Genomic DNA, 945,001 nt, shown 5'->3' on the forward strand with positions numbered 1-945,001 from the left:
TTTTTCTTATAGGGCCGGATAAGTAAACATTTTAGGGTTTGTGGGCCAAGAGACACAATCAAGGCTATTATGCAGGTACTTATATAACTATTTTAAACTGTGATCATTTTTTAAAAATGTAAAAACCAGGGACTTCCCTGGTGGCGCAGTGGTTAAGAATCCGCCTGCCAGTGCAGGGGACACAGGTTCGAGCCCTGGTCCGGGAAGATCCCACATGCCGCGGAGCAACTAAGCCCGTGAGCCACAACTACTGAGCCTGCGCTCTAGAACCCCCGCACCACAACTACTGAGCCCGCACACCTAGAGCCTGTGCTCCGCAACAAGAGAAGCCACCACAGTGAGAAGCCCGCGCACCGCAACGAAGAGTAGCCCCCGCTCGCCACAACTAGAGAAAGCCCGCGCGCAGCAACGAAGACCCAAAGCAGCCAAAAAAAGAAAAAGTAAAAACCATTTTTAGCTTGTGGGCTGTAAAAACAAAACAGGTGGCTGGCCAGATACGGCTCATGGGCTGTAGTTTGCTGATCTAGACTTATCCTCACTCAAATATGAGTAAGGAGAAACACAACATTGTAATCAATTATACTTCAATTTAAAAATATATGTATGAATAATGAGGAAAAACACTGGCTCTGTGACTGTTATGAAACACAGGAGAAAAAGATAAACATGGCATACACAAGAGATAGACATATTAGCTAAGATACTTTCGGTCGTGACAGAAATCCAATTTAAACTATCTTAAGTGAAAAAGGATTATTAGCTCAAATAACTGAGAACTGGTGAATTAAAAGGGGAAGCAATGTGGTCTTTTTCTCCCATCTCTTTTCTCAGGTCTTCTCTATGATTCAGTCACTTTCAATCTGCAGATGCAGATTAAAAGAAATGTATTATATTGGAAAGCTGGATTAAGCAAAAGATTTGGGAAAAATAAAGTAAAACTGACCAATAAAGAAGATCTGTACAAATGCATAAAATGAAAGTGACTTAAAAACTAGTTAAGAGGGAATTCCCTGGCGGTCCAGTGGTTAGGACTTGGCACTTACACTGCCGGAGGCCAGAGTTCAATCCCTGGTTGGGGAACTAAGATCTTGTAAGCCGCAGGCACAGCCAAAAAAAAAAAAAAACTAGTTCAAAACTAGTTTAAAAAAACTAGTTAAAGAGTAAGCTGCAGGACTTTCCTGGTGGCACAGTGGTTAGGAATCCTCCTGCCAATGCAGGGGACACTGGTTCAATACCTGGTCGGGGAAGATCCCACATGCTGTGGAGCAACTAAGCCCGTGCGCCACAACTACTGAGCCTGCGTTCTGGAGCCCACGAACCACAACTGCTGAGCCCGCGTGCCACAACTACTGAAGCCCTCACGCCTAGAGCCCGTGCTCTGCAACAAGAGAAGCCACCGCAATGTGAAGCCCGTGCACCGCAACGAAGAGTAGCCCCCACTCACCGCAACGAAAGCCCGCGCGCAGCAACGAAGACCCAACACAGCCAATAAAAAAGTTGAAAAAAAAAAAGAGTAAGCTGCAGAGTGAGTGGCTTTGGATTTAAGGGGGCTTGAGGGGAGTGCGGGAAGCCTCGGGAAGGTGGGAGAGAAGAATGCAAGAGGAAGAGAATCGATCAAGGGCAAGGAATGAGGTTCTTAAGTAATGCCCTGGGCGTACAGATCCAGAAATTTGAGGCAACACTTATCCTTATAGCATTCCTCATCGTTCTTGGTATAGGGGCAGAGAAGCCGGCATAGGATTTGTCCTCAAGAAGGTGTTTGATGTCCAGGTTGATAGAAGAAGGAAGTGATGTGAGGGAGGTGCAAGTGCTCCTGAAAGAGTAGTTGAGGTGATAAACCAGGGAGGTCAGACTAAAGAGTGAAGGAAGTGAGGCAGTGATAGGTTGAGAAAAGAAAGATCAAGAACCTATCTGTCTCCAGAAATTTATACAACATTGTAAATTAACTATACTTCAATTAAAAAAAAACCTATATGTCTCTTTTTTATTTGTCAGTCAAACCTCAATAAAGCTGGGGAAAAAAAGAAACTATAGGACTCTGTATGATCTAAGAACAGTAGTAATAAAAATTAGGGCTTGGAAGAGGTGGAAATAGAGAATGGTAGGTACACTGAAGTCAAAGGTTTCTATTTTATTTTTGTTATTCTATTATTATTATTATTATATTTATTTTTGGCTGTGCCACGTGGCTTGAGGGATCTTAGTGCCCTGACCAGGGATCGAATCGGGGTCCCTGGAAGCACGGAGTCCTAACCACTGGACCGCCAGGGAATTCCCCAAAGATTTCTAATATGGAGTAGTTTTTAGCATGGTCATGTATGAGTCTGATTGACCTGGAGTGAAACTATATGTCACTTGAGTTGCATAAGTCACTGAAGTGTGAGGTTATGAGGTTTAATGGTTCTTTCAAGGGAAAATGAAGTTATCAGGGTGCTGGCACACTGCGGGGTTTAGCGGTAGATAGGAGCCGGGTGCTACAAGCTCTTATAAATGTAGAATAGAACCATAAACTGGTAGATGAGAAAGAAAAGTGATGGAGGAATTTTTAACCCATCTGAGAGGAGTACTGGCTTAGTAATAATGGGAAGGAAAAAAATGCAAAATTCCCTCCAGCCCCTATAATGTGTGGATTACGGGAGACCATGAGCCCCCTAACTTGAAAAGCGTAGTCCCAGGAGCAGGATTTTCGAGATAAAACAAGAAGGGAGGGAGGGAAGATTATAGAGGAGAAGAAAATGTGGAGGAGTTTGTTTATAGTGGAAGTAAATATCCAGAAGGCACAGTGGAAAAATATTTTAGGGAAGAGAGCAATGGGAGGATGAGTCAGGAAAGAGAATAAAGTGGCATTGGTCTGGAAGTCTGGGAGAGGAGAAGAGTGGGAGATACAGAAGCTAAGTGCTGAGCTGCCCATATTTCGGGTAAAATCCAAGAATGATAGGTGAGTTCAGAGGGCCTCTATACAAAACTCTGGTGACCTGTTCAGGTATGTCTGATATTCTGATATAGCTATATTCAGATAAAGTCTCAGTGGATTCTGTATCATGATATGCAAGCTAGGGAGCTGGGGTGAGCATGTTGGAGCAGGTCTAGTTTGGCTCTATCATTCAAAAATTTCCAAGCCATTGTGTACATTACGTGTTCAATGTATATTCATTATTTGTCCGATGAAAGAGGGACTCGGTGTAACCAAAGAAAATAGGTGAAGTCTCCAAAGGACTGAAAAGCCTATAAGATCTCAGCTATTTTTCCTTCCTTTCCCATTTCGACAGTCATAAAACTGGGGAATGGGGTGGGGCTGAGAGTTGGCTGCCTCAGAGAACTAGAGTGGCTGAGAGACTGTCCAGCCCAAAGGCAAAGGTATTGACCGATGAACTTAATCTTGGATAGGAAGGTGTGTTTGTTGAAAGGGCGGTGGAGGAGGAAGAATTCATTGTACTCTATCCCCTGGAACATGTCTAAAAAAGTCACTCAATGAACGGTCTACATGAGATTCAAGCTTCTGAAATGAATGTAGGGAAATCAATCCATTGCCAGATGAGGTGGAGGAAAAAGTCTTTCTTTTAAACAGAGACTCTCCCTGCCCCCCCTCACTCCCTACCATCAGCTCCATCAAATTACCCAACAATTCTGACATATCCTCATCTCACTTCATCTTCTGAATCTTTTCTCACAGATCTAATCTCAGTGACATTGTCACTTGTCCTTTGGGGATTTTACTATTTTGTACTATATTTGTTGATTGATTTGTTTCCTCTCTTTGCTGCAGTAGAGAAGGTGCTGAATAGGATTACCATTAATTACTCAGAACCAGAAGGAAATAACACCTCAAAAATTGAAGGTAAAGCTCTGTTAGGGAGATTGACAGACCCCAAAGTCCTGAAAGTTCAATGTACACTCCTTTGTCTTGAAATAATTATTTTCAGTCTAAAATTTGGGAAACAGGAAAACTTTGTTGACCTCAAGCAAAAAAAAAAAATTTTTTTGGCTGTGTCGCGCACCTTTGCGGGATCTTAGCTCCCCAACCACGGATTGAACCGGGCCCCGGCAGTGAAAGCACCGAGTCCTAACCACTGGACCACTAGGGAATTCCCTACCTCAAACAAATTCTTAACTTCAGGTTTTTATCTGTTAAATGATGTATTAATATTTACCTTTGCAGAACAATTGTATTAAGCCTATGGTATATTAAGGATCTAGCATGAAATAGGCATTCAACAAATAGTAACCATTATTATAATTTTCAATCCACATAAACTATATTACTTAAGTATCATAACAGTCCAGTTAAATAAGGATAATTATTTGGCTACCTCAATAGTAGACTATCGAGATTTTGTGTAAAATAATATGCTTAAAGCTAATAACTGGTTAACTGGTACCACACCCTAGTGGTCACTCCAAGGTCATCTTCTTGGGATCTGAGCGAAAACAGAAACAGCTTGTTCCTGGACTTCCCTGGTGGTGCAGTGGTTAAGAATCCGCCTGCCAATGCAGGGGACACATGTTCGAGCCCTGGTCCGGGAAGACCCCACATGCTGCAGGGCAACTGAGCCCGTGCGCCACAACTACTGAGCCTGCGCTCTAGAGCCCTTGAGCCACAACTACTGAGCCTGAGTGCCACAACTACTGAAGCCCACGCACCTAGAGCCCGTGCTCCACAACAAGAGAAGCCACCGCAACAAAGAGAAGGCTGTGCATGGCAATGAAGAATAGCCCCCCGCTCATGGCAGCTAGAGAAAGCCGCGCTCAGCAGCGAAGACCGAACGCAGCCAAAAATTAATTAATTAATTAATTAATTTTTTTAAAAAAGAAAGAGCTTGTTCCTGAAACCATATCCTAGATTCTGAAATCCTAAGTTAATACCAAATGACAGCTACCTCATCTGATCCACTTATTTGACACATAATCTGAAGTGAATTCACATTACAGAGCCCCAAAGAGGCTATATTCTGAGATGGCTGAGTATATAGTCCTGGAGTTAGACTGTGTGGGATCAAACTCTACCACTTATTTTTTGTGTGACCTTAAGCAAATTATTTTCTTCAAGTGCCAGTTTCCTCATTTGCAAAATGGGGAGAATAATAGAACCCATCTTATGGAGCTATTGTGAGAATCAACTGAATTCATATGTGTAAAGTGCTTAAAATAATGCCTAGCGCACAAAAAAATGGCTATTTTTTTGAGTATAACTCAAACTAGGGAAAGCCCACATGCAGCAACGAAGACCCAATGCAGCCAAAAATAAAAATAAATAAATAAATTTTCAAAAATAAATAAGTAAAACAAATTGAATTCCTAAATTTCTTCATCAAAGCACATAGCAACAAGATTCGGGCTTGGCAATTTCCAAAACAGGTGTTTCTAGTTACCTGCCCCAGGAAAATCTTAATAATTCTTCCACTGCACTGCCTAACTTCCTTGTCAACTTGTCTGGATGAATTAATTGAAAAACATTCCTTTAATAAGTAACAAAACAAACTGACCTTTTGTGCGGTGTTATGAGAATAGCTAATTACAAAGCAATAGCCTTCACCTAATATTTATAGTTCCTTATCCCATCAGTCTCTCCCTTGCTCCCAGCTGATTTCACTCCTACTTCACTGAGAAGATATAGGCCAATGGGCAGTAAATTCCTCAGCATCCTACCTCCCCACAAATCTACAAACTTATCTGCAACCCTGTCGATCTCTGCCTTTTCCTCATCTCCTCAGTGGCGAAGCTATCTCTGTTTTAAGGTGATTTTCTCCATTTATCTACTAAATCAGTGGTTCTCAGATGTGATCCCTGGACTGGCAGCATCAGCAGCACCTGGGAACTTATTAGAAACGTAAATTCTTGGGCTTCCCTGGTGGCGCAGTGGTTGAGAATCTGCCTGCCAATGCAGGGGACACGGGTTCGAGCCCTGGTCTGGGAAGATCCCACATGCCGCGGATCAACTAGGCCCGCGAGCCACAGCTACTGAGCCTGCGCGCCTGGAGCCTGTGCTCCGCAACAAGAGAGGCCGTGACAGTGAGAGGCCCGCGCACCGCGATGAAGAGTGGCCCCCGCTCGCCACAACTAGAGAAAGCCCTTGCACAGAAACGAAGACCCAACACAGCCAAAAATAAATAAATTAATTTATGAAAAAAAAAAATGTAAATTCTTGTGCCCCATTCCAGAAGTACTGAAGCAGAAACTCTGGGAGTAGGTCCCAGGAACCTGTTTTAACAAGCCCACAAGGTGATTCTGATGCACACTGAAGTCTGAGAACCACTGCTCTAAATTCTTACTGTTCAAAGTGGAGCCCGTGACCGGCAGCATTGGCATCACCTGGGAGCTTGTTAGAACTGTAGGCTTAATCCCACAGGTGACTCCAATATCCCCAGGATATTAAAGTTTGAGAAACTGCTCTAGATAGCATTCTCTTCTCAGGGACCATCCACATTCCCCCTCTCCCTTTCACTTTTTACTCTCTTTTGGATCTTTCCTGTCGGCATTTTAAAATTACCTTTCTCGGGCTTCCCTGGTAGTGCAGTGGTTGAGAATCCGCCTGCCAATGCAGGGGACACGGGTTCGAACCCTGGTCTGGGAAGATCCCACATGCCGCGGAGCAACTGGGCCCGTGAGCCACAACTACTGAGCCTGCGTGTCTGGAGCCTGTGCTCTGCAACAAGAGAGGCCGTGACAGTGAGAGGCCCGCGCACAGCGATGAAGAGTGACCCCCGCTCGCCACAACTAGAGAAAGCTCTCGCACAGAAACAAAGACCCAACACAGCCATAAATAAATAAATAAATAAATTTATTTAAAAAAAAGAAATGCAAATTCTTGTGCCCCATTCCAGAGGTACTGAAGCAGAAACTCTGGGAGTAGGTCTCAGGAACCTGTATTAACAAGCCCACAAGGTGATTCTGATGCACACACTGAAGTCTGAGAACCACTGCTCTAAATTCTTACTATTCAAAGTGGAGCCCATGACCGGCAGCATTGGCGTCACCTGGGAGCTTGTTAGAACTGTAGGCTTAATCCCACAGGTGACTCCAATATCCCCAGGATATTAAAGTTTGAGAAACTGCTCTAGATAGCATTCTCTTCTCAGGGACCATCCACATTTCCCCTCTCCCTTTCACTTTTTACTCTCTTTTGGATCTTTCCTGTCGGCATTTTAAAATTACATTTCTCGGGCTTCCCTGGTGGTGCAGTGGTTGAGAATCCGCCTGCCAATGCAGGGGACACGGGTTCGAGCCCTGGTCTGGGAAGATCCCACATGCCGCGGAGCAACTGGGCCCGTGAGCCACAACTACTGAGCCTGCGCACCTGGAGCCTGTGCTCCGCAACAAGAGAAGCCGCGATAGTGAGAGGCCTGCTCACCGCGATGAAGAGTGGTCCCCGCTCGCCGCAACTACAGAAAGCCCTCGCACAGAAACGAAGATCCAACACAGCCAAAAATAAATAAATAAATAAATAAATAAATTTAAAATTACCTTTCTCTTCTTTTTTTTTTCCGGGCCGTGCCATGTGACTTACGGGATTTTAGTTCCCTGACCAGGGATCAAACCTGGGTCCACCGCAGTGAAAGCACGGAGTCCTCACCACTGGACCGCCAGGGAAGTTCCCTGTCTCTTCATTATTTAAAAACAAATTACTGGGGAGTTCCCTGGTGGCCTAGTAGTTAGGATTCCCAGCTTTCACTGCCGTGGCCCGGGTTCAATCCCTGGTCGGGGAACTGAGATCCTGGAAGCCAAGCGGCTTGGCAGAAAAAAAAAAACAACTAACAAATTATTCCCTTGACCCTTCAGCTCCTTCTCTCTCCCCTTCCATTCACAGACAAGCTTCTTGAATGACTTGCCTACACTATAATCAGGGTCTCTTGGTCATCACCTCTCACTCACTCAATCCATATCAGCCAAACTTCGGCCTTTACCACCCTACTGGAACTTTTGGGGCAAAAGTAACGAGTAACCCCTTTAGGGATAAATCCAGTGAATGGTTTTTAGTCATAAACTTACTTGACCTCTCTACAGCATTTGACACTACTGACCATGTTTGCCTTCTTAACATTCTTCTCCTTTGGCTTTTTTAAAAAATTTTATTTATTTATTTATTTATTTTTGTTTTTGGCTGCGTTTGGTCGTCGTTGCTCTGTGCTGGCTTTCTCTAGTTGCAGTGAGTGGCGGCTACTCTTCGTTGCGGTGCGCGGGCTTCTGATTGCAGTGGCTTCTTTTGTTGTGGAGCATGGGCTCTAGGTGCACGGCCTTCAGTCGTTGTGGCACGCGGGCTCAGTAGTTGTGGCTCGTGGGCTCTAGAGCGCAGGCTCAGTAGTTGTGGTGCACGGGCTTAGTTGCTCCACAGCATGTGGGATCTTCCCGGACCAGGGCTCGAACCCGTGTCCCCTGCATTGGCAGGCGGATTCTTAACCACTGTGCCACCAGGGAAGTCCCCAACATTATTCGTCTTATATCTTGTAACATTATTTTTGAGATGTATCCATATTGACAGAGCATAACAGTTAGTGATGTTTCTGGCTGAGAATAGTATAAAATCCAACCAAGGGTGACTTAAAGAAGGATTTTTTTCCTCACATAACAAATACTCTAGAGGTAAACAGCTGTTGGTATTTTTTCCATGGCTCAGTAATGTAAGGACCAGAATCTCTATATTTCTCTTGGCATTTCCTTCATGGTTGTATGCTGAGGGAAAAGACAGTGCCAGCTACATTTGTCTTCAGAATCCCCCAACAAACTTCCATTTATATTTCATTGATCTTTATTATCTCAAGACCCAGGTGCAGTGGAGTTTAGGAAAGGGAGTGTTGAACCTTCAAATCCTCTACAGAGGAGACAGTAAATGGAGAAAGGAGTTATGAATGGTTGATAAGTCAGTCAAATAATGTCTGACACACTATTCCTAAAAGAACATTCCTTCTAACTGCCATCACAGTCACATTAATACACCACATATTCTTATCTATTCCTTTTTTTTTTTGCCATGACACTGGGCATGTGGGATCTTAGTTCCCTGACTAGGGATCGAACCCATGCCCCTTGCAGTGGAAGCACAGATTCTTAACCACTGGACTACCAGGGAAGTCCCTCTATTCCATTTTTGATGGACGTTTTTGATTTTTGCTATTGCAAACAATGGTGCAATGAACATCCTTGCATACGTCTTCTTGTTAAGTTTGTAAAATCTTTATCACCTTCATTACACACAAAAACTGGCTCTATTGAATTATATATTTTTGTATACCAAGGATTTTGAAACAAGAAATTTGAATATTTAACTTTTTTTTTTTTCCTCTAACATCACTTTCCTGAGGTGTAAACTCAAAGTGAGTTCATGAGTTTGTGAATGAAGGAAGGGTCTTGAGGTAATAGGAATTTCTGGGAGTAGAAAACCAGTATACATAAGAACAATTTTCTGCTACACGTAAATCAATAAAGTGTCACTGTATGAAAACTGTAATTTGAATTAGTACATAAGCAAAAACTAGGACATATCAAAAAGAAACACAAAGAAGCAGAAATCTCAGAACAAACTACATGGGATGAAAGCAACACTGAAATACAGAAGAATGCGGGACGGTTCAGAGCCCAAACAAACAAGACCAACCATACTAGTTACGGGCCATCCGCACTTCCCTATCGAGGAGGAAACGGAGATTTCTGTTTTTGTCAATGAAAATTCTTTATGTTGCAGTGAAGGAAAATTCAAGGCAAAGTGGTTTCATTAAAAGGGAAACTGAAGAGACCATTGATAGATCCAGGGGTAGTCATGACATTATTCCAAGTTCAAATAATGTCACCAGACCTAGCTCCTAGATCTTCTTCCTCTGAGTGTTAAACTTCATTTTCAGACTGGTTCCCAACCTGGTAGCAGAATGGCTGCAGCAGTTCCAACTTCACACTAGATCCTGAGGTGAGAGTCTCTTCTAGTGGCTCCATTATTAAGGAGAAGCTTTTCTCTCCCAGAAGCCCCAGCAAATGTCTCCTCATATCTCACTGGCTTCTGATCAGGCTCTGAGTTCATTAATGAACCCATCACTAAGGCCATAGAGATGGAATATGTTGACTGGCCTAACCCAATCTGGGCTCTCTCTTAGAGCTGGGTTTGGGACCAGTGCTACCCAATGACATAGCTTGAGAGTGGGGGAGGGAGAAGAAAATCACTGCACCATTTTACCAAAGGAGAGGCGGATGGGTGCTGAACGGGAAAAAACAAAATGTCTACTATAAGAGTATTAGAACATATTTTATTTCATTTTTAGTTTATTACATAAGTAAGTAAGCAGAGTAAGCTATATTATTCTCATTACAAAGCTAGTCTCAGTCATTTTCTATGAATTCTTTGACCTTTTCACCTCATTTTTCATGAAAACCCTTCCAAGAATAATTACACAATAGAAGCTCTTTCCACCAATCACCACTTAAATGATTTACCTGATTAATCAGTGCTCGCTTTTGCCTCTAAAAAAGACACATGTACAGATGCCCACTGCACGCTGAAACTTTGGGGCTAGACTTTGATTCGCTGATACATCCAGACACTATTGCTCTCACATGTTGAGTCAATATTGGTTCACAAACCTGTTTGTTCCAGTTGTTCTTGTTTAATTACATATTTAATTAAATGTTACATAACATGATGAAATATGAGTGGAAGAAAAATAAAGTTCTCTCTATGAAAATTAAATGGAATGCTTTAGAAAGATTTAATAAAGGCAAATCAATTTTAAAAAAACTGCTGTGAATCAGGTATGGGTGAGAGAGGCTACTGTAAACGGTGGATGGTGAGTTGGGTAGGTCATAAAACCCAGCAGGATTCTGTACTGAGAGCACTCTGATCACTTTTTAAGTTCTTGTTCCACTTTAAAGAAATCAAAACTGAAAGTCATAGGTGATACACTATTCATGTGGTTTATGGGAGAAGAAGGGATGCTGAACTCCAAACAGTGGACTCATATTCAAAGTAAAGGTCTTGGCCCTACATCAAAAGATTGGCAAATGAATATACATGAATGTAAGTTAAAATGTTTAAAGTACACATGTATATGTGTGGTGAAAGCTATAAATTAAGCAGAGAGGTCAATGAGCAAGAGAATTGGAATTGAATTTGGTAATTAGTAGGTAAGAAGTAGATGGTTCACGAAGGTAAAGAGGATGGAGGGCAGATTATAGGAGAGTAAGGTGAAAAATAAAACTACTGAGAAATTTTAATCAAGAAGCTTAATAGAAATAAATCATTAATAACAATGGTAAGAGCTAACATTTATTGAGTGCTTATTGTATGCAGGTACTATCCTAGACATTTTCCATGCACTATCAATTTTTTTTACAACGGTTTAGGAGAGAGTAGTAAGTAACTTGCGCCCACTTAAACAGCAAAAAAGTGAAATCAGTTTTTCTGGTAAAGCACATGCTGAAGGGAAAAAACTCAGGATTTTTCTGATGAGAGAATATCCCAGGAAAAAAAAAATAAAAGGATTAAATCAAAATAAATTATAAGTAAAGTCCCCTTCATACGAACGAATTCTGTTCTGACAGCATGTTCGTAAGTCCAATTTGTTCGTAATTCCAACAAAGTTAGACTAGGTACCCAACTAACACAACTGGTTATATAGTACTGTACTGTAATAGGTATATAATACTTTTCACACAAATAATACATAAAAAACAAACAAACACAAAAAATAAAGAAAACATTTTAAACCTTATAGTACCGTACCTTGAAAAGTACAGTAGTACAGTACAACAGCTGGCATACAGGGGCTGGCATCGAGTGAACAGGCAAAAAGAGTTACTGACTGGAGGAGGGAGAGGAGGTGGGAGATGGTAGAGCTGAAGGATCGTCAGCAATAGGAGACGGAGGGCAAGCTGCAATTTCACTCACGCCTGACGGTGATGGCACAGGTTCTGGTTCCTTGCTGGATTCAATTCTATCTACCCTCTTGAAAAAACCATCCAGTGATATGTAGGTAGTAGCTCTTTGTTTCTCGTCATAGGACATGGTAGCACTGGATTGCATTCTGAACGGCTGCTGCAACCTTCATGTACCGTTCTATGTTCGGGTCCTGTGCCTCAAAAACTAACAGTGCCTCCTCAAATAAAGAAAATCCCTTGCCATTTCCTGCATCGTGAATCTCTTCAGTTCTTCAGTTACTTCTTCCTCTTGTCTCTCTTCATCCTTTCTCTAGGCCTCCAATTCCATCAGGTCTTCATTAGTAAGCTCCTTGTGTTGCACAGCGAGGAGTTCAATGAAGTCATCCTCTTGTAGATCTAGCTTGAAATAAAGATACTGTACTACTGTACTCTATTCAGTACTGTACAGTTAAGTACACAAAAGCACAACCTGTTGTAGAGGATACATGCACGTGACAATGTATGCCAGACACGTGAACTAACTTACGTGACTGGACATGACAATGCATGTTCACATATTTGAAAGTTTGCAACTTGAATGTTCATATGTAGGGGACTTACTGTATTAAGTGTTCTTGCTACTTGGCCAACATTCGTTTAAAAATACAAGCTTCCTCTCTCAAAAACAGGTAATTTAATAGTTTACCTTTATACCACCTCTCACAGGTCAGAATGGCCATCATTAAAAAGTCTACAAATAACAAATGCTGGAGAGGGTGTGGAAAAAAGGGAATCTTCCTACACTGTCGGTGGGAATGTAAATTGGTGCAGCCACTATGGAGGTTCCTAAAAAAACTAAAAATAGAGATGCCATATTCTCGTGCAATCCCACTCCTGAGCACATATCTGGAGAAAACTATAATTTGAAAAGATACATGCACCCCCATGTTCATTGCAGCACTATTTACAGTAGCCAAGACATGGAAGCAACCTAAATGTCCATCGAAAGATGAATGGATAAAGAAGATGTGGTACATACATACAATGGCATACTACTCAGCCATAAAAAATAATGAAATAATGCCATTTGTAGCAACATGGATGGACCTAGAGATTATCATACTAAGTGAAGTAAGCCAGACAGAGAAAGACAAATACCATATGATATCACTTACATGTGGAATCTAAAACATGCCACGAGGGACTTCCCTGGTGCCTCCCTTGCAATGCAGGGGACACAAGTTCAATCCCTGGTCAGGGAACTAAGATCCCACATGCTGCAGGCAACTAAGCCCACGCACCACAACGAAGATCCCGCATGCCACAACTAAGACCCAACTCAGCCAAATAAATAAATAAATATTTTAAAAAATGACACAGATGAACTTATCTACAAAACAGAAACAGACTCACAGGCATAGAGAACAGACTTGTGGTTGCCAAAGGGGAGGGGAAGTAGGGGAGGGATGGATTGGGAGTTGGGGATTAGCAGATGCTAACTGTTATATATAGAGTGGATAAACATTCTACTGTATAGCCCAGAGAACTATATTCAATATCCCATGATAAACCATAATAGAAAAGAATATGAGAAAGAATGTATATATATGCATAACTGAATCACTTTGCTGTACAGTAGAAATTAATACAACACGGTAAATCAACTATATTTCAATAAAATAAATTTTAAAAAACACTTTACCTTTAAAAATCAGTTCTGAAGTCCCTTCTAAGTTCACTCAAGTTCCACAGACTGGATGGAAGAAGAAAATGTGAAAAAAAAAAAATTCTGCTCAGCACAGAGGAGGCAGAGAGTATTCTAAAATAATTTGCTCCTGGGACTTCCCTGGTGGCACAGTGGTTAAGAATCCACCTGCCAATGCAGGGGACAGGGTTCGAGCCCTAGTCCGGGAAGATCCCACATGCCGTGGAGCAACTAAGCCCATGTACCACAATTACTGAGCCTGCTAGCCACAGCTACTGAGCCCACGTGCCTAGAGCCTGTGCTCCACAACAAGAGAAGCCACCACAATGAAGAGTAGCCCCCACTCGACACAGCCAGAGAAAACCCGCAGAAGACCCAACACAGCCAAAAATAAATAAATAAAAATAATAATAAAATAAAATAAAATAAGCTCCTACCCTAGCTTAGAAACGAACATCATGATATTAGCACCCAAAAGTAAATGCAATGCTTAAATTTTACTAGTTTCTGTCTTAAAGGTGGTCTTCTCTGATTTTGTCTCTAATTCTGAAGGGTGCACAATTTGGAGCTTGAAACCTCCCCAGAAGCATAGTAAGCAGTACTGCTGAGTAAAACTGATAGTACACAGTACTTCAAGGGAAAAGAAAAACTTTTTTCCAAATTATTTAAAGAAATAACTTTTGTTAAACTTTTCAAAAAATGAGAAAAATGGAACTTTTCATCAAGGAAAAGCAATAATAAATTCAAGAGTAGGTTAGATCTCTTTAGAAAAAAATGGTCAAGTGTGTAAGTAGAGCTATCTAAAGAGAAAAGGTATGAATGCTCTATCCACACTAATGACAGCAAAACCACTTATCTGCAGAAACCATGACAGATTGAATTTCCATGGCTAATTAAGAACACATACAGGTTTGACACCTCTGGGACTCTGGCAGCAGTGATTCTAATTTTGTGTCTCCTACCAATTTGCCTTTGCACACAATGAATGTGACAATGGTAGCCAGATTAGACTGACTATTTTGTTAAATACTGAGTTGCAAAAACAACAGGGTCAGAGTAAAGGCAAGGTTATAGAATTTAACCTCTTGAGACACATTATCTCATAATTCCAAATACACAGGGTGGCTCTAATAGATGAGGAATGGACTATTACTTGGTAGATATTACTGATATTTACCAGCCATAGGAAGAAAAAATAGCAAATTAATTAGTGTCATATTTCTTCTAAGGTTAATTCTTTTTTTTTTTTTTTTAGTTTTTACTTATTTTTGGCTGCGTTGGGTCTTTGTTGCTGTGCGCGGGCTTTCTCTAGTTGTGGTGAGCAGGGGTTACTCTTCATTGCAGTGCTCGGGTTTCTCATTATGGTGGCTTCTCTTGTTGTGGAGCATGGGCTCTAGGCGCGTGGGCTTCAGTAGTTGCAGCACACGGCTCAGTAGTTGTGGCTCACAGGCTTAGTTGCTCCGTGGCATGTGGGATCTTCCCGGACCAGGGATAGAACCCATGTCCCCTGAACTGGCAGGTGATTCTTAACCACTGTGCCACCAGGGAAGTCCCCATAAGATTAATTCTTACAGTCTATGTTTGAAAATTTTGAACTCAATAATCAAAAGCAAGATATGACTCCCAAATCAACAAATTAGTGAAAAAGAATAGTTAACGCTGAAATAGATCCAAGGGTATATAAAAACTTAATACTTAATAATGGGAGTGTCACTAACCAATAGATCAAAAAATGGGTCATTTCACAGAAGACATGGGGAAACATACCTGCTTGAAAGATTCAAATCCACTTCATGTCAAAATAATTTCAAATAAACTTGAATGGTATTTCAACATTTTAACCACAAAAACACTAAAAGAAAACATGAAATTTTAGTCCCATTTAACTGATCTCAGAAATGAAAAGGACATTTTTAAACATAAAACCATTGGAAATATAAGAAAGAAAAGTTCAAGAGGTATTTTAGTATATTCTATCCTGTATTTTCTTCTAGCATTTAAAAAATATGTATTCATTTACTGTCATGAAAAATGCTGCTGGGAAAATCCTTATATGTGTACCTTTTGCAAAGATACCCATACAATGAATTACTAGCAGTGGAACTTCTAGGTCAGAGGATATACATAGTTTAAATTTCAGTTGATAGGGACTGAAACTAGAAATAAGCTAATGGCTCATGAAAGTGCGTGTCTGCACACCTTTCCCAGCCCTACATATTATCAAACTTAAAAGGCTTTTGCCAGTCTGACAGGTAAAAAATATCTCATTGTTTCTTCTTGCACTTTTACATATTTTTCTTAATTTAGCTCTTTAATCTACCTGTCATTTTATTTTACAGCTGGTCCGAGTTAAGGACTTCACCTTTTTTCCCCTTCAGGGATGGCAAGTTGTCCCAACAAAGGGATGGCCATGAGTCCTAATGTCAGTTAATAAATAATCAGCCCTGGGAATTCCCTGGCCATCCAATGGTTAGGACTCGGAGCTTTCACTGCCAGGGCCCGGGCTCCATCCCGGGGAACTAAGATCCCGCGAGCTGCGTGGCAACGGTGCGGCCAAACAAAGCAAAACAAAATAAACCCAAAAACCAAACCAAAACAAACAAACAAAAACAAAAAATCAGCCCTTTCCTCAACTGTTTGAAATGCTACATCCATCATATTCTCTTTTCACATGTACGTATTGACCCTTTTCTGCACTCTCTCTGTTCTATTCTATTATCTACTGGTCCATTTGCCATTTCTCTGCCACTCCCAACTTTATAAAATATTCTGATATCGGCGGGGCAACTAGTCATCTTAATATTCTTCTTTTTCAATAACATCTTGGCTATTCTCATCCATTTTCTCTTCTAGTTACATTTTATTTTATTTTTTAAAATAAATTTATTAATTTTATTTATTTATTTTTGGCTGCATTGGGTCTTCGTTGCTGCATGCGGGCTTTCTCTAGTTGTGGCGAGCGGGGGCTACTCTTCACTGCGGTGTGCGTGCTTCTCATTGCGGTGGCTTCTTTTGTTGCGAAGCACAGGCCCTAGAAGCCCACGCACCGGAACGAAGAGTAGCTCCCACTCGCCACAACTAGAGAAAGCCCGTGCGCAGCAACAAAGACCCAACGCAGCCAAAAATAATAAATTAATTAATTTTTAAAAATGTCTCAAACATTTAGGGACCAAATAAATCATGTAGGCGTTCATAAGGAGTTTGTATATTATTTTAAATGTGATGGGAAGTCATGGAGTTCATTGAATAGGGGAATGACTTGATCTGATTCATGGTTTTGAAAGATCATGATAGTAGTTAGTGGAAAAAAGACTGCAGAGGTCCAAGGGTGAAAGAAAGGAGACTTGTGAGGAGACTAACATAATGGTCCAATTGAGAGGTAATAGTGGCTTAGAATGGAATGGTAGCGGTGGATGTAGTGAAAAGTGGTGGGTTCAGTATTGATTTCGAAGATTTAGTCAAAAGGGTTTGATGATGAATTAGAAGGATTGAAAATTGGTGGGGGACATAGGGGGAAAGAGAATGGAGGAAAGAGAGGAATAAAAAAACTCCGATGCTTTTTGGCTTGAACAGCCTGGTGGATAATGATGCTTATTGATATTGGTAAGAAAGGGAGGAGGAGATATGGAGAAGAAATTAAGAGTTAGTTATGACCATGCTAACATTAGACACCTGTGTGGAACAGTCAAGTGTGCAGCTGCATACAGAGTCTGGGATGCAGTGTAAAGTTCAGACTGCAGATATAAATTTGGGAGTCATCAGACTTCCCTGGTGGCGCAGTGTTTAAGAATCCGCCTGCCAAGGTAGGGGACACGGGTTCGAGCCCTGGTCCGGGAAGATCCCACACGCAGTGGAGCAACTAAGCCCGCGTGCCACAACTACTGAAGCCCACATGCCTAGAGCCCGTGTCCACAACAAGAGAAGCCACCACAATGAGAAGCCTCCGCACAGCAACGAAGAGTAGCCCCCGCTCGCCGCAACTAGAGAGAAAACCCGTGTGCAGTAACGAAGACCCAATGCAGCCAATAAATAAATAAATAAATAAACAAATAAATAAAATTACTTAAAAATATCAGTAATAAAAAAATTTTTAAACTATGCATTTAAAAAAAATTTTGGGGGCTTCCCTGGTGGCGCAGTGGTTGAGAATCTGCCTGCTAATGCAGGAGACACGGGTTCAAGCCCTGGTCTGGGAAGATCCCACATGCCGCGGAGCAACTAGGCCCGTGAGCCACAACTACTGAGCCTGCGCGTCTGGAGCCTGTGCTCCGCAACAAGAGAGGCCACAATAGTGAGAGGTCCGCGCACCGCAATGAAGAGTGGCCCCCGCTTGCCACAACTAGAGGAAGCCCTCGCACAGAAACGAAGACCCAACACAGCCAAATAAATAAATAAAAATAAATAAATAAATAAATAATTAAAAAAAATTTTGGGAGTCATCAGTGAATAGTTTTTAGAGCTATAGTCCTGGATGGTGTTACCTGGGAAGAGTGTATAGGAAAAGAAAAGATCCCATGACAAAGCCTGGAGTACTCCCAACAACCTGAGGTCTAGCTGCGGATAAATAGGCAAAGGAAAATGAAAAGGGGTGGTCAGTCTATGTGGTAGGAAGAAACCAAGAATAGTGTGGTCTCTTACAAGCCAAGAGAACAAAGGTTCCAGAAAGAAGCAATGGTTTGACTTGCTACTAAGTTTCAAGAAGGAAACAGTGGTTCCCTTGCTGCTTCAGTTGGAACAGAGTCAGTAAGATTAGAAAAGTCATCATTTAGCTTTGGAAACAGAGAGGTCTGGTTATGTCATTAAAAACAGTCTTAGCAGCATCACAGGGATGGTTGCTTGACTGGAATGGGTTAAGGAGAAATTATGCAGTTGGAATTGGAAGTAGACACTAGATAGAGACAACTCTTTTTTTAAAATTTATTTATTTTTGGCTGCGTTGGGTCTTCGTTGCTGCTCGTGGGCTTTCTCTAGTTGCAGCGAGCGGGGGCTACTCTTTGATGCGGTGTGCGGGTTTCTCATTGCGGTGGCTTCTCCCGTTGTGGAGCACGGGCTCTAGGTGCGCGGGCTTCAGTAGTTGTGGCACGCAGGCTCAGTAATTGTGGCTCGTGGGCTCTAGAGTGCAGGCTCAGCAGTTGTGGCACACAGGCTCCGTTGCTCCGCGGCATGTGGGATCTTCGCAGACCAGGGCTCGAACCTGTGTCCACTGCACTGGCAGGAGGCTTCTTAACCACTGTGCCACCAGGGATGTCCCTGAGACAACTCCTTAAAAAATTTTTCGGGGACAGGGAGCAGAGAAATTGGGTAGAATCAGGAGTCAAGGTAGTTTTTTTGTGTTTTGTTAAAATAGAAACCAGAACATATTTGTACAAAGATGGAAATGACCCCATAGAAAAAGAGAAATTGATGAGGTAGGAGCAAGAAAGGATAACTGGTGGAGCAAAGCTCTTGAGAAGGCGAGAGGAGATGGGATCTAGAATACAAACTGGAGGGGTTGCCTTTAATGGCAGCAAGGCCTTGGCATCATGAAGGGGAGGATGAGGAACTGAGAAGCCAGGATATTGGATGGAAAATGTAGATAACATTTTGAAGAATAAAGTGGCTGAGAAGTGATAAGAATAGTGGAGGAAAGGATGACAGTGAGCCATGAACAAATGAAGGGGGAGTTAACAGGGATCAGTAGGTGACAGCATCTTAGTGTGGTGGCAGCTGGCATTAACGTTAAAAGAGCTTGGGTTTTGTGTTTTTTTTTTTTAATATTTATTTATTTATTTGGCTGTGCTGGGTCTTAGCTGCAGCATGTGGGATCTAGTTCCCTATCCCGGAATCGAACCCGGGCCCCCTGCATTGGGAGCGTGGAGTCTTACCCACTGGACCACCACAGAAGTCCCAAGCTTGGGTTTTTGAAGGAGGAAGGAAGAGAAATGATTTGGGGGCAACATGAGAAGTTGGTTTGAAGATAAGAATACCTGTGAGAGGAAAAATAATCTCCTGTACTTGAAAAGTTGTAAGGAAGGTAGTTTTGCTAGGCGACAAACCAGTTTTCAGTTGGAAGAGGAAGTTGATGGAACATTTAGAGAAGAGGTTAAGAATAAAGAGGAAATGGCTGATAAAGATGTTGAAATCTGAAGGGTGGAGTGAAATGGTTAGGATGATTGGTAAAGAGCAGAGTACTGAATCAGATTAATAGAAGTATAGAGTACCATGGAGATGCTAATCAGGGTAATGACGGATGACCTGGAGGCTACCGGTTGTGACTGAGAGAAAAGGATTATAGAGCATGATGGAATTATTTTTTTGTAATCTCTAGGAGTGGAAGGGAAGGTGAGTAAGCTGTTTAAGATGAGTAATATAGAGAGCTACACAAACTGTTGTCTCTTGCAGGTCTTGTGTTATGGAGGGTACTGAATTAGAATTGCTAATATTTCACTTAGGTTTTTTGCATTTAGTTATAAAATATGGTCTATAGATATCCTTCCAGCATTACAATTATTAGGTTTTAATAACAGGATTATGATTATCTTTCAAAACAAGCTGGGATTTTTTTCCAAGTGTTTTTACACTCTGGAACCATCTGGTGTAGTGCATTTTGACGTAGGGTATATCTTTGATTACATTTTCAATTTAATTGATCTAGTCAGATTTGCTACATTTTGAGGTGATTTAATTTATTTTTAAAATTTTATTTATTTATTTATTTACTTTCGGCTGCGTTGGGTCTTTGTTGCTGTGCGTGGGCTTTCTCTAGTTGCGGCGAGCGGGGGCTACTCTTCGTTGCGGTGCAGGGGCTACTCATTGCGGTGGCGTCTCTTGTTGCGGAGTACGGGCTCTAGGCGCACGGGCTTCAGTAGTTTTGGCACGCGGGCTCCGGAGTTGTGGCTCGTGGGCTCTAGAGCACAGGCTCAGTAGCTGTGGCGCACAGGCTTATTTGCTCCGCGGCATGTGGGGTCTTCCCGGACCAGGGCTCGAACCCGTGTCCCCTGCATTGGCAGGCAGATTCTTAACCACTGCACCACCAGGGAAGTCCCCAGGTGATTTTATTTATATGTTTATTGGCATAAGGATATTTTTCTATTTGTATTTCTTGTCACATGTGAAAAAATGAACATTTTCCCCATTCCCAGTTCAGAACTAGTATCATTCCATTTGAAAAAACTCCAAGGCTGTAGAGGAAAGGGCACCCAAGGAGAGCTGATGGTGATGTGGCCAAAAACTGGAAAAGTGAACTTTGATTCACGGCAAGAACGTGTGCTGTTGAGAACATACCAACCTGCCCACTCTGAGGCTTATTTTAATGCCGTTGAAGTCCGTGCAAAGGTTTTAGCGCTTAGACTGTAACCTACTGGAGGAAGACGGGAGAAGATAACCGAACTGTTGGAGCACTGGAGCGCTGGGTAGTTTTTGTAAGCTATTTTCTGATCCCGCCTAAGGAGGAAAATGCTGCACCCAGGGCTCGTTGGAAAAAGTACTGCTTTTAACAAAAGCTGAAAAGATGTTTAAAAAGTCAGTTAAGCCTTTTAAGTCTCCGACATACCCAGGTATATGAAACGAGACTGTGCAGCCGATGGTGGAAATTTCCCGAGTTTTCTTAACACAAATTGGATTTGCTCTCTCAACTCCCAGCCGGATCCATCCCACCGAAATCCAATTCAGCTGTGGCATGCTTTTTCCAGCCTGTTCGCAAACCACCTTCCGAAGTGAGGTTTCCCGCCATTTAACTTCAAGAAATTAAGGTCTTTCCTCCCAGATTCTCTACACTCGTGGGAGGCCCAAGCCCACACGAGGCGAGCAGCGGAACGCCCAGGGCAGCAGACTGCATCATGATCCCCGGGACTGAGCAAAAAGGTGACATCAAATTGGTAGATAAGCGTTTAGCACCCGCCGAAAGGCGGGAGGGCGAAAACGCCCACCGCAAAGCGAAAGCCAGCCAGGTCGCGCGCGGGCCCAACGCCCACGGTGGGAGGAGGGAGGGCGGCCGTTGCGGGGAGGAGCGAGGGTTGAGGGCGGAGGGCGGGTTCGCTCCAACTCGACTCCGGATTGGTCGGGCCCAGAGAGCCGAGTGACGTCAGCCGGGGAGAACGTCTGATTTGTGTGGTGGGCGCGGGCAGCCGGCGGAGGCGCATTGCGCAGGCGCAGCTGTTCGGCTCATTTCCCCCTGGCGCTTCTGCCAAGCTCTGGCGGACAAGTCTCGACATCGTGCGCCCCCCCCCCCCCACTCCGGGACCGCTCCCTCCCCCTTCTCGGCGTAGTCGAAGATAAACAATAGTTGGCCGGCGAGCGCCGAGTGTGTATCCCGCCGCCGGATTCGGCGGGCTGCGTGGGACCGGCGGGATCTCGGCCAGCCGGCCATGGCGGGGCTGTACTCTCTGGGAGTGAGCGTCTTCTCAGACCAGGGCGGGAGGAAGTACATGGAGGACGTTACTCAGATCGTGGTGGAGCCCGAGCCCACGGCTGAAGAAGAGCCCTCGCCGCGGCGGTTTCTCTCTCAGCCGTTGCCTCCGCAGCGGTCACCGCTGGCTCTTCCTGGCGGCGAAATCTCGGGGAAAGGCCCGGCGGTGGCAGCCCGAGAGGCTCGCGAAGCGCCGCCGGACGCCGGGGCCTCGCCGGCTCCCGGCTGCTGCTGCCGCCGCCGTTCCTCGGTGGCCTTTTTCGCCGTGTGCGACGGGCACGGCGGGCGGGAGGCGGCACAGTTTGCCCGGGAGCACTTGTGGGGTTTCATCAAGAAGCAGAAGGGCTTCACCTCTTCCGAGCCGGCGAAGGTGTGCGCTGCCATCCGTAAAGGCTTCCTCGCTTGTCATCTCGCCATGTGGAAGAAACTGGGTAAGTTCCCCAGCTTGTTTGGCGCCCGCCTCTTTTTCAGGCAGTTTGGGGCCTTTTATAGCGCCAGTCCCGCGGCCCCCCGGCACGGAGAGCGCTCTCAGTGTCCATCGATGGGAGGGAAGACTTTTCTGGGTCTCAGCGCTCTTTCCAGGGTGGAGGTGCGGGCAAGCAAAGTGGCTTTGGGAAGGATAGGATTGTTGTCTCCCTTCAAACGCTCATCGCTTTATTTCCAACCCCCACCCCGCCCCCGCCAAGGATCAATGGGGAGCAGTCCTCTCCCTTCGCGACTTCACTTTGGTGGCCGCCAGCGGAAACGTGTTTGAAACCTGGCGCCAGATTTTGGCCAAAAGATGCACTGAAGACACGTTGCTATCTGGGACAGGCGAAGGAAGCGGGAGGTGGCAAAAATTAGACGAGATCGGGTGCGTTCAGGGTGGTATGGCTGTAGACAAGACGGCAAAAATTAGAGTGTTTCCTTCCGATCTGTCATAATTTTGCTCTTGAAGGACTTGTCCCTGTCGGTTGCCTCCTACTGGTGGTGTCGGTCCTCCAGAATTGATCCTGGGTGGCTGGTAGTTGGAGTAAACTGTTGGATAATTCAGAAAGGCTAAAAAGTTATCATCTAGCGACTTAAAGTCTTGGAAGGAATTCGCTGTGGTGGTCATGAACTGTTTCTAAGATCTTTATGCTTGTCCGGCTTATGAAAAACAAAAGCGCGAATGCGTTCCTACCGCTTAAACTGGCCGGGTTAAGGCGATGTGTTAAATTCAGCTAGGGCTTTTTAAGAGTGCACTTCCCCCCTCCCCACCCCCCCACCCCCGCCCTTTGGTAGTTGCCTTAGCTAATTGCTGTCAGATCGTTCTCCACAGTTCCTAGTTAAAAGTACTTGCAAATTGTAGCTGCCCGTCAAAGTAGCAAAAGATAAGGAATTACTGATGTGCCAAAAGGAGAGACCTTCATTTCTAAAAATTTGGTGTAGTTGTAGTTTCATCTAAGCTTTAAGTGTTCTCTAAAGCAGTCTGTGTTCCTGTACCCAACATATGTTATCATACAGAGTTATAATTCCTTACCCATTGCTGTGAATGAATGGTCTGAATCTTTTTTTAAGAGAAAAGGTAATACTACTTCTGTCATTTTAAAAAGTCCTGTGGTTTATGGTAGAATAGTGTTGCTTTATTTTCAGCAGAGGGACAGAGACATAGAGAAGAGTGTAAAGGTTGGTCAAATACAGAACATTTTAAAAAGGTATTGTCATAGAGTTGTAGAGTAGCTTCTTTCAAAGTCTCTTTTCTATTTGCCTGGCTTTCTGCCAGGAATTATTTGATTGACTCATAGAACAACCAGTCCGCCGGTGGGAGGCGTTTTCTATCCAATCCCAGAGGTCCCTATTATGGATTTGTTTTGTTTCTGTGTAGGCAGAGCACAGCTGAAAGCACCAGCAGTATATTACAGAAATTTGTCATTTCATTGCTTGCAGGGCAAGTAGGAGTGGACAGCAAGACAAGATAGAGGAAGATTAGACACAAAGAACGATTTAGAGTCCTGTTTATTTTGCAGCACACTTGGGGCAACGTGAATTTGCCATATGTTTTCACTAAAAGGATAAAGTATAAACCCTGTTACTTGAACATATTTTTTAATAAAGCAGAAACCATGCTGTTAAATGTGAATGTGTATGTTTTTTGACATATATGTACTTTTTGAACCAAGATTTATACACCAAATGTTAAAGTTTGCTTTGTTCCACAGTTAACATCGTACTCCATCATCAAAACTTGAATTAAAAAAAAAAAAAAGAGTATGCTGAGTATATGGAAGTCTTGACACAGGAAACTCCCTGTGTCGAGTTTCCACTTTTGTAGTTCTCAATTGGTTATTGTAGTGGTTCTCAAACTTTTTGCTCTCAGAACGCTTTGTACTCAAAAATGATTTAGGGTCCTAAACAGCTTTTGTTGATGTGGGCTACATCTATCATATTTACTGTTTGAGAAGTTAAAACTGAGAAATTTTAAAAATATTTATTAATCTATTAAAAATAAACTTATTGTATGTTGACATTTTTAAGTGAAAAATCAATTTTTCCCCCAAATAAGAAATATTGAAATAAGAAATATTCTCATCGCTGCCTCTGCATTCAGTCTGTTATGCTATGTTTTCTGGTGAAGTATGTAAAGGAAAGGCAGTCTCACACACATATATAGTAGGAAAAGGGAGGAATAGTTTGTCTTTTCAGATAGTTGTGGATATTCTATACCAAAGTGGTAGTTTCTTAAGACTCATCAAAATAGAATCTGAAACCTCATCAATGAACTTTTCTATTTTTACATTAAGAGCCATTGGTCTGTCTTGCACTTTGAATCAATTTTTTACCCACGTGTGATTTTGTGACATGGTGCATTAGTCTTTTGGAAAATAATGGTTCACTGAATTATGCGGCTCTTCCAAATATTGATGCATTTCATTATACAATATTAAAGTATCCACATTTGTTAATATCACCGATCTCTTCAGAAAAGTCTTAAGATTGGGAAGTTATCAAGTTCATTGTAGTGGACACACATATTCTAAAATACGAGGTTTTGGGATTTCCCTGGCAGTCCAGTGGTTAAGACTCTGCGCTTCCAATGCAGGGGGTGTGAGTTTGATCCCTGGTGGGGGAACTAAGATCCCATATGCCACATGGTATGGCCTAAATAAATAAATAAATAAATAGAATAAGAGGTTTTAAGCAGCAGTTAGAAATTTATCACTGGCAACAAATACTGTCAGTTGTTTCTCTTGAAATGAAAAACTCACTTTGTTCATTTTGAAGAAAATGTACGCTAAATGGCCAAGTTGTCGTCGTCTTCTTTTTTTTTTTTTTGGCCACGCCATGTTGCTTGCAGGATCTCAGTTTCCCGACCAAGGGACACGGCAGTGAAAGGCCGGAATCCTAACCACTAGGCCATCAGGAACTCCCTGCCCAAGTCTTATTAACCCATTTTATCAGTCTTTCAAGTAATAATGATGGTCTGTTAAAATTGTGGCTACTTCATTTCATAACTCACACAATCACAAGTGCTTTTCCTCTATACAGCCATAGTATGCAACAAAAGTCCATTATGCATGCTTCTCTTCTTGTCTTACAGAATGTTAAAAAGACATGTATTCATGGGTGGAAGTTTAATAAAATTAATTTTTATTGCATCATCAGGACATTCTTAAGTTAAACTGGTTTGCCTTTTTTTTTTTTAAGCTGTGAGTCGCTATGGTGAGTACAGTGATTACTAGTTCACTTTGGTACCACTGTCTTGACTCCTGCTAAGGCACCAGCAGTTTTACTAAGCACTGCTTTTTTTTTTTTTAATTTATTTTTAAATTTATTTTATTTATTTTTGGCTGCGTTGGGTATTAGTTGCAGCACGCGGAATCTTTCGTTGTGGCGTGCGGGCTCTTTGTTGTGGTGCGCTGGCTTCTCTCTAGTTGTGGCGGCGGGTTTTCTCTTCTCTAGTTGTGGCGAGCAGGCTCCAGGGCGCGTGGGCTCTTTAGTTTGTGGCACGCGGGCTCTAGTTGAGGCGCACGAGCTCAGTAGTTGTGGCACGCGGGCTTAGTAGTTGCCCCGTGGCATGTGGGATCTTAGCTGCCTGACCAGGGATCAAACCCATGTCCCCTGCATTGCAAGGCGGATTCTTTACCACTGCACCACCAGGGAAATCCCCTAACCACTGCTTTTGAACCATCAGTGCAGGTATCAACACAGTGCAAAGGGCAAGTAAACTCAGAATTATTAAGAAAATAGTTTTGGCCTTGTGGAATCCCTGTAAAGATCACTCATACCGTTGTGAGATAACTGCTATGTTTTATCTGCCTCTCAGCTAAATCTTGACATCTTTGGGGGCAAAGATACCGCCTTACATATATTATAGTGAATCTCTTAGGGCTAACCGTGCAATTCCTTGCCCAAAGTAGCTGCTAGTTTAGTTGAATTTCTGTGGGTGTAATGGTTAAATTGGCTTTCTTACTTTTTCTTTAATTAAAAAAATTTCCCCCTTTAAAAATTGTAAAATACACAGATTTACCATTTTAGCCAATTTTATGTGTACAGTTCAGTGGCATCAAGTACATTCACAATATTTTGCAATAGTCACCACTGTCCATTTTCAGAACTTGTCCATTACCCAAATGGAAATTCTGTACCCATTCAACAGTAATTCTCCATTATCCTCTTCCCCAGTCCCTAGTAAACCTCTATTTTACTTTCCATTGCTATTAATTCACCTATTCTAGGTACCTCATGTAAGCGGAATCATACAGTATTTGTCCTTTTTGTGTCTTATTTCATTTAGCTTAATGTCTTTAAGGTTCGTCCACATTGTACCATGTATCAGAATTTTCTTCCTTTTTAAGGCTGAATAATATTCCACTGTATATATACACCACATTATGTTTATCCATTCGTCTATTGATAGACATTTGGGTTGTTTCCACCTTTTGGCTGTTATGAATAATGCTACTGTGAACATAGGTATACAAGTATCTGTTTGATTCTCTCTTTTCAGTTCTTTTGGGTCTAAACCTGGAAGTGGAATGGCTTGGTCATTTGGTAATTCTGTATTTAACTTTCTGAGGAATCACCAAACTGTCTTCACAGCAGGTTCACTGTTTTACATTGCCACAAGCAGTGCTACAAGGGTCCTGATTTCTCCACATTCTTGCCAACACTTGATATTTTTCTTTTCTTAAAAAATAATAGCCATATTAATGGGTGTGAAGGGCTTTCTTATATTTTTAAAGAATTCCTTCTTTGTCTTCCTAAGCCTTTTTTTTGGCCCGCGTGGCATGCGGGATTTCCCCGACCAGGTATAGAACCCGCGCCCCCTGCATTGGGAGCGCAGAGTCTTAACCACTGGACCACCAGGGAAGTCCCCTAAGCCCTTATTGAGCTTGACCTCTCTAGCATTGTTCTAGTGCTTGTGTACTCTTGCCAAGTAAAAAAGGAAAACGTAATTTATCCAAAAATTTTTATATGACTTATTTTTATCTTGAGGCTGGGGGATTTGATAAATATAGCATGGAGTGAGAGAGTATGTGAATATGTCGTTTTTTTTTTTTTTTTTTTTTTTGGCCGTGCCATGCGGCTTGTGGGATCTTAGTTCCCTGACCAGGGATAGAACCTGGACCCCTGGCAGTGGAAGCGGGGAGTCCTAACCAACTGGACTGCCAGGGAATTCCCAACATATCCTTTTTTAAAAGTAATTTTTTTCATATTTTTATTACTTCTTGATCTTAAGTTACAGTATGTGCCTGATTTATGTATTTTCCTATGTCTGGATTTACTGTTCTTGTGTTATGCTTGCCTTCTAAGAAATAATGTTTCAAAGTTTGTGTGTGCTTCTTTAGGTTTATTCGTTTGAAATAATGTTCTTATTATCCTTTTCTTTTGATAGTTCAGAGAAGATAGTGAACAACATGCAGCTTTTATTCCTTTGAGCCATAGTTCATTGACTTATGTTATCAAGAGAGCCATTAGAAAGATAATGACATACTCTTGAAATAAATGTAGTGTGATCTCTGATGTGATTACAGGAAATTTGCCACAGTATTTGTAAAGGAAGATGAAATATGGGACGTTTTGTTTTTTTAATTTGTTCAAATGAAAATCAGAGCATTTACTTAAAAGAATATGGCCAAATGAATTAATTATGAAGAAGCTGGTCCTAACCTAAATTGTTGGTTCTGGTTTTGGCACATAGTTTTCATTATCTTAAGTTTAAAGACAGAGACAGAGACGGACAAATGCAGAAGAGGGGTGGAAGGGGTAAAGGGAAAGCCAGGGAAAGCCAGATAGAACTAAACTAGAAGAAAACCTTTATTAAATCATAGAATTTTAAACCTGTATCTTTATTTTGGTTTGATATTTCTCAGTTTTTACCATCAAGGACCTTCACCCTCTCACACATCACATGTTCTGAATGAGTTTGCCATATTTATCAAGTACCAGTTTTTTCCGTTTTTGTTAATCAGTCATTACTTTCAATCAGTATTAGCAAATCTCTGCTACATGTTGTTGCATATATCGATAGTTCATTCCTTTTTTTATTACCGAGTAGTATGCTGTTGTCTAGATATACCACAATTTGTTTATCCATTCACCTATTTTATATATATATATATACACACATATATACATATATATATATATTTAGGCTGTGTCGGGTCTTCGTTGCTGCACGTGGGCTTACTCTAGTTGCAGTGAGCGGGCTTCTAACTGTGGTGGCTTCTCTTGTTGTGGAGCACGGACTTCTAGGTGCGCGGGCTTCAGTAGTTGTGGCACACGGGCTCAGTATTTGTGGCTCGCGGGCTCTGGAGCACAGGCTCAGTAGCTGTGGTGCACGGGCTTAGCACTCCGCGGCATGTGGGATCTTCCTGGACCAGGGCTTGAACCCTTGTCCCCTGCATTGACAGGTGGATTCTTAACCACTGCGCCACCGGGGAAGCCCTCCATTCACCTATTGATGGGCATTTGGATTGTCTACAGCTTTTGACTATTACAAATAAAGCTGATGTAAAGCTTTTCTTTACAGAAGTCCACTAATAAATGTAGAAGGAATGGGGACTTCCCTGGTGGTACAGTGGTTGAGACTCCACGCTCCCAATGCATGGGGCCTGGGTTCGATCCCTGGTCAGGGAACTAGATCCCACATGCATGCTGCAACTAAAAGATCCTGCATGCCACAACTAAGACCCAGTGCAGCCAAATAAACAAATACATATATATATATTTTTTTTTTAAAATTTTATTTATTTATTTATTTATGGTTTATTTATGGCTGTGTTGGGTCTTCGTTTCTGTGTGAGGGCTTTCTCTAGTTGCGGCAAGTGGGGGCCACTCTTCATCGCGGTGCGCGGGCCTCTCACTATCGTGGCCTCTCTTGTTGTGGAGCACAGGCTCCAGACGCGCAGGCTCAGTAATTGTGGCTCACGGGCCCAGTTGCTCCGCAGCATGTGGGATCTTCCCAGACCAGGGCTCGAACCCGTGTCCCCTGCATTGGCAGGCAGATTCTCAACCACTGCGCCACCAGGGAAGCCCCATATTTTTTTTTGAATGTAAAAGGAATGATGGAACTCGAAAATCTCATTTGGTAACCATCATAATAATTGATCCAGCCAAGAAACATCAATAGATGTTACAACTAGTAGGTAAAACTTTGAGGAACAGAATTGCTATATTACTTTCCTAGAGGTGCTGTAACAAATTAGCACAAATTGGGTGGCTTAAAACCACAGAAATTTATTCTCTCATGGTTCTGGAGGCCAGAAGTCTGAAATCCAGGTGTCAGCAGGGTTGATTCCTTTTTGGAGGTTCTGAGGGAGAATCTGTTCCATGCTCTCCCCTAGCTTCTGGTGGCTGGCAGCAATCCTTGTCATTTCTTGGCTTGTAGATGCATCACCCAGTCTTCACTGTCTTTATATTGCCTCCTCTGTGTCTTCTCCCCTTCTCTTCTCTTTTAAGGACACTTGTCTTTGGACTTAGGGCCCACTCTAATCCAGGGTGATCTCTTCTTAAGATCTTTAACCTAATTACATCTGCAAAGATCCTTTTCCCAAATAAGGTCACATTCACAGGTTCTGGGTGAGCATATCTTTTATTGAAGTTGGGGGGGGGCACCACTCAACCCACTCCAAGGATATTTATGTTGTCTCAGATAATCTCCCTATGAACACTTTTTAATTACAAAAGGAAAAGGATTATAGGGGGAAACCTGGTAGACAGCACCTTAATTGAGTGATCAAGAGTATCATCACTTTTAATGGGACAAATTGAGATTGTATACTGCCTGCAGGGAGAAGATCATATTTAATACTTCTGTGATATTCCTGCCAAAAATGTGTAATCTGATTACAAACATGAGGAAACATGAAACAAACCCAAACTGTGAGACATTCTTGAAATGACTGGCCAAGTACTCCTAAAAAGCATCAAGGAAACACTGAGGAATTGTTCCAGATTGGAAGAGAATAAAGATACATGATAAGTAAATATAACAAGGGATCCTGAATTTTATCCTTTTACTATAAAGCATATTGTTAGGATAGTTGATGAAATTTGCATGAGCTATATGGATTAAATGGTTATATGGTATCAATGTTAATTTCCTGATTTTGATGGTGTATTGTAGGAATTAGATACTATAATAGTATTTGGGAGTGACAGTATATTTTGTTGGCAGTTTGCTTTCTATTGGTTCAAGAAAAAAATTCTTTGGATTATTCCTGGGGGAAAAAAAAAAAAGTAAACCTGAAGAAGCAGGTCTCAGATCAGAAACCTTGGATACCTCCAGGAATCTAGGTAGCAGTTTCATCAGAGCCCTGCTGCTGGATGCATACCGGGCTATATTTATTTGTTTCAGTACAGAGAATAAATCAGAAACTTGCAGCAGCATTTGGAATCACCATTTGATTATAATTCCCTGTCATTTTCCAAGAGCTATCAGACTTTTGCAGTGGTCAAATTATAGAATGGAATATATCGGATCACCACCTCAGCTCATGTTTTAATGGTGACACCAGTCTTTGTTATTCTTTGAGAGATGTGATAACGCTTTTAATTTTCTATTTTGGAAGAGAGTATCATTGGTGGTCTTGCACTTGGCCTTTTCTACCCTAGTAGGCTTTCGAGCAATCAATGAAGAGCTATGATGGGAAGCTATTAGTTGCTGAGGTTATTTGGGGACCAAACTAGCTGTGGCATAGGTTTGGGATTCCATTGGTTCTGAGGTGGACTGTATTGAAAGTCCTATTTAGTACCTGACCTCCATGAGCCTTAGCTCTTATCAGTGGACTGTGGCTGTGTTCTGTAGCCCCAGAATTATTATCTTAGAGCCATCGTTCAGTAGTTACTCAATGTTGTGGGTATTTCTTTTTCCTTGGTGTATAGCTACATGTGAAAATGGCCACATATCACTTTGAAGAAGGTTAACAATTCTTTAACTAAACTTGGAAGATTTTCTTTTTGTTTTTTGTTTTGTTTCCTGTTTTTTGTGAAAGACCATTCTGCAGATCCAAGTTTTCTTCTGCCCTGTTGTCAGCGAGGTAACTGTACCAGATTTTCTTTGGGTAATTAACTGCTCCTATCTGATCTCTGTCACCTCAGGGTTCTCCCATCCACAGAGATCAGGGAACCCATTTTCATTGCAGCCTCTTCCCTTAGTATTTCTTGCCTAGAGAGAAGAGTCAGTAAAATGTGTTTAAAAGATTTTAGTGTACCATATATAAAATAGACAAACAATAAGGATTTACTGTATAGCACAGGGAATATATTCAATATCTTGTAATAACCTAAAATGGAAAATAATAATAAAAAAAAAAGAACATATAGGGACTTCCCTGGTGGTCCAGTGGTTAAGGCTCCGTGCTTCCGGGCTTCCCTGGTGGCACAGTGGTTAAGAATCTGCCTGCCGGGGCTTCCCTGGTGGCGCAGTGGTTAAGAATCCACCTGCCAATGCAGGGGACACGGGTTCAAGACCTGGTCTGGGAAGATCCCACATGCCGTGGAGCAACTAAGCCGGTGCGTCACAACTACTGAGCCTGCGCTCTAGAGCCCGTGAGCCACAACTACTGAAGCCCACATGCCACAACTACTGAAGCCTGTGCGCCTAGAGCCTGTGCTCTGCAACAAGAGAAGCCCTCACAATGAGAAGCCCCCGCAGTGAGAAGCCCCGGCTCGCTGTTACTAAAGAAAGCCCACGCACAGCAACGAAGACCCAATGCAGCCAAGCAAGCAAGCAAGCAATAAATAAATAAATAAATAAATAAATAAAATCTATTTAAAAAAAAAAAAGAATCTGCCTGCCAATGCTGGAGACACGGGTTCAAGCCCTGGTCCGGGAAGATCTCACATGCCACGGAGCAACTAAGCCCGTGCGCCACAACTACTGAGCCTGCGCTCTAGAGCCCGCGAGCCACAACTCATGAGCCCGTGTACCACAACTACTGAAGCCCATGCACCTAGAGCCTGTGCTCCATGACAAGAGAAGCCACCGCAATGAGGAGGCTGTGCACCACAACTTAGAGTAGGCCCCCGCTCGCCGCAACTAGAGAAAGCCCGCATACAGCAACGAAGACCCATCGCAGCCAAAAAAAAAAAAATAATAATAATAATAATGAGAAATTAAGGGAAAAAAAAGGACTGCGCTTCCACTGCAGGGGGCACCGGTTCAATCCCTGGTGGGGGAACTAAGATGCCACGTGCCACATGGCGTGGCCAAAAAAAAAAAAAAATATATATATATATATATATATATATATATATATATATATATATATAATATGTATAACCAAATCACTTTTTTTATAACAATGATTTTTTTTCAATTTATTTTATTTATTTATTTTTGGCTGCACTGGGTCTTCATTGCTGCACACAGGATTTTTCTAGTTGTGGCGAGAGGGGGCTACTCTTTGTTGTGGTGCGCAGGCTTCTCATTGCAGTGGCTTCTCTTGTTGTGGAGCACGGGATCTAGGCAGGCTTCAGTAGTTGTGGTTCGTGGGCCCTAGAGTGCAGGCTCAGTAGTTGTGGCGCATGGGCTTAGTTGCTCCGAGGCATGTGGGATCTTCCCGGACCAGGGCACAAAGCTGTGTCCCGTGCATTGGCAGGCAGATCCTTAACCACTGCACCACCAAGGAAGTCCTTAGTCTTTGTTTTAATGACTTAATGCACATTTTCTAAAGGATACTTAAGTCAGAGTTCATATACTATCTGATACTGTCTTTTTAATATGCTCCTAGTTTTAAGTCATTTTTTTTAAATAAAGGATTAAAATGTAAAGTAGAAAACAAGAAAGGCTAACTAAGGAAGACAAGTTAAAGAGGTAGGTTCCTTAATATATAAATTTATTGCAGTTTCAGTCAGAACCTCCACAGGGTTTGTTTTTTAATTTTGCAAGTTGCTTCTGAAGTTCAAATGGAAAAATACTTGAGAATATTGAAAAAGAAGAATAATCGGTGGATACTTAAACTCCCTATTATTAAAAAGCACCATGAATAGATTAGTAGGATGAGTCCAGAAATAGATCTGAGGCAAAATGTAACATATGATAAAAGGTGACATTTCAAATGAATAGGGAAAGCATGGATTATTCAGTATTTTTAGATCATTGTGGAATATCTTTCGTATGTTAGTGCTTTTGACAAAAAATGTGATTTAAATATTAACATTGCTTTGAATATCCTTTTTATTTTTAGCTTTTTTTCTCCTTTTTCATCTCGTTTTAGGTGCTTTTTGCAAACAGCTAAATTACTTGTATGCTGTAGGTAAATTTTGTTTTCTGAATGTGGTTAAGAACCCTTGTTTCTGGGAGTTCACTTCGTTCGCATTTATTATGATAATAGATTTTTTTTTTCAGGTTCTTACCTGCAGAAAACAATGTTTTCTAGTTTTTTTTTTTTTAAAAAGAGGAAAAAAGAAAATGTTTTAGCAAGAGCTATAGTTAACCCATAAAATAATTGAAAGGGCTAAAGAAACATACACCATACTCTACGCTGGGCTTCTGGAAATGACGTCTGTAACCAGACTGCAAAACTGCATGGGCTAGGGAGCTGTCTGCTGTGATCTATGTTTGCAAAATTGATGCCTTCTTCCTGCTGCTTGTTTTTCTTTTAACTTAAAAAAGGTGTGAAATATAACATAGCATGCATACATAAAAGGCCATAAAACATAAATGTACACTTTAATAAATAATCATAAAATGAACACCATCCAGTTACAAAAGAGAACATTGCCTGTACACCAGAAGCCCCTGTATGCCCTTTCTGATCTCATATTTCTGTCTTCCCCCAAGAGGCAACCACGATCTTGACTTTGTGATTATAGGTCTGTAGTGATTTACTTATTTTTCTTAATAGTTTTACCTCTTGTCTGTAAATATGATAGTGTTTTTTTTTTCCGAAGAAAATCATGCTGAATGTATTCTTTTATCTCATCCTTCTTGTGAGATTGTCACCCATTATATGTAGTATATAGTCTGTTGTTATGTTGAAGGACATTTGAGCTGTTGCCCGTTTTTAGCCCATATGAACAGTGCTGCTATGAACATTCATACGTATTGTGTGTCATGAATTTATGCTGTATACCAATGGGTAGTGAGTGGTCAAGAGTATACGTATCTTCACCTTTACCATATAATGCCTAGATGTTTTCTAAAGTAGTTGTACCAGTTTATACTCCTACCAGTAGTTGATGATAGAACATGTTACTCCACATTCTTAACTTACTCTTGTCAAACTTTAATTTATGCAGCAATCTGATAATTATGTTGTGGTATCTCATTATGGCTTTTATTTTTTATTTATTTATTTATTTATTTATTTATTTATTTATTTATTTATGGCTGTGTTGGGTCTTCATTGCTGAGCACGGGCTTTTCTCTAGTTGTGGAGAGTGGGGGCTACTCTTCGTTGCGGTGCGCAGGCTTCTCATTGAGGTGGCTTCCCTTGTTGCAGAGCATGGGCTTTAGGCGCGGGCTTCAGTAGTTGTGGCTCGCAGGCTTCAGTAGTTGTGGCTCGCAGGCTTTAGAGCACAGGCTCAGTAGTTGTGGCACACGGGTTTAGTTGCTCTGCGGCATGTGGGATCTTCCCGGACCAGGGCTCGAACCCGTGTCCCCTGCATTGGCAGGCGGATTCTTAACCACTGTGCCACGAGGGAAGTCCTCATTATGGCTTTTAATTTGTATTTCCGTGATGATTAAAGAAGCCAAACACCTCTGCATGCTTTTTGGCTCTTTGGATTTCCTCATTTGTAAAAGCCTGTTCAGGTCCTTGATCCGTTTTTCTATTGAGTAGTCTTCTTGATTTGATTTGTTTTAGCATTTTATATATTCTGGATACCATTCCTTTGGTGTGTATATATTACAAATATATCCTCTTCCATTCTGTGAGTTGTCTTTTCACTCTAGTAATCATATCTTTTGATGAACAGAAATTCTTAATTTTGATGGTAGTACAACTTCACAATCATTTTCTTATATGGCTAGTCCATTCTTTGTCTTTAGGAAATCCTTCCCCACCTTGAGATCATAAATGTACTTTCTTGTGCATTTTCTAAGCATTTTAGCTTTGCTTTTCATGATAGGTCTTTAATGTACCTGGAATTGATTTTGTGTGTGTGTGTGTGTGTGTGTGTGTGTGTGTGTGTGTGTGTTTGGCATCAGGGACACAAAGTTGTTTGTTTGTTTTTTTAATTTTATCCCAGTTCCATTTATTGAATGTCTGTCCTTTCTGATATATCACACCTTTCGCTGTTATTGTGAATGGGGTCTTTTTTTTTTAAGTTACATTTTGTAATTTTTTGTTGCTGTTTTACAAAAATAGAATTCATATTTTATATAACTATTTATATCCAGTAACCTTATTGAACTTTATCAATACCAGTAATCTATCCACAAATGTTTTCTTTAGGGCCTTTTTTTTTTTTTTGGCAACTCCACTTGGTACCTCTCAGGCTGGTTGCTTTTCTTAAATACATAATGGTGATAACAACAAAAATAATGTTTATTGAGCACTAACTATGTGTCTGGTACTGTTGCTGATAGTTTTACATGTGTATATGCCTGTGTGTGTGAATTTCTAGCTTCATCAATATTGGTAGCTGTTCTGGTTTCCCTTAGCATTTGTGAAGGTCATTATTTCGTATACTGCAAGCAGCCCTCTGTTGTGAGTGACAGGTCACTCTGGAGGGTGGGTTCCATCTGTGGGATGGGATGGGATGGGGAGATGCACTGTAGTGTTCAAGAGATGGCTTTTCAGCATATATAATATTGGAAAAGAAAAGAACTAGTTAGCCCAAATATATTAGAGAAGCCTTGTGGCTATAAAAGTTGTGTGGCACCCGTCCATTTGGGGGGGCGCTTATTTCTTCCACATCCCCTTTGAGACCATGTTGTCCCTATCAGCCGATGCACCACTTTTCTTAAAAGAGAGGTATTATAGTTACTGGCATCTTAGGAACTTAAATGTTTCACCTTTTACCATGCAGGGAGTTTAGGCACTGACCTAGCTCCTGCAGTTTTAAATGAATCTGACAAGCTTCTACCATCCATTCCTGACTTCAGCCTTTGCCACTGCCTCTGAGTTTGAACTTTTCTGGAACTCTGTTAATGGGGAGTACTGATGTACTGCCTCCTCTACTGACTGTGCTTTTTCCTTATGTTGGATTACAAATTTTGCATTCTGATTTTTCCCTCAGTATAATTCCATTTGTTTAAAATTCCAGGAATTCCTCAGATTTTCTTGTGACCCTTCTCTGTGTTTCATGACTGCTCTGGACTTTTTCTAATATTTATATTCTGTCCTTTCAGTAGGATTTTGATGGGGAGAATATGTCAATGTTTGGACTTAGTTTGCTGTCTTGAACTGTAACTTGTAGTTTAATATTACAGAATATTTCAGAATTTTAAATGATAGTGAATATAATCAGTCAGTATAGGTTTTGGAATTAGGTATATGGCATCTTTGCCACTTAAAATACTTGAGTTATTTTGAGCAAATTTTGTAATCATTCAAAGTTTTGGTTTCCTCATCTGCGAAATGAAAATAATGAAACTAATCTTACCTATCACTTAGGTTTATTAGTATTATATGAGATAATACAATACATGTAAAGCTCTTAGCACAGAAAGTGGTATCCAGTAAGCGCTCAATAGATGTTATTTATTAGGTTATGAATATTCAACAGTTGTTTCAAAAACAAATCCAGTAGCTTTTTCTGAAAATCTTCTTGAAGTGAAATTAATAAACAGATGATAAGCTGCTAGCAGTATGGTATCAAAACTTTTAACACATCCTTGCCACTAAATGTAATTAAGACTAAGACTTATGTGGAATTAGTAAATCTATGCTGTAACATTTTTCTCCTAGGATCAGCTTGATGGTCATAATATAATTGCATTATTTATAAAATTAATTTATTAATATGTGAATGAAGGGATTAATACAAGTCCTTCTTTAATACCTTTCAAAATATTTTTCTTAAATATTTTCCTATGCTAATTCAAATTTTAACAGGCTAATTCAGCATATGTTGGCATTTTTATTCTGCCACAGGATTAATGTATACACCTGAAAGAGTAAAATGTTTTATTTTTTATTACAGCAGAATGGCCAAAGACTATGACAGGTCTTCCCAGCACGTCAGGGACAACTGCCAGTGTGGTCATCATACGGGGCCTGAAGATGTATGTAGCTCATGTGGGTGACTCAGGGGTGGTTCTTGGAATTCAGGATGACCCAAAGGATGATTTTATCAGAGCTGTGGAGGTGACACAAGACCATAAGCCAGAACTTCCCAAGGAAAGAGAACGAATTGAAGGACTTGGTGGGAGGTAATTATTGTCCTATTTTGTCTTTCTTCTCTTGGTTCTATTTAGTCCTTTTCTGCTTTACTTACCAGATTTACCTACTTCTCCCTTTTAATGAAGTTACAGATTTTTAGTTTGCCTGATGAAGTACTCATGTATGTTCATATTTATCTTATTATTTTGAATTGACTGTTTTATTTCTGATAATGGCTCCAAAGGGAAATAATATTTTAATATTATTATTAAATAATAATATTATAAATAATAATAATAATATTTTGTTACTCAAGTAACAAAACATACAAGGATTTATTTAAAACCTTTTACATAAATACTGATCAACATGCCCTTCAGAATCTGGACAGAGCAGCCCTTAGAGTTCCAGAGTAGGACAATTTGATATTTATTTCTTTAGGCTGTGCTGGGTCTTAGGTGGTCTTTGTTGCGGCATGCATGCAGGATCTAGTTCCCCGACCAGGGATCGAACCCGGCCCCTTGCACTGGGAGCTTCAAGTCCTACCCACTGGACCACCAGGGAAGTCCCCCAGAGTAGAACAATTTGAATCTGTCTTTGGGAATAGAATTCTGTTAGAATTAGCCTTCAGTTTTCCCCTTTGATTTCTAAGTCATATATGCTGCAAACCCCTGTTTCAACTTATTGTCTCAATATGTATCGAGATAGTTTGTAAACTATGAACTGAATTTGACTTCAGCGTAATATTTTTATGCTACAAACTAAAATGTAAGATTATTCTAAAAATCAGAGGAATAAGTAACATAAGAAAATTTAAAAATTATTCTAATACTAATTTTTAAAAATCAAGGATTAAGGCAAGTTAAACAGAATCCAGTGTTTTCTAAATAATCATTCTAACTCAAGTCTTACCATGATATTATTACTTGCCTCCTCTTTCTTGCTTTTTTCTTTTTTTTAAGAAGCCCCAGGGTTTTTTTTGTTTGTTTGTTTTTTTCTTTTCGGCTGCATCTGGTCTTAGTTGTGGCATGCAGGATCTTTCATTACGGCATACAGGCTTCTCTCTAGTTATGGCGCGGGCTCCAGAGCGGTGGGCTCTTTAGTTTGTGGCACGTGGGCTCGCTCGTTGAGATGCGCTAGCTCAGTAGTTATGGCGCGCGGGCTTAGTTGCCCCGCAGCGTGTGGGATCTTAGTTCCCTGACCAGGGATTGAACCTACATCCCCTGCATTGGAAGGCGGATTCTTTACCACTGGATCACCAGGGAAGTCCCTCCTCTTTCTTGCTTTTATTAAATCAAAATGGTCTTTTTCAGAGAAATAATAAACTGAAGGAAAGAATTAACATCCTTAAGCTACCAAGAGTTCAAAAGATAGGTAAGAAAAACACTAAAACTCTGCTGCCTTCAGATAGATGGATAATGGAGAAGAAGTTTGAACAGAAACAGATTCTCAAAAGAATAGTATAAACATTCGAAAAAATGTTTAACATTATTGAAATGAAATTCTATTTTTTGCTGTTGGGTTAGCAATATTTTTGTTGTAATGGGTATCCTGTTGATAAGATTATATATTGGTATGACCTATACGAAATATAACACATACCACTAACTTTAAATGTATACAGACTCAGTAATTTCAGGAATCTACTCTAAAGAAGAAATACGAAATGTGGACCAAAATATCTGAATGGAGCTATTGATTGCAGCTGTGTTTATTTACTGTTAACTTAGCTGAAAATAACTTGAAGGCCCAACAGCTGGAAAATGGTTAAGTACATTTAATATATATTCATAACATTGGATATGATATGAACATTAAATAATGTTTATATGTAAGTTTTTTAAAATCATGGTGTTATGAAAAATTTCAAACATAAAAGTAAAGGTAGGGGAATTCCCTGGCAGTCCAGTGGTTAGGACTCTGCACTTTTACTGCTGAGGGCCCGGGTTCAATCCCTGGTCGGGGAACTAAGATCCTGCAAGCTGCGTGGCGTAGTCAAAAAAAAAAAAAAAAAAAAGTAAAGGTGGAATAGTGTAATGAACTCCCATACATGTGGGGAATTTTTCTTTAATATACAATTTTTTTCCCTGTTTCACTGAGAAGTAATTGACATATATCACTGTATAAATTTAAGACGTGCTACATGATGGTTTGGTTTACTTATACTGTGAAATGATTACCACAGTAGGTTCAGCTAACATCCATCTTCTCATATAGATACAATAAATAGAAAAGAGAGAATAAAGGAAAAAAAAATTTCTCCTTGTGATGAGAACACTTAGGATTTATTGTCTTAAAAACTTTCCTGTGTATAATGTAGCAGTATTAACTATAGTCATCATGTTGTACATTACATCCATAGCACTTATTTATTTTATAACTGGAAATTTGTACCTTTTGACCACATTCCTCCAGTTCCCCCTTTCCCCTACCAGGAATTTTTAATAATATAGGAGAATGCTTATTGGTCACAATAAGCAGGATATAAAATTACATTGCTAACTCTTTGTCTCCATGGAGATTGTACAAATTTATACTTATATCATCAGGATATGTGGATGACCCTGACAACAGACTTACAGAACTTTTTGATCATATCCAGTTGTAGGTTAAAAAAAAGGCATCTTGGTGATGTTTTCATTTGCATTTGCATCTTGAGAAAGGTTGAATATCTTTTTATTTAAGAGCCATTTATACTTCCTTTTCTGTGTTTTTTTGTTTATATTCTTTGTTCATCTTGGGGGAGAGTAGTTAGCCTTTTTTGTATTAATGTGTAGAAGCCACTTAGACATTAGAGAAATTAGACTAATATAAGTGATGAGTTTCAGATGTTGTTTTCACAGTTTGTGTTTTGATTCTGCTCCTGGAATTTTTTTTCCATGTGGGAGTTTATTTTAATGTAGTTAAATTGATCAATCTCTACCATTATGACTTTTGGGTTTTGTGCCATACATACAGTTCCTTCACTCTGAGGTTATTAAAAAGTCTTCTATATTTTCTTCTTGTACAGCAGTTATGAATACTTTGGTCTTAGGAACTCTTTACACTCTTAAAAATTGAGGCCCTCAAAGAGCTTTTTGTTTATATGGGTTACATGTATTGATTCTACCATATTAGGAATTAAAATGGAGACATTTTCAAATATTTGTTAATTTATTGAAAAATAACAATGTTAGGCTTATTATGTGTTAATATAAAGAAAATTTTTTGTGAAAAAATAGCTGTTTCCCCAAAACAAACATTTGAGAGGATTGGCATTGTTTTACATTTTTAAAAAGTCTCTTCATTGTCTGGCTTAATAGGTGACTGCTAGATTCTTGTATTTGCTTCTACATTCAATCTGTTGTGATAAGGTATTTTGGTTGTAGTATCTGAAGCAAAGTCTGGTTTTACACAGATTTATAGGTGGAAAAGGGAGACTATTTTAAAAGTTTTCCCATGTTTTGGGGGTTTTCTTCTTTGATACTATTCTAAAATTCACGAAGAGGGAGTTTCTTAAAGGTTAATAATAGTGTGGTATCTGAAATCATATCAATGACTTTTTTCATACTCTTTCACTGAGAGCCATAGGTGTATCAGTTAAGAGCCATTGGTTAAATAATATCTTTATCCATGCATGTTTTTTTAATTAATAGATTTTTATTGTTTAAAGCAGGTTTAGATTCATAGCAAAATTGAGCAGAAAGTATAGAGAGTTCCTGTATACTCCCTGCCTCCTTCTACACGCATAGTCTCTTCCACTATCAGCATCCTTCCCCAGAATGGAACATTTGTTACAATTGATGACCCTACATTGACACATCATTATCACTCAAAGTCCATAGTTTACATTAGGGTTACTTTTGGTGTTGTGCATTCTAGGGTTTGACAAATGTGTAATGACATGTATTTACCATTATAGTTTCATACAGAATAGTTTCACTGTCCTAAAAATCTTCTGTGCTCTGCCTATTTATCCCTTCCTCCCTTCTTACACCTGGCAACCACTGGTCTTTTTATTGTCTCGATAGTTTTGCCTTTTCCAGAGTGTCATATAGTTGGAATCATATAGTATATAGCCCCAGTGCATGATTTTGAAACCTAGGTATTGGTCATTTGTAAAGTGTTGGTTAGCTGAGTTATGCAGATCATCCAAATATTGACACATTTTATTATACAATATAGCAAATCCTGTAGCTGCTCAAAAAGTCCACTGTATACACATGGTCGTAGTATTATTATGAAAATAATTTTGAGGGCTTCCCTGGTGGCGCAGTGGTTAAGAATCCTCCTGCCAATGCAGGGGACACGGGTTCGAGCCCTGGTCCGGGAAGATCCCACATGCTGCGGAGCTACTAAGCCCGTGCGCCACAACTACTGAGCCTGCGCTCTAGAGCCTGTGTGCCACAACTACTGAAGCCCTCGTGCCTAGAGCCCGGGCTCTGCAGCAAGAGAAGCCACCGCAGTGAGAAACCCGCACACCGCAACGAAGAGTAGCCCCCGCTCGAGCACAGCAACGAAGACCCAGCACAGCCAAAAATAAATAAATAAGTAAATAAAATTAAGAAAAAGAAAATAATTTTGACCTTGCATATCCCCTGAAATGGTCTGGGAGACTCCCGGGGTCCCTGAACCATATTTTGAGAATCACTTTTCTAGTACTTGTGTGGTTTCATCATTTACATTTTAAACAGTCCCTTTTAAAAATTTTTCTTTAATTAATTAATTATTATTATTTTTTGGTCCGTGTTGGGTCTTTGTTGCCGCCCGTGGGCTTTCTCTAGTTGCAGCAATCGAGGGCTACTCTTCGTTGCGGTGCACGGGGTTCTCATTGCTGGCTTCTCTTGTTGTGGATCATGGGCTCTAGGCACGGAGGCTTCAGTAGTTGTGGCACGTGGGCTCACTAGTTGTGGCACATGAGCTCTAGAGCGCAGGCTCAGTAGTTGTGGTGCACGGACTTAGTTGCTCCGTGGCACGTGGGATCTTCCCAGACCAGGGATCGAACCCATGTCCCCTGCATTGGTAGGTGGATTCTTAACCACTACGCCACCAGGGAAGTCACATCACTTACATTTTAATCTTATAGCTCTGGAATTTTAAAATTAAAGCTGAGTAATAGGGATATGAGTTAATATTTTTTTCTCATTGGCCATTGGTAGCCACTTGAACAACCATTCCTTACTGATTAGAAGGCTTACCAGGCATAAAACCCTTCTTCAATGGGAAGATAACCTTGAGTTTATCCTCTTCTAGCACTCTTTCTCTGGTTAAGATAAATATGGAATGTCAGCTCTGTTATAAGGCAACATTGCTTATTGTAGAATGACCCTTGAATGGAACTGCATCTGGATAGGAAAGATTTTGAATGGACCACAAATTTCTCTTGGGAAGCAGAGACCTTAGCTGCCCTGTGTACATGCAGTTTGACTTGTGCAGGGACGAGGAAGTCATGGGCTGTTAAGATACTGATTCTTATGGCATACGAAGCTCACTTGTGGTGCCTAGAAATTGGCTCCTGGATTTCTGTAAGGATCACTGCTGAAGACAGCACAACTGAAGCTGCAGTGCTGGCATACTGTGTTTCCTGTCCTGTATGCTACAAAGTTAGATGAGCCTGGTTTCATGCTATAGTTTATTTGATCCTATGAGTGTGAAGGTCAGTATGTATCTGAGACCACTACTGGTAGTTATGCAAAATGAGCTTTGCAATTATATATATTTGGGTCTTTTTCTGGGCTTTCTTTTTTTAATACTGTATATTCGGGTACCAGTGCCATACTTATTTTATTTATTTATTTTTATTTTTATAAATTTATTTATTTATTTTTGGCTGAGTTGGGTCTTCATTGCTGTGCGCGGGCTTTCTCTGGTTGCTGCGAGCGGGGGCTACTCTTCATTGCGGTGTGCAGGATTCTCATTGTGGTGGCTTCTCTTGTTGCGGAGCCTGGGCTCTAGGCACGCGGGCTTCATTGCGGGCTCAGTGGTTGTGGCTCACGGGCTCTAGAGTGCAGTCTCAGTAGTTGTGGCGCACGGGCTTAGTTGCTCCGTGGCATGTGGGATCTTCCCAGACCAGGGCTCGAACCCGTGTCCACTGCATTGGCAGGCGGATTCTTAACCACTGCGCCACCAGGGAAGCCCATACTTATTTTAAATTGAGGCTTTATTTTAATTTTTAATATTGGTAGGCCTGATTCCTCTCATTAGTCTTTAAAAAAATATTTTTCTTGACTGTTCTTTATTTTTTGCTATGAATATTAAAATTATTTTTATTTTAATAACTTTTTTTAGAGTTTATTTTTTTGTCCTGTTACTTAAAATAGCATCTGGATAGTTGGACAGATGCTGTTTGCCATTTGAGAGCAGGTGTGTCTTTTTGCACAAATTGAACTGTTTTATTTATTTAAAATAAATTTTTATTTATTTATTTATTGTTGGCTGTGTTGGGTCTTCGTTGCTGCGTGCGGGCTTTCTCTAGTCGCGGCAAGCGGGGGCTACTCTTCATTGCTGCGCGCGGACTTCTCATTGCGGTGGCTTCTCTTGTTGCGGAGCACGGGCTCTGGGCACGCAGGCTTCAGTAGTTGTGGCACGTGGGCTCAGTAGTTGTGGCTCGCGGGCTCTAGAGCACAGAGCTCAGTCGCTTGGCACACGGGCTTAGTTGCTCCGCGGCATGTGGGATCTTCCTGGACCAGGGCTTGAACCCATGTCCCCTGCATTGGCAGGCGGATTCTTAATCACTGTTCCACCAGGGAAGTCCCTGAACTGTTTTATGTAAGTTATTTCCTCCTTTCCCTCTGTCCTCACTCTAGGCAACTGGCCAGTGCTCTGTTTTTCTGGCCTTCTGTTGCTGCTCAGTCAGCCCTTTGCATATCAGGCTGATCCTTTGTGTGTGCCATTAGTGATGCAGGACAACAGCAGGAAGTGCAATAAAAGCAGCATCTTCTACAACATTTCTTTGGTTTTTTGATACTGGATTTTAAACTTTGTTTTAGCCAGTGCCCTTATTTTGTCATTTGTTTCTCAGAAACACAGAGACCATAATAACTTTGAATATTAAGTATCCAGAGAGCTCCTAGGAGAGTTATGTTGGAAGCAATTTGGGTAGGTACTGTAATTACTTAAGTATTAAGTCTTACTTTTTAGGGAGCTGGTTTAGGAAAGAACAATAGGGCATAAGGTGTTAGGAAGGCAGAATGTTGGTGTCTCTTCTCCTGGAACTCTTATGTTTCACAGATTCTTGTGAATTGTAGATTTAGTCTTAACTCTCCTGTTTCCTTTTTGAGGATCAGCATTGAAGAAAGCATAAAATAACAAAGTGATGGCCTTTGATACTCTTACTATGACCGAGAACAATGTTGCTTTCAGTATTACAAATTAAACTAATTCTCAAAAGGAATAGTAAATGAACAACCCTCTTGAATTTCTCTTCTAGGTTAACGTTGACAAAGTTTTCTGCTCATTCTGTACTTGCTTCATTCCCCCCTGTTCTGTCCAGTATAGTAGCCACTAACCACATATGACTGTTTGAATTTAAATATAAATTAATTAAAATTAAATTAAAAATTCAGTTCCTCATTTGCACTAGTCACATTGACAGTGCTCAGTTGGCGGACATGGCTAGTGCCTGCTGTATCAGACTGTGCCTAGTGAACATTTCCATCATTGCAGGAAGTTTCATGAGACAGAGCTGCTCAAATCTCCTGGCCTGCCCTTGTCTCATGAGCTTGTTTTCTACTTAAGAAAGATGATTGAGGCTGCTCTCCTTCTGTCATATTCATGTTTTTCTGGGCTCAGAGGAAGATTTTTTTTTCTCATTTATGAAGATTTATGCCTTTATTTTGGTTCTCTTAGAACTTGTATTCCATTTGTTATCTCTTCTCCCTAGTATCTTCATTCCTTTGAAGTTAGAGCAGAAATAGAAAAGCCATAGATGGAGGTTAACTTGGAGGCTGCTGCTGAGGTCTACAGCATTTCATACTGACATTCCTGTGGAGATAGTCACCATTATCTGTCCTGTCTTCAGCTTTCCATATCTTGAAGCCAGTTTAGTTTCAGTGTTCATCAAGTTTAGGGGGACAGAGTCATACTACTCACAGTCAACATAGTAAACTATTAAGCGACTCATGTATACATCAGGATGTCATAGTACTCACTAATAATGAGAACAGTAACTGACAAGAAGACCACATATTATTGTCATCTGGCCTGCCGTAGATGAAATGAAATTTCAGATTATAATCAGAGGGTTTCAGTGTGCACGTGGGACCTTAGTGTGAAGACTTACTTTGGTTGTCTTAATGTCATCTATCTTTGAGAGTTCAGAATCAACTTGTGTCTTATGCATTTATCTGTCAGGTGAACCTAATATTGTTTCTTGGGAATGCTCTTTGCCACTCTTCCCCTCAACTTTTTAAAGCCTTCCAGGGGAACATTTTTCTTCTATTTATTATTTTTTTAAAATTCCAGGCAGATTATTATTAAATTGATTTAAGGGCCAGTTTCCCATTTCAGTCGTTCAGGCATAGATTGAGAGACCATCTCTGTTAAGTTTTATTACTTTTTTGCTTCAATATTTGACCATATCTCAATGTTTTAGGCACCCTGGAGTGTACTAACTTCTCTGTGTATTAATTACAGATTTCTGTTGCTCCAACACCAAATTTCTAGGCGGGTTTTCTTGTTGTGTAACTCCTAAATCTATATTTCTACAGCTGATCTGTTTCCAAAGTCTAGTCTCACTTCTAAATACAGAAATATCTAAATACATAGATACTTCTGTTGAGGCATTTCTTATTAATTCCTCAGATCAAAAATATTAAAATTGAAGTTCTATTTTCAATACCTCTAAATCCTTCGAAAAGTATACAACCTTTTCAATTTCTTTTATCATTATGTAATCCCTCTTCAATTTTAACCACTTCTTCTTCCCCTCAGTTTTTTTAGTTATCAAATTATCTTGCTTTTTTAGAGTCATGTACCACAATGTTCATTGCAGCACTATTTACAATAGCCAGGACGTGGAAGCAACCTAAGTGTCCATCGACAGATGAATGGATAAAGAAGATGTGGTACATATATACAATGGAATATTACTGAGCCATAAAAAGAAAAGAAATTGAGTTATTTGTAGTGAGGTGGATGGACCTAGAGTCTGTCGTACAGAGTGGAGTAAGTCAGAAAGAGAAAAACAAATACCGTATGCTAACACATATATATGGAATCTAAAAAAAAAAAAAAAGGTTCTGAAGAACCTAGGGGCAGGACAGGAATAAAGACGCAGACATAGGACTTCCCTGGTGGCGCAGTGGTTAAGAATCCGCCTGCCAATGCAGGGGACACGGCTTCGATCCCTGGTCTGGGAAGATCCCACATGCCGTGGTGCAGCTAAGCCCATGCACCACAACTACTGAGGCTGTGCTCTAGAGCCCGCGAGCCACAACTACTGAGCCCATGTGCCACAACTACTGAAGCCCGTGTGCCTAGAGCCCATGCTCCGCAACAAGAGAAGCCACCGCAATGAAAAGCCCACTCACCACAACGAAGGGTAGCCCCCTCTCGCTGCAACTAGAGATAGCCCGTGCACAGCAACAAAAACCCAACACAGCCAAAAATAAATAAATAAATAAATAAATTTATTTATTTATTAAAAAAAAGAAAAGACGCAGACGTAGCGAATGGACTTGAGGACACAGGGAGGGGGAAGGGTAAGCTGGGATGAAGTGAGAGAGTAGCATGGACATATATATACTACCAAATGTAAAATAGATAGCTAGTGGGAAGCAGCTGCATCGCACAGGGAGATCAGCTCGGTGCTTTGTGACCACCTAGAGGGGTGGGATAGGGAGGGTGGGAGGGAGAGGATATGGGGGTATATGTATACATATAGCTGATTCACTTTGTTATACAGCAGAAACTAACACAACATTGTAAAGCAATTATACTCCAATAAAGATGTTAAAAAAAAAATCCAAAAGAAACACACAAAATGAATATCGTGGCAGAAATTACTAAGACCACTGAATCCCACTGAAATGGATTTGAAAAGGGAAAAATTTGTGTTATGTCCTATTGCAGTAGTCTATTTCTGTGTATTTCCATTTGTGTGTGTGTGTGTGTGTGTGTGTGTGCCTGTCATTGGATCTTAAAAAAAAATTATCTTGCTTTTTTTTTTTTTTAATTTTTATTTGTTTATTTATGGCTGTGTTGGGTCTTCGTTTCTGTGCGAGGGCTTTCTCCAGTTGCGGCAAGTGGGGGCCACTCTTCATTGCGGTGCGCGGGCCTCTCACTATCGCGGCCTCTGTTGTTGCGGAGCACAGGCTCCAGACGCGCAGGCTCAGCAGTTGTGGCTGACGGGCCTAGTTGCTCCGCGGCATGTGGGATCTTCCCAGACCAGGGCTCGAACCCGTGTCCCCTGCATTGGCAGGCAGATTCCCAACCACTGCGCCACCAGGGAAGCCCTATCTAGCTTTTTTATATACATGATATCTACTCATTTCTATTCCCATTGCTTCCTTTCCATTCTGTCTAGCCTACCTCAATAATCTCCAAATTCTCATCTTAATCTACCCTATTTTGTCTTTGCCTTCTGAACGGGAACTTTGGTTTATGCATCTTTGTATCTGAAAGAGATAAGTCATTATTTTGCAATAATCTGATTTTATTAGCTATTTAACACGTTAAACTACTTTAGTTGTTATATTTTAATCATTTAGAGTATTTATGTGAACTCTATTTTTTAGCGTGATGAACAAGTCTGGGGTGAATCGTGTAGTTTGGAAACGACCTCGGCTCACTCACAACGGACCTGTGAGAAGGAGCACAGTCATTGACCAGATTCCATTTCTGGCAGTAGCAAGAGCACTTGGTAAGTAGGACTTACATTTGGTGAAATCATCTTGGATTTTCTATAATATATGGTGGTAAAATAAAAGAGAAGACTGAGAATTAAACCCTCATTTGGCACGTAATGAAGGTATAAATATGACATTATAGTAAATGATTGAAAACCTAATTGAGGGGAAGGTTAAAGTATGGGTTTCAGTGCCAATTGCTCTTTGATCATGAGTTATGTTCAATGTTTTGCTAGTTGCCATTTATTCCTAGGGAAGTAAATGTATGCCTAGGCTTGATGTTAGCCTTAAAACTATTTCTAAATGTCCTTCCCTACTTCAGCCCTTCATATTTCTCTCAAGAGCCTTCAAAGCTCTTTTTTTTTCATTAGCTAGCAAAGTAAATTGTACATGACAAAATAAACATACTTATTTTCTGTTCTACCTGGTTTTGAAAGGAAGGCTAGAGGATTATAGCTATAGAAATATCTTACCTTGGATGTACTAATTAAATTTTCTTCTGAAGAAAATTTCTTTTGGAAAACACCACTTTTTTCCTTCTGTCCTTCTTCCTCTAACAGATACTTGAGAACTGACTTGGTACCAGGCACTGCCTTAGGCTTTGGAGAGATAATATAGATATACCCTGCCCTCAGGGAGCAAGACTAAGGAGTTGGGGAGATAGGCAGTAAAGAAGGAAGCTTGTCCTGAAAGTAATATAATATTGCAAGTCAATTATACTTCAGTTTTTTAAAAAGTAAGCTTGTAAATGAAATAATTACAGGTTAGGAAATATGAAAGTCCTATGATAAAGAATAATTCAGAAGGGAAAAACTATTTTAGATAGTGTGATGGAAATGCTCCTTTTAGGAAGTGTTATTTTAGCTGAGATTTGATGGCTGAGAAGGAGTTATTCTTTTTTCTTTTTTTAAAAAAATTATTTATTTATTTTATTTTTGGCTGCGTTGGGTCTTTGTTGCTGCACGCGGGCTTTTCTCTGGTTACGGCGAGCGGGGGCCACTCCTCGTTGCAGTGTGCGGGCCTCTCATTGCGGTGGGTTCTCTTGTTGCGGAGCACAGGCTCCAGGCACGCGGGCTCAGTAGTTGTGGCTCACGGGCTCTAGAGCGCAGGCTCAGCAGCTGTGGCTTGCGGGCCCAGTTGCTCCGCGGCATGTGGGATCCTCCCGGACCAGGGATCGAACCCGTGTCCCCCTCATCGGCAGGCGGACTCCCAACCACTGCGCCACCAGGGAAGCCCAGGAGTTATTCTTATGAAGAGCCTGTTGAAGAATATTCTAGGCATGGTTCCTGAATTGGGAAAGAGCGTGGCCTGTTGTAGGAATTATCAAAAGGCAGGAGTTAAGGAGGCAAACGTGAGCCACAGATGTTTTCATTCTAGTCTAAGGGTACCGGGAAACACTGAAGAATATTAAGCTAAGGAGTAACTATCTGATTTGCATTTTTAAAAGATCATGCTACCTATCATGTTACTATCTTTGTTCATCTTTGGTGATCATATACATATAGTCCCAATATCCATGGAGCCTATAATCTAATGGGGAGAATAGATAATAAACAAATGAGAAAATTATTTTAAAAAGCATTATAAAGGAATCAAACAGTATGATATGCCACTAATTGGTGGGAGGGATAGTGGGTAGCAGAGGAGGGCTACTTTGGAGAGGATGATTAAGGAACATTCTTTTATTTATTTATTTTTTAATCAATTTATTTATTTTTGACTGCGTTGGGTCTTCGTTGCTGCGCGTGGGCTTTCTCTAGTTGCGGCAAGCGGGGGCTACTCTTTGTTGCGGTGCGCGGGCTTCTCATTGCGGTGGCTTCTCTTGTTGCGGAGCACGGGCTCTAGGTGCGCGGGCTTCAGTAGTTGTGGCACACAGGCTCAGTAGTTGTGGCTCACGGGCTCTGGAGCGCAGGCTCAGTAGTTGTGGCGCACGGGCTTAGTTGCTCCGCGGCATGTGGGATCTTCCCGGACCAGGGCTCGAACCTGTGTCCCTGCATTGGCAGGCGGATTCTTAACCACCTGGCCCAGGGAAGCCCAAGGAACATTCTTTTAAAACGTGATATTTTGAGTGAGTAAGACCTAAAAGGAGGCGAAGGGGCCAAGTCAAAGCAAAGCCATAGCACTTGCAAAGGCCGTTAGGCAATTAGTGGACATTTGATTTGGGAGGGATGGTGGTGTGGGTTGTGTAGCATATATTCTTTTTTCCTACTGAATAATGCCCTGACTTCCTTTGGGGAAACTGTATCTCCCCTACTATGTGCAGTCTTAGTTTAGACATTCCTATTCAGGGTCCTTTTATAAAACATAAAAGGTCAGGCATATGACCCCAGCTTGATCAGTTAGATTCCTTGTTCCATGATTTTGAGTTGTGAATCTAGGAAGGATAAACATTAAAAACCAAAACAGTGGTTGGAATGAATTCATCCTAGTGATACTGACCTCCTTTGGCAGTGCTCATTGATGTGGTTGGGTTTTCCTGCCTAGTTGTTTGGAATTGCCCTGTCTCCATGCCTGGTTCTCCAGCTTCTTGTCTACCGTGTGAGCTACTTGATTTTCTTCTGAGTTGCCTTTTTGGCCTAGGTTAACCTGAGCTGGAAATTGTTGTTTGTTAGCAACGAATCCTAATGCAGAAAGGAAAGGACTTGCTGTCTTTAAGGACCAAGAATGAAGCCAGTGTGAGAGAGAGGAGGTAGAGATATAAGATGAAGGCGGAGATGAGGACACTTGCCTGATTAAGAGGGTGGCGCAGGCTAAGGTAAGGAGTTTGGTGAAGACATTACTGGTGGTAGGCAAGAACTAAATCCTGCAAGGCTTTCTAGACCATGATAGGAATTTTATTTTAAGTGCTTTTGGGAAGGGATTGAAGAGTAGGAGAGGAAGTAAACCATAGTGGTTAAGAGGTAGACTTTGGACCCAAAATTCCTAGTTTCCAATCCCAGTGCTGTTATTTACTGTACAAACTTGGGCAAATTACTTAATATATTGTGGCACAGTTTTTTCAGCTGTAAAGTGGGGCCTGCTTCATACTGTCATGAGTATTGGGTAACTTAGCACGTGTAATGTGCTTAAAATAGTGCCTGGCACATAGTAAGTGCTCTGTAAATGTTAGTTGTTATTATTGTTGTTTACTGAAGTAGGGCAGTGACATGATCCAGTATGTTTTTAAAGGATCATTTTAGCTGATCCAGTTTGTTTTTAAAAGATCATAATGGCTAAAATTATAGGGTAATAAAATTGGAGGCCAGGGTCCCATTTAGGGACCTGTAGCAGTATTCTAAGCACTTTACGTATTTTACAGATTTTTGTCTGAGTTTCCCAGGACATTCATTCATAGTATACATGTGATATAATTGATCCTCCAATTGTTAGCGAGCAGAAAGAGGGGGCAAGGTGGATGACAGATAGTCAGCTGCTATTGACACTTCAGATAGATGGTAAATTTCCAGTTAACTGTTGCCATTTGTAACATTAGTGAGCTTAGGAGGAAGGCATGGGAGGCAAGGAATTAATACTAGTAAAGAAATAGAGGGGATTTTTGTGGGGAACTCAACACAGACTGAGGGCAAGGTCTTACTCCAGGTTCAAAAGTAAGGTGAACCTTCAGTTTAGAAAGTAGATGCCAATTTATTTTGTATATGTGAAGTGTGTGTGTACCAAGCATTTCAAGTAAGCCTTGAAACCCTTAAGTGATTGTGGAGAGGAAGAGAAGGAACAGGTGATGGAGTGGCAAAAAGAGCAGAAAAACCAACTGGTTTTCCTGTTTCAGACATTCCTACTTAGTTCAGATATAGCTTTGGAGTAATTCAGACAAGAAGTAATTCAACCCACTTGAATATCTTCAGTAATCTTTACTTAATGTTTCAAAGTAGAAACTCTTGTATTATTAGACAATTCTGTGAGTTAAAATCTGCCTCCGTGAAGCTTTCAGACAGGGCATGTACTTCCTTTTCTTTTTGCATAATGACAGTCATTTACCTATTCAGAATTGGCTAGCGTGTTTCTCTAGGCTAATTTCAGACCCTTCATTATTCTTGTCGTATTCCTCTAGATGTTTCCTTCAATAAATGTGATTTGGGAATTGAGGACACTGCAAGATGTGGTCTGACCAGTTTGAAGTACAATGGAAGTATTTAGTTCCTGCTACCTGAACATTGTACTTCTAATAATGGAGTCCTAGAATCCTGTCATTAGCTTTTTGTAATCTTACCACATTAGTTGGCTTATTAAGCTCAGATCTCTAGATATTTCTCTTATGAACTGCTACCAGGTCAAGTTTCTCTTTTACGTACTCTGTTGGTTTTTATTGGGATGGTGTAAGGGTGGGGAAATGGAGACTGAAGAATAGCATTAGATGAGTTGTTGGTGGAATGTATTTATCAATACAAAATGTATTGATTAATAGATTGGTGTGTATTTAGAGAGAGAGATCTTTTTTTTTTTTAACATCTTTATTGGAGTATAATTGCTTTACAATGGTGTGTTAGTTTCTGCTTTATAACAAAGTGAATCAGTTATACATATACATATGTTCCCATATCTCTTCCCTCTTGCGTCTCCCTCCCTCCCTCCCTCCCTATCCCACCCCTCTAGGTGGTCACAAAGCCCCGAGCTGATCTCCCTGTGCTATGCGGCTGCTTCCCACTAGCTATCTGTTTTACGTTTGGTAGTGTGTATATGTCAATGCCACTTAGAGAGAGATCTTGATTGATGTGATGCTGTTTTTTTTTTTTTTCTTAGCTTAGTTTCAACATTTATTAACTACCTAGAGAAAGAAATAATGTGCGTGGTCCTCCATTTTGTATATTATACAAATATTCAAAAATACTTAGGCAGCAAGATATTAGCATTGTTTAACTACTTTTAGTTGCCAGAGAGAAAAAATAGTAATTAGAGAGTAGAGAAATCAGACAACACTTTGACTGGGTGATGACAGTTACTATCACTAATGAGGAATAGTTGGACATTGTATGCCTCCAGATGTGTGGTACACATATCCCCTATGTAGTACCCTGGTCAAAAATGCATATAGCCTCAATCTAGATAAAGGAGGTTAAAGAAATGTTACAAGTAAAGAAAAAAAGAAAAAGAAAAGAAAAGAAATGTTACAAGTACATGCTATTCCTGATCCTAGGCTGGATCCTATAAAGGATATTATTAGGCCATCTGATAATTCAGAATATGGATGGTAGATGGTATATTAGGTAAATATTATATTAATATAAATTTATGAAGCTTATAACTACAGTGTCCTTATTCTTAGAAAATAACACTTTGAAGTATTTAGGGATAAAGGACCATTATTTAAAATATTTTTTATATATACACACAGAATCTTTATATATATGTAGATTGAAAACAAGCGAATGGGGCAAAATGTCAACAATAGATGAATTTGAGTAAAGATGGGTGTTCTTTGTCATAGTTTTATTTTTATAGCTTTATACATTTGAAATGATCTCCAGATGAAATGTTTTTAAAAATAGGCTGGCAGGGACTTCCCTGGTGGCGCAGTGGTTAAGAATCTGCCTGCCAATGCAGGTGACAGGGGTTCGATCCCTGGTCCGGGAAGATCCCACATGCCACGGAGCAACTGAGCCCGCGAGCCACAACTACTGAAGCCCACATGCCTAGAGCCTGTGCTCAGCAACAAGAGAAGCCACTGCAAAGAGAAGCCCGCGCACCGCAACAAAGAGTAGCCCCCGCTCGCCACAACTAGAGAAAGCCCGTGTGCAGCAACAAAGACCCAACGCAGCCAAAAAAAAAAAACTTAAAAAAAAAAATGGATAAAACCACATACAGAGTCCCCACTTCTTTGTGATTGTTTATTCATTCACCAAATATTTATTAAATGCCTGCTGTGTGCCAGGTATTGCTCTAGGTTCTGAGGATTCTGCAATGAACAAAACAGGTGAAAATTCCTGGACCCATGGAACTTACTTTCTAGTGAGGGGAAACAGATGATAAACTAAAATAAATAAGTAGAATATATATTGTGGTATATAGTAAAAAGTGCTAACGTGAAAAATAAAGCAGGGAACGTTGTGGGGGTGGGAGTGTAATTTTAAATGGGCCTGTCAGGGGGCTTCCCTGGTTGCGCAGTGGTTGAGAAGCCGCCTGCCAATGCAGGGGACACGGGTTCGAGCCCTGGTCCGGGAAGATCCTACATGCCGCGGAGCAACTAAGCCCATGCGCCACAACTACTGAGCCTGCGCTCTAGAGCCCACAAGCCACAACTACTGAAGCCCGTTGGCCTAGAGCCCATGCTCCACAACAAGAGAAGCCACCACAATGAGAAGCGTGTGCACTGCAACGGAGAGTAGACCCCGCTCTCTGCAATTAGAGAAAGCCCACAAGCAGCAATGAAGACCCAACGCAGCCAAAAATAAAACAAATAAATAAATAAATAAATAAATGGGATGGTCAGAGGAGGTCTGAAAAGATGACATTTGAGTGAAGAGATGAGGCATCAAGGCCTGTGGGTGTCTGGGGCAAGATATTAGGCAGAAGAAACAACAAATACAAAGTGTCCTTTTTAAGATTTTTTTTTTTTTTTTAACTGAGCAGCTTGAAAGGTGGAGTTGCCATTAACTGATGTAGCAAAGACCAGAGTATATGTAGCAGGGGGAGGTCAGTTCAGTTTTGGACAACTTGCCTTCAAGGTGCTAATCAGACATTAAAGTGGTGATATCCATTGGGCTTCTGGTTATGAAAATTGACTAGGTGAGGGCTAGGCTAGAGATATCAGTCTGTGGCTGAATCAAGGGATTGGGTGTAGGTAGAAAAGGGGGGAAAAAAGAAAAGAAAAAAGGAAGGGTCCAGTGACTGATCCCTGAGATACTGTCACTGTTAGGAGGTGGGGGCATGAATGGAAGAACAGGTAAAACAAGACTGAGAAAGAGCCACAGGTAAAATACAAGAAAGTTCAGGAGAGTGTCCTGAAAGCTAAGAGAAGAAACTGTTTCAAGAAGGTATTTCGTTATATGTCAGTTATACCTCAATTAAAAAAAAAATATTTCAAATACTGTTGATAGTTCAGGTAAAGGAAAGACTGAGAAGTGACCTTTGGGTTTAACAACGTGAAAGTCATTGGTGACCTTGACAAAGTAGCTTTTGGTGGATATTGAGACCACAGTCATGGACTGGAGTTGGTTCAAGAAAGAGTGAGAAGGGGAAATTTTGATATAGCAAGTTTTAGACACTCTTCCTTGGTTGGGAAGGAAGAGATGGGGCTTTAGCTGGAATAGAAAGAATAGCGTCAAGAGAGGGTTTGCTACTGTTACTTTAAAAAGGGAAGAAATAATAACAGTTGATGGGAAAGATCCTCTAGACCAGGGAAAACTCCATGTAGGAGATAAAATACAATTGCTGTAGTAATTTCCTATGACAATTACATTATTTTAACATAATTTTGTAAACAAATGTATGGAAATAAATGAATATTTTCATATAAAAAGACATGGGAGAGACAGTATTGTTTTAGTAATGGAAAAAAATTGCATCTGCTTTTTCTCTTGATTTTATTTTTCTATCACATATTTTCTCAAATTTTCTCAAATATCTTTTTATTTTTTTAAACTTTATTGAGATATAAGTGACATACAGCACTGTATATAAGTTTAAGGCGTACAGCATTTAAAAGAGAATATCCTTTAGATTTCAACGTTTAAGCTGAAAGAAATGCTTTGTCATATTACTTTTCCTGTCTTTATTTTGGCACTTGGGGGAAAAAAAGTAACTATTTAAGTTCTAGCTTTCTTTTTAAGTTTAACTTCTTGCATGGTAATTCTTATTGGCCCATAGTAAATTAAATTATAGAATTTAGCACCACTCTTATGGTTTATAGTCATTTTTCTTCCAGTTTTTTGGGAAAGAGAGAAGTTTGCTTATCAAGATTTGTGCTGATGAAGATCAAAATTACCTGAGTGCAAATGTAGCAAAGGTGCCTCCTAGTGGCTGCCCGATGGAATTGCATGTGAGTCTTGCAATTCATTTATTCATTGAACAGATATTTGAGTGCAGTATGTGCCAAGCACAGGGTCTGACATTCCTGTGATCCTATAATGGTGCACAAACCCTAGGCCAATAATAAAATACTTAGTTCAATTCTGATTCTTACTCATTTGATCTCAGGTAAAGCCATGTAGATTACCTGAACTGGCAAAATAAGGGAACTGGCTCTATCTTATGTTCCTAAATCTAGCTATGAATACAGATCATATGGTGAGTTTGTTAAAAATTCAAATTCTAGGGACTTTTACCGGCAAATTTAAAGCAACTTGAGCATCAAAACAATAACAGGAATAAGTTATAACATAATGAGGAAAAAAGAATCCCTAAGTCTATACTGATACAAAAAGATTATAAAGAGGTAGAGAGAAAAATGGATAGTTCTTCTTTAGAAAAGACAACTAATAAATGTAGTTAGTGTTCTAATTCTATCATCAGTTTACAACCATCACAATAACACTTGATTCGTGCAAGAATCATTAATGAATGCTAAAATGTGGCATATTTTGGTGAGGAATAGGATATTTCACACAATCTCAAACTATCACTGTACAGATTACTTAGGGCATCTTTACAGTGCTGGTAGGCAGCACTTTAACTGAATGATCAGGCTTGGCATTGCCAATAATAGGACAGACTGACATTTTGTGCCTCCTAATTGACATACTAAGAAGGCTATGACTTCAGCAATATAGTATTCTGGCCAAAAAAAAGTTTAACCTGAACACAAACCCTTATATCTAGCCTGCGGACACGAGGAAGCAGTCAAGACAAATCCAAATTGAGGGTCACTCTGCAAAACAACTGGCCTGGACTCTTTTGACAATTGTCTGTCCGTGTCGTGAATGACAAAAACAAATCACAAAACCTAGAGAATTGTTCTGGGTTAGAAACGACTAAAAAATATGACAACTGAATGATCCTTGAGTGGATCCTGGATATTAAAAAAGCATTATTGCCGGAATTCCCTGGTGATCCAGGGGTTAGGACTTGACACTTCCACTGAGGGGGCCTGGGTTTGATCCCTGTTGGGGGAATTAAGATCCTGAAAGCCACGTGGTGCGACCAAAAAAAAAGGCATTATTGGGATAACTGGGGAAATTTGAACATAGATTTTATATTACACAATACTGGATCAACATGAAATTTTCTGACTGTGGCTACATAGGAGAATATCCTTATGCTCAGGAGATTAAATAGGAGATACACCATGTTACCGGGTTGGGAGATATAATATTGTTATGATGGCATTTCTCTCTGAAGTGATCTATAGGTTCAGTGCAATCGCATTCAAAACCCAGAGTTTGGGGGGACTTCCCTCCTGGTCCAGTGGGTAAGACTCCATGCTCCCAAAGAGGGGGCCGAGGTTTGATCCCTGGTCTGGGAACTAGATACTGCATGCATGCCACAACTAAGCGTTTGCATGCCGCGACTAAGAGTCCACGTGCCGCAACTAAGAAGTCCGCATGCCACAACTGAAGATCCCTCATGTTGCAACTAAGACCCAGTGCAGCCTAAATAAATAAATAAGATAATAATAAATATTCTTTTTTTTTAAAATATTTATTTATTTTTTATTTTTGGCTGCGTGAGGTCTTAGTCATGGGATTTTTGTTGCAGCATGTGGGATCTTTCGTTGCGGCACACAGGCTCCTTGTTGCGGCGCACGGGCTTCTCTCTAGTTGTGGCTCACGTGCTCAGTAGTTGTGGTGCATGGGCTTAGTTGCCCCACAGCATGTGGGATGTTAGTCCCCTGACCAGGGATCAAACCTGTGTCCCCTGCATTGGAAGGCGATTCTTAACCACTGGAACACCAGGGAAGTTCCAGTAAATATTATGAAAAAAACAAACAAACAAAAAAAGCAAAATAGAGTTTGGGAATTCTCTGGCGGTCCAGGGGTTAGGACTCCACGCTTCCATTGCAGGGGGCACAGGTTCAATCCCTGGTCGGGGAATTAAGATCCCCCATGCCACATGGCCTGGCCAAAAACTAAAAATAAACAAACAAATAAATAAACTAATTAATTTAAAAAACAGTTTCAGAAATTTAAGTTAGGCGAAATGCGCCTTTCTTCTGGAAATGTATTGAGGTTTAGTGAGAAAGAAAAAAGAGATTGGCAACGTATTGGGGGCTAGTGATTTGGGAGTTGCAAGCTTGAGAGGACAATTTTGTGGAAGGAGTATACATATATACTGGGTATATATCCATAGACATCTCTAGAAGGATACATAAGGACAATAGTTGTTCCCTAAGTGGAGAACCAGAAAGGACATGAATGGGAAAGGAGATTTTTGTATCTTTTGGTTTTCGTGCCATGTGAAATAAACAAGTAACTTATTTTAAAATATTTTCAAATTTTTAACTATATTAATGTTAGTTTATATATGAGAAATTGTGACCCTTCTTTGAGGTCATGTAGTTTGCATTAGATTGAAAATTGAAATTTCTTTTTTTAACCTAGATTTTAAGTTTAGACATATTAGGGATTCTGCTTTATATAAATTTATGTTTTTACTTGGAGTGGCAATATTAATTTCAAATATTGGGGGGGAAATTGCTTTTGAAAGCTTTTAGCATCACATATGAACCCTGTAATTGCTATCTTACAATTTATCTTAACTGTTTCCATCCATGTTCATTTTTATAGTTTCATCAACCAGGGAGTTTTGTTTTACTGGTATAAAGAAATAAATGTGTCTTTGTGAGCTGACCTGGATTATAATTAGCTTTTAGTGGTCATATGTGTTCTCTTTTGTTACTCTGAAGGATGAATTGCCCCTTTCAGGAGGCTGATTTAGCAGTGAATTTTGCTATTTCAGAGTGGAGTAATTGATTTGAATTATTCTTTCCTTGGATTCTGAGCATATTTGAATTGGCCAGTATTTCTGATGAGAGGTATGGTGACGTTTAAATAAGGAAAGGAGAGGACAAAGAGCTTCCTCTTGTTTAGCAAAAGTCAGACCTGCTTAACAGCGGCAAAAACAATTTATCCTCTTGTCTGAAAACCTTTTGTTCTTAATTAGGTCTTTTCCCAAAGTATTTCACAACAAACAAAAGAGGCAGAAATTAATGTTTTCTCCTTCTTGTCTCCTCCTTCCTGTTTTTGGGAGCAAAAGAGTTTATATTGTCCTACTTATTTATCTTATGTATCACAAAAGAGTAAATGGTTTCTATAAATTTTTTTTTCTATTTCAGTTTTATTGATCTTTTAGTTGGCCCGAGTCGACTAAAGCTTCTTTTATGTTGAACATTTTGAGGTGTACATCTAATGCGTCTAAAAAGTGGAAGTGTTAGGCATTGTTTTATGTGGAGCTAATCAAGAAGGAAGATAATTATGTAAGAATCTTCTTTTACTGGCTCACTGAAAGGGTGAACTATTGATCTCCAAAGGCTAGTCATATGGTAGGTTAAAAACATAAAAATGCTTATTTTTATTTCTGGAATTTTCTTCCAAGTGACTGGCACCCATCCTTTCAGGTTTTGTTTTTTTTTTAAATTTTATTTATTTTATTTATTTATTTTTGGCTGCGTTGGGTCTTCGTTGCTGCGTGCGGGCTTTCTCTAGTTGTGTCGACGGGCTTCTCATTGCAGTAGCTTCTCTTGTTGTGGAGCACGGGTTCCAGGCGTGCAGGCTTCAGTAGTTGTGGTGCATGGGCTCAGTAGCTGTGGCTTGCGGGCCCTAGAGCGCAGGCTCAGTAGTTGTAGCGCCTGGGCCTAGCTGCTCTGCAGCATGTGGGATCTTCCCGGACCAGGGCTCGAACCCGTGTCCCCTGCATTGGCAGGCGGATTCTTAACCACTGCGCCACCAGGGAAGCCCCATCCTTTCAGTTTTGATGTAGGTATTTTCTTGACCTAGGGGGCTAACAGGAGGTTTTCAGTTAGCCACTAGGACTCTTATTATTTGTAGAGCAAGGTCTCCACATTTTATCTTTTTTTACAGTTATCTTAGTTAATCTTGGCCCTTCGCTCTTCCCCATACATTTTATTTTTTTCTACTTTTAAATATATTTTTTAAAATTTTTATTGGAGTATAGTTGATTTACAATGTTGTGTTAGTTTCTGCTGTACCGCAAAGTGAATCAGTTATACATATATCCACTCTTTTTTAGATTCTTTTCTCACGTAGGTCATTACAGAGTATTGAGTAGAGTTCCCTGTGCTATAGAGTAGGTCCTTCTTATACGTTTTAGAATCAGCTTGTCCAATTCTACAAAAGTCCTTTTGGGATTTTGGATGGAATCACATTGACATTATAGGTTATTTGTGGAAGAATTAACATCTTCATAATGTTGACTCCTCCTATCTTTGATTATAGTTTATTTCCCCATTTATTTAGATAGTCTTTGGAATCTAATTGTATAATCTTGTCCATAAAAGATTTGCACACCTTTTGTTAAATTTCTCAGTACCTGATATTTGGTTCACTGTTGTAAATGGAATTGTTTAAAATTTTACATTTTCTATTTCTTGCTATTATATAGAGATGCAGCTGACTTTTATATATTGGGTTTGTATTTAACAACCTTGCTAAGTGTTCCTGTTCTGATAATTTATCTAATTTCTTTTTGGTTTCCCATGTAGAAATAAAATTATCTTCAAGTAATGATAGTTTTATTTTCTTCGTTCCAATTCACATATATCATTTATTTTTATTATCTTACTGTGTTGAGAAGGATCCCTTGTATAGAATTGGAAGAGAAGTGGTGATAGAAGGCATACTTTTATCAGGTTTATAAGGGAGTTACCTTTTCAAATTTCTAGTTTGCTAAGAAGTTTTTTTTTTTTTTAAATCATGAATGGATTTTGAATGTTATCAAATGCTTTTCTGCATCTGTTGAGATGAACATGTAGATTTTCTTCTTTAATCTGTTGATGTGATACTACTAGCTTGCAAATACTACTTCTTGCTTTTTCTGCCTCCTGCTCCCCAGGTGATTTGTGGAGCTATGATTTCTTCAGTGGTGAGTTTGTGGTGTCACCTGAACCAGACACAAGTGTCCATACTCTTGATCCCCAGAAGCACAAGTATATTATCTTGGGGAGTGATGGACTTTGGAATATGATTCCACCTCAAGATGCCATCTCAATGTGCCAGGACCAAGAGGAGAAAAAATACTTGACGGTGAGAAGTAACTCAATTCGATATTATTATCTACACATTGTTCTGGTACTTTTGTCAGGGGTCTTGAATATGAACTAAGGATGTTCACCTTGAGTAGATTTTTGCATTTACCCTGGCTGTAGAAGAAAGTAAAATATAGATTTCTGCAGCTTATTAGGGGAACAAGACAGGAAATAGATGAATGAAACTAGATAACAAAACATACAACCACTGACTTCATTATGAGCAGCCCTTGACTTCCTGGCCTATGGAACCCTCACCAATCCTTCTTTTTATAAATTGAGATATAATTCACATTCCATAAAATTTACCTTTTTAAAGTATTCAGGTCAGTGGTTCTTAGGATATTCTCAAAGTTATGTAACTCTCAACACTAATTCCAGAACATTTCATCACTGCCCCCAACAAACCCCATAACCATTAGCAGTCATTCACTATCACCCCTGTTCCCTGGCAACCACTAATTTGTTTTTGTCTCTATGTATTTGCCTGTTTTGCATATTTCATATAAATGAGATCATACAATATGTGGCCTTTTGTGTCTGACTTCTTTCACTTAAGCATAATGTCTTCAAGGTTCGTTCATGTTGCTTGTATCAGTACTTTATTCCTCTTTATGGCTGAATAATTTTCCATTGATGGATATGTAACATTTTATTTATCCATCCATTCATCAGTCAATGGGTACTTGAGTTGTTTCCACTTTTTGGCTATTTTGAATGACGCTGCTCTTAATATTCATGTACAAGTTTTTGTGTGGACATGTTTTCAGATCTCTCAGGTATCTACGTAGGAGTGGAACTCCTGGGTCATGTGGTAACTCTATGTCACCTATATTGTTTTAGTCAATTGCAAACCTAGAAACAACCATCAATGAGAAAATTCTTTTCTTTCCTTCCTGGCTTGCTTAAAAATTGATCTTCATTCTGAGCAATGACAAAGTAAGGAGATTTGGGAAAGTGCAGTGTTATTGAAGGCAAGGAAAGAGAGTGTTTTGGAGTAGTAGCCAGCAATGTCAAATTCTACAAAGAAGTAGAGGCAGATGGATGAAAACAGGGTATTGGGTTTTACATTTAGGACCTTTTATTATTAGTGACCTTCAAGGATGAAGAGTTTCGGTTGAAGTGATGAGGGCATTAGCTAGCAGATTGGAGTGATGATGAAACAGTACTTTGTGAGCCTAGGAAATAGATGTAGAGAGTGTTCAGGAAGACAAGGGAATGTAACATTGTTAGCTTGAAAAGATAGTGAGGGTCTTGAAAGCAGTTTTATAGTCTTACGAGAAAGATTGACAGAACAAGAGAAATAAGAGATATTGATGGAATGAAGGTCCAGAGCACATCGAAGTAACTGGAATCAATGGCTCCTTGGAAAAGATGATCTTTTTCTAAGATGGGAGGAATGGTAAAGTATATTTTGGGGCGATAAGGAGGCAACATGAAAGAACTTGTATTAAATTGTCTCCATTCATTCCCTCAACTAACATGTTAGGCACTAGGTACAAAGGAAGCAAAGATAAATAGAATATGGTGCTTGCTCAGCATTTACCATATTATTACCAATAGGATATATAGATAGCTATCAGTACCATTTGATTGTGAGTTGTTTAAAGATAAGAGTCATGTATCTATTCAATTTTACAAACTTGGGGCTAGCATGATGCATTTGGTCAGTGATGTCAGATGTAAAAGAAAGATTAAATAAAATAAAGACTATTTTGTCTATTGGATTTTGTTTGTTTGTTTGTTTGTTTGCCACGCCGGCTTGCAGGATCTTAGCTCCCCTACCAGGGATCGAACCTGGGCCCTCGGCTGTGAAAGAGCGGAGTCCTAACTACTGGACTGCCAGGGAATTCCCATGTCTATTGGATTTAGAATTCTTTAATGATGAAAGAGAAAGAGAGAAACATTTCAGTGGCATGATGAGGCCAAAAGCCAGTTTTATTGGGTTGGGAGAACCTATTCATAAACACCTAAGTGTTTTAGAATGAGTATTGAAGGAAGCATTCATCTAACAATATTTAGAACAAGTGTGGAGAACTGAGAGGGAGAAGATAGGAAACTTGTGAGGACTGCATAAGGAAGTTTCATGGATGAGAGTGGTATTTGAGCAGGTCTTATAGGTGGAGTTGAATTTACCAGGTAAAGAGATGAAGGGAGGAGAGTGAAGCTTTCCAGGCAAAGGAATAGAATGTGTAAAGTCAGAGAGAAGAGACAAGTAGAGCACATTCAGGTTTCACAAGTAACTTGATGTGATTGGAAGACAGGAGGCAAAAAGGTTTTGAATGGTCTGTTATGAAGTTAAGTCTTAATAGTCAGGTAGTGGAGAGTATTGAAAAGCTGCATTTTAGATACGCATTTTAGAAAGCATACTCATGGCAGGGTGGAATAGAGGGCAGATGATAATGGATGTGAGAATTCTATTTATTAGGAGGTGTGGGAAAAACATCTCGCCCCTTACTAAATTAAACTGATGCAAAGTTGGCAATGAAAGAGAATGGGTGTCAGCAGTGAGTGATTGGTGAAGAATCCCTGAGAGAAGGTGAATTTTGATGAATGGAATCATATTTATAAGGTCTATCTCTGCCTCTGTTCACATGTTGATTCCTATTGACAGTATCTGATTTTATGTTAGTTTTATTAATTAATTAATTAATTAATGGCTCCCTTGGGTCTTTGTTGCTGCGCACGGGCTTTCTCTAGTTGCAGTGAGTGGGGGCTACTCTTCATTGTGGTGCACGGGCTTCTCATTGCGGTGGCTTCTCTTGTTGCAGAGCACGGGCTCTAGGCATGAGGGCTTCAGTAGTTGTGGCATGTGGGCTCAGTAGTTGTGTCTCGTGGGCTCTAGAGCGCAAGTTCAGTAGTTGTTGGCGCATGGGCTTAGTTGCTCCATGGCATGTGGGATCTTCCTGGACCAGGGCTCAAACCCGTGTCCCCTGCATTGACAGGCGGATTCTTAACCATTGCACCACCAGGGAAGTCCTGATTTTAATTTTTTAAAAAATATTTATTTATTTATTTATTTATTTGGCTGCACCCAGTCTTAGTTGTGGCACTCAGGATCTTTAGTTGCAGCTTGTGGGATCTAGTTCCCTGACCAGGGATAGAACCCCTGCCCCCTGCATTGGGAGTGCAGAGTCTTAACCACTGGACCACCAGGGAAATCCCTGATTTGATTTTTATTAATGGATCTATTAGGCTTCCTCTTTGGAAGCTGCTGTTATGTTCCAAATGAAAATTTTTGCAAGTTTTATCTAAAGCAGCAATGGATTAAAGAAAAAAAAGAAAAAAAAAACATATGCACATACAAGCAAAAAAGAAATATGGGACTCCCCTGGTGGCGCAGTGGTTAAGAGTCTGTCTGTCAATGCAGGGGACACGGGTTCGAGCCCTGGTCCCGGAAGATCCCACATGCCGCGGAGCAACTAAGCCCGTGCACCACAACTACTGAGCCTGAGCTCTAGAGCCCGCAAGCCACAACTACTGAGCCCATGTGCCACAACTACTGAAGCCCACGCACCTATAACCCGTGCTCCACAACAAAAGAAGCCACCGCAATGAGCAGCCCACGCACCGCAATGAAGAATAGCCCCCACTCACTGCAACTAGAGAAAGCCCGCACACAGCAATGAAGACCCAACACAGCCATAAATAAATAAGTAAATAAGTAAGTAAATAGAAATGTAGACGTTAAAAAAAATACATAAGTGGTAGAACTGACAGAACTTGGGTTTTAAGGAGGGAGAATATTATGACACCCAAATTTCTTAGTGGTGGCTGGAAGCTGTTATCAAGAAGAAACACATTATTTTGGGGGGAGGGAGGGATAATTCATATAGGTGTGTTGAATAGGACGTGCCTTTGGTTCATCTAGATAGATATTTTCAGTAGGCAGTTACTGAAAGGCAATGCCTGGAAATGCTAATTTCAGTGTTAACGGGAGTCAAAGCTGTGACAATTTATGACATCACCTCGTGAGACAGTAGGGTGGAAGAAAAGGACACAGTATTAAGGGGGGCCCAAGTCAACAGAATCCGTGAGCTGAGGGAAAATGCAAGTAAGGTAGTAGAAATGGCTTATGTAGATTTCTTTTTTATGGAGCTTTGCTGGGAGGGAAACAGGCACACAGAAAAAGTGAAAGGTAAAGGAGTCCTTCAGTGAGTTCTCAGTGAGCTAGTATTTGGAGAGTGCTGCAACATGTACACTGGGGAATGTAATAGATTCATGAATTACAGATTAATGCTGCCTTTCATCAATTTGTGAAGTGCATATTTTTTCATATTACAAAGGGGGGAAAAAAGCAATGTTTAAAAACATCTTTACAAAGTGGTACTTTTCTTGCGAATGAAAGGATGGCTTAATATTAAGATTTTAAAGCAGCTGAGGGGAGTTTTTTGCAGTTTGCCATCATTAATGTGTTGGAATACTGTAATATGACCAAGATCAGGCAATCCCAAATAAAAATGATTCCCTGTTTCCCAAGGAAAGAATGAAAAAAGCCCAGTTCTTTATCCGGTTTCAATATATAAACTTGAGGCATATAGCTGACAGTTAAAGGACATATATGTTATATATTTTTTAATAAAGTGCTTATAGTACGGTAGTACATTATATATACATTATAGTACATTAATATTTTGTACTTATAATACATTAATATATGTATTTTTAAAATTAGGATATAGTTGTTTTACAATGTTGTGTTAGTTTCTGCTGTACAATGAAGTGAGTCAGCTATATGTATACATATATCCCCTCCCTCTTGGACCTCCCTCCCACCCCACAATCCTATCCATCTAGGTCACTACAGAGCACCGAGCTGAGCTCCCTGTGACATTAATATATTTTATTACATTACATAAAGTAACATATTAATTAAAAATTTTTTCCCCTTATAGTTCATGACACATTTCTTTTTCAAACATTTCCACTCATTTTCATTATTCATTTATTTCTAGAGGTATTTTTTAAGATAAGTAGTTCTTTTCTGGAGCACATCATTTTCTTTTCTGTTCTTTGAAACTTAGCAGTTATTAAATCCATGTATGATGCTGTAAGTTTTATTCCAAGCCACATTTATTTGTATAACACAAGTTCATTTAATTTTTTTTTGTTTTGTTTTTTACTCTTTCTGTTTGTATGTATTTGATCTCTATACTATAACCACTTATTGTATTGCTTTTTTCTTCATAGGAGTGACATTAGCCATTTATATATCTATAAATGGCTATGCGTGTGTGTATCTATGTATGTATATATATGTCAATATATACATATATCTATGTATGTAATATATATGTCAATATGTATACATATATTTAATGACCATTTTTATTTCCTTGTCTCTGAGTTTTGTTCATATCCTTTGACAGTTTTTATGTTGGGATTGTCTTTGATTTGCAGAAGCTCTTATTTTAGGAGGAAATTGGCCCTTTGCAATGAGTTTTTTTTGCCAGGTGTGATTATTTCATTTGTGAATTGTTTATCTATAATAACTTGATGTTTACTTCCCCTTTTTAGATAACTTCTGTATAACTTTTCCTAAGTAAGTTTACAATGAAGACCAAGTTTCTTGCTACCAAAAAGATAAAAATACAGGTGAAATTTAACCACAGGATAAGACCTTGTCTTATTATTTTTTTAAATTTAGAGCAATACTGTTTTAGCATAGTTATGGGTTTGTGGATAAAGTTTGAAATTTTAATTATTTATGTAGGCCATGTTGAACATGTGATTTTTCATTTGATACAGGTGTAGTGGCAACAAGGTCTGAGTTGTTATCTTCCTTCTTATTCTTTTGTATACAGGGTGAGCATGGACAGTCTTGTGCCAAAATGCTTGTGAATCGAGCTCTAGGCCGCTGGAGGCAGCGTATGCTTCGAGCAGATAATACTAGTGCCATAGTAATCTGCATCTCTCCAGGAGTGGGCACTCAGGGAGATTTCACCAATGAAGACGAGCTCTATCTGAACCTGACTGATAGCCCTTCCTATAATAGTCAAGAAACCTGCGTGATGACTCCTTCTCCGTGTTCTACACCACCAGTCAAGGTACACAGTTCTCTAGTATTTAAGTTGTAATAGAATTTCTCTGGTTAGTATTACCTGAAAACAGTTTTCAGATTCTTTATATAATAGAATTTCGGATTTGAGCTACAGTCAAGAAAGTGATAGATCTTTGTCATGTAACTTATTGTCAGTAGGCCATCTACACATAGGTACTATACTGAATGCCAGCTGTATGTAGAGCACCTAATAGAAAAGTGATTAGATATGCCCCCTGAAGAATATTAACCATATTAATATTTGGAACTTACTGATTCCCTTCTGATAGTATGAAAGTTTTTAAGCATTTTTTGTGATGCACTTCCATATGTGGTATTTCATTTGAACCTCATAACCCTGAAAGCTAAATAGTGCAGATGTTATTCCATTTTATAGATAATATGACTGAGATATTGAGCAGTTTGAATAAGATCATACAGAATCAAGACTGAACTGGACCTTAGGATATCAGACTTTAGAACTGGTTGTCTAGTAACATGGATAAGAAACATCATTCCTATTTCTTATCCATATTAATATTGAATGAATTTAAGATGTGCTGTGAAATAAACAAGTTTAAATGCTACTGTATTTCCCTTTTTCTGATTTCGTCCCAATTTTTTCCTGCTAATAATTAGTAATATCGATAACTTTTGATATACCTGGCCTTCTGAGAATGTGCTTTCAGAAGAATGACCATTAAAATGGGAAACACAGTGGAATTTTATGTCGTGTATTCAGGCAGTTTTTTAAGATGTTCAAAGCTACACAGTACAAAGAATTTATTTAATTTTGGGTATTGTGATCCTATATGGAGTACGTGGAAGTTTACTATTACCGCTTTCCTATCTTTTACTTCACTGTATATATGGCAACTTAATTTTCCTTACATGGACTCTTCATTTAGAAATTGACAAATTAATATTTTATGCTTATTTTCTTAAAAGAATTTCTTGTCAAAGCTTTCTTTGCTTTGAAAACTCTTGAATAATAATGCAGATTGAAATCTTTTAAAGTCTCTTCATTCTCTTTTGAGTGTTATGAAGGAGCTTATGTTCATTTGAGAATTCACTGGTTTCTGTATTTGAATGTATTCATTACTTTCGTGTTTCCTAATGTGTTTGTATTTGAATAACTGAACTTTAGGCAGTACAGAGAAGGAGGCCTTAAGGTGGAGGTAAGGATGAGGGGATAGAAGATACTGTGATAGGAATAAATACTCCTAATATTGATCTCAAAACTTATTGCCATCTGTGGATTGGCATTAGTAAAATTGTACATAAATTGCGCCTAGAAATAATTTTTAAAACATATTTCAAAATTCTGAAAAATAATGATCTAACAGTTTTACTAAAGTAAAGCTTAGGAGATTTATGTATGCACTGACTTATATGTAGGCGTGGTTGTTTGTTAACCATCTGGCCCCACCTAAATATGAAAGAATATTTAGAGCCATTCAGAACAATCAGTATTGTTGGCTCTGGCCTAACAAGTAAATAAAGACAAATCTCTGCCCCAAAGATTGTGTTTTGTTTTGTTTATCTTAACCATGGCTACTCACAAGTATCTCTGATGTATTTCATTGTTACAATAATCCTATGTTTAGTAACATCTAGATATAAATGACATTTTGGTTGATTTTGAATGGTTTTTAAGACCTACCCACATTTAGACTAGGCACTTGAGACTAGGTTATCTATCTATAGACATGTGAACTTCTGTTTGAATCGTAAGCTAAATCGGTAGTCAAATCTTTGTTTTCGGACAGATATAGTAGAAATACTTCTGTTTGTGATATATTACTATGGCACAGATTTCTTTATCCTTTCTTTAGGGCAAAACTAAATTTAGCTGTTTTTTAAATAAGCCAAGAGCTATAGGAAGGAGGAATGAGGAAAAGAGTTCTTCCAGAGGATTAACACTTAGTTTCAGTTGTGTTCTAGGCACAATTTGTAATTAGTTGTTTACTGTTGGATTGTAAAATATATGGAGCTCTCAAGAAAGCCAATCTCTGAAGTAGTGAAACTTTTAAAGTGTGAGTTTTTAGGATGTAACCTGTCAATATCACGAATGTTTTATGAGCATGTAAGAAGGCTTAGCAATACAGTAGTAATTAATCTGGGATGAGTCTAAGAAGTCTAGGCAGTTGCCTGAGCTAACAGATGCAATGTATTCCCACAGAATGCCAATAAAAAGAGAAGGAAAAGTTCAAGGAAAAAGTGGGGGAAGAAAAGCCGTGCACCTGTAGTATCAGAATAATAATTTGTGAATTTAAAAAGACACAGCACAACAGAAATTACAATAAATTGTGTTAACTCTGACATCATCCCATTGTTTTTCTTTTGTAAAGGAATTCCATCTAATGTCTAACATTGTTGCATAAACTAGAGCAATATGTTCTATTTCTGTAAGTGGCTTGATTAGTACCTTTCTTCTTGTGCCTAAATTAGTGATGTGCTCGTTTGGTAGTAGGAAGCCTTCTGTCTACAGAATTTATCTGCTGCCTTGTCTTGTTGCAAATCCTTTTTCTATATTAAACCAAGATGAACTTTTAGTCAAAAATTACTAATGACTAGATATAGTTTTCTGTGGTCAGTCAGAACATGCTTGTGATCAGGGTAGTAGGCATTGGAATCAACCTAATGTAGAGGGGATAAATTCACAGACAAGTTGTTGTTGATATTATTGAAAGCCAGATGTAAATATTCTAGAACAGAGACTGTCCTGTTATCCGTTCTCAACACTGGTATTTTGAAATAAGGTTGCTGCCCAACATCTAGTCAGTGTTAAAACAGATAAGAATTGGGCTTTCAGTCAACCATGTAGTGTAAAATAAATAAATGAGCCAATGACCCCAGAAAGGAAGAATATATTCTTAGTTTAAAAAAAAAAAAAAAAAAAAGGTAGCAGCATTCTATTTGGGGCAGTACCAAATTAGGAACTTTAGGGTTTCTCATCTCTAGCCTCCATTGGACCTAAAGTTAATTTTTTTTCAGTAAAGCATCTTCATGTTACATGGTTAAATTGAAATGCTTTTGATTGCTTCAATTTCCCTTTTTCTTTTTAATTCTAGGAACGTTGAAGGGAACATTAGTTTTATAAATAGGCTTTTTTATAGAGCACTTTCTCGAAAGGCGTTTATTCCCAGGGGATTTTATATCAGAGGGCGACCAGATAATATGTCTTTGTTTACCATTCTACAAAATGGTTTACTTGGGCTCTTCAGAATATATTACTATTTTAATAAATTTGATTTGATTGAGAGAGGAAATGATTGAGGGAAATGTTACACACTTGGGCAAGAGATAGTATTTATGCTTAAAATTTATACTTGAGAAAGTATTAAAACAATGATTTTCTAAAATATTATACTGGAAGATTTGTATTTGATAGGAAGAATGTTCTTATCTGTCTGGAGATGGGAGGATATTCTGAATACATATAGATCTGAGGCACTACACCTAAAGAGTGGTGCATATCTGAACCTCCTGTGAAGCTTTTTAAAAAACAATACCTGAAAGTTTCCATATGATTTTCACTTATATCTTTTCTTTTTAATAAATTTATTTTATTTATTTACTTTTGGCTGTGTTGGGTCTTCGTTGCTGTGTGCAGGCTTTCTCTAGTTGTGGCGAGCGGGGGCTACTCTCTGCTGTGGTGCGCGGGCTTCTCATTTGCGGTGGCTTCTCTTGTTGCAGAGCACGGGCTCTAGGCGTGCAGGCTTCAGTAGTTGTGGCGCGTGGGCTCAGTGGTTGTGGCTTGTGGGCTCTAGAGCACAGGCTCAGTAGTTGTGGCTCATGGGCTTAGTTGCTCCGTGGCAACTAAGATGTGGGATCTTCCTGGACCAGGGCTCGAACCTGTGTCCCCTTCATTGGCAGGCGGATTCTTAACCACTGTGCCACCAGGGAAGCCCTCACTTATATCTTTGAAAGTTGCCCCAGCCATACTCAGTACATTCCCATATGTCCTGTTTTCTCAAATAACGGAACAGCATCTAGTGTTTGGGAGATGGGTGCAAAGCAACAATCTGAATTTCCATTATGACAGAGTTGCTTTAATGTTGCACTTCACATTTTCCACGCTACTGAATATTCAGAAATTAAAATATAGAAAGTAGGAAATAAACCCCCCAAATAAACAAATTTGTCACTTATTCTAATGAAATCTTTTCATTTCCCCAATGGTTAAGCTGAATTCTAGGATAAATTAGTTCTTACTTGGTTTACCTTCTTGTTTTTCAGTCACTGGAGGAGGACCCATGGCCAAGGCTGAACTCTAAGGACCACATACCTGCCCTTGTTCGTAGTAATGCCTTCTCAGAGAATTATTTAGAAGTCCCAGCTGAGATAGCTCGAGGGAATGTCCAGGCTGCAGTCATATCCTCAAAAGATCCAGAGCCACTTGAAGAAAATTGCACTAAAGCCCTGACTTTAAGGATACATGATTCTTTGAATAATAGCCTGTCAGTTGGCCTTGTGCCTACCAATTCAACAAACACCATCGTGGACCAAAAAAATTTAAAGATGTCGATCCCAGGTCAAATGAAAGCTCAAGAAGTTGAAAGAACCCCTCCAACAAACTTCAAAAGGACATTAGAAGAATCCAACTCTGGCCCTGTTGTGAAGAAGCATAGACGAAATGGTTTAAGTCGAAGTAGCGGTGCTCAGCCTGCAAGCCTCCCCACAAACTCACAGCGAAAGAACTCTGTTAAACTTACCATGCGACGCAGACTTAGGGGCCAGAAGAAAATTGGAAATCCTTTACTTCACCAGCACAGAAAAACTGTTTGTGTTTGCTGAAATATATCTGGATTTTTTTTTTTTCCAAACTTCTAAGGGGGCTTTTTGAATTTGGTGCCGAAGTTGAACTTTTTTTAAGGGGACAAAATAAAAATAGTATACAGTTTGACTTTTTGGAATTCAACAGTTTTAACCTGGCCTTGTACTTGCTTGTATTATAAATGTGAATTTTGTAGATGTTAGGGTTATAAGTTGCTATAAAATGTGTGTAAATTTGTATCCTTCACACAAACTCAGTCTCTTACTCTGATACACAGTAAATGTAACAACAGGGCTAAAGGTTTAAAAAAAAAATCAAAAGAATCTATTAGATTTTAGAAATACATTTAAACTTTTAAAAATGCTTATTAAGAAATTTGTATAAGTCACTTGTGATGAAAACTACACAACTTTTTAAAGTAAATTATGAAGCAAACTGGAAAAGTGATGTATTTTCATAGTGACCTGTGTTCCACTTAATGTTTCTTAGAGACAACTAGTGTTTTAAAAATTATTCTTTATTTCTGATTTCATAATTCAGAACTAAATTTTTCATAGAAGCAGAAGTGTTGAGCCATGCAAAAGTAGCTGGGTTTTAGTCTCCTTGTCCTAATTAAAATACTATGCAGTATCTATTTCATTCAGTAGCATTTTTTCTAAACATTAATCATCAGATTTGCTCACCAAATCTTTGAAGTAGAAGGAGGTAGGTTTGCCTAAAAAGATGTCCTTCTCAATCATCCCAGACATTCAGTAGCATTAGTAGGTCTTAAAAGTAGTTATATCCTCTTCTAGTGTTTGCATAAAATATGTGAAGTTTTTCTTGCTATGTCAATAACGGATGGTGCTGCTAATTCCCAACATTTCTTAAATTATTTTATATATCCGATGGTTTTCATTGATTATATGGACATGTTTGTTCATCTAATAAAATCAGTGAACTGTTACTGATGTTGCTGGATTTTTGTTATTGGTTTGTTTTAATGGTATATATTAACTTTTTGTTAGGCCATGATCAAGCTTTAGAGTAACAACTTAAAATACATGTAATGTTCATCTTTGCACTCTTGACTTTTTAATTTTAACTTAGAGTACATCAAATCAGGCTAAATATACAATAATAAGTATATGGTTAGATCAGTTATGGCTTATAAGAGTTTGATGAAATATTACATAGCAATTAAAAATGAATAAAACTATTATTTGGTAATATAAGAAAAAACTAAAAGGAACTAATACCAAAATACTAAGAGTATGTTGTTTTGGTGTGATAAATTGTTCTACAAAGAGAAATTTTTTAAATTTATTAATTTAGAACAGGACTCTAAATGAGACATTGAAGAGTTAATCCATGCATTCAACATTGACCATGCACCTACAGTATGCTTGGAACTGTGCAATTAGAAGCACACCAGTTTTCCATAAGAGGATTAATTGAGGGCTTCCCTGGTGGCACAGTGGTTAAGAATCCGCCTGCCGGTGCAGGGGACATGGGTTCGAGCCTTGGTCTGGGACCAAGCCTTGGTCTGGGACCACATGCCATGGAGCAACTAAGCCCGTGCGCCACAACTACTGAGCCTGTGCTCTAGAGCCTGCGAGCCACAACTACTGAGCCCATGTGCCACAACTACTGAAGCCTGCGTGCCTAGAGCCCGTGCTTCACAAGAAGAGAAGCCACTGCAATGAGAAGCCCACACACCACAATGAAGAGTAGCCCCCACTCGCCGCAACGAGAGAAAGCCCGCGTGCAGCAACAAAGACCCAATGCAGCCAAATAAATAAATAAAAATTTCCCTTAAAAAAAAAAGGATTAATTGAGAACCAGTGGTTCAGGTGAAACATTAATTTTGGCTAGTTTTTCAAAACTAAAGAGTTTGTTTTTCAGATTTTTCCAAGGTAATGACATATAGCAAGTAGCATACACTTTTGGAGTCAATTTTTTGCGAAGAATTCTTCCATCTTTATTTTTCAGATCAATTTTTTAATGTAAATGTCATACCATTCTTTCCTAGGTCACATTTATAGTGCCATAGAGTCCAGTTCCATACCATACTAATAGCTGTCTAATACTGGAAACATTTTTGGTTTGAGATACATAACTAAAAGGTAAAATTAGCTCTCTTTTGTATGTGTACCTAGGGCTGTTTTTAGGCCTTTTCTTTAACGAGTTAAAGATGTTATGCAATTAACAATGTTTTAATGTTTATATTATTTTTATTAAATTTTATTTGCCTATAATGTATACATCAGTAGTATAATGCATGATGGAAAATTCATGATTTATAAAATGGTACATAATGAAACTACCCTCACCTTAGTCCCCAGGGTAGCCAACAAATCTGTACATAGACATGCAACTATACATCTGTTTCTCTCTTAATCTTAAAGATTTTTCCACATCAGTACATCACAGCACCTCCTCATTCTTTCGTATTCTACTCTGGATATGTTATTCACCTATGCCACTACTTAACCATGTCCACTGAAAGGAAAACAAACACTATTTCTTCCTTTACTCACACTCATAATACTTAAGATGCCAGATGTGTGGGTTTTCCTACACCAAGCAATGCTGCAATATTCTGCAGACACCAACTGTGTGTCCTACAGTTCAGTTCAGTCTGACACTATCCATCTGATCCCACAAGTTAAGGGCTCAGTCTCATGGTGCTGCCCCCACTTCAGATGCCAATTGCATCTCCCAGATTGTCACCTACTCTTCGGACTGGCTGACTATACATCAGCATTCCCATAATCACCACCTCAGGTTTAATACTTTGCTAGAACAGCTCACAGAACTCAGGGAAATGTGTTTACTGGTTTATCATATAATAAAGATATAGATGAACAGCTGGATGAAGAGACATCAGGAAAGTCCAGAAGGGTTCCAAGTGTAGGAGGTTCTGTCCCCATGGATTTGGGTTGTACCACCCTCCCAGCACATGAGTCTGTTCACCAGTCTGGCAGCTCTCCAAAGCCCACAGTTCAGGGATTTTCATGGAGGCTTCATTATATAGGCATGATCAATTATTAACTATCTCCAGCTTCTTCTCCCAGGAGGAAGGTGGTGGTGTTACCGAACTCAGGTTCTGCTGCTTGCCGCCGGAAAGCCAATATTCAAGAGGTGAGAGTGTTGGTTGGAAAGGAAGAGTTGCTTTATTCAGGAAGTCAGCAATCTGGGGAGAAGACGGACTGGTGTCCAAAAATCAACTTTGAAGATTCTGCTTGACCATGAAAGTTTTTAAAGGGAGAATCATTTGGGGAAGAGGGATCAGACTTCCCATGTGCAGACTTTCTTCTGATTGGTCGATGGTGAGGTAACAGAGCCGTGTTCAAGGAATCTTGTGCTCAGCCTTAAGTTTCCATTCTCCACCCGAGTGGGGGCCATAGTTCCTACAGAACTCAAAGATATTGTTATATTCCTTGAGGAGGAACCAGGACCCTGCCCCACAGCTGCACTATCGTTTCTTGACTGCTCCCCCTTTGTTTCTGCTTTCCCTCCCCTTCCCTGATAAGCAGCAGTTTGAAACTGCCCTTTGGAACTCAGGGAAGGTCAGAAGGCTGAATGAAGCCTATTTCCTACAAACAAGAAATTGGGGACACGGAAAGGATTTGTACCAGATATGTATCAGAGGATATGTATCAGATTGTTATGTACACCCCTTGGGGAGGAACTAGGACTTCTTTCACTGAACTATTGTTTCTTGACTGCTTTTCCACTGTTCCTGAATTCCCTCACTTCCCTTAATATCATTAATTACTGAGACCTGTTCAAGGGCAAGCTTCGTGACCAGGCTTAGATCACAAAATGGCTTAGGCCAAAATAGCTTCTCCTATGTCAAGAAAGCCAGGCCTGGTTCTCTTTCTCCAAGGACCCCCTACCCTATCTGCTTACAGTTCTTCTTTATATCTTCTCTTTTTTGAGATTTTCTGTTTTTCCATTCATGTCGAGTGTTCACAGTTGCTTGCAAGAGCATTTGTATAATATAGCTTTAAAGTGTCAGATATTATTCTTTGTCATTTAGGTATCGGCATCTGTTGTTTTTTTCATGCAAATTGAGGTTTTCCTGGTTCTTTGTATACCATGTAATTTGGGATTCTATCCTAGACATCTGAATATTATGACAGTCTTATTTAGCTCTTATGGAGATCATTGTTTTAATAGGTAGTCAGTCTGGTTAATTCATGCTGTTGCAGGAAAGAAAGTGGGGCACAAGAGGATGGTCACGTCCCCTCCCAGGTCTCAGGCAAGTCCCTGGGACGGCTGCTGAGTGTGGGTTCTCGGCTTCGTGCAGGAAATAATTCAAGAGCGAGCCATAGTAAAGTGAAAGAAGGCTTATGCAGGGAGATACACACTGAATGTGGGTCATCTCAGAAGGCCCGAGGCTTAAGGGTATGGGGTTGTCAGTTTTTATAGTGGTGGGTAATTTCATAGGCTAATGAGTGGGAGGATTATTCCAACTATTTTGGGGAAGGGGCGGGGATTTCCAGGAATTGGGCCACCGCCCATTTTTTGGCCTTTTATGGTGGGCCTTGGAACTGTCATGGTGCCTGTGGGTGTGTCCTTTAGCTTGCTGACGTATTACAATGAGCATATAGTGAGGCTCAAGGTTTAGTGGAAGTCAATCATCTGCCATCTTGGACCTAGTTTGTGCTAACCAGTTTATGTCACATCCTCAATGGCTGTCATTCTTTAAAAGGTTGTGCCCTGCCCCCTTCCTGTCTCAATGCCACATATTCCAACGCACCTTCTGTGGTCTGTGGTTTCAATATCAGTTCATTTTCCAAATCCTTTGCCATTGTGTAATTTGATCTGTCCCTTGTGTTCATCACCCAGTAGCTAGTTGGGGACCTGGGCAGTTATCTATCTGCCAGTTAAGTTCTCAAAGTCTTTAATATGCTGATTAGGATCAGATTCATGCCTAATGTACTCAGTGGGGTCGCTTTCCTGAGCTCCTCCCTCTCTACAGTCTCCACGGTACTTTCCCTTTCTTTGGGGTTCTTCTTTTTCAGGCAGAAAGCTGAGGCTTCAGGAACCATGCACTTCTATCACTTTGCCTGAATTTGGGACTAAATGGCTTAACACCTTTGAGTTTTGGTCCCCACCTGTAAAATGCAGATAATAATACTACAATGGCAGGTATATAGTGCTAAATAAATGTTTGTAAATGTTTCCTAATATTAAAATTTTAGCCTCTCAAAACTGTTACTACATATTCAGTTTTCACTGATTTAAAGCAATCTTTATCCAGGTTTATGCATATGAGGGGAAGATAAATTATGCCGTGGCCATCATTAAAACAGTTGATGAAACTAATTTTTGGTCTTTGTTAATAGTTTTACTTTCTGGTATCTTTAATTACAAATACCAGCTCCAAATTGTAGGATAAATTACTGGGGTTCTGACATGTAATTTTTCCTGTTAGTGAGCAGAGTCTTACGGAGAATAGAAATGAAACAAATAATCCCTTCTGTTAAAGAGTTTACATTTTAGCTAAATAGACAATGGAATTATAATCATGCAGAAATATATAATCATGCACAAAACAGTTACAAAGTAGTACTAATGTGTCAAAGATAAAGGGTAACCATACTTCATGGTTTGCCGGGGACAGTCCTACTTTACCTTATTTTTTTGGTTTAATTATTAATAAAGCCTCATTTCATGAAGGTTTCCTAGGTAGGATGACAAATTACATGGCCACTTTATAAATACTAGTTTCAGGAGAATGACAAAGCAAAAAAATTATCACTGTATTTTCAGAAAGTTTGCTGGGCCTGAGAATGAGCAGAGTGGGCTAAAGAGATCTGTGGGTTAGGGTGAAGGGACCCAAGATAGTAAACAAATACTTAGAATTTCAAATAGAAATGTGGGAAATGGTGTTTTAGAAACTACAGTTATCTAGTAATATGCAGGGCAGACAAATGGCAGGCGTTGTAATTACATACATGTGAGGTGATATAACCTTGGATTATGTTGGTTTTGCAATTCTGAAGTTTAGAATTATAATTTTTAGGCGATTACCACAAATGGTAGTGTTCAAAAGTTTCAGCCTGATGAATGCACAAGAGAATGTCCATGGAGTGAGTAATTAATGTATTTTTACCTCACAATTAGAGGATTTTAGAGAAATGTAATTTTTTAATAGACATTTTCTAGAGCAGTTTCAGGTTCACAGCAAAATTAGAGCAGAAGGTACAGATTTCCCATATACGGCCTGCCTTAACACATATACAATCACCCTTGCTATCAACATCCCCAACCAGAGTGATACAATTGAACAACTGATGAACTTACACTTGATGATGGTTTGTTTTTTTTTTTTAAGTACTCGAACTGTGTTTTTTCTTTTTTTAATTTATTTTTTATTTATTTATTTTTGGCTGTGTTAGGTGTTCGTTTCTGTGTGAGGGCTTTCTCTAGCTGCGGCAAGTGGAGGCCACTCTTCATCGCGGTGCGCGGGCCTCTCACTATCGTGGCCTCTCTTCTTGAGGAGCACAGGCTCCAGACGCACAGGCTCAGTAGTTGTGGCTCACGGGCCTAGCTGCTCCGCGGCATGTGGGATCTTCCCAGACCAGAGCTCGAACCCGTGTCCCCTGCATTAGCAGGCAGACTCTCAACCACTGCGCCACCAGGGAAGCCCGATGATGATTTTTTTACCTCTTTGTTTTCCTTTTTTCTTTTCTTTTCTTTTCTTTTTTTTTTTTTGGCATGGCCTGCAGGATCTTAGTTCCCCCACCAGTGATTGAACCCCTGCCCTCAGCAGTGAAAGTGTGGAGTCCTAACCACTGGACCGCCAGGGAATTCCCTCTTTGTTTTTCCTTATGCTTGACTGACAATTAAAATATTAATGTTCACCATAACTCTGTGTGAAATCAGATTGTTTCACCACTGCTTAAATCATGTGATTATTGTCCAAGTGTTTTTGGTGGCCAAAACAAGTGAGGCAATGGCTTGTTTGAGGCTAAAAAAAGAATCCTAATCCTACCAAACAAAAAGAGGGGAGAAAGTATAAACTGACCTTGACATTTGGTTTGCATATGGATAGTTCTCTGACAAATCTCTGGGAACTGGGAACTTTTGTTTTTGATTTGCATGGCCACCGGAGAGGCAGCTTTAGTAATCAGTGATTTATTACAATGGGCCATTATAGCAGCTGGAAGAACAAGGACTCTAGCTTGAAGTTACTCTCACACTGAAAATGAGCTTCCTAGCTGGGATTGCTCAATTCCAAGAACAGATTGTGAAAAGGTTCCCCACGTCCCAATAATCTGAAGTGACTCATCAGCTGGCAATATGTACTAAGCACCCACAATTCACGTCCATTCAAAACATGATCACCACAAATTCTATTTTCTCTCTATTTGAAGGCTGATGAGAGAATCGAACACCATCTTTGTGGAGAAAAAACGGAGTATAGCTGGGGTTTTTTTGTTTTGTTTTGTTTTGTTTTTCGGTTTACTGCAGCACTTTTACTTCCTCACAATGGCACACTGCTGGGGCCTAATGTTCTCACATGACAGTAGAAAACCAAAATCTGTTGTCATCTCTTCAAGAATTGAGAATTGCGTGCAAAAACCTTACATAAGTTAGAAGGATGAATAAATTTACAGGTGTGAATGCAAACTGTTTTCCAACTCAAGGCAAGTAATAACATATGGTGTTTTGGCAGGAAAACTTCGATAAGAAAGGAAAGCAGGTCCTAAGGTTCGGACCTTCTCAACCCAGTAAGACTGGCAAGTTAGTAATTAGAACGAGTTAATTTGTACAAATTTCTAACTGGTTCTGAGAATTTTAAATTTATTTACACCTCATAAGAATCCCACTTGTGGAATTGTGAGGCTTGTGCTCACTTTGGCAGCACATATACTAAAATTGGAATGACACAGAGAAGATTAGCATGGCCCTTGCACAGGATTACATGCAAATTCATGAAACGTTCCATATTTTTCAGTTATCGAATTTGTATCTTTGTGTATACAATGTCTTTGCAAAGATTAAATAGTATAAAATATGATGTAAATTGTACCAACTGATATGGAAAGAAACAGTACCAACATTAAACTTTGCAAAATTTTAAAACTTAAAAAAAAAAATCCTGCTGGGACTTCCCTGGTGGTGCAGTGATTAAGAGTCCGCCTGCCAATGCAGGGGACATGGGTTCGAGCCCTGGTCTGGAAAGATCCCACATGCTGCGGAGCAACTAAGCCTGTGCAACACAACTCCTGAGCCTGTGCTCTAGAGCCCACGAGCCACAACTACTGAGCCCACGTGCCGCAACTACTGAAGCCCGTGTGCCTAGAGCCCGTGCTCTGCAACGAGAAGCCACTGTGACGAGAAGCCTGCGCACCACAACGAAGAGCAGGCCCCGCTCACCACAACTACAGAAAGCTCTCGCGCAGCAACAGAGACACAATGCAACCATAAATAAATAAATAAATAAATAAATAAATTAATTAATTAATTAATTTTAAAAAATCCTGGGAATTCCCTGGCAGGTCCAGTTGTTGGGACTTGGTGCTTCCACTGCAGGGGGCACAGGTTCGATGGCTGGTCTGGAACTAAGATCCTGCATGCCATGACGCGGCCAAATAAATAAATAAAATAAACAACATAAAATAAAACACAACCTCCTATCAAAACATCACATTAATAAAAAAAATCTTATGAGGCTAATAATTTTTTTTTATACAATTTACAAAGGATGAAACCAGGGCACAGAAATTCACCCCCACTAAAAAATGTATGACTTCAACAGGGTTCATCCTATCTGTAAACGTCATCACTCAGTTGCTCAAGCCCAAAGCACAGGCGTCATCCCTGATTCTCTCATTTCCTTCTATCCCACATGCAACCCATTATCAAGTTCTTTTAGTTCTGTCTTCCAAAATATTCTGAAATTGATTACTTTTCACCTCTGCTGCTTCACTTCTAGGCCCAGTTCTAGACAGCTCTCCCATCTGGTCTAGTGAAATAGCCTCCCTACTTGACCCACTGTTTCCACTCTTGTCCCCTCCCTAATGACAGTTTATTCTGTTTAGTAGATAGAACGATCTTTTAGAAATATAAGTATGATCATGACACTTCCTAGCAGAAAGTCCTCCAATAGAGTCCCACCCTAGAATAAAACTAAAACTCCTTATAATTCTATACACTATACTCCATTTGGCCACTGCCTACCTCTCCTAACTAGTTTGCTATCATTTTCAATTGAATCTACTTTATTTAACAACACTGTTTTTCTCATTCTTCTTCAAAATTCATTCCTTTCTTAAGGTCTTTGTACCTGTTGTTTCTTTTATCCTGACTGCTTTTCCCTCAGAGCAGCTTTCTTACTACTTCATTGAAGTCTTTGTTCAAATGCCATCTCCTGAGAGGCCTTCCCTGACCACATTACCTAAAATAAGCCAGCTCTGACCTCTATTTATTTGCCTTATTTTTTTTTCCATACCATTTTACTTGAAATTCTACTTGAATTTCTCTGTTTGTTTATTTCTGTCTTCCCACCAGAATGCAAATTCTCTGGCTGAGGACAAGCACATTGGTTGATTTGTTTATTGCTGTATCTCCAGAGCCTAGAACATGCCTGACACTTAGTAGGCATTCAAATATTTATTGAACGAATGAATTTGTGTTTATGATTTTTGTTTCCTTGTTTCTTCCATAACTTTGTAGAGGAATAGTGAAAGAGTTATGGAATTTAACAATGCATGTAAAACAGCTATTTAAACTGAAAAACCTTATACAAATGCTGGTTATCCCACCTGTGAGTGTTACCTATTGGTCTCCTCTGGATTTTCTCTTTATTCCTGCTCTGAGTCAGGGACAACATGAGAGTAATAATTATTTAATTCAAGTAAGTCTGAATTTTGAAATATCTGTTGTGTTCAGGGTAGTGAGGTATAAAGGGGGATTCAACAACATGAAAGCCTTAGTCTTTTAATGCCTAGGAGGAGTTTAACTTTCTAGTGGGAGAAAATGAGACATGCATTAGGGAAATAACCAAAAAACATTTCAAAGACAACAAGGAAGTAAGCCAGTGATAGCAATAAGAACAAAGGGAATTCAAAATACTGGAAAGATTTTTTCATTACTGGGTTTCATGTAGGAAGCAAATCTTAAAAGGACGACAGTGCTGGGAATTTGTGTAGTGGAAGAACATGAATGTCCAAACATTAGCCTGATAAATATCACTTTGGGTGTCCTTTTTACTGGCACTAATTGAGCGTACAAGCAAATGGGTGGTTTCTTGGCTATATCTATACCTATATCGTCATCTATCTGTCCAGCACCTGATTAACTGCATATTTCTGGTGAGGTAGTTTCTCTACTAAATTTTTCCCTCCTTCACAGTGCTAAAACCTTTTAAAAGTTTTTACTGCTGTATCAGCCACTTTGTTACAAACCCCATGCCTATTAATAAGCCATATTTTCATGGGATTGTCAAGAGTATTAAATTTGATAGTACTTATGAAGTGCTTAAGTCTGTGTTGAGCTGTCCTTCAATAGAACAATAAATATTATTATATAAGAAATGTAACCGACGGAATGACACCAGAGCGATCTCAATATGTTCCTTACGGGAAGTGTAAACAAGTAGGAAGGAATCAGGTGTGGTCCACAAACCTAGGTCAAACTGACAACAATACCAGCCGCACGCCTCATTCAGATCACCACCCTGGCTCCAGGGCAGCCCACCAGCGCTAGCCAGCCTAGGCTCCCGGAAGGTAAACACATTGAAAAGGGCGGGGCAGAAGGCGCGTTCGGGATGGCTGACTGGCCAGCTAAAAGTGATTGGCAGCTGCCATGTCCACGTGCTTTGAGCTTCGAACCAGCTGTCGCGAGAATTCGATGTAAACAGACCGGTCCCCGTGTGGTACGACTGCCAGCCTGAGACACCCAAGTGACGTGCACAGGCTTCTGCGGCATGATGCTTTTTGACAAGGCCACGAAGGTGCTGTGTGCAAAGGAAAACAGACATGTTTGTAACTCCTCCCTACCTGGCCTACGTTCGCAACCGAACCTGACACCTCGGCTTCACCCGAACTTACATACTGTTGTGTTTTCCCTCGAGCCCCAGCGGATTGGATCACTTCGGGAGGCGGGTCCGCCTCTTTGCTACTTGCTGGTTGGCAAAGCTGACCTCTAAGGGCGGTGCCCAGCCGCGGCCAGTTTGCTTCTGGGATTGGCTAGAAAGGTAGTTCCGCTGAGGCGTGGTAGGAAGTGGTAACCGTCAATCACGAGGGGAGACTCCAAACAGTGAGTCTTGAGCTGGAGAGCAGCGTTTACCGGCGGGGCGGCCGGTGAGAGGGCTGGTGGTGCTGCGGCTTTGAGGCGGCTTGGCGAGGACGTGGGACGAGTAGCGTGAGGGGAGAGGGCTTGGCTGGTAGGAATTCGACGAGGTAGAGCTGTGGAGATCGGAGGGGGAGGGGAGGGAGGGCAAGGGGCCAGAGGGCGGCCGGGGACAGCGGTGGCTCAGCGTTGGAGGTGAAATGGGTAACGCCGTGCTGATGTCTTTCAGGAGAGTGGGGCCTGAGGGGCTGGCGAGGGTCGTCCTCAGGAGACAGGGCCCTTAAAGACCGTTCTTGGGAGCCTGTGTTTCGAGGAATAAAGGGTGGAATGGAAATGAGAGGGCTCAGGGGCTGGAGGTGAAGATACCCACTGAGGAAGGGGTATCTGGGCTAGTTGGGGCACAACGTGGTTTGGTTGTAGCAGATGGAACTCATCAGTTTGCGAGCTTTCAAATAAGGTGATAGAATGCTCCCTGCTTAGAAGAGATGGTTTTAGGGGCTTTCAAGATTAGTTCCAGGCTGTGGGCTTTCCTGAGCCGTGTAAGAGATCTTTAATATTGCTGTCTCTTTCAACCTTAACCACATACAGTCCATGCTTTTAAAACCTCCCCAGTGATTCAGATGTTTATTAGACATTCAAGGATCAGGATTCAGTGATGAGACTGGAAGGGCTTCTAATGTCATATACGTTTTTATTACTTATTTAGACTCTGGTGATTAGGTTACAGTAGCAGAGGTTACAAATATGATTACAAATTAGGTTACAAATATGATTTTGATAGTCTTGTTAAACTGTGACTGTGCAGTCTTTTTAAAAAATATATATATATTTGACATATAAATTACGTGAGTTTCAGGTGTATAACATAATGATTCGATATTTGTATATACTGCAAAATAGCACCACAATAAGACTAGTTAACATCCATCAGGATACGTAGGCCATTTTACTCCTATTTTCCCAACACTCTTAGTTGGAAGGTAGTACCTCACTGTTCCATTTGGTCTTAAAATACTATACCATGTATATTTTTATTATCTCAATATAAGATTTCAGTAAATTCTTTAATTTTGGCTCACAAAGTTAGCATATTTGTTTTTATAAAGTGATCCTGTGCTAGACTTTCCATCCCTTCCTAGTTTATGTTAATAGTAGATCAGGGACTTCCCTGGTGTTGCAGTGGTTAAGAATCCACCTGCCAATGCAGGGGACACAGGTTCGAGCCCTGGTCCGGGAAGATCCCACATGCTGCAGAACAACTAAGCCTGTGCTGCACAACTACTGAGTCTATGTTCTAGATCCCGCAAGCCACAACTACTGAGCCCGCGTGCCACAAATACTGAAGCCTGCGCACCTAGAGCCCGTGCTCTGCGACACGGGGAAGAGAAGCCACCGCAATGAGAGGCCTGCGCACCGTAGTGAAGAGTAGACCCTGCTCGCCGCAACTAGAGAAAGCCCAAGTGCAGCAACGAAGACCCAACACAGCCAAAAATAAATAAAACAAACAAACAAACGAAAACAATAAAAAAGCAATAGATCAAAGGGTCCTGCAAGGGTCTTAACTAGTTTTGTGGTTCTGAGGCTTGGTCCAAATAAGAAAACCTCATAGTAGTTTGAAAAATCTTTTATCTACTTCTTCCTCTTCTGCACTCCCCTCTTTTAGGTGTAATAGGAATTGCTGGGAAATTTTCCTACATTTTAGGACCTAACATTTAGGTATTTGTGACAAGGGATCTCTAGTGAGCAACCATGTATCTTTCTCCGACCCCCAACAATAATGATCCATTATTTTCTGTCTTTTCGTTCTGGAAACAGGTTTTGTGAATGAAGCAATGGCTACAGATTCCCCCAGAAGACCCAGTCGTTGTACTGGTGGAGTCGTGGTTCGCCCTCAGGCTGTCACGTAAGCAAATTTCAGATAAGCATGATAGGTAAAGGAAAGATTACTCAGAATAGTAACTAACATTTAGGTTTCCTTTCTAAGCAGTACTTACTTTTGTAAAATCTGTTTAATTTTGGCTTTACAGGATGATAAACATTGTTGCCAAGGCCAAATAAAAGCAATAATTGGAGGGTCAGTTTGATGTATTTAGCACATTTTAGAGTACTTGAAAAGCACTGTATTTTATCCTTGAGTACTGCTTTTTCAAACCTCAGGTTTAACAATTAGTGGGTCATTAAATCAGTTTAGTGGACCAAGACCATTATTCAAAAAATGAAATAGAATATAGTAGAAAATATAGTTGGGAGTTAGTATTGTGTTCTGACACGCACATAGATAATATTCATTCATATCTATGTATATGTTTACTAGATTGTGATGTATCACTCTAGGTCTCAGTCAGAAAGTTTCAAAGTGAATGTCATAAAGAGTACATTTCTATATTTTAAGCATTTTTTTGACAAAGCATGGCTATACTTTGCAGGAGCTTATAATCTAATGTAGTTTTTTTTTTTCTTTTTTTCTTTGGCTGCGTCGGGTCTTAGTTGCGGCACATGGGATCTTTTGTTGTGGCGTGGGGGCTTCTCTCTAGTTGTGGCGTGTGGGCTCTAGAGTGCACACGGGCTTAGTTGCCCCACGGCATGTGGAATCTCAGTTCCCTGACCAGGGATCGAACTGGCGTCTCTTGCATTGGAAGGCGGATTCTTAACCACTGGACCACCAGGGAAGTCCCTAATGTAGTTTTAAGATGTGTATACTTGCAAGCACTCTAATGAATAAAAAAGATGTCAGCAAAACAGCATGGGAATTTAGAGGGAATATTTTGTTTTTTTTAAATTAATTATTTTATTTATTTATTTATTTATTTATGGCTGCATTGGGTCTTCTTTGCTGTGTGCAGGCTTTCTCTAGTTGTGGTGAGCGGGGGCTAGTCTTCGTTGCGGTGCGCGGGCTTCTCATTGCGGTGGCTTCTCTGTTGCGGAGCATGGGCTCTAGGCGCGTGGGCTTCAGCAGTTGTGGCATGCGGGCTAAGTAGCTGTGGTGCACGGGCTTAGCTGCTCCGCGGCATGTGGGATCTTCCTGGACCAGGGCTCGAACCCATGTCCCCTGCATTGGCAGGCAGATTCTTAACCACTGCGCCACCAAGGAAGTCCCTATTATTTTTTTAAAATTTTGATTGGAGGGAATATTTTAGTGGGAGTATTTTAGTATTTTAGATCTGAAAAGATTTCATTAAGAAGCTAACATTTGGACTTCCCTGGTGGCGTAGTGGTTAAGAATCCGCCTGCCAACACAGGGGACATGGGTTCGAGCCCTGGTCCGGGAAGGTCCCACATGCCGTGGAGCAACTAGGCCCGTTCGCCACAGCTACTGAGCCTGCGCTCTAGAGCCTGTGAGCCACATATATTGAAGTCCGCCTGCCTAGAGCCCATGCTCCGCAACAAGAGAAGCTACCGCAACGAGAAGCCCACGCACCACAACGAAGAGTAGCCCCCTCTCGCCGCAACTAGAGAAAGCCCGCACACAGCAACAAAGACCCAATGAAGCCAAAAGTAAATAAATAAATAAATAAAATTTGAAAAAGCTAACATTTATAGTGTACTTTTAGGGCTGAATACAATTTGGGCAATTAGAATCAAGGGCACATTTTCGGCAAAGGCAGTGGAGTAAGCAGAGGTGGGAAAGGCAAGCTATTTTCATAAATGAAATCTAGGGAAGTTGACCTGTTTAAAGGAGGTTGGCGTGGACAGTTAAGACCCTTGAATACCTGGCTAAGGAGATAAAGTTTGTTTTCTGTCTTTCAAAGTGTTCATAAGGGAATTGTAGCATTTTGGATTATTTCCCTTGAGCAGTTTAGCATGTTACATAAAATTGCCTTCTCAGACTAACAAAAAATATATGTATAGTATGATATTTCACCGTTATACTTGCTTTTTTTCCCTCCTGCATTTCCCAGGGCTATATATTTCTTTGCTAACTGTGGACCATGGCAACAGGCTAAGCATATTATTAGCTATGAGTTAGGTACTGTTGCAATCTTCATTTTACAGATGAGGAAACCAAAGCAGAGAGAGAAAAATTTTCCTTGGTAACATCCAAGAAGGGAAACCTGGATCAAACCCAGGCAGTTTGTCTCCAGAGTCTGTGTGCTTATGCACTATTCTATGCTGCCTTACCATATGGTATTCCACATATATTGCTTTTTGTTATGCAGTACATAATTTTAGTGTTTTTTGAAGTTCTTTAATTTATTCAGTGTTCTTTTAACAAGTAATGCTTGAGCATCTACTCTGTGCCTAGGTACTGGCTTATAGATTCGGGAGATATAAGGTAAATATGAAAGATGGATTCCTTTCTGTAATAGAGTTTGCATTCTAGTGGGGGACACTGTAAATAAGTAATTACAGGCTCTAATCAGTGCCTGGTGTGCTATGATAGAGAACAGCATTGGGGAGTATGATTTAAGGCCGTCAGGGAAGGCCTCTCTGAGGAGGTAACACTTAGGCTGGAGATCTAAAAGGCAGGGAAGAATTTGCGAAAGGATCCATGCAGAAAAAAAGCTGGTGTAAAGGTCTTGATTCAAAGAAGAGCTTGGTGTAGTCTAAGAATTGAAGTTGCATGTGACTGAAGCAGAGTAAGTTAGGAGAGTGGGAGAAAAGTGAGGTTGGAGAGGTAGGCCTAATCAAATTTTTTTTTTAAGGCCTACTCAGTTTTTGTAGGTATCTAAGGCATATTGCCTTCTTAAAAAATAGGATTTAGGGTAACTCACATTATTTTCTTCAAATGTAATTTTTCACATTTCTCTGCAATGAATTTGATTTGGTATATATTTTGAAGAAAAATTTTTTCCCTCCAGTTGCTGATCTCCATATATTTCCCATTTAAAATATCATAGTGTCCTTAATAGTTCTTCACTTTTATGCATTTTGATATTTTCCCATACCTTATCCACACCAAAAGTTCTGTGAGGACTGTTTAATAACTCCTTCTAATGCCTGCACCTGCAGCAAAATATAGATTCATTTTGCTAGATACAAGTAAGGGACTAGGTTCTTAACCAGGTTAAAGAGAAGGTCACTAAATACTGAATCATCAGCAACAGTTTTTCTTGCTCTAACTAGGGCATTCTTCTGCCCTGACTCAAGAGGACGGTCCTGCTTTAGCCAAGTCTTCTGTCAGCACTCCTTCAAATACGAGTTAAAAGTTCTATCTGTATCAAAGTAAGAGAGCGTGCGGCCATAGAAAAGAAGCAAATATTGCTATATGCAGCAACATGGATGGACCTAGAGATTATCATACTGAGTGAAGTAAGCCAGGCAGAGAAAGACAAATGTTATATGATATCACTTACATGTGGAATCTAAAGAATAATACAAATGAACGTTTATATTTCAAAACAGAAACAGAGTTACAGACATGGAAAACAAACTTATGGTTACCAAAGGGGAAAGAGAGAGGGAGGGATAAATTAGGAGTATGGTATTAACAGATACTACTATATATAAAATACGTAAACAACATGGATTTACTGTGTAGCACAGGGAACTATATTTAATATCTGGTAATAACCTATAATGGAAAAGAATCGGAAAAAAATATATAACTGAATTACTTTGCTGTACACCTGAAACTAACACAATAATGGAAATCAACTGTACTTCAATTAAAAAAAAAATGGAGCATGACTTTTTAAATTTTTATTTATTTTTATTTTACTTTTAAAAATTTTAGTTTATTTTTGGCTGCGTTGGGTCTTCATTGCTGCGCGCGGGCTTTTCTCTAGTTGTAGCGAGTGGGGAATACTCTTCGTTGCGGTGCGCGTGCTTCTCATTGCAGTGGCTTCTCTAGTTGCGGAGCATGGGCTCTCGGTGCGCGGGCTTCAGTAGTTGTGGCTCGTGGGCTGTAGAGCGGAGGCTCAGTAGTTGTGGCGCATGGGCTTAGTTGCTCCGCAGCATGTGGGAATCTTCCCGGACCAGGGCTCGAACCCGTGTTCCCTGCACTGGCAGGCGGATTCTTAACCACTGCGCCACCAGGGAAGTCCCTAAAAAAAAAATGGAGCATGACTTTTAAGAAGAGATAATGTTTGGGAATTCCTTGGTGGTCCAGTGGTTAGGACACCACGCTTCCACTGCAGGGGGCGGGGGTTCAATCCCTGGTTGCGGAACTAAGATCCCACAAGCCCCATGGCGCGGCCAAAAAAAAAAAAGAAACAGAAAAGAAAAGATAATGTTTAAAAATTTTTAAATCTCATTTGCATTTAATAACATATTCAAAGAAATTAAGAAAGCAGGTTAGCAGAATTATCAGACGATGAGAGTTGTTTTTTCTTTTTTTTAGTATTATGAATAACTTTATTAGGGCTTGTAGAAAGAGCTTTTCCATGTTTCATATTAAGCTGTCATGATAAATTTTATCCATTTCACCCTTTTTCAGGGAGCAGTCCTACATGGAAAGTGTCGTGACTTTTCTGCAGGATGTTGTGCCCCAGGTAAGTGTCTGTGTGTTTTCAGAAATAGTAAGCTTTACTCTTGGCCAGGGAAGCTCTGAAATATTCTGTTCCCTAAACTTGACACCAGTATCGTCAACTTTAGAACGACTTTTGATGTTTTAGCATCCCGAGCATTGGTAGGGTAGAACCATACTTGCTGTTATTGTTAGATGTGCCTTAGTTTTGTGCTGACGGTGGCATAATTATTATTCCTCAGCCCTTGCTTTACTAAGAGGAATCAAGGTGCGATATTAGCTGAGAGATGGGGCTTGGAACTGTCTATTTGGGTTCTCTTTCCAAAATCTTTCTCTTGTCCTAGTTAAATGTTGCCTGTTGGAAGTGAAATAAGCAATATATGCTTTGCATTTGGTTAACTAGATACTATATTAACTAAATACTACACTGAGGTCAAATCTATATCACTTTCCTATTGAGCAGTAGTTTTATGCCAATTATAGCTTGCCTTGTTACTCTAACTTATAAGAGAGTAAGCCCTTTACTGTTCCCTCTATGTAAATGTGAGAATAAAGAGTGAGAGGAACCCTCCTGGGATCACCTCTAGTGCACCGTCTCCCAGACTTAAACTAACATAGGTGTCGCTTGGCACACTTGTTAAAAATAATAATTTCCAGGCCCATCTCCCAGTGAGTTTGACTCAGGGGAATTAAGGTGGCATCCAGTAACTTGTGTCGCTAGGAAGAATCTCAGGTGATTCTTGTGAAACAATATCTTTGGGAAACACTGTTTAGTGGAACTACTGAAGGGAAAGGTTTCTGTGTTTTCTCCTGTGATGATGTCTGACTGCTGTGTTCTGAGTGTTCTGACTGCTGTGGTATCTGTAATTGCACTGTTCAGAAAGAACATTCATGGATCCAGTGTCCCAGCTTTATGAGAAGGTCCTACCTAGAAAAGTCTAAAATCCAGATTTCAGTTGTATTAATAAATTGTATTCATCAAATAAGGGACAGTATCAAGGCATGTTTGGTATTCCATTATTATGTTCGGTCAACTTTAATGAAAATAGGCCACAATGACAAGGTCTGTGGGGCATGTAAGGAAAAACAAATGCTTTCTTTTCTTGAGGAACTTGGTTAAGAAGGGAAGTCAAATGGCTTGAAGCAGTCAGAGGTAATAGCAACATATCATTAAGTGTTGCACATGATAGTACAGACTGAATATGTAATTGCTAAGGGAATGCATAGCAAAGAAAGCGTGTAAGAGTCAAGTTCCAAAGGACATTGGAAGTAGCGTTAGTGGAAATGAATGGCAAGGTTGGGAATCTGATGGTGAAGGAAACTGCCCAGCTGGATATGGTAGGCAGCAGCGTTGCTGTGGCTGTGGGGAATCTTGTACTCTGTACAGTAGCAGGCTTAGAGAACAATCAGGGGCCGAAATCCAACTTGGTCTTCTACAAACTGCACCTTTCTCTTAAGCCCTGAGCCCTGACATGAGGCTAGTTCCAAGGAAGGGGCATTTAAAAATATTGGTAATTTGCCTGCTGTAGAGTGCCCCTTTATCAGATTTTTACAAAGGCACCTTTTGTGCTAATGGAAACCCTGCGTAGCAAGCAGTTTTTGTTGGCTGGAGGAGAGAGGCTGCAGTCAGAGGCTTTGAGGGAATAGTTGGAGAGTTTGCTAGAGAAACAGGAATACTAGGTTGAGCAATAGGTTGAAAATAGGGGGCTGCTAAAACTGATCGGGTAAAAATGCCGGAAGGTGGAAGATTAACTTAGTTTTCCTGAGGATTATACATTAGAAAGGGGATAATCTACGCAATTGACTGTGAAGACTGGGATCAGAGTTAAGTCACTTCAGAAGTGAAGTTGTAGTCCCGGATCTAAGAATTAGAATATTCATTTAAGAAATTTATGTTAGGTAAGTCATTATTCTAGTGACTGGAAAGAAAGCAAAAATTCAGGCACTGCCGGTCAGGTGCTGTGTTAAGTTGGGGGATACTCAGTGCCTGTCCTTAAGGCTTCATGGTCTAGTGTAGCAGTCAGGCAGACTCTTTCTGTAAAGGGCCAGAGAAGCTTTGCAATTCATACAATGTTATTTTTTGCTTTTTAATTTTTAATTTTTATTTTTGGCGGTGTGGGATCTTTGTTGCTGTGCGTGGGCTTTCTCTATATTTGCAGCAAGCAGGGGCTACTCTTTGTTGCAGTGCGCGGGCTTCTCATTGTGGTAGCTTCTCTTGTTGTGGAGCACGGGCTCTAGGCACGCAGGCTTCAGTAGTTGTGGCACGCGGGCTCAGTAGTTGTGGCTCGTGGGCTCCGGAGTGCAGGCTCAGTAGTTGTGGCTCACGGGCTTAGTTGTTCCGCGGCATGTGGGATCTTCCTGGACCAGGGCTTGAACCTGTGTCCCCTGCATTGGCAGGCGGCTTTTTAGCCACGGCGCCACCAGGGAAGTCCCTCATACAATGTTTGTTGTAACTACGCAGCACTGCTTTTTATGTAAAAGAAAGGGTGTGGCTGTGTTAAAATAAAACTTTATTTATGAATACAGGTCGTGGGCCAGATTTGGTGACCCATGGTCTCCTTCTTTCCACATTTAATCCATAATCCCCCATTGGCAATTTGTGGTCAGACATTTGGAAAATGATATATTTTTGCTGATGTTATGTTCCAACTCCTGCCCTATTCTGGGAATTATCAAATTCATGGAGCTTAGAAATTATTCTCTGGGTCTCCAGATATGCCTAAAAGGGAGAAAATGTGTTGTTAGACTGGTATCAGCTTCTTCAGCTGTCATAAATAGAGTGAGTTCCTACTGTGTCATTGACGCAGATGTCATTGACAGCTGGTAGAAGCCCTAACTGTGCCGTTTGATATAATAATTGTACTTCTGAAAATTTATTTTTAAAAAATTCAGCAAAGAAAAAAGTTAAAGCTCAGAACTTTTCATTTCAGTGAGAAATTTTGACATTTTTCAGTGTGAAAAATTGTAGCCTGCCCAAATGTCAGTAGCAGTCAAGCAAATTGTGATATGTGGTCCCTATAGAATAATTTGCTGTGATTAAGAATTATACTTTTGACAAATAGCACACAATGGAAGTTACTTTCTCTCCAGTGAAAAAATAAAACACAACATATCTATAGTGATTGTTGCTGTGTTTTTAAAAATTGAACAATAACTTTGCGCTTATGAACGTGTATATGCGTTAGAAACCAGATAAGAAATAAATCCTGTACGCAGTAATGGGGTGAAAGTTTCAACTGTAAATAAGAGAGCTAGAGCAGTTGGATGTTGGTTGGAGAAGGAGGGCTAAAAATCAGTGCTGGGGGGAGAAATAACAAACTTGTGTGTGGCAGCGCACTGACCTCCAGCAAGATAGCAAATAAACCTGGATGGGCACTGGGTGAGTCTGTGCTTCACTGACAGTAAAATACCTAAACATGAGCAAAGGATATCATAGAAAGATGAGAGGCAAAATGACGTGATGTCATATGCCTTCTTGATGCCAATCTGCAGGAAGGCACACAAGAAGCAACCCTCTTCAGTCAACTTCACAGAATTTTTTCAAAAATGCTTAGTAAAGAACACTGTGTCTGCTAAGGAGAGAGGAAAACTTGAAGACATAGCAAAAGTATGCAGGCCTCCTTATGAAAGTCTTGTTTCCCCCTGAAGGGGAAAGAAAAAAGTTTAAGAATCTCAATTCACCGAAAGGCCTCTTTTAACCTTGTTTCGTGCTGCATATCGGCCAGAAATCAAAGGAGAGCACCGTGCAAATGTTGCAGAGGAATTGGGAGAATGTCGAGTAATGCAGGTGATTAGCAGCCTTATAATAAATCTGCTAAATGGAAGAAGATATTGTATATGTTATAGCTTTACCAGATTAAGGGAGAGCCTGACATAGGAAAAAAGAGGTGGTCCTAAATGCAATGTGGTATCCTGGACTGGGTCCTGTAGCAGAGAAAGGACATTAGTGGAAAAACTGCTGAAATCCAAATAAAGTCTGGGGCTTTAATTAGTGGTATAATGCACTGGCGTTAGTCTCATAGCTTTGGCAAATGTACCATGGTAGGGTAAGATTTGGTTAGGTTAGATTGTTAACAGTAGGGGAAACTGGCTGAGGAGTATATGAGAACTCTGTACTGTTTAGTAATCTAAAATTATTCCCAAATAAGAAGTTTATATTAAAAAGGAGAATTTTCAAGAATGAAGAGAGCAAGACCAAGGAAGAAGAGGAAGAAGAAGAGGATGAGATGGTTGAAGATAAAGTAGATGAATTAGTTGGTTCTAGTGCAGGTTTTCCTTTTCTCCAAAGGAATTAACTGCCCTATACACAACTTGTTTTTTTAAACAATTGAAATCATAAGGATGTGTAAGATAACTTTTTTTTTCTTTTTGCATAGTAAACCTACTATTAGAGCAACCCTGTCTTTTAGTAATATTTTCAGTGGCCGTTAACCTTGTGCAGTAAAGGAAAAGGGCTGTAAAACTGCATGGAAATATAAAGCAAGTTGTGTATAACACAGGTTATATATGGGATAGTGGTTTTTGAATGCTTTTGATCCAGCTTATATTAAATAACTGTTCCGTGAACTGAAGACCACTTTATAACTGAAAACGTTGCAGCTTTTTGTTGACGTTCTAAGTGCTTGCAAGTGTATACAATCTAGAAAATCTAGACAATTTTAAATAAAAACATTTGACTTGAGGAGAGATGACTCCCTTTGAATATTGATGGGAACTGTTGATACTTTTCCTGTGACTTCACAGCAGTTCATGCTTATCTTTGTGACCCTTGCAGGCTTGCAAGAAAGCTAATAGTTTGGGTCCAGAGGCCAGATAAGAGACTGAAAAAGTAATACTTTTTTTTCTACCCCCAACCCTGGCCATGCCCTCCACCCGGAACTGGTGGTTAGCAGAAAGTAATGCTCTTGACAATTCTAGGTAGAGTGTAATTGTCTGATCACAAACACCTGGGAACTAAATAGATATGTGTGGTAGTTTGGTGTATTTCTTCAGCTTTATTTGTTGACCAGTATAGGAGATTAGTTTTTTGAGTACCTTTGAATTAGAGTGATGCTTCCTAATAGACTATGATCATTGTATTTTAGGTTTCTGTAATTCTTAGGCTAAAAACCCTTTTCTGACCAAGGTTATCAGACTCCTGGGTAACTTTCTTTAAAAATAAAAATATTACAAAATGTGCTCGTTCTCAAGATGTAGGATTGGTGAGGTTGGAGGGGGATAGGGTTGGCCTTATTTAAGTTACTTTTTGTTTTGAACATCAGTAATATTTGAGCTGTAAAACATTTTCATTCAAATGTTTCTGTTTACTATGCAGGCTTACAGTGGAACACCTCTAACAGAAGAAAAGGAGAAAATAGTCTGGGTCAGATTTGAAAATGCAGATTTAAATGGTATGGTTTTAACTTTTGGGGGGCATATGAATTAAATGTTTGTTTGAGGTTGACCTGATTCCAAAAAAAGAACCCTTACTTTTCGTCAGATTACTTTTTCTTTAAGTGACTTTTTAAGTTTTCAAAATAAATTTATTTTTAAATTTAAAAAGTAACATATTCAACTACAGAAACTTGATTAGAACTAATATTGTATTGTACAAGTCTTAGAGTCACTGTAACATGTAGTGCCTAGCCTTAAACTTCAAGTCCAAGTGAGATAACAATTTCTTAGAAAAGAAGTTTTTGTAATTCCAGTTTGGTTACTTGTATAGGATTTATAACTGCAAAATAATCATTAGTGTTGAACTTTTTAGACTTTAAAATTATTTTTCTGAGCAGAATGTGTGCCAGTTCAAGGCCTGTTTGTTCTCAGATACCTTCCGTTTCATTGCTCCTTCCTGCTACGTCTTGCAAGGGGGCTGCTGCTTGTCTGTTTCCCAGGCTGCCATGTCTGTTTTCCTCTAGCTGAGTTTGGGAGGCACTGATGAGTAATTGCAAGGGAGGATGGGAGAAAGGGAAGAGTATTATTCCCTCTCCCTCTCTGTCAGCAGCTGCATTTCCTCCCTGGTTTTCACTTCACCTCGGCAGCTCCACTGGGGTTCCAGTTTCTGCCAGGTGACTCCAGCGCCCTGCCCTCCTCCCTGTCTCCCTAGTGTAGGGGTGGTAATGGCTGCCTGCCATTGCTAATCCAGTAGGTTGCCTCACAGTTCCTTTTTTGGCTTCTTAGCTATTCTGTCATCTGTGTAACGAGTTGTCTGTATTAAATTCCCGATTATGAATACACTGAGTTGTTTTCACTTGGACCTTGATGGATACCATACTCTTGAGTCTTAGTCTCCTCTGAGACTTTTAAAATACCATATTTTCCTTTAAAAACTACGGTCCAGGATGCGAGAGGCTAAGTGTCACTTCTGCAAATAGGTTTCTTTTGAATTTTGGATTCTCTGTCAGCTGGTTTGTTCAAATGACAACTTGTGCCCTCTGTGGAGAATAACACATTCATTTGTATAGGTGATTATTTATGATATATAAACTTTTCCTACACTATTTCTCTTTGAAAGCTTATTCTATTTAAAATTTCCTTTCTTTTTATGACTGTCGAATTTCCTTGTTTACTAGTATATTCTTCTTTTCTTTCTTCCTTTTCCTTCTTTATTAATAACTATTTAAGTGTCGGTCATCTTTTGTTTTCTTTCACCAATTCCTCATGAATTCATACTCTTTTCCCTCCTGGAAGTATATTTGCTTTGTGGATGTCAGAATGTATTAGAGGACTTTCTTGATTTAATAACAAAGAAAATGTGGTCACGGTCTTGAAAATATTAGCCAGATAATAGCAAAAACTTGTACAGCATATGCAAAATGTTAAAAATAATTTAAAAATCACAAAATTGGGGAATTTCCTGGCTGTCCAGTGGTTAGGACTCCATGCTCTCACTGCTGAGGGCCTGGGTTCAATCCCTGGTTAGGGAACTAAAATCCCATAAGCCATGCAGCGTGGCCAAAAAAAAAAAAAAAACCACAAAGTTATCTTTAAAAAAATGTCATCAAAATAATCTTCAGGCAAGGTTTTGTTTTTAAACAACAAATAAGACTTGCTGGTGTAATAAAGCTCTATAAAGCATTTGCTTTATTGAAGTAAAATGCATCTACATCTGGAAATGTAGATGGAAACTGCTTATTTGGTACTTTGTGTTCTGTTGAACTTATAATGGTTGTCCTTAATTTAGTATCCCATATCCCGGTTGACTTATTAAACTTTTAAGTTTATACATCTTCCTGTTAAATACTTTAGCACACTCACGTGTCCTTTGGTCTCTCCTTTCTATATCATATTGATAGTTTATGAAATTTTGTCCTGGTTTTTCAAGGATGTACTTTTTATTATCTCTAGCCCTAGGGGGTGTGTGTGCATGTGTGCACGTGTATGTGTATAGTTGTGTTTGTTTTAAGGCAATAGTAAATATTACCAAGATATTTGATCCTCCTTAACTTCCCCAATCTCTCATAACATTTCTTTTTTTTTTGGTCATGCGGTGCGGCATGCGGGATCTTAGTTCCCCGACCAGGGATCGAACCTGTGCCCCCTGCGTTGGGAGCATCGAGTCTTAACCATTGGACCTCCAGGGAAGTCCCTCTTAGAACATTTCTTGAATTTGTCTCTTATTTGTGTTCTTTCTTCAGGAATGTTTTATTTAGGTGTTTGTGTGGCAGACCTTCTGAGATATTTATAATTGAAAGAAAATTTGGCTGTGGGAAAGAAAAAGTAGGGTTCATTGGCTGTAAGTCCAACATCTCCCTGAAGAAAGCTAACAAGGACTAACTTTTCCATTGCATTAGAGATTCTTGATCAGCCAGTCTGCCCTTCCCTGGTTGTGCCTGCTGCAGCTGGGATGCAATTCCTTGTTCATTGCCTTTGTCTTTCATGATATCCTAAGGGAGACAGTGCAGGGGATTCTTCTGATTGCAGCCATATTAGCTTAGCAGGCTGCTTCTTTGTAGAGCAGTTATGGGTACCCAGAGATTGTATTAGGTATTTAGGCTTCTCTTTGCTAGACTGGGAGTTTTTCTGGCCAAACAATTTAGAAGTCTTTTACCTGTCTATAGATGTAAGTTATTTTATCATATTAATGAGACTCTATTGGCTATTAATTTAAAACTTGCAGTGTTCGAATTGAACTCTGCTCTGGTGATTGCTTTCTGTTTATTCCAGCAGGCCTGAGAGCTCTGCTTTTCTGCTTGAAATTATAAAGTGGTGCCAGTTGGCCCCTTACCTCCAGGCTGCAGCCCATTTGATTATGGGCTTGTCATGCTTGGGTGTGGAGTAGGTAACAACTTTTACAGGAGTACTTGTAAGGAACCTGGCTTATTGAGATTCTCCAGTCCTGGATCCTTCTAGGTATCTGCATTCCTAATCAATGTACTAACTTTTGGTTTGGTGTTAGGTAGAGACTACTACTTTTGGAGTTTATTAGAAAGTGAGATTAGGCCCTTTGTATCATGGTCATTGTTCTGTTTTTGCTTGCAGGCAGCCTGATTTATACCTAAGACTGTTTTTCTTTCTTTTTTTTTTTTTAAACATCTTTATTGAAGTATAATTGCTTTACAATGGTGTGTTACTTTCTGCTTTATAACAAAGTGAATCAGTTATACATATACATATGTTCCCATATCTCTTCCCTCTTGCATCTCCCTCCCTCCCACCCTCCCTATCCCACCCCTCTAGGTGGTCACAAAGCACCGAGCTGATCTCCCTGTGCTATGCGGCTGCTTCCCACTAGCTATCTATTTTACATTTGGTAGTGTATATATGTCCATGACACTCTCTCACCCTGTCACATCTCACCCCTCCCCCTCCCCATATCCTCAAGTCCATTCTCTAGTAGGTCTCTGTCTTTATTCCCGTCTTGCCACTAGGTTCTTCATGACCTTTTTTTTTTTTTTTTCCCTTAGATTCCATATATATGTGTTAGCATACTGTATTTGTTTTTCTCTTTCTGACTTACTTCACTCTGTATGACAGACTCTAACTCCATCCACCTCATTACAAATACCTCCATTTCATTTCTTTTTATGGCTGAGTAATATTCCATTGTATATATGTGCCACATCTTCTTTATCCATTCATCCGATGATGGACACCTAGGTTGCTTCCATGTCCTGGCTATTGTAAACAGAGATGCAATGAATATTTTGGTACATGACTCTTTCTGAATTATGGTTTTCTCAGGGTATATGCCCAGTAGTGGGATTGCTGGGTCGTATGGTAGTTCTATTTTTAGTTTTTTAAGGAACCTCCATACTGTTCTCCATAGTGGCTGTATCAATTTACATTCCCACCAACAGTGTAAGAGTGTTCCCTTTTCTCCACACCCTCTCCAGCATTTATTGTTTCTAGATTTTTTGATGATGGCCATTCTGACCGGTGTGAGATGATACCTCATTGTAGTTTTGATTTGCATTTCTCTAATGATTAATGACGTTGAGCATTCTTTCATGTGTCTGTTGGCAATCTGTATATCTTCTTTGGAGAAATGTCTATTTGGGTCTTCTGCCCATTTTTGGATTGGGTTGTTCGTTTTTTTGTTATTGAGCTGCATGAGCTGCTTGTAAATCTTGGAGATTAATCCTTTGTCAGTTGCTTCATTTGCAAATATTTTCTCCCATTCTGAGGGTTGTCTTTTGGTCTTGTTTATGGTTTCCTTTGCTGTGCAAAAGCTTTTAAGTTTCATTAGGTCCCATTTGTTTATTTGTGTTTTTATTTCCATTTCTCTAGGAGCTGGGTCAAAAAGGATCTTGCTGTGATTTATGTCATAGAGTGTTCTGCCTATGTTTTCCTCTAAGAGTTTGATAGTGTCTGGCCTTACACTTAGGTCTTTAATCCATTTTGAGTTTATTTTTGTGTATGGTGTCAGGGAGTGTTCTAATTTCATACTTTTACATGTACCTGTCCAATTTTCCCAGCACCACTTATTGAAGAGGCTGTCTTTTCTCCACTGTATATGCTTGCCTCCTTTATCAAAGATAAGGTGACCATATGTGCGTGGGCTTATCTCTGGGCTTTCTGTCCTGTTCCATTGATCTATATTTCTGTTTTGGTGCCAGTACCAAACTGTCTTGATTACTGTAGCTTTGTAATATAGTCTGAAGTCAGGGAGGCTGATTCCTCCAGCTCCATTTTTCGTTCTCAAGATTGCTTTGGCTATTTGGGGTCTTTTGTGTTTCCATACAAATTGTGAAATTTTTTGTTCTAGTTCTGTGAAAAATGCCTGTGGTAGTTTGATAGGGATTGCATTGAATCTGTAGATTGCTTTGGGTAGCAGAGTCATTTTCACAATGTTGATTCTTCCAATCCAAGAACATGGTATATCTCTCCATCTATTTGTATCATCTTTAATTTCTTTCATCAGTGTCCTATAATTTTCTGCATACAGGTCTTTTGTCTCCTTAGGTAGGTTTATTCCTAGATATTTTATTCTTTTTGTTGCAATGGTAAACGGGAGTGTTTTCTTAATTTCACTTTCAGATTTTTCATCATTAGTATATAGGAATGCAAGAGATTTCTGTGCATTAATTTTGTATCCTGCTACTTTACCAAATTTATTGATTAGCTCTAGTAGTTTTCTGGTAGCATCTTTAGGATTCTCTATGTATAGTATCATGTCATCTGCAAACAGTGACAGCTTTACTTCTTCTTTTCCGATTTGGATTCCTTTTATTTCTTTTTCTTCTCTGATTGCTGTGGCTAACACTTCCAAAACTATGTTGAATAACAGTGGTGAGAGTGGGCAACCTTGTCTTGTTCATGATCTTAGTGGAAATGGTTTCAGTTTTTCACCATTGAGGACAATGTTGGCTGTGGGTTTGTCATATATGGCCTTTATTATGTTGAGGAAAGTTCCCTCTGTGCCTACTTTCTGCAGGGCTTTGATCATAAATGGGTGTTGAATTTTGTCGAAAGCTTTCTCTGCATCTATTGAGATGATCATATGGTTTTTCTCCTTCAATTTGTTAATATGATGTATCACGTTGATTGATTTGCGTATATTGAAGAATCCTTGCATTCCTGGAATAAACCCCACTTGATCATGGTGTATAATCCTTTTAATGTGCTGTTGGATTCTGTTTGCTAGTATTTTGTTGAGGATTTTTGCATCTATGTTCATCAGTGATATTGGCCTGTAGTTTTCTTTCTTTGTGACATCTTTGTCTGGTTTTGGTATCAGGGTGATGGTGGCCTCGTAGAATGAGTTGGGGAGTGTTCCTCCGTCTGCAATATTTTGGAAGAGTTTGAGAAGGATGGGTGTTAGCTCTTCTCTAAATGTTTGATAGAATTCGCCTGTGAAGCCATCTGGTCCTGGGCTTTTGTGTGTTGGAAGATTTTTAATCACAGTTTCAATTTCAGTGCTTGTGATTGGTCTGTTCATATTTTCTATTTCTTCCTGGTTCAGTCTCGGCAGGTTGTGCATTTCTAAGAATCTGTCCATTTCTTCCAGGTTGTCCATTTTATTGGCATAGAGTTGCTTGTAGTAATCTCTCATGATCGTTTGTATTTCTGCAGTGTCAGTGGTTACTTCTCCTTTTTCATTTCTAATTCTATTGATTTGAGTCTTCTCCCTTTTTCTCTTGATGAGTCTGGCTAATGGTTTATCAATTTTGTTTATCTTCTCAAAGAACCAGCTTTTAGTTTCATTGATTTTTGCTATTGTTTCCTTCATTTCTTTTTCATTTATTTCTTTTTTTCATTTTTTTTCATTTATTTCTGATCTGATCTTTATGATTTCTTTCCTTCTGCTAGCTTTGGGGTTTTTTTGTTCTTCTTTCTCTAATTGCTTTAGGTGCAAGGTTAGGTTGTTTATTCGAGATGTTTCCTGTTTCTTGAGGTAGGCTTGTATTGCTGTAAACTTCCCTCTTAGAACTGCTTTTGCTGCATCCCATAGGTTTTGGGTCGTCGTGTCTCCATTGTCATTTGTTTCTAGGTATTTTTTGATTTCCCCTTTGATTTCTTCAGTGATCACTTTGTTATTAAGTAGTGTATTGTGTAGCCTCCATGTGTTTGTATTTTTTACAGATCTTTTCCTGTAATTGATATCTAATCTCATAGCGTTGTGGTCGGAAAAGATACTTGATACGATTTCAATTTTTTAAAATTTACCAAGGCTTGATTTGTGACCCAAGATATGATCTATCCTGGAGAATGTTCCATGAGCACTTGAGAAAAATGTGTATTCTGTTGTTTTTGGGTGGAATGTCCTATAAATATCAATTAAGTCCATCTTGTTTAATGTATCATTTAAAGCTTGTGTTTCCTTATTTATTTTCATTTTGGATGATCTGTCCATTGGTGAAAGTGGGGTGTTAAAGTCCCCTACTATGATTGTGTTACTGTCTATTTCCCCTTTTATGGCTGTTAGCGTTTGCCTTATGTATTGAGGTGCTCCTATGTTGGGCGCATAAATATTTACAATTGTTATACCTTCCTCTTGGATCGATCCCTTGATCATTATGTAGTGTCCTTCTTTGTCTCTTGTAATAGTCTTTATTTTAAAGTCTATTTTGTCTGATATGAGAATTGCTGCTCCAGCTTTCTTTTGATTTCCATTTGCATGGAATATCTTTTTCCATCCCCTCACTTTCAGTCTGTATGTGTCTCTAGGTCTGAAGTGGGTCTCTTGTAGACAGCATATATATGGGTCTTGTTTTTGTATCCATTCAGCCAGTCTGTGTCTTTTGGTGGGAGCATTTAATCCATTTACATTTAAGGTAATTATCAATATGTATGTTCCTATTCCCATTTTCTTAAATGTTTTGGGTTTGTTATTGTAGGTGTTTTCCTTCTCTTGTGTTTCTTGCCTAGAGAAGTTCCTTTAGCATTTGTTGTAAAGCTGGTTTGGTGGTGCTGAACTCTCTCAGCTTTTGCTTGTCTGTAAAGGTTTTAATTTCTGCATCAAATCTGAATGAGATCCTTGCTGGGTAGAGTAATCTTGGTTGTAGGTTTTTCTTCTTCATCACTTTAAGTATATCCTGCCACTCCCTTCTGGCTTGCAGAGTTTCTGCTGAAAGATCAGCTGTTAACCTTATGGGGATGCCCTTGTGTGTTATTTGTTGTTTTTCCCTTGCTGCTTTTAATATGTTTTCTTTATATTTAATTTTTGATAGTTTGATTAATATGTGTCTTGGTGTGTTTCTCCTTGGATTTATCCTGTATGGGACTCTCTGTGCTTCCAGGACTTGATTAACTATTTCCTTTCCCATATTAGGGAAGTTTTCAACTATAATCTCTTCAAATATTTTCTCAGTCCCTTTCTTTTTCTCTTCTTCTTCTGGGACCCCTATAATTCGAATGTTGGTGCGTTTAATGTTGTCCCAGAGGTCTCTGAGACTGTCCTCAGTTCTTTTCATTCTTTTTTCTTTATTCTGCTCTGCAGTAGTTATTTCCACCATTTTATCTTCCAGGTCACTTATCCGTTCTTCTGCCTCAGTTATTCTGCTATTGATCCCATCTAGAGTATTTTTAATTTCATTTATTGTGCTTTTCATCGTTGCTTGGTTCCTCTTTAGTTCTTCTGCGTCCTTGTTAAATGTTTCTTGCATTTTGTCTATTCTATTTCCAAGATTTTGGATCATCCTTACTATCATTATTCTGAATTCTTTTTCAGGTAGACTACCTATTTCCTCTTCATTTGTTAGGTCTGGTGTGTTTTGACCCTGCTCCTTCATCTGCTGTGTGTTTTTCTGTCTTCTCATTTTGCTTATCTTACTGTGTTTGGGGTCTCCTTTTCACAGGCTGCAGGTTCGTAGTTCCCGTTGTTTTTGGTATCTGTCCCCAGTGGCTAAGGTTGGTTCAGTGGGTTGTGTAGGTTTCCTGGTGGAGGGAACTAGTGCCTGTGTTCTGGTGGATGAGGCTGGATGTTGTCTTTCTGGTGGGTTCGTCCACGTCTGGTGGTGTGTTTTGGGGTGTCTGTGGCCTTATTATGATTTTAGGCAGCCTCTCTGTTAATGGATGGGGCTGTGTTCCTGTCTTGCTAGTTGTTTGGCATAGGGTGTCCAGCACTGTAGCTTGCTGGTCGTTGAGTGAAGCTGGGTCTTGATGTTGAGATGGAGATCTCTGAGAGATTTTCGCCGTTTGGTATTACGTGGAGCTGGGAGGTCTCTTGTGGACCAGTGTCCTGAAGTTGGCTCTCTCACCTCAGAGGCACAGCCCTGATGCCTGGCTGGAGCACCAAGAGCCTTTCATCCACACGGCTCAGAATAAAAGGGAGAAAAAATTGAAAGAAAGAAAGAAAGAGGATAAAATAAAATAAAATAAAGCTATTATAATAAAAAATAAGAAAAAAAATTATTAAGAATAAATTTATTAAGAAAATTTTTTTAAAAAATAGATTTATTAATTTTTTATAATGAAAAATAAGAAAAAAATTATTAAGAAAAAAAATTTTTAATTTTTTAAAATAAAAAATATGAAAAAACTTATTAAAAAATTTTCTTAAATTTTTAAAAATAGAAAATAAGGAAAAAATTATTAAGAAAACATTTATTAGGGAAAAAAAAAATTTTAAGTAAAAAAAAAAAAAAAAAACGGACGGACCTAACCCTAGGACTAACGGTGAGAGCAAAGCTATACAGACAAAATCTCACCCAGAAGCATACACATATACACTCACAAAAAAAGGAAAAGGGGAAAAATTAATATATCCTGCTCCCAAAGTCCACCTCCTAAATTTGGGATGATTCGTTGTCTATTCAGGTATTCAACAGATGCAGGCACATCAAGTTGTTTGTGGAGCTTTAATCCGCTGCTTCTGAGGCTGCTGGGAGAGATTTCCCTTTCTCTTCTTTGTTCGCACAGCTCCCGGGGTTCAGCTTTGGATTTGGACCCGCCTCTGCATGTAGGTCGCCTGAGGGCGTCTGTTCCCCGCCCAGACAGAACGGGGTTAAAGGAGCAGCTGATTCGGGGGCTCTGGCTCAGTCAGGCCGGGGGAGGGAGCCGTACGGAGGAGGCGGGGCGAGCCTGCGGGGGCAGAAGCCGGCGTGACGTTGCAGCAGCCTGAGGCGCGCCGTGCGCTCTCCCGGGGAAGTTGATCATGGGAGCCTGGCCGTGGCGGGCTGCACTGGCTCCCGGGAGGGGCGGTGTGGAGACTGACCTGTGCTCGCACACAGGCTTTTTGGTGGCGGCAGCAGCAGCCTTAGCGTCTCATGCCCGTCTCTGGGGTCCGCGCTGATAACCGCGGCTCGCGCCCGTCTCTGGGGTCCGCGCTGATAGCCGTGGCTCGCGCCTGTCTCTGGAGCTCGTTTAGGCGGCGCTCTGAATCCCCTCTCCTTGCGCGCCGCAAAACAAAGAGGCAAGAAAAAGTCTCTTGCCTCTTCGGCAGCTGCAGTCTTTTTCCTGGACTCTCTCCCGGCAGCCCCCGCCCGCCCCAGCGGCTGAGCAGACAAGCCTCTCAGGCTGGTGAGTGCTGGTCGGCACTGATCCTCCGTGCGGGAACCTCTCCGCTTTGCCCTCCGCACCCCTGTGGCTGCGCTCTCCTCCGTGGCTCTGAAGCTTCCCCCCTCTGCCACCCGTAGTCTCTGCCCACGAAGGGGCTTCCTAGTGTGTGGAAACCTTTCCTCCTTCACAGCTCCCTCCCACTGGTGCAGGTCCCGTCCCTATTCTTTTGTCTCTGTTATTTCGTTTTTCTTTTGCCCTACCCAAGTACGTGGGGATTTTCTTGCCTTTTGGGAGGTCTGACGTCTTCTGCCAGCGTTCAGTGGGTGTTCTGTAGGAGCAGTTCCACGTGTAGATGTATTTCTACTGTATCTGTGGGAAGGAAGGTGATCTCCGCGTCTTACTCTTCCGCCATCTTGCCCCTACCTCAGATTGTTTTTCTTAAGGCACTGTACTGAAAAAGGTATAAGAAGTAGCCAAAGCAGGTTATTTATGTATTTATTTTTAATTAATTAATTAATTAATTTTTGGCTGCGTTGGGTCTTCGTTGCTGCGCACAGGCTTTCTCTAGTTCCCACGAGCGGGGGCTACTCTTCGTTGTGGTGTGCTGGCTTCTCATTGCGCTGGCTTCTCTTGTTGCGGAGCACGGGCTCTAGGTGCACAGGCTTCAGCAGTTGTGGCATGCAGGCTCAGTAGTTGTGGCTCGCGGGCTGTAGAGCTCAGGCTCAGTAGTTGTGATACACGGGCTTAGTTGTTCCACGGCATGTGGGGTCTTCCCGGATCAGGGCTTGAACCCATGTCCCCTGCATTGGCAGGTGGATTCTTAACCACTGCGCCACCAGGGAAGTCCCTTTTTTTGTTTTTCTGTTTGTTTGTTTTGGGATTTTAATATTTATTTATTTATTTATTTTATTTATGGCTGTGTTGGGTCTTTGTTTCTGTGCGAGGGCTTTCTCCAGTTGCGGCAAGTGGGGACCACTCTTCATCGCAGTGCGCGGGCCTCTCATTATCGCGGCCTCTCTTGTTGTGGAGCACAGGCTCCAGATGCACAGGCTCAGTAATTGTGGCTGACGGGCCTAGTTGCTCCGCGGCATGTGGGATCTTCCCAGACCAGGGCTCGAACCTGTGTGCCCTGCATTGGCAGGCAGATTCTCAACCACTGCGCCACCAGGGAAGCCCTGTTTTGGGATTTTAGTTCCCCGACCAGGAATCGAACCCCCGGCCCTTGGCAGTGAGAGCACGGAGTCCTAACCACTGGACCGCCAAGGAATTCCCCATTATTTGTATTTTAAAAAGAGCAGTCTGACTGAAATATGGAGTTTGGTAGGCAGTGGTGGAGGCAGGAAGCCACTCAGGCTTTTGCAGTAGATATTGTAGACAGGGGTGGTGGTGATGTAAGAAGAGAGCTGTTTAGGAGCTTGGTCATAGATTTATTGCTAGAGGGAAGGAAGAAGGCGGTTCCTGATCTTGCTATCTGCATAGATAAACATGCTATTCACCAAAATAGGGAGCTCTGGAAGATCAGGTTTGGGGAGGAAATCCTGATCTTTGAGTGGAATTTGATCTTCTACTGAGACATGCAAAAACCCACACTGAGGAAGTCACTAGCAGATACTGACTGAAGCAGTGGTTGGAATGAGATCACTTGGGGAGCGTATGCTGTGAGAAGAAAACAGAGTTTAGGAATTTGCTTTGAGTAACTCCAATATTTAAAGAGTAGTTAGAAAAGGATGAGCCAGCAGAGAAAATGGTGAGCATCGGTTATAGCTGCTGAATCATCTTAACAAGATGTGCTTGAAAAACATTATTGGATTCAACAACTTGGAGGTTATTGGTGACCATAGCAAAAGTCACTTGGGAGGAGTGTTAGGGGCAGAAACACATTCTGAAATGGATTTGGGGTGAATGAGAGATGAAAAACAGATGACAGTTATAAATAGATGAGGAATTTAGCTTCTAGGAGGAGAGGAAATGAAGTCAAATAAAGGGGGAGGGATATTACTGCTTTATGATTTTTAAAAAACCTTATTTATTATGCAAATATATCATGGTAAATAACACAAAAATATGGATCAATGAATGAATTTTTACAAATCCAACACCTGTGTAGCCATCACCTAGGGTAAGAGATAGAATGTTGCTACCTAATTGCCTAGTGATTTTGAATTTCATATAAATAGAATTGTTTGGTATATAGACTTTTGTGTCTGACATGTTATGCTTTTTGCATATTATGTCTGTGAGGTTCATCCATGTTATAGTATATGGTAGTGGGTCATTTTTTTCTGTGCTGAATAGTCTTCCATTGTATCCGTGTACCACTGTGCTTGTCCATTCTCCTCTTGATGGACATTTGGGTAGATTCCAGCTTTTGGGTCTTTATAGTAATGCTGCTGTGAGTATTCTTATCTCTTGGTGTATATGTGCTGAGGCTTCTAATGAGTATATGCCTAGAGTGGAGCTACTTGGTCAAGGGCGTGGTATCTTCAACTTGAGTATATATTGTCAAACTGTTTTCCAAAGTGATTGTACTGATTTACAGTTACTAGCAATGAATAAGCAGCCTCTTTACTCCATATCCTGCCACCACTTGGTTTTGTCACTGTGGTTTTAATTAGCACTTCCTTGATTACAGATGAGGTTGAGCCACTTTTCATGTTCACTGATGATTTGACTATACTATTTTTGAAGTGTTTTTCCATGTCTCCTGCCTATTTTTCTAATAACTTATCTTTTTCATATTGATGTTTAATTGTTATATGTATTAGATGAATCCTTGTGGGGTTATAGTTGTCTCTTCTCCCATGCTGTGGCTTGGCTTTTCACTCTTCTGGTAAGGGTGGCTCATGAGTAACAGACGTTCTTCATTTTAATGTAATAAATTTAATGTAGTAGAATTTGCCGATCTTTTATGCTAAGAGTTTTTTTGTGTTCTGTTGTAAAGTTGTTCCCTGTACCATAATCATGAAAATATGTTTCTACGGTGTTCCTCTAGTATTTTATTAACTTTACCTTTGTCACTTACATCTAAAATTCCCTGGTATTGATTTATTTGAAATTTTTTAAATTGTTTTTCAATAAGAAGTTCTGAAGTATTTGGAAGACATTTAAAGGAAAGCGAACAGGAAGCTGAAATCACAAAACTAGTTTTTTTTTTTTTTAACAGTACTTATAATTATCAGCACAAGTAAGGTTTTAAAAATCAAACTCTCTCAGTAGAGTAAAAGTACCAAGTACCACCCCACTACACACAGAGTAGACTACAGAACCTAACAGAGCGCCACCAAATTGCCTCCTTGCTATTCTTAAATATAGGAAACATAATCCGGACTTCCCTGGTGGCTCAGTGGTTGAGAATCCGCCTGCCAATGCAGGGGACACGGGTTCGATCCCTGGTCTGGGAAGATCTCACATGCCGCGGGGCAACTAAGCCCGTGAGCCACAACTACTGAGCCTGCGCTCTAGAGCCTGCAAGCCACAATTACTGAGCCCATGTGCCTAGAGCCCATGCTCTGCAACAAGAGAAGCCACTGCAATGAGAAGCCTGCGCACCGCAATGAAGAATAGGCCCGCTCGCCACAACTAGAGAAAGCCCAAGTGCAGCAAGGAAGACCCAACGCAGCCAAAAATAAATTAAAAAAACAAAAACCACACAGTTCTTCTGTAGTGGACTATATGCCCAGTGTGTTCAGATATAGCAGGATTTAATTCCTGTATGTAAAGGAATATAATTTTTCTTCCATTGCTAAATTTGCATATATTAGAAATTCTAGATGATTATATGTCATATTTATGTTTAGTTAACTTTGGTAAAATATTTTATTTTCATTTATCATTTACAGGTGGTTTTGTTCCTGATATTAGTATTTCCTAGGTATCTAGTGAGAGTTTTATTTTTATTTATTTTTATTTTTTTTTTACTGCAGCATGATTTTATAACAACAGTAATAACATCAACATAGTGCTTCTTATGCCTGATACTATTCTAAATGCTTTTTATATTATCCCATTTAACTCTTACAACAATCCTTTGACATATGAGTATGATGACCTTCATTTTACAGGTGAGGAAACTGAGGAACATTAACAGTACTAAATTTCACAGACTCTTGTGTCTACCTACTTACACAAGACCTCTAGCTGTTTGCAAAACCCTCTCCGCATCTTGCTCTTCCCTGTGCTCTGCCTATTATTTCTCAGAGTGTCCAGATGCAACTTGTGAACCCACACAGTTTATGTTGTGTGCTTCCGCTGGGCACTTCTCCTTCTGTGCTTTTACCTGGCACTAGTTTCCTACTGGGTACTGCTGTCACTGTGTTAGGTTCTGTAGTCTACTCTTTGTGTGTAGTGGGGTGGTACTTGGTACTTGTACTCTACTGAGAGAGTTTGATTTTTAAAACCTTACCTGTGCTGATAATTATAGGTACTGTTAAAAAAAAATACTAGTTTTGTGATTTCAGCTTCCTGTTTTCTTTCCTTTAAATGTCTTCCAAATACTTCAGAACTTCGTATTGAATAACAATTTAAACAACTGTTATGCCAGTAACATTAAAGAAGTGTACTTGTTTTTGCTGATTGGCATTGTCTTTTTTTTTTTTTTAATAGATCTTTATTGGAGTATAATTGCTTCACAATACTGTGTTAGTTTCTGTTGTACACCAAAGTGAATCAGCCATATGCATACATATGTCCCCATATCCCCTCCCTCTTGAACCCACCCCTCTAGGTGGTCACAAAGCACCGAGCCGATCTCCCTGTGCTGGGCTGCTGCTTCCCACTAGCTAACTATTTTACATTTGGTAGTGTATATATGTCAGTGCTACTCCCGCTTTGCCTCAGCTTCACCCTCCCACCCCATGTCCTCAAGTCCATTCTCTATGTCTGCATCTTTATTCCTGCCCTGCAACTAGGCTCATCCGTACCATTTTTTTTTTTTAAGATTCCATATATATGTGTTAGCATACGGTATTTGTTTTTCTCTTTCTGACTTACTTCACTCTGTATGACAGACTCTAGGTCCATCCAGCTCACTACAAATAACTCAGTTTTGTTTCTTTTTATGGCTGAGTAATATTCCATTGTATATATGTGCCACATCTTCTGAATATCCATTCATCTGTCAATGGACATTTAGGTTGGTTCCATGTCCCGGCTATTGTAAATAGTGCTGCAGTGAACATTGTGGTACATGTCTCTTTTTGAATTATGGCTTTCTCAGGGTATATGCCAAGTAGTGAGATTGCTGGGTCATATGGTAGTTCTATTTTTAGTTTTTTAAGGAACCTCCATACTGTTTTCCATAGTGGTTGTATCAGTTTACATTCCCACCAGCAGTGCAGGAGGGTTCCCTTTTCACCACACCCTTTCCAGCATTTATTGTTTCTAGATTTTTTGATAATAGCCATTCTGACTGGCGTGAGGTGATACCTCATTGTAGTTTTGATTTGCATTTCTCTAATAATTAGTGATGTTGAGCATCTTTTCATGTGCCTCTTGGCCATCTGTATGTCTTCCTTGGTGAAATGTCTATTTAGGTCTTCTGCTGATTTCTTAATTGGATTGTTTGTTTTTTTGATATTGAGCTCCATGAGCTGTTTGTATATTTTGGAGATTAATCCTTTGTCTGTTGTTTCATTTGCAAATATTTTCTCCCATTCTGAGGGTTGTCTTTTTAATTTGCTCCTTTGTTACTTAATTCTGATGCAGATACATCAAGAAATCTGGAATTTCATGAAATACATAGCACAGGGAATGAGCCACCTTTGCTGATTATGATTGGCTACAGTGATGGAATGCAGGTCTGGAGCATCCCTGTAAGTATGAAGATGGTTGAATCCCTGAAATATAATACTTTTCAGCATGCTAGCTGGTGTGAAACCTGGCGATATTTTCTCTAAGGTCTCATCCATTTATTTTGCAAGCAATTGCTAAGGGACTGCTGTGTGTGGAACCCCATACTAGGCCCAAGGGATAAGGGGAAAATGGGAAATTAAAGATGTTGTAAATGATTTGTAATGTGGGCCAGCAATTGTGGGAATCACTTTACATGGAAGATCCAATTTCTTATCATAGTAACTCTACCTAGTTGGTATTATTATTATCTTTAACTGCATTTTTACAGAAGAGTAAAGAGGCTTACAGAAGGCTTTTAAAAAAAATAGTGATCATTTTAAAAAATGTTTTGAATCAGTTAAAACATTCACATGGTACAAAATTCAGGAGGTATAAGTGAGTAACAAAACTCCCTACCACTGCTGTCCCCAATTTCCCTTATCTTGAGCAGTTTCTAGTTTTCTAGGATTTCTAGTTATGTTTCTTTTCCTTATAGCTATATTTTATGCTAATAAAAACATATATACATATAATTCTCCCATCCTGCCCTTCCTTAACAGAAGGGAACATATTATACAACTCTGTCTGTACATTGCTGTTTTTTACTTATAAATCAGTATTCAGAGAGCTTCTCTATGGAATTTATAACTGCTTATAATTCTGTTTTTTGGATTTTCCTTAATTTATGTAACTTGTTTCCTATTATTGGAAAAACTTAAATTTCCACCCCCCACCCCCTTTCTGGTATTAGAAACAATGATGTAATACATGAATTTGAACAAAGGTTATTTTGTGTCTTTGTATCTATATAGGATAAGTCATAATTTTAATAAATGTTTTAAATTGCCAAATACTATTCCCAGTTTCCCTCTTCAATCCTACATGTTCTTCTTTGGGATGACCAAAAATAAAATGTACTAAAAGAGGAGGAGGCTTGGTAGGATCACAGCTCAGTGAAGTGTAGTAGGGACTGCATACTTTGGCGTGTACTTAGTTATATTCTGCTGTTTGGCATGGCCTAGATATCATGTCTCTCCTGCAGATTTTGGGGTGGGGGGGGAGTTGGCGGGTGGACCCTTTATTGTGTGTTTTTTTTTTTTTGCAGTTGGAGGCCTGGAGCCAATAGAATTTTAATTTGTGCCATTAATAGATGCATTTACCACATTGTTTGAAGCCTCTTGTTAGTGGGTGGTTAAGCTAGAATTTTTTTCCCTTTCTTTTTGATTCTTTTGCATATTATGGTTACTTCTTAAAGTACACTTAAAGTCACACTACTTATAAGAGGTGGAATTGGAATTCAAACCCAGTTCTGACTTCAGATTCAAAGCCCATGATCTAAGAGCTCTATTTCCCCTATGTGATAGCAGAAGATACGCCATGCAAGTAGTATGGCACCTTAGTTTTAGTTTTCATTGTAATAGGTTACGAAGTACCTTCATATATTCATCTTCTGTAGACTAGTGTGACTGTTACCCATTACTCTAACTAAACCCTTCTGAAACTTGTTTATCACTAGTCAGTTATTCAGTAATCACTTAAGTGTTACCATGTGCTAGACACTGGGGAGCTTATGTTGGTCAACCTAGAAATAATCCTGGCTCTTAGGGATCTTCGCAGACCATAAATTGTATTTGCTTTTCAGTAAGTGCGGGTGGGCAGAAATCAAACCCTGTCCAAACTACAGCTCAGTTTTTTCTTCAAGTTTGTGCACAGGGTTCCCTTCTGTTGATTTTATGTAACTGTCCCACCTGTGAGTCTCAGATTAAGAAAATAAACATCCTGGCTAAACATGTAAAAAAATTGTCTATTTATGTAAGTGCACAAATATGAACAAGGCTTAGATGATATCTAGGAATATAGTTAAGTGGAGTTAGCTCAGAAGCAGAACTGTGCAGAAGTAATTTCTCTGCTGCCCAATCATTACCACTTTGTGTATGAGATGGCTGCAGGAAAACACCAGCTTTCATAGCTTTCCCAAGCTGTCAGGCCCCTTCTTTCAACACATCTAATGCAACATAAGAAAGAATGATTATTTGTGATGTTGATATTCTGGATAAATAGGCCCTTTTCCCACCTGTGCCTAACAGTGACATTGCCTCTTTTTGGTAATGTAAATATAGGCTCTCTTGCTTAAAATTCTTAATTAAAAAAAAAAAATCAAAGTTATACATGTACATGGACTAAAGACCGAATAATTTTATGGGAGTCATAAGAAAAAAACAGTAGTTGTATATTCTTCCTTTCTTTTTTTTTTTTTTAATTATATCTCAAAGCTCTTAATTTTTATTTTTATTTATATATATATTTTTGGCTGTGTTGGGTCTTCGTTTCTGTGCGAGGGCTTTCTCTAGTTGCGGCAAGCGGGGGCCACTCTTCATCACGGTGCGCAGGCCTCTCACCGTCGCGGCCTCTCTTTGTTGCGGAGCACAAGCTCCAGATGCGCAGGCTCAGTGGCCGTGGCTCACGGGCCCAGTTGCTCCGCGGCATGTGGGATCTTCCCAGACCAGGGCTCGAACCCGTGTCCCCTGCATTGGCAGGCAGATTCTCAACCGCTGCGCCACCAGGGAAGCCCTATTCTTCCTTTCTTAACTCCCATAGTTCTTTTAGCTCTTGTTATCTTTGCATTGATTTCAGTTATTTTATTTTATTTATTTTAAAAAATATTTATTTATTTATTTGGCTGTGCCAGGTCTTAGTTGCAGCACACGGGATCTTCGCTGCCACATGCAGGATCTTTAGTTGCGGCATGTGGGCTCTTAGTTGCGGCGTGCGGGATCTAATTCCCAGACCAGGGATCGAACCCAGGCCCCCTGCATTGGGAGCGAGGAATTTTAACCACTGGACCACCAGGGAAGTCCCTGGTGGGGACTTCAGTTATTTTAAAATATCTTGCTTACATTCTTTTTTTTTTTTTTAACATCTTTATTGGAGTATAATTCCTTTACAATGGTGTGTTAGTTTCTGCTATATAACAAAGTGAATCAGCTATACATAAACGTGTAGCCCCATATCTCCTCCCTCTTGCGTCTTCCTCCCATCCTCTCTTGCTTACGTTCTTGATTTTTTTTTTTCTGGCCAGTTTTACACATAGATTGACTTGGTACCATGAACTGTGAGAACGTAAATATTGTTCATTTATTCGTTACAATTCTTGGATAAAGTATGTATTTTGAGCAAAATAGACATAGCCTTTGCTCGAATGGAGCTAGTAGGAGAAATGGATTTAAATAAAAATAAATTAATAGAGAAATTGTAATATGAAGAAAATAATAAGAGATTATAATAAGGAAGCGGCATAAAAGTTAATTAAGATTTAGCCACAGTAAGATTGGAACAGCACGTAGTGAAGTCAGAGGCTCTGAGGTGGAAATGTTCTTTTCTCTATAGTGGGACATTGATTTAGATTTCGTAAGTTTTTTTCTTCTTAAAGAATATTGAGATAAATATCTTTATGATCATGTAATTTGGGGAGATCAATAAAAGTAAATATACTAAAACTCTTGATAGATTTACCAAATTGCATTCTTGTAAAGCCATGCCATTTATACTTGCCTCATTCATTTATTAATTCATTCACTCAGCAAAGATTTATTGATTGCCTTTTATATGCCAGACCCTATTCAGGGTGCTGGGACAACAATGAGTAAAACAAAACCATTATTCTTACGGAATTTCCATTCTAGGTAGGTGGGTTGGAGGATGGGGAAGATGATAATAAACATGTACCATGCTTTGATAATAAACAAGTTACCAAGTGTTAAGGTGGGGTGGTTGATATTGTTGTGGGTTGCTATATTATATGAGGTGGTCTTGGAAAGCCTCTCTCAAAGACCCTCTGAGCAGAAGTGTGGAGGAGTGATACTTATGGGTATTTGAGGGAGGGGCATTCAAAGGCAGTACTCTCTCATAGGATTATGTTGTTGTTATTTTTAAAATTTTGTTTATTTTTGGGTCTTTGTTGCTGTGCGCGGGCTTTCTCTAGTTGCGGCGAGCAGGGGCTACTCTTCGTTGCGGTGTGTGGGCTTCTCATTGCGGTTGTTTCTTTTGTTGCGGAGCATGGGCTCTCGGGTGCGCGGGTTCAGTAGTTGTGGCACACGGGCTTCAGTAGTTGTGGCTCACGGGCTCTAGAGCGCAGGCTCAGTAGTTACGGCACACGGGCTTAGTTGCTCCACAGCCTGTGGGATCTTCCCGGACCAGGGCTCGAACCCATGTTCCCTGCATTGGCAGGTGGATTCTTAACCACTGAGCCACCAGGGAAGTCCGGATTATATTTCCTATTTTTAAGAATAGTGAGGAGGCAATTTGGTGGAGCTCAGTGGGCAGGTGAAGAATGCTAGATGGTGTCTCAGAGGTGGGTGGGCTAGAGTTTTGAAAGATAAAGCTTACAAAATGAGCTTTGTACCATTGGAAGAACTTCAGAAGTTTCGCAGGGAAAACATGTATACCCACCACCTAGATTATACCATGAAAATTTTTACTGTACTTACTTTGTCTCCACCTGTAGATCTTATTGGATGCATTTCAAAGTGAATTGCAAACATCAGCATACTTTCCTCTAACTACTTTTTCATTAACTAATGTTCAATATTTGATTAGTTTTTTAATGTAAAATTTACACACAATTAAATATACAAATCTTAATATGTAAATTTCCTGAACTTTGACAAGTGCATGGCAACCCAAATCTCTGTCAAGATATACAGTAGATCTTGATTATCACTCAAGACATTTCCTTCATGCCTATTCTCAGTTTTTCCTCCATCCCATCCATGAAACAACCACTGTTATTTTTTTTTCCATCGTAGATTAGTGTTGCCTGTTTTAGAACTTTCTGTACTATTATACAGTATGGACTCTTTTTGTGTAAGGCTCCTTTCACTCAGCATAATGTTTGTGAGATTCACTCTTGTTGATTGTCCCTTTTAATTGCCGAATAGTATTCCAATATATGAATATACCATAGTTTATCCCTTCTCTTAATGAGGGATAGCTGGCCTATTAATAGCTTTTGCCTGTTATGAATGAAGCTGCCGTGAAGATTCTTCTGTAAGTCTTTTTGTAAACATATGCATTTATTTTTCTTAGGTAAATATCTACAAGTGGAATTGTTGCTTTATAGGGTAGGAATATAGTTAGTTTTATAACAAACTTCCAAACATTTTTTCCAAAGTAGTTGTATCGTTTTACATTTCCCCCAACAATGTATGAGTTGTACTATATCCTTGCCAACATTTGGTGTTGTGTCCATCATTTTAATTTTTTTTTTTTTAGTTGCGGCATGTGAACTCTTAGTTGTGGCATGTGGGATCTAGTTCCCTGACCAAGGATTGAACCCGAGCCCCCTGCATTGGGAGCGTGGAGTCTTAGCCACTGGACCACCAGGGAAGTCCCATCTTTTTAATTTTAGCCATTCTGGAGGGTGATACCTTGTGGTTTTAGTTAGCATTTCCCTGATGACTAATAATGTTGAATGCTTTTTCATATATTTGTTGGCCATTTGAATATCTTTTAGGGATTATCTGTACAGTTTTTTTGCCTGTTAAAAAAATTGAGTTGTAGACGCCAATGGAGAGCTTTGAACAGAGGTAGACAGTGATGCCTCTTATAAAAATAGAGTGTGACAGCTACTGAGCCCACGCGCCACAACTACTGAAGCCCGCGCGCCTAGAGCCCGTGCTCTGCAACAAGAAAAGCCACCGCAGTGAGGAGACTGCGCACCACAACAAAGAGTAGCCCCCGCTCGCCGCAACTAGAGGAAGCAGCAAAGACCCAACGCAGCCAAAAATAAATAAATAAAATAAATAAATTTATTAAAAAAAATAGGGAGTGAATAGGAGCAGATTTGGGTGGAAAGACGGTGAGTTTGTGGACTATGGACTGTTGCTGGTCCATGAACTGTTGATAGTCAGTGAAATGTTTGTTACTGTTTGCAACAAGATAAGTACAGAAGTTGAGAGTAAGCTTTTGGAAACCTATAGCTGTTTGCCAGTTGCGCATCATCCAAACCTGCGTTTGTCATTTACAGACGTATCTGTTTGTGCCAGAATGGAAATCCAAAAAAAAAAAAAAAAAGTAATTGAGCCTTCATAACATGGTTTGACAAGCAGTATCAGCGAGCAACCAGTTGGAGGAGGAGTTGTTCATGACAGTGGGTGTGTTTTAGACATGGTGCCGTCATCTGTTATTTCATTTAGCACAAGTAACATCTCTGTGATCATTAATATTCATTTTAGTGGTTGTAAGCTCTCCGGGGACATGCAATGAGATATAGAAGTTTCAGGGAGGAGATTTGAATTGCAGGATGAGGATTTGGATTTATTAATTTTTCCCCCCACTATGAATTCATTAAGAATCTTTGAGTAACAGAGATATATTCCAAAATCCGTATTCAATAAAGGTTGGTTTTGCAGTGGCTTTGCAATGAATAGAGAGTAAAGGAGAAAAGAAAAGGATATGAGGCCAGTTAGGAGTCAATTTCACTTCCCTGGTGGCACAGTGGTTAAGAATTCGCCTGCCAACTCAGGGGATACGGGTTTGAGCCCTGGTCCAGGAAGATCCCACATGCCATGGAGCAACTAAGGCCGTTGATGGTTGTCGCTGTTCCTGTTGTTGGATGCGGGCACGGAGCCCTAGCCACACAAGTCCCAGCTGTCTGAGCTCCTTTTGTCGGCTGAGGCCCGTCAGTTTCACATTGTCTACTTGGGAGATGTTGAGAGCCTGAACTGAGTTAGTTGTATTGGTAACTGATAAAACATTTAGAAGAGAAGAATCAAAGATGTTTCCAAGATCTTGATTTGGGGCTGGTGCTGCCTGGTATGTAAGATGGCATAGTTTTAGAAGAAATAGAATTTGATTATTAGAATTAGACTTACATTATGTTGAAAATTTTATAAGGCAAAATTGCACTGTATAGTTTAAATAATAAAGTGTTGCCATTAAAAATTTTCAAGATAGTACCTTTGTAAAAAGTCCTGAAATTTTTCCATACTTTTTTGCTGTTAAATGGCTACTTAGCTTTCTCATCCTCTTTTGAAATGCTTAATATCTTAAACAAGTCTTGAAAATGTATTCATTACAGCACCTAGAAGATGAGAGTTGCATTGTATGAAACAGTATATTTTTAGGTTCAATAAGTTAAGATTTGAAGTGTTTTCTTGGAGCTTTTGCATGTACTGCAAAGAAATAACACTAGGTGTCGCTAACACATTGAGCTAAGAAAAGTATAGCTGTTCCCTTGAAAGATTTGCCCTAAAGCTTTTAGTGTAGCTTTTACACTTTTTGTGTTGCCTTTACACAAAAAACTTTAGAGAAAACATGCAAGGACATATTTGAGGTGAACTCCAATTAGTTTATTATTTGTTAGAAGTTGGGTGCCAACAGACCTTGCCATGTCAAGATTGCTAGCCAGGAAACAATTTTTATGGGTTTCATTTGGGAACAATATAAAGTCAGTGATTTGGGTAACTGGCAAGCAGAGAAGGTTTGAATATGGACCCAAATCAAAAAATTGCCTTTGTTGAGAGTAGTCTTATTTTTTTTGGTCCAGTGTCTTGTTACTGGAAAGAGAAGTAATGGATGGCTCTTTAGTCACCTGGCAATGAAAGATCTTTGGGTGTCATGGAGTGAATAGAAGCAGAAATAAAGAATAATATTGAAGTAACTTGTGGAATCCATTCATATTAGTAGAGGAAAATTTTTTTTGTAGTGTATGTTTCTTAAGGTGTCACTTTAGAGAAGTCTTGTATCTGAAATTTAGTCTTTCCAGTGTTTAAATAGTGGCTTTATGTGACTTTTGTTGATTTGAAAAGTGACTTTGAAATTTATTATTATAAATTGGTATTTTTCTTGTTTGAAGTATTTTTGATGTTTTTCCACTCTAAAATGGAAGATATTCTTTGGACACAAGCTGACTTACGAGTGTGTGGAAGACAGCTTTTTCTTTTCTTATAAATGTTACTGTGCATGTTAAATATCATAAAGTGCACAGATCGTAAGTGTGCAGACTGAATTTTTATATGTGTATGTAACCTTCTGGGCACCACTCAGATTAAGACAGAACATTTCCAGCAACTCAGGAGTCTCTCATGCCACTTTCCTGTCAATACTGTCCTCATACCTCCACGTAACCACTATTCTGACTTCTATCACCAGAGATTAGCTTTTTCTATTCTTGAACTTAAAAAAAGGGGGGGATGGGGGGACACAGATAACCCAATCTATTCTTTTGTGTCTGGCTTCTTTCTCTCAACAGTGTGACTATGAGATTCTTTCATGTTATCGTACGTAAAAGTAATTTGTTCTCATTTTTGCTATATACTATTTTATCATGAATACAACGCATTTTATTTTATTTATTTTTTTTAAATTTATTTATTTATTTATTTGGCTGTGTCGGGTCTTGGTTGCGGCACGCAGGCTCTTCGTTGTGGCACTCAGGTTTCTCTCTAGTTGTGGCGCTCGGACTCCAGAGCACGCGGGCTCAGTAGTTGAGGCGCGCAGGCCCAGCTGTCCCGGGCATGTGGGATCCTAGTTCCTTGACCAGGAATTGAACCCGCGTCCCCTGCATGGGAAGGCGGACTCCCAACCACTGGACCACCAGGGAAGTCCCACAATGCATTTTTAAAAGTTCGTTATACACCTGATAGACATTTTTGTTGGTTCTACTTTTTGAGCATTATGGATAAAGCTGCTCTGACGTTCTTGTAAGTGTTCCTTGGTGGGTATATGCTGCACCCATTTCTCTTGGATATAGAGCTAGGAATGGATTTGCGTGTCATAGTGTAGGTGTATGTTTAACTTTAGTAGATATTCCCAACCAGTTTTCCGAAGTGATTTTACCAATATGTACTCCTACCAGCAATGTATGAAAGTTTCATTTGCTCCACATTTTCATTAACTCTTAGTATTGTCAGTCTTACTAATTTTAATCATTTTTTTGTGTATGTGTTGGTATCTCATTGTGGGGGTTTAAAGATGCTTTTGTTTTGCAATAATTTTAAACTTTCAGAAAATTTTATAACTAGTACAAGGAACTCCTGTTACTCATTACCCAGAATTACCAATGAAGGACATTTTGCCCCTTTTGCTTTATCATTCTCTCATTTTTTTTTTTTCTGTGAAGATTTTTTTCTGAACCATTTATGCCCCCCTTTTCCATAAATAATTCAGTATATATTTCCTGGGAATAAGCACATTATCTTTTACAACCATAGCACTATTATCAAAACCAGGACATTTAAATTTGATACAATGCTATTTTGTAATCCACAGTCCATTTTCTGGTTTCACCATTTGTCCTAATAGTCTTCTTTATAGGTTTTCTTACATTTTCACTTTATTAATATTGTCTTTTGATGAAAGAAATCCAGATCAGATTTTAAGTGGTTTACTCTGTACTTTTTTTTTTTTTTTTTGGCTGCGTTGGGTCTTCGTTGCTGTGCGCGGACTTTCTCTGGTTGCGGCTGCGGCGAGCAGGGGATACTCTTCGTTGTGGTGCGTGGGCTTCTCATTGCAGTGGCTTCTCTTATTGTGGAGCATGGGCTCTAGATGCGCAGGCTTCAGTAGTTGTGGTGTGTGGGCTCAGTAGTTGTGGCTCACGGGCTCTAGAGCGCGGGCTCAGTAGTTGTGGCGTACGGGCTTATTTGCTCTGTGGCATGTGGGATCTTCCCCGACCAGGGCTCAAACCCTTGTCCCCTGCATTGGCAGGCGGATTCTTAACCACTGCACCACCATGGAAGCCTGGTTTACTCTATTCTTAATGCTTTTTGTATCCTTGTTTACTCTAAGGCCATGAAGATATTCTCCTGTGTTTTCTGTTAGAAGGTTGTTGTTATTATCTTTAGGTTTATAATCCTTTTGAAATTTTTGGTGTATGGTATGACATAGGGGTCAAGGCTTTTTTGAATTAAAAAAAGAAAGAAAAAACAACTAACTCATTCAGCACCATTTCCTGAAAGGACCATTCTTTCCCCACCAAATATGAGCATGTAATTCTTGCCAGCTCTGTGTTTTTGCTCTTTTTTTTTTTGGTCTCTTTTCAAATTGATTTTTAAAACCTTTTTATTTTGAAATAATTATAGACTCATGGGAAGTTGCAGAATATTAGAGTTCAGGGTACATTTCCCCCTGTGTCCCCCAGAGGTGACATCTTATGTGACCTGTAGTACAGTATCAAAACCAGGAAATAGACATCTACAATGATTTTTCAAAAAATTTTGTAGTTTGTCTTTTCCAGTTTTATTTAGATATAATTGACCTACTACATTGTTTTTTTTTTCTTTTTGCTGTGCTGAGCAGCATGTGGGATCTTAGTTTCCTGACCAGGGATCGAACCGGTGTCCCCTGCATTGGAAGCACAGAGTCTTAACCACTGGACCATCAGGGAAGTCCCTACGTTGATTTTTTTTTTTTAATTTTATTTATTTATTTTTTATACAGCAGGTTCTTATTAGTTATCTATTTTATACATATTAGTGTGTACATGTCAATCCCAATCTCCCAATTCATCCCCCGCCCCCACATTGATTTTTAACACCATAAATTATGGTCATTTTGCCCATTTTGAACTTTATCTAGATGGATTCATAGGATATGAACTCAGATTTTTTTTTAAATTTATTTATTTATTTATTTATTTTTGGCTGTTGGGTCTTCGTTGCTGCGCTCGGGCTTTCTCTAGTTGCAGTGAGCGGGGGGCTACTCTTCGTTGTGGTGCGTGGGCTTCTCATTGCAGTGGCTTCTCTTGTTGTGGAGCATGGGCTCTAGGCGTGTGAGCTTCAGTAGTTGTGGCACGTGGGCTCAGTAGTTGTGGCTTGCAGGCTCTAGAGCGCAGGCTCAGTAGTTGTGGCACACGGGCTTAGTTGCTCCGCGGCATGTGGGATCTTCCCGGACCAGGGCTCGAACCCGTGTCCCCTGCATTGGCAGGCGGATTCTTAACCACCGTGCCACCAGGGAAGCCCATGAACTCAGATTTTCATCTGCAGACACAATGATTAATCTTGAGACTTAAGTCCCATTTTTTTTTTCGATTGACCACATATGAATATTCTTCAACTCTGGCCTAGGGGTTATTTGCAGCTAGACAGAGTGTGCATTGATCACACGGTTCTCATTTATGCCTTTGCTTTTTATCTTCTTTCTTTATGTGTACGTTTCTGGTTTAAAGAGTATTGGTCAGCTTGATGTGAACTATCAGAAGTGATAACAAAATTAATAAATAATTGTTTTAAAAGGCTAATACTATTTTAAATAAGAAATTAACTAAAATTATAATGCATGAAAGTATGCAAATACAAATTATATATGTTTGTGACTCATTCTTGCCATTATTGGCGTTTTGGACCAGATGACTCTTTGTTATGGGGGGCTGTTCTATACATTGTAGTTGCCACATCTGTGGCCTCCATCTACTAGATGCCCAAAGCAACTCCCTGAATTGTGACAATTAAGAACGTCTCCAGACATTGCCAAACATTCTCTGGTTAAGAACCACAACTCCAGAGAAAATTTTGGTTGAAACTACTGGCTCAGGTACATATAATTTGATGGGAAAAGTTGTTGTGTGTAGTTAAGAATACCAAAGAGTTACTGTGCATATATATGTACACACACACACCACACACCCACTTTAGTAAGAATTGTTTAAAAATGGAACTGAAATATCCGTATTATTAAATATTAAAATTATTAAAGTGCTATCCATTATAAACCTGTTCTTTCCCTTAATATTCATTCAAGTTGATTGGCAATAATCAATTGCCTCATTTTTTTCAGATGGGAAGAGTGAGATAATAGAAAGTATTAGTTTTCTGGGGACCTTAAAAAGAAATGGAACTAGGATTTCTATTTTCTAAATTTTGTTCATATTCAATGTAATGTTTGAATTTTGGACATAGGACCAAAGGAATGAAATGGAGAATTTCTGATTTCCTAATTTTTGATTCAATTTACCTGTGAGTTTCAGTATTTTCTGGGAATCTTGATTTTACATTAGCAGTTGGGAGAATTCTTCACAAGGCTCTCTAGAACTGTGATCATGTCTAATGGTCTTTGTATCTCTGGTGCCAAGTACATTGTCTGGCAGTTAGTAGGGTGTGTGTGTTTGTGTGTGTGTGTGTATTTACATATATATTTACACATGTACGTGTATATGTATATATGCACATGTATATATGTGTATACATGTTTAATAAATATGTTTCAAGATTTCAGCCTTTTGCTGGATATTTTCATCAAAGTGTGCTAGAGACTCAATATCAGAAAGATCCAAACTAAATTTCATAATCTTTTGCTGTTTGCTCTCATTCCATTCCATTCCCAATTTATCCCTTCTTCCTAAAATCTCCTTTTTTAAATTAATTAACAGAAGTCTCATTTTTCCGTTCAGCCATACTGAAACTTTAGGGTCTATGCCACGTATTAGGAGGTGTAAATGTAACTAAGGGCTGAGCCCTGCCTTGAGGAGATCATATTTTACTTGTGCGCGATGTCACTACATAATTGCAGTCTATGTCAGTGCTTCCCAAATGGGAGTGATTTTGCCCTCAAGGAAACATTTGTCTATGTCTGCAGACATTTTTTATTGTCACTATTAGGAGCTGCTACTGGCATCTAGTGGATAAAAGCCAGAGATGCTGTTAAACATCCTACAATGTACAGGACAACCTCCCACAACAAAAATTGTTCAGTCCAAAATGTCAGTAGTGCTGAGAAGCCCTGGTCTATGAGATTTGTGTCACGTTGGAGGGTTCAGTAGAGTGCTGTAGAACACTGAGCAGTGTTGGGATACTTTGGGGAATTTTGACACTTGTGTTGCATAGTAAAGTTTCATAATATTAATATAAATAATGGCAACTATTTAAAAAAATAATCGGAGTGTACCACACACATTATTTTAGGCACATTGCCCATTATTGTCTCATTATCCTGTCAATTTAACTAGTTAGTGTTATTCCTGTTTTACAGATGAAAAAAATTGAAGCTCATATTTAATGAGCTCAGCTTCTTTAATAGATGCCTTAAAAATGAGACTATTTTTTATTTATTTAAAAAAATAAATTTATTTATTTATTTTTGACTGTGTTGGGTCTTCGTTGCTGCGCGCGGGCTTTCTCTAGTTGTGGTGAGCGGGGGGCTACTCTTCGTTGTGGTGCGCGGGCTTCTCATTGTGGTGGCTTCTCTTGTTGTGGAGCACGGGCTCTAGGCGTGCGGCCTTCAGTAGTTGTGGCTCGCGGGCTCTAGAGTGCAGGCTCAGTAGTTGTGGTGCACGGGCTTAGTTGCTCTGTGGCATGTGGGATCTTCCTGGACCAGGGCTCGAACCCGTGTTCCCTGCATTGGCAGGTGGATTCTTGACCACTGCACCACCAGGGAAGTCCCAAAAAAGACTATTTTTTAGAGCAATTTTAGGTTCATAGTAAAATTGAGCTAAAAGTACGAAGAGTTCCCATATACCTCCTGCCCCCCCAAACACACAGCCTCCCTGCTATCAGCATGCCACATCAGGAGTGGTGCATTGTTAGAATCGATGAACCTACACTGACACATCATTATCACTAAGAGTCCATGGTTTACATTAGGGTTTACTTCCAGTGTTGTACATGCTATGGGTTTTGACAGATGTATAATAACGTGTACCCACCATTAGAGTGTTATACAGAATAGTCTCACTGCCCTAAATATCCTCTGTGTTCTGCCTATGTATGCACTGCTGTAAAAGTCTTGTGGGCACCCTTCTCTGGCAACCACTGGTCTTTTTACTGTCCATGTAGTTTTGCCTTTTCCAGAATGTCATATAGCTGGAATCATACAGTATGTAGCCATTTCAGATTGGCTTCTTTCACCTAGTAATATGCATTTAAGTTTTCCCCATGTCTTTTCATGGCTTGATAGCGCATTTGTTTCTAGTGCTAGGTAATATTCCACTGTCTGGAGGTACCACAGTTTATTTATGACAGACACTTTTAAAAAATAAAGATATACATAGTATAAAATGTACAAATCTCAAGTCTGTAGTTTGATGACTGTGTGTGTTTTATATATGTTTATACGCAAATAAGTCAAACTACCATTGAGAACAAAATGTAGAACATTTTTCTTACTCAGAAAGTTCCCCAGTCACTATTAGCCCCAAGATAATCACTATTCTGACCATAGATTAGCTTTGCCTCATTGAACTTCACATAAGTAGAGGTACACAGTATGTGCTACTTTGTGTCTGTCTTTTGCACTGTGTCTTTTTAAAATTCACCCATGTTGTTGCATGTTGCAGTAGTTGTTTTTTAATTTTTATTTATTTTCCTTTTTTTTTTGGCTGCGTCGGGTCTTAGTTGTGGCACACGGGATCTTCGTTGAGGCATGCGAGATCTTTCGTTGCGGCGCGCAGTCTCTTCATTGCGGTGTGCGCGCTTCTCTCTTGTTGTGGCGTGTGTGTTTTCTCTCTCTAGTTGTGGCACGCGGGCTCTAGGGCGTGTAGGCGCTGTGGTTTGTGGCACGCACGTGCACCCAATAGTTGTGGCATGTGGGCTTAGTTGCCCCACGGCATGTGGGATCTTAGTTCCTGGACCAGGGATCGAACCTGCGTCCCCTGTATTGGAAGGTGGATTCTCTTCCACTGGACCACCAGGGAAGTCCCAGTAGTTTGTATTTTCAATTTTTTTTCATTACTGGGTTTTATTCCATGGATTGAATGTACCACAGTTTGTTTAGCTCTTCTTTTGATGAGCATTTGTGTTTCTGGCTTTTGGCTATAGTGAATAAAGCTCCTATGAACATAATTGTAGATTTATGTACTCTAGGAGTAGAATTTCTGGGTCATAGGTTAGGCATGTATTTAACTTTATTAGAAATTACCTGGAGTTTTCCAAAGGGGTTGTACCATTACACACTTATATCTGCAATATCTGAGCGTTCTAGTTGCTCCATTTCCTGCGACCATTGGTGCTGTCAGTCATCTTTTTTTTTTAATAAATTTATTTATTTTATTTATTTATTTTTGGCTGCATTGGGTCTTCATTGCTGTGCGCGGGCTTTGTCTAGTTGTGGCGAGCGGGGACTACTCTTTGTTGCAGTGCGAGGCTTCTCATTGTGGTGACTTCTCTTGTTGCAGAGCACGGGCTCTAGGTGCACGGGCTTCAGTAGTTGTGGCTCGCAGCCTCAGTTGTGGCTCGCGGGCTCTAGAGCGCAAGCTCAGTAGTTGTGGTGCACGGGCTTAGTTGCTTCACAGCATGTGGGATCTTCCCGGACCAGGGCTCAAACCCGTGTCCCCTCCACGGGAGGCAGATTCTTAACCACTGCGCCACCAGGGAAGCCCCTATCAGTCATTTTTTTTATCATCTTGTCAATATTACACGTTTGTGTGATATCTGTTTTACAGAAGAAAAAAACCTTAGGCATCTTTTTGATATAATCCGTTTCTCTTTGGTTAGATATCTACTGCAAAGCTATCTTCAATCAACAGATTATATCAGGGTAGGTTTACAATATGACAAACTCTTTTAAAAGTGGAAAAAGTCTATAAGCCAAAATTGGCTTATCTGCAGCACTGTTTTCTCTCTTTCCCTTTTCAATTGGACATGTATTCAGCATGAAATAAAATAATGAGTTAAAGGGAATCCAGTTTGTGTGTCTGAGTGATTATGAAGTGTTTATGACAGCTGCTAGGCCGACACTCTCTGTAATGGTGTTACATTGGCTTCTGAACACCTTCCAGTCTGCCTCCAGGCGTGTGTGTCTGTGTAGTCTGAGTGGTTTTACATTAACATCCACCCTGAGTAAGATCTTTTGACTACAGAAGTGTTACTTGCAAATGGAAGATACCATTAGGGCTGCTTCAAAGCTCTGGAATGGTATTTGGATTGGTGATGCTGAAGTAATGGCTCGGGTTTTGAAGTGTAATGTCTAAATCTGCCTTGCATAACCGGAGGAACGTGTGAGTTTGAACTGCTTTTCTTTGATCTTCCTTTCAAAAATCAGGCTGAAGGGGAAAGGTTAAAGTTGCCTTAAAATATTCCTCTCTATGTGTGTAAAAATTTGGAAGTATGAAAATATGATTACAAATTCCATTCATTATTTATGTTCTGCGGTTTTCATATTGTTTTTGAAACTTACTTCCTTCTTGCCTCAAGTTTTGTATTTTGAATTTAGTGTCAAGACCAAAATACAGACTCGGTTGCTGTCTGCTTTATGTGGTTAGCAAATATCTGTTCTATAAGTTGTTAGTCCTCACAAATATGCATTTTAGGTGGTTTTTGTGGTTTGCATTTTTTTCTTGATGGCATACAGAGTAGGTTATGGAGATACTGACACTCTGACATTAACTGAATCATTTGTGGTTAGCTAGGCAAAAATAAAACAAAAAGCTTGTCCCCTCCTTCCTCCTACTTTTAGGAGCTTTCAAAAGAATTACTTTTTTACCATTAGGGATACTTTCCTCCGTGTGTGCTATCTTAAGTTTTTGATATTGTTGGAGCAGAACTGTAGCACATAAAATGACCACCTGGCAGTGACTTGTTCAAGAAAAAAACCCTGAGTTTAAAAACTGTTTTTGAATACAGTATTAATGGGAGATTCTGATGCCTCTTTGATCTGGTCATTTGGGGGGAATATTTTTCTCTGTTTCCTTATGTCTAAAATGAAAATATATCATCAGATTGGCTCACAGGGTGAGAGAGAGCTAGAGAGAGAGCTTGCTTTGTAGTTGTGATCATTACTCATGTAGCTATGTGCTGTCCTTCTGTTGCTTAGGAACCAAATACCTTAGTATAAGATGATACTTCCCTCTCCTTCCCCTATCTCTTGTTTTATGTTTTTAAATTTTTACCCTTTCTCTCTAACTAAAAAAAATACATACATACATATATATATGTATGTATTTACCTTTTCTCCTTATTTAAAAAAATTATTGTTGTTACTTTGTAAGTTAAAAAAACTGGCAGGAATTCCCTGGCAGTCCAGTGATTAGCACTCCGCAGGCTTCCACTGCAGGGGGCCCGGGTTCTATCCCTGGTTGGCACAGTGTGCCCAGAAAAAAAAAGAAAGAGAAAAGAACACCAGGGCTTTCCTGGTGGTGCAGTGGTTAAGAATCCGCGTGCCAATGCAGGGGACACGGGTTCAAGCCCTGGTCCGGGAAGATCCCACATGCCACGGAGCAACTAAGCCTGTGCGCCACAACTACTGAAGCCCACGCGCCTAGAGCCCGTGCTCCGCAACAAGGGAAGCCACTGCAATGAGAAGCCTGCGCACCGCAATGAAGAGTAGCCCCCGCTCGCCTCAACTAGAGAAAGCCCACACGCAGCAATGAGGACCCAACGCAGCCAAAAATAAGATAAATAAAATAAGTAAATTTATTTAAAAAAAACACCAAAAACTGTCATGAACCAATCTTCGTTTTAAAGAACTTCATCAGTTCAGTTGTGTTATATGTATGATTACTACATGTGAAACAATTAGCAAAGTGATAACTTATATACTTGTTTATTTAAATAGACCAAGTAAGGTCCTTTTGTTACTTTAGGAACTGAATTATTTAGTGTAAAATGTTATCGGCTCTTCATTCCTCCCATCTCTCTATATTTTTACCTTTTATCCCTATTTTGGGTGGGGTGGGTATCAAGGAAGGTTAAAATTTATTTGTGGAATTTTCACATTTTTCGTATATATGAAAATAAACACTAATATACTATTTTTAAAGCAGTTTTAGGTTTACATAAAAGTTGAGCAGAAAGTACAGAGAATTCCCATGTATCCCTCATCCCCCGCATTTTCCCCTATTAACATCTTGCATTAGTGATGCGCCATGTGGCTTACAAGATCTTAGTTTCTGGACCAGGGATCGAACCTGAGCCCATGGCAGTGAAAGTGCTGAGTCCTAACCACTGGACCACTGGTACATTTGTTAAAATTGGTGAACCAGTATTGACACATTATTAACTAAAGTCCATAGTTTACATTTTTCTCCTTAATGAAAAAGTTTTATTTGTTATTACTTTTTAACTTTAAAACTAATGAAGCACTGTTCTTATTAAGGACTTCATTTCAATTGTGTCTGTGTGGCTGGTACATGTGAGACAATTAGAAAAGATTGATAATTCTACATTTGTTTATTTAAATGGACAGTTTTTACATCACTCTTGGTAAGAAAACCTGTTGCAGGTAAAAACGTTACATTAACCCAGAAAGGTTGGATTGAGTGTGGGATATTTGCCGGCGAGAGTGGCGACTGCCTTGATCTTGAGCGGGAGTGTGAAGACCAGTGTGATAAAACCTGCTGCCCAGATGAGGTGCTGCTTGCCACTCTGATAGTAGTCCTTTTCTTGAGAGCTGAAAAGCTTAGGAAGTAATATACCAGTGGGTTCAAGAATGAGTTGTACCAAAATGTGTTTTATGATGTGGTGTTATGACAAATTTCCAGGTATTAAATGTTAACAACATGTTTTGAAAACAGGGAGGCAAAGGCAAATTAAGTACCATTAAGATTGAATAATGATGCCAACATAGACTTAGTCGTTTATTTATCAGTTCATTCATTTAACAAGCATCTTCTTGATTTAACTCTGTTTCATATTTTAAATACACAGTTTAACACCTTTGCTTTGTTAGATAGATATGTCATTACCCTTATTTTAAAGCCAAACTCAGATTTAGCAAATTTGTATAGTTTATAAACAGAAGTCCGGTTTATTTTCTACTGTAATAAACTGTTGGAATCGTTGATATTGCTGATGTGATATTTGTAACTGATGATCTGTCATACTGTACGCACTTGGTATTGTTGCCATAGGCCATGATTTCGGGAAAAGAATAAAACTTCCAGGGTCTTACCGGTGGGCTGCTTTTACTCTCTGATTTTCCAGGTGGAATCAGAGGCATTACTTGTTTGGAAAACTCAGGTGTGAAAGATATTTTTGACTGAAAGTCAGGATGTGCTTGAGATAAACACAAAGAATTCTTTTTCTGATGTCTTTTATGTCTGATGGCTTGGTCTTTTAATTTATATTTCCAGTCTAAAAATGCCCTACTGTATATAATGTAGCCATTTTGAAAAATAGGTAAATTAATACCTCTTTTTAAGTTTTTTATTTTAGAGATTAAAGCTTGCTGAAGTATTTATGAAGGAAAAAAAACTGCTAATCATTACCTTTTGTATTCGAACTGCTTGAGTTATAGGGGAAAGATATAGTAATTTTTGTATGTTTCCTCTCTTTAATAGGGACTGAATTTGCTTTGAATGTTTGTGTGAATTTTTACAAGTCAACATTTTTCCACTTCAAGGGCTATCATTTTGTTATAACCCAGTCATTGTACCTTATATGGGGGGAGAGATTGCTTATTACTGGATTTGGAATTAAGATATGAATTCAGTTAGGTATACAAAGCTCTAGTTTTTCCAGAGCTGCTGAAATGAGTTCTTGAATCTCATTCATAATGCTGGAAATCAAGGGTCCTTCAGGACAAAACTCTTACATCATGAGCCCTGATGGAGGGCCACTATAATAAAGCCTGTTTGTTTATTTAGTTTGAGGCAGCATTGCTTTTCCAAAGGAGACTGATTTATGCATTTTACTCACTGTGCATAATAGATCTAAATCCATAATTTCTTAGAATCAGGCAAATATATTGGGCAAGAGACTTTATCAGATTGCTCATGAGATAGTATAACTAAATTCCAATAATAATATGAAAGCGTGAAACCTCCTTTGAAGAAAATGCAAATTAAAATGACAGTGAGAATCCCACTGAACATCCACCAGAATGACACCAACTGTTGGATGTGGAGCAGGTAGAGAACTCTTTTACACTGGTATCTTGTTCAGTTACTGTTTTGTTAAAATCTACAAAATATGCACATATTCCTAATATAGAAGCAATTTCAGTAGTATATACCCAAAAGAAATACTTAAATATGGTCACTAAATGCCATGTGCAAGAATATTTATAGTAGTATTCCTTATGATGTTACCAGTTAAAAATTGGTAAAATCATGACACTCATACAACTGTAAAATGGACATGTGTCATAGATTTTATTTAACTTATTAATGAGGTGTTAGACAAGTTAATGCCGGTTCAAAGGAGAATCTGAAGAACAGATATAGGGAATTAGGAATGCTGAAATGACCCTGTTAAGAGATGCAAACCTAGCTAATAGCCTGTTGGGAAAGTGTACTGCTTGGAATCTTTTTTATGAGCGGAATTCAATTGTATCTCTACTAAACAAGATTTGCATTTCTGTGGGCAAGAGTCAATTGCCTTACTTTCAGTTTTCTACAACTTACTGTATTGTAAAATAGCCCAGTCAAGACAAAGGTGCAGATTCTTATAGAATCAAATAATCCCAAAGGATCCACTATAGAACTTTTGGTAATCCACTGGAAGAACACACAGTAATCTTTTTCCCATTTGAAAGTTTGTTGCAATTTTTCCTGACATCTTATGAGCCCAAAACTAGAAACAACCTAGAAGTCCAGCAACCAACAGTAGAATGGATAAATTGTGGTATTTTCATGCAATGGGAATCTATATAGCAACAGAAATAAAAAACTACAATCATATGCAACAATACAAATGAATTTCACAGGCATGTAATGTGTGAAAGAAGCCATTCACAAGAGAGTACATACTACGTGATTCCATTTAAATAAATTTGAAGAAGTAAAACTTATGTGTGAGAAGTGTTAGAAGTCAAGATAGTGGTTATGGTTATTCTTGCCTTGGGTTTGTGACTGCGAAGGGGTGTGGAGGGACCTTCTGAGTATCCGTAATGTTCTGTTTCTTGATGTCTCTGCTGGTAACAGAGGTGTATTAACATTGAAAATTCATTAAGCTGTAGGTATACCTAAGATTTATGTATTACTTCTAAGTCTGTTATCTTTCAGTAAAGTTTGCTAAAAAGAATCAATTATAGACCACAATTCTCCATTTGACCAGTGTCTAAAAGGGAAGTTGGGGGTGTAAATATGTACTATTGTCCTAATTCTGTGTCGTTGTAGAGCATTATTATTATTGTCCTTTGTGTTTGATTGAATTTTCTATTTTGTAGTCAGATGCCTTTGAAAAGTCATCAGGATTTCAGAAACAAGTTTGGTTCTGAGGGCTAGATGACCTTCATGTGCTTTCAGAATTCTCTAAAAGCACTTATAAAGTCCCCCTTCCCCCCCCCCCAGCTTTTATAGCCTTTTCTCTATGTGTATGATTGTCTCGGCTGTTATAATTTCCTTTTGCCTTAGGTTGAGCTGTGAGATTCTAAACTTGTACTCCCCACCACCCCTTTTTCGTTTGGTATGTAATTTGCATATTTTCACCATGTGAAAGCTATTTTCTATGGTTGGAAAAGATTTTTTTCCAACAGTGTGAACAAATCATTCTTTGTTCTCCTTATTGTGCCTCCAAACTGGTACGTCCGGTTTATGCTCCAAACAACAAAAGCCTGTCATCAGAAATTAAAATGCCAGTAAGAACAAAGGCAGAGACCCATGAGGAACTATTGGAGAGGTTTCCTCCCTGTTTGCTCCTCTCCCCAAGTTACTGCAGTTGCCAGGAAGTTGGAACATTGCTTGATACACGCCTTCCTTGTAGTTCTACCCTTGTATTTATTATTGTTGGTTTAAAAGTGAACTTAGAGCTCCTGGTAATTCTTCTCAGGATCAGTAAAATCCTCATCTCAGAGATTCTTTGCTCTTTTCAATGAGCTCTTTCTAAGAAACCTAAAAATCACTTTGAAAGCCTTAAAAAAACTTCATCAGTTTTGACACTCATTTATTTGAGAGCAAAATTACCGGTGAACATACTGTATAGAATGATTAGAGGCAATTGAAAACGGCAGCTAAAGCGGAGTCTGTAAGGACATATCCATTCTCTCTGTGTCCTACCTAAAATGTGCACGTCTTATCTATATACACGTTATTAGCACTGTCTCTGTTCTGAAATTGTATTCCAGTATAGAGTTTGCCTATATTATTGGGAGAGTTCTCTCCTCTGGGAAGTTTGACATTTGTGACTCACTTAGGATACTTTAGAATTATGCTTCTAACAATTTTGATTTTAACATATTCACAAATTTCTATTCATAGTAATAGTGCTTCCCCCCACCTCCCTTCCCTGATGTGATAATTAAAGATTCTAGGACCTTAACTTAGAGGTAATGAAGGATCGGTAATGAATGTGGAGATGCATTTTGTAATCACTCCTAATGTTTTTTTCTTACCTGTTGCTGTACATTTAAAGAGGGATTTAGAGTAGAAGCTTAGAATAGAATAGGGCATTTAGGTTTGTTTTAAAAGCTGTTATGCTCAAAAGCATGGTGTGTTCAGATTTCAGAATGTTTTTGTATATCAAAGTAAGCTCTTGGGTATTAAATCCAGTGATAACAAACGTTTATCATATTGTGAATATGCCAAGACAGGTTTGTTTTATTCTTTATTGTTTAGTATAATTTAGTATAGCAGCTCAGTTAAATTTGATTAGACTTTTTAACTTTAAGGCTTTATTTGATAGGACCAAAAGCTAAATGCTAGACTTGTGGCATATGGAAATAATAGTACAGAGCAGTGAATTTTGTGTTAGAATACTATGATTTGTTATAGGTATAAACCTTATTTGTGAGAGGTGGTTTTCATTACTCTGAATTATAATTTCAGTGCAATTTCTATAGTATTGTTTTATAATTTATTTTTCATTGCATTCTTAGTAGAAATAGTATGTATATTGAAGAATACTATTTATCCATTGCCCAACAAACAATCTCTTTTCAAAAAGTAAATGACTTGGCAGCTTTGGAGATAGCCAGTAATGCATCTATAATGTAGTTGGACTGTATTAGTGATTTACCTTTCGTTGAAAGTGTTCTTAAAATCAAAGAGGTGATGGTAATTTTTAGATTTCAGAGAATGTGTGATTACTGCATTGGGTGGGAGATTGAACAAAGTGACCCTTTAAGGATTTTTATAAACTGAAAATTCTGTTCTATAAGAATAAAATGTGGACTTAAGAGCTGCAGTATATAATGTCAATGGTATTTCATTTAGAAAATTAATGTTTACAGGGGAATTTGGAGAGAGGTAAATTTAAGAAATAAATTTAAGTTTGCTATACTGAGTTTGTAGCTTTTGTGTGTTTAATTGGTGATAGGTGGTGCTATTGTTGCATAGTTAGTGGGAAGAGCCTAGCATTCCTCATATCTTCTGCTTCCCAAGTGCTATAGAGGGATTTGCCATTGTGGCCAATAAATACATTTTAATAATTTTTATAAGCTAAATGAATATGATGGCTGTTTGGGCATTACCGTAATTTAACATTTATAAGAGACAAAAATATTGACAGTTTGCAGCTCTTAAATTCAGGTAGAAGAGAAGCTGAAGATCTAAAAAAGTAGTTAATCTAAAAGACAGCTCTGCAGATGTATTGTTTAATATTGGAAGATTGATAAGCCTTTTATAATGTATACAATGTTGATATTTTAAACTCCTTGTTTGGCAGGCCTATTTTAAAAAAAATACCATCAGCGTGTTTATGGAATGTTTATCATTTTTATATCTGTTGTAAGTTCTTAGGTATTTAGAACGAGTTATTTCTATATCTCTTGTAAGTTTTTGGGTATTTAGAACGAGTTTTATAATATTTGCCATTTTCCCTATCTGATATTACATATTCCATCAAACACTTGAGAATTAAGAAAATGTATTGGAAACTACAGTACTACTTATAGTAGTCTGCAAAGCCTTTCTTAACATTATGATTTAATATGTTCAATATTTCAATTAGCAAATTGTTCTTTTGAACCACTAATTCTGAAAAGCAATTGTTTTCGCACTTGACACAAATATTAGTCTACCTCTTTTACTTTGGGATTAATAGACTGCTGTACTGTTTATATCTGAGGAACAGATCTGATATGACTGAAAATGAACGGACATTCATGCGTGTTTGATCTATGTGTGTAATAAGAATAATGACATTTAAAAATGCGTACATATTTTTTTATGCATAGCATACTGAAATTTAAAGCATCTGGAGGTCCTTTAGCACCTTTATTGTCTCACCTTATAAATGCAAAGGAATATAGGCTTAGAGGAGGTAGGGGAAATGTGGAGATGTTGGTCAGACGGTACAAAGCTGCAGTTTTGTAAGACGTACAAGTCAGGGGACGTAATGTTCAGGCATGATGACTGCAGTTAATAATACTGTATTGAAGACTGGAAAAATAGATTTCAGATACTCTTATCACACACAGAAGGTAACTCTGAGGAGGTGACTCTGGTAATCATTTCACCGTATATATGTATATCAAAAATCTTCATGTTGTATACCTAAATGTATACAATATTTACTAAAATATATTTAGAAAAGAAAATAAGTAATAAAGGTTTATAGAGGTTAAATGATTTACTCAACGTAGTTAACAGCTCGAGTTGCAGAACCATAACTGGCACGTAGGTCATTTACCCTCCACCTCAGTGTTCTTTGCAACATGTTTTGCTCTTTTTCATTTATAACAATTTGCGAAAGTTACTACAACGTTTAAGTCCTGCTTTTCAGAATGCTAAGAATATTTATGTTTTTCTTACATGGAAAACTGAATACTAATAAAAAAAATCAGAGTTGCTTTGCTCTAAAATGGGAGGCAGTCATATAGGAACTGAGCAGACTTTAACAAACTGGTAGTTTATTAAAGATAAAAATTATAGGTTTTCAGAACAGACCTTTTATTTTCGTATTCATATTAAGTGCATGCTGTTATAATTTTCTAAAAATATTTATGATAATTTAAGGTATTAATATACTTAATGTGTATGGTCAGCCATAAATGGGTGTGTGAACGTACATATACTACATTTCAGACCAGAAATTGTGATAAAAATTTAGGAGATCTTGTGTTTGTATAATAATGTTCTGACCTGCGTTTTCATTTACTGAATTTTTTTTTCTGTCTTCTGCAGCTCAGTGGGGAAGCACAGGAGCTTTTTTCTGTTCGACATGGCCCAATTCGAGCAGCTAGAATCTTGCCTGCTCCACAGTTTGGTGAGTGTAGCCCTTAAGAAGAAACAAATCATTCAGAAAGAGGTTTCTCCTTTACTGGTCTTGGACATCAGACAGCAAGAATGATAACTAAAGTCTGTTTTCCTCCACGTGTCCATACTCCTTCCCCTCCTCCCCCCAAGATAAACTCTTAGTTCTGTCAGTTGAGATGGAAATAGGTAATCTTAACCAATTCAGTATGGCCATTCACTTTCTGCTGCGGTTTTGATTTATCTTCGTCCTCTTTGATCTCCATTTAGTTTCTGACTTTGCTGGCTCTTTCTTGAAGCCCTCTTCTCTCTTGGTTTTCATGGCGGTGCTCTTCCCAGATCCCTTCCTTGCTGACTGTGCCGCTTTTGTTCTGTTTCTGGTTCAGCTTACTTCTGTGGGTATTCCCCAAGTCTCTGTTGTCTTCAATGTCTTTGCTCCTCTCAGTTATACTTACTGCCTTGAAGAGCTTGGTTTTCACCATTATCTCGATTGTAGATGAGTCTGCTGTCTGTATTTACAGCTATGGCAGAAGTACAGTTTCGGGCTTTTGACCTTGGATCTCCGCTTTAATAATGAAAACTTCTTAATGTTGTATGTAAATATTATGTATTTTTAAAATTAAAAAACCAGATATATGGTTAAATTACATCTGTTATTTGGAAGCGTAAATAATTCCCAACTCTTTAATGATCTGAGCTTTCTAAGGGTTGTATTTTCTCTTTAATTTGCCTATGTTCACTCAGTAATGCTTTTGTATGTGCACTAAAAACAATCGTATTAATATCATTTGCATAATTAAAAAAGAGGATATTAAAATATTTTAATGCTATTATATTTTTAAAGTTTGTACAGAAGTTGGGAAATCTTCCTGTTAATACTTCCCTCTGCAGTTATTTCTGTAGATTGGTGAGAATGATGTTTATTAAAATGTACTACTATTTGCATAACTAATGTTAGGGATTAATTTAATTATTAAATCTACTTAATTGAAATGGTAAGGGTGGAGGTAATAAGGCAACAATATCCTGCTGTCACGTGGAGATTTTTCCTTGTTATTGAACTGTATGGCATCTACAGTTATCAGCTTCATCTCTGCTTTACACTCTCTTTCTGTTTTCTGTTGCATTTGTGTTTTGGTGAAATTTTTGACAAAGAAGATTGTTTTGGAATAACCAGCCTCACTGGATGGTTGGAATCAAGAAGAACTTTATTGCTAAAGGACTCTGCCATGTCTTTGTTTCTTTTGTATGTAATTCACAGAGGCAGATATTTCTCCTTTCATTTCAGTTATGAAGTTCTTTTCTTTATGTCAATTATGTATTTTTTAAAAATTTATTTTATTTATTTATTTATTTTTGGCTGTGTTGGGTCTTTGTTGCTGCGAGAGGGCTTTCTCTAGTAGCGGGCGGGGGCTACTCTTCGTTGAGGTGCGTGGGCTGCTCATTGCGGGGGCTTCTGTTGTTGCGGAGCACGGGCTCTAGGCACGCGGGCTTCCGTAGTTGTGGATCGTGGGCTCTAGAGCTCAGGCTCAGGAGCTGTGGCGCACGGACTTAGTTGCTCCGCGACATCTGGGATCTTCCTGGACCAGGGCTTGAACCCGTGTCCCCTGCATTGGCAGGCGGATTCTTAACCACTGCTCCACCAGGGAAACCCTATTTATTTTTTATATTTTAATTTTTTTTGGCCGCACTGCATGGCTTGTGGGATCTTAGTTCCCCGACCAGAGATGGGACCTTGGCCCCATGCGGTGGAAGCACGGAGTCCTACCCACTGGACTGCCAAGGAATTCCCCTCTTTATGCCAATTATTAATGTTCAGCTTTTCTCAAATTTTTTACTTTGGGCAGAACTATATGAGAGAGTATAAAGCTTTAAAAGCTAATATTGCTAGTAGAATTTGAGTTTGTTTAATTTACTTTGTCTAATTAAAAGAAAGATTTCTCTATCCACTATAATATACATTTATTTATTTATTTATTTAATTTAAAAAATTTTTGGCTGCATTGGGTCTTCGTTGCTGCACGTGGGCTTTCTCTAGTTGCGGCGAGCGGGTGCTACTCTTCATCGTGGTGGCTTCTTTTGTTGCGGAGCACGGGCTCTAGGTGTGTGGGCTTCAGTAGTTGCAGCACGCGGGCTCCAGTACTTGTGGCACACGGGCTCTGTAGCTGTGGCTTGTGGGCTCTAGAGCGCGGACTCAGTAGTTGTGGCGCACGGGCTTAGTTGCTCTGAGGCATGTGGGATCTTCCCGGACCAGGGATCAAACCCATGTCCCCTGCGTTGGCAGGCATATACTTAACCACTGCGCCACCAGGGAAATCCAACTATAATATACTTTTACATGCACTATAAGATACTTTAAATACACTTTTTTTTAGATTTAAGATGTAATTTCACAAAACTAAATGTTGTATGACTTGCAGAAATTACGTGTTACTTTTATTGTATTTAATTTTTTAGATTTGTTTTCATCAAACATGCAACTGATCAGATAAAATTTGTAACGGAAAATAGAATACGCCTTTCCTCTCTTCTGCCCATTTTGCTTTTGCACTCACTTTGGTGGAATAAGTCCTTTGGTAGCTTCCTGAAAAGGGATGTGTGGTAGATCTTGTTTGTCTGTTTGTATGTCTTTATTTTTCTTTAATTCTTGATTGTTAATTTGTCTGGGTAAGAAATACTTGTTTGTAAGTAATGTTACTTCAGAAATTTGAAGGTATTGATCTAGTGTTATGGTTGAAGAATCTTAAGCCATTTTGATACCTTTTTCTTTGTATATGGCTTGTTTTTTTCTCAGGAGCTAATAGAATGTTGGCTTTGTTCCCAGTGTTCCAAAACTTTGCAGTGTTGTTTCTTGGTTCATATGTTATTCTGGGCCTCTTCGATGTAGAAATGCAAGTAGTATAGTTATGAGAAAATTCTTTTTCTTTTTTTTAAATATCTTTATTGGAGTATAATTGCTTTACAATGTTGTGTTAGTTTCTGCTGTACAACAAAGTGAATCAGCTATATGTATACATAGATCCCCATATGCCCTCCCTCTTAAGCCTCCCTCCCACCCTCCCTGTCCCACCCCTCTAGGTTGTCACAAAGCATCGAGCGAGAAAATTCTTTAAACTACTTTTTTGATGGTTTCTTCTCTTAAATTTTCCATGTTCTCTCTTTCTGGTACTTATATTATTTGGCTGTTATAGCCCCTAGAATGATTAATTAAAAAATAATTTCATCCCTGTTCTTTTTGGGAGATTGTCTCAATATGGATTACTAACTCTTCTTGAATAATTCTTTTCTGGGATGTCCCTAGTGGTCCAGTGGTTAAAACTCTGTGCTTTCAATGCAGGGGGTGCGGGTTCAATCCCTGGTCGGGGAACTAAGATCCCACATGCCTTGTGGTGTGCCCCACCCCCCCACAAAATGATTCTTTTCTGCTGTCTTTTTTTCTTAACCTCTCCTCATGCCCAACACCTCCCTCCCTCCCTCCCTTCCTCCCTCTTTCCCTCCCTCCCTGTTTTTCTTTCTTGGTGTAATTTACATGTAAATATTACCAAATAGAATCCAGTGATCCATAAAAAATTTATACATCAGGACCAAGTAAAAGATATTCCAGGAATACAAGGTCAGTTAACATTTTGAAAATAAATCAGTGTAATTCACCATATTAGTAGAATGAAGAAGAAAACACAGTTGATCACCTCAATAGAAGTGGAAAAAAACTTTGGCAAAATTTAATAGCCATTTGGGATTAAAAAAAAGCTTTTAGCAAATTAGGAGTAGAAAGAAACATCCTCAGTATGCTAAAGATAATCTATAAAAAAATCTATAGCCAACATTATAATCAATAATGATATATTAAATATTATACTTTCTTACTGAGTTTGGGATGGATCCTATCACTACTTCTATTCACCATTGAATTCAAGTCCTAGCCATTACAATAAGGCAAGAAAAATGAATAAGAGATGTAAATATCAGAAGGAAAGGTGTAAAATCATCTTATTCATAGATAATTTGATTGTATATGTAGAAAATACAAAACAATCTACAAACCATTAGAATTAAGAAGTGCTTTTTAAAAAAAATTAATTATTTAATTAATTTATTTTTGGCTGTGTTGGGTCTTCGTTGCTGTGTGCGGCCTTTCTCTAGTTGCGGCGAGCGGGGGCTACTCTTTGTTGTGGTGTGCGGGCTTCTCATTGCAGTGGCTTCTCTTGTTGTGGAGCACAGGCTCTAGGCATGCGGGCTTCAGTAGTTGTGGCTTGTGGGCTCTAGAGTGCAGGCTGAGTAGTTGTGGCTCACAGGCTTAGTTGCTCCGCAGCATGTGGGATCTTCCTGGACCAGGGCTTGAACCTGTGTCCCCTGCATTGGCAGGCGGATTCTTAACCACTGCCCCACCAGGGAAGCCCCAATTAATAAGTCATTAATAAGAGCTGTTGCAAAAATCCTCAGGAAAATACTAGCAAACAGAATCCAATAGCACATTAAAAGGATCATGCACCATGATCAAGTGGGATTTATCCCAGGAATGCAAGGATTCTTCAGTATACGCAGATCAATCAATGTGATACACCATACTAACAAATTGGAGGATAAAAACCATATGATAATCTCAGTAGATGCAGAAAAAGCTTTTGACAAAATTCAACATCCATTTATGATAAGAACTCTCTAGAAAGTAGGCATAGAGGGAACCTACCTCAACATAATAAAGGCCATATATGACAAACACACAGCCAACATTGTTCTCAAGGGTGAAAAACTGAAACCATTTCCTCTAAGATCAGGAACAAGACAAGGTTGCGCATTCTCACCACTGTCATTCAACATAGTTTTGGAAGTGTTAGCCACAGCAATCAGAGAAGAAAAAGAAATAAAAGGAATCCAAATCGGAAAAGAAGAAGTAAAACTGTCACTGTTTGCAGATGACATGATACTATACATAGAGAATCCTAAAGATGCTGCCAGAACACTACTAGAGCTAATCAATGAATTTGGTAGAGTAGCAGGATACAAAATTAATGCACAGAAATCTCTTACATTCCTATACACTAATGATGAAAAATCTGAACGGGAAATTAAGGAAACACTCCCATTTACCACTGCAACAAAAAGAATAAAATACCTAGGAATAAACCTACCTAAGGAGACAAAAAGATCTGTATGCAGAAAAGTATAAGACACTGATGAAAGAAATTAAAGATGATACAAACGGATGGAGAGATACACCATGTTCTTGGATTGGAAGAATCAACATTGTGAAAATGACTATACCACCCAAAGCAATATACAGATTCAGTGCAATCCCTATCAAACTACCACTGGCATTTTTCACAGAACTAGAACAAAAAATTGCACAATTTGTATGGAAACACAAAAGACCCTGAATAGCCAAAGCAATCTTGAGAAAGAAAAATGGAGCTGGAGGAATCAGGCTCCCGGACTTCAGACTGTACTACAAAGCTACAGTAATCAAGACAGTATGGTACTGGCACAAAAACAGAAATATAGATCAGTGGAACAGGATAGAAAGCCCAGAGATAAACCCAAGCACATATGGTCACCTTATCTTTGATAAAGGAGGCAAAACTATACAGTGGAGAAAAGACAGCCTCTTCAATAAGTGGTGCTAGGAAAACTGGACAGCGACATGTAAAAGAATGAAATTAGAACACTCCCTAACACCATACATAAAAATAAACTAAAAATGGATTAAAGACCTAAATGTAAGGCCAGACACTATCAAACTCTTAGAGGAAAACAGGCAGAACACCCTATGACATAAATCACAGCAAGATCCTTTTTGACCCACCTCTTAGAGAAATGGAAATAAAAACAAAAATAAACAAATGAGACCTAATGAAACCTAGAAGCTTTTGCACAGCAAAGGAAACCACAAACAAGACGAAAAGACAACCCTCAGAATGAGAGAAAATATTTGCCAATGAAGCAACTGACAAAGGATTAATCTCCAAAATTTACGAGTAGCTCATGCAGCTCAATATCAAAAAAACAAACAATCCAATCCAAAAATAGGCAGAAGACCTAAATAGACATTTCTCCAAAGAAGGTAAACCGATTGCCAACAAACACATGAAAAGATGCTCAACATCACTAATGATTAGAGAAATGCACATCTACATTTGCAAACTACAATGAGGTATCACCTCACACCAGTCAGAATGGCCATCATCAAAAAATTTACAAACAATAAATGCTGGAGAGAGTGTGGAGAAAAGGGTAACCTCTTGCACTGTTGGTGGGAATGTAAATTGGTACAGCCACTATGGAGAACAGTATGGAGGTTCCTTAAAAAACTAAAAATAGAACTACCATATGACCCAGCAATCCCACTACTGGGCATATACCCTGAGAAAACCGTAATTCAAAAAGAGTCATGCACCACAATGTTCCTAGCAGCACTATTTACAATAGCCAGGACATGGAAGCAACCTAAGTGTCCATCAACAGATGAATGGATAAAGAAGATGTGGCACATATATACAATGGAATATTACTCCGCCATAAAAAGAAACGAAATTGAGTTATTTGTAGTGAGGTGGATGGACCTAGAGTCTGTCATGTCATACAGAGCATAGTAAGTCAGAAAGAGAAAAACAAATACCGTATGCTAACACATATATATGGAATCTAGAAAAAAAAAAAAAAGGTTCTGATGAACCTAGGGTCAGGACAGGAATAAAGACACAGACGTAGAGAATGGACTTGAGGACATGGGGAGGGAGAAGGGTAAGCTGGGACAAAGTGAGAGAGTGGCATGGACATATATACACTACCAAATGTAAAATAGATAGCTAGTGAGAAGCAGCTGCATCGCACAGGCAGATCAGCTTGGTGCTTTGTGACCACCTAGAGGGATGGGATAGGGAGGGTGGGAGGGAGACGCAAGAGGGTGGGGGTATAGGGATATACGTATGCATCTAGCTGGTTCACTTTGTTATACAGCAGAAACTAACACACCACTGTGAAGCAATTATACTCCAATAAAGATGTTAAAAAAAAAATAGAGCTGTTGCATACCAGATTCATTAGATCTTTGGTGAACTGATTCCCTTACAGTGTATTTTTCCAACATTATTTTCAGCCGTCACCAGTATCCCCTCTCTAAGCCTTCCTCTCCCCAACAACACTCACTCCTTTGTGATAGTTTTATTGAACTTTCGTTTCCTCAAATGATCCATCTTCTTTCTTTCAGACCTTTTCATTTGCTATTTCCTCTTCTAGAATACTCATGTCCTAACCCTTCTTTCTTGTTATCCGATGTCAGTAGTATGTGCTCCCATGGGATTTACTGGTTTTTTATTTTAGTTGCTCAGTTGCCTCTTAATTGCTAGGTTTGTAGGCTGTTTTCATATCTTCAGTACCTCACAGAGTACTTGATACAAGGTGTTAATAAATATTTGAATGTTGCTGCATGGTATAATGTTTTGAAGGTTATGATCTAGAAGAAAAAGCAAGTTCCCTTTCTGTAGGTGATTCTGTGCAAAGTCTGTGTCTTAACTAAAAGCGGAAAAACTGAAGGATTTGGATGTTCTTTTACACTGTAGAAGGTCATTATTATATTTAATGGGCATTTACTCCTAACGACACAGTTTGTACTTCCCTATATTTTCATGGTCACTAACAATAATTGATTACGTTTTTAATGAACCTACACTTGCTTTAGAATTTTTTTCAGTGCAGTCTTCCAGGAAGCTATGACCAATCGATTGGTATTCTCATGTCAGATAAAAGCTGTTATTTGTTATCTTTCAAATCTGTCTTTTTAGAACTTAATTCCAAGTAAATTCTTCTTACCTGTTACTCTCAGGAGCCATAGTGGTTTTTAGTAACTCAGTACCTCACTTGTGAAATAGAATATAGCAATATGTGTGATTTAATATATAAGTTAAATTTAATATAAGTTAAAAATTTTATATGACTGTAGATTTTGTGCTAATAATGCTTATTTCCAAGGAATGGGATCAGAGGACACATACATTTGAATATGTTTTAAATTTCTTAATATAAAGACCATACAATTAATTCTAACCAGTTAAAGTATTCATTATAAAAATTCAAGGAATACTGAAATGTAGAAAGTGAAAATTCACATGATTCTGTTATTAGAGATAAACCCAGGTTACCTCTTTACTTTCCTTCTTTTCTCTCTTTACTTAGATACTGAACATGTATTGACAGCTTAGAGTATGCATTTCCTGTTTTTTTCCCCCTAAACTATTCATACATGCATGAAAGTAACTTGTAGTAGTATGTCCAGGACCTGATTCAAGTTCTTTACATGTATTATATGTATTTGCTATTGATGTGTATATGTAGGTTTTTTCATAACGGTTTATATTATGAATGTCTTTCCATTTCAAAACTTCTTTCAACATTGCTAAAAATTATGTCATTCCATTGTATAAACATTTATATTAGTTTTAACCTTTTCCCTATAACAGGTTATGTTGTTATATGCTTCTGTATATGTACATTTAAAAAATACACAAGGAATTATAAATATTTTCAGGATAATTCCTAGAAGAGGAATTACTGGGTAAAAGAATGTATACATGTAAAATGTTGATACATGTTGTAAAATTGCTTCTCAGAGAGAGTATGTTGTCATTTATACATGAGAATTCCTTTTTTCCCCCAATTCTGTCCTCTACTGGCTATTATGAATCTTTTCAGTCTTGGCCTATGTGATGGAGGAAAATCCTATTCTTGCAATTTTTCTGTCTTTGAGTGCTAGGGAGATTGGAAAAATCTTCATATTTTTACTGTTTAGTCTCATAATACCATGCTTGTTTGTACTCTTTGCTCTTCTCTTATTGATTTCAGCTCTCTACTAGATTATTATTAGTGAAATATTATCATGGATATGTGTCCTGTAGACTTCCTGTGTAGTTTGCAACCTATCTTGTTATTTGGTGAAATCTATCAGTTTTTTATGTTATATGTATTTAGTTTCACAAAAAGAAAAACTTTGTATATTTTACCATGTCTTATTTCAAATCATGACTCTCTTTGAATGTTGTATTTTTTGTCTTTTTGTAATTTGTTTTCTTTTTCTATTATATCTTCTTGATTGTTTCTTGCCAACCTCTGATTTTCATAGCTTTTGGGGGAAATTTCTCCTTTATTATGCTCTTTCCCTTACTATAATATGTTCCTTTGGAATCACAGAAACAGTGATTTATTAATCATTGCATTCTCTGCAGTGCCTTGCATAATATGTGGAATATATATGGGTGGTGCCCCGAAATGAATTTATCCAGTGTTTTATAAAAGAGAAACTAGAACTCCACTTTTGTATAAAGTTTTTTTTTCTTTTTTTTTTTAGTCATCTATCAGTGACCAAATGGAGAGCGCCACTTTTGACTCTGAGTTTATAACTCTATTAGGAATTATCTTAGCCTTGTGCTTATGCTGTTTGCTTATTGATTATGGAGTAGACGATCATTTTGGCCTCTCACCTGAACCAGATTTCTTAGAAATGCAGATTGAACCTTACTCGTTATCCTTAGGAGTCCAATATACTGAGTATCTGAACTTGCTTGTTTTAGAGCAAATTCTTATAAACTAGCGCCTTTACTCTGGGAATAGACGGACTCTGGAGATACAGTTTCCTCAAGTGCCTGTGAACCGAAATCCTAATACTCATCCAAAACACTGGGTAGCCAACTTGGCTTATTCCTTCTAGATTATTTTGCTATTACATACTACTGGAAAGGTACTATTGTTTTTTGTTCTGCTGTGCACGGAATTCACAGTTTCACATCTTAAAATATTAAAAGGTTTTAAAATAACCCCAAGATCCAACCCATTTTTCCCTTACTGGAGCGTAAATGCCATGTATTTTCTGAAGCTTGTAATACTGTAAACAGCCCACCCATGCAGTCAATAATACTAATTGTTGCTGCCTTTTTATGATATGAATGGCTTAAGTTATTTTCTAGAAGCAAATATGAGTAGAACACCTTTAGAATTGTTAAACTTTTTCTCATTTTCTTTTTTTGGGGGGGTATATTTTCATATAGGGTGCACTTTCTGTGTGTTGAATTTTCATTACTTTTCTCAATGTACAAGTTACCTGTTTCATCCTCTTCAAACAAGTTAAATATGGCTTTTGTCACATTCAAGGAAGAGCTCTTTGATTTGTTCAGTCATATCAATTCAGAAATTCTGCTTAACTTTTCCAGAACGGTTTGCCATAATTTCTTTTTACTGTAAAAATTTAATAACTATGGTTAAACAAGTAAATCTTTACACACACTCACAGTCTGTTCATCCAAAACACTAGCAACCTTCCAAAAGTAGGCCAACTGACATTTGCTTACAGTCATCACCAGTATTTTGCAAAGAGGAAACAGGCTTATCGACATTTTAAATGGCCAAACTATGAGATTTAGGGCTTCCCTAATGTTTTCTGCTCTAATTACTTCTCAGTTTGCTTTGTGTATGTTTTTCATAACACCTAGTCCTTATCAGTGGAGCCTTTATCACTTGGGATCATTTAGATTTTTACAAAATTTTGCTAAGCCCATTATTCAGATAAATTATAACTTGGGAACATTTGTTCTGTTCACTATCAATTTCTTTAATACTTTTGGTCAGAGAACAGTGTTTCTAATAGAGAATGTTTGCTTTAGAAGTGCTCCTTTTTTAGTAAAAAATTTTTTTTTAGTTTTTGGAGATGTCATGGTATTAGAGAAATTGATTTAAGAGTATTCTCAGTTTATACCTAAATATTTGATCCCTGTAGTTAGGGACTTTTCATATGAGGGCTATCGTGAATGGGAAGTATACTGAACAGAAAAGAGAGGAAGTAAATTGATAAATCAAGTGTATAATATTGCTTAGTATTTTTCAGATGAAATTCTAGGTTGATAATAAACATTATCACCACTTTGCTGCTATTCTGCAAGGTGAATGCCATGACACATAGCTGATAAGTGATCCAGCTGGAAATTGAACTTTTTAAAGCTCGCTCCTTAATCATTTAGGCCTCACTGTCTCCCATTATATGATTTTTCCATTATTACAGGGAAGCACTTTTACCAAATCCAGGTGTTTCTAGGCTGTGTCTCTGACAGCAGGAATCAAACAGTTGTGTATCAGTTGAAATGTGTAAAAAGTAGCTCTGTTTCTCTGTGTTTTCATCCACTTTTGAAGGCCTGAAGTATCTTCAGTTGTGTCTTTATTATATTTGGAGCCCTTGGTTGTTTAGTCTAGTGGTGAAGAGCATTGAAAATAGTCAATATCGGGACCAATATATAGGAAAGCTATTATCCTACATTAGTGTATTTAAAATTTTAAGCTGTTGGGATAAAGTATGTCACAGAGACAGCTGTAATCTATTTAAGTTACATTCACCCTAAATTAAATCAGCCCTTTAAAAGAAACGTTGGTTCCCTTTACAGGACTTGGTATAAACTATTAAAAGTACATCAAAAGGATTAGTGACGGATATCTCGAATCAGATAAAAACAAAGGTGTAACATGAAGCAACTAAATTACATGTGAGCTTAATGATTCTGACCCAAATAAACAGACTTGTAATGGAGATGCTGATTATTATCAGTACAGCTTAAATGCTTTTTTACTTTAGAACTGTAAAGAAGATTGTAGGTGTCTTAGTGAATTGGACAAATTATGGTCTTGGAAATCTGTGTTTATTTATCACAACACATTCCTAGGTGTGAAAATGAAAACTCATAATTTTCTAAATAATAGTTATTTTAAAGTAAGTCTTTTAGGGACTTCCCTGGTGGTCCAGTGGCTAAGACTCCACGCTCCCAATGCAGGGGGCCTGGGTTCCATCCTTGGTCAAGGAACTAGATCCCACATGCTGCAACTAAGAGTTTGTATGCCGCAGCTAAACATCCTGCGTGCTGCAATTAAAACCCGACACAGCTAAATAAATAATATATATGAAAGCTTTTTTTTTTTTTTAACATCTTTATTGGAGTATAATTGCTTTACAATGGTGTGTTAGTTTCTGCTTTATAACAAAGTGAATCAGTTATACATATACATATGTTCCCATATCTCTTCCCTCTTGCGTCTCCCTCCCTCCCACCCTCCCTATCCCACCCCTCTAGGTGGTCACAAAGCCCCGAGCTGATCTCCCTGTGCTATGCGGCTGCTTCCCACTAGCTATCTATTTTACGTTTGGTAGTGTATATATGTCCATGCCACTCTCTCACTTTGTCACAGCTTACCCTTCCCCCTTCCCATATCCTCAAGTCCATTCTCTCCTAGGTCTGTGTCTTTATTCCCGTCTTGCCCCTAGGTTCTTCATGACCTTTTTTTTTTTTCTTCTTAGATTCCATATATATGTGTTAGCATACGGTATTCGTTTTTCTCTTTCTGACTTACTTCACTCTGTATGACAGACTCTAGGTCCATCCACCTCACTACAAATCACTCAATTTCGTTTCTTTTTATGGCTAATATTCCATTGTATATATGTGCCACATCTTCTTTATCCATTCATCCGATGATGGACACTTAGGTTGCTTCCATGTCCTGGCTATTGTAAATAGAGCTGCAATGAACATTTTGGTACAAGACTCTTTTTGAATTATGGTCTTCTCAGGGTATATGCCCAGTAGTGGGATTGCTGGGTCATATGGTAGTTCTATTTTTAGTTTTTTAAGGAACCTCCATACTGTTCTCCATAGTGGCTGTATCAATTTACATTCCCACCAACAGTGCAAGAGGGTTCCCTTTTCTCCACACCCTCTCCAGCATTTATTGTTTGTAGATTTTTTGATGATGGCCATTCTGACCAGTGTGAGATGATATCTCATTGTAGTTTTGATTTGCATTTCTCTAATGATTAATGATGTTGAGCATTCTTTCATGTGTTTGTTGGCAATCTGTATATCTTCTTTGGAGAAATGTCTATTTAGGTCTTCTGCCCATTTTTGGATTGGGTTGTTAGTTTTTTTGATATTGAGCTGCATGAGCTGCTTGTAAATTTTGGAGATTAATCCTTTGTCAGTTGCTTCATTGGCAAATATTTTCTCCCATTCTGAGGCTTGTCTTTTTGTCTTATTTATGGTTTCCTTTGCTGTGGAAAAGCTTTTAAGTTTCATTAGCTCCCATTTGTTTTGTTTTTTTTTGTTTTTATTTCCATTTCTCTAGGAGGTGGGTCAAAAAGGATCTTGCTGTGATTTATGTCATAGAGTGTTCTGCCTATGTTTTCCTCTTAAGAGTTTGATAGTGTCTGGCCTTACATTTAGGTCTTCAATCCATTTTGAGTTTATTTTTGTGTATGGTGTTAGGGAGTGTTCTAATTTCATACTTTTACCTGTAGCTGTCCAGTTTTCCCAGCACCACTTATTGAAGAGGCTGTCTTTTCTCCACTGTATATTCTTGCCTCCTTTATCAAAGATAAGGTGACCATATGTGCGTGGGTTTATCTCTGGGCTTTCTATCCTGTTCCATTGATCTATATTTCTGTTTTTGTGCCAGTACCATACTGTCTTGATTACTGTAGCTTTGTAGTATAGTCTGAAGTCAGGGAGCCTGATTTCTCCAGGTCCGTATGAAAGTCTTTTAAAGGATTTGTCTTTATTAGAAATAATTTACCTGCAATGAAACATCAATTATAAGTATAAAATTTGATGAGGTTTGCCAGATGGAGACCGTTACGTAACTACTACCACAATCAAAACACAAAGCCATTTATCACTGTAAGAAGTCCCCTTTTCTACTTCACATCCAGTAAAATGGCTATATCCAAAGGAGAGATAATAACAAATGTTGGTGAGATGTGGACTAATTGGAACTTTCATACATAACTTATGAAATTGTAAGATAGTACAGCCACTGGAACGTAGCTTGATAATTCGTTAAAATGTTAAATACAGAGTTACCATATGACCCAGCAATTCCACTCTTACATGTATAGCCAATAAAAATGAAAACAAACACCTATACAAAAACTTGTACATGAATATTTATAGCAGCATTATTCATATTAGCCCAAAAGTAGAAACAATCCAGATGTCTGTTAACTGATAAAGAGAATGTGGTATAACCGTACAATGGAATATTACTTGACCATATAGAATTGAAGTTCTGATAAATGCTATAACATGATGAACCTTGAAAACATTATGCTAATTAAAAAAACTCAGCTATATAAAAGGCCACAAATTATTGATTTCATTTTATATGAAATATCCAGAATAGGCAAATTCATAGAGAAAGAAAGCAGATTAGTTGTTGCCTGGGGTTGGGAGATTGAGAGGTTGGGGAATGACTGGTAATGTATAAAAGTTTTTTATTTTTTTGGCTAATAAAAATGTTCTAAAATTAATTATGGTAATAGCTGCACAACTCTGTAAATATGCTAGGAACCATTGAACTGTACATATTGTAATCTGCTTAATATAAAAGTCCCCTTGTATCCTTGTAACTGCCCCCAACCTGGGGCCCCAAAACCACTAATATGATTTATGTCTCTATTGTTTCTGCCTTTTTGGAATTTGAAAAAAATGGGATATATAACATTTATATGTGGTTGGTTTCTTTCATTTCACATAATGCTTTTGAGAATCATAGCTGTTGTTGTGTGTTTCAGTTTAGTTGTTCATTCCTTTTTAAAATTTCTGAGTAGTATTCCATTGTCTGGATATACTCTAACTTGTTTTTCCTTTCATCAGTGAATGGTTATTTGGATTATTTCCAGTTTTGTCTCTTATGCATAAAGCTCCTCTGAATAGTTGCTTGTGTATATATGTTTTCATGTCTCTTGGGTCAGTATTTAGGAGTGAGATTACTGGGTCCTATAGTAAGTTAGGTTTAATTTTATAAGAAAATGCCAAATTACAATTCTAAAGTGGCTATTCTGATTTGCATTCCCACCAGCAATGTTCCATTTTCCCTAATGATAAATGATATCGATCATGTTTTCTTCTGCTTATTTACCATTTTATTATTTTTTTTATAAAATTGCTCTTAAAATCTATTGCCCATTTTAATGTTTTTTTTTTTATTATTACTGAGTTGTAAGAGTTCTATATATATTTTAAGTATATATTTTAGGTAGAAGGTCTATATATATTTTAGATAAATGTAAAATATGTACAAAGATGTGTTCCTTCATGTGGCTCACCTTAATGGGCTTTGGGAAAAAAAAAAGACTTTTTCGAGCAGCTTTAGGTTCATAGCAAAATAGAGCAGAAGGTACATAGATTTCTCTATACCCTCCTTACCTCCCATTATCAACATCCATGCTTTTCCTCCCCCAGGTTGATAAGGTGGCCAGGCTGAGGAGGGAGGCTTGGGGCTGATGCTTGGTACCCCATGGTCACTGGTCCATGTATGGGATGTGGATTGAACAGGTTAAGATGGGATAACATTTTATAGTGATTTAGCTAAGATATCCTACTACAGAATCTGAAAAAATTCGTATAGACAATTTTATTTACAAAGCAGAAATAGAAACACAGATGTAGAGAACAAACGTATGGATACCAAGGGGGAAAGAGGGGATGAGATGAATTGGGAGATTGGGATTGACATATATACACTACTGATACTATGTATAAAATAGATGATAACTAATGAGAACCTACTGTACAGCACAGGGAACTCTACTCAATGCTCTGTGATGACCTAAATGGGAAGGAAATCCAAAAAAAGAGGGGATGTATGTATACGTATAGCTGGTTCACTTTGCTGTACAGTAGAAACTAGCACAACATTGTAAAGCAATTATACTCCAATAATAATAATAAAAAAACCTGAAAAACCCCAAAACAAAAAACAAACAACAAAAAAATAATAGACGGCCAATCTCCCAATTTGTCCCACCACCACTCCCACCCCCACCACTTTCCCCCCTTGGTGTCCATATGTTTGTTCTCTACATCTGTGTCTCTATTTCTGCCGTGCAAACTGATTCATCTGTACCATTTTCTATATCTTTCTATTATTAATTTCTAATTTAATCCCTTTGTTATCAGAAGGCATAGTTTATATGATTACAATCCTGTTAAGTGTTTTGAGATTTGTTTTATGTCCCAGAATATGGTCTATCTTGTTCCCTTCTTCTGTATCCTTACTGGTTGTCTTTCTGCGTCTTCTATCAGTTATAGGAGATGGTTGTTGAGATCTTCCATAATAAATTGTTAGTGAATTCTTGTAATTTTATCAGTTTTTGCTTTATGTGTTTTACCACTCTGTTACTGGGAGCAAACACATTTAGGATGGTACAGTCTTCTTTATGTGTTGATCTGTTTGTTTTTAGTGAAATCCCTGGTAATATTCCTTGCTCTGAAACCCACTTTTCCTGTTATTAATGTAGACACTCTTGCTTTCTTTTGACTAGTGCTGGCATGATATATCTCTTGTGATCTTTTTTACTTTTAACCTTTGATTTTCTTTATATGTGAAATGCATTTCTTGTAGGCAGCATATAATTGTGTCTTGCTTTTTTATCCAACATTGCACTCTGATTATAATTGTGTTTTAGACCATTTACATGTAATGTTTGTATTACGGGATTTAAATCATAAAATGATTCCACTTTATCTCCTGTATTCTATTAACTATGTCTCGTTTTGTTTTGTTTTTAGTGGTAATTTAGGATTTAAAATATATATCTATAATTCATCACAGCCTACCTTCAAGTAGTATTATACCATTTCATATATTGTATAAAAATCTGAAATACACAACAATAAAAAAAATGTGATTGAAAAATGGGCAAAGAACTTGAGTAGACATTTCTCCAAAGAAGATATGCAAATGGCCCATAAGCACATGAAAAGATGCTCAACATCATCATTAGGGAAATGCAAATGAAAACCACAAAGAGATACCACTTCACATCCATTAGAATGGCTAGAATAAAAGAAAAGAAAAGAAAAGAACTCCACAGAAAATGAAATGTTGGTGAGGATGTGGAAAAATTGGAACCCATGTGCTTTGGTAGTGTAGCCACTGTGAAAAGTGGAATGGTGGTTTCTCAAAAATGTGGATTTGTGAAAAAAATTGGTTATTTATTTAGAATATATAGATATTCTAAAATAGAATATATAGATATATCTTTTAATAGATTTTATTTTTTAGAATAGTTTTAAGCTCACAGAAATATTGAGCAGAAAATATAGAGAGTTCCCATATATTCCCTGAAATGAGAGTTCCTGTTGCTCCACATCCTCATGAGCATTGATCATATCAATCAGTGTTCTACTACCTGTGTTATGGTATTTCACTGTTAGAATTTGTTTTCCATGATAACATATGATGGGATACATCTTTTTTTTTCTCAGTTAATGTATAAAATGTCACTAGGAATAAAATAATCAGTTTTGGCTTTTCATCTGTTCTCTTTTTTTTTTAATTTTTGAATTTTATTTTATTTTTTTATACAGCAGGTTCTTATTAGTCATCAATTTTATACACATCAGTGTATACATGTCAATCCCAATAGCCCATTTCATCACACCACCACCCCCACCCCCCCGCAGCTTTCCCCCCTTGGTGTCCATATGTTTGTTCTCTACATCTGTGTCTCAATTTCTGCCCTGCAAACCGGTTCATCTGTACCATTTTTCTAGGTTCCACATATATGCGTTAATATACGATATTTGTTTTTCTCTTTCTGACTTACTTCACTCTGTATGACAGTCTCTAGATCCATCCACGTCTCCACAAGTGACTCAATTTCGTTCCTTTTTATGGCTGAGTAATATTCCATTGTATATATGTACCACAACTTCTTTATCCATTCATTTGTCGATGGGCATTAAGGTTGCTCCCATGACCTGGCTATTGTAAATAGTGCTGCAGTGAACATTGGGGTGCATGTGTCTTTTTGAATTGTGGTTTTCTCTGGGTATATGCCCAGTAGTGGGATTGCTGGATCATATGGTAATTCTATTTTTAGTTTTTTAAGGAGCCTTCGTACTGTTCTCCATAGTGGCTGTATCAATTTACATTCCCACCAACAGTGCAAGAGGGTTCCCTTTTCTCCACACCCTCTCCAGCATTTGTTGTTTGTAGATTTTCTGATGAAGCCCGTTCTAACTGGTGTGAGGTGATACCTCATTGTAGTTTTGATTTGCATTTCTCTAATAATTAGTGATGTTGAGCAGCTTTTCATGTGCTTCTTGGCCATCTGTATGTCTTCTTTGGAGAAATGTCTATTTAGGTCTTCTGCCCATTTTTGGATTAGGTTTTTTTTTTTAATATTGAGCTGCATGAGCTGTTTATATATTTTGGAGGTTAATGGGACACATCTTTTGATATGCTTATTTGCCATCTATATGTCTTCTTTGGTGAGGTATCTGTCAGATCTTTAGCCCAGGTTGTTTCTTTTCTTGTTGTTGAGTTTTAAGAGCTCTTTGTATATTTCAGATAACTGTGCATGTGTATAATATTTTTTCCCAGTCCATGGCTTGTCTTATTCTCCTCACAGTGTCTCCTATAGAGCATATTCAAATGTTTTTTTCCTCTTCCCTACATGTATTTTAGCTTACTTGATGCTGTCTCACAACTCACTGATGCTGTGTTCATTATTGTCCTGTCTTTTTTTCCCCTTTTGTGTTTCCAGTAGTTTCTATTGCTGTCTCTGCATATTTCCTGATCTTTTTTTTTTTTTTTGCAGTATCTAATATATCATTAACCTATCGAGTGTATTTTTCATTTCAGACACTGCATTTTTCATTTTTAGAAGTTGTGTGTGTGTGTGTTTCTGTATGGAGAGATCTCCCATGTATTTTTTTAAAAATATTTATTTATTTAGGCTACGCCAGGCCTTAGTTGTGGCATGCGGGATCTTTAGTTGCGGCATGCAGACTCTTAGTTGCAGCATCCATGCAGGATCTAGTTCCCTGACCAGGGATCAAACCCAGGCCCCCTGCATTGGGAGCATGGAGTCTTAGCCACTGGACCACCAGGGAAGTCCCTCCCATGTCTTTTTAACATGTTCACATTCTCTTCTACCTTCTTGAGTAAATGGAGTATGTTTATCAGAGAGTTTAAATGTCAGCCTGTTCTATGGAAAGATATACTGTGTTTGTGGATTGGAAGAATTAAAATTGGTAAAATGACCATGCTACCCAAAGCAATCTATAGATTCAGTGCAATACCTGTCACAATACCAATGACATTTTTCACAGAACTAGGACAAATAATTTTAAAATATGTATAGAAACACAAATGACCTCGAATAGCCAAAACAATCTTGAGAAAGAAGAACAGAGCTGGAGGTATCACACTTGCTGACTTCAGACTATACTACAAAGCTTCAGTAATACAAACAGTATGGTACTGGCACAAAAACAGACATAGATCAGTGGAACAGAATAAAGAGCCCAGAAATAAACCCATGCATTTTTGGTCAATTGATCTGTGACAGAGGAGGCAAGTACATACAGTGGAGTAAAGATAGTCTCTTCAATAAGTGGCACTGGGAAAACTGGACAGCTACATGTAACAGAATGAAATTAGAACATTTTCTCATACCATATACAAAAGTAAGCTCAAAATGGATTAAAGATCTAAATGTAAGACTCAAAACCATAAACATTCCTTGACATAAATTGTAGCAATATTTTTTTGTATCTGTCTCCTAAAGTAAAGGAAATAGAAGCAAAAATAAACAAATGGGACCTAATTAAACTTAAAGGCTTTTGCACAGCAAAGGAAACCATTGACGAAATGAAAGAAAACCTACTGAATGGGAGAAAATGCAATGATATGACTGATAAGGGGTTAATATCTAAAATATATAAACAGCTCATACAACTCAACATCAGAAAAACAAACAACCCCATTAAAAAATGGACAGAAGACCTGAATAGACATTTTCTCAAAGAAGATGTACAGATGGCCAACAGGCACATGAAAAGATACTCAACATCATTAATCATCAGAGAAATGCAAATCAAAACCACAAAACCTCATGCCTCTCAGAATGGCTGCCATCAAAAATGCCACAAATAACAAATGTTGGTGAGAAAAGGGAACCCTTGTACACTGTTGGTGGGAATGTAAGTTGGTGCAGCCACTATGGAGAACAGTATGGAGGTTCCTCAAAAAACTAAAAATAGAACTACCATATGATCCAGCAATTCCACTCCTAGGTATATATCCAGAAAAACAAAATAAAACAAAAACACTAATTCAGAAAGATTCATGCACCCCAGTGCAGTGTTCACAGCAGCGCTATTTATAGTAGCCAAGATATAGAAGCAACCTAAGTGTCCATCAACAGATGAATGGTTACGGAAGATGTGGATATACATGTACACACACACACACGCACACACACACACACACACACACACAATGAAATTTTGCCATTTGCAGCAACATGATTGGACTTAGAGGGTATTATGCGTAGTGAAATAAGTCAGACAGAGAAAGACAAATGCTATACAGTACCACTTCTATCTGGAATCTAAAAAATACAATAGTGAATATAACAAAAAAGAAGCGGACTTACAGATATAGAGAACAAACTAGTGGTTACCAGTGGGGAGGGGTAAGATAGGGTTAGGGGATTAAGAGTTACAAACTATTAGGTATAAAATAAGCTGCAAGGAGTTACAAACTACTGTGTATAAAATAGATAAACAACAAGGTTCTACTGTATAGCACAGGGAACTATATTCAATATCTTGTAATAAACTATAATGGAAAAGAATCTGAAAAAGAATATGTATATATATGTATATATAACTGAATCACTTTGCTGCACACCAGAAACTAACACAACATTGTAAATCAACTATACTTCAATTTAAAAAAATTAAGCTACAAGGATATATTGTACAGCATGGGGAATATAGCCAATATTTTATAATTATATTGTGAATCACTATATTGTGAATCACTGTGTTATACCCCTGAAACTTATATAATGTTGTAAATCAAGATTATCTCAAAAAAAAAAAAAGTCAATCTGTTCTATCAATTGATTGATCTTCTAATTATGGGTCAGAATTTCTTGCTTATTTGCATGCTTTGAAACATTTCTTTGGATGCCACACTTTGTGAATTTTATGTTGCTCAGGGCTGGTATTTTGTATTACTTTAAATATTTTTGGACTTGGTTCTGGGATATAGTCAAATTGCTCAGTTTTTGTTTTGTATGTCTGGGACAGTCTTTAGTCCAGGGCAGGAGTGTGCTAACATTTTCTTAAAGGGTCAGCTAGGAAATATTTTAGGCTTGTGGGGTTTTTATTTGTAGATAAAGAAAAATAAATTGGGTTTGGATTTTGTTTGCAGGATAGTTTAAATTTTAATGTGTCTTTGGAGAAGCTGAATCTTAGATCCTTTAAAAGGTGCAAGCATTTTTAGAGTTATTGTAGTTTTAATTGTGCTTTCTTCTCTCTGGTGCTAGATGTAGTAGAAAAAGAAAATGATAAAAACACCAAGGGATTCTTTTTTTCTTTTGAGTTTGTGAATAGTTAAAGGAGGCTTGAACTTTCTCTCTCCTCTTACTATTATCAAGGGACTACTATGATTCTTGCCTTATAGAGAATGGCTTTTTTTTTTTTCTTTTTTCTTTGCCTGTGATGCTTTTAGTCTTAAAAAACAAGAGGACTGGGCCTCAGTTGTTATCATTTGAATATCTTCTTGGCACCTACTGTTTAACCTAGTTTTCACTGAAATTTTACCTCTTGTTGCTTTTATTGTGTCTTCCAGTTTTTATGTATATATGTGTTCACTTTGGAAGTATTTTGGAATTTCTGTTATTTCACCTGTGGAACATGGAAAGAATCTGAGGCCAGGTGAATTTATCTAGCTTCATAGTTTACAGCAACAGCCAGACGCATGAACTAATCAAAACTCTCAAATTGTATAATATGAAAATAAAAACTACAACTCTGTGTGTGTGTGTGTCTGCAAAGGAGTGAGGAGCACAAAATTTAGGAGAATGGCTCCCCAGCAGTGGGTGGCTGACAGGGTTTAGGATGTATGAGTCTATGTTAGTAAATGGAAATTATTGGTAATGTTATACTTCTCATCTTGGGTGATGGGTTCATAGGTATTTATTATATTATTAAAATATAAAGAAGAGGTCCAAGCATTCAGCGTTAAAGTGAAGCAAGAATTATTAATGGTCTAATTTTTTGTATTTGGGGCCTTAGGTGGAGAGGAGAAAGATGCAAGCAAGAGAAACCATATTCAGCAGTCTTTACTGGGTCAGAAGTGGAAATCAGAAATGAGAATTAAAAGTTTAGAGTGAAGAAATAAAAGAGAGGGATATTTCTCTTTGTATGTATTTTACCTTGGGAGATTTTCTTATATAAAGATGTGTTACTTAAAGATGCTAATATTTTAAATTTAACAGTATTAAATCAGTTCTGCATTTTCAAAGTACTGTACTTATATATTTTCTCTGACCAGAACATGACTGCAGCTAACATGTGCTCTTGGTATTTTTATTCATATATTGAACGGGCTACTGTAGTATGATCTCAAGTTAATCATCTAACCTACTATAGTTTTATACTATAGTTTTATAGTCTTTCGAATGTAAATAATATCCTTCTTTTAAAAATTTTTTTATTATTTATTTATTTATTAAATTTCTTTATTTTTTGGCTGCATTGGGTTTTCGTTGCTGGGCGCGGGCTTTCTCTAGTTGCGACGAGCGGGGGCTACTCTTTGTTGTGGTGCGCGGGCTTCTCATTGCAGTGGCTTCTCTTGTTGCAGAGCGCGGGCTCTAGGCATGCAGGCTTTAGTAGTTGTGGCATGCAGGCTCAGTAGTTGTGGCCTGTGGGCTCTAGAGTGCAGGCTTAGTAGTTGTGGCGCACGGGTTTAGTTGCTCCGTGGCATGTGGGATCTTCCCGGACCAGGGCTCGAACTTGTGTCCCCTGCATTGGCAGGCGGATTCTTAACCACTGTGCCCCCAGGGAAGTCCCCTAAAATTTTTTAAAAATTCAGGCATAGTTGATTTACGATGTTGTGTTAGTTTCTGGTATACAGCAAAGTGATTCAGTTATATATATTTGTATATATACATATTTTTTTTTCAGATTCTTTTCCATTATAGTTTATTACAAGATATTGAATATAGTTCCCTGTGCTATACAGTAGGATCTTGTTGTTTATCTATTTTATATATAGTAGTTTGTGTCTGCTAATCTGAAAGTCCTAACTGTCCCCCCACCCTTTACCCTTTGGTAACCAAAGTTTGTTTTCTATGTCTGTGAGTCTGTTTCTGTTTTGTATATAAGTTCATTTGTATCATTTTTTGAGATTCCACATATAGGTGATATCATATAATATTTGTCTTTCTCCATCTGACTTCACTTAGTATGATAATCTCTAGGTCCATCCATGTTGCTGCAAATGGCATTATTTCATTCTTTTTTATGGCCGAATAACATTCCATTGTACATATACACATACACACATATACATATATATATATGCCGCATCTTCTTTGTCTATTCATCTGTTGATGGACAGTTAGGTTGCTTCCATGTCTTGGCTATTGTAAAATAGTGCTGCTATGAACATGGGGGTGCATGTTTCTTTTTGAATTTTAATTTTGTCTGGATATATGCCCAGGAGTGGGATTGCTGGATCGTACAGCAACTCTATTTTTAGTTTTTTTTTTTTTTTTTTTTTAAATGTTCATAGCAGTTTTATTTATAATAGCCAAAAAATGGCAACTACCCAAATGTCTTTCAATGGGTGAATGTTGAAACAAATTGTGATAAAATCTTATGATAGAATACTACCGAGCAACAAAAAGGAACAAATTATTAATATATGCAAAAATTGAAATGAACTTCAAGGGAATGATGCCGAGGGAAAAATTTTAAAAAGCCAATCTCCGAAGATTAAGTAATTCATGATTATGTTTACATATTATTCTTAAAATAACAAAACTGTGGAGATGGAGAACAGATTAGAAGTTGCCAAGGGTTAGAGATGGGGGTAGAAGGTACAGTGGGGGAAATTTGTGAGGTTTTTGTGGTCCCAGTACAAATAATACAGCAATCGTGGTTTTTTTTTTTTTTTTAGTTATTTCTGAGATATACATTTTAAAGTAATAACTAGGATTATGACTTATAACATTATACCAGAATATATAAGATTTTTAGAAATTTCATGTAATGTCTGAAACATTTATATTAACATATTTCCATACAAATAACCCAATGAAAGTTTAGTGTTAGTTGTTTTGTTTGTTTGTTTATACTGCAGGTTCTTATTAGTCATCAGTTTTATACACATCAGTGTATACATGTCAATCCCAATCGCCCAATTCAGCACACCACCATCCCCACCCCACCGCAGTTTTCCCCCCTTGGTGTCCATATGTCTGTTCTCTACATCTGTGTCTCAGCTTCTGCCCTGCAAACCGGCTCATCTGTACCATTTTTCTAGGTTCCACATACATGCGTTAATATACAATATTTGTTTTTCTCTTTCTGACTTACTTCACTCTGTATGACAGTCTCTAGATCCATCCACGTCTCAACAAATGACTCAATTTCGTTCCTTTTTATGGCTGAGTAATATTCCATTGTATATATGTACCACAACTTCTTTATCCATTCGTCTGTTGATGGGCATTTAGGTTGCTTCCATGACCTGGCTATTGTAAATAGTGCTGCAATGAACATTCGGGTGCATGTGTCTTTTTGAATTACGGTTTTCTCTGGGTATATGCCCAGTAGTGGGATTGCGGGGTCATATGGTAATTCTATTTTTAGTTTTTGAAGGAACCTCCATACTGTTCTCCATAGTGGCTGTATCAATTTACATTCCCACCAACAGTGCAAGAGGGTTCCCTTTTCTCCACACCCTCTCCAGCATTTGTTGTTTGTAGATTTTCTGATGATGCCCATTCTAATTGGTGTGAGGTGATACCTCATTGTAGTTTTGATTTGCATTTCTCTAATAATTAGTGATGTTGAGCATCTTTTCATGTGCTTCTTGGCCATCTGTATGTCTTCTTTGGAGAAATGTCTATTTAGGTCTTCTGCCCATTTTTGGATTGGGGTGTTTGTTTCTTTAATATTGAGCTGAATGAGCTGTTTATATATTTTGGAGATTAATCCTTTGTCCGTTGATTTGTTTGCAAATATTTTCTCCCATTCTGAGGGTTGTCTTTTCGTCTTGTTTATGGTTTCCTTTGCTGTGCAAAAGCTTTGAAGTTTCATTAGGTCCCATTTGTTTATTTTTGTTTTTATTTCCATTACTCTAGGAGGTGGATCAGAAAAGATCTTGCTGTGATTTATGTCAAAAAGTGTTCTTCCTATGTTTTCCTCTAAGAGTTTTATAGTGTCCAGTCTTACATTTAGGTCTGTAATCCATTTTGAGTTTATTTTTGTGTATGGTGTTAGGGAGTATTCTAATTTCATTCTTTTACATGTAGCTGTCCAGTTTTCCCAGCACCACTTATTGAAGAGACTGTCTTTTCTCCATCGTATATCTTTGCCTCCTTTGTCATAGATTAGTTGACCATAGGTGCGTGGGTTTATCTCTGGGCTTTCTATCTTGTTCCATTGATCTATGTTTCTGTTTTTGTGCCAGTACCATATTGTCTTGATTACTGTAGCTTTGTAGTATAGTCTGAAGTCAGGGAGTCTGATTCCTCCAGCTCCGTTTTTTTCCCTCAAGACTGCTTTGGCTATTCGGGGTCTTTTGTGTCTCCATACAAATTTTAAGATGATTTGTTCTAGCTCCGTAAAAAATGCCATTGGTAATTTGATAGGGATTGCATTGAATCTGTAGATTGCTTTGGGTAGTATAGTTATTTTCACAATGTTGATTCTTCCAATCCAAGAACATGGTATATCTCTCCATCTGTTGGTATCATCTTTAATTTCTTTCATCAGTGTCTTATAGTTTTCTGCATACAGGTCTTTTGTCTCCCTAGGTAGGTTTATTCCTAGGTATTTTATTCTTTTTGTTGCAATGGTAAATGGGAGTGTTTCCATAATTTCTCTTTCAGATTTTTCATCATTAGTGTATAGGAATGCAAGAGATTTCTGTGCATTAATTTTGTATCCTGCAACTTTACCATATTCATTAATTAGCTCTAGCAGTTTTCTGGTGGCAGTTTTAGGATTCTCTATGTATAGTATCATGTCATCTGCAAACAGTGACAGTTTTACTTCTTCTTTTCCAATTTGTATTCCTTTTATTTCTTTTTCTTCTCTGATTGCCGTGGCTAGGACTTCCAGAACTATGTTGAATAATAGTGGTGAGAGTGGACATCCTTGTCTCGTTCCTGATCTTAGAGGAAATGCTTTCAGTTTTTCACCATTGAGAATGATGTTTGCTGTGGGTTTGTCATATATGGCCTTTATTATGTTGAGGTAGGTTCCCTCTATGCCTACTTTCTGGAGAGTTTTTATCATAAATGGGTGTTGAATTTTGTCAAAAGCTTTTTCTGCATCTATTGAGATGATCATATGGTTTTTATTCTTCAATTTGTTAATATGGTGTATCACATTGATTGATTTGCATATATTGAAGAATGCTTGCATCCCTGGGATAAATCCCACTTGATCGTGGTGTATGATCCTTTTAATGTGTTGTTGGATTCTGTTTGCTAGTATTTTGTTGAGGATTTTTGCATCTATATTCATCAGTGATATTGGTCTGTAATTTTCTTTTTTTGTAGTGTCTTTGTCTGGTTTTGGTATCAGGGTGATGGTGGCCTCATAGAATGAGTTTGGGAGTGTTCCTTCCTCTGCAATTTTTTGGAAGAGTTTGAGAAGGATAGGTGTTAGCTCTTCTCTAAATGTTTGATAGGATTCACCTGTGAAGCCATCTGGTCCTGGACTTTTGTTTGTTGGAAGATTTTTAATCACAGTTTCAATTTCATTACTTGTGATTGGTCTGTTCATATTTTCTGCTTCTTCCCGGTTCAGTCTTGGAAGGTTATACCTTTCTAAGAATTTGTCCATTTCTTCCAGGTTGTCCATTTTATTGGCATAAAGTTGCTTGTAGTAGTCTCTTAGGATGCTTTGTATTTCTGCGGTGTCTGTTGTAACTTCTCCTTTTTCATTTCTGATTTTATTGATTTGAGTCCTCTCCCTCTTTTTCTTGATGAGTCTGGCTAATGGCTTATCAATTTTGTTTATCTTCTCAAAGAACCAGCTTTTAGTTTTATTGATCTTTGCTATTGTTTTCTTTGTTTCTATTTCATTTATTTCCGCTCTGATCTTTATGATTTCTTTCCTTCTGCTAACTTTGGGTTTTGTTTGTTCTTCATTCTCTAGTTTCTTTAGGTGTAAGGTTAGATTGTTTACTTGAGATTTTTCTTGTTTCTTTAGGTAGGCTTGTATAGCTATAAACTTCCCTCTTAGAACTGCTTTTGCAGCATCCCATAGGTTTTGGGTTGTTGTGTTTTCATTGTCATTTGTCTCTAGGTATTTTTTGATTTCCTCTTTGATTTCTTCAGTAATCTCTTGGTTATTTAGTAACGTATTGTTTAGCCTCCATGTGTTTGTGTTTTTTATGCTTTTTCCCCTGTAATTCATTTCTAATCTCATAGCGTTGTGGTCAGAAAAGATGCTTGATATGATTTCAATTTTCTTAAATTTACTGAGGCTTGATTTGTGACCCAAGATGTGATCTATCCTGGAGAATGTTCCGTGCGCACTTGAGAAGAACGTGTAATCTGCTGTTTTTGGATGGAATGTCCTATAAATATCAATTAAATCTATCTGGTCTATTGTGTCATTTAAAGCTTCTGTTTCCTTATTTATTTTCATTTTGGATGATCTGTCCATTGGTGTAAGTGAGGTGTTAAAGTCCCCCACTATTATTGTGTTACTGTCAATTTCCTCTTTTATAGCTGTTAGCAGTTGCCTTATGTAATGAGGTGCTCCTATGTTGGGTGCATATATATTTATAATTGTTATATCTTCTTCTTGGATTGATCCCTTGATCATTATGTAGTGTCCTTCCTTGTCTCTTGTAACATTCTTTATTTTAAAGTCTATTTTATCTGATATGAGTATAGCTACTCCAGCTTTCTTTTGATTTCCATTTGCATGGAATATCTTTTTCCATCCCCTCACTTTCAGTCTGTATGTGTCCCTAGGTCTAAAGTGGGTCTCTTGTAGACAGCATATATATGGGTCTTGTTTTTGTATCCATTCAGCAAGCCTGTGTCTTTTGGCTGGAGCATTTAATCCATTCACGTTTAAGGTAATTATCGATATGTATGTTCCTATGACCATTTTCTTAATTGTTTTGTGTTTGTTTTTGTAGGTCCTTTTCTTCTCTTGTGTTTCCCACTTAGAGAAGTTCCTTTAACATTTGTTGTAGAGCTGGTTTGGTGGTGCTGAATTCTCTTAGCTTTTGCTTGTCTGTAAAGCTTTTGATTTCTCCATCAAATCTAAATGAGATCCTTGCCGGGTAGAGTAATCTTGGTTGTAGGTTCTTCCCTTTCATCACTTGAAGTATGTCATGCCACTCCCTTCTGGCTTGTAGAGTTTCTGCTGACAAATCAGCTGTTAACCTTATAGGAGTTCCCTTGTATGTTATTTGTCGTTTTTCCCTTGCTGCTTTCAATAATTTTTCTTTGTCTTTAATTTTTGCCACTTTGATTACTATGTGTCTTGGCGTGCTTCTCCTTGGGTTTATCCTGTATGGGACTCTCTGCGCTTCCTGGACTTGGGTGGCTATTTCCTTTCCCATGTTAGGGAAGTTTTCGACTATAATCTCTTCAAATATTTTCTCTGGTCCTTTCTCTCTCTCTTCTCCTTCTGGGACCCCTATAATGCGAATGTTGTTGCGTTTAATGTTGTCCCAGAGGTCTCTTAGGCTGTCTTCATTTCTTTTCATTCTTTTTTCTTTAGTCTGTTCCGCAGCAGTGAATTCCACCATTCTGTCTTCCAGGTCACTTATCCGTTCTTCTGCCTCAGTTATTCTACTATTGATTCCTTCTAGTGTAGTTTTCATTTCAGTTATTGTATTGGTCATCTCTGTTTGTTTGTTCTTTAATTCTTCTAGGTCTTTGTTAATCATTTCTTGCATCTTCTCAATCTTTGCCTCCATTCTTATTCCAAGGTCCTGGATCATCTTCACTATCATTATTCTGAATTCTTTTTCTGGAAGGTTGCCTATCTCCACTTCATTTAGTTGTTTTTCTGGGGTTTTTTCTTGTTCCTTCATCTGGTATATAGCCCTCTGCCTTTTCATCTTGTCTATCTTTCTGTAAATGTGGTTTCTGTTCCACAGGCTGCAGGACTGTAGTTTTTCTTGCTTCTGCTGTCTGCCCTCTGGTGGTTGAGGCTATCTAAGAGGCTTGATGGGAGGCTCTGGAGGTGGGTAGAGCTGACTGTTGCTGTGGCGGTCAGAGCTCTGTAAAACTTTAATCCACTTGACTGTTGCTGGGTGGGGCTGGGTTCCCTCCCTGTTGGTTGTTTTGCCTGAGGCAACCCAACACTGGAGCCTACCCGGGCTCTTTGGTGGGGCTAATGGCAGACTCTGGGAGGGCTCACGCCAAGCAGTACTTCCCAGAACCTCTGCTGCCAGTGTCCTTGTCCCCACGGTGAAACAGAGCCAGCCCCCGCCTCTGCAGGAGACCCCCCAACACCAGCAGTTATGTCTGGTTCAGTCTCCCCCAGGGTCACTGCTCCTTCCCCTGGGTCCTGATGCACACACTATTTTGTGTACGCCCTCCAAGAGTGGGTTCTCTGTTTCCCCCAGTCCTGTCGAAGTCCTGCAATCAATTCCCACTAGGCTTCAAAGTCTGATTCTCTATGAATTCCTCCTCCCGTTGCCGGACCCCCAGGTTGGGAAGCCTGACGTGGGGCTCAGAACTTTCACTCCAGTGGGTGGACTTCTGTGGTATAAGTGCTCGCCAGTCTGTGAGTCACCCACCCAGCAGTTATGGGATTTGATTTTACTCTGATTGCGCCCCTCCTACCGTCTCACTGTGGCTTCTCCTCTGTCCTTGGACGTGGGGTATCCTCCTTGGTGAAGTCCAGTGTCTTCCTGTCGATGATTGTCCAGCAGCCAGTTGTGATTCTGGTGCTCTCGCAAGAGGGAGTGAGAGCACGTCCTTCTACTCCGCCATCTTGGTTAATCCCCGAAGCAGCAATCTTGGTTTTAATCCTTAGACTAGCAGCAGCCACAGGTAGACGGTGGGCTCGGCCCCCACGGTCGACTCCAGCCTCAGCTTCTCCCCCATGTCTTCACGCGCAGCCCCCGCACCAGGCTCTATTTTTAGTTTTTTGAGGAACCTCTATACTGTTTTCCATAGTGTACATGCCAAATCTGGTGTGTGGTGTGAGGGAGTGTTCTAACTTCATTGATTTACCCATGGCTATACAACTTTCCCAGTACCACTTGCTGAAGAGACTGTCTTTTCTCCATCGTATATTCTTGCCTCCTTTATCAAAGGTTAATTGATTGTAGGTGTGTAATAATATCCCTCTGTATCCTACTTCACAGAGCTATCATGAGGACAAATGAAGTAAACTATAATTTTTTTTTGGAAAATTTCCCTGCAAAAGTGACTAAAATGACCAGATGTTAAGAGGATGCCCCATGGCCTCCACTCCACCACTGGCAGGAGGGAGTAAGTGGCTCTAGAATTCTGGGTGTCTACCCCATCACCATCTCCCTTTCCCCCTCTCATGGTACACTCACAGTGTTTCCATCACCGTCTAAGACCATGGGGACTTTTATCCTTGTTGACCTCAGTCACCATAGGAAGCCAAAGACCATCTCTCATCCTCACACTCTCCTCCAAATAGCATTCAGTTGTCAAACTTTTGAAATCTCTCTGTGCATTCCCCTACTCCCTCCACTACTCACCCCAACTCCTGAAGCCTTTTGACTGGGCCCTCTGGAAGTCACTGTCATCTGCAAAATTCCCTATATCCTCAACCTCTTTCGGAATGTTCTTTTCTTTTCCTCGTTGCAGTTTTCATTAGTTATTGCCTTTCAGTTTTTGAAGGTTATATTTTTTTATTTCATGGTTTTCTGTAGTACCACTGCTTTCACAATTCCTAATAATTAATGATGTTGAACATCTTTCATGTTCTTATTTGAAATGCCTATATCCTCTTTGGTGATATATCTATTCATGTCTTTTGCCAATTACTGTTGAATTTGGAGAGTTTTTTACATATTCTGGCTTTGAGTCGTTTGTTGGATATATGATTTGAAAAATTTTTTTTTCTGTCCATTGCTTATCTCTTCATCACCTCAATTTAAATGAATTCCAGTCAGTCACTTTATTTTCAAATGAGAGGATTATTTCCTCAGGAGTATTTTGCCACGAATTAATAGGGATCCATCTACACATTATTAACTTTCATACTCTGTGTTTTTGGTTCTCATTTTTCGGATATTGTTATGTGGGGAAGTTGGTGCTTACTCAGCAAGAACTTTGTGTTCTTCAGCAAGATTTATTTCCCTGCGGTCTGTAAATCTTTTGAGGAACTGGACAAATCCCCAAAGTTTACTAGTTGATATAGTTGATCCCTGGGTGGCATAAAGGTTTTACATCTCTTTATAAGAGGATATAATTACCTATCATGTAAAAGCACTAACCCTAGCATTTTACCAGGCAGTAGGATTCTTTTGGATAGAATTGAGTGGTTTTGCATGCCTGTTGGGTGTATGCTGTAAGTAGCATACAGTTGTGTGGGCAGATAAGCTATAGGTTATGTACATGTTAACACTTATTTATTGTAAAACTGCCTTGTGTCCGAAGTAGTTTTTTCTAGGCAGATATTGAATAAACATCTAAATATAATTTTTGTAGTATACCTTTTGGTTACTACATTATTAGTGTTTTTAATGTCTTAATGCTTCCTTTTTTTAAAAAAAATTTTTTTATTTATTTATTTTTGGCTGCGTTGGGTCTTAGTTGAGACACATGGGATCTTTCATTGTGGTGTGCAGGCTCTTTGCGGTGCGCGGGCTTCTCTCTAGTTGTGGTGCGTGGGCTCAGTAGTTGCGGCGCGTGGGCTTAGTTGCCCTGCGGCATGTGGGATCTTAGTTCCTTGACCAGAGATTGAACCTGCATCCCCTGCATTGGAAGGCGGATTCTTAACCACTGGACCACCGAGGAAGTCCCTAAACTGCTTGATTTATTCTTGTAGGCTTGCTGAGGGTGTGCCAAGACCTATCAGTGTGTTAATAGGAGGAATCTCATTTAGCACCTAGTTTCAGGCTGATTGGAAGCCAGACCCCCAGGCAGGATCTGTATAGAAATATATACAGTCCTGTGGGTCACGTTTGTAATTCCTACTGGCCTCCAGTCCAGGAGATCTGTAGGTGTTCCCTGGGTGACAGTTACAAAAATTGGGGCTCTAGACAGTTGTACAAGCTCCTTTCTGGAAGGTCTTTTAGAGTTGTAGCAAGGTCAAAGAAAAACAGGGATGGGTGTCTCCCTGGGAGCACCTCCTTAGCTCCTGGGTGTGTGGGAAACCTGAAACCTGTCCCTCAGGCTGAAGCTCCAGGCTAAGTAAATAGGCCCCTTTCACAGGAAGACTGGGGTTGAATTTCTTTTGGTTTTCTGTGCAATGCCCTGGGGATGGTGGCCTGCCAAGAACTGTCTTTTCAATTGTTACAGTCCCCTAGAGCTCAGTAATGTCAGCCTCCTTGTCCAACAGAGAGGGCAATCAAGGGGTGGCCCTTGTGTGGATTGCACATGCCTGCTGGCTTTAGCAGGTCAGCTGGAGAGTGTAAGCGGTGAGGCTGGCCCCCCCCCACCCCCGGCTTTCCAAACGCAGTGGGAAAATGTCTTGACCACACATGCCCATGGTTTCAGCAACGCAGCAGGACAGTGCCTTGCCTTTGTACCCCTACCAGCTTTGGTCTCGGAGTGGGAGAATGCCACACTGCTCATGCTTGTCAGCCTCAGCCAGGGAGTGGCTGAATGTAGCCCCGGAATTTAGCTAGGGAGCAATAGAATGCCGTGTCTGTTCCTGCTTATCCACTCCAACCAGTAATGAGGAAGTGCTGCAGCCCCCTGAGCTTTCCTGCTTCATCAAGGCAGTGGTTGCCACCACTTTCCCCTGATTGTCTTAGCAAGATTGGAGGGAGGGTGCTGCCTCGGATCTAGCCCAGCTATGCTAGCAGGGTACCAGGCGAGTGCAGTAATGGCATCCACCAGTGCCTTTCTCTCCAAGGGGAGATTCTGCTGTGCCCTGCCCCTCCAGCAGTTGCTTTTATTTTTACTTATTTTTAATTTATATTTTATTTATTGTTGCTGCGCGCGGGCTTTCTCTAGTTGTGGCGAGCAGGGGCTACTCTTCGTTGTGGTGCGCAGGCTTCTCGTTGCAGTGGCTTCTCTTGTTGCGGAGCAGGGGCTCTAGGCATGCGGACTTCAGCAGTTGTGGTGCACAGGCTCAGTAGTTGTGGTGCGTGGGCTCAGTAGGTGTGGCTCGTGAGCTCTAGAGCGCAGGCTCACTGGTTGTGGCGCACGAGCTTAGTTGCTCCGCGGCATGTGGGATCTTCCCAGACCAGGGCTGGAACCCGTGTCCCCTGCATTTGCAGGAGGGTTCTTAACCACTGCACCACCAGGGAAGCCCTTGATGCGATTTTAAACGGGATTGTCTTCTTGCTTTCTCTTTTTGATAGTTTATTATTAGTGTATGAAAAGCAGTAGATCTAAAAAAATTTATTTATTTATTTATTTTGACTGTGCTGGGTCTTAGTTGCGACATGCTGGATCTTTGTTGCGGCATGCAGACTTCTTAGTTGCGGCATGCAGACCTCTTAGTTGCGGCATGCGGACTCTTAGTTGTGGCATGCATTCAGGATTTAGTTCCCCAACCAGGGATGGAACCTGGGCCCCCTGCATTGGGAGCGAAGAGTCTTACCCACTGGACCACCAGGGAAGTCCCAATAGATTTTTTAAATGTATTAATCTTGTATCCTGCAACTTTACCTAAGTCATTTATTAGTTCTAATAGTGGAGACTTTACGGTTTTCTATATATGGTATCATGTCATTTCAAATAGTGACAGTTTTACTCCTTCCCTTCCAAATTTGGATGCCATTTATTTTTTTCTTTGTCTGATTGCTGTGGCTAGGACTTCCAATACTATATTAAACCGAAGCAGCAAGAATGGGCATCATTGTCTTGTTCCTGATGTTAGAGGGAAAACTTTCAGCTTTTCAACATTGAGCATGATGTTAGCTGTGGGTTTGTCATAAATGGGCTTTATTATGTTCAGATATGTTCCCTCTATACCCACTTTGATGAAAGTTTTTATCATGAACGAATGTTGAATTTTGTCAAATGCTGCATCCCATAGATATTAGAAAGCTATGTTTCCATGTTCATTTGTCTCGAAGTATTTTCTGATCTCCTCTTCGATTTCTTCATTGACCCATTGGTTTTTTAGTAGCATATTGTTTCATTTTTCCCATTTTTCTTCCTGTAATTGCTTTCTAGTTTTATACCATTGTGGTTGGAAAAAATGCTTGATACAACTCCTATTCTCTGAAATTTGTTGAGAGTTATTTTTGGTCTAACATATGATCTATTCTGGAGAACATACCATGTGTACTTGATAAGAATGTGTATTCTGATCTTTTGGGATGGAATGTCCTGTAGATATCTATTAAGATTAACCGGTCTAATGCGTCATTTAAGACCATTGTTTCCTTCTTGATTTTCTGTATGGATGCTTCGTCCATTGATGTAAGTGAGGCGTTAAAGTCCCCTACTATTAATGTATTATTGCCAGTTTCTCCCTTTATGTCTGTTAATATTTGCTTTATATATTTAGGTGCTCCTGTATTAGGTGCATATATGTTAATGAGTATTATATCCTCTTCTTGTATCGATCACTTTATCATTAAATAATGCCCTTCTTTGTCGTTTGTTATAGACTTTGTTATTAAGTCTATTTGGTCTGATATGAGTATTGCTACCCTCCCCCCCCCATTTGCAAGAAATTTCTTTTTACGTCTCTTTGCTTTCAGTTTGTGTGTGTGTCTTTAGCTCTTTTAAGCAGAATATAGATAGGTCTTGGTTTTTTTTAATCCAGTCATCCTCCCTGTGTCTTTTGATTGAAGCATTTATTCCATTTACATTTAAAGTGATGTTTAAAAAATTTTATTTATTTTATTTTTGGCTGCATTGGGTCTTCATTGCTACGCACGGGCTTTCTCTAGCTGCAGTGAGTGGGGGCTACTCTTCATTGCGGTGCGCAGGCTTCTCATTGCGGTGGCTTCTCTTGTTGCAGAGCATGGGCTCTAGGTGCGTGGGCTTCAGTAGTTGTGGCACGTGGGCTCAGTAGTTGTGGCTCACGGGCTCAGTAGTTATGGCTCGCAGGCTCTAGAGCACAGGCTCAGTAGTTGTGGCGCACAGGCTTAGTTGCTCCACAGCATGTTGGATCTTCCTGGATCAGGGCTCGAACCCGTATCCCCTGCATTGGCAGGCGGATTCGTAACCATTGTGCCACCAGGGAAGCCCCGGTGATTTTTGATTTGTATGTACTTATTACCATTTTGTTCCCTGTATTCTGGTTGTTTCTGTAGTTCTTCTCTGTACTTTTCCTCTTCTTTTAGTTTCTTCCCTTATGGTTTGATGATTTTTATTTTTTTAGTAGTATGCTTGTGTTCCTTTCTCTCTAGTTTTTTGTGTATTTATTGTACGTTTTTGATTTGTTATTACCATTGGGTTCATATATGTTGATCTTTAATTGTATCTCCTGTTTTAAACTGGTAATCGTTTAAGTTCTAACACATTCTAAAAGATCTACATTTTAACTCCTCTCCCCCACATTTTGTGTTTTTGATATCGTATTTTACACCTTCATGTTTATCCCATTATCCTTTTTATTCTAATGCATATTAGAATGCATATTCCAACTTGTTTTTGACAAAAACATAAAACCCCCAGAATGATGAAATGAGTAGGACAATAAACTCCTGTATACCTTTGCCCTAAACTAATTACTAATATTTTGGTTACATTTTAGCCCACCTCTATTCTTATCACTCTAATCAACCACTATTAATGTCATGCACACAGTTTATTTCCTTTGCCACTGAACAACTTTCTTATTTGCTTCAATTTTTTAATGCAGTTGTAATATACAGTGGAGAAATATAGAGATTTATCTGTTACAGTTTTGGGTTTTGACAAACACATACACTTATGTAAACCATACCTCTTTAAAGATTATTTCTGTTACCCCAGAACGTTCTCACATGCCCTTTCCCAGTCATCCTTACCCCCTTGGAAGCATATACTGTTCCAACTTCTTTCACTTCAGAGGAGTAGTCTTCCCTTTTCTTGACGATGTTACGTGTATCAGTATATCTTTCCTTTTTATTGCTGAGTAGTGTTCCATTTTATGAATATATTTAATTATTCATTTTCCTGTTGGGTTGAATTTTTGAGCTATTATGAATAAAGCTGTTGTGAACTTTGTCATACAAGTCTTTATGTGTCATGGAGTTTGAGTTACCATTTGGGTGAGCTGAGACAGATAATCAATCGAATGTGTACAATATGAGGCTCTGTTAAGTGCTTTAAAGAAAAACAAAGGAGCGGAAGCATGATAGAGGGTGATCTTTCTGATTGGAAAATATTTTAGCAATGACCTAAAAAAAGTATGTAAGAGAACTATGGAGATGACTGGGGTATAACTTGATAATTCCAAGGAGATAGCAGAAAATGGAGTGTTCCTGAGGCAGGAGTGTGCTTGGCATATTCCAATGTGGGTGAGCAGGGTAGAGGGCTAGGTCAGAGAGATACTGATACCATGGTAGAAGAGCAAGAAAGGAGTTAAGGACATGAACAGTGTTTTTTTTCTTACGAGGAAAGTAAATGAATGGATTCACAATACGACGGTTGCCAGAAACAATAATAACTGCATAAAGTTTATTGAGTTCTTACATGTTGCAGCACCTTGTTTAGTCCATTCCATATCTTATCTTTTTTAAACCTCACAACAATCCTATGTGAGGTATTGGTACTTATCTCCACTTTACAGATGAGAGAATTAAAGCACTAAGGGATTAGATACATTAGCCTTTATCAGTACATTTATTTATTTTCCAGCAGAGTTCTTCTTGGTCATAACTTTCTGACAGTAGATTTTTCAGTGAGCCAGGGTAACAGAGGAACAAATCCTGGGCTGTCTTTCTGGTTCGCATGTGGTTTAGTACCACAATAACTTGGGAGAATTATTTAGCCTCTCAAAATCTCATTTTACTCCTTTGTCAAATGTGTGATTTGTACTTTGTGTTTGTTAAGGTCTGGTGAGTCAAATCTGTGAAAGAGCACAAGGGGCCTGATCCTTGAAGAGAAATAATGCGATGCCACTAAATATTAAGGGATACCTCACATGCTGAACATTTTAACTTATGGAGGAAGATAATAAAGCCAGCAATAACTTAAAAATGTTGTGTTTAACATTTTAAACTTTCTGAAGTCACCGTGGAGTCTAAAATGTATACGCATGTTTTGGATACTTGAGGCAGATGCAAAGATTTACTTGATGTTCATGGTTTTTTTTTTTTTTTTTTGGCTGTGTTGGGTCTTTGTTGCTACACGCAGGCTTTTCTCTGGTTGCGGCGAGCTGGGGCTACTCCTCGTTGCGGTGCTCGGGCTTCTCATTGCAGTGGCTTCTCTTGTTGCGGAGCATGGGCTCTAGGCGTGCGGGCTTCAGTAGTTGTGGCACGCGGGCTCTAGAGTGCAGACTCAGTAGTTGTGGCGCATGGTCTTAGTTGCTCCGTGGCATGTGGGATTTTCCCGGAGCAGGGCTCGAACCCGTGTTCCTTGCATTGGCAGGCGGATTCTTAACCATTGCGCCACCTGGTGATCATGTTTTGATAAAACTTCAAGGCAATAAGATTTCTGTCCTGTTTTTCTTGTGGTTGGTTGATGGTACCTGCAGCCTATGTGTCTGTTTTCCCATTTCTCTCTCTTCATCTCATCTTCCACTTTATCTCTGTCTTCTTTGTCCTAAAAAAATTCCTCACATTTTTCTCTGTTTAGGTGAGAAATAAACATGAAGAGTATTCAGTTCATAATGGTGATTGTTTTGTAGCACAAAATAGAACATTGCGTAATAAAATAGAACTTTTTAGTGGGAAAATAGCCACACAGAATCTAAAATTACACACAATAGTATTGACTACAAACTGACGATGAAATCATACTTTCTAGATAAAATTTAGATCTGCAGATATAACTACAACTTGAAGCTCACATTGAGAGAATCTATGAAAATGGGTTTGGACAACCTCATTGAATTAAATATTTTCTAAAAGAATTATTTCAATAAAATAACAAATGGAATGGAAGACTTGGAAACAGTTTAACTGATAAAATGAATTAAATTGTTTAATGGAATCTTTCTGCAGAAGGCACTCTCAGTTAAAATTAGTGCCTACTTAATACACTTTTGTGTAAAATCTCTGTTTTCCAGTCATCCTCAACATCAAAAGAGTAGAGCTGGAATATCTTACTATCAGTTGGATGTTTATTTGCCTCTGGATATGATTTTGGATCCATACAGAAGTGGTTTCTATTTGATATCTTGAAATCCTTAAGGCTGATCCATGAACTTAAACTCTTCAGTTAATGAGTTTACAATAGTGTGTATGATGGGGGGTGTTATTCAACATTTTCTGACATGCAAACTGTCTTGAATTTTGTTGAGGGGGAGAGGAGTTGGTGACTTGGTGGGCAAGCCCATTTTCATTACTTTAATTGTGCGATTTATTAGGATTTTAAGCTTTTTATAAATGTTTTAGTGTTACAGGACAGAATTAAAAGGATTTAGAATAAAAGGAGTTTAACAAAAGGACTTTGCAACAGGATTGCCATAGTTTTTATATTTGATGGATTTAGCTAACGGCTTTTCATTTCAATCATCATGCTACATTCTGTTAAATGCTGTAGAACAGGTGTGTGTAACGTCATTCTCTCTATTGTACATGCAAATAAACACAATTTTATGTATAAAAACTTAATCCTCTACAATTTGGAGGATTACATTATGGGAGGGTGATGACTCCGTTAGACATCTTGGAGAGTACATGCTATTTATATTGCAAGAAAAATCAGGTTAATAGCTACGGTGTTCATGAGATTATAGAATTTTTATACCAACACTTTAAAAAATTGTATTTATTCAAACCATCCACAAAGAAATTATTTAAGGCAGAGTTAAGGTTTTGTTACATGGTTTTCCAACTTTGAAAAAATTTAATGTAGAGTGTGCCTCAAAGATATTTGAAGGATTTGTTATGGTTTGTTTGCTTACTGTAGATTCATCTTTTCTATTTACAAGGTTTTGGTAGTACAGTGGGGGCTTTTGGCTTTATGTTGTTCTTAAGTGAGGGCATTATTTTGTAGTTTAAATTTTTTGCTTGGTTACCTTTTCTGAATATCCATGACGCTTATCTTTAGTAAGCGTCAGGTGACTGACCTAGAGAACAGATTCGGTAGGACTGTTGTAACCCAGTAGGTCAGCAGAAACCAATGGAATTCTTCAATTCAGGTTTGAGAAACACAAAAACAATCAAACCATTCTTGCCAGTATTATTTGCATTTTAAAGACATGATGTATCATTCATCAGAATATCAAATTGTTATGTATAATACAGGTACAAACCATAAAGACCTTGTCAAAACACCAGGATGCAGAGGGAAAATAGGTATTGTTAAAGGTGAAGATGAAATATGGAGGAGTGAAGAATTGGCCTTGTATAGCTGAAGTTCAATTATAATTAATTTGGAACATAAATGTTATGGGCTTTGGACCAGTTAATTTTTAACTTGTGCTTCCCTCGAAAGTCATATTGTTAATTGTGAAATCTGATTTATTTGTTTAGCAGGGGTAAGAGCACACAATCCGTAGTAAATTAATGTTTGGTGAAGATGTAGACACTGATCTTTATAAGCTTCTCAAAATTTAAATTAGTTATGGAGAACTTTATTCATCAACACTGTGTTTAGTTTTGGATCCTTTTTTTTATAGTTTTGATCTTTTTAAGGTGTGATAATACAGTCTGTTAGTGGATCATAGAACTTGTCTTAACCTATTTAGTATAATTATTATCACAATTTAAAAGTATTTTATGTCAGATCACAATCTAAATGTGTAACCATTAACCTGTCCTTCTCTGGATTAAACCTCATTATTTTTGGAGGGATCCATTAACGAGGATTATTAACATTAACATTACAGTTGCTCTTTACCATCTAGCAAAGAAATGAAACATTATTAAAAGAGAGCTGAAGTCCCCTGGCTACCTCTCCCAAATATTGTCTTCATCCTAAACCCCTAAGAGGACTATTCCTATCCTGAAATTGGTGTTTATGTGTTTATGTCTTTAGCACTTAAGATAACTAAATATCTGTCTATACATCTAACTACACACACTCACGTGGGCACACACTTGTTCAAGCACACAACTTGTACCTTTTTCAAAATTGTGGTAAAAATCACATAACATAAAATTTAACGTCTTTAGGGCTTCCCTGGTGACGCAGTGGTTAAGAGTCCGCTTGCCAATGCAGGGGACACGGGTTCGAGCCCTGGTCCGGGAAGATTCCACGTGTCGTGGAGCAGCTAAGCCCGTGTGCCACAACTACTGAGCCTGCGCTCTAGAGCCCGCGAGCCACAATTACTGAAGCCTGTGCGCTTGAAGCCTGTGCGCTTGGAGCCTGTGCTCTGCAACAAGAGAAGCCACCACAGTAAGAAGCCCGCGCACCACAACGAAGAGTAGCCCCCGCTCACTGCAACTAAAGAAAGCCCGCATGCAGCAGCAAAGACCCAAGGCAGCCAAACATAAAGAAAAAAAAAAATTACCATCTTTAAATCTTTACAAACTTTTTTTTTCCTGCCCAGCCGTGCCGTGCAGCATGCGGGATCTTAGTTCCCTGACCAGGGATTGAACCTGTGTCCCGTGGTCCCATGAAGTGGAAGCACAGAGCCCTAACCATTGGACTGCCAGGGAATTCCCGACAAACTTTTAATTGTACCGCTTGGCAGTGTTAAGTGCATTCAAAGAACTCTGTACCCATTGAACACCAGCTCTCCATTTCTCTCTCCGTCACTAGTCCCTGGTAATCACCTTTTTCTTTCTGTTTCTAGGAATTTGACTACTTTCGATTCCCCATACAAGTGGAATAATAGAGTATTTGTCTTTTTGTGAATAGTGTATTTCGTTTAGCATAATGTCCTCAAGATTCATCTGTGTGTAGCATGTGACAGGATTTCCTTTTTAATATATACATTTTTTTTATCCAGTCATCATTTGATGGACATTTGTATTGCTGCCACCTTTTGCTATTGTGAATGATTCTTTAGTGAACATGGGTGTTCAAGAGCTTGCTACATCTTTTTAAAATTAATATTTTAAGAGCATTTTTTAGTTACCAAAACTGAGCAGAAAGTACAGAGAGTTGCTGTGTATCTCCTGACCCCTCACATCTCACAACTTCCCCCACTATTCATACCCTGCACCACAGAGGTACCCACACTGACATCATTATCACCCAAAGTCCACAATTCTCATTAGGCTTCCCTATTGGTGTTGTACATTCAGCTGGTTTTGACAAATGCATAAGGACATGTATCTACCATTGTAGTGTCCGAACAGAATAGTTTTCCTGCCCTAAGCATCCTCTGTGCTCTACTTACTCATGCCTCCCTCCTTCTTAACCCCTGAAGACCCCTCATCTTTTTACTGTCTCAGTATTAAAAACTGTCTTTTGCCTTTTCCAGAGCCATTCAGTATGTATTTGTTTCCCCCATGTTTTTTCATGGCTTGATAGCTCATTTCATTTTAGTCCTGAGTCATATTCCGTTGTCTGGAGGTACCACAGTTTATTTATCCACTCATCTACTGAAGGGCATCTTGATTGCTTCCAAGTTTTGGCAACTGGGAACAAAGCTGATATAAATGTCCATGTGCAGGTTTTTGTGTAAACAAAGTTTTCAACTCCTTTGGGTAAATACCAAGGAGCATGATTGCTGGATCTTGTAGTAAGAGTATGTTTAGTTTAGTAAGAAACTGCCACACTGTCTTACAATGTGGCTGTACCGTTTTGCATTCCCTCTAGTGATGGTTGAGAGTTCTTGTTGGTCTGAATCCTTGTCAGCATCTGGTATCGTCGTTGTTTTACATTTTGGCTGGTCTAGTATGTGTGGAGTGGTATCTTATTGTTGTTTTGATTTGAATTTCCCTGATGACCTGTAATGTGGATCATCTTTTTTTTTTTTTAAATTACTTATTTTATTTTTATTTTATTTATGGCTGTGTTGGGTCTTCGTTTCTGTGCGAGGGCTTTCTCTAGTTGCGGTGAGCGGGGGCCACTCTTCATCGCGGTGCGCGGGCCTCTCACTATCGCGGCCTCTCTTGTTGCGGAGCACAGGCTCCAGACGCGCAGGCTCAGCAATTGTGGCTCATGGGCCTAGTCACTCCGCGGCATGTGGGATCTTCCCAGACCAGTGCTCGAACCCGTGTCCCCTGCATTGGCAGGCAGATTCTCAACCACTGCGCCACCAGGGAAGCCCGTGGAGCATCTTTTCATATGCTTATTGGCCATCTGTATATTTACTTTGGTTAAGTGTCTGTTCAGATCTTTTTCTCAGTTTTAAATTGGGTTGTTCGTATTCTTACTGTTTAATTTTAAAAGTACTTTGTTATATTTGGGATAACACTCCTTTATTAGATGTGTCTTTTGCAAGTATTTCTCCAAGTCTGTGGCTTTTCGTCTCACTCTTGACATATGTACCTTTTTAATTAATTAATTAATTTATTTATTTTTGGCTGTGTTGGGTCTTCATTTCTGTGCGAGGGCTTTCTCTAGTTGCAGCAAGCGGGGGCCACTCTTCATCGCGGTGCGCGGGACTCTCACTGTCACGGCCTCTCTTGTTGCGGAGCACAGGCTCCAGACGCGCAGGCTCAGTAGTTGTGGCTCATGGGCCCAGTTGCTCCGCGGCATGTGGGATCTTCCCAGACCAGGGCTCGAACCCATGTCCCCTGTATTGGCAGGCAGATTCTCAACCACTGCGCCACCAAGGAAGCCCCAACATATGTACCTTTTTAAAGAGCATAAACGAAATTACATAATATTAAAAGAAAATATTTATCCTCTTTATTCTATCTTCCATTAAAAAAAAAAACCTGCCTTCTGAAATATTACATATTTACCAGAAAGTTGCAAAAATACTACAGACAGGTCTTGTGCACCCTCTGCCCAGCTGGTTACATCTTATATACAATATAAAAACCAGGAAACTGACATTGGTGGAATGTATGCACATAGTTCCATGTCATTTTATCACATGTGTAGATTCATGTAACCACTATCATAATCAAGATACAGATCTATTTCATCACTACGGTAATCTCCCTCACACCATCTCCGTCCACCATGCCTAACCTTTGGGAATTTATCAGTCTGTTTTCCATCTCTGTACTAATTTTGTCATTTCAAGAGTATTATGTAAATGGACTTACACAGTATTGCTTTTTCACTTAGCACAAGTTTGTTGAGGTGTATCCAAGTTGTTTAGTGTATCAATAGTTAGTTCCTTCTTACTACTGATTAATATTTCATGGTGTGGAGGTAAAATTCATCTGCTGAAGGACATCAGGGATGATTTCACTTATTTTGCTGTTTAAAATAAATCTACTATGAAATTTGTGTACAAGTTTGTGTGGGTGTAGTTTTTATTTTTCTGGGATAAATGCCCAGTAGTATGATTGCTGGGATATATGGTAAGTGTATGTTTAGGTTTTTTGTTTCTGCTCTTTTAAAGAAACTGCCACACTTTTCTCTAAAGGGGCTGTACTATTTTATATTTCCACCAGGAATGTGTGAAAGATCTAAAAGTTCTCTGCATTTTTGTCAGCATTTGCTTTTTACATTTCCCTGGTAACGAATGTTGTTGAAAATCTTTTCATTTGCATATCTGCTTTCCATATCTTATTTTCAGTGAAATATCTCATGTCTTTTGCCCATTTAAAGTTGGATTTTTGTTTTTTAGTTTTGAGTATGTTGAGATTATTTCATATATTCTAGATGGGTCCTTTGTCAAATATGTGTTTTACAAGTATTTTTTCCAATGTGTAGCTTGTTTTTAATTTTAATTATAGCCAAGTTATTGCTTTTTTCGGTCTCATGGATCATATTTTCTAGTGTCATGTCTGAGACCTCTTCACCAAACCCTAGGTCCTGCGATTTTCTTTTGTTTTCTTCTAAAAGTTATATAGTTTTACATTTTAATCTCTGATCCATGTTGAGTTAATTTTAGGTAAGGTGTTTTATTTCCAGTTTTATTCTTTTCCTATGGGTATGCAGTTGCTCCAGGACCATTTGTTGAAATGGTCAAATGGTCTTACTCTGCTTAATTGCCTTTACACCTCTTTCAAAAATCAGTTGACCATATTTGTTTGGGTCTATTTCTGGATTGTCTTCTGTTCCATTAATCTGTGCATCTTCTGTCAACTTTATATATCCGTTTACTTAGATTGTCTTTCATTTCCTGCATCAGCATTTTGTAGTTTTCAGTATCTAAGTCCTGTATATATTTTTTAGATTTATACCTGAGTATTTAATGTTCTTTTGAGCGGTTATAAATGGTATTATATTTTTAATCTGTAATTCTGTAATTCTGTATGCTTGTTGCTAGTATATAGAAATACGGTTGATATTTTGTATGTTGATCTTGACTCTGGTGACCTTGCTGAGCTAACTCACTAGCTCTAGAAGTTTTTGTTGTTGTTGATTCCTTGGGATTTTCAATGTATCAATCATGTTATCTGCAAATAGGGAGTTTTATTTCTTCCTTTCTTATCTGTATGACTTTTTCCCCCTTTCTTTTCTGCTTCATTGCCTTGTCTAGAACTTCCAGTACTATGCTGAATAGCAGTGGTGAGAGTGGAGTCCTTGCCTCGTTCTTGCAAAATTCTTGTTTGTCCTTGTTTGTTCTGTGAAAAATTTTGAAACATTTCATGGATTCTTTCCTCCTCTGTTTTTCTCTTTTCTCTCTTTTTGGAATTCCTACCTACGTACTGGAACTTTGAGACTGTCCTTTAACATTTCTCTTGTGTATGTGTTTGTGTGTGTGTATAAATTAATGCTGTTTTTCTTTTTTTTGTTTTTGGTGTTTTTGCTGTGTTCTCTAGGAAATTTTCTCTGATGCTTGTGTTGAGTTTTTAAATAATATCTACCTTGTTTTTAACTTCTCAGAGCTCTTTTATTTTCTAAGCATCAGTTTTTCATTGCATTCTTATATTGTTTCATGCCTGAAATATCTTCTCATATTTTTAAAATTATTATGATAGTTTCAAAATTTTTGATACTTTCTTCCTGTATAGAGTTAACCACTTTTCCAGGTGCTTGTACCTGTTTGTAAGCAGCAAACTAAAAAGCTGATTGCAAGCAATGTGTATGTGTTTGCCAACCTCTAACTTTATTGAGGATGCTGTAGTTGTGCTGTTTCTTGGAGCTCTCTGGTTGACAGTGTCTTTCAGTCTTTCTTCACGGACTGACTGATTTTATTTTTTCCTAATACATTGCTATTCATTTTGCTAGTCTTTTTTCAGGATTTTGCATTGTTGTGTATTGAGAATGGCCTGAAATTTTGAAGTTTTTAAAGTTTCTGTTGTGACCTTCCTTTATTTAGTTTTGAAATCAAGGTTATACAACTCTTAGGTAATTAGTTGGTGGAATTGGGGGTGGTTTTCTGATTTCATGGTGAATGTGTATAAGATTGATGTTGCTAATTTTAAAAACAGGTCTTTAAATGTTGGTTCAATTTTAAAAATAGTTATAAGTTTATTTATAGCTCTTCTAGTTTCTGTTCAACTGTATAAATTTATCAATTTAAATGAATGTTTTGCTATCTGTTTAGCTGTAAATGTTTTGAGAGAATGAAAATAATGGGAAATGTACAAGAATACTTCTCAAAGTTTTATTTTACATTTTATTTCATGTTCCTTATCAGGTGCTCCAAAGTGTGACAACTTTGCTGAAAAAAGGCCCCTCCTTGGTGTTTGTAAGAGCACTGGATCTTCTGGGTAAGGAATTAAAAAAAATTTCTTTGAACCACTATTAAAATTTTGTATTATTTCAGAGGGGGAACTTTGATGTCTTCAAATCTTTGTTTACCATAAGAGTATGCTCTTACAAGACAGATGGGAAAGGAAATAAAAACATATTTAGGGTTTTTGTCACTCAGTCCTTGTGATTTTTCTGCTCACTGTTTTCTCAAATGTAGGGTGATAGCAAAACATGAAAGCAAGCCAGCAGTACATCAGAATTCAGTCTTGAAATAAAAGACTAGCATCATTAAGAAAAATGTGTTTCAGTTTATGTGTTTATTTAGTATTTATAATGGCCTTCTACAGTGGATTAGAACTTACTGTTAGGTTGTCGTGGTCGTCGTCATCATCGTCATCGTCATCATCGTCATCGTCATCATCATCATCATCATCACCACCACCACCATCATTAACATTTACTGTTGTTGTAGCATGTGCCTGACATGGTTCTAAAGGCATTCCATGAATTTTCTCTTTCATTTCTTTCAGCAATACTATGAAATAGATACTGTTCTTAGTCCCATTTTGCAGTTTAGAAAAACTCAGGCGCTGAATTCACACAGTGGAGCTGTGGATTCAAACCCAAGCAAGCATTCTCTTAATTCCATGCTGGTTACATTTGTGACCATGAGAGGACTATGGACAAAGATGATTAATGGTTATTACTCAGGAAGTCAGATTTTCCCCTACTTTCTCTGTATAGTAAATGAGAATATATGCTTCTTAATGGCTTATAGTGATTTAGTTATCAGGTTTGTTGTGACCTTTTCACTATGTAATTCCAATTCAACCGCTGGTAAAATTGCAATGGCCTATACAAACCATGTAATTGAAAGTTACTGGGTAGGCAGTCCAGGGCTAGTGAAGTGTTTCTGTGATGTGTCATTAATGACCTAGGTTCTTTCCATTTCTAGTTTTGACATCTTTTAGAATATGACCCCTTCCCCTAATGATCTCAAGATGGCTACTGTCTTTTCAGTTAGTGCCTCTCCTCCACTTGAACTCCTAGCTACAAGGTAAGCAGGGATATGATTATGGGTTTGTTAGTAAGGTAGAGGATCAAAATGAATATTAGGCTTAGCAACCAGTAGTCCCTGCCTTGTGCTTTCAGCTGATAGTGTACACTCTAGGTCATGGATGCAGTGCAGAAGGGAAGAATGTGCTAGTGGTGTTACATGATTAGGTCTTGGAATCTTAATCGTTGCTTTCTGGGGAAATGGTTTGACTACATGCATTACAAGGCAGTTTTCTTCCAGTGTAAATTTTTGGGTTGAAGTGGGCAAAAATTTACTTTGTACTCATCACTCTGCCAGGTATGGGATGAGGATACAAAGCATGAAAACCTAATTCCTCGTCCCAAAGACTTAAGGATGTTGCTGAAAACAAAAACATAGCACACAGAAAATGATTGTGATATAATGATGTGTAATAGGAATTCAAAGAAGGTAGAGATCAGTGTGCATGGATTAATGGGAGATGGCCTCATGAGGAAGGCACAGCATATGCTGGATCTAAAGGAATAAGAAAGTTTGGCAGTACATGTAGAAGACTAAGGACTTCCAAAGTAGGTTATAAAGTTATAGAAGGGGGACAGAAACTGGTATAAATATACTTAGGAAAGATGGAGGTTTGTGACTTAGAATGAAGTCCATCTGCAAAACAGGTAATAACAACCATTTCAGTGCTCTAGAACTCAACCAAAGGCTTCCAACAATGTGGAAAGTGTTTATGTTTGAGAAACTGGTAAATATTAAGCCATAACAGTGGGAATCTGTCGCATTTTATCCCGGAAGCTGCTCCCATCACACTCCACCCTTTCCCCTTCCAACTTGGTTGATTTTCCAGGGTGTGCAATGTCATGACCATGCCCAGCAGCATTGTCCCTGGAAGTTATGGTCATGGGGTCATGAGAGTTGTGCAGGCCCATGGCTCTTTTAGCCTAAAGTCATGGTTAGCTGAGGCTTCATGTAGGTGCAGAGGAGCCATGAAAGCATCCAGGGAAAGCTAAAATCTGGAAGACTTGAAAATGTCTGCCTGTTGAACATGTTCCTCTACCCACACATAGATCCTTTTGGAAAGGATGACAACCTTTATTGACTTAGGGTATTTGAGCAAATTCTCTGTCGAATCTTTGGCTAAGTCACTAAGCTACTTAGACACAGGGGCAACCCCCAGGCAAGTAGGCTTTAAAATGAAAACAAGAATTAAAGAAAAGTAAAACTTAGCAGAGGCATTAGTAGCTGCACATTGTGGAGGAAGAGAGATTTCCAGAATTCTTATACTATTTTATATAACATGTCTAGTTTTCAACATAAAATTATGATACATACCAAGAAATAGGAAAGTGTGATATATTGAGAAAAGTAGGCGATAGAAAGTGTTCCTGATTGTTTCCAATGTTAAAATTTGTAGACAGGGCTTTTAAAGCCGTTATTCTACATATGTTCTAAGAACTAAATGAACCGTTTCTGGAATGATAGGAAAGTATGATAACAGTGACTGAACAAATAGAGAATCTCAATAAGAAATTAGAAATTGTAGAAAAACCAAATGGAAATTCTGGAGTTGAAGAGAAAAAAGGTGAAATAAACTCTCTGGAAGAACACAACACCATATTCAAGTCAGCACAAGTATCAGGGAACTGGTGTGTTGACAAGTGAGCTTAAAGGGAATGGGAACCACGCAGAGGAGGGGAAACACCTGTGGTGAAAGAAAACCTTGTTGATTTCACTCTTCCTGGTGTTTAGGTCCCATAATTCAGGTGCACCCACTCCTGTTGAAGCCCCACAAAATGATGTGTTTACGGAAGGTGCTCAGCTACCTACTGAGTTTGGTTTGCAGGTTTTGAAAGATTTCCCATTCCTTAGCAACCCTGCTTAACTGTATGATTAAGGAGATTGTTTTTATTTTTACAGGATTCATTTATTGAGGTATCACTTTATCAAAAAATAAGACACAAAAGGAAGGGTAAGGTGATTATATATAGTAGGTGATGAGATCATTTATTGAGGGATGACCATGATGGTATGCAGGTTGTATTAGTCAGGGTTCTCCGGAGACTCAGAACCAGTGGGATGTGGGATGTATGTGTGTGGGGAGGGAGGGAGTCGGGGATTGATTTTAAGAAATTGTCTCACATGATTGTGAGGGCTGCAGATCCAAAATCTGGAGACTGAGGGAAGAGTTACAATTTCAATCCAAAGACAGAATTCCCTCTTCCTCCAAGGAAGTCAGTGTTTTAAAATTTTATTAGAACTTCGAACTGATTGGATGAGTCCCACTCACATTATGAAGCATAATCTGCTTTACTCAAACTGCTGATTGAAACGGTAGTCTTATATAAAAAATACCTTCAGAGAAACACCTAGAATAATATTTGACCAAACCTGGTTATTGTGGCCTAGCCAAGTTGACACATTAATCACCACAGGGGCGATGAATATAGTTCTGATTAAAATAGCATTTGCGGAACTTCCCTGGTGGCGCAGTGGTTAAGAATCCGCCTGCCAATGCAGGGGACACGGGTTTGAGCCCTGGTCTGGGAAGATCCCACATGCTGCGGAGCAACTAGGCCCGTGTGCTGAAACTACTGAACCTGCAGTCTAGAGCCTGCGAACCACAACTGCTGAGCCTGCGTGCCTAGAGCCCGTGCTCCACAACAAGAGAAGCCACCGCAATGAGAAGCCCGCACACCGCAACGAAGAGTAGCCCCCGCTCGCCATAACTAGAGAAAGCCCGTGGGCAGCAACGAAGACCCAATGCAGCACCCCCCGCCCCCCCAAAAAAAATAGCATTTGCTGGGCTTCCTTGGTGGCGTAGTGGTTGGGAATCCGCCTGCCAAGGCAGGCGACACGGGTTCAAGCCCTGGTCTGGGAAGATCCCACATGCCGTGGAGCAACTAAGCCCGTGTGCCACAACTGCTGAGCCTGTGCTCTGGAGCCCACGAGCCACAACTGCTGGGCCCATGTGCCACAACTACTGAAGCCCATGCACTGCAACGAAGAGTGGCCCCAGCTTGCCGCAACTAAAGAAAGCCCGTGCACAGCAATGAAGACCCAACGCAGCCAAAAATAAATAAATAAATTTATTTTAAAAAAATAGCATTTACCTATTTCAGAAAAGTCTATTGTAGGCACTCATTTCCTCTGTCCCATTTCTGCTCCTTAAATTAATTTATTTCATAGTAGGAGAATCATTCTGGAAAGAGACTGCTATATGTCTGTATCATTTGCTGGGTTGTTTTAAGAATGGTTATTGATAAATAAATGCAAAGATATCCTTCTTGTTTTTTTTTGTTTTGTTGTTTTTTTGTTTTGTTTGCTTTTTTCTTTTGGCTGCACTGGGTCTTCGTTGCTGCATGGGCTTTGTCTAGCTGTGGTGAGCGGGGGCTACTCTTTGTTGTGGTGCGCAGACTTCTCATTGCAGTGGCCTCTCTTGTTGCGGAACACAGGCTCTAGGAGCGCAAGCTTCAGTAGTTGCGGCACGTGGGCCCTATGGTGTGCGGGCTTGAGTAGTTGTGGCTCACGGCTCTAGGTCGCGTGGGCTTCAGTTGTGGTGTGCAGGCTCAGTAGTTGTGGCTCGTGGGCTCTAGAGCGCAGGCTCAGTAGTTATGGCACACGGGCTTGGTTGCTCCGCGGCATGTGGGATCTTCCTGGGCTCGAACCTGTGTCCCCTGCATTGGCAGGCTAATTCTTAGCCACTGTGCTACCAGGGAAGTCCTCCTCGGTTTTAAGCACAGTGCCTTCTAACTAGCAGGCTCTCAAAAATATTTATTTTTTGCTAAATGAATTTTAGTAAGCTTGCTATACAGTCATACTAGTCCTTTATTTGAATATTAGTAACACTTTTTTATGGTTGAGAAAATGTCTTAATCTGAGGAACCACATGTCCTGAACCTGGGTGTTGATATGTTCTTCAGAGCCTGTGGTGCACAAAATTTTACGACCCCCTTCACCCTTTGGAGACGTACAAGACATGTCTGTTGCCGTTCATTTCCGTGGCAAATGCTTTATTGAGCACAAGGTGCTTTGGACACTGTCAGTTGCTTATATTCACGATGAATACCACTTAGTTCTTCTTAAGCAAGTTCAGTATAATTTCCTTTTGATGTATAAATTTTCATATTTATATTAAATTTATATTTAAATTTATAATAACTTTTCAAAGAAAGGGGGGGAATTGCTATGGAAATAATCCGAGTCCTTCCTCATTTTTTATCCTTTAGGTATACACACGTTACACTTAGCCCACAATTTTTAATACTGGCTCTTACTGCATTCATGACAGTCATTTAAATGCCATTTATTTTTATATTCTGGTGGTGTTGTCTTTCTTTCTTTGTGTGTATGTGTCTATGTAGAGAGAAAGAGAGAGGGAGAGGGAGAAGGGGAGAGAGAGAGACAGATCCACTGTTCCATGATCATTCCAGATAAGCCATTTCAGTGCTTGGTGGGAGATAATGTTTATTGTGCTACTGATCCAGGGATTAAGTCAGTGCCTTGTGTAATAGTTTGAGGGAGGGAGGAGAAGTATGGACAGTATACTAAGGAATATACACTTTCTTAGGAAATGAAAGCTCATTGTGTGTTACATTCTAAACTGTTCCAGTAATGCAGTTTTTTGTGGTTAGGATTTTGTTGGGTATTATGAATACTTGCAAAAGAGTAACGTTATTCAACAGCTGACTGCAGACCTCGAAGAATGTTTAATCCAATATAATATCATCACGTTATACATGTTATTGGAGTGAAGATGTGATCTTTAAATAGAGAGAATCATAGAATACTGGCAGTGGAAAGAACCTTGAAATCGTGTAAGATATATGCTACAGATAAAGGAAGTCTTATCCAGAGACTCACATCATATATCCATTTGGTGGTGGGAAATTCTTGTAAGAGTGCGAAAATTTCCCTCAGAAACAGACTTACAGATACAGAGAACAAACCAGTGATTACCAGAGGGGAGCAGGGCGGGAGAAGTGGTGAAATAGGTGAAGGGGATTAAGAGGTACAAACTACCAGTTGTAAAATAAATAAGATCCAGGGATGTAATATACAACACAGAATATAGTCCAGATTTTATAATAACTTTGTATGGTGTATAATCTATAAAAGTATTGAACCACTGTGTTGTACACCTGAAACTAATATTGAAAGTCAACTATGCTTCAATTAAAAGAGTGAGAGGGACTTCCCTGGTGGTCCAGTGTCTAAGACTCTGCGCTCCCAATGCAGGGGGCCCAGGTTCAATCCCTGGTCAGGGAACTAGATCCCACATGCCGCAACTAAGAGTTTGCATGCCTCAACTAAAGATTCTGCACACTGCAACGGAAAAGATCCTGCATGCCGCAACGAAGATCCCACACATGGCAACGAAGATCCCACACGTGGCAGCGAAGATCCCGTGTGCCACAACTACGACCTGGCGCAGCTAAGTAAATAAATAAATATTAAAATAAAATAAAATGGAAGTGTGAGAAAATTTCTTTATTTCAATTTGTTAGGAATCCCTTATCTCTTATTAAATAAGCACTCTATGGCCATATTTCCAAGATTGAATTTTAATAATCAGAGAGATTAAAATTTTGGCAACCAAAGACATCTTAAATTTACCTTGAAAAAAGCTAATTAATTTTAATAGCTGCATAGGAATGAAGACTTAATTTCAAAATTAAGGACTATTCATTAAATATGATACAGTTAGTTCACAGTATTAATAGTTTCGCAGTTTGTTACCAATTGCTAAAAAAGGTCATTTTGGGTTGACAGAATTCTGTGGGACTGGTGTTTTATTTATTTATTTATTTGTATTTATTTATTTATTTATTTTCTTGAAGTATAGTTATGTACAATGTTGTGCCATTCTCTGCTGTACAGCACAGTGACTCAGTTATACACATACAGACATTCTTAGGGCTGGTGTTTGGTAGCCACTGATCTAAAGCAGCAGTTATTTAGGTGGAGGTTAAGCACAGTTTCACTGTCCTGAAGTGTTGCTGAAGAGAGTTTATTTCACCTTGTGTCTAAAATAAATAAGGGTTATGTTAAGTAGAACTAGAAGGGAGGTTGCTTGGGATACTAAGTATCTGACATTTCTTCTTGTCATGAAATGTCACAGAGCCGTTACATACGATGCCCTTGTTTTAACTGATTTTCATCCTGTTGTGTTGTGAGGTCTGATGGAATCACAGTTTGGGCTGGCATTACTTGTGCAGATACAAAAAAGAGATTTATGCCATTCTTCCAGTCTTTGGTGCTCTAACACATGAGCTTTTTGAGCAATTCCTTGGCCTTCCTTCAAGTACCCAGTCTTTCACTTGTTCATCTCACTGGTCTTTTACATTTCTGTGGGTGTTCTGCGTTTTCTTCTAGCTCTCTGCATGGCCTTGTGACTCTCTTTACTGCTTTCAAAGACTGGGCTTTTACATCTTTGATATACCATTTATGCTGAAAGCTGTCACCCTGGCACAGAGGTTTTTAATGAGATGTGTCAGGATACTGGGGTATCCAATATCATGGATTGTTCATGGACCTCTTGACTTTAGTATTGTCTTAGAACCACCAGAGCCCTCAGAGCATGATAGAGCACACCCTGTTTATCTGATTATGGGTGTAATAAAACCTTAAGGAAATAAGATGACGTTACTGTAACAGGTAAAAGTTGTTTTTTTATGTATTTATTTAAAAATATAGTATCTAAACTATGGACACCACTTAGTGGTGTGTTGTAAGATAGTTTTTATAGACATTGTTGTGTATTTCCTTGTGAGCCTGAAATTGGTACAAATTTCAAATGGCCCACCAAAATGGTTATATGTAGGTGACTAAACCAAAGGAATCCTGGTTTAATTTTGTGAAGAACTGCGTTTCTTGCTATTACGTGATATTTGTATTCCTGAAAACCTGTACTGTTATGGTCCTAGCTAGAAATAGAAGATATACTCAAATTGGGTAATATGAGGAGAGTTTAAATAAAGTGAATAGGAGCTGAGACCCTTTACCATTTCTAAGCAAGGGGTGAGAGCCATTAGCAGAACCTCTAATGAGAGCCCTATCAAGATGGTTACCTGACAGGAGCTGTGGCCTCTGGTGGAGAGATTCGGTCCATCTGCAATAACCTGACAGCGGAGCAGCCAGGGGTGTCCCCGCCTTACTGTCATTTCTCCAGATGGCTCTCTCAGGCTGAACCCAGCCAGAAGCTGGAGGTTCTGAAGGTTCAGGGAGCCCATGGATGCAATCCGTTTGATATGTGCCAGCCTCCCAAGGCAGGGAACCGGGTGCCTTGAAAGCAGAGTGTATTTATAGGGGCAGCATGCTTATATTCTGCAAAATTTCACCCTAAAACTGAGGTTATGGGGAAAACAGATATGGAGAAAGTTTATACAATGTTGTAATCAGAGCAGTAGTCCTGATTAAAATTTAAAAAGGAATGTTAATTTAAAAATTACTAGTAAATATGGAATTTTACCTTAAAAAGAAGATCAAGGAGCCTTCATGGAATGGGGGTATAAGAAAGAGTTGAGACTGTTAAGTTAGAGCGGTAAGAACAAAATGGACAAAGACCAGGTGGAAATAAGCTATAACATTTCTTGTTGCCTAAGCACATGGTCAAACTGAGCCATGACAAACCTGGTCCCTCCTGGTTTTCTGTATTCAACTGAGCTAGTGAACTCTGTGTTCAAAATATACTTTGTAGGTTGTATTGTAACACGAATGACTAAGTGCTATCAATTTTATTAATACCACTTCCTTTATTAATACTACTGATGTCACTCCTCATTCAGAATCATAAATTTTAGCAAACTCTGATGTGTTTGTGTGTGTATACACTTTTAACAGCTTTACGAGGTGTAATTGACATGCAATATATTCTTTTTAAAAAAATAAATTTATTTATTTTTGGCTGCGTTGGGTCTTCGTTGCTGTGTGCAGGCTTTCTTTAGTTGCGGCGAGCAGGGGCTACGCTTTGTTGCTGTGCGTGGGCTTCTCATTGCGGTGGCTTCTCTCGCTGCGGAGCACGGGCTCTAGGCATGCAGGCTTCAGTAGTTGTGGCATGCAGGCTCAGTAGTTGTGGCTCGCGGGCTCTAGAGCACAGGCTCAGTAGTTGTGGCTCACGGGCTCAGTTGCTCCGCGGCACGTGGGATCTTCCCAGACTAGGGCTCGAACCTGTGTCCCCTGCATTGGCAGGTGGATTCTTAACCACTGTGCCACCAGGGAAGCCCCTTAAAGTGTACAATTTTATATGTTTGGCATATGTATACACCTATGAAGCCATCACCACAAACAAGATAATGAATATAACTATCACCCCCAAAGATTCCTCAAATCCCCTTATAATTTTTCCCTCCCAACTCTTTTTCTTCAAATAACTACTGATCTGGTTTCGGTCACTGTAGATTAATTTGCATTTTCTAGAGTTTTATGTAAGTGGAATCATATAGTATGTACTTTTTTTGGTCTGGCTTCTCTTACGAAGCGTATTTATTTTGAGATTCATTCATGTTGTTGCATTTATCATTAGCTCATTCACCTTTATTGCTGAGTAGTATCATACTATATGAGTGTACCATAATTTGGTTATCTATTCACCTGTTGATGGGTATTTTGGTTGTTTCTAGGTTTTGGCTTTTACAGGTAATGCTGCTTTGAACCTAATGTTCAAGTCTTTGTATAGACATATGCTTTCTTTTCTCTTGGTCAAATATCTACAAGTAGAATGACTGAATCACATGTTAGATGTATGTTTTTCAAAGTGGTTGTCCCATTTTACAGTCCTACCATCAATGTAGGAGGTTTCTAATTCCTCTACTTCCTCACCAGCCCTTGACTTTATCAGCCTTTTAAATTTTAACCATTCGAATAAATATGTAATGGATTCTCATTATGGTTTCTATTGGTAGGTCCCCCATTTTTTGTTATTCTCAACCCTCAATTCAATTAACTCTTCTTTCATGAGAAATAGGTTATTGTCCTAAGCCAGTATGATTTCTAGTGGTTTGGCTACAGCATTAGATGCATGAACCATATTATCTCTTCCTTTGTATACCTAGTGCGAAGGATGATATAGTAGCACCTAATGACTGTAGTCTGATGTTTATGGTCACTACTTCCATGTGTTTTAGAGCATTCTTTTTTACTTTATTTATTTATTTTTGGCCTTACCACGCTGCGCGGCATTCAGGATCCTAGTTCCCCAACCTGGGATCGAACCCATGCCCCCCGCAGTGGAAGCGTGGAGTCTTAACCACTGGGCTGCCAGGGAAGTCCCTTTTGGAGAATTCTTGATTTTAGTTTTTATTTTGTCCCAATCAGTTTTTCTCTGCTACAACTTTTTAAAAAAGTTTTGGCTGCCTTGGGTCTTCGTTGCTGCATGCGGGCTTTCTCTGGTTGCGGCGAGCGGGGGCTACTCTTTGTTGCAGTGCGTGGGCTTCTCATTGCTGTGGCTTCTCTTGTTGTGGAGCATGGGCTCTAGGCGTGTGGGCTTCAGTAGTTGTGGCACACGGGCTCAGTAGTTGCGGCTCGCGGGCTCTAGAGCACAGGCTCAGTAGTAGTGGCGCATGGGCTTACTTGCTCCGTGGCATGTGGGATCTTCCCGGACCGGGTTTTGAACCCGTGTCCCCTGCATTGGCAGGCGGATTGTTAACCACTGCGCCACCAGGGAAGCCTTCTGCTACAACTTTTAATGTGTGTTTTGAGAGCAAGAGCTTTATGAGTCCCCAGAAGGTTGAAAAATTGGTGAGGAGATGGTGCAGGTACAGGGGAAGCAAAGGAAAAAAGCTTTAATAATTAAGCAAAAGTCGGTCTTATAAAGAGGACTGAAAATGGACATAGAATTTAAAAAGTATATTTTCTTTAGAGTAAGCTCACTCTACTGAACTGGTTGTATGTTCTAGGAAATTGCATTGTGTTATGAGAAGGAGTCATGGTTTTTGAGAAACTTAAAAATAAATGTATGTAATACATTAAATGGAGAATGAAACCACTGGTGGATTAACATTATCAAACTATGAGGCAGCTGTCAGTCTTCCACCTTGGACTTTTTTTCAAAGATCCTTCTTCTTTTTTTTTTTTTTCTTTTGTTTGTGGACAAGGTGCTCCATTTATTTTTGCATATACAGATTTTGTGTACGAAGCCACAAAGCATTTTTTTTTAACATCTTTATTGGAGTATAATTGCTTTACAGTGGTGTGTTAGTTTCTGTTGTAAAACAAAGTGAATCGGCCATACGTATACATATATCCCCATATCCCCTCCCTCTTGCGTCTCCCTCCCTCCCATCCTCCCTATCCCACCCCTCTAGGTGGTCGCGAAGCACGGAGCTCATCTCCCTGTGCTATGCAGCTGCATCCCACTAGCTATCTGTTTTACATTTGATAGTGTATATATGTCCATGCTACTCTCTCACTTCGTCCCAGCTTACCCTTCCCTATCCCTGTGTCCTCAAGTCCATTCTCTACGTCTGTGTCTTTATTCCTGTCCTGACCCTAGGTTCATCAGAACCATTTTTTTTTTTTTAGATTCCATATATATGTGTTAGCATACGGTATTTGTTTTTCTCTTTCTGACTTATACGCTCTGTATGACATGACAGACTCTAGGTCCATCCACCTCACTACAAATAACTCAGTTTCATTTCTTTTTATGGCTGAGTAATATTCCATTGTATATATGTGCCACATCTTCTTTATCCATTCGTCTGTCGATGGACACTTAGGTTGCTTCCATGTCCTGCTATTGTAAATAGTGCTGCAATGAACGTTGTGGTACATGTCTCTTTTTGAATTATGGTTTTCTCAGGGTATATGCCCAGTAGTGGGATTGCTGGGTCATATGGTAGTTCTAGTTTTAGTTTTTTAAGGAACCTCCATACTGTTTTCCATAGTGGTTGTATCAGTTTACATTCCCACCAGCAGTGCAGGAGGGTTCCCTTTTCACCACACCCTTTCCAGCATTTATTGTTTCTAGATTTTTTGATGATGGCCATTCTGACTGGTGTGAGATGATATCGCATTGTAGTTTTGATTTGCATTTCTCTAATGATTAGTGATCATTAATTGAGCATTCTTTTATGTGTTTGTTGGCAATCTGTATATCTTCTTTGGAGAAATGTCTGTTTAGGTCTTCTGCCTATTTTTGGATTGGGCTGTTTGATATTGAGCTGCATGAGCTACTTGTAAATTTTGGAGATTAATCCTTTGCTTCGTTGGCAAATATTTTCTCTCATTCTGAGGGTTGTCTTTTCGTCTTGTTTTTGGTTTCCTTTGCTGTGCAAAAGCTTCTAGGTTTCATTAGGTCCCATTTGTTTATTTTTGTTTTTATTTCCATTTCTCTAGGAGGTGGGTCAAAAAGGATCTTGATGTGATTTATGTCATAGGGTGTTCTGCCTATGTTTTCCTCTAAGAGTTTTATAGTGTCTGGCATTGCATTTAGGTCTTTAATCCATTTTGAGTTTATTTTTGTGTATGGTGTTAGGGAGTGTTCTAATTTCATTCTTTTACATGTAGCTGTCCAGTTTTCCCAGCACCACTTATTGAAGAGGCTGTCTTTTCTCCATTGTATATTCTTGCCTCCTTTAAAAGATTCTTCTTTTATGGCTAGATCAGATTGTCTGTTAAAAACTTTAGAGTCGTAGTGTCAAGGAAAAGATACTTTCTGTCCAACATGTCGCATTCTGATATTGAATATCCATCTGAAAGTAGATGACCTGAAAGTAGATTCGCCTTTCAAGAAAAGACCTTCTCACTATGGAGAACAGTATGGAGGTTCGTTAAATAACTAAAAATAGAACTACCTTACGACCCAGCAATCCCACTACTGGGCATATACACTGAGAAAGCCATAATTCAAAAAGGGTCATGTACCACAATGTTCATTGCAGCACTATTTACAATAGCCAGGACATGGAAGCAACCTAAGTGTCCAGATGAATGGATAAAGAAGATGTGGCACATATATACAATGGAATATTACTGAGCCATAAAAAGAAACGAAATTGAGTGATTTGTTGTGAGGTGGATGGACCTAGAGTCTGTCATACAGAGTGAAGTAAGTCAGAAAGAGAAAAACAAATACCGTATGCTAACACATATATATGGAATCCAAAAAAAAAAGGTTCTGAAGAACCTAGGGGCAGGACAGGAATAAAGACACAGACGTAGAGAATGGACTTGAGGACACAGGGATAGGGAAGGGTGAGCTGGGACGAAGTGAGAGAGTAGCATGGACATATATATACTACCAAATGTAAAATAGATAGCTAGTGGGAAGCAGCTGCATCGCCCAGGGAGATCAGCTTGGTGCTTTGTGACCACCTAGAGGGGTGGGATAGGGAGGGTGGGAGGGAGATGCAAGAGGGAGGGGATATGGGGATATATGTACATGTATAGCTGATTCACTTTGTTATACCGCAGAAACTAACACACCACTGTAAAGCAATTATACTCCAATAAAGATGTTAAAAAAGAAAGAAAGAAAGAAAGAAAAGACCCTCTGACACCCTTCTTTATCAACAGCCACTTACAATAAAGTCTTTCTACTTTGACTAGTGTGATAAACTTTCATTATTTTTTAATTGAAATATAAATTTTAATTAAATATAGATTTGAAAATCTATATTTTCAAATTAATGTTTCTCATGTAAACACACTTTCATATTCAATTAATATTTTTCTCTCTCTGTAAAGATATGGATTGAGATAGAACTCATTCCAGTTTTTCCCATTAAAAGTAATGGAAATGATTTTCCACTTAATGCCTTTTCATTTAGTGGCAGAGCTTTCAGGAACAAATTAAAGTCACTAAGTGAGGCTTGCATATTTGGGTTATAGTTTTCTATTTTGTGAGACTTGGGGGGAATATTTTCATTAAGATGAAATTCTGGTTTTTCTTCTGGTAGTTTGTGTGAATGTTGCTATTACTTTTTTTTTCCTTCATGATACACTCAGTATGACTTTTCTGGGGCAGTATTAATAATCATTTTTATAGAGGTTAAGGGTTGTGGTTGGAGGGATTTGGGTTTTTACCTGGTTTCCTAGTGGGAGTGCGTCTTTTTCTGTAGGTATAGGGAAGTACAGGGTTTCTTTAATAAGTGGCACCTTGGCGCAATGGCTTCAGTCCTTCCTGTGGTTTTCTTGTAATACCCTTACTTTCAGCTCATTTCTTCTATTTTTCCTTCACTGCTAAGTTCCCACGGATACATCCCATGTCTGATGTGATTCCTCTCAGATGCTTTCCCTCTGACAAGCATCTCTGGTCCTGCACACACCCTCATCCCCCTACTTTTGATTCATTAGTAGCCAAGGCTTTGAGCCAACTGATCTTAGACCTGTTTGTAGCATTGCCCTACTCAGGGTGAGACCCACTTGCTTCTGAGAGTAAATCTTAGGTGATTTTATCTATGCCCCACCACTAGTAGGACTCTTGCATTCTCTCCTTGTTTTCCAAGTAATCTCCGCTTTGCTGCCAGCCAGCAGAGAAGGCTCTGCCAGTTTTGAATCATGATCCCTGCGGCCCCCGTGGCGCCCCACCCCCGCCGTAAATGTTATTTAAAGTTCTTGGCTTTTCTCTCTCATCCCTCTCATAGTTATGATGTAGTGTGATTTCAGGGTGATTTCATTTGCTTTCCTTGTTGATAGGTGGTGTTTTTCAAAGACATTTGGAGATTCAGAGTTAGGTGGCCTTATATACATGCACAAACACATTTGTAAAGATACTTGAGTTGCATTGTTCTTATCTGCACCTTGCTTCTTTTTACCTCTTATTAATATATTATGGCATATTTTTATTTAATGGTGAATATTGGTGCTACCTTATTATGTATACTATCCCATTTAATACATATTCCATTAATATACATATTTTTAAATATTAGTTATAAATGGAAAGAACTTAAAGCTTAAAATAGGCCATCATGTGCTGCCACCATATCTAAGAATTTCTTGTTCAGCTTTTTAAGATTTTGTGTCAGAGAATGCTGGTAAGCAAAGAAGAAAAAAGCACTTGTGAAAGTTTTGTTTCCTATACTGTCTGATTCAAAACTTGTTGAGAACAGAAATTAGCCACAGATTTTATTAAAACGGGACCATCTCTCCCACCATTTAACTACTGCATGTGTTTCCTTTGGCCACGTTGCAAAGAGGTGTGTTTTCCAAGAGGTACATCTAATTCTTGTTGTATGGTTCTATCTGATTTTAATAGAGGTTCTTAGGGAATGAATCCACATCAATTTTTGAACCTTTATTTAGAAAGTAAGTATTGAAATCCCATCACTACAATGACTTGGGAGAATGATGATATCTCTTTTCTTGGGATGTGCTATATGTGTTATCACTTTTCCTTAGGATCTGTACACCTAAGTTATTAGCTGGCTAGAAATTCTCTTCACGTACTGTTTAAGCAGATTTGTCTATTAAACAATTGAAACATGGTTGGTGCCAATGGAATGCTGATATTGTGGATATATTAAGTTAAATATATTAAAATTAATTTCACTTGTTTCTTTTTAACGTGGCTACTAGAAAATTAAAAATTACACGTGTAGCTCATTTTGTCTTTCTTTTGGACTATGTTGCTCTCACCTTGCTTTGGGCTAGAGGTATACATTTGGACTCTTTCTGATTACCTCTGTGTGGAAAACTATCATGGTTTGTTATTATATGTACAGATCTATAGATCCATCAATCCTTTGCTATTAGCCAGGGAATTTTACAGGAACTTCTAAAAATCTGACAAAGCAAAGATTGCCAGAGAATAGTAGTCTGTAATGTATAGTTGAAGAAAGAAGCCTTTATTAAAAACAAATTTTGACATTATGATATTCTGGATGATGGTGGGCCTTCAGTGGCAGCTTTTGTTGTGTTAATCTAAAAGAAACTCTACCTATAGTGATATTTATGTTTAATGGATCTGGTTTTCATTTTGGGTTCTCTAATTTCCTTTCTATATGCATTTAGCCTAAGGTAGGTACTCTGTAATGTTCATTGACACTCCTGAATCCACGGATAGAAGTATAGAACACTGGAAAGAACAGAGATTTGGGGGTCACACAGACCTAGATATGAATTACTAGAGTGAAATTATTCAACAATTCTCAGGCTCAGTTTCCTTATTTGTAATGTGGTGCTCATACACAGCTTCGTGCTAGGTCCTTGTGAGGATTAAATATGACAATATTTTCAGATATTTAGTACAGTGTCAAGCCCGTATTAGGTGCACCTCATATTATTTGGTCAGAAAGATATGAAGGGTATCCAGGGAACACTCTTTACTAGGAATTTCTTTTCGTGTATATATATATATGAAGAACTATATATATATATTTATAAATGTATAGGTAAATTGAAGTGTTGCCTGTATGACTCTTGGAAGAGTGTGGCTATGCCCAGTTTATCCAGTATCTGCGCTACAGGTTTGTCTGGCTTCATGCCCTAGCCCAGTGCTGTATTTATAGTGTCTCTGATGAATTGGAGCCCTTTACTTTCATTGGAAAATGGTAATTTGTTTATATTCCCCAAGAAAGCCCATGTTATATTTATTTATGTCTTTATTGAGGTATAATTGAAACATGACAAATGGCACATATTTCAAGTGTACAGTATGATAAATTTTGACGTATGTGCACACCCATGAGACCATCGTTCCAGTCAAGATAATGAGCATGTCCACTACCCACAATAGTTTTCTCATGCCCCTTTATAATGCACCCTGCTGCCCCTCCCAGTGCTCCGTAAAAGAAGCACATTTCTACGTAGTAAGTCTCTTTGAGTATCATTGAGATCTTTTTTGAGGGGAGATACTTTGTTGTCATGTAGTTTAATATGACTATATTATATAGCTAAAAACAAAAGGTGGGGGCTTCCCTGGTGGCGCAGTGGTTAAGAATCCGCCTGCCAATGCAGGGGACACAGGTTCGAGCCCTGGTCCGGGAAGATCCCACATGCCGCGGAGCACCTAAGCCCGTGCGCCACAACTACTGAGCCTGCGCTCTATAGAGTCTGCGAGCCACAACTACTGAAGCCCGCCCACCTAGAGCCCGTGCTCTGCAATAAGAGAAGCCACCGCAATGAGAAGCCCGTGCACCGCAACGGGGAGTATTCCCCACTTGCCGCAAGTAGAGAAAGCCCGCGAGCAGCAACAAAGACCCAACACAGCCAGTAAATAAATAAATAAATTAATTAATTTAAAAAACAGAAACAAAAGGTGAGAGTCTTGAATTCAAAGTTGTTTTTTCTTCTGCTCTGTATCTTAAACTAAAGGCCCTTTAAAAGAAATGTTTTCCCTCTAGTTCAGAAAACAGCTAAAGGGGTTGCAGTTTTCTGTGTAATCATTTCAAAACAACAGTTTTTTTCAGCCACCAAAAGGATGCAGTCTTGACATATAAATAGAAAACAGATTGAGCTTTTGGCTGATACTGCTATACTGGTTTAAATGTTGGTTCAGTCAGCTTCAGGCTTAGATTACAAGATTTGCAAATTAAAGGAAAACCAAAAGGGAAAGAACATCTGTATAGATTCTGACTTTGTGGAATTCCGTACAGGCATGCTTACTCTACTGCTGGTGCAACAGGGCATGTACACAGTGAATAAGCCTTGAGAAGAGATCACTGTTATGTTGTGCCTATCCCAAAGACAAAATTGATGATGAAAGTTAGGGAATTCATTATGAAGAACCACGTCAGTTTCCAAATCAAGTATTATTCCACAGTTTTTTGGGGGAAATATTTTCGTGTTGTAGCTGTAGGGTATTTAGCCAGAATAAAAATCTTGCTAAATCTCACTAGTTGTGTTACTTGATGATTTTCTTGAATCAAAAGTATTGGGAATTGAGAAAGGTAGTTTGCTTTAACTAAGCCTTAAATATGTTATAGTCAAAGAGTATGTTAATTAATTGATAGGAAATTAATTACTATACACCTCTGTGAGATGTAAGGAATCCTTGTTTGCTACTGGGTAAATCATACCTGTGTGTATGATTTTAAAATGTTTGCTATAGGTTACCTGTGCTACTATCTCAAAAAATGCTTTATTTTAATGTTTTTCCCCCTTTTGTTGTAAGAAAGAATTTTATATTCTTTCAAGAAATGTTTATAGCTACCTGTATTATTTATGGGTACCTGCTATATTTCAGCTGCTCTCATAGTATGTGGGAATTCAGTAGTAATCCAAGGCAGTGGCTTTTAGCTGAGAGGGAGATGAGAGAGGTGGTTCTGACCTACAGGAGACACTTGGCAGTGCCTGGCGACATTTTTGGATGTCACATCTGGGGACTGGGAGGTGCTAGTGTTATGGCAGAGTCAAGGATGATGCTAAACATCCTATAATGTGCAGATCAGCTCCTGACAACAAAGAATTTTCCAGCCTATAATGCCCATAGGGCCAAGGTTGAGACACTCGGATCTAAGGAAACAAAGATCTATGCATTGATTGAGCTGACTTTCTAGCAGGGAGAGAGAAACAAATAAGTAAAATATATAGTATGTTAACAAGTGATGTAAGAAATACTAGGGAAGGTGGTTAGAGAATGTTGGACAAGGCAATGCTATGTGGTGTTGATGGACATTTGGATAATTTGCTGTTTTGGACTATAGTGAACAGTGCTGATATGAACATTTGTATACATGGGAGTACATTTTTTGGTGTGCATTTCTGTTTGGTATATGTACCTAGTAGTGGAATTGCAAGGTCATAAGTTATGCTTTGCTTGATATTACCAAGCAGTTCTCTAAAGTGGTTATACCAGTTGCCTTCCTACCAGCAGTTCATAAGGCTTCCAGTTGCAGTACTTTGTGTGAAAATTTGACATTGATAGCCTTCATTTTAGCCATTCTGGTGAATATGCATTGGTATCTCATGTGGTTTTTGTTTTCATTTTACTGACAGCTAATGAATTTGAATACTTTTATATATATTTTAATCTATTTCAACTTCCTCTAAAGTGCATGAACAAGTCTTAAGCCCATTTTTCTTTTGTTTTAAATGTTCTTTTCTTATTCATTTGTTGGAGTAGTTTTAATATGAGCCCCCTATCAATGCTTTTATGATTAGTGCTTTTTTTTTTTAATATTTATTTATTTATTTATTTATTTATTTATTTATTTATTTATTTATGGCTGCGTTGGGTCTCCTTTGATGCACGCGGGCGTTCTCTAGTTGCGGCGAGCGGGGGCTACTCTTCGTTGTGATGCTCGGGCTTCTCATTGTGGTGGCTTCTCTTCTTGTGGAGCACGGGCTCTAGGTGCACGGGCTTCTGTAGTTGTGGCACGTGGGCTCAGTAGCTGGGGCACACGGGCTCTAGAGCACAGACTCAGTAGTTGTGGCACTCAGGCTTTGTTGAAGATCCCATGGCATGTGGGATCTTCCCGGACCAGGGATTGTACCCGTGTCCCCTGCATTGGCAGGCAGATTCTTAACCACTGTACCACCAGGGAAGTCCCTGATCAGCGCTTTTTATATCCTGTTTACCTCAAGGTCATGAAGCTGACTCCAAAATGTATATGGTTATCAATACGTAGGCCCAAGAATATCCAAGACAGTTTTGAAGAACAAAGTTGGTAGGGTTACACTACTTGATATTTATAAAGCAGTAGTCAAAGTTGCATTGGCATAAGGAGAGACCATTAGATTAGTGGAATACGTAGGGCGTCCAGAAACAGATTCACATATTTTTATGATAAAAATGGCACTGCAGTACAAAGGCAATTCATGTATGGTTCTGGGTCATTTGGGTATTCATATGGAAAATGAAGAAACTTGTTTCCTATCACATATCATGCAAAAATCAACTTAAGATGTATTGTAGACCTAAAGGTGAGAGAAGAAACAAAATATTTTGAAGATGAAGAAAATATCCTCATGACTTAAAAAATTTTGTTTATTTATTTATTTGGCTGCATTGGGTCTTAGTTGTGGAGCCAGGGATCTTTCATTGCGGCACACAGGCTTCTCTCTGGTTGTGGCGTGAGGGCTCAGTAGTTGCAGCTTGCGGGCTTAGTTGCCCCGTGACATGTGGGATCTTAGTTCCCTGACCAGGGATCAAACCCACATTCCCTGCATTGGAAGGCAGATTCTTAACCACTGGACCACCAGGGAAGTCCCCCTCATGACTTTAAGGTAGACAGGTATTCCCTAAACAAAACATAATATGTACTCACTGTAAAGAAAAACATTTGTCTTCTTTTGGCTTCAGTATTATGTAGAAAATTGTTTGATTTGGTGGTGTATGACTTATATATGATATTCTGTTATGTACATGTAATGAAAACCAGGATTTTACTATTTTGTGAACCTTTAATGTCAGTATATGGAATTATCATATAATTGGAACAATATAGTAACTGTGTATCATTTCCTTTGTTGATGATACTGTGGGTTCTATAAGGCTGCCTTAAAAAATTAGGATTTGAAATCTTAGGTTTGCTTTTTCTCCTTTTGTAGTCATTTAAATATTATTTCTTTTTTTAATTTCTTTTCCTAGTTTTTTTTTGAATTTTATTTTATTAATTTTTCTATATAGCAGGTTCTTATTAGTTATCCATTTTATACATATAAGTGTATATATGTCAATCCCAATCTCTCTTCCTAGTTTAATTCCAGTGATAGAATACCTTTAAATAGCTTCCTTTTTTTTTTAATGTTCGAGAAATGTAAATCCAACTATAATGGTACAAAACATGATATTGTTGTATAAGTCTAGTTGGAAAATTCCCCTCAAAGATGGCAGAAATTCTTGAAGCCATCCAGATCATGAGGGGGGAAAAAGGACAAATAGGAAGTCCTGAATAATTACTTGGTGGGAAAGTGCAATGGTAGAGGAGATTGGTTGATTTTTTTTTTTTTTTTTTTTTTTTAAGGCGATAAGATCCTGGTTTTTTATTCTGTGCAGGATGTTACAGAGGGCCACAATTTTCTTGTTTATTTCAGTTTGTAAAGCTGACTATACCTTAGGATACAGAGGCGCAATACACAAAAACTCCTTTGGACTTACACTCTGCTGAAAAACTTCAAAAAAATTACAAATGACTTGAATTATTGTTTTATGTTTAGAAACAGATTGTTATTTTAAAACTAAATTTCCTGGCCTCAAGGTGGTTGTCGCAACCAATGTAATATCCTAGAAGCAAGATTTTGTTTTTGTTTTTGTTTTTGTTTTTTAGTCTTTTGAGTGTGTTATATCTTAATGTTAACAGATTTTGTTCTTTGTCAGTAACTTTTGGTATAACGAGTCTTTTTTCTTGGCATTCAAGTAATTTTACTAACATCTTGTTTTTCAAACACAATATCCAAGGAAGGTTAAAACAGTTATTATACAATAACTGGCATATTAATTAGAGCCTCCTGATGTGGGGTGGGTAAATGTGCTTGTGGAGAGGAATGAACAAGAGACAGTATTTTGAGTGTCCCTTTGGAGTTTTTTTTAAAAACTTTTAAGTGCTTAAACATGTGGTATATTTAGGTTTTATCACTTATTTAAATACACAGTTTGTATTTAGCTCTGTGCAAATAATGAAATATAATAAATTTGTATGTGTTAAAGTAACATTTCCTATTTTATTCTAACTCTGTTTACTTATTAGTCTTCATTTCCCTGAAAAATTTCAGCAAACACATACTGAATGCATCTGTTTGTCAGTTTCGTCCATGCACCTTTTTCAAACAAGGAAATAAAAGTAAAGTTTATGATGACCAGAGAGCTTGATGAAAACAGCTGCACTGCATACTTCTGTGAGTCACTTGTCAAATGAAGCAGCAGTATAGGAAAAATGATAATGCACCCCTCCACTGTTAAAGACAAAACTGCCGCGATGGGGGACGTTTTAAATTATTAAACACTGTAAACGCCATAACGTTAATTAGAAGAGGAACAAACTCCACAAAGATAAATGTGTTTTCAATATGATTCTTAGGGAGGGTACAGTAGAAACCAGTGAACAGAGAGGAAATTTATTTCTGGCAGGACTCTAGACATGGAACTGTGGCTGAACTTTTTACCCTAATTACCTCCTGCTAATGCCTGCAGCGGTCTGGAATCAAAGTGGTGCTTCGGGCCCTGGAAATTCTCTGATGTGGCAAACGTTTGTTGTGTGAGGAGGGTTTCTTAAGAAAAAGCAGAATGTTGTGACAGGATTTTAAAAAAATTTCTCAGTTACCACCCACCTCACTTGTTGCCTACAAAAATAGAGTAATTGTTTGCATCTGTGTGTGCTTTTTTCCCCCTAAGAAATAACTGTTATAAATCAATGTGACATAGATCCAGTGAACTGAGCCTTGCCTGAGATATGCTTTTTTTTTTTTTTTTAAGTCTCTCCTTTATTTAAAAATCTAGGTTCAAAATGTAAAGAAGTTATTTTTGATGAGGGAGAAGAAACATTCTGCTCATTTCTGAGGAGAATTTAGATCTTAAAGTATGCTTTTCAAAATAAAGCCTAACCACTTTAGGAGCATCAGACTGATAACTATTAAACTGCTTAATCCTGGAAGTTGAAATGGGAATTTCCAGTTTCCATTTTTAGCTCTCCGTCCCACAGGGACCAGAACCTTAGAGACATTTCCCTTTAATTTCTCTGAAACTTCGTTCCATTCATCTGTCACCACCTGCTTTTTATCCTTTTCTTTTAAAGTTAGTGTTTCTATACTATATATAGGATAAATACTTTGACCTTGCATTTTATGTATTCTAAAACAATCTAAATTTCAATTTGTCTGCCCTTGTGTCATATGAACGTCTGTACTAACTTGTATCTCCAGTTCCAGCCCTTTACTGATCTTCTTAAATACCTTTTATATAATTCTTGAAAAACATTAATTGCACTATTGTTTTGTAAGGCAAATATACTCACGGTTTCACTTGGGAAGAAATTTATTTAGGCAGTCTTTTATTTAGGTATTGAATAGATAGCTTTAATTAGTATGTTGTTAGTTTTCTTGATCCTGGGCAAGAAAGAGAATTCTTATTCCTCATAATGAAATCTAAAATTTCTTACAAGGTTGGATCAAAAATTCACATCTTGCTGTGGTTAAGCTGTGGTTACAAATTGCTCCAATATAATCTTAGTATTTTGCATTTTGTCTATCTGCATGTGTGACCATTCATATAGTAGTTTTATTTGTGAATTGTGAATGAGGATTATTTCTTTGAATTACCAACGTTTCAAAATTATGTTACAAATAATTTATTTTCACTTTCTTCCCCTATATATTCTTATAAAAACTTTTTAATTAGTGGAAGGCAGTTATACATTTCACTTCTAACATATTGTTTCAAAATTATAATTAGCCACTTTGGATGTAATATGTGTATTTCACAACTTTTGTTTGTTGTTTGATTCCTCTGGATCCCCCCTGCCCCATTCTACCTACCTTTATAAGAGCAGTCAAATTAGAAAAACTTTTTTGTTTTAACTACTAAGAAAAGTAATCTTTCATAGTAATGATACTGTTCAAACTGGAAAATGACTTTTAAGTTTTAACCATATCTATATGGCATTTGGAGTTGTTGCAGTTCAGTTTATACTTCACTATCAAATAACCTTGCATATTATTATAAGTATTTAAAGTGTCATCTGCTTTTTTTTCTAAACCTCATACAACAGGAAAAAGAAAGGACTATCAGGTATTATGGAATGTAAATATTGCTCACAAGTTTCAAACAAACATACTCTACAGTGTACAAATAATGATTTTCTTGTGCTTTAGTAAGTCAAATTAGAAGAACTGATTTAGAACAATATAGGCACCTTCTAAAAAATATATAAAAGCAAGGGCTCAGATTTTCTGTTGTCATTTTAAGTATGAAGAAGGGAAATATCAGAAGTAATAAGTTTTTACACATATCCTTTTCTAAAATATCTTTTGGTAAGTTTTGGTATTCCTTGATTTTGAGAAATAGATTGCATATAATCTATTAGCTTTAGCTTGTTTACATTTCTTAGTGTGTCTCAAATGCTGTAATGATCTGTTGGCTTCTTTGACATGTTTAATATGTTGGTTTGTATTGATTTCATACGTAAACTTCATGCACATTGGTAAAGTTTTAGGGTAACACTGGAATAATAAAACCAAGTATGCTTTTACGCAGTAGAGCATATTTGGTGTCTATGCTTGCTTGACAGAAGTTGGTATAATTAACATCTTTTTCGTGAATTGAACCAGACTTAGTGCTCTCATTTCCAGTATCCCATGTTTTTCAGTTAAACTGTGGTTATATTTATCTGTTAATATGCAAATGATTCTGTATATACTTTGTTTATCATGACAGATAAGCATTTCACAAATTAACTTGCTTTCTAGGGAAATAAATTCAAGCAAGATTTTGCTTTGTTTTGTTTGGAGTGTTATTGCTTCTGCCTTAAAGAATACACAAATTTTTCTTAGTATATTATTTTAGTTTTCAAAGTTTCTTTATAATATCATGACTCAAAATTAACTTCCTTTTTTTTTTAGGGAACTGTATTTATGATCCATTTCTTAACCATTAAGTAAAATTTTAATTTTTAACTTAACTTTTTTGCCTCTGTTTTTCGGTATCCCTCTGCCAGTGGTTTCCCTTATGGAGGAATATGTTGTCCACGAAAAGGAAAAAACAGGTTGTAGTAGAACTTAGACTCCCTAAATTCATAGATCTTCAAAAATTATAAAATAGTGAACAATTTATTAATTTTCTGCTATTATCAAGAAAAACTGATTTTCTTTTACATTGGGAATTACAAAGTAAGATTTTATTTTTTAAAAATTTTATTGAAGTGTAGTGATTTATAATGTTGTGTTAATTTCTGCTGTACAGCAAAGTTATTCAGTTATACATATTTCTTTTTCATCATGATTTATCACAGGATATTGAATCTAGTTCCCTGTGCTGTATAGTAGGACCTTGTTTATCCATCCAAATATAACAGTTTGCATCTGCTAATCCCAAACTCCCAATCCTTCCCTCCCCCAATCCCAAAGTAACATTTTAGTATCCTGAATTATTAATTTCAAAGAATACAGTATAAGAGTTGTACTGTAATTATGGCTAATTATAATATTTACTTTGTGAATACCAGAGGCAGATTTATTTTCTTTTTGATTTTCTGGAAACATGATGCTAGTGAAGGCAAGTTTACAGCTTTCAATCTTCGTTTTCTGTGTTTTCTGTCTCTGTCTTCTATGTCTATAAATCATTTTCCTAATCAATTAGTAAATGAATATCAGCAATTTAAAATATTAAATATTCAATATTTGAAGCCCTTGCTGTTGATAGAAACATTTTCCTATGATATTCCATTGCTGAAAATGCTTAATGAAAAGCTTTCCTCTGTAAATAGATCACATAAGGGTTAAATGAAATAATACATATAGTGTCTTTATAACAATGGCTGGTATTTATCATATGCACAATAATCAAAATTTTAGAGCAGCCACAGTCATGGTACTTATTATTAGATAAGTGAGATTCAAAAGGTAGAATGTCAAACATTTTCATATCTTTACTTCATAATGGAATTTTGCCAAGTATTTCTCTCTTCAGTTCATTCAGTCTTGTATTGTACATTCTATGGTTTTGGACAAACATATATTTATTTATATATCTATATATATTTGGACAAACATTCTGTGGTTTTAGACAAACATGTATACACCATTATAGTATCATAGAGAGTTGTTAATTGATAACAAGTAGTTAACATCAATTCTTTTCTTAATTTTTAATAGATTCTTTTAACAAATAATGTTATGTTCAACGTATTACAACAATAAACACGATGTAGTCTCTGCCCTCTGGAAGCTTCTAGTTCTTTTGATTGAAAGGGCGTGTAAGTTCGTGAAATGTGACATTACTAGATTTGTTTAGTACCTTTGTTTGCATTCCTTCATTAAGAATGTTTTAATATCTCCAAATGATTTTAAAAAATCACGGGAAATATTCTGGAAGGATAAGTGGGCAGTTCTTTCCCTTATTTGTTAGAATAAACTCATTATATGTTTTTTAATGTTATTGTCATTGTCCTTGGACTAGTTGGAATTTATTAATATGGTTCATAGTTACTTATAAATATCTCACATGTATATAATTATGAATTGTGTTGTATTATTTTTAGAGTTTGAAATAAAGTGTTGCCTATATGTTAGGGTTTTAGGTTTTCGTAACCTCAGCATAGTCATATGCTACTTCATGTTAAATCATGTTATGTAGAATGGTAATTAGAATATATTTCACTTGTACCTCATTAGTCTAGTTAAAACCAGTTGAGAGGTTTTAAAATGTTCTAATTCTTATTGATATTTATTTTTTGGGGAGGTAGATCCTTAGATTTTGAATTTTGAAGAGATATTTGACAGGTTGACAAACTTGTCCTTTGTGTTATTGGGAAATGAGGCTTGATCATCTCATCTCTTGGAGATTCAGAAGATTTTGCTCTATTCTTGAACGATTGCACTTTGACCTTTTATCTAGTGAAAATTTTACTTTTCTTAGCAGAAGTCAGAATAGTTGAACTATTTACATTTGGATGGTAAAACTCATATTAGAAGGCGTATATATTTAATAAATAGATGGAGTAGAAGATGACAGGTTAGCTGTTCCAAACATTCATAACTTTGTTTAAAGCTCTTTTATTTCCAGCAGAGTACCATACCTCCTACTTCACTGGAACTTTAATCCAATTTATTTGGAATTGCCTTAGATAACCATACTTATATATTATAAAAATACCTACTCATGTGTAATGAGTATTTTATTATTTAATATTTATTTCTTTAGGGGAGATGACTGGCAGACATTTGTTCTTCCTTGAATATGTTCAATCTTTTAAAAAATGACTCTTCAAATACGTTGAAAAAATATGAATTTTAAAAATACATGAAGCACTATTACAGCTGAAAGGAAAATAGAGACATCAACAATTAAAGTTAGAGATGAGCAATCCTCTTTTAGTAAATGATGCAACTAGGAGATAGGAAATGAGTCAGGATATAGAAGACATCAACTACAACATCATTTTGACTCACCTGATATTTATAGAATACTATATCCACATACTGTACATACAGCATTGACCAAGACTGACCATATGCTGGGTGATAAAGCAAGTCTCAAAAACAGAGTATGTTTTATAACCACAGTGCAGTTAAGTTAGAATTCAGTAATAAACATCTCTCTGTAAAACCTGTACAATGTTTGGAAATTAAACAATGGTCAAGCAGAGATCAAGAGAAAAAAGAGCAGATTTTGAATTGAAAGACTGAAAAAACACAGCATATGAAAAATGGAATGTAACTAAAGCAGAGACGGGGGATATTTATAGCGCTAAATGCTCATGTTTGGAAGAAGAAAGGTCTAAAACCTTTCACCTTAAGCATCTAAAAAAGAGGAGCAAGTTTACCTAAAATAAGTAAAAGGAAGAAAATAATAAATGGAAATTAATGAAAGGAAATGGACAAACAACAGATAAAATCAGTTAAGTCAAAAACTAGTTCTTTGCACAAAAGACCCCGAATAGCCAAAGCAATCTTGAGAACGAAAAATGGAGCTGGAGGAATCAGGCTCTCTGACTTCAGACTATACTACAAAGCTACAGTAATCAAGACAGTATGGTACTGGCACAAAAACAGAAATATAGATCAATGGAACAGGATAGAAAGCCCAGAGATAAACCCACACACATATGGTCACCTTATCTTTGATAAAGGAGGCAAGCATATACAGTGGAGAAAAAACAGCCTCTTCAATAAGTGGTGCTGGGAAAACTGGACAGCTACAGGTAAAAGTATGAAATTAGAACACTCCCTAACACCATACACAAAAATAAACTCAAAATGGATTAAAGACCTAAATGTAAGGCCAGACACTATCAAACTCTTAGAGGAAAACATAGGCAGAACACTCTATGACATGAATCACAGCAAGATCCTTTTTGACCCAGGTCCTAGAGAAATGGAAATAAAAACACAAATAAACAAATGGGACCTAATGAAACTTAAAAGCTTTTGCACAGCAAAGGAAACCATAAACAAGACCAAAAGACAACCCTCAGAATGGGAGAAAGTATTTTCAAATGAAGCAACTGACAAAGGATTAATCTCCAAGATTTACAAGCAGCTCATGCAGCTCAATATCAAAAAAACAAACAACCCAATCCAAAAATGGGCAGAAGACCTAAATAGACATTTCTCCAAAGAAGATATACAGATTGCCAACAAACACATGAAAGAATGCTCAACATCACTATTCATTAGAGAAATGCAAATCAAAACTACATTGAGGTATCACCTCACACCAGTCAGAATGGCCATCATCAAAAAATCTACAAGCAATAAATGCTGGAGAGGGTGTGGAGAAAAGGGAACACTCTTGCACTGTTGGTGGGAATGTAAATTGATACAGCCACTATGGAGAACAGTATGGAGGTTCCTTAAAAAACTAAAAATAGAACTACCATACGACCCAGCAGTCCCACTACTGGGCATATACCCTGAGAAAACCATAATTCAAAAAGAGTCATGTGGGCTACCCTGGTGGCGCAGTGGTTGAGAATCTGCCTGCCAATGCAGGGGACACGGGTTCGAGCCCTGGTCTGGGAAAATCCCACATGCCGCGGAGCAGCTGGGCCCGTGAGCCACAATTACTGAGCCTGTGCGTCTGGAGCCTGTGCTCCGCAACAAGAGAGGCCGCGATAGTGAGAGGCCCGTGCACCGCAATGAAGAGTGGCCCCTGCTTGCCACAACTAGAGAAAGCCCTCGCACAGAAACGAAGACCCAACACAGTCATAAATAAATAAATTTTTTAAAAAAATTAAAAAAAAAAAAATGAGTCATGTACCAAAATGTTCATTGCAGCTCTATTTACAATAGCCAGGACATGGAAGCAACCTAAGTGTCCATCATCGGATGAATGGATAAAGAAGATGTGGCACATATATACAATGGAATATTACTCAGCCATAAAAAGAAACGAAATGGAGGTATTTGTAGTGAGGTGGATGGAGTTAGAGTGTGTCATACAGAGTGAAGTAAGTCAGAAAGAGAAAAACAAATACAGTATGCTAACACATATATATGGAATCTAAGGAAAAAAAAAAAAAGGTCATGAAGAACCTAGGGGTAAGACGGGAATAAAGACACAGACCTACTAGAAAATGGACTTGAGGATATGGGGAGGGGGAAGGGTAAGCTGTGACAAAGTGAGAGTGGCATGGACATATATACACTACCAAACGTAAAATAGATAGCTAGTGGGAAGCAACCGCATAGCACAGGGAGATCAGCTTGGTGGTTTGTGACCACCTAGAGGGGTGGGATAGGGAGGGTGGGAGGGAGGGAGATGCAAGAGGGAAGAGATATGGGGACATATGTATATGTATAACTGATTCACTTTGTTATAAAGCAGAAACTAACACACCATTGTAAAGCAATTATACTCCAATAAAGATGTTAAAAAAAAACAACAAAAAAAACCTAGTTCTTTGAAAACATCATTAGTAGGACTGATTGAAAACCACACAAATCACCAATATTAAGAGTGAATGAAAGGGCATTACTACAGATCTTATGGTCATTAAAGATAGTAAGCAATATCAGGATCACCTTTATCTTTGAAAGCTTACATGAAATGGACAAATGGAAAATAACTTAGTGAAAAGTTATTGGTAAGTAAAGACCAGTCAGTAGCATAATATTGCCATGGAGTAGTTCATAATTGTAAATACATATTTCACAATTATTTCTATAAAGAAAGAGTACATAACCGACATACAAGAACTTAGGGAAGACAGGGTGAGATAATAAGAGAGACATGACCCATGGGAAGAAGCAGAAGGAAATAGCTCCACAAATTCATCGTAGAACTGACAAAGAAATTAGAAGGTGGAGAAGGAAGACTAGACAGAAAACTGAATAAAATGAGAGCTTGAGCAAAATGGGAAGAAAATTAGAACATTTCCATATTTCCCAAATAAGAGAAGCAAAATAATGCAATGGAGGAAATGTCAAACATCAGAATGGTTAATCCCAAGATATATTATTGTAGAGTTCCTATATTTCAGGAACTCAGGCTCACCTCATATCCCCCTCAACCGAAGCACATACTTAAAAGACCCCTGAGAAAGACAGTGCAAAGCAACCCAGTTACACTAGAAATGGAGAACTATATTTCAGGGGTCAGTAAAGGTGTCCCCCCCCCTTTTAAATTAATTATTTAATTTGGCTGTGTTAGGTCTTAGTTGTGGCACGTGGGCTCTTTGTTGCAGCGTGCAGGCTTCTCTCTAGTTGTGGCACATGGTCTCAGTAGTTGCGGCATGTGGGCTCTCTAGTTGTGACGCATGGGCTTAGTTGCCCCACGGCATGTGGGATCTTAGTTCCCCGACCAGGGATCGTACCCATGTCCCCTGTGTTGGAAGGCGGATTCTTAACCACTGGGCCAGCAGGAACGTCCCTACATTTATATTTAAATTTATGATCCCCTTTGTGTTATTTTTTGTATAATGTATCAGGTTTAGGTCATGGTTTTTCCCTATTCTTTGCTACTTCATCATTTCTTCAAGATATTATCCTTCCTCCGTTGAATTACTTTTGTACTTTCCTCAACACGTAAAGGTGTTTTTTTGTTTTGTTTTGTTTTTGCCATGTATGAAATGCTCAGCGGACTATATGGTCTCTGTGGCAACTACTCAACTCAACCATAGAAAATAAATAAGTGGGTATGGCTATATTCCAGTGAAACTGGCAGTTGGTGTTGGATTTGGGACATAGTTTGCTGATCTCTACCATACCCTAAAGTTTTTGAAAATTTTTCTTAAACAAAATTTTTTTTTTAATAAATTTATTTATTTTATTTTATTTTATTTTTGGCTGTGTTGGGTCTTCGTTGCTGCATGCGGGCTTTTCTCTGGTTGTGGCGAGCAGGGGCTACTCTTTGTTGTGGTGAGCAGGCTTCTCATTGTGGTGGCTTCTCTTGTTGGGAGCATGGGCTCTAGGTGTGTGGGCTTCAGTAGTTGTGGCACACGGGCTCAGTAGTTGTGGCTCGCGAGCTCTAGAGTGCAGGCTCAGTAGTTGTGGTGCACGGGCTTAGTTGCTCCGCGGCATGTGGGATCTTCCTGGATCAGGGCTCGAACCCGTGTCCCCTGCATTGGCAGGCGGATTCTTAACCACTGCGCCACCAGGGAAGCCCCTTAAACAAAATTTTAAGTATTGTATTTAGGAATAGCTTGTAGTGGACAAAGATTATTTAGGCATAAATGAAAGACAGTATAATAAATGTATAAACTATGTAATGAGGCTTCCCTGGTGACGCAGTGGTTGAGAGTCTGCCTGCCAATGCAGGGGACACGGGTTTGAGCCCTGGTCTGGGAAGATCCCACATGCCGTGGAGCAACTAGGCCCGTGAGCCACAACTACTGAGCCTGTGTGTCTGGAGCCTGTGCTCCGCAACAAGAGAGGCCGCGATAGTGAGAGGCCCGCGCACGGCGATGAAGAGTGGCCCCTGCTCGCCACAATTAGAGAAAGCCCTCGCACAGAAAGGAAGACCCAACACAGCCAAAAATAAATAAATAAATAAATAAATAAAATTAAAAACAAAACAAAACTATGTAATGTTTATATTGTTTATATATGGATATATGAACTAACCTGCAGGCTTTTTTTGTTCCCTGTAACATCTCTTCCGTAATTTGAATTTCCATTGCATTTGTTTTTCACTGTGGTATATTAAACATACTTGTATTATAACTTTATTCTCTATCCTTAAAAAAAAAAATCTAATATTTTTTGAAATCTCCTTGAAGGTAAAATATTTCTGACTCATCTTCATATTTAATTGCAAATAATAGAATCTTACATTAAAAAAATACAGTGTATTGTACCTCTTTGCTTCTTATGTAGTATATGACCCTATTGAAGAACACCTGATTCCAACCTCAATTTTACATTGCCTCCTGTTTTCATGTGGAGACTTTACTTCTTCTTGCCTGGTTACCTCCCCATGTAAAAGCATTGTTAGTACCACTCTCTCAACTTGTAGTGGTGTTTAAATACCCAGTGTTTATCCTGAACTTTGCAAAAGAAAAATGTTATTATTAACTAGGCTAATCACAAATTTAGTCTTTAATATGGTTAAGTTTCCATTTTCTTGGCTTTTTCTTTTTAATTACTTAATAAAAAAACGCCACCAACTGACTTTTGTTCTTTAGCAGCTGGATAAGAATACAAATAATGTAATACTATCAAAATTTGTCCTCTTATATTTAAAGGATTAGCTTCAGTAACACATGTTGAAGGTTGTGCAGCTTTTTCCCATTTAAAAATAAGTGTTTCCATGCTTCTTGCAATTTGTGGTAGATTTAAGATGTCTTTGCTATTTTGTGTTTCACTTATACATGCACATTCTTGGAAAATGTCACTTTCTCAAATACTTTGTTCCGCTTTTCCTAATTTTGGTTCAATCTGTTAAATATCGTGAATAAAAATAATAAAAGTCTTTGTAAAGGAAAATGTTATTAATGTTTAGAATTTTCAGGTCATAAAAGCCATATCTCACATTGCTTTAACGTGATGCTTATTGTATTGCATTACAAAAAAACTTTTTTTTTTCAATTTATTTATTTATTTATGGCTGTGTTGGGTCTTTGTTGCTGTGTGCAGGCTCTTTCTAGTTGTGGTGATCGGGGGCTGCTCTTCGCTGTGGTGCACGGGCTTCTCATTGCGGTGGCTTCTCTTGTTGCGGAGCACGGACTCTAGGCTCATGGGCTTCAGTAGTTGTGGTGCACAGGCTCAGTAGTTGTGGCACGCGGGCTTTAGAGCACAGGCTCAGTAGTTGTGGCACGTGGGCTTTAGAGCACAGGCTCAGTAGTTGTGGCGCACGGGCTTAGTTGCTCCGTGGCATATGGGATCTTCCGGACCAGGGATGAAACCCGTGTCCCCTGCATTGGCAGGCGGATTCTTAACCACTGTGCCACCAGGAAAGTCCCCCAAAAAACTATTTTGAAAACATTGTCCAGGGTAAGAAATAGCTATGATTCTAATAAAATATATGAATATTAAGAAAAAAATTAGTATAAAAATTAAAAGTAGACTCTGTGACTCTGTGATAGAAAGTTATAAGTTTAGGGGATTAATATATATTATTTGTGATTCTTGTTTTCTATCAGGCATAAAAGATAGTTTGCACCTATCTAATACAACATTTTCAATCAGTGTTTAAATTTCAAAGATAAAGTGTAAGGTCACCATCATCATTCTTCCATTATTCTTAGTCTTCACAAAAAGCCCAAGATACCTAGGTCATTCCTCATTTTCTACATGCTAATAACCTAGCATTTGACATTAGAAAAGGGATTATTGAATCTTCTATGGAAAGATGTACTTCAGTAGGAATACTTAACTGCACATACCTAAAGATCTTATTTAATTCCTATTCTTTGACCATTTCATGCTCCTTGCTCCATTTAGTGGTTCATTTGATTAGGTCTCACTGTACTGCTGACTTTTCCCTTAAATAGTAATTGTTGGATCTGAAACACACTGTCGGAATATTTCCCAGTGTTTACAACATGTATAGTATTATCTGTATATAAAACTAACTGGGGCTTCCCTGGTGGCGCAGTGGTTGAGAATCTGCCTGCCAATGCAGGGGACACGGGTTCGAGCCCTGGTCTGGGAAGATCCCACATGCCACGGAGCAAATGGGCCCGTGAGCCACAACTACTGAGCCTGCACATATGGAGCCTGTGCTCCGCAACAAGAGGCCGTGACAGTGAGAGGCCCGCGCACCGTGATGAAGAGTGGCCCCCGCTTGCCGCAACTAGAGAAAGCCCTCGCACAGAAACGAAGACCCAACACACCCAAAAATAAATAAATAAATAAATAAAAATTAATAAAAAAAAGTCTATGGGTTTAAAAAAACAAAACAAAACAAACAACTAACTGAAGTCATGGATTGAGAGTTCTGACAGTCACTCAACCAAATTATGTGGTTATGTATTTTTGGTCAAATCTTTTCACTGTGTAACCCCAATTAAGAACAAATTACTGGTATAACTAATGAAAATTAAAATAACTTTTTGATTAAAAGTACTTAATGCTTAGCATTTTAAAAGTTTTATTATTTGGAGACTCTCTGTTGTCCTAATAAAACTATGTTGGCTTAATAAAAGGATATCAGCAATTTTAGTGTGTTACAGAAGAACCTGAGAAATGGAAGCCCACTCAGATTTGTTTCAGAATAGTTTATAATAGTAAAAATTTATTTAAAAGTGTATTAGTTTAACATAATTGTCTATATAGTACTTAAAGGAAAGAAATTAATTTGATAGATTGAAAGAGTAAACAGTAAATCATGACTCTAGATACATTGCTGAAATTTAATAATCAAATAAATAAGTGAAAAGGCAACTGAATGTTACTGAAGTAGTAGTAGATCTTTTTACTGTCTCCATAGATTTGCCTTTCCAGAACGTCATATCGTTGGAACTTCATTCTTTATAAGGCAAAATAATATTACATTGTATGTGTATATTACAGTTTGTTTATGCATTCATCATTTAAAAGGACATATGGTTGTTTCCGCTTTGTGGTTATTATGAATAATGCTGATATGAATGTTCATGTACATGTTTTTCTGTCGACATATGCTTTCATTTCTTGGTGTACATCTAGGAGTGGAATTGCTGGATCATATGGTAATTCTATCTTTAGCTTTTTGAGAAACCGCCAGACTGTTTTTCATAGCAGCTGCACCATTTTACATTCCCACCAGTAATGGATCAGGGTTTTACTTTTTCTATATACTTGCAAATACCTGCTCCTTTTCAATTGTTTTGTTATAACCAACCTAGTGGGTGTGAAGTAGTATCTCACTGTGGTTTTGATTTGCATTTCACCACTGATTAGTGATTTTGATAATCTTTTCATATACTTGTTGGCCATCTGTATATCTTCTTTGGAGAAATGTCTATTCACATCCTGTGCTCAGTTTGTAATTGGGTTGTTTATCTTCTAGATGTTGAATAGTAAGAGTTCTCAATATACTCTGGATACTAGACCCTTATGTGATATATGATTTACAAATATTTTCTATTTTTTGATTGTCTTTTAACTTTTTAAAATAATGCCCTTTGATACACAACAGTTTTAAATATTGATGTAATATAATTGTTTTTTCTTTTGTTGCTTGTGCTTTTGGTGTCACATCTGAAAATATTGTCAAATCCAAGATCATGAAGATTTACCCCTATATTTTCTTCTTGTATAGTTTTAGTTCTTATATTTAGGTCTTTAATACATTTTGAGTTAATTTTTATATATGATTTAAGATAGTAGTCCAACTTTTTTGCATGTGGACTTCAGTTTTCCCAGCACCATTTGTTGAAGATACTTGGTACCTTTTTCAAAAATTAATTGATCACAGATGTATGGGTTTATGTCTGGACTCTGAATTTTATTCCATTGGTTTATATGTCTGATGTCAGTAACACAGAGTTTTGATTAATGTAGCTTTGTTGTAATTTTTGAAATCAGGTAATGTGTGTCCTCCAATTTGTTCTTTTTTATTTGGGACCTCTTGCAACTTCATTTGTTTTTAGGTTGGCTTTTCACTTGTGCAAAAGCCATTGGAATGTTGATAGAGATTGCATTGCTATTGTAACTAGAACTGCTTTCTTAACTTTTTATTTTGGATTGATAATTGCTGGTTTATGTATGTTGATCTTGTACCCTGAAATTTTCCTGAATTTATCAGTTCTAGTACTATTTTATGAATTCTTTGGAATTTTCTATATATAGCATCATGTTGTCTGTGAATAGAGATAGTTTTATTTCTTTTCCAATTTAGAAATTTTCAGTTTCTTTTTCTTGCCTAATTGCTTTGGTTAGATCTTTCAATACAGTGTTGACTGTAGGCATCCTTGTCTTGTTTCAGATATTAGCGGAAAAACATTCAGTCTTTTGTCATTTAGTATAGTGTTTTGCAAATGCCCTTTATCATATTTGGAAATTCCCTTCTGTTCCTAGTTTCCTGTATGTTTTTTTTGTTGTTGCTGTGTGTGTTTTTTTTTTTTTAATCATGAAAGGGTGTTGAATTTTGGCAGATGCTTTTTCTGTATCCGTTGAGATGATCATGTTGTTTTTCCCCCTTTCATTCTGTTAATGTGATGTTGACTGTTAAGAGTTTATTACTTAATTACACATATTTGTGACATGGTGATTATTTGATATGCTATGTTTAATATCACATATTCATGAATTTCCAGTTTTCCTTCTGCTTTTGATTTGTAATGTCATTCCATCTTGGTTAGAGAGATTGTCTTCATTGTTTTTAAATTTAGTGAGACTTGTTTTGTGGCTAACATAGAAGAAGAATGTGTATTCTGCCATTATTGGGTAGAGTCTTATATAGGTTTGTTGAGTTTAGTTGATTTATATTGTTAATCTTAAGCTGTGTTCATTTTTTTTTCTTTCATTTTTTTTCATTCTGCTACTCGGATGTGTAATTTCACTCATCTTATTTTCAAGTTTGTGATTTCTTTCTTTGGTCTATTCTGATATTCAGATATGCTTTTGAAACCTTTAGTGCCTTTTTCATTTTAGTTATTGTACTGTTCTGTTCTTTCTATGTGGTTCCTTTTTCATAAGGAACCAGTATCTTTATTGATATTTTCAATTTGTGAATTCATCTTTCTCCCTTATTTCTTTGTCTATAATTTCTTTTAGCTCTTTGAGCATATATAAGACAAGTTGATTTAAATTCTTTGTATAGGTTCTTCAGTGTCAGTTTCTCTCAGTTTATTTTTGTTCTTTGTATGGGCTGTACCTTCCTGTTTCTTTGTGTGCCTTGTGATTTTTTGTTGAATGGTGGACATTTTGAATATCATAATGTGGCAACTCTGAACATCATATTGTCCTCCCCTCCCCAGGGTTTGCTGTTTTGCTTGTTGAGGTCTGCAGCCACACACTGTTTATTGACTTTTTCAAACTCTTTTTTGTAAAGACTATGTTTGGGACAGTCCTTTGAGTGTGTAGTGATACCATCTACAGCTCTGCCGTAGCCTTTACCTCTGGCTTGTGCAGTCAAAAGCTCAGCCAGAGATGCAAGACTAATGTCCTCACAGTTCTTTGTTGAGCCAGCATTGGCTCTGGGCATGTGTGCTGTATTCTAGATTCCCTGGTATATCATTCAGTGTACACACACGCATATACAGAAACACACATGGGATTTTCATTTCAAGGAATTGGCTTATGTGACTGGGCTGGAAGGTGAGAAGTAGAGTAGGCTAGCAGGCGGGAAACTATCAGGTAGAGACTGATACTGCAGTCTTGAGGTAGAATTTCTTCAGTATTATGAATTTTTATCAATTGAATCTCTATATTCAGTTCTTTTAATCTGCTGTCTTTCATTTCATCTCTTATTTCTTCTTCATTCTGGAAATTTTTCTGAGGTTTGTCCTATACAGATTCAATTTTCTGAATAAAACTTGGACTTCATTAAAATTACATACTCCCACTCTTCAAAAACACAGACTGGGAGAAAGCACTTGCAAAACACATATCTGATAAAGGACTGTTATCCAAAATACACAAAGCTCTTAAAAATCAAAAATAAGAAAATGAACAACCTGATTAAAAATTGGGCAAAAGACCTCACCTCAAAGACAATATACAGATGTCAAGTAAACATATGAAAAGGTGCTCCATATCATATGTCATCAGGGAAACAACAAGGACATACTACTACACACCTGGCCAAAATTCAGTACACTGAATATATCAAATGCTGGTAAAGTGGAGCAATACGAACTCTCATTAATTTCTGGTAGGAATGCAAAATGGTAAAACCACTTTGGAAGACAGTTTGGCAGTTTTGTACAAAACTAAACATACTTTTACCATACAATCAAACAATTGTCCTGCATAGTATTTACCCAAAGGAGTTATGTCTGCCCAAAAAACTGCACACAGGTGTTTATATCAGCTTTATCCATAATTGCCAGAATTTGGAAGTAACCAAGATGTCCTTCAGTAGGTGAATGGATAAATAAAACGTGGTACATCCAGATAATGGAATACTATTCAGGACTAAAAGCTATCAAGCCATGAAAAGAAAGGGGGGAAACTTTAAAAGTGTATTACTAAGTGAAAGAAGCCAATCTGAAAAGGATGCATACTGTATGATTCCAAGTAAACAACATTCTGGAAAAGGCAATACAGTAAGACAGTAAGAAGATCAGAGTTTACCAGGAGGGATGCATAGGCAGAGAACAAAGGATTTTTAGGGCAGTGAGACTATTCTGTATGCTACTGTAATGTTGGATATATGTCGTTGTAAATTTGTCCAAAACCCATACAATGTACAACACCAAGAGTGAACCATAATGAAAACTATGGAGTTTGGGTGATTATATTGTGTCATTATAGGTTGTAGCAAATGTTCCACTTTGGTAGGGGACGTTGATAATGGGGTAGACTATGCATGAATGGGGGCAGAGGCTATATGGAAAATCTTTGTACCTTCCTCTCAATTTTGTTGTGAACCAAAAACTGCTCTAAAAAATAAAGCATATTAAAAAAATTTTTTAAATGTGATGGGAAGGATTACAGAGAAAGTAAGAAATAATGAAATAGGCAACGTATTTAGATGAAAACGTTTAGTGTTTTCTTCTTGGTGTTTATCTTCTATACTGTAGTTTCAGGATTTGCTTTTAGGAAATCCAGTTTAACTATTTTGTTTTATATTTAATTTAACCTTTTCATTTTCCGTAATGGAAGTTTTAAAACATTTTACTTTTTAAGTAATTGTAGTCAACTCTCTTCACTGAAATGAACTGTAGATTCCATACCTTTGGCTCTGGGAGGACTAGTCCTTTGCTAATAAAAGCTTTATAACTTCCTTTATGTGTATAGGTTATGTATACAGCAGGTAACAGATTGCTCCAATGCAAAAATTTTCAATATATGTCCTGATTCCTCACTATAAAACAAGTTACGTAGGTAAAGGGAAGGTCAGTTAAGGAGAATTTGCATTCATTTCTATTATATATTTATCATTGAAAGTACTAAATAACTTTACATTACCCCTGTTGATATGTATGTGTTGGAAAGGCAGTGGTGCCTGGGCACAGTTTAGAGTCCTTTAACCAACCATTTAATAATACAAATTACGTCATTTCTGCTTTTCTTTCCAACTCTGGTTTTGCTTGCAATAGATTCAGTTACATTCTAAATTAGATTCTCTACATTTCTATGTGAACTTTTTTTCCTTAAAGTATTAATTAGGTTTTATCTTAAAGTGAAGTCACAATTTTAGGTTTAAATGTCAGGTGCAAACCTGTAAAAATGTTAACCCATTTGAGCTCTAGAAATCTAATGAAGACTTCTGTATACAGCTTTTGACACTGCTTGGTGTATACTAGAGTACAAAGTAAAAGCTTGTTTCTTGTCTGTATATTTTAGAATAACACACGTCCTTTCTGTTATGGGGCATGCATTCTGCTGATGTTATAGAAAGCTTTCTCATCAGCCTACCCATGAGGAAAATTAAGATTGTCTTGCTGTGTCCCAGGGAAATAGTCAAGGCTTTTAAAAAGAGAGAAAATAGAGAACAAAAGGACATGTCAGGCGTGTACACAACTGTGTTATTGGCAGATAGCATGACTCCTTTATGAATGTGTGACTTTCTGAAAACTCTGATTTTAAAAGAATTATCTTTTTCTATTAGGCATTGAATAAGAGGTTTTTTCCATATATAAATAGAATTTTTAGATCTACCAAATCTTGTTCATTCAACTCTAAACAGCCTTCATAGCATTTGTTTTGTCTACTTCTATTGAAGGCTTTCTGCAGGAAGAATCTCAGTTGTGACATTGTATGGATGCCAGTGAAATGATCAGAATTCAAGTTTCTAGTGTACCGTGGCTATAATGAGCTGCTAATTGAAGGTGACAAGCTGTTTTTTCCTTCCCAGTTGGTCTGGCAAAATGTTAGATTTCGTTCATTATTAACTCATTGCTTCTCAGCAGAGGACTGGATTAATTAGTTGGGAACATTAAGAAAAGAATTTTTGCCTTGTGTCAATTTTAGAGGTTGAAGTTCAAGTTTTACTAGATTCTCTCCCATCTCCACTTTCACCAATTGTATGCACTTGTGTTAAGTCCCTAGCACAATCAAGACACAGCAACATTTCTATTGCCCTAAAAGTGGCACCCATCATGCCACTTTGTACTCTGTAGCTTCCCTCCTTTTCTGGTCCCTGGCAACCACTGATCTGCTTCCTATTTATTTTTTTTGGCTGCGTTGGGTCTTCATTGCTGCGCGTGGACCTTCTCTAGTTGCGGCGAGCGGGGGCTATATTCTTCATTGCGGTGCGTGGGCTTCTCATTGTGGTGGCTTCTCTTGTTGCGGAGCACACGCTCTAGGTGCGCAGGCTTCAGTAGTTGTGGCTCGCGGGCTCTAGAGCGCAGGCTCAGTAGCTGTGGTGCACAGGCTTAGTTGCTCCACGGCACGTGGGATCTTCCTGGACCAGGGCTCAAACCCGTGTCCCTTTCATCGGCAGGTGGATTCTTAACCACTGCGCTACCAGGGCAGTCCCAACTTGTTAATGTTTTTGTTGAGGATTTTTTATGTATATTCATGAGATATATAAATATATCGGTAGCTTCTTGTGAAGTATTTATTTTGGGGATCATGTGTTACTGGCCTCATAAAATAAGTTGGTGACTCCTATCTTATAAAAGAGTTTGTGTAGAATATCTAAACTTTTTTGTTTAAATGATTAGTAGAATTTACAAATGAAGCCATTTTTAAGGATTTCTTTGTAAGAAGTTTTAAATTATGAGTTTGGTTTCTTTTATAGATACTGGAATATTCAAATTATCTATTTCAAGGAATTGGGTTTAGTTTTGTTTAATTTTTTCTTTTGCTTACTCAAGTTTTGTTTCATTGATTTGTTGTATTTTATTAATTCCCTCATTCCACTTTCATTTGGTTTAACTTGCTCTTCTTTTCCTACTTTCTTAAGGTGAAAACATTGATCTCTTCATCTGTTCTAGTATGAAGGAACACATTGTCTTTATAATTTAAATCTTATCATTTAGAATGCATATTTATGTACATTTTAGAAAGAGGTCTCGTTTCTGATAGATTCTTGATTAGGGTTGAACTGTATCAATCTACATATTAACCCTTATATTAATGGTTTGTCTTTTATTATGGGTTTGTCTGTGTATATATTGCAACTTTGTGTTACTAGGTTTTATACTTATACAATCAAATTCCCACAAATAACTGCAGCTTTATTTCTTTCTTGTAGTAATTTCTTACGCACATACCTTCTATACTGTGTTGAGTAGAGTGGTCATATTCTTCAAGTGTTCTTCTCTAATCCCTGATTTTAGGGTGAAAGCTTTCAGTATTTCACCATTATGCAGTTGCTAATTTTGTTGATTAAAGTCCAAATCAATTTGCTTGTATTATGTTAGTAAGAAAATTTATTGGCCCTCCCACCTGTTAAAACATAATAGCTTTTGTCTTTATTTATTTATTTATGTATGTATGTATGTATTTATTTATTTATTTATTTTTTAGCACAAGTCCACCTTACTGTTGTGTGGATTTATATTCACTTCGTACTGGGGAGATGGTCAAGTCCATTCAGTTTAAAACACCTATCTATGATCTCCATTGCAACAAAAGGTAAGCAATTTTTCATGTGTTTCTTGTGCAAGATAACATACCTCCTGTGCATGTAGCGCATTTCCATTATCATTGACTTTGATATAATAATAATAAAGAAGTCACAAATATGTCTTCGGAATTCTGCCAAATATAAGTAGCTCTTAAGATTTCTTAATGTTTTCAAACTTTTTGTCTTGACCCATTTGTGAAATACTGAAATGGAAAAGAATAAAAAGTGCCTGAGCAAACATATGAAGTTTAAATATTGCTTTGAGGAACCTTTTTATATGTATAACATAACATTTTATATATAACTTTTTGTTTAATATATGTACTTCTATATGTTTACTGGTTTATGATGGGAAATGTAATTTTCCTGTTAGCATTCATCAAAACAAAGCTTATTTCTGAAATGTAAAAAAGACTTTTAAATATTCTTATTTTTTTGCACTTCACAATGGAGCTAAACGAGGGACCAGATAGATTTTTCCTAGCCCCATGATGCTAAATGTCTTATCAAGGTCATGGCTGCAAATTATTAATCTCATTAAAGAGAAAACACATGGAACATGGAAAACAAAAATTAAATTTTATAATAAAAGACTCTCAGGTTAGATTTTAAAGAGATATTTCAAAAAGTGACTCAGAAAGTTTGAATGTAAAAGGAAGGGTAAACACATACCTGACAAATACAAACTAAAAGCCCAAGACTTTGATATTAATGATAAAAATATTTGATTTCAATACAAAAATATGAAATAGGACAAAGAAAAGTTGTTCAGTGATAGTGTGTAATTCATACTGAAGATCTAGTTATTATGTATATTTAAACTTCAAATAACATCAAACAAAATTATATATGACATAGGAGGTGTACTCATGTTATTTCTGGGATAATGTAATTATCCAGTGATATATTAACTTATTAAAAATCAACCTTTTTGGGCTTCCCTGGTGGCACAGTGGTTAAGAATCCGCCTGCCGGTGCAGCGGACAGGGGTTTGAGCCCTGGTCCAGGAAGATCCACATGCCGCGGAGCAACTAAGCCCGTGCGCTACAACTACTGAGCCTGTGCTCTAGAGCCCACGACCCACAACTATTGAGCCCACGTGCCACAACTACTTAAGCCCATGTGCCTAGAGCCCTTGCTCTGCAAGAATAGAAGCCACCGCAATGAGAAGCCCATGCACCGCAATGAAGAGTAGCCCTGGCTCGCCGCAACTAGAGAAAGCCATGTGTAGCAACGAAGACCCAATGCAGCCCAAAATAAATAAATAAATTAATTAATTAATTAAATTAAAAAAATCAACATTTTTAAATGGGTGGATCTAGGGCTTCCCTGGTGGCGCAGTGGTTGAGAATCTGCCTGCCAATGCAGGGGACACGGGTTCGAGCCCTGGTCTGGGAGGATCCCACATGCCGTGGAGCAACTGGGCCCGTGAGCCACAACTGCTGAGCCTGCGCGTCTGGAGCCTGTGCTCCGCAACAAGAGAGGCCGCGATAGTGAGAGGCCCGCACACCGCAATGAAGAGTGGCCCCCGCTCTCTGCAACTAGAGAAAGCCCTCGCACAGAAACGAAGACCCAACACAGCTAAAAAATAAATAAATAAATAAATTAAAAAAAAGAAAAAAATGGGTGGATCTAGTAGTTAAATATTTAACAACAGTTATAAGGAACAATACTCTAAAATGTAGTTTATAAAATAACTTCATTTCAGATACATTTTAATTTTGAAAATTTGTAACTTTTCCCTAATTAGTTATAAATCTTGAACTTTGGGAGAAATACAGATTCTGATTAATTTTAATATTTCAATAATCAGAAATGTCTCATTTACATTGAATAATAGTTATCTGAGCTTCCTTCCTCCCTCCCTTTCTCCCTCCCTCCCTCCCTCCCTTTCTCCCTCCCTTTCTCCCTCCCTCCCTCCCTCCCTCTCTCTCATTTTGGCTCTTGTGTTGGGAAATTCAGCAATCATTTTAAGTGCCAGGTTGTATAAATCCATTTTATGTTTAATTCCATGACTTTGAGCCAGCACTGGAAAAACACTTTTAGTAAATAGCCAGCAGTTTATTGATCTCATACATTCTTAATGAAGATAGATTCATTTGATTTATAATGAATGAAAATGAAATTTTATTTTGAGGTGTAGTTCTCCTGTGACTTTTCTTCCTTTAATCTTGTCTATCTTGATCATATTAAGGATTTGGTGACTGTATTTTGACATTTAAGAAGCAGATGTTTCTAGCCTATATGCTTTAAGAAGCGTTTGATTTTTAAAAATTCCTTTGGTACATACTTACTTAAATCTAGATGATTTAACTTATTTATAGTTCAGTTTATAGAATTTCACATTAACATTTTCTTTTGTGGTTTTTTCCCTCTAATTTTAGGATCCTTGTCGTAGTATTGCAGGAGAAAATTGCTGCCTTTGATAGCTGTACTTTCACAAAAAAATTTTTTGTCACAAGTACGTATCAACTTGATTTATTTCCTATCATATGCATTGAGTTTATACTACTTACTTGATAGAATCAGCAGACTAATTGGAATCATAACATCAGTATTTCATGCTTATTCAATTACTGTATTTCTATGTTTCTGTGATGTCTTATTTAGTAATATAATTTTATGGTATATGTGTTCAACCCACAGCGCATTTTCTTCATATTACTGTGGAAGCCTTGTTGTATACCTCAGCTTTTCCTTATATATTTTCCTTGAGTCGTTGTGATTAATTTAGATTTGTGTAGCTATGTTGTTAAATTACTTAATTAACATAACATACTTGTGGACATAACTGGATTATCATTCATGAGGGAAATGTGTCAGTCTTTCACTCCTTCTTTCCCCCACCTGTCACAACTCTGCCTGGATTTGCAGAAATAAACCTAGATTCTGGATGCACACACACACACACAGAGACACACACACACACACACAGACACAGACACAGTCATACAGAGAGAGTGATTGTTTTATCAGTTGATCTATTTTTTAAAAAATTGGCCCATGCAGTTGTGGGAGCTGGCCAGTCCAAGATTTGCAAGGCAGGCCAGCAAGCTGGAAATTCCAACAGGGGCCTTGTCTGGAGTTAGATTTTTTTTTTTTTTTTTTAACTACAGCCTAGTAAAGCAATAGTTTTTCACTCTTTTGTATTTTAACTCTAACACTCACCATCAAAGCTATAGCTGTTTTTTCAGAGAATCTGTTATGTGTATGCTGCAGAAATAGTTCTGTTGGAACAGAGCTCATTTTTGTTATGTGTAGGGAATCCCAATCATATTGTTGCATCTCCTGAAATATCACAACTATTTACACACTTACTCATCAGATGTTTATCCATGTATTAAGCTCTGAGTAGTAGACATTATTCCTTTCTGGTAAGAGCTCATGTTCTTGTTAATATCTTACAGTCTATATGTTATTGCATACATTATATAATATATACTATACTATATATAACACATGAATAATTCATTGTAATATATAGTTTATCATTTTGTAGCCTATGAAGAAGAATACAACATACAACTCACCTCGTTGATCTTGTAATCTTTTCTCTCAGAGATCTACAGAGATAATAATGGAGATCATGTTCATTAAGATATTTTTGTTTTATCACAAGTTCTAATTTACACCATTTACAAATTTACATTAGTATCTCTAGCACCTAGGACATTGGCTGGCACAATGTAGGCTCTCATTAACTATTTCTTGAATGACTGAGTGCATTAACCCACTTATCAGTCAGTTATTTCATACTGATCAGAAATTTACTGATGTTTTAATAATGATTAAATATAGATTACCAGGAAGGATTTTTTATTGTTTTATCTATAAATTAAAAGTTTTGGGGGAGCATAGATCTGTTAATAACATCTTCATTCAAAAATGTAGTATATATATATAATATAGTAAGCTTTGAATATTACATGGCCTGTTTTAGCATATTAATTCTTACAGATCTTATGCAGTAATATATTACCTTATAATTATATCACTCATTATTAAAATTGAAACAAGTAGAAAAATAGAGGAATCATGTATGAGTCTTTCCATTTCTTCCAAGTGTGTGGGCTACAGAGGAGTGAATTAGAACAGAGTATGAATATTTCAGCCAGATTTAGATGCCAGTTTTTCCTGAGTATTTGTCTTTACATCTTATCAGTAGTCTTCTGTTGTTTTTCGTTAATCAAAGATATGTGTGTATTGGCTTCTGCAAAGTTAGGCATCTCTGTTGCAGGTCCATTTTAATTTTATACTCATAGATAGCTCTTGCTGCCTCAGCTGAGTGTTAAATTGGGGAGAACTCTCAAATCATTATTTGTTAAGATAGTTTATTTAAATGACAATATATGTTTTGAAATTTAAACCTTATTTAAACACTGGGCTCTACTGCGCTGTGCATGTTGAAAGTAATATTACACTTGCCAATAGATTTCAGTTTTCTTCTCTGTAATAAATGCTAGGGTATAAAGTCAGTTGTCACAGTTACTAAGGAGAAGTTAATATATGTAAGTAAGTTACTAATGGAGAGTTAATAATATTTTTATTATTCTTTATCCACTAAAAAAAAACTAGCATAAATAATAATGCTAGTTTTTTTTTTTAGTGGATAAATAAACATTATAGATTTTTCATTGATTAATACCCACTATAGAATTTTAAAAGAAAAAATTAAACTTTATTATAAAGAGAGAATTAAAATAATTAGATTTGTGTATTTCATAGTTTGAGTCAAAGGACATAGGCTTTGTAATAATTTTGATACATTGGAATCAGAATAGGCTTTTCACAATACTCTGTTTTGTTGGAGAAAATGGGCAATGTATTATTTATATTATAATAGTAAATATTATATTTATATTATAATAGTAATTTTTAAGCTTAGATGATCTAATTAAATTTTGCATAAAATCATGTAGATATAACCTGTATCTTCAATTGTTTATATCTACGTATGAGTGAAATTTGTCTCAACCAGCATGAGTGTCTGTTATTTAACTAATGGGTGATAGAAATGTATTTGTTTCAAATAAGGACCTACAAGTAAGAAGATTTAAGCAAAAACCTATGCACTGTAGGCTATAATTACAATTTATTTTTAAAGAAAGTTTTGTTTTTGCACATTGATGATATTTGCAACTTTTCTGGGAGAGTATTTTGCAGTCTGAGATTTTGCAATAGAAGAATTTGTTTTTGGAATGTCCTGACTTGGGTTAACTTACAGAAAATACGTAAAGCCCTTGAGTCAATTGGCAGGATCAATATAGAAACTGGCACATTACAGAAATTTCATATTTTCGTGGGATTTTACTGTACTTTCTCAATTAAACCATTTATAGTGGAAATAAGAGTGAAAATACCTTTAAACAGAAGAAGAGAGACTATAGTATGTATTCTTACTTTTCAGTCTTACTTGAAATCATGAAGTTCTTGCAGAAAGGTGAATTTTTAGTCATGTTAAAATGGTGAAGTGTATCTTTGATTTTCAATCATTTTGCTTATTTGATAAACATATAGTCATTTAGTGATATGGCAAAAATATTGCATTTTATTAAATTACTAAGGCCATAGATATACCATTTCATTTCCTATGAATGTTATTTCTTTTTTTGATACCTTTTTTCTTTTTTTAAGAAAAATTATTTTTTTTATTTATTGGCTGCGTTGGGTCCTCGTTGCTGCGCACGGGCTTTCTCTATTTGCGGCAGGCGGGGTCGACTCTTGTTGTGGAGCATGGGCTCTAGGCACACAGGCTTCAGTAGTTGTGGCACGTGTGCTCAGTAGTTTTGGCTCGCAGGTTTAGTTGCTCCGCGGCATGTGGGATCTTCCTGGACCAGGGCTTGAACCCATGTCTCCCGCATTGACAGGCGGATTCTTAACCACTGTGCCACCAGGGAAGTCCCTGAATGTTATTTTTTAAAAAAATTTTATTTGGGGAAATATATACAATTATTTAAAGACAGTAGTATAATGAACCACCATGTATTTATCATCTAGTTTCAATATGTTCCAACTCGTGGACAATCTTTTTCATTTATACCCTTCCCAAATTATTTTGAAGCATATCCCTGACATATAATTTAATCTATTATCTACATTTAAATGATAAGAACTTACAAAATCATTATTTCTGTATTACCAATTGATCAAATAATTTATCGTCTAAACTCTGAGGTGTTTTGATTGGAACAAAGGCCTTACTTGATTTAACTGTGGTCAACAAGTGTAAACTTGTACATTCCTTCCAACTGAACTCTCAAGGTTTTTGGCATACAAAACCTTCTTTATCAAAATCCAGTGTCCTTGCTAAATCTTTATTTCTACAACCCATTTTCATGCTGCTTATGCTACATTTTCTTTGAGCCACTCATAAATCTCAGTTCTTTGCAAGTGCTCTGTTTTCCTGCCTGAAATGGCCTTTTCACTAGCAGTCTCTCTTTCCACAGTGACTTAATCCTACATGTCTTTCTAGCCCCAGTGTAGATGTTAGTTCTTATATGAAGTATTTCCTGATCCCCTTAGTTTAAGGAAGCCTCTCCTTCTTCTAAATCCCCAAAATCTATCCACAGAACAGTAGACCTTCAACGTGCTGTGTAAATCAGGATGCCCTGGTCAAATAAACTTAGGAAATGCTGCCTTCTATTGGAGGATGCCAGTGGTGATTAGCATTTTAATCTGTTTAAATTTATTTACTACATTTCAGTATTTCCTAGATTTATTTGATTACAGACCTCTTTTTTTACGCAATACCCTTTGGGAATGCTTCTATAGTGTAATTTTTCCCTCTGTTAAGATACTTAGTTTCTATGTTATTGTATGTGTCTTCTGTCTACTTGTTCTATCTTTGACGCTATAGAGTAATTTCCTTGAGAGCGAAGTTATTCATCTTGATTTGGATTAAGGAAGTAGGTCCATCATGCAAGGTATAATATATCCATTTGTTCTAGCTAACTTAAATTATTTCTGATGCTTATTTTTGGTTCTTACAATAATAAAGCTCAATTTGCTAAAGATGAAAACATTTATCACAACTATTTCTACTTTCAAAGCATCAGTGGTTCTTTTCCAAGATGTTTAGCTAGCCAAAAGGGTTGAGAATGTAGTACAACTCTATCAAAAGTTATCAGATAAGGAAGAAAGTTACTCATATAGGATCAGTAGTCATCTCTAGAGAAAGTGATATAGGTTTGAACTGGGAATTATAAGTCTGGTGGGTATTTAAAGGAATGAATATATGAATGCATATAGGAACAAAGTTTCTTTCTCATGTTGGAGTTAAGTACACAGCTTTTCTGAAGTATGAGTTTATTTGAAAATTACACCTTTGTAGTGATCAGCTCTTGAGTATCTCTCCAGTATCTGGAGTATTGTTTCCCCTTTCAGGAGGAGGAGCTTCTGTTTTACAAGCCTTTAGGAAGCACAAAATATCAGTTGAGTTTGATAAAAATGAGTGCTTTTTTTTAAGTTAATATTGTTTTAGGATCTTTGCCATATAGTCCCAAATGCTTCCCTCTGTATTGCTGGACTACTGAACAGTTGAAACAAGTATTATTAAAATATTAGTCTCATATTCTGTGAATTGTTCATGATAGGAAGAAGAGATCTGGAAGGATCACTAGTGTGTCTAGTGTTGCAGTCAGGTGCTTTATAAGTGGCATGCAGCAAGTCCTGGTCAAGTGGGGTGGAGTCCACAGTAGTGAATTTTCAATAATTTCTGATTCATTAGGATTATCACTTATTCTGTGACTGTACTGCTTTTAAAATGGCTTTCGTGGCTTGAGGATGCCATGAAGTCTATTTAGTATGGATTTCTTTAAATCTGAAATGTATGTTAAATGTTGAAAAATGGGGTAGTATAAAAGTACAACTGTCATTTCTTGGTGATAAATGATGGAAATAAGTGTAATAAACTATGTATTAAAATCCAGTGATATCTTTTGAAGATAGATGTCTAGTATCGTTGTCAGAACACACCTGCGTAACCTGGAAGGGGGTATGAGAAGGGGCTTTTGGGATTCTATAATGTCCTGTTTTTTGTTTTGGGTGCTGCTTTTATGCACGCATATGTTTACTTTGTTGACTTGGGTACTTCTTTATCTATATTATATTTAAGTACATAGTTTACATTAAAAAAAAAGTCCAGAAAGCATCAAGAACAACAAAAGTTTGTGATTTCTCTCCTCACACTCTGAATGCCGTTCATTGTAGCATTTCACAGCAGATCTCCCCAAACCCTTCATCTATAATACTCTGGCCAATAGTAGTTATATATCTCATTTCATACTTCCATTTTCTCACCATTCTTAGTTACATATTATTTTACTTTACTTGAAAACCCTATAGACCAGATTTATTCAAGGGATGTTAGGTTCGTGGTATTGATGATATTTAACACATGTTTGTATGAAGAAATTTAGCTTCTTTTCTTTGAAATACAACTTCACCTTAAGGGATTTTTATCAACATTTTGAACAAAATTGAGCAAGACTTAATATTTAAAATCAAGGAACACATGGAGCCATTTCCTAACTTTAAATAAGCTTATTTTTCCCTAATTTTTGCAACCCCCCCCCACCCCCATTCCTTTAAACAGACTGAAACTTTTGGCAAGTGGAAAAAAGCATGGTATAGGTTATGTGTGTTTCTCTGAATTTGGGTTATTCCATGCTTGTAAGCCAGTTTTGCCTGGGACAGTGAGAAGTACAGGATATAGGGATTGCAGGACAGGGGAGCTGATAGGCATACTGAGAATAGCATTCGTGGTAGCCCATTTAGTATTTTTCCACCATTGATTGGTTTCTAGTTCTTAAAGAATTAGTACTAAAGCCCATGTAGAATGGCAGATTCTTAATGAGGATATTGTTTTGTTCATGCAAGCATTTAATTTCTAAAAGAGTTTGAAAAGCTCTTGTGTAATACAATCATGATTGCCTAAGTTGTGTATGAATACAATGATGAGACTGTAAAATAAGTAGAGACAGCTGTGTCCATCAGAGAAAGCACCATGGGAATTTGTGCCAAAGGGTGGACGGGTCAGGTAAAGAGAGCTGATAGAGAACTGGAAAGGGAACACAGCCAATATGATGAGAAAGGAGACACCTTCGTATTTGGCTGTACAGAAAAGGTGGCCTTGAGCAGCTGTCTGATGTGGAAATCCAAAACCCACGTATGATTAAGAAAACAAAAGACCAAGACTGATAGATGTCATTAGCAGTCATTTCCAGTGTGCTTAAGTTTAAATGCAGATATGAAGTCTCCAGAGAGACCAAAGGATTGTATAGGAAGTAACTCTTTCCACCGGCTTCTGTTTTTACTTTGAGGAGGAAAATTTATTCCTTACAATCCTAATGTTATTTCTTACGGTTAGAATGTGTATTTTTCATTTATGTTAATGGTGAATTACAAATAAGGCATGTATTCAAAGGATCTTTAAAATGCAAAATTATTTTTAATTTTGGGAAGAGGAACCTTTCTTTTTATGTTTCTAAGCAAGCTTGTAACATTGATAAGAAGCGATTGGCAGGTTAATGTGGCATCTAAGACCAGTTCAAGTTAAAACCCTGTTCTTTTGGTTTCCCATCTATATACAACAGACCAGGCGGCCGTGATGTTTTCATAGCCCAGGCAGGTGTTCAATATAAAGTGGACTCTAAATAACATGTATGCCATGAGCTAACATGATTTTCATATTTTCTGCACATAATTCCCACCCATTGAACCCGTTGAGCCTTCGAATGGCATTACTCTGTTTCATATACATAAAAAAAAAGCAAAAATAAAATCAAGTTTTAAATTCAAAGCTCATGGAACCTTAAGAGGGTCATTAATCAGGAGTAAGATGGTCAAATAAATCTCTGAAATGATATTTAATATTTTATGTGCTTATTCTTTCTGGAGAGGGTTTCATAGTCCTTTCTGAACTTCCTTCAGTGTGTGGTCTTTGGTGACTTGTGTCTTTCACTGAACATAGTAGAAGATTATATTTTTTAGAGCAGTTTTAGGTTCACAGCAAAATTAATCAGAAGGCACAGAAATTTCCCATATACCCCCAGCCCCACATATACATAGTCTCCCCCATTATCAGCATCCCTCACCAGAGTAGTACATTTGTTACACTTGATGAACCTACACTGACACATAATTATCACTCAGAGTCCATTGTTTATCTTAGGATTCCCTCTTGGTGTTATACATCAGTGGGCTTGGGTAAATGTATAATGACATATATCCATCATTGTAATATCATACAGAGTATTTTCACTGCCCTAAAAATCCTCTGTGCTCTGCCTGTTCATCTCTGCCCTCCTGTTCCCCCCAGCAACCATAGCATTTCCTAGAATGTCATATCGTTGGAATCATAGTATGTAGCCTTCTCTGATTGGCTTCTTTCAATGAATAATATCATGCTTCCTCCATGTTGTTACCCAACTTCAAAATTTACTATAAAGCTACAGTAATCAAGACAGTGTGGCACTGGCAAAAGAATAGACAAATAGATCAATGGAACAGAATAGAGAGCCCAGAAATAAATCTTTGATGAAGAAGCAGAGGTAGCACAATGGAGCAGAGATAGTCTCTTTAACAAATGGTACTGAACAACTGGACATTCACGGGCATAAAACTGAATTTAGACACAGACTATACATCCTTCACAAAAATTAACTCAAAAGGTATCACAGGCCTAAATGTAATACATAAAGTATAAGATTTATAGAAGATAACATAAGTGTAAACCTAGATGACCTTGGGCATGGTGATGACTTTTTAGATAACAACACCAAAGGCGCGAAAGAAATAACTGATAAAGTGGGCTTCACTAAAATTAAAAACTTATGCTCTGCAAAAGACAATGTCAAGAAAATGAGAAGAAAGGCCACAGACTGAGAGAAAATATTTGTAATAGACAAATCTAATATTTGCCAACAAAGCAACCGACAAGGGATTAATCTCCAAAATATACAAACAGCTCATGCAGCTCAATATCAAAAAAACAAACAAACCAATCAGAAAATGGGTGGAAGATCTTAATAGACATTTCTCCAAAGAAGACATACAGAAGGCCAAAAAGCACTTGAAAAGATGCTCAACATTGCTAATTATTAGAGAAATGCAAATCAAAACTACAATGAGGTGTCACCTCACACCAGTCACGATGGCCATCATCAAAAAAATCTACAAACAATAAATGCTGGAGAGGATGTGGAGAAAAGGGAACCCTCCTACACTGTTGGTGGGAATGTAAACTGGTACAGCCACTATGGAGAACAGTAGGGAGGTTCCTTAAAAAACTAAAAATAGAACTACCATATGACCCAGCAATCCCACTCTTAGCATATACCTGGAGAAAACCATAATTCGAAAAGATACATGCACCCCAGTGTTCACTGCAGCAGTATTTACAATAGGCAGGACATGGAAGCAACCTAAATGTCCATCAACGGAGGAATGGATAAAGAAGATGTGATACATATATACAATGGAATATCACTCAGCCATAAAAAAAGAACAAAATAATACCATTTGCAGCAACATGGATGGACCTGGAGATTATCATACTGAGTGAAGTAAGTCACACACAGAAAGACAAATATCATATGATATTGCTTATGTGTGGAATCCAAAAAAAGATGAACTTACCTTCTCTACAAAACAGAAGTCACAGATGTAGAAGACAGACTTATGGTTAACAGGGGATAAGGTGGGGAGGGATAAATTGGGAGATTGGGATTGACATATATACACTACTATATATAAAATAGATAACTAGGACTTCCCTGGTGGTGCAGTGGTTAAGAATCCTCCTGCCAATGTAGGGGACACAGGTTTGAGCCCTGGTCCGGGAAGATCCCACATGCCACGGAGCAGCTGGGCCCATGTGCCACAACTACTGAGCTTGCGCTCTAGAGCCCGCGAGCCACAACTACTGAAGCCCGCACATCTAGAGCCCGTGTTCCGTAACAAGAGAAGCCACTGCAATGAGAAGCCCACGCACCACAACGAAGAGTAGCCCCCTCTCGCCTCAACTAGAGGAAGCCCATGCACAGCAACCAAGACCCAACGCAGCCAAAAATAAAATAAAATAAAATAGATAACTAATAAGAACCTACTGTACAACGCAGTAGAACAGGGAACTCTACTCAATACTCTGTAATGGCCTATATGGGAAAAGAATCTAAAAAAAGAGTGGCTATATGTATGTATAACTGATTCATTTTGCTCTACACCTGAAACTAACACAACATTGTAAATCAACTATACTCCAAAAAAAAAAAATAAAGGACAAATCTAATAATGGGCTGTTATCCAAAATATACAAAGAACTCTTAAAATTTAACAAGAACAAAATAAACAACCTGATGAAAAAATGGGCCAGTGACTCTGACAGGCACCTCACCAAAGAATAATAAGCATATGATATGATACTCCACGTTATATGTCATCAGAGAAATGCAAGTTAAAACAATGAGATAACCATCACACGTCTACAATCCAGAACACTGAGAACACCAATGCTGTCAGAGTTGTGGAACAACAGGAACTCTCATTGCTGGTGGGAAGGCAAAATGGTGCTGCCACTTTTGGAATACAATTTGACAGTTTCTTACAAAACTAGACCTACTCTTAGTATACAATCCAGCAATCTCACTTCTTGTTATTTAACCAAAGGAGTTGAAAACTATGCCCACACAGCCTTCACACAGATATTTATAGCAGCTTTATTCACATTGCCAAAAGTGGAAGCAACCAAAGTGTCCTTCAGTGTGTGAATGGATAAACTGTGGTGTATCCTGACAGTGGAATATTATACGTCATTTCTTTTTATTGCTCGCCATTTAGTTTGTTTCCATTTTGGGGGCTTTTATGAATAATGCTTTCATAAATGAAAGGTTTTTATGGGGACATCTATTTTTGATTCTCTTGGATATAAGTATTTGTGTGGATGTTTTCGTTTCTCTTGGGTATGTACCCAGGAGTCGAATTACTGGGTCATATGGTAATTCTATCCTTAACTATTTGAAGAGCTGTTGGGCACAGTGACTGCACATTTTACATTCCTACCAGCAGTGTATGAGGGTTCCAGTTTCTCACCAATGATTGTTAATAAGATTATATAGCCATCCTGTTGCTATCTCACAAAGTAGTATCTGATTATACTTTTTTTTAATAGATCTTTATTGGAGTATAATTGCTTCACAATACTGTGTTAGCTTCTGTTGCACAGCAAAGCGCATCAGCCATATGCATACACATGTCCCCATATCCCCTCCCTCTTGAGCCTCCCTCTCATCCTCCCTATCCCACCCCTCTAGGTCATTGCACAGCACCTAGCTGATCTCCCTGTGCTATGCTGCTGCTTCCCACCAGCCAACTATTCTACATTCGGTAGTGTGTATGTGTCGATGCTACTCTCACTTCGCCCCAGCTTAGCCCTCCCACCCCATGTCCTCAAGTCCATTCTCTACATCTGCCTCTTTATTCCTGCCCTGCAACTAGGTTCATCAGTACCATTTTTTTTTGATTTGCATTTCCTTATGGCTAATGATGCTGAGTATCTTTTCATGTGCTCGTCTTCTACTTTGTCAAATTTTACATTGATTTATTTGTCTTCATTGAGTTATACTAGTTCTGTTTATATTTTAGATACAAGTCAGTTATCAGATATATGTTTTGCCCAATTCCCATTCTCTGAGTTGTCTTTTCTCTTTCTTGGTGGTGTCCTTTGAAGCACAAATATTTTAGTTTTGATGAAGCTTAATTTATCTTTTTTTTTCTTTTATCACTTGTACTTTTGGTGTCATATCTAAGAAAGCATTGCCTCTGGTTATGAAGATTTACCACGGTTTGTTCCAAGAGGTTAATACATTAGCTTTAGTCTTTGATTCATTTTGACTTTGTATGTAGTGTGAGGCCAGGGTTCAGTTTCATTCGTTTGCATGCGGATATCAGTTGACCTATCATCATTCGTTGAAAGGATTATTCTTTCCCCATTGACTTGTCTTGGTAGCGTTGTTGAAAGTCAATTGACCATAAATGCAGACATCTGTTTTTTCGAAAAAGGTCTGAAATCTTTTGAGTTGTCTTTTCCAAGAAAAATAAGGCAGGGTATTACAGAGAGTAGTTAAATCCTTTGTTTTTCAAAATGAGTTCAGGTCTTCTCCCCACTAGGACCAACATTCTGGGAGGATGCCATGTAAAATTGCATCAGTCTCATGAACCTTTTAGTTATGGAATCATCTTCATATAGCATGCTTTTCGTGGATTTTACCTTTATTTAAATTTGGAAACCTGATATTTTAAAATATCCAGTTCTCTTTTACTTTGTTCACAAACACTGTAAACTTGTTAGAATTAGTCCCAGTGTTATAGAGGTTTGGGTTGTGTTTTTTTTGTTTGTTTTTTGTTTCTTTTTTCTTCACTTGTTTTCAGAGTTTAGCTGGAGGCAATGGTTAATCTTTAAAGGAGTCATGCTTATAAAGTTGGGATAGTGCTGAGAGGCTGATGGTCTGCTGATTCCAGCTGTAAAATGTTTTTTGGAGAGCAGAAAAACAATTTGCTTTCATTCCAATACACTATAATTCTTGAGGTCCACTGGCTTTCTAAAAACATTGACTCAAAAAGTGAAATGAAGAATTGTAAACTATATTTTTTCTTAGTATTCTTTAGTATTTGGAAGGCCAGTATACTTATTAGGATCTGTTGAGGCAAAATGGTTATCGGAATTGGTTGAGTTAGATTATGTTGACTTTAAAGTTCAGGAGATTAGCTGCCTCTAATGTAATGCCACAATTCACAGGTATTTATTTCTGTTTTTTATTTGGTTCTTTTTTTCATGACATTTTAAAAGGGGAAATTTTCTTATAAACAGTGTTTATGCTCATTTCTCCAGTTCTGAAAGTATATATGGACTATGTATATACACTTATATAAAAGTACATTTTGGTGTGAATTAGGTGTGGGTGTAATAATGAAATCTATTATGTAAATATTGTGTGATATATATATTAAGAGTGTGTTGTCTTTGTATTATATTAGCGGACCTTTTTTTCTACATATATGTCCATAATATGTGTCCATAATATGCCTTCAGTGATTATAGTAACATCACAGTTACCCAGAAGCTGATTTTCCAGAAATCCAAACATTCCAAACACACCACTTTAAACCCTGAAATACAAAAAAAGTTTTTAAACAATGAGCGAAACATTAGAAAACTTATATCTTATATTTTGTATGACATATGGATTTTCTCTTAGGATTATTATCTTCTTCATCTTCTTTAAAAATGAACACTCAGGGAATTCCCTGGCGGTCTAGTGGTTAGGACTCCGTGCCGAGGGCCAGGGTTCAGTCCCTGGTCAGGGAACCAAGATCCCACAGGTTGCTCGGTGTGGCCAAAAAAAAAGAAAAAAGAAAACTCAAAATAGATGGAGTTGAAGGAGCTGAAATGAAAACTAGCAGTAACAAAAGCAACAGCAACTTGCGCTTCTCTAGTGGCTGTGAACACAACGGCATTACCATTTCAGAATCACCACGATTACTACTCAAAAGGCTTTCTGAATTCAGGCAAGCATGTATGTACAATTAAGGCAGATCTCTATTAAAAAATGGCTTTAAAATGAACACAAAAAGCCTAACCTAAAGGATAGGCAAGCACAATATTTGAAAAATATTTGAAAATTTTTCTTCTGTAGATGACTTTTTTTTTTTGCAAGTGTGTCTTATACATATGCTTTGATTAATTTAGATGCATTGTTTAATTTATTCAAACATTTATTAAGCTATTTTTCAGGTATTATTCTAAGCAGTATAGATTCAGCTGTGAACAAAAGACACAAACACTTGACCTTAATCAAGTGGGAGGAAGACAGAAAATAAAGAAGCAAAAAGATAAATAAATATATTACAGAACATATAAATTATTTTTATTTTTGACAGTACTTGTCAAAGTAGTTAATTATTCATGCATTGATAACTCTATTCCTGTTAGGATCAGTACTAGACTGAGACTTTCTGCTGGGTAAGGTATTTTCAGGTGTGCTGTTCATGCTATTCAGATTATGCTATTTTTTCCTGTTACACTCATGTGTTTCATGCAATTTGGCTGGTTTTTTTTTGTCATGGGAAGAAAAGGTTATTTATTTATTTATTTTTAAAGTGAAAGTTCAGTTCTTTCTTTCTTTCTTTCTTTCTTTATTTTTGGCTGTGTTGGATCTTCGTTTCTGTGCGAGGGCTTTCTCTAGTTGTGGCGAGTGGGGGCCACTCTTCATCGCGGTGCGCGGGCCTCTCACTGTCGCGGCCTCTCTTGTTGTGGAGCACAAGCTCCAGACGCGCAGGCTCAGTAGTTGTGGCTCACGGGCCTAGTTGCTCCATGGCACGTGGGATCTTCCCAGACCAGGGCTCGAACCCGTGTCCCCTGCATTGGCAGGCAGACTCTCAACCACTGCGCCACCAGGGAAGCCCGAAAAGGTTACTTTCATAAAAACCTGTCTCGTATAAGTTTAGATTCCAAATTGAGACCTAAACTATGAAATAGATAACCTCAGTTTGATCCTCTAGTGTACATTTTAGGGAAAAACATTTGTGAAAATATTAACCAGATACATGTGGAATGATAAACAAGGAATTCTTTAGGTTAGGCTTTTTGTGCTCTTTGATTCTGCAGTCTCCTTTGAGTATAAAAGCAGTTTTGTGAAACACTGGAATATTATTTTGTGTAGCTGACAGATGAGGACATTATACTCAGAGACCTTATTGGTATAGTCAGAAGGGGAGATGAGACCCTCACGGATGACAGATATCACTTACTTGACTGAATTGTGTTGTGTCTTGTTTAGTGGAGTTCAGGAAGATGGCATTGGTGTTTCCATGGTGTTGGTGACCACTGTCAGGAATGTGTGATTTTTTTTTTTGAAATTGGAGAACCACAAAATAATCCTACCTACTAGTTTGTTTTTGGCTGGGCTGAAAGTAAGAAGAATGAAATTGAATGCTTAATGTAAATGCATAGGATTATGTAAATTAGTTCCCCAACATCTTCTGATGCACCCTTTGTGGATTACTTCTCCCCATTAGCTCCACACCTAAGTTACTTGTTCTACCCCGCCCCTATTATTGTCATTTTATTTTAGGGTTATGTCTTCCTTATCTTTGCCCTTAAATTCCTGAGCCAATTGTATCCTTTCTCTTTCTTCTCTAAACAGTTTTGCTAGACTTATGAAATTGTAGGCTTATGATCTTTAAATGATTCTTCTTGGCTTCTCTCTCTTGTTCCAGGAATAACTGTATAAAATGCCCAATTTTTGCAAAAAGTGAATACTAGTTCTTCCCAGATTTATTTCTTATTGGAACAGAGTCAAAACCCAAAGGAAACTGTAGAGGAGAAAAAAATGAACCTCTTTTAGCTATTAAAATAATGACTAGGTTATGGGAATTTTATGTGAGACTTGAAAAAATAAAAGCATTAGATTATTCTGTTTTTATGGCATCAAAATATGACGCACCAACAGAAATTATTAAATTTCTTACATTGCCATTTGAAAATTTTCAGGCTGCTACCCTTGTCCCGGGCCTAACATGAATCCTATTGCCCTTGGGAGCCGCTGGCTTGCTTATGCAGAAAACAAGGTAAGCGGGGCCTGTGTTGGAATATTTGTAATGGAGCAAGTGTTGAAGAGTTTTCCAAAGGTAATTAACAACCAATAATGAATGTTTAACTTACTAGTTTGTTTTCTCTGGTTTGGTTTTTGTTTTAATTGGGCACCCAGTTGTCTGATCTTATTGCTCAGGATCAGTATTTGGACTCAGCCTTACTTTTCTAGGCTTAGTTTTATATAGAGAACTTTACTCCATTAATTTTAAATCACAGCATTGATATCATCACAGGAGTTTCTGTGGAGCTAGAAATCAGGAGGCAGGAATGACTTCTGTCTTTAGTAGTAGGTTGGGAACCTGAGGCATAGAATAATTTAATGGACTTCAACTATATGTGTACATTTAAATCTAAACAAGGGTTCTGCCATTTGTTGTTATTTATTAATCTCACTTATCTCTTAAGGTCATCATAGTAAATGAAGATATTATATTTATACATTGAAACTTTTTTTATGTCTAGTTCAAAGCAAAGGGCAAATCCCTTTTTATGCCATTTAGTGACCTGCATATGAATATAGAACGAAATCTAAAAAAATATTACAGACTTCAAAGAAGATGATCATTTTTTTGTTCCAGTTTTGCTTGTTTCTATGGTTACTGTATATTGAGAATAATATGAAATAATATGTATTGAAGAGTTCTTGACACAAGTCTGGATATGGTAAGTACAACAATTATTTGGTGAAACCACAGTATATCTCTAGCCTCTGGAATTCACAAAATCAAGGAACTACTGGAGAAATTTATTTTTCTGGATGAATCCCTTGATGCTTTTTCCAAATTTCTGTCCGCTACATATAGGTATTTTGCATTTTAGTGAATGCTGTATTTATACTCTACCCTCTTCTTTCTCTTGACTATCCAGTATATCACTTTTCAAATTCATTCTTTTCAAATAAGACAAGAGGCATACAATTCAGTGTGCTGACATCATGGTATCTTCTAATGATTACGTCTGTAGGAAATTTCTTTGAGTGCCGGAGACATCCAAGACTTCCAAGAGGAAGATATATACATTGTCCCTTGGCTCTTGCAGATTTATTGTCAAGTGTGGGAAACTACTCATTTAGAATTGTAGGTATTATGCAAATAGTTACATATTATTTTCTTATGGAAAAAACTTCCTTCATAGATGCATAGCATCAAAGTGTGCCAGTTGTCTTGCCTTTGTCTTGCCTTTGCCTTTGTAGAGATACGTGTCAGTAATATCTAGTGTTATATACGGAGACCAGGACGTGTAGTGGCATTCACAAGGAGTTTACTAATCAGATGGTTGTACCATCCTTTGGAAGAAATATTTCCAGATAAATGTGTTTCCATGGTATTTACGTAAGAGCTAGTATTTATTAACAGTTTCTGATTGTAGTAGCATTTGGGCTGAGTGTGGAACTGTAGAAATTAAATTTTGGAGCAGCAATCTCTTTCAGTGAAAATGCTCTTTGACTACAGTTTTAACCAAGAGGCCATATTATCTTGATTGGGTTTGTTTTTCAGTGCCTATTTTTAAGTGTACTTTTATTTTGGAAGACTTGCAGAAAACCTGCAAGAATAGAATACAAATGTTATAAAGTACACCCATGTACTCTTTACTCAGGTTGACCTCTGAACAATCTCAGAGTAAGTTGCATGTATCACATTACCCCAGAATACTTATCAGCCAATTTAATTTTTAAAAAATTTATTTATTTTATTTATTTTATTTTTGACTGTGTTGGGTCTTCGTTGCTGCACGCGGGCTTTCTCTAGTTGTGAGCGGGGACTACTCTTCGTTGCAGTGCGCGGGCTTCTCATTGCAGTGGCTTCTCTTGTTGCAGAGCACAGGCTCTAGGCACGTGGGCTTCAGTAGTTGTGGCATGTGGGCCCAGTAGTTGTGGCTCGTGAGCTCTAGAGTGCAGGCTCAGTAGTTGTGGCGCATGGGCTTAGTTGCTCCGCGGCGTGTGGGATCTTCCTGGACCAGGCCTCGAACCCATGTCCCCTGCGTTGGCAGGCAGATTCTTAACCACTGCGCCACCAGGGAAGTCTGCCAATTTAATATTGATAAGCTACTTTTATCTATTATAGCATCCATGTTCCAATTTTGTCAATTAACCCTATCATACCATTTGTAGAAAATTTTTTCCTATAGTGCAGATCCAGTCTAGGATCAGGTATTATATCTTGTAGGAGTGTCCCTTTCTTTCTTTATCTTTTACAGGATTGGTAATTTTGAAGACTATAGCCCCCTACATCTACCCCTTTTTCTTTTTAATAGAATGCTTTTTATTTTCAGTGTTTTGATGTTTTCTCTTGATTATATTCGGGTTACATATTTCTGTCTGGAATACTGTAGTATTGTATGAGTGCTGTTCTGGACTTCCCACAGTGTCACATCTGGAGGCACATGGTATATGTCTGTCCTTTGTTGGTGATGCTAATTTTGTCAAGGTCTTGTCCAGTTTCTGTACTGAATAAGCACTATTTTTTCCTCTTGTAACTAATAATTTGGAAAGAGCATGCTTATATCCTGCGTTTCATCGAAATCTTAGCCTACCTAATTTTAGCATCCATTGATGATTCCTGCCTGAACTAGTCTTTACTATGAGGATTGCATATTAATGGTTTTCCACTTCACACTACACATTTACCTGTAGGCATTTGGCTTTCTGTCATAATCAAGAACTTTCCCTTCTTTTTAAATCTTCCTGTATCTATATTTTTGATAGGTGTTAACGATTCCTATTTTTTAAGTAGTTTTTAATTTTTTTCTGTCTTTAATTATTTTGGTTTTCAAATTATGCCAGAGTTGACCGATGAGAGCCCCTTTAGTCTGCTTCTTGTGACATGGTGTTGTGGCTTCATCAAAATTAAAAAAAAAATAATTTCCTTACTTGCTATCATAAGAATATGTCCAGGTCCATCTTGTACTTGCCTTGTCTCAGTCCTGGAATCATCTTCTTCTGATTTTACTGTTTCTTTTTAATGGGCAATGGTATTAGATACTAAGCTTTTGTCCAGGCGATGTGTTCATTGTTACTGGCATATTTTTGCTTCTAGACTCTTTCAGTGGACAAACTTCAGAAATATGCATGTTATATATCCACACACACTTCTTATTATACACATAAAGAAGCAAATATACATATATGCATATTTGTGCACCCATGTATACCCATATACACATGTACATTTTGGAAATGAAGAGTTCACATTGGTATTTCCACAGGATTCTCTCTTTTTGTCCCCCATTTCCTATTTGTATGTCCTTTGTTTTGGATAGGAGACCATGACATCAGCACGTTTTCTTCATTTCTTCAATCCTATAATGCCAAAAAGTAATTACAGAGTTGCTTGCTCATACCACTGCAAAAATCAAACCAACTACAAAGAGTTCAGGATTTTCTTGCAATTTTCTCTACTTTCATTACTGCCTAAAACTGAAGGTATGCAATCAAATACTGTGTTCATAGGTTATTTTAGTTAGTTTGTCCTGTATCCCTCTTTTTCTGCCTTCCTTCACTGTTACAGTTTTTATTTGATACATAATTGTATACATTTGTCTTTATATTTATTTATATGCTTATATATTTTCTCATATGTTATATATATATTTATATTTTCCTTTATTTCCCCAAAGATAACATTATATACATGGTCTTTTATATGTTGCTTTTTTTCACTTACCAATATTTCCTGGGATTTGGGCATGATAGATTTTTGCACTATGGAAATTTCTGGTTTATCTTTTATTTTGATGTACTGAGATGCAAATATAACTTTTGTAATGAGTCTAAGTTTTAAACAAATTTCTGGCTTAGTTATGTTTATGTAGAAATGCTGACTCAGATTTAGATGAATTGAAAAGGTGATAGTATTGCTTGTTTTCCTTGATTATTTTAATTACCTGAAGCAGGGAAAAGATGGTAGTGTTTCTAAGATATGTATTTCCTTGCACATGCTGCAGGAGGCAGCAGAGGGGATAATTTTCATAATTCTTCAAATGTGTATTTGTGAATGAATGTATGAGTGACTGGGTGAATAAGTGAGAGAGATTCTTTTCATTAGCTAAAATGACCACTTTTCAAGCTCCCTCTTTTCCCTTGTGTGAAACTACATTTGCCAGGCACCTGCGATTTGGAAAATTCCGCAGCACTGTTGTCTTAAGGGATTTTTTTTTTAAAATACAAATCAGTGATGAAGAAAAGTTTGATTTTAAAATAAAAGAATAAAAGTTTCACATATTAATCTTTATCAAGTGACCTGGTTTTAAATTATACAGAGCATTTTTTTTTTGTTTTTATATTTCGGGAGAGGAAGATTTGTTCTGAATTCTGAAGGCTTTTAATAATTCATATCACAATGTGGAGCTGTTCTAATAGTCTACTATTGCCTTTTAAGTGTAAAAATCTGGCTAATGATTTTTATATTTCCCTTTCGTCCTTTCTCTTTCTTTCTTCTTTTCTTTCTTTTTCTTTCTATTTTTTCTTTAAACTAAATTTAGGAAGTGTAGGAGCAGTGGAGAATTTAGTCTTGGTTAATTGCTCAGCACATGAGAGAATCATGCATGTCAAACTAGTGATTCACTTTGGAAATTGGCAGTTTGATTTATTTATTTATGAATAAGGGCATGTCTTTTTCATTCTAATGTTAAAACTGGTGAGCCCTCTGAAGTGGACAGCTATTATGTGTCATAGTTGATTTATGCATAATTTGTGCCACTTTCCGACAAACACAATTGAAAATGGAAATACGGCACATTCTTTTGTCTATTTTTTAAAGTTTCCTTTTACAATCTTTATGTAGGAATTAAGAGGACAAAACCTCCAATTTGTTAGCATGTTAAATATTTAATGTTAGGAAGTCATGGCTAAGTCCTTTGATTATGTTTCTAAAATTTATTTGTGGAAAGCCTGCCAGATCTCAAATCCTACCATTTCAGAGTTTATGAATTCTTAAAGACTATTCATCTTGTAATTAAAAATCGTATTTGAGCACGAAACTGCTTGAGTGGCACCAGTAGATTATAAAAAGGGGTAAAAGTGTCTCAGCAGGGCTTTTAGCTGTTTGTCTGGAAAACACTCATGCAAACATTCCCACCCACCACCATCATTCTGCATGGTAAATAAGCTCTATCTTAAGAGCCTGTAGAGTTAAACAGTTTAATAGAAATAACTTTCTGGTCATTCTCTCTCTTTCCAGTTGATTCGATGTCATCAGTCCCGTGGTGGAGCCTGTGGAGACAACATTCAGTCTTATACTGCCACAGTCATTAGTGCTGCTAAAGTGAGTATCCAGTAGTCTCTAGGAGGTGCGATTTTGCGGCATAATTATCACGTTTCTCTCCTGAATTGCATTGAGATTGTCCCTTCCCTTTTCATTTGCAAAGGTCGAACAAACTTAAGTAAGTCAGAATTATTTTGTCACTCAAGATAACTGGTGACTAAATGATTAGGTATTTAATCTCTTAAGGTTCCTAAATCATACTTTATATTTTATTGTAATGATTATAAGGTTTGTATTTATCCAATTTAAAATATTTAAGTCTGTTAGCTAGGTCAAAGTCTGTAATCTAATTACTTTGGAAAGAAGCTTTACATGTTTTAAGTAGTAACTTCTGGATTTTTTTTTGTGTGTGAGTGTGAGTGTGATTTGCATCATTCTACCTATACTGACATCCCTTTGCATTTTTGAACATTTATGAATCTTCTTGACATAAAAAAAAATATTATTCCTTAACAAAACTTGAGTGAAATCCCTGGCACATTCAAAGATTCTTTCATGTCACAGAGCTGCCCCCTGCATGTTTGTCAAGTGAGTTCTTTTTGTGTATGTGCAAGGGTTAATTATGATGATGGCTTGTAAACTTTATGCTGATTATAAGGTATCCTTATAATCACCATTCTTTTGAATTGTGAAGTATACAACAAAACAATTCTAATAATAGGGATGACATAGTGAATCTAAATGACAGCATGTAATAGAAAGCACAACTATTCAGAAAAGAACAACAGTTTAAAACAAACCACAGGGAGGGAATCAAAGGTCACACTGTTTTATGTAAAACAAATACAAAAATACTTCAAGACTGATCACAAATGCTTACATGATGTGGTTTGATGAGAGAAGCATTACATATTTTTCACTCAAAGGGAATTATTGAATGGCTTTTTGCTTACAGCCCCATATATCTTAGATTTCAGAATCTTTATAAGAATGGCTTACTTTTCTCCTCTGTATGAAAAAATTATGGTTATTTCAGTGAAGAGAAATCTGAAGCAGAGTAATTAGGCAGCATCAGGGTTATTTAGCTAATTTATAATAGATCTACAAAATCTACCAATGAGATCTAGTTCTCAAGTATTAGATTCCTGTCCAACTTATCTGTGTCACACACTTTCGTCAGGATAGCTCATTGTATTGTCGTTTTGAATAATTTTCAGTTATGTGACAGAGAATAACTTTTCAGCTCTTCTTTGCTATAATTGTGTGTTTGTGTGCCTACATAAAAGGAAAGTGACCTGCATCATTCAGTAACTGTTTAGCTGTTTAACTGTTAGATGAAAGTAGACTTGCTGGAATGAGGCTAGACTTAATATGCTTTCAAAAAAGCAAGTCCAGACTCGCCACGTTTCTGCACCACAATACTGTGAACTGTGAGGGACATACTCATGTCTTCCACATTTAAGCTCTAACAAATTATGCTGATGACAACACCTTAATAGGCCATTGGTCACCAGTGGAATTGGTGTTGATTGCAATTCATTATTACCTCTGGCAATAGATAAGATTCTGCCATTAACTCCTGAATAAAGTGATTAATGTTTAATTTTTGTTTAACGACTTTAGCCTGATTTTAGTGCTTATTCATGTTCTTGCTTATAAATTTATAAAATGAAGGAAAAATATAGCCATGAATGTCGAAGTCACCCGTTTCTTGCTAGTCTTAACATGTCCAATCCTGTATTATACTCTGCTCTTTTAACTTTATATTTAACTTAAATGTCACAAAATACTTTTGAAAACATTTTTCTTATATTTATATAATCTTCTTCTGTGTGCCTATGGATTCCTGAGTTAGAGAGCATGAATATTTTGAGATTTCTTTGCAAATGCTGTCAAATAGTTTTCCTAAAATCTTATCAGATCTAGAATAATCCTTCATTTCACATTCAAGGTGTGGCTGTTTTATATGGGAAAGATTGGAAAGTTGGCATGATTTCCCCCCCAAATATAATTTCTCCTAGTAAGTTATTTGACATTAGAAACTTTGTGGGTAAATTAACCTTCTGAGATATAAGTAGCTCCAGTTTTCCATGATAAGAACATAAAAATGACTTCCATAATTAAGTAGTGTAGTTATAAATATATTATTTTATATTTTTACTGTTATATTATAGATTACACTCCTATTATATTAGTATGTTCACTTGTGAAAATTTATCATGGTGTACACTTATAATTCCTGTACTTTGTTGTCTAAGTGGATATAAAACTTTGCTAAGGAAAGAAAAATCTCACAAAGATACCTTCAGATCTAGATACCTTCTCCAGAGAATTCTATCTAATGTTTACGAATAAACAATGGCATAGATAAACAATAAGGATTTACTGTATAGCACAGGGAACTATATTCAATATCTTGTAATAACCTATAATGGAAAATAATCTGAAAAATATATGTAGCTGAATCACTTTGCCGTACACCTGAAACTAACACAATCTTGTAAATCAACTATGATTCAGTTAAAAAAAAGAATAAACAATGGCAATATTACGAACACTCTTCTATAGAATAAAAAGGTCAGGTTATGCCTCATCTTGTTTCATGATTTAAGACCACCTTGATATTGAAACTTAACAAGAGCATTATGAAAAAGAAAAGCTAGAGTCCTGTCTTACTCATTAACATAGATACGAAAAATCCTAAACAAAATACTAGCAGAAAAAAAAAAATACACAGAGGGGTAATGTGTCATAATCCATTTGGGATAATTCCACAATTAAGGCTGGTTTACTACTCAAAATTAGTGAGTGTAGGGCTTCCCTGGTGGCGCAGTGGTTGAGAATCTGCCTGCTAATGCAGGGGACACGGGTTCGAGCCCTGGTCTGGGAAGATCCCACATGCCGCGGAGCAGCTAGGCCCGTGAGCCACAACTACTGAGCCTGCGCGGCTGGAGCCTGTGCTCCGCAACAAGAGAGGCCACGATAGTGAGAGGCCCACGCACCGCGATGAAGAGTGGCTCCCACTTGCCGCAACTAGAGAAAGCCCTCACACAGAAACGAAGACCCAACATAGACAAAAATAAATAAATAAATTGATTAATTAAAAAAAAAATATCAGTGAGTGTAATTTGCCACATTAGCAGAATAAAGGAGAAAATGATACAAATTATCTCAATATATGCACCAAAAGCATTTGATAAAATTGAACATATATGCATTGATAAAACATTTTAGTAAATAGTGATAGCTTCTGGTTCTCTAGAATTCAGGTTTTCTCAAATTGCCAAACTATTTAAACATAGTAAACATGGTCTGTTTCTGATCATTTCAATATCTGGCTCCCTTTTAGTTGTGTTTTTGTTGTTTACTGTTAGTTCTCATTTATGATATCTTGACTGCTTGTTTGCTAGAATTTTTAAAAAAGATTTGTAGAAACAGATTTGAGTTTGAGATGATACCAGAGTTCTGTGACACTCTAGGCTTGGATCATCTTAATCCAATTTCACAGATTGAGATTACTTAAATTATTTAAATAAAGGTCACCTGAAATAGCTGTAAAATCCTGATTACTACAGGTTCACTCTTATTTCTATTGTATGTCCCTTTATGTTTCAACCCAAAGCATGCAGGGAAAGTAGACCCCCTTGAACATGACTACCTAGTTCCACAAGTCTATCAAAAGCACTACTCAGTCTCTTAGAAGCCCCCTCTAGAATCATCCAGTGCATTTAGGCCTAAATACCAGCTCACATGTCTGGATTTCCTTGTCCTCTTGGATTTGGACCTAGTAACTCATCACTATTTTGTTAAATATTCAGTAACTTCAAGCAGAATTAAAGAAAAATAAACTCCCCGGTTTTCCTACTTGTTTTCATTGGTAGGATTGATCTGATTTACCTAGCCTGTCATTATTGAAAATAGAAACTAAAATTTCTTCCTATTATTTCTTACCATTTTAATAATTTCTAGGTAATATGATATATTACCATGAGATATATAACATGGAGAATATTTAAAAAGCCATGTAGTATGTGCTCCTTAAGAGAATACTACACTTTCTTTGACAGAGTAATCATTAATATTTTTCTCTCTCTGACGACTGCTTCTCATGTGGCTTCATATAGGTAAACCACTTTGTTATATAGAAGGATTAATTATTAAATTTTTAATTCTTTTTTATGTCTCACATTACAATTGTAAGTATAAATTATATTAATTGTATATGTGCTTGGATCTCCTTCAAGGAAATAATCGTTTTTGCCCCCCGCCCCAGATTTTCAAATAGCACTTAAAATTCATCTTTCCAAATAATTTGGCTTTCCTTATAAAGAATATAATAATGAAAAATTCTCTGAGGTCGTGTTGAAGGAAGAAGTTTAATATTGAAATTGTTCAAATTGGATTATTTTGAAACATTTATTAAAACACTCCCAAACTCATTCTACTAGGCCACCATCACCCTTATACCAAAACCAGAAAAAGATACTACAAAAAAAATTACAGACCAATATCACTGATGAATATAGATGCAAAAATCCTCAACAAAATACTAGCAAACAGAATCCAACAACACATTAAAAGGATCATACACCATGGTCAAGTGGGATTTATCCCAGGGATGCAAGGATTCTTCAATATATGCAAATCAATCAGTGTGATACAGCATATTAACAAATTGAAGAATAAAAGCCATACGATCATCTCAATAGATGCAGAAAAAGCTTTTGACAAAGTTCAACACCTATTTATGATAAAAACTCTCCAGAAAGTGGGCATAGAGGAAACCTACCTCAACATAATAAAGGCCATGTACGACAAACCCACAGCAGACATCATTCTCAATGGTGAAAAACTGAAAGCATTTCCTCTAAGATCAGGAACAAGACAAGGATGTCCACTCTTGCCACTGTTATTCAACATAGTTTTGGAAGTCCTAGCCACGGCAATTAGAGAAGAAAAAGAAAAGGACTACAAATTGGAAAAGAAGAAGTAAAACTGTCACTGTTTGCAGATGACATGATACTATACATAGAAAATCCTAAAGATGCCAGCAGAAAACTACTAGAGCTAATCAATGAATTTGGTAAAGTTGCAGGATACAGAATTAATGCACAGAGACCTCTTGCATTCCTATACACTGACAACGAAAGATCAGAAAGAGAAATTAAGGAAACAATCCCATTCACCATTGCAACAAAAAGAATAAAATACCTAGGAATAAACCTACCTAAGGAGGTAAAAGACCTGTACTCAGAAAACTATAAGACACTGGTGAAAGAAATCAAAGATGATACAAACAGATGGAGAGATATACCATGTTCTTGGATTGGAAGAATCTATATTGTGAAAATGACTGTTCTACCCAAAGCAATCTACGGAGTCAGTGCAATCCCTATCAAATTACCAATGGTATTTTTTACAGAACTAGAACAAAAAATCTTAAAATTTGTATGGAGACACAAAAGACCCCGAATAGCCAAAGCAGTCTTGAGGGAAAAAAGCGGAGCTGGAGGAATCAGACTCCCTGACTTCAGACTATACTACAAAGCCACAGTAAGCAAGACAATATGTTACTGGCATAAAAACATAAATACAGATTGATGGAACAGGATAGAAAGCCCAGAGATAAACCCACGCACGTATGGTCACCTTATCTTCAGTAAAGGAGGCAAGGATATACAATAGAGAAAAGACAGTCTCTTCAATAAGTGGTGCTGGGAAAACTGGACAGCTACATGTAAAAGAATGAAATTAGAACACTAACCTAACACCATACACAAAAATAAACTCCAAATGGATTAAAGACCTAAATGTAAGACCGGACACTATAAAACTCTTAGAGGAAAACGTAGGAAGAACACTCTGACATAAATCACAGGAAGATCTTTTTTGACCCACTGCCTCGAGTAATGGAAATAAAAACAAAAATAAACAATGGAAATGGACAAACGGACCTAATGAAACTTAAAAGTTTTTGCACAGCAAAGGAAACTATAAACAATATGAAAAAACAACCCTCAGAATGTGAGAAAATATTTGCAAATGAATCAGTAGACAAAGGATTAATCTCTAAAATATGTAAACAGCTCATGCAGCTCAATATTAAAAAAACAAACAACCCAATCAAAAAATGGGCAGAAGACCTAAATAGACATTCCTCCAAAGAATACATACAGATGGCCAAGAGGCACTTGAAAAGCTGCTCAACATCACTAATTATTAGAGAAATGCAAATCAGAACTACAATGAGGTATTACCTCTCACCGGTTAGAATGGGCATCATCAGAAAATCTACAAACAACAAATGCTGGAGAGGGTGTGGAGAAAAGGGAACCCTCTTGCACTGTTGGTGGGAATGTAAATTGATACAGTCACTATGGAGAACAGTATGGAGGTTCCTTCAAAAACTAAAAATAGAATTACCATATGACCCAGCAATCCCACTACTGGGCATATACCCAGAGAAAACCATAATTCAAAAAGGCACATGCACCCCAATGTTCATTGCAGCACTATTTACAATAGCCAGGTCATGGAAGCAACCTAAATGCCCATCGACAGACGAATGGATAAAGAAGTTGTGGTACATATATACAATGGAATATTACTCAGCCATAAAAAGGAACGAAATTGGGTCCTTTGTAGAGACGTGGATGGATCTAGAGACTGTCATACAGAGTGAAGTAAGTCAGAAAGAGAAAAACAAATATCGTATATTAATGCATATATGTGGAATCTAGAAAAATGGTACAAATGAACCAGTTTGCAAGGCAGAAATAGAGACACAGATGTAGAGAAAAAAACGTATGGACACCAAGCGGGGATAGTGGGCGTGGGGAGGTGGTGATGTGAATTGGGAGATTGGGATTGACATGTATACACTAATATGTATAAAATAGATAACTAATAAGAACCAGCTGTATAAAAAAAATAAAGTTAAAAAAAAATGAAAGAAACACTTTTATTGAAAAAGAAAAAAAGGCTGGATGGAGCCACCTACCCTTCACCTGGGACTGTGCAAGGGTCTGCTCCATGACCTTTTGAACGTGCAGAGACCTGTAGCTTCGTTATGCCTGTACATTTTTTCCCAGTCATTTTCGCCCACGCTTCCCACACTACCCACACCTCAGACTGCCCTGCTTCTTTATTCTTTATCACATAAATACCCTGAGCCCCTTGCCTTCAGGGAGGTGCATTTGAGATTTGTTCTCCTGTCTTCTTGCTTGGCTATATTGTGAAGAAAACTTCTCTTTGCTACACACCTCGATGTCTCAGCTTTTTGGCTTGCTGTGTGTTGGGCAAGATGAACCTGGTTTGGTAACATATGTGTGTGTGTATAATTGTTTATGATTATCAATTTATTAGTCTCTCCCACTAGATTGTGAATTCCTTGAGGTCGGGGACTATATTTTGTTCATTTCTGTAAACCCAATATGTAGCAGTCAATAAATGAATTCAATAATGGAATAAATGAAATAATGAATTTGGAAAAAAAAAAGAATGTTACACTTCCTTTGACAGAGTAATCATTAATATTGTTCTCTCTCTGATGACAGCTTCTAATGTGGCTTCATATAGGTTAACCACTTTGTTATATAGAAGGATTAATTATTAAATTTTTAATTCTCTTTTATGTCTTACATTACAATTGTAAGTATAAATTATATTGTATATGTGTTTGGATCTCCTTAGAGGAAATAATCTTTTTTTTTTCCTGGATTTTCAAATAGCACTTAAAATTCATCTTTCCAAATAATTTGGCTTTCCTTATAAAGAATATAATAGTGAAAAATTCTCTGAGGTCATGTTGAAGGAAGAAGTTTAATATTGAAATTGTTCAAATTGGATTATTTTGAAATATTTATTAAATCTTGGTCCATATATTCTAGTTACCTTATAACTGTTCTATTTGATTTTTCCTTTTAATGTGTTTTAACCCCAGCGTTGTAAATTGATTTAATAAAAATGCCTCTGTTTTCTCCTGTTATCTGATAACTTCTTAATGACAACTAACAGCTTTTGTGAAAGCAGCACCATTAGTCCTAATGGATAGGAAGGACAACTGATATGGCCTGAGAAAGGTTAAAGATGACTAGTGACCCTTTGGCAAATCTGTCTGCAACAGAACAGAATAAGAACCATGCTCATTTGAATTTTTGGTCACAGTAGATTATCTGACACATTCGTTATAGTCTTATGTTCAGCACTTTACAGTACAGATTAGTTATGTGAATATTCTTGTAATATTCTTCAGACTGTGAGGACACTAGTGCTCGCTGATATGACTCTAACATGGAAACAAATTCCTCCTAGAGGCAAAGGTCTTTACTAATGTAGAAAGCTTCCAGCACCCCTCTCTCACACCCTGCATTAGACCTTATTTTGAAAGTTAATGAGCTATAATAGATAGTACTGTCATGTTACTTACTATACAAAGTACAGATTTGATGACTGTTAAATTTTGGGTTTAATTTTTGTCCACTGATAAGAAGACCCAACCAATAGTCCTAAGTTTGTTTTTTTTTTTGGTGAGAAGCATCATTAACTCTTTCTGTAATATTAGCCTTTAACTCTGAAATATACTACTCTGTTTTTCCCCTCTTTCTGGAGTTTTTTTCCTAGTTCTCTTCTATTAACTTTTCCCTTTATCTTGTGGTTTGCTTTGGTACATTACTTCCACTTTCTGTGTGCTCCAGTTATTTTAGTTTTATTCCTTTTCATTGGTATAAGAGCATGAAATAATAAGCTCAAGGGGAAACAGGGAGGATAAACAATTAAAGACTTTAAACCTGAAAGGCATTCCTTTGATAAAGGGATAGCTCCGTTTAAGTGGGAGCATCTCCATTAGCATTAATGGAGTAAGTACATCAGCTGAAGCATCTCAGGGGTTAATCAGGCTTCCTGGCCCGCTTTTGACATCAATATACTGTGGCGCCTGGTTTTGTTGGTCCTTCAGAGGCTTTCTTGACAACACTCTAACAGACTTTGTGTAAGTCATTTCTTGTGAATTATTGAAACAAATGTTTGGCTGCTAATTGAGGAGCACTAATGTGTTTTATAATCACTGCAGTTTGAGTTTTTAGCACTAAACAAAACAGTTACAATTGATTTGTGGCTTTTTCTTGGTTTCAGTCAGCTGTAAGTTATATCATTTTGCTTGAATTCAGCAAATGGCTTTGCTGGTTATTTTATTTAAGTATTTATTAGGATACACTATTACGGTTTTCATTTTTCCTTCCCAGTATGCATTTGTGTTCTGAATTCATGAAATGTGTGAGATCACAGGTAGTAACAGGAATAGATTACAAGGCAATACTGGATAGTGGTTTGGAGATAGTCCTAGTTTTGAGTTCTGGCTTTGTCGTTGGCTGGCTGTTTGAGCTGCCGTTTTCTTTAACTTCTGTAGCCTCAATTTTCTCTTCTATAAAGAGTAGAGGTGTTTGAGGAGATCTATCCAGATCATTTTTGTTAAAGAGCCTTAACCATTTCTGAGTTCATAATCAAGTTTCCATGGAACATAGCTACAGTAAAATATTACATATATTATGTATGTTTCCTTTTTTTTAGTTCCATCTGGTTGTTGTTTAAATTACATTTAGGCCTTTATAAACAACTTTTTTTGCCTACAATTTATAAATTAATATTTGAAATGCTGTATATATAATATACATTTTAAAATTTAGCTATAGCATATGCCAGAATATAGGTCCATAATTATTTTAAAAAGAGCAAGTCACGGTATTGAAGATTAATTTGAAGTATTTTAATAAAAACTTTTCCTCACAGTATGAGGATATGTGTCTATTGTATCATACATAATTTTTGATATGTCCATGTAATCTAGACAACTTATTTTGGCTCTAATGATTAGATATGTTAATGTGTTTATGAATCACATAATTTTCTCTTTGTTTTCACTTTCTTCCCTTTCAGACAAAAAGAAAAAACCCTGTTACTTAACGTGATTGTTTGTTAATGGTTATGAGAATAATCAGATGACATTCACATAAAAGAAAACATGCACATGAGTTAGTTACATCTCTTTGTTTTGAATGAAATGGAACTAAAATGTAATTCTGAAACGTCTTAAGTTGTCTTTAATTGAAATAATATATTAGGAGCATTACATTAAATTGTTTTCTGTTATCAGAGAGAAAAGAACCTTCTTGGTTAATTTTATATGACATTTCATTCATCAAGTAAAAGTATCTTAGATGGAGACTGTATTTTCTACATACCAAATCTTGATGTACAATATTATATAACATCATATTATAGATTTAATTTGGAATCAAAGTTGTTTTCACATACGGATTCTACCAGTATCTCAGTCTTTTTCCTGCTAAAAAGTTGACTCAATATTAGATTTATACTGTTTAAAAAATAGAACATCACATAGTTGCTACTTCTTAATATTTCACATATTTTAAGTTATACGCATTGAGGAGAGGGGAAAAATAAATATTGTTAATAAAAGTATAATTGTATCCTCATGTGAAACAAACTCTTTAATTATTTACCTATAGCTTTATTCTCACCATGCTGGCTTTGGGGAATCTACTGATACCATTCACTCAAGCTAATACCAATTTTCTAACTAAAATTTAAGATCGTATAAAAATCAGACTGAATTTCTGTGACAGTGCACTGCTGCATATAAGCTTGTTAGAGAATAAAGAATTTAATGTGAATTAACAAAACATGTATTTCTATTTCAAATCCAAATACTGATGTGAAGTCATACATTTTACCTTTCATTGTATAGACATTGAAAACTGGCCTGACAATGGTTGGGAAGGTGGTGACTCAGCTAACAGGCACACTGCCTTCAGGTGTGACAGAAGATGATGTTGCCATCCATAGTAATTCAAGGCGGAGTCCTCTGGTCCCAGGCATCATCACAGTAATCGACACTGAGACAGTTGGAGAGGGCCAGGTAAGAACATGTGATGCATGTAATGTTCTTTTTGTGCAGAGGATGGAGTGACTAAGAATATCATTTGGGATCAAGATCATACAAAATGTATTTGGAGATGTGTTAATTTGGAATTGTAGAAAATTAAGGTTATCTCAGGTTAAAATTTTGTTTTTTTCAAAAAATGATGAGTAATTATTGTTCAACACAGGGAATATAGCCAATACTTTATAAAAACTATAAATGGTGTAGACCCTTTTAAAAAATGATGAGTGACATGTTAAAACCTATTATTTCAGACATTGTTAATGTATCAAACCTGAAGGTAAAATTGAGGTTCTATAGAATTCTCTTGCTATCTCTTCATCAGGACATTTCTTCCATAAATAAATAATTATATATCTCTTTTATACTGTTTAGTACTGTTTCTTTTTTTTTAATGGCACTTGTTATAACTTAGACTAATTATGACTAATTATGATGGTAATAAATGACAATAATATTAATAAATTTTATTACACATTTTATTACAGATACTTCCTTATAAATATGAAAAAATACAAAAAATCTCAAAGAGTATATTAGAATATATAAATGGTAATAACTTATTATAAGATCTTATATCTTCACATAAAACAGATTTTTACAGCCTATGTTCAGAAACATTTAGGAGTGATTATAAACATGGATAAATACGTTATGCTTATGTAAGTCTTGCTAGAAAGAAACCAGTTGGGTTTTGTTTTTCTCCCTCATGCATTCATAGACAGTATTTTCTTTTGAATCATAGTCATGAATTTTAAAATACATTTCTGAAAGGAAGGTAATTTTCATGGTTTGTGATCCTTGCTATAAATACACAATGTAAACCTGATTACTAGAATGAGATAGGAGTAGAACAAGATTTGGAAATAGAAATTATTTTAATTTTATATAGAATTTATATTTAATTCCATTTTCAGAACATAATTATGTGAACCATTAAAATATTAACCCTAAATATTGCATGTTCTTTTGAGAAAATCTGCTTCCAGTATATGTGGTTCTACATCTTGATGAAAGATTACATTTGGCTGGTACTCATATACTAATTCCTATAGTAAGATCAAGTGGCATTTCAAAAAAATATGGACTGTGCTGCAATTAAAACACCCAAAAAAATCTTTGAATTTCTGGGTTATTGAATCTGGCTATTATATTTTATTTAAAATCTGAATAATATAATTCTCTGCCTTTCCCATCTTAACTTTGTGGTTAACCAGATATGTTACAGACTTGTATTCCTGTTTAAAACTCGTTTTAATGAAGTGCTAGCAAACTTTTCAGTTGACTGTAATGACTTTTTTAAGTTGTGTTAATTAGCTCAAGTTGATAGACACATACAGATGTTCTCTTTTTAAATTGGAATTAAATATATAAACCCTTAGTGTTTTATGACTGTTAAAGTAAAAAATATTTTCTTTTGTCCTTTGATTCTTAATTAATTCACCTCCAAGGCCACCCACATTTACTAAGTAGTAACAACCCTCCTCAACACTGTCTAGTTTAGTGAGTGGCTTTAAATCTGTTAAACATCTAGCATTTGTTGACAGACTGATTTGTGGTAATTTAAAAGTTGAAAATGTTATCTCATTATTTTTGATGAAATAGAGCTATAACTCATTAATTTATGTAATGAGTAAAAAGAAAAATTTAAAGTAATTTATACGAAAAGCATAGCATTAGGTCTTGTGTTTTCACATGTGGTTTGTTTGGGGTTTTTTTTCCCCTAGTTCTTTGTTAACTTTTTTTAACTTTAAATTGGAATTCTCACATTTGGAATATGGAAGTGAACAGTAGATTGTACAAAAGTTCATTTTTCTGTGATAAGTGCATTGTTAACCCTGGAAACAAGTAAAGTTGTTCATTAGGAAATAAGAATCATAGAAATGTTAGCTTTTAAAAGTTAAAAAAGTGAAAGTGTTGCTCAACCTGAAAAGTTTTATCTTTTCTATTATTTGTTGGGAGCATAATCTCTTTTCATTCCTACTTATAACATATTCTGCAATTTTGATTGATTTAAAAATTCTATTAAAAGACAGGAAATAAATAATAAGTTGCTATGTGCATTTTTAAGGAATTATAAATATTTTTTTAAGCAATAAGATTTCCTCAATATAATACTGTCTTCTTTTCTTTTATTAATGTGAATCTGTTTTTTGTCAGGAAGACATTTTTGTCTCTGATAAATAGTTCAGTTGAAGTACAAAGCTGTTTTTAGGTTATGCTGGATAGTATTAGAAAGACTGCAGTGGTTAATGTCATGGATTTATCACTTTTAGCCCTTTCCCACTGATGTTTGACCTTAGCTGTAGTGTTTCTTCTTGTCCCTTTACATATCAGGAACTAAAGCTGACATTATGTGCACTTTTGCTGTTTAAATCCATTGAGCCTTTAATAAAGATATTTTCATGTTTACAGGGATAGTGTATAAAATTTGATTCACCATCTTTCTGATGCTGGATTGATTAGTTTGATTTGATGGTGACAGGATCACTGTATGGTACCTGCATTAAAGGGGAATGTATTTGCTTGACTTTGTCCATTTTTGTCTGTGTTACTTTCATGTTTTATTTAAAAGCATTTCGTGGCTAGGATAAGTTAAGCGGTATAATTTGCCTTTATAAATTTATATAATTTCAGTTAACAAGGTGGCAAAGTCTCTAATCAAAGAAAAACGCTCCAGAATGATAGCATAAACTAGAGCTATTTCTTGCCCTGAGTGCAAATACAAGTGTTATTCATAGTAATTTGTTGGTTCCTGTGGTGTTTGTCTATCTTTTTGTTCATATGATAAAGCCTTATCCACCTTGTATCCACCTTGCTTTGCTTTGTTTTAATAAACTCAAGTTGTTGCTACATATACTTGGGGGTTTAGCCTGTTTAGTTAAGTAGTGAGTAAAAATTACATGTCTCAGGACAACTGTATTGGGATATCGCTGGTATTGATTTGATATTGATATTTTAGGCAAGATGATGATGCAGTGGAGAGAATCTGTACAAAAGTATCTGCTTGTTATATTTGTGAAGTTCATAAAGAGAAGATTCAAAGAATCCTATATAGTGGCATGAGGTTTTGGTATTCACCAAGATTAATGAGCCTTATTGCTGGATGGCTTCTGTATTAGTACCATCAAGTAGAGTACTCAATGCTAATTGTATTGGAAAGAGAGGTATAGGGTTATAATATATGAAAGGAAAGGGAATCATAAGATTGAGTTAAAATAGAAAAATGGGCAAAGGACAAAATATTTCAGTGAAAAAATAAAATACTTACAAATGGTGTAAAATCTTTAGACTTGACTTGTTATAAGAGAAAGACAAAACTACCCTAAGATACCACTTGTCACCTATCAGCATGAAAGAAATCAAAAAGCTTGCAGTATATTCTACATTTTTTTAATACTCTTTTAAAAGAATATATTTATTTATTTATTATTTATTTGGCTGTGCCTGGCATGCGGGATCTTTTTAGTTGTGGCATTGCGGGATCTTTTTAGTTGTGGCATGTGGGATCTTTTGTTAGTTGCGGCATGCGGGATCTTGTTTTAGTTGTGGCACACGGGATCTTTAGTTGCAGCATGTGGGATCTAGTTCCCTGACTAGGGATCAAACCCAGGCCCCCTGCATTGGGAGCGCGGAGTCTTAGCCACTGGACCACCGGGGAAGTCCCTGCTCTACATTTTTAACTTTTAATTTTGAAATAATTGTAGACTCACAGTAAGTTGCAGATACTTTCCCCAAACTGTGACATCTTATATAACTGTCGTAAAATTTCAAAACCAGGATATTGACGATGGCAGTTTACTTTTAACTAGGCTACGGACCATATTCAGCTCTCACCATTTGTTTTACTTGCGTTCATTTGTGTGCGTATCCAGAATATTGAAAGAACTGCTTTAACTGGATAATAAAAAGATAAATAGCCTTATTTTAAAATGAGCAAAGGATTTGAATAGACATCTTTCCAAATATGATACGCCAGTGGCCAGTAAGCAGAAATGAGAGCCCTGGTACACTGCTGGTGGGGAACGTAAAATTGTACAGCTGCTTTGGAAAAGAGTTACCATTTGACTCAGCAATTTATCTCTGAAGAGATTTGCTCCTAAGAGATATATAACCAAAAGAAATGAAAATATATTTTCATGTAAAAACTTGTACATGAATGTTCGTAGCAGCATTATTCGTAATAGCCAAAAAATAGGAGCAGCCCAAATGTACATCAACTGATTGATGGATGGTTAAATAAAATGTGGTATATACATACAGTGTAATATTATTTAGCAATAAGAAGAAGTGAAGTAGTGATTCATGCTACAAAATGAATGAACCTTGAAAATCTTATGCTTAGTGGAAGAAGCCAGTCGCAAAAGAACACATATTGTATGAATCTATTTATATGAAATGTCCAGAATAGGGAAATCTACATAGAGAGAAAATAGATTGGTTGCCTAGGGCTTGGTGTTTGGAGGGAATCAGGTGAGGAGTGACTGTTAATGGTTATGAAGTTTCTTTTGGGTGATGAAAGTGTTCTAAATTTGATTGTCATAATGGTTGCACAACTCTGTGTATATACCATATTTCCTAAAGCAATCTATCAGTTTTTTAGCAGACTTGGTTTAACACACTTTCCTGGAGACTGCTCCTATAGGACTTCTTTTCTTTTTCTTGTTTTCCTTACCTAACATTTTTGAAAGTCAAATGGAAGAATGGAAAAGAGAGATGAGAGAAATAATTTATAACCCATGTTTCCCCCCACTTGTGGTAAAATATATATAACATAAAATTTGCCATTCAGCCATTTTTAAGTTTACAATTCAGTGATATTAAGTACATTCACAATGTTGTACAACCATTGCCATTATCCATGTCCAGAACTTTTCATCATCTGTACCCATTAAACAGTAACTCCCCATCCCCCTGTTCTCACACTCCCTGTTGACCACCATTCTAATTTCTGTCTCCAATAGATTGCCCTTCATTAAAAAGACATACAATACAAACTGTTGAAAAGGATGTGGAGAGATGAAACCTTATACTTTACTGGTGGATATACGAAAGTATCTATACTTTGGAAAACAGTTTTTCCTGTTTCTTAAAAAGTTCAGTATATATTTACCATATGACTGAGCAAATCCACTTCTAGGTATCTCCCCAAGAGAAATAAAAACATGTTTCACAAAAGGGATGTGTGTGCAGATATTCATAACAGCATTATGCATAATAGCAATCAATTGGAAATAATCCAAATTGCCAAGAATTGTTTGGTGAACCCACATGTTGTGGTCCCTCCATACAGTGGAATACACGTAAGCAATACAAAGAAATGAATGATACCTGAAACAATATGGTTGAACAAAAAAATTATATATTTAGAAAGAAATGGAAGATAAATCGCATGATTCTACTTATTTGAAATATTTTGAAAAATTTTAGAAAAGGCAAATGAGATGAAATATACACTAGGGATTGTCTGGGACTTGTGGTTGGTGTTCTAAAGTCATCATGAAGAAATTTTGGGGTGTTGGAAATATTCTAAATCTAGAATGTGGTAATGGTTATACACCTGTATAAATTTACTAAGCATTATCCACTTATATGGGGTGATTTGTATGTATGAATTTTGTGGTAATTGGGGAATGACTCCCAGCCATGATGAAGTGAAGAGATAAGCAAATTCTTTCCCCAGAAAATAAGTACATTACTGGACAGAATTGTCATACTGAGTGAAGTTAGTCAGAGAAGGAGAAACATCGTATGATATAGCTTATATGTGGAAGCTAAAAAAAATGATACAGATGAACTTATTTACAAAACAGACACAGACTCGCAGACTTAGAGAACGAACTTATGGTGAACTTATGGTTACCACGGGGGAAGTGTCGGGGGGAGGGATAGTTAGGGAGTTTGGGATTGACCTGTACACACTGCTATATTTAATATGGATAACCAACAAGGATCTACTGTATAGCACAGGGAGCTCTGTTTAATATTATGTAACAACCTAAATGGGAGAAGAATTTGAAAAATAATAGATACATGTATATGTATAACTGAATCACTTTGCTGTACACCTGAAACTAATACAACATTGTTAATCTGCTATATCCAATAGAAAATAAAAAGTTAAAAAAAGAAAAAGAGTCTCAGAGACCTTTGGGGCAACATTAAACATATCAACATATATGTAATTGGAAGATTGTTTTAGGGAATAATGATGTTTCTCAGTTGATAATTCCCATGATAATAATAGCACAACGGAATGGGGAGGAAATGGAGCTATATTGGAGCAAGGAGCTATAATTTCTTGCAATTAAGTGTGGAATTAACGTGTAATCTTGTTGTCTATACAGCACCTTATAGCCTGTACAGTAACCACTTAAGAAATTAATCCAAAGAATTAACAGAAGATAAAAATAGTAAACATTAAAAATAATTGTTCAACACAAAGGAAGAGGATCAGAGCAACAACAAACACCTGAGACATAAAAATAAATGGAAAATGGCAGACCTAAATCCAATTATGTGTGTAATTATATTAACTATAAATGGACTCAAGTTAAAAGACAGTGATTGTCAGACCAGAATCACTTTAGATTCAAAGACATAATTGGTTGAAGTAAAAGGATGGAAGAAATGTACCATGCAAACAATAACCATAATAGAATTGGAATGGCTATATTAATATCCGATAAAAGACTTTAAGTCAGGAAATATTGCCAGAGAAAAGGAGGGATGTTTCATAATGATAAGAGGGTCAATGTAATAGGTAGATAAAACAATTAATAATGTGTAAACACCTGACAACATAGTGCAGCAAGCATTAAACAAAATCTGACAGATTGAAAGAAGAAATTCTAGCTAACATTTACAGTTTGAGATTTAAATACTGTGCTTTCAATAATTGATGGAAAAGCTATACAGAAAATTTTTAAAGATTTAGAAGACTTGATTAAGACTGTCAACCAACATGACCTAAATCTTCCCCCAAAACCTACAAACGTAAGATTGTTTTCAAGAACATCTGGAACATTTTCCAAGATAGACCATATGATTGACCATAAAACAAATCTAAAGAATGGAAATCAATAATAGAATGAAATTATGAAATGAAGGAGTCTCAAGGAAATTAGAAAATATTTTGAATGCAATGAACATAGAAATAGAACATATCAGAAATTATAATTGCAGCTATATTATTGAATAATGGGAAAATTACAGCTTTAAATGGTTATAGTAGAAAAGAAAAGTGGTCTTAAATTAATAATCTTAGCTCTCCATTAAGAGATTTCAAAAACAGCAAATTATAACCAAAGCAAGACAAATGAAGTAAATAATAGAAATATGACCAGGAGTCAACAAAATAACAAACAGTGAAATGATGGGGAAAATCCAAAACTGGTTCTTTGAAAAGATTAACAAAGTTGATAAATCTGATGATATAGCAAATGGGATTGTTTTCTTAATTTCCTTTTTAATTTGGTCTTTGTTAGTGTATAGAAACGAAACTGATGGTGAGTGTTAATTTTATATCCTGGAACTTTGTTGAATTTTTGTGTGTGTGTGTGTGTGTAATCTGTAAAATCTATTACAGAGGTAATTTTCTTTCTTTTCCAATTTGTATGCCTTGTATTTATTTTCTTTTTCTTTTTTTCCCCCCCTTTTGGTCTGGTTGCTATGGCTAGACCTTATAGTACTATGTTGAATAGTAGTACTGAGTGTTGGCATCCTTGCCTTTTTACTGATCTTAGAGGAAAAGCTTTCAGTCTTGCCCATTGTGGGTAATATTAGCTTTGGACTCTGCATATGTAGCTTTTATTGTATTGAGGTAGTTTCCATGTATTCCTAGTTTGTTGAGTGTTTTTATCATGAAAGTGGTTGAATTTTGTCAAATTCTTTTTCTGCATTGATTGAGATGATCAATCAATCATGTTTTGTTCTTCAGTTTGTTAATGTGGTATATTACATTAATTGATTTTTGTATGTTGCACCATCCTTACATTCCAAGTATAAGTCTCACTTTTCTTGGTGTATGGTCCTTTTAATGTGTTGAATTTGGTTTGATCCTGTTTTCTTTTAGATTTTTGCATCATTATTCATCAGGGATATTGATTTGTAGTTTTCTTTCTGTCTTTCTCTTGTTTTGGTCTCAGGACAATGAGGGCCTCATAGATATATCTTATAATCCTTTTTATTTCTGTGACATCAGTTTTAATGGCTCTTGTTTCATTTCTAATTTTATTTTTATTTTTTTGAATTTTTGAATTTTATTTATTTTTTTATACAGCAGGTTCTTATTAGTTATCCATTTTATATATATTAGTGTATATATGTCAATCCCAATCTCCCAATTCGTCACACACACACACACAAATCCCCGCCACTTTCCCCCCTTGGTGTCCATACATTCTCTACATCTGTGTCTCTATTTCTGCCCTGCAAACCGGTTCATCTGTACCATTTTTCTAGGTTCCACATATATGCATTAATATATGATATTTGTTTTTCTCTTTCTGACTTACTTCACTCTGTATGACAGTCTCTAGATCCATCCATGTCTCTACAAATGACCCAATTTTGTTCCCTTTTATGGCTGAGTAATATTCCATTGTATATATGTACCACAACTTCTTTATCCATTCGTCTGTCGACGGGCATTTAGGTTGCTCCCATGACCTGGCTATTGTAAATAGTGCTGCAGTGAACATTGGGGTGCATGTGTCTTTTTGAATTATGGTTTTCTCTGGGTATATGCCCAGTAGTGGGATTGCTGGGTCATATGGTAATTCTATTTTTAGTTTTTTAAGGAACCTCTATACTGTTCTCCATAGTGGCTGTATCAATTTACATTCCCACCAACAGTGCAAGAGGGTTCCCTTTTCTCCACACCCTCTCCAGCATTTATTGCTTGTAGATTTTTTGATGATGGCCATTCTGAAAGGGAGGGGATGGAAAAAGATATTCCATGCAAATGGAAATCAAAAGAAAGCTGGAGTAGCAATACTCATATCAGGTAAAATAGACTTTAAAATAAAGAATGTTACAAGAGACAAGGAAGGACACTACATAATGATCAAGGGATCAATCCAAGAAGAAGATATAACAATTATAAATATATATGTACCCAACATAGGAGCGCCTCAATACATAAGGCAACTGCTAACAGCTCTAAAAGAGGAAATCTATAGTAACACAATAATAGTGGGGGACTTTAAAACCTCACTTACACAAATGGACAGATCATCCAAACAGAAAATTAATAAGGATACACAAGCTTTAAATGACACAATAGACCAGATAGATTTAATTGATATTTATAGGACATTCAGTCCAAAAAACAGCAGATTATACTTTCTTCTCAAGTGCACATGGAACATTCTCCAGGATAGATCACTTCTTGGGTCACAAATCAAGCCTCAGTAAATTTAAGAAAATTGAAATCATATCAAGCATCTTTTCTGACCACAACGCTATGAGATTAGAAATCAATTACGGGGAAAAAAATGTAAAAAATACAAACACATGGAGGCTAAACAATATGTTACTAAATAATCATTTCTAATTTTAGCTATTTGAATTTTCTCTCTTTTTTTTGTTAGTCTAATTAAGGGCTGTCAATTTTGTTGATTTTTTTTTAAAGAAAACAAACTCTTAGGGATAAATGAAAACAAGGAGGTGAAAGACTTGTACACTGAAAACTATAATACATTGTTAAAAGAAGTGAAAGAAGATACAAAAAGTGGGAAAAACATCTCGTGCTTGTGGATTTGAAGACAATGTTGTTAAAATATCCATAGCACCTAATGTCATATTAAATGCAATACCTATCAAAATCTCTATGGCATTTTGTGGCAGTAATAGAAAAAACCATCCTAATATTCTTATGGAATCTGAAGGGACCCTGAAAAGCCGAAACAATCTTGGAAAAAGAAAAACAACACAACTCTGCCTCATTTCAAATCCTATTGCAAAGCACTGGTAATTAAGATGATGTGATACTGGCGTAAAGATAGATATGTAGACCAATGGAACAGAATAGAGAGTGCAGAAATAAGACCATGCATATGCATCCGAAAGATTTTTGACAAGGTTGGAAAAAGCTCACAGTGGGGAAATGGCAGTCTCTTCAACAAATGAGTTCGGAAAACTGGATAGCTACATACAAAAGAATGAAGTTGGACCCTTACCTTATTCCATATACAAAAATGGTTATAGATTATAGACCCAACCATTAGACTGGAAACTATTAAACTCCTACAAGAAAACATAGGAGAAAATCTTTAGGACATTGGATCAGGCAATGATTTCTTAGATATTAAACCAAAAGCACAGGTAACAAAATAAAAAATAGACAAATGGAGCTACATCAAACTTTAAAACTTCTGTGTCTAAATGGAAAAAATCAACCAAGTGAAAAGGCACCCTATGGAGTGGGAGAAAAGCATTGTAAATCATATGGCTGATAAGGAATTAATATATAGTATGAATAAGGAGTTACTACAACTCAACAATAATAATAAAAAAAACCCCGATTAACAAATGGGCATAGGACTTGAATAGAAGCTTCTCCAAAGAAGATGTAGGGATGTCCAATAAGCATATGAAAAGATGCTCAACATCACTAATCATTAGCAAATCAAAAACACAGTGAAATATCACCTCCTACCTATCAGGATGACCACTATCAACAGAACAGAATTTAACAGTGTTGTCAGAAGATGGGGAGAAGTTGGAACCCTTGTGAACTTTTGGTGGGAATGTAAAATGATGCAGCCATTATGGAAATCAGTATGAAAGTTTCTCAAAAAATTAAAAATAGAATTACCACGTGATCCATTTATATGCAGAATAATTCAAATCAGGATCTTGAAGAGATATTTAAACACTCCTGTTCTTTGCAGTGTTATTCAAGGTACCCGGGAGGTGGAAGCAATCCAAATGTCCATTGCCAGATAAATGGATAAAGAGAAATGTGGTATATACATACAATGTAATAATATTACACAGCCTTAGGAAAGAAGGAAATCTTTTTACATGTTACAATGTGGATGAACCTTGAGGACATCGTGCTAAGGGAAATAGCCAGTCACAAAAGTACAGATACTAAATTCTTCCTTTTATTTTGAATATCTAAAGTAGTCAAAATCATGGAAACAAAATTAAAAGGTGGTTACTAAGGGTGGGAGGAGGGAAGAGGAAGAATTAGTGTTTAGTGGGTGTAGAATTTAAGTTTTGCAAGATGAAAAAGTTCTAGAAATCTGTTAGATAACAATATGAGTATACTTAACAGAACTGAAGTGAATACTTAAAAATGGTTTAAGTGGTAATGAAAAAAATCTACAGACAGAAAAATGATCAGTCTGCAACTGAATTGCAGGTTCTAGCCAGAACAATAAGGCAAGAAGATTAAAGCATTAAGACAGGAAAGAGTGACAAATCAGATGTTTCTATATAATGGATTGTTGTAATGGTTGTAATACTATATAAAATCATTGAATTGTAAACATAAAATAAGTGACTTTTATGGAATGTAAATTATACCTCTGTAAAGCTTTTTACTCTAAAAGAAAAACTAACTTTGCCAGTGTAGGACTACTTCCTGGATTACTTCAGATTAAATTCTTTATGTTGATCATGATCCAATATTGGTACAGTAGGTTTTTCCTTTGCAACATTAGATATGTGAAACTTTTTTGTTTCTTGAGTTAATTACTTGCTTTGTAAAACGAATACATGTTATTTTAAAACTTTTTTCCTTAGGGATCATTGAACAGTGTACTCACAATGGGCAAATTGTATGGAATGTAAATTGTATTTCAGTATGCTTAGTAAGAAAATTAAGGGGGATAAATTTGAGGTACAAAACTGCCTGTTCCAATATACTTTTGCTTGGTAATATTTTCAAAGAAGTGATGTGTCCATCTAAAATCTAGGAGTTAGATTAAAGTACAAAAGACCATAACTTTTGTACTTTAAGTAAAAAATATTTCGATAATTCCTCTAATATATGGCTGTTTGTTTGTATTTAACTTATGTTGTTTTTCACTGTTCTGTTCCAGTCATGGCCAAGAGTTTTTCAGCAGGCCGTAACACAATAAGAACTCTTGTTCCTGTTCTTAGATGAAGCTCTGCATAGCTGATTTTATGCTTTTCGTTTTTTTCTGAACCTACGCTTCAAGAAATTATTGTCTCTGTCATGTACAGTCAAGTCAACCAACTGTTTTTAGAGGTTATATGATTGATCTGCTGGGGACATGTTACATCTTTTCCTTATTTCTGAAGTGACATTCTCACCTTATATTGCCAAGAATAATCTTCAAATGTAGCGGAAACATGTTATTTGGTCAGGGATGCAGTGGTGTAGCTGTGTATATCTTCAGGCTCAGTAGTTGGTTAACTTCCATTTGCCTTCTTCCTTTTTGTAAAGGTGCTTGTGAGTGAGGATTCTGACAGTGATGGCATCGTGGCCCATTTCCCTGCTCATGAAAAACCAGTGTGCTGTATGGCTTTTAATACAAGCGGTATGTCCTTCCCCCCCCCTCCACCCCCCATTTATGTTATGGATTTTCCAACCAATTTTTTGGAAATGGAAAATATGAAATATATGTGTTAGTGTATATGAGATAAGTAAATAGTTTTCAGTAAGTGATTATTGAATGAATGAATTTATAATAAAAATTTAGAAACCCTCTAAAGATTAGTTTTACGCTGAGCAAAGTTGTGATTGAGTAGTAGCAGTAGATAAATAATAGTAGATAAACTGTGCTGTTGAATTGCATTAATTTCTGTATTATTAGTAAGGCAAGGACTTCAATATTCGAAACTACATGTGTATGTGAATGGCATTTTCTCTGTAACTTCAAGTTTCTTTTTAACAATACAGTGACAGATGTACTGTCACCCTGATTAAACAGGTCTTTACATTTTAATATAGTGTGTGTGTGTGTGTGTGTGTGTGTGTGTGTTTGTATTTTGCTGAACTGTTTGAATGTAAGTTACATACGTGATGACATTTCACCCACTACGAATTAAGCATGCATTTTCTAAGAGTAAGGCCCTTCTTGTACTTTATAGCCAAATATTATATTATATTCAGAAAAGTAACACATTATATTATCTAATATCCAAGTCATAATTTAAAATTTCCCAATTGTCTCAAAAAATGGGTTCTCTAACTGCTTCAAATCAAGGTCTAATTAAAGTTTACTTCTTACATTTTATGTCTCTTTAGCTCCTTTTAATCCAATTTATTACTTTCACCTTTTTCCCCCTAAATTTCAGTGTCCAGAGCAGTTATCTTATCCAAATTCTGCATTTGTCACATATTTTTTTCATTATAACAATGTTTTCCTTATTCCCTAAAAGGCTTTTAAATACATTCAGGCCTAAAGATTTTTTTTTAAACTTCCTAAGTATTGCTGTCTACATCATTTCATCCCAGCAGGAGACACATTATATCAGGCTCTCTTGCAATTTATGATACTATGTTTGATCACAAGAATAAGTTAGTGACCCATCAAACATCTACATTTTGCAAATAGGTTGTCTTGTGGAGATTAGCAAGTGCAGGGTGTTATTTTGGCCTCATTTCTGAAACAACTTTTTACTAAATAGTTTTATTACATTGAAGGCTATAGAATGGTGGTTTTTCTAATTCTGTCATATTTTCAACATTGATTAACTGCTGTTATTCTATTTAAAAAAAGATTTTTCTCTCATCAACCATAAATGAACCCTAGTTCTCCTGTATGCAAAAAACAGGGCAAAAATGTAATACTTTCTCTTTACCAATTTTCATAGTTAGGAATTGGTTTAATACGTCCAGTGGTGGAATTCCACTTCAGTGGACTTACTTTTAAAATACTTTGATTATGAATAAAACATAAAATTGCTCTTATGCTTTCAGAGCTGAAACAGTCTTCGTAAGTTTGCAATCTTTTCCTTGCTTGGTGGGTCTGAAGAGACTGCCATTTTTATCTTATTCTGCAGAATATTAGGTAAAATTGATGGAAAGGCCCATCTTTTCCCCCTTCTTTTCATCTTTTCAGATAAAGAATGATGGTAAGAGGATAATATAAAGTATTTTGAATAATTTTCCTCTGATTATCTTAGGTATTTTCAATAGAGAGGAAGATTTTGTAGTAATTGTTGATCATTAGGATTGATTTAAGTAATGAAGACAAAGATTTATTGAAATGTTCTGAATGTTGTGGGAATTAAGTTAAATTTGAAGAAACAGTCTGGAAGTTATGTCACTTATAGCACTCTACTTGGAGTAACCAGTATGACTCATTTTGTTAGTCCATCTGTTATGTCAGATCTCCTTTGTATTAATGTATATTTCATATTGCCATAGTTAGGGTGCTTCAGAAGTCTGAAGCTGTATTTTTTCCTGTCTATGAATTTCCATTGTTACCAGAACATCTTATATAACTTAAAGAATGTTGTAGTTACCTCTATCATTGTGTCATTGTGTACCGGTTTTCATAGCTTCAGAATGTCATATAGTTGGAATATTACAGTATGTAGCCATTTCAGATTGGCTTCTTTCACTTACTAATATGCAGATATTTAAGTCTCCTCTGTGTCTTTTCATGCCTTGATTGCTCATTTCTTTTTAGCACTGAATAATATTCTCTTGTATGGATGTATCATACATTATTTGCCATCTGTATATATTATTCATTGAGCTGTCTGTATCTTTCATCCATTTTTTAATTGGTTTGTTCATTTTTTGATTGTTGAGTTTTAAGAGTTCTTTGTATATTTTGGATAACACTCCTGTATCAAATATGTGTTTTGTACATATTTTCTCCCAGTCTGTGATGTGTCTTCTCATTCTCTTGAAATGGTTTCTGAAAATCAAAGTATTTAATTTTAATGAAATCCAGCTTATCAATTATTTCTTTGATGGATCTTTCCTTTGGTGTGTTATGTAACACTTCAATACATATAAATTGACATTCTTGTACTGTTGTATTCTTAATTTGGTCTCACACGAAATCTTGTAATTTCTTGGAGGGAAGAGAATTTTATAAGAACTGTTTAATGAGTTTTAGGATCTCTTACAGTTCTTCTTTTTTTTTTTTTTTTGACCACGGTTAAAGATTTGATGAAAGTTCATAATAATGCAGTTGACAAGAAAATTAGTTATTTCTGAGATATACATTTTAAAGTAATAACTAGGATTATGACTTATAACATTATACCAGAACATATAAGATTTTTAGAAATTTCATGTAATGTCTGAAACATTTATATTAACATATTTCCATACAAATAACCCAATGAAAGTTTAGTATTAGTTGTTTTGTTTGTTTGTTTATACTGCAGGTTCTTATTAGTCATCAATTTTATACACATCAGTGTATACATGTCAATCCCAATCGCCCAATTCAGCACACCACCATCCCCACCCCACCGCAGTTTTCCCCCCTTGGTGTCCATATGTCTGTTCTCTACATCTGTGTCTCAACTTCTGCCCTGCAAACCGGCTCATCTGTACCATTTTTCTAGGTTCCACATACATGCGTTAATATACGATATTTGTTTTTCTCTTTCTGACTTACTTCACTCTGTATGACAGTCTCTAGATCCATCCACGTCTCAACAAATGACTCAATTTCGTTCCTTTTTATGGCTGAGTAATATTCCATTGTATATATGTACCACAACTTCTTTATCCATTTGTCTGTTGATGGGCATTTAGGTTGCTTCCATGACCTGGCTATTGTAAATAGTGCTGCAATGAACATTCGGGTGCATGTGTCTTTTTGAATTACGGTTTTCTCTGGGTATATGCCCAGTAGTGGGATTGCGGGGTCATATGGTAATTCTATTTTTAGTTTTTTAAGGAACCTCCATACTGTTCTCCATAGTGGCTGTATCAATTTACATTCCCACCAACAGTGCAAGAGGGTTCCCTTTTCTCCACACCCTCTCCAGCATTTGTTGTTTGTAGATTTTCTGATGATGCCCATTCTAACTGGTGTGAGGTGATACCTCATTGTAGTTTTGATTTGCATTTCTCTAATAATTAGTGATGTTGAGCATCTTTTCATGTGCTTCGTGGCCGTCTGTATGTCTTCTTTGGAGAAGAAGACTATTTAGGTCTTCTGCCCATTTTTGGGTTGGGGTGTTTGTTTCTTTAATATTGAGCTGAATGAGCTGTTTATATATTTTGGAGATTAATCCTTTGTCCGTTGATTCGTTTGCAAATATTTTCTCCCATTCTGAGGGTTGTCTTTTCGTCTTGTTTATGGTTTCCTTTGCTGTGCAAAAGCTTTGAAGTTTCATTAGGTCCCATTTGTTTATTTTTGTTTTTATTTCCATTACTCTAGGAGGTGGATCAAAAAAGATCTTACTGTGATTTATGTCAAAGAGTGTTCTTCCTATGTTTTCCTCTAAGAGTTTTATAGTGTCCAGTCTTACATTTAGGTCTCTAATCCATTTTGAGTTTATTTTTGTGTATGGTGTTAGGGAGTATTCTAATTTCATTCTTTTATCTGTAGCTGTCCAGTTTTCCCAGCACCACTTATTGAAGAGACTGTCTTTTCTCCATTGTATATCTTTGCCTCCTTTGTCATAGATTAGTTGACCATAGGTGCGTGGGTTTATCTCTGGGCTTTCTATCTTGTTCCATTGATCTATGTTTCTGTTTTTGTGCCAGTACCATATTGTCTTGATTACTGTAGCTTTGTAGTATAATCTGAAGTCAGGGAGCCTGATTCCTCCAGCTCCGTTTTTTTCCCTCAAGACTGCTTTGGCTATTCGAGGTCTTCTGTGTCTCCATACAAATTTTAAGATGATTTGTTCTAGCTCCGTAAAAAATGCCATTGGTAATTTGATAGGGATTGCATTGAATCTGTAGATTGCTTTGGGTAGTATAGTCATTTTCACAATGTTGATTCTTCCAATCCAAGAACATGGTATATCTCTCCATCTGTTGGTATCATCTTTAATTTCTTTCATCAGTGTCTTATAGTTTTCTGCGTACAGGTCTTTTGTCTCCCTAGGTAGGTTTATTCCTAGGTATTTTATTCTTTTTGTTGCAATGGTAAATGGGAGTGTTTCCATAATTTCTCTTTCAGATTTTTCATCATTAGTGTATAGGAATGCAAGAGATTTCTGTGCATTAATTTTGTATCCTGCAACTTTACCATATTCATTAATTAGCTCTAGCAGTTTTCTGGTGGCAGTTTTAGGATTCTCTATGTATAGTATCATGTCATCTGCAAACAGTGACAGTTTTACTTCTTCTTTTCCAATTTGTATTCCTTTTATTTCTTTTTCTTCTCTGATTGCCGTGACTAGGACTTCCAAAACTATGTTGAATAATAGTGGTGACAGTGGACATCCTTGTCTCATTCCTGATCTTAGAGGAAATGCTTTCAGTTTTTCACCGTTGAGAATGATGTTGGCTGTGGGTTTGTCATATATGGCCTTTATTATGTTGAGGTAGGTTCCCTCTATGCCCACTTTCTGGAGAGTTTTTATCATAAATGGGTGTTGAATTTTGTCAAAAGCTTTTTCTGCATCTATTGAGATGATCATATGGTTTTTATTCTTCAGTTTGTTAATATGGTGTATCACATTGATTGATTTGCATATATTGAAGAATCCTTGCATCCCTGGGATAAATCCCACTTGATCGTGGTGTATGATCCTTTTAATGTGTTGTTGGATTCTGTTTGCTAGTATTTTGTTGAGGATTTTTGCATCTATATTCATCAGTGATATTGGTCTGTAATTTTCTTTTTTTGTAGTGTCTTTGTCTGGTTTTGGTATCAGGGTGATGGTGGCCTCATAGAATGAGTTTGGGAGTGTTCCTTCCTCTGCAATTTTTTGGAAGAGTTTGAGAAGGATAGGTGTTAGCTCTTCTCTAAATGTTTGATAGAATTCACCTGTGAAGCCATCTGGTCCTGGACTTTTGTTTGTTGGAAGATTTTTAATCACAGTTTCAATTTCATTACTTGTGATTGGTCTGTTCATATTTTCTGCTTCTTCCTGGTTCAGTCTTGGAAGGTTATACCTTTCTAAGAATTTGTCCATTTCTTCCAGGTTGTCCATTTTATTGGCATAAAGTTGCTTGTAGTAGTCTCTTAGGATGCTTTGTATTTCTGCGGTGTCTGTTGTAACTTCTCCTTTTTCATTTCTGATTTTATTGATTTGAGTCCTCTCCCTCTTTTTCTTGATGAGTCTGGCTAATGGCTTATCAATTTTGTTTATCTTCTCAAAGAACCAGCTTTTAGTTTTATTGATCTTTGCTATTGTTTTCTTTGTTTCTATTTCATTTATTTCTGCTCTGATCTTTATGATTTCTTTCCTTCTGCTAACTTTGGGTTTTGTTTGTTCTTCTTTCTCTAGTTTCTTTAGGTGTAAGGTTAGATTGTTTACTTGAGATTTTTCTTGTTTCTTTAGGTAGGCTTGTATAGCTATAAACTTCCCTCTTAGAACTGCTTTTGCTGCATCCCATAGGTTTTGGGTTGTCGTGTTTTCATTGTCATTTGTTTCTAGGTATTTTTTGATTTCCTCTTTGATTTCTTCAGTGATCTCTTGGTTATTTAGTAACGTATTGTTTAGCCTCCATGTGTTTGTGTTTTTTACGTTTTTTCCCCTGTAATTCATTTCTAATCTCATAGCGTTGTGGTCAGAAAAGATGCTTGATATGATTTCAATTTTCTTAAATTTACTGAGGCTTGATTTGTGACGCAAGATGTGATCTATCCTGGAGAATGTTCCGTGCGCACTTGAGAAGAACGTGTAATCTGCTGTTTTTGGATGGAATGTCCTATAAATATCAATTAAATCTATCTGGTCTATTGTGTCATTTAAAGCTTCTGTTTCCTTATTTATTTTCATTTTGGATGATCTGTCCATTGGTGTAAGTGAGGTGTTAAAATCCCCCACTATTATTGTGTTACTGTCAATTTCCTCTTTTATAGCTGTTAGCAGTTGCCTTATGTAATGAGGTGCTCCTATGTTGGGTGCATATATATTTATAATTGTTATATCTTCTTCTTGGATTGATCCCTTGATCATTATGTAGTGTCCTTCCTTGTCTCTTGTAACATTCTTTATTTTAAAGTCTATTTTATCTGATATGAGTATAGCTACTCCAGCTTTCTTTTGATTTCCATTTGCATGGAATATCTTTTTCCATCCCCTCACTTTCAGTCTGTATGTGTCCCAGGGTCTAAAGTGGGTCTCTTGTAGACAGCATATATATGGGTCTTGTTTTTGTATCCATTCAGCAAGCCTGTGTCTTTTGGCTGGAGCATTTAATCCATTCACATTTAAGGTAATTATCGATATGTATGTTCCTATGACCGTTTTCTTAATTGTTTTGGGTTTGTTTTTGTAGGTCCTTTTCTTCTCTTGTGTTTCTCACTTAGAGAAGTTCCTTTAGCATTTGTTGTAAAGCTGGTTTGGTGGTGCTGAATTCTCTTAGCTTTTGCTTGTCTGTAAAGCTTTTGATTTCTCCATCGAATCTGAATGAGATCCTTGCTGGGTAGAGTAATCTTGGTTGTAGGTTCTTCCCTTTCATCACTTTAAGTGTATCATACCACTCCCTTCTGGCTTGTAGAGTTTCTGCTGAGAAATCAGCTGTTAACCTTATGGGAGTTCCTTTGTATGTTATTTGTCGTTTTTCCCTTGCTGCTTTCAATAATTTTTCTTTGTCTTTAATTTTTGCCACTTTGATTACTATGTGTCTTGGCGTGCTTCTCCTTGGGTTTGTCCTGTATGGGACTCACTGCACTTCCTGGACTTGGGTGGCTATTTCCTTTCCCATGTTAGGGAAGTTTTCGACTATAATCTCTTCAAATATTTTCTCTGGTCCATTCTCTCTCTCTTCTCCTTCTGGGACCCCTATAATGCGAATGTTGTTGTGTTTAATGTTGTCCCAGAGGTCTCTTAGGCTGTCTTCATTTCTTTTCATTCTTTTTTCTTTACTCTGTTCCACAGCAGTGAATTCCACCATTCTGTCTTCCAGGTCACTTATCCGTTCTTCTGCCTCAGTTATTCTACTATTGATTCCTTCTAGTGTAGTTTTCATTTCAGTTATTGTATTGGTCATCTCTGTTTGTTTGTTCTTTAATTCTTCTAGGTCTTTGTTAATCATTTCTTGCATCTTCTCAATCTTTGCCTCCATTCTTATTCCAAGGTCCTGGATCATCTTCACTATCATTATTCTGAATTCTTTTTCTGGAAGGTTGCCTATCTCCACTTCATTTAGTTGTTTTTCTGGGGTTTTTTCTTGTTCCTTCATCTGGTATATAGCCCTCTGCCTTTTCATCTTGTCTATCTTTCTGTAAATGTGGTTTCTGTTCCACAGGCTGCAGGACTGTAGTTTTTCTTGCTTCTGCTGTCTGCCCTCTGGTGGTTGAGGCTATCTAAGAGGCTTGATGGGAGGCTCTGGAGGTGGGTAGAGCTGACTGTTGCTGTGGCGCTCAGAGCTCTGTAAAACTTTAATCCACTTGACTGTTGCTGGGTGGGGCTGGGTTCCCTCCCTGTTGGTTGTTTTGCCTGAGGCAACCCAACACTGGAGCCTACCCGGGCTCTTTGGTGGGGCTAATGGCAGACTCTGGGAGGGCTCACGCCAAGGAGTACTTCCCAGAACCTCCGCTGCCAGTGTCCTTGTCCCCACGGTGAAACAGAGCCAGCCCCCGCCTCTGCAGGAGACCCCCCAACACCAGCAGTTATGTCTGGTTCAGTCTCCCTCAGGGTCACTTCTCCTTCCCCTGGGTCCCGATGCACAAACTATTTTGTGTGCGCCCTCCAAGAGTGGGGTCTCTGTTTCCCCCAGTCTTGTCGAAGTCCTGCAATCAATTCCCACTAGGCTTCAAAGTCTGATTCTCTATGAATTCCTCCTCCCGTTGCCGGACCCCCAGGTTGGGAAGCCTGACGTGGGGCTCAGAACGTTCACTCCAGTGGGTGGACTTCTGTGGTATAAGTGCTCGCCAGTCTGTGAGTCACCCACCCAGCAGTTATGGGATTTGATTTTACTCTGATTGCGCCCCTCCTACCGTCTCACTGTGGCTTCTCCTCTGTCCTTGGACGTGGGGTATCCTCCTTGGTGAAGTCCAGTGTCTTCCTGTCGATGCTTGTCCAGCAGCCAGTTGTGATTCTGGTGCTCTCGCAAGAGGGAGTGAGAGCACGTCCTTCTACTCTGCCATCTTGGTTAATCCCCTACAGTTCTTCTTGAATCTAAAATAGAGCTTCTTAACCTGGGTCTGAGAGGTCCATGGGTAATATTTAGACAGTATGTGAACCTAGAAAGAAAAAAAAAAAATTACGTCTTTATTTTCTTTAACCTGTAATGGAAATTTCTTTCACTTATGAATATGTACAATAAACCACTGAAATACTAACTTGCTTGTGAGTTTGTGAGTAATAGGAATAGTGGATATTTTCATATCATTTTGATGTTATTTATATAATTCTCTAAATAATGCTTATGGTTCAAAATCATGGTAGAGCCTATATTTTAATATATTAATAAAAACATATTCTACCACATGTCAGTTTTTATAACCCTAAGTATTTTACTTTGTCTTTAAAAAAATATTATTCTGAGAAAGAGGTTCGTGGGCTTCACCATGTTACTGAAAAGGTTCATGGCACTAAAATGTTTATGAGCCCATTCATGCTTGGTGTGATTTCACCTGTTTAAACTAAACACATTGGAAGCTAGACTTCATTCACAGTGCCTGGTTCAGTCCCTACCCATGGAGTCTGCTGGTGGCATAGGGACTTTTGTTTAAAAAAGGAAGATAAATCCTTTGGGGAGTAAGGACAGAGTGCTAGGAGGTGAATATTAACTTGGTCTTTTGCTTTTGGAGAAAGTTCTTAAAAAGGAAGTCAGTTCTAAATTGGAACCAAAAGATGATTAGGAAATAATGATTCAGTGCCTGGTATATAAATTAATGTTAGTTGAATGAATGAGGCAAAAAAAATATGGCACATTTGACATAGATTTTGAAGCAGAGGCTATACAGTGGACTCATCAGTTTGTTATGTGGCAGATTTATTTTTCACTGTGTCATCATTTCTGCAGAATTTTATAAAATGCTTTGTATCTGTGTAAAAATTTGAATTAAATGGAGGGTTCATATTTCAGCAAGCACTCACAACATTGGTTTGCAAAATCTTTTATAGAAGCTGGTAGACACAGATTTCGTGCAGTTGCTTACAATTCATCTTAGTTATTTACTGTTCATCTCTGAGTATTTTTGCCATTCAGAATATGACTTTTATTGTTTGAGTATGAACAAGTGTGTACATAAAATATTCAGTTCTCAATGATTTGAAAACCTTGATTTTATTTTAGCTATTCAGTAGCTGAACAACGTCTTAGAGAAAGGCATTGCACTCAGCTATGGCTGCTAACTATTATCCAGCTCCTATCACTAGGTGACATTTTATTTTGCTTGTCTAGTGTCTGTATCACGTTCCTCATTTTATCCTAACACTCTCGGATTCAGACATACACACAGACATATGAAATATTTGAGGCAAGAGACTTCTTTGCCATTTGTAAATGCATGAATATCTTAGTAGTTATTTTTTTTCCTTGTAATTTTTTATGTAATACTTAAAATATTTTGGGGAGATCAAATGTATTTTCTATCAAAATTTAAGTTCTCTATGACTTTACTTATAAGATGAGGCACTTTTCTGTTCTCTGGCTGAGTTATTTCTGTTAGCTTCTGAACTTTCATTAATTGCTATTTTGTACAAAGACATCTAATTTAAATGGCCCTTGCCATAACAATTGTTTTGTTGTTGTTTAAATAGTACCTTTTCAAAATGTAACTTTGTAAATCCTCTAGTAATACCCCAGTTTTTCCTTACATGTATCCAATATATATTTCAAAATTTATTTATATTCAAGTTTTAACTAACCCTCTAATAATTCTCTATTTGGTTAAAGGCATTTTCATTTGGTATGTAATGTGGCCAATAATAACAATAGTGCATGTTGAAGTACTTTTAATGGGCATAGGGAAGTTCACTTAAAAAAATAAGTGGAACAAAACATATAAGAAAAGTTGATTGCCTGTTTTTTGTTTTTAAACCTGATTTTCTCTAACTGGTTTCCCTGTATATATGTATCACTGTTATACTTTTATTTAGAGAGGCATATTTTTAGCTGCCAGAATTACTACCATGTCCTGTATATCAAAATTCAAGAAAAAACCAGGAATGTTGTCCACCTCCTGAGAAATTTTAAAAACAATGTACATGATGGAATAACACTGCAAAGAGAATTAAGGAGAAAATGTAGGTTGTTTGGCTGGGTGGCATGCAGTTCAGCCTCGTATGGGACCTATTCAGAAAAGAAATTAAGGGATACCATTAAACAGAGCTGTGAAACTTTCAGTTCAGCAGCTGCATTCAGTTTGTTTTTCAATTTCTCCTTCCCATTCTTGTTTATTAGCTGTGACTGAGTCCTGAATTAAAACAAATATTTTAATGGCAACATTTATGATTTGGTTAGAAGAACCGGAGAGGCATCATGCTTAGATCTAGGCAGATTCAATATGGGTGGTGTAAGTTTGTTGCTTTCAATTATTTAGATACACAATGCGTATATTTTCTATTGTATTTTCAACCTTTTCTAGGGAACTTCTTTTAAAATTGATAAACTATTTTTTAGAGCAGTTTTAGGTCCACAGCAGAAGTGAATGGAAAGTGCAGAGAGCTCTCGTATTCCACCTTTCTCCCATCCCCCCACCCCCCAGGCCCACACCCACAACCTCCCACGCTAACAGCATTCCACACCACATTGATCATTTTCTTACAGTTGGTGAACCCATGTTGACACATTATTATCAACCAAAGTCCACAGTTTACATTAGGGTTCACTCTTGGTGGTGTAATTTCTATGGGTTTTAACAAATTAATATGGGCATGTACTCACCATTATAGTATCATACAAAGTAGTTTCACTGTCCTAAATGTTTTTCATGAAATTTGGGACTTCTCAGTCATTATTTCTGCCTCTTTTCCCCTCTTCTTTCCTTCTGGGACTCCTGTAGATTCACCTCCTCGATAGTATCCCACAGATCTCAGAGGCTCTGTTCATTTTTCTACGTTCTTTTTTTGTCAAGCTGGATACTCTCAATTGATTTTTTCTGCTGTTTAAATCTGCTTTTCGAGCCAGCCCCTCTATTGAATTTTTCATTTCAGTTACTGTAAATACTTTTCTACTCCAGATTTCTATTTGTTTCTTTTTATAATGTTATCTCTTTATTGATTTTCCCTACTTGGTGAGACCTTATTCTCATACTTCCCTTTAATCCTCTAGACATGGTTTCTCTGTATCCTTGCTAGCATTTGGTAGTCTCATCATTTTCTATTTTGTATATATATACACTAGATATAGGTCCTCTGTAAGATATGTGATGTGGAAATCTTTTTTCCCAGTAAGAAGTTTTTCCTTTTGTATTTTTAATAGGGTCCTTTGCAGAGCAAAATTCTTTACTTTTTGTGAAATCCATTTTTTTCTATTTATTTATTTATTTATTTATTTATTTATTTTTGACTGTGTTGGGTCTTCATTGCTGAGCGCGGGCTTTCTCTATTTGTGGCGAGTGGGGGCTACTCTTCATTGTGGTGTGTGGGCCTCTCATTGCGGTGGCTTCTCTTGTTGTGGAGCATGGGCTCTAGGGCACACGGGCTTCAGTAGTTGTGGCACACGGGCTCAGTAGTTGTGTCTCACGGGCTCTAGAGCGCAGGCTCAGTAGTTGTGGCGCACGGGCTTAGTTGCTCCGCGGCATGTGGGATCTTCCCGGACCAGGGCTTGAACCCGTGTCCCTTGCATTGCCAGGCGGATTCTTAACCATTGCACCATCAGGGAAGCCCAATTTTTAAAATAATTTTTTATTCGTAAATTTGGGATTATGCTGTACATTTGTGAACTTCTTTTTTTTTTTAATTTTATTTACTTGGCTGTGTCGGGTCTTAGTTGCAGCACTCAGGATCTTTGTTGCGGCATGTGGGATGAGGGCTTTGTTGCGGTGAGGGCTCTCTCTAATTATGGTGTGTGGGCTCCAGAGCGTACGTGCTCAGTAGTTGGGGCATGCAGACTCTCTAGTTGTGGCGCATGGGCTCAGTAGTTGTGGCACGTGGGCTTAATTGCCCTGTGGCATGTGGGATCTTAGTTCCCTGACCAGGGATCAAACCCGTGTCTCCTGCATTGGAAGGTGGATTCTTAACCACTGGACCACCAGGGAAGTCCCTACATTTATATTTAAATTTATGATCCCCTTTGTGTTATTTTAGGTTTATGACCAGGTTTAGGTCATGGTTTTCCCCTATTCTTTGCTACTTCATAATTTTGTTTTTTTTTATTTTTTTAAATTTATTTGGCTCTGTTGGGTCTTCATTTCTTTGCGAGGGCTTTCTCTAGTTGTGGCAAGCAGGGGCCACTCTTCATCGCGGTGCGCAGGCCTCTCACTATCGCAACCTCTCTTGTTGCGGAGCACAGGCTCCAGACGCGCAGGCTCAGTAGTTGTGGCTCACGGGCCTAGTTGCTCTGCGGCATGTGGGATCTTCCCAGACCAGGGCTTGAACCCGTGTCCCCTGCATTAGCAGGCAGATTCTCAACCACTGCGCCACCAGGGAAGCCCCATCTACTTCATAATTTTTTCAAGATATTATGCTTCCTCCATGGAATTACTTTTGTACTTTCCTCAATAACATACTTCTGTTGGCTATTTCTGGTTTCTCTGATAAAGATTACTTTTTTAAAGCATTGTTTTGATTGACAGTATCTGTATTTTGCTCATAATTTTGAGGAATATGTCAACTAGATATGATAGTTTAGTTCAGTGGTTATTTTTTCTTTCAGCAACTGTCAGCTCTCTTTCTTTATTCACAGCTTTTGGCATTATTAATCTTAATCCTCTTGATTAGTTGGGTACAGAGCTGTACTTTTGTGGGGGTGGTATTCTAATCTGTCACGTCAGCTCAAATTGAGCCATTGAAAATTTTTCAAAAGGTTGCTGAGTTCTCCTTATCCTCACCTATCTTGGACCCCTCTTCCTCCTGCTGTTCTGCTCAAGGTGAGAGCAGCTACTTTTACTTATTGAACTTTCAAATAGTATTTTTTACAACTTTATTATGTTCTTCATCAGTTTGTTATAGAGCAAGAACAATAGCCTCTTTTGATTTTATAAATCCATCCCAAAATCCTGCTCACTGGTCATTTGACATGTAAAATGTTCTCTATGATACTAGGTTTAGACAATAACCTGTGTACATGTATTAGTCATCTCGGGCTGCCAGAATGCAATACCATAGGCTCGGTGGCTTAAACAACAGAAATTTCTTTTCCCACAGTGATTGAGGCTGGAAGTCCAAGATCAAGTTTCTAGCTGATGGTTTCTACTGAGGTGTTTCTTCCTGGCTAAGAAATAGCCACCTTCTCGATGTGTCATCACATGGCCTTTCCTTGGTACAAGGGAGCAGGGAGAGAGAGACACAGAGAGAGAGAGAGAGAGAGAGAGGGAGCTGTCTCTGTGGTGTCTCTTCTTACCAGGATACTAATACTATCAGATCAGGGCCTCACCCTTATGACCTCATTTAAACTTAGTTACTTCCACAGAGACCACCCCCCCCCACCCCCCATTCCACATATAGCCACAGTGGGTTTTTAGCATTTCAATATAGGAATTTTGGGGCTATACAAACATTTACTCTATAGCAGTATGTATGAGAATCGTTCAGTTATTCTTGTTTTTAGAAAGTCTTGTTTGATCACAGCCCAATTCTAGGTTATTCTGTTCAGCTGTTATTGTTGTATCATACTCCATGTTTACTTCCATTTTAATATATTCACATATTTTGTAAGAAATGTTAAATGTTAATGATACTTCCGTCTTTCAACAACTTCCTTATTATTGAGTGTATTGTCGAAAAGTATTACAGCCTGGTACAAGTTTACTGCTTCAACCTGATCAACATTTTTCTTCCCATATTTGGCCATTCTAGTTATTTTTCAGCTCCTTAAACATGTTACATCATTTTACCTCTGCCTGGAACCTTCTTTTCCCTGGCTCTTATTTATCTGTTGAATCCCATCTTAAGTATCATTTTGGGAAGACTTACCTGATCCTATATAAAATATCATGTCACCCCTTCATCCTGCTACTTAATAAGGCAAGCTACTTAATCTGCTTGGATCACTCACAGTACTTCCGTTTCCTCATCAACAAAATGAGGGCTATACTGGCATCTAAAACAATACGTAAAATATACTGAGACATTTATTGAAGTATCAGTTGTTGTTGTTTTCATTATTATTAACCTCCCTCATCCTAGTTTTTATTTATATCCATCAAGAGTATCCTTTCAACATGTTTTCTGTTAGAGGTAAGCTTTTATTTCGTCCTCAGGTATTATTAGCCTGGTAATTTTCACATAGTTGATAGTGAGTAAGTACACATTGAATAATTACATTAATTAATTGTCTTTTTCTATCATTATAATTATGGGAAAACTCTGGCAGGGCAGAGATAAGGCATTAATTTAATGTAATTAGTCATTTGTTGAATAAAACCAACTTACTTCCAATTTGTGATTTCAACAAGAATTGTCTCCCTCCCTCAATTGTGGGGTTATTCCATGATGCCAGTTATATTAAATGCAGATGCATATCACATGTAATTAATATTGAAATTAAATTTGAAATATCTTGTGGAAACTATATCATATTTGTGTGACTTGGTACACTAGATTGGCATATTATTAATTGTATGGCATTTGACACCAAAGAAGATATGTATTTCTTTATTAATTAAATTGGAAATTAAAAATGTAGGGAAGAAATTCTCAACTCCTTGCAATCAGCCTGACGTTTCTCAAACAGACCTGTTGTCTTTAATTCGGTAAATAATTGATCTGCTTTCCAGAGGCGTTACTTCTGCCAACTGAGTAGCCTAGAGCTGTGAAGGGCAACACATCTACATTTTAAATAATTACCCTTCCTTGGCAGGGAAATTGCTTTTCCATCCATTAATAAGAGGAAAATGAACATTGGGTCTCTAGTAAAGTAGATTAAACATGTACCCCTTTGGATGCTTGACTGCATCTTTAACAGACTTGAAATTTTTCTGGTTACTTAAATGCTATATATCGAAAGGTGATGGTGGTCTTGGGTTAATCATTTAAAAAGTTGGATTTTTCTTTTTTGCACAGTTTTCCCCATTGATCATAGCAAGTTGTCAGAAAAATACCTTGTCTTGATTTTTTGTTAACGTCTATGCCTCGTAGATTTATAGAATTATGTGGCTTTAGATTTTTCCTCTCATCTGACGGCTTTGGTTTATTACTGTAAGTCAGTCATGCTATATCATTAACAATGCAAAAGCAGCTTGAAGAGTTTATTGCCACCCCCCGCCCCCCCCACCAACAAGGGGATGTTTCCCTTAGAGGTCTGTAGTTACTCTCCTGTTTTTTCATCTTGTGAAGTGATGTCTTTTACTCATGTAATGGATTGCTCCTTGGAGAATTTGTTGTCTTCGCTCTGTTCATTGTGGCTCTGGGCTTGTATGAGAGTCAGACTTTTCAGGTTTGATGTGCCATAAAGTACAGTAGGCACCATGCCTAGAGCCCACAATAATTTTAGGGTCCCACCAAAACGTTTCATTCCTTTTAAATGCAAAAACATATATATATATAAACTTTTAGGTTGATAGAATGCCTTAATACACATTTAAAACCAACAACAGTAGTCATAAACTGTTTTTTTCCTGGAGGGGTGGGGGGGTGTCCATGAAGGCAAAAATGTCCAGAGCCCACGAAAGTACTAATCCAGTCCTGGAATCCTGGATGTCCATTAGTAAGGAGGGGCCCTGCTCCTTCACTGCCACCACTGCCACAGCAAAGATGCTCAATTAATACTGAATGAACTAATGAAAGATGTGAATGCATACAGTGGCACACTGTGTAAAAACGTGAAGTAAATATATATGCCTGTAACACTAGAGCTACAACAACAATATAGACCCAGTATTAAACTTTGAAGAAGGTAAAGAAGGATATCTATAACCAAGTACATACAGGCAAAGTAGCCAAGGTTGAATTAAACTTTTTAAAGGACAACTTTAAAACAGTTAAGTACTTGAATATTGTTGTCCCTTCTCCCTTCCACTCTTCTAGAATGCTCTGGCCCTCCCCTAGCTTCAGGCTTGTTTCAGTTTCCTCTTTCAGATTGGTCTATATTCTTGCCATATATTAAATATTTTTTTATTCAATATTTTGAACAGTGCTCTGAAAACAGTTTAAGTATTTTTCAAGGATAAGCATATTTCAAAGGACATATATTAAATTCAGTATGGTGGGTACCTATTGTGAGAAAGGATGGGAGTGGTTGCAGGAATGGAAGATGAGAAGGAAAATGTGAAAGCGGCAGTCTATTCAAGATTAATAAATATAATCTTAAAGTCTTATCAAAGTCTTACCAATAGCATAGAAAAAATAAAATTATTATTTAATTAAAAATGAACTAAGTTCACTCCCCCCAACCCCATACCTCCATTATTTCATGGGAAGTTTTTGATTGTTCTTGTTATTGTTGTTGGTCTCTCTTTTTTCAAATCCTATCTTTTTGATGGGCTAAGAAGCTATTGTATTTGTCTATATAGATACAGATCTATTTTCTAATATTTGCTACGTTTGCAAATATACCCAAAATAAAAGTGTTAAGTGATGACCAAATTTTATCTTCCATCTAATCATTATGTGTTACATGGTTTCTGATCTCCCCTGTTAGAACCCTGAATTAAATCTGTTATATTTTCATATATACACAGTGGAATTCATGAATAATGGTGCTTTGACCACTCATTTGGCCACGCTGCACATCTGAGACTTGTAGACCTCTTTCTTGACTCCTCACTATGTATCTGTATTTCTTATACATCCCTCTGTGACTGCTATGTTCTTTCTTTATTTTTTGGTGTGTTTTTTTCCCCCATTGGGGTAGTGTTTTAACTCTCTAACTTCTCTCTTTAGCATCTTTATCTTTTCCCTCTCTTCTTTCACTGTAGATAAAACCACCAGTGTTATCTTGTTCCCTCACCCTTGTTATTGTTTTGGTTCGTCTTCATTTTTATTGAACTGTAGTTATATGGTACAGATTGTACAAATCTTAAGTGTATAGCTTGGTGAATTTCTAACTATATATATATATATCTGCACGCGCACACACACACACACACACACACGTATAAACCCCAACCAGAAAATTTTAAAGTTCTGTTTCATACATCTGTGAAGTACATCAAATGGCATTCCTTTGGAAATTCCTAAATTTCCAAATTTACCTTTCAATTTGTATCTTACAGTCTTAATACATAAAATATCTCTCCTAAGCAGACTGATCTGTCTACCAAAATCCTATTAACCTCAATTCGAAATGTATTTTTTTTTTTTTAAAGAATTTCACTTTTATTTATTTATTTATTTATTTTTGGCTGTGTTGGGTCTTCGTTTCTGTGCGAGGGCTTTCTCTAGTTGCGGCAAGCGGGGGCCACTCTTCATCGCCGTGCGTGGGCCTCTCACTATCGCGGCCTCTCTTCTTGCGGAGCACAGGCTCCAGACGCGCAGACTCAGTAGTTGTGGCACACGGGCTTAGTTGCTCCGCGGCGTGTGGGATCTTCCCAGACCAGGGCTCAAACCTGTGTCCCCTGCAATGGCAGGCAGATTCTCAACCACTGCGCCACCAGGGAAGCCCTTGAAATGTATTTTATTATGAACTTGTAGCAATGATTGTCTGTGACATTAATTTAGTATTGCTGTGTGTGTGTGTGCGTGTGTGTTTATCTGTATCTGTGTATATAATTTTTCTTTGAGGATGGTAGCATTGTGTTGGTACATAAGAATGTTCCCAAGGTAACTGCTTTATCTAAAAATTTTACATTTTTGCCATCCTAGTGACCTTCTATGTTGTGCTGTTACAATTAATTATATGGTGAGAAAACTCATTAATTCAATTATGGTAGAAAACCATGTTTTCATAAAAATGTTTTATTACTGTTGTGCTTTGATATCCTATGAGTGTTTTGTGTTAATATTGTTCACTAATAGTTAGCTTTATTAAAAGTGAATGTTTAAACCAAAAATAATCAACGGAAGCTTATTCTAAAATTATATGGAGAGTCAAAGGATCTAAAATAGTTAAATCAATCTTGAAAAAGATGAGTAAATTTTAAAAACTGAAACTACCTAAATTTCTGACTTACTTGATAAATCTACAGTAATGTAGAAAAGATGGTTTTGGGTAAATATAGTCATAGATGGATGGAATAGAATCCAGGAATTGATCAAACAAACACTTATGGTCATTTGATTTTCGACCAAAGTGTCAAGTAATTCATTAGGGATAGCATAGTTTTCTCAACAAATGGTGCTAGAACACCTGGCATATCCGTTTGGGAAAAATAAACTTTTCTTTAACACCATACACAAAAATTTAACTCAAAATCAATCATAGACTTAACTTAAAACCTGAAACTATAAACCTTTAAAAAGAAAACAGAAGGATTATATTATTGTGACCCAGGAGGGATAGGGGAAGATTTCTTAGATAGGACACCAAAAAAACAAACCGTCAGATTGGTCTTCATTAAACCTTTTGGGAAACATACGGTTAAGCAAATGAAGTGGGATGCCATAAACTGGGAGAAAATATTTGAGATAAATATATACATATATAAGTTTATATGTATTTTATAATGTAATATAAATATACTTTTAATGTATATAAAATAAAGACCAAACAATTTAAAATGGGCAAAAGATTTGAGCAATCATGTCACAAAAGAAAATATGTAAATAGCCACTTAGCACCCCAACATCACTGATCACCAAGGAACACAGCATATTTAAACCACAAGAAACCAAGTGCTCACTGAAGTGATTAAATTTAAAAAGAGCGGCAATACCAAATATTGCAAAATTATGGAGTTCACGGGAAGGTAAAATGATACAGCCGCTTTGGAAAAACATTTTCCCAGTTTCTTATACAGTTAAGTGTACATATGACCCAGCAGTTCCCCTCCTAAATATTCACCTAAGAGAAATGAAAACATATGTCCACAGAGAGACTTGTACTTGAATCTCCACAACAGCCAAAAACAAGAATCAACTGCTTAATGGATATATAATTGTCATATATCCATATAATGGAACACTACTCAATAATATATATAAGTGCACGGACTACTCTTACCTGTAGTGAATAGGTTTAGCAAAATATTACATGATTCCATTACATGAAATGCCCAAGTAGGCAGTATTAATTCATAATGACAGAAAGCCAATCAGTGGTTGCCTGGGGCCAGGCGATGGGGAGGGGATGGACTGCAAGTGGACACAAGGGAGTTTTTTCACATGTTCTCTATCTTGATTATGGTAGTAGCTGCATAGGTATACATACTTGTCATAGTCATCAAACTGTACACTTTAAATGAGTGTGTTTTATATAAATTACACATTAATAAAGGTTAATACAGTTTAAAAATTATTCTGGCTTGTGACAAGAAATATATCCAGCCACTTGGAACAATAAGGGTATACATAGACATTTACCACTTTTCCTCTATGTCTGTTGGATGAATAAACTGTTGAAAGTAATGAATACTAGAATAGTTACCTATTGGATATGGCCAAAGATGTCTTTAGAAGCTTAACAATTTCATGATGCAAAATGAAAGGAAGAAAATAATTATTTAAATGAAGATGTTAGGACATTTAAAGATTACAAACTTTAATAATTTTTAAGTTTCCATCTGTATAAGTATTGATGGGGAAGTATTAAATTCACAAGAGTTAATACTAAAACATACAGTTATTTTATGAGTGATAATAATCTGAATTCCTGTAAAGATTTCTATATGACCCAGCATATGTCTCTTTTTGGAGAGAGTGTGAATAGCTGGTAATTTGTCTTCCAGTTCATATGTGTGTATGTGATAAAGAACCATACAATTAGGTAGGTGTTATAAATAGTATATAGCAAAAAAGGCTTCCCTACTCATGTTTCCAAGATTTTATAGCATATGCCCAGTCAAGGTTTGCTACTCTTTAATTTTGCCTTTCGGGTTAACCAGCTGACGCCCAGTTGAAAAGACTTATGTTCTTATGAGGCCGCAAAAGCCTTAATGTTCAGTCTCCAGCTACCTCAGATTTTGGAGAACACCATGTACCATCAGCAGCTTTAGTCCCCACCCTCTAATGCTAACGCTCATCTATCAAACTTAAGGTTGAGAGTGAAGGAGAGGAAGCTTCCAGATAAACATACAGCAGCGCCTAAACAGCTAATCACTCTAGGCTTCCGCTTCCAGGCCCTATAATTAGAAGTCCTTCTTTTCCTTGTATTCCCAGATGACGCAAATGCTTTTTGTGGCTTGGCACCTCATTTGGGGCGTGGGTTTAGTTTATGGCCAGGCTAGAGTCTGGTTTAGTCTTCTGATGCTGCATAAATAGTTCTCAAGCCACAGTCTACTCTGTACAAGTCTTTCCTTTTATGTATATCTGCTTTTTAACTTGTTTTCTAGAAAAAAGAAGCTTGTCATTTCTCCCAGCAGATGTGCAAAAGAAGAAATTACAAATTAAAAGAAAGCATGTTATTGGTATAGTACTATACTAGCTACTTCTTCCTTTCCTCTCTACTTTTTAAAAATTAAAAAAAAAATTATTTTAAAGTTTTGTCAAAAAAGTGAGCTCATTGCTGGATTATAGAAGCCACATTTGCATGGAGAAGTGGAAAAAGAAAGCTTTTGAGACAGGATACACAGACGATAATAAGGATAAATTTTCAAAGGACTAATTCTCTAAAAATTTCAGTTTGTTTTGCATATTAGAAACCAAACAGATATTGATGTCAGTTTGAAAAACTAGGAGCACGTTGAAAAGTTTTCATCTGTGATTATCATTCATATGCAAAACAATAATAGTTTTGATTTGCTTAATAGGGACTATTATTTGAATGCTAATTATGAGTAAAATCTTGATATGCTAATAAAAGAAACCAAGTGAAGTTTATGTTCAGTAGATGAGTAATATATAAATATAAGTTCATCACATTTGCTGTTAGAATGTTTCCACTGAATTGTTTGTCATATGCAGAAAATAATTTTGTGGCAATGTGGAATCGGAACATAGTAGTAGAATTGTGATAATTCAAACTTACCACAACTAAGCAAAAAGTAGGAGTCAAGAAATACTGTCCACAAAAAGAACATGTCCCATCTTAGAAATTTATTGTTTGAATAACAACAACAATATGGAAAGATTATTAAGTATGTCAGTGACCTCATGATGATAGCTAGGCATAGAGTGGGTGGCAGTGTTATATAAAATGTTAGAGATTTGAAGTAGATCTCAATAAATGACACTTTTCATCATCTAAAATATATTCTCTTGGAAATAGCCAAGACACTGTCATCTAATATTGCTATGTTTTAATCTAATGTAATGACTAGAGCTATACCTTATGTTAGCCAATAAATAGCAAACTCAAATATACTTCATCTTCCCATATAAATGCCTATTTTATCTTTCCACAGATGCTTAATATTCTTTCATAATCTTTTCTTTCAGCAAAGAAAAGTTTTAGGAATTAAAAAATATGATTCTGCTTCTGTTTCCCACAGAAAACAAATAAAAATTCTGGACAAAATATTAACAAACACACACAAATTTAAATATGTGTATTATAATCTCTGGAACAACTAGTAAAAACCAATAGACAAATTAAAATTGGATATTAAAAATAGTGAAATTATCCAAAGAATGGGAAGGAAGCAAGAGCAGATAAATAAACAAAAATCAAAAACAAGGGTACAACTTAAAATATATAACCAACAAAAAAAAAACAAAAAAAAAACAAACAAAACAAAACAAAACAAAACAAAACAAAAAAACAAAAAATATATATATATAACCAACAAGGACCTATGTATTGCACAGGGAACTCTGCTCAATATTCAGTAGTAACTTAAATGGGAAAATAACTTGAAAAAGAATAGATACATATATAGGTATAACTGAATGACTTTGCTGTACACCTGAAACTAACACAACATTGTTAATCAACAATACTCCAATATAAAACAAAAATTTTAAAAAAAGGAAAAAAAACCAAGGGTATAATCAGAAAAAAGGGTACAATAAAAAAATAACAAAATGGTAGATGTAAATTCAACCCTACCCATAAGTCACACTAAATGTGAATGACGTACAAACAGCAATTAAAAGTCTGAGATTGGAATAAAAAAACCCAGAACTAGATCCCGATTATTGTCCAAAACACAGTCATTTTATAATATATTGATTGTGAAAGCAAAATAATAAAAAAGTGTATACCATGCATATACCAATCAATGCAAAACAGAAGTGGTGATATGAATATCAGAAAAAGTTTACTTCAGAACAAGGGAAATATTAGGGTTAAAATGGGACACTATGATAAAAGAGGTAATTCACCAAAAACTCATAATAATCCTAAGTGTGTATGAACTTAAAAAAATGTAGGTCTGGGGCTTCCCTGGTGGCACAGTGGTTAAGAATCCGCCTGCCAGTGCAGGGGACACAGGTTTGAGCCCTGGTCTGGGAAGATCCCACATGCCGCGGAGCAACTAAGCCCGTGCACCACAACTACGGAGCCTGCGCTCTAGAGCCCGCGAGCCACAACTACTGAGCCCACGTGCCACAACTACTGAAGCCTGCATGCCTAGAACCCATGCTCCGCAACAAGAGAAGCCACCACAATGAGAAGCCCGTGCACCGCAACGAAGAGTAGCCCCCGCTCACCGCAACTAGAGAAAGCCTGCGCTCAGCAACAAAGACCCAACACAGCCATAAATAAATAAGTAAGTAAGTAAGTAAATTTATATTTAAAAAAAAGGTCTGAAATTTAGGGAGCTTATATAACTGGGAAAAAAAGCATATTTATGATTATGCTTGGAGATGTTAACTTCTATGCAGTAATAGAACACAAAAGCAGGCAATCAGTAAGGATGTTGAAGATCCAAATAACACTATCAATTAAATTAAATTGACACTGATAAGACACACCAGGTGTTCAAGTGTACATTGAACAGTTACCAAGATATATCATTCTGAGACATAAAACTGATTTCTTGTTGTAATGGAATTAAACTAGAAATCAATATATGAATGATACCTGGAAGATACCCAAACATTTGGAAACTAAAAAACATATCTTCCTGACACAGTAATCTAAGCTTCAACCTTAAGAAACTTGAAAAAAGAAAAAGGAAATATAACTAAAGCAAGTAAAATGAAGGATATAGTAGTAGAAGGTCATTATAGCAAAAGGAGGAAGATAAGAGAAATCAGTGAAATGGAAAAGAGAAAACCAATGACACCAAAATGGTTTCCTTGAAAAGATCTAGCTAGACTGCCAAGAAAAGAAGAGAAAGGACACAAATTTTCGGTATCATGAATGAAAAAGTGTACTAAAGACCCTACAGACAGTATCCTTGAGTTATAGAGAGTAATTCCTCCAAGAAGAAAAATTACATTTTACATTTTAAATTAACAAAATTTAAATTAAAGAGAAATTAAATTACTATTAATATCTAAAAATCTTCACACACACACAAAAAGGCCCACATAGTTTTACTGGAAAATTCTACTGGAAATTTATTTAAGTATTTCTTCTAGAAAATAAAAGGAACATTCTGCAACAAGACCAGCTTTACCCTGATACCAGAAATAGACGAACACATTATTAGAAAAGAAAACTACAAATCAGTATCCCTCAGGAACACAGTCACGAAAATCTTCAACAAAATTTTAGCTAATTCAATGCAACTGCATGTAATAAAGGATTTTGACCAAGTGGAGTTTATCCCAGGAATCCAAGATTGTTCCACTTTTGATAACTTTTCATTATTAAAATTTACCATATTAATTGACCAAAGAAGAAAAACCAGGTAATCATCTCACAGGTGCAGAAAAGCACTAGAAAAATTTGACATCTGTTCATTATTAAAACTCTCAACAGAAGGTTAATGATTCTAAGTGAAATTAATTGGGAAATGACACATGATATTGTGAAAACTGGAAGGTGGAAAACATAAAACAAGTGGGATTTCAGACTGCCAAGATGTGTAACACAAAGTGAGATTGGAGAGTGAAGGAAGAGTGAGCCGAATGCTAGAATTATTATTCTCATTAGAAAGGAGTTCAGGAGATTAACCAAGATGGCGGAGTAGAAGGACGTGCTCTCACTCCCTCTTGCGAGAGCACCAGAATCACAACTGGCTGCTGGACAAGCATCGACAGGAAGACACTGGACTTCACCAAGGAGGATACCCCACATCCAAGGACAGAGGAGAAGCCACAGTGAGACGGTAGGAGGGGCGCAATCAGAGTAAAATCAAATCCCATAACTGCTGGGTGGGTGACTCACAGACTGGCGAACACTTATACCACAGAAGTCCACCCACTGGAGTGAAGGTTCTGAGCCCCACATCAGGCTTCCCAACCTGGGGGTCCGGCAACGGGAGGAGGAATTCATAGAGAATCAGACTTTGAAGCCTAGTGGGAATTGATTGCAGGACTTCGACAGGACTGGGGGAAACAGAGAACCCACTCTTGGAGGGCGTACACAAAATAGTGTGTGCATCGGGACCCAGGGGAAGGAGCAGTGACCCTGGGGGAGACTGAACCAGACATAACTGCTGGTGTTGGGGGGTCTCCTGCAGAGGCGGGGGCTGGCTCTGTTTCACCGTGGGGACAAGGACACTGGCAGCGGAGGTTCTGGGAAGTACTCCTTGGCGTGAGCCCTCCCAGAGTCTGCCATTAGCCCCACCAAAGAGCCCGGGTAGGCTCCAGTGTTGGGTTGCCTCAGGCAAAACAACCAACAGGGAGGGAACCCAGCCCCACCCAGCAACAGTCAAGTGGATTAAAGTTTTACAGAGCTCTGAGCGCCACAGCAACAGTCAGCTCTACCCACCTCCAGAGCCTCCCATCAAGCCTCTTAGATAGCCTCAACCACCAGAGGGCAGACAGCAGAAGCAAGAAAAACTACAGTCCTGCAGCCTGTGGAACAGAAACCACATTTACAGAAAGATAGACAAGATGAAAAGGCAGAGGGCTATATACCAGATGAAGGAACAAGAAAAAACCCCAGAAAAACAACTAAATGAAGTGGAGATAGGCAACCTTCCAGAAAAAGAATTCAGAATAATGATAGTGAAGATGATCCAGGACCTTGGAATAAGAATGGAGGCAAAGATTGAGAAGATGCAAGAAATGATTAACAAAGACCTAGAAGAATTAAAGAACAAACAAACAGAGATGGCCAATACAATAACTGAAATGAAAACTACACTAGAAGGAATCAATAGTAGAATAACTGAGGCAGAAGAACGGATAAGTGACCTGGAAGACAGAATGGTGGAATTCACTGCTGTGGAACAGACTAAAGAAAAAAGAATGAAAAGAAATGAAGACAGCCTAAGAGACCTCTGGGACAACATTAAACGCAACAACATTCGCATTATAGGGGTCCCAGAAGGAGAAGAGAGAGAGAAAGGACCAGAGAAAATATTTGAAGAGATTATAGTTGAAAACTTCCCTAACATGGGAAAGGAAATAGCCACCCAAGTCCAGGAAGCGCAGAGAGTCCCATACAGGATAAACCCAAGGAGAAGCACGCCGAGACACATAGTAATCAAAGTGGCAAAAATTAAAGACAAAGAAAAATTATTGAAAGCAGCAAGGGAAAAACGACAAATAACATACAAGGGAACTCCCATAAGGTTAACAGCTGATTTGTCAGCAGAAACTCTACAAGCCAGAAGGGAGTGGCATGATATACTTCAAGTGATGAAAGGGAAGAACCTACAACCAAGATTACTCTACCCGGCAAGGATCTCATTTAGATTTGATGGAGAAATCAAAAGCTTTACAGACAAGCAAAAGCTAAGAGAATTCAGCACCACCAAACCAGCTCTACAACAAATGTTAAAGGAACTTCTCTAAGTGGGAAACACAAGAGAAGAAAAGGACCTACAAAAACAAACCCAAAACAATTAAGAAAATGGTCATAGGAACATACATATCGATAATTACCTTAAACGTGAATGGATTAAATGCTCCAGCCAAAAGACACAGGCTTGCTGAATGGATACAAAAACAAGACCCATATATATGCTGTCTACAAGAGACCCACTTTAGACCTAGGGACACATACAGACTGAAAGTGAGGGGATGGAAAAAGATATTCCATGCAAATGGAAATCAAAAGAAAGCTGGAGTAGCTATACTCATATCAGATAAAATAGACTTTAAAATAAAGAATGTTACAAGAGACAAGGAAGGACACTACATAATGATCAAGGGATCAATCCAAGAAGAAGATATAACAATTCTAAATATATATGCACCCAACATAGGAGCACCTCATTACATAAGGCAATTGCTAACAGCTATAAAAGAGGAAATTGATAGTAACACAATAATAGTGGGGGACTTTAACACCTCACTTACATCAATGGACAGATCATCCAAAATGAAAATAAATAAGGAAACAGAAGCTTTAAATGACACAATAGACCAGATAGATTTAATTGATATTTATAGGACATTCCATCCAAAAACAGCAGATTACACGTTCTTCTCAAGTGCGCACGGAACATTCTCCAGGATAGATCACATCTTGCGTCACAAATCAAGCCTCAGTAAATTTAAGAAAATTGAAATCATATCAAGCATCTTTTCTGACCACAACGCTATGAGATTAGAAATGAATTACAGGGGAAAAAGCATAAAAAACATAAACACATGGAGGCTAAACAATACGTTACTAAATAACCAAGAGATTACTGAAGAAATCAAAGAGGAAATCAAAAAATACCTAGAGACAAATGACAATGAAAACACGACGACCCAAAACCTATGGGATGCAGCAAAAGCAGTTCTAAGAGGGAAGTTTATAGCTATACAAGCCTACCTAAAGAAACAAGAAAAATCTCAAGTAAACAATCTAACCTTACACCTAAAGAAACTAGAGAAAGAAGAACAAACAAAACCCAAAGTTAGCAGAAGGAAAGAAATCATAAAGATCAGAGCAGAAATAAATGAAATAGAAACAAAGAAAACAATAGCAAAGATCAATAAAACTAAAAGCTGGTTCTTTGAGAAGATAAACAAAATTGATAAGCCATTAGCCAGACTCATCAAGAAAAAGAGGGAGAGGACTCAAATCAATAAAATCAGAAATGAAAAAGGAGAAGTTACAACAGACACCGCAGAAATACAAAGCATCCTAAGAGACTACTACAAGCAACTTTATGCCAATAAAATGGACAACCTGGAAGAAATGGACAAATTCTTAGAAAGGTATAACCTTCCAAGACTGAACCAGGAAGAAGCAGAAAATATGAACAGACCAATCACAAGTAATGAAATTGAAACTGTGATTAAAAATCTTCCAACAAACAAAAGTCCAGGACCAGATGGCTTCACAGGTGAATTCTATCAAACATTTAGAGAAGAGCTAACACCTATCCTTCTCAAACTCTTCCAAAAAATTGCAGAGGAAGGAACACTCCCAAACTCATTCTATGAGGCCACCATCACCCTGATACCAAAACCAGACAAAGACACTACAAAAAAAGAAAATTACAGACCAATATCACTGATGAATATAGATGCAAAAATCCTCAACAAAATACTAGCAAACAGAATCCAACAACACATTAAAAGGATCATACACCACGATCAAGTGGGATTTATCCCAGGGATGCAAGGATTCTTCAATATACGCAAATCAATCAATGTGATACACCATATTAACAAATTGAAGAATAAAAACCATATGATCATCTCAATAGATGCAGAAAAAGCTTTTGACAAAATTCAACACCCATTTATGATAAAAACTCTCCAGAAAGTAGGCATAGAGGGAACCTACCTCAACATAATAAAGGCCATATATGACAAACCCACAGCCAACATCATTCTCAACGGTGAAAAACTGAAAGCATTTCCTCTAAGATCAGGAACAAGACAAGGGTGTCCACTCTCACCACTATTATTCAACATAGTTCTGGAAGTCCTAGCCACGGCAATCAGAGAAGAAAAAGAAATAAAAGGAATACAAATTGGAAAAGAAGAAGTAAAACTGTCACTGTTTGCAGATGACATGATACTATACATAGAGAATCCTAAAACTGCCACCAGATAACTGCTAGAGCTAATTAATGAATATGGTAAAGTTGCAGGATACAAAATTAATGCACAGAAATCTCTTGCATTCCTATACACTAATGATGAAAAATCTGAAAGAGAAATTATGGAAACACTCCCATTTACCATTGCAACAAAAAGAATAAAATACCTAGGAATAAACCTACCTAGGGAGACAAAAGACCTGTATGCAGAAAACTATAAGACACTGATGAAAGAAATTAAAGATGATACCAACAGATGGAGAGATATACCATGTTCTTGGATTGGAAGAATCAACATTGTGAAAATGACTATACTACCCAAAGCAATCTACAGATTCAATGCAATCCCTATCAAATTACCAATGGCATTTTTTACGGAGCTAGAACAAATCATCTTAAAATTTGTATGGAGACACAAAAGACCCCGAATAGCCAAAGCAGTCTTGAGGGAAAAAAACGGAGCTGGAGGAATCAGACTCCCTGACTTCAGACTATACTACAAAGCTACAGTAATCAAGACAATATGGTACTGGCACAAAAACAGAAACATAGATCAATGGAACAAAATAGAAAGCCCAGAGATAAACCCACGCACCTATGGTCAACTAATCTATGACAAAGGAGGCAAAGATATACGATGGAGAAAAGACAGTCTCTTCAATAAGTGGTGCTGGGAAAACTGGACAGCTACATGTAAAAGAATGAAATTAGAATACTCCCTAACACCATACACAAAAATAAACTCAAAATGGATTACAGACCTAAATGTAAGACTGGACACTATAAAACTCTTAGAGGAAAACATAGGAAGAACACTCTTTGACATCAATCACAGCAAGATCTTTTTTGATCCACCTCCTAGAGTAATGGAAATAAAAACAAAAATAAACAAATGGGACCTAATGAAACTTCAAAGCTTTTGCACAGCAAAGGAAACCATAAACAAGACGAAAAGACAACCCTCAGAATGGGAGAAAATATTTGCAAACGAATCAACGGACAAAGGATTAATCTCCAAAATATATAAACAGCTCATTCAGCTCAATATTAAAGAAACAAACACCCCAATCCAAAAATGGGCAGAAGACCTAAATAGACATTTCTCCAAAGAAGACATACAGACGGCCAAGAAGCACATGAAAAGATGCTCAACATCACTAATTATTAGAGAAATGCAAATCAAAACTACAATGAGGTATCACCTCACACCAGTTAGAATGGGCATCATCAGAAAATCTACAAACAACAAATGCTGGAGAGGGTGTGGAGAAAAGGGAACCCTCTTGCACTGTTGGTGGGAATGTAAATTGATACAGCCACTATGGAGAACAATATGGAGGTTCCTTAAAAAACTAAAAATAGAATTACCATATGACCCCGCAATCCCACTACTGGGCATATACCCAGAGAAAACCGTAATTCAAAAAGACACATGCACCCGAATGTTCATTGCAGCACTATTTACAATAGCCAGGTCATGGAAGCAACCTAAATGCCCATCAACAGATGAATGGATAAAGAAGATGTGGTACATATATACAATGGAATATTACTCAGCCATAAAAAGGAACGAAATTGAGTCATTTGTTGAGACGTGGATGAATCTAGAGACTGTCATACAGAGTGAAGTAAGTCAGAAAGAGAAAAACAAATATTGTATATTAACGCATGTATGTGGAACCTAGAAAAATGGTACAGATGAGCCGGTTTGCAGGGCAGAAGTTGAGACACAGATGTAGAGAACAGACATATGGACACCAAGGGGGGAAAACTGCGGTGGGGTGGGGATAGTGGTGTGCTGAATTGGGCGATTGGGATTGACATGTATACACTGATGTGTATAAAATTGATGACTAATAAGAACCTGCAGTATAAACAAACAAACAAAACAACTAATACTAAACTTTCATTGGGTTATTTGTATGGAAATATGTTAATATAAATGTTTCAGACATTACATGAAATTTCTAAAAATCTTATATGTTCTGGTATAATGTTATAAGTCATAATCCTAGTTATTACTTTAAAATGTATATCTCAGAAATAACTAATTTTCTTGTCAACTGCATTATTATGAACTTTCATCAAATCTTTAACCGTGGTCATTTTTAAGTCTTTTGTCATTTACAGACAGTTCTGGGTGTACTCTGATGCTTTTGTAAATATGTTCCTATAAAAGGGTTTCATCTTCAGGAAATTCATGGAAAAGACTCTGACAAGTACAGGTTTCTGGTACCTGACTGTGCTGCTGAACTGAATAAATAAGCATTTTCAGAACTCTAATGAAAAACTGATGAGCTCATAAAAGTGCTAACAAAAGATCAAGATGAAAAAAAAAAAATTAATTACATGGGACTGAGTGAACTGATGAGTATGAGTATAATTTTTGTGACTTTCTGGTTGAATTTAAAAAAAGAAAAAATCCCACAAGAACTCAGAGGCAAAGAATATACAAATCAATTTTCACTGCAAAGTAAAGGAGCTGTTGCAGTGGAGGATTACTGGACTGAATGTCAATATTATGACATAGTATGAGTGTGTTTCATGTTTGGTAATTGCAATCATTGTTGCTTTTGTTGTGGTCATCCATGTACAATGCTTGGTGTCAGTCTATTTATCTCTTGTAAAAATAAAATACAGTGTGTGTGGGGAAAAAAAAAAAAAAAAGAATAAAAAAAAAAAAAAAACTCTCAACAAATTACAAGTAGAAAGGAATGTCCTTAACTTGATACAGGGCATTTACAAAAAATCTACAGCTGGCATCATACTTAAAGATTGAATACTTTCTCCTAAAATATAGAACAAGGCATGAATATTGCTTCTCACCATTCCTGTTTACCTCAGCAAATGTAGTAAGTAAAGAAAAAGAAAAAAAAGGCGTGCGGTTTGGAAAGGAAAAAAATCAAACTATGTCTTTTCACATACTATATGTTTGGAAAGAAAATTCCATGTAATCTACATAAAAATTCCTAGAATTGGCAGACTATATAGGTATGCACACAAGTATATATAAATGTCAATTATATCTCTATATACTAACAAGGAAAAATTGATAATTGAAATACAGTACCATTTATAGTAGCTCTAAGAAAATATATTTATTATCAATGTGCTGAACAAGAAAAAAAAATGTCAAAGAACACACATATCAAGAAAATGAGGTGTTGGGGCTTCCCTGGTGGTGCAGTGGTTAAGAATCCGCCTGTCAATGCAGGGGACATGGGTTCGAGCCCTGGTCTGGGAAGATCCCACATGCCATGGAGCAACGAAGCCCGTGCGCCACAACTACTGAGCCTGCATTCTAGAGCCCGCGAGCCACAACTACTGAACCCACATGCCACAACTACTGAAGCTCACATGCCTAGAGCCCGTGCTCCATAACAAGAGAAGCCACTGCAATGAGAAGCCTGTGCACCTCAACGAAGAGTAGCTCCTGCTGGCCACAACTAGAGAAAGCCCGTGCACAGCATCGAAGACCCAACACAGCCAAAAATAAATAAATAAAATAAATTTTAAAAAAATTAAAGAAATATGAGGTTGTTCATAGATCAGAAGAATCAATATTGTTAAGATGTCCATTATCGCCATTGTTTGTAGATATCGAAAAGCTGAATCTGTGTTTGGAAAGGCAAAGGAATTGGAATAGCTAAAACAATCTTCAAAAAGGTTAGAAAACGAGGACTTGCTTTACTTGATTTCAAAGTTTCCTTCAAAGTTACCGTAAATTAAGAAAATGTGGTATTAATGAAAGTATAAACATAGAAATCAATGGAACAGAATAGAACTTCTGGAAAAAGAACTACACAAATATAGTCAGTTGATCTTTGGCATGTTGACAATGGATTTAGAGTAGACTAAACATTTAATGGATAAAGAATAGTCTCTTCAAGTAATCCTGCTGAAACAATTGGACATTATTTGCAAAAAATTTAATTTGTCTTATACCTCACACTTTATACAAAAATTAATGCAAAAAGGATGATAGACCTACAGATTAAATACAAAACTGAGAAATTGGACAGGAAAACAAAATTTTTGTGACTTGTGTTGGGCACAGAATTCTTAGCTATGACATCTCATCAGAATTTGCTTTGTGGGGCTTCCCTGGTGGTGCAGTGGTTGAGAATCTGCCTGCCAATGCAGGGGACACGGGTTCGAGCCCTGGTCTGGGAGGATCCCACATGCCACAGAGCAACTAGGCCCGTGAGCCACAACTACTGAGCCTGCGCGTCTGGAGCCTGTGCTCCGCAACAAGAGAGGCTGCGACAGTGAGAGGCCTGCGCACTGCGATGAAGAGTGGCCCCCACTCGTCGCGACTAGAGAAAGCCCTCGCACAGAAACTAAGACCCAACACAGCCAAAAATAAATAAATTAATTAATTTAAAAAAAAATTTGCTTTGTGAAAGACACTGTTGGGAATTTAAGTAAATATTATGCTAGAGTAGAGACAAGTTTTAAACTGGTGAATTGAGTAGGATATTACTAGTTGTAGTAGTAGATAAATTGGAACTTATAATTCAGGTTTTGAGAAATGGAAAAAGTGGAAGTGGCTTTAATTCCATGGAGGAAAGTCTTTTGCATTCTTTGTTATCAGATTTGCTATCTGAAAATGCTTGTGAACTCTGTAAATTCAGGCATTTAAACTTTTCTCTACTAGTTGTATGAGAACATCACAAAACCTGGATATGTAGTATGTCACTATGCTTGTATACTGATGTAGTGTTAGGTTTTGTATTCCCATAGGAAAAAGATCCTGTGTTTTAATTTTTTTATTTTGGGAAATTTCTTATATATTTGGTCATTTTTTCCCTTTGGTAATATTTTAAATCATGATGAATGCTTTGTGAAAATATTTCATCCACATACATAATGGTTTATATTTTTACCCTGTTTTGGTGTGTCCTTTAGGAATGCTTCTAGTCACGACAGATACCCTTGGCCATGACTTCCATGTCTTCCAAATTTTGACTCATCCTTGGTCCTCATCACAAAGTGCTGTCCATCATCTGTATACTCTTCACAGGGGAGAAACTGAAGCCAAAGTAAGTTGTATATTTTTCAGAAGATGTTTTCTTTGTGTAATATGACATCTAATCCAGCTGGTTATTTGTATCGTATTGGAGCTTAACGTTAATGTTAGTGAGTTCATATTGTTCTTTAGACTGGGTCAGATAATTAAGAGTTTTTATCCTATTTTGATCCAGTAAATATATAAGCAGTAGGTAAACAATTCAATGAATGTTGATAAGACAGAAGTTCCATTTATCCTTCTCCCCCTAGCATAATACCATTTCTAGCCTCAGAGAAAACGCTGTCATCCATATGATAACCATCTCTCCAGACCTTCTCCTAGGCATTTTGATTCTATACATGCATACATACACACACACATACATGTAAATACATACATATTCACATATACCAGAAAATAATCGAGTTTTATAATGTATATAACTTATATGCATAATATTCAGTGGTATGCTGGAGCCAGCTCACAGTTGCTAGTGAGAATCAGTTATGCACATCTAGCCCCAATTCTGGATGTAGTGACATTATATTGGTACATTGAAATCATCCACGTTAGGAGTGGTTACACAGTGGAAATCAGCAACACTAAAAATCAGGGCTATTTCTTCTTTAGGGAGCCAGTTTTTAACGTTCACCAGCACATCACTGCTCACATATGCGTGCGCGTGCATGCGCACACACACATCCATATATATAATTTAATGAGCATTTGAATTAAGCACCATGCTGAGTGTATTACATGTATTTAATACTCTTAGTATCACTTGGTAGATACTGAGATGGTTTTTAATAGCCTTAAATCCCAAATATTCTTTCACAGAGCCTGTGGGTATGCATATACCAGTACACCTCTGTATATAGTTTATTCTGAAAGATAGCTCATTGACCCAACAACATTTATTGACTAGTCCATTCTTTCCCAATAGTCTAAAATGTTGTTTTTCATGACTTTGCATTAAATTGTCTATAATAGAATGAAACATCTTTAATATATATAAACCCATGATTTATAATGATACTTAAAAACAAGGTATTAGACATTACTGTATGTTGCTTGTTTGCAAACTCATTATTCTAAAAATTGATAATTAAAGAGAAAGTACCCTGCCTTTCTTGTATCAATTTAATAAGATGACCAAGTAGTTGATGAGGGAAAGTTTTTCCTTACTGAGGAATTTCAGAATAAAAGATGTTGGAAATTAGACTTATTTTGTTGATCATTTTATAATATATACATTATGGTATGCACCTGAAACTAATGTCACATGTCAGTTGTACCTCAGTTTTTAAAAAATGTAGAAATATAAGAATTACTGTGTTGCTATTTCTAATGAAACAATATACCTAGGCAACAAACATCTGTGTGTGGTTTTGGCTAATGAGTCTTAATGTTAGCAATGTGGAACAGTCCTACCTATATCATGTGCTTCCGAATATGATGTAATTAGGATGTATACAACATCGTCTATGAAATTAAACCTGAATTTAATTCAGCCACTAGATACAATGAGCACTTCTTTAAAAAAAAAATTATTTATTTATTTATTTTTTTATACAGCAGGTTCTTATTAGTTATCTATTTTATACATATTAGTGTATATATGTCAATCCCAATCTCCCAATTCATCCCACCATCACCCCATCCCGCTTTCTCCCCGTGGTGTCCATACGTTAGTTCTCTACATCTGTGTCTCTATTTCTGCCTTGCAAACCAGCTAATTAATTTTGTTAATTAGCACATTAAACAAAATACATAGATAGAGAGACAAGTTAAATACCATGAGAGTGCAACTAGTGAAATCTAAAATGTGGGAAGTTCATTACAAAAACCAGGCTGTGTGGCAGGGCTTAGAAGTAATTTTAGAGAATAATATCTAAGTAGAAGGTGTGGACCTTGATTGAATCCTGTTTCATACAAATCAAGTATGAAAATACATTTTTCATACAAATGGTGAGATTTGAACATTTGGCTTAGTAGATACTATTAAGGAATTTAATATCCTTATTTTTTTGTGATTCATACAAGAGTGTGGAGTTTGCTTTAAAATAATCTAGCCATAGGGGAGTGTTGGTTAGATAAAAGAACAAATACATGACAAGTAGGGATATGGTTATGTTGATTACAAGAGTCTTAAAAGACATATCAATTTACCAACTAAATTCAATATGTGAACTTTGTTTGGAGCCTGATTTAAACAAGGTATAAAAAAGACATTTTTGAGACAGAGAAAATTGACCTTGAACTGGGAGTTACATGATTTTAACCAGTTTATTTTGCTGGGTCTGTAATTGTGTTACTTTTTTTTTAAAGCCCTAATCTATTAGGCATATAACCTGAAGTCATGCTGAAGTAGTTATTGGTGAAACAATATGATATGATATCTCTAGTTTGCTTTTAAATATTCTGGCAAAACAAAACAAACTAAGAGATAGATTGAACACAATATGCAAAGCTGGGTGATGCTGATATTGGTGGTTCATTATAGCAATCTCTGCACTTAGTGTATATCAGGAAATTCCTCTAGGGAATTCCCTGGCGGTCCAGTAGTTAGGACTCAGCACTTTCACCACAGGGGGACTGGGTTCGATCCCTGGTTGGGAACTAAGATCCCATAAGTTGTGCAGCATGGCCAAAAAAAAAAAAAATTCCTCTAATAGAAAGTAAAAATAAAGCAGTACCTTTTACCAACATTATGCTGTTTTACTTTAGCAGATTTATTGTTCATTTTCAAAAACTTTTCCAGCTATTCTTTGGCATTTTCTCATTGAAATGCATTTTAGAGTAACCCTTTGAGTTCTATAAAGAATATTTTGAAGTTTTTTATTTGGATTGCATTGAAATTACATTTTAATACAGTTAGAATTCACATCATTAAATGTAGAATTTTTGCATCCAATGTTATTTATTGCTGAGGTATCATAAACTATAGATTGTGTTGTATTAGATTTGTATCTTCCTGCTTTGCTAGACTCTACTGTAAGATCCAATACTTTTTCAGTAACATTTTCTTGGATTTTATAAGTAGAACATACTTTCTGACAATTATGATAATTTTTGACTGTTTTCAATTTTATTTTTCTTGTTACATTAGGTCAGAAATCTAAAACAATGTATACCTATACAAGTGATAGTTGCAGTCTTTTCTTTGTTAATAATACCCCCTTTTTTTTACTTTCTTATTTTGCTCTACTGCTAGCATCTGTTTTTACCCCAATACCATGCTGTTTTTATTACCTTAGCTTTGTAATATAGTTTGAAATCAAGGAACTTGATGCTTCCAACTTTGTTCTTCTTTGTCATGATCACTTTTGTTATTTGGGGTCTTTGGTAGTTCCTACAAATTTTAGGATTTTTTGTTCTAGTTCTGTGAAAAATGCCATTTGAATTTTGATAGAGATTGCATTGAATCTGTAGATTGCTTTGGGTAGTATAGACATTTTAACAGTATTAATTCTTCTAATTCATGAGCATGGATTATTTTTTCATTTATTTGTGTCTTCTTCAGTTTGTTTCATCAGTGTCTTATGGTTTGCAGTGTGCAGGTCTTTCACCTCATTGGTTAAATTTTCCTACATATTTTATTCTTTTTGATGCAACTGTAAATGGGATTATTTTCTTAATTTCTCTTTCTGATAGTTTGTTATTAGTGTGAAGAAACAGAACTGATTTTGTATCCCGTAGTTTTACTGAATTTGTTTATTAGTTTTATCAGTTTTTTGGTGTAGTGTTTAGGGTTTTTGTATATATAAGATCATGTCATCTTCAAATAGAGACAGTTTTATTTCTTCCATTCCAGTTTGAAAGCCTTTTACTTGTTTATTTTTTTCTTGCCTAAGCACTCTGGCTAGTACTTCCAGTACTGTGTTTAATAAAAGAATCACAAATGGGCACCCTTGTCTTGCTCCACATCTTAAAGCAAAAGCTTTCAGCTTTTCACCATTGAGTATGATGTTAGGTGTGGGCTTGTCATATATGGCCTTTATTATGTTGAGGTACATTTTCTCTATACCCACGTTATTGAGTTTTTATTATGAATGGATGTTGAATTGTGTCAAATGTTTTTTCTGCATCTATTGGGATGATCATATTTCATTTTGTTAATGTGGTGTGTATCTCAGCACCTAGATGCAGACTGATAGGAAGCTGGCAGTGGTCTTTAAAGTACGCAAATATACTTCTTTCAGCGGAAGATTGGGAGAAGGACATTTTAGTCTGCTGCCTCTATGCCGTGCCCTGGGCGGATAGCGGGTTACGAGAAGTCAGTTAAAACTATGTAAATATCCCATTCCTCATCAAGCTTTGTATTACTTCTTTTATTTACATATATCATTTGATTGAATAGATTCTTTATTAGATGGGTTATAGTCATTCAATAATTATTTTAATACTCAAAATATCCCAGATTTGGCCAGTTGGAGCCTATTAGCTTGACATCTATGTACTTTTGACCTATCTCCATTATTCTTTGACAGTGTCCTTAACTTTCTGGTACAATGAACTTCCTTACTCTTATTTAGTAACCATTTGTTTTTGTTTCTTTTGCATGGAAGTTTTTAATTAGGTGAGCATTTTAGGTAAAGATTTACTATTTCAACATGCTGCTGGGCACATTTTATTTCTTTTTAAAAATTTTTTTTCGTTGAAGTATGGTTGATGTACAATATTATATGTTACAACACAGCGATTCACAGTTTTTGAAGGTTATGTTCCATTTATAGTTACTAAAAATACTGGCTGTATTCCCTGTGTTGTACAATACAGGGCACATTTTATTTCTTAACTCTGGTTTTTTAATCCCTGTCCTGCCCTCCCTACTTACTGATATGCTGTACCTCAGCTACAATCTACTAGAATTATTTTAAGCACCCACACCTTTTAAAAAAAATTTACACCTATTTTTGATACCTCTTTTGCATTAGAATTATTTGTCACTTAATTTACCTTTATATCCAACTGGAAATAGAGATCTTGCTTAAGCTTCTTGGTGTCTCTCATCCGTAGAACAGTGCCCTGCACATGGACAAATGTTTGTAGGTACTAATGTTTGCTAGTGACAATGCTATTCCTATTTAACAGGTAGGAAAACCAAATAGACATTATTAAAATTATGTTGTTCTATGTCACACCCTGTAATTTAGGAGATTGGAAATTTTAAACATCAAACATCAAGATCTAAGGAAACTCAATTAATGACCATAAAATTAATTTTTATAAACTTCTACTGAAAGTAATTTTGAAATGATATATAAAATTTAGCATCGACGATGAAATCTGTATGGCAAGTGATCTATCTGTCTTTGAGTATTTTAAAATCATGTCCTTCTGGAATCTTCCAAGGATTCTGAGGGTACTTTCATCAGGCAAGAAAAGAAATCAAATATGTGGATCTAATTATGTTGAATTAACTTGTTTTGTGATCTGTGACTTGGGATATCCTCTGCATCTGACAGTAATTTCCTCATAAAGTACATATGCAGTTAGAAAAATATTCTTAGTTTTCATCAATGAAGTTGTATATAGTAAGACCTTACAATATTTTAAAAATATACTTCTGTAAAGTCTTACTGAAGCAGACACAAGTAGTTTTTGTACTTAACATACTAATTTTGATAAATGGTAAACTTGCTTTTGAAACCTCTGCATACGTGTTACTTTTTATCAGAGCAGTCCTGCAAAATGGTATGATTAGTATGTTTAATACTCAAGGGGAAAAGTATCTAGCTATTTAATATTATTAATTGATAGTAGCTGATGATCAGTTCAGGAAAAAAGAGTCCATGGTGCAGGAAGGGGGAACCCAGATGGAGCCTAGTAGACTCCCTTTGTTGATGAGAGTCCAGGGAGACAAAGATCATCGAGTTCTCAGGACAGAGCACCAGAGAGATGAAAGCTGCAAAGAAAGAACCGCTGAGATCTGCAGAGAAATCTGCAGCCACAGGAAGAACGACATCATACTAGTAAGGAAGAAGTAAAATTATGTTTATTTAAAGATGACATGTAGAAAATCTAATGGATACGACAAAAAAAGTTAGAACTAATAAGTGATTTTAACAAGGCTTCAGGGTACTACATACTAGGAAAAAATAATTGGTGATTTAAAAAACATTAGTTAAAATTTAAAAATAGTGACTATATACCATGTACAAGACTATATTCTAAAACTATAAAACATTGCTGAGAGTAAAGACCTGAATAAATAAAAGAGTTAAACCATATTCTTGGGCTGGAATACTTAATATTGTTAGAATATCATTTCTGTCCAAACTGATCTATATATTCATTGCAATCTCCATCAAAATCCCACCAGGATTTAAAAAAAATTTTTTTGGATAGAAATTGACAAGCTAATTCTCAAATTCATATGGAAGTACATAGGACTTATACTGGGCAAAATAATATTGAAAAAGAAAAACAAGGTTGGAGGGTTACCACTACCTGATAATAAGACTTATTAAAGCTAAATAACATTCAGGAATGTTTCCATACATATGTACAATTGATTTTTGACAAAGGTGCAAAGTGGAGACAAGTTAGTCTTTTCAACAATGGTAATAGACTGTCTGTCTGGGTATTGATGTGCAAAAAAAAAAAAAAAAGTGTTAATCCATATCTCATCCCATATACAAAAATTAACTGAAATTGGATCACAGATTTAAATATAAAATCTACGATTATAAAGCTTTTAGAAGAAATCATAGGAGGAACCCTTCGGATTAGATACAAGTTGTCTGGTATCTACAGCACATTTTAAGGAACTCTCAAAAAGTCAATGAGTGGAGGAACTCGATCTTCTCTACAGTGCTGTTGGGAATGTACAATGGTACTGCCACTCTGGAAAATAGTTTGGCAGTTTATGAAAATCTTAACATAAGCTTGCCATTCCACCCAGCAACCTCAGTTACAGGCAGTCTGCAACATTAAATTCACATTGTTCTGGACGATATACAAATTTACTCCACATTTCTTTCCTGTGGTTGTCATAACAGATTACCTTAAAATAACAGAACAAAACCAAATTGCCTTAAAATAACAGAAATTTATTTTTTCACAGTCCTGGAAGGCAAGGGTCCAAAATCAAGGTGCTGGTGAGGCTGCACTCCCTCTAGAGTTCTAACAAAGAATCTGTTCTTTGCCTTTTCCAGCTTCTGGTGACCCTCAGCATTTCTTGCTTAATGGCCACGTCACTCCAGTATCTGCCTCTATGGTCTCATTTCCTCCTTCCCTTCTCTGTGTCTTTTCCTCTTTGTATCTTATAAGGGTACCTGTGATTCCATTTAATGTCAACACTGATAATCCAGGATAACTTCTCCAGATCTAGAAATTAATCACGTATTTTGTCATATAAGGTAATAGTCACTCTTTGGGTCTATAATGTACTGTACGTAGGTTCCAGGGATTAGGATCTGGATGTGTCTTTTTTAGAGCCACTATTTACCTCACTACAGTCCACCCTCTGACCCTTCAAATTCAGGATTATTTCATGTATAAAATGTATTTACTCCATACAAACATCCCTGAAGATCTCAACACATTACAACATCTCCTCTAACTCTAAAATTTCTTAAAAATATCATCAGCTCCAAAGTTCAGATCTCCTCATCAAAATCATACAAATGAGGTATGGTTGAGACTCTGCGTATGATCCATCCTGGAGCAAAATTCCTCTCAATCTGTGTAGAAGGAGAGGATACAGAGAGAATGAGGCAGAAAAAAAAAAAAAATGAAGAAATAAAGATGGAAAACTTTCCAAATTTATTGAAAAAAAAATATTGAATATGACAAAACACAAGTTTAACAAGAACATCATAGTAAACTTTCTGAAAACCAAAGCAAATCTTGAAAGTAGCCAGAGGAAAATAACACATTACATACAGAGAAATAACATTTGAACAAACTGTTGACTTCTCATCAGAAACTATGGAAGTCAGAAGGCAGTGGAATAACATGTTTACAGGACTGAAAGAAAAAAGTACTGGTAATCAAAAATTCTCCATCCAGCAAAAGTATCATTTAAGAATGAAGGAGTGAGCAATAAACCTTGCACATCCACACTAGAAATCATGCACAGGGAAATGATACCAGAGCAAACTTGGATATCTTGGAAGTAATGAAGTATGTGAGAAACGATCAATTTCTTATTAGAGAGGATTTTTTCTCTCTTTCTTTTAATTCATTTAAAATATGTAGGAATGTTAAATTTAATGTTAAAATAATTTTTATATGTAAGAAATTTTAACGTTTTCTCAGGTTTATATTGTATACATGTAATGCATATAACTATAGCATAATGGACCATTGGTGCTTCGGTGGGAGCAAGGAACTATACTATTTCAAGGTTCAATGTGCTACACCTAAAAAGACAAAACTTCATATAAAATGGAATTCTAAAAAATGTTCAATTAATTCAAAAGTAGGCAGAAAGGGAGGAGCAGAGGCACAAGAAACAGAGGGGATAAACAGAAAACAGCATTAAATGGTACATCAAAATTCAATCATATAAATAATTATATTAAATTTTAATATATTCCAATCTAAAGAACTTCAAACTAAAGGAACAAGTTATCTATTAAAGATTTTCTTTGAATCTTTAATATGATGATAGTAAAAGCATGTTAAAAGGTGTGTCATGCAAATAATAAACATAAGAATATTAAAAATTTGACTATATTAATATCAAGTAAAATAGAGGTTAAGACAAAGACTATTACCAGAGATATTTCATAATGTTCGAGTCAAATTATCAGGAGGATTTAAATGTCTGTGCACCTAAAACTGAGTTTAATAGCACTTTCTCAACATTTGATAGAACAAATAAGGAAAAAAGGGCAAATATCTGAGCAATCCTGTCAACTATGTTGTCCTAATAGTTCAACAACTAACCCCAGCACCTGTAGTATATTTATGCTTTTAAATTATGACATCGTGTATACTTTGAGTGATATGAAACAATGGATAATAGATGGGGCAAAGATTTATAATTGATGGATTTAGATGGAAATCACTGTACAAGGCAGGGCAAAAAGCAGGCCTGATCAGTGGCTTGATTCCAGTCATTCTCATCAGTGGGTGGATTCTTACCTTGGGCATTAGTGACCCAGATTCTTCAGTTACCAGCCATGATTTGCTTGCACAGCTCATGGCCCTAAAAGAGGGACATCTGCAATCTGCCAGTATGTAGTCTACTTCATGGCAAACAGACCATTGGCAAGGCCATCGGCAGATGACAAGTTTCGGTATAAATATAACAGTTCTAGTCCTTTGGAGTATTTGTCTAAAGCAGGAGTTTTCTTTAAAAGGCCAGATTGTAAAATAACTCTGCATTCTACATGTATTACCTCTGTCATTGTAGTGCAAAAACATCCATAGATAATACATAAATGAATGGGTATGATTGGTCCACAGTTATAGTGACCCCTCAAAGTAGAGGTGACAGCTTTCCATTATCCTGCTGTGTTGACTGGTCCTTAGATTTGTCCATCCACAGTTTTTGTTGGTGCTGTGCAACTGCCCTGGGCCGGCGGACACCATCACTTTTCATTTTAGCCAAACCATCAATCAGGCATTTAAAGGAAACTCTGTGATTCAGGGGCTTATAGAACCAGTGGCATTGCTTCAGGCAGTAGAGTGGGTGATAAAGTAGTGGTAAAAACAAGGTGCTCCTAGGGCCATTCTAGAACATATTCTGGAATATACCATTTGACTAGCAAGCCCTGTCGGGCCCTTCCCACCGTGCTCATCATTAGATTTGAGTTGACTCATCCCAGTGTGGGTCTGGAAAATCACAAAGCCTCCATGGGTCAGTTGTTCAGTTACAAGAACCTGGTAGCAGGTTAGTAGCTGCCATCTAAAAAAAGGGAGCGTACTTGGTTGCTGGATCAGGCAGGTGGCGATGTTGTACTGGGATAACACCGCTGTGTACTTCAGCAGCCATTAAGTCTCTACCTCAACTTTTTCCTACTGGGATTCTGTTGTTTCTGTTACATAACATGGGAAGGCACTGGAAGCCTAGTAGGTGAGCTGTTGTGGGCTTGTCGCATTGTCACCTCGATCTACATGGCAGAGGATACCCCCTGACACTTAAAAGCATGTAAGTACAATCAGTTAAGCCATTAATGCTAGTTATACATTTATCAACATAAACGACAACAATAGTACACCCGCAAGGTCATCTTAGCTCCTCTTCCCTACTGTGAACTGTGCTTACACTTCGTTCCAGGGTATTTTTCCTCCTACGAGGGCATGGGCTGTTTCCCCCTACACGAGAACATGGACGAATGTGTTTAAGGGGCACATGCCAGTTTTTCCAGTGACGGCTGCCAGGGGATCTCATTATCCCCTGTCTTGGTGGCAGGGGAGGCTAGTCTGTAGATACTATGGGGGCAGCCAGGAGCTTTGGCCTTTTTTCCTCACTTGGCCAAGTGTTGGTGCCAGTTATTTCCCGATGAGCAGTGGTGTGCTCACCAGCTTCCAGCGAGTGTCCAGGCACCACAGCCCCTTTCTTTCTGCCCCCACTCCCATCACTGCCGCGGTTCACACTCCTTGGCATTTTGGGCCACCCCTCATCCTTGTCTCCACTCAAGTTCAGGCTACAGCAGGAGCCGGCTGCACTAGCACTGCTGACTCTGGTGTTTACAAGGTGTCACATTCACTTTTTTTGTTTGTTTAGATTTTTATTGAAATAATCATAGGTTCATAGGCACTTATAAGAAATTGTACTGAGAGATCCCATGTACACTTTACCCAGTTTATCCCAATGGTAACATTTTGCAAAACTAGAGTGTATGACAACCAGCATATTGACATGGGCGCAATGCACTGATCTTTTTCAGATTTTACCAGATGTGCTTGTGCTTGCGTGTGTGTGTTTGTGTATGTGTGTGTGTTTAGGTGTATATAATTTAATCACATGTTGGTTTGTGTATCCACCACTGCTGTCAAGATACTGAACATTTCCCTCATGTTACCCTTTTATAAGTAACCTAACTTTTACAGTTCGTTTAAACATCCACCCGGACTATTTACAGTTTGGGGATATTATGAGTATGTTACGTGAACGTAGTTTTCATTTCTCTGGCATAGATGCCCAAGAGTTCAGCATGCTGCTTATTTGATAGCTCATTTTCAAATTTCTAGCACCTAGAAGAGTGCAAAACATGTAATAGGGTTCCCATGAATGCATTATTGGATAAATAAATGAATCTGAAGAATTGATATGGGGAGGGAGTAGGCAGATGAGATAGAGGGTGTATGTGGATTATCTGTCTTTACCACATCTCCATTCTAAGCATCTTATTCTCAAGCAAATTTATTACCATTAACATAACCTCATCTGAAGGCTTGGACCTTGGCTAGTTAGTTTTTGTGATATGGGACTTGTCTTTACGGTTTTGATTGCCATTCTTACAGGCTTGTGAAAGAATAGTACTCTGGGATTTGAGACTTTTTATCCAAGTACTCTCTGCTTTCGGGTTTTCTTTCTTTTTAAAAGAGAGTTGGAAAGGGAATTAGTAATTGAATCATTCGGCATATATTTGCCTACAGAAACAAAAACAATGGTTTAAAAAAAAAAAAAACCCAGGGTTTATTTTTCTCACTTTACAAGAAGGCTGCTGCCAGTTTTGGTACAATGTCTCAGTGACCTTTTTTGTTCTTTTTCTTGTGATCGCTTTATAATTGCCACTCCAGTGGGCATCATTTCTGAATTCAAAGCAGTAAGGTGAATTCAAAGCAGTAAGGTGAATTCAAGGAGTAAGGACAGCTTCAGTGATGTTAATTCCTTTCGTCAAGAAAGTGGATACTTTTCAACACCTGCTGTAAGAGAGGCTTTGGGAAGCACATAGGAAGTATCTGTAGTGGTGGCAGGTGAGGGAGTGAAGGTTGGAGGTTGGGTGTTCTATTTGCCATCCACTAGTTACATCTATACAACCATAAATCAAGATATAGAACATTTTCATCATCTCAGAAAGTTTCCTCCTGCCCTTTTCAGTCAATCTTCTGCCCCACTCACACCCTAGGAAATCATTGCCATTACTTCTTTTTTAAAAAAGAGTATCTTTTATGTAATTTCTAAGGTTTGGTGTGGGGCTGGGGGACTGCTATTTCTGGTAAGTTTATTTTTTTTTCTAACTCCATATTAGCTTTTTTTTTTTCCCTAGCTCCACTGACTTCAGGCCAGTATCAGAGTCATTATCTGAGTTCTAAAACTGCAGATTTCTTGGTCATGTCTCCCCCAAGACCTCCCAACACCTCCTGAATCGTAATTCTGAAGGTGGGACCAAAGGATCTGTATTTCTTACAAATAATCTAGGTGCTTCTTAGTCTACTAAAAGTTAGAGAGTCTCTGCTTTAGATTTTAGGATGTTAAAATAACGCTGAATTTTAAAATTGCTATTATTAGTTAATTGGGATTGAGGGGTAAATTTGCGGCATAAATTTGGAGCCTTTTGCGATGCTCATTTCTGTATCTTAGATGCTTAAATGTAGTAACACTTAATTCTAGTGCTCAAATACTCTTGTTTTATATGTAATTTGAATTCAGCCTGTTCCGTGAATGAAATATACACTCGAGGTTTGTTTTTTTTTTGGTTGTTTGTTTTGATAAAATGTTGGACGTAATTATTCCATATATGTCTGCTATATTAGATTTTGGTTGCCCCAAATATTGTTTGGATGAGTAAATCAATGAAATTGATTTAGATTGCTGAAAAAAATACTTGTATAAATTAGAATTACTGGCATATAGCTGCAGTATGTTTTAAGGAACAAATACTTCAGCTTTCTACACGCCTAATTGGTTTCTCATAGCCAAATTTTACATCATTACAATAAGAAGCAAGTGTGAGATGTTATAAATATGCCAAATAATACATTTAAAGAGCAATAAATTATATAACCTAATAGAAATTTGCAAAACATTTAATTAAGCACTCTGTATTTCTTATTTATATCTCATTAGTTAAGAATTCTGACATTTGCTTATTTAAAAGCTCCAAATTGATAATAATGAGTGTCCTAATGAGGATCCCCAGTCTTTCTTATTTTTAATAATGTATGAAAAACCACCCAACTTGTTTGATAACATGAACAGTTGTATCATTTTGCATTTTGTGGATAGGCGACTTGTTATCCTCTGTAATGTTATTTAAAGGATTAAACTTTCTCTAGTTTCTTGACAGCTGATGTCTTTAGCAACTCTTCTCTGCTCGTTTATGTATCCTGATGTGTCTTTAAGGTCACAGAGCAGAATCACTTCTCTAATAGCAGTTTTCTAAGTAAGCTTTTAGGTGGAATTCTGTCTTCTTGCCTTGATACTGTTTGTTAGCACCACCTCATATCAGAAGTATTCTTAAAATGAAAGAAGGAAACTTCTTTTCATTGACAGACCAGGAAGTCATCTTGATTATAAGTGTTTTGGAAAAAGGTTTTAGATAACATGGTTTAGTTCCGCTGTGGATGGAACATAAGTTACTCAGTAAGCCTAAAGATAGTTTTCTTTATATATTTGATCTGGCTTGTGTTAATGCATTTGATACTATAATATTAAATTTGTCTGGTACTGTGTTTCTTTTCTCTTGCTTCTGCTGTTTACACTTTTCTTTGTCCTACCCCTTCCTTTTCTCCTGCTTTTCTATAAGTCGTTTAGCTGAAAGTTAGTGTAAGTGAAGTAGAGAGGTAAAGCACTTGAGGAATGACTTTTTATTCGTAATTCTAGAATTGCTGGGAGTTAAATTTCTCAGTGTAAAGAATCAGGAGATTCTTTAATTATAACATTAATGTGTCATTTGGATGTGTCACAGTAATTGAAATGGGCAGGCATGTGGCTCAGTTTGGGGTTTATCCATGTATTGATAATTTTGGTCTGTCAGTTGTCTAGCAATGAAATATCCTATTTTGATGTAAGACTAAAATTTCTTTTTTATTTCAAAGATTCCAGGCTCTTGTACTTTGATGAATACTTATGGCTTTTGCTTGTAGAATATTTCTGAAGTATTAGTCAAGATTTTAAGCTGAATTTAGGCTTATTTGAAGATTTAATACACTGAAAATAGGCTTCTTTGACTGCTTGAGGAATTTTACTCACAAGTTTTAAATCCTACTCACAAACATCTTATCTTTATTTTACCATACTTTTTTGTCTGGGTTATTTTTTTTAAAGCACGGTTTGACATTTGTTTTACGTGATGAAAAATTATTTTAGTTTATCATTTAGTCACATAGAAATCTTTCTTAAGTATCTGTGATTTGCCTTTTTTTAAAAAGGCTGTGGTTAGAACAATATGGAATTTTACTTAACTGTCTTTTTTAAGTATAAAAGTAAATAGAGACATTTTTGTTCAAGTTGTCATCATTAGACTGATAGCAAGATAAAAGTAATAAATTCAGTTTGCTAATTTGAAAATACTGGGACTTCTGTATTTCAGTACCTGATAAATGTCATACAATTTAGTGACTAACTTTACCTAGATCAAGTTTGTGGCCAGTCAGTTTTTCTGTAAAAGTTTTTTTTACAAACATAGCTGCATTCATTGATCTACATATATTTTCTATGGCTACTTTGTCACTGGAAGGGCAGGGAAATAGCTGAGAGAGACCGTATGGCCTGTAGTGTTTGCCAACCACTGCAAATACATAAGTTTTTTCTCTTTTTTTTCATTGTTATCAGAGTGGTTTTTTTAATTGAATAAGTTTGACATGTAACATTGTGTAAATTTAAGGTGTACGGCTTGTTACTTTGATACATTTATACATTGCAATGTGATTGCCATTGTACCCATATTTATCACATTATATAACTGTACAATATTATTGTCTATATCAGTATACTGTGCATTAGATCTCTATGGCTTATTTACTACTCGTTACAAGTTTGTACCCTTAAACACTGTCAGTCTTATCCCCGCCTCGCATCCCCTGGTAACCACCATTTTACTCTGTTTTTTACAGGTTTGCTTTTCTTAGATTTCACATATAAGTGATACTGTAAAGTTCTTTCTCTGTCTGACTTACCACGTTTAGCATTATGTGTTCAAGGTCCATCCATGCTGTCACAGTTAGGAGGATATCCATTTTTCTCATGGCTGAAATATTCCATTGTGTATATGTACATGCCACATCTTTTTTCTCCATTCATCCGATGATGGACATTTGGATTGTCATTTGGGTGTTTTGAGACATTTTCTCTTCCCACCTCTCTTCAGGATCCTATATCTGTGTCTGTTGAAGAAACTTCTACTTAACTTTCCTTCAACTACCCTCATCTCCACTGCAAATCCATTCCCCTGCATTCACTCCCACAGTCATCCTTCCAGAATTGAAATCTTGACTCCCTATTTCTTAAATAAAATCCAGACACCTCTTGCGCTGGCTTTTGCTCACTCTCATGTTGTTTCTGACATACTGAACTACTTGCTCATCATTTCCATCTTATGTCTATGCATCTATATCAAAAGTAGAATATCTGTGTATATCTAAATTAGAAAGTCCATCGCTCCTTTCTTTGTAAGTATATCCTACTTCAAAACTCAATTCCAGAACCCAGAGCTATTCAGATCATGTGTTTTTGGTGCCACTCCTAACCCTCTACCCTCTTGAACATCTCCTTTTCACCGCTCAGAAGCAGATTTCATATTTTCCTTCCTTTTTGTTACCACTGTGCCTCAAATGTAAGATAGTTATTTCATTTTCATATGTTATATTTTTGCAAATTTCTTATGTCTTTTCTTCCTGGTAGGCTGTGAGCCCAAGGATGATTTCTTATCTACCTCTTTGTTCCTAGTGTTTATTAGCATGGTACCCAGTGAGTATTCGTTGAGTGAATGATTGGATTAATAACTTCACCTGCATTGTATAATGTATGTTTTAATTTTTACTCTTCTATGCTTTTTTGGAAGGTAAATTCCTTTAAAGAAATGAACATTATCCATATATCTTTTTTTTTTCTTTTTTTTTAAATATAACTCTATAGGGTGAAACCACCTAGGTCCTATTTTATGACTTGGCACTCTATACAGCAAGGGACAGAATTCCCTACTGTAAATCTTATCAAATCCTTTATGTGAAGTTTTGATCAGTATTCACCATGAATCTAATCTTTAGAAGAAACATTTTGAAAATATAATCTGATGTTAGGTAAATTTGGTAACCAGGCAGGCATTTCTTTTTAAAAAATAATTAATTAATTAATTATATTTTATTTTATTATTATTATTATTATTTGGCTGCATTGGGTCTTTTTTGGCAGATTCTTAACCACCGCACCACCAGGGAAGTCCCCAGGCAGGCATTTCTGTTCATGTTTAATAATATGTTTGTGATATTCTTAGGTAAATCCAAACAGTTTCAATCATTTTTTGTTTTTCCTTGTTTCATTTCTAGGTACAAGACATATGCTTCAGCCATGACTGTCGCTGGGTTGTGGTCAGTACACTCCGGGGGACTTCCCACGTTTTCCCAATCAACCCTTATGGTGGCCAGCCTTGTGTTCGAACACATATGTCACCACGAGTCGTAAATCGTATGAGCCGTTTCCAGAAGAGTGCTGGGCTGGAAGAGATTGAACAGGAACTGACGTCTAAGCAAGGAGGTCGCTGTAGCCCTGTTCCAGGTCTATCCAGCAGCCCTTCTGGATCACCTCTGCATGGTAAACCCAGTTTTCTCTCTCTCCACTATTCCCAACAATTCTTCTTCCCTTTATCTTTCATTTTCGAGATCTGGAATAAAATTAACTCATTTTTCTAATTCATTCATACAAAGATAAGATCTTGGGCTCATTTGGGGACCTTCTTTTTTTTAAATTTATTTATTTTGTTTATTTATTTTTGGTTGCGTTGGGTCTTCGTTGCTGTGCCCGAGCTTTCTCTAGTTGCGGCGAGTGGGGGCTACTCTTCGTTGCGGTGCACAGGCTTCTCATTGTGGTGGCCTCTCTTGTTGCAGAGCACAGGCTCTAGGTGCGCGAGCTTCAGTAGTTGTGGTGTGCGGGCTCAGTAGTTGTGGTTCACGGGCTGTAGATCACAGGCTCAGTAGTTCTGGCGCACGGGCATAGTTGCTCCGCGGCATGTGGGATCTTCCCGGACCAGGGATCGAACCCATGTCCCGTGCATTGGCAGGCAGATTCTTAACCACTGCGCCACCAGGGAAGCCCGGGGACATTCTTAATTTATTAAATCATTTAATAAATTGAAGTTAATATAGTAATGGTGACCATTACCATGCTACATTAACTCCCTAACTTGTTTTTCTCAACTTTAAATTAAATATTTATTTGTGTGATTATGTTTTAAATATGTCTCTGCCACCAGGCTATCAGTTCTATTGAATGCCCATTCTGTATGAACAGAACTTATTACAGTCCCTGCCAGGCACAGAGTAAATGGAGATCTGTTGAATGAATGAACGGATGGATGGATGGATGGATGGAGGAATGTGTGAGTGAGTGAATATGGAAACAGCAGTCCCCAAGCTTCAACATTCCCTGTTGTGCTGGGAATTCTGCCTTCTAGTTTTTGATAAGTTCTCTCCTTCTTCCCCAATGACTGCCCCCTTCCCCCACCCTAGCAGAGCCCACACCACTCTCCTTGGCCCCAGGGGAAGAACCAGATCTCTTCAGCTCACTTGCCACGCTCAGCTAACTCCCTAACTTTTTCACTATATAAGAGTTACTTGATGTCATATGTATGGAATATGATGTTCAAGACTGTTTTCATAAATTTAGAGATCGAATCTCATATCTATAGATCTTTTCCAGAAAACTCTGACTTCAACCAGAATCAGTGCTGTAGTTCATTGAGAAATATTTATTGTTAGAGAGGAATAATCTTGAGTCGTATGTATTTTAGAGCAGCATTTGCATTTTATTTTAAAATATTGGGTTGACCAAAAAGTTCATTTGGGTTTTCGTAAGATGTTACGGAAAAACCCGAATGAACTTTTTGGCCAACCCAATACATCTTTGGGGGATTTCTAAAAAAGCCACGTATTAGTTCAGTATTTTATCTAGAGCAAATAGTTGTGTAACCATCACTCCAACCAATAAAGGAAGCATTACTAGAACTCCATTTTTGTACCCCTTTTCCATAAAAGCAAGCTGTGATTCTGACTTTTAGGGTAATCACTTCCTTACTTTTTAAAAAAGTGAACTATTCACTTTTTTATAAAACAGTGTGTGTATATATTCATATATTCAACTTCTTTAACATGTTTGTGAGATTAATTCATGTATTTTTATGTAGGTTTAATTCATTTATTTCCATTGCTCTTACATATTCCATTGTACAAATATATTTTTTCTTATTTATCCTTTCTCCTACTGTTGATGTATATTTGGGTGGTTTCTGATGTGGAGCTATTATGTATAATGAAGAGATGAAAATTTTTGTCCTTGTTTCTTAGTGCAAATGTGTGCTTATTTTTGTCTTGTTTTTGTTTTTTAACATCTTTATTGGAGTATAATTGCTTTACAATGGCGTGTTAGTTTCTGCTGTATAACAAAGTGAATCAGCTATACATATACATACATCCCCATATCTCCTCCCTCTTGCGTCTCCCTCCCACCCTCCCTGTCCCTCCCACCCTCCCTATCCCTCCCCTCTAGTTGGTCACAAAGCACCGAGCTGATCTCCTTGTGCTACGCGGCTGCTTCCCACTAGCTATCGGTTTTATATTTGGTAGTGTATACATGCCCATGCCACTCTCTCACTTTGTTTTATTTTTGAATTGAAGTGCTGGATTACAATGTATGCGAATCTTGGCCTTGGTAGATAATATCAGAATGGTTGTACCCACCAGAATGAGAGAAGATATTCGTTGACATTAGATGACACTTTGTTTTTTGGAGCATTGCAGTTTCTCCTTGACAGATGACCAATTTAGATTTTTAAGTATAGGGAATTTTATAGAGCGAGATTATGGTTCCTACAGAAAACAACCCTTATTTAATTGATTTGACATTCATGCAACATAAAATTAACCATTTAGATGTTAACAATTCAGTGGGATTTATTACATCACAATATTTTGCAACTACTGCTTCTGTCTAGTTCCAAATATATTGTCTTCACCCCAGACAAAAACTGCATATTCTTTTTCTTTTTTGGGGGCTGCACCGCATGGCCTGTGGGCTCTTAGTTCCCCAACCAGGGATCTAGTCCGTGCCCCCTGCATTGGAAGGGCGGAGTCTTAACTGCTGGACCGCCAGGGAAATCCCCCAAACTGCATATTCTTTAAGCAGTTCCTCCCCACCCCTCTGTCCCCAAGCCCCTAGCAACCACCAGTCTGCTTTCCATCTCAATCTATACCTGTTATGGATATTTCATATAACTGCAGTCATAAAATATGTGACCTTTTGTTTCTGGCTTCTTTCGCATAGCATAATGTTTTAAAAGTGTAGCCACATTGTAGTATGTATCAGTGCTTCATTCCTTTTTATGGTTGAATAATATTCCATTATATGTATGTACCACAGTTTTTTATCCGTTCATCCATTGATGGATATTTGAGTTGTTTCCACCTTTTGATTTTGTGCTTAGTGCTGTTATGAACATGTGTGTACAAGTACTTGTTTGAGTACATCTTTGCAATTCTTCTGGCTATATCCCTAAGAAGTTAAAGAAGCTAAAATGCTTCTGCTTGAACACATATCCTTTTGTAATACCTAATCAATTCAACATATATATTTTTTCTGGAGGAAGTTTTAAGATAGACTGAAAAAATATATTGGTAAATAGAATCCTGGGGAGAAATTCTGCAACTCAAAACAGTTTGGGACCTTTGTTTTCTCCTTAGATGATGTTTTGTGCTTTGGCCCTATTATAATTGTTTTAGTATTTATTTTTATTTATTTTTGGCTGCGTTGAGTGGCGCACAGGCTCCAGAGCGCGTTGGCTCTGTAGTTGCTGTGTGCAGGCTCTCTAGTTGCGGCACGTGGGCTGTCTAGTTGTGGCGCACGGGCTCTCTAGTTGTGTCACATGGGCTTAGTTGCCCCCCAGCATGTGGGATCTTAGTTCCCCGACCAGGGATCAAACCCGCATCCCCTGCATTGGAAGGCAGATTCTTAACTATTGGACCACCAGGGAAGTCCCTGGCCCTATTATTATTATTTTTTTTAAGAAGAATTTTTTTTTAATTAATTAATTTATTTATTTGTTTTTGGCTGCGTTGGGTCTTCGTTGCTGCTCGTGGGCTTTCTCTAGTTGCGGCGAGTGGGGGCTACTCCTCGTTGCAGTGCACAGGCTTCTCATTGCGGTGGCTTCTCTTGTTGCGGAGCATGGGTTCTAGACGCACAGGCTTCAGTAGTTGTGGCACGCGGGCTCAGTAGTTGTGGCTTGTGGGCTCTAGAGCGCAGGCTCAGTAGTTGTGGTGCACGGGCTTAGTTGCTTCGTGGCATGTGGGATCTTCCCGGACCAGGGATCAAACCCGTGTCCCCTGCATTGGTAGGCGTATTCTTAATCACTGCGCCACCAGGGAAGTCCCTGGCCCTATTATTTTTATAAGAACAGTTATTATTCATGTATATTTAACTAGTGATCCATGATCTTTGAGGTTGAAATAAGTCCTGGGTGAAAACTGTCATTTAAAAAAGTATTGGGACCTCCCTGGTGGTCCAGTGGGTAAGACTCCACGCTCCCAATGCAGGGGGCCCGGGTTCGATCCTGGATCGGGGAACTAGATCCCACTTGCACGCTGTAACTAAGAGTTTGCATGACGCAACTAAGAGTCTGCATTGCCGCAACAAAGATACCACGGCCGTAACAAAGATGCCGTGTGCCGCAACTAAGACCCGGCGCAGCCAAAATAAATAAATAAAAAATAAATATTTTTAAAAATAAAAAGAATAAAAAAGTATTTAAAATTTTTTAAAAAGTTTAAAAAGCTATGAGATATTCATATTTTCAGCCATTTGCAAGAAATTTTACTTCAGAAATAATTACTTACATTCTTAGGTGTGACTATTTTGTCATATAATTAAATGGTAGTATAGGTTCTTTGAGGGCCTTGCTCTTTGTGTTAAATATTTTTCTTAACTTGAATTTCACCATACACTTTATGGAGTGAGATTTAGTGTGCACATTGGGCAGCTAGGTTGGCCAGAGAACCAGCTGTATTAGTAGAAAAATTTGGAAGAATTTATAGTCTTTATATTTATACATCTTCAGAGAGCATTCTTTTGAGCTCCTATTTTCTTCCTCTTCTTCCTTCTCTAATAAGCGTACCACATACCAGGTTCTGTGCTAGGCTTTGGGCGTACTGTGCATAGAAATTAAGGTCATCTCTGCCCTTGTCTAAGGGAACAAAACAGATATTGAATGACTGAATGAATACCTTTCAATATATTTTTGCTGAAGGGTGCAAAGTGCCAGTCAATTAAGGATTTGTCATTTGTAAAAGATCAAACAGTTGAAGAGTAATATTGTCAAAATATATTATTTTCTCTCAGCATTATTGTTTTCACAGCTTTCTTCATATTTTTCCATAAAGCTAAGAGAAGGCATCTCAGAGAGGAGATTACAGACAGTTTAGCAGTACTGCAGTTCTTAAATTCCCTTTTGAAAGCAAGGAATTTCAGGAGACGTTTTCCTCCTGATAACACATGCTAAATTTTTATTATGTTGGAATTTCACCCCCTTTTTCTGTAGTTTTTTCATTTTTAAAGTGCAGACATTAGAGTGATGGTCATTTTTCTTTATGGTCTTTTTGTACCTTACATGTCAAAACAAAATGGGCATTGTTGTTGGTTAGTTCTAAAAATGATGTATTTACAGTTTGTGTGGATAAACAATCTGATGCTAGTCAAAAACAATGTAAACCTTTGAACAGGGAGGGATTCATCTTGAAAATGAATCATGCTTTGGCGGTTATTGCTGTTGTTTGTCTGTGCTCTTTTTAGCAAAGTAAAGGAAACTGTTAAATAACAGTTGATATAAGGATATTTCCTTTTTACTTTCTGGATGCAATCCAGTTTAGGTTAGGATTATTTTATCTATTTGCCATTTTTACTTAACAGAGGATGTTTATTTATTTGAAATATACTTTCTCTAAATATCTCTTTCATTTCTGGTCTTGTTGCCTGGACCTTAGTCTTAAGGGGTTCTTAAGATCCGTGAACATGGATAGGAAAATATTTCATCTTTAGGATTACTATCCTCTACCCAAAAGTAAATGTTTTCTTTCATTATGAATATAGACAACACATGACAGTAATAACAGCAGTACTTGTGACGTTGTCACCAATAAAAACACAGATGTTTTTGTATCACATTATATACAAAAAAATCTTGAAGTGTTTTGTCGAGATGTATTTTGAAATATTGTTTATGCTCACTGTTGCTTGGAAATTATATATATATATATAAAATGTAATAATATTACTGATTTTAATATTACATATATTACTATCGCAGAACTTAATTTTTTAAATAAACTGATAGCTATACTTCAGTATAATAATACGGTTTTCTCTGTAATTCTGTGTATTGTATCCCATGCATTTATAAGTATTATTCTGAGAAAGAGTCCATAGGCTTTTCCATGATGTCCAAGTAGTCCATGACAAAAATGATTAAGAACCTCTTATCATCATTTCTTACCTCATCTGTTTCTGTAGCCTCCAGCCTTCTTTTTTTCTTTTAACTATCTCAAGCATTTTCTTTGTTAACCGTTAAGTAGGATAATATTCCGCTTTTCTGCTTTCAGTCTTTCAGCGTCTCACCATGCTTCTAGGATGTTAGGGAAGGTTCCGTCTCACTCTCAGCTTCTTGTCCCACCACACCTACATTTCTGTACCCTTCCCTGAAAATGCCACATGTATTCATTTCTTGGCACCTTTTAAGTTTGCATACTCCTCTCGAAATAATTTTTATTCCCTTGGATGCCTGCTGAAACCCTACTTCATTATGATCTAGCTAAAAGTATCACTTCATCTCTTCAGCCTCTTTTTTTGTTTGTTTTTTATTTATTTATTTTTGGCCGCGTTGGGTCTTCGTTGCTGCCCGCGGGCTTTCTCTAGTTGCGGTGAGCAGGGGCTACTCTTCGTCGCGGTGCGCAGGCTTCTCGTTGCGGTGGCTTCTCTTGTTGCAGAGCATGGGCTCTAGGTGAGTGGGCTTCAGTAGTTATGGCATGCGAGCTCAGTAGTTGTGTCTCGTGGGCTCTAGAGCGCGGGCTCAGTAGTTGTGGTGCATGGGCTTAGTTGCTCTGAAGCATGTGGGATCTTTCCAGACCAGGGATCGAACCCGTGTCCCCTGCATTGGCAGGTGGATTCTTAATTGTGCTACCAGGGAAGTCCCTCTTCAGCCTCTTTTAAACACCTCTTGATGTTGTATGTTCTGTATCAGTCTTGGTATTGGCACTATGAATGTGATTTTATTATATTTTAATGTTAGTTGTTCATATTAACATATGTTAATATGTTCATTGACATGCCTGTGTCTCCCAGTAGATTTATCTCCATGAAGAGAGGGTCTTTTTCTTGTTTATATTTGTATCTTGGCACTTCATGTAGTATTTGGTAAAATGTAGATTCTAAGGCTTCAAACCAAAGTTTTCAAAGTTATTAGAACTTAGAAGTTCTAATAAAAACAATTTATTACTTGTCAGAATGAAGAGATTTTCATTCATGGTAACATTGCTTTTCATTTTAACATCTGTAAGATTCTTTCATTTTATTCAAGAACTATTAATTAGTGTTACTATGTCCAGGCACCATTCCTGAGCTCTAGGGATACAGCAGTGAATAAAAGAGGAAAACACCCCTGTTCCCATGGAGCTGACTTTCCAGTGGAGGGATATGTATGATGCATAGGATAGATGATAGATGGATGGATGGATGGATGGATGGATGGATGGATGGATGGATGGATGGACAAATGGATGGATAAACAGGTAGTTTTATATGCTATGGAGAAAAGTAAAGGAAGGGGAATAGGGCATGCCTGGAGAAGATTGCAGTTTGAAATTAGGATGCTCCTGGCAGGCCTTACTGAGTTGATGACATTTGAATAAAGATCTGATGGAAGTGTGGGAGAAAGTCATGCAGATGTCTGCGGAAGGTGTTCCAGGCAGAAGAAATAGTCAGTGTAAAATCCCTGAGCTGGGAATGTGTCTGGAGTGTTCATAGAGAGGCAAGGAGGCCCATGTGGCCAAGGAACAGTGTGCAAGGTGCAGAGTAGAAGATGAGGTCAGAGAGGGAATGCGGCCAGATCATGTCAGCCTTTGACTTTTACTCAGAGTAAAGTGGAAAAGCTGTGGAGGGTTTTGGGTGACGGGGTCAGATTGCGGTTTGACAGGAGCAGAATGGTGATCTGTATTGGGAATGCACCATCTGCAGTCTGACAAGAGTAGAAGTCTAGTGAGACCAGTTAGGAGAGCATTGCAGAAATCCAGGAGAGAAAAGAGAGGAGTCAGGGTGACCAGTAAGGCTTTCGGCCCGAACAGCTGGAAGGGTGCGACTGCCATCACATGAAATGAGGACCAGGAGGATAAAGCAGCTCTGGGGATAGAGACAGATCAGGACTTTTGGACATGTTTAGTTTAAGATGTGTCTTGACCTCCTAGTGATGTTAGGCAGGTAGTTGGTTTTATGAATCTGGAGTTCAGTGGGAAGGAATAGGCTGAGAATAAGTGTTGGGGAGGCATAGATTAAAAAAGCCAAAGCAGGATGAGATCACCTAGTAAGTGAATGAGTATGAAAAGAAGATGAAGACGTCCCAGAACTGAGCCTGTGACATAGAAGGAAAACCAACACATGAGAAATCCTACAAGCCAAATGAAGACATTTTTTTTTTTTCCCTGAGAAAAGGGAATGATTAATGTGTTAAATTCTGCTGATAGGTCAATTAAGATAAGGACTGAGAAAAAGCTAGAATACCATCAAATTTAGTCATGTAGAGGACATGTGGCTTTGATAAGAGCAAGTTTTGGTGAAGCGGTAGGGGCCTGATAAGAGGATTTTATTAAGGACGGGAAGAGAGAAATTGGAGGCCAGTATTGACAGGCCTTTCAATGAGCATTGATGTAAAGGGGAACAGGAAAATGGGGAAAAGTTAGAGGGCAAAGAGGAGATTGCCTCTGTTTTCTCATAGAAATAGGAGGTGGGCATGTTGCAGGCGAATGGTCCTCTAGGAGATGAGGCATTCCCTTTACCAGTTAGTAAATTTTTGCTGAATGAAGAAACCATTTCTGCCACTATTGTTTATGCTCCAAGCAAATTTAATTACTTGCTTTTGCTTTTCAGCTTCAATCAACACCTTGTTCCTGCATCTGAATTGTTTTCCGCTTATTTCTTCAGGTAAACGTGGAATGCATCTTTGAAGCTCAGCTCAGCTCAGCTCACAGTGTGCTTTCTCCCTCTTAACATAAAGTGTCTAACTTTGGTATTTGTTTCTTCTGTAAGCTATGTATCCATACTTATCACTTACTGCTTTCTACCTATTATTTTCGATGATCTCCATTTTTAACTGTAACTTCCTTGGGGAGGCAGTTGGAGTTGGAGGACCTGGAGTCTGACTTCCTGTCGTAGAACCTCTGTGACTTTCTGGCTCTGTAAATTTAGACAAATTACTTAATCTACCTGTGCCTTAATTTTCTATCAGTAAAATGGGGATAATAAAATTACCTACCTCAGAGAGTTACTGTGAGGATCAAAGCACTTTGAATAGTGTCTGGCACACATGAAATAACTCAGGAAAAGATTAGCTGCTATGATTAGTTTCATTATTGATACTGTTTATTACTAAGGAGGTATATAGGACTGATTCATTATTCATAGTTTTGTATAGTGGCTCTTATGCAGAAAAGAGAATAAATGAAGAGTTCACCAAATAATAAGTGACTGAAATATAATCGTGACCTTATTGTGCATAGGCTTTTGTAGCATTATTAGACTCAATATTGACGAGTTGACTTCTGACATTGTTTCTGAAATGAAGGTACACCCAACGCAAAATTGAAAGTGAAGGTAGTATTATTTTTTCTTTTTCATCTGTTTTTGCTCATTGTAATACCATACATTAGGAAATATAGTTGGATAAATTAATCTACCCATTCTCTAGCCTTTGCATTTCTTTATTTTGCAAATTAGTTTTCCAGTTTAGGTTCAAGAATATGACAGTCACTATGTGATAGGGCTTTTGAGGAATTTGTTTTTTCCTACTATTTCCATTGCGTTAACAGAGGGGTTCTGGATTTACTTCTGCAGTTCTCGGAAGTGTCGCCTTCCCATTAACTCATTGGTCCTCAGGGGAGGAGTCATCGTTGAGTCACAACTTTAGGCATCTGAATTCCAGATTCTACTTCTTCTAAATGGAAGTAATGGATGAGACTCTGGGTCCTGTAGAGGGGGCCTCTGATTTCTTGGGCTTGAAGCCTCACTATTTTAATAAACTGCTTCTAAGTAACTGGTAGCATCACTTTTCTTCCTAGCATCTGTATGAGGCATTCTTTTTTTTTTTTTTACCGCTCAGAAACTGTGTTTATAGCTTTCATTTGCTGGTTTATTGTAATTACTTACTTTTGTTGATCAGTAGTTTTCTTGATACAGACCACATCACAATTGTAAATACAAAGCAACCACCCATTTCAGCCTTATATAGTTTCACCTACTTAAGACAGTCAATAATAATGTGATGTTTCTTGACTTCTCTTTCCACATCACTGTTTACTTATGGATTGAAGTTTCCATTTGTATGTTTTAATTTTTGCCAAGAAAAATCAATCATGTGCACTGTAGCTCTGCTTTAAATTTTATGCCTCATATGACACAGAGTATATATATATACAGTATATACATGTAAATGGATAAAAATCTTCTTTTAGGCTATCTTAGTTTAGTACCTGGGTTTTTTACTGGTTGCATGTACTTTCTTGTAGTTCAGATGAAGTTTTTAATCTATTGTTTTCAAGTCTATTAAAGTTTTCCTAGTGAATTTGTGTCTTTACATCTATACACCAAAATCATGCATATTTAAAATATTTTCATGTCACTTCCTATTGTTTCTCAGAACAGATGAGTTCTTTAGGGAAAGTGGATTGAAAAGAGAGGCCTTATAATTAATACCATCCTAAAAAGTTCTTTTATTTCAGAAGCCCTAATTGGAGAAACCATCTACTAAATAAAGATAGCATCATTTTTTAATAGACTGTTTTATAGAGCAGTTATATGTTCACAGCAAATTGAGAGGAAGTTTCAGATAACATAGTTTTTGAGGAAAATAAAATTACCTGTGGAGTATCTTCTAACACTCTTATATTGTCTCTAAATTATACTTTACATTAAATTTAATACTATAAAAACTGATTAAAGTCTATTTGAATACTTTATCTCTTGTCTGTATTATTTGGAATATGCTACACTTTTCTCTCTCTTTTTTTTTTTATTCCTTAAAATAAATGCTGGCTCAGGTAGTTAGCAGTTGGAGCTATACTGTCATTTTTTGTTTTCCTCTTTACTGTAAATGAAATATTTTGTATTTTCTCTGTATTTTTAACACTGGCACATCATAGACTCCAGGTTTCTTGTTTTGTTTTTAAATGGTTAATGAGACATGCCTCTAGAGGGCGATCTTTTCTAAACTTTCCTGTGATGGTAATCATGGCAACCCTGGCATGAACCTGGTGTACTATGGATGTTGATGTCATCTAAGATTTTATAATAACCTAGCTTCCTTTTCATGATGTTTTCTATGATGTAGTCCTCAAAGTCTTATTAGAGAATTGGACTTTTGAAATATATTACTATCAATTATTATCTAGTTTTAGTACCCTGTCCAGGTACCTAGCTCCTATGAATGAACGGAGGGAACTCTTTTAGTTAATCATCTGAGTAAGTGGTTTCTGTATGTTCTAAAAGTTCCTTTCTTTGTTTCTCTATACATGCTATTCAAGGACCTATCTCTGTATTTTATGGGACCAGAGTGATTACACTCCACTACTGAGGCATCATTAGGCCTTACACTTAATCTCTGCTTCTCTTTTCTCTTAACATTCATTGTAGTTTTATTGTTTTTGTTTACCTATTCAATATAATTTTTGTATCAAAGCAATACATATATTTATTATAAAAGTCAAATAATGCCACAATTTTATAAAGAAAAATTGCGCTCTCCTGCACTCACTTCTCCCACTCAGAGGCTGCTTCTTTCAGTTCTTCATAATTTATTTCTTGCTGTTTTCTTTTTTTTGCCCCTTTCTGGAAATCATTTTGGTTGGATAATGGATCTCCTACACTGAACCCCTAACTTTCTTTTCTATTTCCTATCTCTTTGTCTTTTTGTTGTACTTTAAGAGAATATCCCCAACTTTATCTCCTAACCTTCTTATTAGATTTTTATTTGTGCAATATGTTTTTAATAACCTTTTCTGTGAATGTTTCTCTTATTATCACATCCTTTTCTTATTTCACAGATGTAAAATTGTTTATCTCTTTAAAAGATAGTTATAATTTTTGATGCACTTCTTTGCTCCTGGTAGTATCTCTATTTCCTCTGAGTTCCTTTTTCAGTTTTTTTTGTGGTCATCATTATCTTTCATCTTGGACTCTCAACCCTGATTGTACATTATAATTTACCTGGATAGATTAAAAAAGTACTGATGCCTAGGCCCAATCTCAGACTGGTTAAACTAAAATACTGGCCGGAATGTCTAGGAATCCTTGGCTGATCATTCTTATTTTCTATTTTATTAAAAAAATTTTATTATTATTTGATTTATTTTGTTATTTCATATTTATTCAGCTAATCAACACATCCATACTAAAGAACTGATTGGAAGCTCTTTGAGCACGAGTAGCTCATACCAGTTTATAGGTCCAACTGGTCTATCAGTTTTATTGGGGTACCCCCCGATCAATAGTATTTGTAGATCTTTTCACTTTGACTGGTCAGTTTCCCCACGAAGGAATCCTCTAGAAACGTTCTGGCAATAGACTTACAAGTTAGTTTTCAGGGAGTTGATCCTTCAACATTGTTTTAGTCTAGTGATTAGAATAACTAACTACAAGAGGATTTGGCTTTTCTATTTGCACGTTAAGTTAGCCTTACTTTTCCAGTGAGGAAGACAATTAAGTAAGAAAATTCTGGTCAGGTTCCATTGAAATATTTTTTCAAAATTTGCTTTTAGAAAAATTGGAGGGGGAGAAGAGAGGAGAAATTGGGCTTCTTAGGATACACAGTGACCAGTGTCTGCATGAGTGACCCAAATAAACAGATTTAGAAATTATGAGACTTGGGAGTAGCAGCCATGAGCAGTCTTGAACTTAAAAATCTGAGCAGGAAGTAAAAATATGACTGCTGGCTTATAGTTTGTAAACTACAAAAGGGTACGGAGAGTGAGGTCGCTGCTGTGCCAGCGTTACACATACTGAGAAATAGAAACTGTTATGGTTCTTAGCATAATAGGTTCTTAGCATAAAATGACATTTAGAATTTGGAGGAGGATGAGGAAAGGAAAGGGATTTAAGGTTCATTGAAAGAGGTATTAACATTGGATGATGTGTTTTTGCAGGTGAGAATATTGAAGCGAGAATGAGGCACAAGAGTGAAACTATTTCAAACTGGATAGAGTGGAATTAGTGTGGGCATTGTTGTTGTTGGCAGCTTCAGAAGAGACAGGCCATTCCCTTTTCAGTGTTGAGAATCATCACTAGTAGGGAATTCTTAACAAATGTTCAATAATATTTCACTCCTGTCCAATTTGGAATGGATTGAAATGTGTACACTTTTGATAAAATCATGGATGAAAGAAAATATAAAACAACAGTACTGATAAATGATTATGGTTTTCTGGCAATAATCCAGCTGATTAAGAAAAAGTGTTTCTGCTAAGGCAGAAGAATTACAGGGAAAGAAGTAGAGTCATCATTCTCCGGTGCCCAGATATGGTCATGGTATCACTCCTCTTTGTGATTTTCATTCTCGAGGACTTTCTGTCAAAGGAATTTTTATGCAAACAGGTAAATTCATGGTTTTGCTTTTGGAAAAATAAGTTTGGAAGACAAGGACTTGAACTATTTATTAATGTTCATATGTGTACTTTGATTTCTTTTTCTTTTTTTGTCGGTGAACAATACTGTCTCACAAATTGTTGATAATTTAGGCAGCTAAATTGAGAATGGGTTTCCTGTTTTCTTCTTGAGCAGAACATGTAAGCATATTTTGATAGAATGATATTTAAATGTTTTTAAGCTGGAAATAAAATATATGTGAGTATAAAAGGTTTTATCTTCCCTGCTGTCAAAAATGCTGATTTGGCTCTTTTGCACAGTACTCCCATCTTTGTATGGTTGTTAAAATCTGTTGCTCTTTCCCATCTGAAGGAAATGCATCTTTGACACTTCTCATGACCTGAGTCATGATGCTGAAATAGAGCCAGAAAATATCCTTAACAGTCATAAGTAAAAAGAAGGAAGGCTTCCGTGGGGTGGGGGTAAGGGAGCGGGAAGGAGGTTGTGGGGAGCATCTTTGCTATTGCTATTTTAAATTATATCTTTTTGATTATTATGAAAGTTGCTTACATTTTACTACGATCGTTGTTATTCAACAGAAAATACTTTGATTTTAATATTTAATTTTTCCTTAGTATACAGTGTTTAATGTACTGGAAAAAGACCAGTTCTGCAAATGTTAAATTATTTTGAGTCCTCCAAGTCTAAAAGCATTACACCTTAAATCTTGCAATTTATTCAGTATTTTATCTTGTTACAGTGTTTCTTTTTATTTCAGTACCAGCTCCCATTTTTCCATATCTTATAGGTTCAACAGTTTAAGTAATAGCATTATATTTATTGAATGATGCAGATAAGTTTCTTTTTTTTTTTTTTCCTTGAACAGTGAAGTGCTTCTGTTTGATCTGTTGACATGATACAGAATTCATTGCAAGATAAGCATGGGAGATATGGGTGTGGAATATTTTCAAAAAAGAATTTTAATGAGGATTTATTTATACTTCGGGGAACACATTTAATCACAGATTTGGTCTAAGTGCTGCTAGATTATGGGATTTTTAATTCTGGGGATTTTGCACTAGGGTTATTAAATGTCTTCACTTCTGAGCACTTAGTCCCAAAACTCTACTCTTCGATTCAGAAGAGTTGGGAATTTTGAGGTTGCTTACGTCTTTAGGAATAACTTGATTCTTAAAGTAAAATCCCAAGATCTTTTTCTTTTATTCTCCTTCTTTATACAAACAGTTTGCATTGTTCCCTCTACTGTTAAGTACAGTCCATTTACTGTCTTGCTTGATTTTTCATTGTGGAAAGAGTGGTAAACTACAATCCTAATGTTTAAAATGAATTAAAAATTGCTGAAACTTCTTAAATATTAAGGGCACCAGCTCTTACAAATTGTCTTCATCCCAAATCTTGGAATGCTGCAAGAATAATAAACTAAGGTAATGAACTTCCCACTTATGGGAGGAGATTTTAAAAATTCATTTTGTAAATTTGGGTTGGCTGTGTGAACAAATTGTGCCAAAAGTATAGTGGAGAGGAGATGCAGACAGAAGATTTTCATACAGTTTATTTCAGTGCTTGTCCCTATACACTTTTTATCTCTGAAACTTTTTGGAAATATTTCTTATTTCCCCTTATTTGTATTTTTTTGAATGTTGTTTCTGACTTATCTCCCTTTCTGGGCTTATTTTTGCATCGCGAGGATCCTTGTTCTCAGACAGCTTTAGTATCTTTTTGGAGTAGTGTAGACTGATCTTGTTCTGCATATAGTTTTAGCAACAGTTAGTTAGTTCCTTTTGACTTTTTATTTTTATGTATAAATTTTCTAAATTTATTGAGTTTTGGATTTAAGGAAAGAAAAACACATTTACATGTAACAGTCGTGAACACATTAAGATAATAATTAACTGGTAAAAAAGTATTCAGACTAGAAAAGGAAACTACCTAGCACATTGTGTATTTGAATATTTATAAATTTATAAATTTATATATATATACTTTTAATTAATTAATTAATTAATTTATTTATTTATGGCTGCATTGGGTCTTTGTTGCTGCGCACTGGCTTCCTCTAGTTGCAGTGAGCGGGGGCTTCTCTTGTTGCGGAGCGTGGGCTCCAGGCACGCGGGCTTCAGTAGTTGTGGCATGCGGGCTCAGTAGTTGTGGCTTGTGGGCTCTAGAGCACAGGCTCAGTAGTTGTGGTGCCCGGGATTAGTTGCTCTGCGGCATGTGGGATCTTCCCGGACCAGGGCTCGAACCTGTGTCCCCTGCATTGGCAGGCGGATTCTTAACCACTGTGCCACCAGGGAACCCCTATAAATTTATATATTGATTAATATTTGATAAATAGTGCAGTTACAAGTCTCCAGAATGTGAAGTTTTAATTCTACTGACATTCAGTAAGCACTAGTGCAAAGTTTGTGCAGCTACTTTGTATGTAGTGGGAAGAGTGATGACAGTATCATTAAAAACCTCAACCCCATCTTGCAAAGAAAAAAAAAAAATTGGGTTCTTGTTTTCAAGTCAATTTTGTGGGGGATATTTCTTACCTTTCTACCTTCCCACCCCTCCCCCAGAGTACCTGTCTGTTGTGTTGTGAACTGTTTACTTGAAAAAGCAACAAGTGTTTTGCTTGAAATGCATATATGTTTTTGCAGTATCTTTGCTTCACCACCTCTTACTCTCCAAAAATTTTACAGGGAGAAACAAGTCAGTGCCTAGTCAGAATTGTCCTTGAACGCTTCCTATCTTGCACTTTGTCACCAAAACTGTTTGGTTGTTCTGTTAACAGTCTTTAAAAAAATATGGATGTATTATTCATTTTCTTTTAATTGTGTGTGTTCTGCTCTCCTTGGCTCCCGTGAACAAGCATTGCTTCCGCCCAGTTTGGTATGTGGGTCAGAAGGCACTGTTTCTCACCAGGGCGCTGCTGTTTCCTCTTCCTACTTGAGTAGATTACAGATTATACTGGAATACGCCTGAGAAAAGGTCAAAAAGGAGGGTGAAAGTCCTGGAACTGCAGCTGGGAAGCTTGTCATTCTCATCTAGGAAAGGGGAAAAAAAGAGAGAGAAAGAAAGAAAAAGAGAAACAGAGACTCCAATGTCAACCCCAAACAACCCACATTCAGGAAATTCCCGTTTGCACAGGATACTTTTTATATATTCCAAAAGGACTGTATTTGGTTTTGATTAAATAATTATCGAGTGTTTGGCTGAGAAAGCTTTAATGTTAAATTAGACGGCAAGCAAGAGCTAAGCAGTGTTTTTAGCTTTTCAGAGCCTACATTTCCAGTGATTGTTACAAAACAAGCTACCATTGTACTCTTTTTGACAGAGTCAAGAAGTCGGGAGCTTTTCAGCTACAGAGTTAACTTAGTTAAACTCATTGGTATATTTTGGATTTTTATCCCTGTCAATTCCACAGCAGGATACTAAAAGCAGACCGAACATTTTGGTCTTCTGTGGAAAGCAAAAAGCACCAAAAAAGCCCCATATGAACTTGTTACCTGATTTTTATTTTGGAAAGACATGATGTTGGGAGTAGGCCATCTACATGAGGTCTTAGAGTAAAGAAGTTGGTTGAAGTAGGATAATAATGGGATATTTGGGAATAGGGTTCTCCCTATATATTTATCTTCTCAGGAGTGCCAGGTTGTCACATCCACATTGCCTCTTAGTGTGCCTCGTTACTCCAATTTCAAAATGTAAGGGTTCAGAATATTAGCAGACCAAGGACACTGACTGAGAGGCTTGTATCCTAGAACAAGAGTGGATCTTGTGGACAGGTGTGTGGAAGGGTGATGAGAACAGAATTTGAAACTATTGTAGGAGTCTCATTTCTATATGTTTCTTTAGTAAACCTTCAGAAAAAATGGAGTGCCTAAAGGAATAAAGTTAAGGGTCAAAAAGTGAGAAGATAATGCAGACCTCCTAAAAGCTGTGCTCTCCCTTAGGGCACCATCAACACTGCCTGGTGTCATTTTGCTTTTCTCCACATGAATCTTTGCCATTTTTATGTTTATCCCTGCATCCCTAATGACAACAAAAGACAATGCTTCTTTATCCTCCACACTCTTCATTTGGTCCCCTTGATTCCATTGTAGCTCTTAGTTTCCTACACCTTCTGTTCCTAGAATCTTCCTCAGACCCTCATTAGCAGTAATTTGTAGCCTGTGCCTCTAGAATCCTATAATAAAAAGTTTTCTCTTTTTCACTGATGTGATACTGTGTTAAGGTACTTTCTCACCTACAACTCTGATCCCTTGATTGCTTTATGTTATTTTAACTGATCTCGTTCGTCTTAGGTCTTAGTTCGCAGTATGGTAAGATAGGGAAATTTTTTAAAGGGGAGGGAGGAGGCCTATAATTGCATTTATGTCTTATTTTTCCTCTTCTGGTTTGCATTTAAGACGAAATGAAGGTGTACACACAGAGACACCGGTATTAACTTTAATATTTAGCATAATCTGAAATGGGCAATAATCTCAGGATCTTGCTGGCTTTTAGAGATTTCTTGTGGCTGGCACTTTGCCACATTCACATGTTCTCACATCATGCATTCAGAAGCTAAGAATACCAACCTGGCAGCTTCTGCAGGGAGGGTAAAGATAAAACAGAAAGGAGTCTAGCTTTGCAGCCACATTACCTGGGAGTTGTTGCTGATGTCTTTTCCACAAATGTTCAAGTTTGTCAAAGCCCAGTAAATCTTGGAAAGTTTATTTTCCTTGTAGCATCTGTGTTTTATAATGGGTCTTTTAATTTGTTTTTACTTTGTCTGCAGGGATTTCTTTTGTCCGGAGTTTTCAGACTCTGTCTTTTTTTTTTTTTTTTTCCTGTGGAAGTGAGTCCGTTAATGATGACTGGTTTGGGAATATGCCTCTGCAAAGCTGACCTGACAGGCTGTTCCTCCAGCACAGCAACAAAGCCCATTGTTATTTTCTCTCTTTTATCCTCAACTTCATCCATTTTCCCCCTGTGTGTTTATAGTATAGAAAGTCTGGGAAAACATACTTTGGGACAGTGCATACATGATAAGGTGGCATTTTGAAGTTACAAACATTTTTAGTAAACAGAGATTACACCACATCAGCCTCACACACAGACAGAGGTGCTGTGTGTTAATGTGGAGATTGAAAGTTTCTTTCCCCAAAGTACCTGCAGGTATTCTTCATCCAAAAGGCAGAACGGGGGAGAAAAAAAGAGCACATGAGGTTGTTTTCATAATTCCTTTTTCGAAAATGCAAACTTGTACAAGTAAATACAAAAAGTCAGTGGTTAAACCCCGATGTGAACTGTTCTGGCTTCGGGCTTTGTATTGTAACATTAAAAACAATAATATCCATAAACAAATAAACAACTGAAAACAAAATATCGCTTTAAACATCAAAGGATGTTTTGAAAATTGATTTTTAAATGATTTTCTATTCCCAAATAGAATTCCTGCTTTAATTTATTGAGAAAGCATTTTATTGGAACTTGGGATTTTTCCCCCACCCCAAGAGAACTCCGTCTATCTTGGGGACTGGTAAACCTCTAAAGGATCAAAGCTCTAGTGGATTTGGTTAAAGACCCAAAAGCCTGAAGGCTTATGGAAGTTTATCTATATAGAGTAAGCCCAAAAAACTGGGATGAGAGTTTTAGAAGAGCTTATTTTCTCATGAGATTTTTGAGACTTCCTCTGTTTGGATGTGCCAGAAATACTGTGAGAATATCCATTCTCATGGCATTTGTCACTTACAGGTCTTTTCCCAGCTGGAATTTGTAAGTATAATGCTGTGTGAAATATTATATGTATTTTAAGGTTTTATGAAGCCCACTACTAAAATTGCAATTAAACAGCCTCCACTATTTTCACTGTACTCATACAATAAAGAGAAAAGCATAGTAAAGAATGGTTGCTGAAGGTGACATTTAGAATTGATGTAGTGACTCTTCACTGATCTCAGAAATTTTTAATTTTACTGTTACAATCATATATATGCCTAGAAGGTGGAGCAAAGAAAGTGCTGCTCTCCCTGTCTGTCCAAAGGGAAATTGAAGCATAAGATGGAGGGACAGGCTTAATCCACATCCAAGGCTTAGGATACTATGAGTTTCTTCTGCTGAACCTCATTGTATTAAGAAGCTTCAGGCTTCAAGAATAATCCTGGCTCGGAAATTTAGGTTTGATATAATGATAAGGAAGTGTCTGAAGATCTATTCTTAAAGTTACCAAGTCTAGGCTCCTGGCCGAGTCAACCTGAGACTAAGGAGACTGGTGAAAGCCATGGATTCCAGCACCTGGCTATCTTCTTAAGGACTTTGGGTGTCCCCTCCAAAATTAATTTTTTTTCTATAGATCATAGGGCTATATTTTCCTATACTTCCTGGATATGAGAAAAAATATATTTCCTCCCTTCATTCAGCATTTACTGAGCTGTCAACAACTAGTAAGATACTGCTCCTACTCTGCAGGAGTCTTAACAGTTTTTGTGGAGGATAAATCTGGGGGTTTGTTAGATTCTAGCTTCATTTTCAAAGAAAATCCATGACCCAAGAAAGAGATAGTGAAAATCGTCTTTAAACAAAGACTGAACAATTGAAAAGGGAAGAAAGGATCATTATACTATTTTTGTGTATTTGATTGATTCAGTATGAACTTTCATTTTTAAATTTTGTGCTTTTAACATATATTTTTATACGTAGATCATTACGTGTGAGTTAATGAGATTTCTTGTCTAAGCTAGTTCCCTCATTTTACTAATTCCTGAATTAATTGTTCACACAGCTCTCATCCTTTATTTTCTACTAGAAAAGTGAAGATGAGAAGATCCAAGTTCCTTCCTCTATACTCAAAATTTGCATATCATCCCTTTAAAACAACAATGAAAAACATCTCCTTCCTTTTTGTTCCTGAGACATTTTACAGATATCTTTATTAGCACTTTTTCTCCCATTAAATCCTTTAAAGACCTATAGTCTTTCTGTCTCATTATGTTATGACCTCTTTAGGAGTCCCTTGGACTTATTTATCCAGGACTAGAACAGGGCCTCATACCAATAAGGCTCAAAAAGTGTGAGTTGAAAGAATGAATGTTGAATGAAACCTTTGCCTGGTACAGTATCTCATCTTGTTAACGGCTTCTTTTCAGCTCCGAAGTCCTTAAATTTGTGTTCTGTATCCATTACCGGAATCATTTCCTATCAACGCTCCCTTTACTTATCCCCTTCCATATGATTTGTCACCTCTTTAGTGAAGCTACCCTATTGAAGATTACCAGAGTTAGTAGCTTTCTCTCTATGTTTGCCTTTCTGAACCTTGTCATTGTTGACCATTTTATTTATTCTTTCATTAAAGCTATTTTTATAAATTGCTTACCACATAGTAAAATATGTCAGACACTTATGAATTCTTATGAAATATACCCAACTTATTTTACTCTTTCAGATACACTGGGTTTCACAGGCTACATCATGAACACAGACACCAAGAATAAAAGCTCATAAATACTTGGGTGTTGCTTGACAATAAGATAGAAGGCTGCGAGGGATAGATGTGATGTACCTTGTATGCTCCCTTTAGGTTGTTTTATCTTGGTGAGCCAGCGAAGGGTTTTAAGTTATGGCTAACGTAACCACAAGATTTGGAACTTCTCAGTGAAATCACTTCCTTTTTCTAGACTATGCATCCTATCTGTAAAGTTCAATGATCTCAAAATCTGTGCTGTTCCCTTGCTGAAGAATTTAGGTACCTAAGTTCCTACTCCTCTGGCTCAATTGAAATATTCTTCTAAAACTGAAATATATTATCTTCCCATTGCTTTCCATTATAATTCTCTCCTAGTTAGAGATTTCTTACTATTGCTCACATCTGTGGCATCACTTTACATGCTCTCCTCCTCATGTTATCCTTATCCTCAGAATATTTCTACTCTTCTGCTCTTATCCATATTTTACCCATCTTTCAAAGCCTAGGTTATGTCTCATCTGCTCTATGATCTCTTCTCCAAATAATTGATCCCGTGTGTACTTATCTTTAGTGCTAGGCAATTAGCACTTAATTATTCCTGTTTCATGCATATTAGACTGTAAGCTTTGTGACAGTGAAGAATGCAGTCCTCACAGTGTGTGATCTTAGGCTAAGGCACTCAACGAATATTTGACTGCTCGTTGTGAAATGTGTGTGTTAAACATAGTCCTTGAATTTCATTAGCTTGTGACATATTTCGTGTTGCGGTCTGATTTCAGATCCAAATTAGATTCAGATCCAGACAATATTCAAAGAAATTAAAGGATACCTACATAAGTGGAAAGACATCCCATGTTCTTGGCTTGGTTGCGGTCTGATTTCAGATCCAAATTAGATTCAGATCCAAACAGTATTCAATGAAATTAAAGGATACCTGCATAAGTGGAAAGACATCCAATGTTCTTGGCTTGGAGGAATTAATATTCTTAGGATGGCAGTGCTCCCTATACTGATGAACAGATTCAGTGCAATCCCTATCAAAATCCCAGCTGGCATTTTTGCAGATAATGACAAAATGTAGGTGGAAGCAGCAAGTTTTGTTGCATATAATGATTCATCAAAGAAGCATAACAGACCACTGACTGTCTTAGAAAGAAAAGGAATTCAGCATGATTTTTCTGTCTGTTTTTTTTCTATCTTAAGTTCCTCTGAAAAACCGTTATTTGCAGTGACAGAGATGCTTCACAGTCCTTATTCTTCCTGGAAAAAAGTGAACAAGGGTTATAGGAGTTTTGAAAGTTAAAGTATTGTCTTCAGTGAGTTCTGTATGTGTGTATTTGGGTAAGGGTTTATGTAATGGCTATTATAGAAGTCATCCCGATATGGCAGAATTTCAAAACAACTTGGAAATGAAAAAAAAAACAAACACACTGATCTAAATTTTCTAATTCCATGTGGCTTGTATCTGAAGAGGACATTGATAATGTAATCCCAACTTCTGTCTTTATATTTCATAACCTTCTCTCTGGGAGATTTGTAACTTATTTGAATCTTGTAGTGGTAGGCTTACAAGGTGGTGACACCAAATAATATAGAAATAGTAAATGTCCAAATGGATGCTTCTGCTCTACAGTATAGTATGTTCCCTTCTGCTATTCTCGTTTCTTTCTTTTCAGTGACTGTATGTGTTTTCTATTTATTTTCAGATAGCAGTACAAATTGACATAACATGTCTGCTTAACAAAATTTAGCTCTAAGTTTGTCATTAGGCCAGGATATCATTAAATGGAAAAAACAAAAGAGATCATGGATCCTGACTTGCCTCAGATTTCAAGTGTCACAGTATTGAAGTAATAGACATTATAGGTACTATTTTGAGGACACTGGTTAAAAAACAAAAAAATTTGAAATGCATATTTGTAAGGTTGTGGTAAATAAGTGTAAAATATAAAAGTTAAAAAGTTTTTAGATTGAGTTTTTGAAACAAAAAATGTACAAGAGAAATAAATTCATAAAGTGGAATTTATGAAAAAAAAATTTTGCTTGTTAAAAGATCTGTAAGAGAAGAAAAAGACAAGTCACAGCAGGGTAGAAAATATTTAAGAATCATGTACCTTATAAAAGGTTTATATTCAGAATATATAAAGAACTTTTGAAATTTGAGAGTAAGATCCATAAATAATTTCTTACATTTATAGTCATTTGATTTTCAGCAAGGGTACCAGGACAATCCATTGGTGTGGGAAAGAATATCTTTTCAACAAATGATGCTGGAACAAGTGGTATTCAACATTCAAAAGAATGAAGTTGAACCCCTACCTCACACCATTTATAAAAATTAATTCAAAATTGGTCAGAGATCTAAATGTTAGAGCTAAAAATATATAAAACTCTTAGAAGAAAACATAGCTCTAAATCTTTGTGTCCTTGGACTGGGCGGTGGTTTCTTAGATATGATAACAAAAGAATAAGCAATTAAAGAAAATATAAAGAGTTCATCAAAATTAAAAACTTTTATGTTTCAAAGCATACCATGAAGAAAGTGAAAGATGACACATGGAATGGGAGAAAATATTTATAAATCATGTATTTGATAAGGGACTTATATTCTGAGAATATAATTAGCTCTTACAACTGAACAATAAAAAGATAACTCAATTTTGGGTAAACATTTTGGATAGACATTTCTCCAAAGAAGGTATACAAATTACCAAAATGCACATGAAAAAGATGTTTAACATCATTAGTCATTAGTAAAATGCAAATCAAAACTACAGTGAGATACCACTTCACACCCACTAGGATGGATAAAATAAAAAAGATAGACCATAACAAATATTGTTGAGGATGTGGAGAATTTGGAGTCCTCATACACTGGTGCAGCCACAGTTTAGCAGTTCCTCAAAAGGTTAAATATAGACCCAACAGTTCCACTCCTAGGTGTATATACCCAAGAAAATTGAAAGCACAAGTCCACATAAAAACCTGCGCACTAATGTCCATAGAAGCGTTATTCATAGTAGCCTGTTAAAACAACCCAAATATTCGTCAACTGGTATAAATGTGGTATATCCATACATTGGAATATTATTCAACCAGTAAAAGGACTGAACTATTGATACTTGGTAACATGGATGAACCTTGAAAACATAATAAGTGAAAGAAACACTCACAAAAGGCTACATTGTATGATTTCATTTATATGAAATATCCAGAATAGGCAAATCTATAGAAACAGAAAAGATTCCTGTATCAAAAGCCGATGGGTGGGGCAAAGGAAGAGTGACTACTAATGGGTATGGGCTTTCTTTTTGAGTGATGAAAATGTTCTGAAATTAGATAGTGATCATAGTATATGATTCTATTCTGTAGAATATACTAAACACCATGGAACTGTACATTTCAAAAGGGTGAATTTTATGGTATATGAATTATATCTCAGCAAAAATATTAACCCAGTTTTTAAAATTGGCAAAAGCTTTACATAGGTACTTTACCAAAGAAAATATATGGATGACAAATAAGTACACGAACAACAACAACAAGCTAAACATTTTTGACCATTAGAGAAATCCAAATAAAAGCCAGAATAGCTAAAATCAAAAAGAGTAACAATACCAAATTCTGGTGTGGATGCAGAAGAACTGGAACTGTCATACTTTGCCGGTGGGAGTGTGAAGATCAGCTACTTTGTCAAACTGGCATTTTCTCATAACCTTAAACATACAATTATTATGTCAATGCAAACATTCATTTACTGTGATCAGCAACTCCATTCCTAGATTATTTATATGTTTTTAAAAAACTTGCATTCATACAAAAACCTGTTCAAAAATGTTTATAGCAGCTTTATTTGTAATAACCAAAAGTTGGAAACAAGTCAAATGTCCTTTCGCCGATGACTGGGTAAACAAACTGAAGTACTTCCATACAATGGGATCATACTCAGGAATAAAAAGAATTGATACATGTAGGAAAATGTAGAGTGGATGAATCTCAGATGCTTATTGGCAAGTGAAAGAAGCAAGACAATACCGTACATACTTTGTGATTTCATTTATAGGATGTTCCGGAAAATGCAAAGCCATGGAGAGGGAGAAAAGATAAGTGCATGAGAGGAATTTGGCTTATTGGTGAGAGCAGAGTAATTACTCTCACTGCAGATCGGATTTTATTTCACAGAGCTTGTTTTTCCTGGTTGTTAATGAGCCATAATGCCTATTCTTTTTTTTTTTTTTTTTTGGTATTAATACCATCATAAAATAAAGGGTTGATTTATGTTTTTTAATTTTATGGTGGGGAGTGGTACATTTTGGGAGTAAGGCAATGTTTTTGCCTATTGACTTTTGTCAGTCTCACCCTCTGTCTACTGTGGTACATTCTATGGATACACATCCTTATGACTCACGTTTCTTCTGCTCTCTGAGCCTTTGCAGGTCGCCATGGCTGGAATATTCACCCCACTTACTCTCAAGCTTGTTTAGGGAAATGTGCCATGCTTCCTCTAGGCTAATTTAGATCTTGCCATTTTAATTTCTTTTACTATCCTATATTTCTTTATAGCACCATAAAATTATAATTCAGTTTTATACCAATTATTTGTATAACCATGTAACATCTATCCAATTCTGTATCCTCCAATCCTCCATCCTCAAACACTACAGTCTCTGTTTATAATCAATGCACATTTGGTATTACCAGAGTCCTTTGTTTTTTTTTTTCCATCCATATAGCCATGATTCTTTTAGAATCCCTTCTGCCTTTGATACCTTTCTTAAAAGATTAGTGGAGTCAGTGCAAATCCTATCAGAGAAGGAAACTTCGCTCGGTGATGCTTTTCTTTTCTTTTTCTCTTTGTAGGGAAACTCAACAGCCAAGACTCCTACAATAATTTTGCCAACAACAACCCTGGCAACCCCCGGCTTTCTCCTCTCCCCAGCCTGATGGTATTGATGCCTCTTGCACAAATCAAGCAACCAATGACATTGGGGACCATCACCAAACGAACAGGGTAAGGCCTCAGGCTTGATACTTTTTTAGTAGTTGTTTTAGAGGGTTAAATACACAAAAATAAAACATACTTTTTCTTTGGGTGGTTTTGATTATGTTCTTCATTTCCAGCCCACATGAGACTTAATGGCAGCAGATTAAATACAAAGTATAGAACATACACAAACACATTCATACACAGCCATGTACACGCACATTCACAGAAATAACAAAGCAGTGACAAGTTGTGAAAACTAGTATTGGCTAATAAAAACCAGATCCATTTATTCAGGCTTATAGTTGCTGCCTTGTGGCTTTGTCTGAAAGTAGTACAGTTGCATTTTCTTGCTTTTGTGGACATGATCTGGATTTATCATGACCCCCAAATTTTGACTGACACAAATACTAATGAGAGAACTTAATATGACAACCATGTTTCTAATACTTAAAAAAAAAATCATCTATATTGAGGTACAATTTACATATAATAATCTATCATTAGTATCAGGACAATGTGATATTATGGATAGTTTTCAAAATCCAGAGTCCTAGGGTTTAGGCTTTACTGAGATTGGTCATTAACATCCTCAGAGGCTCCTGATGACTCACTTGATATCTTTGTGCTTATTTTAGCTATTTAAAAAATTTTCAAATTCCTTCCTGTTAGGAATATAAAATTATCACTTCTTTGGGTTCCTGAAAATAAAGTGCTGTGTCTAAGATATAAGATCATTAGATATTCAATTGTATAACAACTGTGAAACTCTATTATGTTCCCCAAAATATATATGTCTATAGCCAAATTACCTATTTTCATCAATAAGCAATCCTGAGGTTTAGCATAATTTGAAATGGAACAACTGTCTTAAAATTCTGTATTTGGTAGTGAAGAGAAAACTCCATCTTGGCTTCAAATAGTCTTCAAGGTCTTTCCAACAAGAGGAATAGACTTAATTATGTGGCTGCTGTATCATTATGTTTTAATATGGTTGTGCTGGGTGGTAAAGTGTTTACAGAAGCTACTTCTGTAAGAAGAAATACTCATTCTCCAGGACGAGGCCTTTTAGCTCCAGATTTCACCATAACACTGAAATTGACCCTCTACCTAGTGGAGTTGTGTTTGCCTATAAATTCCTGTTGATGAATGCAGAAATTGAGTTTGTGGTGTATTAAGGGAAAAATACAGCAAACCTAGCTCCCAAATCAGACATCTTATGATACAAATCATTTGCCTGTATTTTTAAAAATTGATATCAGCTTTTTAACTCTTCATTAGTAGTGTAATTTAAATAGAATTTTTACCTCCCTTTCCTCTTATTTAGTTTCTTTATTTTAAAATAAGTTAAATAAGAGTGGCTATGGATAGTAAAGGGGTTATGAACTTATATTTACAGGTGGCTCATTCTTTTCTTTGTGTAATGATACATTTCTGGGACGTAGAATCAAATAAAAATGGGACTAAATCTTGAATCATAATCTTAAAAGTTGTTTTTTCACTCACAGAAGTCAGTCAGTACATAATTATACCTTCTTGATCCAACCCAGCATTGTAGAATTCTACAAAGTGTTTGTCAGTCTTTCCTGAATCTAAGAATCTAATCTCAAAATTGTTCCTCTTGATTTTAATTTTACCTCTAAGATCCTAAATGAAGTTCTATGCCTGAAATCACGTGATCTTAGAGTTTAATTCAAAATATTTGTGGGGAGGGTTGAAAAGTGAGTTTACTTCTGTATATATTTGAAACTTTCCATAATAAAAAGATAAACTGTATCACACACTCTTTCACTGTCTCTCTTGCTACTCTTTCTCTCTGTCTTTAGATGGGTAGAAACTATTAATCATCTGGTGTCTTCCTGTGCTACCATACTTTATGAACTTAGATAACTTCTGTGTTTCCTGTTCTTGTTAAAAACTTGGTCACAATTCCTAGATTTTCAGAGCACGTGTATTATGTTCCCTTATATTCTAGACAGTTTAATAATTATTTATTAATGAATTAAGTGATAGGAATTTGAATTGTGTGCTTTGAAATTAATATTAGTTCAAGATACATGTATCTTATTAGTTACTGAGCTTTTTTTTTTTAACATCTTTATCGGAGTATAATTGCTTTACAATGGTGTGTTAGTTTCTGCTTTATAACAAAGTGAATCAGCTATACATATACATATATCCCCATATCTCCTCCCTCTTTACTGGGCTTTTTATCTCAGATCTCAAACCATTTTTTTTCCCCAAATTTTTGAATTCTTTTTGGCATGTCCCCTGTCTTGGAGTGTTTAGAAAGAATAATTACTATTTGTCCCACAATGAGTCCTTGGCTTTTAATTTTAAACATTTTGATAGAGATTCATTCAGACTTACCAAAAAAAAGTTACAAGACCAGTAAAAGGAATTCCAGCATACCCACATTTCCCGAATGTTAGCAGTTTAACATATTTGCCTTATCATTTATCTTTTCTCACTCTGCACACACATACACACGTGCACACACACATCCACCAAAAACTCATTTTATTAGTATTTTTTTCTTCCATATGGTTGTTTCTCTACTTATGGCAGAGCTTTAGTGCTCCGTAAATTACCCCACCCACTCTTCTTTTTTTCCCTCCCCTCCTACTATTCTTTTTTTCCCTTCCTATTAACAAAGATTACAGTGTCCAAAAACACTTTGATGATAGTATTCATAACTTATGCTTGGCTATGGCTAGGTTACAAGACTTAATACCCTTAAGCCATTTTCTGAAGGGTTTGTTGAATATATTTAGAAATTGCTATTGTGATTTTACTTATAATTCTTATAGTACTACTGTAAGTCACCCAAACATTTGGTCATAGAATTTTTAGAATATAGTTTGTGGTTTTATTATCTTAACATTTAGCATTTTCATTGAAATACATGTATTTTGCCTAACCAAAAGTAATGTTTGTTTTGGGAGAGTAAGATATGTCCCCTAGATTTCCATTTTTGACATATGCTGAGATTTGAAGCACATCCCAAACATTTTTATATCATTAGATTTCTCCCATTAGATAGTAAGGTTATATTTATTTCATTTTTATTAAAAAAAAATTTTTTTTTTTTACTGTGACCAGTTCGCAAGCTGCCCTTAGCTCACTTGCGTTATTTCCATCAAATTTTATTATATTTACTGAGAATTTTGATTGCCACATTAAGGTCACCAGAGTGATGAGCAAACAGGCTTTTAATTTTCCAGGTCATTGTGGAAATCCTGATTTACTCTGTGCTTCAGTGAAATGCCTCTCCTAGCATTTTAAAGATAAAATTAACAGAAGTATTTGACATGAATTATGTAGAAAGAGAGCACAGAGCTGACTCATTTATAGACGTGTAAGTTCAAGTATACCTGATAATATATCTAGTAAAATATATATATTTGTCCCATGTCCTAGATACTTGGCATAACGGCATGAAATAAACATTAAAAATCATATTCCTAGCATAGAGATTTCCAAGGATTGCTTAGGATCCTATATTTAAATAACCAAATTTAGATGGAAGCCTAAACTCAAACCTTCAGGGGATCGACGTGTACTTACCGTGTTTCATGTCTGCCCTCTTATTTTTGGAAATATAGATCCCTGAAAGCCTGTGCGGTGTCAGGGACCATCTGTCTTATTCGAAGACATTTGCAAGGCCAGTAGAACTACAAATGGCAAAAGACAGATGTATTTGCACCTTCACGTTCTGTACCTTGAAGCAGCACTGGGAGGAAATAAGGCCTGTTTCGGCAAGAGCTGTTGCTTAACCCGATCGTGGTACACACTGGTGAAGGCGAAAGGCGTGCTAAGAATCTTTTGGTTTAACAGTCACTCATTCAGACAAAACCCATTTCTTCCAGTCTAAGACCGGAGGATTGGAAAGACCTCCATCATGTTTTTATCACGTGTGAATAAGTGTAGTTTTCATCTATTAAAAGTGAAACTGGGTGCTAAGGGATTGCTCATCGTTTTGGAGTGTAAAGTTTTTGTAGTAGGGATTTACTTAAGCAATAGTCCATAGATGTTTGGTTGAGTTAATTTTTAATGCTTCCTATGTAAAAACTTACTAAATAGATAATTTTTCATCAATATGCTTAATTTTATGTACATCAAATCTAAAATTATTAACATATACACATCATTTTGTGGGCACAAGCAGGGAACAGTACATTTCAAAAAGTGGTCAGGGGGACTTCCCTGGTGGTGCAGTGGTTAAGAATCCGCCTGCCAATGCAGGGGACACGGGTTCGAGAGCCAACACAGCCATACATACATACATACATAAATATAAATAAATCAATAATAAAAAGAACAGTATATGTGGAATGTGCAAAAAAAAAAGAGTGGTCAGAGTAATTTCATGGGAATAAAAATATAGAAATTGGGAATGAAGTTACTTCCTTGCCCTTAACTAGCTGAGGTTTTTGGTGAAGTAAACCTGGTATGACTTGTTGTCTTTCATAGGTTTCCTTTTTCTTAAATCGAGCAGCTTTTTGCTCCTTCTTCCCTCCCCCCATGTTTGTATTTATTCATTTCTTTGTGAGCAATTCAAGCTAGGTATTAGGAACTTTGGGCCTGACCCTGTAGAAGTAGGTAATGTAGTAAAAGAATACTGACTTAGGAGTCTGAAGCTCTGGTTTCACATCTTGGTTCTGCCGTTACCAGTGTGTCCTAGGTAAATTTCTTCATCTGAAAAATGGAAGTTTGTATGTATGGATTATTATCTGTCATACTTACAGTGTATGAATTCCCACCAGGTGTTCAACCCTGTTACCTACTTTCTAAGCCTCATTCGAGCAATTCGAGCTAGGTGTTAGGAACTTTGGGCCTGACCTTGTAGAAGTAGGTAATGTAGTAAAAGAATCCTGACTTAGGAGTCTGAAGCTCTGGTTTCACATCTTGGTTCTGCCGTTACCAGTGTGTCCTAGGTAAATTTCTTCATCTGAAAAATGAAAGTTTATAGGTATGGATTATTATCTGTCATACTTACAGTGTATGAATTCCCACCAGGTGTTCGATCCTGTTACCTACTTTCTAAGCCTCATTCATTGCTGTGCCCTAGGCCAGTGCTTCACAAGAGCTCCATTTAGAAGACATAGATGATTATTCTTATTTAGAAATGGAAGCATTTAATAACATTTATTTGATTATCTGTAATTGAAATTTGTAGACGAAATCTGCCGTCAGAGCTTGCTAAGTGAATAAATGACATTGGCATATAGTCCTTGAGGAAGGTCTATTCCTCCTTCTAATTCAGTTAGATCTGCCTTGGCTTATTTAGACGCTTTGACCTGAGCCCCAAATGTTATAGGTGAAGTTCTAAGAGTTAAATGGGAAAGATTTGGAGAAAGATTCCCCAGTTACAGTAGCAAATGGTAATTCTCCACCTCCCAGCCCTGTCTTATCTATGTGTTATTTCTTGATAGCTAAGCTATGTATGTTTGGTTCCAGATATAAAGTAATTGATAATGTATTTTCATTAGGATGGATATGTCTACATGTGCAATATACATATATAGTTTGAGTTTCCAGTTTTTGTACTAAATCAGTAGAGTACTTAAACCACTCCATAGTTTGTTCCCTTTTACCATAAATCTGTGGATTTGGGGGGGATGGGAGCGGCGAGGGGATTAAGTCTCCTATATACTGTATTACAAGTCAGCAAGCATTACTTTCTATAGAAATTTGACAATCTGTGTGTACTATTCTAGTCTCTCTTCTACAACATCTGGCAGAATTTGAACATTAGTGTTTTTCTAATGAAAATCTTGAGCTTGTAATTTAAATTTGCATGTTGAACGTACCTCAGATTAGACAATTTATCTGTATATTTCAGCTTGAATTTGCCTTCAGATCAATAATTTGAGAGCCAATAATGCCATAGGTCTCTGTAGTAGTGAGTGGTTAAAATTAAATTAATGAAAAATTTAAAGTAATACTTGAAAATGTTGTGAGGACTGATTTGCTTGCATGCACGTAGGAAATGTGTGTCCATCAAAGATGCTGCTTAACAGGGGGTATAGAGAGTGTAGCAGAGTCATTAGGGTTCCTGGAATATTTTGTTAGAGAATACGGCTTTACTTTACAATTTTACACATAATGTTGTATAGCCCTTTCTCTGTTCGGTATGTTTAATATTTATATGGGCTCTTTCTGATGTCTGTTAAGTGATAGTGCTTGAATTCTCATAGGACATGATCAATTGGAAAATAGGACTTTCAGAGATTTTTTTAGTTTCTAGAACTCTGAAGATGATGAAATCTAATCATTATTAATGCCTTTCAGCACTAGAGTCAGGTTATAAAAGATTTTACCATGTTCAAATCAAATCTAGTTTTACTTTTCCCTTACATATAAAAAAAAAATCTTCACATTTGTCTTGTTTTCAGCTAGTAAGACCAAAGCTTTTGTGGTACTGTGTGGCCTTTGAAAAAGTGAATCAGAGTTTAAAGAGTTACATAGCATTAATGATTTGATATAAAGCACAATTCCTAACTGTCTTCTGACAATCTCCAGAAGAAACCGTTTGAGAACCAAAGGCAAAGTCACTTTATGCTGGACTAGCATTTCTAGATTTTTAGTCTCTTGGCCAGCCCTGATGTTTTTCAATCAGAATTCAGCTTAAAAAGGACATAATCATGACTTAAGTGGATAGGTTTTATATGGCAGGATTGTTCAACCTGCTGAAACTTAATAGTGTTTGGAAAACACACAAATTCTTAATACCTGAATATGATAATTTGAGTTGCATTTGTTAATACAGACCATTTTAATTCCCCATACACTCTTACTCACATGCTCTCTTCCTCCTTCGAGTCACCCCCTGTAAAACTACAGCTGCGGGATTTTGGAGAGGAGGGGAAAGTCATAGGTGAAGACAGCTGGATCATGGACTTGGCCTTTGTGACTTTATATTTTCATTCTTTCCCTACTGAGCAAAGATGAAGCGGGCACATTTCAAAAGAACAGCTGACACCACCCATGCAAAGTCAGTAGTTACGTCAGTCACTCTAATTCGTTGGAGTTTGTGGCTCTTCTTTTACATGTATGTGGCAGAGGTCCAGTTTGTCGGAGCGAGTAAGAAGTGGGTGAGTACAGATTGGGACCGTGCCAAATGTACGTACTGAAGTGGGTCTTCACCCTGTTTCCCCAACCCCTGTTTTCTCCTTGAGCTGCGTCAGCCTGTAGATCCTTATTTGGCTAAAGAAAGATGGCTTGTAACTCACACAACCGAGTTACGTTGTGAACAGTGAGGATTGTGTTGTCTTTAAACTTGACCAACTGCTGTTTAGTGCAGGCCTGTTTGCTGCAGTGTCTGGAGGGTTAACAGTGCATTTTGGGATTGTGGGGTTGTAGAAATCTTGTTGGTAACATGCTGCTACTGTCCGGGAAGGAAAATCTAGGATATTAAAAAAACAAACAAACAAACAAAAAACACCAAAAACTTGTGTTTAATTTGTCTGGCTAATATGTTTCTTTTTTATACATAAGGAAATTTAAACTTGGAAAAAAGTATTTACTGGCTCTGTAGGTGGGAACATCAGCTGATCTTTTGAAATGTAGAAACTTAAAGTTTTGTTTCGTTTTTGTTTGATTATGGGGGTCAATCAGAAGCCTTTTAAGTCATAAAGGACTAAGATAAAACTTTCAAATTCTTTACAATGAATCAGTTGTATTCTGATATTTGGAATGAGGTGGGAGACTGCCTAGCTTCTATACAATATATGCTAAAGAGCAACTCATGCCCAGACGTTCCAGATCACAAGTGCTTCTGTCAGAATCGTTTGAACTATTTGATTAATTCAGGTGCCTGCCTAAGGAAGAAAATGAAAGGGAGTTGGGTGGTATGTGCCAACAATAACTTCTTCATTTTGGTGGTATTTGTGAGCATACGGAAATGTGTTGAACTTTCCATTTTCTGATCCTTTTTTTTATGGCGTCACGGTGCTGTTGAGACATTGGAGTCTTCACGTGGTCACACTTATTTAAAATGGTGTTTCTCAAAGTTCAGGGTGAGCTCCAGTAACATTTTGTTTCTGATGTAATTAGTGAATCATGAAATCAAGACAAGGGGATCATGGCTAACTTTTTTTTCATTAATGAAATAGAATATAATAGAATGTAATTTCGCTACTGGTTCTGCAAACTAACAGCCTTGACATTATCTAGGAGCTTGTTAGAAATATAGAATCTAAGGCCCCACTCAGACCTACCTACCCTGTCATTATATGCAACAATCTTCACTGTAACTAAATCCCAACATTAATGTTTACAAAACATTGAAATAGAGAATAATAAAGTTGATTACACACCAAAAAACCCCACATTCATTAAATTGTTTTAATTTGTGTGTGTTCATGTACATACCAGCTTACACGTTAATACATTTGTCTCTCAGTATCCAAGGGGGGTTGGTTCCCACCCCATGCCAAAATCGTGGATGCTCAAGTCCCTTATATGAAATGGCCTAGTATTTGCATATAACCTACACACATCTACCCATATACTTTAAATCATTTCTAAATTGTAAATAGTTGCTGGTGCACAGCAAGTTTTGCCTTTTGGAAGTTTCTTTTTTTTTTTTTTTTTTTGATCTATAGTTGTTTGTGGATGTGGGCCCTATGGATATGGAGGGCCAACTGTATATTTCTATGGGTCATAGTCAAAAAAGTTTTGAAATACATTGTTTTAGATGTGGATGATGACATCTGAATGATGACATTTCTCTGATTGTGGTCTTATCATTAACTGTGGGAGAGATTTCCTTGCTTTGTATTGACATCATCTCTAAAGTTTTCTTTTCCAATATTTCTGTCTTCCAACTCACTCTTTCTTCTAATAGTATCTTGCTTTTCTGTTCCCTTTTTCATATCTTCTGTTCTTCAGTCCTCAGAATTGTACTCAGTTTTGTGAATATACTCAGTTCACTGGGAGATTGATGCTAATTAGCATGATTTTTCTTTTTTAATGTTTCTAGCACCAAAGTTGAAGAAGAAAATTACGAAGTTATGCAGTGCTCTTTCCTTCTCAGTTTATTATGTCTTCCTTCCAAATGTCAGATGCAACAGCAATATTTTGTTCTGTGTGCAAATGTGCATAGCATGTCTTAAATGCTATGAACAGAATATTAAGAAGAAGTATGTGTAACATTGAAGTCTGCCTTTGTATCCCCAGCTGTATTTAAAGCAAGCAGTTGTGGCTTTAGTTTCGTGTATTCCAGCCTAGCGCAGTGTAGGCCAGATAGAGGAAGCTAACCTCGTCTGTCATTATTAAGAGTAATGCTAATTTCCTGGAATGTGACCCTTAAATGGAAGTAAATCATACCACAGACTTGGTTTTAGTGTTAGTTCCTTTGACCAGCAATATGCAGTTCAACTTACTGTAATTAAGCAGCTTAGAAAATATGTACTTTCTTTCTGTGGCTCTGAGACTACAACTGGTGAACAGCAAACAATGCTTATCAAATTTTTATTGAGTCCCCTTTCGCTAGTTTTAAACATTTCGTGTCACACAACCACACATCTGTTGCTACTGGTCCCACTCTTTTCTCCATCCGATTATTCCATTTAACTTGTACTTTGTTTTAAAGGGCCTCTGAAGTGGATTTTATTTCATTTTACCTTAGGAACCCTACAGGGGTGCTCCAGAAAAGGGGGAGAAATAGAGCATTTTGAAATCTCTAACCCTATGAAAATTAAGGGCCTTGTTACTGCACATCGTTCTATTTATTGGTTATATCAGACTTGTTAGTATCTATGGCAGGATTGCAAACGATTACTAACTTTTTAATTTATTTTATCCATACTCTTTAACAGTATAATAAACATGTATTTGTTAATGTTACATGAGTTTACCTCTAATTTTTTGTGCATTTTCCCCCCTTTTCCATGAAGGCCTTATCTGTTTGGAGCGGGGTGTTTTTCCATAAAAGCTCCATGGTGAGTCCCAGTTCAGTCCAGCATGCCTAATTCATTTGCTGTACTCTCAGAAAGTAACTCTGTTTTGTACTTTGTTTTCAGTTGCATGGCCTGATCACAGATAGATGCACCGAATTACTGAGTAATTTGTAGATGGGACATGAATGTTGGTATTTAAGCTTTAAAAGATTAGTTTTCTTGGTTTCACTTAATTTCTTGAAAAATCACATAAAAATCATAGATTAATATTTAAAAAAAAGAAATTAGAAGAATTCTCGTAATAACGCTAGTGTATATCATAAGACAAAGGCTAACACCCAAGTTTAAAGCTTTGAGTATTTTAGTGATAGAAATTCCCTACATGACATGCTGAACATTTGAAGACAAGATTTATTTTGAAATGTAAATATATTTAAGGTATACTAAAAATACCCTATACATTTTTACTGCATTTTATTTGGTACCAAAGGAACAAGAGTCAGTTCTGTTTTGAATAGTTTAGGTAGTTACGGAGCTACATGAGGAAATTTGTATTTCACATAAAACCTCCTAAGTAACTTATTATTTCGAGTTATTAGCACCTCCCCACCATAACTTATTTAGTAAACTCTTATGTAAGACTGCATAAAATACAACTTTTGTCAGTCTTAGACATGGTGATCATAGAAAAGAAACAGTATGTTTAATACTTTTATGTAAAGGTATGAAATAGAATATATTTAGAACCTGGTATAATATGTTTAGCACAATAGTTAAGAGTTAGGGGACTTCCCTGGTGGTCCAGTGGTTGAGACTTCACCTTTCCAGTGCAGGGGGTGCAGGTTCGATCCCTGGTCGGGAAGCTAAGATCCCACATGCCTCGTGGCCAAAACACCAAAACGTAAAACAGAATATTGTAACAAATTCATTAAAGACTTTAAAAATGGTCCACATCAAAAAAAATCTTTAAAAAAAAAAAAAGAGTCAGGGCTCCAGAATCAGACTGCCTAGGTCTTAAATCCCAGCTTACACACTTACTACCTATATGATCTTGGGCAATTTTCTAAAACCTCTCTTTATCTTAGTTTCCTTATCTCCATTAAACGGAGTTGCCAGTAGCACCTACCTCATAGGTTTATTATGAGGAGTAAATGAACCGACAACATAAATTGCTTAGAACAGTGCCTGGCACATAGTAAGAGCTCAGTAAATGTTCACTGCTATTGCTATGATTTCTTTTCTGCTTTAACGGGAAAATTCCATTTTTGAAAAGTAGTTTCTTTAAGTTAGATCATGGTTTTGTTTTTCGTTTTTGTTTTTGTCTTTTTTGCTTTTAAGAGTGAGTGAGCCCAAAAAGAAGTTTTGGTTAATGTAAGTTATATCAATTTTATAAATTTAGTCAGAATACATGTATGTGCAGTTCTCATAACTGCCCCTGGGACTTGTTCATACTGTCCCATTATACTAGGAGAAAACCTTCCAATCATTTTTCTCTTGGACAAAAAGAAACTTAAAAATTTGACACAAACTAATTTCAGTGTTCATATGCCACGGGAACATCTGAAAATTTCGTTGTCGTATTAGAATAGGGTGATAAATCATCATAAAAATTTCCTCTTTGAAATGCAGCATCAAAATTAGGATATAGATTGTGAAACTATCGTAAACAAAATCAGGGTATACAGGAATAAAAATTCCCTGAAAGTCAACCTTCATTCTTTGTGTTAACCAGATTTCTTCCAAAAACAAATAAGATACATGGATCTTACTCAGGAGCTTGTAGTGAACAGTTGATTTTTAAATGCCAGATTCAACATATGCCAGCATTTCTTTGTAGACTCAATTTAGAATTAAATTCCATCTTGGGATAAATTTCTCATTCTAAGTACAAAGAAAAAAGTTTTAGTATGTTAATAAAGATTGAAGTTTTAGCATAGAAGTAAAGATGGAATGACAAACATTGTATGTGAAATAAGAAAAGCCCATGCCTTCAACAGCTTATGTGCTCCTCAAATTTAAGCAAAAGTACTTGTCAACCAGAAATGATTTGAGGTTGAAACAAGATTAAAAGAGCCAGATTAAAGAAAGGGATATATGAAATGTAGTAGACTTTTAAATCATTGCTTGTCTTTTAGAAGACTGCTTTGTGGTTTGTTTGATGCCATCGTTAGCTCACAAGAAACTCGTTTTTAGTCACTTATACTAGCCTAAAAGAGCCTCCTTTAAAATACGTTCCTTTACTGGTGGTGCATGTTTTTCCCATTAAGATCTTAATGAAACCTCAAATTAAGGCAGCAAAATGAATATAAATTTGACAACTTCTTCCATGTTGTTTATAAGAGCTTCTTTGTTTTAAGAGTTTTTACTATTTTTCCATGCTATTTAGCATTCAACCTGAGAATGTTTTTATTTACTGTTTTGAAATAAAACATTATGCTAAATAAAGTTATTTATTTCATCAGGTTTATAGGACTTCCAGTACAGGATAATATTTGTATTTTGGAAGAATATGAAAATTTTATAGTTCCTCTTAAAATGTTATGTAAGTTTCATACAAATTTTTTAAAATTAATTTTCAGTTGAAACATTTATATTTAGCTAAGATTTTGCTTTTGATTGATCACAGTTTCTACTAATTCTTCATTCTTTGATAAACTGTTTTAATTATTTAAATTCAGGCAGTTTCAGATGAGTCAGTTTATAATAATATCTTTTCCTTTGACAACCAAATAAGCTTGTTGGAAAGTTAACTATGCAGACCATCTTTGACACTTTAGCCATTTTCTACATTCTGGAGATTATGTATTCTCTAGGATTTATGAATTTAAATAATGGCATAAAATGATGTAAGAATCACACACATGATATACTTTTTAATGCAGAAATTTTAAGAGAAATAGCCATTGTGAAATTTTAAAAATGAATTTTGCTTTCTACATTACAAATAAGTAACAATTTTTTATCAAGCTCCTAGTCGGCATGTAGTATCATGTTTAAACTATTGCTATTTTTGACTTTCTTAGCAAAAGAAAAAATACATGCACAACAGTGTAGACAAGAGGTAGTCCATTTGAATATATCTTTGTAGTGTATAAGGTTAATTTTAAAGAAGAGTTAAAACTTACGTGTCAAATTATGTTTAAAGTTTTAATTAGCACTGAGTCTTCAATCTGTTTATAAATAGCTGATTTAAATTAATCTTGTTATTCTGAGAATATTGAAAAAAATATTATAATAATATAATTTCATTTTTAGAAGCAAAGACTTATATGGAGAGGAGAATCTTATCTGGCAGGTTTACAGAAATCTCATATCTTTAAGAATAATTTGTGGTAGAATAATTTTAGATATATTATCAATATCTTTTTTTAAAATAAATACTTTCATTTTCCCTCTTAGTTTTTATTTTAGAATACACAGTTGAGAGTGAGAGAAAACTTCTGAATTCCTTTTGAAAGCCCAATCACAGTGAGGAGCATAAAGAAAAGTTTTTCTTCCTTAACACAAAGACGTAATACCACTTGTAATTCTTACATCAATATTGTGTCTAAGATTTAAACTGAAATATTGACTGTACCCTTATGTTTTAGAGAAGGAAAGAAAACGGTGCTTCTATCTCAGTTTAGCTCTTTTCCATGCTTGTGTCCTAAACAAGGCACTGGGCCTCATTGTTGCTTTTCATGCCATCCACAGATTCACCACTTGTATCCTATTTTATAGAACATAGTAAAATTATCCAGATAGACATAATTTTTCTATAATTTTAAAGCCAATATCATTAGAGTTTTGCTTTTTTTTTTTCTGTTTGCAGTAGAGTGTGGAGGAAAAAAAAAACAACAGGCAAGAGAAATTCAATATGTTTCTCTGACTGAATTATATAATACAGAAAAAGCCAATGGGTAACTTCAATAGTCTTTGTAAATATTTTTAAAGATGTCATCATGTCCGTAGAACATCTGATGGTATTAAAAATGATTCTCATTCTATGGTTAGATGGTTAGGTCTCCCAGAAGAAATGACAAAATGTTAAAACTCCTGAGTTTTAATTCAGCACCTTATTTGTTGTTGTTTTTTTCATCGTACATTAATTTTACTTTTGATTATGTTGTCTCTTGTATCAAGTTTAGTAAATGTGATGTTTTCTGATGTGGTGAAGGTTGAATTCATTCCATAGTTCTTTATGTTTTGCTCACAAGTTAAGGCAAATTTTTCTTTTAATTTTTGAACACGGGGTTCTTTATGGCTCAGGAGGGTAGAGAGCAGGGGTTCTCAGTGGAAAGGAGTCCACCAGCCCTATCAGTATGTTTTGTACTCATTTATAACCACAACACAATTGAATTTCTGGACCCCCATATACACTGAAAATTTTTATTTTTTATATCAATTATTAATTTAATAAATTAATAAACACCCAGAGGTATTCATTTATACTTGCAAATGTCTTGTAATAGGATTTATTGTCTCTTTCAGAGGATAAAGGGAGATATTGAGAGGAAGAAAGAAAAAAAGGCTAGTACTGGAATGCTTTCCTAAAATGGTTGGGTCACCAGTCTATAAGTGAGCATGATTTGCAAGGCTAGCACTTTTCTCTTTTGTTCCTTTCACGAATGTATCATTTTTCAACGTTTTATCTTTCTGCCAACAAAAGGTGATTTTGCAATAGAAATATTCTGGGTCATTGTGGAAAAGTTCAATTCTGCTTCCACCCAACATTCCTGGTCTTGGTCTTTTAAAATTTTAGGATAAAGGGCAAATTGAATCAATGTTAAATTTTCTCCCTTTGTGTATTTTGTATAGAAAATACTTTATTAATAATAATCTTTTCTTTAGATTATTTCTCCTTTTTATTTTTCTGAAAATCTTGTACACATACGCACATATTTTAAATTTCTATTTTGCTTAAATACCACAGTCATTCCAAAGGTAGGTTGATGATAGAAATAACTTGTTATGAATATGTTCACCAAATATGCTAAATACCCGATACACAGCACTGTGTCATGCAGGAGGTAGCAAGTTATTTTCAGGGATAAAAACCCTTTTAATTACTTATTAAACACAAACTTTTACTAATGTGATTTATGAAGGCCCTATCAGAAGAACAAGAAGAAATAATGAAGTATAAGAATAAAATTGAACATTTTTTCATAATTTTAAGAATACTTTTAACCTAAGATACTTATTCTCTGCAGGAGATAATGAGTTTATGTAAATTGATACTGTGTTGGTGCTTTTTAGTTATGTGTTCAGAAGCTGAGTTATGTATAACATTAAAGAAGTCTAAAAGACTTTAGCTTTTGACATTAACTGATTAGACTGTAAGCTAATAAACATACAAAATATATATATTTGCTTGGCTAAAGACTAAATTGATTATTATATTACAAAGGTAGCTAAGTGGCCCAGTAGCAACTTTTAAAATCTATTTAGGATGCATACCTTAGGTGCACCATAGACTCTCTTAAGAAGTGGCATGCTACTTGTTTTCTATCTTGTTGCTTACCACATGATTTAAAAGCAAAAACAAAAATAGCATTCATTAATTTGCAAAGAACTTTGAACTTGTACATTTTGTAGGACCATTGTTCCTTGATGGTGATTCTAGTAAAAACATAGTCACGCAGTTGAAACACCTTTCAAAAAATTCTAGAATGTTTTTTTCCCTCTCTCCTCTGCCTTCCAGCCTCCAAAAACTGACCAATGGAAGTTAAAAGATGCTAGTTACAGGAACTTACAGCAGTTCAGTGATGGAAATAAAGGCTTTGAAGGAAAATTTACATTCTAAGGTAGTACAACAGAGAGCATCATAACCAGAAAGAACAATTCTGGTGCCGGTTACCCAGAAACCAAGGGAAGGTGCTTGTTTGTTCAGTTGTAGGTGGAGGGGAGTCTTCTCTTCTGTTGGTTTTGCAAAGGTTATTGCAGGTGTGGCAAATGCAGCAAGAAGACGTGAAATTGTTGGTAGAAACAGATGCATTTTCTTACAGAAACTTAAAAATTAAAAAACTGGTCATTTTATTCCCTATCCGTGGAAGTCTGACTGTGACTAGTGTTGGTGATTTAGGCATGGATGTGATTTTTATGGGTAATAACTTGTTGTGTTTAAGAAATGTTAATGATGGAAAGAAGAGGTCTTTGCATATATGGCAATGTGCATTACATGAATTTGGTCAAAGGCAGAGACCAAGCAGAGTGGCTTCTGATCCAGACTTTTTGCTTTCCCTACGAGGAAGACATCAAAACAGAAGGCTCAGGAAATAAAATATGTGAGAGACTATTTCAGGTGTCATAACACCTGGAAAATGAGATTACCAAAGTGAAGTCTGATTTTTTGAAAATTAGTTGAAGGCTGTGTGCTATACAGGAGATAACGTTGAGTTCTATGATATGGGAATTCACAGCGCTTTCTACACGTTACCTAATACAGTGGTTCTTAAACCTGAACGTGTGCCAGAATCTCCTGGAGGGCTATTAAAAACACAGATTGTCATGCCCCACCTCCAGAGCGAGGAGTGTGGCCTGATGAATATTTGCATGTCTAAGAGGTTCTCAGTGCTACTGGCCAGGGACCACACTTTAAGAACAAATAAAATGCTGTAAACCTTAAAATAACCTTAAGAGGTAGGCATTGCTGTCTTTCTATTTTATATATTTTATATATTAGTTGTCTGAGCACTGAGAGGTTAAATAACCTAATCAAAATTCACACAGGTAAAAAAGTGGCAGCCCTGGGATTCAGATTTGTGTTTCCACCTGACTCCAAAACCCAGTCTTTCTCTGTCTAACCGTACTTCACTAAAAGATAAAGAGATAAAGGATAGTGAGCAAACGAAGGTAGAAATAATGTTATTTGACATTGGAGACTGAGTAGCAGCGGCGGAACATTATTCTTGTGCCCCGACTGGGCTGTGATCTTGACCAGTGTACAGTGGGGCTATTTCCTGGTCTACGAGTCAGAGACCATAATACACCATTTCTCTAAGGTGCCTGACAAAATTCCTAAGGAACTTTGGGGCAGCCTTTGACAAATTGGGAGAGAAGAGAAATATAGGATTTGCAAGAAGATGAAAGGTTGATATCAGAAGTCAATGGTATTAGAAGCTGAAAGCTGATTTGGGGAAAACAAAGAGGACAGCAAGTACTTTTTTATGGTAGTTATGTGAAGTAGCAGAAGTTACTTAATGTGCCCTCAAACATAGGAGAAGCAGAATAAAAATAGACCTATCATCTTCACAAATCCACAAAGAAAAAATAAACAAGAAATAGGAAGATCAGTGACTGTAATCGCATTAGATCTTTAGGCCTACTCACCAGACATTGTCTAACCATACATACATGTCTGAGAGCATTGTCAGGATTCCATTCTGTATCATCTCGTGTTTTCATACATGCTGTCTCCATTCAACTGTATTGTCAGTCCCACATTTTATATATTGAAGTGAACTGATAAACTATTCTATTATTATGAGATGTTTTTGCTGGTTCTGTTGTTCCACTTTGAAATATCCAGGGAAATGTTATCTATCTCAAATGGGTCGACATGGATTTTGCCAGCACATTCTTCAAAAAGAAGCTAATTTTTATTGGTATAAGTTGCTATTCTGATAATACTCTGGAGCTTTGAACTAGTTTTACTTTTACTGCAGATCACAGTCTCACAACCACCAGTTAAGTTATACTTATGGCAAAATGCATGTCCACATGGGAGCGTTTGAATACTTAGGGGCAAATTTTAAGGGAAATATGTCATTTTCTCAAGGACCATGATTTTATCATAGTAATTTTTCTTTTTTTACTATCATTTTATTTTTTAAGCAAAGTTAAACCACCTCCACAAATCTCACCCAGCAAATCAGTGGGCGGAGAATTTTGCGTGGCTGCGACGTTTGGGACATCCCGATCGTGGTTTGCAAATAATGCAGGTCTGAAAAGAGAAAAAGGTACGTATTTTTACTGAAGTTAAACTTGCCATTTGTAATTTTTGTTTCTTGAGGAAAATTCAGAGCAGTTCTCTTTGAATAATCTTGAGCCCAACAATAGAAAAAAATTTTCCCACTCAACGTGTCTCTCCTCAACTACTCAAGTCTCAAGACGACAGGCTATCCTCTCACTATTAATGTGGAATAAATTGCCCACTGAGTGTTTTTATTTTGTTTTGCTGGTGACAATATACAGGTGTTCTCAGTGCTGTCAATTCCATACCATTATATTTAGCTTTTACATTTTTATCAAACTAATTTCATGCCATTGTCTATAAAGTGTGGAGAGGAAAAACGTTGTTTTCCCTATTTTAGAGATGAAGAATTTGAGATCAGTGAGTTTAAATAATTTAGCTAAAATCACTAGTTAGTAGGTTATGCTATCAGAGTTTGAACCCAGGTTTTCTAATGCTAAATCTGTCCTTAAAAAATAATCTACAACAACTCTGCCATGTTATAAATTAAAAGATAAAAACAGGCTCCCACTCAGAAATAAGAATCATCTTTTATGGTAACCATTGTCCCTTTGAACTTATATAGTGTTGTTGTTGTTGTTTTTAAAATCCCTCCTTTGACCACCAGAGTCAACTTATATAATTACTCTTTTAGTATGTGATTCCTCATTGTTTCTGTTTAGAAAAGAGTGCCTGCATTCGTGGACCAAGTGTTTAATTTTGAGTGTTAAAAATTTCCTCTTATTATTGTGATACTATTAAAGTAGGTCAGAAACCGAGTTGTTAGCGAGGCACTTTTCTGACAGGTTCCACAGGCTGTATTGTTCTTGGCAAAATGGCTCTCCTTTACGCTTAATACTGGCAGTCAGACATCAGCCCTTTCCCTTGTTATCGCCTTTCAGTGGCCCTTTCCTTGGAAATAGGATCCCAGGCACAGCAGGCTCTTTACCTAAGTGGGAGAGGATACAGTAAAGTATGCAAGCCTTCCATTTTCTTATCCCATCTTTATTTTTTTGTTACCTCCTCAGCTTTAATGATGCTATCGAAATGACTTTTTGTTACTAGTTAAAACCCTCTGTGAAGCTCGATTTCAAATGCTTCTCGCTTCTGTTCTAATTACCCTTTTAACTTGCTATTCCTTTATGTCCCACTACTGGTCATTAGCCATTTTCTCAAAGCAGCTGTAATTGAGTCCTCTGGCGTAGAGATAAGCTAACCCACCCAGCATTCATGAGGGATTTTATATGCTCCTAGGTTTACTGTAAAACCCAAGATAGAGGATTAAACCTGGTTTGGTAGTGAGGACATGTGTACTCCTTATAAAGTCATTTGATTAGATCCATATTCAGCACCTGACCTCAAAGTATGACTGGTCTTCATTTGCCATGGGAGGAAAGAAGGAAGAGGATTGAGAGGAAGGAAGGATGAGGATTTGGGGGAGGAGGACGTGTATGTGTTTTTCATTTGTCTGTTCGTTTTAATCCAGAAATTTAAAGGAGGAAGTTTCCTGAGAGAGAGTAGATGAGAAGTTAGGCTGATTTAGGCAAAGGGTCTCTCATGCAGTTGAGTTGGTGCATCCAGTGTAACTAACTCTTAGCCCATACAGGGTTCCTTTCCTGTCAGTCCTTCCCTGTCCCACCTGATACCATTCATTTTTCGTAATGTGGGACAAATTACTACACTGAAGGCAAATACAGAAGACTGTATAATATTGTTTGAGCATACTAGAATTTTGAGTATATTTATGTCATTCTTGAAATAAATTGCTTAAATTTAAAAATATTTTGATAGCATAGAACTTTTCATATTCGGTAGCATCTACTTATAAGAGACAATTTTGAGGCAAGGAGCAGGCACCACGTGAAAAAGTTCCTGCCTCCTTATTTTCTCTCAGCAACCTCAGGAACGGACTGAAGGGTCAATAACTTGTAAAAATGGTGCTGTGCTCCTTTTATGCCAATATCACATATCCAGGATCTGTTTTCCTGTTTTGTAGATCAGTCCAAACAAGTTGTAGTTGAATCCCTCTACATTATTAGCTGCTACGGGACCTTAGTGGAGCACATGATGGAGCCACGACCGCTTAGCGCTGCCCCCAAGATCAGCGATGACACCCCACTGGAAATGATGACATCTCCCCGAGCCAGCTGGACTCTGGTTAGGTAGTATCTCTTTTTGTTTTTTTGTTTTTTTGGTTTTTTTTAACAGCTTTGTTGAGATACAAAATATTAAAAGTGTACAATTTGATAAGGTTTGACGTATGTATACAGCTGTGAAATCATCCCCATAATTAACATTATAAATATATCCATCACCTCAAATGTTTTCTTATGCCTCTTTCTAATCTCTCACCTGCCCCCCCTTTATCCCTACTTCACCTACTGAGCCCTAGGCAACCACTGGTCTGTTCTCTGTCACTATAGATCAGTTTATAATTTCTAGAATTTTATATAAATGGAATCAGAGTGCATAGTCTTTTTGTCTTCTTTCTCCCAGCAAAATTATTTTGATTTATCCCTGTTGTGTTTTTTGATAATTCATTCCTTTTTTAATTGAGGTGCAATTTACATGTAATACATATAATACAATTCACCCACTTAAAGTGAATTTTCACTAGGTCGTGCATCCATCACCACAATCAATTTTCATCACCTCCCAAAGAAATCCCGTACCCATTAGCAGTCATCCCCTCCCCCCCTCATTTTCCTTCAACCCTTCAGCCCTAGGCAACCACCAGTTTATCTCCTGTCTCTGGATTTGCCTACTCTGGACATCTCATGTAAATGGAATCAGGCAAAATGTGACCTGTTGCATCTGATTTCCTTTACTTAGTATAATGTTTTTAAGGTCCATCCATGTTGCAGCATGTAGCAGAACTTAATTCCTTTTTTATGGCCAAATAATATTCCATTGCATGGATATACCACATTTTGTTTATCCATTCATCAGTTGATGGACATTTCCACAGTTTAGTTGTCATGAATTATGCTCCTGAGAATATTCATGTACAAATTGTTGTCTGGTCCTATGTATTCAGTTGTCTTTCGTGTATGCCTTGGAGAATACCTCCCTTTGAACTTCTTTCTCCTCGCATCTTTGAGTTACCTTTTCTAGGACTTGTTTTTTTTTCCTATCCCACATAAAGAGCTTTAGTGCTTCCCCTATTTCCAGTCTCATGCTCACTGCAAATAGAAAGTACATTGAGATAGCCATTATGGGGAATGGAAACTAATATAAATAGATTGGAAGGTTTCCTTTAAAGTGATTCCCCAAGATATAATGGTTTATCACTGTAAAAATGTTTATTAACAATCAGAGTCCTTCTCAAAAGTACGTAATCATTAGAACCTTTATAATCTAGTATAAAGATGGAGAAATAAGATCTAGGATAAAATCCATTCAATATAGCGTACAATAGTATAGGAGAGACAGAAAAAATTGGTCCTGACGTGTATGGAAGGAAACAGACAAAAATGGATATGAAAATGATCTCTCTCCTTATGACATTTTAAAATATTCTTATATTGATTTTTGGAGGCTCTACCATTCTTTATTAGTACTTTACTGCACTGGATTGATCTGATCAATATCTTATTTATCAAGCTATTTAGGAATGGGCAGATCTAATTAAAATTACTGCACCATCATTGAAATAAGTGGCTTATTTTGGCATTCAGATGCTAATTAGGTCTTTAATAAGTCAACCATTAACTGTGTTTTTTTAAGCCATTTTTAATCTGCTTTTATTTTATTTTAAAATGTATACATATTCTAAGAATAGAGAGCTCTAACAAGTGTCAGAAATTAGGTAAAAATTAGTTGTGACATTTGAATTCCACACTTCCTCTCTGTTCAATGTTTTGTATGTCTTGTCTATTGTATTGAAGGGTCGTCTGCTTTAAACTAATATTGGCTGTATGTAATTTGTATGACTCACTGCTACCTTTTTATTCTTTCTAAGCAGATGGCCTTGTGTTTCAGGTTTCAGCACTCCAACAAGTTCATTTTAATGATTACAAAGATAGTGTGAGTTTATATCAATGTCTGTAAGTGGTGACAGTGATGGTGATTTACATCCCATCTATTAAGCCTGAATATTAATATTCTTCTGCTGTTTCCTTAGAACTCCTCAATGGAATGAATTGCAACCACCATTTAACGCAAACCACCCTCTGCTCCTCGCTGCAGATGCAGTACAGTATTATCAGTTCCTGCTTGCTGGCTGTGAGTAGTTCTCATTTTTTTCCTTCCATAGAGTATTTTGAGCTTTCATTTTAAAATGCTGACTTTTAATGCAACCATGCATATTACCACTGGTCCATAGGCCAGAGGCCGTAAGTAATCAGACTGAGGCAAGTAAGATATTTAATACAAATGTATACCATAAGCTTTAGCACACATTAAGTATGCCTCTAGCTGTTCACATTCCCTGGCCATGAGATATCTGGTGGGCTCAAAATTTTTTTTAAAAAATGATACTAGGATATAATAAAGTTTCATGAAATTGGAATTTATTTCTGACATGAAAAAAGTTACGCACTTTTCACTGTGAAAATTGTATCAGCAGGCTTTTCGCTTTGTAGAATTTTACTTGCAATAATGAAGTAGTGATTCCAGCTCCATCAGGATTTTGTTTGTTTACTTTTATACCTAAGCCCTAACATTTGTAGAGATTGACTGGATTCTTTTTTTACTGAAGGAGAAAAAATGTAGATTGAACTAGAAACAACCTTCTTTGTAGGTGAGGCCTGAAAAGATAATTTAATATTTATTATCCAGTTTATGGTCATAGAATTAAAAATTCTTTACAATTATAATTCAGTTTTGTAGAATTCACTGGATCCTTAATTTTACTTGATGGCTCTGAGTACTGCATGTGTTTAAGAAACTTTCTAAAAATCAACACTGACATGTTTTTAATGGAGTTTTGTTGAATCAGACTTAATTTCTTGCCTAGCTGTATTATGCAGCATGAAGTAAAATATTTGTAAAACAATTTTATTTTATGTTTATAATGTGTTACATGTTATACTGGAAACAGAGAAAGTGTATTGACTTTGCTCTAAAGTTACGAAACTCTATAATTGTAACAAATAGTTGGCAGTCTCATTCTCTTGTATCATAGAACTCGCTGATTCTTCTTCTTCATGTATTTATTGAGTGACTTCTATGTGTCAGGAACTTGTGGTTTAAATGAGAATAGTATGTTGCTTATGTCCTCAATGAATTCAGTATCTAATTCAGGAGACAGGTGTTAAAAGATAAAAGGAAATGAGGCAGGTGCATCAGTGAAGGGTTATACATTGAATTATGAGGGCAGTGACTTAAGTTGCCAAAGCTTTCACAGAGGGATAATAGGTAAGTGGTTTTCTGGTTCCAAGAAGCAGAGTACATAAAAGTTGTTAGGGTCTAGGTTATCTAAGCATATATTTAACTCTATCATATGACTTGGAAAATACATGACATTTATGTAATATCAGTGTTCACGAGAACATTTCCCCCTGCTTCTCAATAGGGGTGATAATAACTAATTGTTGGATTAAGTGTAGGTAACTTTTTCAGAATTAATATTGGTTTTCTTTGTTTAGTTATTTTGATAGGTCTGCTCAGTAGACAAACAGTAGCAAGTCCCAAATATGTGAGAAAAAGATATGGGCAAAAAAAAAAAAAAAAGCAACTATCTCTATTCCTTAATTTTTTTGTTCCAGTGAATTAAGCTGATGGATATGACTTTATTTTAGCAGCTCTACTTGCACGGTTGAAGAACCACCACTGTAGGCAGTAGCAAGCCATCAGTTGTTTTCAAGCATTGGAACGACACCATCAGAACTGCATCTTAGAAAGATCACCCTGGCAGTGTTGTAATAAGAGGTTCGGGGTGGGGGGGAGTGGAGGCACAGTGATCCTGGAGCAAGATGAGAGGGCTTTAGTTAAGGCTGTTTGCAGAGAAGACAGGACAAACCCGTGAGATGTTGCACAGTTGGACTAGAACAGAATTAGACAATTTGAAAGAAAGTAGTCACTGATGACTCTATGGTTTCTAAATAAAATACATAATATAATGCATTTAATGTGAGACCTTTTGAATTCCAGATGGACTAGCATTGGGATAAGGGTGAAAAGGCCTAGTTTCCAGTTCTAGACCACCTCTCAATAACTTGGAAAATATAAAGTATCAGTAATGATACTTGCTCTTATGAAGGTGTTACTATGGTCAGTGAAGTGATGCTAAAGTCCTTTAAAAACTGTAAAATAATCTATACATTTAAGCATCATTCTGAACCTCTGTTTCTTATCTCAGAAGTGCGTATTTTCAAATATTAGACTTCAGGGACTTAACAATGGAATCCCTATTCTGAATATGTGATTTTGACGATGTTGCCAGATCTGTCATCTAAGTGATAGACTTAATATGTCTGTCATATATCTAAGTGACATAATTATGTTTCCTCTTACCTAGTAAAATGTTACTATAGATATAACTTAATAAGTTAAAAAATACCTAAGAGGCAGGTAATTCTGTAATAATCATTATATTGCTTCTTTACATTGACAGTAGAGACACAGATTTAGCCTGGATTTTTAAAGTCATGTTTTCGACATAAAGAAAGGCTATTTGATCGAGAGTCCTCGACAAGATAGTATATTTCATGACTGAAGCAATTAAATATGCAAAACATGGACATCTGCATCAGAGGAGTAAGAGCTGAAATATAATTGGTAAAAGCAATGCTGGAGCCAGTTTAGAGAGAATGCCTTTGCCTACCCATCTGTTGAGCCCTCTCTGTAAGTTAGAGCCTCATTAAGAAGACTTTCTTATTACCTTCTTGCTTTCTCTCCGGTTTCCCTTACTGAAGCCATTTGAAAAGATGATGTGTATACTGTACCTGGCGGCAGGAAGTTTTTTGTTTTATTTAACCATATTGAAAATCACTTCTTACTTCCCAACCTGCAAACTGTTGATAAATATATTACTGAAGGTATTTTCAAATTTAACCATTTGGAGTAAAACTGTAATGCAAACTTCACAAATGTTGTCAGTATTTTCTTTGATTGTATCTGGATCGGTGGATCAAGTGAAGCAGACTTGTACAAACTCCGGAAATTATAATAATAGTGGACAAAGAATGATGTAAATGGAAATGCGAAAGAGACTTTGTCTCAGGGAGAGGAGAGTAGGAGAGCAGGATGTTTAGCAAGGAATCCCCACTCCCCTTTCAGCCCTGTAATCATAATAAATACACCACTAGTTGTAAACAAAGTTCTGCATGTGTGGTAAAAGGGTGACTGGTGGTAAGGGAAAGGGAAACCTGCCTGAACACTAAAGACTTCTTACCTAAATTTAGTGAAGTAAGTTAAAACTCCAAATTTTGTATTAACTGTAGTCACACTTCCTACCCATATTAATTGAATGGAATGACACAAAATTGAGCAATTTGGGTGTATCATAAATTGACTCATAGAAGCCTGCTCCTTACAAGAGCTGCTCACTATGGAGGTAGAAATCACTCCTTTGTCATTAGGAGGATAAGCCATAAGAAATTGCTGTTTAGAATAAGCGAAAAAAGTCATATGGTTTGAGTAGATTGACTAGTTTATGTGTGCAAAGTGGATATGCAGATGGTAATCTAATCTTGCTATATAGCTCAGTAAAGGTAGAAGTCAAGAATCTAATATAAAAAAAAAGTTTTGCCTGGGTCATAAGAAATCTTGAGAATCGTTTATAAAAAGATTATAGTAGTGGCGATTAGTGATTTTTGTGCTAACGGTATATTTTCTTCCTTCCAAAAAAAAAAAACACACATGCTATAGTTACCTTTTCTAAAATAGGCTTTTTATTTCAGTGTATTTCTTTGCCAAAAACAAAGATAAACATTAGACGAGACTAACAAATATCAACCAGCTTTGAATGTGATCCCAGAGTAGACAATGCTTTTTCTTTAGTCTGCTTCAGAGCTTCCCAAATTGTAAATTAGAAACAGGGCTTACTTGGGAACGTTTTATTTAGGGCAAAAATAATGTTTCCTCCTTTTCTTTCAGGTAATTTGGCAGCAGCAGTATTTTTTAAGTTGCTGACATTAACTAGCTTTGTTGGGGGTAGGTCAGACTTTGAACTTCCAAGATAATCCATGGGTATGTGAGAAGTTCCTCCCTAAGCTTACTGAGTTTTCTTTGTTAAATGGTAACAAAGGATCACTCAACAGAAATATAGCTTTGATACACAATAGAAAGGTGACTGGGATCCATAGAACCCCCCCCAATGTTTTATTGGGGATATAATTGTTTTTCTCTACTTATAAAGGCATTATAGGAAAGGTGAGGAGAGCCTTTGACACTAGATGGAAGGGAATGAAGAACACTGAAAATGGTTAAAGCATATATGTGGGTTTTTTGTTAATTATTTAACTCTCTTTCAAATATAATTCACTGTTAACACAAAAATAGTATCAATGTATTGTGGTCTTTAAAACACATACGTGTGTGTGTGTGTGTGTGTGTGTGTGTGTGTGTGTGACAACAGTAGCATAAAGGCCAGGACTGTGGGAAATGGAACTATACTATTGTAAGTTTTTATAGTATATGTGACTTCAACATCATTTGAAGGTTGTTAAAGATGTATGTAATGAAATAAAAAAACAATCTAAGTGCTCAAAAAAGAAATAAAATGTTAACAAATAAGCAAGTTGATGTAACCCTAAGCATGTCGATGCTCACATTAGTTATAAATGGTCTAAACATCTAAACAAGTCATGGATCAAAAAATAAACCCCAGCTATATGCTGCTTAGGAGAAACCCACTTTTTTTTAATCAGCATTTTTTTATTGAAGTATAGTTGACTTAAAATGTTGTGTTAATTTCTGCTGTACAGCAAAGTGATTAAGTTATATATTCTTTTTTTAAATATTCTTTTCCATTATGGTTTATCATAGGCTATGGAATATAGTTCTCTGTGCTCTACAGTAGGACCTTGTTGTTTATCCGTTCTATATATAAAAGCTTATATCTGCTAACCCCAACCTCCTCCCCCTTGGCAACCACCAGACTGGAGAAACCCACTTTAAACCCTCGCTTGCTACATTAATATAAGACTAAGTAGAACACTCCACCCAACAACAGTAGAACGTACATTCTTTTCAAGTGCACAGGGAACATTGACAAATAGAGACCTTCTTCTGGGCCATAAAACAAGTCTCAATAAGTTTAAAAGCTTTCAAGTTATACAAAGTATGTATATTCTCTGACCACAGTGGAATTAAATAAGATATGATTAACAAGTCTCTGGGAAATCTACAAATATTTGGAAACTAAACAATACACTTCTACATGATACATGGTTCACAGGAAAAGTCAAAAGGGAAATTAGGATTATTTTTAGCTGAATGAAAATGAAAACAGAACACATCCCTATCTTAGACTACTATTCAGGGAAAAAAAATAGTAGATTGAAGTATAAATACATGCAAAAAGTTGGATGATTCTTAAGAACATCATGCGGAGAGACAGAGTATGAGGGAGGGTGTTGAATATTACCATAAAGGGTTCGGTAGATCTTTATGGTGATGGAATCGTTCTGTATCTTTATTACTATTTTAGCAACTTCTTATGAATCTGTAATTCTTTCAAAATAAAAACTTCAGAGGAAAATGAAATATTTGTGGGATGGCACTAAATCACTACTCAAGGTGAAATTTATAGGACTAAATGCCCATGTTATAAAATGAAATCAATGACTCAGCTTTCACATTCAGAAACTAGTAAAGTAGAGCGAATTAAAGCACAAAAAAGGAAATAATAAAGATCAGAGTGAAATCAAGGAAATAGAAAACATAAAAACAATAGAAATAATATAGAAAAATAGGAAAAACTATTTAAACCATAACGTTGTGGTGTGGTTTTCTTCTGCTTGGAGTCTGTGAGATTCTTCAATCTGTGAATTTTTAATTTTCATCAGATTTGAAAATTTTAATGCAGTTACATCTTCACAGTTTTTTTCTGTCACTCTGCTTCTCTCCTTTTGTGACTCCAATTATATGTCTGTTGACAACTTGATATTTTCGCAGCTCACTGATTCTTTGTTCAGTTAAAAAATTCTCTTTCCTTCACTCTGTTTGATTTTGTATAGTTTGTATTTCTATGTATTTATATATATTGTCTTCTGTTCTGCTGTCTAATCTGTTTTATTCAATACATTCTTCATTCCAGATACCATATTTTTCATCTATAAGTTCCATTTGGATGTTCTTTTATATCTTTCATTTCTTTCCTCATCGTGTACCTGTTTGAACATACGAGACATATATTTTGTAATTGTTGTTTTAGAGTCCTTGTGTGCTAATTCTTTTCACCCTGGTATTGCTTAGGGTTTTTCTATTGATTGATTTTTCTTCTTGGTGTGCTTTCCTGCTTCTTTATGTGCCTAATGATTTTTGATAGGATGCTGGGCATTTTTGGTTTCATGTTGTTGAGTGGTGGATTATTCTGTTTTCCTAGGATGTAGTCAAGTTACTTGGAGTAAATTTGCTTCTTTCTTTGTTTATTTTTAAGCTTTGTTATGGAGGGTTCAAAATAACCTTTTGCTTAGGGCTAATTTAATTATTTTAGGAGATAATGTAAATCTAGTCTCTTTTATGTGGCCAGTAGTAGATATGGGTGACCCTAATTATTTTTTACATTTCTGGTCCTTAAATCCTATGTATTATCTTGATATTACATTATACCAGTTCTGCTGCCTTAACTTTTGACTCATTACCTTCCCTAACATAAATACCAATAAAAAACATGTATATGGGTATCTATAACACATTGTGATAAGTGCTTGTTAATAGCATGAATTAATTGGTATAGAAAGGATGGTGAAGGATGAAGGAGGTACAGAGAATTCAAGCCATAGCTGCTGGCACAAAAATGACTTAGGAAACCATAATTCGAAAAGATACATGCACCCCAGTGTTCATTGCAGCACTATTTACAATAGCCAAGGCATGGAAGCAACCTAAATGTCCATCGAAAGAGGAATGGATAAAGAAGATGTGGTACGTATATACAATGGAATATTACTCAACCATAAAAAAGAATGAAATAATGCCATTTGCAGCAACATGGATGGATCTAGAGATTGCCATACTGAGTGAAGTAAGTCAGACAGAGAAAGAGAAATATCGTATATCGCTTATATGTGGAATCTAAAAAGAAGTGATACAAATGAACGTATTTATAAAGCAGAAACGGACTCACAGACTTAGGGAATGAACTTATGGTTACCAGGGGTGGGAGGGTAGAGGGAAGGGATAGTTAGGGAGTTTGGGATTGACATGTACACTCAGTGTTATGTGGCAGCCTGGATGGGAGGGGAGTCTTGGGGAGACTGGATACATGTATATGTATGGCTGAGTCGCTTTGCTGTGCACCTGAAACTATCACAACATTTTTAATCGGCTATATTCCAATATAAAATAAAAAGTTAAAAAAAAAGAAATTCAAAGAAGGAAGAAGTTAATTGTTAGTGGGGATGGAGAGAAGTGGCTGAATTTCAGAGAAATTGAGCAAGTTGCCTCTGTAGGATTTGGGACTATATGAGGTTACTGAAGAAAAGTGAGGAGGAATGGATGACTAGCTTAACAGTAGGTTATGCCATTCATTGAAATATTAAAGAGAAATAATTTTGCCTAGAGTAGGAGAGAGAATTGCTGATTGCAGTGTTGCATCTGTTTTGGTGCATGCAGTATGTATCCTAGTGGTAATATTCAGTAGGTTCTTGGAAATAACTCAGAACCTTCCATGTGTGTATTTATAGATTTGAGCTCCTTTCTGAGATTGTTTGGATATATAATTAGTAATTGAGGTAAGCTTTCTCTGAAATAATTTTATCCTAGAGAGAATTTAGAGAGAAGAGATGAGGTTCCATTATGGTACAGACAGCATAACATGTAAGAAGGCAGTGTTAATCATTCTAAAAGCTCCACCTGAAACCTTACTTTTCAATAGCTGGGCTATCTATTGATGTATCGGCTTTTTAAAAATGTTTTTGCTTTACTGATCACTTGGACTTTACTAGCACTTTTATTTAAATCGGTATATATAATGAAGTAGATAATACCTAAAGCTAGTATTGAAATTTGTCTTACCCATAGAAGTATGAAAAACACAAGTAGGCAGCATATTTAAGGTTAGATTCTAGAGATCTTAATTCCCAACTACATTTTGTGCTGCTGGCCTACCGGCTACAACTGTGAGAGTAAAAATAGGAAATATTTTTCCTTGTAATATAAAGTCACACTTTCGGGTTTAGAGTTGAAGACATTTTTAGCCTATTTTACTGTCTTGTTTCATTGGTTTTACAATACAGTGGTGATCTATTTTGAACATACTGATACAAAAAGGAAGAAAAAAGTATTGCTCTCCTCTACCATGGTCATTATCAGTGCCCTGGCAAAGCAGTTAAATGTGCAGCAGTTTTCTGAGCTGCTCTCTTTGGAGTGTCACATTAGATTTAACCTAACATCCTGGATTGCATCGTTGTTGTGGTATGTACTAAGTATGGTGGAGGTACTCAACACTATTTCCTTGCATTGTCCATAATAAATATTTGCCCAAGATTGGGTAGGGTGGAAGGGGAAAGAAAGAAATGTTTTTCTCCTGTAGAGGAAACTTGTAATGTAGGACTTATTTATAGAGTATTTATAGTCCATTGTTGGTCATTGGGTGTGTCATACTGCTCTATCTAGGTCTGAGTATCTGAGGTACTTAAGAAACCACTTCATATTGAGTTGTATATGATGGGTTCTCTTATTTATAGCTAATTTTATCCACTGACATGTCCTTCCATAGAGAAATGATTTTAGTGAAATGAATGGTGTTTTTCTTCAGGAGACTAGAAGTTTGAGACATACTGACCCTGAATTCAGCCATATATATGTTGTATAATTTAGGGAACATTATGAAATTGAATACATTTTCTTCCTCAATGAAAAAATATCATATAGTTAATCAAAAAGTTTAGATTAGAGTACCCTCTTTTCCTTCTTCTTTCTCTTTGTGTTTATGGGATACATGCTTTTTATTGATACCCATATCTTTACATAGATCTTCACACCTATGGAATAGTTCATTGGGTTTCTCTGTCATCGTTGATTTATTGTTGAGATGTTTCACCATCAAAAGTCCTCTATTTTACAACATAATGACCTAAACTCCATTCTGAAGTAAGTCTTGGCATTTCTGTCATTTGCTGTAGTATTTATCATTTGGAGAAATGATGTCAAACAACCTTCCTGTCATAATTACATGTCAAACCACCTTCAAACCACCTTCCTGTCATAATTGTTCTTAAAATTGAAATGAAACAAAAAAGTTTTTATAGAGGGTTTTTTGGTACTTTTAAATATCTTGCTTACTTTATTTTACACAACTGTGTGACATCACAACTTACTGTTCCTGTAGGTTGCTTTATTTTTATTTTTAATAAATTTATTTATTTTATTTATTTATTTTTGGCTGCGTTGGGTGTCCGTTGCTGCGCGCGGGCTTTCTCTAGTTGTGGTGAGCAGGGGCTACTCTTCATTGCCGTGAGCGGGCTTCTCATTGCAGTGGCTTCTCTTGTTGCGGAGCATGGGCTCTAGGTATGTGGGCTTCAGTAGTTGTGGCTCGCGGGCTCTAGAGAGCAGGCTCAGTAGTTGTGGCGCACGGGCTTAGTTGCTCTGCAGCATGTGGGATCTTCCAGGACTAGGGCTCGAACCCACGTCCCCTGCATTGGCAGGTGGATTCTTAACCACTGTGCCACCAGGGAAGCCCTGTAGGTTGCGTTATGACCTGCTTTTTTTTCAGGTACAGTTGACAGTATATTCTTTTCCATTTATGCTATTACTATTCATTGCCATCGGATTGGCAGATTTGGCTGGGATAGAACATTGATTCTGATAGATTAAAGAAAAATAATCTATTGGTCATAAAGCCTCTAGTCCATGAGTACCTCTGCTTCTGCTGTCATTTACTCTATCCCACCAGAGTTTAAGGTTCTTATATTCAGATACGGATACCCCTGAATATGCATTTTGTTAGTTGGGTAGTGGGGATATAGGATGGAGGGTACAGGGATATCTGTTTGCCTTTTTCTCCAAAAATAAGGAACTAAAGAGAATGGTCTGTGTCTGCTTACCTGCAATAATGTAATGGGTTGATATTGGCAGGAGCTTGTGGTTTGATGTGCCATCACTTCCATCAGTAAGGTTAATTGCTAACAAATGACTAAATGGGAATCTAGGGGGAATGCTACAGCTGTCTGCTACGTTAGTGGTGATGGGAGTTCTGGCGCCATTTCAGGGTCACTGTTTGTATCTGTCTATCAGAGTTAGAATACAGTTGTTTCTCTCAGTTTCAGCCTTCTCTATAGAATTTCTGTCAATTGTTTGACTCCATTAAGTGTGCAGAGGAAATAAAAGCCTGAATGACCAATCCACCAGGGGCTATGGATAGACCCTTTCATTGTCCATACTCAGAGCACTGCATTAGGTCTCATTATCCATTTATAATAAGCGACCTCTGCCCCCTGGGTCATTGAAAAATATTCAGTGTGCTTTTCTGACACATAGGGCACCTTTCTCAGCAGACACATCAAACAATGGGACGTCTGGTAGTCTGGAGGACTAGTGCACATGGCAGGTTTTTAAATACACAGGCTTGTGCCAAATCACTCTGACAATTTGCTCTTGCATGGTTCATAAATGTGCTAAGGGGAGCCTAATGTCTGGAAGATGAATGTAATGTTCCTTTCCTCTTTTCTTTCTTTCTTTTTCTTCTGTTTAAAACAAATTTTTTTGCCATGTTTTTCAGTATTGTTTTCTAGAAAGGATTTGCCTTCATGTCTGCTTTTGCATTTCCTGATAGAGAAATATGGAAAAGTTTGGACATAGTGAATGGATAGAGCCATCATCTTTGGAAAGTATTTGCGAAATACACCCATGGAGGTTATCTGTGGTACATTAAAAACCTATCTTCTACCTCCTGCCATGCCCAAACTGGTAGTGATTAAATATCCCACTGAAAAGTTTGAGAAAGAACTTGATACTTCCTTGATCACTATAGTCAAGATTTCTTCTGTGATATAAATTTGGGCCACCTACTTGAAATCTCCGTGGTTCTTTCTCCAGCCCCCAGTGCATAGATAGACTGGGGGAAAAGATGGCGATAACATAGTGATTATTGGATGAAATATAAAGTAAGAAAACCGTCATGTCCAGAGCTTCACACTGTGTAAGCTGAAGGTGGCCTTCTAAGAGTCTTGACTAACGGTTACTAACTATGTGGCCTTAACAGTACAGTGCCCTGTTAAGTACTGATAGGAGTCAGTCATTTACCTGAAGGATGTTGGGATAGGAAAATAAAAGACCGAGAGCCACTTCTTTAGCAGTTCATATGAAGAAACATTAAGAATAGGGGAAAGTGTTTATAAAAGTACTTTTTAAGTTTAAGATGCATACATTTCATTGGTAAAGACTTGTTCCTCTCTCGGAAGCTTACATACTTGGCATTTTTAGTGTCACATATATTGGCTTGATCAATTTATTAAAAATGTATGAAACACACAGGCATTCAAAGAAAACCAGTATTACAATGAACTGGCGGCCACACTGTCCAGTAGACCCCAGGTGTCTAGTTCAGCAAAGCAGTTTTCCTATTAAGTGATGTACCGTGGCATGCTCTCAGATCCCGGGACACAGAGGTGTCACCTCCAAAGAATGACCGTTGAGTTCCAGCGCAGATTTTTCTCTCCAAACCAGTTATGGAAAACCATGTAGTTGTCAGAACTCTCTCCATGACAAGAATTAATATATTAACTGGATTATAGCACCATTTGACAAATTGCTTACTAAATACATCAAAATTGATTGGACATTCTGTATTTGAATTGACAAATGGCTGCATTAGGAGAACGAGGGAAATCCATTAATTATAGCCACTCTCAACCATGGGAAATATAATCATATAAATATAGATTTTGTTAAAACAAAAATCTCCACTTTATGGTAGCATTGCTTATGTGTTTATCTACACCTCTTTGTTGTTAACAGAAGGGCTGCTCTTGGCCACTGCCCTTTACATAATCATAAAAAAATAATAATTTCTGCTCTGTTATATGTTTCAGGCCCTCCTGACTGCATAATAGTTTTTAGTTCTTAATTCCAGAAAAGTAGAAAATACCAGGGAAACTCAGCCTTTCTGCTCAGTTCTCAGCCGCACCCCTGTCTGTCCATCTTGCCCTTGGAGTCTCATCTTATTTAAGTCAAAAGCTTTACTTTTTGCTTTGATGGTGTATAAGCTTTTATCATCACTCAATTTCTTCTTTTTCTCATGGTCTTTCTTTCTGAAGGTAACCAACCGAATGACCAAGGCATAAGGGAGGTGGGTGAATGCCGTGGATTGTCTCTCTCCAATTTGAATCTGTTCTCCTTATTGTTGTCATATGACAGGAGGCTTTCTGCCATGTGATTCTGTGGAAGTTGGTGGAGAGACGAGAAACACTGGAGTGCCTTTATACCATTAGTTTCTTGCCTTTTCTACTATGCTTTCTTTGTATTTTATGACCACATGAACAGCATCAGAACCTCCCTTACATGATGTCAAGTCTGGGTCAGAGCTGAGATTTATAAGAATATTTTGGGTTTACTGTTTTTTTCTTCCCTTGGGCACTCTGCTGCCTTCCAAGGCTGTTTCCTAGGTACCAGTGGTCCTTCCATGGTTATGTCACTTATACTTTAAGTATAAAACCAAACCGATATTTTCTAAAATGAAATCTTCTGATTCCTCAGGGGTATTATAGAGAATGTAAGGTGTGGTCCAAAGTACTTTCTTTTCTGTTACTACATGTAAGGCTTCCTTGAATATCTGTAACCTCCTTGTGTTGGGACTTCTGTTCAAAGTCATTTTTTTCCATTATTTGATAGCTTTATATGGTATCTCTGATCAGTATACATAGATGTTTATTAAGATGAGAAAAATGATTATATTAAGACATGAAATAAAGGAATCATGGAGACTAAATCGGTGATATAGTTTATATTTGGGGATAAACAACTCTCAGATGTTTCACATGAAAATTTTAATTTAAAATAATGAACTTACCAGGTAAAGACATCATGAATTGAAACAGTTTATACTTCAGGTTAAGAACATGGTCTTTGGAGTTTGCAGTTCTAAATTCCATTTCTGCTGTTTGCTGGCTGGGTGACATTGGGCAGATAACTTAACCTCTCTGGGCTTTAGTTTACCTGCCATTAAAATGGGAATAATACCTACCTTACAAGATTGTGTTAGATTAAATGAGGTAATTCATCCAGAAAGCTTTACACATTATCTTGGATAGAATAAAAACTTACCAAAGATTAGCTTTTGTTTGTAGGTGGTGTTAACAGAAATAGTATTCTTGTTCTCCTTTGAGGTCCTTCTTGCCTCTATCCATTCCAAGAGCTTTATGACTGAGATACTATCAGTCGGCACAGCTGTGTTGTTAACAAACAAGAGTGAAGAGAAAACATTTGTGGTAAGTCCTATCTCTTCTGTTTTTAAGTGGTCATCTGGGCAAGTATGGCTCTAACATGAGCATTTTCAAACCTATAGAAAGAAATTTTTCTTAGCAATTCTAATTTATTGATGCAAATGAAAATTTCTCTTAGACCTATTTGTTTTGAGCATCTTCAATACCTTAGTAATTTATAGGAATTGGGATTCTTCTTGGTGTCCACTGCATTCTGAAAGGCTTTACTCTGGATAATTGCCTTAAAACTCTGAAACTCTTACATAAAAGGTAAGATTCTCAACCCCCAGACTTCTGAAATGCCAGAAGGGCATTTGATTTTCTGAGTTTATCATTGGAATCATTGTTCACTATTCCAGTGAGCCTTTTGTTTTTTACTCCATATTTTTTGAAGTTTATAGTGAACATGTGTTCATATAATATTATTTAGGTGATTTTTTTTTAAAAAAAAGGCAATGAGAGAGGAAGAAAGAGAGGGAGGGAGGGGAAAAGGAAGAAAGGAAAAGAATGAAAGAAGAGGGGACTTCCCTGGTGGTGCAGTGGTTAAGAATCTGCTTGCCAATGCAGGGGACACGGGTTCAAGCCCTGGTCCGGGAAGACCCCACATGCAGCGGAGCAAATAAGCCTGTGCGCCACAACTACTAAGCCTGCACTCTAGAGCCCGCGAGCCACAACTACTGAGCCTGCGAGCCACAGCTACTGAGCCCACGTGCCACAACTACTGAACCCTGCATGCCTAGAGCCCGTGCTCCACAACAAGAGAAGCCACTGCAATGAGAAGCCCGCGCACCACAACGAAGAGTAGCTCCCGCTCACCGCAACTAGGGAAAGCCTGCGCACAGCAACGAAGACCCAACGCAACCAAAAAAAAAAAAAAAAATCTTTAAGAAAAATCTTTAAAAAAAAAGAAAGAGGGAAAGAAGGGGAGATGGAAGGACGGACTATGGCAATTTGTTATAGAGCATAGAAATTAAATGTTATATTATACTAAGGCTAAAGGTATTAATATGGATGATTCTCACACGTATGGTGCTGTGGGAAAACAACATAGTCCTGAATACTTCATAGATCTCCTGGTCTCGCCAAGAAAAGAATCAAGATGGCTCTGTGTCCAACTGCGGGTCAAGAAATGTTTGCTGTTTTTTTCATTCATGCAACAGACTTAAAAAAATTTTTTTTTTATTATGGAAATGTTCAAACATTCACAGAAGTACAGTGAATAGTATAATGAGTCTGCCTATTACTCAGCTTGAAGAATTAACAACATTCTGCCACTCTTGTTTCTTATGTTCTCTTAAAATCTTTTTTTTTTTTTTTAACGTATGGTGGATAAAAGTATTGTGAGAAAGCCACCCACTCTTGTATCTTTTTACCTATGAATACTTTAGTATGTATCTAATGACAAGGACTTAATAATAAGGAGATAGGTCTTTCTAGTAGTTGTACGTTGTGCAGCGGTAGAGGGAAGAGCAAGCCTTGGAAAATGTTCTCCTGCATTTGGAAAGAGAGAAAAGTATACGGTGGTTGTAAGGCAGTATTCTCCATCTCATTCTTTCCCCAGTCCTCTTGGCTCTATGATGTTTCTGATTTATTTAGAGGTAAAAATCTTAAACATTTAATTTCTCTATTTTATGGAACATATCAAGGATCCTTAATGATTGTTTGGAAAGATTTTAAATTATGTTCTTAAGTATAGGTTGAAAATGTTGATGTCTTCCACAACTAAAAGCTTTTAACTCTCCATGCCAAGAGAACTTTGCCTCTTTTGCTTAGGCAAGAGAAAATCTGTACTTAATTCTTCCTGCTATATAATGATCTGGCCTTATCTGGTATGTATCTAGATAATAAATAAGGGAAGCATGGAAGAAGCTGCATTAACTCTTTGCAAAAAATGATCTTTGCCGTTTTTACATTTCCAAACGACTCCCTCCCCTTTATATTCATTTTGTAAGACCTTGTTGCGGAGGCTGGACTGAGTACATTAGACTCTTTGCTCTTCAACTGTGCCATTGTAGGTTAGATCGGGAACAATACGTTTCCAGTAACTGGCCTATTGCCTACTTGTACAGATTGGTACATTGATGACTGAATGTGGTTTAATGATCCAAAACAGTGATTTTTTACCTTCAAGACATCAATTTGCAATACTTTCTGCCTAACCTCTACTCATCTCAATCTCATAGAGGATATTATATTTTAGAGTGTTCCTTGAATTTAGAGAATTGATTATTCCTGAAAGAACTGCCTCTAACATACAGGGTTAGCTGTGAGAATACAGTTGCCACTATCGAAAGATTACAGCTCATAATTCTACAGAGAATTAGCACCAAAGAGCTTCTAGCTTCCAGCAAATAGTCATTTCCCTCAACAGAAACATACACTACCATGTGTACTTGAGCAGTTGCTAAAAGCTGGTCCTATATTTGATATGTGTGTGTAAATACAGAGATAATGATAAACAGATACATGTAGAGTGAGTGTGAGAAAGAGTGTATATAAGCACTTCTATTTCGCTTTTTAGAGAAAACGCCACAAAACCTAGGAAAACGGGGGAAATGTATGACTCGATATGCTATAAGCTCAACTTTTGTTTCATGCATTCGTTTCCATCATTTATTGATACACATTTTATTTCTTTGTTTTCCTTTCTTCTTGGATTGACTTCGCTAACCATATTAACTGTAGTGTGCTTATTCCACAACTTTATAATTATAAATTTTTAAATAGGTACATGGTATACACAATTTAAAAGGTACCAAGAAATATTTAGTGGAAAATGAGTCACCCCTGTCCCCAGCCATGCTCATTTCCTCCCGTGAGGTAACAGTTATGTAAAGGTGAGCTTTGATAAGAATGGTTTTGTTGTTATTTAGACTTATTTTTCTGGATAGATTATCTAACCCTTGGTAAGACAAAGTTGTTATCTCTAAGCTGCAAGCAAGGTATTATACAGACATAGTATGATCCTTTAAAATAGTCAGGGTGGACTCACTTTTCTAGTTATCCTGCTACTGGTTTAATGTATATATAATATAGTTGTACTATGAATTGAGTTGCCATAATACACATTAAATTGTGTACATCTTTCCAGGTGACCTTAATTGCAAATGTTTTGAAGGGATTGTCGCAGCCTATTAAGTTGGGACAGTTCGAAATTTTCAGGGGAGTAGCTGATCTTGCTGACAGCCTGAAGCCATTGTGTTTTATTCTTTCTGTTCATTTTATGATATTTAGAGTTACACTGAGGAGCAAAACTAAATTGTGAACCCTTCCAGTCTATCCCCAGGTACAACTTGTCCAGATGCGAAATGGCAAATGACCATTATGGTAGCAAGAATAACAAATGAAAGCTCCTTAGTTTATGTCTTCTGTGGGAATATTATATGATGCTTTGGGGGTAGGGCAAGGGAGACAGAGCACGGTGGGGAGGAGATGCACCTAGGGTTGTCAGTTATCCAGTGAAATCTATTATCTCATAAACAATGAGGGTATGTCATTTTTCTAATTATATATTGCCTGTGACTGTTCTTCTGGGAATGTGGAATAAAAGGAAAGTGAAACCAGAGATGTACAATGACTGACTGTTAGAAAACTTTAATAATTAATTAGAGAACATCTATGGTACCGCAGGGTCAGGGTGCAAGGAAGATCATTGATCCGTTTAATATATAACGTAGGTAAAGCCTGTTCCCTTTTATGTATTGTAACACTTCAGTTGTTGTTGCACTGATACAGGAGATGGCTCCTAATAAACAGAATAGCCAGTAATATATTGTGCTATTGCTTGACTACTCTGTGTGTGAAATTCATTGAATTCCTTTACATTTAAATGGAAACATTTATAAATTACAGAGAAAACTTACAGACTTCAGTAGAGGTAAGAGTCCACTCCCTCAATAAGAATAAGTAGGTACCTTTATCTTAAGGTGGTTAGGTGTGGTATTTTTGACCTGAGAGCCTTCTCCCTTTTAAAAAAATATTTTAAAAAAGACCAGGGTTTAATTTTTGTCAGTTTGATAGTATGAAAGCATAACTTCTTAAATTTTGCGAATCTCTGATTACTACCTAAGAAAACGTGTGTTTTCTTTATTTATGTGTGTTTGTTGGCCGTTGTATTTCCTCTTTTGTGAATTGCTTGTTCATTAGGAAATGCCTTAGACTATTTTGCTTTCGGATTATTTCTCTTTGAGCCTTTCTTCTTAAAAGGCAAATTTTATTTTCTGTACTAAGAACTACATTCCCAAGCAGAATTTCTTCCTAAGATCCTGAGTGCTTTCTGATCAGAAACAGAGTTTGGTAAAGAACCCTCTCTTACTGTATGGCTGCTATATAAATGCTGTTTTTAATAAGTACCAAAAATATATTGAAGTTTGTCCTTGGATGAGAGTTTATCACTGTTGGCCTTTGGGTGAACTTTGAGCCTGAGCTGTTTCATTCAAGGCAGCATGATGTCATTTAACTCACAAATTTCTCTGTTGCTAGAAAAAGGAATGTTGTTCCCCTAAATAACCTAAAGGACTGAATAATGCTGGCACAACATTATTCACCTCTCAGGTCTCCACTAAAGACTTCAACATGGTAAGGGTTTTATTGTTCACAGAGGATTGGTGGGGATATGGTATGGAGTAGGGGAAAACAAAAGCTGTGTCTGGTCCTGAATCTGAAGAATATTTTATTCTACCGCCCACTCTGCTGTCAGTATGACCCAGCTCTCACTCACTTCTCCAAATAAAAACCTTTGGATCCATTTTTGTTTCTTCATATTAAAAGACTCTCTAAGTTTCTTTCTAGAGCTGTTTATTCAGCATGTGAACATATTTTAGGTTTTGCAATAGAAGCTGAAGCAGAAAGCTACATCTCACATAAAAAATGAGATACCATTTGGATCAACATTTCCCCCCTTATTTGAGAAGTAGATTTCCCTGATTCCAGTACTACCAAGATTCATTTCAGGGAGTAGAGCAGCTTTTTAGCATCTCCTGAAGTTGGGAGCATGGAGTTCGCTCCAGGAGAGCCTGTGCTTGATTAGCAGCTGTGTCCTCTGAAGCTAAGAGAATTTATTACTGGGAGTTCAAGAGATGCAGGGAAGACTAGAACAAGAACATAACAGAACCAAATAGATTTTCCCTTCATTGGGTTCATAAATAAGCACTGCTCATTGTTCAGCATTATGCTTTGTGTCAGTTTATATAAAAAGGATGCTTATAACATGTATGTGGTTAGTCTTTTAACTTTCATATGCATTGTCAACTCTTTTTTCTTTCATTGTTTTAAGGACAAATGGTGCTGGGAGCAAATAATTATTCCTTTTATTCTTTCATCTTAATGGAATATCTAGGTCCTGTGTGCCCTGTTATAAACTCCATAGTTAGGAGATCTGATTTTTTCTGGAGTATCTAAACCATGCCCAATACACTGAGAAAAGTAATTACCTGCTCTAATATAGAGTGTATTCAATATATTAATGGTAAAAATGTATCTCTGTCTTTCAACTGGAAGACTAGATTTGTTGTGGATGAACTTAGGCTATTGAGATCTAACTGTTACTTTTTGGGGATTTTCGAAAGAATTTGATTCCTTGGAATTGAGGGTACACTGTTATTACTTCAGGTAAAACACCCTGAAATGTCAAGAGTTTTACATTTCTCCAGAACTAGTAATAACTCATTCTTGGAACCTTGATTCAAACCTACATATCCTAACCTTCAAATATTCCATTAACTAGTGTTAAAAAGGAGATTTCAGCATGTCACTTTAGATATCTGTTAATACAATGTTTATAACTCTATTTAATTACTATATTTTATGTGGGTAATTTGTAAAAATTCTATACTCATTGATCCTCTTCCTGACTACTTAGGGATTTGAGATGTTATATTATGAATTGACATTTTCCATTTTCAAATTGAGAATTTTGTTACATGGGATTCAGACGTAGGGGTATTATCAGAGGACCATTTAATCTTTCTGTTCATAATTTTACTTAGGTTGTTCTACTGACTTGGAAGTTTTTTGGGAGTTTTGATTAACAGGACTAATTTGCAAAGGTCAGTGCTGAAGCAGATTTGTTTTTGTTTGCTTTGCACATAAACGCATATAAAATATATAAATATATTCATAGGAATACACACATACATACACACACACTCATATATCACTGTAAGACAGCAAAATACACTTAGTGATTTTTTTTTAGCTTTTATTTACTCACTAGAAGCATGATCTGCTTTCCTGAGAACACGATATAAACAAAATCTAGCTCACAGTTACCTCATAACGATCTGCTCATCCTGCCCTTGGTTGTTGATCTATACTTATCAAATGCCTGTGTGTACAGGCAGTACTTTTGAAGTTGTATTCTCTAAAGAAAATTGACAGTGTATCCTTTTTAGTTAGATGGATTGGCTTGTTCTAACTTACTGTACTAAAGGTAGGGATAGAACATGGCAGAGATTTTTATTTCAAAATTCCATATCCTTTTCCTAACCCAAGATTATTAACTATCTAAGAACAGTTGGTAAAAGTAAAAGATACTAACCATTTTTCTTTAGATAGAAGGTAGGTATATTGGTCCATTAAACTCAGGCTTGCAATATATGTAACTTATTTTTTATAAGTAAACTCTCTTAAGTCCTCTTTTGTGCCTCCATCCTAACAAGTACAGAAAAATTAATCTCATCAACTATAACCTTTTTTTAAATAATAGCTGGTATTTATTTATTTATTTGGCCACATGACATGTGGGATCTTCGTTCCCTGACCAGGGATCATTTTATCTTTATTTTCACCACTGAGATGTCCCAGTTCCCTGCCGGATCATGGGCTATTGGTTCATGTAGATCTCTGCAACATCCATCCTTGTTTCAAAGCCTTTTCAAAGTCTGACAGTTCCCTGGACCTTGTCCATATTGCTCTTGGACACATAGTAAATAGTCATCATCCCATCCATAGGGGACTTAGAGAGGTTGTCACAGGCTCAGCTGTGCAGACCCACTATGGGCACAGCTTCTTTACTGTTGCACATGTGGAATCTCCTACTTCCTTGAACTCTACCCCAGAATGAAAACAGGATTTTTCACAGCTGTTCATCCCAAAAACTCCTCCTGAATTCTGTCATTTCATACCGTTCCTTGGAACCCTCTTTTCCCCCCTTTCTGCTTATGGTACTCTCCAATCTCAAAATATCTTTCCTAATAATTAGCTGCTTGGAGAGCACGGAAACTTTGCTCTTAACTATCATACTTTCAATCTCTTTTTCTTATCCCAGGGTCAAGTTTTTGAATTCTTTTTTTCTCTGTGACCAGGTATATCATTGCTTCCCCGAGATAGAAAACATGGAATGTTCTTCCTACCTGGATTGGAGAAATTTTTTAAATGTAAAGAAATATGAGAGAGAGGGAAGGACATTTATTTTATGTTGAAAAATATTATTCCACCACACTTGTATTTTTATATTGTGAATCTTCTGAATGCTTCAAAGCATTCTTAATTAGAATACTGTTTTTTAGTGAACATAAGGTATGGAAACTCTTCTTACAATCTCAGTTTAGAAATTCAGGATTCAGACTTAATTTTTCATAGATATACATTTGGTATTTTTACCACTTCCTTTGGCAAACAGAGAATGGCTGGGAAGAGGAGGAGGAGGAGGAAGAGATTTCTTCTTTTTCTTTTTCTTAAGAAACTTTTCACTGTGGGAAATTTGAAACATACACACAATCAAAAAACAATAGTATAATGACTCTCCATGTACCTGTCCTTCACCTTCAACAATAATCAACTCATAACTAACCTTTTTTCACCTATAATCCTACTCCTCACCATTCTCTGCCATTGGATTTTTTTTTTAATTTATTAATTTATTTTTGGCTGTGCTGGGTTTTCGTCGCTGCACGCGGGCTTTCTCTAGTTGTGGCGAACTGGGGCTACTCTTTGTTGTGGTGCGTGGGCTTCTCATCGCAGTGGCTTCTCTTGTTGCGGAGCACGGGCTCTAGGCGCACGGGCTTCAGTAGTTGTGGCTCACAGGCTCTAGAGTGCAGGCTCAGTAGTTGTGGCGCATGGGCTTAGTTGCTCTGCGGCATGTGAGATCTTCCTGGACCAGGGCTTGAACCCGTGTCCCCTGCATTGGCAGGCGGATTCTTAACCACTGTGCCACCAGGGAAGCCCCGTTGGATTATTTTTAAGTTTATCCCCCCTCCCACCCCACCCCTTGCCTTTTTCTTTTTTTTGGCTGTGCCTTGCAGCTTGCAGGGTCTTAGCTACCCCACCAGGGATTGAACCCAGGCCCTCGGCAGTGAAAGCGTGGAGTCCTAACCACTGGACCGCCAGGGAATTCCCAAGTTTATCCCATTTTGATGATGGATGAATAAGTGTCCTACCATTCTGGTATCATTACTTATTCCAGAATGCAAAACTCCATTTATTCATCTAATACTTATGGAATGCTTGTTCTGCAACAGGTAGTAGCCTAGGCTCAGCATATGTAGAGTACATTATAAACTCTTGGAAAAAATTCACATTAGGCACTAGTTAGTAACACAAGGGTATAATTTCTCACTTCTTCTTAAGTTTTTCCAATATCTTTCTGTCTACCCTAGCTTTATTTTTTAAAAAAAAGAAAAAAGAAGAAAAAAAGCCCTAAACCATCGGTGATCCCTGCCCGCTTTGCCTTCCTGACTCATCTAACACTCCCAACTTGCCTCATCACACGCAGCCACACTGACCTCTTGACATTACTGAAACATTTCCTTCATGTTCCCACTTCAAAATGTTTGTAATTGATATTCTCTCTGTAACACTTTCCCCTCAGATATCTGCATGGCCTATTCCCTCACCTCTTTAAAATCTTCTCTCACCTCAACTGCATTCCAAAGTGTGTCCTGACCTCTAGGTATTTGTCCATAGTTGCCTTCTTGACTAGTATTTAGGGAGTGGGGTTTTGAGGCATACTCTTGCTCTGTTCTGTATTAAGAATTTAAGATCAAATTTATTTATTAAAAAGAATACAAATGGTTTGGGAACAACTCAGCCTTTGCAAACATAAATTTACTTATCATCTTTGCAATATACACCAAAATTATTTAAAAGGATGCTTAAATATTAGTTGATTATTATGGTATTCTTTTCTTCATGATATTCAAAATCCTAAGAAATTATGTTATGCTTTGGTGATCACTTGTGTTTTGTGCCAGATGCCAGCATGCCTCTCAGCTGTAGAACTATGAATCTGAAGAACTAATAGCTAATAGTTTTAACCACTGCAAATCTTGTATTTTAATACTATTTATCTCCCTCTGATGAGTAATTGACTGGTATCATTTCTCCTCTCCCAGATAGTTAAGATAAGGTTTTTGTGAGTACGTCTTTTTTAAAATCTTGTCCTATGTTCTGCTCTGTCTACTTCACTAATATCTGTTTCACTGAGACTTAGTTCTTCAAAATACCTTGTTCTGGCAAGAGTGCTGTGAGATTAGCATTCTCAGTCACTGCTCATGGAAGTGTAACTCTTTCTGGGAATATGCATTAAGAAATTTAGACATGTTCATATCCTTTGATTTCATTTTTAGGAATGTAGCCTAAGGAAAATGCACATACTGAAGTATATATACCTATCTCTGGGTGGTAGAAATTCTGAGATTATTTTCTTTTTCTCATTCTTTTCTGTTTCTTCTAGGTTTCTTTAATACTCACCAACTTTCCGTCCACTTCTGTTCTCTTCCTTTTCTTTTCTCTATTTCCCCTCAGTACTTTATTGCTTTATTTCTCTTAGTATTAAAATGTATACAGAGGGAGAGAATATATGGGAAATCTCTATCTTCTCATCCGTTTTGTTTTGAACCTAAAATTGTTCTTAAAAATGAAGTCTATTTTATAATAAAAATAAGCAAGTAAATAGTATGGGACTGTAGGGATTTCCCTGGGTGGCACAGTGGTTGGGAGTCCGCCTGCCAGTGCCAGGGGACATGGGTTCGAGCCCCGGTCTGGGAAGATCCCACATGCCGCGGAGCTGCTGGGCCAGTGTGCCACAGGTACAGAGCCTGCTCTCTGGAGCCCATGAGCCACAACTACTGAGCCCTAGCGCTGCAGCTACTGAAGCTCGTGCGCCCTAGAGCCCGTGCTCCGCGACAAGAGAGGCCACCGCAATGAGAAGCCCACACACCATGGCGAGGAGTGGTCCCTGAACGCCACAGCTAGAGAGAGCCCGCGCTCAGCAACAAAGACCCCAACGCAGCCAAAAATAAATAAATTAAATTAAATTTAAAAAAAAATAGTATGGGACTTTAAATAAGTTTCTGTTGGGATGGTATTTGGTTCATTAGGAATTCAATAAATGTTTGCTGAATCATTTTATTGCTTTGACTAAGCAAAGGTTCTTCTTTGTATGAGAAAGCAGCCTCTTTGTGTTTTAAAGCCTATATCCTACCACCTAAGAATCAGGGAAACTACTGAAGTATCCAGAAAAAATGAAACATTTCTTTGGATAAATGAAATGTTTTAGGAACTAAAAGTGTTTTAAAATTAAAAATATTTTAATGCCTTCCCTTTATATGAACTATTAAATAGACTCTTAAAGAATCTTATTTGATATTTGTTTTAAAAACCCCTTCCTGAATTATAGGAACTGCATTAAATTAATTTCATTGTTAGATGGAGAGGACTGAAGTGTCCTAAAGGCTAGGAATTACATTGGTGCACGGGCAATGGAATTGTCACTGTTCCTTAATGTAATTGTGCTGTTAAGATGCAATTAGTTGTGTATTTCTTTAACAGTGATATATGTAATGACTAAATTCCTGCAGATGTTTTTTAAAGTGTACTCTTATTTGGAGATTTTTCTTACTCCTCAGAAATTCAGTCTTTCTTGTTCGTTAATTATTTGAATTGTGCATTGAATGTCTTATTTTAGCTTATAAATTACCACAGTATTCAGGATGGTTATGCCCACATTCATTTTTTTCACTGCATGGATTAAAGTTGTTTAAATACGTTTTCTTTCTCCTGCAGTGGTTCCCCCTGGAAGTCCTGGGCCCATTACTCGGCATGGGTCCTATGACAGTTTAGCTTCTGACCATAGTGGGCAGGAAGATGAAGAGTGGCTGTCTCAGGTAAGACTCTGAAACACTGGGTCAATTAAAGTGACAGAAAACAGAGATCCATTAGCTCTTTTTTTCTTGAATTTTAAAAATTATTTTCCTTAGAGGAAAATGGGCAGAATTGGGATTTTTTTAGGATCCCCAAGAATTAATCAATTGTCTTTCCATATTAAGAATTTCTCATAAATACTGCTGCAGGGATACATATACATATATTTTATACACACACATATGCATATATATATGTGTGTGTGTACATTAGCTTTCACACAGAGAGCATAAAATATGCTATCCTTCAAACAATCCATTCATATCCCCCAGGACCTTGGATTTCAGATGGACTGTTTGGATTAAAATAAGAATTGGCCTTGTTAAAACAGTGAAGCCATTCAACAATCTTTGGGCTTTTCTTTTGTGGAGGCAACAATTTCTGAAGATTGGGCCCATACTTTGATTAGGAAAGTAAGGCATTCTAATCTACACAAGTGCCCGCCTGGCTTTCCTTTCCTAAGCTCCTGTAATGCCGCTTCTAGCGGTCTCGAAACCAGTCCTGTAACAGCTTCGACTGACCCTTCCTCTGCCTGCTAGGTGAAGCTGTCTTCATCTCAAGGGCTTTGAAATAAAAGATGCTCAGGCAGATTTCAGAATGATGAGATTACAAGTGACTTCATTACAAATGCTGTTATGTCTGTCTCAAGTCTGACATCATTTGGTGAAGTTAATGACTGGTCTCAGATTACCAATCCAGCGGCTTTTCATCAGACAGGTGCCTCAGTGGAGGCCGGGTGCAGTTTCATTGCTTTCTCAGGGAAGGGAGCCCGAAAAACTAAAGGGAATCTGGGAACTGGAGAATCAAATTGTTTCTAGGTGACATACATTTCGTCACACCAAAAATACTCCCAGGAAGCTCCTTGAAGGAGCTTGATGCATATGGAGATACATCCTTTCTTGAGGATACCACGATAAAGTAAAAAAAAAAAAAGAATGCTGGCAAAGAAACCACTGTCCTTCACTTCAACTTTTCAATTAGAAAAAGGGGTAATGTGTGCTGTCAGTGTGAAAGTATCTACAATATGTTTGTACCGCATACAACAGAGGAGTGAGCAGGAACATCTGGCCATTGCCTCAGTGAAATTGCACAGGCATCTGTTTACCTCTCGGCTCTGTGACACTGATGGTTTTGAGCTTAAAATACACAGAATGCTTTATCTGTGGCCTCATTTACATTGCTGAATACAACTCCTTGAATGAGAAATCACTGTCCTAAATCTGAGTAGTTTTCTGCCTGTGATGAGTGGGAATGTGAATATTGTTCCAAGACCGAGACGCTTTTGCCCTTTAGGACTTACAAACACAGAGCTGCACTCCGTGAACCTTTTCAGTTACATTTTGTTAAGAATTAATCACTGCAATCAGAGAAATGTGATTAAATATAAAAGAAATCAGGGCAAAACTAAGGCACATGGCTAGTCAATTCCATAAAGTATGTATACAGACGTGGATGTAGCAATTACAAGACATTGAGAAATAGTGTTTTACCAAAGGTTTGCGTATTTAATCTCTTATTCAAGTTGCTCATTTGTAAAATCACATGTTTATTTTTAGGTTTTACCCTGTGTCCTACTCTCTGCATTGTCTAATATTGGCAACATTCCGTACCCCCTCCATAGAGCATGAAATTCATAAAGCATTTTGGTATTACTGTTTTGCAGCATTTAAAATACCTATGTGAATGTTCATGGTAGTTGAGAAAACAATCTAATTAAGAAATGGTATTTTGAAGACAAATCTAGTTTGAGGGAAAATATATAGTCCTCTCTTCCATTAAAAGTGAATTTTGGAGGATTTTGAGGGCAGTAAAGTAAATATTATAGTGTTTAATTGTGGAAAGAAACTGGCTTTGGGTATTAAATTATTTCAGACCTTTTCTTTTCCTTGGATAGTTCAAGAACAACTTCACATTTGTCATGAGCTTGGTCCTCAATGAAGGAATTACTTTTAATCTGTGGATTGATAGGTGTAGTATTCACTGCATGCCCACAAAGTGGTAAGTACTGTCTAGAATGAGTGAAAAACGTAGTCCCTAGGGAGCCAGTGCTCGGTATATGAGGCAGGCAACTGATCCTTTTATTCTCATGTGATTTTTGTGTTATATATGTGGGTGCATGTGTGTGTGTGTATGTATATTTGTGTTTACATATACACACGTATATTTACACATATACAAAATGAGTTTCTGGTATTGATATATTTTGGTGAGAACCCGTAGAGGGATGTAGTGAATGTCTCTATAGGTTGCTATTGTCATCACCTTTTTTTTTTTTTAAATATTTATTTATTATTATTATTTTTTGGCTGCGCCTGGGCTCTTTTGTTACGGTGTGCAGGCTCCAGAGCGCATGGGCTCTGTAGTTGCGGCACACAGGCTCTCCAGTTGTGGCACGCGGGCTTAGTTGCCCTGCGGCATGTGGGATCTTAGTTCCCCAACCAGGGATTGAACCAGTGTCCCCTGTATTGCAAGACGGATTCTTAACCACTGGATCACCAGGGAAGTCCCTGTCATCACCTTTTGATTGTAGATGCCCTGTCCCTCTTCCACTTGGTTAAGATGGGCTTCTTGGAGAATGTGAGTGTTCAGAGATGAGATTGGGGTGGGGGTGTGGATCATGAAAGGCTCTCAAAGGGAGAGCCTAATACATTTAAATCATGATTCCTAATCTGTTCCAGGTAGAAATTGTAACGCACACCGGACCCCACAGACGTCTGTGGATGGGTCCACAGTTCCAGTTCAAAACCATCCATCCCTCAGGCCAAACCACAGTCATATCATCCAGTTCATCTGTGTTGCAGTCTCATGGTCCAAGTGATACTCCACAGCCCCTTTCGGATTTTGATACAGATGATCTTGATCTCAACAGTCTCAGGTAAGAAATAAGAACTAGAGAGTGATTTGAACACATTAATATGTTCATTTGTAGTTAACATCTTAGATAATATTTGCATTTCCCCTTTTGACGCTTATCACGTTGCAGAATACATACAGTGTAACTTGTGGTTCATTATTATCACTGGGGATCTTATGTGAGATCTCATCACATCCAATAAATATTTGTGTTCTGGATTGTACTTCCCTAAATCTAATATTCAGTGCACTTTTTAAAGCCATCTTATTTTATGATGCCTCTCTCATATTTCTAATATCTATCTATCTCTTTATCTGTCTCGCTATGTTTTCATCATATATATTCTCGATCCTCACTTGTAAGAATCACAATAGTTTACAGAGTATGCTTTTTATTATTAGCATTTTTTTTTAATGTAATTGAGAACTTTTTGACTTTTGTGCTCTTCTGTTTGCTTAGCAGTTTAATTTGTTACACCAAGACTTGACACATTAGGATACAACAGACAGTGAAGGGCTCAGTCTAATGCAATATAATCTCCCTTTCCTTGTGTTCTTTTAAAAAAAAGTTCTACAGTGTATTTTTATTTGAATCTAAAATAGCCCTCTGACCTTTTTCTTGCATCTCTTTTTTAAAAATTGTGGAAAAATGTGTCCCAATCCTATGTTGGAAATACGTTTTTATTCTACTTCTTTGTCAACATTAATAACAAATCTTTATAACAATGCAAAAGCTGTTGCAGAGGTGGATTAGGCCTAGATATTTCTTCTTTAAGAATAACTCAGGGCTCCCCTGGTGGCGCAGTGGTTAGGAATCTGCCTGCCAATGCAGGGGACACGGGTTCGGGCCCTGGTCTGGGAAGATCCCACATGCCGCGGAGCGGCTGGGCCCATGAGCCATGACTACTGAGCCTGCGCCTGGAGCCCGTGCTCCGCAACAGGAGAGGCCGCGACAGTGAGAGGCCCGCGCACCGCGATGAAGAGTGGCCCCCACTCGCCGCAACTGGAGAAGGCCCTCGCACAGAAACGAAGACCCAACACAGCCAAAAATAAATAAATAAATAAATTTATAAAAAAAAAAAAAAGAATAACTCATATAATGAAACATGTCTCCTGTAATACCTTTCTAAGTATTTTAGTTTGTTATTTTAGTTTTCTTTGTATTTTATTTCTTCCATACATTTTTGCTTTTTTTGGTTCAGTGTATTTTCTTCAGCTTTGTAGAAGTGGCGCTTCTCCCTAAGATGTGAGGCAATAGTGACAATACAGTGGGTGCTAGACCATTTTTCATAGGTACTAATTATAAAATATGATCCAATTTCAGAAAGTCAAGTAGAGTCAGTCCTCAGCTTAGTGATTCAGTGCGTATTCAAATGTTTTTATAGGTTATTTTGTTACTTAAATGTTAATAAAATAGACCCATGAAACTATGTTTATTCTCTTTACTAAAGTATTCACGAGATTCTCCCACCACCTTTTTTTCTTTCTGATGATTGTCACCCGCTACTCTGATAAGACCCTGTCCCTTTTCTTTGGAGGACATCCCCAGCTCCTGTATACACAGCTCTGTTCCTTTGGGTTTTTTGTTTGTTTTTAAAGTTTTTTTTTTTTTTTTTGATGTGGACCATTTTTAAAGTCTTTATTGAATTTATTACAATATTGCTTCTGTTTTATGTTTTGGTTTTTTTGGCCACGAGGCATGTGGGATCTTAGCTCCCCGACCAGGAATCGAACGCGCACCCCCTGCACTGGAAGGTGAAGTCCTAACCACTGGACCACCAGGGAAGTCCCCTGTTCTTTTGTTTTTGACCTCCTCTAGCTTTCTTAGTTACCCCTTACTTCAGATACAGTTCTTCATCTAAAAGCTCTCTAACTTGCTTCTTCAGACAGAGCTTTATTCCTGAAATCCTTCCAGAATTTTCCTCAGGGACTTTTCTTTTTCTTATACTAAAGAGCTCCTGGTATTTAAATTGTTTGTGTCCTATTTGTTGGGAACATATAAATATTAGAAACCTTTATGTTAGTCCCAGGTTTATAATTTTTTTTTATTTGACTTGTAGTTTATATTTAAACATTTGAGCATATAGGCCCTTGGTTATGACCTTAACCCCATTAGAACACAGTTTTGATGGAAAATTCAGATTTACCTCACATCATTTCAATTATGTGTCCTGTTTAGTACCATTTCCTGCCCAGCATCCAATTAGAAATCCCACTTTTTATATTCTCCTCACCCCTGTCCACTATCACTTTATCCCAGCTCCTCACCTCTGGTTCTACATTTCTTTAGGCTTATGCACAATGGCAGTATGGCTGTTGACTTTACCTTCTTCTTTATTTATTTTTTTATTTTTAAAATTAATTTATTTATTTTTATTAGTTTATTTTTGGCTGCGTTGGGTCTTCCTTGCTGTGCACGGGCTTTCTCTAGTTGCGGTGAGCGGGGGCTACTCTTCGTTGTGGTGGCTTCTCTTGCTGCGGAGCACAGGCTCTCAGTGCACGGGCTTCAGTAGTTGTGGCACATGGGCTCAGTAGTTGTGGCTCATGGGCTCTAGAGTGCAGCCTCTGTAGTTGTGGTGCACGGGCTCAGTAGGTGTGGTGCACAGGCTTAGTTGCTCCGCGGCATGTGGGATCTTCCCTGACCAGGGCTCGAACCCGTGTCCCCTGCATTGGCAGGCGGATTCTTAACCACTGAGCCACCAGGGAAGCCGCCCCCTACCTTCTCCTTTAAATTGTGAAGACTTGTTTAGATTTTTTTGGCTCAACTGACCCTTTACACCTGGTACCTTGTCCTATACCTCATATTGCTAAGAATTACTTGATGCTGTGGTAGTCTGCCTCCCTGTATCCTAACCAAAATGGCAACAGTCAGGTGTATTGGTGGCTGTCGTATCTATAACAGGCATGGCTGTTAGGCATGGCTAACCTCATACCAGCTCCTTATTTGGAATAGGGATTTAACTCGTAAAAAAGGTCAATGAAATATTTATTAATAGACCTGAGAAATAGATAATGTAAAAGAAAGTGAAATGTAAAACCTAGTTTTCCATTCAAGATTAGCTCCTAAGAAATCAATTTCATTTTATTTTATCATTTTATTTTTTCATCTAGTTAATTAATACATCCATCAACTGATGTATTTTATATATGTATGTTGTGAATTTTCTGTGTGTGAGAACATTTAACTTCTACTCTTTTATCAAACTTCAGTTATATAATATAGTTTTATCAACCATAGTCACCATGTGATACATTAGATCTTCACACCTTAACCATATTATTTTAATTGATATATAATTCACATAACATAAAATTCACTGTACAATTCAGTGGCTTTATTACATTCACTATGTTGTGCTACATCCCCCAGTCTAATTCTAGGACATTTCCATCACCCCCACCAGTTTTTTTTTGGTCTTTTTAAAATTATTATTATGGAAAAATTTCAAGCATATATAAAAATATGTAAAGTTAAAGAGAATAATAGAATTAAACCCTGTGTATCCGTTGCCCAGCTTCAACACATCAATTCTTGGCCAGTCTTCTTTCATCTATAGCCCAGTCCACACCCCACCCACAACTCTGGATGATTCAGAAACTCCAATGCTATAAAGTGAATTAATAATAGGAAAATTATTAGGCCATATAAATTATTTAGACCGGGAAGGAGCTTTGATTTGCATGCACTGAGCATGTCTAACAGGCTAGCTTCTTGTTTCTTATAAGACCCAGAAAACATCTCTTCTAGAAACTTCAAATAAACTCTTCCTCTTTTCTCACTGGCCCACATTTGCTTCGGCCTGCCCATCCCTGGAGCTAATTAATCTCACCATGAGATGATGGGATTATCGTGACTGGCTTGGGAAAATGAGCTGGGGCAGAAGGCATACTGGTTAGGGCACCATTATCATCCACTACAGCAGTGATCATCAACATTTCCAACTTCCAGTACTAGATCAAATGCATCATTTTTCATCCCCCCGCCCCGTCCCATTTCTTTCTTTCATACAACAAATGCATATACATTCGAGCTGTGCTTTCAGTAAGGACTCTTTTGGGACTTCCCTGGTGGCGCAGTGGTTAAGAATCCGCCTGTCAATTCCCACATGCCGCGGAGCAACCAAGCCCATGTGCCACAACTACTGAGCCTGCGCTCTAGAGCCCGTGAGCCACAACTACTGAGCCCGTGTGCCACAACTACTGAAGCCCCCGCGCCTACAGCCCATGCTCCGCAACAAGAGAAGCCACCGCAATGAGAAGCCCGCGCACCACAACGAAGAGGAGCCCCCACTCTCTGCAACTAGAGAAAGCCCCCGCACAGCAACGAAGACCCAGTGCAGCCAAAAATAAATAAATAAATTTATTTTAAAAACAAACAAAAATACCTCTTCACAAAGATTAACTCAATGGATCACGGACCTAAATGTAAAAAGCAAAATTATTAAAAAAAAAAAAAAAAAAAAGGACTCTTTTTCTGTAGTCCATAATTGGTATGTCAGCCTTCTGTAATCTGTCCCATGGTGCTTATTGATTCTTATCTTCCACCAGTATCCACTATAAACCCTATGCTTAAGCCAAATCATGCTCCTCAAGATGCCCTGCATTTATCATGCTTGGTCATAATTCCAAGGGTTCACTTGTTCTAGTTCTGTGTTTAAAGGGCACTTCTTGCCCCTTTGCATATATACACATCCTAATACTGTATACAGGTCCAATTTCTGCTATAGCTCCATAAGATCATCTCGATTTGCTGTGGACCATACATTCCTCCCCCCATGTCTTCATTCTGAGCTTTCATTACCTATTTCATTCATTTTCACACTCCGGTTTTCTTTTGCATCAGTCCTGAATGTCCGTATGCTGTACTGTATATCTGCACACAGACTTTGTATTTCGTGTTTTGTTTCTGCTTGTTCCTAGAATAATACTGACACGTGATTAATATTCAGCAAATACTTACTGAATGAACGAATCGCCAAAAATGCATGCTTATATTGTTATAACAAGTCTTTATTCCTTTAAGTTGCCTGGGCCTCTCGGATCTTTTAGCCATACAGAAATTTTTGTGTGAATAGTATTAATCTAATACAACTGGAAATAGACTCTTGGCATTTATAGATTTGCCATTCCCAAGCAACTTGAAATTGTATGTAGTAAATTGCAAGTTTGCTGAGACTCTAATTGATTCTTCAATGCTAATTGATAATTTTATGGAGGTAACTCAGTTAGGTGGTAGTAATCCTAGCTAACCCCCTGGCAGCCACATCCCAACACAGCCTTGTTATTCTATGCTTGTTGTCATATATAAAGTAACTTTCATTAAGGATTTTAAGGGAGTGACTCAAAATTTGTATCTATTAATGCTGTCTTTTAAGGAAGGCATGGTCCTATTCATGAATTTGAAGATTCTCAAAACTCTTCATCTCCTTTGCAAATGCCAAAGTTTTCAGTATAATGTGTTTTGTGTCCTCTCCCATGCTGCTTAATTTATCCCTTTAAATTAATTTCAGTTTTTCAGTCCCTTGCTTAAAATCTATTGAAAACATACAAAGAGAAGAAGAGGTCTAGAGTGTAGAGAATGCTGTGCTTTAGGCTTCTGTGAGAATAAGGGACTGCAGCTCCCCTGTTTGCCTTGTTTTAGAATGAATGGTTCTTTAATGGATTGGGCTATTCCAGCGTTCCTGATTTAAGATCTGTTGTCGCCAGCGACAGTTTTGATGCCAGTAACATATGTGAATTAAATTAAATTGCATTGCAGGATCCAGCCAGTCCGCTCTGACCCAGTCAGCATGCCAGGGTCATCCCGTCCAGTGTCTGATCGAAGGGGAATTTCCACCGTGATTGATGCTGCCTCAGGTAGAAAACTACCTCCAAAATGTTTACTGGGTATTTCTGTGCATTTTTAATTTCTTTTCTTGCACAATGTAGAGAGTATGTATTTTTTGCCATCTTCCTCTTCTTTTTTCGGGGGGTGGTGGGGAGGGATGGCTGCGTGTGCACATGCAGTTGTGTGTGCACGTGTGCGTGTGTGGGGGGGTGTGTGTGTATTAAAACAGTACTGTGCCTACATTTGCTGCTGAACGACGCCGTGCATTTAAATTATTGTTAAGGTTGGTGAATGATGCGGTGGAGTTGGCACTTGATTAAATGTAATGAACACAGTATTGAAGGCTACAGGGTTGATGACTGTTTTGCCTTTGATCTCTCAAATGTGGAGAAGCAACCTTGACAGAGAACGTAAATACAATATATGGATTCAATTTACTCAACCTGTTGAGTATCAAAGTGCCTGATCTGTGGAAGTAGAGAGTCCAAATGCTATAGCTTAAATGGTTTTATTATTGAAAGCATAAAGTTTAGAAATTCATTAACTTAACTCTATCTATCACAATGATTAACTTCCTATCCTTGGAAGCAAGCCATGAATATGTGTCATCAGTACCTGGAAGTAAGTCTTTGTCTCTATAGGTGATAGTTGCTACATTAGTATTGTAAAACTGTTTTCTGCCAGGTCTGCCAAATAATAGAACTGTTTGTAATAATACATTTTCTCATCTCTAAATGCAGTCATAAAGAAAATAAGGACAGTGATGCTTTATATATGGTGCAGCTGCGGTGCATCTGAAGACATCATACGGCAGAGTTTCATCAAAAAAAGTCTCTTACAAGTAGAATTATTAAACACTCGGTATTAGTCAAACAGTTGAGTCAGAGAGGATTTTAATCTATAGCAATTTCAAAATCTCTAGAGACAGCTGACTTGATTGAGGTTTACATGTGAAAGAAAAAGGAAACAAACACAAACCTGCTTTGTGAAGGTCTCTTTTAAAAGACCAAAGCTTCTGTTTCTGATTCTGTCTCTGGATGTGTTTCGAAGTTTGAAAGCTCATGGGTTTTGTTCGTTTTCTTGGCGTTCTGGACTATTTGTCAGTGGATTGTACCTTGTGTCTGATTGAGCGATCCACTTCCAGGGCTGCGCTTTCATTCTTAATGTAAACTCTTACTTTGGAGAACTCATACTTGTTCCTCTGCTCTAACTTGGCAACCAGGGTAGTCCTCTGGAAACAAGCACAGAAATGTCTAAGGTCCCTAGCCTTGCACTGAATGAGATATTGAGATAGGTGACTTAAACAATAAACCTTTTTGATAGTTTCAGTCTGTCAGTGCTAACAGATCCTGCTCATATGGAATTATCATTTACAATTGTGAATCCTGGAAATGATGTATTTTAACCTGAAGTATTTTATTCAAGATTTCAGTAGTAGGTTTTGTTGGTTTGGGGGTATTGTTTTTTTGTTTTTTTACGTTATTAAACTGCCATATTATTAATGTTTTAGCATCAGGTAACTAGCTGTTGGTCAAGTGAAACACATGTCACTAAAGCAGTTCCCATGTGTGTTATTAAATGTGCCATATTCAGTGCACAATTCTGGGTTAAGACTTGTATTTATCACATATCACTATCTCAATTTTAGCTCTTTGTAAAGTTCTCTCATGCCACAGAAAGGAACTTCAGTGAACGATTGCAACCATAGTTTTGTTTTACTCTGTTGCAAGAAGAGTTTTTAAGTTGATGTTTGAGCAGGGGATTCAGTCTTTGCCTTTGATTTACTTAGGTTTCCATCAGAAAAACATGTAGGAGGTTCTAGGATATTGTTCTCCAACTCTGAGCCTCTGCCTGACAGTACTAATCTTTGGAGTAGAGAAGGACTTCTTGGTGACCAAGCTGTATTATTTTTCTCGGCCTCTTTTCATTCCAAAAAGCTATAGCTCCTTTCAGAGTGACAGCCAGAGCAATGAAATGTGTGTGCTACGTTCTCTAGCTGAGCTAAAGAAACCCCATAGATGAGGAATTAGACTTCTATGAATTATCCTCTACCTCTCAAATGGTTTGCATCCCTTTTGTTGAACATGTTTTTTAAGTGGGTGAATAATGTTTTGTTGGGGAAACTTCATCTACTTCTATCTAGTAGGACCACTTTTTTAAAAGTCTTACTTTCTATTGAGAAAAGATAGAGATAACAAGATAGAGGTTAGATGATTTGGGTTCTTTTTTTGAAATTTATTTTATTGAAGTATAGTTGATTTACAATGTTGTGTTAATTTCTGCTGTACAGCAAAGTGATTCAGTTATACATATATACATTCTTTTTCATATTCTTTTCCATTGTGGTTTATCACAGGATATTGAATATAGTTCCCTGTGGTATACAGTAGGACTTTGTTGTTTATCCATACTGTATATAACAGTTTGCATCTGCTAATCTCAAACTCTGATTTGGGTTCTTTATGAAAGGAAATTCCGTTTTAGATTCTTCTACTAAAAAGAGTATAACATATTTTTATAATTGCTCCTGAACCAGGAAGTGCGTCTCTGATTATGACCCATGCATTGGAGGCAGCTGCATATTATGAAGATGCTAATCTGGAGTTTTGATTGCCTTTGCTTAGAGGGATATGACCAGTGTGGCACCTCCTCTTATCAGGGTTCATTGCTTTGTCTTACCGTCAAGCAATTTATACGACTAAACGTATTGTCTTTTTAATTGTTCCTATGGCATATTTTTTTTTCTCCATTACCAGTAAAAGTGTAAAAAATATGAGAAAAATGTCACCCTGGAGCAGCTCAATCATTTAAGCATTCCAGTAAGTGTTGTCTCAAAATGTTACACTGAAGATCTTCCTTTGACAGCCTGACATGCATCTGCCATCAATTAAGTTATCTGAACTATTCTTGAATCTCTCTTTTAACAACATCACCTTTCTGGGAAAAGACTTTCATGTGTTTATAATCCCTTTCAATTGTGAAAGGTAACCCTTATTCTGGTTACCTTTATTTTAGTGGCAGCTCTTGCTCTGTCTGTCTAAAGCAGTGGTAGTATAATTATTTTTCATCTAATTACTTTTCAGAGGCATAGTACTGAAAAGTTTAACGTGACACTATCACATCTTTTGGTGGCCGTGACAATTTTCAAAGTGAAAATATTATTTAAACCTTGGGTCTGTATGTTCTGTTTTAGGTATATGTGTATCTTGCAGTGTTATTCTACTGAAACTAAAAGAGATCAGCAGGGCATTGTGCCACTCTTGCTAGCAAATTTTCTTTTTTTTTTTTGATTTCTTGATCATATAGTATGTTTGTGCTTCACTCCTTCACATGGAAATATACCACCTAAACTACATGTTTTTCACTTATTAACTTTGATAATTTAGGCACAGTGTAAATTCCATGCCTTTAGATACCTATGAACCAGCTTCTTGCTGTCTCTCTCTATATATGTGTATTTTAGACTCAGCAGATCTATACTGCTTTATATGTAGATGTTACTTCCCATGACATGTTTCATCTGATCTTTGGAGTTTCAAAAGATACTATCCTACCTCAGATTTTGAGTTTAGATAATTGTATGAGGTTCCCTTCTTGACTGAGGAGAAGACCATTCTGGAAATGGACTTTATAGGATTTATCCATACACACAGGCTACCCAGAACAAATGGGGTTTGAATGAACTGCTCCATTTTTCCGGTCCAACTGATTGACATCAGTGTCGGAATCATAGACAGTACGTCTAGACAAACCACTGCATGGATTACTTACTTTTTTTTTTTTTTCCTCTGTACATTCTTTTTTTCCTAACATTCCTGGTTAGGTATCTAAGAATTTCTTCCCGTTGTTTGTCCTTTATAACATGTGTCCTTCTTTTGATAAAAGTGTAGGACCTGAAGAGAAAAAAAAAATCCTGTCAATGTCCTGTTCAAACTTGTTTCCCACATTGGTGACTGAAGTACTTGTTCCAGGCCTTGCAGGCTGTACTTGTTGGATAACTTAATAACAACTCTAATTGCTTTTGAGTCATCCATACAAAGAGCCTAGAAAGATCTGGTTCACCCTAAGTTTGTTTGTCCTCGTTTGTAGTTTTACTATGGAAATTGGTGTTTACCAAGAAAGAACTCAAAGCAACTGAGATTTAAAGACAAACTTATGCCTGACTTGTATGAAGAGCAGACATCTTTGTCAAGCTCTACTAAAGTAAACATTTTATAGAGAAAATGTTATTAGAAGTGGTAAGAGCAGCATTGATGTACATTCCTGAGGCAAATGACAGTAGGAGAGGAAAAATTGTGACAGATAAGTAAAATGAGTTCTTATTCTTTAGAGCAGGCTTTTTGGTACATAAGGTATTGGTGCTATGTCAAGCATTCCACTAAATAGGGACAAAGTTGCAGACCTGGTATTTGTTGTTGTTCTTGACTCAAGAGAAATGTTATTTTTGTTGTACAATTGCAGTCATCTAAATGATTTCTAAGGAATTAATTAATTCAGGCTTCCAGCACCCAATTCTTCTGGAAAGCGAAATAATTTGTTTGCTTGAAGAAAATGCAAACTGGTTTGATTTGATTGATTTTATAATGATCAACTGTGCCTACTTTGTGTATTTGGCATTTGGTGCATCAGACCCTTAAAAGAACAGATAATACTCATTAGAAGAGTATGGTTGGGTAGGCAACAAGGATATTATTTGAGGAGTCAAATCTCTGCTGGAGGGACGTTCTGATAGAGGCATGCTTTTATCTTACAGAGATTTTTCTGATGCTCTGGGGGAAGCATATTCCTAAGGACTGTATTTCACTGTATCTACAGTTGCCATTTCAATCTGAGGCAGACAAACTTAGTTATTGCATCTTAAAGCCATCAGAGGCACAAGAGCTGCTGGTGGTAAGAAGCAAGAGATTTATAAGAAACACCATTTGGTCTACCATGGTGAGGCCACTTAGCTCCATGATTTTTTTTTTTTTTTTTAACATCATTATTGGAGTATAACTGCTTTACGATGGTGTGTTAGTTTCTGCTGTGTAACAAAGTGAATCAGCTATATGTATACATATATCCCCATATCCCCTCGCTCTTGCGTTTCCCTCCCACCCTCCCTATCCCACCCCTCTAGGTGGTCACAAAGCACCGAGCGGATCGCCCTGTGCTCTGCAGCTGCTTCCCACTAGCTATCTGTTTCACATTTGGTAGTGTATATATGTCAGTGCTGCTCTCTCACTTTGTCCCAGCTTACCCTGCCCCTTCCCCGTGTCCTCAAGTCCATTCTCTATGTCTGCGTCTTTATTCCTGTCCTGCCCCTAGGTTCTTTAGAACCTTTTTTTTTTTTTTTTTTAGATTCCATATATATGCATTAGCATACGGTATTTGTTTTTCTCTTTCTGACTTACTTCACTCTGTATGACAGACTCTAGGTCCATCCACCTCACTACAAGTAACTCAATTTCGTTTCTTTTTATGACTGAGTAATATTCCATTGTATATATGTGCCACATCTTCTTTATCCATTCGTCTGTCGATGGACACTTAGGTTGCTTCCATGTCCTGGCTATTGTAAATAGAGCTGCAATGAACATTGTGGTACATGACTCTTTTTGAATTATGGTTTTCTCAGGGTATATGCCCAGTAGTGGGATTGCTGGGTCATATGGTAGTTCTATTTTTAGTTTTTTAAGGAACCTCCATACTGTTCTCCATAGTGGCTGTACCAATTTACATTCCCACCAACAGTGCAAGAGGGTTCCCTTGTCTCCACACCCTCTCCAGCACTTATTGTTTGTAGGCTTTTTGATGATGGCCATTCTGACCAGTGTGAGGTGATACCTCATTGTAGTTTTGATTTGAATTTCTCTAATAATTAGTGATGTTGAGCATCTTTTCATGTGTTTGTTGGCAATCTATATCTTCTTTGGAGAAATGTCTATTTAGGTCTTTTGCCCATTTTTGGATTGGGTTGTTTGTTTTCTTTGATATTGAGCTGCATGAGCTGCTTATATATTTGGGAGATTAATCCAGCACCATGATTTTAAAACTAGAACTGAGTGACAGAAGCCATGATGTTATAATCATGGTCTTGAACTTTTGCTGAAGCCTTCAACAAGTCATGTTTCCTACCTATCCATTCTTCTCTGCATCTGTAAAAAGAATTTAAGTTTCCCTATGTAAAAATTTGTTTCACCTCTTTTGGCAGGAATGTGTTCAAATTATTTCCTAAAATAATTCCCGGATATAAAGGATATAAAGTTCTTTTGAAATGTTGAGATATTTCTTTGAATAAACAATATGGTTTTCATTTAATAGAGTTCCAGATATTCTTTGTGATTATAAGGTGACGAAAACTCCAGGCATACTTGTACCTTGGGTATTCAAAGCCTATGTGGGATCAGTTAAGAGGATTATGGATGAGGGTGAAATTAAAAGAAGGCTTAGTCCTGACCTGTGAACAGAGTCCCTCAGAGGGGAAGAAAGAGGTCAGTACTTTTACTTTGACACTATTTATACTTTAAACAGTAAATATTCAAACTAAGATATTAAGATTGGCTTTTTAATTAGAAATGAGGAAGTCTTTGCATTATTTCAGCTCTAATCTAATGAACACCTACTGCCTGTAGAGAATCAAAAATAAATTTTAGAGATTAAGAATATAGGGAAAAGACCTAGATTTCTCATCAGAGAAGTGCTCAGTCACATCTCTCTCCTTCTGATTTAAATACTCCTCTCATTCTTCTTTCTAATATTTATAGGATGTTAGAAGATGAAATTCAAGTTAACAATGTGGAAAATTTTAGCTCAGCACAATTAAGGAAAAAATCATTGCCCCACTTGAAAATGAAGAAACTGTAAACAGAAGTAGAAGAAGCTGCTGGGAAAGTTTTTTCTGATGACACATTACTTCTTTGAATAAATCTTTGTGTCAACTGAAACCTCGCCTTTGCTTTCTCTGTTGCAAGCACTAAGTCCTTGACATGACTTTAAGTCTTTCCTAAGCATTTTGAGAAGGAATTGATGGAATTCTCCCTACTGTTGATATACCAGGTTACCACATATTTACATGGGACTTTTGGACCAAAAAACCCAACATTTCTTTTTTGTACCTTTATTACTACATCTTTAATACAAGGCTGGACTGTTTATGTAGTCTGTTGCCTGAGACTGTGGTGGCAGAGGGACAATATTGGGGGCAGTATTAGAATTTGTTTAAGTCTGAACCGGGAATTCCATCTGTCTTAGTGACATTAGTGTCAAACTGTTAGTGCCACACTATTTTAAATTGTGTCCAAGAGCCTGAGGCTTATGCTTATAGGTGCCATCTATAAACTTAGAAACAAACAAAAGAGCCTCTCTCCATTGAATATGAAAGCCCAGTGAGCAATTAAAAAGCAGCCTGGGACCTCACCCGGGCAACTAGTCGGAACCAGAGCTCTTGATATTCCCCTGGATATTGTTGAAAACTGTCAGAGAAAAACTAAAGCAAATAATCAAAGTGGAAATAATTGTTCCCCGGAACAGTTTTGTTTTCAAAGCTTGGTGCAGTGGAAGGAATAGTGACTAGTCACTTATGAATCTTTGGTTCTATAGAGTCTCAGCTCTGCTTGGAACTACCTCGTTAAGAATTTGCTTCAAAACCCAAGGCTTGCTTCTATAAAATGAAGAAAAGAATTGAAGTAGGTTATTTGCAAAGTCCCTTCCATCTTGAAAAATTGATACATCCGTACTTCAGATCACCTTTGAAGAATTTTTTAAAATTAGGGTACGGTTTACATATAGCAAAAATGCACATATCTTAATCATACAGCTTGATCAATTTTTATACCCATGTAATCACCAGGCAGATCAAGTTAGAATATTTCCATCACGCCAGAAAGTTCCTTTATTTCTCTTCCAGTCAAGACTACCTTTGGCCTAGACTATGACTTTTATCATCATAAGTTAGCTTTGTCTATATTGAACTTCGTGTAAATGGAATCATTCTGTACATACTCTTTTGTGTCTGGCTTCTTTTACTCAACTTAATGTTTTCGAGATTCATCCAGGTATTACATGTGTCACTAGTTCATTTTTTTCTACATTGCAGTGTAGTTCGAATGTAACACAGTTTATATATCCATTACCTCATTGTTTTTAGCTTTTGGCATATTATTAATAAAGCGTCTATAAACTTTTCTGTATAAGTCTCTTTTTTTTTTTTTTTGGACATATGCGTTCATATCTTTGGAGCCTATACCTAGGATTGGAAGTGCTGGCTCACAAGGTAGGCATGTGTTTAGCTTTATTAGGATCTGCCAAGAAAGTATCCCTAAATGACTATACCATTTTTTCATTCTGAACAGCAATGTAGGAGCCGTTCTAGTGAATGTAAACTGTGGTTTTAATTTGCTTTTCTCTGATGAATACTGATATTGTGCACCTTGAATATATTTACTGGCGATTTGGATATCTTCTTTTGCAATGTATTTGTGAAGTCTTTCACCAATTTTTGTTGGGTCTACTGTCTTTATTGAATTTCAAGGGTTCTTTAACTATTCTGGGTAAGGTCTTTCATTGGATATTTTGCCAATATGTTCTTTCAGTTCATTGCCTTTTCACTTTCTTATTGGTGTTTTTTGACAAGCAGAAACCCAAACTTTCCATTGTTTTTCTTTTTCTGTTTTCTGATGCTTTTCACTAGTAATTGTATGGTTTTGGCCTTTGCATTTAGGTCTATTATCCTTTTCAAATTATTTTTTATTACGATATGAGGCAAGGATCAAGGTTCAGTTTCTTCCGTACAAATGTCTTGTTGTTCCTGCACTGTTCATTGAAAAGATATGCCTTTCGATGACGCCTTTTCTTTTTTTTTTAATTTATTTTTGGCTGTGCTGGCTCTTCGTTGCTGCGTCGGCTTTCTCTAGTTGCGGCGAGCAGGTGCTACTCTTCTCTGTGGTGCGTGGGCTTCTCGTTGCAGTGGCCTCTCCTGTTGCAGAGCATAGGCTCTAGGGCGTGTGGGCTTCAGTAGTTGTGGCACGTGGGCTCAGTAGTTGTGGCTCACGGGCTTAGAGCGCAGGCTCAGTAGTTGTGGCGCACGGGCTTAGTTGCTCAGCGGCATGTGGGATCTTCCTGGACCAGGGCTCAAACCCGTGTCCCCTTAATTGGCAAGCGGATTCTTAACCATTGCACCACCGGGAAGTCCCGATGATGCCTTTTAAAAAAATCATATTTTACCTGGATTCTCTATTTTCTTCCACATATGTGTGTGTGTGTGTGTGTGTGTGTGTGTATGTGTGTGTGTATATATATATATATATATATATATATATATATATATATGTCTTTATACCACTATCGTACTATCTTAAAAACTGTAGCTGTTTAGTAAGTTTTGAAATGTAGCAGATTAATGTCTCTACTTTTTTTTTCAAGTATATCTTGGCTATTCTAGAATATAGAATATAAATTCATGTATCAATATATCTTTGCATTTCCACACACATGCATATGTACACACATACCAGTGGATGGTATGGTCCACGGACATCTGGAAGTCCCCAATACACTTCCAAGGGGTCAGTGCGTGAAAACTATTTTTATAAATATGAAGTCATTATTTGTCTTTTTTATACTGTCTTAACATTTAGTATAGATTGTGCTGAAGCAATGGTAGATAAAACTGATGGCATCTTAGCATAGTAAAAAGCAGTGGCACCAAACTATGCTTGTAGCCAATGCAACCCGCTCACAGTTAAAAAAAAAAAAAAAAGATATAATTACTTAAGGCTGTCTTTGATATAGTCAACATTATTAATTTTACTAAATTTTAAAATCTAATACATTTTATTAAATTTTCATGCTTGTGTACTTCTTTTTAATGTTCTATATATCACAGTCAAATTAATGCACAGTGGTTGTCTTGAGGAAATGCACTTCTGTGTTTGTTGTGCACTGAACTGGCAACTGTTTTCATGGAATGCAATTTTACTTGAAAGAACAGCTGACAAACTATGTTTATTCAGACATTGGTATTTGGCAGAAATTTTCTCAAAAATAAACAAAGTAAGCCTGTCATTTCAAAGAAGACAACTTACAGTATTTACTACCAATGATAGAAATTCTAGTCTTCAACTGAAGATTGGAAATTTGGAAACCATGTATCCACCAGTCTGCTTAACAGGTTCCCAATACTTAAACACATTTCTGATGAGATAGGTGGTGATAGTGACTAGTGTGATATTTTATATCATAAAATAAATCAACATTTGGAAGATCTGAAATATTTTCCAAATGACCAATCTTATGATATGATAAAATTATGTCTGGGTAATGGACTCATTCCAAGTGCAAGATAGGACAAAGGATTTTAATATGACAGAGTACAAAAGTTAATTGGTATGGTTTCAGATATCATTGTAACTAATTTGTTAAGTGTAATATCAAGGAAGAATATCCCCAGAATCTGAAAAGGCTCAGAATATGAATATGCTGCATCCTTTTCCAATCACATTTCTCAGTGAGGCCAACTTGTCTTCACATACTTCAACCAAAACAACATATCACAACAGATCAAATACATAAGCTGATAGGAGAATCCACCTGTTATCTATTATAAAGATTTCTCTCCAAAAAAGTAAAAATGTCACTCTTTCTCACTATTAGTTTGGAAATTATTTTTAATAAAAATACTATTTAAACAGCCAATGCCACAGAGATACAAAAAATCATAAGAGAATACTATGAACAGTTCTATTCCAGCGAATTGGACAACCTAGGAGAAATGGGAAAATTTCTAGAAACATATAACCTTCCAAAACTGAATCAGGAAGAAATAAACTGAATCAGACCAATCACTAGCTGTGAAATTGAATTTGTATTTTTAAAAAAATCCTAGCAAACAAAAGTCCAGGAATGGACAGCTTCCCAGGGAAATTCTCCCAAACATATAAGAGCTATAACATATCCTCAAGCTAGTCTAAAAAACTGAAGAGGATGGAGCACCCCCAAACTCATTCTATAGGGCCATCATTACCGTGATACCAAAACCAGACAAAGACACTACAAAAAAAGAAAAATATAGGCCAATATCTCTGATGAATATAGATGCAAAAAATTCTCAACAAACTATTAACAACTTAAATTCAGCAGTATATAAAAAGGATCATACACCATGATGAACTGACATTTATTCCAAGGATGCAAGAATGGGTCAGTATCTGCAAATCAATCAATGTGATACACCATATTAACAAAAGGAAGGATGAAAATCATATGATCATCTCAATAGATGCAGAAAAAGCACTTGACAAAATCCAATGTCCATTCATGATAAAAACTCTCATCAAAGTGGGTACATCGGAGCATATCTCAACATAATAAAGACCATTTATGACAGACCCACAGCTAACATTATACTCAACTGTGAAAAGCTGAAAGCTTTCCCTCTAACAACGGGAACAAGACAAGGATCCCCACTCTCATCACTTCTATTTAACATAGTATTGGAAGTCCTAGCTACAGAAATTAGACAAGAAGAAGAAATAAATGGCATTCAAATTGGAAGGGAAGAAATAAAACTGTCACTATTTGCAGATTACATGATATTATGTATGGAAAATACTAAAGTCTCCACCAAAAAACTATTAGAGCTAATAAATGAATTCAGCAAGGTTGCAGGATACAAGATTAATATACAGAAATATGTTGCTTAGCTATACACTAATAATGAACTATCAGAAAGAGAAATTAAGGAAACAGTTAATTTAGAATTGGATTAAAAAGAATAAAATACCTAGGAATAAACTTAACCAATGATATGACCATAGGGGTTAATATCCAAAATATATACGTAGCTCATCCAAAAAAAAAAAAAAAAACAATTAAAAAATGGGTAGAAGACCTGAATAGACATTTTTCCAAAGAAGACATACAGATGGCCAAAAACCACATGAAAAGAAGCTCAGCATTGCTAATCAAAGGAGAAATGCAAATCAAAACCACGATGAGATATCACCTCACACCTGTCAGAAAGGCTATCATCGAAAAGTCTACAAATAACAAATGTTGGAGAAAAGGGCACCCTAGTACACTGTTGGTGGGATTGTAATTTGGTGCAGCTACTATGGGAAACAGTATTGATATTTCTCAGAAAACTAAAAATAGAACTTCCATATGATCCAGCAATTTCACTCCTGGGTATATATCTGAAGAAATAAAAACACTAATTCAAAAAGATATATGAACCCCAATGTTCATAGTAGCATTATGCACAATAGTCAAGAAATAGAAGCAACCTAAGTGCCCATCAACAGATGAATGGATAAAGAAGATGTGGTATATATGTACAATGGAATATGACTCAGCCATAATAAAGAATGAAATTCTGCCATTTGCAACAATGTAGATGAACTTGGAGAGTATTATGCTTAGTGAAGTAAGTCAGACAGAGAAAGACAAATACTCCATGTTATCACTTACATGTGGAGTCAAAAAAATAAGGCAAATGAATGTATATAACAAAACAAAAACAGACTAACAGATATAGAGATCAAACTACTTGTTACCAGTGGGGAGAGGGAAAGAGGAAGGGGCAAGATAGAGGTAGGTAGGGGATTAAGAGGCACAAACCACTATGTATAAAATAAGCAACAAGTATATAGTCATTATTTTGCAATAAATTTAAATGGAGTATAAAAATATTGAATCACTATGTTGTATACCCGAAACTAGTATAATATTGTAAATCATCTATACTTTGATAAAAATTTATGTAATATGCCATCAAAGAAAGAAAGAAAGAATGTCATTATTTGTAATGGCTCAAAATTAAATTGTCACTTAGTTTAATACATAAAGTGATTCTTGTTGTTTTTTAATGAGTTAATACATAAATATTTTCAATATTGATAGATATAATCACATAAACCAAAGCTCTTTGGAGTCCTCAATCTTTAAGAGCACAAAGGGGTCTTGATTCCCAAAAATGTTTGAAAACTATTGAGAGACAGATATATATATATATATATATATATGTATATGTATATACATATATATATGTATTTATATGCCCCCCACACACATATTAAGTATATATTCATCTCTACAGAAATTTAGATGAGATTTGATTCACATTTCATTGAATCTGTGGATCAAATTTGGGAGATTTGACATCGTAACAATATTGAATATTTGAATACATGAATCTTCTTTAGCTATCCATTTATTTAGGCCTTCTTTAATTTCTCCTAATATTTGTTAACTTTTAATGTAAAAGTCATACATATTTTGTAAAATTTATTTCAATTATTTGATGTTTTGATGCTATTATAAATAGCATGTTTTATTTTTCAGGATTTTTCCATAGTATATAGAATACAATGATTTTTTTTTTTTTGGTACGTTTAAATTGTATCCAGAATCCTTTATAAGTTCATGTATTAATTCTAATAGATTCATTTGGATTTTCTGCTATGCAGTCATGTCATCTGCAAATAAAGATGGTTTTATTTCTTTCCAATCTTTATACCTTTTATTTATTTTCCTCCCTTATTGTACTTGCTTAGATCTCTAGTACAATGTTGAGTAGAAGTGATGATATTGAACATTCTTGTCTTCTTAATCCTAGAGAGAAGTGTTTAATATTTCACTGTTAAATATAATGTTAGATGTAGTTGTTTTGGGTGTTCTTTTACAAATGAAAACCTACATTCCTCTACTGTATTATTCCTATATTGGAACTCCTACATTCTTATATCATTCCTTCATTGGAATGGCAAAAAGATGGACAAAATCCATAAAAGAACCAATCTGACATTCTAAAACTGAAAAATATAATATATTAAATAAATAATTTATTGAATGGGCTTAACAGCTGACTGGATGCATAGGAAGAAAGAATTAGAAACTCAAAAACAAGTCAGAACTTGTCAAAACTGAAGTAGAGAAAGAAGAAAATAATGAAATGCAACAGAACTCAGTGTGAGAAGTGTGTGGGGTAATATTTAACTGTCTAACATACGTGCAGTTGTTACACATGGATGGAAAGGAGAGGATAAGACAAAAGAAATAAATGAAGGGCTGAGAATTTTCTAAAATTAAAGACATCAACTCAAATTTCAAGAAGCTTAGCATGCCCCAAGTAGGATAAATATAAAGAAAACCATACCTTAGCATATCAGAGCCAAAATCTTGAAGTCCAAAAATCATGAAGCAATTTTAATAAGCCTACCATGTTTCTTTATTTCTTAGGTTCATATTTGGGTGAGGATCTAAAGTTTTGACAAAATTAGGGTGATTTTAAGTTTCTTTGACAGTATGAGATCCCTGTCTCCCAGTGCTCTGTGAGGAATCTTCAGGATATTTGCCATTAGACAGAAGTAAAAGAAATGGGGAACCAGTATTTACTTATAAACAGCTATGTGCCCAACATTGTGGTAGGTGTTTTCACATGGCTCATCTCATTTAATCATATTTAATTAGGATCACAGGTCCATTTCAGAAATATGCAAAGAGTGGGCTTTGAGACACCTAGTTCCTGATACTCAGAAATACTTAAAGTGCATTATGGTGACACCTCAGATAAGTCCAGACCTCTTTTTACCCTGCCTGATCAAATATTCATTTCAAAACACTGTATGCTGAAATGAGCCACGTGGGAGTTGAAGAGAATCAACCATTCAGGTGGTGAAAATGTGTGACTGCAGCTGGCAGATGAAGTTCCAGCGTGATGAATTCCCAGCTTGTCCTTATTGCTTCAGGCAACGACTGACAGGCCTGACTGGTCATTGGCTTTCCATTTCTGGCATTGATAGGACTGAAAATTCTTAGTGTCACAGATACTTAAAAGCTGTCCCTGTTAGAGTGGATACAAACAGTGCTGGAGGGTCCTTATTGCATAGAGATGTAATCAATATGGTCTAGAGTTCTTGACCTGAACCTGTAATTATCTGTATCTTGTAAAGGTGGCTTATTGTTAAAGAAAATGCTTATATTCAGAACTTTGGGGCTAAGTTGTGAATGAAGTGAAGAAAAATAGAGGCTTTGTCTCTCTCTTTCTACTTCCTAGTATTTAAGAGGCTATCATAATAATCACAGATCAGGGTATTCTTAAAGGATTAGAACATTGTATCTTTAGGATTTTGGGTGCTGAAGTTTAAATTTTACCTCTGATGCGAAAGTCGTGTCTTCAGTGTTTGCAGCTTGTGATTGTGATTTTTCAAATTCCAAAGTAGAATTTCTTTTCATTGATTTAAATACTTGGATTTGAGGGACTTCCCTGGTGGCGCAGTGGTTGAGAATCCGCCTGCTAATGCAGGGGACACCGGTTCGAGCCCTGGTCCGGGAAGATCCCACATGCTGCGGAGCAACTAAGCCCGTGTGCCACAACTACTGAGCCGCGTGCCACAACTACTGAAGCCCGCGTGCCTAGAGCCCACGCTCCGCAACAAGAGAAGCCACCACAATGAGAAGCCTACGCACCGCAACGAAGAGTAGCCCCTGCTCGCCGCAACTAAAGAAAGCCCGCGCGCAGCAACGAAGACCCAACACAGCCAAAAATAAGTAAATAAATTTATTAAGAAACAAAACAAATACTTGGATTTGAAGTGCAGCTTAAATAATAACACATTTGAGTTTGATCTTTTCCTGTAGCTAAGTGTATGCTGAAAAAAGAAATTGGGTAAGCAGATGTTATGGCATCCATGATCCATGGGTGGGAGTGAGTAGAAGGATGTGACACTGGTAGCAAATTTTAAGTTACTGTATGTTCCAATGTGTTTAAGTATATTGTGATCGAGATTAACTTGCCATGAGAAAATAGTAGAAGTGGAGTTATAAAAGCACTTAACAGTCAGTGTGGATCCTGATTGCTCTGTCACTGCTTGGCTTAAGATACCTCTGGCTGGCATTATTATTAGATTACCTTATGCGTAGGATGCCTTGAAAAAGAGGGGAAAAGTAATGCCTTGTAATAGAGGGCTATTTGAAAACAAGGGCTGTCTTTGTATTTCCACATGCCTGGTATTGGTGCCTGCCACAGAGCAGATAATCAGTATTTGTCACATTGTTGATTTCTGATAAAACGTAAGTCTTTTTCTTTTTTTAATTAATTAATTTATTTATTTTTGGCTGCGTTGGGTCTTTGTTGCTGTGCGCGGGCTTTCTCTAGTTGCAGCGAGCGGGGGCTTCTCATTGCGGTGGCTTCTCTTGTTGCAGAGCACAGGCTCTAGGCACACGGGCTTCAGTAGTTGTGGCACACGGGCTCAGTGGTTGTGGCTCGCAGGCTCTAGAGTGCAGGCTCAGTAGTCATGGTGCACAAGCTTAGTTGCTCTGTGGCATGTGGGATCTTCCCGGACCAGGGATTGAACCTGTGTCCCCTGCATTGGCAGGCAGATTCTTAACCACTGCACCACTAGGGAAGTCCCTAAGTCTTTAAATATACCGCAAAATGTTTTAAATTTAATAATGTTGCATCTTTTTGTATACAGTACCTCACTTAAACCTAGAAAATGTAATCTTGACCAAGAGTCCATTATTAAGGTTGTTATTAGGTTGCTGTCATGCTTATGGTCACTATTCCTTTGTTTGGGTCCTTGGTAAACTGTGTAATCAGTTGAAATATTTTATAGAGCGTTTCAAATGATCTTTCGTGTCATTTTTTTTAAAAGCAGCATTATGTTTGAGTGGTATGTTTCTCACCTTTGATACTTTTACATAACTGGACAATAAAAATAAAGAAATTATGGCCCTCAACTCAGTCATGCTTTAGTCTTATTAGGCTGGCATGGAAATTTGTGTTTGAAGGTTATCTTTATAAAGCAATAATTGGCAAATTCCTGCTTCCTGGGATCTGTTGTCAAGCCTGACAAACATCCACTGAAAGGAATGGACTTGCTTTTGTCTTCTGGTCATACTAGGCTAGCTTCCAGACATGGGTTTGTGGATATTTGGGACTATCTTTTAAGCTAGCCCATCTTATACATGGGCCCAGGATATTGGCATATAGGGATCTGACCTAAATTCCATTAAACCAAAAAGTTTTGTTTTGAATTGCTACCATTTTGGTAATGCCATTACAGTCCAGTGGCTTGTACTTATGCTCTAGGCGGTCCTACGCGACACGCCATCTTGAGTCTTAAACCTGTTTTACTTTGGTTTCTAAGAATACCGGAGAGACCGTATTTATGCTATAAATGCTCAGTGTTACGATTGTAGAGAATACCAAAAGATGCACTTGAAACTTGAACTCTCCACTTAGTCATCCATTTTTTAGAGGAATTTATATAGTTTTCAAGTAAAGAATGTTTGTATGATTGGGAAGAGAAAAGACTCCTTCACCCTTCTGCTTCTCTCTACCTAAAGAGGACACTTAGAGCATCCACAATAATCCCTTTGAAATTCTCCTGTCAGACTGACTTTTCCTATGTCAGAGATTTTGAGCCATAAGTGAATACCTCTAATCAGAGTTTTTATCTCTGTGGTAGGGTCCCAGTTCCTGAGTCAGAGGGCCTACGCCAGAGAGACCTTAGAAAAATGTTGGTGTGGTGTCTGAAACTTTTCATTTGCCTTGAAACATGTTCTTAATTTTACTTTTTCTTCCAGTCGACCTCGTTGATTAAATTAATTACTTTCTCCTCTGTTCTTAAACTTTTACTGTTGTGTTTATCACCTCGTATTAAAGTTCGTTGGGAACCATTTCCCTTTCAAAACTGTGAGCTCATCTTTGAACTCCCCGCAGCACCCTGAATGCTTCAGACACATAATAGGCACTCAATAAATTTTAATGAATTCAGCGTTTTAGCATGGAATATTGAAACCAAACTTTTGAATTTGAGTAGGCACAGTAGTTGCCTCCTAGGAGGGGAACTGAGTGGCTAGGGAACAGAAGTGAAAAGAAGACTTTCTTTTCGTTGTAGCCTTTTAGAACATGAAGCTGCATTATCCTTGCAAAACATAAATGAAGCTCTTCTTAACACCTGACATATTTTCCAGAATTTGACAGGTTACCATCAACAACAAGATATTATTGTTTGTTTGTTTATTTATACAAATAAAGAAACTGAGATTAAAGGGTGTTCAATAACCTGTGTATGGTTACATAGTTAGTAGGTGATAGAGCAAAGTATGAATCAGTACGACCTTTACTTTCTCCAGGATATTGAATACCATTCTCGGCCACAATAGCCTACCTTGATTTTGTTCATACAGTCAGCAGGGAGCAGGGTAGGCATCTGACCTAGGAACTATCCTTACTTACTTCTTATACATGTACTGTGTACATCACAGAAACCACAAAATACAGCACCTCCACTCTTTGAGTGGCACCTCTATTTTAAGAGGCCATTGGCCCAACCTCTTTGATGAGGTTTTGATGATTGAAGACTGTTGTGCTCATGGCTAACCTAGATATCCCTGCAGCTCACAGACTCTTACTCTTTAAGCAGTAAGCATTTATTTTCAGCTAGGAAGGCCACCATCAATCAGGTAATGTTTTCTCAAGCTGAAAAAGGCTTTTACTAAAGAATGGTGATTGCCCAAGGTCACATTTCTTTACCCATCTACTTGTGGGAAAACGCAAACTAAAGGAATACTAGTGTTTGAAACTCACAATTTATTCTGTATTTGCTGGGGAGGGGTGGGAGAGGCAGAGTGATTATATTTCTCTTGGAAATATTGTGAATTACATTTTCAAAATATGGGTGAAAGCATAAAAGAAGCCAAAAAAAACTCTGATTCTAAATGGACCTGACACCTTGATCTTCTATCATGGCATAACATATGAGTGGAGGTTCCCAATGGACCTTTCTACACTACAATATTTATTCCTATAAAGATCTAAGAGTTTTTAGTCGCTTTGAAACTTGCTAAGAGCTGTTCAGATCCCATCCACTGGACTTGTGTTTTTACATGTTAAAGTTATTCTGGTTTGTTTAGTATAGTTCATTCAGAAATACCACACTGCTCAAATTCTGAATAATAATATTAGGCTTTTCAATAAACTTAAAAAGTAGAGCTCAGATATGAAAGTATACCTGAGAGAAAAATGTTTTTGCTTTGCTTTTCTTGTCCATTAATGTTTAGGGACTACGGGGTCTTAAACTGACCGATTTTATCCCTCTGTATTTTCATGTGCAAAATGGTAACTAAATTTTGCCTTCTGTTTCATTAATATGATCAAAATACTAATAAATTGAAAGGTGCTAAGATGATACTTCTATCAGTTCCTGCTATTGATGGTGGAATTTTCACTGTAGTTTGCTTTAATACTATGGTGTCAAGAATAAACAATGGTTCGTTATGGTTTAATTTTAATAGTATGGTTTTAAGAATAAAAAATTACTAAAAAATCTCAGTGAATATAGTACCATTTACATTCACAAAAATAGCTCTATGTAAATTAGTAGATGTACTTAGCTGAGACAAAATTATTTTGAGGTTGTGATCATCAAAATTAATGTAAATTAATATAATTTTGAATTACGCACTTCCTTACTTATGAAGAAAACCAAACTACACTATTCTAGGAAAGTTATAGAAGTAAGGGGAAATAAATAGGATATTTAACATCTCTACTTAAATCTTGAGTTATCCTGTGAGATAAAAGTATTGTTATAATTTCCTTTTTACAGAATAAGGAGCTATGGCTCAAGAGAAATTGTGGACACTATACTACTTCCCATTTTGACAGTGCCATCTGAATTTCTTTATCGTGAACATGTTTTACACAGATATTTATTACAGTATATTTTTGATAAATGCATTTTGGGGATAGACAGGTGTATAGTGTATGAACTTTGTGATCAAATGTAGGTTTGATTTCCGTTTCTGTAGCCAGCCAGCTATATTACCTCCAGTCTCTTTGTCCTTAAGAATACTATGAAAATACCTGTATACTGTGTTGTGAGAATTAATAGAGGTAACATTTGTATATCTTCTGGCCACTGTTTGGATACATAACAAGGACTCATTAAATGTTAGTTCTCTCCTTGTTACTTTATTTCAGTAAGAGGAGGGGGGGGGAGGAGGAGGAGGAGGGGTAATTTTTACTATGTCCCAATGTTTTTGTTTTGCTCTTTAGTATATTATGTTTATTCCTCAGTCTCCCTATGGAGAATGATTTTACTATTGTCCTTATTTTATAACTGAGGAAACAGAGAAGTGGTAGATCCCAGGTTGGAGGCCAGGTAGTCTAATTCCGGAGCTTGTTTTTTTTCTTTTTCTTTTTTTTTTTTAATACATTGGAGTATAATTGCTCCACAATACTCTGTTAGTTTCTGTTGCACAACAAAGCGAATCGGCCATCTGCATACACTTGTCCCCATATCCCCTCCCTCTTGAGCCTCCCTCCCAACCTCGCTATCCCACCCCTCTAGGTCATCGCAAAGCACCGAGCTGATCTCCCTGTGCTATGCTGCTGCTTCCCACCAGCCAACTATTTTACATTCAGTAGTGTATATATGTCGATGCTACTCTGACTTCGCCCCAGCTTTGCCCCCTACCCCATGTCATCAAGTCGATTCTCTACGCCTACCTCTTTATTACTGCCCTGCAACTAGGTTCATCAGTACCATTTTTTTTTTGATTCCATATATATGCATTAGCATACAGTATTTGTTTTTCTCTTTCTGACTTACTTCACTCTGTATGACAGACTCTACGTCCATCCACCTCACTACAAATAACTCAATTTTGTTTCTTTTTATGGCTGAGTAATGTTCCATTGTATATATGTGCCACATTTTCTTTATCCGTTCATCTGTCGATGGACATTTAGGTTGGTTCCGTGTCCTGGCTATTGTAAATAGTGCTGCAATGAACATTGTGGTACATGACTGTTTTTGAATTATGGTTTTCTCAGGGTATATGCAAGTAGTGGGATTGCTTGGTCGTATGGTAGTTCTATTTTTCGTTTTTTGAGGAAACTCCATACTGTTTTCCATAGTGGTTGTATCAATTTACATTCCCACCAACAGTGTAGGAGGGTTGCCTTGTCACCACACCCTTTCCAGCATTTATTGTTTCTAGGTTTTTTGGTAATGGCCATTCTGACCGGTGTGAGGTGATGCCTCATTGTAGTTTTGATTTGCATTTCTCTAATAATTAGTGATGTTGAACATCTTTGCATGTGCCTCTTGGCCAACTGTGTGTCTTCCTTGGTGAAATGTCTGTTTAGGTCTTCTGCCCATTTTTTAACTGGATTGTTTGTTTTTTTGATATTGAGCCCCATGAGCTGTTTGTATATTTTGGAGATTAATCCTTTGTCTATTGTTTCATTTGCAAATATTTTCTCCCATTCTGAGGGTTGTCTTTTTGTCTTGTTTATGGTTTCCTTTGCTGTGCAAAAGCTTTTAAATTTAATTAAGTCCCATTTGTTTATTTTTGCTTTTATTTCTGTTACTCTAGGAGGTGGGTCGAAAAAGATCTTGCTGTGGTTTATATCAAAGTGTGTTTTTCCTATGTTTTCCTCTAAAAGTTTTATAGTGTCTGGTCTTACATTTAAGTCTTTAATCCATTTGGAGTTTATTTTTGTGTATGGTGTTAAGTAGTGTTCTAATTTCATTCTTTTACATGTACCTGTCCAGTTTTCCCCACACCACTTATTGAAAAGGCTGTCTTTTCTCCATTATACGTTCTTGCCTCCTTTGTCATAAATTAGGTGCCCATATGTGCGTGGGTTTATCTCTGGGCATTCTATCCTGTACCGTTGATCTCTATTTATGTTTTTGTGCCAGTACCATACTGTCTTGATTACTGTGGCTTTGTGGTATAGTTTGAAGTTGGGGAACCTCATTCCTCCAACTCCATTTTTCTTTCTCAAGATTGCTTAGGCTATTCGGAGTCTTTTGTGTTTCCATACAAATAGTAAGATTTTTTGTTCTAATTCTGTGAAGAATGCCATTGGTAGTTTGATAGGGATTGCATTGAATCTGTAGATTGCTTTGGGCAGTATAGTCATTTTCACAATATTGATTCTTCCAATCCAAGAACATAGTATATTTCTCCATCTGTTTATGTCATCTTTAATATCTATCGTCAGTGTTTTATAGTTTTCTGAGTACAAGTCTTTTGCCTCCTTAGGCAGGTTTATTCCTAGGTATTTTATTCTTTTTGTTGCAGGGGTAAATGGGAGTGTTTCCTTAATTTCTCTTTCTGATTTTTCGTTGTTGGTGTATAGGAATGCCAGAGATTTCTGTGCATTAATGTTGTATCCTGCAACCTTACCAAATTCACTGATTAGTTCTAGTAGGTTTCTGGTGGCATATTTAGGATTTTCTATGTATAGTATCATGTCATCTGCAAACAGTGACAGTTTTACTTCTTCTTTTCCAATTTGTATCCCTTTTATTTCTTTTTCTTCTCTGATTGCTGTGGCTACGACTTCCAAAATTATGGTGAATAAGAGTGGTGAGAGTGGACATCCTTGTCTTGTTCTTGATCCTAGTGGAAATGCTTTCAGTTTTTCACCATTGAGTATGATGCTTGCTGTGGGTTTGTCATATATGGCCTTTATTATGTTGAGGTAGGTTCCCTGTATGCCCATTTTGTGGAGAGTTTTTATCATAAATGGGTGTTGAATTTTGTCAAAAGCTTTTTCTGCATCTACTGAGATGATCATATGGTTTTTATTCCTTAATTTGTTAATGTGGTATATCATATTGATTGATTTGCGTGTATTGAAGAATCCTTGCATCCCTGGGATAAATCCCACTTGATCATGGTGTATGATCCTCTTAATGTGCTGTTGGATTCTGTTTGCTAGTGTTTTGTTCAGGATTTTTGCATCTATGTTCATCAGTGATATTGGTTTATAATCTTCTTTTTTTGTGATATCTTTTCTGGTTTTGGTGTCAGGGTGATGGTGGCTTCATAGAATGAATTTGGGAGTGTTTCTCCCTCTGCCATTTTTTGGAAGAGTTTGAGAAGGATCAGTGTTAGCTCTTCTCTAAATGTTTGATAGAACTCGCCTGTGAAGCCATCTGGTCCTGGACTTTTGTTTGTTGGAAGATTTTTAATTACGGTTTCAATTTCATTACTTGTGATAGGTCTGTTTATATTTTCTAATTCTTCCTGGTTCAGTCTTGGAAAATTGTACCTTTCCAAGAATTTGTCCATTTCTTCGTGCTTGTCCATTTTATTGGCATATAGTTGTTTGTAGTAGTCTCTTATAATCCTTTGTATTTCTGCAGTGTTGGTTGTGATTTCTCCTTTTTCATTTCTAATTTTATTGATTTGCATCCTCTCCCTTTTTTTCTTGAGGAGTCTGGCTAAGGGTTTATCAATTTTGTTTATCTTCTCAAAGAGCCAGCTTTTAGTTTTATTGATCTTTTCTATTATTTTCTTCGTTTCTATTTCATTTATTTCTGCTCTGATCTTTATGATTTCTTTCCTTCCACTGACTTTGGGTTTTCTTTGTTCTTCTTTCTCTAGTTGTTTTAAGTGTCAGGTTAGATAGTTTATTTGAGATTTTTCTTATTTCTTGAGATGCGATTGAATTGCTGTAAACTTCCCTCTTAGAACTGCTTTTGCTGCATCCCATAGGTTTTGGGTCATCATGTTTTTGTTGTCATTTGTTTCTATGTATTTTTTTATTTCTTCTTTGATTTCTTCAGTGATCTCTTGGTTATTTAGTAGCACACTGTTTAGCCTCCATGTATTTGGGGGTTATTTTTACAGTTTTTTTCCTGTAATTGATTTCCAGTCTCATAGCGTTGTGGTCAGAAAGGATGCTTGATACGATTTCAGTTTTCTTAAATTTTCTGAGGCTTGATTTGTGACCCAAGATGTGATCTATCCTGGAGAATGTTCCATGTGCACTTGAGAAGAAAGTGTATTCTGCCACTTTTGGGTGGAATGTTCTATAAATACCAATTAGATCTATCTGGTCTGTTGTGTCATTTAAAGCTTGTGTTCCCTTATTTATTTTCTGTTTGGATGATCTGTCCATTGGTGTAAGTGGTGTGTTAAAGTCCCCTAGTATTATTGTGTTACTGTCCTTTCATGGTTGTTAACATTTGCCTTATGTGTTGAGGTGCTCCTGTGTTGGGTGCGTAAACATTTATAATTGTTATATCTTCTTCTTGGATTGATCCTTTGGTCATTATGTAGTGTCCCTCCTTATCTCTTGTAACAGTCTTTATTTTAAAGTCTGTTTTATTTGATACAAGTATTGCTACTGCAGCTTTCTTTTAATTTCCATTTGCATGGAATATCTTTTTTCATCCCTTCACTTTCAGTCTGTACGTGTCCCTAGGTCTGAAGTGGGTCTCTTGTAGACAGCATATATATGGGTCTTGTTTTTGTATCCATTCAGCCAGTCTGTGTCTTTTGGTTGGGGCATTTGGTCCATTTACATTCAAGGTTATTATTGATATGTATGTTCCTATTACCATTTTCTTAATTGTTTTGGGTTTGTTTTTGTGTGTCTTTTTCTTCTCTTGTGTTTCCCGCTTAGAGAAGTTTCTTTAGCATGTGTTGTAAAGCTGGTTTGGTGGTTCCGAATTCTCTTAGCTTTTGTTTGTCTGAAAAGCTTTTGACTTCTCCATCGAATTTGAATGTGATCCTTGCTGTGTAGAGTAGTCTTGGCTGTAGGTTTTTCTCTTTCATCACTTTAAGTGTATCCTGCCACTCCCTTCCGGCCTGCAGAGTTTCCACTGAAAAATCAGCTGGTAACCTTATGGTGATTCCTTGTATGTTATTTTTTGTTTTTCCCTTGCTGCTTTTAATAATTTTTCTTTGAATTTAATTTTTGTTAGTTTGATTAACATGTGCCTTGTTGTGTTTTTCCTAGGGTTCATCCTGTATGGAACTCTCTGTGCTTCCCGGACTTGGGTGACTATTTCTTTTCCCATGTTAGGGAAATTTTCCACTATAATCTCTTCAAATATTTTCTCAGACCCTTTCTTTTTGTCTTCTTCTTCTGGGACCCCTATAATTCGAATGTTGGTGCATTTAGTGTTGTCCCAGAAGTCTCTGAGATTGTCTTCAATTCTTTTCATTCTTCTTTCTTTATTCTGCTCCTTGGCAGTTATTTCCACCATTTTGTCTTCCAGCTCACTTATTCATTCTTCTGCCTCTGTTATTCTGTTAGTGTTTCCTTCTAGTGTATTTTTCATTTCAGTTGTGTTGTTCATCGGTGTTTGTTTGTTCTTTAGTTCTTCTAGATCTTTGTTAAACATTTCTTGTATTTTCTCAATCCGTGCTTCTGTTCTATTTCCGAGATTCTGGATCATCTTTTCTATCATTCCTCTGAATTCTTTTTCAGGTAGATTGCCTATTTCCTCTTCATTTATTTGGTCTTGTAGGTTTTTACCTTGCTCCTTCATCTGTGACATATTTTTTTGCTGTCTCATTTTTGTTTTTTTATGAGTGGGATTGTGTTCTGGCGTTATTGGTTGTTTGGCCTGAGGCTTCCAACACTGGAGTCTGTAGGCCGTTGGGTGGAGCTGGGTCTTGGTGCTGAGATGAGGAACTCTGTGAGACCTCACTCCGATGAATATTCCCTGGGGTCTGAGCTTCTCTGTTAGTCCAGTGGTTTGGACTTGGAGCTCCCGCTGCAGGAGCTTCCCCCCGACCCCAGGCTCGCGAATCAAGATCCCGCAAGCTGCGTGGGGCAGCAAAAAAAAAAAAAAAAAGAGAGAGAACAATAACAAAGTAAAAAATAAATTTAGACTAGGAAACTAACAGATATGTTAGAAAGAATGTAAAAAATAAAAATATAAATGAATCAACAACCGGAAGGTGCATCAGTACCACAGTAGTGAAAAAGAGGAGGGAAAAAAATAAAAGCGGGGGGGTGGGGGGGAGAAGGCCTTGGCTGTGGAGGGCGGGGTCTAAGCAAGGGTGAGGTTTGGGTGGTGGGCGGGGCCAATGCTCAGGACCCACAGGGCTGGAAAAGGCCCTAGGTTCTGTGGAGGGTGGGGCTTAGGCTCAAGGAACAGAAGGGGCCCAGGCTTGCCCCCCATCCCTGGTCTCAGAGGGCAGAGGACCTCACCTGGGAGCCCAGCAGGCTTCCTGGGATTGAGTGGGCGGGGCACATGCCCTCTTCTCCTCTCCTGCTCCTCCCGTCTGCGGTCTGGGAGGGCCCCTCCCGCCTGCCTCTCCTGATCTCCCGGGTCTCCCTCCTATGACCCCAGGACCAATGCGGCTGATGGTGGGGAATGGGGTGCTTTGGAGGGCAGGGGACCAGCCTGTGAGCTCAGCAGGGTGCCAATCTTGTCTGGCCTCCACTTCTCCTCCCCCCTCGGTCCCCCTGCATCCTACCAGTTCACTCTAGGGTTCCTCCCGTCTCCTTTGGGGTCAGAGTCCCCCACCAGTGGCCGGCAGGCACCCTAGTTGTGGGGAGACGCTAACTCTGTGTCTTCCCACACTGCCATCTTAACTACTCCCCTATTTTTTTTTAATTGAAGTATAGTTGATTTACAAAAGAGCTTGCCTTCTTAACTAATATATGAGTTTCTTGGAGGATATGTTCCAATAACAATAGATGAGAGTCTGATATTTTAGTTCTTAATCCTAGAAATTATTCTCCCACCCCCTCCTTCTCCCTCATCCGCTTCTTCCAGGTTTAGATTGTGACAGTGTGACAATTCTTTTCCTGATCCTCAGTTGATTCCTACCATAAGTTTGTTCGATTAGATGTTCACAAAGACCCTTCTGATTCTAAAATCTGTGATCCTATACTGTTTGGATACATTTGCAGTATTCTGAGGCAGCTCTGACAGTCCTTTAAGGGAAAGGTATTCATCACCGTGGCCAAATAGGGAAGATGTTGACTTCAATACTGAACTGAAATTAACCATTTCATGGGGTTTTTGGTGGGAACAACAGAACGCAAGTTACCTCCTCAAGCCTCTTCATCTCCTTAAAATAATTCTGCCCAGTTGGATTTGACTTTAGTCATATTAGTTTTCGCATGTGAATACATTTTGTTCTGCCTACAGAAGATGAAGAAACGGAGCCGTTCTGTTTGCCAGAGGAGCAGTCACTCTCCTAAACGTTTTTGGCTCTGTCCTGATCTGTCATTGTCTCCCTTTCACTCTTTTTTCCCTATGTCTCTGTTTCAGTTTGTCTTGTGTTTCAGTTTCTCCCTCCTAGGTTCTATCTTCTTGTTTTGATAATCCCGCCCCCCTTTTTTTTCTCTAAATGAAAGTCTCTCCCAGGGATGCTGAATAGTTCATTCTTTTTATAACACTCCTTATATGCACAGAGGAATTTAGCTTGGCTGTAAAATTTGTCCTTGGCATAAATTTGGCAGATAGTTTTTAACCTCGGTGAGACTTTTCATTGGGATCATGAAAGTGTTGGGGCATCACTGCCCTCCACTCTTCCTTCTTCAAGTATGACATTAGTGGTTTTAGCTCTTGTTGACCCTTCTTTAAACCAAAGCTTTATAGCCTATTACAGCACAGTGTGGATTTTTTTTTTTATATGTTGGAGGGAAAGAAAAAACTCCTCTAAAGTTACAAATGGTTTCACTTACCAAAATGACTATTACTCTTGGAAAGTTTTGTCTTTTCTTTAAAATTTCCAGGAGTTGGGTGGGCTTGATGTCCTCTCTCCCACTCCACCTCCCCACCCACACACTCATGTTGGTAGAGATGCCAAGAGCTTGAAGCATAATTCCAGGCTTCTAGGAGGCAAATCATTTACCAAGGAGCAAGCAAGACACACTTTCCTGCTGTTATTTTAATCTTGTATTTCATCATTTATTGGATCAAATAACAGTCTCATTTACTTAGGATCCATGTCAACACCTTGAAATCCAAATTATCTGTTACATGTCACCTTGTAAGAGATTCTCTGCATTGCCCCTCTCCAGCCCTCCTTCCTTAAAGGACTTTATTTAAGCATCTTCATTTTTTCTGGGTATCTGAGGGTTTCAGTGTAATGAAAAATGTTTGTCCTCTTCATAAAAATAATACTTAAAACTTTTTTTTTTTAATGTGTGCCTCTTCTGAGGCTTGCAACTTGTTTTTTTTTTTAAATAAATTTATTTATTTATTTTTGGCTGTGTTGGGTCTTTTTTTAATTTTATAAATTTGTTTATTTATTTATTAATTTTTAAATTTTTTGGCTGCGTGGGGTCTTCGTTGCTGCCTGTGGGCTTTCTCTAGTTGGGGCGAGCAGGGGCTACTCTTCATTGCTGTGCACAGGCTTCTCATTGCAGTGGCTTCTCTTGTCGAGGAGCACGAGCTCTAGGCACGCGGGCTTCAGTAGTTGTGGCACGCAGGCTCAGTAGTTGTGGCTCACAGGCTCTAGAGCACAGGCTCAATAGTTGTGGCGCACGGGCTTAGTTGCTCCGTGGCATGTGGGATCTTCCCGGACCCGGGCTCAAACCCGTGTCCCCTGCATTGACAGGCAGATTCCTAACCACTGTGCCACCAGGGAAGCCCAATACTTAAAACTTTTATTTTAAGTTTTGCTTATCAAAGTAGCTTTGCCCAGACCTGGACCTGGGCATTCTTAAATGTGAGCCAGTGAATCTTAGCTTCTGATGGTTCTACAAGGAACCACTGAAGAAACTTAAGGATTTCCTGTCCAAAGCAAGCAGTGTCCTTCAGTAGGGTACCAGATTATCATAGATCTAGGCATAGCTGAGAAGATGAAAAGTTGTGAATCATTTATCATCACAAGTTGAATAACACAAACTTCAGGCAGCCTCCATGGCTTTCCTCCCTGCTGTTGGCTCAGCTAGGGCTTTTATTGGAGCCATATCTGCACCTCTACTCTTTCAACCCTCCCTTTTTATGAGACTAAAATGTAAATTGGGTGCTATTTAAATATTTCCTACTTATGTTTATTGAAAACTATGCTGCCACAGGGCATGGCATTTTGAAAACTGCCTTGTACCAGCCCAGTTTTCCACCCACGTGGTTTACCCAAAAACCTGGACTTTCCTTTCCTCAGACCTTTAATTTCTTTAAACCAAATGATCACACAAAAACTTAGGAGGAACCTAGTTTCATTTGTGAGGTTTTCAATAAAAGTTGAGTGTGGCTAGAAAACCAGACCCATGAAAAGCCATGCTTATGCTGACACTAGAGGAAAAACTTACAGAATTCTTATACTTCCTGCTTTCAGTGTTGGGGAGAAAAGAAAAAACAAGGAAGATGGAAGAGCTTTAGCAGTGGTCCACTTTGGGAAAGAAAGGAGATGAGGGAAGTTTGGTTGAGTTCATTTGTCACTTATTTGGTGTTTTATTTTGTCCTAGTCCTAGAAATTTTTGAAAATACAGAAAAGTATTAAGAATAAAATTTAAAAACCATAATATTTTTTAAATTGACAAAATATTAAATGATATTTTGTAACTTACCTCATTTATTATCATCAGCAGATTTCCTTCAAATCATTAAATATTTTTCAAGGCATAGATATTTTAATGGTTATATTCTCTGAATCATTTATTTGTCTAGTCTTCTATCCTTAAACTTTTCGATTTCTAATTTTTTTTTGCCCTACTAATTAAGAATAAATAAAATTCCTATATAGAGATCTTTGGTTTATATGTTTCCAAACACTTAAAGAAGAATTAATATCAATACTTCTCAACTATTCCAAAAAACAGAAGCGGAGGGAACCCTTCTGAACTCATTTCATGATGTCAGCATTATCCTGATACCAAAACCAGTCAAGGACACAACAGGAAAAGAAAATCAGGCCAGTATCCCTAATGAACAAGAGGTAGAGATCCTTAACAAAATTTAGCAAACCAAATTCAATAATACACAAAAAGGAGCACCCACCATGATTAAGTGGGATTTATTCCAGGGATGCTAGGATGAGTCAACATCTACAAATCAATCAGTATGGTACACCACATTAAAAAATGAAGGATAAAAATCATATGATCATCTCAATAGATGCAGAAAAAGCATTTGACAAAACTCAACATTCATTTATGATAAAAACTCTCAACAAAGGAGGTGTACAGGGAACATACCTCAACCTAATAAAGCCCATATATGACAAGCCCACAGCTAACAACATGGTGAAAAGCTGAAAGATTTTCTTCCAAGGTCAGGAATAAGACAAGGATGCCCACCCTTGCCATCTATTAGGCAAGGCAAAGAAATAAAAAGCATCCAAATTGGAAATGAAGAAGTAAAACTGTCACTATTTACAGATGACATGACATTATATATAGAAAACCCTAAAAACTCCACCAAAACACTGTGAGAACTAATAAACAAATTCAGTAAAGTTGCAGCATACAAAAATCAGTTGCATTTCTATATACTACATACACTATACTGAACTATCAGAAGAGAAATTAATAAAATAATCCCACTTACAATTAAATGAAAAAGAATGAAATACCTATGTATAAATTTAGTCAGGGAGGTGAAAGACCTGTACACTGAAAACCTTAAGACATTGATGAAAGAAACTGAAGAAGACATAATAAATACAGGCATACCTTCTTCAGTTCCAGACCACTGCAATAAAGTGAATATCAAAATTAAGTGTTTCACATGAACTTTTTGGTTTCCCAGTGCATATAAAAGTTATGTTTACAATATACTGTAGTCTGTTAAGTGTGCACTAACATTATGTCCAAAAAAACAATGTATGTACCTTAATTTTAAAATATCGCTAAAAAATGCTAACCCTCACCTGAGCCTTCAAGGAATAGTAATCTTTTTGCTGGTGAAGAGTTTGAAATAATGCGAGAATTATTAAAATGTGACACAGAGATATGAAAGGAGCAAATGCTATTGGAAAAATGGTGCTGGTAAACTTGCTCGACACAGGTTTGCCAGAAACCTTCAATTTGTAAAAAATGCAGTATCTTCAAAGTGCAATAAACTGAAGTACAATAAAATGAGGTGTGCCTATAAATGGAAAGATATACCATGATCATGGATTGGAAGATTTAATATTGTTAAAATGTCCATACTACCCAAAGCAATCTACAGATTTAATGCAATCCCTATCAAAATTCCAATGGCATTTTTCACAGAAAGAGAACAAACAATCTTAAAATCTGTATGGAGCTGCAAGAGGCCCCAAATAGCAAAAGCAATCTTGAGAAAGGAGAACAAAGTTGGAGGCATCATGCTTCCTGATTTCAAACTATATTACAGAGCTATAGTAATCAAAACAATATAGTATTGACATAAAAAATAGATCAATGGAACAGAATAGATAGCCTAGAAATAAACCCTCGCATATATGGTCAATTAATTTACAACAAAGAAGCCAAGAATATGGACCACTATCTTATCCTATGCACAAAAATCAACTCAGAACAGTTTAAAGACCTCAAAATGAGACCTGAAATCATAAATACATAGAATACATAGGTGGTAAGCTCCTTGACACTGGGTTTTTTATTTGATACCAAAAGCAAAGGCAACAAAAGCAAAACAAACAAGTGGGACTACATCAAACTAAAAGGTTTCCGTACAGGAAAAGAACCCTCTCCCCCCACCCCCCCGCAAAAGACAGGTATCCTGCAGAATGAGAGAAAGTATTTGCAAATCATGTATCTGATAAGGAATAATATCCAAAATATATAAAGAACTCATACAACTCAATAGAAAAAAAAGTCTGATTAAAAAATGGGCAGAGGATCTGAAGAGAAATCCCATAGAATACATACAAATGGCCAATAGGTACATGAAAATATGCTCAGCACACTAATTATCAGGGCAATACAAATCAAAAGCACAATGAGATATCATCTCACACCTGTTAGAATGGCTGTCATGAAAAAGACAAGAGATAACAAGTGTTGGCAAGAATGTGGAGAAAAGGGAATCCTTGTGTACTGTAAACTAGGATTACAGAATGTAAGCTGGTGCAGCTACTGTGGAAAACAGTATGGAGGTTCCTCAAAAAATTAAAAATAATAGAACTACCATATGATCCAGCAATGTCCACTCTGGGGAACACATTAACTCACAAAGATATCTGCATCCCCATGTTCATTGCAGAATTATTTACAGTAGGCAAGACATGGAAACAACCTAAGTGTCTATAGATGGATAAATGGATAAAGAAAATGTGATACACACACACACACACACACACACACACAATGTAATATTCAGACATAAAATGAAGAAAATGCTGCCCCTCGTGACAACATGGATAGACCTTGAGGGTATTATGCCAGTCAGACAGAGAAAGACAAATACCATATGATCTTACTTTATAAGTGGAATCTAAGTAAAAACAAAAACAAAAACTCATACATGCAGGTAACAGGCTGATGGTTGCTGGTGGGGGGATGTTTCGATAGATGGAGGGACATGGATGAAGTGGGTGAAGGTGGTCAAAAGGCACAAAATTCTAATTTAAAAATAAGTGAGGCTTGGGAATGTTAAAACATGGTGGCTATAGTTAAAATACTACATTGTGTATTTGAAAGTTGCTGAGAGAGTAGATCTTACAAGTTCTCATCATAAGAAAAAAATTGGAACTATGAGTTGGTGATGGATGTTAACTAGACTATTGTGATCATTTCCCAATATATACATATATCAAAACATTATGTTGTACATCTGAAACTAATGTTATATGTCAATTATATTTCAATTAAAATATTTTTTTCTTCTCATTTTATTGAGATATCATTGACATGCAGCACTGTATAGGCTTAAGGTGTACAGCATAATTGACTTACATGAAATGATTATCATAATATGTTTAGTGAACGTCCATCATCTCATATAGATACAAAATAGAAGAAAATGAAAAAAAATTTTTTTCCTTGTGATGAGAACTCTTAGGATTTACTCTCTTAACAGCTTTCATACATAACATACAGCAGTGATACTTATATTAATTATGTTGTGCATTACATCTGTAGTACGTATTTATCTTATAACTGGAGGTTTGTACCTTTTGACCACCTCAGTTTTTAAAAATGATTTAATGCTTAAAAGATCAAAAATAAACATATTTTATTTTGGGGGGGGGAAAGTAAGTTTAATTTACACTCATTTGATTACTTTTGATGTTGGACTTTGAGAAAATGTTAATTAGCCATTCACTGTTACCTTCTGGAGTTTTCCTATTCTCATTGATTTTAAGATCAGATACCTTTTTGCAAATTTTACTTTCAGTCTGTGTATATCATTATGTCTTACAATGAGTTTCTTATAGACAGCATACAGTTTATGTTTTTAATTCTCTCTGCCAACCTCTGTCTTTTATTTCATGTTTGTGGACAATTCACATTGAATGTAATTGTTTATATGTTAGGGCATAAGTCTGCCCTTTGATTTTTTATTCTCTATTCTGTTTTTGTTTGTTTGTTTGTTTTTTGTTTTCTTTCCCTTGCCTTCCTGTTTTTATTATACCACTTTATATAGCTTTATTAGTGGTTGTTGTAGGTGTATTACCTTAACTATGCATAACTTATCACAGTCTACTGGTGTCATTTTACCAGTTTGAGTGAAGCCTTTCCTCCCTTTATGTCCCTTTACACTCCCTATTTGTAATATAATTATCTTATACATTTAGAACCACATCCGTGATTGTTACTTTTTGCTTCAACTCTTAAACATAATATAGAAAACCCAAGAGGAGAAGCGCAACCTATTATATTGACTCATATTTTTGTTTACTATGTTTTTTCTTCCTTCCAATGTTCCAAAGTTCCTTCTGTTATTGTTTTCTTTCTGTTAGGAGAACTTCCTTTAGCCATTCTTTTAGAGTAAGTCTGCTGACAACAAATTCTCTTTGTTTTTGTTCATCTGAGAAAGTCTGGATTTACCCTTCATTCATGAAATATATTTTCTCTGGGTACAGGATTCAGGGTTGACAGTTCTTTTCTTTCAATACTCAAAAAAATACCGTGTCAGTTTCTTCCAGCCTCCGTGTGTTTTTGATGAGGAATCTGCTATCATTTGAGGTGTGTTTCCCCTATAGGTAAACTGTCATTTTTCTCTGGCTGCCTTCAGGTTTTTTTCTGCCTTTAGTTTTCAGAAGTTGCATTATGATATGTCTTTTCATGGGTTTCTTTGAGAGTGTCCTGTTATGGGTTCACTCAGCTTCTTTATTGTGTAGATTTATGTCTCTTGCAAAATTTAGTCAGTTTTCAGCCATTGTTTTTTCAAATACTTTTCCAGCTCCATCTCCTTTCCCTTTCCCTTCTGGGCCCATTATGACCCACATGTTAGATCTTTTAAAATAATCCCACAAATCCCTGGGATTCTGTTAATTTTTCAGTCTGTTTTTCCTGTCTTTGTCAGATTGGGTAATTTCTACTGTTCTTTTACAGTTTACTGATTCTTTTTTACTGTCCCTCCATTCTGCTATTGAATCTGTCCACTGAACTTTTGATTTTATTGTATATTGAATTTACAGAATTTCCATTTGATTTTTCTTTACATCTTCTAATTCTTTGCCGAGAGTTTCTTTTTCTTTGCTGAAGCTTTCTGTTTTTACATTTGTTTCTAGCATGTTCATAAGTGCTCTTTGAAACATTTTTATCACGGCATTTGAAAAATCTTTCACAGATAATTTAAACATCTTTGTCATCTTGGTGTTAGTGTCTATTGATTGTCCTTTTTTCATTCAGTTTGACATCTTCCAGGTTCTTGGTATGTCTGGTGATTTTCAGTTTGAACCTTGGCATTTTCCTAAGATTTGGATCTTATTTAAAGCTTTTGTTTTAACTGGCTTTCTTGCCACCACCGTGGCAGGGGAAGTTGAGCACTGTGCCTCGCTCTGCCAAGTGGAGGTAGAAGTCTTGCTTGGCCAACGTTACTCTTCAAGGTCAGGGGACTATTGGGCAGAAATGGTAGTTCAGCTCACCATCTGGGTTCATTACTGCTGAATGATGACAGAAGTCCTCCTGACCCTCTTCTAGGCGTGTACTCACAGCTCACGAGTGGGAAGGAGCTGGGGCGCCTCTCTACTGCTGGGAGCAGCGAGTGAGGGCAGTCCAAGTTCCTTGTTTGTTCTGTACCACCACTGCGTGGATTGGGGGCTAGTTCTTGTTAATGGCTGGAAGGAATTCAAGTCCTGACAACCTACTTAGCCTTTTCTGGCACCGCCTCAGTCGGGTGTTGGGCATCTTGTTATAGTCTCAGGAGGGCGGAAGTCCAGGCTCCCCACTTGGCTTTTGCTGGCATGGGTGGTGGTAGAGCCACAGTTTTTTCCTTTGGTGTTTGTCTAGAGTAAAGCAGTTATTTTCTAAAAGTCTCTGCCTTGCAAGGCTGCCCCTTTCCTATTCCTTTGGCTAGAGAGATCAGGCTTTTGTTCAGACTTCTTTTTGTCCTTTTCCATTGGCATTTTCAGGTTGCTGGCTTCTTCACCACCAAGGCTGGGATATTTGAGGCAAAAACAAACCCCAAGGACCTCACGTTCCTTGTGTTATTCTTTGTGTCCTGAAGGTCCTAGCTGTCCTGCCGCCTCTTCTCCACCCTCCAGAGTTTTATGTTTATTTTGTACATAGAACTGACCCTTGAACATCATGGGCATTAGGGGTGCTTACTCTCTGCAGAGTCGGAAATCCACGTATGACTTATAATTGGCCCTCCATACCCCCGGTTCCGGTTCCGCATCTGCAAATTGCATAGTGTTGTAGTAGTTACTGTTGAAAAAAAAAATCCCTGTGTAAGTGGACCCACCTAATCGAAACCCATGTTATTCAAGGGTCAGCTGCAATTAATGCCCATGGTTTTGCGTAGCAGATTGCGTAGTATTATAGTATTTATTGTTGAAAAAAAAAATTCCTCTGTAAGTGGACCCACCCAGTTGAAACTCCTGTTATTCAAGGGTCAGCTGTAATTAATGTCCAGGGGTTTTAGTTGTACTTAGGTAGAGAAACGTACATCTACTCTATTTTCCACTAAGTGGAATCAGTTTGTGCAATTTACTTAAACCTTTCAGCAAAAATATATATGCATTTTTCTGTCTGTATGTATATGAAAATATATCTTATGTGAACAATTTGTCCCTGATTTGGTCAGTATCAGGAGTCAATAAGCTTTTCCTCCGCAGTAAATATTTTAGACTTTGAAGACCAGACTGTAATGGTAGGTACATTTGAATTTTTCATTTCTTCCTTGCTTCCTTTTACTTTACCAGTATTTTTAGAGCATCATGTTCAGTATGACATAAGTTTAAAGCCAAGCTAGACATTTCGTGTACATTAAAGTAAACTAAAATTTGTCAACATTGTTTCTCTTTTTGAAACATGTTGCAAAAATCTGGGAGGGAAAAACACTGAAACATTGATGGACATAGAATATGCCTTGACTGAATATGAAATGGGCTTTGGAATCTTGAGTCTTGCTAATAAGTATGAGCACAGCTTTGCCTCCCCTCCATCTCTTTTACCTGGCTTCATTCATTTACAAATGGAATTTGTAGACCAATCTCTTCTCTGCTAAAGACCTTACTAGTAAATCTGCAGAGACCTCAAACTTAGGCTTCTCTACAGAAAGAGGGAGAGATGAGCACGTAGCTCAATAAGCTGCTGTTGTCTCTCATATGGTAGGCGACTTGAGTTACTGCCTCCGTTTAGTTCCTTTGTGTTCTGAATATCTTGCAATTGAAATGTCATTACTCAGGGATGTAATACACCTTATAAAATAAAGAACCTATCCATTCTCCAGGTCACTATGTAGATTCTGTCATAAACTGTAGCAAACTAGTACTAAGGACTCCAGTGAGTTATAGAAATGTTCAGTAACATTTACCAAAATCAGCACTAACTTCTCAAGATTTTGGTGCTACAGTTTGAAATGAATATTGTTTGTTTCTAATCTGGCTTTCTCGTTTCTTATTCCATAGTGACCTTGCCAGAAAAAGTTTTAAAATTATCTTCCAAAAAGTTGACAGCTCTTATGTTTGTCAATTACTTTAATATTTTTAAACGGTTGCTTGGTTGGGAGTCTCTAGATACAACACTTCACACTAAGGAAGGCTGACAGTTAAGTGATGTGGAAGCCATTATCTCACCTTTGTGCTTGCAGGCTGTGGCCTCTTGCCTTTTCCTATTTCATAATAAGTAGCATTAGCATTCAGGAACTTTTTAACACCTATTGAGGACAGGAGTTTTCTAATCCCCTATAAGAGAGCATTTTAAAAATGAATGAGTAAAACCTAACAAACATAGCATTAAAAAAAAGAGAACTAAGCATCATTCTTACATTTGAATTTAGATTCATAAATATCAAGTAAAATACCAACCAACCAAATTGAACATTACGATAAAAGAATCATCTACAATGACCAAATATGATTTATTCCCATATTAAAAAATCTATTGTTGTAATATATAATATTAATTGGTCCAATAAGAGAACATGATAATCTCACTAGTTGCTGAAAGAGCATTTGATAAAATTCAGCATTTATTTATGAGATTTACTCTTGAGATAACTAGGAATAGAGAGGTAAATTCTGTAAATAATAAGGAATCTTAAACCAAATTTTAAACCAAACAGCAGCATCATATTTAATGTGGAATATTATCGGCATTCCTTCTAAAATCATGAAAAAGGCAATCATGCCGTGACCATTTTTATATAATTACTCTGAAAATTCCAGACAATGCAGTAATATATAAAACATAAGGAAGAGATATAGTTACAAAATCATTTACAGATTGATTTTGAATTATTTTTTTTAGACAATATAATTTTTTTTGACCGAGAATTCAAGAGCATCAAGTTTTAATGAACTTATTACACTGATCAGATACTTGGTTCATATGTAAAACATCCATACTCTTTCTGTAAAACAGTAAAAACTAATTAGGTAATCTAATTCTTTAAAAAATTTACTCATAATAATACCAGAAAACATAAAGTACTTAAGAATAAGTACTTCCCTAAGAAGAAATATAGAAAGTGTACCAAAAGAAAAAAAAAAAGGGTGAAACTCTTCAGAGTAATATAATTTACATAAACTAACAATATATCAGGTTTCTGAAGAAGGAAACTGAGTATTGTAAAAATTGCAGTTATTCCAAAATTAGTTCTGAACTTTTTTACAATCCCAGTCAAAATAGCAGTGGATTTTATTTGACTCTTAACACTGCATTTGAAAGTATCAACAGGCAAGAATTGCTAAGATAATTTTTTGTCTTGGCAATGAGTAGGAAGTTTAATTCACAACTTTTTATTGTGAAAATTTTCTAACTTATAGAAAAAATTTAAGTAAATATATAATATAGCAAATATCTAAACACTGTCACTAGATTTCAACAATTGATAATATTTTGTGATATCTCTCTACACAAAGTACTTTAAATAAAAATGAATGAACCATGAGGTCCATTTTAAAAGCAATATCAGCTACAGACCCATTTCTTTCCTTTAAAGTATAACTCCTCAAAAGAATTATCTACACTTGCTATCATCAGTTTCTGTGGGTCTGCGCGTGTGTGTGCGCATGCATGCGTTCATGCACACATACACGCTCTCTCTTCCTTTAACACCTTATTATACAAAATTTCAAATGTACGCAAACATAGAAGGAATAACATTATGAACCCCCTAACAATCAGGTAGCTTCAGCAAGTAAGAACTCATGGCCAGACTAGTTTCATATCTTACCCCACTACCCCACCAGATTATTTTGAAGCAAACTTCAGACATTATTTCATCTGTAAATATATCCACACATATCTCCAAAAAATAAACTTTTTTTAAAGCAAAATACTATCACTCCTGAAAAAAATTAACAATAATGCTTTAATATCAAATTTCCAATTCATGTTAAATTCCCTGATTATCTCATTTTTAAAAATCATGTTCCAAATAAAACCCATACATTCCAATTGGTTGATATCTCTCATAAGACTATCTTAAAATATAGGGTTCTCTTCCGTCAGTTTTTAAAGAAACATGTATCCTGTAGTGTTCCCCTTCCCACAAATAGGATTTTGCTGATTGTATCCCCATGGTGTTCTTTTGTCCCTGAAATTTCCTATAAATTGTTAATTAGATCTGGAAGATTGTTTAGATCAGATTTTATTTTGTGGCGAAAATACTTACTTTCTGTGAATTTATATTATTATGCGCACTTGAAAAAGGATATATTCTCTGTTTTCAAGATATAAAGTTGTGTTTATATCAGTTAGGTTTACCTCATTAATTATGTTTTTGTGTCTTCTGATGCCGTATGTATCCTATCCTGGACTTAGAAAGGTGAATTAAACTCTCATGCTACTAATACTTTTCTCTTTATTTCTCCTTATACTTCTGTAGTTTTGCCATATAATGTCCATGTTATGTGATATACAAATATCCATAACTGCTAAGGCTTCATTGTAGAATGTAATGTACTAGGTGTCCTTTTTAATATTTCTAGATTTAATGCTTTTTTTGTTGTTTAATGCTTTTTGTCTAACTCAGATTGTGACCACTGCTTTTCATTTTGCCATTATAAATGTGTAGAAGGATACAGAACTGTACTTTATACATTTGAGAAACTAGAAGGGAACGGAGCAAAAATATAAAAAGTATTTAACCTCTGAGTGGTGGGATGTGGGGCATTATTAACTTTCTTCTTTAAAGTTTTTCCAAAGTTTTCTACAGTGAGCTTGTGTTACTTATATAAGGCTTAAAAATCTGTTATTTTTTTACAAGAGAAAATTTTAAAGAAAGTATGCAAAGGTAGTTTGGTTTTGTTAATGTTCTCAGCAAGTTTTTGGCCACAGCCTAAATAATGAACTAGTGACAGTATTGAACAGACCCTGCCCCCTATTTTAATCACAACTAAAATCGAGCGCATGCCTCTTTCAGGCATGGGTTTGAAATGGGAAATTGTTACATGAGTGAAGGAAAATTCCCAGAGTCTTTGATGCAACTCAAGGACTGGGAGTGGAGCAGGGGAGGCCTCCTGAAAATCTGTCTAACATTTGCTCAGGCTCCTCTTGGTTCTGAGCCAAATAACAAACCCTTCAGTTGAATTTTTCTGTCCGGACACTGGCTTAAATGAAGGTATACTTAACTTGGAAATATCATTTCAGCTTTTGGCTGGAATAGCTGTTGTAGAAGAGCTTCTTTAGATGTGAAGCCATGAGGGAGTTCTCTGAGTACATGCATTTTCACACATCTGCTAATGCAAAAGCCCCAGTGTGAGCATTAGTACTCAGGAATGTGATGTGGATTTGAGATGATCTCCCCAGGATTTTGGCAGGTCAGGACAAACATTATCTTGCTCCCATATGTTTTTGTAGGATCTTGAAAGGGAAATCATATACATTTCCTTAAACTGACATGCTGAATTTTCCCACATACACCAAAAAACCCTCTCAGCAAAAATAAATTCAGGAATATATATATATATGACATTCATATATTTCGCAGCTGTTGTCAATACAACAATATAAGCTGATGGCTATTGGGAGTCACAGACAGTTTGCATTTACTTTGACTTATGTTTAAATGGCTGATTTCAGAAAACCTGGCCCAATAGATAAAAAACTATGAAAGATCCCACATTTTGAGTAAGTCCTTTTTATTTTTTTCTACTCTGCACTTCCTTAGGTGCAGTGTACATGGGGCTCGAGTCCTCATTGTCACTATTTCCCCACTGATAGCACTACTGCCCTATATGGACACCTCTCCTGACATATACAGTATAAAAAACAACCAGGGAACCCTTGTGAAGCTAAGAAATTCAAATGTATTGATAATAATATTGATAACACATACTGTGTACAAAGACTGTATCTGTTTTTTATCACCCTTGAGCAAACCCACTCCTGTTTCCTATGGGGTTTGACAAATAGTAAGTACTCATTAAATGTTGACTAACCCTTTTCCTAAGTCTTTTCATTCTTCAGTCTCTACTCCCTCTAGAGAATGATATATTATCTGCCTAGTAGTTTGGCTCCTTTTCTCAGCGAGTGTATTATTAAAACTTGAATAAATATAGCACCAGTTTCAGCTACGTAATGGCCTCTTGTGCCAAGGGTCGCACATTGGTTGATTCTCACTGGCACAAAAGCTGATAGATTAAGTCTTATTTCATTCTATATCACAGCTAGGCCAACTTGTAGGATTGAACCTATGTGAGAAGGTAATAATTCCTAACCACTACTTATTTTCATGTTTGTAAATGAGTTTTGTTGCTGCAGTGTCTTGTACCTAATCAAATCAGTCCTCTGGTTCTTCTATCTGCTTACACCACATGGTTTTTAAGCTATCAAATATTATTTAAAAGTAATATCTAGGATATATTTCTTCTCCCACCCCCAACATTTGGAGAGAGGTCACATATCTTTGGCCTCATTTATTTTACTTTTGTTTTGCTTATTTATTACCAATGGTTTCCTGTTGGATTATTTAGCTGGAAAAATGATTTCTTTATGGAAGTAAGACCTGGGATTCTACTCCATAAAGGGAAACATGGAGAGGCTATGTTATCAATTTAACATATTAACAAATAATTGGCCTTGGGTTCTTTTCCTGGCATCTTGATGAACCACTGCGTTCATGTAGCTTTATTCGGTCTGAATTTATCAGTCTGTACAGGTAGGGTTTATGATAATGTATTTTTTTAATTTAGTTTGTTGACTGCATTCTATTCTAGAATTGTTATGTATATATATTTTTAAGATCATGTGATTCATGAAAATATTGGTGTTGTATCAGTTCTTATTTCATTGCATGTTGGCACTTTGGCATTAGTTCTTACATCCACTGTTGGTATTTAGGGGAAAATCATGGAAAACTTTCTTTTTTTTTTTTTACTAGTTTTCCTTGGTGACTTATAAAGTTAATTTCATAAAAATGTTCTTCTGTTCTAAAATATGTAAGATTTTCAGTCCTTTGAAAAAATCGTTATAGTCAATTTTCCATGTATTACTCAACATTACAGATCTACCTGCCAAATGATCCCAGGTGTGGGATTGCAGCAGGTAATTTCCTGAGCTGTATGGTACAGATGATTTTCTGTGTTAGAAGATGCTATCGGCTCACCTGGCCTCTTAGTGACAGAGAAATCCTTTGTTTATTCATTTAGTAGTCAGATTAACCCTAATGAATATTGGCTTCCTGGAAATAGATACAGGTGACAATGGCAAAGTGAGGAGTGGGGAGAAGTAAGACAAATTCCCTTTTCTTTCTTCACTTATAAATAATGGTGGCTTTCACTGGAGAGTGTTTTAAATCAGAAAGGAATGCAAAATATTTTAATTTAAAAGCAAGATTTAAATAATCAACCTTTAATTTTTAGTTTTGAACGTTTATATATGTATATTCTTTTCAGAAGAACTAAGGATTTTCTAATTTTGGCAAACAAGTTAAAAATTTTGTGTCTTTCAAATTAGAGTTAAATGAAAATATTTAATTAAATGCTTCATGCTGGTTTGGACAGAATGAGTCATTTGAACAGGAAAATGCAACTCTAATATGTTCTTACATTCAGTTAAAATTTTGTGAATTAAAAAATTATATCATTCTTCAGCCTCTCCTACCACAGGAAAGAAAATGTGCATTGTGCTGTGTTCGTTTCTATAGTCTGTTCATGCTGCTTCAGTGACATATTTATTTGTTTTCTCAGGAGCAAAGATGAAGGGCTAATATAGCCATTAGAAGATTATTCATAGAGTTATACTATAAATTGTCAAAAATTTGTAGAATTAAGCTACTTAAAATTCTTTGCTTTGTTATGACTTTTAACAATATTTACAGAAATCATTTTTGTGAATATAATCATGGATATTTGATTAATTCTCAATAATGTATGGTGAAATGAAATCTTTGTGATTGCAACTCATAAGCTTTGCTTACTGAAGGGAGGAGTACTTTACAACATTTTTCTGTGAATGGTTTTGAAGATACATTATTCCCAAGACATGAATGTATAGACACAGATGTGGAAATCTCTTAACGTTCTACCAAACTTTTCCAGATCTTACAGCAATAATTTATTCTGCACTCTCCAAAGACTCCCCAAATGTATTCTTTTACATAACTTTATTCATTGGAGGAAAAGTTAAAATTCTTCCCCACCACATGCTAAATATTGAAGATAGGCTTTTCATGATGCATTTTGTAGTTGACTATAAAAGCTCTAGAATTTCAAGGGAGAAGTGAAAAAGCAGAGTTTATCTTTCTATGCAGATATAAAATTTATGATTTTTCCTAGCTATAGGCTTGATATTCTGGTTGAATTGTGTTATGGAGAGTTCTGAATAATCTGAGATATATATGAATCAGAGGCAGTAATAAATTCTGAATGAATCTTTGGTTTTTACTTAAGATTACTTTATCCTTAAAACTAATGTTTCTATAACCTCTGACCGAATACAGAAGATCCAAAGTACTTCCAAGGGTGAGAATTTTTCCTGGCCTCGTGTGAGTAGTTTAATTCATTCCAATTGTGTGGTACAGTGTGGCATGTGATGGAGCACATCAGAGGTATATTTGCAAATTCTTAATTTACATACCACCTTGCCAAAATATGATTCAATCCTTTACTGATTTGTCAGTAATATTTATTTTCAAAGATATTGGAAAAAGAGAAAGCAATGTAATGTGTCATATTATCTTCACAGGAACCACTGCCTATGTTAACTGGATTTTCCTTTCCTTTTCGTGAAAAACCAAAGGACAACAGTCATTATATGATTTTGTATTTTAAGTATTTTCATAATCCAACATAAATTGGCCCACCCAAGGATTATGTCTGTCTTATAAAGATGTGTTTACATAGTCATTGGGTGAAAGATTGCAGAAGTTGAACCACTAGTTTTGAAAGTTGAGCCAGACCAGGAAAAATCAGGATACAATTTGGCACTTATGGAGACGAAATGATTTCCTTTTTAGCTGCTGATTTCTACTGGGAAATGTATCCTTGGACTGAAAATTGCATCCGGAAAAATGTTTATGTAGTGTTTTTCAAATGACTGATTATTCTTCTAACCTTTAACATGAACTGTGTCTAATTTTGGTCTCTTTTAACTCTTCCATGACTAGGGGATTTTTCTCTTTGTGGGAAAAATATTACTCACAAACATATTTTTACTACTTGGAATACAAAAATGTCTTCCATGGCAACAATAACATAAAATGTGTTAAGATTTCTTCTTGGGTTGTTTTTCTGAGCAGTTAGTACGATGTCCTAAATCAGCCACCCTTTATCACAGGCATTATATTATGAAAATATATAAGGTACAGATAACGTACAAAAGATCATCTGTACCTTTATATCACAGGTTTTATATTATGTTACATCTTAAGGAATAGTTTTAGTTTGCTTGAGCAGCTACATTTCCTCCTCATTCCACCACCACCTGCACATGCGAAGTAGGAGCTTCTTGACCTTTTCATGGGTAATATTTGACCCATAGGGTTTTAACAAAGATCAGTACTTGCTCTACTTTTTTTCTTGTATATTTTGTGACTTTTCTGGCTAAATTATTGTCCATCAGAGGTTGCAGGAGTCTCTGCTCCATGCTGTCTCCACTCTTGGACCTTGATTAACTAAGCCTTCATCATCAAATTATTGCAGGTGACCATGGCAAGGGGAAGGGGACACTGGAGGTCTCACACTGGTCACTTCTGCTCACAATTCATGGGTTAGAACTGTGCTGTCCAATGCAATAGCCACTAGCTGCATTTGCTTATCTAAATTCAAACTAATGAAAATTAAACAAAATTTGTCCTTCAGTTCCTCAGTGGCACTAGCTGCATTATAAATCTACCATCCTGGACAACACAAAATACAGAACATTTCCATTATCACAGAAAGTTGTGTTTGAGACTAATGAACTAGAGCTTTAAGGGGACAGGGAAGTACAATCCTCTTATTAGCCCAGAGGTGGGAAAGAAGCAAATATTACCGACTTGCAATAATGTCTAACACTGTTGGTAAACGATATGCTTGCAAATATTCCTGAGATGCTCTGTATCCTTTTTTTCCCCCTTGTTTCTTTTGGGGGGGGGGGTGGTGAAATGTGAGGAGGATGATAAAAATGTACACCTACATGCATATATACATACACATATACTGTTTCTAGCTCCATGAAAAAGACAAGAAGCATACACTTGAAACTAACATTTTGCCAAGGGGGAGTCCTTATGTTCCATATCCCTTTGGAGGAAGAATCTGTATTGCATTTTTGTGGCTTTGGAGAAGATATTCAGGAAAGAAACACCACAATTCCCATTGAGCTCAGAAAATGTGATTAAGGAATTTGAATGTAATTACCCAGAGTTTGGCTTTTCTTTTAAGGAACCCATTCATTTTAGAGATTTTTTGATAGTGTAAATCTGACAACTAAATCTGGATTTTTGGGGAAAGACTCCCAACAGGAATAGTGTGAGTCAGGGATGAGTCCATAAAAAAGAAGCCCATTCAGCAGGGACAGCCTGAGCAATATTCTGTTTTGACATGATTTTATCTATGGCTGATATATGGAGGGGATATTTAGTGGAATGTGCAGAGCTTTGCTCTAGATATGTATCTCCTATGATTGGTATACAAGCTTATTTAAATAAAACGTATGGCAACAATAAATATATATTTGAGTAAATCACACTGTAGTTATTCCTGTCACAGTAATAATAATAGATTTGGAAAATTTTCTGTGTTTTCAGAGACAAAGTTCTTTTTACCCAGAGTCGATGGATTAGAATTTGCCAACTGACAAGAAACCTTCAGTTCTTCTTTATCCTAAATGGTTTGACAGCTGTGTAAAGTCCCCAGAAAGCAAGTAACCCAGCAGAGTTTGTGACAGAAACTGTTAACCGTCCTTTTTGGTGTTTCTGCACTATCTTGTCCAACATCTGGAAATCAGCATGTTTGCAGTCATCTCACAACATGATTTTGCATTTACATCATTGTGCTAGCTGATAAAAGTTGTTTTTTTCTTTTAAGGGAAAAAAAAATCAGCAACTTTTGGTCTGTCACAAGGTCAAGTGATGATTAGTGATGTAGTCTCTCCTAAACACATGTTTAGCTCAGGAAAGTTAAATCAGTTTCCAAAAATTTGGTAACCATTAGAGTACTTCCTAAGTCACTTCCGGATGTCAAACCTAAGGTAGAGGGGGGACAGGGCTGTATTGAGTTCCCTGCAGTTTTTTTTACCAAAGGGACTTAATTTGGCAGCGGATCCAGCCAAGGAAATACTCACGCAATGGCAGAACTAGACAGGAAACACTTTTGAAAGTGCTGTTTTGATAGAGGATCATGAGATCAGGCAAAGAGCTGTGAACTTGGTATGTAGCCTAGGCCATGTAGCACCAGGCTAGCCACCTGAGGGTATGGCGTAAGAAAGGAAATTAAAGTAGGAGGGCCATAAAATTTGCACGCAGTTTTCTTTTCTCAAAAGAGGAATGCTAAGAATTATGAAATTCTTTGAAGTAGAGGGACATAATTAATGAATTTTGTTGTTGTTATTATTTTTTGGTTTTGGTTAAGCATTCCACCATCATTATTCACCTTTACATTTTTAACATGATGGTTAGCTTGACTGCAAGAGCTTACCTCATCAATTCTAACCACCTTTTTATAGCTCTCAGAAGAGCTGTCTTCCAAGGAAAACACTGCGTTGAGCAAAGGTTGTACTTTGGGAAGATGGACGTTTTATAATGATAAGTTTTGACAACTTGCTCTGGTCGCCATGTGTCTCCCAGGCTTGCCGGTGGGTGGGTATTTGTCAGGAATGAGAATATATCTGAGAGGGGTTGCTTTATAGCAGCCAGACTTGATTTTCAACTTCCAAGACTTTGAGCCTCCTTTCCTTACAGTACTCAGGAAAACGGAGAGGAGGAGCTTTGCTCTCATGTGTGAGGTTGAGGAGACCCTGAGGTCCTGTACAGGGAGGTGCAGATCCTCAGTTTTAGTGCCTTTGTTGGACACCTTTCATTGTCCCATGAACTTCTCTATGTTCTTCTCTGCCCATATTTAGGAACTACACCTTGATTTATTTCTTCTGCTGAGATGTTCTTCAGGGTCTACGGAAGCCATTTTTGTGTATAAGGCAGACTTATTCATTTCTCATAGCACATCATGAAATTGTATCTGGTTTAACTGCAACATTTAAAAGAAAAATAAAATCCATATCTGTACTTGACAAATCTGCTGGTGCTTTTCTTTAGACCATGAGTGATTCTTGGTCTGTTGTTGTTTGTAAAGGCCATGTTGGATTCTCAGCATTATCACCCACACTCTACTTCTGTGGCTCAGACAGTTGGCAGGTCCCCGAGAGCATATGGATGATTCCCTAATAGCATCTGCCCAGTTGTTCTAATCACATATTTGGTAGATAGCTGAAAGACCCACATTCAACTTTACTGAGCTTATATGACTAACTCTAAATTTACTGTCAGTACTTTTTTATCTAAAGCTCTTTCAAATTCTTAATAGTATTTAATAATAATTGCATAAGTATCCCTCTTAGTTCTAACTTTCAGAGCTCCTTAAAAACCAACAAATAAAATATCTTCCCAGTTAACTATGAGCAATTAGTCTGTACAAAACAATACCGAAACAACGTCGGCGTTTGGAACAGAAAAAGGTTTATTTCAGGGCCATGCAAGGAGAATGGGTGGCTCATGCCCTAAAAATCCCTGAACTCCCTAAAGGGTTTCAGCAGAGTATTTTTAAAGGCAAGATGAGGGAAGGGGCATGGCATGGTTGGTTTTTGCACACTTCTTGGTGTTGGAATCCTTTGTTCTTGCAGCTGTCTAGTAGGTCAGGTCTCAATGTTCCTGTAAAACTCCAACAAGACAAATGTTATTCTCTGTTCTGCAACTTTTTATCTCTACGTGAATGAAAAAGTGTTATACCCTTAAAGATCAGAGCCTTGAGAATGGGCTATCCTGTATATTTCAGGCTATAGGCAATGTTCTTAAAGCAATAGAATACAGAGGTTAAAGTAAAAGAAACAGATCTAATGTGGAGTGAGATTTGTTCTTCCCTATTACAGTGTGATTAATTCTCTTATATCCAAGAGAATAGTCAGTACAAGCAAAGGAACCCCCTTGCCCCACATTCATCAGAATAACCAAAAAACTGATTCTTAATTACCTCTTGCCTGGAGCACTGCAGCATTGTCAACCTTGGTCCCCCAAATGTCAGTCTCTCTGAACCTGCCACTTCCCCCAGTTTATCCTACATAATGCTGATAGAAACTTCTTCCTCAAATACTGCTTTTATCATTTCATTGCTCCCATTTTACAATATGAAGTCTGGTATTTTGAATGAAGATTCAAAATTCTAGCCATGCTTCTTGTATATCCCTTCTATAAGCACCTGCGGTCTAATCAGATTGTCCTTCTTTTTAGTTCAGTTGGGCTCCAAGCAGTTCAGATCCTGGCTCCTAAGATCAGTATCAAACAGTGTTTCTCCTGAGGTCTTATGAGAGTTTTTCTTCATAAAGCCAATGACAGACAAAGGTTCTGGTTACAGTAGGAAAAACAGGAGGCTGTTTTATGCAGTTAGATTCAGGAGAAGTGTTCATCACTTTGATGGATGCTAGTTCCTTAGTTATATTTTAATAATATTGGAGTGGAGGAAAACTAGCATTTTTGCATAGCTATGACTCTGCCTCAGAGGGGGGGCTCCTCTGCGCTCTGTGTAAGGACAATATCCATATCTGTCAGGCCATGGTGAGATGACATTATCATGCTTCAGCTTTCACAGACAACAAGCAGTAACATACCAACAAAGCTGGAACAGCAGTAGGTCTTGGCTCCTAGGCAGGCATGTTGCCTTTACTGCCACACAGCATCACGTATTTGGCCAAGTGTCTCCTATGATTTCTTTCTGGAGTCCATGCCATCCTCACTTTGTCATAGGCAGATAGATATAAAGTAGGTCTTAGGTTTGCCATTAGAAAAGTTAGCATCTATTTTGGAAGCCATGGACTCAACTCTTGGATTGCTAATTTGCGTGCCACACTATGGTCTGATTTTGTGTCTCGGGTGACTTCATATCTAAGCTTGTATCCTAGGATTCTGGTAGTATTTGCTATAATCTGTATCTGGCTTCCTCTGAAAAGTGAATTTTCTCTGCTTTACCTGAATCCCGTTAGCTCTTCAGCCCATTCCAGCTCTCAGAAAAGTTGTTTATAATAATTTAATAATAACTTGTATATATATTGCAGCAGCCCTATAATATATGCAGGAAATATGTAAACCCCATTTTACAGGTGAAGAAATTGAGACTCAGAGTGTTCAGTGATTTAGCCAAGGTAAGCGAGTAAGTGGTGGACATAGGACTGTAGCCCACATTTCCTGATTCATATTCTACTCTTCACTTTTCTCTGTTAAGTGGTGATTTTTCAGTATTGACTCATGCATGAGATCTATAGTTGTGTAAGATGTTTGGAATCCTAGTTTCTAGAGTAAACTTTGCTACTAACAAGCTCTGCTGACTTTTAGCCACTCCATTTAGTCTTTTTCTTAGCTTATTTCTAAGATCCTTTCCAGAGAAAAAATACAATATGTTCGTAATTTTATGATCCTAATTCCATTTAAGCAAAGTAACAGTCATATTATAGACATTAGAGTTCTCACCTGGAATTTTTTGTTTTATTTCTCAATGACATCTTTTGAGTCTTACTAAATTTTGAGTTAGGTATCGAAATCATTGAGCTGGGGGTACAAATTCGATTCATTCAGCAAACTCATAATCTGCCTTACATTGCTAAAACGAAATTATCTTCTAAACTCTTAAGATTAAATGTGAACAATTTGCGTTTGAGATTTTAAAATAAGTCCTAGACATTGGAGTGCTATTCCACCTCCACTAATTTATTATTTCTACATAAAGGCCTTTCTTCCTTGAGGCCTGTGAGCCGCCAGTCTTTTTCAGTGTAGTGGTCTGCACTTCTCTGTTTTTCTTTCCCTGGGAGTGCTGATTAGTGACTTGCGGTGCGGACTCTGATTTATCGCAGACCAGAGCTGCCCCTTAGGGGCTGAGCAGAAACACTCATGAAGGAGCCCTGATTAAAAAGAGTGGTAATGAAGACAAATGTTTCAGAGGGAGTTGAGAGAAAACCAGTCCTTGGCATTCCCCGTAGCTCCTCTGAGCTTTTGAAAAGGAGGCAGTGGTAGCCAAAGGAAATATTTCTCCTTTGTTGTTTATTTCTTATGGCACTGGAAACATTTTTCTTTTCCTCCTGGGTGTTCTAATTCTCACTTGTTAACTGCTTTTCATGCAGGGTTGCAATTAACCCCTGGCAGATTCCTAACCGGGTTCGCCTTATAGCCACTCCATCCCCAAAGAAGTTTTTAATGCTTTGACCTATAACCATTTTAAAATTCTTCAGACTTGACACTTTTGCCTAATTTCTTAGATCATTAAATCACACTTCTGGTTTTCTATCCAGTGATTTTTACTAAATTTGATGTTAGGTACCTATAATCACCTTCCCTTCTTCTTGTTTTTACAAGACAGAATGCCAGTAGAAAGAACAAATTCCTACTCCCTTGGTAATTTTCATCACAACTAGGTCGAAAGTTCCAAATCTAGTGTTATTAAGAAGGGCAGGGCTGGGGCTATATCTCCTACTTTTTGTCTTTCCTTCTCTCCATCTTGCCTTCTCAACATTGAGCAAAGTACGCAGCACATTCACCAGGTACACGCGTAACAGTTTGCTCTCGTTCACCAGAATACTTCATGGCGTCCACAATACTTTGTTCAACGTTTTGTTCAATAAGAAGCTCCTGAGCAGATCTACTTGGGTTAACAGGAAAACATCAAAGAATTTAAGTTCAGATTGATCTGACCCTACTGAAAGGTTTGATTTCCAGAGGCAGGTAGTGGTTTCTAATCCAATCAGGGGGTTTTCCTTTTTGTGGAGAAAGTCTCAGTGTGCTCAAGAACCTGTCAAACATCCAAGGTTGAAGGAAAATTTAAATAGAATCCAATCAGATGAACAAAGCTGATAAAAAGATACAATCCTTAGTGTGAGAGGAGCCTTTCAAGTTACCCTTATGGCCTTCTACTTCTGCCTTAAGGCAAAACAAAAACAAAGAAACAAATAAGAACAACAAATTATGAGCTTAATGTTTCTTAGATAGAAGGGAGAGTTTGCAGTTATCCCATTCTGATGAACATATGAGATTAAAGATCAAATATTTAAATATTAAAATATTTAAATATTAAAGAGCACTCATTGAGAGAAGCCTTGGGGTAAAACCTTTCACACTTAGGTTGTTTCTATCGAGGTTTGGTCCTTCTGAACTCTTCCCCAACTATAAAGGCAAGGTCAAGGGCTGAGTCTAGGCTAAATGATGTCAAGTGCAAGGGCTGTAAGGCAAGGCCAAAAATTGCTGCAGCTCATCTGGCAACAGATGAAGACTTAGGCTGTTAGAGTAATTGCCAAGTTTGTAGGATCACTTCAGGAGCATGCTTCAGGGTAGTGGAATGCCATGTAAATTTAAACCGTTTGACATTTTCTTCCCCAGTTATCATGGAAGTAGACTCTTTCAGTAATTTCCAAGACCGAACAAAATTCCCCCTCAAGTACTGATGGACTTTTCCTGGTCTTCAATATTGGCGTACTGTTCTTTATTTTTCCTGGCTTCAAACAGGCATATTAAGATTTCATGGATATCTGAATCTTTCTTTGAGTACCTGGGAACACATCAGAGAAACCAGATAGAAAACAGGGAAAAGGAAATAGATTATTTCCTTAGCCTTTTAAGCAAATGAATTGGAAGGATGCTTTCTGTGACGTTCATTGGCCCACAACTGCTTGGAATCTCCAGAAACACCATCTTTTATTCCTTACTGTGTAATCTTTAACAAAGCATTTCACAGATATATTTAGCACAGTTTTTACATATGTGTTCCCAGGACACATGGAGCAGAGTTGGAGAAATTGAAGCATTGGAAGACTTACTAAAATAATTTGAAGTTGAGGTATATACTAACGAAGGAATCGTACAAAGAAAGGGAGAGAGGTAGAGTTTGCCGGATTTGGAAAATAAATATTTTAAATAGTTTGCCTTAGTCTGGTGTGGCCTGTCAGTATAGTTAGCTAGGAGTCAAATACAGAACAAATACAGGAGCAATTTACACACATTCTTCAAAAGATGGACAGAGGAAATATAATTTCATGGTAGGAAGATTAAGATCAATAATAATAGTGAACATTTATTGATTTTAAAAAAATATGTTAGTCACTGTCTTCAGTACTTTGTGAGCATCATCTCATTTAATCCACATTTTTATAAATTAGGAAATTGAGGTTTTGGCCGAATTAACTCAGCTGGTGGAGCCAGGACTCAAAATCGGGCATGTTCAACTACAGAGCCCTTGCTCTTTATACCAAGCTATACCATCTCCCTGTGTGACTTCGGTCAGTCAGTCCATTTATATAATATGAGAGGTGGACCGTGCAATTTCTAGGTTCTTTCGATTCTTGAATTCTTTGAAAAGTATTTTAAAGTCGGGAGAACTCTGTCATGGTGAAACATTTAGAGAGAAGCTGAAGTAGTGATTGTAATACATTTCGTGTTAATGATACCTAACCTCGATGGAGCATATACTGTATACCAGACACTATGTAATTAAATTACAAACAGATCAATTAAACCTCAAAACAATCCTTTTGACATATGTTTATTGTCCCTAAGAAAGATCATAATTATTCATAAAGAGTCAGCCACGTCAAAGATGTAAAAGACAGTGGTTTAGATTTGAAATGGCTTTAGTTATAATAGTACACCATTGTGGCTATTATAAATCATACAAAATTGGAATCAGGAAGAAACAAGTTTTTTAAAGAAATATTTCTCTAGATCAGTACTCTTGTACTTTTCTCTTACACAGTTTATTTTTTAATAAAACATTTTTTAATTGAGTAAAAGTGACATACTGTCTTCACAATTTGAATCCATGTTATCAGACCTCTCTCTTGAAAATAGTTCCAAATTAAAAGTAAGAGGTTTCCAGTAGCTTGAAGTTTCTAGAATTTGAATTGGGATAATATCAGGACTAAGATAGTGAGAACACCTTACCTGTGTGTCAAGCGGCCTGTGTCATACTTCTCATATTGATACTATGAGGTATTTGGTCTTCTCTTCATTATAACAGATGATTATAAATATGGAGTTGTTTCTTAATAGCTGGTACTTTTTGTCACTTAGCCCTAATTTGCTTAATTCAAGGACATACTCTGTCAGTACTGGGGAGTGAGTTTTAAGATGACTTTGCTGCAGTAATCAGATTACATTAGTGTCAAGTGCCCACTAATTATGAAGAAATTTATATCTGCATTAGGTAAATGTCATTTCACCACAGTAGCCTAAAATGAGCTTTCCTTTCCTTTAGTTAGCCTACCACCTCATTGTAAGTATTACAGGCAAGCTATTGACAAAATTTAGGCCCAAGTCCATTTGTTCTTTAGCAGGAATGGCTAGAAGATGGTCAGTCCTTCCAGAGATCTCAAGAAAAATGCCCCGCTTCATTTTTTATCTGATCAGCTGACTTGTCACCTTGAAGTCCTGTGTATTCACTATAGCAGGGTTTGGCAAACTACTGTCACCATCTGCTTATGTACAGCCCACAGGTAAAGAATGGTTTTCACAGTTTTATACAGTAGAAAAAAATCAAAAGGAAAAGAATATTTTATTAACCCTGAAAATTACATGCAATTCAAATTTTAGTGTCCATAAGTAAAGTTTTTTGTTTTTTTTTTTTTTTTATTTTTGGCTGTGTTGGGTCTTCGTTTCTGTGCGAGGGCTTTCTCTAGTTGTGGCAAGCGGGGGCCACTCTTCATCGCGGTGCACGGGCCTCTCACTATCGTGGCCTCTCTTGTTGCGGAGCACAGGCTCCAGACGCGCAGGCTCAGTAGTTGTGGCTCACGGGCCTAGTTGCTCCGCAGCATGTGGGATCTTCCCAGACCAGGACTCGAACCCGTGTCCCCTGCATTAGCAGGCAGATTCTCAACCACTGCGCCACCAGGGAAGCCCCATAAGTAAAGTTTTAATGGAACATAGCCACATTCATTATGCACTTACGGATTGTCGATGGCTGCTTTCTCCTCATTATGATCACAGAGTTGAGTAGTTGTAACAGAGACCATATGGCCTAAAGATATTCCTATCTGGCTCATTACAGAAAATGTTTGTTGACCACTGATTACAAGATCAAGTCCAAGTTCTTTCCTAGCATGACATACAAAACCATGATGATCAGGCTCCTGTGTAATCTTCTATTCTCTTGTTCTCTCCTGAGCTGTAACTATTCTGAACTCCTGGAACTTCTTAGACTCCAACATGCTTTCTGCATATCAGTATTTCTCCACGTTAGTCCCTCTACATGAAATCACTCCTTTCCATCCTGAGTACCCCTGGCAAATTCCTGTTTGTCTTCCAATATTTTTTGGCTTAAGCATCCTCTTCTCTCTGCAACCCTAGCATCCTGTGCTGTTTCCACCTTGCACTCTTTCACCAGACAGTAAGCTTTGGGCAGATAGATATTGTCTCTTGTTCATCTTTGTATGCCAAGAACAGGTTTCTTAACATAAGCACTACTGGCATTTTGGACTGGATAATTCTTTGTTGTGGGGCTGTCCTGTGCATTGTAGGATGTTTAGCAGTATCCCCGGCCTCTATCCATTAAATACTAATAGCTTCCACCCATCATGATAATCAAAAATGTCTCCAGACATTGCCAAATATGCCCTGGTGGGCAAAATTGTCCCCATTTGAGAGCCACTGCTCTAGAACCTTACATAGTCAGTAGCCCATACTGGGTACTGGGTAATGTTGAATTATGTATTAAAAGACTTGATTCAGGGGCTTCTCTGGTGGCTCAGTGGTTAAGAAACCACCTGCCAATGCTGGGGACATGGGTTCGAGCCATGGTCCGGGAAGATCCCACGTGCCGCGGAGCAACTAAGCCCGTGCGCCACAACTACTGAGCCTGCGCTCTAGAGCCCACGAGCCGCAACTACTGAGCCCACATGCCACAACTACTGAAGCCTGCATGCCTAGAGCCTGTGCTCCACAACAAGAGAAGCCACCACAATAAGAAGCCCGCACACTGCAACGAACAGGAGTCCCCGCTCACCGCAACTAGAGAAAGGCCACGCGCAGCAACGAAGACCTAACGCAGCCAAAAATTAATCAATTTTTAAAAAAGGCTTGATTCACATTGAATTAATTGTACACTTCAAAAGGATGATTTGTATGATGTGTCAGATATTGCTCAATAAAGCTGTTTTTTTTTTTCTTAATAGATCTTTATTGGAGTATAATTGCTTCACAATACCGTGTTAGTTTCTGTTGCACAACAAAGCGAATTGGCCATATGCATACACGTGTCCCCATATCCCCTCCCTCTTGAGCCTACCTCCCATCCTCCCTATCCCACCCCTCTAGGTCATTGCAAAGCACCGAGCCAATCTCCCTGTGCTATGCTGCTGCTTCCAACCAGCCAACTACTTTACATCCGGTAATGAATATATGTCGATGCTACTCTCACTTCACCCCAGCTTTGCCCTCCCACCCCACGTCATCAAGTCCATTCTCTATGCCTACCTCTTTATTACTGCCCTGCAACTAGGTTCATCAGTACCATTTTTTTTGCTTTTGGAATAAAAGTTTTTATTAGTATAGTTGCTGTGCACTATTATATAAGTTACAGGTATACAGTATAGTGATTCACAATTTTTAAAGGTTATGCTCCATTTATAGTTTTTATAAAATATTGGCTATATTGACATATATACACTAATAGGTATAAAATGGATAACTAGTAGGAACCTGCTGTATAAAAAAATAAATAAAATTCTAAAATTCAAAAAAAAAAGCTATAAGGATATATTGTCCAACAGAATATAACCTATATATATATTTTTAGATTCCATATAAACACGTTAGCATACGGTATTTGTTTTTCTCTTTCTGACTTACTTCACTCTGTATGACAGACTCTAGGTCCATCCACCTCACTACAAATAACTCAATTTTGTTTCTTTTTATGGCTGAGTAATATTCCATTGTATATATGTGCCACATTTTCTTTATCCATTCATCTGTTGATGGACATTTAGGTTGGTTCCATGTCCTGGCTATGGTAAATAGTGCTGCAGTGAACATTGCAGTGCATGTCTCTTTTTGAATTATGATCTTCTCAGGGTATATGCCCAGTAGTGGGATTGCTGGGTCATATGGTAGTTCTTTTTTTTTTCAATATAATTTTTAATTAATTAATTAATTAATTTTTGGCTGTGTTGGGTCTTCGTTGCCACGCACCGGCTTCCTCTGGTTGCGGCGAGCGGAGGCTGCTGTTCGTTATGGAGCACGGGCTTTAGGCATGCGGGCTTCAGTAGTTGTGGCACACGGGCTTCAGCATTTATGGCATTCAGGCTCAGTAGTTGTGGCTCACGGGCTCTAGAGCACAGGCTTAGTAGTTGTGGCACATGGGCTTAGTTGCTCTGCGGCATTTGAGATCTTCCCGGACCAGGGCTCAAACCTGTGTCCCCTGCATTGGCAGGCGGATTCTTAACCACTGCGCCACCAGGGAAGTCCCCATATGGTAGTTCTATTTTTACTTTTTTAAGGAACCTCCATACTGTTTTCCATAGTGGTTGTATCAATTTACATTCCCACCAACAGTGTAGGAGGGTTGCCTTTTCACCACACCCTTTCCAGCATTTATTGTTTCTAGGTTTTTTGATAATGGCTATTCTGACCAGCGTGAGGTGACACCTCGTTGTAGTTTTGATTTGCATTTCTCTAATAATTAGTGATGTTGAACATCTTTTCATGTGCCTCTTGGCCATCTATATGTCTTCACTGGTGAAATGTCTATTTACGTCTTCTGCCCATTTTTTAACTGGATTGTTTGTTTTTTTGATATTGAGCCCCATGAACTGTTTGTATATTTTGGAGATTAATCCTTTGTCTGTTGTTTCACTTGCAAATATTTTCTCCCATTCTGAGAGTTGTCTTTTTGTCCTGTTTACGGTTTCCTTTGCTGTGCAAAAGCTTTTAAATTTAATTAAGTCCCATTTGTTTATTTTTGCTTTTATTTCTGTTACTCTAGGAGGTGGGTCAAAAAAGATCTTGCTGTGGTTTATGTCAAAGTGTGTTTTTCCTATGTTTTCCTCTAAAAGTTTTATAGTGTCTGGCCTTACATTTAAGTCTTTAATCCATTTGGAGTTTATTTTTGTGTATGGTGTTAAGTAGTGTTCTAATTTCATTCTTTTACATGTAGCTGTCCAGTTTTCCCCACACCACTTACTGAAGAGGCTGTCTTTTCTCCATTATACGTTCTTGCCTCTTTTGTCGTAAATTAGGTGCCCATATGTGCATGGGTTTATCTCTGGGCATTCTATCCTGTACCATTGATCTATATTTATGTTTTTGTGCCAGTACCATACTGTCTTGATTACTGTAGCTTTGTGGTATAGTTTGAAGTTGGGGAGCCTCATTCCTCCAACTCCATTTTTCTTTCTCAGGATTGCTTAGGCTATTCGGGGTCTTTTGTGTTACCATACGAATAGTAAGATTTTTTCTTCTAACTCTGTGAAGAATGCCATTGGTAGTTTGATAGGGATTGCATTGAATCTGTAGATTGCTTTGGGCAGTATAGTCATTTTCACAATATTGATTCTTCCAATCCAAGAACATAGTATATTTCTCCATCTGTTTATGTCATCTTTAATATCTATCATCAGTGTTTTATAGTTTTCTGAGTACAAGTCTTTTGCCTCCTTAGGCAGGTTTATTCCTAGGTATTTTATTCTTTTTGTTGCAGGGGTAAATGGGAGTGTTTCCTTAATTTCTCTTTCTGATTTTTCGTTGTTTGTGTATAGGAATGCCAGAGATTTCTGTGCATTAATGTTGTATCCTGCAACCTTACCAAATTCACTGATTAGTTCTAGTAGGTTTCTGGTGGCATATTTAGGATTTTCTATGTATAGTATCATGTCATTGGCAAATAGTGACAGTTTTACTTCTTCTTTTCCAATTTGTATTCCTTTTATTTCTTTTTCTTCTCTGATTGCTGTGGCTAGGACTTCCAAAACTATGGTGAATAAGAGTGGCGAGAGTGGACATCCGTGTCTTGTTCCTGATCCTAGTGGAAATGCTTTCAGTTTTTCACCATTGAGTATGATGCTTGCTGTGGGTTTGTCATATATGGCCTTTATTACTTTGAGGTAGGTTCCCTGTATGCCCATTTTGTGGAGAGTTTTTATCATAAATGGGTGTTGAATTTTGTCAAAAGCTTTTTCTGCATCTACTGAGAGGATCATATGGTTTTTATTTCTTAATTTGTTAATGTGGTGTATCATATTGATTGATTTGCGTGTATTGAAGAATCCTTGCATCCCTGGGATAAATCCCACTTGATCATGGTGTATGATCCTTTTAATGTGCTGTTGGATTCTGTTTGCTAGTGTTTTGTTCAGGATTTTTGCATCTATGTTCATCAGTGATATTGGTTTATAATCTTTTTTTGTGATATCTTTTTCTGGTTTTGGTATCAGGGTGATGGTGGCTTCATAGAATGAATTTGGGAGTGTTTCTCCCTCTGCCATTTTTTGGAAGAGTTTGAGAAGGATCAGTGTTAACTCTTCTCTAAATGTTTGATAGAACTCGCCTGTGAAGCCATCTGGTCCTGGACTTTTGTTTGTTGGAAGATTTTTAATTACGGTTTCAATTTCATTACTTGTGATAGGTCTGTTTATATTTTCTAATTCTTCCTGGTTCAGTCTTGGAAAATTGTACCTTTCCAAGAATTTGTCCATTTCTTCGTGCTTGTCCATTTTATTGGCATATAGTTGTTTGTAGTAGTCTCTTATAATCCTTTGTATTTCTGCAGTGTTGGTTGTGATTTCTCCTTTTTCATTTCTAATTTTATTGATTTGCATCCTCTCCCTTTTTTTCTTGAGGAGTCTGGCTAAGGGTTTATCAATTTTGTTTATCTTCTCAAAGAGCCAGCTTTTAGTTTTATTGATCTTTGCTAATATTTTCTTTGTTTCTATTTCATTTATTTCTGCTCTGATCTTTATGATTTCTTTCCTTCCACTGACTTTGGGTTTTCTTTGTTCTTCTTTCTCTAGTTGTTTTAAGTGTCAGGTTAGATTGTTTATTTGAGATTTTTCTTATTTCTTGAGATGCGATTGAATTGCTGTAAACTTCCCTCTTAGAACTGCTTTTGCTGCATCCCATGGGTTTTGGGTCATTGTGTTTTTGTTGTCATTTGTTTCTATGTATTTTTTTATTTCTTCTTTGATTTCTTCAGTGATCTCTTGGTTATTTAGTAGCACACTGTTTAGCCTCCATGTATTTGGGGGTTTTTTTACAGTTTTTTCCTGTAATTGATTTCCAATCTCATAGCGTTGTGGTCAGAAAGGATGCTTGATACGATTTCAGTTTTCTTAAATTTTCTGAGGCTTGATTTGTAACCCAAGATGTGATCTATCCTGGAGAATGTTCCATGTGCACTTGAGAAGAAAGTGTATTCTCCCACTTTTGGGTGGAATGTTCTTTAAATACCAATTAGACCTATCTGGTCTATTGTGTCATTTAAAGCTTGTGTTTCCTTATTTATTTTCTGTTTGGATGATCTGTCCGTTGGTGTAAGTGGTGTGTTAAAGTCCCCTAGTATTATTGTGTTACTGTCGATTTCTCCTTTCATGGTTGTTAGCATTTGCCTTATGTGTTGAGGCACTCCTGTGTTGGGTGCATAAACATTTATAATTGTTATATCTTCTTCTTTGATTGATCTTACATAACCAAAGGATTGATCCTTCGGTCATGTAGTGTCCCTCCTTATCTCTTGTAACAGTCTTTATTTTAAAGTCTGTTTTATCTGATACAAGTATTGCTACTCCAGCTTTCTTTTGATTTCCATTTGCATGGAATATCTTTTTTCATCCCTTCACCTTCAGTCTGTACGTGTCCCTAGGTCTGAAGTGGGTCTCTTGTAGACAGTATATATATGGGTCTTGTTTTTGTATCCATTCAGCCAGTCTGTGACTTTTGGTTGGGGCATTTAATCCATTTACAATCAAGGTTATTATTGATATGTATGTTCCTATTACCATTTTCTTAATTGTTTTGGGTTTGTTTTTGTGTGTCTTTTTCTTCTCTTGTGTTTTCTGCTTAGAGAAGTTTCTTTAGCATGTGTTGTAAAGCTGGTTTGGTGGTTCTGAATTCTCTTAGCTTTTGTTTGTCTGAAAAGTTTTTGACTTCTCCGTCGAATTTGAATGTGATCCTTGCTGTGTAGAGTAATCTTGGTTGTAGGTTTTTCTCCTTCATCACTTTGAGTATATCCTGCCACTCCCTTCTGGCCTGCAGAGTTTCCACTGAAAATTCAGCTGATAACTTTATGGGGATTCCTTGTATGTTATTTTTTGTTTTTCCCTTGCTGCTTTTAATAATTTTTCTTTGAATTTAATTTTTGTTAGTTTGATTAGCATGTGTCTTGGTGTGTTTTTCCTAGGGTTTATCCTGTATGGGACTCTGTGCTTCCTGGACTTGGGTGACTATTTCCTTTCCCATTAGGGAAGTTTTCCGCTTCAAAAGGGTGATTTGTATGATGAGTCAGATATTGCTCAATAACGCTGTTTTTAAATAAAAAGATTTGGTTTACTAATAGCTGTTACCAGTGGCATTGTTATTGTGTACTGTGAATGAGTGGGGTTTTTTTTTTGTCTTCTAGAATAGTTGCTGGTGCAACCGACTGTATCACATACTGTGCTAGTTGATGCCAAATATACATTATCTTCTTAATACTGAACAAGCCTGGGAAGTTGACCTGATTTTTGCTTCTTTCTTTTTTGGCAAATTCAGATGCAGAGAGATTCAGTAATTTGCTCAAAAGTCATGTAACTAGTGAGCATGTATGAAGGGATACAGGACTTAGCTCCTATCTGGTTTCAAAACCTTTGTTTGTATCATTTGACCATGTTGCTTCCACAAGCAAGTTATTAGCCAGAGGAAGCCTATCTTCTTGGTTAGGCGAAAATGCACGTACCTACTAAAGACAATATGTGTATATAGCAGATGTGAGCATTTTTTAAATAATGGGAGCACTATTATTGTCCAGAATGCTTAGCACTGAGTTTCTCATCGGTAGAACAGCCCATATGCTCTATGGACCATGGTGGAGTTTTTGTTTTGTTGTAGTTGTAGTTGTTTTGGTTGGTTTGTTTTCTTTGAATCTGCCAAGGGACCACGTTTTTTCTTTCATGTTTTTAGATCCTGAGGTGGTGGGGACTCTAGTCTGAAACATCATAACGATTTGATTCTCAGCCTAGAAATAAAAGAACAAACTTGATAGATGGCATTATCAGTTCTGTCTTTCACTTTGCCTTGAAACCATGGCACTAAAGCAAATATGACCTATAAAACTGGTCATCCTTAGAATGGAACTGTACAGTAGAACTTTCTGTGACGATGGAAAAGTGCTAGATCTTTGCTGTCCAATATGAGAGCCACATGTAGCCTTTGAGCACTGGAGGGGTGATGAATGTAACTAAGGAACTGAATTTCAAATTTAGTTATGATTCATTGAAATTTAAATAGCCATTTGTGTCTAGTGACAATCAGATTGGACAGCACAGCTTTAGAAGTCTTCACTTTGATAAAACCACAAATCTAAGCTTAACCCCAGCAAATATCTTAGGGGTCGGAGGCCCCAGTTTCAGATTGAGTAAAGGGAGCCCAGTCTTAGATTGAATAAATGACCAGTGTTGAATACATATGGAGAGTGTAGGAATATCTACTTTCACAGTACAATTGAATAGGTTATTGTTATACTACAGCTATGTGACTTGTAGAATGACAAACTTACGCTGTAGGGGATATACTTGGGATATACTTCAACAATTATAAACATTTTCTAGTAAGCAATTTTGCATTTTTCTGTTGACTTGATTATTATAGTGATAAAATAAATTATCCATCTAGGGGCAATGTTGAGACATTGAGAAATAAAATGGATAATGTAGTGTATTTGATTGTTTTAGGTGTTTAAGAATTGTTGTTGGAATAAGAGTCTTGCTTTGTTGAAATGCTAGGATTTTTTACCATAACATTTGATTTTTGGCTCTTGGTCCAAATGACAGCTATATTTAGGAATTCAGCAGAAAACTAACAAAATTTTTCTTCTTTGGGGATATTGCTTTCAGAAGATGTAGTGTTTTAGGGGACTTCCCTGGTGACACAGTGGTTAAGAATCCACCTGCCAATGCAGGGGACATGGGTTCGAGCCCTGGTCTGGGAAGGTCCCACATGCCACGGAGCAACTAAGCCCGTGCGCCACAACTACTGAGCCCGCGTGCCACAACTACTGAAGCCCGCACACCTAGATCCTGTGCTCCGCAACAGGAGAAGCCACCACAATGAGAAGCCTGTGCACCGCAACAAAGAGTAGCCCCTGCTCGCCGCAACTAGAGAAAGCCCACGCGCAGCAACAGACCCAACGCAGCCAAAAATTTTTTTAAAAAAAAGGAAAGAAGATGTAGTGTTTTCGAATATTTTTCGTACTCATAATATTTTAATTATGATGATGAGTATAAAAATATTAAGTTGTGGGCTTCCCTGGTGGTGCAGTGGTTGAGAATCCGCCTGCCAATGCAGGGGACACGGGTTCGAGCCCTGGTCTGGGAAGATCCCACATGCCGCAGAGCAACTGGGCCCGTGAGCCACAACTACTGAGCCTGCGCATCTGGAGCCTGTGCTCCGCAACAAGAGAGGCCGCCATAGTGAGAGGCCCACGCACTGCGATGAAGAGTGCCCCCCCCCCCCGCTCACCGCAACTAGAGAAAGCCCTCACACAGAAATGAAGACCCAACACAGCCAAAAATAAATAAATAAATAAATAAATTTATTTTCAAAAATATATATTAAGTTGTAAAATTTTCATCAGCAATACATTCATAAAAAGGAGAGAAACACTTTATTTCAAACACCACCCTAAATTAGCTGTTATCTTTGGCAAGTTATATTTAAACTCATTTTTTGCCTTTGCTTGTGTGTTCATTACATCTATTAGATCTAGGAAAAAAGCAACTCAATTGTAAGGAGACAGATGAGTTTTATTTTTGGATTTTCAAGAGTTATTGTTTTCTTTTTGACTTTTTATTTTATATTGGAGTATAGTTGATTAACAACGTTGTGTTAGTTTCAGGTGTACAGCAAAGTGATTCAGTTATACATATACTTGTATCTATTCTTTTTCAAATTCTTTTCCCATTTAGATTGTTACATAGTACTGAGCAGAGTGCCCTGTGCTATACAGTAGGTCCTGATGGTTATCTATGTTATTTTTATTTTTGTTTGTATTACGATTTTTTTTTTTGACGTGGACCATTTTTTAAGTCTTTATTGAATTTGTTACAATATTGCTTCTGTTTTATGTTTTGGTTTTTTGGCCACGAGGCATGTGGGATCTTAGCTCCCCAACCAGGGATCAAACCCACACCCCCTGCATTGGAAGGTGAAGTCTTAACCACTGGACCACCAGGGAAGTCCCATACTTGTCTATTTTAAATATAGCACTGTGTATATGTCAATCCCAAGTGCCATTTTAGAAGTATAACTGGGAGGTGGGGACAGAAAGGGGTCCGTGGTGTTGGAAGGACTGGGGCCTGCACATGTGCTTTGGCATATATGTGTTTGTAGTACTAACTCTTAGATTTCCCCCGAGGGTAGTTATATTTTATTTTATTTATTTATTTATTTATTTTTGGCTGCGTTGGTCTTCGTTGCTGTGCGCGGGCTCTCCCTAGTTGCAGCGAGTGGGGGCTACTCTTTGTTGCGGTGCGTGGGCTTCTCATTGCAGTGGCTTCTCCTGTTGCGGAGCACAGGCTCTAGGCATGAGGGCTTCAGTAGTTGTGGTGTGCAGGCTCAGTAGTTGTGGCACACAGGCTCAGTAGTTGTGGCACACAGGCTCAGTAGTTGTGGCTCACAGGCTCAGTAGTTGTGGCACACAGGCTCAGTAGTTGTGGCTCACAGGCTCTAGAGCGCAGGTTCAGTAGTTGTGGCACACGGGCTTAATTGCTCTGCGGCATGTGGGATCTTCCCAGACTCGAACCCGTGTCCCCTGCATTGGCAGGTGGATTCTTAACCACTGTGCCACCAGGGAAGTCCCGTGGTTATATTTTAAAAGTAATAGAATATGCATTTCCTACTACATTTAAAATGGATAACCAACAAGAATTGCTGTTAATTTTTTATTTATGTTTATTTTGCCCTAGCATGTACCTTGTATTAATTGCTAGTGATTGAAATTCTGAAGTCTAGATGCATTCTTCACTTGATCTTAGCCAAAAGGCCAAGAAACGTAAGGTGCATTCTCAAAGATTATACATTATTCTCCTTAGAGTTACAGATGACCTAATCTAAAAATTTGGAAGACTTTAAAAGAAAAAAAAAGCATAAAGATATTTTTTTCCCTTCCCCATTTCCCGACTTGCTCCTTTTAAGGAAGTGTGATGAAATTAAAGATGTCTGTGCTCTGGCTGAAAGAGGTTCACAAACACTGTTTCCATATTTGTGGTTTTGGTATTTCCTCCTACACATGTGTCTTCCTTCTTCAGTTTCTTACTCACTCTGTCAGGAGAGAATTGGCTGCTCTTTCCGTGTACTGTGCGTATATCAGATGGGCTCAGTGGGGGCTTTGTAGCAGAAACCATAAAGTCCAGGAGTTGGTGAGCCAGTTAAGAAATTTCCCTCAAAGAATTCCTTGTGTGGACTGCTTATCAGAAAAGATGTAAATGTTATTACTGATGGTTTCCTAGATAGCAAATATGCAGCACAGTTCAGTGTGATTAAAAGTCACTGTGCTCCATGCTCTAAGGGGTACAAAAAATGAAAAGGGTATGCTCCCTGACCCTTAGAAACTTGGAATTCAGGGGATAAAAATCAAACTCTAGTGACCATAGTACAAGACCGATCAAGTCCTCTTAGAGTACAAGTAAGGGAAAGATGAGTTCTGACTGGGGCGATGAGAGATAGTTGTGTGAAAAAAAAAAAAAAAAAAAGCCATTTGAGCTAAAATTTGAGGAATAGGTAGACTTTTGATAGGTGAAGATTCAGGAAATGGACTCCTATTGGCAAGAAGCAAAGGCACCAAGGCAGACACATACTGAATAATTTGAGGACAACCTGGAATCTGCTTTGAGTATATAGGAGGGGGTATGTGCGGGGAAGTTTGGGAGCTTCAGCTGTCTAGGGAGGTTATGACCAGACAGTGAAAGGAAAGTGCTGGTAGAAGAGTTGGAATAGAGGACAAGGAATGAAAAGTGTTTGAGGTGATGAGTGATCTGTTTAGGAAGATTATTCTAGCAGCAGGATTGAATAGGTGTGGTAAAGACTAAAGAAAAGTAACCTATGTAAGTGGTTATCACAGTCAGCCATTTACCTGGTAATCACACCAAGAGAGGCTTGATTTGTAAAGCCACATAACGCATATATGTGTAATCTAGAAAAATGGTACAGATGAACTGGTTTGCAAGGCAGAAATAGAGACACAGATGTAGAGAACAAACGTATGGACACCAAGGAGGGAAAGTGGGGCAGTGGGGGGTGGTAGTGGTGGTGGTGGGATGAATTGGGAGATAGGGATTGACATATATACACTAATATGTATAAAATAAGGAATTAGGACTTCCGTGGTGGCACAGTGGTTAAGAATCCACCTGCCAATGCAGGGGACACGGGTTCGAGCCCTGGTCCGGGAAGATCCCACATGCCGCAGAGCAACTAAGCCCGTGCGCCACAACTACTGAGCCTGCGCTCTAGAGCCCACGAGACACAACTACTGAGCCCACGTGCCACAACTACTGAAGCCCACACGCCTAGAGCCCATGCTCCACAACAGGAGAAGCCACTGCAATGAGAAGCCCGAGCACCACAAGGAAGAGTAGCCCCCGCTCGCCGCAACTAGAGAAAGCCCACGTGCAGCAACAAAGACCCCACGCAGCCAAAAATAAAGAAATAAAAATTTAAAAAATAGATAACTAATAAGAACCTGCTGTATAAAAATAAATAAAATAAAATTCAGAATTCGGAAAAAAAAGGTTGCTAATCTTTCCTCTCCACCCCCGCTCCTCGACCCCAAGAAATAGTGTTCTGGCATTTGGCCATCTTACGATAACCTTTGTATAACTTTGGAATGCAAAATAGAGAGAGAGAGAAAGAAAAGAATACTCTTATTAAAAAGTCAGCAAAAAGCTTCTAGTTTGTGAATTTTTAATTAGTAAGTAGGTAGACTGTTCTTACATAAGATGTGGATGTCCGTTCTTTTCCTTATTAAATGACTGTATGACATTGGGCACATTACAGATTGTAATGTAGTAATTTGGTAGTGCATGATTTAAGATACATTTTGTCCCAATCTGCAAGTGTCCTGACAAATGTTAAGTAAGCAAAAAGCATGCCTCCCCATGCCCTTTGTTCATCTGAGTGATTTTTTTCAAAAGTATAATACTGAAATGGTGCAGGCTGAAGCCAAGTGAGAGACCATTGCCGCCACTGCTACTTTCCGTTATCAGTACTGTCACTTCTTGGCTTTGCTGTGTACAGATGCACTGGGCTGGTTCATTTAGACAAGGCAGCAAGCATTCATCCTCTATCCTGAGTCCTTACCCCGATATATTAATATTAATATAATTAATTATATAATTATATTATATGTAATATATAATTATATTATATGTAATATTAATATATAATGTAATATATTAATATTACATTCTTCAACCAAGGCCCTTTACATTTGTGTATGGGACATTCGATTTTTGAAGGATGGACAGTTATAAACAGGTTGAAGCACCTTTGTTTTAGATTATGAGCTTATTGAAAGTTCCCATTAAACAATTATACTGAAATACTTAAGTTCTTAAAAGAAGTTTGTTGAGGGTTATGATTTATAAAAGTGGAATATTTTTACCCCCATTTCTTCCTTCACTTCCTCCTTTCCACCTTACACATACCTCCTCTCTTTATTGGTATTTATCACATGTAAGATTCTCTTGCTTAATTCTTAAAAATGAGCTACCATTTATTATTTATTATTCTTGGCTAAGCACTCTACACATATTATTGCATTTAATCTTCTCAACAATTCTATGAGGGAGTTATTATTCCAGTTTTAGAGATGAGGAGACAGGGAACTTGCCCAAGGATACAAAGTTAGTAATTGGCAGAGCCAAATTTAAAACCAGGTCTGTATGACTGAAGCTGATGTCTTAACCACTGTACTTCCTTGGCCACTGTATAGTGTCTTCCTTGGTGCCAGATGATGTGACCCCAGTTTTGGTAATGGAGGAACACTGGTCCAAAATGTCTGTTTGCATAGAGGAGTCATAGACTTTTAAGAATGGAAGGGTATATGGAGGTCATCAGCCCTCATGTAAAACAAAAGTCCTGTGTATCTGAGACATGCTAGGTTTATCTAGATTCATGTAGGGAAATCCCTGGCGGTCCAGTGGTTAGGACTCCGTGCTTCCATTGAAGGGGGCAGGGGTTCAATCCCTGGTCAGGGAACTAATATCCCGCATGCCACGTGGCAAAAACAAAAAACAAACTAGATTCATGTAGTGCCCTGGGTAGTTAGTACTGGTAACAACGACCTATGGGGAAGGGGAGAAGTTTATCATCAGAAAAAAATGATTTTTGGGTGGACGTGAAGGCAGAAAGAGGCCGTCAGTGTACTTGAAGGATCTCTGCTTTTTCATGTACTGTGTCTGATTTGATGACATCTGGAATTTGCCTCAAAATAATACAGGAGGAGAGAGGTGGATGTGGATGGGGCAGGATTGGCCATGGCTTGATGGTTGTTGGGTTGTGTGAAGGATGCTTGGGTTTTATTATATTTTTCTGTCTATTTTGGTGTATGTTCAAAATCCTTCATAATAAAATGTTTTAGAAATTTTATTTGAAAGCCCTGTTTTCGTGATTTTGTAGTGGTTAGATTATGTATATGTTTTCTTATCCAAAAGTCTCTTGGATGTTTTAGTCAAGAGAAGCATTTTTTCCTCACATTTGTTCCCTCTTAGAATCTCCTTCCTCTCTTTTTCTGAATATTTGTTAAAGAAAGGACTCAACTTTTCCAGTGCTGAAGGTGAAGTTAACTGTCAGCTGCCTATATGGCTGCAGTGTTGGGATAATTTATCTAATTTCTCTTATGAGTAACTTCTCTTTGACATTATTTTTGAACTCAAAGACTTGCTTGCATTGTTCTTGTTAGTAAAAAAAAAAAATCGCTAGGATGTACTTAGTAATTGGAGTCAGCTGCACTTAAGACTGTTCAGCCAGACTGTTATTTTAGCCTTCACTAGTAAGGTTTTTAACACCAGTTTGACCTTACTTTGAAACATTCTCAAAATACCATACTTTAATATCGATTTATATACTTTCCTACTGAGGCAGGGCAGGGTCCCTGGGGAAAAAAATAATGAAACTCTTACTTCCCACAAATACAAGAATCAAGGTAGATTTTTCTGGTTTTGTTTTTTAAAGAAAAATAGGGAAAGACTTTGGGGAAAGGTTTCCTTTGGTTAGGGCATAATGTTTGCAAAAATGCATTCTGAGTATACAAGCGACAGAAAGATAGGATACCTACAGATTAGGTGGGCTGATTCCCTTGGCCTATGAGGATGGAGACCAAATGCTCAATTTGTAGCGCCGAGCAGATGCTCAAAGAATTTGTTTCTGAATGCTAAATATTATACTAAATTTCCCAGACTTTACGCCAGTTATACTTTAGGCAAGTAAAGTACAAATTTTATAAAATTAGCTGAAAATAACTTCTACGTTTCTGTTCATTCCAGAGGAGGACGGTGTTGTGATTCCTTCCTTCTCTTTGCTTTTTGCCATGGTCCCTCTTTTTTTGACCCCTGGTAAACTCCCATCTGGTAGCGTGTCAGAGGCAGAATAAATTTAGGAGTGTAGATATTCTTTTTTAACGTAGATGGAGAGGGTTATAGTATTCTCAGGACTTCAGTGCTTTCTCTGAGGACACAACTATCAGCAGATCCATATAAGGTAGCCGGACTGCTTCCCATCTCCTCCGAGCCTTCTGCACTCATGTCTAGATACCGTGATAGATCCAGTGCCTGTGAAGACCTGGAACGTTTCAGACAATAACTCAGACTTGTTTTCTTATGCTATATATAGGAATTGAGCAAGTGTTTTATAATGAAATATCCCTCCAGGCACTCTGCATCTCCTGGTGATGCAAAACCCTCAGACACCCAGTCAACAGTCCTTTTTAAGTTTAAAATTCTTTCTTTTGGCCGCTTTATTTCTGTTACCTTTCTGAAATATTTGGCCCAATAGTTTTCATAAAATAATAAAATCTGTGAGAGAGTACAATTTTCTGATGGTTGATCCTCAGTAGCTAAAAAATAGGTTCTGTAACAATATGGCATTTCTCTGCATGTTCTTGAGCTTCCGTTCTTGGACTTTTACATTTGCTTTTATTAACGCTTTATTTTCTTGACTTCAAGTCAACGATTGGAATGGTTTTTGAGTGGCGGAGGAAGCTAAAGGTTAAAGATAATTTCTTAGTAAGTTGATTTACATCAAAGAATTACATCATCTAGATTAATGGAAATAATGATACTGGTGAGATTTCCAGACCAGGATCATTCCAGCATTTGGAGTATGTTCTTGGTGGCTCTAAACTTGTTTGGCTTACCCCCTAAGGTTTAAAACAGAAAAAATATAAAAGTGTTTAAATTTTTCTTTCTCTTTCCTTATCAGAAATATTCATTTAGACCATAACAACTGTTAGAACAAGATAACAACTCCAGGCCAGCTGTCAAATGTTTACCATTATCAAAACTCTCCCTGGAGGGAGATGCAACTTTGGCTCGCCTCACCGGCAGTAATTTAATTTTTCCTTCATTCTGACTCGGAAATGGCAGCATTTTTCAAAGCTTCCTCCCACTGATGGCTGAAATTTTCCTTGTGAAATGATTTCCACCAGTCTTGAATCTTTCTTGTTTCTGCCGTCTTCACCTTTGCTGATGGTTCTGCAACTCATCACCAGCTATGCAAACTGACAGTTCACATCCTGGGGCAGCAGCGGGGTCTGGCCTGCAGAAAGGAGCAGCCTGACCAAATTTACGCTCACAAGATCTCTTAATTCACAAAAGCATTTGCTCTAGTTCCTGTTCTCTGCTGCAGGGGCTTCGGAGAGGGAGTGGGGGTGGGGGCAGGACCGTTGGGAGAATGTTCTGAAGAAAAGAGAGGCTCTCTTCACACTCTACTGAGTACACAGACTTTGGAGATGAAAAACAGACGGAGAGAGGCATTTCCAACCATCTTGCTGATCTGCGCGGGAGTTCATTGAACTGTACAGCATAGCACCAGAGCCTCGTGTCATTTAATGTTCCTTCTGAAAATCGTTCTTAAATGTTCAGCACAAATATCCCTCCCCCTTTGACTTAAGTTGACAAAGAATATAAAAATTAAAAAGGAAGAAAAGGCGAACTATCGCCGTGAGAATGACCAGAAATCACTTGGCTCTCTGGAGAGTTCTGCTGAATAGGAAAGTCCTCTTAACAAGAGTGGACAGAGGAAGTTTTAGGTTTGATCTGAACTTCGTGTTCATGACAGATTTCATTTTTTTCTTCCTTCACAAATTTCAGCCCAGGCCACTTGTTTGCAGAAACTGCCAAACCTTCCCTGGCTGCTGCTAAGATACTCCTGAAATTTGAGGTTGCCTTTTATCTTCTTCTTGGTAGAGACATATTTTTGTCTTTTTCCCTGCAGCCCCTCAGCTCTTCTAGAGAGGACTCATCCCTCTCTGCACAGTCTACCCCAGACAGACAGCTGGTACGTTACTGTTTGTAGCACAGGATCACTTATGTACTTGTGAACCAGTTTGGGTCCGTCTGAAAATTGCTTTTGAACACAGATTGTTTATAATGACTGACCTCATAGGCCTATTTCTACCCACTCCCTCCCCAGCTGTCTGAGACAACCTAATCAAAATGGTAGGTTGTTTGCCTGGCTTTGAGTATGGGACTGTAATTAAAGTAAAAATGAGAGAATCCTGCCGCTAGAGAGGCAGATTTGAATTCTAGGCTTCGCTCTTCTACTATGTTCTTCAATTTTTTTCCTTGTAATCCTCGTGATCCCAGTGAAAGGGTGATAACACCATCAAGTCCCTAATTTGGATCCCGCTAATTCAAAATGTATGCTGATGTGGAATTGAACTATCTGGAAGTAAAGTTTGTTATGCAAATTGGTATCTTAAATATTATTTTACTGAAGAAACGAAAACTTTTCAAACACTTCTGCTGATACAGTTAGCTGTGTACAGCATTCCTAATTACAGGTGTTTCTTTTATCAACCTAGATCTAACAGACTTCTACCTCTCATCAAGTATTCTTCTTAAGTAGCACTCACCTGTTTCCTTGTTTGAGACTAGCGGTTTCCTGAGTTGCCTGAATTAGAGGTATTTTTATGTTCTCAACGATGCTTTGGGAATACACACTTGAGCTTACAAGTTGGTTAGGGATGCAAATACCAATACAAAATCGTATGTGCTAAATTCCAGAAGAAGCTTGATAAAAAGTAAGTGCTATAGGAACTTTAGATCGTAGAGATATTTGGAAGGTTCTGAAGACAGCACATATACATATATATGCTGTTTTCAAAAAACTTTCCAAATATATATATAAAAACAAAATACATGGACGTTTTAAAAAATTATTTCCAGAACTTGATGTATTCTGTGCCGCATAAAATGTTTAGCTGATATCTGTGAAACCTCTCTCCATTTTGGAGTCAACGGATTTTATTTGGTGTAGTAGTTCTTTTACTGAGTACTTACTATGTAGCAAACACTGTGCGCCAAACACAGTTCCAAACTCTGTTTTAAGCTATCCATGGAGGGTTCAAAAACTCAGATGCTCCGATGGCGAGGTTTAAGCCGGGGAACTATATATAGCAAATTACCTGCACTTAAGGTTCTGTCGCTACTCCGTTCCATGTTGCTGTTGCAGAAATGTGGGCTTAGTGTTGCCAGACCTTCCATTTAGTCAAGAGAGACAGGAAATTCACATTTTTATGGATATTTCCTGATTTTTAAACCAGTACAAGCCAAATAAAAGTTTGTGACTTTTGCATTATATACTCAACCCCGTTGTATCCTCACAACATCCCTACAAGATAGGGATAGTTATTTGTATTTGGCCACTTTCAGTATAGCCAATAAGTAGCAAAAGTAGAGCTTTACCCCAGGCCTGTCTCCAAAAACTACGGTGTTACTGGGCTCTCTCCTTTCTCCCCTAGATTTGTGGGGATGGAGCTGGGGATAGTTTTGGCAGAAAAGTGCTATTTGGTTAAAGCCAGGCCCTTAACAAAATTATCACATCTTGTAGTACTGTACCGTAGAGTGTCATCTTCCAGAGAACAGTTATGTATGGCTTTGGGGGGAGTTAATTATAACAAGAAGGTATCGGTGACTATAAATATCAAACAAAAGCTCTGTTGCCTTTGCTGCAGATTTATTATTTCAACCTCATTGTACTTCTAGAAGAGCTACACAAATACTCTAAACCGTTTGTAGAGTTCTTCATTTCACAGAGTGGCAAAAGTATTAGTGGCAATTTTACAAAGCCTGACCTTGCCAGAGACAGAGGAGAAATCTGTAGTTCTCAGGATCTACTAAATATTCTATCACTTTTGTTAAAATTCTAATATGAACTTTGTGGCCTGAAGGAGTTAACACACCTCCACAAACCTGCCTTCAGCTGGTAAGATCAGGCCCATGATTATTATTATATACAGCTGTAAAAAGCTGGTTACATAGCATAAATTGCATTGAAACACTTAGGCCACAAGATTACTCAAGAAGAATTGTATTGCTTGTTCAGTCATATATTTTGATCTTTATTGCTGGTAGTTTATTCTCCTGAGAGTTGGGGATTAGCCTTGCTTTTAATGTAAAAAGTGTATCTATGAGGGTAAAAATATAAAATGAAAATAGATTTTTAATGGCAGCTTTGGTTCTTAGCATTAATTTTACATGCCTTTTTCATTCTGAACTTATAAACAGTTTGGAGAAACATATGAGAGATTTGTGAACAGGGGCAAGAGAGGGTCAAATGTATCAAATCCTTGGATTCCAGCAAATGTAGGATTTGTGGACAAGCAGAGAAGCACACATGTGTTGGGAATGTAAATTAAAATAAAACCTCACTTTGTGGAGACTTTGAGAAGCGAGCACACCACTTTATGGTGCATGTCTGAGGCGTTCGTCTCCTTAATAAATTAACCAAATATTAAAATAAACATTCATTTTATCAGTCTGCATTTTTTCCTCTCTGGATGAAAGTGTTTCAGGAAAAATCATAAAAGAATCTATGGTAGCTCAGAGAGGTTAAACTCAACAGTTGTTTTCTTTGAAGTCCCTGGCCATGAGGTTAATTGCCAAAACTGCTTGTGGAAAAGGTGGTAACAATTTAACAAGACTGTACAACTGCAGAGACTTAGATGAATATCAGGTGTTTGCAGAAGTTTTTTTCCTCACAGGAAAGGGGGTGGGGAGGAGAGGAACAGAATGAGAAACAGGGGAAGAGGGAGGCCTGAATAACGTCCCAGCTAAACAGCCAATAATTCTTTGTTTGCTTAGCCAATCATCCTGTAATTGGCCGGGAGGTTAATAGGAGTCTATTGATTGGTCAGGAGGAGTGCTTACTGTGGCTATTTTTACTGTATGCTTCCAGACAGAAGGCTGCAATTACTGGAGCTCTCATTCCCACTTTTTAGGGCCGTGGTCGCTCTGATTTATGAAACCCGATCAAGTTGCTCTTGGCAGTTTATGTTTTAAGTGTTGCTTTCTGGGTCTTTGCTGCTTATGGGTCAGTGTGCTATTTCTCATCGTTTATTGTGGTCATTTGAATAGGTAAGCTTATTTATGACTTATTGAAGGAGGAATACATTAAAAATAACCACCACCACCCGCATGGACTGAAAAGTGGGAACCATCGGACAAGCTGTGTGATAGAGCCCTACCTGCTCTAGAAATAGAAATTCTGCTCCCGGCGTAGAGTTCCCCATTGATGACGAGATAAAATAATTCAGTCCTCTCTTTTATCTGCCTTCCACAGACAGGTTTCTCAACTCTCCCCGTTTCTTTGCCTTCCTTGATTACACTTGGATTTGCTCTTGTAGACCTTTTAATAATTGGATTTGGTGGCTGCTATTTTAGAGTTCAGGAAACTGAGGCCATGTTTAAAATGCCTTGCACCATCCAGACTGCTTCTGGAGCTTGTGACAGGGCTCTTCTGTCTTAACCCATCCTGACCTGGTCCTGACCCGAGCATTACTAATAAGGTACTTAACCTCATCATTTCATTTCTCACTTGCTAAACTTGACTATAAATCCTTCCGTTACTCAAGATCTTGGTTTTCCACCCTTGCTCAAACCTTCTTTTGTAGTTCAGAGTTTCCTGGGAGCCCGGTTGAAGGGGCGTAAATCTCTACTGATGATAAGGCCCTGAGCCACAGATTTCTGGGGAGCCACATCTAGACGACCAGATTTCACCTGCACTGCCAGCTTGTCACTTCAGGCCGTGATGACCACAGCTACTGCTGCTGCTACTACTGCCTCCTGTTTCTCCTGCTTCTTTAATTTTGCTACTGCTATTAAAAAAATACAAAACACGTTAAGGACTTCTGCAGATCCTCTCATTGCTTCTAAAGATCTCCATCGTTCAGCATCCACGTTTTGAATGACTGCCCCATTTCGGGCGCTTTTGCAAGTACTGTGGCTACAGTGGTGATGACAATAGACCACAGCTTTCCGTGCTGATCACGCTACCCCGAGTGTGGCGAACGTTGCTAAAACCCAGCGAACTTCCTGTAAGAAGTGTGGCAAGCACCAGCCCCACTATGTGACCCAGTACAAGAAGGGCAAGGATCCTCTGCCCACAGAGAGCAGCATTATGACAAGAAGCAGAGGCTATAGTAGGCAGACTAGGTTATCCTCTCCTTGAACTGGAAGGAGATAAGAGAATCAAGTGATCCAGTTCTAAACTTCATGTTTCATTTTATTAAGAAGAGTGTAAAATCTTGAGGTTACGTTAAAAAAAAAAAAAAAAAAAAAGACCAAAACTATCCCAGTACTGCAGATTCCTGGTCATATTCCTTTTGGAGAGAAAGGTGCCCTCGAGTTTGGTGGGTACACCTCCCTCTACAAAGCGGTGAAAGATAGGATTGCCCCACATGGCAGAGGAACTACCAACAGCCTCCCAGAGATTTTTTTCTATATGTGAACCACTTATTATTGAACTTTCTTATTTATGCTGTCTTGACATTGCAGGAGATAATGCCTTTCCTTGGTCCTTCTTTTAAAAATTTTCTTCCGGGACATCCCTGGTGGTGCAGTGGTTAAGAATCCGCCTGCCAATGCAGGGGACATGGTTTCGAGCCCTGGTCCGGGAAGATCCCACATGTCGCGGAGCAACTACGCCTGTGCGCCACAACTACTGAGCCTGCACGCCTAGAGCCCATGCTCCGCAGCAAGAGAAGCCACCGCAATGAGAAGCCCGCACACCACAACGAAGAGTAGCTCCCGCTCGCCACAACTAAAGAAAGCCCACGTGCAGCAACGAAGACCCAACGCAGCCAAAAATAAAATTAATTAATTAATTAATTAAAAACCAATATACAGTTATAAAAAAATTTTTTTTCTTCCATCATCTTACTCTAACAATTTTTCTCCTAATCCTCCTGAGTTCACTAGAGCTCAAAAGAACCTTGATAGTTTTCTCGTCTGTCCATTGTCCATAGAACTTTCTTTGTCTTCTTGTTGCTTCTGCAAATAAGAGTGGCCCTTTCCTGCCATGCCCTCCACCTCATTACCTCACTTTAGAAGTCTGTTCTGATTATGAGTCCATCTTTTGTGAGTCTTTAAAACTATTCTGACTAACTTGTTATCATAATGTTATGAGGTAGGAGAGTGTTAATCTGACCTCTCAGGGTGGCAATTACTTGTATAACTTCTAATAATTGGATTTGGTGGCTGATATTTTAGAGTTGAGGCAACTGAGGCCACGTTCAAGGAAAGCATAAAGGTTAGTGGCCAAATACCCCATAGGGTAGTCTGCCACCAGTTCCACTAGACTTTAAGAATATCACTCCTGCCTTTCATCCTGGTTCACATCCAGGCAAAATTACCTTTTCTCTTGGTTTTCGTGCTGTGTTACGGTTTTTACTATGACTATCGTAAGGAAAGAGATGACTCAATGTGCTTAAAAGATCTGACCTCACCAATCCCCCCATTGTAATGTGACAGCTCCTATTTAATTAATTTGGAATTCACAAGAGAAAGTAGCTTGGTACTTTTAGACAGACCATGTGTTCTTTATCCTTTGCTTTTTCCATAAGCCCCAAATCTCAGAGCCCCAGGGAAAGGTCCCTGAAATGCATTCTTTCCACCTTTGTATGCCTTTAGAATCCTTGTATTGGCTTGTTGTTTTCTGATTTTTTTTGCTAAACTTCACTATTTAACTTCATTATCAACTTTAGTATCAGAACGCAACAGCATTTATAAGATTCTTTAGTAACATGGTGATGTCTGAACTCCTATCTTCCCATTTGTGGGTAGAATCTGCTAGTGTTTTCCAAAGGAATTAACAAACCACCACCAACAACAACAAACATTTCAGAACAGTCCATGTTCTGCAACTAGCCAGTTTAAAGATCTCATCGTTTAAGTATCCCTTTACTGGTGATAAAGGAATTATGAGAAAGGAGAATAAACAGACAGCAATCCATTTTAAAGAAAGGAAGCAAGGGCTGAGTAAGTAAGCTTGGTGTTCATCCCCTGGGACTGCTTGGTTCTCTTGAAGGATTTTTCCTGTAGATATATGTCACACTGCCTTCCTTCAGTTTTGTTTTGTTTTCTTTTGTTTTGTTTTGAGCCAGCTATGTCCTTTGCTGGATAAGCATGTATAAAAAGGGGAGGGAGGGAAGGAGGAAGGAAGGAAGGAAGGAAGAAAAGGGACGGAGGGAGGGAGGAAGGATGGAAGGAAGGAAGGAAGGAAGGGAGGAGGGAAGGAAGGAAGGAAAGGGAGGGAGGACAGACAGAAGGGAGGGAGGGAGGAAGGAAGGAAGGAAGGGGAAAAAGAAAACCCATGTAATAAAGCAGAGATTTTGAACTGCGTGTTGGAGCAAATGCAATATTTGGAGATAGAACTATTTATAAAACTTTGGGCGCTGACTCAGCCATGACACATTCACCTTTTTGGGAAAACTCAGGGAGATTTTTTTGGCAAAACTCCGTGACTTAGTTTTCATAGTTCCGGGACAAAACTGCCACCACAGACTTTCACATTTTTGAGAACTAAAACATGACTTTATCAGTTAATCACCGGATTATTCATTATTTAATGTGTTTAATGTAAAAAGGAATAAAATCTATTGTGAATGAAGTTACTGTCACTAAATATAGTTTTGTTTTTAAAATGTAAACTTGAAGTGTTCTTTTGATTGAATGCAACTGTTTTTTGTGGGGTTTTTTTTTTTTTTTTTGGCTTGCAAAAGACAAAAGAAATCATTTCAGAAATGTGTTCCTGTCGGCACTTTTCCTTGAAATTGTCTTTTGAATATGGAAAAGTGACCAATGCACAATACAGAGAATTTGTAATGAGACATTTCAGGCATCATGGAAGGTTCTTGCATAGCTCCCTCATGTGAGATGACCTCAACAAACTCATTTTGCTGTACAATGAAAAAAAAGGCGTGAGAGGCTTACATGTGATAAAAATGTTTCTCCATCCTAGAGCATAGATTAAAGAAACTTTAACAGGGAGTAAACATTTAATAAACATAGCTCGATATGAATTTCTGTGAACGTTATCAGAGACAAGTAGTAGTGGGCCAACTAAATTGATATCTTTATAGGAAAGCTTGAATTGGGGCAATAAATATGTCCTGAGGCTTTGGTGGCATCATCAAGTATGTGTGCTTTATTCTTTGTGATTTATTGCTTTATCAACAGAAGTGAGCATTTGTGTTCAGAAATGGATAATTCACACTTAAATCTTGTTTTTCTGTGTTTAATCCAACTTAAATTACAGGTTGAGTGGTGGCAAAAAAAAGAAAAAAAAAAACAACCCTCCAGAAAAAGTGTATTATTTAACTTGAATCTTAACTTAAATTTGTCACCCAATGCTGAGGTTTTACATCTGTCTAGGGGCAAACACTGCTGGTATTTGTCAATAAGCAAAAGAAGAATACTGACTTTCAGATAACAGGCATTTGGTGAACTGGCGACAGTCATGCAAGCGAGAATGCTCAAATGACTTCAGCTCTTTCTAGCTTCATTATGTCAGGCTGGCAGATCACATATGGCATTATGGAAATCAGCAAATGAAAACCATATTGATCAGCATTGAGAACAAATGTAAAAAAGGTGGTCTTGAGGAGGAGCCCAGGAGAAGAATGCTTTCCTGGTCAACCTGATAGGCCCTTGTTAAGGCCTTTTAATCATTTATTAACGTAACCCTCCTTCTTCCCTTTCCACTCAGATTACCTCAGCCACAGAGCATCCTGCTCCATTTATCTTTTAATGTTTCCTTTATTTAATTTATTTTTAAGCTCTAAGTTATACTCTTATTTCAGAATTGAGTTTTACTTTTCATGGGATTGTTTTAAGTGACTTAAATGACTTTTCCCAACAAGCTCACCAGGCATTCAAAGGAAGAAAAGCATTTGCTGAGATTCACCTATCAGCAAATAATTTACTTGGTATGCACCACAACCAAAAGCAGAGAGACAGAGAGAGACAGTCAACCAGACACGTTTAAAAAAAAAAAAAAAAAGGAGAGAGAGAGCGAGCAAAATCAGAGTTGTTCCTAAACCTAATTCTCTGGTTAAGGTTTGGGTCAGTGTTTCAGTTTTTGTTTTTTGTTTTTTTTCACAGTTTGGAATTTAGCTTGGTACAGTTCCTTCAGGTCTAAAACTGAAATCTCAGGCCCCTTTCCTTTCTTTCTTCTCTCTGTGACTAAAGTAGGAAACTGGAGTTGTCTTTCATCTTGCTACTTTGGAAGGAAAATGGGAGTAATACTGGGTCTGCGTAAATAAGAGAGAGAAATGGGAATCTGGGGTTTGTGGAGGATTCTGTTTGCCTTGAGTTTCCTCACTGGAAACGCATCTTGGGTTTGCAGGTTCGCTGCTTTCCTAAATCACCTTCAAACCTAGGTTTGACCGGGTTTGCTTCTCTCCCCGCCTCTTCCCTCCCTCTCTCTCTCATCCCCTCCACCCCCTGCCTCCCCTGACATTTTTTATGTGCAGGTTCATCGTTTAGTAAGAAATTTCAAAGGTGTTTTTTCATATGGAACTGTGTCCTTTTGTAGTTGATGAGTAACCTGTGGACGTGATCCTTTGGAATACTAATTGGCATATGACAATAATTGTTTCTACCCCACTTTGGGGCATAAATCAGTCCTAAGAAAGACTGACACACAAAAGAAATGTGGAATATAGATATAATTTAATGCCCTGAAACTGATGCATACAAACCAACTCTACGATGGACTCTTTCAAGAGTTATTTAGGAAATTGACAAAACTGAATATTTTCTATTTTTTTCCTTCTGAAACCACCTTTAAAAAAAAAAAACCAACCAAGAAACTCTTCAACATTAAACAATTGAGGTTTCACTTTCCTATAAATTTAACATTGAATTCTGAGATAGATATTCATTAAAAAAAAAATGTGTTTAATCTCTAGGTGCTGTGGGTGATCAAATCATTGAACTTTCTTTTCGTTCTGGACTCCTTGTCTGTGGCCGTTTGGGCATGATTCTTTTTATCTTTGCTTTCCTATGTTTCCTTTGCCTGCCTGGGCATTTTGAGGGAATATCTCTGATTGATTTGGATATCAAAAGATGAGCCACGTGTAGATCTAATTTATCTAAATAGAATCAAGAATGTTATTTTATTTTGGTTCTCCCCTGGGACTCCAAAGATACATTCAATAATGGATTTGAAAAATCCATGTATAAAATCTATTTTATGGTTTTATCTTCTTGCATACTCGTTGATTCCTAAGTGCTTTTCCTTATAGACTCACATTACTGTCCCACGTTCCTCTCTGGGCTCTACATCAAACAGTGTAGGAATTACAGCAGGAGTGATATCTGGGGAAGAGCTACTCCCCTTGTTTGTTGCAGAAGAGCAGAACATTAAACAGTGAGTGGACTGTGCAGAAACGCTCTCCCTCTCCGGCTCTTTTTTTTTTCTCTCTGCCTTCCTCTCTTCCTCTTTTTTTTCCCACTCTTCCCTCTCCTTCTCTTCCTCTCTTTCTCTCTCTCCCCATTCCCAATGGGAGTGTTGTTTATAGAGCATTATAATTTATAACTGAAGAGAGTGGATTTAATTTCAGTGGAGAGGCTCGCCAGCAGGGCGCCAGCCTGCAATCATATGAATCAGCAAGCTGCAAACTCTATTGAATGGAAAGTATTATCGCTGGCCACAAACGGACACTGTTTCTCCTAAACAACTCCCTTGGTGCAGGAAGACCTTGTCTTCATTCATCTATTTTACATATCTACTTCTGTTTTAATTTTGCCATTTCCTAAAAGTGTTTTCTCTTTGGATTGCAACTTTTCTCTAACTACCTTATTTCCTGACCCAACATTGGAAACTGCTATTGTATATTTCTAGCTGATTCTATATTTCTTCTATCTCCATCCTTACCATGTATGGCTTTAGTTTTCCCTTCGCTTCTCCTTCCTGCATACAAGTCTTTTTTTTTTTTTTTTAATGGGAGCTGTTAAATGTGCAAACAAGACTATGATGAACCATTAGCATTAATATTGTAAAATGCTAGTCAGTTTCAATCACCTACAATTTTATTTAATCATGGATATTTTGCTTATACTCAGATATTTTTTTCTACATTCATGGAAAGCTTTATTTTCTTGTCCTTCAAACTTCTGGGAGATGATTTCTTATCCTTTATGTGACCCATCAAATCTCTTGTAACGTTAGTACCTGCACCTTTATGGCAAGTTTTTGAAGTGTTTCGGTCATTTTTTAGAAAGAGTGCTAGAATATGTGCATGACTTTTTGTGGTTGGTATTTGTTTTAATCCAACATCGACTGCTTTCATGCAATTAAGCTAAATCTCTGAGTCATTTTGAAAAATCAGATTAGACCGACAAGGCTGGTAACTTTTTCAAAAGTATTTTACTGAATTCATGTAGCTATTATAATTGTTGGTAATTTTGGTAGCGAATCTTTAGCTGAGATTAGACAGATTGCATTAATACTGCATCAAATATCAGGCTGTCTTCATCCAGACTTCTGAATAATTTCAACATTCATGTCTTAACAATGAAATTCAAGTTGCACTAACAGCCTGATTCTGATATTTGCTTAAAGAGAGAGAGGAATAGTACATGAGGCAGTAAGGAAGCTCTAGTAAAGGAATTTTATTTAGACATCAGTGGAAAAACCAGACTAGTCTGACTACATTTGTTTAAAATAAAGGTCTTACATATTTAGAAAATGTAGAAGTTAGCAAGTAATGAAAATGCTAAAAGCTCAGAAAATTGATATGAAGTTCACAGGTTTCACTGTCAGAAATGTATTTTCTTGTATGTTTATAAGGGAAAATTATTTCTGTATCAGCTTGCATATTTTCTTGACACAATGTAACATCAACAAATCAAATATATGTGCATAATTTTTCTCATTTAAAGCACAAACTTATGAATCCATATGTCTTCATAAATTTTCTCCTTTAAAGCCTGAGAATAGAGTTTTAGTCCTCACTGTCTCAGCTAGGATTTTTTTTTTTTTTTTTTGCCTTTGATTACTTAATAAGAATTACACATAGGAACAGAAAATCAATATGTTTACTTCTGCTTATTTTCAAAATTGAACATTGCTCTGTACTAATTTCAGAGAAGGTATACCCAGCGTCAGCTGAGAGAGGTTCTGTTCGGTTTAGTTTTAAATTCCTTGTGCTGGTAGTTGTTACCTCTAATACAATGAACTATCAACAGAAGTGAAATTGCTTATCACTCCATTTTTATTCCAAGAAGTAGTATCTGAAATAAGGAAGAAAACTGTGAAGTGATTGCAGGCAAATGTATTTCTAAATCCTTTTATTCCTGACTTAAAATTAGTTGGTACGCCTGACTCATGATATGTGGATTTTTATCGAATTAAGATTAGAAGAAGTACAGGCAGCTCCATAATGAATATCTTTATACAGAGATCTTGTGCATTTTTAACATCCTTGAGGAGGTGGGAGAGCTACAGTGAAACACAAACATTTGGGGAAGGTTGAAATGAGTCAACAAGAGTGAAAAGGCCCTTGGCTTCATCCATTTCTTTTCAGAGGCAGGGAAAGGGAGGGCCTTTGTCTTTTCACTTGAGTCTTGTGGGGTTTAGTTATTGTGTTTTGTTTGTTGTGTGTTTTTACCTAAAAGATGCCGCACTCTCTACCTGTAATGTAATGTAAGGTTCAAGACAAGCATGGTGTATTCTTGTTTTATGCTGATTAATTCCTATTTTTTAAAAATTCTACCATAAGGACTCTCAAAACCCAATCCTAGAACAGATAAGTTCTGTTTGCCTGAATATTACATGCAAAGGGTTAGTTTCTTAAAATTAGTACCCGTAGTTCAATTAATTCCTTTGAGAATTTTCTGCAGTTGAAGTCAAAGAAGAAAAAATGTGGTACTTATCTATGATTCAAATAAAAAATTTATTGAAAGTAGAATCATCTATAAATACATTTGCCCAAAATGTTTATATGCTACTGGAATCAAAAATAGAAATAAAGTACAGTTCACGAAAAGGTTGTTTTTTAGAGTCTAAAGCAGGGTTGTTGTTTTTTGTTTGTTTTGTTTTGCACAATTATTACATGTTGTAGTGACCTGACTTCTTAACACATTATCTGATCCCTTGATCAGAAAACTTTTATGAAATAGTCAGAATGGATTTTTAAAATGTTACTAGGTGACCTTGTAGAAGTCCCTGCCCTGGTCACACAAGAGATATGTTGCATTTACGTAATTGCTATTGGCTTCTTTGATTGTTCATATCCAAAGTTTCCATGCCTCGCTTTAATAAAGCGCATTCGGGCATCGGGGCCGACAGCTATGTTTCCCCTCCCTGTAACTCTGCTCCTGGACTGTGTGCTTGGCTGATTTAGCAAAGCTTAGAAGTCAGCTGCATCTGTGTGAGCCAACTCTGCTTTGACTGGGAGCAATTGAGAACACCATTTGTTTTCTTTTCTAAATATCACAAAAGTTTTATTTTCCATTCACTGGGGCTTCCCCCCCCCCCCTTTGGGCTAAGGGTTTACCAATTTTTCTAACATCTATACATACTTCCAAAATGTAAAAAAAGGTCATGGCCTTATTACTGATTGTAGTGGATAACACTGCGGTCGCTGTAGTTAAAACTGTGACCTTGGTGGGGGGAGGGGGAAAGGCCCCACTGGTGGTGGCTTTCCTCACTTTCTGGAGCTTTGATGTGTCCCTGCAACTGATATAAATGCAGGGGGGCTGTTCAGGGAGAGGCAGCTGGCTGGCAGTGTCAGATTAAAATATTTCTGACCCACAAAAGTAACCAAATGCCCATATTTCTTCATTTAACATAATTAATACCTTGTATTTCCAATGACTTTGATAAAGTGGCCTTCCTCCTCCCACCCCTTCCCCCTTTTCTCTGTCAACTTTGGGAAGACTGCAAGAGATCTATAGTTAAAATACTCTGTAGATGATGAAGGATAGCGTGTCTTAAAAAAAGCTAACATCAAAAGTATCAATTAGGTTGCTGCCTAGCAGGAAGCTTATAACCACATTAAAATGGAAAAGTTATTTCATTTTTAGTATACTGTATTTCAGCAGCAAGGGTTGCAATCTAAGAGCAATATGAAACACTTTGGTTTGGCTGCCAAGTAAATCCACATTTTGTTATAAATGTGTAATTACAGGAAATATATGAAAAGAAAAGTGTTAAGCATTTCTTATCAAATACTGTTAAAGAGGAATTTGGTGCCTTTGGAATTTAGAAAAAGCCTGGGATGGATTTTGGTCATGTTACAAGGTCTACTTGTTGCATTTAATTTAAAGCAGTTGTTCTTATATCATTATCCCAGAGCACAGTGCTTTTCCATTCTTTAAAAGACAGAGACAGTGCTACCAAATGTGGCTATAGGTTTAAGCAGTATTTGATCGATCACGTGATTACATCCGTGACTTTTTTTTTTCTTCTGCACCTCAGTGTACACATTTCTAAGTGAAAACACAGACGATGTCTTTATTTTAAACAATCTAGCCTTGGTTGAGCCAGCCATCTGGAAAGGTGATGTCAGCTGAGGGCAGGGGTGTTTGCTGGTTGAGGGTAGTCATCTGCTCCTTCGCCCACAACACACACACCAGCCTCCGCAAATCCAGTTTCATGGTGCCTGAGCTGCTGTTTGGTTGGTTGAACTCATTCTCCTCAGCTGATATTTAACTAGTAGTTTGTGCTGGAAAAGTATCAGTACTGCCTTCTCTGGCCTTTACAGACATGATTGCTGGACAAAGATGAGTAGTCCCGATCTGCTGTGATGGACAGAATTCAATTATATTACTGTCTCTCAGAGAGGAAAAAAGCACACATTTAATGCCATAACTAAATTGGATTCCTTCTAGTAAGAAATCCTAAATTTGTGCTTAATAGCCAGATAAATGTAGAGCTGATTTACATTTACAGGCTGATTGTAGATTTGGTTCACAGAATATGAAATTTGGTCGGTATGTAGATGGTTTTACTCCTCCAAATGATATGTATGTATCCTGGTCGTGCAGTATTTTTTTCTTAAGTAAAAATTGAAGACCTCTCATTGGAAAATATCTTGGGTAAGTAAACTGACAGTGACTGCAATGTGTATGGAGCTGCCGTTCTTATAGGAGTATGTATGGTTCAGGAAGATTTTGATTTCTCTGTGGGATGGGGGTAGGTGAGAATCATTTTGTGAGGGAGGGCTTGCAATGGAATTGTGGAAGTGTTCCTGACACCTGTTGTTTTTTTTAATTCCTAAAAAGGAGATGTTTCAAATGCATTTGCCTCCACAGAAAGAGAATTTTCTCCTATTATATGGTTATAGAGAAAGGACAGATACACACACCATATTTTTTTTCTTTTTTTTTAATTTACCATTTTTTATTGAGATATAATTGACATATCACGTTATATTAGATTCAGGTGTTCAATAAAATGATTTGATATTTGTATATGTTGCAAAATGATCACCAGAGTAAGTCTAGCTAACATCCATTACCACACAGTTACAAATTTTTGTTCTTGTGTTGAGAACTTCTAAGATCTGCTCTCTCAGCAACTTCATTTTTTTCAATTAGTTATCTATTTTATACATATTAGTGTATATGCGTCAATCCCGATCTCCCAGCTCACCCCACCCCCACCCCCCATCCCCCGCTTCCCCCCTTGGTGTCCATACGTTTGTTCTCTTACATCTGTGTCTCTATTTCTGCCTTGCAAACCGGTTCATCTGTACCATTTTTCTAGACAGATACACACACCATATTTTATTTGGAGATGTCCTGACAGAATTCCTCACTGCCTTTTTCCTTGTTACAGCCTGTTATACAGCAGCAAGACCAAGATGATCCCAGTAATAAACCTTATTGGTATGGTTCACTGATTTTTTTGGACTCTGCATTTATTTTAGCAGACTTCTCCGATAGCTTTTTGCAGTTTTCAGCTTTTTGTTGTTGAAAACAAAAATAATAAGTAAACCAGTTTAGGGATATATTTCTCTTTCTGAAACTGATTCCCTGTCATAGGGCCCTCCTTGGGGAGGAGCGGTCTCTCGAGCCAAGGCTGGAGCCTAAGGAGCCACTCACGTTGGAATGTGAGAGAAAAGACGGTATTACTTACATTCTTAAGGTCTTATTATTTGAGACATTCAAGAGGATCAACAGGGTATAAAAAATTATATACATACATGTCTTGCTCAAGTTGTACTCATAGGTCTGTAAGTTTAGTCTTACTTTGTGAAAGATCAGGGCAACATTTTATTCACATTCAACAAATTTTGGTTGAACACCTATTGGGCAATACAATAGTGAATACTTAGAATGTGTTTACTGCCAGGGTAGATGGTGTTGTTTCTATTATAAGAGCAAAGCACTGCAGCACACATGATAAATATTATTGACTAAGACATTTCTTACTAAAATGTAGGGGATCAACATTTCTAAACTCTCAAGAAACGGGATAGTTTCTTTTAACACTTGACCCCAAGGTATTTTATGTTTGAAGGAATAACTATAGTATGTTCTTCCAATGCAGAATTGCTCAGATTCTTCAGTAGTTTAAAGTTTTCATTCCATAATCTTTCTGGAATATAGCTTAAGGAGTGGTCATATTCCATTTGTCCAGGAGTCAACAAAATAAACAAAACTCAAATAAACCAAAGACTTAATTGAAGTGATCATATTTCAGTTAGTCACAGAAATCAGTGATAAAGACGTGACTTTTTTGGGAGGGGGGTGGGGGAGATGTTGATATTGGAAAATTTATAAAACCCTTAAGAGAAAGCAATAAAAGTCGGGACTTCACTGGTGGCGCAGTGGTTAAGAATCTGCCTGCCAGTGCAGGTGACACGGGTTCGATCCCTGGTCCGGGAAGATCCCACATGCCGCGGAGCAACTAAGCCCGTGCGCCACAACTACTGAGCCTGCGCTCTAGAGCCTGTGAGCCACAACTACTGAGCCCACGTGCTGCAACTACTGAAGCCCCCGCACCTAGAGCCCGTGCTCCGCAACAAGGGAAGCCACAGCAATAAGAAGCCCACACACCGCAACGAAGTGTAGCCCCCGCTGGCTGCAACTAGAGAAAGCCTGCACACAGAAACAAAGACCCAATGCAGCCAAAAATCAATCAATCAATCAATAAAATTAAAAATAAATAAATAAATAAACAAAAGTACCATGGAATCATGTGTATAGTGATTCTGAAACAGTGGCAAGATATTGAACTGTCTTCTAAATCATCAAAGAAAAATTATGCTCAGTATAGTTTTGTATTAAACATGCTTCATAATTTTCTAGTTCCTTATAAGTTAGTATCTTACTGATAGTATATGATAACTATGATACCTCTTCATTAAGAAGAATGTTCTGTTAACCCCAACATGGAATTTCCTGGTTAGACCACTCTCTTTGTCGGTTATGAGAAAGCTGAACCAAAGAGACCCCACAGCGGCATTCAGATGGAAAGGTATTGAACCCTAGTTGGTTCTCCATTTAGGTGTCATCCAGGAAGCAGAGTGCTGATCAGAACTCCCAGGAGAGTGCCTGCAGTGACAGTTTCTACCTGTTAGAGTCTAACTCCTTTCAATGCCCTTGTCTCTTAGAGTTTCTTTAGTTATCTGTTTTGTTGCAAAGGAAGCCTTGTTAGGGCCCTGAGTACTTAGAGACTTTTGTCTCAAAGGGAGCCCCGGGATCCGAAGGAATTAGAACAAACCCACCTAAGCACCCAGATGCTCTCTAGAAAATAGCAGCCTATTGCCCACCATTCCTTAGCTTGGCCACACCTACTTCAAGAGTGTCAGGCACTCTGAGGGCATTTGTGTGATTTTTTTAAAAAACATTCTAATTTATAGAGAACTCTTCACTTACATCACTTACATTTCCTTCGTTTTTTTTTTAATTGAAGTATAGTTGATTTGCAATGTTTCAGGTGTACAGCAAAGTGATTCAGTTATACAGATACATATATATCTATAGATATATCTATATTCTTTTTCAGATTATTTTCCATTATAGGTTATTACAGTAGTTCCCTGTGCTATACAGTAGGTCCTTGTTGTTTATTTTATATATAGTGGTGTGTCTGTTAATCCCAAATTCCTAACTGATCTTTCTCCTTCTTTCCCCTTTGGTAACCATAAGTTTGTTTTCTATGTCTGTGAGTCTGTTTCTGTTTTGTAAATAAGTTCATTTGTATCATTTTTTTAGATTCCCCATGTAAGCAATATCGTATGGTATTTGTCTTTCTCTGTTTGACTTACTTTACTTAGTATGATAATCTCTAGGTCCATCCTTGTTGCTGCATCCTCGATTCTTGAATGGACTCAGGCAGGAATTATTATTTTATATTTTAAAAATGAGCAAACTGAGGCTTAGAGATGTTAAGTAATTTCAGCATAGTGACCAAGTGTTAGAGCTGAGAGTCAAACTGAGGTCCTGTAAATCCAAATACTGCCACCATGTGACACTGCCTAATTCTTTGTGATGGTAATGATCATTGCTAAAGTAGGTAATTGCTACTTGGGCTTATCAATGAACAAAGGAAACTAAGTCTCATGATAAGTTTTCCCCTATTATCACTAGTGCAGGAGATGTCCCTGCTCAGTTGCTTTTCATCCTTGCAAAACAAAACACCTTTCCCTGGAGCTCCTTTTGGCAGGTTATCAACAAGCAAAAAGCCTTGAATTCCTTCCTAGCATATTTTTGTCCTATAAAGAAGCTTCTGTAACTGATGGCTTCATTAGTCTTGCCTCCCAACTCCTTCCAGTTAAAAGGCAACTTGCAATAGAGCCTCCAAATGCTAGGTGACAGCACTCTGAGCATTTTCTTAAAGAATCGATTCATTTTGTGAAATAGGTTGGTATTTATTGAATGCTGTCTGTCTCTCTCTGTCTTTCTGTTCTTAGCAGTGTGGGAGATGAGAAAACTTTGTTCCTTTCTCAATTCAAGGAGCTGTAGTTGGGAAAGATGAGACATAAATGCACTTGAATTACTTAAAAGATGAAGAAATACCCAAGGCATTCTATGATCAGTTGCAAAATTAATAGTACAGATAGTAAATGCTTTGCATTCAGGGAAGAGAGAATCATAATCTTAGAACGTGTAATCCTACCACCTTAAGGTAGAACTCAGCAAGATTAATATACAGGCATAAATTTATACAGCAAGATATTGTCATATCTGGAATTCAAATTCGTATCTTTTCATTGCCAGTCTCTTGCCGGAAGTATACTCCCTCCCTGACCTGTAATCACTTAGATTTTTGAGATAGAAGTGAAACCTCACCCTCAGTATTTTTAAGTTTCCAACATGATACAGTGGATATTTATCCAGCACCCTGCTGTGTCCTGGGCATGAGGTACTGGTACTATAAAAAATGGTCCTTGACTCAAGTAGTTTACAGTCTACTGGGGTAGGAATATATACAGTTAACTGGACTACAAGATAAACTTAAGTGCCACAGAAGAGCCTTACATGAATATAATGTTGTGGGTGCCCAGCGGTGGGGGGAGAAATCGGGTTAATGGGGACTAGGGCTTCTTGTAGGGGATGCATTTGAACATGCGGCAGTGTTTGGAAGGGCATTAGGTGCAAAGGGAAATGCTATGGTTTATTTTCTGTTTTTTAGTGCTTTCACAATTAGTTCCTATTCTCCTTTAGTCTTTCTTTTATTTATTTATTTTTGGGGCATGCAGGATCTTAGTTCCCCGACTAGGGATGGAACCCGTGCCCCCTGCAGTGGAAGTGCAGAGCCCTAACCACCAGACTGCCAGGGAATCCCCCCTTTACTCTTTCTAATTTCATCTCTGTTCCCCATACCTGTTTTTCACCATCTTAGCCACTTCTACGTGGGGTTTTACCTTGCTGCTAAAACCTACTTTTTGATATTTGCAGTAACTATAGGTCTGTTTTCTCTCCTCTCTGGTGTAATATGGCACTGCCTGTCTTTTGATTCTAGAAGTAATTTGACTTCCCCATTGGCTTTTATCATTCATTGGAAACAATTGAAATTAATGCCTATTGACAAAATTCATCATTAGCTTATTTTATTTGCTGGGTCAAGCTTGACTTTTCTTTCTTCCGATCTGTCTCTGTCTTCCTGTCTTTCATTTCTCTATCTCTAGGCTTTTTTCTATCCTTCCACAGTTTCTCCCATGTAACTTCTACACTCTGGAAGATCACCTTGATGACTCTCAGACAGCCCCTCCATATCTGTTCACACCTATCATGTGGAGCTGCCTTGTCCCTTGAGCCTTTTCTATTTCTTCCTTCTCCTACGTTTTATATTTGGCATTTAATTACCATGCTACAAATGGTTTGACATCATTTCGTGTTTAGAAAATGAAATCGAATAAAGGTTTATTTTGAACAGCAACTTTGAATATTAATAACTGCATGGAGATTAGGTCATAATTTTCTCACCGTATTCAAATATTTTATCTCTACTTTTTCTCCTGCCAAAGTCTAGAATTCCAAAGTGTCTTTCCTCAGTAATTTAATTAGGCCACAAGTTTGAGGCTTAATGATGGATCAAAAAATGTATGATATGCTTGAGAGATCAAGACGGCAAATTGATTACTGTTGTAGCAAAGGTTGGCCAATGTGGGAGAGGGAGCAGGTACTGCCCTGTGCTGCAGGATCTGAGTCAGTGATCAAGGTCAGCCTCAGTTCATTAACTTCTTTTGAGGGCTTATAGTCATTATACTTATAACTGCCTATACCTTATATTCTAATTACAATATAGTATGGTTATGCAATGACTTATGTTCACGTCAGTAATGTCCTAGAGTAATATAGAATGTTGAAAGATCCAGAGTAGTGTAAGCTGATTTCTGGTCATTTTGCCTAGTTTCTTAGTGCCCACAACAGAAAATCTCACTTCTCAAGATATTAGTGTGGATAAATATGCTCCCATCCTTGAGCACATTAGGCAGGAGCCTGTTCTTAACCTAATCATCTAAAACCATCATCTATTTTAAAGAGCAATATAAGGGATTCTTATTGTGCTTTCAGCTAACACATCATTGAAAATTGGAATGTATTTTCTTTTTTTTTTTTGGCCACGCCTTGGGGCATGTGAGATCTTAGTTTCCCGACAAGGGATCAAACCTGTGTCCCCTGCAGTGGAAACGTGGATTCTTAACCACTGGACTGCCAGGGAAGTCCCTGGAATGTATTTCATGATAATTTTTAAGACCTCACAATCAAGAAATGTGTTTTTTCAACAATTCTAATATCCAATTTCATTTCTGTGTTTAGACAGTACCATATATTGTTTTGACCATAAATTGCTAATAAGCCTACTTTTTTTTTTTTTGTAAATTTATTTATTTTTGGCTGCTTTGGGTCTTCGTTGCTGCACGCGGGCTTTCTCTAGTTGCATTGAGCGAGGGCTACTCTTCGTTGCGGTGCGCGGGCTTCTCATTGCGGTGGCTTCTCCTGTTGCGGAACACAAGCTCTAGGCGAGCGAGCTTCAGTAGTTGTGGCTTGCGGGCTCTAGAGCGCAGGCTCAGTAGTTGTGGAGCACAGGCTTAGTTGCCCCACAGCATGTGGGATCTTCCCAGACCAGGGCTCGAACCCGTGTCCCCTGCATTGGCAGGCGGATTCTTAACTACTGCGCCACCAGGGAAGCCCAAGCCTACTTTTAAGTGACTTTTAAAGTATTTTACTTGAAGCAGAATAGCAAATCATTGTAAGCTTAGCAGATTTTTTTGTGAAATCTAGAATGAAGATAACATCTGTGTACCCAGTCCTTTGCACAGAAGTGAAATAACTTGGTTTGGGGTTTTGCACATGGATAACCTAACTGCTATAAGAGGATTCTTTTGTTTAAGGATTCCTCAGTATACTTTAGAAACTCTCAACACCATCTTCATAAATAGACACAAAATCAGGAAAATCAATATACTTTTTCATTTGTTATATAGACGTTAAAGACCATTTGAGAAGCAGAAATTGGTGTTGGTGATAAGATAATGAATTAGAGTTTAAGCTAAGGATATTTGTGGACGTTGGATCATTGTTTACTCATTTAATTTTTGGTAATATTTATTTATTTATTTGGCTGCACCGGCTCTTAGTTGTGGCACGTAGGATCTTTTAGTTGTGGCATGCAGAATCTTTAGTTGCAGCATACAGGATCTTTAGTTGCTGCATGCGAACTCTTAGTTGCAGCATGTGGGATCTAGTTCCCTGACCAGGGATCGAACCCAGGCCCCCTGCATTGGGAGCGTGGAGTCTTAGCTACTGGACCACCAGGGAAGTCCCTTTACTAACTTAACTTAAAATAGATATTGTTCCTTTCAATTTCTGTAAGTTGATTTTCATAAAGGTGAAATAATTAACATTCATTTTATAAGCATTAATTGGATACTCCATCCATGGAGTTTTACAAGGCCTTCAATAAATGCAGGCATCAGACTTACCCTTCCACCTGAAAAAAATAAACAAGACAATTGTATGATACAGTGGTTTTCAAGGTATTGGGTATCAGGCAGTAAGGACAGTGATCCCTGAGAGATGGGAAACAAATGAACTGAGTCCTACAATTGTCCTGGCTCATTACCAGGACATATCGTAGGGAAGGGGAATCCACATAGAGCACAGCACTCTCTCTGAGTGGAAAAGACGAAGCTGGGAGTTTGGGGAGGCCAAGGTGTCTCGTGGTCACAGGGCACAGTACCAGAGCGGAGAGAGCTGTCCAGATAAATAGCTCTAGAGATCTGCAGAGGATATTCTGTAAGCCTTCAGCTGAGTACTGATCAGCACATGAGAAACTACCCAAGGCCCAGGAAAGAACCACCAACAAGGGTTAGAGCGAACATTCACTAGAGCTCACACAGAGCTGGGAATAGTTTCTGTTCCCAGTAGCAAGAGTGGAAAATCTCATAATTTACAGGCAAATGGGGATAATATGCAGAAAATTTTTTCCTCCACAGTGGGGCAAAATTTCTCTTACACTGTACTGCTCCAGTTCTGCCTAACAGAACTTAAAAGCATGACCCACATCATAATTAAATTGCTTTAAGCCAGTGTTTAAAAGTTATAAGGTTTTTATACTACCCATGAAGTGGTATAATATTCCTAAAAGGTAGACTTTGATGAGTTACAAATATATGCTATTAACCCTAAAGCCACTACTAAAATAACAAATTATATAGCTTAAAGGCAACAGATGAGATAAAATGGAATCCTAAAAATATTCAATTACAAAGAAGTCAGGGAGAGAAAAAAAAGGAACCCCGCCCCCCCAAAAAATATATATATATAGGCAAATAGTAAACGTATAGCAAAATGGTGCGTTTAAACCCAACATAACAAAAATCATATTAAATGTAAATGGCCAAAAGACTCAATTAAAATTAGACAGAAGTTGTCTAATTGGATAAAAAGGGAAGATTCAACCATAGGATGTCTACAAGAAACCCAATTAAATATAAGCATACAAATAGAGTAAAAGTAAAGGAATGGATTGGGATTGACATATATACGCTAATATGTATAAAATAGATAACTAATAAGAACCTGCTGTATAAAAATTAAATTAAATTTTAAAAAAAGTTAAGGGATGGAAATAATATACTATATAAGACTAAAGAAAGCAGCAACTCTTATATTAATAGACAAAATAGATATCAGAAAAAATATTACAGAATAAGGAGACATTCATAATGTTAAGGGTGTTAATTCATAAAGAGTACATATCAATTCTAAAGGTTTATATTCCTGATTATGGAGTTTCAAGCCACATGAGACAAAACTGACTACAAGCAGAATTAGGCAAACACATAGTTGGAGATTTCCACATTCCTTTCTCAATAATTGATAAACCAATAGAGAATCAACAAGGATATAGAAGACTTGAATAACACTAATAACCAACTTAATCTAATAGACATTTATTTTTTTGTTTTGTTTTGTTTTGACATTTATTTTTTAAAAAAACCCCACCACCAACAGCAGAACCACCTTCTTTTTTTTTTAAAAATAAATTTATTTATTTATTTATTTATTTTTGGCTGTGTTGGGTCTTCGTTGCTGCACGCAGGCTTTCTCTGTTTGCGGTGAGCGGGGGCTACTCTTCGTAGTGGTGCACAGGCTTCTCATTGTGGTGGCTTCTCTTGTTGCAGAGCATGGACTCTAGGCACACGGACTTCAGTAGTTGTGGCACGTGGGCTCAGTAGTTGTGGCTTGTGGGCTCTAGAGCACAGGCTCAGTAGTTGTGGTACACGGGCTTAGTTGCTCCGTGGCATGTGGGATCTTCCTGGACCAGGGTTCAAACTCGTGTCCCCTGCATTGGCAGGCGGATTCTTAACCAGTGAGCCACCAGAGAAGTCCAGAACCACCTTCACTTTTTTTAAAAATTAATTAATTAATTTATTTTTGGCTACTTTGGGTCTTCATTGCTGGGCGTGGGCTTTCTCTAGTTGTGGTGAGCAGGGACTACTCTTCCTTGCAGTGCGTGGGTTTCTCATTGTGGTGGCTTTTCTTGTTGCGGATCACGGGCTCTAGCCGCACGGGCTTCAGTAGTTGTGGCGTGTGGGCTTCAGTAGTTGTGGCACGCAGGCTCAGTAGTTGTGGTGCATGGGCTTAGTTGCTCCGTGGCATGTGGGATCTTCCTAGACCAGGGCTCGAACCTGTGTCCCCTGCATTGAATGGCAGATTCTTAACCACTGTGCCACGAGGGAAGTCCCCAGAACCACCTTCTTTTTAAATGCACAGAAAATATTTATTATGATGATCCATATTCTGCACCATAAAACAAGCCTCAATACATTTAAAAGATTTGAATCATACACAATTTTGTTCTCTGACCACAATGCAATTAAATTAGAAATCAATTACCACAAGATATTTGGAAAAATCCCCAAATATTTGGAAACTAACATTTTTTAAAAACTCATGGTTCTAAGAATTTTTTTTTATTGGAAATTATTTTGAACTGAATAAAAATTAAGACACAGCATATACAAATTTGTGGGATGCACTAAAGTGGTACTTAGAGGGAAATTTATAGTACTAAATGCCTAACTGGAAATGAAGGATGGTCTCAGATCAATGATTTCAGCTCCCATCTTAGACTAGAATAAGGATCAAAGTAGAAAGCAAATAAAAACAGAAAACAATAGAGAAAATCAATGAAACTATAATTTCTTAGTTTTGGTAATGGAAGTGTTGTCCATAAAAGAAAAAATTGACAAATTAAAATTTGACTTCATCAAAATCAGGAACATGTGTTCTTTTACTGATACTGATACTGGAATGCCACACATTGGGAGAAAATATTTTCAATTTACATAACTGATAAAAGACTTGTATCCAGAATATGTGAATATATAAAAACTCAAACTCAGTAATAAGACAACCAAATAAAAATTGGGGCGATTTGAACAGGTTTCACTGAAGAAGAAACACAGATGGCAAATAAGGACATGCAAAGATGTTCAACATCATTCGTCGTTAGGGAATTGCAAATTAAAACCATAATGAGATACTACTACATACTTATTAGATTGTCTCATATTAAAAATACTGACCATACCAAGTCTTGGCAAGGACATAGAGCAACTGGAACTCTCATACACTACTGTTGGAAATATAGAATCTTACAAGACACTTTGAAAAACAATTTGGCAGTTCCTTAATTTCTTCCTGTATCAGAATTCAATAAAAGCCATATTTGTAGTAACCAAGACCTGGAAACAACTCAAATGTCCATCTACAAATAAGTGGACAAATTGGTATTTATCCGTAAAATTGAATACTACTCAGCAGTTAAAATGAATGAATTTTTTTGTGTGTGTGTGGGCTGTGCCGCATGTGGGATTTTAGTTCCCTGACCAGGGATCGAACCCGCACCCCATGCATTGGAAGTGCAGAGTCTTAACCACTGGACTGCCAGGGAAGTCCCCAAAAATGAAGGAATTTTTGATAAATGCAGTAACATGGGTGGATCTCAAAATAAGTCAATGGAACCAGACCAAACAAATACATACTATATACTTTCATTTACATAAGATGCTAGAAAATGCTAACAGATCTGTGTAATAGAAAGCCAATGAACGGTTTCCTGGATTTAGAGGTCGGGCAAAGTGAGAGATGGATTACCGCAGGAGGAAACCTTTGGCAGGGAAGGACGTGATCATTATCTTGATAATTGTGGTGATGGTTTCATAGGTTTATACATATGTCAAAACATCTAACTGTACAGTTTAACATACACAGTTTATTGCATGTCAGTTAAACTGTTAAATTCTCAAGGATGACAGTTTACACTCTCATTCTAAATTCTGTACAGCAATGCTATTTTGAGATTTTTGGTTTAGCGTTCCAGTTAATCCAGTAGGTCTTTCATCTGAAAGAGGAACATTGTCTAGTCATTGTACCTGACTTGTTTCCAAACTGATCACTGTTTAATGAGGAAACCAACTCTTGAAATGGTACTAAACCAGTAGAATGGATATATTACATGAGAACACGTGTAACAGCTACTAAATGTCCTACATGTCTACATCCTAAAGTAAAGTGAACATTAGACACTTGTTGTATCTTTGAATGTTTAGGTTAGTGTTTTGCTTTTGGACTCTGAAATACAGACTAAAATCCTAAACATTCTTTTTTTAGTTACCTCCCAAATTCACAGGTTCTGGCTCTTAGATGTTTGGTGGGTTATACACACCCAGTCTGCCATCTTATTCCATGGAAGTCCTGCTTGGACATTATATTTTGAAATCTGTATTACAAAGTCTTTTATCCTTTTATTAGTTTAGTACTTTAAGCCTTAGACATAAGAAAGAAGGCTATCAGTGAAAATCAATTGAAATGCGGTTAGATAAAGATCTGTTGTACTAGCAGAAGGCTTAGTTGCAGCACAATATAATCAATTAGGACCCTCCAGCTGCATACAGAGTTTTTCCCAGCCAATCACTTTTCACACGTTTCCTCCATTAGCTTGACTAGAGTTCTTTTTCTTTTTTTTTTTTTAATGTGAATTATGATGAATGAGATTCTTGTTATGAATATAGAGATGGGTCATTACCCTACAGAAACCAGACTGTGCTGGCGTTTAGTGATTAGGGCTTTCTGCTCCTGCTATCAATAAAGTATAAATTTATCTGTCTCAAACTATAATTGGGAAGCTGTAGTCATTGTTATCTAATTCATTTAACAATGTTATAATCGTAAATTGTTTTTGTTCGTCTGGATAATTTACATAACTTTTAAGTTAGTTGGGAGGATGAAGGCATATAATTTATCAAATAGAGGTGGGAAATTTTTCATGGCTTCAAATCAAATAAATATCCCTCAGGAATTAGTACCCCCAAATTCAACAACCTGGGTATAGCCCTCAAGATGTCACAAGTGGAAATAATAAATGAAGTTTATATACCCTACATGAAGATGCTGGAGGTTTGCAAAATAAGAAGCATTAGCTTATTACAGAAATCCCATAGTTGATTAAATTCTAAGAATTATGTGACTGTTTTTCTTGGGCTTAGGTTGTGGAATTGGAGGGAGAAAGGAGTTGTCTTTTGTTTTAATGCACTCAGAGACTGAGATGCGACACTGGTAAAGTGGGCTGATCTGCCTAACGTCAGCATGTTTTATGAAAAAAAAGAATTAATCCTGAGAACACCTCCACCTGAGTGGATTAGTAGAGCAGGTCCTGACCATTGAATTATAACCAAATTTAGTCTTTTTCTTTTTTTTTGTTTTTGCTCTGAACTATTTTTGTTTTTTGTTATTTTAACTTCTTCCTATTGCAGCCTCCTGTTGTCACAGAAAAAGGCTTTTTGTGTGTCTGTGTGTCTAGAAAAAGGTCTTTTTCAAAAGAAGTCTAGAATATACTGCTTATAATACTCAGCCCTCACAGATGTCAGTGTATGTATAGAAAAATCTCACCATCTTCAGGTGTGAATAGCTCCAATGTTACATGGAAAAGCAGGAACTGTTGCCTGACTGATGGATACCAAAGAACACTTCAGTAGAGATGCTGTACTTGGAAGCTTAAGGTTAAAGCAGACCTGCCTTTGAGGTCCATTGATGAAAAGACCTTTGTGTTTTGTGCCATGAGGGTGGGGGAGGAGTCCTCAGTACTAGAAGAGTTAATAAACACCAAGAGCTATGCTCATCTTGTAGCTTTAGTAACCTTTAATCTGTAAGCTTGATTACCTCCTAACCCCTCTATCTCTTGCCTCCCCCTTCAAGCACTGTGGGAGCTTTATGGCAGTATTAGTGGCATTTTGCCCAACACTGGCTTTAGGGAAATCATTCTACAAGAAAGAAAAGCAGAAAGACTGGATCTGTCTGCTGTGTGAGGTCATTAACACAAGAACAACCTTATGAGCTCCAGAGGGCAGCCGGGAATGTCTGTACTTACTAGAAATTTGCAGGTGAAATGATACTGTCCTTTTCATGTAGCCCAACTTGTTCTAGGCCTGGCAGCATCTATCTTCTAGAAAAACTCCCTTTAGATACTTGCAGCAGGATATTCAGTTGTATATCACAGAGAGCCCTTTGTGTTTGCTATGATATTTTGTAAAAATATGTTTGCAAGCTCTTGCTCTCGGGGATTTTTTAGAGATAGATACTAGCAAAGAGTTGCTATGTAATTAATTTTCAGTATTAAAGATATTCTAGTGTCTGAGACCAGATTCAGAGCTCCTCGTTTTGCCAAACGTCATTAAGTCATTAGCTTTGGGGACTTGTTGTGAAGGACTGATTAAAAGCTCAGAGAAACCCTTGTACGTTTTTGTATTAATCCCAAGAGCTTTACCATATTCCCTTTTCTGTTTATAATGAGTGGTTTGAGAAGATGATGTATCATTTCATTAAAAATATCTTGGCAGATAAGCCAAGACAGAAAATGATTATGGCCACAGATAAGTGATTAAGCTATTCAGCCAATAAGCCTGTGATAAATACTGAGCCCATATACTATTAAACTGGGAGCCACTGGGTAGAAATAATTTGGCTTAAAGTTTGACCCCGTGTTGTCAGAGGATGTGAAAGAATTAGTGAAAGTTGTCACTTGCCTCCAGGGTATCCAGGAGTTGATTGTCAGGTCACTTGGAGAACTAGTGTGCCTTACACCTATGAGGAAACAACTCAGAGGGACTGTTACAGCAAGTGATGGGCCTTGATAGCAAATGGGGGCTCATACTTGCTACCTTTACCAGAGGGCATTGGCCCCATTCTGTGTGTCTCCGCAGTGGAACAGAAAGCAGCAGTTCAACCTCACAGACAGCATTGCCTGCAGGAGACTTTGTGCTTTAGGCACAGGATAAAATCATCCTAGCCATGCAGCCCTTGAAATGAAGGGGAAATAACATAGCCATGTAGAGCCCAAGGGTAGAATTTAAGCTCCATGAGGCCAGGCCTTATCTTCTGTCATTGAATTTCCAGAAGTTGGAACAGTGCCTGGCAGAAAATGGCAGTTTGATATAAAATTTTAATTAATTGGCATGACTGGTGAGGGACAAGAGATGATTTGATCCTGACCTGAGCCCATGCTTCTATGGTAAGGCCTGAAACATTGCAGGCCCACTGGTTGTGGTCAAATGAAGGATTCTAAGAAGATCAGGATAAAGTATGGATTTGCCATGTTTGTTTGAGAAAGCCTTTATTCCTCCTTCGTTTCTGAAGGACAGCTTTGCCAGGTATAGAATTCTTGGTTGGCAGTTTTCTCCCCCAATGTTTTGAGGATGTTTATCCCATTCTCTCCTGGCCTGAAAAGTTTTTGTTGAGAAATCTACTGATGGTCTTGTGGGGTTCCCTTGTATATAACTTCTCTGTTTTCTCTTGATGCTTTTAAAATTCATTTTTTGCCTTTGACTTTTAAGAACTTAATTATCATATGTCTCAGTGTAGCCCTATTTGGGTTCAACCTACAATGGGGTCCTTTGGGCCTTATGGCTCTGGATGTCCATTTCTCTTTCTAGGTTTGGGAAGTCTTCAGCCATTATTGCTTTAAATATACTTTCTGTCTCTTCTCTTTCTCTTTTCCTTCTAAAATTCCCATAATGCAAATATTGCTTCTTTTCATTGTGTCCCGTAAGTCCCATAGACTTTCTTCACTCTTTTTCATTCTCTTTTCTTTTTGCTTCTCTGACTGGATAATTTCCAGTGTCTTATCCTCCAGGTTGCTGATTCTGTCTTTTGTGTGGTTGAGTCCACTTTTGAAACTCGAGAGAGTTTCAAAAACTGAATTCTTCAGTTCGATTATTGTATTTTTCAACTCTAGGATTTCTGATTTCTGTTTATTTGGGGTTTTGTTTGTTTGTTGTTTGTTTTTGGTGGTTTCTGTTTCTTTGTCAAACTTCTCATTTTGTTCATCCTTTGTTTTCCTAATTTCGTTTAGTTGTCTGTGTGTTCTTGAAGCTCACTAAACTTCCTTAAGAGTATTATTCTGAATTCTTTGTCTAACAGTTCGTAGATTTCTGTTTTTATAGGCTCAGTTATCAGAACTTTATTAGTTTCCTTTGGCAGTCTCATATTTACTTGGTTTTTTGTTGTCCTTCATTCCTGATGTTGATATCTGCACATTTGAGTAATCAGGCTCCTCTTCTAGACTTTACAGGTTAACTTTGGCAGAGACAGATCTTTACTAGTCAGCTCAGTTTGGGTTTCTGGGTGTGTCTGCTGGTAATGTTCTTGGGCAGGTGGGGTCTGCTATTATGGTCTGTTTTGGGGGCAGCAGCCATTTGAGCGCTGAGGTCAGGGGTGGGGGGGCAGGTGTTCCGCTGTCTGAGAACTGTTGGATAGGACTGCTGGCTTGGTTTCCTATTCAAGTGAGGCTGTAAGAGGCTCAATGGTTGCCTGGATTCTCTGGTCAGGCTTACTAGATGGTCAGGACTGGGTACTATATTCAGTAGTAGATGCGGCTATGAATGACCTTCTCTGCTCTGGCAGGACAACAGGATGGGACCCTGGGCCTATATGGCTCATTGTTTGGGGACTGGAATCAGGCAAGAGTGTGCGCTGAATTCCCTGGTCAGGTGAGGCCACCAGTTTTGCCCTGCAGATGGGGAAAGCCGTGGGCTATGTTCTCTTTTCAAGTGCCACTGTAAGCAGGGCTTTTGGATGGGCTACGCAGTTTCCCGTGTACTCTGGTTAGGTTCCTTGGTTGGGCGGGCTGAAGGCTATCTTCAGCAACGAGCAGGGCTGTGAATTAGTTTCCCTGCCCAGGTGTGGCAGGAGAAGCAGCTCTAAAGCCAGTAAATCTCTTTATTTGTTGTCTTAACTCAAGCTGACCTGCACCCCAAGTTTCCTGTCTGAACAGGGCCACTGGGTTAGCTCTGCAGACTATCAGCTCTGCCTGGCCATTTCTCAGCTCCAGCGTTGCTGGACTTATGCAACTTCCAGGTGTTCTCTTATCCCTTCTGATCATATGGGACCAGGAGACACTCTCCACAGTGGCATAGCTCCAAAAGGAACTCAGTTCCAGAAGTCTCAGTTCCCTTGCCTGTTCGAGATGGGGAAGGGTCACTACAGGCCTCTTCTAATTTATTTGTTGGAAATGTTGTAACCAGAGGCTCACAGGTCCCTCACTTTGTTTCTCCCATAGGAAATTTCAGTATTCATTAATTCAGTGTTCATGGTGACTTTTTTTTTTTTTTAATTTTCTCGGCAGACTCCTCCCTTTTTTTTTTTTTTTTTAATTTATTTATTTTATTCATTTATTTTTGGCTGCGTTGGGTCTTTGTTGCTGTGCATGGGCTTTCTCTAGTTGCGGCGAGCGGGGGCTACTCTTTGTTGTTTTGGTGGCTTCTCTTGTTGTGGAGCACGGGCACCAGGTGCGCGGGATCCAGTAGTTGCGGCACGCAGGCTCAGTAGTTATGGCTCGTGGGCTCTAGAGCACAGGCTCAGTAGTCGCGGCTCACGGGCCCAGTTGCTCCGCGGCATGCGGTATCTTCCCGGGCCAGGGCTCGAACCTGCGTCCCCCGCACCGGCAGGCGGACTCCTAACCACTGCGCCACCAGGGAAGCCCCATGGTGACTTTATAGAACATAAGTACTGCAGATAACAAGAATTGACTCTATTTAATAAAGGAATCATGTGCAAAATATGTAAAGAACTCTTATAACTCAGTAAAGAGAAAAGCAACTCAATTAAACCATGGGCATTTGAACAGAGACTTCACCAGAGAAGATAAAAAAGTGACAAGTATGTGAAAAGATGCTCTGACATTTGTCCTTAGGGAAATGATACTATAACTACTAGAATGGCTAAAATTTAAAAGACTAATAATACCAAGTGTTGATGAGGATGTGGAAAAACTGTGGAACCCTTAAACATTATTGTTGGAAATGCAGAATGGCATAACCACTTTGTAATATAGTTTGGTAGTTTCTTATAAAGTTAAACATATACCTACCATATGGTTCCATCATTCTACTCATACGTATTTACCCAAGAGAAATGGAAACATATGTTTATACAAAGACGTGTACTCAAATGTTTATTGCAGCTACATTCATAATAGCCAGAATCTTTAAACAAACCAAATGTTCGTCTGTTTGTGAAGAGAGAAAAAAAAAATTGTGTTATATCACTACTTAGCAATAAAAAGAAAGGGGCTACTGATTGATACACATAGCAACATGGATGAATTACAAAAGCATTGTGCTTAGTGAAAAAGGACAGACATAAAACACCACATACTGCATGATTCTATTTATATGAAATTCTAGAAAAGGCAAAACTATAGAGCTAGAATGCAGATCAGTGATTGCCGGGGACCAGGAGTTGGAAGAAAGAGATTGACTTCCAAGGGGTGTGAATGGACCTTTTGGAGTGATGGAAATATTCTGTATCTTGATTGTGGTGATGATTACATACTATATACATTAAAAACAAAAACAAACAAACAAAAATCTCCTCAAAGGCAACACTTAAAATGGGTAGGCTTAATTAAAGGTAAATTAATGCCCCTGTAAAGCTAATTAAAGCAACAACAAAACTCCTTACCAAAACCTATAAGGCCTAGCATAATAAAACTTGTGCCTACTTTTTCAACTTACAAGTATAAAAGTTTATTGTATTTGTATTCATAGGCCTTCAGCACAACAAAAGCTACTAGTGGGGTTGAGTTATCACCATATAAGCCAGTAGGAATTAAAAATGCTCTTTCTTAAAATGGCTAATGGACTAATGGTTTAAATACTTATCCATATTCTAATATGTTCTTTCATGACCACGCTGTGACCTCTCAAAACAGAAGTTAGAGATCGGATGTAACTAACTGACAATTACAGTGGTTGATACACTCCAGTTTAAATAGGAGTGTCCTCGGTTAAAATATGGTTCATTCATCGGTCAAACTGTCCTTATTTCCTTTAATTGAATTAAGATGGACAAATGAGAGATGTGTGCAAGACAGAAAAAAATCCTTTCACAAATCACTGTTACCCTCCCTCTGAGTGTAAAACGAATCAATTAAAAGCATGTCAAAGCATCTTTTACTCTTGAACAACTTTAAAGCAGAAAACATTTTATAAAAATATTTGAGTGAGAAATTGAGAGAAACTTGTTACCTTTTACAATTAAATACAATTTAATTTTATTTATGAGAATTGTGGATTATATTATTTTATATGCTCTTGTTTGGCTACAGATTATAACTTTGTGCTAAAAAGCCTTCATTTTTCATTTCATCTTCAAGTTGAAAATTCCTAATAACAAGAAAGTACAAAATGTAAGAAAATATACAATTCACAATTGTGTGTGCACAATTTGGTTTTATCTGTACACTTACTAAATAGTATTTCTTGGGGAGAGGTGTGGGAGTGGGATGGAGGGTGAAGTATAATTTTTATTTTTCCAGCTAATATCCAATTACTTTGAAAAATGTAGTTTTCCTGCTCTTTCTACTCCCTTAAATTATTATTTATTTGTACTATATCTTATGTGTGGATTCATACACATTCTATACAATCATTTTTAACCTGTATATTAAGGTTTATTTTATTAAAATTAGTTATCTGTCCCTACACTTACCTCTATTTTCACTAGTAAACACATGCAAATTTACACTGCTTAACTTAGAGCCTACTTCCCATTCGTAATTCATATCTTTTTACACTTGAATATGTTTTTTCCTGCTTTCTGAATTTGGCCATAGATATGCTCATAATTTGTGTTATTTGTCCATTTGAACTTTTGTTTTACTTTTAATATTTCTAAATTTTTAATAGGTTCAAAATTCAAAACATACAATATTGAGAAATCTTTCTTCTACCCCTGTCCCTCAGTCACCTAATTCCTCTCTTTGGAGGCCAACAATATTATCAGTTTCTTTATCCTTCCAGAAGTGTTTTATACAACATCTATTTGGATGGAGGAAAAAAAAAAAAAACTGAAGCAAAATTTATTTATAAATTGGGGGGTTCAAAATTTCAAAACTATTGAAGTGCTGTCACTTTCCACATGTTGGTTTTTATAGAATCAACTTGCCAACATCAATCAACTCTCAGATTTTTCTTTTTTTTTTAAATTTATTTTGGCTGCGTTGGGTCTTCGTTGCTGTGCGCGGGCTTTCTCTAGTTGCAGCGAGCGGGGGCTACTCTTTGTTGCAGTGCATGGGCTTCTCATTGTTGTGGCTTCTCTTGTTGCAGAGCAAAGGCTCTAGGCGCGTGGGCTTCAGTAGTTGTGGCACGCGGGCTCAGTAGTTGTGGCTTGTGGGCTCTAGAGCACAGGCTCAGTAGTTGTGGCGCACAGGCTTAGTTGCTCCGTGGCATGCGGGATCTTCCCGGACCAGGGCTCGAACCCGTGTCCCCTGCATTGGCAGGCAGATTCTTAACCACTGCGCCACCAGGGAAGTCCCAACTCTCAGGGACTTAAATGTTAGCAGAGACATCATGACAGACCTTTCGCTAAGAGATTTTAAGAACTTACTCAAAATATTCTGAATATCAGGCTTTTAGAGTTTGCTATCTCTAGACTTTATATCTATGACCTGTGTTCTAGGCTAGAATTCTGGAATGTCTGAAATATATCTTTTACCATTTGTCTTTTAGCATGAACCATGCCAGTTAGAAAGAGCATGGGTATGAATTATTGTGTAACGCTGATCAACGGCACATCTACCCATGTGGTTTTTCCCTTACTTTTATAATAATAAAAGAATAATAATTTTACCGTCCTTCTTCCATAATAAATAAATAAATAACTAAAAATGTAAAACTGCAGGACAAGAAACTAAAACCTAGAAGAATATTTGTAAACATGTTTAGGGTTATTTATTGGTGGCTTGCTCATTGGCAGTATAAAGTGTGTGTCACTTGTCATTAGCAGTAACAATTTCAGCACATTATGTTCTCTTTTTATTTATTCTGGCGGCAACATGTTTCTGAACAGGGCCACTGGCTGTGGGTCAAGAGGTCAGTCTTTGAGGTTAAGAGTGGCTGGGGTCATTTACTATTAACCTAAGATTAGCAGCGAAGTTTTTTTTCTTTTTTTTTTTCTTTTTAGCAGATTTCCTCCTGTTTGTATAACATGCCAAATTAATCTTGCCCACTTTTAGAATTTCTCCTTTCTGATCTGAATTTTTTCTTATATTTTATTAAAGGTATTTTTCTCAATCCAGATCTCTTTCTAGTCCCTTTTCCTTGTCCATGAAGCAATGTGAACTTTTCCTAAGATTTAAAAAATTTCAGATATTTAACATCCATTTCCCAATGTACAAATACAGCTATTTTTTCTATTTTTGAAGTCTTAAGGTTTTTTTCCCCCACATATATACATACCAAAAAACCCAAAATATACAAAGCAATACACAGCAGAATTTTAGGATTTCAGGGATGGATTCTTCCCTAAACCGGTTTTTTTGTTTGTTTGGTTGGTTGATTTTCTCTTGCTATTCTTGCTAATAAACAACATCCAACTCCTAAACTAGCAAGTTTTCTTGTTGCTGTTTAACTTTAGGTATCTATTTAGTTGGTGCCATGATATCTGAAACATTCTTTTTCTCTCCACTCTTCAGCAAAAAGAATCACCTGTTATAATGTAGTTTCATTAGTCATCATGTATCAATAGCAAGTGTTCCCTGTGGAATGTCTCCATGAGAATTTCCACACAATTCCTAGTTTTTATTCTGGTATGAACCACAAGCCCACTCTAGAATCTAAGTCGATGTTAGGTCTTTTATACCAAAATTGTTTCTCATTCGATTACTAGAAGGAGATTTTACTTAACTTTAAAAAACTATTGCTGGGACTTCCCTGATGGCGCAGTGGTTAAGAATCCGCCTGCCAATGCAGGGAACATGGGTTTGAACCCTGGTCCGGGAAGATCCCACATGCTGCGGAGCGACTAAGCCCGTGCACCACAACCACTGAGCCCATGTGCCACAGCTACTGAAGCCCATGCGCCCTAGAGCCCGTGCTCCACAACAAGAGAAGCCACCGCAATGAGAAGCCCGCACACCTCAACGAAGAGTAGACCCCGCTCACTGCAATTAGAGAAAGCCCGCATTCAGCAACGAAGACCCAATGGAGCCGGAAAAAACAAACAAACAAACAAACAAAAACATTTAAAAACAAACAAACCAACAATTGCTGTCGGTGATGCGCTTTCTTTTTGTCTCTAACCTTAGCAGTCGGCCTTAGCCTGTGAATAAGTATATACTGAATACCCTATGGGTACAAGGTAAAACAATCAGGGAAAAGTCCTTAGTGCAGACTTCTTAGAGTGCAGTATTGAGCTTAGTGGGTAAAAGAAGGAGAGGAAAGTAAAGTATATACATAAAATTTCAAACATATGAAACCTTTGATAAGGGAGAGATGAAAATCAACTGGATTTCTAATAATATTATACTGTAAAGAACAGCAAACTTCAAAGGGTATGGTCTTTGTCGCTAAGTTCCTTTCTATGCTTGGAGTTCAGGAAGGGAAAGAATATTTAAGGAAAGCTTTCTAAAGATACGACACCCAGGATGAGGAGGAGTTGAGTTGGTAGCAATCCAGGTAGACAATATAGCATAAGTGAAGGTATAGAGGCAAGAAAACCCATGGTATGTTCCATGGGCTCATACAGAGGTTGCCAAAATATAAATTCCTAGGCAGGGAGTTGTAAGAGATGAATCCAGAGCAGTGTGTGTGTTAGTTGAGGATTTTGGAGTTTATCTTATAAGGTATGGACACAGATTTTAAGCAGAAGAGGAGTGACATGGTCAGGCTTGCATTTCAAATGCAATTTGGTAGCTGCAGAGAAAGCAGATTTGAAGAAAGGTTAAGACCGGAGTCAGGGAGACTACTTAGAGTGTTGACCTGACCTAGGGCAGTGGTAAATGCAAATGAAAGGAGACGAATGGAGAGACATAGGATAGAAAGTTGAGAAGTGTTTAAGAGTAAAAATTGTCAGGCATGGTGATTGGATATCAGGCACGAGGAAGAGGGAGGAGTTTAATATGAATCCCAGGTTTCTACCTGTGCTAACTGAATGGAAAAAAAGCAGTTTAATGGGGAACTTAATACTTGTAATTTTAGGAATGTTGAAATTGATGTACTTTTGAGACAACCAAGGCAGACCACCTGGCCCTGAGTAAAAATTTGGGAGTTATCAATGCAGACGAAAGAGAAAGTGTATGGAGTGAGAAAAATGGTGGGTCAAGGGCAGACCCCGAAAATCAGCAAAATACTATAGGCCTACAAAGGATGATTTGTTCAGAAGGAGCTGAGAAAGAATCAAGACTAGAACCCGCAAAGTGCAGTGCCACCAGAAGTCATGGGGGAGGTGCACATGGGGGTTTCGATCAGCAGTGTCATTAATTATAGGATCGTGCAATCGTCCTGGATGACAAGGATAGAAATATATATTGAACTGAGCAATTGGCAAATCATGAGAGGTGTTAGCAAGAGCAATTTGAACATAGCAGTAAACGTGAGAGCCACGCTACCACAAATTATGGAGTGAATAGGAATTATTAGTAGGAGGTGAGAAAACAGGACATGGGATGTCTCTGTTTTGATGTCATTTTAAGGAGCGGATTTTTTATTTTCCTTTAAAAAACTTGAGCATACTTATGGTCTGAAGGGGAAAATGCAGAAATAAGGAATGAATTAGAAATAGAAGAGAGATTGGATGCCTGACAGAGCAAGATCCCAAACAAGGAAGAGAAGATTGGTTTGGAGGCCTTGAAAAGAAGGAAGGAGAGCTCAGATTAGTGTAATAAGAAGAAATAGCTCTAGACATGTGGGGATATATTTGCATTTATAGACAGTCAGCTGAGGGATTAAGTTCCTTGGTCTCAAGCTCATATTATCGCTCTTTTCTTGCCTTCTGTGCATTTAAGAGTAATTATTCCCCCCATCTCTACTTAATTTTTACTTTTTACAGAGAGATACCTACATAGTCCTGTAGCAATAATACCATAACTACCAAAGAAAGAAAAGAAAATATAGGTTACCCATTAATATACTTCCAGAGGTAACATTTTGGTATAAACTTTCACCTCTCTTTTGTGTATATGGGTGCATTTTTACAGTGACTATGTAGTATTCCATAATTTATTTAACCAGCCTCATGTTAATGAATATTTTGTTTATTCCTTTGCTTTTGTTTGTTATGATATTGTTGGTTTGGTTTTTTGCTTTTATAAACAATGAATTCCTAGTACATTTTCATATATTTATGTTTATTGCCTCACAATAAATTTCTAGAAGTAGAAATGCTGTCTATTGAGTAGGGGTTCTCTTTGGGCTTTGATGTATATTGGCCTAATCACATTTCAGATAGTCAGGTTTGCACTGCCATATAAGAGAATGATTTCTTCTTACTCTCAACTTTTAAAGAGAGAGTTTGACAATACAATATGCAAAAGTTAGGTATCTTTCGCTTTAGGTTTGCATTTCTTTGATTATTTTTCATTTGTTTTGATCATTTAAGTGAATATTTTTGAGTACTTTCACTCATTACTTGAATAATTAAGCGTATAAGAAATTAATTACAATTATAATTATGAATTATAAGAAATCGTTTGAGTATAAGAAATTTTCAGCATGGCCTGCATATGTAAGTATCTGTGACATAGCAATAATAAGGCCGGTTTGGCGTCAAGGAAAATCAAAAGGTGGATGACTTAGAGACTACTAACAGGTTGGTTGGGGGAATTCTTTCAGTAAAGATGATGTTGTAAGTCTATACTTTGATCACAAACTACTGGAAAAATAAAAGGAAGAAAAAAAGAAAAGAAAATTTATGAGACATGGCAAAGCTAAAGAACAATAGTAGTAACAATAAAATAATAAAGACATTGAAAACTTAAAACTCAGTAACAATTTTAGACTGTATTTTTGGGTAGTAGTTCTCAGAAAACAGTACAGAAATATAAAAAAGTGAAATAATAGTTAAGAAATAAGGAGTTCAGAAACTTCAATATATATCTAGTAAGAGTTCCAAAATAAAATAGAGAAAATGACCAAGAAGTGATGCTCACATAATAACTAAGAGTTTTCTAGAATTGAAGAGATTTAGTCCTCAGATTGAAAGTATAACTTGAGTATTGAGCTGAATATATAAATAAATTCATATCTGCATACTTTATTGTAAAATTGAAGATCCCTGATTTTTAAAAGTTAGCAGAGAGAAAAGCTATATTACCTACATAGGTATGAAAATTAGATAGCTAGCAGACTTCTGTTTGGTCACATTAGATGCTAGAAGACAATGGAGTAATACACCAAAGTGCTGAGCAAAAATAACTCTTAAATTACCATTCTATACCCAGCTAAAATTATCATTCAATACTTTCATGGGGTAGTAAGAGTTTACTACCGACTTTTTCTTGCTGGAAAAAAAATCGTTTAAAGATGTACTTCACCATGAAAATGTGAGTGCAGAGCGAAAGAGTGATATGCAAGATACAGAATTATTTTGGCAATTAACTCTGAATGTTAAAATCCCAGACAATAATGACAAAGAAGCTGTGAGGATGTTCGGTGGCAATTAAAGCATATTTAGGACAAATATTGTGATATTGAGTAACTTAGGGATTTTTATAGTTGTGTATAGTATGATAAAAATTAAGGGTAAACCGTTAACAGAAACATAATCTATAGCTTCCAAACATATAGAGAAAAATGATTACAGAAAACTATCAGTGCCATAGAAGGCAAGGGAGAACAGACCTTACAAAATAAGATGGTAGAAATAAGCCCCATTACATCAATGATCAAAATAAATATAAAAGACAGGGGATATAATATTAAACTTAAAAATCTAATCATATTCTGCTTACCAAAAAAAGTACATCTGGAGATTGTGCTGTTAGCTTGTACCAATGGTGTGAAATTTTCAGTCAGAATCTACTGTTAGCAACAAATGGCTTTATTTTCTTTTCCTTTTATTACAAATATATTTTATTCTTTTATTACAAATATATTTGCGTGAGAGAAAAAAAATATTGCCTTGTAATTTCACAAATTTTGTCGTCAATCAGAGTTCACAGAAGCTTCAAATATCCCATCAGTTAATTCCCGCAGCACTTGAAATTTTCATTGTGCTAAAGCTGATTGAAATTCTGAGCTGCCTTTACAACAATTCCAGACCTCAAGCTTCTGAGGATTTTTTTAAAGTTATACTAAGTATGTGACGCTTAAATTCATAGGCTAAATTTCCTTTTGGATTGCTTTTCAAAGACTGAAAATGCTTATGTCAGGAAATATTTTCTCTTTCCATCTCCCGGCTTCCCTGTTTGTCAACTATTCTATTCTGACCTCTAAGATGGGGTTCACATTTTAATTACAGTTATGTATGGCAGTCTCCATCTGCCATAGCCAGTCAGCCTGCAGGCTTGCAGAGAGAGAAAGAGAGAATGTAATACAGGACTTCTTTCTGACAAGCTAGATATCTTGCTGTTTTCCCTTTACAATTAGACTCTCTAAATAATAATCTGTTGCAGTGACTGAATGACCCTGTAAATTATCAAATATTAGAAATCTTCAGTTTTTGGAAGTGTATCACTTTAAGCATTAGCAATCTATTTCTTTTTAATTAAATTTCTTTATTCTTCACATAGGCATTTGTGCTTATGGACAGAAGGACTTAATAAAATTTATGAAAGTTGTAAAAATTTGCTGTTTATGCTCTTATTCCCATTTAACTGCAGATGAAAATTGGTTGTTCAGGATGAATTATCCTTAATGGAATATTCTTCCCTCCCATCCCTGTGAGGCCCCTCCCCCAACTGTACTCTCCCTAATAATATTTCTAAACTTTCTAGTTTGCTGTGACTACAGTTATCCACAGATTAAACATAGATTTTTTTTTCTGGTTGGTAATGTACATAAGAGATGATCTGATTGGATCTTTAGGAATGATTTTATTTGCAGGCTGTCATAATGATCAAAAGCCCAAACTGATTTTTATCTTTTTGTCCTATTAAGGTACAAGAATCTCATTTTTAAAAATTTATGGACATTAGCATCAGAAGTATTTATACCTAGTTTTGAAACTGAAAATATAGCTTTTTTTTTTAACTTCTCACATAACTATAGGGACAATTACCTCTGCAGATCTATCTAGGGCACTTTTCAGATTCATACATGTAAATGAGAAAACTCGTTTATTGCTGCTGATACATCCTTGCTGTGACTATAGCTGAAATCACTGCAGTCTGAATAACTAAAGAGAAGCTATTCCATAACACAGTGAATCTCAGAATTTATTTTTTCAACTGATACTTCCAGCTCTGGATTCTGTGACATTTGCCCAAAGGGAAACACCGGTCCCTTGGATTACACTGTGCATCCATTGTCTGAACTGTCACAGCAATAGCGCGTAAAGCTGTTTGTGTAGCGTGCTAACTCTATCAGGGTCAGTTCCAGTCTGTGGCCGCTAAAAATGAAAACCATGCCCCAACCGGGACAAGAGCAGGGTCAACAGCTGGCAAAGGATATGGCAATCATTTATATAAATATGCTTTCTCAAGCCCACAAAAACAAAAAACCCCAACCCAACAGCTGGGAAGGGTTGGAAGTAGCCCCAAGGCTGGTTAGTCCCCTTCCAGATGGGGAGGTTAGACTGGGGCTAGCCAGACTGCTCCACATAGACTTCCGATTCGCATTAGAAATGAAAAGAGGAGAGGAAAGGGAAAAGGAAGAAAGGCTACAAGCATGACTGCTCTGTTTTTCACCTAACTTAATCAAATAAGTGAAGACTTTCCGAGACGGAAGGCTTGCATTTATCGGTATTCACGCTCCGTTTTTTCTGTTTATCATAGTGTCTAATACACTTCTTAACTGCTTAAACAGAAAGCATATATGCTCTAAAGCATAGTTTATATATAATGTCATGGTTATTTGTAGACAGATTGAAGAACCGATCTCAGATTTATGTCCTGTTTACATCTTCCAAACACTTATGTAGAACATTCAGTGCTAGAGAAGATAATAATTGTGGTGTTGGCTCACTCCCAGAACTTTATCCAAGGGATGGGGTTCATTTTTGTAATTTGATTTACTTTATAATACATCGTTATTGCACATCTAATATATCCTACACAATAACGAATACCATTTTCCTGAGTTCATCTTAAGGTTGCATACCATGAGACAAAGTATTATTTTTATAACCTGTTGATGCCACAAGAGGCAAAGGTGGAGAGTATATGACTTTCGAACTCTTCCAGAGTGACATAGTGAAATGAAAGGCACCACAGTGATGATGAAAAATTTGTCCTCATTATCTAGAAATGGGCAGCTTCCTCCTGATAATGGAAAGTTCTGCTGAAGCCAAATTGAATGGCAAGCAGCACTTTCCTCCTCTCCAGCCTTTACTTGCTTAAGAGAAAGCTTACATAATGAATACATTTTTTAGGTGTAGGATGAACTCATGATACTGGAATCCATAAAGAGACATAAATTAGGGTCTTTTGCCAAAATTGAGGCATTGTCTTAGAGAATGTGCTGGTCCGACACAGAAGTTAAATAATGTATTTTTCTTCTTGTAATGATCGGCCTGAAATAAACATTTTAGCTTTACTCATAGGATGTCATAACTAGAAGGAACTTCAGTGATCATCTCAGATACCTCCTCTCATCTTACTGCCAGAGTAGTAGAGATCTCAAAGGTAGAATGTGCAACTGGAGGATGATGTGGACCCCTCATCAGGTATGCATTTCCCAGCTGCAGTTATACAGAGGACCCTGTCCTGAGGAAGAATAGTGCTAAGCCAAGCTGGACAAAGACCTGCAGAAGACCTGAATTATCAACTCTATCTGTTGATCCCAGATTTATCCAGATCTGCTGTGTAATTGTACTTACTTCCTACTTTACTATGGCCCTATAGTGTCAAAGCAAGTGTCACTGAAGCATCAACATTTTATTAGATATTTTGACGGTTTCTAGATTGTTTTGGTCAGATATTTCCTTGGAGAACTAATAAGGTGAGTGAGTTAGGTGTGTTAGGCATGTGTTAGGAGTCTCTCTTCTCTGTCTGGGTAGTTCTAGCTTTTAAGCATTTTGAGGGCAAGAAAACTACGTCTTATTCACGTTTGTATCCACTGAGTCTTGCACGTATGAAAGTACCCAGTATAGATGTTTGCTGCTGTGAAATTAAAGTGTAGGAAATGCTGATTTCCGAATCATTCAGTCATTTAAATGTTTTCTCCTATAATATCTGCATCCATTTTATGCTAAATTTTTGGGGGGAGGATAGGCACTATTTATTACCTTAATTTATATAGTAGATCAGTTAGTTGTGTTTTGCAGGAGAGAGAGAGAGTATGGAAAAGGTGTTTTCGACAAGTTATCATTGCTGTCCCTGCCACCTTCAGTTCCATTAACCTGGCCCTTTTTTAGTTTCTGTGCACTTACTTTTGGTTAATCTTCTATTTGATTTTAATACACTGTTCAATTTGTCTCGAACATTTTCTTAGCATTTATCTACAAACATTAAGTACAAAAGCAAGACAGCTTAGAGGTTGCTCAGAATTTAAGAACTAGTGGCTTAATTTCCTGACTCTGAGAGTCTAAATGTTTCCTTAGATTGATGCAGATTAGTTTAACCTAATTGGAGGTTTGAAAGGTGCATGTTTCTAAAGCTTTTAAGATAATGATACTTAGAAATCACTGATTCTTCCCTGATGACTAATGTCTTTAATAGATGTTTACAAGCTCCAAAGACTTTTAATATATTTTACCATACTCTGATTACTAGTAGTATACAACTGAAACAAACATTTTCTATATCTTGTAATTCTTAGTGAATAAAAGTATTTGGTGGAGGCTGCCCTTCCTGAATTTAGTTAATGCAGCTCTGCATCTTATTTTTATATTTCTTAAAACTTTCCCAATCTATAATACATTGCAGCCTTGCTGGGATATATAAGAAAGGTATTTCTTCCTTCCATTTTCTTTCCCTCTTTTAGCCATTTGTATACCATGTACAACCACATAATACATATGTTTATATCTATTCTATTGTATAGAATATATGTGCAACCTGCCGGCCTTACTCTTTCCTCTCCAAGCTGCCTGTGGAGAGGCTACCACCACTTCTCTACCAAACATTAGAAAAACAGAGGGAGGAAACCAGCATATGGTGTTACATGAATGACAATATATCGACTGAACTTTCCTCTCTTAGTTTAAAGGTGAATACTAGCTATCACAACCAAATTTAGGATGCGATTAATACCATTGTTTAGGTGTGTATGTGATTCAGTGTGGTTATCTAATCATATATACTTTTCCTTGTAATTTGTGGTCTGACTGTGCCTTATCAAAGGTTTAGGACAATGATGAACAAGTCAAAAAAAGTACTTTCAGGGTGGACAAATGTTGATTTTTAAACAGCAGACACAGAAGGTGAAGCTCCTTTCTCAAACAGTGACGGGTTGATTTTGAATGGATCCCTATGATCTTTGTAAAGTGTATTCATGCCTGTAATCTTGTCCTAAGCATTAGATTCTATCTCTATCACTTTTCAAAAAGCCCCGTAAAGTTAGTTGCCTAAAAGTACCTGAAAACATCTTTCTAGACTTCCACCTTACTTCAGGGCCCTAGGGTCATAACCTCTTAACCTTACAGGTTAGAGGTCTCTTGCTTTTTGATCTTTCTTGGTTCCTTAGTTTTTGCCTACTTCCTCCACAACATTCAAGCCTTGTTATATAAGGAAATTGGAAACACCAATTTTGGATGAGATAAGGGTTACCCTCTCTTCCAGAATAATGCAAAAAGATGATTTTAAATAGAAACATGCTTGGGAAAAAACTTAACAAAACTAACTACAGCATCCTGTCTAAGCCAGTTTGAATTGGCCCCTTCATTTCTTGTCCTCCAAAACAACAACAAAAAACCAGCAACAACAACTTAGAATTTACTGTTGACTTACTAGATAAAATTTTTATTTAGGTCACAACACAGCTTGCTTGAGACATCAGAGGGATTCAAAGAGGTTTGAGTGACTAAGAAGTGGATTAATAAAATTGGTTGGTTAACTTAATATTCTTGCCCTACTGGTCAGTATGCTGTTTGATAATAGTAATAACTAACATCAATATGGTACTTACTGTTGACAAAGCATTATCACATTTATTATTTTATAGCCATATCAATTTAGTGAGAGAGAGAGAGATTATCTTCATTTCACAGTAAAGGAACTTGAGCTTCAGAAAAGGTCCTTGACCTGCCCAAAGCCAGATAGAAAATAAATGGCAAAGCTGGTGTGGAATGTTAGCCTCCTGGATCCTGATTCTTTGCAGCCAACCAAACGTTCCTATTGGAGAGGCTTTAGGAGTGGAGCAAATTTCTTTTGATTCTCAACTAGGGTGGTGGTAAGATATCTTCAGTTGTTTGGCTGCCCGGCTGGCTCTCTCATTTTGTTAATATGTTTTTATTGTTTATTTATTATTATATTATCTTGCTTTTGCTCCAACCAATATTTGGGTTTTGTTTCTTTGCCACACCCATGGTGCCAGGTACGATTAGACTGAATTTTTAATTCTCCAAATGAAGAAACTTCTTTGAGCCTAATAATCAAGTACTGAAACTACAAATAGAATTGGAAAATGCACTTTTTTGATGGGATACCTCTCTCCACCCCTGCCTGAGCCCCGTAATATCCACAATAGAAAGGAAAGGAATGGAAAGGAGAGGAGAGGGGAGGGAAGGGGAGGGAGGGAGGGAGGGAAGGAGGGAGGAAGGAAGGAAGGAAGGAAGGAAGGAAGGAAGGAAGGAACCCTCCCAAAGGATTTTGAAGCCAAGTTAGAAGCTCTGAGACATTTTTAGCAGGACAGATGTTTGTCTTTGATCCTTACTCAGGAAGTATTGTTCACCCATCCACCAGACAGAGCAAAAGAGGACAAACAGTAAGAAACTTATAGGTCATTATTCAGTTGTCTTTCAGTCCCATTAAAATTATGAGATCTTGCTTTTAAAAAACATTAAGATATATTGTAACTCAAACCTAAAATCAAACAATGACAGCAATATTTTTTCTCACATGCAGACTACCTGACATTGGCAAGTATCTACTAGTAGCAAAATCAGAACCAGGAGGCCTGTGAATGATAATCATACCTCCAAACTGTGTTAATCACCTACTTGTCTATCTCACAATAGCACTGAAGTGTGTGTGTGTATCTGAATTTATTTTTGTTTTATCTGGCTTGCCAGCTGAATAAGGGGGCAAAGAATGTAATGTGGAAGCTATCCATTGCCACTGTGAAAGGATCCAAGAGGAATTCCTCAAGCTGAGAACATGAGCTGTGAGCAACATGTTTGAATAGCTAAATATCCAAAGTTTGAGTCAAGCTCATTTATTTTGGGGGATACACTCTCTTCTTTGAGGCTTAAAGGAGTCCCTTAGACTTAGAGTATAACAGATGTGGTGCTGGAGGAGGTGAGAGACTGGAAGCCTAAAGAGTTTGCCCAGGTTGTGGCTGATGGTGAGAGAGAATGGTGCAGCTCCATGTACATGACGTACAGTTCACGTGCAATCCAAAAAAGCCAGGGACTTTTAAAGGCTTTTCTGTGTACTCCGAGGAAATGAGGGGAGAGGTAGGAGAGAGGTAGGGGAAAGGAAGCTCACATTTTTGAGTACTTTTTATGTGTTGGATGGCATTCCAGAAGTGTCACATTTAGTTCTATTCACACTCTTAGTAGGTAGTGATCTTTACCGCCATTTTGCAGAGGAGGAAACTGATGATACGTGAAATGACTTGCCCAGTCCAACAGAGCTATCAAGGTTGGGGGGTCAGGATTTGATCCCAGATCTGGCTCCAAAACCCATACTTTTCTCAAGTGCCTTGAAACATTATTCAAAGCGTTCACTAGAACTCTCAACAGCGAGTTTACTTTCCTTCTGATTTTCCTTGTTTTTCTGCCCTAGGCTATCTGGGCTAATCACTCCATTAGTTAGAATAAGAATACATCGGGCCCCAAATCTTGTTTGATCTCTGGATGGGCCAAACGAATTTTTTATAAAACAAAGCTGAGGATTTTATAGCATCACCACTGGGCTGCCATTGTGACAAAAGTGTGAGAGATGAGCTGAGAGTATGTCTGACTCAATGGCAACCCAGAAAAGCAACTCAAAAGCACACGTCCTGTTGCTCTCACAGGGTCTGACTATTTAAAAGGAGTAAAAGTAATGCATCAGAAGTAGAAATAAACAGCCTGAATAACTTATACCAAGTCAGTAGCTTTTCAACAGTAAAGCTGACTCTTTTGTATCTGTCTTGTTTCAATTTAGGTAATCAAGATACTGAATTTTCTCTGAGCAGGTTTATATTTATAGTATCAGCATCATGACGAAGGTGGTCTTAGTCCTCTGTTGTGAATTAGGGCTCATATTAAATTATGTATAATTGCTGGAGAAGTTTGCTAATGCCTGTGCTTATTACCTCTCTTTTCAAAAAAAATTTTTTGGTGCCTGCTAAATCTAAAAGGGAAGAGTTTTTCTTACAATTTCAAGACTTCCTTTTTTTTTTGAGTTATTTTTTAAATGTAAGCACCTTGCTCTGTCCATCTTTGGTCTCTGCTGGTTGTGATCGGGGGTACATGCTTCTGGCTGTCCCACCTTCTTGTCATTCAGTATTCGAAAAATAAACATTTTCATCTATCATCACACTTTTCACTTTAAGAATTTTTAAAAACCATTAATAACTATCCTTCAATCATTCCATAGTTTAAGTGCATAGTAACAGTTTCTGCGTGGGCAGATTGAGTTTGGTGTAGAGAAAGAATAGGCAGTCTTTAAAAAGTCATTTTTAGAGAGTAAAGATTAATGAAGAGAACTAAACGTCAGTCCAGCCAGGAAGAACCTTCTGCCCTGAGTAGTTGAGAAGAGTCCTGCAGAGTGTATTTTCCTTTCTCTCTCTCCCTTCATTACTATTTTTATTTTATTTTTGTCTTCCTGACTTGTGGGAGACAATGGGGCACAAAAAAGACAGTTTATGAAGAACTTAACAATTTCCACATTGTCATCTGTGTAAAATCAGGCAAAGAATAATTAACAGATGTACCACAGAATAGTTAGGGAGAATAGTGATCAAAAGGGCTTGAAAAGATATTTCGAAATACATGGAAACTTCCAGCTACATATTTTGCTTTCTGTTCATCTTTGTAAACTTTTTTTTTTTTTCCAGGTTGAGTGTGATTCTTTTTTTCCAGCTGGAACTTTCAGCTTTGTCCCTAGGACCAAAGGCTCCATCAGTATCACTCTGTTTTCAATGTACTAGTATCCTCACCTTGGCAGTCAGTAGGGGATAGTCAGCCCTGCCCTTGGTCCTGAGCTAATTAATCGCAGAGCCCTCCAAGCTCTGAAGTGACAGAGGGGAAAGGGCAGAGAATGGAACCAAGAGATCGTTCAAAATGGGGTTCAAGTTGTGAAGCCACGCCGGCCCCCTTCTTTCACAGCTGGGGTTTTGGCTGCGTGTCCCTTGGCTTGTTCAGCATGGTGACCCTGGCTGCCTGTGATTTACTAACTGTTTTACAAACATTTCCTCACTCTGGGAGGTTTGATATACTCTTCATCCTTCTCGGCTCACCAGAGTCACTCAGGGTCTGAGCCAAACCTGCCTTTGTTTACAACTTTTCCGGAAATTTTCACAGGGGCGCGGGGCCGGGGGGCGGGGGGGGGGGGAATAGCCCCTCCCTCCTCTTCCAGTGTTTTATTTTTAAGTCAACACTTTCCCCAAGTTTATTTGTGCTAAACCAAGTTCTCCTACAAGGTATTGCTCTGTATTCAAATGGGAATTGCTGCATTACTATAAATAGAATGAAGGTCATGTGAACGAGTTCAGAAAAATCTAAATATCACATTTTACTGGACCTTTACATTTAGTTAACTATTTTTTGAAAATAATATTCCATGTTTGGATTTGTCTTTTTTTCCCACATTCATATTGGACTGACCATTATGTGAAACACTGAATTTGGGAAACATTGAGTGGAATCTTTTTTAAACTAAAATACCCATGTTAAAAATAACGAAAATTGTTGTTGCTTCGTCACTGTAACTTTCTTTAAAACAGAGTTTATAGCCCTTACATTAAGTATTTCTGGGATACGATTACCTTTGAAAACACAGTACCAGGGCTTTTTTCTTTAAATCTGATTCCCGTTGTATTATTCAGTCTTTGCGTTGGCTGAGAATGGAAAAATGCCTTGGAACTTATTAAACATCAAGAATAATTTGAAGAAAAAGAGTAATAGGATAAAAAATTAGGAAGTCCAGTTCCATCTGAAATCAAAGGCTAACTTCTGATTCACACTAAGAAGAAATTAAGTAAGGAGCAATTTCTGACAAATATGCAATGGGTTCCTCCTACTCTGCTCATTTTTTCAGTCCACTGTTAAAATGGAGAGAATTTTAAGACTCTCTTGTTATAAAAAAGTGACTTTCTTTGGAACTTACCTGTCTGGGAAATACAAGAAGTATTATTTTTCTCTTTTCTACCTGTCCAAAAAAAAAGGTTGAAAGTGAAAGAAAAGAAAACAAACATCTATCATTTCTTTCCTCCTTTTCTGTCTTCTAGAGCCAGAACAGACAGTATATCCTAAGAGGGATACAGCCAGAGACCAGTTTCCTGATAAAATGTGTTTTAGGAAGGAAAATTTGTTTTATTTCAACAAATCCAGCTGGACTTCCTGGTGGGCCTCCCACCTTGTCAACATCAATAGCATTTATCTGTTGACCAACAGAGGACCACCAGAATGAGGTATTTCCATTTCTGCGTATTTCTAAGTCTACAGGAAAGATAGCTGTTAAGAGAGCTAGTATGGAGGAAATGGCAAACAAACACCATAGGTGATCCTGTGTGACATTCAGGAACTGTTGCAGACTTCCAATGCTCAAGACAGTCTCCTCAGCCATAATGTCATTGACCTTGACATGCTCAGAACAAATTGGTCTTTGTGATTGCTACCACATGCTGTCGTGCTTTCTAACCCCGCCATTGGTCTAAAGGGAAGTGGGCAGGAAAGAGAGCTGCTCAGAGAATGTGCTTCTTTTATGTTCCCTAGACCCTTGTTCAGCTGCTTTTCCCACTCTGGTTAGTCTGAAAATGGCTAATTTAAAGTGGCCTAAGCAACTTACCTGGTGGCACAGTGGTTAAGAATCCGCCTGCCAATGCAGGGGACACGGGTTAGAGCCCTGGTCCGCGAAGATTCCACATGCCACGGAGCAACTAAGCCCATGTGCCACAACTACTGAGCCTGCACTCTAGAGCCTGTGAGCCACAACTACTGAACCCACGTGCCACAACTACTGAAGCCCATGCGCCTAGAGGCCGTGCTCCACAACAAGCCACCGCAATGAGAAGCCCGCGCACCGCAACGAAGAGTAGCCCCCGCTCGCTGCAGGTAGAGAAAGCTTGTGCGCAGCAATGAAGACCCAATGCAGCCAAAAATAAATAATAAATAAATAAATTTATTAATAAATAAATAAATAAATAAATTTATAAGTGGCCTAAGCTTTGTAGGACCTGTGGAGTGTACCTAGTTTTACCCAAGTACTTAACAGACGAGTAGTCTTGGTATTCTTAGGGTGTGAACTGTGTCAGGAGCAGAGTTTGAGGCAGGCACAATCAGAAGGACAGCTTTTATTATCAATTAGGAAGATAATTTTTGCCCCAAAGGCCTTTATGCTATCTGTATCCATCAGATCAGTAGAATCTGAGCTTTTAAAGGAAAAACAATGATATCTCTTTTCCCACCTGAAGGACGAGATGCACGTATTCCTGAATTATACTTCTCTTTTACTTCTGTAGGTTTTTCATGTATCTGGGTAACATAGGTTTTAGCCTAAGTTTTAGAGGACTGTTTCTAGCACTCTAGTTATAGGCACTTGATAAATGTTGCGTGAATGAGTGAGTCTTGCACAATTCAGGATGTGTCGGGTAAGTCATAATCTAGGCAAAAGCCTTACCTAGTACCATCAAATCATCACGTTTGAAACAGGAACTTAAATCACGCCTTTGATTTTTAGCTTAAGACCGATCCATTAGCTTTTGCAGTGCCGTACGCCTTGACACATACACTGGAGTGACTGCCTGTCGGAATAGCTGGGATGCTCGTGGCACCCTGGGGCATTTTTTGGGCATCGCATGCACAGCCTTCCTCATATTCTGAGTCAGAGCTGTCTGGATGATTCTTGAGCTCTGAGAACAACTTATTTTTACAACAAGTAGGCATATTTTATCTTGCTTTGTGTGTGTATGTATATCTGTATATATCTGTATATATAGATCTATACATTATGCTAGTTCTTTTGTGGCACTACGAATAACTATAATATTAACTAAAACTACTTTTTAACGTTAGAAAGTCATGAGGTGGTTTTTCCCTATGAATGTAGCAGGTTTTACTTTGACTCTATCTAATTCTTTTCTTTTCTTTTTTTAATATTTATTTATTTGGCTGCACCGGGTCTTACTTGCGGCAGGCGGGATCTAGTTCCCTGACCAGGGATGGAACCCGGGCCTGCTGCATTGGGAGCACGGGGTCTTAGCCACTGGACCACCAGGGAAGTCCCTATCTAGTTCTTTTTTTAACTTGAAGAATTCAATGTAGATCCAAAAAAATTTTGTTTTGAAAGAACAGGGGTATTAGGGGAACAACTGACATGAAAGCTACAAAGGAGTATGTTTTTCAATATTTTTTTATTTGAAGACACAATATTAATATTTGTTCTTAGACCTTTTTCAAGTTTTCTGCGTATAAACTCTTGCAGTATGCCAAAGATAGCAGAGATGTTTCTTCTTATTTTTAAATTATTTTATTTTATTAAAAAAAATTTTAATGGAAGGGTAGTCGATTTACAGTGTTGTGTTAGTTTCAGGTGTACAGCAGAGTGATTCAGTAATGTGTGTGTGTGTGTATTCTTTTTCAGATTCTCTTCCATTATAGGTTATTAAAAGATATTGAGTATAGTTCCCTGTGCTATATAGTAGGTCCTTGTTGTTTATGTATTTTATACATAGCAGTATGTATCTGTTAATCCCAAACTCCTAATTTATCCCTCCCCACCCCACTTTCCCCTTTGATAACCATAAGTTTGTTTTCTCCCCACCCCACTTTCCCCTTTGATAACCATAAGTTTGTTTTCTCTGTCTGTGAGTCTGTTTCTGTTTTGTAAATACGTTCATTTGTATCATTTTTTTAGATTCCACATATGATATCATGTGATATTTGTCTGTCTCTGTCTGACTTTCTACACTTGGTATGATAATCTCTGGGTCCATCCATGTTGGTGCAAATGGCATTATTTCATTCTTATTTATGGCTGAGTTAGTATTCCATTGTATATATTTACCACATCTTCTTTATCTATTCATCTGTCAATGGAGCAGGGATGTTTCTTAAACTTTTATCTGTACATGCGTAAAAGCATAGAAATTCAATTTTCTTCCCTGTTCTCATACTACTATATCTACTGCTCTCCAACCTGTGTTTTTCCTCTCACCAATTTATGTGGTAGATACCGTCTCCCTGTCAGTATATATTGTGCATATAGATCTACCTTATTCTTTTTACTGTCTGTATATTAATAATAATGGATAATATTTCTAGAGGCAGCTGTGTATTAATTCATTTAATCTTCACTGTAACTTTAGGATATAAGTATTGATAGATGAGGAAATTGAGTTTAAAAAAAGTTATGGATGTGCCCAAGGTTACAGAGACAGTAAAAGCCAAGGCTGGATTCAAACCAAGATATTCTGGCTCATTGGCCTGTGCTCCTGTTCATTGAGCTCTTTCCAATAGCATTCTGCTGTATGGCGGTATTATAATCGATTTAACTGCCTCCCTGTGGCAGTGGTTTAAAAATGTTGGCTTCTATGAACAAAGCTGCAGTGAACATCTTTGTACCTATTTCCTTGTGTATTGAGTAGCATCTTAAAAGCATGGATATACCTGCCCTCTCCAACCACTCCTACCCCAAGCAATCCCTGTGTTGCTTCAAAACCCAGGAGAGGAGAAAATCTGCCCTGTCACAAGGCTCAAGGAAATTCAGCTGTCAAAGGGTCCATTTTCCCAAGTTTTCTTGGAGCTGTGAGATTTAAACTAAGGTAGAAACAATGCATATACATATTTGTGTCTTGTTTGGTGAAAGTGGTGGGGCGGGATAATGTTTTTGGTTTTGCTGAGATTTTATTAGTAACATGGCTTTGTAAAACTCTCCGTAGGATTCTTGCACTTAAGTGGAATCAGAGAAAGAAAAGTATTGTTAGTATTATTAATCTTCCTTTCATATAAGAACCTGGGTGGAGAAGAAAAATCTTAGGAGGTAATATTGATCACCTCTTTAAGTTATCTTTAAAGTGTATAGTAATGATAATAAGTAGGGCTATTTTAAAAATCCCCTTCGAAAAATATATCCAACCACATGTAAAGAAACTTACAGAGACTGGGACATTTAGGAACTCAGAAAGAAGTTAAAGAAATGCCTCTCTGAATCTAGGGTAGAAATAACCTGTTTTCATTTAAGAGTTTTACCTCTTACCTATTATATCTTAATAAATAACTCATTTAGTATTTTAGAAAATGGTCTCTAAAAATGTGTTGACTTCAACTTATTATTTCAAAATCTAAATTCAAAATAGGGAGGTTTCATGAACTCTCAGACTTTCTAGAGGCTGGTGGCTTCCTGTTCCACTCCCCTGCACTAGGTATTTTACTTATTGTGTTGCCTATTTACATATATTTGACTTCTCACAGTATTTCATTTTTTTCTAAAGCTGAGCTCTCATCTTCCAGGAACAAGAGAATCTTGTTTTTGGTGCACCGCTAATGCCTTGCTAATGCTCTGACTCAGCCTGACTTTAAAGCCATAGTTTCGTTTTCTAACATTCTTAATGATTAATATTGAAGCACCAAATTTTTTTTAAAAAATAGTAAGTTTCATCAGAGAGCTGAGATAGTAAGTTTCATGAGAAGTTCTTCTGTTTAGGACATTTCTCATCCTCGGTGTGAGTTTAACTTGAATCTCACTAGCCCAGCTTCACGTGAGGGTGTTCTAAAACGGAAAGGGGAGAGACAAAGCGTCTGGTCATCCTAAATGCGAATATCAGAGCCTCCTCTTTTATACATCTGTTAGGTCCATGCTTCTGTGAGAAAAATAGGTATCCATATTGTTGATGTGCCCTCAGAGGGGCTCAGACACATTTCGTTCCCGAACAGAATTAGAAGGAAAAAGTCTGCTTAGCTGTCTTTCCCTGTTTAAAATACAGCTGCCCCTGAAGCAGAGCCGTTGTCAGCTCACCAATGCTCCTGCAGACTTGTGGTGCGAGTGTGTGATATAAGTGGTGTGGAGTCGTTTTGTTGCTAAGGGAAATGTGCTAAAAAGGGAAGGGGAGGGGGGTGCCATATCTCTTGTATAGCTTGGATCCTTTGGGTATTTAATGTACAGTTGCAACAAAGGACACTCAGAATTATACCTCTGGTTCAAAATTGCTTAAATGTTGAAACATATGGTCTCGTGTTCCATTCGTTAGGAAACAACCAGCTGTTCTCAGCCTGCCAAATCCAAGTAAACATCCACTGTGTGGAAGAGTGAATCTGAAGTGGTTCAGTAAAAACATAAAAGCTATTTTTGCTGAAGAAGAAGAAGGAAAAAAAAAAAAAAAAAAAAAAGGCCACCCCGAAACAACAGCTAGTAAAGAAAAAAAAAATCCTGTTCTGATAACATATTTTCCCTGGCTTGCTTGTAGTAGACTGTGGAACAGGAAAGGCTCTGGCGATGTTTCAATTAAAAAAGATTTGTAGCCATCCATGTTGTCTTCTGATGGTGAAAATCATGCGATTGCCTCAGTGACAGTGATTATTTTAATAAAACGCAGTTATCTGAATAATTAATTTATTTGGCTACTCGACTGTGTCCTCCATTCACAGAGGCCAAAATGTCAAAGATCAAGTAGATTGGGAGAATAGGAAAATTCTCATTATAGAGGCAAAGGGAGGAGGGAAAGGATGAAATATTTGGAATTTCAGTGCAGTGGTTTCTATTTATCCGAAATGTCAAGGGCAGTGTAAAATGTATTTTTAAAATGTGTTTCTGTATGGTTTGTGCCCATTCTTGGCATGGCTGTGGCTCTGCAGAGGCCATTGTTCTTTGAAGAGTATGAGGGGGTGTCTTTGTCCAAAGTGACAAAAAGAAGACTTGGAAGACTGGGCTTCCTTTGTTCCTGTGCGGTGCTGTAAAATTTGGTTTGAAATTAGGACCTCAGGGAAGGACCTTCAATAGAGAGCTTTCATTTCCTGCCAGCATTTTAATCACTCTGGGGTTTAAAGTGGATGGCCGGCCAGCATAATGGCCCTATGTTTAATGGAACAGCTCGTATCTTGAAGGCCAGTTAAGGCATCTGTCATCCACCCAAATATTCGTCTTTTCTGTTTCCTGTCCATTTATGAAGATCACCCACCCTTTTAGGTGGCTGCCCTAGACCATTTTGTAGGAGAGCTGCTGCCACTGCTTCTTGAAGAGGCTGAACAGAAAGCCACTTGAACGTGGTCCAGTCTTCACTCCTATACAGGAAAGGTCAGGAGAATGCTCTGATTAGACACGAAATCCACCAGGTTTGGAAGTTGATTCCATCAGTTGCAGAGAGGGAGTGTCAGGGTTCGCAAAAGGATAGAATGTGAGGAAGTTTAAACCTAAGCCAGATCTCATCAGGAATATTGGCACCTACTGACTTGATAGGTGACTACGACATCACCGCCGTGGAAGTTAATGTCATTCCCATCAGGCAGAGGACTAATTTACCCCTTGGCAGGTGAAGTAACCCAGTGGATTTGTTCCTGTTGTATAATAAGGACATTTGTAGCTTTTGTGATGGAGTGGCTTTTTAACTCTGAAAGCTCCCTTTGGAGCCATTTAGAGATTTACCTTTATGGTCTGTTAGATGATATCCAGAAATCCTAAGGGAGTGAATGTTGAAGTAAAGTCTTGAAAGATAGGGCCAGGTTCTGAATTTCTTCCCTGATTCATACCTGGTGGCTAGGAATAATACCAGTGAAAGCCTCAGGTTCACTAAGTTCTAATCTAGGACCTATTGCCAAAATTGCTCTGTGACCAGATGCTAAGCATAGAATCCTCCCTGTGTGGTGATAGTAGTAGTAAACTACTTAGCAGAGGCAATTTCAGGGATAGCTTTTAAATAGGATCACAGAGTGGTTGCCTAACTCTGAGTTGTAACAGACATGAACGGAGAGCGAAAGGGAAGGGACTTCTCCAGCTGCTAACACACTCTCCCATCTCAGGGAGTCAGGAATCGTGCAGAAGAAACAGGGACTCTACTCTCCACAGGTAGGTGTAGGTTATCATGGGGAGATGAAGGCGTGTGTAAGCATCCTTCAGCAGAACTGAAAGGATTCTCTCTCCAGTCTATCCCAGGCCAAGCTTGACCCACACCCCCGGAGATGGTGGAAGTGAGCCAGAGTCTTAGCTGCCCACGGGCTTCTCTGAGCCAGGATCTCTGCCCTGGGTGGAGGAAAGGAGAAAAAGCCTGGGGTGGGGGTGGGAGGAACTGCTCTGGAGAGTATTCTCACTTCTTCAGAAGAAATGGAATGACATTGACATTCTCCCCACTCCCCTCAAAATTGCTGGAACCAGCCCCCCTTCGCTTTTCCCCTCTGTCATCAGTAATCATTGCCTGGTTAGTTCAAACAACAGCCCAGTTGGCCACCAGGTGGTTGTGCTTCCTTACTGACTGCACTTGGGCCCTGGAAGACTTTTCAAACAAGAATGTAAACATCCACAGACGCTCCTCCCTTTTTGAGAGCCACCCTCCCTCTGGGTCCCTTCTGACCTCTTTTGTCATGTCTCTAGCCACAGATTTCTGAGCTGCCCAATTTGATCCCTTTTGAATTGTCCTCCCTTGGATGAATAGCTGTTTGAAAGCTGATTTAAAGTGAGTGTTGCTCCGTGGAAGAGCTGTTGGCTGAAAAGAGTGCTATCTAGAGCAGCAGAGGTGGCTGCATAAGGCAGGCAGGCTCTCCTGAGGTTGGTTTTGCAGATGTGCATTGGTCTAGTAGGAATTATGCATCATTAGATTCAAGATCTTTTCTTTGCATCCAGGTCGTTTCTCCAACCAAAAAAAAAAAAAAAAAAAGCGTCTGACATTTCAGCCAGGAAACCATCATTGTACTTATACCAGTCTATTCCCACACAGGAAATGTTTCAACTCAAATAACCACTCAACAGCTCTTTTGAAGGTCTAGGGTCTGTTTCTTGGGTAACATTTTTCAGGCATAGATGTGGAGGGAAAGCTGCCCACCAGAGTAGGGCCTTAGCGTAAAGTTAGTATCGTCAAAGATCTGACTATAATCCGTTTCATTCACTGTAGCAGTTTGCTGTGTGGGTGTATCCACAATGTGGGAACCTCATTTCATTGAAGAATCTGAATATTTTGTAAGGATGTGAAGAGTTGCAAACAACTTTTCTGTAAGGCTGTGAGAGGAACAAAGCAGCTAATGTTAGAAAGAACTGGTACACTATTGTTTTCTGCCATTTGTAAAACTCAGTAGGAATATTCTAGACTTGACAGATTTATATCCTCAACTTGTTGCTCCTTAAAGAGTATACATATCCTGTTTACAAAAAGCCTACCTGTGAAAAGATCTGTTCCATTGGAAGGATATCCTATTTTGAAGATCAAGTTTAAAAATAAGAGGATATGTGTACTAACCCCCTAAATCCTTTGTTTATAGCAAAGAATTTGTCTATACCTTCAAAGAGGTATCTGAAGTCTGCTATATTAGCAAAAGACAAGGCGTGGAATAAAATTTTTATATAGACGTACACACACATTACTACTTTATTTTTATATGTACAATTGAATATATAAAAATTATATATAATAATATATGTATAAATAAATATAAGTATATAAAATATAAGTATGTGTGTCTATGCAAGTCAGTGGATTTAGCCAAGATGCCTTCATATTTGCTTTGCTTTAGGCGGAGACTATGCCATCCTTAATCGTAACCAGGATGATTATTAGACTCACTGGTGCTAGTTTCCAATTTCCGTTTTTCAGCCTCTCTTAGAAGTCACACTAGAAAATGAAGTGGCCTTTGTGGAGGTCCCATTTTTGGGCAATGGCATTTGATTAGCATTGTTTCTATGGGCTCCCTTGGCAAATTTTGCCTATATCTATATGTCCTTCTGGTCCTTTCTTCTAAAAGTCTTTCTTTAGAGTTCCTCCTTTATTTAGTTAATACCTTTTTTTTTTATTATACTGTGTGCAAGTGCTTTTATGTTTTAGAATTGAGTCCCAACCAGGTAGTTAACTTCTTTGAGGCAGGACCTATGTCATACTTTTTCTGTGTTCCTCAGAACCTAGCGAACTGTTCAGTGCCTCAGTAAGTGTGAGTTTCCTTCCCTTGTTTAATTCTTATCCATAAATTTTTCATATGAGAAAAGTAAGGCATGATGAGAATTTAAAGCAAAAGTAGTACAATAACCATCTTACCTCAAGTTCCAAGAAGGATGATCTTCTTTTGCCACTCCTGCATTGTAGCTCATCTCTCTTCCTGACCTTTAACTGTCTTCTATTTACATGTTTTCCTTTTTGAAAAATACAGTTGTTTTGAAAGTTGTGAAAGAAAGATGGAGGATGAATAGATAGACAGATGGACAGACAGACATTTGTGCTAGGCAGCTGTTTATTTTATTATTATTATTATTAATTTATTTATTTGGTTGTACCAGGTCGTAGTTGCAGCAGGCAGGCTCCTTAGTTGCAGCTCTCCAGCTCCTTAGTTGTGGCCTGAGAACTCTTAGTTGCAGCATGCATGTGGGATCTAGTTCCCTGACCAGGGATCAAACCCGGGCCCCCTGCACTGAGAGCACAGAGTCTTAACCACTGGACCACCAGGGAAGTCCCTAGGCAGCTGTTTAGAACTCACAGCTTTTGAGTCTTCTGGATGTGGTTTAGTCCATCATGAATTCCAAACCATGGCAGCTCCCAGCGTGTGAGGCAGGCAAGGAAGAATTGAATGAGATATTAAACTCTGCCTTCTGCCCTTTTGCAATTGTCCCAGGATGGCAGAGAAAGGTCTATGGTAATGTAGTGCAAAGGGGTGAGTGAGGAATTCTGGCAGCCGAATGCCTCCTAAAGTGAAAGGCAAGAGAATGATTGTTGAGAGCGGTTGCTTGATTTAAAGTGGGCTGGAGATGCTAACTAACCTCACAGGACTCCTTGTAGGGCTGGTTTCAAAGCTCATTCCAACTAAAGGAATATACTGATGGAACTACTCCTTGGAATTAACAGTGGCTTTCCTGGAAAATACTGAAAGATAACTATTCAAAAGGGTATGCTCTGGCTATGAATGTACCATACAGACGCTGAGCAATATTTAGTGATAACAAGTTTGTTGGGGGTTTCGTCTCAGAAAATTAACCACTTACATATACTTAATGTACAGGATTACCCTGTAAATACAACCTACATTTCTCTTACATCCACCTGATAAAATTTAAGGAACTAATCAGGCTCTCTCTTTTGATAGCTGGAGCAGATAAGCAGGAAATATAACTAACCAGGATTAATTTCACATATTGTCTATTATTATGATTTTTCTTAGTCTACTCCTTGGCTTGGTCTAGTATTTTTCAGTTCAGGGAGCTAGCTTCTTAAGAATGGACAAGGATATATTTCACCGATGTCTAATGCTGTTAAATCTTTTGAGAGGGAAACAAATGTCTCTTGAAATCCATTGGTTAGAGAAAATATTTCAGGCATCATAGTACCAGAGAAAAGAACTTGCTTGGCTGATTCTTCTTTCTCTGGATGGGGAATCTGGATGTCTTTGGTTTTTATTTATCTCTGCTGACACTTTACCTTTCTATACTTCAGTTTGGTATTTTGTGAAACGTCTAAACTAGATGATTCCTCACCTCCCCCCAGATTTGTAGTGATTCTGTTGCTTCATCACCTGAGACATGCAGACACTTGAATATGTCTCCAAACGTGTATGCATTGCTCCCCCTGCATAAAGTGGGAACCAATGTCCATTACACTGCAGACTCTAGAATACAGAGGAATATCTTTTGACATATTTTTTAAAGCTACTTAATTGCAAAGTAAACTGTAATCTTTTACAAGAAGAGTGAAAGTTTAACATTAGCCTCTCCCAATTTCCATCTCTTTCCAATTCACCTCCTTAATTTGCTAACCCCCCCAGCTCACCATATCCAGGCTCCGTTAGATGTGGACACCAACAGCTCTTGTGCAGTGGTTCTCAACCTTGGCTGCAGATTAGAATTCCTTGGGGACCTTTCAAAAAATCCCTATCTCCAGACCACGCTCAGTTCAGTTGAGATTGAAGCACAGACATCAGTATTTTTTAAACTCTCTGGATGATTCCGGTGTACAGCCGAATTTGAAAACCTCTGTCTTAGTTGGATCTCTTTTGCTTTTCAGAGTGTAATATATAAGTTCACTTTTCTAATTTATTAAAATATATATTTATGTTGGTTCCCCCAGTAGTAGGTCTCTTATATTTCAGAACATTTTGCTGACTATCTTACTGACTGTATATTTTATTCCATACTAATCTCTCTGATAGCCACTTCCCTTCCTTTGGAGGTATAACATCGTTTCAGATTAGGCAGCATGACATGAATTGTCTATTCCCATTTCCTAGGAATAAACTCTAAGTAAGTGGGGAGGGAGATTCCTTAGTGTGTCATGGGTTGTCAAGAAATTGAGCATAGTCTGGGACACATGAGTGGATTTAGATTGGTGTCGATATGTGTTTATGTACAACAGAAGATATCACTATTGGGATTTATGTCACTGTTTTGTCAGATTTGCCTTAACTCAAGTTTACAAAGTATTGAGGGAGAAGCTTTTTTCTTCCAGAATTGACCCTACGCTTAACGGAAGTTTAAAGTACAAAACAAAACAAAACAAAACAAAACAGTTCAGAAAGGAGATACCAAATTAAAACACATGTAGGATTCTAGCATATGTCATCATATCTATGAACTAGGCAGTTCAATAAATACTTGTTGATTTTGTATGAAGTAAGATAATTCTCACATAATGGAAAAGAATATGAAAAAGAATATATATATGTATAACTGAGGCACTTTGCTGTACAGCAAAGTTAATTTCTGCTTAACTTTAACACAACACAAATTAACACAACACTGTAAATCCATTATACTTAAATAAAAATTGTTTTTGAAAAGATAATTTTCAAACACACTCTTCTAAGATACAGAATTTAAATGTGCATTTGTTAACAATGAGTCTGTACACTCTTTTTTTAAAAATTTATTTATTTTACTTATTTATTTTTGGCCGCATTGGGTCTTTGTTGCTGCACGCGGCTTTCGCTAGTTGCGGCGAGCCGGGGCTACTCTTCATTGCGGTGCGCGGGCTTCTCATTGCGGTGGCTTCTCTTATTGTGGAGCACGGGCTCTAGGCGCGTGGGCTTCAGTAGTTGTGGCACGTGGGCTCAGTAATTGTGGCTTGCAGGCTCTAGAACTCAGGCTCAGTAGTTGTGGCACATGGGGGCATGGGCTTAGCTGCTCCGCGGCATGTGGGATCTTCCCAGACTAGAGCTCGAACCCGTGTCCCCTGCATTGGCAGGCAGATTCTTAACCACTGTGCCACCAGGGAAGTCCCTAGTCTGTACAATCTTGTGCAGGTTTTCCTTTATCTAAATATCAAGTCCTCAGTCTGCAAAGTTGTTTGCCTACCATGTAGAGTTTAAAGTTAGTGCTAGTTTTAAAGTGTCCTCTGCCTTTTGTGATAGTGAAAAATCTGGATTCCTGAAAAGAATGGATTCTTTTCCCACCTGGATGATTTCCAGTCCTTACAATGGTTTGGAAGTGTTTGGTGAGGATATTGTGACCCAGGAATCATTGTGGCTTAGTTTGGCTTGCCTTAGTAATGTAAATTATAGGAAATCTTTCCTGAAAAAGATAAACAGGAACTGAGAGCAGAATTGCTTTTCCCCCTGTCATGGTTATTTGGAGCTATTGAAAGAATGGACAAATAAATGAAGGGCATATTCCCAGGACCTAGGCACCCTCCAAAATTCCCCCCTTTTTATCCCAAGTTCACTTTTACACATCTGATATCATTAGGCAGATTCCTCTGACTTGTCAATTTGCTTGAGAAATATTTTTCTTCATCATGTATCAACTCATATTGCTTTGCTTAAACTCCTCGAAGCCTTTTTTTCTCCCTTCCTCAAAATGACTTTTTAAAAAAGCCTAATGTTTTTTTAAAAAAAGCAGTAATGCCAGGCACAAAGTAAACTATACAAGAAAACTGTCAGACTTCCTCTGAAAAGTCTTAGTTACTGAGTTTATTGCTCTGAGGGGCCTTCGTGTTTTGAATGAACAATTATAATTGGCCACTGATAATTTAGGTAGACTAGTTACTGCCAGAATTCTTGGGATTATCTGATCTTTCCCAAGTAGTTCTTCACTTAATATTGCTTTGCTTATAGTCTGGTTATGCTATCATGGTCTTCAGCCAGAACACCAACTGAGATGGTTAAAAGAAGAAATGCGAAGTGTTGCATCATGAGAAATTGAATCGAGCACCTCACTTCTTGTTCCTTGTGGAGCTTGCTGCACTGGCTTTCTCAGTCTGAAGTCTCCCCCCCTCCTACCCCATTACCCTGTGAGCCCATTATCACAGTGATTAGAAGCATCCAGAAGGTTAGGTAATACTCCTTTCCCTCAAAGACTTTACCCGAAAGACTACAGTCTGAATTCTCCTTAGTGTGTTGGGGTTACCTTAAATTCTATCACAGTGGAAAATGCCCAGACCGCATTCTGCCTGTCCTCTTGGGTCTGTCCCTGGGGCCAGAGAAAAGGACCCTGAGACCAGCATGCTCTTGGCTTCAGGTAAATTTCCTGGAGACGGGTCACTAGCTGTCCCAGGACCCTGCGTGTGAAGTTGCAGTGGATAATTGTAACTGAGTCGTAGTCACATGGTAACGCCTCCTTCCTCTCACCCGGGGGCGGGGGGGTGGGGGGGGCGGTGCGGTCAGGGCTGAGTCGGCACAGTTGTCTGCATGGACACCGTGGATCAAACAGCCTGACGTTTGTTATTAGGCAAGTAAGACATCCAGCTGGTGGGCTGAGCATCTTCATTCCATCCTGCTGTTCGTTCTGTGAGGAAATAGCCACTTATTCATTTCCTATCCCATCACATAACTTTTCAAGTCTCAATTTACTGCGAGGACTTAGCTCGGCTAATCACAGGTCCCAGTCTACCCAGCTCCTGCTTGCGCGTGTCAGTTTAATTATCAGCGGTGCTCGTTTCACCCTTAAAAGTGCACTGGTGTGGGTGACAGCCTCCCTATTTATCACCCTATGTTAGCCAAAAGAAAGAGCCACCAAATGGAACGATACCAGGCTGTGTGCTTCTAAAACGGGGGAATTCGCCTGTATTACCTGCTGTTTTCAACTTGCATCCAAAACAGTCGTAAGATACCTTCTTCTTCATGTTTGCTGACAAGGGAAGGTGCTCTAGAATTAGGGATCTGGTCTCTGTAACTAATATTGTCATCGGAAATCAGAAACAGAGCAGTGAAGTATGAAATCAGGCAGATTCTGTAGCCTTTTCAATACAATTGGACTCTTCTCGTGAGGAACAAACATGGGTAGATGCCGGTGGAACGAACTGTCTTCTGAACATACAGCCTCCAAGAAAGGAACCTGATCCAGAAATCCCGTGCCTTCACTGGTGCCCAGTGGTGCCCTGGAGAGGAACATTCATTCCAGTAATTCCTTTCCGGGCAAAGTTCCTAGGGAGTATTGCAGGTTCAGCAGTCGTGTGCAGGTTCAGGACTTTGGGGCCAGGTCCGAACGTAAAGGTCTTTCTCTCCCTAGGGTGGTCCACTGGCTTGGTCTCTACGTGCCCCCATGACGAGTGCTGCCAGCTGAGGGAGCTTATGAAATTTTGATGTAGAAATTAGGTTGTTGCTTATGTTGTACCTCCTTGCTCATAGTATTGACAGTACCATTGAATTGCTCAAGGCAGATAGCATCTCAGTGATCGCTGTGCTATTTCAGCTCTCTGCTGCTGACAACATCAGAAGTGTTTTAACAGGGTTTTAATGGGCAGCCTCTGAAGCTCCTTGGAGGGTTGCAAATAGCTGCCGTGAGAAACCCTCTCTGCTGCTCTGGGCTGACATGCCCTCTTTTCTCATCTAGCTGCTGCTTGTTTAGATGGCCGCCTTCCTGGTGACAAGCACTTCTTATTTGGTCTGCGCAGTACTAGGACTTAAATTCCAGAGATGAGATTGTGTAATATAAAAAAGGAAAGGTCTCCTAAGGACGTTTGCTTCCCATCCTGTTGGGAGCAGGGAGAAACAAGGCGGGTTGTGGGAGTTAGGGAGAGAGGGGGTCTAACCAGGAATGAGTCTGCCATTCCCAGAACCTTTCAGAGAAAATTCCTGGTGCATCGTTAAAACTAAAGTGTCCTCATTTGACAGAGTCACAAGAATCTATTTGGAGAATGCCATGCCCAGAGCCCCTGTTTTTTAGCTTTCCCACATTTTAGAGTTTTATTTAATGGCTGACAGGCACACGAAAGAGGAAAACACCTTTCCACATATGAAGACAATTTTTGACTATTTCATGATACTCTGGGCTTTTATTAAATACATCTCCAGAGTTAAAGCACAGTGAATTAATGACGTTTCAGCTTGGGTTCCATTACTTGATCTTTAGATGCAACAAAGTGACTGAATTCCCAACTAGTAACTTAAAACCTCAAATCTTAGGGTGAAAGGGGATGGAAATCGACCCTTCCAACAATTCTCTTTACTGAGACAGTGAGGTGAAAAAATGATATGACATTGACCTCCCGGCTGTGGTACCAAAGAAGGTTCTTGATATCTGTGCCCAAGGTCAACAGGGTACCCAAAAGGGAACTGGTGATCAAGATGGAAGAAAAAATAGAGTGGCCGAAATAATAAAGTTTTTAGTGGGATACAAGAACTCAGTCTAATCAGGAGGGCACGTATCCTACTCCTCCCTCCACCCCCAATCCCCACCCCTGAGGAAAATATGTCTGTGTTTCATTTTAAAAGTGTGGTTCCTGGTAGAATCCCGGTGTCTGGAAGCATCAGTACAGACATCAGCGGCTGTGATTGTTTCTCTCCGTCATTTCCCTTCTCAGGGACATAGAAACAGTAGTTTGCCTGGCTCTTTTTAAAGGAGATCTAAGAATACTTCCTTCTAATGTCACAGAGAGACTGCCTTCACTTCAAGCTCTACCTGCTTAGAATTGGTTTTTATCATTATCACCCTCCACAGATTTTTTTTCAGGCTGCCTGAGAAAAATCTCCTATCAGACACTTAAGGCCATTTCACAGCCTTCTCTTCCCAAATCAAATTGATAGTACTAGGTTATCATCTGTCCTTCAGAGATTTAAGATTCTTCTTGTCACCAGCAGAGGCATGATTTTAGCTATTAAGGGATAAATTTGATTATCAAGGTTGTAAGAGGAAAAAAAAGTACACCTCTGGGACACATTCAGAAATGGATTCTTGGGAAGGCCCAAGCCTGTCTACCATTTGCTTTCTTACAGCTGGCTACCTTTCCTAAAGCTGCTGTTGGATATGTTGCTATTGGGACTGCTTCTCCAACTAAGATCATAAAAAAGGCTTTATTAGATGTGCCTGTGTTTGGGGTCTTCTGTGAGGCCCTGAATAAAGAAAACTGCAGGAGGCTACATAATATAAAGGGAAAACCCACAAGAATATGGCCTATGGGAGAGTATAATTATGAAGAGTATAAATTCTAGAGTCAGGGAGAAAGCTAACCACATCACTAACTAACTAGTGGATTTACCTCCCTCTGCCTCAGCTTCCTCATTTATAAAATAAAAATTATAATGAGAATTGTAACCTACTTATAAGACTGTTAGGGATTAAGTAAGAAAATGCACAGTGCCTGGCACATAGGTAAGTGCTTGGTTAACAGGGGTTGATATTACTATTTCTATTAAGGATACACATGCCTGGTACTCAGTAAATGTACTCAATAAATAATCCCTGCATATGTTCAAAGTGCCTAATTTAGGGAATTTATTAGCAGTCATAGATACAATCAGATATAGATACAGGGGTAGAGGACGTAGAACGGCAGAATGAAATCAGTTAACCAAGATATGAAAGAATGGTGGGGAGCTGTAAATAAATGATAAAAATAAAGACTCAGCACAAACCTTTGAAAGAAAGAGCACCCCTCGACTCGTCAAACTACAGATTTCAATTTTGAGACTCTATATTCTCTTTTATAGTCTAAAATCAAGATTAGGCTTGACTACCTACTGTGGTCTTAGGCTGGTTTTTCCTTTCTTTAAGGCCTCAGTTTTCTCTCAAGTGGGAGATTGGAATAGATGGTCTCCAGAGAATCTTCTGGTCTAAAATTTTATAGGTTTGTTGAAAAAGAAAAAGAGTAGTGGCATTCCTCTTTTCACAATTGCTCAACTGTATTTTCCCTGAGGTAAAGATGTTTTGTGGATCCGCCCTGATAGATCTTTCTGTGAAATTTCAGACTCCTGCCTTATGTCTATAGCTTACCAGTAGGCAGCGTGGTTAATTTATTGTTTTATGGCTGATTTTGTAAGTTACATCATGCGATGAGTGGTCTTGGTCAAGGTGGGCCGTTGGCCGGTCCACAAGTCCAGGTTGATTCCTGTGCCTGCTGGCTTTGAGGTTTGCTTTGAAGCTCCCTTTTGCCTCATTCAGCTGCCTTGAGTAAAGTCATTTGCTGCTCCCTGTGCTTCCTCTACTTTCAGGTTTGTGCCCTCTCTGAAAGATGGGAATGTAACTTGTGGGCTGCATAACCTAAAGCTAGCCGTTAGGTTTCCCTCAGTGATAGTATTACTCCACCTTGGGCTTTTCTCCTTTCCCGGTTTGGTTGGTCCCAAATTCAGTAGTTTAATCCTCCACATTTGAAGAACACCAATGCAATATCTCCCTTTCCTAATCATAACTGCAGATGGTAATTGTGGAATAGATTTCTTAGAAATATTTATTTTGCTTTCCATATATGACAGTATTCAGAGCTGTCTTTTATAGATATTTTATTTTTATTTTTTTTTAAAGGACCTCCTTTATTTATTTATTTATTTATTTATTTATGGCTGTGTTGGGTCTTCATTTCTGTGCGAGGGCTTTCTCTAGTTGCGGCAAGCGGGGGCCACTCTTCATCACGGTGCGCGGGCCTCTCACTATCGCGGCCTCTCTTATTGCGGAGCACAGGCTCCAGACGCGCAGGCTCAGTAGTTGTGGCTCACAGGCCTAGTTGCTCCGCGGCATGTGGGATCTTCCCAGACCAGGGCTCGAACCCGTGTCCCCTGCATTGGCAGGGAGATTCTCAACCACTGCGCCACCAGGGAAGCCCCTATAGATATTTTAAAATGTCACTTAGTAGAGACACCTCTAATAAGGTCCTGGATGGCTTGCAAGCTGCCTGATCTAGTCATTCTCCTCTCTGCCTTGGGTACTGTCTCTCTACATGCTCATGCATTTCCTTATTTTATATACCACCTGCCAACATCTAGCTAAAAGATGTCTTTAACTGTGAGTCATTATGAAGGGCTGCATAGTATCTTTTCATGATGTCAAGTTTTTAAAAATTTGAAACTAGCAATTAGGGACTTCCCTGGTGGCACAGTGGTTAAGAATCCGCCTGCCAGTGCAGGGGACACGGGTTCGATCCCTGGCCCAGGAAGATCCCACATGCCGCGGAGCAACTAAGCCCATGCTCCACAACTACTGAACCTGAGCTCTAGAGCCCACGGGCCACAACTACTGAAGCCCGCGTGCTGCAACTACTAAAGCCCGCACACCTAGAACCTGTGCTCCACAACAAGAGAAGCCACCTCAGTGAGAAACCTGAGCACCCCAACGAAGAGTAGCCCCCACTCGCCACAACTAGAGAAAGCCCACACGCAGCAACGAAGACCCAACGCAGCCAAAAATAAATTAATTAATTAATTAAATAAATTTTTTAAAAACCTAGCAATTAGGATACACTTGAAAGGAGGAATATCTTGATTTCTTAGAACACGATATGGAGTAATTTATATTTGCATCTTTGAGAGCCTTTGGTGAGGTGGCCACGTGATGATGAAAGAGTTAGCGCAGGTATTTTCAGAACAGCTGATTTCCTAAGCCTGGGTTCTTTGTGGTGTGTAAAGTTGTTTCTACAGATGTCAACCAGGCATTATAGCTAGAACTCAGTTATAGCCTGATCATGTCTGACAGATGTCTGCCAAGCATCATCACATGCTAGGATTTGGATAGAAGGAGGTGGGTAACAGTGAAGTTGCTGTTCTTCAATTCCCTTCAGCCACCTCTAATTGGGGGCAAAAAAAAGCATTTGCTTTATATCACTTGGGCAGTCCATCTTTCCTTCTGTACTCAATCATAAACCTATTGAGGATAGAAAGCAGTTTTAATTTTCATCCTATATATTTATTATTTACTCATTCATTTATAAAAGGAATTTTTGAGCACCTATCATGTGCATCTCTGTGCTAGGAACCATAGGCGATTTAAAGATGCACAATGCCAAGTTCTTCTTAGCAGGAAGATAAACTATAAGTACACCTGTAACTATCAAGTAATACCAGAAGTACAAGTGAAATAGGGGGGGACATTCAGAAGAAAGGGAAGTAAGTTTCTACTGGGAGTTCAGGGAAGGCTTCCTGGAAGAGGTATCATTTGAGGTGAGTTTCGTTATATGGAAATAGGAAAGGGAAGTCGTTCCCGGCAGGGAGAACAATGCTTAGAAAACATGATGTACATACAGGGAAAGTAGATGGTTTGGTTTGCCTGTAGGACAGGGTGTGACAAGGAGAGGAGAAGGAGAGAACATTTGAATAGTAAGTTAGACTAGAGAGTATAGGGTTTTGAATGTTACCTCTGGAGTCAGTTGGTCAGTTGGATTTGAATCTTGCTTCCACCACTTCTTAACCTCTGTGACCCTGGGCAATTCCTTATCCTCTCTGCACTTCGGTTTCCTGGTGTGTAAAAACTAACAGCTGAAACGAATTTTAATAATACGCTTTATTTAACCCAGTATATCTAAAATACCATTTCAAGGTTTAATCAATATAAAAATGATTAACAGAGTATTTGACATTCTTTTTTCCCATGCTCAGTCTTGGAAATCTGCTGTATATTTCATCCTTACAGCACATTTCGATTCGGACTAGCCGTCTTTCCCGTGCTCGACAGTCACACCTTGTCAGCACAGATCTGCAACATGTAGAACCCCTTCTTCTACTCCACCACCTTGGGTTTTATGAACACAAAGAGTGAAACATTTGAATTGAACTCAAAAGTCATGCCATGCTGATATCCATAGCTACCACTTACAGATGTTTTTGACATGACGGAAGTTAATCCAAATAAATTTCGTTCTTAGCTGGCCACAAGAGATTTGTCAATGATGATTAGAATGAAAGCAATCACTGGTAGCAGGTCCATCCTGGTGGACATGTGAGTTTTTTTGTTTGTTTGTTTAATTTTTTTTAATTAATTAATTTATTCATTTATTTTTGGCTGCGTTGGGTCTTCGTTGCTGCACGCGGGCTTTCTCTAGTTGTGGCGAGTGGGGGCTACTCTTCGTTGTGGTGTGCGGGCTTCTCATTGCGTGGGCTTCTCTTGTTGCGGAGCACAGGCTCTAGGCACGTGGGCTTCAGTTGTGGTGTGCAGGCTCAGTAGTTGTGGGTCGCGAGCACTAGAGCGCAGGCTCAGTAGTTGTGGCACACGGGCTTGGTTGCTCCGCGGCATGTGGACCAGGGATTGAACCCGTGTCCTTGCATTGGCAGGCGTCTTCTTTACCACTGCGCCAGCAGGGAAGTCCCGACATGTGAGTTTTGCTCAGGCATTTGTTTAGAGAAATAAGACTCATCTCTCCTTTTATTCTTTCTTGACCCAGCCTGCCTTTGTATTCAGGTCTAACAACCTTAGAAGAACACAGATTATTTGCTAAATATAATAGTTACCCTTTTTCACTTAATAAGTGGCCGTCTGAATTCCCAGCACTGATCTAATTCCAATTGCTCCTGAAGTTTACCTTTTACACTTGTGTTGGTTTTAGCCAGTGGACACTGTGTCAAAGGTCATGAACTTGTACACTTCCTCCCCAAAGATTCACTGTATCAGTGCTCAGTTTGTTAAGATCCCTCTGGATTCGTTTCTTTAATTTTGCCACCATTGGTTAATTCATAAAATCATACGGCTTTTTTTTTTTCTTCTTTCAACTGGATGGCAAATAAAGGAGGAGAAGGAAAAGGAATGGAATACGTCAGTTTCCTCAGCATCCTAATTATCTTAAAGTTCTTCTGTAAGTGTGTCTTTATGGATATAGTTTTACTAGCTTAAAGCATCTAATTGAAACCAGATCCTTAAATCTCTCTGGATCAAGGAGCAGTAATAAGCCCAGAGCATCTTATCCCTACAATCCAGAAACACTTATATGTGCTTGTACTTGATGCAGTGTAATCAGTTTACTCTCCCCTCTTCTTTTCCACCTAAGACCTTAACATGATCTAGTATAGTGGTGAAGGGGATATTTATTCCTGTTTCCAGTGGGCACAGCCAAGGAAGGGAGGGTGAGAGCTTAATTATTAGTGATTGTTCAGAGGGTCTGTTTTCTTTACATATGGTATTACGGAGACTACTCATATATTTTCAGTTACCGAATGTACGATTGTCCTTTTGCAAATTAAGGTTCACTTTTTTCTCTATCACATGCTCATTCTGATTTAATATTTGTACATTCAAAAATACAGCGTGATTTCTAAAATGCCTGCTGACCACAAGAGTGTCAATCATACGCGTTTTAACATTCTTGCTGTTATGTCCATAATCCTTTCTATAGAGAATTTGGGAAAATTTGTCCTGTGATATCAACTTTTCGGGTGACTCCAGCATGTCAGAAAAAAAGGGCAATATTTGGAGCATTTATATTAACACTCTGTCTTTTTGTGCATAGTTGGAGAAGAAAGTGTTCAGATAATTATGTTAATGTTTTAACCCTTTGTATGGAGCTCCTTCTCAAGTGGATTCATGCTTGCTTACTTCTTGAGTACCCTTTGATCTAGTACAGGGCCTAGACATGCAGTTCTTAGTTGTTGAATAACTCATATTTTTTTCTTTTTATCTATTTTTAATTTTTAATTATGAAATACTCCAAACATATAGAAAAGTACAGAACATAATAGTAACAACAGCAGTGTATCCACCATCCCATGGACCCATTGTGCAAATTTTAAAACTTAATAACAATTTAGTATTTGTTCTTATATTTTTCCCAAAAGAAATAAACAACTAGAGCCTCCTAACTCATTACTGCTACGAGAGGTAATCATTAGCCTCAATTTGGTATGTATCATCCTGTTTATTCATGATTTCATACTTTTTCTACATTTGCATGTATGTTATTGAATGACTCATTGTTATAAGCATACAATGTTGTACTGGGTCTTACATATTAAAGTTTGAGGGTTTTTTATGTCATATTCTTTGCTCAGATGCAAAATAGCTCCAGTACTCATGTGTATTAACTGTAACTTTTATTTTTCTGCCATCAAGACTGACAACCTTAGAGAAAGACAGAAATCTTTTACTGACTATGTAATTAATATATGCCAGGTGCACATCGTGTTACATTGGATACTTCATTTAATCTTCACAGTGACCCTCTGAGAGAGCTCTCACTGTATCCATTTTACAGGTGAGGGAACTGAGTCTTAGAGAGACCAAGTTTTTTCTTGTTGCTATCCGTGCATCTACTTATATCATCCCTTTCCTTTTTAAATGTGTTGCTTCTACTTCTGAGGACCAGAAATCCAGGTAACTAGATTATGCATCAAATAGAATATACTTTCCTTCAGGGAAAGAATGATGAGGACTGGGAGAGGGGTTCCAGGTTGGCTATTTATGAGATGTTTTATGTGGGTGCTAATGCCCCTTTCATATAGGTTATGGTTACTCTATGTTAAGCTAATGTTACACTGTTAGCCAGGATGGATACATTTTGGCTAGACTGTCTTTTGTCTAGGGGTAGTGGAATGACATGAATGAGTCCTCACAGGCTGTTCCAGAGGGGCACAAGTTCCACCACCTAAATACGGAAAAGCTAAGTCAGTGGTTCCTAATATTTTGGGGTCATAGCACTGAGAAGCTAGTGAAATTTGTGAGTCTGCTCCAGAAGAAATGTGCAGACACTCTCAGACACACAATGTTGTATGTTTTCAGGGATTTGGGGATCCTCTGACGTCCATCCCTGGACCCCAGATTAAGATAATTGATTTGGCCTCTGCGGGTGGGTGGTTGTCACTGATGCTGTTATAACCTGAACATGTCCCTCACGCCAGAAACGATCATGACGGCAGAGGAACCCTTGGGACTGTGGGAGATTTGAAACAGAAAAGGGGAGAATTTGTGTTTGCCCTTGAATATTACAAGGTGAGATGAGCAGGTAGACAGTAGAGCCAGTCCTGGATGCTGGGGAGGCCTTGTGTGCCTGAGGTCACCTGGCTGAGAGAAGGGCCAGCACCCAAAAGAGAAGAAACCAGGCAAAGGTCCTGTACGGATATACGGGTCCAGCAGGGCGGAGCACCTGGCGCCATGTCAGGAAAGCTCTTGCTACTCGGAGGAGAGATTTTCAGAATCAGAAACCTTGGGAAACATAAAATAGATAGCTAGTGGGAAGCAGCCGCATAGCACTGGGAGATCAGCTCGGTGCTTTGTGACCACCTAGAGGGGTGGGATAGGGAGGGTGGGAGGGAGGGAGACGCAAGAGGGAGGAGATATGGAGATTATATGTATATGTATAGCTGATTCACTTTGTTATAAAGCAGAAACTAACACACCATTGTAAAGCAATTATGCTCCAATAAAGATGTTAAAAAAAAGAAAGAAAAAAAAGAAACCTTGGGAAACATAGCTTTTTTTTTTTTTAATATTTTATTTATTTATTTAATTTGGTTGCACCGGGTCTTATTTGTGGCAGGCGGGCTCCTTAGTTGTGGCATGCAAACTCTTAGTTGCGGCATGCATGTGGGATCTAGTTCCCTGACCAGGGAACGAACCCAGGCCCCCTGCATTGGGAGCTCGCAGTTTAACCACTGCACCACCAGGGAAGTCCCAACATAGCTTTTTATGCTGCTCATTTTTTCTCTAATGATTTTTTTCTCTCTCTCCCTGGCTTTATGTAAAATTTTCACTGAGGTCAACATAGAAAGGGAGTTTTGCAAATAAATCCTTGAGCCTTTATAAAGGGAAGAACAGCTCGTGCAGTGGCGTTAGCAGTTCTTTTCCTCTGTCTTGAGAGTGAACCCCAGGGAGATAAAGTGCAAAGCCTCAGCCGCAGGTGTAGACACAGACTCCCTTCCCACCTGGAGACTCTCCTTTTAGATTTTTAGCCCTAAAGACTTTTGCATCTTGTTCTACCTGTTCTTTTACATTCATTCCCACAAATTCTTGCATCATCCCCGCAGGCCCAGTAGAATCCAGCAGTAGGAAGTCTCTCATTTTGGCAAGTGAGACTCATGTGTGTAGGACCAGTCACCTGGCTCTTCACTGAAGCCTTGAACGGCTTCAGGAGCCCTTTATTATCTTCCTTTGAGATTCCTTTAAGCCCCAATAGTGTTGAGAAATTGTGAAGGAGACTAGACACGTTGAACTCTTTAACCAGAGAAGCTGCCTTTAACAAGAAAGCATAATTTATAGTGTATTTTTAAAAATTTATTTATCTTATTTATTTTATTTTTGCCTGTGTTGGGTCTTCGTTGCTGCACGGGCTTTCTCTAGTTGCGGAAAGAGGGGGCTACTCTTCGTTGCAGTGCACGGGCTTCTCATTGCGGTGGCTTCTCTTGTTGCGGAGCACGGGCTCTAGGCACTCAAACTTCAGTAGTTGTGGCACGCGGGCTCAGTAGTTGTGGCCTGCGGGCTTAGTTGCTCCGTGGCATGCAGGATCTTCCCGGACCAGGGCTCGAACCCGTGTCCCCTGCATTGGCAGGCGGATTCTTAACCACTGCGCCACCAGGGAAGCCCTATAGTGTATATATTTTTTTTAAGTCTTTATTGAATTTGCTACGATATTGCTTCTGTTTTATGTTTTGTTTTTTTGGCCGCGAGGCATGTGGGATCTTAGCTCCCTGACGAGGGATCGAACCTGCCCCCCGTGCTTTGGAAGGCAAAGTCTTAACCACTGGACTGCCAGGGAAGTCCCCCCTATAGTGTATTTTAAAAGGATTTAAAAGCACTAAAGTAATAGGTCCAATAATTACAGTATTTTCCCAAATCATTGCACGTTATCCTAAAGAATGAAAGCTGTCACCTTTTAAGTGACACATCAATTTTCTGTCTAAATTTAATAATTTTTCTCCTCGGCAGCCCCAGTCCGAGTTGGGGAACCACCTTCTTGTGCTTCTAAAACTTTTCCATTGAAGTACCTCGAATAGCAGAGGAGGGATGCTTATGTGTCACCCTTGCTCATTCCCCAATTCTGGACCCACAACCTTGACTGCTACTGGCTTAAAATTTTTCTTGAAGCTAGGGTTTTATCTTAAAATTAGTGTTGATATTGTATTCTCTTCCACAATGTATATGTTTGTTTTAACATATGAATAATTTGTCTGTCAAATTACTTAACTTTTTCCCCTAAAAATTTTAAGCAATGCAGCTCTCCCTGGCCCACCACGAGATAACCCCAGAAATTCTACAATAACACAAACACTGGTAAAGGTTATATTTTTTTTATTGCTCTCTTCTGTTCCCATTTTACAGATAAGAAACAGGTTTTATAAAGTTCAGCTACTTGTTCAAAGTTATAAACTCATGAAGTTCATGAGTGGCAAAGCCATTTCTAACCCATGTTAGAAATTTCTTGAGTTCCAAATCTATAATACAAAACCATGCTGGGTATTAAGGCAACCCTATCTTCAAAAGAAATAAGAAGGTACGTTTTAAAATATTCCACAAAGTTAGTGACTATGAGTTATTCATGTACCGGGTGCTTAGTTTCCCACATAGCTTGGAAACAATTAATTTTGGATAAGCATGCATGTTTTATGTAACTGTACCTACTGGCAGTAATGCTTCATAACTAATGCATTTTGGCAAAAAAGAATAGGGGGCTATATCTGGCAGGGTAAGAAGGAGTGGTTTTCATATTTGAACAGAGAAACAGAGACTCATGTGGGAATCTTTGTTGCATTTATGGCACTTTGACAGACCCTTGAAGATAACCAATTTCATGGCCGATGTGCTAGTCCTTCCCTGAAAACCCTCTTGCTTGTGAAGAAAAGCTTTAAAAAACCTCAAGTCCCTGAGTTTCATCGTGAGGATTCAGGACCAATTTTCTCTTTCTTAAAAGGAAAAAGAACCAAAATGGTGGGAAATTCTTTGCAAGTCTTGTTTTATCCTCAATTGTTCTCTCTCTTCTCCATTGCTGCTCTATTGGCATCTTCAACCCTTGTGAATAAGCATACTGGAAATTATTATTATTATTATCATTATTAAAATAACTATTGTCTTTATCCTCATTTTAGAGTCATGTACCTATTTAGCAGACCACAGCAGCTAGTCCAAGCTAGTATTGTAAGTTACAAAATTATGTTGCTTGTATCAGTTGGGAATTTCGTGGAATTTGCTTCTATTTGACTATATTTCCAGATGGAACCATGTGCCTAAGTGTTTGTTTTAGGCCTCCAAGAAGTCATTCCTTTGCAATGATCTGTAGCCAGACTGCTCTCCCTTGGGACTAACCTGTGTGACTAATTTGAGTAGGAGTGTGATAAACTTTGTCACCGCTTAAAAAGAGGCTAAAAATACTTCCTTTTTTTATTGGGCTTTTTTTTTTCCCCCCTCCATATTATCTAGCAACACTCTTCAAGGGATAATCAAAAGGAGGTGGTGAAGATTAGAGCTGATTGGGAAGGTTCTGAGTGCCCAAGCTTCATTTCAGAAGCTTCACACCTTTGAGCCCCAGGGAAAAGTTTTGACCCTTGGCTTTTACAGGTTTTGTTGTAAAATCCGAGCTGCCCAGAACACTTCGTGGCTAATGGCTTTAGCAGAAGTGATTTTACAACTAAAGATGGCCATCAACCAGGCTTGCCGTAGTTCATTGTCCAGATCTAAAAAATGATTGTTAATTTGACTTCTTGTGCCAGTTAAATATTTCTAAAAAGTGTTTCTTTTTAGGTTTGCAGTCTTGTGATACAAACACAGTAAATGGAGGCAGGGCTTCCCTGAAAGGTGGAGCAGACAGACATGGTTTGGAGATGGAGCACATACCGAACGGGGGGCTGCAGAGGAGTTCTTGTCTTAACCCTGTTCTCTACTCACTGAGGGACCTCGGCCAAGTCACAGCCTCACAGGCCCGTGTTTCGTTAACTTTAAAATGAAAGATTGGACCAGCTCTTTGGTTTTCAAACCTCCCTCTTACCCGTTCCTCCCCAACAGCAGAGCCTTTTTTTCTAGTGAAATTTTTGCAGGACCCCAATATATAAAACAGATACAGGTGGAGATGTTTTGTTAATGGAGGGTACAGGGAAACTCCCTGTCTGGCCTCAGTTCTGGCCCCTGAGACACTTCTACTTTAACCTTTCTTTAAGAGCTCTTCCGGCTGTGGCATTCTATAATTCTAATTAATGTGACTTGAGCACTATTAATATCAGTGGGTTTGTGTTTTTTTTTTTTCACTCAGTACCCACAGCAGGGAGGAAAAACATGGTCTTACATTTCAGAATGATTTAAATTAGTAGAAGGTGTAATTCATTGATATTAAAGATGAGTATATGTCTAACATACGACTATTAGAAGTTGTGGAAATTCACAATAGAAACCTTCTTCCTTTGCCCCAGAATGCATGGAGCAAGGATGCAGAGGAGTAGATAAATGATAAACCTTCAACCATTAGACCTCACTACCTATCCATTTCCCACTGCGCCCTAATGGACGGCACCGTCTTTTTTCTTCTCCTCCTCTCTCAAATCCTAGATCACTGCACAGTTTAGAATTTTGGCCCCAGAAGGGGCTTTTCTTGGTTCCTTGTGTCTCTCTCTGTAACTGGAGCCAGGTCTGAAGTGCTCTGATTTCTACCTGTCATCTCAGCTAAGACCTTGCAGATTCAATACCAAACTATTGTAGAGGATTAAATTCTGTGCCTTCCAGAAAAAATTTCAGAAAGCATTCCTTTGCTGTTGTTAATTGTAAAATAAACAGATATCCCTCCCAGGGAGCAGAGTTTCCTTCTCCTTTGGTGGCCTTCCCTCTAGCAATGCAGGAGCTGCTGGGACCAGATTTACACCTACAATTCCAGACCAGTTGAGAGCTCCCACTTCAATTTCCCAGTTTGCAGCATTTCGCCAACCCATGTACCAATGGCTAATCATTCCAGCCTTTTCCGAGCCATGGTTTTTCCCCACCAGCAGTTTTTCCACTGATTGCTAGAACTGTACCTCTGAGTCAGGATTTCCCCTCCAAAATACTAATAGCAAATACTGTCTAGCATTTTCTGTCAGCCAGGCACTGTCAACTCATTTGGGCTCTTTGAGAATGGCCAGAGCAAGGCCCAAGTGACAGGATAGGTGCAGAGTTTCCAGAATCCTTCTTGGCTTGTTTGAGAGAGCCGAATGACTTGCAGACGGGCAGGGCGGGTAGATCCCAAACGAGTGTCCTCCAGTTAAAACATACAACTTGGAGAATTTGGATTTTTTTTTTTAACAAACAAATGAGCCACTTGAGTTGCTTAAGTATGAAATGATTGTTTGGCAGGTGAAGTTATTATTATTCTATTATGTTAAAAATGATTAACAAGGGCTTAATTTCATTCCAAACAGATTGTGTCAAGGCGACTGGGCGCTGCAGAAGTACAGTGAAATATGAGCTTCTTGAGCCTTTAGTAGAGGCTGAGCTAGAGACCCCAGTTAGTCCTACCCTTTTCCAAACAGCCACAGCCATGAAACTTTCTTGACCTTTTCACCTTTAAACTTTGGTTGAACTTGGAAAGAAGACTTTTGAATTATAAAAAAAAAAGAGAGAGAGAGAGAAAAGAAAAAAGAAAGGAGAAAAAAAAAAAGGTTGGGGGAGGCTGTGGACGAGATGTGGAGACTGGGAGAAAAGGACTGATTATATGTTAGCGTAACAGTAATACTAGGAAAATAATCCTCCTCTTGTGTATGAGTTTCTGCTACTGGGAGCCACAGGGTAATCAGCTCACATGACATACCCAGAGGCTAATGCTAGCCTGTGCTGTTTTTGAACATATTCAAACAAAGACTGATTATCCAAACAAGAATTTGGACTGCAGCAGTCGGACCAGTTAAATTATAGTTAGTAAAACTTGGCGCCTTCTGAGCTTGGAATGTTACAATTGCAGCTGGATCTTCATTTGTCAGGCAGCCTCACTAAACAATAAAACCAGAGATTTTTATCTCCCCGGGACTCAGTTTAACTCCTTGGATGCAAAGAGAGAAGTGCCAACTCTCACAGCTTGGGCTCCTGGCAACCTCTGTCTCTCCCGTCCCGCCGGAGTTAATGAGGCAGCAGCGTTTTCTTGGGGTTCTGTAGGGAAGTGGGAGTGTGAAGGCAAGTTGCTCATTTTCTTAGATGTATTAGAGAGAGAATTGTTGTTATTCGTTTATTCCTCTAATCAACCTTTACTAAGTGCTACTGTGGATAAAGCCCTGTGCTAGGTACTCTGTTTATATACAAATGCCTATAACAGACAGCATAAAATAGTCAGTTGTCAGAAGGTTACAAGATATTATGAGTAATTTAGTGAAGAGAGATGGGGAAGATTAAAAAAAAAAAGGCTTTTTGAAGAAGGTATCATTTGAACAGTAGGCTTGAATCTCTAAAGGTGACTCTAAGGGTGATTTTATGCAGAGGGCACGACACAAATAAAGGAGTAGAGGCAGGAAAGTTGGATAGTGGATGTGAAGGGAAGTAGTAGAAGCAAAGGCTGAAAAAGTTGATTGAGACTAAAAGTAGATTGGGAATGTCAGGCCTAAGAGTGCGGCCTTTAAAAGTTATCTTTTGTTTATATAATACATAGCTGTCTTTAATAATAAGTTAACATATATTGAAAGTTTACCTTTTTTTTTTTTGGACATTGAGTGCTCATAATAATTCTCTGAGAAAACTGCAATTCAGAGAAACTAGTAACTTCCCCAAGATCACACAGCTCATAAGCAGCAGAGTCAAGGTCAAACCCAGACTGACTATAAACCCCCTCCCCAGCTCTTAACTACTTTTCTATTCCACTCTCTATGCCTTTTAAATTTGCTGAGTTTATGATCACAATGCACAATGGATTAGGCGTATTCTTATATGGAGGCAAGCATGGATTATCACTATTCTTGAACTGGATGGTTCTAGTGAAAAGAGTCACTTTACATGGATGATCTTTATATCAGAGGTCAATATACAGTTACCACAATCACCACTCTGAGTTGGTTTAAGCATATGGATTGTAATTACAAGTTCGTGTGAACAAGAGTGTTTCTTCTTGACCCATCCCATCATAACGAGACAATCTGCTCTCCTAGTTACGTCTGACAGTAATTTTATGGTAGTACAGGGCCGACTTTGGCAGTCAAGGTCCAAAGCATTTATGACTTTGCCTTTTCTGAGAAACACACTCGATATGATGAATATATGGCTCCCTGTTCCCTGCTTCCACAGGGCATCTTCACCGTGTTCTTATCCTCTGCTGACCCTGCCACTGTCTTGTTTTCTTTCCTGTCCTCTTTGATATACTCTGTTATTGTAAGCCAGGCTTGTGGCTTCTGGCAGGGGTGATTGGCAGGGTCAGTCAGACATAAGTGCTGAAACGTGTGTCCCAGAGGTGGAAGCCAGATTTCCTCTCTGGGCCCTGAGGCCAACTCCTGTGATGGCTTTGTGGCTAGAAATAGCAAAAATCGAAATGGATATTGCAGATAGTCCAGACAAGCAAATAAGAAATCTAAATGCTTGGATACTTCAGATTTTTAAATTTACTAGTGGATATTTTTAACAACGGAAGCAATGTAACCTATCTTTGTGTCCATTTTTCCTACATATAGGATGGGTTTACAGTTCTTAGGGGAAGATCAGGTGCTGATTTAGTGAGTTTATTTTTGAGAAGCAAAAGCAAGAGTGAATAAAATGGGTTACCATATTGTAGACAGTGGGAGTTGATTGGCACCAACATCCTTATTTAGCTTGGGTTAAAAGTGAATTTGGAGAGGAAATACTAGCTTGAACAGAATTATCATCAAGGATAGTTACATACCCAAGAGGAAAGCCTAGGTTTGAAATACTGACAGATTAGGGGGGTGGGTATTTGTTTGCTTTATTTTGTTATTTAATTCAATTTGCAAGGCCTCTAGTAGATAGCTCTGACACCTTTGAGAAAACTGTTGAAATTCCAGAGATAAGCTTTCTATAACTTATGATGCTTTTGGAAATTTGGGTGGCCTAACGATGAGCAATTCTTCCTTTCTGATGTTAATCATTTGTATTTTTATCAGTGGCTCTAAAATTAATATAAAAAGAGAACTTCATTTACTTTGGGCAATCATGTTTCAGGAGTAGCAGAGGATAACATGCTACTGTTAAGATCTAGATCATGCTAAAAGTATTAAACTTGGCTTTTGGAGATTAGGTTTTCCCTACTTAAAATTAAGAACTTAAAGATTTTAATCAAGATAATCTTACAATGTCTTAAGGTGCAACTTATTCGGGAGGTGATACTGCTTGGAATAGTAAAGACCAAAGGAGAAATTGTGAGTTAATGTTTACTCTTTTATTACTATTTTAATCAAATGGCTTTACAACTTGACCTTTTAAATGGGAATATATTTTTTTAAAAGAACACTCAGGTATGTGAAGCCATACCGTTGTATTGGAAGTTCGCAGGCCTAAAAGTCTTATACTTGAGTTTTAGATATGTATATGATAAAAATATTTTGATTGGGATTTTCTGTGAGGGCAGTTACATTCTCCTTGTGACCTGCATTTTGGTGGGGATTTGGATGTTTGGGAACTGTAACCATGTCACCTCATTAATAATAATAATAATAATAATAATAATAATAGCAGTAACTACCATTTATTGAATGCCTACTCTGTGATAGACACTTTTTTTGTGTGTGTGTGATAAACACTTTATATGCATATTTTCTTATCCTCACAACTATCCTGCCAGATAGAATAGTATTTATATTTTTAAGAGAACTGAGCCTAAGATAAGGGATAAGGACAGGCTTTGAACCCAGGATTATCTGACCCCAAAGTCCATATTCTTTCCACTGCACCATGATATTACAGTAGAATGAGTTGTAGTTGATGCTCGTTTAAAACTTACCCATTTTAGCACACATACTCTAAGAAGTTCAAGACCGATCTTATCTTATTCAGTAGACCGGATTCATTTACCTGTGTCTTTGAGCCCTGTGACTGACTATAAAGGGCTCATTTCTTTTAAATTAAACTCAAAAACACTGAAGTATGTCTTAACTAAAACCTTCCCCCAAAAGAAACATTCTTAAAAAGTACCAAGGGTGGTTGTTCTTGAGACGATTTTGATGAATTCAAGGGTAAAAATAGGCTAGCCATTTGATTAGATTTCAATATGCCACTCTTACTTGGGAACTTTCCTCTGTTTGGACAGGAGAGGATTCTTGCCATGAGAAACTCTCCGCTCCCTCCCTGACAACTCTCACTCCCTGTCTCTCACCCTTCAGAAGAGGCCAATCTGAAATTACAATCCAATTAGGCTTTCTTTGGGGGACCCTCAATGCGATAGACACACTGAATTAGGTAGATTTGACATTAGAGGTTTGACTATTTGAAGGTGATTCCAGAAGTCAATAAGGAGTTTGCTGTTTCTACCGATTTGTAGGTTGGTATACAGGAGAGAGTGGCAAAGCCAGTGAACCAGCCTGTTTGACCACCCAGCACCTGTATCTCCCTTTGGCTCTGCTGTTCTCTACTTGTTGTCTTGTGCCAGGATTTAATACACACACACACGCATACACACACACACACACACACCAAATGACTTAGCCATCTCCTTATGCTAATAACAGAAGAGAAGAGAAAGTAAATAAGCCTAATAAAATAATAGTTTTGAGATAAAACCAGTTTAAAATTGTACTTTCTCCCCTACTCATAGCATTTGACACATAGGGGTTGAAACAAGGTTTGCTGAGTAAATGCTTAAGTTTTCTAAGAAGGCTAAGAGCCTTCAGGATAATAGAATAAGATTCAATGTGTGTGTGTGTGTGTGTGTGTGTACGTTTTAATTAAAGGGGAATGGTTTCCCGGTGATAAGTATATCTAGGACCAGAATGGCTCTTGTTATTCAAGATGAAGAAGCCAAGAACATGAAGAAGACAGTATAAATATCAGAACCCAAAAGAGACTCTTAGATATGTCCCGATGAGCCCTAAGAAGTCACTATACCTAAAACACATAAAGACATTTAGAGTGGTGTTTTAATAACTTTCATGTCTATTTTGGACTCAGTCCATATTTGGTTAATGTTGCCAGACCCAGACTCTAGCTATCCTCCCTTTATATTTGATGCTTTAGACATGATGAGAAACTTCTTCACTGACTAGCCCGTGATGCTTAGACCCTTCCTCCGATTAGAAAGACATCACTGAATGCGAGCTATAGCAAAGAGCTGCTGTACAGAAACTGCACTTACAATCTCATGAGATGAAAAGAGCCTGGAATTCAGGAAGCTAAAGGAAAAATTCACCTTCAGAGCCTCTCTTCTGCCAGTCAACCTGCTTTTTTACAGAGGTTTATCCCACTTCTCCTGAGCCGGTGTTTAGGAGAAGGAATAGTGTTCATCACAGTTCTGCAAAGATTATCATGTCCCTTGCTGCCTTTATGAACTAATCCCTAATCCCAGTTTCTTCCAAACAGATTGAGAACTTTATTTATAATCTCATATAATGGGGTGCATACTATCTCATTATTGGATATATCAGGATTTATTTTGCCAGTTCTTTAGGAGATAGTGTCTTTAGAAGACAAATAAGTAGGTTTTCAACACGTTAAAAAAAGCAAAAAAAAAAAAAAAACTAAGGAAAGTCCATTCAGTCTGTGGAGATAACATCGGCAAAGGCATCAGTTTGAAAACAGCGTGACTAGAAGTTAGCAAAAATGTATCATAAAAGAATAACAATAGGTAAAATTCAGAAGATTTTTACTTTATTATTAAAATTGCCTGATGCTCACAGACTTCATTTATTCTACATTTTACAAAATGGGATATACAGGGAAGGAGCAATGTTTTTTAAGACTTAACTGAAACTCCATAGTATTTGTGATTTCACTCTTCATTCTCCTAAACGCAGCGTAATAGACTGTAATTTTAGGCAGTATTTAAGCAAATATTACTGATAAATCAATAAAGTTGCTTATTTTATATATATATATATATATATATATTTTTTTTTTTTGGCTGCATTGGGTCTTCGTTGCTGCTGCGGGCTTTCTCTAGTTGTGGCGAGCTGGGGCTTACTCTTCATTGCGGTGCGCAGGTTTCTCATTGCAGTGGCTTCTCTTGTTGCGGAGTATGGGCTCTAGGCGCACGGGCTTCAGTAGTTGTGGCTCGTGGGCTCTAGAGCGCAGGCTCAGTAGTTGCGGTGCGTGGGCTTAATTGCTCCGCGGCATGTGGGATCTTCCTGGACCAGGGATCGAACCCGTGTCCCCTGCATTGGCAGGTGGATTCTTAACCACTGCACCACCAGGGAAGTCCTAAAGTTGCTTATTTTAAAAGATGAAAAAGTTGTTTCCATATTATCTGATGTCAATCAGTTTTCTCTCTGGTCGAAATTTTATATGTAAAACTCGTAGAATAAGGCAAAGTCATAAATGCTTTGGACCTTGACTGCCAAAGTCGGCCCTGTACTACCATAAAATTACTTTTATATGTAAAAGTCATAGAAGTCCTCTGCCTACTATTCAGTGGTTTCAGATGGTAGGCTTTAACGTAACAACTATGAGATGTTGGGCTGTCATAAAAACCAGTTCCTCAGGGAACACCTAAATTTAGTACTTCTTTTTAATGGTAGTGAAAGTCTCACTGAAAGAAAAAACAACAGGAGATTGTTAGGTACCTCTTACTGCCTAGTCCTGAGGGATATGGAGCTGATGGGGCACCTCTTTAGGTCTAGAGACCTGTTCTTTGTAGACTCAATGTAATGTCAAAGCTGGAAGGCTTCCTCCTCTGACATGTAAAAAAACCTGACACTCTGAGGGTTCAAGTGATCTATGTACAGCCGTTGACAGGACTGACACAATCCCAGCCTTCTAGCACCTGGATTTGGCCTTCCTTACATACTGATCAAGGATTGTTTTCTGTTCTGGGAGAACCCTGGACCTATCATGACCCCAGACCTGGTCTAAGGTGGCATTCTAGAGATGGTTGAGTTAGGAATAGGTCTAAAGTAGGTTGAAATTGGTCCCTGGGTCTCTCCCTCCACTTCCAAAACTGTCTAAGGATTTCGAGGAGCCCCAGCCGTCAGAGGGTACACTAGGGGTAGTATTGTATATCCAGTAAGATTTTGGACATGACCTACCTGGCATGGCCTCATTGGAGATTGACTACCTGAATTATACCAGCTGTTGCAGGTGAGCTCTCTTGGTTGGCAAGAGAATTTCCTTTTCTTTTTTAATGCAAATCATGCTTTCGTTTTAATATAATATCGACCATTCAGCCTTGACATGATTTAAAATGAATGTGGCTAGTTTTGCCTTTGAATATGTGTGTAGAATAACTTAATTGACAAGCAGTCATGAAGTTCTCCTTGAGGCTGATGTTATCCCATCATTCAGAGACCCATTTTGGTTAATTTGTTTTTTCATATAGTTTCTGGTGGGAGAAATGCATTGCTTTCCTACTGAAATTAACTTGATTGAAATGTCTTAGACCTTGTCATTTTCCAGCGGCTCAAGAGGTTTTTTCCCAAGTGTTTAATTTTTTAAGTACAGTGTATATTAATTTAACTGCTACTTTCTGACATTCATCATTCCATGAAAAATTATCAACTGCATGCATTGAACAGATTTTTATTTACATTCCAAATTCCCATTCACTGTAGGGTTTATTTAACTTTGAAGATATCATGCAAATTTGATAAAGATGAGGTTTTTAAAAACTTGTACCATTTATTGATTTGCTAAATATAATTTTCACATTTTCTTTAAAGTATTCTGTAATATATCTTTCAGAAGGAAACACTTAAAGAGTAATGCAATCTACAGGAACTGTTCAATCAGAAATAATGAGTGGAGAGGTCACTTGTCAAGAACATATTTTTTGAAATACTTACATTTAAGGGTTTCCAGTCTTCGAGGTAAAAAGTTCTGCCGTGAAAAATATGGACTGCATCGGGCTTCTGAATTCTGTACAACATGTCACGATTTTTGCTCCTGGGCTAAAGTTAGAAAGTAAAATAAAATGTTCTTTGTCCATTTAGTTATCCTTGACTCTGTGAAGTCCTCCAAAGTAATTACTGGTGACCACAATACCACCTACCAGCAAGAACAGCATTGACCCTGTGCCAGCTGCCTTATTGCTGACCACAGCTGCTCTTGACTAGAGCAGATGTTTCTCCTTTTGCCTTGCCAGTAAAATTTTATTGAGCAGTTTTGCACATAGAGAGCAGTATACTCTGCCTGAAGAGCGGCCAGAGATCTTAGCCACCTTGTACAATAAGGTCAGATTTCTCCTCTCCACCACGAGGTCCCCACTCCTAGGTTCTGTGCATCCTACTTCCCAGGCCTCGGGACTTGTAAACTGCAGTCCTCTTGGGTTTGCTTCCCTACCCACCCATGTAATTTTCCCAAAGAAAATAATGTTGGAAGAGCAACCACACTTGTGGTTGCAACTTGCTGCTTTAAAAGGCTGTCACATTAGAACTTTGCTTCTACCAGTTGTGGGTTTGCAAAAAGGAGTTAGGGTACTTTGTTGGGATGTTTTGTTAGGATGCTTTTCTGAATTTTTTCCACATTTCTTCGGTTTGGATGTTGACTTGGAAATCTCTTTTGAATTAGCTAGCTTCTTTTGGAGAGTTTTCTGCCTTCCTGAGCACTTCTTGAATCCTTGCCCCATGAAGGCAGCCAAGGGAACTTCTTCTGATTGTACGTATCAAGGATGGCACCCTGTTTGAGTCTGAAAGTTGAAGCACTTTAAAGGCCTGTATTTTGCTTTGGATGATTTAATACAGTTTCCCTGTGTTCCTTGTCCAGAGGTAAAGGAATAGATTTTTGAGTTGAAGCTGATACTACTTTTTTTTTTTTAATGGAAATCTAAAGGACCACTCCCTGTAATGATTCCAGCCTATTTCCCAGGACCTTTTAAAGAAATCAACTCATAAAGATAATGGCAATTGAGATTGTAAGCCCCAGCTTGGCATGAATTCCCACAGAGCCTTGGGCCTAGGGAGGACAGGTAAGATATAAGATCAGAGGGTAAAGGCCATATGGTGAGAATTTGCCTGCCTTTTGCTTTCTTAACAGGAAGTGGCCCTGACCTGAGTCCCTCAGTGTTCATTCCAGGAGTGTGTCATTGTGGAAATTTATCTAGCCAGCTCTGTGGGCAGATGACCAATTCTGATAGCCTGATTTTAAGGCTCCTAACACATATGATACCAGGACTTCATTGAATATTCTATTTAGTCCATATTAGGATACATAGGTCAAGGTGAGTGATTACTTTTAGATCTATAGGTCAGGAAGTTTGAAGCACATTTAATGCTTTAAACTACTTGGAGTAGTTTAAAGTAGTAGTATATTCTCAAATACTTGTAACACAAAACTTGATTCTTCTTTGATCTTAAAAAGAGGAGCTTTTGTATATTCTTTTGCTACTTTCTCTGCTACTCCTGTAAAAATTTATTTTTAAAATAAGAGCCTTGAAAGCAATATCAGCACTGCTAGACTGGGTATTTGGCACAGGACTCGGGCTTTTTTTTTTTTTTTCATGTTCCCAGAGCAGAGCACTCTTTAAACTAGGATGAGAAAGTTAATTTTAATCCTCCAAAGGCTTATTTGCTAGCACAAAAGGTCATGAAACACACCCAAAAACTATATTGCTGAGATCTTAAGGAGAGAGATCTCGGCAGCAGAGATGGACTCCAGTATCCCAACATAGAATTATGTCCCTGGCTGAAGAAAGAGTTCGTTTTAGACTTCCCCGTCGGTGCAGTGGTTAAGACTCAGCGCTTCCATTGCGAGGGGCACGGGTTCGATCCCTGGTTGGGGAACTAAGATCCCGCATGCCTCATGGCACGGCGAAAAAAAACAAACAAAAAAACCCAGTTTGTTTTAGGAGCACCAATTAATGCAAAAATGACTGAATGGAAGGGCTTTCCCTTAACCTGTCTAAGGGAGACTCTTGGTTTCACATTGTTTCATCCCAGAAGAGAATTCTTTAGAAGTGGTTATAAAATGGTGGTAGAAGAAGTTATTTCCAAGGATGTTTAAGTAGCTGTTCTCTGTCCAATCTTTTTATAATTATAACCACTTGATCTATGATCTGTCAAAAGAGAGAAAGACTTGCCATATCTAGCTGGTAGACCCCTAGAGTATGAAAATAGGATGACCCAATTTTTCAAAGCTTTCTTTTGAGCTGATTTTTTTAGGTTATTAAAATGTCACCTGCCCCAAAGATTAAGAATCAGAAATTGGGGACTTCCTTGATGGCACAGTGGTTAAGAATCCGCCTGCCAATGCAGGGGACACGGGTCCGAGCCCTGGTCCAGGAAGATCCCACATGCCGCGGGGCAACTAAGCCTGTGTGCCACAACTACTGAGCCTGCGCTCTAGAGCCTGCAAGCCACAACTACTGAGCCCGCATGCCACAACTACTGAAGCCCGCGCACCTAGAGCCCGTGCTCCGCAACAAGAGAAGCCACCGCAATGCGAAGCCTGCACACCACAACGAAGAGTAGCCCCCGCTCACTGCAACTAGAGAAAGCCCGCACACGGCAACAAAGACCCAACACAGACAAAAAAAAAAAAATTTCAGTTTTGATAGATTTATAAACAACTGCTCCTTCACATTGTGGATTCTGACACATTATGAAAATCGGGCCTGCTGAGCCATTGCAAGAATTCTCAATATATTGTGCAAGTTTTGATGGCAAGGGAACTGAGAGGAAGGCTTGTTTTTCATAAAAAAAAAAATTGCTTTAGAAACTAAGGTTGTAACTGAGCACTGCTCTGTACTGTATCAAGCCATAATATCCAGTGAGTCATGAAGACATTAGGGAAGCACTGGAGACATCATAAGAAACATTTGAGTTAATGTTTGAGATAAGGAAGATGACTATCTCTGAAAAGAAACTGAAATTAAAGGGCACATGGTCCCATTTTCAGATGACTAAAGGGAATTCCTTCCAGTGATGCTTCCTTTACTCACCGGTGGTCATCCTGTAGGTGGTGAAGAGCCCGGTAGAGAACTAGAAACCAGGTTTCTAAGCTCCCGTAGGCCATGAGACCTTGGGTAAATAACTTGCCCGTGTTGGCTTCAGTTCCTCACCTGAAAATGAGTGATGGACTACATCATCTCCATGGATCCTTCTGGTCGAAGGAGTCTCTATAAATCTGGTTTTTGAACATTGTGTTATATTAGATGTTCCTGGAAAGGTTTGATCATTTGTGGCTGCCATTGTGGTGCTTTGTGTCACTGGGAGTACTTAATACTTGGACCACTCAAGAGACAGTTTCCTCCTGGCCAGGAATCCAGATGGCCAAATGCCCCCATCCCCCGGCCCTGCCCCAAGAAACCCTTAGCTCAGAAAGGTCATTTCATTTCCTGTGAGCCTGTGATTCAGGTTTATATCACTGGTCCAAGAGCTGGGCACCATTTGTCCATCTGGAGGGTGGGACAATGGAGACCTCAGCCCCTCAGACTCTGTCAAGTGACCCAGCCTTCCAGGGAGTTGTAAGCCTGGTGACAAGCTGGTGGAGAGCCCAATCCTCTGTTAACTTCAGGCCTAATTCTAATGAATTTGGGATTCCTTGCTGAAAAGCAAACTGGATCTTGGTATGTCCAAGACTCTGCCCTTGAAACCTCTGGGCTGATGACTGATATGTTAGTCTCTTGGGACAGGGCTGTACAGTTGAGAAAAGTAGCAAGAGCATCAGATCTCCGTGGGTCATCTGGCCCCCATAAAAAAGCAATAGCAAACTGGGAAAAGGCTAGACTGCACGGTTCCCAGCTATACTGGATTATTAGACAAAGCCTCCCACTCCATCTTTGTTTATAGAACTAATTTTCAAGAACAAGTGTTTTATAGTGAGGTGGAGGTTGTTAAGAAGCTATTTATAACGGAAGATCTCAAATATGTGAGCCCTCTATCAAACTTGATCTAAAGGAACTTTGCATGGGTGGCAGTTTAGGAGAAAAAGGGAGAAAAGGATAAGGAAAAAAAACTAATAAAAATAGCTGAGATCACTCAACAGTTATCAAGAAACAGATACTACAGTTTTATAACACTAAGTACTAAAAGTATATGCACTCTTAAAAGGCAATTAAAACGTATGCTCTGAAACTATAAAACATTTTCTTTTCATCTGCAACATAGAGGGCAGATTACAACACATTAATAACGTTTTGTTTAGAGTTCAGTTTCTGATGGTTTCCAAATGTAGTCTGTGTAGATTAACCAGAATGAGTCCAGTTCCCTCTTTTAAGAGCGCTTGTAAAGGAAAGCAATGTGGTAAGATTGTTATGAAAAGAGAGTGTATTTAGGAAATAGCACTTAGCAGGGTCTCTCTGAATGGCTGCCAGGTCAGGAAGCTGAAGTGCAAGGCTTGGCCCTTGTTCAGCCCCCCCAGTTCCAGCTCCTTGACCACACAGTACGTCAGGAACATGTCACAGGCCAGCCAGGAAGACTCGGCCCCGCCCATGGGCCAGCTTGGCACGGCTGCTTTCACATAACCCAGGGCTCCAGAGGGGCCAGAGGCAGGCATTCCAGGGCCACGGGAACATGCAATTTTTTAAAATAGAAATGAAGAACTTAAAAAAAAAAAGCCTGGGAATCAAACAGATGCTGAGTCCTTATGGAACATGGTCCCTCATGGAGAATGTCAGAGCTGAAAAGGGCCTTAAAGGTTATCTCATCCTCTGCCCTTGTCTTACAGACAAGGAAATTGGCTTGGCTTAACTGCAGTGGCAGAGTCAACATGCAACCCGTAGCTCCCAGTTCTCAGTCGGCTAAACCCACTGGCTCCACCTCAGTGGGCTAAGTCTTCTCCCTTGGGAGCTCTGTCCTGTCCTTAGCATCCTGCGGTGCTGTGTAGGAGCCCTGTGGACCCCCTCCCCCTTGGATCTTGGCGATTCAATGATTTGTTGCTGTATCATTTGCTCCTGCTACTTGCCTAACTGCTCTGTGCCTCAGCCTCAGTTTCTTCATCTGCAAAATGGAGATAATATCAGGGTTAATTCGTCATAGAGTTGTTACAAGGATTGACTGAGTAAATAGATGTGACGTTTCTAGTGCCTGGCCCTTAATAAGAGCTCAATAATGTTAGCTGTTATTATCATTAATAATAGCATTTATTGGCCTTATTATCGATACTATCATTGTGATGTCATTGTTACCACCGTTGTTTCGACAATTGCTAAATCAACAGTCACCCTCAGGAATTGGGGCCTGGGGGGGATGGGACATGAGCTGTATCACTAGGAGGCTGTCAGACCCAGGATTGAGGGGTCATGAATACCTCTGGGCTGGTGCTTCATGAAGTCCTACCATCAGATTCCAGCTGAGGAGCAGAGGTTTAGAAGTGGGTTGTTTTTTTTTCTTTGATTGTTGTTGATGTTTGTTTTTGTTTTGCATTTTTAACTTTGTTATGTACTTTCAGTTGAAAGGGACTTTGGGGATGATTGAGTGATTATATATTACAGTTCAGTCTCCTCAATTTACATGTGGGAAAACTGAGGCTCGGAGAGATAAAATTTGCCTTATGTTTTGCTGCCCTAACTTCACAATTGCCTGGAGCTCTTGACTTATTTATATATAAAAGAAAGACTGGAGGAGAAAGAGCCTGAGGATAATACCCACAAGACCTCAATCCTTTAGCTTTTCTTCTATATTAGGCCCACTGGGACCCTATTAAAACCCCAGTTGTGACCTTATTCCTTAGCACAGAGACAACCCTAAAGAAAAATTCAAGAGAGCCAACCCCTTCCTTAGGTATTAGAGAACAATCCCTATAAAAATTAAGTGGATTTTTTTTGGGGGGGGGTGTTTTGCTTTGTTTTTTGTGCTTCATGCTTTTATTTTTTGGATGTTTGTTTTTTATTTAAAACCTTGAAGAGACTTAACCCTGTTGGGCTGCTACTGCCTCACCCCAAGCAGTGTCTTTTGAGGCCTCATATGGTACTACCTGAAAGAAGACTTACTTTCCCAGTTGCTTTAAAAACTGTGAGAAGCACATTTCTTTGCTTAACATAGGCTCACTGGTTTAAAAAGTAAAATTACTTTCTTAGTTTATGCATCAATTGTCTTTTCCTTGAGCTTTTTTTTAAATATAAATTTTATTTATTTATTTTTGGCAACATTGGGCCTTTGTTGCTGCGCGCGGGCTTTCTCTAGTTGCCGCGAGCGGGGGCTACTCTTCCTTGTGGTGCGCGGGCTTCTCATTGTGGTAGCTTCTCTTGTTGCGGAGCACAGGCTCTAGAGCGCAGGCTCAGTAGCTGTGGCACGTGGGCTCAGTAGTTGTGGCTCATGGGCTCTAGAGCGCAGGCTCAGTAGTTGCGGCACATGGACTTAGTTGCTCTGCGGCATGTGGGACCTTCCCGGACCAGGGCTCGAACCCTTGTCCCCTGCATTGGCAGGCGGATTCTTAAACACTGCACCACCAGGGAAGCCCTCCTTGAGCTTTTATCTCTCCTTCGCCCTAGTGTCAAATCGGTTTTCCTGTTTTTCTAGAATGATTGACCAAGTAGTTGGTAAGATTAGAAAATTTAACTACACTGCTTTAAATATCAGGTAAGTATAGTATTTGATTGCTGGAAAGGTCTTGCATACTTACCAACAACAATACTACAACAACACTGGTTATTATTTACCTAGAAAAATCAACCATAAATTCATCCCAACTCTCAATAAGAATATTTTAGCTTTTCACTTTTAAGATTTTAAGCTCTGGGATTGCCTGGCTACATTGAAACACCTGGTACCTTCCTCTTTGGGACTCCTTTTAGTTTCATTAATCTAAATTTGTTCTGAAGGCACTGAAGCAGCTTTTCTAAGAGCTGTAATTGTCACAGAAAGAGCACAAAGACTTATTGACGTTTCAGATTTTGCTCTGTTTGGAGCTACCAGAGATTGGAACTGATTCTCCATCCTCATCTCTGCCCCAGAGGTGGATGAAAATATCAAAGCTTTCCCTTCTCTGATGCTTGTCGAACATACCCTTCCCAGCAGCTAATCACGTTCCTAATTTTCCAAAGAGCAAAACCAAATGTCAAGAGGTAACTCTTCATCTCAAGGTCATCTGACAAGGTAAGAAGAGAGCTTGGATGAGTGCGCCCAAGTTTCTTTCCCTTATAGCCTCGAAAAGACATCCATGATACACTTTCTTTAGTTTCCACATCCCACTTTCCTACATTTCTTCTTAGTTTGGCAATGTCTGGAAAGCATCGTGGGAAACTGGTGGTGACTTCCAGTGGTCAGAGATTTTGAATATCATCAGCACCCATAAGCCTTCCCATCCTTCTCTAGAACCCCAGTGGGCACATCATTGCACCCTGTGGTGTGAGTGAGGGCCCTGGAATCAGAGTAGACTTGACTTTGTGCTTCTTGGTAGTTGGCTTAAGTGCCAACTGCATGTATTGAGTGAAGCTTTTCCATCAGAATGATCATTTTTTGGAAGACTTTTCTGAACACTTTTTTGCTTGACCACACCGTGTGTAGAGTTTTGGGACTAAAGATTTGCTGACTGAGCTGCTCATGTGGAGGACCTTACCACAGCTTTCTTTCCCTGAGCTATTTATAGTAAAGTCCTGGCAATTTGTTTATACGTTCAGTGAATAACACCTAATAAAATAATAAGTGGATGGCATTTGACTCTGAGGAATTTGGGGGCCTTGCTAGTTTCCTTGCCAAGCTACTTACATGCAACTTTGGTCCTAGACTTGAGGGATGGGAGATGCCACATTATCCATTTTCCCCTGAAAATTGAGTCTGATCAAACCAGAAGCTTATTTTCTGAAACTCCAAGTCACAAGTATATCATATTTATTTTCTGACTTTAATCTTTACTTTTTACACTTAGTAAAATGTTTCCCGCCCATTGTCAACCTCTACTCATAGTCATAAGGCTAAACGGGCTAATGACTCATTATATAATTGAGGCTTCTTTTTTAACATGGAAGTGCTGTGTTTCAAAGTGCCTTCAAAGTGACCCTGAGCTGGACCAGACGACATGGGGTCATTAAGCCTTCCTTCTTCAAACCAAGAGGTAGTTTCTTTTTTCATGATTTCTTTAAATAGAATGTCTTTGTCCATGGAGTGCTATGCATTTGAGGTTGATGCCCACTTCTTGCTTTTAAAACCATTGAGTCTGGGGCCTGGAGAGAGATGAGTAGGATACAAAGGTGAACAAGAGACAGAGCCACACAAAAATAACCATTACAAAAGGGACTCTTCTCAATACTCTGTAATGACCTATATGGGAAAAGAATCTAAAAAAACAGTATATGTGTAACTGATTCACTTTGCTGTACAGTAGAAACTAACACAACATTTTAAATCAACTATACTCCAATTAAAAAAAAAAAAAGAAAAAGAAATGTTAAAGAGAAAAAAAAGGGACCTAAGGGTTTTAGGGTTGTTTGTATCCTGTGGCACAGGAACCCAAGGTAATTTCCTCAGCCTTAAACCCAACCCCCAACCGCTACAGATGGTCTTTGTTTTTGTTTTTGTTTTAATACATTTATTTATTTTACTTATTTATTTTTGGCTGTGTAGGGTCTTCGTTGCTGCGAGCAGGCTTTCTCTAGTTGCGGCGAGCGGGGGCTACTCTTTGTTGTGGTGCACGGGGTGGCTTCTTTTGTTGCAGAGCACAGGGTCTAGGTGCGTGGGCTTCAGTAGTTGTGGCACATGGGCTCAGTAGTTGTGCCGCACGGGCTTAGTTGCTCCATGGCATGGGGGATCTTCCCAGACCAGGGCTCGAACCCATGTCCCCTGCATTGGCAGGCGGATTCTTAACCACTGTGCCACCAGGGAAACCCCTGCAGGTGGTCTTTGAACAGCCTACAAGTAAGGGGTGGGCCTTATTACTGGAGTTATGTGTGTCTCTGAACCATTTCTGGGGGTGAACTCAAATTCTGTTTAGGTATTTTCTCTACCAAATCAAGAATTTTGGATTTTTAAAAATTTTACGTTATGCTTTAGTTATAGAGCATTTCCCCCTTTTAAATCTAAACCTGTGAGATGCATGTTGTCATCCCCATTTTGCCGATAAGGCTTAGAGAAAGAAACTCATCTAAAATCACATTGCTAATAAAGGCCAGAACCCTGGCCTTCAACCCACGTCCTCAATCATTCCTTCAAGAAAACTTTTTACCAAGTTACCTTCCTTTGAATGGAAGACTTCAGTGGCCCCAGGAGAGTCTTTATGTATCCCCAAATAGCAAATAGTTTGATCATATCAAAATATTTTTCCCCTCAAAAACTTTACTGAGTGTTGTCACCTTCAAATAATAGAAATCCAGATTCATTAATTTCTCGTTTAAGGTAACACAGTGTAGTGGGGGGAGCCTGGAATTGGGGAGCAATCAAATAATTCAAAAATATGACTGTCCTGCCATAAATGTGGGACTTTCACTTAGCCTGTTTCTTCTTCTATACAAATGTGAATAGCAAACCACCTCAAAGGAGTCTAGATGAATCTAGATGAAATGACAGCACAATGCCTCATATTCACAATGATAAACTGGAGTCTCCCTTCCCATTTTCACTTTGGTTCAAACCGATCTTTTCTATCTGACCTCCTGCTCCTTGCTTAGATGAACCCTTTGCTTGTGCCGAATTTAATTAATGGGTTGGCCGAAAAGTTCATATGAACTTTCAGGCCAACCCAATATTTATCATCTCTTGAGCATGTCTTCCACCTTGCCACCTTCATATTTTTGTGCACATTGTCTCCTTCCTCTGAAAAGCCCTTCTGTCATCAGTGTCCCTTTGTACACGCCTATAGAAGTTCTACTCATCTATCCAATTTTAGATCAAATACCATTCCTCCTCGTAGCCTTTCCTGCTGCTCACCCTTTCTGCCATGATTTTCTAAACAGGCGATTTATTGATAATAATTTTAGTTGGCTCATCTAATGTAATGAGGACTGGTATACACTCTCTTTAGTTTATTTGGGAAGCCAAGTGTTACTCTGTGGGAGAATCACAGAACACTAGCTGAGTATTAACTGACTCTTCCATCCCCTTCCAGCATATGGATTTGTATTCGTAATTCCCTCTAGATAAGATTTTACCGTCCCTCTTAACTTTAGTAATCCATTCTAAACTGACAGATGTTGCAGCAAGCCTTGAGCTCTTGGGGATTCTTATTTCATTTCTGATTAAAGGATGTTTCCTTCTTAAACCCAAGGGTCTAAGTATACACTGCCCTTCTCTCCTAAACAGCTTATTTGAATGTCAGAAGTAACCTTGTTATTCTCTATCGGATACTGAAGAAGATTTCTGGTAGCTGAGCCCCTTCTAAAATGTTTCTTTCTAGCAGACAGAAGAGTGGTATGGGGGTAGATTAGCAGTAGTACCTTGGTACTTTGTAGTTGCTTAGTTAACAGTAGTACGATCTTTACTTTTTATTTACATTGGAAGAGGCTGGAGGCAGTAAGCAGAACTCACAGAACTAATCTGTGTTGATATCTCTTCTTCTCACGGGCACGTAGAATTTGAGAACACTGAAATTCAGCCAGATAACGACCCAGAGTTATGGTCAATGTTCCGGTATGGTTTGTGCTTTGCTCTGACTTTAATAGCATAGCCGTTGTCAGTTCCTATCCACAGAAGCTGAGAACATCAGGTCATCTGTTTAACTCTGGAGACGCTGAGGGTGGCCGAAGTCGTGGTCCATCCTTAGGTTACTGGCTAGTGTGTGAACTGCTGCTCCAGAAGACAAGTTGTCAGCATAAGAATTTTAATGAAGCCATTTAAGTTTTCTACCCATGGGAGCTGGTTCTCTTGTTTAGTTCCCTTTCATCAGCCTACCAGCAAGAAGAGGCTCATGTTCTTTCCCAGGGCACCAGTCCTGGAGCAGGCAGCTGTCCATTACTGGCCTGGGACAATCATACTGGAGATCTCCCTGACACCAGACACTGGCTATCACTTCTGCTCTCCTGTTGGCTGATCCTCCACGTGCTCTTAGGGGCCCCTGAGGTCATCTTTTTCCTTAGGAGGTGTCGCTCTGTGCCATCTTTACTGTAGATAACTGTGGATTTGCCGTCTATCACTTTGGATTGGCAGTAGCCACCGTTTATTGAACTGTGTGACTGAAGCACTGGGCAGGTTGCTTAACCTTGATTGTCATGAGTCCCCCAAACAACCTTTTAAGGAAGGTATTATTACACCCATTTTACAGATACGTATTGGGGAAGTTAGGTAACTCGGTCAAATTACTAAATGCAGAAGCCGAGACTTAACTTCAAAGCCCCATTTTTCCACTCTGTTTACAAAAAGCTCAAAATGCCCCTGAAACTCTGAAATCACTGTGGCCTTTCACACTAACATTACCAGAAATTCCCGGGACGTTAATGTAGTGATCAGACTTGAATGTGTAGGGGCATTAGCCAATTCAAAAGCAGTAGATGTCCACCGTTTTGTAAGAAAACCCAGAGAAGCCCAAGTACACTAGAAAAATTCAAATTGAAAAGTTTAAGTAAAAATATTCATTTGAAGGTCATCTATTTATACTGACACGAGGTCTGTGGAAAATGAGGGAGCCAGCATCGTGTTTCTGAAATATGCAATTTTACAATGGGAACGTGTTATAAAACGCCCTGCCACTGTTGTTTGCCTTGGGATTTAGGGTGAGAGACATGAAGGCTGACAACTCTCTTCCTGTTGTAGGTCAGAGCTTCAAGGAACTCTGTAATCTTCCCACCAGCTTTCCTCTCTCCTGGAACTCACGGGTAAAATTAGATGCTGGCTGGACTTCAGTAGCTGAGTTTGAAAGCTTTCAGAGGCCCAGTCAGACAACTGCAGCAGACTGCTTTCTCACAGGACCATTTTGAGAGACGCTTTGTACAGACTAACATAGTTTGGTAAACTGATGAGCGTCTGACAATTCTGCCATAAAACACCACTAATAACAGTGTCCATAGGAGCAGAAAAAAAAATTATCTTCGTGTGGTTAATCTCCTTGGAAACAGGATAAGGCTTTGTCTTCCTTTTATCAATATGCTGCATCTGCCTCTTGATACTGCTTTACTGTATGTATACTGTTAAAGTTTTGTTTTGTTTTTTAAAAAACCCTCGATTTGAGTTGGAATTCTTTGATTATACACATTCTAATTGACTCTAGGAGGCAAACGTGGTGAACAGGGTGTGGGGAGAAATCAGAGAATGAGAGCTCCCAAACCAGCATCAAACACATTTATCTAATTTGACACAATTTGCCTGGAAGTCATAGAAAGAGACTGAGGTGTCCCCGTTCAGAATATAAAGAGCCAGAGACTAAAACCAGACTGAAAAGGGCCAACCCATTAGGGAAGTACCTCCCTGGGGAGCGGGTGGGCAGGGGAAAGAGGTTAGATGGCAGTTATTAAACCCGGAATCGAGAATATGTTCAGAGAGGCTGCTACACGGGAAAATCCTCCTTCCTGGGCTCAGCTGGGCAGGGGACGGCTCAGGAAAAGGAGTTCTGCTTATTCTCTGCTGCAGGATGCTACCCTCTGACCCTTTATAAGTCAGCCTTGCTTGATTACTCCTTTTAATTCAAGACTCAAAACAGCTTGTAAAGTTTTTTTTTTTTTATCATTCCTTTCCAGATTGTGTGGGCCACACTGTAGCATGGGCTTTTCTTTTGTCCACATCTGTTTTCCAACCTCATTACTCTTCTGTTATTACATTCATTAAAAAAGAGAGAGAGAGCTGTTTGTTTCTGTTTATTTCTTTTCTGCATGTTTTCCCCCCAGTTTCAAAAGCTAACATGGTAAATCATGTGTTGTTTGGTGTGATCATCTCTGCAATTTCTAGTATATGAATTGATGGTGGCTTATACAGGAATTGGTTGAACCCTATTGTTTAAATTAGCTATACCCAAGCCAAGGCTCACAACTCACATAACGCTATTTCAGTGTAGACTGCGACTGTCAAGGCTTCTCATTTCTATATTAGAATGTTACATCATATGCTCCAGGGCATATGGTAGTCACATGACTTTTTGGCTAATATGACTTATTTAATTTGAATATAATTATTTAAAGGCAAATGGAAGCTGGGAGGCATAGCTTTAGGATTTATGGTGGTTTTACTCAGTGAAGAGAGAGATAAGAGAGATGAGACAAGGATGCCTATTAACACCGTTTCTATTCAGCATTGTATGGAAGTACTAGCCATTGCAATGAAGTAAGAACAAGCAATAAGAAATGTAAGATTTGGAAAGAAAGAGACATAGCTGACCTTATTTGCAGATGATAGGATTTGCTGCATAGAAAATCCAGGAAAATCAACAAACTGTTAGAATTGTTGCTGGATACAGAAATTGATGGTGTTGCTACAGGCCAGCAATAACCAATTAAAGAAACAACCCTTTTGCCAAAGCAGTGAAGCACAAAGAAGCTAGGAATAATCCTTAGAAAAGATATGCAGAATGTTTACAGAAAATTTATAAAAGGAAATTGAAGGGATGAAAGAAGACCTAAATAAATGGGTATAACATGTTCATGGATAAGAAGACTCAGTATATAAAAGTTGTCCATTATCCTCAAATTAATTGACAAATTAAATGAAATTTTAATCAAAGTCGTAATAGATTTTAAATCAGTCAAAGACCTGGCAGGAAACCAATGGCACACACCAGAGTCTTTACTGAAGAGAGGCAATAAAGGGCTTATTTACAAAGGTCTGGACAACCAAGAAACCAACAGAGGAAGGTGAAGCATCCTAAGCTATCAAAGGCAAGAAGTCTTTAGCATCCCTGCGCCTGAAACAGCAAGAGGTGGAGCAGTTGTCAGACCCCAGAGAGTGCTGTAGCTGTAGATCTAGGAGAAATCTACCAGGCCTTGGGTAGAGGAAGAGCCACTGCTAATTGGGCCCCGTGGCAAGAAAACCAGTGGGGGAAAATACCTTGATCTGTTTTCCTTCTTGCTCTTCATTCTCCTGTCATTGACTCTCAGTGGCTGAATCCAGGATGAAGGGACCCAGTTGATGCTGTCCATCTGGAGGACAGCCTCATGGGGATGGAGCAAGGTGAAGGGTAGAAAGGGGATCTGAAGGAGCAATCAGAACATCCAGCACAGACTTCTTTCCATAAAAATTTTCAAGGTGTTGTTGAACTTCACGTGGAAGACCAAAGGGTTGAAATCATAAAAGAACAATTTTGGAGAACAACAGACTATTATGATTTTCATTAGAATCTCAATTAGTTTCTGTCCTACCAGATATTAAAATGTATTATAAACTATAATAATTAAGGCAGAATGGTATCGTTACAGAGGCAGACAGTAGAACAGAATCCACATGTGTGTGGAAACTTGAAATATGGTAGAGATACCACTACAAATCAGTGCTGTAAGATAGACTAGTCAGTCAATTGTGCCAGGACAAATGGTTATCCATACAGGAAAAATTTAGTACTTCATATTTGGATAGCAGAAATTTAAAAACTGACCAAAAGTGTTGGCAAGGATGTTGAAACTCATACACTGATGGTGGAAGTATGAATTGATGTAATCATTTTAGAAGGTAATGATTAGACTAGGCAATGTCTAGTAAAGTTGCATAGATTCTAGAGTCAAACTACTTCCTGTCTGTAAAATAGAGATAATAACAGAATCCTCATAAGGTTATTGTGAAAATTAAATGACTTAATATATATAAGCCACTTAGAACAATGTTTGGCACAAAATAAGCACTAAGTATCAGTTATTATCATTATTATTTCTAGGATCCTACAGTTCCATCCCTAGGTATGTAATCCAGGGAAAGTTCTGACTCATGTAAAAGAAGACTCCTACAATAATGTTCATTGCAGATGAGCAAAAGAATGGATCTTTTAAAAAATCATGATATGTTCATTATATAGAATAAAAATGAATGAACTAAAGCTATATGTAGCAACATAGATAAATCTTAAAAACATGTTGGGGAAAAAAACACTGCAGAGGAATAAGAATAGTATGATACTGGGATAGAAGGAGAAATGGGACTGGGTTAAGGTACACAGAGATTTCAGCTGTATCTGTAATATTTTATATCTTTTAAAACACTTTTAAAAATCTGAATCAAAAGGAGGGAGAGAGAGCTACGTGGTGAGTTATGGTCAGGTCTTAAAAATATAAGAGGGCTATTAGAAATATGATAGAAAGAAACCACCTTGTAGAGGGATCTAGTTTTTGGTGGCAGACAGCCCTGGGTTCCATTCCACTTTTTTTTTTTTTAATTAGCTGTGTAACTTTGTAGAGCAACTTAACATTAGTTATCTCACTGGGCTATTTTGAGGATTAAATGAAATACTGTATATAATATAGCATAGGACCTGATACATAATATTCAATAATTGTTCCATTCTTTTTCCTTTTGTACAAGGAAGAAAAATGTCCAATCAATATTTTCCTTGGAAAATACTGTAGACCAAATTTCTGCTTCCGTGGGCCTGGTTTCTACAGTCTTTTCTTGGCTCAAATTCATGTTGACTTTAAGTAAGGATTGCCAAGTCATAACCAAACTTAGTGAAACAAGCTCATTTGATAAAGAAATGAACTTCAGAATCTCACTGCATAAAATCATCATTCTTTTTTTTTTTTTTTCCCCATCAAGTGGTATATTTCCCAGTGTTTGGGTGTGCACTGCTGCCTTGAGCTTTATGTAAAAAAGAGCAAATGACCATGGTCCTTCCCTTTATCCTAAAAAAATCTTCGACTATATTTTTATAATATGCACTGTGAACTTATACCTTCTTTTGCTAACTGAGCTAGAGAATAGTTATTCTTTCCCCCCATAACAGATAAGTGTCTTTTTCTTGTGAAAACCAGTATGGATACTAAACTGTTTCCCTTCCTCATCTCTAATGAATTGCTGTTTGATTATTGTTTTTATAAAGAGATGAAATCCATTTGAAAGCCCACGTAGTCAACATCAGTTTCTACATGGGGGAAACTTGTCCTCACTTTCATTACAATTTCTCTATTCTAGGCAGACCCCTTTTGATCATTAACGAGCAATTTGATGTTTTTCATATGAACACTTCTGTAACAACCAAGATAGCAAATTAGGGTTTGTGCTTTTGAGTTGGACCTCATTTTTACTCTAGTATTTGGGGAGTTAGATATGACATTCAGTGCTACAAATAGAAGCAGTGCAATAGGCAAAGGAGACAGATGGCTTTAAAAAGAGAGAGACAGAGAGACCTAAGCCTAAGTGGACAAAGAAAATGACCGGTGTGTGAATTTTGAAAGGAGATCTTCTTTGTTGCAGGCTTCTCACAAGGAGACTTGCTGTGAGCAATGCCATTTAAGGAAAGATTTAGGAGAGAAGAATTAGTTTCCAAAGGAAAGTGTGAGAAGCCCCTTGAGCTTGAATGATTTAACACTAAACTAAGACCTGGTATTTGAGAAGCTCTATCTAAGGCTGGAGAGATAAAACAAGAGGCCTAGGAAAATTTTCCTGTCTGGTGTCCCCAGGGTTTACCAACATGACCTTGCACGTAGATGCTCATTTCTGAAACTGACATACTTGCTGCAACAAGTATGACTCATAACCCTTTGCACCTTCTGTTGTTATGGAGTCCATCCCTTGCCGTGTTAGAAATTTTCTGTAATCGAAGCCTATTTAGTCTATTTTCTCCCACTTTGTAAACACCCTTTTTCCCATAGTTGCAAATGTCTCCACCATTATTTGTTTCAGTTTGTAAATTGCAGAAAGTCTAGAATAAACAGTGTCCTCACACACGCATATCGTCCATTGCCAGAGATTAAACTATCTCCCGCCAAGGATGCATTCAAATGGGGACATTCCATATTTTCTTTATAAAGCCAGAATTCCAAGAGTAAGGTTCTTTTCTTCTTGTCTCGTCTCTACTAGGATAGGAAAGTTAGTTTTTAAATTTCCACGGTGGTTGGTAGCTTCAGAGATAGTAAGTAGTGATGTCAAGGCTTTTATTTCTTTGGAAACTTAAACAAGAGATTGACCAGTCCCTCAAAAATATTCAGGGGCCTGACCAACAGCTACAATGGTAGGAATTATCTTAGCCGTGGTTGGTGGGTGGGTGAGTGAGTGAGTGAATAAATGAATGAATGCCATGCTGCCAAAACGTATTATCCTTGGCAAGAAGCATGGGATGCCCACAGGCTTACAGTCTGATTCTGAGTTCAAAGAGGGAGGTGGCAAGGAGGTGAAACATGGAATTTTCCAGATAGCCAGGAAGGGTTATGTAAGAGAGGACTGCTTGACCTGAAACATGACCACGGGGTAAAAGACTGCTCTCCTTTGCTTTGTTCTCCTCTGTGTCCATGGACCTGTCCTACATAGGTCTGTGTATGCTCAGAGCTCACTGAAAACCCAATACCCCCAGCCCCCCAAAAAACTAGGTCATGTATCTCTTGAATATTTAATATCATGTCCTACATTTTGTGCCTGGAGAGAAACCGTTACTCACTTGTAGACGTCCCTCAGGCCGCAGATCTTCTGTCACTCACTCAAGAGTCAGTCTCCCCAGTCATTTATGACGTTGGGCACTGTTTACACCTTTACTTGTTCCATCCCTGCCTGTTCTGCATTTATTTATTCATTCATTCATTCAGTACTTTTCCTAACTAAAGGTAATCTTGACTACTCAGACATGAAAATGAATAAGCCATGAACTCTATCTTCAAGGTATATCCTCATTCTAGATGGAAAGACAGAATTATATAGTAAATGATAGTATCTCCACCACCAACCCTCTCCCCCCACCACATTTTAAAGTTTTCTTTTGCTTCCCCTTTACCAGATTCAAATTATTTTTGTGTGCGTGGTTAAAAATATATATATATATATAACATAAAATTTGCCATTTTAACCGTTAAAATTTTTTCCCCTTTTTTCTTCGTTTTATTGAGATATCATTGACATACAGCACTGTATAAGTGTAAGATATACAGCATAATGATTTGATTTACGTACCTCATGAAATTATTACCACAATAAGTTTAGTAAATATCCGTCATCTCATATGGATACAAAATAATAGAAAAACAAAAAAATCTTTTTTCCTTGTGATGAAAACTCAGAATTTACTCTCTTAACTTTCACATATAACATACAGCAGTGTTCATTATACTAATCACGTTATACGTTACATCCCCAGTACTTACTTATCTTATAACTGGAAGTTTGTACCTTTTGACCACCTTCATCCAATTTCCCCCCAATTTAACTGTTTTGAAGTGTACAGTACAGTAGTATTAACTTTATGCATATTGTTGTACAACGGATCTCTGGAAATTTGCATCTTGCAAAACTGTAACTCTTTACCCATTGAACAACTCCCCATTTTCCCCTTATCCCCGGCCCCTGGTAACCACATTCTACTTTCTGTTTCTGAGTTTGACTACTTTACCTACCTCATGTAAGTAAAATCATGCAGTATTTATCCTTTAAAAATTTCTTAAATTTGTTTTTTAATAGACGATTTTTTAGAGCCGTTTTAGGTTCACAGAAAAATTGAGTGGACAGTACAGAGAGCTCCCGTATACCCCAGTCCCGACAAACGTTCAACATCCCACACAGAGTGGTACTGTTTATAATAACATAAATAGGTTTTGATCATAGAAGCAGAACCACTGGTATAGAATAAGGGTCTCATTGTAGGGACCAGACCTTGTATGTCTATACAGTAGTAATGAGCAAATCGAAAATGAAACTAAGAAAACAATTCCACTTATAATAGCACCAAAAAGATTAAAATATTTAGGAATAAATTTAACAAAGGAAGTATAAACTTTATACTCTGAAAACTACAAAGTGTTGAAAGAAATTACAGAAGGCCTAAATAAATGGAAAGACATCTTATGTTACTGATTGGAAGACAATGTTGTTAAGATGACAGTATTCCCCAAATTGATCTATGTGTTCGACTAAGTCCCTTTAAAAATCCCAACTGATTTTGCAGAAATCAACAAGCTGGTCCTAAAATTCATATATAAATTCAAAGGATGCAGAATAGTCAAAACAATTTTGAAAAAGAAGAACAAAGTTATAGGCATCGACTTCACAATTTCAGAATTTACTGCTAAGTTACAGTAATCAAAGCAGTGTAGTACTGGCATAAAGATAGACACATAAATCAATGGAATAGAATTGAGAGCCTAGAAATAAACCCTCATTTATGGTCAACTGATTTTCAACAAGGGTGCCAAGACAATTCTTTGGGAAAAGAATAGTCTTTTCAACAAATGGTGATGGGACTGTTACAGGTTCACGTGCAAAACAATGAAGTTGTACCCCTACCTTATGTCATATACAGAACTTAACTCAAAATGGATCAAAGACTTAAATACAAGAGCTGAAGCCGTAAAACTCTTAGAAGACATTGGTGTAAATCTTTGTGACCTTGGATTAGGCAATGGTTTCTTAGATATGATACTAAAAGCAGAAACATAATAAAAAATAGATAAGCTGGACCTCATCAGAATTAAAAACTTTTGTGCTTTGAAGGACAGTATCACAAAGTGAAAAGACAACCCACAGAATACGAGAAAATTTTTGCAAATCATATATCCAAAAAGGAACTTTTATTTATACAATGTAAATAACTATTACAACTCGACAATAAAATGACAGATAACCCAATATAACAATGGGCAAAGGATCTGAATAGACAGGTCTCCAAAGAAGATATACAAATGGCCAATAATCATGTGAAAAGATGCTCAACATTATTACCCATCAGGGAAACACAACTCAAAAACACAATGAGGACTTCCCTGGTGACGCAGTGGTTAAGAATCCACCTGCCAATGCAAGGGACCCGGGTTCGATCCCTGGTCTGGGAAGAGCCCCCATGCCTTAGAGCAACTAAGCCCCTGAGCTGCAACTACTGAGCCCGCATGCCACAACTACCGAGCCCGCATGCCACAACTACCGAGCCCACATGCCACAACTACTGAAGCCTGTGCGCCTAGAGCCCGTGCTCCACAAGAAGAGAAGCCACTGCAATGAGAAGCCCACGCACCACAACAAAGAGTAGCCCCCACTCGCTGCTTGTAGAGAAAGTCCGCACGCAGCAGCGAAGACCCAACACAGTCATAAATAAATAAATAAATAAATAAATAAATAATTTTTTAAAAACCCACAATGAGATACCACTCTGCAGCCACTAGCATGGCTGTAATCAAAAAGATAATAAGTGTTGATGAGGATGTAGAGAAATTGGAACTGCCCTTGGGAATGTAAAATGGTGCAGCTTCTTTGACAAACTATCTGGCAGTTCCTCAGATTTTTAAACATAGAGTTGCCATATGATCCAGCAATATCACACCTAGGTAAAAGAGAATGAAATGAAAGCGAATGAAACCAACAGAAATGGAAATTTGTACACAAATGTTCATGGCAACATTAATCTCAAGTAGTAATTAATAATCATTAATAGCCAAGAAGTAGGAACAACTGTCTATCAACTGATTAATGGATATACCCAAAGTACTTGAAAGCAGAAACTCAAACAGATGCTTGTACACTATTCACAATAGCTAAAAGAGGAAACAACCCAAGTGTCATGAACAGATTAATGGATAAACATAATGTAGTATGTCCATACAATGGGTTATTATTCAGCCATAAAAAGGAATGAAGTTCTTATCTATGCTACAACATAAATGAACCTTGAAAACATTTGTGACTGAAAGAAGCCAGTCACAAAGGACCACCAATTGTATGGTTCCATTTATATGAAATGTCCAGAATAGGCCAATCTAGAGAGACAGAAAGTAGATTCCTTGTCGCCTGGGGCTGGGGGATGGGGAGTTTGGGAGGTGATGGCTAAGAGGTACAGGGTTTGTTTTTGAAGTAATTAAACTGTTCTAAAATAGATGGTTACACGTTCTATGAATATACTATCAGCTGTTGAATTGTACCCTTTAAATGGATAGAATGTATGGTAGGTGAATTATATCTCAGTAAAGCTGTGTTGTTTTTAAAATGTGTGCAGCCTAGGACTGATGCTCTTAACAGAATAGAAGCTCTTGCTTATTTCTTCTCTTTTTCTCAATGATTCCCTTTGTGGGCAGGTGTGTGAGCAGATGGGGAATTCCATTCCGTTCCTTATCATTTGGTTTCTTCTTGAATGGCAGCTTCTGCCTAGCCTGTTGTGGCTAACGATCACTAGGCATTGTTTGTATGTTGCAGACTTCTCCCTGAGGCCTTGCAGAGGATATTTTTAGCAAAACTTTGTGTCTAATGTTGATGTTGCCCAATGTCTCTTCACTTGTCCCCATCACTGCCATTGGGATAAGCACATGTTACATCCAGTCTTAATCCCTTGGATGACACAGACTTGTTCAGTCTATCCTGGTATAGACCACAAACCATGTTTAAAATAGTGGGCCAAGCCATTGGGCTTCCATGGTGAGGTGGCCCTGATTCCTCTGCTTGAGTAAAAAAAGCCGGCCAGGTAACCACAAGCCACATTGCACTTGGCTTCTTCAGACCGGCTGGATGTCTGAGACGGTGTGAGTTTTGCTAAACCACCTATGGCTCCCTCTTTCTCCCTCTCCCAGTCTCTTTCTATGTTAACTCTTTGTTTAGCTTAGCTCCAGAGCTCTGAGTACTTTTTTTTTTAGTTAAACGCTCACCCCTGGGATAATTTTCTCCCCACTGTCAGCAGAACTCAAGAAATCCTCCGTTTCACTGAAGAGTAGAGTTGTAAGGGATCTCAGAATTCTTATAGTCCAACCTCCTTACTTTACCCTGGAGCACCATGGATGCCCAGAGAAAGGCAATTATAGTTTGTTAAAGTCCAGGAGGCTATTGGATGCCTCAGGATCCAGGGAGTTGTATAGGCAAAATAATTACTTCATAGCTTTTAATTGCCACAGCTTCAGCATGGAGGGGTCGTCACTGATTTCTTTTCAGAAGGGAATGTGAAGTAGTTGACCAGGTAGAAAGAACATCTAATTTGGATCAGGGGATCTAGGTTTGAGTCACAGGTCTGCCACTTAGATTTTGCATCTTGGGTGAGTGACTTAAATTTTTTGAGCTTCAGTGTACAGATCTGTATATCAGGAGGGCACTAAAATGGATAAAATGGATAACTAATAAGAACCTGCTGTATAAAAAAAAAAAAGTCCCTTCCTTGGAATGTGTTTGTAAAGATTTGATGAAATGATGGGTATAAAAGCTTCTTGTAACTTGAAAGGAAAGGTATATTCACATGAAAATACTGGTACCATTTGGGGGTGGGGGGCAGGTGTAGGGGGTGTGTGGGTGTGTGGGTCTGTGCCCAGTTAAGACGAGGCCCCTCCAAGTACGTTCTTATGACAGAGTAGTGTTTACATGGGCAGTACCAGTGCCTAGGGCTCTGCCAGCTATTCTCACAAATGCCTGCTCATTTGGGCAGCAAAGATGGAGCCATATGTGTATCTCTGGACTTTTAACAGGTCAAAGCCTTTTTCCAGCAAGTCTCAACTCATTGGCCTACTTTATTCACGTGGTACCTCAGCTTTTTTTTTTTTAATAAATTTAGTTATTCGTTTATTTATTTTATTTTTGGCTGCGTTGGGTCTTCGTTGCTGCACACGGGCTTTCTGTAGTTGAGGCAAGCGGGGGCTACTCTTCATTGTGGTGCGCAGGCTTCTCATCATGGTGGCTTCTCTTGTTGCGGAGCATGGGCTCTAGGCGCGCAGGCTTCAGTAGTTGTGGCCCCCAGGCTCAGTAGTTGTGGCTTGTGGGCTCTAGAGCGCAGGCTCAGTAGTTGTGGCACACGGGCTTAGTTGCTCCGCGGCATGTGGGATCTTCCCGGACCAGGGCTCGGACCCGTGTCCCCTGCATTGGCAGGCAGATTCTTAAACACTACGCCACCAGGGAAGCCCAATCGCAGCTTTTTGAACAGTATTACGTACCATGTGATATTAGGCACTAAATGGTGTGTAGTGAAAAGTCTCCCACCCCTATCTTCTAGTGTTTCCCCAGAGGTAATCACTGTTACCAGTTTCCTGTGTGTCATTCCAAGGATGTTCTGTACACATACAAACATCCTTTTTTCTTTACATCAAAAGGATACCCTAGTATGCACACTCTTTTGTACATTAGTTTTATATGTTAATATATCTCAGATATTTTTCCTTTTTCTTTTTAGTATTTATGGAATTTCCTTATTATTTTTAGACTATATAGTTTTCCATTGTAATGATGTACCATAATTTACCTAGAACCGCTATTGTTGGACATATACATGGTTTTCAGTCTTTTTTCATTATAAACTAAAGCTAAAGTAAATATCCTTTTACATCTTTGAGCATTTGTATAATTGTAGCTACACAGTTAGTTCCTAGAAATAAAATTCCCAAATTAAAGGGTATGTGCATTTGGGTTTTTTTGTTTGTTTTTCTTCTTTTTTAAATATCTATTGAAATATAGTTGATTTACAATATTGTGTTAGTTTCAGTGTTGTGAGCATTTGTAATTTTATTTCCTAATGCCTAATTTTCCATCATAGTTGCTATACTAACTTATACTCCCACTAACAATATATGAGAGTGCTTACTTCTCTATACCTTTTCAAAACAGCATGTTATTAAATTTTTTGAGTTTTGCTAATCAGATAGATTCAGTGTCATATTTCATTGTAATTTTAATTTGAACTTCTCTTAGACTGGCATTGAGTATCTTTTCACATATTTACATTCTATATTTTGTGCATTCTCTGTTCATGTTCTTTGATCATTTTTCTTTGGTTATTGGGATTGTTCTTATTCATATTGATTTGGTGAAGCTTTCTACATATTAAGCAAATTAGCATTTTGCGGGTGTATTGTAAATATTTTTCTTATTTTGTCAATATCTTTTTTTTAATTTTATTTATTTATTTATTTATTTATTTATTTATGGCTGTGTTGGGTCTTCGTTTCTGTGCGAGGGCTTTCTCTAGTTGCGGCAAGTGGGGGCCGCTCTTCATCGCGGTGCGCGGGCCTCTCACTATCGTGGCCTCTCTTGTTGCGGAGCACAGGCTCCAGACGCGCAGGCTCAGTAATTGTGGCTCACGGGCCTAGTTGCTCCGCGGCATGTGGGATCTTCCCAGACCAGGGCTCGAACCCGTGTCCCCTGCATTGGCAGGCAGATTCTCAACCACTGCGCCACCAGGGAAGCCCTGTCAATATCTTTTAACATGTTTTTGATACTTTTTGCCATACAATACTTTAAGTTTTTATGTGTTTGAATTTATCAGTAACTTTTAACAGTTTTGAGAGTTTACATTATACTTAGAATAACTTTCTCCCCTTCTCTATTGATTACAAAATTCTCTCATGTTTTCATGATAAATCTTCACATTCTTGTCTCTGTCACTCCCTTTCTGCAAGAAGGTTGCACACATAATAGATGCTCAGGAACATTTTTCCTAAACAACTATTTGCATTTAGGCTGTTGTGTCTAGTGGAAGAAACACTGAATTTGGATTCAGAATACCTCATTGACTCACTGTAACATATACATACCAGTTATCTACTGTGTACCTGCCTCTCAGATTTTTGTAAATATCTAATAAGATCAAATGAAATCATATGTGAGAAAGTACTTTTTAAACTGTAAAGGAATCATTTGGGTTAATTTCAGTGAACACGTCCATACATGCTTTTGCTATTTTTCTCCCTAATTGGTCTCAGGTTTGAAATAAAATTTGTCTCTAGGAAAAAGCAAACCTCATAAATCTGAAATTTCCTTTAGTGCTTCTTTGGGAATATCTTACCAATGTGAAGTCTTTACTGAGCCTCCTGGTTGGGAGCTGACAAAGGAGGGGAGGACTGAGCCCTTGGTGAGAGGTTCTCCCCAAGTGTCCAGACTGGTAACTTCTAAGAGTTGGATGGTTAGAAAAAGTGGGTGGGGCATTTGGTTAATATGCAAGGACAGAGAACGCAGGTCACTGGGATTGTGCTCAAAGAGTTCAAAGGCAAAGTCTTTGGGGAACTAAAGTTGGTTTACTCTTAGATGTGACTTCCTGTGTCAGCAAGGGAAAATTCCCTTGCTTGACCTATGAAGGCTCCAAGGACATGTTAAATGCCTAAGTTATAGAAGGTTGTGTTTAGATTGGTCCCTGTTAATAAAATAGAAGAGTTGGGTTGAATGAAAAAGAAGGAAGCCTGTGAACACAGAGGGCTGTGGACCAAACTCTTCCCAAAGTTGCTATACTTCAGTTTGAGAAGAATTAAACACTATTATTTTTGGTTCTATCCTGGTTTAATGAATTGGACAAATTATGTTATCCCTTTATCTACCTAAAGTGTGAATTTTTAAAACATTTTTATTGAGGTAAATTTTATGTACGTATATTTGACTGAGTTTTCCCTCTTTAAAATTTAAAATAAAGCAACTCATGACATCTTATATCTACATAATACTATAATGTGATGTTATAACACTAGACGTTGTGATGGCTATTTCACTTTGCTCTTCTATGTGGTGGAAACAGTTGGGCTGCTGGGATGTTCAGTGATGCTGCCCAGTCCCTTTAGAGATTTTACCGTTTTATTTTATTTTTTTTTTTAGGACTAATGGGACCATTAGTGTTGGAAAAGTACCCATGAATCTAATTAGTCTTGGTCTCCTACAGTTGATCCACCAGATCTTTATTAAGCACCCACTTCATGCCAGGTACTTTATATTTATTTCATTCCTTCTCTGTCCCTATTTGGAAGGAGGCAGAGGTGGCAAAAGGATGGCCAGGTGAATTTAGAGGGGATTTGTACCAAAATGAGGTTAAAAAAAGTAAGTTGACTTTCAGCGGTTAGAACTTGAGAACTGTCGTTCAAGTTGGAACTTGAACTCCCTCACCTGGGCAGCTTTAATCATACCTTTGGTATTATGATCTGTTGACCCCTGCTGCCTCTGGGCTCCTTGGAAGCAGCAGTGCAGTCTGCAGCTGCATTTCTTTTCTCACTGCATTTCTTTTTTGCTTTCTCCAGCTGAGCTTTGGAGGACGCCGTTTAGACTTCAACTCTACTGGCTTTTCAACCTGCCTGGGCATTGATTTGTTCCCTTAAGGCCGTGCTGATGGCTGTAAACACAGAGAGAAGGGACCCTCAGATGAGCTGCCAGGGCCTCTGCTGGGAGAGTCCCCATGCCCCGCTCACCAAAAAGTGAGGGGGATTTGCGCAGATAGGACAGGGCACAGCACAGTGACCACAGAGAGGCCTGCTCAGAAAGAGCAGTAGAAGCTTCCCCAGCACCTATTTGTAGAATGGATGGGTGAGTGATGTTCCCAAGCAGTTGTCGCCAAGGCCCTCTCCCGGCCATCTGGTCTGTAGGCTTCTGGAAGCCCTGTTGTCCTAAATTCCTCTCTTCAGTCTCTACTCAGACGAAGCTGCTCTCTCCTGACCTACTGCCTGACTCTGACCTCGGGGCCTCTTCTGCCCCCTGGTGACTCAAACCAACTACCCTGAATCTGCCTCCACCGCAACAGACCAGGGACCACAAGAACCAGAGAAAAGAAAAAAAGTATCAGCTGAGAGTTGAATTGGGGTCCTTTGCTTTCCCATCCTCCTGGGTTGTGGTTTATCTTGCTAAAATGCAGAAACGAAGGGACACAATTATGCTACTTGGCGCCTGGCCGAGTAGGTGCTAAAACGTGTATGTTAGAGAGAGAACCCAGTGCTATTGTCTGGCCCAGAGGATCCCCCAGGTCTGAATACTTGTCTTTGTTTTCTGCTGATTTCCAGCAGGTGTCAATTATACTTTCTTGGCCCTAAAGTGCGGAGCTCTGTGTGTTTGGTTCGGTTTACCCATACGCTGTAGACGAGACTGGGGGATTGACTCAGTGAAAATGTTTACGTCTCTAATTAAGCAAAATTAAGGTCTGGACTCAAAACTGTCTTGGGCTGTGCTAGGCATAATTGAGATGCGTGGGCTTTGTGTAAATAATGTCCCTCTAATTGGCTTTGATTAAGTGCAAATTAGGATCACACTTCACTCCAGTGTGATTTACATTCCTAAGCCCTTTTACTCACTGAAGTAGTGTGGGTGGCCAATAAAGCAGGCTGTTTATTCAGGGTGCCAGAGTGCTTGGAGCTGGGGATCTGCAGTTTTCCAAAGGTAAAGAGCCTGCGGCCGAGACTCCCCCCACCCCTATGCCGAGTTCTGCCATCTTCTTCCCCGTCTCTGGGCCCTGCTTTGGGCAAATCAGCTTAGTCCTCCGAATTCTAGAGCTCCACCACTTACTTTTTGATTTTCAAGACTTGGGAAGCTTGTCTAAAAATTAAAAAGGCAAGTGACTATTGGAGTTTGCCTTGTGGAATCTTAGACCTAAAACCAGCGCCAGGCTGTGGCTGTCAGAATATTGTGACACCTTGGCTACTCGTTGACCAGAAATGTTTCATGAAAGGAAACACCTGGTGGGAAGTTGTCTCCAAAGAGTTCCCAGTGTGTGGGTGTGAGTCAGAAGACTGCTTACAAAGCAGCTTAACTCTACACACATCTTCCTCCTGGATCGCTTTGCAATATTTGAAGGGAAGGTCTTTGCCATTGGCCCTTGGTGAGCCTGGATGGGGAGCGTGACAAATTCCTTCTTGCTCATAAATCCTCTGAATCTGCGTTTGAAAGTCATCATATGAGATGGAGCAACCATGGCTGGGTTTGTCTTGATGTCGGCGCCTAACTCCTGGGCTGGCGAAGTGTCTGGCGAGTACAGAAAAGGCCTCTGACTGGTGCCAGCCTGGTGCATGGGCCACCAGAGGACTGTCATGTGGTGTATATGACCCTGTAGGCCATCAACAGTTCAACCTAGAAGGGGTTTCTCCAGATTTTCTCACATTAGCATGCTGCTACTTGGTGTGCGACCAGAAACTAATATGACAAAATAGGGACTTTCACACTAACCGCTAACAGTGGGCTAGGATCCAAGGGATGCTGTTAAGAGGCGTGACGTGTTCAACGCTCACTTCCCGGCCTGATGAAAGAGTCACAGAGGGACTCCTTGAGCGTGTCACCTTCAGAGAAGTTTGGACTGCAAAGACATGTGGTATCTAAGCTCTGCCCTGGGCCCACTTGAGTGAGAAGGCAGACTATTTAGACAGGCTACACTCTGGCCAGAGCGAAGAAAGACAGACGGGTTTCTAGGCCCTTTAAACTACATTCATTCATTTATTCATTCGGTAAACATTTGTGGGCCACCTACTGAGCCAGACCCTGGAGATGTGACTAGGAATAAGCTATGGACTCTACCCCAGGAGAACTCTAGTTGGGAAGCAGAGCCGCACAGAGCTAAATTACAACCAAATGTGGTGTGTGCCATGGCAGAAGTAAGGAAGCATATGGTGATGGCTGTCACGGGGGAAATTGTCGGCCATACTGCATTGGTTCAGAGCAACTTGGGCCACGTGCTGTCCCACAGAAATGCATTTCTTATCCTTTTCACTTGAGTGGGACCAGCACATGAATTTCTGAAGGAAAAAAAACAGTAATAACAACAACTACAATAATTAAGAACATGTTTTCAGTGTGCACCATATGCCAGGTACCATTTCAGGGCTTTTAGTTCATGCTCTCAGTTGAATCTTCACAGCATTGGATAGATACAGTTATTATTCCTATTTTAAGAGGAGTAAACTGAAGCTTGAGATGATGCCAAGGATAGGAACCAGGACTTGAACTCGGGTGTGACGTCTCTACAGCCTGTGACCCCTGTTCCTCTTCATCAAGGTGTAATGGGCTGTGAGTCGGGAACTCTGGGCTCCGGTCCTGACTCTCCCCCTCTGGCTGCCAGCTCTTGAGCAAGTTGCTTCCTGTCTCTGCCTCAGTTCCCTCCCTAGCCTCACCATCAAGGGAGATGCTCAACCAGCTTCTTGACTCACAGAAAACACGTGGGCTGTGGCTAGGGAAAGAGGAAGGTCTTTTGCTGCTTGCTGTCGCTGCTGTCAGTTGTGAATTTTGTGGCCTTGACTTGCCATCTGCCAGCCCTCAAGTAAGTGATATTGATCTCTGTTAGTCTTCTTGACCTGGGTACTTGATTCCAGAAAGCCTCTTAAAGTAGGGCTCTGTCTCTTTTCCTTTGTCAGGAGTGGCCCAGGCGGCAGGGTCCCAAGGTTAGGGAGTGCAAGGGCTTTGTCCCAGGGCCATCTCTGCTGCAGACTGTCCTGGCTTTAGATCAGCATGTGCTTTCTACCACAGATGCCTGTCAGGCCTTGTTGGCAAATGCAGTGCTCTGATCTTTTAAAAGATGCAGTTCAGTCCAAGACCTTGACTTCTCCTGCACTTCTGGTGGGTTAGGATGATTGCTTCTTTGTCTGAGTGACAGAGACAAGGAACCAGGCCTGAGGCAGCCACAGAATATGGCCTCCCAAAGGGCCAAGGAGTCTCCCTCCTTCCCACCCCTTAGTCCACTTGTTGGAAAAACTTGTTTCAGACTCTTCATGTTGTCTCCTTCTAATCGTATTCTAGAACTTTGACCTTGAGTTATGTTTCCAAGTACTAAGCATTACATAGGAGAGGATGCAGCCACCATGACTCTGTGGGCTCACTCAGAGTGGTGGGATTGAGGTGCGGATGTGACCCAGTAAATTCTCATTCACCCATGAAAAGGGGCTCCTGACCTTTTCCAAACATCTTCAGATGAACCAAATTTGGTTTTTAGCTTCTTTTCCTGCTCTTGGCTTATAATGTCTCAGTATCAGACATCGATGTTTACCTCCGTGTGCATTACTGCAATATGAAACCCCTCCATCCTCTGAAAGCAAATAAACTGGCTTTAATACATGCGCTGGCAACTGGCAGCTAAAGGGTTAAAAGTTTTAGCAGGCCGACTGGCCAGCAGGAGTTAGTGGTGTGGAGTAAGAGGGACGCCAGGCTGTCTCTAAACTTTTTGGCCCTCCCCAAGTACAGAGATGAAGGAAGAGCCTCTATAAATCACTGGAGATTAGAGACCCTGTTCTTGCCGACTCTCTGGGGTTGCACTGCTTAATGTCAAAGCCTCACGTATTACTTTAACAGCACACTCCTTTTCTTTATTAAATCCACTTTGAAATAAAAAAAAAAAAAATGATGATCTTTCCAGTAAGGGGGAGAAGGCTAAAAGGATTTAGAAAGTATCTGCTATGTTACATTACAGAGACTAATAACTGTTTAGGGAGTAAGTAACATTTTTGCACCATCTTAAGCCATAAAAATGAAAAGATGTATAAAGGTCTGCTCCTTAAAATCAATTTGTTTAAGCATTTATTTTGCCCCGTGTCCTTGCCTTCAGGTTCTTTCAAAGTGTGAGCACAGAACCTGGGAACTGGAGACGTGTGTGCTCATGACCCAAAGGTCTGGGAATGCGCTCTTCATGGGATTGTTCAGAACGTAGGGTATTAGTTGTGTGTATGTGTGTGCGTGCGTGTGTGTGTGTGCATGTGTGTGTGTGTGTGTGTGTGTGAAGGGAACATGGGAGGGAGTGTGGTGGTGGAAACAGTTCTACTTTTATACTTAAAAGAAAAAATGCAAACTTTGACTACGTTCCATTGGAGGCCGAGACTAAGCTTATCTCCTTCATCTGACTTTAATGAAGACATATTTTAAGCAGCTGCACCCAAGTCAAATGTCATATTTTGGCTCAAAACTTCCACCTTCTGAGTGGGAGGTTTCTCAAAACTAAAAAGTTGGTAGTAATTATAAACTAATTGGGGAGCTCTAGGCAAAAGTCTGATTGTCACAAAACTTATGTTAAAAACTAATTTATATATGTGAAATAAGAGGCCATGAATTGATAGTCATTAAAGTTGGTGATGAGTATGTAGGGTTCATTATACCATTTTCTCTGCTTATATATTAAAAAATTTTTCATAATAGAAAACAAATAAATCAGTTTAAATAAAATGCTTAGCACTCAATGTAAAGAATAAAAAAATGCTAACCAGTATGAGCTAAAGCATTAAATCACCAGTTACAGCATTTTTATTTATACTTTCAGAGAGATCTTAAGATAAAGAAAAGCTGCACAGAGAATTTGGGCGCCTCTAATTTGTTTACTACGCATTAGGGCTCGAAGATTCTTTCTCTTATATTCATTTATAGTCAAATGGCCATTACTTAAATAGAATTATTTCAAGAAGGTGGGATTTCCTCACTTAAAAGCTCAGCCAAAAGCCTTCAGAATCTTGGGAACAAATGTGATCAAGGGACTTTTTCGGTTTGCCTATTTTAACCAAGCACCCACAAGCCAAGTCAATTTTGTTTTCAGAGTTTCACTCGTTTATTCAGCAAACATTTCCTGAACAACTGCTACATCCCAGGCAGTGATAAAAAGCTGCATAACCTGGGTTCCCACTCTTGAGAAGCTTACGATCTTAAATGGGAATGTAAAAACACAGATCAAATGTAAAGTAGGCATGAAACCTTGAAAACCAAGGCCACTTTTAAATGTCGCTGTACTTGATGTGAGAAAGGGAGTCGTGCTTGCTTTCTGAGGCTCCCAGGTCGCGGCTGGGAAGACTGTGAGGTTTGAGATGAGCAGAGAACCCTCTTTGAGCTGATTCCTAGATTGGGACGGTGTTGTTTCCATCTGCATTTTGAACTCTGGAAGGAGTTCACACCTTTAAAATATGGTTCATGTTGGCCAGGAGAAAACAACAACAACAACAACAACAGAAACAGTTTATTTTGTAGTGCTTGTCATCCAAAAGCTGACAAGTCACAGCTTTGGATTCTGACAGACAGCTTGGAGGTATCACCTCCCCAGGCTCCTGACACAATGAATTGCGGGTCTTCGCTTTCGGCAGTTTGTGCTTCGCCTATGCCTTCATATATTTAGGATGGTTGCCCAGTTTTAAAGTAGCAGCTCACAAAATAGCTGGGAATGGATGTGAGTTCAGGCTCGGTGGAGTTGGGGTTGGTGGTGCTTGTGTGAGCCATGCGAGTGCCAGTGCCGCCACAGGTCCGCGCTGGAGCAATTTACACAGGGCTCCACTGTGGCCAGAGAAGAAAAGGCACGTAGGGCAAGGAGGAAGAGGGAGGGAGGAGTGCAGCTAGTGATCCGGGAACAGTTGCTCAGACCAGCATTTAGTGTTTTATTAGGAGAGAACAACTCTATAAAAGGAACAAGAGGTCCAATGATTACAGAGTGGGGCGACAGGAGGCAGCTGCCAGCATGACTTTGAAAACCCTTTCAGATCCTAAAAGAGTTGCCACATATAATGTGCTGCAGCTGCTGGGATCATTTAGGAGAAATGCAGAACTTGGCACCCACTGACCCCTCCGGGAGAAAGGATTCGAGGATCACCCAATGTTTTCTTTAGATGAGTTCCAATCCCACCTACCCCCACTTGCCTTCTTTGCCACTGAACCTTCTCAACAGCAGTTCTTGTATTTCCCTTTTCTTTTTTTTCAGGTAGGTTTGCAGAGAATTAAAAGAAAAAGACAGTTCCCTAGTTTGAAAAGAGATGGGCGGGGGTGGGGCTGGTCCTGCATGCTTGGGGACTGGGTAGGTGAGGCCAGGGTGGGAGAAGACAGAGGGTCTCCTAGTCACGCGCCCAGTATTTGTCCTTGATGAATGAGTTACCATAGCCTTGCAAACTATCACTTACATGATGTCATGCAAGTAACGAAGTATGTGGATTTCATTTCTAAAAATCAGCCTCAGGATGTCTGTTTTTCATCAGTACATACAGAATATTTGCAAAGTTGAACCGTTGGTGATTAAAAATCTCCAATTAAATCATATAAACTTTAGCAATAACCTATGAGTGTATACGCCAGGAAAAAAATCATTTATGGGGAGTTATTTTTGACAAATGCATTTTTTGATATATGTATAAGTTTTTTTTTTATATAAGATTTTTGATAAAGATTTCTCAAAGTGTAAATGCCAATTACGGCTAAAATTTGGCAACCAGAAGAGTTTCTTTGAACTCGTGTTTGTGGGCAAGTTCAGGGATCACTAGTATGTTAGCAAAAAATATTACTGATGCAATTTTGAAAGAGGTGTGACCCTCACCTCATTGGGGACCCAGTGGAGAGAAAATTAGGGGATGTGGAGGTAGTCAAAGTTTTAAAATGAGAAGGGATATTAGAAATCCTTTAAGCTGAAAATCTCACGTACAGTTTGAGAAAATCCCCCTGCCCCTCCAATCTGGTAACTTTTCTTTCTTACCTTCCTCACCCCAATTTAAAAATCATTCCCTCTCTTCCTCTGAGATATGCACGTCTCTCAGATATGTTGAGATGGAGAAAAACAAATTAAGAACCACTAATTGAAGCTTCCTGACTTTTTTTTTTACTGAAATATAGTTGATTTACAATGTTGTGTTAGTTTCTGGTGTACAGCAACGTGATTCAGTTATATACCTATATATATTCTTTTTCGGATTCTTTTCCATTATAGGTTATTACAAGATATTGAATATAGTTCCCTGTGCTATACAGTAGGACCTTGTTGTTTATCTGTTTTATATAAAGTAGTGTGTATCTGTTAACCGTAAGTTTGTTTTCTATGTGACTGACTCATATTTTGTTTTAATTTTATTTATTTATTTATTTTTGGCTGCGTTGGGTCTTCGTTGTGGTGCGCGGGCTTCTCACTGCAGTGGCTTCTCTTGTTGCGGAGCACGGGCTCTAGGCGCGCGGGCTCAGTAGTTGCGGCACGCGGGCTTAGTTGCTCTGCGGCATGTGGGATCTTCCCGGACCAGGGCTCAAACCTGTGTCCCCTGCATTGGCAGGCGGATTCTTAACCACTGTGCCACCAGGGAAATCCCAGACTGACTCATTTTTAAGATCAGAAAACTAGGACTCAGAAAACTCCTATAGAAAAAAACAGAACAAGGTCTTCATATTCTGTCATAACTCAAATCGGGCATTTCTAAGACATCGTCACAACCCTCATGCAGTTACCAGGTAAGCGGGGATCCACAGTGGTCAAGTAGGAAAGAGAAAAGACCATGTTGCTGGTGAGATGCTATGAGGAACTACATATGGTCATAAGCTCAAATTCCGTTATGTGCAGCAGGATTCAAGAGAGCTACTGGAAGTAGCAACCCATTTTGCTAGAAAGTACATTGTGTTTGCGGTCCACGGAGTTGAGTGATAGATTACAGCATTTCATTCTTATATCTTCCAGTCACCAACATAAGTGGTTATTAAAAAAGAAAATAAATGTATAGAAGAGATGCCCAGCTACTATAGTTAAACTCATAAAAGAGTTACTTATTACATTTGAAAAGAGACTGGAATGGAATAGCCTATGTTTTTATTCCGGGCCCCCAGCTGGATAGTAGCGCTGTCATGTCCCCACGCTCACTGGTCCTTTGCTTTTGTATTTGAGGGGCACAGAACTTCTCACCAGCCCAGGAAGAATCACCCATCCTGAGTATCTTTAAGTATCTGATTAAGCCATACAAGGAGCAAGCAGAGTTATGCTACCCACAGCATGGTATTTGGAATTCCTTTTGTTATTAAAAAATTCCACACTGGTAGTATGAGTTCAGGAAGCCTGAGGAGGGATAAGAAATAGAGAGCTTTTGTCTAGGGCTGTTTTAATGTACTCCTTCAGGTACTGGTGGGCAGAAATGCCTGAGTCTGAGAAATCCTCTTCCAGAATTTTATTTTATTTTATTTTATTTTATTTTATTTATTTATTTATTTATTTATTTATTTATTTTTGGCTGCGTTGGGTCTTCCTTGCTGCGCGTGGTCTTTCTTTAGTTGCGGCGAGCGGGGGCTACTCTTCGTTGCGGTGCTTGGGCCTCTTATTGCGGTGGCTTCTCTTGTGGCGGAGCACAGGTTCTAGGTGAGCGGGCTTCAGTAGTTGTGGCGCGCGGGCTTCAGTAGTTGTGGCTCGCGGGCTCTAGAGCGCAGGCTCAGTAGTTGTGGCGCACGGGCTTAGTTGCTCCGCGGCACGTAGAATCTTCCCGGATCAGGGCTCACACCCATGTCCCCTGCATTGACAGGCGGATTCTTAACCACTGTGGCACCAGGGAAGCCCCTCCAGAGTTTTAGAATGGAGACTGAAGGATACCCAGAGATGCAAAGAAATAGAGAAATCCAAAGTGATGAAATAACTGTATAGAAGAGATTTCAGGCCTAGGCTCAGCGGCAGAAATGCCTGATCCCGTTGGGTACTCTTCTGCCCCATCTCTCCTGTCCCTATATTTGTCAGATTTTTCAAGACAGTGTTGCTACTTAAACACAATCGGGCAGCTCCATTCCTTTCTGCCAGGCCCATCCAGTTGCAGTCACTGGGATCTAGCCTGCATTTGATACAGCTGGGCTTGGGGATAAGATCAGTCTTTCACAAACAGTTTCTCTTGAGACTTCTGGTTCATTTCTTACCCTTGAGGTCTTTGCCCCTAAGACAGTTCTCTCTGCTTCTATGGTGCTATGAGTAGGGCAGGTCAGTTAAGCATTTAGCCCCCTCACTAATTTAGAAAGCCAAGACCGCCTCCACCCACATGACCAAAGCCTTTGATGACATCACTACTCAAGACTGTGGCTGACAGGAAGGTCTTGGTGTCACTTTATGGAGGAGACAAGCTGAGAAGCCCAGCTTCTAAATAGCCCCTGCTGGGTGATGAAGTCTTGATCGGGGAATGTGCTCCCCCTGAGACTTATCTCTAAACCTTTGGAGGGCACGCTCCCTAATAAGCTGCCTGAGATGGGCAATGCAGACAAGGAACTCCCTTTAAATGAGTCACAACATCTGGAATGGTCGTGCCGGATTACTAGGCAGCCTAGCCAGCAACCCCTTTCTCCTTTCCTAAAACTGAATTCTCAAGTGAAGTGGTTTACAAGGAGCAGGTGATGGCGGCAAGGAGGTGTTGGTGATGGAGACTTCTCCCAGAGAGCAGTCTGGCTCCTGGGGGGAACGAAGGGCTAGAGAACCTCTATCTCTGCGACGAACCGTGCCCAGCATTATCCCCAAGGCACAAGGGCAGACTGAGAGCGTCTTTTAGAAGAGTAGCTGCCTCTCTGTCTCTGAGGCCACGGGGGAGCTGCTTCTCTGTGGGTTCGCTTCCTCCAGGAGCCAAGACAGTGGCTTCCAGGGGAAGGTTCCTTTGTCCAGTTCTTTCCGTGCTTATGGTAAAGCCCGTTTCTGCTGCCACTCAGGTCAAGACTAGTCTTACTGAGATGCCTGCTGTTGCACTGGAAATTTCCAAAGAGCATTACAGTTTTAAACATAACAGTTGCTCAGACGGCTCCTGCACTGGCCCAAGGGGGTCATGAAAAGTTTCCCTTTCTTCTTTGAACATGAGTTTTGTTTTGCTGATGTTATTTAGTAAAATATTCCCAAAAATATTTCCTAGGGAAACAGAATCTAGATGTGTATCATCACCATATCTGCCTCCACCACTCCCTCATCCCCCCAATCAGATTATATAGCCTCGACCCAGAGGTCATTTGGATACTCCAAGTTCTTCGTGGTTACCTTGAGTTAGACTTAATGACAGTTTAATAGGACAATTGCTGGCAAAATCAGTGAAGGCAAATAACGTGATCACTATGATTCGATGGTTCCTAATGCTTCCAAGGCAGGCAGTTATGTTATCGTTCCAAGCTCCAGGTCTTCTGAGGAGAGACTGTGCCTTAGGATTCCATCTCACTTTTGAAAAGGCAATTCTGACAAAGGTACCTGAAACAGGATGCTTCTGCCCCAGTCATGATAATGACATCACATTTAGCCGAAAGTCTTATTCCCCAGCCTACATTCCTTCCTTTCCCTTTGCAGTTATTACTGTGCATCTATAGGAGAGAGGTGTGTCTATTAGAACATCTTCCTACCATTTGTTCAGTTTATTCATTTATTCAACAAATTTATTAAGCACCAACCAGGTGCCAGGGGAAGCTTCCTGGAGGAATGATTGCTTGAACCAAGTCTTGAAGAACAAGTTGGAATTAGCCGTGCAGCAGTGAAGAGGGACAAAGTCCATTGACAAGAGAGGCCAGAGCACAAGCTTCATTTAGTTCAGGAAGGCCAGGCTGTAGGGCATAAATGAGAGATGAGGTGGGAGAAATAGAAGGCTGAACATGAGGAGTTCAGGTGTGTCACGGTAGAGAGGCTGGAGGCTTTGGGGAGCTCCCGTGGAATTTTAAGCAAGGCAGTATGATCAGATATGTGATTCTGAAAAACCACTTTGACTACAGTGTGGAAAATGGATTCAAGTGGGGTGAGGCTGGATCCAGGAAGACCATCAGGTATAACTGTATTAATCTAAATGATAAGAGAGGAATGCCTGAAGTAAGGTAGTGGTAGTGGGAGTAGAGAGGAGATGCAAAACATGAGAGACAGTTCGAAGGCTTTATGAGGGTTAATGTCATATTGCGCCCAGGATGTAATAAAGAGGGAAGTGTCCAGGGTGATACTCAAGGTCTGGTTGGGCAACTGAGTAGAAAGCAATACCATTCATAGAGATTGAGGGTGGGGAGGGAGGAGAGGAGATACGTCTACTTTGTAACACTGAGTTTAAGGAACCTAAGAAACAGCCAAGAGAAATAGGGGCAAGTCATACTCCTTGACTTTCTCTTTCTTGGCTCAGACTGTCTCACTGCCCTTGGTGATTGGCTTGTGGGGGGGCGGGGGGAGGGGGGGCATGTAGAAACTCTCAGCATCCAAGAGAAGTTAGCATAAACCCTCCTGTTGAGATTATTTCCAAAATTTGACCAGCTGTTTAAGCAAATTAACAAACAAATGATTAAAGCGGCAGTCGGCAGAGACCTAGACCCCTGTAGGGATAGGCAAGGGAGCAAGGCTACAGAGAAAGCCAAGCCCAGGTGTTCTTGCTAGAAAGATCGCTGTGATGTGGGTCCCCAGGGGTTGGTGGACAGAGAGAAAACAAGGCGACCTGACTCCGAAGGAGAGGGTAAAATAGGCGGTCTAGAAAAAGTACAGATGTTTGCGTTCATTCTGAGAAACTTCTGCCCAATGGCTAGGCTTTCAAAAATGTTTTATTCTATCTATTGTTGATTATACATTCCACTTTTCTCTATAGTCAAGTGTTTCATCCCTCAAAAAGACTGTTTCTAAATAATCCAGAGAGAATAGTTTCAGAGAAGGACCATTGGTTCACGTTTTGCCATTGCCTGTGCGCTGGTCCAGCAGCTGGAGACTGACTCGGGTCCCCGTCTCCAGCTTCGTCAGCGGCCCACTGTAGAGCATCGAGCCCATCACTCACCCTCTCTGGACCTTAGCCTTTGCTTCCAGAAAGTTAAGTATCGTATCCCAGCTTGTTTCTAGGGTCCCTTCCAGCATTAGCATTCTATATCTGTGTCCATTTCTGATTTGGAAAGGCCACACGTCTTGCTTAGAATGGCACATTCTTCTCACTCACCAAAGACACGGGCTTGGACATCAGCAAAATACTTCAGTAAATGGTACTTCCCAGCACATTCTGTGCCTGGTGTGTAGCAAGGCTGGAAAATTGCCACAGAGACACTCACTGTAGTCCTTAACCCAACAGGGGTGATTTAGAATGTCACGTTTAAAAATCCACTATCCATGCGTCCCTCTCCCTAAAAAAGTCAGCTTCCTAGCTGGCCTCATCTAGAGGCTGCATTCCTTATTGATCTTCAAATAAAAGCAAACTAAAATGAAAAGGAAGTTGAGCTGTAATATGTGGAAGCTCTCCCAAATGTCCTGATCTTTCTGTCCCTGCTAACACTGGCTCTTTTCAGCAACTTCGTTCTCCATGTGAGTTCATTCTCCAGCTCAAATCCTCTGCCCCGAGAATAATGATGAAAAAGATCATTGATGACTATCCCACTGTCTTTCCAAACTACTTCCAAAAGGGAGTCAAATCCAAGCCCCGACAGGGGATGGCACTCAGGCTCCTTCAATTTTTGTGTCTCAGGCTGCATCCCCCCATCTTTCCGCTCATCCATCTCACCCCTCCTATGGGAATAGAGATTTCAGTGCCCTCAAATACAGGCTACCTTCCAGTTGAGAGTAGTCACATATAATTTTATTTATTTTTATTTTTAATTTTTTTTGGCTGCGTTGGGTTTTCGTTGCTGTGCGCGGGCTTTCTCTAGTTGCGGCGAGTAGGGGCTACTCTTCGTTGCGGTGCGGGGGCTTCTCGTTGCGGTGGCTTCTCCTGTTGCGGAGCATGGGTTCTAGGTATGTGGGCTTCGGTAGCTGTGGCACGTGGGCTCAGTAGTTGTGGCGCACGGGCTTAGTTGCTCCGCGGCATGTGGGATCTTCCCGGACTAGGGCTCGCACCTGTGTCCCCTGCATTGGCAGGCAGACTCTCAACCACTGCGCCACCAGGGAAGCCCAGTAGTCACGTATAATTTAACACTCACATGGCAAAAGATGGAACTCTGATTAAACTTGGGTTAAGTATTTGTATGAATTAATTATGTCATAACAAATTCATGGCAATTTCACAACATTCTTCAGAGGGTTTGGGCTTCTTTACCAAAAGAATCTCATTACTACTCGTGCCACTTTTGTAGGGCAGTTAACATCTATCAAAATGTTTATTTCACATTCAGATATCAGAGAGCCAGAGAGGTTTAGTTACTTGCCTGTGGTCACACAGTAAGTGAGTGCTCAGGAAGGAACAATCCAGGTGGTAATGAAACTGAAATGTTTGGGCTCTGACAGAATAGTTCAGCAAAAGGATGTTAGTCCTGAAATGGGGAGTGTAGCTCCGCCTTCAAGTCCATTGCTCTCCCAGGAGAACTGTATTTTCTACTCTCCTGAATTCTATTATGACAGGTTTTTAAAAATGATTTAAAATTGATGTGTATGTATGTGCATGAAAATATGTAGCTGCTCACAGATACGTATATAGAAGATGAAAGAGAAAAATGGACAGCTTATAATTACAGATATTTTTGTTCATCTGGTATCCAGATGATCTCCCTTGATTCTGACAGTTTTGACAAATCAGTTTATTAAAATTGTAAATGTAACCCAGAGCTGTTTAGTACAGTACTAAGCAGAAGGTGCTTTCTACTCACATTATGTTTTGCTGTTGCATTATTAGAAGTAAATATGGCTTATACTTGAAGGACAAAACAGCCTGTCTTTTATGAGAAGTATGTAACTTGCCATGTGTATTCCCAGTCGGTTTCACTGTTCTGAGACTCTAAGGATATTTTCCTAGAGCTTTGACCTTGATCAGGCACAGAGACGCCTTGTCCTCTTGTCCCCTTTTTCCCTTCGACTTCCCTGTCCCTTCAACCTCAAGTTTCTAAATCGAAAATTCTAGGGAATTCCCTAGTGGTCCAGTGGTTAGGACTCTCACCGCCAGAGCCGGGGTTGGATCCCTGGTCCGGGAATTCCACAAGCCACGCTGCATGGCCAAAAAAAGCTAAAGAGAACACTTGCTCCCTAATATCCAGAAGGTATTGTTCAGGTGACATTTGAGGAAAGAAATCATCAGAAAGCAAGTTTCAATTTGAGGGTTATAAAACCGTTGTGCTTAAGGAACAGACTTTCACTGTAAACTCTTCAGAAAAATCCATGGCAGCAAGAAGTGATGGCGTGGGGAGGCAAGATGGGAATAGTGAGTGCTTCTTTTTTTTTCTCTTATAAATTTATTTATTTTATTTTTGGCTGCTTTGGGTCTTCGTTGCTGTGCGTGGGCTTTCTCTAGTTGTGGCGAGCGGGCGCTACTCTTTGTTGCGGTGCACGGGCTTCTCATTGCGGTGGCTTCTCTTGTTGTGGAGCACAGGCTCTAGGCACGCGGGCTTCAGTAGTTGTGGCACACGGGCTCAGTAGTTGTGGCTCGCGGGCTCTAGAGTGCAGGCTCAGTAGTTGTGGCGCATGGGCTTAGTTGCTCTGCGGCATGTGGGATCTTCCCAGACCAGGGCTTGAACCCGTGTCCCCTGCGTTTGCAGGTGGATTCTTAACCACTGCGCCACCAGGGAAGTCCGTGAGTGCTTCTTAAACTGAGAGAGAAGAAATGTACAGAAAGTGGAACTCGCTTTATGCAGTCACTGAAAATCGGAAAAGAATTCCTTTTTTTCTCATCATCTACCATGGAAAGACCAGGGAGGTTTTTATTTCATATCTGATTAGCTTCAAGTTGACAGTGTCTTCTACCACACTGACTTTGTTCCTCCAGCTTTCCTGTTCCCCAGTACCTCTAGTCTGCCCAGCAGTCATTTGTCAACAAGCACATATATCTATGACAAGGCATCTAAATCTTTCTGCCATGGACTATTGGTAATTTAGTAAAGCCTATGGACCCCTTCGCAGGATATTTTTCAATGCATAAAATGTATAGGAACATAATTATTAACATATTTTATATGCCTACACATTTATGATTTAGTAATACTTATGTTTTAGCATACTAAATAACCAGAACTAATCGCTACTATAAAGTCATAATGTGTGTACACCAGGGATTAGCAAACTACAGCCCACAGACTGTTTTTGTAAATAAAGTTTTATTGCAACACAGCTATGCTTATTCATTTACATGTCATCTCTGCCTGCTTTCATGCTGCAATAGCAGAGTCAAACAGCTGGAGAGAGATCATATAGCCCTCAAAGTCTAAAATATTGGCCATCTGGTTCTTTACAGAAAAAGTTTCCCAATCCCTTGTGTAAATTGCAGTAATAGTAATGTGCAATAAAAATGTGATTTCTGTTGACGACAGTCGTAGGCGCTACTAACTAATGTTTGCTGCCTACATTCATAATTGATGTAAGTGCTAAATTTCAGTTAGAGGTTACTGAAAATATAGGTGGAACTTTTTTTCCATCCAACTCCACAGACCACCTGAATGTTATTCGTGGATCCCTTGGGGACCTGTGGACCCCACGTTGGTAACCTCTGGATGGGATTAAAATTTAAAAGACCTTTCATCAGAAAGAAATCATTCTTTTGTAGTGTGAAAGATCTGCTCCCTTTCTACCCCCTCTCACAAATTTGTGTATTGTAATTTCATATTTTCATATAAGGGGTTTTTAAGGGATAAATGAAAAAGAAGCTAGATCATCCCTAGAATTAGGTGACTCAGCGCCACCTTGGACTCTTATTACCATTCTGTAAAGACCCAGGGTCTTGCTGAGGGAAGGTTATTTCTGTCAGCTCATGCTAAGAAAAATTTGAGATCCTCTGCACAATCAGCTCATTACCCCTGCCCCATCCCACCCTGCCAGGAGAAAGAGCCAGAATCTTCCCCTCCCCCACTCCCATGCTGCTTCTGTCCTCTCTGGTACATACCTTGACTTCTCATCTTGTCTCTTAATGTCACATCAAGACACGCCATGGGATCTGACTTTACCATTTATGTGGCTATGATGTCTTATTCTCCAGAGATAGCTTCAAGTATTCAGCAATAACTCATGTCCACTTAATGTGAAAATTAGTACCATCTAATAGAATCTTCAACATGCTAACCACACCATTCCAATAATGAAATGCAAATTTTTCTGGGTTTTTTTTTTTTTTTTTCTTTTTTCTTTTTTTTTTTTTTTTTAGTATGGTCATTTTTAGACTCTTGAGGAATGGAATATCCTCTTTATTATGAATTGAAAACTAGAAATAAAGATACAGAGTTTCTTACACTTAATTTAATATTTTTAAATCGAAGTATAGTTGATTTACAGTGTTGTGCTAATTTCTGCTGTACAGCAAAGTGACTCAGTTATACACACGTACACATTCTTTTTTTATATTCTTTTCCATTATGGTTTATCCCGGGAGATTGGATGTAGTTCCCTGTGCTGTACAGTAGGACCTTCTTGTTTACCCATTCTACATGTAATAGTTTCCATCTACTAACCCCAAGCTCCCAGTCTGTCCCTCTCCCTCCACCCACCCCCGCCGCCTTGGCAACCACAAGTCTGTTCTCTGTGTCTGTTTCTGTTTTGTAGATAGGTTCATTTGTGCCATAAATTAGGTTCCACACATAAGTCTTACACTTATTTTAAATAATCTTTTTACCTAGAGTCATAGGCTATCATATTCAATCCTCACAACAGACCCAGAAAGTCCATGTCATTGTTATTCCCATTTTACTGTGAAGAAAACTAATATAGAGACAGTTTAGGCTGCACTGGTAAGTGACAGAATTCCGGAATTCTTGTATTTTTTTTTCCAACTTGGAGAGAAAAGACAACCTTACTTTATATGACCCTTCACTTTCAGGATCAGCTATGGCCCCTGGGTGTGTTTTTATCTAAGAGAATCCTGTAGTAGTTCAAACACTGTAGTAGAGAAAGACAGTGAAATGGAATAGTTCTGACTGTAGACTCGGGATCTAGGCTGTAGATCATTTCCCAAGTTTCTCATCTGTGCAGTCAGGGCTTTGAGAGGGACCATCTTTAAGGCCCCTTCCAGTGTCATCTAACCATCTGTGTTCTAGGATATTCAATGCAAAGGATGTTGAGGAAGCCTAGCTTGTGATGAGTTCCCAGCCTGCCTTTCAGGTGGGTCATTAAAGGCAAAGGCTGGTCCAGCAGTGGGACCTCGGAGATGGATTCGTAAGCACCGTAGCCACCGTCCTGTGTGCTGAACAGCTCTACTGATACAGCAAAGCAGGGGATATTATTGATTTTTCAAATAATATTTGAATATCATCTTATTGAGACAAAATGAAAAGAATGTATGGGGACGCAGAGCCGCACACTGCTGCAAGAGGCCTAAAAATAAAAAAGGAAAAAAATAGTCCCTCATGTATGAGAGTGGGGGAAAAAATGTAAACAAGCGCCTGTGTGTGGGCACACAACAGCCACCCGGAACGTCTGAGCTGCCAGAGAAACGTACAGTGTGTGAGAAGGAACACATGGGCTTCACTGAGTGATCAGTGCCGTAGGTTTCTATGGAGTTTGAATTCTGATCTAGCCCTGGTCTGATTCAGCCCCAGCTCTGCTTGGCTTCCAGGACAGCGATTTGAACTGACAGCCTTACCACCTGTTGTTAATTGGACTTCGGTGCTTTCTCCTCCTGCTGTCATTTCTCATTTCTGTCCCTGACTTCTTTTTAGGGGTACTGGGGCGATGGGGAGTGACCAGCCCGCAGGAAGAGGGCCCAGGTACGGGACGGCGCTCCCCTCTTTCCGCCGCCTGTATCTGGCTCTGCATGGATTGAGGTGGAAGCCGTGTTTCCCTGTCCTCTTTTGTTCCCTCTGTATTGAGCACGTATCACAACGTGCTGTAGTTTTCTGCTAACATTTCTGACTCCCTTCTGGACTGTAAGCTCCTGAACAGTCGAGGTTGAAAAGTCATCTCTGTGATCCCAGCACCGAGTTCTATGCCTGGCACTAAAGAGGTGTTCCGTAATACTTGTTGGCTGGCTGGCTGAAGGGTGGTCATCCTTCTCCTAGCCTAACCCGTCCTACCCCTGCTCCATTCCCAGCAGTACCATTGTCATTATTTTCCAGTCGGGGCTGGTAGCCCCACCACCCATCATGTCAACAGAACTAGAAATATGGGGTCATCCTCACTGCTGCCTCCTTCTCCACACAAATAAATCACCAATTCCTGCTGATTTTTTTTTTCCCCTAAAATTTCTCTAATTTGTCCTTTCTCCTTTTCATTCCTATTACCACCGCCTGGTTATTTCCTCGGTATTATCATTGTCTGCTCTCCCTACCTTCACTTTGGCTTCCATTTATCTGTCCCGTGACACTGCTGCTCTGACCTTGTCACTGTCCTGCCTGAGGGCTGTCTAAGGCTCCCTGTTTGCCCACAGCAGCTCTTAGCATGGTCTGCAGAGCCTTCCCTTGCTCTGGCTTCTGCCTGTCTCTACATCCACGGCTCCGACCACTTCCTGCCTTGAATTTTATGTTTCAGCATCACCTGAATTCTTATGGTTCCCCATATGAGTCATACTGTTTGCTGCCTAGGATGCCTCTCTCACTTTTGCTTTTTCCATTCTCAGTCATACTGTGAAACTCAGGGCGTATGTCACCTCCTCGTCTGATCCTGTCTCCCCGTGGAAGGAAGGGAGTGAGAGAGAGGGAGAGAGTGGGCATCTCCTCTGGGCTTTTACAGAACTCTGTACATACACCTCAATGTCCCAGGCACGGGAAGGCACTTCCATAGGGTATTGAACTTCCAACATGCCTCTTCCAATTGCTTAATACCCTCAAATTCTCTCCATTTTCCTTTCCAATCCTTTTCTAAAGTTTCTATTCACGTTAGGATCAAAGTGACAGGTATGTGTGACCTTTCTTAGGGGGACTGACATTTTTATAGAGCCCTACTCCTCTACAGATGGGACACTGGCCTTAGTGAATGAGGAGGCATCTCTTGGGGTTGCCAGATTATCCCAGGAAAATGACGAATCCGTTGAACTCTGACTCGGCTGTTCAGTTGGGTTAACACTTGCCTTTGCACTCACTATCGAGTGAGGAATGGAGAATGCAGTGGAGCGCCAGTCACACCCCGTGAAGGGGGGCCGTGAGCCAAAAGCAGTGCTGAGCCCAACCAGAAAAAAGCCTGACATTCTAGAAACGGCATGGTCTCTGAAAGATTGACAAGCCTGGGTTCAAATCCATTGTTTGCCGCGTAACAGTGGAAAATTGAGCAAGTTCCTTAAACCCCCTGCTCCTCTGTTGAACATGCATACACACTGAATTGCGATAAGGATTAAGTGAGTAAATACATGTTATATGCTTTGAAGAGTCACTAGCACATAGTAGGTGATCAATAATGATGGCTGCCTTTGTTGTTATTTTCCCTGTCTCACTCCCACCAGAAAGAGGTTGTTGTGTAATGAGAACGCCATAATCTCTGAGTTCTATGTGCGTTTCTCTTGTTTCACTTAACTTGGCCCTGAGGCTTAACTTCCAAGTCCACGTCAGTGGGTGGCTTTTGATTCAAACACCCTAGTATGTGTTTCCAGTTTTCAAACAGTTGGTGAGAGCATTATAAAGCCCCAGATCCTGTATGTGGGAAAGCAGTGTGGTATAAAAAAGGAGGTACACTCGAGTCCTGGTCCTGGTTTCTCTTCTAGGGAGCTGTGTGATCTTGGACAGAACCCTTAGAGTCTCTGCCCCTGAGTTGTAAAGATCCCGTGAGGTTAATGTGTACATGGAACTTTCTGTTGTTGGATGTGCTTTTTTAACGTCCTTGTGGACACTTTGCTCACAATCAAAGTACTTTGGCACTGTAATAGTGGTTTGGTTATAACTATATAGGAGCCAGACTTCAGCCTTATATTTAGCTCTTAGAAGTGAGCAGGCTTTGCTTTGTCTTCAAATGAAAACAAAACTCACCTTGAGAAGTAGAACAGAATCAGTATCACCAAGTATTAATTTTCAAGGATAATTCAAGAAGCTCTTTTCTTTAAAACATTTCTTGGAAAATAAGCCCATAGATCTGCACTTTTATTAATCATTCCGTAACGGAACTTTGGATTTTTCCCCAGGCTTAAGTAGAATGGTTATTTCTAAGTCTGCTATTTCCTGGCGTCAGATCTTTCTAGGAACAGCTCTGGGTCTCTTGGCCAATTTGGCATCAGAGCTTCTGGACCAGTATCCTCAGCTTCTGTGATTTTCTCAAAGGTCTGACAGTGTTCGTCAGAGAGTCACTTCTGCTGAGTCCTTGTGGTTTTTCTTCCCCATAAGCCACAGAATTAGAAAAGGAGGGATGAAGCTAAGAGCCCAGCCTACTGTTGGGCTTGGGTTGGCACCTAATGTTGGTTCCCATCTGTCTGAAGAGTACACTGCAGTCTTCCTCAGCCACGTAATTCCTCTGGGACTATTCCCAGAATGAAATTTTTCTGTCAGTTTTTAGTTTGCTCTTTGGAGAGCAGTGAATACTACCTGTCATTTTCCCCATTTTCGCCTTACTGTCACTAGCATTTACTAGAGTTTGACTCAAGTTCTTTGAGAGTAATCTCAGAGGAGCATCGAACCCACCCTTTCTTTTTCCCATGGCGTTTCCCACAGCTGTAAGCATAATAACCATGGAATTATCTTTCTTTAGCCTCTAGCCAACATGTGAGCAGCCCTTTTCATTTTTTTTCCCAGTTTTATTGCAATATAATTGACACATAACATTGTATAAGTTTAAGGTGTACAACATAAAGATTTGATACACATATACATTGCCAAATGATTACCACAATAAGATTAGTTAATATCCATCACCTCACATAGTTACAATTTTTTTTTTCTTGTATGAGAACTCTGAAGGTCTACTCTCCCATCAACTTTCAAATACACAATACAGCATTGTTAACTATAGTTGTCATGTTGTACATTACTAAGTGGCCCCTTTAAACTTTATTTTCTGTGTTTGGCATCTACCTGTGTAAAACAGCAATAATCCCAATCTTCCTCAATGGGATTTGCCACCCCCCGCCAAATAGTATTCAGAACAAAAAGAACTATATAAATCCCAGAAACTACAGAGAAGGCTCTAGCTAATTTCGAGTCTGAGTGCTCTACATTGAATTACTGTTTCCCACGTAAACAGTGTTCTAGAAGGAGTTACATTCCTGACTAAGAACGTAATGGCCAACTCATTGGGAAATAACCAAATTAAAAATATTTAATTCTAACTTTTAACTAACTGCGGGGAACACCTTCTTTAGGCACTTCCGTATGACCTGTGCAAAATTAACAGCAAAACATCCGATACAGAGTTACAAATATAACATAGTTTTATGAGCATCTTAAAATGATGTACCTTTATACTGTTGAGACTTAAATTTTCCAAACACTAATTACGTGGGGCAGATAAATACCTATTTCATCCAATTACCTTCTGTTTTATCTAGTTAGCTGCGTGTGGGCCTCCTGAAAAGGGACCTGGGAATGAGGGTCAGAAAGTAGACAGGCCAGCGGTGGAGGGGGTACAAGTGGCCAAGCCCTGTGAACGTGGCTGAGTGTGTGGGGACTCCCGGTGTTGTTGTCTATGCCATTTGGCAAATATTTCTCCTCAAGCCCTCAGCTAGTTTATAACATTTCATTTTACAGCCCATCACGATGATAGTAACCAACCCCAGAAAAACATCAAGCCGTTAGAGACCATCGTGTTGGAAGATGAATGTGACCTCAGAGACCTCCATTCTATCCACCACCCCCATCCCATCCCACCCCCTTTAGTGTTCAGTGAATTTCTTTAGCCAAAGTGGTTGCCATGGTTCTTGGGTCAAAAGGAGGATATTTGGAGGGATTTTTCTAAACACACACATATAAATGTTGAGAAATAGGACTCTAAAAAGTAGGAGTTATACACAGACCCCAGTCCCCCTCAGTGAGTAAGACAAAAGGCAGCATGATCTATAAATACGGTAAAGTGCCTTCAAATGCTGAGTATTCGGGGTGGCGGGGAGGGAGAGAGGCCACGCACGCATACCATCTGCTCCCTCCAAACACAGCCTCATAAGACATTTTCCATTTTTGAACAAGGAAACAACAATTACATTTTAAGTTGCATTGGTTAAGAACAGAAAAATATAACTTGGCTCGAGTTCCCATGCTGGCCTTTTGGAACGGGTTGGTCTGTAACACCATACTAAGTCTGTTTTCTATCAGTGATTCCTAGCCAGCTTATTAAACAGATTTATACAATGAAAGAATCTAATAACAGAAACATTCACCTCCTTTATTACTTGGCATTATTTATGGTTTGAGTTTTTTCAGCTACTTTTTTATGCACCGGAATCTGGCAACATTGTACTTATAAAGTTTATGTACCAAAGTATGAGTAGGTTGGGGGAGTATTACATGTGTCCCCTCCATCCGGCCACATGGACTCCGCCAGCAGAGATGCTGAGGACCTATCTGTCCCATCCTCTGAGTGTTTTAAGCATGGAATCCTGTTTCCTTTTGGATTCCATGATGCTTGACCCAAACAAGGGTTAATTTTCTTCCCCCACAAGGAGTAATGTTCCTTTCAGCCCTGGGTTTAGTAATAGGGGAAAAAAAAAAAGAACCTTAGCCCGTGTGAGAATGTTTATAGGGGAATTAGATAATTCTCCACCAATTCGCAAGCATCTCAGATTTTTCAAGATGGAAGAGATATCCAGAGCCTCCTTTTTTCCTCCCCATTCATTCTCTGATAATGAGGGATTAGGTAGAGGTAATAGAAATTTTTTAAGGGAACTGGTGTGGGGAGAACTCGTGGGTACTACACTCTAGAGCATTACTCCCCAAATTGCCCTTTTGTAGGAGACATAGCAGGGAGCCACTTACAGGGGCATCAGTGGACCCAAAGTGGGTGTCAGATGGGCCGTGGCGTGGCCAGCATGGCCCCGACCCTTCCCTGCCTCAGTTACCCCTCTGCATCCCAGCTTCATCATGGCATGAAAGAACATTTTCATGTGTTTGTTCTCCCTGAGAAAGAACAAGTCCCATCTCAGATAGGCATCGCCTCCTCTCCCTGAGCTGCATCCTTCTTCCCAAGGAAAACCCATATGTGAGCCACACTGAGCAACGTCTAGAGCTGGAGAGGTGACCCAGGTGCTTTTGGATTGTGAAGTAGCTTCTGTGGGAAAGCAGTGGCCTATTTATGGGTTCATGGGTTAAGGAGGAAGGACAGGATGACAAGAGGGAGGCCAGGAGGCTCCCATGAATCTACATGCCCTTGCAAGAAGCAGCTCATGAGGTCAAATGGCAATTTGTAAAAGGAAGCCGTGAACACTGGCAAATGAGCACGTTGGTGGTTCAAGACGAAGGTATAAAATTAAAGGAAAGGCTTATGCTTAATGCAGTTTTCCTTATAAAAACCTACAGCATTTAGGCTACCACCTTGTGTTTCCTTAATAAGGAAGCTGAATCCCAGCCATGTGGTGGGAATTAGTCATTGCCGTCCATATGGTTCATACCAATAAATATAAGAATTCAGGGGTTAATGATCATGGTCCTGGTTCTCAGTTATCAGTGGGGATTGCCAGAGGTTTGCCAGGTGGACGGACCAAAAAAGATCACATTTCTTCCTTCTCCCAGCTTCCAGGTTTCCAGCCCTTCTTCCCTGTTATGCATATATATGTATATGGGCTCCCATCTCTTTGACCCACTCATCCATCCCTGTTTTGATGGGTCTTTTGAATAATCAAAAATGAGACCATTGAAAGAACTCCCAAATCTCTCTCGTTGGCCCACATGTGAACCACCTCTCAGAAACCAGTATTTCCCCTGAGCCCAGGTACCGAGCCAAGCTATGAACAAAAAATTAGAGGTGTGAGAGACATGATGAGGATCCTGCCTCCACGCCCTGCCCTCCGAGAGCTCCCCGTCTTGTTCTGTATAAACAGATCATTCTAGTGGCAAATATTGTGAGAGAAAAAGGACTCCCAATTCTGTTGACCTGTGTGTGTTTGGGGAGGCAGCTGGCAGGAAGGTAGAACGCAGAAGAGGGAAGGCTGTGTTCCAGATGGCTTCTGAGGATCTTCCAGGACGTTAGTGGCAGTTCAGTGGATTAGAACATGGGCTCTGGAGCAGTCTGCTCTGACTTCAGTTCCCAGCTCTGCCTCTTACTAGCTGTGTCACCTTGGGCAAGTTACTTAACCTCTCTGTGCCTCATTTCTTCATCCATAAAATAGTATACCTACATCTGAGGGTTGTGTGAGGATTCAGTGAGTCAGTACGTGTAGAACACTTAAAATACTGCCTGCCCACCACACAGAAAACACTGCCTGACAGTAAATGCTGTATATAATTATTAGCTGTTATTACTATTTTCACATATTTTGTGTGAATGTATATAAATGTGATATATGTATACCTATCCTTTTTTTCTTCTTTAAGCTCCTACTATACAGAGAGCCTAACTTGCTTTCCGTATCAGCACATACAGATTTATCTTATGACATTGATTTAAAATTAACTTTCTTTGGGGAAATTTTATAACTAACCCCTCAGAGGTTGGAGAGTGTATGTGATGGCACCTCTCTAAGATCAGATCTTCCTCTGGTTGATGGAATTACATTCTTCAGTGATCAAATTTGAGATCTCTATTCAAACTGTTTGTGAAAATTTTAGATATTTGTTTTTCAAATCCACATCAGGACACATTATCCACTATTTGAAGGAGTCACCGTATACTAATTCCTAGGCTGCTTGAAGAATTTGTAGGTAAATTGTTGCTTTTAAATCCCCCTGAAATATAGGGCATAAGGGAACTTGGCATCCTGTATTGAAAAGATACATTTTTAAGTCAACTGTTAGGGCAAATAGGTCATGTCACATCTCAGCCTCCTGAGGCTTGTACTTCTCCAAACTGATGTGATTTCTGGCAGTTAGAAACGAAGCAGGAGGATCTTTTGATCTCTTGCTCCTTAAATGTGAGCCCTGGGTCGTCGTTAAGAGGTGCTGGCCTTTGGGAGAGTTCTCCCTGATTTACCCCCTAGAAACAGTGGCTCCAGATCCCAGTTGAGGATCCTACATGTTACAGGATCTGTGGCATATCCATTAGACAGGTCTGTCCAAGGAAACGGAATGCAGCAAGGAGAACCGTGGTATCAGCCAGATGGGCTGGACCGTCCAGCGGATGCCCGTTCTCCCACAAGGCAGATACCCTGTGTAATTCACATCTGGTACTGAAGAGGCTGGAGTGTGGCCACACCCCAAAATGGCACTGACCTTGGCCATGCTGTTGGGGTAATTGGACTTTCAGGATGAACTCCCTGAACAATCTCACCACTGTGGCTGGCACAAACAGGCTTTTCTTTAGCAGCAGACGTTCATGTCTTCTCACTCCAACTTTTTTTTCTTGAACAAACATATGTATTGTGGCCAATGCAAGGAAAATCCCACTCATCATTTTGTTCTGAGTTGTTTCTGTCCTGGAACAATAGTCTAGTGTACCCAGGGCCCTTGAAAATCTGGTTTCCATGCCTGTGTGAATCTCTTTGGAAGACCCTAAGGCCAGGAAGCCATTGGTATTACCGAAGGCTTCCTACTGCCATCCGTGACATCAGTGGCTTTGCATCAGATTGGCTCCTTTTTCCATGGCCAGAGAGTGAGCTTTAGCAAAAGATCCCCAAACCAACGGGCTTCTAAGTGCCTGTCTTTTCTCCCACAAGGGAAGGTGGCCTCTTCATTACTTCGATGAGCGTCACCCAGGACTTGTCTTCTTCTTTGAGCATCCACTCCACTCAGGAGAAGGAATATGTCTCCAGGCACTGCAGACTAGTGAATAAGCACTTGCCAAGCCCAGGTACTAGGTTAGGCACTTCATATCTTTAATCCTGTTGGGCTCCTCAAAATCCTGTGAGGTTTTTAATCACAGACTTGGTATGTACTAATCGAGAAACCTACTCTGTGTGAGGCGTAGACTACGTAACGATGAACAAATCAGACAAGGCTTTGTGCTCGTGGAGGTTGCCACCGAGTAGACAGGAATCCTGTTATTTCCATATAAGAGGAAACCGAGGTTCAAAGAATCGAGAGGTTCTCAGGGCCATACAGCTCTAAAGGCCAGAGCCCCCATTCAGATGCCTGTCTGACTCCAAAGACTGTCCTCCTTCCACTGTGCCACACTGCCTTCCTGCAGGAAGCGTAATCTGTGGTTCCACTTAAAATATGAGGAAACATCTGGAATATTAGTTTTCAACCACATTTCAGACACAGAAAGTGGAGCCTAAGGAATAGCCCAGTTGGCTCCTCGCTGAGAGTGGGTAAGAGTAGAAAAGAATTGCTGATCTCCAGCGTTTTGTTACCAGAATAACCCCACAGGAGAGGCCCGGCTGAACTGGGATTTGTGTGGGCCAGTGTAGGGGGTTTACTTCCAGAGCTGCAGGACAGAGCTGGGATTCTGGTCCAGCGCTGCATCCTCCCTCGAGTCCCGCTGGCCGAGGAGGTGCGGCCTCTGGAGGAGGCCTTTCCGGCTGGGCTAGAGCTCGGCGGGGCCGAGGCAGTTAACGATTAAACAAGAAGCAGCCTTTGGCAGCAGACCTCATGGTTTGGGTTCCAGGGTGCAGGATAAAAATATACAACTGGAAAGGCAAGCTCCCAATTAAGTGGAAGAGCTCGCGCAAGAGACGTTTCAGTCCAGTGTCGCCAGTGACCACACGCGGGCCCACTGTCTCCTCAGACGGCCCCGCGCTCCCCGCCCCATACTTAGCGTTGGCTCCAGGATTTTGTGGAGAACGTCAGCTGGAGCACACAGGCCTTTTCTCTTTTCCATTCAGAGAAAAACTTGCATGCCTTCAGCCCAGCCATTTATCTTCTTTGGCATCTTAGAAGAGTAGGCTGTGATAACGAGGAGTGTCGTTAGTGATCATCTGGTCGAATCCAGCTCCTGGGCTTAATGCTGTGGAAACTGAGGCCCAGACAGGGAAAGTGACTTGAGCAAAGTCTCTTTGCCGACGAGGTGAGGGGGAGGGAGGAGATTAAAGTCTAGGTCTTCTGATGTCTGTATCCACCCCCGCCCCTCCCCCTCCAAGTGTCCCAAGCCAGCACCACTGGGCCAGTCACACTTCTTTCCTTCTCCCCCCCCCCCCGACACACAAGTGTGCTCAGCCCTCCTCTTCTTTTACAGGAAAGGATGCTAAGGCAGGGAGTGTAAGCAGTGCCCACAGAACTGACAAGAACAGATGCCAGAAAGGGAACCACAGGATCCCGACAAGCAGGGCTGGGCCTTCTCCATCTGACCACATTCCCTCTCTAAGAACGTGTTGTAGGAGGCGAGAGTTGGCCTCCCCTGAGCTCCCAGCCTGCAACAGCCCTCCTAATGGCCCTACGGTTCCTGGCTTCCTCTTGCCACTGACTTTCCCCTCCGCCGCTGCCCGGGACGACCGTACAACTACAGTGACTTTGAGTCTTGCCAAGACAAGCCCAATAGTTACTTTCAGCCTCCATTTCTTGCCAAGCCTGAAATAGTAATTGCCTGAAGGATTCCAAAAAGCTGGGCTTTATCTGCAGTAGAGACTCCGTAAATCAAAATGCAGGTCTTATCTCTCGATTCTCTCCTCTCTGTTGTGTGGTCTCCTAAATGAAAAATGTTACCTAATTGCCTAAAACAGCTGGCCTGATGTTTAATTATTTCGGCTCGCTAACCTGGTATTCTGGGCCAATAAATCGTACCCAGGGAGTGGATAATGGTCTTTACAGATCGGGCTTGTCCAGGTTGCCTGTGTCAGAGATGTTGATTTCAGCCACCAGAGGGAATTCCAGATTTGAACGCTCTTAGCAAGCACCGCATTTGTCTGATGTTGGAGCTCCCCTTCACCCATCTGAGGAACTGTTTGCTTAGAAAATGCCTTTAATCCTCTCCCAAACATTCCAATGGCGTGCCCTCCTGCACCCCTGCCCAACTCAGCCCGCACTCCCTGTACTGAGGCCCAGGAGAGCCTGAAGAACAACTGCGAACCTGACCCTCAGCCTTGGTGCCTGTGCTCTCACCTCAGAGCAGAGAAGCCCATGGAAGGGGCAGCCCAGGGTCGCTGGTTAATAACAGCGCCCGGATTACAGGCCAGTGAGCTCCAGCGATCCTCTCTAACCTCGAGTCTCTCCACCCACACCCCTAACTCCTCCCCCACGTGGGACCTGGATTCTGAACAAGCCAGATGGCTTGTCGTTCCCTGACCCCCGTCTCATGCCCCTCTGCCTTTGCTCCCACCGGTCCCTGGGATGTGCCCTCACTCTCCCCCTCGCCTCACCTCCTCTTCCCTCCCATCTGCCAGATGCCACCTGCTCCTCCTTCAGGAGCCCCCTCAAGTGGAGCACCTTCGCACAACCTTGTCCTTCACCCCTCAGTAAGCTCAGTGGTTCCCATGGCCAATACCTCAATTCTGCCTCCATCGTCCCCCCATCTGGTTCATCGTCCCCCCTCATCTGTTACTGCACTTCTTCAGGGGTGGGACTTGATCTTTCCATCTGGGATTCTCTGGTGCTTAGAATCATGTCTGATCTACAGCAGGAACTCAGCAAATGTGTACTGAATGGGGGCTGTTTGGGAGGGGAGCCTAAGATGTCATTCTTAGAGCAACAAAGATAGGGTCATGGAGCTGTATATACTTAGTGTTTGATCCAAGAAATAAAGGAAGGAGAGAGGGAGGGAGGGAGAGGAAATAAATAGAAAGAAGAGACAGATTCTTCAGAAAAGAAACCCAGGCCCTCTGAATGGCGTGGCCCTCTTCTCAGGCCCGACACCTACTCACGCTCACCAGCAAGACTCCATGCTGTGCTCGATTCCTCAGGGTAATAGCCACCAATTCCTGCCATTTGGGTTTATTGAATTAACAGTTTCAACTTAAATTACGTTTAGCTGTTTTCCCCTAAGGAATTCCTCATGCATTCGATCGGCTGGTGTAAGAAGCAAACTCCGGCCATGGCCAGTCCTTCCGTGGAACTGCTACTGTGGGAACCAAAATTCCTTCCTCACAGCAGACACTGAAGATGCCATCAGACTTAGGGAGACTCCCTATGCAAGTCTGAGCTGGGTACAGCAGGTATAAAAGTTGCTTTTGCTGCTTTATTTTCCTAAAAATTTCAGGTTTCCAAAGAGTAGTGTCTTCTCTCTAAACTTAATATATGTATGTATTATATCCATTATATTATATTTAGCTGTTTTCTCCCAGGTATTCGATTGATATGCGCATTCCATTGCCAGGCTTTTAAGAAGCCTCTGCTCCACATCTTCCTGCCACCCTCACTAGCTCAGGACAAAGCCGATGGACCAGTGAGAGAGGGGACTCTTCTCCAGAGCCCACCCAGGGATGCCGTATATAATAGGATGTAATCAAACAACATAAGGGCAACACTGCCTAAATAATAGGTCAGATGCTTTTATGCTTTCATTCATTCATCTACAGATGATGTTATTTTCCTTATCAGCAAACAGCCTTTCTCAAACACCTGCTTGTTTGTGGGCCTGTGGTGAGAGTTAGGCCTGACCTGGTGGGCTGGTAGCAGCAACAGGGACAGCTGGCAGTGGAGCCCTGTAGCAGGTTGAGCCTCCAGCGAGACTCTCCTAGGTGGGGCGGGAGAATAGTGGATGGCAGGGTAAGGCACGGTCTTGTTCCTAGACAGCTGACGCTGCTCGGGGCAGGGATCCAGTGCACAGATACCCCTGGGACTCATCCTGAGGGAGCGAACAGAAGCGTAGTTATTAGAGCAGAGGCACAGCCTACCATGGGGGGCCGGACGCTGATCTCTTCCCCTCCACCCACCTGAGGGCAGACTTGGACCAAGAACCTGGGTGAGATCTGAGGGTGGGAGGAACCAGGTAGAACGTGCCAGGTTGCCCTGACCGACACGGCTCTGCAGGCCTGACAGGTCAAACCAAGCGGTGGAGGGGCAGCAAGGGCAGTGTTTGTGCTTTGGGCGTCCCAGGATGTACAGGACGCTGGGGCAGAGACCTCTTCTGCTGCCAGAGCTCTGTCCCACCCTTCCCCTTCCATCGTCACACTGGGGACCAGGCCCCTGGCTAGAAGGGGCTAGAACCTGCTGGAAAAAGAATGGACAGTTTCCCTGCCAGGTGGAATCAACCCTTCATTTAAGAGACTGTCTGTGGCCGAAAGTTAGTAAGGGTTCCGCAGGTGAACTCTGCCCTTTTTTTTGAGGCAGGAGTAGAGATGCCAGAATTAACTGACTTTTCTACATTGGAACCTCCCTTCTCAGGCTCCAGGATTTGCAGTGTCCAATCTCTACTCCTTGGGGGCCTCCAAGCAGCAGCTGTCTCCTCCTCTCCTCCTCTCCTCTAGTTGTAGCAAAATATAGTCTTCCTTGACGCCTACGAGGCAGCACCATCTCCCTTTCCCACTGCCATCAGCAGCCATGCCCTGCTCCCTCAAACGGCAAGTGTGGCCACTTCTAAGTGTCCTGTAGCCTCAACAAGGAATGAACAGCTTAACAACATTTTGAACCACACGCAGACGAAAGGTTATTCCCATACTTCTCCCCGCCCTGCGGTGAGGCGGCAGCCTCGTGTGGGGTTTCTGCAGAGCACTCCTGCTCCAAGGACGCGCGCTATTTCCAGCCCGAGTTATCCACCTGCAACTTTCTGCTAGCGTCAGCAGTTTCATCTCCCATTATTAGAGTCCAGCTGGAGTACCTTTGAAGTTGGTCCCATAATGTTAAATGTTAACTATAATTTCTCTTGGCTCTCGCTGAAGAGTGCATTCCTTCTGTCGGTATGATAATAGCCATGGCTATATTGGCCGTGTTCTAGCTGACCACCTCAGCAATTGCTTTCTCTCCCGTGGTGACATAGCAAGAGCTTTGTACTGTGTGCATCGTGAAACTTGGGTTTGGACCTGGTTCTGCCAGGAAGCCTCGTGACCTTGAGCAAGTCCTTTCTCTTCTCTGGTTCTCATTGTCATGCTCCGTGAAATGATGGGTAAGGGCTCCTGCCTCTGAGTCTAGATTCCAAGATTCAGAGGGTGCGCCGTGATTCTCAGCTCCTGCCTCTGCCCCTGCCTGTGGCCTTCTTCCCTCTCCAGAATTCTCCCCCATCTGCGTATCCCAGTAGGAAGCCATGATCTGGGAATACTAGTAATATGTAGAGAACCTGGGGTCGTTCTGACCGTTTGAACTTGAAATCCTCAGAGACCCTTACATTCTAATAAAAAGGCATAATATTGGTGATATGACACCCCCTGCATCAAACTCTATCATATTAAGGAAACCTTAGAACTCAGATCTACGGTCTGGCCTGATAATTTACAATTCTGCTGGGATTGGTATGAGGAATAATTATATCTATTTATTTATTCCACTGTCAGAATATTGATGCTAGGTTTTCATATTGTCTCTGTCACTAGAGATTATAATTAAATAATATGTCAGATGTATTGATCATATTCTTATAAATTTGCCTGATATGCTATAGAGGCCTTTTGTTGTTACAGTGTATCACAAGATTAAATTCAAAAGTTTGCCAGGCCATCGAGGTCTGTTTAAGAGATCTTCTCTTTTTTTCTTAATAAACCACAAATTTTTGATGGCTTGTCATTTTGACATTGACTAAAGTAATTTCTTTTTCCTCTCTTGTGCAGTATTGTTATCTGTTAGCCGTTAATCAGATTAATAGCTATAATTCCATTAAAATGAAAAGTAGTGTGTATCTTTGAAGGTGGATTTCAAATGTCTTTTTCAGCGTGAACTCATAGTTTTCAGAAAACAAGTCTGTTTTTTCTATGCATTTATTATGAGAAATTTTCCATAGGAAAAAGTGTATTTTTACTGGTTCTCTAGACTTTAGTTCCATTCTTCCAATACAGAAATAGCAAATAAACATACGTTTATTCGTCGACTACTGTATTTCTAAGAATACTAGAAATGAGACCTGGTCCAGCTAAGGAGATGGATTCTAATAAGATGGTAAGTAGGCAAGATGGGAATTGAGAGAGAAGAGGCATTTCTGGATTAGATTTATGAGAACAGATGTGGCAGCAAAGGTGTATGTAATGCTGTCCAAGAGCACAAGAGGCCAAGGATAGCAGCAGGAGGAAGAGGAAATGAGAGACGGGAAAACATCTGAGGTACACAAGATACACCTGTATCTCTGATGTTTACTCTCTAGAATCATCCTCAAATGCTTGTTACACTCTCGTTGTCCTAAAGCTATCCATTATTTTAAGTCCAAGACCCCAGATGTTTGCCAAAAGAAGGAAAAACCAAGACATTTTCTACGTGGTGGGCCAGGAAAAAAAATTGGCCACTTTTGTACATATATGCTTTTCCGTGTAGGTCTAGAGAAACAATTAGCAAATGAAATTTAGAAGTCCATGTAATATGTTATGATGCCTGCCCAGGGAAAGTTCAGACGTAGTGAACTGAAAAGAGGTAAATTGAGAAAATGAATTGTGCCCTATAATTGATATTTATTGATCTCTTATTATATGCTTGACATTCTAGAGTTTTTCCTAGTTTGTGTCTTGTAGTCTTTACATTGACAGTACAGTATTTTTCCTGTGTTACAGATGAGGACATTTGGGCTGTTCCCTGCCCGTGGTCTCACAGCTAGTAACCCAGGTCTTCACAGCCTAGGTTTTCCATGCTACCATACTATTGTCTTTACATTGTTTCTCTCATATCTACCTACTTCAGCGAGTCACTAGAATTTTATGACATTTTAGGAGATATGTAAGGTATAAGGCCACTTACAGTGAGCATCTGCTACAGGCCGGTCACTTTACATACAGAATTCCAAATCCTTATGGCAACTCTGCACGAATAGAGATTCTCATCCCCATTTTTCAGGTTAGCAACTGAAGCCCAAAGAGGTTAAATAAATTGCTCCAGGTGCATGGCTAGACTTTGGCAGAGCTAGAATTTGAACTCAGGTCCCTTTGACTCTAAAACCCAGTTTTTTCTTCTGCACCAAGCGGTTTCTTCCTAGAGAGCTACGCTTCAAGCCAAAAAGTCTTGGGTTCCTCACTTGTCCCTGGACTCTCAGCCAGGCGACACAGGTGAAAGAAAGTATTTGACTGCAAGCTCCTTTTTCAGCGCAGTTCTTTTACTTTTCTTAAGTCACAAAACATTCACCTGCTTTAGTGACAGGACCCAGAGGATATAATTAGACTTTCTCCAGTATTTGCTTTGGATGTTTCATATGTTTTCTTAACAGGTAAAGAGGACTTCTTCAATCTGCCTGAAACATGTGTAATAAGCTCTTCAGTCATAATAAAAATAATAATGCATCGCAGGTGTATAATACTGTAACATTTACAAATAGCTGTCGTATACGTTATCCCAGATGAACCTTAAAGTATGCGGTGATATAGGCAGGGATTATTGCTATCAGTTCATACTACAGATTTTAAAAAAAGAGGCCTCAAGAATTTAAGATTTTCCCATATCATATAATTAGTAAGTCGTAGAGACTAGAATTCAAGTCTTCTGAATCCTTAATCTAGCTTTGTTTTCTTATGAGCTTTACAAACATAACTAAAAATGTGGTATCTCCGATTTCCCTTTTTTTTAATTTAATTTTATTTTATTTATTTTATTTTTATTTTTGGCTGTGTTGGGTCTTCGTTTCTGTGTGAGGGCTTTCGCTAGTTGCGGCAAGTGGGGGCCACTCTTCATCGCGGTGCGCGGGCCTCTCACTATCGCGGCCTCTCCTGTTGCGGAGCACAGGCTCCAGACGCGCAGGCTCAGTAATTGTGGCTCACAGGCCCAGTTGCTCCGCAGCATTTGGGATCTTCCCAGACCAGGGCTCGAACCCGTGTCCCCTGCATTGGCAGGCAGATTCTCAACCACTGCGCCACCAGGGAAGCCCCAGATTTCCCTTTTTTGCTTATTTGTTTAAAGTAGGCTCTCAGTTCCTTGTAGCATCCAGTTCTTTGGAAAGGTGTGGCATGAAATTAAATGGTCACCCTTTACTGACCCAAGGAAGGACAGAGCAATAGCAGAAGAAGAAAGATGCTGGTTATAATTGACTGAGAGATGGACTCACACGCCTCCTCTCCCACCTCCTCTCCCTGCGCCCATCCATCCTTTGGCTTCTTGGGCAGCTCATGACCTCCATTTTCAAAGAGCTTCGTTGTGGTCCTAGGCCAGGAGGAAACACACGAGCAAACGCAGTGCTGGTGCATGGCTGATGACCCCCAAGAAGAGGCCATTTGGCCTAGGGTGGTGTGAGGCTTTGGCCAGGAAGCCCTCTCCTCCTGAGGGGCATCCGGATAGCCCTGTGGACCACTAGGCTCCCTGTGCTTTTGGGGAACCTCACACTGCTGTCACTTAGGTTGGCTTTTGGGCCTTTGTCATCAGAAATTCTTCACGCTGGAGCAAGCCCTAGGAAGAACGACCAGCAAATTGTCCTTGTGGCCGCTCTAGACTATGAGAAGCAACCTGGCCTGGTGTTCTCCACTCTGGCCTATGATTTGGTTGGGGGACAAGAGAGAGTAGCATGAAGAACCCCGGACGGCTGGATTTTAGGCTTTGCAGCCTGTGTGACCTTAGGCACGTTATTTGACCTCTCTACGTTTCAGCTTTGTTTCTTCATCAGTAAAACATGGATGATAACATGAATTCCCGCTTATTTCCTCAGGTTACAATGATGAGGCAAAAATGAGCTCATGTGTAGAGTTAGAGAACAAACTTATGGTTACTGGGGGGAAAGGGGTGGGGGAAGAGTTAGACTGGGAGTTTGGGATTGACACGCTGCTATATTTAAAATAGATAACCAACAAGGACCTACTGTATAGCACAGGAAACTCTGCTCAATATTCTGTAATAACCTAAATGGGAAAATAATTTGAAAAAGAATAGATACATGCATATGTATGACTGATTCACTTTGCTGAAACTAACACAACACTGTTCATCAACGATACTCCAGTACGTAAAGAAAATGAATGAGCTCATATGTAAAGGCACCTTGCTCATTGTAAAGCCCACTCAAATGAAAGGGTCTCACTCTGAGGGAAGGTGCTGGTCTCTGGAACGTTCTGTTTTAGGGGAGCTGCCAAACTGAGCAGTTCACAGGAACAGAAAGAATTCTTTCCTCTCCTCACTCTTGGTGAAGACCAGGACTGCCTCCTGGGGTTATACCCATCCCTGCAAGCCTTCCGCCGTCCTCTTAGGAGTGAGGTTGTAACTCAGCCACGATTCAGCTGGGACGTTTCTTCAGGCCCGAGGCTTGGCCAAGGGCATGGCCTCCCCGTGCCTCCCACCCTTCTTCCCTTTCTCCTCCCCCTCTCTGGCCTCCACTTCATTTCGAACAAGTGAGTTGTGTCACTCAGCTCTTTAATGAGGTTTTTCCAGCCTCTTGTTTTTTTGTCCTTGACCATAAAGAACTCCCAGTTACTCAAAGCTGAAAATAAAATTTGGCCAGAAGTAAGCTGAGAATATAGTCTCATTATTGGTGTTGATATTTTTAAGTCTCTCTTTAAAATAAAACATTTTAAAAAAGGCTCTGGGAGAAAGGGAGGATTTGTCATGGCATGAATATCTGTTTGAGTACTCTAGAGTGAGGACTTTACATCTTTTCCTGAAAACAAGGCGCCTTCCTTTTTTTCTCAGGGAGAGTCGTGGCTATTTTGATGCCTTTTGAAAGCACCACAATTAATTTGATTGAGCTGCTAAGCAGTTGGTTTAAAAAAGAAAGAAAGAAGGAAGGAAGGAAAAAAGAGAGGGAAAGAAAGAAAGAAAGAACGAAAGAAAGAAAGGGAAGAAAGAAAGAAAGAAGGAAAAAAAGAGGGAAGGAAGGAAAGAAAGAAAAAGGAATTAAGAAGAAAAAGAAAAAGGATAATGGTCACATGGATTTAGCATCACATGGGGAAATTCGCTGTAACCCAGCGGCCTCTTAGACAGCTGATGACCACGGGCCAGATTGTTCATTTCACAAAAGGGAGTCTTTTAAAGATGAGAAGACTTTTGTCTAGAGCCCACACTTCCCCAGGGGGAAGGACTCATTTATAACCCATTCTGATTATTTTTTCCTATGAAATCTCACTGGTTAAATATGAATATATGTGGAGCATTCTGCTACAACATGAAAATAAGTAATGCAGTGAGAATTTGGCCTCAGGGAGTTCTAGCCCTGGGTCCCACTCTCAGCTCTGACACTCCCTAGAAAGCTGTGTAGACATAGGAATGGCCCTGAGCTGCCTTGGGTTTTCTGTTCTGTAAAATGAAGCAATAAAACGAATCCTTCCTACCTTGAGGATTGGTTTGAAGGAGAAAATTAGTTGATAATGTAAAGTGCTTTCAGAAATATCTTAGGGAAAAAAAAAAAAAGAAATATCTTAGGGAATTCCCTGGCGGTCCAGTGGTTAAGACTCTGTGCTTTCACTGCCGTGGGCCTGGGTTCAGTCCCTGGTTGGGGAACTAAGATCCCACAAGCCACGTGGCGTGGCAAAAAAAAAAAAATCTTAAAATTACACACTTGAAGGTGTGTGGAGGGGGTGAACTTGGGGAGGGAATGGTGACCACGCTCCCCAGTTCCTTCCTCCATATGGCATCTCAGTCAAAAGGTGGGTCTCTGTTTCCTTAGTAGCCCCCACTTCCCTCCGAGGACCCAGAGACCATTCATCACCACGGTGCAGAATCCCCAGGAAGCAGGCGGCCCATCTGCTGTGCTCCACTGCTCGTAAGCTATCCGGCAGAAGCAGGCAGCCCTACTTTTCCTTGGGCCCCCTGGTCGCCATGCGGGTTAGCTGCCTCTTTGTTTCCCCTCTTTCCCAGACTACCTGTTCCCTTCCCATTCGTACATTCTTCCCGGAGGAGAATGATAACTCACTGTCAGAGCTTGGGTGGGAGACAGGATTCGAGCTGCTAGTGTCTGTGAGGTGTTTGGGGTCCCTTCATCATGCTCACGCTAGCTTCCAGCTGGAATCCTCACACTGGAATCCTTCGGCCCAGGCCTCCTTCCTCTGTGTTCCCAGGGCACTCCTCACAAGCGTCTGCTAGAGCACTTCTGTGGCTCTCTCTTCCTGTCAGGACTCCTCCTTTCTCTACCTCTGTGTTCCCAGTGCCCGACACATGCTAAGCACTCAGTAAATGTTTCAATGAATGAATGAATGAATGAATGGGAGACCTTGGAGTACTTACAGCCCCCAGCTTCCTTCCCTGTACACACTGATGAAACCGAAGCCCACGGCTCCTATGTGAATTGATCATGCAGAGAAAACTAGAACTGGGATTAAATATGTATTTATAACAAATACATATATTTATATATTATATTGTGTATGATACCCGTAAGTAATCTCAGTTCTACCATAGCCTGACTCTAGTATATCTATGTATGTCCTGACTCAGAGTTGGCCATGTGTTAAAAAGCAAACTGAAGTAGCCCAGAAAGGAAGGCAGCACCGAATAGGAAGGCAAGAGCCACGCTTGGAGTCACCAGCCTGGCTTTCCGCCCTGCCAGTGACTGGTTGTATGACCTTGGACATTGTATGATGTCACTTCCTCTCCCTCATCTCAGTCGCCTAGTTTATCAAATAAGGATGTAGATTAGATGACCTCTAAAGTCTCTCCATGTTCAAAAGTCTAATGCTCTAAGAATTTCATGAGTTTCTGAAAGTTTTAGCTTCTTGAGGAGAAATTTAAAAACATTTAAAAAAATCAGTTAGAGAGTTACTACAAAGGAGGGTTTTGGTTAAAAATTCTTACCTTAAAACCCATTTCCACGAGGGTCCCATCATGAGCACTTTGCCTGTGCTTTAGACGCGCCCGGCCCTCTTCCCGTCGCCAACTGAGTTACTGGTCAGAGAGCTTCAGTGTCTGTGTCTCCGCGGCCCACAGCACAGGACACAGGCTGTAGCTTAGTTGCATTTAGGGAGCCAGAGAATCCTGGTTTCTGTGCTCTTTGAATAGCGACCATGACAAGGAACTCTGAGCCGGACCAACGGTGCCCTGACCCTTTCACGTCTGTGGGAACCGACTCCCAACCTCCACCCCATCCCACACCTGCTTGGGCAGCCTCGTGCCGCCCCGCCCTGCCCTGTGCAGTCCTCAGGCCCCGCTGGGGTGGGAAGGGTGACCCTCAGCCTCAGGGCACTGGGCACTGCCTGGGGGTGGTGAGCCGTCTCCGGGAAGACCTGTGTTGGCGCTCCCCGAAGGCTTTGCAAAGCAGAGGAGCTACACACCAATTCATTGTTGGTCAGTGGCAGGCAGATTTCATACTGAATTCCACCCCATGGGGCTGTGTCTAATTGGACAAATTTGAACAGCAGGCCGCAGAGCCACTGCAGCGAGGAACATTGATATATGGGCCAAGCAAGGGACTCAAATCTTAAAGTGACAGGGGTTCTTTTTCAAAAAATGACTGGCTGGATTCCAGGAGGAACAGGCCCGACTGGCGAGAGAGAGAGATGGGCCAGCTCTCCAAAGCCGGGGCTCTTTCAAGGAGGTGTTTTTGAAAAGAGTGTCTCCATTTCTGCTGGTCTCCGTGGCAGGATAAACAGTATAGGGTGGTCCCTAGGGACTGTCAGCTGGGAACCAGTCGTGCTGAAGGCTTCTCCCACCAAAAGACTCGCTGTGTGTGATTGAATCTGGCTAAAATATCCAGCAAGGAAACCTTGACAGAAAAGAATTGAGAGATCGTGTTGTCATACGTTCCTGAGCACCCGCCATTCGTTAGTTCAGCATCCATCAAATAGCTATTCAGTGCTGCTGTGGGTACTCTTACATGCACTATGCTTGAACACAGTGGGGCTTGTGAGTCTTTGGTCTAAGGAGGGGGGAAGACATTAATCAAATAGTCTCACAAACATTACAAATTGTGTGAAGTCTTATGAAGGAAGAATTCCACGTGGTATGAGAGCATCTGAAAGGGCTATTTGGAGAGAGTTTTCCTGAGAAGTCACATTGACGCTAAGCCCTAGGGGGTGAGTTAAGTCAGCCAGGGGGGCAGGGGTGCAAGACGTCAGGGGAGTGGTCAAGGTGAAAGAGGGCCTGCGTGGCTGGAGCTCAGTGCCTAAGGAGAGGAAGGGGCGGCGAATAGCACTGGTGAGGCTGTGGGGACTTGCTGCTCCTGTGAAGGATTTTAGTCTCATCCTAAAAGCAGTGGGAAATCTATTTCCAGCAGAGGGTGATAGGATCATATTTGAGATTTGAAAAGATCACTCTGGAAGACAGACTTTTACACAAGTCCAGTAGGAGGTGATGGAATTGATTAGGTTGGTAGCAATAACCAACAGAAGCAGACAGATGCCAGTGATATTTAGGAGGTACAATCAAAGGACTTTGTGATGGAATCAATATGGGAGAGTGAGAGAGGAGGAGATGTTGAGGGTGGTCCCCAGGTTTCTGACTTATTTTTCTCTATTCCCTTCATTCACGGAGAGTTGCCAGTCATGTGGAGAAGGTGGCTTGGACACGTTGAGTTTCCATTGAGATGTCAGGATGCAAACTCCACATCTGTGGGGTTGAATCTATGGGTCTTCGGCACAGAAGAGATGTTTGGGCTAGGTGTTTCCTCAGAGAGGGATGGGGAGAGAGGGAAGGGAGATGACAGAAAGGTAGAATAGATACCTCTCTCCCTTGAGGCATCCTCAGATCTATTTGGAGAGGCAAGGAGACATTTACAAATTAATATAATAAATGTAAATGTTCATGATTTTGTAGAAGTGTGATGAGACTGTGTTGAGAGTTACATGACAGCCAAGTGTGTGGTGTGTAGCAATGAAGAAGTGGAGCCCATAGAAAATGAGGGAACTGACCAAGGACTTGTGCAGAGGTGAGGGCAGCGGTTCAGTTCACAGCAGGTCAGCGGTAGGCATTGACTTTATTTAATGTTTGTAGTGCTTGTTCAGACACTGGCAGTGGAGTGTAAACTGGGTAACCCTTTCTAGCAGGCAGTTTGGTAGTAACCATTATATATTAATAATTCATTCTTTTTGATCCAGTAATTTATCTTCTAAGAATTTATTCTATAAAAATATAGGCAAAATTTCTAAGGTATAGGGAAAAGCACTGTTGCAATAGCAAAGAAAAACTAAAATAAGTAACACCGCTGTCAATCAATAGAGGCACGGGTAACAGTAAATTTTGGTATGTACATATCATAGCAATAGCATGTAGGTATTAAAAAGAACATTTTTAGATTAAAAAAAAACAGTTGAAAAGCAATGTGTATAATATAATTCTATTGCTAGCATAAAAACAAAACTCAATGAATAGTAGCTATCTGGGGAAGTTAAAAAAAAGGGAATTCTCACTCTTACGTGGTTTTTTATAGTTAATATATTTTGCAATTAACATATATTACTTTTCTAATCAGAAATAACAGTAAAGACTTTTACAAAGAGAACACAAGTAAAGGGGCAGGAACTACTGGCTGGGAACAAGCTCTTCTGGATGATGGTGATGAGGAGGGGGAAGGGCTCTTTACTTTCTCCTTCTCGAGGCTTACCTGTGTGACTCCGCTGCACTTGCTTATGGATCCTGCAAGACCACGCTCAAATGCCAACTCTTCCAGGATTCTGTTCCTGCTAATCAAATTCAGGGTGTCAGTTTAATGAGCATTTATTGAGAATTTCCTTTTATCAGCCCTCGTGAGGCACTGGAGATGCCTAATGGAGAAGAGTGAATAAGATACAGTCTCTGCCTTTAAGAAACTTTCTCTGGAGGGGCAGAGATTGCCAAGGAAACAAACGATTGCAGTACAGAATTGAGTCCAGAGGCCCTGGGGTCTCTTCCAAGTTGAAAAGCCTGCAATTCAATGAAGAAAGTCCCCAAAATTTCTGGCTTCCTTTCACAGGCTGGGAGGAATGTGCTGTGAGCAGTGTTCATCCCTGAATTGTCCCAGGCCCCCAGATGCGGGCCTTCATTCACTGGGCAGCAGGCCCTTCCCCTCAGCACAAGGCCTTGTGTGGGAGGCAGACACACGAGTCAGTGGCCAGTTGGCTGAGTGGATGACCTGACAGCTTCTCAGACCTCAGGCCCAAGGAGAGTCCCCCGAGCCTGCCTGCTCTTCCATCAGCAGCACATGCTGGTGGGCACCCCAGGGACACCTAATGTGCACAGGGACCCTCGGGGACACACAGTGCAAGGCCAGCACTCTCACTCTGCTGATTGCGTGACCGGGGACAGATGACGTTCCCTCTCTGGGCCTCGGTTTCCTCATTTGCAAGATCAGCAGCTAATGCTGAGTGGTCCCTGCTAGCTTTGACATCCTACAATCATGGTGAAACAATTCTGCCATCTCCCCGATGGGTCACATGAAGCCACAGTGTCAGGCACACAGTAGGTATTCCACACGTGTTTGTTGTTGACAGCCTACTACGGGTGCTGGGTGTGGTAGAGGTGAGAGAAGCCTATAAGACTTTATCCTGCCTTCTAGGAGCTTCCAGTCTTTCTGAAAGGCAAGAGAAGTATCCGTGGAACAGTAGCAACCCCTAGAACCCTCAGGACAAAGGGGCAGAGGGGTGGAAATGGTGGAGGCTGGGGGTGAGGGGTGGGTTCTTTGGTCAGTTTTCAAAGGCTCCTGCTGATCTCCAGAGAAATTGCCCCTTTATAAGGTGTGTGGCAATCCCACTGGCTTGTTTCATTCCAGAACATTCTACTCTCTGAATCACTCGGTGACAGGGAACGCACGCTGGAGCTTCTGAAATTTCCTTAGGGGTGAAGGAGGGTTGGAAAGCGGTGAGACGCCCCTCTCCCTTTGTTCTAGAATGCCCTGCCTGCCCACCTTGGCAGAAAGAAAAGGTCCAGTTAGTATACCCCTTCTTACTCCTCAGGGAACATGAAAGGGGAATTCCTGTCAAGAAAACCATGAACAAGGAACACATTTCAGTGCCATTTCTGTCATTTCTTTCCCGTGTGGGCTTGTCAGTGTGTGCTCAGCACATGGCAGGTGTACAGCTTGTGCTTATTGGCCTGAAACGACTACCGTTCTGAACCCTCAGCCCATCCCCGGGGCTGACAAGAGCTTTGTCTGTCCATACCCGAGCCCACGATGAGCTTGGGTGATGTACTTCTTTGGGTTTGTACCAAACCAGCCTTTTCCATGGATCATCCTGCACTGGTCTGTCTCTTTTGCACGTTGGGCTAATCTTCTCCATATGTGTGTCTGGTTTGGCATGTGCATCTCGACCTCCCATGAGACGGCGAGGCTGCCTCAGACAAATGCGGAGAGTTGCTGCCCAGCCCGCCAGGCTCTGGAGCTGGGCCACTGGCTGGCAGAGGGCAGCCCCCGTTAGGCCTCCTCTCTCTGGAAAGGCTCTGTGGAGAGGCACCCAGATGGGCTTCTCTTTTGGGTTGAGTGGGGCATGAGAAGAAGAGGTCCTTCGAACAGCTACTGCCTGGTGACCCAGCCAGAGCAGAGTCTCACCAGGACAGTGGGCCTAAGGTGTGCCCGGCTGTTGGCCAGACCGTGTGTGGCTCTCAGGTGAGGAGTCCTCTAGGCCTTGAACTCCCTGCACTGACTACCAACGTCCTCTTCTCGCCTCCCTTCACCATCCTAGAAATCAGCTTCCCTCCCCAGCTGGCTGGAGCCCCTGCTCACCATGTTTGTGAAGGGCAAATAGATCCATAGGATTTATGGCTGCAGATTGAAAGGAGGGGAACAATTTGACAGCAGAAAAAGAAACCTCATGTGAATGGTAATGTTGCAATTCTACAAAGTTCCTTCAAAGTCATTACCTTTATTAATCCCTACAGCCACCCTCTGAAGTGGGAATTAACCTCCCGAAGGTTCAGAGAAGTCTTGCTGCTCTTGGTAAGAGGCAGAGCCAGGACCAAATCCCGGCCTCCTAACTCCAGGTTCAGAGTTCTTTTCTAGAATTCTGCCCTCCCCAGACCTACAGGCTGCAGCCTAGTGGCTCCTCACCCCTTCCGCGTAGACCCCATCAAGGTGCTCTTTCAAGGCTCTTCCTGTCTCCCTGGTGCCACCTCAAGCCTATCTCTGGACCTTGGTTGGCATGTGGGCCAGGAGAGAAGCCTGTGTGAGCAGAAAGATGAAATCCCTGTGAGAAGAACAAGTACAGTTACTGCCCAGGGCCCCTCAGACTCTGTCAACCACTGCTGCTATGGTTGTTGATCTTAGGAAAGCTTCATCTGCAAAGGGGTTTGTGCCCGACTGCTAATCTCCACCTGTAATCTTCAGAGGGTACCAGTTCTCATCAGGCCATAGTTGGCCATGACCTCAAGCCAGACCCTGGTCAGAATGGAGGCATTTTGTGAGCCAGGTGGGCCTCTGCTTCACCATCGCCAAGAGCATACCTTCCTCTCAGCCCACACTCTGCTGCCCCCAGCCCTCACCAACCGCGTGCATACCATGCAGTCATGCCAGCTCTTACTTCCTCTCCAAGCCCAAGAGCCCCTTTTGTGCCCGCTAGACTAGCTATACAGCTTTATCAAGTTCCTGAACCTTTCTGGTCTTTTGTTTCCCTGGTTGAGAGATGAGGTCAGCACACATGCATCAATTCATTCATTTATATTAAGTCAACATATAATTTGATGAGTCCCCAGGATTCAGATTCTAGGGCCCCAAGCCCTAGAGATTCAGAAAGGTGATCAGACACAGTCTCACTGCCCTCCAGATGTTCATAGTCTAGCAAGGCAGACCGATCTGTAAACAGATGATCATGATACAGTAGGGACATCAACAAAGTGTTTCCCAGCTCATGTCAAAGCTGTGTCCACCGAAAGCCGTTGAGGGAAGGAGAACGTGGGCTTCATTCCTTAGAAGTCACGGAAAAGCATGTGGGAGACAAGGGTGAGCTGGATGACCCCGGGCAAGTTCTGTAACTTCTCTGAGGCTCAATTTCCTTATCTATAAAGCAGAATGATAAAGCCCATGTTACAGAGTTTTAACGTAAGGATAATACAGAATGTATTCAAGGATCGAGCCAATACCTACTCATAATAGGTCATAGAAAGCAAAAGAGCCACAGAGATTATTGAATTGTAATTTTTGGAAAAATAAGGGTCACAGGGATGACTCATTATAACAGCAACTAGTATTCATTAGTGCCCAGTAAATGCCTGACCCATTCGTGGACCTTGGCCTGTACCTGAGGCTGAGACGTCTGCTGTGATCTGGGCTTCCTGAGCAGACGTTGGCATCTGGATAGAAAGAGCCTGAGCCTGCATCCTGTGCAGGGCCTCAGTCACTCAAAAGTAAAGCTCTGATGGCCCCGGCACTCTCGTTACCTCTGAAGGTCCTAGACCAGGCCGAGGAGTTCTTCCTCAGGCACATCACTGCCCCACCCGCGTGGCCTTGTATCATTGTCAGCCCATTGCTTTTTCTCATCAAGTAGACATAGGCAGACCTCCCTTTAGGAGGCCCCGTTTCAGTCAAGTCTGCTTCCATGAAAACCATGTAAATTCAGAGCAGCAGATTGCTCTCAGGGGTGGAGCGGGGACGTTCCCCTCTGACCTAGCCGCTGAGTCCTACTTTCCAGGGCTGACTTACAGTGTGCCCTCAGTCAAGGCACCTGATTTTTCAGGACTACCTCTTCACCCCCTTTCACTCAAAACAGCTGTCTTTGCCCTACATCCTTAGCATTGTAAGATGTAAGCAGAGTGGACTCTGCTATTCTTTGCCAGTCATTCAACAGATGCTCCTTTCATTGCTTCTCTGAACCCCACACTATGAGAGATGCAAAGATGCAAGGTGTAGGGACCATCTAAGCAGCTGTCTCCCTCCCAACAGAGTTCTTATTGCCAAGTAATTAATGTTGGCACATTGAGGGAAGTTTAGTTAAATGATTATTTTGCTTTGTGGGCCTCAGTTTTCTCATCTGGAAAATGGCCGTAGTAATAATACCTCATATAGCTCTTGCTAAGAATTAAACAGTGTCCCTAGATGAGTTGCCCAGACTAGGTGCTCAGTACATGGTAGCTCTCGTTCATCTGCCCTTAGAGCTACCAAATATTTATTGAGGGCCTCCTGTGGACTAGACTGTGCAGGGGGGCCCTGGAGATACCATCGTGGTGAAGACCCAGGCAATCAGGAAGTCATTAGCCCAGTCTAGGAGGGGAAAGAGACATTAAACAAAGAATCACATAAATAAATATCTAATTACAAATTTCCCTTCTCTTGCCCTTCAGGGACTAGGGCAGATTGCATCAAGACAGTTTTGGGTGGAGGAGAGAGGAGAGAAACGGCTGTGTTTCTAGGCTGCTGAGGTTAGCTGGGTGCAGAAATGAAGGAGAGGCTGGCGTCTGCTGGGTCTAACCAGAAGGTCTGGCCCCTTTTCTCCAGTTCTAAGACTCTGAGCAGTGCCCGCAGGGGACCCCTGTGCCATCCTTCAGGGCTGCTCCAGACTCGGGAGCAGCAAGGAGTCCAGGTGACCGTGAGCTGGAGAGCATCCCCCCTGATCCCCGGCCCAGGGCTGCGCCTCCTCTGAACGCTGACTGACTTCTGAGAGATGCCTTTCTCATGTTGGGAATTCATGGCCCTTCATAGTAACTGGGGAAATGCGAGAAAAAGCAACTCTAGGCTGGATTTTCTCTCAGAAATCTACAAACTTTAGTCTGGTCAGAGTCTGGGCTGGAGAGTGGGCACCTGAGAGGGCACAGCCCAGCCTGGCAGCTGTAGCGGCCTGCAGACCAAGGAGGTGTTCAGATCCGGCCCAGAGGGCTCTGCCGGCCTCCTGCCTGCGTTCTGCTCAGATGCAGGGCTTGTAGGACTTCCCTGACGCGAGGGAAGCTCCAGAGGCCCTGCCCCAATGGTGCTGCTCTGGATCAAGGCCTCGCTAAACTCCCAGTTCCCTGGTTTGCAAAGCAAACTTCAGCCTTGTACTATTTACCTTGGCAAGTCCAGGACCAGATTGATGATCTGTAAAGTGGATTTGTTATTTGGCTGTTTGCTTTGGCAGCTCTTGAAAGCGCTTTGCTGATTACGGTCCCAGATGTCATTGCATACGTTACCCTGCTCTATAATGGGGCTTTGAACACTTTAATTTGAACTACAAATACTATTAAGCTTTTTGCACCTCTTCTGCCTTTCGTTCTTGGTTATTAAATATCAGAACAGACAGCCTGCATTCCCCTAGGCTTCTTTCTCATTGTCTTTGTCAGCCCCCTCCCATAGAGAGCTTCCAGCTTTCCTCCTGTTCTCTCTAGGGCTTGCTAGAAACCTTACCCACCTGTGCCCACCCCGCAGGTAAGCTACCCTGGCGGCAGCCTCGCCAGTTTTTCCCTAGCAGGTAATCTCGCCTTCTAGTTTCAAGGTACAATGCGTTCACTCCAAGCCTGGCTTCCCCACGCTCCCGGTCCTGAGGACTTCGTCCTAGCGCTTCGTTCCACTCGCCCACAAGGGTTTTTTGTTTGTTTTAACGTTACCGATGGCATTCTTTGGGGGAAGCTAGATTTGGGGCATGACTGTGTCATGTCTTTTTGCCCAGAGAGGGCAAGGGTCTCACCAAAAAGGCCCAACATCACACAAAAAAGGCAGCGGCAGAACCAAAAATGACTTTATACTTTCCCACCTCAAAGCCTGGTATTGCTGCCCGGGCTCCCCTTCTCAAACTTGATTCTCAGTCACCTCACCAGGGTGGCGTGGGGAGGAGAGCGGTGGCCGTGTCTTTAAATGGGGGCAGTCGCTGCTCCGTATGTCTTCGGGGTTATTGGTGGAGAGCGCCCGTGTTCCTGGCTAATGGCGGGTACATGACTCCGTGTTCTCCGAGGTAATTGCTTCTTCCTGTTGTAAATAAACCATTAGCCAGGTCCTCGCCTCAGGAAGCAATTTAAGGCCCAGGGGAGGTGGCCAAAGAAGTCAGCTCGCAGCCTCCTGGAAAGGAGGCCCGGCTCTGCCCAGCGCCTCCCGTCCCGGTCTTGCCTTCAGAGCAGCGGAGTGCCCCCTCGCCGTCCTGCCAGGCTCCTGACGGGCTTCCCTCGGCCTTGGATTTGCCAAGCTCCGCGTGAACTGCCTCTGGTTTTGTTTCTCTCCAAAGAAAATGCCCATTTCTAGCCCACCTAAACTGAGTATCGGTGGAATTTTTTTTTCATTTGGTGGTTGTGGTGGTATTTTTTTCCTTTTTCTTTTTTGCTTTCACTCCTTAAAAGTCATTTTTTGTCCACTCCTTCTCCTCTGGCCTTGAAGATCCACGAGGTTCTTAGCCGAAGGCTTTCGGCATGTCACAGGGCCTTAGAGATAGAAACAGTCTCCCTCGTATCAACAGTCAGTGGCGTGCCTGTGTATATTTCTGTTAATCATTATATCATCCCGGCAAGGAAGCTAGTTCTAACCCTGTTTTATAGTGAAGGAAGCCGAGGCTCAGTGAGGGCCTGTCCAGTATCACACAGCCACGGCGGGGCTAAGGTTTAAGCAGCTAGATCAGTGTGACTCCAAAGCCAGGGCTGTCTGCCTTCTCCCCCCGCTGCTTCCATTCAATCGCTTCTCCTATGAAAGGTCTGAGTTCTGAGTTGGAAACTGCAGCATCCCTTCTGTGGTGTAAGCATCTCAAAGGTAGGTTGAATGTCATGCTTCATTTTGTATCCCGGTGACTAGTCCTGGACCTTGTTTGATTTAGATGCCCAGTAAATGTTTGTTGGATGAATAACGATACATCCACTCACGTGCTTCTGATTTTAAGTGACCGTGGCTTCCCTGTGGCCAGTCTCTAATATGTCGGAAGGTGGGGCGGGGGAGGGGAGAGACTTTCACCTTTGAAATATTTCAGTTGAAGAAGTTAATTCACTTTGTGAGTTTACTTTAGGAATAGAGATTATGGCAGTTTTTTTGGCCACCACTCTCAAATTCTTCTAACCCTTTACTTAATAAGCAAATTGAGCAGATTAAGGACATACTTAACTGCCAAATGGTGTCCTGAACTGTGTAAAGTTACCAGGGTGGCTTTTTTTTTTTTCCTGTATAAAAGATTGTGTGGGTTCTGTGAACTTCTCTGCTTTTTTTAGCCCTTCCTGTCTTATTGTGTTTGAAGTATCTTTGTGGTGACCTGTTGGGAGTGGATTCTTCCATATGGAAGTGTTTCTCTAACTTTTTAATCATTTCTTTTGGGAAGTGGAGAGTTAGGGGTAGCAGATGTTTTTCTGGCATTGTTGTTGAGTGGAGGTAGGGGCTTTTGAGCTGTGAGTCAAGCTGAGCCCAGCCTGAAAGGAGAAGGCCCCTCCCAGGGGTAGGAGGCAGCCCGACACCATTGGCTCTGGCAAATCAGGCCCGTGTGGGAGTAGATTCTTCGGCCCTCACCCTGACTAATGCCTTTTCCATTTCCCAGGAAGAATGCCTTTTCCCCTGTGACACTGAGAAAAGTTATTTTTTTTTCAGTGTCCCAAAGCAAATCCTTACCAGTCCTCAAATGGGAAGCCTGTCTGGTGCCCTTACCCACACCCCCCCCCAAAAAAAAAGGAAAAATAACAAATAAAATGAACCCTTGTTTCTCTCCTTCGTGGCAGTCACGTCCCTCTTCGTATTCAGTTTCTCAGGGAGCCACAGCTTAACATCTTGGTTTAAAAAAGAAAGGTTGCAAAAACCCGTCTGATTCTCCCATTTTCTCATGTTCTCTTGGACTCTGTGACTCAATCAGCCTATTCAAGAAGCAACACGTGACCTCCTGGGACGGTCGTTCGGTGGAGGTTGCAGAAACTGATGGCTGGCAACCGTCGTGTGCCGCAGCGCTCAGCCTGAATACTGATTCAACAGTGGCCGCTGCCCTTGCCCTCGGTCTGTTTTACTGCCTCGCCTCCAGTGTCCGCCTCCCCTTCATCCCCAGGTCACACCTGCAGCGCTAACGAAGAAGAGGTTTTGGTGCAGTGAGGGAGAGCGCTCAGGCACTGGCACCCTTCAGCCCCCGGTGATAAGGATACAGTGGGAAGACGGGGAAGGAGCTCAAACGAGGGCTTCCCTTGCCCTGTAATCCTTCCTTGACCAGACCGTGGCTTTGCATGTAAACTTGGGCATTTCAACATTTAGAGGTTGAGGGGGAGAGTAAAAGAGTCAGCAAAAGAGACTGAAAGCGGAAAGATGGGAGGAAAACTAGCTGAGTGTGCTGTCAAAGCCAAGGGAGAGAAGGATCAGCCGCATCAAATGCACATCTGACCTGCTGAGAGGTCAGGTTGGATGATAACTGAGAAGCAGCCATGGGATGCTAACGTGCAGGTCGCCGCCCGTGGAAGAGCCTTTTCAGTGGAGAGTTGGGGGCAACACCCTGATTGGAGTGGGTTCGAAGAGAGAACGGGAGGAAGGGTCTTGTAGACAGCAAGTCCAGACCTCTCTTTCAAGGAGTTTTAAGGGAAGGAGAGAAATGGGGAGGCAGCTAGAGGAGGGAGGAGGGTCAAGAGGGTCTTCCTTTTTTTTTTTTAATTTATTTATTTTATTTATTTATTTTTGGCTGCATTGGGTCTTCGTTGCTGCACGCGGGCTTTTCTCCAGTTGCGGCGAGCAGGGGCTACTCTTCATTGCGGAGCACGGACTCTAGGCATGTGGGCTTCAGTAGCTGTGGCACGTGGGCTCAGTAGTTGTGGCTCGCGGGCTCTAGAGCGCAGGCTCAGTAGTTGTGGTGCACGGGCTTAGTTGCTCCGTGGCATGTGGGATCTTCCCGGACCAGGGCTCGAACCCATGTCCCCTGCACTGGCAGGTGGATTCTTAACCACTGCGCCACCAGGGAAGCCCGGGTCTTCCTTTCTCTTAATGGAAGAAAAACTAGCAGAATGATGGCAAGAGGATACGGGGTCTAGCGCACAGGCGGAGGGATTGGCCTTGATGAGTGAGCACATACACTCAGATGGAGGTAGGTGGATAGATACAGCAGGGGGACTTTCAGTTCCCTTCTCATGGCTTCCGTTTTCTTGGCAAAGTCATAATACGTCCTCGGCTGAAGGTGAGAAGGATGGAGAAGGTATTGGAGGTTTGAGGCTAGAGGAGCAAATATGAAGTCATCGGCTAAGAGAGTGGAGGGCAGATAGACTGAGGAAATATGATTAGAGGGCAGCGTTAAAGGCCCATTCGAAGTTAGTGATCATCAAGTTAAAAGTAAGACCGGTTAGCACAGTGAGCTTTTTTTCCAGCTCTGAGTAATTGCATGGGGACAGGGAGTAGGTAGAGAGTTGATTTAACGATTGTGGTTTCACCAGGCAGGTATAGCGGAGGGAGAGAGGGGCACTGTTATACTCAACCGAGCGGGTGAGTATAAGAGTGCACGTGGGGGAGGAGAGGACAGAGGGGACTAAGGGGCGCTGAAAAGCAAGTGGAACCAACAGATCATAGACCTTGGAGGGGTGTCGAAGGATTGTTGGAGCTGGGGTACTAGGGGGAGAGACCCAGAAAGATAGGAGGTGATGGTCAGAGTGGGATATTTGATTTTGAGAGTGTGACAGTGTTTGCAGTTGCTTTTAATTATATCAAAGAAACGGCTGAGATTGAGTGGTAGAGGTAAACTACAAGTGAAGAGGTTCAGGAACTGAGAGGCCAAGTTGTTGGAAGGACCATCTGTGTGACTTATGGCAGGATTCGTGATGCAGAGAGTGGCAGTGAACCAACCAGGAGCTAAAATCTTGGAGGAGTGAGGGGTGTGATGGAGGGGCAGGAATTGGAGAAGGAGGGGTGAGGGACCGTTTAGTCTCCTGGCACCAGAGTCAAAGCTGGAGCTTTTATGAAACAAAGAAGAGACGTCTGCCTCTGTGAGGAGCCGGAAGGACACCAGCTCCACCCCAGGGGCTAAGGGATGTGGGAGAGAATCAGGAGAGGATTGCTGGGCGGGCAGGGTCCTCAGAGGAGAGCCTGGCATTTCTCAAAATATACCACTTTAGAATTTACAGAGAGAACGAGTGTATATACACTTCCTATTTTATTTGATTCTTTCAACAACGCTTCAGGTAGGGAGGGCAGGCATTTTACACCTGAGGACCCTGAAGCGTACAGGGGTGACATGTTTGTGCAGTGACACTCAGCTAGTTGGTGATGGATCCAAGGCCTCCTGGCTCCAAGTCCAGTGCTCTTTTTACCACACGCTTCTGCCTTCCTTCAGGAGGCCAGCAGTCCTATCACTGAACCCACGAAATCACACTTGATCCAAAGTCACGACTGTTCTTCCCATGCTGCCCCCATAGCCTGAGATTCAGCACCCAAAGACAGGTTCCGGGAAGTGGTGATCATTTGGCCTATGCTCTGCCCTCTCAGATCCACCTAGATATTCAGGACCATTCTCCGTAGTACCCCAGATATCTTAAACTTAGCAGCCAGCAGTGAGACACAAGTGGACATTCCCTCTCAGGGATGATTTGGAAAACAATTTCCAAATAGGAATAACACAATATTTTAGTTTTAAGGAATTTAGGTGTCCTAGAAAGTGCCTTTTTCGCAACAATGGACAGAAAAGTTATTATGACGTGTAGACAGGCAGTTGGCCATGATGGAAATCATGAACTTAGGGTGGTGGTTCAGAACTTGGTTCTTAAAAATGTTTCGTTCTCGATTCTCAGGCAGAGTGCGTGGGGCAGTATGGCCACCAAGGCATCTCCCAACTGCCGAGTTACCCCGTCCCTCCTCCCTCACTGGGCCAGAGAGCCCAAGATGAAGGGGTCTCACTTAGCAAGCGTGTGTTGATCACCTCTATTGCAGTTCTGGGCATACAGCAATCAACAGCACACTACAGAAATAAATGCCGTGGAGGGCTAGAGGTTCTTATCCATGCACAGTATGAAGAAATGTTTCTTCTAAAGGAAAATGAGAATATTCCTTCATATTCCAGTAAGTGACCTCTTCTGAGCCACCTCACCCTAGTTTCCCAGCTTGCTGGGCCGCTGAGGAGGGTTGGTTTGTGGAGGGTTGGCACCAGATCCCTCCGTCAGTCCACGTGTGCCTTCATGGGCACATTGGCCAAGGCTGTTGCCATGCAGGGTGGGGATGGTAGTGTTTCTAAAAATGTCATCTGGAGCAGTAGCTCAAGCCCTTCCGTGCAGCTTCATGTTGGAAATGGCACCAGGACGGCCTCTGAGTAGAGAGAATTATGCAGGTGTGTGCCCTGCTCTCTACGTCGTAATGGTCTCAGGCAGACGCACTGACTTAGACGGCAGTAGAGACCTGGCCGTGGTTTATGGCAACAGGGAGTGCTTCAGAGTCACCTGGGTTAGGGTTAGGGTGAAGGTGAGGGTCAGGGTTAGGGTGAAGGTGAGGGTCAGGGTTAGGGGAGCTTTTCAAAGATAAAGATGCCCAGGGCCCAATCTTATGCCCCAGAAATTCAGATTATGATCTGGGACAGGGCTCGCACCTCCGTATATTTGAAAAGCTCTCCAGTGGATTCTGATGTGTCGCCCCAGGTGAGAAGTACTGTTGGAGGAGGTGGATGCAGGGGTTTGTGCCAGACAGCTGGATGGCAGGATAGCAAACACTCCACTGCCGCTCCTCTACCAGGTCTCAGTGTGATCAAATGTCTCTTCTGACAGTTCCCTCCTCAACACGATCCTCCAGGAACTTGTGATTATCCTCAGTCTAAGTCAAAAGCAGCTTAATTTCTCTGAAAACAGTGCCAGTTGGGCATTTTGCCTGGAACGAGAGAAGCAAATCTGTGGCAGTGTTCTTTGCTCGATTCAGCTCTGCAGCCTCCATGGGGCACCCTCTCTGTTTGTACCGCCTCCCCACTTTCTCTTCCTGCCACAAAGTCCAGTGCTTCGTTCGGTGCCTGGTTGGTGAAGTCAGGTCGTTCTAGCAGGACTGGGCACCTGGCTGGATACAGACTTGGGTGTAGATGGCCTGGTGAAATCTGGTTGGCAAGAAGGTCCTGGGTGGGCTAAGACAAGCAAGTGTCAGTCATAAGATCAGAGAACAGGAGACTGGGGCCAGGGGCCTGGAGAGCAGGCTGAGGGTGCAGACCAGACCAGCACCCAACTCTGATCCCAAAGAGCCCTGCGATCAAGTCTGAGAGAGGCTCATTGATACCCAGAAGGAGCTGGAACACATGCACCCACTTTACACAGAGGAACCTGAGTTCACCTGCCTACGTCATCCTTTGACATCAAATCCCCTGGGTCTTAAAGGGCCAGCCTCTTACCAGTTTATTCTGCTTTGTCAGAGACATGGGCCTGTTCATCCAAGACCCTGAGCTGAAAGTTGGAGCCATTGCACCATGAAACGAGTAGCAGTCGACTCTGGGTCTTCTGGTTGAGACTGGTTCCCGCTTTAGGCCCAGCGTTGTTTCCCCTGGGACTTTCTTCCCTCTGTGCACTGATATTAGTGTTCTGTTATCCTCTAAAACCCTTGATTCTCAGGGATCGGTATCAAGATGTTATGAGGGTGGGCCCTAAGTTTTGAGGATACGGTAAAGAGCAAGACGGATGATCTCTCCACCCTCGTGGGCTTATACTGTAGAAGGGAAAACAGACAAACCAGCAGTGCCCATGGAGTGAGTGTGATAAGGTAGGTTCAGGGGTCTCTGCTATGGGAGCACACAGGAGGGGCATTGGACCTAACCTATAGAGGGTCAGGGAAGGCTCAGAAGAAGCTCTGTTTAAGCTGTCATCAAGGGGAAGATGTGAAGGCCCAGAGGTGAGAGGGAGCAGTCCACTGGAGGAAGAAAAAGAAGTTCATCATGCTTAACGCAAGGGACAAGGGAGAAGGGGGGAGAGGTGAGTCTGGAGGAGTGAGCAGGGCCGGGTCATCAAGGAACTTGGCCACCATGGCGAGCAGTTGAGGCAACATTCTAGCCCCTTGTTTGCCACTGTGGACAGGTATTTTCTGACTCCTGGGATGACTCTGAAATGGATACACACACACACACACACACACACACACACGCGTGCGTGCGCAAATCTCTCAGGAATGATTACTGCTGTGTCCTTTCTTATTTGGAGGCAGCACAGGGTAATCTGGATTATAAACCGTCCGCCTGGGGCAGGGGCTCACCCGCCTGCTGTCATCATCTTTCCTTCCACCTTAGGATGGCACTCAGCCTCACAGAGCACCAGCCTGCTGATGAAGAATAGAAGTGACAAGGGCAAAATAAAAAAACTCTCCAGAACGTATTCAGTGGGAAAGGAGAGGTGGGAAGAGCGGTTCTCTTGTTACCAGCCGACACCCCCTGCTCCCACTTTCTCGTTCCAGAGGAGACTCCGCTTCCACTCTGCCTGACTGGCTGGCTGGACGATTCTTCAGGGGCTGTGTTTTGTGCTTGTCACTCCTATACCAGGTTGCTTTTAAGATGCATGGACTTCTGAATCTTTAAAAGAAAGAACTAAAAAGGAAATCCCAAAGGCAGTGAGTTGGCAGGTCATCTGCCGAGAATGAGGGAGAGAGTTGTGAAAGGTTTGGGGAGCTTGAGAAGAGGGGGAAATACAGGAGGGAACTGACCAGGAACAAATGGGAAAAAAAGAAAAAAGAAAAAGATTGAGGAACAGGGAGGGCCTAGCTGATAAATTTGTCATGGCGCCAGTTGACACAAGTGTATGGTTTTTCTCCAGCACAGCTCTGCAGCCCAGGAGCAGTAGCGGAGAAATTCGATGGTTGCCTGGATCATCCCGGATGCGTCTGGCAAAGCGGGAGGGGCGGATAGACCAGGAGGAGGGGTGACGGGGGCTTGGCGAGAGTGCTCTTGGCCCTGTGAGCTGGGATGGATGGTGAAGAAGTGCCACCAGGAGGGAGCTGGTGGCTTGGGATATTGTGGAGGGCTCCAGAGGCTGGCAGTCTCGGTGAAGTTGAAAGTCATCATTGGTAGAAATAAGGAAGTGAGAGGGATAGACAAATAGGAAGTTTCACGATCAAAATGTGGGCTTTCTTGCTTCAAATACTAGAAGTGCCAATTGCAAGATCCAGGTGAGTGAATGGCTGGAAGGAAGGTGAAGGTCACTGGTACGTGGAGGGCGGTGAATCGTGAGGCCAAGGGGGTTGGTTTGATCGGGCACCTGAGCGCCACACTTTCTCAGCATTTGGCAGGAATTGTTGAGAAGGTGACAGGGGTGTAACACCACAGTCCTCTTTGAAGTCGGGGGATTGTTGCTTCGGTCTGTAGAGTCCAGTGACAAGGATGTGGGGCGCTATTCTGGAGACTGTGTGAGCTCTGAGCTTCTACCCTGGTTGGTAAGATAATTCCTTTGGAAGAGGTGATGTCATTCACAAAGAATATTTGTATTCCCTTGGAGAAGACAGTACTTCCTTTTATTGTCAGATCATTTTAGTATGATTGAAAAATCAGGGAGAAAGTGTTTTTTTAATGCCTGAAAGGAATACTATATGAGATGTCTCAAATCCTGGCCCCGAGGTCCAGCTCTGTGGCCTAATACAGAGTGTCTTTATACCTCAGCTTCTTTCTGAAACAGAAGAACTTCTCAGAAGAGCAGAATAACGCAGGGTCGTTGTGACAATCGGTGGGATAGTGGTCCTTTTAAGCATTTATTGTGTATAAGGCACTTTTGTTTAAGCCTTACTATTTTTAATTATTCCCATTTTATAGATGTATAAATTGAACCAGGAGAGGTAACTAAGTTACCCAACTTATACAACTATTATAAATGACAGAAGAAGGGCCCTAAAAGTCTGAGCCTTTCACCATTTCCCATCCTACCTCTGTTGGGCTCTGAATACAAAAATAAGACAAAACACTCACAGTGCTAAGTTGAAAGACATGGAAACAGCTCACGTGACCACAGTCCCACCACTGAGGGTTGCGTGTGCTGTGGGGATGTAGCAGGAGGACCATTCCCTGCCAGGTGACTCCAGGAAGGCTTCCCGGAGGAGCTCAGGCTGGGGTCGAGCCTCGTGTCGTGTCGGCTGCAGGCGGCAGCTTGTGCTGTCAGCTGGCACCTCTTCTCGTGTTGGTCTGAGACGTGCCAGCATGTTGTCTTCTCCCTCTGTGTCCTGTTTTGCCCCCTGGTGAGACACACACACACACACACACACACACACACACACACACACACGTCTATTCCCTTTTCTGTAAAACTGCTCTTCAAATGTTTGGGTTCTAGAATCGCAGCTCTCTGAACCTCTTCTCCAGGTTAAACAACCTCAGTTTCTTCCCTCCCTCTTTCCTTCCGGCTGGGTGCCAGGAACTGAGGCACCGTGCTGTGCATTTAGGATACAGAGATCTTTTTTTTTTTTTTTTTTTTTTTTAATTTTATATTTTTGGCTGTGTTGGGTCTTTGTTTCTGTGCGAGGGCTTTCTCTAGTTGTGGCAAGCGGGGGCCACCCTTCATCGCGGTGCGCGGGCCTCTCACTATCGCAGCCTCTCGTTGCGGAGCACAGGCTCCAGACGCACAGGCTCAGTAGTTGTGGCTCACGGGCCTAGTTGTTCCGCGGCATGTGGGATCTTCCCAGACCAGGGCTCGAACCCGTGTCCCCTGCATTGGCAGGCAGATTCTCAACCACTGCGCCACCAGGGAAGCCCCAGAGATCTTTTTTTAAAAGAATGGGCTTCCCTGGTGGCGCAATGGTTAGGGTTCGAGCCCTGGTCCGGGAAGATCCCACACGCCGCGGAGCAACTAAGCCCGTGCGCCACAACTACTGAGCCTGCGCTCTAGCGCCCGCGAACCACAACTACTGAAGCCCGCATGCCACAACTACTGAAGCCTGTGCGCCTAGAGCCCGTGCTCCACAACAAGAGAAGCCACTGCAGTAAGAAGCCCGCATGCCGCAACTAGAGAAAGCCCACGCGCAGCAGCAAAGACCCAACGCAGCCAAAAAAAAAAAGAAGAAGAAGCAGATGCTGCCCTCCAGGAACATACAGTCTAGTGAGAAGATAGACCAGAAAATACTTTATTGTTCTTTTTTGTAGTCTGTCACCTTTACCAAAACTCCCAGCACTCAGCACAGTAGCTGGACCGTAATAGACCCCCAGTAAGGGTCTGTTGTGGAATTGACTACACGTGGGCTCTCGAGAAGGGAAGCCCAGGGTGCGGTGGCGCCTGCTGGAAAACCTAAATCAGCCCCAGAAGGAGAGTGCTAGACTCCCCAGCTGATCTGAGTCTTCAAGGATAAATAGGACTTAGCCAGGGAAGAAGATCCCAGGCAGAGGGAGCCGCAGATTCAGTGGCACAGAGGGCAAAGCGCCAGGGCGGGTATGGTGTGTAGAGTGTGGAGGGCTGGCCAGGGCCAGGTGATGACAGTGGTGCTAAGGACATTGGGCTTTATCCTGAGGCTAGATGAGGCAGATGTTCAGATTTGCATTGTAGAGAAAATCACTCTGGTGGGACTAAGAAGAATGAAAAGAAGGGAAGGTCTACTGAGGAGCAGGAAGACCAGTGTCAAGTTGTTGGAATTACCCTGTGAGAACTGAACTCAGTGGCTATGGAGTAGGGGACAGATTCAAGAGGGTTTAAGAAGGGAATTCCCTGGCGGTCCAGTGGTTAGGACTCGGTGCTTTTGCTGTTGGGGCCCGGGTTCAATCCCTGGTCAGGGAACCAAGATCCTGCAAGCCTCGCGGTGCAGCCAAAAAAAATAATTAATTAATTTATTTTTATTTATTTATTTTTTTAAAAAAGAGTTTAAGAAGTCAGATCCACCGGACTTCCTGACCAGCTGGCTCTGGGAGTGGGATGAGGGAAAGGAGGGGTCTGGCAGAGGGCACCAAGAAGGCAGTGTGGCCATTGGTTTAGGGACTAGAGAAGGACGAACACATTTTGGAGCTGTAAGGTAATGGATTGGTTTTGGACATGACTTGGAGGTGCCTGGGGAGCGTGTCTGGTCTGACACAAATGGCCCTGGAGGCCAAGAGAGAACCGAGTTAGAAGTGCAGTTTGGAAGTCAGTCGCATGTCCATGATAGTTGTGACTAAGAGCTGATAAGCTCACCCAGGCGCAGTGTGCAGAGAAAGAAGAGAAGAGGGTTAAGGGTGAAACCCTTAGAAGCACCAAAATTTGAGGAGCGGACGGAGCCGAGCAAGGCCTTGGGAGAGACTTTGGGGGTGGTCAGAGGGGGAGGAGGAAAATCAGAGGAAACGGAGAAAGAATGGGAGCAATCTGCAACTTCCCGACGCAGTCAGCTTTCCTTTATAGCATCTGAGTTGCCACATGGTTGTAACTAAGCTACCGCGGTCATGGGGGGACAGTCACATGCTTTTTCAATCTTGAGAGATTCTTAAGACTGGATTTGAGCACCGGCTGCTCTAGAGCCATGGTTCCCAAAATTCCCAGGTGAGAATCAGACGCTATCCCAGAACCACTCCATTATTAGGACATCTTGGAGACAGGCCTGAGAATCTGTTTTTCAATAAGCACCCTGGTGATTCTTCTTATTAGGGAAGTCTGAGAATGGTGCTCCAGACCAAAGGTTCTTCCATCATAACCTGGGGGCTCTTTGTGACTACACCAGCCACACCTCCACCCTCCCACAATTTCTACACACAAATTCTGACCTAAGGCTCTGGAGAACCCCTATAGTTAGTTATGAGCCACTGTGGCTGGTGGAACTCCTCAAATGTGTGGAAATGGAAATGCTAACCCACTGATCTAATGGAGAGTTTTTGAACAACTGTCTTGAGTATTCGGGAATCCAATGGAAATCCTGCATTTAGACAGATAATTGATCTAGCGCTCCTTCTCCGAAAGCATTTAGACTGGAACACCCTCACTGCCCTCTGGTGTAGACAGTCTGATTGCCTACTCTACTTTGTGGAATAATGGAACTGAATGTAATCCAACGTTTAAAAAAAAAAAACAAAACAAAAAACCACCATATGTTTAAAAGCTGACTATTAAAGTAGTTTGGAAGAGACACCACATGTAGACAAAGGAGACATTTTAAAGTTACTGCCATGGCAGGAGCTGACTCTACTCATTTATATGTTTAGGAACTAAGACTGCTCAATGTCCCAGCAGTGAAATTCGTGAAGTATGTTTAAAACATCTATTCTCAGGAGCGTCTTTGTAAATAAGGCCTTTAACTCTACCATAGGTATTTATTAGGCATAGAAGTTGTTCAGAGGGCCTGCACCCCTTGTGTGAAATTGCAAATCTATAAAATTCAAACATTGTCTTTAATGAATAGTCAAGATAGATCATCTTTTCCTAAGCAATTGGCTTTGGGACATTATCTTTCCAGGATAAATAGAGATATTCATTAGACTTATGCTAATATTGCAGACAGAAGGTACCTGCTGAGGTAGAGAACTCGGGAGTGTCCCTCTAAGGAGCGTGGAGACCTCTTCTTTTTGGAGTTAGTTTAAAATGAAAGACTGATGCTGCCTGGAGGTAGGAGGGTGGCTGAGAAATGCCCTTAGGAGCTCCCTTCATACCCATGACACGTACATACTTCAGACTGAAAGATAACGAAGTCTTGTTCTTTCATCCATTCATTCAATAAATATTTACTGGGCACCTATTATGTGGCAAGATCTGTGCTGCAGGCTCTTGGCTCTCAGGTATCTCTGGGACATCAGAACAACTTCAGGGGGAGCCCGTTTGATCCTGGAGGACAGCAGTGGAGGATCTTGTGCAACATGAAAGCTACAGTAAAGACGTTACTGGTGACTTTCACATTCCCGGTTTAGAAATGAGCAGCGAGCTAAGCTATGTGGATGTTCCCATGCCACAGGAAGCCACCCGTTTAGACATCCTCCTTATGTCTCAGAGGAGCTGGAGGGAAGTGGTGAAAGCACCAGCCTAAGGCCATCTGGCTTCTCAGGGCAAAATCAGTACTTTGCATGCAGATTACACATCGTAATCTTGAAGGTTCTATCTCGTACCTTGTCATTTGAATCTTCACATAACTTTGAGAATTACGAATAACTAGCCAGAATAGCTAGCATTATTATTGCTCTTTTCCAGTAGAGAAAACTGACGTGCCTGGAGGCTGAGTGACCTGCACAAGGTCACACAGAACAGACCAGAGCCAAAGCTAATACTTAGTTTCCCACTCTTACCCACGTACTCTTTCTACCAGCAGAATTCGTTGACCTTATAAGCACATTGTCTGTCCTAAGGATCCTACCTCCAGCCCCATCTCACAATGCTTTTAAAAATAAGATATAAGGTGAAGAGAAGAGATTGCAGCTAGATTCAAAGGGTACAAGCAACTCGGGCCTTGAAGATAGACTCCGCGGGCAGGGGTAGGAGGAGGAGGGATGGTTCACCCAGTCTGTGATGTACCACCACCCATCTTGGCTCTTGAGAACAGGAAAGTCACCTCCTACATTAGAAGATGATGATAGAGCTCATAGCCAGGCCTCTTCATTAATGACTTGCCCGGGAGGGTTTTGGTGGGTTTGCAAGTTCATTGAGTTGTTTGGTAGGTATTTGTATAAGAAAGATGACTTGGTTTTTATTTATGTACCTTTTTTTTTTTTTTTTTAAACAGTCTGAGACATATGAGAAAGCTATGCTAGTAACTTTTCTACCCTGAAGGCATTTCTAAAACTCAAATGAAGCACAATGAGAAATTCATTCTTCCGTTCAGCTGTTAGCTCTAACTCAAGGTTAGATGACAGGGCCGTGTCTGTCTGACATGGTAACAGGAGGTGTCCAGGCCCCTCCTAAGGGCCTCTTGGCGCCTTGGCTTTTTTCTCTCTCTCTCTCTCTCTCTCTCTCTCTCTCTCTCCCTCTCCTTATGGATGGCTCTGCCCTTCCTCTAATTCACTGTGTACCCCAGGTCCAAAGATAAAAAGATAGGTTTCAGCAAACACACGGGCACACTCATTCTGGGCTAACTCTGTAAACCTGCTCCTTGCGTGAGTGTAGCAGAAACAAAATATGTCGCTTCCTCCTCGTGGGAGGGATTGGCATTGCTTACACAGGGAAGGGGTAGAGGAGGCTCTGCTGGCCTTTTTGAACTTGCTTCTCAACTAGGGAAATGAATAACATCCTGATTGGCCCCAATGGAGTAGAAGCGGAGGAAAAGGAGGGGAAATCCTGGCCCCAAGCTCCAGCCACGGCATACGAATCACTTTACCCAGGTGCCAGACTTGGCACAGAGTGTGACCAGTGAGTGGAGGGGAAATCATAAGCAGATTAACACAGTTTTTTGGACATTTTCACACTTAACTAATGAAGTGGGCATTTTACAAAGCGTATGCAGAATCTCCTTCACAGGCAAGCAAGAGTTCCCCAGCCTGCTCCTATAGGCAAGAAGGCTGGAGGCGAAAGGGCAGAGATGACCCAAGCATCGGCCCTCCCCACCTAACACACACACACACACACACACACTCACACACACACACACACACACTCACACACACACACACACACACACACTCACACACACACATTTCTACTCGGCTCCTAGACTTAGCACGAGGTATGAACTTCTCTGTTTGCTTTCATAGAGGGTTAACCCCGGGCCTTAGAACGTGTGTCAACGCTTAGCACAAGGCTGGAACCAAGGGGAGAGGCTGAGTGACTGGCAGATGAGGGTGGTCTGAGGGTTGAACTGTGGGGTGTGGAGGGGGATGGAAAGGCAAAGGAGATACCAGTTGAATGTCAGCTGGATGTAAGGGACCCAGGACTGATTTGCAAGATCAAGGTTCTGTCTATTCCTGCTGCCGTCAGGGGCCAGGACCCGTCCCCTCTCTGGACCAATTTCCTTGTCTTGAAATGAGTAGATAGAAGCAGATATACTCTAAGAATGTTTGGTGGGACAGGACAAGGGGAGGGGAGGGCGGTGTCAGCAGCAGTCTCCAGCTTTATCGCGCACACGGATCCCCTGGGGATCCGACTTCAGCGCAGATCCTGATTCATTCATCTCTCGGGTGGGGCCTGAGAGGCTCCATTTCTAACGGGCTTCCTGCTGCTGCTGGTTGGGGGCCCGCACTTTGAGTAGCACAGGTGTGGAGCACAGGATGGGGTTCCCCAGTCTACGCTCTGCCCCCCACTTAACTCCCTGCACTTATTTCGTCAGCTGTGAAACGGGGACTAGTAATAGTTGCCTTGCCTTTCTCCCTAGGGGTGCTGTGAGGATTAAGGGGAGAAAAGCCTGTGAAAGCACCTTGTAAAGGGTAAGGCAGTGTGAGTGTAAGGGATTATTTTCATTGTGAAGGTTTCTACGCCTCAGTGCTCTCCCGTGTGTGTTCCTGCAGCGGCTCAACTTTTCCCTACATCCTCCTTTGTTTCCATGCCTGGGCTGCTAGTCAATGTCACCAGTCAGGGCTAAACAAATACTTGGACATGTCAAGGCAGGAAATGACAGTTCCCGGGCACCCCACTGTTTCAGGTGCAGAACAAGCCCCAAACACACCTTGTATGATAAATTCAAGTGATACCAAGCTGAGCCCCCCCCCCTCCCCCATGGGCTGCCAGGCCAGGAAATGAGGCCAGAAGTCAAGGAGGTCCCTGTAGGACAAGAGACCCAAGCAAAGCGCTAGCCAAGCTTTCAGCAAGGTGGATCACCAGTCCACGCTTTGATGCCACTTCTGTGCCCACCGCAGGCAGCCACGATGATATTTCTGAAGTGTGTTGGTCTGTTCACTGAGGACCTCCACAGAGGGTTCCACAGCTATCCTGTGAGGCAAGAAACTAAGGTGACTGAGGCAAGTCATAGACCCTCCCGGACCCTCAGTATCCTCATCTGTAAAATGGAGTCGACAGTGTCTGTCCTGCCTACGGTACAAATTGCTGTGATCCTAGAATCAAAGTGAAATAACTGTGTGAAAATATGCAGTGATTCTGTGAAATTATGTGAGCTGTTATTCTTCATGAGAGACTTCCTGCTCCAGTGGAGTTGACTCACAGCCCCACGTGAGGAACATCCTTGCTTTCATTTCTGTGCTCAGACCTCCCTGCCCCCCACCTTCCCTAGTGTGGGCTGTCCTCCACCCGCCTCAACCTCCACGCCCGATGGAAAGCATCCCCAGGCACCCCAGCTCCAGTGGGGGTCCCGCACTGTCCAAACTGTGCTGGTTTTCATCTCGCTCCTCGCGGGCCCTGAGGCCAAGTCTCTGCCGAACAACTTCTTTGGAAGGGCCTGGAAAGTACAGATCCTGTTATATAATAGACCCCACGTCAGAGTGGCAGGCCAGGCCCAGATCTTCATCCCAAGATGCCTGCGGCGGAAAATCTGGTTCAGGTTTACCCCGTGGAGTGAGTACTGATGGGTTTTGGTGGCAGAGATTGGTAGAAGGCTGACCACACATTACAAATGGAAATGCCTATTGCCCAAGCTGGGGGTGCCATTTTCAAGGCCACAGAGTTAGGGGACTACCAGAATAATAAAACCAGAAATGGGCAGGGTATCAAACCAGTCAGCTCTGGGGCCCACACGCACATCCAGGACCCTCCTTCAGCACAGGGTGGTGGGTCCCTCCCTTTCCCCAAAGCCACTGCTTAGAGGAGCGAATGGCAGCAGGACCCACTTTGCCCACCCATCCCTCTCTGGCCTTTGAAAACTCCTGAGGCCAGCAGGGCCCAGGCCTGCAAAGTTGGGCCTCCATTCACCTCAGCCAGCCCGGGAAGCAGAGTGGTCTCATCTGAGGAAATGCAAATCCTCAGGCAGGAGCAAAAATAACCCAGAAGGGCAAGCTATGCTCGTCTGTGTGTATACTGGGTTTCACATCTGAAATCTGGTCGTGATAAATCTGATGGTTTTGAAACATCTTCTTTAATTAATAAAAACAGAGGACATCTTAGCCCCAGGTTTCAGACTTCAAAGTTCTCCTCAGTTGAGAGCCTCAAATTTGGCTTATTTGTGGAGCACTGTAATCTCTTTCAAGACAAACACAGGGTTTTAGTTGGGTTGCTGCCCCCACCCCACCACAGCTGAATGGCAAGAACCACTTTATAATTCGAGACTGGGAAGACTGAGCTGAAAACCCCCTTCCTGGTCCTGCAGCCATATTTTCAAAATGAAAATTCAGCCTGGATTTTCATGGGGAAAGTACAGGCTTTGGAGGCAGATGAACCTAGAATCAGAATCCTGACCATACCCTTGATACTGTCATCTTGAGCAAAAATGTTATGTCTCTCTGCCTCAGTTTCTTGATCTGTAAAATGGGAATATTGATACCAACATCAGACTTGTTGGGGTGATTCCTATGAGGTAATGCACGTGAAGTGGCTATGCCTGGCGCAAAATAGACACTCGACAAATGTCCCTTCTCTTGCCTTTCCTGATATCTGATCTGATCACAGAACTAATTATGTGGAATCGGGACTGTCCTGGAAAACCTAGTTTGTGTGCTTACCTGTCTTGAGAGATACAGTTCCATGACGTTTTTCCATTCAAGGAGTTGTTAGGTTTCCGAGGATACCGTTTGTCTTGTAGTGTATTCTGAGCCTTACTGTAGGAATCCTATGACAGAGGGCTGTGTGTAAACTTCCTGTCCACCCTCAGAAGCAGGCCAAGCATCCTGAAGCGTTAGCCTAGCTGCAAAATGATTCTTCTCTTCTCACCTAGAGGGGGAGAAATCTTGATTGTGCCACGTTTTAAGCAGAGGAGGAAAGTGTCTCTGGGATCCTGTCTGGGAAATGCCCGTGTCCACCTGACTCAGAAAGCTCTGCTGTTTGAGGCACCTTCAGGTCTGGTCTGAGTGTGAAGCCAGTGGTAACTCCCCTGGGACCTGCAGTGATGACTGATTTCTTGGGCTCCCAGGCAAAAGGCAGGGCCCTGCTCAGTGACCTCCTAATGATGTGTGAGGGGCTCAGACCTTCCTTGACAGTCATGGAAGGGTGTCTCCTAGGAAGCTGTGTCCTGTTTATCCAAAGGATAGTGGGAGTGTGGGGGGCAGGGCAGGGTGGGGACAAAGTGACAGGTAAAGGGACTTGATGTAAAAATCGACTCCTTCCAGACTTGCTCTACCTGCCCTTCCTGATCTGATGTATGAAATTTGTACAGAGGTGGAATTGTTTCTGCCATTTTCCACACACAAGTTGGTGCACATTCCTGATATGAATTAATAAGAAATATGCCAGATGTACACAGGGATGGGTCAACATCGCATGCAGCCAACCACGGCCACTGGGAGAAAAGTCAAATATGGGCCCTGGAGCCACAGGCTAACCTGCCCCGGCTGAGTCAAGCACAGGGCTTGGCAAGGGAGTCAACTCAGCAGAGTCAGGGCTTCCCTTCCAATGCTTTTCACAGGCTCACCTGTGATCCAGGTCCCAGCATGAGTGTTTCTGCCATAGGCATTTTTTTCTCTCCAATTTTTTCTTAGTATTTGTTGGTTTGCTTTATGCTGATTACAGAAGTTATAAGAAACATATAGAAAGGTTTAAAGTAACAGAAGAGTTCCATATAACCCAACTGCCCAGAGGCAACCATGGTTAATAACATTTTGTCATGACTCTTTTAAAATGTTTTTTTTTATGCTTTCTTTACATTGTTCAGTAATACTAACTGTACAATTTTGTTTTTTTTTTTTTTAAATTGAAGTATAGCTTATTTACAATGTTTCAGGCGTACAGCAAAGTGACTCAGTTTTATGTATATATATTTATGTATATATAAATTTACATATTTTTATATATACATATGTATTCTTTTTCAGATTCATTTCCATTGTAGGTTATTACAAGATATTGAGTAGAGTTCCCTGTGCTATACAGTAGGTCCTTGTTGTTTATCTATTTTATATATAATAGTGTATGTCTGTTAATCCCAAATAATTTAACATCATCTCTTATAGAATTTCTCCTGTTATAAGTATCGTTTTTCAAGACTACCTAATATTCTACTGCCACGATGAAGCATAATTTACTTAACAAATACCCTATTGTAAGGCTGCATTCAAGTGGCAGTGAGCATCTTTATGCATGAAGGTTGTTGGCGTCTTAGATTAGGGTTAGGTTGGGTTAGGTTTCTAGAAGTGGCCTTTCATGTTTTTAAAAGGCTCTTTATACATATTGCCAAATTGCCCTTTAGATAGTTTATACCAATAATATTCCCATTAGCAACAGTCTATTTCATTTCATCCTTACCTGTGTTGAGTACGATTCTGTTTATTCATTAAAGAATTTAGGGAACAGAAATGTCCTATCCCCACCCTCTGATGTGGGGAGATCAGGGGATGTGAGGGACCTGACCTCAGAGCTAAGAGACCACCTCCCCTGCTCTCCTGGGCCCTCTGCAGTCATCCTCAGAGAAGAGGGGGATACATACCCAACGTAGATGCTGTAACTCCCTATCAAAGGCTCTGGCTATGTAATGACACAGAACCACTCGGCTTTCATGATGGAGTTGCCCAGACTGGGAGCTTATGTGACTGTTTCCCACCCAGTATCTTCCTCAAGCTGCTTGTCTTGTGGCCTAGAGGTGTCCCTACTCACCTTCTAAGCATTTCACAGAATCCCACTGCCCCTAAGAAGAGCTGCTCACAGAGCCCTGGGGTAGTCCCCTGTGTTGGAGTGGCCCCGTGCAGTTTTACAAAGTACTCTTTCATGTACTATCTGATCAGATGCTCATGACAGCCCTGGAAGGCAAACATTCATTTCCCTGTTTTATAGGTGTATCATTTTCCTAGGGCTGCCGTAACAAATTACTACAAACTTGGTAACTTAAAACAACACAAATGTATTCTTTCATATTTCTGGGGGCCAGAAGTTCAAAATCAAGGTGTCAGCAGCATCACGCTTCCACCAAAGTCTCCACGGGAGAATCCTTCCTTGCTTCTTCCAGCCAAGACTCCTTTACAGGGTGGCTGCTTGATTATGGAACTGGTTCATAGAAAATGAAATTTGGTACCCTTGGATACCTTAGGAACCTCAAACATCATGTCACCATTACTCTGTTAGTGTATTACTGTTCATTACATTGAAAATATTAGCAAACCCCTTAAATGAGAGTTGCTCATTTATTCTCCATGTGGTAAGTGGGGAAATTAAGACCTAGAGTAACCAGAAAAGTTAATGGGAAAATTCCAATTGTAGCCTGGATGTCTGGATTTGTAATCTATATCCTAAGCTTTAAAGTATGAGTTGTGATCATATATTACAGTTAAAATTGTTGTCAAAATGACTATTTTAAATAGCACAGAAATTCTTAGTGTCTCAGTTACTGTTGAATTCCTCTTCCCTGTCTCAGGCGCCTTTGACATGCCCCACACAGCAGTCTGTTCATGGACCTCTGAGGAACAGTGACTAATTCCTTCCCACTAGTGGCCCCGAGGGCCTGTGAGGACAGATGTGCCATCACCACATCTGGCTCGCCAGCATCTCCTGGCTTGCCACCATTAGCTAAGGGTGTTTCTGTACTTTGCTGGTTCCTTTCCCTTCTATTGCTAAGTTTGCTTCTGAACTGGAATAGTAGATCCTTTAATGACTTAACCGCCAAATCTAAACCCCGCAGCCAAACGGATGACTATGGGACTAACATGGTACACGGTCACAAGTTTGGTGAGCATTAGATAGTCGGAGTCATAAAAGATTGCTGGGATCTAGGCCTCTTTGCTCTGTACTACGTCTGTGGATGTGGGTTACAGTTATCTTGGGAACCAACGTAAAGGACTGAGAGGGACAGACGGGGTCCTCATATGCTCTCAGCCTCCCTCTCCCATGTCTGTTGGCCATGACATAGCACATGTTGAGATAGTGAAACATGCCTGTGGCCACATCTAATAACCACAAAGCTAATGTCCTCAGCCTTTGCTTATATGAACCAACCTGCTCATATAAGCACGGAGAAAGCACCAGTCTCAAGCTCAGTTTGGTGCCCTCGTTTGGAGATCAGGTGGGGACACTCTCCAATGGCCGCTCTCATCATGCCTGGGATCATTTCTTAGTCATCATGGACATCATTATCATCACAAACTCTCACCCAGGAAGGCTTATGTCTTGAAGAGTGTTGTTTAATGACAAGTTTTGCTCTTGGTACCTGGCCTCCCTGGTGGCTGGAAATCTGATCAACAGGCTCTCATCAACATCCAAACCCTGGGCTGAATCTAATGGATGCAAAGCGGAGGCTGAGCCACAATCTCCTAAATAGCGAGGGTGTGATTAGACACTATCAGCTCAGAGGAACATCCCACCTCCCCCATGCTGCCTCCACCACTGGGCTTCCCTGCCCCTTGACAGTGGGGCACAAAAGACAGAGCACGTGTGCCACTCACCTCCCCCTGGAGCTTGCTGGCTCACCAGCTGTCATGGCATGCCTTTAATGCGTTTGTGAAACCCGAGAACCTGACCCATTTCTCCTCTGGGGAGAGAGTGTAACGCAGGATGCCAAGCTGGGAGGCAGGATTCGGGAAGCTCACCTGTATGAACCTGGCTCTCTGTGTCATCCAAGGCAGATTGTTTGTGTTCTTCCAATTCCCAGAATCTCACCTGTAAAATAAGTGTCCAGGGGGTAGTAGAATGATACTGCAACATTGTTTTCTGCTCACTTACAATTTTTCTCCTTCCTCTTATTTAATTTTAGCTCCTTTTTCTGCTTGCCTCCATCTCCTCCTCCCAATCCTGGCCTTAGATGTTTAGTCTCTGGGACAATACACCCAAAGGGTATTGACTCCAGAGTGACTGTCAAATTTCTCAGATGTTAAAAAAAAAAAAAAAAAAATTTCTCAGATGTTCATAATCAGTCAATAAACATGTTTGGAGCAAGCACAATGCACAAAGTCCGGTGCTTATTACAGACTTACGGCTTGTGGAGGAATCCATGCCCTCAAGCAGCTTCTAAACTAGGTTGAAGAGCAGATCATGAGAATCATGTAAGGCAGTGTGGGAAGAACACCAGGGGACCGATCTCACTAACCTGGGATCTGAGGATGGGCTTCAGAGGCATCCCTCAACACCCTGAGACTGCTTATATCATTTCATGTTTGCCAATACACATTTTGGGGGTAGGTTTATAGCTTTCACCAGCTTCACCCCAAGAGGTGAAGAACTTTGCGTACAGTCAGACTTTGTAGAAGAGTGCTCATGGTAACTTAGATTATCATTATAACAAGGTTTCGTTGAGCCAATGAGACCTGAACTGAATCTTAGAAAATATATTCAGAGAATAGCAGGGTGGGAGGCAGCCCTGAAGGAAGGGGTCCCCAGGGAGCATCACGGGAAGACTGTCGCACTTAGGACCGGTGACCTTAAGTTGTCTCACCTCCCTCAGTCTCAGAAAAATGCAGATCTGTAAAATGGTGATCATTGCTGCTTCCCAGAGTTTTGTGGACCTTGAGCTTTTTTTAAATTTTTTTTTCCTTGCTCACTTTGTATTCCCATCCCTCCGCACGGGGCCTGACTCATATCACAGTGGACACTAATCCATATTTGATGAATGTGTGAGTTAACCGAAATCATAAACGTGAGAGGGCTTGGTAAACAGCAGAGCATTGCTTCAGCTAAAGATCTTTGTTGCTGAGTACATATACTTTGTGCTTTGCAGGCAGCCTGCACTAAGTGTCTTCTCCCCCTTGAAACTGACCCTTTCCCCCGTAATGGGGCTCAAAGGGCCAGCCCATCTGATGGAGTGTCTCTAGGCTGGCCAGATGAATGATAGCGGTGCCGATCACGCTGACAAGATGTGCAGTTGCGTAAGAGCCCAGAGGTGACCTCACTCTCCAAGGGCTCGGCCTCTAACCCCAGCCGCTGCTGGCACACGCACACACCTGCAGCCCTTTTCTCACTCCAAGACGAGGAGATTCCGTGAGCTCCTTTGCTGCCCTCATCTGCACTGGCAGGAAGGATGGACAGCAAGGGGGCATTGCTGGGCCTCTGCTGGGACTCCCTCTAGCACTATAAGCGGGACCGCTGATGGCCTGCTCTCTGTGACCTCTCAGGACTGTCGAAATGGTCAAATGCTCCTTTGCTGAGCACTTTTTGTATCCCCAGCCTCCTACTCACAGCTTCCTCGCAGTACCCCTGCTAAGAGAGAACAGATTAGATCTTCTATCAATTTTTCTTTTCTCCTGTGTGCCATCCAACAGACAGGATGACTCATCGGCGTTACCAGGATACTCCAAGAAACTTGGGCTGTTTGGGTGTGGGAAAGATTTTTAAAAGGCCGTGGTTGAAGGTGACAGGAGTTCTCAGAACAAGTTAGGAAAGATAGAGGTGATTTCTCCCTGTGACAGTTCTCCACTGCAGATGCAGCTGATAGAATGAGCTCCAAGATAAGAGTTAGGAGCTTGTGTTCCAGATCTGTCACTTAGAGACTTTGAGCAAGCCACTGAATCTCTCTGAGCTTCCAGCTCCTCTCCCATAAATTGGAGTGGTACCCATCTTGCCTCTCAGGATCACTGTGATAGTCAACATTTACGATGATGCTTCAAGTGGTATAAAGTTGTACATATTTGTTATTATTAACATATACACGAGCATACCCCTTATGTCCAGAGCACTCACTATATGCTATTTATCTAATGCAATCCCCATAACACCCCTATAAGATTGTATTGTTTATCTATTTTTACGGATGAGGAATCAGAGGCTCAGAAAGGTAAAGGGCTTGCCCAGAGCTATACGCATACAAATAATATGTGTTAGAGCCTGTATTTCTGTTTCCATTCTCCACTATAACACTAGCTCATGATCCTTTTCTCCTGTATACTGTCACTTTGTCCCTTAAAATATTGCATACTCCTCTGGCCTTTACCCTCTCTCATGGACCGGGCCCCTTACCTGCACGCTTCTTGCTATAACATCTTGCTGGACTCTTTCGTTTTCTTCCTGCTTTGGCTTCTGATACTCCTCTTGGCCCTGCTGTCAGCTTACCTGCCCTGACCTCTAAACACAGTATGTACAATCCTTGACTGAGCGCCTTTCTAGAGGCAGGCACCCTGCTCCTGTGAAGTGAGAAAAGGAACGATCATTCTCTTCCCTTCCCCAGGCTCTGGGACATCTCTGTCCATAAAAAAAAAAAAAAAGTTGCCGCCCCGGCCCTGAGCGCACAGGGAGGAGGAGTGCCCACATTTTATTGTTATTCTCCTCTTCTGGAAATTACTAAGCATAGACTTGCCAGGCAGACCCCAGGCAGACCAGGAACACTGGTGCTGTAGCTCTTGATCTTGTCAACTAAGAGTGGGGTGGCGCTAGAGGAGAACTCAGACTCCCGGCAGGAACCTCACTTAATCTCTTCCCTCCTTTGAGGCAGGGCAAAGAGTTACTACTTCAGAGATGGAAAAAGGAGGTGGAGGGACTCGCCTCACATCACTTAGTGAGTGGGCACTGCAATCAACAGTCCACTGTGTGTCTTCAGTCCTTGTGTGTCCTTGGGGACTGGGCATCTTTGAGTCGTGGCTGATGACGGTTGAGTGTGGGCCCCAGGGCATCACTAGCACAGCCCAGGCCCTTAGAGGGCTGACACTCAGAGCACCTCTCCCCCACTGCCCAGCGCCTGGCTCCCCAGACCCACCGCCTGACCCTACCTGATGGAGAGAGAAGGTGGTGTAGGGCAACTCCCCGTCCCTGAGTCCGACCTGACAAGCTGATCCCCAGCAACCCACTCCCAAGGTGGGCCTCTTCTTGGGGAGATGCATTTATAGACGCTGCCCATTACCCCGGCACCAGGAATCTACCCTCCAGTTAGGCAAGAGATAAATCAAAGCCAAACTTGGCTGATGACATTCAGGAGCCAGGAGTGACCCTTGCCACACATAGAAATCCCAGCGGGCTGGCCAAGGGCCTTTGTCTGGTCAGGAGAGCTCAGGATTATCTGGCCCTCTTTGCTGATGTATGGAGTCACCGGCTGTCGGAGTGTTTACGAACGGTTATCACCTCAGTGCTTTGGCCATTATCAGAGGCAGGGCCGCCTGCCGGGGCTGGGGCTCGCACCCTCTCTATTACCACCTGTCATTGGCAGAGAGTGTGCCCTGACGCTGCCCAGTCCTGACTGCCGAGGGAAGATAGTTTCTGACGGCTGATCAAAGAGGAGAAGCAAGACCTGATAAAAAGAGTGTGTGGTGGTGTACTTTTAACTTTGGGAAACATTGGCATTTGCATTTTTTCCCCATCTTCCTGGTGCTGGCAGGAACCAAGCCCAATAAATGCAGTGGATTCAGTTACCTAATCGCTGGGGAAATGGTATGTGCTTAAAGCAACAGAGCATGACTATAATCTCCTTCCAAGAGAGAGTGGATGAAATAAGCTTTCACAGAAGACTTGCTGTATAATAAAGTAGAATAATTTAAATTTAGCCTTTGAAGTGATCTTGCATGTAAAATCTAATCTTGGCATTCAGCAGAGCACCGTGTACTTTTTGGAATTGGGAAGCAGCTTCAGATCAAGGAAAGGTCTTTGCTGAAGATGCTATCACCCAAGTCTCGTGCTGCCATCCTGCAAATGGTGCCCCAGTGGTGCACATGTCCTGGGGCAGCTGGGGGACTGTATGTGGTGGAGTAGAATGAGTTCTAGACCGAGCCATCGGAAGATCTGAGTTCTTGAACCAAGCCAGCCACAAACTTGCCGTTGGATCTTGGGACATAACCTTTCTGAGGGGTATAGGTTATAGGATATAGTGACTTAGTATGCTTTTTAAAAAAAAATTTAAGCTATGTAACCCCTTTAAAAAGTGAATCTTTAGGTGAAGCCCTATTGCATCAAACAGAGAAAAGTGGGGAGGGGGGTTTGCTTGAACCCGGGAAAGAAGTTTCCTACCCTTGACCTAGATCTTTTTTTTTTTTTTAATAATTATTCGTAGCTGAGCACCTTAACACACCAACTTTTTTTTTTTTTTTTAACTTTGGGTTTATTTATTTATTTATTTATTTATTTTTGGCTGTGTTGGGTCTTCGTTTCTGTGCGAGGGCTTTCTCTAGTTGCGGCAAGTGGGGGCCCCTCTTCATCGCGGTGCGCGGGCCTCTCACTATCGCGGCCTCTCTTGTTGCAGAGCACAGGCTCCAGACACGCAGGCTCAGTAGTTGTGGCTCACGGGCCTAGTTGCTCCGCGGCATGTGGGATCTTCCCAGACCAGGGCCCGAACCCGTGTCCCCTGCATTGGCAGGCAGATTCTCAACCACTGCGCCACCAGGGAAGCCCCTTGACCTAGATCTTGAAGCAGTCCCTGAAGACTTCAGAGAACCCTGTAGGTCCTCCGAAAACAGTTCGGGGGAGTTCCCTGGCGGCCCAGTGGTTAGGACTCTGTGCTTTCACTGCTGAGGGCCCGGTTTCGATCCCTGGTGGGGAAACAAGGATCCTACAAGCCATGCAACAACAACAAAAAAAGAAAACAGTTCAAAAACCACTAGCCCAACGCCGTGGAGGTCTACATGCTCTGATCTGGTGGCATGAGCTGTCTCGTTCTGCCCTGCGCATCCGTGTTTCGTGGTGTTCCCTCCTTCATCTGTCCTGTGGAAGGGCTAAGATGGACCCTGCGCAGGGCGGGGAGTTGGCGGTGGGCAGACATAGAGAACGGCCCGCTCTCTGCAAGGTGACTCAGCGTCAGATGTCCCCTGTGCGCTGCAGGTACCTTCGACCGGAGCGTGACCCTGCTGGAGGTGTGTGGGAGCTGGCCGGAGGGCTTCGGGCTGCGGCACATGGCCTCCATGGAGCACACAGAGGAGGGCCTGCGGGAGCGGCTGGCCGATGCCATGGCCGAGTCACCGAGCCGGGACGTGGTGGGATCCGGAACAGGTAAAGGTGGCCTCACACTCCTAGCCTGGCTTGGTCGTGAATGGCACCTGTGGGTATGGCTTCTCTGGTGGGAGAGGGTGTGTGTTTTAACCATTTGTTTCTTTAGTTAGTACTCTGATTGCCATCCATTTTGGAAGCTTCTGATATTGGGAAACCCAGTGTAGAGGGGGGTTCCCAGGGAACCGACCCCTCCTACATGGACTAATGCATACAAACATGCTGTGGTTACACAATTGTATTGTATAGGTGGCTCCCAGAAGGACACCTTCTCCAGGGGAAGGGACACCCTTGGTGTCCCTAAGGTTTCAGCAGCCTTTGAGCACCGAAGGCCCTTCTTCTGCCCTGCTGCAGGCTTTATAGATTGGAGAGTATCAACGGGCCCTGCCAGCCTGAGAGGGAGCAAGGATGAAGCAGGCAAGGCTGGCGTGATCCCCCAGACAGCTTTTTCTTATGCTGCCTTTTGCCTCTGCACTCTTGTCTCTGAGACGGTCCAGCAACTGGGGCCTGGGGTAGCTTCTCACATCCATAGAGCAGAGACATCCTTAGATGATGGGTAAGCCCTGCCCCGGGCAAGCAGGTGTACACACACACATACACACACACACATGTATGCACTTAGGAAAGGCCACAACCCTTCCATCTTTGCAGAATTACAGTACAGCCTGCCTCTCCTTTTTTCTAAAGTACCCCTTCCTTCTAGACATCTGTGCTGTTAGTGCCAGCTCTAGCCCGGCTTTTATCCCTGAGGAAGACCGCCCCACAGGCCTCTTGCCAGTGTTCTGAGGTCAACAGGAACTTTGTTCGGGGATGGAGCAGATCCTGGCTGCAGGCCTTCTCACTCTTGCTTGCCTGAGTCCTCTCAAGCCTGTTTTTCTTTACCATGAACTGCTCCATCCCTGATCCACGTGCCTACCTGAAGAGGGGATTCCAGGGAGGAGAAACTTACCACCCTGGGGCAGGAATCAGGACCAGCAAGATCGAGAGTCAAAGCATTTTTGGCAGGGCTCAAAATGCCTGACATTATTACACAGTCCCAATTTCCTGCGGATCCTCCAGGTCTTTTAGATATTTGGGTTTAGCAGTTAACCTTTTCCCTCTCTTCTTCCCCATCCCATTCAGTTCCTCTGTTCCTACACTAACAGGATAGAGATACATTGCCCTCATCTCTTTCTCCACAGCACTAGCTTCATGCCTGCCCATAGCTCTCGTGTGATAATTGGCAAATGAACAGAATAGATGCAAGAGAGGGAGTTGGCTAGAGATGGAGAGATGCCTTATCTGGCCACAGGAGACAGCCATCTCTGAGGACCAGCCCCCTCCACGCCCCCTTCTTCCCTGGAAAGGAAGACGTGCACCAGGGAAGCTGCAACAAGCCATGTCCCACCCCCTCGACTCCCACAAGCACAGACGTGGGCACGCCACCTCTCCACCCCCATTGTAAACCCATCCAACTCGTGAATGGCAGGTCATCATGCTGTTGTTCTCCCACCTGGATCCGGAGATGAGAAACGGCTCTGCCATTTACAGGGGCTCTAGCCCCATTTTGCTTGGAAGCTGGCCAAAGGGAGAAAAGCTTTTCCCTTTCTGAACCTTGCTCGTAGAGCAGCTTTCCCCTACGTCTCTGGGGCCCTGGCCAGCCCCAGCTCACACAAACCAGAGCCGGTGGCACCAGACACACTCCCAAGGAGCCACCCTTCCAGGGGCCAGAGCAGCTCTGGGTCAGCTCTCCTCCCCAGCCGCCTTCCTCAGAAGCCACTTAGAGCACCTCCGTGTCATCCAGCAACAGATTGGAAGTCTTGGAAGGCGCATTCAGGCAGAGTTGGGGAACTTCAGCCTGGCACAGACCATTAGTAACCTGAGCGAAGCTGGCAGCCATTCATCTGCCAGACAGCTGAAGGATTCGGGAGAGTCTTTGTGGCCTTAAGCAGGTTCATGAAATTAAAAAAAAAAAAAAAAAAAAAGGGAGAGAGAGAGGAAATTAAAACTTTATGACCCATAGGTCAGAAAATAGGAGACGCCCTTTTTGAGCAGAGGAATTTCATTTTCCTCCCCAAACTGTCACCAAATGGGATTCATTTGGTTTTCTTTGACCAGATTAAATCTATCAATCTATATGTGTGCACACATATATATGTTTTTGTTGTTGTTTTTAAACTCTGCCTCGATTTTAAAGGCCAATAAGTTAAGCAGATATCATGGAAGTTAACCTGTTCCCCTCTGCCTTTGTTGAGAATCAGTTTTCACATTTTGCAACTCCAGATAAAGTATCAGCCTGGTCGTGCAGCCCAGGGCCTTGAAAGGGCAGCCTGACACACCCACACCGGAGTCAGCCTGCTGCCCAGAGATAGCCAGGCAACGTGGATGAGAATTTCCAGCAAGTCACCCTTTGCTCAGAGCAGCCTCTCAGCCCCGCTCTCGCTTTCCACAGCCCGCTCCTGTAGGTGCTCATGGGATAGGGTGACCCAAGCATGTGCCTCTGTTGGTTCCTCTGAGGCACCAGAGATGATCAGTTTCTGTAATGCCTGCAGCAGGCTCTTTGTTTAGTGTAGTACCCGGGACGGATGCTCCATGACCCCTGACACCAAAGCCCATTGTATCCATGCTTCACTATTATACAGGTTTACCTAGTGATGTGCCGATAAATGTTTAACAACCAGCTCTCCAAAGGGAAGCAGGAAAGCCCTGATTTATAGCAGTTGGGCATTGCCATAGGACAGAACCTCCCATTACGGCTAATTTCAAGCTATCAACATGATGTCAGTCACCTAGCAGAATTCCTGAAAATGTAGCAGTCAGCCAGCTCCAGCACCCCACTGGTAAGCTGTACCATAGTGCAAAACAACTCTCCCCCAAAGTAAAGCACAACCTTTCAAAACCTTACTATTCGCAGAGTGGTCTGTGAACCGGCAGCGCTGTCTATATCCAGGAGCTGATTAAAAATGCAGAATCTCAGGCCCCACCCAGCCCTACTGAGTCAGCACCTGCGTTTTGACAAGATCTCTATGCACATTAAAGTTTGAGAAGGCCCGTTTTAAAACGTAGTTGACCTGTGAGGCGGGTGTTAGCTCTGTCCTCCAGGATGGCTGTGACCAGTTAGTCTAATAGGATCAAAATTAGATTTGCAAGTCCAGCTCAAAATAACTGACTGAATTGCTTTCTTTCTAATATCCTCACACCTCTTGCCCCTGTTACCTTTCCATTGTCCCCAGTCAGCAAAACAAAATCCAGGTCAAGCCAACTCTGCTCGTACACTTAGGTTGCTGAAGAAAAATCATAAGTTGTTCAGATCGGTACCTCTACAAACGTACGGTCTCTACTCTCCAGTGAGCCCTGGCAGTCCTTCTGCATTTTCCCAGTGCCCCCTTTTCCGATTCTCAGTTTGCACTCATCTTTTGCAGCAGACCCCAGTGCCTAGAACAGTGTCTGACACATAGGGGGTGTGCAGTAACTACTGGGTGAATGGATTCTACATTTAACCTAGGTGTTAGCAGCTCTGCTGCAGCCCCTGCTTTACTGCTGTGGCTTCTGGCCTGTTTTCATTCTCTTAGAGATTCCCCAGATCTCTGGTCCTCTAAGAGTTTGTATTTTATTATTTTTTTCCATATTATTGCTGTTTACTTGGTATGAATTAGTCTGCGCTTTATTCAGTATGGTACCTGTGCTCTGTCCACCCAGCATCTTGAAATCAGTCTCTTTCCTTCTTCATGGACACTATGTCAAACTTCCCGTTCCCCTCAAATCTCTTACCCCGCCAGCTTGTCTCTCACCCTCAGAAAATGGTGGTCACCATTTGAGCAATCCCTTGGCCTCCTGCACCCAGACCCTAAACGTCCCTGCAGCAACCTCTCCTCTCCTCCTGTCCAGAGGAGGAGGACTTCCTACCCCCAGCCTGCCCGGCCACAATACCCGTCTCCCCAGTGTCACCACCGAATGTCCATTTCGCCCCAGCGCTGGCCCGGTGAGCCAGGCCCTGTGATCTTGGAGTGATCTCCCTGTAGTTCCTGTTTCACCACACTCTCACAGTTTTTCTTTTACCTCTGCTACTTTTCCGTCCTTTCCCTGGGCTTGCTTTCTCTGTCGGCCTTCAATGTATTTCTCTAGGCCCTTTCTTAGCCCTCTTTCCTCTCCCTCAGTGCGAATAGGGCCATCCCCTCTGCTTCCGTGGCCTCAATTACTACCCATAAACCGATGATTTCCAGAGATTCTCCAAGTTGGCTTCCTCTCCTGATCTCCAGACCATCTCTCCAGTCACCTGTCGATGTTTCCACATATCCAAAAACTGAACTTCTCTCCCCCAAGCCCTGTCCTTCTCCCGGATTCACCCCATCTCATCGCGTACAAAGCCCTTCTTGACCAGCCGCTGCCCTGTCTGCGGACTCCTCTCTCACTGCTCTGGGCGAGCTCCAGCCAAGCTGAAGTCCCCGGAGGGTCCCTAAGCACACGTGTTCCCTCTGCCTGCCGGCCTCTGCACAAACTTCTCCTTCTGCCGGGAATGCTGTCTCCTACAGCCCCTCCTCTCTCAGCCCCTCAAAATAACATGACTAATTCCTGCTTAGTAGACATGCCTTTCAATATTGCATTTTCTAGAAAAATAGGATTTTTTTCGATAAGCAAAACATTTACTTATTCCAGTTGTTTTGTGTCTAAGTAAAGGTATAACCTAATACCAAAAAAATTTTCATAAACACCTGGACACATATTAACTTTATTTTCACTTTAACTCTTTCAATCACTATTTAGCTAAACCTTGTCTTTCTTTTTTTGGCTTTCTCCCACATCCAATAGCAAAAGCCCTAGGCCTAATTCACAGGTCCTAACCAGCTGTTTAAAGTATTGACACATCTCTGTTGCAGGCAGCCTCCCTTTGCTGCTGTTGACTCTTAAGAGCTCACTAAGTCAGCAGTCAAGGTCAAGGGGGACTGACTCTTCCCCATGACTGTGGCTTCCTGCAGTCCTGGGAACGCTGTTTCATTCTCCTTTATGATCACAGCACTAAGGGTAGGAAAGAGGCTCATCCTTTTCTGTCTAGAGTCTCTTTAACAGATTCTGTCCTAGTCCAGAAGCAGCTACTCTTGGGGATCACACTGGGGGCTCAATCTTTACCTCTTACCTTCCATCAGAAATACATTTACTTCCTTGCTCAAATATATAAAACTTTCAGGAAACAATAGTATAGGCAGTACACTCTAGTACTATTTTATTTCATTTTTTTTTTAAATTGGGGTACAGTTGCTGTGCAATGCTGTGTTAGTTTCTGCTGTACAATGATGTGAATCAGCTGTATACATTTTTTTTTAATGCAGTCATGACTCACTAAACTGATTTTACAATACATCGATGAATTGCGATCTACAGTTTGGAAAGCAGTGCTCTAGTTTACTCTGCTCAATCCTCTGAGTTTTCCTGCATGTATAGTAATTACTCAGCAGAAAAGGCTGTGAGATTATTTTCAGCTAAAGGTCTTCCAAAGATTTCTGTCAGAAACTACTTTTACTTTTTGAAAGGGCTGTACCTTTTTTCCTCCTTAATATGGAAAGCACATTTTGAACAGTATACACAGCTTTTAAATGGTCACAGGAAGGGTTCAATAAGTGAATTAACAAATATCCATTCAATAAGTGAATTAACAAATATCAATAAGTGAATTAACAAATATCAGTAAGTAAATTAACAAATATCCATTAACAAAGTCCATTGACTACCTACGTTTTGCAAAAAGATGAACTAAAAGCACTATTTTTGTGTGTGCGTGCTAATATCTTTCATTTCAGGACTGTGAGAATTAAGATCTCAATAAATGTTAGCTATTGTTCCTGGAGTTGACCAGATGGGCACCCCAAAACAAATAAACCAGTATGTTGGACCCTCTATCCTACCTCTAGGATTAGCTCTTCCAATGGGCCTTGGAACTCCTGCTTGCCTCATTGCTGAGGGCTGGGAACATTTTCGTGCTAAGGCTGCATTTCCAGTAGGAGCCGTGTCAGCCCCCTCCCATCTCAGGGTGCCACATTATCACGTGACAGTAATTGCAGGCATGGGGCAGTGAATTAATTCTCTTATCTTTTAGACATCCCTACTCTCAGGCAAGCACTATCATCCAAGCAACTTAGCCAGTCCCTTAGGTACTTTCCTCTGCTTTACCTAGTCGGGCCCTGGATTTTCTCGCCTTCTCCGGTGCCTTTCCAAAATGCTTTCAGGGGCTCCTCTCAGCCATCTCCTCAGTAGGCCCTCACCTTTTCTCCAGGGCCGCTGCAGGCAGGCGGGCTCTCTGGAGGTGCCCCTGGGCACGGTGCCTGCCCTCCAGGGAATAAAGCTTTCCCTCTCTCAGCTCACTTTCTTCCTCTCTAAGGCCAAGGGAGAGGGAAGACAGGAGGTGCAGGAAATGTTGGCCTCCTGTTCCCGTGATGTCCTGGCCGCTGTTCCCTGTGCCGAGCGCTTAGGTTGCCTCATTTCCTCCTCTCCTTTGTCCTCACGGCTGCCACCTCCCAAACGGCTTCTACGCCTCAGACTCCATGCTAACCCTGTGAGCATCCTACAGTTGTCACACCACCTCCAGGTAGATGTCCCTCTCTGCGATGTACAAAGGAGGAAAAATTAAAGCTTTGAAGTGAAATCATAACTGAAACATGTGGGATTAAAAGGAGATATCCAGGGCTTCCCTGGTAGCGCAGTGGTTAAGAATCCTCCAGCCAGTGCAGGGGACATGGGTTCAAGCCATGGTGCAGGAAGATCCCACATGCCGCGGAGCAACTAAACCCGTGCGCCACAACTACTGAGCCTGCGCTCTAGAGCCCGCGAGCCACAGCTACTGAGCCCGCGTGCCACAACTACTGAAGCCTGCATGCTTAGAGCCTGTGCTCTGCAACAAGAGAAGCCACCGCAATGAGAAGCCCACGCACCACAACGAAGAGTAGCCCCCCCTCACCGCAACTAAAGAAAGCCTGTGCGCAGCAACGAAGACCCAACGCAGCCAAAAATAAAATAAAATAAATAAATTTATAAAAAAACAAAAAAAGGAGATGTCCAGGAAGAATTTCCAGTTCTTAAGATCCTGTCACCTGGTCCGAGGGGTTTATCAATCACTCCCACATTTTATTCCCGAGAAGGGAGACCCAGAAAAGGAAGGCATCCTTACTGTCAGGGCCTCCTCTGCCTGTCCTGTTTCCCTCTTCACAAGAGCCCAGGCCCACACGTGACAGCCTGGGCTCCTTGCTGTGATATTTCAAGTCTCTTACAGGCCTTCCTCACCTTCCTTTCCAGCCTGCTCCCCCACTTCCCTTCCACAGTCGCCCCTTATTCATATTCCATGCAGACACCCTCACCCATCATCCCCAGCACATGCACTGCTGACCTGGCTCTCTTCAGGGGCCTGCTGCCCTCACCCACTGCCCGGTCACCTTTTTAGACCAAGCTCCAATCTCACGTTGTCTGAAGCTTTCTCTGAATTTCTGTATCACCTACTCACTGGACACTTGGCCCTGGGCAGGTAGTACATGTTGCCGTTTCCACTAACTAGCAATGGCGGAGTCCCTTCTCCATCCCACTGGGGCAAGGCTCAGCTCTGGTGGTCTCTTCAGCCCCTCCCTCAGCCATACTGTGTGTCTTAGCCCAATTCCGGTTCCTCGGACTGAGTCCGATTCCTCTTTGTTACCTCTAACCACCAGCCTTTCCCTGCCCAGCATCTAGCACTGGGACAAGAGCCAAGCTGAGCCCCAGTTAATGTTTGCTGAATGACTGGATGGGTTTTCATGGCTCCTGAGAGGTAAATGAAAGCCAGTCAGAGCAATGGAAAGAAGGATTGTGTTTAAAAGACACACTTGTCAGTTTCTGGCCAGTTCTAGATAGTTTCTCCTTCCTCCTCCTCCTCCTTCCCCTCCCCCTCCCCCCTCCCTCCTCCATCCCTCTCTCCTTTTCCCCTAAGGCTGCTGGAAGCCCCAGGCAAAGGCTGAGCTGTAATGGAAGTTTAGGGCTGAGAAGCTCCTCTGCACATTTCTCAGTTGCCCAATGTCTTCTTTGAATTCTTTAACCAAAGCACACTGATTCCTGTCTACAAGGAGGAAGTGCCCATGTGACCTCATCAGTGAATCTTCAGAGTCCCCTTTCCAGATGTTGCCCCACATGGAAGCAGGGACTCCTGTGGAAAACGGACAGGCTTGGACAAGGGGTGGAGAAGGGCCGTTGGACCCCCAGATAAGGGCCCTTCTCTGAAGACATGAACATGGGTAAATGGTTAACAAACGGGAGGATTTCTCTCTGTTCCTCCTCCTCTGCCAGAGAATTCACCTTTAACCATTGACCTTTCTGCGAGGTGTGAGATCTGAACAAAGTTGAACACAGTCATGGATGGTTAAATACCCATCTTTCCCTTCTGCCCCTGCCTCTGCCCCTCTACTGCCTCAGAAGGTGGCCTGAGGTATTTCGACCACCCCCCCAGGCGGGATGGCTGGTGACAGAGGAAAGACAAACAGACACACAGAAAATGAAAGTTGGAAATGGCCCTCTGACCCTTTAGGAATCCAGAGCCTGGGCTCTTGAAGCAAAAGAGTCCTGTACGAAGGAAGCCAAGCCATGCCCATCAGATTGAATTTACAGAGGGAGGCGTTTCCGAGTACCCACCCCAGAGTCAGCTGTCTAACCTCTGACATTTGGTGATTGCTTCCTGCCCACTTCTCTTTGAACCCCACCCCTGCCCCCAGGGACCTGCAGGCCCACCACAGAAAGCATTTTAAAATGTCCTGGCAGAATCCCCCGGCACCAGGCTTCCCAGACCTCCCCCGATTCCCCCCACATATGTTTTATTTAGTGTAGCCCGATAGCTTGCAGTCCCACCCCTCTGTGTGCTTAATTGAGTTTGGGGAGAATTGACATCCAGTTGCTTCATTTGTTCAGAATGATTTTTTTCCTTCTGTGCCTGCCCTCCCTGCCAGGTTGGGGCCAGGGGGCTCATTTTTCTGGCCGGTTCCCATCATCTCCAGTTGGCCAGGACCAGCTTGCCATCTCCACTTTGATGTATGTGACTGGTGTTGGCCTTAGGGGTGGGTTGGGGGGAGGAGCAGGTGGGCTGAGCCTACCAGGGCCGCCCCCCGCCCACCGCCCCCCCACCCCGCCGCCGCTTCCGTCCGGGCATGGGCCTGGGTCCTTTGGTTTCATACTTTATTCCTCCCCAAGCCACTGGGAGCTGAATCTAAGCATATGGTTCATGCATTTGAGCACGTCTCCATGAGCCTTCTCTGAGCAGCCCAGCAGCACTGCCAAGCAGCTTGGAACTTAAGACCTGGTTTCCACATTCATAGAACCCGAGAGGGAGGAAGAAAACCTGAGGGGCTGCGCAAGTGCTGGTGGTAATTCCACATCCTTCCCTGCTCCCATTCCCTTGTAGGGGCGTAGGCAGGACTGGGAGGAGGAACAGAGGGAAGGACAGACCAGTTCAGGCTGGCGAGAAATAGATAAAACCCTGCATGTGCTGTGCCTCGGAACAGACCACGAGCACTCCCTGCAACGCGCTCAGTGGTCAAACCAGATTTTCATATCTACTCCCTTTGATCTCGGCACCGGCTGCTCTCTGAAAGGTCCATGTTGTGATCCTCTTTAAAGAAATATTTTATTTTCAATACGGACACAGCCCTTGACATAGCAGTAAAAACCATCACCCCTGAGAGGCACATGGCTGTGAAGTGTGTTGGTATGTAACTTCCTGTCTTTGCCTACGTGCCGGGCTTCATCCACTGCTCTTTTGGTCCCTCAAGAGGCCCCCCGCCCCTGCCCTGGTGCTGAGGCTTCAGGAGGCATTGGAGTGAGGGCAAGAGGTCGGCTCAGACAGGAGGTACCTTCTGGCAATGGACTGGTTTGGGATGGGGAGTAGCTGCCGTGCTTTCCCCAACAAGAGTTTCTTTGAGAACCTCACTCCCTGCCCCCCACTTTTAAGATGGAAGTCAAATTTTCGGATTCTGCTGTGCAGAGCAGAGAGGTCACTAGGCTCTAATGCATTTACCATTGACTGCCCCTCTTGTAGTGCGTCTATTAGTGAGTAATTTGATTTGTACCTATTCATTTGCAGTCCCTGCAGGAGCCTGGAGCTGGCCCCTAGTATAATTGGTGCTGTCTCTATTTTTACATCATTAGATTAGCCCCGACTCCTGGCCACTTGTTGTCTGCGCTTGTCTGTCCATTTATACAACCTAATGTAACACAAAATTCATTACTGATCACATTACTTTCAACTCTGAAGCCAGCCTTGTGATAAACATTTGGTTAACCCCTTCCTGCCCACAGGGGGGCTGACAGAACAAATGCACTCCCACTCGACAGGCAAATCAATATCGTAATACAGCAAAGTGGAATTGCATTTCTAGATTTGTTATTTCTCCTGGAGGAGCAAATGGAAAGGCTCGTCTGAGCGAGCTGAATTGAATAATGAATAGAGCCCCGGCACCAGCAGCCAGTCTGTGGACAGAGCACAAAGGCAAACCCAGTATCCGCCCAGCTTTTTCTTCTGGACAGGCGGCACCGCAGCAATTAATCGAGACTCGTGACTATGGGGTCAAGATCATAGGCTGGGACCCTAACAGAGGCAACAGAGACCTTGACCCCATCACCACTGTCTTAGCTAAGCTTGGCCTAGGACAACTGAACTAAGAACTAGGTTCATGTCCTTAAAACCTTCACTGATATGCAGGCACCAGCCCTATGACCTTGGCAGTAATGCCACCAAGAAATTAAATTAAATCCATTACTAAACTAAAGTTTACCATTTGGAAACAAATATACAAAATTTTTCCTATTTAGAGTCAGGTCAGCAATGTTGGGATTGCTGTGTGCTGTGCCCATCTCCAGGGTGAGCATTCTTTGGTGTGGAAGTGCCACGTGCGCCTAAAAGTGGTCCTAGATCTCAGATAGGGATGTTGGTGAGCAGCCTGGGGGACTCTGGTCCAGGAGCTGGCCAAGAGTCTTAAAGGGACCTGTATTTAATCTAGAAGAGTCTTATCTACCCCCACCCTGGTTATCCCCTCCCCAGCCCCCATTTGTCTCTGGGGAGCATCCACACCCACTCTAAGTCATTAACTTGCAGGACAGTTTGTTTCAAAAAGAATACTACCCAGACTTATTAAGAAACTCTCGTAAAGCCTATACCACAAAGATTAGAAAAATAGACATAGAGGAAGTAGAATGGAACCCATTACCATGAAAGTCATAAATCCCTAAGTAAAAATAAGCCATAAACTGAAGATACTCAGTTGGGAAGGGAAGCTGGAAAAGGCAGCCTGTCTAGGGGATGTTCTGCTTGAATTCAGGGAAGTCCTGAACGGGAGGCTGGGGAGAGGCACCGAAGCCTCGGGTGAGTGCGCCTCCTTTCTATTGAGTGGGCCACCCTCCGTCTCACCGAGGCCTGCACCTTGGACCGTGCTGCCCGTTAACCCGTTCGGAGCCCTTCGAGGCCAGAAATGACCAGCAATCCTGTGAGACGTGGAGGTCCCAGGGATTCCTGGAGACGGCTCCCAGGCCGCCCCTGGCCTTCTCCGTTCCTCTGCTTCTTTCATGCCTCTCTCCTCTTCTCCGTGCGTAGGGGCAGGCAGGCTGCCTCGCCCTGCCCTGACTGTGAGAGGCTCCATTTCCCATAGAGGGCTCTAGGGCCAGGCCACAGGCTCTCGAGTGCATCCTGTTGTGAGAAGCTACAGAGAGGGGATCCCTCAGCAGGGTGTGACGAGACACCGCGCGTCTAGGCAGTGGAAGGAGGACACTGGTGTGTCCCCGAGGCGAGCCTGGGTCCGGCAGCCGTGTCCCCAGGGCCGCTCACCTCCCCGCCCCTGCCCAGCCCACAGTGCACTGACTTGCTCAGTCAAAACGAGCCTGCTGCTTTGGCCTCAGCTGGCCGTCCTCTCAGGTGGGTAAGTGGGACAGTGGGGGAGAGGGCGCGGCACGGGCCCCAGCCCCATCAGCTCTAGAAAACAGATCAGAGCACAGGCCGTAACTGTACAGAACGGGACAGATCAGTGGCAGGGAGGAGATTGGGTCAGCCCATGGAATGAGAGATGATGGTGATTTCTTAACCTTGATGGAAGGGGGAAAGCCACATCTTACCAAACTCTTCCGCTGCATCGGAGAGAATTTAATTACATTTGGACATTTGAATGAGAACCAGATGTGGCTCGAGCCCATCAGGCCAGCCGTGTTCAAGGAGCAGCATCTCTCCTGTGGTCCACGGGCCCCTGCGCTGTCTCACAGCCCCGGAGGGCGGCTCGGGAAGACCCCGCCCGGGAGCTCGGTGGGGTCTTCTGAGCTTCAAGGCTGGACTTGAGGAGGCAGGAAGGTCAAGGCTGGCTGCCGGACACCTGGTTCCCTGGGACAGTTTCCAAGCTCTGTGTCTTCCCCAGAGCCATGCTGAGTGGGCATGTTCGTGGGGCCCCACATGCAGACGCACACAAAGGAGGCCCGTCCAGCACCTGGCTGGGCGTCCTCCACCGCCACGCTGCCCCTCTGCATCCACCTCAGATGGCCTCTGCCGCAGCTCTGCCCCCCGTGTTGTGCTGCTGGCCTGGAGCTAGAGGGGGCATTTTGGGCCCTCCTGGGTGAGGACCGCTTCTCCAAGGGCCTCGGCCTGCTGAAGCATCAGAGATGGCAACCCCAGCTTTCTACCCAGGACCCCACTGCAGCGAGAGTGGTCTCTCGCACGCGCTCCGGGCGTATCCTGCTTCTCGCAGCACCTTCACATCCTCTTCTCTTTAGAGCCTCACACGCCCCGTGAGGTCTGCAGAGCAGCCCCTCCCCTCCTGCCTGACAGATGGTGATGCAGATGAGAAGTGAAGCAACTTGCCCAGGTCATTCAGCACGTCTGCGGGAGAACTGGGGCTAGAGCGAGTTCTCCTCCTCATCCTCCTCCACATCCACAGGGAGGTTCCGCTCAAGGCTGCTCCTACATCTGGCTGATCTCAAGCATGGTTTCAGCCAGATTTATCACATAACTCAAAGCCAGGGACCCGTGAGCCAGGTCAGCTCAGCCTTTGCCATCCCCAAGTATAATATGCTGTGACAGGACATACTCTGCCTGGGTCAGGATTTAAAGTTAGACAGATGTAGTGACACCGAGAGGGTCCCCGCGCGTGGGGTACTGGTCGAGGTGACCTGGGTGGGTGATCCTGCTCTCTTCTCCTTAAGCCAAGACTTGAGAGGGCTTGAGTCACATGGGTTGCCTGGGAGCGGGTTGTGGCAGCCTTTCTGGTCTTTCCCTGGCTGGGGTTGGTGCCCTATCATGGCTGTTGTAGGAGGGACCCGGGGAAAGGCTCCAGCCCCCAGACAGGCCAGCCTACCCTCTGGCAAATACCACCTAAGTCTGGGAAGGGATCTGGGGCTGGGTTGTGAGCTGCTCTGCCTGGAACTCAGATGCTCTGCTCCCTTCCCCACCCCCAACACACACACACACACACACACACACACACACACACACACACGCAGGCACGCACGCACGCGTGCGCAGCTGGCTCCAGGGGAAGAGGGGGTGGGGGATGGAGGATGCCCTTCCTCATTCTTCAGCCTCCATCCCTCCCCCTCTTTTTTCTACTTCGAGTCTCCCTTCCCCCACATTCCAGCATGCTCCTCTCCTGTCATCGCCACTGGACCCACCAGGAATTCGGGGACCTAGCCTACCTCTGTGCCGCTGTCTCATGGTATTAATGCCAGACTGGCCTGCTGTCATGAATAGGGTTTCCAGAGGCCTAAGGACCTTTCCTGTTGGAGGGAAGAAAGATGATGTGCCTTTTCCCCAGTTTTTCTGGGTGGAGCCTAAGGCACAGAGAGGGCTCTCCACTTGCCAGTTTCCTCAACCATCCTTTCCAGGTATTGATCATGACTTTCACCTTCCAGGGAGGGGCCAGTGGATGCCCAGAAGGGTCTGAGGTCTCCTTGAGGCCTCAGGTCTCCCCCCAAAACCCTGAGGTTATTAGGCAGCTGTGCGTGGCCCCAGTGGCCAAGGGACACAATTCCAAGTACCTGAGCCACGAGCGGCAGATATTTGCCCTTAATGTTTGGAGCTGGCAGCGGGGGAGGGGTTGGTGAGGGGCAAGGCAGGCCATGTAGCCTTGGTCTCATCCTGTGACGTTCTGGGTCTCAGTACCTGTGGGGTCAGGAACAAGAGCTGGGCAAGGAGATAAGAAAGTGTGTTTGTGGGAGCCCTGTGGGTTGGAAGAGACTCCTGCCAGGAGGGAAGGCGTGTATCTGCCCACTGGCTGCAGGACTCGGGCCGTTGGCACAAGCTCTCAGGGACCCCAGGCTGAGTGTGCAGTGAGATGACCGGAAGGAGGTGGAATCAGTGGGCCAGGGCTCTGTGCCCAGACACAGGTGTGAAGCCCTGGAGATACCCAGGCCATTGTTAGCTATCTTCTCATCCACTCCCTCATTCCATCACCCAGACCAGGATTCCCATTATCTGAACTCGGAAGGGGCTTTTCATCCTCAGCCCCTCAGCTTCGAGAAACTGCCCTCCTTCCTTCCACAAGTGTGCCTGGGAGGGGAATAAAAACCCCTGCTGGAGGAGAAAGGTGATACCTTCTCAGCCCTACCCCCCAGCCCCCATCCTTCCAAGACCTGGTGTTGGTGGATGAAGAGGATCCCTGGTCTGTTGGCCTCTCTGCAGGCTCTGGAGCCTGAGGGGGGTGCCTGAGGGTGGGATACGGCAGGGCTGAGGGGACAGGAAAAGGGAAGGTGCAGGGGAGCCGTGCAGCCTCAGTTCGGTGTGTCAGGGTGGGAAGAAAATCGAGGCCTCCCTACCGGCTGCCTCCTTTAACTGCTGCCCTTTTAACCTCCTAAAAAGTGCCCTGGGGCTGAGGCTGGCTCCAACCCAGAGTGTGGTCTGTGACAGAGCTGTCAGGGTTTCCAGAAGCCATCTCAGGCAACTCCATCTCTGTCTCCCTGAAGAGACCCCCACCTCCCTGAGCCACACCTGTTCTCTGGAAGAGAGAGCAGTAGTTTCCAGGCCCAGGGCCGGTGTAAGACAAGCAGCCCCTAGCCGTGTCCACCCCCTAGTTGGCCTCCGGATCATCTCTTCGGGTTCCAGCACCAGGAAGCTGACAAACCTCCTGAACCTGCAGGATGCAGTCAAGCCCCTCACCTCCTTAGCGCCTCTGTCTCCAAGCCCCAGTTTGCATAGCTGGTCCCAGGCCCTTGTTGGCAGGCCCCTTGCTGACAAAGTCGATTGCTTGGGGCAGACCCCGTTGAGATCCACTTGCTGAACTTGAAGCAGTCCTGTGGTCCCCTGGTCTCCTCTCTGTATATCCCCTTCAGGGAAGATGCTAAAAATCGCTAATCTCCTGCTCAGAGGACCTCCTTCCCCCAGCCCACCCCCTGACCTCAACCCCCCAGCCAAGAACCCTCACAGCAGAAGGGGATGGAAACCATTTCTGTTTGCAGACCTCCTCTGAGCTAGGCACTGGGCAAGATGGGGCAGTTTGGCTGACAGTTCCGTGCTCTGGGGCCACCCACTCCCCTGGGATACCACTGAGCCCAACCCAGACAAGGGGCTTAACCACAGGCCCTGCTGATGGGGGAGAACTGGGAGGTGGACGCAGGAGGGAAAAATCAATGCACGTCAACAGGGTTGGAAATTTATTTTCCAGCTTGGAAGAGGGTATTTTCAAAGAGGCAAGGAGGGAAATGAAAAGCTGTAAACACATATCTGCCATCTTCCTCTTTAGGCCATTTCTTGATTAAAAAGAAAGACTCTTTCCCAAGATCCAGTGGAGAAGGGGGAGCGCAAACCGGTGGGGGCCTGGATGGCAGAGACACCTGCTGGGGAGGGAAGATGGAGAGGGACCCCGAGGTCCTGTGGATAATCACAAGCACTAATACAATTGCAGCAATAAGAGTAACTCACATTTGCTGATGGGAAGCTTTAAGCACTTTATGATGCGCTCTACATGCATTGTTTAATTTAATTCTACAACCGCACTATGAAAGAGAAGCTGTTACCCTCCTGCGCAGGAGACTGAGGCACAGAGGTTGAGTAACTTGCCCCAGATCTCCCAGGTAGCAGGGCCCAGAGCCTGTGCTCTTAACCACTTCCCTCATCTGCCTCCCCAGCCTGGGCCAACATTGCCCTCCCCCTCCTCAGGCCCTTGAGGCTGAGGGGTAGGGGTGGGGGGCATTCTCCCTCCTCTCTGCTGGAAGTGGGCAGTGGGTGCCGCCTAAGGCTCCACCCCAAGGTCTAATCCTACTCCCCGCAGGCCGCAGGTCGCCTGGGTGGTTAGCTTGGCACGGGGGGTGTGGCTGCAGCCAGGGCCCAGTAGAAGTGCTCTGCTAATCCCTTTAATGAGCAGCATCGTGAGGCTGAGTGTGCAGAGCTGGGCCGGCTGGAGCCTCTGAGCACACCAGAGGGGCCCGGCAGTAAATGCTACTCCTTTTTTGGCAAGGGAAGCGCCAGGGAGGCCTGGGGACTGAACCCCAGGGGTCCCAGGGACCCTCCGCCCAAACACACGGAACTGCCCGCACTCACCCCATTAGGTCCCGGAAACAGACCATCCTCAGCCAAGTCCTGAGACGGGCTCTCCACAGTGCCCTCACCCACCAGAAGCCAAAGGGGCTTCCCTCCAGGTCTCTGATTGGCCAGCCACCCTCACTGCCATCTGGCCTGGAGGAGGCCTGGAGAAGGTCAAGCCCAAAGTAGGACTTCACTCCTGACCTTCCCCCTGGGGTCTCCTGCCCTCCTGGGCTCCCCCAGCTCCTCCCAAAGCTCACATAGACCCTGTGTCCTCAGCGTTTCACCCACTCCCCAGGGATCAGGGAACCAAGACCATAGCGCTTAGTACAGTGACTGTTCTTTGAAGAGAGACCTGCTCCCAGTCTGTCCCCAAAAGTCCCTGCCTTAGCAGGCATTGGACGGCCTCAAGGGAGTGAAGGGTCTGTACCCAGGGGAGAGGACGGTGCCAGGGAGAGGAACCTCCAGGGTGAAGCAGCCTTGGGGACCAGCACTCCAGAGGGGAGGACCAGAGAGAGGGGCTTCCTCATGCCTTGCCCCCCGTGCCGTCTCCTGTGCCGTGTAAGGTCCCCTTCCTGCCTCATCCTCTGCGTCTCCCCGGGTGGAGCCCTGCCCTGCTCATCGGCACCCACCCACAGCTCCCAGGAGCCAGTCTGCTGCTCCTGCCTTTGCAAAGGGGCCTCAGTATCCTGCCGGGAGATGAGGGGCTGGGGTGATGGTGGAGTGAAGGACGGAAGACAGGCGCCCTCACCCTGCGTGGCCCAGCCCGAGATGGGGCAGCCAAGCTCCTGCCTCCTCACATGCTCCCTGGGTCTCCGTTGGCATACACGCCCAGGGAACCAGGGTCGCTTCTCCCTAACGAGGCCAGCCACCTCTTTGCCCGCTTCTGACACCTTTGAAATTTGCCAGGCTCCGTACAGAGTGAGGGCAACACGAGGGCTGAGTTTCTCGGTCCTTTGCTTACTTCATGAGAACCGAGGCGCCTCCTTTTTGGTTGCTGCTCGTTCCACTGCCCCCCTGTTGGAGCCAGTCTTAGCGGTTTCTGGAGTTGTCACATCGCCGTCCTGGGGCCTGCAGCGGCCCAGTTCTCTCTCTTGGGGTGTTGTGTTCCCAGAGCCAATGGCTTCCTGCTCTTTCTTGGTTTTGCTGCCTGCAAGATGGGGAGACCAGCACCCACCTCCCAGGTGCACAAAGGCGCTGGAGAATGTGAGGTCATAATAAGATTTTCTGTCCGAGTCCAGTCCATTATCTAGGAGCTACTCCGCATCCCCTACCTTGCTTTGGGGCCTGGAGAGCAGCCTCCTTTAGAGCTAGCTTTTTCCCACCGGCCAGAATCCACATACTTCTGCTGAGTGGGGAGGCTGCCAGGGATGCTTGCTTAGTCCCCCACCACAGAGCCCGCAGCTCTCTCTCCTGCAGCCCTGGCAGGTTTCTGGTGGGCTTTCCCCACAGGTCCACCTCAGCTGCAGGAGAGCTGTTCAGACCCAGGGGTCTTGGGATTGGGGGAGGAGGGCGGCAGCCAGAAGCTGGGCCACTGAGTCAGAACATCCGGAGGCGTCCCCGAAGACTCAGCCTTTCTCTGTCTCCTCTTCCTCTCCTGGCATCCCACCTGCATGGGCCGCCATCCGGCACTGCATGGGCCAGAGGCCCCTTCTCTCCCCTCCCCCCAGCTGCTCCTCCTCCATGTGTGGCTCCTCTCCCCCCCCCACCCATCACCCTCACCAAAGGGGGTCTCGGCTCTGTCACGACACTTCCATCTCTGGGACCCGCAAGACTGGTCCCCAGGCCCCTACACATGCATGTCACTGCAGAATTCTGCTGCAAGCTTACCCTCCTCCCAGTGTGACTTCCCCACACCTCCCAATACCCTCTCCTCCTGCTTGCAGAGATCAGTGTACTTGTCCATCGCTGTCCAGGTCTTTTCCCAAAAGATTCCTCAGTGCTTTTCTTTTCACAAGGGAAAAAAAAAGGAAAAAAAAAAAAAACAATGCCAACAGCCCAGCGTCCGTGAGCAACCCAACAGTAACAAAGCATGTGTTCAGGATGGAGGCAGGTAAGGCCACACACTTCCGTTTGCCGCTTGCTCTGAGGGCTGGGCGGCTGGGCGAGCTGAGGGGCAGCCGTGTGTGCAACCCTCTTCCACATCCACATCCGCTTCTGCACACGCCCATCGTCCTGTCTCAGTGAGAAGAAGAGAAAGGGGTTTGACAGACGCATGTAGGAAAGTGCCCAGGCCCAGCCGGGCCCCTGGTTCTTGTACTGGTAGTCACGCTGCAGAAGAAGTGCCACATCTCCTTACCACATCATTCACTCATTCACTCATTCATTCGAGAAATGTTTTTTGAGCACCAGCTGTTTTCTAGGCCCTGCGGTTGGCACTAGGGAATACAGAGAGAAAGCACAGAACTGGCCCCCGAGAGACTCTCCACCCAGATGGGGACACGCGTGTGAGCAGGCGGTGCACAGAGTGCTAGAGGGCCCGGGGCAGGAGTCGGTACACAGCGCAGCGGGGCTGGCCGGCTCTGCCAGGGCAACCGCACAGGCTCGTGCTTGTGCTTGGCTTCGAAGACGAGTAGGCGTCCTAGAGGCCTAGGGAGCCTGGGAAGAGCTTTTCCGTCAGAGGGGGTTGGATGAGCACAGGCCCAGAGGCCTGAGGCAGCCTGGAGAGGCCCCCAGACTGCCCAAGCTGATTACTGGTTCCTCAAATCCAATAACAGGTGAGGTTAGTGAGGTCTTGGGGGGGGGGCGGGTCAGTCATGGAAGGCAGTTCGATAGAGCTGAGGGGTTTAGACCTTATCCTGAGGACTCTGAGGAGTCGATGAAGATGTTTTTTTTTTTTAAAGGAACTCCTTTTATTTATTTATTTATTTATTTATTTATGGCTGTGTTGGGTCTTCGTTTCTGTGCGAGGGCTTTCTCCAGTTGCGGCAAGCGGGGGCCACTCTTCATCGCGGTGCGCGGGCCTCTCACCATCGCGGCCTCTCTTGTTGCGGAGCACAGTCTCCAGACGCGCAGGCTCAGTACTTGTGGCTCACGGGCCTAGTTGCTCCGCGGCATGTGGGATCTTCCCAGACCAGGGCTCGAACCCGCGTCCCCTGCATTGGCAGGCAGATTCTCAACCACTGCGCCACCGGGGAAGACCCTCGATGAAGATTTTTAAGCAGAGGGAAAGCAAGATGAGGTTTGTGCTTTAGAGAGAACACTCCGGCTTTGGGATGCGGTGGCTTGGAGAGGGGCGTCTGCAGGTCAGGAGACCAGTGGGGAGCTTTGGAAATTATCCAGGCAGGAAGCACAGGCCTAACCCGGCAGTGGCCGTGGGCATGGAGAGGAGGGAAGAGGCCCGGGGAGACGTACGGGATATAAATTCACCAGAGCTCGGTCGCCCTGGGAGATGGGGCCACTTCCCTCACATCCCAGGCCTCACTGGTAAAGAGAAAACACGAGCAGGACAGCTCAGGCTCTACCTGGCCCCCAAGAGCAGCAAACTCATCTTGTAGGTCCCTTTGGCAACCGTCCCTGCGCTGTCACAGGACGGGATGAGGGGCGTCCGCCCAGACTCGCGGGGTGGGGTCCCTGCGGGTCTGTGCTGAGGGGCAGAGCGGGTGCCACGCTTGGTCCTGGGCTCCCGGCTCCTCGGCTTCCTCGTTAGTGGGGATGTGCCGGCGCTGGGCCTCCGGAACGTTGGGCCTGTCTTCCAGGTCCGGAGAGGAGCCAAGCTTCCCCATGCTGGTGGCCTTTTCTGCTCCTTTATGTGGGGCTTTCTTCCTTGGACCTGGTGTCCAGAGGCTCAGGAAGCCCCTGCTCGTCTTGCTGCGGCCACTGCTCCTCTCTCCTGCCCTCCTGGCCCTGCTGCCAGCGCCCCCTAGTGCTGGGACGGCCTGCACCAGGGCCAGGGCCTCTGAAATCAGAGATCTCCCGCAGACCCCTCGGCTTGCTTGCGGGGAAAGAAGGGAGCGGAGGGAGATTTCTTGGAGCCTGACGCTTCCATACAGAAATCCCGGGGCCTGTTCTTTGCTTTCCTGTCCTGTCCCTCTCTCGGCACAATGGCCTGGACTCCCAAATGAGGGTGAGGCTAGAGGGCGATCCACATCTAGATAACTCTCGACTTATCTCGGGGTTGGGCCCAACGGGGCAGCCAGTGTCTCTTGGAGATCAGGGGCCATCACCAGGCCTGTAGCCTGTGTCCACAGCCCCCATCTGCTGAGAGGTTCTGGTGTCCAGGCACACACACCCTTCCAGCCTGGGCCTGGGCCCTGGAGTGGTGCCTGGTGCAGCCTGAGGGCCCCTCACGCCTCACACAGGACCAGGAGCCTGCTCTGAAGGAGGGCAGCCCAGACTCCCCAGCCCGTTCTGTGGCTGCCTCTACTGGGTCACCACGGTGCTTTGGGGGTCGCCCGCAGGGAGAGGGGGGTCGGTGGTTACTTCCTGGCTGACTGGTGATGGCCGGCCCAGGAGTAAAGGCCATGACCCATTCCCTAACCAAAGCCAGCTGTGCTGCGTGTGTATGGTGGCAGGGAGCCAGGGAGCAGGTGCAGGCTGGAGATAAAAGAGACCAGACAAGTGTAACATTCGAGCACACCTTACTGTTTCAGATGACTGCTTTGAGGTCCTCAGGGGTCCTTTGAGGGGTGGACAGGCAAGAACCCCTCAGTCCCGGGCAGGTGTACCTCGGGGAAGGGGAGGTTGCAGGTACCATATCTTGGCTTGGGGCCCAGAGTTTGTCCAGGGATATGTGTGCCCACATCTCAGAGCCCACTGTGAGGGAAAGGGTATAGGAACTGGCCACTTTCAAAAAGCCAAGAAGTAATTCTCTCTTCCTTGCATTCGGCATGCCAGGAAGTCTATTCCCAGCCCACCTACCCCAGTACTTGTCTTGGATCAAGAGATGGCGGGGCAGTTGAGTAAGTTGCCCAGAGTTGACTGAGATGGAGCCAGTTGCCATATCCAAGATGGTAGCATGGCTGTGTTGATGCCAGGGAAGGGGCAGAGGAGGAGATGGGAGCCTCCCTGCCTGCTTCCCAGGTTGACTCTGAGCATACAAATTCTGGGGGGCCTCCAGGACACTTGGGAGCCCAGAGGAAGGGAGAAAGGAGGCACTCCAGGCACGTAGGCCCCTCTCAAACCTGGCATTCCCTCCTGAAGGGAAACAGGACACTTTCCAGGAGGTGCCACAGATGGACTGGGGCCTGGCCAGCAGGCAGATTGTGTGGGTGAGAACGAGTGAGCAAGTGAGTGGCTAAGCCAGGGTTGAAGCTCCCTGGCAGGGGAGGGGAGGGAGACAGATCAGGTAGGGAAGCGTCGGTCCTTCCCATGTCCTGGCTTCTCCCCTCCTGCCAGACTTGTAGCTCCAGGACAGGAGCCTCTCGTGGAGTTGCGTGGAGTTGGGGGAGCACGCTGGCTGAGCACATGCCCCATGTATGGCAGTGTGGTCCAGACAAATCATCAGGGCGGCCATACTTCTGGCTAAAGGGGCTCCCACAGTGAGGGAGTAACTGGAGCCCGCCAGCCAAGGGGGCTTCGCCCTCCTCAGGGTGAGCCTCCCTGTGACCCGAGCTGCCACCCGGCCCATCCTTCCCCCCACAGAAGGATGTAAATGGACCCAGATTGGTGCCTCAAGGCAAGCAGCCCGGCCCAGGGGCTACCCCCGTCTCGCCAAGACTGCACTCTGACCGGGCCTGGCCCGCTCTTCTGTCTTGCAGAACTACAGCGAGAGGGAAGCATCGAGACTCTGAGTAACAGCTCAGGTTCCACCAGCGGCAGCATCCCGAGAAACTTCGATGGCTACCGATCTCCACTGCCCACCAATGAGAGTCAGCCCCTCAGCCTCTTCCCTACCAGCTTCCCGTAGGTACCAGCAACCTGCTTCTGACTGGCTGGCCCACTCACCTGCTGGAGGGAGGGGAGAAGTCCCCCCTCTGATCCTGCCCTTCGGACTCTGCTCGTCTTTTACCAACCACCTTCCCCAAGCTTCGTGACAACAGCCGCCCGCCCTCCCTGGATCGAGAAGAGACCCTTCTCCAAAGCACCTCGGCTCACTATGACCTCTGCCCCCCATCAGCGGGGCCGTGGCTGAGAGAGACTCTGCAGAAGCTCCGTCCCCTCCTCCGTTTGCACACGATGTCCTGCATTGGACCCGCTTTTGTATTTTCTAACCAAACCCTTGGGGGGCCTGGGTGGGGAGAGGGTGGGTGGTCCGGCGGGCACTTTGGCCCTGAGCGACAGCACCAGCTCACTCCTGGCTTTGGCACACGCTGCCCAGCTTCCCTTGGCCAACCTCCTTCTGGCGTTGAACTGAGGCCCAGAGTATTAGGGAAGGAGGAAGGAAGAAGAAACCCCCCTTCCTCTTTTCTTTCCCCTTTGGCTCATGGAAAGGATTTGTCTTTCTTGTCTGTAAGCCCTTTTACCCTGGTCCTGTACTGTTCAGTGAAGGAAACCCTGGTTACTGAGGCCCTGTCAAAAAGTGCACGTCTTGTTCAATAAATCACGCTGCAGTTGGTGTCCATCCCTGAGTTGCTGGGGTCAGGGTCCTCTCCAAGCGCTGAGCAGCGTCCTGTGGGCCTGACCGTGTGTCCCTGCTCCACACGTGCAGCTGAGGGGGAGTCAGGGAGGGGGGAGGAAGGAGAATGAGGAGGTTTACTCTTGAATTGGGGTAGGGTCTGACTTAAATCCATTCTCTGACCTTCTTGCCTGTTACCAGAGCCATTGAGTTCTGGGGGCACCCCAGGTCCGGACCCTCCCTGGCTGTGGCAGTCAGGGCTGGTCAGGCCCTTGGCATGTGCTTCTGGGCTGCTGTGGGAAGGAGAGCCTGATGAAGACTCTGGTCTCATCTTTGGGACAGGCTCCCTGTCATTACCTCTCCTCAAACTCAGAAGGTTGACGGGTGGTCAGGTGAGGGTGGGTCTCCCAGGAAACCTGCCTGGAACCTTGGATGACAAGTTCCTGATGTGGTTCCCCTCCCACCTCCCAATTCTGGACCTAAAGTGAATGGCAGGAAGGAGACAGGAGCAGAGGCAGTGAAAAGGGGTATTGAGCAAGAAGACGAATGCTAGCCCCAGTCCCGCCTTCCCTGAGACCCCGGAGAGGCCTGGGAGGATTGAAGGAAACCCACTGATCCAGGTGTGGTTTGGGGTGAAGTTTAATGTAACAGCCACAGAAGAGTTGAGTTCACAAACAAGCAGGCCTTCCCATCCAGCCATCCAGCCAGAGCAGGGGAGCTCCAGGGCTCCCGCCCTCTTTGCACGCACCCCATCCAACCCTGGCGCCTGAGGAGAGATTAAATCTTCAGTGCCCTCCACCCGACCAGTTGGGCATGCTAGTACAAGGGGGACCTGAATCACACTCGGCTCTGAAGGCTCAGTAGATGGCCCTGCATAGGGTGGCTGAAGCCAGTCCCTCCTGCCTGGGAACCTGCGGGGTGAGGAATCACATGCCAGAGTGAGGCATGCTGGGAACGGAAGGAGGCCTGGGCCCAGTCGGGGCTGCGGGACAGCAGCAGCTTTTCCCGTTCCAGCCCAGCTGGAGACACTGATGTGCCTGGCATACCCCCCACCCCAGCCAGAGCAGTGTTTCAGTCAAAAGGGGACAGGGAGGGAGGGAGGGAGGGGCGTGCCACCAGATTGCCCATGCACGCTGGCCATGGCCCGGCTCCTTGGGGATGGGTCCAGAGCTCAAGGAAGGGTCAGGCCCTCTGAACCCACCCTAGGGCACGTGGATGGGGGCAAAGATGGACAGCCAGGAGCGCTCTCCAACCACGCAGGGGACCGGCTGGCAGCTTAGAGCCAGGAGTCCTCCCTGGCTCAGCCATTTCCCTCCAGGGGGTGCAAAACAGCTGTGGCCTCCTTCAGTCAGGGAAAGTGGTGGGTGTAGGGCTGGACTTGCCGGCTGAGCTTGCAGGACAATCTGGTTATTCATCTGCTCACAGCTAGGGCAACTCTTTGAGTATGTGGGGGAAGGGGGAGGATAAGAGAGGCCAGATAAGCTGGCCCCATGGCGGCTGCCACTGGAGCTGGGGTTATCAGAGAGGCCTTGGGTCTGGCCCCCGGCTAATTGGAGAGGTTATAGACCCTGCCACAGCCTGTAATCAGCTGGAAGTGAGACTGGGCCCCAGGGTGGGGGGCTTTACTGCCCACTGGCCCGGGAGCAGCCAGCCTCCTGTCCTCTAGAGATAACACCCAGGGCCAGCTCCACCTGACCCCGAGCAGCCCCAGCAGACCCCCATGATGGCATTACCCTAGGAGGCCGTCGGAACATGCATCTAACTGTGGCCTGACCAGGTGACCTTGAGGAAGCCATGTGACCTCCCTGATTCTTACAGCGCTACCTGCTCAACAAGCAAATCACTATGGACTTTCTCTCAACTTGATGGAGGAAAAAATACCTTCATGGTTTGCGAGGAGGCTGATGGGAGCTGGGGTGGCAGCTCAGGGAGGGAGGGCACTGTCTGGGATTGATTGGAGAAATGGCCCAGTGGTCCCAAGGTAAATTCAGGTGCACAGCACTCTGTCAAACACTAGTGTCGGCTCCTCTGGAAGCAAGCAGAGGCCAGAGCAGGCAGCTGCCAGTCTAAGATTGGAAATGGTTTCTCACTGCTGAGTTTTCTGATTTTCACAGATCAGGGAATCTCTAAACTAGAAGGCACCCAAAAGAGCACTATTCGGTTCTCATTTTGCAGATGAGAAGCCTGAGCCTGAAAGAAGCCTTGCCCAAGGTTAAGAAGTCACACAGCTAATCTGCTGACCCCTGTCTGCTCCATGCTCCTCACATGCCCAGGCCAGTTCCCTTAGAGGAACTGCATTCTGCACTGACCTCCCTGTCCTGGGCCCGCACACAGTCCAAGACTCTGAGCCCACTCACCCCCCATTCCCTACCCCTAAGAGCATCCAGCCCTGGCCCCTGGCTAGCTTTGAAGCTGCTCCTTTGTCCCCGTGTAACTGAGAAGGCAGCCCCCTCCTGCAGACCTAGAGCTGGAAACTCTAGGGGCAAAAGGGAAGAGCATCTTGTACCGTCTTGTATGCAAAGCCAGAGCCCAGCCTGAGGGTGGGGCCCTGGAGTCTCAGTATTGCATTGCTGCAGGAGCAGGTGTAGCTAGTGGGACAGCAATGACATCACCAGCTTCTAAGGAGTGGCCTTGCTATTTTTTAAGGTCCTTGGGTCCCATCCCAGCTCTGCCACCGGTAGCTGTGTGGCCTCGGGTAAATTACTGCACCTCTGGGCTCATCTGTAAAGTGGGGGGAGGGGAGCACACCCAGCGAAGAAGAGCAACAAGGTCCAAGCAGGCAAAGAGGAAGCTGCAGGTCAAAAAAGCAAAAGATTGGTTGGAGGCCCAGAGGCTGACCGGAGGCCAGGTAGCTCTTTGGCGGGGAGAGGGAGGGCAGGTGAGGCGACGCTGGAGCCCGGATTGTCGAGAACTACCCCCGAAGCTGCTCCAGGGAATCATGGCCCGCTCCAGGCGAAAGCGTTTCTGCGAAAGCTAATCAAGAGCCTGGTGAGCGCGCGCAGGCCAGCCCCGCCCCTCTCGCGCAGGTGGGCTGGTCCTAGGGGGGTCCTTTTTGTGCTTTGCCCCCTCTCTCAAGCCACACAGCAGCGTGGCCTGTTCACTCTGCCACGATCCCAGGCACCCACACCCATGATCTCACACCCGTGCTCGTCCACGCACTGGCAGGTTCACAAATGTGCACCTCACTTTTACCGACCCCTGCGTCCCAAGCGGACTGCTGCGAACCGAGGACCTCGACCCCAGAGCATAGAATAGTCTGGAGCTCTCAGGGTTATGGAATCCCCAAAACTCTGGGGAAGTCGTCCGAAGTCCGGCGGGGATGAGTCTTGGGTTGCCGGGCCCTGTGACCTTGCTTGCCCTCAGGTGCAGAGCAACGACCCTCAAGGGCCAGGGCTGTCCCGCGCCAGAGCTGCCAGCCTGGGCCTTGCTTTCGCGTCAGCCTGGAAGACTGGGGACTGGGCCGCAGAGGCCGTGCTGCCTAGGCACTTCCCGGGACGTAATCGGAAGAAGTGGCCCCGCCGCCTGTCCCGGCGCAAGGCCTGGGCCACAACGCAGCCGGGAAGAGGTGGCGCCTCCCGCTCTCCCCGCGCCCCCCGCCCCATCCCAGCCACTTGGCCCGACCCTGCGCGGGGTAATTGGGTCGGGAGGGAGGCGACGGACGGGCGGCGACTCCAGAGAGACTGCGAGCCTGTCAGCCGCAATTTGTCTAAGTGGACGGGACAGGCCGGGCCGCTGCGGGCCGGGGTCATCGAGGCCGCGGCCCCCACCCCAGCCAGACCCGGGACCGCGGGGGAGCCGGGCCGGCCACTAAACGGGGCTGGCTGGCGCCAAGGCTCCGGGAGGCGCGGGTCCGGCCGGGAAGCCGGGGATGGGGAGCAACTCTGTCTATCCTCCCCGCCCCTTCTTCCTACACACACAGGCCAAGACGAGGATGGACGCGCCCAGTGGCACCTCCACTACTGGTCACCGGCACAGGGCCACACACGTCACCCGAGCTTAGCCCGGGCACACTCATAAACCACCGCGCACTCAGTACCAGTCTCACGCCAGCGCCCCGCTACCCGGACGCACGTCCCCTCTGCCACAGGACCATACACCCCAAGCCATCACTCCATGTAGGAGCACGCAGTTCCACGCCCAGTCACACAGACCAAGACACCGGGCGGGGACCAATCCCGGGAATGTCCCAGCAGTGCCCCCTTGACCCCGCGAAAGGTTAGGGGGCCAAGGAAGGACGGCAACCAGGCCAGGCTCGGGACCACGGCCACACCCGGCCCAGGCCGCCCCCGCCCGATTTCCGGGTTGCGGGAAGCACAGAGCTTATTGAGCGCGTGCAACGGGCCGGAGGCCCGAGGCCCGCGCCCGCCCGACGCCCGGGCCCTGGACGGCCTGGGAGAGGGAGGGGCGGCTGAGCGCGCGTCCCCCGCCTGTCTGCGGGGCCCGGCCGATGCGAAGTGACAGGGGCCGGAGCTTTGCTGTGGAGCCTCGGCCGCCTGGCGCCAGCCGCCCCCGCCCGTGCCCTCCCCCTCCAGCCCCGGGCGGCTCGCGAGGCGCCCCCCAGGGCCTCTTAAAGAGACACGCACTCTCAGCCCCGGGGACCCCCCAGAGGCGCCTGTTCCCGGGAAGAGGAGGGGGGGTTAGACCCGGTGGGGGGAGGGGCCGAGCGGGAGATGGGCGCCGCACGGCGCAGCACCGGGGCCTCCTGGGCCTCCCCTTCGCGGGTTTTCGTTGAGCCAAGGATACTCCTCGCTGGAGAGTTTGGCTGGAGGTGTTGAGGGTAGGGGGAAAGGGGGATGGAAATTCAGAATATTAAGAGCGGCTGTAGCGACCTCGGGTTGGTTGCGGGACGACGGGGCAGGGCAGATGATGGGGTCCGGGCCGGGAAAGAGCCTGTGGCCGCCGGAGGGCAGGTCCGTGGCCCAGTGCTTGTGGCCAGGTGGGATTGTGGTCCCCAAATGCAGCCGCTGCATCGTCGCCGCGGGGTTTCTTGGGCGAACAACCCGGACCAGCGTGTTTCAGACTGCCTGGGCCTTGGACCCCGGACCAGCTACAGACCTTCTCCAGGAAAATGTCCAAATTGCACACACTTAGGTGTACTACACGCCATTCTTGCAAGTTCGAAAGTACGTGTACACACACGACTTTGCGAGTGCATGCACGGATTCCCAGGCCTGTGCCCGGATTCCTGGCTCCGGAACGCTGCCCTGGCTATTATCTGGTCACCTCACCAACTGCGCAAACCTGTCCACACACATCCATCCCCAGGGGCAACATCTCGCCCAAGACGGAGCCGGCAGGACTTCGCCTGTGCAAAGCTGCAACGGATCCTGCCCCGGCTGCATAGACTGCGCAGCGCGGAGTCGAAGATTCGTTCTGGACAGAGAGGAGGCACTAAGAGGAGCGACCCAGTAGAGAGTGAGGTCGTGAAGAAAAACCCTTTGGGGGCGGCGCCCTGTTGCGCGCTGGGTAGGGGGGTAGCGAGATCTCCAGGGTCGGCTCAGGAAAGTAGAAAAAAAGTTCGGGGAGGCCAAACCGCTCCGGCCGGTCCCCAACCCGCACTGCCGGGGTGATCAGATTTTACACGGCAGGTCTGCGTGTGCAGCGACAGGATTCCCTGCGACTGGTGTGCGCAGCGGATGGGACACTGTTGGATGTGGGCTGTACGCGCCCACAACGCCGGCGCAAACCCGCTCCGGCAGAACTCACCCGCCTTTGCATTGGTTGTGTGGGCAGAAGTGTCACCCGTGTCTAGTGCGTGGTCCGTCTTGCCTTCGGAACGCGACCTCCAGGAATCAGTGTCAGGCCTGAGACTGATTCAAGGCAGGTGTGTAGCCGCTTCACTGGGCGCACGCCTTAAGTTCGGCTCCCGCTGAGCACAGAAGGCACAACCACAGTGGGCGCGAAACACACACACACACACACACACACACACACACACCAAGGGCGGGAGGCAATACTGGTGCTGCCTGAGAACAACCGCGGCAGGCGTGGGTAGGAGGGGGGTGGAGGCTCAACCGCAGGTGCGCACAGACGCTCAGACCCCCACACTCGTTACTCGGCATTACTGAACCTGGGAGATGTGAGCTTTCGAGAGCTGGAAACAAATTCTAGGAAAGTGGAGGAGAGAGGATGCCGGTGTTTAGAATGAGGGATACTTGTGTCTTTGGTACCGGATGCGGCGAAAATTCGTTGGGTCGCGGGTCAAGAACCTGGGGGCTGGATCCGCCCGCGCCTTGCTGCCCTGTGTTCGGCGGAAGGTGCACTCACACCTTCCCAGCCCCGAGGACCCGCTCTCCCGGCAGTGGGAGAGCTCTGCTTAGATCGGGGACGCAGGCGGATACTGGGCTGAGTCCAGGGCTTTCCCGGAACTCCCGGTTCCTCCTGAGTCTTCCTGTGAGGGGAGGCGCGGGCTAAGGGGTCCCCGCGTTTCCCGAGTGAAAGGCCGCGTCCCGCTCCCGCCCACGCCGGCCCCTCCAGGGCTCTGCCACGGCTCCACTCACCAGCTCCCGCCACCTGGGTTCCGCTCCGGGACCTCGGCAGCCAGCGCCTCCCGACTCGCCCGCCCACCGGCCTCTCTTTCCAGCACCCGCAGCCTCCCTCCGGAGTGCAGGGGCCCGGGCGGCGCCACGGCCGGGAGCGGGGTCGGAGGCCAAGCTGGGGCGCGGGCCAGAGCTGCCGGGCCGCCGGGCGCGGGAGAAGGAGGGCGCCCCCTCTCCTCTCTGGGCCGTGTCAATGCTTTGCACTTGGGGCGGCCTGCGGCTGGGGGTCCTTCCCCAGGGCCCTGGGACCCGGGCGTCCCCCGCCTCAGGCCCTTTCGGCAGGTCGCGTCGGCCCGCCGCACTTTCCTGTCCGGGCGCGGGCAGCCGCGGGCGCGGGCGACGGGGTGGGGGCCGGGGCAGGGGGAGGGGTCTCGGGGCTCGCTGGCCCGTCATTGGTTAATATTTTATTCTGTTGACATGTTTTCTTACTGCTGAGGCTTCCGACACCTTCTCCCCGGCCCCCCCTCCCGGCCGGAGCTTGGCCTGAGCTGTCAAAACCCCGCCCCCGGAGACCCACAATTGGTCCAAAAAGCGTAAAATCAGCAATCAAGGGGGGCCTGGCTCGTTAGCGCAGGGGATCCGAGCAGGGCAGGACATGTGAGATAGTCACAGTTTTCCAGAGATCACGACAAGATCTAACCAGTCGCGCGTGGTCCCCGGCGCCGGAGCGGGCCAGCCCAGCCCAGCCCCGCGCAGAGCCCCCGCCGCCCCCGCGCCCAGAGCCTCGCGTCCCTCGCCGTGCGCCGGACGGGGAACCGGGAGGAGCTGCCACCGCGCTTGCCACCTGGGTCGCCCTTCCTCCGCGTGCGCCGCCGCCCGGGCCGGGGGTCCGAGCCGCGCGCCCCCGGCCCCGGCCCCCGGGCGCCTGGGCCGGATGTCCCGATGAGAGAGCCGGCGCTGGCGGCCAGCGCCATGGCTTACCACCCGTTTCACGCGCCACGGCCGGCCGACTTCCCCATGTCCGCCTTCCTGGCGGCGGCGCAGCCCTCCTTCTTCCCGGCGCTCGCACTGCCGCCCGGCGCGCTGGCCAAGCCTCTGCCCGACCCCGGCTTGGCGGGGGCGGCGGCGGCGGCGGCGGCGGCAGCGGCGGCGGCCGAGGCGGGGCTGCACGTCTCGGCACTCGGCCCGCATCCGCCCGCTGCGCATCTGCGCTCGCTTAAGAGCCTGGAGCCTGAGGACGAGGTGGAGGACGACCCCAAGGTGACGCTGGAGGCCAAGGAGCTGTGGGACCAGTTCCACAAGCTGGGCACCGAGATGGTCATCACCAAGTCCGGGAGGTAGGGCGGCCGGCTGGCCGGAGGGCGCGCGGGTGGGCGGGAGGGGCACCCGACAGCACCCACCAGCGCCGAGCCCGCCGCTCGCGGCTCCCTGCTCGCTCGGGCCCCCGCACCACGCTTAGACAACCAAGTTGACTTTTCTTATTTGGCAGCGAACGAATTTTTTTAAACCAAAGCATCGAAATCTCCCAAATGAAAACGAAAATATGCTCCTGCAAAATAGCCCCAATCGTTATGAGTCCCAAAGCCGAGGAGGCCCCGCGGCTCGGCCCTGGCGGGTCTCCAGTGGTCTCGGCTGCAACTCCTCAGCCCCGCGGCCTCGCTCTCCTGCCTCCGAGTTTGGCTCGGTGCTCCGGGCAGATGCAGCGTCTCCCGCACTCTCCTCCGACCCTGGAGCGCAGAATGAGACTCGCACCCTGCTAGGCCCAGGCTGGCCCACTGGTTCCCGCCGGTCGCTGCGTTCTCGGCAGCGAGCCCCAAGCCGGCCCAGCTGCAGCCTGACCCGGCCTGGAGCCTTGTCCGCGCCGAGGAGCGAGGACCTCCAGACGCTCACGCCGCCCTAGGCCTTAAGGCCGGAAGAAAACTACAGTCCCCAACCACTCAAGCCTTTGACTCAGATACGGAGAATCCAGGCCTCAGGCTCACCCTCTTCCCCCGAACTTCAGGGTCAGGGTCCTTGTTCGGCGCTGTAACCCAGTTCCTTCCCCCAAACAAACAACATCCGAATTTATTTATGAGAGCTTCGGTCCCAAGTGGATATATCCCCTGAACGGATTTCAGGGAGAGCCAAGAGAAGCGGGTGTATTTATAAAGGCCCTGGATTTCTTTCTTGAAAGCTCGGCTTTCATCTCAGATGAGGGAGAAAGAGGGTCACTAGATCTGAGCATAGGGCCGATGGGAAGCCTTATAAATAGGAGAGGGTCTTGACAGGCAGAATTGGGGTCTCCCAGGAATAACAACCGCAGGTGGTGTCTCCCAGGCAGTAATAAGGGGGAGAGCAGCGACAACAGAGGAACACAGGTGGGGAAGCTCCAGGCAATGGTGTGTGTGGGGGGAGGGGTCCTCCGACAGAGAGCCGGGTCCCATGACGTCTCCATCTTTCCCTTTCTCGCAGGAGGATGTTTCCTCCTTTCAAGGTGCGAGTCAGCGGCCTGGACAAGAAGGCCAAATATATCCTGCTGATGGACATCGTGGCCGCTGATGATTGCCGGTATAAATTCCATAACTCGCGCTGGATGGTGGCGGGCAAGGCCGACCCCGAGATGCCCAAACGGATGTACATCCACCCGGACAGCCCAGCCACGGGAGAGCAGTGGATGGCCAAGCCGGTGGCCTTCCATAAGCTGAAGCTGACCAACAACATCTCTGACAAGCACGGCTTCGTGAGTGCAGGGCGGATGTGCAGATTGGGGTCGGAGACTGAGCACCGGGCACTGCAGGCAGTGGGGGGAGGAGAGGAGACCACGGGATTCCGCAGAGGGGAGCGCTTGCCGAACCGGCAGGGTGCCCCTGCCCAGGTCACTGCCCTGTGGCCTGTGCCGGCTGGGCCTGGGCCCAGAGGGCTCTGCTCTGCAAGCCTGGAGAATGGCGGGGTTGGGGGCCGCTAAGCTCCAGGCTACTCACAGCCTGAGCTCTCGTCAGGCCTTCCAAAGCCCCTCCTAGAGTCCAGCGGGAGGCAGGTGCGGCCGGAACTGGGTCATTCAGCCGCTGGTCTTTAGGTACTGAACTTGGAAGCCCTGCCCAGGACCTCAGCTTGTCCTCACCCTTCCCCGTGAACAAGACCCGGGTTCCCATCCCTCTCCCCAAACAAGGAGATTTAAAAGTTAAAACAGCCCCCTCCATACCTTTTCTGAGACTCCTTTCCCTCCTCCCACAGGCAGATTGCCCGACCAGGAGGAGGGAGTTTGGGGTTCTCACCGTTTCTGCCTGAGCCAGGGCCCCAGCGAATGGGAGGGGGGAGTTCATGGGGCAAAAGGGACTTGCTGTCCGGAGGTAGGGCAGTCGATGAGCCCTTGAAGGTCCCAATCTTCTCTCCGTGGGGTTACTAGGGGCTTAGCAGTGAGCCCAGGAAGAGAGGTTAAGAGTGTCATTGTAGGGGGGTTTATTTTGTTTTATTTCTGTTTTCAACTGGGGTAAATTTTTTTTAATGGAGAGAGAAACTGTGATGAAGAAAATTGAGAGAAAAAATAAAAGAAAAAGTAATATAGGAGCGAAAAGAAGCGGAGAAGACAGGAGAAAACGGGGAAGGGTGGGGGGTGGAATGGGGAAGGCAAAACCCTGAGAGAGACAGAGAGAGATGGAAAGAGGTCGGGTCCCCAGAGAACAGAAATGCTCGGGTCACAGGCTTGTGGGGGGGGGGGCTGTCGGCTGACCCGAGCCCTCCCCGCAGACCATCCTGAACTCCATGCACAAGTACCAACCGCGCTTCCACATCGTGCGAGCCAACGACATCCTGAAGCTGCCCTACAGCACCTTCCGTACCTACGTGTTCCCCGAGACCGACTTCATCGCGGTCACTGCCTACCAGAACGACAAGGTGCGCGGGACCGGCGGCGGGCCCAGCCCCTGCACCGACGCCCTCCCCCACGTGCAGGCTCCAGCCCTCCACTCACACCCGCCCGCAGCCCCCCGCGCCCTCACGGCCCACTCCCGAGCACCAAGCCTCACGTCTGTAAGCGCAGCAGCCACCGAAATCCCCCAGGCTCTCTCGCAAGCCCGCGACATGTACCCACGAGCTCCCCCGGGCACGCGATCAGCTGGGCGCTCGTTGGGGTGGGAATATTTACTTAGCAATTAGCAGAGACTCCGGGCCGTGCTGACATTTTTACATTTTATTCGTTTATTTCTTGGCTCAGGGATGGGAATTTAAATGAAAAGAGGGCGCCAGAGGCAATCTGCCCAGGCGTTCCTGCTGCTAGGAACCCAACGCTAGGAACAGGGGGCCCAGTTTTCACTCTCCTGGGGGAGCCAGAGGGCGGGACAGGTGACAGCCCCCACCCCGCCATCCTTCTCTTGGTCAGTCCAGGCCCGGGACCCCTTGGGAGGTGCTTAGAGACTTTTCCTTCAAGTGAAAGGGCCTTTTCTGCGTGCTGCCTTTCTACACCCTCTCTCTAGAGAGGCAAAGCACCACCCCACTAGGCCTGTGCCCGTGTGCACCACTCTCGGGTGAACGACAGTGTCCGAGTGTCCTGCCGGTCGTTTTCTCTGTCCTTGTGAACCGATGTGTCTGTCCCACGTGGATATGCGTGCACCATTTGGAGTGCCTTAGATTCGTGTGGAGGCGTGTGAATTCGTTTGGTTTCCTGGGCACTTGTTTTGCCTGTGTGTACTTGCATGTGCGCGGCCCGTGAGTGTGGTTGACTTTGTGTGTGTCTGCTGACCTGCGTGTGCTCTGCCGTCTGCGCCCTGCTCAGGTTCCGGGTTAGTTTAACTTGAGTGGCCTCGTGGGCCTGTGTGCACGCTTGGACGGATTTCGACTCTGGACGCACAGCTTTGGGCTTGTGTGTGCAAGTTGAGGGATTATGCCTCGAATAAAGTTTTTGGAGGTCGCTTTCCTCGAGGCCCGCCCGCCGGCCTCACCTTGCCTTGTGGCTTGGAGCGTCCTATCCCAGGTGGGCGGGTACCAAGTGTGCACTCCCCGGGCTCTCCTCTGGGCGGGCAGCCGCTGACCTCCGGGTGCCCCAGGCCAGGCTGGAAGAGCCGCATCCTGACCTGGCGCCGCCCCCTCGGTCCCCGCAGATCACGCAGCTTAAGATCGACAACAACCCGTTTGCCAAGGGCTTCCGGGACACCGGGAATGGCCGGCGGGAGAAAAGGTGAGGGTGCACGGGACCGCCCTGCGGCGGTGCCTGGGGGAACAGGACATGGAAGGGGGCGGTAGGGGGCTGCGCTGCGCTCTGACCCGCTCCGTCCGCTTATCCCCAGGAAGCAGCTAACGCTGCCGTCGTTGCGCTTGTACGAGGAGCACTGCAAGCCAGAGCGCGACGGTGCCGAGTCGGACGCCTCGTCCTGCGACCCTCCCCCCGCGCGGGAACCGCCACCCTCCCCGGGGACAGCGCCTAGTCCCCTGCGCCTGCACCGGACTAGAGGTGCGGATCTGACGGGGAAGAGAAGGGGACCGGAAAGAGAAGGGGAGGGTGTCCACCGGGCGCCAGGTGGCTCGGTGCTCAACATCCGGCTAACTTAAGGCCTGGGAGAAGCGTCAGCAGTGAGCCTGGGAGGCCTCTAACCCAGGACTCTCCTGTGAGGGCGGTCCCAGGTGGCTCGCAGATCCTGCTGGGCTCCGAGTTAGGGCCCTGGCGCTGGGTGACTCTGTGGCAGTAAGGTTTTTCTCTACCGGGTTCACCTTCTCCCACTGTACTTAAGGGGTCTTGGATGAGGTGACCTACAACTGCCCCTAGCCCGACGAGCATCTAGAAGCTCCTCCGACTTGGCATGCCCGAGAGCAGGCTTTCGCACGTCTCTCCGGCCCGGCGCAGACACCGGGAGAGGCTTCGCGCCTGTCTCTCCCGGGCCGTAACCCCGCGCGTCCTCTCTCCCCGCAGCCGAAGAGAAGTCGTGCGCCGCGGACAGTGACCCAGAGCCCGAGAGGCTGAGCGAGGAGCGCGCGGGGCAGGCGCTAGGCCGCAGCCCGGCCCTGGACGGCGGCAGCCCCCCTCGCTTGACCGAACCCGAGCGCGCCCGGGAGCGGCGCAGCCCCGAGAGGGCCAAGGAGCCGGCCGAGAGCGGCGGGGACGGCCTGTTTGGCCTGCGGAGCCTAGAGAAGGAGCGCGCCGAAGCCCGGCGGAAGGACGAGGGGCGCAAGGAGGCCGGCGAGGGCAAGGAGCCTGGCCTGGCGCCGCTGGTGGTGCAGACAGACAGTGCGTCCCCCCTGGGCGCCGGACACCTGCCGGGCTTGGCTTTCTCCGGCCACCTGCACGGGCAGCAGTTCTTCGGGCCTCTGGGGGCCGGCCAGCCGCTCTTTCTGCACCCGGGACAGTTCGCCATGGGCCCCGGCGCCTTCTCCGCCATGGGCATGGGCCACCTACTGGCCTCGGTGGCAGGCGGCGGCAGTGGAGGAGGCGGCGGGCCAGGGACAGCCACCGGGCTGGACGCAGGCGGGCTGGGTCCCGCGGCCAGCGCGGCAAGCACCGCCGGGCCCTTCCCGTTCCACCTCTCCCAGCACATGCTGGCATCTCAGGTAAGGCCTGTGAGCTGGTGGCAACACGATGGAGGGAGGAGGACTGAGGTGGGCAGAGGAGACAGGCATAGGGCTTGAGGATGCCACAGGCGCTCCAGTGCTTCCAGCCGGCAAGGACTCCCTCCTGGGGAGACCCAATGGACCCTCTGGAACACACCTAGGTTCAGGGAGACTAGGATTGTAGGTCCAGGGTCTGCAAGGGCACTGCTTCTGACTCCTGTGTGACCTTGGGCAAGTCCCTGACCCTCTCTGGGCCTATTTCCTTCTCTATAACCCTAGCATAGAGTGGCACCTGTTAGACTCTTTCTGCTCTGGCTGCCCCGGGCTTTTGTAAGTCCACTTGCCTGGCCTGCCTCAAGACATTTTTCTTGGGAACAAAGATCCCTGGCTCACTGTCAGTCCCTGAAAGGCTAAGGTGGCTGGACAAAAGGAGTAGGAAAATTTGCAATATGTTCTGGATAATTTACCACCCAAATGACCCACCTCCCAGATGTCTCTGGCCCCTTTCAGACCCTCCAGGAAGTCCTCTGACCTGACAAAGGACTGGGCTCTCCCTTCCCCCACACCGGGTTTCCCAACTCTCCCAGCCACATGTCTCAGAGACGAGGCGCTCGGTTCCCCAGGCCCAAGTTGAAATTCTGAGCTCCCAGGGGAAAGTTTATGAAACTGTGGCCAGCAGCAAAATAAGAAGATCTGATGGGGAGAGCGGCCTCTTTGGTTGCTTGGGTGGAATATTCCCTGTGGAAAGATTTGGAATCTCTACATTCATTTTCCTCCCTCTGAGGTTTCTGGCAAATTGAACCCGTGAGATCTTATCTTAAGGGAAGGAAAATAGGAGTTCAGATCTGAGAAGGCTCCTTTGGTTCAGAAGCAAATATTTTTAAAGTGGGGGAGGGGATTCTGAAATGAGTTTTAAATAGAGCTCAGCGTCAGGGGTGTGTGGAGTGAGTGTTTGAGGCACTAACATCACATATCTGGGGATCTGAGCTGGCAAGGAAGCCTCCAGAAAATGGAGTTCAGGGCCTGGAGGTTTAATCTGCACCCTTGAGTCAGTGTGTATGTGATGCCTCCTCCTCAGACAAATTCTGGTGATAAGCATGGGCATCAGAGAGGTCACAGGGAAGTCAGGGCTTCTAGACACAGCCTGGTCAACAGGTGCAAGGCCAGGGCAAGAGTACTCAGCACTCAGGAGGTATCACTTGGTGTACTGCTAGTGGTTAAGTTCTCAAGCCAGGATAGCTCACCTCTGGCCATCAGGAAGAGCCAAAACCTGGGAGATCTGAAGCCTCCCTCCTTCCTCTGAGACACCATGTCTGAATGCTCAGTAGGGCTTGACCTTCTCAGGAAGGATATTTTCTCATTCCTGACTAAGCTACTTCTCTTCCTTCTCCCTGCCTAAGCCAGGCCTGAGGCTCCCCGGAAGCCCAGCCCAGTCAGCTCCTGCCCTCCTCCCCATACCCACATACTGTGTGGAGTGAACATTATCTCAAAGGTCAGATAATCCAAAAGCCGGGCCTCAGGGACTCAGGCAGTGTTTGTCCAGGGTTTCCGAGCTACTGTGCTTTCCACAGGCAAAGACTTTGCATTCCTTCCTCAGCTGCCACTTAGGTGCCGCCAGGAGTTCTTTGTATTCAGGCCAGTTTATATACTGATTGGCATCTGTATCATTCTCCTGGTCCAGGCAGGAGACCCCTGAGCAGGTGGGCAGGCAGAGGGAGAATTTACAAAGACCCCCGGCCCCCGCCCCCCCCCCTCGCCTGTGCTTCCCCAGCCCTGCGGGGCACCTGCGGATAGAAAGCCTGGGGAGGACACTGTTGTAAGTGAGCAGAACCTCCCTCCCAACACAGCCGAAGATGCCTGCTGGCCACCTGGCCCTGTGCCAGCCCTGTTTCCTCCCTCAAGGCCCATGCTAGTTCAGCTGCCTGTAATGGCCTTCCCATACTCCGATTGTAATACCCGGCACAGAGCTTGATGGCGCCAGGTCTGTGCATCATAACCTGAAGCGAGCTCCCCTTCTAACTCGGTTTGGCCATAGGCATACCGGCTCATGCCTACCTGTGCTTTTTTGGGATTACAGTCATGTGAGCTCTGGTCTCATATTCCTAAAAACTGTAGGGCAAGGATTCCCAGTTGTAGCACCACCCCCAGAGCCCAGATCACCTGCAGAAACACCTCAGGCAGGATGCCTAACCCTTGTCTTGTTCTGTTTCTTCCAGGGAATCCCAATGCCCACTTTTGGAGGCCTCTTCCCCTACCCCTACACTTACATGGCTGCTGCTGCCGCAGCGGCCTCCGCTTTGCCAGCCACTAGTGCTGCGGCTGCTGCCGCCGCTGCCGCAGGCTCCCTATCCCGGAGTCCCTTTCTGGGCAGTGCCCGGCCCCGCCTGCGCTTCAGCCCCTACCAGATCCCAGTCACCATCCCACCTAGCACTAGCCTCCTCACTACTGGGCTGGCGGCCGAGGGCCCCAAGGCTGCAGGCGGCAACAGCCGGGAGCCCAGCCCGCCGCCCGAGCTGGCTCTCCGCAAAGCGGGGGCCCCGCCCCGCGGGGCCCTGTCGCCCAGCGGCTCAGCCAAAGAGGCAGCCAGTGAACTGCAGAGCATCCAGAGACTGGTGAGTGGGCTGGAGAGCCAGCGAGCCCTCTCCCCCGGCAGGGAGTCGCCCAAGTGAGGGGGCCGCTCAGCTGCTCCGCTGCCGCGCAGGCCTCCTGAGCTGCCTGCCCCTGCTGCTTGGGACATGTACAGCACAGAATGGGTATTTATTTAAATAAAGGAGAAAAAGCGGGCTGCAGCAGCTGGAATGAAGCCCCGATCAGCCAGCCAGGGCCTGGGACACTTCCCTGGGCTTCAGAAGGAATCCGGCTGCCAGGAACGCAGTCGCGTTGGAGCCACTGGATTTGGTCCAAGCCTGCTCCCGTGTCAAGGTGTCATCGGCGGGGCCCTCTCCGGGTCCTCCAGCGCTGTGGGGAGGCCTCGTCCCTGGCCCAGCCAGAGGCTGGCTCTTCGGGAGCCAGAAGGTGCAGGGGTCAGGCGGGGGAGCCCCAGAACCCCTAGCCTCGGGCTGGGACTGCTTGAGAATCTGGGGTGAGGGGTGCTGGGGTCAGTGAAGATTCAAGTCAGTGTAGACTTGAGTTGAGAGAACCTGTTCTTTTAGTCCTTCCACCTCTTCACCCAGACAGGCGCCCCTCCCATCCCTGGGTCAGCAGAGGGAGTGGCACTTCTGCCTTGAGTCCCCAGGGGGAAAAAAAAAAAAGATATTTATGAAATAAATGGTAATTTGTGTAAATAAGCTTTAAGGTTCCCAGAATATGCAAATTGGTATTAATTTATTCAAAGGTGTACATTGCTGTGTACATAATATTTAGAGATTAACTCATAGCATTTAATTCTTTTTTTCATTTTACATGAGCATCTATATTGTACAGGGCTGGGGGGTGTCCTTGGCTGCGGGAGAGGGCCCCGATCCCTGGAGGAGCTCCCACCCCACCAGCCCCTCGGCCCCTGCGCCCGGGCTTTGCTCTTCCGGCCGCGGGCTCCACCTCAGGTTTTCACTTTTCGCTCTGGAGCGAGACGAAACGACAAAAACGCGAGAAAACAATAAAACGCTACAATGCGAAGTGAACGGCGCAGTGCGCTCTGTGGGTCGCGCGGGGCAGGGGCGCCGCAAGCGCGTCAGGTGGGACTGGAGGCGGGGACCGAAGGTTGGGCGCCCCGGGCTCGGCGGCAGCTGCTCCCCGGGGGCGGCTGCAAGGCTTGGGCAGCGAGCTGAGCTGCGAGGCCGGGCGGCGCCGGCGCGGGCTGCGGGCTGGGCCGGGAGGCGCCGAGCCGCCGCGAGCCCCCGCGCTCCCAGCGCGTCCGCGTCCCAGGCCGGGGGCCGGGCTCCCTCTGCTGGCCGCTAGCCTCTGTCCGCCTCTCCCGCCACTCCGCGCCTGGCCTCCCGCTCCCAGTCCGGGGCACCACAGTGGAATTGCACCCCCTTTCAGAGCCTCTGGGTAGGTGGGGCTGATAAGATGCGTGCTCCCTGCTCCCTCTTTCCCTTCGGAGGAGGGGTTTGGCCATGGTCCCCCATATACCGCGGCCCCTAGAATCCTTTTCCTTCTCTCTGTCTCCTGAACCTCAAAAAGAAACGTTCTCTCCGTATCAGGGTTGTTGACTAGAGTGGCAAAGTCTAGCCTGAAAGTTCTCCGGTGGAAATCATCTAAATCCCTCTTGGTGTGGGGAGTGAGGGTCACTAGGCTCTTTCTTTTCCTGCCTCACTTTCCCCTTGTATAATAATGGGTTCAGATGGTGGTCTCTCAGGGAGCCCCACTGTGTCAGTCTCCATTACGCCTCCTTCCCCGTGGCCCACGTCTGCAAGGACAGCTGCCTCCTGCCCCTATCCCATGAGGGCGGCATCTTCTCTCTTCTTCACCCAGCCAACAGGTGTCACCAGCCCCAAATCCTAGCAGTGGAAGGGATGGGAGACGGGCGGTCACTCTTTCAAACCCAGTTCCTTCCTCATTAAGCCTTGGAGATCCATAACACCCTGGCGCAGCAGGCTGCTCAACTTGGGTACTTTGGGGAACGAGAGGCTCTGGCTTCCTGTTCACCAGGGCCATCAAGCATGGTGAGATGGAGGAAGGGTGAAGGAGGAGGTGGAATTGGCCTCCAAACTCCCAGGACACCTTCTTGGGCCGACACATTTGCAAGGAAGAGAATCATGTCTGCCTCTTCCAGGGAGGTAGCTGGCCACAGGTCACGCTGAATTCGGCAAGGGGCTCAGCCAGTGAACCAGTGGGAGGGCCAGAACACTGTCCCACTCTCGGAGGGTGGGCTCCAGCTTCCGTGCCTCTGACCTTCGGGCGTGCAGGACAGCGAGGCGGGCAGTTCAGGAACAAGGTGGAGCAGAAAGTCCCTTTTCTCAGCTCAAATAAAATCCTCTGTGGACAGTGTGTTTATTCGAGGTCTCTTCGGGCTAAAAACGCCTCTAAAATTCGAAGAGGGGCGCGTTGGTTTCTTCCGGTTTCTCACTGTCAGCCCGTCTAGGAAGAATTGGGAAGGCTGCGGAGCGAGCTGCTGACACCAGGGGGCAGCACCGACCCGGAGCCGCGGGCGGGCCCGCGGGCAGATGGGAAACCGGAGGAGGGTCGCTGTCAAATCCGCGCAGAGCGGCCAGTTTGCGGCCGCGTTCTCACCGCGTGGTGGCTGCAGCGCCCCGGGTGGGGTGGAGTGATACTCCAGGGCCTCGAGAGGCCCCGGGCCCCGAGCGCAGCTTGGAGAGTCGTCCCCCCTTCCCCCCTGACCCCCAACCGCACAGTCCCCTCCCTGAGTCTCCCTCGCGCCTCTGCGCTGGGTCCCAGCTGCGAGCCTGAGTTCGGCTGCGGGAACCGCGCGGTCGAGTCCCAGACAAAGGCCAAGCCGCTCCCTGGCCCAATTAAGCCGCCCGCCTCTCAGCTTTCATTGCTCCCGGGGTCGCCAATTAACCCAGGCGCCCCGCGTCCCGCCGCTCCGGTGTCCCAAGGCCTCCTTAACCCTTCAGGGCCTGGCACCAGGCGCCCTAGACGGCAGAATCCCCGGCGGACGAGTGTGGAGGGCTTGCTGAGCTGGTGTGTCGCCGCGAGGCCCTGTGCGTTGGGACTGCGGGGTGTGAGAGGGAATTGTACGTGTCGGCGTGGGATTGTGAGTGTGATTCACAGGGGAGTTTGGAGGCTAGGGGTGTGGGTGTCGGGGGCTCCGTGAGACCCCTAGCGGCTGGGCAGCGAGGAGTGCGATACCTAGGGGACCTCGTTTCCTCTTCTGCCAATCCGAGTCTCCCGAGCCCTCGAGTCATCCCCCTACCCCTACCCCCACCCCCGCCAACCCAACCCCCAAAAATGCTGCCGTGGAAAATCTTGAGCATCAGTGGCCCCGCCCTGTCCTCCCCAAGGGCGCAGAACTGGGACCCGCCTCCGCAGCTTACCGCGAACGCCCACGCAGGCCACCCCTTGCAGACAGAGGGGCGCGTTCAGCTTGGTGCTCCCCATGACACCCACAGGTGAAAGCCCCGGCTGCAGGCCCCTCCCCGCCCGCCCCCCCTAACCCCCGTTTCCCGGGTATAGGAAGGTTCAAGGGACAGAGTCTCGATGAAACCGAGGTTTAAACTCTGAGCCTGCCTTCCTCTCTGCTTTGGGAAGTACCCCACATCCAATCCCACTCTGTCCTCTCCTTCGCCGTCCTGGACCCCAAAGTCCGTAGCACCAGCCCGGCATACAAGGTCCGTCGAGGGGCCAAGGGCTCCGTGCTCTAGGGCCTGGGCAGCAGAGGGGAGACCTGTGAGCGCCCGGGGTAAGGGGCAAAGGTTAAGGAGCCTGAGCTCCGGGTCCTCTCTGGGCACTCCCCCAGGAGGGCCCTTGGCAGTGCAGCCTGATCACCCTCACTGAATACGTTCCTGTCTCCGTCCAAACGCGCTGGGGACTTTGATTTGCCCTTGGAGCTCCTTTTGGGCTCTCTGGAGGCGCGGACCCGCTCACCCCACCTCTCACTCATTGCCGAAGCACCAGGTTCCCAGAGCCGACGGCCGCCTCTCTTCTCCAGGCCCCTCCTTTTGGTACCTTCCGCAGCTCCCGGCCAGGAACGGACCTGGAGCGAGCCCTGTCCGGGGACCGTGGCAACTCCCCATATGCCCACCAGATGGCGCTTTAGGCCAGGGGCCGGGCGGCAGCCGGACAGCCCGCCCCGGGCTAGAGCTGGGGTGGACCGAGAGCCGCAGCAAGAGCGGCGCGGAGGCAGAGCCACAGACTACCGTAGATCCAGGCCCAGGGATGGGCACAGGCAGCCAGCCAAGAGACCGAGGAGCTCCGCGGAGCCCGAAGGAAGCTCTGGACAGCGGCTGCAGTCACAAGGATGGGATTGCCCTAGGCTCGGGATGGGGGCTTCCCCTCTCCTCGGGGCCGCCTTCCCGGGCCAGTTCCCAGACCTGCGAAGCCCCAGCTGCAAACACCCACCGGCTGCCTTCTGTGTGCCGGGCGGGCTAGGGCCCTAGCGATCCCTCTCCAGGCAGGAGGCCGCCTGACTCCCGCCTTCCGGACGTCTCAGAAGCGGGGCTGTGGGCTTGGACCCGTCGCGCGCCGGACGAACTGCTCTGCCCGGCGGGGCCCCCACGAAGGTGCGGGGTGGGGGGATAGGAGGCTGAGGCGGCTCCCGGGAGATGGGCGGGATCCAGTGGGCCTCCCGCTGGGAGGTGCACTGAGGCGCCTTCCTCCCCCACCCCTGTCTTCAGGGGCAGGATGGGCCCCCGGTCCCCCACTGCCACTCCGGGGCGAGACTTGCGGAGCTGCTTCCCCAGGGTCCTGCCTCCGTGGGCCCCGGTGCCAGAAGCCCTGGGGAGGCTTCGGGTCTGCGTTGTTCCAGTGGGAAGCGGTGGGGACTGGAGAGGGCACAGGGGTCAGCCTGAGAATCTCTCCCTCGGGTTTAAAAGCCACCAAGGTTCTGGGTCAGGTTTGAATGGGGACGGGGGAGTGTGAGGCCCAATGTCCTATTGCCAGTTTGATTCGGGGCCGAGGTTTGGAAGGCTGATTCCGGCTGACGCTTAACGTCCCCAGGTGAGCTCTGGCACTCTCGGAGATTACCTCCCTTATTATTAACTAAGGGTACACAGCCAGAAAGCTGCGACACAGTCACCAGCTTGTTGTGTGACCCCAGCCGGGTGTCCTTCCTGCCCTAGGCCTCCAGCTCTTTCCCCTTCAATGTATAACACAGGATAGAATCAAACCCACGGTAATTTAGTAGTTATCTACATGTCCATCTACCGCTGAAGCTGGGGAGACAGGTATAAAGTCAAGCTGTGAGTCTTGCTGTGTGACCTTGGACAATGTGACTTTCTTCTCTGGGCCAAATCCTCCTCCTGAAGATAAGTGGTTTGGAGTAAAATCACATTGGTCTGTGAGTGACCAGGTGACCTCGCTCTCCAATTCCCAGTGACCCCCAGTCTCAACGTCTTCAGATAAGAGGCTGGGACTCTGCTTCCATTTAATGTTTGAGGAACCTAAGCCTGGAGGATAGGCGGGGTTATCCACAGACCCAGGCTGTAGTTGCTGAGATTCCTGGGGTTGGGGGTAAGGCTGGTGGCCAGAATGAATTCACAATTAGGAAATCACATTCCAGGTCCTGAAGCCCTCAGGGAACCGGCTGGCTCCAGCTGCCTCCACTCCTTGTGGGATGTGGTCGCCCCCCCCAGCCCTGCAACCCCCTTCCACGCTGGCACAAACTGCAGGAGAGGCACACCTTGGTGGAGGGTGGGTTTGGCACCCAGCACCACAGTTTGCCCACTGACTGTGACTTCTTCCCAAAGAGAGAAGGGGATACTGATGGAGGGCATTCAGGCACCCATGTTTAAGGGTGCCCCCCCAGACCTGGGATACCCAGCAGGCTAATTCCTTAGCTGGTGGAAGGCTTTGGGGGCATTCAAAGCACTTCTGTGTATGGGCTTTCACTGAACCCTCACTGGCAGGCTGTTGACAGCAAATCCCCATTTCACAGCTGATGGCAGAGAGGTTCAGGGAGGTGAAGTGAAGTGCCCCAGGCCATCCAGTAAATAAAGGAAGAGCTCTTTCACAATCCCACAGGCCTGGTCCTTGGAAATGTTATCTGATGAAGTGACGATGGGTGAGAGTCAGCCTCATGGCTGGGAAAGGGCAAAGGGGCCGGGTGCCCTCTGTGGCCCGCCAGGCCGCGTGTCCATGGGAGAAGCAGCCTGACTCGGAGCCCAAGACCAGGACACCAGGGGAAGGGTGGCCTCCCCGCTTCATGTCAGCCCAGCAGGGCCTGCCAGGGCCCCCTGGTGGGGGCAGGGGCTTCCTCTGTGTAAACCATAGCAGGGGGGATGTCACGTGCCAAGTGCTAAGCTCAGGGATGTTTGGTCTCCTTATTGTTGATTTCAGTTCCCAAGAGAACAAGGTATCCTCCGGCCCCACTGCACCTTCTCCTCAGCCCGAGGGGAGGAGCTGTGGAACACCCACCATGTGCTCAACTCTGGGCATGCCTTTTCTCATTGCATTCTCAGCTGGGTAGTGGGTATGCTCATGCCCATTTTACAGAAGAGAAAACCAAGGCTTAGGCCTGCCCAAGGTTATAGAGCTGCTAAGAAGCAGGTCACGGGTCATGGGCAAGGTCTGGCCGACCCTAAGCCTAAGCTCTTTCCTGGAGCCCTCTTTCCTACAGCCACAGGACCTCCAAGTGCCACTGGGCATTCAGCCCAGCCCCCCATGGCAGGCTTTTGTGGGACTGGTCCTTATTTAGCCCTGCCCCACTTTGGGTCTTGTTTCCTTCTCGGAGGGGCTGTCCACTCTCCCAGCTTTGGTCTCCCGCAACTGTCATGGTGTGTCCATAGCAGTTCTGACTTTAGTATCGCTAGATCAAGTTCTGAGAAACCCCTTAGATCTTAGCAAATCACCTAGGAGGTCACCCTGCCACTCACACAAAGACACCCACACACACGCATGCATGTATGTGGAGACCCATACATAGCATGCTAACACCCACACCCACACACACAGACACGCAAATGTAGTCATATATGGACACCCCCCCAAACACACAGAGGCACTTCCTTAACAACCACATACAAACACACAGAGACATATAGAGAAACACACTCAGACTCACAAATGGACAGACATATACCTGTACCTACCCCACAGACACACGCGCATGCAAACACACAGAGACAAGCCTACATGAGACGCTTGGTGGGGATGGTTTTCCATGGAGAAACCAGTTCCCCAGCCTCTCTGAGGCTCTGAGGCTCTCTCTCTGCCCCCAGTTTTCTGGGGCCAATCCCTTTCCCACCCCACCCCTCTGTGTTGCCACATCTCCTCTGGGAAGGGATATATTTGTTTAAGGTCTCTGTTTCCTATGAGATCATTGGCTCCCTCAAGGAAGGGCTGGTGCCTGCTTTGCTTATTTCTGGGTCCCCAGACCTGAAACTGCTTAACACATGGAAGGGGTGCAAAAAGCATTCGCTGAATAAATGAATGAATGAATAAGTGAAATGTACCCTCCAGAAGCAGGGCCCACACCTGGTCCCTCCAGGATATGTTTGCCAGGCCCTGGACCAAAAGTTCCACGTTCACTTGGAGTCGGCACAGAGAGCCCCTGAAGGCCAAGGGCCTCAGTCCCCGCCAATGGGGCCTCCTCTCTCTCCTGAGTCACTGAGGCCCAGGGAGGAGGGCGTATATCTTGCCTGAGGACTTGCCTCTGCAGGAGAAGGGTCAAAGCTGCAGTGGTCTGAATATTTGTGTCCCCCTCAAATTCATGTTGAAACCTAACTCCCAAGGTGATGGTATTAGGAGCTGGAATCTTTGGGAGGAGCTTAGATCATAAGGATGGAGTCCTCTTGAATGGGATTAGTGCTGTTATAAAAGAGACCCCTTCCCCTTTTCACCATGTGAGTATACAATGAGACATCTCTGACACGGATGAAGGTCCTCACTGGACCATGCTGGCACCCTGATTTCACACTTCCTGCCTCCAGGACTGGAAGAAATAAATGTCTGTTGTTTAGAAGGTACCCAGTCTGTGGAATTTTGTTACAGCAGCCCGAATGGACTAAGGGCCCTCCCAGCCCTCAAACCCTGCTCTCCAGCTGTGCTGGGTGATTCTCTGTTCCCTAGGGGCTCTGGGGCTCTCTGGCCTCTGGGCATTTGCTGCCACTGAGTCCCTGCCTTGAGCAACAGACGCCCCTCCATTCCCCCACTCCAGGGCAAGCCCCTCCACCTGGGACGGTAGGGAGCCTCCCAGCGTGTCTCCCCACTGATCTTTCCTGCCAGCAGGACCTTCCTGAAACACAGATGAGATGGGGTCGCTGCCCTGTTTAATGCCCTCCAAAGGCTTCCTGTGTTCTTGGGGTCAAGTCCAGACTCCTTAGCCTGGCAGTGGGGCTTGTATGAGTCCTGCCTACTCCCCCCTGCCCCGCCCACCTCCCGCTCCGCTGTCCACCTGCCCAGGTCTAGGTTAACCTTTCTGACCTTGCCTCAGGGACTTCTCACACCCATGGCTCTGCCCTCTGCCTGGAATCACTTCCTTCTCCAGGAAGCTTCCCCTTGGCCTTCTCCCTTCTGAGTGTGGTGCCCACGCACATCGTTTTATAGTTAGTATTCAATGAATGTGTGACTTGGGCAAATTAGTTTACCCCTCCCCCATCACTTCTTCAAAATGGAGATAATAGTATCGAGCTCATGGGGTTGTTTGAGGATTAACTGAGGTGCTGTTTAGAACAGTGCCTGGCACAGTGAACGCTGGTTTCCTGCCCCTCCTGAGGAGGCCTTGCCCCTTTGGAGGAGCCTGAGGATGGGGGCCTGGGGGCCATCTGGGGACAGGGCAAATTCTCTTCTGGTCTGGGCAGCAGCCAGGGTTGAGTCCACCAGAGCTGGGTGACCCCTTCTACCCTGGAGGCCAGTGCAGGCCAGTGAGACCCTGCTGTCTGGCGTGACAGGCTGCCAAGTCCCTGAGCCTGGGGAATCTGGCCTAGACCTGGATGTTTAGGCTAGGTGTGGCCAGAGGGGCCTGTGTGATAGAGTGTCTGCGGCTGAGCACAGAGCTCCGGCACGCGACTGGGTCGCTACAGAGAAATCATGAGGGCAATGGACCCCAGTGCCAGCTGATGGGACCTCCTCTCTCTCCTAAGAACCTAGGCCGAGGGAGAGGGTGTTTGTTGCTGGAGCATGGGTTACTGGTGACCTGGCTAGATCTGTGTCTCATTGAGCTGCCTGGGTGGTGTGGCAGTAGCTCCCTGCTACCACTAGGTGGGGATCTGGAGTCATCCAGGCTTGGAGTCTGGGGCCTGGAGCCGCTGCACCCACTGCTGCAGGCCTGTTTCAGGTCAGGGGTTCCCAGACTGCTGGCTGCTGCCTCTGGGGGGATCCAGGCCTGCTCTCTGTGCCTCCATCCTAATTTCTGGCTAGTCCCGCTGCCAGGCAATGACACTGAGGGAAGTTAAGAGCAAAGACCTTGTGCAGCCAGAGAGACCTGAGTTCAAATCCCAGCTGCACCTCTAGCTCTGTGGCTTTGACCCCTTGAGCCTCAAGTGTCCTCATCTCTGAAATAGACTCGTCTATTTATCCTGCAAAGGGCGAGAGGAAATGGGGCCACCCTGATGGTCACACAGAGCTGGGGGAACCAGCAAGTGTTCTGAAGCCTGTGGCCCATGCTCACGTAGGATGTGGGACCAGCTGAGCCAGGAGGAGGAGACGAACGTGACCTCCGTTTGTCCTTCTTGCTCTCAGGGCTCTGAGGGGTCCCAAGGAAGCATGGCCTGGTCCCCTCTCTCAGGTTGCCAACAGACAAGATGGCAAGTCCACAGGGAGGTAGGAAGAAAGAGCTTTGGGCGGTTCATCTTCCATGACAGGGAAACCCCACTTCCTGTCTGCATGGAATGGCCCTCTGTCCCTCCTCTCCTGCTTCTCTAAATGCACCGTTATTGTCCAAGTCTGAGGTCAGAAGTCCTTTCCTTTGCCGTGACTTATCTGCCTCCTCCTCCCTCCAGTCTGGGCTCCCTCAATCCTGGTATGTCCCTTTCTCCTGGCACCGGCTCATCCAGTCAGAATGTTGGCTGGGTTCAGGCTTCTGGCGCAGGGCAGATGCTTAATGAACATACAGGAACGTTGCCAGAAGATGAGGAGGACTTCATAGGGAGGTGACCTGGGGCTTCCCTGGGGGCGCAGTGGTTGAGAATCCGCCTGCTAATGCAGGGGACACGGGTTCGAGCCCTGGTCTGGGAGGATCCCACATGCCACGGAGCAACTGGGCCCGTGAGCCACAACTACTGAGCCTGCGCCTCTGGAGCCTGTGCCCCGCAACGGGAGGGGCCGCGATAGTGAGAGGCCCGCGCACCGCGATGAAGAGTGGCCCCCGCTTGCCGCAACTAGAGAAAGCCCTCGCACAGAAACGAAGACCCAATGCAGCCAAAAATAAATAAATAAAGTAGAGAGGTGACCTGAAAGATGGGAAGACATTTCAAAGGCCCAGGGGCTGGGTTTTGGGGTATGGGGGAGGGGGCCTCTGCTTAGGACAAGCCGCTCCGAGAGGAAGGCAGGTCCCGGAGGGTGGAGGTGGCTGGGAGACCTGGGGAGAGAGGAACTGGCTCCTTAGAGGGCCTGCTTGGAGCCCCAAATCCAGAACCTGCAGCCTGTCTGGCCACAGTGGTGGGAGCAGGACCTGGGGCCGGTTTGGCTTCTCTGAGGGTCATGCCCTCCTCACCCCGCCGCACCCCATCTCCTCCTCCATCACCACCTCGGATGTAATCAGTGGAGCCAGAACCGGCGACGGGGCTGCGTGCCCTGCTGGGGCGGTTTTCCATCCTTCCCCCAGCTCGGGTTTCCAGCAGGGCCACGCAGGAAGAGCTTGCACTGGCAGGTGGACCTGACTTCCGCCTGGCTCTGCTACCTATCAGCTGGGTCACGTTAGGCAAATGGCTCCGTGTCTCTGGTTTCCTTACCTGGGAAATGGGAGTAAGTTGTCCCCCTCCCCCACTCCCCACCACCATCTCCCAACCTCTCCCGAGGTTTAAGGAGACAATGTGTGTTACCATCAAGAACTCTCCTCCCTTGAGGGCCTGGGAGTAGACTATGTTTGATGCATCTCTGCCTCCGACAGTACTCCCCTCAGTGCCTCCCACGGTGGTCCCTATTTCCCCCCACTCTGCTCCTGCAGGGCATCTTCACGAGAACAGCTGAGCTGCACGCAGAACTTGCCTTTCCTCACATCGAGGCTGAGCCCTGCTGCTGGCTGAGCCTGAGCCTCAGGCTGGTGCGTGGCATTGGTGTGGCTTGTCCTCAGGATGCCTCCCCGGCCCTGCACGTTGACCTCCTAAATGCCCAGGGCTGCCCAGTCCCCCATGTTTCTGGACAGCACCCTGTTTTCCAAGTCCTCCCCACTTTCCTATCTCACTGGTGGAAACTTACCCTTCCCAGGACTCCCTCCCCCGGGGCCAGGCTGGGTGAGGGTGAGGGTTAGGGTTAGTGCTCCCTCTTCCAGGTGCCATGCTGGCAGCTTCCATCAGCACCTGGGGATCAGACTCTGGTCTGGGTCCCAGGGCATCATTTCAGAGGCTCAGAAGTCCCCTCCCCCATCACACGAAGGCACTTCCTCCTGTGCCTCCATCAGGTCCCCTGCCAGGGCTGAGTGCTAACTTCCCTTCTCCCCCAATGATGGGCAGGAAAACTGAGGTCCAGAGAGCCCAGCGCAGGTTCCACACGTGGGAAAAAGTGAAGGACCAGCCCAGGGAAGCAGAACGTGGAGCTTGGGATCCTTCCTTTTAAGTTACGGGTCTACTCCTTGGATCAGGTGCCCCCTCCTCCCCAGAGCTCATCCGTCTGTGCCCTGAAGTAGGAGGGATTTGAGTGAGAATCCTCACCTGTTCAGAAACCTGAACGAGCCAGGCCCAGAGGGATCTGCTGTCCCTGGTTCTCACCACTTTGGGGTCACATGAATGCAAAGGTGGAGGGCACTGTGCTGGGCACACAGGGCAGAACACGGTGAGGCCTGGGGGTGAGGGCGCTCCGAGGATCGTCGAGGCACCTGCCTGCCCGTTTCTCCACCTGTCAAACGTGTCATGGGGGCTCAGCCCAGACCACTCATGCTCTCACCGTCGCCCACCAGGGGCAAAGGGGAACCCAACCTACTCCCTAAACTAGGCGGGACGCTGTGCAGTCATTACAACAGGCCTGCCTACTGGATAGGACACAGTTTACAGACAAGGCAACAGTTTAGTCAAAGGGTTTGAAAGGTGGCAGCTGGGGAGGGCGTTCAACTGTGACATCAGTGTCCTGCATCGGCCCTATCTGTCCCCTCCAGGGGGGACATGAGATGTGAGAGCTGCTTGACAGGAAAGGATGCTGGCCTTTCCCACGCCGGGAGCCAGGGACGGACTGTCCCAGCGGCAGAGCTGACCCAGTGGGTCTTTTATGGCCTCACCTCAGCTGGCCTCTGGGCACGTTGGTCAGGAATCCTTCATTGGCAAGGGATGGAAATCCAGCTCAGGCTGAAGGAAAAAAGCAGTTTGTTGGCTCATGTGGTACCTGGAAGGGCAGGGGAGGGGGCAGCCCGCCTTCAGAACTCTGGTGGCTGGGCACACGTGTCCTCAACTCTCTCACTCTTGACCTGCTCTCTTATTTCTTCTCTTTGGGGGTTGGTGTCATTCTCTCCCACCACATGTGGGCTTCTTCAGGGGACAGGGAGCTTGGCTGCGAGCAGCTGTGGTTACAGAAATCCAGCTTCGTGGCCCAAGGGGAGAGGAAATTGCCCCACTGCACCCCTCAGAACAACCCAGGGAAACGCTGATTGGCACAGCAGGGATCACATTCTCGCTTGTCTCAAACACCGGAACAAACACCCTGTTCCACTGTTGTCCATTATGGTTACACCAGAAAACCATGCTTGCTGGGCTCTCACAAAATGCCTGCCTAAGTGCCAGGTACTTGGCAATATTTCTTTGAATCCACACAACTGTCCTGCAGAAAGATATACTGGTCAGGACTCTTTGGGTTCCTACTGACAGAAGCCCAACTCAAATTAGCTTAAGCCCAAACCGGAATTTATTGCTCACATAATTGATAAAAATAGGAGGAGACTTTAGGCATAGCTGGGTCCAGGGAGTCAGATTAGTCTGGGCTGTCTCTCATTAGCTCCAGCTCTTAACCTGACTCCCCTCTGTATTGGCTCTGCTTTCAGGCACATTCTCCCCACAAAGCAGGAAAGATGCCCAAGGCAGCTGAGGCCCAGATGGCCTTTAGATCACTCAATCCCAGAGGAAGAGAGAGGCCTGCTCTCTGTGTGTAGAGCAGACCACTTGGGGAGACTCTGACTGGCTCCTGTGAGGGTTCCATATCTACTCAGTGGACAGGGGGAAGGCAACCATAATTGGCCAGGCCAGGTCACATGCCCACCCCTGCAGCAAGAGGATGAGACAGAGCTGTGGGGGTTGATGTCCCCAGAACTGGCTGGGGGCCGACAGATTGCATATGGTCAGCTATAGTTGGTATAATTTTCCCATTGTACAGATTAGGAAACTGAGGCTTGCAGAGATTGGGTAACTTGTCAAGGCTATATAGCTAGAGACCCAGCTGGGATTCAAACCTACGTCTGTCTGCTCTTCCCAGAACATCACCCTGCCTCCTTTTAAAGTGATATTGAAACATCACTTGAAGAAGTAGATTCCTGTTGGCAGTCACATCATTCCCAGCACACTTTGCAGCAGCTGTCACAGAGAGGATGCCCTGGGAGGAGAAAGGGGCCACACTCTCAGACAAGATCTTTTACAAGTCCTGCTCCATGATTGAAAGAGTCTCTGGGGTCATTGACTCCTGTTGCCGTACTGAATCAGTAACCCGTCACCTGGCCTCTGTTTGGACACTGCTCATCCCAGGGTACTCACCCCCTCCCAAGGTAGGCAGCTTGTTAGAGATTTGTACTGGTCTAGTAGTTAAAAACCACACCAATGGTTAGAAACAGGGTAGCTTTGGCTGGCTCCTGATCATTTGTTTGTCTTCATTCATCTGTAGGGGGAGCTTTTGTTTTATAGGTGGAAGAGGAGAGAGAAAGTTTGGGTAGAGGGTGGAGCCATCCAAATATTTGAAAGTTACCATGCACCCCCTTCCTCTAACTCCACCCAGTCATATCCCAAGTTTCCTCAACTGAGTTCATTCACTATATATATTATCCTGTCTCTGGAAACATCATCTATGGTCTCAAGAACCCTCTAGAAAAATGTGGGCCTCAGTAGGTAGAGCACAGGAGACAGGGCCCTCTCTCCTCCTGCACGGGTTTAAATACAGCCCAACATCACTTGCTCTTTGGCAGCCACAGAGCAGTATTGGCTCAAGTTGGTTCTATGCCAGATCCCCTCCCCACTGTGGACAGATGACACCGATTTTTTTTTTTTAATCAAAAACGATGGGTCAACAGTGTTTGGAAAAATCCATCCTAAAATTCATATAGAATATCAAGGAATTCTATATCAAGGAATCCTAAATAGCCAAAAAAAAAAACTTAAAAAGAAGAAGAAAGTTGGAGGGCTCACATTTCCCAATTTCAAAACATAGTACAAATCTACAGTAATCAAAACAGTGTGGTATTGACATTAGGATAGATATATAGACTAAAGGAACAGATTTGAGAGCCGAGAAATAAACCCTCAAATTTATGGTCAACTGACTTTCCACAAAGGTGCCAAGACCATTCAATGGGGAAAAGAGAATCTTTTCAAAAAATGGTGCTGGGAAAAGTGGATATCCACATGCAAACGAATGAAGTTAGACTCCTACTTTATATCATATATAAACTCAAAAATGAATCAAAGAGACCTACGTTTAAGAGCTAAAACTATAAAACTTGTAGAAGAAATCATAAGGGAAAATTTTTATGATGTTAGGTTTGGCAATGGTCTCTTAAATATGATACCAAATGCACAAGTGACAAAAGAAAAAAATAGATAAGTTGGACTTCACAAGATTAAATACTTTTGTACAACAAAAGACACTATCAAGAGAGTGAAAAAACAACAAACAGAATGGAAAAAATATTTGCAAATCGTTTATCTGATGAGGATTTAATATCCAGAATATATAAAGAACTCCTACAACTCAACAAGAAAGAGACAAACACCCCAATTAAAAAATGGTCAAAAGACCTTGAATAGACATTTCTCCAAAGAAGATATACAAATAATAAGCACATTAAAAAGATATTCAACATTACTAGTCATTAAGGAAAGGCAAATCAAAATCACCATTAGATACCACTTCACACCAGCAAGGCTGGCTAGAATTTTTTTTTTAATTAAAATAAAAAACAAATGTTGGCAAGGATGTGGAGAAATTGGAACTCTTGTCCATTCTGTTGGGAATCTAACATGGTGCAGCCACTGTGGACAAGTTTGGCAGTGCCTCAAAAATCTAAACATAGAATTACCATATGATCAAGCAATTCCACTCCTATGTATATACCCTTGAGAACTGAAAACAGAGACACAAACAACACTTGTACACCAGTGTTTATTACAGCATTATTCACAACAGTTCAAAGGTAGATACAACCCACGTGTCCATCAACAGATGAGTGGACCAAGTATGGTATAGGCATACTTTGTTTTATTGTGCTTCACTTTACTCACTTTGCAGATGTTGCATTTTTTTACAAACTGAAGGTTTGTGGAAACCTTGCAACAAACTAGTCTATCGGTGCCATTTTTCCAATAGCATTTGCTCACTTCCTGTCTCTGTCTCATATTTTGGTAATTCTCACAATATTTCAAACTTCATTATTTATTTTTAAAAATAAATTTATTATTTTTTTTTTGGCTGCGTTGGGTCTTTGTTGCTGTGCACGGGCTTTTCTCTGGTTGCGGCGAGCGGGGGCTACTCTTCATTGCGGTGCGCGGGCTACTCATTTCTGTGGCTTCTCTTGTTGCAGAGCACGGGATCTAGGCACACGGGCTCAGTAGCTGTGGTGCACAGCCTCTAGAGCCCAGGCTCAGTAGTTGTGGCGCCCGGGCTTGGTTGCTCTGCGACATGTGGGATCTTCCCAGACCAGGGGTCGAACCCGTGTCCCCTGCATTGGCAGGCAGATTCTTAACCACTGTGCCACCAGGGAAGCCCAAACTTCATTATTATTATACTTGTATGGTGATGTGTGATCAGTGATTTTTTGATGTTACTCTTGCAAAAAGATCATTACTCGCTGAAGGCTCAGATAATGGCTAGAATTTCTGGGCAATAAAGTATTTTTTAATTCAGTTATGTACATTGTTTTTTCAGATATAATGCTATTGCATACTTAATAGACTACACTATAGTGTAAACATAGCTTTTCTATGCACTGGGAAACCAAAAAATTTGTGCGACTTGCTTTTCTGAGATATTTTCTTTATTGTGGTGCTCTGAAACCAAACCCAAAATATCTCCAAGGTACGCCTGTATATACATACAATAGAATATCATACAGCCACAAAAGGAATGAAGCTCCAAAAATGCTACAACATGGATAAAACTTGAAGGCATCACACTAAGTGAAATAAGCTAGACACAAAAAGACAAATATTGTATGATTCCACTTGTATGGAATATCTAAAATAGGCAAATTCATAGAGACAAAGTAGATCAGATGTTAGCAGGGCCTGGGGGAGGGGCGAATGAGGAGTTGTTCAATGGGTACAGAGTTTCTGTTTAAGGTGATGAAAATATTTTGGAAATAGATATTGCTGATGGTTGCAAAACAATGTGAATATACTTAATGCCACTGAACTGTACACTTAAAAATAATTAAAATGGTAACTCTTATGTATATTGTACCACAATTTAACATTTTTAAATGATTAAAATGGCAAATTTTATGTTATATATATATATATTTACCCCAGTAGAAAAAATGATAAGCCAGCATTGCTGCAAATTCATAAAATACCTTCAATGTGAATTTTTAAAAGGGTCCTCTTCTTTTGGGTGGAATTGAGTGGAGAGCTGGCTGAATTTCAGCCCCCATTTAGTTCCTCAACTCGGAAGATGCCCTTGGGTAGTCAACGGCCTACGCAACCATACATGGCGACTTTGTGCTGGATTTTATATTTATATCTCTTTCTGATTGGTCAAAATCATGTTTGGTCCTCATTCTGTTATCCAGTGTATTTGCCATCTCCCCCAGTTTGTGCCACCTACCGAGCTGATGCTATGCCATCTTCCACAGCGTTGATTAAAAAGGTCAAACTGGGCAGAATCCTGTGGCTCCTCAGTAGAGACCTCCTGCCAGATTTGTAACTAACCTGTTAACTAACACTCTTTGGGTGTGACTGTCCAACTGCCATTGGTCCTACTTGTGCCTCTGGAATGACAACACACTGTTGTGCTGTATCCAGCCTCCTTCCTCACTGGTCTTCTCCACATTTTCCCACATTGTCCTCAAAGTTTTCAAAGACTTTACTAAACTCCAGAGAGAGGCTATTTCCTTCATCTGCCAGTCTGGGCACCCTATAAAAGAAAATGAGATGACTTTGGCCTGCCTGAATCTTTGAGGGGGTAGGATGATGCAAGGCAGTTGTTTTCAAACTTGCATCAGAATCACCTGGAGGGTGACGGCTGGGCTATGCCCAAAGAGTTTCAGATTCTGGATGTTGACTTTTATATTAATATGCCTAATAATGAATGTGTGCTGACTGCTTTTCTAAACTGCTCAACTCCACACTGGAGCTGGGGTTGGTCAGTTACTGGCCTCAGCTTTTCCTAGGTTGATCTGGGTAATGGGTAGATCATTGATTACCTGAAGAAAGTAGATTGATTAAGGAAGAATGGGGAGAAGAGAATAAATCCTTTAAGTGGGAGGAAGGAGGACTGGCTGACCTGGGAGAGGACCCCTCTATCCACTGCTTCCTCTTTGCCTCTTAGCTGGTCATTTGCGGTGCTGTCAGAATTTTACTTTCCACAGCCCATTCCTAGATACCAGGCCAAGAAGGTGGGTGCCCGGCCCATCCTGGCTCCCAGGCAGGGCAAACCTCTTCCCCAGGTGGCTGGGACTCCCAAGGCAGCCCCCAGCTGCAAGCCGGCCTCACCCTGAGCGCCCTCATTCTTGCCGCCTCTTGGATGCTGGGCCTCCTGCCCTACTCTTTTTTTTTTTTTTTAAAGCTGGGTTATTATTTTTTTTTAATTTATTTATTTATGGCTGTGTTGGGTCTTCATTTCTGTGTGAGGGCTTTCTCCAGTTGTGGCAAGCGGGGGCCACTCTTCATCGCGGTGCGCGGGCCTCTCACTATCGCGGCCTCTCCCGTTGTGGAGCACAGGCTCCAGACACGCAGGCTCAGTAATTGTGGCTCACGGGCCTAGCTGCTCCGCGGCATGTGGGATCTTCCCAGACCAGGGCTCGAACCCGTGTCCCCTGCATTGGCAGGCAGATTCTCAACCACTGCGCCACCAGGAAAGCCCTGCCCTACTCTTAAGATGCATGTTTCAAAACTGACATGTTGCCTCCACTTCTATTCCCAAGATTCTGTGTTGGTTTCTGTCTGGTCCTTCTGCCTCAATGGTGGTCCCCAGGCTCAAGGGTTAAAAGAAGTCGTGGACAGAGCCAGCCGGCAGTAGGTTCACCCACTACCTCTGCTCGCTTCCCAAGGTCTAGGCTCTGAGAAGTCGCTCCGACCCCTTACACCCAACTCCCCCAAGCCCTGAAAGGAGAAAGATGTCCAAGACCTCCAAGAACTTTAGGGGCAGAGTCTGCACTGCGACGCACTTCTCCTCAACACCTGCTGCAGATAAAGTGGTGCAGTGGCTCTGGGCCTGGGCCGCTTATCTGTAGGCTGTGCTGACCGTGAACATGTTAATGAAGCACCTGATACCACCTGTGGTTTCCTCCTTCATCAAATTGCAGTGAGTGATCTCGCCTGCCTCAGAACTCCCAAGGAGTTTAAACGGGATAATTTATGTCTAGTGTTTAGGACAGATCTTAGCACATAGGAAACTCTAAATAATATTGACTTTTATTATTTTTATTTTATTTAGTTTCTGGGCCAGAGTTTTTTAAACTCTTGGTAGTTTTTCTTCTGCGGTGGGTTGAATTGTGTCTCCTCCCCCGCCCACCCTGAGAGAGATATAGCTAATCCTTATCCCCCACTACCTGTGAATGTGACCTTACTTGGATAGGATCTCTGCAGATGTAATCAGTTCAGGATCTCAAGGTGATATCACCGTGGATTTAGGGTGGACACTAATCTACTGGACTCGTGTCCTTACAGTAAAAAGGACACAAGGAAGAAGGTCATGTGAAAACTGAGGCAGGGATTAGATGCTGCCACAAGCCAAAGAATTCCTGGAGCCACCAGAAGCTGGAAGGAGGAAGGAAGGATTCTCCCTTAGAACCTCCATAGGGAGTGCGGCTCCACAGGCACCGTGATTCCAAACTCTGGTCTGCAGAACCGTGAGAGAATCAATGTCTTTTGTTTAAGCCACCCAGTTTGTGATATACTAATATACTTTTCTTTCTGATTGTCCAGAAAACTTACCCAGGCTCACTTTTCCCAGAAGGGTCTGTCCACATTTCTTTCTCTTCCCAGTGGAAACTTCCATTTAGGGAAATTTACCTTGGTGTTTTAAGTGGAAAAAAATGTGATAATTTAGTTAAGGAGTCTTTCCCTCTGAGCCATTAAAAATGTTCCCTCACACACTTGCATTCGAAATTAAGCCTTCTTAGCGGAATGTGGTCTGAAGATTTTTGAGGCCCTCTTGGGTCTCCTTGGCTGGGCTGGCCCCTTCCGCAGAGGGCATTTCTGCCACGATGCTGACCACACTGAAAGGTCATGAGAGTCCTCTTTGTCCTGGCTTTCTTAGCCTGTAGTTCAGGCTTGGCACATCGTCGTCCTAATAAATGTTTATTGACTTAATAGATGAGGGAGGGCTTTTTCTGATGTCCCTACTCCTGGCTACCTCTACACCAGTCCTAGAAAATTCCATGAGAAATGAAAACATATGTCCACACAAAGACTTGTACACGAATGTTTATAGAGGTTTTCTTTACAACAGCCAAATCTGGAAACAATCTAAATGCCCATCAACAGGTGACTGAATAAACAAACTGGGGTCATATCCATATAATGGAATACGACTCAGCAATATAAAGGACTGATTTACCCACCAGTATGGATGAATCTCAAATCATTACGCTGAATGAAAGAAGCCAGATGCAAAAGAATACATACTGTACGATTCTGTTTACATGTAATTCTAGAGAATGCAGACTAATCTATAGTGACAGGAAGAAGAGAAGTTGTCTGGAGCCGGGGCCCAGGGGGGACTGACTGCAAAGGGATAGGAGGGGACTCTTGGGGTTGATGGAAATATTCTGTATCTTGTGGTTGTGGTTATACCGATGTAGCACACACTTGTCAGAACTCATCCAACTGATACTTTAATACACTTTATTGTATGTAAACTATATCTCACTAAAGTAGATTAAAAAGAAAATTCTATAAAGCTTTGGATCCTAAATACTGCATCCTCTACTCCAAGAAAAATAGGACATGTGACTTGCATGGGGAGAGGCCTATTTGAGAACTTATTTAGTCCACAAAAATGTACTGAACATCCGTCACTGCAGGTATCTGGTTGACCCTGGAGATGGATAAGGTAAGTTCCACCCTCAGGAGACCCAGAGCTGTAACAGAACTTGCCAAGTTCTCAAAGAGAAAGGAGCTAGATGAAAATAACACGCCACGGGCAAAGTATAGGAATTTGCCTCCTCTGTGTTGCCCAACTTGCCTGAGGTGTTTGTTATAGGTACTAAAAACATCTGGGCTCAGTCCCTGACCTACTGAGTCAGAATCGATGAAAGGGCCTATGAATCTTTAGTTTTAATAAGTGCCCCAGGTAAATCTTCAGATCAGGTAAGTTTAGAGAAAGTGCTTGACTGGATCTCCATTTCAGGCATAGGTGGGAATACTGTACAAAGCCAAATGAGATGACTTTGAACTGGAAGGGAGGGTCACCTGCCCACCCTGCCTCTGGCCAATGAGTCCAAGTTCACCAGCGTCTCCTCTCCCTCCAGTCCCAGACCTCGGCCCGTCTGCCAGAAGTGACCCTCTCTAGTTGACTCGGTCCATCCTGGGAAAAACAAAAAACAGACACCCCCCCTCCCCCAATCCCACCATCTTTCAGAAGGTCAAAGGTTTTATTGAAAGGGTCTGCAACGTGGGCCAAACATATTGGTCCTTTGATGAGACAGTGTTTCTTCTCCTGTGGCCTGAGAACTCAGTGCTAACCTAGGAAACACATTACCCACGCTGCTGGTGGTAGGAACATGGATGTGAGGTTGGGAGGAGTAAATTCCGTCCTGTGCTCACTCAGGCCACAGGGAGATGAGGTCACCATTGCTGTGAGCTCTCACCATTCTGCAGGCAGCCATCCTGCTTTCATGGGCAAAGCCCACTCACCACGAGGCTGTGCGGTGGCAGTGCGGACACAGCATTCAGAAAGGGTTTGTGTCACAGCCAGAGATGACCCAGGACCTTGGGTCAGCAGCTCCACTCCCTCCCAAATCTGGCTGGGTCCCTCCCCAGGATCCGGACCTTTGGCCGAGGACAGGAGTTCAGGTCTGTCCTCTCTTTGAGAACATGCCACGGAGACCATATTTTAAAACCCCCAAATCAGAACATCATGCTTGATAAAAAAATTGTTATTTAATCATGCAAAAAGTTCTTGAAAGGTATACAAATCAAGTCACAGTTGGTTACATATTGAATAAATTATACTTCTGGAAAAATGCAATCAAGGCAGACACTGTCCTGAAGACCCAGTGGTTGTCTGTTTAGGCCAGTGTTTCTAAATGGGGGTGATTTTTGACCCACCCCCAAGGGACATCTGGCAATGTTTGGAGACATTTTGGGTCTTCATAGCCTGGAATAGGGATGTGACAGGCACCTAGTGGGTAGAGGCCAGGATGCTGCTGAACGTCCCACAATCACAGGGCAGCCCCTGAAACAAAGAATTATTTGGCCCCAAATGTCAATAGTGCCAAGGCTGAGAAAACCTGGTCTAGGTTCTCCGGGGCTGCACCTGGGTGCACCCCAGGGTGTCAGCCCTGGCATTTGTGTTTCCTCCTACCTACTTTGGTCCTGGCCTTGATGCTGTTGTCAGAGGGGAGAGGCTGGGGACCCCTCAGCTCTCCGTTGCATCCTCTTCTGTTGGCAGAAACAAGGAGACAACTGCCCTTGAAGAGGTGCCCAGACACCACGCCAAGCACAGGGAGAGACAGGCAAGGTCTCGGGTCAGTATGTCCCATCACAGAAGAGTTTCCAGAGCAGAGACCCCCTGCAGCAAGGGAGTAGGAAGGAGCCCTGGATTTTGAGGGAGACACTTGGGTTCTAGCTCTGCCTGACTCTGCTTCTGACTTGCTCATTTAACCTATGTGCCTTGGTTTCCTCAGGCCCTCCTCTGGGCACAGGTTCCTGTGCTTGTCTCCTTCACAGGGTTGTTATGGGAGGGTGTGTGCAGATATAGGGGTGACCCAGGTGGCGGCAGGTGTGGGGAGGGTAACTGTGGGCGGAGAGGATGGAGGGTGTAACCTATGAGGGTGCAAACCACCCATCTGGCCGCAATCACAGGGCATCCGGGAGGAAGGAGGGGGAGTGGCCGGCATCATGGTGCTGGGTGGCCAGTGGCGCCTTCCTCTGAGGACGCCCTTCCCTGCAGCTGTCAGACCGAGGGGGCAGGAGCTGTACAGGAGTCTGGAAGTGCGCCCAGGCCACATGTGCTGTAGGAGGTTATCCGGGAAAGAGGGGCTGGTAGATGGGCTCCTTGTAGTTGGCCCAAAACAGGCCGATCAGCAGGATGGCCTTGGAAACGATGAACACATATCCGAAGCCAGTGTTTTGAAAGTCTTCGAATTTTCAGTTGCTTGCGAAGTGGTTTTGCAACCTTTAGATGTCTTTAAGCACTTCTGTCCATCTTTTCAAGGTGTTTTAAATCTACTTTTTAATTTCTAATTTCTTATAGCTAAGTATTTCTTCTCTGTGTTGTATATATTAGCAAAAATTTGGAATAACTGAAATGCCCAACAACAAAGTATTTATTTACTGAAACAGAATTAATATATAACCACAAGGATCTGTGGGAACAAACTAGATGTTCACACACACACACACACACACACACACACACACACACACACACACACACAGGCATGAAAAGGAAACCATAGTAAAGATTATGGATTAAGAGAAATTAGAAAAGTTTTGCAAGCAGGGCAAAATTGATCCAAACTCCAAAATTTCTTAAAACGTGTGTGTGTGTGTGTGTGTGTGTGTGTATGTGTTTAGAGGAGACAATGGTGTCTAATGGTCATACTTGCTGCCCAGAAGTTAGAAAGAGACCCCATTCACCAGCAGTGTGACTCTTAACACTGTAATTCATCTTCTCTCAATTTTAGTTTTTTCATCTGTGAAAGGTGGATGTTAATGATGGGATATCAAAGGGACCCAGGAGCCAGCTGAAAGAGCTCCCAATGGCCAAAACTGCAACAATGTGACAAAATAAATAACACAGTATTGGATTATAACCCAAAGTACAAAATGAATATCCATGAGGTTATACTGATATAAATAAATGATTGAAAAAATAAACAAATTTGAGGAGAATAGATAAATCTACTGTGAAGAATGTCAAATAATTTACGTAAATACTCCTCCTTCCAGGAGGAGAGCAGAACTCCCCATTCCTGAAGTGAGGGCCGCGCTCAGTGACTTCTTCCCGACAACTGCAGTGTGAAAAGAGAGTGGAGAACGTTTAGTCTAGTCGAAACCTGGCAAACACTACCTCGGCTAAGTGATCGAGGTCAATATCATTAGTGATAAGTCATCTTGATAACACGTCCCTTTGATAGGATGTGATGAGAAGGGCGCTTCACAGCTGCGGCTTTCCTCCCCCAAAGGAAGGAATCCTGAGATTCCTTCAATCCTGAGAAACACATGAGACAAACCCTGATCAAGGGACAGTCTACAAATACCTGACCAGCACTCCTTAAAGCTGTCAAGGTCTTCAAAAACAAGGAAAGTTGGAGAAACCATCACAGCCAAGAGGAGCCTAAGGAGAGATGATGACTAAATGTAATGTGATATCCTGGATGGGATTCTGGAGCAGAAAAAGGACATTAGGTAAAAACTAAGGAAATCTGAATAAAGTATGGATGGACTTTATTTAGTTAATATTATTGATCAATATTCGTTCATTAGTTGTGACAAATACACGATATTCACGTGACGTAAGATGTTAACAGTAGGGGAGACTGGGTGTGAGCTATCTGGGGAGTTTATGCACATCTTTGCAACTTTTCTATACATCTATTCTGAAATAAAACGTTTATTTTAGAAAGTGGATAATAGCGTCTACATGATGTTGTTGCACCCATTAAGGGAATTCATATCAAGCATTTAATACACTGGCATATGGTAAGGGTTTAAGGTTAGTTATTGTTTATCATTATTGTTCTTATTTCTATTTTTCTTATGAAAACAGCAATACATACCCATTACAGAAAAATTTACAGACGAGACAAAGGAAGACATAAGCCACAGAAGAACAAAACACAACACCCACAACCTTTCCCTCCCTGAGACAACTACTGGTCACACCTTGCCGTGGATCCCTGCAGAGATATAACTAATTTTTTTTTTTGAGAGAAAAATATCTGCTGTAGTAATTTATGTTAAAATTTAGAACATGTGATCATCAAAAGATCCATTCACAGAGTGAAAAAACAACCTCCAGTTTGAAAGAAGCTACTTGCAACACAGATATCTGGTATACACAACACAACAGACTGGTATAAATAATATACAGAAAATTCTTACAGATCAGCAAGAAAAGAGCGGAGAAATAAATAGAAAATGGACAGAAGAAAATGGATAAATTTCACCAAAGAGGATAACCGAGCGGCAATTAAACATATGAAAAAAGTGTTTAACTTCTCTAGTCTAATTTTTTATAAAACTTGGATCACACCACACATACACTTTGGTAAGTGGCCATCATTTAAGTAAGTAACATTTCTGTTGTTCCACCTCTTTGCTCTTACAAGTAGTCAAGAGCACAAGTAATAGACTAAATATTAATTGGGAAGGGAAAAAAACCCTGAAAAATTATAGTGCTTAAATATGCACAAAAGGTGCTCAATGGTTCATCAGAATGACTCTCATCTGAAAAGTTAATGACTGACTCTTCTAGGTCTGTTTTATTAAAATTTAATAAATTAAAAAATTTTTTTTTAAGTTAAGAAAAAAAGAAGAGAAGGGAATACGGCAAAATGTGGACAGCGGTTATCTCTTTTGTTTCCTCTGCAGCCTGCTGTGACTGCCAGATTCCCTACCAGGAGGATATTTTACTGTAAAGCTGTGGACAATGAGTGATTGGGTCTAGTCCTTTTCAACCAGTTGCCATCTTGCCTAAATCACTGGGTTCACTGATTTTCTTTCAAGTAAATCTATTTACTATGTAGTGTTCCAAATGCTTCCCAAATAGTTAATGACCCGATGATGTAAATGGGTTTTGTTCATTTTATAGATGAGGAAACCGAGGCCCAGAGAGGCTAAGTTACCCAAGCCTTATGGACCCAGAGGCCAGCTCTTGACCACTACACTCATGATGCCCCCCAAACACCTCTAGCCAAATTGCATGGAGCCAACAGCCTGCCCTGTGCTGGCAAGGAGGCGACAATTGCACTAACCTTCACGATTCCAGGGCCTGGCTTCTAGAAGCCACTGGACTCCAGAAGTCTGCACAGGCCACTTCCTAGTTGTGTGACCTTGGGAAAGTCCCTTTACTTCCCCCAGCCTCAGTTTCCTTATTTGTACAAGGGGCATTATTATACCACTTCCTCCTTTCCTACTCCTCAGGGCTGCTGTGAGCTCAGGTATGTGAAGATGTTTTGGAAACTGTGAAGTGTGCGTGTAGGCAGGAGATCAAAGGAGAGAAGGGGTGCTGTGTGAACAAAGGTGCAGGAACAGGACTGTGTAGGCCATTTCGAGAGAGCTGTGTTTAGGGAACTTTGGTTTCTGAGAAGCGGGACGGGGGTGGAAGGGGGTTTGGAGTTGGTCTCGGAGGGCTTTAATGTCAGACGATGAGTTGGATGAGTTTGGACGCTCGTGACAGCGGGGTGGAAGGGTGGGCTGTGAAGGAGAGTCCACTGCAGGAACCCGGGGCCACGGCAGGGTTGTCTTCAGCCTCTCAGCTGGGCCCTGGGCTCCTAGGTGACTGAGACAGAGCTCCCCAGGGCAGGCCCTCTGGGTGGGTGAGGGCTCCAGGGGGGTGTAGGGACTTGCCAGCATATTTTTGTCAATGCCCGTGAGAGGGGAGGATGGTACAGGAGGCAAGCACTACTGCTCTTTCCAGAAGCCCCGGGAAATCAGAGTGCAAGCTTCTTATTTGGTGGCCCCCTCCCAGTTCACCACAGCCAGCTCATCTGAGCCTCCAACAGTCTGGGAGGGAGGTAGACCCTTCTCTCCCCTGCCCTCAGTCTGCTCTTTCTAACGTCCCTAGTGCTCTCCTCGCCAATCATTTACATCCTCCTCCTTGACACTCTTGCCGGTATTTTACACTATACTGACCTCTCCCTTGCTCTGAAAAAGTTCTTTTTCTGCCAGGACTGCACCCCTTCTTGGCCAGCCCTTTAACTGATTCTTCTTGGGTCACTTTGCTGGTTTCCTATCTTCTTTTCCACACCCTCCAGATTCTCTTCTTGGACTCCTTCTTTTCTTTTTTTTTAAATAAATTCTCCCTTAGTGGCCTCATCAGCTACAGTGTGAACCCCACTATGTACTGATGTGTTCCAAATCTTCAGCCCCTGTATTTCCAACTAAAGTCCTGTCACGACTAAAACTAAACTTATTTCTGCCCACACCCACTGCCTCTTCTCTCACTTAATGTCATCATGACCAGATGGGGTTCTGTTGTCAAAGCTGTTGAAATGCACCTGGCTGGCTTAAGCAGAGAGGGGATTTGTTGGAAGGATGAAGCAACTCACCAACTTGAAGCGAAGGCTCAAAATCCAGGCTCAGAAATGATGGAGGCCGGAGCAGCTCTGGGGAGCTGAGTGGTGGGTGCAGGTGAATGGCTCCTTCAGGGCATGAAGACTGGAGAATGTAGAATAAGAATGTTACCTACCATATGGCCAAGGGTGAAGGGGTATGGGTGAGGGATGGACTGGGAATTTGGGATGAGCAGATACAAACTATTACATATAGAATGGATAAACAACAAGGTCCTACTGTATAGCACAGGGAACTATATTCAATATCCTGTGATAACCCATAATGGAAAAGAATATATATATGTATAACTGAATCACTTTGCTGTACAGTGGAAACTAACACAACATTGTAAAACAACTGTACTTCAATAAAATAAATTTTTTTAAAAAAAGGAATGTTGCTTACCACGCAGTGTTGGTTGAATCTTAAATCAACTGTATGCGTAAGGAAGCTGAGACCCAAAAAGGATGATTCAACTCCTCTGCCTCCATTCTTTCTGCCCTTACGCTCAAGATTAGAACTCTAGGAAGAAAGCATCTAATATGTGCTTGGCTGCAGATGGGCAGAGCGCCTTCACTGCAACTCTTCCCATCAAACTTTACCAATGGCAATGATTCTTTCCCCTAAAACTAAATTGGGGTTCTGAACCTGAAAAAGAGGAGTGGACCCAGGATGTGCAAAATCACAAATGTCTACCATATTCCTGCCCAGAGACATACTAAACTCCAGCCTCTTTCCTACCCCACTTCTCCTAAATATCCTTTGAAAAATTTCCCTGCCTTCACAACTGGTCTCCTTGCTACTCTTCCTCACTCCCAAATCTTCCCACCCTACCAGCAATCATTGTCTAAAACACAAATCTGATCAGTCCAGAACCGTTTCCTGCTAAAAACCATTTATGGCTTCCCATTGCCCTTAGATAAAGTGTTTTGCTGTTGTTTTTGTTTTGGTTTGGTTTTGGGGGGGAGTCTGTGGAGTTTTTTTGGTCTCATTTCAACTTTTATTACCCTCATCATATGCAGGGTCTGTAGACAAAAGCTTTTTATCAGCTAACTATATTGAAAAGATGAACACTGTAATAGTTCATGTGATCCAAAATGGGCAAAGGCAAAAGACAAGCTTCCTCTCAATAAGAAAAGTTTCAGACCTAGGAAAAGGACAATACTAATTTTAAAAAACTGTATTTACTTACAAGCATTCAGATTGTCAACAAAATTGCTGGAACTTTTTTTTTTTTTCAATTACAGAGTGGTATTCGGTTAACAGAACAATTACCTCGTATATAAGCTGCATCAGAGACAACTGAAGATGAAAAAAACTACTATTCCCATACATAACTCATTTGTATTGTGCACCAGCAAGAACCTACTTTAAATTTCCATGCCAGTTTACATCCCCACACTGTATCAGGCAAGGTTAGCAGCCATTGAAAATACCACCAGGACAGGGTTAGCTAGAGACACATTCAGTAGTGTAACTATACAGAAAAAGACACTGATGGTTTAAAAACAAATCTTACACAGCCTTACATTTCAATTTTTTCTTAAAAAGGAGTGAGTTGTGTACAGGGGGGTTAAATGCTTTATAGACAAGAAAAAACAACTTAGATAGAACCAACTTATTCATCATCATCTTCTTCATCTTTCTCCTCCTCTCCCTTTTCATCTTCCTCATCTTCCTTCTTTTTCTTGCTTTTTTCAGCCTTGATGACTCTCTTTTTTGCTACGTCAGCTTTCCTTTAGCTCAGTAGACAGCAATATCCTTTCTATATGTTCCCTTCAGCCTTCCTTTAGAGGGCTGCTTGCTTGTCATCTGCTGCAGTGTTATTCCACATCTCTCCCAGGTTCTTTGCAACATCACCAATGGACAGACCCAGATGTTCTCCTTTGATTTTTTGAGTGAAACTCAGAACAAAATAAGAAAAAGGCCAAAGGAAGCCTCTTGGGTGCACTGGGATCCTTGAACTTCTTTTTTGTTTCCCCTTTATAAGAGATACAGGTTTTCATGTCTCTTTTACAATGGGCCTTGTCCGCCTTTGCCATGTCTTCAAATTTTCCTTTCTCCTTATAGATGTGGTCTATAGAAAACTCCCAAGAAGCTGACTGAAGCATCTGGGCGCTTCTTCTCGTGCTCCTCCCAGCAAGTTTGCACAAAGGATGCATATGACGACATTTTGCCTCTCAGTTTCTTAGGCTCTCCTTGCCCGTGTTTAATTATTTTTCCTCAGCGAGGCTCAGAGTTACCTAGTACCTGTTTGGCTCTCACTTGCCCTGGTGCTGTCTCTGTGGAGCTCAATGTCCTGCAATGGCTGTCTAGATAAAGTTCTTAACAGGGTTTACAGGACCCTTTCCAAATTTTACCTTTCTACAAAGCTTCATTTCCACCACTGCAGCCCTGCTGCTCCTCAAACATGCCCTTTGTGCCTTTGTACTTGTGCTTCCCCACTCCTGGGAGTCCCTTTTCACATCCTCTATCTCTCAGGATCCCATACATATTCATCTTTCAAAGATGGACTCAGATGTCATCTCCTCATGGAACCCTGTGGAACAAGGTAGGATGAATTGGTTATTCCCTCTGTTGTACTCTCATCACACTCAATATGGAAATAGATTATAGCCCTGGGTCTGTTTTATTACTGCATTTGTTTACAAGTCTGTCTCTCCCACGAGACTGGGAGGTTAAGTCACACACCTAGAACAAGTAACCAACCTGATGGAAATGAATTTGGAGGGAGATGTGATAAATCAGATTGTGTTTTTCATAGTCTAGGCAGTAGCTAAAGACTGCCCACCCCCCACCCCCACCAAAGGCAGGTAACCACCTATTTATTCCCTTTGCTCTTTGGAAAAACAGGGCTTGGAGAGATTTAAGTTAAAGAAGAGGAAGGTCTTCTTGTTCCTGGGTTCTTGTAGACAAAAAAGTGAGGCGACTCAGAATGCATGGATTTGGCCTTTGGAGGCTTTTAAAAACAAGAGAGACTTTATCAGGAGCAAGCTGGAAGCCCTGTTAGAAGTGGACAAATGGCTGAGCTGACACCTGAAGAGGCTGCCTCTTGAGGAGGCCTACAAGGAGCAGAGCAACCAGCCAGAGGTCTCCAGTGTCTCCAACCATGTACCCATGGAGCTCAAGGATGTTTGGGGGAGGGGAGACAGATGAGGGAGCCCTCGCTAATTAAGCCTCTACCCTCGAGCGAATGTGAGGCTAATAAGGCGGCCCCAATCCAGGGCACCTCCACACCAAGCCAGCCGGTCTGCCTGTTTATTGCCCGTATGGAGATCATTAATACCTCCTGACACGGGGGTCACTCCTGGGGTCAATCCCTGAGCCCGGTCTGCAAAACAAGGGGAAATGAACTTCCCAGCACATGTGGCTCAGGCCTGGCGGGGAGGGGGACTCCCGTCACCCCACTCAGCTCTGGGAGAGACAGCACCCCAGGCTGTTGGACCCCCCAACACAATCCCTTCTGCCCAAGCTGGACTCTTGAGAGAGTGGTCCTGGGGAATGGCGAAGGGGAGGCCCTGGTCTGGGACAACCCCCACCGAGGCTGTCCCAAACGACAGACGGACACTAATCCTCTGGCGACGGGCAGTGGTGGTGTCTGGGAGCTGCAGCTGCAGCTCGACAGGGGCCTGACGCGGGCTGCAGGTGGCGAGAAGGCACAAGCCCGCGGCCACGTGGGTGCGAGCTGCAGACTCGGCCCCACCCTCCCCGCTTCCCCCGCAGTGATTGGGCCCTCCGGAATCCAAGATGGCGGACTGAGGCGGGGTTCCTGGCCAAGCGAAACTGCGATTGGTAAAGCGCAGGCCTTTTGAGCTGAAAGACGGCCTCAGTAACCGGTCAGGGAACTCCTTGCGGTGTAGGTGAGCGCTCAGCCGTCTTACCTCACGCTTAAGCAACCAAGGCTTCATCAATCTGTCTCTTGCAGCCTGGGAAGGGCCAAGGTGGGAACAAGGAACCCCCAGATGGTCCTCCAGGCAGGCCCTTACCCGTCTGGGGCCTCTTTCTCGGTAATGACCGGAACTGGGAATCAGCCCCGGCTGGCCCGAAGAGAAGTCGAGAAAGCCCCCAACTAGCTTGGAGGAAATCAATAGGATTATGAGCTTAATGCCAGAGCAGGCTGAGTGACAGTTACCAAATAAATGATATGGCTGAGGTTAAATGAGGCCCAACAAATAAAGGAACGTGTTCAAGGGAGAAACTTCAGAAAATGCAGGGACGTGGGGGTCGGGCCTCTGTACTTCTTCCAGCCTTCCCCTTCTAGGTCTTGTTGAATTCTAGAAGAGCCGCAGTCTGGGGCACTACCTCCCAGGAACGCACAGGTTGGGGGTCTGTGCCCTGTTCAGTGCCAGTGTTGGCATGGCGCTTGAGCACAGGGCTCCTTGGACAGCTCCACCCGCCCAGCTTTGGGTGAGGGAATGGAAACTGTTAGTATGGAGGTCTGACCAGTTAACAGCGGGGGCATGCCTCTGATGGCTTAGAAGCAGAAAATGGACCAACTGCAGCAAGAGGGGTGGAAGCCAGGAAGCACTTTTATCTATGTGATATCACTTCATGCTTTCTTCTACCCTGTAAGGTGGCTGTTACTATTAAATTCATTTTACAGATGAGGAAACAGAGGCTTAAAGCAGATTTTGCTCTAGGTCCCTCTATAAACAGCCTGTTGAGGACCAGAATTCAGGTTTTTAAACTTCAGATTCCAAGGGCTTTCTAATAGCCCACATATTCTTTCATTCTTGAATTCTAATTTCTTTCAGCCCCTGGTTCAGAGAAATCCTTGAGGGCCCAAATTAAAAGCCAGTTTTGGATAATCTATGCTTAGGAAGAACGGAAGGGAGAAAGAGGAGGAAAGAAGGGGCAGGGGGGATTGAAACATTAATTTCTCTGACTTAGGATTTTGCTTTTAACCTAACACAACCCTAGCAGATATACCTTCCTTGGACAGATTGTAAAATAAATGTGTATTTCAGAGAAGTCTTACTGGAGGAAATGGAAGGAAGTGGCAATTCAGGAGCATATAGTGTAATGGGGAAGAAAGTGTGATCGTCTACAGTGAATCCACCTACTGATAAGGACTCTGGAACAGAAGGTCTATATTGCTACCTGTGACTGTGCAAAACCCAGATCTGATTATTCATTCCTTATCTCTGTAGTTCCTCAAGTGAGAGTTATAGTAGGGATCCACCTGTGTTATTGGTGAATCACTGCCCCTGTCCTCAGTCGTGAGGGGGTGCTCAGGCCAGCTTACCTCACCCAGGTCCAGGATCAGGCCAGCCCAGTCCTCAGTTCCTCCTAACTGGAAGTTTCCTAATTCTCTTTGTGGGAGAAGGCCTGGGAGGCCAGGGTGAGAGGTCAGGTGTGCAGAGCTGCACCTGTGGTAAGAGGGGAAGCACCTGCAGCAGTAGCTGCCACCCACTACCCATTCTCCTTATTCAATCCTCCAATTTCCAGAGTGAGCTCAAGCTCCTGCCCCCACTCCAGCTGTCCTGAGTTTGATAATCTCAATGGGATGTGCGCTGGGGAATCTGGAACCAAGATTTGGGGTTACTGGGTAACAATAAAGCCACAGGGGACAGGTAAATTCCCTGCTGCCTCACCCATCTTTCCTCTTTGGGGGACTTACTAAGGATCCCAGGCCTTAGATTATAGCACACATAGAATAACATGGCTGGGAAGGGAGTGTGGAGGGATTTTGTTTCCTGGATTTGAATGAGAAGGTATGTGCACGTGCGTAAGAACACATATGGACACTAAGATATGTATCTTTTATTATGAAATGCCCAAGGACTCACTCAGCACTGAGCTGGGACCTTCGCATATGCGTCAGGAGTAAGACTGTAAGTAACAGAGACTCAAACTAACAATGATGTAAAGATATAGGGTTTATTTTTTCTCACATTACAAGAGCAGGTTTACCTGCTCAGTGATGCCATCAGGAACCCAGACTCTTTCTTTTTGCTCTGATATCCTTAGCATATTGGCCTTCATCTTTCTTGCCTCAAGGTCTTCTCTAGAGAGTGAGAACTCCAAGGATCTCATCCACAGGGGAAAAGACTATGTCTTCCCCTTTTTCAAGAAAGGGGAAAAAAAATTCCCCACATCCTTTCTCCTCTCCAGTCTTTTGCTTAGGCCTCATTGGCCAACATTGGGTCACATGACCACTCCTAGCTACAAGGAAGGGAGTCTATGAGAGCATGCAACAGGATTTCCATGATTGGTACAGAACAGTGGTTCTCAACCGCGGCTCTATTCTCAGAGATTCTGACTCTGTTGGTCAGGGTTGGGGCTTGACATTGGTATTTATTAAATTCTCCAAAAACCTAGGATTTAAAAAAAAATTGTAATTGCATTTCACTACAGTATGGCACCAACTCAAGTAATCATCTTCAACCAAACCCACCCTAGGCTCTGGACAAGCCACCTTATTGTACTGACTGGGATTCTCTAGCTTATCCTATAGCCCCTGCTCCCTTTGGAACTGATTATATAGGTGATTAATTAGTACATTTGTAGGTCATTTGTTAGTGAATTTGCAGTTAGTAACTGGTTAGCTAATCAGTTGGCTAACTAATAGAATGGTTAGTTGGCCTTTCCTCTTGTTTATGTGTCTGGCACATAGTAAGTACTTGATAAATATTTCTTTGGGTGAATGAATCCATAAAATGGAGAAAAAACGGAGTTAATACCGCATCAAATGAGATAGTAGCTATGAACTTTGTAAATGATAAAACACTGTAAAGATATAAGAATAAACATTTACATGAGAAGCTACTTTAAAATTTAGGGCCAGAGTAAAGTTTCCCGCCCCCCATCCTTCACCAAGGAAATAGTGTTTCCACATTTCTGAAATGTAGAACTACCATTTTGCCCTGTTGCTAGTAAGCCAGATTTCTCTCTCAATTATAGCAACTTTGGCAACACTTAGCGATAGCATATATTCTTTCTCCTTTTTCCTTGACCTTACTTTGTCTTTCTACTTGTATTTTTATTAGCTTATTTTGGTTATAAACCACCTCAAGCCTTTTTGGGAAAGAAGTGGGGTAAAATTTATTTTAAAAATACTTGGGAACTAACCTTTATTATCTACCTACCACATGCCAGGCATTTACATGTATTGACTTAGCCAAATCTCACAAATAGCTAGTAGGTTGGTGCGATTATCCCCATTTTATGTAGGTGTCAAGGGACTTGCTCAAGGTCATACAGCTGCTAAGATTTCAGAACCAGATTTCAAAACCAAGGCCAGTCTGACACCAAATCTGAGACCTTTCCCCTAAGCAACCCAAGTTGGTGTGATAGATGCTTGGTTATGGTCAACTATTTACTTAGCTAGTTGAGGAGAGTTTTTGTTCTTTGAACTCCTCAAATAAGTCTTGGGGGAAAAATTGGTCTTTTTCCTTTCGCCACAGGCCATATATCAGCAAATACTATACTTCATCAATTGTACGCTATTCTATTATTTTATGTACCACTAAGAAAAAAACCCTGCTACTTAAACTGTGACACACCATTGATGTTAAGATGCATCCTAATTTCAGAGATGTCAAAATGTGAAAAATGTGTGTCTTAGAATCAACAAAATAATGTATTCCATTCTAGTAATGGAGAATTTGTGTACATAACCTCCCCTCTTTTCTTGCTCAATTGCTGGCTTTGTCCCTTCCTTTTCTTATTTATTTATTTATTTTATTTACTTATTTTTGGCTGTGTTGGGTCTTCGTTGCTGCGCGCGGGCTTTCTCTAGTTGCAGCGAGCGCGGGCTACTCTCTGTTGCAGTGTGCGGGCTTCTCATTGCGGTGACTTCTCTCATTGTGGAGTGCAGCCTCTAGGTGCGCGGGCTTCAGTAGTTGTGGCATGCAGGCTCAGTAGTTGTGGCTCACAGGCTCTAGAGCACAGGCTCAGTAGTTGTGGCGCACGGGCTTAGTTGCTCCGCATGTGGGATCTTCCTGGACCAGGGATCGAACCCGTGTCCCCTGCGTTGGCAGGCAGATTCTCAACCACTGCGCCACCAGGGAAGCCCCCCACCCCCTTCCTTTTCATCACCAAAACCTTGCCTGTCTCGTCAATATCGCATTTCTCCACATCATCATGAACTAGTCAGTTTTGATTTGGATTATCTCACATGAGTCTCCAGAAAGCCTTGCACTCATAGGAGGTTTCCACTCTAGTTTTTTTAAAGAGCTACCTTAGATGGTCTTATTATGAACTTTCTCCAATGGCTGTCATCAAACTCTTTCCAGAGTCTGGCCTAAATCTAGTTTTCCCAAGGTAACTGGTGATTCACTGCCCTCCCTGTTCACCATTCCATACAATAGTTGGTTGGTCTGTACACTACTTACTTGCAAGGGATTTCCCTCCAGGCTGTTGGAGAGGGCATGGGAGGGGGCTTGGGCGCAGAAGTGGGCATGTCATCCAGTTCTCCCTAACACAGGAAACATGACTCCCCAGGCGTCTCCTGAAACACCAGGGCCTTCCCTTTCTCCACACCAGGAGGAGGCAGGATTGGGGGAGGATTCAGCTTCTCCACCCCTCTTAGACCTTACTTCCCCTTCCTGGTTTGGGACTCCATGAGACAAGTCATGAAGGGAAGATGAGGCAGTGGGATCTGGTACTGCTGGGGGAGATGAAGATTCTTGAGCAGTGGGCCCGTTGTGGAGCTGGGTTACAGGCTCCTGACAGCAGCAGCTGGCTTTTCTGAGTTGGTGTTCTGCTTCCCCCTTTGTGTGCAGGGTTCTGGGGAAAGCACTGATTCTGGCTTTCCATTTCCTAGCATTGTAAAAGGGACAGAGCCATCCAGGATTTTCCCTGTCCTGTTCCCGTCAATCTGATTTTGAGGTCAGAATCTGGAAAGGAACAGAGGCTGATTGGAGAGGTTGGGACACCAGTGGAGGGAGGGATGCAGCCCATGCTGAGAACTGAGGGGCTAATCTGGGAATCCTATTGACAGAGGACTCTGGGGCCTTTGTAGATGGGTGGGCAGGCAGACCTATCCTGGCCGCACTGTTCTGGGCATGTTACAGGCTGTCAGGCTTGGGCATGGGCTGAGGTCCACATGGGTCTGTGTGCCTGTGCAGCTGCAGGAGCCTGTGGGGAGGTACAGTCAGACACAGAGAAATAGAGATAAGTGAGACAGAGGGACTCAGAGGTAGGACCGGGAGGTCTAGGTGGCTGAGGGGCACTCACTTTCTGAGGCACCGAGGCTGGCTGGCTCAGTGCGAAGCCGCCTGGGCTTCCTAGACTGGAGCAGGCACTGGGCTTCCTCTTCAGCCCTCCGGGATCTCGGGGAGCTGCTGGCAGAGTCCTGGCCCTGGTCCGCAGTTTCCCCAAGAGGCTCTGCCAAGCCTTGGCACCTCGGAGCCTGGGCCTGGGCTCGGATTCAGGCCGGCGCCGCACCTCCCCGCCGCCGCCGCTGCCGCCGCCGCCGCCGCCGCCGCTCCAGGCCGGACCGCCGGCCTCCTCCCCGCCCGAGCGCACGCAGGGCCTGCCCTCACCCGTGACCCCTGCGGCCGACTCCAGCGCCCGCTGCCCGCTGGGCCCGGACGAGCACGGGCCGGTGAGCAGCGGGGTCGGTCCCAGACGAGGCCCGGCCCGGCTGTCGCGACAGGGCCCGGAACCCGACAGCAGGAGCGAGCGCGGGTCGGCGCGCGGAGGTGTGAGAATGTGAGGCGGGCAAGGTCGGGAGCCGCCGTGCGGGGCGGTGGGGCGCGTGTGCGCTGCGGCCGCCGAGCGGGCTCACGAATAAAGCGGGCACGGCCGGGAGCGGGCTCGGACCGCGGTGCGTGCGGGCAGGCGGACCCCGCGGCCTGCGGCTCGGCGGAGGGCGGCCGTCTGGAAGTGGGCCCCGGCCCCGCCGGCGCGGCGTGCGGCGCCCCAGGGTGCGGTCCACGCCGCCGGCCCTGGCCGGCCGTTCCGGTTGTCGAGCCTCGGGTGGGAGCCGCGCGGCGCGGCCAGGCCGCTCGCCCTCTCTTCCCCCCCCCTCTAATCTAAACCATGCGGGCTCCCACCCCGGGCCGGCCGGCGGGGCCCGAGGGCCGCGGAGAGGCCACCGGGCCGCGCGCTGGTGGAGCGGGCAGCCCACTCCGAGCTCGGGGTCCCCGGACCGCGGAGCCAGGGGACCCTCGAGCCCCCTCCCCGGGGGGCGGCGGGCGCGGACTGATTGACAGCAGCGACGTCAGCGCGGGGAGGGGGGGGGCGGCCCCGGAGGGAGGGAGGGAGGAGGAGGGAGCTGAGGCCCCAAAGTGCAGCCTCGGAGATCAAGGGCCCGCTCCAGAACCGGGATGTGTCCGGCCCCGAGGGCGCGGCGGGCAGCGGGACCCTGACCCAGCTGCCCCGAGTCGGAGTCCCGGCTGACCCGGGCTCCTCGGACCCGAGCCTGCAGCGGACCTCGGGCCGCAGGCGCCAACGCATGCGGCAGCGCAGTTAGGGTGAGTGAGGGTCCCGGCGTGGGTGGGGGTGAGTCGGGAGTGCGGGAGAGGGGCCACCCCGAGACCAGGCTTAGGCTGCAAGGTCGAGGAGGATGAGCTGGAAAGGGGGAGAGTAACAGGACCTGGGTAAGAACCTCGGGGACAGTCTAGGCGGCAAGAGGGCGGCGAGAAGAGTTTCTAATCCGGCTGCCGCCTCGGCCCGACTCCCAGCGGTCGGAGCTCGAGCCCTTCTCTCCTCCTAGTAACCGGACGAATTGGGTCTAAGGGCCCAAGAGCATAGAAACGACAGCGCCAGCGCCAAAGGAACAAGGTTAGGACGAGACAAGCGGAGCGGTGACCTTGAAATTGGTGTTTGAAGAATAAGAAAGGCCAAGGAGGAGGGCCCAGGTACTTGGCGAATATCGATGTGGAAATGTTCGTGATCAGAACACTGGACTTCAGTGCCTTTGATGCAACAGGGTCGTCAAAATTAAAGCAAGGAGCATACTATATAAATAATGATCCATGATCAAGAATTATCAAAATATGAGCAATTATCCAAAAAGCAGGGCTAAACGGCATAACTAATACAGTACTCGGACTTTAAAACAACAATAAAATAATAGTCACTCTCAAAACCAAGTGAAAATTGTAATCACGAATTTGAGAGAATCATAGACAAAGTGATGGAACAATGTGATAAGAACTATTGTATTAAAATCAATAGAATGAGAAATAGTAATAGTGTAAAAATGATAAAACTGTAGGAAAAAGGTGAACAATGAAAATACTAATAAGGGAAATACTAATATTAGTAGTATTGACAGAATACGATCATATAATTTATTATTGCTACTATAGTGAATTTTTAAAATAAATGTTAACCAAAATCTTAAGAGCAATAGTAATATAAATAAAGACAGCAACAAGAATTACTGGAGTAATATGACAATTTATGACCAAGGTTTAATAGTCCCAATAACATTATAAATAATGGTAGAATAATAAGAAGTATTGTACCAATGTGATGCAAAAATAATCAGAGTATTAAGAGCTACAACAATATTACAAATTATGACAAAGTAACAAGAAGTAATGATGCATTGAAAAATAACTAGTGAATTAAGATCCATAACATTACAAATAATGACAAAGTAACAAGATATTGTAACGATGTGATGAAGAATACCTGGAGTATTATGAACAATCCTAACAAAACAAATAATGGTAAAATAACAAGAAGTATTATAAGGATGTGAAGGAAATGAATGTGAATATTGAGAACAATAATACTACAAGTTGTGGTAAATAAATTATTGAAACTGTGACAAAGTACAAACAGAGACTGAGGAGCCAGCACGGAAACATTGCAGGGATACAGAGTAAAAATAAAAATAATGATAGATTAACATGACCTATTGGAAGACTATATTTAATAATTGCCTAGGTATTAGTAATAGTATTACTAATGTGCCAGGAGGCCCTAGAATGATGGAGCAGTGACAGGAAAGCAATAACAACATATTTGATAATGATGAATTAACAAATCAAACCAGTACTTTAACCATACAGTATTAAAAATAACATGTACTAATAACTTGTGTGATAGGATAGTCTTAATGTTATTCAATTGACCAGAATACTACTCTGATAATAGAGATAATTAAAATAGTATAAAAAATTAACAATTCCCCCAGTGCGAGAAAAGTATCACCAGTAATACAGAAATGAAAAGAAAAATGCTGTTCTTCTTAAAAAAACGAGGCAACTGAAAGTGACGGACCCGAGCGCGCAGGGCGCGGAGCCGGCCGGCCGCGTCCGCCGAAGGCTCCAGGAGAAGGGCGAGCGCGGGCCGCGCACCCCGGCTGGTGCGGGACCCGCTCTGCTGGCGTCCCAGCGCGCCGGGGCTCGGGGTCCGAGGGGACCGGACAGCGGGGATGGCCGTGCCGGGCGGGAAGAAAAAGAAACGAGCGGGGAGCTCCAGCGAAGGCGAATCTTCGCGATGTCGGGATGTGGCTGCGTGGCGGAGAGAAAAGGAAGAGGCGAACCTCGAGTTGGGGAATGAGAGCCCAACGCAGCCCTTGTCCCGCGTGGGAGCGGCGGGACTGGCGTCAGTGGACGCCGGCCGCGGATGTGCTCGGCACCGGGCAGGACTGAGAGCACGCGGCGCAAGTCGCGGGGAGCCGCTGCACAGCTCCGGGTGTGACAAGTGCCCGCAGAGGACCTAGTGGCCAAGACAGCATCGGGCCAGGCGGCCCCTCCTGGCCTCGCGGGCCGCAGCATCTGGACCAGCGGATCGCGGGTGCCCATCGCGGCTGACCCCAGATATAGTCGGAACCAGCGCGTTGGGCCAGAGTGCGCAACTACCCCCGTTGCGCAGTGTCCCCTTGCCTGGGGTCTCCTGGGTTTCCAGGCTCGGCCCCGGAACCCGCATGTGGCCCAAGGCCGGTGCTGGCATTGGCCATGCCCGGTGAATCTTCCTCCTCAGTGCCTGAGGCTGGAGGACCGACCCGGCTGTCAGCCTTATCTTTATGGGCTTTTCCCAGCCCCAGCTGGCCCCGGCCCCTTTTTATCTCCTCGGTTGCACTTGGCTTGTTTACTTTGTGAGGCCCTGGGAGCCCATGTCTAGGCCTGGGATGGGAGGCCAGTGGATGAGGGGCCTGGGCCTTGGAATGCCCAGGGAGAGCCAGGAGAGGACAGAAAGAAGGTAAGGGAAGAAAGAGGGAACATTCAGCTGCAAGAGAGGCAGCCAGACATTTAGAAAGCCTCCCCAGAACTTGCCCAGATCCAGATGAAGGGAGAAGAGCTAGGAGGTGGAAAGGAGAAGCAGGGATAATGCAGGGTTGCACCCACGATGAGGCAGGACAGGCAGGTCCTTGCAGGCTGGACTCTCATCCTGATATCCCAGGACCAGCTTCCAGAAGGAAGCAGGCACACGAGCAGGCGGGTGAACAGTCCTAGTCGCTTGGGGAAGGGTAGCTGTGCCCTGGGGCAGGACTAGGCTGTGCCTGTGTACTGGACTCAACTGGCCTGGTCCTTAGCTGGGAAGGGTCTGAGTCCTTTGCCTCAAAGCAGAGCCCTTTGGAGCTAAAATCTAAAATGTGAGTGAGTGAGCCAGCCAGTGTGCATGTGAGGGCAAGGCTGGGGTGGCCCCTGGCTGAGTTCGGGGCCTGAATCAGAGTGGCCCTAGGAAAATGTGGCTACTTGGGTGACTTGTAGGCTATGAGAGGGTGCTGTGTCGGGGTGTGAGGACGTGGGTGCCTGCGTGGGTGCCACACAGGTATCTGAGGGAGTGGGAACGTGCAGGAAGGAAAACCTTTGGTTCAGGAAGCCTCTACCTGACTGCTGTCTGAGGGAGTGGGTTTGGGCAGATGAGTGAGCAGGGGCCTGAGAGGCCGCTCAGCCGAAGGCCCTCTCTGCCACTGTGGAGCCCCGGGAGCCCAGGCCCGGCCCTCCTGGGCTGACTCTCCTCTCCTCCCTACCCAGAAGGTGTCCTGGCTGCCCTGGGCCAAGAGTGAGCCTGGACCCCAGTTATTAGGAACAGACGAAAAAGACCCAGGCTTCAGGCTCCAGGGTCCACGGGAGCCCAGCAGGAGGAGGCACTGGGGGTGCAGCTGGGGCAATGCCGAGAGGGCGGTCCTTCCCCCAGACCTACTCATCACACAGCCCCACACCCAGGGCAGGCGGACCTGGAACCGCACACAAACCCTCCCAGGTCCAGACCCAGAGGGAGGAGGCGAGGGTCCTGCCCGCGCTATTCTCCCTCCTCCGGCTCAGGAGGGGGCGGGGTCCACGTGCGCCAGGGCGGCCTCCTGGCAGTGCCCGAAGCACCCCCCACCGCCACCCGCGGCTCGGCTCCAGGGCTGCCGGGTCTCAGGCGCGTGTGGACCTGGGCATGTGACTCGCGTGTGCTGTGCCCACAGGAGATGCTGCAAGATAAGGGCCTGTCGGAGAGCGAGGAGGCCTTCCGGGCCCCGGGCTCGGTGCTCGGCGAGGCCAGCGCCGCCAACGCCGCCAACGCCCCCGAGCCCGCGCTGGCCGCGCCGGGCCTCAGCGGAGCCGCGCTCGGCAGCCCCCCGGGCCCCGGCGCCGACGTCGCCACTGCTGCCGCCGCCGAGCAGGTAGGGCCGGGCCGGGCAGGCCGTCGGGTGGAGGTCCTGCGTCGGTTTGTCTGCAGGGCCGCCTGTGTCTGTCAACCGCCCCACTGCGGGCAGGACTGTCTGCCTGTTCGCGCTCCTCTGGGCAGGGCTCGCCTTCTGCCCTTCGTCCTTCCTCCGCCTCGAGCCCTTGAGGCTGCTCTGGGACAGGCCGGGGAGGGGAGCCCGCGGCGGAGTGAGCCCAGGAAAACAGTCCAGCTCCGACGACCCTGAGAGGGCGGGGACAAAAGCCTGGGACCAGGCGGGGTGAGTAGCCCTTGGCCGGGTGCTTGCGGGAGCCGCCGCCGAGCTCCGAGGCCGAGGGGACATCACCGTGACCCTGTGCACGCCCTCTGCCTGTGCGGGTCTGCAGGACGTGTCTGCGGGTGCGCGCCTCTGGCCGAGGGTGTGTGTGCCCATCCTGTGTTGGTGTGTCTGCCCGCAAGCCTGTGGCTATGTCGGGCCACGTGGAGTGTTTATGTTTGTGTAAGAGTGTGTCATCTACCCTGGCACGGTCGGTTAGTGTGTCCTCTGCGGGCCCGTCTGTAGGTGCAGCTCCGAAGAAGGGGGTTTCAGCCACTGATTAAATTTTTAAAAATTCACCAATGGTACAGAATAATTTTTTGAAACGACATCTCGAGGCGTGGGCGCCTGGGGCTGGCAGTGTCCTACATGGTCCCTTGGGTCTGTGTTCCCCTTTCTGATGGCTCCACATGGAGCCGTGGGCAGGGCGACACAAGTCCCCTCTCTCCCATCCCTAGACTATCGAGAACATCAAGGTGGGCCTGCATGAGAAGGAGCTCTGGAAGAAGTTTCACGAGGCGGGCACCGAGATGATCATCACCAAGGCGGGCAGGTCAGCGCTGGTTTTACTTCGGGGGGGGGGATGACGGATGGGGGCAGTGGGGAGCCCCACGGGCTCCCTTAGCAGTCCTCTCGGTCTTCAGCCCAGGGGGCGACGGGAGTCCCTTTCGCCATTCTGGCCTTAGCTCCAAGTCCGGCCACAGCATCGGAACTGGCCTCGGAAGCCCGCAGGGGGCTACACCACAAGGGAGAGGCACGGGATAGAGGGAGGGGAGGGGCAGTGATATGCAAATGAAACGCAAACAGGGTCGCGTTGCTGGAGGTCCCCGCTCTAGCACTTTTGGCCCCTGGGGGGCTGCTTTGTCCTCCTCCTTTTGGGGAGCTGCTGGGTTTCTCAGGATTGACTGGGGACCCGGAGATGCCCCTCAACAGATTGAGGAAAGGGGAATGGGACCATGTTTTCCTATTTCCATTACTTTTCCCGGGGCAGCTCGAACCCCAAGTCTCTCATCCCACGGGCGCCGCTCCGCCAGTTGCCAGCACCCTCCTCGGTCAAGGCGAAGGCACCGTTGGGCCCTGTGTGTGCGTTGTTCGGGGAGTAGCCCTCGGGTGGCTGCCAGAGAGGGATGATTTATAAAGTGGAACCATCTTTAAAATGTGCTGGTGTCTGTGGGAGAGAGCCCAGAGGAGAGGGAAAGAGGAGGAAGACGGGGCATGATGGAGAGATTCGCTGGGGCGGTGCGCCCCGGATGGGGTTGGAATCGCAAGGAGAGCGGTTACCAGGTGAAGGGAGATGGCTGCAGATGGAGAAGCTGGAATGTTCAGGTTCAGGTTCAGAAACGTCCTCCCCCCTACTCTGCCTCCTCCACAAACTCACACTGGATTTTGGTCCCCGGGGTACAGTTTAGGTGTGAAAATGTCCCTTTATCTGACAGTGGACCCATAGTTGGGTTTTCTGAGGAGTAAGATGGTGAAGCTTCAAGGGCCGGGGATGGGGAGTCAGACCTGGGCGGGGCGGGGGGGGGCTACCCATTCCGCTCACCTACTTCCATCTATGCAACCCTCAGGCCAGGTACTTTAGAGTCTATGCCCTTTCCTCATCTCCATCTGTAAAATAATAGGTTTTTCTTTATACAGTTTCATGTAAAGCCCTTAGCACAGCTCCTGGCACGTGTAAGCACACAATAAATGCTAGCGAATACTGTTCATCATAATTAGAGAAATGTCTGGCATTTACTCAGCGTTTTTCTTCTACTTTTTAGAAAGCTCTGCTGAACTGCTTAGGGAATGATGGGTCAGAGGAAACAAAAAGCTGGCAGTTTGCTGTATGCAGAGTAGGGGTGCTGGGTCCTTCCAGTCTGCTTACTGACAGGCCTTGCAAATTTTCCTTTGTTTTGTTGGGGGAGGGGGTCTGGGCACTCGGCTGCCCTCTTGCCTAAGTCAGGGAGGTGGCAGGGCCACCCAGGGCCTCTATGGGGGAAGGAACAAGGAAATGTCAGGACTTGAGTTTGCTGCATTTTGGGGGTGGGGAAGGAGGATGCACTGGGGAACCTGGTGGGGGAACAGTCATTGAGGACGGTGGGGACCAGGTGTCACAAGGCCTGCCTCTTCCTAGTTGTGTGCACTTGGGCCAGTCCCCAAACTTCCTGTGGCTCAGAGGTGTCAGGTAAAACAGGATGGTGACTCTAGACCTACCTGCCATCCTTCCTTTTTCAGTTACTGTGAGACTCAAACCAGGGACCTTATGAGCAGTGCTTGGTAAATTGTTGAGTGGATTATAGGTGTGAAGAGGGGATTTATTTCTTGTTACTGCTGGGATGTAGAGAAGAAAAGAAGAGAAGGATCCAGAACTTCCATTTTGAGGCAGCAGAAATAACCTTGTCTCTTGAAAATGAAGGGCCAGCATGTTCTTTGGGCATGCGTGGCCTCTGCCATTTTAAACAAGGCATTTGTGATTCTCCTCAGTGGGGTTTCCTGCACCTGCATGGGTCCTCCTCCCTCCATTCCCCAACACACATACGCGAGCGTGCACACTCACACATTTCCAGAGGTGACTGGCTTCAGGCAGATATTTGTGCCTGATCCTAGTGACAGAAGAGGCACATCACTAGAGGCTTAGAGGCAGACCTCAGGGAATGATGATAATAATTTTTAAATAACCATGATGATGTTGGCCAACAAGGAATTCATCGCAGTCTTTCCCTGGCAGAAAGTTATCCTTGCACCAGGTCTAGTCCTTAGGAAAGTCACTAGCCTTATCCCCTGCCTGCACGGTTCTCACAGACCCTTCTTCCTCCTGCATAGCTGCCCACTGACTTCAGAGGCCACTTTCACCCCTCTGACCCCGTGTCCCCTCCCCGCTGCCTCCTTCCCACCTCAGCCTTGGAATGCACTGTGCTTTGCTCGGGCTTGTGGCCCTTCAACGTCCTGTCCAGTGCCTCTCCCTCTCCTCTTCTTTGTGTCTCTACCATCACCTTCCTGGGACACTTCTATTTCTCAGCAGACGGCCTGGACATTTCTCCTGAACCTTGAATCATAGATTCCTAGACCGCTTGAGCTGGAGGAGAACCAAGAGAACATAAACCCAACCCCTGAGAAGGGAAGGCATTTGGCTCTTGCCCATAGAAGCAGAGTTAGGCAGCTGCCAGGTCTACACAAGCCAAGCAATGATGCCCTTCCCCCCAGAACAAACCCCTAACTTTGAGAAATTCCCTTGATTGCTTGTTTATGGGGGCCTGTTCAAGGTGGAGTTGTTGCTCTGCCCTAGAGACCCTGGCTGGTTAGGGGCATGATTGCTCTCTGGTTGGCCCGTGGAGGCATGGTGGGGGGGGGGTGGGGGGGCGGGGGCTGGAGGAAAGGAGCCCGAATGTTCTCAAGCCAGTATGAGTCCTTAGTCACAAGCCTCTGCCTTAAGCCCTTGAAGAGCTGAAGGCCAAAAGAAAAAAGGGTCCCCTTCATTGGATAGTGATTTTGAATTCTCAGACAACTTGAGCTGGTGAATAACATGCCAGCCACAGTTCAAGCCATCAATTTCTGAATGCTCGGGGTCCCCCGATGTCAGGTGTACAATGGGGACACAGCCTTCCCTAGCCAGTCTCTGTCTCTCTCAGGCCCCTGCACCCAGAGAGTTTATGCCCTTAACTGCAGAGAACAGAGCCTTCTCTGCTTCCTCACATCCCTGCCAAGCTTGATACATGTGAGAAACTGCATTTTCTCCCAAACACAGATAAAAGTGAGCTCTACAAAATTTAAATATAAACCTCCCCAATATGAAAATTTCCTAACCGTCTGACTGCTCTACTCCTAGGTCACGGTTTTGCCACCAGATAAATCTCCACTATCAGCCTTCATAGCCTGTTGAGTTCAATGTTGCTTGTGTTAGTGACAGTGAATTTGTGTTTGAAAAATGAACTACTGATGAGAACTCCTGTTGAACCTGTATTGTTTGTTATTCTGAGGCAAGGATTTGGCCCGGCTTAATCCGGGGCTTCAAAGCCAGTTGCCCTTGCTCTGTATACAGAGCGTCAGAGCCCAGTGGCGTGGGTGATAAGAGAAGTAAGGGTTGAAGACACTGGGAAAGTGGGTTGGGGAGAGAGTGCTTTGATCTCTTTCTAAAGTATTTTCTGAAAGCAAAAGTCTATCAGAAGGAAGTGTCTTCAAAAAAATCTGAGAGAAGCAACTGGCCTTCCCAAACAGCATCCATTCCACACACCCTCTCTCCTGCCCCCCACCTCAGGGAAAATATTTCTTAAAAATGCTTTGAGTGAAGTAGAAAACTCTGTGTGTGTGTAAAGTGGAAATAAATTACATAGCTCTGTCATTGCTCTCAGAAATCATTTGGCCACAAAAGCTTTGGTCTCAGTATAGACAGCACCCCTACCTCCCGCCCCCAAACTTAGCCTTAGTTGCTAGGCCCTGGCCTCTTTCCAACACACCCAGAATTCTTCTTTAAGACCCCGAGACACTAGGGATAGAAAATGGATGGGGTTTTCTGTGGACCCCTACCCTTTTCCTGCATCCCTTTCCTTTCAAACTCTGGCCTCCACGGGCCTCTGTATGTGTTTATGTACACATATTTATGATATATACATACACATAATTTTTTAATATCAATTTTATTGAAGTGGAACATTTCTGCAGAAAAGTGAACAAATCTTGATTGTACAGCTCTACAGACTTTCACAAAATGAACACACTGGTGTTAGCACCACCCAGATAAAGAAACAGCACGTTACTGGCCCCCAGAATCCCTCTTGTCTGCCCTCCCAGTCACCGCCTGTCCCCACCTCGAACCCCCTCTCCAGACTTCTCACCCCTTCGATTTGGTTTTGCACCTACATTTCAGGGAAGGCACATATAGCCGCTCCTGGGGTTCCGGATCCCCCTGAGGAAGCCGGGGGTGTGGTGGATTTGGGGTTGGGGGGCTCTGCTAATTGGAGAGAATCTGGTGGGTCCCCTCGGTTCGTTCTTTCCTGCCCCCCACCCCCATGGATTGGTGGGGAGCGAATAGGTCAGCACCTTGAATTTGGCCACCCGTTTGGCCCGGGACCGGGCGCCCCGCGGCTCTCTGAGGCCAGCTGAAACTTACTTGGCCCCTCTCTCAGTTCGTCTTTACAGGTTTGTTGCCAAAATCAAAATGCCCCAAACCCTTGCCCGGCGCCCTGCAAGCCTCCAACACCGAGAAACGTCCAAGGAAGCTTATCTTAGCAGTTCATTCTAAAACCATTTCCGAGTATGAAGTAGATAAGGCTCCACGCCCGCACCCTTTCAGAGCCTGTTTCATGATCAGAGGAGAGACCCCCGGCTTTCATCTCCTCCCGGGGCCGGCGGGGCAGGCGGCTTGTTTATTCCCTGGCGGAGCAGTTTCCGCGAGGGCCGGGAGCGCCCCAAATGCCTGCGGACCGGGAGTCCGAGGCGGGCGGGGAACCAGAGCGCCAGGGCCGCGGAGAGAAGGCGTGCAGGGCACGGGGAAGGGGTGCGGAGGGGCGCAGGGAGCGGGTGGGACAGAAGGCGCGCCGAGCAGGGGTCTGGGTGGCTGCTGGGTGTTGAGGACAGGGAGCCAGGGCTTCACGGCCACCAGCGCTGGCCGGTGGCAGGACTGAGTGGGATACGGGCTGCGCAGAGTCACTACTTCCCTGCTTGGCCCTCCCTCCTTCCCTCCCTCCCTCCCTGTCCCACTGAGGTGTTCATTTCCACACACCCCCCCCCACATAGATGATGGTTTTCAGGTACATTTTCTTTTGGTCCTAAATCACAGAAGCAATTTACAACTCACTCTATGGTTTCATCTGTTTCAATAGAGAGGACCTTTACAGGGCAGGGTGAGCCCAGAGGAAGTCACAGCTCCCAGTTCAGCTTGGCTTCTGTGGCCTGAGTCCTGCCCTCCTGGTGAACACTCCCATGCCAGGCCTCTCGGCTCCAACCTTCGACCCTCTGGAACCAAGGGCAGATGCCCTCAGCTTGGACAGGAGGCCCATGGGGCTGGAAGAGTGTGCGCTTCACCTGCACACTTAGCCCTTCCCGCACACCAGGCAGGACCTTCATCCTTCTGGAGCCCGCTAGGTGGGGAAAGGATAGTGCCTAGGCTCCCCACTGGGTGTGTTCTCCATGGCCCAGGAGCAGCCACCAAACTGGACGCTAACAGAGGCGGAGATGCCTGTTTCCATGAAGGCAGCGGTGCTCACCTGGCCAGCTCAGGCCAGCTCAGCCTGGAACAGAGGACTTTTGAACTCCCCATTCAAACCACAGATCTCATCGTCCCTCCTGATTTCTGAGGGCAGTTGCCCTAGGAAGAGGGAAAGGCAGGGCAGAGGCTAGGAGACACCTTCCTTCCCTGCCCCATCTTCCTTAAAACCTCCTGGAGGCTGTTATCCATCAGGAATCTGGTCCACGGTCAGCTTCCAGGAGAGGCCAAATCACAGGACACCAGCCCCATGCCTTGGGGCTCTCAAAAGCACTAGTCATGTCCGCCTGGCCTCCTGAGCTGCTGAGGTGAAGTACAGTAGGGCGTAGAAGGGCAAGGGCAGGACCCCGTACCCCACTCTCAGCCTAGGTTATGAAGACCGTCGAAGTGGCAGCGAGCCGTTTTCTCCTGGCCCCCTTTGTGGACGCTGGCTGGGGGGAGCGGGGGAAGCTGTGCCTGCCCTCTGCTGTCGCCACCTGGAGTGATTATAGGAGAAGCAGGCTGAGTGCAGGGCACTGGTACCAGGCCAACCCTAAGCCCAGCCAGGGCTGCCCCACTCTGTGGCTGTTTCTGTAGCAGTTACAAAATGGTAGCCTGCAGGGGACGGGATTCTTGGCCTTCCCCCAGGGAGGCGGGAGCTGAGCAAACTGCTGCCTCCCTCCCCTTCAGCCTGAGGCCCACCTGGAGAGAGGCTGGGCCAGGAAGAGGGTGGTGCAGGCTCCAGCTGTGCCCCCAGGCCGGCTGGGCAGGGGGCTGGTAAGCAGAAGGCAGCATTGGATTCCTGGGGAGGGGGTGGGGTGGACATTTGAAAATGCTTTCAATTGACATCTGAGACAAATTCTTCCACACGGTTTATGAGTCCCTAGACTTGCCGCTAGAACTGCCCTCCTCTCTCCAGGCACACACGCACGCACTGCACCGTGTACGCACGCACATGTGCCTGTGCACACACATGGTCACACAGCTCCCGCACCCCTGGCCCACCGCAGCACTCGTGGGCCTGCCCTCCAGCGGGAGAGGGTGCACACGCTGGGGCACCCTCCACCCCAGGGTCCTGGCCTGGGCTTGCCGTAGGGTCTGCCACCTTGTGGGGGCCTGGATCCCTCTGGAAGCCCTGCTCTGTCAAGGTAAGCTGGTTCCCTGTCGACAAAACGGGGGACTCCAATCATCTGTTTGAGGTGTTTAGGACAGCTTCTCCTGAGGGTTCCCATGCTGTCTCTCAGCTTCATGAGAGCCGGAGGGCCCCCTGATGGCTTTCCTAGAGTGGACTGCTTGGGCTTCTACCAGCTCAGGGGATTCGGCTCCCCGTGGCCTTAGTGTCTTCAGTTAGGTTTGGCTTCTGCCTCTCTCTTGGGGACATCTTTGGGGGAGATCAGCTAGGAGGGGGTGGGAGCATCTGAGGAGGACAGAGGAAGTTCCCCTCTGAGGAAGTCCGGTGTCAGGGACCTGGTGACCAGGGGAGGGTACCCCGCAGGTATGGGTACAAGCTGTTGTATGTTTGGTGTGCTGAGGGGTCTGAGGAAGCTCTTCTCTAGAATGTTCCCTGAGCCTCAGGGTCCTGGACAGTTTCATCATGGGCTGCAGGAACTGGAAAACTTTCTGCTTTTTTGCTGACTCTATTTTCATAGAGGTAGGTCATACCACGGGTCTGTGGAGGAAGGAGTGCAGTGGGGGTCAGTGGTAAGAGCTGTAAGTGGACTCATTTAATCCACACAGCAACCTATGAGATTGGTAGTCCCATTTTAGAGATAAGGAAACCAAGGCATAGAGAGATCCAAGCAAGCTGCCCAAGGCATCATGGTTTGTCAGTGGTGGGGCCAGGCTGTGGACCACGGCAGAGAGGTTCTAGAATCCATGCTCTACTCCTCAAGGCTCCTAGACTGACTTTCCGCGATACCCAGTTAGTGCGCACAGGCCCAGGCAAGGCATTCACAGGGATAAACACCTCTGCTAAACACACAGAAGGCATCCAGAGACCGAGCAGCACTCCTGCTCTCCTGCGAGTTGGTTTGAGGCCTGGGTGTTTCCATAGAGACATGACCCAGAGGAGGCATCTCATTGATCATGGAAGCAGCTGACAGGGACTTCCAGGTCTTCTGCTCTGGGCCCCTGTAATGCCCCCCCGCCACCCCAGAACTTTCGTTGTGTATGGATGACAGACAGGGGGGAAATTAAGGCAGCCTGGTTGGGGTTGAGATCCTCTCTCACATCCTGACCGGGGTCTCCGTGCTTTAGCTGCTCACAGCCACAGACTGACAACTGCAGGGGCTCAGAGGGAGCAGCTTGTGCAGCCCTTTCCTTGTAGAGGGGGAGGCTGACCAGAGAGGGAAACAACTTACCCAAGGTCACAAAGCTCTGACCAGTGCCGAGATCTCTTGCTAAAGAGGCAGTGCCTCTTGAGGCCTTCTGTCCCCTCGCCCACTCTGTGCCACCTCTCCTGGTGCTCTGTCCACGCCTCTGCGTCATCTCTCGGCTTCCCCCAGGAGGATGTTCCCCAGCTACAAGGTAAAAGTCACAGGCATGAACCCCAAGACCAAGTACATCCTGCTGATCGACATCATCCCTGCGGATGACCACCGCTACAAGTTCTGTGACAACAAATGGTAAGAACCCGGGACCCTCACGTCACCCGCCTTCCCACTCGCACACCCATCCCCACCTGATGTTTCGTCCAGGGACTTACCAGTTAGTCCCAGTGATTGGCCAGATCCGCAGCCTTGGGCACCGGGCCTGCTGAGGCTACAGGGTCATCAAATGTTCGCACACCTGCTGCTGGTGGGGCAGGGGCTGGGGCTGAAAATGAGCTGCAGTGTTTGGGCTTTTGGTGGATTTCAAGGGTCGGTGCTCTTCCCACAGCTGTGAACGAACAGGGTGGGTGCCTGTGCTTTGGGATGACAGATGAGCCCCAGCACTGGGCAGGTTTAGGCTCTGGCAGCGCTGTGCTCGGGGAGAGGGGCAGAAGATAGAAGCCACTTTCCTTGGGGGGCTTTGGTATTCCATAGTTAGGGCCCAGTTACCTGGGCTGTGGCGTCTCTCTTCTGTTCCTCCACTCACTTGCTCTTTGGCCGCAGAGCCTTCCCTTTTAAGCTGTGTCCCCCATCCAGAGAGAGTAGTCAGGTTGAAGGGCGAAACCAAGCTGGGACCGGGTAAAAAAACGCTGGGCTGCTTTTCCTGAGGCCATCCTGTTAGTACCCTGTCTGCCCCCAGAGCCCAGGACAGCACCCAGGGAGAGAGAGGGATGAATGAATCCGTAGTCCGGGACGTGGGCTCAGCGGTGGATGAGTAATAGGGCTGCAGAGCCTGGACCCAGGAGGCCAGATTCGGTGGTCAGGTCCTGCCAAGGGCTTGTCTCTGTTCTGTCTCTGGGCTGGAATAGCACTCAGAGCAGCTTCTGGCTCAGGGGACAGCTATCAGTTAGTTTCTTATGATTGTTTTGGGGGCAAGCAATTTGAAAATTGTCTACATCCTCTGAGAAGCTACCTCCAAACTTATAACATTTAAAAATTGTAAATATAACACATACATGGAAGTGCCTAAATCTCCCCACAACATACTTGTGATTAGCCACATTCCTTCAAGTAAATCATCACATGTCTCTGTAATTTCACTTTCTCTTTCTTATTGCAGTGAAATACAGGAGGTTCAGAAACGCTTTCCCTCCCCAGCACTCTTTCCTCTGTCCCTCCCTCTTACCCCCAAAGCCCTAAATTGACAGTCTGATAGGATCATCAGTGATTTGTTTCTCAGGTCTCTGGGGATTTGCTCTCAGAGGGCACAGGGAATCTGGGCTCCCCCAGGCTGCAGGGCAATCAACTGCTCTGGCTTCTCCGTGCTCTGTTGGCAGGATGGTGGCAGGGAAGGCTGAGCCGGCCATGCCCGGAAGGCTCTACGTTCACCCGGATTCTCCTGCCACTGGGGCCCACTGGATGCGGCAGCTGGTCTCCTTCCAGAAGCTGAAGCTGACAAACAACCACCTGGACCCCTTCGGCCATGTAAGCATGGGACTGCCTGGCCTTGAGGGCGAGTCCTGGGGCAGTGTTGGGGATGGGCCGGTCCAGGGATCTGGGATCTAGAGAATCCATTCTCGGGATCCAGCTCCAGGCTGGTTTGTGGAAGGAGCACAGGGTCTGAGTCCCACAGCAGAACATCCTTCCCCTAGCACTTACTGGCTGGGTAACTTTGGGCAAGTTTCTTAGCCTTTTTGAGTCTTAGTTTCCTTGTTTAGAACATGGAGATGACCATGTGAGAATTAAAGGAGAGATTACGCATGAGGCACTTTGTGCCTAAGAGGCTCCAAATAAATGGCAACTATGACAACAACGACGATGATGGACCAAATCTCAGCTTCAGTTTCCCGAAATCTGGCCTTGCTGGAGCCTAAGACAAGTGAACCTCCTTGAGAAAGAGTCACTGATGAGTTCTGAAGCCTGTCTCTGGCGTGTACCGTCTGCCTGGCCCGGCAGTCACCTGCCCTGGAAGGGAAGGCCTCGCTCTGGCTCCTGTGTCAGCGCCTTCCTGGCCTTGCCCGGGACCTGGCTGTCACAAGAGAGATTCTGGAGCCCCAGGGATCCTGCTGCTGATGCCCCATCCAGGCTGCTGAAGCTCATTCTTTCCCCCGTCTGTCCCTGGCAGGCCCACAAAAGCTTTTTATGTGGAAATTTTTAGCTCAAGTGTGTGGCAAACAGAAGCCTAGGGACCTGGTATCATCTGCCAGGGAGCAGGCCTCGCCCCTCTAGGCTACCCATGGTTACCCTGGAAACGCAGGGTGGGGTGTGGTGGAGCGGGCGCAGTCGAGGCTCCTCGATGCCGTTGCCCCGGCTGCACCCATAACACTCATACCGTCCATGTGGATGGTGGTGGTGGGGGAAGCAGGGGTGGGCGCTGTGCAGGCATGTGCCTCTTTTATGCCTCAGTTCTATTTCTGGGGAGCTGTGTGCAAATCAGAATTCTGTGAATCATAGTTCCTTATGGAAAATGCCAGTGATGCTTCATTTCTGATTGATTGGTGTGTAACTGGCAAGCAGCTCTCAGTTCTCATTTTCTCAGAGTCTGTTCAGTTCTCTTCTGGGTCACTGGTGATCTATAAACAGCAATTAGGAGAATGCTTCATTAACATAATAAACTCCTGACTTATCTGTTTTGCGAGCAGCATGGGCTTTCCCGTGCAGGGCAGGCAGATGCCGTTGGGTGTGTGACAGAGACATGCAGGTGTGCGTGGTGACGTGTAGTCATGTATCCCCAACCTCTCCCGGGGGGCAGAGACAAGCCACCATCCAACGGGAAGGGTCAGCCAAGCCCCCACCTCTCAGAGCACAGGGTCTTTTAACCGAGGGCCAGAGGGGCCTCCCATTCTGGCCAAGACTTTGCTCCCAGTCAGCTCCTACCTGGCCTCCTCTGGTTGGCCAGGCTGTGGGATCAACCTCAAAAGGTTAGCGAGGACCTCGGTGGTGTGAGGTGGGAAGCCACATCTCTGCCCACAATTGCACACACACGCAGACCCCAGGGGACAGACCACTGGGGTGGACACAGAGCTTGGCGGAAGCTGGATCTTTGGGCGAGTGACCAGAAGTACCCAGGGAATCGAAGCTCTGGAGAATTTTGGATGCACAGCTTGCTATCATGGTTCCCAGCTGCAGGGATGCCTCTGAGGACTCTTCCACCTCCCTGGGCCCCTGCAGAATGTGGCAGGGGAGAGAGTCAGGTGGTTGAAAAGCTGGGATTTTTAGGAATCAGGAGACCTGGCCTTCATAGCCCAGCAGTAGGTTTCCCAGCCTGGCTTGCCTCTGTGGTGGCTCTACTGGAGTCCATAAGAGGTTTGAAATAACGCTGCATATAGTGTTGAGTCTGGGCCAGTGGGGCTGCTTGTTGGGCTCGTGACGTTGGGGGTGCCCCTGGCTACACTCGCTGTGCCTGCCTGGGGCTCGCCTCTCCTCGGCGGGAGGGATATTCCCCATACTAACTCAGCTTCCTCCCTGGAGGTTCGGGTGCAGAGCATCTTCCTTCTCCCCATCCCCGAATTTACCCAGCATGTGCAGTCTATTGGTTACAACACCCCTTGTGGGGTGGCAGGGCTCAGGGAGATGAGGTGCTTGTCTCAGGAGCTGGGAGTAAAGGAGCAGAGCGTGGGCCCCTGCCTTCTGATGCCTAGTCCCGCACTCCTTTGGCTTCTCCACCTGTCTTTCCGTAGCCAGGGCTTGAGCTGTCAGATCTTCAGCAATTTGGAGCATCACTGGAGAGGGAGCAGCCTTTGACCGTGCAGGCCAGGGCTGTGGAGGATGAGCTAACTTACTCCACATATCAAGGCAAAGTGGCCCATTTGAACCTTGGCTTTCTGCTCCTTGGTCTGCGCCACCTGGAGTGGTGAGCTCTCCCAGTCGCCCTTCTTGGCTTCTTGGTGCAGGAGCCTGGGAAAGAGCCATCTTGTACTGTGAACTTGCCCCAGACAAGTCCCTCTGCACAGCTCACCTCCACACTTGCAATTTTCCCTAAAAGCTTCCAGACCTCAAGGAACTTTCTCCAGCCAAATGGACTGTGGACTTTCCCCTTGGGTCTCAGAGTATCTCAGAGACTTTAGCAGCTGTCTCCCATTTGCAGACTTCCCCCAAGAGAAGGGTCCAGAGTCCAGGAACCCCTCAGGCCACAGGGCCACATGTTCTGAAAAGACAGGATTGGCTTCTGACTAGAAAACTCCTGTGGGTTTTTGCTGTGAGTCCAGGAAAGCCCTCTGTTCTTGAGGGGTAGGTTCAGGGTGTGACCCCTGGGTTCTGGGTGTAAGCCTAGGGGCAGAGGACTGGCGGGCAGCAGGGGCAGAAAGGATCAGGGGGCTGGGGCCGGGCTGGGCTGCTCCAGTTCAGCTCCACTGCTGTGGCTCCGCTGGCTACAGAGGGTGCCTGCCATCCTCCCCTCCTACTCGCCAACCCCTCCCGCCCCTAGCATGGTCCTGTGCCAGGTGACCATGTGATGGGAAGAGAAGCTGCTTCGGGGAATTGAAGAGGGCCTCACTAGGGTGGGGCCTGCGTCCTGCAGTGGGACGTGGAGGTGGCTGGCGCGTGGGTCTTACTTTTCTCCTCATCTGGAGGCAGGGAGGGGATGGCTGCAGTGAGGGGTGTGTGTGTGTGTGTGTGTGTGTGTGTGTGTGTGTGTGTGTATGAAGGGGAATGGCCGTCTTCACCACCTCTTGTGTCTCAGGACTCCCAGATTGCCGAGGTAAAAGGTTAGCTTTTGATTTCGGGCATAGTAGGTCTCACTGTTCCAGAGGCAAAATTAGCCCCGGACTGGGGGTGTGGGCTCCCAGGCCACAAAGTGGCACATGTACCATCCCCTCAGTGTGCTTCCTTCTCCAGCCACAGGCCTCTTAGCCTAGGTCGTTACTGCTGAGCCTTGGAATCCAAGTTCAAATGCCACATCTTCAGGGAGACAGTTCAGGGTCCCCATTATATGCTCTCAGAGCACCATGCACCTTTCTGTCCAAGTACTTACCACAGTTATAATTTTATACTTATTTGTCAAATTTGTTTTTGAATAGGAAATACATTCACATGGTTTAAAAATCAATCAATGAATAAATAAAACACATCTGCAATGAGACATTTCCCTCCCCTGGTTCCCCATCCACCTAGTTTTTTCAAGCTCTGGCCACAGGTAACCATTGTTACTAATTTCTTCTCAGTGTTTCTTTTTGCATATGCAGGCAGAATACAGAGTCTCAAATCCCTTCTTTTCCACACAAAAGGTAACATACTATAAACACTTTGCACCTTGCTTTGTAAACTTAGTGTATCATGGAGATTATTCCATTCATGTAGAGCTGCCTCATTCCTTTTTTTACAGCTGTACAGAATTTCATCATGTGATTGTTCCATTAATTATGTAGCCAGTCCTTATTGAAGGAATTAGATGTTTTCCTGTATTTGCTCTTTTGATTAAGCTTGTACATATGTCGTTTTATACCTATGGCAAGTATTCTTTCTGAGAAATTGCCTGTTCAAGGGGTGCTTCGATTTGCAATTTGTAATTCTGCCCTCCACTGGAGTCCCAGTGATGTGTATTCCCACCATCGCTGTAGGCTCACGAACATGGTGGGAGAGAAAGGTTTGGATCTTTGCCAGTTTGATGGGTGAAATATAGATGTCAGTTTTAGTTTCAATTTATATTTCCTTTATTATGAGTGAGATTAAGCATCTTTTTTATATGTATCTCCTCTTCGGTCCTTATCCTTTGCTCATTTTTCTCTTAGATTTTTTTTTCAATCACCTATCCATTCTAGGAGCTTTTATAAATTAGGAAGATTTCGCTCCTAATCTGGGATGTTGAATTGCTTATATGTTTTTCCTGTTTGTCACTTGTCTTTTGGTTTGGCCTGTAGTGGTATTCCTACACAGAAGTTTTTGATTGAATGTGTTGGTCTTTTCTCTGTGGGTTCTGGATTTTGAGTAATTGAAAGTCCCTCTCCACTCTTTACTTATAAGGGAGTTTTCTTGTGTTTTCTTCTAGTATTTTATGGAATTATTATTACACTTAAACCATTGATCCTTTTGGAATTTATTCTGGCATTCTATATGAGGTGTGAATCCAACTTTTTTTTTTTTCTAGAGAGCTATCCAGTGGTTCCCAACACCAGTAACTGACTAGTCCCCTTCCCTCTCTGGTTTAGGATGCCTTATTTCTGTACACTAAATCCCCTTCTGAATCTGTGTCTGTTCGTGTGCCAGTGCCTTAACTGTTGAGACTTCATAATAGGTTTTAGTGTCTGGCAGGCTTGGTCCCCCTGCATTGCTCTTTTTTTTCAGAGTTTTCTTGGCTGGTCTTGTCTATTTTTTTATACGAGCTTTAGAATCAGCTTGTAGTGTTGAGAAAGAAACTTGCTTGTATTTTTATTAGAATCACTTTAAATTATAAATTTACTTAGGGAGGATTGATAGGGATGCCTTTCTCTTTGTTGAAGTCTGATTTTTGTCCTTCAAAGGTGTATTCAGGTTTTCTTCCCGAGGTCCTACACATTTGCTGCAAGCTATGTCATCTTGTTTGTTACTGTTATCAATGCAGTCTTTGGTCCACTACTTTTTCTCACCACTGATTTTTGCTTGATTTTTGGATTACCGTGTGACTTCCCCACTGGATGGTAAACCGTGAGGTTTTTCATCACCATTGTGTCCTGGTGCCTGGCAGTGTGAGTGGTGGTGAGCAGTGAGTGAGTGAACCTGCTGACAGGGGGATTATTTAGACAGAGAAGGCACTTCCTCCGCTGGGGGCTGATGTCCCCCCAAAGCATGTGCCAGCCAGCGGGGACCCAGAACTATTGGTCTCCCTCTTTTCCTCCCACGTTTGCTGAGCCCTGACAATGCGCCACGCCTTGCCTGGTGCTCTGGGACACAGACTACCCATCAGGCTCCAGACTGGGCCTCACCCTCCCCAGCCACAGGAGTGCAGGTGCAGGTACGAGCTAAGGCTCGGAGAGCAGTGCTGATGCTGGCTCTGCTTCCTGTCGCTGTCTGACGTTGGGCAGATGCCTTCCCCCCCTTGAGCCTCAGTTCCTTGCCTGTTAAAATGGGGCTAATAATAATACCTACTTTACAGGGATGTTGTAAAGATCAATTGTGCGATGTGTGTAGAATACTCAGCACAGGGCCTGGCACAGAGGCTGTGTTCAGTCAACACTGGCTGTCATTGCTGTGACTGGGAGAGAAGGTGGGAAGGCTGCTGCCCTGGGCGTGAGGCCTCAGGCCTGCCTGGCCCAGGCCTCTTGAGTCGGCTGACGGGTTTTCCGACTCAGTTCTAGTTTGGATATTCCTTGGGCCAATCTTTGGGTCTCTCCGGTCTTCGTTTTGTTGTGTTTTTTTCTTTTTTCTCTAAGTTGCAGATCCTGTCTCTTTCCTAAACCTCTTTGCAGGGCTGGAGAGGGTAAGAAGGATGATGGAGAAGGTCGTCTTAGGAAGTAAAAATGTGATGCAGGAGAAAATTTGGTTTTAATATATGACAAGCGGACATTAGCCCCACTTGTTGTGTGGCTAGCATCCAGATATGCTGTGCTCTACGATGGGCGACAGGGCCTGGTGAATCCTCATCCCCTGCAGTGTTTGGTTGAAACCTTATCCTTAATTACTGAGCTTGTTGTTGAGAGCAGTGTGTGCTGTCTCAAGGGCCATCTGGAATCTTCCCCGGATTCAATCTCCAGCCAGCTGTGTGTCCTTGGGCAAGTCACATTCCCGCTACTAGCCTCCTGTTCCTCGTCTGTACAATTAGGAGGTGAACTAGAATGATCTCTAAGGTCTGTCCCTCCATGCCCTGATGTGCTGTGATTCCAACACAGATAAATCTGGGCCTCGTTAGCCAAGCACGCTATGGCGATCTCTTGAGGAGATGGATGTTTGGCGCTATCACAATTGCGAAAATAGAACAGGCCTCTGACTTGTAGCCAGAACATAATGAATCCCATTTCTGTAGAACAGTGATGACGACGGGACCAGCCGTGTAGTGGGGTTTGTTGACGTGGCTGGCCCATTTGACCCAACATCCTCTGCAAGAAATACAGATATGAGATTCTGGCTAAACAGTTTAATGCGGCGCCTGAGGAACTTCCGAGTAAAGCCAGGTGCGAGTCACTGAGGTGGCTTCCCATTCTCCCAGGCCGTCGGGACCCATGCTGTGCTTTGTGTCTGCATTGGTTCAATGGGTGGAACTTTCTTCCACACACCTGTCCAAGTTCCAGACTGTCAGAGGCGGGAGGGGTGTTTGGGACCACTTAGTCGAAGGCCTCACTTTACAGATGGGGACCCTGATGACTGGAGGGGAAGAGCTTGCTCAGGACTTGCAGCTGGTGGGCAGAGATCCATAGGAGCTTCTGGGCCTCTCTTGGCTTCTCTGTGGCTGGGATTGGACTCCCAGTGGCCCCTACCTGCCCTTGCAAGTCTGGCAGTTGCTCTCTTCCCAGATTTCCCTGCCAGCCTGTCTGGTTCCCTCTCCTAGAAGGTGTGTTTGGCAATCTCTCCACCCTTGTCATCCAGGACCTTGTCTGATAGGCTAAGGATTCGGCCTTTATCGCAGGGGGCAAGAGGGAGCCATCAAAGGTGGCATCATGAATTTAAGATATTTACTGAGCCCTAAATACTGGCAGGATTTCGGGGGCCAGCAGACAAGGGAGGCAAGAGGAAGAAATACAAAGGGCCCTGCTCTCAAGCAATGTAGTCTTCCTGGATGAGCCAGAAAGTTCTAAGCAAGGGAGTGACCTGATCTGACGTGTAGCAGGTGAAATGGAGAGGAAGTAGACTGAGGCAGGGAGGGGGCTGCCGCAGAGCCCAGTGAGAGGCGGCGGGGCCTGAGCCAGGGCTGTGCAGGGGGAATGGAGGAGCCTTTGTTTTATAGGTGGAGTCACAGGCCTTGGTCACTGATTGGACCTGGAGGCGGGTGACAGTGAGGGGGAGGGGATTGATGATGCCCAGGGCTCTGGCTGGACTGTCACAGCCTGTGACTGCCCAGGTGGCAGAGGAGCAGGGTGGGTACTGCTGTTTGTCCCAAGGTGTCCTTAAGGGACGGCACAGCCTCACTGCGTGGTGACTGCAACATCTGCTTTGGGTTCTGTCCGCCCGTTGTCTGTGTTCTCCCCTTGGGCGCCCCCCACCCCCTGCCAGGAGAGCTGGACTGATGCAGGGTTAGCCCTGCATGTCAGGGGGCTGGAGCGTGTGAGTGATCATGGAAGGATTGTCTGTGCACATGTTTGATCACTGTTTTTGACCAGAAAAGTGCCTTAGAGGTTATCCTGTCTCTAGTGAGCAAAGAAAGACAAGGGAGGAGGGGACAGAGAGTTTGTGGTCATGGCCCAGGTCTTTCTCCTCCCATATCCTGGTCTCGCACTTACTTGTTCCTGTTTTGAAGTAAAGGAGCCTGGAGGTACAAAAGGAATAAAAGATATGGCCCTTTCTCTTGAGGAGTTATAATTTAATTGAAGGGACAAGAAGAAATGGGAAGCCGCTAGGAAGCAGCACAATAGCCAAGTAGACAATGCATGGAAAGGAAGTTTCAGAATTGGGAGTTCAGAGCAGGCCTTAGTAGTGTGGGAAGGCTTCCTGGAAGAGTTGGGCCTTGAGATGATAGGCCTAGAAGGTGAGGGAGAATGGGAAAGGAAGATCAAGGCAGCAGAGGGAACTGCCTGTGCAAAGGTGCAGAGGCAGGAATCTGGCATCTAGGCTACCTCCCGGGTAGTCAGGTGCTGGGTCTTCTGGGCACTGGGGTCCTTTGTGGGCTCCTGCAGCGTGGGTACAGTGCAGGGTGACAGAGTAACCTAAAGGGTCTGGGAGGTGTTTCCCAACCCCCAGCCCCTCTCCCGAGGGGCCCCTTCCCAGGCTCCTGGAACATGAAGTCTGTTGAGGCCTCCCCGGGCAGGACTTGTGCCCTTCAGTCTCACGCTGAGGTTTGCTTGGCAGGCTCCCAGCTGGGCAGTGGGTCCCCAGCTGCAGGATGTGATTTGGGATTTGGGGAGCTCTGTACTTGCCCCAAGAGGGTCCAGAGGTTTGTCACTGAGGGCTGAGTGAGGAGTGGCCCGTGCAGAAGAGCTAGTTTCTGCTGGACGGAGCTGCCCAGCCAAACCGAGGAGCCCGGGGAAAGTCAGAGCCTACAGCCCGGCTCCTGGGCTGCCCACGCCCTTGGCTGAGCCTCTCCCTGGGCTGCCTCTGTCCCCAGGGTGTGAGGAGAGCAGAACCTCGCCAGGCCAGACGAAGGCTTCAGCCCAGGCTTGCCACAGAAGAGCCTGGCTCGGGCCCCTTGCTTGGCACTCTGGCCACTCAGGGGTTAAATCTTTCACTAAGCCTCAGCCCCAGGCCTGGTCCTTGGGAACCTGGAAGGGTGGGAGGCAGCAGAGCCAGCCCAAGGGAGGGGCACTCCCTGCGGAGAGAAAGGAGCTCAGAGGGGACCAGCCTCACCCAGCCAGGACAGGAGCCAAAGGGTTAACAAAAGCAGTGGTGCTGATAAAATGCCCCAAATGCCTGGTCCTACCTCCAGTGGGAAGGGCGTCTGGTAAATGTCAACGATAAAAAATACATTTTAATGGCACATGATGCTGCGCTACCGTGGGGCACAGCCAAATGGAGTGGGTTTGGGGCCGCAACTACCGTGTGTTTCTCCCAGGGCTCTGGGCCAAGTCTCCTGGGCTCTTCGCCTTTTGCCCCAGGCATTCTCAAGGGCTGGGGGTGCCTCCTACCTTGGTACCTTGAACTCTAGTCCCTGATGGCACTCCCCTCCTGGCTGTGAGCTGCCTGGGACAGGTCTGAAGGCAGAGTGCCTCTGGGTGTCCCCAGTGTCCCCTCAGCAGGCCTCTGTGAATGAAGGAAGGAGTGCCCCGAGGGAACAGGTCGGAGTGCACCATTTTCCTCAGCATCCGCCCTCCCCCATCTTGCAAACCCTGGGCTGTGAAGCTGCTTTTGTTGCTGACAAATGTGAGAGGAGGGGCTGAGCGCCCACCGCTGACAACTCTCCCTTTTGTTGCTGACAAATGTGAGAGGAGGGGCTGAGCGCCCACCGCTGACAACTCTCCGAAAGGCAGGTCCCAAATAAGTGGGGAGGGGTGAGCAGGGGAAGAAGAGCAGGATAGAACAGGGGGAAGCCCGGGGAAGAGTCAGCCTGCCGGGCTGCAAGCTGAGGCTCAGAGAAGTCGAGGGACTTGCCTGAGATCACACAGTGAGTCAGTGGCACCTGGACTTTTCGCCTACAACTCAGAATTCCACCAACTACACTGTGCTGAGTTCATTGGGGCTTTTAAATGGTTATGTCCCCATTTCCACACTGAAGGGTCTGTAACATCCGGGAGGGCCTGGTTCTTCAACCTTCAAGGGAGGTTTGGACCTTTCTGGGCTCAGCCCCTGTGGTCAGACCCTGGAGCCCGGGTTTTTAGGACAAGGAAAGCCAGCCCCAGGCCAGCTGAATGAGGCTGAAGACAAGAGGGTGGGGACCCAGAGCTCAGAGGAGACCCTTGTCTTCCAGATCATCCTCAACTCCATGCACAAGTACCAGCCGCGGCTACACATCGTGAAGGCTGACGAGAACAATGCTTTTGGCTCCAAAAACACAGCCTTCTGCACCCACGTGTTCCCAGAAACTTCCTTCATCTCTGTGACCTCCTACCAGAATCACAAGGTATAGCCCCACCACCCCGCATGTCTGTGCCATCACAGAGGTAGGAAGTGAAGCCCCGATGCAGCAGGGCTGAGGCAGGCAGGGCAGGCGCCTCAGGAACCTGCTAAGCACTGCAGAGCAGTGAGAAATGGTGATGTGCAGGAAAGGAGACCAGATTCCTGAACCCCCAGCACAGAGTAACTGTGGTCTCTGTGCTGGGGATGGACAGAGTTGGCAACTGTAAAGACCGGGAGCGTGGAGCTTGCCCTGTGGCTCAGTGCTGGGCCCTTTCGTTCTACAGTCTTCTTCTCCCGGGTGGGATTCTGCACCTGCAGAGAGAAGGGGATGGAACAGGGAGAGGAGCCCTGGGGCACTGCCAGCTGTGTGGGAGCAGGTGACTGAGCCATCTGGAGGCCCTTCCCAGGCAGCGGTCACAGGGCCCTGGCATGTCCTGGCCCACCTCCCACCCCAGCCTGACCATCCCAAACTGCCTCCCGATCCCCGCCCGGGCCACTCTCCCCTGCCTCCCTGCCTTTGCCCACGCCATCCTTCTCAGAAGGCTTTCACATCTGCATAGGGGGACTGGCCAGATTGGGGGAAGGATCTTAGGCAGAAGAGTGACAGAGTCAGGTTTGCATTTAGGAGAGTCACGCAGAACCTGATGTGGCAGTTGCACTGGAGGCGGGTGACGTGGACAGCAAGCTGCCACAGGCCCCCGGGAGAGGATGCCGAGGGGCTGAATCGAGGTAGCACAGCGGGCGGGAGAGCGGGAGACAGAACCAGAGGCTCTGCCGCAAGTGGAAGGGATAGGAGCCCGCGACGTGAAGGGCAAGGCCGAGGAGGCCTCAGCAAGACGCAACTTCCCCAGACACTGCGGGGGTTCTGAATGTGCCTGGGGTTGGGGAGGAGGGCCAGAGGCCAGCCCAGTCCTCTCCCCCCGCCCGTGACTCTACCGTGTATCCTGTCCTGACAGATCACACAGCTGAAAATTGAGAACAACCCTTTTGCCAAGGGGTTCCGGGGCAGTGACGACAGTGACCTGCGTGTGGCCCGGCTGCAGAGGTGGGGCTGCTCCGGCCTGGGGGTGGGGCGGGTGGGGCGGGTGGGGCGGGTGGACCGGGTTCAAGCACAGGGACTCGTAGCCCTCAAGGTATCTCCACTGCTTCCCGCCTCCCGCTGACTGTCCTCCCCTCGCCCCCAGCAAAGAATATCCCGTGATCTCCAAAAGCATCATGAGGCAGAGGCTCGTCTCCACCCAGCTGTCATCCAAGCCTGACGTCAGCCCCCTGCATGGGGCTCACCAGGCGCTCCAACACTACCAGTACGAGAACGGGGCTCACATGCAGTTCGCTGCGGCTGAGCCCCAGGACCTTCCCCTCAACACCTTCCCAGCCCAGAGGGACTCCAGCCTCTTCTATCACTGCCTGAAAAGACGAGGTACCTCTCTCCTGGTCTAGAAGCCCTGGAGGGTCGGGGGGGGGGGTGACACTCTCCCCACAAACACTCCCCACTGCACATGTGAGCACGCATGGGTGCACACACACACACACACACACACACACACACGCCTGGTTACTGTGTGGCCTGGGAGAGGGAGCCTGAAGCGTTGGGGACCGTGGCCAGGCTCAGTGCAGGGACGTGCTTCTTGCTTTTCACGCAGCCCTCAGAACCCTCACAGGCAGCTTGCGGCCTTGGTGTCCCCAGACACCGGTACCCCTCCCGAGCCCCAGGTGCTGCTTTGAGCGGGGTGGGCAGAGGACACAAGTCAGCCAGGCTCTGTCTCTAGGTGTGGGAGGAGGTGGAAGCATCACAATCCCGAGGTTTCCATCTAGGGAGGCGACCTCCATCCTAACACAGGGAGTCCCTAGCACAGGCTCCCCACCTCATCACACCAGATCTGCAGAGGCTTCTTGAAAGTGGCAGGGAGCTGTTGTGGATGCAGATTGGGGACCAGGAAGACAGGCAACACGCTTGTCCGTGCTGGCTTCTTTGTGAGGAAGAGGAGCCCTGAGCCGAGAACCAGATGTGCTCTGGTACCAGGTCTCGATTTTTCCCTCTATAAAATATGAATGATTAGTGTTATTACACCAGAAGTCCTCACAGGGCCACTGAATTGTCTTGGGAATGAGTTTGGGGACTTTTGCTTGCAATCCAGAATGTTCTCTCAGCTCAGCTCCTAGGGACCAGCCAGGCAGGCCCCTGAGTACCCACCACACCAGGTCCAGTAGAACTAGTGACCTAGAGCAGGGGCTGGCAAACTGTGGCCTTTGGACCAAATCTGGCCTGCTGTCTGTTTTTGTTCAGCCTGTGAGTCATACAAAATGGTTTTTACATTTTAAATAGTTGAAAAACGTCAAGACTGTTTCATGATATATGAACATTATATGAAATTCAAAGTTTGGTATCCATAAATAAAGTCTTATTGGAACACAGCCAAACACATTTATTTACCTATTGTCTGTGGCCGCTTTCCTGTTGAGAATCCCTAGAGAAAACAGAAGGAGGGAGACCAAGACAAGCGACCAGACAAGTGTTCTTAATTCATTGAGTGGGCTGTCGCCCAAGTCCTCAGGCCTGGGTCATCCCTGCATCCCAGGGGAGCCCGTGCTCGTCCAGAGAGTCAAGCCCTCATGCTTGAGGATGTTGAAAGACACACATCCATGGTTTGGAGCAGTTAATGTCATCTTTCCTGAGACAGAGTATTAGCTTAGCCTTAAAAGTGCAAGTCACCTTTTACTTATTAACAGCTCCATTTCTTAATTGTGTAAACCCTGTTATGTTGGAATCTGTGTAATTACAATCTGATGGGACTTCTTTGAACATATGTAGGGTTTACTTCCTCCTCTAAAAGCAATAGGAGCGTGACTGTGAGTAGCTTTGTCTTGCTAAGGCCTTCCTGGGAGTGGAGGATTGAGGCCGAAGCATCGCGGCTTTAATTTTCTGGCTAATTCAGGCAGATGTAGCCTCTGGGCCCGGTTTGGGCTGGCAGTTGCTTGCACTTTCCTTGGCCAGGGTGGGCCTAGCCTAAGAGTGCCAGTGCACATTAAGACCTTTTACCATCCCCCAGAGTCAGGGTGGCAAAGGATCAAAGCTATATGCTGCCTGGCTAAACACATCACTCAGTGTCCAGTGATGCAGTGTGCCCCATGGCCTTTGAGCGTGGTCCATGATCCGACCGCTTCTTGGCTGCTGCCACCTTTGAAAAGCTGTAGCTGATTAAAGTGGTTCTGGGAGTGCCGTGGTAGTGTGGGGCAGTGGGGGCCCTGAATGACAAGGATGGGCTGTCCTAGCATCCAGCGGGGGTATTCGGGGCCCTGGGCTGGCGGAAGTGGCTCTTCCTGAGGTTTCTTTGTCTTCTGGCAGACAGTGCCCGCCACCTGGACTTACCCTGCAAAAGATCTTATCTGGAAGCTCCCACTGCAGTGGGGGAGGATCATTATTTCCGGTCTCCCCCTCCCTACGACCAACAGATGCTAAGCCCCTCCTACTGCAGTGAGGTGACCCCACGAGAAGCCTGCATGTACTCAGGTTCAGGGACCGAGATCGCCGGGGTGTCCGGGGTGGACGACTTGCCCCCTCCCCCACTGAGCTGTAACATGTGGACGTCAGTGTCGCCGTACACGAGCTACAGTGTTCAGACCGTGGAGACTGTGCCTTACCAGTCCTTCCCCACGCACTTCACCGCCACCACTATGATGCCCCGGCTGCCCCCCATCTCGGCTCCGAGCTCCCAGCCACCCGGAAGCGCCCACTTCAGCGTCTACAATCAGCTCTCACAGTCTCAGGTCCGAGAGCGAGAGCGGGGGCCCAGCGCCTCCTTCCCGAGGGAGCGTGGCCTCCCCGGCACGGGCACCGGCACCGCGTGCGAGCGGAAGCCGCCCTCGCCGCACCTGAATGCTGCCAACGAGTTTCTCTACTCGCAGAGCTTCTCCTTGTCCCGGGAAGCCTCCTTACAGTATCATTCAGGAATGGGGACTGTCGAGAACTGGACTGACGGATGACTCCCAGAGCCCGTCCACAGCCCCAGGACCGTGTTAACCCAGCATTAACCTCTGAGGGTGGCGTGCACTACCAAGAAACACAGGAAGGTATCATAAAGGGTGGGGTGCGAGCCCGCGTGAGCGTTTCTTTGGAGGGCATCTATCTTCTGCATACGACTGAGGCCATGACAAAGGAAAAAACACACTTATCTCGGAAGTGATTTTGGCTGCAGGACCTGGATCCATTGTTATCTGATATCTCTTGACATGCCCATGGGTGGGATGGGAGTGGAGAGTTCAGGTGGTGAGGTCTCTCCTGCAGGGGAAGTCGGGGGAAGGTTCTCCTTGCTGGGGGGGAGGGGTCTCTGCACATCTTAAGAGTCCTGGCCTTGCAAGGGAGCTGAGAATCTTGTTTTGGGAGCAGGAGGCCCATTCTTTTGGCTTCCGGAGATTCTGTGAGACCACCTGAGAGGTGGGCTCAGCTAAGCCACGAAGCCCTTCTGGGAGAGGAGCGCTGACTGCTCAGTTAGTGGCCCGGAAATTGATCCCCGGAGCTCTGAGGTCTGAGGGACAATTTTTAGAGAGAGAGTCATAGGCTAAGTGCCACCTGATGGGTATTAAAACATTGCTTTTTCCTTCAAGAGGAGGGAAAATACAACCAGTAGCATCTCTGGCATCATTCAGGTTTTCTTATAACGTACAAAGCCCTTCCCCCTCCGTCCCCAGTATACAGCCCCTCACTCTCTCTGGTGCGCAAGACTCACCTCTCAGGCCCCATCTGCGTCCTACGACTGGCCAGTAGGAAGCACACTTGACCTGGCAGTGTCCCCAGGAGACCGCACTGGAGCTGCTGCCCAGCAGCTCTAGAGCCCGTTCTGCTCCCAGAAAATCCTCGCCTCTAGAGCAAGAAAGCCCAACAGAAATAAAAACGAGAATTCAGAAAACATTCATTTCTTCCAGTGAATTCAGCCAGTGAGCTCAGAGGAGCAAGGATAATTCTTCTCCAGGGAGGTGGATCTCGTCCTCAGCTCAGCTCTTTAGCATTGAATGTCACCAGACCGTCCGTGTGGCTGGTGGGAACTCTGTAATCAAATTTGGGAAATCACTAAACTCTTTGCATGCCGAATAGCTATTTATATATTATATAAATAAATAAATAAAATAAAATATATAAATATATATATCTCACAAATGCAGGCCACATGTCAAATTCAGCTTTGCTTTTTTACAAATGAATAAACTTAATAAAATGAACGTTGGAGAGGGTGTTTGGAAAGACATCTATTTAAATCTTTATTACACATTTGATGTTAAAAACAAAGAACGGTTTAGATAAAACATACAAATAAATAATTATATATAAACACACACACACTACAGATTACACTTTATTAGAAGACACATTAGCTAACGGGATATGGAACTTCAAGTGTTTTGTTATATAGCATGGACATTTTATTTTACATATCAGAACATAAAGCCATTTTACAACTGTGAAGTGTGTGGATGCTCATTACTCCTGACTTGTCATTTCTTGGCTCAGCAATGGTCTCTGCTTCCCTTTTGCTCATATATTTTCTCAAGGGCCAGGTGGAGCCCTTAGTGCCTCTGCGCATTTGTTCCATGGAGCCTCTGAGCTCAGAGTGAAGTAATTTAGGACCAACGGAGCAACTGTACCTTTGATCTCATGCTACTCCCCAGATGATGGGCCTGGATTCCAGGGCCCACAAAGACCCCAGACGGGCAGGGCAGACAGTACGCAAGAATCTGTCACCTTTTAGTAGTGGACATGCAACCTGGCGGTCTGGGGGAGATGGGCTCCCAGGTGGGGAGTTCTTGGTGGGATTTGTGCAGCTGCCTCAGAGAAGGAACTGAAGGGCAGGTTGGAGTCAGAGCCCAGGGCTTCCTGGAGCAAGCAGTCAGCTATGTGAGCCCATCAAACACCTGCTCCCCCCAGGGGAGGAATCAAGGCCTGGCAGAGACCTCCGCTTGTCTACTCCTCTGCCAGATCCCTGAAGTTGGCCTCAAGATGGGGATGGGATACAAGGAGACAAAATCCAGTCCAGGTTCACCCTCCTAGATGAGAAGAGAAGCTGGTGTCGGAAGGCATGTTGAGTCTCCCTCCTCACAACCCCTTGCCTCTTGCCCCCTCCCCTCATGGCTCCTTTCCCAAAGCTGCTCACTGTCACCCACCATCTCCAGGAGGGAGCCATGAGAAGAGAAGGCAAGGGTAAGGGATGCCCTTTAAATCCTTGTCCTCACCAGGATTCAGATGAGATTTCCTGTGGGTAAAAAGTCAACCTTGTCTCCTGTTTCCCCAGGGTCCTGCCCTTGTGGCCCTGGGTTGCTCTCTGGCTGGACTCCTCCCTGCAGAAGGAGGCCAAGCTCCTTTTTTCCCTTTGCTGTCGGCTCCCACCTTGGGCTTGTTGGTCACAGAGAAAAGCTAAACTTGGCTCAGGAGCCAGGGAAGGGGGGGGGGGTTCTTCCTAACTCACACCTGCACTGCTCTTTTCTTTCTGGGTGAAGACGGCATTCTGGGATACTCTATACCTTCTGCAACCACATGTAGGGGGCTGGGAGCTAGATGTATGTTCCCAGGCTCTCTCCAGACACACAGTTGCCTGAGTTCGAGGTAAAGAAAGCCGCTTCTTAAGAGAGATGTTGTCTTTAGGCAGCCCGCTGCTTCCTACCAACTTTCTGGGAAGCATGAGGTCCGTGGGCTTCCCCACCTGGACATGGCTAGAACAGGGCCTGCAGTGGGATTTGTGGAACTTTCCTGCCCCTCTGAATCAACAAGTCAATAAAAAGGGGGCACATGGGATACCCTGGAACAAAGGGCACCATTCAGTAGCGCCAACAGGTCATACATCATGGGGCCAGAAACCTGCCACATGAAAAGTGTCTGCTGCTGCTGTGCCCTGCCTGGGAAGGGAAATAAGAAACGATGAACGTTCAACTGTGAGCCATAGGCAGGCCGCCCCCAGGGCTCTGCCCTCAGCCCAGGGCCAGGCCCCTGGGGGAAGCCGGACTAGGCTCCCAGCCGCAGCTCAGCCACCCAGCGGCCCCTCCAGTGACAGAAGAGCCTGGAATAACCAAAGGGAGAATGAAAAGAGAAGCTGGGTCAGACTGACAAATTGTTAAAAAACCAAACCAACTTCCAGCCTCCACTGGGCCTCAGGGGGTCAAGAGGCCTCGCCTCTCCCCACTAATGGAGCCTGCCGGAGGAGTAGCAGTCCCAGCCCTGCAGTGTCTTATCTTACAACATAAAATTAAAACCCACTTAAAAGGCCGGAGGGCATGTTAACATTCCCCCTGCTGTCTAATTGAAGTAGTTCCCAGCGCAAAGGATTTCGCTTGAAAGATGTCTCCCTCCAAGCCCGGGTTCTCCTGCTTGGCGGCCTGGGGAAGGGGGTGGGGAGAGAGAGAGCGTCATTTCAAAAACCAGCAGGAACTTAGGCGGGAAAAGCGAGGGTCCTGTTGGCCGCCCGCACCCTACAGGCGGCAGGTGGTGACGGCAAAGGTTAGGACAGGCTGGATTGTTTTGTAGTTTTTAAAAATCTGCAAATTCATTAGCAGCTATGTCAGCAGAGGCCAGACTCCTGACGAGAAGGCCTGGTAATGATTCAGATACAGTGAGCCCCACAGCAAAACCTGGCCGTTCCCGAGGCCAAGAGATTTCTATTCGGTCCCCCAACGATGCCCTCCTCCCTCCTATGCAAATATATTACAGGTCTCCAAGGCATACGGAATCAATCAGGGACATCCTGTAAAGGTGATGAACTTGCACTGGCCATCCTGAGTAATGGGAACCAGTCAGCCTGAAGCCCGCTGCGACTGAAAGCCAAGGTGACAGCTATTAAACAATTGTGTGCAGAACAAAATGGCAAAGGGGCCGGGTAATCAATTCAATTTCGATGGGCAACCCAAGCAACTGCCGCGTCTGTCGCAGCTGATTAGAGAGGGCCCTGCTGGAGCTTTCAGCGCGAGCCCATCACAGATCAGAAACAGGCCCGGATGAAAAGGGAAAGAACCGTCTCCTGAGAAGCAGGCGATGAAGGACTCTGTTTTATGTGACGGTGTTCTTCCTTCTCTCCTTGAAGAAAGAGTCGAAAAAAAGCCAGCAGTTTGGAGATTAGATAGTTTTCTTTTCAGCCATTTATCATTATGAAGGAAAGTAGACAGGGCAGGGGCAGAAAAATCTCCAGTGGGATTTCTGCGAAGTCTCACTAAGAAGGACCAGGTTTACACTTTGCCGCTCAAACAGCCCCTGCTTATTACCACAGCCTGACGGGGTCTGCAGAGCGTCCGGAGTCCTCTTCTCTAACAAGAGCAAACAGGCCCCAGTGCTCTGAGGAGCACAGAAATTCTCCTGCAGAAACCCCAAACCGCCAAATTGTATCGTTTGTGAAAATTAAAGCCTGAGTTGGAATCATGGGGAGAGGAGGAAAATGGGAAAGGGAAAGATGAGACAGGGTCATGCAAAGTCCCAGCAGGTTATGCCCGGCTGGGGCCCCCCAGTTACCTGGACCCAGCGCAGGGCAGGAAGGACCCTGCCGTGTCTGTCCGCGGTCCACGCTGACCCCAGGCCGATGGTGAACCCTGGCAGCCTGCTCAAGAATTCTAGGCTCGTGCTTGGTTCTCGGGATCAGGGGTTTGGGGAAGGTAGAGAAGGGGTACCCACAGGCACAGAAGCCGCGAGAGAGACCAGCTATCGGACTGTGGAGGGGACAGGAGAGGCTTGTGAGCAGATGGGAAGCGATACAGAACCAGGAGGGGGAAGGTGCTCTCGGAGCCCAGGGCGAGGAGTAAACATCCGGGGCAGGAGGGCTCAGGGCCGGGGTAGGGCGGTGAGCAAGGAGGAAGGGCTGATGTGGAAAATGAGAGCCATGGGTGAGCAGATCATTATTAAGAGAAGAATGGCAAATGGATAATTAACCTGAACAAGACTAACCTCACTAATAATCGAAAATGCAAAGGAAAGTGATAGAATACCACTTTTGTCTAACAAATTAATCAACATTTAAGAAAAGATGTGGGCAGCTTCTTTCAGTCCCTGCTGGTGGGAGCACAGATTGTTATTTCTGGAGAAAGCAATTTGGTAGTGTGGACAAAAACTCTAAAAATGTTCGTATCCTAAAGAAAATATCCAGAAATGTGGACATAGCTTAATGCTCCATAATGTTCATTGTGGTATTATTTTTAATAGCCCCAAATTGGCAGAAAGTAAATTATAGTTAAGTAAATTATGATATACTCATATTCTGGAATATGATGTAGTCATTGACACTGTGTTTACAAAGTATGTTTAATGACATGGGGAATTGATTTAAAACTAAGTGAAAAAAGAGGATCGTAATATAGAGTATGATCTCAAGAATATTGGAAAATGAAAAAAAAAACTGGCATAGCCAAACTATAGATCATTAAATAGCAATCAATGAGAGAATGAAATATATAAATATATATTTCTGTGATATATTATGTGAAAAAAAGTTTCTGAGTAATATGTATGGTTTCCCAATTGTGTGAAATATAAAACAAAAAACACACCTCTGTGTGTGTGTGCACATATGGGTGTGCAGTATATATGTATGATGTGTGAGTCTGTATGAAGGTGTGTGATGTGTGAGCCTGTGACGTGTATCTCTGTGTGTGTGTGCGCGTGCATTCACGCGCAGTAGGGGCACAGAGGATTTAGGAGGAACTGTTTCTGAAAGTTCCCTCATACATCTCTGTTTTGTTTGACTTGTTACAATGAGCATGTATTACTTCTGAAATGAAAAGATTTAATTAAAGAAAAAAGAAAAGTAAGGTAAGATTATAGAAGTGCCTGAAATAAAAGAAGAAAGAGTGAAAGAAACTGTGCCCAAACGCTGTGGAGGTAACTCTGGGAGGTGGATGAGACTGACTTCTGGGCCCCCTCTCTCTGCTTGTTTTCCTCCTGACTCTGGGGTCTCCCTCTTCGACACCCCTTCTTCTGCCTAGGCCTTTAATGCTGCTCTTGTTCAAGGTCTGGGGCTTTAGCCTTCTTAATTATTTATTTATTTTTTATTGAAGTACAGTTGATTTACAATGTGTTAGTTTCAGGTGTACAGCAAAATGATTCAGTTATAGGTATGTGTATCTATCTATCTATCTGTCTGTATATATATACATATATCTATATCTATTCTTTTTCAGATTCTTTTCCATTATAGTTTATTACAAGATATTGAATACAGTTCCCTGTGCTATACAGTAAGTACTTACTGTTTATCAATTTTATATATTAGCCTTCTCTTCTCACTAGCTGTTCTCCCTCAGTGATGCCGTCTGTTCCCGACAGCTTCTTTCACCGACAGATGCCAATGCATCTCAAGTCTAATTTCACTTTCCTCTCCTGAGTCTGCCTCCTGGACGGTTCTACTTAAGAAAGGTCAGGATCTCCAACTACCCCTGTTCAAACTTGAACCCGTCCTCACCCTCCAAACCTCCCCTTGCCTTCTACTTTTGGGTAAATGGAGCCACCAGCCAACGTCCCATTGCTCGACTCAGAAACCTGGGCTTCAGTGCTGACTCCCCACCTGCCCACCCCAAACGCTTGCTAAATTATGCAGATTCTACTTCGTAAAGAGCGCTTACATCCGCACAACTTTTCTCTCTTCCATCAGGCCCAGCATATCTGCCCAGCAGCAAAGCCTTGGGTCTGGGCTGCCCGCCCTCTAGCGCCAGCCACGTGAGGCTGCAGAGTTTTGGGCTGTTGTGAAGTGTCCATCATGGGGTGACGGCTGTTCAGACACATGAGTCAGGGAACTGCCCAAGCAGAAGACAGGATAGGAACGCGGCCTCCACCAGGGACTCAGTTTGCAGCTTGGTGTGGCCTGAGTCCTCTGCTCTGGCTGCTGTCATGGGTGTGATGAGGAAGCAGTGCACTCCTGCAGCTCAGCTTCAGGGTCACAGACCAGCTCCCGGGGTCCTGAGCTATCTGAGCACCTCCTACCCTGATAGGCCTGCACCCAGAGTGCGATGCTCTCACTGACAGCTCTCTGTCGTCTTATCCAGTTGCTTCCTAGGGGCAAATAAGCCCCAGCGGTACTAGATTGGGGCTGTTTCCAGCAACTGCCTTCAATGTCCCTACATCTCTCTCTCCTTTGGGGATTCCAAACTATCCCCTCCCCCACCCCCTTCTGTGAGACCACTCAGCCTATGCCAAGAAAGGACTGGCCTTGTCTCTCGCTTAAGAAGAGAGAACCAAACCAAACCAAGGCAAGAAGCCCCCAAACATGGCTCCCTGTGTAAGCCTCTGGGAAGGGTGCATGCTTGGGAAACGCTGGTGCCCCTTAGTCCTGCGTCCCCTCACACCTTGACCTCTCTCCTGAGCAGGTGCCTGTATGAGCTGTGGGACAGCAGCAGATGAGACACTCACCATCTTACCTGCGCATAAGCTGTGGTGCTAGATGGGCTCCTCCATGTGCTGTAATGTGACACTTCTTCAGGCTTGGCTCTAAGGAATTGGGAGGCCCCTCTAAACATAATTCAGTGAATAACTTGTGGCACTTAGGTTTACGATTGCTTCCACTAACCACAGCCACCCCCCCCCCCACGCTGGGCCATGAAGTTGGGTTATCTGTTGCCTCCCAGCTGATCAAAGGAGGGGGGCTGTCATTGCATTAAGCCTCATCCTCTCCATGAGGCTGGGTCCGCTTGGTCCAAACTAGCAGAGTCAATAATCCAGGTACCTCTAAAACAACTGTTTAAAGTGTTTGGGGCATGGCCCGAAGCCCCACTTGGATTGGGTGGCAGAGTCAGGGTGATTTCCTTGCCTTTTCAACTCCTGGTCACAATGTGCTCCCTTGGGATGACCTGGAAAAGACGTAATTTGGAGTCAATTCTCCTTACACCAAGAATTCCTAGCTAGAGTACCTGAAGCAAGGGCTGGGGGTAAAATGACGTGGCTCCATTAGGAATGGTAGAAACTATGTGAGCTGCTTTTAATAGCATCAAATACAGCATAGGACAGTCTTCCTTCTCCTTAGAGCGCATGCGCTGATGACCTGGCGCATGTGCTCTGCGGCCCGGACTGAAAAGCCAGGGGCTGCCTTTTTAGGGCAGTCGATGGACCTAAATTTACTCCAGACACAGCGCTGAAGGGTTAGGCATTGTGTTTAGGCTCTGGCCTGTCACGCTGGAGACCCCAGTGCATTTTCTAGCCCAAGAAAATGAACTTTGGGCTTCTATCTACATCAGTGTAGAGCAGTGGAAAGGGCTTGGGACTGGGTGTGAGGAGATGTGGATCCCACTGCCGGTTCTGTCACATGCTGGCTGTGCGACTTGCCCTCTTTCTGAGCCTCCTCATATCCTTTGCAGCACTGAAAGTCTATGATTCTGTGAATAACATCTGCAATCGTGAATTCCCTAGTTATATTCCGCAATCTGTCTAAATCTATAGCAGGACTCTCCAAAGTAGGGTAACAGAAGGAAATACTAGAACTTCTTTTTCTATTTATTTTAATCTCATCCTTTTCCAAATATCTAATGTCTATGTTAGTAAGTCGTACATCTATATATCTAATAAATAAGTTTATAAATAATAAATAATATAAATATATTGGGAGTATGTGCTTTAAGACTTTTTGCTAAAGGGAGGTGAGATCAAAAAGGTATGGAGGGCTTCCCTGGTGGCGCAGTGGTTAAGAATCCGCCTGCCAATGCCAGGGACACAGGTTCGAGCCCTGGTCCAGGAAGATCCCACATGTGGCGGAGCAACTAAGCCCGTGCGTCACAACTACTGAGCCTGCGCTCTAGAGCTCATGAGCCACAACTACTGAAGCCCGCGCGCCTAGAGCCCGTGCTCCACAACAAGAGAAGCCACCGCAATTAGAAGCTTGCGCACCGCAACGAGGAGGAGCCCCCGCTCGCCGCAACTAGAGAAAGCCCGCGCGCAGCAAAAAAGACACAACACAGCCAAAAAAAAAAAAAGTATGGCGACTACAGGGTGATAGAGGAATTGCCATGAGACTCTGATCTGCATGACCTTCCAGAGATGGTTTACCAGAGCTTTGGATGGAGAGGCACAGGGAGGTAGCGGAGAGAGAGTGAGCCTGGAGCTCCACCACTTATTAGATGTTTGCCACATCTCCCCATGTGTTAATTAGGAGCAATGAAGTGCTACCTATCTTCCAAGGTTATAGAAAAGATTAAATAAGATAATAGAGATAAAATTGTGCTCCCCTCCCCCGACATGGAATGCCAGTCTACACAGATTTTATTTTTGATGCTTAAAAGATGTGAGACTTTTTTTTTCTAGGAAATTCCTTTTATTGCTTTTCAGGACTTTATTGCTTCTCCTGTCTCACAGTTAAGCCTCCTTTAACAGATGCCAAAGGCTAGATGTATGTCCAGTTAGGTATACAATGCCGGGGGTGGGGGGGCGGTGATGCTGGGAAGAATCCTGCTCCGTCTTCCCAGCCCTCTGAGCACCTCACAACCCCAGGGGTTTGGGGCTCATCCAGCAGTCAGGACGACATTCAAGAACAGTTAGGAAAGGGTGTCCCTGCAAAGGAGAAGCCGGCCATCTTTACCAGTGCCTCCAGGAAGGGACGGGTTGCGTTTTCTGCCCCTTCATTCAGAACCTATAGCCAAACTCAGTGACACTGGGAACTAATCTATTCCTAAAAGAAAGTCCCAACTCTGCCATTCTATTTTTGGAGGCCTTGGACAAGTCTCTCAGTCTCTCTTGGCTTCAAGGTCCTCATTTACAAAAAGATATGGGTAATACCTGTGCCGCCAACCTCCTAGGTTCGGTTCATGGGCCAAATGAGATGCTCTGCATAGAAATACTTAGTAAGAAATGGATGGGATTGCAATTATTAAGCTTCCTGTTGGTCTAGTGAGTACCGGTCCATGTCATTTTTCCATTTTCGTTAAAAAAAAAACAAACATTGCTTTTTTTATAGACTAAGGAAGGGGAATGGTTGGCGAGGTATTGAGCAATCTCATCAGCTCTGAGACGTGGATGATTTAGCATCATCACCTGCCTTATCATGATCCTTGCCTTGCCTGCATCCTCAGCTTTTGACGAGGTCAATTGCCGGCTGATGCGGAAAAGCCTGTGGCTGTGGTCAGGAACAATCGGCCACAGCGCTCCTCTAGTGTTGTTGATCCTTTCATTTCCTCCAGCCGACTCCTGCTGGGGACTAAGTTCTGAGCTTTTCGCTACTCTTTTGGACTCGTCCTTTACAACAGCCCTAGGCAGCCAGCCCCTCTCTCACGTTTGCTGTCCAGCTACCCCTCTGGATGGCAAGATTGCTAACCGGGACGCGATCCCAGCCAAACGGCAAGAAAGACTCAAGAAGCTGGTTCACTGGACCTTAAATATCCTGCCCACAAATTTACAGCTCAGGCAGCCATGGAGGAAGCATGAGTCATGAGGTGAGGCTGCTGCTTAGGGAAGGCCTCTGCAATGACATTTTTCACACTTTTAATAAACTGCTGTATTATTAGAACTCACCAAAGCTTAATTTAATGAAAGTGTTAGGCCCTAAGCCCTGAATTTTTCTTTTGTATTGCAAAATGAAACCACCTGGTCCATTCAAATCAACCCCAGCGAATGCATAGACTTTGTTTCTTTCATTCTTTTTCCTTTCTCTCTTTCTTTTTCTCTTCCTTTCTCCACTCTCTCATTTTCAAATTTTGCTGGTGATTACAATCTATTGGAAGAAAAGGAACGTACAACAGGAAGAAGAAACAAAATATGAGAAACATTCAGATAGTCACAAGTTTCTCTACAGGATTCTTTAAGGAAAGTTACTGATCAGTGACACAAATGCATATGAGAGTAAATACAAGGTCCCCTCAACTTGTATCAGAGACATAATCTGATTTAAAATTCAATTTTAGGAAAGCTCCTTCAATTAGACCTGTTGAGCATCATTTCATAACAGGCAGTTCTGTACACAACACTGGGTGCCCCCAAATAAACAATCACTCCAGAAATAATGACAAATCCTTTATTTCAAATTTCTGAGGCTGAGCCCTTGGGAACTACCTTGGCGGAGGTGGGTAATGAAACATGCAGCTGTGCACCTGGACTTCAACTATTCAGAAGCTTGGGTGGCAGGAAATAGCTCTGCGGCAGCTTCCGTATTTGCAGGAGCTGGTGAAAAGACATCTTTTTTCCCCCTCACAGCTACGTTCACAAACAAACGTTCACTCTCGAACCCCTACCCCAGTTGGAGCATATTTATCCAAGAGAGTGGCCTTCAAATGCCTCCTTGACCTTTACAGAGCAGGTGGCACAAGCGCCCATGCTCCCAGCTTTGCGGCCTCTTTAGGGAATACGCTGTCGGCCCTTCCTGAAGACAGGCCAGCAGTCCTCCAGGGCCCGGACTCCCCGCTCGAGTCACTGGACTGCAAAGTCACCCAAGATGTCGGCGAGGGAAACAATTTCAAATACACTGCCTGCAGCATCAAGGGGCAGGCGGTAGAGGGGGACTGGGAAAAAACCTGGGTGCAGAGCTGCCTTTGTCTTGGCCAGTTCGTCCTTTTGGGGATCAGGCTTAGCTCCGATTCCTGCAGGGAAGTTTCTGCTTGGCATCAAGGCTGGCCTCAGGCATAAGATCCTAATTATTTGAATGGTATTTGTTTTCATAGCTTTCTCTCTCTCTCTCTTTTTTTTTTAAAATGTATCCAGGTCGATGGCATTTTAATGCCTTATTAAATGGGGGTTTTACAGCAGTCTGTCTGTTCAGTCTCTGGGCCCATGCCTGTACTTTGTGTGCAGGGATTTTATCTTTCCTGCTGGCAGAAAATATTTTCCGAATTCCCTATAAAAGTTTTCGAGATTTCCTAAGACAAATAGAGCTCCACCAGCTCTAAAATGACCTTGATGCAGTCGGAATTACATTCACACACATGCTCTCTCCCTTGTTTACACAAAGAACTGAACTTCATTAACTAACTTAACGAACTTCATTAACTGAACTTAACTGCCGTTATGAGCGCACCAAATTTGCTTCACAAGTGTGCTGGTGCATAAAAACACAGCTCTACCTGGGATGGCTCCCCAGAATACCATCTTTTACTGGTTTCTTCCGTCCTCTCAGATGGCCGCCTTGCCTTTGAAGGCGGCATCAGTAAAGCCTGTCCTGGACGAGGGGTTTACATAAGAGCAGGCAGCGACGCACAGCTGAGGGGAACAGCCAGCCCTGCAAGAGAACATGGCTGCTGTGAAGACCACAGAGCCGCCTGGGAGAAAATCAGCCCAGCCCTTTTGTTTCCTTGCCAGGGCTGAAGATTTTATGAAAATGGATTGTTCAGAAGGAAGTTGAATGTAGAAAGTAGTGAAATAAGCCACGAGTCAGGCAACTTAGTGTTATGGAAAGAACCTAGAATAGACGTGGGTTCAAATCTCATCTCCGGCCCAATTTAGCATATGATCTTGGGCAAATAAAGTGGGGGAAATTTTCTATATCTCTATCGATTTTTTGTTTTCTATATCTCTATCTCTGTTTCTATCCCAGGGTTATTGTGAGGACTGAAATGAAAGGATGTATATAAAACATCGAGGGCCATGGCAGACTCGAGTGTTTGTAAATAGCCATCACTACTACCTTGTGAGGGTCCTTAGGACTCAGAGAGGCAAAAGCACCATCATCGTGTGTACAGTACTCAGGCTTTGTTAAGGGTTCTGGAAGTGGGAGGGGAAAGGAGGCCTCAGGGATTGGATGCCCAACTCTGGACCAAACACCAGAATTTAAATCCAGATCTGACTCCAAAGCCTGGTTCCACTGTCCAGCTTGGGGAAATTAAATATGGAGAATTATGTCAGCTGCCTGCAACACAATCCAAGCCTGAATCAGCCAGATGGGACTTATTTTGCTTATGTGGCATTAAAAACCCCCTCCAACGCTAACTACTTAGTCACCAGGAAATCTTCCTCTGAATTTCTATTTCTCTGGGTCATTTTTGAGCATGACCTTCTTGGTGGTGTTTCACTACAAATGCCACTTTTAACATTTAAGACAAATACCCTGAAGATGAATTGGGATGCCCAGCCCATTCCGAACATTTCCTGCTTATTTCGTGTCTTCTGGTATTAATCATGTCACAACCAAAGATGAAAGGTTGCTTGATGCCTGCAGTTGGAAAGGACAATAATCAGGGGTCATGTTAATGCTTCTATGATTAAAACCTGTCATTTATTTAACTAAGACTTTCCACTTTCATGGAATCAATGAATACTCTCAATTTTAAGGAGTATGCGTTTCATTCCTTGAAATTCTATTTGATTCTTCTCCAAGTCAGTTTAGTCTTTTCTTTAAAAATATTGCTTTTTCTGTTTGTGTTCTCTTCCTTTTATGTATTTAATTATCTTAAACATGCTTTAAAATCATCTCTAGATGATAATTCTGTTATCTGAGGTTCTTGGGGAGGAGGAGCTAATTCTGCTATTTATTGGGTCTACTGATGTTTCACAACAAACTTTTTTCTTCTATTGTTTTATAATTTTGTAAGAACTCATCCTAAACCAGTCTTTGCCTCCTGTCAGATCCCTTCAGAACAGTTTTGGTTTTGCTTTTGAAGATTACCTTTTATGTTGACTTTTCAGCTTGGGTTCTTAGACTATGAAGGAAGAATAAATTCAGACCCTGAAACCCAAAGGAGGGAAAAATTTGTCTTGTGCTGGCTGGAAGCTTTTAGGGTTTTAGCTATTCCTGAGTCTCAGTATCAACTTCTCTACTTTCCTATCCTTATATGTCAGTTAAAAGCTCAAGTCCCTTACATTGAAGAAGAATAAAACTGGAGGACTTATACTATAAGGTAAGGAGAACTGTCATAAAATTAGAACAATTAAAGCAGTATGATACTAGTGCAAAGACAGATTTCATAGACCAGTGGAACAGAACAGAGAGTCCAGAAACAGACCCACACATATATAATACCTGAATTATGAAAAACATGGCATTGCAGTGGGAAATGATGGCTCTGTGTTGATTGGTTATCCATGTGGAACAAAATGATATTTGACCCCTGACTCACACCATACAGAAAAATAAATTCCAGATGGATTGTGATCGAAATATGAAATATGAAACAATAAAATGTTTAAAAGAAAACATAGAAGAATATCTCCATGACTTCGAGCTAAGCAAAGATTTCTTAAAAAGAACACAAAAAGCACTAACCATAATGGAAGAAACTGATAGACTGGTCTATATTGAACTGTAAACTTATCTTTTTTAAAAAAAAGCTGTAATAAGTGTCAATTTTAATAAGTGTCAGTTTCCATGATAACAGTTTTTTTTGTTATGGGATCCTAGTTCCCTGACCAGGGATGGAACCTGAGCCCCGTGCATCAGAAGCACAGAGTCTTCACCACCGGACTGCCAGGGAAGTCCCTAAACTTATCTTTATCAAAAGACTTCACTAAGAAAATGAAAATCTAAGTACAGAATAGAAGATATTAAAACTATTCTTTGTATATATTTATGGACTCAATTCCAGAATAAAGAACTCCCATAAATCAATAAGAGAAAGGCAGACATACCAATAGATAAATGGGCAAAAGACTTGTACAGGCTCTTTGCAAAAAAGGATGTCCAAATTTCCAGGAAATGTATGAAAAGGTGCTCAACTTCAATAGTGATCAGGAAAATGCAGATTATGACCATAATGCAATACTACTGTACTCCCACCAGAATGGCTAAAAGGAAAAAGACAAGGGAATTCCCTGGCAGTCCAGTGGTTAGGACTGGGCACTTTCACTGCGGTGGCCTGAGTTCAATCCCTGGTCGAGGAACTGAGATCCTGCAAGCCTCGAGGCGGGGTCAAAAAAAAAAAAGAAAAAAGAAAAAAAAAAACAATACAGAGCGTTGGTGGAACTTTCATATACAGCTGGTGAGAATATAAATTGGCATAACTGCTTTGGAAAAATATTTGGCAGTATCTACTAAACTGTTTGTCAGTATCCTACAATTATGTTTTAGTAGGAACATGGGAACATACCAGATGGCTAAGCAATTCCCCTCTTAGGTACATACAGAAAAGAAATGCATGTGTGTGCTGACAAAAAGGTCTGTACAGAATCTTAACAGTCGCACTATTCATTAAACTCAAACGTGAGAACAACACCATCTCATCTGCAATAGGAAGAATAAACAAATTGTGGTATATTCATACACTGGACTATTACACAGCAATGAGAATGAAGGAATGACAACTTAATGCAAAACTGTAGATATATCTTACAAAGATAATGTTAAACAAAAAAGCCAGACTTAAATGAGTACATACCATGTGTTTTCATTATACATTGTCCAGACAGGCAAAACTAATTTGATGCTGTTAGAAGTTAGAATAGAGGTTTCCCTTGGAGAGGGGGGTAGTGATTGGCTGGGGTACAAGGGAGGTTTCTGGAGTGCCAGGAAAAAAGTGTGTTTCTTGGTGTGGGTACTAGCTTACATGGGTGTGTTCACTTGTTACAATGCACCAAACTGTACAATTATGATTTGTGCAAATTTCTGTTATGCATGTTACACTTCAAAAAAGTTTACTAAAAAAGTTTATTAAAAAAAGAAAAAACACAATCCTTAACCAATTAAAAAGAGAAAAACTCAAGCCCCTGGGTTAGTAAGATAGGTTCTTTAACCCCAGGTAGTCCCAGCATCAGCTTAAATTTACAACTGACTGTTTCTAGCTCCTCTTACATTTTTCATTTTTGAGGGATTTTCTTACTTTTTTAAAAGCTCAGCTATATACTTAAGTGAAAATTGCTATATATTTTTCTACTGAGATATAATTGACATTGTATTAGTTTTAGGTGTACAAATTAATTATTTGATATGTGCATGATTGCAAAATGACCATCACAATAAAGTTTAGTTAACATCCATCACACATGTAGTTACACATTTTTTTTTTTCTTGATGAGAACTTTTAAGATCCACTCTCTTAGCAGAAAGTTGTTACGTTTTATCCATCTTTCAAGAGGTTTTTGAGCTGAAGCATTTTCAGGTTATCTAAGTCACAATATTGTCAACATCAAAAGTCTTCTATGAAAAGGTGCTCAACTTCAATAGTCATCAGGGAAATGCAGATTATAACCACAATACAATACTATTATACACCATTTGTTTGAATTTCCTTAAGCATTTTTACTTCTCAAGTGACTCTGTTCTAACTGAAGCAGGGATCTAGGCTCAGTCAACCATGAGGTTAAAGACCAGTGATTTAGAACAGTCTTAAGTTAAATGATTCTTCATATATCACCCTGGATTCACCTGGATCCCACCCCCACCCCAGTTTTATTGAGAGAGAATTGACACACATCACTGTGTAAGTTGAAGGTGTACAGCATGATGGTTTGATTTACATACATTGTGAAGTAATTACCACAATAGGTTCAGCTAACATTCATCTTCTCATATGGATGCAATTAAAAAGAAAAGAAAGAAAAAAAGAAGAAAGGAAAAACCTTTCCTCCCTGTGATGAGAAGTCTTAGCAACTGTGCAGCAGTGTTAGCTTTAGTCAACATGTTCTACGGTACATCCTCATACTTACAACTGGAAATTTGTAACTTTTGACCACTTTCATCTAGTTCTCCCTCCCCCCACATGTGCCTCTGATAACCACAAGCCTGGTGGTCTCTTTTTCTATTAGTTTGGTTTTTTTGGCGGTTGTTGTTTTTTAGATTCCATGTATAAGTGAGATCATACAGTATTTGTCTTTCTATGTCTGATTTAGATGTACTAATTACCTTCCTTGTTGCTCCAGGTAATCTATCTGCCAGCAAGAAGGTGAGGAGAGAGAAGTGACAGGAGAGAGGAGACTCTGGTTTGAAAGAGTTTGCTTTCTTTTTCCCTTGACCCTAGTCTGTTTGAGAAGGCTGTCCTATGGTTATTCCAGCAGATTCATTTTTAAAAGGTCTTTTTATAAAACGTACTTAGTTGAAGCAAAGAAAGTGAACAGGAATGTGGACACTAAATCTTGTCGTGTGGAACTGTTAGTTTTCAAGTTGGGGGAAAGGAGTTAGATGAATGATTTTGATATAGTGGTATTTTTTCATTAGTTCACAAAGTGGTTATTTCCTTCTGTTAAGTCTCTACTTGAAGTTTACGTCAAACTGAGAAAAATGCACAAAAACAGGATGAATAAGGTAGTTTCAGCCCTTTTCCTCTGTGTTTAGCTTTCTAGTAGATTTCAGATGAGAAACAGAAGGAAGGACAGGTCCTGTGGTCCAAAAGCTTGTGGTTTAACTGGGGACTCAGAGCTAACACACGTGCAGCAACAGCAAAAACGTGCAGTGTAATCTCCACCTGTAACAGGGACCATAAGAAAGGAGTTCCTTTAACTTTCTTCTTCTGCATCTCCAAATGTAGCTCTTTCCTTATTTTCGTTTTCATTGTATATGGTATTTATTACTTTTCCATTATATTTTCTAAGTGGTTGTTTCTGAAAAAGAGTAGGAAAACAGTTTTTATTTCGTAAATAGATACTATTACTCTCTTGGTTCTAGCAGTAATTATTTGGTTCTCTTGGATTTTCTAGTTAGATAATCTTATCATTTGCAAATATTGATCATCTTCCCACCTCTCCCCCCCAACCCCTTCCTTCCTTTCTATTTTTTTGTTGGATGGAATTAACTTTAACAACAATGATAAATAAGTGTAGGGATAGCGGACCTTCTTGTCCTGACCCTGACTTCTACAGAAATCCTCCTAGTGTTTTATCCTTATGTTTTTTATTATATATTTGATTATTGCATCTGTTCCCATTTGTTCTATTCTTTCCAGGAGCAACATTTATCCACTGAGTTCTATATCTGTCATGGTCTCTCTCAATGTAGTTTTTCTCTTTTTCTTGGCATTCTGCATGACTTCTCTTATAGCTTAACCAGTGCCCTGTACACCAATGATTCCCAAGTCAAGAGACAATGGGCTTCCCTGGTGGCGCAGTGGTTAAGAATCTGCCTGTCAATGCAGGGGACACGGGTTTGAACCCTGGCCCAGGAAGATCCCACACGCTGCAGAGCAACTAAGCCCGTGCGCCACAACTACTGAAGCCCTAGAGCGCAGCTAGAGCCTGCGCTCCACAACAAGAGAAGCCACCGCGATGAGAAGCCTGCGCACCGCAACAAAGTGTAGCCCCTGCTCGCTGCAACTAGAGAAAGCCCGCGCACAGCAGCGAAGACCCAACGCAGCCAAAAATAAAATAAATAAAATAAATAAAATTTAAAAAAAGAGAGAGACAAATTACTTCTCTCTTGAGGACCAACATCTGCATTCCTATTGCCGTTTGAGCATTATTATCTGATACCTGAATATTTATCTGCATTGTTATCTGATATCTGATCGTATGGATACCTGAAGCTTGACATGCTCAAAACTGAACTCTTTTCCCCACAAAAAAAGTTCCTCCTCCTGTGTGTCCTAAGCAAAGGCTGATGATTTACCAACCACTTGGTCACCTAAGCTGGAACACTTGGAGTGAAAGTCATCTCCTTTCTTATCTTACCTCTCCTTTTTGCATACAGTTGAAATGCAGCTGGTTTTGTTAAATAAGGCCAAAAGAGTGAAACAGCAAGATCAGAGGCTCTCATATGCATGATGCTATGATGTGTAAAAGATATGGTCCTCATGTTTGTAGTGATGCGAAATGACGCTATTAAAAAAAAAAACACCTGATTGCAGCCACTTCTACTATAGGGAAGTTGCCAAACTGATTTTCAGGGTACACAACATTATTGTTTAGGAAAACTCTTTGATGGAAATTTTTGGCTGAGAAAGGATCAGCCTAGATGTGCTAGACACAGAGAGAGCTGAATTTCTATGTGGAAGAAAGAGAGAAGGTCTGAAATTCTGTAAAGCATCGTTGTGAAAGAGATGGGGTGGGACCACAAAGTAGAGATGTCTGGAGAGATGAGGAGGGACTAGGGAGAAAAGAGGGCCTAAGAAGATGACAAGAAGCAGGAACCGAAGGAAAGAAAGTTCCTTTCTCTCTGGGAAAAATTCTCTGTAATGGGGATGGCCTGGGGCCTTTGGGACAGGGATGTTCACTTCTAAGTTGTTTGCTGTACTGCGTTGTTAACCTATCTGTGTCCCCCATAAAGATATGCTATCCATAACAGCCTGGCATAAGTGATGTTGCAGGAAACCAAGGGTGAGGGCAATAAAAGAAATGAAGTCTACTCCACATCACCGCCCTTGAGGCAGCGTGGCTGGTAGCAGTAGTGTGTAGAGGACAATTCAAGATTGTGCCCTTGAAACGAAACCCTCTTTCCTCAGGATATCAGAAGAAAGTGATCTTTAAAAGGGGGCAGCCAGGGAATTCCCTGGTGGTCCAGTGGTTAGGACTCCACGCTTCACTGCTGAGAGCCCAGGTTCAATCCCTGGTCGGGGAACTAAGGTCCCACAAGCCGCATGGTGTGGCCAAAAAAAAAAAAAAAAAAAAATGGGGGGGCCAGGCAGACATTTAGGTTGCACTTACAGTCTAGAAGGGGAGATAACACAAGTAAAATCATAACTATGATGCAAAGCGGTGTAAAACACACACTGTAAGAGTGGTATATACAAAGAACAGAATAGGAAAACAGAAACATTGAAAATCACCATATCAAGGGAGGGCTTTGATATTAATGAAAGTAGAATGAGATAGAACTATCTGAATGTATATGTAATAAAAGCACTGTGCATACCAACAACAGATAAATGTGCTATGAGTTACTTTAAACTGTAGCAATGATTTCTGCAATAGTAAATTTAAGAGCACATTTTTTAAAGTAAAACATAACACCCAACACATGTTGATTAAATGAAGAATGAATGAATGCAGAATTTGTTAAAGTAATTCAAAATGGGAAAGTGATAAATGAACCAGTGCAACTGATCAAGCAGGAAAGATTATAAAATAAAGGAATGAATGGCTTACAAAAACTATCTGAGATCCTGAACTGGCTGGTGCATTTACTAAAAGTTAAATTTGACTAAAGAAAAACTGAGCAGCATATATGCTAGGTCATCTCATTACCAAGATCACAAGTGCTGGCACTAGCCAGGGCAGGGTCAATTGATGAAAAGATTGACCAAGGAGAAAGGCCTTAGAAAGCTTCTTAAATTCTGTGATAAAAAGTAGTAAAGATGGAATTGGAAGCTTTTAACCAGAACACCACTGCAACTGCTCCTGAGTCATTCTGATCACAGCTGGAGACAGAGAGACAGACAGACAGACAGAATATGAATGAAAGTCTATGTGGCATTTGTGAGTGGACTTTGTGACTGACAAAATGAAAATCAGAATGTCCAATCATACTTTGTTGTAAGTAGTCCTCCCTAAAATTATGTGCTTATAAAAATAAAACTGGCTTTTCATTTGACAAATATATGGAACATGGTGACAGAGTTGAGTTGGAATGGTGAGCACATGGTGCTGATATTTCTGAGTATTTAAAAACATAAGAGAAGGGGACTTCCCTGGTGGCGCAGTGGTTAAGAGTCCGCCTGCCAATGCAGGGGACATGGGTTTGAGCCCTTGTCTGGGAAGATCCCACATGCCGCGGAGCAACTAAGTCCGTGCGCCACAACTACTGAGCCCCCGTGACACAACTACTGAAGGCCGCACACCTAGAGCCTGTGCTCTGCAACAAAGAGAAGCCACCTCAACCAGAAGCCCAGGCACCGCAATGAAGAGTAGCCCCCACTTGCTGCAGCTAGAGATAAGCCCGCCCGCAGCAACAAAGACCCAACGCAGCCAAAAATAAAGAAAAAATAAAGATTTTAAAACTAAATAAATAAAAATAAAAAATAAGAGAAAAATATCGGAAGCCCCAGACAACAATTATTTGTCTACTCTAGTCTTCACATAAGCCAAATGTGAGGTACAATTTTGGTGAGATTAGTGGAGGAAAGGTTTTTGGCCAAAGATCACAGACGCGCTGAACAGGTGGACTGCTGTCAAAGGACTATGCTTCCTAAGGTGAAGGGAACACACATTTCTGAGAGCTGTGTGTCACGTAGGCACTTGATCTGCATCATCTCATTGGGTCTCACTGGGGAGGAAGGCAAGTGTAATTGTCTTCATGTACAGACAAGACTGAGGCTCTGAGAGCTTACACAGTGGATAAGGATTGGAACAGGGTTTAGATGCCATGTTTGGTGGCTCCATATCGCCACACCACCGCAAACCCTAAGTAAGGGTAAGGATTCCTTTTTCCAATTTCTTACTGATTCTTAGGAACAGAAGAATCTTTCTGAGACTCTGATGGTTGTTTGACACTAAGCAGAATTCCCCCAAAACAGGTGAAAGTTATCAACAAAAGCCTGTACTTTCTGAGAGCCTCTAGAGACATGCTCCTGCTTTGGAAAAAAAAACTGTGTAAAATAAACTGAATCAACTCCAGATCCATCCCAACCAATACTACCCAAGAGGGACTAGGAGAGCCATTCACTAAGGGTGAACTAAATTCCAGCTTATTTTTCCTCCTGTGAGAAGCAACCATGTAAGAAAGGAACAAAGATAGTAAAAACAAACTGTGTTAAAACTTCTGCCTATCAAATGTCAGCATAAATAAGTGAAAATATATTTGCAACACATCAACTGACAAAGATAAAGCACATAGAAAGAATTTCTAGCAATTAATAAAAGACAAACAATCCCATAGAAAACCTGGCTCACAAAAGAACAAATACAGTTGACTGATAAATATATGAAAAGATGCTTAACCTCATTGGAAATCAGTGAAATGCAAATTAAAATCGCAAAGGGATAACATTTCACATACATTAGATTGCCAATACTTAAAATGTCAAACAAAACCAAGAATTTAAAAGGATATGGAGCAAGTGGAACAAATACACAGTGCTGGTGGTTGTGTGTAAACATTTGGAAAATAATTTGGCTTTTTTTGGCATGTTGAAGATGTGCAAACTCTATGACCCGGCAGAAATAAATTTCTAGAGAAACTCTCGTCATGTTCCCCAAGGGATAGCTACAGTAAGCTTCAAAGCAGAATTGTTTGTGATAGCAAAACATTGGAATCAACCCAAACATCTAAGAGGACAATGGTTGGATACATTTTAGTATGGTCAAACAATGGAATATTACAGCAGTGAAAATGAATTTAGCCATGTAGATCAACATGGGTGAATATTGCAAGCACATTGAATGAATGAAGTAAATTGTGGAAGAATACAGTATGACACCATTTTTATGAAGCTCAAAAGAAAAAACTGAGCAGTGTAGTTTAGAGATATGTACTCACATAGCTGAGCTACATGCTAGAGAAAAGTCAAGGAGTAATAAACATGACAACCAGGATAGGGTAACCTCCAGGGAAGAGGGAGCAGAATTTGAAATAGGGGAGGAGTGCACAGGAGTATTTGGGGGTATGGATGGTGTTCTTTTCGTAGCCTGTGTTTTGGGTATACCAGCATTTATCTTATTCTTCTTCTGCCTAATATATACTTTATATGCATTCTTTTGAATGCATAATTTAAAAATATAAAGAAAGAAAGAGTATGAAGGGCTTAGAAACACATTAGTTTTAATAGGAACCTCCCTAATCAGTTAGTATTCACCAAACACTTTTACTTTGCCTTAATGACTCCCTTCGGAATGGAATTTGCAGTGGATAAAAGGATTAGACAGCAGTAGGTAAAATTGTTAACTGTTGGTAGATCTGCAGTGTGCTTTTGACATTTAAAAAGTAAAAGTTAAACTTCAGGTTTGACTGACCCCTAAACGTTCCATGGACATTTCAGTAGTGCCTCCGTTAATGAAGAAGATGTTTCTGAAAAATCCCTTTGTTGATAGAAAACTTGTTTCCAGAGATAGACATCACGTTGGCAGCTTGGGATTGGGGCTCAGAGCCAGGGATTCCTCTCCTGGCTCCCAAACCAGGCCCCACAGCCAGACATTCCCTCTCTCTCCCCTGAGGTTAGCATTGACTCCCCAAGTCTCTCAGCCTGTTTGGGAAGCAGGGCAACGTCCTGCCCAGGGATGGGTGGTCCATACGGTGGCTGCCCTGCTCCTGCCCTGCCCTCCCTCCAGCTGAGGCATCTGCCTCAGTGACTGTCATTCCTCCTCTTCCTCAGCTGCCAAAGTCCCAGCACTTGAGAAGACCAGCCTCTTCTAACTTCCCTCCGATCAGGCTGACTGTTACAAGGAGCCGAAGTGCCCGAGCGTTACTTACAGAGCTAAGTTATCTGATTCAAGCTCTCACAAGTCTTGGAGACCCCTGCCATACCTGTAGAATTATTAACTCCTAGTCACTTGTCTGATTTTTCAAAGATTGAGGTTTTTTTTTTTTTAAATAAATTTATTTATTTATTTATTTATTTTTGGCTGCGTTGGGTCTTTGTTGCTGCGCGTGGGCTTTCTCTAGTTGTGCCGAGCAGGGACTACTCTTCGTGGCAGTGCGCGGGCTTCTCATTGCGGTGGCTTCTCTTCTTGCAGAGCACGGGCTCTAGGTGCACAGGCTTCAGTAGTTGTGGCACGTGGGCTCAGTAGTTGTGGCTTGCGGGCTCTAAAGCGCAGGCTCAGTAGCTGTGGCGCACGGGCTTAGTTGCTCCGCGCCATGTGGGATCTTCCCGGACCAGGGCTCGAACCCGTGTCCCCTGCACTGGCAGGCGGATTCTTAACCACTGCGCCACCAGGGAAGTCCCAAGATTGAGGTTTATAACGTCACTCTTGGGAGCTTTCTCTCGGGAATTTATTTTTCAATTTACCTAATATTTTGAATGTCTTTATAGCTTCAGGGGCCAGTGAGAGGTATTAGGGGTAGAGCAGAATGGGTGGAAATCTTAAAATGAAGAGGTTAGAGGACTTTTCACTCATGACTACCATATACTCATGTCTCTGAGTTACCAATAAGTTGCTACCGATAAAGGTCAGTCTATTATAGGTCAGGCTGTGTTGACATATATTATCTTTTCTGTCTGTACCTAAACCTGCAAGGAAAGTCTCATTGAGGTGTAAATATGTATTAGTCAAGACCCAATAACTTGTAAAAACTGGAATCCATTGCTGACTTCAACCCTCTACCAAACTGTCTCCAGTTGGAAATCCAAATGTCTTTTAGGGAGAGAACAGTTTCAGCCCCTGGTGGTGAGTGGCAGTGAAGGTCACATGACATCTTACTCTAAATATGCAATAACATCAGATTCCACTTACTTCCACTGCCCTAGTTCAGTGTGTAGGGCATCCATATTTCTGGTGGGACAATATTACTGTTTCAAAACAGATTTTCTGCATATTTACAGAGGCAGGCTTTCGCTGCATATAGGCCAACAGCTTAGAAACCCATTTTTATCAAATGAAGTTTTGGGGGTGTTTATAGAAGTCCCCAAAATGTATGAAACTGGAAACGTCTCTGTTTTTGAGCACACAAGAACAGCTAAGAGACTGGATGCCAAACTTCAGCCCAGAGTGAATTTTTATGACTTGAGCTGTAAGCCTATGAAATTAAGGGTTTAAAATGGAAACGCTGACACAATCTTTGCACTTCGTAGAACGCTGAGTGCTGGTGGGGGTAGTGCTCTTCTCTTGCTGCTGCTGGCCTCTGCTGTGCTAGGAAACTTCCTGTCCAGCTTTCTTTGGGGCCTCTTTTTCTCCTCTCAGAACTCCCAAGCCTCCCTCTGGCCCAGCTAAGAAAGCAGCTCAGATGCAGGCCCATCTGGAGATGTTCAGTGTGAAGCCTGGCTGGCTGGCTGCAGAGCCCAGCCTGTGGAAGCCTTACTGGTTTCCAAGCTCTCTGGTGCCGCCCTGGACTGCTCTCTACCAGGCCCTCCTAGCCTCAGATCTCCCAAGTGGCCCTGAGTGGTACTGCATCAAGCTATCATCCTAGGTCCAGCTACCACCTTCCTGTGAATCCTTCCCATGACGCAGAAGGGCACCATTCCTGAAGTATCCAGGGCTCCGCTTGATTTACCGATGGCTTTGGCCGGTGCTGAGTTTACATCCTCCTGAAAGAAAACGTCTATCAGAAGCTTTTTCCTTCATGGCAGCAAGAGTGACAGGTAATGATGCCTGCCTGAAAGATACCTCAAATCAGCATGGCTTTAAGCATGCAGACTCTGTCAGGCTGCCTGGATTCAAATACTTGCAGTACCTACCTCACAGGATTGTTTTGAAGATTAAATGAAGTAATATATGCACAGTGCTTGACACTCACTAGGTGAGTATTGAATGAGGGCAATGCTCTTTCTTCCTGAATCAAGGGAGGGGATCAGGACCTACGAGGAATGGCTCTGGGAGGACTGCACATGAGTGAACCCAAGGGAGAGAAGAATGGAAATTGATGACTTCAAAACTGATGACTTATTTGCATGGTGCTTTATAGTGTATGGTCTCATAATTTAATCAGAGCATCCCTATAAGGTAGGTTATTTCCATTTTACAGACTGAGCCAAGGTCGTGTAGCTAGTAAGTGAAAAGCTGGGGCTTGAACCATGTCCTGATTCTAAGTTTGGTGCTTATTTCACCATTCCATGAATTTTGTGGAACAAGAAAGAGGGGCTGGTGGAGATGGTAGAATCCTCATCACCTTATGGGTTCTCAGTTTAAAAGACTGATTTTATACTTTTAAAAAGACTCACTATCTAAAGAAAGCATGTATCATTTCTTTATTACTGAGAATCTCAGAAAGTACCTTGGAATTGGTGCAATCAATGCTCAAATGAGCGTATAAGTTTTTTTGTTTGTTTGTTTTTAATTTATTTATTTATGGCTGTGTTGGGTCTTCGTTTCTGTGCGAGGGCTTTCTCTAGTTGTGGCAAGCGGGGTCCACTCTTCATTGCGGTGCGCGTGCCTCTCACTATCGCGGCCTCTCTTGTTGCGGAGCACAGGCTCCAGACGCGCAGGCTCAGTAATTGTGGCTCACGGGCCCAGTTGCTCCGCGGCATGTGGGATCTTCCCAGACCAGGGCTCCAACCCGTGTCCCCTGCATTGGCAGGCAGATTCTCAACCACTGCACCACCAGGGAAGCCCTGCATATAAGTTTTTAAAAGGAATTAAAACAAGTTGTCTAACTTAATTCCTTTTTCTTTTACACTTTCTCCAATTTTAGTTTTAGTAATTTTCTTTCCCTCAGAGGTTGTTTTATAAAACCTCTTGTTCCATGATCAGAATTTAATTGGAAAACAGTAAGGTTAAACAACAATAAAACAAAGGAAACAACTAGGAAATTTTGCATAACTCAGTAAAATGTGCTTAGATATTTGATGCTCCCGTAGAGATGGGCCTGAAATAATTAGACAACAAAACTCTGGTTTGTTATAGCCAGACTATCATTTCTTCTGCACAGTGGAGACTTTTCAAGTTGTTTCAACCTGGAAACTAGTCTCATCCTTAAAAGAAGAAACAGAGAGACTCACAGAGAGAGAGAACGCAAACAAGCGAGGAAGAGCAAGAGATATCAAAGCTGTGCAAGATAAAGAGTGGACAGTGGTGGCATGCATTTTGCAAGGAGCACAGTGAAAGAAAACGAACCTTCATATGTAAGAGCTTTAAATGGTTCTGCTCAGGAGCAGATGCAAAACAGTTTTGCTAGTGCTATGGAAATACAGTTCAAAAGGATTGTAATTAAAGACTAAACTTTGAGCCATTGCAGACAGAGAAGCCTAAAATTCTCTGCGATTAGCTAAAAGCATTTGGACAAGGTCAAAAAGTGAGGACTACAAGACAGCATGGGACACAGAAGATATGCAGAGAGTGTACTGCCAGGCAATGGAAGAAGAGGGTCTGAATAAGACCAAGAGAGAGCCATTCCACCAGTGCTTAATGTCAGAAATGTATTATTTATTACTATAGTTGTGTTTATAGATTTATGTTTAAATTAACTATTTGATAAAATATAGTTCATTCTGTAATACATAGTTATTCTCAAAAGATCCTTTTAAAAGTCTTTATGAAGACTTGCGTTCAAACAGACAAAACCCTTTAACTTTTTTTTTTTTTAAAGAGAAGGGCTCTTTTTTTTAAAAATTAATTAATTAATTTATTTATTTATTTTTGGCTGTGTTGGGTCTTTGTTGCTGCGCGCGGGCTTTCTTTAGTTGCGGTGAGCGGGGGCCACTCTTCGTTGCGGTGCGCAGGCTTCTCATTGTCGTGGCTTCTCTTGTCGTGGAGCACGGGCTCTAGGCATGCAGGCTTCAGTAGTTGTGGCACGTGGGCTCAGTAGTTGTGGCTTGCGGGCTCTAGAGCTCAGGCTCAGTAGTTGTGGCGCACGGGCTTAGTTGCTCCGCGGCATGTGGGATCTTCCCAGGCCAGGGCTCGGACCTGTGTCCCTTGCATTGGCAGGTGGATTCTTAACCACTGCACCACCAGGGAAGCCCCCCTTTAACTATTGATGCTACTCAAACCAACAGGATTCCAGTCAAGATTTTATGTCAAAAATTAGCAGAGAGGATAGTTCAGAATAGTGCCTGATTAAGGATGCAGCATCCTGTAACTGAATATATTGTACTAATGTTTGTGCTACTGACTTTTTATGCTATGGTCTTTGAAAAATTGCCTTATCATCTTGGCATTTTTCTTCCTTTTTTCTTTTATGGGTGAGAAATGATAGCCACACTCCATCTCTCAGCTTCTTATGGTCTTCACTCTTCTCTGGTCTCACTGCTACCCCTTCCCTAACATATTCCAAAATTTATACCATTATATCTCACCTGAGCCAGTCAGCAACTTAATCTATCCAGAAACACAGTGAAAAACCAGGAAAAAAGGAAAAATGAAGGGTGAAGGAAAGAAAGAGAATGAAATTTTGCATATCACCTACTATGTGTCTAGGACTCCACTATATCGTGTGTGTGTATATATATATATATATCTTCATTTAATCATTGTAATTCTATGATACAGGTTTTATTTTCTCTATTTTAAAGCTGATAAATCTGAGGTTCAGTGAGATCAAGTAACTTGCCCAAGGTCATATAACTAACAAGTGGAGGAGTTAAAATTCAGATTTAGGTCTTACTCCCAAACTCAGATTCTTTCCACTGTACACACTATTTTCTGAAAAGGTCTCTGAATAACCAAGACTTGTGTTACAAAGTATGAGCTCAAAATAGGTGATCATATATTTTACTCACATTAGGATTCTGAAACCCTCATGCAGAACTTGGTTGCTCTTACTTTACATGTAATTCTAAGTCATGGTTGTCTGGTGTCTAAGTCCAGAGCTGATTAGAAAGAAGTGGTGAATTAAAAGATGGGAGAAGGGTTTCTGTGAGCAAGTACAATGATTACAGTGAGAAGAGACCAATGACAGCTTGATGGTAAGACCACATTAGAAAGCAGATATAAGATTGGTGCAGCCACTATGGAGACCAGTATGGAGGTTCCTTAAAAAACTAAAAATAGAATTGCCATAAGATCCAGCAATCCCACTCCTGGCCATATATCTGGAAAAGATGAAAACTCTAATTTGAAAGAGACCCCCCCATGTTCATTGCAGCACTATTTACAATAGCCTAGATATGGAAGCAACCTGTCTCCATTGACAGATGAATGGATAAAGAAGATGTGGTATATATGTATAATGGAATATTACTCAGCCATAAAAAAGAATGAAATAATGGCATTTGCAGCAACATGGATGGACCTAGAGACTATTGTACTAAGTGAAGTAAGTCAGACAGAGAAAGACAAATGTCATATGATATCACTTACACGTGGAATCTAAAAAATGATATAAATGAACTTACAAAACAGCAGACGTAGAAAACAAACTTATGGTTACCGAAGCGGAAAGGGGAGAGAAGGGATAAATTAGGAGTTTGGGATTAACAGATACACACTACTATATATAAAATAGATCTACTGTATATCACAGGGAACTATATTCAATATCTTGTAATAACCTATAGTGGAAAAGAATCTGAAAAAGTATATATATATATATATATATATATATATATATATATATATATATATATATATATATGTATATATACACATACATACATATATATATATATAACTGAATCATTTTGCTGTACACCAGAAGCTAACAAAACATTGTAAATCAACTACACTTCAATTTAAAAAAACCAGATATGAGAATAAAAGCACAAATATGAATAAAAGCTTCACATGAAGTGATGACAATACTAAACTGCTATCCTTTAAATATCAATAGTATCTACTACGTGTCAGGCTCTGTACCAGATGCAGTGACTTTTAAAACTCAGAGCATTTCCACTTTCATTTGTTCACAATGGGGCTCTGCGTAAGATTTCATTTGTAAAAAGAGTTTTAGGATGAGAAATACTTAAAAACCACTGCATTATATCACTTAATCTTCAAATCATCACTGTTAAGTTTCATTCTACCATTGTCATTTTATAAATGAGAAATTGGAGCTCAAAAACTTCGAGACATTTGCCCAAGATCACATAGCTATGACGAGCAGGAGCCAGTATTCAAATGCAGGTCTGCAGACTTCAGAGCCTGTGCTTTTTCCACTGTCATGCTGCCTCAACATCCATAGGCCTGGCTCTGAGTCACTAAAAGAAGATTAACTTAACTTTCAAAAAGCCAGGGAAATTGCACTGGTTAAACTAATGGAAAAGTGTACTTAAATGGCAAGCACCCAGCTACCTGGAAAACTTAGCTCTCTGGAATGACCACATACATAGTGACACAGGAGCTACCATATAACCAGGCTCCTTACACTTTTCCCAACTTTATGTTAGTGCAGTTTTGTAATTTTCATGTCTGTCTTTCTAGTAGATGATCTTATATGGTCCTCTCAGTGGACATTTTGAAGAAAATCCAACCCAGGAAGGATTTTGTCATAGAAATCATGAGAACTGTATACTTTTCAGCTGGTGTATGTGTTGTCCTGTCTCTGTGGCAATGACTTCATTGAACCACTGTTCATTACAAACACATAAATATAATTTATTATTAATAAAAGCATATTTTTCATGAAAAATAATCTGTGGGCTGCAGGAGCAGTATCTTTCACGACATCTTTCTAATGATATTGTTGGAGGGAGAAGGAGTAGTTATAAATCATCCCTCAAATCCCCTAAAGGTTGAAAGGTAAGTAGTAACAAGTCATCTTCAGAACTCACTGGATTTACAAGTTTATCCTTGAATAGGTTCATGACTGAGAGTAAGCCTCGTTAATCTTAATCATATCAATCTGAGTACCCAGTAAAGTTAGGTCAGAAATGGCTGCTATCAGAGACAGTCAGGACATACTTCAGACAAGAATGCACTCACTTCTTAGACACACATACCCAGGCCAGATAACAGCCAGGGATTTAGGAGAGATTCACTGGAGACACAAATAGTCTCAATAACGACAATAGCTAGAGAGAGGATCCCAGAGCCAAACACACAGCTAATAAAACCACTGAGGTGCAGGGTCAGACCAGAGTTAACTGCAGAGTCATCCAGAACATTACCGGCTCTATTTAAAAAAAAAAAAAAAAAAAGCAACAGAAACCTTGTGTGAAACAAGTGGCCAGTTTGGGGCTCCAACAGGTAAACTATGATTGTCGCGGGAGATAGAGATTGCTATCATTAAGGTCAGGAAGAACTCTGCTCTGAGCCCTCCGCTTAGATGTGGGGAGTTCAACACGAGATGATGAAGGAAAAAGGGTAGAGGAAACGAGAAACCACGTAATGCAGACAGACAGATTGTTGCATTTGTTGGAGGATCTGAACTCTAAAGTTTAGATTGACCTGACCAGACAAGTGAAAAAGAATCATCCATCACACAGTGTCATGAACACAACCAGTCGGGTTAGTATTTTTTCAATTTTTTAACCTTGTGAAACATGGAACTTGCCAGGAAACTTCAGGGTAGATATTCTCTCCTCCCTCCAGTTCTCCAGCTCAAAGAGCTTGGTCACTTACTCTGTCGAATCTCTACGAGAGTCTGCAAGCTCCTGATGGGCAAGGAAATCATATTTTTTTCATCTTTGTGTTTCCTACAAAGCCTAGAACAAAACATAGAGCAGGCTCTCAATACGCCTCTGCGGATTTTAACCCCCCACTCCATGCCCCGAGAAGGCATTCTCCCTCTTCTCTCATTGTTATCACTAACTAAACCCTTTATTTCTTGGTCAAAAATTTTAAAAGAAGTGTGAAGAAACACAGGACCTGAAACTGACAATGGAAGCCCTTGTGATATACAGAAAGATCTCAACACATGGGGTGAGAACCTACGTTAAGTGATTTGATTTTAGCCAGCCTTGATTTTGTGAGCTTTCAGATTTGTACCTCACTTAACTTTTCTTTTTGCTTTCTTTCTTTTTTTTTTTCAGATTTAAGCTTCGTTTTTTGTTTGTTTTTTTTTTTTGGCTGTGCCACACAGCATGTGGGATCTTAGTTCCCCGACCAGGGATCAAACCTGTGCCCCCTGCATTGGAAGTGCAGAGTCTTAACTGCTGAACTGCCAGGGAAGTCCCTAAGCTTCATCTTTTTAAACACTTGGAAAACTTTTATCTGTTCCTTCTTTGTTTGGCCTAGTACTAACAGGAGTAGGTGCTCTAATTATAATACTCGCTGCCACTAATGCATTTTTTAAAAGCTTTTTTGAGATATAATTCATGCACCATATAATTCACCTATTTAAAGTGTACAACTCACTGATTTTTAGGATATTCACAGAGCTGTCAACCATTACCATAATCAACCCTAGGACATTTTCATCACCTCAAAAAAAGCCCTGTATCCCTTATACCTCACACACTCCACCTTAGGCAACCACTAATTGCTTCCTGTCTCTATAGATTTGCCTCTTCTGGACCCTTCCTATAAATGCAATCATACAATCCAACTGGGTTCTAACTCCAGCTTCTCTACTTACCAACAATATGGACTTGGAAAGTCCATTTTCTTTCTCTGGGATTCAGTTTCCCTATTTGTATAAAGAGGACCAATTTAGACCAAAGGACTTCTAAGGCTATAGGATTGGTTTTAAATTCCAGTTCTCTCATTGACTTGAATAAATCCTTTAATCTCTCTGAAGCAAGTTTCCTTATTTCTAAAATGGGGATAATAACATCTTAATTTGCAGAATTGTCTTAAGAATAGAATAACATATGCATAGTCACAGCACATGTTAAGCTCTCAATAAATGAGTTTTGTTTTTTAATGATGATAGTTATCAATTTTTCCTACGGTCCAGCAGAGAGATCTAGTAAACTCACTCTGGCAGCAGGGAGGCAAATTCTCTGAAGCTGTTTTAGGAGTTGGTTTGGAATCACTTGACTTTCTCAGTGGTTCAGGCCCATCATAACCCAGCAGGCTGAGTTCATCTCACACAAAAACTTCTCTGTTTGGCCCTTGCCCTCCCAAGCCACTAACTGATATTAGGATCCCACATGTATAATATACTAGAAATGAGACCTCTTATGGTAACATCAATCTGAGCCTCAAGGAGACTTTTTTACATAATGATATTTACTATTTTGTATTTGATGTCTACTTTCCTCCTTGACAATCATGATGTTTCATAATTGTTTGCTTTATTCACTGGGTAGAACTTCTCTCATCTAGAGGATGTACGATCAATTTTTCTAAGATACGGAGAAGAAGCAGCCAAAGAAACCTGGAACTCAGAGAAATATTGAGACATTCTAGGTCCTTAATCCAGCAAAAAACAAAAACAGAAAAACCCTCTCATTTTAATAGTTTTGACAGCCAAATTTGTAGGGCCTATTTGTCTTTGGTCAATCACTGAGAACGAGGAAAACAAGTAGACTTTGAAACTCGGCAGGAAAGAAAGAAGAAATTCCTGATCAGACCCTACACTATATGCAGATGTAAAATCTACCATTCAGTACTATACAATACATGTAGATACAAGAGGTTAAACCTGACAATAGGACTTAGAGCACCAAATTCAGAGATCTTATAAATACAGGGAGGCAGGGAGGGCGTGGGAAGCAGGGGAAGGAAGGTCATTACCCATCTGATGCTTGCTGAGATTACCTAGCTACAGATAACAGAGAAATCAACTCAAGTTTGAATAGTGAGTGACTGTAAGTTATACCTCTTGAGTAAAATTCCCGAAAACCCCCAGTGTGGGATACTATGGTAGAGAATGAATAGGAGAGTGGTAGGTATTACTCCAGGTGTTTAAAATATGAAATATGGTTCTCAGATGTGCCACAAAAGATGAATCTGTCACAATCCTAATCTGGGTGAAGAGTGAGTAGGAAGAACCTGTAGAAGAAGTTACCTCCACACTCTCTCTTTCTTTTCAAAGATCAAGTCTGTTAGCAACTACAGTATCACAATTATTACAGGTTTTGGCAATACAGGAAAGCAGTCAAGTATAATTTATTCCTGGACAAGAACTTACCAGGAGTCTACCAGGTACCCCATGCCACATCCCAGAGAACAGCAAATTCACTGGAGGAATTGGCAGCTATTGTAAACCTCTACACTGGACCAGGCCTCCAAACGTGTAGCAGCCACAATGCTTTCCTTGGACCAGCCTCCGAGCTTTTATTAGCTTTTTGCTGTTTTTCTAGGTTAAACCCATTGGAAATTGGATTCTCGTTAAAAAGAAGTCTATTTTGGTAGAGAATACAGAGCATGTGGAATAATCAAGTCAGGTAATCTCTGGGGCTTTGGATCAAGGATTCTCTGCCCATGATGCATCATATTTAGCCTTTATTTGGGGGAAAAGTTAGTCTAAGAAATGGTATGGAAAAATAAACAAACAATCACAACCTTTGGAAGATTGGAAATGATGTCTGACTTAGCTATTCAGTGAATCTTGAGGATTCTGGCTTTGTCCTTTTTGCTTGTTTTAAGTTGACAGGTGTTTCCAGAAAAAACGAGTCATGTTTGTTTAAGGCCAGTATTGGAAGCCAATAAAAAGGCTGGACTTTTTTGGCTCTCAGATACAGTGTGATTTTGGATTTTTCTTTCTACTACATTAACCACGCATTCCTTAAAGAGTACTTAGAGTCCTAGGGAGGATGTGAAATGTCAACACTGAACTAAGATCACAAAATTCCTGGAATCATAGAAAACATGTTGTTAGGGATCAAACTGAAGATGTGCAAATCAAAAACAATACTTTAAACATACTCTCAGCTTCTCAGTTTCTCCTAAAAACTCAACTCTTGCTCCCAGTACAGGGTAACGACACCTCCCTCCCTTTCTAGGTACTTCTCTGAAGAGCTCAGAGCACTTTCCAGAGGTGACTTCAGTCACTCTCCCAGTAAGGAACAGTGCAGGAGAAGGGAGTGAGAGCTGTTCTCTCTATATTACATAGTGAGGAAATGCGGCTTAGAAAAGAAATTATGCTAGAGTCGCTTAGGAGTATAGGTGGAAAAGTCTGCATGCCTCTCGTATTCCCCTGACTCCCCAAAGCAAAGTCCATAGGATGTAAAAGCTAGGCGAAAACTTAGATCCCATCTAGTCCAGTGGTTTCCAATCTTTTGGATTTTATACAAGTAAAATTTCAAAAACAATTTTAAGGATTAACTATAGTACTTGCCCCAAAAGGACATTAGAAAAACAATACCTGTCATATCATGAAAAAAGGGATATTATAACACCCTAAGACCAAAAATTTTGATAACTGCTGATATAGAGAGAGAAGAAATTTTGAACTTTAGAGCAGAAAGTTGTAGAATTTGGAATAATGGAATTAGAATTAGAAGTGGGTTTGAAGATGGTAGGCACTCAAGCTATGAATTAATATCGTAGAAGAATAACCTCAAAATAAGTGATAATCCTTCTCAATAAAGGACTGTTTACAACTTCATATTAATACATGCATACAAGTGCAATATATATTCCTAAATTTTCTTGTTTTACCATTAAAGACCAGCATCAATACAAGAGTAGACATATAGGAGTTTCACCTGCATCTTCATTTTACTTACGAGAAAATTAAGACCTGGAAAAGGAAGTAGGGCTGCCAGAAAAAATGCAGGACACTCGGTTAAATATGAATCCCATGCAATATTTGGGACATTCTTATACTAACTAATTATTCATTGTTTATCTGAAATTCAAATTTAACAGAGCGTCCTGTATTTTTATTTGCTAAATCTAGCAATCCTGAAAGGAAGTGACTTCTAGTTACTTGACTTGAAGTAACTGTTGCTTAATGGTAGAATTAGGAGAAATCAGTTTTGACCCCAGTGATTTTTTTTTTAATACATTGTGCTATCTTGTAATACATCATAGTTTTGCCCTAATTCAACACAATCCATCAACCATACTAACATACTGGTTACTTTTTTCTTTAAATCTCAAAGTTTCTTCTCTGTCTATATGAGCGGACCAAACTTTTTGGTCTCAGGACCCTTTACTCTTAAAAATTATTCAGGACCCCAAAGACTTCTTATGTATGTGTTATATCTATCAGTATTTACTGTACTAGAAACTAAAATTGAGAAAAATTATATGTAGCATTTATTAATTCATTAAAAAATAATGTCATTATATGTTAATATAAGTAAGATTTATTTTAAAAAACTATATTTTTCAAAACAAAAAATAGCAGGAAGTGTTGTAATGTTTTATATTTTTGCAAATCTCTTTAATGTTTGATTTAACAGAAGACAGGGGATTCTGATATCTGCTCCTGCATTTGATCTGTTGTGAAATGTTTTGATTGACGTATACAAAGAAAAGCAGCCTCATACAGACCTGTAGTTGAAAAAGTGTTTTAAGTAGGATTTGGAGATAGTTGTGGCTATTTTTCTTTGATGTGACACGAAAAATTGACAAGTGGTAATTTCTTAAAGTTTAGTTGCCAGGTGGAATCTGCAACCTTATCAATGAACTTTTTGTACTCTGTTACATTAAAATCATTGGTCTCTCATGCACTTAGAATGGATCATTTACCCATTTTTTAACATCATTCGTTGGTAATTTGGAAAATATTGGTTCACTGATAATGTGATATTGACTGATATTGACAATACTGTGTCAATATTGGTTGACACATTTCATTATATAATATCAAAAAATCACACGTTAATATCACTACTGATGTGATTAAAAATATCTAAAATTTTACAAAATTTTCTTCTTGCTTGGAAGCTGGGCTTTTATCATTGGCAACAAATACTATATTAGTTGTTGAAATGACTGGCTCCCTTTTTTCATCATTAAGAAAATATCTGGGACTTCCCTGGTGGCGCAGTGGTTAAGAATCCGCCTGCCAATGCAGGAGACACAGGTTCGAGCCCTGGTCCGGGGAGATCCCACGTGCCGTGGAGCAACTAAGCCCATGCGCCACAACTACTGAGCCTGCGCTCTAGAGCCCGAGAGCCATAACTACTGAGCCCGTGTGCCACAACTACTGAAGCCCACGCACCTAGAGCCCATGCTCCGCAACAAGAGAAGCCACCGTAATGAGAAGCCCATGCACTGCAACGCAGATAGCCCCCGCTCGCCACAACTAGAGAAAGCCCACACACAGCGATGAAGACCCATCACAGCCAAAAATAAATAAAATTAAAAATAAAAAAGAAAAGAAAATATCTGCCAAATCTGAGTAACCACAACTTGTCTGTCAGTCATTTTTTCAAGTAAAAATAAGGTTCTGTGAAAACAGCAGCTAGTTCAACTTGAAACTCAAACAAGTGCACAGTAATTTTCCTGGAGCTAGCCATTACATTTTAGTATGCAGCAGAAGAGCTTTATGCATTTTTTTGTTACACAGACTATTCAAAAAGTCCTGTACTTGAGTTGAGATTTAATAAAAATTAATGATTTTTACTGCTTCATCAAGGATTTCTTAAACAAAACTGGCTGTTTTTATTTGCTGCTGGTTTTTTTCGTGTGTGTGTGTGTGCGGTGGTGAAGAATGCAATGATTACTACTGCAATTTGGTGTCAGCAGTTTTATCTACTGTTGTTTTGAAACATCGGTGCAAATATCTACATAGTGGAAAAGGCAAATGATGTTTAGTATTGTTAAGAAAATAGTTTTGCCCTTGTGGACCCCATGAAGGGATCTTGGGAACTCCCAGAGGTGCGGCCAAGTTGAAGTACACTGCTTTATACAGCCTTTGTGCTGACACACCCACAACCAATCGAAATGCTTAGCAAGAAACGTAAATCCAAAACTCATTAAGAAAGTTAAACCCTTTGTTCCAACACATCACCATAGTACATAACCTGCAGGGAAGCCTCTGGAAGTCCTTTTCTCTATTAATTATCAAAAGATAGCTGTGGTCTACATAGAGAAATCTAGACTGTGAACTGTTCCCAAACACATGTTGTTCCTTGGGTCTGGAGTGTCCTTGGCCCTTCCCTACCCCTCTAACTACTACTTATTCTTCAAATTTCAGCTGAGCATCACCTCTTTGGGAAGCTTTCTTGAATCCCCTAAAACTGTATTCCCATAGCGTTGTGCTCAGAACCACGAGAAAAGGTTAGCATGGGGGTAGGGAGAGAATAACATTATTAAGTACCTCCCATATTTCAGGTATCGTGCAGGATACTTAACATTTAATGCTTACAAAAACCTTGTGAGATAATTCTATAGATGAAGAAACAAAGTTTAGAGAGGCTGAATAACATAGCTAGTAAGAGGTAGAACAGCTGAATCCAAAGCACATGTTCTTTGTATTTGATCATTAGTTAGTTTTCCATCACTCAGAGAAATTTGATTTAGTTAAAAATTTTCTCATCCTCATATCATTTATGAAGAGGTTTAAATCAATAATCTCTGATTCCTTTTAGCATTAAAATTTTTAAATAGCATTAAAAGTGTATGAATCTTGGCTCTTTATAGAGCAACTGATCATTTATTTGGCAATCTGCATAGAGATAACCCTATTTTTTACATTTTTCTGGAAATCAGAGCAGGCAGAAGAAAGACTGGGACGGAGATGGAGTAGGGGAGGAGCAGAGGCAGGAAAGATATAATCAGTGCATTTGTGGAAATTATCAGAAGCCTAGAAAAGGATATTCAAATAAAGTCCTACCATTAGAAAAGCAGGAATAATCACACTTTAAAAATCCAAGGACATCATTTTGTCCAAGGACATCTCCAAAAACAAGGTGGAGAAAATTGTCCCACCCCAAATCAAGATTTATTATAAAGCTATGGTAATCAAGACATAAAAAGCATAAACTATAAAGAAAAGATTGATATATTTGACTATTTTAAATATTGAAACTTCAGCTTACCAAAGGACACACCACAGAAAAGGTGAAAAGAGAAGACACAAACTAGAAAAACGTACTTGTAATACATAGAACCAACAAAAGATAAGTGCTCAGGATATATTACAAATCTGTATGAAAAAGACAAATAATCCCCTTGCCCCCCCCAAAGGACAAAAGACATAAACTTATATTCCACAGAAGATAAAACATGGGTGGCCAATAAACAGATAGATATTAAACCTCACTAAGTGATCAGGGAAATGAGCTGTTTCACATCCATCAGATTAACAAAATTAAAGTCTTATCATATTAAGTGTCGGTGAGATAGTGAAGCAGAACCTGTTGGTGGGAGCTGAATTTCGTTCAACCACTTTGGTGAAAAAATTGGCAATAAGTAGAAAAAGTGAATAGGCATTTACTTTGGGGCTATATTCTAGAAAAATCCTTACATGTGTGCATAAAATATATGCACAAGAATATTCATAGCAGCAAGGTTAATAACAGCAAACAATAATAGGCTGAATGTCCATTGACAGGAAATGTCTGAATAGGTTGTGGTATAACCATGCAGAGTAATACCTCACGTCAGTGAAACTTAATGAGTCAGAGCCACATATATCAATGTGGACCAATCTCAGACACAAAATGTTGAAAGAAAAAAGCAAGTTTTGTAAGCAAGTAGGATAACATGTATATAAAGTTTTAAAAAATGGATATTAATACTAAATATCATTTAGGGATACATACATATGCAGTAAAAATATACAGAAATGCCTAGAAATGATAAACTCCAGATTCCCTCATCTAGAGGATTGGAAGGAGGATGCAACTAAGGAGAGGGGGCACACAGAGAACCTCTATTTATTGCTAATGTTTCATTCCTTAAGTTAGGCAGTGAGTAGAAAGGTATTTGTTGTATTATTTCCTCCCCCGGTTTTGTACCTGTAACAACAATTAAAAAAAAAAACAAACCCTAGGGCAGATGCCTGAAGAAAGTCATTCTTTAGGTATACCAAAGATATATATCCAGGCAGCCAAGAACTTTTTTTTTTAGTATTCAGGATATGGATTTTAACAATTGGATTGTTTTAAAGAATAATTTTAGACAAAATAACACAAAAACCACATTCTCGCTAGTTTAGTTTCACATTATGTGCTTTCTGGATTAAAATAATGCAATGCAGAATCCAGCTTATGTCATATGAAGTCAGGGGAAGAAAAAATAACGATACCTGGAAAATAGCACAGGGAAAAAGACGCTGTATGCACACAGTTTATTTGTTCAGGCTTGTAGCAAGAAGTAAGGGAAACATGAAAATACCTTGGTCATAAATTGTCATGTAAAAGACAAAGAGAAACTCTGGAATATTATGAAACTATAAATTACTTCTGCTGAAAGGGTAGAATTTGCACTATCCCCTTAACCGAGGATTCACCTCCCCACTTTTGACAGAATAACTCCTGTTCTTTGGAGAAAAACACATGAAATAAATGTAAAACCCAAGAGGGAAATCATCTAATATGCATACCACCTGCCTAATAAAATGACAATAAATTTGGCTTTTTGGCTAAGTAGATTTGCTTATGTTTTAACTTAGAGGCACAAGCCACCTAAATTACATATACATTTTTATTTCAAAAACCCAACATGAAGGGACGAAAAATAATTTCATAATGTTTAAATGATCTTGCTTTCAAAGCAGGCATCATACAACAGAATTCATGTTTATAAAATGAATAGGCCACCATCTGCTCTTAGGTTAACATGGAACCATGTTCATTTATTAGCAACGCTAATGAGATTTCAATAAAGCTGGAGAAAAGATAATATTGAAAATGCTAATGAGTTTCTGAAATACCACTGCTTTGTCTCCAGCTCAGTCCTGGAACCTCAGACCTGTGGCGTAGACACCTACTTTTACTCGCAAGATTGCCAGTGCTTTAGTTCCTGAGCTAATGGCTGCAGGTACCAAACAATGACTTCTCAGAAGTAAACATCTCTACTCTTTTAAAACTCTCTTTCTCCCAAATCCTAGAAGGTGACAGACCTCATGAAGAGCTACCTGCAAAATCCTTCCTTTGAAGAAATACACAAATGAGTCAATCCCCCGTTAAAGGATTTGCTAAAAACAAAGGTCCAGGAAGCCACGTAAAAATGATTTGTGAGGCTGCTTGATGCCTGACATTAAAAACAAAAACCAAAAAAACCCTTTCTATGCCCCATTTCAAAAAATGCATCTGCAAGCAACTTGGCTGCTATTTAAGACTGAATGCTGGTCTCAGATGTATATGTGAGGCGTCTATTCAGTCTGGAGTTTACTACAGCCAAGATCTAAACCATAAAAATGGAGTTGGTAATGAAAACATGGAAAACTTTTAACTAGAGTCAGAGCCAGATCCCTATCCTGACTCCTCCAGCACCTTTCACTTACGAGTAGTTACTGCCAAATGGAGAGGAGGGGTTGCAGAGTGAACCCCCCTTCACTGGCCGATGTGACTCTCACACTAATGGAACACTGCGGTACCTTGGAGCTATTGGGTTTTGCAGTTGTGTCGGTAAGTTGTGAAGCTAGAACTTCAAACACCCATTCTGAGCATGTTGCATTGGCTCCGTTCTATTCATTATATTGGGTGGTAGAAGCACAAATATATTTTCCAACATTCCGCATACTGTACAGGAGAAAGAATGGCCAATATCTGAGTGCCGTCTTTTGAATACCAATTAATAATTATTTTGATTATTGGTAAGAAAAATTACAAGAAAATTAATTCAATAAGCACTTACTGTGAATAATAAGAGCTATGATTTTTGAGGACTTACAAGTTAGCCACTCTGCTTAGTGCTTTTCAGACATTGCGTTGTATAATCCCCTCAACATTCCTAGTGATATGACTATTTTATAAATGAGGAAACTGAGGCCCTGAGAGATTAAGTAAAATGACCCAGATCATTTACTAAGTGGCAAATTTGGGATTTGAACCCACATCTAGTCAAACATTAAAACTCTTTTCACTACACTATAATTCTTCTTCAGAGTTGTTCTGTATGTGAACTACTAAAGATGCTATGAGATCAAAACATTAAAACACATCTTGTTCTGATGAATAATGTACTGCAGTGGTAGATACCAAAACCTCTATTCTGTAGTGGGACTCCTAACATACGAAGCGGTTAGTTATTTAGTCTAATGTTACCCTGTAAGGAAGAGCTGTGGTCTGGACTTGACCCTTTGACTTTACTGGTCTAAGAAAGTTATAAAATACTCCTTATATGACTCGTCTTATTCTATTCCTGTGTTTGATCTGACAGTAATAGTTTACAAAACCTGCCTTGTTTCCAAACAATGTTAAATAATAGAAGGGGAAAATTACAGTTTCTTCCCCCACAAAGTCATGCACAGATAAGTTGGCTAAAAATACAAAAAAAAATACACAAAACGTATGAGCTCTTTTTGGAATTAATTCATTGAAAGAACCATTACAGTATCTATATCCCTTTCCATCAAACTTCCCATCTGGAATTTATTTTTTAGGCGCTCATTGCTTCTCACAGGTTCAACGTTACCCATTTCACACCATTTAACTATTGAAAGCACTTGAAATTCCGCGCCCTAGAAGCAGAGCCAGTGTATTTCCCCGTGATGCAGCTAATGTGTCAGACTTGTAAAATAGCTCTTAGTGGCGGGCCTCCATTTAGAGAAAGACGGAAACTAGCTTTAAATACTTAGAGCTTTAATATCTAGTCCATTACACTGAAGCAGGGTCTTGTAAAGAGTCAATTATGGGATACTTCTGATTTGATCCACATGCAAGGGAAATCCGCTGCTTTGCCTTTAAATCCCTGTTGTAAGTGTCTTGTTTAAATAATTAGTGACACTTTTTCTTTGATCAAATTGATTCATATTGTTATTCTTCTATGCTAATTTAAAACTTAATCCATGTAAAAGTCTAAGGCAGATTTTAATCTCTCATGAAGAAAGCTTTCCCAAAGAATGTAGTTTTCCAGAAAATATTTTAATTTTTAAAACATTGTTAACTGATTGAAAATAAATTAATTTTTCTATAAGGGAATATGAGTCAATCACAAGCCAAGATGGTAATGTTATTTTTTTGTATGTAGAGTGATGTATTTCATACACACACACACACAAACACACATACACACACACACAAATACATAATAGTTGCTTAATAGCATGTTTAAGCAATTAATATTACTGAGACTTCTAAAGGCAATCAAATGTAATCTTAGTTTACAGCTGGGGGCTAAAAAGTTTGTGTGTTTGCAATATACTGTCAAAGGGTTAATATCCTTAGTATTAAACTTTATTCATAATCAAAGAATTGATTAGCATGAATAAAAACAAATGTCAGACTTTACTTATTAAATTCATATTTTTTAAAATTGCAATATCCAGTGTTGGTCAGGGAACTGGGAAACTGCTACTCTCATGCACTGCTGGTGGGTATTAAACAGTAATTTACCAAAAGGCTTGTATAAATACACATCCAAGGCCTAGAAAAGGCACATTGCATCTGATCCAGCAGCAACGCTTCCAGCAATTTAAGCATTAGTCTGAGGAAATAAAATCACAATAATGATTTAGTTAAAGAGGTATTTCAACACTGCGAAAAATTGGGAGAAATCTAAAAGTACAACAGAAGATTAATTAAATACATTATACTTTAACTCACGATTGTATTCCTAGTACTTATTGAACAAATGAAGGAAAATATATCCTTTCAAAAAGGATATTGAACACAAGTAGTTTTATATTAGGGAAGATGGTCACAATATACAATGCCATTTGTATTTTAAAATGCATGTATATGAATAAAATAATTTGGCAGGCATCAAAATGTTAATAGTGGATATTTCTGGATTACAGGCTAATTTTTATTTTCCTTCTCCAAATTTTCTATAATAAACACGTATTGCTTTTATAATAATGGTGTCATTTCAAACACTTATGTAAATTTAAAATTATTTATGTAAGAAATATAGTCTCATGAAATTTTTAAAAATATGCAAGTGGATAGCATAAATATCAGAAAGTTCTCTCTTCCCATCCCTATCTCCAATTCTACTCCCTCCCTAAGATGTAACTACTCTTAACAGTTTGGTATATCCTTCTTGACTATTTTTCTACATATTTATATCTTATATATGTGTGTTTATATATTTTTATATTTGGTTTTGTTTATAAGTGGGATCATATTCCATGAATCCATAGAGCCCTAGTCTACTTAGCTCTGGGAATATTTATGTTATTTCTCTTTTGTTTTTTGCTATTATAAACAAAGCTTCAATAAACATCCTCATATATATTTCAATATTTATAGGTGCAAGGATTTATCTAGGTTAAAAACCAAGAAACTGCAGAGATAGGTTGATGAAATGGTTGATGAGAACTTAAAAACACCTTTCAAACTCCACTAGTTCTCAGTGATTCATACGAGTGCCTACTGTTTACACTCATCAACAGTGGATATTACCTATCTTTTTTAAAATTTTGGTCAATCAGATGGGCAGAAAGTGGCATTTCATTGTTGCTTATGTTGGCCTTTTCCTGATTACTAGCGCATTTGAACATCTTTTCAGATGATAATTGGTCATTTTAATTTCTTCTGTCAATTGCCATTTTTACTCTTGTTTTCTAATTTCTCTAATTGCTTTTTATTACTCTATATTTTGAATGTTACATTCAACGAATTTATTACATATGCTGCAATTATTTTCTCCCTGTCATTTTTCTTACCTTTTAACAAAAATTGAGGTATAATTTACATATGGTAGGTATAGAGTTCAAAAGTTTTTATACATGCTTACACTTGTGTCATTTTTTTAAAACTTTATGTGTTTTCAGTTTCAGTAGTTTTCATTTACTGTCAATCTATTTTATGGCTTCTAAATTTTTCATTATGCTTAGGAAGGACTTCTACAGACCAAATTTAGAATATTCATTTACATTTTTCCTGATATTTTTATTATTTTAGCTTTCTAATTTATTTAGAATTTAGTTTTATATTTGGTGTGAGATTGTGATATGATTTTGTTTTATTTCTCTAACTGACAGTTAATTACCTCAGCAGTATTTTCTCACTCATTTAAAATACCACTTTTATCATAAACTAAGTTTCTGTATATAAGTGTGTGTTGCTGAGCTCTGCATTTGTTCCATTAACCTAATTGCCTATTCTTGCACCAGTGTCAGAATGTTTTAATTATCATAGGTTTACAGTATATTTTCATATCTGGTAAGGCAATTCCCCCCTCATTGTTCTGTATCAAACCATCCTCTTATGGTCTCAGTCAGTTTCTCTTCACTAAATGAGAATCAGCTTGTCAAGTTCCATGAAAAATACTGGGATTTTGATTGGGATTGCATTAAACTTATAGGCAATGTGAGGAGAACTGACATCTTTACAATTTAGGGTCTGCCAATACAAGAACATGGTATTTGTCTCCACTGATTCTTCTCTTATGGCTTTCATTGAAGTTCAGCAGTTTATATAGGTCATACACATTTCTTGTTAGGTTTACTCTTAAGAATTTATCTATTACATGTAATTTCTGGGATATAAGAAATCTATTGATCTTTCTATATTGATCTTTAGTTAGCTACTTTGCTATATTCTCTTAGTTTTTAGAGTTGTTGATTTTTCTAAGCAGACTCTCATGTGGTCTGCAAACAATGACACTTTTGTCTCTGTTTCCAATATTTATTATTCTCATTTCTTTTCCTTTTCATATTGCATTAGCTTTCAGTTATAACATTAAACAGTAGTTGTTCCAGATTTTGAAGGGAATGCTTATATGTTTGCTGCATATTTCTTTTTTTTTTAGTTTTAATTTCTTTTTTTTTAACATCTTTATTGGAGTATAATTGCTTTACAATGGTGTGTTAGTTTCTGCTTTATAACAAAGTGAATCAGCTATACATATACATTTATCTCCATATCTCCTCCCTCTTGCATCTCCCTCCCATCCTCCCTATCCCACCCCTCTAAGTGGTCACAAAGCCCCGAGCTGATCTCCCTGTGCTATGCAGCTGCTTCCCACTAGCTATCTATTTTACATTTGGTAGTGTATAGATGTCCATGCCACTCCCTCACTTCATCCCAGCTTACCCTTCCCCCTCCCCCTGTCCTCAAGTCCATTCTCTACGTCTGTGTCTTTATTCCTGTCCTACCCCTAGGTTCTTCAGAACCATTTTGCTGTATATTTCTGATAAACTTGATCAAGTTAAGGAAGTCTACTTCTATTTCTAATTTACTAAAAATTATTGGTTTTTGTTTGTTTAATGAGGAATGGTGCTCAGTTATAGTAAATGTTCTTTTCTGAGGTGGGGACTTTGGAGACTACCTTTTTTTCCTCTGTTAATCTGATAATTTATAGAATATTAAATTATTTTTGCATTTCTGAGATAAATATTAATTGGACACAACGCATTTACCTTTTAATAATCATTAGGTTTGATTTTTGAATATATTACTTAAAGTTTTGAATCTTTCATAAATGACATTAGTGTATATCTAAGTGTATACTGCCCTTGTCTAGATTTGGGTTCAGCCTAGGAGGCTGAGTTAGAAAGCCTGAACTCATTCTCTATGTTTTAGAGCATTTTATCCATCAAAAGAAACAGTTATTCCTTAAGGCTTTGTAGAATTCATCTATAAAAAACTGGGCTTGATGCTTTCTTAGAGGAAGACTTCTTCCCACTTTTATAATTTTTTTATTTTTGATATATTAAATTGTTTATCTTGTAGAGTAGATTTTGCTAAGTTATACTTTTCTAGAAAGTCTTTCATTTCATTTAGATTCTCAAATTTGGGGTATGTAAGTACAACCTTAAATCTTTTCCAGTGAGTTAATTTGTGTTTTCTTTTTTCTGGATCAGATTTGCCAAAGCTTTGTATTATTTATTGGTCGTTAAAAAAAAAAAAAAACCTCCAATTTTTGGTTTATTGATTTCTAGTTTGATCTTCCTATTAATTTCTGCTTTCGTCTTGATTAATTATTTCTTCCTTTTAGGGTTTATTTTATGTTTTTCCCTTAGTTTTCTGAGTTGAATGCTTAATTAATTCATTTTAAATCTTTATTATTTCCTAATAAATGCAGTTAAGGCTCGAAAATTTCCTCCAAATATCACTTTGCCTAATCCACCAGATTTTGATATGTTGTGCTTTTATTGGTTTCCATTTCTAAATAGTCTGTGATTTGATACAATAGCATTTAGGACATTTAATTTTTTTCCATGCAGAGAGATTTGGGGAGGTATCCTTTAATTATTAATTCCAAATCATTATTTTTTTGCATTGTGGTCAGAGATTTGTAGAACATAGAGAGATTTTTCTATTCTAGTATCTGTTAAAATTTCTTTTGTAGTTTAATACATGGCTAAATTCTAAGAATCTTTCATGGATGTTTAAAAATAGTTGTATTCCATCTTTGTTGGGTATAATATTCTATGTGTATCATTAAAACAGAGTTGTTTGATTGTGTACTTTAAATCCTCTCTATCTACTTTTTGTGTGTGTACTTGATTATCTGATTTCTGAGAAAGGGTTGTTAGAATCTCCCACTCTAATTGTGAATTTGTCAATTTCTCCTTGTATTTCTATCAAATTTCACTTAATATTATATATTTCAAAGCTATGTTCTTAGTTGATGAAAGTTCAAAAATTTTATTTCTTCTTGGTGGACTGTACTTTCTATCAGTATGAAAAGTCCCTCTTTGCCCCTTTTGTTGCTTTTCACTTTTTTTAGACTGAAACTAATATTTTGTCTGAAATGAATATTCCTATATCTGCTTGCTTTCTGTTAACATTTACATGAGATACATTTTTCCATTTCTTTATTTTAAACGTTTATCATTTTATATTTTATATATGTATATATATATATTATATAAATATATATATTTTTAAACAGCATACAGCAAGATTTGAGAAGCCCAATTAGATTTTTATCCTTTGATTGGAGAAGTTAACCTATTTACATTAATTGTGATTACTGGTATATTTGGACTTAATCTTCCTACCTTATTTTATGTTTTTTATTTACTGTGATTTCTTCTTTTTCTTATTTATTGCCTTTTGTTGGATTGATTTAGTTCTCCTTTTTCCCTTTATTGTCTTGAAATCTATATATTTTATTTTTCTAATGATTACTCTAACATTTTAAATATTGATTTAAACATTTTTATTTTTCGACCATTTTTCCTAACGATTAGTCTATATATCAATACACCTCTTTCCCCCAACAACAGAAGAGTCTTAGCAAGCATACATTCACTTCCCTCTGCTCTCATCTTTCGCCTCCTATTGCCCATACTGAAATTATCTGGCGTTTTAGTTCCAGGTTGTTGTTAATTATTTCTTATTATTCATGAGCATCATTAGACTTACTTAGGTTTTGTTTCTTTGCTGATCGTTTGTTCTTTATATCTCATATTCCTATGAATTCCTTTTTTGGGGGGAGGGGTTGAGTTACACTGTTTAATAATTCTCTAAAGAGGAAGTTTGTGGGTGATTAACTTTCAAGTCTTAATATGTCTGAAAATGTTTAATTTTGCACCTCCACCCTACCCCCATTTAAATGTTAACTTGGGTGGGAATAAGATTTTAGCTTTAAAATACTTTACATCTTTATATTGAGATATTGTTTCATTGTCTTTTAGCATCCAGCCTTAGTAATGAAACATATAATGCCCAACTGATATCTATTCCTTTGTAGATAATTTGTTTTTCCTCTCCTTATCCTTGGTATTCTGAGATTTCTCTTCATCCTTGGTATTCTGATGTAAGCCCTTTCTGTCTGAAGGCTTCTATTTTCATTTAGATCTAGGAAACTTTCTTCTATTATTTCTTTAATTATTTTCTTCCCATTATCCTCTGTGTTCTCTTTTAGGTATTCTTCAAAATATCTAATCTGATGAATTTTTCTTCCTTTAACATATGTTTTCTTACATTTTACATGACTTTTTAAGAGAGGAAGTAGGCACATAATCAGATCACAATTCTAATCTAGCCTCTCTATGCATTATAAAGAGAATTTTTAAATGAATTTCAAATTACATCTTTGAATGTGATTGAATTTGGGCTCTGGCAATTTTCTCAAAGAATCTTATTTTTCCACCTTTGGATGAATTCCCTTCAGAGAATCCTATGAAATATTTCACTCATTGAACCATATTTATTTAGCATATAATTCTGGTTGACATTGTTTTACATCCTGAGGATCCAAAGTTGAAAAAAGACACAAGTTTATAGTCTGGCAGAGTTTCTCAGCCTTGGCATTATTGACATTTTTGATTGGGTAATTCTTCGTTGTGGGAGATTGTTTTGGGCATTATAGGATGTTTAGCTGAGTCTCTGTCTCCTTCCCCACTAGATGCCAGTAGCACTCCCTCTCCGCTGTGTGACAATAAAAAAAATGTCTCCACACATTGCCAAATGCCCCCACTTCTCCCCAGAACCACTGGTCTTGCAGGAGAAGTAACTAACATAATATGAGGAGTGTGTTAGTGGAAGAATATATACGGTAGAGTATTGGCACAAAGAGGGTAAGGGCTAACCCTGCCTGGGGTTTAGGAAAGGCTTTTCAAAGCAGAAGATACTTGGCCAGGATCTTAAAGGAAGAGCTAGGTGTTTGTCAGGCAAACAAGGAGTGAGAGAAGAAAGAATAGTAGTATTAGAACAACAGCATGTAAAGACGGAAAGGTTGAAATAATTTGATGCATTTGAAGAACCCTAAGTAATTCAGTACATGGTTGGAACATAGGTTTGAGGGCTGTGGTGAAGGGAGAAGGAAGCAATAAAGCTGGAGAGGTAGTTAGGGGCAAGGTTATAAAAGAACTTGCAGGCTATGCTAAGAAAATTTGGGCTTTATTGAGTAGTGATGGCAAACCACTGAAAATGTTAAGCAGGGAAATGGCATTTCAGAAAGGTGGTTTTGTAAATATGCAGGGAATGGTTTAGAAGGAGGTGAGACTGGAAATAGATTAGTTTGAAGACAGTTCCAATAGCTAAGTTAAAGGTGCAAGCAAGAAATGGTGCAAGCAATATTCAGGAAGTAGAATTGAAAGATGTACTGATTGTTTAGCTATGGAGCTTAAGGAATTGGGAGGAATTAAGGATAATGTCAGATTTTGGTGAAAAGAGAGGATAAGTGGGGTTGTTCTCAGTGAATTGTGTTTATGGGCAGTAAATTCAAGTAAAAACCCCTGGGACAAAAACAAAAACCAAAAAACCTACCCCCTCCCTCCTCAAGGATCTTGTAGATACATAGTTCTTAACACAAAGGACAACAAATAATTTGGCATTTTTTAGAAAACCAGAACTAGTAACCCCTAAACTGGCACACCCCCCAATCATTGTCCTTCATCTCAAGAAACTTTAAAGTTTTTTCTAAATAGTTTCTCATTGTCTTTCCAAAATTTCAAGAAAATGGTTTATATATTTATATATAAATAAATTTTTATATATTATATATATAATAAATTTATGTATTTTTTCAAATATCCCACTCTTGAGTCAACTCATTTTGACACATCATTTCAACTATTACAAAAGATTGTGAAAATTTAAGCCAAGATCAGACAATGCGAGCTAAAATTTTTTCACTTATTAATGACATAAAAATATAGACACTGGTATCCACAAAATGACTTAAATTCCACAAGCACCTATAAATGCCAAATAATTCAAGGGTGGGAGAATTTTTCAGCATCTTAGTTGAAGAACTGTGGCACTGAGGACCTCTACTGTTGAGAATACGAATGGCTTCAACTCTAGGATTAAACATTCGGAAAAACATCAACCAAGCAAGTGCAATCTACAGCCTGCCAAAGTTTGGAAATAATTTTCAGAGGCACACGGATAGTTGTGTCACTGGAGTCTCTGCAGATATGCTTATAAGGCAGAATCTCGGTCTCCTCCCAATTCCTGGAACTACTTCTTCATCTCCAGGTGCCTGTCCTACTGCTATCTTCTGGCCGAGTCTGTATTGGGTCTGATTGCAATTTTTTTCTTTTTTCTTTTTCTTTTTTTGAGGCTTACATCTTTTCTGAGGCTTTTATCAAGGCAAAATTACAAGCAAATTTAATGTTTACACAACTTAAATCCATTGATGTGAAGAGTTGGAAGTAATCTATTATCTTATGTCTCCCAGTCTATGCTTAGATCCCTTTAGAAAGGGGAGAGGGTGTTTTTTTTTTTTCTTACATCCATTCCTGCCTCTAGAGAAAAGTGCTCCATCTAAAATGGTTAGTGCTTAGAAATGCAAAATGGTCAATAGAAATAGTCCCCTTTTCAGATAATTTTTCCTTTACTCTACCCAGATGCTGAAATAGTGACTGAAAACACCAGATTCTCTTACAATTTATTCCCCCACAAAGTCTGAATCCAAAAAATGTTTGATTCTTCCAAGCCATTGAGCCTCTGACACTCATTTTCCCTGATTTCTCATAGTTACCTCAGAAGATTTTAAAACAGTACAGTTATTTTTAAAAGCGGTGTTTTGTGAGAAGATTTCTCAGCTGCCACAACCTATAGGATTGGGAAAGATTTCTTTTGTGTTTATATTTAATATCTGCATAGGTACAGCTCTCTATATAGTGGCCTTTCTTTTTAAGAACGCCTTAGTTCCATTATTTCCATGCTATTCATCTACAGCATTTAAACTAACCAAGGGCCTCTCCGGTATAGTTTAGCTAATAACTATCAGACACACTAGGGCTTGAATTTGGGCTCTGCTATTTATTAGTTCATTACTAAGTAACTTTTCCAAGTTACTTAACCTCTCTGACTCTAAATTTTCTCCTCTGTTAAAATGGGAGAAAATAATGTTTATCTTGCCGGTTTTAGGAGGTTTGAATAAGACAGCATTTATGAAAACATACATGACAGAGACTGGCACAAAATCAGTGCTCAATGTATCTAAGTCTCCCTTCTCTTCCTTTCCCTTCCTTTACAAAGAACACATTAAATAATCACTTCAAAATAAGAGCTATCTGGAATATTACTTAGCCATTAAAAAGAATGAAATAATGCCATTTGCAGCAACATGGATGGACCTGGAGATTATCATACTAAGTGAAGTAAATCAGACAGAGAAAGACAAATATATGATATTGCTCATATGTGGAATCTAAAAAAAATTTATACAAAGGAACTTATTTACAAAACAGGGGAGTTCCCTGGTGGTCCAGTGGTTAGACTCCGCACTCCCAATGCAGGGGGCCCGGGTTCGATCCCTGTTCAGGGAACTAGATCCCGCATGTCGCAACTAAGAGACTGCATGCCGCAACTAAAAAAAAATCCTGCGTGTCCAACTAAGAACTAGGCGCAGCCAAATAAATAAATAAATATTTAAAAAAAAAAACAGAAATAGACTCACAGACTTAGAGAACAAATTTATGGTTATGGGGGGAAAGGGTTGGGGGAGGGATAGATTGGGAATTTGGGATTGACATGTACACACTGCTATATTTAAAATAGATAACCAACAAGGACCTACTGTATAGCACAGGGAACTCTGCTCAATATTCTGTAATAACCTAAATGGGAGAAGAATTTTTAAAAGAATAGATACATGTATAACTGATTTCCTTTGCTGTACACCTGAAACTAATACAACATTGTAAGTCAATGATACTCCAATATAAAATAAAAATTAAAAATAAGTTAGAGTTATCTGTGTTTAAAACTATGCCTAGGTGGGGTTCTTTATCAACAACATATTTTCAAGCCAAATGTGAATCAAACCAAATTCTTCTCTTCATCAGATTGTGTTTTTATCGCTAGAAAGGCAGTTAAACAAAGGTTGATGCTGACCAAAGGAACTGGGTTTTAGAGGGTTTGGCTGTACATATAAGTACCAAAGGCATAATCCAAATTTTGTATAAGGAATTCGATAGAATTGCAAAACAGTTTAGTCAGCTCCTACAGTCATGTGTGAATATGTGGTTTGGTACAGGGGCTGATGAGGGAAAGAATCCGATGAAAGTTCAAAACAAGAGAAACTGAAGCCCCAAACATAAAAGAGGCTCCCACCACCTCTAGCATCATCCAATCACATTCACAACATGCAACATGTATATTTGAGCAGCCTATACAAAGAAAGTTCAGCAGCGCCATGCCTCACCTTTGACGGCTCAAAGTCAGGTCATTCTGTCACAAACTTTTTTGTTACAAGGTATGTCAAGCCATATGCAGAGAACGGTGTGCTACAATACAAATTCAAGGTAGTGCATAGATATATTTTTGTTGTTTTCAGTGCTTGGGGTGAAATGTGAAAGCTGATGGCTCCTATTCACTTTGAAAAATGAAGAGGGACCAGCAATCTTGTTGGAGGAATAGAGGGTTAGCAATCAGGAGATCAAAAATCTAAACATTGCTTAGGCCACTGCCTGTCAGTGGGACCTGAGACAAGTCCTCTAAATACAGTGCTTCAGTTTCCCCGTCAGAATGCTCTAAATAACAATTCTGGCTTATACCTCAAAGGGAGGATACAATAAGCATAAAATACTTTGCAGTCTTCCTTAAGACAGTGTCACGTAAATCCCAGTCATTACAACCACTAATACGCGAGGATGATAGTACCTGCAGGGAGGTAATCATCACCTTGGAGAGAAAGGGGGGGAGAGCTGTTAATCACCTTCAATCCCTCAAATTGTGTGTCAAGTCAAGGACAAGTGAGAGATATGCAAACTATAGTGTTGGTGTCAGAATGATTTTGTATAGGCCTCAAGCCTTCACTGTGAACATTTCGCTTCTAAGAAAATGATTCTGAATTGCTATGAGAAGATATGATCTTGACTACTTTACCTCTCTTGAGGCTTTAAATCTTGGCAACAGTGTCGTGACTCCCACTTAAGCTGAAGTACATGTGCAGGAGACTGCTGTCAACATAACCAGGAGGAAAGACACTTACACTAACCAAGAAAACCATTTCCAACCCAGGATTATAAAATGTCTTCTTAAATCCAAACTGTAACTTTTATCTTGGACTTCGCCTCTAACAATATGGTCACGTACAGATCAAATGTCTAGATTGATAAATGTGGCTTACTTGCATAAGGGACTCATTGACAGAGCCCAGAATCCAAAGGTGATTAGTCGACTAAAGAGAGAAGATGAGCACCAGACAACCTTGTTTGTCATTTTGCCACTTAATCGCATAAATCCCTTAACACGAAGTGCATCTGCATGGCAGGAAATTAAACACTGACAAAAAGAAAACCAAAGCTCCCAAATCAGTTCAGACACCTGTTTCCCAAGAGTAAGTGTGATAAGATTGTCTGTTGGTAGCAATTTCTTTTCTGTAGACAGTCTTAACATTTGAATATTGACACACATACTTTAGGATTTATTTTCACAATGGTGGCTGCTTTTTCTATAATGTAGATAAGTGTAAAATTCCAGGAAAAAAGCAGACCAGATTCTAATCAAAAATAGAGTAACCTCTAACTGTGGTTACTAATTCAGAAACAGTATATTTCCTATTTCAGAACGAAGCCGATTTTGAGATTTCCTTTAAAAAACTCTAAAAGTGACTTATGTTTCTACACACACACTTATTTGATTCTGATCAAGATTTTCCTCTTGAACCTTACATTGCTTAAATGAATTCTTCATACAGGAGACTTGAACGTTTTAAAGTCCTAGTACATGAGAGTATTATTTAAAGATATTTTTACCCAGATGAAAAATATCAATGTAAAGACCATATTTTCTTCTTAACACACACATACACACACACACACAGAGCCACAGTCTTGTACCATCATTTGATAACTGTTTTTCTCCTATGTTCCATTTATTAGTTAAAACCACGGGTATACAAACATGTGCATATCAGCTAAACCTTTAAGAGAGTATTAGTGAAAGCTTAAAGTAGAAAATCTTCTGAGAAAAATCTACCATTTACAGGCAGGGTTAATTAAAACTTTTTAAAATTTAAAAATGATTTAAAATAGAAGATCTTTAAAGAGTTGACTTTAAGCAGAAATCAGTTTTCTTTTAACAGTGCAAATGTGCAGAAAATCCCAGAGATGTTCCAATGCACCAGGCACCTACAGAGCAACCTCCAAGCAGATAAAACTCGGAAAAGATCCATGGAGGGTTTTCACGGCTACTGGAGAGAGTCGGTACAGAGTACCAGAACTCTTTTCAAAACATACCAAAGTATGGAATAAAGCATTCCAAGCACAAAATGAGCACTCAACAAGAGCTGCAAACGAGTCTTTTACTTAATTAAAAGCTTAACTTTACAGAACTTCAGAGCATTGCCATTTCAGCTTAACTTTGCCAAGATAATCAAGCAGAATGAAGCAAAACAAATAGGGGAAAACAAGCCTCCCACTCTGGTTTTGATTTGCTGCCCATTACAGTGGAGCGGTTTGGCCTGCTTGGGCTAGACGGCTTTCAAACATCTTCCAAATGCCCTATAATGACACCTAATTTTACATTTAACTCTTGAAGGAAAGAGTTGTTTTTCTTGTGATGGTATTTGTTCTATTTGAACATTATCAAACCATTTGTTCTAATCCATTAGAAAAAAACATAATAAGGCTCATCCAGAGGCTTTTCCCAGTTAGGAGCGTGACTGAAAAGATTTAAGCCTTTAGCCTGTCTTTAAATCTTCTAAATGAAAGATGATTTACAATTAAGCTATGAAAAATGTGAACACACTCAAGTCTGGAAAGTGTCAGTCTGAAAGTCGGTATCCCAAATCAATGCAAAATACTCTGTCTCACAGAACCAAATTTTACAAAAATCAGCCTCTATGCTCAAATCTTGTTAATAAATTACAAAGGGTTCATGTACTATGTTTAAGTTCAACTAGTCTCAGCTGAGACACTATCAGTGTTTCCCTATAATGTACCATGAAGAGAATAATAGGGCTTGCTTTTAGAGGTAAAATGACATAAAGTGCCAGAAAATTGTCACACGAAGATCATTTTCCTTAGGATAAAAATGATTACATTTCTAATAATTTGAGTAATTGGAATAGGAAGATAAGATTTGTCAGGCTCTTCAGAAGACTTCTCCAGGTTTAGTTGCAAATTAAGGTCAATTTTTAAAATTTTTTTAACAGTTGCGGATTATCAAGTTTGGGAGCCTTGTCAGCACAAACTTTTTGCTTTCACTTCTCTGTATTCAACTAATGCCCTTGCCCTTGTTCAGAGATCTTATTTTCATTCCATAAGCAATGTAAATAGTAGAAGGACCATTGTTAGAATCCTAGATTTGGATCCAGGCTATGTAACTTTAGGCAAGTTTTTTTTTCACCAGAGCTCATTCTCCTAATCTGGAAAACAACAGAATCAGACCAAGTATCTCTAATAATTCATCCCAGTTTAAAACCCTCTGAATTCTCAGCAAAGAAGGAGTACCAGACAATGGTGCCCACATATCACATCACCCAGGTCTGTCAGTAGACCTTTGGGTAAATGTTATAAAATGACCCAACTAGCTACCTGAATATTGAAATAGGAACTAAAGGCCAAGAAACTAGGAGATTTGAAAAACATGATGGTTAGATAAAACCCACTAGAGAAAGAAAATTGCATAGAAAAAGTTATTGTAACAATACCTGGTGCAGGTATGCGTGTGAGTTACACTTCAGAGAGTGAAAGCAGACAAAGAAAAGAAAAAGAGAATACAAATCCAGGAAGAAGACTATGACACGAACGAGATTTACAAAACTGTGTCAGAAATGGCACTTCCCAAAAATGAATAAAGAGAATTTCTCAAAAATGAGGGCGATGTACTCAAACTTTTTTGTCTTAGAGGCAGTAGGGGTAGTGGCCAGAACTAGGACTCAGAAGACAGACTTTATTGCAGTTTAGACTCTGCCATTTATTAAGAATATGTGACAGAGAAGCCAATTCATCTGCCCAGATATCATTTTACTTATCTGTAAGAGGAAGGGGAAGAACCCTTTAAGGTCCCTTACAGATCTTCAATTTTATAATTAGATTAAACAAAAGCATTCTTCAATGAAGTTAGCCAGCTATCTAAGAAAGGCCATAAAAGTTGAGATAATAATAATATCCACTCCATCCATTTTGGAAATTTTAATGAAATGAGAGAGTTTTGGAAGCTGCAAAATGCTGTACAAACAATGGTGGTAGTGGATATTATTATTTATCAGCATTTTAGAAAATCGAGGCATTAATGTTGGTGAAAATTTCAGCAATGCCATAGTAGGTAGTCAAAACATACTTTCTGAATAAATAAACGGATTCAAAGTAACATGTCCAATCTCATAGTGAGAACAATTGATAAACAGATTTGCTGGTATAAGAAGGAAAGCTCATCTCTACATTATGGAGAATGTGGACAAATAGGAAGCCTAGTTCAATAACAAAGCAGGAGAATGTTTGGAAAGATGCTCCCCCTTCACCAGAATTTCCACTTTGAAGATCCTTTGGTTTCAAAATATATTGTCAACCATGTGAAAGACTTTCTGTTAATTTCTTGAACATGGCGAGTATGTGTTCCACCATAAAGAAGGCAGTTCCTGCCTTCAAGCAGCTTACAATTCATTTGGGAGAATGACAAATATATACTACCTGTAATATAATATGACAAGTGCTGTAATAGAAGCAGTACTAGATCCTATAGAACCACAGAGTACGGGAAATAATTCTGTGGGGGAAGAATGGAGGGTGGGAAACAGAGAAAAGTTTCTGTAAGAGATAATATTTAATATTCCTCAAAAGATGAACAGGATTTTATTAAGCTAAAAAGGTGAGAAAGGCATTCCAGGCAGACAACTGAAAGTGTCCCAGAGTGGAAATGTAAGTGAGAATCAAAATCCAAGAGACAAAAATTGAGTGTGAGGGTGACCAAGCAATGGTTAAAGTTTTAGTTGTTTGAGCCATGTGAGAGAAGTCATCATTTTCACAATCATAATCCATTTTTTAAAGGGTGGTTTTCTTGGGCAGATGGTTTCATATGAAAGTATTGTTAACTCCAAAAAGTGTCAGCATGAATACATGTGTTTTGCTGGGTATTTTACAAAGGAAATTAAAAAGATAAGAAACTGATCCTTTCCAAGCTTAAATTTAGACTAATGCAGTTTGGAGGAACATCATAAAGTCTTTTTTTTTTTTTTTTTTTTAGATTTTATGTCTTAATTCAAACTCTAAAATGGACTTAAAGGCAACATTGCAGATAATAAATTACACCAAAAATTATATAGCTAAACACATATACTTAGGGCTTGGACTCTTAGTCTAACTCAAATCACGTTTAGGAGCTCTCACTTCTATTTTTAAACAGCATGAGGCAGGCAATGGAGCTAACTTTTCTCACCATGGCTCCGGCACATATCTTACTTATTTCCATCTTTTCCCAGTGCAATTTTTTTAGTTCCCTTCCAGAGAGGTGGCATATATTTTACTCACTTTTCTGTCACATCTGACTGCTTGCTAATTAGTCTGATTGAAATATCTTTCCAAACCTATCTTCACCACTAGTTAATCAACCTAAGTAGTCACTTTTGAGAGCTGCCATGTAAGGCATACTCTCCCTGACACGTTCCCAGATCCTACTGGCTTAGGTCCAGAGTTTGGGACTGCAAATTCAATCAGAACCATGCTTTCCTATGGAATTTGACCTTATATTATTTTTAACACATACAGTCCAACAGAAACAAACAGCCATGAGAAGGAACTTCACATGTTAAGCACGTAGCAAGCCGTTAGGTAAACATGCCGTATTATATCAAGTATACAGCTGCTAGGGACAACATTAACCGGCAGGTCTCTCATGTAGGAGATTCAGTTCGCATTTTTGCTGTTAGAAGATATAAGCCTATCCATCTGAGTAATACTAAAGCAGGTGGCCTGCTTGAGGGATCCTTTGGAGAAGTTGGTTCTGGAGAGAACCCTGGGGCTTTCTTTCAGTCCTTTTACATTTCCCATGTTCCACAAAGGTCAAACTACTCTTTTTTTTTTTTTTTTTAAATTAAACCTTTCTTACAACACTTCTTAATTTTATTTATTTATTTATTTTTGCTGTGTTGGGTCTTCGTTTCTGTGCGAGGGCCTTCTCTAGTTGTGGCAAGCGGGGCCACTCTTCATCGCGGTGCGCGGGCCTCTCACTATCGCAGCCTCTCTTGCTGTGGAGCACAGGCTCCAGACGCGCAGGCTCAGTAATTGTGGCTCACGGGCCCAGTTGCTCCGTGGCATGTGGGATCTTCCCAGACCAGGGCTCGAACCCGTGTCCCCTGCATTGGCAGGCAGATTCTCAACCGCTGCGCCACCAGGGAAGCCCCCAAACTACTCTTATAAAAGGAAATTAAATGTTAAAAACCAGCAATAAAATGAAATCACTCTATTTTGTCACCTAACCCCACTGAAGTCAGGGTGTTTGGAACTCATATCTCTCTATTTTCACTAAGTAGTGGATCCCAATTTAGGATTTTTAAAAAATGTGTCTGGGTATTTCTTATGCTATAATTCTTCAGAGGAGGATATAAGGCTGGTATTTCTTATTTAAGAAGTAACGAATTAGATAATAATGAACTGGAGACTTTGATTTCTAAATCACAATTGAATTTTTTGTTGATTTCCTCTACTGATTAAAACATATGCATAAGTACATTTAGTATATAATGTTATTCTATCTTTAAATACATGCCTTTTAAGAAGGTAAGCAAGTTATTTAAAGGTGCCAATCCTGAAAGTCCTCACTTGCATGACAGGTATATTCTGCTTTGTAACACTTCCTTTTGGTTCCAAATGGAATAAACCCACTTTGATGAAAGCATATATAATTTCAGATACATGCAATGTAAATGGGAAGATTTATGTGACAAAATTCCCCTGTAGGGAGCACACAGCAACTAATTTAAAATAACTAATATTTGAGAGGCAGCACAGCATCGCTGTTCAGCACGCTTGGCTGTAGACTCAGATTGCTGTGCTTGAATGCAGGCTGCATCACCTACTGCTGTACAGTCTTTCTTTGCCTTGATTGTCTATCTTTAGAGGAGGTTACAACAGTACCCGGGATTAAATTAATTAATACTATGTGTAAGTTTCTTTGCACTATGCACAACACATACTAGTGCTTCAAAAACAATAGTTATTGTTATTTGCATAATACTATGTGCTTTACCAAGTGTCCTTACTGGCATCTCACTCCGTCCTTCTGATAACCTTGCTCCTGTGTTGCAGCATAGTGCACCGTTAAAAGTCTGAATTCTGGAATCTGACTGCTTAGGCTGGAAGGCCAGCTTCCCCACTTACTAACTATGCAAAATGGTTAAATTTCTTCTCTTATGCTTCAGTTTGCTTATCTGTCAAATAGGGATGATAATAGTATCTACCTCACAGCATTGATGTGCACACATGCAAAGTACTTAGAAGAATACCTGTAACATAGCAGGTGTTTAATAAATATTAGCAATTATTATCTTCATTTTAAAGATGAAAAAACTGTTTCAAAGAGGCAAGTGATTTGCCCTAGGCAATTAGCTAAAAAATAGTAAAGCGATATACAAGAAAGAAAATAGCTACTAAACTATTATAAACTATTATATGTTTACTCCAGAAAACATACAAATGTATGCATTAAGTTCAGTATTAGGTACTGAAGACATAAAAGAGAAGACATATCCTCTCTATATATGTATATGAATGCTTTCAACATACGTTATATGCTGATAGAGATTTTCAGAGATCATTATGGGATCACAGAGAAAGGGACTTTTAAGTTCAACCTAGGACCTCAGGAGAAAGTGATACCTGAATTGCAGTCTTAAAAGATGAGTAAGAATTAGACAAGCAAAGATTCATGGGAAGGGCAATCCAGGTAGAGGGAACATAAGAAAAAAAGGCACCAAAGGTATGAAATAGCATGTGTGTATATGCAACAATAAAGAAAATCCAGTATAACTAGAACATAAAAGTCTAGATGGAGTGATGCAGAAGAAAGGATTGGGCAATGAGGGGCCAGAGGTCTTACATGCACATTAAAGAACTTGGGCTTTATTCAGTTGGCAATGAGAAACTGCTGAAGTTTTAAGCAAGCAGTTGTAGGCAGATTGTTCTGGGTGCAATATGGATGACAGATTTAAGAGAAGATAAGATTATAGAGAGGCAGGAAGTCTAGCTTGTAGGCAAGATACGATGCAGGTTTGAATTAAAGTATTTGTAGCAGAGATGGAGAGGTTTGTCCTTAGGCTATGTCTATAGGGCCTTGACAAAACTTGGTGAAAGCATTTTGCAGTGGTGGTAACTTCAAAACATGTTACTATATTTTATAGTTTAAAGAAATTTTTATAGTTTTTTTTTAAACGACTTTTCTAATTGTTGACAGTTTGGCTGGCTATTATTTTGGTGTCATGTATATTTTTAATCCCGCACATACTATATTAATATATGTTAATTTCATTCCCTCAGATCATAAGCTCCTTGAAGGCAGTAACCATTTCTTATATTTATCTAACACAGTACATAGTCCAGTCTTAAATATGTAATAGGAATACTATAAATACTTGATTAGTGTGCTTAATTATTATATTAATATAATGTGACCTTATGAAGAAAAGTATAATTCTGACTATATTAAAACTTAATATCGGGGCTTCCCTGGTGGTGCAGTGGTTAAGAATCCGCCTGCCAATGCAGGGGACATGGGTTCGAGCCCTGGTCTGGGAAGATCCCACATGCTGTGAAGCAACTGGGCCCGTGAGCCACAACTACTAAAGCCCGCGTGCCTAGAACCTGTGCTCCGCAACAAGAGAAGCCATAGCAATGAAAAGCCCGCGCACCACAATGAAGAGTAGCCCCGCTTGCCGCAACTAGAGAAAGCCCGTGTGCAGCAACGAAGACCCAATGCACCTAAAAATAAATAAATTTATATTAAAAAAAAACAACTTAATATCAGTTAATGACATGACTAATAGCAGAAGTTAGTAAATTTATCCAAAGAGGAGAAATTCTAAAAGCAGAATGGCCAAAAATTTCTTTCCAAATTACTTTTATTGAGTTTTTTTAAAAACAAAAACTAATAATGATATCAAGAAATTTCCAGAAAGGAAAGCTATACCTTTAAGAAAAGTTGCTGCAACATATCTGGGAAAGAAAACCTTTTCAGAGATATGATCAGAGGATAACTGTATTCAGTTTAAAAAGCAACATGCACACCTGCTGAAATATTAGTTTTCTATTAATGTTTACATGGTACTAGACTCTTCAGTCTTTTACAGCTCTTCTATAGGATGGGAAGTTGACAAAAGGTTATTTCTTTGTACCTTTTGAAAAACTCTACTTTTGTCTAGAGGCTGAAACTTCTTTTGCGCCTCTCTTTTGTTCTATTGTACACATTCGTGGATTTTAGTTTAAGTGATTCATCATTGATGCAACTTGTGAAAAGTTCAGCATAACTGGTAATTAAATGAAGGCATTTTGGAAAACATTACAACTTTTGTGTTAATGGGTGTAACCCAAAAGATGTCCCTAGAGAAAATACTCTTTTATGTATTATGACTCTACCACATTAAAACCAGATTATAAGTAAACACTAAATACACTTTAAAGTGAAAGGCATTATCAAGCAGAAATCATTGATCTTGTACCTAACATGTTAACAATGATCAAACAATATTACCTATAAGTAGGAGAGTGCTGCATTCTATAGAAATTGTAAATTGTTTGAGCTCATTCAAAAGTATTTTCAACTTGCCTTGAACTTCCTTTCACTGGAAACAATTATTATTAGGAACTATTATCTCTATGAAAACCAACAATGAAGATGAAGCACAAACAAGCTGAAAAGTTCCTCAACGAACACCTATTTTTCTGTAGAGTTGGGAGGTTGTATGTTTTAAAGCTAAAAGAAGTTTCAAGGTTAATCTAGGGTGTTCCTAGATTAACACTGAAGTTGACTTCTCTACCCGGTTTTAAAACGTGTTGATATCCAGGACAAGAAGCTGCATGCTAATTGACAGGGGTTTCATTTCAACTGAAAGTTCAAAGAAGCACACTTTGGGAGGTATTACAAAGTTATGGTGACTAATTCTACCTGAGAACTATTAGGTATCTTTGTTTTCTTTTAAGTGTTTCACGTGCATATTTGTTACTCAAAAGCCAATTTTTACCTTAGATGTCTTGAGCTCTTCGTGGGAAGCATTCCCCACCAACCTCCACCTATCTTCTTCTTCTTTTTTTTTTTTTTGCTTGCACACTCAATACCGCCCTCCCCCACCCCATGAAAAGAAGCCAGAAAGAAATATTACAAATGTGCAAGTCATTACTATGAGCACTGAAAATAAAGTGTTTCTACAGGTTCAGATTTAGCTCATTTACCTCCTTTGTGTTTACCTAACCACACCTATGTTGATATAATGATTCACAGGGAAAAATAAGAACCCATATTTAAGCATAATGATCAACAACAAAAAATGCCACCCAGGAAAATACTGTTATTGAGGCGGGTCATGCATAGCCAGAAAGATGCATAAATGAATTGCCAACCTAATGCTCAGGTACTGGAGGATATTAATTGGAGCCAAACCTCTGGTCCATCTTTGAGATCTTGTAGCTGACAATAAGAGCACAATATGAGATGGGAGAGGGAGGAGAAGATCAGGGCCTTACATCACACTCCAGGTCAGAATAAATGTATTTCCTGAGTCAAAAGAGAGGTTGCCTTTGTCACATACACAGTAATGAAAAATAGCCAGACTCCAGTGGGGTGTAGTGGTACCTGAAGGATGTATAAAACCAACAAACACCAAAGTTCACCCCTTGATAAAATTAGTTTCTCAAAACAAATATGGTTGAAGCTGAAGTATTGGTCTGAGAATACACCTTTGCAAGTTCTGATTTAAAGATACAAACACACAGAACCATGTGTGTTTGATATTAAATATAGTTATGATCTAGCCCATACTTTTGACTTTGTATGGTTATCTGCATGGTTTTATTGCCAAATTATTTGAATACTTTGAATATACTTACATTTCTCAGTAGTGTTAATTTTTTTATAAATACTTGGATTACATATATGGCCAATGTTCTCCAGAAGTTGAAATATAATTAAACAAAGATTCTTGGGTACTTGTTGAACCTGTTAACTATGATTTTCTTTGAATGGTTTATGTCTTATAGCTTAAATTCTGTAATTTTAGTTATAACAGAAAAATACGTATAACATAGTAACAGGGTTGCACTGGAGATAGTGGAACACTAAAGGGAGGGAGACCAAGTTAGGAGACATTTGTGACAGTGTTATAATGTCTAAAAATTACATAAATTTTATAATATATTTAAAAAATTGAGTGATAAAAGCAAAATGCAGCTGGATAGGTGTGATACTTTTCATATAAAGTTTAAAAATCACATCAAACAATACTATATATTGTTTATGGATTCAACATATAAAAAAATATTAAAAAATAAATGGGATTGAGTCACACATACCAAGTTCAGGACAGTGGCTGTCTCTGGAGGCAACAGGGAGGGAAATGGGATCAAGGAGGGATACAAAAGGGACTTCGCCTATAATATTTTATTTCTTGAGAAACAAAACTAAAGCCATCACAGCAAAATGTTAACATTTGTTGAATCCATTCATTAGTTGATGGATATTTGAATTATTTTCACATTTTAGTTATTATGAGTAGTGTTGCTTTGAAGATTTGTTTACGTTTTGTTGCTTTGAAGATTTGTTTATGAACACATGTTTTCAATTCTTTATTCTAGGACTAAAATTTGTGGATCATATGGTAATTCTATACCTTTCTGAGGAACCACCAAACTGCTTTAATATAAAATGGTGCAGCTGCATCCATTTATATTCACACAGACAAAGCACAGTGTTCCAATTTCTGTACATCCTTACCAACACTTATTATTTTCTTTTTCCTTTTTTAAAAAATTATAGCTATCCTAATGAATGTAAAGTGGTATTTCATTGTGGTTTTGCTTTGAATTGTCCTAATGACAAATGATGTTGAGCATCTTTTCATGTACTTATTGACCATTGTCTATCCAAGTCCTTTGTCCATTTTGAAATTGAACTGTGTGTCCTTTGCTGTTGAGTTGTAAGAGTTCTTTTTTTTAATACCTTTTATTTTTATTTTATTTTATTTATTTATTTATTTTGTCTGCGTTAGGTCTTCACTGCTGTTCACGGGCTTTCTCTAGTTGCAGCGAGCGGGGGCTACTCTTCGTTGCGGTGCACAGGCTTCTCATTGCGGTGGCTTCCCTTGTTGTGGGGCACGGGCTCTAGGCGCTCAGGCTTCAGCAGTTGTGACTCGCGGGCTCTAGAGCACAGGCTCAGTAGTTGTGGTGCACGGGCTTAGTTGCTCCACTGCTTGTGGGATCTTCCCCGGCCTGGGGTCGAACCTGTGTCCCCTGCATTGGCAGGTGGATTCTTAACCACTGTGCATTCAGGGAAGTCCTGTAAGAGTTCTTTTTATATTCTAGATACTAGACGCTTATCAGATACATGATATGCAAATAATGTCTCCCATGCATTAGGTTGTCTTTTCATTTTCTTGACAGTGTCCTTTGATATACAAAGTTTTAAACTTTGATGAAGCCCAGTTTATCTATTCTCTCTTTTGTTGCCCGTAATTTTCGTGTCATATCTAAGAATCCATTCCCAAATTCAAGGTCATAAAGAATGACACCTAAGTTTTCTTCTAAAATTATACTGTTCTAGTGCTTACATTTAGGTCTTCGATACACTTTGAGTTAATTTCTGTATATGGTGTAAGGTAGGAGCGCAACTTCATTCTTTTCCAGTTGTCCCAGCACCATTTGTTGAAGAGATTATTCTTTCCTCATTGAATAGTCTTGGCACTCTTGTCAAAAATAAGTTGACCATGGACACATGGGTTTATTTCTGGACTCTTAGTTCTATTCCATTAGAACTAGTATCTATATGTCTATCTTTATTCTACCATGCTTTCTTAAACACACTACACAGAACAAATTGTAAATGCTTTCATAATGATACAGGATCATTACTCTTAGTAACAATTATATTGTATTATGTAGTAATAGTGCCACTCAAGGTACACTGAAATAAATTGGATGTTTGGCTCCACAGGAAACGGTCCCAGACTGGTATTTTTAGTTATTTATGTTTTATATGGTTTTCTATCTTCCCCTTGCTGAGAGCTGTCATTTTTGCTAAAATCAGGATGCCTATCATAACTTGTAATCTCATTTTTCCCTTCCTAATTCATTATATATATATTTTTTAATGTAGTGAGAAAGTGGCCTGGGTTTATTTTATTTTATTATTTTTAAACTGCAGTATAGTTGCTTTACAATGTTGTGTTAGTTTCTGCTGTACAATGAAGAGAATCAGCTGTATGTATACACATATCCCCTTCCTCTTGGACCTCCCTCCCACACCCCCCACCACATCCCACCCATCTAGGTCATCACAGAGCACCAAGCTGAGCTGTTACACAGCAGGTTCCCACTAGCTATCTGTTTTACACATGATAGTGTATAAATGTCAATCCTAATCTCCCAGTTTGTCCCACCCTCCCCTTCCCCACCCTCATGTCCACATGTCCATTCCCTACATTTGCATCTCTACTTCTGCCCTGCAAATAGGTTCACCTGTTCCATTTTTCTAGATTCTACATATGTGCATTAATATACGATATTTGTCTTTCTCTTTCTGACTTACTTCACTCTGTATGACAGACTCTAGGTTCATCCATATCTCTACAAATGACCCAATTTCGTCCCTTTTTATGGTGGAGTAATATTCTATTGTATATATGTACCACATCTTCTTTAACCATTCATCTGTCAATGGACATTTAGATTGTTACCATGTCCTGGCTATTGTAAATAGTGCTGCAGTGGACATTGTGGTACATGTGTCTTTTCAAATTATGGTTTTCTCAGGGTATATGCCCAGTAGTGGGATTGCTGGGTCATATGGTAGTTCTATTTTTAGTTTTTTAATGATTGTCCATACTGTTCTCCATAGTGGCTGTATCAATTTACATTCCCACCAACAGTGCAAGAGGGTTCCCATTTCTCCACACCCTTGCCAGCATTTATTGTTTGTAGATTTTTGATGATGGCCATTCTGACCTGTGTGAGGTGATACCTCATTGTAGTTTTGATTTGCATTTCTCTGATGATTAGTGATGTTGAGCATCTTTTCATGTGCCTCTTGGCCATCTGTATGTCTTCTTTGGAGAAATGTCTATTTAGGTCTTCCGCCCATTTTTGGATTGGGTTGTTTGTTTTTTTGATATTGAGCTGCATGAGCTGTTTGTATATTTTGGAGATTAGTCCTTTGTCAGTTGCTTCTTTTGCAAATATTTTCTCCCATTCTGAGGGCTCTCTTTTCATCTTGTTTATGGTTTCCTTTGTTGTGCAAAAGCTTTTAAGTTTCATTAGGTCCCATTTGTTCATGTTTGTTTTTATTTTCATTACTCTAGGAGGTGGGTCAAAAAAGATGTTGCTGTGATTTATGTCAAAGAGTGTTTTTCCTATGTTTTCCTCTAAGAGTTTTATAGTGCCCCATCTTACATTTAAGTCTTTAATCAATTTTGAGTATGTTTTTGTGTATGGTGTTAGGGAGTGTTCTAATTTCATTCTTTTACATGTAGCTATCCAGTTTTCCCAGCACCACTTATTGAAGAGATTGTCTTTTCTCCCTTGTATATTCCTGCTTCTTTTGTCATAGATTAGGTGACCATAGGTGCATGGGTTTATCTCTGGGCTTTGTATCCTGTACCTTTGATCTATATTTCTGTTTTTGAGCCAATACCATACTGTCTTTTTTTTTTTTTTTTTTTTTGGCTGTGTTGTGTCTTCGTTGCTGTGTGTGGGCTTTCTCTAGTTGCGGCAGGTGGGGGCTATCTTCTTTGCAATGCACAGGCTTCTCGCTGCAGTGGCTTCTCTTGTTGCAGAGCATGACCTCTAGGTGCATGGGCTTCAGTAATTGCAGCACATGGGCTCAGTAGTTGTGGCTCGTGGGCTTTATTTCTCCACAGCATATGGGATCTTCCTGGACCAGGGATTGAACTCGTGTCCCCTGCATTGGCAGGCGGATTCTTAACCACTGTGCCACCAGGGAAGTCCCCATACTGTCTTGATTACTGTAGCTTTGTAGTATAGTCTGAAGCCGGGGACCCTGATTCCTTCAGCTCCCTTTTTCTCTTTCAAGATTACTTTGGGGCTTCCCTGGTGGCACAGTGGTTGAGAATCTGCCTGCCAATGCAGGGGACACGGGTTCGAGCCCTGGTCTGGGAGGATCCCACATGCCGCGGAGCAACTAGGCCCGTGAGCCACAACTACTGAGCCTGCGCGTCTGGAGCCTGTGCTCCTCAACAAGAGAGGCCGCGATAGTGAGAGGCCCGTGCACCATGATGAAGAGTGGCCCCCGCTTGCCGCAACTAGAGAAAGCCCTCGCACAGAAATGAAGACCCAACACAGCCAAAAATAAATAAATAATAAATAAAATTAAATTAAAAAAATGAACAGGTTTGAGAAAGCATAATTCTCAATAACCTGATTAATTAAAAAAAAAAAAAGATTACTTTGGCTATTCGGGGTCTTTTGTGTTTCCATACAAATTGTAAAAATTTTTGTTCTAATTCTGTGAAAAATGCCATTGGTAATTTGATAGAGATTGCATTGAATCTGTAGATTGCTTTGGGTAGTATAGTCATTTTCACAATATTGATTCTTGCAATCCAAGAACATGGTATATCTCTCCATTTGTTTGTATCATATTTCTCTCCATCTGTTTGTATTGATTTCTTTCATCAGTGTTTTATAGTTTTCTGAGTACAGGTCTTTTGCTTCCTTAGGTAGGTTTATTCCTAGGTGTTTTATTATTTTTGTTGAGATGGTAAATGGGATTGTAGCCTTAATTTCTCTTTCTGATCTTTCGTTGTTAGTGTATAGGAATGCAAGAGATTTCTGTGCATAAATTTTGTATCCTGCAACTTTACCAAATTCATTGATTAGCTCTAGTAGTTTTCTGGTGGCATATTTAGGATTCTCTATGTATAGTATCATGTAGCTGTAAACAGTGACAGTTTTACTTCTTCTTTTCCAGTTTGGATTCCTTTTATTTCTTTTTCTTCTCTGATTGCCGTGACTAGGACTTCCAAAACTATGTTGAATAATAGTGGCAAGAGTGGAAATCCTTGTCTTGTTCCTATCTTAGAGGAAATACTTTCAGTTTTTCACCATTGAGAATGAAGTTTTCTGTGAGTTTGTCATATATGGCCTTTATTATGTTGAGGTAGGTTCCCTCTGTGCCCACTTTCTGGAGAGTTTTTATCATAAATGGGTATTGACCTTTGTCAAAAGCTTTTTCTGCCTCTATTGAGTTGATCATATGGTTTTTATCCTTCAGTTTGTTAATATGGTGTAACACATTGATTGATTTGCATATATTGAAGAATCCTTGTATCCCTGGGATTAATCCTACTTGATCATAGTGTATGATCCTTTTAATGTGTTGTTGGATTCTGTCTGCTAGAATTTTGTTGAAGATTTTTGCATCTATGTTCATCAGTGGTATTGGTCTGTAATTTTCTTTTTTTGTGATATCTTTGTCTGATTTCGGTATCAGAGTGATGGTGGCTCGTAGAATGAGTTTGGGAGTGTTCCTCCCTCTGCAATTCTTTGGAAGAGTTTGAGAAGGATAGGTGTTAGGTCTTCTCTAAATGTTTGATAGAATTCACCTGTGAAGCCATCTGGTCCTGGACTTTTATTTGCTGGAAGATTTTAAATTAGTTTCAATTTCATTACTTGTGATTGGTCTGTTTATATTTTCTAATTCTTCCTGGTTCAGTCTTGGAAAGTTGTACCTTTCCAAGAATTTGTCCATTTCTTCCGGTTGTCCATTTTATTGGCATATAGTTGCTTGTAGTAGTCTCTTATGATCTTTTGTACGTCTGCAGTGTCAGTTGTAATTTCTCCTTTTTCATTTCTAATTCTATTGATTTGCATCTTCTCCCTTTTTTTCTTGATGTGTCTGGCAAAAGGTTTATCAATTTGGTTTAGCTTCTCAAAGAACCAACTTTCTGTTTTATTGATCTTTGCTATTGTTTTCTTTATTTCTATTTCATTTATTTCTGCTCTGATCTTTATAATTTCCTTCCTTCTATTAACTTTGGGTTTTTTTTTGTTCTTCTTTCTCTAGTTGCTTTACGTGTAAGGTTACATTGTCTACTTGAGATTTTTCTTGTTTTCTGAGGTGAGATTGAATTGCTATAAACTTCCCTCTTAGAACTGCTTTTGCTGCATCCCATAGGTTTAGGGTTGTCATGTTTTCATTGTCATTTGTTTCTAGGTATTTTTTTATTTCCTCTTTCATTTTCAGTGATCTCTTTGTTATTTAGCAGTACACTATTTAGCCTCCATATGTTTGTGTATTTTACAGTTTTTTTCCTGTGATTGATTTCTGATCTCATAGCACTGTGGTCAGAAAAGATGCCTGATATGGTTTCAATTTTCTTAAATTTTCTGAGGCTTGATTTGTGACCCAAGATGTGATCTGTTCTGGAGAATGTTCTGTGTGCACTTGAGAAGAAAGTGTATTCTGCCGCTTTCAGGGGGAATGTCCTATAAATATCAATTAAATCTATCTGGTCTATTGTGTCATTTAGTGCTTGCGTTTCTTTATGTATTTTCTGTCTGGATGATCTGTCCGTTGGTGTAAGTGGGGTGTTAAAGTCCCCCATTATTATTGTGTTACTGTCTATTTCCCTTTTTATGGCTGTTAGCATTTGCCTTATATATTGAGGTGCTCCAATGTTGGGTGCATAAATATTTATAATTGTTATATCTTCCTCTTGGATTGTTCCCTTGATCATTATGTAGTGTCCTTCCTTATCTCTTGTAACAGTCTTTATTTTAAAGTCTATTTTATCTGATATGAGTATTGCTACTCCAGCTTTCTTTTGATTTCCATTTGCATGGTATATCTTTTTCCATCCCCTCACTTTCAGTCTGTATGTGTCCCTAGGTCTGAAGTGGGTCTCTTGTAGACAGCATATATATGGGTCTTGTTTTTGTATCCATTCAACCAGTCTGTGTCTTTTGGTGGGAGCATTTAATCCATTTACATTCAAGGTAATTATTGATATGTATGTTCCTATTACCATTTTCTTAATTGTTTTAGGTTTGTTTTTGTGGGTCTTTTTCTTCTCTTGTGTTTCCTTCCTAGAGAAGTTCCTTTAGCATTTGCTGTAAAGCTGGTTTGGTGGAGATTAATTCTCTTAGATTTTGCTTGTCTGTAAAGATTTTGATTCTTCCGTCAAATCTGAATGAGATCCTCGTTTGGTAGAGTAATATTGGTTGTAGGCTTTTCCCTTTCATCACTTTAAGTATATCATGCCACTCCCTTCTGGCTTGCAGAGTTTCTGCTAAAAAATCAGCTGGTAACCTTATGGGGATTCCCTTGTATGTTATTTGTTGCTTTTCCCTTGCTGCTTTTAATATGTTTTCTTCGAATTTAATTTTTGTTAGTTTGATTAATATGTGTCTTGGTGTGTTTCTCCTTGGGTTTATCCTTTATGGGACTCTCTGAGCTTCCTGAACTTGGGTGGCTATTTCCTTTCCCATGTTAGGGAATTTTTCGACTATCGTCTCTTCAAATATTTTCTCAGACCCTTTCTCTTTCTCTTTTTCTTCTGGGACCCCTATAATTCATATGTTGGTGAGTTTAATGTTCTCCCAGAGGTCTCTGAGACTGTCCTCAATTCTTTTCATTCTTTTTTCTTTATTATGCTCCTCGGCAGTTATTTCCACCATTCTTCTTCCAGCTCACTTATTTGTTCTTCTGTCAGTTATCCTACTATTGATTCTTTCTAGTGTATTTTTCATTTCAGTTACTGTGTTGTTCATCACTCTTTGTTTATTCTTTAGTTCTTCTAGGTCTTTGTTAAACATTTCTTGTATTTTTTCGATCTCTGCCTCCATTCTATTTCTGAGATTTTGGATCATCTTTACTATCATTACTCTGAATTCTTTTTCAGGTAGGTTGACTATTTCCTCTTCATTTATTTGGTTTTGTAGGTTTTGACCTTGCTCCTTCAACTGTAACATATTTTTTTGTCTTCTCATTTTTTTTTTTTTTGATGGGTGGGGCTGTGTTCCTGTCTTCCTGGCTGTTTGGCCTGAGGCGTCCAGTACTGGAGTTTGCAGGCAGTTGGGTAGAGCTGGGTCTTGGTGCCGAGATGAGGACCTCTGGGGGACCTCACACCGATTAATATTTCCTGGGGTCTGAGGTTCTCTGTTAGTCCAGAGGTTTGGACTTGGTGCTCCCACCACAGGAGCTCAGGCCTGACCCCCAGAGTGGGAATCAAGATCCCACAAGCGGCACTGTGTGGCAGGAAAAAAAAAAAAGAGCCGAACAATAACAAAGAATAAAAAAATAAAATAAAATTAGAAAAATAAAAAATATGTTAGAAAAAATAAAAGTATAAATGCAACAACAACAACAAGGCAAAACAGAACCACAAGAGCAAAAAAAAAAAAAAGCCAGAAAAGGCCTTGGTTGGGGGCCAGGGCTTAGGTGGGGGGCGGGGCCTAGGCTCAGCCTGGACAAAGAGGGCCCTGGAGGGCTGAGGTTTAGGCCTGGGACCCCAACAGGCTCGCTGGGGCTCAAGCAGGTGGGGGAGACCCTAGCCTCATTCCCCTCTGATCCCCTGATACCCCAAAGGCCTCTCCCCATCCCTGTTAATCCCCGCTCCATGGGTGGGCCCCTCTGAGTGTGGGAACCCCTCCCCTCCCCCAGCTGCCCCTCAGGGGTGCCGGTCCCATCCAGCCTCCACTTTTCCTCCCCTCCTCCTTGGCCCCCACATCCTCGGGGATTCCTCACCGATCGCTTGGGGATTCCTCCCATCACTTTAGGTGTCTGAGGTCCCCCACCAGTGCCTGGCAGGTGCCCTACTTGTGAGGAGAAGAGAACTCCGTGTCTTCCTACTCCACCATCTTGACTCCTACCTTAATTCATTATATTTAATGCCTCTGTGAATTCAGATAACTGAGCTTTATTCATTCAATAAACATTCGGAGTGTCCAGCAGTTTAGTTTTTGAGGTACTGCTAATGACTTTCATACCCTAAGGTGAGCATGAACACACTCACAATTTAACAGGCATATATGTACACAGCTAATTGTAAAACAAAACACTAAGTGCACTAATAAAGGTGACAATAGTATTGTGGTAGTATGAAGAAGAACTATTAATTTAACCAGGGAGAGAGGGGAAGATGTCACAGGGTTGCTGACATTTAAATATGCCTTGAAAGATGAATTGGATTTTGTCAGATCATATCAGATAGAAAAGTACACTTTAGGGGAAGAGAACATACTATGTTCAGGGAACAATAAATACTCCGGTGTGACAAGAGTCATGGTAAAAGGGAAGCGGATGAGATAGAGAGAGACACAGAGATGGGGGGGGAGACAGAGGAAGAAGAAGAGGAAAATGGAGAGGGAAAGACAGAAGAAGTGGGAGAGACAGAGGGAGAAGGAGAGGGAGAAAGAGAAAGAGAGGGAAAAGGAGAGGGAGAAGGGGAGAGAGGGAGAGAAGGAGAGAAAAAAACAGCTAGACAAACCCAGGTCTAAGTGAATAGCCTTGAATACTATGCTAAGGGGTTTGAACTTTATGATGAAGAAAACTGGAAGGCAGTAAAGATTTTTGTTTGGATAATTGATGTGACTAGTTCTGTTTTAGGAAAATGACTTAAGTTGTATGCAGTGTGGTGCTGATGGTAAGACTGAGGCAGAGAGAGGAAGTTAATTTTTAATCTGTGTCTGAGATGTTGAGCAGTAGGCAATGGGACTGGATTTGTGATTTATGAAAGTAAACCACCAGAGTCAGAGTTCAAGGAACTTTCTTACGGGTGAAGTGCGTAGGAAGTCATAGTGTTTAGACTTAGCAATGCTTAACTTTTGGCTCCTATGAGGAAAGAAAGTGATGGGGTTCAGGACCTGCTACCTGTTGGCATACTGAATATCTTAAGCTAAAGGCATTTGAGATGCAGCAAGTACAGGAAGAACTTTCTGACCTCTCCCTGAAGCAGGTCATAAGACCCTCACGTGAGAGGTTCTCCCCTCCAATACCTGCAGGAAAGGAGCATCCTTATCTCTGAAGACAGAGGGACACTGAGAGGACTCTGACCGAATAGGCCCTACTAAGTCTCCCCCAGTTTACTACATTTGCCTTATACTCTTTTTGTCCTATCACATTCTCCCACGACTTTCCACTCTTCATTACACTTGCATAAAATCATTCTTAGGGTCTTCATTTCCTTACAAAGCTTCCTGTGTCACATAAAACTCATAATAAATAAATTTGTATGCTTTTCTCTTGTTAATCTGTCTTTTGTTACAGGGATCCCAGTCAAGATCTTGGAAGGGTAGGGGGGAAAAGATATTTTTCCTTTCCTACAAAAGCATAAGAAGAGCATGGGCTTTAGAGTCACTGAACCACCAACTCTGGCTCTACCTTTTCCTAGCTTGCCAAGGGCAAGTGCCTTAATGTTTTTAAGTCTTATCATAAAACAGGTACATTAATATTAATATCACAGAGTTAATGTGAAGTGTTGAGACAGCATGAATGCTATTCAAGAACTGTCAGTGTTCTTATTTTCTTTCCCCTCCCAGGTACTTAACTATATTTTTGATGGTTAAGGTTGTAATGTAAGTGTCCTTGAGATTTAGCATTATTATAATAGGCTTTAGGTTATAGTAAGGGTTGACAAGAAAATAGTGACCCTGATTCTTCCCTTTGAACTCAATAAGATTATTTTCTAAATTTTGCACTTTAGTATTAGAGCTAGATTATGTTATTTAATGTGCATACCATGCTGTCTTTGGTTTATGCTGCTCCTCTGTTTGGAATGCCCTTCCTCTATCCCTTCCAATTGGCTAGTCCAGCCTATAAGACACAACTGAAATATTTCCTTCAAGAAGGCTCTCTTCTCCTCTATCCCAGGTAAGATTTGCCTTCTCTGTGTTACCACATTACCACATACTACAATGTACTAAATGCAATGATAGACTACACTGTGTTATGTTATAATCTATGTGTGTGTTAGTTTCTCCCTACAAAAAAAGACTACAAAAAGGCAAGAACTATGTATGTTAGACTATGTCAGTGTTTCCTCAGTTCTTATCCTGGGCCTGGAACATACCAGACGTTTAATAAATATCCATTGAATGAAGAAGCAAATTTTAAAAATCACCCACCTACCCATTCCAAGTGCTTACAAATTATATCCATTTTCCTGTTTTAAATCTCTCATGTCTTACCAATCTCCTCAGAGAAGCAGCTATAATGGCTCTGAAGAAACTGATTTGAGAATAAAAAACCTGTATTGCAGCTTGGCTCCACCATGATTAGATGTGAAATCTTGGGCAAGTCACTGAACTCTTTGCCCTTGCTTCCTTATGCGCAAAATAAGAATAACCATAGGTTTGTAACAAGGATTAAATGAAAATAAGATATAAAAGAGCCATACTTAGTATGTGCCACATAGTGAGTTTTCATCATTTGTTGATTACTTATTATTTGCTTTTGTTAAAAACAAGTTCAAATATAGTTGGAAATGAAAAAGGGCTTTTCATGAAAAATTTGGGTCTTTAATGCAATTAACTAGATTATTCCAATCATCCAGAGAACTCTGTAAAACTGCCTTTATTTTAGGCTATACTATTATCACTAGCACCGGAATGAACCTGTTAACAAAAATAAAACAAAGTAAAACACCCCAGCCTCAAAGTCATTGCCAGTCATAAATAACTTGAAAGTTATTTAAATGAAGATATATTACCTCTATAATGGGGTGCTGTCTATAAATCAGGAAGAAAAACAAACAAATAAAAGACCCATTAATGTGAAATGCTGACAAATCTGGGTTTTCAAAGGCCCTACAACTGGTATTTTCAGAAGCTCTAATAAAATACATATCCTTTGTGTCTGCCAAACCCCACAACTAAAGGAACACGCTCACAACCTTGATGATAAATCTAAATGTAGTGAATTCAGAGGTGGATGCTTGCAGAGTCAAGGAAAGTTTTCATCCTTGACAAAGAAAAACTGTGGCTGGTTTCTAGTGAATGAATTGTAGTCCTCCAGGCACCAGAGCTTTTAGCATCTTTCTCGCAAATTCACCCTAGGAGGCTTTAGAACGGATGTGTTAGTGTGATGCTGCCATCTACAGCCAGAATTTTCCCTGGGCCTTGATAAAATAATAAAAAATAACAATTCTAGGCCTGTCCGGTCAGCATACACTTTAAATATTTTTGGTCGCTTCGTGGAGTAAGTTCCAAAACTCATTAGTTCCAAAAGAATTTTTGGCTGAGGTTTCTTCTGATTACCAAAGGAATCTATTTTAGTTTCACTTCAAGAGAAATCTCATACAAAAGATATTTCCACCTCATATGAGTTTTCCTGAATTTCCACAGCATATATTTCTATCAGATGGTATTACTAAAAAAGTCTTTTAAAAACAATTATGTTTGTTACTCTAATGATGATGCGAACTCACTTCAGAGTGAAGTTATAAAACAGTCAGACATAGGCAGATGATTCAGCCCATGGGGTGCTACTAACAGAATTCTCCAGTACTGCTCCCTGACCACTTGTCTTGGGTTTTGCCCTTTCCCTCCTATTTTGACAGCAAGCAGAGGAAATAAGATGACAGCAGAGGGCATCAGTCTTTTTTCTAGAGAACAATGCTGCCTCAGTAAGTAGCATCCAACTAAGATATAAATCATATTTATAAAATACAGAACATTCCCAGAAATAACCAACCAATTTTACAAAAATGAAAATCATGCCCAATATTTCCAGTGTCTATTGTATCCAAGTTTGTTTTTTTCTCAGCTAAGTATTTGATCTCTGCTAACTGTCCCACACTTTTTCTGAATATTTCTTATGTCTCATTATGAGTCATCTTATTTTCCTCAAGCTAACTTTGCTTCTTATATATCTCAATGCTCACCTAAAAACTCAAGAACAAAAATCAATGTTTATAATGTCTCTACAATACCATAATATGAGTTAGTTTATTTACAATGTTTCAGTGTATTTTAGATTGTGTTCAACTAGTTCCCCAAATACAGATAAAGGTATCATAGAAAATTTATAGTCATATTGAAAATATTAGTTTTTAATGTCTTTCTGAGGGACCAAATATATACAATTAGTTGACGTTTTATTTTTGATCATCATAAGCAACCACCTAACTAGACCACTCTTCACTCTCGTTTGGTGGATGAGGAAAATAAGGCATGTGAATGTTAAATGACTTATTCAAGGTCATTTAAAATAATTTGCATAAACATTTAGAGAAGAGGCTCTTATCATTACAGTCTGTCCTGAGGTCCTAGAAAGAATGTTAGGCCTCTTCTTTTTCACCTCTCTAGTGAGAGATTTACTTCAAATTTTCCATGCGTGAGAGAATTTAACAGTGAGAGAATAATTAATGACAACCCATTCAATTCTGAAGAGATGGGCTGGAAAAGAAAAATGAGATGCTACACTGGAAAGTTTATATTGGAGTGTTAAAGAGAAAAGGTTTTATCTACATTTACAAAGGTAGTATTGTGTTTATTATAGCATCAGTAGTACAAGTTACTAAAAAGTCATTCGATGCAGTAGAAGTTATTCAGCTTGTTTACAAAATAGTTAAGAAAAGATTACTAGCAAGCTTATTGCAAAGGCTTACGTAAGAGAAAAATCTAGTTAACTCTTTCATAATTGATCTTATGAAATGTTTAGGATAAAAATATAAATGTCTCAGTTATTATTATTTATCACTTTGAATCATACCTATGCTTTCTCAAAATATAAGAAGGGTTTTGTTGTTCTGGGTTTTTTTCATGGCTTGAAAAGATGATTATTATCCCTCTATCACCTTCAGATGTTCCTCCCCTCCCCGTCCCCACCATCTCTGGATATTTAATCATCCACTAGAATTCTAAGTCAACAGAGGGAGGCAAAATTTTTAAATGACTCTAAATATTTTAAATAAATTGAGAAACACACGAATCCTCTTCAGCCTCTTATTCACCTTTCATCGTATTGCAAAACCATCAGACACACACACTTTCAATTTTTCTATATTATGTAAACAAAAGATTTCAAAGTAGGATTTGGTAGATGGTGGATTTTGAATTAAATTGAAAATGTGCTCACAACACAGCAATTATTTCATTAACTCTGAAGAGTTTAAATTCTTACAACTGAACCATGTCTTGAGTGAAAAAAAAAAATCTACACGTAATACCAAATCCAATATACAGAAGTAAGCAGTTGGTGTACTGTCTACACACTTTCATTTTGTTTTAAAAACACATCGATGGTGATGGTTTTACAACTCAGTGAACATACTAAAAACTACTGAATTATACACTTTAAAGGGTGAATTTTATGATATGTGAACTATATCTCAATAAAGCTGTTATTTTTTAAATAATCTAGCTAAGTGTTCTGTAAGAAAATCCTGCTAGGAAAAAGATATATGATTTTTTCTTTGTTAGCATCATATTTAAGAGTATATACAAAAGTGAAATAAACAAGATAAATGTTCACTGCAGCCCAGATAAGGTGTTACTATCTTTTGAGATAGGATATCTACTGTGCTGTAGTCATGACTCCCAAATTCTAATCTGAGAGATCTGTATGAAATTCCCACTGAAACCAGTGACCATTATGCTACAAAACTTAGGAAGTAATTTGGCACATTCTGCAGTATACTTACATTTTTAAAAGGATTCTTTGTTGTAACTTTCTTCTGTTTTTGTTTAACTGACAAAAGGATCACACAAAGGTTATGCTCTCATCATGATATTTCTTTAAAGTAAATTTGGATAGGAACATGAAAGTTACGCCAGTATAGACATATAGATTTGAACTCACTGAAAGGTTTTGGAAATAAATATTGCAGACACTCTCCATTTGGATTTCGGAAGGAGGACTAGTTAGAAAGGTCATTCTTTTCTGGAAAAATGGTTTTGATAGCATCAAAGAATCTTAGAGTCAGAAAGCACTTTAGAGATAATCTGGTTAAATCCACTGCCCTCCTTGATGAAGAAATAAAGACCCAAAGAGGTTAAGTAATTTGTGCAAAAGGTCACACAGTAAGTTAGCGCACGAGTAAAATAGAAAGTGGGTCGCCTGATTCTCTAACCAAAAATTTTCATCCCCTCCTTCCCTAAACTACTATCATCTGGAGAAAATAAAAATTTGTTAGGTGTTCCCTGTTAAAAAAAATACTTGTAAAAAAAAATACTTGTCTGTAGAATAATCTCATGCACAGCAGGTGCTTAAGGGATATTTTTAAATTATGAGTTATTTTCCATTTATTTTTACTGTCTTTTCATACAATAATTTTGTGAAATATTTTGTAATTCATCTCATGATGAAGAAAATTGTACATGGAGAGATTAAGGGGGTTAAGGAAAGGGCCACACTTCAATCACATCTCTTTCCAAATTCCACTGTGCCTCACAGAATCCCAAGAGAGTTAAAAAAATCAGTCATTTGAATGAACCATGAAAATGAATAATATCACACTCTGCTAGAGAGAGTGTAAATTGAAACAACCATTCTGGAAAACAATTTCACAGTGTCTCTCAAAAGCCTTTAAAATTTTTTTATAGTTTAAACTAATAATTCTATATCTGGAAACCAGTTAAATAAATATAAACCAAGATCCAGAGACACAGCTTTGCAGAGAATTGTTCGTTATCATGAGAAGAAGTGGTAAACATCCATGATGGAAAGATTAAGAACATGCTAGTACTTTCATTTGATGATTATCATGGTAGCTAATAAAAGAAAATTTAGAATTTAATACAAAAAATATTATGTGATATAGTAAGTTTTAAAAGCAGAATATGAAATATTATATGTGGTGTATATTTAAAAATATAAAAACTTCTGCATAGGGCTTCCCTGATGGCGCAGTGGTTGAGAATCTGCCTGCCAATGCAGGGGACACGGGTTCGAGCCCTGGTCTGGGAGGATCCCACATGCCACGGAGCGACTGGGCCCGTGAGCCACAATTACTGAGCCTCCGCGTCTGGAGCCTGTGCTCCGCAACAAGAGAGGCTGCGGCAGTGAGAGGCCCGCGCACCGCGATGAAGAGTGGCCCCCGCTTGCCACAACTAGAGAAAGCCCTCGCACAGAAACGAAGACCCAACACAGCCAAAAATAAATAAATAAATAAAATTAAAAAAAAAAAAAAAACAACTTCTGCATAGAAAAGTATATTGGTTGCCTTTGGGTAGTAAAAATATGGGTGGTTTTGCTTATAATTATCCAATTTTTAAATGAGAAATATGTATTGCTTTTATAGTAGAAAATCTTTAATAGATGTTATTATTAAAACAAACATAAAATGAGCCAACCAATCAAAAAACAATTCAGAAAATATAATTAGAATCTACCTTTGGAATGAAGTATTTATAGGCAGTGGGTTCAGATGCCTTTCCACTCACTACATCATATTATCCAATGCCATCTTTTCTCATGTTGTTGCCAAGTGCTTTTCTTTACAGAATCACGTACTATTAGTATCTATCATAATATATCGTTCTTTGAGATTCTAAAGAATACCATTCACTCTAGATCTTATAAATACTTCATTCTTGTGATTTGCTTGGTCAGACTGCACCAATTAAAACCAAACTGCACGTCTCCCAAACTTAGTTCAGGTGGAGAGGCTCTCTGGCTGCTTCCTGAGAGGGTTCCTAATTCAAGTCAGTCCCTCTTTTACTGCACATGGTGAAGTCATGTTTTCTCTTTGTACTATGGCAGCATCCAAACTCACACAAAAGCATGAGGGGCCATAATTCCTCATTTCGCAAGTTAATCAAAGTTGTCACATATAGAACTGGAAAAATAGCGAACACTTTAAAAGTTATAGCAACCGTCTGAAAGGACAATAAAACATTGTTTTAAACAAGAAAACAGGTTCTAGTGAAAATGTTCTTCATTTAAGAGGAGAATATGTTAAAGGGCATTTCAAAATTTCTGAGTCTCACCTTTAGAAAAATTCCCTCTGTTGCTTACACTTTGGAATAATAAGGCCAGATAGCAGGACCTTTTGTTTTTCTGTCAGCGTGATTCATGTCCCAACATTTGAAATGAAGAGGATCCTTTCCTGACTAGATCTCAATAAGACAAGCATGAAGGCAAAATGGCAACATGGGTTTCTGCTGTCAGAGGTTTGCACATCAATCAACGAGACTCCAGATGGCATCTGTTTTCAGTGATCATGTCACTTACCATCAACATCACATTAAATCCTTGCAGTAAAAATGGGTTCTTTTCCCCACATTCACAAGCAGATGATCTCTGATTTCATCCTCAGGCCTCTCATGTTGGGAAGAAAACAGTGCAACAGTGTCTCCTGCTGCCTATTAGTGTGGCGACACGTGTGCACCGGAGGGACTCATCCTAGTGAAAAGGAAAGAAGACTTAATCCTTGGCAGTACTTGACTTCTTTCCAATGTATACTTTCTCTACATTCAACTAAACTGTGCTTTGAATTTCACATTGCTCATTCCTAAGTGTAAGAATACCATTATCTCTGCTATTAGAGCTCTTCTGTTATTAAGCAATTGCTCACGTTCTTTTAATTTTTCACATGTTCACTCCCATACTTGCCTGCTCAGCACTCCTCCCCTCACCTAGCAGAGGCAATACAGGATAGTTTTATTCGGAGAACAGTTCTATCAACAGAAGGATCTGAATTTTGGATGCCAGAGAGAAAATTACTGTTGTCAGAATATATCCTTATTGTTTTACAGGTTTGGCATAACATCCAGTGGGAAATCATTCTGGATGAGTGCCGCTAAAACCCACACAAATACAAGTTGGCTTTTTGGTATTATTTCAGATCCTTGATGGAGGAAAAAATGCATGTCTGGGAGCAATCACACTCAAGCATATATCTTCCCCTGATGCAATTTTGTGAATCCAAAGTGATAAAAAGAAGTTGTGACTTTTGACATTACTGAATAAATTCTGAGGTACTGTTTGAATCAATCAGGTTACTTTTTCCCCTGAAATAAATCCAGTATGTTTACACTCTTACCATATGTTAAAAGAATGCATTTGAAAATCTCATGATGAGTTAATTTATTTTTTAAAAAGGCCGGGGGTGGGGGGAGCTCATGTAGAAAACGGCACAGTGTTGCCTCAACTCTTTTTTTTTCCTCCAAGTTTCCAATCGCGCTTCTAATTTTGAAGATCTGCTCCTGGGGAAAGGCTAGTTTTTACTGTCTCTTGTTTTGGAAAAATTTGACAAGCAGTGCTGCACCCATCTTAGATGCTAAAGTAACTGACTTTGAGTACAAGGCTAGTATGTTCCATATGTGTGCAGAGTTAGCTGAAGGAGGGCAATTACCTTCCCTGGTCTCAAAGTAACTACTGAAGTAGTTAGGGTGGAAGACAAAATCATGGTATATTAATTCCTCCTGTTTCTAAGAAGCAAAATGCTCTTTGCTCTAAGATAAACTATAGATCTGGTTTTCTCTACTCTGATCTATAGCATTTATTGTCTATTTTGGTACATAATCATGTCCAATCTTGAAGATTCCCTAAATGTTCCAGAAGGGCATATCTTACTTCCAAAACAGGGTTAATTTTAAGGGTGTCTTGAACATGCTATAGTTCCCTCAACCCAAAGTACACTCATTGAAATGATCTCTTTTCTCTTTGCTTTAGAAATCTCAGGGACAACACTAACAAACTTTACAGAGTGTTACAGAATCAGTTTGTTAGTATTTGTGCAGCACTTCAGAAATATAAAGCACTAAATATTGTAGTGGATAGCAACTTAATAAGATAATCAACCAACCATTTCTAACACAAAACTGTGTAAGTATGGACATGTTTAACTTCTGAATATTTTAGTCTTTCTTCGTTTTATTGGCTTAAGCATAATACCGAACATTCTGATGATTCAATTTGAGTGAAAGAAAAAAGGACATTTTTGGTTTGAATAAGAATTATCTTACCATTAAACAGCATCGTTTCCTCTCAGTGTACAGAATGTATTTTCATTTTAACATGCCATTTTTTATGCCCTGAATAAGACGACTGTCAGAGGTAAACACCTAGCTAATCTCTAGTTAGGAAAGCATTTGATCACCAGCTTTGTTTTACTTTTTGAACCAGGACACTGTTTAAGAAGACAACCAGCCCCTCCCAGGGTGGAAAGTGACTATTCATTTCTGTTTTATACACAGCTAAACCTTCTATTATGTATCCTATTAGTAATTATATTTCCTTTTGTAGTGTGTACCGTCTCCTGATCTCTGAGCTCATACCTATTATAATCCTCTCTAAATAAATAATATCCAAGTTCCAATCCCCATAGACCTGCTGGCAGAGAACATTTCCCTCCATTTTTCTACTATCTTAGGACCCAAGTATACTATGAGATTCTAAAATTATTTTAAAGCAAACATTAGAGTGGAATAACAATTAGGAGTTACTAAAATCTCATATGCATTTACTGGCCATTTTTTTTTTCCTGGCAAGTTGTGGTGTTTAAACCATAAATAATTCTTAGCTTAAACTACATTGAAGACAGGAAAGCAGAAAATAAATGAAAAAATGATTTCAAATCCATAAGGAAAAAATAGAGAAAATCTTTAAGATTTTATTAAAATAAAGTTATTTTCTCATTTACCTTGCTGAATATTAAGTTTAATGCTATCATTACTATACTATTACTCTTAAGAGAGAGTTCATTCTGTTTTGTACCCTCAGTCTTTTTTTTTTAAATATCTTTATTGGAGTATAATTGCTTTACAATGGTGTGTTAGTTTCTGCTTTATAACAAAGTGAATCAGCTATACATATACATATATCCCCATATCCCCTCCCTCTTGCGTCTCCCTCCCATCCTCCCTATCCCACCCCTCTAGGTGGACACAAAGCACCGAGCTGATCTTCCTGTGCTATGTGGCTGCTTCCCACTAGCTATCTATTTTACATTTGTGTACCCTCAGTCTTAACGTACAATGCCTGGAACAATGAAGGCATTTAACAAATATTTGAAAAATGAGTGAGAGAATGAATGAATGGCAAATGTACTCTAAATATACACTGCAGTTTATGAATGTCTGTACCTTACCTTACCCACTGATGTTCAGTTTACAGATGTATCTGAAACAAAGATCTAGGAGGCAAACATAAAGAACCAGAAATCAAACACCTTTAACCCAGACTCCTTGAAACTAATCTTAGACTCTTTTGAGAGTATTTGGGAGGGGGTTTGGTTGAAGAAGTCATTATGGAAGAGAAGAAAGGCAGAATCCTAGGTGTTTGGAAGGCTCTAAGTAGATTCTTAGGTTAAAGTTGGTGAACTTTATTGCCAACAATTCTTCAACTTTTGTTTTAAATAACTTCTAATATTATTTCACAAATCTCATTCAGTCCTATACTATATGCAAATAATATTTCTAAGTAAAGGATCATATTATTTCTCTAAAGTATATTTAATTTTTAAAGCCATAACCACAGGGGGAAAAGCACACGGAAAGTGATCTTTCAGAGAGGGAACACATTTGAAGTTCTCATTGAGATCAGGGTCAAGAAAACCCCCAGAAGTGTGTTTATTGAGGGCAATACAGAAAATCGTGGCATATGTTATCAATTTGGGAACAAGTATATGTATCTACATTGGCATTAGGCAATTTGTTAGATCCAGAGGCAGGATATTAAGTGATGTACTAACAAGGCAAAAATAAGAAAACCATTTAAAAAGCACATCATTAGATTCAGAATAAAAACACTACCTCAGATATTTTATACATAAAACACACCACCTTGTGGAATGAAAGATAAATATTTTACTATGTTCTGCCACTTGTGAATGATGTCATCACTGTGATTCCATGAAGAAGAAACTTCTTAGCTCCAGATGGTCACCATTCTCTCTCTCTGGTAGCCCTAGGATTCATATGTTAGTATAATTTTTGTTCAATTCAATTGTATAAAAACACATCGCCTTTTCTCACTGACATGGGTGGATGAGCACGCTGTTTTATCTTATTATTCACTTCAGTCTTTGCTAATGTGTTTTCGGCAGGATTTATTCTTTTACTGTAGTGATCACAAGCTTTGCCTAGATAACCAGAACAGACTTTCAGAAACCTCTTTTCTTTTAGTTCCTAAGTGGGGTCAGAGATTTTTTTTAAAAGGTTTATTAAATCCTCTTACATTCAAGCAAAGGTACTGCTTTACTTCCTACCTACATGATGAGGGGTACCCACTAATTAATGCAGAAAGAAAAAAGTGGATAACTTCTGTTTGTTAACATTTGTAGACTAAATTATCTCACACCTCACTATTCCCAAGATATTATGGAATTTAGAAACCATGTGGTTTAATATCTTCATTTTTAAAATTAGGAAACCAAGGCCTAGAAAGGTGAAGCAAATCACCCAAATTTACATTATCAGTTAATGAATAAGCTAAGTCCAAATCCCTATATGACACAATATTGTTTAGAAGTAGAGTGAATTTTTGAATGGGTTCTCCAGATGGCAAAATTCATAATGCTTAGCAATGATGTTACTTATTCAAAAATTATCAATTTCTTGTGATTTTTATATTTCATGTCTTAAAAGTAATGCTAAAATTTCACTCTGATGAAAATAAAACTATTTTATGTACTTCCTAACTGCAATTTTTTAAAAACATGCATTTTACTTTGAGATTTGGTTTGTTGTATGTGTATTTTTAAAACCAGGAAAACAGAGACACTTCTGATTTTTCCATTAGCTATAAAATCAATGTATATGCTTCAAGATGAGAATGCATTTTAGGTTTTTGATCTGTTGCACATACGAATTCTCCCAGATGCTTGGTTGATCCATGTTACATAAGTTTGATGACAACTATCTTGCAATTTCTAATTGAAGGAGCTTTAAGTAATTGTGCTAAAGCCATGTTCAGTGTGTGTAGCAATGAAGACGCCCAGACACTAGAGAGGAAACTTTCACCAGAGCTGTTAATAGAATCCAAATTCCAGTTTGTAAAGCAGCCAGCTGCAATCCACTTGTGATATGCCATATGAAGAAGAACAGATGAATTTGACACAAATGATTTATTTGTGAAAGCAGAAATCTGATATTCAAAACTCACACTAGTTGATTTTTTAAAAAAGCAAATACATCTTTGCTTTTGGGCTATCACTAGAAATAAGAACAAGAAACCTAAGTAAAGACTCTTCGGCATCTTAAAAGTATGGAACATAACTTCCTTCTTTGGAAAAGTTTTTTTTAAATGGAGTTAGCATACCATTTGTATCATGTCTTTTGTTTTAAAAATTGGGTATAAAATTCAGAAAAAAATATTTCTTGTATGATTCATAGCTAGTAAACACAGTGTTCTACATTCCCAGATGAGTGTCATAGTAAAATATGAATTCAAGTACACTAGGTTTCTTTGGAAGAAAATGTACATAGTTGTCAGTGAGGGAAAAAATGATCATATTAAATATCTCTTACTAAACTTGACTTCAACTAACCTATGTCATCATTAACTTATTCCTTTTTTTTCCCCCTCCTCCTTCTTCTTCTCCCCCTTGGTAGATATGGACAATTTAAAGCAGTGATTTGCAAATTATGAATTTTCACCCATTTATTAGGTCCTGATCAGAATTTTAAAAAATGAAATAGAAATAGCATCAAAGGTGCATTACACATAGTGAGGGTAACTACTTTGAGTCTTAAGATAAAATGTATCTATTAATGTGAATCATGGTTTTAAAAGTTTGAAAGGCACTGATTTAGAGTAAAATAATTATGAAAATCATTACTAGTTTTCTTCAACATTTTGTGCATGTTTCTCTTCTTCGGTTTTCTTCTTAGTAACCCTTGACTCTTTTATCACTAATTATCATATGCTAGAATTTATTTTTCACACTTAAAGCTTTGCAGAAGGAAGAAATAGGTGTACTAACAGATAACATATACTAACATATATATTAGTATTCTAACGTGTAATAATGCTGTATACTAACAGATAACAAAGGAACATGTAGTTAAACCTCCTTAGAAATCATCTTATTTTTAGTAAATAATTAACTAGAAGTCAGGACATCTAAATATTATTTCTATGATTGTCAGGAGACCTTGTACGAGTCCTGTTGTGATTTAGTTCCCTAGTATATTTGGTAAGAATAATTCCTGCTACTAAATTGCTTTCCAGAACCCTTGGAAAATTAATATTAGCAGACTAGTAATACTGTAGGCTGCTCTGAGCAAGAGTAGGATAAATATATGGATGGAGAGAACTGCTAAAACAGCAATTTTAAGACCCTTATTCATTTTCTTCATTGCATATTCTCTTTTTGACTGTTCCTTAAAAAAGTCCTTAAAAATATTTGTCTTAGTAATTTTTTTTATGTGTGTAATCTCCCTATTACAATCCAAGAAACTTTTTGAGAATATAGAGCATGATTTAGAAGGTTCAATATCATTTTAAGGGCTAGAAAAGAGCTCTATGAACAGATGTGACTTAAGAGTTGCTTATAATAAATAATTAAATCATGATGAAGGACAGATGAAGAGTTAAAATTTATGAGGTGCTGGAAACAGACTCTACTGACCTTAAAATAAATGCCATGAAATCAGTCAGGAATAGAGACAAGAGGAGAAACACAAAAAGGTGGGGTTAAAGTATGCTAGCTTGTAAATAGGTAAAAAAAAAAAGATTATAGTTTGGTATATATTTGAATGTACTGCTGATTTTTATGACACAAAGTTTTACTATTCTTTTCTAATTTCCTTTAGTTGGGTGTTTCCTTGTCATTGGGCACTAAAGGCTCTTGCATCATAGTCTTTTTGCTAGTTTTAAGCTAGAAGACAGAGATAATGTGTCAAGCTACCTATCCAAGACAAATACTTTTCTCCAAGGGTATCTAGTTAAAAGGGAGATCAGCTCGGTGCTTTGTGACCACCTAGAGGGGTGGGATACAGATGGTGGGAAGGAGATGCAAGAGGGAGGAGATATGGGGATATATGTATATGTATAGCTGATTCACTTTGTTATAAAGCAGAAACTAACACACCATTGTAAAGCAATTATACTCCAATAAAGATGTTAAAAAAAAAAGTGGTAAATGAATTTGGTTCCATCTACATAATGGCACAATCGAGATGGAGATATGACAAAAATGTTATGACTGTCAATGTATTCTGTGGGAAACTGACAGTCTGTAGCAAGGTAAACATCCAAGTTGGAGTCTTTGCTTGGACAAGGTATAGACATCAGATTTAGTAACCGGAAATGTCCCATCAACCACCACCCCCATTTCCCATAGAAGACTCAATATCAGGTGGCAAGAAAAATCCCCTATAAAGAAGAATTGGTGCATTACCATTCTATAGGAAGCAGAGATCACGGAAAGTTAGTTTCCATAGGGCAGGTCATAGAAGCAGGATCTGAGCCTTAGTAACAACTTTTGGGGCAATGAAGTTAGAAGTTAGGCACAATTCTTCAAAGACCGTTACTGAGAATGCAGTCAGAAAACACTCAATTTTACAGTAAAAAGTTGAGAAAAATATACTTAATAGAAAACTCTTGATGCTCATTTTGAAGAAAGTAGAGGCATCAGAAGACTGAGACACTGGTGAGAAGATGGGCCACAAAAAGAATTAGAGTGACAGCGGTGGGATTTAAAATGTACTGTCTTTGCATATGATGTGGCCTTAGTTCATTAGGTACTTTGAGTAAAGTGGAAAAGAACTGGGGCTTTGGAATTATGTAGATCACGAGTTCCCAGTCTAACTCTTCCAACTGCTGGATGTATGATAACGGACAAATTAATTAACCTCTCTTGGCTTTGGTTTCTGAAATGAAAAAATAATACTTGTATATTAAGTGCTTAATTTAGCATAATTTCTGGCACATAGTGGGGGATCTAAATGAGATCTATTATTTTTGCTTTTAATAGGGAAGATAGATTTATTTCTGTAGTTCTGGTCTTGCCCATGATTTCCCTTGTGACCAATAATACATATTTTTGAGATGTCTGACCAGAATCTGAAGGTACCATCTGTAGCAGTTGATCTCACTCATTAACTTCAATAAACTGAGCCAACCAAATCTCACAGTGGTTGGTACCCTTGAGAGCTATCTCATTTGGCAAAGGATTACTCTATATTTCATAACATTTTTGCTGGGGGAAGTAGTTTATTATGTGGGCTAAAGTAGCTTTTCTTTGTGGTGATATGGGCCAAATTATAGTGATGATTAATTTGTAAGTGATTTGCTCATTATTAAATGTTCTCAGTAATGGTGATGATAAGTAACATTTACTTAACATTTTCGGGCTCTGTGTACTACTATATCATGCTCTTTCTGAAGCTTTGAGTAAAGCTCATACATTGGTAGAAATTGTATCTAAAGGAAACAAGAATTATTAAACAAAACAAAACATTCCTGACTGTATACATCTAAATGAGCAGTGCCCCCTGCAAAGTAGTTCCCTTGGGAAGCTATACAAACATTCTAACAATCTTGCCATTGCTCAAAACATTTTTGAAACTTCTCTTCTGGAATTGCCTTAAGACCCAGTTTATGAGCCATACAAAAAAGTCAGACTCATTAATTTACAGTCACACATAATTTTTCACCTCTGGTAGTATTACCCAGATTAATTACCCATCTTGTCTCTGAGTGATTTTGCTACTTCCAAAATAAAATCCAACCTCAAAGGGTAAATATTTGCCACTGTCTAGGGTATTTAAGAGAACATATTGCATTTCTGAAGATAATTCCAAAAACAATTCCAGAATTACAAATACTTGAATAACATCTTCCATGTCAGTGAGCTCGCTGAGGACAATTCTGCTCCAAATAGAAAGCTGTAGTGTATTTGTTTTAACTGTTTCATTCAACAAACATTTATTGAGTGCTAGCTATTCATTCATTCGCTCACCAAGTATTTATTGAGTACCTACTATGTGATAGGCATTGGGTTATGGATCCAGCAGTGAGTAGGACAAACATGGCCACTACTCTTATAGAAACTTCATCTAGTCTGGAAGACAAATATTAAATAAGTAACTACAGTAAAGAGAGGTGTAATGGGAACATGTTTCAGGGAGATCTGTCTAGGGATAGGGTTAACTCTCCTGAGGAGATGACTTTAAAGCTCAGATTTAAAAGATGAGTAGGAGTGTTCCAGGTAGGGGGAATGCTTGAGGGCAAGCATGTGAATGCTTGAGGGCAAGGAAGGATGATGTTCTGGGAACTGAAAAAAATTCAGTACAGCTAGAGCGTTTGGTGGAATAGCACAAGTAGTCTGGCAGAGGCCAGACCATGCAGAGCTTAATAAGCCATTTTACTAATTCAGTTGTACACACACTGAAGCTTGAGTATGCAACTTTAGTTGCAGAATAAATTGGTAAGAAGAGAAACTGGAGGTAGGGAGAACATTTAGTAGGTTATTATTACAAAAATTAGGAGAGAATGATGGTAGTAGAGATGGAGAGAAGTACATGGGTTTGAGAAATACTCAGAAGGTAAAAAAAACACAACAGGACTTGAAGATTCATTGGATGTCACAGATAAGGACAGAGAAGAGTTAAGAACAATTATTAGGTTGTTGGTTTGAAAATAAGGGTGTGATGGTGCCACTCACTGTGCTGGGGACACTGAAGAAGGAGCTCTAATAATGCAGTGGGGGAGAAGTGGTTAGTTCATTTTTGAATATGCTATGTTTAAGGTACCAGAGGGTTATCCAAGTGAAGATGTTAAGTAGGCAGTGGATATATAAGTGTGTGCCTCAGGATGAAGATTGGACTTGGAATTACAGATTTGTGAGTCATCAGCAACAGGAATGAATCAGATCATTTAAGGTAAGTGTACAGACTGAAAAGAACATGAAGCTAGGAAAAACACCTGAGATATACCAATGTTTAAGAGCTGGGCAGAAGAGGAGATGCCCACAAAGGAAACTGAGGAGTAAGCCAGAGAAAAAGAAGACCAGGAGAATGTGGTAGCATGGAGACCAAAGAAAGAGAGCATTAAAAAATACAGATGTCAATAGTGTCAAATATTGCCAAGAGGTCAAGTAAGGTTGGCACTGAAAAGTATCTACTGGATTTACAGAATATAAGTTATAGATTATCCAGAGTACAGTAGAAACACTTTTAATTAATGTTTTGTGAGTGGGACCTGGGAATTGGTCAATAATTCATTGAAAAAGTGATTAAATTGGATAATCATAAACAAAATTACATTCTTTCACATGTTATTTTAATCTAAAACATATAACTGTACATTTATTTGCCAATCTTTGATATAGGGCCTAAACCTATCTTTATGATCTGTTATTGGTATATGTGTATTGAAATCAGTCTCAGTTTTCTTGCATAAATAATATCCATAAATGCATTGTCTATGATTCCCTGTTTTGGGGAATTATTTAAAGTAAATCAAGAAATTAAAGATACTCATGGAGAGGATTCTGAGAAGATGGTGAAGTAGGAAGCACAAGGAATCTCTCTCCCATTTAGACAAAATTACACTGACAGAATCTGTTTGATGTAACTATTTTGGAACTCTAGAGTCTACAGAAGACTTGCAACTTCCAAGGGAAGGTTTGGACGGTAAATTGTGGTTAATCTTGATCAATTTCAGCTCTTAGCACAGTAGCATTTACCCATTCCCCCACCTCTCAGCCCCCTGGCAGGCAGCTGTGCACGTATTCCAGGAGCAGCTTGCAATGCAGCTTACAAGAGCCAAGGTAGCAAACAGAACTCTGTCCACAAAATATCAGGGATCTGTGGCCATTGTTGTTGCACCTCCCCCAATTGTTGCAACCTCCATCCCTTTAGCTGAAGTGACTTCCAGGGGATTTAAAAGACTGGAACCTTTCTATCTCCCCTTCATTTTTCTTTCCCTTTTGGTAGCCAGACATTAAAAACTAGGACATTCAAAAGCAACTGCGTATATGAGGGAAAACATAAAGTCATTGTGTATGGCCAGGGAAAGGCACAGGCTCAGAAAAGACCTGAGAAGAACTTAAACACCTCAGACTAATCCTTGGTACAGAGACACTAATAATAATAATAATGATGATGATAATAATAATAAACAAAAACAAAACTCAGCCAATTCTTGGGAAGAAGGAGAATCTGATTTCCAGAGTTACCACATTATTCAATGTCCAGTATTGAATAAAAACCCACAAGATACAAAGAAACATGAAAGTATGACCCATTCAATAGAAAAAATAAAACAACAGAAACTGTCCTTGAAGAAGACCTGATAGTGGATCTACTAGGCAAAGACTTTAAGGGACTTCCCTGGAGGCCCAGTGGTTAAGACTCGATGCTTCCACTGCAGGGGGTGGGGTTCGATCCCTGGTCAGGGAACTAAGATCCCACATGCTGTGCAGTGTAGCCAAAAAAACAAAAAACTAAACAAAAACAAACAAACAAAAAACAATTCCCTTAAAGATGCTCAAAGAACTAAAGGAAGATGTGGAGAAAGTCAAGAAAACAATGTATCAATAAAATGGAAATATCAACTAAGAGATAGAAAACCTAAAAAGAAACCAAAAAGAGATTTTGGAACTGAAAAGCACAATGAATGAAATTAAAAATTCATTAGAATGATTCAAAGGCAGATTTGAGCCAGCAAAAGAATCAGTAAACTTGAAGATAGGACAATGTAAATGATTGGGTTTGAGGAACAGAAAGAAAAAAGATTGAAGAAAAGTGAACAGAGTATAAGGGACCTGTGGGACACAATCAAGTGGACCAACACACCCATTGTGGGGTTCCCTGCAAGAGGAGAGAGATAGAAAGGTGTAGAGAGAATATTTGAAGAAATGATGGCTGAAAACTTCCCCAATTTGATAAAAGACATAAAAATAAATATCCAAGAAGCTCAAGGAGCTCCAAAGAGATGGATTCAAAGAGAACCACACCAAGACACATTATAATTGAACTTTTGATAGATAAACACTAAGAATCTTGAAAGCAAAAGAGGGAAGCAACTTGTCACATACAAGAGCTTTTCAATGGGATTATCAGCAGATTTCTCATTAGATACTTTGGAAGCTAGAAGGCAGTTGGCTGATATATTTAAAGGGCTAAAAGGAAAAAACAGAAAAAGCTCAAATCAACAACCTAACTTTACAACTTGGAACTAGAAAAAGAAGAACAAATGAAATCCAAACAAACGAATCTAGCAGAAGGAAGAAAATAATGAAGATGAAAGCAGAGATAAACAAAATAAGAATAGGAAAACAACAGAGAAAATCAATAAAACAAGTTGGTTCTTTGAAAAGATGAACAAAGTTGACAAATCTTTAGCTGGATGGACTAAGAAAAACAGGGAGAAGACTAAATTACTGAAATCAGAAATGAAAGCAGGGATGTTACTATTGATTCTACAGAAATAAAAGGATTATAAGAGAGTACTATGAACAATTGTACACCAACAAATTGGATAACCTAGATGAAATGGACAAATTCCTAGAAACACAAAACCTAGAAACACAAAGTCATGAAGAAATAGAAAATCTGAATAGACCTATAACTAGTAAAGATATGGAATCAGTAATAAAAAGTCTGACAAAGAAAATCAATGAACCTGATGTCTTCACTAGTGAATTCTATCAAATATTTAAATAAGAAGTAACATCAATCCTTCTCAAACTTTTCTTGAAAAATTGAAGAAAGAAAACACCCTAACTTATTCTTTGATAGCAAAGTCAGACAAAGACACTACAAGAAAAGAAAACTATGGTCCAACAACACTTATCAATGCAAAAATTCTCAACAAGATACTAGCAAGCCAAATTCAGCAGCGTATTAAAAGGATTATACACTGACCAAGTGGGATTTATTCCTGGAATGCAAGGATGTTTCAATATATGAAGATCTATCAGTGTAATACACTACATTAACTGAATGAAGGAAAAAATCCACAGGGTCATCTCAATTGATGCAGAAAAAGCATTTGATAAAATTCAGCACCCTTTCATGATAAAAACACTACGTAAATGTGCTATATACATATAATGGAATATTATTCAGACTTAAAAAGGAATGCAATTCTGACATGCTACAACATGGACGAGCCTTGAGGACATTATGTTAAGAGAAATAAGCCAGTCACAAAAAGAAAAGTGCTCTATCATTCCACTTACATGAGATACCTAGAAGAGTCAAATTCATAGTTAGAATGCAGAGTGGTGGTTACTAGGGACTGCAAGAGAGGAGGGACTGGGGAGTTAGTGTTTAATGGGTATAGAGTTTCAATTCTACAAGATGAAAAGAGTTCTGGAGATGGGTGGTAGTGACGATAGTACAACATTATGAATGTATTTAATACCACTAAACTGTACACTTAAAAATGGTTAAGATGGTATATTTTATGTTATGTGTAGTTCACCACAGTAAACAAAAAAATTGGAAAAATGTGATTGCAAAGCAATCTGAGTGCAGAACCCTAGATATGATTTTCCCCAATCTTTTTTTGCCCACCTCAATCCAATGAAAAATTTTAAAGCCATTTTCCTTTTATGAATTTTTCCAAAACATTCAATTCAATTTTCATAGAAATAACCATTTTCTTTTTCCTATTTATATTTCATATAACAATAAGTAATGGTTTACATAATAATCAACTTCCGTAATTACCTAGCATAAACAGATTGAATAAACACAACTGATTCTTGGTAAGCCTACCACTATCTAGTGAGAACAAAAATCCATAAGTATACTAAGGAGCAGCATATTACCCATATGCGTTCAGTGTGCTGTAGGCATCAGTTGGTATGTTTTATGAAGGTAATGGAGAGTACCAGTTAATTTGTATTATGTTGGTTAAATGGAAGTTAGTTACGAGAGTTTCTATTTTAGAGCCAGGAGATGATCAGGAGGAAGTTAGATTGCAGTGGGCTAAAGAGGAAATAGGAGTTGAAGGAATGGAAAAATTGAATTAGACTACTCTTTTGAGAAATTTGTGAGAGAGAAGAGTGCAGTAACTGAAACATAACTATAGTTGGCGGATAGATAAATACATATTATTCTTAAGATAGAAGAGATTTCAGCGAGTTTAAATACTAGAAGGAGTAGCTAAATATAAAGAAAAGGGAGAAGATGATCAACAAAGGCTCTGAGAATTAGGCAGGAATGGAATCCAGTGAACACATAGAATAATTAATCTTGAATAATAGGAAAGGCATCTTTTTCATTGTAATAAGAGAGAAGGAGGAAAAGATGGATGTAGGTGCAAGTAGGTTTTAGGTTTGGAGGCACAAAGTCAAAGGAGTTCATATCTGATAACATCTATTTTTTTCTGCAAAATTAGAGGAACCATTTGCTGAAAGTGAGGGGAGGCAAGACAGTTAAAGGTTTATGGACCATGTAAAATATTTGAAATAGTTGTTGCATAGGAGGGAGGAAATGATCCCTAAAGAAACACAGTAGGATTGTGACTCAGTGTTGAGGTCCCAGTTGAGATAGACAAGCACGGTGTTATATGTTGGGTTGAATAGAGCTGGAATGGAAGGAGGATGCAAAAATAGATAAGACATAGTTCCTATTAATCAAATGGAATAGGGACATATAAACAAATAACTTTTAAAGCAGGGATCCCCAACCCCCAGACCGTGGGCCGCTACCAGCCCGCGGCCTGTTAGGAACCAGGCCACACAGCAGGAGGTGAGCGGCAGGCGAGTGAGCAAAGCTTTATCTGCCGCTCCCCATCGCTGGCATTACCACCTGAACCACCCCCTCCCCACTTCCGCCACCCCCTCCCCACCCCCCGTACCGTCCGTGGAAAAATTGTCTTCCACGAAACCGGTCCCTGGTGCCAAAAAGGTTCGGGACCGCTGTTTTAAAGAACAGAATGTATAAATTTTGGCATATTGTGAAAACTAGGGCTACACATATTACTGTGAACAAATCTTAAAAACTTAATGTTGAGTGCAAGAGGCATGGCACCAAAAGTACATATAGTAAAATTACATTTCTATAAAGTTCAAAAACAGATAAAACGAAACTATATGTTTTAAGAGTGCATACACATATATGTGATAAAATATGAGGAAAAGCAAGGGAGTGATTTCCGTAAAGGTTGGGTCATGGTTACTTCTGGGAGAAAGGAAACAAATGTGATCAGGAAGGGACATATGGGGGACTTCCGGGGTGCCAGTGATATTCTGTTTCTTGACCTGGATAATGGTGTATTTAGTCATAGTTTAATCAGGGAAGCAGAACCACTTTGGGTTAGAGAGAGGAATTTATTACAGAAATTGGACCATAGGTAATTGTAAGAGGAGCTGGGGAAGTGAAGTTCTTTAAGAGGGAGTTGGAGGATGGAAGCGTTACCAACCGATCTATCTATGAAGCCCAGCTCATCCAGCTGCTGAAATGTGACTGCAAAGAAATAACTAGTGGAGAAGTCTATGAGAAGCTATTGCCTCTGGGGGTCTGCAGCAAAACATCTGGTAATCAACCTGGGACCACTGTTGGGAAGAAAAGCTGCATGCAGAGCAGAGAAGAGCAAGGGCAGGTTAGAACCAAAGGCCTTCAGAGAGTAATGGATGCTGCTTCACCTCCATCTCCCAAATCTCACACAAGATGCTTTTTTGGCCAACTCTATACCAGAGCCATTCAGGGAAGGGGATTCTGGGAAATACAGTTCCCAGATTAACAATCTGAAAATAAAATGGTCCAGCCCAGGTGGCTACATGAGTTTTACTTTATAATTACCTGTTATAATATACATTTATGGTTAAACACCTTTCTGAAGGTATTATAATTCACAATGAAAAGACCATCAAGTAGTCAATCAAGCAATAAAAGAACAAGAGTGTCATTTCAAATGCTATGTATGATATGTTCCCATAGTGCTATCAGAGTATATATAAAAGTGCTATGAAGCTAAAGGAACAACGCTGCCTGACAGTGTCAGGAATGGTTTTGCAGAAAAGGAAACATTTAAAAATAGTAATAAAAATAATTAGCTACCATTCATTGACCATTTACAACGTGTCAGACATTATAATATGCTCTTTAATTGTATCATTTCATATAATTTTCACAACAATCCTATGAGGTAGATATTATACTTCCCATTTTGCAGATAAAGAAACTGAGGTAAAGAGAAGTAAATTAACTTGCCAGTGCCGCATTAGCTAACAAGAAACGGAGCAGGAATTTGAACACACATCTGATTTAGTCCAACCACTCTTAACCATTGCTCTCTACGATCTTCCATCTGAGTCTTGACAAGTAGAGAATATTCCTGGCAAGCAGAGGGAATGGCATGAGCAAAGAACTGGCAATGTGAAAGAGTGTGGTTGCTTGCAGAACACTGAGAGAAGGCTGGTGTAGCTGAGGAATGTCTGTGTGGGGGCTGGTGAAAGAGGTGAAAGATAAAGCTATAAAATTTGCTGAAGGTTTTTTTATGCCATGACAAAGTATTCTGAACTTATCTTACAGTCAACAGGGAACCACTGGCACTTAATTAGAGGGAAAATAGCACAATCAGATTTACATTTTATAATTCTGGCAGTAATTACTTAATAGTTATATACCCCTTTGTATATGGCAATGCATAGTATATTTGGACACTTCTTAACTCTTTACACAGAACTTTTAATCACATTATTTCTTTTGATTCTCACAACTAACTAGCCTATGAGGAATGCAGAATAGGTGTTATTATCCCCATTATATGGATTTTAAAGCTGAGTCTCAGTAAGGTTAAATAATTTGTCCAATGTCACTTGGCTAATAAGTGGCACTCTGAATGAGAACCCAGGTTTCTTTGACTCCTTGTTTTCTCTTCTTCTTCTTACAACATATTGCCCAATATGACCTAGGCAAATGCAAAAGTAAGGAAAACAAAATGAATCTAAATCCCCAAGCATTCTCCACTGAGCCATAGCCAGATCTAATGAATTTTCTATTTCTTGTATTCTAGGAGCTGAGAACTGATTGACAGCATCATCTTTTGAGAAATTAAATTTTCATCATGGAATTTCTATTTGATTTAAAATTACATGACTCACAGATATACTTTGATTTAAACCCAATGACAGTAAATTGGTTCATAGTGGGAATATAATAATTCTGGACAAACATAAATTTTGTGCTTCAAAATGAGACAAAATTTTCTAATTTCAATGAGCAAGAGAATTTAAATTAGTCTCAACTGCCAAATGAGACACTGTGCCAGGAATTTCAAGAACAGAAAAAAAAGAAAAAGGAATTGTATTCAACATGGAGGCCAGGGAAAAAATGCTTCCAGGAGGCTCTCAGACTCTCCATGGGAAATCAGTTCCTTTTGTTCCTTAAATTTCCATATCCATACATTTCATCAACACTGAGAATTTGCTCGATTTTCAAATTCCTCGTTTGGAATTCTGATTTCCTTTATTAAAACTCCTGTCATTGCTCTGAAATCTCCTCCTCAGTTTATAAAGTCTGAATTTATGAAGGTCTTGAAGATTTTGTTTTCCAATAGTATCAAGTTTTTCCCTTTAATGTAACCAGTGAGGAAGAATATAAACAAGGGCTGGACAGAGTCCACTGGCATCCAAAGAAATTGCACCTTTTTCTTTATCTCTTGCTTGTTGCCTTCTGGATCTCTGTCTGAGAAAATGTCAAAGTTTCTGTCCTGGTAACTTGCTGGGTCTGTAAAGGGACTGCTGATGTGATGATTACAGTGAAATTCAGAACCTCACCAGAAGACAATTTTTCTCATTTCATCACCCTTCCAATGACATCACTTTCCCAGAGTGAGCCACAGCAAAGCAACATGGAAAGATGCCACATAAAGCTTCTGTCCCTTCCAATTTATCTAGTGGCTTTTTAGCTACTGTAAGTTTGCATTAATATGGTCTCTCCTTGCCAAATTGCTTAAGTCTGAAGATTTAAAAATAAAAACAAAGAGGGGACTTCCCTGGCGGTCCAGTGGTTAAGACTCCATGCTTCCAACGCGGGGGGTGCGGCTTCGATCCCTGGTCGGGGAACTAGGATCCTACGTGCTGGGTGGTGCGGCCAACAAAATAAATACATAAAAAATAAAAATAAAGATAAATAATTGTATGTTTGTTTTATATATACTTATGTATATATAAATATATACGTGTATATATATACTCACTGCTTAAGTCTGAAGATTTAAAAATAAAAATAAAAATACATATTTATTGGGCTTCCCTGGTGGCACAGTGGTTGAGAATCTGCCTACCAATGCAGGGGACACGGGTTCGAGCCCTGTCTGGGAAGATCCCACATGCCGCGGAGCAGCTGGGCCCGTGAGCCACAATTACTGAGGCTGCGCGTCTGGAGCCTGTGCTCCGCAACAAGAGAGGCCGCAATAGTGAGAGGCCCACGCACCGCAATGAAGAGTGGCTCCCGCTTGCCACAACTAGAGAAAGCCCTCGCACAGAAACGAAGACCCAACACAGCCATAAATAAATAAATAAAAACAAATACTTAAAAAAAAAATCCACACATAATCCTCAAGGTGAAATAAGCATTTCCATTTATAAAAAAAAAAAAAAATATATATATATATATATATATATATATTTATTTTATTTGGATTCTCAAAGGATTCTTCTCCAAAGCCATCAAAGATAAATACATTTTCTTCCCATGCACTTAAAAATTGGGGATAAGTGTCAAAGCATCATGGGATTCTAGTTTCTTATTAAAATTGGTGTTTTTACCTGTGAAAACTTTCTCATTCATTATTCTCACTTGGCTTGAAAGATGCTGCTTTATACTCAGCCAAAAATACTGAGCATTTAAGTATTGAGTATACTGAAGTATGTGGTGTTGGCTTCACCCGACTATTGGCTCCCATTCATCAGAATTCAAAATGGAAATTGTACCTAATGAAGGTTTATACATAACTTCTGGGAAATCTCTCTGGATTTAATTTAAAAATTTTAACCCTATTATTCATTTCATATACATAGTCTCAAAGAGATCTCCATAAGTGGCCAGCTTTAACTTATATACCTTTGGGATTCACAGCACTGTAAATAGAGGGGCTGGCCCTGGTCTTAAGATGACAGCCTGCTTGGTTACAGGCAGAATAACATAGTTTGACATTGACCAAAATTAACAGAGCTATATATTCTACCTCCTGCTTATTTAGCTACCTGAAAGGTTATTTTAACTGCATCTGATTACATATACTAGCTGAACTAGATTTAATCCATTGTTCAATAGCAGTTCCTTATGTAGCAACAGGCAAATTGTTTAAACGTCTTGTCTTCTCTACACATATAAATGGAGATTACACTCTTGCATTCTGTGATGAAATACTAAGCTCCTGCTTTTGTTGTCACCACCCAATAGGTAAAGGCTTCTTCCTGTGTTCACAGCTTGGGAAGGTAGCCCTTCTTTTCTCTTGTACTTCTCCTTGTTTTAAATTGTCTGTAGCAACACACCCTCAAAATACTTATCTTCTTTGAATGGGAAAAAATTTTTTTACTACTTACTGAGATTTATAAAAAGAAAAATAAGTATAGGTTGACATTATAGTAGGTAAAGTAGCTCCATAATCTAGCTTTTTGTAGCACAGGGAATAAACGTAGTAAAAGATCTTATTTCTGGGTACTTCTCTTCAGCCACATAGTCTACTTCTCCAATCAGTCTAATCTAGATCATTTAATAGTCAGTTTGAGAATGAGATAATATTAGTCCAACCTTTCTTTTTTACAGCTAAGAAAGAACTTATGAATCAGGCTTTTGGGCTTTGACTTATGCCCTCTGTAGTTATATATTAAAATCCTACTTATATCTTTAAAAATGATATTTTACATGAGTAAAAATACATGTAAAGCACTTAGAACAATACATAGTACTATATACACTTTTTTTTTTTTTTTTTTAATTCAAGACCCATTTATTCTCTAGTTCTGCCCACATGGAGACATCTCCTTGAAAAGGCGTTCAATTCTTCCGTTCACTTTAATACCTTGTGCTGAAAACACGTGTTCTGAGCTTTCAGCTGTGAGATCCACATTCTTAAAGCACTGGTTCTTAAACCTCACCTAGATTTCTCCCCTTGGATGGGGGAAGATGACCCAAACACAGCGAAGCACAGCTCAGGACTGTGGGCTCTGCTCGCTCAGAAGACCTTGCAGCTCCCCTGACCACCCGGCTGGAGCCAGGATTAGGGCCCTGAGACGAGGGGCGCCTGCTGGGCTGCCGCCATCGCCCCCAACTCCTGTCCTCTTCACTAGGCTGGCTGTCACCGCTAGTTTCCCTGGAGTTTGGGGATCCCAGACGGTCTCTGCTCACGCTTCTGTATCCCGCCTGCTGCCTCAGCACTGCTGAGCCACACCAAGGGGGAAAAGCACACAGAACTGCTTTCAACACACCAACGTTCCACACAAAAATTATTTTGTAAGCCTGCAGGTTCTTTTTCATCAGAGGACATTCCCAAGGCCACAACTTTCCCGAGCTCCCCACTGCCCTTGCAGGCAGACTGGACGTGCATGGCCGCCATGCTGAGTCGCGCACACCCCCTGGCTCCACTCCGGCGCACTCTCCTGGAGGACTGAGGGCAGTGCCCTGGCCTCATCAGCAGGATCTGTCCCGAAGCCAGTCCTAAAGTGACAAGAGCCACACCTGCAGGTCTCTTCCACTGACCAGCCGCCCAGGACCGAGCTGGGCCCACAGACCCTGGTCTGGATTGTGTTGGCTGGTCATTCTTGCCGAGGTTCACAGGCCAACAGCCAGTGTCCTTCCTTCCCTGCTCATCACCGCACCAGCGGCTCACTCCTACCTGCTGCCGTCACACACTTGGCAACCTCGTGTTCCGGGGCCAGCCAAGAACTGAGACCCCAGCAGGCCCCTAGTTCCCAGCAGGCAAACTCCCCATTAAACTACTGCTGCCTAGCCGTGTTCTCGAGGCTTCAGAGCCGGGAGAGTGCGGAGAGCATAGCAAGCTGGGGCGCCCCCAGCCCTGGACCCGCCATGCTCCGCGGAGGCGCCAGAACCTCGCCGCACCACCCCCCAAACGCAAGCGACCTCTGCACCCGCCTGTCCTGCGGACCCGGGCGCACCTCCGGCCACCGCGACCCAGGACGGAGGCGCGGGGTGCGGGGCTCGGCCGGCGGCGGGCGGTGAGTCCGGCGGGGACCCAGGCTCCGAGGCCCCACGGACCCGCCAGGCCCACCTCTGTCCCCACCGCCCGGAAAAGCTATATAAACTTTTAATATAGTTTTATTCCAACTCCTTTGCGAAGTCTTCCTTATCCTCATCTGGCGACTCCTCCCTGTACAACCATGAGTTTCTTGGGCTTGTTTTCCTATTTCTATTTATATTGAACTTAATTGTTTATTTTTCCCTCCCCCTCACTAGACAGTAAGTTATCTGAGGGCAAGAACCATGAATTTTCTTTGAATCCTCTCCTCCCCAGTGCCTAGTCTTGACCTAAAACAAGTAGACTTCCAGCTATTTCTCCAGAAAAAAAAATAGATTTATTCAGGATCAACATAGTATTACAATTCAGGGTCTGCAACTTTGGCAAGCCACATGTAAGTCCCCACACAGCAAGGAGAGGAGAATTCTTTTAAAGAGTGGAAAGGGAAGTTGGGAGGCCTATAGTAAAGAGTCCATTGGAGGATTTGAGAGTTTGAAGTATAGTGGCTTTTCGCTGGCTGTGTTGTGACAGTCTCTCATTGGTTGTACTCTTGCCAGGCAAGAAGAAGAGGTCTTTCTTCTTCCTGTTGGGCTCTGCTATTGTTGTAGGGCATGAGAGCTCCCCCTCTGGCCTCCCAACTCCAATTTTGTTGTTGTTGAGGTCACTATGTGTGTGTGTGTGTGTGTGTGTGTGTGTGTATAATTGAAGTATAGTTGATTTACAAAGCCTGATTCTATTTTAATTGAGGTTTCTGTTTATTAACTTTTATACTAGCATATTACTTTTCAGGCATTACATCCTTTAAGAAGTGTTCATTGATTTAACTGTAATGATGACCTTCAAAAAGAGTAGGAAGTTATCAACCAGTGTAGGCTTCTCTGTTAGACCTGCCTGCAAATACTAATAGATACCACATTTGTTTCTTTATGCAGACAAGTTGGAGGTGCAGTAATATTAAGCAACTGGCATGGTCAAATGGCAGGACCTGGAAAAAGGTGATTGCAAAACAATAACAGCAAAAGGCACAAACAACGGGATTAACAATGGGATTAATTTAGACTGGAACTCACTAAAGCCACAGACAGATTGAGACAAGATTAGGGACAAGGATAGATTTAGGTAAGCGAATAGGGCAAGCTGAAGCATGGTTCAGACCCCATTTATAGGTAGGAAAGAAAAGCTGCAATCTTAAGAAAGCATCCGAAATGGCTTTCAAGTGTTGCATCAATAGGTGATTGTGGGATAAGAGATAAAAAGACTATCGTCTCATAACTACAAAGGATAAGTCTTTCATCATTAGTTCTGCCCACAAGATGTTTGTTAAAGGATCTTAGTTTATTAGAGTGATTCCCATTTACCCAGGTTCATCTTCATGACAATACCTCCCATAGCCGTGTCCAGATAGTAGTGTTATTTCTTCAAAGAGGATCAAATATATAATCATGACGTAGAGACCACTTCTAATTTTCTAAAGACTCCAGGAATTTCCATATGGAATCTGTTCTCTAGCACTCCTAATACCTGGGCTTTTGACCACAGTACCAATACTGTTCCCCCACCATACTCACCAAGTGGAATATCAGATGCATACGTCTCTAGATGTTGTTTGGTTGCAGACAGCAGGTCCCCAAATCTAAAAGTTATCCCTCTCAATAGAGTACTCCTAAGAAACATTGAATTGTGCAAACCTCAAATTCCACAGCATTGCTTACTTGTATCAGTGAAGGAAGAAAAGGAAGGGAGAAAGGGAGGACATTGTACAGGAGGAAATGTTAGGGGAAACACTGACTGAAACCGTCCACCCTGGCCAGGCACCACAGTAAACATTTGCATGAGTTATCTTAACAACAGCAGGTCTTGGTAAGGAACAAGGAACTAATAAGCCACCACCAACCGGAAGAATTCAGGAAAGGTCAAAAGGAGACAGGAGACACCAGTCCATATGTCCTCCCAGAATCCTCACTGGAATCCATGTTGGCTGAGCACGCCACCAGGAAGGACCCTGAGTCAGCATGATTGGCCAGAGACAACCCAGAAACTAATCCCATCACCATAAAACCCGAGACTGCGAGCCAAGTGGCAGAGCAGTCCTCCTGGGTTCCCTTAACTTCCTGCTCTCCACCTGGGTGCTCCTTCCCAATAAAGTCTCTTGCTTTGTCAGCACGTGTGTCTCCTTGGACAATTCATTTCTCAGTGTTAGACAAGAGCCCACTCTCGGACCCTGGAAGGGGTCCCTCTTTCTGCAACAGAAAGATATTTATTATTTAGTTTGGCGGGACAGAGAAGGGAATAGGAAAGCCGTGTAGACTTAAGGGTCACTAGGAAGCTGAAGTTAATTGTTTTGATAATAGGAGAACTAAATAAAATGTTTTCTAGTCTTTAAGAGGGTTAAAGAGGACTATAAGGACCCAAATGGTTAGAAGTACTTGGCCTCCAATCATTAATATGCCCTGGGGACTGCAGTTTATTCCCAAATTTGCTTATTTTTCCACTTGTAGAAGGGTGCCCCTCATTGTTTATTTTATATATATATATATATATATATATATTTTTTTTTTTTTAGGCTAGAGAGTCTGCAAAGAGTTCATGTTCTTGGGTGAAGAGACCTTTTATGTTTCTATCATTTAGACCCTCTTAATACTTGAAGAGGGTTGTCAAAAAACAAAATTAAGCTGAGTAAATTTGTAAATCTAATTGCCTTTATTCAACAATTCATGAGTCAAGCAGCATCCCCTCTAGCAACTAGAAGGGCACTCAGAGAAATGATACAAAATGGAAAGCTTTTGTAGAAAGGAGGGTGGGGCAAGGAAGTGATTAGCAAAAGAAAAGAAAGGATTATTTGGGGCTATGCATCTTCTTTGGGGGAGAAGAGAACTGTCAAGCGTTTTATCATGCAGATTGCCTCTTCTTCCTCTGGTGGGTGATGGAGAAGGCCCACATGACAGATTAACCTGATTGATGCTGACCAGAAAATTTCAACCTGATTAAGATTACATTTCTGGGGAAGGTGAAAATTGCAATTAGCTTAGGTATTAAAGATCTAGGTTTGATATCACAGGTTTTAGCACAAGTGACATCATTTTGGGCCTGTGGTTTTTCTCTTGAACAGGATTAGCCAGACATCTGTGTTTTTTAAGTCTGAGAAAAGGAGTCATCCTTGCCACCTCCCTCTCTGTGGTGTGCATCTGATATTTCTTTGGCTAACCCAAATTCAATTTCCCTTTCTAGCAGCACCTTAGTTTGGTGGGTGGGGGTGGGGTGGGGATACCCTTCACTAAATTTTGTGCAATTTTGAGGACTGTAAGTTAAGGTAACTTGCCCTCCCTCTATGAAAGCTGAAGGGGTTCCCAGATGCAATCAAAGCTTTCTTCCACTCTTATTGTCTTGGTATATCAAAAGCCAGGCATATAGCTCATGCTTGGCTAGTTGGAGTGCCTTTTCTGGGATTCTGAGTCACAGATGGAGTGATACAAAGACGGAAAAATCAGTTAGACTTTGTTCATTCTGGTGGTGGTAGCCTGATAAGACTCTCAATTAGTCCCTGCTGACCTTGCTCCATCATTTCTAATCTTTCAATCAATTTTGTGGGTTGACCGTAATCCTTATTTTTAAAACTCCCTTTTTGTTTTAAGTTAGTCAGAGTTGGTGTTTATATCTTGCAACCAAGAACTCTAACTAGCCATATGATCCTGCAACCCCACTCTCGGGCATATATCCGGAGAAAACTATAATTCGAAAAGATACATGCACCCCGATGTTCAGAACAGCACTATTTACAATAGCCGAGACATGGAAACAACCTAAATGTCCATCAATATGTGAATGGATAAAGAAGATATGGTACATATAGACAATAGAATACTACTCGGCCATAAAAAGGAATGAAATAATGCTATTTGCAGCAACATGGATGGACCTAGAGATTATCACACTAAGCGAAGTAAGTCAGAGAAAGACATACCATGTGAGATCACTTATATTTGGAATCTAAAATATGACACAAATGAACTTATATACGAAACAGACAGAGAATAGACTGTGGTTGCCAAGGGGGAAGGGGATGTGGGAGGGATGGATTGCGAGTTTGGGATTAGCAGGTGCAAACTATTATATATAGACTGGATAAACAACAACTGTATAGTCCCCTATACAGTCCCCTACTGTATAGGGAACTATATTCAATATCCTGTGATAAACAATAATGGAAAAGAATATTAAAAAGAATATATATATATATATGTGGGTATATATATATAAAACTGAATCACTTTGCTGTACAGTAGAAATGAACACAATGTTGTAAATCAACTATATTTCAAAAAAAAAAAAAAAAGACCACTTAGATCAATTACTGGGAAACCCTCTCTGAATTGCTGTCTGAGCTAAAATTCTGTTGAAAATGAAATAAAGAAAAAGGTTGCCTTAAAAAAAACCTCTAATTAATTCAGTATCCCTTTTCCCATATGTTTTATTCAACATTCAGTCTTGTTAATTCTATTTCCAAGATAGATCTAGATTCATTTCTATACAGCTATTCTGACATCACCCCTAATCTAACCCGCAATCTTTTTTTCTTACCCAGACCACTGCAAGAGCTTTCATGCTTCCACTATGGTCATCCTCAAATCTAATCCATTCTTCATATTGCAACCACAGTGATCTTTTTTTTTTTTTTTGGCCACACCATGAGGCTTGCAGGACCTTAGTTCCCCAACCAGGGATTGAACCCGTGCCCTTGGCAGTGAAAGCACTGGAGCCCTAACCACTGGACCACCAGGGAATTCCCCCCACAGAGATCTTTTAAAACTCTAATCTGGGGACTTCCCTGGTGGTCCAGGGGTAAAGAATCCGCCTTCCAATGCAGGTTCGATCCCTGGTCAGGGAACTAAGATCCCACATGCTGCAGGGCAACTAAGCACACGTGCCACAACTAGAGAGCCTGTGTGTCGCAAACTACAGAGCCCATGCTCCCTGGAGCCTGTGCACCACAACTAAAGAAGAAAAAACCCGCACACCACAACTAAAGAGAAGCCCACGTGCGGCAACAAAAGATCCTGCATGCCACAATGAAGATCACACGTGCTGCAACTAAGACATGATGCAACCAAAAATAAATAATAAAATAAATAAATAAATAAATAAATAATAATAAAAAAGAAAAGCTACTAGAGAAAAGAAAAAACAAAAACAAAACTCCAATGTGATCATGCTAGACCTCAGTTCTAACACTCTTCAACTGTTTCCCATTTTTCTTAGGATAAAATTTAAAATCCTTAAGAGAGCTTACATGACCTTTCATAATCTGGTCCCTGATGACTTCGCCAATCTTGTCTTATAGCATTGCTCACTGAGCTGCAGCAACTCTGGCTTTGAATACACTAAGCTCTTTATTTTCTCAGGGACTTCAAACATGGTGCTCCCTCCACCTAGACTACTTTTCCCTATCAACTATGTGCCTGGCTGGTCTTTCCCTATCTCCTAATCTAAACTAGTTCTTGCTCTCCTCTTTCAGAGAACTTTGTTCCTTTCTTTCATGGTATTTACCACAATTTTTATATATTTATTTATGCAATTATTTGCATAATGTCTGCTCCCCCCAATGCCTGTAAGCTTCATGAGGGTAGGAACCACATCTGTTTTGCTCACCACTGGATCGCCAGCACCCAGTAGGGTGCCTGACCTACAGAAGATCTTTAAGAATTATCTTTAGACCCAATGGTTAAATGAATGGATGAGAGACATCACATCACATTCTCTTCTCTTACCTTAACCATTATTTCCAACCTAAATCAATTACTAAATTATTCATTCCTTCAATTAATCTCCAAAATATGCCTCCTTTATCACTGCTACTGGTTTAGTTCAGGCCACCAACATTATTAACCTGAGCCTTTGCAATAACTTCCTAAATAGGCCTCTTGTCCCTAGTCTTGTCCCTCCCTAAACTATCTTCCACACTGCAGCCAGAGTGCTCTCTCTAAAGTACCAAACTTACCACATTTAATTCTCCACTTACAGTACTTTGAGAGCTTCCCATCACCTGCAGGATAAAGACCAAATTCCTCCTACAAAGCTCCAAATGCCTTGGTTCCTATCTATCTCTAACTTCATTTCCCAAATACTCTCTACTTCTAACTTTCAGTTCTCTTACTTTCTCTTGCTGCTCCCTTTGGCCCTTTTCTTCCCCTCACCAATTCTAATATCTCACAGTGCCCTGTGTCCTATCACAGTTTATTGTGTTGCATCTAACTTTATCTATTTATGTGTCTGCCTCTGCCATTACAAATGAAGCTCCTTTAGGACATGAACCTTGCATTATTCATATTTTTATTATCCTTGTATAATCTTTTCAACCTGCAAGTTGTAATCTATTACATGGCCATTAATCAATTTAGTGGATTATGACTAATACTATTTTTTAAATAACATAGAAGAGAAAATATAAGAATGAAACACATGTAGTAAGTTAAATTTTTGTGTATGAAAACTTTTTATATGCACACACATATAAAATATGTATAAGTGAATATGCGTATTGGGTCTCTGTGTACAATATATTTCTTGCTGTAAGATTGTGGTAAAAATTAATTTTTTTGAAAAAACACTGCTTTAGTATTTAGAACATAGTAGGTACTAAATAAATGTATCTGCTTCAAATCCCTTTTGGAATTTTGTAGAGCGAAAAACAGGTGTGTTTGAATAAAGCTAATTGCAATGAGCTCATGATTTCTCTTGCTTATCTGACATCTTACTTTCAAGGCCCAAATATTTTCAGTTCATTTCCAGAAACAAACCCACGCACTATGGTCAATTAATCTATGACAAAGATGCCAGAATATGCAATGGAGAAGACAGTCTCTTCAATAAGTAGTGCTGGGAAAACTGGACAGCTACATGTGAAACAATGAAATTCGAACATTTTATTTTTAGAATAATAAATTACATACACACACACACACACACACACACACACACATATATATATACACATAAACTCAATATGGATTAAAGACATAAATATAAGACCAGAAACCATAAAATGCCTAGAGGAAAACATAGGCAGCACACTTTTTGACATTAATCGTGGCAGTATTTTTTTGATCTGTCTCCTAAAGCAAAGGAAATAAAAGCAAAAATAAACAAATAGGACCTAATTAAACTTAAAAGCTTTTGGACAGCAAAGGAAAGCATTCATAAAATGAAAAGACAACCTACTGAATGGGAGAAAATATTCGCAAATGATATGACCAATAGGGGTTAATATCCAAAATATATAAACAGCTCATACAACTGAACATCAAAAAAAAAAAAAAAAAGATTAAAAGATGGGCAGAGGGCTTCCCTGGTGGTGCAGTGGTTGAGAATCTGCCTGCCAATGCAGGGGACACGGGTTCAAGCCCTGGTCTGGGAAGATCCCACATGCCGCAGAGCAACTAGGCCTGTGAGCCACAACTACTGAGCCTGCGCGTCTGGAGCCTGTGCTCCCAACAAGAGAGGCCACGATAGTGAGAGGCCCACGCACTGCGATGAAAAGTGGCCCCCGCTTGCCGCAACTAGAGAAAGCCCTTGCACAGAAACGAAGACCCAACACAGCCAAAAATAAATAAATAAATTTAAAAAAAACCCAATAAAAAACAGAACTCTTTAAAAAAAAAAAAAAAAAATGGGCAGAAGACCTGAGTAGACATTTTTCCAAATAGGACATGCAGATGGCCAACAGGCCCATGGAAAGATGGTCAACATCACTAATCATCAGGGAAACGCAAATCAAAACCACAATGAGACATCACCTCACACCTGTCAAAATGACTATCATCAAAAAGAACACAACAAACTTTGGAGAGGATGTGGAGAAAAGGGAACCCTGATACACTGTTGGTGGGAATGTAAATTGGTGCAGCCACTGTGGAAAACAGTATGGAGGTTTCTTGGAAAACTAAAAATAGAACTACTGTAGGACCCAGAAATTCCATTCCTGTGTATATATCCAAAAAAAACAAAAAACGAAAATACTAATTTGAAAATATACACACACCCTGATGTTCATAGCAGTTATTTACAATTGCCAAGATATGGAAGCAACTTAAGTGTCCATCAACAGATGAATGGATAAAGAAGATGTGGTATATATATATATATATACATATATATATACACACATACATACAATGGAATACTACTCAGTCATAGAAAAGAATGAAATTTTGCTATTTGCAACAACATGGATGGACTTAGAGGGTATTATGCTAAATGAAATGTCAGACAGAGAAAGACAAATACTGTATGATATAACTTATATGTGGAATCTTAAAAAATAACCAATATTTTATAATAAATATAAATGGACTATAACCTTTAAAAAATAATTTCAGTTCATCAAATGACAATCCTAAATGTTTCCAATTTATCAACAGAGCTCCAAAATACTTGAAGTAATAACTGATAAAACTGAAAGGAAGATAGACAAACCTACAATTATATAGGAGATTTTAAAACCCCTCTCAATAATTGATAGAACAAGTTGACAGAAAACCAGTATAGGTACACAAGACTTGAATACATTATCAACCTTGGACATTCCAACCAACAACAGCAGGATGCACATACATATCAAGTGCTCATAGAACATTTACCAAGATAGATCACATTCTGGGCCATAACACAAGTCTCAATAAATTTAAAATGATGTAAATAATACAAAGTATGGTTTGTGATCACAATGCAATTTAATTAGATATCAATAACAGAAAGACATCTTTACAAACCCCAGGTATTTGGAAACTAAACAATATACTTCTAAATAACCCATGGGTTTAAGAAAAAAATCACAAGGGAAATTAGAATGTATTTTGACTAGAGAGAAATTTTTATTTTAATTAATTAATTAATTAATTAATTTTATTTATTTATTTTTGGCTATGTTGGGTCTTTGTTGCTGCCAGGCAGGCTTTCTCTAGTTGTGGTGAGTGGGGGTTACTCTTTGTTGTGGTGTGCAGGCTTCTAGAGCACAGGCTCAGTAATTGTGGCGCATGGGCTCAGTTGCTCTGTGGCATGTGAGATCTCCCTGGACCAGGGCTCGAACCCGTGTCCCCTGCACTGGTAGGTGGATTCTTAACCACTGCGCCACCAGAGAAGTCCCTAGAGAGAAATTTTTAATACTAATAGCCTGTACTAGAAAAGAAGAAAGGTCTCAAATAATTGACCTCAACTTATACCTTAAGAAACTAGAAAAGGAAGAGCAGATTAAACCCAAAGTAAGCAAAAGCAGGTAATAATAAAGAACAGAGTAGAAATCAATAAAGAAAAGGAAGCAATAGAGAAAATCAATAAAACCAAAAGCTGGCACTCTATGAAAATCAATATAATTGATAAACCTCTAACCAGACTAATCAGGAAAAAAAAAGAGAGAAGACACAAATTACTAATATTGGAATAAAAGTACATTGTTATAGATCCTACAGATATTGAAAAGATAATAAAGGAAAACTATGAACAATTTTTTGCTCATAAATGTGATATCTTAAATTAAGTGGAAAAAATCCCTTGACCTCAATCTACTAAAACTCAGTAAAGAATAAATAGATAACCTGAATAGCCCTATATCTAGAAACTGAAACTGTTAAAAACAATCCCACAAAGAAAACTCCACTGTGAATGCTACCTAACATTTAAGGAAGAAATAACATCAATTCTACACAAACTTCCAGAGAAGTGAAGAGTAGGTAAAATTTGTCAACTCATTCTATGAGGCTAGCATCACCTTGATACTGGAGCCATCAAAAATATTACAAGAAAAAACTACAGACTAATAGTCCTAACAAACATAGATGTAAAAAAAATACATAAAATTTTAGCAAATCAAATCCATCAATATATGAAAAGGATATACATGACAGTAAAGTTGGGTTTCTCCCAGGAATGAAAGGTAGGTTTAATGTTCAAAAATAAATCAATGTAAATCATTTTATCAACACATGAAAAAAAGAAGAACTACATGATCATCTCATAGATACAGAAAAAACATTTGACAAAATCCAACATTCATTCCTGATAAAAACACTCAGCAAATGGGAATAAAGGAAACTTCTTCAAGTTGTTAAAAATTATTTACAAAAAAAATCTATATCTAACATCATACTTAATGGTTAATGACTGAATGCTTTCTCCCTAGAATCAATAACAAGACAAATTTGTCTCCTCTCACCATGCCTATTCAATATTGTACTGGAGGTTTTATCCAGTGTAATAAACAAGTAGAAGAATTTAAAAGCTTCTTGTTTGAGAGGAAGTCTTTATTCACAGATGACATGATCATTTATGGAGAATATCCATTGCAGCATACAAAGCTCTACTAGAACTAATAAGTGAGTTTAGCAATGTTGCAGGACACACGGTAAGTGTAAAAAAATCAGTGATGTCTTTTTTACATACTGACAACATACACTCAGAAATTTAAATAAAAAAACAATAGCATAAAATATGAAATATCTAAGAATAAATGTGACAAAAGATGTGCAAGACCTATACATGAAAACCATAAAACACTGCTGAGAGAAATTAAACAAGACCCAAATAATGGAGAGATATACCTGTTCATGCACGGATGATGCAATATTTTTAAGATGTCAATTCTTCCAACTGCAATCTAAAAATTCCTGTGAACTTATCTGTATAAATTGCCAAGCTGATTCTAAAATTCATATGGAAATGCAAAGGATCTAGAATGGTAAATTCAACTTCAATAAAGAAGAATAAAGTTGGAGGATTAACACTACCTGATTTCAAGATTTATAAAGCTACAGTAATCAAGACAGTGTGGTATTTTGAAGAGAGATAAATAAATAGATGGAACAAAATAGAGAGTTCAGAAATAGACCCACAAATATACAGACAACTTATTTTTGACAAAGCTGCAAAGGTAATCCAGTGGAGAGAAGATATTCATTTCAACAAATGTTGCTGGAACAATTGGATATAAAAAAATAAACTTGGACCCATATCTTGCACCATATACAAACATTACCCCAAAGTGCGTCATAGACCCAAAACTTCTAGAAAATGTAGGAGAAAAATCTCTGCAACCTGGGGTTAGGCAAAGATTTCTTAGTTATGATACCAAAGTATGATCCAAAAAAGACAAATTGACAAGTTTGACTTCCTCAAAATCTAAAGCTTCTGTTTTTTAGAAAAACACTGTTATGAGAATGAAAGACAAGGCACAGACTGAAACAAAATATTTGCAAAGCATATATCTGATAAAGGACCCGAATCCAGGTCATACAGAGAGAACTCTCAAAACTTAATAATAAGAAAACAACCCAATTTTCTTAAACGGGCACAAGATTTGACCTGACACTTCACCAAATAAAATATATAGACAGCATGAAAACACATGAAAAGATACACAATATCATTAATTATTAGAGAAATACAAAACAAAATCACAATAAAATACTACCACACACCTACTAGAATGGCTAAAATTTTAAAAACTGATCATACCAAGTGTTGGCAAAAACATGGAAGAACTGAAACTTTTATGCCTTGTTGGTAGGAATGTAAAATGGTACAATGACTTTGGGAAAGTTTGGCAGTTTCTCAAAAAGTTAAATATGCACCTAGCATAATATTCAACCATTCCATTCTTACATGTTTACCCAAGAGAAATGAAAGCATATGTCCATACAAAGACTTGTTCACGAGTGGTCTTAGCAGCTTTATTGGTAATAGCAAAAACTGGAAATAACCCAAACATCTATTGACATGTGAATAAATAAAGTTTAGTATATTCATAAAATGGAACACCACTCAGCAATAAAACAGAATGAGCTATTGTTATATGCAAAAACATAGATGAATCTAAAAATAATTATGCTAAGTTAAAGAAGCTAGACAAAAAAGAATACATACTCTGTGATTCCATTCATATAAAATTCTAGAAAATGAAAACTAATCTACAGTGACAGAAAGGTGATCAGAGGAGGGACGAAGGGACTACAAAGAGGCACAGAACAACTTTTTGAGGTGGCGGATATGTTCATTATCTCGATTGTGTTGATGGTTTCATGGGTTACAAGTATATCAAAACATGTCAAATTGTACACTTTAAATATGTGCAATTTATTGTATGTTAATTATATGTTAGTTAAAAATGAATAGAAAGGACATAAATGGAACAAAACTATTGAAGCACTAGAAGAAAATAAAATATATTATTTTCATAATCTGGGTGAGGAAGACCTTTCTTAGCATGCACTAAAGCTAGAAACTATCAATAAAAAGACTAACAAAATAGGCTGCATAATGGACCACAAATTGACACGTAACATCAATCAAGTTAAAGGATAAACTTCAACATATGATATACAGAGGGTTAGTACTGTCATCACAAGCCTCTTACCAATCAATAAGAAAAAGATGAATACTTAGAAAGTTAGGGAAAAGGCATGCATTTCCTGGTACTGCACAAATAAAGAAATTTAAAATTATCAATAAATGTGTAAGATGTGCTACTCCATCACATCTAATGGGCAAATATTAGAAACATGGACTGTACTCAGGGTAGGGGAGGGTGTGGAGTACTCTCAAACACTGTTGGTGGCACTGTAAATTTGTATATCGATCAGCATAACTGATCATAACTGAGCATAACTCTCAGAGAGCAATTTGACAAGATATATAAAACTTTAAAATATCTAAACACTTAATCCAGTAATTTCAATTTTTAGAAATTTATTCCAAAGAAATCATTAAACAAATGCAACATTGTTTATAATAGCACAAAATTAGACACAACCTAAACGTCCGTCAATAGAGAGATTCATTAAATAAATTGTGGTTTACCTATAGGGAGTTAACTATCTCCAGAATACTATGTCATCATTAAAAATTATCATTGTTATCTGTATTGACATGGAAAGATACCCATGATATATTAAGTGAAAAAAGCAGCTTGCAAAGTAGTATGCATAAGTATATTTTAAAAGTATTTTGTTACAAAAAATCCTGGATGGATATACTGCAGAGTTTTAACAATAGTTTTCTCTGATAGATGAGATTATAGGTAAAATTTCCAGTTTGGAGATTTTTGTATTGCTTGATTTTTACAACAAAAATGTATTATTTTTAAGTGTGAAAAATCAGTAGTGTTTCCATTTAAGAAAAATTTCTGTTCTAATGTTATTCAATAATAATTTTATAATGAAATTATGACTAAAATTGACTCCTACCTAGGTTTTTTAATGTTCTAACTTTGTTCACTGAAAGCTTTTAGAAAGTGTTTCTTCTATTGAAAGATCATGAGCAATTTTCTTGAATTGACTTTTAAACGTTTATAGGCAATTGTTCCTAACCAAACAGTTTTGAGCATGAAAAGTACAAGATGTTGGACTTGTATAACCAGTTCTGAGTAAAATACATCTATCATCACTTTGTGAGAGGACTTCCCACTAAACAAACACCTGGGCTAAGAAAATTAATGGATAAACCAATATTGCAAGCTTGGGCTACATTCATATATATTGGATTAGTTTTCATTCACATCATTATTTCTTGTTGAAAAGTATCCCATTTAAATAGTTTAAAAAATCACTTTTCATAATATATTGTCACATTAAATGTGACAATTAAATATACACTGAAAATGCTCTGGATATTGTTACACAAAAGCTATGAAACTCTGTAATCATTTTTAAAAGTAATCATATGTGCTATATATTTACACATGAAAACAAAGCATTATGAAGAACACCAGTTGTTAGAATAATGTGTCTTAAAATGAGCTATCTTCAAATTTTAAAAATTCACATTATGTAATGTTGGCAAGATTAAGGCATGATTAAAGATAATGATGTTATATACCAAATATGAATTGCATCACTTCTTTGCACCAAATTTTATCACTGCTGCCTATGACAATTTAAACAAACAAAAAACTCAAGCACATTATAAATCATGCACCCTCATACACACTCTCTTAAGCAAAAACACCTACCAGGTATACAATCAAATTAAAACTGTAGGAGAGATTTATTAGTTTGTAGATGTTCCTAATTATTTGAAAAACTTGTCTTATGTTCAATAGCAACATCATTCAAGAGCACATTTCAATCTTAGAAGCTGGGATCAAAACATTATAAAAGTGATCATAGAGAGCTTTTATTAAAGTCACATTTCAGGGCAAGGCAAATTTTTGGCAAGTATTATGGGTTTTATTCTAAAATACACACAATAGTGCTGAGCCTTTGTTACTATCTAGCAAGCTTGCTATGTATAGGAAATAGAATAATAGAATAATGTAGAAGGTATATTGGGGTAGGAGCAACACAGAGGGAAAGGGGGTAAGATTTATCACCTTCAATTATTTTTGTTAAGAACCCTCCTCAGGGCAGAGGTACATAATATATTGTACTTTCCATTACTTAGTGCAAATGTAAAACATATCTAAAAAACACATTTCATCCTTATAACATATTAAAATAACAAGTAGGATGTCATGACGTTAATTTGACAGATGGACTGTCATTTAGCAATGTTGTACGACATTAGTTAACAGCAAATTAATATCATCATACCTAATTTTTCTTAACACCTAGAAGCTATCAGATCGGGAAAAGTTCTCTAGTAAGGTATATTTGATTTGTTTACTAATCTAATAAGACAAAATAGCCATCTGAAAGTATGCAAATGTAAACCACATATAATTTTAAAATAGCTACTTTCAAAAAATTTAAAAACAAATGGTAGAATAATCGAAAAACTCTGATGTTAGCCATCCCTCCCAACTTTATCCTTCACTAAGGTATTGATTTCTTTTTTGACAAGTTCACATGTACATTATGAGTTGACTCATAAAAATTTTCAGCATATTGTACTAGGTTTACTATAACCACCCTTACTATATATGAAGACCAATATCTTTTCATCAACACCAGCTGCTAAACAAACTCGAGTGACATAGTAGATTCATGATTAGTCCACAGAAAATAAAGCAAAAAGAGTGACATAAATTTAATTTCATTACACTTTGGCATCTAAAACCACATTTTATACCCCACTGACCACAAATGACTTCTCTATTGTAAAACAATCTTGATCTATACAATTCTAGTTAATAACATTCACCAAATGGATGTTAATTTTAGTTTAAAGTTTTCATATTAAAAATTGATGTTTTCTGAAATAATTTTAATAGTTTTGGAATAACATGAGGAATTATTTCTTGAAAATTTATCTCCATTGATAATTTAAGTGTTTTTGTGTGTACTTTCTATTGATATTTTTTTCTTCATCTATTATATAAAGGGGAGGGGCAAAAGAGAAAGGAGAACTTGCAGCCTAATATCAGGGATTGAATGAAAACACCAACTTAAGTTTATCTGGTTCTTGAAGCAGGAACAGGAAGGGTTGCAAAAACAAGGCTTTAAATCTTTAACAGCTACATTCTAGAAAAACCAAAAATAGTGATGTTTTAGCATTAAAATAGACCTGCTTCTCTGTAAAAGGAACTGTGGTAACCATACATTTTAGGAGAGAAGTTATAATTTCCTAGTAAAAACAAAGAAGATCTGATTTCAGGAATGTTTGTATAAAATTTCAGGAAGGAATTTGCGTGCTTTTTGTTTAAAACTTACAAATTCTACCTCATTGGAGAGGCTAACTCATTCCACACCAATATCATATAACTTACTTCTCTAGTTGTCTTATACACTTTAATTCAATCACTCCCTAGGTAGGATACACACACACACACACACACACACACTCACACAATACAAAGTATATAACATTTCTCCAAAATTTTATACTATTGGGTGGTCCAGTGGTTAAGACTCCATGTTCCTAATGCAGGGGGCCTGGGTTTGATCCCTGGCCAGGGAACTAGATCCCGCATGCTGCAACTAAGACCCACCACAGGCAAATGAATGAATGAATGAATAAATAAATATTTTTTAAAAAATATTTTAAAAATAATAAAATATTTAAAAAATACTAATGAAAATTATATACTATAAATATATTATAATATATAATTGATTAGAATTTTATATATAAATAGTAAGTATACTTTGTTCCTATCTTATTGCCTTACAAGAAATCTAAAAAACTAAATAAAGATTTTTTTTACGTTATCTGAAATTGATTTTTCCCACTAAAATCACTGATCCTCTCTTCTAATGGTTGGTCTACATTATCCCATAACACAGCAATAATTTCACTCAAATAATTCACTACTTAAAACATTTAATTTTATTAATTTATTGAAAACCGTGTGTTTTACTACATTTGCCAATTCCATTGGAAGAAAGAAATGGTTGTTACTGATAAAAGAGGATCTAAAAAAAAAATCATTCTTGATTTCTTCTCATGATGGTGTTAGCAGTCTTATCTCAACTTTAATGCTCAGCCATTCTTAGATTATAAATCCTCCTATCTTTCTGTAACTTATGATTGTTTTAGGAGAAAGAAGGTACATTTAGTATAGCAATTTATACACAGACCCGGAATTTAGTAGGAAACCTAAACTCAACTCCTACCCTTCTAAAATAAAAACAGCATGGTTGTTCAGTATCTATGTGTGTAAGATCTGAACACATTCATTCATTCATTATTCATAAGTAAATCTATTATGTCAATTGGAAATGATATTAACAAAGTGTAAGCAGATAGCGTAGGGGGTCCCTGGAGGAAGAGAACAGGCATGGCTTTCTTGATATAAGAGAAGCCATTTTTGGCCTAAGCCATTTTGTGGTCTAAGCCTGGTCACAGTGCTTTTCCTTGAACAGGTCTCAGTAATTCATGATGCTAAGGGAAGTGAGGGAAATCAGGAACAAAGGAAAAGTGGTCAAGAAACAACAATTCAGCAATAAAACAGAGTCCTGGTTCCTCCTCAAGGGATGCACATAACAATCTGATACATGTCTTTGAGTTCTGCAGAAACTAAGGCCCCCTCCCAGGTGGAGGATGGAATGATGATTTTGACCCTCTTGACTTCAATCAACTAAAGCTTGGATTCTGTCGACCTTTGCCCCAATTCTATGCTGAATTTTCCTCTGCTCAAGCCCCTTCATGAATATGCATGTACCCTTAGTTTGAAACTACCCCAATTTTGCTGTTAAGGGAGACACTGCTTTGGGACAGATCCCCGGCATTCTCCTTACTTGCTGCAAGTAATAAATCCTTCCTTCTCCTGCCCTTTGGCTTGGTTGTGTCTTTTGGCTTAACAACACCTTCCAAGAGGTGAACCCAGTTTTTTGGGTAACAAAAGGAAAATAAGATTTGGTAATGTGATACGTACAATGCAATATTATTATATCATGCTATCATCTGAACATCAAATTATTTTACAGAAAATTGTAGTTTAATAACTTGAATTATACTATGGATAAGCATTTTGAGCATAGGCTTATGGAAAATCAGTTTTCAGATCTGAGTTTCTGGCACTAACAACGTGTGGCTGAAGAAATAAACTGATCTTTATGTTAGCAAATTGCAATGACATGGATATCATAAACACAAGTTGCCTAATGATAAATAAAAAGTTTTCAGTGGGTAGAAACTGCATATTTCAAGTACCCTGAATGATGTTTGGCATTTACTTTATGAAGTTTAAGTTGTCTTTTAAATGTAAGATTGTAATCAGAACATTATTTTCATGATTCTGCATCAAATAAGTAACCAGTAATAATGGATCTTTAAATCTACTTTAAATGTAGAAATAGAAATTAAAAACTTGCAGCTCCCATAAGAGACTTACCTAGTGTGACGGCCATTAATTTACTGATTACCTCTGCATGTGAAATTCCATCAGAATTATCTTTTTAAATATCTCTTTGTGTTTTATCCCAATGACAACTATTTATAATTATGGCCATTATAATATGTAACTGTAGTATAATTAAAACCTATATCTGACCTTTATCCCTGGTTCTTGGCACAGAGCTTCAAAAACCCTGGATATTTCCTGAGTGATAGGAGTGTCTTTGTTATGCTAAGGAGGTTACTCAAGACAGGGCCCAAGAAAGCTTCAGGATAGGGTTAATCACCAAAAAGAACAAGGTTGAGACTTTGGGCCAGCCAACCTTCAGGGAAAGGAGACAGGCTTGAACATTCAACCAGTATCCTCCGATTTGAGCAATTTTGCTTATGTAATTAAACTGTCTGGACATCCAGGCCCAGGGGAGCTTCCTGGTTGGTGAACATACAGATTTACTGGTGGCACACCCTGACTCCACAGGGACAAAAGCCCTGCACTCCAGGCACTTCCAGATTTTGCTCTATGTATCTCTTCATCTGACTGTTCATTTGTACCCTTTATAATAAAATGACAGTCATAAGAACAGCACTTTCTTGAGTTCTGTGAGTCATTCTATTGAATTATTGAACCTGAGGAGGCTGTGGGAAGCCCTGCCTGAAATTGTAATAGACCAGGCAGAAGTTGGGTGTTTTGGTGAAAACACAAAACTTGTGACTTGCGTCTGAAGTGGGGGTAGTCTTGTAAAGGATGTTGTCCTAAACCTGTAAAGTTTGACTCTAACTCTGGGTAATTGGTATCAGGATTGAATCGAATTGCAGGCCACCAATTTGGTGTCAGAGAACTGGTGTTGGAACCCAGCAACAAACAATTTTATCTCAAGAATTGTAAGGATTTCCCTGGTTGCACAGTGGTTAAGAATCCACCTGCCAATGCAGGGGACATGTGTTCGAGTCCTGGTGCAGGAAGATCCCACAGGCTGAGAAGCAACTAAGCCCGTGCGCCACAACTGCTGAGCCTGCACATCACAACTACTGAGTCAGCATGTCACAACTACTGAAGCCCACACGCCTAGAGCCTGGGCTCTGCAGCAAGAGAAGCCACTGCAATGAGAAGCCTGCACACCGCAACGAAGAGTAGCCCCCGCTCGCCGCAACTAGAGAAAGCCCACGTGCAGCAACAAAAACCCAATGCAGCCAGTAAATAAATAAATTTAAAAATTTATATTAAAAAAAAGAATTATAAACTTTTGGATTTATTTCCACCCTGCTCCCTTCAATATGTAACCAAACAATTTAAATAGTCTTTAAAGAAAATATGTCAGAGTGATATCACAGCCATTACTCCAGTTGCTTTTTCTAAACGTTATTTTCATCTTAAATAACAGAACAAATAAATAACAGCAACAATTTTAAAAAGCCATCTATCATCTACTAGTACATATGCAGAATGCATGGGGCATGAGAATAAAAGCCACTGTATATATATATTCAATGGTCTTTATTACAATTATTTTTTTATACAGGTAAAAATTGAAGCCCAATAGCCTTTGATTTGATGGAAAAGCAAGAGCTAAAATGCCAAAAACCCAAACCATTAGGAATTTAAAAATATAAAACATATTGCAGTTGGAACTTTCTGTTTCATTAATATCTTTGTGAAACTGTCTTTGTTAACTATACAGTGTTAATTCTGCTATTTAAAATAGAATATACATTAAACCTTAGATAAAAAGCATTCTAATTTTTGTTTTGCAAAAAAAATGCACTGCCATGAAAAAGATAGGATTACAAATTAAGAGTCCTTATATACAAGACTATACTGAGTTAAAAATCTTTGTAAACATTGGTAAATGCCACACGTTTTAAAGAATTATCAATTTTAGAGACTGATGAGAAACAGATCATGTACACAGTAAAGTTGCCACAAGGGCTAAGCAGAAGTCCTTGCTACTATTTTTGCCAACATTTAATAGTCAGTAGCTCTTCTTAGAGCTAAATTTATTTGCTAAATTTACTTACTAGAAACTGAGGGATGTGGAGAGTTACTCATAAAGAAGAAATGCTAAAGATTCAGGAAAAAAATGTCAGTTTCTTTATGATACAATGCATTTCACAATTAAAATAATTCATCTGCTGGTAAAATCTGAAAAATACATTTTCCAGCACACCTATCCACTTATCATAGTATAGGAAAATAAGTGGATTTCAATTTGGTAATTTAATCTATAGCTTTAAATCTTTAATAAACAAATTTGAAATTCCAAACTTTAATAATGAAAAGGCCATAACTGAAATGATGTCAACCCTGGATATGAATCTCTTACTAACACAATGAAAGCCCCACTTGTAGAGCTGCGCTTCTGGTCAGCAGCTGCATTTTTGTTTTAATAAAAGGAGAAAGGGTGCCAGCACACCAATGCGATCCAAGACATGGTTGATACATAAGCAGTAGGATTAATTGCTTTTCCAGAAAGCCAGAGTAAGCTCTCCTTCCACTGTCCCATCAGGATCAGCTTCCATAAAATGAGTGTAATAAGATAATGTATTACATACGCCACTAACTCCTACCAGCAGTATTCAGCTGAACAAAGCCATCCATATTTATATCAATCAATAAAACTTCATTGCTACATATATTTCGGACATCACATTTTAGCTACGTCTTTTAGATGGAGATAAGGTAGGCTATAAAGAAGCAAAAGTGTATTTCCTTACTCTCTGAAGAATCTGTCCATCTTTCCTCTAATATCTTCCTTGACTAATAAGATGAGGAAAAAAAAACATGTATCAGGGATTTTGAAAAAATAGCTCTACCAATATGAAGGCTCTGATTCACAAACATTAGAACTACAGACATTTTAATTGGCACCAAAATGGTCATACTAATCATAATTAGTATGATTTCATGATTGATAAGATATGGAGATGTCATTTGATTATACCAGATATAGCCACGAGAAGGTACATTTAGGTCGTGATGTACCTTGATAACTTCATAGGCTTGCACTATCCTTTGAGTAAACATAGAAGAGAAATTATTTCTAAATTTAAGACAGATGCAGAAGGAAGCATGACAAAGGTCACACTCTAGCCAGAAAAAGAATTCTTTTCTTCTGGTTCCACAGTCAGGAGCTTATCCACTAAATCATTTGGATTTCCAGACCACAACCTAAACGTACCTTCTTATGGCTATATATGGGATAATCAAATGATTTCTCCAAAACCCATTAATCATTTTGGAAACTATTGGAGAGCCTAAAAACCATAGATTTAAGTTTGCTTCATAGGTAAAAAAGTTCTGAGACTATTCTTAAAATTCTAGCCCATTTATGAAAATAACACAATATACTATATTAGAAATGGAAGGCTTCCCTTGAAGATTTTGTTTTGTTTTGTTTTTCTGTTTTTCTTTTTTTGTTTGTTTGTTTTAAATAAAGAAGATGGGTCTTTCTTTTTAGGAGAGCACATGGATTATTGTCATCTAATGAAATCTAAACCATCCCAAGAAAACCTCTTTTCTCAAATGGATGCTATTTGTTGAAATGATATGAGAATAATTTAGGTCTCTGATTCAAATTTGAGCAAGAAATAAAGATAAAATTATGATTAAACTAAAAATTTTAATCTTTCATACCTTCTTAACACACACACGCATTTGTGTGTGTGTGTGTGTGTAGCACTAAAAATAGTCAAAAGCAGAAACATCTACTTTTACTCAGAAATACTCCATGATAGCTTTAGGAACAATATTATTATTTTCAAAGCAAGCTATCAGCTGCTTAAGATGTTTTAACCATATCAACCCAACATTTTCTAAATTCTTAATAAATTTTTTTGTTGTAGCCTTTACCTACACTGAGAAAAAACATACAGTACCATCATCCTCTATTATGATGTCTGTGATGATTTCCAAATGTTTCTTTGCTATGCAGCAGAGGTATATGATTTCTGATCCAGATGCTTTAAAAAGCAATTCTAACAAAGAAACTTAATCTGAGCTAAACTTGGCACAGATTCTAAAAACCTATAGGATGATGTTTTGGAAGGTGCTCAAACAAAAGTTGAAACAGAAATATGCATCCACAATCATATATCCCTGGCTGGTAGTAATAAATGAAGGATACAGACTTTTTCCATAAGTGTGGGTGAATAGAAGTTAATGCTTATAAAATACAAACTACCAAAACAGTATTTGAGATTGATGCTTCTTTTTTTAAAGCTGAAACATTCATTTAATTCACAAGAAGATATAAATCAAATAAAGAAAGATTATACTTACTCTTTTGAAAGTTATTCAAAAGCTTTGGTACCCATCTTAAGTAAGGAATTATTTTTGTTATAATATGCAACAAAATTATAGCATGATAGTCTAAAAAATATTAACATAGAGAGATGAGGGCACTTCTAGTCAATTTTTTCCAGTAAACATGGAATAAGCTGGGTACAAAAATTCTGAGACTTCTTTGAAGTCCCAGAAAGAGAGGAAAGGGAGCATGGGACAGAAGAAATATTTGAAGAGATAATTCCTGGGAATTTTCCAAAACTCACAAAAGATGTCAAGCCACACTTTCAAGAAGTGCTAATACCCCAGGAGCAATAAATACAAGGAAAAGTGTACTAGGAATATCACAGTAAAAGTGTTGAAAACCAAAGACAAAGAAAAAATTTTAGAAGTAGCCAGAGGAAAGAAAGGACGGATGACATTCCAATGAAAACAATGGAAGTCAGAAGACAATAGATTGCTATTTCCAAAATGGTTCTAGAAAATAACTACAACCTAGAATTCTACACCCAGTAAAAATATCCCTCAAAAATAAATGTGAAAGAAGAGAATTTTCAGACAATTGAATACTGAAAAAATTCATCACTGGGAGACAAATACTAAAAGGAATACTACTATATAAAAATATAATTTATTTTTGTAATGATTTTGTATTGTAAGACCTCATTAAGCACACTGATTAGTTCCAGTAGCTTTTTTTTTTTTTGTATACTCTTTATGATTTTCTATACAGGTGATCACGATGTCTGTGGATAAAAACAGTTTTACATATTCCTTTACAATCTGTATGCTTTACTTTTTTTTTTTTTCTCATTGCACTGCTGGGCCCTCCAGCACAATGTTGAACAGAAATGGTGAGAGCAGATATCCTTATTTTGTTCCTCTTAGAGAAAAGTACTTAATCTTTCACCATAATTAAATTTATTCCTGGTTGAATTTATTACTAATATTATTAAAGACTATTTTTTTAAATAGCAGTTTTAGGTTCACAGCAAAATTGAGAGGAAGGTACAGAGATTTTCATTATACCTTCAACCTCCACACATACATAGCCTCCCCCATTACCAACAACACTCACCACGGTGGTACATTTGTTACCATAGATGAAGCTACAATGGCACATCATAATCCCTCAAAATCCATAGTTTACCTTGGGGTTCACTCTTGGTGTTACATATTCTTTGGATTTAGACAATTATATAATGACATGTACCCTTCATTATAACATCAAAAGAGTATTTTCATTGCCCTAAAAATCCTCTGTGCTCTGCCTATTTATCTGCCTCATCCCAACTCTTGCAACCACACTGATCATTTTACTGTCTCCATAGTTTTGCCTTTTCTAGAATGTCATAAAGTTAGAATCATACAGTATGTAGGCTTTCCAGTTTGGCTTCTTATAATTAGTAATATGCATTTAAGTTTCCTCCATGTCCTTCCAAAGCTTAATAGCTCATTTCTCTCTGGTGCTGAATAATATTCCATTATAACATTCCATTGACTGAATGTATCACAGTTTATTCATCCATTCACCTACTGAATGTATCTTTCTTTGTTATCTCTTGGTTGCTTCCAAGTTTCAGCAATTATGAATAAAACTGCTATAAGCATCCTGGTGCAGAATTTGTGTGGACTAAAATTTCAACTCCTTTAAGTAAATACCAAGCAGGACAGTTGCTGGATTGCATGGTAAGAGTATATTTAGTTTTGTATAAAACTGCCAAACTGTCTCCTAAAGTGGCTTTACAATTTTCATTCCACCAGCAATGAATAAATTCCTGTTGCTCCACATCCTTGTCAGCATTTGGTGTTGTCAGTGTTCCTGATTTTGGCCAGTTTAATAGGTGTGTGGTGGTATCTCATTGTTTAAATATTCATTTCCCTGATGATATAGGATGTTGAGTATCTTTTCACATGCTTACTTGTCATCTGTATATCTTCCTTGGTGAGGTGTCTGCTAAGGTCTTTGGCCCATTTAAAATTTGGGTTGTTTTCTTCTTGTTGAGTTTTTAAGAGTTCCTTGTATATTTTGGATAATGGTCCTTTATCAGATGCATCTTTTGCAAATATTTTCTCTGAGGCTATGAACTGTCTTCTCATTCTCTTGATATTGTCTTTCATAAAACATAAGTTTTTATTTTAATGAAGCTCAGCTTATCAATTATTTCTTTCATGGTGTTGTATACAAAACATCATCAATATACCCCAGGTAATCTAGGTTTTCTCTTATGTTATCTTCTAGAAGTTTTATACTTTTGTATTTTACATTTAGGTCTGTGATCCATTTTGAGTTAATTTTTGTGAAGGATGTAAGGTCTGTATCTAGATGATGATGATGATCATGATAATCATGATGATGATTTTGCGTGTGAATTTCCAGTTGTTCCAGCATCATTTGTTGATGAGACTATCTTTGCTCCATTACACTCCTTTTGCTCCTTTGTCAAATACCAGTTGACTATATTTATGGAGGTCTATTTCTGGGCTCTTTATTCTGTTCCATTGATCTATGTGTCTGTTATTTTGCCAGTACCACACTGTCTTGATTACTGTAGCTTAGTAAGTCTTGAAGTTGGGTAGTCTCAGTCCTACATATTGTTCCTCAATGTTGTGTTGGCTATTTGGGTCTTTGGCCTCTTCATATAAACTTTAGAATCAGTTTATTGATATCTACAAAATATCTTGCTGGGATTTGATTAAGATTGTATTGAATCTATAGATCAAGTTGGGAAGAACTTACATCTTGACAATATTGAGTCTTCCTAACCATAAACATGGACTATCTCTCTAATTATTTAATTGTTCTCTGATTTCATTCATCAGAGTTTTATAATTTTCCTCATATAGATCTTGTACATATTTTTTTAGATTTATAACTAAGTATTTCAATGAACAATGTTGAAGAGGAGTGAGGAGAGAGGACATCCTTGCTTTGTACCTGATCTTAGTGGGAAAGTTTTGAGTTTCTCATCATTAAGTATGAGGTTAGCTGAAAGTTTTCAAAAATAATCCTAATCGTGAGTGAGAGGGGGTGGCCTGTGGCCAAGATGGAAGAATAGAAAGACCTTGAGCTCACCTCCCACCAAAATTACAACTATTTACAGAGCAACTATCAAAGACAAGAAGAAAAGATTTTCAACAAATAAAGAAGGAACCAACAAGATGGGTAGGAAGGGAGAAGACAGGGTACAGTCAAGACCCACATCCCTGGGTAGGTAACTCACAAATGGGAGGATAATCACAACTGCAGAGGTTCTCCTCAATGAGCAAGGGGTCTAATTTGGCTTCCCCATCCAGGGGTCCTGGACTAGGAAGACAAGACCCCAGAATGTCTGGCTTTGAAGGCCAACAGGGCTTGAGTATGGGAGAGCTGGAGGGCTGCAGGAAACAGAGAATCCACTCTTAAAGGGCTCACACAAAGTCTCATATGTTGCGATACCCAGTGCAGAGGCAGTAATTTGAAAGGAGCCTGGGTTAGACCCACTTGCTGATCTGGAAGAGCCTCCCAGAGAGATAAGAGGCAGCTGGGACTCCCCCTGGCAATATAGATGGTGGAAGCAGCCATTTTGGGGATCTTGTTCTATCATGAGGACACTAGTGTTGGCAACACCATTTTGGACTCCTCCCTTTAGGCTATTAGTTCCAGGGTTTTAGCCACCTACCAGTTGGTTGACTCCAGTCCTGGGACCCCCAAGGCCAAGCAGCAAGCCACACCAGGACCCAGCCACACACACCAATGAGCTAGCAGCCTCTGCATGAGGTAGGAACTAACAGCCACCTGGGTCAGGGGCCAGCCCTGGCTAACAGCATGCCAAAAGTAGATGGCCCCACCACACTAGAAGGGCACATGCAGCCCACATAGAGGACACCTCCAGAGCACATAGCTCTGATAACCAGAGGGGAGGGTGCTGCTGGGCCCCACTGGATGTCTCCTACATAAGGCTACTTCTCCAAGATTGGGAAACATAGCCAACCAACTTAATACATAGAAATAAATGGAGAATTAGGCAAAATGAGGAGACAGAAGAATATATTGCAAATGGAGGAATAAGGTAAAACTCCAGAACAAGAACTAAGTGAAGTGGAGATAAGCAGTCTACCCAATAGAGTTCACAGTAATGATCATAAAGATGCTCAACAAACTTTGGAGAATAATGGAAGAACATAGTGAGAAGTTTAACAAAGAGTTAGAAAATATACAGAAGAACCAAACAGAGCTGAGAAACACAATAACTGAAATAAAAAAATGCACAAGAAGCAATCAAAAGTAGATTTGATGATACAGAGGAATACATCAGCAATCTGGAAGACAGACAAGTGGAAATCACCAAAATTGAACAGAAAAAAAAAGAATTAAAAAAAAATAAGGATAGTTTAAGAGATTTCTACAACATCCAGCATACTAACATTCACATTATAGGGGACCCAGAAGGAGGAGAGAGAGAGAAAAGGGCAGAGATCTTATTTGAAGAGATAATAATTGAAAACTTCCCTAACTTGGGGAAAAAAACAGACATCCATTTCCAGGAAGCACAGAGAGTCCCAAATAATAAAAATGCAAACAGATCCATCCACACCAGGACACATTGTGATTAAAATGACAAAAATTAAAGAGAGAATCTTAAAAGCAGCAAGAAAAAAGCAACTATTATAGTTACATACAGGGGGAAAACCCATATGACTGTCAGCCGACTTTTCATAAGAAATTCTGCAGGCCAGAAGGGAGTGACATGACATAATCAAAGTGATGAAAGGAAAAAACCTATAACCAAGATGACTTGACCCAGGAAAGGTATCATTCAGATTTGAAGGAGAGAGAGTTTTACAGACAAACAAAAGCTAAAAGAGTTCAGCACCATAAAACTGGCTTTACAAGAAATGTTAAAGGGACTTCTCTAAGTGAAAAAGAAAAAAACAAACTAGAAATATGAAAATTATGAAAGGAAAAACAAAAACAACAACAAAAATACCCTGCAAAAAACACACACATGGAGGCTAAACAATATGCTAATAAACTTTGAATGGGTCACTGAAGAAATCAAAGAAGAAATCAAAAAATACCTGGAGACAAATGAAAATGGAGACAAAATGATACAAAATCTATGGAACACAGCAAAAGCAGTTCTAAGAGGGAAGTTTGTAGTGATACAAGTCTAATACAGGAAACAAGAAAATTCTCAAATAAACAACCCAAGCTTATATTTAAAGGGACTAGAAAAAGAAGTACAAACAAAACTCAACGTTAGTAGAAAGAAAGAAATAATAAAGATCAGAGCAGAAATTAATGAAATAGAAACAAACAAAAAAAAAAATCAATGAAACCAAGAGATGTTTCTTTGAAAAGATAAATAAAATTGATACACCTTTAGCCAGACTCATCAGGAAAAAAAAGAGAGAGAGTTCAGATAAATAAAATCAGAAATGAAAAAGAAGTTATAACTGACACCACAGAAACACAAAGGATCATAAGAGATTACTACAAACAATTATACACCAATAAAATGGACAACCTAGAAGAAATGGATAAATTCCTAGAAATGTACAAACTCCCAAGACTAAATCAGGAAGAAATAGAAAGTATAAACAGACCAATTACCAGTAATGAAATGGAATCAATAATAAACAAACAAAAAACAACTCCCAACAAACAAAAGTCTAGGACCAGATGGCTTCACAGGTGAATTCTGCAAAACATTTAAAGAAGAGTTAACACCTACTGTTATCAAACTATTCCAAAAATTGAAGAGGAAGGAACACTTTCAAAATCATTCTACAAGGTCAAGGTCACCCTGATACTAAAACCAGACAAAGACACCACACACACACACACACACACATGCACAACAGGCCAATACAACTGATAAATATAGATACAAAAATCCTCAACAAAATGTCAGCAAACTGAACTCAACAATACATTGAAAGGATCATACACCATGATCGAGTGAAATTTTGCCCAAGGATGCAAGGATGGTTCAATATTCAAAAATCAATCAATGTGATATACCACATTAACAAATTGAAGAATAAAAATCATATGATCATCTTAATAAATGCAGAAAAATATTTTAACAAAATTCAACATCCATTTACAGTAAAAAACTCTCAATAAAGTGGGTAGAGAGGGAACATACCTCAAAATTGAAAAGGTCATATATGACAAGCCCACAGCTAACATCATACTCAATGGTGAAAAGCAGAAAGCATTTCCTCTAAGATCATGGACAAGACAAGGATGCTCACTCTCACCACCTTTCTTCAACATAGTATTGGAAGCCCTAGCCACAGCAATTAGATGAGAAACAGAAATAAAGGGAATTGAAATTGGAAAGGAAGAAGTAAAACTCACTGTTTGCAGATAATATGATAATGTATACATATATATAGAAAACCTTAAAGACACTTAGAAAATCTTAAAAACTATTAGAACTAATACATGAATTCAGTAAAGTTTCAGAACACACAAAAATCTGTTATATTTCTATTCACTAGAAACAAACTATCAAAAAGAGAAATTAGGAAAACAATTTCATTTACAGTTACATCGAAAAGAATAAAATACCTAGGAAAAAATCTAACCAAGGATGTAAAAGACCTGTACTTAGAAAACTGTTAAGATATAGATGAAAGAACTTCAAGATGAAATAAGCAAATGGAAAAATATACCATGCTCATAAATTGGAAGACTCAATATTGTTAAAATGACTATTCTCCCCAAGGCAATCTACAGATTCAATGCAGTCCCTATCAAAATACCAATGGCATTTTTCATAGAACTAGAACAAATAACTCTAAAATTTGTATGGAAACACAAAAGACATCAAATAGCCAAATCAATCTTGAGAAAGAAGAACAAACCTGGAGGTATCATGCTCTCTGATTTCAAACTATACTACAAATCTACAGTAATCAAAAAAAGTATGGTACTGGCCCAAAAATAGGCACATAGATCAATGGAACAAAATAGCCCAGAAGTAAACCCATGCTTATATGTTCAATTAATCTACAAGAAAGGAGGCAAGAATATACAATGGGGAAGAGACAGTTTCTTCAATAAATGATGTTGGGAAGATTGGACAGCTACATGTGCAAGAATAAAACGGGACTAATTTGTCACACCATATACAAAAATAAACTCAAACTGGTTTAAAGACTTAAATGTAAGACCTGAAACCATAAAACTCCTTGAAGAAACATAGGAAATATACTATTTGACATAGGTCTTAGTAATATTTTGTGGGGGAATATGTCTCCTCAAGCAAGGGAAACAAAAGCAAAAATAAGCAAATAGAACTACATCAAACTGTAAAGCTTTTGCCCAGTGAAGGAAACTATCAAGAAAACGAAAAGGCAGCCTACTGAATAAGAGAAGATATTTGCAAATTTTATATAGATAGTTAGATAAAGAGGTTAATATCCAAAAAATACAAAAAACATATACAATTCAACATAAAAAAAAAAACCCCAAACAACATGATTAAACAATGGGCAGGGTATCTGAATAGATATTTTTCCAAAGAAGACATACAGATGGCCAATAGACACAAGAAAAGATGCTCAGCATCACTAATTATCAGAGAAATGCAAATCAAAACTACAATGAGATATCACCCCACACCTATCAGAATGACTACTATCAAAAAGACAACAAATAACAAGTGTTGGTGAGAATGTGGAGAAAAGGATTCAAAAGAATTTGTTTAAGGAAGATCAATAAGCAATAAGCAAACATAGACAAATCAACAAAATCAGGGGAAAAAAATACACGAACAAAATTAGAAGTTCAACAAAGAGACAGAAATCGTAAAAACCAACGAGATATAAATTCTGGAGTTGAAGAAACAATAAATGAAGTGAAAAAAATGCAACTGAGAGCATTAACACTAGACTTGATAAGACAGAAGAAAGAATCTATGAACTCAAAAATAAGTCATTGAAATGATCAAATCAGAGGGGGAAATAGAAATGAGAATAAAAAAAGAATGAAGAAAAACTACAGGATATATGGGAAACCATAAAATACTAATATATGCATTATGAGAATCCCAGAAGGAAAAGAGAGAGAGAAAGGGGGCAGAAAGCTTATTTAAAGAAATAATGGTTTGGGGACTTCCCTGGTGGTGCAGTGGTTAAGACTCCATGCTCCCAATGCAGGGGGCCTGGGTTTGATCCCTGGTCAGGGAACTAGATCCCACATGCATGCTGCAACTAAGAGTTTGCATGTCACAACTAAGGAGCTGGTGAGCTGCAACTAAAGAGCCGGAGGGCCACAACTAAGGAGCCAGCAAGTTGCAACTAAGGAGCCCTCTAGCCACAACTAAGGAGCCTGCCTGCCTCAACTAAGGAGCCCATGTGCCGCAACTAAGGAGCTGGTGAGCCGAAAATAAGGAGCCCATGAGCCACAACTAAGACCTGGCACAACAAAATAAATAAATAAAAATTTTTAAAAAAGAAATAATGGTTAAATACTTTATTGGGATGCTAAGTATCTCAAGATATTGAAGACATATTAGGAGGAGTAGAAGTAAAACGAATACATGTGAGAGGAGCATAGAAATGGAAAAGATAGAAAAATAAGAAATGATAACTTCTTTTTAGAAAAATGTACTTATATTGAAATAATAACAAATTAAATTCTTTTTCACTCATTGATGATTATGAACTGTGAGATCAATCACTTTTTAACTACTCTTCAAAGGATTTGGAAATCTAATAAAAAGTCAAAGTATCTATTGTTAGAAGTGCACATTGACTAATTAAATATTTTTTCATGAAAGATAAAAAAAGAAATAATGGTTGAAAACTCCCCAAATCTGGGGAGGTAGATGAATATCCAGGTACATGAGACTCAAAGAGTCCCAAACAAGTTTAATCCAAGAGGGCTTCATGAGGTCACATTATAATCAAACTGTCAAAAATCAAAGACAAAGAGAGAATTTTTAAAGTAGCAAAAGAAGAGACTCATCACATACAAAGGAATCTCCACAAGACTATAAGGAGACTTTTCAACAGAAACCTTGCAGGTCAAGATAGAGTATGATATATATATTCAAAGTGCTGAAAGAAAAAAAACCTGCCAACAAAAAATTTGCCCAGCAAATCTGTCCTTCAGAAATAAGGAGCGATAAAGACTCTCCCAGACAAACAAAAGCTGAGGAAGTTTATCACCATTCAACCTGTCTCACAAGAAATGCTAAAGTGTGTCCTCCAGGTTAAAACAAAAGGATGCTAATTAGCAATATAAAAAACACGTGGAGGGGGAATTCCCTGGCGGTCCAGTGGTTAGGACTCTATGGTCTCACTGCCGAGGGCCTAGGTTCAATCCCTGGTTGGGGAACTAAAATCCCATAAGTCATGTGATGCAGCCAAAAAAATAAAACAAAAACAAAAAACAAACAAACAAAACAAAACAAAAAACATATGGAGGTATAACACTCACTGGTAAAGGGAGGTATATAGTCAAATTCAGAATACTCTAATATTGTAACGGTGGTGTGTTAATCACTTTTAACTCCAGTATAAAGTTATAAGACAAAAGTATTAAAAACAACTATAGCTAGAATAATTTGTTAATTAATACACAATTTTAAAAGACGTAAATTTTGACATTAAAAGCATAAAATATTGGGGGGCAGGAAAAGTGTAGAGCTTTTCTTTGGAATTGAGGTTATCACCTTAAACTAGACTGTTATAACTATAAGATGTTTTAGGTAAGCTTCATGGTAACCACAAATCAAAAACCTGTTGTAAATATACAGAAGATATAGAAAAAGGAATAAAGGCTTACCACTAAGTAAAATAATCAATTCACAAGAAAAGTAGCAATAGAGAAAGGAAGAAAGAAGCGACAAAAACATCCAGAAAACAGTCAACAGGATAGAAATAGTCCTCACCTATAAAACATTAAATGTAAATGAATTAAATTCTCCAAAAAAAGACATAGAGTGACTGAATGGATTATTTTTTTAAAGCAAGACCCAACTATATACTGCTTACATGAGATTCATTTCAGCTTTAAAGACACACATTGGGAACGACCTTCAAGATGGTGGAGGAGTAAGATGTGGAGATAACCTTCCTTCCCACAGATACATCAAAAATACATCTACATGTGGAACAACTACTACAGAACACCTACTGAACGCTGGCAGAAGACCTCAGACTTCCCAAAAGGCAAGAAACTCCCTACATACCTGGGTAGGGCAAAAAAAAAAAAGAAAAAACAGAGACAAAAGAATAGGGATGGGACCTGCACCTCTGGGAGGGAGCTGTGAAGGAGGAAAAGTTTCCACACACTAGGAAGCTCCTTCACTGGTGGAAATGGGGGGTGGACGGGGGGGAAGCTTTGGAGCCACGGAGGAGAGCACAGCAACAGCGGATCAGAGGGTAAAGTGGAGAGATTCCCACACAGAGGATCGGTGCTGACCAGCACTCACCAGCCTGAGAGGTTTGTCTGCTCACCCCCTGGGGCAGGTGGGGGCTAGGAGCTGAGGCTCCAGCTTTGAAGGTCAGATCCCAGGGAGAGGACTGGGGTTGGCTGCGTGAACACAGCCTGAAGGGGGCTAGTGCACCACAGCTAACCAGGAGCGAGTCTGGGAAAAAGTCTGGAACTGCCTAAGAGTCAAGAGACCACTGTTTAGGGGTGCATGAGGAGAGGAGATTCAGAACACTGCCTAAACGAGCTTCAGAGATGGGCGTGAGCAGAAGCTATCAGCGTGGACATCAGAGACAGGAATGAAATGCTAAGGCTGCTGCTGCAGCCACCAAGAATCCTGTGTGCAAGCACATGTCACTATCCACACCTCCCCTCCTGGGAGCCAGTGCAGCCCACCACTGCCAGGGTTGATCCAGGGACAACTTCCCCAGGAGAACACACGGCATGCCTCAGGCTGTTGCAATGTCACACTGGCCTCTGCTGCCACAGGCTCGCCCTGTACTCCGTACCCCTCCTTCCCCACGGCCTGAGTGAGCCAGAGCCCCCTAATCAGCTGCTCCTTTAACCCCCTCCTCTCTGAGTGAAGAACAGACACCAGAGGGCGACCTACATGCAGAGACAGGGCCAAATCCAAAGCTGAACTCCAGGAGCTGTGCGAACAAAGAAGAGAAAGGGAAATTTCTCTGTGCAACCTCAGGAGCAGTGGATTAAATCTCCAAATCAAATTGGTGTACCCTGCATCTGTGGAATACCTGAATAGACTACAAATCATCCCAAAATTGAGGCAGTGGACTCTGGAAGCAACTGTAGACTTGGGGTTTGCGGTATGTGACAGACTAGTTACTGATTTTTATGTTTATCTTAGTATAGTTTTTAGCGCTTGTTATCATTGGTGGATTGTTGATTGGTTTGATTGCTCTCTTCTTTTTTTTAAATTACTTTTTTTTTTTATTTTTTTTTTATTTTTACAAGAGATAAATAGACTGACACCAAGCATTGTACATGGATGACCACAACAAAAGCAACAATGATTGCAATTACCAAACATGAAACACACTCATACTATGTCATAATATTGACATTCAGTCCAGTAATCCTCCACTGTAACAGCTCCTTTACTTTGCAGTGAAAATTGATTTGTATATTCTTTGCCTCTGAGTCCTTGTGGGATTTTTTCTTTTTTTAAATTCAAACAGAAAGTCACAAAAATTATACTCATCCTCATCAGTTCACTCAGTCCCATGTAATTAATTTTTTTTTTTCATCTTGATCTTTTGTTAGCACTTTTATGAGCTCATCAGTTTTTCATTAGAGTTCTGAAAATGCTTATTCATTCAGTTCAGCAGTACAGTCAGGTACCAGAAACCTGTACTTGTCAGAGTCTTTTCCATGAATTTCCTGAAGATGAAACCCTTTTATAGGAACATATTTACAAAAGCATCAGAGTACACCCAGAACTGTCTGTAAATGACAAAAGACTTAAAAATGACCATGGTTAAAGATTTGATGAAAGTTCATAATAATGCAGTTGACAAGAAAATTAGTTATTTCTGAGATATACATTTTAAAGTAATAACTAGGATTATGACTTATAACATTATACCAGAACATATAAGATTTTTAGAAATTTCATGTAATGTCTGAAACATTTATATTAACATATTTCCATACAAATAGCCCAATGAAAGTTTAGTATTAGTTGTTTTGTTTGTTTGTTTATACTGCAGGTTCTTATTAGTCATCAATTTTATACACATCAGTGTATACATGTCAATCCCAATCGCCCAATTCAGCACACCACCATCCCCACCCCACCACAGTTTTCCCCCCTTGGTGTCCATATGTCTGTTCTCTACATCTGTGTCTCAACTTCTGCCCTGCAAACCGGCTCATCTGTACCATTTTTCTAGGTTCCACATACATGCGTTAATATACGATATTTGTTTTTCTCTTTCTGACTTACTTCACTCTGTATGACAGTCTCTAGATCCATCCACGTCTCAACAAATGACTCAATTTCGTTCCTTTTTATGGCTGAGTAATATTCCATTGTATATATGTACCACATCTTCTTTATCCATTCGTCTGTTGATGGGCATTTAGGTTGCTTCCATGACCTGGCTATTGTAAATAGTGCTGCAATGAACATTCGGGTGCATGTGTCTTTTTGAATTATGGTTTTCTCTGGGTATATGCCCAGTAGTGGGATTGCTGGGTCATATGGTAATTCTATGTTTAGTTTTTTAAGGAACCTCCATATTGTTCTCCATAGTGGCTGTATCAATTTACATTCCCACCAACAGTGCAAGAGGGTTCCCTTTTCTCCACACCCTCTCCAGCATTTGTTGTTTGTAGATTTTCTGATGATGCCCATTCTAACTGGTGTGAGGTGATAACTCATTGTAGTTTTGATTTGCATTTCTCTAATAATTAGTGATGTTGAGCATCTTTTCATGTGCTTCGTGGCCGTCTGTATGTCTTCTTTGGAGAAATGTATATTTAGGTCTTCTGCCCATTTTTGGATTGGGGTGTTTGTTTCTTTAATATTGAGCTGAATGAGCTGTTTATATATTTTGGAGATTAATCCTTTGTCCATTGATTCATTTGCAAATATTTTCTCCCATTCTGAGGGTTGTCTTTTCGTCTTGTTTATGGTTTCCTTTGCTGTGCAAAAGCTTTGAAGTTTCATTAGGTCCCATTTGTTTATTTTTGTTTTTATTTCCATTACTCTAGGAGGTGGATCAAGAAAGATCTTGCTGTGATTTATGTCAAAGAGTGTTCTTCCTATGTTTTCCTCTAAGAGTTTTATAGTGTCCAGTCTTACATTTAGGTCTCTAATCCATTTTGAGTTTATTTTTGTGTATGGTGTTAGGGAGTATTCTAATTTCATTCTTTTACCTGTAGCTGTCCAGTTTTCCCAGCACCACTTATTGAAGAGACTGTCTTTTCTCCATTGTATATCTTTGCCTCCTTTGTCATAGATTAGTTGACCATAGGTGCGTGGGTTTATCTCTGGGCTTTCTATCTTGTTCCATTGATCTATGTTTCTGTTTTTGTGCCAGTACCATATTGTCTTGATTACTGTAGCTTTGTAGTATAGTCTGAAGTCAGGGAGCCTGATTCCTCCAGCTCCGTTTTTTTCCCTCAAGACTGCTTTGGCTATTCGGGGTCTTTTGTGTCTCCATACAAATTTTAAGATGATTTGTTCTAGCTCCGTAAAAAATGCCATTGGTAATTTGATAGGGATTGCATTGAATCTGTAGATTGCTTTGGGTAGTATAGTCATTTTCACAATGTTGATTCTTCCAATCCAAGAACATGGTATATCTCTCCATCTGTTGGTATCATCTTTAATTTCTTTCATCAGTGTCTTATAGTTTTCTGCATACAGGTCTTTTGTCTCCCTAGGTAGGTTTATTCCTAGGTATTTTATTCTTTTTGTTGCAATGGTAAATGGGAGTGTTTCCATAATTTCTCTTTCAGATTTTTCATCATTAGTGTATAGGAATGCAAGAGATTTCTGTGCATTAATTTTGTATCCTGCAACTTTACCATATTCATTAATTAGCTCTAGCAGTTTTCTGGTGGCAGTTTTAGGATTCTCTATGTATAGTATCATGTCATCTGCAAACAGTGACAGTTTTACTTCTTCTTTTCCAATTTGTATTCCTTTTATTTCTTTTTCTTCTCTGATTGCCATGGCTAGGACTTCCAGAACTATGTTGAATAATAGTGGTGAGAGTGGACATCCTTGTCTCGTTCCTGATCTTAGAGGAAATGCTTTCAGTTTTTCACCATTGAGAATGATGTTTTCTGTGGGTTTGTCATGTATGGCCTTTATTGTGTTGAGGTAGGTTCCCTCTATGCCCACTTTCTGGAGAGTTTTTATCATAAATGGGTGTTGAATTTTGTCAAAAGCTTTTTCTGCATCTATTGAGATGATCATATGGGTTTTATTCTTCAATTTGTTAATATGGTGTATCACATTGATTGATTTGCGTATATTGAAGAATCCTTGCATCCCTGGGATAAATCCCACTTGATCGTGGTGTGTGATCCTTTTAATGTGTTGTTGGATTCTGTTTGCTAGTATTTTGTTGAGGATTTTTGCATCTATATTCATCAGTGATATTGGTCTGTAATTTTCTTTTTTTGTAGTGTCTTTGTCTGGTTTTGCTATCAGGGTGATGGTGGCCTCATAGAATGAGTTTGGGAGTGTTCCTTCCTCTGCAATTTTTTGGAAGAGTTTGAGAAGGATAGGAGTTAGCTCTTCTCTAAATGTTTGATAGGATTCACCTGTGAAGCCATCTGGTCCTGGACTTTTGTTTGTTGGAAGATTTTTAATCACAGTTTCAATTTCATTACTTGTGATTGGTCTGTTCATATTTTCTGCTTCTTCCTGGTTCAGTCTTGGAAGGTTATACCTTTCTAAGAATTTGTCCATTTCTTCCAGGTTGTCCATTTCATTGGCATAAAGTTGCTTGTAGTAGTCTCTTAGGATGCTTTGTATTTCTGCGGTGTCTGTTGTAACTTCTCCTTTTTCATTTCTGATTTTATTGATTTGAGTCCTCTCCCTCTTTTTCTTGATGAGTCTGGCTAATGGCTTATCAATTTTGTTTATCTTCTCAAAGAACCAGCTTTTAGTTTTATTGATCTTTGCTATTGTTTTCTTTGTTTCTATTTCATTTATTTCCACTCTGATCTTTATGATTTCTTTCCTTCTGCTAACTTTGGGTTTTGTTTGTTCTTCTTTCTCTAGTTTCTTTAGGTGTAAGGTTAGATTGTTTACTTGAGATTTTTCTTGTTTCTTTAGGTAGGCTTGTATAGCTATAAACTTCTCTCTTAGAACTGCTTTTGCTGCATCCCATAGGTTTTGGGTCGTCGTGTTTTCATTGTCATTTGTCTCTAGGTATTTTTTGATTTCCTCTTTGATTTCTTCAGTTATCTCTAGGTTATTTAGTAACGTATTGTTTAGCCTCCATGTGTTTGTGTTTTTTACGTTTTTTCCCCTGTAATTCATTTCTAATCTCATAGCATTGTCGTCAGAAAAGATGCTTGATATGATTTCAATTTTCTTAAATTTACTGAGGCTTGATTTGTGATCCAAGATGTGATCTATCCTGGAGAATGTTTCGTGCGCACTTGAGAAGAACGTGTAATCTGCTGTTTTTGGATGGAATGTCCTATAAATATCAATTAAATCTATCTGGTCTATTGTGTCATTTAAAGCTTCTGTTTCCTTATTTATTTTCATTTTGGATGATCTGTCCATTGGTGTAAGTGAGGTGTTAAAGTCCCCCACTATTATTGTGTTACTGTCAATTTCCTCTTTTATAGCTGTTAGCAGTTGCCTTACGTATTGAGGTACTCCTATGTTGGGTGCATATATATTTATAATTGTTATATCTTCTTCTTGGATTGATCCCTTGATCATTATGTAGTGTCCTTCCTTGTCTCTTGTAACATTCTTTATTTTAAAGTCTATTTTCTCTGATATGAGTATTGCTACTCCAGCTTTCGTTTGATTTCCATTTGCATGGAATATCTTTTTCCATCCCCTCACTTTCAGTCTGTATGTGTCCCTAGATCTGAAGTGGGTCTCTTGTAGACAGCATATATATGGGTCTTGTTTTTGTATCCATTCAGTGAGCCTGTGTCTTTTGGCTGGAGCATTTAATCCATTCACGTTTAAGGTAATTATCGATATGTATGTTCCTATGACCATATTCTTAATCGTTTTGTGTTTGTTTTTGTAGGTCCTTTTCTTCTCTTGTGTTTCCCACTTAGCGAAGTTCCTTTAACATTTGTTGTAGAGCTGGTTTGGTGGTGCTGAATTCTCTTAGCTTTTGCTTGTCTGTAAAGCTTTTGATTTCTCCATCAAATCTAAATGAGATCCTTGCCGGGTAAAGTAATCTTGGTTGTAGGTTCTTCCCTTTCATCACTTTAAGTATATCATGCCACTCCCTTCTGGCTTGTAGAGTGTCTGCTGAGAAATCAGCTGTTAACCTTATGGGAGTTCCTTTGTATGTTATTTGTCGTTTTTCCCTTGCTGCTTTCATTAATTTTTCTTTGTCTTTAATTTTTGCCACTTTGATTACTATGTGTCTCGGCGTGCTTCTCCTTGGATTTATCCTGTATGGGACTCTCTGTGTTTCCTGGACTTGGGTGGCTATTTCCTTTCCCATGTTAGGGAAGTTTTCGACTATAATCTCTTCAAATATTTTCTCTGGTCCTTTCTCTCTCTCTTCTCCTTCTAGGACCCCTATAATGCGAATGTTGTTGCGTTTAATGTTGTCCCAGAGGTCTCTTAGGCTGTCTTCATTTCTTTTCATTCTTTTTTCTTTAGTCTGTTCCACAGCAGTGAATTCCACCATTCTGTCTTCCAGGTCACTTATCCGTTCTTCTGCCTCAGTTATTCTACTATTGATTCCTTCTAGTGTAGTTTTCATTTCAGTTATTGTATTGGACATCTCTGTTTGTTTGTTCTTTAATTCTTCTAGGTCTTTGTTAATCATTTCTTGCATCTTCTCAATCTTTGCCTCCATTCTTATTCCAAGGTCCTGGATCATCTTCACTATCATTATTCTGAATTCCTTTTCTGGAAGGTTGTCTATCTCCACTTCATTTAGTTGTTTTTCTGGGGTTTTTTCTTGTTCCTTCATCTGGTAAATAGGCCTCTGCCTTTTCATCTTGTCTATCTTTCTGTAAATGTGGTTTCTGTTCCACAGGCTGCAGGACTGTAGTTTTTCTTGCTTCTGCTGTCTGCCCTCTGGTGGTTGAGGCTATCTAAGAGGCTTGATGGGAGGCTCTGGAGGTGGGTAGAGCTGACTGTTGCTGTGGTGGTCAGAGCTCCGTAAAACTTTAATCCACTTGACTGTTGATGGGTGGGGCTGGGTTCCCTCCCTGTTGGTTGTTTTGCCTGAGGCAACCCAACACTGGAGCCTACCCGGGCTCTTTGGTGGGGCTAATGGCAGACTCTGGGAGGGCTCACGCCAAGGAGTACTTCCCAGAACCTCCGCTGCCAGTGTCCTTGTCCCCACGGTGAAACAGAGCCAGCCCCCACCTCTGCAGGAGACCCCCCAACACCAGCAGGTATGTTTGGTTCAGTCTCCCCCAGGGTCAGTGCTCCTTCCCCTGGGTCCCGATGCACACACTATTTTGTGTGCGCCCTCCAAGAGTGGGGTCTCTGTTTCCCCCAGTCCTGTCGAAGTCCTGCAATCAATTCCCACTAGGCTTCAACGTCTGATTCTCTATGAATTCCTCCTCCCATTGCCGGACCCCCAGGTTGGGAAGCCTGACGTGGGGCTCAGAACGTTCACTCCAGTGGGTGGACTTCTGTGGTATAAGTGCTCGCCAGTCTGTGAGTCACCCACCCAGCAGTTATGGGATTTGATTTTACTCTGATTGCGCCCCTCCTACCGTCTCACTGTGGCTTCTCCTCTGTCCTTGGACGTGGGGTATCCTCCTTGGTGAAGTCCAGTGTCTTCCTGTCGATGATTGTCCAGCAGCCAGTTGTGATTCTGGTGCTCTCACAAGAGGGAGTGAGAGCACGTCCTTCTACTCCACCATCTTGGTTAATCCTTTAAATTACTTTTTATTTTAATAATATTTTTATTTTTTATTTTAATAACTTTATTTTATTTTACTTTTTTCTTTCTTCTTTTTTCTCCTTCTCTTCTGAGCCGTGTGGCTGACAGGGTCTTTGTGCCTTGGCCGGGTGTCAGGGCTGAGCCTCTGAGGTGGGAGAGCCAACTTCAGGATATTGGACCACCAGAGACCTCCTGGCCCCATGTAATATCAATCGGCAAGAGCTCTCCCAGAGATCGCCATCTCAACGTTAAGACCCAGCTCCACTCAATGACCAGCAAGCTCCAGTGCTGGACACCCCGTGGCAAACAACTAGCAAGACAGGAACTCAACCCCACTCATTAGCAGAGAGGCTGCCTAAAATCATACTAAGTTAACAGACACCCCAAAACACACCACTGGACACGGTCCTGCCCACCAGAAAGACAAGATACAGCCTCGTCCACCAGAACACAGGCACCAGTCCCCTCCACAAGGAAGCCTACACAACCCACTGAAACAACCTTACCCACTGGGGGCAGACACCAAAAACAACGGAAACTACGAACCTGCAGCCTGTGAAAAGGAGACCACAAACACAGTAAGTTAAGCAAAATCAGAAGACAGAGAAATAAGCAGCTGATGAAGGAGCAAAGTAAAAACCCACCAGACTAAACAAATGAAGAGGAAATAGGCAGTCTACCTGAAAAAGAATTCAGAGTAATGATAGTAAAGATGATCCAAAATCTTGGAAACAGAATGGAGAAAGTACAAGAAACATTTAACAAGGACCTAGAAGAACTAAAGAGCAAACAAACAATGATGAACAACACAATAAATGAAATCAAAAATTCTCTAGAAGGAGTCAATAGCAGAATAACTGAGGCAGAAGAACGGATAAGTGACCTGGAAGATATAATAGTGGAAATAACTACAGCAGAGCAGAATAAAGAAAAAAGAATGAAAAGAATTGAAGACAGTCTCAGAGACCTCAGGGACAACATTAAATGCACCAACATTCGAATTATAGGGGTCCCAGAAGAAGAAGAGAAAAAGAAAGGGACTGAGAAAATATTTGAAGAGATTATAGTTGAAAACTTCCCTAATATGGGAAAGGAAATAATCAATCAAGTCCAGGAAGTGCAGAGAGTCCCATACAGGATAAATCCAAGGAGAAACATGCCAAGACACATATTAATCAAACTATCAAAAATTAAATACAAAGAAAAAATATTAAAAGCAACAAGGGAAAAGCAGCAAATAATATACAAGGGAATCCCCATAAGGTTAACAGCTGATCTTTCAGCAGAAACTCTACAAGCCAGAAGGGAGTGGCAGGACATATTTAAAGTGATGAAAGAGAAAAACCTACAACCAAGGTTACTCTATCCAGCAAGGATCTCATTCAGATTCGACAGAGAAATTAAAACCTTTACAGACAAGCAAAAGTTAAGAGAATTCAGCACCACCAAACCAGCTTTACAACAAATGCTAAAGGAACTTCTCTAAGCAGGAAACACAGGAGAAGAAAAAGACTTACAAAAACAAACCCAAAACAATTAAGAAAATGGTAATAGGAACATACATATCAATACTTACCTTAAATGTAAATGGATTAAATGTTCCAACTAAAAGACACAGACTGGCTGAATGGATACAAAAACAAGACCCATATATATGTTGTCTACAAGAGACCCACTTCAGTCCTAGAGACACATACGGACTGAAACTGAGGGGATGGAAAAAGATATTTCATGCAAATGGAAATCAAAAGAAAGCTGGAGTAGCAATTCTCATATCAGACAAAATAGACTTTAAAATAAAGACTATTACAAGAGACAAAGAAGGACACTACATAATGATCAAGGGATCAATCCAAGAAGAAGATATAACAATTGTAAATATTTATGCACCCAACATAGCAGCACCTCAATACATGAGGCAAATGCTAACAGCCATAAAAGGGGAAATCGACAGTAACACAATAATAATAGGGGACTATAACACCCCACTTTCACCAATGGACAGATCATCCAAAATGAAAATAAATAAGGAAACATAAGCTTTAAATGACACATTCAATAAGACGGACTTAATTGATATTTATAGGACAGTCCATCCAAAAACAACAGAATACACTTTCTTCTCAAGTGCTCATGGAACATTCCCCAGGATAGATCATATCTTGGGTCACAAATCAAGCCTCGGTAAATTTAAGAAAATTGAAATCGTATCAAGTATCTTTTCTGACCACAACACTATGACTAGATATCAATTACAGGGGAAAAAACTGCAAAAAATACAAACACATGAAGGCTAAACAATACACTAGTAAATAACCAAGAAATCACTGAAGAAATCAAAGAGGAAATCAAAAAATACCTAGAAACAAATGACAATGGAAACATGATGACCCAAAACCTAGGGATGCAGCAAAAGCAGTTCTAAGAGGGAAGTTTACAGAAATATAATCCTACCTCAAGACACAAGAAACATCTCAAATAAACAACCTAACCATACACCTAAAGCAATTAGAAAAAGAAGAACAAAAATATCCTCCAAAGTTAGCAGAAGGAAAGAAATCATAAAAATCAGATCAGAAATGAATGAAAAAGAATGAAGGACACAGTAGCAAAGACCAATAAAACTTAAAGCTGGTTCTTTGAGAAGATAAACAAAATTGATAAAACATTAGCCAGACTCATCAAGAAAAAAAGGGAGAAGACTCAAATCAACAGAATTAGAATTGAAAAAGGAGAAGTAACAGCTGACACTGCAGAAATACAAAGGATCATGAGAGATTACTACAAGCAACTATATGCCAATAAAATGGACAACCTGGAAGAAATAGACAAATTCTTAGAAAAGCACAACCTTCTGAGACGGAACCAGGAAGAAGTAGAAAATATAAGCACACCAATCACAAGCACTGAAATTGAAACTGTGATTAAAAATCTTCCAACAAACAAAAGCCCAGGACCAGATGGCTTCACAGGCGAATTCTATCAAACATTTAGAGAAGAGCTAACACTTATCTTTCTCAAACTCTTCCAAAATATAGCAGAGGGAGGAACACTCCCAAACTCATTCTACAAGGCCACTATCACCCTGATACCAAAACCAGACAAAGATGTCACAAAGAAAGAAAACTATAGGACAATATCACTGATGAACATAGATGCAAAAATCCTCAACAAAGTACTAGCAAACAGAATCCAACAACACATTAAAAGGATCATACACCATGATCAAGTGGGGTTTATCCTGGGAATGCAAGGATTCTTCAATATACTCAAATCAATCAATGTGATACACCATATTACAAATTGAAGGATAAAAACAATAAGATAACCTCAGTAGATGCAGAAAAAGCTCTCAACAAAATTCAACACCCATTTATGATAAAAACCCTCCAGAAAGTAGGCATAGAAGGAACTTACCTCAACATAATAAAGGCCATATATGACAAACCCACAGCCAACATTGTTCTCAATGGTGAAAAACCGAAACCATTTCCAATAAAATCAGGTACAAGACAAGGTTGCCCACTCTCACCACTATTATTCAACATAGTTTTGGAAGTTTTAGCCACAGCAATCAGAGAAGAAAAAGAAATAAAAGGAACCCAAATCGGAAAAGAAGTAAAACTGTCACTGTTAGCAGATGACATGATACTATACATAGAGAATCCTAAAGATGCTACCAGAAAACTACTAGAGCTAATCAATGAATTTGGCAAAGTAGCAGGATACAAAGTTAATGCACAGAAACCTCTTGCATTCCTATAAACTAATGATAAAAAATCTGAAAGAGAAATTAAGGCAACACTCCCATTCACCGTTGCAACAAAAATAATAAAATACCTAGGAATAAACCTACATAAAGAGACAAAAGACCTGTATGCAGAAAACTATAAGACACTGATGAAAGAAATTAAAGATGATACCAACAGATGGAGAGATATATCATGCTTTTGGATTGGAAGACTCAACATTGTGAAAATGACTATACTACCCAAAGCAATCTACAGATTCAATGCAATCCCTATCAAACTACCAATGGCATTTTTCACAGAACTAGAACAAAAAATTGCACAATTTGTATGGAAACACAAAAGACCCCGAATAGCCAAAGCAATCTTGAGAAAGAAAAAGGGAGCTGGAGGAATCAGGCTCCTTGACTTCAGACTATACTAAAAAGCTACAGTAATCAAGACAGTATGGTACTGGCCCAAAAACAGAAACATAGATCAATGGAACAGGATAGAAAGCCCAGAGATAAACCCACGCACATATGGTCACCTTATCTTTGATAAAGGAGGCAAGAATATACAATGGAGAAAAGACAGCCTTTTCAATAAGTGGTGCTGGGAAAACTGGACAGCTACAAGTAAAAGCCTGAAGTTAGAACACTTCCTAATACCATACACAGAAATAAACTCAAAATGGATTAAAGACCTAAACATAAGGCCAGACACTATAAAGCTCTTAGAGGAAAACATAGGCAGAACACATAGTCATCCTTTTTGACCCACCTCCTAGAGAAATGGAAATAACAACAAAAATAAACAAGTGGGACCTAATTAAACTTAAAAGCTTCTTGCACAGCAAAGGAAACCATGAACAAGATGAAAAGACAACCCTCAGAATGGGAGAAAATACTTGCAAACGAAGCAACTGACAAAGGATTAATCTCCAAAATATACAAGGAGCTCATGCAGCCCAATATCCGAAAAACAAACAACCCAATCCAAATATGGGCAGAAGACCTAAATATACATTTCTGCAAAGAAGATATACAGATGGCCAACAAACACATAAAAGGATGCTCAGCATCACTAATCATTAGAGAAATGCAAATCAAAACTACAATGAGGTATCACCTCACACGGGTCAGAATGGCCATCATCAAAAGATCTACAAACAATAAATGCTGGAGAGGGTGTGGAGAAAAGGGAACCTTCTGGCACTGTTGGTGGGAATGTAAATTGATACAGCCACTATGGAGAACAGTATGGAGGTTCCTGAAAAAACTAAAAATAGAACTACCATATGACCCAGCAATCCCACTACTGGGCATATACCCTGAGAAAACCATAATTCAAAAAGACACACGTTCCCCAGTGTTCACTACAGCACTATTTACAATAGCCAGGACATGGAAACAACCTAAATGTCCATCAACAGATGAATGGATAAAGACGATGTGGCACATATATACAATGGAATATTACTCAGCCATAAAAAGAAACGATATTGAGTTATTTGTAGTGAGGTGGATGGACCTAGAGTCTGTCATACAGAGTGAAGTAAGTCAGAAAGAGAAAAACAAATACTGTATGCTAACACATATATATTGAATCTAAAAAAAAAAAAAGGTTCTGAAGAACGTAGGGGCAGGACAGGAATAAAGACACAGATGTAGAGAATGGACTTGAGGACACGGGGAGGGGGAAGTGTAAGCTGGGATGAAGTGCGAGAGCAGCATGGACATATATACACTACCAAATTTAAAATAGATAGCTAGTGGGAAGTAGCCGCATAGCACAGAGAGATCAGCTCGGTGGTTTGTGACCACCTAGAGGGGTGGGATGGGGAGGGTGGGAGGGAGGCTCAAGAGGGAGGGGATATGGGGATATATGTATATGTATAGCTGATTCACTTTGTTATACAGCAGAAACTAACACAACATTGTAAAGCAATTATACTCCAATAAAGATGTTTAAAAAAATAAAAAATAAGACACACATTGGCTGAAAGTGAAGAAATGGAAAGAGATATTTCATGTAAATGGAAACAAAAAGAGACCGGGGGCAGCTATTTTTAAATCAGACAGAATAGACTTTAAGTCAAAAACTGTCACAAGAAACAATGAAGATCATCTCATAACGATAAAGAGGTGAATTCATCAAGAGGCTATAACAACTGTAAATATATATGTACCCATCATCACTACACTTAAATATATAAATCAAATATTAACAGATATGCAGGGAGGAGTAGACAACAATACAATAATAGTAGAAGACTTCAATACTCCACTTTCAACAAGGTATAGGTCATCCAGAAAATCAATATGGAAATAATGAACATGAACTACACTTCAGACCAAATGGACCTAACAGAACAATCCATCCAACAGCAGCAGAATACACATTTTTTTCAAGTGCAAGTGCACACAGAATTTCCCTAGGATAAATCATATGTAAGGCCACAAAACTAGACTTAAGAAATTTAAGAAGACTGAAATTTTATCAAGTATCTTTTCTGACCCAAATGATATGAAACCAGAAATCAGTAACAGGAGAAAAACTGGAAAATCCCAAAATATGTGAAAATTAAACAACATGTTCCTGAATAACCAATGGGTTAAAAAAGAAATCAAAAAAGAAATTAAAAACTATCTTGAGACAAGCAAAAATGGAAACACAACATAAATCTTGAGAGATACAGCAAAAGCAGTTCTTAGAGAGAAATTATAGCAATAAACATCTATATTAAAAAAGTACAATGAGGGACTTCCCTGGTGGTCCAGTGGTTAAGTTTCCCCACTTCCACTGCAGGGGGCATGGGTTCAATTCCTGGTTGGGGAACTAAGATCCCACATGCCACTCAGCCCAGCCAAAAAAAAAAAAAAAGTAAAATGACCTCAACTAAACAATTTAATTTCCCACCTCACAGAACTAGAACAAACAAACAAACAAAACCTAAACTCAAAGTTAGCAGAAGGAAGGAAATAACAAAGATCAGAGCAGAAAAAAATGAAATTGAGATTAGAAAAACAATAGAAAAGATCAATGAAAGTAAGAGTTGGTTTTTTAAAAAAGTAAATGATATTGACAAATCTTTAGCTAGACTAAGGAAAAAAGAGAAAGAACTCAAATAAAATCAGAAATGAAGGGCTTCCCTGGTGGTGCAGTGGTTGAGAATCTGCCTGCCAATGCAGGGGACACGGGTTCGAGCCCTGGTCTGGGAAGATCCCACATGCCGCGGAGCAACTAGGCCCGTGAGCCACAATTACTGAGCCTGTGCGTGTGGAGCCTGTGCTCCACAACGGGAGAGGCCACGACAGTGAGAGGCCCACGCACCGCGATGAAGAGTGGCCCCCACTTGCCGCAACTAGAGAAAGCCCTCACACAGAAACGAAGACCCAACACAGCCAAAAATAAAATAAAAAAAAAAATCAGAAATGAAAGTGCAAACATTACTACTGATACCATGAAAGTACACAGGATCATAAAAGATTATTATGAACAATTATACACAAATTGGGTAACCTAGAAGAAATGGATAAATCCCTAGAAACATACAATCTACCAGGACTAAATCATGAAGAAATAGAAAACCCAAACACATGAATTACTATTAAGGATATTGAAGCAATAATCAAAAACTGCCCCACCTCCACCCCAAAAAATCCCAGCACCAGATGCTTCATAAGTGAAATACACAAAATATTTAAAGAAGAATTAATATCAATTCTTCTCAAACTCATAAAAATTGAAGTGGAGGGAACACTTCCAAACTCATTTTCTGAGGCCAGCATTACCCTACCAAAAAAGCCAGACAAGGATACTACAAGAAAAAGAATTACAGGTCAAATCCCTGATGAATATAGTTGCAAAAATCCTCAAAAAATATTAGCAAACTGAATTCAACAGCACATTAAAAGGATCATACACCATGATCAAGTGGGATTTATCTCTGGAATACAAGAATGGTTCAACATATGCAAATCAATAAATGTGATACACAACATTAAGAGAAAGAAGGATAAAAATCATATGATCATCTCAATAGAAGCAGAAAAAGCATTTGACAAAATTCAACATTCTTTTATGATAAAAACTCAACAAATTAGGTGTAGAAGGACTGTACCTCAACATAATGGTGGCCATATATGACAAGCCTATGGCTAATATACCCAATGGTGAAAATCTGAAAAATTTTCCTCTAAGGTCAGGAAAAAGACAAATATATCCACCCTCACCTCTACTATTCAACATAGTACTGGAAGTCCTAGCCCAAATAATCAAGCAAGAAAAAGAAATAAAAGGCATTCAAATTGGAAAGGAATAAGTAAAATTACTCTGTTTGCAGATGACATGATCTTCTATATAAAAACCCTAAAGACTCCATCAAAAAAATGTTAGAACTAATAAATAAATTCAGTAAAGTTATAGGGCACAAAATCAACATATAAAGATCAGTTGTATTTCTACACATTAAGAGCAAACTATCCAAAAAAGAAATCAATCCCACTTATAACAGCATCATAAAGATAAAATACTTAAGAATAAATTTAACCAAGGACATGAAAGATCTTCACACTGAAAACTATAAAACATTAATGAATGAAACTGAAGAAGACACAAATAAATGGAAGGATATCTGTACATGGATTGAGAGAATTATTATTGTTAAAATTTCCATACTACCCAAAGTGATCTACAAATTCATGCAATCCCCATAAAAATTCCAGTGGCATTTTTTTTAAACAGAAATACAAAACAAAAAAATCCTAAAGTTCATATGAAACTAGAAAAGGCCCCAAATAACCAAAGAAATGTTGAGAAAGAAGAACAAAGCTGGAGGCATTACACTTCCTGATTTTAAATTATATTATAAATCTATAGTAATCAAAAAAGTATGGTACTGGCATAAAATCAGACACAAAGGCCAATGGAACAGAACAAAGATCCCAGCAATAAACCCATGCATACACAGTCAGCTAATTCTTTGACAAAGGAGTCAAGAATACACAGTGAGGAAAGGAGAGCCTCTTCAGGAAATGGTGGTGAGAAAACTGGATATCCACATGCAAAAGATAAAACTGGATCCTTATTTTACATCATACATGAAAATCAACTCAAAACAGATTAAAGACTCAAATGTATGATCTGAAACTGTAAAACTCCTAGAAGAAAACATAGGGGAAAATCTCCTTGACATTAGTCTTGGCAATAATTTTTTGGATATGACACCAAAAGCATAGCAAAATCAAAATAAATAAGTGGGGCTGCATCAAACTAAAAAAGCTCCTGCATAGCAAAGGAAACAATCATCAGAGTGAAGAGACAACCAATGGAATGGAAGAAAATATTTGAAAACTATATATCCAGAAAAATATATAAGAAACTCATACTACTAACAGCAAAAACCCAAATAATCCAATTTAAAAATGAGCAGAGGAACTGAATAGACATTTTTTCCAAAGAAGACATACGAGTGGGCAATGGGTATATTAAAAGGTGCTCAACATCACTTATAATCAGGGAAATGCAAAACAACAATGAGATATCACCTCACATCTGTTAGGGCAGCTATTATTTAAAAAATAAGAGATAAGTGATGGAGAGGGTATAGAGAAAAGGGACCCCTTGTACACTATAGTGAAAATGTAAATTGGTATAGCCAATATGGAAAACAGTATGGAAGTTCCTAAAAAAAATTAAAAATAGAACTACCATGTGATCCAGCAATCCCATTTCTGGGTATATATCTAAAGGAAATGAAATCACTATTTGAAGAGATGTGAGTACTCCTGAGTTCATTTCAACATTATTCACAATAGCCAAGATATGAAAACAACCTAAGTGCTGTCAATGAATGAATGGGTAAAGAAAATGTGGTGTGTATGTATACGTGTATATGTATATATGTTATATGCATATATATTCAAATATGATATAAAATATTACTCAGCCTAAAAAAAAAAGAAATCCTCCCATTTGCAACAACGGGGATGAATCTGGAGGGCATCAGTAAGCTGAGTGAAATAAGCCAGACACAAAATACAAATACTGCATGATCTCACTTATAAATGTGGAATCTAAAAAAGTCTAATTCATTGAATCAGAGAGTAAAAAGGTGGTTATCAGGGGTGGGGCAGGGAGAGGTGAGAAAAATAGAGAGATGTTGGTCAAAGGATACATGCTTTCAGTTATAAGTTCTAGAGACCTAATGTACAACATGGTAACTATGGTTAATAATAATGTATTGCATACTCGAAATTTGCTAAGAGAGTAGATCTTAATTGTCTCACCACACACACAAAAAGGTAACGATGTGAGGTGATGGATATATTAATTAGGCTGATGGTAGTAATTATTTCACAATGTATCAAATATCAAAACATCACATTGTACATCTTAAATATATACAATTTTATTTGTCAATTTTACTTCAGTGAAACTGGAAAAAAAACTCAGATGTATTGTAAATCTAAATGAAAATAGTAAAAAAAAAAGTACTAGATAATTTTTAAAGTGAATATTTTCACTCAAATAGGTACTATAGTAATAAATTTTACAGCCTATAATAATTGCTTTACTTATAAAATGCTTGACAATAACTCATTCTTAGTATAATTTGCAATTTATGAATTTGAGAGGATTCAGCTCCTTGATAAAATATAAAATAATAAATATTCTTCCCTAAAACTCACTGGTGAGTTTCCCTTTTCCCACTGGTGAGAAAAGATGAAAGACAATCATCTAATTCCATCTATTCAAAACTTCTAAACCAGATTATAAAGCTAAAAGTCGACCTGAACCCTTCACGGGTGAGGATTTCATTTCTACAGCTGCAATAATTTCATTTGTGGCCAAGTCTCAGCTCCAGGAGCAGACAGATTACCAAAGATGTTCTAGATCAGTATGAAGCACATTCTGCATAAACCAATTATGACAAAATTGTCATATCACAGATGACAGCCAATTTCATGCATTTCATAGCCACTGAATTTATGTAATCACAACAGTCATAGAAATTGAACAAGAAAGATGTCATTACATATAATTCAAAACCTTAGATAGATATTTTACAAATAAAATTCTGTGGGTCAGCAAATAAGATTTTAAGAAAAATAAGTTGTAGGAAAATGTAGAGATATAAATATATTGTTTAAAACTTATACTTTCATGATTACTTTTTGCTTATTTCTATCTCATTGTTTCATTTTAAGAGAAAACTAACATGTAAGTTTAAATAATATATTTAATCTTTTTTCCCTCTTTATTATTTCATTAATAAAAGTGGATGATAAAATATACCAAGGTAGAAGAGCAATGCTTACAAATTTCTCACTTTCATCCTACTTTTAACCCATGGATTCTGAATGGTGTGCTATAATATACACAAAAAGAAACAGTTTAATAAACATAATTAGCAATTATTTCATGCATCTTTCAATATGAAAGCCTGTTACAAACTAAGAAGAATTCATATGAGCTTTTCCTAAGACTGTTGTTTATAGTGTGTTTGCAATAATAATAAGACCCAATCTGTTAGAAAATAAGTAAAGGACCAATTAATAATGTCATCGTTTTGGTCTAATGATGCTTAATGCAGTTTTAGCAATCTGCTCAAGACAAAAGGTGGCCACTCAGACATAACCAATTATGCATTTGTGTGGCAGATGAAATCTTTAATGATGAATCTGATTAACATTCAATAATAAACGTACAGGCTGAGAAAATGACCAAGCTACTGCCTCAAACATCAACTAAGGCTTTGTTCAGATTGAGGGCAGACTGGTATTCCAGAAAGGCGCATTAAAATAAAAGTTTATCAAATGTGTTAACATGGATTCCCCTAAAAAAACACAAAATCCTTGTTACACAAAGGTCAGCTTTTTAACAGCTGACTTGTCTGATCAGTTAGGAAAATAAAAGACCAAACTTCTTTATGAGTTGTATGTATTTAATTTTTTAGAGATGTTTTAAATCAATTTGGTGTGCTCTCCAAACACTAAAAACATGATAAAATCATGCCATCGGAGATTTAGTAGTCCCATTGCTTAAGTTTTTCTTCCTATGGTCCTTTCTGAGCAACTTGAAGGGATTGTTTCACTCAGATTTATATTCCTAAAATACCTTGGATCCAACGGGGTTTGATAATTGTTTCTTATCTAAATAAGCACTAATTAATAAAGTATGAAAGAGATTAGGTGAGGATATCTCAAACTGTATTTTTAAAATGTTTTATTGAAGAATAGCATACCTATAGAAAAGTGCACAAATAAAAAGTTAAACACTCATTGATTTTCACAGAGTGAGCACACCCATTGACCAATAACTGGATTAAAAACACTAAACATCAAGAAACAGCATCCTAAAGGCCCCTTCTGGCCACTATATCTCTTCCTTCCAGTCCATTAACCTCACTTTAAACACCATACATTAATTTGGCCTGTTTTTGAACTTGTGTCTGGCTTTTTATCTCAACACTATATTTGTGAAATTCTTCAATGTTTTTGAGCACAGTTATAGTTCATTCAGTCTCATTGTGCAAATAAACCACAATATGTGTATATCCATTCTACTATAATGGTAAATTTTGTATTATTTATCCATTCTACTACAGTTGCCACTTTATAGCTATAATGAATCGTGCTGCTACAAACAATCTTGTACGTGTCTTTTGTTAAACATATATACACATTTCTGTCGGGCATATATCTAAAAGTATTTCTGGGGCTTAGGATATACATATATTCAATTTTATTAGAAACTGTGAAACAGTTTTCCAAAATGGTTATACCAATTCACATTCCCACTAACAGTGTCATGAGAGTCTGGCTGTTCTACACTCTTGCCAATCCTTAGCATTTTGCTGCCTTCACTTTAGCCATTCTTATAGGTATATAGTGGTATTGCATTATGGTTTTAATTTGCATTTACCTGATGATGAGGTTCACATATTTATTGGCTATTTGAATACCCTCTTTTTGTGAAGTACCTATTCAAGTCTTTGGTCTACATTTTGCCTTCCAAGCCAAACTGCAACATCTGCTGAAAGTGATTATATTAACCAACATGTAAATAAAATTTGAGTTTTTATTATATTTTAATTAATTAATTTTATTTTTTGCTGCATTGGGTCTTCGTTGCTGCACACAGGCTTTTCTCTGGTTGTGGCTAGTGGGGGCTACTCTTCGTTGCAGTGCATGGGCTTCTCACTGCGGTGGCTTCTCTTGTTGTGGAGCACGGGCTCTAGGCTCATAGGCTTCAGTAGTTGCAGCACGCAGGCTCAGTAGCTGTGGCGCACGGGCTTAGTTGCTCCACGGCATGTGGGATCCTCCCGGGCCAGGGCTCGAATCCATGTCCCCTGCGTTGGCAGACGGATCCTTAACCACTGCACCACCAGGGAAGTCCCTATTCTATTTTTAAAATGTGAAAGGAATTGAAATATGTCACCATGTTTCAGTTTCTGAGCTTATAGTGAAACTGAAAAACAAACAACCAAAAATCATCAAAAATGTAGGATGCTAGTGAACCAACTCATTATAATAATTGTGGTAAAGGAAGATATCAAGTATTTACCCTGACTTTCCTATTTAAACTGTACCTCTGAGGAACTAAATAGCACATAGGGAGAAGTTCTTCTTCATAAAAGTACTCTGTATAATAACCGAATGAGAGAATATCACTATTTTGCAATCCCTAATGAATTAATGGCTCTAGGTGTTGAATATCAATGGCTGTTAACACCATCAAAAAAGAAGAATACAATAACACCTGTGAAGTAGATTGTTAAAAAAAACAAAAATAAAACACAACTAGGTATACTAAAACACATAAACTTTTTTTTTGAAGAGACAGAGCATTAAAAGCAGACTCAGGGGCTTCCCTGGTGGCGCAGTGGTTGAGAATCTGCCTGCCAATGCATGGGACACGGGTTCGAGCCCTGGTCTGGGAAGATCCCACATGCCGTGGAGCAACTAGGCCTGTGAGCCACAACTACTGAGCCTGCGCATCTGGAGCCTGTGCTCCGCAACAAGAGAGGCAGCGATAGTGAGAGGCCTGAGCACCGCAATGAAGAGTGGCCCCCACTTGCCACAACTAGAGAAAGCCCTTGCACAGAAACGAAGACCCAACACAGCCAAAAGTAAATATAAAAAAAAAAAAAAAGCAGACTCAGATATGGCAGAGATGTTGAAATTATCATACTGGGAGCTTAAAACATATATGATAAATATATTAAGGGCTCTAATGGAAAAAGTGGACAGCATGCACGAATGGATGGATAATACAAGCAGAGAAATGGAAATTCTAAAGATAATCTAAAGGAAATGCTAGAAATCAAGAACACTGTAATAGGAATAAACAATGCCTTGATGGGCTCATCAACAGATTGGAGACACAGGTCAGGAAAGAGTCAGTGAACTCAAAAAATGTCAACAGAAACTTCCAAAAGTGAAATGTAAAAAGCAAAAAAGAATGAAAGAGAACAGAATATCTAAGAAATGTGCAATAATTACAAAGGGTGTAACATATGTGTAATGAGAATAGCACAAGGAAAAAAAAAAGAGAAAGGAACAGAAGAAATGCTTGAAACAATAATGACTGACAATTTCTCAAAATCAATGATAAACATCAAACCACAGATCCAGGAAGCTCATAAACTACTAGAGAGGAAAATTCCAGAAAACCTGCACCAAATCATATCATATTCAAACTTCAGAAAATCAAAGACAAACGGAAAATCTTGAAAGAAGCCAAAGGAAGAAAACACATTACCTATAGAGGAGCAAAGATAATAAATACATTGGGCTTCTCTTCAGGAAATATGCAAGCAAGAAGAGAGTGGAGTGAAATATTTAGTGTTAAAAGAAAAAAGAAACAAACCTAGAATTCTGTATCCAGCTAAGTTATCCTTCAACAGTGAAGAAGAAATAAATACCTTCCCACACAAACAAAAATTGAGGGAATTTGTTGCCAGTAGACAACTTTCAGGCTTTGCAAGAAATGTTAGAAGAAATTCTTCAGAAAAAAAAGAAAAAAAATTTGCTCAGTGTTATGGGCTAAATTGTGTTCTCCTCAAAATTCATATTTTCCCATATTTTTTTATCTACTTGCTTAGTGACTGCTCTGGAGATTACAATTAGCATCTTAACTTAAAACAACTTATTTCAGATTAATAGTATCTTAATTTTAATAATATACACCATCTTTTCTCTGATATCTCCATTCCCCCCTCCTTTGTACTATTATTACCACTCAATTTACATCTTTATTATAAGCTCATCAACAGTTTTATAATTGTTATTTTATGTTGTTGTTATTGAAAAGAGGTAGATAAAAAGGATTATGAACAAACATACATTTACACTGTCATATATATTTATTTCTGTAGTTTTACCAGTGCTCTTTACTTCTTCATGAGGATTTGAGTTACCACCCAGTGTGTTTTCATTTAGCCTGAAGGACTCCAATTAGCATTTCTTGTTGGGAAAGTTTGCTAGTGATGAATTCTCTGCTTTTGTTCACCTGAGAATGTCAGAATTTCTCCTTCATTTAAACAATTTAAACCTTTTATTTTGAGATAATTATAGACTGATATGTAAGATGTAGTAGAGAGATCCCATGACTTTTTAATTATTGTTATTATTTTTTTTGTTGTTAGCTGCCTCGGGTCTTAGTTGTGGGATCTTCATTGAGGCATGTGGGATCATTCATTGTGATATGTGGGCTTCTCTAGTTGTGGCACATGGACTTTCTCTCTCTAGTTGTGGCACATGGGCTGTGTAGTTTGTGGCATGTGGGCTCTCTCACTGAAGTGTGCAAACTCAGCAGTTGTGGCGTGAGGGCTTAGTTGCCCCACAGCATGTGGGATCTTAGTTCCCTGACCAGGGATCGAACCCGTGTCCCCTGCATTGGAAGGAGGATTCTTTACCGCGGGACCACCAGGGAAGTCCCAATCCCATGACTTTTTACTCAGTTTCCCCAAGTGTAATATCTTTCAGAACTTGAGCATATCAAAACTAAGATGTTGACATTGAAACAGTCAATATGCAATATTTCCATCATGACAAGGATATCTAGTGTTGGCCTGTTATAGCCACACCCAATGTGCTCCCACCTGAACTTCCTCCTTAATCTCCCACTAGTCTGTTCACCATTTGAAAAGTTTAGTCATTTCAAGAATTTTATATAAATGGAATCAAACAGTATGCAATCTTTTGAGATTGGCTTTTTACTCTGCATAATTTTCTGGAGATTTGTCCAGGTTGTTGTGTGTATCAATAACTCACTCCTTTTATTGCTGTGTAGTATTTCATAGTATGTATATAATGTTTGTTTAGTCAGCTATTGAAGAACACCTGGGTTGTTTTCATCTTTTAACTACTATGAATAAAGCTCCTATAAACATTTGTGTACAGATTTCTGGTTGAACAGAGTCTTCATTTCTCTGGGATAAATACCCAGGAGTACAATTGCTGTTATATGGGTGTTGCACCCTTAGTTTTTTTTTTTTTTTAATAATTAAGACAATTTTTAGAGCAGTTTTAGGGTCACAGAAAAATTGAGAGGAAGGTCAGAGATTTCACATATATTCCCTGACCCCACACATGGATAGCCTCCCTCTTACCAACATCCCCCACCAGAGTGGTACATTTGTTATAAGTGATGAACATACACTGACACATCATAATCACCTGAAGTCCACAGTTTACATTATGGTTCACTCTTGGTGTGGCATTCTATGGGTTTGGACAAATGCATAATGATACTATAATAATTACATGTATCCATCATTATAGTATCACACTATACTATACTATCATTGCCATAAAAGTCCTCTGTGCTCTGCCTATTCATCCTTTCCCACCATTCCCAAACCCTGACAACCGCTTATCTTTTTATCATCTCCATAGTTTTGCCTTTTCCATAACGTCATATAGTTGGAATCACACAGTATGTAGCCTTTTCAGATTGGCTTCTTTCACTTAGTTATATGCATTTAAAGTTCCTCAATGTCTCTTAATGGCTCAATAGTTCATTTCTTTTTAGTGCTGAATAATATTCCACTGACTAGATGTACCAAAATTTATTTATGCATTCACCTACTGAAGGGCATCTTTGTTGCTCCCAAGTTTTGGTAGTTATGAATAAAGCTGCTATAAACATCCATGTGCAAGTTTTCAACTTTTTTGAGTAAATACCAAGCAGTGCAATTGCTGGATTCTATGGTAAATATATGTTAATTTTGTAAGAAGACTGCCAAACTGTCTTCCAAAGTGGCTGTACAATTTTGCATTCCACCAGCAATGAATGAATTCCTTGCTCCACATCCTCATCACCATTGGGTGTTGTCAGTGTTCCTGATTTTGGCCATTTTAATAGGTGTGTGGTGGTATCTCAGTGTTGTTCTAATATGCATTTTCGTAATGACAGGATATTGAACATCTTCTCATATGCTTATTTACCACCTGTATATCATCTTTGGTGATGTGTATGTTAAGGTCTTTGTCCCGTTTTTAAACTGGGTTGTTTGTTTTCTTCTTGTTCAGTTTTAAGAGTGCTTTGTATGTTTTGAATAACGGTTCTTTATCAGATGTGTCTTTTGCTAATATTTTCTCAAATATTAAGATAAATATCAAATATTTCTCTAAAAGTCATCTCCATACCCAAGGTCATCTAGGTTTTCTCCTATGTTATCTTCTGTAAGTTTTATAGGTTAGGTTGTTTATTTGATTTTTTTCTTGTTTCTTGAGGTAGGATTGTATTGCTATAAACTTCCTTCTTAGAACTGCTTTTGCTGCATCCCACAGATTTTGGGTCATCGTGTTTTCATTGCCATTTGTTTCTAGGTAGTTTTTGATTTCCTCTTTGATTTCTTCAGTGATCTTTTGGTTATTTAGTAGTGTATTGCTTAGCCTCCATGTGTTTGTATTTTTTACAGAATTTTTCCTGTAATTGATATCTAGTCTCATAGCATTGTTGTCGGAAAAGATACGTGATATGATTTCAATTTTCTTAAATTTACCAAGGCTTGATTTGTGACCCAAGATATGATCTATCCTGGGGAATGTTCCATGAGCACTTGAGAAGAAAGTGTATTCTATTGTTTTTGGATGGAATGTCCTATAAATATCAATTAAGTCCATCTTGTTGAATGTGTCATTTAAAGCTTATGTTTCCTTATTTATTTTCATTTTGGATGATCTGTCCATTGGTGAAAGTGGGGTGTTATAGTCCCCTATTATTTTTGTGTTACTGTTGATTTCCCCTTTTATGGCTGTTAGCATTTGCCTCATGTATTGAGGTGCTGCTATGTTGGGTGCATAAATATTTACAATTGTTATATCTTCTTCTTGGATTGATCCCTTGATCATTATGTAGTGTCCTTCTTTGTCTCTTGTAATAGTCTTTATCTTAAAGTCTATTTTGTCTGATATGAGAATTGCTACTCCAGCTTTTTTTAAATTTCCATTTGCATGGAATATCTTTTTCCATTCCCTCACTTTCAGTCTGTATGTGTCCCTAGGTCTGAAGTGGGTCTCTTGTAGACAGCATATATACAGGTCTTGTTTTTGTATCCATTCAGTCAGTCTCTGTCTTTTGGTTGGAGCATTTAATCCATTTACATTCAAGGTAATTATCAATATGTATGTTCCTATTACCATTTTCTTAATTGTTTTGGGTTTGTTTTTGTAGGTATTTTCCTTCTCCTGTGTTTCCTGCTTAGAGAAGTTCCTTTAGCATTTGTTGTAAAGTTGGTTTGGTGGTGCTGAATTCTCTTAACTTTTGCTTGTCTGTAAAGGTTTTAATTTCTCTGTCAAATCTGAATGAGATCCTTGCTGGGTAGAGTAATCTTGGTTGTAGGTTTTTCCCTTTCATCACTTTACATATGTCCTGCCACTCCTTTCTGGCTTGCAGTTTCTGCTGAAAGATCAGCTGTTAACCTTATGGGGATTTCCTTGTATGTTATTTGTTGCTTTTCCCTTGCTGCTTTTAATATTTGTTCTTTGTATTTAATTTTTGTTAGTTTGATTAGCATGTGTCTTGGCATGTTTCTCCTTGGATTTATCCTGTATGGGACTCTCTGCACTTCCTGGACTTGATTGACTATTTCCTTTCCCATGTTAGGGAAGTTTACAACTATAATCTCTTCACATATTTTCTCAGACCCCTTCTTTTTCTTCGAATGTTGGTGTGTTTAATGTTGTCCCAGAGGTCTCTGAGACTGTCTTCAATTCTTTTCATTCTTTTTTCTTTATTCTGCTCTGCGGTAGTTATTTCCACTATTTTGTCTTCTGGGTCACTTATCCGTTCTTCTGCCTTAGTTATACTGCTATTGATTCCTTCTAGCGAATTTTTAATTTCGTTTATTGCGTTGTTCATCATTGTTTGTTTGCTCTTTAGTTCTTCTTGGTCCTTGTTAAACATTTCTTGTATTTTCTCCATGCTATTTCCAAGATTTTGGATCATCTTTACTATCATTACTCTGAAGTTTTTTTCAGGTAGACTGCCTATTTCCTCTTCATTTGTTTGGTCGGTGGGTTTTTACCTTGCTTCTTCATCTGCTGCATATTTCTATGTCTTCTCATTTTGTTTAACTTACTGTGTTTGGGGTCTCCGTTTTGCAGGCTGCAGGTTCGTAGTTCCTGTTGTTTTTGGTGTCTGCCCCCAGTGGGTGAGGTTGGTTCAGTGGCTTGTGCAGGCTTCCTGGTGGAGGGGACTGGTGCCTGTGTTCTCGTGGGTGGGGCTGGATCTTGTCTTTCTGGTGGGTAGGGCCATGTCCAGTGGTGTGTTTTGGGGTGTCTGTGAATTTAGTATGATTTTAGGCAGCCTCTCTGCTAATGGTTAGGGTTGTGTTCCTGTCTTACTAGTTGTTTGGCATGGGGCATCCTGCACTGGAGTTTGCTGGCTGTTGGGTGGAGCTGGGTCTTAGCGTTGAGATGGAGATCTCTGGGAGAGCTCTCACCAATTGATATTACATGGGGCTGGGAAGTCTCTGGTGGTCCAATGTCCTGAACTTGGCTCTCTCACCTCAGAGGCTCAGGCCTGACACCAGACCGGAGCACCAAGACCCTGTCAGCCACACGGATTGATGATGTAGCTCCCCAGAGAGAGTTGTTGTTCTCTGTAACTTATAGGTTGGATTTTAATGACAGGAAAAGACATCAGAAGCCTTGTTGGCCAGAACTTCAAAACACCTGCTCACCTCAACCGTTTCTCACTGTTGCACCACCACCATCATCTCAATGCCACTCAGAACCATCCTCGTCCACGTGCTATTTCATTCACGTCTGCAATGAAGAGGAGGAGGAGGATGGCTGTGGACCGGACGGGTGGAGAAGACGGCCAAAGAAGATAGCACCTGGTGACATCAGGCCAGCTCCCACTCAGGCCCTCTGCAGGCACTACACACCTTATTTTCTGATTTCAGAATGGAATGGCCCATTGGGGTTCTCTGGGGCCTTGCCCCTTGGCAGACAAGGGGTTGCGCAGCAGAAGCCGCACAGGCACAGCCTTCTGGAATCCTGGTGGGTTGCAGAGTCTGTCCTCTTTATTCTAGTTAGCCTGGCTAGGGGCTTATCAATTTTTGATATTTTCAAAGAAGCAGCTTATGGTTTCAGTGATTTTCTCTATTTTCTATTTTCAATTTCATTGATTTCTGCTCTAATTATTATTTTTCTTCTGCTCTTTTTCCTACTTTCTTAAGATTGAAACTTAGATTTAAATTTTTAGATCTTTTTTTTCTTATAAATGCTTTCAATGCTACAATTTTTTTTCTAAGCACTGATTTCAGTGCATCCCACAAATTTTGATAAGTTGTGTTTTCATTTTCATTTAGTTCAAAATATTTAAAAATTTCTCTTGAGATTTCTTCTTTGACTCACGTGTTATTTAGAAGTGTGTTGCTTAATCTCCATGTATATGGGGATTTTCCAGTTATCTTTCTGTTATTGATTTCTATTTTAATTCCACTGTGGTCTGAGAGCAGATATTGTACGATTTCTATTTTTTTAAAGTGTGGTCTATTTTGGTGAATGATCATTCTTAGTTTTTAAAGAAAATTCCAAATTGTTTTTGAGAGTGGTTTTACTATTTTATACTATCACAGCAATGTAGGAGTGACGCAGTTTCTCTGCATTCTCACCATCATTTGTTGTTGTCACAATTTAAAAATTTTAGTCATTTTAAAAAAATTTGTTTATTTATTTATTTATTTTTTGGCTGTGTTGGGTCTTCGTTTCTGTGCAAGGGCTTTCTCTAGTTGCGGCAAGCGGGGGCCCCTCTTCATCGCGGTGCACGGGCCTCTCACTATCGCGGCCTCTCTTGTTGCAGAGCACAGGCTCCAGACGCGCAGGCTCAGTAGTTGTGGCTCACGGGCCCAGTTGCTCCGCGGCATGTGGGATCTTCCCAGACCAGGGCTCGAACCCGTGTCCCCTGCATTGGCAGGCAGAGTCTCAACCACTGTGCCACCAGGGAAGCCCCTAAAAATTTTAGTCATTTTGATAGGTATGTAGTGATATCTCATTTTGGTTTAATTTGCATTTCTCTAATGGTTAATGCTGTCAAATGTCTTTCCATGTGCTTCTTTGTCATTTGTATATCTTCCCTGGTGAAATATCTCTTCATGTCTTTTACCCAAATTCTAATTGGATTGTTTGCTTTTTACTGTTGAGAGTTCTTCATATATTCGAGATAGTCGTCCTTGGTCAGAAATGTGGTTTCAGATATTTTCTCCCACACTATAGCTTGAATTTTCATTCTAAGAGGGTCTTTTGCAGAGCAAAAAATTTTAATGAAGTCCAATTTATTAATTTTTCCTTTTATGAATCATGCTTTTGGGGTAAAGTCTAAAAACTCTTTTCCTAGCTCTGAATCCCAAAGATTTTACTATGACTTTTTTCCCTAAAGGTTTAATAGTTTACATTTTACATTTAAATTCTTGATCAATTTTGAGCTAAATTCTGTATAAGATGTGAGGTTTATGTCAAGGTTTGTTTCATTTTGACTATGGATGTCCAATTGGTCTAGCCCCACTTGTTCAAAAGGTAATCTTTCTTCCATTGAATTTCTTTTGCATATTTGTCAAAAATTAGCTGGGCATATTTGCATGGATATATTTATGAATTTTCTATTCTGTTCCATTGATGTATCTGTCTATTCCTCCACTAATACCACAAGGTCTTCATTACCGTAGGTATACAGAAAGTCTTGAAATCAAGTAGACTGACCTCTTCCACTTTATTCTGCTTTTTCAAAATTGTTTTAGCTATTCCAGTGCCTTTGCCTTTCCATACAGATTTTAGAAAAACTTGTCAACTAAATCCTTGTTGGGATTTTGACAGGAATTGCATTAAACCTGTACATCAATTTGGGGATAACTGAAACTTTGCATCTTCCAATCAATAAACATGTTATATCTATTTATTTTAGATCTTTGATTTCTTTCATCAGCTTCTTTCATATCAGACTTTTATGCTGCATAGTTTCTAGCATACAAGTCTGATACATGTTTTGTTAGATTTACACTTAAGTATTTCATTTTTTGAGCAATCATAAATGGTATTGCATTTTAAACTTTGGTGTCCACATGTTAATTACTAGTATATAGAAAAACAATTGACTTTTATATATTTATCTTGTATCTCATGACCTTGCTGAACTCATTAGTTTCAGGAGGTTGTTTTTGTTTGTTTGTTTGTCTTTGTTTTTGTTTCTTTAATCCCTTGGAATTTCCATGTACAAAATAATTTAATATTCAGACATCTCCATTTTTTATGGAAAGTTTGGCTGCATATAGAATTTTTGGTTGATAGTCTTGTTCTTTCAACATTTTGAAGACATTATCCCACTGCCTCCTAGCCCCCAAGTTTTCTGATAAACAAATCAACTCTTAGTTTATTGAGCATACTTTGTATACGTTGTTGTTGCTGCTTTCAATATTTTCTCTTTGTCTTTGACTTTTGTCAATTTGATTATGATGCGTCTAAGTGTAGATCTTTTGAGTTTATCCTATTTGGAGTTGGTTGAGCTTCTTAGATCTGTAAATTTTCAGATTTAGAAATTTTCAGCCATTAATACTTTAAATGACTTTCCTCTCCCTTACTATTTTTCTTCTCCTTCTAGAACTTCCATTATGCATATGTTGTAATACCTGATGGTGTCCCACAGGTTTTTGAAGCTGTTAATTTTCTTCATTCTTTTAAATTTGTTTTTTATACTGGGAATCTCTATTGACCCATCTTCAAGTTTGCTGGTTCTTTTTTCTGCCAGCTCAAATGTGTTATTAAGCCCGTCTAGTGAATTTTTCAATTTATTGTTCTTTTTAACTCCAGGATGTTGATTTGGTTCTTTTTTTTTTTCTAATAATTTCTATCTGTTTGTTGATATTCTCTGATTTCATGGAATAATACTGCTATACTTTCATTTAACCCTTTAGACGTGGTTTCCTTTAATTCTATATATAGATATAGTAGACAAAGACTTTCAATTAGTATATATATATTATATATTAGTATATATTATATATTCAATTGGTATATATATTTTATATATACTAATATATAATATATAATATGTATATTATATATTATATATATGTCTACTTTGTCTATATAGTAAACACTTTCAATTAGTATATATATTATATATTAGTATATATGTAATATTATATATATTATAAAATATTATATATGAAATTATATTATAATTTAATAATATATCATTAATATATATAATCATAATTATAATGTTATATATATTATGTGTAAATATATCTAAACATTGTATATATAATATTATATATTATATATTATATTATATATATTATTAGTATATATATATATTTAGTCTTCGTCTACTAAATCCAAAATCTGGGGCAGCTTAAGGATATTTTCTTGGATGCTTTTTATCCTGTGCATTTTGCCACAATTCCATTTCTTTGCATATCTGTAATTTTTTGTTGAAAACTGGATATTTTAGGTAAGTAACAACTCTGGCATTTGGTCCATTCCTCCCTAGGGTTTGTTGTTGTCGTTGTTTAGTAACTTTTGTGGTCTAAATGTGTAGGTTCTGTATTCCCTGTCACTGAGTTCTCCTCTAGCTTTTTTTCCCCCCCTTTTAAGTTCTTAATTTTTTTTTTTAAGCCTGGGTTCCTAGTAGTCACTTCTAGGTCACTATAATTTAATGATCAGTTAATAACCAATCAAAAGATTTCCTAACATACCTTGACTTTTATGTTTTCCACCCTTTGCCAAGGGAATCTGTGTAAGAAGGGATAACTTCAAACTTCAGGCAGTTTATAAGACAGACCTACCCTTCACTTCCTTCTTGTGTAGGACCTCAAAGTCACCTAGAGATGATTGACTGAGGCTTTCTCCTTTCCCGTGTCTTTCATAAACAAGCACATAGACTTGTTCATGTGTGCAGTCTTTTAAATCCCCAGGAATACAATATAAGTTTTCAAAGTTCCCTATGGCTTTCTACTTCTCCAGGATTTCCTGCTAAATTCCTGGCTAGACTCTTTACTCCAACTGAAATCAAAGCCTTAGGTAGTTCTAAGGTTGCTAGAAAGTAGCTATTCTTTCAGTAATGTCCTAGAGGTAGGGATTTTTTGGTTTTGTTTTTCAATTTTCACTCATTTAAATCAAATAACTACAACACTCCGGGAATACGTATTTCCTAGGGATCTGGAAATTCAAACAAAATCTTCACTGTGCTGTGGGGATGTTACTTAATTATTATTTTAATTGTGGTAAAATACATATAACATAAAATTTACCATCTTAACTATTTTTAAGTGTACAGTTTAGTAGTGGTAAATATATTCACATTGTTGTGCAACCCATCTTTGGAACTTTTCAGCTTGCAAAACTGAAACTCTATACCCATTAAACAATAACTCATTTTCCCCCTCCCTCAGCCCCTGGCAACCACCATTCTACTTTCTATTTTCTAAGAGTTTAAGTGTAATCATAAGGCATTTTTCTTTTAGTGACTGGCTCACTTCAATTAGCATAATGTCAAGGTAATGTGTCAGAGTTTCTTTCCTCTTTAAGGCTTAATATTCCATTGTGTATATATGCCACATTTTCTTTCTTTTTTTTAACATCTTTATTGGAGTATAATTGCTTTACAATGGTGTGTTAGTTTCTGCTTTATAACAAAATGAATCAGCTATACATGTACATATATCCCCATATCTCCTCCCTCTTGCATCTCCCTCCCATCCTCCCTATCCCACCCCTCTAGGTGGTCACAAAGCACCGAGCTGATCTCCCTGTGCTATGCAGCTGCTTCCCACTAGCTATTTTACATTTGGTAGTGTATACATGTCCATGCCATTCTCTCACTTCATCCCAGCTTACCCTTCCTCCTCCCTGTGTCCTCAAGTCCATTCTCTACATCTGCATCTTTATTCTTGTCCTGGCCCTAGGTTCTTCAGAACTGTTTGTTTTTTTTTTTTAGATTCCATATATATGTATTAGCATACGGTATTTGTTTTTCTCTTTCTGACTTACTTCACTCTGTATGACAGACTCTAGGTCCATCCACTTCACTACAAATAACTCAATTTCGTTTCCTTTTATGGCTGAGTAATATTCCATTGTATATATGTGCCACATCTTCTTTATCCATCTGTCAATGGACACTTCGGTTGCTTCCATGTCCTGGCTACTGTAAACAGAGCTGCAATGAACATTGTGGTACATAGCTCTTTTTGAATTATGGTTTTCTCAGGGTATATGCCCAGTAGTGGGATTGCTGGGTCATATGGTAGTTCTATTTTTAGTTTTTAAAGGAACCTCCGTACTGTTCTCCATAGTGGCTGTATCAATTTACATTCCCACCAACAGTGCAAGAGGGTTCCCTTTCCTCCACACCCTCTCCAGCATTTATTGTTTGTAGATCTTTTGATGATGGCCATTCTGACCCCTGTGAGGTGATACCTCACTGTAGTTTTGATTTGCATTTCTCTAGTGATTAGTGATGTTGAGCATCCTTCCATGTGTTTGTTGGCAATCTGTATAATTTCTTCGGAGAAATGTCTATTTAGGTCTTCTTCCCATTTTTGGATTGGGTTGTTTTTTGATATTGAGCTGCATGAGCTCCTTGTAAATTTTGGAGATTAATCGTTTGTCAGTTGCTTCATTTGCAAATATTTTAACCCTCAGAATGGGAGAAATATTTGCAAATGAAGCAACTGACAAAGGATCAATTTACCGCATTTGCTTTATCCATTCATCTGCCAATGGACATTTATGTTGATACTACCTCTTGCCTGTTGTGAATAATGCTTCTATGATTAAATTAATGAATGTACAGCTTTCTCTTCAAGACTCTTTCAATTCTGTTGGATATATCCAGAAGAGGATGTGCTATATCATATAGTAATTCTAATTTTTAATTTTTTAAGGAGTGATGTTGCTTTTTAACTGAGCTTTAGAGAGGTCAGTCCTCTCCAATGACTCTAAAACTGATAGATTTCATGGCTACTGCACTACTGTGCAGGACAGGGGATGGGTATAGCCCCGTGTTAAAATGTCACTGACACTGTTTTCTTACTGAGGTACAGTAATTTTTCTTGGATAGATGATTTTTTTCAGTTCATTCTGTGGCTTTGCTACATTTCCAGAGTTCTGTAGTAGCTCTAAGTTGTTTTGCTGGTATTTTCATTATTTTTGTGGGAGAGTGAGTTTACCAAGATCCTCATTCCACCATTCCAGAAGTTGATCTCCTGTATTGTTTTAATTATTTTTAACTTTGCTGTATGTTTTTAACATCTGTAAAGGTGAGATTCCTTCATTAGTTATTATATTTGAATCAGTTAAACCTATACCTTAATTTGTAAAGAACTGACATCTTCACATTTTTCTCATCCTATAACACAGTATCTATTTAAAGCTTTTATCCTCAAACTTCTCAGCCTCTATGTCATTTACATATGTACACAATTCCATCAGTAGTAGCTCTCATTATGTAGAAATTCTTGGGAGTTGATGTTCATACTCTTCCCTCCACTTGAAAATCACTGCTTAAGATCTTTCAGAGAAGTTTTATTATTTTCATCACCTAGGTTCTAACGATTTCCTAAATTCCAATGGACTTTTAAAATCTTGTATGAGAAATTGATATTCCCAGTGTCCTTTAACTATTCTAAAACATTCTTAAATAAAGGTAAAAGTGAAAATTATCTTGAATATTAGTTATTTCAGTTGTTCCCTTCTCAGATAGAAGTTATTTTAATTATGACTCTCATCACAAGTATATATTGTTTCACAAAAAAATCAGGACTTGCATTCTTTTTTTTTTTTTGATTTTATTTTATTTACTTTTTATACAGCAGGTTCTTATTAGTTATCTATTTTATAGATATTAGCGTATAAATGTCAATCCCAATCTCCCAATCCATCCCATCACCACCACCATCTCCCCCCACCCCACTTTCCCCCCTTGATGTCCATACGTTTGTTCTCTACACCTGTGTCTCTATTTCTGCCTTGCAAACCGGTTCATCTGTACCATTTTTCTAGATTCCACATAAATGCGTTAATATACGATATTTGTTTTTCTCTTTCTGAAGGACTTGCATTCTTAAACATTTATTTATATACTCATTAAGAAAGATTTGAAATAATTAGTTTGAAATTATGGAGCTAGTGTGCAAGTTTAGGATTAAAATAGAAAAACTGAATCAGGCAATTATTTAAAATAATTACTAAAACATTTAAGTGATCAATTATAATATAGTTGCTTAATCATTTCACTAAAGATTACTAAGACTGTGTGAATGGTTTCTCAGGTGTATTAAGGTATATTCTAAACAGTCTAGAAGTTTACAAAGACAAATTCTAAGGATAACAACATTAAAGCTTTCTGAAGCTTTAATGAAATATGAGTAAAGGATGAATTAAAAAGAGCATTTTAAAATCATTTATTTAGAACTAACTCTTTTTCTTTCCTTAATACACACATACAAACCAAACTGGGAGATGTGAAAGAAAGCAGGTTTTTACCAGTTCCCTATGGACCATTACTCTTGTTGCTCTTTGAATGCAACTCGAGATTTTTGGTTCATCCTTCATTCTGCTTTAGAGATATTGCCATGGCGGTGATCTAGTGATCCCAGGGTATGCTTAGTTCTTAGGAAGAAGTGCTATCTTAACTGAGGAGGATTTGTATGTTTTGGATTGACACAATGTTCTAATAGTTGCCAAATAGGATGCAAGTGCTTGCTATAATATTTTGGAGTTTTTTCCCTCCAGATTTTCTTACTCACCATTGAATTACTCTTGGTTTTCTAATGCTGTCCACTGAAATAAAGGTTTCAAGCTATATACATGTAGGTCTATAATCAAACCATATATGTGAACTGCAAAAACATTCCTACTACCTTTTCTATTGATGTAAGAGTGTTATACCACCTAAAACAGACAAGATATTCTTATGGTGTAATGTGATTTTTTTTATTGATGCAGTCATTTAAGGAGTACTAGTATGCAAGTACTAATTTAGTATAAATAGGAGCAAAAAAAGAGAGAAGGGTTATAAATAGGCATAAATGAGAGAAATAAGTCAATAAGAAAAGACAGATTTACAGAAAATGTTTAAAAACTAATATTATTCAGTGGGTGTTTTAAAGATAAAAGGAAAAAGGGAGATGTTAAGAATTGTAAATCAGAGAAAATGTAGTTTGTTTATCCTGCATGGTAATAAAAATATAAAAAAATACATCTTCTACAAGCTATTAAGGTACATATGATGCATCTGGGTTAAAAATATTAACATCTCTAGAGAACATCTCATTTTCCTCAGTAAGATGCCAACAATAGCTATAAAAACCACCCTCAGTAAAGCCAGAAACAGCAGAACTAATCTTTCATTTGCATGTAGTACATTTACACATACAGTCATTTCAGATTTTAGATCTCCAAATATCTTCAATGCTTAAAAAGAATCATTATATTAAAACAAGCAAAAAAATAATATCTGAATTTTGTTGTGCTACTATTAGGTAAGATTAAACAAGAGAATAAAAAGTGAGTTATATCTCAGTAACACAGGTGATGGTTATGTTCAGTTAACATATGATAAATGATATAATTTCCTGACTCACTAATAAAGTGTGTGATATGGATGGATATGATATAGGCATAACTATAAAAGAGAAAGTCATATTTGAAAGCTAATCCCCAGTGGTCCCAACCAAAACAAGGTTATGCTTACCCTCCTGTCTAAATTTCTTATCAGGCAAGACAATGGAACAAAACCTTGTTACAAAATCTTTATTACATTTCCAATTGGGAAGAGTAAATTAAAAGAAATAAAATATATAACCCTGCCAGAACTTTTCAATGTTCCCATACTGCCAATTTTACCTTCCTTGGAAGAAAGACTAGTTCTATTTTTTTCCCACAGAGAAGTATTAATTGTAAGGCATAATTCACCAGCCCACCAAGGAATAGTACTTAACTATGCTCTTCCTGTGAGCATTCAATTAACTGTATGCTTGTAAATGGCATTTCCTCTGAATGTGTATTGAAACTCACCTTATAAAATCCACAGCAGTAGAGCATTTCTTGTTGCTAAGGGACTATGATACTATTTCATGATGCTAAAACAGGAACATTATAGTTTAAATTGTTCATATACCTAGCTATCATCACACAATTTAAAAACTAAAATGGTAAATGTTCTAACCTCTAATTTTGCTAATGCTGGGATAATGAATGATCCTGTTCTTTTTAATAACTAAAGACTTCTAAAGTAATATTAATAACAATATACCATTATTATCATTATGATTATCGTTGCATGAGCTCTTGCATCATCATTCCAGGCACCATTCTAAGTGGTTTATAGGAATTAACTCATTTAATCCTTATAACAACTATATTGGTTAGGTATTATTATTTCCCCAGTTTTGCACAAAAATAAACTAAAGCACAGAGAAGTTAAGTAACTGGCTCTAGGGCATGGAGCCAATAAAGAGGCAGAAGGTAGAATTTGATATCCAACCAGTCTCACTGCAGAGTTCACATTCTTACCTGCCACACTATATTACACTAGGAAAATATTTTTAAAAATCGTACTACACTTGGTTACCTGGGATTTTATTTTATTTTTTTAAGTGATGTTATTCATAGTTCTTTAAGAACATACTTAGTCTTATTCATAGAACATATGTGGTGAAAGTACTTCCATCCTCTGATGGAACTGTAAAGTCTATAACAAATTGCTTACATTACTATTACAACTTTGACTCTGCTTGGTTTAGGATGTGCGCTGGCAGTTTACCTTGAATTGGAAATCCGATCCTTATTTTACAAGGCTAATCTTTGGCTCATGTCTTGTCTCCAATGTATATTTAATCCTGATTAGGCTTAAATGAACAGATTAAAAAACACACAGAGATAAGAATTACTTTAATAACGCAAATTTTTAAAGTGGAATTTCACTGCAATATGGAAGCACAATGTGTCTAATTTTTCTATGCTGACATACTAAATGGCTTTTTAGTTTTAGCTTTAATACTTCTGCTTTAATGCCAGATACTAAAGTACTATACTAGGAATAGCTCATCTTTAATAGTATACATACTTTATATATTTTTTAATTAAAAGAGAGAATGGGCCTTATTAATTATATTTATCATCAGCATAGCAGTATAGTTATGCATAAGCAGCTCCATATTAAATTTCAAGGACAAACATACATAAACTTACCCTTGATTCAGCAGGTTTCTAGGGTCACTTATTTCAGCACCAATTAAAGGACACGGGAATAGAGATTGGTTGATACAATTTCTACACTGCAGGTAGCTGGTTAAAGAACATTCTTCCATATTCCAGATGGCATTTAAAGATAAACCTGTCTCCATGCCTACAGAAAATTTAAAAAGGCCTTTCATAAACCCTGAACTACCAGATTCAACATCTCAATTTCACTTATAAAAGTCTAATAGAAAGTGAACGCATGTTAAGACTGGATAATGTTTTTGAAACCATTCGTTTAACGTATTTTTTTAAAAAAGGGAAAATTTTAACGTTAATAACCTTTAGTCTAACATAGACAATTACAGAAAATAAATTTACAAAAAGAGTCATTGCTTACACTTGCTAATGTTTATTGTGTAAATTCATTACTTAATTTTACTCTCATAGCAACTCTGAGGTAAGTATTATTGTCCTCATTTTATGGATAAGGAAACTGGGTTTCAGGGAGTATAAGTTAAAGTTAGAAAACAGTAGGCTGGGATTTAACACGTCCAAATCCAAAACCCATGCGCGATCCCTTCGGCTTAGTGTCCGCCTAAGAATCAAAACTGTTTTCAAGAGAAAAATGTAATTCTTTGCTTTCAAATAAAACCATGTATAATTGAGAACCCTATGAACAAATCTCTATAGTCTATTGTACAATAAGAATAATCTGTTTACATTAATTAAATGTGACACGGTACCTCTAAAAATTTTAACACCAGTTAGTTTTAAAACAGAAATTTGATTATCACATAAAAATATGAGAATGCAATCTTTCCCATAATAGAAGCTATAATAGAAAATACATGAAGATTCATATTCTAAGAGAAGGCTATTTTAAAAAAACATTACTTTAAATGCAAATAGTTCCTCAGCAATTAGAAAAAGCAAAGTAATTTTGCTCAAGCTTCTACACTGTAATATGTCTGTGGGAGTAGCATTGTTCCTTTTACAGTACATTCATAACAATAATAGGTATCACCATTATACATCTGCTTTCAGGACAAAAGGTTTCTCCATATTTTTTAGTTGAACAATCCACCAAACAAACCTCAAATATGCAAGGACAATCTTTTATGTTGGACTGCCTTTTTAATAAAGTGAGTAAAACTCCAAGTTTTTATGAAGAAAGTGAGAGACCCAGGGGTTAAATGAGCACTCGCTATCTTTGGTAGGAATTAATGGTGCTATACAATGGAGATGTTCAGTTATGGCGGAGAGAAGACAATAGACCAAGAGAGAACCTCTCCTATACACTCCACTCTCCCAATCTCTTTTGGGATTGAATGCATTTGTGCCTGGAAGTCACTGAAAAAAGAGTAGTGGAAACTGAGAACGAGGAGACATTGCACGATGTAGCTAAGAAAAAAAATTAACAACATAGCCTTTCACTTCAAGCTCAAGGGTATACAGATGAAATGGGAAGGATTTGTGTAACAATAAGACTATGAATCTATGCAGAGTTGTAGTTCTCAAAAAAACTTCTTATAGTCTTCCATATTGCACTAAGCCCAAAAGTTCTTAACAACCACATATTCATTTTTTGATAAATGAGTACATTCCCACAAGAAAGAATTTCCAATTCCAGAAAAAAATATTGAAATTGGTCAAAGCTGCAAAATACTAAAGGGAACATTATTAGAACCATATGATCTGACCATGTTTCTGCAGACATTTGTAACCTAAGTAAACATTCAGACTTGTCATGAATGGTCCACCTTTGAGGGGGTAGCAGCAGGGAAAATCCCAAGTTATAGTTTTAAGTGTTTTTTATGCTTAAGTATTGAATGAATGGATATTATCACAGAACTTATGACTCTCAGTTTTTAAATGGGTAGAAAAGAAAGTTTAGAGGAATCCATTGATGTTGAAAATGGGTAAATAGATGCTTGGTTATCTGAAGACAGGACTTTGGAATAAAAGTAATGTTTCTCCTTGGCCATATTGCTTCTAGGAATGAGTGGAGTTTAGGATTATTTCTGAGTGAGTGCAGGGCCTGGGATAAATCATAATGTGTGGCCTAGTCCCTTCTACCCAACATTAAAAACAGGTATTGGAAGAATAAAAATGAACATGATGAACAGCCTTGAAAGTGGCCAAGAAATTGTAAAAGGGCAGTAGGCAACCTGAGACTTATTTATTCAAAAGAAAAAGGACTTGGGTTTATAGGTCATTTGTTTGTATATAATAAGCATCCATCCCATTGTTTTTTAGGAAGAGCTGGTGGAACCCAGTCCCTTTTATCCTGTAGGTTGCTTCCATGAGTTACTGCCCATCCTTTACCCAGGTCAAGCCTGTTGACACATGCATGAGATCTGGATTTGTAGCCCTTGGGAATATTTTTTGGGAGTCATTATCAGACACAGATAGATCAATACCTCATCTGTCCCAATGTGGCATTTCTTATTTATACATTTTTGTTTTGAACAGAGTTTGAGATTCTGTTTTATTTTTTCTTCCTTTGCAATTCTTGAGACAGTGGAACTTATTTTAAAAAGCGAATTAAAAATTGCTTTTCATTTTAGAAGTCACATGAAAATGAGAAAGGTGCCTTACTCACACTTGAAGACTTTAGAAAACAAGGAAGCTATGTAGTCATTAAGTTTACCTTCATTATTCACTGAAGTCTGATAAACCATTTCTGTGGCTTTTAAATGGTTAAGGGCAGCAATGTCATTGATGACATAAAATAAATTTTTTTCTTCTGATCTGTACTCAACTTTTGTACAATTTAATTTAACATTCAGAAAGATTCTCTGGAGTCTCACCAGCATGGTATTCTTAGAAAAAGCTTTCCAAAAAAAATTCCTAAGAAAAGAATAAGATGAAAAATATTTAGGAAAGGCATAGCACACTAACAATGATATTAGTTTCCTAAAAACAAACAAAAAACTACTGGATGCAGTAATTTATTGTTTGTATATGTATGTTAGTCAATCAGAAGACAACTCAATGGAGAATTATTGCACATAGTGGTAACAATAAAACAAGTATATTATCATTAAAATATATTATCAGCAATATGTATTGCTTCTCATAAAAAACTCTTTAGTTAGATGAAGTCCAAAGAATGAGATTGAGTGGCTTTATAATTTGTATCTTAATTTTTAAATTCTTGGTTGTCTAAAATTGTACCTTTCTCTTAGACTGCCTTGAGGCTAAGTTAATATGAATTAAACTATGTTAAAAACCGTGTGGTGTGTTGCTATCAATGACCTTTGTCTAGGTACTAAATCATTCTGGGCCTCAGTTACCTCATGTTTAATATAAGGGAAGTAGATGACTTCTAAAGTTCTGGCCTACTCTAGAATACTAAAACAGTAATAAAAGTATAATAAACAAATAAAGGCAGTACCTAACTAGAAGTTGCCAGTCTCAAGATAACATGATTCAGTTCAGTTTGTGGAACTGAACAGTTCCATAAATTGGGTACTTACTATTTTAAAGCATGTACCAGATGCAAGAGTGCCAAAGCAAACAAGGTCTTAATTTGTACAAACATACAAGTCTGGTACAAAAGACAGAAGCAAAAATAAACAACTTAATGTTGAAAATACTATGTTGAAGTTGTGCACTGCAGGGGGGAGCAAGAAAGTTAGGTGAAGTATACTTAATGCAGTTGGGAGGACATGGTAAGTTTTCAGAGGACTAATGTCTTAGTTGAACTTCTCAAGATGAGTATGAGTTTGTCAGGTAAAGGAGAAGGGAACTCTGTACAGATGGAAGAACACTAGCACAGGCAATGGATGTGAAACAGCATGGTTTGTTTTAAAAACTATTCTTAAGTATAAAGTTAGCACAGGGTGCCAGGAGATGAGGTCGGAGACGTTAGCAAAGACCAGATCACAAAAGTCTGGCATGTCTTAGAAAACAAACTTATGGTTACCAAAGGGGAAAGGGCAAGGGGATAAATTAGGAGGTTGGGATTAACACATACACACTACTATATATAAAATAGATAACCAACAAGGACTTACTGTACAGCACAGGGAACTGTACTCAATATCTTGTAATAACCTATAAGGGAGAAGAACCTGAAAAAGAACATATATATATATTTGTATTTATATTTATTATATTATATTAAACTGAATCACTGTGCTGTACACCTGAAACTAACATGACATTGTAAATCAACTATACTTCAATAAAATGAAAAAAAAAGTCTGTTATGTTTTCATGTAGAGTTTTGACTTGATCTTGTATATAAAAAGATTTTAAACAGGTGAGTGAAATGATTTGCTTTTTAGACTAGCTAAACAGCAACAAAGTAGAAGGGGGACTTTCGGGGATGGACTGGTGGCAAAGTGACTAGTAAAGAACTATTACACTAGTCTAGGACTTCCCTGGTGGTCCAGCAGTTAAGACTCCATGCTCCCAATGCAGGAGGCCTGGGTTCGATCCCTGGTCAGGGAACTAGATCCCGCATGTTGCAACTAAAAGATCCCGTATGCCGCAAGTGAAGATCCAGCATGCCGCAACTGAAGATCCCACACGCGGCAACTGAAGATCCCACACGCGGCAACGAAGATCCCGCGTACTGCAACTAAGACCCGGTGCAGTCAAATAAATAAATAATTAATTAATTAAAAAAAAATAACCATTATACTAGTCTAGAAAAGAGATTATGAAGGTCTGAATTAATGCAGTCACTGTGAAGATGGAAAGTAGGGGATAGTTGAACGATATTGCTCAACTCAAAAACTTGGATGACCTGATATTTAATATTTGGAGAACTAGATGGATAATGGTGCCACCAGTGAAACAGGAAGAGCAGGTTTCAGAAAAGAATTGTTTTATACAAATTGAGTTTGAGATGCTATGGGATATCCAAGATGTTGAGCAGTCAGCTGGATGATGGGTCAGGAATCATTAGCAAGTAGTTCAAAACAGGATACGATTATCCAGAGGAAGCATATCAACTGGGAAGGGAGCTGGGGTGAGAAAAGAAGCAACATGTAAATTTAGTCCAGTTACTGGTGGGTTAGGGAAGAGAGGGGAACTACTCAGGGAAAATACATGAGCTGAAAAGCAATGTTGAGAATCCAATCAAGACTAGAAGCCATCTACTGTAGCGGCACCAATCCATACTACTGTACATAAACTTCAGCAGTGCTCAACTTTCCAGTGTAGTAACAGCAAAGACAAACTGATATTAAACTAGGTTTGGGGATTTTGCAGGACTGGGATAGAATGACAAAGGTGGATAGGAGTTCAGGACACCAGCGGGAGAATAGTTCCAGTGACTGATTATGAAGTCCAAACTTGGAAGTAAGGAAGAAAGACTGAAGGAAGGAGGCTGATAAGCTGGGAGAAAACTGAGGGAGTAGGTATAGGAGGAGGAATGCAGTAGGGTATAGTGAATGGAAAAGGGTAGATGAAATGGAGGTGAAATCATAGGAGTTGAAATCAGAAACTGAGGCTTTGGTATTAGGTATGCTGGTAAGGTGTTAAGAATCTGGAATTGAAAGTTATGACACTTTGGTACTAGTTCTGACTCGAATGTCACTAGTTAGCTATGTTACCCAAGGTAACGTTAAGCTTTTTGAGTTGTTTTAAGGAGATTCTTTTCGTCGAAAAGTATTTACTAAGTACCTACTATGTGTCAAGCAGTATACTATGCTCCAGGATGGTTTCTACCCTCAAAAAGCTAATACTCCTTAATGGATGTTAATGTACCTTCATTTAATATTATTAAAATGTTGTAAAATTATTCTGGAAAATGCCCCTTAGGATAAAAAGTAGGATCGTGAGGCTTGCTTTCAGAATTCCAAGACTATACCTTTCATAGAGAGATTCTGGAAAACAAAGGTGGACTAATAAAATCAATACAAAGCACAAAAATACGTCAACCATGACCTTGATTGTGGTCTCATTACAATGTTTTATTTTCCTCATTTATACGAATGAGGATAATACCACCTGTGTTGCTGACTTTGGCAGGCTATTTTGAGAACCAAATGAACTAACAGTTGTCAAAGCTCTATGATACACTATACTACATGCTATACTCTAAGGCACTACAGATGTACTTGTTATGTTCTTGTTTTGTTCCGTTTGGGTAAGATAACACTCAATAATCCAGAATAGAGAGGTTAAGAGATCTGAAGATGGGAACTTCAGGAAACGTAGCATATCCTGAAATTCCTCAAGAATATATTTTAAAATTGTGAGCATTTTTCCATTAAAATTTAAAAAAAAATCTGTTAAGAATTTTCCTGTGTTAAACAGATTATGCTGTTAACTTACAGATCCTCTATAATCATAATTGTGCATAACAGTATGCATATACTCAACAAACACTGCCTGGCCTGTATTACAGCTCCTATCACACTGTACTATAAATAAGTAAGTGTTTACTTATATGTGAATTAGGCTGTGAATTCCTAGTAGATATATCCTCGTCATACTCATCTTTGGTATCCCTAGAGTATAGCACAGCTCTTAATACAAAGTAGGCTCTCAAAATACGTCAGATGAAAAAGTAGATGAATGATTAAATGCCAGGTAATATGAAAAGTGTCTGGACTCTTAGGGGTCACAGTGGGCCAGAGAGACAGACTTCTCAACAATTAATTGCAATACCAAACAACAAATACTACACTGGGACAAAGGCAGGAAAAATTAACTTTGTCCCAGGGTCATAATGGGCTTAAAAGGTTTACAAAATAGCTGTCATTTTTGGCTAATCAATTAGTTAACATGAAATTCAATTCCTATTTTAGAATCCAATGTGTCAGAATAGTACTGTTTATGAACATCTCAAAGAGAATGCACAAAAATCTAACATTCTTTGTAAGTTAAAATTGGTAAAATCACACCCTTTGGAAAAAAAGAAAGAGAAAAGACAATCTCTGGCCCACAGCTGAAGGATTAGAGAAAATGTAAGGGATTTAATGCTGTTAGGGTAAGAATAACAAATTTGGAAAGAGAAGGGTCACTAGTCTAGAAATTAGTCAAATGAAATAGGCATTTATGAGAGCCAAGTATACATATATAAAGTCCTGATAGAAATACATTATTAATAAAATGTATCAATTAATTTAGTCAGTAAATATAATGTTGGGAGTACAGCAGTAAACAACACAGACTGCCCCCACCCCCACCAAAATCCCTGCCCTATGAATCGTACATAGAATGTTCTCAGTGCAAATTACAGATTTCAGTGTTCTGCTGATGACATTTTTGTTTGTAATGTGCACACATTTTAAGATATAAAAATGAAATGTAAAAAATGGAAAATACATTGTCACAATATTTAACTACACAGAATTTTTAATAAAGCTCAAAGTGCCTTTCAGCAATTGGACCAAATTCTAACAGGTTTATTAGTCCTTTTGAAGGTGCAATTTCAGGATACTGAGATAACAATTGTACTAGATTATTGTTGCAGTTTCCTAACAACTACCATTTGGACAGTGGTCCAACATTTATAAAGTACTTTCACATATTGCATATCATCTCATTTAATCATCACAATACTTTTCTTAGGTAGATACTGCTCACTTTTTTCACCCCCAGAAAATAAAGCTGAGGCTCAATGAGTTAAAATAATATGACCAAGGCCACTCAGTAAATAGCAGGGCCAAAACTCAAACTCATACTTTTGACCCCCAATTCTGTTATCTTTCTCCTTGTCTGATGTAAAAAAAAAAAAGCTTTTATGCACTCTATTGCATCTGATACTCATAATGTTTGATTTATTTCTTATGAAATTATTTATTAACATTTTAAGGTAAAAAAACAGAAGTTCAGAGAAGATAAGTAACTTGCCCAAAGTAAGTCAGCAGGTGGTATCAGAACATGTTTCCATGTCTAATGGTAACAAAGCCCATGTATATTGCCAATCAACTTTAAAGACTGAAATATGGAAATATTAATACATCAATCTACCTTACTGTAATTTAGGTTGGTCCATACTAAGGATGGCACAGAGTAATTTTTTATATTTCCTACTGCCTTCTGCTTTAGGTAACCACAAGTAATAAAATCCTGACTGGCAAGGTGGATTCCTTGGGTCCTTTTACAACAGATACAATAAAAGAGATCAATGTTTGAAAGGATGGTTAACATTTAAATATGAATACCATAACACTAATTTGAAAAAAGGGGAAAATATACCAAGACAATACTTGATCCAAAATAACAATCAGTATTTAATATCTCTAAATCTTTTCACTATATATGAATCATACATAAAAGATGATGGCATCTAACTTAGTTTACATAAACGACATGCCACCTGTACAATTAGTACTTTGTAACAGAAAGGAGACAAAGGAAACCTTTTAAATTAAGCTTTGTAAATACAGATGTAAAATAATGTGAAATGGTGAAATTTTGGGTAAAAGCACAAGAGAATCAAAATCACACAAGACCAAAATTAAAAAATACAAACTATAGGGGCTTCCCTGGTGGCACAGTGGTTGAGTCTGCCTGCCGATGCAGGGGACACAGGTTCGAGCCCTGGTCTGGGAAGATTCCCACATGCCACGGAGCAACTAGGCCCATGAGCCACAACTACTGAGCCTGCGCGTCTGGAGCCTGTGCTCCGCAACAAGAGAGGCCGCAACAGTGAGAGGCCCGCGCACCGCGATGAAGAGTGGCCCCCGCTTGCTGCAACTAGAGAAAGCCCTCACACAGAAACGAAGACCCAACACAGCCAAAAAAATAATAATAATAAATAAATTTTTTAAAAAAATGTTTAAAAAATACAACCTATAAAGCATACTAAAATATGTACCTCACTGTGCCTTGTTAACAAATATTCCTTTTAATCAGAATTTACCATTAGATTTTCAAAGGTTAATTTCTGGGAATACAATTTTTGTTTTCCTTGTAATACATTGAAACTTGTTTATTATAGAATAGAATTTGGTATAAGATGGGTTGTTTTGGATCTTGTCCAGGAGTTCAGTTACTGAAAGCACTTCATTATAAGATGGTTTCACCAATAAGGTGATCCACTGGCTCAGATCACATGGATATTACAACAAGGCCCCATTGTAGAGTACAGGAAGCCAGGCAGCTAATGGTCTATCAAATGAAACCTTAAGAAACAAAATGCTTTTTTTTTTGGTAGACATGAAAATTGTTTCAGGCTAGAGAATCATAAGCCTAGGTCATCTATTTAAATTTCTATTTCCTGAAGTGATGTCTTTATGTTTAATCACTGCACAGATACTTTATATTAAAGTTTTAGCTTCCTTAGACATTCACTGTTTGATGTGGTATTAAATTTATTTTTTATTATGAAAAAGTTCAGGAAAAAAAGTTGTTTTAATACTGCCTTTCTATTTACAAAAAATTGACTGCATTTGTCTATAAAAATAGACAAGACTCTACCACAAATTCGTAACGGTTAAAGTAAAATCTTGTGCAGCTTACTGATAAATCTGAGGCTAAAAAGATCATGAGCAAGAATAATTGTGTAGTAAGCAAATACCAAAATAATGCCATCAGAGATTAAATAACTACAATAACCAGTCTTTCAAGTGATTTTACAATAGGCGTTTTGATTTCATGAAGTTTTATAAGCAACTTCAAAGAATTAAATATTTTGAATGTGTTTTACTACAGGAACATAGCATGAGAAGGTCATATTGCAGAAAAATAACATGGAAAAGCATGTGAACTTAGAAACAATACAAAATTAAAAACCACGTAATAATTAAATGCATAGTAGTAGCACAAAGAGTTGTCATTAATTTCCAACACAATTATTAAAGGTTTTAAATGATTCATGTAAACTTTAAAAGTCAAGTCATGAAGCATCTACTCTTCACAATGTACCTTTCTTCCATGAACCAAGCCCTTTCTCCAGCTGGTAGTTTTCCTGGTTCGTGGCCTGTATGTTCTATGTATTTTCAGCCCTTAAATAAATTCAGTATTAGATGATTATTTCATATGCATGGAATGGGTAAGGCAAATTACTTGATAAACAATTTCTATCTTATATATCTCAGCCTTAAAAAATAAATGAGCCAAATAACTTACCCTTCCTACTATACAATGATTCTTTATTGTCAGTTTATCTCCTATCTATCTATCTATCTATCATCATTAAGGAAGTCTTCATATAAAGCGAGAGTGTACTCCAGATACATGATTGATTTACCAAGTAATAATTGAGGGCTTGCCATGTGTCAGATACTCTTTTAAATGCTTTATTTAACTTAATGTTTAACTTAATGTTTTAACTTAAACTTTCTAAAACATCTCTTTAGAAAGTATTTTATCACTAATGAAAATGTTTTACCTCACACTCTTTATAAAGGCTAGACTTTACTTCTTGCAATACCATCCTGGTCAAAGCTGTGATCTGAGGAGACTATATACTTGATTTAACCGTGATATCATTGTACAAAATTTTTGAAACACCTCTTGGAATTACTAAAAGCTTGTGCCACATCTCTACGTACATTCTCAGTAATGGAAATTTTTAGCCTCGGAGAGAATTAGATTTTGGAAAGAATAAATTATATCTAGGGAAAGGGATGGTATTTGAGATCAAGCTGGATAATAACACTAAGATATGACTAAAAAATAATGTGTTTGATTTTTCTCAGGTAGTTTACCAATTCTTCTAAGGGCAATTTTAAGGATTCAAAAATAGTTTAATTGCAGCACTGGTAAAATAAACACTTGCTTCCCAAATTATTATGTACATATTCATACAATTATTCATGTTACCTTTTATACAAATGGTTTGCTTTATTTTCAGCATTTTGCAACCAAAGCAAATGAAAATTGATTCAGAATAAAATATCAACATATATTCCTTTAAATTATGGATTTTTAAAGCTGAAAGGGATTTGCATGATTTTATAGTACTAAACTACACATTTCACAGATGAAACTAATTCCCCAAAAGGCATGGTGATTGCCAACATGACTTAGCAAATTAGTGGCAGAGCCAAGAATAGAGCCCAAGTTTCTTGTCTTCCACCTGGTATTTTTTCTACTACCACACCACCCTTTATGTGTGGATTAAGAACTATTCCAAAGAGGACAAATGATTTCACCCTTTCAAAACAATTTAAAAATTACCTTCTAATCCAGTGTTTGAAACTTTTTACTGATCACCTAAGAAAAAGATCTAATACTAGGTGGGACTGAATATATCCCAATCTGCAGATAAATTCTTTAACTGGTAAATTATCAATTTAAATTTCTTTGAACTATGCTTAGAGTTGTAACATCCAATGCTATAGAAACAATTAAGCTGTATTCAATATAAATGTCATCAAAATGAAAGTAAACATATGCATATATAATAAATCATTGTTCCAAATGAATATAAAAGATACCTGACTGCTGAGAATTTGGACTTGAAAATAATAAACCGCATCAACAACTTGAACAGCTCATAAAATTTCAATTCAAATCACTCCAAGAAGCCTAAATGTCTATTGAGTAACAGATGTTTCTTGGAAAAGATTGGTGAATGTATTTTTGGAATGATGTCAGAGAAGAGCTACTTTTATAACCATTTTTGATCAGAAGTGTAGCTTCATTCACAAAAACAAAGAGTCAAAATTCACAGAAAAGTTTACTGAGCTATAAGGGAACATTTTTCAGCTACAGTTACATGTTTAGCTTTACTTATTAAATTTATATTTGAAGTTTTCTATCTTAGTTGCATAACTGAAGCCTTTATGCTAGAACATGTCACTTTTTTCCACAATGGTGATGAAGCTAAATAATTAGAATTGAAAATTTGCAGTCCTTCATTTGGCATTTTATAATTTTACATAAATTTGTTTAAAACATGCTTGGTTTTGGTTTAACAAACAAAAAATGTAAAACAATTTCAATTAAAAATGCATGTAGTTTTCTTCCTTAATTCTTAATTACTTATAAGTAGGCAGTTTAATACAGGAATATACTTTTCAAGAAAACTGATTTCTAAAAAAAAACCTCAGACTGATCTGAGGTAAAATCTACAGTGAAACATGACTGAGGGGTGACTGGATTAGATTGCTATTAATTTTTATGCATCAGTATGAAAACAAATGGATGAAGAGGACTACAAAATACGAATATTTAGGTGAAATTTAAAGTGCCTTAGGAAACTACATATCT

At 40.1% G+C, this 945,001-nt stretch overlaps 4 protein-coding genes, 1 long non-coding RNA gene and 2 other non-coding genes across 10 annotated transcripts; 6 read left to right on the forward strand and 1 right to left on the reverse strand.

The window, feature by feature from the left end:
* Positions 1-21,680: 21,680 nt before the first annotated feature.
* On the forward strand, positions 21,681-73,386 carry PPM1D (protein phosphatase, Mg2+/Mn2+ dependent 1D). Its single transcript, XM_061176786.1, has 6 exons — positions 21,681-22,357; positions 37,485-37,713; positions 48,379-48,503; positions 61,429-61,619; positions 67,426-67,668; positions 71,904-73,386. Exons 1-6 carry the CDS (start codon positions 21,886-21,888, stop codon positions 72,459-72,461), a joined length of 1,818 nt encoding a protein of 605 aa, XP_061032769.1. The 5' UTR covers positions 21,681-21,885; the 3' UTR covers positions 72,462-73,386.
* TRNAK-UUU (transfer RNA lysine (anticodon UUU)) lies at positions 39,558-39,630 on the forward strand. Its single transcript has one exon. It is a non-coding gene; the product is annotated as a tRNA-Lys (tRNA).
* A 6,900-nt stretch (positions 73,387-80,286) lies between the features above and the next one.
* On the forward strand, positions 80,287-80,392 carry LOC133081035 (U6 spliceosomal RNA). The gene has a single exon (XR_009698706.1). It is a non-coding gene; the product is annotated as a U6 spliceosomal RNA (small nuclear RNA).
* Positions 80,393-83,711: 3,319 nt separating this feature from the next.
* BCAS3 (BCAS3 microtubule associated cell migration factor) lies at positions 83,712-679,539 on the forward strand. Of its 4 annotated transcripts, none has more exons than XM_061176783.1 (24): positions 83,712-83,843; positions 85,549-85,636; positions 90,110-90,164; positions 95,454-95,529; positions 111,203-111,309; positions 136,257-136,338; positions 182,237-182,309; positions 223,871-223,978; positions 226,355-226,431; positions 241,519-241,595; positions 246,798-246,881; positions 257,587-257,757; positions 270,203-270,296; positions 303,903-304,036; positions 320,398-320,662; positions 346,263-346,413; positions 364,107-364,231; positions 366,221-366,386; positions 368,348-368,448; positions 392,760-392,860; positions 395,576-395,772; positions 401,509-401,606; positions 656,408-656,575; positions 678,737-679,539. In XM_061176783.1, exons 2-24 carry the CDS (start codon positions 85,566-85,568, stop codon positions 678,883-678,885), a joined length of 2,730 nt encoding a protein of 909 aa, XP_061032766.1. In that variant the 5' UTR covers positions 83,712-83,843; positions 85,549-85,565; the 3' UTR covers positions 678,886-679,539. The 4 variants fall into 4 exon arrangements, with proteins under 4 accessions (XP_061032766.1, XP_061032765.1, XP_061032767.1 ...); XM_061176782.1 differs by having other exon boundaries at positions 83,712-83,827; XM_061176784.1 differs by lacking the exons at positions 656,408-656,575; positions 678,737-679,539 and adding an exon at positions 582,596-582,668 and having other exon boundaries at positions 83,712-83,827.
* Positions 647,286-686,354, reverse strand: LOC133080701 (uncharacterized). The gene is made up of 3 exons (XR_009698584.1): positions 686,034-686,354; positions 651,268-651,337; positions 647,286-647,470 (listed from the first exon to the last, which is right to left on the reverse strand). It is a non-coding gene; the product is annotated as an uncharacterized LOC133080701 (long non-coding RNA).
* Positions 686,355-686,649: 295 nt separating this feature from the next.
* TBX2 (T-box transcription factor 2) lies at positions 686,650-696,148 on the forward strand. The gene is made up of 7 exons (XM_061174880.1): positions 686,650-687,349; positions 688,464-688,731; positions 689,739-689,885; positions 691,088-691,164; positions 691,274-691,437; positions 691,894-692,528; positions 694,745-696,148. The coding sequence occupies exons 1-7, from the start codon at positions 686,955-686,957 to the stop codon at positions 695,195-695,197; spliced, it is 2,139 nt and encodes a 712-aa protein (XP_061030863.1). The 5' UTR covers positions 686,650-686,954; the 3' UTR covers positions 695,198-696,148.
* A 40,210-nt stretch (positions 696,149-736,358) lies between these two features.
* On the forward strand, positions 736,359-761,159 carry TBX4 (T-box transcription factor 4). Its single transcript, XM_061175553.1, has 8 exons — positions 736,359-736,553; positions 737,330-737,424; positions 745,539-745,658; positions 746,900-747,047; positions 757,027-757,179; positions 758,132-758,220; positions 758,360-758,595; positions 760,522-761,159. The coding sequence occupies exons 1-8, from the start codon at positions 736,359-736,361 to the stop codon at positions 761,157-761,159; spliced, it is 1,674 nt and encodes a 557-aa protein (XP_061031536.1).
* Positions 761,160-945,001: the final 183,842 nt, after the last annotated feature.

Source organism: Eubalaena glacialis, chromosome 19 (assembly GCF_028564815.1).
Source record: "Eubalaena glacialis isolate mEubGla1 chromosome 19, mEubGla1.1.hap2.+ XY, whole genome shotgun sequence".
NCBI classification, from domain to species: Eukaryota; Metazoa; Chordata; class Mammalia; order Artiodactyla; family Balaenidae; genus Eubalaena; species Eubalaena glacialis.

Coding starts and splice junctions, on each gene's coding strand:
- PPM1D (XM_061176786.1), top strand. CDS start 21,886: ATGGCGGGGCTGTACTCTCTGGGAGTGAGCGTCTTCTCAGACCAGGGC. Junction 48,504..61,428: donor GGCAGTAGCAAGAGCACTTG/GTAAGTAGGACT, acceptor CCTGCTCCCCAG/GTGATTTGTGGAGCTATGAT. Junction 67,669..71,903: donor GTTCTACACCACCAGTCAAG/GTACACAGTTCT, acceptor CTTGTTTTTCAG/TCACTGGAGGAGGACCCATG.
- BCAS3 (XM_061176783.1), top strand. CDS start 85,566: ATGGCTACAGATTCCCCCAGAAGACCCAGTCGTTGTACTGGTGGAGTC. Junction 182,310..223,870: donor AAGAGCACTGGATCTTCTGG/GTAAGGAATTAA, acceptor TTTATTTTTTAG/CACAAGTCCACCTTACTGTT. Junction 226,432..241,518: donor AAAAAAATTTTTTGTCACAA/GTACGTATCAAC, acceptor GAAAATTTTCAG/GCTGCTACCCTTGTCCCGGG.
- TBX2 (XM_061174880.1), top strand. CDS start 686,955: ATGAGAGAGCCGGCGCTGGCGGCCAGCGCCATGGCTTACCACCCGTTT. Junction 687,350..688,463: donor GTCATCACCAAGTCCGGGAG/GTAGGGCGGCCG, acceptor CCTTTCTCGCAG/GAGGATGTTTCCTCCTTTCA. Junction 692,529..694,744: donor AGCACATGCTGGCATCTCAG/GTAAGGCCTGTG, acceptor TGTTTCTTCCAG/GGAATCCCAATGCCCACTTT.
- TBX4 (XM_061175553.1), top strand. CDS start 736,359: ATGCTGCAAGATAAGGGCCTGTCGGAGAGCGAGGAGGCCTTCCGGGCC. Junction 736,554..737,329: donor CTGCTGCCGCCGCCGAGCAG/GTAGGGCCGGGC, acceptor TCCCATCCCTAG/ACTATCGAGAACATCAAGGT. Junction 745,659..746,899: donor AAGTTCTGTGACAACAAATG/GTAAGAACCCGG, acceptor CTCTGTTGGCAG/GATGGTGGCAGGGAAGGCTG.